This window comes from Tiliqua scincoides, chromosome 3, assembly GCF_035046505.1.
Source record: "Tiliqua scincoides isolate rTilSci1 chromosome 3, rTilSci1.hap2, whole genome shotgun sequence".
Classification (NCBI taxonomy): Eukaryota; Metazoa; Chordata; class Lepidosauria; order Squamata; family Scincidae; genus Tiliqua; species Tiliqua scincoides.
The window spans coordinates 136384527-137410915 of record NC_089823.1 but is presented as its reverse complement, the minus strand read 5'-3'; the positions used below and the strand labels follow the sequence as shown (position 1 = coordinate 137410915).

The 1026389-nt window shown below is 43.5% G+C and overlaps 2 protein-coding genes and 9 pseudogenes across 10 annotated transcripts; 7 read left to right on the top strand and 4 right to left on the bottom strand.

The window, feature by feature from the left end:
• The first annotated feature begins 7435 nt into the window (after positions 1-7435).
• DLG5 (discs large MAGUK scaffold protein 5) lies at positions 7436-145642 on the top strand. 4 transcript variants are annotated; one of them, XM_066621104.1, is made up of 33 exons: positions 7436-7940; positions 63770-63838; positions 67365-67533; positions 71630-71773; positions 73370-73541; positions 85829-86088; positions 86919-87231; positions 87852-88082; positions 89225-89409; positions 89979-90104; positions 91580-91712; positions 93187-93314; positions 98610-98785; positions 99621-99724; positions 101147-101239; positions 103490-104515; positions 105663-105801; positions 106033-106177; positions 106642-106763; positions 108856-108948; positions 111717-111885; positions 117669-117831; positions 119660-119793; positions 120680-120844; positions 121317-121500; positions 129337-129485; positions 132821-132991; positions 133952-134148; positions 136300-136443; positions 137972-138099; positions 139389-139498; positions 140321-140430; positions 143939-145642. In XM_066621104.1, the coding sequence occupies exons 1-33, from the start codon at positions 7562-7564 to the stop codon at positions 144040-144042; spliced, it is 6135 nt and encodes a 2044-aa protein (XP_066477201.1). In that variant the 5' UTR covers positions 7436-7561; the 3' UTR covers positions 144043-145642. The 4 variants fall into 4 exon arrangements, with proteins under 4 accessions (XP_066477201.1, XP_066477200.1, XP_066477199.1 ...); XM_066621103.1 differs by having other exon boundaries at positions 73358-73541; positions 108859-108948; XM_066621102.1 differs by having other exon boundaries at positions 73358-73541.
• An 82780-nt stretch (positions 145643-228422) lies between these two features.
• LOC136646456 (5S ribosomal RNA) lies at positions 228423-228539 on the top strand (annotated as a pseudogene).
• A 22958-nt stretch (positions 228540-251497) lies between these two features.
• On the top strand, positions 251498-870719 carry KCNMA1 (potassium calcium-activated channel subfamily M alpha 1). Of its 6 annotated transcripts, none has more exons than XM_066621004.1 (30): positions 251498-251743; positions 423172-423336; positions 542172-542233; positions 622642-622735; positions 623755-623866; positions 649740-649815; positions 654582-654657; positions 656783-656953; positions 658589-658680; positions 678706-678816; positions 682064-682169; positions 683276-683358; positions 686468-686537; positions 689026-689181; positions 698600-698709; positions 709801-709869; positions 722263-722349; positions 727729-727805; positions 743713-743886; positions 785070-785163; positions 798260-798383; positions 804665-804889; positions 808363-808555; positions 845301-845414; positions 851046-851176; positions 856196-856390; positions 857942-858060; positions 858781-859005; positions 862249-862277; positions 870568-870719. In XM_066621004.1, exons 1-30 carry the CDS (start codon positions 251498-251500, stop codon positions 870717-870719), a joined length of 3738 nt encoding a protein of 1245 aa, XP_066477101.1. The 6 variants fall into 6 exon arrangements, with proteins under 6 accessions (XP_066477101.1, XP_066477103.1, XP_066477102.1 ...); XM_066621006.1 differs by lacking the exon at positions 743713-743886 and adding an exon at positions 733874-733882; XM_066621005.1 differs by lacking the exon at positions 743713-743886 and adding an exon at positions 715406-715417.
• On the bottom strand, positions 288898-289017 carry LOC136646763 (5S ribosomal RNA; annotated as a pseudogene).
• LOC136646971 (5S ribosomal RNA) lies at positions 522546-522662 on the top strand (annotated as a pseudogene).
• Positions 612412-612528, bottom strand: LOC136646382 (5S ribosomal RNA; annotated as a pseudogene).
• LOC136647026 (5S ribosomal RNA) lies at positions 615386-615500 on the top strand (annotated as a pseudogene).
• LOC136646251 (5S ribosomal RNA) lies at positions 778501-778617 on the top strand (annotated as a pseudogene).
• Positions 801636-801754, top strand: LOC136646194 (5S ribosomal RNA; annotated as a pseudogene).
• A 34855-nt stretch (positions 870720-905574) lies between the features above and the next one.
• On the bottom strand, positions 905575-905691 carry LOC136646594 (5S ribosomal RNA; annotated as a pseudogene).
• Positions 905692-987558: 81867 nt separating this feature from the next.
• Positions 987559-987675, bottom strand: LOC136646525 (5S ribosomal RNA; annotated as a pseudogene).
• Between the last annotated feature and the right edge of the window lie 38714 nt (positions 987676-1026389).

The following is a 1026389-nucleotide window of genomic DNA, read 5'->3' as shown; positions in this document are numbered from 1 at the left end:
GCTCCTCAGACCTGGGGTGACATTGCCAGAAGCCCTGGATAAGGTAGCTGCCCTGATTCCACCCCCCCTCCCATGTCCCACAGTGGCACGAAAGTACTCAAATTACCTTCACTATGTCCGTTTCCATGTATCTCACGTCATGACAACATGAGAAAGAAAGATTTGCCAGGTTGCAAATCCGAGAGTCCACCTATTGCGTCTTAAATGTACTGGTGAATGAAACAGCTACACCTCCCTTCCCCATGCCAAATCTTGGATTGGGTCCAAAGGTTCTCTTCCCCTTGAGGAAGAATGGCTTTTGGATCCAACTTCCTGTCATCTGCCTCCCTTCCCTGCCTGCTGTGTGGTCCACCTGGAATCCTCATTTCAGCAGGAGGGGAGATGGATAACAGGCCAGAGGACAAGTGTGTGTGGATTATGAAGCTCAGGCTACCTTCTCTCCAGATGTAGATGTAGTGGTGGTGGGGAGGAATCTATGAGTTGCAACTTTGCAACTTAGAAAAGAGGAAACTTGAACGAAGACCCAAATGCTCCACAACTATTACTAGCTAGAAAGAATAGAGATAGTCCTGGAGGTTGCCTAGCAACAGTGGACACTCTCCTTTGGGAGCTCCAAGTTATCAACATGCTGAGGCCAGATTTAAACACGATGCCAGGTGCATAAGCAAGCCTTCCCTGTGTGTCTGGTGTCTTGTTTAAACTGGGTCACATGCCCTAGGTATGGAACATTTGTAGACCAGGGATCTGCAGTGCTGCACTGGCATGCTAAGGTTGCACACATGGTGACACGTGAAGTAGTTTCAACATGAAGCTGGCTATGTGGAACACTGTCCTGATCTGCTCACCTGCCGAATGTTACATTTAAACACGGCTTTAACCGAGAACTTGTATGTTCATCCATATGGACTCAAGAGCCCTGCTGGATGAGATCATAAATCCATCCAGCTCAGCATTCTGTTTTCCATAGGGGCCAACCAGATGCCTCTGGGAAACCACATGCAGGAAATGAAGTCATGCCTCTCTCTTGCCATTGCTCTCCTGGAATTCAGAGGCATACTTCTATGACACCTGGAGGCAGGGCCTAGGAGAGGGGGATAAAGAGGGTGCTTTGTACCCAGGGCAGAAAGGTGGCCTAGGAGCCAAAGGAGGGGACCCAGAAATTCCCTGGGATCTTACATTTTCCAGCCTCACTCAGACTCACTGCACACACGGGATGCTGAGGGCATTACCGTGGGCACATGGCAGCGACTACTGCCACAAGCCATGCACACCAGGCCCAGGAATGCATACATTCCTTAACAGAGTGGATCTGTTTCCCATGAAGGAACTTATAGGAGCTCAGCAACACAGCTGCAGGATTGCAGCTGCTGCAGAAGTCAGTTTTGGTGTACACAAGACGCTTTCCATTCTAGTGTCTAAATATAATGATACTAATCTCCTGCAATGGTTTTCTATATTCATAAGATTTTAGAGAGACTTAGGAGTGTGTTTCATTTTCCATATTAGTGTAACTAGCTGCCAGCGCTGGGCAGGCAGGTAGACTTGAGCTCTGCATTGGGAAGACTGTTAGACCTGGGCTCCAAAGACTATTCTGGCTGTTGCCACTTTCTCCTTGTCTGTTTTGCCCCCATTTTGCCCACCCCCATTGCTGCCAACCATACTCTGTTTCACCCCTTCCCTCTTTGTGAAGGATCCCAAAAGAAACTTTGTACCCCCTGATAAAATTCCTCTCCGAGACCCTGCCTGGGGGGTAGCATATAGCCATCATGATAGAGCTGTCCTCCAGCCCTCTTTTAAAGCTATGCGAATCTAGTGACCATCAGCACATCTTGTGGCAGGGAATGCCATTCATTATGTGCTGTGTGAAGAAGCAGTTCCTCCTTCTGTATACATAGTTGCGTTGAGATGAGGAAGCAGCTACCCTATTCTTCCATGCTGGGGATTTTAAAGGTATCCAAGGCAGAGAGGAGAATGAGTTCATCCCCCATGATTAGGAAACTCTGAGACCGTTTATGCAGCAGCAAGATCCTCACGGTTGCTGCAGTTTACCCAGCCCAATTCTTCATTCAGCACTGCAAGGCTATGAGGGGTCTCAGCTATGGTTTCGAACTCTTGCGGCTATTAGTATTCATTTGCTATCACTGGTACATGATGTTACTCTGGACATAATTATGGTTATTTGTATTGCAAACGTAATATGAACAAGAACCCTAGGAGTGAGATGAGTAGGTGGGATGATGATATGAAATTACTTGGGAGCAAGTCGGGCACAGAGTTTCCAGCAGATGGCAATCATTTGACCAAAAGAGGAACATGAACTTTTTTGTCTAACGTTTCAAATGGAGAAACTGAGAACAGAGCGATGTGTTATATAAAACACAGGGCTGTCATTAAAACTGTCATTTTCTCGCTAATGCCTTTAGTACAGCTGACCCAGCACAGTCATATCAAGGCCATAGGATGTCTCCTCTCTGCCAGCAGGAGATAATGAAATGGAGCAGGGGTCTGGAAATGCCCATTGTCATGATATCACAATGCAAGGGAAGTTGTCCACTGTTATGCTAATGCAAGTCATGTATGGCTCCCTGACTTGTGGTTAGGTTGGTTTACTGGTCTGAGCAACCAGGGAGATAAAGACCTGTTTAATCTTTGCTCCCAGTTTGGTGGGAACTGGGTCCAATGTGACGAAAGTCCCCTTCTCCCAAGGAGGCAGTGGCAGCTGCCTGGGGCACACTGGATGCAGCAGCAGCCATTTTCAGCACCGCTGCAGCCCTGCACACCAGGCAACTCAGGATTGGGCTGCTTGTCAAGTATCATTATCGGCTAGGATTCAGTCCCTGGAAAACCCAGAGGATACCAAGTCAGCGAATACAGAAACATGGATCCTGTGGGATGAACGGGATTAAGGAGAGGGGTAGCTAACCTGGTCAGGAATGTCCACAAGGGGATAGCTTGAGAATGGTTGGGGATGCTTGAAAATGGCTGCAGATGCTTGAAAATGGCCACGGATAGCTTCACAATGGGACGGATAGGCTTCAGAATGGCAAGGAAAGCTTCAGAGTGGCTGCCATGAATAGTGTGAGGATGGCCATGGATAGCTTCAGAACAAGAAGGACAGCTTCAAAACAGCCACTGCAGACAGCTGCAGGTATGCCCATGGATAACAGGGGACAGGCAGCACATGAAGCAACAGTAACAGTTGTGTTCCCATGGATAAGTGAATCTGCAGGAACTGAGCGTGTGGCTACCAAGGATTGACTGTAATTCACTCTTCAGTCGAACTCTGATACTGGAAGTGACCTCAGTTAGATCAGGTGAGGTAGTTGTGAATGGGGGGGGAGCTTCTCAGTGGTGGGGCCCCATTTTTATGACATGTTCTTCCCAGGAGGATTCTCCTGGCGCCCATGCTATTATCTCTCAGATGTCAGGTGAAGACTTTTATATTCACCCACACCTTTTAGAAATGCTTTTAAGTGCTGTTTTAAACTGCTGTGACTAATTATTTTTTTAATGTCAGCTGTTCTTATTGTATACGACATTGTGTTTCTAAAATATAAAAGCAATTTAAAATGTTTAAATAAATAAAAGTAAGATTACCATCTGATCCTATCTTAGGCATGTTTGCTTGGAAGTAAATCTCACTGGATTCAACTCATACCATCAATTGATATGAGTGGGCTGGTGTGGGCTTCTTCCTGCATTGTTGCTGAGTGGAGCTCTGTGTTGTTTTTTGCACTGGAAGGGCCCTCCTGCCTGACCTTCGCTCCAGTTGGCTCCAAATTGCTGCACTCCAGAAGCAATTGGCAGTGATGCGATGACACGATGATGTCATTATGTCACCCCTGAACTTCCGGAACGCTGATAATGGTAAGCACCACTGCCCCAGGTGCGCTCTGAGCCAGGAATGTCTCTGGGGTGTAGGATTGCATTCCTATTATAATGTTCTGAGGCAAAAACAGTACATTGAAACACTTCCCCCATATACCAACTAACCTTCCATGAAATATATTTCTGTACAATCATTTTTTTTTTTTTTAAAGAAGGTTTTAGGTGCATTCAAGGAGAACAGAACAGATTCATTAGTGGCTGTTTGGCTATAATTATTCAATAATATCTCAATACTGAGAGGAGGGCAGTGCATTGTGGTACCCAGGTACAAAATGTCTGCACCCATGTACATACTTAATGTGATAGTCTGTACCTGAGTTCATATTTACAGAGGAACAATCAGTGTACACTGTACACAAACCTTATCCATATGTTTACTCTATGGAGTAAATATGGAGTTACTCTATGGAGAAGGTATAGGTGGTGGTGGGCATCATTAGCGTTGCTGGTGAGCCTCACCTCTGACTCTCTACATGGACAACATTTGTCTGCATAGGCAAACACTATACAAGAGAATTTTCTCCTTTGATTATTCAGCATTTACAATCACAGGAAGGCTCTATCTCCTTGTGGACAGCATGCTCACACTGCCAACATGTTCCCTGTCCATGGAGATATGAATAGGACTATAGTCTAGCTGTTCACGCATTATTCTGTACATGGGTACACATTTCTATGCAACTGACTGGGCTCATTTACAATAGCTGTGTACATGATATGCATATGGCATTGAGAGGAATGTGTGAATGGACAATTGGGATAATACTTCCGTTGCCTGGTTGGGCCCATGTGTTGACATGCATTCATGACATGCACATATCCTGGCCTCTTCAGCTGAGTCTTCTCCCTGAGTACAGAGGGATGGTTGGACAAACTGCTGCCCATGAGGTTAAGGAAATCCCAACCAGGAGGGGAGGGACCAGGAGATTTGCATGCCCTAAGAGTGCACCTCTTTTAACAGGTGAGGCCAGTTGGGTGATATTTTTACCATCCAAACTGGTTCATTATTTATACCCCGGTACAGTTCAACATATGAACAGCTCTTAAGAGACTGAGGGCCCAATCCTATCCAATTTTCCAGCATAGATGCAGCTTCAGTGCAGCCTTGTGATAAGGGAACAAATATTCCCTTTCTTTGAGGAGGCCTCCATGATTTCCCCACCACCACAGGATGCAGTGCATGCTCCATTGGCACAGCTGCACCAGTACTGGAAAGTTGGATAGGATTGGGCCCTGTGCTACGAAGCAAGGAGTTGCTATTTTGAGAACACAGTTGGGGGGGGGGGGTCAGCTCCATTGAAGAAACTGGTACTTGCTTCCAAGTAAACCAAGATTGTTCTGTGAATCTCATTTATGCCATGAACTGATTAGCTGACCTCAGCCAAGTCCTGTAGCCTCCACTCACTCTTCATTTGTAGCATGAACACAGATCTACCTTACAGGGTGGTGGTAAGGATTGACAATTGATGTAAAGAGTTTTGAACATAAGAAGAGCCCCACTGGGTCAGGTCAAAGGCCCATGTAGTTCAGCTTCCTGGATCTCAACAGTGGCCCACCAAATGCTTCAGGGAGCACACAAGACAACAAGACACAGCTGGTGTCGTCTCCTGCATCTGGCATTCTGAGGTAGCCTGCTTCCAAAATCAGGAGCTTGTTACATACTTATCATGACTTGTAACCCATGATGGACTTTTCCTCCAGAAATTTGTCCAAACCCCTCTTAAAGGCATTGAGGCAAGATGCCATCACTATGTCCTGTGGCAACAAGTTCCACAAACTAATTATGTGCTGGGCAAAGAAATATTTTCTTTTGTCTGCCCTAACTCTCCCAACACTCAATTTTAGTAGATGTCCCCTGGTTCTGGTGCTATGTGAGAGGGAAAAGAGTGTCTCTCTATCCATTCCCTGCATAATTTTTATGTCTCAATCATGTCCCCCCTTGGTGCCATCACTACGTCCTGTGGCAAGGAGTTCCATGGACTAATGACAGGCTGGGTAAAGAAATATTTTCTTTTGGTGGACACATTTTCTTTGGGAAATCTGGTGAAGCACCTTTTAAAAGGCTCAATATGGGCGATTCTACTGAATCAGGCTTTGGCTGGCATGGATCCCGGCCAAGGCTCATGCCAAGGTAGCACTGAAACCTGATGCACCGGTGGGGTCCCTGGGGTGCAAGCTGGCTGGGAGATTTCGAGCCAGATCAGGCTTTGTGACCCGATGCCCAGCCTTGCCAGGGAGAGATACCCTTCTGAGCAGCTGGGCTGGTAGGTCTCCAAAAAGTGCCACGGCAGCCAAGGAGGGTCATGAAGAGCGGGACGGGGTTTGGCCCCCCCCTTTCAACTGCAACTCTCGCACAGAGCCAGGGAGCGGCCGGGAGAGCTCCACCTCCCGCTTGCCTCGCCCGAGACAAGCGAAAGGCTCCTTTGATTGACGGCCAGGACGAAGCGATGGTGGAGGAAGCCGCGGCTGGCAGCCGAGGAGACGCGACTTAGCCAGGCGAAGGAGCAGCAGCAGCAGCCCACAGCCCCAGCATGGAGCCCGCGGCAGCGCCAGTGGCCGTCCTCCCCATCTCCTCCTAGGGGCTCCTCGCCCGCTGCTTCCCCCCTCTTTGCACTGCTGGGGGGAGGCAGGCAAGCGCGGCGGGAGGCGAGGCTGCGGGCATTGTCTGCGATCCCCCCCCCCGGCTCCGCGGAGAGGCAAGCAGGGCGATGCATTCCCTGCACCCGGGAGCAACTGCAGCGGCAGCGGGAGACGCGAAAGCCCAGTGCAGCAAACATGGCTGCGTGTGGCTGCTGCCGCCGGGGCTCCTGAAAGGAGGCGCTTGGAGGAGGAGGAGGTGAAAGTCTCCCCCCCTTTTGTTCCACCACCACCACCACACTCCTGCGCTGGTATAAACGCCCCCCCCCCCCAAAAAAAAGTCAGGGTGGAAGTTGGGCTGAGCTGGGAAGGGGGAAGCCCTGGACCAAGAGGAGTCCCAGCCTGCCACTGAAAGCAAGCAACTTTGGCTGGGAGGAGGGGGAGGGGAAAGTATTGGGGGGGAGGAAGAGAAGGAGGGGGCACTGTTGGGGGCAAGGGGGGAGGCTCAGGCTGGGGGGGGAAGAAGCCTCAGCAGCTCCTGGCGCTGGGAGGTTTGGTGTAGCAGGGAGAGTGCTTTGCAGAGCTACCTGTTTGACTGGGAGTTGGGGGGGGTCTGGGAGAAGCAGAGCAAGAGCTACAGTTCCCTTGATTTCTCCTTCACTTGGTCCCAAGTGTCTGCTTTGTGTCCCCCCCCTCTGGGTTTCGTCCCCCCCCCCGAGTGTTGGTAGGAAGGAAAGAAGGAGACATGTAGCTGCTCTTCTTTCCTTGGTGTCCCCCTCCCCATTTTTTTGGGTGGCAAGAAGAGAGTCAGTGAGGTGTGCGGTTCCCCCCCCCATCCCATTGTCTGGGAGTGGAGGAGGAGGAGGAGGAAAGCAGGGAAGAAAAGTTGTTGAGCTTCCTTTGATTGCAGGCTGGGGCGGGGCTTGTTGTGCGGGAAGGAAGGAAGGAAGGAGGAAGAGGGAGAGGAGAGAAGAGGGGGAAGGATACACAAAGCATCTTCCCTTGGCCACCCTGCCACTGGTGCGCGCCTGGGTCCTTTCCCTGGCGGAAGCCCGGAGTTGAGTTACTTTGGGAGGCTCAAGTGTTGCCTGCTGCCATGGAGCCCAAGCACAAAGAACTGCTGGCCCAGTGTCACCAGAGCCTGGCCCAGGCGATGACGGAGGTGGACAAGGTGATCGACCTGCTGGAGGCTGCCGGCACCCTCAGCCCCCGTGACTTGCACGATCTGCAGGAAGCCGGAATGATAACAGGAGGGGAAGAAGGAGATGGTGGTGGTGGAAGTGATGGTGGAGGAGGACGGGAGAGAGCCCCTGCTAGCGTCTGCAAGGCTGATCTGCTCATCAAGCTGCTTCTGGCCAAGGATCGGGATCATTTCCAGGACCTCCGAGTGGCGCTGGAGAAGACGCAGCCTCACCTGCTCTCCATTCTCTACCTGAACAACGGGGTGGCTGGCACGCAGCCTGGCGAGACAGCGGGTGAGTGGAAGATGCCAGGCTGTTTTTCTTGGGGGTGGTGGTGGTGGCTGGGCATGGGTTTGGTAAGCTGGGAGAGAATCACCTGCCCTGTTGGGCTTGTAAGATTAAGGAAAGGCATTAGGGGAGCAGTGTTCAGGTGGGAAGATGATTCCTAAATGGATTGCGCTTCTCAAGGCGATACCTAACACCATTAAACCCATTTAATAGTAATACAGTGTATCACTATGTATATGTGCCAGTGTATACTGAAACATATAAAAGCAATTTGGATCAGAAAGCTTGTCCTACAAGAACAGAGAAATAATAGCCCGTCTGACCTGTAAACCCACCTGCGCCCCATTACATGTTATTTTAATTTCCATGCCATGGAAAAGATGTTGCATGTCAACTAGAGAAGGTGTTTCTTTCTCTGTGGGGAAGCACCTAGAAGGGGGTGACAAGTGTACAAAGTTTTGTAGAAGGCCAAGCCTTCAGCAGGCAAAGCCATATTAACTGCCAAGAGGGCTTAGATTCCACAGGTCTCTTGCAGGAGCAGGTATAAGTTTCTAGTAATGAAAGTTGCTGGAGTGGCCTTTTTCTCTCTCTTTCTTAATATTGCCCACTTCCGTTGGAAATGTCTCCCTGTTCTTTGGTCTTTTTTGGTGTAAAAGCCCATCCACCGGAATGTTCATACCCAGAGCAGTGTGACTTCTGTAATTTCATAAGTGGTCATTTGCATTATGGATGCTACTGGCAGCATTTGTGGCCCTTTCACAGGAGCAAGGCTCTGGTTTAGTACAGTCACATTTCATACATGCTACTTAAATACTGTAGTTTGTTAATCTCTCTCTTGTATTGGTGTGCATGTGTGAGTTGGAGCAGGAGAGTTAATTTACAAACCAAAACATAGATAGGTTTTTGCAGGAGAAAGAAGCCACGCCACTTTTCTTTTGTGGAAAACTTGGGAGAAGAAATGAGGGGTGAGTTCTTTCTCATCTGGTTCGACTTTTGCATATGGTGCTGTCAACAGCAAGGCACTGCTTGCTTAGAAGCCCAGCCACAAGGGCAAATGCCACTTCTTTTTCTATGTGCACATGCCATGGAACTTGAGAAAGTGCTGGTCTGTGCTACTGTCTAAGCCAAAAGTTATAGATCCTTGCTCCTATGGGGAGACAATGGGTGGGTTCAAATGTAATGAGTAACTGTGGGTTTTCTGCTGTGAGGATGATCTTGGGCGAGTCACAGATTTATACATTTCCCCTGTTCTTTGTGTGTGAGAAAAGTGAAAGCTACAGCATTGGTTTACTTCAGACCATCTTCATTACAACAAACTTGGAACTGTGGTTTATTCAGACTACAGTTGGGTAATAAACCAGGATCTGAAACCACAGTTTGATCCTGGTTTGTTTTTTCTAACCGTGGTTTCAATGAACTACCTGTTTTGATATATAACACAGAAGGCCACCTGTAATGTAGACTGTACATGCCTACTTGAGAGTAAATAATGTTCAGTGGGCCCTTCTCCCATGTAAATAGGTGTAGGATTGCAGCCCTAGAGAATTCATGGTAGAAGTTAGATAACTAAACTTCCTGGTTCACAGCCTAGTCTCTTTGCCTCCATGCTACATGGTGTAGCAGGTTGAAAGGAGAGATAATTTTAGTACTTTTTTTTTTTTTTAAATATCTGACCAAATTGAAAGCATGGTTGAGCTGTATATAATCCTGGATTGTCTTTTTTTTTAAAATAAAGATGACTGATGTTCTGGGAGCCAACTGGGATCAAGCTAGAGTTTCCTCAGTTTCTGATTGCCAAGCACAATTTTTTTCCTGAATTAAAATTGGGGATGTATTTAACTCTTCCACTCAAAAACGTTTGAGTGGCAATTGTTAGCTGCCTCTGTGGGCAGATAATTCTGCAGTATTTCTCTGTGTTGGAATCATTGGATTCTCCTGATGCAGACATTTCTATCCCTCAAAGAAGGCTCATCAAAAGTGATCAGGCCAGAGCAATGAATCAAGGAGAGACACAGAAGAGGCATCTTTCTTTGTGGACAGGCAGTTTGGGGCTCAGATGACTGCCTAGTCTTTCATTATTTAATTTGGTTTTCATCCTATTTTAGCAATGCTCTGTCAGAAGTTTTGGAGTAAGCTCTATTTGTATCATTCCTCTTATTTTATACCTTTGTGATTTTTGCTCTATGTTTCTTTTGGTTCCTAAATGTTGTGTTTGTGTGGTTTTTGTTTTTTTTCTCCTCTAGCACAAAGCAGTGCCTCTGCTTGCTGAGTAATTTTGAATACTAAAGCTGATGCCACAACTTAATGCATTTAATTCATTTGATTTACCCTTACCAAATAGGAACAGTGTGAAAGAATTGGTAGCTGCAAAACTGAATAGCAAACTATTTTGTGCTCCATCAACAGTTCCATTGTAGTAGATGATGTTAAGCAATTAAAATCTTTGGAGCTAACTGTAGCTCTGAAGTTGTTTCTGTTATGGGCTGACTGGACTGGAATGGTCTGACAGAACGTGACAGGAGTTTACATTGTGTATGGTTAGAATGGCAACCATTATACCACAATTGTTCCTGTTTGGGAAGTGAGAGGAATAGGAGATACAGTATTTGGCTTTAGTCATGAGTTGATTAGAGTGAAAAGATGGTACCAGCAAACACGCTGTGACCAGGAGTCAGTTTCCCCTTGTGGAAAATCTCTCTGCCTTTGCCACAATGTTTCACAGGTTGCTTCAGAAAAGCGCAGACATGATGCTACCCGTGGGCTGGTGCAGATAACAAATGCAGTGTGGGTTTGCTAGCTCCTCCTCAGTCATACATGTACAAATGACTCTCCTGTCTCCTCCTACCTCACATATGAATTCTATCCCCAATTCCTTCCCTTTTCAGAGTGAACCATTTGTTCTCTGCAAACCCAATTTTAACCACTGTTTCAAACTCTGGTTAGGGTTAAAATCCACATGCGTGTGTGCTAAGGAGAATTTGTGCTCCAGAGCACAGGTGAGGAGAGGAAGTAGTACCAGATCCAGCTTAAGGTTCCTGACCTTCCTGGCCGTTGTGACAGAGTTGGACAGAATTATGTGACTGTTCTAGCCCAGTATTGTTATGGTCTTGTTGCTTCCAGTGCATTACTATCTAGAAATTGTCTTGTGGTGCTCTTCGACTGCAAGTGAATCCTCTGTTTTTGCATGTGTTGAATGGTTGGGGGCAGGTGTCTACAAGGAGATGTGGTCATGTAATCCATTTCCATCCTTGGAGTATATTCCCTCTTCTTGTTCTGGCATGCTGTCAGCTTGCAGTTTTGCATCCTTTCATAGTTTGAGGGAATGGTGGAGTAGTGAGTAAAGGCTCTCCAAGTGCAGTTGAGTGGTGGATTGATCACGTCACAGATCAAATGTCATTTTCAATACTCAATACAGTAAAAAAAAATTTGCAAGATATTTTTAAATTTTTATTTCACGTGTACTGCATTCTTCTTCCTTCAGAGCTCGACTTGATATGAAAAGTATTCTTCCACAGTGCAGCAACTCTTTGGGGTAGGCTAGGTTGAGGCCTACCCAACAGTCAGTTCTGCTTGAACATTCAGTATTCCTGCAGTGACTGGAGGAGGCATTGGTTTTGACCACCCCTTGGAACAAGTTGGAAAGTTTCTGGGGGAGGCTAAGGCCTGCTCACACACCAGCCAGCCAAGGTACAAATACCTTAGGGTTGCATGTTGTTCGCTTTTCAGTGAAACTGCCCCTGAGTGGAGAACAGTGTGAATCTGGTGGTCTCCAGCTATCCCAAAGTGGCTCTGGAGCAGTGGTTTTGGTGGGCCACTGTGAGATATAGGCAGCTGGACTAGATGGGCCTATGGCCTGATCCAGCAGGGCTGTTCTTATGGTTCCCAACCTCCTTTATTGGCAGTTAACTGAGAACCTGTAGGCAGCAGTGTCTGTTAATTCCAGGTTCACCCCATCACCACCACATACCTCAGAAAAAAAGCCTGGGTAAGAAACCCCTTCCTTACTCCTTGTAGTCATCATTGGTGGCAGTGGGGAGAACCCAGAAGTGACTGGCTCTGTAGCCTATGGATCTATGGATCTGTAGCCTATGGATCTAAAATCCTAAGGGATTTTCCAAATGTCCTACCTGGGGGACCATGACTCCCAGGTTGGGAACCACTGTTTTAGGGGTAGGTAAGTCATGTGCGGACTGACCATCTCCACCATTGTGATCAATGAAGTAGTATAGTAAGAGTATTAACCTCTAGGTTAATTTCTGGTACTAACAGTTGGTGAGAGAGTCCTTTCTGAATTCTGGGCGTCCTTTTCCAATCATTTTAAATAGTACACTTGAGACTGCTGCACCATAGATCCTTCTTATTTTGATCTGATTGTCCCTGAGATGGTTGTGAACATCATAATCCAAACTAACAGATTTATTGTGGCATAAGCTTTTGTTGATCCCACTTTATCAGATGCACAGTGTTACTCTCATTTGGCAGAGTAACATGGGAATAGAGGACAATTTGTAGACTCAAAAAGCCATGAAATGCAAGAAATAAATCTGTGGCATTTCTGTGCAACGCCAAGGAGAAGATGAGCACAGTGACCATTCGCAACAGCTGTCTTTGATGATAAGCTAAGCTTCCTAGTTTTGCTCTGCTCACAACACGGGACTGGGAGAAAGAACTATGCCACCTTCTTTTAATTGGAAATATTTAATACCCCACCCTTCGTTTTGACAGCTTCCTTGGTGACTTACAGTCTTTATTCATGAACTAAATAAAACGCAATTGAAACAGAGCGCCTGAGCAAATCAACATGATCTAATTCAACAATAAATTGAAGAGAGCTGGGTAAATAAGGACTTCACGTGTGGTCTGAAAGACATGGGATTCAATCACCCCAGCTAAGACTGTTTCTCTGGTCGCCACCTGCCTAACCTCTGAAGGCAGGGACACCCAGAGAACAGCTGCAAAACTTAGTATTTGGGCAGGCTCCTGTGGGAGCAGGTGATCTTATGACTTAGAACCCAGGTATTTATTTATTTATATATATAGGTATTTATATACCGCCTTTCTTTGGTCATCAGATTTCTCCTCGGACTTTAATCCAAGGCGGTTTACATAGGCAGGCTGTTCTAAACTCCCGTAGGGGTTTTTACAATTGAATAGTTCTAGTCTTTCATAGAACTCCTCCTTCCAGCTGGATTCCTTCCCAGTCTGGCCTCTCTCTAGCCCTTCACCTCCCATGCTCCACTTGACAGCAACTCCTCTCTGCCACCAAGGGTCAGTTCATCAGTATATCAGCGTGTCGTTAGTTCTTGGGTACTTCCAGTTGTTTTGAACTGGCAGCCTCAGATCTTCAGGCATATAAAGCGGCAGCTCTACCAACTGAGCCAGACCTCCTGCCCTCCACAAAGGATACCTTTTAAAGAAAGCACCAGCAGTTTAATTACAGATTACCCCTTATTCAGACAAATCTGAAATCCAGACATTTTCGTGTCCCAACCAGTGTGGATAAGCAATACTCAACTTGTAGTGCTTGGAGGTGGTTTGAGAGCCACTGAACCTTGGGTCCTGTTTCATTCCTGAATAAATAGAATGAAACCCTAATAAATTCAGATTCAGTAGTTTCATGCTAGCAAGTTTTTTTTATGAAGAAGGTGACTTTCAGTTCCCCTGCTGAGTGTCCTGGGAGAATGGATGTTTCTGCATGTTGCCCATTTTTATGTCAGATTTGTGACCTTTCGTTTAGGTTTTGTCTCATGTTGGCAGTGGGGGCCATTATTGGCCAGGGATGGCATAGGTACATTGGGGATAAGCAGCTATGACTGATGTTACTAGACACTATGAGTTGCTGCAGAATCTGTGTATCTCCTAGGGCCCAAGAGAGGCCCGTACTGCCCTGGTGCCATGCTGCACTGCAGCATCAAAGCGGTTGCTGCTGTATCGTGGGGCCAGAGCAGCAGCTTGAGATCTCCTCGGGGTAAGGGAACATGGATTCTCTTACTCCATGTAGAGGTGGGGTAGGACCCAATGGGTCTTCTTGGAGCTGCGCCCACTTTTGATCAGGTGCAGAACTGAGGAGACCTATGCTGGGCTCCAAGGCTTGGGAGGGAGGATAAGGTCCAGCGTCAGCCTCTGCCACAGTCCCTGCTCCCCTCCTGGGCCCGATCCACCCTCTGGCCCTCCACCCAAACTTTCTCCCACCCAGGAAACACCTCCCTGCTGCTCAGTGGGGAACTTACCGTGCATTGCTCTTGCAGCTCCTGCCACGGGCGGGGACACCCGGCACCAAACGGTGCACGCCTCCCTGCCAGCGCCATTTGGCTAGCGCAACATGCCCTTAGGCATGTTTGCGATGGCAGTTGCCTCGGCAGAGCATGAGCAAGCAGTGCTGCTTGGGCTCAGGATTGTTGTTGCGCATGGGTGCCATTGTTGCCAGTTCCTGCTGTTATGAACTATCTTGTACTCATTTGAGCTTTACACAGACTTGTCAGAGGTTTAACATTTACATTTTTGTCTTTACTGTTTATAATATTTTATTATATTTTTATAATAAATTTTGGTTGGATCGAGCCAAATGGAGACAGACATGCTGAAAAGCAGACCCCACCATAGCGTGGGAACAATGCTAGGAAGAAGACTGTTTATAATATTTTTCTCTCTCTCCCCTTATGTGTAAATTTAATATATCTTTGGCCATCTGAAGAGAACCCTTCATGCATCTGATGAAATGGGCTCTAGTCCGTCCACAAAAGTATCTGGTAGTCTGAAGTGCTAAAAGACTCTGCTGCAGCAAACTAATGTGGCTGCCCCTCTGGAAGTTATAATTCAAACTGTTTGCCATAAGTGGTGAAATCATTGCTCTGATTTTGGGAGAACCCTCTGAGTTTCTTTTTGAGATGTGCTCTTTTATTTACTGAAGTTTTCATCTGCCTTGCACATTTCTTAGCTGCTTTTATGAATGCAACTGCCTCCCAAAGAAATCTAGGGATTATAATTTTAGAAAGATACTATGATTTATATGTGGTAGAGTAGTAGCCACTTCAGAGAAATCCAGTTCCTTGAAAGTGATGAAACCATGACATTTAAACTAGTTAAAGTCTGCAGTTTAGGCCCATCTAAATCTGACGGACAAGCTAGTTGGTTTCACTTTGTTGTTTTGGGCAAGCTAGCTCTGCATTCTTTCATTACAGTTTCTGAAGAGGAAGCTTGCCTGTGTGTGTGTTAAGTTTGAAATTTGGGGAACACACTTCCATGTTTGTTAGTGGAAAGGAAAAACATATATCTGGAGTGTGTCACATTTATTTCCATTTGATTTACCCTAGGGCGCTTTTCCTCAACAAGCTTTTCCTTATTTAGAGTATAGTTAATGAAGGAATTTAGGGCAAACACAATTAAATTACAGGCTTGTTCAGCGATGGCCAATCATCTGTTTGTGCTTGCTGGAGTATTTAAAGTGATAAACAGTGTACTGTTCCTTGACTATGTGGATGGGAACCAAAATGCTTCAGCTTGTGCTCTTCTTTGTGAGTAATCTGCTTTAATATATTAGGTTTTATTGATTTTTAGGTTATGATCTGAAATACTGGTATTCAAAGGATCACTGTACTTAAATTGTGCTATATTGTTTACAAAGAATTGCCTGAGTTCTTTGCAATTTTTTTTATTCACGAGACCGACTGGTTTCATAACTACATGGGAAGAAGTTGCGTTCAAACCAGTTCGATTTCTGAATAAGGATGGAGAGGGTTGGGCTGCACAAGCGCTCCTACTGCCTTAATGAGTTTGTGTTGTCTTTCTGATGGCTGTTTGCATGTATGCAGTTATCATGATTGTTTGGATAGATTTTTGATGAAACAGGAAAAAATACATATATACACATGATGTTCAGTGTCTGTGCCAGGTTTTTGGGAATTCTTGGGCAAGGCACCCTCAGCTGGCTTCCTGAACTTGAAAGTGATGGTATATGCAGACTTGAGAATTCATAGTGCCTTTAAACTCCTTGGGTATTCTGTTAAAAATGAAGATGGTAGCACAATTGTGGGGGCCACAAATCCTTACTATTTTTTGGAGCTGGCCTGGTCTAGTGAGGGTAATTACCTGGTCTAGTTAATTGCTAAATATATAGGGTTTTCCCCCCAATGCAAGTAATATAAACAAGAATATAAAGCTCCTTCTAATGTAGTGTAAATATATCACACTGGCAAGGCATGTTGTATGTATGGCGCAATCTACTGGTGAAAGGGGCTTATGGTTTGGGGTGTCCCAAGATCAAGCTTTCCTCTTACTTGATCACCAGAGGCAATTACTCCTGGATCTCAAGTGAGCAAGTTGCCCAACAGCACATGGATTTATTACCCCAAATTCTTAGCAAATTGAAGAGAAGGTAGGAAATAGCAAGAGTCTCTTGAGCTGCTTATTTCTGTTCTTCCAAACCCCAGACCAAATGAGAGAACTTCCCCCAAGCAGTCAGTGCCTGCCCAAGGACTGGGGTTGAAGATTGATCCTGGCCAGAAAGCCATTCCAACATTTGTGGGCACCCTGCCCAAGGCTGGACTTTGGGTGCTAAAGTCTTCAAATACCAGTAACTTATTCATGCTGCATGCCTACCTTTGAATCAAATGGGGAACTAGGAACTGCAAATAATTTGGAACCATTTTCATCTTCTTTCGAAATGGGGAAAAAAAGGTTAGGTCTGATAGTTGGGAGAGCAAGGAAAAAGCAAGAGTAATAAAGGATGTATGTGAGCAAATGAAGTTAAAACTGTTACCTTACGATTGCTTTGACACAAGTACGTGCTACCTCATAATAAATCTTGCGTAACAAATAACACATTTTCATTGCCATTAAAAAAAAAAAAAGAAACATCTAACTAGAATACTTACAGCCTGGTTGTATGCACAGTTACCAAGAAATGAGTCCCAGGTTTCCATTTGTGTGAACATAAGACTGCAACCTTCATTAAGTGCTTTGGCAGAATAAAAGAAAAAACACGGCTTTAGGGCATTTGTGTCTGGCAGCCTAGTAGGTTTGGCTGCAGAAATAATCAAGAAATGATATTGGGTGACAAAGCAAGAAACTTTCCAAAATGCAGACACTGTCTCAGCTGTTTGTTCTGCTGAGTCATAGCACTGATGCCTTGCATTGCAGTTGCTACAGTTCTGTCACATTAACAATTAACAACCCTGAAGGACAAAACCCAAATCTCTGTGTTGTGGATCTTGGCCAACCTTTCCAAGAGTGAAGTGCAAATTTGGAAATAGGAGATGAGATATATATTAGTCAGAGAAGCAAACTGAGATGCACCAATGCAGTCCTGCCACTTTCAATAAACGAAACATGAGCAGGATGGAAAATGCCACTTTCTGCTGGTTGCCTTGTGTGAATGGATACTTTTCCCTTCCTGCATTCAGCAGCTGAGTGCACAGGGAGAAAGAAAGGGACAAGGGGCAAGGGTCAACAAGTGAAGATAAAATGTGACAATGCAGCATTTGTTACTCCCTTGGTGTCGATGGTGAGGGGTTGTGTGTTTCCATCCGTGCCCAGATTCTTCATCCTTCCTCACATTCAAGATGCAATAAAGGTCCTCTGCTGGGTCACTTGTACTCCCTTAACCTGTGTCAGAGTGCTGGACTGTATACAGCTGCAGGATTAGGGTACCAGGTCTTGTAGCCTAGCAGGCAGGGATTGTTTTTGCCCAGGCCTAATTTGAAAACCTTTATAGTCCAGAGGGAGTCAGTGGTCTGTCTAGGTAGATACACTCTCCTTGGATCCTGTTATCACTAGGGAAACATCCTACCTGCAGCCCTGTTGCTATTGCAGGTTTTGATTCTGACAAACACTGACTTCATAGAGAGGAGTCTGTTTCCAAGTCCAGCTAATTAAGAAAGACCTCATTTTGTTTATTATAGTGTTAATTTGCAACTCTTGTTCTCCCCCTCCCCCATGCTTGTGTATCCTAGGGTGCTACAGATTGCTACTCTATACAGGTTGAGCCTCATTATTGCCATGGGTTCTTTTCCAAGCACTCACCTGGATGGCAGAAAACTAACTATAGCAAATCAATTTAAAAAACAAAGTTTCTTTGCTCTGGTGATTTAAAAACAGCCTTGCTGACCTTTGTGATGTAAGATAAGAATCATTAAGAAGACAATCCATCAATCAGTCCTCCTCCAAGAGCTTAGAAAGGTGCTTCACTCAGCCCCTCCCGTCACCAACCGCAAAGTGATCACCTTTCTTTCACATGCTCAGGGGGAAGGGAGGGGTCCACTTGAGAGAGAAGGATTGATGGATTATCAGCCAGCTGCCCTCTCTCTCTCTCTCTCTCTCATTAAGGGGGCTGTTAAAGGACTGTTCAGTTTTTTAAACTGATTTTAAAGGGGTGCATCTTCCCCTTCTCCAGGATCAGCACTTTCCTTCTCATTTGCAGGGGCCATTCGTGTTGAGTCAAATCCGTATATAAAAAATCCGTGTATAGATGGGCTGGACCTGTATGTATTTATTTTTCACATTTTTATACTGCCCTTCCTCTAAGGGTGGTGTACTATACGTTCCCGAGTTGGGCCACTGCACCCCAAAGGTAATGGGTCTCAGGGAGGGGAGGGGGTTATGGCAACCTGGTTCTTTCTCCCTTTCCCTTGTTCACTTAGTTGGGTCACTGCAACCTAGCCAAGCTGCCTCCCAGAGGGTCACTACCCATCTTCTGAGATCCTCATCATTGACCTCTTGGGTTGATATCTCCCCAGGCTCCTTAAGGAGCCACCCCTCACTTCCTTCTGCCTTCCCTGGTGGGGCCAGCCCTGTGGCACTAGGGGCGGCATCTTGGCCACATTGCACCAATTTCAGCCCTCTAGCCGCATTACCCATTCCGAGAAGCCTGTGGTGCTGGAAACTTGTTGGCCCACTGGCATCCAAAACTGAGGTTTGCCACAGAGGGCCCTATGGTGGGGACGCCAGGGCTAGCGCGGCCGGGGCCAGCAGCCCTGGCCCAGAGTCAGGGGTGGCAGCTGCCATGTCCTGGGGATTGCTGTCCGTCCAGCACACACTGCAGGGAGCCCCAGAGGAACCCACAGCCCACCTGCTGCTTCCGGTAAGGCTGGACCTGGGCATGTACATAGTTCCTTCCCTTCATTTGTCCTCACAACAGGTGAGACAGGTAGGTGAGACTGAGAGATGGTGACTAGCCCATGGTCACCCAGGAAGCCTCATGGCTGAGTGGGGATTTGACCGTGGCTCTCTGAGGTCTAAGTCTGTCACCAGAACCAGTACATTTGTAATGTTTGTTTGAATAAAACTAAGATTTATATTTTCATAAATGTACCAAGTATCATTTTTTGTGTTATTCATAAAACATAAGAACATAAGAACATCCCCATTGGATCAGGCCATAGGCCCATCTAGTCCAGCTTCCTGTATCTCACAGCGGCCCACCAAATGCCCCAGGGATTCCACTCATGTGCATTATATAGTATCACTCAGTGCATTTTCAATAGCTTTATGCACATTATGCAGTGCTACCAATGTGCATGCGAGTGGATGCTCCCTGTGCTTTCAGTGTGGGAAAGGGCCCAGCAAACCCATTGGCAGAATTCTTGTGATGAGGTTAAAAAAATGGTTACATAAGAACATAAGAACAGCCCCACTGGATCAGGCCATAGGCCCATCTAGTCCAGCTTCCTGTATCTCACAGCGGCCCACCAAATGCCCCAGGGAGCACAACAAGAGACCTCATCCTGGTGCCCTCCCTTGCATCTGGCATTCTGACATAACCCATTTCTAAAATCAGGAGGTTGCGCATACACATCATGGCTTGTACCCCATAATGGATTTTTCCTCCAGAAACTTGTCCAATCCCCTTTTAAAGGCATCTAGGCTAGACGCCAGCAACACATCCTGTGGCAAGGAGTTCCACAGACCGACCACACGCTGAGTAAAGAAATATTTTCTTTTGTCTGTCCTAACCCGCCCAACGCTCAACTTTAGTGGATGTCCCCTGGTTCTGGTATTATGTGAGAGTGTAAAGAGCATCTCCCTATCCACTCTGTCCAACCCCTGCATAATTTTGTATGTCTCAATCATGTCCCCCCTCAGGCGTCTCTTTTCTAGGCTGAAGAGGCCCAAACGCCGTAGCCTTTCCTCATAAGGAAGGTGCCCCAGCCCCGTAATCACCTTAGTCGCTCTCTTTTGCACCTTTTCCATTTCCACTATGTCTTTTTTGAGATGCGGCGACCAGAACTGGACACAATACTCCAGGTGTGGCCTTACCATAGATTTGTACAACGTCATTATAATACTAGCTGTTTTGTTCTCAATACCCTTCCTAATGATCCCAAGCATAGAATTCGCCTTCTTCACTGCCACCGCACATTGGGTCGACACTTTCATCGACCTGTCCACCACCACCCCAAGATCTCTCTCCTGATCTGTCACAGACAGCTCAGAACCCATCAGCCTATATCTAAAGTTTTGATTTTTTGCCCCAATGTGCATGACTTTACACTTACTGACATTGAAGCGTATCTGCCATTTTGCTGCCCATTCTGCCAGTCTGGAGAGATCCTTCTGGAGCTCCTCACAATCACTTCTGGTCTTCATGACTCGGAAAAGTTTGGTGTCGTCTGCAAACTTAGCCACTTCACTGCTCAACCCTGTCTCCAGGTCATTTATGAAGAGGTTGAAAAGCACCGGTCCCAGGACAGATCCTTGGGGCACACCGCTTTTCACCTCTCTCCATTGTGAAAATTGCCCATTGACACCCACTCTCTGCTTCCTGGCCTCCAACCAGTTCTCAATCCATGAGAGGACCTGTCCTCTAGTTCCTTGACTGTGGAGTTTTTTCAGTAGCCTTTGGTGAGGGGCCGTGTCAAACGCCTTCTGAAAGTCCAGATATATAATGTCCACGGGTTCTCCCTCATCCACATGCCTGTTGACCTTTTCAAAGAATTCTATAAGGTTTGTGAGGCAAGACTTACCTTATAGAAGCCATGCTGACTCTCCCTCAGCAAGGCCTGTTCGTCTATGTTTAGAAACAGTTTGTTTCTAAAGTAGCATATTAAATTTAGAGCAATTAAAAATATTGTGCATATTTAATTTTTTCTTGCAAAATAAAAAGGATATTCCCCCACCACCCTCCCACCCCCTTTATTTCCACATTTCCATAAACTTGACATTTGGCTTGAGTGTTCAGTAAGCAGTATTCACATGTTTTCGAACATCTTCCACAACCCTGAGGGATAGAAACTTAATTTAAAGCAAAAATTAACTGTGATACCAAACTATACACTGCATAATATACGTAGGGACTCTTGAAATGTGCTATTACATTGTGGGAAGCCGCCTCAGACATCGTGGGTGAGCCATTTAAATCTCTTAAATCCTTGGCTATGAATGTTCCAGCATTGAATTGTCTGATTTATTCAAAGTTTTCAAGTAGAACTCCTCTAGGAGAAGGGTGTTAAAATGCTTGCAAATGGGCTTGTGGAGGATACATTGTTGCTATGAATTTCCTTAATTTGGAACCAAATAACTTCTTCAAAGCTAAATTTGCTCTTACTACTTCCACCATGTTCCTTTGTTTGGGTTCTTAAAATGGCCTATAGTGACATGACTGGAAGATATCTGTAGATGTGCAAATATTAGGGATGGGCTTTCATTTTCGGAATATATGGAAGCTGAACTGAATGGGCTCTATTCAACTCAGTTTCTATGCATTCTGAAATGAATGTCATGTGCTACAAATGGGGTTTGTTTCTAGAACCCCATGTGGCATGTGTGTTGAACTAAGAAAAATCTTATTTGTGTGTTGCTGCAGCCTGTGTTGGTAACGGCAAGAGCTGCAGTGCACAACTGTGTCCTTGCAGGTGCCACTTACCTTTACAGCGATACTGCATAGTGGGGCAATAAGGGTGTTTAAGATGGGACCCACCAAGAAGTGCCTTCACATCAACTTCTGATGCTGCTGATAAAGGCAGCCATGCAAAAATAAGTAGTTTTACAAAACCAAAAACATTCCAAATCAAATGGGGTTCCAGAATTTTTTTTTTTAACATTCATGTCCCTAGTGCAGTGATTTTCAACCTTTTTCATCTCACGGCACACTGACCAGGTTTTTGACATTGACAAAACACCACCAGGTTTTTGACATTGACAAGGCACACCATGCTGCCAGTGGGGGCTCACATCTCCCATTGGCCCTATTAATAAATGACCTTCCACTAAATTCCTGTAGCACACCTGTGGACCACTTGCGGCACACCAGTGTGCCACGGCACAGTGGTTGAAAATGGCTGCCCTAGCGGGTGTATTTAGAAGATTTTTTATCCTGCTCTTTCCCTTCCTCTATGGCAGGGGTACCCAAACTCCAGCCTGGGGACCATTTGTGGTCCTCAGGGACTCCCAAACTGGCTCACAGGATGCCCTCAGTCTCCAATGAGCCTCTGGCTTGCCAGAGACTTGCTGGAGCCCATGCTGACCCGATATGACTTCTGTCGGCATGAGGGCTGACTGTTCGATCTCTTGCATGAGCTGGAGGCCAAGGGCTCCCTCCGCTGCTTGCTGTTTCACGTATGTAAAAGCAGTGGCAGCGAAGAAAGGCTGGCCTTGCTTTGCGCAAGACCTTTTATAGGCCTTGAGCTATCACAAGACCATTACTCATTCATATAAGTTCCAGCTCTAATATATTTATGTAAATTTCTTCAACTTTAAAATGTAAATTATTTTTTTTCCGGCCCCCAACACAGTGTCAGAGAGATGATGTGGCCCTCCTGTCAAAATATTTGGACGGCCCTGCTCTAGGGTGGTGTTCAGAGTAGCCAACAACATAATTTAAAAACAAATACAAAGATTACAAAATACACAATTAAGCCATTTCTGCCCGATGTTGCATATAACAGGGATCAAATGTGTACACCTTTGGGCCAGGTAAAAATGTGTTAAAACTGATGGTACAAAAGCAATATACAGAGACAGATAAAATGGCAGCAGCAATCAGTAATACCAAGCAGCACAAGAAACAAGGAGGAAAGTCTGATGGAATTAAAAAAATGGGTTTTAGCTGATGCAGAAATCGTACTGGTGATGTCCTGATCTGTCTTCTTGAGGGAGGGAGTTAGCCCTTAAGCATGTCATTGCCAGATGCACTTCTGCTGGTGGAGGAACATGCAAAAAGACCGTTTGATCTCAGGGGGCATACCGTCACAAGGGGGGGGGATCAGTCCTTTTGATAGTCAGGCTCCAAGGGCAGCCTTCAGAGTGCATTGTTGTAGCCAATTGAAATGTACCTAGTACATGGATAACCAAAATTGGGTCTAGGTAGACACAGGCTGGTTGTATAGAGTCTAGACCAGGGATGTCAACCTCATTTTGTTCAGAGGGCCAAGGTTAGCATTTGTTGTGCCTGCTGAGGGACGGAAGTGACATCATTAAGCAGAAAGTGACATCATTAAGCAGATGATGACCAGAGATAAGCACATTGCAGTGGCACATTGCAGTGGCATAGCTAGCGGGGGGCGGGGGCGGTTCGCCCGAGGTACCAGCCATGGGAGGGGTGACACCACAAATTACCCAACGTCATTAACATCGCAGAGGTTATGAGTAACCCCATCATACTTTATACCGTTGGATGCAGAACTTCCAGCTGAATGCAATGCAAAAAATTGGAGGAAATTATCTCCTTTCCATCAAATGTTATAGCCAAAAATCCGGAAACAAAAAAAATACATGGAGCCCTATGGAAAGTGAAACCGAGCCATATTGCGTGTTTACTCGCGAGTAGGCAAACATGCCTTAGACTGTCGGAAAGGGCAGGCTAATTTCATGTCATGACTATTACCATTTCTCAGTCTCACCTACCTCATAGGGTTGTTGTGAGGACAAAATAAGGGGAGGAAATATGTACACCACCCTGAGCTGCTTAGAGGAAGGGTGGTATAAAAATGTTAGTTAATTAATTATGCTGTATGGGGTGACAAAAATTTATGGGCCCCGGGTGTCAAATGACCTAGCTATGCCTCTGGCACATTATTCTCATTTTATAAACTCATTAGCAGCAAATGACAGAAGAGAAAATGTTCATATTTTCAAAATTTGAGAGAGGCAAATTGTGAAGCTGAGAGAGCCCAATTACAACAGGGGCTGAATAAATTGCTTCTAGGGGCCACATTTGGCCCATGAGCCTTATGTTTGACACTCCTGGTCTAGACTTTTTTTTTTTGCTAAAAAGAAATAGAGAACTGTCAACCACTTGCTAATTCATAGGCAGAACAGAATACTTTTTTCAAGTGTCATTAACGTTTCATAATGAAAGAAATATAAATTGTGCTTAAATTTAAAATCAGGATATGCTTTCCTTTAAAATATGACCAGTCTTGGTACCAGGAGGAGTCAATAGGACAAAAATTATATATAATATTCTTGTATAAATCATGGTATAATTTCTAGGTCCTTTAAGGTATTGTCAGTACCACTGTGGTGGAGTGCCAGTTTGGTGTCAAATTTGCCTGTTCTGTCTTCTGGGCCTAGGTGGATCCCTATAGATAGGTGGTTCTTAATCTTTAGGACCACTGAAGCAAAAATTGGAATTTTTGTGGACCACATACAACTCCCCCCCCCCCACAAAAAAATACAGTTAAATTTGTAATAATTAGAAATAATTTATTATTTCTAGAGAAGACTTGTGGGGTGCTGCTTTAGTTGTCGGCTGTGGTCAATCCATACTCTGCCCTCTCTGGTGAAGTGTCTCCTGAGTGAGCGCTCCCCCACAGACTTCCAGAGAGGGTGGAGAATGGACCACTGCAGCCAATGTAGGAGGCGATCAAAGGTGATCTTTTTTTCATGAGACTTCGCGGAATACTTCTCAGGGTCTCGCAGACCACCAGTGGTCCATGAACCACAGGTTGGGAACCAGTGCTATAGATCATCATTTTAAAAACTGGATCCTGGTGCTAAAAGGTTTGGGAACTGCTGTTTAGTGCAATGCCTGAATCAGCAAACTATAGTTAGCCTTTCTTAACCATGGTTTTTGGTGTGATGGTTCAGTTGAGCCTTAAAGTATTCCTCAGGCGGTCTGATACCTTGTTTGCCTTCTCTGCATACACCTCCAAAGGACAGTGTCAGCATTTCTGGTTGAGATGGTCTGCTACAGTCTGGAGCAGTTTTGGAAAATGTTACATATGTAAATGTCTGCACTGCATCAAGAAGCCAAAATACATTATTTCTTAAATCCTACAAGGATTTATACAGCGCGAGGGGCAGGGTTGATGCAGAGAGTACAAAACAGTTGCAAAACAGGGGAGGGGGGAAGATGTTTACTGGGTTTAACATCTATGTTACACATGAGGTGATAAGTTGGCAAAAGAAAAGAGATGGTGAGTCCTGCACTTAATACTCACCTTGCCTGGAATTGTTCTTTGTAACAGGTTGGGTCTGTTTTTTAAATTGATTCATTACATTTTTAGAATTTCAAGCAGAGCAGAACAAGTCTGATGTTCTGATAAGCTTGCATAGTGACCTCGGTGGTTTTACCTTTGGTAAAGCATGCGTGATTGTACTCTGCAGTGCAAGGGAAGATTTGCAAGAGGGTTGGTTGTCAGAATTAAAGATTCAGAAATTTAACAACCATGGGGTACAAATTGGTTAAATCTGCACAAACATTTGTTCTGAAGTTTAAAAGGAGCTATGTAAGAGCTTGGCTGTCAACACCCAGAGTTTAGACCAGGGGTTTTCAGACTGGGGCATCGCGACGCTCCAGCCTGTCGGCCCCGGCCTGTTTCCTGTTAAGGGGTGGGGGCAGCCAGGAGGCAGGGAGAAGGCGGCGGCACGATCCCTTCGCGCTAAATCAGAAATGGAGCTCTATTGCACCACTTTCACGTTTGAAGCTTCGGGGAGCCCTGTGGACAGCCGCACAGAGCTCCCTATACCCCTGGGAGACCGCAGGAGGCTCTGGTAAGTGTACCCAAGCCCCTGCAGCTCCCCTGAGCGGCACGATCCTGGAGATTGTGCCGCTGTCTTCCCCCCACCCCCACTGCCTCCCCCCCGCCCCCGGAAGAACTTACTGTGGCTTTCAAACTCTCTGGGAGTTTGAAAACCGAAGGTTTAGACTTTTGAAATGTGTATCTTGAAGTATAGCCTAATACTGATCCTAGTTTCAGTACCTCCCCCAAGACTGAAGCTGAAAGACTTGAAGTTGTAAGTGAGCACGATATGTGAGCACAATATGTGGCACTGAAATTAAGACAGGCACCTGCACTCACAGTTTTCTGTGCTTTTGGGTTTACACAGCATTTTGTGAGCTCCTTATCACAAACTGAAGATGCTTTGATTGTAGAATTGGGATATCTGCAGTGGTGGTCAGCTGCAGCTGGAGTTCAGCAGTTCATACATGCAAATCAACCCTAAACAGGACTTAGTAACAACTGGTATTAGGCCACTGGTTCTAGATTTGCTCTACAGCTTTCATGAGTGATTTAATACGTGTGGGGGCAGAAAATAACTACTCTGCAAATGGTTACAGAACAAACAAGTGGGGGGGGAGTATGAAAACTGTTTTCTTACAATTGACGGAGCCTAGAACAAAACCAAAACGGATTTGGTACACACATTGGGAAATTATTGCTTTTTACTTTGCTTTTTACTTTAAAAGTAAAAAGGAGAGACTGACTTGTCCAGTGATCTTGTAAGTGTTAAATTTATGATTGGACCATAGTCTCACGATGCTGCTTTTACTTTGAAGAGCAGACTGCAAAAGTGCAATCGAGGAAGCCAGTTATCCTGTAGGGCAGTGGTTCTTAAACTGGTGGGTCGTGACTCACCAGTTCATGTAAAGTTCCCCCATCCCTTTAAGGGGAAGGGGAGAGTCAGGGAAGCAATCCCCAGGATTGTGTCCCTATTGGGGGGGGCGAAGGGGGGTGCTTTCACTTAATGTAGGTAGGGCTGCAGCAGGCTGCAGGAGACGGGGGAGCCATGCACAGCCCTCCGCAACGCTCCCCGAGGCTTGGAATCGTCAGTAACAATGGGCGCAAAGCACTTCTGTTTTGCAGGGGGTGCTTTGCACCCATTTTTAGTGAACGTTCCAAGCCTGGGGGAGCACTGTGGAGGGCTGTGCAGGGCTCCCCACACGTGCTGCAGCCCTACCTACATAAAGTAAGTGAAAGCGCCCCCCCTTTAGCGATGCGATCCTGGGGATCGCATCACTGCCCTAGCCCCCTCCCCACAAAGACTTACTGAGGGAGTAAAGCTCCCTCAAAGTTTGAGAAACACGGCAATAGGAGTTTTGCTCTCAAAATATTGTAAGTTCCACAATCAACCATCACTGCCATAATCGGAATCAATTTTTTTTTAATGTTATCTTAGTAATCTGTACAACAGCACTGTAAGGTAAGACAGTTTTTTCCTCAGGTTGAGTGGTTTGCCTTGACAGTTTTTCTGTAATCCACATTAAATATAGTGTGCACATGGAAAATTTAAAGTATGAACAAACATGTTTTCCAACACCCGTACCTTCCACATATGAGTGCAAATGTTCTTATGTGCAAGTGGAGGGCCTTGCTCTGTCAGCAGGCCTAATGTCAAATGATGAAACCCCTATTGTGCATAGATTCAAATCATGTAGTCTTTGCCACCCTAGTTGTGTAGGTTACAGATGCTGTGAGACTAGTAAATAGGAGAGTTGTTTCTCTCCCTTCCGCACATACAGAAGAAGCATTCACAGGGTTGTTGGGAAGCCAGGATTAACTGTGGCTCTGTGTCAGGTATACTGAGTTTGCCAGTATGTAATGTGTGAAATGGGCCTGTCTGTTGAGCTCACAGTTGGGGTGAGATGTGAACCAGGCACTTCCAGTTCATAGCTCAGGCTTGACTCTGGGATACGCTAATCCTCAATGCTTGTTTCAAGATCCACACATTCAGTTTATTCATTTTGCAACTCCTTATTTTGCTTGTTTCCACAGTGGTTTGAAGTACTTAGTTGTGCTTGAGTGATGAAATAGTACACTGGCCACAGTGTTCAAATGTGTAAGTGCTTATGTGGTAACTAGAGTACAGGGTTGCATTTTCAATTGTTTTTGTTTTCCTGGAACAGCTGTGCTGTGTTAAATCTCTTTAGTTACTGTGCTTGATCTCTCACATTTCACTGAGTCTTAAGCCTTGTCATAAAAATGACTAGAAGTTAGGGGCCCAACTGTGGGATTGTGTGCTTTTCTCGCATTCCTCTCCCCCCCACACACATACGTTTCTTTTTCTCTTTCCCACCTAGGTTTATCACGTGATTCTCTTGCTGCTCTGAACCCAGGAATGCTCCTAAACTTGCTTTGATAACTTTGATTAAAAGGTGAAATGGGAAGACTGAGAGTAAATTTATAGTCTGATCTTCCTCTAACCCAGTGTTCCTCAAACTGTGGGTCGGAACCCACTAGGTGGGTCCCCATTCATTTCAATATTTTATTTTTAATATATTATTGATGTGACCATGGCATCTGACAGCATTGGGGAAAGTTACAGATCTATACTTTTAACAGGCTACTATGTATATGCTTTTAACAATGATAGTAAATGGGGCTTACTCCCTGGTAAGTGCAGATAGGATTGCAGCCTAGGATTGTTAAAAATTTTCCTGCTTGATGATGTCACTTTTGGTGGGTCCTGGCAAATTCTCATTTTTAGTGGGTGCCGGCACTAAAAGTGTGTGAACCACTGTTCTAAGTAATCGGAAGCATATTTCATCTTCCCCCCCCCCCCAGACAGCCCTGTGAGGTGAACACAGAACTCTAGGACCAGAAGGGCCAGTGTTGGTAGGAAACGAGAAGTGGGATCCGGGAAGCTTGTGCTAATAATCTAAATTCTCACATTGTAGCTCTCTTGTGGCGGTATAATTCTGAACCCAGCAGAAAAGAGGGCAGCACTTGAACAGCGGCAAGAGGGGGAAAGGAGAGGCCTCCAAACATGTTCTGGGGAAAAAAACAGTTTGCTAGAAAGCACTGTTGAGAGCCCAGTGCGTTTTGGTGTCTTACCTTCTTCAGGGACACTTTCTGCAACAGTGAATCCCCTCTGTTAATCCAGTCACCATCTTTGTGGGCTCAGTGTTGTAGAAAGTATTCCCCAAGAAGGCAATATACTGAAATGTATTGGGCCTCCAGCACTTTCTAGTGAACTCTTTTTGTTTTGCATCTGTTTGGAGACACCTTTTTTTCTCTTGCCGATGAAATTCCTCAGTCTTTCTGTTTTTGTTTTGCTAAGTTGTTGAAACAAGCCAGCACTGCTGCGAAACGGTGTAGTACAGACTCTCCCCCGCTTTGTGGCTTATCAGGTGGCTTATTGGTTGAAGTGGTAACACAACAGTGTGGTGCTGGTGGCAGCTGTGTGTTCCAGCACTTGCATCGTGATGGAGAAGTAAATTTGAATGCAGCTGGAGGTTTGAGAAAGGCTTCTCTTGTTTTGAAGATTGATAGATGCCTAAAGAAATAGGGCATGTGTGAAGAAACACTAATGCCAAGGTTGTTTATGGGTCATGGGATCAGGCTGTTAAGCTGAAGGCTGCGCAGTTGAACAGCTTTGCATTAGCGGTGGAAGTGATTTCATTGATGTCTTGTCGCTCCTTTTTGTGAAAATATGGCAAGGGTACTGTTGGGTAATGTGTTTTCCTCCACTAATGCTCTCAGATTGTTGAATCAAATAGTGGGTTGAATATGAATTCACGTAGCAATGTGCAACTTCTGCTGTTGTACAAAATCACTTGTATTCCCCCAAACAATTGAGTGGATTTAGGGAATCCTGCCTAACTTTTTATGGAGGAAGTCAAAGCCCTTAAGTTCTTATTTGCACGAACTGAAAATAACTGAAGAAAATAGCTGTTTTTCCCCCCACTATGCATCTCCCCGGCTCGAACATTTTTGTTTTAAGTCTAGCATTCCAGAACTCTTGGCCCTTACGTCTTGCCTGCTTACATTTTGTTTATGACGATGTGGTTGCATTTATTATTTACATATTGCTGTCAATGCTCATGGTGCTTAACAGGCACACTTTCACAATCATCTTCCCCCATGAATTGTGGGTGTGTGAAACTTCGTTTCTTCATTTGGGTTTCATGAGGGTGTATCCACTGTGGCGATCTGAACAGCAAAATCAACAATCCTGCAATCAGCTGCTCATTCTGGCCTTTATGCATAAACTGCTGAAACCTTATGCTTACATATGGATGTCCTGTGGCCTTGAAGGAACAATGGGCAGGTGCACCAGGAGGAGAGGCACAGTCTGATTTTTCTCCAGTGTCATTTGAACTGACCTGCATGGTAACAGAAACAACAAAGCCAGGTACCTGCTCCAAGTTGCTTGCAGTTTGTCTGCATAGTTCAGTTTGTTGCGGCCACTGGCCATAACAAAATAGGAAGCAGAATACCTAAAGTAATAAAATCTAAGATCTTGCGGTCTAAGTGTCAACAATGCAGGAGGGAAGGGCAATATATGCATATATGATTAACCTTTCTATCTTGATTGAAAATCCATAAACATTTGTGTGTTTTAAATATGTTCTACCTGGTAGGCATTGTAAATGTTTATCAAAACCAGAATTTGTTCATACCAAAGGATCTGTGGCAACTGAATGAATTTCTGCAAAACTTGCCTATTAATGAGCCACCTATTAACACAGCTGAAATGGTCTTCCCTCAATCTCTGGTTTTTCTCACTGGGGGAACCAGAAGGCTTTTTGTTCTTTCCTGTAATTCTGTAGAGGCTTTATGAGGGTAATCCCTTCTGGAGACACCATTGTATTGTGAAAATATTGTAATATGAACCCAGTAACACGTTTTGTTTTGGTAATTCATTCTGAGACCTTAGAAGTTGAAGTTTCTGCCACAGAGTCCAGCTATTTCCCTCTCTAAAAAAATGCCTGCTGCACTCTTAGGGCCATATTTATCAGTTTACACAATGTTGTAATTTATAAAACACAAGTTACAAAGCTGTATACTTCTCTCCATACACACAACCAAGGTGTTAATGATGCTGCTGTTGGCTGAGACACTACAGAACGCTTTCATCCACTTTGCTGGTTGGCTTATTTATCACCCATGAAGTCTTGTTGGTGGCAACTGTGAAACTATTGGAAGGTGAAAAACTTATTGTATAGTGAATCTTTGTAAAGTGATTTGATTGTAAGTGAGCCCATTGTAAAATGGGGATCCACTGTTTATATGTCATGGCAGTGTTCTCTTGTTTTAAAGGGAAAATTCACATAACTGGTGTGTTCAACTTTCTACAGAAACATGTACACACTGCACACAAGTTGCATTGATTTTCAGGTGGAGAGTTCAGCCTTTGCTTCTACGTCCCCTTTGAAATCAGTAGAACTTAAGCATGTGTCACTGTGGCTGGATTGTGTCCCTTATTTCTGACATCACTGATACACAAATGCATTCCAAGAGGACTGTGAAATGGGAAGGAACCTGATGGCAAGACCAGACCATGGAAATACTGCCTGATCCTGGCTTTGGGTGTTGCTGACAAGGCATGTGAATGACAGGAATTACCCTCAAAGGTGCAGTGTGTCAAAGGGGAGTGCTGTGTCAACGTTGCACTTTCAGATAGCTGGATATTCTAGGGCTGCCCATATTGGGTCACTTGCTGTGCGGATGTGTGACGGACCAACAGAGATTAAACTTCAGGCTTTTAGCAGTTTGTGGTGACTGGATGTATTTAATGAAAATCAGTCCCTGAAAAAGCTTTGTGCAATAACTGCCCTTGATTATTATCTCCCCTTATTTTACATTGCTTGTTTATCCTACTGTAACCTCCAATTTCTTTCCTGCTTTTTAAAAAAGTTCTGCTCCCAGCTGCTGCCCTAGACAGCAGAGGGTTCATTTTCTCATTATGCGTCTTGCTTATTCCTCCCACCACCTCCATTTGCACATAAAATTGGCTCAGCGAAGGAATCTTAACCCATCGTTCTAAGTCAATATATCTGGGGTAGGTGGGATGTTTTGTACTGTGCCCTCCTTCAGCACCAACCATGCATGTAAATAAATCTGACTGGGTGTCTGCCCTGCAGACGGTTATGTCTGTCCTTGCTTTTTGGTCTCTGTGTACTAAAGTTTAGATTTCAGAGGAAAATTCAGTAGGACCTTGTGTGTGATGTTGTATATACAGGGGGGGCCCTCATATCCGCGGATCCCGTATCTGTGGATCAGGTCTAGGCCCCCCCATGCACACCCCCTCAGGAGGTGAAGGGAGCTCCACAACCCTTGCCTCTGGAGGGGCTTCTGAGCTCAGCAGAGGCCATGGATGACTGTCCACAGCCTCTGATGGGCTTAGACTGAGCTTGGCAACTCAAATCACGTGACTTCCAGTTTCATGTGATTTGAGCTGCTGAGCTCAGTCTGAGCCTGAGCGATGTCCATGGCTTCTGAACTCAGCAGAAGCCCCTCCAGAGGTGAGAGGAGCTGGCCCCCAAACAGTGGGGACAGGCGTTTGCCCGTATCTGCGGTTTCAGCTATCTGTTCAGTGTTCCAGAACTCTTGCAGATAAGGGGGCACACCTGTACACAGTTGTAGATGATTCTAAATGTAAATGTTTTATAATCTGGAAAATCTTTTTTTAAATTTTGAAATGGGTTCAAATTTCTTATATATTCAGATATCGTTTGCACTCTTTTTCTCTCTGTTTCTGTAGAATAAACAGACCTCGTTTCTCTGCTGGAGCTCCCTTCCATTACTCCTTGCTCATTTTCGTACTAGCTGGCACCCAGTGTTCATTGAGAACAGTTCTGTAAAGAAAGACTTATCTAATTCCTGTACCTTGGAGGTTGCTGTGGCATGGGAAGTAGCAATAAGAGTGCAGACATCCTTAAACTATTTTGTGGGTTCTGTGTGGCCCCCCTACTGTCCAGTCAGTTGTTTAAAAATGATTGTAAATGCCAAGGAGTGTCGCTATAATGGTGATTGAGCAGCAGTTCTCCTCCCTCCAAGTAGCAGGTTGTTTAATCTTTGATGCACTTAGTCTAATCTGCCCTGACAGTTTCACAAATCACCAAAAATTGGGTCATGACCCACTGGTGGGTCCCAGACCCACGTTTTGAGAACCAGTGGTTTATCAAATCTCTTCTAGGCACTTTGTAGCATATTCATGCTTGTCCAGATGTTTTTGATGTCCTGAAACAGTAGTTTTCAAAGGGCCCATCTCTAGGGGCCCCTGGGATTGTTAAATGAGAAAATCAAAAATGGTAGACAGCGTTCCTAGAAAGTAGCTTGTCCACCTCTCTCAATCTTTCTCTGCCATGCACAACCATGGGAGTGTGTTGGGCTTGCTCACGCTTCGAGCAGCGTAACGATAAGTGCCTTGTCCTGAAGCAGACCATTGGTCCATCTAGGTCAGGGGTGTCAAACATAAGGCCCAGGGGCTGGATGCAGCCCCCAAAAGCTTTTTATCTGGCCCTCAGGCTCTCAGTTGCTGAGCAGTGCAGAGGTGTTACCACTGAAACAGCGGCCTGCATGAAAATTGGTCTTTCTCATATCTGGAAATACGATCAAGATTTGCATATTTTCTCTTCTGTCATTTGCAGTTAGTGAACTTCTATATGAGAGCAAGGTGCTGATTTCTGGCCATCAGCTGCTTAATGATGTCACTTTCAGCTTAATGACATCACTTCCAGCCCTCAGCAGGCGCCCTGAATGCTAACTTTGGCCCTCTGTACGAAATGAGTTTGACACCCTGATCTAGGTCATCATTGCCAGCACATCCTGGTAGTTGCTCTCCAGGATTTCACACAGGGTTTTTTCTCTGCCCTGCCTGGCAATACTGGGAGTTGAACCTGGGACCTGAATGTGTACTCTGTCACTGAGTCCTTTCTCAATCAGGAGGCTCAGGAGTTATGAAATGAATGCACCCCAGAACTTATTACACCAAGTTGGGGCTCTTTGCCAGACTAGTCAATGTGAAAGGGGTTTTCTGAAGAAAGAAAGTTTGAAAATCAATGCTGTGGAAGATTTTCCCACCCCGAAAAGAATACATGTTCTGCCCTAGTACAGTTTCTGAGTGACCTATTAGGACACTGTAACTCTACACTAACTCACTCATTTTCTGCTAAGGTCACAGCAAGTCCTTTTTTGTCATAATACAGCAGTAGGCCAACTGGTTCAACCACTGTGTCCCTGCTAATGCGGAACAAAAGGCCTTTGTTGTGTGCTTGGCTGTCCAAAGTGCATTGTCAGCAGGTTGCTATGTATCAAAGATTTTTTTTTTTAGAAGCTGTTAGCTGGTATCCCAGTGACTTGGGCATCAGTACATCGGGACTGTTTATGATGGGCTCATAATTAGAAATCGGGCAGACTGATACATGGCTTTAACTTGTGCTACTTGAATGCAAGCCTGGCATTGCTGTACTATGCATTTTATAATGCTCTTTTCGTCATTGCTGATGCACATAGTCCAAGTTGCATGTTGTGGTGTTTCATGCTGCCATTATGAGAAGGAAAAATTGGTCAAGTTTGAGTTTAAGCAGGGCCTGTATTCCACTTTCTGTTTTGTAAAATAAAAAAGCCAAACTCAAAGCAGTAACGAACATTTTAAGGAATAGCTAGGGTAGATCGGGGGTGTCAGACATAAGGCCTGCAGGCCAAATGTGGCCCCCAGAAGCAATTTATCTGGCCCCCACTATAATTAGGCTCTTCCAGCTTGATAATTGGACTCTCCATATCTTGAAAATATGAACAAGAGTTGCGCATTTTATCTTCTGCATTTGCAGAATAAATTTCTATGCGAGAACAAAGTTATTATTTCTGGCCAACACCTGCTTAATGATGTTACTTTTGGCCTGCTGCAGGTGCCATGAATGCTAACTTCGGCCTTCTGTATGGAATGAGTTTGATGGTAGCATTGTAGCATGAAATGGGTAGATGGTAGCACTCATGTTTCCAATACTTGTATGCTTCAGTGGCTCATCAGTTTGCTTCCCTTATCCATGTCAATATTTATTTATTTAAAAGATTTATACGCTGCCTTTCCTACGCCAAGGCAAATACCCAGGGTGGCTTACACATTTCATACAAAAATTTACAATATGTGAGATAATAAATAAAATGATTTAACAACAATTAAACCATTGGGGGGGCAACTATTTACACAAAAGCATTATTACAGCATTATTGTGGAGGAAATATATGGATAAATTCCCAAAGGCTTTTGATTTTAGGGTGGGGTTTTGAAATGTATATAATCAGATAATAGTGAACTATGCTGATGCTATAGAAAAGAGTCCTGGATTCAAACTCTGGATGAGCTATGAGGTTACTAGGTGGCCTTGGGTAAGTTACTATCTCTCAGCCTAGCCTAGCCTAGCCTACCTCATAGGATTGCTGTGAAATAAAAATTAGATTGTCACATATATCTTTTGAATTTGGAGTTCTTTCAAGGAAGTGTGGCATACAAAGGTGAAGGTAAACTTATAAATAAAAGGAACAGATGAGTTTTTGATTTTCCTTTCCTTATTTTTTAGCTTTTTCATGGGGATGGTGGAATTGCCAGCCTAGTTTTTTTAAAACTCCTGAAGTACTGTCTGAGAGCTTGGCAGATTTGCTTTGAATTTAGGAGCCAGATGAATTTTTCAGTGTTCAGGGTTTTAACACCAGCCAAAAATAACCCCTCGCATGCCACCAGTAAATGATATAAATTAGATTTTTGCATATAAACAAGCATTAAAACACACATTTTTAACCCTTGTGGTGGTAAACTTGGCAAATGTCAACACGACAGCAAAAAGATCTGAAGGCTTTGATCCAAAAATAAATAAGTCGCATCAAGAAACTTTTTTAACAGTTAAATTCATGACACTAAAGCGGCAATCCCATACACACGTACCTGGGAGTAAGCCAGTTGAGCTTGGTGGGCTTCCTTTTGAGTAGACATGCATTCTCCTCTCTCACAATTTTTCTATTCCTTTCCCTAGGAGCCATTAGGAAATTTTGAGTAGTCATGGTGACCTGGCACCCAGAATTTGTCCAGCCATGTACTTTTTAGGTATTAAAATTACTCCTAAGGTCTCTTGAATATGTGTTCACCCACCATTCAACTTCCCCTGATATTTATCTTCATTCTCTCTGACTGTTCTACAATTGCTCTGCTCTGCACTGGAACGCTGGAGTTTGAATAAGAAATCTCAAACATTGAGCTTGGGCTCTATTGTTATCTGGGTCTGGGCCTCATAGCATGTTACAGTAGAAATGAGAGTTTAGAGAGGGGAAGAGTATTTTGAAGGAGAAAACTGTTTCTCACCTGCAAATGGATGAGTCTCGTCCTTTTCCGTCCAGCCCAGGGGAGATATTTGTAGGAGAAACTCGGTGGGTGTGGGACTGATTAACCACCCTATTTTGTTTAACCTGCCAAACATGCAGCTATCTCATTTCTACAAGCATGAGTTTGGGAGCACACATTTTGCTGACAAGTTGTCTCACTCCTTGAGTGCCAAGGTCTTAGAGCCCTCTTTGGCATGGTAGAGAATTGGGGCATGTCACATGTTTTTAGCTTTTTAATCATTGTAAATTGTTTTTAACTGTTTCATGTTGTATTTTTAAATTGTTTGTTAGCCGCCTTGTGTGCCGTTGGGCAAAAAGGCGGGGTACAAATTAATAGAATAATAATAATAATAATAATAATAATAATAATAAAACATCACCCTAATAAAACACAAGTCCTGGTATCGGAAAATAGTTGCCGGTCATAACCTACAGCGTATCGCCAGTTCAGAACTTGGAAGACTGTTCTGTAAAAAGTCAGCAATAAAATAGGTCTGATCTTGTTTGTGCTTAAAGAGTGGCAGAAGGCAATGTACTGAGAGATTCTTGGGGGTGTGTGTGTGTGTGTGTGCTCTTCACTGAAGTTGTTTAGAAGTGCTATAAAATTGCCCATTAGGGCAGTGACGAGGTGCCTTCTATCCCATGCTAGACCAAGTGGTTGGATGGCTGCTGTTGTGTGTAGCACATGCTGCTGGAGGAATATCCTGTCTCTTTTATTTTCCATTTTATCTGAAGATAATTTAAATACTTATGCAGTACTAATTGCTATGGGGTATTTAATAGCAAGGCTGTCAAAGTGCATAATAATAGTAAGTTATATAGGTGTGTAACTCAAACATAATATTCCTTGATTGTCTTGCAATTAAATTATACCAGGAGATAAACCTGAAATGCAAAGGCAGTTGAGGGATTTCAATTCAGTGTTATTGTTTGGTGAAAATGAATGTTTGAAGGTAGTTGTTGGCAACCTTCAGTCTTGAAAGACTATGGTATCACACTCTGGATGGTGGTTCTGGCACAGCGTCTAATGTGGCTGAAAAGGCCAATTCGGGAATGACAATCCCTTCCACACTGGGAGCAAGTGCAGTCTGTCCCTGGTCTGTCTCCCTGGCTATGGGCCTTCCTTCTTTGCCTTTTTGCCTCAGACTGTTGGCCAAGTGTCTCTTCAAACTGGGAAAGGCCATGCTGCACAGCCTGCCTCCAAGCGGGCCGCTCAGAGGCCAGGGTTTCCCACCTGTTGAGGTCCACTCCTAAGGCCTTCAGATCCCTCTTGCAGATGTCCTTGTATCGCAGCTGTGGTCTACCTGTAGGGCGCTTTCCTTGCACGAGTTCTCCATAGAGGAGATCCTTTGGGATCCGGCCATCATCATGTTTGAAGGTACATTTCTGATAAGCAGCATTGCTTGGAAACTATAAGCCTTGATTTTTTTAAACCTGATGGTCAGTCTTCATTGTCCCTCCCTCTCAGTTCTCAAACTTGACAGTTAAAGAGCACAAACACCATGTGTATTTAATCATTTTCCTTCATTAGGGCTGATGTTGCAAAAAGCACCTAATATCTTATTCATTCCATTATACAAATACATCAGGCCCAAATGGTGCACAATTTTTTTTTTCATTTCAGATCCTGAAACGTGGAAGTACCTCTTATATCTGACTTTAGAAAGCTCAAATGGATTTTAGCTTTAAGATCGTAGGTTGCTGAGTGAATATAGACTGCTGTTTACTAAGACATAATGCATATCTAGTAGCCAGGCAGTGTTTGCCCATATGGGGAGGATAATTGCATCGCACTTCCACCCCAATTGCATACTGTATATGGGGAAGCAGGGAGTGGTGCAATTCATGTCGATGAATATTGCAGGGCTTCTCGCGTACTGAAGTTGCATGCTCTACATGATATGCTGCTGTTTGCTTACTTGTATTTGCCCACTCTGAACACCTCCCTTGATTAAAAAATTAAGTGTGTTGCATTCAATAAATTGCTGAAAGGGAATGGTAGAATGACCTAACTATTTGTGGGTTTCTTCACCAAAGGTTTCATTGAATCTTGCAATACATTTCCTAACCCACCCAACTCCAGTGAGTTTGTATGATGGATAGAGGTGTTTGAAAATTTTGTTATTTTACTCAGAAGTAAGCCCACTGTGTTCAGTAAGACTTGGTCTGTAATCCTATCTTACTAACTGGAAACAAACACCTGTAATGATGGGTAGTGAGCTGGAAGCTAGCTGATAAACCAAATTCAGTGCATGGTGATGGCTTGAGGTCCACGTTTTGTCAGAGCCAAATTGTCTGAATCCTTTCAGTCAGGGTTTTGACCTGGATTTCAGATGGAAACTGTCTTGGTTGCCCTAGTAGGTGACTGTCATTGAAAAATGGTTGGGGCAGAGTGCAGCCCCCAAACCTCTTAGCAGTTTTCAGTGCCAACACCTGTGGTTTCCTTCTAGGCTAGAGTCAGTGATTTTTAACCACTGTGCCACAAATGGTCTGCAGGTGTGCTGTGGGAGTTTGGGGTACAACTTAGCTGAAATCCACCTGTCATTGCCAATCACTAGGCTCTCTATTTACATAGATTACTAGCGTAAACTTGCTCTGGTAAATTTGTAACCCAAATGTAAACCTATTTACATAGATTAATATATCAACCTATTTACATAGATTACAATCTTAAATGTTGTATCTCTGTGTGGGACATTCTGTCGCTTTTCCTAGAAAAAAAATGCACCCAAGTTTTTATCCACATGACACCTTTACCTCACCATGTTATTTCCAAACCCGAGTGAAACTCAGTGTGGCTCAGCATTAGGATGGGGTGATAGAGTTTTTATTGGGGGTTGTCAGAAAATGAAAGGGGTATCCTTTTGCTTACCACTTGGCTAGGCTCTTCTGTCTCAGATCATGGCCAAAAGTTTTTGTTTTTAAACTTGTTGGCTTTGGGAATATAGAGAGGTTATCCATGGAAAAACTAACATTGTGGGGAGTCAGAATAAAAAAAAAAAAGAACAAAATTGAAGTATTTGAATGGACAAAAAGTTGCAGACTGGTCAACAATCTTATTGATTTAACTCTACAGTTTGTCACTGCCGAGAAAAACATTGAAAAAGTATTTCCTGTCACTTGATGTATCCTCCTTGGATTGGGTGAGAGGGTGCGTGTTAAGTGTGTGCAAGTCAACATAATTAACTACTGCAGAAGGTGAGCTGACAGAAATCAGAAATACAGTCATGCGTTACTTAGCAGTGTTCCAACCAACTATGGACCGCGTATACGACAGTCCTTCATTGGTGAACTTTTTAAAGCCATTTCTGCCCAATGTTGCGTATACACAACAGGGTTCATATGTGTACACCTGTGGGCTGGGCAGAAATGGGTTAAAACTGCTTACCTTGGTTGATGGAGATTCCAGAAGCCTCTTCCAGGGTCACACTGCCTGTAATCCAGGCTCTAGTCTGTTTAGTGGAGCAGGCGAATCTCCCTCATTCCCCAAACACTTGACTGGGACTTTTCAGGACTATGTTACAAGGGCTGTGCATGTGCAACTTTGGAACTGCACATTTCAGTCCAGGAAGCTTGTACAACACCAATCCAGGCTCTAGTGGCCTCTGAAGGCCTTGGAACGGCCCAGAGAAACACCCGAAAGCTGCTTTCGGTTTTTAGAAGTCACTTCTGGTTTGCCTCTGAAAACCAGAAGTAGCTTTCAGAGGCTTCTCTGGGCCATTCTGAGGCCACTAGAGTCTGGATTAGTTGGTGTGACCTTCCAAGGGGTCACCACCACCAACACTAAGTATTCGGATAGCGATGGCTTTGTTTAACAACGGGCTTCGGAGAACCTATCCCAGTTGTTGAGCAACACATATCTGTAACAGAGGACTGAAACGCTCATCAACATATTGCTTAAATTTTAATTATTGAACTTCAACCTATTTTTGCCTGGCCTACAGGTGTACACATTTGATTCCTGTTGCATATATGCAATGTTGGGCAGAAATGGCTTAAGGACAATCTTAATACTCGTTTTTTAAAAAAATGATACAATATATCCTTGAAATATTTATTATATAAACTGTGTGCCTTGACAATTTTCGCGCCTTGTCAGTGCACTGTGAGATGAGAGGATAAAAACGGCTGTTCTTGACTGTCTGAGAGGGGCGTAGGTGGCTACTCTGAGGACAAGTCGCCTGGAAAACAGGGCCTGAGGAGTCATCAGTATGTTGATGACATCCGGTGCCATCTCCTGTTTTTAGCTGATCCTAAAGAGTCTGTGGAAGTCTGTCAGCTCAGAGGGATCTGATGGTGAAGAACAAGTTCTAACTGAAGCCAGGCAAGACAGAAGCCCTAAGGACAGCCCATGTACAGCAGTGTGTGAAGGGAGTGGCAAGAACATGCTGGCAAATCCTGCCCCATGCTGACATGCTACCCTCCAACATGGTCCTGAAGAGGGAAGTAATTGCTCATTGGAGGGAGCATGCCCACAAGTCCCATCCTTGCACTTACACACTCTTGAAGCCCTACACCCATGAGTTCAGCATTTGCTGGCGCCTAGCATTCGTAACCCATTTCTGCCCAGCCCACAGGTGTGCGCATTTGATCCCTGTTGCATATATGCAACATTGGGGAGAACATGTGGAATGATTTTCTCCTAGATACAGTGTTTGTCGCTTATTGCTGTGTCTTTATTTATCCCCCTCCCCGCTGTTGTATATGCTAAAATAACATTCGTGTAAGGCTAGAGATGCTGTTGATTGGAACTTATGCCAGTCTAGTGCTAGGCATTCAACCAATCTGATAATGTTCCACTTCCCTATAAGATAAATTTCATAGCCTGGGAATGCTCCAGGACCCAGGGCTCCTTTTATAAGTCTAAATTGCACTGGTGACCAGAAGTGCTTTGGTTGGTTCAGCAGCTGTGGATATTCCTAGAGGGAGGTTCTACTGTAAGCCCTGTTTGGCTGCAAGCTGTAGAAAAAGTAGAGTAAAATCTCTATATAAAGGAACCTCCCAAGAGAAATCCAGATGGAACACATCTAGCCCTTCTCATGGGGAATTCATATCTTCACACTGTCATTTGCCAGCTGATTATCCCATAGCTTGCCTCCCATATGAGGTGATATTTGCAGAGCCATTTTGACTCCACTCTTCCAGAACAGTATCAATGCACGTAAGGGGGCATTAAGATCATGAGGCCTCCTCCATTGGCCTGGTTGGTACTAACTGTCATTGGGCTCCTTCCCTCCCAATTCTGCAGGGACTATTTAACCTGGTCCTTTTGTAATTTCATTAGGTATGAAAAAGTTAGTGCCTGAATATGCTTATTTTTCTTGTCCCAAACTATTCCTTTGTATATTTTGACTTTTAGACTGCCACCTATTACTCTGAAATATATACTGTATTGAGTACTTTGGCAAAATTGTGGTATATAAATATTGTAAGCAAGCATTCTGTATTATGAGCATCTGGGTTATCAAATAATAACTGCAGCTGCCCCATGAATAATATTGAATAAACTCTTGTCTTATATTCTCCCCCACATGTAGACTGAATGCAAGGGAGGGAATACTTGCTGGTTATTTCCCCCCCCCCCAGTCTGACTGGCTGTGTTTAGCCTTTTCACGGAATTATTCACACTGATTGTCCAGGGCTTCCAATTATGTGGAAGAGTCCTACATATGTACACTTTCATGCCCATGTCAAGTTTATGGACCATAAAATTCTCTTGATTTTGTGTGAAATTTGTCTCTGTGGTATATGAATGTATTTGGGTATGTGTGTGTTGTGGCTGGAATGCCGACTGCTTCAACTTCCTGTAGCAACTGTCTGGAAACCATAAAAGTTAATTATAAAAATTAATTTATGACCCAGTCACCGAAAGGCAAAAAATCTGGGTTGCCTTGCCTTTGAAATGTAAGAAATGATTGGTTTTTAATCCTGGCATTGTAAGCAGATAGACTGGCAATAATTATTTTCAGATTTGGGTATGAAGCTATATTTGCAAACAGAGAGGTTTCAAATCTTAACTGACTTCCTTTGGAGTCATCCCATATTTTGTCATTGGGGCTGCTCCAGAAGTTGTCTGAAAAATGCAGTTTGCCTGCTTATAGAAACTGCATTGTTAAACGTTAAACGTTAATTTCTCCCACCCCATTAGTCTAACTCTGAAGCAGACGCATGGCTTCTGACCAAAAATGTTTTGGGCTGGCAATTTGTTACTTACGTTGAAAAAACAAGATGCAGCTCTGTGAATCTTTTACCCAACTGGAAAATACATTCATCTGCCCAGCCTCTCTTAAAAATAAGTCCAGAGTTTGTTGTTGTGCTAAAAAGTGTTCAAGGCATCATGGGAATGTCTCCATTTCCAATGTGATCATGCCATTGTAAGACTTCAAAATAGAGACTTAAAAAAATAAAATATTTGCATATTGGTGCCTTTTACTTTGTGTTTGCTTCTGTCTTTCCAAAATTTTCTCCCTTCAAACTAAGATCTGAATATCCCAGGGATTAGCGGTGTGCACGTACATTTTGTTGTAACCTGAAAAGTATACCTGCTACTTGTGAGTGGAAATCGCTCACTGTTTCTCTTGTTTCCTTATCTCTCACCCAGTTATGTGACCCCTCATCAGAAAATGATGAAAAACATCTCTATTTACTTCTTTAGCTGTCACAATAGTCTTCCAATCATTATGGTTTCTCTCCTCTGGTACACTTATCTTCTAAAAAACTCAAAATCACCCCTTGTTCCCTGGCAGTGTCTCTTCATTCATTTATCTTTCCTGTGTTCCCTACCACTACAGTTCTCTATTTTCTAGCATCCATTCCTTTTTATGATGTGTCTCAGTGCTTGTTAAAACTTACCTATCGTTCTGATTTCCCAGTGCTTTTTCTTTTCAGTCCTTTTCTCTCTTGGGTCTAGTTTCTTAAGAACAAACTTAGCTCAGTTAGTAGAGACAAAAAAAAATCCAAGAGACACTTTGTAAGTGGTGATTCTAAGACTCCCTCATATGACGGTGCGAGAATAAGTAAAAACTAAATACAGAGGACTTGTGATTATAGGTGCATAGATTATGTAATGAAATATTTAAATAGCATAAGAAATCATTTTTGTTTGGTAGTCTGCATTATCATCTCTGATGCTTCCTGTGTTGTTGGGTCACAAATGTGTGGGTAGGGACAATTTGTTCTGAACCTTTGTTTATTGCTAAGTGCCTGGTATTTGTTAAATACTATAGATAGAAATAATAAATGATGATGATAGATTCTTCAGTTGTTTGTTCACTGTGTTGCAGAGAGCACATTGTATAGACTGGGTGAGATGCATGGGAAGGATAAAGTGGATAGAGAGATGCTCTTTACACTCTCACATAACACCAGAACCAGGGGACATCCACTAAAATGGAGTGTTGGGAGGGTTAGGACAGACAAAAGAAAATATTTCTTTACTCAGAGTGTGGTCAGTCTGTGGAACTCCTTGCCGCAGGATGTGGTGACAGCATCTGGCCTGGATGCCTTTAAAAGGGGTTTGGACAAGTTTCTGGAGGAAAAATCCATTATGCATTACAAGCCATGATGTGTATGTGCAACCTCCTGATTTTAGAAATGGGCTGTGCCAGAATGCCAGATGGAAGGGAGGGCACCAGGATGCACGTCTCTTGTTATCAGGCGTGCTCCCTGGGGCATTTGGTGGGGCCGCTGTGAGATACAGGAAGCTGGACTAGGTGGGCCTATGGCCTGATCCAGTGGGGCTGTTCTTATGTTCTTATGTAACCTTTGTCTTGTAATCGCTGAGTTCCAGGAAGGGTAAACTGGTTGTGAATTTAGCAGGGGGAACCAAACTATCTTGATTCACCTCTGTATAGCATTCCTCCAGTGGTTGCCTAAGGGCCCAATCCTATCCAATTTTCCAGTGCCAATGCAGCCATGCCAATGTGATGTGCGCTACATCCTGTGTTAGGAAGGCAGTCACAGAGGCCTCCTCAAGGGCCTCCTCAAAACTCTTGAGACTTTTCGGCGAGGCCTGAAGACCCTGCTGTTTAAACAAGCCTTCTGACTTCATGGCCTTTTTAACATCTTTTATACATCTTTTAGTTGTTTTTTTACAGGCCTGATTCCTCGATGAACTGCTGTTTTATGCTCTTTTTTATTCTGTCTTTTATCTGACTACTGTTTTTATGGTTTCTGTTAATGTGTTTTTAATATGTTTTTATCTGTTTGTTAAATTATGTTTTAATCTGTTTTAATATGTTGTAAGCCACCCTGGGTCCCTTTAGGGAGAAGGGCGGGATAGAAATAAAGTGTATTATTATTATTATTATTATTATTATTATTATTATTATTATTATTATTATTATTATTATTATTATAGGGACATTTGTTCCCTTATCTCGGGACTGCATTGCTGCTGCATTGGTGCTGGAAAGTTGGAAAGGATTGGGCCCTAAGTCAGCATGTAAGCTGCAGGCTTCCCCTGTGCCAATAGCACAGGGAAAAAGCCTACCAAACATAAGCCTGCATGTAGGCCTCCCGCATGGGGGGAAAGGCTCTTACAGGCTGCAGTTGTGGCTATAGAAAGCCCGCTTGAAACACCCTCCTTTGCCTGTGCAAGGGCCAAGCCCTGACTAGGAAGGCAGGAGAAGAAAAAGATGAAGATGAGGAGAAAAAAAATGCAAATTGCTGAGTTACAGGGCTCAGGGGATTAGCTTCCTGCCCTACCAGAGGCAGGGCCGATCTGGAGGCAGGATGCCTTCTACAGCAGCAGGAGGAAATGCTTTGGATTGCCCCAAAGCGTGGGGAATGCACCCTATGTTTGCTCCAGGAGATATCAGGTAAGAAATTCCCATCATCTCTAGCATCAGAATAACTGAGAGTTGGTTTCCTTTGTGAGAACAGCAATTCCTAACTACTTTGTGAGTTTTGTCCTAAATTTACCCTGAAAAACAGAATTACACGGAGTAGCAGATGTCAAACTTTGGGCATAATTCTAACCAGGTCTACCCAGAAGTAAGTCCCATTTTGTTCAATGGGGCTTACTCTCAGGGAAGTGTGGTTAGGATTACAGCCTTTGTTGAATTCATTACACCAGCTGAATCCAGCAAGGAGTCCACTTGCCTCATTAATCTTATGTTGCCATTTTAAGTGCTGTTTGTGTTTTAAGGATTCATTTTACTTTCATAAATATTACACTCTTTGGAGGCGCTAATCCAAACAGCTTGGTATGGTGATGGCACAGTGTGTGCATGCATATTAGGGTGGGAAGTAATGGCTAAATCAACTGAATATCTATAGAAGGTTGGCACAACAAGGAAATTCCTAGCCAATATTTTCTTTAGCTCAAGGGCAAACTAGTTATGTGCACAAATACATGGGCTTTCAACTGGAAGAGCTTCTTTTCTCTCAAAAATAACCATTTGTGGGGGTGATCCTGGTGTGAACCGGGCATGAGGGGAAGGTTCATTTTTTGCCCTGTGCACCATTTTCATTTAGAAAATCTCTCTGAAGCTACAATTTGCTTTGGAAGTGGTAATTTTCTTTAATTTGCTGCTTTGAGAGCCAATTGCAGCTTCAGAGGGGTGATTTTCTGAATGAAAATGGGGCACAGGGAAGGAATGAATTGCCTTCGCTCTGACCAGGATCACTCCTATGTGGTTATTTTTAAGAGCAAAGAGGCTCTGGCAGCGCAGCTCTAGTGCATGTCGTGGTGCACACATCTGCTTTGATCTTCAGTGGCTTTCAAATTGTTCAAGGAACTGTGGGATTGTTAAGCTTATAGGCTGCTTATCAATGAGAGAAGATCAGTAATGGTAGATACATTTTCTCAGAAGATCTTTCTGTGTAATATGTTGTTGCAACAGAGTGTTGGCTGTGTTCTAGGTCATGCTGTAAGTTAGGAACCGGTGCTTCACATTCACCTGCTATGCGCTCTGAGATACGCCCTGAAATTTGCTGCAGCCTGCCAGGGTTCCTTGGCACACAGATAAGTGTGGAAAAGTCAGTAAAACAGGGCATGAACACCATCATGTTAATTGAATGCTGGTTATGGTTGTACCTATTTTTGGAAAAAAAACTGTTACGCTTCAATCTTATGCATCTACGCTCCCTCCCAGTTAGAAATGGCTGGTGTGTTTCTGCTAGCATTTTGCAGCTGGAGCTACTAATAGAGGTGCTCCTACTGCTGTATTGTCAGTATTTCTGCTGTGGCTGAATGTTGTTTTTTTTTTAAAGACGTTTAAGCAACATTCCTGTACACACTTATTGGTCCCATTAAACTCAAATGGGATTTCTAAGTAGGGTTTCATAGGATTGTGCTGAGAGTTAGCCCTGAAAGATGTAACACGTACTTTTTTTTTTTAAAGCATCAATGGATTTTGGTTTTAAAAGGAACAGCACAGATGTTTAGGAATTTAGATTACAGAACCATCCCAACTGGAAATCATTAGATAAGGTCCTTTCTTCTGATGTTGCTTCGTCCGTGGTTCTTAATTTCAAGGAAACATAGGCAAAAATGTAATATTTTCCAGTACTGAAGGCAAGCTTGAAGGAGGACCAAGCCAAGGAAAACAGCAGGAGTGAAATCTCATTGAAATTAGTATGGTGATGTAATGAAAATGTACATAGCTACTTTTATGTATTATAGTTGCTAGAAACTGCCCTTGACTTTGCAAATGTTGGCTGAGGTATACGTGTGCACACATACATAAATAAAATAAATGGTTCCCAGTTCAGATCTTTGTTTGGTGCTGTTGATGGAAGAGAGAATGCACCCTCACTCCTTCTACTGCACGTTGAATGGTCTGTCTGACATGGAAGCCTGTATGTTCAGTGTCTAGTTTGAGCGATGGAAGGTCAGGTGGCATGTTGGTTCATCAGACAAAGAGTAATGTGCCAACCAAATAAGCCTTGAAAGTGGGCAGTGGTTAATCCCGAAGTAAATTACTGTAGTAGAACCAGGAGGAAAGCTACAATATATCTAGAGGATTTGTGGTTTGAGTGTGAGAAATTATTTACAATATTAGACCTGTAGTCGTCTGCAAGGCTGTATTATGACAGGTTAATTGTTCCTGTGATCTTTGCACTTGCAACAGTCTGCTGCCAAAATCATTCAGTTTTGCCAGTACTGTGATTGTATAGTGCTCCTCTTTGAGTACCTGTACAAGCTTCCTGTTTGTGAGTCTGCACAAGCTTCTTGTCCTTGCCTTCAGATTCTTCCATGGCCTTATGTCCTAATACAGTAGTCTTCAACCTTTTTGTGCCATGGCCCCAATATACAGTATAAAGTATGAGACTGGGGACCCCATAGTCGATCCTGCCTCACTCCCAGGAACTTATCTGGCCACACTACCCCCCACTGCTGTTCACTTCATGCCCCCTTAATGCCCTCCCAGCACTGCTCATTGTCACCAAATATTCTTATTAGAGAGAGCAGAAAAAGTTACTAGTGAAAGTCGTTTTAGAACCTAATCAGGACTGGGGCATAATCTCCTGATACCTGAAGGGGTACACCAGATGCCTCCCCCTTTACCTGGTGGTGCACGAGTCCAGTGGTCTTCAACCTTTTTCATTCTAGTAAGTTGCCATGACCCCACAGCTGAGGCTTTGCAACTCCATTGGGGTTCTGAACCCAAGGTTGAACACTGTCCTAATACATTCCTGTCTATTACCTTCGCTGGTCCACCTCAAGTACCTTACATAGAAACAAAAGAAAAGCCCAGCTGGATAAGGCCAAAAGCCTATCTAGTGGTCCACCAGTTGCCTCAGGGAGCTCACAAGACAACAGGAGGCCTGCATCCTGGTGCCCAGATTATCCTGGTGCCTTTAGTTACCCAAGAATCTCATTCTCCATCAAATTACTCCTTGTTTGCCTTTATACCTGGAACTTCCTCACCAATCAACTCTTGTGATGCATTGTCTCCTGCTTACTCCAAATTCTTTTTCAAAACCCACCTTTTCCGTGAGATGTTTGCACAACCCCCAGTCACTATCCCCATCTGCAGCTAAGCTGAAGTATGTATAATGAAATTACTGCATATTCTTCCTGTGTTTACGATGTCTCCTGTGCCTTCTTACCTGGGCTGGTTGCTCCTTTTCTCACATATTTCAATTTGATAGTAGTGGTGGTGAGAGTTCTTCCCATGAGACTTGTGACAAGTAACTACTAATTTACTCAGTAAGGCAATTGGGTGCCATGGAGATGAGGGGAACTTGCTTTTAAGAAAGTAGACAGTGTGTAGAATTATGTACTTGGGAGTTTGCTCTCTGCTTTATTTTGACGTATAAAGCCCAAAGAGGTTTGTCTGCTTTCCAAGTAGGTTTCCAAGGATAATTTGTAAATTTTGTCTGCAGCTTTGTGCAGAGGGTTTGAATAGGCAACTTTCTTGTTTATGGGGCATTTTAATACATTTTTAAAAAAATAGCGTTACATCAGATTAATCGGTAGTCATTTGCTTAAATTTGTATGTACTTTATATGAGAGTGATTCCATTTTCTCATCCAACTGTCACCCATGCCTGGTTCACATTCCAGTTATTGTAACATGGATTGCATGAAGCTGGCCTTGAAAAGCATTTAGAACCTGCAACTGATACAAAATGCTGCTGTCAGATTCCTGTTTGGGTTCTTTCAAGAGGAGCATGTCATCCCTGTTTAATTCAGTCATTGTTGGTTCTCTGTCTTTTTTTTATTTCCTGGATTCAGTGCAAGCCTCAGGTTGTTAGCTTTAAATCCCTCAACCATTTGAACCTGCCTGCTTTGTAATGATCCTCTGTGCCTTTTGAGATCTTCAGGGAGGTTCTGCTCTGTGTGTTGATGTTGGCTGAAGTTCACTTGACAAGCGAGTAGGACAGGGCCTTCTTGGTTGTGATGTTGCCCAGATTTTGGAGTTTCCCCTTGTAGGTTTGTGCAGCACCATCTCTCCCAGCTCTTTAAGGGCCCAATCCTACCTAACTTCCTAGCACTGGTGCAACCGCAATGCAGCCCCAAGATAAGGCAACAAATGTTCCCATACCTTGAGGAGACCTCAGTGACTGCCTTCCCACCACGATGCAACGTGTGCCCCATTGGCATGGCTGCACCGGCACTGAAAAATTGGGCCCTAAGATGGCTCTTTAAGATGTCTCCTATTTATTTTGCCAGACCATAGAGATCAGCTTCAATGAAAGGTATCTCTTGGCTGTAGCTTTTTTGCTCTTATTATTGTGTATGGTGTTAAGCTATGACCTGTTTGGAGACCTATAAAACAAAAATAAACTGAGCTCTAGAACTCAAACAAACCTTTCTTGGTAGCAAACTTGTTTTTTAAAACACCACCAAAAATCTTAATGGGTCACTGTTCTCTTTGACATATTCCATACACTCCATTGTAATAAAGAAACAGAATTAGGGTAGGCTATGCTTATGGAGTTGAACAATGCAGGTAAGAACAGGCTTCATTTTCATGGCTCCTGTTAAATCCTGTTGGACAAAGTAAATGGGCTGTAGTTTGGGTCACACTTGAGAAAGAGATGCAACCTTCCCTTTTGTGCAGACATGCAAGCAACCAAAAAACAGGGTTAACCTTTGTCATCGTCATGGCCCCAAGTGCATCCCTCTAGCTCCTTCCATCGAAATTAGTTGTCATTTAAACCTATGAGGAAGTGCTGCACTCTAGTTGCAGCCATGGCAAAATTTACCTCCTATCCATGACACTGGGCTGCCTGACCTACACTGACAAGGGGCTTACAGTGAGATGTCGTATGTCTTTGGCTAACTGCACACATAAGTGCGGCATCTGGAACCTATAGAGAGCCTTTGTCCATACACACCTCATTGATCAAAGTGACTGACCTGTAATAACATATTAATGTTTGTGCATAGACAAAATTAGGATTGGGCTATCTTTGGTTTAATAACAAGCTTTCAAAAGTTGTAGCATTTGTATTTCTTTGTTGCTGTTCAAGTTTGATTTACTACAGAACAGCTTGAGCCACACATGTGATGAGTGTCCTACTGCCAACAGTTAGACTTACCCTCTGGCATGTTTTGCAGTGGGAAATACCCAGTTCCCAGAATTTAATGAAAAGGCTGGGTGCCTCAGCTCACTGACAGCCCAATCTTGGAGAATTAATGTTTGCTTTTACCTAGCAGGGTTCTGTGCCTTCTGAATAGCTGCGCCTTCCTTTTTAATGGCAGAATTGAATCTTCCATTTGGCCCTCTGTCTGTAAGTTATACGGAGTTATACAGTATCAAATGAGCTTAGAGCAGCACCAGGGCCCACTTTTTAGAATGAGAATCTGTCAGGGCCCACCAGAAGTGATGTCATGACCAGAAGTGACATCATCCAGCAGGAAAATTTTTAACAATCATGGGCTACAATCCTACCCACAATTACCCAGGAGTAAGTCCCCATTGTTGAAAGCATATACATAGTACCTGTTAAAAGTAAAGATCTGTAGCATGTCCCCAAATGCAGTCACATACCATGGTAGCATCAAGTCTAATATATTAAAAAATAAAATGTTGAAATGCATGGGGACCCACCTGAAATGGGCTCGCAACCCACCTAGTGGGTCCCGACCCACATTTTGAGAAACACTAGCTTAGAGAAATGAAAGGATGAATCTACCCTTTGCTTAAAAGCAAGTAAAATATGAATAAACAAATACCCCCTTTCTTTAAAAAGAGTCTATTTCTTGACTCTAGATATTTGTTTGCTGCATCAGAAGCCCCGTGCAGATGTTAGTGTCTGGTCTGAGGTTCATTGAGCATGTCCTAGCAAGACCTGCCCCCCCACCCAGTACAGAGTTTATTTGCAGTGACAAATGCTATACTTGGGGAGAACTCTGTGATGGAAAATACTAGGTGCCCTGCATTCTCCATCATGGGTAGGCACTCTGCTCAGCCATAGCATTTGTTACTGCAGGCAAATCCTGTCCTTTTGGTGGGATAGGAGCTCGAGAATGGACTTTTTCCCCCCAACCATGCATTCTTGTAACACGTTACAATAATGTCCGCACTTGTTTTAAATTGTCTTGAAATCAGAAATTGCTTTGTGAGATAAACACATTACCTTTGGAACTGGGTTCTCTTATGGCCACTTTTTAAAAAAAGTATAGAAAATGTGTGAGAGACATGTTCATTTGGAAACGCGCACAATCTTGTGCATGTGCATCAGAGGAGCCAGGATTCGCTGTTGTTCTCTGCTTGAACGTTCACTCAGTGGCAGACCCAGGTTAGCTGCATGTAATGTCCCTCACAAATAAAATAAACATTCTTGACACGCAGCGTAGCTCACAACGTCTGTTCAGCTGGAAAGGTCTACACCAGCCACAGCCAAAGGCTCAGGCTGATGGCTTGGATTCCAGAGGAACTCCCAGGGCGGCTTAAGAACATCAGTTAAAACACAGCAACCAATTGACAAAACACAGTAAACTACAACAGTAATAAACTAGGAAATGTGTGTTTCTAGATACATAGTTTTTCTTAATTATACAGACCAGAGACGACAAACCTGTTTCATGCAGTGGGCTGAATAGCTTTCATGGTGCCTGCTAAGGGCTGGAGGTGGCATCATTAAGCAAGTGATGGCCAGAAATAAGCACTTGATTCACATGTAGGAACTTGTTAGCTGCAAATGTCAGAAGAGCAAATGTGCAAATCTTGATCTTATTTTCAAGATACAGGAGAGCCCAATTATTACATAGGCCATCCTTTCAACCATGCCACTTCTGTTGAGGCATCCCTTCGCAGCAGAGCAGCTGATAGGTGCTCTGCAAAGTGCTGCCTCAGCACAAGCAGTGCTGCTGAAAGGGTATCCCACTTGATAATTGGGCTCTCCCAGCAAGTTGCCCCCCTTGGTCTTCTCCTTACCCTGTAGGTTCCTTGACTTCTGAGGCCATGTTCTTTCTCTCCCACCTGGAGCTTCGGCAGAAGTGGCACTGCTGAACGGGCAACACTGGGAGAGCCCAATTATTACATGGGTCAGAAAAAGAGCTTCCATGGGCTTCCATTTGTGCTTGTTACCCTGGTGTAGACTCTTTATACAAGGCTATACTTGAGACAAGAATGTTTGAAATCTATATTTTTATTCTAGTCGTTTTCCTGGTTGCATGCCATTAACCCAGAAACTTAGTTCTTACCATTATTGGACAAAAACATTGTTTTTTATACCATATTGCTTGATTCTGAATTTGCCATTTGGCTTGCTATGTGCTTTATTCTCAGAGATGGTCTCTGGTGAAAATTTTTGAAATAATACATTTTATGACCATTCTCTGCAACTCTCCATGTTATATTCCTGTTCCTTCAGTGTAGGTAACACCAACTAAATAAGTATAATGGGCATACTAAATAGCACTTTGGTATTTGACATCTGAAGTTCACCCATATAAATACATCATATGATTCAATGACAAATAGGTAGCATTTATGTAAGACTTCTAGAGGGTTCAAAATGCTCCATGTTATCTGTATGCCGCTTGTAGCAGTTAGTTGGGAGGCTGAATATACCTGTATAAATAATATTTATCTCTGTAGTTACCACATAAGATTTGTAGAGATACTATTAAGCTACCCTTACATTTGAGGTGGAGTGGAACTGAAGCTGAGATTGAGAACAGTAATTTGTCCAAAGCAACCTAATGTGGGTTTGTGACTGAGATGAGATTTGAATTGGGAACTTCCAGGCTTGTAGTTTACTCGACAATCTGCTGCACCAGTTCTCTTGTGGCATTTGCTATAAGTATATAGCAGCAGCAATAATAATAATTTATTAGCAGCTTCGCATTCTTAGCCACTGAACTACACTAGCTCTCAGAAGTATGATTACATTGGCTGGGAAGTGAACCAAGGCCTCATGTGGTGGTCAAGCATACTTTCACTAAACCACCAGTGCCAGAGTCCTAACTGCCTGATCAATCCACCCGTAGCAGCTTGCAGCTGAAGTGTGAACTGCCTCCTACTGGAAGAGATGTGTTTGAAACGGGTCCTGGTAAAATGAAAGCATTGTGGTTTGGGAGTCTCATCCTAGAGGACTATGGTGCACGAAAATATCACTGGATGTTGTCATGAAGTGAATGTGCACGTCTTAATTTTAGAATTGCAAGAGAGAAACACAAGGATCTGGAAAGAGAACTCCTGCAAAATGATTGCAGTGAGTTCGTTTTTATGGAACAGGCTTTATAATTTAGATTAGCAGCAGCATAATTTGCTTAAAAGGATAGAAACCCTAAAGCTCATTTTAAAAGCAGTATATCTTCCTGTTTCCCCCTCTTTCTTTTTGCCTTTGGCTAATCGTGCATTATCCACCAAACAAATGTAATAGTTTTTGAAAGCTTGTGTAACATGTGGCCTCTCTTTTTAAGCTTCGAAGAAAATGACTTTTGCAAGTGGCTGGTTGGCAAGCAACATCTCTTGTTTGGATAAATTGAGCACAAAATTCTTTTTGAGGCATTAGAAGCAAATTTTGCATCAGTCATGTGAGGAGGATTAACCCTCCAGATCTTTACCAAAATTAAAAAGTTATCAGAGTAGATTCCTTTTTTTTTAACTCAGTGGAAACTCCTTTCATATACCCTCAACTTAAACATCAAGCCAAAGCATGGTAAAGGAAACTTCTCTGTAGCCTTGTGTAATTAGCCTGAATTGACACACCACATTGCTTCCGACACTGTTGAGATGGAAGTGAATGGTGAAACTTGCATAGCTGGATGCTAAGAGATGGGATGGTGAAAGGAGCTCTGAACATGGGCTGCATGTTCTGCATCCCGTGGTTTGGGTTCTAAGCTATAATTAATGCAAACCATGGTTTGATGTGGTATCTGAACACACTGCAGATGTTCAGGGTAGATGTTCACTGCAGGGTAGAGGAGTGGGATCCTACCTACCATACAATAGGTCTTGCAAGGACCTTTTACTAATATGGAGCTGAAGCTCAATTGCTGGATGTTCTCAGCTTCCCTCTGGATTTTACCACACATTTCTTGTAACTGACCTTGCAGCGCTAGTGTCTACAGTTTGTTGATTTTGGAAAAAGAGAGCACCCGGAGATTCTCAAGGTGTTGAATTCTGCAGATGTTTTGCACTTGCGTGGAATCATGACATGCACAGTCCTGTCTGTTAGCACCCAAGCACCTGGTCATGCTTAAGTTAAAATTCTGCAAGTCTGTACTAATGCTATTATAGTTTAAGCTCATCCCTATTGCAATTTTGACCTATGTCCCTGTAATGAAGACAGTTGGAATGAGTTGCTTTTGGTAGCAATCGTTTATGGTTGTCATGCGTTTTTAAAAGTTAATGGTGGCCATAAGTTTAACAAGTTTCAGTCTTCAGAGTTTGTCATAATGAGCAGTAAAGTCTGAGAACCACAATTGTTGCACTAAACAGGTTGGCATCCAAACAAAATCTCCCTTTAAAACTTAAAGGGGGGGGGGAATCCACTCTTCTTGCGGGTGGCTTTGGGTGGTGGTGTTGAGAGGTGCAAGCCCTGCCCTTTTTTTTGCCAGCCCTGTTGGAGTCCAGCTGATGCAGCGGAAGTTCTCATGGCACTCTTCTCCCTCTTTCATTCTTCTGGGGTAGCTGCCTTTCCATGACCATGGCCTTATTGGGGAACCAATCTTTCAGGGGGTCCTTGATGGGGTCTTAGAATGTTAGATGGGGGAGGGGTACCATCATCCTAGGGCCTCCTCCACTGGTCAGTCAGTTCCAGGGTGACCAGATGTCATAACCACAAAAGAGGACAAGACATCCCAATATGTAGGACATGACAAAATAAAAGCCAAAAACATTCATATATTGATTTCATATGGTTAATTTAAACACTATATTATTAAATTTAAAACTAAATTACATACAATATATTACCAGAAGGCTAAGTGCTGCCTGCAGGGGCCCACTCACAGGGAAAAGAAAGTCATTTAAGTTCTTTTCCAGGACCTGAGGCTGAAAAAAGGACGTGTCCTGGAGAAAGAGGACATCTGGTCACCTTGGTTAGTTCCCTCTTTGGGTACTGTGAGGCAGGTTCCCTTGCATGGGAGTTCCCAGCCACTGACACTTGGGCATTTTCACCATCAACCTCCCCATCACAGGCTCTGGCTCCCTTATATGTTTCCTGTTCCTCCTCATGGACCCCTGCCCCTTCCTGGTTCCTCTTTCCCAGTCTAACTCCCTTTATTTTGAAAGAGGGCTTCTTTTCTGTCCAGGATGGCTGGTGTGTCCATATCAGGATGGCCTGGGCTTCTTTGTCCCCCGAGCAGCAGCGCCTGGCCAGTGCCTGTTGGCCTCCAAGGCCGCCACTGCCAACACAGATTTCCAGGAGAGTCCAAGGAGAGGAATTTACCCATTCTCCCATTTCCTCTCTCTTGCCGACCAGCTTACTGGGGAATTTCTGACATCTCTGCTTCCTCATTGCTATTGCCTTGGACTGAAATAAGCAGTGGCGTAGCTAACGATCCTGCTGCCCGGTGCAGAGCTCAAGATGTTGCCCTGGAAGTGATGTCACATCCAGAAGTGACATCACTCCTGGGTTTTGATTTCACACCCACCTTTTTTAAAAAGTGAAAAATGAAAAATCTGCCACATCCCCCAAGCTGCCTCCCCCCAGCACCAGCTCACTCCTACTCACCTCCATTCCCTCTCTTACACTGGGCTGCTCCTGCAGCCCCGTCAGGCTCACGCCTCATCCTCCCTCCCTCCCTCCCGCTGCTGGCTCTGGTGGGATACAGGCAAACGAAGCCTTCAGTGCCTGCAGCTGTTGGCTCTCAGCAGAGGGAGGGAGGAGAAGGAGACCCCGTCGCTGCCTCCTCCTGCACCTCTGCTCCCCACATTGAAGCGTCCCACAAAAGCCTTCCAAAGCCCCGCCAAGGTTTCAGGCACACTGGAGCAGAGCTGCAAACTTTCTCCGCTCAGTGCCTGCTGCCGCTGCCTCAACCCCTGTCCAGGCTCCACCAGCAACAGACATGCAGCACATCTCCTCACCTCCTTCTTGCCCAAACGTAGAGCGAGGGCACCTGGCGGGGCTGCAGCAGCCCAAGGCAACTCGCATGCAGGCAGAGTTGCCCCGATGTTGCCCTTCTCAGCAGCTGTAGCCCAGTGCATTTGCTACCCCTTGCACTTATATAGCGACGCTACTGGAAATAAGAATAGTTAACATGGATTTTGTTGGTTCAGTAAACCTATCTGTGTTGGCGCTATAATCAGGTGTAGAAACTTCAACAACCTAAGTGGTGTTCAGTCAAATAATATGTGCTTAACATGTGCAAGTTATTCAACTTGTATTGCGTTGAACTTCTAGCATTTGACTTATAGGGTTGCTGAATTTTGATTACTGTACTGGCTATTCAGTAAGCCAGTATTTCAATTTTGATTACTGGTGTCTTTGGGCGATGAATTTTTCTTTAATCCAGGCCAAAACAATTTGAAAAGGAACTTGGGGTCGAACTAGATGTGACATTAATGGCATCACTGCCAGCTTGCCTGGGCTTTCACATTTGTAAACAGCACATGTATAGGCCTGCCCACTTTGAATTGGGACCCTTATGGAAGGGTAGAGCTTGCCCTTTGGGACCCCAATATGGTGCTATCTTTCCAAGAAAGGTGACAATGAAGCTTTTCAATCTTTATACTAAAGCACTCATGGTGGTATGGTTGAGATCAGAGTCACAGCGCTTTACAGCCTCTTATGCTCGTAGTCCACATCCAGGTTTATTCTTTACCTACAAAATAATAATAATAACCCTGGCATGCCTGTAATGATGTTAATGTTGCATGTGGTTTTGGCCCTCTGTTACAGGCCCTGTATGTAGGCTGTTCGTTGAACGGAATAATCATGTATTTGTGTGGCTTTGGACTTGTTCCCATGTTATCCTGATGGATTTGGGACTAACCAGAGAAACAAGTTGGTGTGTTTTGTGTAATGGAAAAGTTGTGATCAGATGTTATACTTGTATGGGCCTAGTATGGTTTGTCTAGATCAGGGGTGTCCAAAGTTTTTGGCTGGAGGGCCACATCAGTTCTCTGACACTGTGTCGGGGGCTGGGGAAAAAAGAATTAATTTACATCTAAAATTTGAATAAATTTACATAAGTTTACATGAATGAATATATTAAAGATGAACTTATATGAATGAATGAAGGTCTTGCAGTAGTTCAAGGCCTAAAAAGACCTTGCACAAAGCAAGGCTGGCCTTTCCTTTGCTGCCGCTACTGCATCACAGACGTGAAACAACAAACAGTGGAGGGAGCCCTCATCTCCCAGCTCATGCGAGAGGTCGATCAGTCGCCCTCATGCTGGGAGCAGCTGTGTTGGGCCTGTGCGGGCTCCAACAAATCTCCAGAGGACCAGAGGCTCATTGGAGACTGGGGGCTCCCTGAGGGCCACATTGAGAGGCCTCAAGGGCCACATGTGGCCCCAGGGCTGGGGTTTGGGCACCCCTGGTCTAGATCAGCGATTTTCAACCTTTTTCATCTTTTTCACGACACACTGACAAGGCACTAAAATTGTCAAGGCACACCATCAGGTTTTTGCCAATTGACAAGGCACACTGTGCTTCCAGTGGGGGGCTCACAACTCCATTGGCCCTACTAATAGATGATCTTCCCCCAAATTCCTGTGGCACACCCGTGGACCACTCACGGCACACCAGTGTGCCACAGCACAGTGGTTGAAAATGGCTGGTCTAGATACTTGCTTGCTTCCCCCTGCCCATCTTTTTTTTTTTTATCTGTTTATAAATTAAAAAAGTGTAATACAGGAAGTCTCCTGTATACTCTCTCCTTAAAAGGTAACTGACACCATAAAAGACTGCTCTGAAATTTCCCATTGCTTGGGAAAGTTTGAACATGATATAGCATATTGGTGTTAGAATTATCCCTAAAGGAAAGCAATAGTGAAGCACAAATGTGAGCATGACACATTTCATCCCATATTTTGTGATTATGAATAAACATTAGTAACACATATGCTTTGCCTTAGTAATTGCAGCACCCCTCCCCTCCCAAAAGTAACTTAACACTTGGAATTGCTGTGAATTTGACTGCTTCTGACAAATCTGGCAACATGGGCTTTTAAAGAAAGAAGACGCAGCGTGACATGCATGTGTGAATTTTCAACTCCTTGGGCAGTTTCTCTGGTAATGTGAAAAGGAATGGGAATCTTATAAACTGGATCATTTCCCATTTTAATCAAATTTTCTTTGCTTCCCCACAGCAAATGGGCGTCCTGCCAATGTCAGTTTAGTTCAGTTCAGATGTGGTTAAAAAAAAATTGTCTACCCCCTCACCTCTTGTGAGACTTTGTGAAGGGTGGGGGCAAGGTGTTTACTGGTGAGATATTGAATGGGCATGGAAGAGCAGGCAGAAGAAAAACTGGAGCTTAATTAACAATGGAAATTCCCAGTGGGTGATAAGAAAGAGTTGCTTAGCAGTGCTGTTCCTTGGAAGATATAATGAAAAGAGTGTATAAAAAAAAAAAAAAGTTACAAACTTAATCTCAAAAATGCCAGGTGCATGGGTTCAGCTATGTTACACCATCCAGTTCCTTAAATCTGAAGTTGGCATACCAAATCACAAAGTAGTAGAATATAGGTAGTGTTGGTCCATCACAAGAAAAATTCATAATCCAGAGTTATCATACACATGCTCCCTAACTTACAGTTTTGTAGGTGCTAAACTGGCAAGAACAGGCTGTTCTGAACTATGTGGGTTTCAAGGTACTCATGGATCTCCAGAACCTCCCCATAGTGAGGCGCTTAGGACCTAATCCTGTCTAACATTCCAATGCTGATGCAGCTGTGCCAGTGGGGCTTGCACTGAATGCTGCAGGGGAATGGACAGACAGTCACATAGGCCACCTCAAGGTAGGGGAACTTTTGTTCCCTTACTCAGGGCTGCATCACCCCTGGAAAGTTGGATAGGATTGGGCCTTTAGTGTAGTGCTTCTATTAGGACCAACCAAAAGTGGTAATCGATCCCTACATAACTCTTCATCAGGAGAAATGGTAAGCTATAGAGGAATGGTGGGAGGAGAAAAGGTGGGTATGTTCTAGGTATCCCAATAGTCTGCCGTCAGTGAAATCTAAACATGAAGTTTAGGGTTTTGCATGGAGGCCTGGATCATTCTCTGAAGAGCGTGACATGATTTCAACACATACTCGCACCCTTTCCCTCCCCTCTTATTGGTCAAAGGAAGCAAAACATGGCAGTATTCTCATCATTTTGAAAAATAAAATTCAGATGTTTACTCAGTCCAGGATCTAATACCCCCTTGAAACTCAACAAATGATAATTTGTTTTGAGTATCTGAATGGCCCATAGTTTCATGTTGGTGTATGGAAATCTAAATTTAGTTGTCATTGTTTGCTGAAGAGATATTATATCAAAGCCAGCAATTGGCTAGAAATGCGATTCAGTATCATTAGAGCAGGCAGGGATGGGGGGGCAGTGATGAGGGAAGCAAATAACTAAGTCAACCTGAGCAATCTGTTGTTAGTTGGCCAAGGAGAGAAGCTCTCCAGGATGAAGCAGCCCTTGCTCACAGTGCTCACAGAGGCCATTTCTCATTGTCTTCCTAGAACAACTTAGCCAGGATGGGACTTGGTGATGGTCAAAGACAACTATGCGGTCCTGTGCTTTCTTGTAACACTGCGTAATTCTTACCGACTACGCTTTTGTTTGGCCTCTTGGTTACAGCCATTGCCTCAGTTGGTCTTTTTCGTAAAGAATTGGTCTTTTCCTTTGAGCAGTCTTTGCACTGGATAAAACAATTTGTCCTGTTTTTATTCCAAATAATTACACTGACCAATGCTTTCGACATTTTTTACTGTATGACGGTTTGAGGTTAACAAGACAGAAGGAAAGAAGCACTTTCATTTAATTACTTTGGATTCTAGTGTTAATCTCTTCCCAGAGTTTTCAAACCCTCCTCTCCTTGCAGCCATTTGATCTCCCATATGGGTAGTTTTTCCTCCTGTGGCACCAACTGCTTGTACTGACATCTCTGCCAGCACTGAGATGCCTGGTGGCTGCGTCTGTGATTTGGCAGTGTTGACGAGAGAGGATACACATTTTGTTGGTTGGCATTCAGTTCATAGCCTGTGGTTCATTTCGGGCATTGGGCCAAACCAGAAGCTTCTTACAGAAGCTCCCCCCTTTCTGTCCTTGGACTGTCAAAAGACCTGCAGTTCTAAGGGGGAAAGGAGTAGGCAGCATACAGCCAGTCAGTGAACAAACCAGCCATCAAGGGAGCGAGACTGGATGAGAGAGAACAGCCACAATGAGTTAATGAGAATTGTAGGGACTGGGGGGAACAGAACCCCTGAACAGTGTCAGAAAAGATGGGTGGAAAGTGCCTCAACTTAATTGTGGGTGCAGTCCAAACTGCACCCACGGTCAGCACAAGCTCCATGTGCCAACCTGGGAGGGTCGCAAACATGCCATAAAGCACGTTTGTGCCTCTGTGGGAGTCAGTTGGGCTGGTGCAGGGATGCGCCACTTCCAGCCTCTGTGTTGACAGGGATGGGTAAGTATGCACCGACCAAGAGCGGGCTGGGATTAGGAGGCGGGACCAGGATCTGGCACTTATACCAGATGCTAGCCCTGATCCCAGTTACCCGGGGTAAAGGAAATTATTTCCCTTTGCCCTGGACTGGCCTGCAGTCATCCCCAAACTTGCACTGGATACTGTGCAGGCCCGCCGACCTGCCTGTTGCAGCGCAAGTTAGGATTGCGTTGTGTATTTCATTGTTTTTACCCTAGCCATCTTGAGGATCCTTCTGAATCCAAAAGTGGGTGGAAATCTAAATGAGTAACAATTGGGTGTGATGTCCAAATTGATAAAGCGTTGTTTGCAGCAGCTATATCTTGGGATGATGCCTGAATGTGTATAAATACATAAACATGCTCTCATATGCAATTTCCATTGGCCAGCACAACCTTGTTAATGGCAGTTTATAAGTTAAAAACCAGTCTTGGAAATGCTTTTCACATATCTTCCCTCTTGAAACTAAATTGTTCCTCCCATCATAATCATGGTAATGGGAGATGTCCCTAACATTAGCTGAAGTCATTGCTTATCAGGGTTCCCCTTTAATCAAGATCTGAAATTGTGATTTAAAATGGATTTTAGTTCTGGATAGTATTAACCAATATTAAAGTCAATATTAATGTTTCTCTTGACTATGGTTATGATGGGGCAAGGAGATTTGCATGTGAGGGGAGAGCACACATTTACAAGCTCCCAATTTCTAAACTATTACTTTGGACCACTTCCCCTATCACAAAAGGGAAAAATTGGGGGGGCTTCGTTTCAGAAAAGGCAACCACCCCAAAAAGTTAATTTGTAATGCATGCTGGTTCCTTGTGATAAAAGATAAAAGAGGATAGTGATAAAAAGGAACAGTGATAAAAGAGGATTATAACATTTTCCTGTCATCTTAAGTCATTTCAAACCAGAAAAAAGGGTTTTATCCTTTTTCAGTTCTCACAAACACTTGAGTATGCAAGTGGGCTTAAACACAGGTATTTAAGAAGAGGCCCACTGGATCAGGCCAAAGGCCCATCTAGTTCAGCTTCCTGTATCTTACAGTAGCCCACCAGATTCCTCAGGGAGCACACAGACAACAGGAGTCCTGCATCCTGGTGTCCTCCCTTGCCTCTGGCATTCTGAAGTAGCTTACTTCTAAAATCAGGAAGTTGTACCTACACATCATGGTTTGTCACCCGTGATGGACTTTTCTTCCAGAAATCTGTCCAGTCGTCTTTTTAAGGCATCTAGGCCAGATGCCATCATCTCATCCTGTGGTAAGGAGTTCCACAGATTAATTACATGCTGGGTAAAGAATATTTTCTTCTGTCTGTTCTCACTCTCCCAACCCTTAATTTTAGTGGATGTCGCCTGGTTCTGGTGTTGCATGAGGAAAAAGGGCATCTCTCTATCCATCCATACCCTGCATAATTTTGTATGTCTCAATCATGTCCCCCCTCAGGGGTCTCTTTTCTTGACTGAAGAGCCCCAAAGCTGTAGCCTTTCCTTGTAAGAAGGCGTTTCAGACTCCTTTTTTTTTTCCTTTGGCAAGGTTTCAGTCTGGCAATGGGCATGGACAAAGTTCTCTTTTCATGTCATCTACAGAGGGGGGGAAAAGCATGGTTTTTATATGCAGTCCAAGGAGAAACTGGTTTTCAGAAACTGGAGAAATTATCTTCTTACTGTTTCATGTGGTGATTTCTCAATGGAGATGTCTGAACTGAACCAATGCGTAGTGTTCCTCAGCAGTTTATTATTATATGGCAAAGAGGCAAAGAAGGAAGGCCCATAGCCAGGGAGACAGACCAGGGACAGACTGCACTTGCTCCCGTTGTGGAAGGGATTGTCACTCCCGAATTGGCCTTTTCAGCCACACTAGACGATGTTCCAAAACCACCTTTCAGAGCACGATACCATAGTCTCTCAAGACTGAAGGTTGCCAACAACAACATAATAATATATAATATTAATATTTGCAAATATAAAAATTATTCCAAATAAAAATGTTGCTTGCCACTTAATCAGTGCTGCATTTGCTCCATATGCACGTGTACTTTGCGTACATGGTGCATCTGTTCTCCAAAAGATGTTAGTGTCTTATATGGGTGGGCATATGTATAGTTGGATGTGCATGCTTACAAGGTCATCGTGAAAGACATTCTGTATATAGTAGGGGAGTTTGTACGAGTGCAAGGTTTGCACATGTCCCTTGCTGTGTTTTGGTGTGCATGCTGTCGAAAGAGAGCAGGGGGTGGCGGAAAGTTTAGGTGAATTGACTACCAAGCCGCTTCTAATCCTAGCTCCATTGAGCCAAAACTCAGAACAACTTTGAAGAGGGCAGCCTTGCAAATAAGTCTACAGAAATGTCCAGTCCCTCCAAAAACAGATATGGGTTGAGTCTCATTATTCACGAGGGTTCCGTTCCCAGAACTCACGTGGATGGCAAAAATCACATTAAAGCAAATCCATTTAAAAAACAATATCCCTTTGCAATTTAAGAACAGCCTTGCTGACCTTTGTGGTGTAAGACAGAGTCATTAGGCAGACAATCCATCAATCAATCTGTCTCCAGACGCTGAGAAAGGCTTCATTCCAAGGCAGCGACTTCTCCCTTCACCCAGAGCTCAGCAGTGGGAAAGAATGCAAAGTGATTATCTTTCTTTCACATGCTCAGGGGGAAGAGAGGAGTCGCTTGCCTTGGAGTGAAGCAGTTCTAAGTGCCTGGAGAGAGAATGATTGATGGATTGTCATCCAGTTGTCCTCTTTTGCATTAATGAGGCTATTGTTAAATGTATTTTTCTTTTAATTTAAAGGCCTTTTGCATCGCATTCAGATAAACCATGGGTGAAAAATCCGTGGTTTATTAGATTATACCTGTACTAGCTTGCCTTGTATAACAATTCAAGTAATTTGTGGGGGAAATCCTACCATTTTGTTAAGCTCCCTTGGCTGTTGCCTACAGGAGAGTGTAACTTGCCCTGGCCACATATGGATATATAGGTATTTGACAAACCTGGAAAAAGCTCACAGGATTGCAGCTCCCTCACACATGGAGATGGCAATTAAGCGGCTAATTTTTCTCTCCCTCATTCCAGGGTCAACTTACAGCGTTCTGTCCATAATGCCATCAGACTCTGAAAGCAGCAGTTCTCTTAGCAGTACTGGTAAGTAGAGTGCTGGTCTTGTGGAGTTTCTCTGGTGGTTTACTTTGAGTTGCATGTTACTAATGGATAGATGTATTTTTTGTTTGTAATATAGACCAAGAAAATCACTTAATTTTTGTGTACTGGGGGTGTGTATGTATGTGAAGATGTTGCAGAAATCTCTGTGTTTTTTAACGTTCCAAAATTGTGGTAGGATATCTGATACACCAGACAAGTTCTCTGTCTAAAGATTTCTCTGGACATCTGTTTTAGTCAAGGTTGAATTTCCAAGATGCAGGGGCAGAGCTAGAATAGTCTCCACCAGTGGGGAGGGGAGGGGAGGGGAGGGGAGGAGAGGGGAGGGCATGAGAGGGCGAAGGACACTTTGTAGTCCTTTCTCTTCTCTTCCCTCACAGTGAATTGATCATTGAAGGGGTGGTAGTGTACTGGGCTCAAAGAAAACTTTCTCATGATTCAATCGCCCTGCTGGTGATTTGGGGGGGGGGGGATTAGAGAATGGATTTGATGTGCACTTCCCTTCACATCTGAAGATTTAAAAGGGATTTTTTTAAATATTTTTTTTAAGGGATTTTTAAAAAGATTTTTCTCTCTCATGAGCTAGAGGGCTATTTGAAGCATATGCTAACTCACACTTGATAATGCTGTGGGACCATACTAGTTTTGCTTTTTCCTGTGGTTGGACCCTAAAAAATTAGAGCAGAGGCAGGAGATCACTCCCAACACTTGTTCCAACAGACATGTGCTCAGTCATGGATACCTTATCTCTCTGTAATGTATTGGGTCCTCCAGCATAATCACTTATTTATTATAGTGTCTATATACCACCTTTCTCATAGACTCGAGCCTCGTAGACTCAAGGCAATTTACATAGGGAGGCTGACCATAACCCCATTTTTTTTTCAAGTGGAGTTTTTACAAGTGCTATTCTATGAGAGTCGCTCATAAAACCCTCCATTTTTCCAGATGTTTCTCTTCATAGTATAGTTGTCCTAGCTTTATAGCTCTTGAGAGTGTTACTTCTGTCTTGGCAGGATACAGCCTCAACTTTGTTCTTATCCACCCTGTCGTTGCATCTGTGCATCTTCATACCCCAGGTTTACACCGTTCATTTATCTTTCTTCTTGCAGTACATTGTATGCAAAATAGTTATCTCAAGACCTCTTAGAACCATAAGCACTTTTCAGTGGATAGAATTGAATCTAGCTACCTGGAGGCAAGCCAGAAAGGTGACCCACATACTGATTGGTTCTGAGGGCTGAGTGTGGAAAAAATGAGTTGTGAAGCACTTATTTAAGCTGACAAACAAGCTGCATTTGGTAGCAGTGGTAATAAATATGTTATGACAAATCCACTTTGTCTGAAAAGAGGCACGTTACTAAAAGGTGGAGGATTATTTAGAAAACGGAGCCTTGGTCTCCAGGCCCGAGCGTGTTGGTAGGAATTTGATTGGTTGGAGTGAAGAATGGAAATGTTGTGGCATGAAGCATTCAGTCAGGTGGAAAAAAGAAGACTGAGCTTGAAGCCCAGGTCACTTCCTTTACATTGAAACAAGCTGTCAGATGAAATAAAAAGCCTTTTAGCATTCAGCTAGAAATGTCTTCTCTGAGGGGAGGGATGAGTGTTGCCATTTTTTTTTTCCTCTCATGAGCTAGAGGGCTATTTGAAGCATATGCTAAGTCACACTTGATAATGCTGTGGGACCCTTTGTGCTGTTGAATGGCAGCAACTCCATATTAAATAGAGCAGCAAGAAGCTAGTGGGCTGCCTTGTAAGGGTGGGATTAATGGAAGAGGAGAGTTTTACAACTTGCTTCAGAATTTTCACTCTTGGCAAAAAGGCAGAAATGCATCCTTTTGCCTCTGGGTTTTTTTTAGTATTTTACTTTTGCTTGTGGCACCATCTAAATTAGTTAGTTTGTTCCAAGACTTTAACTCGCTGCAGAATGAATGTGACAAACTGTTTGCAAAGGTGCACTTTTCAGAAGTCTCAAACTGGCGAAAGTTCTCTGTTGAAGGGACACTCGGTGGCAAGCCGGGCTGGCTACTGTGCGCTGTGTGAAATGGCTGTAGGAAGAGGCCTCACATTTGGGATAATAGTAACCCTGAAGGGATACTGTCCAGAAAGTGTGCCTTTCTGGACAGTATGTATGATACTGCATGATATCATAAGGATCTCTATTCTCTTGGCTATTTTGGTCAATGTTGGATGCCACTTGTGTGGTTATCAGGCTATTCTCTACAACAGTGGTTATCACACATTAAGCACTGGGAGTCCAGGACCCACTTTTTAGAATGAGAATCTGTCAGGACCCTCTGGAAGTGATGTCATGACCGGAGAAGTGACATCATCAAGCAGGAAATTTTTTAACAATTTTTAACAGTTTAACAAGGTTGCAATCCTACCTACACTTACCCAGGAGTAAGTCCCATTTACTATCATTGTTAAAACAATATACATAGTAGCTTGTTAAAAGTACAGGTCTGTAACATTTCCCCAAATGCAGTCACATACCATGGTAACATCATGTCTAATATATTAAAAATAAAATGTTGCGATGATTAGGAACCCACCTGAAATTGGCTCGTGACCCACAGTTTGAGAAATGTCTCAAACTGTGGGTCCTGACCCACAGTTTGAGAAACACTGCTCTACAACCCTATGAAACAGAAACTTCTTCTGTTTTTCACAAACTATAGTTCTCAGGATCTTACATTTTCTTACAGCAGACTTTGGGCTTGTACAGTGGGACATGTTTGGGGCAGCATGCCAAGCATGTACACTGACCGGGCGGCCCAATCCTGTGCCTTCCAGTTCCCAAGGCTGCAGCAGCACCGAAATGGCAACTGCTGTATCCTGTGGGGTTGGGAAGCAGCACCAGATCTACTCGGGGTAAGGGAGCTCTGGGCGAGTGCCAGGCAGCAGAGTGATAAGTCAGGGTGGGGTGATGCGTTCCTGGGGGGGGGAAGGGAGTGGGCCAGGAGGGGGGCAGAGATGGCAGCAGGTCCTGCTGCCATATCCTAACCCCCCTCCCGGCCCAGGTGGCCCCCATGGGTCTTCTCATATCTGGTCCACTATTGGCAGTTGCAGATTCGAGGAGGCCCATGTTGGTGACACCTGCTGCCATCTCTGTCCCCCTCCTGGCCCGCTCCCTCCCCCCCCCCAGGAATGCATCACCCTGCCCTGACTTATCACTCTGCTGCCTGGCACTCGCCCAGAGCACCAGGTGGCATTCGTCCATCCAGTGCAGGCTGATGCTGAGCTAGCACCGGCCCAGTGGTAAGTGTCACAGGGGTGCATTATGGCACATCTGCGATACTGTGTGCTAGCATGGGCTCATTAGGATTGGGCCCTCAGTCTGCCTATGTTATGACTATGTAACTTGAAACCTGAGGAGTTTCTATTCCCTTTCCTTGGTTACATGCTTAACTGATAGTTCTTTCATGTTGCCACCTTTGCTGGCAAATATTTTACTTGAGTTTTGAAGTTTTCAAATCCCCCCTCAGTTTTTGTTTGTGTTTGGCCACAGGTACAACAAGCAAAGCATCGTCGCCACCTCCTGCTGTCAGAGATGTGAGGCAGATGAATGAGAAACTGGAGACCATTTTGTTTCAGCTTCGCCAGGTTACCCGTGAGCGGGATGAGTTACGGAAGCGCCTCGCCCTATCCTCTCCTGGGTCGACCTTTGATGACTGCAGGTAAAAGAGAGCAAACTCAAGGGAAGGATTTTTCTGGGTCTAATGCAGGTTTGCTTGGATCCCTTCATCCCCTTTTCATGGCTAAAATGTATTTTAAAAAAAAGATAGGGACACACACTTCCTAAATAGTAATCCTCTGTTGAAATTCCTGCAGTTCTTTTGTCCATACATTGCTGGGATGGCCTGGAAAGTACTACACTGGCAAAACACCTCCCTGAAATATCTGTGCTATCTAAACTTAATCAGTGTGATAGCATGGATAGGGTGTTGGACCAGATCCAGAAAGACCAGTGTTCAAATCCCTGCTCAACCATGAAGCTCAGTGATGACTGACTTTGGGCCAGCAACTTCTTTTATGTAACTTAAATCATATGGTACTCACCTGCAGGGGGCAGGGGTATTAATTAATAGATTTCTACCCCACCTTTCCTCCAGTTACATGGACACCCAAATAGAATAACTATATTTTGGACCAACTATTATTTAATCTAAAAGTTAGCTTTAGAGAGAATTAGAGCTATAGAAGATGCTTTTCTTATTTCACCAGTGAGCTATTTTTCTTTGAGTCTATCTTATCTGAGCTTTTGAAATACATCATGGGAAAAAATCTGCCTAGTAAATAAGAAATGTACTGTTTTTGTACAATTCTTGGGGATGATTGGAACTATCTCCTTCCTTTCTCTAGACCAGCCATTTTCAACCACTGTGCCATGGTACATTGGTGTGCCATGAATGGTCACCAGGTGTGCCACAAGAATTTTGGAGAGAGCCATTTTTTAGTAGGGCCAATGGGGGATATGAGCCCCTTTTGACAGCATGGTGTGCCTTGTCAGTTGTTAAAAAACTGATGGTGTACCTTGACCATTTTAGTGCCTTGTCAGCATGCTGTAAGATGAAAAAAGTTGAAAATCACTGCTCTAGACAGTGATTCTCAAACCTTTAGAGAGTTTTAATGCCTAAGTAAGTCTTTGTGGGGGAGGCGTGATCCCCAGGATCGCGTCGCTAAGGGCGGTGAATGGGGCATTGCTTTTACTCACAGATGGCCAGCACGAGGTACAGGGTGCCTCACACAGCCCTCTGCAGGGTTCCCTGAAGACATTCAAACAGAGCGATCAAAAAGCACCTTCTGGAAACTGGAAGTACTTTTCGATTGCTCCTTTTGAACATTATAAGAATCGGGGAGCCCTGCAGAGCACTACGCAGGGCTCCCAGCACCTCTTGGACCTTATGCTGGACCTTATGAGTAAATGCACCCTCCCTTTGCCACCCTTAGCTTCACCATCCTGGGGATCACGTCACTGCCTCCCCCTTCCCCTCTTCCTTAAAGGGAAAGCAGAAGCCTTACACAAACTGGTGGGTCATGACCCCCCCAGTTTGAGAACCACTACTCTAGACTTTTGGTGTATACAGAACCTCAGACTGCATTATCTCTCTAGTGAGGGGGTAGTGTTTTGACTAAACCCTCATTGTATCACAGAAATTCAGTCCAGGTATGAAAGCACATCTGCATCCCAGGAAGGAAAATCTTTACTCCAACAAGGTTTATGTTTAAAAAAACAAAATCAAATCCAACAACAAATGCTTTCCTTTCCCTGAATCTGGCCCCCTTTGGGTACAGTGGAGGTTTGGGGAGTCTAGTGGGCCTGCTCTACACCCTCCTTTTGCATACCTCAAAGCTTCTGATACTGGGAGGAGGAGGAAGCAGCAAAAACACCTTCAGTCTCTGTGTTTCTGTGATAGGTTCAGAACCATGAGAAAGCTGTGAGTCCTGGACCAAATCAGGAAATACTGAAACCCACACTGGAAGCTGTGGTTCTGACCCAGATTCCAGTGTGGGCAGAACTCTACACCATTTTTCATACGTATTATAAAAGAGTACATAATATGAAAGTATCATGCTACAAGTGCTCAGACAAATGCATGTAGTTTTACTGTGCTCTCAGATGCACTCAATATTGTGTGGATGCAAACCAGCATGGCTTAATTTCTGCATTTATTGTATCAAAGTGCACCTTTAAAATGTAATAAGATACAATAATAATGTGCATCTAATTGGCCTTGCCTCTTGATTCTAGCCGTTGATGTGTGATCCTTTTCCGTTTACTGATGCTGAGAGCAGCAGCTACATGTCTGGTACTTTGCCTTTCTGGAACACCCTGTCCAGCTAAAACTTACATTGTGGAGCAGGGATAGGGAAATGTGGTACATTGTGATGTCACAAAGTTGTACTAGTTATGGAAGGGTAAGGAGAGAACTAGATAGTAATGTGGTTACTGTTTTTGGTTGCAACCATATATTTAGCAGAATATCTAGTTCTGCCTTTAGTGAGTTTCTGATTGAGATATTTGAACCAGAGGCTGCTTTATTCACAGTAAAATTTCTTATTCACTAGTATGCTACAGTAGCTCTTTATCCAACCATCCTATATGTTTCTCAAATTATCTCTGACGCTGACAATATCTTGCCATTGGAATTTGCTTGAATCAACATGTGTCATGTATCACCATTCCTAATATGAACACGATGTTTTAAATATTTGTTTCAGGATGCATAACTCATCCTGACTGACAGAAGAAAGACAGAGCCTCACGGCTTATGTCTGCTAACTTGAATGAAGATGAAAGTGTTTAATTTCAAAGGCTGGCCCTTGGGAGCTTTCTCTAAAAATGCAGTTTTAAATAGGGGAATTGGCAGGACTCCAGTCCAGTAGAATTTCACTTCCAGGTGCAAATTTGCTCCTCAGTAGCCACCTAGAACTCCTCTCCCTTGTAACTGTTTGGTTATACTATTTAGTCTGTCAGGGCCCTCTTTGTTTTTTCAAATTTTCATGTGGAAGTCTAGTCCATTTGAAGAGTTAAGCCCAGTGGTTCCCAAACTTTTTTGACTGGCAGCTCCCTTGACCTACTGGGCCATTGGCCACAGTTCCCCTATCCTATACATTGCATAGGGCAGTGGGTTTTTCACAAGGTTTCAACGGCTCCCCTGGCTGATTTTCTTGGTTCTCTGGGGAGCCATGGCTCACAGTTTGGGAACCACTGAGTCAGGTCCTTCCTTAAATCTCTTTGCTTGATTTATGTTTATAATAAGGGGGAAAAATGGAGACAGGATCAGGGTTCTGCTAAGCTGAGCTCCACGCCTTAGTAGCTGGTTGATGACATATGAACTCGGCCTCTGGGGATAGCATTGTGATGATGCACAACAAGAGAAGGGGTCTGCGCAACAATGAGGACCTCTTACAGGGAATATAGGGCAGGATCGGACTTTCAAGTCCTTCTTCAGTGAAAATTAATAAGAGTTAATCTTGCTTTCTGTATTGTGGCTACTTCAGCAACATCTGAAGTTTCTGCTGTGAATTTCCTTTGAGACCGGTTTGCATGCCTTCCAGGTGCATTTATAGAAGCTTGTTTTTCACATGATAGTTTGTTTGTTTGAAGCACTGGCTATTCTGTGTGAATCTTTCCAACACATGGAAGAAAGATGTATCAATAGGAGGAGAGCAGTACTGTGATGTGGCAGATCGGTTCCCTGAAGTTGCCTTTAAGCTAAACAAGTTATGCCCATTTATCAGTATGATACCAGTGCCCTGAACCTACCTTTCAATGACATTTTGACCTGGCTTGTACACGGCCCAGGAACATGGATAATCTATGTAGTGAAGCATAGGAGAGAACCTTGAGCTATTATTACTGCAATGGTTAGTGTTGGTACAGATTTAGTGCTTAATCATGCTGGGTAAGGGCCGAATACATACCAGGGAGAAAGACTGTGGCTTTCTTCTTATTTCTTTACCATGTTAAGAGATCAACAGTCCTTTGTTGGCCATGATATTCAAACCTATTTGCAAAGTACTCTTGCTCCATATTGTCCTGCTTTTCATGTGAGCAGTGTCCCAACCCTACCCCTGTTGCTTCAGGAGCACCTTTAACCTCAAGGTAGGGGTGACTCTCTTTCATTTCTGCTTCACCTTCCTTGGAAGATGGTTAAAAGAACTTACAGACAAGATTTTCAGGCCGTTCTTTCAAATTAATACATAAATGTGTAATGATGTTTACTTTAAAGTCACATGCTCCTGACGCCCAATATCTCTTTGTGGCAGGCCTAGCCCCAAACCAAACCACGATTATGAAAGATTGAAGATACAGTGTATGAAGGCAATGTCAGACCTACAGTCTCTACAGAACCAGCACACTAAGACATTAAAAAGATGTGAAGAAGCTGCTAAGGAGGCTGATTTCTATCAGTAAGTAAATGCACACTGCAGACTTGTTGAGATGTATTTGGGTCCTCTTTCTGTCTGAGTTGGAGAGGTTACCCAAGATCTTAATATCCTTTTGCACCCTTCTCATTGGCATGCTTTAAAAATGTCGTGAATAAAACCTGTTAAGGATAGCATTCAAAGCTTTTGGTCACTGATTAAGGATTATTATTTTTTTAATCTTTGAGGATAGAGGATCTGCTTCTAAAAATTGTGATGGAGTGTAAGCTTAGCTTGATGAGGAATGAAGTAAGGATAGGAACAATTGTGACCTTTTGAATTATAAAGCAGATGATCTTGCTTATTTGCTAGGCAAAAGCAGCTTACTTGTGAAGGAGTAACTTGCTTGCTAAACAGAACAAATAAGTTCTGTTTTACTTGTCTAGCTTTGAAGCCAGGGAAGTTGATGGTAGTATTAATGAATTTTGTAGGCAACCTTCAGTCTCAAAAGACTATGGTATTGCGCTCTGAGTGGTGGTTCTGGAACAGCGTCTAGTGTGGCTGAAAAGGCCAATTCAGGAGTGACAATCCCTTCCACACTAGGAGCAAGTGTAGTGTGTCCCTGGTCTGTCTCCCTGGCTATGGGCCTTCCTTCTTTGCCTCTTAGCCTCAGACTGTTGGCCAAGTGTCTCTTCAAACTGGGAAAGGCCATGCTGCACAGCTTGCCTCCAAGCAGGCCGCTCAGAGGCCAGGGTTTCCCACTTGTTGAGGTCCACTCCTAAGGCCTTCAGATCCCTCTTGCAGATCCCTCTTGCAGATCCCTCTTGCAGTATTAGTGAGGATTCTCATAAAAGCAATTAAGTACCAAGGAAACCATCCTATGCCAGCCCCCCTTTTTTTGGCTAACAACTTATTGGGGCAAAGTTCATGGACCACTGTTGGCAGAATTCATTTTAAGTTGTTGTGTTGGTTAAGCACAAAGTGGGAAAATTCAATCAAACACTATGGAAGAGATTTTAGTCATTTAGTGCAACAAAATAGTTGAGTTGATGCATTAATCTGCAGCACAATTGCACATGTGTATTGCACATGTATTTCAGTAGGCAGTACAGCCTACTGGAAGAGAGGGTAGCTCCTCTCTTCCAAAAATATCGTCATGGAGTCAGGACGTGCCTGCATCCTGACTATAATCCTTCCAGGTTAGGAGGAGCCAGTGGGTTGCCTGAGCGAATGGAGTCTTCCTGGATTACAAAGACATCACAGTTCAGAGAACTTTGACTTGAAAAGGTCTGAGCGTTCCAAGTTCTATTTCCAGGAGCTGCTACCAGAACCATTTCCAGACTCTTTGAAAATGTCTTAAGTCTGCCCCATATAATACAGCTTGAGAGCCTTTGTTCTGCACATTTGGGACTGTCTCTTGTTTCATAATGTATACACTGTGTAGGGTTAACAAAGTCTTTTCAAGTCTGGGGGGTGTCCTTGTATTTATTTGTGCTTTTCCTTTATGGTTTAATAGACATGTTTATCAGGGTACAACAAAACAATTGATTTTACCTTTTAAAAAGCCCTTTAATTTTTAAATATTGTTGGAATGTTTTAGCACTGTGCAAACATTTCTAATGTTAACAGTACATTACATAGTCGTCTGCTGAGTGACCAGTCACAGCTGAAGGAGGACATGGACACGTTGAAGCGGAAGAATAGCCAGTTGGTACGAGAGCATAATCACCTCCAGCAGTCGTGCGAGGAAATGAAGAGACTTCACGATGAGGATCAGAAAGAGATAACAGACCTGCGCAGTCAGCAGCAGCAGGTAATCTGTGCCTTGCTCTCCCTGCTAATTTCATTACTGGTCCACTTTTGCTTGTTTCTCTGGCAAGAACAGGGGGCTCTGCAGGAGTCTCTTTCTTCCATGCTGTTCCTTTTCATACATTGTAGTTATTTTTTTCCTAATTTCCACACAAAATGTGATTATGAAGAGCAGTTTGCTTTCACTTAAAGTGCAACTCTTGTGCAAATTAAAACGACTTTTTCCACCACATTGCTTCTGGTATAGAAAGGCTGTTAAATGAGTGCATCAGTCTTTCTGATCTGGTTATAAAAAGTAAAATGATCTTGTTTACTTTCAGCCCTGTGCCTTTGCAGACTTCTTAGAAATCTTCAAGAAAATTGTAGTACTAGGAGGGGAAACCATTTGTTGTGCAAGCTTGCAGGCAAAGGCGAAAAAGAAACCTATATTAGGGCTCTTCTAAGACTTGTCTGGAGACTCTGGACCACTTGTTTCTCTGCACTCTTTAGCTTTCAAAGCTCTGAAAAAAAGTACAAGTGGAGCCTCTTTATCTGCAGGAATTCCTTTCCCAGACCCCCTACAGATACAGAAAACCGTAAACACAAAATCCGTGGTTTTTTGAGTCCACCTTTGCTCTGAACACATTCTGAGCCTTGAAGAAGCTACACATGGTCTTTCTGAGGCTTAGAATGGCATCCAGAGCGGTTTTTTTGGACGACTTCTGATAAAATCAGAAGTCATCCAGAAACTGCTCTGGGAGCCATTCTGAGCTTCTGAGCCCTCCAGAGCTTCCCCAGGCCTCCCAGTGCCTTATAAGGCATTATAAACGTCACTTCCGGCTTCATGCAGAAACTGAAAGTAGCATTTTTTTTATGGTTAGGCTCAGTGTGAGCCTGGCAAAGGCTGTGGATGGATGTGTGCAGCATCCACCTGAGCTGTGGATACAGGATCTACGAGTCTGGAGGCCCCCCATACTGATAGTTAGTTTCATCTTGGTTTCCTCTGTGTGTGTGTGTGTGTGTGTGAGAGAGAGAGAGAGAGAGAGAGAGAGAGAGAGAGATCAGGTTAGTAGCCTGACCCTGACCCTGGCTGTACGTCTGACCCTGGCTCTGCTGTTAAATGATCAGGTAGCAGTTAACAGTCAGCAGTGCATTTTAGCAGCTGTCTGATTTACTGTAAATCAGCCCCCCTCTCCCTCTGATGGCAAATCCTACTGCTGTCATCCATGCTTAGGAAATCTCTTGTTTGAATTATTGCAGCATGCTCCATGTGCTGCCTTTGAATGTGGCTTGAAAGATACAGGGGCTACAAAATTCATTGGTTCATCTTTTATCAGCAATGGCTGTGGAAAGCATCCCCATTCTGTTTTTGCTTGTATGTTGTGGTTGGCAATTAACAAGGTGCTAGCTTAGCTTCAGTCTGCAGTTAGGGCTTGCATGATTGGATGCTTGTCTATATAAACAATGTATAGTACTGTACATAAAAACAGGGAGACAAGTGACAGCCTCTTAAAAGTATATTTTAATAAGAAACTTGGTGAATTAAAGGGATTTTTTTTCTCATGCTATACACAGAAGGCGAAAGGGAGGCTGTGATTTCTCTCGTCAGTATGTCAAAGTGAATCATAATGTCTTGGAACACGGGGAAACGTTTTTCTGTCAATGTCATAGTTACTTCTCATCTGGATTATTCTCTTTCTAAAGAAGAGGGAAGCAGAAGGCAACAACAGCTTGTGTTAGTCTTTGGAAGTGAACTGATACTTGGTGTCTTTTTAAGCCTGTTGAAATAGCACAGCAGCCCGATTGCTTTGGAAGGACAGAAAGTTTGGATCAAATGTCTTCCACCAACAGAGAGCCATTGATTTTTCTGTGTAGCAGCTGACTGACTTATAAGTCTTCCCATCTCCGGTATAGTGGCCTGCTGTTGCCATGGTGGTGCCCTTTGGTCAAACTTGGATTATTTACCCTTCTTCACATTGGGGCTTTGAATGGGAGAACGCCTTTCTTGTTACGCTTTCTCTTCTGTTCTACCGTTATTCTTGTGGCTTTTAATTTATTAGTAGTTGTTTTTAATTATTTATTCAGTTTAAAACCTAAATATTCTTGAGATGGTTGTTTAGCCTTCATTTTCAGTTTGTCCTTTGAAGATGCACCAAAAATATTTTAAGCGCTCACACAAACTTTGCTATCCCACCTTTCAGAGAAAACAATTATTTCTGCTTAGCTTCTTGTTTCATCTTCCTTTCTTGTTGCCTCTATTTTTGAGTGAAATGCTATTTTTAAGGCTGGGTCTCTGGAGCTGTGAACATGATTTAATGCTTTGGGTAAGGAAGGCTTTTCAGCAAGGTTTCATGACCTGTTCTGGCCACTGGCATAGCTAGAGGGGGGTCGGGGCACTAGGTTTTTCAGGGAGCCTCCCCGCAACGTGCAAGCGTCCCCTCTCCATGGGAGCCATTCACCTCATTTTGCCCCCCCCATGGCTCCAAAGGGGAGGGAGAAGCCACTTGCACGCTGCGGTGAGGCTAAATGGAGGTGAATGGCTCCCAAGGGGAGGGGCCGCTTGCACGCTGCTGCGGAGAGGCTTCCTGCAAAACATAGCGCCCCGCCTACTCTCTAGCTACGCCTGTATTCCTGTTTTCATTACAAAAAGCAATGTCTTAAGAGTATTTGTTGTGGGTACCTTTTTTTTTGAAAAACCTCGTAATAGCTATAGCAGTGTTGTTGCTACATACTGTAGTTAACTCTCTCTCTCTTTTAATGCCCTTTGCATACATACCTAGTACATAGATCCATTTCTTGTTCATAATAATAGCCAGGATGTAGAGTCACAAGCATCCCAGGAATATAATTATTCCTTAGGGACATCCCATAATGAACCTTTGTGAACCACCCAAACCCGCCCACCACCCAGTCTCATGGACTACATACAGGGAAGCAATCAGGGCTGTACTGTCCACTCTAGATCAGTATAAGAGCCTGTTCTAAGATCAAGCTTTGGGTGAGTGAGATTCTTCTGTAAAACTAGATAGGCATAAACACAATTAAGGACCCAGTTCTATCCGGCTTTCCAGGGTTGATGCAGCTGCAATGCAGTCTTGAGGTACAGGAACATTTGTTCCCATACCTTGAGAAGGCCTCCGTTACTGTACCCCCACCGAAGAATGCATTGTGTGCCCTGTTGGCTTGGCTACATCAGTCCTGGAACGTTGGATAGCATTGGGCCCTAAGAGTGAGCATATGAGGTATCTGCCATTTCCAGTCAATTTTTAACAAAGGTTTGCACAGTTGGTCATGACTGAGCACCCTTGAAATCAATGACAACTAGTGTAAGCCTCACTGACTTCAGTTGGGCTAAGTCTCAACTAACTTTCCAGGAGTACAACCCAAAGAAACGTTACAGTGGGTTGTAGATGCAAAGGTTGCTTGAAAGGGAAATCTTCACAGCAGGGCTTTTTTTACACTTGTAATCAGAAAAGTCTGTGAACAGAACTCTCCCTCTGTTGCGAAAAAGAGCTGTTTGTGAGCCTCCCCAGAAGTAACAAAGATGAGTATCATATGGGCAGTACTCATCTTTGAATCAGAGGGCTAGTTTGTATATGAGAAAATGTGTACCCCATCTTCCTCTACAAAGTGATCATGAAGCAGCTTGCAACAATCTAGATGAAATGTAATAAAATTAAACTGTACACCTGCTTATTTGTCACTCATTTAGAGATGACTTGCAGCTGCTGGATAATGGAGTGGTTCAGTGTCACTTTCCAGGAGTGCCTCATTTATACTGTAAGGAGTGCTGTAGAAAAGTTTGAAGGCACATGAACAGCTGTTGAGTACTTTGATTGCCATATTTCTGGCCTATTACCCTTGTACCCACGAGTGCACCATTTTCTTACCTGTTCAACCACATAAGGAGTGATCCTTTATACTGATCTGTGGCCCTTCCCTGTGCCATGCATATTCTCCACTCTTCTGTTTTAAAAAGTGTATGCATGCAGTATATAAACAGAAGATCACTTATGTCTGTTAGCGCCATCTGATCAAGTTCCAGATAAGACTGTGGGGACCACATTGCCTTGGATAGAACCAAGAGTTAGGGGGAAAAATTAGAAAGGATGCTACTCATGAACAATAAAACTGATAAAAATTATAACCTTTTGGTTTCTGTTAGATTTTTGTGTTGGGGAAAAATCTTTTTAATTGTACTCCAGATCTCAGAAAATTGGGAATCATTAACTATTAACTATTAACGTGGTGATCTGCAGATGGGAATCAGTCATATTGATGAATCTTCACAGAAAGAACTAGAATATTCCTGTCGACGCAAGCAGAACTTTTCAGTGGAGACTCATTACACATCAAGTGAATATGAATCAGATCAAAAAAATATAAAGATCAATTTCTCTTTGAAAAAAGCTTCTTGGTTGCTAAAGGGATATGTAATCTCTGGAACCTGAACATTTTGTTGGGGTGATGCATGCAATGCTTTACCCATTGTGATTAGTGACCACGTTAGAGCATAGTCTTTACTTGCACAAAGTTTCAGATTCAATTCCCATTTTGCCTGGTCCACAGGCATACACATTTGGTCCCCGTTTTATATATGTAATGTTGGGCAGAAATGGCTTAAAGTGGTAGAATCACATGTAGCAGAGAGAGACGTCTCTGCCCAAGACATAACAGCATAAGCAGGACCTTGCTGGATCAGACTAAAGGCCTATCTGGTTCAGCTTCTTGCTTTCCACTCCCTCTCCCGATTTTCTTCCCAAATGCTGGCATTTGGGGCATATGCCTGTGAACGTGATTGTTCCATAGAGCCATCATGGCTAATAGCAATTGATAGACTTCTATGGATTTTAGAACTCTTTTTAAAGCCACCTTGGCAAGTGGCTGCCACTGCGTAGTGTAGCAATGAATTCCATAAGTGATGTGTTGTGAAAGACCTTGAAAAGCTGCTATCAGTTAGAGTAGGCAATACTTAGGTAGATATTTGGTTTCAAATATAGCTTGATTTGATCTGGAGTCAGATATCAGAGCGATTCAGCACATAGGTAGGCAATGTTCCCTCTAATTTTTTCCCCCTGACTTTATGGAACAGATAATGACCTAAGCAGTATATAACTGCTGTAATCTTAAGATTTTAAAATATTAAAATGGACAATAACCGGTCTGACCACTAGGCAGTAAGTAAGGTACTATTCATGCATCACAACTAAGGTGTGCAGGTGGCATGTTAAAAGAACTGTGTTGTCAGTATGTAGTTAATGTTTCTTAATATAACATTAACAGAACTCTGTGAATAGTCCCTACTCCCATTGCACTGCAGTATGTACCAAGTTCAGCCATACTTGGAAGAATGCATTCACTAGAAGCGGTAAATATTTCTAGTAATGCCTACAGTTGGCAGATGCTGATGAAACAACAGGACAGCACTACAGTCGTGTACTCTAATGAACTAATGTTTGGAGGAATTCACCTAGAAATCTAGGCTTGATTTTTACAAGTCCTTTTTGTGGCATACCCCTAACCCAGCAGTTTTCAAACCCTCAAGGAGAGTTTGAACTGCAGTAAGTTATTGCAGGGGGGGGGGGAGGCAGTGAGGATCGCCTCACTAAGGGGGCTGCAGGGACTGGGGTGCACTTACCAGTCCCTGCAGCAGCCTGTCAGGGGTGTGGGGAGCTCTGTGAGAGTGTCTGCAAGGCTCCCTGCAGCTTAAAAAGTGAAAGTAGAGCGATCGCCCTCCTCTTCCGGAACAGGAAGTTGAGTGTGATCATTGCACTTTCACTTTTTAAGCTGCAGGGAGCCCTTAGTGACGTGATCCTGGGTTTTGCGTTGCTGCCTGCCCCTTAAGGGGAAAGTGGCAGGGGCATCGGAACGCCCCAGTTTGAAAAGCCCTGCCCTAAACCCATCACATTACAAGTTAATACAATTCAGCAACTCTAGAAGGATTCTGTTACCAGTGCTACCCACTGCTTCACCCCTTTTTTCCAAATTAAAAAGCTCCTGATCACTTTGGTAGTCTTTCCACCTTTCTCCCACGATATCCTTCTTGAGATGGCACAAACAGAACCATGCTGTGTGCACAGAATGCAGCTCAGAAAGGTGGAGATAGAAGTCAATAGAGGCATCATTTATTCAGTGATCTTCACCCAGAACTGGTGGTTCCAAGCATTCTTTCAGTGATCTGCATACAAGAGAATGAAGACAAGGGGTAGAAGCCAGAGGGAAGGAGATAAGAGAACAAAGGAAACTGGTAAATGCACTGCAACTTCTTTTTGAATGTGTGAGGCTTCTATTAGAAGTACTCTCCCCCTTGGAGAGAACAGTGCAGGTGGGCTGTATAGATGAATGATGACAGAGGTGTGTGTGTGTGTGTGTGTGTGTGTGTGTGTGTGTTGGAGGGGGTCAGATTCCAGTTTTGTGTTAACCAGTGGGCGAAGTCCAGGCTACATGTATGCACCTTCTCACAAATATATGCATTGAAGGTCCCATGCATGCAGCTGCATTGCATACACACAGAACCATGCACCTGGTATCCCATTCATATGAGTGCATGGTTAACCCCTTGTGCATAATACAGTGGATAAGGGATATGTGTATTTGGAGAAGAGATACCTCAAGCCTTGCCATAGGGGATATCTTCTTGCAGTATTCTTTACCAAAGTTTTTAACCTTTATATATGAGCCTTTGTCCTTTTCAGCATTTATAAGGAGTCTCTGTGAGCAGTTGCTTGCCTACTGATTGACCCGCATAAGTTTATATGAATGTCTGTACATCCATTCAAACCAGAATTTTGCATGTAAACAAGGCTCCTCCCTCTCCCTTTGACTGTGTGTGTTTATTTTTGTAACTTAATTTAGAACTTTATGTATATGTAATAAGATTGCAATGGACATTGCAGCTGGTGTGCCATCTTGTGGTAAGATTAATCTAAATTGCAGCTGCATGTTTTTTAAGTGGTGCTTTAGGGTGTTTGTGTGTGTGTGTTTTCCCCAGAAATAGCTTACACCGATCCCAAGATCTAAGGGTAATTAGCAGTGCACACATAAATTTCTAGAAGACCAGAAGACCACGTAAAGACCAGAAGTGATTGTGAGGAGCTCCAGAAGGATCTCTCCAGACTGGCAGAATGGGCAGCAAAATGGCAGATGCGCTTCAATGTCAGTAAGTGTAAAGTCATGCACATTGGGGCAAAAAATCAAAACTTTAGATATAGGCTGATGGGTTCTGAGCTGTCTGTGACAGATCAGGAGAGAGATCTTGGGGTGGTGGTGGACAGGTCGATGAAAGTGTCGACCCAATGTGCGGTGGCAGTGAAGAAGGCCAATTCTATGCTTGGGATCATTAGGAAGGGTATTGAGAACAAAACGGTTAGTATTATAATGCCGTTGTACAAATCTATGGTAAGGCCACACCTGGAGTATTGTGTCCAGTTCTGGTCGCCGCATCTCAAAAAAGACATAGTGGAAATGGAAAAGGTGCAAAAGAGAGCGACTAAGATGATTACAGGGCTGGGGCACCTTCCTTATGAGGAAAGGCTACGGCGTTTGGGCCTCTTCAGCCTAGAAAAGAGACGCTTGAGGGGGGACATGATTGAGACATACAAAATTATGCAGGGGATGGACAGAGTGGATAGGGAGATGCTCTTTACACTCTCACATAATACCAGAACCAGGGGACATCCACTAAAATTGAGTGTTGGGCGGGTTAGGACAGACAAAAGAAAATATTTCTTTACTCAGCGCGTGGTCGGTCTGTGGAACTCCTTGCCACAGGATGTGGTGCTGGCGTCTAGCCTAGACGCCTTTAAAAGGGGATTGGACGAGTTTCTGGAGGAAAAATCCATTATGGGGTACAAGCCATGGTGTGTATGCGCAACCTCCTGATTTTAGGAATGGGTTAAGTCAGAATGCCAGATGTAGGGGAGAGCACCAGGATGAGGTCTCTTGTTATCTGGTGTGCTCCCTGGGGCATTTGGTGGGCCGCTGTGAGATACAGGAAGCTGGACTAGATGGGCCTATGGCCTGATCCAGTGGGGCTGTTCTTATGTTCTTATGTTCTTATGTTCTAACCAGAAATGAACAAAAACATTGTTCTTAGGTACAGCAGATGAAGAGTCAGACATGTGTCTGGGCTATACTACTAGAGATGGAACCTTACCTAATGACACATGCCATGCATTTTTTGAAAACTACTACTATGTACAGGAAAGTAGCATGTTAGAAAACTGGCATGTCAGAAAGATTCTAGATTAGCCTTTTTCCATGTGCAGATAGTGTTTTAACAGAAGATTATTCAGTCACGCAACCGTTACTTACATGATATTGGGCTGTGTGAGTGGAGTGCCCACCTCCTTCCACCTCCCCCCAAGGGAGGAAGGTACATAAGAACAGCCCCACTGGATCAGGCCATAGGCCCATCTAGTCCAGCTTCCTGTATCTCACAGTGACCCCACCAAATGCCCCAGGGAGCACACCTGATAACAAGAGACCTGCATCCTGGTGCCGTCCCTTGCATCAGACATAGCCCACTTCTAAACTCAGGAGGTTGCACATACACATCATGGCTTGTAACCCATAGTGGATTTTTTCTCCAGAAACTTATCCATTCCCCTTTTAAAGGCGTCCAGGCCGGATGTCATCACCACATCCTGTGGCAAGGTGTTCCACAGACCGACCACACGCGGAGTAAAGAAATATTTTCTTTTTTCTCTCCTAACCCTCCCAACACTCAATTTTAGTGGATGTCTCCTGGTTCTGGTGTTATGTGAGAGTGTAAAGAGCATCTCTCTATCCACTTTATCCTTCCCATGCATAATTTTGTATGTCTCAATCAAGTCCCCCCTCAGGCATCTATTTTCTAGGCTGAAAAGGCCCAAACGCAGTAGCCTTTCCTCATAAGGAAGGTGCCCTAGCCTAGCAATCATCTTAGTTGCCCTCTTTTGCACCTTTTCCATTTCCATTATGTCCTTTTTGAGATGCGGCGACCAGAACTGGACACAATACTCCAGGTGTGGCCTTACCATAGATTTGTACAACAGCATTATAATATTAGCTGTTTTGTTCTCAATACCTTTTCTAATTATCCCAAGCATAGAATTGGCCTTCTTTACTGCCGCTGTACATTGGATCGACGCTTTCATCGACTTGTCCTCCACCCCCCCAAGATCTCTCTCCTGATCTGTCACAGACAGCTCAGAACCCATTAGCCTATATGTGAAGTTTTGATTTTTTGCCCCAATGTGCATGACTTTACACTTACTTACATTGAAACGCATCTGCCATTTTGTTGCCCATTCTGCCAGTTTGGAGAGATCCTTTTGGAGCTCCTCACAATCACTTCTGGTCTTCACCACTCACCACTTCACCAATGACTGTGGAGTTTTTTCAGTAGCCTTTGGTGAGGGACCGTGTCGAACGCCTTTTGAAAGTCCAGATATATAATGCCCACGGGTTCTCCCGCATCCACATGCCTATTGACGTTTTCAAAGAATTCTAAAAGCTTTGTGAGGCAAGACTTACCCTTACAGAAGCCATGCTGATTCTCCCTCAGCAAGGCTTCTTCGTCTGTGTGTTTTGAGATTCTATCTTTGATGAGGCATTCCACCATCTTACCCGGTATAGATGTTAGGCTGACCGGCCTATAGTTTCCTGGGTCCCCCCTCTTTTCCTTTTTAAAGATTGGCATAACGTTTGCTATCCTCCAATCCTCTGGCACCATGGCCATTTTGAGGGACAAGTTACATATTTTAGTCAAGAGATCAGCAACTTCATTCTTCAATTCCTTAATAACTCTTGGGTGGATGCCATCAGGGCCCGGTGACTTACTGATCTTTAATTTATCAATGAGGTCTGAAACATCTTCTCTTTTAACCTCTATCTGACTTAATTCCTTGGTCAGGAGGGGCCGTTCAGGCAGCGGTATCTGCCCGAGGTCTTCTGCCATGAAGACACATGCAAAGATCTTATTCAATTTCTCTGCCATCTCTAAGTCTCCTTTTATTTCCCCTTTCCCTCCCTCGCCATCCAGGGGGCCAACCGCTTCTCTTGCGGGTTTCCTGTTTCTAACATATTTGAAGAAGCTTTTATTATTCCCCTTATTGCTGCTGGCCATGTGTTCCTCATAGTCTCTCTTGGCCTCCCATATCACCTTCTTACATTTCTTTTGCCACAATTTATGTTCCTTTTTATTCTCCTCATTAGGGCAAGACTTCCATTTACGGAAGGAAGCTTCCTTGCCCTTTACGGCCTCTCTAACTTGGCTGGTTAGCCATGAAGGCACCCTCCTGGACTTAGTCGAGCCCTTCTTCCTTTGTGGTATACACTTCCGCTGGGCCTCTATTACTGTTGATTTGAGCAACCTCCATGCTCACTGTAGAGACTGGACTCTTTTTACCTACCCTTTCAACCTCCTTCTAACCAGTCTCCTCATTTGAGGGAAGTCCGCTCATCGGAAGTCAAGGGTTTTTGTGAGAGATTTGCCTAGTATTCTTCCCCCGACGTGCATGTCAAAACGGATCTCAGCATGATCACTGTTCCCCAATGGCTCAGTAACATTGACATTTCTAACCAGGTCCTGAGTACCGCACAATATTAAATCCAGAGTCACCTGTCCTCTGGTGGGCTCCATGACTAGCTGCTCTAAGGCACAGTCATTTAGCATGTCAAGGAATCCGGTCTCCTTTTTGTGACCAGAACACAAATTGACCCAGTCAATATGAGGATAATTGAAGTCCCCCATGATTACAACCCTGTCCCTCCTTGTCACCTCCCTGGTCTGTTTCCTCATTTCAGGGTCCCCTTCCGGTTTCTGGTCTGGAGGACGATAGTACGCCCTCAGTATTACATCACTTCTCAGGCCTGGTAATTTAATCCATAGAGATTCTATGGAGTCAGACCCACCTTCAATCTCTACTTTGCTGGATTCTATCCCTTCCTTAACATAAATGGCCACCTCACCTCCAACATGCCCCTCCCTGTCCCTTCTGTAGAGTTTATAGCCTGGGATTGTGGTATCCCACTGATTCTCCGCATTCCACCAGGTTTCCGTTATGCCTACTATGTCAATGTTTTCCCTTGTCACCAGACATTCCGGTTTTCCCATCTTTGCTCTGAGACTTCGGGCATTTGCATAAAAGCATTTGTACATGAAATGCCCCAGGATGCGCTGCTTATTCGCTCCTTTGTCTCCGCATCCTCTCATTGTGCCAAACCATCTATCGCATCCCATCACGGTACCATTCCCAATTTCTTCTCCTACTCTACCTTTGTCTTGTTGTTCTCTAACCTCCCCATCCTCGTCCCATAGGGCTGAGGAGTCCCAAACCGGATGCCCCTCGACTCCTTTCGGCTTTCCCCCAGGGACCAGTTTAAAAGCTGCTCTGCCGCCTTTTTAATGTTATGCGCCAGTAGTCTGGTTCCATTCTGGTTCAAGTGAAGCCTGTCCCTCTTGTGCAGGCCCCACTTGTCCCAAAACATTCCCCAGTGCCTAACGAATCTAAACCCCTCCTCCCTACGCCACCGTCTCATCCACGCATTGAGACCCCTGATCTCCGCCTGCCTAGCTGGCCCTGTGTGTGGAACAAGTAGCACTTTAGAGAACCCTACCTTTGAGGTTCTGGCTTTCAACTTCCTACCTAATAGCCTAAATTTGGCCTCCAGGACCTCCCGGCTATACTTGCCCACGTTGTTGGTGCCAATATGCACCACAACCGCTACCTCCTCCCCAGCACTGTCTACCAGCCTGTCTAGACGAGAAGTGATGTCCGCAACCTTCACACCAGGCAGGCAAGTTACCATGCGGTCCTCACATCAGTCACAGACCCCCCTCTCTATGTTTCTAATAATTGAATCCCCAACTACAAGGAAGCCCCTGATCCCCCTCCCGCCGAGGAGTATCCTGAGTGCGTTCGGATAAGTCCGCATCTTAGGGGCTTGGTGAAGGCATTCGAGGTTTTGGCAACTCATGCACTCAGCTCTGGCTTGTTGCTGCGCAAGCTGTTTGTTTTTGCACCTGCATAAGAGCTTGTGCAGCCTCTCATACAAGCAGAATAAACGGATTTGCTACATAACATATCTACTGTGTGAATTCTTGTGCAACCTCTTTGTAGAACTGCGCTAGTAGCTATTTTCCTTTCACTCTCAGTTCTTTAAATCAACCCATGTTTAAAATAATTGTATGTTCTAAACTGCCTTGAGGGTTGATGGATAGAAAGGCAAGCTAAAATAATAAAAACAAATTTTTTGTTGGACTCACCTTTTTTTAAAAACAAGAGTGAAGTGTATCTTCCATGAATATTTATTCAACATATCTTCCAGGTTATGAAGCAGAATGGGTCATCTGAGATACTAAATAAGCTCTACGATACAGCAATGGACAAGCTAGAAGGTGTGAAGAAGGATTACGATGCACTAAGGAAGCGGTACAATGAGAAGATAGCGAGCCATAATACTGATCTGAGCCGGTTAGAACAGACAGAAGAGGAAAACAGGCGACTCCAGAAACAGACTGACATGTTGATGAAGCAGCGGGACACAGCAATACATTTCCAACAGCAATATTCTTCGTCTCTGAGAAGGTAGGGCCTTAGGGCTGCTTGTCTCACCGCAAGACTTTCTGTTTGTACTGTAACAGACCAGGAGCAACTGTCTCTTAGAACTAATGTGATATATCTGAGTGCTCTTTAATTTATTTATTTTTTTTAATGAAAGGGGTATGTATGGGAGCTGAAATCCTTGCACTCCTCATGGCCCTGTTGCTCAGGCATTGGCCCCCCCCCCCCCGGATTCTGACACTGCAGAACTGCAGAATCTATAAGCTGGGCTAGGAGAAAAGTGCCTGAAACAAGGGAATTTAGGAAGATAAGATGTGGCAGGATTCAGCTTCTCTCACTTTTGCAGCCCCTTTTGATGGTGAAATGAGTTCATCTCCCCCACTCATTCCTTTTCCTAGTTTTTTTTTTAAAAAAGTTACTGCCATCTGATCTGCTTTAGCCTCTCAACATTTGTCCCCTGCCGTACCACTTAACATCGTTCACCTATTGAAAGTATGATCAGAAGTAACTGGCCACAATGTCATTGCTAGTTACTTCTGGATTGGGAGGCCAGATGCAACACAACAAGCACTAGTAAGAGCAGGCAGGAGGACTTTTTCAAGCTCTGTCTGCCAAGCTGAGCCTCCTAGTGCTGCTTTTTGTGTTGCACTGCTGGTCTTGCTGCCACGTAGCAGGAGTCTGGGGGTATCACCGGACACCACCTCAAGTACCACTGGTGGTATAAGTACCACTGGTTGAGAAACACTGATTTTAACAGTTTAATGCTGGTTCCCTGACTTAGAGAGCTTTTGCAAAGGCAAAAAAAATAACATTTTGTGTTGATGAAATTGATGGATCTTTCTCCCTGCTCTTAGATTTGAGACAGTGCAGCAAGAACTGAGCAAAGCCACTTCCCAAAATAAGGAGCTTCAGAGAGAAATGGAGCGGTTGCAGTCAGAGGTGACGCGGTTTAAAACGATGCAGCTGAAAGCCGTGAAGGATGCGGAGAAGTACAAGGAAGAGAGGGACTCTGTGTTCAGTGAGTACCGCCTCATCATGAGTGAGAGGGACCAAGTCATTAAGGAAGTGGATAAGCTGCAAACGGAGCTGGAGCTTGCCGAGTCCAAACTGAAAAACACATCTTCGGAGAAGAGGGTGGCTAGTGAGGAGATGGAAGCTTTAAGACAGGTAAAGTATTGTAAAGGCACTTTCAGTTGTGGGTCAGATCTGGTGCCCTCACTAACCTCTCCCACGCTTGAACGGAGCTTACCATTTTGTGGGAGAGGCTGCTATTGTCACTGTCCATCTGCCTCCATGTTTACTCCACCCAGCTGCTTTTGCAATCTGCTGCCCCAGCAGACTCTGCACCAGAATTTCCTGGCAGATGTGGCTGGACGGAGCAAACATGGAGGGAGATTGGCGGTGATAATGGCAGCCTCCCTGGCAGTACAATAAGCTTCGGTCGTACCGGGGAGGCTGTTCCCAGTGCATAGCGGTCTCCAGTTTGGAGACTGCTGGCATAGGAAAATGTCTAGGATCTTTGACCTTAGAGCCTACAAATAATTAAACTGCTAAACAGGGGTGAAGGTTTGGTAGATATGGAGCCATGGTTGCCTCTAACCCACTTACGATATTGAGTGGATGTGAATTTGCATTGAGTACAGTGAACCCTTGGTATCTGTGGGGGGTCCATTTCAGGACCCACTTGGATACCGAAATCTGGGGAGGGGTTTCTGATGTCATTTTGTGTTCATAAAGAAATATTTTTGTTTTGCGTGTAACATGTCTACCACTGACTTTGATTTTAGGAGCTGAATTCAGCCTTAGTGGAACGAGATCGAGCAATCTGCGAAAGGAACGAGCTCTTGGAGAAGTACTGCCATGAAGTAAAAGACAAGACTGAGGCCCAAAAGGAGCTGGATCAAGCATGCAAGGATATTGAGACAGTGAAGGAAGAGAGAGATGTGGCCAGGAAGGAGAGAACAGAAGCCATTATCCAGAGAGACCATTTACTACGAGAATACTATCAGGCTCGCCAGGTACAACCACTGTCCACAAGTTTGTGCTCCCTTGCAGTTGGGGCAAGAAACCCCATCAGTAAAATTTCTCATTTGGTTCCACAGAGGTCAAAGAAAACTAAAAGCAAGGACAAAGAGTCATGTTGAAATCAAAAGCCATTGCATTAGTAGGTTTGAGCTGTTTGCTGTTTGAGCTGTTGTCTGCTTCGCTTTAATTTTATATTTCAGTGACAGTCTGGTAACTGGTAAGAATAGGATGCGAGTTCAATAACTTTAACAGACTTGGGGTTGGTTTCAATATGTGCAATGCAGGTTGGTGTCATCTTTATTTGTTGACCTCAGTAGACTTTCAGTAAGGCCCAATAATTGTTGTTAATTGCAGTGGAGTGTTCCTGATGACTTGAAATACATTTTCTGAAAAAGCAAGAACAAGGAATTGTAGCCAGTTCTGACTCTCTCATGAGTCTGCCATTGTGACAAAGATGTTTGCCTTACGTGAATACCTCAAAGCTTTGGATTGGGATCCTAATCTTCAGTACAAGGTCCAATCCAGTGTGTTAAATCATTGTCATATAGGGATGTTTGAGATATACTCCAAATTTCTCCATGAATTTTGGGATACTGAATTACCCAAACTTGTTTTTGGAACATCACTAATGCTTTAATGTTTTGCTGTCTTCTGTTTTAAGTTTTATGAACTTTGTTTGGCTCACTCTGTGTAGAGGTTTGTGCAATTCATTGCAGTTTTGAGTTTTTCTTCCAGGTTATTAAAGTACACCAGCAAATATGCACAGCACAAAAAGGAATCGTGATATTGTTCTGTGCCCAGATAAAGAGGCGCATTTATATTGTTTAAAGCAATGTGCATTAGTGCTAATGTGCATCAGCGGTCTGCAGGAGGGGGAGTCAAAAACTGAAAAAATGAAACAAACTATGCTTATGTCAATTCTAAAATTCTAGAATTTCACAAAAATTACCAGAAGGCAAGCAGGCAAACCCATGGAAAAATGAATCTCTCGCATCAGTGTTCCTGTTGAGTATACACCTGAACTGCAACCTTCTTTTTTAACTAGTCTGTTAAGAGTTAAAAACAAGAGCAAAAGATGTGACCACCTCCTCCAAATTGTGATTTAAAAAAACTGCGTGTAATTCCACCTTCTCAGATACAAGATTCTGCTACATTGGATATAGAAAGAGCAAACAAAGAGATTGAAATGCTTCGGAAGCAATACGAGGCAATGTCGCAGGAGTTGAAAGAAGCTGTCCAGGAAGCAGAAGTAGCAAAATGCAGGCGAGATTGGGCCTTCCAGGAACGTGACAAGATTGTTGCAGAAAGAGAAAGTATACGGTAAAAAGACGTCCTAGTTAACACCAAGGACTTGATTTGCACTGTGAAAATTAGTTACAGCGAGGCCAATTTGCTGTCAGAATTTTTTAAACTTGATTTTTAATTTTTAAACAGAAAATTTTAAACTTGATTTTTTTAATTACAGAAGAATAATACTGTTTAAATGGTAACTGCAATAATTATTGCTTTTCAGCTAATATACTGTTTCATGCAACAGGATTCATATCACTGTGTGTTAATGAAATATACAGTGTGTACAATCCAGCCAAAGTAAAACACGTTGAAATCTTGTTGATGTCAGTGGGGGAGATATTTTAAGAATGGGATTAATTATCTTTAAATCAGTGGGACTTCAGGGTGCTTATCTTTAGCTGATACACGCCCAAGATGTAGGCCTCCATGAACTGGCCCTCCATGAAAACTAGTTGCTGACTAAAAGGGTGTTCCAGTTTTGCCTCTTTTTCTTGCAGTATTTTGTCGCTCTGTTTCTTGTCTATCAGTGAGAATGCCTACATTAGTGTCATTGCAAAATTCTGCAGGGTTTCACTTCAACTCCTTTGCTTTTGAAGGACTCTGTGTGACAACCTGAGGAGGGAAAGAGACCGAGCCGTGAGTGATCTGGCCGAGGCCCTTCGCAATCTGGATGATATGAGGAAGCAAAAGAACGATGCTGTGCGTGAACTGAAAGAGCTGAAGTGCGTTCTAGAAATCCCTTCCATGTGTAACTTTGTGTCTTGATATTTGTCAGTGCTTCTTTCCTGAGATCTTAAGGATAAGCTAGGCTTTGCATTTTAGATACATTTATATGCAGGGTTTTAGAAAATTTGTAACTAATAATAGAAGTGGCGGGGGGGGATACATACGAGTGTGTTTACAAAGTCATCCTGGGAGTTGGGAGGAAGCACTTAATTATATAAGAAGGGGAGAGAGAGAGATCAGTTGTTCCTGCCTTCAGAGCATGTAATACTGCTTGCCTGGTGCAACTGGCAAATGCCCCTGGGTGACCATTCAAGTCACAAGGGGCATCTGTAATGGGGATAAAGGAGCACACACAACTGCCAATTATTAAATTGGCAGGAGGTCTGGTCTAGAGGGTAGAGCCTCCGTCTGCCTGAAGATAACATCCACAAGGTTGCCAGTTCGAGGCCACCGGCACCGTGCGACCTTGGAGCAGCTGACAAGCTGAAGCCGAGCAATTCCATCTGCTCTGAGCGTGGGAGGATGGAGGCCAGAATGTGAAGCCAGATCGGAATGAAACACCTGAATGTTGTGGTTCTTGAAAGAAAGAACCTTCTTTGAAATTGTAAAAATCCCTATTTAATAAGGGATTTAATAAAGCCTGCCTATGTAAACCGCCTTGAATAAAGTCTTGAATAAAGACCAAGAAAGGCGGTATATAAATACCTGTTATTATTATTATTATATTATTAAATAATATTTAGGTCACCTTTGACTAAATTAGACCACATGGTGGCTTAAAAAGAATATATGGGGCATGTGCTCATCTGTTGCCTTCTAGTGGTGAAGGGACAGTTCTTTAAGACTAGAAGAGTAAGGAACTTCTGATGCTGCCAGTACTAGGGAGATGGGGAGAAGCAACTATGTGGGTAAGCAAAGTAGGGGTGGGTGAGTGCCCCCTTAAATTGTGATGATTCATGGCAGTTTTGGAGGAATTTACGTTCACTTAGAGCAGCCATTTTCAATCACTGTGCCATGGCACACTAGTGTGCCATGAATGGTTTACAAGTGTGCCGTGGGAGTTTGGGGGAGGGTCATTTATAAGTAGGGCCATTGGGGATGTGAGCCGCCCACCAACAGCATGGTGTGCATTGTAAATTGCAAAAAAAAAAAAAACTGGTGGTGTGCCTTGACAATTTTAGTACCTTGTCACTGTGCCATGAGATGAAAAAGGTTGAAAATCACTTAGAGGGGGACTGCACCCCTATGCATGCCCAAGCTGCACGCATTAGTCCCATTAATTTACATTTCTGGATTGCAGTTAAAGTTTGCAGTCCTTCTCAGAATGTTTTCAATACTTGTTCTTATTTTTAAAAGTGTTAAGTTAGTTACGTAATTGATATAACGAATGTGCAAAAGTTCAGCGGGGTTCAGAATTTAAAAAAAAAATTTAAATGTTGGTTCCAATACTCAGTTGTGTGCCTTCCCACAGAGAGAAGATGGAGAATCAGCTGGAAAAGGAAGCAAGATTTCGGCAGTTGATGGCCCACAGCTCTCACGATTCAGCCATTGATACAGATTCTTTAGAGTGGGAAACAGAAGTGGTAGAGTTTGAGAAAGACCGGGTAAGTGGTAGAGTTTGAGAAAGAGTCAGGGCACATTCTGTGCTTGCCACTTGAGAGAACTCTCATACCAACAGACAAAGAAAATGGGTGGGGAGAAAAATGAAACACATGTGAACCTGCCCAGGGAAGCAGAAGCCCCTGGATGCCTTTCTTCAGTAGTTGTTTATCTTTCAATAACTCTCTTTCTCTGGCAGCTAATTTTCCCTATGAATTTGGAAGGAAAGGAGTAGGGGAAATTCATAAGATAAACTTGGGAGCTCAGAGTGTTGCAGACACACACCCTTCTGAAACTGCTGTGCGACAAGAAGAGTCACTAGGGCTTTATAACATGTTTGTTTGTGCAGGTCCAGCCTATTTATACACGGATTTTTTATATACGGATTTGACTCAGAATGGCCCCCTGCAAATGAGAAGGAATGTGCTGATCCCCGGAGAAGGGGAAAATGCACCCCTTTAAAATCAGTTTAAAAAACTGAACAGTGCTTTAACAATAACCTGCTTAATGGGGGGGGGGGGGGCAGCTGTCTGACAATCCATCAATCCTTCTCTCTCCAGCGGACCCCTCCCTTCCCCCCCCCCCGAGCAAGTGAAAGAAAGGTGATCATTTTGCGTTGGTGAAGGGAGGGACTGAGCGAAGCGCCTTTCTAAGCACCTTCCTAAGCTCTTTAAGGATGACTGATTGATGGATTGTCTTCTTAATGACTCTTACCTTACATCACAAAGGTCAGCAGGGCTGTTGTTAAATCACTGGAGCAAAGAAACTTTGTTTTTAAAAATTGATTTGCTATAGTGCGTTTTTTGCCATCCACATGAGTGCTTGGAACGGAACCCATGCGAATAATTAGTCTCAACCTGTAATTATGCCATTAGATTTGCTTAAACCCTTTTGATTTTTAATGCACTTGAGCAGTGCAGTAATGGTAAATCCTAAAATGCAGGGGCTTGTCATGGTGCACCCCCCATAGCCAAACCCCATCAAGTCTGTAACAACAAAAAGTCAACTTGAGAGTTCTTCATTAGGGTGTTTTCTAGCCCTACCATGCATTTTTATCTTTAAGTTTATAATCATTTAAAGATCTAGTTCATTTCATCACAGACTCTTGGAGTGAGCTGAAATCATTTTAAAACAAATGTGTAACAGAAATGGGATTTTTAAAATCCCAGAAATGGGATTTTTACCATTCTGATTGTGATATGTGTGAATTGCTGAAGCTTGAAATGTATACATTTTTATAACATGTAAAATACGAGGAAGAAAGAAAACACTGTAAAGTATCTGAACGCCAGGGCAAAAGACTCAACAGTTTGGAAGAAAATAGATGAATAAAGTGTTTTAAAAAGTTAACTGAATGTAGCACAACTCCATTTCTGTAGATTTTTCTCCATTTTTTAAAGGCACAATAAAATACAGTTGTGTACTTTGCATCTATGAGCAGAAGATCGCATAGTAACCCAATGCATTTCATACTATTAGGAAGATATGGATTTAAAAGCCCTTGGTTTCGATGTGGCTGAAGGTGTGAATGAACCATATCTTCCGGGAGACTGTGGAATATTTGTTACCAAAGTGGACAAAGGAAGTATCGCAGATGGTCGCCTTCGGTAAGGAATTGGTGGTTTATTAATTGGTTGTCCATTTTAATCTATAAATCTCTTTCTCTGTGAAGGTAGTGAAACTGTAGAAGTAGAGGTGAAATGCAATAGAGGTTAGAGTGGTAAATGTGTAGGTTCCTTGGCAAACACTACAGTCAATGAATAGAGATTGAGGGTGGGCAAGTAGGCATGGCCCCAGTCGCTCCCCCTCCATGTGCACATTTCAACACAGTTTAACTGTCTGGTCCTTTTCTTTTATTTCCCCTTATAGCAGGGCTGTCCAAAGTTTTTGGCAGGAGGGCCGCACAGTCTCTCTGACACTGTGTGGGGGGCCGGGGAGAAAAAAGAATTAATTTACATTTAAAATTTGAATAAATTAACATAAGTACATAAATGAATATATTAAAGATGAATTTATATGACTGAATGAAGGTCTTGCAATAGCTCAAGGCCTATAAAAAAGCTTTGCACAAAGTAAGGCTGGCCTTTCCTTTGCTGCTGCTGCTGCATCACAGACATGAAACAACAAGCAGTGGAGGGAGCCCTCATCCCAGAGCTCACGCAAGAGGTCAAACAGTCGCCCTCACGCTAAGAGCAGTTGCATCATGACAGTGTAGGCTCCAACAGATCTCCGGAGGGCCAGAGGCTCATTGGAGACTGGGGGCTCCCTGAGGGCCGCATTGAGAGGCCTCAAGGGCCACAAGTGGCCCCAGGGCCGGGGTTTGGGCACACTTGCCTTATAGTGATATTGGAAATAAATTAGTGAGGAGAAGAGGTTGTTAACTTTGTGAAGATTACTTCCCAGCATAGTTATTTTGTGAAGATCTAGGTTCATATACGCATTGAAATATAATCTGAGAATAGTAATGTACCTAATTCTGGTTTGGAGAATAACGTTTTGGAAAACATAGCTCATTGTGCCCAGAGAGTTTACAGAAGGGCACAATGAGCTATGTTTTCCAAAACGTTATTCTTTAACGTTAAACATATTAACTCTTTTGTTTTTAGGTTTTCGTGCCCAAGTGTATGCACCTTTGCCTTCTAGTTGTGTCTTGGAAAGAGACAGAGTCTTTTCCTTTCAGCCTCTAATTTTGCTTTGGAAGTAATTGCTGTAAAAAGGGTTTGTTTTAAAGTAGTTGCTAGGAGACAGATCTATAAACCAAGAACTTTCCTGTTTGCAGCTCACTTCTGCCATTAACTCAATAGGTTAGGCAAGCCGCTTTCTCCCACCCTAAGCCAGTTATTTGCAAAATGGAGATGGTAATCCCAACCTGTTTTAGAACTGTTTTAGAACCTGTAAGTGCCAGGAGATAATCATTAAGAAGCACTTCGAATGTTTGAAATGGACGATATAAATGTTTCTGCTTCCTTTGTTTCTAAAAATAATGTTTATTCTGAGTTTGACTTTTTAAAAATTAGCCCTAGGTGTTTGTCTCTGTTGACCTTTAAAATGATGTGCTTTTCAGTAAAAATGCTATATACTCATGAGAAAATAAGTTTTAAGGTTACTTTGTGGCTTCAGCTTGCTTGTATACTAGCAGTGATCTTGTACAGTAGTGAAGTCTGCCTCCACTCCCTCTCCCCCAATTTTCTGTTGATCTATTCTTTCATCTGAACTCATTCTATTCAGTCTCAATAGCATCTGCTCTGCTTTGGGCATGCAAATGGGATATAATTGTGAAAACAACTTGTTCCAAATGTATTTAAGAAATTTTTAGTCTGGATTTTCGCTGAGTCCTGACTCACCAGGTCCTGAGCATTTATAGTTGGTCCCGACCCATATGGAGGGTCTCCGGTGTGTCCTAAGGATTTCCGGTGAGTCTGGATCAACCAGGTGAATCCCAGATGGGTTGTGAGGATTTCTGGCGGATCCCAACCCACCTGGTGAGTCTTGGGCAGGACCAGAGAATTTTGGGCGGGTCCTGACCCACCATGTGGATTTCCAGTGGGTCCTGAGAATTTTGAGTGGGTCCCGACCCGCCTGGAGGGTCTTCGGTGGGTCCAGAAGGTTTTGGTCAGGACCCGACCCAGCCGGTGGGTCTCGGGTGGGTCCTTAGAATTTTGGTTGGATTCTGACCCACCTGGTGGTTCTTGGGCAAGTCCTGAGGATTTCTGGTGGGTCCCGAGCAACCTGGTAGGTCTTGGGTGGGTCACGAGGATTTCTGGTGGGTCCCAATCTGCCTGGTGTGTCTTGGACAGGTCCCAAGCATTTCTGGCAGTTTTTGGAGCACCTGGTGGGTAGTGGTTGGGTCCTGAGCATTTCTGCCAGGTCCCGACCCACTTGGTGGTTCCTGGGTGGGTCCTGAGGATTTCGGTCCCAATTGAGGATTGGGTCCCAATCTGCCTGGTGGGTTTTGGGCAGGTCCTGAGCCTTTCCAGTGAGTCCTGACCTACCTGTGGGCCTTGGGCAGGTGATGGGGATTTCTGGTGGGCCCCGACCCACCTGGTGGGTCTTGGGTGGGTCCTGAGCTGTTCCTGTGGGTCTCAACCCACCTGGTGGGTCTCTGGTGGTTCCCAATCTGCCTGGTTGGTTTTGGCCAGATCCCGAACATTTCTGGTGGGTCCCAACCCACCTGATGGATCTTGGGCGGTTCCTGAGCATTTATGGTGGGTTCAAACACACCTGGTGGGTCTTGGACGTGTCTTGGATGGGTCCTGAGCATTTCACGCAGGTCTTGTCCCTCCTGATGGATCTCGGGGAAGTCCTGAGCATTTCCGGTGGGTCTGAACCCTCCTGGTGGGTCTTGGACAGGTCCTGAGCCTTTCCGGCAGATCTTATCCTGCCTGGCGGGTCTTGGGTGGGTCCAGAGCCTTTCTGGTGGGTCCCAACCCACCTGGTGGTTCTCAGGTGGGTCCTGAGCATTTCCGTTGGGTCCCAACCCACCTGGTGATTCTTGGGAGGGTCCTGAGCATTTCCAGTGGGTCTCGACACATCTGGTAGGTCTCAGATTGGTCCTGAGCATTTCCAGTTGGTCCTGAGCAACCTGGTGGGTCTCAGGCGGACCTTGAACTTTTCTGGTGGGTCCCTGCCATACCTGGCTGGTCTCAGGTGTGTCCTAAGCATTTCTGGTGGGTCCCGACCCACCTGGTGGTTCTTGGGCTCTTCCTGAGCATTTCTGGTTGCTGCTAAACATTTCTGGTGGGTCCCGACCCACCTGGTGGGACTTGGGCGAGTCTTGAGCATTTCCGGTGGGTCTTGGGTAGTTCCTGAGCATTTTCGGTGGAATCTGAGCATTTCTGGTGGGTCCTGATCTACCTGGTGGTTCTTAAGCTGGTCCTGAGCATTCCCAGTGGGTCCTCTGCATTTTTGGTGAGTCCCAACCCACCTGGTGGGTCTCAGGCAGGTCTTGACCTTTTTGGGTAGGTCCCAGCACACGTGGTGGAACTTGATTGGGTCCTGACCATTTTGGGAGGGTTTTTGGTGGGTGCTAAGGAGCTCTGGTATATCTCGAGTGCATGTCCCGTGTGTCCCCTTCTGTTCCATGTGTGTGCTCTGAGTGCAAGAGGCTTGGTGCTGTGGGTCTTGCGTTGGGAGATGCTGCTGAGGTGTGCTTCTCACAGGCTCTCCTGTGGGGCGCAAGACAGGCCACACCCTGGATGGTGCCCTGCTGCACCTTGCCTGGCCGCCTCCCTCTCTCACAGGCCCAGGCAGGGGGTGGGCGTGGGGTGTGCTTCAACTAGTCCCTGCCTTCTCCAGCCCTGCAGTGGGACCAGGACCCATGGGGAGGGTAGAAGACATTGGGTGTGTGTGTGTGTGAGATAGAGCAGAGAGGAAAATAACCTGAACTTGTGTATTACCTTGAAAATGTGTTTGTCACTTGGAAAAGAGAGCAGGGAGCGCCTGTGTGTGTGTGTGTGTGTGTGTGTCTGAAAGAAACAGAGAGAACCTCTGAGCGTGTGCATACCCATATTACCCACATCAAACCCCTGAGCACCCATTGAATTCAGATAGGTGTTAACTAGCATGATGTAACCCTGAGAGATCCCACAGGTCAAAGACGAGGGGGTCAAGCAGCAGTATTCCAGCACTGTCTTTTAAAATCTGCCTGACAAGCAGGAGGAGCATAAAACAGTGAATCCCCTTCCTAGTCATGCAGTCCAGAAGGATGCTATGGTCAGTGATATCAAAGGCCACTGAGAGTGCCAGCAAAACCAACAGGGCACACTCTTCGTTTCCAGTTTGTGGTGTAGAGTTCATTAACCAGACTGATTAAGTCAATTTTGGTCTCATACTCAAAATTGAAGCCTGACCAAAAAGGATCAATGTAATTCGTATCATACAAAAAATCTGAATGTGATTAAAGAGGGGCAGAAAGTTTTTTTTTTAATGCAGAAGGTATTGCTTTAGGGATATGGGGCTACATGATGCTGGTTCATGCAATTCGACTAGCACTGGTTTTGATTTCTGTATGTAAAACAAAACAAACTATGTGCATGTGCAGGAACGGGATCACCAAGGTAGAATTATTGCAGGTATTTTTGGAATGATTTGTAACAGCCAGTGCTGACCAAAGCTGCTTTTTATCGAGCCTGAGGCAATAACATGAGCACCATGCCCTCTACTGGCTCTGGAGAAACACAGTAGTTAACACAGTAAACATCTCTTTTGAACTATACACTTAAAAATTATATAGTAGTCATTTAAAGACTGCAATTTGCAAATATTATAAGCGGCAATCTATATGTAATCTCTGTACTAGCCCGGCCCAGTTGCAAGCCTGCCAGCATAAGAACATAGGGGGAGCTTTGCTGGACCAGACTCAGGTGTCCATCTAGTCCAGCATCCTGTTTCCCACAGTGGCCAGACAGAAGCAGGGCATGAAGACCTCCCCGCACTTCTGAGGTATGCATATTTGGAGTCATCACATTTCTGAACTGGCCACCACAATCTTGTCCTTTCTCAGTTACTTTGGCAGGATTAAGTTTCATAGACACCAAGGATGTCTTCTGGAAGGCAACATTGTTTAATGAACGTGTTAACTGCTTTGGGAGATCTTGATGTGTGCTGTAACCAAACCAGGATTCAGAAAAATTGCAGAAAGGAACGTGAGCTAATATATGCAAGGAACATTTTTTCCACTTGTGATGGACAGGAAAGATGCTGCAGTCCTGGAGGCATTTCTTAAAATGATACCTCAGTAGAAAGATCACTGAGATGTTTTCTTCAAATTGAGAAGTGTAATGAGATTTGTCATGTCATGGTGTTATTAGAGGTGACATTATTTCACTTGAGTTAATTGTTGCTCATGTGCATGGGTAGGACAAAGAAAAAATTACTTTCTTGTTTTTTCTCTAATTAATCAGAGTGAATGATTGGCTGCTGAAGATAAATGATGTGGACCTTACCAACAAGGACAGAAAGCAAGTAATAAAGGCAGTACTTAACGGAGGAGGAGTTATTAATATGGTCATTCGCAGAAGGAAGTCCTTAGGAGGAAAGGTGATTACACCTCTGCACATCAATCTTTCTGGCCACAAAGGTAATTGCATTTCTGCCTTTTACACCCAGGGATAGCATATTGGTACACTCTAGTGATGATAAGGTCCCAGATAAAACCACATTACACTGCTTTACTTGTCCTCCTTGGAGAGGGGGAAATGAAATCTGCAAAAAAAAAAAAACTGTTTAAGGACACCTCTAGTTCTAAGGAGTGGATTAGTCTTAGTCTACAGTTTCATTGCTGCATTAGTGGTGATGGGCTCCAGGAAGGAAGTGGGAGATGCCTCTTAGTGCAATCCTGGGAAAATTTCTGTACAAAAGAGCCTGCCTCCTAGCAGATGGAGAGGAGAGCAACTCAGTGCCTGGACCACTAGAGGGCGAGCAAGTCAGAGGAAAAGCAAGAAAATTTTCTGACATACAACTTCTGGATGTTTAGCTATCATGGCTAATAGCCCTTGAAAGAGCCACCCTCCATGAATAAGTCTATTCCATTTTTTAAAAGCCATCTAAGCTTTTCTTCTTTCAGAGAAGTCTCTTTGAGAGCATTTGGGAAACCAAAGTGCCCAGTCCTCTCAGGAAACAAAGTGTACTTTAAGCCATTTCTGCCCAACGCTGCACATACGCAACAGGAATCAAATGTGCACTGTGGGCTGGGGAGAAATTGATTAAACACTGGGCTTTGATGTATACAGAATGTAGGCCCTGGAGGGGAAAGAGACATGTGTTGGGGGGCAGGAAACAGCAGTATGCCTCACTAATACAGTAGCTGGGCTGCAGTTTACACAACCCAGAGTACACTAGTAAGCTTGATCTGTGAGGAGTCCACTGCATGCATAAAACTGATATTGAGCATGTTTCTGTTTTCTCAATTTCAGATAGTGGAATTAGTCTAGAAAATGGAGTATTTGTTGCTACTGTAGTGCCTGGTAGCCCAGCTGCCAAAGAAGGGTCCCTTGCAGTCGGAGACAGGATAATTGCCGTAAGTCACATTTTTTGTCACTCACAGATAAGATTTGATCTCTAGTATCAATTCAGATGTTATACTTAGTTTTAGAACCTGGACTCTGGTTTGAGTTTCCAGAAATACACACAAGCCATACCTTACTGCTGCTTGTCTACCGCTTTTTTTCTGTCTGCTGAGCCCTGTGGTCTCTTGGCCCATTATCCTTTGGAGGTGTAGCAGCAGTCATCATTATGGATTTAAACCACACTTGGCCCAAACCAGTGCTAAACGCATTTCAGACCCTTGTTTCTGATTCTAGTTTGCTGGCCAATTGCAAGCAATGTCTTGTCAATTCAGGCAACCAACTCATAATTAAGCATCCTTAATCTTGACTTGGTGTGCCACTGTGAGATATGCTATGTATTTTTATTTATTTATTCTCTCTCTCTCTCTCTCACTCACACACACACACACACACACACACACACACACACACACACACACACACACACACACACAGAGTTACCTAGAGTACCAGAGTACTACTGACACATTTAGCTCCGGGACCCACTTTTTAGAATGAAAATCTGTCAGGACCCACCGGAAGTGATGTCATGACCAGAAGTGACATCAAGCAGGAAAATTTTTAACAATCCTAGGCTTCAATCCTTCTCACACTTACCCAGGAGTAATTGACTGTCATTGTTAAAAGAATATACATAGTAACTTGTTAAAAGTACAGGTCTGTAACATTTTCCCAAATGCAATCACATACCATGGTAGCATCAAATCTAATATATTAAAAATAAAATATTGAAATGAATGGGGACCCACCTGAAATTGGCTCGCGACCCACCTAGTGGGTCTAGTGTTTCTAGTTTGAGAAACACTGACCTAGGGGGGAAAAATCTGTGACTGGGTTGATTTGCAGCCCAGTCTCCTAGTTGCGGAACTCCATTTGTCAAGATTTATTTATAGAATTTATATCCCGCCTTTCTATCCAATGAAGGACACTCAGGGCAGCAATTCTGCTCAAAGATTTTTCACACGTCCTTACTTTTTTTCTGAAACAGTAATTTAGAAAATCACAGATGTAATTTTGGCTCCCTACAAACCATGTTTTGTAGGTTGGGTACCCACTTCAAATCAGTGGCAACCAAGTTATCCATGTTTGCAAATAGAATTCAGACAGAATGATTTTCCATGGTTCCAGGCAAGCCATGGCTAGTGCAGATGATGCATGTCTCTAAATCCAGCAAAGATGGGGATAGTGAACACAGATTCCCTGAGGCTGGCTCCTAATTTGCAAGCCTTCATTTATAGGGATTGAATGTAACATCTCTACCAGATCAGTTGTGTTTTTCTGGGATAGACCAGTATTTCCTCTATTGAACAATCAGTTCGAGGTAGTTAATTGACAATACAAAAGCTAGTTGCAGCCGTGTCCTTTTGTTGCAGATAAACGGCATTGCACTAGATAATAAATCACTGACTGAATGTGAAGCTTTGCTGCGAAACTGCAGGGAATCGCTTACGCTTTCTTTAATGAAGGTGAGTATTAAAAGGGAGAAGTAAATGAATGGTATATCATCCACTTAAGCCAACTGTTTATGTGCTGCTTAGCTATTAAATTTACTAACTGTCTGAAAAATTAAAAAGAGTGCAGTGATGTGATGGGGCAAGGCTAAAAATTCTTCCCCTTCCAGATCTATATTGACCCTGCTCTTATACCCTTTCCTCCCAAATTCATCCATGACTTGCATCTCCAACCCTTCTCCCAGTTCTTCTCCTTCCTAGTCCTTCATCCTCATGACTTCTTCTCTGTTGTCACCCGCTGACAATCAAAGTTTGGGGCTGCTATCAGGGACCTTAAAGGTTGCAGCACTGTCTAGAAGGGAGCTGGCGAAAGTATTATGGTTCTAGACTCACAAAGTGTTGTAGTGTCTTCTCTAGACAATCCCTTTTCCCCCCTGTTTTCTGACCCTGGAGTGCTCAGAGCACAAGTAGGTTTACTGCTGGCATTGGTGCCAGCCAACTGGTGCTTCAAGCCTAGCTTGAGAAGGGCAGTGGGAGGATGGAGTTTGGGGAAAGAAAGCAATCTAAATGTGTTGCGGGGAGGTTTGGTTGTGTGTAGGAGTCTCCAGCAGAGCAAAATCAAACGGCAGCACAACAGAAACTCGAGGCTGATGTCCAAGGCAATCTCTCAGAAGGCAAAGAGGCACTTGACACGAGAGTTAGGTTCCATCACCAAGATATTATATACAAGGATATTTACAGCAACACTGGTCAGTCATACAGCAACACACATATACGGCATCCTGATTCCTATTCCTTAACACTCACCACCCTACACGCTCAGCCTCACTCACCCCCTCACTCACCGAGGAGTGTTTGTCTTCGGCCTTGGTATATGCACAAGGCACACCCACAATCAGCTGCACAGAGTCAGCAATCAGGAACAGCTGTTACTAGTTACAAACTGACTATTCACCACAGCGTTTGTTGCATTCCCTCCTGTGTACAGGACCTGAGTGATTTCCTGGGTTCAGACCTCAACAAAATGTATGCATTCTGCTCAAAGTTTAGTACCTTGTTACCCACTCACCCACCCTTGTTCTCCTTTTCCAACCATCTGTACCCCAAAGAATAAAACTTGTCTATCACAGTTAAACAACTCTGGAGTCTGTGGGCTTGTGATGTCCATGTCCCCTCGGGGTATTGGCTCACGTGCCTCATCTAGCCCAGCCCAGTCTCTCCAGGGTCGACGCGAGGAACGGGGAGCAAACAAAGAGGGCTTGCTTACTTTCTTTAATTTGGTTGTGGCCTTTACATCATGGAGTGGTCTCGTTCCTTCACAAGAACCCCGTTCCCCCAAGTACAGTCTCAATAACACTCTCCACAATCCAGGACCCAAGTGGCCCGTCGCCCCAAGAGCCTTTATCTCCCCCCTTCAGTTCTCACCACGAAAGGTGTCTGGTGCAGGTTGTTCTCCGTAGGTCAGGTCTGGAGCTCTGGGATTTTTTTGGCAAGGGGCTGGGTCCAGTGGTGGCCCTCCTTTCCCCTTGGTTCTCAACAGTTGTTGGTCTCAGCCAGGAGTTGTTCCTGACATCTTCTGGACTGGGATCCCTTCCCCAGCCTATGGGTAGCCCCTTCCTCCAGGGGCTGGAGTATTGGGCTCTTCTCCACTCCTGGATGTCTCTCAGTTGGGAAGGCCTCTCCTCTCTTAGAGATACCTCCTTTCTCCCTTCTCTGCCCCTTCCTAACCCCCATTCCAGGGAGCTCCGGAAGGTGCATCCTCCTCCTTCCACTGTCTCTTCCCTTCTTCTTATCCCTCTAGCCAGACCTCTTAGCCCTGCCCCTTCCCTCCCACACCTGGGACCCAGATCTTGTGGGATCTCCTCCTTCCTTATCCCTGCCGGCTCCACCCTTTCTTTCCTCAAAGGTAGATGCACCTGGGCTCTGAGAAGGCCTCTGCCTTGTCCCAGAGGAGAAGGGCCTGCTTGCAGCAACGACTTAGGAGTCTCACCCTCTTTGTCTGGTTCCTCGCTCTTCTCTGGTCTTCCAGGGGTCTGTATACCCCTTTTCTCTACTTTCCACCCCTTTTCCTCCTGTTCCCCTGATGGGTTTTGCTTCTCCTGGTACCCCCCGGGATGATAGGGCTATATGGAACTGCCGTGGTGCACAAAAGCCAAAATATCCACCTAGGGATTAAGGAAAAAGGTTGTGTGTTTGTGTGTCTGTAGTCTTAATATTTCACTGAATATTACAACTGAATGTTGTTGCTCCTGTTTCTCTGCCTAGGTTTTTCCTCAGAGCTCAAGCTCATCCTGGAGTGGTCAGAACATATTTGAAAACCTCAAGGATTCAGAGAAAATATCAAACTGTAGGGTTCATGCATCAGAGGTACAGGTTCAGAATAAAAGAAATTTAAAACACAACAGCTCAACCCAAACAGACATTTTCAATCCTGACATAATGGATGTCAAGAAGGACCGGAGTGATCAAGAAAACAGATTGTACTGTGATCTCAAACCATTCTCCAGCAGTGTTTTACACGACGACTCTCACCGGAGCACAGTCCATGGATGCCACAGTAATTCTGAGCAGAGCCTTGGCTCCTTTAGTCCGGATGCATATGGGGAGCCAAGCTATGGGATAGTTAACCTGGACAATAGGAGGCTACCATTTGAGCCCACAGTTGCAGATTGTATGATGGTTGAGAGCACATTAGACAAAGGGCTTGGAGGGAAGCACAGTGGTGGCACTTGGCCTAAAGTCATGGTCAACATTGGAACAGCAGAAACAGAGAAGTTCTCTGTGTACAAAAAGCCAAAACAAAGGAAATCCATCTTTGACCCAGACACTTTCAAAAGACCTCTGACTCCTCCCAAAATGGACTATCTGTCACCCAGTCAGGCGATGGGCCATTCGCCCCAGCCCTCCAAAACTGAAGCCATTTCTACTCCTCCCACACCTCCTAAGAGAAGTGATTCAATTAAGTTTAAACACAAACAGCAGGCAAGTTCCACGTCAGACTCTACTGTCACAACTGGCTCACCACCAACCAGTCCAGCTATGATCCAGCCTCCCGTGTCCATTGAACTGAAACCAGAGTGTGGTATTCATAAAGGGCGAGGCAGGCCTTCTGGACATTATTACAGGGATGAGGGGGCTGACTCATCACATTTGCCTTCAAGGAAATCCTGTGACGATGACGTTGCCTTTCAAAGAGTAGAAGAGCCTGAGATTAAAAGACCGAGGCCTAAATCTGCTCCTGCCCTGAGACATAAACTAACCCCTGTGCCCATCCCTAATTCATCTTGTCAGGTAGATATGAGAATGTGATGAAGGGATCCAAGCCCATGCTTTTCAAAAGTGATTTACAGTACAGTTGTTCTCCCCCATATCCATGATTCCAGTATCCGAAGTTTCAATTATCTACAGTTCGAATTCCCCCCCCCATCACACCCCACCGTCATGCAAATTACTTTTCATATTTGCAGCCTTCCTGGGTCTTACTGGCAGTTTGCTGGCTACAAAAGGGAGGCTCTCAGAAAACAAGGCAGAGGAATGAAAAGAATCCGACGCTTATCATAGAGTTCAAAGAGCTTAGTATCACATTCTTTTCAGTTCTCTGCCTTGCTTCCTGTGAGTGCCTGTGAGTGTTTCCTATTACCATAGAAGGGTTAACCGGACTGTCAGTGGTGTGTATATCAGGTTAATATGATGTGGGACAGTTCTGCAGAAGATGAAGTTACCAAGTATGTAGTACACAGGGCATTGGTTCCGAACCAATTTATTATACCTGAGAACTGTGAACCATATTTCTCTACTGCTGTAGTTAGATAGGACACAGAGTGCTGGAGGATGAAATTGATTTTCTTGGAGAGTCTCACAGAGATTAAGGCCAGAAAAAATGTGAGGAGGTGGACAGAATAGCGGAGACAGAAATGGTACAAAGCATTGCCCCATAATGGTAATGCTTGCATGGTAGCAGGCATATTGCATAATTCAAGAAAGGCCAGTTGATAGCCTGCAGGCTCTGTCTGACCCCAAGGCAGTTTTTCTCTGATCCTGGTGAATTTTGATGGTCAAAAATTAGTCCACAACTTTGTAAGGAAAAGAAAGATTTCAAACTATAAGTAAAATATATTCTACCTATCAGTCCTCATCTTTTAAACTTCTGTGTAAATATGCAAATGTATGTATTGGTGTATAATGATATGCCTGAGCATGTGTGCTCTATAGCTAGGAAGCCTTTGCTGCTAGTTAATACTATATTATGAAACCAGATTGATCAGGAGGGGTCATTTTTGTGCAGCAAAATATACTTCTGGCTCAGTGTGTAGAGAACAGGATATATAAATGTTGACTATCCCTGCCATTGTGGAAAACCTGTATAGTGCCTTTGATATTTACAGCAAGTCATAGACCAAAAAATACTGGAAAAAGACCCTTTGCGCTTTACCCACAGATACAAAAGTACTCTCCGGCAAGTGAAGAGCACCTCTCTCCTGAGCTTCAAGAGTGGCCAACCTATTCACCAAAACGATCCAGTAGACACAGTGATGGGTTTGTGCCTGCCTCTTTATATGCTGGAAGTATGTCAGCAGGTTAGTAGCAATGACCTGCTGTGGCTTTTTTTTTTTTTTTGCATGTGAGCTGAAGTAAGTAAACTATGAATGTGTGGATGGAAGAACATTGTGTTGTCTTGGAATCCAGCATTTTGTAATTGTAAAAGCACTAGTATGTAAGTAACTGTGGTGTTGATATTATTACTGAGTTGCTGAACTAAATTTCACCGACAGAGTTACTCATTCTATGTGGTATTTTCTGCCTCATAGGTACTGTACCAAGAAACATTGCACCATGTCCTGCAGTAACAGCTGTGATGAGAAACCCCATTTACACTGCTTGGAGCCATAGAGTTAGCACCACCAATTGTCCATCTGTCGCCAGCCAGTTCTGTCATCAACATCTGCATTCTGGGTATGCACATAACAGCCTCGCTAGATCAAGCCAAAAACCCACTAGTTAAGATCCACGTTTTCAACAATGTCCAGTCAGACACTTCCAGAAACTGCCAAGCACAGCATGTGCTTTCCCCATTATTTTCCCTATCAAGTGGTCTTCTGACGTACAGTGTGTGAACTTCTCCATATTGCATTGCGCTCTTTGTTTTTATTTTCATTAGTCATTATGCTTATATGTCACTTAGGGTCTGATCCTATCCAACTTTCGAAGCACCAATGCAGCCTCATGGTAAATGGAATAAATGTTCCCTTGAAGAGGTCTCCAAGACTGCCTCTCCCCCATTGCAGGATGCGGTTCACTCCCTGTTGGTACAGCTACATTGGTGCTGAAAAATTGGACAGGATCGGGCCCTTAGTGTACAAGTGGTGTATTAACGCATTTGAACTAGTGACAAAGACTAGCTTTTCTGTGTATTGTAGTGCTCAGCACCAAGGCCGCCTAAGTTTGGACCTGAGTCACAAACACTCCAGCGATTGCTCTGAAAATTCACGTACAAGATCATCCCATGGTTCAAATTCACTGCCCTCTAGTGCTAGACTTGGTAAGTAGGATGACTTCAGCTTGGATGATGCAGGTCTTTCCTTCGTGACCAAGTTTTGTGCAATATAGGAGGAAAAATCCTCTTTCTCCCTACTTGTTACCAATTATTGGTGTAGACTTTGTCTCTGGCAACCAGGAGGCAGAATTTAGAAGGCAAGGCAGATCGAGTAATAACCCAGTTAAAAGTTGACAAGAAAAGTGGACCATTGCATTGATTCATAATATTAAGGATCAAATCACATGCTAGTCTGGTATGGGACGCAGGAGTGCATCTGGGTTCATGTGACCTTTCTTCTGTGCAGAACATGCCATATGATCAGGTGATACTTATACCTTTTATTCCCCAGTATCCTTGGGGAATATGTTCCTAACCCCCCCCACACACACACTGGAAACCACAGATAAGTGCAACTCTATCTCTGTGCCCCAGTGCCCATTACCTTCATTTTTCTTGTTTACTCTCACACAAAGCAGTCAGTATCTTGCTTTTACATGAGGCTATAAGCGGAATGCTTATAGCCAGGCAAATGGGCAGAAAACCTGCACACTAGATGGGACGACTCAGAGAACATTTTAACAGGAAGCATGCAGGCTTCCTTATAGCCTCCTGTAAAAGCAAAATACCTATTGCCTTGCTCGAGCATAAACAAGAACAATGAAGGCTATGGGTAAATGGGGGGCTGCAGATAACTGGATCAGTGTATACCAAATCCAGAGATAACAGGGAATGCCTGTATAGAAATCTTGTCAATAAATATGCACACCTCCCATGCAATCAGTCTACTTCTTTTTGTCCTGGACATAGTGCTCGGGCAGGGAGGGTGTCAGAAATGACATTATCTTCTGCACATTTTGGGGGCAGTGCTTCTGTAACCTACTACATATGTTTTGTGTATTGTCTATTTGATGATCCAGTGTGTCACTCATCTTTAAGTTATGTTTTGACACTATTAAAGGCCCTTGCAAGTTTTGCAGTGGGGAGAAGGCGAACAGAGCAAAGCAGAAGATGACAATATTGAAGGCCTACTACACGATTCCTTTCTTAAGATCAAGTTTACATGTATTCTTAAAAAGGCTGGATCAAGTGATATCTGTGCTGCTTCTATGATTTAACTAAGATTTAACTATAACTTTATCTGGTTTATCTCAACAGTGTGTTTCATGTTGAGAAAAATGTTTTGTATGTCCATACCATAGTTTTTTATACTGTAGTGAGATTGAATTCTGCATTTGAGAAAGATACTCTGCACTATTCAGAAAGACAGAAGTAATTAACTTCAGATCCTAGAACTGTCTGATTTATTATTATTATTATTATTATTATTATTATTATTATTATTATTATTATTATTAATTACAGTATTTGTATACAGCTTTTCAGCAAGAAGTATTTTAATACCGATTCCCTATAAAAGCACAGAGTAGTTTAAGGGTTCTCTGCTTCTTGTTTGTTAAATGCTGAGCTACAGCTGATAAACTAGCAAACTTAACCGGAAACAGAACCCAAATGATCTTTTGCCACACGGGAACACATGAATACCCCTTGGTACCTGTGTAACTGACATAGAACTGTCTCAATAATGTAGAAAAGTGAGTGTTTGGAATGAGGGGGGAAATGGAATCATTCTTCAAAAGCAAAAAGATTGTGTGGGTGAGGAGTACAGAACCTCACCTGGCAACTTGCCTCCTGCAACCCTTCTTCCCAAACACTTTTCTGTCAGCTGAGCATACTTTTGGTATTAGCGATTATTTGGGAAGAGGACTGCAGGGAAATGGGGGGAGAGGGTTCTTCACTCCTCACCCATGTGCCCTTTTAGTTCTAAAACAGGATCCCCACCACTTTTATATGTCATTGGAGCAGGTCTGTGTTCAGCACATGGAACTGTTTTCATCAAGTCTACTCTGATAAGTAAGAATTCTTGTAGAAGGATGAGGTTAGAATTTTCAAAGCAGTAAAACACGTTCAGGTGGGTCATGTTGTATTTGTCTTATAGTAGCCCATGAGATTCTTTGTTTTTAGGGTTTAGGATCTAAATGAACTTACTTACTTCCTTTTCTTCTCAAATCTGAATGCTTTCCATTTGTGTTTAAAGTAGGTTCTTCCAGCAATTTGCAATACAGAACAGAACGAATAAAAATACCTTTGACGCCAAGATACCCAAGGTCAATCATTGGCTCCGACAGAGGTAAAAAATACATTTTTCCTTCTTATTTTTGTATTGTATAAATGGAGAAAGCTGTATGCTTGCTAGTGGAACTCGGACATTGTCAACGTTGGTTTTGGTTGGAACAAGGAAATGACTCTATCCTGTGTTTCTGGTGGTATGCCTTGGACTAGGAATAGCAGACTCATAGAGGTGTATGGGTGAGAGTTGAAGACCCCTATTCTCTCTCCCTTTCTCCTCTCCTACTCTCTCCCTCTCTCTCATAAGCCTTTGTGCTCATGAGGACTTCTTTATACCATAGTTCAATGCAGAATTAGAAACTATCCATTCTGTCTGAGCAGGACCAGTACCTAAAGCTGTACTTAGCTGCAGAATATTCACACAGGCCATGCTTTTGACCCTGTTTTTTTTTTCTTCTTCTGAACTCCACAGTTCATCATGTCTACTCTGACAAGTAAGAATTCTTGTAGAAGGATGAGGTTAGATTTTTTTGCAACATGAGCCAGGAGACATAAGAAAGTGCCTACATTTTATAGCTGGGGGGTTAGGGAGAGTTTGTTCACAAGAGACGAGTAAAACACTCTAAGTTTAATTGGTGTTATCAAAACTTGTTTACCTTCTGTTAACATTTCTCAGATGTGTTTTCCCTTAGAGGGAATCTCCAAATTAGCATCAAATTCACTTCATGTGACATGGAGGCAGCTCCACCTGCTCATCGTATCCTTATAGTGGAAGTCTTTTTTTATTTTTTAGGTAATAGGCACAATTGAGTGCTGCTCCTTTTTAAAATCTTACATGTTGCCCCTTTATTCTTGTTGGGAGTCATGATGGGCAATCTGACTCAAGCTTGTCCTGTATCAACCTGAAAATTATTTGAGGTTCATCCCCCACCCCCACATCCCAAATTGGAAAGAAATAGAATATGGAACAGGACATGTGAATATGTCCTGGAATATGGTTCAGGACATTTCAGATACATTCTTCCTATCACCAAGGGAGCTGTGTGGTGAATTATTACATAAATATTTCCCTCAAGAAGTTGATCAGTCCTGCCTCTTCCAAGGAAAGCATAGTTAAGGCAAAGTAAGACAGCTCCCTGATGAGGAATATTTAAACTGAATATGAATTAGAATTCATGCAGAAGTAAGGAACAGACTGGGAGGAACATGCTCGAAAGAATACAGCATACAAATACAGCGTCCACAAAGCATACAAAATGTTAATGCCCTTTCATCAGTGAACAATAAAAGTCTCACTCAGTCCTAACAAATGTGAAAATGTGTCTGTTTTGTGGTAAATGAATGTTGCAATGAGTATTGTAAGAAAATGGGCAAAATTCAAGGAAACCTTATTCTTTTATCCCAGCCTTTAAACTAAAGGGGGAGTGGGGTGGAAAGTTGGAAAGGAAAGCAAAAAGAGTACAAGGCATGACAATAGTTACTAATTCTGAAGATAGCTTGCCAAGCCCAATGTGCTGGAGATTCTCTGCAGTGATTTGAAGATCAAAAAGTGCTGTAAGGTACTTGAATCACAAAACTCACTTGGGCAGGCTGCCAGTATTTATGAGAGTTTGGGGGAATGCCTATGTGCAACTCCAGAAGTAGGCATTTCATGATGTTTTTAATCCTCTTTCTAGGGTTTAATTAGGTTTCACGGGTCCTCTCTTGGATGCAACTTTGGTGTGTGAATAGAATTTAAAGCACTGATAGGGTTTTTCCTGACATACTGTGAATACAGTCAAAATTCAGATACAGGCAGAAGTCAAACAGATACCAATGGATGAGGACATTATTACAATATAGTAAGACAGAAATTTGCAACATTACTTTTACCACTTTTTATGTGACCCGCATGAGATGGCACCTTGTGTCAAATAAAGGTCAAAGGAGAGTTTTGAGAGCTTGAGTTCTGAAAAGCAGTGTCCGTAGTTCATATTATGGTCTATTGCTATACATAGAAACTTCAGGAAAATAGTCCAGAATGCAGTTCTAATGTTGGGAGGCAGAGTTGACTGGTGCTGCACTGCCTGGCATGATTTATAGGCATTTGAGATACTGCCATTGCTCATAGGTTAAAGGAATACAGAGAAATGGATCATAAAAAATAATTAAAGAAAAGCATCAGTTGTAACATGCACTCAACCCCCCCCCCACACCAACCTTCCTCCTTTTCCTTACCTTTTCTAGCTGCAGCCGGCAAATAGAACTTGTGGAGAAGAGTGAGGGGTCCCGTCCCCCCATTTTTGGCACAGCAGCAGGACTAGCTGCTGTGTTGATCAGCTCTAATCACACTGAGAATTTTACCTCCTTCCCTTCCTCATCTGTTGTTGCTCTGACAGTGTGCCATTGGAGAAGGGAGAAAATGAGGAAAAAATTCTCCATTTTTTTAGATGCAGTTATTATGGCAGCCACTCTGTTCCTACTGCTATGCAGAAATGGGGGAGAAGGAAAAAAGCCAGCCCTAGGCATGCACTTCTGCTACAGCCACTGCTGGGAAAGGTGGGGAAGAGGGAAGAATCTTTCCAAGCTCTTGGAACTCAAGAATTCTCAGAGTTTGCTTCTCCTTTGTGTGTATGTGTGTGTGTGGGTGGGGAGGGGGAGTTCTGAGCTCCAGGAATTCTTTCTGATGCTGAGCTTGATGAAATTCTCTAATGTCTAGTTGGAAGCCCACTATTGAAATGCTTAGAAACCAATACATGGAAAGTGTGACTACATACTGTTTCCTTAAGAGAAGTTTTGTTCCTGCCCCACTTGCAAATACCATGGGTGCTTCTTTATTCTTCTACGTAGGTTCATTGTCACATTCCGAATGTAGCAGTCCAAGCCTGATAACTCCTCCGCAGTCACCACTGAACCTGGAGACTTCATCCTTTGCTAGTAGCCAGTCTCAAAATTCTCTTTCTACGCTGCCCAGAATCTCGGTTAGTCCAGTCTCAATAGGACAACGTCGAAAAGACAAGTAAGTTGTGGTCATTTATGCTAATCGTTTTTGTGTAAAGTTAGTTTAGGAAAAAACCTTGCTTAATTGGCCATTTAAATATTAGTAAAATATTTGATGGAACAGTTTCAAAGAACAGAGATAATTATGCTAACTACAAAATGACTGCCTTCTAGAAAATGTCTGAGTTTTTTTCAGACTAGGACCCACTTTTGACCCCAACCTGCTTTACATTGCAACCACTTTTCACTTTGTATTATATATGTACATCTTTCTGCACTTCTTTCTTACCTCAAACTTCTGCCTGATCTCTCCCATGTTTCTCTCTCCCCCCCATCATCTTTCTGCTTTACCTTCAGTTTTCTTTTCTCTTTAAAAACAAAATAGAAAAAAGAAAATTGTGCTTCTGCTCTTGGTGTGACCCATTTTTAGGTTAGTCAGTTTTGGGTCTCACCAAACAGTTTAAGATCAATGTTCTAAAACATCCAGACTGCTTCCTTCCAGAAGCTGTACAGAAAACAATGTCCATGCCCTGGCACGTGGAAGCCCCTCCTTACCAGAGCAAATGCAATGGTCTCTGTGGTGATCCGTCCTCCTAAGCACATATTACCAGAGCTGACAGCTTGTGTGTGTTTGCTTTGTTTCCTCCTGAATCACTGTTCTGTTTCAGAGATGCCTGAAGTTATGCCACATGGCTAATAAATGAGAGTAGACCATGTGGTATAATTGGAATTGTAGAAGGCAGAAGCTCTCTGGAGAGAATTGCTTGGCAGAAGGTGTTTGATCCTGAATGACTCTGACTTCTCTCTTCTGTCATTGCTATCAAATGAATCCGTGGGAAACTGTCACAAGGGCAATGTGGCTATGTGGTCCAAGAGCAGTCAGTCAGTTAATCAATCTTCCAACCCTAATATTGTGCAAAAGGAACTATTTTCTAGGAAAAGGGAGGCACACTCTGAATAACTATGTAAAATAGGGTATAACTTCATTATCGGTCCTTCATTATAAATCCAATACCCAGGGTTATTGGTTCACCAGTGGGTTGACCGATATCTTTCCTAAACCCCTGCTTCCCAGAATCTGTCCATCATTGTTTGCAGGTTATCATTCATTAGCCAGCTTTACAGATAAAAGAGAGGCATCAAATTTGATGTGTTTGATTTCCAACCTAACTGGAGCCCTGCATCTCTTTATTTTAGAAACTGGGTGTTGAGATTAAATGAAATTCCCAGAATGCAAGTGGACAGATGGGGAGTGATAACAGAGAATCGTATGGCTGGGAGAGTGTTGAAAAAGTGGGAGGGCAAGAGAAAGCCAAGGGGCTGTTATTACCTCTACTGGGAGAGCATTCCAGAGACCCAGGAGGTTCTGTTATGAGTATCTCCCGAGGCAGGCAAGCAGCAAGGGTGGGGGGGAGGCGAGTGAGCCAGCCAATCACTATTGTGGGAGGGAGGGAGCAAGTGATCTTCTGCTGAGAGGAGGCTGTGCAGGCTGGAGCTGCTGCTGAGTGTTTGCAGCTGCCTGCGGGTGTGCTCCATGTGCTCCTTCAGGCTGTTGCCCAGCTGCAGAAGCTCCAAGCGAAGGACAGGGCAATTGCCACCGCAGCCATCAGCAGCCGCCGTCGCTCAGCACCAGCGCCCATGGAGGCATCTCTGGAGCGGCACCCAAGACAGAGCAGGAGACAATGAGCTGTGTGTGGGAGAGAGCATCTGAGCTAGGGAGAAGCAATCATTTGAAACAGCTGAGTCCATCTCCTCTTTCCTTCTTGTTCCCCCTTCCTACTGTATTTAAACTTCAAGCACTCCATTGGAAAGCCCAACTTGCTAACCCCTTTCCCATCTCCCCACAGATGAAGTTGGACAGGGTGGGGAAGGGGGGAGAGTGATCTTTTTAAAGAGAGGGGGGGGCAGCCTGCAGAAGGCTGTACCTTTGTTTCTCAAGCCATTGAAAGGGTTAAGTCCATCTCCTCTTTCCTTCTTGTTTTTGCCCCCTCCCCCTTATTGAATCCAAACTTTAAACTCTCTGTTGCAAAGCTGAGGCTTGCTAGCTCCCCTCCCCATAATCATTCACCACTGATGAAGTTGTACTGGGGGGGGGGGGAGAGGAAGAGCTAACTTTTATAAAAGGAAAAGTTTGTGTGTGTATGTGTGTGTGAGAGAGAGAGCACTTAAAACAGTTAAGGCTACAATCCTAGCCTCACTTTCATGGGAGTAAACCCCACTAACTATTAAGGGACTTGCTTCTGAGTAGGCATGCCTAGGATTGGGCTCCCAGTCTATTCCCTCCTCTTGCTTTCCTCTCCACCTCTCCCCTTACTGTATACAGTCACACTTCAATCTCTCCTTTGCAAAACTTTTTGCAAACCTCCTTGCTAACCTCATTTCCCCTTATCCTCACCAATGAAGTTGGACTGGAGGGGAAAAGTCCCTGCATTTGTGTATGTGGGGGAGGGGGAGCATCTGTGAGAAAGAGAGAAGCCATCTCCCTGTGTGTGTGTGTGTCCTTTTCACTGGAAGACTCCTGGAGGCCTTGCAAAGATGCAAAACACAGGAAAAGCAGAGAGTAGAATTTAAAGTAGAATTATTCTGCAGCAACAGGTATTTTAGCCAGAGATCTTAACTGCATGCTGGCAGGAGCTAGGAAGCACTTGCAACAGCTGCTTATGTAGTAAGCTTTTAGGAGAGCATGCTTGCTTCTGCAGTTTCCCCCTGCCAGGACCTCCACACTAGGCCTGGAGGCGCTGCTGCCCTTCCTCCACAGAGGGTCTACTTCCAAGTAAATCAGGTGCAACTATGTGCAGCTGCACTTGCTCAGTCACTCCTTGTTGCTTGTCTCTCTACTGTGAACTGAATTGCACACTCCCAGTTGTGTGTTCTGCAGAGAGCCTTTGGCTTAAGGCACCAGGCACTTTAAAGGAGGATTTCATTAATGGTTCTACTGGTATGCTGTTTCCAGTGTCCTTAGAGCCCAATCCTAGGCTTGTCTACTCAGAAATAAGTGCCATTAAAGTCAATGAGGCTTACTCCCAGGAAAGTGTGGATGGGATTGTGGCCTTACTCTGATAGTGTTTACAAATGGTTGTTGAGAGAACAATTTAAAAAATTAGTGAATAAAAATGTATCTTATGATCTAGGAGATATATCATAGTTATTAATAAATTAGAGACTATTTTTAATACTGTTTTTATTATACTATGTATGCATACTATGTATACATAGTATAGCAAAAACAGTATTAAAAATAGTGTATGTATGTATACATGTATGTATAGATGTATACATACTATGTATATACACTGTGTTTTTAATAAATTAGTGACTGTACAGTTCTTAGGTAACAATTACTGGGAGGTTATTTTTCAGGATCTGGCCTCGGGTGAAATCAGACAAAATTATAGTCTGCCACCTCCCTAAGTGAAACCCCCGACTTATCCGAGGGTCATAGCAAAATTCCATGATTTTGGGCTCAAAACCTGCCCTCGTCTTATCTGTGAGATCAACTTATAGGCGAGTGTCTATGGTATGTCTGATGATTGGGGGAGGGGGGCAGGTTAGGCTGTTTCTGTTGACATTTGTTTGGCTTTGATCCCCGATCTCCAGAATTTCATGTAAAATCCTTTTTCAGCTGTATTACATGAGATATCGTATTGAAGATATCTAAAACAGGACTATAGTTGCCAAAGCATATGCAATGACCTATATATGACCTACAAGTTGCAGGTCTTCTTTAATGTACACTGCTTAACCATTGTACAGATGTTGGTGTCCTCCTTTTGTGTGGCAGAGAGTTAGTATCAGGAACTCATGACTCTTATCTTTCATTTATGCTTCGTCTTGGGGAGGAAATAGAGATGAAAACAAATAGCTTATAATTTGAGATTGCCTCCCTGCCCTTAAGCAAAAATGACCTTATATTCTGCTGCTTAGCAAGAACATCTCGTGCTAACAGCAAAGCCTGTAAACTGAGCAGTAGCTGTCCTGGTGCTTTTCATGCCAGGGGCCACCCCTCCTCTGCTACCCCCAACCCAGAAGTAATTGCAATGACGTCACCACAATTATTTCTGCGCCACTGCATCCTTTTCCCCTTTAAAGAAAAAGGGGGAGGAAGGAGGCAGCCCAGGCTGCAAGGGAGACTTTTTCACCACTGCTAGTGGTGTGAAAGGTTCCACTGGAGCTAGAAGCGGTGCCCTCCTTCTCCTAAATCATAGGAGGTGGGCATTGCTACCCAGCCATTCTGAGGGCTGCCCTCTTCTCCTCCTCTTTGTTTACAGGGGAAAAGAAAAGGATGGCCTTCAGACATGGTCTGGAATCGTGGAATTGAAAGAAAGGGGATGAGAAGAGGGCAGATCAGCACGGAACTGTGCTGACGGTGGCTGTGGGGGTATAGCCACTTTTGGCATGGTTCCAGACTGTGCCAAAAAAATGGTGGCAAGGGAGTAGGTCACAGAGCCGCGTCCTGTTGGGTGGTGCCCAGGCATTTGTCCCCATTGCCCCCCAGGTACACCACTGAAACTGAGATGGTAGATGAGAGTAGTGTCTTGTTGTTCTGCCTTGAATGGAAGTTGGTAGCTAATCGGAAGTAGAGAAACCATGGCTCCAGCATCATATATAGGGGAACAGAGCAGGGGTTGCACCAATTAGGAATAACTAAGGTTGAGATGAGTAAATTGGGAAGCCTACTCCAAAGCTCAGTTTTCACTTTAAGGGGTATGGTTTCCAGCCTTGATTATTAACATTATTATTATTAACAGTATTTATATACCGCTTTTCAGCTAAAAGTTCACAAAGCGGTTTACAGAGAAAAATCAAATAACTAAATGGCTCCCTGTCCCAAAAGGGCTCACAATCTAAAAAGATGCCAAGGAATACCAGCAGGCAGCCACTAGAACAGACATTGATGTCTCTATGTAGCCTCTGTTGTTACTATCTCTCTTTCTAAGTGGTTTTTCTTTTTCTTTTCTTCATCCCTCTGCATCTTTCAGATATTTGTTCCGTAATAGGTCTTTTCTGAGAATCCCTGTGGCTCCTAGGCCAAGGTTCTGTTCACTAAGGAGTTTGAGGTTGGCTTGATATAAAGGTTGTCCTTCTCAAGCAGTATTTGCGCACCTTCCTTGTGCTATTTACATGTTTGGATAATCCCCACCCTCCACCCCAAGGAAGAATTGCATGGTAATTGTAATGCTACCATGCAAGCCATCATCTCTAATGGCTTCAGTTTTTTTTTTTTTTTACAGCTGCTTAATTTTTATTGACTAATGTTGTGTTTTCCTGCATAAAAATATGCAGGAAATACCAATACTTAATATTGGTATTGTGTATTCCCTTTTCCACCCTAAGAATCAGCCTTATCACATTGCCATATTTACACTCCTTGGCTATTAAAACTCCTAAAGATTTGTAAATTGATGTAAGGCTTCCTTCTAGAACATGTTCTACCATTCATATTATGTATGTTCATTTCCTATATATAATATGGATGAAGATGTGTTTTATTTCATACCTTTTCCATCATTGTATTTGTGGTTCACCTAGTATGTTTTCCATTCCTTTTTTGTCCTCCTTTCCAAATGCAAAATATTGTACACCTGGTTTATTCTTGATTCAGCTGCTGTACATTGCATGGTGATGTGAAAGGAATGCTTCTGCTCCCAGCATTTTTATAATCATTTTAAGATTTGTATTTTATTCCACTTTTGAGGGTGAGGGTGGGAACAAGCAATGCATGGCCTTAATGTAATTCAGGTTCCACGTTTTTGGCAGTACATGTTTTGATCAGTGTGGCCTTGTGCTCATTTACTTCCAAAGGCCATATATGGAAGAACCACGTCACGTAAAAGTGCAGAAGGGTTCTGAGCCACTTGGAATCTCCATCGTGTGTGGTGAAAACGGTGGGATATTTGTGTCGAAAGTGACTGGTGGCAGCATCGCCCATCAGGCTGGCCTGGAATATGGTGACCAGTTGTTAGAGGTACAAGCCTTTGTGTAAATGTTTGCTTCTTATTATAGTGCAGTGATTTTCAATCTTTTTCATCTCATGGCACACTCTCAAGGCACTAAAATGGTCAAAGCACGCCACTAGATTTTTGACAATTGACAAGGCACACCATGCTGCCAGTGGGGGCTCACATCTCCCCATTGGCCCTATTAATAAATGACCTCCACCCAAATTCCTGTGGCACACCTGTGGACTACTCATGGCACACCAGTGTGCCACGGCAATGGCACAGTGGTTGAAAATGGCTGTTACAGAGGTTCACAAATTTTGGTCGGCTTTAATAGTAAAGTCAAATCTTGCAAAACACCAGAGTCTTTCCCTTCACTTTGGCTTCACCCCACATAGCATTTCTATGCAAGTTTGGAGCTGGAATGGGAGCACAGATTGTACCTGCAGAAATGCGTCAAGTCCATTGACAGCCTGGCACCCAACTGGCTTGCCGTAATCTCTGTCTCCAGCCTGGAACTGGGGAGGTGTCAATGGAGACCCCATCTTATCATGGCCCACAGTAACTGTGGTAATGATCCCTGCCTTTCCCGATCTGTACTGGAAAAAGAAATAGGTTTCTTCTCATCTTCACCAGAAGGTGATGGGGAAGAAGATGCAAGGGACCCACGCTGAGCCAGATTCACAGATGAAAAATCCACAGATAAACCTGTATATATGACTATTTCTATAATATTGTATAATATTGTGAAATCACTATTTGCAAATGTGGGAAACAAGTCAATCCCGGAGACATGGAGAATTGGGGTCATATCACCTATTTACACAGAGGCAGTTTGGAGTTTGCCACCAATTGTCCACCTAATAGGGAGCTATAGCCAATTGTGGCTCCCCGGTGAGTATACCATTATGAAGCACATCTGCGCAAATACACTTGTCCACTTTCACACGTTTAGGTGTGGATATCCTGGAAGCTAGAAAGCCTAATACATCTGAGGTTCTTTTAATTTGCCTCCTTGCTAAGTCTTCTGGAATCTTGACCATTGCATTTGCAACCATCATTGCAGCTGTGATAGCTAAAAAGGAGAACCTGCAGACTACAAAAGTGTGGCCTCTCGTTGCATGCTGACTTGTTCCAACAGAAGGAAATGAGTACACAAATTCTCATCAGATTATCATTTTATAGCACAAAAAATCTTTTGAGGGTGGACTGAATCAAACGCTCCAGACACCCGCCTTTACCATCGAGCTAATGATCAGTGCTTTTGAATGCATGAATCCCTGTTTCAGGCTTTTCAACCAGGGGAAGGGTTTCTGGAACATCTGTGTTGTCCATTGGAATGGTTATCTATTTATTCTTTAAACTTCATAAAATATTTACTTTTAATTTAGAGTTGACTAAGCTTCATATCCTATCAAATATGTGCGCAACCTTTGAAGTGCCATGCCTTGTGTGTTAATTTGTTTCTTAGCACTTAAAACACTAAACCTATATATAAACTTTCTTGAAAAGCTCTTTAGGAAACTTAGCTGCGCTTCAGTAGAATAGTAAGTTATCCACTTATACAGTAGTCAAGTCAAACTGTCAGATTTTATGATTGCATCGATTTTTCTTCAAAGGCATAATTAAATAATACAAAATCAGTTGCAGTGCTCTTATCCACCCTGCCTTGAGCTCAACACATTTCTTACACCACAGATCCAATAAATCAGGGGAAATCAAGTCTCAAGAAGCAATATGAAGTTAAATGAGAAAATCTATACTGATCTCATCAGTGAAAAAGTGCAGTTGCATATGTCTCTTCTCCCTCTCTCTCACTCACTCTCTCTCTTTCTGCTTCACCTCCCCCTCCAGTTTAATGGGATAAACCTACGAAATGCGACAGAACAGCAAGCTCGGCTGATCATTGGACAACAGTGTGACACCATAACTATTCTGGCACAGTACAACCCACACATGTTCCAACTTGGCAACCATTCACGATCAAGGTAAAATTGCTTAGCCTTATTAGGCGTGTGTGTGTGTGTGTGTGTGTGTGTGTGTGTGAGAGAGAGAGAGAGAGAGAATTAGGCACACACGCCTATGTGTGTGTGAGGAAATCAAGCATTGCAACAAATCATGCTTTGCAGTAACAATAGTTTTAGACTCATGGTTCTGGTTCTTATCTACATCCGACAAACCATAAGTGCCTAATTTATTTTCTGTGTTCCCAGCATTCAGCTTCATGAGTTCTCTCCCAACTCCATGCCGCAATAGCCTCTCAAGGCAAAGCAGTATTCATTAGTAGTATTTGTCAATGCGGACATCATGCCAAGCCATAGTTTACATAGCCCATGTTTACAAATTCACTTCAAACCATGGTTTCTGATTTTGTTTGGCTGATCAGTTGCAAACCATGAATTGTCAATGTGGACATCACATCAGACTGAGGTAATCTTCCTTTATCACGTTTTGGCAAGATGTCTGAAATGAGCCACTGGGAAATAGGTATTGTCTTTGAGGAGATACAAGTAGTATCTTGTACTACTCTCCTATGCCTGCCAAGTTGGGAATGGTGCAAAGCACTTCACATGTATTGCCTTGAGGTAGTCCATAAGCAACCCAGTAAGAAAAATAAATGTCCCTGTATTGTGGCTGGCGAGTTGAGGGCTGAGGGGGTGAGACTTGTCCATGGCAGAAGCAAGACTTGAACCAGGAAAACCATGAAACAGCAGCAGCTTGTTTTTAAATTGGAATCAGGTTATCCCTGAAATATCAGTCATTTAGGTGACTAAAGATTTGGAATTACTTGAAGAAGTTACATTTTATTACGTTTCAGTTTCAAATTGTTTTGTTACTATTTCATTTTATTGTCTTTATTTCTTTTAATTTGAGCTCCCGGCTAGAACCAGTGAGTAGTCATTCCACTCCACAAGGTAGTGGAGCCGCCACACCTGACAGCCATTCCATCATTGATACTGTGAGCGAACAAGATGAAGGGACCATGACACCTCCATCCAAGCAGACGACCCCAACTACCAGTCCCCGCAATTCGATGAGGTAAGTGTCTTCCCCATTTTGCTTAACACTGAAATGTGCAATCTTTTAAAAACAAGCTCTCTTTTTTGGACTGGTACTTGATAGACATTCTAAAGCGTTGAGTGACTGGGGACTGGTGGAAGCAGAGCACTGCTAAGCCTGTTTACTATAGGTCCTTGGGAATTTTGAAGTCAGAAGTTCCACTCTTAGAGTAGCATATGCCTGGGCTTGCCCCCTTGTAGTGCCAAACAACTCAGCAAGGATAGTGGAGATAAAAGGTGGTTCTTTGCTGCCAAATCATCATGCCATAAAGGACCTACACTGAGCATCAGGAACATCCTTTGGACTTTATCCCCCTTATGAAGGTGAGAGCTAGCAAGGGAACAGAGTCCAAGAACTGGCTAACAGCTGATGAATTAAGAGTCAGGACCGCATATGAAAATTAAGTTGCTCAACTGGCCTGTGTATTGGATTACTGTCTTTCTCTTGAAAGGAACTCTATGGACACAAGTAAGAAGACACCTGAACCTAGAATCGTTATCATTAAGAAGTCCCAAGTGGAACTTGGAGTCCAAATCTGTGGTGGAAACCTGTATGGAATATTTGTGTCTGATATAGAAGATGACAGCCCTGCCAAAGGACCTGATGGGCTAGCACTAGGAGACATGATACTTGAGGTAAACTGTAACCATCAAATGAAGATGTGGGGTAGTATACTTCCCTTCAAAATTAAAACCTTCTCTGGGAATTAGCAAACAAATATATTCAATTTGTTTAATGTCTAATTTTTCTGGAAGAGGAAGGAGTTAATTCTGTACTGTGCGGGATGCCCCTCCCTCTGCACAAGACAGGGCTGGACTGCTGACATTGTCTCCTCCACCAGGGGGCATCCCGGTCCCAGTCCGGTCCTGGCTGTCCAAGGGACAGGTTGGGCTTTTGCTAGCTCCAGAGAGCTTAGAGTGTTCTACCTTTCTCCTCCTTCCTGTTCAAGAAGATCTCTCCCTGGCCTCCATCCCCGCTCTTTTTCTCCTCCGTTGCCCTTCCCTACCCAGTCCCTAGTCTGAGGCAGGGACTGGGCCCACTTTGGGGGCAGCGTCGGGGGTTTGTGAGCTGACTGACACGGGCCCTGCCTCGTGGGCGGCAGCTGCAGCAGGCCAGCCAGGAGAGCACCAGCCCTTTGTGGTGCAACAATTACAGCGGGGGAGGGGAGTTAAGTATCCCCTTGGGTGAGCTCAGCCTCTGGAGCTCTGGAGGTGCCTTCTGCACGCATACTATCACGAGGAGAGGGAGAGGCCACGCATCGAGCACTCCTCGCCTCTCCTCTCCCTCCTTTTCTCCGGTGCGGCAGAGGCCCGGAGCGTTCCCGCGCAGGCCGTGAGGGGGAGGCTGAGCGCGGGAAGAAGGGGAAACTGCGCACAGAGTGCCCCTGCCTTCCTCCGGCGCGGCTTTGAGGCCCTGGAGTTCCTTCCACGTGCCAGCCCCTGGTGTGCACGGGGGGGGGGGGGGAGAGGCAAGCAGCACAGCTCCTCCATCCCTCCCTGCGTGGCTGTGAGCCCGGGGGGTGGGGGGGCAGAGAGAGAAAGTGCCACAGCTTGGGCTGCAGGATGTTGCCTGCTCGGTCCTAGACCCCAAAGGCCCCTCCCACTCTGGCCTCTGGTTGTGAGGGGAAGGCAATTGGGGAGTAGAGCAGCCAGGCAGGCAACCAACCAAGGAGCAGCATCCCAGCCACGAAGGAGCAGCTCCAGCCTAGCAAACTGCATAAGAGGATGGAGGGGCATCCTTGGGCAGGCATCCCATCCATGGGACTTCTGGGACATGGTGAGGGGTCAGATGGTAGACCCCAAAGGGACAGCCCCAATCCAGGTCCTTCTACCAAAGGGGGCCAGACAACTTCCCCCTCTCCCATGGATTTTTCTGCCATGGTCAGGGAAGCCATGGGGGGGGGGGATGTTTAAAAAGGAGCTGCCTTCTCTCATTAAGAGGACAATTAAGAAGTCTAAGACCAGGAAGAGGGATAGATCACTTAGTTCCCTATCCTCTTCTCTCCCCACCTCCAGTGAGAGCTTGGTGGTCTCCCCCCCCCCCCCGCATCCAAGTGCAGAAAGAGGGGCAATAAGCCCAGGCAAACCAAGAGAGCAGTACAGGAGCACTCTAAGAGGCACCCGGGAAAAGCCAAGGGGAGGTCCAGATCTCCCTCCTCCTCTCCCTCTCCTCCTCCTCCCACACATCTGGTTCTGGGAGGGAGGAAGGGGAACTCTCTGGCGATGATGCTGCCCCAGAAGGTGGATAAGCTCTTCCCTATAGACCTGTTCCCCAGAGTGATGGGCAAGGCTTCCCAGTCACTAAACCTTGCTCCTGAGGGCGACACCACACAGAATCAGGAAGGGGCACCTCAGCAAACCTACATGGTTTGTTTCCCAAGGGCCCAGTCAAGCCCACGGTCGTGCCCTTCCCAGAAGCCTTCCAGCATGTGCTGAACGTTGAATGGGCCAATCCTAACCAACATAGACACAGCTCCCAGGTTATAGACAAGCTGTACACCCTGCCAGACAAGGTACTCCAGTCCTTGACAGTTCCAGTGGTGGATGCTCCTGTCGCAGCGCTATCCTCCAGTGCAGTTCTTCCCTCCGAGGGGGAAGGGGGTCCCAAAGATGGTTGTGACAAAAGAATTGAGGGCTCTCTCAAGCGCAACTTTGAGGTCACCTCCCACGCTCTGCATGCAGTAGCCGCCAATTCCATTATGGCTAGGGCTAACTTCCTGTGGGCAGAGGAATTAGCAGCCTCAGAGCATGGAATGTCCAAGAGGGCAAGGAGTTCCTTAAAGAAAATAGCCCTGGCAGCCGCCTTTACAGCAGACTCCCCACTCTAGATGCACTGCAGTTGAATGCAAGGGCACTGGTTTCTAACGTGGTTGCTAGGCGTCACATTTGGCTACGTGCCTGGGATGGCGATGCAGCCTCTCAGTCTAGATTGGTAGGCATGCTTTTCCAAGGGGGCAAGCTCTTTGGACAGGCCCTGTATCCTCTTCTGGTGGGGTCCAAGGACAAACGCAAGGTGCTTCTTTCGGGCAAGAAGGAGCCTAGCAAGGGAAAGTCTAGTACTTTTCACTCCTTCAGGTCCAATTTCAGATCACAAGACATGCCCAAGTCCAGGGCCATGTGGGCCAAATCCCGCCTCTTCCCCAGAGGTAGGCCCCAGAGCGGCACTGGCTCAGGACAAACCACCAAGGCCACCACAGACCACAAGGGGACATGACGCCAAGCTTGGAGACGCCCCCTGCCCAAAAGGGGGGGGGCGCCTCCTTGGCTTTGTGGACTCCTGGCAGGTTACCGCCTCCGACACCTGGGTTCCCCAAGTGGTTTCCCTAGACTGCGCACCAGCGTGCCTCAGTCCTCCCCAAGAGTGTTTCTGGTGGGTCCCAGTGTCCAGGGACCCCCTGAAATGCCAGCAGAAGCTGGACACCATCCGACACCTACGGGACATCAGGGCAGTAGAGAGAGTGACTGCAGCCCAGAGGGGTCCGGGGGTGTATTCGGTATTCTTCCTGGTGCCAAAGAGGAACAGAAAAATGAGGGACCTGCAGGTCACCATACAGGGACTCAGGGTGTCTTGTCAGGATGTGGTGGCTTGGTCCTGCTTTCACACCCGTCCCCTCCAGTCGACTCTCTCTCCCTTCCTACATCGGGTGGAGAGGAGACAGCATCGCCCCATCCCTATAGCACGGCAGTTAAGGGATTGCCTGAAGTGGTGGTTGGCTGCAGGGAGGCTATCACTGGGGGTCAACCTGGAGATCCCGTCCAGGACTGTGGTGACCATGGACACCAGTCTCCCGGAGTGGGGAGCCCACCTGGAGGACGAACTTGCACAGGGACTCTGGTAACCAAGGGAGTCCCAGCACAGCCTCAACTGGTTGGAACTGCGGACCATCCGACTGGGATTCCACAGCAAGATTCAAGGGGCCCATGTGCTGGTAAGAACAGACAACACGACCGCCAAGGCCTACATATGCAGGCAGGGAGGCACCAGGTATGCACAGCTGATGCAGGAGGCCTTTCCACCTTGGTCTGTCCTCCCGCTGGTCCTCCGCAGGGTGAGGAAACTGGGAGTGGAAGTTCTAGTGGCACCACACTAGCCATGCGGGCCTTGGTGCTCGGGGATAGTCCAGTTGGCGGACGAGCCAGGGTGGCCACTAGCAGCACACACACACACAGATCTGCTACAGCAAGGGCCACTCCTTCATCCCAAGCCACAGATGTTCTGGCTGACTGCCTGGCTGTTGAACGGGCATCGCTGTCCCAGTGCGGTTACCCAGACAGGGTTCTGAACACCCTCCTGGCCTCCAGAAGAAAATTGACCTACAAGGTGTATGGGTCTACCTGGAGGCGGTTTGTGCATTGGACCAACGCTAAGGGTGTCAGTGCCACCAGGCCCAAGACTAAGCTTATCTTAGAGTTCCTGCAGGAGGGACTTGAAAAGGGCCTCAGCACCTGTACCCTCAGATGGCAGGTAGCAGCTCTGAACAGCATTTTGGGGGCAGGAATTAAGCGTAGCATCTCTGCGCACCCACATGTCAGGCGTTTCCTTAAGGGGGTAGCTCTTCTCAACCCCCCAACTGTACATAGGTTTCTTACCTGGGACCTGGGGATGGTCTTTTCTGCCATGAAGGCTCCCTTCGAGCCCATGGCCATGGCCCCCTTGAAGGAAGTCATCTTTAAGACGCTCTTCCTGGTCGCGATTACCTCGGTCAGGAGGGTGTCAGAGATAGGGGCCTTATCGATTAACGACAATCTTTGTGTTTTCCACCGGGACAAGGCGGTTCTATACCCGAACCTTCGTTCCTCCCTAAAGTGAATTCCCTCTTCCATCGGTCGCAGGACATCGTGTTGCCCTCATTCTGCCCGCAGCTGGTCCATAGGAGGGAAAAAGAGTGGCATACCCCCCCCCCGACGTCCGCAGGGCTCTGCATTATTATACAGAGCATTCCAAGAGCATCAGGAAAACTGACGCCCTGTTTATCACCTCTGCTGGCTCGTCCCCAGGCAAGAAGGCTTCGGTGGCCTCCTTGTAGCTGTAGTTGTACCTCTCTGTGTGGAGTGTCCATGTCACATTATGCATGGTGGAGGGGAGGGGCACATGCCAGTGCTACTCAGGGTTGAGAACTTGAGTCAGTGACTCAGACTCTAGTCGTGAAAATGCGTGGTTTTTGGGTGACTCATGAGTTGCACACATGGAAGAATCTGTAAAAGACTCTAGTCAGGCCCCCCTGACTCGGTGCTCATCCCCATGCTTGCTGACTTAAGTCTGCCTGTGTCTGGGAGCGCTTGCTTACTATTTTTGCCACGTGAAAAAACTTGTGGGGCAAGCATTCTAATGGGCGAGCAGCAGGAAAGTTCCAGCTGGGAGGCAGGAAAGAGTTAATGTGAGCAGGAGGGGGAGGCGGGACTGGTCTCTCTTTTCCCATCTCTGATAGGAAAGAACAGGTTATCACTGGACAAAGGATGAGCATTCTAATATTTTCATTGGCTGAGGGAGGGCAGGAGCCCAAGGGGCCTTACCTTATGATTGGCTGAGAAGGGAATGGAGGAAGGGAAGGCAGTTCATAGCAATCATGCTTTACACCATGGCTCATGGGGAACAGGAATCCTTATTGAATGACTGGCTCCAGTGAGACTACTTCTGAGTAGGGGTGCCAAGGATCGAGTTGTCCTGTTAAGCCTCCCAGCTGCTGCGCATGACCCTCTTCTCTCTTGCCACGTCTGTCCCAGCTCTCTCGCAGTCCCTCCCACCCCTCCTGATATCAGGGAAGTGTTCACAAAAAACTCCAGCTTGCTCACAGAGCTTGGCAGCAGCCCCATTTTTCCTCAGCGGGTTTTTTAAAGGGGGAGGGTTCGACTTGAGTCCACTCAAGTCACTAAAGAGTGACTTGGAGACTCGGAAAGTGCCCGTTAGGATTCTTTTTCAAGTCGACTCACAGGGGGCGGTAACTTGGCAACTCGAATCAAGTCAAGCTGCGCTGGATTTTCCCACCCCTGGTGCCACATATACAGTACACAGAGAAGGGCTCTAGTTCAGACCACATACTTTGTATACAGAATGCTCCAGTTTCAGTTCCTGGCTTCTTCAGTTAAAGAATATCTGCTAGCTGGCCTGGGAAAGATTTTTGCCTGAGACACTGAAGAGTACTTCCAGGCAGAACAGACACCACTGGACCAAAGATCATTATAAAAATGTGTGATGTGTTTAAGACTTTTGCTGTCTGGCTAAGTTTCTGAACTGGCCCAGAGTCATTTGTTCTATTTTCCTCTTAGAGAGGATAGTGAACTCTTAACTTCATTCAGATGTTCGCTTTCATAGACTTCTTCTTGGGTCTGTATAATTGACAATATTTCAAGCATAACTTCTAAGAAAAAGAATCTTCCTTTTTCTAGTGCATCTGGCATTATGTGCTGTGCCATGTCCTCTCCTCCCCATATCGCCCCCTGCTTTTGGAAAGATGTTTGCAGGTTTTCAGTGCAGAAACATTTAATGTTCTTTAGAGTTTTCCCCTATGTTGTGATATGTGATCTGGTTTTGTTACATCCACCCCCTTTTGTGTTATATACCATGACTTTAAAAATAAGGTTTGCTCTTTTCAAATAATAATAGCTAGAAAGCTGGGGAATAAACTTCCCAGAGGTAGTCAAAAACGTCAGTGTTTCTTCATGAATTCTCTTGAAGAAAAGCGCAAGTTTTGTTTTTTTTAAGTAGCTGCTGTGCTTCAAAGCTATCCTTTTAGAAGACTAGCTAGTGCCTTTTGAAGTATCTTATCACTGCTGAAATTCTGTCTTCAGGAAAATAAAGATGTCCTCTAGCAATTGTTGTTGGCATCCTTCAGTCTCGGAAGACTATGGTGTCACGCTCTGACTGGTGGTTCTGGAACAGAGTGTCCTCTCCAGTGTGCGAAGCCTGGGTAAAGTAGGTATGGAGGATAGGCTGTTACCCATGCAGCAAATCCCCCCTCTCCACGTCGCTGAAATGGTCCAATGGAAAGGCAGAGGCCAATACGGTTGGTTCCAGCGGCGTCGCAGGAGTTGCCAGAACGTGACTCTAGCAATAATGCCCAACTATGTGCCATGGGACAGAACTCTTAGTTCATGTCTTGCTGCACACTAATTAATGAATTAAAGGATCCTGTCAACTCCAAAACTCAGCCTACCACATCTCTCCATGAGTCGTTGCTTCAATGTGGTCTCCAACCAAGGTTAATTGGAAAGAGGTGGGTACACCTGTTGCATCTCTGCAGCAGGTTTGATTGGCTTGTTTAGTCACATCAAATGTAGAGATGTAGCAGAAGTGCCTGCTCTCAGGGGAGGCTGCCTGCTGTGTATTTGCATGAGTCACTGCACTAGGCTTGCTTGCTTCCTGTCAAGAACAATGACTTGTGTAGATACAATGCAATTCCCTGTGGACAACTTATTCATTCCTCTTTTTGGATGGAAGCCATTGGGGGCACTTCAAATTTTAGTTCCTTGGATACCTGCCTGTTAGCTGAAGTTTGGGAAACAGTTTTATGTAGTATTTCCTTTAATGGTTTTCTTTAGTGATTCATATCTCCTAATTTATTTCCTTTTTCTCTTTTTGGTATGGCCATCTGCCAGTCCTGTCACAGGGGTGAACTATATTTTAGAAGGTTATAGAATTCTTAAGAGGATATGTAGAAGCTGACAATGTAACTGAGGGATGAGTACTTTGCACGTCATAAGCTTGATGTGAAAGGATGTTGAGTGCCCTGTGATGTACCTTCACTGCTATGCAGAATGCTGGTGCATTAGAAGTGCTAACAGGAAGGGAAGTAGGAGGTTAACTTTGAAATGGAGCTTGAGAAGAGCAAATGGCCCTGAGAACAACGGAATTAGGAGAAGTACCAGGAGTTAAAGCACAGGTGCAGAAGGAGATCGTGCCATGTACGAAGTATACATGCAAGGATTCTGATTGGTCAAAAGTATGAGCTGACCAGGCATGATTGGGAAAATATATTTGGTGTGGGACCCTCATGGGGAAAGAATGAAGTTTTCTATAAAAATGCGTTGAGCCTTTTGGAAGTATCCCTTGGGCCACCATCATCTATCGAAGGCCCTGTCACTCTGAACATCGAGATAGAGCCAACTTAAGAGTGTAGTACTTGTAAGTAGCATAGACCCAGCTAGCTTTCCTATTTTCTGTATAGCTTTCGTGTGTACTGACTTTTCCTAAGTTGCCCTTGAGAAGCCCACTATGGCTGGAGTGGCAGCTTCCTATATACTAACCTCAGTTTATTAATAAAGTCTTTTACTCTGATATTGGAATTGTGTGTATTCAGAGTGGGAGTGGAATGGCTCACTATAACCTAAGACACTTGTGGTAGCAAGTGGGCACAGAGGGTACCTTAAACCTCCATTATAAGTCGCACTTGCCAGACTTCCTGTTGTTAATTTGCAGAAGGCAAATTATCCAACTTGAGATTTCAGCTGTTCTTTTTCTTTTCCCTTTTACAGTATGGATCGGTTGACATGAGGAACAAAACTGCTGAGGAGGCTTACCTTGAAATGCTGAAGCCAGGTGAAAACATCAGGATAAAAGTTCAGTACAGAACAGAAGAATTCAACAAGCTCAAAGAGTTACCTGGAGATGGGTTTTATGTCAGGTATTTAAATGCTCATTTACTAAGCCAGCAGATGATTTATCGACTACTAAAGGCTGGTTCACAAATACATGAACATTGCTGCTGAAAGTGCAAATGGGCTCCACTGAATCGTATTTTGAATTGACTGTGGGTGATTTTAAATTTAGTGATTTAATATATGATGGGACATGTGCACATGCAATTTGTCAGGCAGAGCTATAGCAAATAATAAAGAAACCCTAAATCAGAACCAAAGATAAAATGTGGGAATAATGTATTTTAGTTGAAACTGGCCAAACCACTCCCTGGAGCCATCTGGTCCCATCAGGTTATGCTTAAAATTTTGTGGCTTATGAAATCCTAGGAAGCAATATGAACAAAAAATACATTGCCTTTGAACGTCCCTAGTGAAATGAATGCAGTCCTAATACCCAAGAAGAAAGTTATCTACCTAGTGTGAAACTCCAACCCATAGCTTATAGGAATTCAGCTAGCCTGTATAATTTGCATCAAGAGTTCAAACCCAATAAGCCAAATTACATTTGGGGTGATTACATTTATACTTCTCCTTAGGCTAATTCATTTCCCTTCGGTTACTTGAAGGTTTTAGCACAGGATTGTCAAAAATAGAAGGCCTATGGGCAGAAGCTAATGTGCTCCTAAGTGAGAAAAAAGTGCCTATTTCTAGTCATCACCTGCTTAATGACATACTTCCTGCTTTGTGACATTGCTTCCAGCCCTCAGCGGGCTCCATGAATGCTGTTCATCCCATTGTATGAAACAAGTTTGCCATTCCTGGCTTAGTATATGAACAGAGATTTGGATCTGAAATACTTGAGTTTAAATCCCTGCCCAGCCACAGTCTTATTGAGTTATCACGGATGGTTTTGCAGCCGATAAAGCAGGTATAATGGTGATCTAAGTCCCAGAGTTAAGAACCTACTAGACCAGGCTATAGGCCTATCTAGATCAGCACCCTAGAATGGCCAGCTAGCTGCCTCTTTCAAGTCCACAATCAGGAGATGAAGAAATGCTCTCTCCTACCATTGCTGCTCTGCAGCTGGTATTTAGGATTTGTGAAGATGAGTTGAGTTAAAGAATTAGTGGAAAGTGCAGCCTAATAAAAGAATTTTTAAAAATTTTGTTTTAAAAAATGTGAGGCAATTAAATCTTCAGACCTTATCTCAGTCCTATACTCTTTAGATAGTTTCATGCAACCCATAATTTTATGCATGTGTTCCATGTAGGAGATAAGAAATGTAAATTTTTAAATAAATGAAGCAAAATAAATCGGCCTCATTCCCCTCCCCCACCTGTAATAGGAGTAAGTACTGACCTACCTTACAGAGAGGCTATAGTAGTTACTTATATGTCATGCATATGAGGAAAGCATTATATTGAGGTCTTGGTCTTTAATGTCCTCAGGCTTATTTATTGGGTAGTGGACTGTAGATTTAAATTGCTGATATTATTATTATTTGTTTTTAGATGTGATATTAGAAATTAAGAATCAGATAAGAGATTGTATTTTAGAGGTTAGTTTAGTGGTAAGAAGAGTCTATAAGTAAAAATTTGAAGCCTTTTTTGATTGGATAGTTATGGAAAATGATGTATAACATGTTATAAGAGATATTGAAGGAGGTAATACCATGGTAATCGGAGACTTCTTTTTTAGATGTCATATTAGAAATTAAGAATCAGATAAGAAAGATTTTATTTTAGAGACTAGTTTAGTGGTAAGAAGAGTGTATAAGTAAAAGTTTGAAGTGTTTTTTTTTATGATGGGATAGATAAGGTTGGAGGAAAAATATGGAATGTTAAAGTATTAACCAGTTGGGTTAAAGAATATGATAATTTTTGTATTGATTATTAATTTCGTTTGGATTAATGTTTGTTGTAATCGATGGCCACCACCCTCGTGTGTAACCTATGTAGTCCTAGCCCTAAGTCTATCCAATTTTCCTTACCTGTATCTGTAATAAATAAATAAAGTATTATATAAAGAAAAAAAAATTGCTGATATTAAATATGCTGGGTCAGTTCAGACATTGCACACAGTCATGGTTTATTTTGCATAACTGTGATTTGTTTAATAGTTTGAATTGGCAGCTCTAACTGTGGTTTGTTTCTAACAAATCAAGAGTAAAGCAAGATCTGAACCCATAGTTTAAATTTTACTTGTTAACCACAGTTAAGTCTTAACAATGACTTTGCATGACATCTGAACTGAGAATCCCGGCTTGCTACTTTGGCTTCACCCTCACAGCCCTGGGGTCTAGAGAGACGCATAACTAGATCAGCAGCAAACCAGCACCAAGCATTTCCACCTCTTCTTTTTCTACATAGCATCTCACATATATGTCCCTCAGTTTAAAATGCACAGGCAGTTACACCATTCAGGCACTTCTCCAATGAAAAGAAATGTGTGTAGTTCAGCTCTTGTCCGCAGCTTGCAAATACAGTTCTTTTAATCCCTTTTGGGTGCAAGACCTAAGATGAGAAGTTGATAAGAAATGGTTAACTTGTATCTGTGAATGTTGGCCTGCACTCCCCCTTTCATCTTGGGACCAATGGGAACAGTGATAACATGAAGATTGGGGGAGAACTGAGAAGGTTGTAACTTCTCCAGATAATTCATGGGACACCAGATAATTCATGGGAGGTCTAATGAATGAGGGTGAGGTGAAAGAAGCCGTGATTTGATTATCATCTGTGGAGCAAATTGTAGTTTATTTAATAAGCTGTTGTAAAAAATAAACCGTGGCACTTTGTGACATCTGAACCAACCTGCTGTCAGAGTAATCCAGCTTCATGGGTGGCCCTGAATCAGGACATGAAAGATTTGTTGGTTTATTTTTAAAAATGTTATATCCTGCCCAGCAACCCAACCTGTGGGATAGCAAGGGGCAGCATTATATCAAACACATAAAAAGGCAGCATCAAAGCAGGTCAGCAAAGACCATCCAGACCAAAGAGGTCTTAATCAACTGCCCAGAGTTGATCCATTAAATGGGGGCCTGTTGCATCTCACAGGACAGGGAATTCCATAGGGAGAGGTAGTGGTCTTTCGCTCAGGATCCCTGAGGTAAGTGGCTGGAGTTGCAAGACAGAGGAGAAAAGTATTTGTGTTGCGTCTGGCCAAGCCACAGGCTCCATGCTGTTTACTAATTGCTGGGGCTGACATTGTATGTCATTCTGCACTGGATGAGAACACTGAGGCTCAAATATACATGGCCCAAGTATCTCACTCGGCTTAGACCCCTAACATACAAATCAGGAGACTTCTAGTTCAAGTCATGGAGTCCTTGACACATGCCACAGTTAAAATAGCCAGGTTTGTTCATCTTTCTTTGCAGGGCACTTTATGACCGGCTGCCAGAAGTGGAACAGGACCTAAGTTTCAAGAAAGATGACATTTTGTATGTCGATGATACTCTGCCACAGGGGAACTTTGGTTGCTGGATGGCTTGGCAGTTGGATGAGAACGCCCAAAAGCTGGAAAGAGGACAGATTCCCAGCAAATACATGTAACTACATCTCTGAGATATAAATGGCATTTGTATGCCATCATTGCTGAAAGTGGAGAGTTATGATGAAGTATGAAAGGAGAATAAAAGCCAAGCATTTCACTCTTCAAAGCGTCGCAGTTAACACTGTGGGATATTAAGTTTCCTAGAAGAATTACTTGAGAGAGATGGCATATTTTTAATAACACCCAATTAAGCAAACTATTCCATCAAGCCACTGTTAGTGCTGCTGATAATTACCCACCTCCTAAAAATGGAAAGGACTTTGTATTTTTATTATTCAGAGAGAAGCCTAGTGGTTTTCCATGGTCATGCTGTAGCATTTTTAGACAGGGGTGGCATCCATATCTAATATTGGCCCTTGGTTGGGACACAAGAAAGCACAACCATTTTTAATCCACTAAATTCTTGCTTTTTTCATGAAGATCAAGGAGATAAAGATCAAGCGGTAAAAGTGGGCTTCCATCCCATGCTGCGATCCTGATGGTGTATGCACTATTTTATTATCTTTTGGCTTTCACTCCATCAGGCTTTCTGCATGATTTGTTTTTATTTCTCTCTCCTTCTCTCTCTCTCTTTATTTCTCTTCTTTTCACCAACTGTCCCAGAGTCATTTTCCCATCTTACTTTAAACGTGTATAACCCCTGAATTCTACTATTGCATACCTGTTACATTTTGGCCTTGCCAAAAGAAAATTATCCGTGTGTTTCCATAACACACACACTTGCAACGATGTCACCTATTGACCTGGTAGTTGGCAGAAGTGGCAAGAAGCACATCAGTCTGGAAGCTGGTGAAAGTTCACTCTGTTTTCTGCTGCTGTCTTCTGCAGCAGTGTGCCCCAGTCAGAATGTGCCTCAGTGTGTAGCAAGCACGGCCTGTCTCAAACATTGAGGACCATTGTTTTTAAAAGTATCGCACGCATCTCAGCTCAAGTTATCCAATCAATTTCTTTGTAGGATGGAGCAGGAATTCTATAGGAGACACAGCATGTCGGAGACGAAAGATGAGAACAGCTCCACAAAGACGTCATCGGCAGCAGCTCGAAGATCATTCTTTAGGAGGAAACATAAACACAAGCGCAGCGGATCCAAAGATGGAAAGGATTTGCTGGCCCTTGATACCATCAGCACAGATTCCATTCCTTTCTTGGATGGCAAGTGACTGTACTGAGTTTAGTTATCTATATAGTTTATATTTTGGTTTGGGTAGCCCTATGACTTTGGGATCAAGAAAATGGGGGAGTGGCACAAGAATCCCCCAACGCATCTAGTGTGTTCTCACTGTTGTACTGTGCTACCCAAATGCTACAATTTCTGCTCATGCAAGATGGATCAGTAGCCATAAAACCTTATTGATTTACATACAACTTAATCAGCAGCTGGCAAGTTACTTTTTCAGAGAGCCTTCCCTTTCCCACAAAGACCCTGTTCACTCCCCTCCCTATCAGTTTACATTCTTCTCTGCAGGAAGCTTTATACCCCATATGTCTGCTTTCTGAGAGGGAAGTGTGACCCCTACCTCTTTATTCATTAACATACAAAACAGATCTGCAGTTTGCAGGTTCCTTAGAGGTCTTAGTTCCCCTAGACCAGTGGTTCTCAAACTTGTGGGTTGCAACCCACCAGTTTATGTAAAGGTTCCCCCGTCACTTTAAGTGGCAGGGGAAGGGGGGAGGCAGGGAAGCGATCCCCAGGATCAAGTCCCTATGGGGGGCAAAGGGGGGTGCTTTCACTTTGTCAGTAGGGCTGCAGGAGGTGCAGGGAGCCCTGTGTAGCGCTCCCCGAGGCTTGGAATCGTCAGTAACAGTGGGCACAAAGCACTTCTGTTTTGCAGGAGGTGCTTTGCACCCACTTTTAGTGAACATTCCGAGTCTCGGGGAAGGCTGCACAGGGCTCCCCGCATCTCCTGCAGCCTTGCCTACATAAAGTAAGTGATAGCACCCCCCTTAGTGACATGATCCCCAGGATCTGCCCTAGCCCCTCCCCCACAAAGACTTACTGAGGGAGTAAAGCTCCCTCAGAGTTTGAGAAACACTGCCCTAGATAAATCTTGCAACCAGCTCTGCTGATGTCACAGCCCTTCAACGTGCATAGGGATACCTAGTTTTTTCAGCAAGAGGAAAAAGATTAATCATCTGACATCCAATGCACCATACAGGTTGCCCTTTAAGGTTTTTTAGCTGAGACCAGATTGCTAGAATTGCAGCACAGTCTTTTGTATTTTTAATGGAAGTAAATTCCACTTTAAGTTCCAGATAACTGTGCATAGAACTGTTGCAAACAGAGGACTGCTGTATATGTTTGGAAAATGTATGTGGAGCAGAGGCTGTGTGTTTCAGGATGCAGTTTAGGAAGGGGGAATGGGGGGGCAGAACTGCACTCTTTTTAATATTACACTCCCATCAAAAACTTCTTGGCCAGGTAAAGTTACATGGCAACAAGAATAACCAGACTCCTTCCTGAGGTGCTAGTCATTTTCTTGCATTCTAAAGGTGTACAGTCTTGTACCACTGGTCTTGTACACCTGCTCTGTGAAATTAGGAAACACGTATTGGATCATGCTGTATTTTTTTCCTGGGTCACGATAAAATAATTGATATATGTTTAAAATTATCTGAAAATTCTGTGGCTTGCCTTCATTTATGTTCTTAGGAAAAGGTTCAGAGACTTTGGAGGAATTTCTCTTGTACAAGGCCACTTTATACAAACAGGTGTTCTCTCACACATTTTGCGAATGTGGGTCATGTGGAAAAAGTTTGTAGAAAATTGTGCCCAAAGAGACTTTTGTGTTTCATCATACTCAATGTTAGGAAAATACATAGTAGAAGGAAGCATTACATGCTCTTTGAGTGGAAGGCAGTGCTACTGGAATATTTGGACTTTTTTTTTAAAAAAAGTTTAAAATTATATAACAGTGGGGGGGAGGGTTAGACAGTGCCTTCCCTTATTTGTTGTTCCCATACATAACAAATACAATCCATATTTTAATATAACTGTTTCCTTGCTTGCTGTCAAAAGCTCATATATAATACTGTTAATTTTGTCATCAGTACAGTTGCCCTGACTTTTTGGCACTTTTGGACATTTGCTATAGTCAATAAACTTGTCAATTTTAGATTTTTTTTTTAAATGCCAAGAAGCACAATTTATAGGTTGTTGGATATTGAGTGGTCTGTCATTTTCTTGACTTATTCCTCGTATCCACCTCCAGGTTTTTTAAACTTCAGATTTTATACAGTTGCAGTGTTCAAATTAGTAATTTTCAGCCATGCAAAATATAAAAAAAACTTTCCCTTTCTTTCCAGATACTGTAAGCCTGGCTTATCAGCGAGTCCAGAAAGTGGACTGCACATCTCCTAGGCCTGTGCTTATTCTAGGGCCACTACTTGATGCTGTGAAGGACATGTTGGTCAAGGAATCTCCTGGAAAATTTTGCAGGTGTCCTTTGGGTAAGCATGCCAGCATACTTAGAAAGTTCTCTGGTAACAAAGGTCATGAAACTTTGGGCTCATCTGGAAAGAACAATAGAAACACAATGGTTGCTAACATTTAGTGGGTGGTCCAGAAATCTCTGCCCAATATACCACTTCTGGTGCCCCATTTTTCTAGCCCTCAGACTATGATATGTGGCAAGATACATATGACCCAGCAGCAAGTCCCAGCTTTCTAAAATGTCAGTTTCTTTGATTGTCCTTTCATGCTCCTCTGGATTCTTTTTGCTTTTCATGTATTTTTTTTACTTTTCAGTTTAAAATCCCTTCTCCAATCTCTCATCTGCATCTCCCCAGTCTGGCTGCACCTTTGGAATATCTTAGCATCTAACAGCCCACCAACTTTCCCCTCAGTTACTCTCTTTGAGGCCTGGTCTATATACACGGTGGAATGCAGTTGTAGAATTCTGAGGTGCTAGCATGGACTGTACTGCTTTGGACTGTGTCATGGAGATGCTACTTGTGAAAGATTGCTAGTATAAAAGGGAATCTCACTGCCACATTAGAACCATTGGCACATTAGGGAGAGAGTGTCTAGCCCCTTCATGGTTCCTTCTTTGCTAGTTTTCTCCATGCAGGGAGTGCTATAAGGTAGGGGTGCATTCAAAATATGATTTCTCCCCTTGTGTGCATATGCACTAACTGAATTGGGTTAGGCTTCTGCTGCCTTGGGATATATTCATTCTGTTGCATGTGTAGACCACACCTAACTGATGGCTGAGGACCTCTCTCTTCTCTTAGGCTCCAGCCATTTGATCCTTTCTTTCTGCATCTGGTCTTTTCAGAATGTAAGCCAACAAGCAGTACTTAGATGCTTTGGGCACCTAGTAAATATTTTCAGTTTTGATGGTGGTGTCCTAAGCACAGTGGAATCTGGTAAATAGCAATACCGTTTCCCCTCCTTCCTGTGCATTTTTGTTTGTGTGTTTTAACTTTCTGCATTGCTTAACTGGGTGAGACACTTTCCAGTAGCCATATGGGATTCTTAAATGACTGTTCTGCACCACAATGTGACTCTAAGGCTATGCAGCCCTATGTTTTAAAAGATGGGGTGACACTGAGTGACTACTTTGTTCATAGGCATAGTGTTCATTTTCTTTCTGTCTCACTTGCTCACTATGACTCTCTCTGTCCATTCTGAATGACCAGTTGACTATATATCATGCTGTTGACAACTTGCTTGAGTATTGCACTCTGGGAGAACATGCATGTTGGGGGCGTATATTGCCTGATGATCCAGAAGCCCCCTAAAGTCCATAGGACCAAATTATTACATTTTTAAAAATTCTATATAAGCACCATGTACATGGATAGTGTTTTATAATAATAAATAATAATAATGAAATAACAGACCCAGTTTAAACAATGTGATATCGGTACACAAAGAAAAATTTGGGCCAGAAGCACCTGACTCCATCTTTTCTCTAAATGAATGTTCTCTGGCTAAAAATGAGTAAATTATTGTTTGTTTTTCTTTCTCCAACAGAGGTGATGAAAGCTTCTCAGCAAGCCATTGAGCGGGGTGTGAAAGACTGTCTATTCATAGATTATAAACGTAGGAGTGGACATTTTGATGTGACAACTGTTGCCTCAATAAAGGAGATAACAGAGAAGGTACTTTTTTTAATGGAAGCCTCATCTTCAGTGAGGCTGAAAAAGACACATGATGCAGCTCCACAGCTGGAGCTAAACAGGTCTGGCCTGCAAGCTTCCTTGGTAGGAGACCATCGGGGAACCACATGAAAGCAGTTATGAATTTTGGGAGGAATGCAGAGCCAAGACATATAAATAATACACTGTTCTTGCCATTGAAATGAATACCATTCAGGCTGATAGGCCATAATTGAATAAAGTTGTTCTCACCTAACATTTTGCCTGCTGTGGTAGCCTTTTTCAAAGGACAAAGCTACAGCAAGTAGCTCTTGAAACCTCCCAGTATAACTGATGTTCTGATCTTAAAGTCCCAAGTAGCTATTGTTCTGCTTCAGTTCTCAAAGTCCCAGATACTTGTATATTTGAGCACTGGTAACCGAAAGCCTTAGTATTTGTATTAATCACTGTTTAAAACAATGTGTACATTTCCTTTACGTTAAGTGGTTTCGAAACGGAATTGATGTATTATCTGGTATGTAGTGGCTAAGGGAGTGAACTGAGAAGTCTTATGTCCAAATCTCACCTCACTTGGTTTCCCAGAACTTTGGGAAGGCATTCTTTCTTCTATTTCAGAGAAGTTCAAACATCCCTTTGGACAGCAGGCAGGGTCTCTGTTTCGCAGCTACTCCCCCAAGGGGAGGAGTGACCCTGCCCTGGCCTACTAACAGTCTTGTTGGAAGTCCTCAAGCCCAGCATTAGTTTTCAGCATAGGGGGGAGGGGGGAGGAACCCTTTTTCTTTTTTCACCTTCTGATTGTCTAGTTAGAATGTTGGGCAAGAGGGAAAATGTCAGGGCTGTAAGTTGCCAGCGTAGGAGCCAGCCTCATCTCAAACCTCAAGGAGGGGAGGAACAGAGGTGCACCACCCCAGTGTCCCTCTGGAGTGGAATGGAAGGGAGGATGGGTACAGTGGCTTGCTGTACACAGGATGGTGAGTCCCTAAATTTACAAGGAAGGGGGATGCATCTTTAGAGAGTTAATCTCCTCCCACCAGTGACCCAGGCAATAGGCAGTTGACCACAAGTACTTTGTCACTACAAGACAAGACAAATGGGAAAGTTAGAGGAGGGAAATGAGTTTGGAATACCAACCCACAATGGCAAGTCTTGAATAGGCCTGTAAACAAACCCAGAGAAGGAGCCAGGAGATTAGAGTTCCAGTAGTACAACAAGAGAGAAAAAGCACTGTTGGAGGGTGGGAGGGTAAAATATGTGATTTGGCCTGCTGTGCAAACATTTATTTATCTAATTAGGACTGTCACTGTCTCCTGGACATCGCTCCTCACGCCATTGAACGGCTGCACAGCATTCACATCTACCCAATTGTCATCTTCATTCGTTACAAAAATGCCAAGCAGATCAAGTAAGTGTGGTTTTAGGCACTTTGCCCCATTTCTGTTCTTCAGAAAGAGATACAGGTTGGTCCTCTTTATCCATGGATTTGACTGGTTTGGTTAACAGTTTAAATGAGTAGGAGTGAAATACTAGATTCTTAACAGTAGTCTTACTTCCAATATGATGTGTATATGCTTTCATTAGTTGCAGTTGTCTAGGTAAATGTGTAGGCTTGCACTTTTGTGTGCATAACAAATCTATTTATTAGATTTCATACAATTTTTCATTTTTTCTTTTTAAAGGAGGCTTGGGTGTGCTTAAAAAATACACACTGTTACTATTTTGGTTCTTGGAGGCACATATGCTCATATTTTGTGTGTGCAGTGGACAACTCACTTTCACTTTATATGCCATTTTAGATATTGTAAACTTTGGTTGGGTGTGTGTTTGTTGTTTGTGTGTATTTTGAGTGTTTTAGTACTGAAAAGATAGGGTATACATGTTTGCCAATATTTATTATAGTTGGATTTCTAAGAAAATGGTACTGTTGAGGCTTTTAATATATAGGGGCTTGGGTAGCCACAAGAATTGCAAAATAGAGTGAATACCCTACAGTTTCCCAATGAAGATGGAAATGGCTGTGCCTGTTGGAGCAGTTCAGGGAATTGATTGCTCTACCTGGTGCATTGTGTCTCAGGGTGACATTCCCATGCTGCACACCAGGTGGCGGTCTCCACACACAATTGTGTTTGTACGCCAATTATGCTTGGGTGCAAATGTATTTAGCTCCCTTTGGTTCAGCTAATGTCCACTGAAAAATTAAGTGTGTTTTTATCTTTGTGTATTGCAGAGAGCAAAAAGACCCCATCTTCCTGAGGGACAAAGTTACCCAGAAACATTCCAAAGAACAATTTGAGACTGCTCAAAAAATCGAACAGGAATACAGCAAGTACTTCACAGGTTTGTATTTAACTGCAGTTGCAGAATGCTGGAAGGCAGGCTGCTGGCTCTTCTTATTTTCTGACATTTAAAAATCATTTATTTATTTTTAAAGTATTTTTTCTTAAGTCAAAAGCATAACATCATTTTGTTCAGCATAGAAGGCAGAAGATCTCTTAAATCATCACCTTTACCAATAGTTAAAATTTTATTTCAAATAGGCTAAGTTTTAATCTTGTGCCAAGATTACCAGTATGGTAACCTCAGAGTCAAGACAACTGAGCAGATTTGGACATTCCCAACTAGTGCCAAGTAGTGCCACCAGGCACATGTGCAATAACTTCCATGCTCATCTGGTGGTACTTGTTTGTAGGTTCTGAAAAGACCCCCGGGCAACTTGTCATGCAAAATCTTTTTCTGGTATGTGCAAGCAAGAACTACTAGCAGATTGCAGAAAATTGAGGAAGTGGCTTTCGGGCATCAGCCATGGGCCCATAACCACCAGTGGGTCCACCCTGGCCAGACTGACCCTCGAGTCCTCAGTACCAGTAGTAACAGTAGTGCCCAGTGCACTATCAAGATGAGGGTGGGAGGATGCCATGGGGGCCCCAGTGAAGGGCCTTTGCTCCAGCGGCCTCCCCAGCAACCTGGCACCGGCACTAATAATAGTACTCATGTGTAACAGTTGGGGGACACTCTGTGTGACATTGTGCAACATTGTTTCTGTGAATACTTGGGAATGTGTAGTTGCTTACAAAGTTATATCCCTCACACTCACTAGCCTAGAACAATGCAAATATCTGTAGAGCTTTACAAATTGTTTGGGATCTTTCAATTAGAAAAGTCTTAATAAGATGGTCACACCCAAGCATACCAAAGGTCTAGTTCGTGGTGGGTATTATTAGAGCAGTTAGTTCTTGCTGGGTTCTGAGCAGTCCTACATTTTGGACCTTCTAGAAAGTTCTGGATTGTCTGGGCAACTGTTTCCTCTCCTTGCTCTGGCATGGTGGTGGTTCCAGCATGGAGTGAGGACTATCAGTAGCCTACATTTGCTCCTAAGAGCATTCTGCATTTCCAAATGGTGTTCAGGCCTCCCTGGGGGAGAATGGAGAATTCAGATCTTTGTGGAACCGCGTGCAGCTGCTGTGGATGTGGTTCAGAGTAGAGCTGCTGTGGGAGTAGACCAGGAAATAGAAATGCAGTGCTACTGCTCAAAAGCAAGGGTACTTGGCATACCTGAAGCATGTTAGATGTGATAGAACATGGTGAGCTGAATGACAGCACTGCAAGATCTTCCTTGAGACGGAGGCCTTGTTCTTTTTTGGACACCATTGTGATGCTTGTATTTTTCTACACTGACATTACTGGTGGATGTGAAGAACAAAGTGGCGACTACCATGAGCATCTGTCCAGCACACAGAATCTGCAGGGAGGTGGCCTCTTTTCAGAATAGCAAATATTTCTTTTGAATTTCAGCCTTCACAGTAGCAGAGGCAAAGACTCTGTCAGCATCTTTTGGGACGAGGGGAGGACTTGTCTATCAGTTATAGGTTTCTGACCCAGAATACCCAAGAAAATGGGTTATAGGAATTTCCAGGCAGTTTTTCCTAGTCTTTGGAATCATTTGCCTTCCATCCAAACCTGTCCTAAAAATGTCTCGCTCAGATTTGGTTTTTCACTTTGATCCCTCAAACCCCTCTGCCAAAATTATTACTAATATCAACAATGCATTTTGTTTTATTAAATAAGTCCATAAACGGTCAGCTTCTACGACTTGTTCTAATACTTGTGACTCGTGGCTTGTTGCTACGGCCTCGTCTCTATGTATGTTGCTGTCTGAATACTAAACTTAGACCTCTTGCTCAACCATGAAGGTTTATTATGCTATAACAGGGTCCCTCTGACCATATTTAGATTTAATGCGTAAACTTTGTCACCTGATGCCGCTGAAAATAGCTTTTGGGAGGGCTCAGTAACCAAACAGTTGTCTTAGAGAATCAGAGTTGTGGGGCCTGGCTGCTCTCTGCTCTTGCCTTTTTTTTTCTTGGTTGTTGAAGCATCATGTATTAAATAGCTTTCTTTGTGTCTCCAACATTTGCTCATCTGTCTTTCTAGTAAAGAGCTACTATTAAGAGACCTCCCACTCTGCCTGCTCTGATCTCTAACAGTGTGTCTGCAAGTGAACTTAAGGTTCCCCTTGCTGTGCATGGGCAAGAAATTGGTGTGGTCTACATGCAGGACACAGGTGGCTTCTGAGGATCAGAAGTATTGACTGTGTGTATCTCAGTAACCCATTTTAAAAAATGCTTTTAGGTATGCCCTAAGCTAAGCCCAGAGCTGTGCAATGGAACATGAAGGGGAGGTGGTGTTTAATCTGTCCAGGTCCCTATTTTGTGATGCTGATAGATTTTTCCTTGTGTCTGGAGGCCCACATGACTTCCTGGACACACAACTCTATACTCCAGCTATGGAGAATATGTTTCCTCTCCTGGGCAGAGAGCTCTAGTAACTTCCAGATTAGACAGCTGCATTACCTGTATATAGGCAGCTGCAGTAGCCCCAATGCAGGTGGACCACATGTACTTTTCCAAGTCCAAAGTACAGCTGCTAGATTGCTAAGTGCAGGCTGCAGGTAAGAACATACCTCACCTGTTTTGAAGCAACAACAGTGGCTTCTGGTTCATTTCTGAGCACAGCTGAAAATGGGATGCTGCCTTCCATATGAACCTGCCTGCATGCTGAGATCATTATCAGCGCCTTTCTCCAGCTGCTCCTGCCCTCAGAGGTGAGGGGGCTGATGACCAGTGTAAACAGGGCTAAGAACAGCTCCCTGGCACCTGCTGTGACCTGTTTAGCTCTAGGAAAGAACTTTGCCCTTTCCTAGGCCTCTTTTATTTGGGGGGGGGGGGCAAAACTTTTAGATCTTTATTTCTGTGGCTGTGAGTTTGTGCTTGTGAGAACACTGTACTGTTCTGTGCTTTATTAGGGGTTTTGAATTTATTGTTATGTTCGTCTGCTAGCTGTCCTGGGAGCAGCAGTAGAACAGAGCAGCACATAGATTTTTGAATGGAATAAAATAAACTCCATATGGTGGGGGCACATAAAGAATCACAGCAAGTGTTTCACAGCCCTGCCTTATTCTTATTAGCCGGAACCATGTTTGAAGCCTTGTTCAAGACACTCACCATTCCACTCTGCCAAGAGGCAAAGAGATATTGTGCACCTGTGAGGGAAACAGTCTGTATAGGTGGTGGTACTTTGTCTCTTTATTCTCACAGCAATTCCCACAGCCAAAGAGAGAAGACACTTTTAAATTGATGAGTTGCTTTAGTCTTTGGCAGCAGGAATTGCTGCAGTGAGGAGTTTGAAACATCCATATCACTTTGAACTTGGAGGAAGGATGGGCATACAAGTGTAGTTGAAGAAATGAGGGATGACTTTGCAGTGCCACCAAAAGTTTCATTATCTTCTGAAAATAAATATATAGATTCACTGTTTTCTGTATGTGTGTGATTCTCCCATTTAATAGGCATTGTCCAAGGAGGTCCTCTTTCAACCATTTGCACTCAGATCATGACGACTGTTGATCAAGAACAAAACAAAGTCCTGTGGATTCCAGCTGGCCCTCTATAGACCCATGCTGTGGAAAGACTGAAACTCTGCAACAGATTGTAAATAAACAGTTGATGGGATTTTTTGGTCCGTTTTATAGCTGCCTGTACAGTGGGCACAAATGACAGTTCATCATGAGCAACATTATCTGCAAGGTGTGTTTGGAAGGCAATTATCCTTTGCTGGCAGGATTGTTATACCTTTGTTTCAGTACAAGTGGACTAACACAGAATTTTTTTTTTCATAAGAAGACTTTGTGATGCTGCAAAGAAAGAAACCCTTTAGGATACGTTTACAAAACCTATTTTCCCCCCAAGTATTTGGTGGTTTGTTTACTTGAATTTTTTTTTTACAAGCAATCTGTTTTTTTTGTTTTTTTTACCCCCTTCCTCGGATAAAAATCATGCAACGAAGTAGAATTTCTACATGCTGAGCTGAGAAACGTGCATGAAGTGTGGTTCTGTTCTTCAGTAACAATCGTTTTTATTTTGGAATAATTGCGTTAATTTGAATGGGTTTTCTCCTAGGTACATGTTTTGGGAGTGAATTCGGGGAAGAAGCACTCCTCTAATATATGGGTCAGGCCACTGTTTGTATTTCATAAAACTCTTTGTCAAAAGTTATTGTTTCTTTTGTGCATGGATCTAATATTTAAATGTCATAATGTATCTGATCAAATTGTGCTCATTGTGTATTCAGAAATAATAATGTTGGGTTGCTGGGCCTGTATTAAGCAGTAAATCAGCAGGGTGAAGAGTTGGGCCTAGACTTATTTTATTACTTGTGTAGATAGTCTATGTAATTGGAAGCTTACGTTGCTTCACATATGTTTTTTGGTGTGTAGTAGCCATATAAGAATTTTTATTTAATTAGAAGCACAGTCTCAGTTCTAGGGATTTGACAACCTCTAGAGTGGTCCTATGACTGTTAGTTTTTGCTTCTGCCACTGTCAACAAGAACGGTGTGCATTTAAAAATTTTTTTGTTACAATTCTTATTTTCTGACTGTACCAAATTCCATTGTGTTTCTTTTTGCACTTCTGACTTTGTTTTCCAATGGTGTGTGTGTTGTTTTTTTCCTTTCCTTTGTTAAAAAATGCACGTCATGTTTTGTAGGTACCGTAACTTTATTGTTCAAGTATCATTTGAATAGGGCTGCATTGTGGTGATTATTCCTAACATTTCATTATGTTGATAGAATTTTTTTCTTTTGTTTTTACCCTTTAGTTTTTAGTTTTGCTTTTTACTTGCATTAATTAAAAAGGGATTCTTCTTGCACAGTTGTTCAAAGACAAAAAATTGGTTGGAAATTTTAATCTCTGTTTAGCAGATGCTATTTTATAGTTCAAAATACAGGAGAGAGAAAGAGGAAAAATTAAAGCCTATTGATAAATTCATAGTTGAAATACTGTTTATAAGTTGAGGGACAGCAGTTATATATTTTTGTTAAAGGAGACCAGAGTTGGACTTCAGCGGTACGATTGAAACAGACCAGTACTGTTGCAACATGGATTTTCTGTACTAAAAATGTCACTTTGTATCAAAAAAACAAAAAGTTAAAGAAACTGAGTATTGTGTTAAATAAAGGTCAATTTATATAACTTGACTTGTATTGAAAGTGTTGCAGATTGCCTGTACTGACCAATTTACTACTATCAGTCATAGGCCATTATAGAAATAAAATGATCAACAGAGTCTAAACACACGTAAAGACATTTGTAGTAGTCATCTGACAATGATACACCTGCAGAAAAATTAGTCTTCTCCTCTCCTAGAGAACAAAGAGAAGATTCTGAATCAGATTTTAGAAACATACTTACCATTTAAAAAGATGTTACCTGGTAAACTGCTTGTATTTTCAATTAAACAAATTACAGTAAAACTCCAATATTCCAGGATCCATTTGTCCAGCATCAAAATTTAGTCCAGCATCAAAATTCCATGATCACTCCCTGCTTGGGAGCAGACTCTGACTTCTCACTGGCCCTAGCACAGGCTCACCTGTCTCAGTGATAGTATTACTGAGCAGGTAACATAAGCTGCTCAGGGAAAAAGTAACATTTGTAGCAATGGCATCACCGAGACAGTAATGTCTACTCCATCAGTAGCTCTAGGCAGGATACCACCTCCTGAGAGGGCATATTTGATAATCTGATGCCACCTGGGTCATGAAGGTGCCAGGCTGTGGAGTTTTACCATGTTACATTTTTGATCAGGAAGATGTGTCCTTTTTGTAACTGAAGTTGGTAGGTTGTATCCAACCTGCACTTGTACCATGGTGCAAGTAAAAGGAATCTTCTCCATTCCCTCCTCACCAACACAATCCTCTAAAAAGCTTGTCCTGAGGGCTGGACTCTTGAAAAAGGAGTAGGATGTGACAGAGGAGGCTGCAGGGTGACGGAGTAATCACTGAAAGTTGCAGCCCAGTAGGTCTTCCTTTGCCTCCTATTGTGAGGCACAGCACAAAATATAGTCCTTGGACTACTGGAGCCCTGCAAATGCTGAGCCTTTTAAAGAACAATCCAAACCATGGTTTTCTAAGGCATGAGAAGGCACAAGTTGGGAAAAAGCACATTTTCGCTTGTTAATGTGGACCAGCAAAGAGCAATCATTCTCCAAACTGTAGGAAGCCTAAATATAGCAAAGCCATGGTGAGAGAAGACAAATTTTGGATCATAGAATGATCTCTACTTGCTTTTATCACTCAAGATTTGAAGAATCAGTGACTATGATAATCCAGGACCCAATCTGCAATATGAGCCCACATCTAATACTTCCTTATTATTGTTACCATTACTACAGTAGTCTACCTAGAGATGGCATTCCTCCTCCTCTTCCGCTGCCATTCTTTCGCCATTCTCTTTCCTCATGTCTAAAAGATGGCTGTGACACTGTTTGTACAGCCTCTCTTAGAAGAGCAAATCCACTAATAGTCAGTGCCAGAATCTCGTACTGGAATCTCCCCTCTGAGGAATCATTCTCAAGGCATTGTGAGAAATGTTAAGTCACAAAGGGCAGCCTAGGAACAATAATGCCAGGCTAACTGACTTGCTACTTTTTCTTGGCCAAACTATGTCATTTTCAAACCTGTAGAGTGCTTTTGTTGTTGTTTTTTGAGCATTGACAGACCCACTTCTGGGTCATGCAAAGGTTCCTTTCTTCTCCCAGGTTTACCCCCAAATGCATCACACTTTTTGTTTTTAAAGGCTTATAATCTCTCATGGATTGGGAACTGGTTGAAGACCAGGAAACAGAGAGTGGGTGTCAATGGACAGTTTTCACAATGGAGAGAGGTGGAAAGTGGAACGCCCCAAGGATATGTCCTGGGACCTGTACTTTTCAACCTGTTCACAAATGACCTGGAGGCAGGGTTAAGCAGCGAGGTGGCTGAGTTTACAGATGACACCAAACTTTTCCTAGTGGTGAAGGCCAGAAGAGACTGTGAAGAGCTCCAGAAGGATCTCTCCAAACTGGGAGACTGGGCAGCAAAATGGCAGATGCATTTCAATTTAAGTGTAAAGTCATGCACACTGGGGCAAAGAATCAAAACTTTACATAAAGGCTAATGGGTTCTGAGCTGTCTGTGATGGATCAGGAGAGAGATCTTGCGGTGCTGGTGGACAGCTCAATGAAAGCAACACAATGTGCGGTGGCAGTGAAGAAGGCGAATTCCATGCTTGTGATTATTAGAAAAGGAATTGAGAATAAGACAGCTACTATTATGATGCTGTTATACAAATCAATCGTAAGGCCACTTCTGGAGTATTGCGTCCAGTTCTGGTCACCACATCTCAAAAAGGATATAGTGGAAATGGAAAAGGTATAGAAGAGAGCAACCAAAATGTTTACTGGGTTGGGGCACCTCCCTTACAAGGAAAGGCTGAAGCGTTTGGGGCTCTTCAGTCTAGAAAAGTGGCGTCTGAGGGGGGATATGATTGAGACATACAAAATTATGCAGGGGATGGATAGAGTGGATGGAGAGATGCTCTTTTCCCTCTCACATAACAGAACCAGGGGACATCCACTAAAATTGAGTGTTGGGAGAGTTAGTACAGACAAAAGAAAATATTTCCTTACCCAGCGTGTAATTAGTATGTGGAACTCCTTGCCAGAGGAAGTGGTGAGGGCATCTCGCCTAGATGCCTTTAAGAGGGGATTGGACTAATTTGTGGAGTAAATCCATCATGAGTTACAAGTCATGAAATGTATGTGCAAGCTCCTGATTTTAGAAGTAGACTACCTTGGAATGCCAGGTGCAAGGGAGGGTACCAGGATGCAGGTTGTGTTTTGCTATCTGGTGTGCTCCCTGAAGCATTTGGTGGGCCACTGTGAGATACAGGAAGCTGGACTAGATGGGCCTTTGGCCTGATCCAGATCTTGGGGCTCTTCTAATGTTCATACGTTCCGTACTAGGAGCCCCCTCTGGGCAACTAGGTAGCAATCCTCCAGCTGCATTGCAAGTAGAGAACATTTATGTTCATCCTGTCCCCTACTGCCCTTCCCCTCTTTCCCATGAATAGTCTCCTATGACGTGATGGTGGTTTGGTGTTGTCAGTGAAAGAGTGCTATAGCTTTTACATCATGACTTTTTACCTAGCTGACTCAGAGTTGAAATGCTTTCTGTCTGTATAGGGCATGCAGTTGCCTGAAGGAGTGGATTTCGGGGGGGGGGGAACTGGAAAGGATTTACTTTGCCTTGACCAATGACACAGCACAGTAGTGGACACTGCAGTGAGCTGCATAATTGTCTTGCTAAAGCTCCAGCAGCTGAAGGCTCTGTGATACAGCAGATGAATGAATTTTTGATCCAAATTAGAAAATATATTTAGGATGAGATGAAAGGGTTTCTACAATCATGTGTTAACTGCTCTGTGGCATGCTGTTCATACGGCTTTGTAAGAATACTCGAGACACCGAATGAACTTCAGGGATTTCCTTTCATGTGCCATACCTTTCTTCTTGGTTAGCAGTTCTATTTTTTTTTTTTTTTTAATTCTTTATGAACCATTTTTGCATCCAATTCTTTCCAAGTTCAGCGTAGCTAAAGGAATGAAATTTTTCGCTTATATATGGGAATTGATTTCTTAAACATTTTTCTACCTTTTTTTCCTTTTGGAGATGGATCTTTCTTTAAAATAGAAAAAAGGTCAATCTGTTCACTGAGAAGTGAACATGCTATCCACACAAGCACACCTTTGTTTTATATAGGTGCAGCAACAGCAACAGGGAGAGGACTCTTGGCTAGGGAAAACCAGAATAGTCTGACCAATCACCTCAAAAGACTTCTCTAATGCATGCAAAGGGAGCAATAGTTTGGTGATAAAAACAAGGGGAAGTGTCAGCATACCAGGATTTGGAAAAGTCTGCTTCCAAAAGGCCCCAAAGGCAAATAAACCCCTCAGTTGATGATTGCTAGCTAGGAAGTAAAAAGGCACACTTCTTCGTGGGTTTTGCAGAACCCCAGAAGCTGGAAATGTTCCTGTACAGGGCATGGACCTTTGAGAAAACTGGAAGTCTAATGTAACATTCTGTGCATGGGTTAATGGGGTGGAGTATGTGCTCTGTTCATTTCTGACTGCACAGGGAACAGCATAGCAGGGAGGAACCACACGCCATTAGGGAGCTCTGTGAGTTGTGTTGGTGAGAAATGATGCCTCTTTTTTTTTAGCTCTCTCATCCGAACACCAAGTAAGGCATTCTCCAGAATGTTTCACGGCTGTGCTAGCAACATTTCCCAAATTGGACCTTCCCACCCTTTGTCTTCCTAGCCTTCGTGAGGGTTGCATCACTGAAACCAGGCAGCATTGCCAAACACTCCTTTTGTAAGAGCTGAAAGTTCAGCATCTCCAGTCTGCTTTATAGAAACAAACCTCTGTTCCTATGGATACTGCCCCTTGGAGCAGGCATCCCCAACTCTGCTTTGTCATCTCTAATTTCTTGAGGTTTCACTGCTAGGCTTCTAAGACCACCTGCTGGGTCAGCTTCTAAACATTCAGCTCTAACAGCTTTTGTTCCTGCTCCTTTGTATTGATTATCTATTTTTCACATTTTTATACTGCCCTTCTCTCCAGGGTGATGCACATAGTTCCCTCCCTCCTTTTGTCCTCACAAGAACCCTGTGAGGTAGGTGAGGCTGAGAGAGAGAGTGATTAGCCCAAGATCACCCAGGAAGCTTTGTGGCTAGGTGGGGATTTGAACCTGGATCTTCCAGATCTAAGTCCAACACCAGAACCACTCCACCAACCTGGCTGGTACTTGAATTCTTCCATGTTGCATTGCCGGCCTTCTGATTCTTCCTTAACAAAGCTTTATCTGTCTTAAAAGCAGACCTCAGGTCTCATGCTTTGTAGTTCACAGTCTAGATAGCACCACATATCACCACCACATACAGGTAAAGGGGCTGATAGTTCTAGGCTTCCAGTGCTTTCTAAAAGCTTCAACCTTCTTAGACACATTCCCATAAGTGGAGTGCTATAGAATCCACAAAGAAGAATCACCATAGATACTCACCTATGAGCTCACAGATAAGTCGAGAGCAGGTTTTGAGCTCAAAATCATGGAATTTTCTGTGATCCTCGGATAAGTTGGGGGGGGGGGTTAAACTTAGGAGGGGGTGTTTGACTATAGTATTGTCTGATTTTACCTGAGGTCAGATCCTGAGAAATAACCTGCCAGTAATTGTTACCTATGAAGTGTAAAGTCTCTAATTTATTAAAAATATAGTAAAATCTTAAGATACATTTTTATTCAGATGGAAATGGGGATTACATCCTGATGTTTAAAAAAAAGACCACTGCAAAGCATTTGCAATATGGAACAAAGGTACAGAAGGGTCTGTTAAAGAGAAGGAAGCTTGCTTGATTTCAATGGAAGCTTTGAGCCCTGGCAAGGCTTTTTACCATGGTGGGGGTAAAACTTTAGGGGGTGTGTGAAATTGTTTGAAAATGACTTACCAGTAATTGTTCTGAGCATTAAAAAGATAAAAAGGAGGTATTTTATCTTCTTCTCCAAACAGGAAGGGAGTTGAAGGTGCTTGTGGGACCCCCATAGGTTTTGTGAGGAGCATAGTGCTGCACTTCATAGCAGCAGCCCTCATACAGACTACAATTCCCATAGGTCCCTTTACTTCTACTGTTTGGAAAAGAAGCTCAACTGGCTGCCTCTGATACCGTAACTGCTAAGTAAAGTTGCTTCTTTTCATCCACCCCTGTGTCCTGTTTCTCAGCCCAGTCCCATATCCCATTTCACTAGACAGCTGCTAAGCTTCCCAGAAGCTCCCATCCAGTTACTGTATCGACCTGTGTATAAGTCAACCCAGATTTTCAGGGTCAATTTTTAGGCATACATTTTTCAACTTATACATGAGTATATCCGGTACATCTGCCAAAGTGAGTCTTCTCCGACAACCTAGTCAGCAATCACCACCTGGGGGAGCGCTCCACCTTTGGGCCACCAGGAAGCAGACTTTTCAAAATCATGCACAGGAATATTTCATTTACCCAGAATGCCACTCCACAGACAGCAATTGCAGGTAAGCCACTGTTTCCTTCTTCTGGTGTGCAAGGAATAGATTCCTTTTCAGACTTTTTTTTCTTTTATATTCCTATTATTTCACCTAATTATTTATTAATAGTTTCCTTTAAGAACAGAGCATCTCCACTGTATGCCATCCCAGAGAGAGAGCGCAAGAGAGAGAGAGCACTGCCTGATGACATTTGAGCTTTTAAAGCAGGGCTATGTGTCTATGACCATTCTGCACAAACCCAGAAAGAAAAACACCCAGTGTGGTAGTGGGGGTGAGTAATGCAGCCTCCTGAGAATCTCTGTTCATTTTTTTTAATGGAAAAAGCCAAATCTTAGAGGATGGCTTATTTTAATACCAACCACACACCTCCCTGGTTTAAGGTTAATCATGATGTAGGAATGCTGCACAGACAACATGCTGTGAAATATTGCCTGTGAATACCAGCGGTAAACCCTTCTCCCTTCGCTCCTGTTCTCATCTGAAGGTTTATTCTCCAAGTGACCTGGCCAGTGCCAATACAAATTTCAGGTGACGATATCCAGCACTGCCAGAATGCCTTGCAAAGTGCGTAAAGATCGTTGACTTTGAACAACACAAATGCCCGTTTTGAAGCTGTGTTCCAAGGATGCAGAGTCATGCCCGCAAGTCAGACTGCACCAGAGTTCAACGGGTGACTTCTTGTTCTAGATCAGGGGTGCCCAAACCCTGGCCCTGGGGCCACTTGTGGCCCTTGAGGCCTCTCAATGCGGCCCTCAGGGAGCCCCCAGTCTCCAATGAGCCTCTGGCCCTCCGGAGATTTGTTGGAGACCACACTGGCCCGACACAACTGCTCTCAGTGTGAGGGCGACTGTTTGACCTCTCGCATGAGCTGTGGAATGAGGGCTCCTTCCACTGCTTGCTGTTTCACGTCTGTGATGCAGTAGCGGCAGCAAAGGAAAGGCCAGCCTTGCTTTGTGCAAGGCCTTTTATAGGCCTTGAGCTATTGCAAGACCTTCATTCATTCACATAAGTTCATCTTTAATATATTCATTTTAAATTATGTAAATGTATTCAAATTTTAAATGTAAATTAATTCTTTTTTCCCCCGGCCCCCGACACAATGTCAGAGAGATGATGTGGCCCTCCTGCCAAAAACTTTGGACACCCCTGTTCTAGATCATCATGCTTCAGGATCTCCAGTTTCCATTCTCCTCAGAGTCCTTTGAAATGAGGATGCTCCCTTTTCTCTGCAGATGGGCTATATCAGTGCTCTTCTAGTTCTCTGGGACATTTTTACAGCCCAGCTACAAGCTAAATTGGCACTGACAAACTGAGGATGGGCAAAAATTTCCACCTTCCAAATAAATAAATAAATGGTCAGGCATGGTGTAGTGGTTAAGACACTGAGCTGTGAGTCAGGACTTCCCCAGTTCAAATCTCACCTCTGTCATCAATTCGCAGCTTTGGGCAAGCCACTCCCTCTCAGCCTCCACTCCCCAGCTGCAAGAAGGAAAAACAACACTTGACTTGATCTCACAGGGCTGATGGAAGACGACATTGAGAATAATGCATGTGAAGTGTGCAGCACACTCTGAAAGTGTTATATAAAAGTTAAGTAGCTGAGTTCTGCCTTTCATAAGCTGCAGGTGTGCTCTTGAGAGTGCAAAGAGTAAAATGAAAAAGAAGTCTTCCACAAGGGCTTGTTCTCATGGAAGTGGTAAATATATGCCTGGCCTTTTCCAGTTCACACAGCGAGTGTAGGCTTATATATAACTGAATGCTTCCTTACCCACCCACCCCCCTCCAAGATTCCTACACATAAAAACTAGCATGTCCCAGAATGGGCAGGTTTAGATCTCTTCTTTGTGACATACCCATCTTCTAAGTGCAGATAGTTCTTTTGGAGGAAGGAACTCTCTAGCACTCAAGCTCTCACCTACCATATGTGGTCTCGGCCATGGCTTGACCACCTCTCAGAGACAGGTCTGACAAAGAGTTGGTTCGGATTCTGTTTTTACATCCCAGTTGAATTTATGTGATCGCAGTGACTGCACTTAGGGCACGCACACATCCTGACCCCGGCTACAGTTTTACATGTTAGCAGTCCTCTAGCTGAGGAGTAGAGAGCCAATTCCCTTGCTGTTTGGGGGGGGGGAGTGTAAGAAAAATAATTGAGCAAGGCCACGTGGCCTCTCTCAAGCAGCTAGCTGGAAAAAAGTGAGTGGTGCTTCTCATTCTGCATCAGCCCCTTTCCAAGTGGCACTAGAACCATTTTCTTACAAGTGTGCATTTGGGGTCTTGCCTCCCATTCTAGAGCTCAAAGCTAGCCTGAAACATCCACTTTGGCCGCCACCTTACAGCTCAACCTGACAGCTACCTCAGCTCCCTTTCAAGAGTCATATGAAATTGCCTTGAATGGTAGAAGTGCCGGCCCATAATGAGGACTCCGTATTGCTCCAACACTCTTGCCTCCCTTCTGGTGCTGCAGGGATGTTGGTTCTATTAAGGTTGGAGTCAGAAGAAAAGGGCAGAGAAACCTCCTATGGATGGGGCAAGGTGTTGGATCTGGCCAGTGAGGTCCCCATGTGAAGGGATATGTGGGTTCAGATGGGTTGAGGGAGTCCAGGGTCTGTACAAAATGAATTCTCACTCCCAATTTGTCTCATCTTCCAAGTCTTCTATCCTATCCCCAGCCTGAGGAGGTTTCATTTCTGAGGCCATCACACCTTTGTATCTGAAGACAATCATTGTTAGTCTGCATGTGGGTAAGGTTTTTCCCACCCTCCTTTCAGTGCAGGTATGGTCTGCATACAGTGCACTGTACTGTGCTTCTGTACTGCAGCGAGTCATGGACTCTTCGCTCACAACAGGAGAGGAAACTGAACGCTTTCCACACACGCTGCCTCCGACGCATTCTCGGCATCACCTGGCAGGACAAAGTTCCAAACAACACAGTCCTGGAATGAGCTGGAATCCCTAGCATGTATGCACTGCTGAAACAGAGACGCCTGCGTTGGCTCGGTCATGTCGTGAGAATGAATGATGGCAGGATCCCAAAGGATCTCCTCTATGGAGAACTCGGGCAAGGAAAGTGCCCTACAGGTAGACCACAGCTGCGATACAAGGACATCTGCAAGAGGGATCTGAAGGCCTTAGGAGTGGACCTCAACAAGTGGGAAACCCTGGCCTCTGAGCGGCCTGCTTGGAGGCAGGCTGTGCAGCATGGCCTTTCCCGGTTTGAAGAGACACTCGGCCAACAGTCTGAGGCAAAGAGGCAAAGAAGGAAGGCCCATAGCCAGGGAGACAGACCAGGGACAGACTGCACTTGCTCCCGGTGTGGAAGGGATTGGCACTCCCAAATCGGCCTTTTCAGCCACACTAGACGCTGTGCCAGAACCACCTTTCAGAGCGCGATACCATAGTCTTTCGAGACTGAAGGTTGCCAACAACGGTGCACAGAGATTGTTGATCGGTAAAAATGAACCCAGGTGCAGTCAGTCACATGGAAATATTACCCGGATTCAGACATTCAATATCTGACCACAACCGAATGTATGAGCAGCCGTCCTGAATAGTGTCTTCCAGGTAACCTTCAGACATTGGCTGGCAAAGCTATCTGTGTGCCACCCGAATGATGCAGCATTTGAAATGCTGTGATAACGCCTACCTTGACAAAGAATTTTCTTTAATGACTGCAATTACGGGATGAGCTAGAAAGAATTGCTCTGACTTGGTAAGCCCTTCAAATATTTATACTTTATTTATCTGAACAGCTATGGGCCTTTACTTTCTGCCTTACTGAAAGCCAATGCCCTGCTGTGAAAATCAGAGATCTGTAGAATTACTTGTTTTTTTTCATGCATTGTGATTTCCAGTATCTTTCTGTTCCAGGGTTAGGAAGTCCCTTAAGAGCCTTTGCCCAGCCCCCTCGCCCCATATCAATTTTTCCATGCTAAAACTCAAGACTGGCAGTGTACATAGGCTGTCATGTACCAATAGCCATTTTGCATAACACTATTTTGTATATGCACACTAGCCCAGAAAGACCCTGCATCCTAGGACAGAATGGGTTTTGGAAATAGGCGTCCCAGATGTTGCCACCAATCTGAACAATTTTGCAAACCACAGGTAAAAGGAAGTGGGCTTAACATTTTTTTTAAGTAAACTGAAAGTGAATGGAGGTTCTAAAAACAGACGCCCTCACCATTCATACCAACAGTATTTATTTTCTGTCCCATTCAATACCAGAAGTGATCTGGGTGGCAACCCCATTTGCTGACCCCAACCCCAGCCAAAGAGCTGTTGACTCTCTGGAGTCCCAACCTGTGCTGAGAGTCACAATAGGGTCTTGTGCTGCTGCTCTTTGGTGGCAGTCTGGGTGGGTACTGGTATAAATGGAGAGGTAGCAGGTTGAGCCATAGGTGCCTAAGAAGAATATACTGTATATTGAGGGGTGTTTGTAAGAGTTGAAATTGAGAAGGAAAGAGTGACTAGAACAAGAGCAGAGAGCAGAACAAAAATCCAGAGAGAGAGAGAGAGAGAGAGTATTAATAATGCCCTTTTATTTATCTATGAAAATGGTGCTTTACATAATTGAAAAAGAAAAAAAGATGTCCCTCAAAGATTCACAATGCAAGAGAGATGCTCTAAGACAGGGGTGCTCAAAGTTTTTGGCAGGAGGACCACAACATCTCTCTGACACTGTGTCGGGGGCCGGAAAAAAAAAAGAATTAATTTACACTTCAAATTTGAATAAATTTACATAAATGAATATATTAGAGACGGAAAATGAATGAATGAATTCAATCCAGTTTATGCTCACATTCACCCTAGGGGGGGGGTCTTCATGCCAGCTTATGCTCACATTCACCCTAAGAAGTGGGGGGTGTCTTCATGCCAGCTTATGCTCACATTCACCCTAAGAAGGGGGGGGTCTTCATGCCAGCTTATGCTCACATTCACCCTAAGAAGGGGGGGGATCTTCATGCCAGTTTATGATCCCATTCACACACACACACAAATGGAGGGGGGGATCTTTCACACTTTCACATACCTGCCTGCTCACCTGCCCCCTCGCCCTCCCTCCTTCCCTCGCTTGTCTGCCTGCTTGCCCAGCTGCATGCCTACCTGCCTGCCCATGTGCTGGTGCTGTTGCTGTTGCCCATGTGCTGGTGCTGCACGTCCGGAGGGAGACATCCGGAGGGAGATGGGCTGGGGTCCCCTCCCTCATGAGATCTCTCTCTCTCTCTCCCCCCACCCACCCACCGCTCAGGCTGCAGGAGGGGAGGGGAGGAGGGGAAGGGAGCCGAGCAGAGCCAAACGGAGCTGCTCCCAGCCCAGCCCAGCCCATGGGTAAGGAAGAAGAGACTAGCAGGCAAGCACGCAGGGTCTTTTATAGTGGGAAGTAACACGAGACCTGCAAGTCTCACGTTACCTTCCCACTATAAAAGGCCCTGCATGCCGGCTGGGCTCATCTTTCCTTCACTGCCACTGAGCTCAGTGGCAGTGAGGGAGAGCAAGGTGCAGAGCTCGCGCGGCAGGCCAGTGCAGGCTGGGGTGAGGGCCGGGTGCCCATTGGAGGTGGGGGGACCCCCTGGGGGCCGGATGGGGACCCGCAGCAGGCCGCAAGTGGCCCACGGGCCAGGGTTTGTGCACCCCTGCTCTAAGAGAAAGCAGAGTAAAGTGACAGTTTTCTACTTTCTCTCTAGCTAGTCTTTTTCTGTTTCTACCCTTGTATGTTGTCTTCAGTGTCTTTTCCTCAGCCTCCAAAGACACCAGTTACCTCCAAGGCCAAAAGTGGTTCCTCTTTATAGAAACCCGGAGGCTATACTGACAGGTTTATGCACCAATGTTTATGGGTTCATTATTCTGGTATTAAGCATAAATTCTGGATTATATAAAGCAGACTTTCTTATAAAATAGCAAGTCTTGGCTGTCCAAACCTTGCCAGCTTTCATGATTGAGTGGGCAATTCCATGCTGGTTGCCCCAGGACAAGATAGTACAGGGTGACCTGATTTGCTCCCCACATGGAAGACTGGTCTTTGTACATCTTGCAAACTAAACATAAGAACATGGAATGCAAATGGGTGTTGAGGCAGAGGATGGGCAAATACTTCATTGACAGAAGCATGACAATAAGCATTGTGTTGAAAAACAAACAATGTCTTCCAGCCCAGCAAACACTTGCTGAGAAATGGTCAGCAATGCAAAGAACCCAGAAGTTGACAAAATACCAATGAATGCCAGACACTGGAGATCTTCTGAAAGGAAACAGATTCTCCCAGTGAGAATACTAATGAAATAGAAATGAAGTAACTGCACTGAGAGAAAACCTTGTCTTCAGCACGTCTCATTTTGCCACAGATGGGACTGCTCCTCAGACTGTGATGCGCTCGGTGATTAAACCATTATTAGACACGCAAGAAGTTATGAAAAACAAAGATATTGTTTGGTGTGCGAGGGGAACCCCCAAGTTTACAAAACAACTTGCAATTGAGAGGAAGCAGCAGTGCCTGCTGGATGCCGCGGTGCAGAACTCTTTTCTAATGATAGCAATTAGGTACAAAGGCTGTGGAGCATGGCTAAATGCATTCAGGAAGTACACACATCACATTTGGGTGGAAAATTAATGAGCTGCTATTCATGTGCAAGGGGAAAGGCATTAGGGAGCTGAATTAAAAGATAAAGTGGTGAGCAGCTTCAACCGGGTTTCTGGTTGTGCTCACATCTCCTTTAATTAGAAGCAGGCAGCCGTATGAGGAATGCGCCACACCGTACATGCCTGAACTTTCATAACTGGAGTCTAGCCGGAAAGGACGTGATTGCAGCTGGGCTTACCTTGCAGAGTCACTTACCTTGCAGAGCCTGGAGGTATCACTAGGTTCTTCTGCACCAGTGTTATGGATGTCCTTATGCTGATGTGGTGTAAAAAAAAAAAATCAATGAATAAGAACTTTGAAAACTGTAACAATTTGAAATTTCTGAGAAGCGGGACTTGTCACTCAGTGGAAAATGAATCAAGACACTCCTGGCATCAAGGGGGCTTTCTAAATGTATGGGCCCTATGAGTGTTGGGAGCCCCATCTTTCTGCTTTGACTCAACCTTCATTTCTTCCAATGTAGTTCCAGTTACCCTCTGCTCAGCTCTCCCAAGATGAAATTGGTTTTAAAGATGGAATCAGTCTAGTTCACATCACCTGTGGTTGGCAAGGTCTGGTGCTGGCCAAGGGCACAGCAATGGCAGGACAGGAGCGCCACCTGTCCTTGGCAGTCTGCTCCCTCTGGGGCATCGCTTCTGTGCCCTTTTGCACCAGCCCCAACCCAGGAGCTCCTGGGTGACCTGCTGGAGGGGCCCCAGCATGACCTGATCCTGGTGCAGGCTGGGTTCTGCAGCTTCTTGGTTGCCTTTGGAGAGTCCACACCAGGATAGTGACCACTCCCCTTTCCCTCCTGTATCTGCCACATCCAAGTTTCCTCTGCCGTACCTGGTTGCCCTTTGTTTTATTGTAAATGTTTTATACTCTCGCCGTGGTGTCTTCTTTGGTTGGGGACATATGCCCACAGGGGATCCCGCTCAGTCTTTTCTAGAGGGGTGGCACATGGCTCTCCCATCAGGCAGTGCATGGCATAGAGATTGCCTACTGCAGCTGGTTGCTTGGCCCTTTGTCTCACTGTATGGGTGGTTGTTGGCCTGCACCGTTCCCCACTTGCCACATTGCACATTCTGTTGTCTCTGCTTGCAAGGGAAAACTGTTAAGAGGGTAGAATTGCTACCCCTCTAGTCTTAGATGAAATAAGTACAGACAGCAACTGTTATCCTGCACATGCCTGATCTCGTCTGATCTTGGAAGCTAAGCAGGGTCAGACCTGGTTAGTACTTGGATGGGAGACCGCCTGGGAATACCGGGTGCTGTAGGCGTATACCATAGTCTTTCGAGACTGAAGGTTGCCAACCACCAATGGTCTAGTAAATTGAGTTTTAAGTACATTAGCCAAAGAAGTTTTAAGTGTATTTCTTGTTGCATTAGTATTCTGATATTTTCTTTGCTAAGATTTTAGAGATTCTCCAATTAACAAATAAAAGTTAATGTTTTCTACCAATGTGTCCACCAAAATATCTGCCTTGTTGCATATTAATAAGTGAACATACAACATTTATAGTTTCCCAGTATGTCATCATGTCCTTGATTGGTTGGTTGGCAACCTTCAGTCTCAAAAGACTATGGTATAAGCCTACAGCACCTGGCATTCCCAGGCAGTCTCCCATCCAAGTACTAACCAGGCCTGACCCTGCTTAGCTTCCAAGATCAGACAAGATCAGGCATTCATGTGTCACTTGATACATCATCAAAGCCTTTCTTAACCAACACACCTATCAAAACAATGTTGTCCCTGCCCTTCTTCATCTCTCACTGTGCCCCATGCAACTCATCTAGTTCAAGTTGAAAAACTCTCCCCTCCCTGCTTGAGAATAGTAAAGTTTACCAGCCTGAATCTAATGTAATTCTAGGAGAAAACTCATAATCTCAATGTCCTCCTCCAGAGCCAGTTATAAGAAATAGCCAGTGATGCATACATCTTCCAAAAATATTTCAGGCCTTAAATAGATGCCTTGCCCTCCAAGATAAAGAGCAAGTATTCAGTTCAATATGAGTAAATATATTAGCCTGAAGCTTCCAAGCCTCCGGCAATTAGTTGGTCAAAATGCAGAAATAGTTGGAAAGAAATACAAGTGATCCTTTCAATGACCCTACCAGCTCAAGAGCAGGGGAAGCATTGGTTTGTCCTGTCCTGAAACAGAAGCTTCAGAGTACTAGCATTCAATTTTCCTGCTTCATCTTTGTAGTTGTTATGAGTAGTCAATCCTTAAGCAGATTGAGAATGAGTAGAACTTTGAACCTCTGACATCCCTGATCTGTATTTTTCACAGACTGAAGTCTATACAGACATTCTAAAACCACATTCAATGAACACAGATACCAGGGGAATGGGAGAGTGCTGATGAGCTATGCCCACAGCAAGATGCTCCACAGCCATGCCCTTGACTAACCTCATATTCAGTGCTTATCAGCAGAGGCAAGCACTGAATGGAGAATTTTCCCAATTTTCTGGAATGCACATGGTGAGAGCTTGGGGCACAGGCACAGAACATGTCGGTGTGGGGCTTGCACACTTGTGGTCCCTCTGTGCCTACCTTCACCGAACATGGTTTTAAGATGTCTGGATAGGGCTAGAACAGGAGCCTGGGGGTACTATTGGAATGCTGTGAAAGGGTGGTAGATACCACCACAAAATGACTATAATGGGGTGTGACCAGTCACAAAATGTATCTGATTTACTTTGTGAATGCACTACAACTTGACTAAGGTAATGACCAAACTTCTTTGGCAGAAGGTGGGATCTGGAAATTGAGCTGTCATCTTGCCTGAAAAAAAGCCAGCCCCTTTGCTGGCTGCTTCTTTTTCTTTGGCTGCCGCATGAGGGTCAAAGCAGCAGCTTCTCCCGTGTGACTCCTCTGGCCCTGTGGCATACCTGAGACAGGCTCACAGCACACCACTGTGCCACGGCACAGCCATTGAAAACTGCTGTCCTAGAGAAATGGAAATGCAGTGCAATTGTCTCATGGATCTGAAGGCCTTAGGAGTGGACCTCAACAGGTGGGAAACCCTGGCCTCTGAGCGGCCCGCTTGGAGGCAGGCTGTGCAGCATGGCCTTTCCCAGTTTGAAGAGACACTTGGCCAACAGTCTGAGGCAAAGAGGCAAAGAAGGAAGGCCCATAGCCAGGGAGACAGACCAGGGACAGACTGCACTTGCTCCCAGTGTGGAAGGGATTGTCACTCCTGAATCAGCCTTTTCAGCCACACTAGACGCTGTGCCAGACGCTGTGCCAGAACCATAGTCTTCCGAGACTGTAGGTTGCCAACACAGATGTCTCATGGAATAATACTTGTAAAAATCTCATTGAAAAACTGGTTTATGTTCAGCCTGTTCAGCCTGCCTCTGTAAACTGCCCAGTAATATGGACCAGTTCACCTTGCCAAGATATGCAGTCCTGTGGTAGCAGAAGCAGCTCTGAAGGCTATTCCCATGTGTGTGACTAAGGCAGTATTTGCTGTCAGTGACCGCTGCTGCTCTGCCTGCCCTGCTCAGTGTGCCCTTCTTTGACGTCTCTGCAGCTGACTGACAGCTTGGCTTTTCTTTGAAGCAGCAGAAGCTACTGCGACTGCTTTGCCCACTGCCATTGCCCTCCCTGGCCACTGTCTTGCCTGCCTGCCTGCCCACCTGCCTTGACATATTTCCTCTGAAGGTGCCACCTCATTTTACCTCAGCTCCTCTGGCCCAGCTGTGGGAGGAGCAGAGCAGGAAACACCATGCCCGTCCCACTGCTTTCTGTGCATCTTCTTTCAAATATAAGCCCATGGGTTAGGCCAGGTGGGACCGAGTGGGGGTGAGGCTGCAATGCAGCATGAGCAGGTGGGTGACACCAGAACTTCTGCACTCACAGGCACCATGTTGGGGACCTCTCGACAAGAATGTTTATCTTACACATCACAATCAGCCTAATGGTAAGCTCCATCTTTGTCTTTCATCAGTTGTTATTATTAAGAATATTTATATACCACTTTTCAAAAAAAGTAGTTCCCAAAGCAGTTTTCATAGTTAAATAAATGGACCTCTTGCTGGTGTCGCTGCAGAAATTCTGCTGCTGTACCTTGCAATGTTCTTGGCTTGCATGCCAAGTTATGTTATGTGAACATCCACTAAAATTGAGAGTTGGGAAAGTTAGTACAGACAAAAGAAAATATTTCTTTACCCAGCATGTAACTAGTGTGTGGAACTCCTTGCCAGAGGAAGTGGTGATGGCATCTGGCCTGGATGCCTTTAAAAGGGGATTGGACAAGTTTCTGGAGGAAAAATCCATTATGGGGTACAAGCCATGATGTGTATGCGCAACCTCCTGATTTTAGAAATGGGTTTATGTCAGAATGCCAGATGCAAGGGAGGGCACCAGGATGAGGTCTCTTGTTATCTGGTGTGCTCCCTGGGGCATTTGCTGGGCCACTGTGAGATACAGGAAGCTGGACTAGATGGGCCTATGGCCTGATCCAGCGGGGCTATTCTCATAGTGTAGGGGGGAGAATGGCAACTGCCACTGTGGGCCACCATGTTTTTGTGTTTGCTTCCATTTTTCCCCCACAATGCTTTGGAATTATGCTATGCCCAAGGCATTGTGAAGAAAAAAGTGGCAGCCTGTGGGAAAGGCATTCTGCTACCATTGCCTATGGTACAGAAAAAGTTTTAAAAAGCAAGAAAATGAGGTTACTTTGGTTGCCATGCAACAAGTCAGACCTGCTTCCTTTAATAAAAACAAATGGGAGTAGCAAAACAAATATGATACGAATGAATAATGAAAAAATATGGGCTGAATATTGAAAACAAATAGAGTCATGAAACAAACAATTGCACACTTTTATAAGAGACAAAATGGAGGGCAAGGTTAAATGCTGCAAAATATTTCCTCAAAAGCAAAAAGAACAAAAAAGGGAGAGCAACCTATGATTATGATCGTTTAACACCACCTGGGTACATGATCCTTTATACAGGATGACAGGACAAGTAGGTTCCCACCTTGAGGCACTTATAATCTGTATGAACACAAAGGAAACAACTGAGAAAAGGAAGGGCAATGGAAGCAGAGGGAAGCAGGAAATAATACGTGATCGTTTCAGTGAGATGTTTGTAATGTTGGTTGCAGTATGAAAAGAAGGGAAAGGTGTTGTGCCCCAGACTTCATGGAAAAGATGGCTTCTAAGAAGGGATGGAGGAAAGGAAGGAACCTGCTCTGGAAGGCAGTTCCAGGCATCTGGGGTGGTAAGGGAGGAAGGGTGATGTTTGAGATTACTGAAGGCCTTCGGATGGCATAGTGGAGCTGGATAAGTGAAGGTCACAGGCCGGGATGAGGTGAGATATGAGACTTGAGAGGAGCAAAGCCATGGAGGGCTTTGATGAATAAGGACAAAGGCCTTGTGCTGGATCTGGAAGTGGTTAGTAAGCCAGTGATTTAAGGAAGGGTTGACATAGCCGGAGCAACCAGAGAGGCATTTGATTTTGGCTGTAGAGTGCTAGATGGAAATAAGGGAACTGAGATGAGGCAATGGAAGACCAGTGAGGAGGAGGTTGTAGTAATCAAGGCTACAGATAACCAGGGTAGAAGAGAGGAAGGGCTGTGTTCTTTCAGGCAATAACCAGAACAGAGGGAGGGAGGGAGGGGGAGAGGGAGAGAGAGAGAGAGAGAGAGCACCAAGGCTTTGAACCTGTTCAACAGGGGTGGATGGTGGCATTGTCAATGGATAAGGAGAGGAGGACTTGGGAAGAAAGATGAGAAGTTCAGTTCTGGATATACTTGGAGATCACAATGGTGCTGTTGATGAATGATGGGCTCAAGTCTTGGGTGGAGTCAGCAGCAGTAGCAGAAATAGTGCCAAATGCAAGTGGCTTAATATATCTGTCCTTGACAGATTATATTCTGCCTGAGTGGTCCTCGCAGGTGGATGTATATCCCAACTCTTGGCCTGAAGGGGCCTTTTGTATTTTAACAGCTGTCTGGAAGGTGTTATTTCATCAAGAGCTGTGACCATCTTCTTGCCAAACAGCTCTTAAAGGCACATGCTTCATCCAAGCCAAGATCTTTGTGACACTATTCCCTCCACCCCCATTCCTAATGGAACCATTGACAAATTGATCTTGTGAATGCAGATTACCAAAACCTGACCTGAAGGTAGGTTCTGTTGATCAGTGATTCTACCAACATTAAGCTATAGTGAAAGAAACAGTCTTTGCAGGGCTTCTCCATGCCAAATGATAACACAGGCCTGCAAAGTTAAGGATCAGAAAATCTTTATTCAAAATTTAAGGTGGTTTTATAATAATTTGTAGTGCTGATTCCAAAATGGCATCAGTTTTGCCCTATCACAGCTAGGCCCAAATTGTAACCAACTTTTCAGCACTGACTCCGTTGTGCCAATGGGGCATGTGCTGCATCCTGTAGTTGGGTGGCACTCATGGAGGCCTCCTCAAGGTAAGGGAATGTTTGTTCCCTTTCCTCAGAGCTGCAGTGTCCTTACCTCAGTACTGGAAAATTGGTTAAAATTGAACCCCTAGTTTCAGAGACACAGCATAGCCTCGCTAATGAATGGTTCAAGCAGTCTCTTCATGAGGAAGACATAGTGTAAGCCTTCTCATGAAGAAGCTGCTTGACCTATTCACTAAAAAGACTATGCTATATCTCCAAAACTAGGCAAAACAGAGCAAAACAGATACCAGTTTTGGAATCAGCACCACAAATATACCCAGGAATAGATCTAACTTTTAAGAGCCCAATCCTATGCACGTCTACTCAGAAGTAAGTTCCATTATAGTCAATGGGGCTTACTCCCAGATAAGTGTGGATAGGATTGCAACCCAGGGGCCCAATCCTATCCAACTTCTCAGCATTGATAAAGCTGCAATGCAGCCCTGAAATAAGGGAACAAACATTCCCTTACCTTGAGGAGGCCTCCAGGACTGCCCCCCAACCACTTGATGCAGCTCATACCCCACTGGCATAGTTGCATCAGCACTGGAAAGTTGGATAGGATCAGCCAAATGTTTGCTGACCTGTGTAATTGAAGATTACTCCCCATTAGCAGATGGGAAACTGAGTTGGCCAATGATTCAAACTGAGGATGCCTGTATCCTTCATCACTGTGAGAAAAGATGTTATTTTTAAAATAATTTTCAGTAAGTCCTGTATTTCCCATCTATTTAATTATTAAAATTTAATCTCACCTTTCCCCTCCAATCTGGGTGTGTTCAAGATGGTGAACAAAAATGCAGAGAACAATGAAACAATATACAGTACAAGTGAATACAATTTATGAAAACAAATTATGAATGAAATGCATACAAATTATGAAAACAGCAGCCTGAAATCAATGAAGAGAGGGGAATCAGAAGGAAGTACCAGAAAACCACAAAACTTTAAAAGCTTGTTGGACTAAAAACTGCTTCAGCCAAGCAGCAGAATACACCCAACAAAAGCACTAGCAACCTCCCTTTACAGGAACTTGCATGTGTTTGCTGAGCGCTGCTGGAGAAAGGGCTTCTCCTGTGTCACCACCAACCTCACCTTAGCAAGTGGTGGAATGTGCAGTAGGGCTGCACCAGATGAGAACAGGGGATCAGCAGTTTCATAGTGGAGAGACAGGTGGTCCTTTACTTGGTGCACCAGCTAAAGTTGGGCAAATGCACTCATGGCCACTGCTGACACCTGGGCATCCAACAGTAAAGCCATGTCTAGCAGCACTTGTAATTTGAACCTGGTCAGCTGCATCCCCCTTCAGAACAGGTTGTCACTCAGCAACTCTCTTGACCAGGGGTGTCCAAATTTTATGGCAGGAGGGCCACATCGTCTCTCTGACACTGTGTCAGGGGCTGGGGGGGGGGGAAAGAATTAATTTACATTTAAAATTTGAATAAATTTACATAAGTTTACATAAATGAATATATTAAAGATGAACTTATATGAATGAATGAAGGTCTTGCAATAGCTCAAGGCCTATAAAAGGCCTTGTACAAAGCAAGGCTGGCCTTTCCTTTGCTGCCGCTACTGCATCACAGACATGAAACAAGCAGTGGCGGGAGCCCTCATCCCACAGCTCACACAAGAGGTCAAACAGTTGCACTCACACTGAGAGCAGTTGCATGGTGCCAGAGTGGGCTTCAACAAATCTCCTGTGGACAGAGGCTCATTGGACACTGGGGGCTCCCTTAGGGCCGCATTGAGAGGCCTCGAGGGCCGAGGTTTGGGCACCCCTGCTCTTGACCAATGAATCACATGCCTGGATTTAATTTCAGCTGGTTACCTACATCCACCCCTTCACCAACCCCAAATAATGCTTCAAGATCTCAATAGCCAAGGCCAGCCCATCCTTGAGACATAGTGAGGAGGTGGTGGATGGAGGGAGGCAGCACCCTATCCCCATTAGCTACAGCTACAGCCATTTGAACTACCTCTCATTTTCCCTCTTCCTCCCTGCCCTGTCGCTGAATTTAAATAGCAGAGCAGAGTGGGCAGAACAAGGAAATCCCAAGAAGCACCACGCAACTTCCACTTCTATTGACATCCTTGTTCTTCCTCTTGGCTTGGCCATGCTATTTCAAAAGTGCAGTGGAGTCAGGAGGAAGCAGGTAAGATGAAGAACTGGGGGGGGGGGAAATACAATGATGCAGGTAGCAAGCAGTGGTAGGGCCAGCAATCCCTGATTGAGGAGGAAGCTGATATCACTGCTTCATTGTTATCTTTTTCTTCTCCTCCATTCATTCATTCATTCATTCATGGAGAAGGGGGAGGTGGTGGCAGGGGCCACAAGAGCACCCACTGCCATTGACAGTGTCTTCTCCACCTCAGTTGCAAAGGAGGAGACAGATGGCCTAAGACAGCAGCCACTGTTGCCACTATCATTGATGTCTGTCTTCTGGAGAATGTGTTTGCACACACCCCCTCCCATGAGGATGGCAGCAGTTAGTGCGGGTTACTATGGTAGATAGTACTGAAAGCCATGAGAAGTCCAGCAGAACGACTGGATTACAGTACACTCCCTCCCCATTCAGTCCCTTCTCTAGTTAATCCGTCAGGGCAGCCAAAGCTGTTTCAGTCCTGAGGCCATGCCGGAAGCCAGGATAAGAAGGGTCCAGATAATTGATTTCATACAGGAATTTCTGGAGTTGGATCACTACCACACATGTGATCACTTTGCCCCCAAAGTGATGTTAGACATTAGCCAGTAGCTATCCAGTTTGGTGGGATGAACAGAAGGCTTTTTCATCAGAGGGACAAGTGTTACCATTTTGAGGCAGGCTGAAATAGGCCCCTCTGGCTGTTTTATTAGCCTTGATACACTAGGGTTGAGCACACAGGTAGAAAACCATACACTTCCAAGAACACTGCTCAAATCTTTTAGTCAAATCTGAAAATAATCTATAGCAAAAGGAGAAGCAGCGTACTGGGTAGATCCACAGGAAATGCAAAAGTGGAGTACAAGTTGTTCCAGATGCAAGTAATTTCATCTGCAAAGTGCCTCTCAAATTGATCACTAAAGTATCCTCCAATTCCTTAAAGGGTCCAGAAGTAGGAAGCCATGAACCACCTGGAGAGGTTCCACTGACCAATTCCCTGCAGATGCCATGGGGAGCTTTCTTTGCTACTACCATCACCATGGAGTAGTCCTTCAAATAAGTTCTAGCCTGTGTCCAGTCAGGTTCATCACCAATTTTTCACCACCCTTGCCCAAGTGATCTCACCAGGCATTTCATTGCCAGTGGTCCCCTGGAAAACCAGTGAGCATTTTCCTCGGAATGTAAAAGGATAGGAGAATCTGGATTTATGCGAATCACATAAATCCAGGTTCTCCTATTCTTTCGCATTCTGGGGAAAATGCTCACTGGTTTTCCAGGAACCTTTCCTGCAAGTTTTAAAAGAATATGTACCTTGTCTTTTGATATCTGTGAATCTTTTGGAGTACTGGGAGTAGAAGCAAGCTAAGCGAGACACCTTTAAATGTAAAATTATAATCTGTAATAAAAAATGGTATTAATATGACTCAGTTTTGCGACCATATGAAACTACCTTGTCAAAACATTGGCCCAGGTAGTCCACTATTACATAGGTAGCCCTTCTAACAGAAGTCCTTTTAATTATCTTTAGTAAAGGATTTGATGAGTTTACCATGGATAAGTCTATCAACAGTTATTAACCATGATAGCAAATAGAACCCTTATGGCTGTACACCTCCAAACTCCAGCCATAAGGGACACAGGAGGCTGTTGCCTTCATGTGCTGCTGGTTAACTTCTCAAAAGCATTTGGTGGTCTGCTGTTGCAAACAGAATGCTGGAGAGGACAGTGGTCCAGTTCAGTAGGGTTCTTTTTATGCTAACTGGACCAGAACCTTTTAGACCAGAACCTTATGCAAACACAGCTTGGATCACTGCCCCTTCCCATTTCCTCATATATAGAAACTTGTCTTCCCTTAGCCAGGAGGACTGTAAAATTAGAACCCAAAACTCCACATGTACAAGCCCATTAAGCGAAGCAGGTTTAAAGCACTGACTCCCAGCATTTTGCTTCTGCCTGGGTCTTTTTTTAGTGCAAACCATTCTTTCTTTGTGAATTAGCAACTCCGGAGGCAAAATGGTTGGACTCAATGTTCTGTTGTCCATAATGCAGGCAACAGCAGGCCATGCCTCATAACATTAATGGGCCTCCACGACAGATCTCTCATCTGGTGCATTTGTGATGGAAAACAAATCTGCCCAGAATCACATGAGAGTAGCCTTGGTCACAGAATACTTTCCTTTTACAGTCATACCTTTATGAAGATGAAGTTGACACCCAGCCAGTAGGTGTTGTGATCTTGTGGGCTTTCCACATACTTTAGTCATGGCATACTTGGACGTAGCTGGACCATGCTCCAGTTTTTTGCCATATAAGGATCAGCACAACTTTGCTTTCCCCCCCTCCTCTTTTTTTTTCTTTTAGGATACTCTGCTTTGAAACAGTCCACGCCTGGCCTTGTGTTGACCTGTTGCACTTGACATAATGGACATTCACATAAACAGTGTCCTGGGTTTCCGTGCAGACATTTACAGCTTGTTTGAAGTTGGATGGACTTCAACTTTTAAAACTCAGCCCCAATTAAAAACAAAACACCATTTATTACATCGGGTGTGACAAGCACGACTCTCGCCCATCTGGGCACAGAACAGCAGGAATTTGAGATGGATGACTAGGGTTCTAGCCACTTCTAGGCTTTGTTTGCCAATAATTCAAGCTCAGGGTGTCAGCTCTTGAACTGGGAGGGACTTCTGAGCATTCACAGCTGTGTGGCAAATGCCATGTCTCCTCCGAGTGAGACAGATGCCACCCCTGCTGAAGTTCCCGCTTGAGAGTGCATGATTTCAGAAGGGAGGTGAACGCTCTCCCAGATAGCAGATCTACTCATGATTAATCAGCCTGGGTGAGGGGGGTATTCATGTTTGTGGCTGCTGCTGTTTGTGGGTGCAAACCTCATACTTGCACAGAGTACCAAAATATTCCAGGAAAAACAAGAAGGGTTAACTGGTGTCGACCTGTGGATTTATATTATTTTGCTATATATTCATCACAGGTGGTATTGGGGATCACTGGCTGAGGACCCACATCCAGCAAAGGGCCGAGCCAGTCAGGCTGACCCTTGGGTCCTCAGTACCAATGGCAGTGGTAGTGTCTTCTACACCATCAGTGGGGTGTGTGTGCTGTGAAGGGACCCAGTGCCCCAGCAACTTTCCACTGGCACTGATAACACAGGCCTACAAAATTGAGGGTCAGAAAAGTTTTTCCCAAACTTTAAGGTGGTTTGATATGAATTTGGGGTGCTGATTCCAAAAATGGCATCCATTTTGCCCTATCACGTCTAGTTTGGGAGATATAGTATAACCTCATTAGTGAATGGTTCAAACAGCTTCCTCATGAGGAAGCCACGGTGTAGGAAATGTTGGGGAAATGTTACGGATCTGTACTTTTAATAAGCTTCTGTATATTCTTTTAACAATGATAGTAAATGGGACGTACTCCTGGGTAAGTGTGGGTAGGATTGCAGCCTAGGATTATTAAAAAATTTCCTGCTTGATGATGTCACTGACATCACTTCCGGTTTTCATTCCCATCACAGATTTTCATTCCCAATCCAAAAGAAGAGTTACTTCAGTGGAACAGAAGCTCTGTTATCGTAAATCACCATACTGCTGCTGGTGGCCATTTTTGAACCCCCGCCACAAATGGTGGTGGTGTTGGTAGCCTGCTACCGCTAACGGCGACCCACAGAAATGCAGGTAAGCCAGCACAGGACGTGGGTGGTAGGAGGAACAGAGGAGTGTGCCCGAGGAGGGGGCAGGTGGAATGTGGAACAGGGAGGGAGGGCAGCACTGGCATGTGCCAGGATCCTATCCTTGTTCCCTCTTCCTTTCCCTTACTGTCTTTGGTTCTGCGCTTGCAAAATGGCTGGATCTGAGGGGATCTGTTCTGAGGGCACCCACTGGGGCAGTGGAGCCTTACCATGTGGAGACCTCCATGATTGCCCCCCACCACAGGATGCAGTGTGCGTTCCATTGGTGTCACTACATGGGGGGGGTTAATTAGGATTGGGCTGGAAGTGTGCCTTGTCTTTTTCTGCAGTTTAACCCTCTGAATAAAGCTTTATTTGTACAATCTGAAATCTCCTATCTCTAGCTTGCCTGCGTATCTGTCTTCCATACAGAAAGAGCAATATGCTGGGAAAAGTAGCCTATGTCCCTAGACTTCTGGAGAATGTTTATCCCTATCCTTTTCCAACAGTTCACACCTCCTCCTCCTCCTCCTAAAAAAGACCAGTGTGGAGTGTACACACTCCTTAAAAATTTACCCTCTTCAAGGTCTGGAAATTGGCACCCAAGATTATTAGAATATTTTCTAAATCTCAAGGTACAAATCCCCTGTTTGTTTCATTCCGATTGGAACTAAAAAGAGGAGCTGACATATGAGAAATGTTAGATAAACAAGATTCACCCCAGGAAGAGACCCTGATGGCAACATCTTGCTATTTTTAAACTTGAGAAAATGCAACTTAATTTATATATGTAGTCTTTCCTCTTTTCTGGGATAAGAGAGGGGAGGAGTCTGCCTAGATCTATTACAAATGTCATAGCAGAGTCAGCCAAGGTTGTCTTTTCAAAATTCCGCCATTATGGTATTTTTAGCTATGGTTGCATTAATCAGTTCACCTTGCAGCTTCTTATGTTGCACCTAATTATCACTGCAGTTATTAAGAGTGCAAGCTGTAGAGAAGATGCTGGAAAGGTCTATTTTCAGAAGGGGCTTAAGAATACTTGGGTGGCCTCACAACTTCCTCCACAGTTATGTTTGCTGGGTCTGTGCTGGAGTTTGCCTAACACTATGCATATAAAATGGCCTTATACAGAGTCTTCTGATCTAGACCATTTTGGTCAACTTTACTTGGCTCTACCTGTCTCCCTTGAGCAGAAGAGGTCCTTTTCAGTACAACTGTTTGAGCTGTTTGATTGAAGACTGGCGGGCTTGATGCTGGGATCCTGGGTACACAAAGCACGTGTTCTACTACTGTCTATTTGGCCTCTCTAATCCAACATTAGCTATGTATTTGGTGGTTGACTATGCAGAGATTCTCATCCACAGCTACATGCAACCTGTGCATGTGAGAATTAGTGGATTAGTGAACATTCAATATTGTTTTAGCAGGAGGACCCCCTCCTTCTTCTCACCCTTACCAGTTCTCAGAAGTGGAGCGGGGGGGGCAGAGTGGTAAGTACGGCACGCTCCACAACATGCCATGCAAATACCCCTGCCCCTCGGCGTTGGAGCCATTCCGAGCAACGACAGCAAAGTACCATCTCTACCCCGAATGGCTCTGACGCCAGGGGGGAGGGGTGCTTACACTGCGTGTTGCAGAGCGTGCCATACTTACCACTCCACCACCCTCTAGATCCACTTCTGCCTGTTCCACTAACTTGCCTGGCGAAAGGGCTCGCATGAGAGCTCCAGCCATTGCCTTGCATGTTAAGAGCTCCTTCTCCCAGCTGCTGTTTGCAGAATTCCACCTCAGGCTCTTGGAGAGAAGCCAGGAAGATCCCCACTGTCACTTTTCTTTCCAGGAGCAATAGCGCATTCCCCAGGTCCCATTGCTCATATCTACCAACAGTATGTCATCCCAAACCAAGGGTCCCCTGCCAATGTTTCCATTCCTAAGTATTAATCAAGGTATTCTATGGCACAGAAGTTTCCAGACTGGTCATGACTGAAAATAGTATGGGAATTTTTGTTTTTATCATGTATACTGTCAGCTCCAACAACTTCTTCGTATCATCTTTCCAAAGAATATTTTCCAGTACAGTCCAAGTAGCCACCTGGGTTTTTGAGACCTTTGCTGTATTCAAAGGGTTCTGGAGTCCTTTGATATCTCTTCTCAGATAAAGATGACATCTGCTCTTAAATCTTTTTTTTTTTTTTAGTTAATTAATGATACTTCACAAATTGTGAGGTTTATTCTTCATGCTGACAGAGTGAGCATCTTTGTAAAGAGTGAAACCAAAGAATAAATTGCTATCTCTTTCCGGGCTTGGTTTGTGCATCAGCTATCAGCAGCACATGGTAGCAAGCGCTTCATTTCTGAATAGATTTGGAGGGCTCTGTAGTGTGAAGAAGAGAAAGACGAGCAACCATTTTACAGTAGAAAGGTCACTAGCCTCTTATGGAAAGCCCCTCCCTCCTTTATCTGTGTCTCCCTGCCACTTCTTGGCCCTTTCTGAGAACCTGCCATAATGAGAGTACTCATCATTCCACAAGCCTTAAATGTCCAAATTGGCCAATGAAAGCTGCTGAACCTTGATTTCAGTACCATTCATATAAGTGACCTCCTTTTACTGATTGAGGAGAGCAGACTTCAGAAATCTTTCTGAAAAACCGGCATCTCTGTCTTTTGCTTTCATGCCCTTGGCCTCTGAGGACCTTGAGAGCTTTAATTGTAGGATGACAGCTGGAATGTATATTTGCATTGGTCATGACGATAGTTGATGTTGTTTATTCATGCTAGCCTAATGTCACTAATGGATAATTTAGGAATTTAGAGTATGGTACTTGGAGTTGTCATTTTTTAAAAAGTTATATACCCGGATACTTTATACAAGAGGAATAAAACCCTAGACGAATTTCCCAAACAAGGGAACCTGAGTTTTAGATGACTGAATTGTTGAAAATCAACTAACGAAAGAAACCTAATGTGTTTGGTGAGAATTTTTGAGCACTCAACACAATTACTTAACCATTCCCTTTTCTCTCTGCTTGTAAAAAAGAAATTTATATTGATGGCATAAGAACCGCTGATACATTTTTTCCTTCTAATCAAATAAATAGTTTTTTTTCCTCCAGGAAAAAAATGTTAATCAAGAATAAAAGACTAATGCAGCTCACCTTGTGCTGCAATCACTTCAGTTTTAATAAATTAAACACCACTTGGGTAGATTAATACTTGCATGGAAGCCTCTTGAGGAGAGATTCTGCAGAGCTTGTTAAACAGAAGGTGGCCCCCCTTTTCTTAATGGAAAACTGATGTCTTGATTGGCAGCCCCAGATTTCGCTGGTGCAACCTCCCCCTTCTTTGGTGTTGGGGGAGCATGATAGTTTCCACATATATGCACCTACTGCAAACCTCTGCCATAGCCAGTGTGTCTCACAGAGCACATGCACTGGACTGAAGGTCAGCTAACAAATGCTGGATTTGGCTGGAAAACAGTTTGCTTTTCCTCAAAGTGCTAGGGACTTTTCACTCAGATTTTCAAATAGTGACTAATCTCAAAACCCCCTTCCAGCTGTGCAAAGTGATCAAACAGACAGGCAAAACAAAAGTTAGATAGAACATAAAAAGAGAGCATGTAGCAGGTCCCTTGGCCTTTAGGTGAGCCTTTTGTCTTGACTGAAACAACAGATGTGCACCCTAGTGACTTGACCATGAGTTCAGGTATCTCTATTGTCCCTCTCCCATGCTTCAGGTGGGCTGTCCGCTTTTTAAAATGTGTTTTATGTATTCATTCACTGATGTAATCACAAAAAAGGATATATTAATTAAAAGTACAGAACTGCTTAGGGAATGGAGGTGGAAGTTTGTTAGTGGCCTAACAGAATCTATCAGTGCCATGTACAGCTAACTTCACCAAACATGTAGAAGCATTGTTTCCAGAGTTGCTCTGGAGATGATAAATAAGTTTGGACTGAATACAGTAAAGGCATTTTCAAAGCCTTTACTCCTGGGTAGGTTTGCATAGGATTGCAATCTCAGATTGTTAAAAATTTTCCTACTTGATGATGTCACTTGCAGCCATGAAATCACTTCCAGATTAATAACATCACTGCCAGTGGGTACCAACAGATTGTCATTCTAAAAAGGGGGTCCTGGTGCTAAAACGTTTGAGAACCACTGACCTAGAGCAGGGGTGCCCAAACCCCAGCCCTGGGGCCACATGCGGCCCTCAAGGCTTCTCAAGGCGACCCTCAGGGAGCCCCCAGTCTCCAATGAGCCTCTGGCCCTCCAGAGATTTGTTGCAACCCGCACTGGCCCGACACAACTGCTCTCAGCGTGAAGGCAACTATTTGACATCTTTGCATGAGCTATGGGATGAGGGCTTCCTCCACTGCTTGTTGTTTCACGTCTGTGATGCAGTAGCGGCAGCAAAGGAAAGGCCAGCCTTGCTTTGTGCAAGGCCTTTTATAGGCCTTGAGCTATTGCAAGACCTTCATTCATTCATATAAGTTCATCTTTAATATATTCATTTATGTAAACTTATGTAAATTTATTCAAATTTTAAATGTAAATTAATTCTTTTTTCCCCCGGCCCCCGAAGCAGTGTCAGAGAGATGATGTGGCCCTCCTGCCAAAAACTTTGGACACCCCTGACCTAGAGAATTGACTTCAGGAGACAGAAAATTATTGCTAGATAAAAGGCCTCTTGGCTGGTTGAGCTGCTCTTGTTCATCTGTCACCAATGCAACATCAAAAGTATGGGGATAACATTAGAGGCATTCTGCTCAAGCACCTATGGAAACATTAGCTTTGTTATTCACATAATTTCACACCAATCAACATGAGCTTCAGTGAGAAAATAATTGGGAGTAATGAACTAAAATTAAACAACTCTTGTGCCAAACCCACAAAGTCACCTGGTCAGTCTGACCACTGGCTGCACTTATATAGAAGCCTCTGATCTGGAGAACTTTTGGGTAGAAGTGGAACAATTTGTGTTCTGAATCAGGTAGACAACAACTGTAGCCACATCTCAGTTTGAAAACAAAACGGATGTTGTATCAGAATAGCATTAAGTCCTGTAATATAATGAAGAAATGAACAGGAACTGCTGCAGAGTGTGACATGGGTTGAGCATGAGACGATGTCTGTGTGCTTCTGTAAGAGCTGAGGTGTAGCTGTTCAGCTCTCCCCCAAATTTGACTTTCATTCTGAATGTGATCCAGAAAATGCTGAGTCATTCGCTTTGTAAAACCTTAAGCTCTCCCACTTGGTCACTCTTTGTGCGCAAGAAAAATAACGATGGATTACAGTAATAGAACTTGGAATGCAAGCCTTGAACTCAAATTAAATCTATTTAATTTGGCAATGGCACGATCTGCTTAAAACAACAACCTAACAAATATATTCAGGGCTCTTCAGCCCTATGGTGTAAACAGGACACTGCTAAGGATGTGCTGTAAAGCTGAGGCTGGTTTATGCACATGCAGCTCACTTGACTTCTCATTTCTTGATCATCCGGCAGTCTGAGGACTCACTGGTGAAGGGATAAACCAATTCTATTGCAGGGCATGTTCCTGGAGGCAGTGAGAGGCACCTCCCCTTTGGAGCCATGTGGGGGGGGGGGACAGAGGTGAATGGCTCCCAAGGGGAAGGGGAGAAGCTGCTTGCATGCTGCAGGGAGGCTCCCTGCAAAACTTAATGTGCCGCCCCTCCTCTAGCTATGCCAGTGGTGAGAGGTGAACTGAATTTTCCCGTGCTGATTGATCTATTATTGTTTGCTTTAACATTGAATTTATCCAGAGATGAGTGTACACACCGTGAGCCAGCAAAGTGCTTTACCCTCAAAATGAGAAGGGAGAGAATGAAGGGAGATGTAACACAATACCCTTTTCTATTATAACTGAGGCCCCATAGTGGGGAAAGGAGAGTTAGAAACCAAGCTCCTCACACCAAGGTTCCACTCAGCGCTTTAAGTGCTTTACAATCCTGCAATGCCCTTCCCCATAGTTAAGATCCCCCTATGTTTACTCACAAGTAAGTCTTATTCAGCAAAAGTCTGCAGCAACAGCATTCTGTTAGGCTGCAGTCCTATGCATCCTTACCTGTGAGTAAATCTCTTTGAATACGGTAGGACTTCTGAATAACCATGCATAGGATTGTGCTGTAGGATAGGAACAGCTGGAGCAGTTCCTCATGCTATTTCATTCTGTAACCTCAAACCCAAATATATATTATGTTGGGCAGTGCTGTCAGCTCAGCCTGTGAAGGAAGAAATGAGAATTCCAGTAGGGCTTACATGCCTCGAGGCTGCTGCTCCACAAGGTTCACATGGCTTCATGAGCCTAACGAACATATACAGACTGTATGACATCTGGTAAATAGCATGACAGCCCAATCCTGGATAGGATTGGACTGTAAGGCTACTGCCTAACCCTTCTGGATTTTCGTTTCAAACCCTTTTCAGCCTTTTCTCTGTCTTTGAATCGGGAAGTCTCTGTGTCTTGGCAAACTAGCCACAGAATCTCTGCAACAACACAAACCTCATTTCAGCAGATTCTAATAGGTTACCTTGGCCTGTAGCACCTCAACCATTGCTCCCCCCAACTCCAACTATCTTCTGTCTTGTGTGCAATCAAACTGAAGACATGCTTACCATGGTGTTTCCATTTTTTATTCTCCTTGTATTATCCCCACATTAAAAGTTGGATATTCTTCCTCCTTATTTTATACCAGTTCAGTGGGTTGCATCATGAGCCACTGCACTTGATCCCTGCACATAATCAGTGCACATAATCTGTTTCCTCTGTGTGCACATGTTACATGTGTCTTACAACAGACCTGGTAATAGTTTATTAAGCATGCACACCATGAGAATGATGTTGCTTACTATATTAAACATTCTGGCAGTCAGCCCAGGGAGGAAACAAGTTCAGACCAATTTTCTTCAAGACAGTTGGCAGCTTGACCTGTGACCAATGGTTTTGTTTTAACTCTTTGGTTAGAAGCTTTAGAACCCCTTCAATACATGACAACATCAACTTGAAGAAACAAGGTGTACACAAGACCTAATTTTGTTTATCTTTTGAAAGATTCTGCAAGTGAAAGGAACATTTTATTTAGGCAACAACAATGCAATGCAAATGACTCCCAAAGGTGACTTTGTATTTCATTAGTGATCACTATGTATGCTTGTGAGACCTCTTGAAATAAGTATCTGCACAATTAATAAGGCAAAATGACTTCTCCAGCAATATATTAAAACTTGATACAACAACACTGCAGGAAAGTCTGCATTGCCTCTGAGGATCATACCAATATAATATGATTTAGGTGATATTTGGAGCTTTCCTGGCAATTCTGTTCTGATTTATATTCTGGTTTCCTCAGGCACATATATGTTAAATAACAAAGACAAAAACACTAGAAAGGACTATGCAAGATGACTGCCATACTTTAATGCCATACATTAAGGCATGCTATTTTATCCAGACTTTAGAAATAACCTTTTACAGAAAAATTATTAAGTGGATACCTCCCCAATATTTTGGCACAGCTGTTTTATTTTCTGAAGCCTTCTAAAAGATTTTCCTACAAAGAGTTGAAAGTGTCTTGGAAACAAACTGCTGGCTAGTCACTGCAGGGTAGATAGACCTCGGGGCCTGTCTCATGAGAAGAATTTTGGAAAGTGCAAAGTAATTATTTTTTCTCAGGGCCTGCAAACTCTTGTGCTTTATACTCTGAAATGTCCATCAAGTATTCTTCATTAGCTCACATATTATAATGCTAATCTGCATATTATTGTTAGCACCTTGTCTTTTGGCATTTCAAATTTGAACCTATGTTATGGAGATAGTTTCTTATGATAAAAAATTATGAAATTATGTTATTAATATGTAACATAGTGTTAATTAAAAGAGTTCTGCATGCAAAACCATTGCAGATACAGATGCGCACCTCCATTCACTTAATAATTCCTCACTGGAGCCCAGTGAATTAGCTAGATGTGCTTTTTGATACAGATGCCAGCAGGAGGTCCTCAGGTTAGGAGCAGAGAGTCTCAGAATGTAGCAGAGACCTTCAAAAGAATGATGGTGTCTGGTGGTGTGTGGTGGAGTCCTTTAAAATGGACATAGGAAGCTTCAAAATGCCAGTGGAGAAGCTATCTGTGCCATTTTGATGCTTCCCACAGCCATTTTAAAGGGCTCCAATCTACTCATAAGCGGCATTTTGAAGGTCTCCGCTATATACTGAGTTCTCTACTGTAATCCTAAGAGTCTTCACTACCATCCTGAGAGTCTCCTGCTGGAAGGTTAGCAGGAGGTCTCCTGCTGGCACCTTTCCCTAACCCCACTGATCTCATATGATCTGTGACTCCCTATCCACAAATTAGGTACCCACTGGGGTTTCCAGGAACCTGGAGATGACAAGAACTGACTGTATTCTCATTCCTCTGGCAGGTGCCAAGCTACAGTTGGTAGACAGTTTGCCTTCATTTTGCAATATTTTAATTTTGAGTGGATTATAATTACTTTATAATGAGCGTTCATTCATTTTGGTTCTGATGTCTAACTCTTCAGTAATGACAAAAATTGCCTTTTCGATTCACTCTCTTCAGCCATGAGAGATAGAAACTTCTTTCACAGGTGAAAACTGAGAGTTTTAGGCCTGTCACAATCTTGCACTAAAGAACCCTTGGATACTCAATGCTAAAAAGAAGATCAATGGGAAAATTGACATTTTTTCCTCTTGTGATCATTCCTGTAATATTCCCCCCGTCTCTGTCATCATTTCCATTAAAACAGAATATTTTGTTCCTCATTAATTACATAACCCCTGGGAAATAGAAAGGTAGTCTAAAGTTATGTTGATTTTCTGCATCCACCAGTAGCTAAAATACTGCAACTGATTTCTTTTAATAGTCCAAGCTTTCCTTATCACCCTATGATTTTTTCGTAGAATGCGTTGACATCATCATCCAGGGTTACCTACCTAGAAACAGCTCCCTTTTCTGCTCTTTACATGCAAAGTTTCAAAAACAAAAGCCCCCCTGCCTTACTTCTAAATTGCAGCGCCACACAGTTTTTGTTGCCAAGGCAACCGGTCTATGTTCACTCTCAGAAATACCCACTGGAAGCATAAACGGGTTTCCCAGATACATGGAATTTCTTCATACTTTCCCCATACTGTACATTGTTAGTTTGCTTGATTAGGGGAAATTTCATCCCCTACCCATATTCCTGCAGCTCTGTAATAGTCATCTTTTACTCTAATCATTATTTGCATAACACATGAAGGAAGGACAAAAATAAAAATAGCACAATGTTGTAGATTTAGCAAATTGGTTATACAGGGAATTCTCACATCACATAGCAGACTCTGAAATAATTTGACCATGCAGTAAGGCAGTGTGCGCAAAGGGGTAGTACAGTGGTAAACCATGCACCAGATTCATCCTCTGGCTTCTCCACACAGAGCTGATCAATAAGTGATATTGAGTTATGTGGACCTATGGTCTGAAGCAGTGGAAGGCAGGTTTCACTTTTAAGGCATTCCTTCCCCATCAGCTTATGTGCTAACGAAGTCCTGCACATTGCAGAAAATTCTGGAAAGTGAGTTCTAAAGCTCATTCTCGGTTCAAACAGGTCCCTGGTTAGGCCTACTGTGCCTCAGAATTGCCTGTTGGGCAATCCCTCAGTTGCCCCACATGTATCAAGAATATGCTGTAGTGCTCAGCCAGGTGAGGAAGGAGTGGGGCTCTACTCTCCCCACTGAATATCTGAGTTGGCAAAATCAGCATGCTGTGTCTACCTCAGCAATTTTCATCCTTTTTCATCTCACGGCACACTGATAAGGAGATAACATTGCCAAGGCACACCATCTGTTTTTTTGACAGTTGACAAGGAATGGGGGGCCCCTCACATGTCCCAAAAGTACTACTAATAAATGACCCTTGCCCAAACTCCTGCGGCACACCAGTGTGGCAGTGCTCAAGGATGTTGTAGAAAGGGCAGTGGTTCTCTAGTGGGCCTTTCATCAAGGACCAAAGAGACATTCAGTATGGGCATGCTTAAAATTGATAACAGGCATCTGAGACTAGATTACACTTGTTGATAAGTACAGTCTGAGATACTGGTGGCACTGTGGAACTACTGTTTGGGTGTTTCATTTCAAGCTTTTTTTTAACTATTGCACTGAGTCTACCTACATAATGTGCAAACTCCTTGACTGTCAATGTTTCAATAGTGATAATTAATTTTTGTATGAAATGTTATTTAAGAACTTTTCTGGGTTCATTATGATTTAATTTGAAGACGCCCTTCTGTCAAGAAACTCGAATATCAAAATAGTTGGAAACAGATATGTGTCTGATCATGCCTTCTAATGACTATTTGATGAATTGGGTTCTTGGACATTATGGAAAGAATTCTCTGTTTTGAAACTGATCAGATGTAGTAGTAATGAGCATGATTTGGTTTAAACAGCGGAAAGAGGGAAGATATTGTTGGTATTTAAATGAATTGTCCAAATGAATGATTCTCATTATTATTTCATAGAATATGAATTTTGTCTTTGGATTAAGACTTTCAAAGAATGCTATCCCAGCCATGAAGGGCATAAAAGCTGATCTCCCAAGACACAACATACAACATGTTCACGTATCTGAACAGAGTGAAAACAAAAAATAGAGACTGTTGGAGACTGACACTTGTTTTACCCAATGTTAGATGACATACAACATGTGTTTTCAACAGTGTTTGGGAAATTTGCCACACAATTTAAGGATGAAGTAGTCAAAAGTATAAAACAGGCAGAACAGGTAGATGGTTAGTGGCAGATGAAAATATATCATACAAACAAGCAGAAGAGACAGTATATAGTACAAACGGATTACAGAAAAACAAAAAAAAGGGTTAAAGCAAATTATTAAAGAATCCACATATTTAATTAAGGCTCAATTTTCCAGAAAGGCATAGATGTCAAAAGATGTTTTGGTGCAATTCATGAATTGAGATTCAAAGGTATGGGTTATGGAGAGATTTAAAGAATATGGGGATCGAACAACCCAGTCCTATCCCCGCCATGTTATAGCAGAAAGAGCTTCAAACGTTTCAGCCAGAGGGCTGCATCAAATATCTGGCATGGTGATGAGGGTTGGAAAAATAAATAAATTTTAAATATAAAATTTAAATAAATACATTACAGATTGAATTTATGTTAATGACAGTGCAATCCTATCCTGCGCTGGAACAGTCAAGGAGGACACAGGGATCCTTCCCTTCCTGCCCCCTGCCTGACCTGCTCCCTACCCTAAACTGCCCACAGTCTTACCCTGAATCACCTCTGCTGCTGACCTGTCTGTTTTGGTGGGGTGTCTGAGAGCTGCTATCACATGTGCTGGGCCTCCTGCCATTTGTACAGGTGGCCCCAAAGTGCATAATGGAGTCTGGCATTCGCTCCATTCGTCCAAGGCTTAAGGTGGCAGATGGTGAGATAGAGAAACCCTGAATAGGATTGGGCTGCCAGGATAATAGATTTATTTCAAAACTATGAATTTGTGGACATATCATGCAAAAAGACCCATGAGCCAGTCTCCTTTCTTTAAGAACCTTCAAATCTAAAATCTAAAAGCCAAAGGTAATTTATAAACAAATGAATGTGTTTGAAAACAAATGACTTCTGCAAACAAGTTTCAAATGTATTAATTGTTGGTGCAAGGTCCAAGAGTTATGGAATCAGGAAAAAAAAATGGAAATGAGAGTTCAGCATTACAGTTCGAGACATGCACTTGCAAAACTTGTATATTGCAAACTGGCAAATTTTACAAGATGGTTTTCTACAGAGATCTTTTATAAAATATTGTATAGATGGCCTTACACCCAAGTATGTACACCCCAGTACATAAAAGCTCATTACATTTTGGGGAGGGGGGCATGGTCTCAGACATGACTGAGTTGGACATGAATGAATGGATAAACCTACCTACCTAATCCAGAAAAAGGATGTCAAGACATAGGGCATAAAATTCCTCTGAACACAGTCATAGTATTGCTAAGTTGTTTTAAAGGACAAGTAAGGAAACAGCAAAATGTTATGACCACTTGTATGTTCGTGACGGCACATACATTAATGGCCAGTGATAGAAAATCACACCACTGTTGTTTGGAGATACAGTATAGTGGGGCTCTCCAAACCCTAGTCCATGGGCAGGATTCAGGGTTTAGAAAAGCCCGCCCCCCCCATGAGTGCCACATACTGTTCTGGATCCCTATGCCCAGATCAACTCAAAAGAAATTTATCACCGTGGCAGAATGGTAAGCCTGCTGGGGACAGGGAGGGCTTTTTTGGGACACAGCAGTTTCCAGTTTGGAGACCGCTGGTATAAAGTATGGCAATTTATAATGGTACATAAATTAGCTTGTTAATAAAATAATTTGGGAAGGTGACCTCCAGGATATACATAGTTTTCAAACAGTCTGGTCATTATTTATAGATCCCTGGAATTGAACAATGTTTCAGGAAAACGTGATGGATGCCTTACTAAGCATGGACTGAGCTGTTAGTATGGTTACATTTATTAATGTTAGGATTGCTGCACTTTCAGTATGTGAGCTAATATAGGAATATGTGCTGTATTTGATTTTGTGTGATTCTGTACAGTATCTTATGTACAGTATCTTAGGTTTTCTGGATTTGTAATTTTTTGTTTCATGTTTTGTTGTTGTTATAACCCTGGGATCAACATAAGAGTCACCTGTGGTCAGTGGTGACTTGTGCAATGGTTCATTAAGGGTCACCTAGCTTCCATTGCTGAGCAGCACTGAACAGGGAAGAGGACCCCACTACCCTTTTTGGAGGTTATGAGAGGGATACAGCAGAAGCACCAGGCCTGCTATTTCAGGACTGCTGAGTGAGTAGCACATTTCCAGCCCAATGCTTCCTCCTCGCCTCCACCAGTGGAATGTGCATTCTGCTGGAGGAAGTGCAAGGATCCGTGCGGAAGTGCTTGGATCCTGGTGCGCATCACACAACATCATCAGGTGAGTTGGCAATGGGGACCTGAGCCATAGAGGGCTTTAAAAGTAGATGTGTTAGTTTCTGGTGAGTAAGATAGGATTACAGCTGGGCAGCCCAGTCCTATCCTTGGCAGGGATGCTGGGTACAGTGGCACCAAAATGGCAACCGCTATATCCAGCGGCCCCACTGAGGCCATCAGAGATCTCCTTGGGGAACTTTCATCCCCTTACCCCGAGGAAAGCACCAGGACCCGAAATGGGGCTTCTCATGCCTGTACTGCCTATTTTACTGGTGCAGAAGAGAGAACTTCTGTGTCAGGCTTTGCAACCTGACATGGAAGATAGGATCCGGCAGAGCAGGGCTCCACTGGTCCTACCCCCCTCCTGGGCCAGTTCCTCCCCCTGCCCCAAAATGCCTCCCCCCACCCTGAGAGCCCTTACCACTATCTGGAGCTCTTACCTTGCTCCAGGTGGCATCCATTCAGCACAGGCCCAGAGCTGACTGGTGTTGGCACGGCACCGGTGCTCTCTCCTACCAGGGTGCCATAAACGTACCATTTACAACGCCCAGCACTGGCTTTGGAAGTACATTGGATTGGGCCCTGAGTCTTATTGAACACAATGAGCTTACTTCTGAATAAAATAAATAACACTATCTTCAATAACACCTCTACTTAGAACTTTGTAGTACTTTGAATTTTGAATGCAAATGAACTGGTAGTCAGTGCATCTAGTTTTTGGGCTGCTTCATCAGCACTGATGGCAGGGGATAGGACTGGGTTACAGATGATGGGGTGCATCAACATCATCAGGTGCAGTTGACAAAGTAATTGGCCTATGCCAGGTGCCACTATACAGTTAATAGCCTATGACTACATAGTGCTGTAGTAGCAGCTCCAGCACTTTTGCTGCCACTTCCTCCTGATATCCTTAGTTATAATACTTACTTATAATTATCCATGATAATCCTTACTTATGATTGCCAGGTCCTAATTTAGCACTGCTTGGTGGTGGAGGCTGGTAGTCCACCAGTAAACCACTGTAGGAGTCACCACTGCATTGAAGAAACAGTTGCAATGATGGAAAAACTGCTTTTTAAACCATTTTTTGCCCAATGTTGCATATATGCAACAGGGATCAAATGTGTACACATGTGGGCTGGGCAGAAATGGGCTATGTATGTTTGTCAGCAATTACTGATCTTCACACTAATGTGCCCAAGAACTCCATGAGAAGCTCCCAAACACAATTTGAAAACCACTGCGGTAAAGCAGCATTCATATGGAAAGGGTTCTGCAAGTTGACCTTTAGTGTCAATTCTCACAATCAAATTAGGTGTGAGAATGTGAGGTGAGTACATCTGAGCAGTGTTCGTGTCTTCTCTCCAGGGCAAAGTAGGATTCCTTTCATAGCCATTGGAAGACTATTTTAAAAAAGGTTAAATTCTCCAGATTCCAGATACTGCCACAGGCTTCTTTCATCTCATTTTCCAAGTATGATCCACTCTTTCTCAGCAGATTCTACTAACTGGTACAAGTCAAGAGAAAACTGTGATAACCATTCCGATGGAGTAAGAGTAGAATAAAATGACTCTTGATTCAACACTGAGCTGATGGTTGTGCTAATCTTGGGTTCAAGTGAAAACCAAATGCTGATCACAGATGGAACTGGCATTTTTATTCATGCACAGCAATCTGGATTAAAGGAAAATAATACAGTGATCTTGGCAACAGAGAGCTCTCCAGGGTTTCAAGAATATGCTGCTTTTTGCGGAGTCTTGTCACGCTGTTCACATTCCTTCCAAGAATAAAGTCTTCAGAATTAGCACATAGTATTTATAACTCATTCCCAGAGACAGCAGGCACTTCTCAGTAGCATACAGCTCTCCACAACATCTTACATGAAATGTTCTGACCTTCACTAAGGTTGGGGAATTTATGGTGTGATTCTCCAAAACGCTTGTTCAGTGAGACACTCATTTCATCTCAGCGCTTGGAGAGTCAATCTGTCCACCCCTTAACTGCAGATAGGAAAGTCTTTCCTTCAGTTGCCCCAAGGCTCTGGCATGACTTCTTCTTGGAGGTCAGAACTTGCTCTTCTCTGATTACCTTCTGAGAGGGCTATAAGACCCACCTATGTTGCAGAGATGCTGCCTCCCTGCCACGTCTCCGATCTTTCAGGATTATGAAATGTATCTTTGCTATAAGCTCTGTTGCCTAACTATCCCTTCATTTTGCAACAGCTAAGAGAGGGAGTACCTGCTCTCTTTCAGGAATGCCAGGGACTCTAACCATTGCTAGTGTTGGCCGAACATTTGTCTGAATCCTTTTTGTTTTTCAGGACTGTACCACTGACAAAAGGAGTGAACAGTTATTCTCCCAATGCAACCCTTCTCGGAGAAGGAAAGGTAATGTTCCATGCCTCCATGATCTCACCCCCTATAGGGCACCACTGCGTGTGCACTATGGTGGCGCCACACTCTCTCACAAACACAAAGTATGCATCTCAAGCACTGTGTGATTGATGCTGTAGTCAAGACCTTGTTACTCTCTCTGTGTTTCTCCTTGCCACCACAGGCAGCTGTCCCAGAGGCAAAGACACAGTGCAGACCCCAAGGAAATCCTACAGCCCATCTGCCTGCAGTGACCAGCGTGAGTCCAACCTTGTGTCAACCTTGCTTGACAAGGTTGCTGACTTATTCCTTCCAGTCAGGCCCTTGTGGCTTTGCAAACTCCAGGGCAGACAGTGAACCAACTGCTGCAGCTCTCAGTATCTCCTGTTAGTTCACTCTCTGTTGGATAATTTGCGATGGCACAACAGCCCTACTGGGAGGTGATGGTGGGCAGCCCCAGGTGTATTTGTCTCTCAGATGCTGCTCTATCACTGATATCATTCAATAAAAACCTTCACTAGATCACATTTGTTATTTCCTTTTTAGCAGATAGGAAGGTCTTCATCTCACCCTATATGTTTCTTACTTCAGCTGGCCTCAGGGTGGGACTGTGCAGGGGGAGAGGCCTCTCTGCTTTCAGGGCCTGTAGCATTCTCACTTGGTGACTCCCTGGGCTCTGAGAGGGGGAACACTCCTCTACAGTCATGAGCCCCCTATTCTCTGCTGCCATAGTGTATGGCAGACCATTGCACGGCAATGAGGAGGGTAGCTTACTGGCAACCATGACGACAGGTGCCAGTGATGACACAAAGGGCATGGAGTGTTCATGGGCGTGGCTAGATGGGTGGACCATTGCAGTGGGCTCCCTGTGTCACATGCCAGCCCAGTTTGGTCCATGTCTCCTCTGACAGGCTCATTTGTTGTAATACAAGGTGTTAAACGTGAGGTGCTCTTTGTCTGTCTACTGCATTGGGGGAGTGATTAGAGAGCATCACCATAGAGCAGCTGGTGTGAGTGCTCTCCAGTGGTTGGCTGGTTAAAGAACAGCTTTGTGGGGTAGCTGCTGTGAGTTCTAGACCTGACTCCTCCTTTTCTTTTGTGCCTGCCATGAGTGTTTCTGGCCAGTCATGCAAAAGTTGAGTGCCTTGCTGGTTAGGTCAAGTCCCTTGGCTAGACTCAAATGCATATTGCCTAGGTCCCAGCACTGTGAGTGCCTTCGTACTATTGACACTCCCCTTGTGACTGGTTCCAGACCCTCCCCTGGCAAAGGGTTCCTTCCAGCTGGTGAATGCCCCAGAAAGACTTGAATCCTCCTCATGCTAAATAACCCCAAAAACTAAATGAAACTTCAGACCTGTCCCCTTTATTAGGGAGACCCTTGCATAAAACTCAGTCCTGCATAAAACTGTTAGTGACAAATACATTGGTAGAAAAACCTGTTGTTTTTGGAGAAAATTTTGAAAGGAAAAGGTAATTATATTTTTGTGGTCAAAGAGTAAATAATCACTTTATGTCTCTAGGTTATTTTGAATTAGGACCCATCCTTAATGGGAGGAGATACTTTTAAACTAAAAATGGTTTTGAAAGGTTTATTTTCTGAACTACTTGTTGTGTGGTTTATTAAAAATGCTCATTGTATGTGATGGTCTTTCTGTGTAACAAGCCTCCTTGTTGCTGGAATGATTCTAAAGAAGAAAGGGCATCCTTTATTGTAGATAATTTTCTCCTCACCATTGGGTGCTTTAATCTACAGTTAATGATTTCCTGCAAGAAAGTAAAAACCAGAGGCTATAGCACTGACAGCACCATCTATATTACACCATGAAATTGATAATTAATCTGCATATTACTTTTGGACATTGTTACAATTTTGCAGTGGTGGCTAATGAAAAACGCGAACCTGAGCACCCTGTGATTATATATAATACCATCAACTATTTTACACTTTGCTGTTTTTGTGAAAATATAAAGGTAGAATTCTGGAGCAGAAACAGCCTCAATGCTTGTTTCAAATATGTGTACAGGGGCATTAAAGTCATACTGTTCTTACAGTAATGATGTACAAATTACTCTTTCATACAGTTTGGATATTATGCAGGTAGTTGCTTCTTTTGCTTGCAGAGTAGTCATAGCACATAAAAAAATTGAAACAGTAATTGCTTCTATTTGTGATGTGAGATACTACAGTTTATTGATACTACAGTTTACTACAGTCAGTAGCGTAACAAGAGTGGGGTGGGGAGTGGTCTGCCCTGTGAGTCAAGTACACCCAAGGTGACAGATGTTCCACTGAGTGGTCACTAGAACAAGCCTCCCCTGGAGATCTTGAGGTGGATGCTAGGTCTAACCATCACTTTGTGTGGTCATGGGTAGTCTTAGCCTCCGCCTTGAGATTCCCTGGTGGAGGCCAGATTTACCAGGCACTCGAACCAAAGGTTAGTCCTGGCCTCCACCAGAGGATCTTGAGGTGGAGACCATACCTACCCATGGCTTCAGATGGCCCGCCCCAGGTGTCCAATACTGTAGGTACACCACTGCACCAAGTCAGAAGTCTCTCTGCAAATGCAAGCTAAGCAAGGGCCATGCATAACTTGGGAGAGGCCTCAGGCAGTGCTAGGCATCACATCACATGTTTGTTCTGAGCTTCTGGCATCCTGAAGGACAGTGATGCCACCAACCTCTTGCAATGGAAGCATTGCTGAAGTCTTCTGGAAACGCTTTCACCTAGTCCCCGATACAGATAATCCATCAGATAATTACTCAGCAGTGTGAAAAATGCATTTCTGAGAACAGAAGTGGTGTCAAGGACCAGTCAGGTTGAAGAGTGGCAGAGGGTCCATGCCCATCAAAGAGCTCACATTGTTGGGCCAACCCCTGAACCCCAGTACTTTTGGCAGCATCCAGGAGGCTGCAAGGAAAGGCCCACTATAGGCCTTTGTCCCAGAGCCCCAGGCAACCTGGCTTTTCACTACCTGAGAAGATGCAGAGTGCATATACAGTGGTGCCTCACATAACGAAATTAATCCGTTCCGCGAGTCCTTTCGTTATGCGAGTTTTTCGTTTTGTGAAGCGCGTTTTCCCATAGGAATGCATTGAAATTTAATTAATGCGTTCCTATGGGCAAGAAAAGTCAGAACAAAGTCAAATTTGGTTTACAAAGTGTTTATTAAGTGCTCTTTAAAGGCATACATACTGTACAGAGGATTTCAAACACGGGGGGATGCTGAGTGGGGAGCTTGAAGGCTGTAATCCTGTGCACACTTTCCTGGGAGCAAGCACAATGGGACTTACTTCTGAGGAGACATGCACAGGATTGTGCTCTAAGCTGGGGAGGACAGAGCAGCTGCACTCAATTGCTTGCTTTTGCCGTGATCATGGGGGGAAACGTGAAGGAAATGGGGCAGTGAGAGGGTGAATGAGCGATGGGGGGATGCTGAGTGGGGAGTTTGAAGGCTGTAATCCTGTGCAAACTTTCCTGGGAGCAAGCACAATGGGACTTACTTATATAAAGATCCTCCCCTTACTAGGGTGGACGGGATCATAAACTGGCATGAAGATCCCCCCCTTAAGTCAAACCAAAACAAAACAAAACAAAATTCGTCTTGCGAAGCACGGGTCATAAAAATTTGTTGTGCGAGTTACCATACTTTGCAAAACGCTTTCGTTCTTCAAGTTTTTCGCTGCGCGGGGCATTCATTATGCGAGGTACCACTGTATGTGCATTCACTTCATATGTTCCAGGATTGTGCTCTGACACTGAATGAGAACGAATGTCAGAGGTGAGCAAAGTGATAATGGATGGTAGAATGACAAGGTTTAAAACATGCATGTTCTATTGAGAATATTGCATTGTTCAGCTGTTGTTGTTATTGTTAAAATGTATATGCTGCTCTTTGGCTATAGAGCAGATTCCCCCCTCCCCCATTTGTAATGCATCCACAGAATTACATGTAACATCTTGGTTTGGTCCATAACATGAACAGATTCTGTAGCTATACAGGCTTGTGCAATGTGTCGTGATGATATGGGAAACAAAAAGCCATAGCAGTTCACTGTTGAAGATAGGGGTGCCAGGTGACTTCTGGAAATTATTTTCCTGTTGTGGAAAGTGTTAAATGGTCTTATTCAGTCCACCCCCCAGTACCAGTTCTGCTATAACTCACCATGTGTGCTGGTCATCCCCCCCCCCCGCCCACCCCATGTTAAGCTTTACAAATAACGTGAGCTGAGATAGCAAGCAGAAAGCTGTATGTTAGGCTTAGTGGAAGGCAGAATTTTTGATTTACTGCTGTATGGGGAATCTATAGCTCAGGAGGCCTGAATTCCTGCCCTTGCGGCAGGGCAGAAGTCATAACTCGTTTATTGGCAAAGTTGCTGGGGATGTGAATTACAATAACATAGATTCTTAATCTTGAAACCCCAGGCAAGGGAATCATGTCTCAATGGCAAGCTTATTGCCAGGCAGGCAGGAAGAAGCATTAGGATTTCCTGGCACCCTTGCAAGTTGTGGAATGAGTTACTATACAAATGTGTAATCTTTATTGGGTACTCCAGGAGGATCTAACAACATGGAAAGAGATAAGGAAGAGAGAGAGAGAGAGAGAGAGAGAGAGAGAGAGAGAGAGAGAGAGAGAGGAATTAGCATACAACTAATCTATAATTATTTTGAACAATGCAGTCCTTAAAATAGTGGCAGTGAAGAAAATAAGCAATGACTTTATCCATGTATAAAATGTCTCTTCTGTTGGCAAGTCAGGGAAAGATTTCTTTATCATCCCCTGCAGGTTCAACCCCAGGTTAGAGTGAAAAAGAGCATTGGAATCATCAATTAGAAATGAGACTCAGCAAAAGTTCTGTTAAACATTTGCATCTTTCCAGCCATCCCATGTGGGACACTGAAGAAAATGTCAATATCCCATTGAGTCATAGGTCAGTCTTTTTCTCTGGGATAATTGAGCTAACAAATGCATCACCCTCCTTGCACTCTTCAACAACTTTGGCGGTTAAGAGTAGGGTACACAGGTCTCCTGAGGCTCAAACCTTGAAATGGGGTTTAGATGTGCTGCCTTGACTTCCTCTAGAGATTGGAGGAAGACGAAGAATGATGGGACTTCTAGCAAATAGGGCGCAATCCTAATTTCAAACCCATAAAGCACATTTGCGCCTCCTCAGGAGGAAGCTGCGCCAGCACACGGAGGTGCGCTGGAGCACGGAGGCTGCATCCAGCCTCTGCAGCAGCTTCCCCCAGGTAAGTTGCATTGGCTGAACTCGGCCAATGCAGGGGTCTGGGGGAGGGCAGGGAGGAGGCGGGAGGGAGGCATTCCAGGCTAGGGGGAGGGCAATCCCAAGGGCAGGCAGGTGGGGAGCGGGAGGTGGGGCTGGAACCCAGCTGTTATGCCAGATCCCAACCCCTGAGCAGCACAGAGTGGCTACAAGCCAGTGCTGATGCAGCTACAGTGCAGCCCTGAGGTAAGGGAACAAACATTTCCTTATTTTGAGGAGGCAGGTTAGAACTGGGGCCTAACCCTCCATGAATTTGTCTCTCTTCTAAAATAATCTGTGCTAATAGCCATCACCATCATCTTCTGGTAGAAGATGCCTTAGATTATCTATTTTTCACATTTACATACCACCTTTCATCCAAGTTCAGGGTAGAGTACATGGCTTTCCCCCCTGTTTTTATCTTCACAACAGCCTTGTGAAGTGAACTTCAGTGTGTACCTCAAGAACTTGTTTATGTATCACACCTTTCCTGGTTATGTGAAGGATTGGGGCTATAGGGAAGGTACAGAGACAACCCTTCTTGACCTATAAACACATAAATTGTTGCTACTGTAACAATTGTCTCAAAAGGTCTTTGTCTGTGTATGTCAAATAAAGGAATCCAATATGAATCCCAAAGAGGAACCCCCAATTATAGGAAACCCCACCCACAACACAGCCCTACTACCAGCTTGCCAGCACCAGCTGGGCCTCCCAGAGCCACACATCTGGGCATTCACAGCAGCGGCCCAGCAGTGCCCAATGGGGGCCTGGCTTTTGTACTGTTGCAAAGAGACTTGCACTGCTGGACAAGGCCTAGGAGAAGGAGAAGGCAGTAAAGGGGGTAATTTGTATCCGGGCCCAGGGTCCAAAGGGGGGCCCTGGAGCCAAAGGAGGGGGCCCAGAAATTTCCTGGGATCTTATGTTTTCCTCTCTACTCAAACTTGTTGCCTGCACGGGATGCTGGGGACATAACTAGGTATTTATATACCACCTTTCTGGTCATCGGATTACTCCTCTGACTTTATTCAAGGCAGTTTACTTAGGCAGGTGTTTCTAAATCCTTCAAGGGGATTTTTACAATCATAGAGGTTCTCTCTTTCAAGAACCAACCACATTTCAGAATGGATCTTCCTGGTTTGGTCTCACTTCTGGCCTCCAGTTCTCCCACGCAGGCTGACAAGCAGCTCCATCTCTCACATGGAGGGCAGCCAAGTCGCTTCTTGCTCACACCAAGAGCAGGTGGAATCACTCAGCTGGGCTTGTCAGCTGCTTCAAGGTCTTGCCATTCTCAGCCGCTCAGGGAGCTGCCAGTGTCCTCGAACTGGCGACCTTCTGATGTTATCTTCAGGCTAGGAGGTTCTACCCTCTAGACCAGACCTCCTGCCCTACTGATGCCACATGGGTTAGTAGACCTGGGCTCCAAAGACTTTTCCAGCTGTCTGTACCCTTACCCTGTTTTGCCCCTCTCTGCCTTATTCTGCTTGCCTGTCATCACCCTCCCCCTCTTTCACCCCTCCCTCTTTGCAAAGGGGCCCAAAAGAAAATGTGTACCCCCTGATAAAATTCCTCTCAGAGGCCCTGCTGCATAGGATTGCATAGGATATGCTTAAACGATGATGCTTATCCAATTTTCCAGCACCGGTGTAGCCTCAATGCAGCCCCAAGGCAAGGGAACAAATGTTCCATACCTTAAAGTGCACTCTGTGATTGCATCCCCACTGCAGGATTACAGTACATGCTCCAACAATACGGCTGGGAGTAAGTCCCACTGAACACTATAGGACTTACTTCTGAGTAGACCTGCTTAGGATTGTGTCCTAACTCTCCATATTTGCCTAACAGATGTCATAAACAGGAAGCTTGTTGTATAAGGGGGATGGATTAGTTAGGACACATAACAGGTGTGGCTGTTCCAGGTTGGTAAGCGACCAACACAGCACACCCTCATGCTCACTTTGTACCAACATCCAGCATTCTGTCTGCACACCAGGAGATATGAAAAACAACCCCTTGTGTGGGTGAGCTTTTCAAAAATCCTTAAGGCATTGCAGCCCACTGAAAGTCGCAGAGAGATTTGTTCTCCTGTTTCAGTTCTTAAACTGAAGTGCCCTGTGTGGTACTGGAGGAGGCACAACTGAGAAAGCAGCAGCAGTGCAATTTCACCTCTGTGGGTTTCGCAGCATTTGACGCAGCAGGAGAGTTCAGCAGAGCCTTGAAGGTGATTTGCAGCATGTTCCTAGATTAGCTGTTGCAAATTCAGTCATTGTATGTGGTTAGAATCTCAGCAGCAAAGTCAATTTGCTTCCTGAACGTAATGCACTTAAATAAGCCTTTGTCTCTTTTAACAGTTTTTTTTAAGTTCATTTATTAAGCAAATCAAACAATGACAAACAGCCATTATTACCTACCAGCTTTTAGCACTGCTGCAGTTGGCATCTTGGTGAATTGTTTCCTTTCCTTTAATCACTTTTTAATTCTTTCAATGGGAAATTAGGGTTTTTATAGCCTATACATTCCTTTGGAATGCTGTTCTGGTTTTGTTTTCTTAACCATTTCTGCCCAACCCACAGGTGTACACATTTGATCCCTGTTGCATATATGCAACATTGGGCAGAAATGGCTTAATCCAGTGGAGGTGTTGTTCCCCAGGACTGGATAACAATTTGTTAGGTCAGTTGTTTGTTAGGTCAAACTGTGGGTCAGGACCCACTAGATGGATCGGGAGCCAGTTTCAGGCGGGCCCCCATTCATTTCAATATTTTATTTTTAATATTTTAGACTTGATGCTGCCATGGTATGTGACTGCATTTGGGGAAATTACAGACTTGTACTTTTAACAGGCTACTATGTATATGCTTGAAACAATGATAGCCAATGGGAGTTACTCTGGGGTAAGTGTGGGTAGGATTGCAGCCTAGGATTGTTAAATACTTTGCTGCTTGATGATGTCATTTCCGGTGATGACATCACTTCTGGTGGGTCCTGGCAGATTCTCATTCTAAAAAGTGGGTCCTGGTGCTAAAAGTGTGAGAACCACTGCGTTAGGTCATACAAATTATTTAGAGGTCTTCAGGACTGAGCACTTGTGAGGCAGGCAGAACCCATCAGAGCTGGCGTGGGAAGGGGGCAGTGGTGTAGCTAAGGGGGTGCAGGGGGTAATAATAATAATAATAATACTGCAGGTATTTATGTACCACCTTTCTTGGTTGTCAGATTTCTTCTCAGACTAATCCAAGGCAGTTTACATAGGCAGGCTGTTCCAAATCCTCCCCCCCCCCCCCGGTAGGGATTTTTTACAATGGAATAGTTTTCGTCTTTCATAGAACTCCTCCTTCCAGCTGGATTCCTTCCCGGTCTGGCTTCTCTCTGGCCCTTCGCCTCCCACGCTCCACTTGATGGCAACTCCTCTTTGCCACCGAGGGTCAGCTCATCAGTATATCAGTGTGTTGTCATTCTCGGATACTTCCGGTTGTTTCCAACTGGCAGCCTCAGATTTTCAGGCATACAAGGTGGCAGCTCTACCAACTGAGCCAGACCTCCTGCCTGGATGCCTTATGCCTGGATACCTCCTGCCATAGATGCCTTAGCTATGCCACTAACTGGGGGGGGAGGCAGCAGAGCAAGTGGGTGGTGAGCTGCTGGGGGGAGGAGGCGGGTTCCTCCCAATTTTCACTTTTTAAAAAGCCCGGGCGTGATGTCACATCTGGCTGTGACATCACTTCCGGGGCAACATTTTGAACGTGGCACCAGGCTACACAATCATTAGCTACACCACTGGAAGGGGGTTGAGGCACCCTATCTCCTTCTTTGCTATGGGAATTCAAGAGACTTCCCAGGAAGGTTGTGGCTGCCACCTGGCAAGCCTTGCTTCCCTCAGTTTCTTCTCCCCAAAGGTTCCTAATCGCAGGCAGGCAGGCAGGGTCTCTTGTAGCCAGCTTCTCCCTCACCTTCCTGCCTCTTTCCTGCTTTCCCGGTGTCCCCCTGAATGCTTGTTTGTGTCAGCTGAGGCAAGCCCAGACAAGTGCCTGCTCAACTTGCCTTCAGGCCTGCAAGCCTCCCATCTGCTGACCTCGCTGTGAGACCTTTCCAGCCACTCAGGTAAGACCATGGGTGGATAAACGGCTTGTCATGTCATGCCTGATGCCTGCAAATCAGTCTCAAACCCCCCCCCCCTTTCCAAGGCAAAAACTTGTGGCAGCCATCAATACAGAGCAACACAGAGAGGGAGGGGGAGCAGCTAACAGAGACAGGAAAAGGCATGAATTTAGAGGAAGTTAGAACTTACACCTGGCAAAGCTTATCACTAACAGAACCTTTTTGCTGACAGGCTAATAAAGTGCCTTACTAACCGCAGACATATCATCAGACACTAGATGAGAATAGAACAGCAAGCATGGCAAAATGGTCTAAAACAGGGGTGCTCACACTTTTTTGGCTCGAGAGCTACTTTGAAACCCAGCAAGGCCCAGAGATCTACCAGAGTTTTTTTTACAATGTTCGCACCATCATAACATATAACATTTATGTGTACAATGTATGTTGGTGTACCTTGAGCCCCACTGAGTATAACAGGACTTACTCCTGAGTAGACATGCCTAGGATTAGGCTGTGAGGCTGCAATCCTAGCCACACTTACCTGGGAGTAAGCTCCATTGAGTACAATGGGCCTTACTCCCGGCGTTTCCTCCCAGAGGCACCTGAAGGGGGGGTCGGCACTCCGTGATCTACTCATTTTGCCTCGCGATCTACTGGTAGATCGCGATCCACCTGTTGAGCACCCCTGGTCTAAAACAAGACTTCCCTTTGAGAGGGTGGGGGCAAGTGCAAGAAAGAGTGAAGAGGGTGGGAGCATAAGAAGGACATTGAAAGTTACCAAAGGGAACTTCCCCTTTTTAGGACGCTTTGTTTGAATGACAACTGAAATGTATAAAAAGGGGTCATACCCCACTGGACCCCGGCCTTCTGAATTTGAGCAGGCAGCTCTCAGGGGCCCCAGGCATGCCTTGCTAACTAATAAACACCTTCCTAGCCTTCCACCTTCTAGTGTCTTGCTTATTCAGTCTCAGCGGCTCTGGACAGAATCCACCCCTGTCTACCAAACTGGCGCTGCACTTCTGGGCAAGGGTACCACATGCCAAAAGCCATTCTTAAAGTCCTCTTGGTTTCAGAAATCATTTTTGTTTGGCATAGGAGAAGAGCTATTCAAGAAAATAGAAGTTCAGAGTTTTCATCCACCTGCTCAACTAGTTGTCTGGGGCTTGATACATATGGTGGAAAGAGGAACCAAGAGAGGAGAGCTGTCTAGTCTAGGTATTGCCAAGTAGTATTTAGGGTACAGATGGAAGCCGTCCAATTAAAAAATAAAATTCATTTAAAAGATATTAGTCCTCACAAAAGCTCACCATCCCTTCCTGCCTAAGATGATCCATTAATGAGTTTATTTAAAGCCAATCATGCATGATCTACCAAGAAGCCTAAGTAGAGAACCAGGTGATATACTACTATTCCTTCTGAGAACACTATTTAGGGTCAATGTGAAGTTCTTAATTCTCAACAGCTCATCCTCTCAGAGAGAAATTATAGTCATTTCCTCTACCTCTAATGTTTAGTGAAGGATCCTCAAAAGTCAAAGCAATTTTAATTGACTAAGCCAGAGGTTCTCAAAGTACAGTGTTGCGATGTCCCAGCCTGAGAAGTTCTGTCTTTGGCCCTTTAAGGGGCAGGGAGGGGGGAATGCAGTGATGCAGTCCTCAGGATCATGCTGTTTCCAAAAAGGGCTGTTATGTTTTAAGGGGAATTATTATATTACCCTTTTGGAAACCTCAGGATCGCAGGCTGGATAACAAGACAGTGTAATGCAAAGAAATTCCTTGTTTAGCTTAAAGAGGAGACTGGGAGAAAGATAACTTTCAATCAACGATTATATTTTTATTACAAAACACATAGGTAAACATAATGCACATGGAGAATTGATAAGTATAAGTTTCTAGTACTTGTGTCTAGTGTACCTAGCTTTGTGGTGGTTGCATGTGCCGTGTATTTGGTGCATCCGAGAAGGAATCAGAAAAGGATAGGTTATAGGGAAGGATTTTAGGGGTCCCTGGTCTGCATAACCCAGTTGCTAACTAAGATGGGGAGAGAATGGGAGAAATAGGTGGGGGAGAAGGGAAAAAGATTCTAGACGCAAGATATAGTTACCTGTCCTGGGAAGCAGTTGGTGGGGGGAAGAGTCCTATGGAGGACCTGTGCCTTGGGGGGCAGCCAGAGAGAGAGACCATGTGGCCGGAGCTTTCTCTTAAAGGGTTGTTGCTGACCTGGAAGCTGGATGTGTATGACCCAGATGTGGCCTCCTGGATGCGCATGCTCACTACACACAGTGGGACACGTGGAGCATGCAAGAAAAGGATGACTGGGTATCAGCCACGACTGCCTCCTGGGGGAGGGAGGCAGTTTGCATAAGGTGCTTAAGAGTGATAAAGCTACAACAATAGAACAATAGACTTCTTTCTCCGGAGGAGCATGCTTGTTTTGCATAACAGTGATTGGATCAGGAGGCATCCCTGCATTGCTAGAGGTTGTGCAAACTTGTGACTTCTACCAGGGCCTTGGAAAAGTGTACTGGGGGAAGGGTGTCCTGTATTCTGAGGTTTGACCTGCATGAGTTTTAGTCCATAATACATACAAAATCACAACTTGGAAGGGAAAAGGAGATTTTCACGTAACAGTGCCATTCCCAGGGGTGACAGGCTTTGTTTTTACTCATTGTTCTTAGCAGCAGCCCAGGGGGAGGGGTGTGTGGTGAGCCCCGTGGAAGCCTCTGAAGGGCTCCACAAGCCTTGGAAAATCTAAAAATAAAGATTGTGACCCACTTCTGGTTCCGTGACAAATCCCCTGCCCCCCCCCCAGCAGCAGCATGATCCTGGGGATCATGTCACTGCATTCCCCCATCCCCTGCAAAGACTTACTGTGGCTTCCAAATTCCCAGATAGTTTGGGAATTGCTGAATTAAGCCAAAACTAAGAGACGGCCCTATCCTATCCAACTTTTCAAAGCTGATGAAGCTGCAATGCAGCCCCAAGGTAAGGGACCAAATGTTCCCTTATCTTGAGCAAGCCTCAATGGCTGCAGTTCCACTGCAGAATACAGCACACTCCCTGTTGACACAGCTGTATTGGCACTGGAAAGTTGGATAGGATTGGGCCCTAAGTTCAATTGAAAGGTAGGCAGCTTCTCCAGGGCCAGCCATGTTGGGAGAGGGCTACTTCAGGCTATAGCTTGCAAAACACCATTAATCCATTTGGGTAACATTTTGTTACCATTGTGAGATGCAACTTATAAAGAGTGAGCACAGGTCTGAGGTGGCCCATTGAGGAGTGGGAGCTTATGGGGGATAAGGCGATTTAAAACTCATTTCCTCTCCAAAGTCTCCTGATCAGCACCCGCTCCCCCTGCACAGTATGTGCTCCTTTTAGGCATAGTTGTATCGGGAGGGGGCAGGAGGATAAGAATGGGCTTTGAAATTATTACATATTTTCAAATAGTTTTTTCTTAAAATACAAACTTAATACAATACATTCAGAAACAAATCCATATTTTTGGTTAAAAGACCATAGGTATTTTTAATAGACTGAATGATAGTACTGTCATGTCTGACTGTGTAAGAGATAATAGAAACAAAGATATATTATTCTGAAATGCTGGGGGATGTAGCACGTTCAGTGCCCTCCCAGCAGACTGTGGGCTTTTCTTCACATATCTTTTGGTTCATTTTATGTAGTCAGTTTCTGGCAGGTATTCCAAGGCTGAGGCTTCACTTTTCAGACTTTATTAACAGTGCCAGGAGAATCTCAATGACTTCAGCCTCTTCATCTGAAAAGAAATCTAAAGGTGGCAATGCCTCCTTTGAAGGCTTTCAGAGAACTATGAGAGATATAAGTGCTAAAGGGCAGAAGACAGAAAGTTGGAGAAAGTTGGATCACTCTAGGTTGGTGCAAGCATCAACAAGAGTCATAGGACTTTTAATCAGGCAGGAGGGAAAGGCAATAGGTGATATATGACAGGGGTACAGGAGCTACATTATACAGTAGTGGTGTGATGTAGGAAACAATTGTTTTAAACTTGCATGACAAGGCCCTAGAAATGCTATTATTCAATTTGAATTATATATTTTATTTAACTAAACAAAGATACATATTATTATTGGTCCTTTATTGACATGTTTTTATAGTGTGGGGCACCCCTACTTTAGCAAGTCCTCCACATACAGGAAGGGAGTCCATTAGGGGGAAGACAAAGAAGGCCTGAGAGCCGGTAGCACAGGGGAAACAGCCACCCTGTCTAGAAGTAGCAAGAGGGTAGTGATAGTGGATGCCGGAGAGAGAGAACAAGCCATTCCCTGATCTGATCCATTTGTCAGGAATGATGCCTGCCTGTGAGTGGGCTGAGACAGCCAGGAAATGGGCACGGGAGAGGCTGGATAGGAAAGAACTCTGTGGTTTTCCGTTGTCAGACAGGGATCTAGGAGTCCTGAAGGAGAAGGAACTGTGTGACAACCCCCTTCCTTCTAGTTCAGGCCAGAGAGGTGCCCTAGGTTTTTCCTTACACAGTGAAACATAGTATCTTTCAAGAGAGGGGGGAACCTCTCTCATTAGAAGCATATTGTGTTGTTGTTTTTTAAATACATGTGCATATTGTAGAGCAATAAGATTTACACAAACACAAATGCACAAATAATTTCAAGTGTCTCATCAAATTGACCTTGGACTCCTAATCTGCTTGTGAAAACAGAACATAAGTACAGTGGTGCCTCGTAAGATGAAATTAATTCGTTCCGCAAGTCGTTTCGTATTGCGAAAATTTCGTCTTGCGAAGCGCGGTTTCCCATAGGAATGCATTGAAATTTAATTAATGTGTTCCTATGGGCAAAAAAAGTCAGAACAAAGTCAAATTTGGTTTACAAAGTGTTTATTAAGTGCTCTTTAAAGGCATACATACTGTACAGAGGATTTCAAAAATTTCAAGCACAAAACTTCAACTTTTTAATTTTAAAAATTTGTCTTGCGAAGCACGGCATAGAAAAATTCGTCTTGCGAGTCACCAGAAAAAATTGCAAAAACGCTTTCGTCTTGCGAGTTTTTCGGTGTGCGAGGCATTCGTCTTGCGAGGCACCACTGTATTGCTTCATTAGGTCAGATCAAGGTCGTTCATTCTGGCATTCTGTTTCCAACAGTGGCCAACCAGATTCCTCTGGGGGAGTTCACAAGGTGTTAGTTGTTCCCTGTTGACTGTCCTCAGGCTCTGAAATAGAGAGGCCTGGTGAGAGCTCTTGTGGGAGCAAATTCCATAAGCGAATTGCACAATATGTGAAGACACCTACTGCCAATCAGCTTCAGAGAGTGACCTTGAGTTCTAGTATTATTCAAGCAGGAGAAAAACATCCCTCTGTGATTATGCTGAAACATTTTCTGGTCCTTTTGAAGCTCTATCTTACCTGGAAGATAATGGCAGCAGCTTAATTCAAGAACAAACAATGCTCCATGTGAGCCAAATTGTCCTAGGTGCACACATTTTGAATCTTTTTTCAAGTGCACTCTTTGGATATGTCCTCTCAATGCTAAGATATAATCTTTACTTTTGCTAATATTGCCTTCCTTAGGATCTTGAAAGGTAATAGTTTTAATTTGATGAGAGATTCACTGTTCATTAGCATTTAGTGTTCGCTTAGGAACCGTCTTCCCTTATTCTTGTTACACTTTCAGAAAGACAGGATGAAGTGTAAGTTTCGAAAGCAGATGGCTTGTCTCCCAGCATAACCCAGACTAGGTAGCTTAGGGGATTTGATAATGGGATATGCAACCTGTCTCTTTCCTGTGTCATTAGTTCACAACCTGTCCAAGCATTTATCATCTGAATGTCATTAACATTATAGCATTCTGTAAAGTCAATGCTGTTGGAGAGATGTTTGGCATCTATAAAGGTAATATGGTTCCAATCCACTTCCAAGTGCAACAGATCTCAAACCTGTTTAATAAGGAATACACAAACTATTGTTTTGACTTTTAAAGAAGCACTTGTGTGGCATTCAAGTTTTTTAAATCTAGGAATCAAAAGTCTTTATGGACACACCAATCAATTCTGGTTCTTGGAAGCCATCATCTTCACATCACTATAGGTACCTGGGTCAATATTTTTGAACATAACAAATCTCGTTAGGTATCTTGACATATCAAGTGCTCCCCAAACTTACCTTAGAAGCCTTTTCTTCTTGGCTCAGCCAGGCACCGCCATCTTGGATCTTGCAAAATCTCACAAGATCCAAGATAGCGGTGGCGGCACCCAAATCTCATGAAATTATGTGAGATTAAAGATGGCGGTGCCCAAATCTTGTGAGATTTTGCAAGATCCTGGATGGTGGCACCTGGGGGAACAGGCAGAAGGGGCGACTGGGGACATCCTGCAGCACCCCAGCATGTGTGCCATGGTGCCCTAAGGCATTGTGACACACACTTTGAGAAGTCCTGACTTATAACATTTCCTGGAGAGTGAGGGCAATGTGACCACTTGTGTACATGTTCTGGAGAGTCCTGGGTTTCCTCAGTGAAGGACAGCTAGTAATGTTGCCCTGCAAAGTGTAGCCACAAGCTGCCTGCTCATTTCGTGCAAACCTGCAGTAAAGCTGGAGCCTTGTGTGAAGAAAGGATGCATCCTAAAACCCATCTCAGCTTTCTTTCTTTTTTACAACTTTCAAGAGTTCCATTCACCATTCAAGGACAAGTGAATGAAGGTTCATTGGTAGACAATATGGGTGTGGTCTAAAAAAATTGTTTTGAAGACCTGGTTGTTTTCAGATCTCCCATTAGGTACATTTCAGACTCAGTTAGGCCCAAAATCGTTCATACTGGGACAGTTCTTGAACTCTAGTTCTTGAACTCCATACTGGGACATCTTGAGCTCCATTCGTTTTCAATAAATTAAAAAAAAAATTTGGAGTAATGTTTTGTCACTGCCTGTGTTGACAATACCAGAAGCTGCAATGCACCATCTTGAATACCCATAATTGTCCCAGCATGTAGATTTAACCCATGGTAATATGGGTTTAAAAAATGGCCACTGCCAACGTAAAAAATGAAATAGATAGGTAATGAATGGGGTTCTGAAAATGAACCTCTTGATACCCATTTGTGAATCATTGGGTTCATTTTGGAACAAAGAGAACCCATTCAAATAATAATATTTAGTTCATGTTCAATTTGTTCTGAAATGAACGTATACTCCAACAGACAAATTAATAGCTGTACTGGTTTCTACAGCCCCTATATATAAATGGTCTGTGTAAGAGAGGATGTAATTCTATCCATTGCCTCAGAGACATTTTGGCCCAGAACCAGTCTAGTCATATGCAGTTATTTGTAGCTCCAATCAGGATGTACAGATGCATTTACATGAATGAGGCTTGGGGACACATGGCAGTTTAGGTGCACACTGTTTTCCCACTGAAAATCTCCTCCTAGAAACTGCTATGATGCCCTAAAGGCCTTTTAGGCCTGCTTCATGCATGTAGGTTTGCCTTCCTGAACTGGAGCATTTCTCTTTGATGGCCTTTCCGCAGATTCCTTTTTGGTCTCCTTTTTCTTTCTCAGCTTCCCCTTTCTCTGCTTGGCAATGCAAGTCTTGCACCATTAGCCCAGTGGCTTCAAACCAGATATTGACTTTATCATCTTCAAAATATGACAGTGTCAGAAAATTTATTTACTAGTTTTAGACTTGGTCTCCAGCTTGCACCATAAACCATAGGGACTGCAGGAGCTCAAGTGTCAGAAGACAGAACTCTAGAAATGTAAAAGAAAGCAACTTTCTGGTTCTGACCTTTAAAGTCTCTGACAAGAAACAACAGTGTTTTTTTGTACACAGCAGCATAAGGGTATTGGAAGAGAATGTAGGAATTGCTTCATTCCTCCTATAATTGATGCTAGAAAGGAGATGCGAGGCAGATAAAATTGCTTTTTATGATGAGGATGGATTGTCAGGGAAAGTTGTTTCCAGTCAGTAAAGTGACTAAAATACAGACTCAACACACAAGATGCACTATGCAGTTAGGCAGGAAAGGAAAAGGTGTCATGTTTGCAAAGTACTGTTTTGATGAATGAACTTTTCCTTTGGAGCTTATGTAAGCGTCTGGTCGCAAGTCACATAGCTGCAATCTGTGAGAGGTGACTGTATCTATCACCTGTCATTTTCAACAGGGGCAACATATGGAGATGATAAAGCAGGTTTCCTTCCTATATCTTGGTACTATCCCATTATGATGAATTTTTGGAAAAACTCAACCAGGAATATACAAGGTGTCTTGGGACAAGAGTGGCATCAGGGCTTGGGCACTGGCCAAGGATCCACTTAGCAGAATGGACTCCTGAACCTTTGGTATGGGTGGCAGTGTTGACACCCAATATACCTTTAAGTGGCAGGCATGGGTGGCATGGGGGCTGTTGCCCCAGAAACTCAAACAACATGATTTTGAGGATATTATATTCCATTGGACCCAATTGTAATAGCTTTGGGAAACATAAAGGGTTTAGCTGAAGCAACAGACCTTGAATGGGAATTATGCATGCTTGTTAACATTCTAAAATAAGTAATGCCTTTCACTGGAAGATACCAGCTGCATCTAAAATCTTTGGATTACAAGTATTTGAGATATATAGCAACAGTCATGGAAGTAACCAAATATAAAAAGCATCAGATAGGACAAAAACCTGAGATACGTGTCTTGAAAAATCTGGCTTTATTTATGGGCTATTGGGATGAATAGAACAATAATGTAAATCACTATGCTCTTCCCCCCCCCTTTAATTTGGGTGCATGCCTGTGCTTCTTTTCAAATGCTAACCATGTTGTAACACATGTTACATGTGTTGTCCCTACAAGGTGGATCAGAATTATGGTTACCAGATACAAATGGGGTCTGGGTACCTATACCTTTAACCTTTGTATAGAAGACAATATTTTGGCAGGTGCAGCTTTTTAAACTCTTTCATGTTGAGCTGCACCTGCCAAAATTCCCCCTTCATTAAAATGCTTAAAGGTATAGGTAGATGTGTTTGAAAGTGGTGTTATTTACCTTACTCAAAAGTAAGCCCATTGTGTTCAGTAAGACTTATGCTGTAACTGATCTTACTCCATGGAAACAAACACTGGGGCATTTGGTGGGCCACTGTGAGATACAGGAAGCTGGACTAGATGGGCCTATGGCCTGATCCAGTGGGGCTGTTCTTATGTTCTTATGTTCTAACACCTCTAGGTATATGCACTCTGTCCCCATTTGTGTCTGATAACCCTAATTAGAATGATTATTTCCATATTGCAGATGGGGAGGTGGGAGAAGGAAGCAAATTTTGTAGTTCCTGGCAGTTCAGTTTAAGATTAAACCATTTCTGCCCAAAGTTGCATATACACAACAGGGAGTAAATGTAGACCTGTAGACTGGGCAAAAATGGGTTAAATGTGGTGAATGGCTTGATTGAGCAGCTCACTCATGCAAAAACCTCCCTTTGCACAGGCAATTAGCTTGCTGGTGAGGAGAGTTCTTGTTTATAGATGAATACTGAAATATGTCACCTCCCCCCTCGCAGTGTGATGCAATCCAGAAACTTTTTTAATCATAGAACCTGCTATTTAGGTAGACTGAATCTTTCTTCTGAGTATCTGACTGTGCTGTGAATAGCAATTAAATTGAAAGATGGTCTGGATCCTTGTGTAAGAACATTTAGTTTATTTTCAAAAATACGGTTCTACCCATGGTTGCACAATTTAATTAGGTTAGTAATGTCATTATCAGTGCAAGGTATGTTATTTGTTCTGTATGCATCGGGTTAGTGGTGTTGCATTGTAACTGGTACATACGAAGAGGCAATCATTTCAAAAATTCAGTACCTGCAGTGGTACTGCAGTACCTGAAGGTACTATTCAGTACCTGAAGTAGAAACTTTTAAGGAAAGACATAGTGCCAAGCTCTGTGGATAGTCTAGCATCATTTGTAAAGAACACTGCTTGCCAGAAATCTGAACAGGAACTCCTAGTTAACAGAAGCCAAAATTCTGGTGGTTCCTCAGCAATGGAAACGGATGTCATGACTTGTGATTTTTTTCCGTACTTCACTGCAAGTGATAGGAAGGACACTTCATGGCATGCTTGCCTTTGCCATTTCTCTTTGGTTCCCAGTATGACCTGGAACCCTAGTCTTAAAAAGAGAGTGAGAGCGAGAGAGTAGATGCAGTGGCTGCACTCTAGAGTCTACTTACTTGGAAGGAGCATGGTTGACTTTAATGTGAACCGCCCTAGAATGATTGTCAGTGTGCAAAGCTTCTAATCAGAACTGATCCAGGATATTTTGCTGCCTAAAATGGAATACCAAATGGTACCCCTCCTTTCCCTCTTCTTTCTCTTTTTTCTGTTGAAATCATCCCCCTCGTTCCACCATACTTTCAAATATATCCCACTTTTCTGTTAGAAAGAGATGAGGAAATGCCTCATCACCTTCCTCCCTCTGCAGGCCATTCAGTGGGGACAGGGCTGGAGCAGTCTTCTAAGCTAGGTGGGGCAGCCACACATCTAGGGGGAGCTTCAAATACACAAATGGGGGAAAGCAGGGCAGCCCAAGTTCCCTAGTGTCTGCAGCTGCAAGGTGAGGTGCTGCACTGTTACGTGAAAATCTCCTTTTCCCTTCCAAGTATGTATTATGGAAAAACTCATGCAGGTAAAACCTCAGGATACACCCTCCCCCCCAGTAGAAGTCACAAGTTGACAAGTCACAAGAAGTCACAAGGTGATTACATCCCCTCCTCCAGTCAAGGAATGTCTCCTGATTATGCAAAACAAGTATGCACCTCTAGAGGAAGAGGTCTGTTGTTCTTTTGTTGTAGCTTTAACACTCTTAAGCACCTTATGCAAATTGCCTCCCTCTCCCAGAAGGTCAGCCTGGCTGGTAAGCTGACTTCCTTCTGGTTCATCACATACTCCACGTGTACCATTGTGTGTATACTGAGCATGCGCATCTAGGACAGCTGTAGTACACATCCGGGTCATTCTAGGTCAGACACAAGACTATAAGAGAAAGTTCACATGCTCGCTCTCTTTTGCTGCCCTCCCATGGGAGTGGTCCTTCCTATGACTCTTTCCCATCCAACTGCTCCCTGGACAGGTAAATATATCTTGCGTCTAAAACTCTTTCCCTTCTTCCCTATCTATTCCTCCCTTCTTCCCCCATCTTTAGTTAGCAAACTGGGTTTAGCAGATTAAGGAACCCCAAAAATACTTCCCTACAATCTATCTTTTTCTGATTCCTTTTCGGATGCACCCAAATATATAGCACATGCAGCCACCACAAGCTAGGTACACTAGACACAAGTACTAGAAAACTATACTTATCAATTCTCCATGTGTATTATGTTTACCTTTGTGTGTTTTTGCAATAAAAATATAATCCTTTGATTGAAAGTTACCTTTCTCCCAGTCTCCTCTTTAAGCTAAACAAGGGAGTTCTTTGCTTTACGCTGTCTTGCTATCCAGCCTGCAATCCTAAAAGTTTCCAAAAGGCTAATATACTAATTCCCCTAAACAAATCAGCCCTTTTGGTAACAGCACTTTCATGTCACCCCATTCTACCTTCCACCCCCTGGCATGCAGAGTGTGCCATCCTTCACCCACATCATTCCTGCGGTTGCTCAGAGTACATGGCTCACCATGGTTTTCCATCCCATGCCATTACATGTACACCCTCATTTCCCTTTTCTGCTTACTTTACTCAGCAATGTGCCAGCATTGCTGCCACTCCTCCTCCTCATTCCACTCCCTGGCTTTTCAAAAAACTGTGTGCAGGGAGTGGAGCAGAAGGAAGTGGGGAAGATAGGAGACTGGTGGGTTAGAGCACAGACTCTCTAGCCTGCCACTCACCTCTCCTCCATACGCCTTTCACTTTAGAATTTCACTTTAGAATTTTTAAAAGCAAGGGAACAGCAACAGCAGCTGGTATGCTGCTGGTAAGAGGGGGCAACGAGTGGGGATAGTTGGAGGATGGCTGCATCCTCCAATCCACCACCTAAAGTAACCACTTCATCAGACCTTGTTAATGGGCCAGTACAAGGAATCTGTTGTGTCTGTAGACACAGCATAAACATACCTAATGGGTTATGTAAAAGCTGATGGAGTAAGTGGTGCCACTCTGGGATGCTTGAAGTTCTGGTTTGAATAAACTTGGGTGCCTGGAGAATGCACAGTGTTTCTAGCCCTCTTCTGGGTTTTGGTTCCTTCTCTTTCTTTAGTAAATAGGTGATTCTGATAAAGTAAAATCTACCCTGGGCTAGGGGCTAGTGTTTGCCCAGATGTGACAGGAAGTTGCGGGAAATGAACAAGAAGGGGAAAGACTGACAGCTTGGACCAGTGCTCCATTTGCTGGTAACCCGTGTCAGTTCAGCTGTGATGATGGACTGGCAATGCATTTGAAGAATGAGCTTCTGAGCCCCCCCCCCCATTAGTATGGCATCTGCCTTCTCCTTGGCTGCCATTCTAGGGCATCAGGGCTTGCAACCGGGTAACCTTGACCTCCAATATCACCCAGAGGAGCCCTCTTTCTCTCTCTCTGAATGCAAGAACTCTCTGGCATGTCAGAGGTAACAGTTGTATGTTTCAGAGTCAATGCTTGTCCCAGAGTTCTTGCCACCCAGCTTAGTCATCTGGTAGTTAACAGCTGTTCCTTGGGTGGCATGGAAAAGGCTGGGAGGCAAAACCTTCACTATCTTAAATTCTCCTTAAAGGGAAAGTCTTCATATTGAGAGGCAATTAACAGCTCAAATGTTCTGGGTAAGGCACATGAGGAATTTCACACCACTAGAAAGCCAAAGACATCTTGATAGAGAAAACTATCTAGTGCTCACCAGAAGCAAGACACCAGTCTCTCTACTGCAGTTAGGATATAAGTGAATTGAGTAATTGACTCAAAAATTCTCTAAAAATTACTGCCTAGGTGGAAACTGTTTATATTTATTATACCACCCTGTTATACATTATTATACCACCCTTCCTCCAAGGAGCTCAGGGTGGTATACATGGTTAATCCCCTCCTTTTGTCCTTACAACAACCCTGTGAGGTAGGTGAGGCTGAGAGATCATGACTGGTTCAAGGTCACCCAGGAAGCTTCATGGCTGAGTGGGGATTTGAACCTAGAGAATCCAGGTCTAAGTTCCAACTCCTGAGCCACCATACCATCCTATTGCAGAGATTGTTGGAGTCGCACAGACAGCACCTGCATGTGAGACCCGTTCACAAAAAATGCACTTCTGCGGGAGCACAATGAGTACTTAATCTGGCCCTTGGGCCAGTACTTGAGCTGGCCCAAGACTCTTGCATGGGGCCCAGCATGTTACATGACACTGCCTTAAATCAAATAATTTTTCTCCCATGGAAAACCTGAACATCTCCCAAGTCGTTTCATATACCACATTAATAAATATGAAGTGAGTAAAAAGTGCCTGTGAAATTCCATCACTCCCCAAATTCAAACAAATCCCATTCAAATGGTTTATAATCCAAAATACTCAATTGAAATTAGGAAGAAGGATTTCAGTGGACTTCAGCAAAAGGGATGAATTTTAGTCATAATGAGAATGTTTAACAGCCCAATCCTAATGTCAGGCAGCACCTGCAGCCCACATGCTGCCTTGGCAATGGCTATCGCAAACATACCATAAGGCACATTGAGGAGGCTGGGAGGGGAAAGGAGCCAGCAGGGAGGTCAGAGTCAGTTGGTGCTGGGCCTCTGCGCCAGTCAGTGGCCTGCCAGTGTTAAGTTCCCTGCCAAGCAATGGGGAGGGTGGCAGGGAAGGTGGGGGGGGGAGGCAAAACTGGGTGGAGGGAGAGTGGGTTTACACCCAGGAGAGGGGATGTCTGTCTCAGCCACCACTGAATCCTATCCTCACTTCCAAGGACTTGGAGCCCAACATGGGTCTCCTTGGTTCTGGTCCAAGTAGACCCATGGGTAGGTAAGGGAAGTTCCATAGGTAAGGGAAGTTCTCTTACCCTTAGGCGACCTCTGGCTGCTTCCCTGGTCCCACTGTACTGTAGGGCTGCAGCCCCAATAGGATTGGGCAGGTTCTAACTTCAGGATCTGGATGTGCCAGTGCCAGCAGAGATTGGAAACATACACTGTTAGTATGAAAACTCTTTCTTTACAATTAGGAGGATCCATGTAGTAAGCTGTGCTTGATTTTACAGCTGGATATGGTGGGTCACCAGATGGAGGCAACCTCGGATGCAGATTAAGTAACATGTAGACTGGTTCTCATCCAGACCTCTGGTGTGTTTATGGCTCTGCTTGATCCAGAGCAGGCTGACACAGTAAACAAGAAGTAGTACAAATGTTAGTATAAAGCTATACATTTTTCTCAGCTAGCCTTCCAAGGTGATTGGGGATTATCTGAGGAAAAAGGTAGCTACCATTCTTTGGACCATTTCCTGTGCTCTAAATGTCATGCCACATTTCCAGGTATTCTCAAAGCTGCCCCTGGGAGTCGTTTGTATGCATTAAGAGAGATTTTGGCCAGGATGTGGAGCTTGGGAAGATTGTCTTACATGGCATCCAGCCCAGAGGTGTCACTGAGTGTGGAAAGCCATAGATAAGCCTGGCTCCCTAACTGGATAGACATGTTGGTCACATTCACATACTATGTTTTTAAAATGTGCACTTAAAACACAAGTACATCTACACAAGTTTGATGTGGCCTTAAAACTGTGTTTAGATTAAACTCAGGCTCTGCAAAATCTAAGAGAGCCAGTGGTAGCTTCCAGGCAAGACAGATTTTCATTCAATAAAATCTAGGCTTTTCCTGAGCCCTGCATTCCAAATCAGAGCCTGATAACTACCAGAATCCTATCCCTCTAACAAAGATACAGGAAATTTAACAGGATGAAACTCTGGCTTGAAGTCTCATACTGCAACATAAATTAATGTCCTCAAGTTGTGCCCTTTCCCTTCTTGGCAGGGGTCCTGGGGCAATCATGAAGAGCCTTAGCTGGTGGGCAACTTGATTCAGAAATCAGGTGCTCCATGCAACAATTCTTCTTCAGGGAATTCCACTTCAGATGCCAAGTCTAGCAGATTTACATGCTGTGAGATGACGTGTTTTGTCCTTGTTCAGGATTTAAAGAGTCTGAGGAAGCACTGACGGAGAGAGGTGGACCACAAGTTCTAGACCATTCTAAACCACCTGAGCGGGATCTTCATAACTGCATACTTTGTGACAAATCTGAAATCTTCCATTCTATTTATTTGAACCAACAATAACTGTACTTGACTTAGCCACTAGGTGGTGTGTGGTTTGTTCTATGTGAAGTCAACACCATACAGAAAGGGGGGGAGATGAAATAGGAACACCAATGAGGTATTCAGCTGCTGACTGAGGGCTGTCAGCAGAGGGCTGTCTCTTAAACTGACCCAAGGCAAGAGAAGATCTCCACCTGTATTCAATTTGTTTATTTTAGGTTGCAGAGTTGGCTACCTACCTACCTACCTACCAGGAACAAGCAGCAGTATCCAGTGGGCTCTAAGACCATGGCTTGGCCCAAGCTGAGGTGGTTCTTGAAGTGGTGCCCACATTTTTTGCCCTTTTTAATCATGTGTGCACCTTGGACCACCACCCTCTTTGTCACCACTACTGTTGTCTCCACCTTCCCCTCCACCTAGTTCTCTTGGCTCCTTCTTCAAAGCAGGCTAGGAAAGCCAATGAGGCAGTGGATGGGAGACAGGTTTTCTTCACTGCTATTATTCTAATTCAGATAACCAAATGAAATGGGACTCATATCCCTCTTGCCTCCCATTAAACAAACCAGTGTCCTAGGGCCCAGTGGGGAGGCACAGCAGGAGGTAGTGGGGAGCAGGCAGCAGCAGACCACACTTTCTCTTTCTTTGGTACTATTAAAAACATTTGGGATGCTTCAGTCCCCAACAAAGCATTGGCAGGCCAGACATTTGGGAACTGGAAAAAGGCACTGGGTGAGAAGATGACCCACTCTGGCCACTTCCCCACCACAATTGTGCACTGCTTGTCTCCATAGGCCTTGGAATATCAGGCAGTAGCGGGGAATGGTGGTGCCAGCAGGCTTACTTGACTTCAGGGGTTAAATGGGTAAAGGTGTGGGTCTTGTGCAGGTATAGGCTCTTGGCATATGGACCTACCTATGAACCCATCCTTGAATGTGACAAGAGGCCATCAAATCTACTAATGCCACATGTTCCAGTGCCACTTTGTCCCAATGTTTATATTTTTTTCTCTTTACTTGTACGTCTGTGTCTCTTTGTGTGTCTTTACATAGATATATAAAAATAATGTGCTACCTCAAGATAATAGTTCATGCATATGACAAAAGTGGGCTGTAATTTGTGACAGTTTATATGCCACAAGATGCCAAAAGTCTCTTTGTTGTCAGGGTGCAAGATTAGCTGCTGATCAACTCTGGAATTTCCCAGGACTGTCTGACTGACTTGTTTCGATGCTTGAGAGAAGTTGCCCTATTTGCTCACTCTTAACTTAATACAGGGCTTAATTGGGACCTGGGGCAACAGAGAGCAAAATAAACATGATGTGTCTGTTTTCCTAATTCACAGTACAGGGCGTTCCCTCTTGTTTTGATGACCAAGTCAATTCCTATCATCTCAGCAGATAATCTTGTTATCCATTTTATTGCCCTGCAGAATAATGTTCCCAATATGAGTATGAGTTGGCTTTTAGTAATTTGGAGGGCCAAATAATCTCTTAGCTTCTCTGCTCCCACCCTTTTTAGGAATGTGAACCACCCTTATGCATTTAAGCCTGTGTGCTAGCAGGTGCTCAGACCAGGGAGATTCAAATGAAATTGGTTCAAATATAATCTTTCCATCCTAAAGATATGATCCCATGTACAACATTCTGGTATGTAAATCCATGGAACCTCCATGAACAGAGGGGCGTGTGCCATTCAGAGAGACAGGTTTTCCAGGTGTTGGGAATAAACAACAGTTGGTCATCACCTCCATGTTCTGCTTGTGAGTTCCCAGAAGCATATGGGCTCTTGCTGGAATTTGAATACTAGATGAAGGTCTGAACCAGTGAGGCCATTCCTTTGTTCTTATCATTAGCTTGGTGCCATTAAACTAACAGCACAGTCCTACCCCCCCCCCAACTGGCACAAGTTCCTTGTCCCAGTTCCAGCTGTCACTTATGTGTCACAAAGCACTGACTTGGGAGGAGGTGAGGAGAGCGCACAGATGTATGCCAGCCTGGTTGCACAAGAGCCACACCAGGTTAGGGTAAATCTGTGCCAGCAGCATCTGGTTTGGGGAGGGCTTGGGGAGGGTGTTCCGCGGTGGGGGGAGGGTGGGCGGCAGGCAAGTTGGGGAGGTTAGTTGGTGGGCGGACCAGGCTGAGGCAGAGTGGGACCAGGATCCGGCACTTGGGCCAGATCCTAACCCCGCTCCCCAGCAGCCCAGCATTACATGGGCTGCTTGAATCTGCACCACCGATTTAGGTGGCACAGATCCAAGTAGCCCCATAGGGCTGGCTGGGGAGTTGCTTGTGGAAAGGGGAAATGATTCCCATACTCCAAACTGCACCCCAGCCTGCACAAAACATGCACTGAATACAGTGAATACAGTGCAGGTTAGGACTGCGCCCTAAGTAAAACTAACTTGCCAATGAAGATAGGACCACATCCTGAAAATTTTTATAGGTGAGAGGAGGTATTGATCGTGTGAAGCAGAAGAGAAAGCTGCTGGAGGCCATGGAAATACAGGTGAACATAAACAGAGAAGGATCTTTGAGCAGTGGAAACTCCCAAAGGTGCCATCTAGTTCAAGGGCTTTGAGAAGTCACTGTTTGCACATTGGTAGTTTTTCTGTACAGTCATGAAATTTAGGAAATGGGTTTGTACAGCAACTGCAGCAACAACAGCAAGGAAGTTGAGATTCTTGATGTTGTGTGTATGCTGGTCAGGTATGTTCTGCCTTCAAGAGCAATAGAATTTCTAGGAAGATGGATAAATGTCTTCGACTTGATATATCCAGCAGTGTTCAACACTGAAGAAAATACACCCCAAATTTATCATCATTGCACACTGAAATGCATAACTTGCATTTTCACCAAGCCATTAGCTGCATTTATCAGAATTCTGACAAGCTCCAGTTAGCAAATAAAAGAGCTGTGGTGGTTGTACGAGACCCACAAGCTAGGCACACTTATGTAATAGAACAAAAGAAAGCTAACAAGACTTACTATCTTCAGATCAATCTTTGCACTCAGTTCCTCTTCCTTGTCTCTCTTGTGGCTTCAATTCTTCTTTGTACTTCATCGCTCAGCCGATTCACTGCCATTTAGACTGTAATCCTAACCAGACTTACATGGGAGTAAACCCCATTGACTATAATGGGACCTACTTCTGAGTAGACATGCAGAGGATAGAGTATTTGGGAGGAGCTACCTTAGAATGTAGATAAAAATCTTTACTGAAAGTTCTCCCTAAGATGAATTTCCAGTTAGCAAGGAACTGATGAATGAAACCAAGCCTATCAAATGATGGATGAATGAAGTCAAAGCATATAAAAACATGATCTGACAGTCAACGTTTCTACATCACCTTTTGAGACTGGGGAAAATCAATTTTGGTTCATACAGTATTTCTTTCCCTTACTCATTTTCAGTTAATTCTAAGTCTGATGTCACAAACTTAGGGGGGTTTGGGGTGCTCAGAGTTCTTGGTTCTCGAACCCTAAAGCCCTCAAGGCCCCCCTGTCCAGTAATACTGCCACCACCCTGTATGTGCCAGTGCCTCAGTCCAGAGACCCTCTAGGCTTAATTCTGTCCCTTGCAGGCACTGAGTGCTTTCTCCAATTAAAGATTCAGTCCTCAAGTTACTAGACCTCAGTGAGCATTTGGTAGCTTGCTGAACTGCTAGGCAGGATTCTGAACCTTTGTCCCCAACAAGCAATGAAACAACTTAGTAAAAGAGATTTTAGTTTATTAAATACATAAGGTTACATAAGGCAGTAAATGCTAGAGGCATAAACATCTAGGAAAATTATCAGCAATAAAATAATAGCTAGTTGGCTATCTCTATTAATCCCTGGGGCTCTATTAATCTGGGGGCTGGGGATAAGAATAGGCCCTCAGTTTGGCTGTACTTGTCATAAGAGGCGACTAAACAGCCACTGGGTAGATGGGACTCTTCAGTCTGGGAAGGCAGCTCATCTGAGAGAAGGAAAACTCTGATCCCAAACCTCCACTGCCTTGTGGCTACATCCAGTAATGGAAAAGGCTTCAGGAGTCAACCTCGAGGCAAAATCCGGAGCCGGAGTCCCTGAGGCAGTTCATGGCTGAACACAGCCACGTTCTGGCAACTCCTGCAACGCCATATTGGCCTCTGCCTTTCCATTGGACCATTTCAGCGATGTGGAGAGGGGTTATTTGCTGCATGGGAAACAGACTATCCTCCATATCTACTTTACCCAGGCTTTGCGCACTGGAGAGGACACTCTGTTCCAGAACCACCATTCAGAGTGCGATACCATAGTCTTCGGAGACTGAAGGATGCCAACATGGAAGTCTGATGTAAAACAAGTAGTTCAAAGATGAGATGCTGCTCTTGGGTATTCTCTGTTTGAACAGATTTACTAGAATATGTTTGGGGACAGCTTCTGCTCCTTCAATTTTCTGCTAGTTTACAAACCCTATCGGTTGTGATACTGACAGACAAGAAGAGGAAAGCCATCAAAATGAATTTTACAAGAATACACCCCATACTTTGGCATGATCTACATTATGTTTGTAGCTCTTCTGCGCAACTTTGAGAGAAGCCATTTAACATTACAAATATTCTAGAGGGAAAAAAGGGAACAGTTAAAATAAACACAATTTAAAACTTGCGGTACTAAGTAGATAAGTGGTTCCCAAACTGTGGGTCAAAACCCAGCATGGGTCACAACCCAGTTTTTGGTGGGTCGCGAAACTTACAAGCTGATAGCTGACAAGGAAAATGTACTGAGCCCTATGGAAATCAAAACAAAGCAGCATTTGTATGTTTACTCATGAATAGATGAATGTGCTTCAGTCCACTTCAAAGGTGCCAGCAGAATTGTCCTGGTCCAATGAATACATGCCCAAATGCACGCTAAAGAAGGAAATTCCCCCACCCAAAGCTGGCAACCAAACTGTGTTGAGCCCTAGGGAAAGCAAAACTGAGTCACACATGCTTATTTACTCATGAGTAGGTGAATGTGCCTCAGCTCTTACGGAAGGCCAAGCAGAGGGTAATACAAGGCCAGCAGAATGGTCCTTATCCGATCAATGTGGAGCTCAGCAAATGCTCAAGAATGTGATTCCCCCACCATAGTAAAAAGGATAAAACCAGAGGTTTGAACTGCTGGTAAACTTTTGTTTTTCTGTCTCATAAAGCTAGATGGGTCCTGATAGAGTGTCGTTTTAAAAAGTGGGTCCTGGTGCTAAAATGTTTGAGAACCACTGAACTAGATCCATGGTAAAAAGAAATGGGTTGAATTAAGACTACTAGAGAGAGATATAAAAGGAAATAAACTGTTTGCCTGACAGGTTAGAAAAATGTTTCAGAACAATTTGTCCTGAGACAAATAGCAAATTTGTCTTGATACACACACACACACACACACACACACACACACACACACACACACACACACACACACACACAACTAATGTCAAGGAGACCTTGGGTACATCTGTCATTCACATTATTGGAGACCTGTTAAGCTGCATTGGAAAGTTCTCTAAACATTTGCCTTGTGACTTGGTGCTCTTTTTTTTTTTTTTTTAACCATTGCACATACAAGAATGTACACACAGCCCAAATCTTGCATAGTACAGCACTGAGAGAGAGAAAAAATCTGTGGCTTACACAGCCCAATCCTATGGGCTCTTCATGTTGACAGAACTAGTGTTCTGCCATCACTGACTAGTTTTAAAAGGCAGCCATGATCCCCCCCCACACACCCATTCCCCCCCACACACCTGTGGTGAGTAAGAGACAAAGGCACTAAACAGTGGCAGTCCTGGGCTTCTTCCGGTCTGGGACCATCCCTCTGTTTGCCACCCCCTTACCTGGAAGTAATTGCTGTGATGTCATCACATCACCTCAATTTCTTCCAGAATCATTCCTGGAATTCAAGCCTCTCCAAGTGTGATTCACTTAACATTAAACATTAAGAAGGTGTATAACATTAAAAAGGTGGCAGAGCAGCTTTTAAACTGATCCCTGGGGGAAGGCTGACAGGAGCCGAGGGGCATCTGGTTCGGGAATCCTCATCCCTATGGTTAGAGAACAACAAAACAAAGGCAGAGTAGGAGAAGAAATTGGGAAAGGTAGTGTGATGGGATGTGATAGACGGTTTGGCACAATGAGTGGATGCGGGGACAAAGGAGCGAATAAGCAGCCCATCCTGGGGCATTCTGTGTACAAATGCTTTTATGCAAATGCCTGAAGTCTCCAAGCAAAGATGGGAGAACTGGAATGTCTGGTGGCAAGGGAAAACATTGACATAGTGGGCATAACGGAAACCTGGTGGAATGCGGAGAATCAGTGGGATACCGCAATCCCGGGCTATAAACTCTACAGAGGGACAGGCAGGGGCGTGTTGGAGGTGGGGTGGCTGTTTATGTTAAGGAAGGGATAGAATCCAGCAAAGTAGAGATTGAAGGTGGGTCCGACTCCACCGTAGAATCTCTGTGGGTTAAATTACCAGGCTTGTGCAGCGATGTAATACTGGGGGCGTGCTATTGTCCTCCAGACCAGAAATCGGATGGGGACCTTGAAATGAGGAAACAGATCAGGGAGGTGACAAGGAGGGACAGGGTTGTAATCATAGGGAACTTCAATTATCCTCATATTGACTGGGTCAATTTGTGTTCTCGTCACGATAAGGAAACCGGATTTCTTGACGTGCTAAATGACTGTGGCTTAGAGCAGCTAGTCACGGAGCCCACCAGAGGACAGGTGACTCTGGATTTAATATTGTGTGGTACGCAGGACCTGGTTAGAGATTAAACGTTACTGAGCCATTGGGGAACAGTGATCATGCTGCGATCCGTTTTGACATGCACATTGGGGGAAGAATATCAGGCAAATCTCTAACAAAAACCCTTGACTTCCGACGGGCGGACTTCCCTCAAATGAGGAGGCTGGTTAGAAGGAGGTTGAAAGGGAGGGTAAAAAGAGTCCAATCTCTACAGAGTGCATGGAGGCTGCTTAAAACAACAGTAATAGAGGCCCAGCAGAAGTGTATACCGCAAAGAAAGAAGGGTTCCACTAAATCCAGGAGGGTGCCCGCATGGCAAACCAGCCAAGTTAGAGAGGCTGTGAAGGGCAAGGAAGCTTCCTTCCATAAATGGAAGTCTTGCCCTAATGAGGAGAATAAAAAGGAACATAAACTGTGGCAAAAGAAATGTAAGAAGGTGATACGGGAGGCCAAGCGAGACTATGAGGAACACATGGCCAGCAACATTAAGGGGAATAATAAAAGCTTCTTCAAATATGTTAGAAGCAGGAAACCCACCAGAGAAGCGGTTGGCCCTCTGGACGGTGAGGGAGGGAAAGGGGAGATAAAAAGAGACTTAGAGATGGCAGAGAAATTAAATGAGTTCTTTGCATCTGTCTTCATGGCAGAAGACCTCGGGCAGATACCGCTGCCTGAACGGCCCCTCCTGACCGAGGAGGTAAGTCAGATAGAGGTTAAAAGAGAAGATGTTTCAGACCTCATTGATAAATTAAAGATCAATAAGTCACCGGGCCCTGATGGCATCCACCCAAGAGTTATTAAGGAATTGAAGAATGAAGTTGCAGATCTCTTGACTAAAATATGCAACTTGTCCCTCAAAATGGCCATGGTGCCAGAGGATTGGAGGATAGCAAATGTCACGCCTATTTTTAAAAAGGGAAAGAGGGGGGACCCGGGAAACTATAGGCCGGTCAGCCTAACATCCATACCGGGTAAGATGGTGGAATGCCTCATCAAAGATAGGATCTCAAAACACATAGACGAACAGGCCTTGCTGAGGGAGAGTCAGCATGGCTTCTGTAAGGGTAAGTCTTCCTTCACGAACCTTATAGAATTCTTTGAAAAGGTCAACAGGCATGTGGATGCGGGAGAACCTGTGGACATTATATATCTGGACTTTCAGAAGGCATTTGACACGGTTCCTCACCAAAGGCTACTGAAAAAACTCCACAGTCAGGGAATTAGAGGACAGGTCCTCTCGTGGATTGAGAACTGGTTGGAGGCCAGGAAGCAGAGAGTGGGTGTCAATGGGCAATTTTCACAATGGAGAGAGGTGAAAAGCGGTGTGTCCCAAGGATCTGTCCTGGGACCGGTGCTTTTCAACCTCTTCATAAATGACCTGGAGACAGGGTTGAGCAGTGAAGTGGCTAAGTTTGCAGACGACACCAAACTTTTCCGAGTGGTGAAGATCAGAAGTGATTATGAGGAGCTCCAGAAGGATCTCTCCAGACTGGCAGAATGGGCAGCAAAATGGCAGATACGCTTCAATGTCAGTAAGTGTAAAGTCACGCACACTGGGGCAAAAAATCAAAACTTTAGATATAGGCTGATGGGTTCTGAGCTGTCTGTGACAGATCAGGAGAGAGATCTTGGGGTGGTGGTGGACAGGTCTATGAAAGTGTCGACCCAATGTGCGGCGGCAGTGAAGAAGGCCAATTCTATGCTTGGGATCATTAGGAAGGGTATTGAGAACAAAACAGCTAGTATTATAATGCCGTTGTACAAATCGATGGTAAGGCCACACCAGGAGTATTGTGTCCAGTTCTGGTCGCCGCATCTCAAAAAAGACATAGTGGAAATGGAAAAGGTGCAAAAGAGAGCGACTAAGATGATTTCGGGGCTGGGGCACCTTCCTTATGAGGAAAGGCTAAGGCGTTTGGGCCTCTTCAGCCTAGAAAAGAGACGCCTGAGGGGGGACATGATTGAGACATACAAAATTATGCAGGGGATGGACAGAGTGGATAGGGAGATGCTCTTTACACTCTCACATAATACCAGAACCAGGGGACATCCACTAAAATTGAGTGTTGGGCGGGTTAGGACAGACAAAAGAAAATATTTCTTTACTCAGCATGTGGTCGGTCTGTGGAACTCCTTGCCACAGGATGTGGTGCTGGCGTCTACCCTAGACGCCTTTAAAAGGGGATTGGACAAGTTTCTGGAGGAAAAATCCATTATGGGGTACAAGCCATGATGTGTATGTGCAACCTCCTGATTTTAGAAATGGGTTATGTCAGAATGCCAGATGCAAGGGAGGGCACCAGGATGAGGGCTCTTGTTATCTGGTGTGCTCCCTGGGGCATTTGGTGGGCCGCTGTGAGATATAGGAAGCTGGACTAGATGGGCCTATGGCCTGATCCAGTGGGGCTGTTCTTATGTTCTTATGATTCCGTGCCACTTTGGGTTCCCCTCCTTCCTCTCCTCCAAGGAGAGGAAAGATGCAGCCTAGAATCATGCCCAGAGTGGCTACAAGTTGCAGCCACTTCATGAGCGATTCAGCGCCATCCTGGGCTATCTTTGGGGGCTTGTCTATGAGTCTACCATTATTTTAAAGTGAAGAGGAAGGTTTATTTATATCAGGCATAAAATTAGTGTGTGGGGGATACTATTTGGAAATGAATAATTTGAAGAAAGAACTGGAGCAATACAATCCCATTGGAGTGACTATGTTTTTCATTGGCTTCAGGAAAAAGAAAACCTAAGTAAAGCAATTTTTCCCCCCAGAAATATATTAGGAAAATGGAATGGGAGAAGATATGGTGAGAAGATAGGATGTGGTGTTTGCAGTGGTCCTTTGCTCTGGTGAATCTGGGAAACATGGGGTTAAGACCTGGGCTTTCAGCAGAGGGTGTGATGCACAGCAGCCGCCACTAGAGGCAGTCAGGCTATTGCAGGATATAAGGAGCACCTGGGGCAGGGAGAGTTTGTGGATTGTAGCTGGAGAGAGAAGACTTGCTGGCTTGTTTACTTACAGCCTGACTCTTGGCTCTGCTTATTGGACAGATTTTCTGGTCAATGACTTACTGGACTTTTGGACTGATTAACTGGCAACTTGACTGGTGGCTGCACAATAAACTGGTGGACTGACTTGTGGATTAACTAACAGACTACCCAACTGATTAATGAACTGATTGCCTGGACTGAGACTGCCAGGTGGTGGAGAGCTGAAGCGGCACTACTGCACCTGGAAGGACAGCTGCCTCAGGAACTGAGAAGAGGGACTCTGCAGGCTGACAGGCAAGCTACCTTTTTCATTGGTGCTGAGATACAGTGGTAGTGTTTGCTAGAGCTGGCTGTGGTTAAACTGGAGAAACTAATTAGCTTTAAAGTGGGCATAGGTTCTCTAGGCCAAGTTTGTAGCAGGACTTTGGCAAGACAGAGTATTAGCTTAATCCAGAGTAGGCTGTAATGGAATGACCATGCATTGTATTGCCAGGGTTTGAAGGAAAATGTCAACAAGGCCTCTTTTATTCTGTGCATGATATATTGCAGGCTAAAGGGCCAAATTGGCAGCAAAATGCTCAGGGACCTGGCCTGGCATGTTTTATCTGAAATGTCAGTTCCAGAAAACCATCTAATTCCCCTTCAGCCAGACACTAACTTTGGGAAACTAGGGATTGTTCCCTTAACTCTGGCATATTTGACTATGGTTATAAGAAACTATTCTGTAGATCAGGGGTGTCCAAAGTTTTTGACAGGAGGGCCACATCATCTCTCTGACACTGTGTCGGGGGCTGGGGAAAAAAGAATTTACATTTAAAATTTGAATAAATTTACATAAATGAATACATTAGAGATTAAACTTATATGAATGAATGAAGGTCTTGCAATCACTCATGGCCTATAAAAGTCCTTGCACAAAGCAAGGCTGGCCTTTCCTTTGCTGCTGCTACTGCATCACAGATGTGAAACAAGCAGCAGTGGAGGGAGCCCTCATCCCACAGCTCACATGAGAGGTCAAACAGTCACACTCGCGCTGAGAGCAGTTGCGTCAGGCCAGTGCGGGCTCCAACAAATCTCCAGAGGGCCAGAAGTTCATTGGAGAGTGTGGGCTCCCTGAGGGCATTGAGAGGCCTTGAGGGCCGCAAATGGCCCCAGGGCCGGGGTTTGGGCACCCCTGCTGTAGATAAACACACACACACACACACACACACACACACAACCTTGTTGTGTTCTGGGGACCTCTATTGGCCTGCAGTACATTCAATAACTCCCTAGGTATTTGCTGTGTTCCCCCTTAGCTATGGTACTGCTGCTGAGATTAAAGAAGGGATCTCCAAACCCCGGCCCTGGGGCCAGATGTGGCCCACGAAGAGCCTCTATCTGGCCTACAGCCAGCCTCTGATCCCCTGAGAGCCTCTGGCCTAGTTGACCAATCACAATCAGAGTTGTGCTAGTGAGGTGGGGGAATGGGGGCCCATTAAATGTGTGCTTTATTTCGTGGGCTGAGTTGGTGCTTGGAGAAATCCTGGACTTTCATTCATTCAAGCTCCAACTCTAATGTATTTAAATTTTATATTTAAATTTTTTTTTCTGGCCCTTGACACTATGCCAGGTATTTGATGCGGCCCTTCAGCTGAAAAGTTTAGTGACTCCTGGATTAAAGCAATGGTTCTTAAACTGTGAGACACACCTCCATGGGGGTGGAGACAAGCTGCCTGGAGGGGGTGTTCCAAAGTGCCGGGGGGGGGGGGTAGTAACACAGCCTACTTACTAAGCATCGGTGGTTTGTGCTAAATAAGGTTACAAACTTTATAGGGTTTGTGTTTATAGGTACTTGATGACTTTGACAGCTATTTCCTTTCTGAGTCTGGCTAAACTCTTTCATATTGTCATAGCTCATGCTGTCCTGAAAAGCAGCTTAGCCACTAGCAATGTATGCTTATGAGTTCACAAGAGCAACTAGGTGTGTGACCTACACACCTATTGGTCAGGTGGAAGTTGAAACAGTGTGCTGCCTGGAAGGTGTCAAAGGGGAAAGGCACATATAGTATTTTTTAGTTTTCCAGAGAAAGGGAGTAACTTGAATTTTTGCAGCTGGCTGGTAAGAAGGCTTTTTTAGGGAGTGGGCTTTTGAGGGAGTCTTTTAGGAAGTTGGTGCTCTTTTAGACTTGGAAAGCAAATGCACATATTAGGTATACATCTACCCATTGTTTGTGCGCCACTGCAATGAACACTCGAGACAACGTAGCTGGGAGAAAGGGCCACTTTATTAATAGTTAAAGATAGTACAGAAGGAGAGGATGAGACCTGCAGTTATGTGGCAGCAAAGCACCTGTGGTGCGGAGGCTGGACCAGAATCACATCTGTCCCCTGGGCTGGGTGTGCACCCGACTCCAAGTCTGGCCCCTTTCACAGGTGGCACAGCTTATCCAGATCTACCCTGTGAAGGGGTGAGGCAACCAGACCACGGGCAATGCCACCTCGAGCCGCAGAGCCTTGGAGGTGGCTCTGCAGTTCCGGCCAGGGTCCCATCCATGCCCTCGTGCCGGTGGGCCCCTGAGGACTGAAAGTGGGTTCCGCCCTGCCTATGCTGCCTGAAGGTGCACACCAAAGTCCATCTCACGCCTTCTAACCCGCACCACCTGCCATAAAGTGATGATGTTAGAGAGCAGAGGAAAAAAAAACCCCAACCCCGGCAGTCTGGGGTAGGTGAAAAAACGGCCCACCACCAGCCAATCCTGGTAGGCAGCAAAAAATTCCTACCCAGCCCTGAATGGCGACCAGTAAAACTCAGACTGCTCTAGGGACGGACGGGTGAGTGTCAGTACTGTGTCCACATGCAAAGGAGGAAGAGGGCTGGGCGGTTGTGCCCTAAGAGCCCTCTGAGTCCGCCCAGCTCTCCTCCAATCCCCTGCACAGGGGAGGAGCTCTTGTGTTCCAGGCTGCGCCAAACAAAACCCTGATTCCGCTGCTTATATTGTGTGATTGGCAATCTGTATATTTACAAAATCCCCTGGGGGTTGGGGATTAGAATAGGCCCTCAGTTTGGCTGTACTTGTCGTAAGAGGCGACTAAACAGCCACCGGGTAGATGGGACTCGTCAGCCTGGGAAGGCAGCTCATCTGAGAGAAGGAAAACTCTGATCCCAAACCTCCACTGCCTTGTGGCTACATCCAGTTATGGAAAAGGCTTCAGGAGTCAACCTCGAGGCAAAACCTGGAGCCAGAGTCCCTGAGGCAGTTCGTGGCTGAACACAGTCACGTTCTGGCAACTCCTGCGACGCCGCTGGAACCAACTGTATTGGCCTCTGCCAATGCCATTGGACCATTTCAGCGACGTGGAGAGGGGGGATTTGCTGAATGGGTAACAGCCTATCCTCCATACCTACTTTACCCAGGCTGCACGCACTGGAGAGGACACTCTGTTCCAGAACCACCATTCAGAGCGTGACACCATAGTCTTCCGAGACTGAAGGATGCCAACAACAATATTTACAAATGACATTCACTACAAATGGAACCATAAGCAACCATATTCTCATGATACTTGCTGCAGAGATCACTTTGCTTACAAGCCTCAACTCCTGCCCAGGCAATCAGAATGGAAGACCAAGTTGCAGCAGCATCTCCTTTTGAGCCTGAGTGAGTGCTTCGCAACACAATCCTATGCAAGTGTACTCAACAGTAAGTCTCATTATAGTAAATGGTGCTTATAGCCCCAGGTAAGCTTGGGGGTTCTCCTGGATGTCCAGGTGTCAGCTGTGGCCAAGAGTGCCTTTGTCCAGCTGCGGCCGTACCTGTCTCAGGTGGATCTGGCCACAGTGGTCCATGCCATGGTGACATCAAGTTTAGATTATTGTAACACGCTGTATGTGGAGCTGCCCCTGAAGACTGTCTGGATGCTACAGTTAGTACAGAATGCAGCAGCTTGTGTAGTTGCTGGAGGTGGGCAGTTTGACTTTGTCATGCCACCGCTCCGGCAGCCACACTGGCTGCTGGTTTGTTTCCAGGCTGAATTCAAGGTCTTGGTTTTGACCTTTAAAGTCCTAAAGGACTTGGGACCAGTGTATTTGAGAGACCGCCTTCTTCTATATAGTCTGGTCTGTTCTCTGAGGTCATCAGAGGGGGCCCTGTTGGTTGTACTACCATTGAGAGAGGTGACGTAGATGGTGGTCAGAAACGGGGCCTTCTTGGTGATGGCACCTGCATTATGGAGTTCCCTCCCCTTTGAATTGAGGGGGGTTGGAACATAACCCAGGTTAAATTTGCAGGCCTGAATAAGGTAGGGCCTAATGTTTGTGAAGTGCTGAGTCACCAGGACTCAGATGTAAAGTGAGCTAGCTGATGAGTCATGCATCATGAGACAGGGTGTGGCTGAAGGAGGAGACACCACCCATCTTGATTCATGCACAGAGCTTTATAAGAGACTGTGAGACCCTCATGTGTGGGTCGTTGGTGGTCATGTGTGTTGTATATTTTGCTGCCTCTGCTTTGTTTTGCTATGCTGCTGCTATTATTGTAAATTTGTAAATACAGACTGAAATGGTGATGGATTTCCTCGTGTCTGTGTACTCCCTACGTTGTGGGCTGTGTCCTTGAAGCTGCATTCCGCTGGACAACCAGATAAGGAGCTACTTCCTCCTCGACAACAGCTTCCTCACTGTTAACTTCTTTCCGGGGGGGGGGGGGGGTCTGATGACATTTTTATTTAGGAAAGCCTTTGAGGCCTTATAAGGGCTGCTTTTACAAATTAATGTTTTTACTGCACATTTTATTGCTGACTGCTCTGTATTTTATCCTGCTCTGTATTTTATTTTTATTTTTAATGTTTATCTGTATTTATTTTGTATTTTAATATTTTTATTGTTAGCTGCCTTGGGTGCCCCTTGGGGAGAAAGACAGAATACAAATTGAATAAATAATAATAGTAATAAGTGCACATAGGATGAAATCTTAAGTCCAGCAGCCTAGGTTGAAACTCCTTGGTACAGAGGTGTAACATACTGCCTCAGTACCTGGGGCAGTGTTGTCACAATGTCATGTGACATTGTGACATCGCTTCCAGGTTCTCCTTGGAGGAGAGGGCACTTGCTATGGTGGCTTTGTGCCCCACCCCCATTCCTTTTTCTGTGGAGGCTTCCCTTTGAAGAAGAAGGAACAGGGCACAAAGCCGCTAGCACCTCCTCTATAACTAGGGCAGAGCTTGAGGGACAATCATGTCTTAAGCTGAAGCTCAAGCTTAGCACCTTGGCCAGGTGCCCCTTGGGCTCCACCCTAGTTACTCCTCTGCCTTTGTGATCCATGACAGTTTCCACAAGTTAATCCCCCTTTTTAGTCCTATCCTCTGACCATAACCAAGCCTGTCCATATAATGCAGTTGAAGATCAGCTGACTGGATCACAACAGTTGACAATAGGCCATTCTAATTCTCTCAAGGAAAACTGTGTAAAAGACCACCCCTCCTACATCCAACCTCTCAGACAAGTGGAAGGAAATAATTAGGATTCCCGTTCAACACGCATCTGGGGATCTAGTTTAAATATACAGCTCTTTGCTGCAACTAGTTTAAATGCATCTTCCTATCTCTAACATATTGCATTTGTTGACTATAATTTGCATATTTATTTACTTTATAATTACACAACATGTTAAATTTAGAATAAAATATTGGTGTACATTAATGAGGCACTGATGTCACTTACAGTAAGTGTTCATTCTCTTTCAAAGTCTCCAGGCTTTCAAAACTTGCTAGTAAGAAGACCATTCATCCTGCTCAAATAACGTTTGTTGGCAAAATTATCACAAATTCTTTCAGGCCTTGTTTCTTGGAATTTGTCTCTTCAGACTTGTATTCTTTTCTGATTGGTATTGTCTCCTATTTGTCATCCTGTTGAAAACCTTATTGTCTCTTGTGAATGCTCTTTCCTTGTTTGCTTCACCTAATGACTCATTGAAAGACTTCATCATGTTTATACCAATTGTACATAAATGCTCATTAAAGTCACAGATCCTGCACATTAAAATCTTCATGATGGACGAGCTGCGCCTTGTACAGACTTTTTTTAAAAGTGTAGTGATGTGGCTGTGACTTTTTAATAAGATTTTGAGTCAATTTTTTCCCCCATATATAATTCTTGCAAGCAAAATCAACTGGGAAGAGGGTGGTATTGATCATGCTGGACAAATTAAGGTTGAAATTCAATGGGCACTGGTTTGGGAATAGGTCATGTTGAACTTAATGGGACTTACTTCTGAGTAAACATGCATAGGATCAACCTGCAGACATATTTTGTGTTTCCACAATTGTCTGTATTGAGCATAGCAACACTATAAAATAACATTGGTTTTATACTAGTTTAATTGTCATTGTTCACCCCAAACAAGCCTGAGAATAGTATTCTCTGTTAAAGATAGCTTGTCCCCTCACAGAGCTACAGCTCCCAGATTTCCCTGTGAAAAGAGAATTACTATACATATAACAAGTTTAAGGGCCCAATCCTATCCAACTTTCCAGCACCGGTGCACCCGCAATGTAGCCCCGAGGTAAGCAAACAAATGTTCCCATACCTTGAGGAGGCCTCTGAGACTGCCTCCCCAACATAGGAAGCAGTGCATACCCCATTGACACAGCAGCACCGGCACTGGAAAATTGGATAGGATTGGGCCCTAAGTCTTTCGTGTAGGTATGTCCTATCTGAATCAAATAATACATTCTGGGGGGAAATTACCTGCAAAATCTAGCAGGCAATTCTTCTGGATGAGTCACATTGAAATAAATGGGACCTGTGGAAGATGTTTTCCTGTTCAACTTGATTCATTCTAGCGGGACCCGTGCAAGAGAACATCTTCCTGGATCGTTCACTTACTGTTTTTCCTCCATGACCGTGTATTAGTTTCATATTAAAATCACTGTAGTTTTTATAGATTGTCACCTACTCTTAAGAGGTCATTAAGTTGCATCTCAAGTCAAGGGCTTCTTCGTGATATGTGCCAAGGCCAGTTGCTTAGCTAGACCATTTGATACCCAGAGCCCATACATTTTTCCCACCCCCCCAAATGACAAAATTATTTATTTAACTAATTATTTTGTGCAACTCACACATATTAATTTTTCACATTTTTTATACCACCTTTCCTCTAAGGCAGGGGTGCTCAAACTTTCAACTTTAGGGATGCTGGACCTTTAACAAGTGTATAGAAGAGATAATTTCAGCAGGTGCAACTTGTCATCCCACAGATGACAAGCTACACCTGCTGAAATTATCTCTCCTACACAATTTTAAAGGTCCAGGGTCCCTAAAGTTGAAAGTTTGAGCACCCCTGCTCTAAGGAGCTCAGGGTGGTGTGCATGATCCCTCCCCTATTTTGTCCTTACAGCAACCCTGTGAGGTAGGTAAGGCTGAGTTAAAGAAATCCACTTTGTGTGACATGGCAGTTATGTTCTTCTGATTATGTGGCTATAGCTTTTGATAAAACACAGATATTTCAATGCTGTTTGTTTTGTTACATTCTGCATTAAATTACACATCAGATAGTATAACACAATGGCTTCATTCCTAAAAACCACAATTTTCACAGTTTTGGTCACTAGTGGTGTCATCCCTCCCCCCTCCCCGAGGGTGTTGCCTTACCTTATTGGTTCCATGCTGTGTCATGACAACATCTCATTGGTTCTTTAAACAATCAGTCTCATTGGTCCATTTTGAGATAGGGAAATGTACTTTTTATTACATAAGACAGTTGCATTTTTCTTTGCTGGCTTTTTGGCCCTACCTTTTGATCTAATTGAGATATTCACTCTGGTTTTGTTCATTGCATTCTGCTGTAAATGACACATCAAATGGTATATAACATGATGGTATTCTTACAAACCATGATTTTAGTTACTAGTGGTTTCACTCCCCCCAAGGGTGGCACTCGCGGCAGCCCACCTCCCGCTAGCTGTGCTGCTGGCCATGGCTCTTCCATGACTGCAACTCTTGCTGATTGTCTCTTTCCATTATCAAAGTGGAAAATCTTCAAGTGTTGTTTTACATAGGATCAACTCTATTGGCTGTTTGTAGCTTATTAAAATGCAACCAAATCTCTTGCTGAATGTCACTGAGCTTATGGTCTCAGTGTAACAAAATATAGCTGCTTCCACCATTTCTTAATCTTATGTTGGTATTCATGCTATACTGGAAAGGTGACCTAATATCAGCCTTGCAAATATTTAGATGGTCCAGTAGCAAACGGACAGTTATTGAAACAGCTGTTTTAGATTGGGTGATGAGAGCAGAATGTCATTTTTGCACAAGCACAGGTCCATTACCCTGCACATGCCCAATCTTGTCTGATCTTGGAAGCTAAGCAGCGTCAGGCCTGGTTAGTACTTGGATGGGAGACCTCCTGGGAATACCAGGTGCTGTAGGCTTATACCATAGTCTTTTGAGACTGAAGGTTGCCAATCAGGTCCATCAAGTCATGCGGGTCTACGTTTTGATTTTGATTTTCCATGAGTGATGGCATGTTTTAAAAACAAATATAAAATATACCAGCACTGACGGGGGGGGGGGGGTTGGAAGAACCTATTTTGCCATGGCATTCCAATTCTTGAATTACTTGAATTACTGGAAATATTGAATTACTTCTGGACTATGGTTGAGACCTGGTGAACCTCTAAGGCAGGGGTGGGCAAACCCTGGCCCGGGGGCCCTCCTGCCAAAATGTTTGCCCGCCCCTGTTCTAAGGGAAGAGTGGCCAACTTCTCCAACCTTGTGAGGGGCAGGATTCCCTGAGCCAAGTGGCTCAAGTGTCAGATTCTCAGCTACCTGTGACATCAAAGAGATAAGACAGCATGTCTGATCCAATAGTTGCCCTCTGTGAATAATGGCTGCTGGGAAGGATGTCTATGCTGCTTTTGGATTAGTTACTGCTGCTGTCCAAACTGAGAGCAGGGCTGGGCTATTTGGGAGCTTGGCTTTCTCAGTGCTGCACTCTGGTTAATCTGAAGAGCTGTGCTATTCAGGTCAGTCACTTCCAACCTGAGATGGTGTGGTGGGATTGGAGAACCATATAAAAACAGGGTGAGTTCCAGAGACACTGCTAGGCTTGCTGCTCTACATAACTTGGATGGTACTACTCAGCCTCTGAAAATAAGATGGGGCAAAGATGCATCCTGATCCAGAGAACTAATCCACATGTGGTGATAGATTTACACCTGTGGATCCATTCTGCCAGTTAAAATGAATGCAGAAACAAGGAGGGATCCCTGTGTCTCATACCTGGGACACAAATCCAGTGTTCTTGTATTGCATGTATAGCTACACCACATGCAAGAAATATGGCAGTCCTTATGCAAACAGTTGGCATGAGCTTGATTAAATCAACTTCCATTTCTACCTTGGAAATACCCCAGAAGAACTGGGTCACAACCCCTATTCTCTCTAGTAGAAGAAGAAATTACTTTTCTAAGATTACATATACAAATAGAAGCAAAGAAAGTATGCCTTTTGCATCAGAATTATTATTATATTCATGTGCAAAAATCTATGCAACGTCAACTGATTAATTGCTTAAAGATCTGGCTCAATTCCCCTCCCTCACCATCTCTAGTAAAAGGATCTCAGGAAGTCAGCCTGAGAAATTGTCTTTTAAAAAGAATGAAAACACTAACTTCATCCTTGCTCCAGGATTTAAACTACTGACAATTGGAATTGACAATACAGTACAGATCAATTCTTGTATTCTGTATAAGGTAGCTTGCTTCACGTGGAGTGAGCTCACCTGATCAAGAAGCAGCTCGGGGCTAAAATAACCCCTAGCTGTCAATAAAAACAAAATGTAATTTCAAAAAGAACAGATACACATTATGCAAAATAAAAGTGAGCAATTCAGGGACAATAGTCTACCAGCAAAAGAGCTCAAGTAGATCAGGTAAGTGCATTTCAGTTTAGTGAGAAACTGGTTTGAGTGTGTAGACCATTTGAGGTGGAACAAATCTTTGGGATAAAATTTAACCTTACTTCCATTCCAATCTTTCTGATTTCTGGTGCTAAACAGCCATGAATACTTCAGAAACACCTTCCTGGAGAAACTATCTTGCTGAGCATATTATTACATTAGGCCTGTGTCCAATATAGCTTTATATAGATAATGCAGCATGGTAAGGTTGGGACTCCTTGTAATTACATTCTATCCCTTTGTAGAAGCACTCCAGTGCAAAAGTTTATAAGAGGGTTTTTGTGTGTGTGTGAAGGGGTTTTTGATGGCTTACCAGAGCTAAGTGTTCAAGATGTAAGATTTCACCTTGCACCCTGTAACCTAAGGAAGTCAGTAAAACTCTACTGGAGAACACCATAGGGTGGCTTTCTAGAAAGTTTGAATTATGGGAAAATTAGAAAACATGACTTTTGCTTCAAGTGGTGAGATGAGATGGGATTTCCTTCATTGTTAAAGAACAGGCAAGCACTGCGTCAGAAATTGGTACCCTGAAAGCAAACCTGTCCCTTTCTCCCACCTAGCAGATGCCTCCACCTGTCTTCCTTGTCATCTGTGAGATGACAAGCTGCACCTGCTGAAATTCCCTCTTCTATACCATTGTTAAAGGTTCAGGATCCCAAAGGTGAAAGTTTGCCCACCCCTGATCCAGATCAACATTCAGGCAGTGGCTCAGTAGGGATTCAGACAGCCCAAATTGGAGATGCAAGAGACTGAACCAGGGACCTTCTACATGCAAGGCAGGTGTTCTTCCTCTGAGCTAGCCCCCCCTTTACTTATTTCTCTTTATTCCAATGCTTCCCTTTGCAAGTTTGTAATACATAAACCCATAAACCAGGACAGTTAAGCAAAAAACAAGCAGCACAGCTTGTGTTGTTCAGTTACTCTTTTCAGAATGGAAACTGTGGTAGTCTTTTCCACCTTTGTGTGGGAGCAGAGGGAATGCTATTGCATTTGAGGGCTAAAAACAATTTTCATAGCATTCTGCAAATTTATTAATTTTTGCATGTACGTGCTACCTTTCAGCCTTTGCAGATGCATTCAATGTATGTGTTCAAAGCAGTTTACTACAACAGAGGAGGGGAAACCACTTTGAATGCCCACTCGGGAGATAAAGCAGAATATAAATCTGTAAGTAAGGCCCAAATCCTACCCCACTTTCCAGCACTGGCCTAGCTGAGCCAATGGGATGTATGCTGCATCCTGCAGTTGGGGGGCACTCATGGAGACCTCCTCAAAGTAAGGGAATGATTGTTTCCTTATCTAGGAGCTGCATTGCCCTTAGGTTGGCACTGGAAAGTGGGTTAGGATTGCGCCCTAAATAAAAAAAACTTAAAACTACAGATTAGAACTGCAGAACAAAGGCTAACAATATATACACATCAGGGACAGCTTAATCCTATCCCCCTTTGCCACTGGTGGAATGTGTATTCTTCCTGAGGAAGTGAGAGGATGGTGATGGAAGTGATGTTCTAGCCAGAGAATGCAATTAGGCTGCCAACGAAATGCCTGGAGGTCACATGTATGGGCCAGCGCAGAGCCCACCATCTGCCAGCACCAGTGTGTTGGTGGTGGGCATTGGGTTGAATGGGACAGGGATGGGAGTGTGTCAAGGGCGGGAAGGGGCACCTCAAGGACTCCACCCCTGTGGAATAGGGCGCACACTACGTTGGCACAGCTGCATCAGTGGGGGAGGATTGGTTTGGCTATCAGTCAAGGACATTTCTCAAAGGAGAAATCCCAAAGGCCAAATGAGAAAGGAAGGGTTTATAAAGGGCAAACCAAAAAGGACCATTTTACAGTTCCAAAGGGAAGTCATTCCAGAGCCTCAGCTTTAAATATGCTGCTGCCTCCAATGGCTGATATTCCATCGATATTCATATATAGATATACCATAGTAGTTTGTATTCCACAGATAATAGTAACTAGAGTATGGCCTGATTTGATTAACAGTGTATTCTTATGCATGTTTACTCAGAAGTAAGCCCTATTATGTTCTGTTGGATCTTCTCCCAGGGAGGTCTGCATAGGATTGCAGCGCAAGATGCTTTGTGGATGCCAGGCCATGTACAGTTTTATTGGTCAAAGCAATGACTTTGACTTGGGCCTAGAAGCACACCACCAGCCAGTGCAGCAAAGCTCAAAGCAAAGGCTATACATGCTGCCAGTTTCTGACATTTAAGATGGGCTGCAGCAGCATTTTGCACTAACAGCAGCTTCTGAGCCATCTTCAAAGGCAGCCCCATGTAAAATGCATTGCTATAGCCAAGCCTGGGGGTGAGAGAAGCTTGGATTAGTCTGGCAGAAAGCAGAGGCTGCAGGCTACTCAGCAACTGGTATTGACAGAAAGCTGTTCTCAAGACCACAGCAACTGCTTATCAAAAAGAAAGAGTCCAGGATGACACCAAAGCCGAGAACTTGTGTCAGTGCAGTTTGATTACTGGGACCATGAAGTTCTTCAGAGGACAAGGAATGAACCCTTACACTATTACCTCAACTCAATGGCAGCACAACGAAAAGTCAATATTGATTGGTGGAGACTATCCTGTTGATTTGGGTGTAAGTCCAAATGAACTCAGGGAAACTTTCTTTGACTTAGGCTGCAATCCTATGCACACTTTACTGAGAGTAAGCCCCACTGCAGACAATGGGACTTCTGATTAGACAAGCATTGGATTGTGATCACAATTGACATGGAATTAGGCTGTAAATATTGTGGATGCCACAGCCCATGAAAGCACCAGGTCTATACCTGAAAGCATGTCTATCCCATGAAAGCAGAAGGTCTATACCAGGATTGTCAAACTCATTTCCTATAGTGGGCTGGACAGCATTTATGGCATCTGATGAGGACTGGAAGTGACATCATTAAGCAAGAAGTGACATCATTAAGCAGATGATGGCTAGAAATAAGCACCTTTTTCACACATAAACTCATTAGCTGCAAATGATAGAAGAAAAAATGTGCAACTCTGGTTCATTTCAAGATAGGAGAGAGCCCAATTATAACAGGAATTGGATAAATTGCTTTCAGGGGCCAAACCCTGCTCATGGGCCTTATGTTTGACACCCTTGGTCTATAACTTTTCTCTTCCTTATCAAGCATACAGAGATTCAGCAGTATCACTAGGGCTGCTCTTACTGACAGCACTGGCCAACTGAGGCGATGAAATTTTGAGAAGAAAGACAAAGAGAATCATCCGCAGTACAAAAATATGAGCAACGCAGCTACATCAACATGTTCATGCGCTGTATAATGTAGTGAATTATGCAACAATTAAAAATATTGTTAAAACAAAATTTGCTCACCTACTGTGTGTGTTCGGAATCTCTGCAGGCTGAAGGTAGACAAACAGTAGTTAGTGCCATCTGTACAGCAACAGAGTTTTCTGTTTACAAAGGTGGCTGTGGGAAAACATGGTGGGAGAGATAAGGAGGCACAGCAGAACACACTAGAGGCCGTGACTTAGGATGACACACCATAAAACCAATATGAGAATGCTTGGTTTGGTCAGTCTTCCTGTTGGGATGCAGCTTAATGTGATTTCTTGCAGTGATTCTACAACAGTAACAAAGGACCACAAGATGCCTCCAAGCTCCACTCTGATGGCCTCCATTAGGTTCCCTTTTCTAATGTATCATAGAGAAACATTAATGTAAGGGAATTTAAAACTACCTTCAAATAAGTGTCTACCTTTCTTACTAAGATCATTAATCCCCAAAGGCATACTTTCAAAACTGAGCTTCATTCTGCCACATAACAAGAAACGGAATTGGTTTCCTTCACTTCACCTCCTCATTCATTTTCTTGCTTGCTCATGGTGTCAAAACTGCATTTTATTTACAACACAGTGGATCTTCCCAAATTAAAACCCTAGTTATCACAACACACTTAATTTTTAACCATTTTTAAGGACGCAATCCTAGGCATGTCTACTCAGAAGTAAGTCCTATTGTGTTCAAAGGGGGTTACTCCCAGGAAAGTGCAGCCTGAGGGCCCAATCCTATGCATGTCTATTCAGAAATAAGTGCCATTACAATCAGTGGGGTTTACTCTCAGGATAGGATTGCACCCTGAATTACGTCAGAGGAGGTGGTCTCAAACTTTCTCCCAGTGGCCCTTCCTGACTTGGGGACGGGGACTTTTCAATTTCACAAAGTGAAATGCATTTATTGTGGACTGCCTTGGGTAGTCTGGTTATGGCAGCAAAGGCAGGATAGACATACTTTATTTGTTTAAATATTTTTTATTTAAAAATAGAGTAAAGGACTTTATAAAGATGGGAATCTTAGCTGTTTTTGTTCATCCCAGACTTGGTAGTATGCAGACTCAAAGGAAAAGGAAGGATCAGGACACTCAGCTAATATTTAGTATGCTCCTAGATGAGTGTAAATGAAACAATTGGTGTAGTGGTAAATTATTTTATTTATTATTTTTCATATTTTAATACTAACATTCCTCCAAGGAGCTCAGGATGATGTACATGGTTCCTCCCCTCCTTTTGTCCTCACAACAACCCTGTGAGGTAGGTGAGACTGAGGTAGCGACTGGCCCAAGGTCACGCAGGAAGCTTCATGGCTGAGCAGGGATTTGAACTTGGATCTTCCAGATCTAGGTCTAAGTTCCAAACCATGACACCATCTTGGTCTCTCCTTATGAATTATTAACAAGCTTCCCCCGCCCTTTTGACTTGAGCTAGAAATAATTCAGTACCATCAATGTGCCTTGTACTATTCAGACTTTCATAAACAACAAAGACAGGTCCCAGGCTGGACTCCCAGCCTGCCTGCAAAGCAGATGCTTGCCTTCCTTCCTGCATGCACTTTGCGCACCTGAATGTAGTAGCTTCAGTGGGTCTACCTTTTGGCTTGGTTTTTCAGTCTGAAGTCTGTGAAAGGATTTCTACCATGCTGATAATATTGTGACTAGTATCTCATTTCTCACTTTTTTGTTTTTGCAGTTCAGTACCTACATAACCTTCATGGATTATTGATAATATTTCATTTTGATGGTTCCATAGTGTCCCTATCTTATTGTGCTTAAAATTCGTCCTCCATTTTCAAGACTGCAATTCTGGAAGTATTTTAGACTTATAGCAGCTACTTTTGGCTTTCTGATCACCCTCTAATTGCTGTTTCTTTCAGGTCTCTCAGTGATTCATCTTTCTCTGTATCTGCTTTTATCTGCTACACTTTTATAACCTAATGAAAGTGCCTGGGCAATGAAATCTACATAAGCTTTTGTTTCACTTCTAAGACCTTTTCTGATTTCACATTGTGAATTCCAACTCTAGACTACGGTAGTACCACTGTAGTATATATAAATTTATCTGGTGCATGTTATGACCAAATCCTGTATTTGAATCCTTAAATTGAAATTATTCATTAGCTTCCTAAACAATGGTTTGTGGTCTGTTTCCACAATTACCACCTTGGCTTATTGATGTTAAAACAATACAGTTGCAATTGCTATTTCAGGCTACCATTCTCCATTGTGATTGCTGCAATTGTTGAAGTGTTTATGGTCCTCTCTGAGACAGACATTTTTATGCTCATTCTTCAGTAGCCCTGTTTCAGGACATTTCCAGAATCCTTGAGATCTGTGTTCAAGCTCCTTTTTTCTTCTTCTCCAAAACAGTGATGTTTGTGCTGCTATCTGTCCTGATAACTGACCATGTCCATTGAAAGTTTGTCTTTGGTTGGAATTTGGCATTGGCCTGATAGTTGTTATTCTTTCTCCCTCTTCTAGATGAGATTTTTGTTCCACAAAAGTCCATTCAGTAACTTCTCCAAACACTTAACTTTCATGTCTCATTGCATTTCAAAACATACTAGGATTGATCCTAAAATTATACTTAGCTGAATTCCAAAGAAAGATACATATTGATGAATATGACCACATTCTGCTGAGAGCTGTTGTGGTGTAGTGGTTAAGAAACTGAGGGCCCTCCTATCCAACTATCCAGCACCAATGCAGATGCCATGCAGCTCCGAGGCAAGGGAACAAACATTTTCTTACCTTGTGGAGGCCTCCATAACTACCTTCCAACCACAGGATGCAACACACACTCCATTGACACAGCTACACCAGTGCTGGAAAGTTGGATAGGATTTGGCATCAAGCTAAGAATCAGGACTTCTGTGGTCTGAATCTTAACCTCAGTCATGAACTCACTAGCTGGTCTTTGGGGATAATAATATTTACTTTGTAGGATTACATCAACATAATGCAAGTGATGTGCTTTGCACATCTAGAAAGTGCTATGCAAATCTTATGTACTGTTAGTATACTCTTGGTCCACTAGTGACTTCACTGACACTTGTAGCACCTAGCTAGCTCCACCTTAAGCTTGTCATAGAGGGTGTATGCCACCTTTCCATTTGATTGTTAAGCATACCTGTTTGTTTATGAAGATTATATGCTGATAGTGAAACAAGCCAAGGCTTCATTTTCTGGATCTTAAATTCTTGTAAGAAAGCATCAGCCACATCAAAATTAGGTTAGGTATACTTTTGGTGTAAACTTCATTTAGCATGACCAAGCAGCCCACTGAAATGTATGCCTAGGGGTGCTGTAGTGCATTCAGCATTATTTATTTATTCAAAGAATATATACATACAACATCTTTCTCCAGAAAGACGATTAATTAAATTAATTTCTCCAATTTCTCCAATTAAAAACGAAACAAGACAAACCCAAATGGAGCACATAAAACAGTTATAAATTACATTTGATTAAAACACCAGTCCATCATGTCAGCTGTTGAATGCCATTCTGAATAAGAAGACCATAAGGACCTGTTAGAAGGTCTCCAAGGAGGGAGCTGTTCTTAATTCCAAGGGGAGAGAATTCCATTATGGGGGTTTCACCACCAAGAAGGCCCAATTCCTTGCCGTCATCCCCCTCAACTCCATCAGTGGTGGCACAGTTAAGAGGGCCCCTTCATGACCTGAGAGGACAGGTTGAATTATATGGAACAAGACAGTCCTTCAAAAACTCTGGTCCTGAGATGTAAACGGCTTTAAAAGTCACAACTAGCACCTTGAATAGTACCTGAAAACAGTGGTGGACCTAGGGGGTGCAAGGGGGTAAGCACCCTGGGTGCTGCCTCTATGGGTATGGCACCGCCAGCCTTGCCCCCCCCCATGATCTTTAAAAAAACAAAAAAAGACAGAGAAGCTGGTAGCACCACATGCTTCTTTCCCTTAAAAAATAAACCCTCCCAGAATTGAGGCTGGAGAGGAGGCAACTTCAGTGGCTGCAACTTCAGCACCAGACTGGGCCACCCCCTTCCTTTATAGGAGGAGAGGAAAGGGGAGGCCTAGAGTAGCAGTGTGCTGAGAGTCGCTCGCAACTCCTAGCGCTCTGCTGCTCTAGGCCAGCCCTTTCCTCTCCTCCTATAAAGGAGGGGGGTGGCCCAGTCTGGTGCTGAATCATGGCCGGAGAGGCTGCAAATCACATCCTCTCTGGCTGCGATTCTGGGCTACGTCTTTTGTCTACTTGGAGGAGACAAAAGATGCCACCCACAGTGGAATTGTGCTCAGAGTGACAGCCATTTTGGGCGCGATTCCGCACTATTCTGGGCCACATCTTTAGCCTCCTCAAGGAGACAAAAGATGTGCCCCAACGTGGCAGCATGCTGGGAGACTCCTGGTGTGATTTCGTGCCTCTTTGGGCTGCGTCTTTTCCTGGAGGAAAGGAAGGGGGGCAGGTCAGAGCAATGCAGAATCATGCTTGAACTCCCAGTGTGATTCTGGAAGCAATTGCAGTGACGTGATGACGTCACCACAGTTACTACTGGGTCACTGGTGGGGGGGGCAGCAAACTGAGTGCTGGCCCCCAGTGTGAAAAAGCTCAGGACTGCATTAGAACGTAAGAACAGCCCCACTGGATCAGGCCATAGGCCCGTCTAGTCCAGCTTCCTGTATCTCACAGCGGCCCACCAAATGTCCCAGGGAGCACACCAGAGACCTGCATCCTGGTGCCCTCCCTGGCATCTCCCTGGCATCAGAATGCCCATCTGGCATTCTGACATAGCCCATTTCTAAAATCAGGAGGTTGCGCATACACATCATGGCTTGTAACCCATAATGGATTTTTTCTCCAGAAACTTGTCCAATCCCCTTTTAAAGGCATCCAGGCCAGACGCCGTCACCACATCCTGCGGCAAGGAGTTCCACAGACCAACCACACGCTGAGTAAAGAAATATTTTCTTTTGTCTGTCCTAACCCTCCCAAAACTCAAATTTAGTGGATGTCCCCTGGTTCTGGTGTTATGTGAGAGTGTAAAGAGCATCTCTCCATCCACTTTATCCTTCCCATGCATAATTTTGTATGTCTCAATCATGTCCCCCCTCAGGCGTCTCTTTTCTAGGCTGAAGAGGCCCAAACGCCTCTTCCTCATAAGGAAGCCTTTCCTCATAAGGAAGGTGCCCCAGCCCAGTAATAATCTTAGTCGCTCTCTTTTGCACCTTTTCCATTTCCACTATGTCCTTTTTAAGATGTGGCGACCAGAACTGGACACAATACTCCAGGTGTGGCCTTACCATCGATTTGTACATTATATGCATTATAATATTAGCCGTTTAGTTTTCAATACCTTTTCTAATGATCCCAAGCATAGAATTGGCCTTCTTTACTGCCGCCGCACATTGGGTCAACACTTTCATTGCCTGAAAATGAACTGGTAGCCAGTGGTTAAAACAGTGGTTAAAACCTTCTGAGCAAATAAATAAATAACTCCAGTTTCATTGTGAGGCCTGTCATGATTCATAATGAATTGAATTGGAAAACGTGGTTTTTAACACATTTGTTGTCCCCCCAATTGATCATAATCATTATCATAATCCAAGAAGCAGCATTCACATCTTGTGATTAACAGTATAGAACTATGTTTGGAGGAATATTTTACAAATCTGCTGTGGCAGGTTTCTGTACATAGAATATCCACAAGAGGGAACTCTAAATATGACTTGTTTTCCTACCCTTCTCTCAAACAAGCTATGCTGATTTTTGTCACATTGTCAGAATCATGATTCTAGTATCACCAACGCATTTACACATCTCACAGAAAAAAAATGCAAAACTCAACAGAATTGAATAAGTATTAAGTAGCACTGTGAAAAAAAGAAACCTCTAGATTTTCTCTGCCCTAAATATTTAAAAGAAGACTTAAAGTAAAGATCTAGAAGTACTCAAAAAACAAACTTATTTCGTCTTAGGGTGCAATCCTAACCAATTTTCCAGCCCTGGCCAAGCTGCAGTGCAGTCTCAAGGTAATGTAACAAACATGCCCTTACCTTGAGGAGGCCCCCTTGACTACCTCCCCATTGCAGGATGCAATGCATGCCACATTGGCACAGCTATGTCAGTGCTAGAAAGTTGGTTAGGATTGTGCCCTTAGTTACTATGGTTGTGGTGATGGGAAAACAGGTGCATTTCCCCCAGTTGCCCCCTCCCCTTGACTCTTGAATTGCTCAAGGGAAAACTGAGTTACACCATGGCAACTAGACACAACAATTGTTGCTATGGCCCCACCTGACCACAGGAGAGGGGATAGATTCACTGTCACCACAGATGGAACTGAGGACCCTATCTCGAGCATTCCCCTTCACTCTCAGGTTAGTCAGGTAACTAGATTTTCTTCTCATATTATTTAAATTATCCTTAGAATTTGCAGGATAGTCTGCCATTTTTCAGTGTAATTCCAATGACCAAAGGGCTTTTTTTTAAATGGAAAGTACAACTTTTGAATGCAGTCCATTTCCTTTATGAATGAAATAGTGGTTGAACAGTTTATCACATCTTCACTAAAATTTGATAGCACAGATTGGTAGTGGGGGTTTGGGAGGCTGGATCTGGCCTTCAGACTCCCAGTTGGCCATTCGTGATTTAACATGAATCCATTCAGCTGCATACATTATTAAGATAACAGTAAAACTCCACCATAGTGGATATGGCATCAAAAAAATTAAATAATGTAAAATGTGGCATTGCATTATTGTGGAGTTAATGAAAAATAATCTTTTTTTATTAGGTATATTGGTGACTGGAGAAAATGTTTTCATTTATCCTAAAATGCAAGGTAAATTACACAGGGTTTTCTTCTTTTTTCCACCCCTTTTCCACCTTTTCTAAAACCGAGTTTTCTGGCCGAGTCTGTTGTTTTCCATTCTTTAATGATCCAGAGCATTTAATTTTCCTTGGATAGTAAATGCTTTCTGTCTGCGAGTTGATTTATCCATAGTTAAGTACAGTACAGTCATTTCTCGTTGTCTCCAGTGAATCAGTGGAGGTTCCCAGAACCTCCATAGATGCCAAAAACTGCAGAAAATGAAATCCAGAGGTCAGGTATGCAAGACCCTCTGAACACAACCGGAGCTAGGCTCTGGTCACGTCTGGAGGGTGTTCTGAGGGCATTTTAATACCACTTTCAGGGTTTTTGGGGGACGGACTGGAAGTGACATTTTTATGCCATTAAAAGGCATTCTGGAGGCTGGAAAGCCCTCAGAATGCCTTTTAAAGGCACAAAAAGGTCACTTCTGGTCCGTCCCCCCCCCAAAAAAAAACTGGAAGTAGCATTGAAATTCCTTTTAAAGATATTCTGAAGGCTGGGGAAGCTACATGCACCCTCCCCGGCCCTCAGAACACCCTCCAGACACGACCAGAGTGAAGCTACGGTTGTGTTTGGAGGGTCTGGCATTCTTGATCTGCAGATTTCATTATTGGAGGTCTTTGGATGACTGGAAAATGGCACTTCCTGTTTCTCAGGGAAACCAAAAGTGGAGTTTTTATGACCTTAAAGGGCTTTTTGAGGGCCAGGGAGGCCTCCCTGACCCTCAAAAGGGCTTCTAAGGGCAAGAAAATGTCACTTCTGAATTTCAGCTGAAAACTGGAAGTGCTGTTTTTTCGGCCCTCCAAAGGCCTTACAAGGCCTTCTGGAGGTCAAGGAGGCCACATGCAGCCTCTCCAGGCCTCTGGACAGGAGGCAGTGGGTGCAACCAGTGGGGGGGGGGGGTGGCAGCAATTTGCAGTTGTGGCCCTGGGCAGTACCAGGGCCACGATTACCACTGCTTATAGACTCCACAATATAATAAATTCTGTAAATGCTTCTGATTGCAGTTAACATTGCTACATTTCAAATAATCAACCATGCAGCTTACACTGTATTTGGACACTTAGCTTAGATTAGTAGTTTGAACATAATTTCATTGGGATATAAAACGATCTTTTCACAATATTATCCCCATGGTTCACTCATGAGAATAGTAATATTCTTCAGTAGCTGGCGAAAGGGTGTTAAAACATTTCAGTAAATCTCCATGGGAATTTAAAAGAACAATTGGAAAATTGTTTTACAGTATCCGTCTGAGCTCTTGACTGAGCCTGATCTCAGTTCTTCATGGTTTATGATTTTATGGGGAAACTTCATATGGGAAAAATATTTTTACCAGTTATCAACTGTATGTGCCTCTTGTGCATTTTTATGACACATTTAATAGGATCTTTCATCTGCAGTATCTGAAGCACTCGGATGCTACTTTAACTGGTGATGAATAATTACTTAGGTAGTATGCAATCCAGCCAAACTGAAGCACTTTGAAATATCATTGATTTCTATAGGGCTGATTTAGACACATGCATACGTCTCCCAAAGAAATCAAAGAAACTTAAAAGTGCTCATCTTTGGCTGGATCATGCTGCTATTTGTTTAACACGTTGATTATTATTAAAAGCTTAAAATGTTCATTTGTATCATGCTTTTGAACTAGTATTTACTTGCAAATAAAATGTCATGCTCAGTAGAAATATACCAGTGAATTGCCTTTTCATGCTTTGTACCTCACTCTTCTTTCTAAGAAACTCAGGGCAATTTGTTTATTTACAGTCCAGTCCTATGAATGTGTATCAGAAATAAATCCCATTGTGTTCAATGGAGCTTACTCCCAGGTAAGTGTGTACTGAATTATAGTCTTGTTTGTTTGTTTGTTTGTTTGTTTGTTTGTTTGTTTGTTTGAGTCACTTATAATTGGTTCTTCAAATTAAAAATTTAAACTACCAAAATTTAAAATACATCAATCTAATAAAATCTAATAGCTGCAACAGGCTCTTTAAACAGAAATAAAAACTGCAGGAGTCAACAAGTAAAATCACATTTTATGTATCAGATGGAAAACAACCAGTAAAACAACATAAAAAATTAAACCAGTTGTTTTACCATCCAGCTGTTCATTAAAATATCCATAAAAATGCACAGGCAGATGAAAAGGTCATAATCTGGCACCTTGAATGCAACAGTAATGGTGGTAAGTGGACTTCTGGTGTGCTCCCTGGGGCATTTGGTGGGCCGCTGTGAGATACAGGAAGCTGGACTAGTTGGGCCTATGGCCTGATCCAGTGGGGCTGTTCTTATGTTCTTTAGGGAGGTTATTCGACCAATGGGGTGTACTGCCACTGCCTCTTCATTCTGGACCCACCTCACTTCAGAAGGTGGAGGTCAGAGAAGGGCCTCTGAGAAGGGCTGGCTAATGACCTCCTAATGCCTGAAGTGATATGTCAAATGTGCTTCCTGTTATCTGTTGATATGCCAGCCTCTGCTCACCAGTGTTCTACCTCAGCACTCCCCTCCACATTCCCTCTTCCTCTTGGTCCCCCTCTTTCTCTTACAAAGAAGGAGAAGGTGCAGCAGAGACAAACAGGTGGACTTCTCCACCAATATTTTGCCTGTGGCAATCGCTTCAGTTGGCCTCATGAATGGGCCTTGTCTGCCTCTGATGAAATTATATCCTGACTTGTATAGAAGCAGGTGATTGACAGGTACCTTGGTTCCAAGTTGCAAAAAAATTTAAAGGTTAAAATCAGAAATGTGATGAGCTCAAAAGATGAAATCCCCTTTGATCCTGTACCTCTCAGAAAAACTCTGCTAGGCAGCATTGCAAATGACAAGATGGTGGCCAAGACGCATTCTCAGTCATGGTCACTGTTGCAGAGTAGGCTCTAAAGAGGGCCTGAATCTATGCTTGGTCAGTTGTGGCTCTAATTTTCCACTCCTTGTGGGCTAATCATCACCTCAGTTGTTTTCTTGTGCCCAAATTGCTAACTGAACACTCTTCAGAGAGAATGGATGCTTAGGAGCAATTGTAACTACAGCCTAGTTATAATCCAGTATCTTTATGTAGTGTTAGAGTCAACTCCTGCATTAGATTTTTCTAGCCATGGAATAATTCCTGTGTTTGGGCCTCTTCCCAGGGAAAAATGCAAGGTGTCTGTGTTAAAAGCAAGTGTATCACTTCCCAACCTGCTCAGGAGTCAAATTCAGAAACTTGCCGTGCACACAAATGAAACATTCACACACTATATTTTCATGAGGCAAAAATCCTACACAATTAAATGTAATTGTCCTCAAGCTGCCAAAATAATCTAATCAAAGTAGGTCCAACTGGGATGCTTCCACATTAGCTCTTTTCCTTCATACTGACACACTCATTTTTCATGCCTGAAAATCCAGGGGATATTAATTCCAAACCATTGCATTCCCATATTTTCCATATTGGCTTCTCATTTGTTTTCAAGTACTGATTTATTGTAATTTTTCAAACTTTCAATGCAATTGCAGCACAATCATTTCAGGTGCAAATTGACTGTAGTACTATTATGCCGTGTCAGGCTGACAATATTGCAGTTGACTGCGTGTAATCCCATTCTCCAGCCATATCAGTGTGTCCCCTAAAACTGTTATGTTTTTAAAAGCAAAAAAAAACTGGCTAATTTTCACTCAGCCCACAAAGTTTCAACTGCAAAGCAAACTGAGCTTTTGTCAGTGTCACCAGGCTTCTCTGGACTCACTGCATGGGTGGAGGGATACCCTGTCAGCTTCATGATGGCCCATTGATGGGCATCTATCACAGCAACATTTATGTATTTTAAAAACATAAAGGGACCAGTGAAATTAACCAGGCATTCCTCCCATTTCTGTGCCAGTCTGAAGAAACTGGGTGAAGATGAGCTTTATTTAAGCTTTTAAAACAAAGGTTTTTGAAATGGAGCTGCAGGGGAATTTAGGCAGGTGATGATGCTGGAGATTTAGAGGCTTGTTTTTCCTTCTTTGTATGGGAACAAGATCTAATGTGTGTACACAGGGACTAGATAGACAGCAACAACTGTTAAACAGGTTTGCACTAATAAGATGCAGGGGGGGAAAGCAGTTTTGTTTGACTGTCAGCTGGGAGCACCGAGATTCATGGATTAGGCTATGCCAGTGGTTCTGAAATGTTTTCGACTGGTGGCTCCTTTGACCTACTGGGCCATTGGCCTCAGCTCCCTATTAGGGTTACAATCCTATACATTGTATAGGATGGTGGGCTTTTTTTGTGAGGATTCCCTGGCTTCCCTGGCTGGTTTCTATGGCTCCCCAGAGAACCACAGCTCACAGTTTGGGAACCACTGGGCTACACATTCATACCCTCGAATACAGAGACCAAAATCCCCCTAACAGCACAATCCTATGCATGTCAGAAGCAAGCCCAATTATTTTCAGTGGGTTTTTACTCCTAGGAAAGCATGTATAGGATTTCAGCCTTAGTTATTGCTTGAAGAATTATTAATTTTTGGAGTAGGAACCAGCCAGAACCAGGCTTCTCAGCTGTGTTATTAATTCACTATTTATCTCTAATCAATTTCTTATTGATTCTCAGTTCTAATGCAGTTGGTCATTAACCTATGAAAAGGAAGGAGAACATTCTAGACTTATTCAGTTTTTGACAGACGTAAGTGTTTCAGCATTTGGCACAATTTAATTACAATGTTATTGGGATTTGGAGGTTCTTTTTGGTTGTGATACACTTATAAGTGTATTCATTTAGCATTCGAAAATGATGTAACCAGTTCCGAAGCTTTATGATAGGTAGCCATAAAATCTAAATAATAATTTTTGGAAAATATTGACAAAATGTCTCTACTAGTCCTTGACCCTTTACATTTAAAGTGAGGTGTGTTTTTTTGTACAATTATTTTCAAAATTCCCATGGTGCTTCTTCCTGCCAGTCAATACAGCCCAGTGTGTGCAGTTCACTGTTGTAGAGATGAATTAAAATTTACAACCATTCAAAACCTGAAAAAATCAACTTTTCCATGAAAATATTACATACAAAATTTCAAAATAAAAATACTGCATGATGTTTTTAGAAGGTATCCTTAATTTCAGTGCCTGCAACTCAAGCACTTTAAACTTGTGGGTGGTAGTTTGATTTTGGAAGCTGTCAACTACTAAATGATAAGCATGTCACTTATCAATTACTATCAAGTATTGGATGCAAAGAACACTATTCACCTTACTCACACTGCTCTATATGTGAGGGATTGCTGCCACCAACCCCCTTCTCTCTCAGTAATCCTTCAGTGACTAGGGAGTTGAACTCACAGAATGATCATGCATGTTCTAGTGGTGCATGCAGTGGGAGTGATGGGCAGCCTAATCATAAGCTGCACTGGTGCAGTGGGGCCACATAGCCTCCTTGTACCCAGTGCAGCTCAGGAGAAGGCTGGAGGTCTCAAGGTTATACCCCAGCCTGTCCAATGGGGCTACTTGGATCTGCGCCAGCTATTTTATTGGTGCAAGGCCAAGCAGTGCTGTATAGGGCATTCAGACCTGGGAAGGGTGTTTGGATATGGTGGAGGCCTGCTCTGCCAATCCTGCTCCTTCCCAGGCCTGATTCACCCACTTCCGCCCTCCCTCCACCCAGAAACGCTCCACCCTACTTCCCACCGCCCTTCCACTGCATGGCATGACTGTTACCTCTGCCAGCGGCCTATCCACTGGAAGCAGCTTTATCGGGATGGCACAGTTCTCCCTGCCAGTGCTCCTTATTCTTATGTTTTATGGTATGTTTGACCCCCTCGGCTGGCTCAGAGCTGTGCTGTGACTCATTTCCCAAATACCTTTGCATCTTATCTGCCAACTGCTGTCAGACATGAATATTGCAATCAAGTCTCAAGGTCAAACATTAGGTAGATACTGAGATTATTGGGGTGATAATGGAAATATTTTCTGTTCAAAATAAAAAAAACAGTATACAAAACCATAAAGCAGTGATTTGCAACCTTTTTCATCTTGGGGCACACTGACAAGGCATTAAAATTTTCAAGGCACACCATCAGATTTTTGACAATTGACAAGGCACATCATGCTGACAGTGGGGAGCTCACATCCCCCATTGGCCCTGCTAATAAATGACCTTCCCCCAAATTCCTGTAGCTCACCTATGGACCACTCGCGGCACAGTGGTTGAAATTGACTGCTATAAAAAAATTAAAACCGACAATTCAAATACAACAATTTTTTTCCTCCACTTATTCCTACTTTCAGGGTCTGCTTTAAGTCAATTGGACCAATTAGTCCCAATTGGGCAAAGTGCCTAAGGGCCCCCTGCACTAGGGCAATTAATCTTGTATGCACTGGGTCTGGTGCCTTACTGGTATGGGCCCAGCACCAGTGCTTCCTACTCACCGGGTGCCGTAAACATGCTTTACAGCATGTTTAGGGCACCCAGCACAAGCACTAGGGCTCAGCGCTGGCACAGGGAGCATTTAGGATTGGGCCCTTACTCCCTGGAAACTTTGCATAGGAAAATGGCCTTGTGAACTACATTCTGTCTTTCATGTAGCTCTTGGGAATCAAAACCCATTTCTGCTCAGCCCATATTTGATCCCCCTTGTGTGTATGCAATGTTGGGCAGAAATGTTAATGTATGCCTCCAGGCAAGTTTGTCATTTTTTTTTCTCCTTCTGAGCTTTCTCCTGCTTCACCTCTACAAAGGTCAAAAAAAAATTTAAAGGCAGCACCTGACACTGCCACTCCTGCTGTAGAAGTCCTGGAACACCATTCATCCCCTTGCTCTCCACCCTCTGCAGATCTTAAATGCCTCTTGTATGCCTCATAGGGTGGTTGTTGTAAGGACTGCAGAGGTCAGGGATATGAAATGCTAAGTGTGATTGTTCTCTCGCCTGTGCCATTCTTTACTGCTTCTTCACCTGCCTTCTCATTCTTCAATTAACTGGATTTCTAACTCTCTCTTCAAGCTTTATCATTTATTACCATGATATTTCTCATGCCAGAATTGCTTCCTTAATTCCCTCTAAATCTGATCTCTCATCTCCAAATATCCTGTCCTCCTTTCCTCCAGCAAAACCTTTTTTGCACTTCTGCCCTTCCTGTTACTTGCTGACCTGTTGATTGTTTTTAATACCTGGTGGTGGTGGTGGTGCTGAGTGAGACTGAAAGAGTGATAAATATTTTAAATAAACAAAAAAGCAATCTGTCTCCCAAATTCTTGTCACAACGTCTTTTGTCAAACCCCATCTGCCCCATCCACCAAAAGGCTACCTTCCAGTTCTATCTATCTGAACACTTACCAAATTTATGTTTTTAAATATTTGTAGCCCGCCTTTCCACTGTGCTGTGGGGAAATCTATGTTAAGTGCTAAAGTGCCTCTGCGGTACAAGCGCTAGCTCAAATGTTCTAAGGCTTATGCTCTAAGCATCTAAGTCAAATGCTCTAAGACAGTGGTTCTCACATATTTAGCACCGGGACCCACTTTTTAGAATGAGAATCTGTCAGGACCCACCAGATGTGATGTCATGACTGGCAGTGACATCATCACTGGTTGTGTGGATCGAATCCCGCTGTCTGCTACCATGTGATGTCCTCCATGACCCTCCCCAGAGTGTCTTGCAGTCTATTGCCCCTAGAGGTAATTAAATGACCATAAAACCATCCAGCCACTTAACACCTCTCAGGCTTCTCTAGTTTCAGTTCCCAATTGCTATTTACCCATAAGAGCCTGATAGTTAGGCCAATTTGGTAAACCGCTTGAAGCCGTGCTCCAGCCTGAGCCCCTCTGCTTCGACTTGAACCTAGGAGCAGGTTCCTGTTACTGTGGTCTCCAGTGTCCAACTCAATCACTCTGGATTAGCTCCCACAACCAAGTCCCCTTGTTCCATCAGTCCCAATAATCCAGTCAGTTGTAATAGATAGGATTTATTGAATATAGATTTAAAGAATACTTATGCAGACGGCACTGACTCAGTCATAGATTTCAGAATTTAGGGTCGAGCATATTGATACGATACAAGACTCAGCACTAATAAAACAATAAAGAACTAACTCCTAACTCTAACTATCTCACACTTCCAGAGTCCAGTCTAACCCATCCCTGCTACAGTCAAGGCGGGTCCATCTTGTCAGAATGGTCAAAGCTCAGGCCCCCTTGGCCAGAGTCAAAGCTGTAACAAAGGAATGCTCTTTCCTTTCACCTTCATAGGTCTCCTGACCCATCCACCAATTAGAACTCAGATCCAGCTGAACATTTTAGGGGTGAACGTGCCACAAGCCTCCTTGCTCATGGTGGACTCCCCTCCCAACCTGAAAAGTTCACAGCTGCACCTTGTTGTTAATCAAGTTGGCCTTGGAGCCAATTTAGTAGCTTGGTACCTTATCTGAGGGTCCTGTGAATCGGCCGCCTCCACGGTGGTGGTGGTGGGAGGTTCTCTTGCATAAACTGCACTGAGTTCCTCCTCATTTCAGTGGAGCTTGCACAGAAGCTCCCACTGGATTGCACCCCCTCCCTTGACTGACACTTAAGTCACTGTGGCAGTTTTGTACATTGTACAGTATTTAGTTTTGCTGTCTTGTCCTTGCCCCAAGAAAAATGGGAAAGCAATCAGAAGGCATTGGTTTAAAGAGCCTTGAAATGCTCTGAGCTTCGATTAAAACATACACCAACCAAGGAAAGCAACCACCACAGTGACAGATGACAAGATGGGCACCAGTCGTGTCGCAGGTTAAGTGACGATTATTTCCTAATTGTGGCTTGGTGTAGCAGCAATAAACAGATCGGCGGAGTCGGAGGACGTGTCCGTTAGTGCATAGCCCCTGGCTGGCTCTCTGGGTGTTTACTGCTCGAGAAGGAGGATGGATCTGCAGAGAATTCTGCAGAGGGTTAGCCAGCGAGGCTGGTGCTGTGCCCAGGGAATGCCAGGCAAGGAGAAACTCGCCATGAGCACAATCGGTGTGGCTTTGACAAGGGGGCTTTAATTGCTTCTAGACCCCCCCCCCCAATTTCTCCTGGCTGCATTAAGGCTTTTCCACGCCGCGCGACCAGACAGGCTCCCCCGCTCATGGTTTCCTGGTTAGCGTTTCGCTCTCAAACAAAACACAGCAGTAGCAGCAGCAGCAGCGCCCTGTCACAGCCGGAGCACCTGTTTCTGCAACTCAACCCCGGGCTCGCTCGCGGAGGCTTCCCGGCTTTTCCCCAACGAGCCCCCCCCCTCTCCTTCCCAGCCGGGCCTTCCCAGCAGCACGAAAAATCCCTCCCCAGAGGAGCCCAAGCCTAGGCGTGCCTACTCAGAAGTAAGCCCCGCTACAATCCATGGAGCTTACTCCCAGGAAAGTGTAGATGGGCTTGCAAGCCTAGGCATGTCTACTCAGAAGTAAGCCCCATTATAGTCCATGGGGCTTGCTCCCAGGAAAGTGTGGCAAGGATTGCAGCCTTACAGCCCAACCCTGTGCATGTCTACTCAGAGGTAAGCCCATTATAGTCCAAGGGGCTTGCTCCCAGGAAAGTGTGGCAAGGATTGCAGCCTTACAGCCCAATCCTGTGCATGTCTACTCAGAGGTAAGCCCATTATAGTCCAAGGGGCTTGCTCCCAGGAAAGTGTGGCAAGGATTGCAGCCTTACAGCCCAATCCTGTGCATGTCTACTCAGAGGTAAGCCCATTATAGTCCAAGGGGCTTGCTCCCAGGAAAGTGTGGCAAGGATTGCAGCCTTACAGCCCAATCCTGTGCATGTCTACTCAGAGGTAAGCCCATTATAGTCCAAGGGGCTTGCTCCCAGGAAAGTGTGGCTAGCTTACACCAGGGTGAATAACATCCTCCTTCCCCCTTCTGCTCCTGGCTTCTTCTCCCTTGTAGAAAGGAGGCAGAGGCAGGGAGAAGCCGCAATAGAATGAATGGCAAACAAGCAAGGCCGGGGCTGGGGGACGGGGGGGGGAGGGAGCTCTTCCCCATCTCTGTTCCCCCCCGTGCCTTTTCTGGGGGGGATGCCTTCTCACCATTAGGTATGCAAGTCACTGAGACCTGCTGTGGCGAAGCGAGAGGCTGGCAAAACATGGGGGGGGGGGCCTCAAATCGTATTAGCTGGCTGGGAGGGAAGAGGAGAGGAGAAGGGGGAGGAGGAGGAGAGAGACTGACAGTCGGTGCGTCACGCGCTCCCAGGGATCGGGGGCTCTGAACTCTCCCTTCTTCTGGGGGTGCGCCCCCCTTCCCAGCGCGCGCGCCTCTGGGGTCTCCCATCACCATCCCTGCAAGGGCTGCGGGTCCAGCAAGCGGGGGGGGGGGAGGCGCAGGCAGGGCGCCGCTGGCTGGCTGGCTGGCGAGGAGGACTTGTTGGAGTGGCAGGTCACACGGGCTGCGCTTTGGCTCCGCCCGCCGCTGCTGCCGCTACCTGTGCAGCGTGTTTGTGCCTCTCGCTCCTCTCCATCTGTTCCAGGCAGCCTCAGGCGCGCGCGCAGGGCCCTTCGGAGAGCCACCAGCCGGCTGCACCTCCGGGTCTCCCTCCAGCGGCGCGCAAGGGAGAGCCCCTCCCCCCGCGGGAGAAGACGCTCCTTTGCCTCCCGAGAGCCCTGCAGCCTCCTGTGGGGCGGCCAGAGCGGGGTCAGCAGGGCTGCTGCTGTCCGCCAGAGCCGCCGGGCGAGCGGTGGCGCCGAGGAGCGCAGCAGCGGCGGCAGCAGCAGCGTCGGGCTAGATGCTGTGCTGGTAGCGGGAGAGGCGGCGAAGGATGGCAGGCGAGGCGGCGTCGGCAGCAGCAGGAGCAGCCACGGCAGCGGCAGCCCAGCTGGGCGAGCGGAGGAGGCGGCACTAGGCGGGGAAGCGGCTGCTGCGTAGGCGCCCTCGGGGGTCTGTGCTGGCCTCGGAGGGGAGTCCCGCGGGGGGCGCTTCAGGACTCTCCCCGGCCCTCGCCCCGTCCGGAGGCTCCCCCTGGCTGGACCTGCCGGAGCGCCGGAGCAGGGGGTGGCTCCGCTGATCCGGGGGAGGGGGGTGGGAGGGATGGGGGGTCGCTGACCGGGCACCCGGGGGCAAGGGACGGAGGGCGAGAGCGCGCCAGCCAGCCGCCTGCCTGGACGTGAGCGGAGCCTTCCCGCTGAAGAGCAGCACTATGGCCGGGGATGGGCTTGGTGGAGGGCAGCGGCAGCAGGAGCTCTCCGGAGCCCCGGCGGCGCGCCCTGCCCGCTGTTAGCCATGGCAAATGGCAGCGGCGGCGGAGGAGGCGGTGGCGGCGGCTCCAGCGGCTCTAGCAGCTACTACTCGGGAGGCGGCGGCGGCAGCGGCAACATTAGGATGAGCAGCCCCATCAGCGCCAGCAGCAGCCTGAACGCGGACTCCTCCTCGGCGCCCGTCAAGGTGTCCAACGCGCTCATCATCCCCATGACCATGGAGGTGCCCTGCGACAGCGGGCAGCGCATGTGGTGGGCCTTCTTGGCCTCGTCCATGGTCACCTTTTTCGGAGGACTCTTCATTATCCTGCTCTGGAGGACCCTCAAGTACCTGTGGACCGTCTGCTGCCACTGCGGGGGCAAGGGGAAGGTAACCCAGCCCCCCCCCATTCCCTGCACTTTCCTCTTTGGGGGTCGCTTCACTCCTATCGCTTTCTTTTTGTACGTGTGAATGCTGGCTGCAGACACGTGTATCTTCCAGGTACACGAGCCAGGATTGGCCATTGGCCCCCTTGAGTGCACCAACTGACAAAGCAAAAGTTGACCACCAAAGAATGTGTGAATCGGCCCCATTGCCACTCCAAGTGATGTCCCACTGACTCCAGTGAAACTTACTCAGAAGTAAACATGTGTGTAAGATTGTGGCTGTCCAGCTTCATCTGAGGCACAGTCCTCAAAAATAAGTCCCACTGATTTCAGAGGCAGCAATCTTATGGGCACTTACTTGTGAGCAAGTCCACTGAAATAAATATAGATGGGATTTGGGAGGTTTGGTCCCATTCTTTTTTCCCTCTCTCGTTTGGCCTCTTTCAAATCTGCTGTTTCCTTCTCCATTTCTTAAGCTTTCCTTATTCTTTTTTTCCCCTTTTCACCTCCTCTCTCCATTTTTTGCTCTCCTTTTCCCTCCCCCTTCCTCTGATGTTCCTCATATATTGAAAGAGTTTTAGCATTCATATGATCTGGAGTAATGATGAAGATTCGTTGTTTTTTACAAGTGGATTGTTGAGTTGGCCTCCTAGCTGTGCCTACTAACCATCCATTTCAACAGGGGTTGTGTCCTTGCTTCCTCACTTTGCCTGTGGCTCCTTTGATACTAGAATAGGAAAGCAACAGGGCTTGTTTGCTAATACCATGTGCAGTGTCAAGGAAATCCTGATCCTCAAAGGGCAGCAGACTCCACAAACCTCAGGTTCCTGAGGACATTGTGGCCATGCAGCAGCTCAATAATGGGCATGGATGTGTTGAGGTTCAGAGGTTGATACGCCTCTTGAGAGAACTGTCTGAAAGGCTTGTTCTGTGTTTGTGGTTGCTCTTTACCTTGCTGAAAGATTGCTTACACTCACACAAAGACCAGAGGAAATGTCTCTTGGTAATGATAAACTTTCCATTCAATTTTTTTTTTTTGCTGTTTTCACTGCCAGATCTCCCTTGTGTATTCAGCTTTTGGATAGAAAGTGTTGTTGACCAGATACATTCATATCCAATCTGATTTGCTTAAACCATTGGTCATGACAATATCACATACACACATGTGTATCTGTAAATAAATAAAACGACTTCAGCCATCACAGAGAACTAGCTATTACAGCAATCAAAAATGGGTTTCATCCAACTAGATAGCAATTCAGCCATGTTGGATTTAACAACAATGAATGTATTTTGATTTGCCCTTTGCAACAATATCCACATAGCTCATGACAGATGGAGAGAACATTTAAATAGTGCGTACTATTAAAATCAACACACATCCTTAAAACTGTCTACCGCTTCCTTCTCTGTGTAAATTTGCCTGTCTTTCAGGTGCGAAAGTGAAAAGGTCACTTTCACAGTAACCAGCTTCTTTTTGGATTGATATGTCACTCTCTTCCGCAATCTAATTCCTTTCTTTCCAAAAAGGTACTGAGGTGCAATCTTGCTTCCATGAATGTTTGGATTTCAGTTGAGCAAGTTAGGATTTCTGATTCAGTAGAATCCTTGTGGACAATGGTGTAGTGGTAAATATTAAAGTGCAGGAGTTTATCATGACACCCTCCCCACCTGTGCCCCACTAAGACTTGAACTCCCTCCCTAAAAAAACAACTTGAAGTGTCTTCATTACAGTGTTTTCTTCTCTTGCTGCTTACTTCTACTTTGATACTTCATATAGCTTGTTTTGACCCAAACCCTTGGAGTGAGCTGCAGTAGTTTTAAAGTATATAAAAACAGAATGTTTTAAAATGTATAAAAACGGAAAAATGGGGTGAAAAAATATCCCTGATAAATATAAAAAGGTATATTAGCTAGCCTGTGCATGTTTACTGAGAAATAAGTCCCACTGTGTTTGGAAGGACTTACGCCCAGGTATATTATAGAATTGTAGCCTTAAACTAGCATGAGCTCCTTTTAGATAGCCTGTGGGAAAGATTCTGAGCTAAATAGTAGTATATGCCATGAAGCAAATTTACCTTCTGCTGAGCCTGATGCCTCTTTTTCTCTATGGTTCTTTGCAAAAAAAAAAGGCAGCACCTGAGCACTTCTGATGACTTGATTACCATAGGAGAAGTCCTGGAACTCTGCTCCCACTCAACTGTACACCTGCTTGTGGAATTGATGTTTGAAGGAGCACATTGGGGGAGGGTTCCATGACCACTTCAGAAACATTCAAATTCTTGCTTTAACAGACACATGATGGTGGATGAAACACAAGATTTTGGGGGCTCTTTCAGATGACCATCTGATGATCATTGCAAATAACTGAGCAATGGGAAAAGGCAGGTCATCTGGATTCATTATGGAAATCACAGAAGCGGGGATTTTGGGCTTCTTGGCTGCATCAAATTCTGTGGGGTTTTCACCTGTTGCATTGAGTTAATGCAAGAGATAATGGGGGGGATTCTAACTCTCTGAGAAGTATGCCTTGGACATAATCTAGTGGGAAGGTCTCCTGTGTAAGCCTTATTGAAAAGGAGCTGTGCAGGACCTAATGTACTGACTCAATTCCTGTTGATTTCTGTGTAACTTGCATAGGAAATTTTTCCATTGAATTGTGTCCGTTGACTTCAGGGTTGAAGATTTTGAGGTTTTACATTTTAAAATGTCACTTAGTTTGGATGTGAATCCCCTACTAATTTCAATAGAATTGGCTTAGGTCTGGGTCTTTTGGTTCCTGGAGTTGGGTTGTAGTCCATTTGGATATTTTTTCCCTGATCCAGAAAGAATTAGAGCCCAAGCCTATCCAACTTTCTAGCACTGATGTAGCTGCAGTGCAGCCCCAAGGTAAGGGGAAAAAAATTATCTTACCTTGAAAAGGCCTTTGTGACTGCCCTCCCTGAATGCAGTGCAGGCCTGTCGGCACAGCTGCATCGGTGCTAGAAAGTTGGATAGGATTGGGCCCTAGTCACTTACACTTAAGTACCATTGAAACAAATGGGGCAAGTTAGTTGTGAGTAGTATGTCCAATTTCAGTTGGACTAAAGCATGATTTAAGTTTCTCAGAATTGGGTCTTTTGGCTGCTCTCCTGTTCAGTTAGATTGCTTAAGTCCCAATTACTTTGGTAGGATTTAAGCAACCTCACTTAGTGAGCATCACCTGAGCATTCGGTTAGACTCCACTGAAGAGCACTGCACCTCAGATGATATGAAAGTTCTGGTTGTGGTGGCTTGTTCATCTTCAAGCAATGAACATGGATATGTGTGAACCAACTCACATAGTGTGAACAAAGTCTGTCTTGCTCTGCTGCTCAGTAGCACAGAGGGAAGAAAGGCTGAAAATCTCCTACTCCCCAACTTTTTGAAAGTTTTATGGACCACAAAATCCTATGAGACCTGGAGCCTGTCAGCATTAAGAACATGCATTGAGAGGTATAGGTTGCAAACTGCTGCCCCTTTACTGAGTGCCAATTTCAGGTGAGGTGGCAACTCTGACAGGCTGTTACAGGTGTACAGGTGTGTCCCATATCCTCAGAGGGTCTGTTCCAGGAACCTCCCACGGATACAGAAACTGCAGATATGGGGAGCCCTGTCTCTGTGGTTCCTGCACACTCATTAATGTTATTTAAATGCTTACTGTACTGAAAATGTTCTAGCTTTACAGGTCGATATAAGCTTATAACGATGTGCAGGCTGCCTGCAGGCAACCTGAATGCTTGAAAAGACCAGATTGAGGTTAACAGGATAATTGCAACCGTAGATACTGGATCTGCGGATATGGAGGCCCATTTGTAGTTCACAATTTCTTCCAGCTCAAATCCCATTTAGTTCCTCAGTGGAGCTACTCCAAAGTATCTGGCCTGTATCTTACAACTTCCTGGAGGATTGTGTCCTGTCCTCTTGATTTAACACAGGGGTGCCCAAACCCCAGCCCTGGGGCCACTTGCGGCCCTTGAGGCCACTCAATGTGGCCCTCAGGAAGCCCCTAGTCTCCAATGAGCTTCTGGCCCTCCAGAGATTTGTTGGAGCCCGCACTAGCCCAATGCAACTGCTCTCAGTGTGAGGGCGACTGTTTTGACCTCTCGCGTAAGCTATGGGATGAGGGCTCCCTCCATTGCTTGTTGTTTCACGTCTGTGATGCAGTAGCGGCAGCAAAGGAAAGGCTGGCCTGGCTTTGTGCAAGACCTTTTATAGGCCTTGAGCTATCAAAGACCTTCATTCTTTCATATAAGTTCATCTTTAATATATTCATTTATGTATTTATGTAAATTTATTCAAATTTGAAATGCAAATTAATTATTCCCCCCCCCCCCACATAGTGTCAGAGAGATGATGTGGCCCTCCTGCCAAAAACTTTAGACATCCCTGATTTAACATATAGGTGGCTAAAAGGTAGAAAATACTTCAAATGCCACTGTGTCCACTAAACCAGGAAACTGATCATCACAAGTAATTTTTTTTCCTGTAAAAGAATGCTTTTTGGCTTTAAAAAAATATTAATACTCTATATTTGCTAACGTGGCATCTGACAGGCAATTTGGACCCTCCAAAATAGACCAGCAGCTGGAGTTTCTCCCTTCCCCTTTTCACATTTTTCAGATTACGAATGGAAGAATAGATCTGCTTCAGCTATTCCTGGCACACCAGATACACATAAAACACACAAACCTTTTAAATATCTATGGTTGCTAGGCTGTGTCTGATTTGACATTCAGTGATCGGCTCTTCAGGCTTCCTCCCAAGATACGGCATAACCTGGCTGTAATACATGGACTTGCTTTAATTTTGAAGGGTGAAAAAGGTGGTGGAGATAGAAATGGCACTGTAATGAAGCATTATGCTGAGAATGATGAGTGCAGCCTCAAGAAAGTTAGGCACCTCTAAGCCTTAAATCACTGGGAACACTGATTTCAGTGTGACTTAAGCATGTGTATACTCTGGATTTCACCCTGTGCAATTACTTGTTAATTTCCCTAATTGATTTTTTGGATTGGTCCTTGCAGAGTTTTCTTAAAGGGTTCCTAATCTTCCAGTTAGAGGTGTTGCCATCAGTTTTGGCTTTCTCTGGAAAGGATGACAGGCATAAGCTATAGGGATAAATGGAAGCTCTAAAATTCAGTTTGACTTGCTAAGTAAATAATAGGAACAGCCTTTTCCGCTGAAATCTTCACGTTTGTAAAAAAAAAAAAGGAAAAGTGAGCTTGTGGAAAGATTTGTTGATGCTATTAACACTCAGCTGTATTTTTATGATGACAAATATATATTTTTTGAAGGGAACCTGTTCCTGGAAGAGGAGAGCCAAATAGCTAGATAGGTCTGTTGGAGTTTCCTCTCAGGGAGAGTATGTGTATGTATATATTTAGAGCTCTCCACAACTGGTAATAGGAGATAAATCGAAGGGAGTCAGAAGCCCCAAAGACATATGCAATCTTTGGAGGTGGTTAGCAACATTGCCTGCTTCTTCCTTTGCCTGTAAGATCCCAAAGATACAGAATTAAGCATCATAATTATTTGTGATTCTTCTGTGGTCTGCTTGAGAGATGGTTGTTCATAGCAACAAATGTGCATCTCCTGGAGGATACTGAAGGGAAGTGCTGTAACTAGTCGCTGCTATGCCCAATTTCTTTTGACAACTAGCAAGAATTACTCTTCAGTTGGTCTTTTGAGGAGGTATTAATAAAATCTGTGTTCTGCTGTCGTAAAGCCCTCCATGCACTGGCCCAGTCCATGAAAGGATTGGACCATTGGGACATGTGAGGGAGGCATGTTGTCCAAACTGAATTTATACTATAAACCTTTATCAGTTTTATACTAGTTTAACTGGTGCAGTCTCCCCCCAATGAGTCTGGGAAGTGTAGATTTACTGAATGCTATGAATTCTGTGTTTAGAGAGCCTTTGTACCCTACCTACTTCACAGAGCTTGAGTTCCTGTGATATGACTGCTAAACAAGTTAAGTATGAAACATTATACCTGTAGAGGTGTTTGAAAATGGTGTTATTTATTTTACTCACAAGTAAACACATTGTGTTCAGTAAGACTTAAAGCCCAATCCTATGCTCAGATGTAAGTCCCATTATAGTCAATGGAGCTTTCTCCCAGGTAAGTGTTGATAGGATTACAGTCTAAGGCTGCAATTCGATCTTACTCACTGGAAACAAACACCTTTAAAGGGAAAAAAAGGATAATTCAATTGTAGCTTTACCTCCTGTTCCTCCCATTGACTTCAGTAGAAATGTAGGCTCCCTAATCCTAATCCTCCAACATCAATGGGTTTACATGGCCTAATTTTGTTCTGGGTTGTGGCCGCAAGATACGAAACATCTTGTAACAGTGGCCATTATTTCAGATAACTGAAAAGTATAAAAGCAGAGTACAGTGGACTTGGATATGAGAGAGATAGAACCCAACCCTAGTGCAAATTTTTGAGATGGAACATCACCAAAGGAAAGCATATGTATGTATTTATATGTCAGAGAAAGCTTCAATACAAGAAGTAAAGCAGACAAGCAGAAGCCTTGCATGATTTATCTGTTGTTGGGCTGTACCTTTTCAGACACCAAGTGTCTATGTGGGAAGGTGTCAAATGTTGAAATTCTTAAAATACTCCCTATTCGTGCAAGTTAGTGTGCTAGAGAGAGAACGTTTTAAGGCAAGCCTTTTGCCTGAGATGCTCCTTTCGTAAGTTAAAGAGGGTTGGCAGAAAAATTTGTATAGAAACATTTGAACATTCTGGTTTTGGTCACAGGGCAAACTTGCACTCGAAGGCTTATGTGTGATTCTCCCATATTTGTGAATGTTTATTCTTTACAAAATGGTGTGCGTGTGCTCGCTCTAATTTCTGCTAAAAAAAATTTAGCAGATGAATCAGGCTGGCCCATCCATGAGGCCAACTGAAGTGGTTGCCTCAGGCAGCAGATTGCTGGGAAGTGCCCATCTGTTCCTGCCTACTTGCTTCCACTGCCCCTCCTTCTGTTTCCTTGGATTGGAAAAGAAAGAGGGAGACAGAGAGAAAGAGGAAATGTGGAGGGGAGGATAGTGCTGAGCTAGAGCATTGGAGAGTGGAAGGAGCAGAGGCTAGCTCATCATTGGGTAAGGGAGAAAGTATTTGGTATGCCACCTCAGGCAGGGCCAGATTAAGCTAGCGTGGGGCCTGTAGCATAAGCTATAAAGAGACCTTAAATTAAAAAAAAATACACATAAATATTAAAACATAAATTATTTACTTGCATAGTAAACTAGTTCGGTTTTTTCATTTGCTATACAGCCAAAAAATGCTTACCTGCTCAGGCACTCATTCGTCTTCCACAGGCACCAGGAGGTCAGTGCAGGCCTTTCTGCTGGTGCCTTGAGCTTGTCTACTGTCGCAACATGCTTTCTAGCATGTTTGTGGCAGTCAGCACTGGTGGAGGGCATGCTCCACTGGCGCTGAGGCACAATAAGGCTGTACCCACAGCAAAGTTAAAATTTGAATGAAATTTTTTTGTATCATGTTATTAATGGTGTCCATGATGATTATGTATCATGCAGCATGTAGCTCCCCCAACATGTACACCACAGGGTTGCCTGATTGTGAGATGCTGATTTCACCAGAGACAACTTGCAAGCATTTAGTGCTGGGCCCTTGAAAATGCGGGTCCTGTAGCATATGCTACTTTTGCTACTAGGCTAATCCAGCATTTGCCTCAAGCACCAGGAGGGCTTGGGCTAGTCTTGGAGAGAATGCGTCTTGCCTTGCCTTGTCTCTGACATTTAGTTTTCTGGGTGCGGGTTCTCTTTCTTTCTTGCTTGCTTGCTTGTCCTGGTTATAGGAGGAAAGGCAGAGGAGAAATGTTTTAAAAATAAATAAGGTGATTCAGTCATGTGGATTCCCACATGCAGCCTGAGGTAGCATGGTCCAGCCACAGAAAATCACATGGGGCTTCTGCTCATCAGTTTAGCTTTAAGCAGTTTTGATTAATGGATTAGGCAGATGCTGGATCATATAGTCCATGGTTTTGCATAGGTCCCTCATTTCTTAGCCCTTTAAACACTATATAAGCAGCTTGTTCAGGATATAAAGATGCTTTATACTGAGGGGGTAGTCCGGTCTTAATGTCAGCAGCACCACTGGGTGTGGGGCATAGAATCCCGCTGGTCCCACCCCTTCCTACCCTGGTTCCTCCTCCTGCTGCACCCTCTCCTGCCCCAAAATGCCTCCCCTCCTGTCCAGAAACCCCACATCACTGCCAGGCAGTGTGCCTTACTGTGGGTCGTCCCCCAGCATCAGCCTCCCAGCGTTGGGGCCAGTGCTGGCGCTCCTTGTTCTCCTGGTGCTGTAAATGTGCTTTACACTGGTGCTGGGAGGGTATAGGATTGGGCCTTTAGTCCCTTGGACTGTCTAGTTTGGTACAGTCAATATCAGTACAGATCAATACCAACAGCATTTCCGGGTTTCCGGTGGGAGCCTTCTGTAACCCTACCTGGCAATGCTGGGGTTTGAACCTGAGACTTTCTGAATTCAAGGCATATGCTCTATGACCTAACTACAGACCATCCCCTATACTAGTATGACTGTTGCATGATATTTTTCTAGAGACAGATCTATTCCAAGTTGAAAGGGGATAGAAATACACCATTTGGAATATTTCATGGCTGCAAAATCAGTTTATGCTGCTTTAGACTGATAGACATAATTTCCACAATATCACTGATGAGGTTTCAGTACCTTGTCTCATACTGTTTGTATGGCAGTAGTGGTGGTGGCAGTGGGTGAATATAATATTGTTATTGTGCCAAGACATACGGATAAAATGATGTGTCTGCTGAAATCATTAGAAAAAGTTGTCTTCATTTCAGCAAAATTAAGATTTCATTCTATATGATTCTGAATTGTTCTCATGTTTCTCTATGATTTTTTCTATTGAAAAATACTTATTTTCACTAGTACATTTAGGGCGCAGTCCTAACCCCTTATGTCAGTGCTTTCCAGCACTAGCAAAGCCAATGGGACATGTGCTGCATCCTGCAGTTGGGTGTCACTCACAGAGGCCTCCTCAAAGTAAGGGAAGGTTTGTTCCCTTACCTCAGAGCTGCATTGCCCTTATGTCAGTGCTGTAAAGTACTGACATAAGGGGTTAGGATTGCACCCCTAGACTGCAATCCTGAACACAGTCACAGAGTAAGACTCATAGAACACAGTGACTTCCTTCTTAGTAAACCTATTTAATAAACCTATTGTGCTGTTGATGTGATAAAACTGGGTTTTCAAAAAAAATTTTATTTTTACAGATCATGCCTTGTTATCCACTGGGGTTCCATGCCGAACTCCTAGTGGATTAAAAAAAATCAGTGAATACCAAATAAGTGGAAAAATAACTTTAAAGACCTGCTTCCAGGTTTCTTGTTCCTATGTTGTCGCCCCAGAATGCATTGGTATGGACACTATACTGCATTCAAGCTACTAGATGGGATAGATAATTAAACCTAATGGAATAAAGTTATAATTATTTAACAGCGTGGAGGTAGGAAATTGGATTTTGATGCTTTTTTTCCTTGTTACAAGGCATTTAAAGGTGGACCTTGGTATCGGTGGTAAGTCAGTTCAGTGGATACTGAAGTCCCACCTGTATTTTTTCTTAACTAGCTTAAGAAATGATCTGGTCTTTCACTTCTCATGCACTAGGGAAACATGAATTTTGTTTGATAGTCTTCCTTTGAAGTTATTTAATTTTAGTGGGTTAAAATAGAATCCATTTTATATTAAAATATGGAAAATTGATTGGAGAATGACTTGAATTTTGATTGTATGGTTTATTGCTTATGGCATCTTGATGACAAGAGCTATCATGTCTGAATTCAAGGAATAGCTTTAGATCCAGCAGCTGGCACATATTTTGGTAGATCTTTATTATACCATTAGCACCTTGGGACTAGAAGGAAATGTCCATTATTTTTAGATGATACCTTGGTTGCTGGAATTTCTTGTGTTATTTTCAGCAGGTCTATTTTCCATTGCACCTTTAGAACCATCAGGGTTCATTTGTGCTCCGTTCAAAAAGTTCTGAGAGGTTTACGCAGATATTTAATTTTTTAACATTGGAAGAGAACAAGGGAGACCCCAACAGAGACACAAAACTTCTTTGCTAGGAGGGAGAATATGCAACCTCCCAGCAGCCCTGCTTCCTTTGATCAGTGACTGAGCCCATAGGGCCCCTTTTCCTCACATCTACCATGGCAGAAGGTTGTTCATTGCAGCAGAGTTTCTCCAGGGAGGGAAGGCAGGCTCCTCACAGTCATTGGCCAATGGCTGGGATCAGACCGTTATCCCCCTTGCTATATTTGTAGGTGTTGCAAGAGTCCTGTGAATGTGAGTTGCCACTTGGTACCAAGGCTAAATTAAATATCAAAAGGGGCAAAATGACATGTTTTGCTAGTTAGATAGCTGCTGTGAGGAATTGAGAGAGGGATGAATGAGGAAAGTTATGTAGATCCGCATATAAGAACTCAGGCATAGTGTGTTAGGCCTAAATCCTAACCCACTTTCCAGCACTGGAATAGCTATGCCAATGAGACGTCAGCCATATCCTGCAATTGGGTGCCACTCACGGAGGCCTCCTCAAAGTAAGGGGATGTTTGTTCCCTTACCTCGGAGCTGCATTGCCCTTAAGTCAGTGCTGTAAAGTGGGTTAGGACTGCACCCTTAGTTGGTTTAACTTTAACTAAACAAACTCTTTAACACTTAATAAATAATTAGAACTAGGGAAGAGAAAGCACCTGGTTTGTTTTTGGCAAAGGTTCTGTGAGCACTTAACAACCAATGCTACCGACATTACATGTATTCTGAGTATTCAAGTCCAAGTCCATGAGCATGGGGGAAATGACATTATGCAGTGCTACCAATGCGCATGCGAGTGGATGCTCTCTGTGCTTTCAGTGTGAGAAAGGGCCCAGCAAACCCATTGCCAGAATTCTTGTGATGAGGTTAAAAAAATGGTTGGCAACCTTCAGTCTCGAAAGACTATGGTATAAGCCTACAGCACCCAGTATTCCCAGGTGGTCTCCCATCCAAGTACTAACCAGGCCTGACCCTGCTTAGCTTCCAAGATCAGACAAGATTAGGCATGTGCAGGGTAACCCTCTGTGGGTACCTGGAGAGGGGGAGAAATCCATTGTAAGTCAACATGAAGCAGCCAAAACCTGAATGTGTTTAAAGTTACATACTTAATTGCTATAAACACACCATCTTTCTTCCATGCTGGTTACTCACAGTAGCATATATGGGATTCCCAAGTAGTCACCTGTCCAGGCAATAATCAGATCCGCACCTACTTCGCTTCAGCAAGGTTGCTGTCTCACACTTTTTCAGATCTTGGAGATCATTCATTCAACTTAAATTAGTAGGAGTTTATGCGGCAGGTATCTTACTGCACATGAGGTTCTAGATTCTAAGATGACTGCTGATTTGACATGACATTCAAAACAGAAAGTCTAGTAGGCCTGTTGCTTTCTCCTTATGTGTGCAAGGCTTAGCATCGAACCTCATTGTGCCAGCTGGCATCATGCACATTTGCCAAAACCCAGCTCTTGACCATATTGCAGCTGTTTCTGTGAAAACAGATGTTTTGGGGAGTCGTCTTGACCTGTTTGTAATCCAAATTACAGGCTGAATGCTGAACCCAGGCTGAACTATCCAAACCTTGAAATTTGTAACCATGGCAATTGAACAAAATGAATGGCCAACTCAGATATGTCAGTGGAAGCTTTTAATAAGGCACCAGGATATTTAAAACAAAACCTTTTCTTTTTTTAGGTGTTGTGTTTCAGTGTGTTCTGCGCATGTAGGAAGTCCAGTCCCTGACATCTCCATTTATTGGATCTCAGGTGGCGGGATTCTGAAAGATTGCTGCCTTAAACTGGTGGATAACCACCACCAGTCACAGCTGACAGTACTGGGTTAGACGAAACTGTGATGTCCCTCCACCTAGAACAGCCTGGTTTGTGTGCTTTTTCCTCTTTTGCCAAGTGCCTCAGAGCTTGGGTGGTGAGGGGTTTTACTTCACCCTCCTTCTCCCACTGATGCTTTGCTTGCAGCACAGAGAGAGAGTCTTCCTCTCCTTAGGACCTGCCCTCTTCTCTGTCACTTCTCTGGCCCCATCATCAACTTCCCTTTTATCTCCCCCCAAGGTTTGACTAGGCCTCATTCCTCATTTGCTGCCTCACCCACCCTGTCAGCTCAATGCTGTCCCAGGTGTACCTGCTCCTGCTTGCCCCCCCCTCCTGAGGGCCTTCATTGGCCTGGTTGCAGGGGAAGGACAGAGTGGATAGGGAGATGCTCTTTACACTCTCACATAATACCAGAACCAGGGGACATCCACTAAAATTGAGTGTTGGGCGGGTTAGGACAGACAAAAGAAAATATTTCTTTACTCAGCGCGTGGTCGGTCTGTGGAACTCCTTGCCACAGGATGTGGTGCTGGCGTCTAGCCTAGACGCCTTTAAAAGTGGATTGGACGAGTTTCTGGAGGAAAAATCCATTATGGGGTACAAGCCATGATGTGTATGCGCAACCTCCTGATTTTAGGAATGGGTTAAGTCAGAATGCCAGATGTAGGGGAGAGCACCAGGACGAGGTCTCTTGTTATCTAGTGTGCTCCCTGGGGCATTTGGTGGGCCGCTGTGAGATACAGGAAGCTGGACTAGATGGGCCTATGGCCTGATCCAGTGGGGCTGTTCTTATGTTCTTATGTTCTTATGGCATAGCCACTTGGCTTTCCTTGCCTACTCTGGGATGGGACTGGGATTTATGTTGGTGACCTATATTGGGTGCTACATCCCTAGGTGGGGTCAGGTTGCTCATGCTCCTCAATGGGCAGCATTCCTGCTGCTCTGGAGGCTGTGCCTGCTGTTTGACCCAGCTGGGGGAGGCCCTCTGACAAGCTGTCCCTGCTGACAGGCTTGTGGGAAGGGTCAGCTGCTCTATAGAAGGTAAGTCTGATCTTGGACAGAACTAATAACCTGTTTCAGTATAAAGTAGTGTCATATCTTTTTCATATAACCCTATGTGAATATACCTAGATGCACCAGTGCATGGGATAATTTGTGGAGGCTGAATGAGAATTCATTATGCTATGGTGATTTTTTATTGTTGTTAGCTTTTATACAACAGCTGTGCATTTCAGAATGGCTGGCTGAGCTGACTCACACATGTGTGGACATTGCTCCATCTCATCTCTTGATGAATCGAAGTGTGAACTGCTTCCATTGAGAAAAAAATGTTTTATGAGCTGATAACAAATGTCATGGTTGCGTTCAACTGAATCAGCCATCGCTTGATGTTGCTTCCACCGAGCAATGAGCAAACATGTGTGAACTCATTCTCAATTTGCATGTTTATCTCTTGGTGAGCTGGCCAACTATAAACCTCCTCTGGATGGTAAATGTATTTCCTATATTTTGGAGGCTCTCAGCCTTTGGGGCTTTAAAAAAGATACTGTACTTTTTAATAGGCTTGTATTGGGTTCAAAATACTGCTCTAAGAGAACTCCAAGCTTATACCAAGAACAACTGGGTTCTGCAACCTGTAGACATTTAACACAACTGATGCAAATTTCCATTTCTTGCATAATTCTGCCATGGGCAGAAGCAAAAAGGGCCTATGCAGAGTCCCCACTGGACATTCATACTGGACATTCTACCGAGTCCCTCTCTGGCTTCTGGGATTTTACCACTTATATGGTCTCGCCCATCTTTGCAATTATAAGAACTATAAATGTGCTTTTTAAATGAAAGCTGAGATTCTCAAGTTGCTGAGTGCCATTTTATAAATCACATGGGGCTAGGAATCATTTTGAAGGTATGAACATGACAAGAACCCTGCTGGATCAAAGCATTGGTTCAACATCCAGTTTCTCAGAGTGGCCATCCTGATGCTTCAATAAAACCCAGAAGTGGGTGGATAGGAAAGCCCCCCTCAGCTCCATTCCTTCCACTGCTCATCCCACCCCCCCCGCACAACTTACCTGTTGCCCTGTATATAACTGGCTGTGGTAGTGGGTCTCTGACACTTGCCATTTGCAGTGGCCATTCTGGAATGATCCCTGGTGGCATGCAAAGTGTTCCATTGTCACAAAACCCAGTTAACCCATTTTTGCCCGGCCCACAGGTGTACACATTTGGTCCCTTGTTGTGTAGATGCAATGGTAGGGACCGAAATGGCTTATTAAGATTGGGCTGTATGTGAAGTAAGGGGTTTTTGCCTTAATGGTTTTCCTGCTGGTTTACACATACATGCATATTAATAGATTACACTTGATAACTGGCAAATGAATGTGTATTTTTGCTCCACAAAACATTGCATTTGAAATGTTGTAGGCTGACGGGAAAGTTATCTCTGGTGTGTTCGTGGGAAAGAAGGATGTCTTCTCTCTCACTTGTGTACTTCCCAGAGGCAGTGTGTGGGCCACCATTGGCTGTCTGGGTGATGGAAGAGATGCAACCAAAATTGGAGAGGGTGTACTGTGTGTGTAGGGGCGGGGGCGGGGAGAAGGGACGACTTTCCTAGCACGTGATGGCAGCTTGGCTAGGAAAATATTTCAGCCACTTTTTGAGACTGGATTGCCCTTTTGAGCCAATGCTGAATAGTCGCTGCTACATAACCAATATCTGATACAGATACATAGATGTAACTGTAATTCTGATCCTCCAGTGAATCAAGTACCAATGCCTCAGGCAGCCAGCCTACAAGAGATGAAGCAACTGTATTTACCCTCTCACTCCTATCTGTTGCAATTTACAACCACCTGCCTCACTGCTCATTTTTCCTTCTTCCTTCTTCCTAAGGAATGTTGCTTCTCCAATTGCTTAGCCACACAGTTGAATTAAGTGCTGAGTACCTAAGTGACACCCCTGGAGCTTGTGGAACAAATTCTTTCTGTCCTCCTTGCTACCAGCAAACTCTTCAAAGCATGCTGGATTTCTCCTGCAGTGTCCCATGATATGAGCCCAATGGTCAGATGTAGGCAGTAGAGAGGCAATAAGTATCTGTGGTTTTCAATTCCTAAAGCAAAAACAGCATCTTTGCAGCTACAAATAAATTTCCCAAATAAAGCAGAAGATTTCTGGGTGGGAAAAAAAAGATTGCTGTGGATCTGTGGAGTGAGGGAAAGGCAAAAAGCAGAGCAGCATTGCTCAGGCCAGTTGTACAGAATGGGGAAGGCTGCACAGCAGTTGCAAGTCCTTTGAACAGCAACTTGGTAACCTGAACAAGAGCAAGCCAATCAGCACTCTGAAAGAGGAACAAGCTGCATTTATGGTCAGACATCTAACCATTTAGAAAGTCCTACCCCAATGAAATCCATAGGTTTGGTTTTACAGATAAATGTCCTGAACATGCATTTTTTGGGAAAAAGGACACCTGTGTGGAAACCACAGGGAAGGTCTCACACATCCCCAATAGGCATGTTGTTATCGAGACTGCAGCTTTCATCCTTGCAGGACTGTGGGTGTGAACTAGGAACTTTTATAGAAGTTTTTTTTTTAATCGCTTTTTTCCTCAGAACTTTTATTACAAAGAAAATAAGTGCAGGGGGAAAAAAATCAGACAACCAACGGGCCATGGTAATGAATTAACAGAAATCAGTTTCCTGGGCTTTCTGTCATTTATTAATAGAAAAAGTGAGTTTCTCCTGGTATTTCAAAAGGTGTGATGGCAGTGTCTGCTGAAATCTCAGATGGTAGAACAAGGTTTTCCATAGTTAGTGGATTTTTCCTTATAATTTTCCAGTTGTGGAAAAATCCTAGATACCATGGCATACCCCCAAATTAAATTTTGCCATCCTGGGTAAGAAGTGTCTCATTAAAAAGTCAGATAGTACTGGTTTGAAGCCCATTTCTGGGATTTGGTGGAAATGGGTTGAACAATTATAATTGTTTAAAATGTGCAGTCCCTCACCTCTCTGAGCAATAGGCAGTTCAAGGACAAGGATCTAAGGGAAGCAATGGAAGAGATGCGAGGACCATCCCAGCACACGCATCGGTGGATGCCTGTAGTTCCCTTGGAGCCCAATCCTAAGGGCACTGGCAGTACGAATATATCGCTGGCACACGGTGTTGCAAATGTGCGGTAAAGTACATTTGCAGCACCTGGGGAGGAGGAGGCATCAGCACTGGGCCACATCCTAACCCCCTTCCTGGGCCTGAAAGCCCTACACAGGGCTTCTCCGAATTTCACTGGCACAGGTCAGAGTAGCCCCATTGAGCAGATGGGGCTCTACACGGGGTAAGGGAAAAATGTTCCCTTACACGGGGTGAGGGAAAAATGAGACCTATAGCCTGCTCAGTTCCAGTGCTGGATGCAGTGTGGTCATTGTGGCCCCATTATGCCAGTGCTGGATACAGTTGGGCACTGATCAACTAACCGGGTCAAGGAACATCTTCTGTGTACACCATGTGTACACAATAGGCACTATATGTGTGAATTGTAGTATCATAGTATGTGTGTGAATTTGACTCTATAAAGTGTGTGCACATTTTGTTGAGATGCCCTGTATATATATTTAGCATGGAGGTGCAGGCAAGAATACAGTGGAGCATCTTTTCCTTCAGAAATATTCATGTGGAGCTTCCCCCACTCCAAGGATCCTTCTTCCACCTGCTTTTAAACTCAAATTTGTGTTTCCTGCATTGGTCATATAATACTGCAACTCCCTGCTGTTTGACCAGCTGCCACCAGTCTGTGCATGAGGAATATCTCCTAACTAAGTAGCCACCAATCATCAGTACTCATTGAAGATCACTTTCCTTTTCATTAAAAGTCATTGAGCAAGCATCTTCAGCTAGCTCTGGAAACATCAATCATTGGTGCTCGTTGGCAAAGAAACTGAGTAAAACAAAACAAATCTCATCCCTTCACTTGACAAACTGCAGTAGCATTTGTGTTGCACTGTATAGTTAGGCTTTGCAGGTCCTTGCTCAGAAATTAAGCTTATGTGCCAAGTGAGATTCTTCCATGTATCTTCTCATCTGCCCAGTTCCTGCTTTGGTCATTTTCCTTTCTGTTGGCAAGGAAGGTGTGCAAGACAAAATGCCTGCATCCTGTCATACAGCCTCAGAGAATGCAAAGTTTATACACTGTGAATGTATATACACTATACCTTTACTGAGAATGTAAAGGTCTCTAGGTCAGATGACATTTGTGTGCAGATGTATAAAATTGCAGGTGCTGGTGGCTGTTCATTGACAGCAGGTGGTTATAGTTCATCAGCCATATCTATTTAAAAATAATAATGTGAAATAAAATATGTTGATGTGAAAGTCCCTCCTTCCTCCACTTCCAGAACTGTTAAAGGCCTGTCCCTTAACAACTGTTGAGTTGGCAGAAAGTGAGCAGGTCTAGCTCCTTCTGCATGATAATGGGGAAGCATAACCTGTTGAATGTCTGCCTTCACAGCTATTAAATACACAGGGGTTTCTGGCTGAGAAGGGACAACCTAAGTTCAGTATGCAAATGGCAGAAATTCAGCAGGAAATGTTCTCTGTCATTGTAACTCCAAAAAAGGAAAAGGTGCAACTGTTGAACTTTTTTAGTGTCATGAAGCTATTAGTGGTACAGGTGCTAAAAAAGAGAGAGATGACAACCCTAGCCAAAACTGACAAAATTAGAACACATTGTAATAAAGCACAATCTGAAACTGTGCCTATAGGCTTTCAGTGTGCATGAGGGCGTGCAGCAATAAATTCCAATCAACAAAAGTAGTGAAAATGTAGCTCCCTTAGTTTAGATGTAGATGTTATGAGAAACCTGGGGCTGCTCCATATCTGTTGCCCCCTCTTTCTTGTAACTTAACTGGACACAATGAACGACATGATACAATCACACTCTTGTGCACACCTCATACTGTTGCCTGACAGTGGCATGATAATGCACAACAGAATGATATTGTTTCATGCATTGTGTTTCACTAGATCAGCAGTTCCCACATGGTGGGTCTAATTTTTGTTGGGTCGTGAAACTAACAGTGCAGATTAGACTATGTGCATCAAGCTACTACTGGGCTGGGGGGGGGGGAGTAATGCTGCCCAATCACCATTATAATCACATCCCTTGGCATTTATAAATCAGGCAGCAGCTTCTTGGGCCTCTGAAAAATTTGGAAACGCTGAGCTACATATTATAGGAAAGGAGGAAGAAAGATGTTTTGACAGATTCCCAATCCAAGCTTCAACTAGAGAACATATGCCCACTTCAGGTTAATTAGTTCCCCCTTGCCCCCTCCCAACACTGGCCCTAGTTCTGCACTGCTGGACCCCACCACCAGGGTAGCTCGTCTGTTCAAACTGAAGAGGTCCCTCCTTCCTCCCCTCTCCTACCAGCAGCTTCTCCAGCCACCATAGCAACACCTTGGTCCTTAACAGCCACACACCAGTCTCCAGTGTCTCTGGCAGTTTCTGTTCCAGCAATTCTCAGAAGACCATTCGCCCATTTATCCATCCACCAGTTAGTCAGTTGGTCAGTCAGCAGGTCCTGTAGTCCATCAGCCAGTCCATTTAGTCCCTCAGTCCTTTAATCAATCCATCAGTCAGCACGTTCATTAGTCAGTCCTCTCTCCTCTAAGTTATTTCCTTCTGCTCTCTGTCTCCTCCTTCCTTCTACACCCACACCCTTTTCCTTCCTCCATGTGCTGCTTTTAACCCTGAAGGTCTTGTTGCCTCCAAGTGGCTGCAACTGTGCAGTACACTCACTGCAATCTAAAGCCCTGGTGTTAACCCCATGCTTGTCTGCCAGAGCAAGGGGCCACTGTTGACACCACACCCTATTTTCTCAAGGGATCTTGGCATTTCCAGTACAAAAGAGGTAGGGAATGGTAGCAGCTTCATACTTCTCATAACACCTAGTTCTATCTTAAAACAGAGGATTAGACACTTGATTTATCACTTCAAGAGCAAGATAGGTGTTAATGTTTACCCCTGGCTTATTTCTGTTCTGGATAAACGGAGAGCAATAGTGTAATCCTATGAATGAAGGAAGTACTCAGTACTTACTCAGAAGTAAGCGCCATTGCATTCAATGTAATGTACTCACAGGTTGATGTGTATTGATTGCAGTCTTAAACAGTTTATGGGTTGGGTGTCCAAGTTATATAAGCATTGGTTTACATATCTTGCATAGCTAAGCTAGACCTGTGTGCTAAAACCATGACCTACAAAGCTATTTGTCTTAGGAGCCTTTTCTGGCTCAGATGTTGTCCATCTTTTATGTTTTTAATGGCCAAGTAAAATCAGCCATGCTCAATTGCTTCTGACATAATGCTGACTCATGCTGTGAGAGATGCTGTGAGAGATGAGATTCACATTCCTTAGGATGCAAATTGTTTAATGCAAAGTGGGGAGGAGACAGAGCAGTTTTCAGAGGACATCTATGAAGTTAGCACTGATTGCCTGAAACAGTTAAGTTAGATTCAGGGAAAGCTGTATTGAAGATCTAAACATGAGTTTAGTTCTTGTGTATCGCTTGGTTCTAGAGCAGGGGTGTCCAAAGTTTTTGGCAGGAGGGCCACATCATCTCTCGTCTCTCTGACACTGTGTTGGGGGGGGGGGAATTAATTTACATTTAAAATTTGAATAAATTTACATAAGTTTACATAAATGAATATATTAAAGATGAACTTTTATGAATGAAAGGCCTTGCACAAAGCAAGGCTGGCCTTTCCTTTGCTGCTGCTACTGTATCACAGACGTGAAACAAGAAGCAGTGGAGGGAGCCCTCATCCCACAGCTCACGCGAGAGGTCAAACAGTCGCCCTCACACTGAGAGCAGTTGCATTGGGCCAGTGTGGGCTCCAACAAATATCCAGAGGGCCAGAGGCTCATTGGAGACTGGGAGCTCCCTGAGGGCCGCATTGAGAGGCCTCAAGGGCCGCAAGTGGCCCCAGGGCCGGGGTTTGGGCACCCCTGTTGTAGAGTAAATGCTTTGCATGCAGAAGGAGCCACAATTAATTTCTGGCACCTCTGGTTAAAAGAATCTCAGAGAACCTTTGTCAGTCTGAATAGGCAGTATTAAGCTAAATGAACCTATAGTCTGACTCCATGTAAGGCAACTTCGTATGTTCTTAGAAATGGAGAATAGATGCCAGTGAAATGCTTGACCCTAAAGTCCAAATCCCAAGTGCAGTTGATTTGCAGGTGGCCTTGTTGTAAGAAAATGTTTGTACAGTACATGGAATGCTGGCTGGGTTGGCATCATTTCCTGGAAGGCAGCCCTTTGCAACTGGCTGGATTCATGTTCACTGCCCTCTGTGGATGGGAACCGGGAGCCAACTGATTGGCAGATAATGGCAAGCCCTGTGTTTCTGGGCAGGAGCCCAGTGCCCTACAGCACCACAGATGATGAAACCACTGGCTGCAGTGTGATCTGGCCTTGGTTGAGCTGCAAGGGCCCTCTTTCTTTGCTTTTTGAATCTCTGGTGAGTTTAACAACTGAGTAAACTGCATGGTAGAGAGACAAAAGATGCATTCAACTGGTAAAGGATAGATGTGACAACCGACTAGAGTAGACTAATGGTGGCAGGAAAAACAGCTCTGGATTTGAGAGAGTTGTTGCAGTTGGGTTTCTTCTGAGGCTAGATAGCATGGACAATGCCAGGAGAATTGCTCAGCATACCTTAAACCAGGGGTGCTCAATAGGTGGATCGCAATCTACCGGTAGATCGCGAAGCAAAATGAGTAGATCGCGGAGTGCCGACCCCCCCCCTTCAGGTGCCTCTGGGAGGAAACGCCGGGAGTAAGGCCCATTGTACTCAATGGGGCTTACTCCCAGGTAAGTGGGGCTAGGATTGCAGCCTCACAACCTAATCCTAGGCATGTCTACGCAGGACTAAGTCCTGTTATACTCAGTGGGGCTCAAGGTACACCAACATACATTATACACATAAATGTTATATGTTATGATGGCGCGAACATTGTAAAAAAAACTCTGGTAGATCTCCGGGCCTTGCTGGGTTTCAAAGTAGCTCTCGAGCCAAAAAAGTGTGAGCACCACTGCCTTAAACTATAATCTACAAGAGGTTTCTCAGCACCCTCAGCAAACTACAATTCCCAGGATTCTTTGGGGAAAGTATGATAACGAAATAGGTACAGAACTGAGATCTGCAATGTAAAATAGACTTTCTAGGCTTTTAGTTGAGAATTCATCCGACCAGGTCTGTAGTCAAAGTGAAAGCGCTAAACATTGTTTGGTGATTCAGGGTGGATTTTGATGGCAACTCCCAAAAAACAAACTGTCACCTTGCTTATATCACTCTGTGTCAGTGGTTGAAATTATCTCCCGCCACTTTACTGCAGCTGCCTGGGTGTACAAAACTTCACAACTGATCAAGTGGGAGAAACATGGATCTTATCTACACTTCTTTATTGTCCAATAATAGCAGCTCAATCTAGCTATTGGATTTGTTTTTAGAATCTTCAGCACAGTTGGAGCTTAATCAATGCCCTGGACCTCAGAGGCTTGAGAGCCCAATCCTATGGGCTCTGAGTGCTGACACTGAGCTCTGGCACTGGGTGTCATAGGCATGCCACAAAACACATTTATGGCACCCAGATTCGAAGGAGCACCAGTGCTAGACCAGCGCCACTCGTCATTGAGCCAGCTCTAGATAGATGCCACCCGGAGCAAGGTGGTGGAGCCTGGTGGAGCACAGAGGTTCTCAAGTCTGCATCGGCAAAACAGCTGGCATAGACTTGAGAAGACCCATTGCCAAAAGTCCCCTTCCCCCGAGAAGACCTCTGATGGCGGTGTCACTGGATACAGCAGTAGCCATTTTGGCACCACTGCACCCGGTGCCATGACCAGGTATAGGATTGGACTGTGAACTGTCAAGCCTACCAGACAATCTTTTCATCCTGTCAACTGCCAGTATGCCCATTAACTGACCAATGATTTGAGCATGCAGTGAGAATCTCACTTTTAAAGTATTAGGATAATGGAATAAAACACTTTCCGTATACTCTGTGCATGTGTGTCTGGCAAGCCAAAAAATACTTGGCATAATTGGAGCTGGCTCACTACCCTGAAAAGCCCACTGACACATGGCACCTTGTTTACAAGGAATGAAGACTTTAAAAGGCGCTACTTGTATTTGCATTCTCATTGACTTTGTGGCAGTAGCTAGAGATCCAGACCTAAGATCTGGGCCCATTTTGTGCCGGCCAGGGACTCTATGAAAATATAGTGATGTAGTCATGCTCTGTTTGCAATGCAAAGCAAACTGTTTGTATTTATTTCTAGACTACTCCATAGATTGACACTTGACTTTTGAATAATCTGGTACTTGCTTCTTCAGTCACATAACAGCAGTTGTTCCCAAACTTACCTTGCTCATGTTGCCTTCTTTCATGGCTCTCTGTCTCAGCAGTGTCATGCTCCATTCCTCCAAGATCTTGCGCAATCCAAGCAAGCCAAGATAGTGGTGCCCGGGATTGATGGGAGGAAGGGGCTGCCCGGGACATCCCATAATCTCTCTGTGATTGTGCCATGGCACCCAGTTTGGGAACCACTGCATTGCAGGATAAGGTGTAAGACAGGAACTCCCTGGTTCAAATACTTCTAAATTCCAAACCTACTAGATGGCCTTAGGTAAGCTACTACAGTATTATCTCAACTTGACCCTACTGTTTGTACCGTGGGGATAACAACAACAGCCTCCCTTATAGGACGCTTATAAGGCTCACTGAAATAATATGTGCAAATACTTGAAAATGCCATATAAAAGTAAATAGTATTTCTTTAAGTAATTTGTACTGTGTCCTTTCCATATTGAAATAAATGAAAGGTAATGTATAAAAATGAAAAAAATATAAAACCAGCAGTCTAAAAAACCCAATTTTTACTGATCTGATAGAATAATTGACAAGCAAGCAGCAGCTTCAAACAAAAGGATCTCTGTTAATTAACTTTTGATAGCTGCTGGCTAAGAGTTGCCTGGATGGGGCCTGAAATAAACACTTTAACTAGAGGAAAGGTTATTTTTTGAACATACGTTTAATCTTGAGAAGTATATCCTTGCAGAAAGGATACTTTTGGCATAGGCTCAGTTCTCACTGAGGGCCCAATCCTATCCAACTTTCCAGTGCTGGTGCAGCTGTGCCCATGGAGCATGCACTGCATCCTATGGTGGGGAGACAGTCACAGAGGCCACCTCAATGTATAGGAACTCTTGTTCCCTTACCTCATTGCTGTATTGCAATTGCACTGGAGCTGGAAAGTTGGACAGAATTGGGTCCTGAGACAGTAAACCAGCACCTGGACTGAAGCACTTCAGAGAGCCTGTGGAAGCTAACATGATGGCATCCTCTTCCTACACATACAAAAAAATCCCTACACATAGTAAACTGGCATGTCACAGAAAAGGATTCTTGCTAGTCTTTTTTTTAGAATGGAAAATTCTATCATATTCCCCTTACTTGGTGGTTTGAAATGAAGTATTATTGTCTTCATAGTGAGAATGAGGGGCTGAGATTACAATAGCATGTCTCAGACCACCAAATGAGTTCCTAGTAGTGGTGAGATTTGAACCAAAGTCTTCTCACTTGATCGTTGACCCTCTGAGTCTTAGCCACTACTTGGCACCAATCTCAAGGTTTTAAAAATAGATTTGCTGCAATTAATCAGGATTCGTTCTGACCCTGTGATGAATGAGATGAACTCTCAAATTCCTTGAATCTTGGCAGTTTCCCCCACTTATGTGATATTTTTTATTTCTTCCTGATTTTTTTGATGATGTATAAATACAGTATTCCCAAAGTCTTTAATGATATGCATTTTTATTTGTAACAGCTCTCAACAGTGATGCACGACTCCTTCATATTAAAGGGTTATGAATCTAGAAGTTGACGTTTTAAAATGCATGGAAGAAATCTAAATAATAAAATAAGCTTCCTTTTAGATGGTGGAAGAGTTTCCATTTCAGCACAGGTCTCGTTGGCGAGGCTATTCTTAGCTCATTTGAACAGCACATGCTCTCTCAGCTATCATTTGTGAATGCACTATTCTGTTCTTAAAAGGAAAATCTCCTGAGTATTAACTAGGCTTTCTTGCTATAACCAAGAAAGGAAAGCAGCAGGAGGGCTATCTGTGGGAGACTGGACTTGAATCAACAGCAATTAATCAAAATGAATCATTTGTGAAAATGTATCTTACATGGACTTTGGTGCCTTGTGATGCTAGAAAAGGAGATGGGTGAGAGAGAACAGGTGATGTGTTGTGAACCAAAATAAACATTAAATCCTTTAGTTTTCCTTAAATGTCCTTGTGCGACAGATGGCAGACTGATTTTATTTATCATGTCAAGGCTGCCTCTAGAAAAGCAAACGTGTTTTCTTTAGTAGCCTGTCTGAAGCCACTTGACATTGCTGTTACTGAGTTTTTTTTTTGAAATGCGGGGTTGATCAAGGAAATAGCGGTCTGGATTGGATGATCCTCCTCAGTCATCACCCTACTCATACTGGGAGAGTGAGAGCAGGCTTTCTCACCCTACCCAGTGCACTTCCATGCACGGGCATATGTTTGGACCAAGAGTCCATCACAAGACCCACATTGCACAGTTGGTTCACAGATTGCAAGAGAAAATCATCTGCAGTTTTCTGGGCCACATATATTTGATTTAATGAGTGTATACTTTATTCAGACATGACCCATGCCTTGATCTTTGTTGGGGCAGGAAGGCATGACCTTGCCAAGCTACTGTGTGTGGGGAGAAAATTTGGAAGAAAGCATAATTCCATCTGTGTCATTAACATTTGTTGAGTAGATTCATTTATCAGAATTGACAAAAGGCAATATTCCAACTTTGTGATTTTTTACATTGTTAGTGTAAGCTGTTTTGATTTACCTATCAGGGTTAGGAAAAGCAGGGTATTAATACTACAAAATAAATAATAAACATGTAATCACTCCCTAGTTCCTCAATTTAGCATTACCCCGAGAAAGAACCATGAATGAAGCTATGCAAATGTAAGGATGGGTTATGAAGATTGAGCAGACTCAGATTTTATGAAGATTGAGCAGACTCAGGCCCCATTCAACTAATAGAATAAAGTTAATCATAGGCAAAATGTGACTCTCACTCCAGACATTGTGTGCACCAGGGAGATGTGTCAACCTCTATTCTAGTGGCACTGGGTAGCTCCTTTTCCTTTTTAATACTGTATATGAATAATACTGCCATTGATATCAGCCACTCATATGAGGGCAAATAATCACTGCACATGGAGACAGCATTTTAGAGAGGACAAAATCCATCCACCATTACTGACTGCAGGTGGCTCATCATACTCTGCCAGGTACTCCATGTGATGTAGAATGTGACTGTGCATGGGTCCCATAGGTGTGCGTTTCACCCACAACCCCACACTGCCTATAATGACAATGAACATTTTTTCTTGTGCACTTCTTCATTAGATGTTAGGTATTGTTCCTGTTTCAAAGTAAGCCAGTTAAACCAGGATTATGTAAATCAAAGTTTAAAAGGCTGCTGATTAATCCGATTTGTCCTCCAAATGTATTAGATTATTATGCTAAAAAATGACCACATAGCTATAACTTCAAACTGGGAGGGCTTCACATAAAGCACCAACTGAGTCATGGACTTCCTGAGGCCAAGGCTACAATCCTATGCACCCTTTTCCTGGGAGTAGTCCTCAGTGAACACAGTGGAACCTACTTCTGAGTAGACTTGCATAGGATTGGGCTGCAAGTCACTAAATCTCAGGCTCATTACTGCTTATAACCTACTTCATAGGGTTGTTGTTGAATGAGTCAGGTGAGGAAATGACTCCTGTACGTTAGGTCTTTGATAATTCTTGGACCATAACCTTTGCTACCTGACAACTTCAGGAATTACCTGCTTGGTTAGAAGAAAAGGCTATAGTTGCTTGGTCACAAAGTTTCATAGATTCACTGGTCTTTAATTGCCCATTTTGAATCATTTGCATTCATCGCTTCATTTTGCCACAATATAAATGAAAATAAAGACTGCTACTGGCTGTGGTCTTCTGAAGCTGAAATCCTAAGCACTCATACTAAAGGGTTAATGTCACTGAATTCCATGGAGTTTACTTCTTGTTAATGTGCTCAGGATCCTGCTGTATGTCATTGTCCTTCCAGTTTGTTGCATCAGTATTCCATTTGGAATCTAATGAACCTTTTCTTAGAACTCCACCGGCGTGCTGTTCCTCCCTCTTAGAAATTTTCTGTGGTTTATGTATTGAAGTAGCTGTTACAGCCTATGCATATGCATAAATTGTAACATAATTGTTATACTTACTGAATTAGGAGCTCTTGGGACATTTGCTGCCGCTTTCCGGCATTGAAATGCAAGCAAGATAACAGCAAGATGAGAGCAATGTAGAGCAGAGAATTAGCTGGTGTACAATGCTGGAAAGTGGATGTTGAATCTAATGTAATCAGACCTGGATTAGGAATTGAATATCTCAAGTAGTGATGCTTTTCTAGGTCATTCTTTATGTACCTACTGCAGCCCTGTCTTGCACTTCCTAGTCCGCAAGTGGCAGTTGTCTTTGGATTTAGCCCTTTGATTCTTTTCTCTTCCATCTACTGTTAGCTCTCCTGCCCTGCAGCACACACAGGGAGCTCCCACTTTGAACTGAGAATCTCTGTTCTGCAAATGTACAGAATGAGCTAGAGACAAAAGGTTAGGTTTTTTCCTTCCAAAGACAGAAACGTCCACCTGAAAAGGCACAGGGATTATATTTATCTTTTATTATTATGTAATGCCATCAGACTACCTGGCACTTCACACAGTAGCATAACAGAAAGGCAGCTTCCTGCATGGAGGAGACTGCAATCTAAATGGAGATTATGGAGGGGCAGGAAGGCAACAGAGGAAGGAAGATAGAGAAGCTAAAAGATGAAACTCAAGCAAATGCAGCTACATAAACATACAACCTATTGCTTTCAGTGTTTACTTTGAAATAAATCCTAGAGAGTTCAATAGAACTTACGTACAGTGGAACCACAAGGATTGATATCACCAACAGATACCACTAGGGTTGGTGTCACCCGGTGCTGTTTCCACACAGCCTGTGGCTCTGGCCCTGCCCCTGCAGTGCACAAGCTGTTGAGGAAGGTGAGGAAGGGCTGTTCCTCTGTGACAAGCCTCGCAGGACTTGGGATGTAATAAACCCTCCACCTACCCACTGCTCTAGGCCTTCATGGACGCTTCTTTCATGATTTGGGGGGGGGGGAGTGAGAAATGGCGAATTGGCTGAAACATTGCACAAAAATTGTATAGATGATCATTTTGGTGTTACCCCCCCCCCCGATGGTGCTGCCAGGTGTGATCCACATACTCCACACCCCTTAGTGACACAAGCACTTACCAAATAAGTGTGAACATTGCCATCTTAGAATAGATGGACCAGTTGTCTAATTTGGTATAAAGCAGTTTCAGTAGCAATTGTAGCTGAAGAGGTTAAAGCAAAGAGGTTATGGAAGTGGAGGATTATGAACTGGGGTTTGAAGAGAGAGTGAGAGATAGTTATGTTGTTGACTGGAGAGGAATAAGGTGCAGCAAAAGACCATGGGCAGAATTGTTTTATGGACCAGGAGACCTTGTGAAGCTCAAGATGGCAGTGTAGGAAGGAGGAACAATACTTTCAAGCTGGGATATACTGGCCTCATGGTATTCAATCAATAATGTTTTTCAACTTCTGTTAAAAGTATTGATATTCTCATATCTTTCTCTTGTCAGTCTAATATGAGTTAATTTTTTTTTCCATCTTTCGTGTACACAAAGTTATAGACATCCATTTTTTTCAGATTCCCTTCAGGCTTGGAAGTGCTTTCCTCCTCCCATCTTGGGTGAATATTTCTTCCCCCTCCTCTTTTCTGTTTTGGAGCTAGGATTAGTGTTGCTTCTACACGGGTTTTAGCTAACCCTACTGATTGAAACCACAGTTTGTAAGCTAACCATAGTTGCTGACCATAGTTAGCCAAAACATTGGTGCAAATTTGATGCAGATATGGAAAAGTGGGGCATGACTGTCTCAAGTAATGATGATTTTCCAGGACATTCTTCATGTACCTGCCATAGCCCTGTCTTGGACGGGGCATGCAAGTGGCATGTGTGGAAGAGACAGAGAGAGAAGATCCTGTGGGGCACTTCCAATTGCCTAACATTGGCAATCTGGCAGTATTGTATTTTGACCAGGCCAGTAGTATAAGAGAGCAGAATTTCAGGGGTGCCCTGAAGGCTTAGATGTTGGAGAACTTCAAAGATAAGGAGTTTGTGGGAAGGGGATAAGAAACCAGTATAGGAATTTGAGGAGGGGTCTGAATAGTGAAAGAGGTCTGTGCAGATAGGATGCTTGAGTGCATGGTGGGGCCAGCAGGTGTGACACTATCCACACATTGAATTACTGTCTTAATGACTCCCTGAACTATCAGGCCAGGTGATGGGCGGCCCTGGGGGTTGGTGGGTGGGGAGCAGGAGGCGGGGCTGGGACCTGGCTGTTATGCTGGATCCCAACCTCCATTCCTAGTGTGCTCAGAGCAGCTTCAAGCTGCTCCACTCTTCTTGAGCTTGTGCCACCTCAGGAGGTGGCACAAGTTCGAGGAGACCCATTGGGACCAGGGTGGCTTACCCAAAGGTACGGGGAAATGTTTCTCCTTACCTCTGGCTGAGCCACTTTGGGCACCTATCCTGCGCTGGATACAGCGCAAGCCTCTTGGCTTGCCTGTTCCAGCGCAAGATAGGATTGCGCCCTGTGTTATGCACTTGGTTAGAAAGTGGGATCTGGCCCACAAAAGCCTATGCCACAATCCATGTGTTTGTCTTTCTGCCTCAAGACTCTTTGTATTCTTCAGCTCCCCCCACCCTGGAACACCTCCCTCCCACCTCTTCCAAACCCACCCTAGAGCCTTGCGTCGGCCGAGCTCAGTCAACACAAGGCTTGCCCTGCAAGCTGCACACCTCCGTGTGCTGGTGCAGCTTGCTCGCAAGGAGGCACAAACTTGCTTTATGGCACATTTGCGACCCTCCTAACGTGCAGTTAGGATTGCGCCGATAGTCATATAAGGGCGCAATCCTAACCAACTTTCCAGCACTGACATAGCTGTGTGAATGTGGCGGGCCCTGCATCCTGCAATGGGGAGGCAGTCAAGGGGGCCTCCTCAGGGTAAGGGCATGTTTGTTACCTTACCTTGGGGCTGCATTGCTAGGTCAGTGCTGGAAAGTTGGTTAGGATTGTGCCCTAAGTGGGGCAGATATGCAATTTAGTAGATATAACATGCTGTGGCCATGGAAGATAATGTTGCAATAAATTTGCTGGCTGTTCATGTGCCTCAGGAATTTTTGCTGGAGGGTTTTGTGTGTGTGTGTGTGTGTGTGTGTGTGTGTGTGTGTGTGTGTGTGTGTTTGTGTTCAGTTCTACCTTGCATGCAAGAGTGCTATGCTACCGACTTTCTGCTGCTGACAGCCTGGTGTAGGGATATGCCAGTCCTGGTACTTGTGAGCTAATCAGACAAATCTTAGGATATAGTTCCAGCGCAGACACTGCACATTAATTGTATGACACGTTGATGTCACTAGTGCCTGGGGATCACACTGCTGCCTCCTCCCTGCCTCCTGGCTGCCCCTGCCTCTTAAGGGGGCAGAGGCCAGGGCCCACATACTGGGTCGTTGTGACACCCAGTTTGAAAAGCCCTGGGGTAGGGTTTTGACTCTTGTTCTCATTGTAGATGTCATGCCCACTGCAGTGGATTGTGATGCCAATGATTCAGAGAACTGCTGTTAGGTGACCTAATGGAAGAACAGCACAGAGAATCCCATTGTAAACACCTTTAATCATTAATGATCCTGTTTGACTTGTTAAAATTGGGGTTGTCCTTTATAGTTTTGCACATTGGTAATCTAAAGCAGGCAATGAAGATATTGTTGTTGAATATGTAATTGCTGTTAGGGCATGTAAGATATCAGCAATATGAAAGGTATATTTATCTATTGATTTTTTTGTTAAAGCAATTCAGCCATTTAAGAAAACTGCTAATTGTGAGAGTCATTTTGGTAATGCTCATGGAATTGACCCCCCCCTCCGCCCCCGAGTTGTGGTGTTAAAGATGAAGGGGATCCTTCCCAAGGTCTTGAAGATCAAACACTAATGCAGACAGTAGGCTTCAGGACTGGCCCAACCATTAGGCAGAATGAGGCATCTGTCTTGAGCAGCAAATTTCGGGCATCATTAAAGAATAGCAAGTTGTCAAGTTATTTCACTCTATTATTAGATGTGTTTTGATGCTGGGAGGTTGTAGAGAGGGTTGCAGTCCTTTTTTCTGACAGGCTTCTGTGTTTTCATGAGCTCTGCCTGGCAAGCAGAAATTCAGAGGGTGATATTTTCTATCAGGGCATCCAGGTGGGGGTGAAACTTGCTTTCCTATTCATCAGGCAGCTGTTTAGCAGAGGAACCTGGTCATAAAAATGAAAAAGTATTAGTCCTATGTGGGATGCCATTTGGATTTTCTTTCTCAGGCAGTTAAGTGTCTTGGGCTGGCCTTGATGAGCAGCATCAGTGGTTGGAACTGAGGAGAATGCAGGAGTTAGATTAGATACTTAGATGCATGGTCCTATAAAAATGTGTTATACCCCACGTATGACTTAACCCCGTGGTTCTCAACATTTAGCATTGGGACCCACTTTCTAGAATGAGAATCTGTTGGTACCCACTGGAGGTGATGTCATGGTCGAAATTGACGTCATCAAGCAGGAAAATTTTTAACAATCCCAAGGCTGCAATCCTACCCACACTTACCCAGAAGTAAGTCCCATTTACTATCATTGTTAGGGCACAATCCTAACCTGCGCTGGAGCAGGCAAGCCAAAAGACTTGCGCTGCATCCAACACGGGATTGCTGCGGGCAGTGGCTCAGCCACGGGCAAGGGGAAGCTCTCCCCCTTATTCGTGGGTAAGGGCTGCACGCCCCTATGGGTCTCCTCGGACCTGCACCACCTCCGGAGGTAGCGCAAGTCCGAGCAGAGCAGAGCGGCTCGAAGCCACTCGGTTCGCCCCGGAAACAGGGGTTGCGATCCGGCATAATTGCCGGATCCCAGCCCCGCCCCCGGCTCCCCGCACGCCCACCCACAGGCCCTCCCTCCCCCACCCTCCCCCACCCAGTAATGCCCCCTCCCCATGCTCCCCATGCCTGCCTTTGCCGCTTGTGCCGGTGCACTTGCGCCGGCACAAGCGGTAGCGTGGGAGCCGTGGCAGAGGCTTCTGCCTTCATCTGCCGTTGGTGCATCTGGATGCGCTGATACTGCTCCCGCCTGAGGAGGCGCAAACAAGCTTTACACCACGTTTGCAAATCCTCAGGGGCTCCTATACCAGCGTAAGTGCCAGTTAGGATTGCTCCCTTAAAAGCATATACATAGTACCTGTTAAAAGTAAGGATCTGTAACATGTCCCCAAATGCAGTCACATACCATGATAGTCTAATATCACATGCCATCAAGTCTAATATATTAAAAATAAAATATTGAAATGAATGGGGACCCACCTGAAATTGGCTCATGACCCACCTAGTGGGCCCCAACCCACAGTTTGAGAAACACTAACTTAACCAATTGCGTTAGCATTCCCTCTTTTAAGGACATGACAATTTTTTTTAAAGATTGATGGAGTTTCCAATGAAATACTGAGGATGTCAGAGCCTTAAAAGTCATAGTTGGTGCATTGTCAAGCCAGTCTATTTGTTATAATTTGTTATAGATTGGCATTTCTTGTGTGACTCAAGAATTCATCTGAGATTATCTTTCAACTCTCTGATTCTATGAAAGAGATGGGTGAAGAGGAGAGGATCAGGGTTGTGCCCACTGGCCCCATCCATGACCTCCCTACATTGAAAGGTCTCGAGGTGCACAGAACTTGTGTGACCCATATCTTGAAAAAAATGTAGAGGTGGAAAACAGAGCCTGATTCTCCCTTCCACCTGTTTATTTCAATCCAGATGAATACACACACAGGTCTATTGAGCATTCACTTTCAATACAGAAGGCAGCTCCTCATATACTTTCTAAATTATTGTTAGTATTAAAATATATATTGTTTTTCAGCAAAAGTTCACAGAGCAAGTTACTCAGCAAAATAAATTAAGAGATCATTCCCCATCCCATAGGGCTCCCAGTCTTAAAAAGAAAAGAAAAAAAAGGCACAAGGAAAGAGCCACTGGGGAAGACTGTCTCTGGGCTGAATAGGAACAGTTGTTCCCTCCCTGCTGAATATAAGAGAGCCATCACTGTAAAAGGTGCCTCTTTGCCTGGTTAGCAGGGACAAACACAGTATTTGCAAACACTAACCTGCTTCCACCAGGCAAATGTATATAGCACCAGATAAATCTGGGTGTGCACTGGAACCCCCCATACCTACAGCAAATCACTGAAGCAAGTGAACATTGAGCATCAGTAATACTTTTATGAGAAGACAGGTACTTTTTCTTTCCTATGTACTTATAACAGAGTGCAGCTTCTGGGAAGATTCAGCCAGAAAAGGCCCAAGGTAAATTTCTTCTTCTTCCTTCTTCCACCCATAATGTTCTTGAGACAGTGCAGCCGGTACATTTGCAATGAGTCACACATTGGCCCCAGGCAACAGTAACTGCTCATAAGTGACTTGGTGCTGAACCAAGTGGCTGATGATCAATAAAAAGATCCAGTATCCTCCCAGTTCCTTTACCTGCATCACAGCACTTCTTTATTCCCCTCTCCAGACAACTGGCTGTTCAACATTCTGGAGACCCCTGCTTAGCTGCTTTACAATGGATCAGGCCATTTGTCTATCTAGCCTAGTCCTGTCTACTCTGACTGGCCATGGCTCTCCGAGGTGTCAAGCAGAAGTCTTCCAGCCCTGCTTTGTTAGAGACTGGGAAAGCCAGGGTTGCTCCTGGGACTGCCTGAATGCAAATTATATGTGCTACCACTGACCTTCCCCCCCTTTGTTCAACATACATACAACTCCCTCATACACGTGTTCTGTTCCTTCCCATTAGTTGGCAGTGGATGTGAAGGATCCCTGCTAAGATTCCGCATCGTATGGGAGAAACTTTCCTGTGTTCAGTACTGTCCTATGCAGTATGCAGGGCTGTCCATGTGTGCACTTGCGATACTGGCAGGCACGTTGGTATGAAGGGCATAGCAAGTTGATATACTCTCCTTTTCCTTTCCACATGTTCATTGAATGAGGGAAGCATAACCCTGAAAAGGCCAAATTGATTGCAGAATTGAATTGTTTTCTGTTACAGAAATTGAGTTACTCTGGCGCAGAAGTCCTGTTGTATTATATTTTAGTGCAGAGTACATAGTGTATACAGTCCTGACTTAGATAAACCAGTGCATCCAGTTCCCTTTTCCCCGTGCTTTTCTGCTTTGCATGGCAACTTCTTTAGCTGCTGTGCATCATTGTGAAAAGAGTTTCCATTTCTGTTGCTCAGGGTGCTTCTCCCTGCCCCTCTTTCTTTTCCAGGTCTGCCGTTAGGGAGCATATGGCAGTCCGTGTGTCCTGGGTCTGAGTTCTCAGGAGCAGAGGATATGCCATTTCCTCCCTTCTCAGGTTTGCATGGGATCTGAAGCTGCATGGCTCCAATTAAAAGGCAATGGAAAGCAGATGGATAAAAACCCGCTTTCAGTTGTGGAATTCAGGAGAGATATGTTGGGAGGTCGTGTTTCTACCAAAGTTGTGCTAACAAGTAAAGGGATGGTCTGTTTGCAGTCCTAAGCATTTAACTTAGAAATGCAGTAAGTTCCACAAAACTTGATGCAGTTTATTTCTGAGTTCCGATTGTGCTGTAAAATGTAGCATTGGCCTGTTCATCCAGCCGTGTAATGGTTCTTCCATTGTAGTACTTTTAAGACTTTATATTTAGGGAACTCTTCTCATGCTGGCTGTTAAGAACCCCTGAATGTTTGCTATGGAATGTCCATGTGTAGCAGACAATTCTGGGCATATTCTCAGTCACACATAAGTTCACAGGAGAATGACGAGATCTGTTGCACTTCAGTGTTGCTCTGAGTGAACTAAGAATGTTCTTTAAGAACACACCCAGTATTCTTACGGAGCTACACATTTCAAGGGAAAATCTGTAGTGGTGGACAAACTTTCGGTGACTTTTGACCATCGTTACTTATCTCTTTGAGGAACCCCTGATAAGCTTCTGCTGGACCCCCAAGCTCCCCAGAACATACTTTGAAAACCACTTTTATATCACAGTGTACTGAAGACACCAATCTCTAGACAACGAAATCTGTTCCCAAACATTTAAATAGGAAGACTCAGCAGTAGCGTTCCAGCATTATTTGGAGAAGGAATCTGATCTCTACTAGCTGAGGCACTCAAGACATTTCTGACAAAGTTGGCTGAAATCCATGGAAGTTTATGACACAATAAAGTGGCTAGTCTTTAAGGCACCACAAAAGCCTTTTTCTAACAAGACATGAATGCATCAAGAAAATGTATGTTTGCTACAGCAGCTATGCATGTGGCGGTGCCCTTTTCATCCCAACTGCCAATTTGAAATGGGCACAGCTAGTTTAAATTTTAATATGTGTACACTGAAAACAGTATGTGTACTCAAGATGATTTCTTAAGGTGATACGCGTGGGGCAGACAATTGTCTCTATGTGTGGGGTATATATGTGTGCTTTCTGGAGGAGGATAACCTCAGGGATTGATCCAGCCTAACTGGCACTCCAGCACAGCATGCACTCCACTGATGCACCAGTGTTCCCAGTGTATTGCAAAAGTGCTGTAAAGCGTTTTGCAATAGCACGGAGGCTGGGTGCACTAGCAAGAAGGCTAAGGCCTTTGCAAATGTGCTGGCACAGCAGAGGACATTTGCTAGAGCAGGTGAGTCCACCGCTGGGCCATGCTGGGGGGGAGGGTGAGGAAGGGGTAAAATGGGGGAGGGGTGGATTGGGGCTGGGATGGGGTAGGATTGATGGCAATGGCAAACATAGCATCCTGTCCCCCCCCCTCCTGGGTCTGATCCAGCAATGTAGGTGTACATGGACTTGAACCAACCATACAGCCTGGTAGACCTGTTGCACAGGCTGCGGCTTTTCCTGGGACAAGGGAACAAATGCCTCCTTACCTCAAGGAGACCTGCAGCCCACAAAATTCCCATGCAGGATGCAGCACAATCCATGCTGGCCTCACTGAACTGAAATTTGCACTGGATTAGTTAGCCTGTCCCTTTCATAATGTCTCTAACTTGGATTGATAATTAAGTCCCACTTAAGGCCCTTTTCTCCATTTGTTCTTAAAACCCTCATCTCCCAGCTTGGCAACCAAAGTGTGGGTGGCATGGCTGTGTGACCATCCATTTGTGAAGCAGAGGTCTAGTGGACTTTCAGAAATAGGTCAGAGATACTGTGCCAGGGAGAAATACAATACTCTCAGATTTGGATTCAGATCAGGAACATACTTTACATCTAAACTTCACTTCTCATTACAGGTACAGACTACAAAAAATCCTGATATATTATGGCCCACAGCCATTATTCCGGGACCAAGTTTTCTCCTTCTCTCAACTCCCCCCACTGTAGGTCCTGTGTTACAATGAGCTTCTTGCCCTGGATATCATGTTTTAGTTTATTAAGGACTTCATTCCTGGTACTGTAACAGTGAGGAGAAGGGGGTTAACAATTCAGTCTAAGGACTTTTGATTCAGCCCCCCCCTCCAGATTTCAGCCATAGATAAGAAAATGCTTAGAACTACAGAAGGAAATTGAAGAATCTCCTTCCTTTCTCCTTCCCTTTAACCTCCTTTCCAGTTAAGCGTTTAAAGAGTCCAATACTGTAATATGACGGGGAGGGGGATTTTAATGTGTTTTAAAGGGGCTAGTACTTCAAATATTGTAACTTTAATTTTTTTTTTTTTGCTATGTAAGAAGTCTGGAGGCTAGTAAGTTGATCATATAATATAAGAATCCTACTTTTTGCCCCAGCATTCTGAATGTAACCTTTTTCCCCCCTCACTGAAGCACATCCAGTACTGAAGCAAGGAAATATTTATCATACAGTCTAAAAAGAGGTAACCGGAAATTCCTCTGGCCAAAGAAGGTGTTCAGGACAGTGTTGAAAATAACCAGCAGCATAAGTTTCATTTTCAAATATGCATTTTATTTAGATGTCAGGTTGGAGGGGAGAGCTTATTTACTTTAAGAATAAGCTACCAAAGATTTGACACTAGAGGGAGGTCACTGAATTTTGATCAATATTATTCAGTGGAATAGCTTCGGTGGAAATGCTCAGCACAGTGTAGAATTGTTTGCAACAGTTAAGTCTCTTCTTAGCGAAACCTAATTTGAAGACACAAATAGGATGCCATACCTTCCGCTCTATGTAATGCAGTAGCTAAACTCAGTCTGACTAGCTAACTAGTTGGTGCTTATTTTATTTCCATTGGTTGAATGGAACTGCAGTCCAGTAAGTAATGCACCAACAGACTTGTAATGAAATGTATAAATAGAGCTGACTCCAGGAATGATCTTTGGATATCTCAGAAATTCACCTCAGCATTGACATGTGCATTTGTAGTTCCAAATTAGACCTTTTATTCTATGAAACTGGCTTTCATTGTAAAGAGCTGATTTAAGATCAAGATATTATGGTTTGCTTGCCCCCTCCCCATCTACTTTCACATGAAACCCAGGCAATGCACTTTGTGTGCTAAACGTAAAATGTTATTTTTATCTTACTACAAGAAAGCTCAAAGCAGTGTGCAACAAACATCAATGTAAAGCTATAATTAAGAATAAAACAACAATAACAACACAGGTCAACACACATTTTGTTGTCTTAAAAGTTAAACCTATTCTTGGGTATATTTGGAGTGCTGCTGATTCCAAAAATGGCACCTGTTTTGCCCTATCATGTCTAGTTTCAGAGATATGGCATAGCCTCATTGGTGAATAGTGCAAGCAGCTTCCTCATAAGAAATCTTTACATTTCTTAAAAGCAAAAAAACAAAAACAAAACCAGGCCTCTCTAAACCACTCTTACCATCCAGATAAGGTGTGCAGCAAGTCCCATACTGCTCTCACCGGGTTGGCAACCTTCAGTCTTGAAAGACTATGGTATAAGCCTACAGCACCTGGTATTCCCAAGCGGTCTCCCATCCAAGTACTAACCAGGCCTGACCCTGCTTAGCTTCCAAGATCAGACAAGATCAGGCATGTGCAGGGTAACAGTTGCTGCTCTCACCAGAAAAGAATTTTTCTACAAGCCTCAATAGTGACATTCAAACCTTCTCATTATCATCTTGAAAGCCATTTGCCTGACCTTACCAGCCATTGCCTCTCAACAAAGGACAGCCTGGCAAATGTCTCCATAAAAGCCATTAGCCCACAACATTTGACTGGAGCCTCAGCTGGTGAAACAGATGAGTGATAACTAGTAGCCACAGGGCCACATGTGCTGCATTACGAAAGAGCACTCACCTACTGTGGTGTTCTGGGAGTGAACACAGAGCTCACTGTGAGCTCACTGAAACCAAACATGTAATTTTTATTGCCTTGAAACACCCCCCCCCCCAAAAGGATGGTGGTAACTTGTCCCTCTCTGTATGCCAGTGAATAATGCCATTCATTGCAGGAAAATACTACTGCACCAGGACCTACTTATGCAGGACAGTGACAAAGGAATAATTCTTGAAAATGGCACTGAAGCTGTAACATACCACAAAGTCCTGTTCACAGGACTGTGAACAGGCACAAAACTTGTCCTGAAAAATAACTAAGAGTTTTTTTTGTTTTTTTTAGGGGGTCTTTCTTCCCATGTGAGAGCTTACTTCTTATGTCAAATATCAAGTCTGAACATTTGATGCAGCACTATAGAAGTGTGCTTGTTGAAGGAATGGGAACAGGACATGGGTACCACCAATGTGGTACCGCAGCCATTGTGATCAGTTGTTCAACACTAGCTAGAGGGGGAAATTCTACCAAATGCAGCTTCTCCCATCAATGTAGCACTTTGATGGAAAAAAAAACTGCACATGGTGAAATTCAGCCTTCAGCTGTTAAAAGGTGTAAGAGTTTGCTCAGTGTTCAGCATGCCTTATATGTAAGTGCATGTTGGAATTAGGTAATGATCATTTCTTACAACAAGGCCAGATATCTTCCTCTGCTGGATCTTGGGCATTGAGTGTTCATTGTTCCTGTTCCTGTAGATGTTAAGTTGACATGTTTTCAGCTGTGTTTTAATTAATTGCTGGAAACCTTTGTGGGGCTTTTGCTATTTGAACTTATTTGCTGCTTGATAGCCACTTGCATTTGCCTTGGATGAAGACAGAGCAGGTGATCAAATGGTATAAAACCACAGCTTATTGCCTATAATAGATTACAAAATTGAGATATGGCCTTAAGCCAAGCAGGAGCAATGCAAACTTTGGGAAACTTATAGCTATGATTTACTGTCTTTTAAAATTTATTATCATGGTTGCATTCTGTCCCATCCTTCCTAAAGCTCAGGGTAGCTAGTGTATGTAGAGGCTGTTCCATTTTATCACTACAACAATCACAGGATTCTCAGTCAATTGGGACTGAGGAGATGTGGGTTCAAATCCCTGTTCATCCAATGGATGATCAAGGACCAGTCGCACACTCTCAGCCTCTACTTCCTCACAGGCTGAGAGTGTGCGACTGGTCCTTGATCACCCACTGGCTGAACAGGGATTTGAACCCACATCTCCTTAGTCCCAATTGACTGAGAATTGCAAAACTGCTACAACGGTGTTTCCCAGATTGTGGTTTGGGACCCACCCGTGGGTCACAAGCCAATTTTTAGTGAGTTGTGAAAGGTTTCTGAAATTTTTTTTTTTTTTAAACTTATTTGCAAGCACCCTTGCCCAATTTGCTAAAGAAATTGCAGCAGTGGGAAATCCAGATGGAGATGCTCTCATGACTGGAATGCTAACCTGTGGTATGAGGTCATGTTCATACCCCCAAATTAAAATGTCACATTTTCTGATTTTCTTGCATAATTGGCATGCTGTAGTAGGTCATATATGAACCCAGTTTCAGTCTTTTTGTCTGGCCTGGAAGTTTCTAACTGCAGATCTTGCTCTCCAGTTACAGAGAAAAAACCAATAGGGGTGGGGCAATAGTACATCATGATGCCCACTGCCCAGGGCATTGCCCTGCCCACTGCATGGGAAGAGGTCCATTATAGGGGTGATGTGCTGATCCCCCCTTGCATTTGGTGATGCAAACCCTAGTGACGCCTCTGGGTGATAAAACTTTTTTAAAAAAGCAACAATGATTTTAAAAGTGAAGTTGGGAAATGTTTTAAAAAAACAAATATGCAGCTTTTCTGCTTTTAAACTTGCAGAGTGGGAGATTTAAAAGTCTGTTAGCAGACAGCAGAGATTCCCAGTTTTATACCTTCTGCTTGAATCAAGACACACTTTCAGCTTTTGCAGGCTTAGATCAGGCTTTGGCTTGTCAATCCAGATTTTGCGTTTAAAATGTGAGCCGTTTGAACTGAAAATGCAACCCTTTAGCTCAGCTTCACAATTTGTGTTGCTTGTTTGCACATGAACTGAATCTGTAGTCTTAAAAAGAAAGAATTTTCCTTTCAGTTTTGGTGTTAATGATGCCTATGACTTTGGAAGTCACTCCAGTGCTAAAATTTGGTAAAAAAAAGATTGTTTGCACACTGCATCCCTTTCGCTTGGGAAAACCTTATTTCAGATTATGAAAACAGCCTTCTTTGTCTTGAAGATTTGCTGCAAAAGCATTGGCTTTCTGATGTATTTAGCAGTCAGTATGTTACACGGAGTAGATCAGGGGTGTCAAACAAGCCTGTGGGCTGAATGCAGATGCTCAGATGCTCTTTTATCCAGGTCCTGTGATAATAGGGCTCTTCCAGAGCCGCCTTTTTAGCCGCATCAGTTCTGCCAGGGCATCATTTCACAGACCACCTCTCAGCTGCTGAGCTGTGAACTGACACCTCCACAGAAGCAGAGCTGCTGAAAGGGCCTCCTGTGTATAATTGGGCTCTCCCATATATTGAAAATATGAGTAAGATTTGCACATTTTCTCTTATTTCATTTGCAGCTAGTGACATTTTCTATTTTACAACAAACTTCTTATTTCTGGATATCATCTGCTTATTGACACCACTTCCTGTTTAATGATGTCACTTCTGGCCCTCCGCAAGCACCATGAATACAATCTGCCCACTTTATGAAATAAGTTTGGCACCCCCCTCCCCAGAGTAGATAATGGCAAAACTCTTTCCATGTTAGTGACTGAGAGGATCCTTTTTGATTAACCATATGTGGGGAGCTATCAAGGGGAGAGAACAGGGCTGACTGGGGGACCAATCCGATCCAATGTTTCAGCACTGGTGTAGCTGCAATGGAGCCCTGAGGTAAGGGAACAAATGTTCCCATACCTTGAGGAGGCCTCTGGGACTGCCTCCCCAACGAAGGAAGCAGTGCATACCCTGTTGGCACAGCAGCACTGGCACTGGAAAATTGGATAGGATTGGGCCCTGGCACAGTTTCCAGAAACAGAGTTAGGGTTAGCTTGGCCTGTGCATCTAGAAGGTCTGGTAAATGAATCATGAAAGGGCAACTCATTCAGGTCAAAATGGCAGACCTCGCAGGTCTAGGATAGGGTTACCAGAAAAAATGGTTCTTTCGTTTTTAATAGGAGGCTGATTTGCAAAAATCGGTAGTTGAAGCTTTCCATTGTGTGCAAATAAACATTCTCACCTGTGAATGACTGCAGATCAAGCTGCTATTAAAAGGCTCTGTTATGGAGGCTGGTTGGAAAGCTGGGAACCTTAGCTGGAAGGAACAGGAGAAGATAACGTAACAGGGCCTGCCTAGTGTAGGGTTACCAGATGCAAAGCAAGAAAGGAGTTTTGTACCTTTAATAATTTTGTAGATGAGGGAATTATAGCAGGTGCAGCTTTTGTTATCCATGCATGACACACAGCCAAAATTCTAACTGAGACTTGGCTGTTAAATGTACAGGAGTCCCATTGCATCTGCTAACCCTTCATCTGTCTGCTGTTCATTTGCTGAGCTTCCACTCAGGTCTTTCTTCCTCTTTCCTGAGCTGATCAGGACCAAGTTCTACCAGCAGGGAGGGAGACATAGAGCAAGAGCACCAATTCACAGGACAAAGCAATCCTCCTCTTGTTGCAGTAGAGCAGGGGTGGGCAAACTTTCAACTTTAGGGATCCTGGACCTTTAACAATTGTCTAGAAGAGGGAATTTCAGCAGGTGCAGCTTGTCATCTCACAGATGACCTGCTGAAATTCCCTCTTCCATGCAATTGTTAAAGGTCCAGGATCCCTTTAGTTGAAAGTTTGCCCACCCCTGCAGTAGAGGCTGTGCATGATTGCACATATTCTGCATATTCTGATGGTCAAAATAACAGCCAGAATGAAGCAGGGTGCTAGCAGGAAATGACTATCCCAATTCTATGCTTGGGATCATTAGGAAGGGTATTGAGAACAAAACGGCTAGTATTAGAATGCCGTTGTACAAATCTATGGTAAGGCCACACCTGGAGTATTGTGTCCAGTTCTGGTTGCCGCATCTCAAAAAAGACATAGTGGAAATGGAAAAGGTGCAAAAGAGAGCGACTAAGATGATTACGGGGCTGGGGCACCTTCCTTATGAGGAAAGGCTGCGGGGTTTGGGCCTCTTCAGCCTAGAAAAGAGACGCCTGAGGGGGGACATGATTGAGACATACAAAATTATGCAGGGGATGGACAGAGTGGATAGGGAGATGCTCTTTACACTCTCACATAATACCAGAACCAGGGAACATCCACTCAAATTGAGTGTTGGGTGGGTTAGGACAGACAAAAGAAAATATTTCTTTACTCAGCGTGTGGTCGGTCTGTGGAACTCCTTGCCACAGGATGTGGTGATGGCGTCTAGCCTAGACGCCTTTAAAAGGGGATTGGACAAGTTTCTGGAGGAAAAATCCATTATGGGGTACAAGCCATGATGTGTATGCGCAACCTCCTGATTTTAGAAATGGGTTATGTCAGAATGCCAGATGCAAGGGAGGGCACCAGGATGAGGTCTCTTGTTATCTGGTGTGCTCCCTGGGGCATTTGGTGGGCCGCTGTGAGATACAGGAAGCTGGACTAGATGGGCCTATGGCCTGATCCAGTGGGGCTGTTCTTATGTTCTTATGTACTGTATAGTTGCATCTGAACTAGTGCTCACCTACCATCAGTGCCAGAACTTCACCTGGAGACATGAATTAATTAAGAAGACAGGACCTTTTGAGTCTTGAGATGATCTTTGGTTTCACCAAAGTACAGAGTGACTAGTATCTTTTGAGCATGGGCAGACTGCTTGTTACTTTCTCTTGAATATCTACAGTAGCCCCACATATCTAAGATTGAGGAGTAGGTCTTCCCATTGGATAGATGGAACTTGTATCCTTGATGCCTGCCATAGGCACACATAGCTTGATTTGATTTATATTTTGCTTTTAAACAAGCAAACAATCATCCAAGCTGTTTATGAAGCAGCTACAGCATTTGGGGCTCTTAGAAAGAAGGCGCGGGAGGGGGGGGGAAGGATATGGTTGAGATGCATGGGATGGATACAGGGATGTTCTTTTTCCTCACTCAACACCACACCAGAACCAGGGGACATAAGCTAAAATTGAATGTCAGGAGAGTTAGAACAGACAAAAGATTTTTTTCCTTAACCCAGCATGTGATTAATCTGTGGAACTCCTTGCCACAGGATGTGGTGATAGCACCTGATGCCTTTTAAAGGGAATTGGACTGATTTCTGGAGGACAAGTCTATCACAGCTTACAAGCCATGATGCAACCTCCTAATACTCTAAGTAGCCTCTCTGAATGTCGGATACAAGGTAGTGGCAACAGGATGTAGGTATTTTGTTGTCTTGAGTGTTCTCTTCGGCATCTGGTGGGCCACTGTGAGAAACAGGAAGCTGGATTAGATGGGCCTTTATGTTCTCATGCCCATTCAGTTAATTTACTGGATCCATATCAGGTCTGAAAGAGAAGTCACAGCTCAGGGAAGGAGGAGCAGTGATGGGGCAGTGAGAGAGGAATGAGAGGGGGGAGACAACTTGCACCACAAACACATTCACGTGCTCTCAGAAGTAAGTCATATGGTGTTGTATGGTTCTTAGTCCCAGGACAATGTGCATAGGATTGCAGCCCCAGCCAGTTTGGGAGATGCTTGTAGACCTCAGGAAAAGGACAGAAGCTAATATGAAGCTTTTCCCACCCAAGGCAGCTTATGGCCAACCCGAATAAAACTTGCTGTAGAATGTGAAACATGTACTTTGATTTTGAATGCATGTGTGAATAATGATTTTCTCTCTCACTGGAACTAGAAGTTAAGAAATGAACAATTCTATCTCTTATTTATATATTCATAGAAAAATGTCACTTTGGGATAGCGCAGGGCTGAGTGGATTATTATAAGCATCATTTGTAATGTAGCTGTCTTGACTATTACAAGATGAAAATATAGATTTTATCTTCCCTTTGATTCCTTCACCAGTTCGCTTATTTTGTTCAACAATGTATTTCTCTTTTTCCCCATAATCCTTCGGAAGTGTGTATTCTTTGCTTACTGACTCTTATTTCATCAAACAAAGCTAAAACTCAGACCATTAGTGTTTTTGTTGAGAGGGTTCTTTCACAGGAATGATAGTGCCCCTCTGCAGCTTACAACAGGGGTGTGGAAACCACGAGGACATGAGGTCCATGCAGAGGATCCTTTTGGGTTGTGTGTGCATATATGTGTTAAACTATAGAGATACTGATAAAGTGAGTTCGCATGTTGGATGGAGAACCTTTGCACTCAGATCAGCCGGAAACATGCATTGCTGATGTAATCTGAACACCAGATTCTTGTAGACAAAGTACTACTGAGACTTTTATTCGGTATATTTTCATGCACCTCTTTTGAATATTACAAGTCAGTCAGATGGCAGATCTCTTCTGCAGACAGTCCTGTGGAAAACCAGCTTGACTTCATGTGTTGGTTGTCTGTCCCCAATATAACAGTGGCCCAGTGTTCCCTGCTCTCTAGATAAACAATCCTAGGAGTCAGTAGAATTCCATCATTATAATCATACATAGTTTGATGCAGAAGGTTTTTTCTACTTAACCTAATGGAAAAAGCCACTTGGCAACATGATGAAGTTTAAAATGAATGGGCATTCACTCATGAGTCACCATGAGCTCCATCAACAGACAGTGTGTCATTTTCTTTTTACCTTTCCAGAGCAAAGCGAGTTGGCTAATGAGAACCAGATCCTCAACTGGAATATATCATTTGTCTTCAGAGTGCCCACTTACACAAACCTAGAATTAGATTACTCCTTGGGCATTAGGTTGAAATGATGCATAACATAAAGTGGTATGTTTCTCCCAATTTTTATTTAAGCAAAAGCAACCAGAGGAGGCTGTGATCTTGAGTGGAGTATTGGTGTGAGATACTTTTCTCTTTCTCCTCTGGCTATTTTTCTGCTCAAACCCCCCCTCCCCCCCCCAAAAAAAAACTATTTTCCCAGCCACCAGGGAAACTAAATGAGTACTGCTGATTTTTCTGCTCACAATTGTGCCCAAGCTCCTTTAACACCCAGGAAGAGTCTTGATATCTCTTCCTCCATAGGGAGCAACAGCAATTCTGAATGGGAAAAACTATCAGAAAAAATGGCAGGAAGGGAACAGCCCATTTTTGCCTGGCCCACAGGTGTACACATTTGGTCCCTGTTGCATATATAAAACATTGGGCCGAAATGGCTTAAGTAGCCCTTTCTATGCCCTAGTCCTCCACGCAAATATTGCAACCTCCTGAGGTGACTTTTGGTGAAAACAACAAGACGCAGAGAACATACATGCAACTTATAGTGCAACCCTCTGCATGTCTACTCAGAACTAAGTCCTATTGTTTGAATGGAGCTCACTCCAACGAAAGGGTGTCTTCTGTAACATGGGAAACATCAAGGATACTTGATTTTTCCCAATGGACTCCCATGGAATGCTGTATTTGTATTATTGATACTGGTATATTGGTAGAGAACGGGCAAATCAGTGCTACACGGACCCCCTCTGCTCTCTCAGGTATAGTCAGATGCATGGTGGATGCATCCATCATTACTGGGATGCACTCACCAGTCCCTGCAGCAGCCATCCCAGTGTGCGGGGAGCCCTGTGCAAGCGCCTGCAGGGTGCTGCAGGTCAGGGAAAGGGAGAGTGGAGTGATCTGCCTCCGCAAAAGTGGAAACGGAGCACGATTGCCCCACTCTCCCTTTCCCTGGCCTGGGGAGTCCTGCAGGCACTTGCGCACTGCTCCCCGCACACAGGGATGGCTGCTGCAGGGCCTGGAGGGTGCAGATCGTGCTCCGCTTCCAGTTTTGTGGAGCGGGGCGCGATCGCTCCGCTTTCACTTTTCCTGACCTGGGGAGCCCTGCCGAAGGTTGCGCAGGGCTCCCCGCACCCCCGGGAGGCTGCAGGAGGCTTGGGCAAGTGCACCCAAGCCCCTGCAGCCCCCCGAGCGATGCAATCCTGTGGATCGTGCCGCTGCCTTCCCCCGTCTCCTGGCTGCCCCTACCCCTTAAGGGGGTAGAGGCCTGGACCCACAGGCTGGGGTGTTGCAGTGCCCCTGTTTGAATACTGCTGGGTTACAGTATTCAAATGACGGAGGCTCGGAGGCCCTGAGGCTCGGAGGCAGAGCATGGAATCTATGGAGTGGTGCTTCATAGTACAGGATGGGGAGCAGAAACTGTCGAGCCCTTCCCTTGGGGATCCTGAGACCTGACAACCCAAACCGAGGTATCTTACTTAGGCACATGCCCCAGAAGTCTCTGAAGCACTGTGTGTATGTGTGTTCCTCAACAAGTGAGTCAGTGTGGAAAGGGGTCCCTGAAGGAAGAAGCCATTGCAATTGTTTGAGAACATCATAATGTAGACTTCTAGAGGGCTTTCCTGAAAGCTCATTTATTACCTTAAAGACAAGCCTATTTATTTTGGCATATCCTTGTGGCATCTGATGGAGTGAACTGCAGTCCATAAAAGTTTATGCTGAAATAAATTGGTTTGTCTTTCAGGTGTTTCAAAGTTCTTTGTTTACACTGTAGACCAATAGTGTTGATGAGTGTTATTGGAGCAGGCATAGTCTACGTGATAGCAAAAGTATTATAGAATTCAATATGCATAGTGATGTGGTTTGTCTGCTCAGTTTAAAGTGTGTTGTTCAGCTTTTTTTTTTTTTTAATTGTGAGTCCTTTGACAATCAAGTCCATAAAATGGGCAATGTTTCCGAACTGAATGAGTTAGTTAGTATAAAGAGGCATTGCACAGCAATTAACTTAACTACCTGGTAAGGACAAACTGTACCGTAGTAGTAAGTACATAAATGTAAAAGGTGTGCTCTGGAATATGTGATATATGGTTAAGCATAGGCTTTAATTTAGAAAGGGTAGGGAATGAGTAAAGGAGGTAAGGGTATTTCTTGCAAGTTGGAATTTGTTGATTTTTTAAATGCTTGCTTGAATCAAAATGTTACAGGGTATATGCTCAGGCTTGGAGTTCACTTATTACAGAACAATCTTATGCATTTATACTCGGAAGTAAGTCCCATTCTCCAGTAGGTTCCCATTACATAGGGATTGCAGCCTTGGTGAACTTTATGAATAACTCTTTTGATATTGAATTTATTATTTAAAATGACTGTTTCTTCTCCTGTTATAGTCCATTTTGTTCTTTCCAAAGCATCCTAAAGGCTGCTCAGAGAGTCCCAGTAGTTGTTTACAAGTCTTTTAAGATTACTGTTCTGTTTATTTTATTTTGAAGAATTTCTGCCCTGTTTTCTAACTATAATAGTCAAAGCAGCTTACTAAATGACAGCAAAAGAACATACTGTTGCATGCATGTTGTGTATAATTAAAACAGACAAGAGAGCAGCACACAGAAACACAACATCAACAAATAACATTCTGTTCATGTGTTGGCATCGGAACTTGGGTAGGTTTATATGGGAGGAGGTGATTTTTAAGCTATCTTGGCTACAGGCTGTTTAGGGCTTTAAAGGTCAAGACCAGTGCATTGAATTCTGCCTGGTAATTAATGAAGATGGTACAATAAAATAGAGTGATGTGATTCAGTTTATGGACCTCAGTTAAAACTGAGGCCAACCCAAAAGGAAAGAACTTGAGCTTAGTTTGTGGGGGAGAGGGGGATACAGAGAGCAAAACTGGCTTATTTTTCTGGCTCCTCTGTTATGTTACTGTCACCAGTTTTGTACATCAGTGATGGCAGTCTTCCTGCCAGCCACTAGCTGGCAGTTGCCATTTCCCTCACACAGTGCCCCTGAAAACACCCTTATGTCATCAGCTGGGGGATTTCAATGTTTTCCAGAATAGTCTCTGGAAACAATGGTGCATTATGACGTAGTACTGTTTCCAGAAGCATTCTGGGAGGAAGAAAACAGCGGCCACCAACTGTTGTCCAGTGAGAAGTCTGTGGTTGCTGTCACTACTGGTGATGTCTTTCCTTGAATATTTTGTTCCTCATTTTGCACCGCACAGAATGGCCTCATCCCCCATTTTTGCCAGTAGTAAATGGTACAGTAAAAATTGGGGAGGGGGGTGGATTTCAGTTTAACACTAGCTAAACCCTGGCAGCTGCATTTTGCCCTGGTTAAAGTTACCAGATTGAATCTCTGCCCAATTGAATTCGAAGACTATGTAGAACACTTATACTCCTTCAGTCTGGGGGAAAGGGTGTGTGAAGTCAGTTACACTGCAGCAGTCTAATGTACATGCAGCTAAAGTATGGAAGACTGAGTCTAAGCTTTCTTTTCTATGAGTCATGTACTGTATGTAAATTTTTGACAAATATTAAAGGAACATATTTCTAAATGGTTTTCATACAATATCCTAAGTATTTGTGTTCTAGTTCCCCATGAGGAAGTGTCTTCTGGGCTCAGAATCTATTGGAGCTTAATAAATTGACAGTGCAATCCTATGCATGTTTACTGAGAAGTAAGTCTCATTGCATTCAGTGGTGCTTACTCCCTTATAATTATGTTTAAGATTGCATCCTATGCTGTAGTGTGCGTTTGGAGATTCCTCTCCTCCTCTTCTTTTACTGACTACTTCATTTCCACCACCCTTATTTTGTACCCTACAACAGGTCTCTGCAACAGGTCATCCTCTGCAAGGTGGTTCCTTAATAGACATTTGGTATGAAAGGTGATCCCTACAGACAGAAATTTTTGAAATGCTCTGGGTTGACATTTTAATGAGTAGAAATGCAAGTTGAAAGTTGCAGTGAAAAGCCTGGAAGACTCGAGAGCAGAGAAAAATTACTCCCTCAGATTTTGGAAGATGGGTATCTTTCTGTGATAGTTCTGTTCCTTTGATTTCATATTGTGTTGTGCCATACACTGTCCCAATCAATTTAAACACACAAACAACATCCCCTATCTGGATGTGATTGTGTTGAGTCGGATCTCCATGTAGTACCTAGGGTACATTTCCTAATTTTTTATAACTGTATGTTATTAAAAATATTTATATACTGCTTTAACAAAACAAGTTCACAAAGCAGTTTACAGAGAAAAGTCAAATAACTGATCCCCTGTCTAGGCTCACAACCTAGAAGGATAAAGAAGAAACAACAGCAAACAGCCTCTAGAAAAGACATTGTGCTGAGATGAAGAGGTATAGTTACTCTCCCTGTTGAATATCAGACCCCAACACATACTCCAGCTATATCCCCTGTCTATACCAGAAGAAAGTCTCTTGAGAATCTATAGACATGTTGCATTAACATCTTTGCCCACCTCACAGGTGTACACATTTGGTCCCTGTTGCAAATATGCAACATTGGGCAGAAATAGCTTCTTAAGATTGGGCTATACGTGAGTTAAAGAAAAACCAGACATGCACGCACAAATTCTGCCCCAAAGGAGAAAACCATATCTGTTGCTGCAAATTTCAACTAAATCAAGAAGCTTGGCAGTCACCAATATTACTGTAACTTTTAAATGCCTTTAGAGTTTTTTTCTCTCTCCATGCTCCTTCTCATTCTCTCTTTAAATACTCTCCATTAACCCAAAGTTTACCCCCTGCCAACAGTGCTTTTCTCCCATTTTTCCCTTTCCTACCACTTTACCTTTGCATATATTTAAACTCCTGTTACGAGCTGACCTCTTCAGTGATTCTCATACTGAGTTTCTTCCTGAACTTTCCCTTGAGCATCTAGTCTCTTAGGGTTAAACACCAGATGAGCTGAATCCTACTTGAGTTCTTTTCCAGGTGCTGGGGATGGCCTTCTTCCAAGCTGGGACCACGGCATGTGGAAGGAGGGTTAAGTATTTCAGTGATAGCACCTAGCTTTTGACCACATGACAAGTTTTCTGAAGTCTGCTTAACACTGCTGTTGTAGATTGGTTACGGTGCAATTCCTTACTTGTTTACCCAGAAGTCCAATGGGGCTTACTCCACAGAAAGTGTGTTTAGGATTGCAGCCCTGATTTCCTCCCCACTTACATTGATGCAGCTATTTGCACATTTTGATATATTGTTTCAACAGATTCGGATGCTCTTCTGAGTGGAAGAAAAGGAAAGGCTGCTAAAAAGTACTGCATAAATGTGAATCAGATCCTTCTGTGTGTCCCTCCCATGCCATTTTCCCCACTGAAAATTATTGCCCCCCCCCCAGCTATTTGCTGCAAGCAGCCATATCAGGTGAAAGTTTTAGTGGGAAAACATCTGAGGAGCAAAAGGTTAATATCCCCTGCCCTCCCCCCATGTTGATGTCCCAATCTGGATTGCATGGCCCACAACAGCTGCTGTTAGTTTAAAAAAAGGCAAAACCCAAGTGGGTGATAGTATAATGTAATATCTGTAGACAGCTTCACATGAGGGTCAATACTCCCAAACAAATCATCCTGTTACAACTTTGTTTGAGTTAATTCTGGCAGCACGTGGGGATAGCAGGTGCTAATTTCATGACCCATCCAGTTTAAAAGCTAACCGAGTAAAGTAGATGGGGAGCATGCAGCAAACAGTGAGTTTGTTTAATAATAATACTTGGCATTTATATAGCACTTTCTGAGTGTGCAGAGGACTTATGCCTCATCTTGATGTTGTCCTTGCAATGCTCTGTAAAGTAAGTAGCATATTCCATGTGTTTCAGCTGAGGCTGATTGGCAATGTCTTGCCAAATGCCATCTAGTGAGTTCATGGCAGAGATAAGATTCAAATCAGGGAAGTCCCTATTTACAGCTCTGTTACTTAGCCAGTGCACTTTATCAGTTTTCTAATCCATATTCTCAACATCTCAGTTTAGTTGGTTGCCCTGACTGGAAACCTGAAGCTACTGCTTCATCACAGTGTTTATGATGGTGAGAGCAAAGAGTCAACATCTGCCCCATTTTCTGCAGCTGATGGTGAAAATTAGAGGGAGGTTAAAAAGGATAGCTATCCAAACTACTTTTTTCTCTCTCTGGTTAACTCACAGCTTGAAGATTAACTTAGCTGTGTCACACACCACCTGAATCTGAGCCAAAGCAGGATTTGACTCTGGTGTAAAGGGAAGACAGGTGACACATCCCCCCTCTGCAATTGCCGGGACTCTTGTTTCTGTAATTCCCTCTTTAAAATTCCACAAAGCATACAGTCCCACTGGGTCTGCTTTCAGCCTATCACCACTAGCAGTAAGAATTGTTAGTTAGTAGCAGGAATGGGGAAATGATTAATCCCCTCCATGTCCTCCCATCTGTGCCTTATCTTGACATATCCAGCAGCTCCTGTATGAAATGCTGCTACTCCTGCTGTAAGGGAGAAAAATTGTGGCCTTTGTGTACTACAGGGATTGCTAACCTGTGTTAATCTGCAAAATGATGAATGTCTGCCTGTCAGTCAAAAGCACTGCATTTATTGTCCTAATTTAAGAACATTGTAATCCTATACAGCTGACTGCATGCCCTCTTGTTTTAAATAAGATCTAAGTAGCCAAGCTTTCTAGAAACTGTGTGGTTTAGGATATCTAGACCAATACAACTTAATTTGCAGCGATGCTTTCCCAAAAGTCATTGGATGCTTTAAAAAGACTGATAAAAGACTCTTTTAACTCTTGTAGTTTTAATATAGCATTATTCAGATTGGGGACCTTACTAATTATATCTCTACTATGTAGGGTTATAAATAAGTTGACTGGCACGGGAGCAGTTGCCATCCTTGTTCTTTTACACTCCACTGATTTCATTTATAGGGAGAATTCACAATGCTACAGCTTGAATTGTGGAACGAGAACACTTCTTATTATCTCTCAGCTGTTTTGGGTTGCAACTTAACAGGTTTCAGCTTTGTGGGAAGGTGTCTTTGTCAGGAGATTCAGGATGGAAATAGATTTGATACTGCACATGGGGCTTTTGTGATAAGACAGCCTGTGTCAAATTCTCCCATGCTTCCTGTACCATACAGTCATCCTCCCAGTACAGGTACATTTCCCTGAAACTTGCTGCTCCCATCGCTGACTGTTGCTGGTGAGGAAATGTAGGGAACTGACTTGGATAAATTTGACAAAATTACAATGGGTGGAAGTGTTTAAGATGACACAAGGTTGCTGTTTTCAGTGGCAGCCCAGTGTCAAAGGCTGTATATAGTTCTTTCCTAATGTATTAAAATCGTTCTGCCACCAAAACTTGATATGCTTCCTTAGGTCTGTAGAGAGGTCATGATCTCTCCTTCTGTATACTCTTGTCCTTCATGAGGAAGGACTGTTTCCTGTCACCTTGATAGCTATAGTATATGTGATATCTGACACTTTCCTGTGGCAGTTTTAATTTATTACTCTTAGATGTCCTGGTATAACTTCCAGTGACTCTGATGGTATGTATACCTTTTTGAATGAAAAAGCAAAGATCCAGGTTTCATAGCATGTTCTAAGATGCAACCCCTTAATTTTGTCAGTCTCCGATTTGTTTGAATGTCTGAAAAATAAGTGACAGGTTAAACTCGGTTGAAAGCAAGAAAACTCTTCCCTTTGATAATCAGAGACTCTTGACTCTGTCTCGAGATGAGTGACTGTTATGGATATGTATGAGCAGGATTTGCGATTGATCAAGAAATTAAACTGGAAACAGTTGAGTAGGGAGACCTTTGCACTCTTCCGTAACTCCTAGATACTTGATTGAGACTTGTATGAAAGATAATCCCAGTGGATTGTGGATAATCATTGAATTGCCCACTTTATTTCCCAGACAATTTGCATGAGATGCTGGAATCCTGCAGAGATTTCCAGAAACATACTGTACCTGGAATTGCTTTCATTTGTAGTTGGTTTCAAATGGGTTCCTGCTCTTTTGCCAAACATCAGAAGCAGGCAGGTAAAACAGTTTTTTAAGCTTCCTAAGTGCAGCTCTCCCCAAAGAGCAGGACAGGTGCAAGAGCTCATGCCTGAACCAGCTGATGCATGCATTTTACTGCTCATGCAAATGCTCCATGAATGTGAGCAGTGCAGCACCAGTGAAGGAGTATGCAGATGAACACAGTTCCCTAAGCAGCAGGTGCTACAAAACCAGAAATTCCTCCCTACTCATGGAAGTGGATTTTGAACCTCTGTGACCATGTAGTGTGACATTGCAAGTTACCAAATGCAGTTAGGTAATGGCTGAACCGATTGTACAGGTACACTTTCCTGGGACATTCCTATGCTTCTCTTTTGACTTTTACTGCTAGAATGATACAAATGTAGATGCAAACCTGAGAAGGATTTGCAAATTTAGAGACTAGAGATAATTCAGCAGTAAAACACAGGCTATGGATGCAGAATGTCCTGGATGCAATCTCTAGCTAAAAGGACGTCAGAAAACAAAGCTAGGAAAGTCATCTTTCTCTCACTAAGAGACAAGTTACTGCCTGCCAGAGCAGATTGTCCTGGGCTAGACAGTCTAATGGTCTGATTTAGTGTGTGTGTGTTTGTAGTCATAATGCAAACATTGATTTAGGGAGGGAATCACCCTGCTAGAGAAGCAGGGAGACTTTAATTTGTATGCAACTTTAAATAAGACATTGGTCACAGATTGTGCATGCATTTTCTCTTCTGTCATTTGCAGCTAATGAGCTTCTATGTGAGAACAAAGTGCTCATTTGTGGTCATCATCTGCTTAATGATGTCACACTCTACCCCTGGGGGCTAGGGGATAAGAATAGGCCCTCAGTTTGGCTGTACTTGTCTTAAGAGGTGACTAAACAACCACTGGGTAGATGGGACTCCTTAGCCTGGGAAGGCAGCTCATCTGAGAGAAGGACAACTCTGATCCCAAACCTCCACTGCCTTGTGGCTACATCCAGTTATGGAAAAGACTTCAGGAGTCAACCTCGAGGCAAAATCTGGAGCCGGAGTCCCTGAGGCAGTTCATGGCTGAACACAGTCATGTTCTGGCAACTCCTGCGACGCCGCTGGAACCAACCGTATTGGCCTCTGCCTTTCTATTGGACCATTTCAGCGACGTGGAAAAGGGGGGATTTGCTGCATGGGTAACAGTCTGTCCTCCATATCTACTTTACCCAGGCTTCGCGCACTGGAGAGGACACTGTTCCAGAACCACTATTCACAGCGCGATACCATAGTCTTCCGAGATGCCAACAACTCTGCTTAATGATGTCACTTCTGGCCCTGAGCAGGCACCATGATTGCTAACTTCGGTCCTCTGTTTGAAATGAGTTTGACATCCCTGCTCTAAAAGAGCCATCCTCATGTACATCTATGGTACTAGGTAATAACAGTGAAAATCTGAAATGACTTTGTTCCCTTTCAAACCTGCATATTAGCAGCAGTTCTAGTTATACCTGACTTTAAACTCTGGTCAGCCACCATCAAGCAAAATGCAGCTACTTTCATCTGCCCAGAGAGGGTTAAATTTGTTATTAGCTTAGAGTTCAAATACCTCAAAGAAGTGAAATGAGGCATGTCCTGTTCACCCCAGCATAGCATCATTTCTAGTGGCTGTTTCTAGCGGCTGTTTTCTAGTGGTGTTTCTTCTGCATCTTTTTTTTTTGGGGGGTGAGCACTTTTGGGGTCAGGGATCCATTTGCTATGTAATCCATTTTGAGAAGTTTTTGGTGAAAATTGATATATAAATATTCTTAATTTTATAATTAATAATACAAAAAGGGGCCTCTCATGCTGTCTCTGACCTTCTTAGAGTGCTCTGTACAAAGTGAAGATGGTGCTGGCGTTGGTTGGGGCAGTGGAACCTTTGCTTGCGTTTGGGGCCTGGCAAATTCTGGACCCTGTCACTCACTGAAGTGTGTGCATTGAAAGGATTTTTCCGGTCTGGTTGAAAAATGGGAGTAAATCTCCCACTGCTGCGATCGAATGAGCTACCTTCATTGTACCCAGTGAGATTTTGTGGCTTTCTCTCTGTTTGTGAAACGGCATGAAGGGATCAGCTGCAGAAAGGAAAACAAACAGCTTCTCTCCTCTGTTGGGCACATGAAAACTAGTTGCACAGCTCTTTGATTCTTTACCAGGTGTTTTGAATGTGACATAGTCTTGGAGAAACAGCATTGTTTAGACAGTGAGATCTGTTTGATTGGCAAGGCACTATTGCCAGATGAGGCTCTCATCTGGCAATAGAAAACAGAGATTGCCACGTTGGCATTTTTAACTTTCAGAACACTTAAACAGAGCAGCCTGGCTCTGACAGCCTGTTCAGAGATGACCGGTTTGGAACAGCCTGACTGAAAAAGCGAGGCCAAAGCAGGGCTGGTTCCAATATTATTAACTATTCTGCTTTTCAGCAGAAAAGTTCACAAAGCCATTTACGTAGCAAAAATAAATGAGAAGACAGTTCCCTGTCCAAAAGGGGCTTACAGTCTTTATAAAAGCCCCAAGTGAGACACTACCAAACAGAAAATGGAAAAGAAGCTATACTGGAGCGAACTGCAGGGACCATGTGAAAAGTTGAAAGGGCTGCCTTGTCCTGATGGTTTTGGGTGCCACTGAGGGTGATGTAGTGGGAGACAGACAGACCTGTCCCATGAGTCACAACTCACTAGGAAAACATTCCTGCATAAGTCCCATTGAAATGAATAGAAACTATACAAGAGCTCTATTTTTGGGGGCCGGCACAGAACTTTCTTAGTGGATTGGGCTCTGTGAATTTGGTGTGGGGTTTACCAGTTGTTTTTTTCCAGCCTCAAACAATAAAATGTCTGGAGCCAGAGCCAACTTCACACCCAGCTGCCACAGATTCTGCTACTGGCATGAACTTGTTACCTTCACTGTGCTTCAAAAAATTAGGACGTGAGCTCACTTAGATTTTCATCTCTTGGAATCAATCTCAAGATCATTGGTCCTCAAACTGTGACTTGGGACCCATTAAGTGAGTTGTAACATATCGGCACTTTGAACAGGCTGCTATGTATATGCTTCTAACAATGACAGTCAATGGGGCTTACAACAGATAAGTGTGGATAGGATTGCAGCCTTTGGGAATTTTTTTTTAATATATCAGCAACTGTTTGGGAGCGTTAGGAGGGTTCTTCTTTATTTTAAATAAATGTTTAAACGTATTTTTATTGTAAACTTTTAATTTACTAATTAATTGATTAATTTGATTTTGTTGTATGTGGTTGTTAAAAATTTTTCCTGCTTGATGATGTCAAGCAGATTATGACATCAGTCCAGTTTAATGACATCACTTCCAGTGGGTCCTAACAGATTGTCATTCTAAAAAGTAGGTTCTGGTGCTAAAAAGTTTGAGAACCACTGCTCTAGATATTCCCATGTGGAACTCCAAGTATTAAGGTCTTAACTGGAGGCCTTGTCTAGTTTCTGAACCCATGGGGAGTTCATTCTGTAGGTGTATATAGGCTTGGTTTTGGCACCACTTCTATGAAATTCACTTTTCAGAGGCCTGTATGGCTTCATTTGTTCGACAAATTCTTGTTCTTACAATCCATTGGGAGTTTATCTGGCTGAAACCTTTTCTTTAAATTTCTGACTGACAGCTGTTTTGGTGGACTGCTGCTAATTGTTCTTAATGCATAGGCATTTAATATTATCGTCGTCTTTCTTGAGCAGTAAGAAATAGCAGGTGCAGCCATTTAGAGTGTCTATTTCCTTGTTAGGAAAGAATGTTGAAGACTTATGATGTGTTGATGTCTATTGAACGAAGGTGCATGGGCAGACATCCTGGCCGACCATGCTGGTCTTTAAAGCAGAATCAGTTCCACAAAAGCAACAGCATGTTTTTGCAGTACCTTCAAGCTGCTACCTGCCAGTCATCTACATTAACTTCTCTTTTTATTTCTCTCCCAACATGAAGTGGAGTAAATGAAGCTCACTTTTGAGCCCAGTGCAGATGACATTCCTTGTGTGACTTAGCAATAGTAACAACATCAAGAGATTATTTTCAGTATTTATAAATATTATATGTTACTTTTTGTCTGCAATCCTAACCTGTTTTCCAGCACTGACATAAGGGCAATGCGGCTCTGAGGTAAGGGAACAAACATAAGAACAGCCCCACTGGATCAGGCCATAGGCCCATCTAGTCCAGCTTCCTGTATCTCACAGCGGCCCACCAAATGCCCCAGGGAGCACACCAGATAACAAGAGACCTCATCCTGGTGCCCTCCCTTGCATCTGGCCTTCTGACATAGCCCATTTCTAAAATCAGGAGGTTGCACATACACATCGTGGCTTGTAACCCATAATGGATTTTTTCCCCCAGAAACTTGTCCAATCCCCTTTTAAAGGCATCCAGGCCAGACGCAATCACCACATTCCCAACAAATATTCCCTTAGTTTGAGGAGGCCTCTGTGAGTGCCACCTAGCTGCAGGATGCAGCACACTTCCCACTAGCACAGCTATGCCAGTGTTGGAAAGTGGGTTAGGACTGCACCCTTTGGTATATAAGCCTTCAAAGCAGCATATACTTTTGAGTAAAAAAAAAAAAAATTAAGATGTCTTTGAATATCAGCAAAATGTGTTATCAAGTGGTGGACTGAGCTGGAAAGGAAAATATAGGCAAGTAGATGTGAAGGCACCAGGAACAGAGGTAGCTGTTACACTCTAAAAAAGGGCACTGGCCAGGATGGAAGTTGAAAACAGTTGCTTCTGGAAACAGGCAGGGAGATCCAGTGAGGGTACAGCTCCTCCTTCCTCTTCATGTGGGAGACAAAAGTCAGCAGGGCTATAAGAAGTAACCCAGAGCCATAGGGAAATTGGGCTCCCATGTTGACCAAGACAGGATGAACATGGATGACCTTTAGGAGGAGGGGCTCTCTCTCATGGGATCATAGTGAGGTCTGGACCTGAGTGTAAGATACCTTATCCAGTGGTGTCGCTAGGGGGGTGCGGGGGGTGCGGGCCGCACCGGGTGATGCGCCTGGGGGTGATGCACCCTGGGGGGGTGATGCACTAAAATTGCGCCTTTACGAGCTACTGCGCCATGCCATACACCTTGGGATGCAGAATGACCAGCAGAACACAATGCAAAAAACCCCATTGAGAATCCTTTTGTTCAAATGTTATGGCCAAAAAACCGGAAGGAAAAAATGCATGGAGCCCAATGGAAAGTGAAAGTGAGCCGTATCACGTGTTTACTTGTGCGTAGGTCACTTGCCATAGTCCGTTGGAAAGGGCTGGCTGAGAGGACTCCAACAACATCAGAATGGTCCTGATCCAATGAGTACAGCCTCCAAAAAACACCCAAGAAGGAGGTTCCCCCTCCCAGCTGCGAGTGTGTTCAGCTCTATGGGAAGGGAAAGGAAACCACGTGGCTGCATTTACTCGCAAGTAGGCAACCTTGCTTTGCTCCATGCAAAAGGGCAGACTGAGAGGACTCCAACTCAGAATGGTCCTGATCCAATGAATGCAGCCCCCAAAACACCTGAGGAGGTCCCTCCCCCCAGCTTTGAGTGTATGGAGCCCTATGGGAAGTGAAGCAACCTCACGTTGTGTTTACTCACAAGTAGGCAGACATGCCTTGGCTGGTGGTCAGGCCAGGCAAAGAGTGTGAGGACACCAGAATGGTCCCGATCCGATGGGACTGGAGTGCAACAAAAGCCCCAGAAGGCAGCCTCCCCCCCCTCACTAGAAAGGACCAATAAGGAGGCTTGAACTGGTAAGGGGAAAGTTTTCTATTTTGCACTTGCGAAGTTTCCCTCACAGCCCAATCCGACTCACACTTTCCTGGGAGTAGGCCCAACTGATTCTAATGGGACTTACTTCTGAGACTTGCTTAGAATTGGGCTCTAAGGCTGGACTCTTATCCCCACTTTCCTGGGAGTAAGCCCCATTGACTCTAATGGGACTTACTTCTGAGTAGACAGGCATAGGATTGGGCTCTCAGACTTGTAAAGCCAGGTGGGCCTTTGTATTGATGCGCTTGAAATAGAAGGACTTTAAACTGGGCACTGGGGAGGGATGAAGATCTCGCTGATTCTTTTGGGGGGTGTTATTGCAGGCAGACTACAGAGAAAACTCACTTGGTGGAACAGGGCTGGCTCCCCCTTATTTAATTATTTCTTTTATTTTAATTTAACTGTTTATAATTATTTATTTTAATTTGCTTGATGATGTCACTTCTGGCCATGACATCACTTCCAATGGGTCCTGGACAGACTGTCATTCTAAAGAGTGGGTCCTGGTGCTAAAAGTATGAGAACTGCTGCAATAAGGTGTTAGTAAGTTGACACAGATGTGTGTGTGTGTGACTCCACAAGTTTTCAAAATCACTAAAATCAGAATTTGGAGGAATATTACCATCATGTTATATATCAGGGGTGCCCAAACCCCGGCCCTGGGGCCACTTGCAGCCCTCAAGGCCTCTCAATGCGGCCCTCAGGGAGCCCTCAGTCTCCAATGAGCATCTGGCCCTCCAGAGATTTGTTGGAACCCACACTGGCCCGATGCAACTGCTCTCAGCGTGAGGGCGACTGTTTGACCTCTTGCATGAGCTGTGAGATGAGGGCTTCCTCCACTGCTTGCTGTTTCACGTCTGTGATGCAGTAGTGGCAGCAAAGAAAAGGTCAGCCTTACTTTGTGCAAGGCCTTTTATGGGCCTTGAGCTATTGCAAGACCTTCATTCATTCATAGAAGTTCATCTTTAATATATTCATTTATATAAATTTATGTAAATTTATTCAAATTTTAAATGTAAATTAATTTGTTTTTTCCCTGGCCCCCCGACAGTGTCAGAGAGAGGATGTGGCCCTCTTGCCAAAAACTTTGGACACCCCTGTTATATATCAATCAATGTGTAATTTCATGCAGAATGCAATGAAACAAACCACATTGAAATAACTGTGTTCTATCAAACGGTACTGCCAAAAAATCAGTGTGGGGTGGGTCAATGGTACCTCACCATGCCCACCACCCGGGGTGTTGCCCCGCCCACTGCATGGGGTGATGCGCAGGCCTCCCGCATCAGGTGACGCAAATCCTAGTGACGCCACTGGCCTTATCTATATAAACTGTACTTAACTGTGGGGGTGAGTCTTATTGAGGGTTCAGCATGAAATTGCATAATACGAAGCTTCCCCCAGCCACCCTGAACCTTATGTTGGCCTTTTGGTTTATGTCAGGCCCAGGAGGTGGCTCCTGAAATAAATCCTCATTAAAATACCATAACATTTCAACTAATGTAAATTTAAACAATTGCGGCACCCTTGCTGCTGTTTAAGATTGCAATAAGATCAACAATAAACCTGGAGAAACCAGCACACTTTTGTTGGCTACATTCCAAAACTGTAAAGCTGTTTCATGCTGTTGTAACTTCAAGCAGGTAGATGTCAGTTGCATTCCAAATTCTAGGAACTTCCAGTAATGATAAGTGCTCAATAAGCAAGCACCTTTTTCTGTTATCTCCTGAAACAGCTTAACTATATTCTGATAAAAATGGTTGCAATTTACAGTTGTAAGCCATTTTTATTCCGTGCTTGGTATGTGTTGCTTGAAAAAGCAGTCTAAAATACAAATATAATTTTTTTTGAAATGTGCTTTTAGTGCTGTGCTGATGTGCTTGATAATTCAGCAAGGAGTGGTCCTCCTTGGAGCATTTCATTTATGGGCAGCCAGCCAATTCTGACCAGGAAACAACTGGTATTATGAGTGAGGACAGGATATTTGTGGCAAGAATGTTCTTTTATTTCTCCCTTTTGTAATTGTTGTTCCCTGCTTTCTTCTGTTTTCCCTAAGGGTGGCTTAGGGATGAAACAGGCATGTAAATATCTACTCTCCTGGTAGCCTGTGATGAATGAGAGTATTGTCCTCCTCTCCCCCCCCCCCCATTGAGTAGGGAATCTTCTATAAGCTGTGCGGGCTATTTTGATCAGGCTTCAGTGTGTCATAAATGATGTGAATGAAAATTTTTGCTTTCATTTCAGAACAAATTGCAGTTCTGTGTTACTCCCAAATTTGGGGTGCTCTGCTTTTTGATTAATTAGAAATAATTGTGGTTATTCTTAAAGTGAAAGTAGAAACTTTCACTCCCTTTCTCTCATGTATGAAAGAAGAGGAGAGTGAGCTGTGCTCAAGTTTGTGGCTCCCATAGGCTCTTTTATATGATTCCACGTGACCTCTGAACTGGAACACTGTCTGAACTGGAACACTGCATGGTTCTCCATTGCTACAATTATTTTTTGGGAGCTGTGATTTTAAAAGACAAGTGTGTAGCATCATAAGGGAAGTTCCATGATGGCTCCAGGCTGTTTTGGAGATGATCCCTAACTATAAACACACTACTACAGGGATCGTGTTAAACCCCACATTTCAGCTGTAATGTGCTATCACTATCAACCTGAATTTCCAAACAAAACATGCTCCCAGAAATGGTGAATTATTCTGTGAAATTCTAGTGGCCAGTTTTGTCTATCTGTAGCTACACTGTAGCAGCCTTGGGATATATTATTTATGTAACTGAGCTATATCAAAGGACTTTATCACTTTGTCCTTCGGATTCAATATTATCAATATTCATCTTTCAATATGTGAGACATTGTTTATCTGCAGTGTGCTAGTCAGGGGTGTCTCTCGTTTCATACCGAGGGCCGAATAGCATTCATTATGCCTGCTGAGGGCCAGAGGTGATGTCATTAGGCAGGAAGTGATGTCATTAAAAAGGTCATAACCAAAAATAAGCACTTTTTCTCACTTAAGAACTCATTAGCTGCAAATGACAGGAGATAAAATATGCAAAACATGATTGTATTTCAAGATATGGGAGAACCCAATTTTCATGTGGGCTGCCCTTATAACAATAACACCTCAGCACTGCTCATCAGCTGAGAGCCTGAGGGCCAGACAAAAAGCCTCCGTGGGCTGTATCTGGCCTGCGGGCCTTATGTTTGACACCCCTGTGCTAGATTTTTAACTTTTCATCTAGTCTGCAAGAGGAACAATGCAAATTGGTGATGATACATTCTTGCATATCCCTATCCCTATTCCTGAGGCTGCCAGGAAGTTGCTAGATATCTAATAAAATTCTTGCTTCAAAGAGAAACCACAAATGATTGAAGCAAGAAGTTCTATTTATATGTGAAGCTGAATTGGGCTGAATTTAGACCTGACATACAGTTGGGCAAAACTAGCTATGTCACATTTAAAATTCTCATCCCCCCCCCCCACTTTTCTTCTTGGCAGGAGAAAATATATAAGTATCTGTATGTTTTCCCACAACTAGAATTGCTGCTTGAGGGGGTGGGCAATGATTTTGAGCAGAAAAGTGGCCTCAGATGAAAGGGTTAAATAGCAACTCCTTCACCATTCATTCATTCATTCATTCATTCATTCAATCAGTCTCTAGAACCTACTTTTGATTAAAAATAAATAAAAAAATCAGGGGAAAGATGTTATGTTTTCTAGGGGGCAATCATTACAAGGTGTATGTGCATGCTGACCAGGAGAATCATCACAAGGCGTATGTGCATGTAGCCCAAGGAGACTCCTTGTTCAGGTTTGGCCAATCCTGACATATTCAAAGTTTTTTAAATGAGCAGCACCAGCCTTTCAGACTGTGACTAGTCCACAAGCACCTGAAACAACTAAGGCCAAAAAGTCCATCCAAGGGCCTCCAGCCTAACACCATTCATGCTTTCTAGTGTGCACATTTATTGATAATTTTCAGTGAACATTTTATTATTAAATTGCTAAGGGATTCTGACACTGTGTCTTACACAGCGTGGACATGAGCAACACAAAGTTCTGAAGTGACCTCTAAGTGTTGCCTGTTCAGTGTCAACAGGGACCGAAAATGTTTTCTGTTTCTTCCCCATTTGGGAAATTGAGCCTCCCATTATTCATTTAATTAAATTAGTTCCTATAAATTAATCAGGGTTAATTGTATTATATATGCCAATAATTCCTTTAGGGCCCATTACACGATGAACCGTTGAATATATATTTATTTAGAAATCAATGACAGAAATTACAAGTTGCATGCAGAGATCTCTGTTGATGGCCCTGGTGCAGCAGTTTATGTCAAATTAATTGCAGAGAGTTACAATGAACCAGTGGTTATTTGCAATGAATGGTGAGGAACACCACGCTGTTGCTGGTAAAGCAGCAGTCTTAGTGATGAATATAGATGTTGCAATAGTATCCAGAGCAAGCTTGCAGTGCAACTCGAAACTATTGGGAAATATTCCTCAAATGTGCTGAAATGCTTGTAATTCTCATTTGGTAGGATGGGGCATTTTATAACTTGATATAACTTGATATAACCTTCTCCCCAAATGCTGAAAATACTTATAAGGGGCACAATCCATCTCAAAGTTCTCCTGCATATATCCAGTTTGAAATGAATGGGACATGTGCAAAGTATTTTATGAATATGCCAAATTAGCTCCCAGTGCTTGACAATCAGTCCAGTGCTCTTTTTTTATTTAAAAAAAGTAAAGGAAAGTACCTGTAGGTATAGGGCCTAAAATGATCTGAGACTTTCTGCAGCTGTATCACTGTTTCTTGTACCAATAAAAAGTGATCAAACAAAATGCATGATTTTTCTGATACTGTTTGTTTTGGGGCATCTTCCAGCATGGCACTTTAGCTCTAAACTGGAACTTTGGGACATACAGGCAACTTTTGGTTCTACTTAAAAGGGATTCATTGAGTGCTGAAATCCTCTGTCAGTGGTTCTTATACTTTTAGCACTGGGACCCACTTTTTAAAATGAGAATCTGTCAGAACCCAATAGAAGTGATGTCATGATCGGAAGTGACATCATCAGGCAGGGGAATTTTTAACAATACTAGACTGTAATCCTACCCACGCTTATCCAGGAGTAAGTCCCATTGACTATCATTGGTAAAAGCATCTACATAGTAGTCTGTTAAGCACAGATGTGTAATGTTTCCCCAAATACAGTCACATACCATGGCAGCATCAAGTCTGATATATTAAAAATGAATGGGGACCCACTTGAAATTGGCTTGCAACCCATCTAGTGGGTCCTTGCCCACAGTTTGAGAAACACTGCTCTATGTTGACATCTCTGTTTTCAAATTAGGAGTCCCTCCTCCCATACCTGTTGAGACTGTCAAAAAGAACATTGTTTTTAATTTCATTTGACAGGGAGATTAAAACTGATACTGGTGTGAGCAGAGACTTTTCAGTTGTAGCCCCAAGGCTTTGGAACAAGCTCCCTGTCAAGATCCATCATTACTTCTTCCTGCTGGTTTTCTGGAAGAAATGTGGAAGAAGCTCAGTAGTTTTCACAGGCTTTTGGCCCAAGTGAGGAGGAGCTACGTTGGTATTTTTAAGATTTAAGTGAATATATATCAATGTTTTAAATTGCTTTTATTATGTTGGTCTGTTATTGTAAACCTACTTGAATGACAGGAGAGATGGACTAATAAGTTAACAAAAATGAATATATTTGATTAAATAAGATGGCATAACTTGTATTGTTCTTGTGATCGTCTCTGCTTCAGATACAACTTAATTTCCTGGGACCAAACGCATCAAGAGTTGCTTAAAATGGTAAATTTATCTTGGCAACAGTGTTGCCAGTCAGTTTTAGTATCTATATTTGGTAACTTGCCTATATCGCCTTCATCCTGCTACATTTGATACCAGAAGCAAAATTCATTGTATATCACTGAATAATTCATACCCCTTGCAGATTTTCAGATGTTACCTCGTGAGCAGAGGTTAAACTGTGGAAAACTGTGGATTCTGAACTTACTTGTAATGGGTTTTATGGTGGTAGCTGTTGCAGCTCCAGTCCAGATAGCTCCTAATTTATTTCAATGTAACTGATACTTGAATTAGGCACTGTGTGTTGGAAAATTCTGTCCTCGCTTGCCTGCTTGTATTATTGATGCTCTTTGAGAGATACAAAAGAAAGGACCCACGTTAGCCCAGCTCCTAAAAACAGCTCCTAATCATTTGATTATTGCCGTTACATTTAAGCATTAAAATCATAAAGGCAAGGCTGCATCTCGGGGGTAAGTGCATAAGGATCACATTGAGCTTATTAGCAGCAGTCACATGGATGTATCAGAAGACTAAATTTGGCTCCCTGCCTAAGGTTTCAGTAGCTCAGCGTGTAGCCAGGGCTGCGAGCTAATAGATCCATTCTTTATTTACCGCAGGCAGACACAATGACAGTAACGTTTCATTGAAGCTTTGTTACGTAAGGCCTTCAGGACAATGGTGTACAAGGATTACTGCGGTAAAAAGAAACCATACCAGAGAGATGAAGTCAAGGCCCGTTTATAAGAGACCAGCAGCTTGGAAAGGCAGTGCCTTTTTAAAGGTGATGAATATCATGCACATTATTCAGGGGGAGTTAGATGGTTCCCTTGGCCTTGACATTGTTACCCCTGCACTCACCCTTGACCTGAGCTTGTTACTGAACTAAACTTATGTAAAACTGGCTGAGTTGCATAGATATTTTCATCCATTCTGATTATATTGCTAAATAAGGTTGCCAACTCTGACTTATGTCATTCCTGGAGATATATTTTCCAGTATGATGTAATGTTGGACATTCCTGGAGGCCCTGTTAAAATCTTCAAAATTTCTTTCAGTAGTCACCTGGAGATTGATTCAGATTCCTGGACAGTTTGTCCAGTTCCTAAGTATATTTGCGAAGTATATTTCTTGTTCCTATTTGTTAAGCTGAAGTTGGTATACATAGTTTCTTCCCTCCTTTTGTCCTCACAGCAACCCTACGCAGTAGGTTTGGCAGAGATATAGTTATTGGCCCAAGGTCACCCAGGAAACTTCATGGCTGAGTGGGGATTTGAACCTGGATCTTCCAGGTCTAAGTTCATCTTCAGAACCACTGTGCCACCGTGGCTCAGTTATGTATTTAACAAGCAAACACACATGCACACACACTCTATAGAAACAGAGTTGAATCTGGTAGAGGGTGTGTGTGCTTAATTTCAGTAGAAAACTCCCTGCTATATTTGGGGCCCATATCATCGATACTGTACTTTGCTACTTTTGAAGGTTGAATAGCTGATTTAATACATCACACTTCGTTCTTTTATGTAATCTCATACATTTTCTAGAATGTATCAATTAGAAAAAGAATTTCTAAACCAAAATGAATGAGTGTTAAAACCAAATGTTTATAGGTAATAAAAAGTAAAATATGATGCCAGATCATAAAATAGTAGTATGGGGTAAATAGGTGTAACTGCTACATAGAAATCTGTAAACAAGCTAAGAAGCGGTTGGATATGTGTTGTTTTTTTTCCAATTTGGGATTGAAATTGAAGCTCATCTCTTCTTGGATGAGAATTAGGAGTTAGCCTCGTTCTCAGAAAGAGATTGGGGTCTCAGATGGAGCAGCAGCCCATAACGTTAGGGCCACCATTCATAGGGCAGCCACTGATGACCTCAAACCTGTATAGACTCCGGTACAATGCCTGGTGAGAGGGGATCCTCCTGTACATATGCTCAAACCTATATGGTTGGGCAGGAGGTCTGGTCTAGAGGGTAGAGCCTCCATTTGCCTGAAGATAATATCCACAAGGTCGCCAGTTCGAGGCCACCGGCACCATGCGACCTTGAAGCAGCTGACAAGCTGAGCCGAGTTATTCCATCTGCTCTGAGCGTGGGAGGATGGAGGCCAGAACGTGAAACCAGATCAAGAAAGAAACATCTTGAATGTTGTGGTTCTTGAAAGATAGAACCTTCTTTCAATTGTAAAAATCCCTATGGGGATTTAAATCGCCTGCCTATGTAAACCGCCTTGAATAAAGTCTTGAACAAAGACCAAGAAAGGCGGTATATAAATACCTGTATTATTATTTATTATTATTATTATATGGGTGGACCTACTGGGCCTCCATTTAGGTATTCCTTTGGAGCAGGGGTGCTCACACTTTTTTGACTCGAGAGCTACTCTGAAACCCAGCAAGGCCTGGAGATCTACCAGAGGTTTTTTTTACAATGTTCGCGCCATCATAATATATAACATTTATGTGTACAATGTATGTTGGTGTACCTTGAGCCCCACTGAGTATAACAGGACTTACTCCTGAGTAGACATGCCTAGGATTAGGCTGTGAGGCTGCAATCCTAGCCACACTTACCTGGGAGTAAGCCCCATTGAGTACAGTGGGCCTTACTCCCGGCATTTCCTCCCAGAGGCACCTGAACGGGGGGTCGGCACTCCGCGATCTACTCATTTTGCCTCGCGATCTACCGGTAGATCGCGATCCACCTATTGAGCACCCCTGCTTTGGAGTGAAGGAGCGAGTGACGAGCATCCCCAGAGTCACCCACACTGGTAGCTGAGTTACTGATTCCGGGGTGTAGCAGCAGCCAGGGCCACGAGAGGTCCTCAGGATAGGGAAGGACAGTGTTGATCAGCATCTGAACTTTGTAAATCTGACTATATAAATGGCAGTTGCTAGAGAACCCTCGGCCTCCTGGTCGATTTCTTTTCCCCAGCCCAAGATGTAGTGACCCCCCTCGGAGTCAGAGATGGGGAGTACAAGGTTCCTAGACTGTTCTTTAATTTTAGTTCTTTTTCACATGGACTTTCCCCCTCTTCCTAGTAGCTTTGTTTCCTCATATGTATCCATGATGATGGGATGAGTAGATCTGCTTATTGTGTACAAAGCATGAATAAGTATGCTTCAAGGAGAGGTGACCAGCTAATAAAATTTAATATAAATGGCCCCCACCTCAAGTCAGGTAGTGGCTATACATCTGACACCATCCAATGCCAAAAGGGCAGTTGGGAGAAAAAAGCTTCAGCATCACTGTTGCCTTCCAGATACCTCAATTGCTTCTCATTTTGAGGGATGTCACTCATTTCATTCCCTCTAACAGTGCAAGTAAATTCAGGATCCCATCATTCTTACGGCTGACAATACTTTGCTTCAGGAATGAAGAAGCCTATCTTGGAGGTAATGTTTTACACCAAGTAGAAGAGCCCCATGAGATTTAACTGTCCCTGCAAGAAGAAATATATTTCTGATTCTACCTCTCTTCCAGAGCTTATGCATGTTATATATACATGGCAACAGTCCTCAGGTTTGCAGATTCCCTTCCCCACCCTCTTTTGCTTGAACCCTTCCCTCCAAATCTAATAACTCCAATCTCTAGTCTTGCTGACTTAGCTGCTCAACAGGATGGAAATATTTATCGGAAAAAATTGTATGTTTCATTTATTTAAAATACTTTCAATTTCTTTGTTGGTAAATCTGACCCACCAGCCTTCATCCCTTCTTCTGCTAGGCACAACACCATAGCTCTCAGGTTCTGTCCCTTATATTTCTGTGCCTGAATCTCAGGAAATGTGGCAACTTTTGATGGCCACTTGGGTTTCCTTCCAACATCACGTTAGCAGCATGGGAGCCACTGTAGTTTATGTCTTTCCTGTGCTGTCCCAGTACTGTAAGAAGATCCAAGTCATGCAGAAGAGCCATCAAAACAAGAAGTGAATTTGTGAGCTGAGGATCTTACCCATGGGATGGATTTGGTAATTTTCATGAATTAAGGGCACAATCCTATCCAACTTTCCAGAGCCAGTGCAGCCCTGAGGTAAAGGAACAAACATTCCCTTACCTCGAGAAGGCCTCCATGACTGCTCCTTCACCACAGTATGCAGCCCACACTCTGTTAGCAGCATCAGTGCTGGAAAGTTGGATAGGATTGGACCCTAAATCTTGAGCAGAAAAAGTGTTCAGTTCTGTTGCCATTCTGCCTCTTTCCCTGTGTAGCTAGTCTAACAAAATCCTCATGACATGGCAGAGTCAGGCTTCACAGTCAGGCTCTGTCTATGTGGTTGGATCATTTAATTTTCTCTCACTCATATGGAAGCAGCTCACTTATAATAGCTCCATATAGGTAGGGTACCTAAACTGTGAACCCAAATTAATTCAACCTGTGTGCAGGTGACTTGCATACTTTACAAAGTTGTTTTGAAATGTCAATTTGAAATGTCTCTTAAGGAATGTTAGCTGTATTTTAGTGTTCTTACTCAGTTCAAACATAGCGATGGTGAGGCCTTCCAGGCCTGACAAATTCCTATATCATCATATACCATAGTTGGTGTGGAAAGTTTGAAAACCATTTTTAACACAGTTGTTGCCTTTGTATAAACTATGAATTTTCACATTTCAGACTGCTTTGGGTTTGCCCAGCAGTAGCAAGGCAAGAGACAACATGTCGGTAATTCCAAATTGACAGCCGTTCAATTATCCATTCAGATTGTCCCTTCACCCCAGGCAGACGCATACTATTTTTCTTCCCTTTTGCTGATTCATTTGGCATCTCCCTCTGTATTACTTGCTCAAATAAAAGATGCTCTGCACTAATTTGAAATTTAATATAGGCAAAGGCCCGAGATGGTTCCTTGAAGAAATGCAGTGGCTACAGCTAGTTGGCAACAAGCCTGCAGCTCAGTGCCAGTTTTATGGGTTACTGATTGTCTATGTCATGCAGTGCCGTTCCTGCTCTCAAAGTAGACTGGCAGGCAGACATGCAGCCAGGCTTACTCTTCAATCCTAATTTGTGTTGACAACTTACTGTATACTCATTGGGGGGTATCTTCTCAGGCCACAGAAGTTTGGGACCTCTCTTTGCACCATCTACTGAATGAATTTAGCAGATCAATAATGTAACAGAATCTGGTTGTTTTAAAATTCTCATAGGGGACATCCTTGGAACTTGGACTCAGCTCAGCAGTAGTAGAAGACATGCTTTGCATGCAGAATCATTGACAAGGTTTAATAATTGAGAGTCCAGTCCTATTGTTTCCCCCCTGCCAATCCAACAACGCTGAAATGGCTACCGCTTCTTCCCATATCCAGGGGTAAGCCTCTGTGGTGCTGGATGAGAGATTGGGCATACTCCTGTGCTAGCTAAATAGCTGGTGCAGGTCCACGTGGATGAGCACTGTCTGGGAAAAGGGTTAGGATATGGTGGTGGCTGAACCTACCCCATTCCTGGACTTGATCCACACATCCCCCATTATTCCATTGTCGCCCTAGTCTTCCTTCCTCTATCCCAGGGGTCTCTAAACCCCAGCCTGGGGGCTACATCCAGCCCTCAAGAGGATTTTATCTTGCCAGCACAGTTCCCTAGCCTTTGGGGGCTAGAAATAGCTTAAAAGACACACTTTCAAGTTTCCCAGCTTGGCTATGTATGTAGTTATATGCTTCTATATAACTAGAGGGGTGCTGAATGTAATGGAATAATTTCATTCCATTCTATTCCAACCTGCATCTCCAGTGGCTGAATGCAGTATATACACATGGTTTTTCAATCCTTTTTCAAAATCCCTCCCTCCCACCCTTCCTGTGCAAATCAGTTTTGCCCTCTCTCCCCTCCTCCTTCCATTCCACCCCCTTATTGTATTTAGTCAAACTCTCAGCACATCACTTCTCCATGGATTTATTATTTATTTATCTTCCTGCCCTAGGCACCATGTCAGATATACAATGCGGACCTCGTGCCAAAAAGTTTGGAGACCCCTGTAACAAACATCACCCTTGGGGTAGGGAAGGACCAGGGGAGATTCCCAAGTCAACCAGGATTTAACCCTCCTCCACCTACACCATCCTCCACAAACCCCCAAGGGCAATGTTTGTTTATTTAGCTTACTCCAAGCCTCAGGTCCTATTAACATACATGTCCTTGGTTAATTATTGCACTCAATTTTCATGTAAAAGATTTTTATTATAGCTTTAAGGGAGCTTCAATTGCTCCAATAACATGTTTACATGAATTACAGTAGCTTAAAAACAAGAAAAGATCATATCTAAAAAGAGGCTAAAATTACCATCTTTCAGGTTTCTCAGCATTTCTTCCAGTATAAAAGCTGTTAACCCCCAGTTCCCTTCCTCCTGCTGTGTGTGTTTTCAGGCACCCATGCCCAGGTTTTATTCTTTAAATTACTAATGCACTACACCTGGGTAACACCCAACTTAATCCATCTTAAAGGGAAAGGGACTTGCCCCACCCCGTGACAACCCCTGCTCTACCTCTTTCACCCTTCCTGCCACCTCTTTCTGCCTTCCCCACCACCTCACCTTTGGCAGTAGATGGCTCTGGATCCAATAGTGCAGGAGGGAAGGGTTACAGCAGCACACTACTGAGCATGCTGCCAGAAAGCCTTTTACAACTGGCACTGACTGCTTTATAGCAGCACCAGTGGAAGAGACTCACTGAGACGGACATCCCAGGTAGGAGTGGGTCGCCGATCTCCTACGGATCTCAAGTACTCAAACTGGAAGAGATCTTTTTTGGAGACCTTAGAGAGCTACTGCCAGTTAGATTGGAACTGGATGAACTGAGTATAAGGCAGCTTAATATGTTGCATCAGATGGTGGTATAAGAATAGTTCAGGCTGACTTTCAGCAAGTTTACAGAGCAACTGTGTGCGTTTAGGATTCACCTGAGTCTGTATGAATTGAATTTCCTTTTTTTGTGACCTACCTAGGCCTCTTTATCTGATAAGAGTGTATGGCTGTTTAAGTCGTTCCCCTCTGTTGAAACAGAATCAATTGTTCCAAGATTCTTTTCACTTAAAACACATTGTGCCTTCATACACTGATTCCTGTGCACTTTTAAGATTTCCTCTTCTATTGTTTGGTATTGTTGCCTCTCTCCTATTTTTGCTCTGTTATCCAAAACTGCAGAAACAAGAGGACCTGGCAGACCACAGTATGTGGCTGATAGGACACAGACTGTGCAATCATGAATTAGGAAGTTTACTTTGTTGTAAGGCTAGAATGATATAAACCCAAGTATGCCACTGTGAACTCCTTGGAAGAAAGAAAGAGACTACTTTCAAAAGCAGTTGTGATGTTCTATTAGGCAGCATAACATAATATTTATTTGGGTCAACTAATGTGGTATCCAAGCTTTTGAGTTAAATTGAATATTCAAAAAGATATTGTAAAAGGGAAAAGAAATGTTTCTGAGTAAGGGCCTGGGGTTGAGCGTTGTCTGTCTCATTCTTAAGATGGTAATGAAGGAAGCTCTTACAGAATAAGTAGATTAAGGCAGAGTACATGTAGATTTACAAAACAAAATGCAGGGGAACTTGGGATGGGGATGAGAAATGATTCGAGCATGAAGGAAACAGAGGTGATATGCCAGCACAGCCTTCTTAGCCTTCGAATGAGCTGCTATGTTGTAACGGGAGCCTGGAAGGGAATGGAAAAGCAGGGGGATTGATGGAAGTGGGTATGAAAGGAGGGTAGCTTGTTTCCTATGCGTGGTCATGTCTTGAGGAATATGATCCGAGAAGATACCACACACTTTTCATCACTCTAGCAGCAACATGACGGCACATGACCTTTGGGCTCTATTTTATTGCATGGTAAATATTAACTTTTCACAGTGTCAGATTGACACAAGTGGTGTATCCATGATACTGAGGGAATACAGTGTAGTGCAGTTGCTAGAATATTGGGCTCGGATCTGGGAAAGCCAGGTGGAAATTTCCACTTGGAGAGAAGTCATTGAGCGTCCTTTAGTGAGCAGTTTAATTTTCCTCTGGATCATTCTAAGGCTAAAATAATTGATGACTTTTGACCATATAACATGAATGTGTATTATATGCCAGTAAATCTTACTTTGACTGAGTGCTATTCAGCGACAGTGCTGCTGCTTTTTCATTGCTTCAGAGAAACGTATTAATTTGCATGTTGATATGGCAAATTTCTTGACTGTTTCCATCTAGGAGTGAACAGCAGTGTGATGAGTACATCTCATAGGAATCCTATACATCTTTTTAAACATATGTCTAACTGCTTTGGTTACCTGAAACAAAGAATGGTAAAAATAGTTACATACTACTAAAAAAAAAAATCTGCCATGCATATAATACAGTGAAGGGGAGTCAATTATAAAATCAACATTTTTGTAATATTCTTTTTCACTTTTCATCCACTAGGATTGTGGCCATTTGAGGGAATGTGCAGGCTGTAGCCAACAGTTGAAGGTGGGGGTGGGGGTGGTAACACACAGTTCTACCACAAGCTTAAACATAAGTAGTCACATATGTTTAAAAGTAATTTAGTGAAATGTTATGTGTTTTAAAAATTAAAACTAAGCATCAAGTGCTTCAGTACTTTTGCTGTCACAGACAGGCCTTGGGTGCCCTCCGGGGAGAAAGGCAGGTTACAAATCAGATAAATAAATAAATAAATAAGTACTGAGAGCTGGAAATAGGGTAACTTCTTAGTAATTAGGTAGCATCCTTTTTGTTCTTTATAGTTTCTGTAAATAAAAGGGTAGAGGCTTACATTTTTACAATGAAAGCTTAACATTTAGAGAAAGATGTCTGAAATAAGAGTCTGCACTTGCGAGCCGTCCCGTGACTGGTACATTTGGAATGGACACTGAAAGACAATTAATTCCACAGTCTTTTTTTTTTCCCTTCCCAATTGCCGTTCTATGTTCCATTGAGCTGCTTAAGAACCTATTTTAAAAGCTGCGGTATGGATGGTCTTTGAAACCCTACAAACCAGAGAAATGTGTTTTTTTTTTCCCCCCCAAGCAAACAAATTACCTCTCCCATTAAGATTACTTCCTCACTTGGAACTTCTCTGTTGGGCTTCAAGTGTAACTCTATCCATGACCTCTAGTTCAGATGCTGCATTTCCTTGGCTCATCGGATACAGGTGCAACCCTCCAGGCTGCACCCAAGTGTACACTTTCCAAGTGTACCAGAGAACCATCTCTTGTGGTGCAGTTCAAAACAGATGACCTTCAGCTATTAGAAATACACAGGGATTTTCCAGTAACTGTGAATTCTCAGTTACCATAAATTCAGGAGTACATCATAATCAGTGTATACATACTGCATTAAGCTGATAAAACTGAAAGTATAACACAGAGCTACAGCTTCTTAAGAATCACATATATGTGTTTCAAATGCCCCAAGTGCTCAGTGTCCTGTTTATTTTTTAATATATTTGTAAGGGTGGAGACACACATGCACAGAGCATTTATCTAATGAAAGCAGAGGATCAAATGATGGGGTGCCTTTTATTTAATTTTTTTATTGAAATAGTTGCAGATGCCATCCTTCACATCGCATGTGGTTTGCTAGCAATGGTGGAGTGGGTTAGTCATGCAGTCATCATTTCAGTTTGTGCACACCCAGTAATTTCTTTTCCCATACACTAAAGATGTGGCTATCTGTTTTGGCTCTGCATTGCAGTTGGGGTGGGGTGGCAAGAGCCATCCATTCTGCTTAAGTCAACTGTCTGGAAACAGAACCCTTGACATTTAGTTTATGTTACATGTGGAATGAAGGTTGTTGCATTTGAACATGATATATGGGTGTGCCGAGCTTATTCACAGTATAATTACTTCTGCATGTGGCCAAGTTCTTAATTGCAATACTATTCTTACTTTCTGTGGTGCCTGCACTTTCTTGTTCATGGAATTCAAATTACTATTAACATTTTTGTATCAAAATGGTCGATTTTTATAGTTCTGAATAAAAAAATGAACATAGCTCAATATTCCAATACTTGAGAGAACATTTAACTGCCATGGAATCATAATAGATCTAGTCCACCCCCAAATTTTCATTCATTTATTCCTCCAATTTCCTTTCTGTTCAAGGTAATATTGAATCCTAGCAGGTTAGAACCTGCATCGAGTTGGGTGAGCTTCACCACACAGGTGGTTAGGAGGTGGAGGACAAGTGGTCTCCATAAGCACAGTCTACGTTCCATGAGAGGTTAGGTACCCAAGTAAGACCAGGAAGCAGGCCCAAATGGGGGCAGGGATCAAGGACCAAAAACCTGTTTCCAAGAAGCAGACATTATGCTCAAGCAAAGGCTAGAGCCAGATTGATCCTGAATATCTTTATACCAGCCCTGTTATACCAGCCCAAAGTTTGCATCCTCTCTGAGAATCTTAAAGGGGCAGTGCCTTAGTCTTTCACTTCATTGTTGCTTGATAGTGTTACTGGCCATGCTTTTTAAAACACAAGTGACATGCACACGTGGGGGGGGGGAAATGATTGTGTGTCACAATCATGCACTTCACTCATTGTAATGGCCAACGGCACAACTTTCAGTGGTGAGAGGAAACATTAGGCAAGGGTGAAGATGTGCTAAATTGACTAAAAGTGCTCAGAAACAGAGACTTGAGAGTATTGAGTTGCAGGGGTCAAGGTGGCAAAGGGCCAACATAGTGAGTTTACCTGAGCAAGGGGGTTTGTTCTTTCTGTCCTTGAAAACATAGGTTAACAATAGGAGTTAGGGGTTCCTAATGAGTAGCAAGCCCTAGAGAAGATATGAACTGCATTAATGGCTAAGTCAGGGTGGTCCAACATGTGGCCTGCAAGGCATTCTTTTGGCAGCCCTCAGAAAGCCCTGCTGTACTCACCACTTTCTCCTGCTTCAGTGGCTTTTGATCTCCATGCTGCGCTGTTCCTGCTTCTCCTTTCGAGAAGGTGGAACTGCACAGCAGGGAGATCAGAAAGCCCTTCCGCACCCACCACCTTCTCTTCTGCCCGCTTTAACAGCTCAGAACCCAGAAGTAATTGGCGGTGATATCATAACATTACAACCAATTACTTCCACATCTGCGTGCTCAGGGTGTGACGCCAGGGTCATGTTGCCCCTTTGCTATTAAAAATTGAACTGCCCTGGGCTAAGTCCTTACCTTTTGGATCAAGTAGATAAGTATATTGGGTGGTTTGTACAGTTACTGAATGCTCTACGATTTAGTGGTTTCTTGTTGGCAAATTGAAAATTGAGAGTGATAAAATGATGGTATGGATTGTCCCACTAAGAATTGTTATCACTCTGTGACATCTTCCCCTTCCTCTTAATATAATCAACTCACAGTGGTAGAAAGAACCAGGGTCTTGCTTGGAATAGAAGATGTGAGGCCCATTTTTCTTAACTTTCAGAACGAAAAGTAAGGCACATTTATAAATGTAAGGCACATCATACTAGTGATGGCATCTAGATGCCTTTAAGAGGGTGATTGGACAAATTTCTGGAGGAAAAGTCCATAATGGGTTACAATTCATGAGAGGTATGTGCAAGCTCCTGGTTTAAGAGGTAGGCTACTTCAGAGTGCCAGATACAGGGGAGGGCACCAGGATTCAGGTTGTGCCTTGTTGTCTTGTGTGCTCCCTGAAGCACTTGGTGAGCCACTGTGAGGTACAGGAAGCTGGACTTAGATAGGCCTTTGGCCTGATCCAGTGGGGTTCTTATGTTATTTAGCCAATTTTGAAGATATGAGTTGCAGCTACACATTGATTGTTACTGCAGTTCATGGTTATGGTGTTACATATTTATTGTTGCTTTCTATGGTTGTAATGCTTTTTAGTTACACTGGTCAGCTACTTTGATCATAGGGGTATAGTACAAATGGATAAAGTAATGACAGTATAACCACTGTTGTAGTAGAGACCTCTGAGGGTGAAAAGGGATGTCCGTCATGTATGTAGGACCATCAGTGAACAAGGCACTTCTAATAAGAGTAAAAAAGGGGACCAAATTCTCAGTTGCATGGAAACCAGAAACATCTGTTTCCATTTTGTGTCAAAATCTTGCTGAAGATGGCAAAAATGAAGTCGTTCAATTAGTAACTTTTTGGTGAGGCTGAATCCATGTAAACACTGAGCTGGCAGACCATAAGCAAACATCTGTGCAAGCCACCAGCTACCAAGTGATTACAGTTCCTAGTACAAGGCTAGTTTTTCTTCTTCCTAGCTCCGGCTTGTAAAAGTAAAATTGTTGCACGGTGTCTTTAGGGTTCAAAACAAACTCAGCAGACTGAAATTGTGGTGATTTCCAAGTCTTTATTCATTGCCAGCAATGGGCTTCTCTCGGTGGTTCAAAATGGGGAACACAGAGAGCTGTGGTCTCTCAGTGTCCCAGAGAAAAAGCAACATTCCCTTCTGGGTGTGACCATTTATACCTGTAGGTTCTTTGTCTCAAGAAAACTCCAATCATATTTGTTAGAGCCCATGATGCCAGAAATGGGGATTTTTCATTGGCTATTGCCATATCTGGAGCATACATTTAAATATCTCAGGTTACTGTATTCGCCATTTTGGAGAACTCCTCCCCTTTCTGTAATGTCAATACTATTTCAAAAGGGGGCAGTGTGCCTCTATCTTAATTTTCCCAATTACACTAATCTTGTAATAATCCATTTATTTAAATCCGTGTTTATACTTATTTTAATCATCAATTTATCCTAATCTAATTTTAATTATTTTGTAACTTTTTCCTACAAGAAGTTATATAGAAATCTCTGATTTCTATAAAATCTCAGTTCTTCTCTGATATAAACTGCATTTTCAAGAGAAATCTCTAGCTGGAGGCCTTCCTCCCACATTCCTGAGGCTTCCTTATCTACCAACTTTGAGTTTGAACAGACTCCCTGTTAATGAGTCTGTGCCTACCAAGATTAATTATTCTTATTACTAGAAATATTCTTAAATTCACTATCTATTCTGGCGCCTAGGAAAGTCTGGGCATTTTAGTTAGTTGTCAGGTTTGAAATATTCCTGCTTAGATAAGAATTCCACATTCCACATTAGCTGTACTGCCTTTATTTTGCAAGCTTCACTTTAAGGCAGACCCAAGTCTTTTCTTATTATTGATTAAAGAATGCATGCAAACATATTGCATTGTGCTTTTGGTGCTATTCTTATTTCTCAATTAGAAGTTTTAATTGAAATATCTAGATCTGGTAATGAAGTTACAGTGCTGCTGGCTTTTGTTAAACTAAGACATTAGGGAACATGGGCTCCTATGGTTAGAAGCTTTTGCTCTCCAATTCCTGAAGCTGTGCAGCTTCTGTGTTGTTTGGTTAAAAGAAACTTTATTTTAAGCCCTGAATGAATACAATTTAGAAATCCAAATTGCTTCTCTCTTGCCTGTGAGGGCTGTCAGCTCCCAGATAATGACTTTATGACCTGAGGCATTAAGTTTTATTGGTTCAGTAGCAGAATCTGTCTAGCTACTTTTCTGCTTGCCTCAGTCTATAGAATGTCCTGTTTAAGCACTGCTAAGCCTCTCTTTAAATCCATATATTTGTTAATCTCTCATTAATATCTAATTCTCACATTAAACTTCCCTTAAAATTCTTCTAAAATCTTATTTTCCCCTTTGTTCTGAAAGCAGCTTTGAAACTGCTTTTCCTCTGTTTAAAGGCAGCCCATAGGTTTGGGGGGGGGGGATTCCAGCAGCAAGCAGTTTGAACTCAGATGTCATAAATCTGTCAAGGGGATTCTTTGAAGCTTCAGCTTGAATCTATAAATTTTACCTAGTTAGCTTGACAACTAATTGCTGTTATCTTGATTGTGTCAAATTGGTTTATTGCTTAAGCAATTAACTACCTCTGTTTATCTATCTGGGACCTCTCTGTGTTAGGCTAGCTCTGACTCTGAAGGGTGACACAGAGTTCATTTGATTTTCCCTATATTCTCTAGCATTTCCTAACTTATTCTTTTATTTCTTATTTACCCATTTCCTTTACTTATTATTCTTCTCCTTTAATTTTTGTTCTTATAAAAGAGCAATTTGGGGAAGTATCCTTGATTCCTTCCTAACAGACTTTCCCTTGAGGACTCCCAGCTTGTAGTCCTTCCTCTAAGGCTTCTGGGTAAAATGGATCTAAACTCTTCTTGGCAACTGTGCTTGTGAACATGCTAACATACATATTTCTCTCTAACATAACATTTGATTCATATAAATTCTGATATCCCAAATGCGCTCTCTCGTGAGTCTTCTTTGTGAGATGTATTTGCATCTAAAATATTTTGGTTCAGCATAATGGCTACATACAACTTGTAACTTCCAGGGCCTTCCCTCAAAATGAACAAGAGGGCCATCTTCCTCACTAAGCACATGACTGAGGGTTGCATCTATAGAATGAATTCCCCCGCCTCATATCAGTTCCACCATAATTTGATGAACATAAGTTTATGGAAACTCCTCTTCCTAATGAGTATACCACTCATTCCATGGGTTTTAGTTCCTAAAATATTCCCTGGCTGAGGAAACTGCATAAGTAGAATGTAAGAAGGTTTTGGAAAAGGATATTCCTGATATATGCCTACTGCAGCCTGTCATGTGAGGCTCCCTGACTTGCTGCTGGTCTTTCTTGCATATAGTAGTCTTGCCTTAAATGGCAAACTAGATCATAGCAGTAAGCTAGTCAGCCTCCCTTGTGTGACTGTGGTGGGCCATATTGGAGACCTGGGAGGGCTTGATAAGGCCCCACACCTTGGAGGCCTTGTCCTAGACCTTTGTTAGTTAGTTAGTAACACCATTCTATATATGTTTATGCAGAAGTAGGTCCCATTTTATTCAGTGGAACCTACTCCCACTTAAGTGTGCCCAGGATACACACTTAGGAATATACCCCATTGAACTCAGTGAGACTTTCTTGAGTAAACAAGCATAGGCTTGCACTGACAATGTCCTAATGTGGTGACTAGCTAGTGAGAACCAGTGTAATGTAGTGTCTGTAATGTTGTTCTATGACTGAGAGACATGGATTCAAATTCCCTCCTAGTTATGGAGCTCACTGGAAAATCTTGAGTCAATCACTTTCTTTGAGCCTAACCTATGGGACAGCGTTGTTATGAGTATAAAAAGGTGGGAACTCCTTATAGAAAGAGCAAGACAAAATTGAAATAAATTACAGAGTAAGGGAAATAATTTTCTTTTGCAGCAGCATTGTGTGAGTTGAAGGGAAGGGGTGGGGCTGGTGTTATTTTTTGATATTTTGGTTCTAGCTGCAAGCATCTCCTTTCTGCATCAGAGCAGATGGTTCTGAAAGAAATAACTCATTGTGGAGAAGTTTCAGGTGCATCGCAGCAGGTGTTGGGGAAAATAATTCAATATCAATGTCTCATTCGTCCTAGGTGGTGGTGGCGGCGGCGGCAGGTGATGTTTTCAATACGGTTGCTAGCTAGGCTATATGGTGTGCGATTGTCAAGGACTTATCCCCAAACATGCTCCATGGTGTTGCTCTCTAGGGGGGAAAAAAGCAAACAAACATAAGTTTTATTTAGTTCTTGATGGGACACCATACTGGCTAAACCCCATATGTGTTTGGCAGTGGTCACAAGTTGAGCATGCCTCACATATAGTGTATGTTTCTGGTCCCAATTCAAAGCACAGGCTTTAATTTTTAAAGCCTGAATGGCTTGGGACCCATCTAACTGAGGGGGACTCCCTTCTGCCATACCAACATGTCTAGCTGTTAAGGTCAGTTGCTCGCCTCTTCACCTTGGCAACATCAGATTTACATTTGGTTGGTGTGGATGTGAGCTCTTCTGTGGCAGTGCCCAGTGTGTGGAATTATTTCCAAAAGGAAATGTGTCTCACTCCTTTTCTGATGACCTTTCAGTGCCAAAATCTTCCTGTTCCATCAGGTATTCAGCTTGTAACTAGGCTGACTGTTTTCTTGTCTGATCTTGGAAGCTAAGCAGGGTCAGGCCTGGTTAGTACTTGGATGGGAGACCGCTTGGGAATACCGGGTGCTGTAGGCTTATACCATAGTCTTTTGAGACTGAAGGTTGCCAACCAGCTGTTTTCATTCTACTCATGTTTGGTGCTAATTTTTTATCTTTTATTTGGTAGTTCTGTTTTTTCACTTTTCATGCTTTTATTTTAAATTAATGTTATCAGTTGTATGTGAAAATGTGATTACCTGTCTTGTGCCTGGAGAACTTCCCTTCTCGTTGTCAGGCTCAAGTGCAACAGGAAGATTGCCAGCAGTCTTCCATTCCTATCACTCACCCTCCTCATCACTTGTGGAGGCAAAATGAAGGTCATACATTGTCCAGCAAATGAAGGAGGATCAGTGATACAGCTCAGGAACGAGAAATGCAGCAGTTGCAGCCTATTCATAGCACAGTATGGTCAAAGCAACCTTGCAAACATAAAAATAATAATATAATAATAATACAGGTATTTCTATACTGCCTGTCTTGGTCCTCAGATTTCTCCTTAGATTTTATTCAAGGCGGTTTACATAGGCAGGCAATTTAAATCCCTGTAGGGATTTTTACAATTTGAAAGAAGGTTTCTATCTTTCAATAAACCACAACATTCAGGTGTTTCTTTCTTGATCTGGTCGCAACATTCTGGCCTCCATCCTCCCACGCACAGAGCAGATGGAATAGCTCGGCTCAGCTTGTCAGCTGCTTCAAGGTCGCATGATGCCGGTGGCCTCGAACTGGTGACCTTCGGATGTTATCTTCAGGCAAATGGAGGCTCTACCCTCTAGACCAGACCTCCTGCCCAACATATGACCAGAAAAAGATTGTAGCCTTTTTTTTACTACCTTGATTGCCTAATCTGTAGTAAATAAGTAACTTGGGGGAGAAAAGAACCAATTTGCCTTCTTAATAACCTGGAAACTATTCTTATTTGCCATAGGCCATCATGCTAGTGGCAGTGTGTGAGCCCACATGAAAGCTAAAGGAAGGGTATTAATTTGGCAACCTTAGTCCCTGTGTATTAATGTTCTTGAGAATTTTATCTTCAGCTTCCCCTGGATTTTTGCCAGTAGTTACTGATAGGAAACAATAATATAAATGAATGCTCCTCACTGGGAATCACAAGGTTAGTACTGAACAGCCACCTCTTTCTGTACTGTTTATCTTTGCTCATTACTAGAGGTGGGGTAGCAAATCTAGTGTCTGAATTGTTGTCCAGTGATTCAAAAAAGATCATGTGCATTCAATGAAAAAAAATCACTGAATTTTGGCTTATGTTCATGACATGCTGGTCCTTTCTGAAATGGAGGTCTGTTGAGTTTTTGGTACAAAAGGCAATGCGTTTGTTTAGGACTCTCTCCTGCCACCCAATGTGTAAATGTTGAGTTCTTTTCTCTGTGAAATACACCTATCCTTTTGTCCTCTGTTTTGAGACTGAGCAACTGAGGTCCTGTATCAGCAACTCTCAAACTCAGCACTGGTTAGCTGGGAAGGCAGTGACCAGAATGCTGGGGGCTTAACAGGAATGAAAATCTGTAAAGACATAATTCTGTGAAGGTTGTCTGTTGAAAGATAGCAAAAGACGACCAGGACCAGGGGAAACAGTATTCTTTAGATACTGCTGCAGTGACAAACAAATATGGTTTTTATGTTGAGCTTTAATTCTGCTCCAACGGCTTTGTGATCTTCAAGTAAAGCAATTTGGAGTTAGATATGTATAATGGAAGGAAAGGAACAAATCTCCTTTAGAAAGGATCAACTCTGTCTCCAGGGTGGAGACTTCCCTGATTGCAAGGAGAATAGGGTTCTCTTATGTTACCTTTCTTCAGGGAAGGCACACAATATGGTTCTAATTTTCATCACAGTGCAGTGCATTTGTCACAGTGCACCTCTTGGACCCCACTATATGCTATTCCTGCACATGCAGTTTCCAGTTGTGCACATCTTCCTTTTCAATAATAATAAAAGCTTTTGAAAAATTATTTAAAAAGACAGCACATTTTTTGTACATGCAAATTCTGTTTAGCTATGATAGTTAGTAGGCAATCTAGATCTATCCTCCATGTATTTCTTTAACGCTGCTCTAAACATCTAAGCTAGTTGCGGTCTCCCCATCCTGTGGCAATGAATTCTGTTGAAGAGCGTCTTCCAACCAGTTTTCTTGTTCAGTGGTATTGGGTTTTTAAGTGTGCCTCTTCCTTCTTGATGCACTGCATTAATTAAATGGCATCTGCTGAATTTGGCATCCTGCCACTGAGCCTAGAAACCACCTGGGTGTTTCCTAAGGCGTGCTCTTGAAATAAATTTTATGTGCTTCCTAATTTTTTGAAAGACACTTGCGCTGTTCTGCAGAGATCGATATGTATTATTCAGAGAGATTTGATCCTGGAATTTAACGGCATCTTAAATTTAATAGAATGCTTTAGTTGGAGGAATATGTAAAATAATTAATGACTGGAGGCAGTTCAGCAGAGCATACTGAGTGTCCCAGCACCATTCCTGATTAACAGCTCTGGGTGTTGTAGTTGGATTGTGTTGAACAGTCACAAGGGAGTGGTATTCACTAGTCAACAGAATATATGAGGCAGACCGGCAAGACTCCTTCAGTAGAGTATTCTAGAGCAGGGGTGTCCAAACATTTTGGCAGGAGAGCCACATCATCTCTCTGACACTGTGTCGGGGGCCGAGAAAAAAAGAAAAGAATGAATTTACATTTAAAATTTGAATAAATTTACATAAATGAATTTATTTGAGATGGAACTGATATGAATGAATGAAGGTCTTGCAGCAGCTCAAGGCCTATAAAAGGCCTTGCACAAAGCAAGGCTGGCCTCTCCTTTGCTGCAGCTACTGCATCACAGACATGAAACTACAAGCAGTGGAGGGAGCCCTCATCCCACAGCTCAGGTGAAAGGTCAAATAGTTGTCCTCATGCTGAAAGCAGTTGTGTTGGGCCAGCATGGGCTCCAGCAAGTCTCTGGAGGGCCAGAGGCTCATTGGAGACTGGCGGCTCCCCACGGGCCTGATTGGGAGCCCCCGAGGGCCGCAAGTGGCCCCTGGGCCGGGTTTTGGGCATACCTGTTCTAGAGTATACCTGCCACCACTGAGAAGGCCCTGTCTTGCAGCTCTAGCTGAACTCAGTTGAAGGCAAGGAAGAAGGTAGAACAAGGCCTTCCCCTAACAACAGGGTTGGGAACTTGGCACTCATCCCCATGCACGCAGACTCAAGTCTGCCTGTATCTGGGTGTGCTTGCTTACTGTTTTGGCAGCATGAAAACCCTTGTGGAGTCGTCATTCAGACCAGGCAAGCAGCAGGGAAGTTCCAGCCAGACGGCAGGAAAAGGTGAATGTTTTGCTTTTGCAACGAATAGGAGCTGGGAGCGGGCTCTCTTGCCCTTCTCTGAAAGAACCGATGATCATTGGATGAAGGATGGGAAGGCTGAAATTTTCTTGGGCTGAGGTAGGGCAGAAGGAGGAGCCCAAGGAGGTTCTTGCCTTATGATTGACTGGAGAAGCCCAGGGAGGGGGAGGAGGCGGTTTGTAGCAATCATGCTCTCCTCCTCATGGCTCCATTGATACTTGGGAGGAGGGAACCTCATTGAACAATGGACACAAATGGGATACTCAGTAGAGCTGCAAAGGATGGGGTCGTCCTGATAAATCTCACAGCTGCTGTGCGTGACCCTCCTCCCTCTTGCTGCTTCTCTCCTGGTTTTCTCACAGGCTCTCACCCCCTCCTACCTTGTTTACAGTAGGGCAGGGCCAGCCGGGAAGTGTTTAAAGAGAACTCACACACACCCACTCACCTCAGTAGCAGTCCCCATTTTTTCCACAGTGGGCTTTTTAAAGGGGGCAACTTGTGTCTCGAGTCTTTTCGAGTCATGAAAAGGTAACCCAGCAACTTGAAAAGTGCCCCCATTATGACTCGTTTTTGAGTCAAGGGGGGGCAGAGACTCGTGACTTGACTTGAGCTAAGCCGTGCCTGACTTGCCCATCCCTGCCTATGGGAATGAGGAGGCACATATTGGAGGAGCCATTTCCTGTAATACGCAGGCCCAACCATCTAGGACTTTAAAGGAAGGACTCCATCAACCCCTTAACTCGGACAATGAGACCAGTGCTGCTGAGCAGATGTAGGTTTTATCTGCTCCCTATGGTTACTCCTATTTAAGATAAAAAGTACAGAATTCTGGGCAGTCCCACATAGCATGTGTTATAGTAATTAAGTGGGAGGCTACCAGTGCACGGTTGACTAATAAGCTCTGAGTAATTTGGAACTACAATTCATTGATTTATTGTAATTCTCAGTTACCTTGAACACCTCTGTTTGGAAAACTGATTTCTGCTCTGTACTATCGGAATACAAAATACATGCATGAGTTTCTTCATGAGAGATAGATTTCTGCTTTCTGTTGGTAAATTCAGATCCTAAAGAACTGTGGTGTTGATCTCTTGCAGGAAAATAATAGGAGGCTCTTGGCACCTTAGAGATTAGCACAGTTGCTGGAAAGATTAAACATAGATATATTTTAGGAATTGTTCCCTATGGAAGGCACTGTGTTTAGTCAAGTCGACCAGTCTCCAGAAGGCGTTTGCCCAAGTTGTGCAGTATAGGCAGAACTTCTATCATGCCACAATAAAATGGTGAGTTTAGGGGACCGCTGCATTATTCGTCGTTTTTGCTCCAAGAGACTGGGGAGCTTTTGGAATATTTCTCAGACAATTCTGTGAAAAGAAACTACTCTTAGTTGTCGACAGGCACAATGATGCAATTGATAAACTGCGGGATCGAGTCATTTAAGGCAGGCAGGTATGACAAGACAGTCTTGGGAAATGGGGAGAGGCGGAGAGAATCAAAATGGCCATCCCACTCCAGATGCACAACTTGTCTTCATCACTTAACATGCCTCCTTGTTAAATTGCAGCACTGGCATAGGGATCAGTGCATGATGCCAACTTGGCTTCCCCTTCCAGAAATCCCTGAATGACAATACATTATCTTAAAATAACTTCAGAGAGACATAAAGGAGATTAAAAAATGGGGTGTGAGTGTGCATGCACAAGGAGGAGGAATGGAAGAGATGCAGTCTCTGATTTGAATTTATAGTGTGCAGTTCAAGTAGCAGGCCATAAATAATCTGGAATTTATCTTCTCCTGCAAGTCCTAAGCAGCCACCTTAACCAATACAATACATCTATTTTGTTTGGGACCCAAACAAGTTATAAATACCAACTGTCAAAGTGGTTTTAAATTCTGTCCCACCACTTTAATGCCTTGTTTTATTTTATGGCCTTGCCTTCATAATCAGACCGGTGGGCTGGATTAGCTGCATAGTTCTTGAAGTGTTGTGTCAGTGTCTTGCACTAGATCAGTGATTAAAAGGTAAATGCTTTGTCTAACAGAAACATTCACAAAGTTTTATTGGAAACGGCGTTTACTGGGTAGAACAAAGTATAAAGGACAGTGTTTTCATAGGTTTATGAACAATTAAAGTTTAATATGAAGTTGTATTTGCTTGCTGACGTTCTGTGAATCATATTAAAATAATGGAGGGTGTATTATCTGCTTTTAAACATAGCCTTAACGCTATTAATGCAATCTTATTTTAATTTTTCCAAGAAATATATTTCCTTTAGAATCATAGCATAGAAGGATTGGGCTGCAGTCCCCACTATCTTTACTAAGCAGTAAGCCCCACTGCTGGACTTCTCAGTAAATGTGCATAGGATTGTGCTGTTGGTGGGAGTCCTCTGAAACTTACAACTTACAGAAACTTTCTGATATAAGGCAGCATATATATATTGTCCTGAATCTGCAGCAGACTAGGGCAGTGAACCTGCCAGAACACTGTAGCCCATCCAGAATTTCACTATTCTTGACAGGTTGTTTTAAGTGGAGGATGTGAAGCCTCCACCCCCTACCGCAACAGCCATAAAATTATAGCTGAGTCATCATTACTGTTAACGTACATGCCTGAACTGTTATACTGTGTATAGGTATACTAATGAGAACTGCGGTTAACAGTGCAATCTAAATACAGGCACATGCTCAAAACTCCATAATGTTGAAAGCTGCCTCTTGTCCTGTATTCTCTTGAATAAATTGCCTTGAGAACTCTTTTTTGTTGAAATAATAACTTCAACAACAATTTGTTTATTATATTTATTCCTCTCTGCAGACTCGAGGAGGATTTCCCCATAGGTCGTTTTTAAAAAAAAGCAAATTAAAAAAATCAAATTTCCTCCAGTGAACAATGTGCACATGCTCTTTTTGCATGTGCTCAGAGGCACTCAATCCAAACAGGCCAGTCCTAATCAACTTTCTAGCACTGGTGCAGCCGTGCTAACAGCATGCGCTGCATCCTGTGGTGTGAAGGGCAATCACAGAGGTCTCCTCAAGTTAAGGGAATGTTTTGTACACTTAACTCAGGGCTGCATTGTGGCTGCATCAGCACTGGAAAGTTGGTTCAGATTGGGCTGAGAATGTTTTAAAACAACAGTTGGAAACCTGTTACAGATACTTTTGCGGAAAGAATTCTAAAACAAGTTCATTTTAGTTAGTTGTGGCGATTATTTGTAGTGGTTAGGCATGAAAGGAACAAGTCACAGATATGGTAAGCTACTGTCACCTAGGATGCACAGAATATTCTGTAATGTTGCGTAAAAACAAACAATTTCAATGAGGTGGAAATGTCTCCTATAAGACAGATTCCAAATATTAACCTAAGATGCAATTTCCTCAGTTGACTACCGCTTCTTCAGTGCTGTTTTTCCTTTGATTAGTCCCGTGAGTAGTTTTACTCATTCAAGGATCACATTGTGAACAGGATGACGTCGTGACACTATGTAGCCAGTCAGATTTCATGGTTGCGTGATGACACCACTGAGGGTAGGGGAAGGCAATTTAGAGGGATAGTTTCTGTAAGATAATTCCAGCACTTTCACACACCCCAGCCCTTGCTTGCAGATCATATGAAGATTCCTTGCACCTGAAAAGGCAGCGTGCTACTGTATATTAGAACAGAAAAGCATTATGTTAATCTTATTTTGTCAATGCTGCAAATTGGATATGTAGGGCCAGGGGAAGTATCCACGGCAGTAACATATTGCATATTGATTTAATTTCTAGGAGCACCACCAAGGATTTTGTGAACTGCTTTCTTTTTGTGCTGAACACACATTGGACAAAATCAGGAGGTATTACTCATGTTAAATTGATTCCCTCTTGTCCTGTTTTCCTCCTGACTAATCCTGTAATTTTCCACATCTTTTCTCTATGGATAGCGATTATGTTTTGCAAAAATGAAAAGCGTTGTTAACCTCAAAAAGCTTTTAGCTTTGTGATGAATGTACTTCAGTTTGTAGTGTTTGTTGCCATTTGGGTGGGTGATGAATGGTTTTATTTCGAAGAGATTCAATATTTATAGGTAACTGGTCCATCTGCATACGGCAGATCCCACTTGGTATTTATACAGTATGATAGCAATCTTATTCACCCTTATTTGGAGTAAGTATTATAAAAGTAGTGGGATTTACTTCTGTATTAACATGCATTGGACTGCAATGCGTATCATCTTTTCTTTATAACTGAGCAGTATTCTTTATTTTGCATTACTGTGTGTTGCTTGATTGACTCCCTCATCTTTTGGATAGTATAGAGATATTAAGAGGTTCATTATCAGCTATCTTTATTGGATGGAATGTTCTAAGATATATTATCACATGGAAAAAATAAATCTTACGTGCATTCAGTGTCCGCATATACTGTATCTGCAGTTATTGCTACCATAAGTATGGAAATCCTTTCAAAATTATGTCCGTGTATTCAGTTGACACAAGATGATTATATGAAAAAAGAAGCAGTAGAAATCCCCACCTACTAGTGTGTCGGCTAGCTATCGTTTAATTTAGAATCGATCCTTTAATTTGAACCTTTACACTGTCAAAATTTAGGGCCCAATCCAGTGGGCCTCCAGTGTTGGCACTGGGTTCCAACGCCAGCGCTGGGTGTTGTAAACGGGCCATAAAACACGTTTACAGCACCCTGTAAGAAGGGAGTGCCGGCACCAGGCCAGCGCCAATCAGCACTGGGGCTGGTACCAGTTGGACACCTCCAGAGCAAAGTAAGAGCTCCAGGCAGCAGTAAGGGGATTTTGGGCAGAGGGAAGATGTTCTGGGCCAGGGGGAGGAACTAGCGTAGGAGGGGGTGGAGACAGCTGCCGGCTCTCCTGCCGTATCCTAGCTTCCCTCCCAGCCTGGGCAGCCTGACGAGACTCCTTAGCTCTGTGACTGCTCAAATGCAGGTGCAGAGCTAAGGAGACACATTGCCACCGGCTGCCGTCTACCTGGGGTAAGGGAGCAAACAGTCCCTTCCCCTGAGGAGGCCTCCGGCATTGTCCCAGTGCCCATTGGATCCAGTGGTAGTCCTTTTGGCACTGGTGGAGCTGTGGGTGCTGGGAGCCATAGGATTGAACAAGACATAGTAAAGGAGATCTGTGGTTTGTGTGTGTTATTAATTAGCAACTTGACAGCTTTGAATGTGGCACTGGGAATTTGTATTTAATGTACCCCTTTTCCCCATGCCATTCCCTGATCACAGGTCACCTCGCTTGATAAACCTGCTATTAATAATAATAATAATAATAATAATAATAAATTTGCTCGACCTGATAAATATGGAGTATGCGGGTGGCACTGTGCTGAATAGGACGTACTAATCAGATCAGTTCCTCAGAACTTAATTGAAGTGAACGTGGATGAAATGTGTTAAATCAGTGCGCCGCATGATCTAAAACACGAACAGCCAAGGAGTCGCCCTGGGTTTTGGGAAGTAGCCCAGGATCTTGTGTGGTGTTGAGCATCCCAGTCTCCTCACAGATTGGCAGGTTGTGTAAAACACTTGACACCATTTAGCATTGAGAGCTTTGTTCAGGTTTTTGTTCAAGCATGGTCAAGGCATGCCATCCAAAAGAGAGATGCAACATTAAAATCTTGAAAATTTCTACCTTTTGCAACTTGTGAAAATCATTCTGCAGTGCAATCCGATCTTGTGCTGGAACAGGCAGGCCAGGAGGGCTGCTATGTATCCTGCACAAGATAGGGGCCCAAAGTGGCTCAGCTGGAGGTAAGGGGAAACTCTTCCTCTTACCCCGTGGTAAGCCACCAAAGCCCTAATGGGAGGTGGCATAAGTCCGAGGGGAGCGGAGCGGCTTGCAGCCGCTACGTGCTGCTCGGGATTGGGGGCTAGGATCCAGCATATCTGCCAGGTTCCAGCCTCATCTCTCTCTCCCTGCCACCAAGACCACCCTCCCCATCCCAGAATGCTTCCATCTCACCTCCTCCCCACCCACCCCACCCCAGACCCTTGCGTCAGCCGATGCAAGTGTCCCTGCCCAAGTTGGCACAGAGGCTGAATTCAGCCTCCATGGGCTAGCACGCATCTCTGTGTTGGCCCAGGCAACTCTAGAGGAGGCGCAAACATGCTTTATGGCAGTACTTGTGCTGGCCCAAGGTACACTTAGGATTGCAGCCTTATTTTCTTAGAAATAAGATTGTTGGGCAAAATATTCTTAACCTACCTTGATTAAAATTTGGTAAGGCTGGTAAAGGTAAGATAAAATTGTTTCTGTGGGCCAAATCTAGCCCAGCAGCTCTCAATTGGGCTTGACAAAGATAAATGATGTCCCACTTTACTAGCATTCAACCCTGCAATCAGGATTAATCATGGATATCTTTGTCCTAAATATCTAATCTCCTTATTCTTATTCTTTAGTTTCTCATACACTGAATTGGTAAAGAAAATCCTATATGGAATTGGGAAAAGAAATATTTACTTCATTTCCCAAGAGCTACTTGTATAAAGGAGGTTTTTCTGCATGAGTAATTCTGCAAGATCAAGATTTATCTTGATGGAGAGGATGACTCACTCCTTTTAGGTCTGGGATTCAGTACACTTTGGTTCTTCCTTTCTCTACACACTTGTCTTGCCCTCAAACAGTAAATGCTGTGTTGCACCTTACTTGCATTTGCTAGTTTGGTGACAACCACAGGCATACTCAAATAACTGAATGTGCTGTTCCATTCACACTTAAGCCAAGGGTGGGTGTCAAATCTGGTGTGAATTTCTTCAGCAGCTTTGCATGAAGGATGATGTGAATGCATTTTACATATTATTAATGCAAGTCCTGTCATTTTTGGATGTTATATGCTGAAGTCTTTTTAAAAAGTTTATAATTTTGTGAATTTTATGTCATTACCTCTAATGTATTTGTCAGGAATTTTATCAGTTTTTATTTCACCATAGGTTCCCCCCACACACACCTAGGGTGAATTAAAAGTGAAGCAGCAACATCTATCAATTTGTGCCTTAACCAATTAGTGAAGAAGACACATTGCATAAGAATGCAGTGAAGGAACAGACATGGATTTCATATTTGTTGTCAGGCTAAGCTATTGTAGATTTCAGATGAGAGATCTAGTGTTTGAAGAGAATACAATGTTTGAATATTCACAGAATATTTCCTGACAGGGAGGAGGTTTCAGACTAGCCTTTTTCCTGTTAGTGTTGTACGTATAAAAGGTATCTTTTGTAGGGCAGCATTTCAAACCATCCATCCCCGTCTGCTGTCCAAAATCTGGCAGTTTGGCAGAAGATTCAACTTTCTGCTCACATGCAAAAACATCAACTTGTGGCCCTTTAAAGACTAACAGATTTAGGCCCAAATTCTAACCCACTTTCCAGCACTGGCCTAGCTGTGCCAATGGGACGTGTGCTGCATCCTGCAGTTGGGGGGCACTCACGGAGACCTCCTCAAAGTAAGGGAATGTTTGTTTCCTTACCTAGGAGCTGTGTCACCCTTATGATGGTTCTGGAGAGTGGGTTAGGATTGCGCCCTGAGTGTGGCCTTAGCTTTTTTGGGAATTCAGCTCATTGCATCACAGGCATTCGTCTGTTAAAGTGGATTATAATCTACAAAAGATTATACCACAAGAAATCTGTTAGTTTTTAAGGGGTCATAAGGCTTCTTTTTGCATTTGTCATAACAACACACTAACATGGGGGTCTCTTTGTCATTGTTCTGCTTGTCTGTTTAGCTCAGTTTGTCCAGGTGGTCTTGGCTTGTGATTATTATCCTTCTTGCTACTTTTCTATAAAAGTGGAACTCACCCCATGTGTCTGAGAGGGCCTGAGAAGTGCTTCCGTTTTGGTTAGCCATGAAATTATTGTGTGTATTGAAGGCAGTTCTTTTGGCATGCCCTTGTTCTTTTGGCATGCCCTGGTTTTGACTGGACTACACTGTTGCCTTGGCAGGTTTGTTCTGGCCTATCCTGTCTATAGTAATCCCTAAACTGTAACAGGGATTCCATTCTTAATGTATTTTACTCCTTTACAATAGGCAGGATTCATCATTGCATTATCTACTGTATACGGACAATTGGGCAAGGTCAACAAGTCCAAAACTAGGAGAAATTGTGCTGTATTTTTTTCCCACTGATTGGGGTGGGTTGGTGTGTGTGTGTGTGTGTGTGTGTGTGTGTGTGTGAGAGAGAGAGAGAGAGAGAGAGAGAGAGAGAGAGAGAGAGAGAGAGATTTGTGCTAGTGTAATATCCCTGAAGGATGGTCCAGCAGATTAAAGGATTTCTGTGCACATAATAGGAACAATGCCAACATCAGCTTGCCTCTGAAGTCTCCTGATCAGTTATTTTCTCCTTGTTTTGTTTTTGAGAGTTCATTCTCCAGCTTATTTCATGTTGGATATTTGATCATTTAGGACAAGTTTGACACATTCCTGCTGTTGTGTGGAGATAATGGTGTTGGAGATGGGTGGATTCAATGGTTCATGGTTTTTTCCGTATAATGATCGCAGCTATCATGTGATGGCCCAGCCACCTGAACTTACTACCATCAAATCTGTGTGTTTGTGCACCCCTACCGCCAAAATCTGCAAATTCTAAATTGGGTATATCTGATTAGTTTATGAAAAGTCATGTGGCTTGTCAAAGTGCTGACTTAGGTAAATTGCAGCTCAAGCCTAGCAGGTTTATTCAGGAGTAAATTCCATAGTGTTCAGTGAGGCTTACTCCCAGGAAAGTATTCATGCAGTCTGTGAGAACTAATGCATTAAAGAAAAAAGATATATTTTAGTTCAAACACTGAACACATATAAGCTGTTTAAATGTTCTTTTGTTGATGTAGCCCATGAAGCCCTCGTCCTGTGAGGATATTGTCAAAATACTGTTTTAGTTGTAATCAAAGGAGAATTCTAGGAGAATTTCTTGCTAAAAGGCTGGGATTGGACTACATGACCTTGTGGGTGCCTTCCAATTCTATGATTCAAAACTATGTTTGAACATGTTCTTGCTTTCATCTATGAACTGTCCCACTTTTCTGGTCCCTGGTCATTCTCTGTTGCTCTTTTTGTTCTCTATTTTGCTTTTTAAGGGAGATTTTTGAGAACTTCTTTTTGTAAATATCTTTTGGTATAAGTTGTCATTCTTGAGAGTGTAGTCTTCTCTGGCTGCAAAGAACTTAAATCTCTGAGCAGGAGAGGAAGCAATTCTGTCTTGCCTCTTGTGCACTGAACTGTGGGTGACATGTTTTTTTTTGTTGTTGTTTGTTTAGCTTAACATAAAATTTATACTGAGCTTTTCATAAGGTTACCAAACAGCTTACACAAGCAAAAGTACAAGTAATAAAACAGGTGCCGATTCTAAAACCACAAGTAAAACATCATACAAGTAGCCGCTATTGCAAAATGAGGGTGACAGAGGGCTAAAACTCTTGTCAAATAGGAACCATGGTTAGTATACCTTTAACCCAAAGAATGAGCACCTGCACCAACAGCAGGCTGAGAAGAGCTTTCAGCAGAATCTAACAGAGGACGGGCCGAGATAGATTCCTGGAACCAGAAGCCTTGCTGCGAGAATAGAGACATGACAAACAGACAAGAATGGTATCCTGGTTTTCTACTGGGAGACATTAGAGGGTGCGGGATTGTTGAGGTTGCTGCTATTGGAGATGCAGGCTGTATGGCAGAATTGGCTGCTTTTGTGGAGAGTGTTATTACTACAGTACGAACACTTGGTGCAGCTCTAAATAGTACCCTGGATATTATGGTCCGGCAAGGATGATGGAACTCAAGGATAAGCTGGATGATTCTGAATGCCTTCAAAAGCAGCCACGTGCCTGGCAGCAGCAAGAGCATTAACTGTGCCGAAGGGGCTACTTAACCTAGATAGTAATCCAGACAGTTCTTTCTGTCACACCCACCCTGATGGGAATGGTTTTCAGAGAAACCACTGCAATTCAGAGAGAGCCATTCTAACTAAATCAGGGCTAAATTATCTGTTACCCCTTAAGAATCTGATGGAAGAAAGCAAGATAGCCTGCCCTATATGCCTTTAAAAGGGAATTGGACAATTTAATGGAGGAAAATTCCATCGCAAGTTACAAGCCATGATTGGTATACCTCCTGGTTCTAGAAACGGGAATTCTCTGAATGCCAGATGCAAGGGAGTGGCAACAGGGTGCAGATATTGTTTTTTTTTGTGCTCCCTGAGGCCTCTGGTGAGCCACTGTGAGAAACAGGAAGCTGGACTAGATGGGCCTTTGGCCTGATCCAGCAGGGCTTTTAAGTGGGTGCGAATGGGTGAGGAGGGTATTTTGACGGAATAAGATGAATCCTGGAAAATAGGCAACAATGCACATACTGTGTTGAAGCATTATTCCATTATAGCCTCTGTGATCCTTTCAATATTATCCTCCTTTATTCCAGAAATGTCTCGAATCCCTTGATGTAGTGAACCTTGTGTTGCACATCTGATTAGTGGAGAGAACCAAGATCTCCAGTGTAACTTGCCTGTTTTAATTTGGTTTGTTTGTAATACCTCTCTCTTGAATGTTGAGATACCAGCATGAAAAAGAGGCATACGGTATATTGTTAGGACAGAATTGTACATTTTAAGTTTGAATACTAGGCTTGATCTCTGCACTTGTTTTGTAAAGGAGGAAGGAAAGACTCGGAACACATTGTAATGAGGACCTTGAAGACGGAGTTTGAAGTGGTGCCTGATAATGCACCTATAGGACAGGATTCTGCATGTCAAGTTCTGCATGTCAAGTTTTTAAAAAAACCAGCTTGACATCTGCAGAGGGTATCAGTTTGAATTGAACCAACTCAACCAGTTCATGTGTTGCAGAGAGGAGCTTTTTAGCATTGCACATCACTCACCTTACCTGCTACAGTTGTGGTTCTGGCAATATATCTTGCTGCTGCTCAGTGTAATTCCCCCCCCATCAGCTGCATGACATACTGCCCATGTGAGGTGGCAGGATGCATTGTCCTCATTGTGATTTGGCTTTATGGTAATGCAATGCCACGTCACCAGCAAGATTTGGTTATGGGGCAGTACTGCAAATTCAAATCAGAATGAGGAAAATCATTCCCCCTTATTTTGGACCATTCTGCACTGTCTTAATTTCGAAGCAACTATTTCTTAAAAATGAGGCCTCTTGAATACAGTGGTTCCCCACCCCCGTATCCACATGAGATACATTCCAAGACTTACCATGGATAGTAGCGAACACTGTATACTGTACAGTATTTATAGATGGCTGGGTTTAAGATCCAGAAGTGTCCTGCCTGAGTGATGGGCTAGTTGGCGCTTCCATGTGTATAGCCGCTGAAGAATCTTGTTGAAAATTACAGCCCATTTCAGTAGCATACTGTTTTGAACTTGAGCACTGTCCTGAAATGCAGAGTGCTGCCTGGCACTGAGTATGTGTTTCAAAACAAAAACAGTGGGTCCTGTATTGCCCTTTTTTACATCCCAGATCAGGGTGTCAAACATGAGGTCCATGGGCCAGGGAAGCTCATAATTTGTGTGATAGTTGGTCTCTCCCAGGACCACCATCAGCTGCTGAGCTGCAAAATGATGCATTGGCTGAAAGGGCAATGCTGGGAGAGCCCATTTATCATGCGGGCTGTCCTTTCAGCAGTGCTGCTTTTGCCAAAGCATTAGTTTGCAGAGCACATCTCCGCTTCTGAACTGCCAAGTGACGCCTCAGCAGACATGCTGTTAAAAGGGTGACCCACGTGAAAATTGGGCTGTATCAGGAAAATATTATCAAGATTTTGTGTATTTTCTCTTCTGTCATCTGCAGCTAATGAGCTCTTAGGTGACAAAAAAAGTGCTAATTTCTGGTCATCACTTGATCAATGTTGTCACTTCCTGCTAAATGACATCATTTCTAGCCCTCAGCAGGTGCCGTGAATGCTATTCGGCCTGCGGTATGAGTTTGACACCCCTTCTCTAGGTTATTGCACTGTTTCATACTTGCCCCCTTTCAAAATGGCAGTCGTTTTCCATGATTCATAATTATTCCATGATTATTAATCCCCACATCCACACTCAGACATCCCTATGATTAGAATTAGCTGGAATCTTTTTTCTACTGTAAGGAAACATACCAAGTCAGAGCACATTAATCTCCCTAATGTTATTCTAATCCTTATTTATAACCTAATGCTGCTCCCTGAACACACATCACATTATACACATTAATCTATATACATACCCACAGTAAGTATTTCCTGCTTTGGTGTTATACCATGTGGAAGATTAATGTCTCCTCATGATACAGCATCTGTTGCTATCAATGAAAAGGAGAATGGCACAATGTGGGCATTATGCATCACTCAGAAGTAATCTTATATATTTTATATACTTCTCCTTAAAACAATAACAATAACAGCTAGGTATTTATATACTGCCTTTCTGGTCATCAGATTACTCTTCTGACTTTATTCAAGGCGGTTTACATAGGCAGGCATTTCTAAATCCCTCAAGGGGATTTTTACAATCATAGAGGTTCTCTCTGTCAAGAACCAACAACATTTCAGAATGGATCTTCCTGGTTTGGTCTCACTTCTGGCCTCCAGTTCTCCCACGCAGGCTGGCAAGCAGCTCCATCTCTCACATGGAGGGCAGCCAAGATGCTTCTTGCTCACAGCAAGAGCAGGTGGAATCACTCAGCTGGGCTTGTCAGCTGTTTCAAGGTCTCACCCGTTCAGGGAGCTGCTGGTGTCCTCGAACTGGCAACCTTCTGAAGTTATCTTCAGGCTAACGGAGGCTCTACCCTCTAGACCAGACCTCCTGCCTGAGGTCTGCCTGAAAATGCATGAGAGATTTGTTGAAGAATTAAAGTCAGTGTTTGAGTTAAACTTATAATGCTGTCCACAGCTTTTCTGAATCTGTAAGAAGAATTGATAGTCATCAGTTTATAACATGTAGTAAAGTATTGGAGCGAGAGTGTTTGAAGTTCCAGCTCTCTCAGAAATAGGGGCCATTTTGGTTATTTTTCAGAGGGCTTAGAAATTCTACAGAGGGTTCAGGGAAGCTAAGTGTGGCTTGCAGTAACATCTTTCCCAGTAAGAGCTGCTTTTTTTCTTTTTTTACCCAGAAGCCCCCTCAGAATGATGCTATGTTTATGATGTAGGTCATTCCTGGGACAGTGAGAGAGGAGGAACATGGTGGATAGCTGGAACTGGCTGCCAAGAAGAGTTCTCCCACTGCCTCTGCTGGTACTACAAAAGTGTTGGTGGGATTTTTTTTAAAACTGCTTCAGTAAGCCACCCTCCCCCCAACTGAGAGAGAAATATGTGGGGGGGGGGGGAAATGACAACAGTCAAATCATCTTTAGGTTTTAAGGACTAGGCTCTACAGAACTAAGGTTTAGTTTCTTTCTCGGTTCTTTGGGGGCATTTTCTCTCCAGAAATGCCGAAACATTTCATTGCAAAATGACTGTGTTGGGTGAAGTTTTTTTTCTTCTTCTTCGCCTTCTTTCACCAACATTATTACTTCACCAGTATGCTTCACCAGCATTATTAATTTATATGCATAAGTGGGATGTTTTGAAGTGGGATTGATGATCCATTTCCTGACCAGCTAATGACCGATTGTTGCTTAGAGATGTTCACACATACTTGCTGTGAGAACAGTGTGCATCTCAGCTCTTGTGCAGATTTTGACAGCACAGTTCAGAAGAAATGGCTTCTGTGAATGAATCCATGATGGGAGGGAGTGCAGGGCCAAGGAATCCTTGTAGCATTTTCTCCCCCTCCCTCTGTCTGTGAAAATGAAAGCAAATCTCATGAGTAGAATGTTTCATCCAACTTTGCAACTAAGTCCTCAAATGTTACTAGCCAACAAAACATTTTTTCTAATCCACTGACCTGTATTTGTGAATGTCGGGTTAGCAACGTTTCAACCAGTGACAGGCTTTGGAGGCAACATTGTTTAATGTGTGATGTCGACAGGGGTGCAGGATGCATCCCCATCATCAAGGGATGTACACCTGTGTACAGTAATCCAGTGGTTCTCAAACGTTTAGCACCAGGACCCACTCTTTAGAATGAGTATCTGTCAGGACCCACTGGAAGTGATAACATCAAGCAGGAAAATTTTTTAACAATCCTATTTAAAAAATCAGTTTCGTTGTCACCTATAATTCACAGCCCAATCCTAACTAAGCTTTACGACAGCAGAACAGAGGTTCCACTGTCATTAATGGCCATACTGTGGCACATACAGCGCACCGTCAGAAGCCATTTCAGAAACCATTGCTGCAAACAGTGTTGGCTCCCTGCCTCAGCTGACTAAACACAGGTCTGTTGGTAAGCCAGCAAAGGGGGCAGTTGGTGGGAAGAATTGGGTGGGGTGGGGGAGGAGCAAAGGAGGTTCTGTACAGGAAAAGGGTTAGCAGGAGGCAGAACAGGGGCGGGAATGGATATCAGTGGCAGCAACTTGCCTGGTATCCTAACCTGTTCCCTCTAAGTCTCCTTGAACTCAGGCCAGCAGAGAAAGCTGGCACAGATCTGAGGAGAGCCATTGGGGCAGTGGAGGCTTTTGCCAGGGTAAGGGAACAAATGTCTTGTTACTTTGAGGAGAACTTCACAGCTGCCCTATGCTGATCTTTGGTGTAGCTGTATGGGGGGGGGGGGCTCGTTAGGATTAGGCTGTCAGTCTTTGTTTCAACCAAGATGCTGAGCTTTGCAACAGACTTTGAATACACCAGATGTTATTTGGTTCAGCAAGGGAATTTCATGGGAAAAATGCAAACTTTTCAGATACTGGAAAGCAGAAATGGTTGCCTGTTGTGATCTCTCTGAGTCTATTAGAGGTGGTGGTGGTGGTGGTGAACAAATTTACAGCCCTTCTGATGTACATTTCAGAATCATCTCTCATACTCCAGGCATAAAAAAAATAAAAACTTCAGTGGCAAATTGTAGGCTCAAAATATCAACATGTGCCCTTTGAAAAGGTTCCATTTTGATTTTCAGATAGAAACGTGAATGCGCAGTGAATGGGTCGAAATCAATGTGGAAACTTTCAAAAGGTGGCAATGCATCTGTCAGCAATGGATAAGCAAGCCTGAATCCTGGTTTGGCTGGTGGCTGGCTGTTGTTTGTGCTGTGAAGTCTGATGACAGATCCTCTTTCCTTGCCTTATCATTTGCAAGGGATTCAGACACCAAGCCTTTTGTCCCAAAGAGGCCTCCAAGTGGACACTGTCAACACTTCCAAGTGATAATGTGATCCCTTCCCCATGCAACTCCTCTACAGCATTTCCTGTTAAGACAGCCAAACCACTCTGATTAATGAGAGTGATGTACTTGCTATTGATTGATGGTATCCATTACTTGATAAGCGGCAGACCAGTCCTGTCTACCAAACCCTTTCATGTAGTACTTATGTCTCGAAAATGAAACACCATAATGTCATCAGATGCCTATTGCACCTGTTGGGTGCATTTTTTGCTTGGAGATTCCTTGCAGTGAAACACCATCCTGGGCTTGTCATGTAGTGTCACTGCGGCCACCATAAGTTGTGCTACTCTTCCATCTTTGCATTGCTTGTGCTCCGTGTTTCAGTGATTTGCTGATGCAGTAGTTGACAGCAGCAGGCTGTCAGGCTTAGCTCTACCATGGTGTTGAATTGACATGGCACTTGAATGGAATTAAGAGACAAAAAAAACACATGATTGATGGCGTCACATGATGCATCACTTGCTGAGCTGTACCACTTTAGATGGTGGGCGGGTCTTTGGAATGGTCCCCCCCCAAAAAAAATATTCCTGGACAATAGATGGCTAGCTTTGTTCGGGCAAGTAATGAGAAATCTTGGCTGTCATGTTACTTTGGAGGGTGCAGGGAATGAAATATATAGTGTTTGAAAATGCAGTCTTCTCTGTAAGAATCTGAAGAGGTCAAGCCCATGCAGCACATGGTGCTTTGCCTTTTGTTGTCCTAAGGGCTTGTCTGCTGCATGGTAGCAATCTGACCACCAGAAGTTTTCAGGCTTTTATCAACATCTGGTGGCCTATTACCTTCACCTATTTGTAGCAGTATTGCTGCTTGCTTTCTCTGGAAGCAACATGCTTTCTCTGGAAGCAACATGGTAATAACTACCAAATTAGCAGATTTCTGTTCTCTGTTTTCTTTTCCAGACAAGCTTCTAAACCATTATTATATCTCCAAGGGTTTCAGGGCATCATATGTGGTCCCCCCCCATCCTCAGAACAAGGCTGTGAGCTTTGGTTAAATTGATTAGAGTAATTGAGCCAAAGTCACACAGTGAGCTTCATGATTAGATGGAAATTTAAACCTGGTCTCCCCTCATCTGTGTCCAGGATGATGATCGCTACGCTGCACTGCCTCTGAGCAATGAATGGTGAAGTCTCAGAAGCCGAAAGAATGATGCATGGTTACCACAGATGGTGGTGATATTTACATTTCCATGCCCTTCATAGCTCTTCACCTTTCCATATAACTAGCAGAAGCAAAATAAATGCTGCAAAATAAGCAGATGTTTGCACAGTGCATGTAGGTCACAGAATCTAGCTTTATTTGGCACAGAATTTTCTAGTTCTTTGTGCTTTTGTTTAAAAAAATGCTTCCACCCAGATATATGAATACAGATTCCTACCGATTTTTATGCACATTCAACCTGTTATATTTTTAAGAACATTTTGACCCTGTTTGTTTGGGCCAGTTCATACAAATACCTGGCTGTTGAACCCAGTTGGTGTGGTGGACAAGTTGATATACATGTTCATCCCTTCCAATGTGCACTTAAGATGGTATCTGATGCGAGGGTTCCATCTGTACCACCATGTACACATAGGGAAAATTTTTGGGATTTTAGGCAACTAATTGTATGAATTGGGCCTTTTTGTATGTGCAGGTGCATACTCCCACTTCTCCAACATGTTATTAAGACTCAACAGCAAGGAGAATGTCTAAACCAGCCTCGTAAGTGCTTATGTCTGCAGACAGCTTTGCAAAATGGGTGTAATAGTACATGCAGTGGACCCCTTTTGTCTTGTCTGGAATTGACATTCAGCTCAGCCCTGAGTAACAATAATAATAATAATAACTAGGTATTTATATACCGGCTTTCTGGTCATCGAATTACTCCTCTATTCAAGGCAGTTTACATAGGCAGGCATTTCTAAATCCCTCAAGGGGATTTTTACAATCATAGAGGTTCTCTCTGCCAAGAACCAACAACATTTCAGAATGGATCTTCCTGGTTTGGTCCCACTTCTGGCCTCCAGTTCTCCCACGCAGGCTGGCAAGCAGCTCCATCTCTCACATGGAGGGCAGCCAAGACGCTTCTTGCTCACACCAAAAGCAGGTGGAATCACTCAACTGGGCTTGTCAGCTGCTTCAAGGTCTCGCCATTCTTAGCCCTTCAGGGAGCTGCCGGTGTCCTCGAACTGGCGACCTTCTGATGTTATCTTCAGGCTAACGGAGGCTCTACCCTCTAGACCAGACCTCCTGCCCATGAGTATACCCTCCTGAGTATACCCCGTCTTCTGCATTCTTGGAGTTTGAACTGCTTGTTATGGCATTGACCTTGTCTATGTGATTCATGCCATGTTCTCGTACCTTCAATCAAACATGGACTCCTGCAAAGCCCTGACACTTGAACCACAGCAGCAGAACAAAAAGCTATCACACGACTTTGTTTAGCCACCATAGAGCATCTCTGATGCACTGTACTATTATAGCGCAATCCTATGCATTTCTACTCAGAAGTAAGTCCCAAGTAAGCTCATTGGGGCTTACTCCCAGAAATATGTGTATAAAGTTGCAACCATAAGCATTTACTGTGAAACTGACCAACTTGTTTTGCACAAGAACACCCTCTACAGCCCTGCTGGTGCAATCTCTTTGGTTTTGTTGCCTCTAGAACCTAGAATTGAAATACATCTGGTGTGTTTGGTACATACTATACATTTGTATAGGATGCAAAACCACCAGTGTATTGACGACAGGGTACTAAAAGTGGGAGATGTAGACCCTCAAAGTCTTGCTTTGCTCCAAATCTTAGTGATCAAGATATGCTTATAAGTTGACATAATTATGCACAATCATCCAGTTTTTAAACATACCCTTCAGTATGCCCTTAATATTATAATTGCTGTGGGTGGCAGCAAGGGATTCTTACCCTACTGGAAAAAATTATTAGATGAAGGAAATTGCTTTATCAGTCAAGCTCCCTCCTCACTTGGGGTCTATTCTCTGAAGTGTTTGTGTTTAAAATAAGATTCTAGTCACCACTGGAGATCATGTTCCCCAGATTCTGCTCTCTCCAATCACTGTATGGATAATTTCTCTTCTAGCATTCTAAAGTTTAAGCAAAGTCTTCCATTTGTAAGTTAAAGTAAGAGGAAGGCAATTCATCATCCTGTCTCTGTGAGCGAACATAGTATGACCCTCCTCTCACTTTAGGTATAGTACATTGATTCTCAGACTCCTAGAGCAAATGGTGGGCACAGGTACTTTTGTGTCACAGAGGTTTTTTTTGAATGGGTATCTTTCTGGATGACATGATAGTCTGCCATGCCCCATCCTGTACATGCTATTTCAATATGCAGGTAACATGGAAGAATAATTGTTGTTTTAGAAGTGCTTTGGGCATTCTGTTAAGAGATAAGAGTGCTGGGAAAGGGTAGCAGGAAGAAATTGATGTGTTTGTTCTAATATTAAAGTCCATATCCTCCTAAGAGCTCATGATGGCTAATGATATTTTAAAGCAAAATGCAAGCATTAAAAAAAATAATCAAATTGTACTAACTATTAAACTAAAAACACCCTCTTTGCCATGTGTTCCTCAGGCTTGGGCTCTAGTCAGTCTCCAGTAGGCTAGAGTTCCATTACAGTAGATCAGCTCCTATAATGCCTCCATGTAGGGTTTTCACCCTAGTGTTCTTCTAGCATGCTAATTTATTCTTTGCCAAGGGATGCTTATTTTGCGGGAGAAAAGTCAAACCTCCACCCACAGCTCAAGTGCCATAGTCTGGGATAAGCTTTCCACTTGATTCTTCTGATTAGCATTTTAATACAGTCAGCCTTCCCTAACCTCACTGAATTGACATGGTAGGGGTAGAAAGGCTGACATCTCAGCTGACATTGAGTACTTAAGGTGCTATGCAACATTCTACAGTTATGTGTAGGACCCTCACAGCACAATCCTATCTTGCACTGGAACAGGCAGGTCAGGAGGTCTGTGCTGTATCCAGCTCAAGATCGAGGCCAAAATTGACTCAGCCGGAGGCAAGGGAAAAACCCTTGCCTGTACCCCCGGGTAACCCACCATGGCCCCAGTGGGTCTCCTTGAACCTGTGCCACCTCAGGAGGTGACGCAAGTCTAAGGAGAACAGAGTGGCTTGGAGCTGCTTCACACTGCTCGGGGAATGGGGTTGGGTTTTGGCATAACTGATGGGTCCCAGCCCCACCCCCCGCTCTCCACCCATCTGCCTCCTGGAATGCCCTCCGCCTGCCCTCCTCCCACTCTGGAACACCTCCCTCCCTGTCTCTTCCCTCCCCTCCCCAGACCCTTGCGTCGGCCAAGCTTAGCCAATTCTCCTGGGACTTTCACCGGCCCAGGGCGCACTTAGGATTGCGTCCTTAGTTGCCTATAGTTCTGTAGTTCAAGATGTCCAATAAATCTAATGTATGTTTCTTTGCTTTCCGCTATTGTTTTAGAGCAGTGGTTCCCAAAGTGTGGGTCGGGATGCACTTGTGGGTCAAAACCTGAGTTTGGTGGTTCCTGTAACAGCCAAGCAGAGCCTTCAAGATCAGATAACTAATTACCTCCAGCCCTGAGGCTGTTCCAAAATCAGATAGCTGATATTTGCCTCGCAAGCAGCAGAGCTCCTGCAGTTTGCAAGCTTGAGTAAATATAGGGAAATAAATGCCTGAGTATCTTTTTCCTGGTTATTATTACTGGTAAATAGATATTATTTCTTTCTACAGAAGAGCTCTTTTTTCAGTCTCATAAAGCTAGGTGGGTCCCATTAGACTGTCATTTTACAAAGTGGGTCCCAGAACTAAAAAGTTTGGGAACCACTGCTTTAGAGCTTTCTTAATACCCACAGAAACTGTAGCTTATCTGCTTGAAGCTTGAGCATTTACATTAATGGAAATTCATCTCAGACTTGTAAACTCATGTTTATCTAGTCCAGATAAAAGAGTTATGCTGTCTGTAAACCATACTCTGTTAAGTAGTTTTCATTCCAAATAGGAGTTAACAGCAGCTTAACAAATAAAAAGCTCTGGCATTTCTATCTCAGCTGTTCAAATCAACTTTCTTATACATCCATGATGCAGCTCTTAATGCTGTCACCATGAGCCTTTTATTTTTGTCAGAATACTATGGATGGTTTCCATGGGACGTGGATAAGAGAGCAAGATTTTTAAGAAGGAAGACTACAGATGATCAATAGGCTTGGGGAACTGAGTTCAGGATTTGCTAAATTCAAATTCATCTGCACCACAGGAGACTGTTATGAGGTTAAAGTAAAGAGAAGTTTTACACTGTTGGCTTATTTGGTTTTTCTCTCTTAATGATAACCAGTATCTGCTATTAGAGGTGGCGAGTTTATAGCAAGCCTGTCTCCATCAGTAGGAGCAATGAGAAGAGAGTGGAAGAAGGAAGCCTGATGGTTGGCCAAGTCAGTTGAGGGCCCAGTCCTATTGTGGGCTGGCACTGAGCTCCAGTGCCAGCTCTGGGTGTTGCAAATGTGCCATAAGGCATGTCCACACCACCCAGAGAGGAATCGGTGCTGGTACCAGCCCAGTGCCAGTTGGTACTGAGCCCAGCTCTGGACAGGTGCAGCCTGGAGCACCATAAGAGGAGTTGTTATTATTTAACAGTATTTATATACCGCTTTTCAACAAAAAGTTCACAAAGCGGTTTATAGAAAAAAAATAACTAATGGCTCCCTGTCCCAAAAGGGCTCACAATCTAAAAAGATGCAAAAGAGCACCAGCAGACAGCTACTAGAAAACACACTGCTGGGATGAGATGGGCCACTTACTCTCCCCTTGCTAAATAAAGAGGAGCACCCACTTGAAAAAGTGCCTCTTAACTAGTCAGCAGGGGTTAGCAAGAGCTCAGGGTGGGAAGAGGTGTTCTGGGGCAGAGGGAGGCTGGGGCGGGGTTGGGGGGAGAATCTGGCTTGGGAAGGGGTGAGACTGGTGGAGCCCTGCTCCACTGTATCCTATCTCTGAATTGGGCTGTGAATTTCATGTGTTAGCATTCTTCTTAGTCATCAGATGTGCTTGCATCCTTCCTGTGCTTGCATCTCGGACCTCGCTGCTCCTTGTGATAGAGGCAGATTTACTGCAAACTCACCTCATCTAATGGCAGATATTGAGCATTTGTATATATACACCTGCCTACTGAGGATTACACCATGCATCTGATGAAAAGGCGCAGAGTACATATACAACAATATATTTGTTAGTGTTCAAGATGCCATGAAAATCTTTCTTGTTTTTTGAGATGAATCATGAACAATGATCTCTTTTAGATAAAATGTGCCAGTTAACCACAGCCAGAGAAAGGAATAAAAAGCTGAGACATACTCAAATAAAAGTTGTGTAAACAATAAACTTGATAGACAGAGGTGTGGCATACCACCTATATGTTCAATCCCTTCCCATTTTTATTATTGCAGATGGCTGAGCAAGTCTGGGAGACAATGCCTCATTGAGAGAGAAAGTGGTATGGGTCCTTTTGAGGAAGCATTCATGTGTCAATTTCAACATGCTCAAGTGCATTGTTGCTGTCCAGTCCATAGATGTCTGGATAGAACTGATCAGGGATGGGCTTGTGTGGTTTGATTTGAGTTGAATCCCGTTTCAATCCGACTTAATTCGGCCCAGTTTTGAAACTGAAACTGCCTTGTTTATATACTGTAGATCAGTGGTTCTCAAATTTTTTAACACTGGAACCTACTTTTTAGTGTGACAATCTGTTGAGATTCACCAGAAGTGATGTCATTAACCTGGAAGTAATATCATGGCCAGAAGTGACCATCAAGCTGGAAAATTTTAACACCCTCCCATACAACAAAATCAGATCAATTAAAAGTTTACGATACATACAAATTAAAAAAAATTATTTAAAATAAAGAAGAACCCTCCCAACTCTCCCAGGCAATTGCTGTTCAGTTTTTAAAAAGTCCCCAAACATCCCAAAGGCTACAATTCTAACCACACTTACCCAGGAATAAGCCTCATTGACTATCATTGTTAAAAGCCTGTTAAAAGTATGGATCTGTTACATTTCCCCAAATGCAGTTACATACCATGGTAGTATCAAGTCTAATATATTAAAAATAAGATACATATTGAAATGAATGGGGACCTACCTGAAATTGGCTCACGACTCAGCTAATGGGTTCCAACACACAGTTTGAGAATTACTGCTGTAGATTTACTTACACGCACACACACAAAAATAACAACAACAAATTCTCCAAGGGATCAGTTCTATTTGAGTTTAGGGATAGGATCATTAATATGAAATATTCTGTTTTTGTTTCAGAAATTTAACACGGGTGGGGGGGGGGCAAATTTCAGCTTGCCCTAAAGGTCTTTCAGTCTTTTGTACCCCTGCTATATTTTTTCTTGCTGCCACCATTGCTTATTCCACCTTTCTCAGAACCATACGTCAGTCTTTTTCCTTTGCTTTTACTCGTATAGACACACAGAAGCAAACACAATGGGGGGGGTGGAACCTTAGTTTCTACCCACTTTGTTCCATCCCCCAAAAGGTAATCAGAGCTGACAACACTCATGGAACCAAAAAAAGACCATGGAGATAGCAAACTTGCAGGGCCAGGGTCAGCATAAGGCAGAGAACACCAGTGGACAGAGAAGTTGGCATTTTGCTGCCTGTTAGCTTTTGTACTGAACTCATCAGAGTTTGAAGTGTAAAACTAAGTCATGGCTTAAACTCCTCATTAACTGAATGATGTATTGAGTCCAAAGGAAGACTGAATTAAGCTGTGTCATTTTCTTTGTGAGAACATCAACTACTAAAGCAGGGAACATGGTTTAAAAGGCATTTTTGATGCATCATTAACAGTGCATCCAATTAAAAAGAAATTAAAGTTTAAATCTCAGTTGACTGCCTGGTTATTATTATTTTTTTTACATTCTTTTCTTGGGCGTTTGTAAGTACTTGAGCAAATTAATTAGATATGTGCTGAGTTTAGCACCAAGTGGAGTTTACCCATCTGAGGACATCACATTCACTTACCTCTGTCAGTGCTTCCTGTTTCCAAATGATGAATCTATTTTGAAACCAATTTGCTATTTCAGGGGACCAGAGTGAGGCTGATTTGTGAATTTCAAATTTGGTAAGAAAATCCATTTTTCACCACTGATGGTTCATTTCTTTGCTGCTATGGTGGCATGGCAATATGGTGGTATATGTATATGTGTATATGAGCAGGTATGAAATGGCTGTCTTTATTGTTGTACAAAATTTCTATGTTTGTCTAAAGAAATAAAAGCCACTTGCCAGAGTTCTTACATGTCACATTCTAGCATAGCCAAGAAATCACACCTGAGGTGCTGTTTTGTGCTGTCCTGACCACAGGATTGCAAAAGTAATACAAGGCCCTTAAATAATGAACCAAGTATAGACTGTAACAGTCAGAGGAGCAAGTGGAATGGCAGGTCAAAGGAATAGTCAGATATGGGCTGCAGAACCTTGGACAGCTCCAAGTCCGAGAACTTGTTCTTCCAACAATGATCAGAAGCACTCTGACCATTTTTGTGGTGGCGCAGGTCCTGAAATCCAAGTCAGTCCTTGCCTTCCCTAGGCACTGCTTTTTTTTCTCTCCTGTGTACACTTGGAGTCTTACACTCATGTAGCACCTGGTGGGTTTTTAGTGGGTGATTCTGGCAAGTAGGGTGACCTTTGACTGACTCCAACAAATAGGGCTGGATAGCTGGCAGCCGGTAGAGCAGTTAGGCGGTACCCTTAAGAGGATGCTAGTTGCCTGTGGAAATGAGCTGGGCTGCTGTCTCTGTGACAGCTGCTATATCTTCTTCCCCTATACTGTTCTTTGTGCTGGGCTTTTGGCTGGGTCCTCTGTGACTGCCTTGGCCTGTTGGTGCTAGTGTCGAGACACCATATCTGCTTTTCCTTAGAGTTTGTGTTTGATGCTGAGTGGGGAAAAGATAGATGAGCATGCCCTGATAAAAGTGTGGGACTGTAGAAATAGGAGCAGACTTGATTCTCAGTGGCTCAGGTCACCAAAAGCAGGAAAGTGGTTTAGCTTCCATCATAATATTGTCCCTATAAGAGATTTTTAGTTTGTTTTGTTTCTGTAATCTGCCATGTAAGTGAAGAGAGGCTAAGTGGACTCCCATGTGAAAATATTTTACATTTGAGGAACCTGTTGTAGTAAAAGTCAAATCTCCCCCGTCCCAAATTATGATAACCTGCCATAAGGTGTGCTGTGTGTTCATGAGCAAAGTACATGGTGCATTCCACAGGATTCTTGTAATATACAAACCCACCTTCCACAGCCAGTCTGTCATCATGTTGGAGCTTTTTGTGCATCTTCTAAAACCAGGTTCTCCAATATAACCATACTCAAACAGTCCTGTTTCATGTTGAGTGTCATGTATGTAGAGAGCTGGTGGAAGTGCTCTATACATCTTTGTATTTAGAGAGCACAAAGCTGCATTACTTCCCCTTTCTGAATGGATAGCAGTCTGTTAAAATTGAAGTAGCACACAACAACACTAGCAAGTGTAACCAACTCTCCTATAGCACAGATGCTGCTGTTTTGTGAGTCATTTGCCTTTAATTTATGTATGTCTTCTCTCCAGCACTGGGCCTTGTGTGCACAATTTTTTACTGTATTTTTTTTAAAGCATGAACAGCAGAATACCTAACCCCTCTACCACTCAGTAAGGCTGTGTACTTTGCCTATGGAATAGATATTGCACTATTATTTTTGAACGGAGGCTGTTGCCTAATGACTGAACTGTGGTTAGAGCATGCACTTTAGTAATTGACTGGACAATACTTTGGCTTTAACTTATCCACAAGAGCAAATGAATTTTCTAGATTGTTTTCGAGTAGCTTCTTGTGCTGAATTAACTTCTGGTTTATTAATACATTAGTATGTAGTAGGGAGGATAAGTGAATTTCATCAATGAATCGCCTTAGCTAGCCAAGAAGAAATGTGAGGGGAAAGCATTAGAACCAATGCACTCCAAGGCTTAAGAGAGAAAGCCTTCACACAGGGAATGGTGGTGCCTGGGGAGTGACATGGGATTATAGAGATAAATCGGACAGTCTGGAGCACTCCCAAGGCACAAGGCCAGAGAAGATTATGGGGCAGAAAGACATGGACTAATGAGAAAAAAAAACATGGCTAGAAATGCACTGATGACAACAGCTGAGTTTTTAAAATACCAGGAAAGAGTTTTTCCTTTGGAATATATGATTTTTTTTGTTCGTCCCAGCTGACAAGAGTCACCACACAAAATTGCAGTCTACGTGCATTCCCAGGGGAGAGTGGTGCTTATTTATTTAGTCAGTTTAATTATTTATATCCTATCTTTCCCTGTTAAAAAAACAGGCACAAGGCACCCTGCAATATAAAAATAATTAGCACAGAATGTTTCATACCAGAAAAACAATATAAACCCAGCAGCTTAGAAAGCACTGGCAAGTTTCACTGCTCTAATAAGTTTATATAGGAAAAGCCAGGCAAAACACAACCACAAAAAAGGTCTTCAGTTGCTGTTTAGAAACTGTGATGGAATGAGCCTAATTCACCCCCCCCAGGGGACCCCTGAAAAAACTCTCTTTTTGGTACCTGCTGAGACATCACACCTTTGCTTTGTTAGCTGTTTCCTGGTGCAATTGAGTGTGCTGGTTTTGACATTCTTAAAGGCCTAAATGACTGGGGACAAGAAGTAGTGTCTCTTTCCATGTGAAACTGCCCACCTCCTGAGTTCAACTGAGAGAATTGGCTTGTCCCATCACTGGCAGAAGTGTATTTGGGGGTGACATGTAAGAGGGCTTCCCTGCAGTGGTACTCAAGTTATGAAACTCTTTGCCCCAGAATAAGGGTTCTGACTTCTATGGTTCTGATGGCAATTCCCTTTTGGCTTTTGGGGGGGGGGGGAGAATGTTTATGTTGATTCATTCTTCTTAAGTTATACTGCTTTAATTTTTTTTCTGGTGCTGTTAAATATTCCAGTTAGAGGCATGTTAGAAAGCAGGGCCTCTGAAGCCAACCTGAGAGCTTGAACAGGTTCATGTGGGAATAGGCAGTCCCTTAAATAACATCACAGAGCCCTTGAATGCACCTTTGCAAACAAAGTCTACAAAGGTTCCTAGCTCATAAAATATTTACTGGCATGCTTGCCAAATCGCCACATTGGTAATCATTTGTATCACATCAGTGATTGAAAATAAACCAAAAAAGTTTACATGCCTAGTTTAATATTGCAGAATATTCTTTCTAGTGATTGACTGTAGAAACTTTCTGTCAAAGACCAAGCATGCTATGACTTTCATGACTAACCCAATAAGTCAGTTTTGTGCTGTGAAACAGCTTTTATTAAAGGAAAATTTAGATTGCCTTGTCTTTTTTTAGAATGGAGGTTTAGTCAATGGATATAATCCAACAAAGGTCACCAGCACTGCAATCCTATGCATGTCTACTTAGAAGTAACACTGAGTTCAGTGGAACTTGCTTCCAGGTAAGTGTATATAGGACTGCAGCCTTGGAGCCCAATCCTATTGGCTCTGAGTGCCAGCACTGACCTCCAGCTCCAGTGCTGGGTGTTATAAACGTCCTTGACTTCCAGAGTGTAAGGAGTGCCGGCACAAGGCCAGTGCCAGTTGGCACTGGGCTTAGCATTGGATGGACACCACCTGGAACATAGTAAGAGCTCTGGGAGGTGGTGAGGGCTTTGGTGGCAATGAGAGGTCTTCCGGGATGGGAGGGATGTGGGACTGATGGAGCCCTGCTCTGCTGTATCCTATCCTCTGTGTTGGGCTGCAAAACCTGACATGGAGGCTCTCAAGTCTGCATCAGCCAAATAGCTGGTGCAGACTTGAGAAGCCCCATTGCAGGACCTGGGGCTTTCCCTGAAGAAAGGGGACAAAAGTTCCATTCCCCTGAGTAGACCTCTGCCGGTCTCGGCAGTGCCATTGGATACAGTGGTAGCCATTTTGATGCCATTGCATCTGGTGGCGCCACAGGGGATAGGATTGGTCTGTTAGTCACTTGAACTTAATGAAATATTAGTTCTAACTAATGCCCAAATCCTAAGGGTGCATTGTGGTTGTGAAACATGCTTTCTGCTGGTATAGCTGTTGCCTTACAAAGCGAACCTATTCATGATTACTCAGAAGTAAGTCCCACTGTCCTTAGTGGAGCTTACTCCCAGTTAAATGTGTGTAAGATTGCAACTTCAGGTGCCCTCAGACTGAGAAGTGACTGATAAATATACATTAATTAATTAAAATAAAACATTGATGGAGGAGGGGTTGCAGGAGAAAACCAGAGGGCAAGGGAAGGGATAAGAACCCCTTCTTCTTGCTAATTCTTCCCTACAAGTGCTCTTGCCACTGTATTCATATTTCCAGGCAAAGATGCTTTGGGGAACTCTGTATTTGTTGTGAATGCATTCTTGTGGTCTTGTGTCTGTTATGGAAGATGGAAGACTTTCTTGAAAAGAGACATGGTGTGGCTTCTGTGTGGTTGAATTTTTTTATAGTTTTCATTCAGTCATTCTGTTGAATACTAATGAGCTAGTCACCCTTTCTGTAGATCTTTCTCTCTGTCTCTTTTCTATGCCGGGTTAACATAATTATTGTAATGAAGGAATCATTTTGAAGTATCATTGCAGTCTCTTGCTTTATTAATAGCTAGCAGAGCTTTGAGACATCTTTTAGCCCAACCCAATAAGATACATAGCAGGGCTTTGTGATGTAGTGTGCCATTCCTATCAACATGTAAGATCCCAAGTGATCCCTGCTGCTGCTCCCCAAAACTGACTTGAATAAACTCCCATTTAGCTTCCATAGATTCTAGAACCAGAAGACCTTGACAATGAAGGTGAGACTTTCATCAGGCTGTGGGATAATTCAGGAGTCCATTCTACTTTGTCATTGTCATTTATGCCACTTCCTCTTGGCATAACTACCCCCCCAAAAAGAATCAGTGAGATTTCCAGCCCTCCCCAGTGCCCAGTAAAGTTCTTCTATTTTAGGCATATCAAGATAAAGACCCACCTGGCTTTGCAAGTGCAAAGTAGAAAACTTTCCCATTACCAGTTGAAGCTACTTTTTTGTCCTTTTTAGTGGTGGGGGGAGGCTGCCTTCTGGAGCATTTGTTGCGCTCTAGCTACATGAATCGGGATGATTCTGGTGTCATCACATTCCCCTTTGCCTGGCCTGACCACCAGCCAAGGCACGTCTGCCTACTCGCGAGTAAACGTGACATGAGGCTGCTTCACTTTGCATAGAGCTCCATAGATTCGTAGCTGGGAGGGGTAACCTACTTCTCCATGTTTTTGGGGGCTGCATTCATTGGATTAGGACCGTTCTGACCTCTTTGGAGTCCTCTCAGCCTGCCTTGACTAAGGCAAGTTTGCTTACTTGCGAGTAGACGTGGCCACGTGGCTTCGTTTCAGGCTCAGACTGGCAGCTGGGGGGGTGCTTCTCAGGTGTTTTTGGGGGGCTGCATTCATTGGATCAGAACCATTCAGGTGTTGTTGGATTCCTCTCAGCCTGCCCTTTCCGACGGACTATGGCAAGTACGCCGACTCGCAAGTAAACGCTCGCTACGGCTCACTTTCCATAGGGCTCAATGCATTTTTTCCTTCCTGTTTTTTGGCCATAACCTTTGAAGGAAAGGAGCGATTTCAATTCTGTTTTTTTTTCATTGCGTTCCGCCGGCCATTCCACATCCAACAGTGTATGGCATGACGTGGTAGCTCCTAACGCCGCAATGTTAGTGTGTCACCCCCAGGGCATGTCACCCAGTGCGGCCCGCACCCCCCTAGCGACGCCAGTGTCAGTGCCCATTTCCTGCCTATTGGATCAGTGATCAACGATGTCTCCAATGGTGGCATTTCATGCAGTGTTAGACTTTTGAGAACTCATCTGTACTATTCAAGGCAATGTTGAATGAGGAAGTATCATAGTTTATGCTTGTTGAAACCATCAGTAGAAACAAATCTGTCCATGTGTCAGAGCGGTTATAATCATTGGAGTTTTAAGGGTGCTTCTATGTAGGTTAGGGGGCAAGGAGGTGATGCCACATTCCTTTGCATTTGTTGTTTCACTGAAATGAATGGCATTGAGATAGTACTTGGAAGAAAACTCTGGGCAGCAGATTCCCAGGTTCCTGACTGTTAAACGTGTTAAATCTGTCATATAGTTTCACCCTGTCATAACCATGACAGGTGACTATGTGACGGATTGTCACAGTGTGATCTGCTTTGTGTTAATAATGAATCATGCAGTTAATTTATTATTTTGAGTACTAAGGTTTAGAATATTTATATACCATAACAAAAAAAAAATTTGCATAGGAAAATAAATGGTCTCTAGTTCCAAAAGCCTCACAATGGAATACAAGATGCAAATTTTTTTTTTAAAAAAATTAAAATTAATAAATAAATAAACACAAGCAAACAGCCAGTGGAAAACAGTCTGTGCTGGGATGAGGAGGGACAGTTGCTTTCCCTCTCTTGGATATGAGAGGATCACCACTCAAAAACTGTCTCTTAGCAAACAAAGATTTGCATCTAGAATAGCAATTTGTGATAGTGGAAAAGCTGTTTATATGTTGAAATGTATTTGGATCTGTGCAATTTTCAGGAATGGCATCAGTTTGGCCTAATAGTAGAGAATGCTGCGTTATTCCTGCTAACTGGGCAAAGAGGCACCCTTTAAAGAGCTGGTCTCTTTTATATTTTAGCAGGAGAACAACTGTCTCTATTTGTTCCAGCACAGCATGCTTTTAAGTGGTTGTTTGTTTGTGTTTCTCCTGCATCGTTTCAAAATTCTGAGGCTTTTTGGGACAGGGGACCATTCATGTATGTAAACCACTTTTCAACAAAATAGTTCATGTACTCCTAATAATAGCTGCACATGCCAAGCTTTGCTCAGAAAAATCAGGAAGATTGCATTTTCTTGTTTTTTTTGTGGGACTGCTCAGCTAGTTTCTTCATGTTCTAGATCTAAACTGCAGGGATGGGCAAGTCCAGTGCAGTTTGAGTTGAGTTGAGTCATGAGTCTCCGCCCCTGTGACTTGACTCGAAAATGAGTCATAGTGGGGGCACTTTCAGAGTCACCCGAAGCATTTTTGTGATTTGAAAAGACTCAGGTCATGAATCTTTTTGATACACATGTTAGGCATGGGAAAAAAATGGGGTTGCTGCTGGGTTGTGAGTGTTTGAGTTCTCTTTAAACACTCCCCTGCTGTCCCATCCCATCTGTAAACAGTGCAGGAGGGGGTGGGACAGACTGTGTGAGAGTGGGGACAGAAGCAGCCAGAGGGAGGAAGATCACGTGCAGAAGCTGGGAGGCTTTCCAGAACAACCTAATCCTTTGCAGATATACTCAGACGTAGTCCCACTGTAGCTGGTCATTCAATGGGGCTTCCTCCCCCCAAGAAGCAACAGAGCTCACAGCAGCCATGTGGTTGGAATGCGTGATTGCTAAAATCCCCTCCCCTTCCCTACCTCCTTTTTCCCAGAGCTTCTCCAGCCAATTCCAAGGCAAGAACCCCTTGGGCTCCTCCTCCTACCCTCCTAATCTGGTCCTTTCTATCAGAGATGGGCAAGAGAGCCTACTTCTGCCTCCCTACCCCCACGTGCTCGAATGCAAAATCAAGCACACCCAGACAGAGGCAGGCTCAAGTCTGTATGCTGGAGGATGGAGTGCCAAGTCAGTGGCCTCAGACTCAAGTCAATTTCCAAGTTATTGGCGTAGTTGACTCGAGTGTACACAAGTCAGTGAAAAACACCTATTTTTGTGACTTGGACTCGAGTTACCTGACTCGTGGTTCCCACCTCTGCATTTGTCCTAAATGTACAAACTGCCCACATTACCTGTAGATTTGGGACCCATGAATTTTATCATCTGTGGGTTCCAATTCGGCCTGACATGAAGCTGTGCTCCTGTTGCCTCTGGAGGGTGATCTGAGGCCTTTGGGAGACCTTAGAAGGTCATTTCTGGTAAAAACCTTTGAAGGCCTTATGAGGTTTATTTAAACCTTTATTTAAAGGACTTGTAGGGCCTTTGGAGGGCTGGGAAAGCCACGTTTGCAGTCAAACTCACTTTCTAGTTCTCTCTGTGGAGCAAAATGGTACTCTTTTGAACATCTTCATCCTTGCCCTTTTTTACTTCCAGTTACAGCTTCCCAAGTCTGTTTTCTAAAGTGGAAGTTGAAGGAATTTGCACCAGATTCTCACACTGGATTTTAATTTTTATCTAAATTCTCCTTTAGTGAAGCATGAACTGCATAGTTAATGACTTAAAGTTAATCCAAGTGTTTATTTCACATAAAGACAAAACTTGCCCTTTAAGACAGCAAGACTTGCTCCATTAGTGAAACATGTCCTGCAGGATGCATGAATAGGCCAGCACTTTAAATGCAGTAGTTGCAAGCACCACTTCTTTGTTATCTCTTCTGTCCTGAACAAAAGTGCTGAGAGAATAACAGTGACAGGTTTTCTGCAGTGGAATCCGACTACCCCACTGGGGCTGCATCTTCTGTCAAGTCAGCAGAAAGATGAAGAGTAGAATGTCCCACAAAAATAATGTTCCCTATCCTGTGCTGCCATCATTTTTGCCATGCTATGCCGTGCCAATGCCTGGGCCTGATTTTGGCTCCCACCTTCCTCACCCTCTCAGTTTAGCACCCTCCACCTCTTCCATCATTTGCCCTATACCACTCTCATATTGGGTTTTCATATGAAATATTTGTTCAAGAAAGCCTAGAGTAAGATGTTAATTTTTTGTCAGCCTTCCTGATAAGGAATTTCCCCACTTTCGTGCAGATTTAAAAAAAAAAAAAAAAAGAATTATTTGGGTTTCTACCAAATGGATCTGTCCCCTCTTCCCTATCTCTGTTACTTGACAGGCTATTAAAGATAAGATTGATGGAGAAGATAAACTTCGTACTGAAGGTTCAATCAGTGTGATTGTTGGGACTGCCAGAAACCAGATTGTAACAAGGAATGGCATGTTCTGCAGAATTTGCTCAATAATGCGAGACTAAGGGTTGAGAGGGTTTTCTGATTAGTTTGTTAATGATGCACTAGGAGAAATGCCTTGATTTGGGCTAATTTACTCCCTTTGTGAATCTGGATATGGGTTTCCGGAGTCATCACAATATATATTGGATGGAACGTCCAAAACTGACACGTTTTCAGAGGTCAAATTTTTGCTAATAGTAAATCACTACTGGACAACCTACCTTGTTTTCATACTGTCATTCAGATAAGTTGCAAACAATCAGTCAATGAAGGCAGGCAACTTTCAGCATATTTTACACCATATAAAGCAAAATCACCTTTTCATATTGCTAGTGCACAGTTTTTTCAGTCATCTTTCACCTGTGAAAAGTCCACGGTTGAGGTGAACCAAAACAAAACAAAGCCCAACAACCTCCAATCATTCCATAAAGTCCCTTTCTAGCAAACTATAGTTTGCAATTCTGGTGTATCAGTTCAGGAAAAATAGACACCAAGCTGGCATGTCATCATAGGTTGACTGGTTCAGGTGGCAGTAATGCATATTGTCAGTAGCTGGGGAAACTGCCAAGAGGAATGCTTATTCAGAGCTTTTCAGTTGAAGTTTAAAATAGCCAGCTTCCTAGGGGGCATCTCCAAAAGTCTTCCTTGATGTGTCTCTTCACGAGGGATAAGCAGATGTCCCATGTTCTGTTCTTGTATGATTATGTGGTTGTCATTACCCCATTCTCCTCTCTGCCTGCCTTTCAGTTTAACTTGGTGAATGGCTAAATCTGATTTTGGCTTATATGCAGTTTGCCACAGTTTGTGTGTGTTTTGTTTCCTACAGGTTACCAGTACACTTGAACATAGATGTGTATGGATCAAAATCCTGCACAAAGAGGAATGCTGGAATGTGATTTACCAAAGGCCCAATCCCATCCAACTTTGCAGCGCTGATGCAGCCGTGCCATTGGGGGTGTGTGCTGCATGTTGTGTTGGTGGGGCAGTCACAGAGGTCTCCTCAAGGTAAGAGAACATTTGTTCCCTTTCATGAGGGCTGCATTGCAGCTTTATCAGCACTGGAAAGTTGGATGGAGTTGGGCTGCAAGGTAAGTTTCCGTCTTGTGTGGTGTTTTGATCAGTGCACACTGGTGGTGTGTATGGGGGGAAAGAGGGGAACTGAAAACTGTAGCAAACAGTGCATGCGCAACAACCTGAATCAAGTCTGAGAATGAAAAAATAAAGAATGATTGATTTTTGGGGCTGCTAGCAGCCCTCATTGGTGCTGCTCTACAAATAACAGGTTGAGTCTCATTGTTCCGGAGGGTTCCCTTCCCAGAACTCACATGAATGGCAAAAATCACTATAGCACTATAGCAAATCAATTTAAAAAACCAAGTGCCTTTGCTCAGGTGATTTAAATACAGCCTTGCTGACCTTTGTGATGTTAAGATGGAGTCATTTAGAGGACAATCCAACAATCAGTCTCTCTCCAGGCCCTTAGAAAGGATTTTCTTTCTTTCAGGTGTTCAGGGGAGAGGGAGGGGGTCCCTTGGAGAGAGAATGATTGATGGATTGTCAGCTGGCTGCCCTCTCTCTAACTATTGTAAAGGACTGTTTTCCTTTAATTTAAAGGGCCCTTCTCATCATGTTGAGATAACAATCTCTACAACAGTAAGAAAAGCATTTTAAAGGGGTGCATTTTTCTCTTTCTCCAGGGATCAGCACATTCCTTCTCATTTGCAGGGCCATTAGTGTTGAGTCAAATCCATGTATAAAAAATCCGTGTGTAACAAGGTTGGATCTGTAGTCTCAGGCAATTTCAAATCCAATTAGAAGTTTGAATAGGGTGAATGTGCCCACATGCACACATGCATGAAGGGAGGGGGCACATGTCCCCCTTCTCTGCTGTGAAACCTGACATGCTTGTAGGACCAGAATGCAGATAGTTTCATCATCCAGATGTCCAAAGTACCCCTGAGTTCAAGTAGTCACTGGATACAAGTTCAGCAGGTCTGTATTTTGGGTGGGTGTGTATGTGCTGTGTCTTCTGCCTATTTTTGTATTTCATTAGGAGAGGATGTTTTTGAGGTACCTGCAAAACGGAAAGGGCTTTGATCATGCCTCCTTTCAAATATTTATGGGGAAGGAAAAACCTTTTTAAAAAGTTTGATGTTATGAATCATAGAGTCCAAGATCTCAGCAGTGTGCCAATTAAACCTCTCCTGTGTTGCTTTCCTGTCTGCCATTTGGCCTTGTTTATATAAACAAGAAAAGCTCACATGCTACCTGGTGAACAATCTCTCTTATTTATGATTGGGCAGCCCAGATTAAGCTGTTCTTAAAAGTTGTTGGGAGAGGGAGAATGAGCAAAACCGTTGGTTTTGATTCAGACGCACTGATTGTTTTGGAAGTGTGTTATTGCTAGTTTGGATGTTATGGAGACTGATGAGGTGATCTATATTTCTCTGATTTCTTATTAATTCAAAATGTGTACCTTGCAACGCCATGGTCCCAACAGAAAATAAGCAATAGCAATAAAAGCAATAGTCTGTAAAACAGAACACACAACCCAATCCTCTGGGCTCTGGCTGGTAGCAGAATGTGAGTTCACTACTGAAAAAGTGCCAGGAAGCACTTTCCAGCAGTGTGCTTAGCAGTGGGCTGCTTTGATGCCAGCAGGAAGGCCGGGGCCTTCCCAGCCACGTTGCCAGAGCTCCAGTTGCCCATAGGAGGAGAAAAGCCAATGCGAGGTGGAGTTCTAATTGAAAAGGAATGTAGGTCCTGTGATGTAGGGGGCTGTGTCTTGTGCATGTGCATAGTGTAATTGGGTCCCAAAGTGTAGCTAAAAGAATTCTCCTGCAAAACCTCTTGATATTAAGTTGATACTGTTTATTCATTATGATTGCTCATGGGCCATTGTTCAGCATTAAGCAGGGAGGCTGAGAGGAAAATCAAACATACAACAACACGTCTTGAGGCATTCTGGAGCCTATTGTAATTTATGTAAGAGCGGGATGTGTGTGTGTTAATATAAACAGGTTTTCCCCCTAAGTATCTGTTGTTCTGTGTTAACACAAGTAAACAGTTTGATATTGAGATCCCGATATAATAACTAGGTAGGCTGTGCCCATTCTTTAAAATAACAAGTTAATCCAGGCCAGGTTTGATCCTAGTTTGTTCTAATTCTAGTTAGCTAACAAACCAGAGTTCCCCAAGTTCATAGGTAATGATTGTGAAAGTGGAAGCAAAACAGAAGGTTTTATACCTCATTTCATGTGATGAAGAGGAGTAAAGGGAAGCATGTGTATACCTGCAGTTTCTCCTTGGACTTGTATACATAGTGCCAAACAACGGTTTAGTATTGGGTCGAACCAAGCCAATTTTATCTTACTCCCTCCCTGATGACATTTTTGCCCATCTCTTGGTACAGAGGGAGCCCATCAGTGCTTCATGGGTCCCCCAGTGGCGTAGCTAATGAACATGTAGCCTGGTGCAGAGCTCAAAAAGATGCCCCAGAAGTGATTTCACAACCGGAAGTGATGTTACACTTAGGCTTTTTAAAAAGTGCAAATTGGGGAGAAACCTGCCTCCTCCCCCCAGCAGTTCATCACACACTTGATCTGCCACCTCTCCCCAGCCAGTGGCATAGCTAAAAAATCTATATGCTACCTGGGATCAAAGAAGATTCTGTAGCCCCCCATGACAAAATCAAATTTAATTAAGTAAATAAATAAAAAGTGTGCCCCATATTGGTTAGAGACACTGTGCTGGGGTAAAGAGGAACAGTTATTCTCTTCCTGGTAAATATAAGAGGAGCACAGCTTGAAAAAGTGCCTCTTTACCAGTTAGCAGAAGTAGCTGCGTCATGATACATGGAAATGAGAACAGACTCATATTAACACCTTAGTGGTTCCCTGCTGTATCATAACAACATCTCATTGGCTCTCAGAACAATCAGTCTCATGGGTCAGTTTTGAGTTAGGAAAATCCACTTTTTGTTCCATAAGGCAGTTGCGTTTTCATTTTCTGTTTAATTGGCCATAACTTTTGATAGAATACAGATATTCAAATGGGGTTTGTTTAATTGTATTCTGCTTTAAATTACCTTTCCAGTGATATATAACATGATGGTATTATTTGTACATACCAAATTTTTTCACAATTCTGGCCACTGGTGTCAAGCTCAGCTTGTTGCCCCCCTAAAGCTTGATGCCCGGTGCTACTGCTACCCCCTGCACCCCGTTAGCTATGCCACTGGGTCCCCCAAATTACAAAGAATGAAGAGTGGCAGATCCATTCGCTTAAAAGGCATCCTAAAAACCACCAGAAAACCTATTAATAAATATTATCTTTATATCCCTTTCTACCAAATGGGCTCAGAATGGGTTACAGCAGCATCTTGGCACATAGTTTCATAACACTGATCTAAATATTTCAAATCCTGGCTATAAGCTGTACTGTTTTTCCTCTCCTTGAGCAGCTGAAGTCTCTCATTTAATTGAAATGCAGCAGTTTTATAACTTTTTTGCTGCAGTACATGTGAGGCACATTTTGATGCTTGTTCGGATTATTGATTTTGTATCCTGACTCAGTACTACTCAGGGGAATTGTAATGTGACCTCATTTCATCCTGTATACAGAGATATATCTAACTGTGCATTTTTAATCTATTATTCTGGAGCAAAAATGTCACTAAAGAATAAAAGCTAGATGAACCAGATGAAGAAAAATGGAGATGTATGAATGAAATTATATGGCATGACCTAGTATTTTGTAGAGTGGACAGAACTGGATGGCTGAAGTAAGAACAAAAGAATAGCCCTGCTGGATCAGGCCATAGCCCATCTAGTCCAGCTTCCTATATCTCACCGTGGCCTGCCAAATGTCCCAGGGAGTACACAAGAGAAGAGACCTGCATCCTGGTGCCCTCCCTTGCATCTGGCAAGGGGATATACCTGTATATACTAATATACACCTGTTTTCAAGACAATTACAAGGGAAATTTAAGATATATATGTTTGTTATCCAAAAAGGAGGGGGAGGGGAAAAAGAAATTTTTAAGATATAAAGATATTTCAGCAATCTATAGTAGTGGTGTCCAAACCTTTTGGCAGGAGGGCCACATCATCCCTCTGACGCTGTGTTGATGGTTGAGAAAAAACAATTAATTTACATTTAAAATTTGAATAAATTTACATAAATGAATATATTAGAGATGGAACGTATATGACTGAAGAAAGGTCTCCCAATAGTTCAAGGCCTATAAAGATATTGCGCAAAGCAAGACTGGCCTTTCCTTTGCTGTCACTGATGACGCACAGGCATGGAACAGCATGCAGTGGAGAGAGCCCTCGGCCCTGCGCGAGAGATCAAACAGTTGGCTGAGAGTAATCACATTGGGCCAGCACGGGCTCTAGCAAGTCTCTGGAGGGCCAGAGGCTCACTGGAGATGGGGGCTCCCCATGGGCTGGATTGGGGGTCCCCAAGGGCCACAAATGGTCCCTGGACCAGGGTTTGGGCACCCCTAATTTATAGTATTGTGTATTTCACACACTACATGTCTAGGAAAGGCTTCAACTTAAAAAAAAAAATGGAACACTTAACAGATAAAGATGCCAATGATACTAAGATACTAACCCAATCATCTGTGTTATATCCTTAGGAATTAAAATTCCCAAGTGCTTAATAACATCAGGGCACCATCAAAATTGCCAAGCATTGAATACATTCTGTAAATGGGGGTTGGGGATCAGGGGCTGGGGGCTAGGAGGGAAGAAGGGACTGGATGTGGGTGGGTAACGGTCAGCTAGGACTAGTTATCTAGCTCAAAATTCAGGGTTTGCAACAACCCTCCCTTGACTGTCTCCAGGCAGAAGGTCCCAGATTGAATCCCTGATACCTCTACTTAAAGGGTCTTCTATAGAAGGGCAATAGTAGACTTTTGCCTATGATGTTGACGGTCACTGATTGAGCACCCAAAGTGGGGGAGCTGGTAAAGACAAGCAGCATTACATTTTAAACTGGGTTTTGTTTTAAATGTAGTTAGTACCATAAATAAAGAAGTGGAAAGGTGTCATGCTATTTGTCATTACATATTTAAATTCTCTTCACAATGTAAGCTTTATGTATCTGAGATGTAAAGTGCTTCTTGCTATTAGATACGAAGTTTTTTCCCATACAGTAAGTTCCATAACTGATATCCTTTCACTCCCAAATTTCAGCCACACTAGACACTGTTCCAGAACCACCATTCAGAGCGCGATACCATAGTCTTTCAAGACTGAAGGTTGCCAACATAAAGCTTCTGTATATATTCTGTTACTTGAAAGTTCTCATTCCAGCGATGGGATTGATTGTCTGTCAACTGTTTAATTTTTTTCTTAAGTCCATAATTGATTTTGCTTAAACACATCAGATCTATAAATTATATAAACTACGTTTCTTACATAATTTAAAGGAATCCAATTTTCCATTCATGCTGAAATCCAAAGCATATACAATAACAGCCAAAGGTGATTTATTATGCAGTCTTTCTTTATGTCTATCTCAAAATATTAACAGATTGGTCTTAAGAAATGTTTGTACATAATATTTTACATGGCCTCTGTAATTACTTCTAACGTATTTAGATGCCAGACAGCCACTATTCTAAGAATGACCACACCATAGAACTACTGTTTATTTCTCATTTGACAATTTATGCAGATTGAATCAATTGACTAGGAGTTTTTTTTATAGATTTATAGCCTTATTAAATTTCCAAGCTTCCTAAAGGGATTTGACCTTCCTGACTTCCTAGTAAGCAATCCCCACAGTTTCTACAAATTCTCTCTCCCAAAATTTAAAAGTGTTTTACTTTCTAGGCCGTTTTTCACTCACATTATATTCTGTATCTAAGGCTCTTGTGGTCCCTATTCCCAACCTGTTCAGCAGCAATTCCATCTATAACCAGCTCCTGGAAATCATTCAATATTAAATCAGCTTCTGCTTCCACTCTTGTCAGCTCTCTGACTAAGTGTTCTAAGGTACAGTCATTTACTGTATCTAGAAAGGTTGTCTCTTTGTAATGACTTAAATGTACACTAACCCAGTCAATGTGAGGATAATTGAAGTCACCCATTATCACAATGTGTTCCCCTCTGGTTGTCATCCCGACTTCTGTGATCAACTTAGGATCACCATCAGAACTTTAGTCTGCAGTGGGGGTGATTTATAGGGGGTGGGCTTTTTCACATTCAGAAGTGATGTTCTCTACCTTCAATTTGAAGTGATAAAAACTGATACATTTCAGCATTTTACCACCTAATTCCCACCTTGTACTGCTGCACATGTAGACCTAGCTGTAGTTTGAAGTAATCAAGTAAGTAGCATAGCTGGGCAAGCTGGTGTCTGGGACCAGGTGATGCAGTGACACCTCCAAGCCATTGCCACACACACACACACACACACACACACACACCCCGCATCTGTGCTTCACTCCCCCTCACTTCTGAAAGGCCCTGGCCTCCAGACCATTTGGAACTGTACAGGTAGAAGGGCAGGTGGGAGGCCCAATTTTGCAGCATTTGCCACACATTTCAGGTAAGAGGTGTCACAGATACCCCAGTGGAGACTGTGGGAAACTGCCACTCTGTCACAGAGGGGCAGTGTACTCCCTCTGCCAGATTAACTACACCAGGGTGTCAAGTGATGAATATGCAAACATACGTCATCCCTTCCTATGTGTGATGACAGATGCAGTATGAGAGTGCAACTACTGGTGTAGAACCGAATTTCCTCTTCTCCAGCAGGAAGTTATGTCAAGGTATGTTTGAAGCTTCATTGCTAGGTGTGAATTGTCCTGGGCTGTCTATTAACATTCAGTTCAGGTTTCTAGGCCTCCGATCTTTCTTTCTGACACTGTCCTTGCACTACTTCCTTCACCATGGGATGGAACTGTGTGCTTTTGTCAGAAGCAAGTCTCAAAGCTACACATTGTACGAATGTTTCCTACACTTTTGTCCATGGCACTTGACCCATGAAAAGCTTTGTTAAAAGGGAAGAACATTAAAGTGTGTGCCTTCAGCAATTCCATTGCATTTTCTTTTAAGAGACTTGAAAAAGGCTGAGATAATAGAAATAGGTTCCTAATGTTTACATGTCTATGTACATAAATAACCCTGCTTAGAGTAATGTGATTGCTACATTTCTGTCCAGGTGAGGAGACATGTCTCCTTGTTCAGCTGCCTCACCTCAGAGAAATGCTACTCCTCTCTAGAAAATCAGTAAGGATATTTCTCCATCTAAATTCTTTTTGGGCAGTAGAAACGATTGTGGAAGAAAATAAGTTCTCCCAGTAATCATGAAGTCCTAGTGGATTTGGACTCTAAGCTAGTAGAAGAATCTCTGGCACCTACACAGGATGATATTTTAGCAAGAACCAGGAAAACAGTTGAATCAAAGTTCTTTGATAATGAAGATCTTGCAAAGAGTTTTTGCCAGGGAATTCCCTAATGGAGTTTTAAGCCAAAGATGTTGGAGAGCGTTGAAGCTAGGACATGTATAAAGACGCTGCTGAAGTTAATTCAAACACCAAATAGATTCTATCAGAGTTTGAAGACCAAAAGAGTGCTGTGTTTGAGGCTCTATCATTAGAACAAGTTGTTAAGTCAGCTCATGGGAGGTCAAGGAATTTTGGAGTATAGATTAGAACAGCCATTTTCAACCACTGTGCCGTGGCACGCTGGTGTGCCACAAGTGGTCCACAGGTATGCCATGGGAATTTGAGGGAAGGTCATTTATTAGTAGGGCCAATAGGGATGTGAAGCCCCCAATGGCAGCATGGTGTGCCTTGTCAATTGCCTTAAACCTGATGGTGTGCCTTGACAGTTTTATTGCCTTGTCAGTGTACCGTGAGATGAAAAAGGTTGAAAATCACTGGATTAGAAGGTGTAAGCATGAGATCCTGACTTTAAAACTTTGTTTGTCTCATTGTCATGCGATTCATCTTCAAGAGACTTGGTTAACTGGCACAGAATCCCTATTGTTACCTGACTTAAAAATTGCTCCTCTGAGAAATCACAGAAAAGGTGTATGTGTGTTCCCCGCGGAGGCAAATGGTCGGAGTTGCTAGGAGAGGAGTGAGTGTTGTCCTAACATTCGCTGGCCCAGTTCGTGTGTGTCTATCTTTAGTGCACACCATTCACCTGGCAAATGTGCCTTAGCACTGATTAACAATTTGTGGGCTAAACCAGACCACCTGGCAAGATGTGGCGTCCTTGTGTTTGTGCTTGTAGAGTTTCTCTCTCCCTCTTTTTCGGCTTATGGAAGATTATTGTGACACACTCTGAGGCAGCACTGTGACTAAGTGATGTGGTTTTCAATTTTGCATGAAGATTGCCTTTTTAGCAAAACAGAAGAAGCAAACAGCTGAATGGGAGGGGGAAACCAGTGTTTTTGAGGGAGTACTACAATCCTCAAGTTAGTCTCAAAAAACCATCCTCAGGAAAGTCTGAATTTTAAATGCATGAATTTTTAGCCTAATCCAACTCTACTGACTTCTCTCTTTTTCGAATCCTCCCCACATATCCTCTGTCGCAAGCCCCCCGTACTGTGCCCTTTTCTATTACTGATGAATCGTACTTAGAGCCAAACAACATAAGTATGTGAATACCTGTATGTACTCTGAAGGAGTGCTTTCAATTGGAAACACTCCTTTTCCCTAAAACAGCTGCATGAGGTCGCAATCCTGGTCAGAAATGCAATGAGCATGGAGAGAGAGGATCATGTTCCCCCAAATGCTGCATTGTTTTTCTTCTGAAAATTGCCCCACTGAAATGACAGTTTGCTTCCCAAAGCAAGAGCAAATCACCACTTCAGCATTGCAGTTTTCAGAAGGATGAACTTTCTCCTTCCTGTGCACTTCAGTTCAGACCAGGATTGCTGCCCCGTGCAGCTGTCATGAAGAAACAAGAAGGCACTTTCAGAGCATACATTTGTACACTCATTAGTTTAGTTGTTAACCCAGTGGTTCTCAAACTCTCTGGGAGAGTTTGAGAGCCAGTAAGTCCTTGCAGGGGTGGGGGGAGGAGGCAGCGGGGGCGATCGCTCCACATCCACTTTCCCTGCTGCGGGGAGCCCTGCCAGAAGTCGCTCCGGGCTCCCCGCACTCTGGGGAGGCTGCAGGAGGCTTGGGTAAGTGCACCCAAGCCCCTGCAGTCCCCGGAGTGGCTCGATCCTGGGGATTGCACTGCTGCCTCTAGGCTGCCCCCGCCCCTTAAGGGGGCAGAGACCAGGGCCCTCAGGCTGGGGTGTCGCGACGCCCCAGTTTGAATAGCACTGTGTTAACCTTATTCCATATGTTGGAAATGATGTAATTCCTGAATGTAGGCTAAATCTGGTGATCCTATCAGTTTCTGCTGAGCGTAGCACCATTTGCAGAATCCTTCCTAGGGGCAGCCCTACACTTCAATAGTCTTGATTTCCAAGAAGCAGCCACATTTCCTTCTTGTTAACTCAGGAGCAGAGGGACTTAGGATGCTGCCCAATGCTGTCGTATCTGCCACAGTGCACTGAAGGAAACTAAAAACCCTTTACTATGCTCTGTCATGCACTTTTTGCAAGGAGATTCTTTGTTTTCACAACCCCAGTAAATACAACTAGAAGCCCTGCTCTTCCTGGTTTGCAGAAACCATACAATGGAGCATAGGACAGGAGTGGATGATTTGTTTTGTGCTCAAGCAAGTGAGAAGATTAAAGTGGCTCACATCTGCAGTGGGCTGAAAGGAGGTGATGGCAGACTCGGGATGAAGGACACTCAGAATCCATCCCTGCCATTGGGTCTCCAAGGTGGCTCCCATAGTAGAACACATTTTGCAAAATTCACAAAATCTAATATTAAAAAAAAAACTAAACAAAAGAAGTGCCAGGAGCCAAAGGAACAAATCTCAATCAACTGATTGATCAATCAATAACTCAGTAGGGAGGAATAGTGTTTAATATTGAGATACCTGATGAAAAAGAAAAGTCTTGGCCAGATACTGAAATAACAATGAGAGGGTCAAATGAACCCTTCAAGGGCAAGGAATTCATAGTCTGGGAGCCACAACCAAAAAGGCCCAGTTCTGCATTACCTCCAATAGCACATGATGACAGGGGGATATGGCACAGAGTCTCAGAGGACAAGTGGAAGTGGTGGGCAGGTTCATAAGAAAAGAGGCATTGTCTCAGGAAACCTGGTCCTAAACTATTAGGGCTTTAATGGTGAAAACCAACACCTTGGATTGAGCCTGGAAGCATACTGGTAACCAGTGTAGATTATATAAAACGGGCATCCCATGATTCCAGATGTAGGCCCCAATCATAACCTGTGTTGCTGCATTGTGAACAAGTGAAAGTTTTCAAATTATTATCTCGCGTATCCCCACAGAGTACGTTAGCAGTAGTCCGATCTAGATGTGACTCAAGTTATGCGTTCAAGGGTATGTGGTCTGCCTTCACTAGAAAGCTGTTAGTTCAGCTAACAGCTAAACTGCATGTGTGCGTGCAGCTGGCTCACAAGCTGAAGCTATGGGAAGGCACCCCTAGCTGCAGACTGGTGGATCACAAGTTTGCAGGCCTGCTCTGGAGGCAGAAATAGTCTGTCAGTAGCACACTCACTGGGAAAAAAAATCCTTTCATATAAATATCTTTCTTACTAAATAAACCGGTTCCCCAAGGGAGCAGTAAATCGCAAGAGGGGACTGTTTCCTGTCTTCCTTTTCTGTTTGGCTACAGTGGTGTGACTGTTCACATATTATTTGTCAGTTTGCTCAGCCACTTAGGCTCAAGCTACCTGTTACGCCGCGCTCTGTGGCTCTGCTCCATGACCCCGTCTTCTTCACGTTTAGCTGAAAGCAGCCTGGGTAGGCTGCAGGCCACAGCAGAGGGAGAGCACAGAGTGAAGCTGATTAACCCTTCCTTCTGTTATTCTTTATAATGGCTCCAAATCACACCCTCTCCCTTTCTGTTCATTCACTAGGAGGGAAAAGATACACGATCCCAGTGGCTTCTCTGTATCTTTGTCACTTTAGGGGTGCTGAAGTAGTTTATGGAGTTTAAGTTTGAGCTGAAAGAGGACCTGAGGAAAAAGAGTTAAGTAGGCTTTCTCTATGCAATCCTCTTCCTCTCAGGTGCAACCTCCCCAGGACTGCTTTATGGACTCTGTATATGTTTGGTTGGCAACCTTCAGTCTCGAAAGACTATTGTATAAGTCTACAGCATCCGGTATTCCCAGGCGGTCTCCCATCCAAGTACTAACCAGGCCTGACCCTGCTTAGCTTCCAAGATCAGACGAGATCGGGCAAGTGCAGGGTAACAGTTGTTTAAAACAAAACAAAGCAAGCAGAGGAAAGAATGACGTAACATTGAGGGACATGCAGTTTGAGCCTTATGTGAGTGACATTAAACAGTTAAAGGGTCTAACCTTGTAAGGGGTGGGAGCAGGGGAAGGCAGCAACACGATCCCCAGGATCGCGTCACTAAGGGGGGGTGCAGGAACTGGCATGCACTTACCAGTCCTTACAGCAGCCTCCTGGGGGTTTGGGGAGTTCTGTGCGACCCTCCGCAGGGCTCCCTGAGCTGTAGAAAGTGAAAGCGGAGCAATCGCACTCCACTTCTGGTTTGCAATTGCAAACCCCCCCCCCCCACTCCTACTGCCTTCCCCACTTCCCAGCAAGGACTTACAGCGGTTCTTGAACTCCCTGGGAGTTTGAGAACCGCTGATGAAGGGAATGCATTCCATGAAGATTCATGACATATCTCTCCATCGAAGAGCATTTGATTAGTTTTACTGTTCGAATAATTCTGACCCACCTATTTGGGGAGCTGCCTTTAGGGGTACAAATGTTCTTCTTTCAGGCATTTGTAGTAATTAGGACATCTTGGACTACATTTGTGCTAAATTCAACTTCCTGAATTATGCAGGGGTATCCTCTTGAAACCCCCATGAATGAGTGATGGAGTGAATTAGGCCATGTGTGGAGGGGATCAGATAGGACCACATTGGGTTGGTCCCATGGTGATGTGCTCACTGGCCAAACACCCTGAGTTTCTGCACATTTGGTACCTATCTGCATAGGCAGCACTGAACATGGGGAAGATTCCATCATGTGATGTGGAACCCTGTGGGTTTCAGAGTTCCACATCTCATAGGAGAACCCTCTCCACTTTTGGCACTGCCCTCTTCAGGCACATGGAGGCCCAAAGGCATGGCTAACCAACCATTTGCCCCATCACATATTCAGGCATATTCCAGCATGAATAAGGCTTTGGTAAGGCCTAAAAATCTTTTAAGCTAGCTATATGTATCTTTTTCTTAAAGTACATCAGCAATATTTGTCGAGAGTAAATTCAAATCTGCCTATAAAATGCTGGATGATTGGAAAGCCTTTCTCTTCTATAGACATCTTGGCTTAACCTATTGCTCTCTAGAGACTTGCATATAGCACTGAGATATTTCTTTTTTATTTTGAGAATGTAATGCTCAGGCTTCTTTTGTTCTGGCAACTCAGATTTATCTAGTGACTTGTGTTAAATGAAATGGAAAATAAGATATTCAACTCCTGCTTTCCTTTATATTCTCCTACATATTAGAGCTATAGAACTTAGGTGATGTCAGAATGTAAAATGAAGTTTATTCCTAAACTTGGAGGATTGACCACTTAAAGTGAAATTCCGTTCCTATTGAGATAAATAGCAACACTCTTTGTGGATCTTAATAGAGTAGGATTGCATCCCTGTTTTGCAAACTTACAGCTTTTCCTTGCAGAAACAAAGTTCAACAGACTTTTTATATGATCCATCCCTAACCACTTGGAAGTCAGTTTTCACTGGGATGTGAAGAGACGTGCATTTTGGAAGATTTAGGGTGCAATCCTGAGGTGCCCTTGGGCTGGCGCAAGTCCCTTGTGCCAGCCCAGGAGGGCCTCCTTGTGAGTTGGCTGGGCTGGTGCAGGGATGCTCACCAGCCCATGGAGGCTGACTCTGCTGGGGAGCTTTGCGTCGTCAGAGCTCGGTATCACTGTATAGATACTTTGTTGGGTTAATGCTAGTTGGTTTTGTCCACAAAATGCACAACTTGTAACTTGCCACGCCAAGGACGACCCACAAACCATGTAATGTGCCCTGTGGGGTCTTTGAGCAGCACCACCACCATCATGGTGTTATGAAACATGGGCAGCACAATCCTAATCTGTGCTGGTACAGCATGGCCAAGTGGTCTATGCTGTATCCAGTGCAGGTAATGAGCAGGCTGGACGTCTCCTTAGGGTAAAGGAACAAATGTTCGAGCCCCAGTCTGCTCAGCTGAGCTATCTGCACTAGCTAATTCCCAAGCACAAGTCCGAGAAGCCCTGTGGAGGGCTTGCAGGCCTGAGTCAGGGGTTAGAATATGGCAGAGACCTCATCCACTGCTTCCGTTCCCTCCTGGTTCTGTTCCACCCCCAATCTGTCCTTCCCCCACCCAGAAATGCCCCCTCCTTGCTTCCATTCCACCTTCCCCCAGCACCACTCGGTACTACACTTGCCTCTGCTGGCAACTGGGGGTCTGGACGCAGCACCAGCAGGCTGGTGCAGGCTTTTCCACTGGTGCTGCTTATATGCAAATCACTGCAAACATATTTTGCTGTATCTTGAATCCATAATAAGGATGATTGCAACTGAGCCTGGCTGTGCAACTGTGTCAAGAAAGCTGCAGTGTTTTAAAAACTCTGTTCTACCCTCCTCATTCTTTGAGGGCAAAATGGTTGAAGAAATATGAATTAACTTGTACATGTACAGTTAAGAAGCTAGAACCTCAATCTCTGTCCTTGTATTTATGTCTCTGTCTCTTTTTGATAGAAATGGACTTCTATAACTTTAAGGGGAAAGGGCAGAAGAATGTCTTTTGTATTCTTACCATATCACACCAAGGTGAAATGTCTTTTTCTGGGAAAAGGTGCTTTTGTATGGCACAGGTGAGCAGTCGCCTGTTAGTTTTCTGCTTGCCTTCGGGCTAATCTGACTGGCTTTCTGATGAGACTAAGTATCTCTATACAGAGCGACAGCAAAAGGAGCAACTCTCCTGGGGGCAATGTAGGACTATATGAAAACCTGCTCCATACCTATATCTTGCTTGTCTGCCTGTATCTTATTAATATTTGGAGATGAAATTGCTGATGGCAGGAAGGAGGAATTAAGACAGAAACGGAGAAGGAAAAGCATGATCTGTTAAATAGGAAGCAACATTGCTACAGGGTTTCTGACAAAGGGTCAACTTTTCACAGAAAAGGCTTTGGCACAGCTGCCACCTTGAACCTAAACATTTTTACCAGAGTTTCACATTTCTGCATTGCTGGGGGAAGGTTACAGTTTTAAGGAACATATATCTACTTGCTTTCAGCCAGGGAGAGTCCAGAATTTTGAAGGCACAAGTCCATGGGGTCAGATGACTTGCAGCATAAAATGTGTCACTGATCCCGATATGCTTCAGTGTTCTTTGTTAAATAGCAGCTGGACTGGGTCCTTCTGGGCAATAGGTGGCAATAGGACTCTGGTGGGCAATAGGGGATGTTAACTGCATGGTTTGTCGTGGTCCCAAACCATATTGGTTTCGCCCATAGCTGCTGTTGGCCAAGGGGAAAAAGTTCCCATTGGTGCCAACAAGAGCTTTTTTTCCCCTAGGACACAAAACTTGTGTGTCTTCATAGACAAACAGCCCAATTCTGTTGTTTATGGTCTGCTGGTGGAACATGTGTTCTTCCCCCAGACCATAAACAGTAGATTGAACTGTGAGCCACACTTCTTTAAAGGTATAGTCATGTTCTGGGTCCTGAGAAGAATATAGGGTTTGAAACACTCCACTCTTTTGACTAAACTACTCTCCCACACCAGCACCCTTTCCCCCTTGGCAGGGCTTGTCTGTATTTTGCCAAAATGCTAGTTGGTATGCTCTGCTGTAAGCAAAAGTTTGTTAGTGCAGTGTCTGCAGGTCTAGGATTGCACAGAAATATATTGGCATAGTACCCATTTGTTTTAATGGGGAGGGGGCAGAAAGACACAACATGGTATGCTTTCACATTATTCTGTATGCTTCGTTGCATGCTCAAAACAAGCTGGAAAAAGAATACAGTGTGAGATGAAAAACTTTGTTTCTGTGATGTGAAATATGTTACACAGTTCAAAGGACTGGGAAGAATCAGGCTCCTAGACTTATGAGTTTGTTATAAATTGTTTTAATTTGGTTTATACAGTTCACACTACTTTCCCAAAGACTCTCAGAGGTAATAGCCATATTACATAAAAGATATGAAGTCCAACCCCAAGAGCTCACATTGTGAGAACCAGTGAACATGTGCAAGGTCATCCTTTGACAACTGTAACGTGAAGTGATGACTTGCATGAATCAAGAAGCCTTCAGGAGTTAAGCCTTCAAGGCTTTCATACTGCCTTCAGTCCCCTCATGCACCATGATCTTCAGTGAAGCTGGTTCACCTATTCAGGTGTACATCATCCACTAGCAGTCTCATGCCACGCCTTCTCCCTGTAGCCCTGTACTGATGCTATCCTCAGTGTGGAGACAACTGTGTGAGGAAAGACTGCCCCCTCACATTGGTCCCAGCATTTGTGTGCAGCAGCAAACACAGTACCCAGAAAGAGATTTTAGAAATGGGCTATGTCAGAATGCCAGATGCAAGGGAGGGCACCAGGGTGCAGGTCTCTTGTTATCTGGTGTGCTCCCTGGGGCATTTGGTGGGCTGCTGTGAGATACAGGAAGCTGGACTGGATGGGCCTATGACCTGATCCAGTGGGCAGTTCTTATGTTCCTATGAGATTCACCCCATGATGGGATTTGAGATCATAGGGAGGGTCTCTCCCTAGGTACAGTGTTCAACACTGCTGAGGAACACTGTAGATGCAGGGGCAGCATTCCAGGAACACATCAGTGCAGGACCAGGCTTCCTGGAGTGTTTTCTCTGCCCTCTGACCAAACTTTTGTCTATATATGAAGATGAATGCCTGAAAAAGGCTTGTTTACTGTGCATATTTTGGCAACTATAAGAGCATTACTTTTTCTCTGATGGCACCTTCCCCTCTGGAGTTCCCTCCCAAAGAAGGTTTGCTAGATTTGTTTGGTAGCAACTGTTACCCTGCATATGCCTGATCTCGTCTGATCTTGGAAGCTAAGCAGAGTCGGGTCTGGTTAGTACTTGGGTGGGAGACTGCCGGGGAATACCGGGTGCTGTAGGCTTATACTATAGTCTTTTGTGACTGAAGGTTGCCAACCAACCAGATTTGTTTTACTGGGACATTTGGACAGTTAGGGAAAACTTTGTTTCACCAGGCCTAAACTACATTTAAATGTGGAGTCTTGTTACTGATTTTGATATTTGTATTCCTACCCCCTCCAAGAGCTCAGAATGATTTCATGGGATTATTCCATTTTTTTCTCACAACATCCCAGGTGAAGTAGTGAAAAACTCCAGAGGAAAGTCATCTTAGGGTGCAATCCTAACCAGCTTTCCAGCACCAAAGTTAGGGCAATGCAACTTTTGACATAAGGGAACAAACATTCCTTTGCCTTGAGGAGGCCTCCATGACTGCTACCAAACTGCAGGATGCAGCACATGCCCCACTGATACAGCTAAGTCGGTGTTGGAAAGTTGGTTAGGATTTGGGCCTTAGTCTGCTAAAGTGAATTTAACAGTGTTCTAAAGACTTAATACACGTATTGTGGCATAAACCTACCTTGTCAAACTGTGACATAGTTTTAAGGATTCATGCATTTTGCATTGTCTTTTTATGTTGGAAAGGGGCTTGAAAGCTTCTGGAAGGCTAGAGACAAGAAATAAATGATAAAATGAATCAATACCCCCTGCAATACATACCCCTGCAATCAATACCCCCTGCAATTTAGCATGCAATACATGCATGCTAAAAAAAATAGGGAGTAGAGTAGGAAAAGGAAGGAACTCCAACTAGTCAAAATTGGACTCTTAATGGTCAAGGTATATGAATGACAGAGAGCATTTTGAGCTAAAATAGAATTTGTCCATATTCTAGCCAATATTTTTTAAATACACATCACCTTCATTAGCTCTATTCTTGTTCTTGACATTGCATAATCATCTTAGAGGTTAAGATTCCTTCAGTTTATAATAGTCACCACTTTTGTTATGATGTGCTTCATTGGGGTGGATTTATTCTGTCAGTGTGTTGACAGCTATTCACAAAGAAGCTCTCCCATATTCCTTCACTCAGCTAATTCCACTCTCCCCGACCTATCCTACTTACTAATTTATGAATTGATGAAGGTTGTATTCTAATTTGGTAAAGCTGATATAAAACATAAGAGTAGTAGACATGAAATACTGCAGATTCATGTTGCCATAGAAGCATCCTTCTGTTTACGCTGCTCTTGAAACTGATAGGAATGGTGCAGAGGGGTAGACTTTCTTATCCTTTTTATGATCAGTTTATATATATGATCCCAAACTCTCTCTCCTCTTTTGTGGTCCATCCATCATGAGGAACATAGTTGCATGCAGGATACACACACACACACACACACACACACACACACACACACTGGCACATTCCTGGATGTAGCCAACATTTTGATAGCAACCTCTGCAGCAGCGTGAAAAAGTGTCATTACAATTGTAGAGATCTTTACCATGAAGCTGCATCTGATGATGCACTGGGCCACACATGACATCTTCCACACTTCATTGGAGGAATCCTCATGGCTGAAGAAAGTTTGGATTGCTTTAATGACAAGACCTTGTCAACAGACCCATAAATATCTGATTCTGTGTCTTAGAATAAATTATGTACTGTATGGTTCACTGCGCCCGATCCTGGATGACCTCGCCTGTGGCAGACTTCAGAGGGGCAATTTTCTTCTGTGTTGGACCTAGGGCCTGCTTGATACCATCATACATCCCCTTGATGTTGCCCGTGTCAGCTGCTATCTGTATCTCGGAACAGAGCTGGAGCCAGTAGTCGTTAGCACATCTCCTGGCAATCTGTTGGACTTTGCTGCGAGCAGTTCGGAGGACCTGCAGGTTGCGCTCACTGGGACAGGCCTTGTATGCTGCTTGAGCTCTCCTCTTTTCCTCAATGACTGGTGTCAACTCCTCAGAGTGGGCTTCAAACCAGTCTGCCGCCTTGTTGGTCTTCTTGCCGAATATGGACAAGGCGGTGTTGTAAACGGCATTCTTGAAATGTTCCCATCTGTTGGATGCGTTTGCGTCGGCCGGGCCTGGAAGAGATTCCTCAAGCGCTTGTGCAAATTCCTCCACTTTTCTCTGATCCCGGGTCTTGCTGGTATCAATGCGAGGTCTTCCTTCCTTTTTCGTGTGATACAGTCGCTTTGTTTGCAGTTTCACTCTGCTGCACACCAGGGAGTGGTCAGTGTCGCAGGCAGCACCATGATAACTGCGTGTGATCTTGATGCTGGGAAGGCTGGAGCGTCTGGTGAGGATCAGGTCGAGCTGGTGCCAGTGCTTTGATCTTGGATGTCTCCAAGAGACTCTATGTTGGGGCTTTGTGTTGAAGAATGTGTTGCTGACACAGAGACCGTGATGACAGCAAAACTCTAGCAGGCGTTGGCCATTTTCGTTCATCCTCCCAGTGCCAAACTGACCTAAGCAAGTGGGCCATGAACTGTTATCAGCACCAACTCTAGCATTGAAATCGCCGAGGATGAACAATGGCTCTTTTACAGGGATTTTCTTGACAGTGGTGGCCAGGTCATCATAGAATTTGTCTTTGGCTTCTGCTGGAGACGACAGAGTCGGTGCATAAGCACTGACGAGAGTGATAGGTCCTGCTGATGACTGGAGCTGCAGGGACAAAATTCTTTCACTTCCCACAGTAGGTGGGATGATGGATTTCAGCAGGGTATTTCTGACCGCAAAGCCAACGCCATGTTCCCTGGTTTCGTTTGGTGGTTTTCCCTGCCAGAAAAATGAGAAATTTCTCTCCTTGACAGATCCGGAATCTGGCAGCCTAGTCTCTTGAAGGGCGACGATGTCCATCTGCAGTCTGCTCAGCTCCATGTCGATGACAGCTGTTTTGCGTGCGTCGTCTATTTCTTGCAGGTCATCAGAGAAGCCAGGTGTCATTGTCCTAACGATCCAGGTGCCCAGCTTTAGGGCAGTAGTTTTCTGTTTTCTGTTGCATGGTGCAGAGTTGTCGATCCGCTTGTCGGTTTTCACCCTAAACCCCATGCACCCCATGAGGTTAACGGACCGTGGCGAGGCAACACCTTACTGGCTGGGGACTGCCCAGCTTAAGGCAGGCGGTAGCTGCCCAATGAGATGCAATGATCTCTCCCACCGTCGGAAGCAGCCCCTGTCGTCATGCTCTACGCCAATCGAGCAAAGACTTATAACCGGTAAACTGCTGCTTCCCGTGTTGTGCCGACGCCGTATGGCGAAGTTGGAGTGTCCTCTCCAGTGCGCGAAGCCTGGGTAAAGAAGGTATGGAGGATAGGCTGTTACCCATGCAGCAAATCCCCCCTCTCCAGGCGAGGTCATCCAGGATCGGGCGCAGCAGATGGAACGCTGGGTGCAGCACTACTCTGCGCTATATTCCAGAGAAAATGTAGTCACCGAAGAAGCACTGAACAACATTGAGTGCCTGCCTGTGCTGGAAGAGCTTGACAGTGAACCAACCCTAGAAGAACTTCACGTGGCCCTGGACTCCCTTGCCTTTGGCAAGGCACCTGGAAAAGACAGCATCCCTGCTGAAGTCCTAAAATGCTGCAAAGAGATCATCGTCACTGAGCTGCATGAAATCCTCTGTCTCTGCTGGAGAGAAGGTGGAGTACCTCAAGACATGAGGGATGCAAACATCATCACGCTGTACAAGAACAAAGGTGACAGGGGTGACTGCAACAACTACCGCGGCATCTCTCTCCTTAGCGTTGTAGGAAAGCTGTTTGCCCGAGTTGTACTAAAGAGGCTCCAGGTACTTGCAGAGAGCGTCTATCCAGAATCGCAGTGTGGATTCCGAGCCAACAGGTCCACCACTGATATGGTATTCTCCCTTAGACAACTGCAGGAGAAATGCAGGGAACAACGACAGCCACTCTTTATAGCCTTCATAGATCTCACAAAGGCTTTCGACCTGGTCAGCAGAGACGGCCTCTTCAAGATTCTCCCCAAGATTGGATGTCCACCCAGGCTCCTCAGCATCATCAGATCTTTCCACAAGGACATGAAGGGCACTGTTGTCTTCGATGGCTCCACATCAGACCCTTTTGACATCCGAAGCGGAGTGAAGCAGGGCTGTGTTCTTGCACCAACCTTGTTTGGGATTTTCTTCGCTGTCCTGCTGAAGCAGGCCTTTGGAACTGCAACAGAAGGCATCTATCTCCGGACCAGATCAGACGGAAAGCTCTTCAACCTCTCCAGACTGAGAGCAAAATCCAAAGTCCAGCTGAAATGTCTGCGTGACTTCCTCTTTGCCGACGATGCAGCTGTCACTACCCACTCTGCCAAAGATCTCCAGCAGCTCATGGATCGTTTTAGCAAGGCCTGCCAAGATTTTGGACTGACAATCAGCCTGAAGAAAACACAGGTCATGGTTCAGGATGTGGACTCACCTCCCTGCATTACAATCTCTGAGCATGAACTGGAGGTTGTCCATGACTTTGTGTACCTTGGCTCAACGATCTCCGACACTCATTCTCTCGATACCGAGCTAAACAAGCGCATCGGTAAAGCAGCTACCACGTTTTCCAGACTCACAAAGAGAGTCTGGTCCAACAAGAAGCTGACGGAACATACCAAGATCCAGGTCTACAGAGCTTGCGTCCTGAGTACACTTCTGTACTGCAGCGAGTCATGGACTCTTCGCTCACAACAGGAGAGGAAACTGAGCGCTTTCCACATGCGCTGCCTCCGACGCATCCTCGGCATCACCTGGCAGGACAAAGTTCCAAACAACACAGTCCTGGAACGTGCTGGAATCCCTAGCATGTATTCACTGCTGAAACAGAGACGCCTGCGTTGGCTTGGTCATGTCGTGAGAATGGATGATGGCCGGATCCCAAAGGATCTCCTCTATGGAGAACTCGTGCAAGGAAAGCGCCCTACAGGTAGACCACAGCTGCGATACAAGGACATCTGCAAGAGGGATCTGAAGGCCTTAGGGATGGACCTCAACAAGTGGGAAACCCTGGCCTCTGAGCGGCCCGCTTGGAGGCAGGCTGTGCAGCATGGCCTTTCCCAGTTTGAAGAGACACTTGGCCAACAGTCTGAGGCTAAGAGGCAAAGAAGGAAGGCCCATAGCCAGGGAGACAGACCAGGGACAGACTGCACTTGCTCCCGGTGTGGAAGGGATTGTCACTCCCGGATTGGCCTTTTCAGCCACACTAGACGCTGTGCCAGAACCACCTTTCAGAGCGCGATACCATAGTCTTTCGAGACTGAAGGTTGACAATACAAATGGTTCACTATCGCTATGAGGAGTCAACTTTGAAAAATATCAAGTGATCACTCAATTCTGGTACCACCTTCAGTAGCAGATCCTGCAATGCATTCAAATTGTCCATGAGACCATGAAAATCGGAAAGAAAAAATGCTGATGAAACCAAAACTGCTGCTTCTCTGCTACGTACTGAAGAGGGAAGCCACTTTCCTTGGAGTGAGCAGCTTCCCTCTTCAGTAGTGCAGTCAAAAACTTCAAAATAAGGAAGCATGACACACATAATCATGGAGAGACAATCAGGTTTGAGAGTGGGAGGCAACTGGGGAAGGGGTCCTTCAAGTGGCTTCTCCTGTGAGAGCCATAAGGTAAGAAAATGTGATGATCCACCACATGAGTAAGCAAATCAGAATAATGCTTGCCAGGGATTTGCCTCAGAGCCTTCTTCAAGTACATAGAAGTAGGGGTATGCAACACCATCCCCTGTGATTGGCAGGTAGCTACACCACCCTGACATATTAGGAGCTCAGACTGGAGAACAATGCTTTATTTTTGTTGTTCTTCAAGTTCATACTTGAAACCATACTTCAGGGTTGTGTCTCCAGGAATTTGCTTCAAGGATTTGAGTATTGTCAACCTGGTGCCAGCCAGGCCCTGAAAGCAGGATCAAAAGAAGCTGCCTTATCCTGAGTCAGAACATTTTTAATCTAGCTCAATATTGGTGACCCTGACTGGCAGCATTTATCCAGTGTTTCAGGTAGGAATCTTTCTCTACCCTACAAGCAGATGCCAGGGATTGAACTTGTAACCTTCTGTGTGAAAAGCAAATACACTTTGACTGAAACTGCAATCCTATGCACAGTTTCCTGGGCCTTACTGAATACAGTGAAGCCTTGTTGAATACAATGGAACTTACTTCTGAGTAGATGGGTATAGGATTGTGCTGCAAGTTACAGCTCCTCTCTACTAGGAATATCTTCAATATAAGAGGTGTAAAAACCACTGAAGTAGGTGATAGCTTTTAGAACAGGTTGCTCAAGGACCTTCATCAACCATATATTTTTTTAGAGCAGTTTTTGGGGTTTGAGATACATCGTCTGGTTTTTCGGGGGAGGGGGGAAGGAAATTGCACATCCATAAAATTTTTTAATTCTGAGCAACCAGATGTCAAAACAGCCTCAGTGAAAAACTTTGCAGGACCTTCAGAGAAGTGTAACAGATGGCCTAATCAAAAATTTCATCATTATCGCTTATGACACCTTTTGATAGCCTATGGTCTACACCTTTTCAGTGTAGTCATCTTTTGAGATAGTGAACAATATTAATGCTTGAATCTTTCCTGAATGGTGTACATTTAATTAGCTGTTTAAGAAATATGTTATGTTCCTATCAAAGCAACATGAAGTTTTGGTGCATCTGGAGAGCGACACTGAAGCATGGCTATTGCATTGTTATTTATTATCTATGTCTACAATTTCCATCCTTCGTCAGCACGGTGACAAGGTGCTAAAATTGTCAAGGCACACCAACAGTTTTTTGACAACTAACAAAGCGCACCACACTACTGGTGGTGGTGGGGCTAACATCCCGCAGAGGCCATATTAATGAATGACCATCCCCCCAAACTCCATGGAACACCTGCAGACCATTCGCTGCACACCAAAGGACTCTAGTTGAAAACTGTTGATCTGTATCATATGCAGCACAGCTGTAGTAAGAGGAACAACAAGCAATGAAAAGTCTTCCCACCAAGTGCTGCCTACAAGATCTAACTCTTGTGTGATAAACCAGCCAAATCATTAACTGCAGGCTGGGATCAAAAGAACTACTTCAGGTTTGCCTACAAAACTGGGCATGCTCAGTGGAACCTGCAGTGTCAAAAGTGAGCTACCATGTGGCATGGGGGAGTGCTCTTTGAGAAAAGCTAAGATTCCCCCCTAGGCAGTTGGAACTTGTTGCAGGGATCTTTGGATTTCAGCTATTGATTTTGAAAGCAGTTAATTAGAGAAGTTACTAGCCTTGCCGAAGACTCTTTCTGTGCATCCAAAAGTAGACTTACTTGAGCAAAAGGAGGAACATGAAGCAAAGAAAATTCTGGGTTGAGAGCCTGGCAATTAACGCATTAAAAGCCTGGTAACCACTTGGTAATCACCTGGTAATCAGCCCTATTCCTGACAAAGGGCTGGGGAGTGTACAGCATGATGTGTTTAGAGGCCACTTGCTTATGGGCAGCCAGTCTATGAAGTCCAAGCCAGCTGTAGAACTTTTCAGTTGTAGGATCACAAGAAGTATTTGATCTGCACATCCTCCAAGGAAGTCAGGTCAGCATACATGGGGCTTCCCATTTTATCCTCACAAGAATCCTGTGAGGTTGGCTAGACTGAGACGGTGCAACCACCCAATGAGCTTTATAATGGAGCAGGGATTTGAATTCAAGACTTCTGGTCCAAGACCAGCTCTCTTTCTCAAACTCAGTGAGAAAATGGCAGGTAAATCAGCTTCTTGGAGGAATGTATATTTGTGCATTCTCAAACCTTTCAGAAGGGCCAAGCAAACTGTAAAAAATGGAAGGCAGCATCACATAGAAGCAGAATGCTTGGTTTGTGTTGGTGTTCCTTGAAGTAGTTAGTTGCACTCTAAAATTAGTGTTTGCAAACAAGGGAAGCTGTCACTGAAATAGGTGTTTCTCTTTGTATGTGTGTGAATGCATCCCATGAATGAACAAGGATTTTTTTTAAGTTTGAACTTATGAGAACCAAAGCACATTGCTATGTAATAAGGCCATTCCTCTTTTCCCTTTAGAAAAGTACTGAATGAATGTCCCTAGAGAATGAGTCTGATTTTTATAGGTTCCGCTATAGGCACAGGCAGATCTGTCCTGTATCTCCCATCTTATATAACACAATTGTTTCAAGGTTGACCTAGCAAAATAACTTCATAGGGATATGATCCTGAAATAGTTTTTATCTGTTTATTCATTGGCCTTTCTGCAGATTATCCACATCAAAGATTTCAAGTGTGTTAGAGTAATCAGGGTATATTTTTCAACCCAGTTACATAAATGTCCTCTGATATCTTGTGGCAGGGAGTTTTGAGATCCAAAGAGCAGTGTGTGAAAAAGGCAATTCCTTTCATTAGTTTTAGGTTGCAATCCTATACGCACTTACCCTGGAGTGCATCCCATTGAACTCCATGGGACATACTTCTGAGTAGACATGCATAAGTGCTGTTGCAAAACAATTTCATAAGTTGCCCTTATTTAAAATAATAAATGCTTTTCTGTGTCTTCAAATCCAGCCCAATGTACGTATTTTGATATCTGAGGCAGAGAAGAACAATAACATAGTGATTAGCACAGTACCATCCACTGGCAACTGTTCTGTGTAACCACACTGCATGAAAGAATATTGCTCTTGTGCAGTCCCCCTTTATTTCTGTGTAGCTTCTGCCTAGGGAACATGTATAGTAGATTGTGCCCTAGGAGCCCTGCCTATCTTCAGTCATCCTGACTCCCTTTCCTTATGGTAGGCTTGCCTCTGTCCATTTTTCTGAAATCTCAAAATTGGAAAATTTTACTATGTGACAATTCCCTCTCCCACCATTCTGATACTTTCTTCTTAGACACCTCCATAAACATATAGAGTCATTTCCACATTGGAGCCGTATAGTACTAAGAAAGTATTACTTTTTTGTAGTTAGCTAGAAACAGAATGAAAATGGAGATTCGATACAGCTCTTTACTATAGTGCTGTACTTATTATCCAGCAATGTTATTCGCCAGGGCCAAGGATCTTCCTATAACTTTATACTGAAGTTGGGCATCCCAATCCTTAACTTCCCAGTGCCTGCTGGAGCAGTGAAGCCAAAGCAGCTACTGATGTATCTGGATGGATGCTGGTGGATGCTGGGAAGCAGCCAGAGGTCTCCTCAGCGGAACATCTGTTCCCTTCTCCCTGGGAAAGCCCCAAGACCCGCAATCGGACTTCTCAAGTCTGCACTGGCTATTTTGCCAGCATAGACAGAATCCATGTCGGGCCTTCTAGCCTGACAGAGTTCAGGATATGGGTCTGCTGATCCCACCTTCTCCTCCTCTGGTTCCTCCCCCCCACCCCACTCTTGCTCCACCCTCCCCCACCCCCCAGAGGCTGCACCACCTCTGTTGGTTGCACTTATCCCTGGTGACAGCATGTCTTCTTCCTGCCGGCATTGCGCCTGGTGCCTGACTGACGCAGGCCCAGTGCCAGAATTCCTTACTTGCCGGGTGCTATAAACATGCTTTACAGCACTTTTACAGCACCCAGCAGCAGCACTAGGGCTCAGCGCTGGCTAAGTTCAGGATTGGGCCCCAAGTCATTTTCCACAGTGAGCTCAGGATCAGGGCCAGTATAAAAGTGACAGATCTTACTTGCAATTATGTTCTTCTCCTGGGATCCTCTGCAGTTTAGTCAGCATTTTACGTCTCGTATTGGCTAGCCTCTACTAATAGATTTTCCTCTAGAAGGGCACATAGCCAGAGAGCAAGTGGGCACATTCACGACATGGGAGAAATCATCACATTATCATCCCTTACCTATGGCCCCATTATTTAGCATCATGGTTTACCAAGCCCTGCTTGCAGTGTGCTGTTGCAGGAAAACTTGGAACCGTCTAGAATCTGTCTCCAGAAAATTGGCACTTGATTTTATTTGGGATGCTAATTGAGTTGGCTTGTGTACAGGCTGTTACAGTGGCAGAATCCCACGTTCTGATTCCAGGTTTGATATAGGACACTTTGTGCTGCCTTAATGTTTGTGTTTCAGCATTTCCATCTCAAAAAGTGAGGTTAATGATGTCGTATAGTCCGGCTGCATAGTTTAATCAGTTTCCAGTCTCCAAGTCCTTATATGGTTTTCATTCTGTACTCTCTAAATGCCTGGTTAATGTTTGCAAATGATTTAGAATTGAATCTTGGTGGTACAACACAGCAAAAGCAAATGTTTTGGTGCCTAAAATGTAATTTCGTATTAATGCCACCATGTAAGACTTATGCATTTCCATCCAATCTAAGAATTAAATATTTAAGAATTTAAGAAAAAAAATTCTGTCTAATTTCAGTCCATTGTGTGTTCATTGGAATGCCATCCTTGTAGATGATTTTTCATTTGCCTAGTAATACAGGACCAAGGTCATTTGATTCTATGATGGTTGTATCAGGCTGACCTTTGGGCTAAACTACATTAACAGCCCAACCTTAACCAGTCTGCCCGCCCACAGGACAGCGGTGCCAGAATGGCCACAACTGTATCTTTCGGAGACAGGGAGGCAGCCAGACGTCTCCTTGGGGTAAGGGAACATTAATTCCCTTACCCCCATGTCAGACCAGGGCAGCCCCTATGGGTCTACTTGGATCTGCTCAAAAGCTAGCGCAGAACTGAGGAGACCCATGTAGTGCTTCAAGGTGCAGTAGGCAAGATAGATTGTGTAGTGAAAGCCTCCTTTGCCTCCCTGCCCACCTCCCGGATCTGAACTGCCCCCTGGACCGCTCTTCCCTCGCTCAGTTACACTCCCCTCCTGCCCCTGTTCCACCCTCCCTCTGCCTCCCTGCTATCTGGTAGTTCATTTATCCTGGTCCTTGGGCCCAGTACCAGTGCTTGTGGAAGCCTGCTGGTGGCATGGGCGGATCCAGGGGAGGGGCCATAGATTCCTCCCCTCCCCCAAAGCTGTCACCCTAGTGGGGAAGGGCAGTGGCAGAAGGCAAACGGGGATCTGAGTTTCGTTTCTCATGGGCCATCCAGCACTTCTGGACAGCTTTTTCTGTGAGCCGCCTGCATTCCTCTGCTGCCCTCTGGCAGGATCTCTCCACGGGGCACCGCTGGGTGCCTGGGCGCCCTCTTGCTGCTGCTCCAGCCCTGGCAGGGCTGGGCAGACATGCCGGCCAACTGAACCTCTGCAGACCTGCAGGGCACCTGGCTGTTCCAGGCGGGTAGCAGGCGGGGATCCTCCAACTCCATGTCAACTGTCCGGGCAGAGCGCACCTCCAAAGTCGTCTCCTCTTCTCGTACTGTCTCAGGCTGAAATCCTGTGCACACTTTCCTGGGAACAAGCCCCACAGACTATAATGGGACTTGCTTCTGAGTGTACCTGCAGAGGATTGGGCTCTCTTAGGCTGCAATCCTGTCCACACTCTGTCCACACTCAAGAGGGCAGCTCTTGAACTGGGAGCAAGCCCCATGGTCACTATAATGGGACTTACTTCTGGGTAGACATGCAAAGGATTGCAAAGCTATCCACATTTACCTGGGAGCAAGCCCTGTTGACTATAATGGAACTTACTTCTGAGTAGACATGCATGGGGTTGCGTGTCTCTTAAGACAGCAGTCTGTTGTCCCATCACCCCCCCCCCATTGGCAAGAACTGCAATTAGCCAGCTGGAGCTGTTAGGGCAGGCACGCGCATGTGCGCACGCATGCACGCACACACACACACATAGTAGAACCAATTAAAAGTCAAAGCATGAGCAAACATTTCTTTTCAGTTCACTCTCATATTGGATGTTAAGCATCCTCCAAAAAGGTGGGTGAATGGGGAAAAAATAAAAGATGTTTCATGGTGAAACTGTGGGAGGGGGGTAGACATGCCAAGGTTTGGGTTCTCTTAGACTGCAACACTATCCACATTTTCCTGCGGGGGGCGGGGGAGAAAGGAGGGCAGCTCTTGAAGTGCTCCTCTATTCCTACATGATGAGAGAATCCCAACCTTTCCTACCTTGAACTGGGGGCCCAATCCTATCCAATTTTCCAGCACTGGTGCAATTGTACCAATGGGACATGCACTGCATCCTACAGTGGAGGGGCAGTCATTGAGGCCTTCTCAAGGTATGGGAACATGTGTTCCTTTACCTTGGGGCTGCATTACAGCATCACTGGTGCTGTAAAGTTGGATAGGATTCGGCCCTTAATTACGAGGGGATTAGCTGGTCCTTGGTGGAAAAAGAACAGCTGCTGTTGTAGAATGTCCCCGTTAAAGGCATAGGAGACCTGTGGCTTCCCACATTGAGTTTCCAAAGCAGACTTTCCACATTAAGTGTGGTATGGGCTTGTTGAAGAAGCAGAAATCTGGCTAAAAAATTATCTTGTTTGGAAGTGTTTGTAACAGATTAGCCGTACCTTTGTTTTGAGTCTGATTTAAATATGATATGAGGACAGGGTCATTTTCTGGGCATATTCACAGAGGAGAGATCTGTGTTGATGTCAAATGCAAAATTAGAAATATAAGGAGCTGAAGCCCAGAAAAAATGGTGGTGTTTTTTGACGGGCTTGCAGGATTGGGTGCAGTGATTATAGTCCCTAAAAAGTATCCTATGCAAATGTGCCATTCTGAGCATTACAGATTTCATATTATAATAATGATGAATGATATGTCCAATTTAAGGGCACCTGCTGGAATGGGGAGCAAAGTTGGGAGAAAAGGGAGTGCCCACTGGGTGGGGCATCCAATGTGGCAGTCAGACTGGGAGCCCAGGTCTACCCTCACAGCAAATCTCAGCCATGGATGCCACAGGTTCAACTGGGAGCCCTGGTCTCTCCACTTGGTTGACCTGGGCTTTGGAGTTAAGCTAGTGCTCATGCCCCCCCCCCCCAACACAAACTCTGGATCTGCCCCTGGCTGGTGGTGACCTCTGCAACAACGATACAGGGCTCTACATGGTTGCAACATGATTTTCGGCACTTTTGTGGCCATGTGCATGCCTGTTCTGCCAGTGGGAGACAGTTTAGGATTGGGCCGTAGTTTTGCTGCTTGCCTCTAATTTTTAGACATTGTAGTCATTGTGATTTTAACTTGGGAAAGAAATCAGGGAGGAATGTAAGGGGGAAAGTGTTGTAGTAATGGATGGCTTCAGTTAACACAGATAGACATGGTAAATTTGTGTTCAGATTATAATAGACCGAGAAAATTTCTAGATATGCCAAAGACTGTGACCTAGAACAGTAAAGGCCCAGTCCTATCCAACTTTTCAATACGGATGCAGCTGTACTGCAGCTCTAAATGTTCCCTTATCTTGGGGAGGCTTCTGTGACTCCCCTCCACACTGCAGGACGCAGCGCATACAGTTGGCTTGGCTACATCAGTGCTGGAAAGTTGGATAGGATTGGGCCCTAAGTCCTGGAACCAACCAGAGGGGATGTACCTCTGGACTTAATCCTATCCCTGAATGTCAGATGCAAGAGAGTGGCAACAGGATACAAGTATTTTGTTGTCTTGTGTGCTCCCTGCACCCAAGGCAGCTGGTGGGCCACTGTTGTGAAGAGGATGCTGGACTAAATAGGTCTTTCTCCTGATCCAGCAAGGCTTTTTCTATGTCCTTCATTTCTTAATAATATGCTTTGTAGTAATTAGGGTAATAAAACTCATTTATTAATAATGAAGAGTTTAAAGGCCAGTCCCACATTTTCTTTACCTTGCAAACATGCATGCCAACCAATCTTGAAGTTTCTATCAAGTTTCAATCTATCACAGTTTCTAAGTAATGAATCTCCTCCTTATTACTTAAGGTCTCTGGATCTTTAATCTCGTTGGTTAATTTGCAAACAAATTTGCTCTGAGCCAAGTAATTTGCAATGACAGGAAGATAATTTGCTTGTTTTTCAGTCAAATAGAAACTCTCTCACAACAAATATGCTATCTTTTTCATGCCTTCCAAATTGTTTAGTAGGGTCGATACCATTCTTTCAGACTTTATATTCACAGTTTAGAATGACAAATTACTGCATTGTCAATCAAATTGTGAGTGAATGCATAGACTGGTGTGTACCAGAAATGCACATTTGGAACTCTCTAGAATAGTGGTTCTCAAACGTTTAGCACCAGGACCCATTTTTTAGAATGACAATCTGTTTGGAACCCACCAGAAATGATGTCATGGTCAGAAGTGACATCATCAAGCAAAATAAGATTAATAATTATAAATAACTGAATTAAAGTAGAACAAATAAGGGGAGATGAGATGGGGAAGCCAGCCCTTTACCACCAAGTGAATTCTGTCTGTAGCCTGCCTGTAATAACCTCAAACACCCCCCTCCCCCCAAAAAACCAAAAATCAGTAAGTTTTTCAGTCCTACCCAATGCCCATTTCATTTTACGTTCTTATATTTAAACCAGTTCAATGTGATTTAGGATGAAATCAGTTTTAAATCCAACATGTTTTTTGTTCAGGCTGAAATTCAAAGAGTCCCTCTAAACAGCATTAAAATCCCAAGTGATGTGAGGGAATGAGACTCCGCTGGGGCGGGGCAGGGGGTGGGGAGTCTGTAAAAGACAATAACCCTTTCCAATAAAGCAACAGTTCCTAAACCTACTAGCATCAGGATGTCACACTATCAGGAACCACCTAGCTTTACAAGTCTATAAAAGAAAAAAAACAAAACACCTTACTAGCTCAAGCCTCTATTTTTGTCCTTTTGGGGCGGGGGGGAGGGCTGCCTTCTGGAGCATTTGTTGAGCTCCACTTTCATCAGAACTGGTGGCCTTGCATTCCCCTTTGCCTGAACTCAAGACAAGCCAATGCATGCATGCTTACTCATGAGTAAGCATAACAGTGTAGCTTAGTTTCGCTTTCCATAGGGCTCAATACATTTGTCAGCTTGGAGGGAGGGACTTCCTTCTTGAGTGTTTTTGGGGGGCTGTGTTCACTGAATTGGGACCATTCTGAGGGCATTGGATTCCTGCCCTTTGCAACCGACCAAGGCATGTTTGCATAGTCATGAGTAAACACACAGTGTGGCTCGGTTTCACTTTCCATAGGGCTCCATACATTTTCCTTCTCTGTCGGTTTCAGCTATGCAACCCACCAACAATCAGGTCCTACCCCACAGTTTGAGAAACCCTGCTAAAGAGAGAAACATGACAGGGTTGAGTGGAGAGGCAGTGGGCAGAACAAGAGTTAAGTACTCCTGTCCCCTGTCCATCCTCCATTCCAGATAACCTCTGCTGAAGTTGCTTTTCTGTTTTGTTATGTTGAGGAAAAAAACAACTGCAGTGCTTTCACGTGCATTTGTATGTAACACACAGTTGGTCTATTAGGAACTTTTCACACTTTGCACCTTACATTTTGGAACACTCTAGTCTGCCACCCAAAGAAGGGTGGTGTGAGTAGGGTTGGTATCATCAGTGTGAAGGGGAGGGGGCAAAACAGGGCTGGGGGAGTGTGGCAACAGCTGGAAAAATCTTCAGAGCCAATGTCTATCAGACTTTCTAATGCCAAGCCCATATTTACCTGCAGCATAGACCTGATCTCCCAAGTGGAGTCAGCTTTTGGTGTTGTCTACAGAGTCAGGTTTACCTGTCTGGGGCCAGAGTGAGGTTCCACCCCACAGGCTCAGCAGCATACCCATGGCCAGGGCCCCACCCTTCTGTCAGCTATGGCAGAGGAGGCTCAGAAGACCAGGTTTACTTGGTTACCCAGACAGTGTAGACCTGGCCTCCCAGTCTTTCCATCTTTTGCTCTTCTGCTTTTGGTGTCACCCCCCCCCCATGGTGTCCTCTGGCCTACCTGAGAGGGAGGAGCTACCCATCTGGACAACTAACCTGGACATGGAGATCCCACTGGAGAACCTTCCTATTCCCCTGACTTGGGGAGGGTTCAGGGTCTCCTCTCTTCCACTGCCCTCAGCAGCTCTGAAGCCTGATGCAGTAGCAGGGCTGAGCCTTCCGAAGCTTACGAGAAAGGTGTTCCTGCCTCCAGAGCTCAGACCAATGTCAAAGATGGGTCTCCCTCTGAACTTGCCACAAATGCCCTTGTCTGTTTAAGGCTGCAATCCTGTTCACTCTTACCTGGGAGTAAGCCCCATTGACCATAATGGGATTAATGTGTGAATAGGCATACATAGACTTGGGCTGTCAAAGATATACCTCCTGCAGGAAGGTGCATTTCTAGAGTCTTAGTTTTTTTTAATCTTTAACCATTTTACAGGGTTGATTTGGACAGTGAGTGGGGTTTGTTTTGGATTGTGGGGGACGTTACAAATATCCTATGCCCTACATGGAATTCTGCATCCTCCTGTTATTCTCTTACATTTGTTTTACCCTTCTTGCTAGTTGCCACCAGAAAGGCTAATTGGCAGTACACCTGCCTAAGCCATGTGCTGACAGCTTCGGTGGATGTGTTTTCCAAACCTGCCACTGTTCCTTTGAGTGTATTATTGCTGCAATTAGCATGATAAATAATGCAAGCATGTGACTTTTCATAATACACCTTTTGCCGAACGGTGGTTCTCAAATGGTTTCATTATCATGTTTTAAGAGCAGGCTTTGCAAGAGGAGCCATATGGTGCCCCAAATGTCTTGATTTTAGATTTCCTGTTTTCAGGCTTGGTAATGCTCAGTCTCTCGTTCCCTTATCTACTCTTGTTTGCTTATCATCACTATTAATTTCCCAAGAACCAGGCTTAAAGGTCAACATTTCAAATCAATAAATGTGTATCAAATGGTAATGCAGGCTCTACAAAGACCTCATAGGAGACTGCTGTTGCTGAAGTCCAACTAGCAGGCATCTAGATGGATACTGTCTATATTCATGTGGCAGGTTAATGTCACTGGTGCATACAGAAGAGTCCACAGATATCCTCTGCTTATTACCCAAGCATTAATCTGTACCCCACTGCACATCAAACACACACGCTTCTTCAGACTCCCAAACACATTCCCACTTGAAATTAATGCACACGTGTGCCCCAAACCATCTCCAAAGCACACTCTCCCTAACATTCATTTGCTTATAATCCATTACTCTTTGTACTGGGAATATAATAGAGATACCTCTGGGCATATGGAGAATGCCATTTCCATTCTGCAGAGCTAGTGCAGTCTACTCGGAAACAGTAGACTGAGCTAAGGAGAAGCGCTTAGAGAATGGATGGCAATGCTCCTCTGCAAGCCTTTTACAATAAAATTTAGCTCTGATTTTCCCAACTCTCCCCCAGTAGCTCTGTTAAAATGCTGCTTTCCCCCCCTTCTCCCTATTTTCCAAAAGCATGTAGGTGCATGAAAATGCTCAGTCCTGCAGGGGAAGAGCAGCCCTTCCTTGACTCCCTCTTCAGGTTGCCTGTGAAGAAAAGGCAAGGTCTATCTAGAGCAGTGGTTCCCGAACTGTGAGCTGCAGCTCCCTGGGGAACTGTGAAAACCAGCCACAGGAGCTGTGGAATCCTCATGAAAACCTGCCACCCCATATAATGTAAAGGATTGTAGTCCTAATAGGTAGCCATAGCCAATGGCCCTGTAGGTCAATGGAGCTGCCAGTCACAACTTTTGGGAACCACTGATCTAGGGATTCCTTCCTTTCTCTGAAAAAAGTAGTCCCAGAGGTCTCCCCAGCAGCAGGGAGAATTTTTCACTTGTCAGAAAGGCCATCTCTGTTGCTGCAGGTGAGGAGGCAACTAAATTGGTTGGCATATTCAAGTGACCTGTGCATACAAACTAAGCCACTTAAATATGATCCTCTTGTGTTACCATTTCTTAAGGCCCAGTTTGCAGTCACATCAAGCCACAAATTGGTGGGGGCAGCCCATCTCCGTTTGCCAGCTTGGCTGCACTGTTCCTTCTCCTTCCACTCCCTGGTTTGGAAAAGTAAGAGGGAAACAGAGGAAGAGGAAATATAGAGGTGTGGAGAGTGCAATGCTGCCAAATTGGAGAGTGGGAGAGGCTAAGGCCTCCTCTGAGGCACATCATTGGGTAAAGGGGGCCACATTTGGCATGCCTCCTAAGGTGTCAGTAGGTTTTGGGTTGGCCTTGACCCTAGCATATCCTACTGAAAGGATCTCAGGGAGCAGGACCCCTACCTGAGATTTGGAGAATGACTGCCAGTCACAATGCTTACTACTGGGCTGAGAGACCAATCATTTGCTTCCATATAAGACAGCTTCTTGTGAGTTGTTATCCTAGTGTGTGACTTATCAAATGAAAAATAGGACAGTCCTGATGTGTGCCATTTCATGGTGGGATTTTATTTACTTATCTATTATGAATCACACTTTTGCTTGGCCCTTCCTCCAGGAAGCTCAGAGCGACATGCCTGTGTTCTGCTTTTAGCTGCACAACAGCCTTCAAGGTGGGCTGGGTTGTGAAGGAGCGACTGGCCCATGCCTTGATATGCTTCCTCTCCTTCCAAAGAGAGTTGCTTGTCCCTTCCCCCCTCCCAAGAATACAGAAGTGACTAAAATATCATTATTAATTATGTATCATTACCTGTGGGAGTTTAAGAATTGTCAAGACTAGTGACAATAGACGTTTTGCAAGGAGAACTCCTGACATTTTAAGACAAGTTTAACTCTCTTTGACAGTGCAGCAATTTTGTTTTCAGTAAAGGTAGTTCCTTCTGCTGTGTTTATGTCATGCGCTGAGAATCAAGATGTTCTTTCCCTCATGTGGTCATGTAATTCCTCAGTGCTTCAGGGCCCAGTCCTATCCAACTTTCTAGTGCTGATGCAGTTGCAATTCAACTCAGAGAACAAACATTCCCTTACCTTGAGGAGGCCTTCCATGACTGTCCTTCCACCACAGGATGCAACACACATCCCATTGGCACAGCTGCATCAGTGCTGGAAAGTTGGATAGGATTGGGCTCTCAGGAAACTACGAACATTTTTTTATTTAAGGATAGCTTAAGCTACATTTTTTTTAAAAGTATGCTTTAATGATAAGAATCACCTTTTGTTTCTCATTTCCCCTCCCCACAGCTATCTAAAGATATCCCCTGCTTTTCATGCATCAAATGGTCACCCTCTCATCTTTTCATTATACTCCCTATGCATCTTCTGTGGTTCAAAAAATAGCCCTAGCATGAGGCGAAGTGGAGTTGCTACATCAGGCATCAGATCTGGGCTGCTGTTAAAGCCAGAGGAGTGGGACTTAGAAAGATCTGACTCATGGGACACAGTGTACCAGAAAGTTCTCCTTCATAAGCCTCATTGAAAGGCATGTTACACCAGATGCATACACAGAATTTTACCCTTTTGATGCTGAATTAATTATCCTGGAACTACCACTACCACCTGGTTTAATATTTACAACATCTATTAAATTTCATCAGTGGTATCCTGCCCATCTGCCAAAGGATTCTAGGCAATGTAATACAACGTAATATCATAGTAATCATTAGTACTACCAGTGGGGGGGAAAAATTAAGCTAATAATAAAACTGCATTGCATAAAAGCAACTCAGTCACAGCAGGCAACTAGCAATTAAATAGCATTTAATGGGGATATAAGTGATGTTTTACAAGTACTAAGAGCACATGTAAATAAAACGGTTTTGTCCTTGTGCTTAGACAAGATCTGCAAGAAAGGGCTGGGAAGAGGAAATCTGTGCAGAAAATTCCAGAACACCAGTGCCACCACTGAGAGAAGCCTGCCCCAGATTCCCTCTTTCTCTCTTCACTTCTTGCAGCAAAAAGGCCCTAGGTGAGGCCACCTGTCCAGTCCAGCCCATAAACAGAAAGGCAGTTTTTCTACACAGAAGAATGGATGAAATCCACACTGTTTCCTGCTTTAATTGTGTGAGCACAAAGGGTGTCAACATTTCTCAGATCAGGTTCTGTGCTAAGCACTCCTAATCTGTGTGTGCAGGGGAAAGTAGGCATACTTTTGAAAGTGTTAACACACACATCACACTCAGAATACAGAGTTAATGTTACTGGGCAGACTCTTTGTGAACAGTAAACCATTGTCTTATCTAATAAATTTCCAGTATGTCTCATTCTACTAATACAGCAGTTGCTAAGTCCCAAAAATAATGATGATGCCACCTTCAATTTCAGTGGTGTCCTGACTTTGATCTGATGAAATGCTTGTTCTGTCCTTTTTCTTTTCTTTTTTTTCTTCACCTGCCACTTTCTAATTGATTGGGGGTTTAGGGGATTATTTTAAGTAATATGTGTTCTGAGTCTCCTAATAAACTGGGTGAAGCAGTAATGTCCTGATTTGTACAGAGAAAGGGACAGGATATGCCACAGCACTCTGTTTCATAAGGATCTTACCTGCTCTGATTCAGGCCCAGTTCAGACATTGGTCCCTGCAGTAATGTCCTTTTTCATGGTAGAGGCAACCTCTGAACCTCAGTAGTTACAGACTTGGCAGTGTGGGAATGGTACCGTGTGTAGACCAGGGGCATGCACTCTCAAGGCCTGCTGGTCCCCACCATATAATAATAATAATAATAATAAAACTTTATTTATATCCTGCCCTTCTCCCTAAAGGGACCCAGGGCGGCTAACAACATGTAAAAAAACATTTTTAAAAACATAAATTAAGACAAATTGCAGATAAAAACATTAAAAACACATTAACAGAGACCTAAAAAAACAGTAGTCAGATTAAAAGACAGAATAAGAAGAATACAAAAAAGCAAGTCACAGAGGAGTCAGGCCTGTAAAAACTACAAAATGTGTAAAAAATGTTAAAAAGGCCAAAGAATCAGAAGGCTTGAGTAAACAGCAGTGTCTTCAGGCCTTGCCGGAAACTCTCAAGAGAGGGAGCCATTCTCAAGTCAAGGGGAAGGGAGTTCCACAACGTTGGTGCCACTACCGAGAAGGCCCTATTTCTTGCAGCCGCCCCCTGGACCTCCTTGGGTGGCGGCACTTGCAAAAAGGCCTTCTCTGATGACCTGAGAGGGTGAGCCAGATTGTACGGGAGTAGGCGGTCTCTAAGATATCCTGGCCCAGAGCAGTATAGGGCTTTAAAGGTCAAAACCAGCACCTTGAATTGGGCCCAGAAACAAATGGGCAGCCAATGTAGCCCCCGGAGAAGCGGACTGACAGAGTCAAACCGCCTAGCTCCAGTGACCACACGGGCTGCCGCATTCTGCACTAGTTGCAGTTTCCGAACCGTCTTCAGGGGCAGCCCCACATAGAGCGCGTTACAATAATCTAACCTCGATGTCACCGTGGCATGGATCACCGTGGCCAGGTCTGCACGATCCAAGTACGGCCACAGCTGGCGCACCAGCCGAAGCTGAGCGAAGGCCCCCCTAGCCACAGCCGCCACCTGGGAATCCGGGAGCAGCTGCGAGTCCAGGAGGACCCCCAAGCTGTGAACCTGCTCCTTCAGAGGGAGTGCAACCCCATTCAGAGCAAGCCGATAATCCAGCACCTGCATCGAGGATTTCCAAACCAGGAGAGCCTCTGACTTATCCGGATTTAATTTTAGCTTGTTAGCCCACATCCAGATCCTTACTGCTTCCAGACAGTGCTCCAGGCCCTCAACCACCACCCTGGAATCTGGAGGAAAGGAGAGATAGAGCTGGGTGTCATCAGCATATTGATGGCACCTCACTCCAAACCCCCGGATGACCTCTCCCAGCAGTTTCATGTAGATATTAAATAGCATGGGGGACAGAATTGAACCCTGCGGCACCCCGCACCTCAAAGGCCAGGGTGTCGAGCAGGCATCCCCCAGCACCACCATCTGGGACCGACCCTCCAAGTAGGAGCAGAACCACCGCAAAACAGTGCCTCCAACTCCCAACTCGGCCAGTCGGCCCAGAAGGATACCATGGTCGATGGTATCGAAAGCCGCCGAGAGGTCCAGCAGGACAAACAGGGACGCACTCCCCCTGTCCAGTCCCCGGCGTAGGTCATCCACCAAGGCGACCAAGGCAGTTTCCGTTCCGAAGCCCGGCCTGAAACCAGATTGAAAAGGATCCAGATAATCCGCTTCATCCAAGACCCTCTGGAGTTGGGTCGCCACCACCCGCTCAATTACCTTGCCCAGAAATGGGATGTTGGAGACTGGCCGGTAGTTATTCAACACAGTGGAATCCAGGGAGGGCTTTTTCAGGAGGGGCGAACCACCGCCCGCTTCAAGGCGAGCTGCAATGTCCCCTCCACCAAGGAAGAATTGACCACCCTCCCCGTCCACTCAGCCAGTCCCCCCTGGGCAGCTCTAATCAGCCAAGCTGGGCAAGGGTCAAACAGGCAGGCAGACGGCCTCACACTCCAAAGGAGTCTGTCCACATCCTCAGGCTGCACAAGCTGAAAAGAATCCCACAACAGTGGACAAGCAGTTGCCAAGGGGACATCAACAGACATTGTCAATGTGGCATCCAAGTCGCGACGAATACGATCGATTTTATCTGCAAAGTGTTGGGCAAACACGTTGCAGCGGCTGACTGTGTATTCCTCCTGGACTACCAGAGGGGCCTGATGAAGGAGGCCCCGCACCACACGGAACAGCTCTGCTGGACGGCTATCAGCAGACGCAATGGTAGCAGAGAAGAACGATCTCTTCGCTGCTACCACCGCCACGGAGTAGGCTCTATAATGAGCACTACTCCGTGTTCGATCGGATTCATCGCGAGTTTTCTGCCACCGTCGCTCTAGACGCCTGCCCTGCCGCTTCATCATTCGCAGCTCCTCAAGGACATGACCATTAAGAGGCTGGAATGCCTGACCAAGGCTTTCGAGTTAGGAAGGGTTATGAGTTGAAATACGGAAATACTGTATCTGACTACTGTTTTTCCATCTCTGCACCACATCATCAAGCTGTTTCTCCCCTCTGGCTCCTTCTCTACTAAATTCAAACATACCCCCACTTCCCCTATTCTCAAAAAACCAGTGGAGAGAACTGAGCATAAACAAAACCTGTGTTGAAATGACACCAAATTCTGGTGTATTAGAACGACTGCAAGATATGAAGATCATAGACTATAATGTCTCAACTATGGAGTATCTTCTGCACAGGCCCTTGAACATCTAGATTGCTATATCCAAAAACTTCTTGTTTTTATATTTTAAACAGGGGTGTCCAAACTTTTTGGCAGGAGGGCCATATCATCTCTCTGACTTTGTGTTGGGGGTTGGGGAAAAAATTAATTTACTTTTAAAATTTGAATAAATTTACATAAATGAATATATTAGAGATGGAACTTATGTGAATGAATAAAGGTGTCACAGTAGCTCAAGGCCTATAAAAGACCTTGTGTAAAGCAAGGCTGGCCTTTCCTTTGCTGCCACTGCTGACGCACAGACACGAAACAGCATGCAGCGGAGAGAGCCCTTGGCCTGCAGCTTGCACGAGAGGTCGAACAGTTGGCTGAGAGTAGTCATGTTGGTCCAGTGCAGGGCTTTAGCAAGTCTCCGGAGGGCCAGAGGCTCATTGGAGATGGGGGCTCCCCGTGGGCTGGATTGGGGGTCCCCAAGGGTTGCAAATGGCCTCCAGGCCAGGGTTTTGGCACCCCTCTTCTAAAATAATTTCATATAATGTCACTTTATTTTCTATCTGGGTCCAAACTTACCCGCCTCAAGGAGCAGCCTGCCCAGCGAGCCCAGGGCCAGGTGCATACCAGGAGGGGCAAGGAAAGCCTCACCAGAGTGTGAGCCATTGGCCAGTTGAGCAGAGCACACCAGGCCCAAACTGCAGGTATCTACAGGAGCTTTCCTGTTCCATGGCAAATACCTGCAGGAGCCTTCCCATCCCTGGGAAGAGGTGACATAGGACCCAGAGGCTGACCAGGCAGGGATGGTGGAATGAGAAAGTGTGTGGGACTAGTCAGGGCCAGGAGAATATGAATGGACCAGGGATGAGAAGGGGCTGGCTGAAGACTGACTGAAAGAGAGATGCCAGAGCTCTTGGAGGTGGAAACCCCCTTCCTGCCTTTGCTCTGAGGCCCAGGGGAGGAAAATGGAAACAGATCAGGTGGTCATGGCCCAGGAATCCCTATGTTGACTACTGAGCCTATACCAGTGGAGACCCCAGCTGTAGACAGGTGTGCAAAACCTCCCTTCTTGGGGCCCTTGATAAAACTAATCTCTTTGTGTTAGAAATGAGGTGGAGAATGTGGCCAAAGGTAGACATATTTAAGTCCCACTGGTTTTACTGAGAGAGGTGGAAGTGCATGCCTGACTCTTCTGATGAAAGAGTGCTTCTGCAACAAGATGGCTTCATTTTCACTGGATCATGCTCAGATTGTTCAAGCTTATTTTTTACCTGGAGAAATTACCTTCTCTATTTCAGTTGAAACTTTAACAAGTCTTCATCCTATCTAGCCAAGAAACTATTCTATTGAGTTTTAGCAGAAATCACTCTCCTCTTTGGCCATAATCCAACACAGAGTTAAGCACAATTAAGCCTGTTGGTTTTAGCTGTTGGTTTAAGTATTGGATTGTGGCCCATATTTACAACTTTTAATCTTTGGATCTTGAATACCAAGTCAGTGATATTTTAGAATCAAAATGGTTCATTTCTCTGTCCCAAGAAATGACATTGGAGACCACAAGCTACTTCTGTGTGAGTGAGACTCCATGTTTCTAAAACATCAACTGTGTGTTTTGATGTTACCTAGAAGGCTCTAATGCTAGCAGCAGAGGCCCCTTTGGTCTGGTAATATCTGTGATGAAATGAGAGCATTGGGTTTTCCTTTAACCTTTTGCCTAATTCCTTTTCTAGGACATTACAGAACTCATAAACTGATTTTAAAAACTCAGTCAGGTGTCACCATTAACTGTCTAAACTGTTAGAAAATTTAATTAAATCTTCTTATTAACAAACTGAGTAGAACCTCAGTGTGATGAGGTACCTCAAACGCTTAGCAGTGTACTAGCCTCATAATGTCAAGACATAACCGTACCTGGGCACCAACAAGAACTTCTCCAGAGAAGAGAAGAAGCAAGAATCCTGTTGAATTCCTGGAACAGCAACCCCAGAGATTCAGCAGTTTGTGAGGAACAGTTGGTACTTGCCATCCCCTGATGACATCCTGTCAAAGGAGGATAAGATATTGAGGAACCAATAAGTCCGCACCTGTCTAGACCCCTATCCCAGTTCTGGTACTTGCCTTGTGATCTCTGGGATGCTGAGAGCACCAGCAGTGATGGGCCAAAATAGAAGCACCAGTGAGGCAGCACCCATTTGGCTGATTGAGACCCTCTGAGAGTCTTGTTCTAGAAGAGGAGCAAAGTACTGGTATCTTGACTCAGGACCCAGCTGAGTTCCAGGAAGGTGCGGAGTAACCAGCTACTACACATTTTTTTTAAAGTAATGAAGACAGTAAAAGACAAGGTGGGGAGTTGGGACCATGCTGACTTCAATGTGGTTTGCTAAAACATTGGAACCCATGAAGGATCCTGTTGGTCCTTAGGTCCATCTAGCTCAGCATCCTGTTTCCATCCATGGCTTGCCAAGTGCTTCTGGGAAATGTTCCTGCAGGGCATGAAGACAACAGCCCTGCCCTTCATTATTTCCCTCAAGCAACTGGAATGTGTGGGTAGGTTGCCACTAGACTTGGGAGATACCATTATCTTGGGAACAGAACACTGACCTTAGGTGGCTCACTTGAAAAATTTAAGGCTGCAATCCTGTACCTGCTTATTTGTAGATAAGTTCCATTGAACTCAGTGAGATTACTTCCAGGTAAACATGCATTAGCTCAGACTGCATGAATGAAAATCTGCCTGAGGTTCAGGTTTTCTTAAGCTGCCAAATTTTCAACCAGCGCATTACCTAGCTGGTGAATATTTTATAGACCAAAAACGTTTGGTTGTTTCATCAGATGTGTTTTCCACTCCACTCTGTCTCTCTGTTTCCCTTTCTTCACTAAGGAGAAGAATGTTTTTTCTTCCTGAGTATCAATAATTAATCTTTTTAAACTATCCAGACCAGAGGTACAGTTTGGAATCTGACGTCAGTGCAACCTAATAGGAACATACATAACACGTTCTAAGGGAGGCTGGTGGTAACCCAGTTTGTTGGGCCGTAGATATATCTGTTGGGTGACATTCAGTCACTCTTGGCTTTACTGCCTTTTATCTCCATGCTCAAATGTGCTGTGATGCCTTCTTCTTCATTCCTCCCACCTTCTACCTTTTGTGCTACTTTCAGCCATCAACATTCCATCAACAGATACATATAGATTTTGTTTCAATCCAGGTGAGCTCAGCATGCATTTCACCTGGACTGTTTCCATATTGCTTCTGTTGTGTTTCTGGATGTTACTTTGAGGGATCTTTTGTGCTCAGTGACAGCTCAAGTTTATGTATACGTACCTGGTACATTCAGCCACTTTTAAAAAACAAATTGTTGTGGTGCTATTCAAGCCTGAGATCTTATTTCACCGCTGTAGTTTAACTGGAGATTTCAGTTTCAGGATGAAGTCATTCTCGTGCCAAAAGATGCAATCATGCTTGGAAGTTGAATTATTTAGAGTTCCGCTTAGCTATTTGCATGTGCTTGAGCAGCAGTAAACATAGCCCAGTACCCTGTAGGCAACTGCAGCTGTTAGGCAAAAAGCAAACCCCCTCCCACTCAGAGGCTGAGAACAGTCTGTAAAAGAAGGGGTGCCCTTCTGAACCAATTGTAGTGCTAGACTCAAAGCTGCCTGTTTGTTTTTTAATCAGTCCAGATCAATGCAAATATTTAATAGGCAGTGTCATGTAAAAATGTGGGCTGTGAACTGAGAGGATCCCTCTTCAGCTATGACAGTACTAGGTGGCCTTAGGTAAGACATTATAATCTCAGAAATATGGAGAAAAGAATATTGGCTTACTTTTCCTGCTGGCTATAAAGATTCCTGAGAAAAAAAGTATGTGAGTTGCTTTCAACACTCTGAACTATTTTATAAGTACTTTATAATTATTACTATTCTGCTCGCCAGAAACCCGACATTGATTAGCCAGCAGGACTGGGGCCTGGTTGAAGAGAGGGATAGAGCTGTGTGATGATAGTTAACTGAAGCAGTGGCATAGCTAATGATTGTGTAACCCGGTGCCAAGCTGAAAGTGTTGCCCTGGAAGTGATGTCACACCCAGGCTTTTTAAAAAATGAAATTGGGAGGAACCCACTTCCTCTCCCCAGCAGCTCACAACCCACTGAGACTGCTGACTCCCCTCAGTCAGTGGCATAGGTAAGGCATCTATCTGCTACCCAGGGTCAAAGAAGATTTTGTAGCCCCCCTGCATGACAAAATCAAATTTAATTAAGTAAATAAATAAAAGTTATTGGTTCCATGCTGTATCATAATAACATCTCATTAGCACTCAGAACAATCAGTCTCATAGGTCAGTTTGGAGTTAAGCAAATCCACTTTTTGTTCCACAAGGCAGTTGTGTTTTCATTTTCTGGTTAATTGGCCATAACTTTTGATAGAAAACATATTCCAGTGCAGTTTGTTTCATTGCATTCTGCATTAAATTACCTTTCCAATGATATATAACATGATTTTCACAATTTTGGGCCCTAGTGTCAAGCTCAGCTTGTTGCCCCCCTAAAGCTTGATGTCCGGTGCAACTGCTACCCCCTGCACCGCCTTAGCTATGCCACTGAACTGAAGCACATCAGATCATTGGGGGGGGGCTGTAGCTCAGTGATAGAGTGCATACTTTGCATGGAGAAGTTCCCAGGTTCAATCCCTGGCATGTCTAGGGAGGGTACAGAAAAATTCCCAACTGAAATCCTAGCGAGCCACTGCCAGCTAGTGTGACTACACTCAGCCAGACAGTCTAATGGCCTTACCATTTAGGCAGAGGCAGCTTCCTCTGTACATCCCCCAAAACCTTATAGTGCTGATTTATATGGACTACAGAACCAAGTGGTATAACTACTTCTTCTTTAGCGTTTGTCCTGTATGGTGGCAGGGTCAGCTATTTTGGATTGGAGTCTCCATTTCTCTCAGTTGTGGGCTTGTCTGGGTGTAGGTGGGTGATTTTCATGTCGCTGTGCAGCGTGTCAAGCCAGCGCTGCTTCAGCTGGCCCTTCAGTGGTTTGCCATTGACCTCCAACTGAAGACGCTTCTGCGCTAGCATATTGCTTTTGGTGCGCAGAACATGGCCATACCATTGAAGCTGGGTTTCTCTCAACTTGTTGGCATTTGGAGCGACGCTGTACCACTGCCGGATGTCGTCCTTGCGGACGTGGTCAAAACAGGTGATACTGCTAATCTACCGCAGCTTCTTTGTTTCCATGACACCAAGGCAACGTTCAACTTCCCTTGTCACTGGCCAGCATTCAGCTCCATAGAGTGCAACCGGCCAGACGACAGTTCAATAGATCTTTGACTTGAGACGGTCACTGATCTTCTTGTCACATATACCCTTCCTGAACTGTATGATTTTAGGTTGCCAGTGAGGAAAGGTTGGATATTTGAATACTCTCTCATGCTCCTCTGCGCATGTAGAAAACTGATGTATCTAGTTAATAGTGAGCCTAGTCCTCTTCCTAACAGTGTGTTGCTCAAGGCAGGGGGTTTTTCCCCCTACTTGTTTCCTTCAGAGGTCAGTGTGCTACTCTAGCTGTGGCAAGATCAACCACTGCAGTAGCAGGATGGTAAAGTGAATTCAGACAAGAATGATGACTGTCAGGCCTTATGTTAGGACTTGTCCTATATGTGAATTTGAAATTTCAGAGGTGACTAGTAGCATTTATCATTGTTGGCTGCAATACTTCTTTTCAGATTTTATTCTGGTGATTTCCATGCTTATTTACTTTTAAGGCTACTTTCTCGTAATGCATTGAACATGAGATGTCCTTGGTAGACTAGATGCTGTAGCTGGTATAGGACATTCTGGTGAGAGCAGAGGGAAATTGATTTCAGTTAGTTTTTAATCTGTAAAATTCAAGTGAAATGGCTCTTGAAGTGAAATGGCCTCTTCCCCTGCATGACCTACAAGACAGGTAGAAGTTCCCTTTTGATAATTTTATGTGCATACAGAACCCAGGCTGTCATGGCAAGTTGCTCCACATGTACAGAACCACATTGTTTTGGATATTCCCCAAAACATGTGTTCAAACCTCAGAAGCGCTCCTTCCATTTAGATTGGATTTCAATAACTGGGGTTTAGCAAAGGTCAGTGAGTGTAATTGGATTCTATGCTGAACTATGATCAAGGAGAATTAGGTTTATATTCCTCCCTAACCATGAAGCTTGCTGGTTGCTCTTGTGCAAGTCGCTGTTTATCAGCCTAACCTAACTCACAGGATTCTTGTGAGGACAAAATTGGATAAGAAATTAATACACCCAAAGTCTTTCAGCGAAAGGATGGGGTAGATATAGGATAAATAAATAAGGTGCTATTGGTCAGTGAATTAGATTTTTAACAATGCATCCTGTTTGTGTATCACTTTTTGAGTGTGCAGAGGAGTTCAAACATATTATCTTGATAATAATCCTTGCAACAACCCTGCTATGCAAATATAACTATTATCCCTGTGTTGCAGCTGAAGCAGAATGGCTCGACTAAGACCAGCCATTCAAACTGAGGAAGTTCTGATTTGCAGATCAGTCTCTTGGCCACCATTCCACCCCATCTCTCCAAGGGCAGTGCAATCTGGAATGTTACCTGATGCCATCTTGGGACCACCGCCTCTGTTCTTAAAAAAAAAAAAAATCTCATACTATACTGCTCCTGTGCTGTTATTAAACCTGCAGGTGCGGGACTTTTTTTACTGTTCCTGTAAATAAAACTGGAAGCTCCACATTTATGAGTTTGACAACAGTGCCTGAGCAGCATGGCATGGTGGGGAGAATGGCGAGTGAGCAGGAAGCAGTTAATTGTGGCTTGCATCTGTGGCTTGCATTGGCAGTGGGTTGGAGGTGGCAGCACCAGCAGATTCAGGGTGAAAAGCATCCTGAATCCTCCATCCCTTCAGACCCCTCTCAATCTGTTGCTGCTGCATCATGGAGACACCAACTATTCAGCCTGTATCACCAGCTGAAATCTTTCTCTGGATTTCATAGCCTATTAAGATCTATACTCAAATGCACATTGTTTACTCATTTTTGTTATCTTGTGAGCCGCCTTGAGCCTTGGGGATCGAATGTTATGGAAAACCACCAACAGCATAAAAATACAAGCATTTTTCTCTGATATTGGGAACTCCTGGGGTTGGCAAAGTTGCCAAACTGGTCCACTTAACTTCAAGTCTTGTCTTTTGATGAGTGCTCTTTCTTTCGTTCCACCATTTGTGTGTGAGCGAGAGAGAGAGCTAGCATTGCACTAAACTGTAGATGCACCCTCCCATTTCGCTCTATTTTTATGTTCCTGTCATCAAGCAATTAGAATAATGAATACTTTACAAAACAACAGGTAAGCAGCCTGCATAAAGATAGTATTAGCTTAAAATGTATCTGCCATGCCTCTAGATAAGGCACTAATTTAAATAAGCTTTTTTTGAAATATTTGTATTTCTGGCTCATGGACGACTGTTTTATATTTTTTAGTTAATTCTCTAGGATAAAGTCACAGCTGAGTTAGATCCACACCATTGATAAGAACGGAATACACATTCACTGACATGCTAGGAAAAAAAAAGAAAAGCTCTCAGTATAAAACACATTATTTCAATCACGTTGTGTCCTGTTTGGTTCACAATGTGTATTTTCCCCTCATATAGTCATATCTCTTTCTCTGAGATTTTTTTACACTTTCTGCATAGACTAGACACGCGCTATGGAGCCGCTGTATTTTGCAGAGGATTTTAGAATGTATTCTAGGATACAGCTGAATTTCTCATGAGCCTTGTGGGATCTCACCTTCACCCTGCGTAAATGGAAAGGGCACTCTAGAACATGCCTTTGCATTAAAGTAAGTCTGATTGTCTGCCCAGAAACCCTGGAGTTTCTCAAAACGTATTTCAAAAACCACAGCTGTGCAGCATCTGCAAATAGAGCAGCTAGAAATTATATGTTGAGTGCAGAGTAACTGTGTCTCAGTAACACTTTCTTTAGGAAGGCTGTTGCTTTCTGTTCAGTACCTAAGACCTTATGCGTGTAAAGTATGTGCTCCACCACTAAGTCAAGGCCATCCCCCTCAAGTGTATTTTAGTCCTGGTCCTGCTGTGATACAGGCTGAAGTTGGCTGCTTCAAGCAATGGATTTGATCGCATTTGTCACAGTAGCTTTCGTACTCATAAGGAAACTTGCTTGTGTCTGGAGAGAGAACAAAATGGAAATCCTGGATTTCATAATTTGTTTCCCTAGATGTTGGAAAGGATCAAGGAAGGAATGAGGTGTGATTTGAATAGAAAAAAGGGGAAATTGGGGGAAGGAAAGGTTACCAATGGATGCTCTATTTCAGGCAGCAAAGTATGTTTGGCACTGCTCAGAGTTCTTCTGGCTTGTCTCTTTTGCCTTGAAATATCGTGTATATATGGTTTTACCACTCCTGCATCCTGCCTGTGGCATCTCGTAGTCAGGGGTGGGTTATTCTTTTGTGGAACGAATACTAGTTGTTACACGAATTCTTGTGTGAAGAACTTGACTGTACAACACCTATGCATATTTACACAGAAGTGTTGTCCCAGTGAATTCCTAGGGATTGCTTCTAAGTAAACATGCATTGGGTGGGACTCTGGTCTAAATCAGTGATTCTTAAAACTTGGCTGCGTCAGGAAACCATTTGTCCATCAAGGTGCTATGATTCAGTTTTGTGTGGCAAGCTAGCTGAAAAGCTTCCTCATGGCAGTTAATTCTCAGCACAATCCTAAGCATGTCTACTCAAATTGTCTTCAATAGGGCTTGCTCCCAGGAAAGTGTGTATAGGATTGCAGTCTTGCATTAAAACTGTGATGTGTGGGAATTGATCTCCACAAGTGGTATGCTGTCAGGTGGTCCATCCATCTAGGTATTTATATTCCACCTTTCTACTTTTGAAGAGGCCCCTCAGGTTTAAAACATCTTTTAAAATATAGTACAGTAAGAAGACTCTCTGGTCAGTGCTGGTTTCCATAGGAGCTGGTGTCCTGGGCCCGTCTTTTTCTTTCTTTCCCTCAGGGCCCATGGGTATTAAGCAGTCCCTGGGAATGGAGAGCGAAGAACTTTTCAGAGCACAGAGTGTCAGTCACTGAATTTAAGTTCCTTTGCTATACTTATTGTGTGTGGTGAAGGGAAAGGGGAATCCCTCAGATCTGTATAGTTGCACATTGACCCACAGATGTTTCAGTGACATGGAGCATTTGCGTATGAAGGGTGACATATTTGTGTTTAGCAATACTTTCCCTGTGCCTTCAGGCCACACCTCAGTGCAACTTCATCAGAGATTTGGTTTGTCACCACTCGCGCACCAGTGATTTAAGGCATTTTTCTTCTTGAAGTTTCTCTGAACCTCTGTTTTGATATAGGGGTGTATGTTAGTACGGTATTATACTGCATTAGTACAGCAGTAGCCATTCTGCCTCATTCGATGGATGCCTGGATTAGCTAATGTTAGTTAGGTGCCACTGTTGAGTGTGTTTTGGTGTAATTAGTGATATATGGAAGTGTGTGTCAGAACTGGAGGCTTCAGATATGATGGCCATATTCTCATTTTACCAGTGAAACCATACTGGGCAAAATTCCATTGGGAACACTTCTTGCCAGACTGCTGGAGTCTGTGCAAGAAGTGTGTACTTAACACAGCTCCCATTCATTTCAGTGACCTTAGTATAGAATTGTGCTCTATACTTGCTCTAGCACCATTTTTTTTCCATATATGATCATTAGGCAGTACAACACTGATATTTTGATATACCTTTGAAAACACTAATGTTCCTTCAGCCACATCCTGAAACTTCATTTTTCCACATTTCTCAGGAAAATCATCATTTTCTGAAAGATCTTCCACACATTGGGCATCTACCACAATTTTGTATAGATCTATGGTGCAGCCTGATGACACTGCAGTTTCAGTTGCTTCATTTGAAAATGGCAGTGTTTAGCAAGAAAAAGTGTAGGAAGGCACCACTGTAAGGGGTCAAAGTGCTTTTATAAGCAGAGGCTACAGCATTTGTGTTTTTTAGTGTAGGAGAAAGAATACTAATGAGAAAGATGGTAGAGGGTTATAAAATTAGAGAGCAAGTTGTAGTATCGGGGTTAGAATGTTGGATCAGGGTGGGGAGACTTAGATTTAAAAGAGCTACTCACTCAGGAAGCTCTCTGGTGACCAGCCACTCTGTCTCAGCCTACCTCACAGGATTGCTGTGAGCATCAGCATGGCTGGGGCAGGCAGGAACCTGGGACCAGGTGATGCAATGATGCCCCTTGCATTATCATGTCATCCCCATGTCTGCTCAGACACCCCCACCCTCCATGTATGTGTGGCTCAGGCCCTAGAAACAGCTCCATTTGGAGCCATACGGTAGCCAGGTGTGGTGGGAGGGCCCATTTTGCGGCCCTTCCGTATGCCAAAAGGTAGGTGCTGTCACCTCATGCAGAGATGACAGAAAACTGCCACCACTGTGGAGGGCGGCAATGGACACCCCCCCTGACCCCGGCCTAACTATGCTACAGGTTGTGAGGATGAATTTGTTGGAGACCAACAGAACAGCACAGAAATGTGCCATGGATCAGAGCACTAATCCTCCAACAACCCTTCCTGGTACTCATTCATGAAGTGGGAATAGGAATGTAGGACCACTGGGATGGAGTGCTGCAAATTCCTATCCTGGGAAGCCCATCCAGAATGTTATTGTGATCAGTTGTATTGAGTGTTCACTGGTATTGAGCTATCCAGGAAAATTAGCAGAGCCACACTCACCCTGTCCTTCTCCTGGTGTAGATTGTCCAACAAGGAGACCAAGGCAGTTTCAGTACCAGACCCATCAGAAGCCAGATTGAAATGGAACTAGATTTTCAGCACAGACTATAGGAAATGCTTCTTCATACAATGCATAATTATGGAATTTGCTTTCAGAAATGTGATGGTGTTCACTCTCTAGGACAGCCATTTTCAATCAATGTGCTGTGGCACACTGGTGTGCCACAAATGGCCTGCAGGTGTACCATGGGAATTTGGGGGAATTTGTCATTTATGAGTAGGGCTATTGGGGGAGGTAAGCCCCCCCCCCACCAGCAGCATGGTGTGCCTTGTTAATTGTCAAAAGACTGATGGTGTCCCTTGACAATTTTAGTACCTTGTCAGTGTGCCATGAGACAATAAAAGGTTGAAAATCACTGCCCTAGGACAACTTTAAAAGTGGATTAGAGAAATTTTTGGAAGGTAGGTTTTTGTTAAATGAAACCTTGAGGTTAAGAGGCAGTCTAATTCTGAGTACCAGAGGGGGCCAATTGCAGAAGAGGGCTGTTTACCTCCATATCCTGCTCTAGTGCCCCCAGAAGCATCTGGTTGGCCACTGTTTGAAACAGGATGATGGGCCAGATGGATACCTATCCTGAACCAGCACAAGCATTTTTCTAGAAATAAATTAGTCCCTAAGGAATTGCTATTGATTCAAATACAGCTTTTGCTTCAAATCAATGGGTGCATTTTTGTGGGATGTGTCACTCATGAATGTTGTGTACAGAACGTCTGATTCATCATATCACTATTTGATACAAAATTGAAAAGGAAAAGGAAAAATGACTTCTGTCTTTTCCCCAGTTGTTTGCTCAGAGGGTACAGAGTTCTCATCTAAGTCACATGTCATTTATGCTGTGAGGTTCAAACATTTCTTTGCAATAGAGGAGATGGTGGTATGATAGCTGTAGTTCCATTCTCTGGTTATAGCCATTCGTGTTTTGAAATGAAGCGTGATAATGGACAGATATTCCAAAGTGTGGTGAAGGTGCTTTGGGCACACATTCCCTATATTCCATGGTATTTGACTTCAGGGCAGCAAATGTGTGTTCAAGGCTGCAATCCTATCCACACTTATCTGGGAGTAAGCCCTCTTGACTATAATGGGACTTAATTCTGAGTAGATATGCGTAGGATTGGACTCTAAGTCACTGTCTGTCTTGTGTGTTTCACATTCTGGGTACTTATTTTGGATTTTGCATGCATTTGAAGAAGATTCCAACTGAGTGAATATTTAAATTGTGAAGTCAAAACTTGTGATGACATGTATCTAGAATCTACAATACAAATGTCTTAAAAAATCTGCAATCCCAAAGTGGGAAATTAAGAATTCAGCAAATTTTGACAATGTACAACATGGTTTTAGTGTGAAGCAGGGTTCTTAACCTTTTTTTGGGGGGGGGGGTCACAGACATCTTTGAAAATTTAAAGAAATCTGTGGACTCCTTCCCCAGAAAAGTACACATAAACACATTTTTTGCACCTCGTTCCTCATACCATTGGCATCGCTAGGGGGTGCAGGCAGCACTGGGTCCCACAGTGGCCACACAGGAGGGTGATGCCGCTACTGGTCAAAATTTTTAAAATCTTGGTATTTCAAATAATACCATAACGTTATATATCAATTGATGCGTAATTTCATGCAGAATGTGTTGGATTATTTCTATTATATCAAAAATTATAGCCAGAAAGCCAGCGAGGTAGGGCAGTGGTATATCACCATATCCACCACCTGAGGCATTTCCCTGCCCACTACATGGAAGGAGGTCTGTTATAGGGGTGATGCACTGGCCTCCTGCACTGGGTGGCACAAACCCCAGTGACGCTGTTGCCTCACACACACATTTTTTGCACCTCATTCACAGACCCCTTGAAGTGCTAAAGAGGTTAAGAACCTCTCTGTGAAAGGGCATAATTCATGAAGCTTTGGCTTTGCAGTGCCAGACTCTGAAATTCATCTGGCGAAATGAAATCTGGATCCTTTGGGGAAATCAGCAAGGGCAGAGGGGCCATGAAGATTTCTATCAAGGATATCAAATAACAGTTTAAACATACAGTAACAAATGTAACACAGCCGTTTTGCCAGCAAGGTTACATTTATGAAATTCTGGTTGGCAACCTTCAGTCTCGAAAGACTATGGTATAAGCCTACAGCACCCGGTATTCCCAGTTGGTCTCCCATCCAAGTACTAACCAGGCCTGACCCTGCTTAGCTTCCGAGATAAGACAAGATCAGGCATGTGCAGGGTAACAGTTGCTACTATAGGAACTAAGAAATTCAGGGTATGAATGTGTTTTCAAATAAGTTGGTTTCATCCAGATTAATGTGGTCAGTCTATATCAGTGTTTTTCAAACTATGAGTTGGGGCCCACCAGGTGGGTCATGAGCCAATTTCAGATGGGTTCCCATTCATTTCTATATTTTATTTTTAATACTTTAGACTTGATGCGACCATGGCATGTGACTGCATTTTAGGAAATGTTACAGATCTGTAACATTTAACAGGCTACTCTGTATATGTTTTTAACAAGGTTAGTCAATGGGACTTACTCCTGGGTAAGTGTGGGTAGGATTGCAGCCTAGGATTGTTAAAAATTTTCCTGCTTGATGATTTCACCTCCGATCATGACATCACTTCCGGTGGGTCCCGACAGATTCTCATTCTTAAAAGTGGGTCTCGGTGCTAAAGATTTGAGAACCACTGGTCTATGTTGTAATGTGTCTGGTTGCGAGGCCTATGACACTGATTGTCTAAGCAGATGGGATGGCATGGAATACAGTTATTTGCAAATATTCCAGTTGCTGTTGCCCTGCACATGCCTGATCTCATCTGATCTCAGAAGCTACGCCGGGTCAGGCCTGGTTAGTACTTGGACAGGAGACCGCCTGGGAATACCAGGTGCTGTAGGCTTATACCATAGTCTTTCGAGACTGAAGGTTGCCAACCATTTCAGTGAATAAAGAGTGTTTGCTCTCCAGTTTCTTTGAGAGAAGGGAAAGTCTATTTGACTGAGATAAAAGCCTGACAAGGATCACTTTTTCAGGCAGAGTGTTAAGGGTTCCAGGTGGTAGAAAAAGTTAATGGTCAGGATGTTCAGAGACAAGATGATTGAAGAAAGGGTGCCAAGTAGGCATTAGACTGAGAAACCAGAAGAGGTGGAGAGTTAAGGAAAAGGGTAAACAAGGTAGAATACTGAAGCAAAAGGTTGATAATGAGAAATGGAGCTCACAGCATTTCAGATTAGGATGGTATGCAAACTATGCATGGAGGGCAGGGCTCCTAAAGAGACTGACCAAGAGATGGGTTAGCTAGAGGAAGGTCAACGATGTAGGCAGTGGACTGAAAAGCATGAATCTAAGAAAATGAAGATGGGGATATGCCATGGAACACAGGAAGAGTCAAGGACAAAGTAGGACTGGGGCAAAAACCTCACATAGGGCCTAGGAACAGGAGGTGTTGTGCATTAGTGCCAGGAAGGAACAGAAAAGGGAGGTTTAGAGGATTGGAATCTGTGAGCAAGGGAGCCAAGGGGACATGAATTTGTTAGGTTTATAGTCTAGGCACCCAGAAAGAATTGCGCAGGGAAGATTTTCTCAGTTGTGGCTTCTGTTGCAGAATTGTGTTCTGGCAACTCTAAGAAGGTAATGAAGGATAAAATGGAATGGGCAGAGGCTGAGTGTCATATGTCGATCTGAACTAACCAGTCAAGTCTTGGATTGCGGCATTCTGACTTGCCTGCACCAGCCATGACTGAAGCAGACTGAACTTTAGTAGGAGCACAAAATTTCTCATAGATGTACTGCTACACAGTGCTGACTGTGAATGGCAACAGCCAGCAGTGACTCACCCATCAGTTTGGGACAATTAAATGCTCCTTTTTAATGTACTTCTTCTTTTCTCCTTCTGGTGAGTCAGTAAGGGCCAGTGCCTACAGACAGAGAGGAGTTCCTCTGATTAATCACACAGTCCCCTTTTCATGAGTGGCTCCTTGACAACCCAGCAGCTTGCTGAAAGATTGTCAGCTCTGCAGTTCATGCCTGTTTGATGTTTCAGGCTCTTTTCTCCACACACTGCCCAGTTGAGCTTCCTTGGAAAACTAATTCTAGAAATCATAATTAAAATGTTACATGACTAATAGTCACATTCACCGTGTGTTAATTTTAGGTTCATTTTATCCACGTACATATTTTGCATTCAGGTTTGCATACAACGCTACACAAATATGTGGCTGCTTTCATTACAGCCATTCCAGGTGCCAGCTATGCTGTGCATGTGAATTGAGAAAGGAAGCTGGCATCTGTGGTGTCAAAAATACCTACAGAGTCTCTCCAGCAATCTTTTTTAAAAAATACCACTCACTATTGTATGCACATTGGGCACAGAACCTGCAAAAGGAAAATAACAATCTCTTCTGCCAGCCATCCAGCCAAGGGAATTTTTAAGCTGGGGGCCACCATATATTACCCCAAACTCCATTCTTATTTCTCTCAAACCACATCCATGGATGCACCATTATGCTGCGTAATATGGCTGGAGCTCATTTCTGAAAGCACACTGTTCTTAAGTTTGCATAGTGCCATGCAGTGTCACAGCATGGCTTTGAGAGGAAAGGGCTTTTGGGGAAGGAGTAAGTAGAAATTTTGGTTATGATAGAGCTATCAAAAGGGTGGGAGCCTGAGTGTCCTGGAATATCCTGGTACAGGATTTCTGAGGTTTGCTGTCCAATAGTCGCTTATGTGAAGGTTTTCCTTAGGTTGTCTACCAGAAAGTAGGCTGTACTTCCATTCGGTAGAAAGGGATTATTCTTCAACTCAGTGTGTGTGCTGTGGTAATAACTCTGTTATATTTACTGGTACTCTGTTACTGTTGACCGCAGCCATTCTAACTTTTAATCTTTCTCCATTTTTATAGGAGGCCCAGAAGATAAGTGAGCCTGCAGAGACCCAGGCAGATGGTGACCTGAAACCCCCACAAGAGAAAGAGGAAACGGTGGCAGCAGAAGTGGGCTGGATGACCTCTGTTAAAGACTGGGCAGGGGTGATGATTTCGGCCCAGACCTTAACTGGCAGAGTTCTTGTGAGTTTTCCCATTCTTGTTTCATTGCTTTTCCTAAGGGGGATTTCAAATGATACTCCTGCTAAGAGGGTGGTGGACAATCACTTGTTCCATGGACAGACATTTCTTCTGTTGATGACTGCTTGCTAACGCATGCAGAAAATGGCTTCATGGGGGGCAGTAAATATATAGAACTGTCAGTCAACCAGGTTGCCATTTGATGGCTTTATAGTCATGAGGCAAAAATATTGGCACGTGGATCCACTTAGTCTTAACTGTATTTATTTGGAATTGACTTCCGATAAAATAAATGGGATTTGACTTTGAAGCAATCATGGTTAGGTTCAGGGTGCCAGATTTTGTGCTTGTTTTCCGAGGATCTGCTTCTACTGAATCTTGCTAAACAAATGTCTGCATTCAAAACTTCGAAATAGAAGATTTATTTCTATTCCACAGAAAATTAATTTGTTTTGATCAATAACTTTAGGTGAAAATTAACTTTTTATTTCCATAGCAATTTGTTATTCAGAGTTGTAGTTGTAATTTTGCACTCATGTTCAGGCACAGCAACTCTTAGGTATAATTTTGCCTATATGCCTCTTATAGTGCAATCCTAACACTGAGTTAGGCTGGTGTAAGTCTCTTGCGCAAGCCTAGGAGGGTTGCAAATGTGCCATAAAGAATGTTTGTGCTTCCTCGGGAGCAAACCGTGCCAGCACACGAAGGTGTGCTGGCACACAGAGGCTGAATCCAGCGTCCAGGGCAGCTTGCGGGTTGAGTCTTGGGTCGAGTTCAGCCAACGCAAGGCTTTGGGGTGGGCAGGGAGGAGGCAGGAGGGAGGCATTCTGGGGTGGGTGGTCAGCGGTCCTGGGGCAGGCAGGAGGGAAGTAGGAGGCGGGGCTTGGCTCTGGCTGTTATGCTGGATCCCAACCCCTGTTCCCGAGCAGCACAGAGTGACTCTAAGCTGCTCCGCTGTCCTTGGATTTCTGGCACCTCCTGAGATGGTGCTAGTCTGAGGAGGCCCATAGTGGCTGCAGTGGTTTTTTACCCAGGGGTAAGGGGAAGAGTTTTCCCTCACCTTTGGCTGAGCCACTTTGCAAACTTATCTCTCGCACGATACAGTGCAAGCCTCCTGGCTTGCCTGTTTCAGTGCAAGAGAGGATTGCGCCCTTAGTTATATTGCAGTTGCAAAACTGTGAGCGTTTTCATAGTGAGCACAACTGGTTTTCCCAAAGAACAGGAAAGCCATATCTAATTCAGATTCCTTAAACTAGAATATTGACTATGAGAGTGGCTCTTATAAAGCTATGAATTCAGGTGGGCTGTTTATGTTCAGTAAGAAATAAAAAATATCAACAATTTTATCCGAGAAGTTTGAAATATGAAATTTTGTACAGCTTCATCCTGAGCCTTTTCCCTTTGAGGGGGGAAGAATTCCTCTTGGTTCAGATGTGTTTTGCATGTAGATCCTGTGGCAGTGATGTTAGTTGTAATGCAGTATGCATTTACTTAGGATCAGTGGAAAATGACTGTGTCCTTCAACATGTTGTAGCCAACAGGGTAATTGGGGTTAATTACCTGGATTTAACTGAGGTTTAGAGACTGTTTTGTTCGTTTTGAATCCAGAGTTTTTGTAGCATGAAAGGGGCTTATTAAAATGGGCCTCAGCAGTTTTTATCTTTTTTTTTTTTCCTCCACAAAAATTGCTGTGATTTCATATTGTTTTCTACAATCACGGACCCATTTGCCTCATCTATAAGATGCTATAATAAGATACAAGGAAGTGAGTTGTGCCAATATCGGTATAAGTTTAGTTGCTATGCAGATGGCATGGTCTTATAGAAGCCGCATTCCATCTGGCTCAGATAAGAAGAAGCCACACCCCTGAGTGACAGTGAAAACTGGCATTGCCTGGCAAGAAACTTCCTGGAGTGGGGGCCATTTTCTCTGAGTTTGTCACAGTTCCTGAAGGACATCCACAGTTGCAGCAGGAATGCCAGCGGTTGAACAGAGGCTTTAACATCAAGTCTTCCATCTGTTGCAGCTGACCCGTCACCAAAAAAAGAGTAAGGATTTGCATTTCACCTGACCAGTATGTGGAGAAACCTTGCCTCTAGAAACCACCCCAATTCTATCCAGGCTTCCTGAAAGGGATTAATATCCCTTAGGCTCACCGCACATCAATAAGAACAGCGACAGCAGCAGGAACACTAGAGACCTGGGGAGAGGTCTTTAACATCATGTCCCTTGATATCTCCCTTAGCTCAGTATCTCTCTTAGAATACAATCCTAAGTGCTCTTTGGGCCAGTGCAAGTCCCTTGCATTGTAAGCATGTTTGTGCCTCCTTGTGAGTTGGGAAGGCAGGCGCAAAGATGTGCACTGGAGCAAGTCCCAGGACTCATGAGTTCACACTGGATAACTCAGACCGGCACAGGTTTCTGGGGAGGGTGGAGGAAGGACAAAGCTTGGGCTTTCCAGGGTAGGGGGAGGGTGGGCAGCGGATGAGCCAGGCCCAGGAGGGGGGGTGAAGCCGGGATCTGGGACTTGTCGGATCCTAACCCCCGTCCCAGACAACCTGGTGCAGCACCGGGCTGCTCATATCTGCCCCACCTCTTTAAGTGGCCCAGATCCGAGTAGCCCCATTGGGGCTGCTGTTGCATTGACTGGGGTAAGGGTAATTAATTCCGCTTACCCCAGGCTAAGTCGCAGCCAGTTCCAACCCTGTGAATTGGCTTGGGGAGGGGATGTGGGTAGGACCAGCCTCTGGCATTTCACCCAGATCCAAACTCCGTCCCCGGTCAGGTTGGCCTTACACGGGGCTTCTGGATTTTTGTCAGTGATTTTGCTGGTGAAGATATGAGTAGCCCCATTGGGGTGGCTGCTGTGTGACACAGGGTAAGAAGAATTAATTCCCCTCGCTCCTTGTTGCACAGCAGCCAGCCCCAACCCCAAACTGGATATGGGGCTGTCCAGCTGGTCTGCCTGTTAAAGTGCAGGTTAGGGTTGGGCTGTTATTTAGTTTACTCTTTCAGCTTTGCTTATGGCGGTATGAAATGTTTCTACTGCTATTCATTTTACCACGGATTTAGGAGTGCAATCTGTCTTCAGTATTTTGTATCCACCTCAATCTCTCTGCAGCCATTTCTGCCAGTGATTTTTATGTGCTTTCGATCTTCCGAATAAATTCCAACTGAAACTGAGGGCATAGTTATTGAAAATCTTTTAAAGATATTTAGCCCCTTGTTCTTAGTGACTTAGCACAGCATATTCCTGAAATGTTTAACTATTTTGCCCCCAAGCCCACAGCAGAAATTTCTATATTATTGAGTAAAAGATTATGGCTTTTTGTAGGTCAGTTGCTGATCAAAATTAGATCAGCTGGACTGACAGATAAAGAAATTAAAGTATCTTTTCATACTGTAGGCCACAGTTTAAATCAAAATCATTCACTATTAAATAACCTTTAGGAAGTGGTTCACTTAACACTTGTGCTACAGGGAAAGAAAAAGTAGCAATTGATTTTTGGTTTGAAGTGTTCACAAAACACAAATAGCAAGCTATTGTGTAACTGCAGCCTGGATTTGTTTGCTAAGCAAGGAAGAAAAGTTAGCAAGGTGCAGTGTTAAACCAGGTGTAATGTTACTGTCCCCACCTCTACATTTCTCTTTTTGCACTCTTATCTGGTTAGTCATTTCTTTGCAAGATATTCCAGGGCCATAGTTCAGTAAGGGCCCAATCCTATCCAATTTTTCATTGCCAGTGCAGCTGTGCCAGTGGGGTGTGAGCTGCATCCTGTGGTGGGGAGGCAGTCACAGAGGCCTCCTCAAGGTATGGGAACATTTGTTCAATCAGCAGGACATCTGTTGGCAGTCATAACATGTTCTCTGGTCCTATCAGATGCACCAGGAATGTGTAATGGTGGCATATTACACACCTGGTAGGACTGCTTTTGTAGAATCCTTAAGTTGCAAGCATGCTTAAAATGTGCAACTGCAAATGTGTTTATTTAAGACAGTTTTGATCCAGTAGACGAGAAACTTGTAGTGTCTGTGTATAATACAAGCAGTAAAAAAAAAAAAAAAAAAATAAGCAGCTAGTAATCTAGAGATTGATCTAATAATCTAAAATTGAAAATGTACAAGACAGTGAATAATGACAAGATGGAAAGAGGAGCATAAATAAAATATAGATCAGACCTGACAGTGGACATCTCTGGACACAGTGATAGTCAAGTGAAATTAACCCTATTTTTGGTACTAGAGGATTAAATTTTCTTCCATTGTTTAATTAATGAGATTATTTTTACTCAGAGAAGCACTGTAAACTCCTCATACATTTTTCATTACTTTTCATATTGTAAGCTGTGTGGCAGAACTCTTTTAACCCTATAAAAGTGTGCAGTTGTCTTGTCCTTTTCCTCCCATGTGTGTACTGAGCAAGTATTGGGGGGGGGGTGTCTTCTCACCATACCCCAATATGCCAGCTGACCTTACTCCCAACAGCTGCACATCCAGCATTTGTATGGTAGGAACCAGTGCGCATACAGTAGCCCTCAGGGCACATGACCAGCAGGCAAAGTCCTGCTTCCTACTCCCCAGTATTAATGGAAAGGGAATGTTCTGCATGACCTTTATTTCTAGGCAGGATGTCTTCTGAGGACGGTTTTGAAATAGTCATCTGAATGTATCCTTAGATTTGGGGGTTTCAAGTGGCTTAATTCTGCTTGTACTATTGCCTTCATGATTCTTGTGCTTCGGTTTTTGATTTTTAGACATTGCTCAGACTGCTGTACACATGCAGTTTGTCATAGTCTTCAGTCTCAGTTTTCATCCAAACTACAGATGCACGTGACTGCATATGTGCTTTCATTAAAACACAAAGCAAAAGGGATCTTGGTGCAATTGTAACCCCATTTTACACAATGTTTTAATCAGTGTACCTTTGTGCTCATGTGCATTGTTAAGCTGTTAGACGAAAAAGGTCACAAGTGGAAAACTGCAGCAAACTGCATCTTCACCAGTTTCAAAATTAATTTTGAAAATGTTCTAAGTTAATCCAGAAGGTAGTTGGATCAGAATGTGGGGCAGAACCAGCCTATGGCACAAGAATGAAGCAAAATGGGGGAGATCCACTCAACCCTCATCTCTGTCATTTCCACATTTCAGAAATTAGAAAACTTGTTAGCAAGCAAATGTGTGAAAATTATTTAAGGTGTGACATCCTTTGCCTGGGCAGCTGTCAAAACCAGGAACAGTTTGTGAAAGCTAATTCAGTTCTAAATTAATCCTTCCAAAATGATACACTTGGAAGAAAACAACATTTTTAGATGTTTTTTATAATTTGATGACTAGAACAGATATATATATATTTGTTTTATGTGTGCGTGTTTTGTTTGGTTTATGTAAGACAATTCAGTCAATTATTGACATTGGGTATTTTCTGAGGCCTGTATGGTGTCAAAAAAGGTATGGCTAAAGCAAATCTTTGAACTTCATTTCAGTTCACTGAAAGTGCAGAGGAAAACCTTGAAACATATTAGGTAAGAATTATGGTGGAATCTGCTCAAAGCTGACTCTGAGGGACACCAGGGGGTCTACTACCCCAGCTAACAGCCCAATCCTATCCTCCTCCAGCCAGAACGTGCAGTACCACTGAGCATGTGCTGCATGCAGCGGTGGGAGGGGCAACCAAATGGCCCAGGAGATGTTACATAAACTTTTTTTTTTACCAACTTACCCAGAGAAACCTTTTTTACTTGTCTGACCATAAGCTGAATGACCTACCCAGTTTTTGTGGTGTTTGCAGTATCATTGCAGTGGGAACAATTTTGTGTCAGTAAACATTTTCTCGCTGAAGCAGGAACAGCAGCAGAGACAGTAACAGGAAAAAAGGGTTGAACCAATATGAACCTTCAAGCTGCTCTTCTGAAGGTTCCCTGGTATGGGCAGCACCATCTTAAACACATGCCTGACAGCTGCTTGAGTAGAACCTCCTGAGGGGGCAGGTTCCTGTGTCCCTCCATACCTGTGGGAGATTCTACACTCCTATAGAAGTGGTTCAGTTTTCAGATCCTGGTTACATGTAACACTCTTCTATGCAGTCAAACCCTAACTTGGGAATTCTTGAAGTTCCTTGGAGACGGGCAAAGAAAGCTGGAGGGGGACATCAATGCCGTAGCCACCTTTCTCTGTGTGTAGCTTGTCTATGCTGATCTGTTATTTTGTAGATAATTTTCACTAGTTGATCATCCAATTATCTGCAAAGTAGAGATACGATAAACAGAAATGAAGAAAAAAGACAGGCTGGGGCTTCTGATCATCTCCAGTTTTCTGAGCCTGTCTCTGGGATAGCCTTAAAATTCTCAGCAGCCAGAATCTGGCTGTCATTTGGCTCCTGTGCTTGCAACTAACATGTTGTGTATGTAACTAACATGTATAACATGTGGCTACGCTCTTACAGAAGCTAGCAGAGCAACTGTCAATGTATCTAATGAATCAGTAGCGCACTCCTTGTTCTTTTTCAAAGCCTTGTAGCACATTGTGCTACACACTGCAGTTTGAAGAAGTACTGTGTAGCGAACATGGAGCTGTTGTTTTGCCCTGGCTCCGTTAGAACATCCTACCTTGTGCTTGTTTTTTTTCGGACAAACTGCAGAAATGTGCACATGTTGCATATGAAACAGACATCCTTCCTGCCAAAACAAGCAGGCTTACTGGCCTGAGCCACGGTGCTGCATCTCTTACAAAACAAGTCTTAGAGAGATTGATCAGAAACAGTGTCATCTGATACTCCCAGGAGAAAATCTGGATGGATGTAGTGAAATCCTGTACAGTTGTTGCAAGGCATCTTGTTCTGACTTAGCAGAGATTTGGTTGGGGTCAGGCCTAACAGGACTGACCTGGAGCTGAGGGTAATCAATACAGGCAACCAAAGGCAGCAGCAAGGAGCAGTCTCTTTTGTATAGCAGAGAGTCAGTTTATTTTTTAGTTCACTTTTCATTCCCACTGAAGGGGTTACCAAGGCAGGAAAATATTCCCTGTAAAACACTTTCAAAACCAGTTAAACAGAACAATTGAAACAACACTAATGACCAGTGCAGAAACAGTGAACAGAGCACAGTTAACCCAACAGAAAAGGAGCAAACAGCTGAAGCAACTCATGGAATGGTCAATCAACATGAAAAGGGCTTAACTTAAAAGCAGGCAGTGAGGGGGTCGGCTTAGTTTTGTTTGCTTTTTGCAGTATTTATACCCCACCTTTCTCACAGATTCAAACAATGGTTTTACAAGGGAAGGAGTTCAATAATTGGGATACTGCCACTGAAATGGGCCTGCCTCTCTACTTGGGTTACCAACTCTGACTGAAGGTATTCCTGGATATATTTTTCCGGACACAATGTAGCTTTTGTCATTCCTGAAGGCCCTGTTAAAATCTCCATGATTGCTTTCAGTCACGACCTGGAGATCAGTGCTGATTCCTGGAGACTCCAGGCAAATCCTTTCAATGTCCCAACCAGTCGTGCCTTAGATAGTGGTGGGACTTGAACCAAAACCTCTAATAATGACCACGGGGTGCAGAGAGGTTGATGTGGGGAGAGAAGGTCCTTATAGACTGCTGGTCCGAGACGGGTATCACAGGGCTTAAGAGAATCGTACAGACAGTCATAGAGATTGGAAGACCAGAGGAACACTTCTCCCCACAACAACTTCTGGTTAAATTGAGATCTCCACAGATCTCTGACAGAGTGGCAAGAGCGCAGTGGGTCTGCAAACAAATGGCTAGACTGCTGGATACCACTAAAGTAAGAACACACGAAGAACCCCACTGGGTCAGGCCAGAGACCCATCTAGTCAGCTTTCTTATCTCACAGTGGTCCCCTCGCAGAGGTTGGTGAGAAACAACTCTCATACTCTGCTTTGCCCACACACTTGCAATATGAGGATAATACAGGTGTGCACAGCTTAACAACTGCCCACTTAATGATGAACCGCATATATGATGGTGGTCAAAGCACCACAAAGATGCTCTTAATGAAGCAATCACATCTCTCATAGCCTGCAGCAGAGTGTCTGTTTACGCAACAGAGAGGCTCTTAATGAAAAGAAGAGGCTCCAGTAGCCTGTGCAGCCAGCTAGTGTTTGGTAGGTGTTTACACAACAAAGGCAGTAGATTGGACTGAATGTTCACTTAATGACCTAATTGCATAACAACTGGAATTGGAGAACATATCCTGTTGTTAAGTGGTGCACACCTGTATTAATGGCCTATGCCTATCCCACAGTATGGGTATAATAACTCTTAGCTGCACTCTTTGGCCAAACCATGCATTACATTAATTATATCATTGGCTCTGACACACTTGATGTTTGCTTATTTTGAGCTGGGATGGGGGTGGGGAACAGCAGTCACAATGACGGCCGTCAGAATCAGTGACGTAGTACAGTGGAGGAGGGCTTTAGCCATTTTCCTCTTTCCTTCCCTGCAGTCCTGATCATCCCCCCCCCCCCCCAGCCAACACATGCTATTTATTCTGAGAGGGAATCTCCTGGTGGTGATGCTACAGAACCATTTGAGGAATTCAGAAAGATGTAGTCCTGGTCAAGCACACCAGTACTGGGTCTGCAGAACTGGTGCAACATTTGCTGTGAGTTGTCCCACTAGTTCAGAGCTCCTAAGGAACAGGTGAAAAAATGCAACCCAAGGAAAAGAAAAGGTTTGAGCTAATTATCAAATTGTATTGATGTGTATCAGTAACATTAATTTGTTGAGCAGTTATTTCAGGAGTGTTAAACCTTGTCGTGGGTTGCCATGGGGATTAGGTGCAATAATGAATTCACTTCCTAGGTGTTCACATGTGTTAATCTGCTTGCAAACACTTCCTCCTTTCTTATTTTGAATTCATGGACTGAGCACCTTTTGTTGGCTTGGTTCTGCTATTGATCTGCAGCATTTATGTGCTTTTCTCACTATGTGTTAACCTGCAGTAACTCTCCATAGAAGAGATTGCTCGCTGCCAAACTGAAGACGTGTGCTCCAGTTTGCTATAATCTCCTGTGCCTACAGTGTGGGCTATTTCCTAGGTTTCCATAGGGACAGGAACAATGCTTCCCATTGGGGTTCATCAGCCACGGAGTGATGATGCTACAAAGTACAGTGTTGAGTTGGTCTCATTGGTTTCTATGGTAACTGCAGCTTCCCTTAATCCACCCTCTCTCTCTGTTTTCCCCCTCCCCCTCTCATTTGCTTCTATACTGATATCATTGCCAAACCCATGGTTCATTTGTGGAAATCCTTTTTTGTGTATATTGGCAAGCATAACTCTTGAGACAAGGAAGTACAAAGGTATTCGTGGCACATTATTTTTGGATACCTCATTTCTGGTTTCATTTTAGAAATGAAAACCACAGTGCACTGGGCTTTAAGTGTTGCCATCTGTCCCAAATTTTAATGGTACCACCAGAAGTTTGATATGTCTGACTCACATTCAGCTAATACCAGGATCTGACAATTTCCAAACAGTGTCTTCTGTTTTAAAAAAAGTAATAAAAATGTAAATAAATAAAGTATCATGAATCATACAGTGATTCACTGCTGTCGTTTCGTGGTGGTGTGTTGTGAAGTTGTGAAATGGAGATATGATGCCAGAAGAAAGCAGTATGGTTCTATCAACCCCCTCTATTAATCATCTTCACTTATTCATTCACATGATATAATTTCTGTATGTCATAGTGTAGTGTTCCTCAACCTGTGGGTTGTGACCCCAGTGAGGTTGCAAAGCCTCATGGGAGGGGGGTTGCAGCAAATTTTCTCAGCCTTTGCAGGAGGCAGCTTGGATCCAATCCAGTAGTGGAACTGCCTTATCAAAATTAAGTTCTTGTTATAATCCTGTACAGTCTCTTCTCTCTGTCTTGTCCTAAGGCTGGCCCTGCTTGGGCTGCTACCACACAGGGTTGTTGTGAAGACTCCAGAAGTAGGGGAAATGGGTGGTGGTGGGCGTATCAGATCCTGAAAGGGGGCAGGTTTGGTGGTGGGTCCCCAGTCTCCTTTATTTATTGTGGTTGAGGCATGAAAAGGGTTGAAGAACTCTGTCATAATGGATGATTTATGGAACTCCTCAGGGCCTGCTCCAGTTTTCAGGTACCTGCCTGTCAGTGGGGGGGGGGGGGGATAGTTCCTTCACCATCATTACCAGATGAAGACTTTGGACACAGAAGTGGTCTCAGAAAAGAGCATTGGATCCTTTCGAGGGTCCCAGGTGCTGAGCAGCTGCCCAGCAATGCTGAACCTTATGTTGACTGTGCAGTTGTTCTATCAGCAGTTCACATCTGTTGACACAGTAACCAAGGGAAATGTGTTCTTGCCACTCCTTGCTGTGGGGTGTGGTTCTGTTTGTGACATCACGTTGGACTATAAGAACATAAGAAGAGCCCTGCTAGTCTGGGCAGGAGGTCTGGTCTAGAGGGTAGAGCATTGGCCTGAAGATAACATCCACAAGGTCGCCAGTTCGAGGCCACCGGCACCGTGCGACCTTGAAGCAGCTGGCAAGCTGAGCCGAGCTATTCCATCTGCTCTGAACGTGGGAGGATGGAGGCCAGAATGTGCGACCAGATCAAGCACAACAAAAGCCCCAGAAGGTAGCCTCCCTCTCCACTAGAAAGGACCAACAAAGAGGCTTGAACTGATAAGGGGAATGTTTTCTATTTTGCAGTTTCCCTCACAGCCCAATCCTACCCACACTTTCCTGGGAGTAAGCCCCACTGACTCTAACAGGACTTACTTCTGAGTAGACATGCATAGAATTGGGCTCTGAGGCTGGACTCCTATCCCCACTTTCCTGGGAGTAAGCCCTATTGACTCTAATGGGACTTACTTCTGAGTAGACAGGCATAGGATTGGGCTCTCAGACTTGTAAAGCCAGGTGGGTCTTTGTATTGATGTGCTTGAAATAGAAGGACTTTAAACTGGGCACTGGGGAGGGCTGGAAATCTCATTGATTCTTTGGGAGGGGGGTTATTTCAGGCAGACTACAGAGAAAACTCACTTGGTGGAACAGGGCTGGCTCCCCCTTATTTAATTATTTCTTTTATTTTAATTTAACTATTTATAATTATTTATTTTAATTTGCTTGATGATGTCACTTCTGGCCATGACATCACTTCCAGTTGGTACTGGACAGATTATCATTCTAAAAAGTGCGTCCCGGTGCTAAAAGTATGAGAACTGCTGCAATAAGGTGTTAGTAAGTTGACACGGGTGTGTGTGTGTGTGTGTGTGTGTGTGACCCTACAGATTTTCAAAATCACTAAAATCAGAGTCTGGAGGAATAATACCATCATGTTATATATCAATCAATGCGTAAGTTCTTGCAGAATGCAATGAAACAAACCGCATTGAAAGATCTGTCACTAGGATTCGTGTCACCCACTGTCACCGCATCAAAAGGTACAGCCAAAAAACCAGTGGGGGCGGGGCGATGGTACATCACCACGCTCACCACCTGGGGTGTTGCCCCGCCCACTGCATGGGGTGACGGATGACACGAATCCTAGTGACGCCACTGATAGGACCCAGCATTAATCGTGTGCTGTCCTCACTAGTAGGTTAATGTTGTTCTGTGGAGGAAGATTAGCCATGCACCCAATAGCTGTAAATGAGTGCATGGCTAATCTTCTTCCATAGAACAACAGTGTGGTAAGTATTCAAACAAGAAAATGATTGTTGCAAAAAGACCAAGCTCTATTTCAATCAGTTTAAAAATATGCTACCTAGAAAAGTAGCTGTGAGAATATTTGAATGAAGCTATGGCAGAAGCAGAAGAATCAGATCTGAATCTTTCTTTTTTTTAATAAAAAAATTCTTTTTATTGCAATGGTAATTCAAAAATAGAAGAATAACTTTTCTCTAGGAAATCTCCATTACCACTGCAATATCTGTAGCGAATGACTCCCTCTAGAGTCCAGATCACAAAATGATACTATTTCATTCATGATTTTATTTCTGTTTGTTGCTGAAATTGTTGAGTCCTACATTCTCAAATGATGTTTTGGAGCGCATGACTGCCACAGGTATTGCATATTCTTAATATCGTCTTTGTGGACTTCCCAAAAAGCATCTGGTTATCCACTGATGGAGAATACTGAATTAGATGAACCTTTAATCCATCAAGGCTCTTTGATGCAGCCTATTTTAAATAGATTACTTGATTACTTGAGGAACTTGGGGCAAAGCCCTGCACTCCCCCCCATGGCACATTGTACCCCCACAGACCCCAAATGTACCAGCAGCGGAAGGAATCCCCAAGAAACTCATATAGCACCTCCTTCTTCCACTGTCCCCACCAACCAATAAGAACAGCATTATATAAACTCAACCACTGCATGAAATAAAAGTCTTTGCTACTTTATCCATTCAGTCATAGATTTGATGCATTTATAATTTTTTAATCACCATTTGGTACTTTTTTAAATGTTAAAAGCTACTAAGCTCAGTGCTGTAGTTCAATAAATTATCTGAAATTCATTGCAGTATATCAACTGGGGTATTTGGAAGTTTTTTGTATGTCTATATGACTGCTGTCACCTTCCCACTTAAGCTTTAATAGACCCTGTAGTTTTAAGGGAACAAGTGGGGTTTAAGGCCACAAGTGGGGCTCACCCTGTCATACGGTAAGTTGTACTGCCATTGTTTCCTTGAAGAGCTTTTAAAACAGAAACCTCTTTATCTTTCATAGTTGTATAGAAGAAAATATTTCTGCAGGTGTGGCTTTTTATCACCCTATTTGACAAACTGGACAGTCATTAAAGGTACAGGAGAGGCCCTGTCTTCCTTTGCTGACAGTCACCCTAGAGAGAAGGGAGGCAAGCATTTACAGTAAAACAATTAAAAATAGGTCCCATGTTGTAGAATGGGAGAAAAGATGGGTTCTGGGTCTAAGAAAAACTGATGGCTTCTGACCTTGGTCACAGTATGATCACAGACTTCTGACCTTGATCACTTTACTCTTCCAAGTAGAGCATCTGGAATTCAAATGAAGGGTCTAGCAATCAGAGCTGCAAAAGAGAAAATACAGTAGATCAGAACAAATACTTCATTGCTCCGTCCATTACAGATTTAAAATGTGGGTTTAACATATGATATGAATTGAAGCAGTCACCTCTGAAAAATGTTATTCAGGAATGCAATTGTTTTTTTTAAACTGTGGGTCAGGGCCCACTAGGTGGGACCCCATTCATTTCAATATTTTATTTTTAATAGACTTGATGCTACCATGGTATGTGACTGCATTTGGGGAAATGTTACAGATCTGTATTTTTAACAGGCTGCTATGTATATGCTTTTAACAATGATAGTCAATGGGACTTATGCCTCGTAAGTGTGGGTAGAATTGCAACCTAGAATTGTTAAAAATTGTCCTGCTCAATGATGTCATTTCTGGTCATGACATCACTTTCAGTGGGTCCTGACAGATTCTCATTCTAAAAATTGGGTTCCAGTGCTAAAAGTTTGAGAACCACTGGTTTAAGAAAACAGTTTCATAATTGTGAGACTTGGACAACATGTTATGATTGACTTTCAGAGAAGAAATACTTGTCTGTATTGCAATTTAATTTAAAATGTTTGATGTATATGTCATCTTCAACAAGGACAATAGTGAAACAACAGTAATGACGGTAAAAATAACTTGTTTGCATTATTTAATAATTAGAAACTCAGTGTAGTATTAAATACATTCCAGAGTGAAAAACTACAGCAATGACAATATATCAGTAATCAATTAGTTCAATACATGTGAGATGTGTAGTCAGCAACAAGGCTTTGATTACTAAAAATCCAATCTGATGAAAATCAAGAGCAGCACACACTTAAAAAAAAACCTATTCACAGGTATAGAATATTATTTCATTGGCTGTGTGTTATTCTTTGTGAGAGAATGAAAGAGAAGAGAAAAGGGAAGAACCTGTAGCTTCTCATATAAATTACTGCAAATAGCTTTAAAATGGAAAAAAGGCTAAAGAATACAAAACCTGGAATGACTGATGATGCAGGGTCAGTGACTGCCCTAGAATGGTAAACACTGAACTATTCATTTTAAAAAGAAGTTTTTTTTGACAAATACATGTAGTCTGTATATGTACCAGTGGACCACCTGTAGAAAAACATTTTTGGAGGCAATCCTCAATAGAATATCTGGGAAAATAAGTTGAAATAGTAATATACAAGCGTCCCATAATGTGTCTTAACAACTCTGCCTCTCATGTAAAGTATTAGTGGCTTTTTGTTTCATTCTCTGCTTGAATCTTAGGGCCAGTTCTCTCTGAGGTGGTCACTCTTTCATGGTGTACTATTTCATACTTGTTACAATGTACGCTATGTTGAGGGAGTGGACAGTACATTCAGCATAACATGGCATACGTGTCACTAGTCATTATTGTTATATATGTGGGATGCATCACTAGTTATATACGTGGGATGCCATCAGGTGGCGGGCATGAGGCTGCATCCCTTCCTACCTGGTTTTCTACTCTGTTTCCAGCTCCTTGCCCCTGTCCCTACTGCAACACTTCTTTACTCTCATCACCATACATGTGTTGATCGGATGTCTACCAGGGTCACTTGGCAAGCCAACAGCAGGAGGCAAAGCAGTGCCTTTGTGACGCAAGCAGACATTAAGCCAATGCCTACCTTTATCTGATCTCTTTGCCCTCTTTCTTAGGTGGGTTGGTTGCCAGGCATGCAAATATATTTTGAGTTGAGGATGGGGAATGGGTTAAGGACTGCGCATGTCTTAAAAGTGCTGGCATTTCCCCTAAAGTAGTGCAAATCAGTCATGTTGTCCAAAGCAGTTCCTATGGGAAAAGGAGCAGCTTTGAGGCCACTCAGGTAAAAGGCTGTATGTTATCCTCCTAAACTTCATAGAAAGTACATTTTGTATTGCCAGAAGCACCCATGGAGAAAAACAGACTGGATAGTCCAATAGCTCAGAACATAAGAAGAGCCACACTGGATCAGGCCAAAGGCCCACCTAGTCCAGCTTCCTGTACCTCACAGTGGCCCACCAGATGCATCGGGGAACACACAAGACAACAAGAGACCTGCATCCTGTTGCCCCTCCCTGGCATTCTAAGGTAGCCTACTTCTAAAACCAGGAGGTTGCACATACCCATCATGGCTTGTAACCTGAGATGGACTTTTCTTCTAGAAAAATGTCCAATCCTCTTTTAAAGGCAACTAGGCTAGACACTATCAGCACATCCTGTGGCAAGGAGTTCCACAGACCAACCACATGCTGAGTAAAGAAAATATTTTCTTTTGTCTGTCCTAACCCTCCCAACACTCAATTTTAGTGGCTGTCCCCTGGTTCTGGTGTTGTGTGAGAGGGAAAAGAAAACTATCTTGATACAAGGCTCATTTTGGTTCTTTTTAAATTGGAATGATATAGTAAAATCTTTTCCTAGTTGTTCTTGTTTTCAGATTGGCAGTAAAAAAGGGTATAGAATGGCCTAAACTGTTGCTTTCTATTGTACAAATAAGGATGTTTGCAAAACCTCACAGATGGCTTCCCCTGGAGGCTCTGCAGCCTTGTCATGCAGTGTGAGAGAAGCACACTGTGCTCTGACCTTGAAGTTAGCAACACTTTGTTAATTGTTACATACTGTATTTACTCCATTGAGCCAGAGTGTTCCCGTGTCCAAATATTTGACAATGAGCTGTTCTAGGTTTGATTATCTTGGTTCCTCCCTAATGCTTCTGTACTTCAGTTTTGCAGGGGCTGTAAGTGTAAGGAGCACATAAAAGGAAATGGAGAGCTCTTGACTTTAGCAAACCACACATCCATTAAGAAGCAAATCAGATTAAACCAATGCAAATGGTACTTATCTTCCTCCCTGGCACTTGTCAGGTTGCATTCCCAGGCCATGAAGCCGGACTGATCTGAAGCAACAAGATTAAAATCTGCACACTGTCTCATTATTTGTTTTGTTTTGATTTACACGCATTCAGCCTAAGCTCCCAAACTGCTCTGAGTTCCTACAGGGGATGGTCAGCTTCTGCATCTTGGAGGATCAATCTAGGCCAGGGTTCTCAAAACTCCCTCTAAATTTGAGACCTGAGGTAAGTCTTTGCGGCGGCAGGGAGAACAGCAGTGACACGATTCTCAGGATGCCACCACTGCAGGGACAGAGGGGGCTAATTTCTAATGTGCCCTGCCTGTTGCCGAGGGCGGGGGGGGGTTTACGGGGAACCCCACAGAGCCCTCTGCAGCTTAAAAACAGTAAAAAAAAAATCAATTGCAACCTACTTACAGTTTCGTGATTGCAAAAGCTGAAGTAGGTCGCGATAATTTTTTTTACTGTACCCCCCCCCCAGAGCCCGGCAGCATGTAGGGCACGTTAGAAAAAAGCCCCCTTTGCCCGCATAGTGTCGTGATTCTGGGAATCACTCAGGGAGCCCTGCCGAAGGTTGCGCAGGGGTCCCCGCACCCCCGGGGGGCTGCAGGGGGCTTGGGCAAGTGCACCAAGCCCCTGCAACCCCCTGAGCAGTGCGATCCTGGGGATCGCGCCACTGCCTCCCCCCCGCCCCTGCAAAGACTTACAGCGGGATTCAAACTCCCTGCAAGTTTGTAAACGGCAGTCTTAAGCCCAGATGTATGTGTGGGGTGGCTGTGGTTGCTTAGTGGTGTGGAAACTACATGTTTTTAGAGGCTCTCTCATCATTACTAATTCAGATGTTTAGGAGATTAGTCTGACCAGGCAAAGAGGGCAGGTACTGAACAGTTAAGGCCTGAGCAAACAAAGCACATAACAAGGGATGTACGCCAGGAACACTCATAGCGGAATATGGGCCTCTTGACCTCTAAAACTTGTCTCTTGGAGCTGGAGCAAACCAGAGCCAAATCTAAAGTGCTCTCTGATAGCCATGGAGATCCTGAGCAGGTCCTTAATCCTCAGAATCTTTGCACATCAGAGTTCCTCCAGGTCTTTTCCCCAACCGGAGTTCCTTGTATGGCTGGCCAGAACGTTCTGCAGGTAACTTTTTCGAGAATTGAAAAAGCTGTTCTGGAGGCAGTGTTATTCTTGGAAGATCTTCCTAATTCAGGAGTAGTTTATTGAACATAATGGAATCTTAGAAGCTCTGTGTAATGGTTTGTGATTCTAGCCACGAACCCTTGCTGACTGGCCCATAATGCAACTCCATACATTTTTTCAGTAATTGCTTCTCTGCCCATCAGCAAGTTTATGCCTCCTGCAGGACTGATTCCTTTTAGCTGCGGCAGAGAGCTGCTAGTTTTCTTAACCAGCTTGTGCCTCTAATGACGTCATGACATCCAGATTTAAGCAAGTGATAGTTACCTGCAGACCAGCAAAAACTTCCCCAGCTATGACTGCCATTAAAGGCATAAAAGCAGTGAAAAACAGAAAAAAAGGTGCCAGCATTCCTAAGAAATATTTAATGTCACTTCTTACCTGGTGGAGATAAACTAGATATAAAGTCCTTAACTGGAATATCTCCTTTTTCTTAGGATTTGTATTACTGTAGAAGACTGCCTGCTTCTGTATGTCATTGACCCTCCAAAAGTTATTTTTGGAGTGTCTCTTAGAAATGCCAGTGCTTTAGAGAGCAGAATAATTCAGCCTAATGAATAAGTCTGTAGTCAGGATAGCACGCGTAATATGGTATTAAGCTAACAGAACAGCTAATTCCCCTCTCACTTCAGTTGTTTTATGAGCTGTCTTGCTGGAGATAACTGGTGAAAGTGACAAGACAGCATCAGAGATATTATAAACTGAATCTAGAGACCAAAAATCTTTCTGGATGTGTCTGAGGATTTCTCCTAACTAGGTGGGTGAAACAATTTCTCAGGAGTTAGCTCTATCCTTACTGAGAGAGAACCACGTTTACACATATGGGGGGGGAGGAGCCCAGTGTGTAGAGAGAGGAACTGGGGGAGGGCAAGGGGTGGATCCAGCAGTAGCTGTGCATGCCAGGTCTTATCCCCCTTTTCCAAAGCCTCTCTGCCCCTTTCCACTCCTCAAAAATATACCACCAAGATTTGAAACGTGCCTTCAGCTTACAAAGCTCCCAGAGTGTCTTACATAAAGTCAGCCGCAACAGAAAAGAAGTAGTGGGTTTCATTGGTTTCTTTTTTCCCCTCCCCCGCTCCCCAGACAACTGGTGAGTCTATGACTACTGAGTGTTGCAGGGAGGGAGCAGGAAAGGCACCAGCAGATACAGGAGGCAATTGTGATTTTTTTTGCCCTTCTACTCTTTCTCACAGGGTAGTTAGTGGTTCTGTGGCCATTGTGCAGAGCATGTTAAGGACAACATCAAGACCAGGGGTGTCAAACCGTGGGTCAAATGCAGCCCTCAGAAGCAATTTATCCATCCCCCGTTATAATTAGGCTCTCTCCTATCTTGAAAATATTTGCAATTTTCTCTTCTGTATTTGCAGCTAATGAGTGAGAACAAAGTTTCGTCTGCTTAATGATGTCATTCTCTGCTTAATGATGTCACTTCCGACCCTCAGCAGGTGCTGTGAATGCTAACTTCAGCCCTCTGTATGAAACGAGTTTGACATCCCTGATCATGACAATACATGTGAAGTGTTTTACACGCTTAGAGAAAGTGCCTTACAAGTATAAGTATTATTATTATTAAATTTAAAATAGCAATTTAGAGTTTAATGATACCAACAACAGGATAGATATTTCTTTGGAAAAAAAGAGTGAATCTGACACAAAACTGAAACACTCTTTTTCTTGATTGACTCTTACTGTGACTGTTCCAGCTTGTCTAGTGTGACAGAATGTTCATATTTTAGGCGTCCTAAAAATTCTGACATGTCAGAGAAAGAATTGCTCACCTTGTGACTGTGGTCTGTACTGGAAGAAGCAGAAGTGGGGGGGGGGGAGAATGTCTGGAAGAGTTCAAGGACTTGTTTTTCGAATTGTGATTCAGTGGCTGTCTGAGATTTGGTTATCTTGCAGTCAGTGGTGTGAATATTTTTGCTCCCCAGTGTCTTAAGTGTCTTAAGAAGTTGCCCTCCATCCAAAATGATTTATATAGCTTCCAAACTAGTCTTCTGGACAACAGTTCAACAGTTGAATGATTCTGCTGCCCCTTTTATCGTTCCTATGAGTCAGCTGTACAGCAAAAAGGGACAAAACTGGAGAACAGGAAGTGAACAAGAAAGCACTGCAAATATTACAGTGGTTCTGGTTTCCTAGGCTTGGTCCCAATATAATCCCTGGCACTGTCAGTAAATTTTGCCTTGGCTGTTCACACATACATCGCTGTGCACACTGTTTCTCCCATCCCATCCTCACCATAGTTGCCTATCAAGCAACTTTTTACTGTCTTGTGCAACACTGCATGTTGTGAAATACTGCACAGTTATTGCAGCTATTCTATAGTACATGTGGTTAGAGTCATTGTGAGGTTAAGCATTGAACTTAATATTTTTACTTTTTTAAAAAGGAAATGTCTGCTAATATTCACTTGCTTCAGAAGACAGGCAAGACAGGCTAGTTCAGCAGAAGTGAACAAATGCAGAGCAATGACAGGTGAAGGGCTTTCTGCAATGGTGGGGTGCTTGCATGCACTGGGGTGTGAGAATAAAGTGATTGTCAGTATAGAAGTGTGTCCCTATGATAATCTGTGGAATGTGGGAGCATATGGCATTGCTCTGTGTCAGAAAGTTCATAAAGGTGCACTTTAAAATAATCGGGACTTCTTTTTTTTTTTTTAAGACCAAGGGTCCATAATACTGCCTCCAGCAGTGGTCCCCAGGATGCTCACAAGCAGAGCAAGATGGACACTACCAAGTTGTACCTTCCCCTTCTCTCTGTGTTTAGCCCAACCTCTGATCTACATCTCTCCCCATGTTTAGAAGCTACTAAGCTGCACTTCCTGTTCTACACAGTACCATTAATGTGCATGGCATTTTTCAGAATGAGTAAAATACAGAAAAGAATCATCCCCTGCCTCTGGAAGCTTATATTGCAGATTAAAATTGGACAAAGGGGGAGCAAACAAAGGGAGAGAAGGAAAAGGTGAATGAGAGGTAGCCAAACAGAAGGAGGGAACAGGAGAGGCAAGGCTAACAAGAGGTGACTGAGCAAATGCAGCGATGCTTGCTTAGTTCTTGTTTGAGCTGAGGATTAAACTTTCTTGTTGAACTTGTAAAACAGGTGGTCAGATTGGTGTTGTTTTCAAGGAAGGTGGCAGCAACAGGGGCACTGGAGTATGTTTTTCCTATAAAACTTATAAAACACATTCTGGACATGTGGCCTGTTTTCTCATTGAACCTGTTATCGCTATGTGCACATACGCTTTCATATGAACTCCAAATTCATTCACAAATCTTGGCATGCTCTAAAAGGGCTGCGTTTCTGACAAGTCAATTCCATGGCTTGCATAATGGCATAAAATAGTTAAGATTTTTTTCCCCCTGACATTGACATGAATGAAAGAGGAAGCTGTTCTGTAAAAGTAAACCTATAAAAAGATACATTTTAAAGCTAGAGAGGGTTCTTTTTTCAGGTCACCTCTAAACGTTCAATGTATCCTTCAGCTCACAAAGATATTATACTTCCTGGCCTCCTGAATATAGGCTGACTTGCTCCTGTTTGCCTTTCAAGGTTCTGTCTTAAAAGTTCATGCTATAAATTGTGCGCCCAAGGGAAGAAGTGATTCTCTCCCCGTGAAATTTCTTGACTGAGTCACGAATCCCATCAAGAGACCTGAATGGCCCCTTTCCTGTCTTTATTCATGTTTTGGTCTTTGTTTTTGATGGAAAAATACTCATGAGAAATATATTCTTCTCTTGCCAACAAAATGATTCAGGGTAATTTTTTTTAATTGGTTGCATTCCTCTGTACACTTGCCTGTGAATAAGACCCAGTGGACATCACCTTTGACTAAACAGGATTAGGATAGTACTGTAAGGAACTCAGTAGGTGATCTAAGGATTCGTATCCCAGCTGTAGGTATATCTGCAGTATGATTTACCTAGCTTTATAGAGTTGTAAAGATTTGAGATAATTGTGAAAAACTTTGAGATTTCTCTGTATTGCACCCCAAAATTTTTGTTAAAGTGATACACACACACCCCTCACACAATGAACCAGGATGGTGTAATGATTCAGGAGTTGGACTTCAAGTTGGGAGATCCAGGTTCAAATTCCTGCTCTGCCATGAAGCTTCCTGGAAGGCCTTGGGCCAGTCACAATCTCTCTACTCACAAGTTTTGTTGTGAGGATGAAAGAGAGGAAGCATGTACCTGAGATCAGTGGAGGGAAGGGTGGTATAAAAATGTGAAAAAATAAATAAGAGTATAAATAGGAAACCAGCCCAGTGATTACACCCTTATCCTCTGCCCTGGGACTCTGCTCTGTACAAAGTGGTTATGATCTCTGTGTTGTGGGAAAGGAAGAGTTCTCTCACTATAGTGCCAATCCTTGTTTAAATGACCAAACAGTTTTAGGGTTAAAGAGATAGAAGAACTTCATCTACCTCTTACTAAATACCTTCCTAAATAAACATATGCGTAGTTTCCATGGTTTCCAAGAAACAGCTAGGTGTCAGACATAGGTGGACTTCAATTAAGGGAGATTGTTTATTTCTGTGGATCATCCACTGAGCATGTCTCTCAATATGCCACTGCCCTTTGTGTTAGATACATGAAGGACACTGCCATCCCAGTTGATTGGCAGTCAAGTGGTTTTTCATACACACACTTTCATAAATTGTCATAACTTGTAGAACAGAGAGTCACTCTTAGCATTGCATATTATGACAAATAACCAAATTCTCCCAGTCCCACCCCTAGAGGTTTTTATTTTTGCAGAATGAGAAGAGCTGTCACAAATTTTGAATCCTGTGGCCAAAGACCTGGATCTAAGATGTGTGAGGTTAGATCAATAGGCACAAAAGAGCTTTTGATATGGATGTATGGCTTTCCATTGTGATTGATTGCATTGGTTTGACTCAGAAAATAAGTCAATGGAGTATGGTGTATGCGCAACCTCCTGATTTTAGAAATGGGCTATGTCAGAAGGCCATATGCAAGGGAGGGCACCAGGATGAGGTCTCTTGTTATCTGGTGTGCTCCCTGGGGCATTTGGTGGGACACTGTGAGATACAGGAAACTGGACTAGATGGGCCTATGGCCTGATCCAGTGGGGCTGTTCTTATGTTCTTAAGTCAAACTGGTCTCCAAAATAAATTGGAAATCTTTTGGCTTATTTTCCAAGGCAATTCATATTTAGAAATTGTCTTGGCACAGCAGTAGCTCTCTACGTTCCAAGAAACGCTGGGACCTTCATAGCACACCAGTGCTAAGTAGTGGCCAGAGAGGGAAAAGAGGGAACAGCAGATCTCCTTCATTCCCTTTCACTTTGGCTTGTGTGCCACCATTTATATGTAGTTTAAAGAGAAGGGGGAGGAAGTTGGGAGATCTGGGTGGGCAAAATCTTCTCTGGCTCAGATTTTAATCCAATTTTGAGGAGAATTGGGGCTTCATAATGCTCATTTCAACTTTGAAGCAAGCATTGGAAGACTCCAAAACTGATTTCTCTGCCTGAACGTAATAGAGTCAAATATTGGGGGCTTTAGCCCTCATAAATCAACCTTTAACATTTAACACCAACAGACTTTAGATCTTTAGAATGTAAGCTGAATAGTGAATTGCATCAGAGAAAAGTGGTAGACAAGCATCTGCTTTGTGGGAAAAGTCTAGATGTAGATGAGAGTTTTAAAAGCTTCCATTGTAGCTAGGTTTATTAAATATTTACCCTACAGGAAAAACTTGTTACATTTTCTCATGATGGCCAAAGTGATCCATGGTTTATAGTTAAAAAAATATTTATTATTCTTTTACTGTTAGGAAAAGTCAGAGGAGAATAGAGGCAGGAAAGCCATGTAGGGTCCAGAAACGGGAAAGGGAACCTGTTGTTTTAAAAGATGAGTGTCTTATACAATCTAGCTACTTTATGCCTAAGCTTCTGCATGTCACTTGACAAATCTACTTGTGTGGGCCTTGGTGTGGAATCAAGGTCACAGAGGCCTTTCTGCATTTTTCCGTACCTTGGATGCTGCTGCTAGATATACTCTATTTTGTGATTTTAAAATGATGCAAACTGTTCTTTATTTAGAAACATACTAAAGCTTTTGTGGCTGGATGATTTTTAAAACATAATTTAATATATTGCTCATGGCTTTAAGCCATGGACTGAAACACATTATGGGACCTAGTCCCAACATTCCACTTTCAACTGTGGAAGGCATCTTCAGGGGTGGTAAAGAATTTGTATCCTCTCATCTGTCTGTTGGCTACTGCCGGCTCCTGCTTGAATTTTTAAAGGATACTAACCTCTTTTGCCTGTTCATCATTACAACAATTTCTTATATAGGTTTCTCCTCAAAGTTTTATATTCTATTCTATTTGAGTGCTGAAAGCCAGGCATTACTTATAGTGCAAGTCTCTTCCTTATTGTTCATATTGTTTTTGAATTTCAGTGGCCTCTCTATAGATTCTAGTATGGTATTGTTGCACTGTCGAATGAACCTGCGTCTGATTGAAATTTATTTGGTGGCCAGTTCTCACAGCATGCTCTGCCACTACTGATTTTTCATTTTGCTCTAAGTGGCAGTGATGTTCATGTTCCTCTACTCTAGTAAGCATGCTCCTATTTGTGGTCCCTAAGTAGACTTTCCCACACTCGCAAGGAATACAAGGAATGTTCTTTATTTGTTCTTGAGAAGAGCACAGAGTCAAAATCAAGAGCCTTCCCATTTCTAGTGAGCTCAGACATTTGGACAATTTTTCTCACAAAACTAACTCTCTGATGTTGCTTAAAATATTTGAAAACCACCCACCATGTCTTTTCTCTAGTGTAAACACGTTTGAGCCCTTTTTCATTTTTGTGTCTTCTATACCAGTGGTTTGCAACCTTTTTTTTACTTGCGTTCCCCTTGGCAGCCCATTTCCATAAATTGTACCCCTCATGTTAGCAAAATGTTTGTCATTAATGGTTGCTGTTATTTCAAATTTATATGTTGTAACTGTAAGTAAATGGCCCAATAATGGGATTTAAAAGGAATGGAATAATTTTTATGAAACACAATAAATATTATATATGCAACAAATGTTCAGTGTGATCCTTGGGCTTTTGTCACACAGAATTTTAGAATTGCATTCCTCACTGAGCTGCAAAGCCTGTATCTGAGCTGTGTTGATTTAGACCAGGGGTGCCCAAACCCCGGCCTGGGGGCCACTTGCGACCCTCGGGGGCTCCCAATTAGGCCCTTGGGGAGCCCCCAGTCTCTAGTGAACCTCTGGCCCTCCAGAGACTTGCTGGAGCCCGTGCTGGCCCAACGCAACTGCTCTCAGCATGAGGATGACTATTCAACCTCTCATCTGAGTTGTGGGATGAGGGCTCCCTCCACTATTTGCTGTTTCATGTCTGCGATGCAGCAATGGCAGCAAAGGAAAGGCTGGCCTTGCTTTGTGCAAGGCCTTTTATAGGCCATGAGCTACTGCAAAACCTTCATTCATTCATATATGTTCCATCTCTAATAAATTCATTTATGTAAATTTATTCAAATTTTAAATGTAAATTAATTCTTTTTTTTCCCCGGCCCCCGACACAGTGTCAGAGAAATGATGTGGCCCTCCTGCCAAAAATTTTGGACACCCCTAATTTAGTTTACAGCAGGTGAGGGCTGGCCCAACTGAATGTTTCTCCATTAAAAATTATGTGATATTTTAACCATGTGCCTGTGTATATTGATGAAACACTACAATGTACATGTATGCATCAGAAACATAAGGGGAAGATTTTGAACATATTTTTCAGGCAGGTGAAAGTGTTCTTTGCAACGCTTACCTGGCTCATCTTTCATTTACTGGCTCATCTTTCATACTTTTGGAATCATAAGCAACCACCCTTGTAACTAATCATGAATACAATAGCTTTCTTTAGCGGACATGCAATTTATTAAACCAACTTTTATGTACTTTGAGTTGTATCCTAAAGAATGCATGCAGAAGGAAGCTCATGAAAATGAACGTCACTTCTTCAGCATAGCAACCCTGTCTGCCCACCAAAAATCTGCTCTGGGCAGGTCATGGGACCTTATCCCCCCCCCCCCCAAAGGACGCACACACAAAAGGATTGTATGGGTTGCAGAGGGCTGGTGAGTTATGACCAAATTGGCTAAATGCCCCCCCCCCCGTCCCTTTTATTTGCCAGAAAGAAAATTTGGACACAAGCCTTTGAATGGTATTTTGTAATTGCAAAATCTATAAACTTCAATTCCTCAGTGAAATGTGTACACAGTTGAGATACTAAGGCAGAAGATGCTTCAGAGCTGACCTTTCTGCCATGTTTCCCTCTTCGCTTTGAAGATCTTCATCAGTTTTCATTTTCATGCTGTGCTTGCAGGCTGGACAGCTTGAAGAGGAATTAAGGCTGCATGTAAATAACGTGGCGATGTGGAGGGGTTTTTAAACATTTCTCATAACCTTCAAGAAGAGCGAGAGTGAGCGAGCAAGGTTATTTGAAAGCTTTTCAAGCAAGCATCTTGAAGTTAAATAGTTAGCACCATCTTGCTGCCCCCCCCAAAGGCAATTATGTAACATACAGGAGTGTTTTATGCTGATTCTGAGTTCACTGTATATAAACCAAAAAATGGATATTTGTTTATTAAATGTATTTATATCCCATTTTTCTCCCTTTATGGGGGACCCAAATCTTGCTTTGGTTGCACATCAGTAACTTTTCTGCGTTTTTCTCAAGCTTTCCTTACAAAGAGGAGATAGGGAGCAGAGTATTTAACACCTTTAGACTCATGCTGAGAATATCACACCTTAAGAGACTTTTTGCAATTACCTCAAGCAGTGGCCTAAACTGCTGGAGAACCATTATCTGATTTCCTCATTCTCTGCAGACTGGCATATTCTGTTACCTTATAGCCCAATCCTATGCATTATCCTAAGTAAGTCCCATTATAGTCAATGGGGCTTACTCCCAGGGAAGTGTGGATAGGGTTGCGCTGTTAGCAACCATGGGGAAGTTGCTTCAGAGGCTACTTATGCTGCTGACCAAGCAAATTATTTCTTGTAAATTTTTCTGAAAGTTTCCAAAAATTTGTTCAGAAAATTTTGAACATTTTGCTTCACCCGTGCCACATTATTAGAAGTATTCGTATTTTTTAATACTTTTTATGTATCTTTAATGTTGTTTTTATCTTTTTTACTGTGTTTTTTCTTTATTTTTCCTTTATTATTATAAATAAATGAAATTAAGTAAGTGGGGGATAAAAAGAAAAATAATGTTGCTGCATATACTGGCACATGGGAGAAACTGCAAAGCAAAACCTGTCTCCAACATTTCTTCATGGCCGTGAAAACTATCTGAAAGTTTGCAGGAATCCTTGAGTCACATCCTAAGAACCGTACTTTTCCAACAGTGTCAATTTCCTTTAGTAACATGGTATTGATTGCTGTCTAAGGTACTTTTTGAAGGATGCAGTGAGTGGTTGCTGATTCTTGAATGCCACTCTGATACTCTCAATAATATTATCCCCAAATATTATCATTATTTTGGCTGTCTACAAAAATATAGGTGTGGGTTTGGTTTGGAAATAGAAACAAACTCATGTTTCAGAGAGCTGCAAGCGTGCTATGAAAATTAGGGATGATTATGTCTTAATCATTCCTCCTAGAAGGAAACGGGATGAAGTCTGCTGACAATGAAATGATCTGCTTAGTAAATGTCTTCAATTAGCGTTGTCTTACCATAGAAAGAACCTTTGTCTTGTGTTCATTGTTATGTCCTAGCATCCTAGTTCCATCATTTTCACTGCAGCAAGACTTCTTAATGTGTATTGTTCCACTCCTTTGACCCCATTTAAAGTGCCAGTTCCTTGGTGTTTATCATAGATGTCCACTGTATATTGTGCTCATATGAAGAAAATGTAATTGTGGTCCTGGATTAGGATGTTCCTGTTGCCTCGAATAAAAAACGTATCTACTGTAGCTTTTATACTGCTAGTGAATTTTGTTTCACTAATGGACATATGAGAGCCTGTGTAGCGCTTAGAGTGTTGACTGAGGACTGTGGAGACTTGGGTTCAAGCCTTCACTTAGCCACAAACCTCACTGGGCGGCCTTGGCTGAAACACTATCCCGCAGCCTAACTTACCTTAGGGTTGCTGTGAGGCGGGGGAAGAGCTATGTATATTTCCCTGAACTCATTGGGAGGTAGAGCAGGACAGAAATATAAAAAAATATGTTTGGTTTCAAATATAGGGGAGCACTGGGTGCTATAACTGACTGTTGAAGTGTGTGCATGCATGTGTGCATTTAACACCCAATTTTGGATGTTCTACGTAGGTAGGAAGAAAGGAATTGTTAATTCTATGAATCCGAATAAGCAAATCTCAGATTTTCCAGCAGCAAAGCCATTACTTTGGATGATGGGGCTTGCTGACTGCCTGACTCCCAACTCCAGCACTGAAAACCAGACCTCCCATTCAGAAGAACTGCAAACATGCAGTGGTCAGTCACGAAGAGACAAGGAGGCAGCTGCTGCTTTTGACCTGGCAGTGAGGCTGTGCAGCTGCGGTCTTGGCAGGGGCAGAATCTGTTTATTTATCTATAGCTATGTAAACCACTTGTGAACATATTTTTGGTTTATAAATAGTTGCAGTCAAAAGTAGAGCCCCCAGCACTGTGTAATAGAATGTGTTTCTTTGGAGTCAAGACCTCACGCAAGTGGTCTTTGCTCCTGGTTGGGTGTTATGTAAACATATCCCTATCTTCATTTGTAAAATGCTGGGAGAAAGGCAAACACTGTCATAAAAGCAATGATCATGACTAATATCACCACAATTGAGTCTTAACATCTCAGAGTTTTTCAGCAATGTAATTCACTGTAAATATTATTTTGAAATACTCGCATTCTGTTACCCTGCAGATGCCCAATCTCGTCTGATCTCAGAAGCTAAGCAGGGTCAGGCCTGGTTAGTACTTGGATGGGAGACTGCCTGGGAATACCGGGTGCTGTAGGCTTATACCATAGTCTTTCGAGACTGAAGGTTGCCAACCAACAACTCGCATTCTTCAAATGCGAGTGCCTTTCTAATTCTGGGCTCTGCCCCATTTCTGCTGTGGTCTGCCCACTAACATTCCCCCCCCCCCACTATTCACAGGTTGGCAGCCTCATGCTGTCACCAGGCCCCTTTCCAGTAATCCTAAACTTTCAGATATATCTGGCCTAGCAAACTGAGCTCTTGCAAATAAAATGTGTTAATATAAATATTACATACTTATAAATACTGTGTGTGATTCATCTTCTCTGCTATCCTTTTCGAGGATTGTCATGTGTGTTGTACTTTTCTACTACTGGGTCCCTTTAGGGAGAAGGGTGGGATATAAATAAAGTTTATTATTATTATTATTATTCTACTTAATAAGCATCAGGTTGGAAATAAGCTTCTTACCTACAGAGATCTCTCAACAGGAAGCTGCAGAAATCCAGCTTCCTCAGAGAAAGAAGTTGAAAAGACCTGTATTTTAGTAGGGAAGTGCAGACCACCTTGTGGGTGCTGCACCCTCCTCCACCACATCGCATGGGGAGAGTTCTGCCTGCAGAGGATAGGGGTATGACATATGGAGAGCGGGATCGACCCACACCTATGATTTGATTGAAGGAAGTTTATTATAAAAGTGAACAGAATGCACAAACAGATGTAGTCAGCTAAACATGGTTGCTTCACCAAAGGAAATCCAGTCAAGGTCTCGCCTGGCAGTTCCGGCTTAAGTTGGTTTCCCTTCATAGAGAGGCACAGCTTCTCTGCCGTCTAGTGGAGGTATTTTGCAGGGCCCCAGTAACTTGCTGAGTGAACCTTTCAACCCAGTCCTAACTAACTTTCCAGCACCGATGCAGCTGTGCCAACAGGACTCATGCTGCATCCTGCAGTGGGAGGGCAGTCACAGAGGCTTCTTCAAGGTAAGGGGACATTTGATCCCTTACCCTGGGACTGTATTGTGGCTGCATCAGTGCTGGGGCGTTGGTTAGTATTGGGCTGCTAGATCTGGGTCAGATTTGGTGAGATCTTCGCAGCCCTAATGTGAGTTGCAGAGAAAGGTGTACCTTTGGCCCCACTTGGCTATTACATGTCTTTGGGGAGGGATAGGGCAATTCTGCCCCCTTCCTCCTTGCTCCCAAGGGTGGCTTCACTTTCTCCATTTCCTGGCCCTTGACCCTGTTCTCTATGACTTTGCTGTTCTGCACCTGTCTTTCCTTCCTTTCCCCTCTCCCCTTGTTCTCAGTCTTTCTCAGGGATCCTTCTAAACTCCCACCCCCATTCCCAGACAATTATCTTTCTTGCTCCCTTTATTCCTTTGAAGCAACTTCCTCCTTTTTCACCTTTTCTCTCTCCTGCCATCACTGTTCTTTCCAGGCTCTCGCTGTTCACAGTCATTCTGCTTGATTGACTCCCAATCTTCCTCCTCCTGTCTTCTCCCATTCCACTCTTCCCTCTCCTACAGCAGCAGCCCTTCTCAGGGGCCAGTATCAGCTGCCTGGCTCTCCTTCAAGGAGATAGCTATCATCTGCATCACTGACAGTGTCTCTGTGATCATCAATGCCTAGTGATGACATCATTGCCAGGTGTAATGGGAGCCCAGCCACTGAACTTGGCTGCTCTGAGCATCCTTTGCCAAGCCTCCAAGGATTGCCAGGCTCACATACACCAAAAGACAACCAAGTAATCCTATTAACACTCTTTTAGGGTCTGTGAGATTCCTTGGCATATCTCAGCTAAGAAGCTTCCAGATTTCTTTCATTACATATTTCATTCTAGTTTTCATTTTAGGAAAAATCTGGTGACAATAGGGGTGCCATGGGAATTTTCTAGGTTCGGTTTCTATTGCAGATATAGCTAGAAAAGTCAAATGCAAGTAGTTCAGTTGCAATAAGAGCAGGACAGCTTTGCATTCTAAAACTGCTGAGACCTAGTTCTGAGTTCTCTCACTGAGACCTTGTTCTCACTGAGAACTAGGTCTGAGATAACCAAAGTACTCTTGGGATACATTGCTTTAACCTCAACAAACCTGAAGAAGTAGGATTTTTTCCCCCTGAACTCTTATTCTGAACAGGCCCAATGGGACAGCTTTATAACTCCATTGCACCTTCCTTGATCAATGCCAGCAGCCTGTCAGACACACTTTCTGTGGCAAAGTAAGACGAGGGTGAATGGCTGCCCAGCCATTTTATGTGACACTTTGCAGTATGTCTGTGCGTACTGCATCTTGTAGTATAGTACAAATAGTTGGGCAAAATGAAAGTGGGGTTGTTTAGTCCTCTAATAAAAACACCCATTGTTTTTTTAAAGAGGTTGTAGTTCATCTATTTTAACCTTGTGCTTTTAAGAAAGCAAGCCATTGAGAAATTATTCACAGTATAAGTAAATAAAAAAAAGCAGAATGTTTAAGTTGTAGTTTTTATTCTGCATAGATTCATGGGGTGTGCTGTAGGTAACAAGTACAATGGTCCCTTGGCATCCAAAAAGAACACAAAAATCCACGGATAGTCAAATCTGCCATTAAAAACATCTTTAAAAGTGTTTTAAACAATGTTCCTTCCTTAGTACTGCAGGGCTTCAGAGCAGTCTCTGGCATTCTTGGAAGCCAGTTCAGGTCATACTGAGACCCACAACCCCCTCCCTTGGCCAAGGCGTGCCTGAGAATGGAATTGCGGAAGTGTTTCCCAAATGCTTCTGCAATGCATTCTGGGGCACGCTAGAGCCAAGGGTTTGCAGGTCTTGGTGCGACCTGGAACTGGCTGCAGCAGGTATGGTTTGCATGCTAAAGTAGGAATGCTTTTCTAACTTCTAGTGTTTGATGTGACCTAGAAAAGGCTGCCTTGCAGTCTGTTGCCCAGCACCCGCAAATCTACTTATGGTCAGATTTGTGGATGCCAAGGCGCCACTGTGCATATCATGATGAAACTGAAATCTTGTACACACTTACCTGGAAGTAAGTCCCGTTAAACTGAATTGGTCTTTTTATTTATTAGATTTTAATAGTTACACCAAATGTAGTACCAGACTGAGATGTGATTGTGGTGGGCTCTTCAAAATATTGCATGAGTTTCTGTTGGTGAAATGTTGTTGGTGAACCAACAGGCGGATCCATGGTTGGGAAAATAAAAAGATACCAGTTTTCTTTCCAGTGACATTTAGTAAGAGGAATAAGAGTAAGATGATGATCTGGCTTCTTATAGAAAATAATTGAGACTGATAGACTCTGACTTGGTTAAAGCCATAGAGTGAGTTAGGCCCAAATCCTAACCTACTTTCCAGAACTGGCATAGCGGTGCCAGTGGGCTGTGTGCTGCATCCTACAGTTGGGTGGCACTCATGGAGGCCTCCTCAAAGTAACAGAATGTTTGTTCCCTTACCTCAGAGCTGCATTGCCCTTATGTCTGTACTGGAAAGTGGGTTAGGACTGCGCCCTTAATGGCTCGTGGCAACCTTGAATCAAGGTCTTCTGGTCCAAGTCCAAAAGTGGATTATGGAAATAGTAGTCCACAATTCTTGACTGACCATTTGTGGTTGACACTGGCCCTGTTCTGGCCTGAGTCTTGTGGCACACATTTGTACTTTCTACCTCTAATCAGAGAAGAATCAGACAGAGCAAAATTTCCTGCCTTGCTTTTAACACTCTTGAATTGCTTTAGTGCGGGGTTTTTTTGTTTTTGTTTTTTGCACATTGTCAGACCTTGTTCTTTTTTAGGGAATCCTGCATAAAGGGGGGGGAGGAACATGGATATTGAACGTTGCTGCAAGCATTCCAATTTGTGTTTAGCCTCAGAAGGATAAATGCTTCCATGATAAACAGTCCTTGTATGGATAAAATTGACTTTTAGATCCCCTTGATGGCTTCGATATACCCAGCTTGTTAGGATTTAGATCCAAAGGATGCTGGTAATTGGTTTGGTAAGTCAACTTAAAGATTCTGCATGAGCTATCTCTAAATGCTGATTGCCTTTTGCACACCTGAAAGATAACAGACAAAACGAACACAGCATGGTGCCATTTTGGGAACTGTTTGAACTCATAATTATCCTTCAGGGTTTCCATTGATTAGATTGCATTACAACCCAATATCTAATAGAACAAGAAAGCACTGAGCAGATATTTTCAGTGAGTATAAGTGAGAACAAGCAGTAGGAAACTGTATTTTCAATAATCCACAGAGAATAAAGCAATTCAAAGCAGCAAACTGAAGACGTTTTGCTCATGTTGAAAGAATGTGATTGCTGCTAACCGAGTGGCAGAACAGAGATTCAAATTGTGAATTTGCATCAGAAATTCAAATGGTGGTACTGTGTAGACTCTTATCGGTCGTGAAACAATCCTTTAAGAGCTGTACTGTATCTTAAATTTCCACTCCACATAAAATGCCATTTTTAAAGTTATAAAAAAACCTCTACAGTCCTTCACTGTGCATTTATGTATGCAGTTCAGCACAGACCTCTCCCCCAATCTAATTTTTAGTGTTTGGCCTGCCATTATGACAGTGCTTCCCAAACCCCTACAGGGGAGTTGGGAGCACTGCAAGTTGTTGCAGAGGAGGGGGAAGGCAGCAACGCCATCCCCAGGATTGTGCTGCTGCTGGGGATGGGAGGGGGGGGTTTTCTCCTTACCTGCAGTCAGTGCTAAGGGTTCCAGGGAGCCCTCTGCAGGCCCCCCCCCCCATGGCTGCACATTTGTAAAAATAAAACAAAATTTAAAAATGGGCACTTCAGATTTTGTCATGAAAACTGCAAGTGCTCTTTTTCCTTTAAAAAAAACCAACACATTTGCAGGCATGGGGAGCCCTGCAGAAGGCTCCCCGCACCCCCATACTCCCCCAGGACTAGGTAAGTATAAAACCCCCCTCATATCCCTGGCAGCAGCACGATCCTGGGGATCATGTGCTGCCTTCCCATCTTCCCACCCCTTAAAGGGTCATTGGTCAGTGCTTCCCAGGCTGATGTGTTGCGACCACCAGTTTGGGAACCACTGCTTTATGGTATTTGGTGAATAGCAGGATAGACTCTGAAGACTTGTGTTCAAATATCTGTGCCTCCATGAAGTCAACTAGATAACCTCAGGCCAGTCACTCTCTCTGAGTAATCTACCCCATGGGGTTCCAGCGTGGGTGGAAAATAACAGAATTCTGTATAAGCCATATTGAATGACTTGGAGGAAGGATGGAATGTACGTGAAATAAACAACACTGTGTGGTCAAAGGGCATTTTTAAAAGAGAAAAATGAGGAGAAAAATGGCTGGCACAGATCTGAGGTGATCCATTGGGGCAGTGGAAGTCTGCCTCAGGGTACAGAAAGAAGTGTTCTTTTAGCTGGAGGAGACTTCTGTGATTGCCCCCCCCCCCCCGGCAGGATGCAGGGTGTGCTCTGTTGCCACAGCTTCATTAGATGGGGGTTTAATTAGGATTGGGTAGTTAGTGTGGTGGGGCAACTGCATGAATTTTTTCCATTGACACAAAATCCCTTGTCATAATGGTTAGGGATATCATAAAGCTACTGTAATTCAAAATAAGCTGGGAACATTGGATTGTTCATGTTACCAGGACAAAATATTGTGAAGAATTGCAAGCCAGTATAGTGTTATAGAATAAAGCATTATAGCATAAAGCACAGCATTGGGCCTGATGTGTATGGAATACCGGTGATGAAGAACAACGGAATGTGCCAACTAGTCATGCCCACAATTCTGAGTTGTAGGGAGTCACTCTCTCTGCATTCAGTGCTAGGCTCTGTATGGATGGTCACTGAGGGTATATGTGAGGGCTAGCAGTTGTACTCCTGTTTTCACATCACTTGTATACTCTACACAACAAGCATAATCCCTTCACTGGTCTCCCCAAAGTGACCTGTGTTTTGATTAAGCCCAGGAGAGCAGTAGTCAACACCCCAGGCTCTACCTGACCCACTCTTCTGTGACTGTCTGTCTGTGTTCATGTTTCACTGTGTACAACACAAATGCAAACACGTGCCCACTTATTCATTTATCTAAGTTTTGTTTTATTCTGTGAAATAAACCAGTTGTATACCAGCTTGTGTCTGAATAACTATTAATCTAACAATTTATTCAGTTGGTTTTTGCTGATAGAGTAGCGGCCAGTTCTGCTGGCTTCATTTTTCTGGCAATCCCTGGGGATGACATTGTTTGTTGATTGCAGGTGATGCTACATGTGCAGACAGAGAGAGATTCCTGGGCAGAAAGTGAGAGGGGACAAAGAAAACCTGGAAAAGAGATGCTGCAGAGCTTTGTTTATGAAAATTGAAAAGTGAAATACTAATGCTATGTCCACTTTTTATGTTTAATCAACATTTAGTTGCAAGGGACATAGACAGAATGGAACATTAACAGTATTGATCTCTATGTGGAAGTTAATTGGAAAACTTTTTTTCTTGGGACAAACATTGCTGGTTTTGCATGAATACACCTAAACCAATGAATACTCCTAAGCCAGTATAGTGTTATAGAATAAGCATTATAGCATATTCACTCAAAACAGCACAACCCCTGTTGAGCATTTAGCTAGGAAGTCATTTGTGTAAAGGAACAAGTGCCTGTGATCAAAATTTGGACTTTTTTTTGGTTCCCAGTGCTGTGATTGTTTTTATTTTTTCCATTTTGCTCGTATACAAACTATAATTATACTCAGTAAATTTTGGCATTTGGCAAATTCAGTGGCAGTAAATTTTCATTTTCATTATTGGAAAGAATCAGATAAATTTGATTAACTGCATTGGATCAATTTGGTAACTTGAAAACTTTCCATACTCATATGTAAATGAGTTGGATCAATAAATAGTATTGCCTATCTGTTGTATTGCCTATCCATTGCCTATCCATTGTGGACTGTGAATCCCCTGTCTATTTACTTGTAGCAAAATATCCATTTTTGCAACACTTCAGAATTGGTGATATAGATTATTTTTCATACACAAAGATTATGCCCCAGACCTCAGTTTCCAGAGGCAGCAGCCACTGAACAGGCCAGACCAGAGGTAATCAGTGTAGCTGCAGGTAAATAGAAGGGCAGGTTTAAAAGGAAAGTGTAGGAGAAGGAAGGTCGTGTTATGTGTGCTGAGAGCGATACGCTGGCGCAGAAGGGCCTTCAGTTGGAGGTCAGTGGCAAATGACCGAAGCAGCGCTGGCTTGACACACTGCATAGCGACATGAAAATCACCCCCCTACACCCGGACCAAGCCTGTGATCAAGAGAAATGGCAACTCCAATCCAAAATAGCTGACCCCGCCACCACACAGGACAAATGCTAAAGAAGAAGGAGAAGAGAGGAGCTTGTATTTGCCAGATCTCAGAAAGTGATGTTGCTCAGACTGAAGAGCAGACCTCTCAGGCCTGAGAGTTCTTCGGTCATGGAACTTGGTGCTTAGTCAGTGCTGTGCCTCTGGGTAGCACAGCTCAGCCTGCAACTCATTTGGTAGACTTGCTGAGTTGAAGGAGGTACGTCATTGGAATCTGGGCACTGGAGCATTACAGAAGACTTGTTCCTTTTCCCCCTGGTTTTAGCATTGATATGATCTAGGAACACAGGCTTGTCCTTGTATATTTCAATCCACTGCAGAAAATGCAGGACAGAAATGGAAGAGACCAGTAGACTGAAAATAGATGTAATGAATTACACTGAAAAGCAATCCATGAGCATTTTAGAAATTAGTATTGTACTCCTTGATATAAATCTAATAATTTTTATTCTTCATTTTTTTCTATATTATTATTTCGTCTTCATCTATTTATTTGCTTTTTTTTTTTTTGCTTTGCTGTCAATTTCTTTGCCCTGACTCAGATGCTTAAGAAAATAGCCACTGAATGAGAAGGGAAAATTGATGATAGTTTTGATTTCATTTATATTTTTAATTCTTCTGATGGGAATTTTTTTTTTTGATTATGCATACCAAGTTAAGCCCCATCTCATCACATTAACGCAAACAGCTTATGAAATGTGTGTGATGTATAGGTGCTACAATACCTAAATAATTTTTCAAAACTGTGGCAGAGAAGGATGAACTAATGAGAAGCCTCTGATGAATATTTTGGGACAAAAATATCAGCCCGAGCTGAAAGTAATAGTCCTTTTGAGTAGAGAAGGTCATTGTTCTATTAACAGGAAACTAATAGGGCGTTCCAAATGAATGGATCTTATTTTCAATTTGATGAGAGGTGAGAATGCCAGGTGAAGCAGTGGAGATTGAAAAGAGTTTAATCTACGTATCAAGAACCTTTGTCACTGCAAACACTGTGAATAGATTAATTCATCTGCAAGCTGCAATGAGAAATAATTGCTTTTAAACTTTGCTCTTCTGTCAGTAGCATCTCTTGACTTAGGAATCAGGCTCTCTTTGGCACACTTGCTGCAAAAGTTCCATTTTAAAATCTGACTATTGGCATCAAACTATTGGCTTGGTTTCATCATGAGGAGTGTGATGATTGCACCCCTGGAGAGCAATTTGGATGCTCCTGAAAACATCATTCACCTGTTCAGAGAACACAAGTACTGTTTCCTCGAGTGTTCGAGGTGTTTTCTGCCAGGCACTGCAGCTGTACAACCTTTATTCATTATAAATAAGCTTCAATGGCAGAAAAGTCACTGTGGTGTAGTGGACAGAACTCCATTCGGAGAAGCAACTCAATTGGGTTGCGTCCAAAGAAAGTGAATCCTGGTTTTGCCTCTCTGACTTAAGCTAGTCATGACTAGCTTGTCGCATTGATTTCAGTGGTGCTTTGATGGTATTGCACCTACTTTACAACACTGCTTGAATGAAACACTTGTAAGCATTTTGAAGGCAGTCAAAAGATGTGTGGTAAGACTAATTTCTCAAATGTGTGAATGCTTCCATGTTTCTTTGGAGGTGCTCTCAAATTTCACTTCCAATTTAATTCACATCAGTTTTCATTTTAAATGAAAATTGAAGTGAATGTCACTTAAAGTGATCATTGATATGAATTTGGAGTGTTCTGCTCAGACATAAAACCTGCAAGGATTTTGTAGGAATCTAAGGGCGCAGTCCTAACCAACTTTCCAGCACTGATCTAGCCTCTGTGCAGCCCCAAGGTAAGGTAACAAACATGTCCTTACCTTGAGGATACCCCCTTGACTGCCTCCCCACTGCAGGATGCAGTGCACGCCACATTGGTACAGCTATGTCAGTGCTGGAAAGTTGGTTAGGATTGCACCCTAAAAGATGATGAAATCTGTGAGATTTCTGTGTGTGGATTTGTACATCTAACAGTAGTTGATTACTCAGTATCAATGGCTATATGGCTGTATGAGGAAACTGAGGCTCAGTGATGATAACTTGAGCTAGGCCTCACAGTGAGTCTGTAGCTAAGCAGATAGTTGAATTTAGAGGACAATGTGGTGATTGTGTACTAGGTTCCCAGAACTACCTGCATGAGTGTGCATATGTAACACATTCGTGTATTGCATGTATAAATAGGTCCTCATTAAAATCTGCACATGTGATGCTGGCTTGTTTCCAAGGCGCTAGTGAAAACTTTGTTAGAGTAGCTTCCCTTGGAAATGGTAAGGGTGGAGACATATTCTGCAGAACTGTTCTACCATCCATGTTTTTGATGTGTTTCTCATCTGAATTGTTCTCTAAGAGCAGGAGTCTGCTTTTTTATCACCATCCTGCAACTCTCACGCTGATCCTTACAGCTGATGTCAGAAGATGATAATGCTTTTGTTGCTGCGTTTGGTAGAAGGTGCAGTTCACCTGTTATAAAGTACTTTTATAGTTGGATTGTATTTATGCAGTTCATATGTTGGATGAGCAACCTTCCCTGTCCTCTACTCCAAGGGGGGTGGTGGTCCTGTTTTAAGCCTTCTTTTGCCACCCTCTTTTGGAGCTGGAGCATGCTCCTTGCAATCCCCATGGATGAGTACTCTGGATGCAAATTGGAAACCTAAGCTACAACTTTTGGCAATTAGATGTGAGTGGAAGGCAGGAGGAACACATTCGCATTTCAATAGCAAAATTGCCTTGTTCCCTTCTTCCCAGGGGAATTGCAAAATGCAGCTTGTTTAAGCACTGAGGAAACTATCTCTTCCTGAATACTCATATTTTAACTATTGGTGAGGCAGCATTTTAGAGATGTCAGAATAAAACTTCAGGTTGCCTAAACTTCTGCCAACTTGTTGGAAAGGTGACTAGTAAGACTTAACATCTCATAAGATGAGGCTTGTTGGGTTACAGTTTGCAACAACATGCTCCTAAAAGAGCTTGTTTTCAGAATACAGGTGTCCCTCCTGTATCCAGAGATTTATTATCCACAGTTTTAGTCATCCACAGTTCTCTGTGGTCCCAGCCAATCCCCTGGCACCCATTGCCTTCCGTTTGCTTTATTAACAAGCAGGCAAGCTTCTTCCTTTTACAGATACTACAAGAGGAAAGCGAGAAAGAGCAAGAAAGAGCAACTCAACAACAGCCGAGAAAATTCTTGAGAAAAAATGTCAGTCTGATCAAGAGAGAAAGCTCCACAGAGAAAACTAAAATAGAATTAAATGAGAGCATCCCATAATGCTGACTTTCTGATCAAATTATCCTTGAAAATTGAGAAATTATGTCCTTGAAGCAAGGCTTGAGGCTGCTAACTTTACTTTTTGGGTGTTATCTGATGACATACTCCCCCTTGAGGGTTTTTTTCTACATACACAGCAGTCTTAAGCAAGGCAGGAATATACTGGTGTTCTCTCTTTTTAAAATGCACTCATAAATACTGTAAGTGCCATTTCCAGAGTCATCCTGGTAGGTCTTTGAGACAAACAGTAGTCACTACTTGTGTTATAAGACAGTGAAAGGAGCATGAGTTTTCTGTTTCACCTCTGGAACCAGCTCCCATTATTTTTTCAAGGCAAAAGGAGATAAGATCAACCATCTTTCCTGTCAATTTCACCTTATTTTTATCCTTGCTACAGTTTCAACTCTAGGAACTTCAAAGGAGAAGGGATGGAGCTCTAGAGTACCGGATGGGGAGAGGCAGAATTAGACACCATCACTAAGCATTTCCCAAGCCACACCTCCAAATCAGATGGGAAAATAGTGCTATATCAGTTCATCCTTCACATGACTGTGCTGCACTTACAGTGGAAGCTCCAGAAACTAGCATTTTAACAATCATGAAACCTGATAAAATCTGGGAATGCAATGCTTTTGGAGAAACATCATCTATATTCTAAAGAACAGATTTGTGAGTGAGTTGCATCAACAGTAGAGGGGGGAAAGACTGGCATGGTAGTATCCAAAACCAATCAAGTTTATTTCAATAGAGCAGTGGTTCTGAAACTTTTTGCACTGTGACCTACTTTTCAGAATGAAAAACTGTCTGGGACCCACCAGAAGTGATGTCATTTACCTGGAAGTGTTGTCATGGCCGGAAGTTACATCATCAAGCAGGAAGTGCTTTCTTGAGAATGCAGCAAGCACTGAAACTGCCCGTGGCAAGCACTGAAATTGAACCATTTTCCCTAGATAGGCCTTACCTGGACCTCGGAATGCCTTAAAAGACATTAAAATATCACTTCCAGTTTCCTGAGGGAAACTAAAAGTCACTTTTTTTTAACTCTGAGCCTCTTATTCTGAAACCCACAGAGGTAGCAGGTGGATGCACACAGCCTCTTCAGCTTCAGAAAGCCATCTGGAGGTGATGGGAATGCAGGTCCAGTTGCCTTTAGAGGGCTCAGGTTGAGCCAAGTCTGGCTCAACATGGGTTCACGTGACCCACATTGAGCCAAATCTGTGGATATAAAATCCACGGATAACCAGGCTCAACCTGTATTTATTTTCCTATCTGCTGAAAATGCAGAATTTGATTCATTTCCTACTGTGCAAAGCAAATTCAAATTAGAATTCCCTGGCCAGGTGCTTTCTACTGCTGGGTGCCTGTAGGAGTATTCTTTAAAGCCGTGATGCCCAAACTGTGGGTCTGTGGCCCACCAGTGGGTCATGACCCAATTTTTGGTAGGTCACGAAACTGACAAGGCAGATTAGGCTATGTGCATTAAGGGTTAAACACCCTGCTACTTGGGGGGGGGAGCATGCCTGCCCAAACATCATTATAGCCACAGAGGCTTGAGTGGCTGGTAAAGTGAATTTTTTTGTGAATTTTTTTGTGAATTAGGTGGGTCCTGATGCTAGAAAGTTGGGAACCACTGTCCTACACTATTCAGCTAATTCAATTTACACCTAAGCCTGCGCAGGCCAATCATTATGGATTATCATGCTGAAAGACGCAATTAGTCTGTTATATTGTTTCAGTGTTCCGAAACCTTGAAGTCCATGATATACCCAAGACTGCTGTTCCTTCTCAAGCTGCATACAGTGCCAAGGTTTATTTGAAATAAGTCTCAAATTAAATTTCTCCCACTTTATGGTATGCAATTGTCAGCTGATGAGACAGGGAGTTTGCTGTCAGCCTTTGTGTTTTGGCGACTAGTAACTTGGTCCATTGTTTGAGGCATAAGCTCTCTGACGTAGAAAACTAGATATCAGAGAAAGAGTTCTTGCCTAGCCCTCTCCCTGACATGCTAATTTACTGTGCATTTTCTATGTGCAGGGTTTTGTTTTCCTGATGGAGCATTCCATAATGTGAGCTCTCTCCAGCAGACACTTGTGTTCAACCTGAGCACAGGCTTACCACTTTGGTGGAAATTAGCTCACCTCCCACTCCAATATATCTAGGACAGGGGGAAAGGCATTGCGAATACTGAGTTTTTCCAGCTGTGGTTCCTAATTTTTTTCTAAGTAGATAAAAACCTTGCTTAACTGTGGAAGCTACTTTACCCTGTAGAGCAGTGATTTTCATCCTTTTTCATCTCATGGCACGTTGACAAGGCACTAAAATTGTCAAGACACACCATCAGGTTTTTGACAATTGACAAGGCACACCATGCTGCCAGTGGGAGGCTCACATCCCCATTGGCCCTACTAATAAATGATTTCCCCCCAAACTCCTGTGGCACACCTGTGGACCACGTGTGCCACGGCACAGTGGTTGGAAATAGCTGCTGTAGAGGCTTTAATGGAAGCCACTCCTCTTCCTTGTCTAGTGCGACTGCCGTATCCTCTACTGCCACTGCACTGTGTGGAGATGGTTCAGGCACTCCTACGTCCTAGTTTCCTGTCTTCTTGATAATGTCTGTGAAGTTGAATCAGGTTCCCAGCCAGGTAGCCATTCGTGATCTTCTCTTTGCATGTGTGTCAAATAGAAGAGCAGATCGCACTGCTCACTTCCCTTTGATGTCTTGTGGCCAACGGAATTGGATCAGTGGCAGCAGTTAAAATCAGTGTATCTCCTCACTGAGGGCTCATGTGGATGGAATGGTGACCCATGCAATCCAGGACTTAAATTGCCACTTGCATCTAGCTTTTTTTTTTTTTTTTTTAATGCTGTGGTTTGTCAAGTGTGGCAGATTGTGCGGCTTTCTCCAGACTTTTGCATATCTCCACATATTTCCCAGTTGCCGCAAGGAGCTATTTAAAGTAGTCTCATGGCTATTTAAAGTAGTCTCATGTACTACTCATGAGGACACCCTGTTTGTGGTCTGGTTCACAGATGATGTTGCCTTCTCTTTCTTAGCGACATCCAGCTGGGCCACACCCATGTGGAGATGCTGTTACTTGGTATACAGTGGCATCTCCACATGGCTGATTTTTATTTGACTGTGGAGTTTTCTCTGAGAACAGTGGCCACTGTGGCAGCCACATGTATAGTGTCCATAAGAAGATGCTGGTTTGCACAATGTTCTGCAAGCCCATCACAAACATTCCTGAGCTGATTGTTTGTGAAACTGTCATTGCGCTTGAACCAGCTCAGTGTTGAGTGCTCCGTCAAGTCATAGCCAATCATAGCTTCAGTCAAGCTGACAGAGGGGCCTATGGAGCCCCCAGTTTTCCAGTAGTTTAAATGTTTTAATTCCCTACAAGCCTACTAGAACTTGTGAATACCGTTCATGAGAAGAAATTGTATTTGTTTTTGTGTGGCTCAGTTCTTTTCCTTATGCTCCAATTAATCCCTGCCTGTGCAATATTTTTCTTCTGTCAGAACTATAAAGAAAGGAAATTATAGTAACAATTACCCTGAATGCTATATATTATCTGTCAAACTCTTTAAAACCGAGTGAGCGAAAAAATGACAGCTCTGTGAATACGTAGTAGAGTTTTGTATTATTAAAATCGCAGTCTACATTTTAATCTGGGGCACAGACTTTTTAATAGTTTCAGCTTTCACTGCAAATTGTGGATTGTGCTCACAGAAATTCAATTTAAATAGTGTCAGGCAAGACTGATTTCCAGTATTGCTTGCAAGTTGATTCCCCCCCCCCCACACACACCTCCCACCAATACTGAAATAAATTTTTGTTTCAATAACCTGAATTTTAGGGGAGGAAGACATAGACAAATGTCTTGTTTGTCAATCAAACCTTTCCCCCTCAGTCCTTGTGGAAGATTTAGAGCTCTCCAGCACTGGCAGTAGGCATGTACCACCAGCTCTGGGTGTTGTGAATGTGCTGTAAATCATGTTTGCGGCACCCAGAGAACAAGGAGTGCTGAGCATCAGCACCAAGAAGAAGTTGCCTAGGAACAGCCAGCAGTAACACCACTGCTCTGTGGTGAGGGTTCTTGGGGTGGGGTGGGGGAAGTGGGGTGGGAATGGAACAGGGAGGGGAGGGGAGGTTCATTGATGACATTGAAGACTTACTCCTGAGTAAACATGCATCAGATTATGCTGTGAATTTATTAATTTCTTTCTAGTTCGATATTCCTTTGTTAGGACGGTTTCGCATGTGAAACTTAAAGCAGTTCTTGCTTCATGTGGGCTGTAATGTGAGTGCGAATCTTACATTGATCAGGATGCCCATTTGTATTACAAATTCCTCTCTTCCTCATTAGCACTGATGAAGCATTCACATAAATATTGTGAGAGAGTCTCAAAGGCATTTTCACACAAGTGGTTTAAAGAGTCTCTTGTTTCCGTCTCTTTATAATGCAGATGTAAAAACGACATTTGCTAGAGAGCTCATTCCTTGTTCAAATGTCTCCAATTTTTCTTTCACATCAGCAAAAGTATTCATTTCTGATAAACAATGCAAGAGATGCTCAGAGGCCATTTCAGCTGCACGTGTGAAACTGTTGTACAATGCATGGCTTGCATATTGCTCAGACTTGCTTTTTCCAAAGCATGCTCAGCATAGGAAATTAAGACATCTGAGCAAATAGAAATTAGTTGTCTAATCACCATGGAACTTAATATCTAGAACAGGGGTGCTCAATAGGTGGATCGCGATCTACCGGTAGATCGCGAGGCAAAATGAGTAGATCGCGGAGTGCCGACCCCCCCCCTTCAGGTGCCTCTGGGAGGAAACGCCGGGAGTAAGGCCCATTGTACTCAATGGGGCTTACTCCCAGGTAAGTGTGGCTAGGATTGCAGCCTCACAGCCTAATCCTAGGCATGTCTACTCAGGAGTAAGTCCTGTTATACTCAGTGGGGCTCAACGTACACCAACATACATTGTACACATAAATGTTATATGTTATGATGGCACGAACATTGTAAAAAAAAAAAACTCTGGTAGATCTCCGGGCCTTGCTGGGTTTCAAAGTAGCTCTCGAGCCAAAAAAGTGTGAGCACCCCTGATCTAGAATGATATCCAGGAGCTGATTGTTATGTCCTGTAATTAAACCTGAGTGCCATATTGCCTTGTAGGAGAGGAAGGCAGGATACAATTATTTTAAAGAAATAAATAACACTGGACCGGCAGACCAGTTTTGTTTTGTTTTTGCTTTCAACATGCCTTTATTGCCAGTCAACAGTGAGTGTATGGATCCTTAGTTACAATATAAAATCAGGTAAGGAATATAAGATCTGTGGGCTACATCTGATCTCCCAAATCGTGTCTTGTCTGTGCCGGGACTGTGTGACAACTTAACTGTGGGAGGAGCTTTTCAAAGGGGAAAACCTTGGAAGGGCTGGATCTCACCCTTGAATTGTTTCCCCCCCCCCCATCTAAGCAGTATAAAAATGACAATGGGGAAGTAAGAGCAGTGGGAAACTCCTAATACAGGCAAGTGAGCAAGTTCTACAAACACTGGGTAAACATTTGAGGTGGAGGAAGCAGAAGAAGCAGAACAACTCTAGGAAAAGGCAAGTTGCTTATATTATGTTATATAACACTTTCGAGGCCAATGAGTAACCAGGATAAGCGTCGACAGTCCAGAACCTGAGATCCCTTCACTGCCTGAGAGCTGCTCCAAACAGCAGTCCCACTGCCTCCACTCACAAAGCCAAGATCTTCTACTAGTCCCTTGTGGTTTCTGGCAGAGGCACAATCCTGAAGAAATGACCTTTGACTAAGAGCTGATTTGTCTGCTATCATAGCAGCATAATTGCTACCATCCACCTTTGCTGTGGTTGAATGTCATGCGGCTACAGGAAGGTGTAAACACTTCCATGCATGTGTTTCAGCTGTCTTATATGATCATATTGTGTGTACTAATACAATATGACCAAACCACATGCCTGAACATTTTGCACAGTAATGCACCTGGCATAGGGGCCATCTGTAATGAATAGATTGAGTTATGCAGCTAAGAAACTGTATATACTATACTTAACTCTTATTGCTTTCAGTGGGGCTTAAATTAGTTGGGATTAAGTTCTGATCTGTAGTTTGCACTGGGATTTAGTTGTGTGATGAACTTTTGCTTGGATGGGGCCCAAGGGCTGCAGTGTTGCTCCATCTGCATTAATGAGCCTTTTGATTAAGGTGCCATCTGGTTGATATGCTGTTTAGTCCAGCTACTAGATACAGGAATCCAGGCCAAGAGAAGAGGACTGCAAAAGCAGCCAGCAGGGATAGGAAAATCCAGCAGGGCTTGACTCAAGTCGAATCTAGAGTCACAGACCCCTGAGACTCGACTCAAAAACAAGTCATAACAGAGGCACTTTCTGAGTCGCTGAGTCACCCTTTAGTGACTCTAAAAGACTCGAGTCGAGTTGCCCCCGCTGAAAAGCCCACTGCAGAAAAAATGGAGCTGCTGTGTGTGTGTGTCTGTGTGTTGGAGTTCTCTTTAACTACTCCCCTGCAGCTCCATCCCATATGCAAACAGGACAGGGGGGGGTGGGAGGGACTGCATGAGAGCCAGGACAGAAGCAGCAAGATGGAGGAGGTTCACGTGCAGCAGCTGCGAGGCTTACCATGACAATACTTTGCAGCCATACTCAGAAGTAGTCTCACTGCATCTGGTCATTCAGTGAGGCTTCCTCCCATCCCACCAGCCATGCACTCCCTCCCCTGCCTCCTCCCCCTCCCTGGGCTTCTCAATTCAGTTGTAAGGCAAGAAACCCCTTGGCTCATCTTCCTGCCCTCCCTCAGCCAATGAAAATATCAGAATACCCATCTTTTGTCCAGTGATCATCTACTCCTTCCTTTCTATCAGAGACCCATCCTTTGTCCAGTGATCATCTACTCCTTCCTATCTATCAGGAGGGAGGAGAGAGAGAGAGCCCAGTCCCGCCTTCCCCCATTCATTGCAAGAGGAAAGCATTAACCCTTCCCTGCCTCCCAGCTGGAACTTCCCTGCTGCTTGCTCGGTCAGAATGCTGGCGCCACAAGGTTTTTCACACCACGAAAAGCAAGCACACCCAGATACAGGCAGACTTGAGTCTGCACGCATGAAGATGAGTGCAGAGTCAGGGAGGCTCTGACTCAAGTGTTTTTCAGAGTCTTCCACACACGTGACTCACCAGTCAACGAGTCACTCCAAATCAATTCTGAGTCACTGACTCAAGTTCCCAACCCTGGCAGCCAGGTTCTGCCAAAATCCACATTGCTAATATTTGTCATCAGTGACATTTCTCCATCCCTTGTTTACCCTCTGCATAGCTCATTCTCACCACTGTTTTCTCTCCCTTACACTCCATACTTGAAGTGCATTGCCTTAAAAATGCAGCCTTCTCCATTGCAAGTTCCAAAATGTGAAGAAAGCCGGGTAGGGCTGTCAGTTAACATTTTCCAAGGCAGAGCATTTCAATGCGATGCGTCAGCTATTACATAACCAGTGAAGGGAATTCCAAGGGTCTGACCCCAAGGGGATATTTTGAAAAGACACAGAAATGGCTGCAATTTTGTCTGTTTTAAAAGTAGCCATATTTACTCCTTAGGAGCCAGTGAGGAAAGCCTTTTAACATACAGACATTGGTTTGGATTTGTGGTAATTTCAGTTTATCTCAAGTAACGTCTTCCTCTAACAGTTCAAGGTGATGCTCTCAAATTGTCTGTCTGTCTGTCTGTCTGTCTGTCTGTCTGTCTGTCTGTCTGTCCTGTTTTAATGGACTTGCATTCTCCTGGAATCTAAAAGCTTCATACATGGATGTGGATCTTCTGTTATGTTCACAGAATGCACAAAAGACTTTTGTTCAGTTTGTCTTTCCAAATGTATTTTTTCTTTATCAAAACATTATGACAGGTATGAACTAGGAAGTCCTCACTTGTCTTTTGTCAGTCACGAACTCAGTGGGTTACCCAGGGCCTAGGAGAGGGGGGTAAATGGCATCATTTGTACCCGGGCCCAGGGTCAAAAGGGGGACCCAGGAGCCAAAGGAGGGGGCCCAGAAATTTCCTGGGATCTTACGTTTTCCTATCTACTTAGACTCGTGGCCGTCACAAGATGCTGGGGATTATACTCATGGTATTATTATGTGTGGCTACAGCTACTGGCAAGCCATATATGCTAGTCTGAGGAATGCATATATGACCCTCCTTAACACAGTGTCAAAACTGGGAGGAAACTGGCCTGCTACAGTAGCTCTTTGGTTTGTGGATCTGCTTACCATGAAGGAGTGTATAGGAGCTCAGAGACACAGCTGCAAGACTACAGCTGCTGCAGAAGCAAGTTTTGGTGCACGCAGGACACTTTCCATTCTAGTATGAGCCTAAATATGATGATGCTCATTTTCTGCATGATCTTCTCTATTTGAAAGATTTTAGAGACATTTAGGCGTGTTTGGTATTACTGTATCTAGCTGCAGATGCCACATGGGTGGGTAGACCTGGGCTCCAAAGACTTTTCCAGCTGTCTCTACCCTCCCCCACCCTGTTTCACCCTTCCCTGCCCCCATTATGCTCACCGGTCACCACCCTCGCCTGCTCTGTTTCACTCCTCCCCCTTTGCAAAGGGGCCCAAAAGAAACTTCGTACCCCCTGATAAAATTCCTCTCAGAGGCCCTGGGGTTAGCTTATGCAAGGGCCTATATTTGAGGCTAATATGAGTTGCCATATGAGTTGGGGGGACGGGGACTATGCTGTCTTGGCTTTTACAAGGTTGTTGCAGAGATTCTTAATGTATGTGAAGTGCCTTGGACGTTCAAGTCATATATTAATGCCAAGAATGACAGAAGGGGAATGCCTCTTCTAAAATAGTAGCTGTTGTCCTCAATTTATAAGTGTGGTTGTTTTTTTTTAATGAGTACTTAAAAACTATCTGCTCAATTAATCAGAAGACCTTATAGTGAGTCAGAGGCATTTAACTGAGTGATCTAATTTGATTAATAAGTTAAAGCTGTAGCCTTTATTGTTTGTATTAAAAAAAGAAGCCCAAATCATGATTTATAAAATAATGGAATTTAAAAACCCAAACTGAAGCTAAATCAAAATTTCTTTGCATTTTTATGGTGAACTGAACTTTGTTTGCTTGTTATTTTTCACTTAATTTCCTTCAGTGCATTTTTTTTAGGGAGTTGATGAAAAATCAACTGAAAGCTGCAAGGTGAACTCCAGTTTGGGTGCCTTGACAGGTATAGTGCAGTACAGCTGATAGTCATAAAAAGGGTTCTCTTTGATTCAGGTTCCAAACTGTGATGATCTTCTCTTTACCTTTTGCAGTTATCATTGGTTTTTTTCAAACTACAAAATAATAAATACAGTAGCAGGGATGGGCACGTCAGGTGTGACTTGAGTCATGAGTCTCCACCCCCTCGGCTCAAAAGTGAGTCATAACGCAACACTTTCCAAGTCGCCTGGAGCATTTTCACAACTCAAAAAGACTGGAGTCTCGAGTCATTCCCTTTAAAAAGCCTGCAGTGGAAAAAAGCACTTCCTTGGTGTCCTCATCCCATCTGTAAACAAGGCGGGAGGGGATGGAACGGACTGCAAGAGAGCAGGGAGAGAAGAGGCCAGAGGGAGGACGGTCATGTGCAGCAGCTGCGAGGCTTGCCAGGATGACCCACTCCTTTGCAGCTGTACTCTGAAATAGTCCCATATGCACCGGTCATTCAATGAGACTTCCTCCTCCCAAGTAACAATGGATCCATGTGTTGGAAAGTGTGATCGCTATGAACCACCACCCCCTGCTTCCCTGCCTCCTCCCCCTCCCTGGCCAATCCTAAGGCAAGAACCCTCTTGGGCTCTTCCTTCTGCCCCATCTCATCCAAAGAAAATATCAGACCACCTATCCTTTGTTCAGTGTCCATTGATTCCTTTAGAGATGGGCAAGAGAGCCTGCTCCCACCTGTTGCAAAAGCAAAACCTGAACCCTTCTGTGCCTCGTGGCTGAAACTTCCCTGCTGCTTGCCCAGTCTGAATGATGGCTCCATGAGGTCTTTCGTGCCACAAAAAAAAGTTAGCAAGCATGCCCAGACACAGACAGACTCAAGTCTGGATGTGTGGGGACCGAGTGCCAAGTCAGTGGCCTCAGATTTGAGTTTATGCCCGAGTCATCAGTGCAAGCGACTCGAGTCTCCATGAGTCTGCGAAAAATGCTGATTTTTGCAAATCAGACTTGAGTCACCTGACTCGAGTTCCCATTCCTGTACAGTAGTATAAAAAGGAAAATAAAAGATGACACCAGTTGTAGGTGCCCAGGTCTGGAACCCCAGAATATCTACTACTCAGTCTACTGCTTGGAGGTGGATCATAAGGATTTAATTAAGCTCACAATAATTCAGGTTCTGAATTGATTAATGTGTGACATTTAGTGCTGCTGACTATTGATGTTGAAAATTGAGGGTTCCTTAGGCAGGGTCAGTGTGTTGTTCCTGGGCAGATAGAGCAAAGGCAGAATGTGACAAATTGTGAATACAGCCCAACAGAATCTGTAGGGCCTCTTCAGAGCCTACTACCAATTACCACATAAAACACTATTTTGTTTTGAGTGACTGATTGGTCACTCAGGTGATATACACTGTATTTGTAAATATGTTGACAAAAAAATCTTGCATCATGGGCAAAGTGGACTACTGACAAATGTATGTACGGAGTGAATAGTAGCTGCAAAACAAATATGTCAACCAAGGCTGCAATTGTTATTTCTTTAATTTATTTGAATGATTTATATCCTGCCTTTTCCTCTGAGGAAGTGCTCAAGGCAGTTTTCAGCATTGCTTGTTTCCATAATAGAGTCTGCTTGCATTTGCAACAGCCTTATTGGGGAGGGCAAGACATGAACCAGAAAGCTCACAATGTGATGCTGGGACAAGGCCTAGTGAGTTTCCAGAGACTGAACTCAGAGGCTGCCTTATACTAAATGAAACAACTGTTCTATCTAGATCTGCAGTGGCACTCCACTGACTGGCAGCTGCTCTCCAGGGTTTCAGGTCAGTCTTTCCTAGCTGTACCTGGAGATGCCTGGGGATTGAACCTGGGGCTATCTGTGTGCTGAACTTGTATTCTACCACTGAGCTAGAGCCCCATCCCTGTCTGGGTGCCCAGGTCTCAGAGCTCTCTTGAGGCCACATAGAAGGGAACAAGTGTGCAGCACTGTCTCCTGCAGTGAGCAGGCAGTCTGAAGACCCTAGCAGTGGTGTAGCTGGCAGGGGGACAGTGGGTGATCCACCCCAGGTGCCACTCTCAGGGGGGTGACACCTCTAGTGACCAAAATCACTAAAATCCCAGTTATTAAGAATAATACCATTATGATATACCATTTGATGTGCAATTTACAGCATAATGCAATGGAAAAAACTGGAGCGAAATATCTCACTTCTATCAAAAGTTATGGCCAAAAACTCACAAAATGCAACTATGTAACAAAAGTACAATTTCCTTAACTCAGAATGGATCAATGAAAGTGATTATTCAAAGAGCCAATGAGATGTTGTTATGGCACAGCATGAAGCCAGTAAGTTGTTAGCAAGGTGACACCCTGTGGGAGGGGGATGACACCAGGGATGGGTCCAGTGTTTATGTTTGGGGAAGGCATGAGCTCTATCTTAACTCCAGAGCCCAGGTCAGCCAGGTGGGTTGACCTGGGCTCCTGATGGAACTTTGTGGCCAAGTTTTGCTGGGTGAGTAGACCTGGGCTCCCATTCCAACTGTCCTCTGGAGCCACCCCTTCTAGGCAGGTAGACCTGGGTTCCCATCCAGACTTGGAGCCCAGGTCTACCTATTTGGGAGACCTGGGTTCCTATTCCGACCCCCCTCTGGAGCCCTCTTCTAGGCAGGCAGGCCTGGGCTCCCATCTGAACTTGGAAGCCAGATCTACCTGGTGGGTAGACCTGGGCTCCCATTTTGACTGGTGCCCGATTTCACTCCCCATTCTGGTGGGCACCCTTGCCCACTGATAAATTAATTTTGTCATAATTGGGTGACAAAAATGTATGGGCCCCAAATGTCAAATGACCTAGCTATACCACAGGCCCCTAAAACAGTGGTTCCCAAACTTTTCAGCACTGGGACCTGCTTTTTAAAACAACACTCTGTTGGGAACCACCTAGCTTTACAAGACTAAAAAAAAGTTTCAACCTTACCAATGCTTAAACCTCTGTTTTTATCCTGTTTACTGTGGATGGACTGCCTTCAGGAGCATTTATTGAGCTCCATATACATTGGATCGGGACCATTCTGGTGGCCTTGCATTCCCCTTCACTTGGCACTGAGGCATGTTTGTCTACCCACAAGTAAACATGCATGTGCCAGTCAGTTTCACTTTCCATAGGGCTCAATTCATTTTTCTTTGTCAGTTTGGAGATGGGGGACTTTCTTCTCAAATGTTTTTGGGGGCTGCATTCATCAGATCAGGACCATTCTGGTGGTGGTGTTCCACTTGGCCTGCCCTTTGAAGTGGACTGAGGCATATTAACCTATTTGTGAGTAAACATGTATGCAGCTCAGTTTCATTTTCTATAGAGCTCAATACTTTTTCCTAGTTAGCTCTCAGTTTATCAGTTTCAGGACCCACCAACAATCCGGTCATGACCCACAGGTGGGTCCCGCCCCACAGTTTGGGAACCACTGCCCTAGAAGATTGACCAGACCCTGTATAAATATTAGGAACCTGGTCTAGCTGACCTGTTCTTCTGTTCTGGTCAAAAGAGTGGCTTCTTCTGCCTGCTGTATTTCAGGCCCCAACTCCAACCTCAGTAATGGGCAATAGGGACCCTGGGTTGAAAATCCACCAGTCATGCTATGGATTTCAGTGCAACCACCCATGGTCCTCACAAGGTTTGATGGCCAGTCCGATAAGCCTGAAACAAATGAAAACTGCAGACGCCGTCTGCCTTGGGAGCCCATCTGCCTTTCTAGCCAGTGGTTCTGCTCCTTTAGTATTTCACGCAACTCTCTTCCTTGCAAATGGCTCCGTCTGTGGTCTACTATTGCCTGGTTCCCTGCAATTTTGATTCTGCATCTGCCAGGCAAACATCAGCACTTGATTGTGGGCAGAGGAAGCTGGAGGATGTGAGCAATGGAGCAGTAAATTGTCTCTGCTGCTGTGTACGGTTTAATAAGCACCTAGAACAGAGATTGCTTTGTGGAAGCAACATCTGTTGCAAGCCATGCCTGCTTTTAGAGGGTGGGGTGTGGCAACCATTGTTCACTTGCAGGCAAATGAATTCTCAGGAAAGGGCAGAAGTGCTTTATTGACTCTCCAGTGTTTGGATAACTGTGTTATGTGTGCATTTGCTACAAAATGCCATGAATGAAGATCTCTTTCCATACATAATATGCGAGGCAGCGTACTGAACAGATGCTCCTTCTCTCCTCTTTTCATCTTGACAATAATACTGAATGTGTTTAATGTACTCCAGGCTATTGGCCGCATTTCTTCTGATTTGGAATACATACTGACTTGGATCATTCGTGCTGGTGGGCCATCTAATCTAGCATCTCATCTCCAGCAGGTGCCCCATAGTTTAGATGGGGTACAATGCCATTCAGACTTACTTTCACAAGAGTTTCTGGAGAGGAGAGCACTACCTCTTTGTCCCTGACATCCTCTCACAAACTCACAATCCTTGATTTGTGTGTAACTTCTTTAGGCCCCTCCCCCAAGCATTACAGCTTCTGCTAATTGATTAGACGGTCCTATATTTTGCCCCATCCCATCCACTCCTGTCATCTTCCATCCACACAGACCCACGGACTTCCCAGTTATTGGAAGGTGAGAAAGATGTGTGCTCCAAGCAGAGGGTCTCAGTTTCTCTGCTGGCCTGATGACAGGAAATTCTGGCTATCCTGAGAAAGACAGCTGGCATCATCTATGACATGAACGATGGTCAAGAATATGATTCCCAACACTGCAAGTTTTTTTTTGGGGGGGGGGGGGGTTAAGTGTTCAAAAACACTCCCGTCCAGATTTATTTTTTGTTTAAAAGCAATGAATGCCACAAGCTTACTTGCTCTATTTAAAAGTGTTCTGTAATCATTTTGAGATATAAGCCTCTCCAATGCTGGGGTCTCCAGCAGCACTTTCCTACAGATGAACCACCTGCCCCACAGCAGTGCTATTCCTTTTCCCCAAATCTTTCTGCTCATCCCTTATGTGTGAATGGGATATTGCTTTCCTGTTCTCCTCTAGCAGGGACCCATAGTGTGTTATGCTAAAACAGGGGCGTCAAGCTCGTTTCATTCATGATGCCTGCTAAGGGCTGGAAGTAATGTCATTAAGCAGGAAGTGATTTCATTAAACAGGCCATAACAAAAAATAAGCACTTTTTCTCACTTAGGAACTCGTTAGCTGCAAATGGCAGAAGAGAAAATATGCAAATCTTGATCATATTTCAAGATATGGGAGAGCCCATATCATGTGGGCTGCCCTTTCAGCAGTAACATCTCAGCACTACTCAGCAGCTGAGAGCCTGAAGGTTGGATAAAAAGCTTCCACAGGCCACATCCAGCCTCCAGGCTGGATGTTTGACACCCCTGTGCTAAAGCAAGCATTCTGTTGTGACTTACCTTTCAATATCATGTGGGATGGTCTTTTGGAAGTTCAGACCCAGTGCTGCCCTCCCCCCCACCCCCAGTATTTAAGCCAAGCCTGGACAGCTTGCAATCCACTACTAAAGGCGGCTGCCTTTACCCAGGACACCTGCCTCTCTGTGCAAATATCCCATGAGAACTTGATAAATATATTTTGGCTGCTTGGGACTGCAGTAATACTTAGTTTGTCAAGCATTTAGCCAACCACAATTTGTGCCTGGTGGATGGTGTTTGTATTGTAAGTTGAATTGTAAGTTATTCAAGCCCAATCCAAGGTGTTGGGAAAGCCCTCCTATTGTGATTCAGACTCCATTAGCGCTAAATTAAAATTTGACATCAGCCGCTCTCCACTTCCTTATCAACTATCTCAGTGAGTAAATGGAGTCATTGCTGCTACAGAGCTCCTGAGTATATTTTCATAATGAATTAGTCTCAGATTTGAGTCTGCTGAGCCATCTAGCTTTCTTGGGCGACTCACTAACATCTTTTAGAGAATGTAATGTGCTACTTGTCAAAGAAGAACAGAGATGGATTAGTCTGAATGTTCCTAGACTACTTGACTTAATCTCGAATTGATCCTTGTATCAACTTATTAGAAAACTGTATTTCTTGGAACCCAGTTGGCTCTTTCTTTTAAAGCAGGGGTGTCCAAAGTTTTTGGCAGGAGGGCCACATCATCTCTCTGACACTGTGTCAGGGGCTGGGGGGGGAAGAATTAATTTACATTAAAAATTTGAATAAATTTACATAAATTTACATAAATGAATATATTAAAGGTGAACTTATATGAATGAATGAAGGTCTTGCAATAGCTCAAGGCCTATAAAAGGCCTTGTACAAAGCAAGGTTGGCCTTTCCTTTGCTGCTACTACTGCATCACAGACGTGAAACAAGAAGCAGTGGGGGGAGCCCTCATCCCACAGCTCACGTGAGAGGTCAAACAGTCACACTTACGCTCAGAGCAGTTGCGTCGGGCCAGTGTGGGCTCCAACAAATCTCTGGAGGGCCAGAGGCTCGTTGGAGACTGTGGGCTCCCTGAGGGCCGCATTGAGAGGCCTCGAGGACTGCAAGTGGCCCCAGGGCCGGGGTTTGGGCACCCCTGTTTTAAAGAAACCATATTATTACAGTGTTTCTAGTAAGCTGTTGTCAAGGATCTCCTTCTTTTCCCTTCCAAATCTGGTGCCAAGAAATAAAATCAGTCGAATAATTGCTAGAAATCAGAGAAATAAAACTAATTAGAAGTTTAAATTCATACTGCTTTTCAATAGAAGACCAGAAGGCTGATACTTAACTGGAATTGGATTGGATACCAGGGCCAGTTCTAGGCTTTTTGAAGAAAGACGTGTATCACTGGACCTCCTGACCTAGTAAGGAGCTTCCTTTTTCCTCCCCACCTCCCAGCAGAACTCACATGGTCCTTCCTTTCTTTGCATAGACCCACAGGAAAATCAGGCCAGCATAAGCTCCTCTTGCCCTGACTTCCACCTTCCTGGCTGCCCAACATGAGTGAGAGTTATCTTTCCCCAACTCTGCTGTGTATTGCAGAGAGCTTGGAGAGGGGAGGACTTTTACAATTTGAATAGGGGTGCCCAAGAAGGACTATGGGCAGGAGGTTGAGCTGCCACTTTATCTGAAAAAGCTAAGCAGGATCAGCTTGGGTGGGTGACCAGAAGCCACTGGCTAGATAGGAAGAAATGTGGACTGGCAAGAAATGGATAACAGCCTGAGAACCAGCCGGAGGTGTGTTTTGCAGCTGCCTGTGGAAGATTAGAAAGCACAAGAGCTGTGCAGCTAGGACAAAGATTGCACTATGTAGGGAAACATCTGGAGAAATGAAGGGTTCTATGAATTTTCTCTCATAGGATAATACCGATAAACACCCCATTTGAAAAAGGGGGTTTATGGCCTGCCTGCCTATGTAAATCACCTTGAGTCTATGGGACTCCAGTCTACGAGAAAGGTGGTATATAAATACTGTAATAAATATGACGCTACCTCATTGCTCCAAGTTTCTAGGAAGTCCTATAAAAAGCAAGAGATTTTGCTCATCTCCCCTGACCTATCTGAGATGCACACAGGCTCATTCACTTTGTCCTGTAGGATTGGATCAGCATGGGAGAAATTTGCATTGCTTCCATCTTTCCTAGGACACTTTCCCAAAATACAGATGCCCCACCGGCTAAACCTCCTTGATGCTCAGAGCAGTTGATGAAGGGCTGTAATGTTCCTTCAAGCACATCAGCTTCTACTGACTTTGACTTTTCTGGGAGTTCCTGCAAAGTGAACTGGTAGCATAGTTGGCCATTCAGGGGATTCCGAGTTCCAGCATGTGCCCAGCCTTGCTGACCTCTGGGGATGGCCATGTAGGATCACTTTGCAAATGACCCGTGGCTTGTGGCACATGGATTAGATCAGGCCCATACAACTGATAATCTACCAAGCTTGATGCAATCCATTGGCCAGGTATGGTGGTTTACAAAGAGCTTTCTAATTTTTGTGACCTGCTTGACTCTGCAGAAGCAAGAAGTTGTCAAGCAATTGGCAGGCAGTGGTGTATAACTGGTGTCTTGATGTTTGACTTAGTGGAACACAAATTGTACAGACCTCGATTAGACTGAAAGTTGAACTCTTCTGTTTTAACAGTGATTCATTTCCTCTTCACATTATATGTGTGTATTTTTAAGCCTCCTTGCTGGGAGCCACATTGGTATATGCTATCTGATCCAACATTTGTGTGTGTGTGTGTGTGTGTGTGTGTGTGTGTGAAATCACAAAGAAGAGTGCTTTCTGGAAACAGATACTGGTCAAAGGAGCTAAGTAGAAAAAATGATGAGCAGCTCTGAATAGTCCAGGGACTTCATCTTGGCTTGTCTGTCAGTATTATTTGACTTATTGCTGTGCCAAAATTTTTATACAAATTTCTGTTGTCAACACAGTCCACCCAAAGTGAAGGTTTTTATGTTTCTTTGATTTGAATAGAGGACATTTAACCATATGCTGGACTCCCCCATTGAAATCAGTATGCAAAATGTTTAACTTTGACTGGACCCTGCTTTTATGTTGTTCTGCATCTTGAGTGGAAGCGTTCCCAGCCAGCATCAGACTGAAAGTGAGAGTCTGCAGGTTTTAATTCTAACTAGTAATGGCTGGAGCAAATGGAGGTCTACTAAAAGATTCCCTGTGGGGCAGATATAGTGCGGGACAGGGAGTACCAATTCTGGTATGCAAAATTGTAGTAAGCAAGAGCCAGCGGAACCAGGACCAATCTCCAGCCTCTGACTTAGGGCTGGCTGATAATCTCTTGGGTTTGGGACTGCAAAATTGGCCTCAAAAGTTTTCCAGCTTGGGGGGGAATTGTAAGGTGCTGTCTCCCCTAAGGTAGGTGCCTACACTCTTGGGGGAGGAGTGTTTTGAGCTGCAGAGTTTATATTAAACCTGATAGGCTCTTATTCTAATAAATGTGGTCCTCTAATCTTTGACTTTTGTTATTAATGAGGTAGGGTGGCACAAGGTCGATTATACCATGAACGGGTGTTTTCATGCTGCGTTTTAGGAAGCTGGAGGGTCTGAAGAAATTCATTAGAGGTTCTTCAGTGAGAATGGTGTCTGTGAGCATGGTGAACAAACGTTGCTGAAGCATGTTTTGGGAATCCCTTGCAGTGTGCATCCACAAGAGAGTACTGGATCTGTTATTGGTTGCATTCTGAATTCAAGTGGCAAAAGGGTAGGTCCCAGAAGGTCTGATCAGTGCTCATCATGAATTGAATGGTGCCCTAGTATATGCCCCAGAATCCTCTGTGGTGTGCTTGGTTCTCTGAGTAGACATACAGGTCTTTCTCAGTAGATGAGTTATCATGGAAAGGTTTCCCTGAAGGTAGGAAATTTGAAAATGATTGCCATAAACCAAGAGGACATAGTTCATAGCTGAAGTTTACCATCTAGGGCAGGGATATCACTCGTTTCATACAGAGGGCCAAAGTTAGCATTCATGGTGATGGCCAAGAGCTGGAAGTGACATCATTAAGCAGAAAGTGACATCATTAAGACCAGAAGTAAGTACTTTGTTCTCATATTGAAATTCATTATCTGCTAATGACAGAAGAGAAAATGTGCAAATCTTGTTCATATTTTCAAGGTAGGAGGGAGCCCAATTATCAAGTTGGGAGAGCCCAATTATTACAGGGGCCCGATAAATTGCTTCCAGGGGCTACATTTGGCCCGTGGGTCTTATGTTGGACACCCCTGATCTAGGGGTTTTCCCTTCCAATTAAGGCAACAATTTGGAGATAGTGACACAATGTTGTGAAGGTGGCTATAAGGCAGAGGCAAGTTTTCATACATCTGCAGCATTTGCATGCTGATATCATTATTGCTTGGACTACAGAATGAATGCTGGCAGCTAAATGCTACATCCATATTTACTAGGAGTGAATGGGTCAACCCCATATGGAGATCTAATGTAAGTGCTTTTCATCAGCCTCTCTCATGGCCCCATCTCACTTCAGTCACTCCATATTTTAAGCAGTTGACAGCATTTTCATAAGAGTATTAAGACATTGTGAAAATACTGTGAAATGTCAAAATATTTATCAGTGTAGTAATCTTAAGAAGTCCTGGTGATTGTGTTTCTGAGACCTAGTTCAGAAGGTTTCATGCATGCAGCTTTATCCAATTCTTGTTGCATATTGTGAAAGCACTTCGGCAGCCAAAAGCATACTTAGCAGTAAAATACATTTAATACCATCAAATCAAATGTCATAGGCATATTTTTGTTACTTGTCAGAAAGGAGGAAGAAAGACCTATACGTATTTATTCAGTTTGTCTTTTTGCATTTATCGCAATCAGAAATAGCATGGTTATTTCCTCATCAGTAGCAGTAACAGAGAGGCCTGAAATTGTTAACTGATATTTTTAAAAAAGTGCATTATGTAGAAAAGAGTGGAAGAGAAAAACTGCTATTGAATTGATTTGTTTTTGTGTGCTGAGTTGTGTGGCCTGAGTTCAAACAGTTATAGTTGTTGGATATTGGCAATATGCCTTTAACTTCTAAATAGCTACCATCTGGGAAGTGGCATAGGCCTTGTTCTTGCCAACAGTTTACTTCAGGTGATCACTTGCTTAGTATACTCTAATCTCTTCTGTTTCCACTGAAAGAGCAGTAAGGAGATGATGGAAATATGTGCCTGTGGTGGTCTAGGTTGTGCACTGGTTCTTATAGCTCTAATAACTGGACCCCCACAACATTGTGGGGGCACATGCTAAGCAGGGTCAGGCCTGGTTAGTACTTGGATGGGAGACCGCCTGGGAATACTGGGTGCTGTAGGCTTATACCATAGTCTTTCGAGACTGAAGGTTGCCAACCACCTCTGTGGTGAGACAATTGAAGGGGAGGGAGGGAGATTAACTAAAGGTCAGCATCCATGATTCCAATGTCATGTTGGAAGTTGGAACCTGGCAACTGCACATAAGTATCCAGTGGCATGCTCAGCTGTAAACAAATAACACTGACTTTTTACTATTTTCACATACTGATTCCCCTTTCATATGGACCTTGTGCAACTTTTTACTTTCCTCTTGTTGGCCTTCTGCATGCTCTATTGGTGAAGCTGCACGCTATGGAGTGGCAAGAGATAAGATTGGGCTATTACTTACTTGCCTAAATCTGAACCAAGGAGTCTCTGATGTATTCCTTCCTGCTGCTCATTTTAATAAAAAGGAGTTGCTCTGAGGTTTACTCTGGCTTCACTGTGGATTCCTGCTAATAATGAAATGCTACAATAGCCCCCTTGATTGCTTATCTTGCTGGATTTGATTAAGATGCTCCAGTCGGCAGTGAAGTGTCTATGAATTTTCTTCCATTTAACAGTGTAAGAAAATCCAGACAGTTTTTGTCCTCAAGAATGCGTGTATTTTGAGCAGCAGAAATTAAGCAGTCAGAAATGAGTCATAACAATTGGGCTGTGGGAGCATTCAAGAAAAGTAGATATGAATAATTTTGAGGTTTGACATGGCTTGTCCCAGTTACAAAAGGCTGCATCTTCAGAATTAGCAGACTTGATTCATTTTCCAGATGTTTACTGTGTCATATTTTGAGAGGCAAGTGACACTGGCGCGCAGTAAAAGTGATTTGTTAAATCTGATAGGTGATTTTGATGGAGACACTCAATATATTATAGGGATCAAAAATGAAATGAGATAAAGATTAAACTGAATGTTTGTATTTCTTGATGAAGAAACATCCAAAGTTGCATTCAGCATAGAAGAATTGGTATGCTGTGCCCTTATCTGAGCCCTTGGGATGTGGTGGGCCATGTCTAAATGAAAAAAAAAAATTACTGGGAGAGGAAATGTACTGCAAACTGGTATGTGCACCAATTAGTCTCATTTTATGTGACTGTTTCTGTACAAGATAAAAGCAATACTGAGAATATTTTATGATGAATGTGTTCTCTGCATTTTTCATAATTATTTCAGCCATGTGATGGCAATCCTAAACACAGGTTTGCTGGATTTTATCTAAACTGTGTTGTTATTTGTGAAGAAATATTAGTTAGAGCAAGTTTTTTGGATGGTTTGGATGATACTTGCCGGCGTAGCCCATCTTCATGCAATTAGAAGTGGGGTCAACAATATCCTTGTCCCCCTTTCCAGTGAGCCTTCCCCTGTTTCTTAGTCAGGTGGAGAGCATTCTTTGTCTGAAACTCCCCCCACATGATTCAGATACTACTTTTAAATAATGATGGCTGTATGCTACCTCCAGGTGAATACTTTTTGTAAGTGAGAGGGGCATGCCTTCATCTGAAACTTGTGAGTTTCCCAGAGGCATCTATTTAGGCACTGTGGGAAACAGGATGCTCAACTAGATGGGTCTTTGGTTGGCTGGATAGGACTTTCTCCCCTTCCATCCTGTGTTCAGTGATTGTATGCAGGGAAGGCTGGCACACTCGGTAACCATCCCCCCAGCATTGATGTGCTGATTAGCTATGCACCACAGAAGCTACACTTTTGGACATTTTGTCTGAAAGATGCAGGGGCTGAGCATGGGAAGATTTTCAACCTGATTTGACTTTTTGTTTGCTCAGGGTTGCAGATGGCATGGAGGAGTCTGTCTTGCATTCAACTTCACCCCTTTTAGACAAATGCTAACTGCGTGGCCGCCGGGGGATATGGCTAGCAGGTGTTTTAGCACTGGGGGACATGGTTAGCAGTGAGCACTTGTTTTCCCCCTCAGGTATATGTTAAATGCTGGCCTCAGGGTGGGGGGATATTGTCTGAAAAGGCCTAGGGTTGAAAACTGCATTGAACAATGAGTGGAACAATTGAAAAGAAAAATAGTAATAATCAGAAGATGGTGCAGGTCAGATTCTCACAGAGAGTCGCGGAAGAATTAAATACACTTCCTTTTACTCTTCAAGTTATTACAGACATAAATAAAGGCCTCTAAGGCAAGGATGTCATCTTAGCAGCAGAGGACGGACAAGTCAGTCAGAGAGCACTCCGAGTCTTGGTCCACCTGTCTGAATCAATGTGGACTGTGCCGATGATATCACTGGCACAGGTCCAAGTTGACCTGTTGCAGCTGCTGGACTAACCCTGGGGAAAGGGGACAAATGACCCCTTAACCCAAGGAGACCTTCAGTACTCATAAATCCCCCATGAGATACAGGATAGCTGGCACCAGCTCCTCTGCATTTCCACATAGGGATGTAGTAAGGATTGGGCTGCCCATAATCTAGGGCGGTGTTTCTCAAACTGTGGGTCAGAACCCACTATGTGGATCGCGAGCCAATTTCAGGCGGGTCCCATTCATTTCAATATTTTATTTTTAAGATATTAGACTTGATGCTCCCATGGGATGTGACTGCATTTGGGGAAGTGTTACAGACCTGTACTACACCTGTGGGCCACTTGTGGCATGCCAGTGTGCCATGGCACAGTGGTTGAAAATGACTGGACTAGGGTTTGAGAACAGTTCTGCCTAGCACAGCTTAAGCAGTAAAGCTGGAGGGGGGAAAGCAAAATCCCTCTGTCATATTTCTCTGCAGCTATAAAGGAAGGGAGGGTAAGTCCAAAACACTCCCCCAGTGGAGACATGGACCTCAAGCAGATGTTATAGGGATACAGGTGAATTCCCAGCATGCTTCAACACGTTTCTCCATTAGATGTGACAACTGAAGATTCACTGATATCAGAAAGTGCTTTTAAAGCAACTCTCCTTTGGCATCTGCTTGGGGGAATTTCTTTAAAGGCAATAACAAGAAAGAGCGTTTGCTTTAGTAATGCAGACATACCAGACTTTATTTTTGGCCATGTGTGGTGTTTGCTTTGGTAGTTGTTCCGGTATTACCAGCCATGAAAATAGTCCACAATGTTTTCATGAGGAACGTACCATTTACCATTAAATAACAACTTTTATGGCCACATATGAGGTGGGTGCCCTTTGGTTCCAGATGTTCTGTCCTAAGATTTAAATGTGAACAGCTAACACATGATGCTGAAGAAGTCACTATCATTCAACAATTTCAGTAGTTTGCAGAATACATATCAGCCTTTCAATTTAAGTCCTTAAAATTTATTAGTTCAGTTACTAGTCATCACCCCCCCCCCCCAGCACCTTCAAAGAAAAAAAAAAAACCTCCCTCTCTTCCAGGTAATAAAAATGTCCATCTCTGACTTCTTAGATGCAATTTCTACTCACCCCAGGCAACTAGCTGAACAGCTGTTTCCAAACCTGACACAAATGGTCTTTTCAGTCTAATGTGATGACATCAAGCCAAGTTTGAACAGAAAATTTAAAATCCCACATGGCAAGCAAAGATTCTTAGAGTCATTTCATAAATAACAGTTCTAGGATTTGTTGTGGCTGCATGTTCATGCTTAGCATTGGGTATATCACCAACAGCTACTCTGATACAGATCTTGAGGACTAGAATATAAGGCACATGTCGGCAGCAAGGCGCTGTAATGTGCAAAACTCAGTCTAATTTCGGTTAACAACTCCAGTTTATGAACAACAACTGCAACTTTTCTTTAACATACAATTATTTAGATGGTCTAAAAAGGAATAGAGATCACATTTAGGGCACAATCCTAACCAGGTCTACTCAGAAGTAAGTCCTATTTTATTCAGTGGGGCTTACTCTCAAGAAAGTGTGGTTAGGATTGCAGCCTTAGTCAGCTTTTAATGCAACACTTTGTCTTGACCAGTTTCTTTTCTGTTCCTTTTCATATCCAGCTCCAGCTTTGCTTCAGCTGTATTGAATCTGTGCCATTTTGGCACACCAAAGACCAGTTCACCCAGGAAGCCTCTGATTCATTTTGGGGAGCTGCAACCCATTCTTTGCCATGCATGCTGCCAGCCACAGTTGAATAGGGAAGTATTACACATGGAGCCTCTGTAACCACAAGGGATTCATACTTGCCCCCCCCCCCCAGAGCTGTGCTTTGGTTGCCTCTGGAGGGCTTTCTGAAACCCACAGAGGCGTCACCCACTTGCCCACAGCCTATGCAGGCTTCAGAATGACCAAAAAGCCCCCCAAAAGCTACTTCTCTCTGGTTTCTCTCTCTCTCTCTTTTGTCTTTTTGGCCATTCAGAAGCAGGCAGAGGCCGTGGGCAGATGTGGTTCATGTGGGGCCAAGTCTGGCTCAATGCACATCCAGGTGGGCCTCCATTGAGCCAGATCTGCGGATATAAAATCTGTGGATAAACAGTCTCCACTTATAGTGTGAACTAGCCAGTATATGGATAAAGCTGTGATGATTTCTGCCAAAGTAAAAAGCTGATTCAGTGTGATTCTTCTTGTTGAAGAATTTTAGGGCAATAACATTGGGCACAGTCCTATCCTGCGCTGGAACAGGAAGAGGCTTGCGCTGTATCCAGTGGCTCAGCCAGAGGTATGGGGAAACTTTTCCCCTTACCTCTGGGTAAGGTACCCTAGTCCCAATGAGTCTCCTTGGACTTGAGCCGCCTCCTGAGGTTGCACAAGTCTGAGGAGAGCGGGGCAGCTTGAAGCCGCTCCAAACTCCCTGGGAACAGGGATTGGGATCTAGCATAACTGCCAGGTCCCAGTCCCACCTCCTGCTCCCCACCCACCTGCCCCCGGAGCTTCCTATCGCCTACCCTTCCCCGCCCTAGAACATCTTCCTCCTGCCTCCTCCCTGTCCACTCCAGAGCCTTGCACTGGCCCAGCTGGGCTGATGCAAGGCTCGGTGCCTCCATCGGTGTGGAGGCTTGTGCCAGCCTCTGTAGGTTGACTCATGAAGAGGCACAAATGTGCCTTACAGCACATTTGCGACCCTCCTGGATTGCACCCATAGGCTACCAGATTTGTTAATTTTGAATAATTCCTTCCCAATCCCTTAAATTTAGTAATAGCTGAATCATTAGGATCATTGGGGGGGGGGGGAGGAACCAAAATTTGGAATATTTGAAAATGTGTTGAGGCTCAAGATTCAACTTCACAGAAGTCTCTTCACATTAACCCTACAGTTATCCTTATTTCTCTTTTGCCATGACCTGAATTTATTATGCCTTTTTCCCCTCAGCTGAGTCAGGACTTTTTTCTTTGTTTTTTACTTACACTGAAGAGTTATGTAGCTGTTAGGACACACACACAGCACCATCATTTGTTGAATTTTATATAAAGAATGATTAAATATTTAGTGCATCGCATAACATTTGAAAACACCTTCTACTTGGTATAATGCAGATGTATTTTGCCAGGGTGTTTAACTTGCTGTGTATGAAAAACAGATTCTCTCTCTCTCTCTCTCTCTCTCTCTCTCTCTCTCTCTCTCTCTCTCTCTCTCAACAGTGGTGCAAATGTGGGCAATTACCTCCCACCATGCAATAATATACAAAAGATTTAGATTTTTTTTTAAAGTACTGACCCTAACTACTAATAGGTCAAGTCCTCAAAATGTATTTGTAAGGGAGGGAGAAGGAAGACCAATCCTTTCTCTTGGCTCTTTCTTTTGATCTCTTGTTACTTTTTAATTACGTTACTATTGGTAACATTGCTGGGCAGGAGGTAACCAGTGGATTGTCAGTGATCAGTTTCTGGTGGCTCGCCTATTGCTGGGGTGAAGACACACTGGGAACTCTTAGATGCTTTTAAATCACAGATCATGGCAGCATCTTAAAGAACAGTTAACACTTTTAAACATGAGAAAGTAGCTGGCGGACCTTGATTTGATCCAGGAAAACGGTTCTTGTGTTCTTAAGCAAGAGTTCACACTCGGGATCATTTAGAACAAATTTTTGTACCTTCACTATTAAAAAGTCCTGAGTGCATATACATGCTTGCTTTGAAATTTGAAACATTACCTGCAGACCACTGGAATTCTAAAATGAAAAAGTGGGCTATGAACAGTTACAGTTAGTCCATTCCTGATGTATGGAACCCGTTTGGAGTACTGATCCCATTCAGTTATGTCCATTCAAATTATCTTCCAAGATGGAAAACTTATCTTGACTTGTCAGCTTGATAGCTCTGTACAAGTTTGTAATCAACGTTCATTTCCATTCTGAGACAGCTACTGTCAAACTACAAAATAATGTCAGGTAATGAACCTTCACTTAGATTTGCTGTTGAATCATGTTGGTTGAAGAGAGATGCCCTGGAAGTCCATCCTTTCATTATTCAGGTAGTGGGTGAATAATTCAGGCACCCCAAACCATGCAGATTTTATTTTATCTGAGAAATTTATATCCAACCTTTCCCATGGCAAAGCAAATGTCCAAGGCACTTACAAAGCTCCATAATAAATGTATGAAGTATCACAGTAGGTAAGAGATAGAGATAGAGAGAGAGAGAGAGAGAGAGAGAGAGATCAAACAAAGCAATAATTCTAACAACAAAACTGAAATATTAAAACAAAACAAAGTAAAACCTAATATCTCTCATTGAGCCACATTGGGGGAACAAATTAGTCCAAGGAAGCAGTAAAACGAGAGCAGTAAGAACATAAGAACATAAGAACAGCCCCACTGGATCAGGCCATAGGCCCATCTAGTCCAGCTTCCTGTATCTCACAGCGGCCCACCAAATGCCCCAGGGAGCACACCAGATAACAAGAGACCTCATCCTGGTGCCCTCCCCTACATCTGGCATTCTGACTTAACTCATTTCTAAAATCAGGAGGTTGCGCATACACATCATGGCTTGTACCCCATAATGGATTTTTCCTCCAGAAACTCGTCCAATCCCCTTTTAAAGGCGTCTAGGCTAGACGCCAGCACCACATCCTGTGGCAAGGAGTTCCACAGACCGACCACACGCTGAGTAAAGAAATATTTTCTTTTGTCTGTCCTAACCCGCCCAACACTCAATTTTAGTGGATGTCCCCTGGTTCTGGTATTATGTGAGAGTGTAAAGAGCATCTCCCTATCCACTCTGTCCATTCCCTGCATAATTTTGTATGTCTCAATCATGTCCCCCCTCAAGCGTCTCTTTTCTAGGCTGAAGAGGCCCAAACGCCGTAGCCTTTCCTCATAAGGAAGGTGCCCCAGCCCCGTAATCATCTTAGTCGCTCTCTTTTGCACCTTCTCCATTTCCACTATGTCTTTTTTGAGAAGCGGCAACCAGAACTGGACACAGTACTCCAGGTGTGGCCTTACCATCGATTTGTACAACGGCATTATAATACTAACCGTTTTGTTCTCAATACCCTTCCTAATGATCCCAAGCATAGAATTGGCCTTCTTCACTGCTGCCGCACATTGGGTCGACACTTTCATAGACCTGTCCACCACCACCCCAAGATCTCTCTCCTGATCTGTCACAGACAGCTCAGAACCCATCAGCCTATATCTAAAGTTTTGATTTTTTGCCCCAATGTGCATGACTTTACACTTACTGACATTGAAGCGCATCTGCCATTTTGCTGCCCATTCTGCCAGTCTGGAGAGATCCTTCTGGAGCTCCTCACAATCACTTCTGGTCTTTACCACACGGAAAAGTTTGGTGTCGTCTGCAAACTTAGCCACTTCACTGCTCAACCCTGTCTCCAGGTCATTTATGAAGAGGTTGAAAAGCACCGGTCCCAGGACAGATCCTTGGGGCACACCGCTTTTCACCTCTCTCCATTGTGAAAATTGCCCATTGACACCCACTCTCTGCTTACTGGCCTCCAACCAGTTCTCAATCCACGAGAGGACCTGTCCTCTTAATTCCCTGACTGTGGAGTTTTTTTCAGTAGCCTTTGGTGAGGGACCGTGTCAAACGCCTTCTGAAAGTCCAGATATATAATGTCCACGGGTTCTCCCGCATCCACATGCCTGTTGACCTTTTCAAAGAATTCTATAAGGTTCGTGAGGCAAGACTTACCCTTACAGAAGCCATGCTGACTCTCCCTCAGCAAGGCCTGTTCGTCTATGTGTTTTGAGATCCTATCTTTGATGAGGCATTCCACCATCTTACCCGGTATGGATGTTAGGCTGACCGGCCTATAGTTTCCCGGGTCCCCCCTCTTTCCCTTTTTAAAAATAGGCGTGACATTTGCTATCCTCCAATCTTCTGGCACCGTGGCCGTTTTGAGGGACAAGTTGCATACCTTAGTCAAGAGATCTGCAACTTCATTCTTCAATTCCTTAATAACCCTTGGGTGGATGCCATCAGGGCCAGGTGACTTATTGATCTTTAATTTATCAGTGAGGTCTGAAACATCTTCTCTTTTAACCTCTATCTGACTTAACTCCTCGGTTAGGAGGGGCCATTCGGGCAGCGGTATCTGCCCGAGGTCTTCTGCCGTGAAGACAGATGCAAAGAACTCATTTAATTTCTCTGCCATCTCTAAGTCTCCTTTTATCTCCCCTTTCCCTCCCTCACCATCCAGAGGGCCAACCGCTTCTCTGGCGGGTTTCCTGCTTCTAACATATTTGAAGAAGCTTTTATTATTCCCCTTAATGTTGCTGGCCATGCGTTCCTCATAGTCTGTCTTGGCCTCCCATATCACCTTCTTACATTTCTTTTGCCACAGTTTATGTTCCTTTTTATTCTCCTCATTAGGGCAAGACTTCCATTTATGGAAGGAAGCTTCCTTGCCCTTCACAGCCTCTCTAACTTGGCTGGTTAGCCATGCGGGCACCCTCCTGGATTTAGTGGAACCCTTCTTTCTTTGCGGTATACACCTCTGCTGGGCCTCTATTACTGTTGTTTTAAGCAGCCTCCATGCACTCTGGAGAGATTGGACTCTTTTTACCCTCCCTTTCAACCTCCTTCTAACCAGCCTCCTCATTTGAGGGAAGTCTGCCCGTCGGAAGTCAAGGGTTTTTGTTAGAGATTTGCCTGGTATTCTTCCCCCAACGTGCACGTCAAAACGGATCGCAGCATGATCACTGTTCCCCAATGGCTCAGTAACGTTTACATCTCTAACCAGGTCCTGCGTACCACACAATATTAAATCCAGAGTCACCTGTCCTCTGGTGGGCTCCGTGACTAGCTGATCTAAGCTACAGTCATTTAGCACGTCAAGAAATCCGGTTTCCTTATCGTGACCAGAACACAAATTGACCCAGTCAATATGAGGATAATTGAAGCCCCCCATGATTACAACCCTGTCCCTCCTTGTCACCTCCCTGGTCTGTTTCCTCATTTCAAGGTCCCCATCCGATTTCTGGTCTGGAGGACGATAGCACGCCCCCAGTATTACATCGCTGCACAAGCCTGGTAATTTAACCCACAGAGATTCTACGGTGGAGTCGGACCCACCTTCAATCTCTACTTTGCTGGATTCTATCCCTTCCTTAACATAAAGGGCCACCCCACCTCCAACACGCCCCTGCATGTCCCTCCTGTAGAGTTTATAGCCCGGGATTGCGGTATCCCACTGATTCTCCGCATTCCACCAGGTTTCCGTTATGCCCACTATGTCAATATTTTCCCTTGTCACCAGACATTCCAGTTCTCCCACCTTTGCTCGTAGACTTCGGGCATTCGCATAAAAGCATTTATACACGGAGTGCCCCAGGATGGGCTGCTTATTCGCTCCTTTGTCCCCGCATCCTCTCATTGTGCCAAACCGTCTATCACATCCCATCACCCTACCTTTCCCAATTTCTTCTCCTACCCTGCCTTTGTCTTGTTGTTCTCTAACCTCCCCATCCTCATCCCATAGGGATGAGGAGTCCCGAACTGGATGCCCCTCGGCTCCTGTCGGCCTTCCCCCAGGGATCAGTTTAAAAGCTGCTCTGCCACCTTTTTAATGTTATGCACCAGCAGTCTGGTTCCATTCTGGTTCAAGTGGAGCCCGTCCCTCTTGTACAGGCCCCGCTTGTCCCAAAACGTTCCCCAGTGCCTAACGAATCTAAACCCCTCCTCCCTATACCACCGTCTCATCCACGCATTGAGACCCCTGATCTCCGCCTGCCTAGCTGGCCCTGCGCGTGGAACAGGTAGCACTTCAGAGAACGCTACCTTTGAGGTCCTGGCTTTCAGCTTCCTGCCTAAAAGCCTAAATTTGGCCTCCAGGACCTCCCAGCTACACTTGCCCACGTCGTTGGTGCCGACATGCACCACAGCCGCTACCTCTCCCCCAGCACTGTCTACTAGCCTGTCTAGACGAGAAGTGATGTCCGCAACCTTCGCACCAGGCAGGCAAGTCACCATGCGGTCCTCACATCCGTCGCAAACCCCCCTCTCTATGTTTCTAATAATTGAATCCCCCACTACAAGAACCCCCCGACCCCCCTCCCGCCGAGGAGTATCCCGAGTGCGCTCAGATACGGGCCCATCCCCTGGAGAAGGGGTCCCCCCTAGGGGATTGTTTTCCTCCTCTCCAGGATGACGTCCTCCAGTCCCGAGACTTCCCACCCGGGCAGCCGAGGAGCTGCACGCCTGAGGTTGGGACGAAGCCTGATCGTCCCCGGAAGTCTCCCCACAGTCCTCCTCTGGCTGCCTGCGCTTCTCCAGGTCGGCCACCAAGGCTTCAAGGGAGCGGACGCGTTCCCTGAGAGCCTGGAGCTCCTTGCACCGAGGACACACCCATGACTTATGCCCCAGAGGCATATAATCATACATGTGGCACTTGATGCAGAACACTGGATAGCCCCCACCCTGCTGCTGGCTGTCTGACTGCATAGCTTTTTTGTTGTTGTTGTTTTATTTAGGGGTCCTTTTAAAAACCGTACACTGGATAGCAGCCCTTTTCTCAAGGGAAGAGGAAGGGCAGTGTATGGGGCCCTGGCCTCCTCGCCCTGCTGCTGAACTCGCCCAGATGCTAAACTCTTGTGCCTTACCTGGCACTTAGTTCCCGAGACACTGGGTTCCCAGAGGCCACACGCGTCTGCAGAGAGCCTCACGCGATGGCCCGCCTAGCTTTATACTCCTGGCTGGCTCCTCCTCCCTCCCCCCTTCCTGATTGAAAGGGGGCTGGCATTCCCAGGTGAGTTTACAAAAGCTCAGGAAGGCAAACGGCTGCTGATGGGCGTGTCCTACTCTGCAGGCTCCTGAATGGACTGCTTGGATTAGCCTAATGGGGCTCTTAATGGGTTGGGAATTGGCCCTTCCTAGGTTCTTTCCCTCCTAGTTCTGTTCTCTTAGGCTGGACTGTTTTTGTTACCTCAAGCTAGTTTTTATTTGGGTTTGTTTAATTATTTATTGCTCTCTAGATCCTGTGTCCCAATTTACTGACTTGTTTAGGTTATGTTCTAACTTAGATTAAGTTTAACCTGGGTTAAGTATAGGTTTAGTTTAAACAAGTAGAAAAACCTGCTTTCCACTTTATCCTCCTCCCTCCCTTCGATTAGGTGCTACCTTAGGTGCAGCTAACTTTCAACTTTGATTTAAATGCCTGACCCTTGGGCTCTTACTCACGAGTAGGACTCTGCTCCTGCTCAGAGTAGACCTATGTACCTCCCTTAGGTGCTAACTTTCAATTTTGATTTAAGGTTGCTTTAAAGGTATGGTTAAGGTTAGAAGACAGGGAGTTAGAAAGACAAAGCGTTAGAATGAGTACACTTACCTCCTCTTCCTGCTCCTCCTCCTCTCCTTCTCCAAAACCCAGAGGTCTCCTTGCCTTCTCCTCGCCCAGATGCTAAACTCTTGTGCCTTACCTGGCACTTAGTTTCCGAGGCACTTGGTTCCCAGAGGCCACACGCGTCTGCAGAGAGTATTTTAGAGGCACTGTATTTAGAGGCACAGTATTTTAGAGGCACTGAGACATATCTACTCGGCAATCAAATGCTGGATGAAACCTCACTGAAAAGCCATGAGGTAGGGAGTAGTTCTCAGTTCCCCTGGAAGGGAATTCCATAACCTAACAAACTTGCAATCTAAACTTCAGCAGAGAAAGAGATGCAACAGAGATAGGAAAGGGTTACATAATTAATGTGCCCAGATGCAATAGCATGTATTTTGATTTTCAGATTGAGGGAATAAGTCAAAAGTCTTCACCCAAAAAGTGGATTTTGAGCAGGGGATTTTACAGGAGTGTTGTAGCACATGCGTCTTGTGGGAGTATGTTCCAGGTGTAGATGAAACAAGGGAGAAATGGCACAAGGCTCAGTCCTAACCCCTAATGTCAGTGCTTTCCAGCACTGACATAAGGGCAATGCAGCTCTGAGGTAAGGGAACAACCATTCCCTAACTCTGAAGAGGCCTCCATGAGTGACACCCAACTGCAGGATGTAGCACATGGCACCACTATGCCAGTGCTGGAAAGTACTGACATAAGGGGTTAGGATTGCACCCACAATCATATAAAGGAGCTGGAGACTGCTGGACAGCTGAGGTGTTAGAGCTGACAGCGTGAAAGTCATGGGCAGGATATATTTGGATAGGGTAACAGAGGGATAAGCTTTAAAGGTAAAGATATCTGTGATGCGTTCTCCACTGTGCCCATGACTTCAGTAATACTATCTGACTCATTCCCCTAGATATACCCACCCTGCAGTTGGGTCCTCATCCATTTTCAAATTCACCAGCTTTGATCCATCGGCCACCATCCCTGCAGACCATGCTGGAAGCAATGCCAGCAGCTTTTCCAAGCCCAAAAATATTTGCCCTGCACCATCCAGCCCCTGATAGTTCTCAAACCAAGAGATGAGGAATCTGTCGCCAATGAATGACATCATGCAGCCTAAGGACTTAATCCGCCTAGGACATTGCACAGGGAGGAAGAAGAGTACAAGAAGAAGAAAGTTTCCCCATCGCAGAAATGAAAGAGGTTGACAGGGTTCACTTTGCAGGACATTCCTGGCTTCTTGGTTTGACAGCTGTGTCCCCAGGCTCCCACGGAGACAGCAAAAACTCCCAATATAGTAACCCTTGTCAATTTAAATACAGCACCAGGATGTTTTGTATTCTTCTTCGGCATCCGGGCACAGCAGCTGACACCATGCATTTGACTGTATAGTTCTGATGTTCTGTGCCTTGCAAATGCAGGGTCTCTAATGAGAAGCTGAGTATTCAACACTCATGAATAAATCTGGACTTTTTTTCTTTCTTTTTTCCCTTTTTCTTGGTCTTGCACACATAATGAATGGGCATCTGATTATAATGGAATACATACAGCAGCAGATTATTTTTTTTCTCCCAGTGGCTCACTTTAAATCAACACCAGGGCTTCCATATGAATAGCTAGGTACATAGTAGCAACAAGGCACCTTCTGTCAGCGAAGTTTGGAGACAAAATAAGGACTGTTGAGGGAGTAGGTAGGAAGATATGGCTACCTTGAAAGCTGCTTGGATTGTATTCAAACAACAGATTGGTGAAACTAAGCTTTATTCCCTGTGAGGGAATAAAGACCCCTTCTCTTCCAGTGCAGCATCGCTGAACCTCTGGGTTGCTGAGCTCCATGCTGTGTTGAGCTCGACTTTGACCTGTGCAACCACACAACTTAAGGGGGCCACTGCTGAGAAACCCAGCCAGAGCTAGCAACTTTATAAGACCTCTCGGAACTCTTTTGACCACTTGTGTGGTCAAAATGCCTGACCCAGTATTTGAAGATTGGATTTTTTTTTTTTAATGGAGAGTTCAAAAGGTGACATTTTTACTTTCTGTTTATTTAAGTATTCCTTTCAACTGGAGTGGGACTTAAGTCTAGCCTGTGGTTTTTGGACTAGAGGAAAGATGTGTGTTTTTACTTTGCTTAAAAATAGCTTCTGTCATTGAGAAGCCTGAGAGAGAGGAGTTTTAATGCACTCACGTGTGGCATATCTATAGTGGTTTCCAAAGTATGAGATGTGGCTCTAAAGGAAGCTGTGGGGTACTCACAGGGAAGTCACAGGATAGCCTTGACATCCTTTTCCCAGGCGCCACCATCTTGGATTGCATAAGATCACAGAAGAATAGCTTAAAATCTCACCATAGCTGACCAGCATGCTGCCCTGGTCAGCTTGCCACCCTCACCACAGGGTAATTGTGATGACATGATGACATCGCCACAATTACTTCCAGATTGTTCTGAGCAACTACACTGAGACTGGCTGCAGATACTGCTCACAGTCTACACCAGGGGTGTCCAAGGTTTTTGGCAGGAGGGCCACATTGTCTCTCTGACACTGTGTCGGGGGGCCGGGGGAAAGAAGAATTGATTTACATTTAAATTTGAATAAATTTACATAAGTTTACATAAATGAATATATTAAAGATAAACTTATATGAATGAATGAAGGTCTTGAAATAGCTCAATGCCTATAAAAGGCCTTGCACAAAGGAAGGCTGGCCTTTCCTTTGCTGCCGCTACTGCATCACAGACGTGAAACAAGAAGCAGTGGAGGGAGCCCTCATCCCACAGCTCATGCGAGAGGTCAAACAGTCGCCCTCACACTGAGAGCAGTTGCGTCAGGCCAGTGTGGGCTCCAACAAATCTCCAGAGGGCCAGAGGCTCATTGGAGACTGTGGGCTCCCTGAGGGCCACATTGAGAGGCCTCAAGGGCCGCAAGTGGCCTCCGGGCCGGGGTTTGGGCACCCCTGCACTACGCAACTGAATCTCACATGATCCAAGATGGCTGGCACCCAAGAAGAAGATACCGTGGAAGAAGGAAGCCATGATTGAGCTTGAACCACTGTTATCAAGATATTTCTCTCTCTCTCTCAGAAAAGCATGAATCCACATGCATTTAATGTGCACAGGAAAGCAAATGGAGGCAGAGGGTGCAGGGCAGTGCTGGAGTACATACGTATTGTCAGTTTTTAATTTTGCCCATTTTCTGTGTAATTCTTAGTCAATATCTCTCACAGCATGTAGAAATAAGGTTCTTCTTTTCTGGCAATACGAAAATCTTCCCTTTGGCAAATTAGGGGAGAAAGTTAGGTCCAACTATACTGTAATTGATCCCCGTGGGGAAATGTATCATTAAGTTATATTCCTGCTAGAAACATTTCATCTGCTGCTAAATGTTTAATTCTAGGAGAAAGCAGCAATCCACATGAAGACACACTGGGAACTCTTAGATGCTTTAAAATCACAGTTAATGGCAACATCTTAAAAAACAGTTTACACTTTAAAACATGAGAAAGCAGCACAGTGGGTACTGGAGATTTGAATAAATCAGGACCAATTAAAGTGGGGTTGGAAGAAGCCTGTGGAGTGCTCTTCACTTCAGTCACAGCTTTGGTCCTTCATAGCCATCAACATGTTCTGAAAATAAAAAATAAGCCATCCCAAAACAGAGCAAGATAAGCTGGCTAGGCTAAGATTCAAGATGGTGTGGCATAAGAAGTACAGTGCCACAAAGAAACTCAGTTCAGGGAGGAATTACTCCAATTAGAAATTTTAAAAAATACCTGCACTTAAACACTGGCTCCATTTAGGTGCTGTGCTAAACAATAGTTTGAGCTCATGGCAGTTTAGAATCCATAATCTTTCACAGGCAACCATGATTGAGAGCTGCTTGCCAGCTGTCATTTTCAGGCCACCTAGCTCTCAGAGTCAAATGTTCACTCCTGTCTCTGTGATGCAGAGGCCTCTGGAGGTGAAGTGCTAGCTGGAACAATGATATATCTGTTAAGACATTACACCAAAAAGCCAGTCTGCAAAACCACTTCTGATTATGTTTTGCCAGTTGAACACAGATCATGGTTTAATCAATTCAGGCATCACACCAAACCATAGTTAAGTATCTTTAATAATAGGTTGGCATCGTGTACCTAATGAGCCACAGTTCTGCTAACATTCTCACTGCGTTTAACTATCATGCCTTTCTGTAGGTTTTGCAGCAGGGCCATCATAAAAGCAGGACCCTTTTGTAAATCGTTCAGATAGGTTTTCCAATGCTTAGACCGGAAGACCAAAGAATAACCCAGGGGTGCCCAAACTGCCCTCAGGGGCTCCCAATCTGGCCCTTGAAGACCCCCAATGTCCAATGAGCCTCTGGCCCTCCAGAGACATACTGGAGCCTGTGCTGGCCCGATGCAAGTGCTCTCAGCATGAGGACGACTGTTCGACCTCTCACCTGAGATGTGGGACATGGGCTCCCTCCACTACTTGCTGTTTCACGTCTGTGATGCAGCAGTGGCGGCGAAGGAAAGGCTGGCCTTGCTTTGTGCAAGGCCTTTTATAGGCTTTGAGCTACTGCAAGACCTTCATTCATTCATATAAGTCCCATCTCTAATAAATTCATTTATGTAAATTTATTCAAATTTTAAATGTAAATTAATTCTTTTTTCCCCAGCCCCCAACACAGTGTCAGAGAGATAATGTGACCCTCCTGCCAAAATGTTTGGACACCCCTGCTCTAACCTTTGAAAAAGTTCAGAATGCTTGCTTGTTCTTAGACTGCTAAACATACTGACATGAAACCAAGTAAAGCCATTATTGGTATGTTTAGTTGCCTCCTCATAAGGAACTATTTTCAACAGTAAATAAACATTTGGAGGGGTGAGCATTTGTGTCTTCTATACGTAGATTCATAAAACTGAGATGCTAAACTTGCATTCAGAATCAATTTATAGCATGCCATCCTTCCAAAAGTGCTGCAGAGCAATTTCTAGTCCCCTTAATGGGCTTGTGCCAGGCTCCAGTGCTTAATGGGCTATGTCCATAGATTACAGTGTGTTGTGTCAAAGTCAAAGCTAAGAAGTTCTGTCCCTACCTGTCCTGGGAAGCATAGGGAGAGTGCTACTGTCGGTAGATGATGCTGGAAGCTGTTCTGCTGCTGTTTGATAAAGATGGGAAAACTGTCTGAAAAACTACAGAAAATGGTATTTTCTTATCAGTAATGAAATTATACAGTTCAATTATTTTGAGATCTGCAATTTTATTGTGAATCTTGAATTCCTCCCCTCCCATGTATTATTTTTGTTCTAAGCAGTGATCACCTGAATATTAATTTATTAGCATATTTCCACTTTGGAATCTGGAAAAGTGCAGACAGTCCTGCCATTCATCCAACTCATGGGGCAAAATAGGAAAAATTCGTGGCTTATTTGGACCCATAGGTTCCAATTTCATTAATTAAATTAACTTTAGAGCTGGAAAACAAGCAATGATGCCCTCTAGTCATCATAGTTTTTTTACTCAGAAACGTTATTGTACCTGATAAAGCCCCTGTTAAAGTGCCCTTACCTTTGTCTTTAATTCTCACTTCCAGGCTCTCTCTCTCATCTTGCACACACCATACACAACCATTTGTACTCTGATTGCCATTCATTCCACTACAAGGTTCTCGCTACTTCTGTTGTTCCCAGTCATATCCTCCACATTCACCTTAAGCTTTGGATAGATTAATTGCCTTGGTCCAGAGAGGAACAGAAGGAAGCAATCCCTGGCACCTTCAGGTTACTCCCAGGGAAGTGTGTACCAGATCGTGGCCTTAGTTTTTTTTTTAACACTGGAAGGCTTGAGTTTGTGTGTGCTGAATATGTTCCCCAACTGCAGTGAAACTCTGTTAGCAGTGACAAGAACTGTACGTGCATTAAGAGCAAACATGCCCATGAGCATTTCCATCCATCTTCCTGTGCAGTGAACAGGAGTGATGTAAATAACAGCGTTTGCGGCAGGAGGCTTCTCTGTTTGCTGAGTTTCGTACTTTGGAGCAAATACGTTGCCACCAGCACTATTTATCTTGTTCAGATACTTGTGTAAGTGAAGGTGGCATTTGCATTAGATGAAGGTCATTGCTGGGTGTAAAACGTGATTACTTGTCTGCTCCAATCCAGAGGCAGGTAATGCTTTTTCACTCAGGCTCTTTAAGGGGCTTTCCTGCTCTCGAGATATCTAGGTCAAGATCTATTTATAAAAGCTGCCACAAAGAGGTTGGGGTTTCCAGCCGAAAAGGGTATGCTTGTGATTAAAGAGACAGGCTGACTCTGTGTTTATTTGCCATGCAGTGAATTTCCAGGGGCACCGCTGATGCTACGTCTTCTTTGCTTTCTTTAGGGATTCCTTTGCCTTATTTATGCATCACTTCTTTAAAAAAAACAAAAAAAACTGAATAGCAAAGGTGGAATACCATCCAAGCTCTGAATCAGGGCAGTTCAAGAGCTTCTGGTGCCTGAGATGGGGTGCCAAATGCTGCCCCCCCCTTACCTGGCAATGTGTCACCCTCTGCTCCTCCAGCATTCTAGCCCACCACACTTCTCCCTCCTCTCCAGACTTCTGTTTTATCCTCCTCTTCCTTCTCCAGTGCAAGGAGAGGGAGAAGTAGGATCTGTAGAGGCAAGCAGCTGAATGGAAGTGGGCCATCCTTGCTCTAAAATGTACACAGTTTGTTATCTAGACTTGATTTTTCTGTCATGCTGAGCAGGGCCAAACCACCTTTGGAGCATTTACTTAAGAGCTAGGTAAAAGTTTCAGTCGCACTGTTTCAAAGAAGACCTCTGGTGGCTACTGTGGGGCTGCAGGATGCAGTGGTAACCACTTTGGTGCCACTGCTGTGCCAGTGGTGGCACTACCTTTAGGACTGGGCTGCACAACTGCAATCTTCTGCACACTTTCCTGGGAGTCAGCCCCATTGGCTACAGTGGGACTTGCTTCTGAGTTAACAAGCATAGGATTAGGCTTCCAGTAAGCTAATGGCAGAGCCAAGATTTGAACTGGGCCTTTCTGATTCATTGTTCTAGCTCTTAGTTGCAGCAACACATCAGCTCCCATAATGTAGACACATCTAGATTCTCAGGGGCTCTTTGATTTTTTTTTTTTTTTAGTCCTTTCAGTCTCACAATTTGGTCTTCAACCCCTCCACACAAAAGTTAATTCTAATAATTCCTCCAGATGTGGATAGGATCACAGTACAGTATTGTGATCAATTTTTCATTGAAAGCTGCATTCTGGTAAAGAAGAAGGCAAACACATCCATACTCCAACATTACACACACCTTTTGCACTATAGGAACTAAAATGTTCTGTGAGTGAATGCACCAAAACAACAACAACAACAAAACGTTATGGGGAATATCAGCACAGAACTGAGACCAAGAGCAGTAACCATTCTAAACTCAGTCGAAACAAGAAGTTAAACAGTGAAAAATAAAGTCTGTTTATTCCACACTTCAGGCTCCTGTAGAATCATTTCATAAAGTCTGCTGCAGTCAATATTACACACATTTTAATTGAGAGCAAACGATGAGCTGGTAGAACTTTTGGCTAGATTTCTTCTCATACAGATAGTGTGGGCTTCTATGAAGCACTGTATGTTTCTATCTGCATATCTGATTGGAGGGAAACCAGGCTATTACTGACACATCAGAACCCCTTCCAATGTTATGCCAGTCAAGCTAGCATAATTATAGGAACAGTCTGTTGACTTGATTAAAAAAACATGGCCACATATGGCTAAAAGAGCATTCTCAGTGCTTCGGAGGGGAGGACAGGTAAGTAATTAGTTTTTTAAATGTCACTCCCACAACGCGAAACTCCAAATAGTAGCACAGGAAAAACCCGCATTTTGAACAATGAAGGATGGACCTTTCACGTTGCTACACTCCCTGTTATCTCCTTTTCTTGTTTTTTTTAAAGGTTTCTGTGTACAACCTGGCAGTTAGTATCACAATGCCTCCTTCCAACCAGCTCCACAACAGATAACATGTGAAGTATGTTTTTCAGCAGAGTGTGGGAATAGCAGGGCTCATAGTTGGTCTATAAAGTCCCTAAACTGAAACAAGGTCTCGAAAATTCCACTTTTTAAAATTTACGTCCCTAAAATATTTTTTTAATGATTTTCTGTATAATTTTTAAGCAAGTTGCAGCAATTCAGGCCCAGTGTCTTTAAAAATTGGTAAGTTTCAACCTTCCAACCCACCTTAGAGCAGTGGTTCTGCTTACTTTGGCACTGCAGCAAGTATTGGAAGGACAGGGGTGAGGCCGCGAGCAATGGGTTTTACCTTCCTTGGGGAGTTACGCTGGCCTTCAAGAGGGTCCAAGAGGCTCGTGGTTCCCTCTGCAGGTCTCCTTGCTGCTGCAGATAGCACTGATCAGTAATTGGAGCCCACTTCCACCAATCAGAGCTATTTGCACCAGTAGAGAGGCCAGCAGATGGGATTGCAGAGGGGACTGCAACCTCCAGGTAAGTGTAAATACCCCTTGCTACCGGCAGTGCTGTGTTCGCTGCAGCACCATCAGGATACCCATTTCTGGGCCACACCCCTTAAGGGGGAATAACCCTCTTCCAATTTCCCTGATGGGTTGCAATCCACCACTTGGGTACTGCTGTCTTAGAGATAAGTCAGCCTAACATAAGAATATAAGAAGAACGCTGCTGGATCAGGCCAAGGTCCCATCTAGTCCTGCTTCCTGTATCTCACAGTGGCCCACCAGATTCCTCAGGGAGCATGACAAGACAACAAGATCCCTCCATCTTGTTGCCACTCCCTGGCATTCTGAGGTAGCCTACTTCTAAAACCAGGATATTGCACATACCCATCATGGCTTGTAACCTGTGATGTATGTTTCTTCTAGATATCCATTCAATCCCCTTTTAAAGGCATCTAGGCCAGACACCATTACCACATCCCGTGACAAGGAGTTCCATGTTGTGTAAAGAAATATTTTCTTTTGTCTGTTCCAACTTTCCTGATACTTAGTTTTAGTGAAGGTCCCCTGGTTCTTTGAATGCCATTTTTATTGTACCTGTAGTTTTTATGCCTATTTTGGTCCCTTTTTTTACATCTGAAAGTAGCCTAAAGTGCCTAAAATAGACCCAAATATGGAGTATGAGTCCAAGAGTAGGTGTCAGGGGTACCAGCATGCAAGAAATATTCTGGATGGCTCAAAAAAGGTAGCCAAGATGCACTGTGTGGAAAGGTAAAAGGATTGCTGGCCAATGTGACCAAAGGGAAAATTCCTATGGAAGATAATTAGACCAAGGGCAGACTCCTCAATGTTTCCTGCATTTGTGTTCCTTCTCTTGAAAAGTACAACAGTGGGGCAGGAGATTTTGAATTTGGACCAGATTGGAGGAAGGCTTTAACCCTTTTTATCTCTTCTATTGTCCCACAGAAATCCTTCCCCCATTTTCCCCCAGTGCCATTTTTTTCTGCAATGGGAATGATTTTCAGTGGGAACACAGTATGATTAAAGGATTAATTCCTCCTTCTAATCATGTTTCCGATCCAGATCCTTCCTCTCTTGCTGCTGTCTTAAAGGAAAGAACACATGTAGGAGACATATTTAATGTATGACTTGATTAAACCTGAGTTCACTGAAAGGCATTATGTTGGAGGGGTATTAGATCTGTGGCAATGTTAGTCTTTGATGGCCTGTAAGTATAACTTATAGTCATCAGGATCTGAATAATACAGGGCTAAATCCTAACCAACTTTCCAGCACTGGCATAGCTTTGCCAGTGGGGCATGTGCTGCATCCTACAGTTGGGGGGCAGTCATAGAGGCCTCCTCAAGGTAACATTTGTTCTCTTACCTCAGAGTTGCTTTGTCCTTACTTTGGTGCTGGAAAGTTGGTTAGGATTGAGCCCACATTCTCGTATGAACCATTTCTAACGTTCCTTGGAGTAGTGTGGGATGGAGCCATGAGGGTCCACTCCTATAATGCAGGAATCTTACTTCTTAGCTTCAGCTTTACATGAATATTACCCACCAAACCTTGGTAACCTCAAGATTATGATCACGTGGAGAAGACTTTTCGGGACCCCATTGTGCTGTAGTGGAACTGGCAAGTCAAAATATTAGACAATATTAATTGATGTAACTGACAGTCAAGCCGCAATCAAGTTGTCCAGTCATGCAGCCCTCTAAAATATTTGTGTTTCCCATATTTGCAAACCAATGGAAACTCTGCACACTTAAACTATACAGATATAACAATTAGTTCTCCCTTTGCAAATGTCACTGTCATTTCTTTCTCTGAAGGTTCGTAACATTGCCTTGTAGCTGGAACCAATGGAAAGCCCAACCACCTGAAGAAGGATGTGTACCTGTTTGAACTGCTAGGAGATGCCTGATTTCACATCTCCCTTGAAGTCACTTTACCTTCTGATCAAAATCAGCTAATAAATCATTTCTTAATAAATGTTTTTGAGACCTGCTGAATTAAGTACGCTTTGGTGGAATTTTCAAAAGTGATAAATGAATCCACTACATAGACATCTTTATGAGTAACCCTGTCATATGACTTTACATCATAATCCCATAGATCTGGTTTGAAAAAGAGAACAAGTTTTTGGTAATTCCAAAGTGAATATATTGTTTATAGCAGAACACTTACTTTAAAAGGAACTGCATTGGAATTTGTTTCAGAAATTGACTGCAGTGTACTGAAATGCCAATACTGGGGAGTGTGTACAGCCTTGATTGTGTTTTCTTTTCCACTCCAACATGATAATGAACATTTATCTTGCCTGGGTTGTATCTTGGCAGTTTTCCATCATCAAATAAAACTCAGATATTTCATTTTTCCTCGCTTGTTTTCCTATCAGCTTAAATAATTTTAGTTTATTGCAAAATAAGCTCTTCTAATTCACATCTATCACGGCTTTTGTTACTTAACATTATCTAACTGTGGCAGATGCTGATCCTGTTGAAATTGTGCCTGTGAGTGCATTTCTGATGTCACAGATCACTCAATTTAAAGTCTGTGAAAGCCTATGGAAAGACTTAGCTTCAGTTTGTAGAGTTTGAATGAAAGCCTGCCGTGCAACCTTTAAGAATATAGGCAAACATGAGGCACTCCGTATCCCATCTTCATCTACAGGAGAATATCACCTTCTCTAACAGTTACTTCCAATGGAACCTCAACTAGAAGGGACCTGACAAAGCACCTTGTCAAGTGTACAAGATACCTTTGAGTGTTGCTTGCCTACCCTTACTAAAAATACCTCCTGAGGGAAAGAAAGAAAAAAAGACTTTCATAAACTCCCATGTCAACTTGTTCCATTGCTTTTAGTTTGGCAAAATGCCCATCACTGTGATGGGAGTCGAAGAATGACCACATAGTGCTTGAGGTTAGCCAGTGGGCTGGATGAGGACCAATGAACTGAATTTTGTCCTGACAAGATGAAGGTACCAACGATGGGTGGTTTGTCTGCTCAGAGAGATAGTGTTCACCTTCTGTCTAGTGTTGCACTCTTCCTGACTGCAACAACATACTGCAGTAGTCTGACTAGGAGGTTATCAGAGCATGAGTAACTGTGGGTGAGGGCCCAATTCTATCCAACTTTCCAGCACTGATGCAGCTGCAATGCAGCCCCAAAGTAAGGGAACAAATGTTCCCTTGCCTTGAGGAGGACTCCATAACTGCCCCCCCACCACAGAATGTAGCATCCACCCTGTTAGTATGACTGCATCAGTGCTGGAAAGTTGGATAAAACTGGGCCCTTAGTTATCCCTGTTCAGAAGGGGCTATAGTTGCATTCCAGCCTCAACTAGGAATCAGGCCTCCATAGTCACTTGGCTTTCTGTGACAAAGATGGAACTGTAAGCACCCCAGACCAGTAGACATGTTCACTCAGGAAGAGTTGTGCTGCCTTTGGAGGCTGCTTGGAAATTGCAGATACTCCAAAATTCAGCTACTAGTTATCTAATTGGAATTGGAACCCAAGTTCTGACAGCAAGGAGGGAATATGATTGGGTCATAAGAGATATAAAATTGAAGTATTCAATGACATCACAGGAGATGTTGGCCTCAGAATTAGGCAAGACAAATTTGGTCCACTGCAATAGTCTGGTCAACTGCCATTGTCTTGTCTGCTGCAAAATGGCTCACAATGGGAGAGATCCAGGACAAAGTTGAAATGACCAGTGTCTACAATAGCTGATTCGCAATGGCTGTTTCAACCATACAAGTCATCACTTAATGGTGCTCAATCAAGAGATACACTCTCATAGGTAACCCAACCTTGTGAGATGTTGATGGGCACATGCATACTTTGTAGAACATTCTGTTTCCATATCAACCACTCTTGCAATAAGCCCTCAAACTACTCTTCTCAAACTACTACTACCCAAGACTGGTCAGAGATGGTTTGGAGGTTCGCTCTGCCTACGGTGTCACTATGTTGGTGGCAAGGGAAGCTTATTGAATGAACCACAATACCCTGTGTGTACAAGCCTCTGGGTGGTGCCCCTTTAATACATCATTACAAATCTATCACTCTCTTGAAGCTTTACCACCAAAGGTAGTTTGGCTCTGCCTGCATCCACCTTGCGGTAACAAGCAATTGTCTTGAGGCTGTGCATTATTCATCAACTGCCTTGCTGTGCTGTGAACATTCCACAGCACTTTGGGACAATAAGTACAACCTGCTAATGTGTTCCCTGTTGTGTTACCTTCCTGATGCAACACACCATACTGCCTGTTTTTTTCTTCCTCCTCTCTGTTACACATCACACAGATGCTTTCTTTTCTGTGTTTTGGAACAATGAACCAAAGTGTTTTGGAAAGAAAATTCTAATGTGTCCCTTTGCAAAATGGAAAGTAGCACAGAAGGGAGGAGTTGTACGTGTTTATTTATTTATCTCTTGCTTGCTAATAAGCTCGCCTGCCCTTTGGGAGGAAGATACTTCTGGGTGGCTTCACATTTTCTGTTATATAAGCAGCTCTACTTTGACAGGGTCTCACATACGTAAGGGAGAATGGTGGCAAGAGATCTCTCTTTGCTTTATGATATCTGATGTCAGTAAGACTTGGAAACAAAAACAGGAGTGTCAGATTCAAAGCTGCTGAATACAAGCCTTCTTAGGGATGATGTTGAATGTGTATTTGCCACTTTTCAACAAGCATAGGTAACAAATATTCTCTTACCTTGAGGAGGATTCCATGACTCCCCCCCCCCCCCCCCGCAGGATACAGTGCCTTCTCTGTTGATAAGGCTGCATTGTAACTTAACAGAAAGTTAGTTAGAATTGGGCTGTTGATGCAGCTAATGCTGACAGGAACCTTATGCAGGATTACCCTGAAGTGAACGCCAGTGAATAAAGCTGAATTTACTGTACTTCTGAGTGAATGTCTAGGCTTCTGCTGTGTATTAAGTGCTCTGATGCAGGCAGCTTTTATGTTCATTTTTCAAAGGCTTGAAATGTGATACACAGGTGGGTCCTCTTTATCCACTGATTCAGGACCTGTGAATTTGATATGCTGTGGATCCCTAACCCATCCCTGAGGACCCAATGTGTCTCCTGGATGCAGCCAGAACGTTCTGCTTGCATCCAGGAACCTTTCTGAGGCCCACAAAGGCTGCATGTGGCCTCCCTGGGCCTCAGAACACCCTCCAGATGCACTCTGATTTCACACCCTCCTGTTGCACCATTCCAGTCACATTCGGAGGTCTGGGTGTCCTGACTGGTGGATTTCATTATCCATGGGTTTTGGTGTCTGTGGGGGTTCCGGGAGCAGAACCCCCCATGAATGCCAAGGTACCATCTCTACTAGAAACTTCATTTTTGTCTGAAAGATGTATTGCTGCTCCCTTCCAGGTCCATGGTGATCTCTGATCTAACCGTTTTTGGAGGGTTTTGTAGTATTTTCCAAAATCTGCCAAACTTGTTTGTGTAGTGAGCTATTCATATGTCATGTGGGTTTGTGTGAATATGTTTTCATGAGAATGGCTATTCATGCATACATTTTAAAAATCAACATGGGGACTAGAATCCTTGAAAAATATGGCACGCAGATTGTGTGTAGTCTGGCACACATAGTAGGCACAATGCTGTGTGTGCATTGAACATAACATGTGAATAACTCTGCATGCTTACTGATCAGCAGTCACACACGTACCATACACACTGTACGTTTGTTGAACAGGCTCTGTTTACTTACACCTACCTGTTGCTCTAACAATGGACAATTTATTAGTAAATTTTTAAGATAGGCAGATGTTATAGGACAGTGTTTCTCAATGTTTGTTCTCTGCCATACCACTTCATACGGTCCACCTATTTGAAGTTCCACCGGAAGTAACTTCTGGAATGGGAGGCCAGATGCTACACAACGAACACCAGTAAGAGACTCAGGATGGATGGAAAGGCTTTTTTGAGCACCTAAAAGCATGCTTTGGAGTCTCCTAACACTGTTTGCTATGTCTCATACCTGGTCTCACTGCTGGGCAGCATGGATCCAGGAGTCCAGAGAATACCACCAGACACCACCTCAAGTAGCACTGGTAGTACACATGCCACTGGTTGAGAAACACTGTTATAGGATACACCAGGGAAGTTCAGCCATGGAAAGACTTAAAATGTGTTTAGGTTTGAGTGGATCTTGCACAAAGTTATTTTATGTCAGGGGGAGCATTTTGATTAATTTCTGTTGATGGAAAACTGCAAACAATTGTTTTCTCTTCTTCATACAACAAAATATAGTAAAGGATACAGCGAGAATGGTTTGGTAAGGTCCTCCTCTCTTTCAGAAAAAATTCATTCCCCCCCCCCCCATCTATCATTTCTCTATAACATTGTATCTGGGTAAATAACATTTGAAAAAAATTCAAAGGTTGCAGATGGCCAGCTCATTTGATTCCCACCATCCTGTAGATATATGAAAGACGTGAGAAGCTTCTTGTGCCAAAACTTTTTGTATCGTCTTTTTTTCTGTTACATAAAAAGTGGGCTTGGGGTTAACCAGGTTGTTTTTCTGATGTAGAACGCATATTGCACTTGTCTCCCTGGCAGCTCTGCAAGCCCATTTGCCTTGATGAAATAGAATCCCGTCGAACGTGCTTGCCTCAGCAGGCTGCCAGCACTTATGTTTTATTTGGCAATAAATTAATATCATTCATTGCCAAAAAAAATAGATAAATAGACAAACTGACAGCTCTGGACAAAGAAAATTCTTCCTTGCTAGCAATTTTTATTGAAATATTTGCAGCATCCAGTCTGGATTTAACCACTGCTGTACACTGAGGTGCACAGCTTTGACCGAATGGGAGCCCTTGCTATAGTTGAATTATCAGGGAGGTTCCTTCTATGGTCAGTGAACTCCTTTGAAATTCTCTACAGTTCAGAAAGTGGTGGCTCCTCTTGTATCATGTGATAATGCAACAATGGTTATGGTCTAAACTTGGAGAGAAAAGGATGGTACTAGGGTCAGATGTACAGTATAGACTTACAGCACAATCTGATGCATGTTTATTTAGATGTAAGTCCCACTGATTTGAAGGGGATTAAGGGCCAAACTGGATATAAAACATTAATTACATGACTGGAGCCTGTGTATGTGACTTTTCTAACCTAAATAGCATGTGCCAGATCCCCGATCTGGCTTAGAACCATGGCAGGAAGAGAGGAGTTTGACTCTTCCCCCACAGCCGCAGTTCATTTCACACTTACAGAACCAGCTAACATGCTCAGAACAGTGAAGAAGAATCTTCAGTGATGTATATAGTGTGGTGGGTGGAAGGGAGAACTCCAGTAGTGTTTCTTGGCATGAATACTGGAGTGCCCCATTTTCATCAGTGAAGCATTTGGAGAGGGGATACAGATTTGCCACAGATAGACTGTTGGGCAAAGCTATGACCAAAGGCCAGAAAGCAGGTAGAGAGTCCAGGAATCAGCTGAGTCAAATGGGAAAGTGGCTTAGAAATGGCAAGGTAGTACTGGCACAAGGGTAAAGTACGCTAGAAAACTGGAAACAGGAAGAGCTACCAAGATCAGACAAGTGGTAGGTCTTTTTGTTGAATATAGTACACAGATTTGTTGCTTCCTGTCAAATTGCTTTCTCCATTTGTCCAACAGTGGCATGTGAAGTGGCATTCCTGGGGTGGGGGGCAAAATGGTAAGTTTTGCAGATGCCTCAACAGGTCATGTAAACAGCCCCTCCCCTTGCCTTCGGAGCCATTCCAGGCAGTGAGAGCAACGTGAAGGCGTCTCCTCCTTGTTCTCACTACCCAGAATGACTTCACAGGTGAGAGGAAAGGGCTGCTTTCATGGTGCATTGAGGTGCCTAATCAACTTACTGTTCCCCCACCCCGGGAATGCCACTGGGCAAATGTAAGATGCCAACCATTAAAATCCCGGGCTTGCCTAAGTGTCCAGTTGGAAAATTGACTTAGGTTAGGTTAATGACGAGGCATTTACCTACCTGAGGTTTCAACTCTGGAAGTCTACTGAGTATTTCAAAGTAAATATGTTTCTCAATACAGTATAGAAACACATGCCTTGTGCATCCCCTACAGAGGAAAAGGCATTATTTTATAGCATTTTTTAATGAGAGAATTCACCATTCATTCATAGTATGTCACTTAACTTTTCTGTACTGGATCAGAGCCTTGTCTCATGTGAACCAGCCTCTTATCCATTCATTACTTATCACTTTTGTGTACTCTGCAGATGTGTCTAGTTTGCAGATGTGTCTACAGTTATATCTAGTTCGGATTTGCATGTCCACCAGCCAACACTGCACAGAGGTATTGAAAGGCAGAGTCTCATTATTAAAATGGCATTTTTCAAAACAGGGTGTAATGACTCACAGAGGAACGCAACACAGACCTCTCTTTTGTGCTTGTGGTCAAAAGGCAAGGTAGCATCAAAGACAGAGTAAGAAGTCGTCACCTCTGAATGGAGGTCAAAGCAAGAGCATGGCCAAAATTAGCTTCAGAGCAATTCACCGTGGGCACAATCTTGCATCACTCCCATTTAAATGAAAGGGGCCTGCAAGCGTATTCTCATGCTCTTACAGTACTCCATTCATGTTAATTGGGCTTGCACACATGAACCTCCCATTGAACAATGCTTCAGGCTTGCCAAATGGAGAAAAAACAACAGCATTGTTCTTAATTTAAGAATACGTGGTAAGTAGAAAAAGCAATTCTGAATGAAATAAGAATAATGGCCCAAGGTGAGCTATGGGTCCTTGGAAAAAACAAACAAACTACTATTTATTTCAATACAAGCAATTTACTTGAAAGTACTCGTATATGTGGTTTTCTGGAACTCAACAGCATTGAAATCTATAGGACTGTTGTCTGTGATCCTATAGTTAGGACCAACCTATTTGAATGCTAAGAAATAGGACGTAACTGATATTATTAATTTAACTTTAACATTCACTGTACATTTGTTTGGTAAATACTCCAATAATTGAGCCTGCATGGTTGACAGTGTTTCTTTTGTCCATGTTGCTTCAGTGGTTATTCTGTATTCTGACCACATCATCTGAATGACAACAAGTCTCCTGCTTTGTGGTTACTGGAGCAACTAAACATTGGCAAATGTTTTCAGGGGTAATGCACAAATATTACACAACATTGCCAGGATCTGATTCTGACAAGTTTTGGCCAAAGCATGAGACCTCTAGTGAAACTGTTTCTTTGAGACCTGGTGAGAGGGATCAGACAAAGGGTTTCTCATGGGAATTTCTAACTGGCTTTAATACACATTGTAACCAGGTATAAAGAATAACAAGTAGAATTATGAGATACCTTTTAGACTTGGTTTTTTGGGGAAAAAATTACTTCCTTTTTTTGTAAACCTTGCTTCATTTATTTTTTGTTCCGATATGAATATTAATGTTACTAAGATGTTAAATTTATTTATCATATATTTATCCTACTTTGCTCCCCTTAAGAGGATCCAAGATTCTGAATGCAATACTATCTAAATAATATGCTAAATAAGTATACTAAATAAATACTATCTTCGAAACATGTATTTTGCTGGAAAGCCTATATTTTATTAAACCTGAGTTTATGAGGAAAAGCATCAATGTACTCCTTACACACAGCACTAGAACTTGGTCGCTGAATCTGAAAATGACTCAGGGCTTTTCTTTTTGAGGTTCTGCCATACAATTAAATGTAAAATCGATGGAGTGATTTAAGCTCTTTTGACACCCTGATTCTAAATGCATTGGCTGTGATTCAGAGTTCCTTGTGAGTGTGGAGTTCCCATTGATGGCTTTTTGCTGCACAAGAGCTCACCAAGCCTTTTCCTCTTGCCCTAGCCAACAAAGAGAGATCATAGCTTGTGCACGTGGAGCTGGACTGCAGTCATTTGTATGAGAATGACTACATAGGTGTCAGTGGAATTTATAAATCAAATAACAGACTTTTCGATGAATAGGCACACAACATGTTTAATTCCATCTAATTTAGGATCAGTAAAAGTGAAATTTCTTTGGAGCTAGTTCAATATAGTGCTGTTTATAAGAATGAATCAGGAACCAGGAAATACCTAGTTCAAAGCTGGCCTATGCCCTGAACTGCTAGGCAAGTTAGAGCCCAACCCTGGGCTCCTTGCCATGGCTCTGTGCCACTGCGGACTGTCGCAAACGTGCTGTAAGGCATGTTTGCAAGCCTCACCACCGGGCTCCTGCCCGTGTTAGCCCCATGCTGGCTAGTGCGGGGCAGTCGCCCAGCCTTCGTGGCTCGGCGGTCTCACGGATTGCTGAGTCTTGGCAAGGTAAGCGGGGGTGGGGACGGGGGTGGGCGTGGGGAGGAGGCATTCCGGGGAGAGGGGGAGGCCGGCAGGGGGTGGAGAAAGGGCAGGGGGGAGGCATGACGTGGGGAGGGGGGCGGGCAGGAGGCGTGCTGGGGGAGGGAGGGAGGCAGGTCTGTGGAGCTCTACTTTGCAGGATCCAAGGCGCTTGTGGAGGGCTCGGCGCCCTACACGAATGCCTTTACTTTACTCGGCGGTAAAGTGAGTAGCCCCATTGTGGGGCTGCTTACCTTAACCAGGAGAAGGGGATAAAAGTCCCCTTCTCCCCAGGTGCCTCCTGCGGTAGCCTGGGGTGTGCAGGATCCGGCAGCAGCCTTTCTCGGTTCCGCCGAGGCTGGGTGCCCTGGACAGCTCAGGATTGGGCCGTTATTCTATCTCAGCCCCATTGTGCAATAGTGGGAGAGGGGGAATAACAATAGTATACCTTACAGGGTTGTTGTAAGATTTAATGAGATAAACTTTCATGAACATTCACGGTGCTGTGTAAATGCTGCTGGTAGTGGTAATGGTAGCTACAACTGTTAGGGTTATGCATTACTTTCCATTGAATTTCATTTGGTTCTTGGCTAGGCAAATATAAAAACTCACATCTTAACCCATTCAATGTCTGGCTTTAATCCATTGTCAGCACTTGTTAATCTAGCACAGGGGTGCCCGAACCCCGGCCCTGGGGCCAATTGTGGCCCTCGTGTCCTCTCAATGCAGCCCTCAGGGAACCCCCAGTCTCCAATGAGCCTCTGGCCCGCCAGAGATTTGTTGGAGCCCACACTGGCCCGACGCAACTGCTCTCAGAGTGAGGGCAACGGTTTGACCTCTCACGTGAGCTGTGAAATGAGGGCTCCCTCGACTGCTTGTTGTTTCATGTCTGTGATGCAGTAGCGGCAGCAAAGGAAAGCCTGGCCTTGCTTTGTGCAAGGCCTTTTATAGGCCTTGAGCTATTGCAAGACCTTCATTCACTCATATACGTTCATCTTTAATATATTCATTTATGTAAACTTATGTAAATTTATTCAAATTTTAAATGTAAATTAATTCTTTTTTTTCCCCGGCCCCCAACACAGTGTCAAAGAGACGATGTGGCCCTCCTGCCAAAAACCTTGGACATCCCGGTCTAGCATGATCGGTTATCCAGGATGTGCTATGAAAATAATAGTCAACCTTGTCAGCAAGCATGTCATACAAGTCACATCACAGACTAGAAGCCCAGACTCCTGTTTTGAACCTAGATTTTCCTCAATACACTATGTCATATAATATTGCCATTCCTGTTGATTTTAGCTGACATAAATTAGAAATGTGGACATTAACCACAGATTATATATTTGCGTTTCTGAACTTGGAATTACTTTTTCTAAGCTGATAGTTTCATTATCTAGTAGCAAGAGCTAGTCTTACTGAAGCTGATAGATATCCCCAGAAACTTCACAGGAAGCCTTGTATACCCCTGCTTTTAGGAACTGCAGGCAAAAATTGGAGTGCAAATTCACATTTAGATGTGAATAGGAAGCTACCTAATCTTGGTGGTTGAATCATTAGGAAATACGACAAATGAAATTTAAAAATATAGATCAAATATGACACATATACACACCAGTTCGTAAATGTGATCTAGTGGTTAGAAAATATCAGCTTCAGTAAGACTTGCTCTTGCTATTAGGCAATGAAGCTATCAGTGAAAAAAAATAGTTCCTAAAAGCAGTGCCTGCAGTTCCTAAAAGCAGGGATATGTGAGGCACTCCATGGAGTTTCTGGGGACTGGAGACCATGGGGTAGGAATGAAGGTTTTTCTTCTCCCAAGTGACCACTCAATTTTGTGAAGTTCTGCGCATTAAATTATATTTGTGATGCATAAATTTCCCCTCCTCTCTCCAACTGCACTGTCATGTTAACATTGCAGTGAATACCATTGCCCAACCAAGACTCTAAATAAAGCAGAAAAGAACAGTATGAGAATGCCAGCTAAGGACATATGAAACTGATAAGGCAGTAGACAGTTCATTGTGACTGAATGAGTACAGACAGCTCAGGAATCTACCTGTGACCTCCCACTGCAACCTGTTTCATTGACATTTAGTGTATAATAATAATAATAATAATAATAATAATAATAATAATAATAATAATAATAACAGGTATTTATATACCACCTTTCTTGGTCTTTATTCAAGACTTTATTCAAGGCGGTTTACATAGGCAGGCTTTATTTAAATCCCTTATTAAATAGGGATTTTTACAATTTGAAAGAAGGTTCTTTCTTTCAAGAACCACTACATTCAGGTGTTTCATTCCGATCTGGCTTCACATTCTGGCCTCCATCCTCCCACGCTCAGAGCAGATGGAATAGCTCTTCTTCAGCTTGTCAGCTGCTTCAAGGTCGCACGGTGCCGGTGGCCTCGAACTGGCGACCTTGTGGATGTTATCTTCAGGCAGACAGAGGCTCTACCCTCTAGACCAGACCTCCTGCCCAGACCTGTATATCTGTATAGATAGTCACAGTAATATTTGAATCAGATTGATTGGGCAGGTTTGGGAGTTATGCAGTAATTAGGGTGGCCTCCTTGCCACCGGAAAATCTGCTCTGCCCTTAGAATTACCAGTTTTAAAACACACACATACACACAAACACACATTCCTTCCCTGCTTCTTTTGTCCATCCTTTCCCTCCTCTACAATGTGGCAGAATTAGAGTCAATGGGGCTTACTCCCAGGAAAGTGTGGATAGGATTGGGTTGGCAGTCACTTCATCAATGGCTGATAAGTATTCCCTTCAGATAGCAAGATTCATCACTTTAAAAATACAGCCTTTCCTCTTCAGTCAAACAACAAGACTAATAAATCACTTTAAAAACAGTACCTTTTTTCTGCTCCTGGCCAAGTAAAGTGTGTGCTTGTCTCTCTCTCTCCCCCCCCCCTTGCCAACTTAATGGAAACAACTTAAGACCCCTGGTGACTGGTAAAATAGGAAGTGTTTTATTTGGGGAGGGGGAGGAAAGTGGGAAGGTTTGGAGATCGAAAGGGGGGAGTGGAAGAGGGAGGGGTTTGAAAAGAGAGATTTCACTTTGATGAGAAGCGATCCCGGGCTGGGAACTAGGAACCAACCAGACAAGGATCAGCGATCCTTGCCAGATGGGGGTTGGAGTCAAAGAGCTTTGCAAACAACCTTCAGCGAACACAGAAGGCGGCAGCCTCGGAGTGGAGAGAGAAGGGGGTGGGGCAGCAGCAGCCACTCTCACAGCTGAGCAAATCCCATTTCTTCTGCTTTAAAAAAAAGTGCAGACGGGCTTGTATTCTGCCCAGGGGTGTGACTGTATCGCTGTGAGAGGACATCCCGCGACTCCCCTTTGAGTTCCTGGCACCTCCCTAAAGAGCCGCGCCGCACAGTTTGAATAACACTGATCAAAGGGGATAACTAATCAGGATCATGATTTTGCAGGGAACTAGTTCCATACGACTGGAAATCGCTGCAAGAAAAAATTAGCTCATCTGAAAATGCTGTAAATACTGGCTGCTTATGCTGGAGGATCAAGAGCTATGCTGTACTTGAATTCTGCTGATCTGGATTGAATTGTCCTGAGAAGGACTATGAATTGGCTGAACAGATAGGAAAGCAGGAGCAACTGCCAAGTGTTCTGAGCATCCCTGCCTCAAAGTTGTGTTAAAGGCAAGCTGAATCAACAACTATGACATATTTTGCAAATTTACTTAGTTTGCAGCAATGCTGCTCCTGGAATTCCTCTGCTATTGGGACTTCTGTGCCTTCTGCAGGTTTGGTAGTTTGTTCTTCAAGGTTCTTCACCAGCAGCAAATTTAGCTCTTCCCTACTATTGCTCAAGGATTTTTTTTAAAAAATAGAAATCATCTAAACTCTTTGAGATTCTCCTCTTCTCCTCTCCACGAGTTCTTCAGATGATTTGACTGAGGAATAATCATTTTAGTTTAAGTGGTAGACAAGCTAGGGGATGCTGATCCAAGGCCTCTCTTAATGCATCTCCCCTAGAATTCACACCAGCTTTTGCTCTGCTTATGGCCTATGGTTTTGTTTAACCACTGAGGGCAGGGTCTCTCAAATTCTATAGTGGTTCACATGCTGTAGTCAAGAAACAAATTGCTTGTGCTTCTCCAAATATAACTATGACTGAAAAAAAATCTGGGAGAGTGCCTGAGGCATAGCCCTGCATTGCTCCCCCCCCCCCCATGGCACACTCTCCCATGGCAGTTTCTTTACAGTGCATGTGTGAGCTGCCCCTTGCATGGCTGAAAAAGGTGTCTGTCTATCCCAGGAGTGTCAAACTCGTTTCATACCGAGGGCCGAATGGCATTCATGATGCCTGCTGAGGGCCGGAAGTGATGTCATTAGGCAGGAAGTGATGTCATTAAACAATATAACCAAAAATAAGCCCTTTTCTCACTCAGGAATTCATTAACTACAAATGACAGAAGAGAAAACATGCACATCTTTATCATATTTCAAGATATGGGAGAGCCCAATTTTCGTGGGGGCTGCCCTTTTAGCAGTAACACCTCAGCACTGCTCAGCAGCTGAGAACCTGAGGGCTGGATAAAAAGCTTCTGCGGGCCACATCCAGCCCCCGGGCCTTGTGTTTGACACCCCTGGTCTATCCTATGCTTTTCCCCAGCTGCCAAGAAAGGGACAGAATGGACAAACACTCTCTTCCCTCCATGCTGCTGTGGCAAAAGAGCTTCCATCCTGCCTTGGAAGAGCTTTCCTTCCTGTCATGACTTCCTGCCTTCTCTTCAGTAAAGCATCCCCTTGTGCCCCTTGAAAATTTTCTTTGGAGGATTGTGTAGGGACATGGAGGGCTGCAAGGTTAAGGGGATATCAGTGAAAATCGCCTATGTGGTTGTATGAATGGAAGTACCTTCTATCTATGCAAGAGGTACTTGTTGTTTGTTTTGCTGATTTACCCAGCACTGCAGATGAGGTTGTCAAGCACCTGGCAGACCTCAATCATAGCTGCCAGCTTGCATCCAGTTTGGTTCATCATCAGTTGTGCAGGACTCATTTAAAGCTATCATAACTAGCAGCCATCTCATGTATGATGCAATGAATTGCTGAAATAGCGGGTCCTTGGGGTTATGCTATACAAGTTCTGTATGTAATTAGTTGCCAATGGCTCTCTTTCTGGAGGACATAGCCAGATAGGATACATTATGGCATTCTTTCCAAGAATGCTTCATTCAGGTAGGCTTTGTCTTTTCTGGTAGTGTCTATTTAAACATTTTCAAAAAACACATTTGTTACTATTAGCCATTCACTTTTAGTTGTTAATGAAGCAATGAAAGGTCATAGAAGAGTCACAAGTGATGAGGAACCCACCTGCATGATCCTGGGACAAATCCACTCCTCTGTTGCAAAAATGTGACACTTGGTCACTTCTAACACTTACGTATTGGCAACCTTCAGTCTCGAAAGACTATGGTATCGCGCTCTGAAAGGTGGTTCTGGCACAGCGTCTAGTGTGGCTGAAAAGGCCAATCCGGGAGTGACAATCCCTTCCACACCGGGAGCAAGTGCAGTCTGTCCCTGGTCTGTCTCCCTGGCTATGGGCCTTCCTTCTTTGCCTCTTAGCCTCAGACTGTTGGCAAAGTGTCTCTTCAAACTGGGAAAGGCCATGCTGCACAGCCTGCCTCCAAGCGGGCCGCTCAGAGGCCAGGGTTTCCCACTTGTTGAGGTCCATCCCTAAGGCCTTCAGATCCCTCTTGCAGATGTCCTTGTATCGCAGCTGTGGTCTACCTGTAGGGCGCTTTCCTTGCACGAGTTCTCCATAGAGGAGATCCTTTGGGATCCGACCATCATCCATTCTCACGACATGACCAAGCCAACGCAGGCGTCTCTGTTTCAGCAGTGAATACATGCTAGGGATTCCAGCACATTCCAGGACTGTGTTGTTTGAAACTTTGTCCTGCCAGGTGATGCCGAGGATGCATCGGAGGCAGCGCATGTGGAAAGCGCTCAGTTTCCTCGGAGGCAGCGCATGTGGAAAGCGCTCAGTTTCCTCTCCTGTTGTGAGCACAGCTGCGATACAAGGACATCTGCAAGAGGGATCTGAAGGCCTTAGGGATGGACCTCAACAAGTGGGAAACCCTGGCCTCTGAGCAGCCCGCTTGGAGGCAGGCTGTGCAGCATGGCCTTTCCCAGTTTGAAGAGACACTTGGCCAACAGTCTGAGGCTAAGAGGCAAAGAAGGAAGGCCCATAGCCAGGGAGACAGACCAGGGACAGACTGCACTTGCTCCCGGTGTGGAAGGGATTGTCACTCCCGGATTGGCCTTTTCAGCCACACTAGACGCTGTGCCAGAACCACCTTTCAGAGCGCGATACCATAGTCTTTCGAGACTGAAGGTTGCCAATACAATGTGAGCAAAGAGTCCATGACTCGCTGCAGTACAGAAGTGTACTCAGGACGCAAGCTCTGTAGACCTGGATCTTGGTATGTTCCGTCAGCTTCTTGTTGGACCAGACTCTCTTTGTGAGTCTGGAAAACGTGGTAGCTGCTTTACCGATGCGCTTGTTTAGCTCGGTATCGAGAGAAAGAGTGTCGGAGATCGTTGAGCCAAGGTACACAAAGTCATGGACAACCTCCAGTTCATGCTCAGAGATTGTAATACAGGGAGGTGAGTCCACATCCTGAACCATGACCTGTGTTTTCTTCAGGCCGATTGTCAGTCCAAAATCTTGGCAGGCCTTGCTAAAATGATCCATGAGCTGCTGGAGATCTTTGGCAGAGTGGGTAGTGACAGCTGCATCGTCGGCAAAGAGGAAGTCACGCAGACATTTCAGCTGGACTTTGGATTTTGCTCTCAGTCTGGAGAGGTTGAAGAGCTTTCCATCTGATCTGGTCCGGAGATAGATGCCTTCTGTTGCAGTTCCAAAGGCCTGCTTCAGCAGGACAGCGAAGAAAATCCCAAACAAGGTTGGTGCAAGAACACAGCCCTGCTTCACTCCACTTCGGATGTCAAAAGGGTCTGATGTGGAGCCATCGAAGACAACAGTGCCCTTCATGTCCTTGTGGAAAGATCTGATGATGCTGAGGAGCCTGGGTGGACATCCAATCTTGGGGAGAATCTTGAAGAGGCCGTCTCTGCTGACCAGGTCGAAAGCCTTTGTGAGATCTATGAAGGCTATAAAGAGTGGCTGTCGTTGTTCCCTGCATTTCTCCTGCAGTTGTCTAAGGGAGAATACCATATCAGTGGTGAACCTGTTGGCTCGGAATCCACACTGCGATTCTGGATAGACGCTCTCTGCAAGTACCTGGAGCCTCTTTAGTGCAACTCGGGCAAACAGCTTTCCTACGACGCTAAGGAGAGAGATGCCGCGGTAGTTGTTGCAGTCACCCCTGTCACCTTTGTTCTTGTACAGCGTGATGATGTTTGCATCCCTCGTGTCTTGAGGTACTCCACCTTCTCTCCAGCAGAGACAGAGGATTTCATGCAGCTCAGTGACGATGATCTCTTTGCAGCATTTTAGGACTTCAGCAGGGATGCTGTCTTTTCCAGGTGCCTTGCCAAAGGCAAGGGAGTCCAGGGCCACGTGAAGTTCTTCTAGGGTTGGTTCACTGTCAAGCTCTTCCAGCACAGGCAGGCACTCAATGTTGTTCAGTGCTTCTTCGGTGACTACATTTTCTCTGGAATATAGCTCAGAGTAGTGCTGCACCCAGCGTTCCATCTGCTGCGCCCGATCCTGGATGACCTCGCCTGTGGCAGACTTCAGAGGGGCAATTTTCCTCTGTGTTGGACCTAGGGCCTGCTTGATACCATCATACATCCCCTTGATGTTGCCCGTGCCAGCTGCTATCTGTATCTCAGAACAGAGCTGGAGCCAGTAGTCGTTAGCACATCTCCTGGCAGTCTGTTGGACTTTGCTGCGAGCAGTTCGGAGGACCTGCAGGTTGCGCTCACTGGGACAGGCCTTGTATGCTGCTTGAGCTCTCCTCTTTTCCTCAATGACTGGTGTCAACTCCTCAGAGTGGGCTTCAAACCAGTCTGCCGCCTTGTTGGTCTTCTTGCCGAATATGGACAAGGCGGTGTTGTAAACGGTATTCTTGAAATGTTCCCATCTGTTGGATGCGTTTGCATCGACCAGGCCTGGAAGAGATTCCTCAAGCGCTTGTGCAAATTCCTCCACTTTTCTCTGATCCCTCTTCAGTTGCTGTTGGTATTATCACAGTAATGATAAGGGCTTGAACTTGTTTGTTTTCCATACAGGAATGCAGCAAGTGCTGGAGGTACCCTGAATGCCAGAAGCATTACTAGCAACACTTGCTAAGCAGATTGGCATAGCTACAGGGGGTGGCGGCACAGTAATGACTGCAGGCGCTTCGGTGGGCCATGTAAGCAATGTGCTGCCTGTGGGAGCCATTTCGGGCATTGATGGCAACACGCAGGCACTCACTAAACCAAGCAGCATCTTCTGTGTATTGCTGTTGCAGCCTGGAATGGCTCCGATGGCACGTAGGAGGGGCCGTTTACCCAGTGTGTTGTGGGCACCTGCAGTCCTTACTATGCCCTCGCCCCCCTCCAGTAGCCTGAGCAATTGAGATCTGCACCAGTAACGAGCTCACTGGCGCATCTTTGGAGTAAATTGGCTAAGAAATGTCTTATCATTGTTTTTTCCAATAAAGAATTCATTTGCTGAAAAAATGTGGAATTGATACTACTGGGATACGTACAGTTACCGGGTACGCTACGTACCGGGTAGATGGGACTCGTCAGCCTAGGAAGGCAGCTCATCTAAGAGAAGGAAACTCTGACCTCAAACCTCCACTGCCTTGTGGCTACATCCAGTTGTGGAAAAGGCTTCAGGAGTCAACCTCGAGGCAAAATCAGGAGCCGGAGTCCCTGAGGCAGTTCATGGCTGAACACAGTCACGTTCTGGCAACTCCTGCGACGCCGCTGGAACCAACCGTATTGGCCTCTGCCTTTCCATTGGACCATTCCAGCGACGTGGAGAGGGGGGATTTGCTGCATGGGTAACAGCCTATCCTCCATACCTTCTTTACCCAGGCTTCGCGCACTGGAGAGGACACTCCAACTTCGCCATACGGCGTCGGCACAACGCTTCTAACACTTATTGCAAAATGAAAATAAGGACTGTTTCTTGTAAGAGTGCCTTGTACTCCTCCTAGTTTGCAGTTTATGGAAGAGTATTGTGTGGGCACCCATGAAATACTGTGGAAATGTACAGATACTTCCCCTTCCACAGGTCTGAATTTGCTCATAAAATCAGAATGCCTTATACTGTGTATTTAGCTGTTTGACTGGTACTGATATTTACCAGTGGCAGGAATTGCATGTTTGCCTTTGTTTAGGAGAGAAAGGAAGCAAAGGTATTTGATGGAATTGATGAGATATTGAAAAGTGTCCTGTGCATTTGTTTCAGACTGTCACTCAGCTCTCATTTTGTGAAGAACAAACATCTCATTTCTAAATACCAGCTACCTCATTGACTTTTCCAGGCACCAGGTCACCTGTTGAGAAGATGTCTCAATAATAAATGAGTTGTGAACCGAAGGAAAGAAGTGTGTGTTGGCAGGCTGATGTCGCTGTAAGGATTTCAGTGCTAAGAGATTTGTTAGATAAAGGTTTCTAAGATAATGGGCAGCCCAATCCTGAGCTGCCCGGGGTGCAAGGCTGCAGCAGTGCGGAGAACGGCTGCCGCCGCATCCTGCACACCTCAGTCTGCCATGGGCAGCACCTCAGGAGAAGGGGACTTTTGTCCCCTTCCCCCAGGTAAGGGAAGCAGCCCTGCAATGGGGCTACTCACTTTACTGCCGACCAAAAGGTCGGCGGTAAGGTAAAGGCATTCGTGTAGGGCGCCGAGCCCCACACAAATGCCTTGAATCCGGTGGAGTGGAGCTCCACAGGACCCAGCTGCCCCCTCCCTCCCCTGACATGCCTCCTGCCTGCCCTTTCTCTGCCTCCCCATCATGCCTCCTCCCCATCCTCTGCCTGCCTCCCCCCTCTCTGGAATGCTTCTTCCCTGCCCCCTCCCCATCCTATTTACCACGCCACAGATCGGCAGTCCGTGAGACCGCCGAGCAGCCGAGGATGGATGCCTGCCTGGCACTAGCCCAGTGCTGGCCAGTGCTGGGCTAGCACGGGTGCTAGCCCAGCAGTAAGCCTCACAGATGTGCCTTACGGCACATTTGTAACTGTTACCCTGCATGTGCCCGATCTCGTCTGATCTCGGAAGCTAAGCAGGGTCAGGCCTGGTTAGTACTTGGATGGGAGACCGCCGGGGAATACCGGGTGCTGTAGGCTGATACTATAGTCTTTCGAGACTGAAGGTTGCCAGCCACCACCAGGCTGAATGTGACAGTGCGCTATGGTGGAAAGCCAGAGTGCCAAGCTCAGGACTGGGCTCTAACTAATTTCTGCTCAGCTCACGGGTGTATACATTTGATCTCTGTTGTGTATATGCAACGTTGAGCAGAAATGGCTTACAGCCCAACTTTCCAGTGCCAGTGCAGCTGCAATGCAGCCCCACAGCAAAAGAACAAACATTCCTTTACCTTGTGGAAGCCTCCGTAACTACCCTTCCACTGCAGGCTATTGGCACTGCTACACCAGGGCTGGAAAGTTGGATAGGATTTGGCCCTTAAAGTGGTATGATAGAGCTATGGTTGTCTGTCATTACACACCAGTTTCTTTCACCTGCTATTATCTCTAAGGCACTACAAAAATGTGCAAAACTATCTTGTGTTTATAGCAGAACAGGGGGGAAAGTACATCTGTGCACTATCATATTGTTTCAAGCCTGAAAACCCTTCTCCCCATCATTTTCTACAACTTGAATCTTCAGAATAAGCAAATGTTCTGTAAAGATCTAAAATGCAAGCATGTGTGAATTATTGCAACTAGGACAGCTGATTGGGGGTGATTACTGATTTCCAATAGAACAGCTGCTAACTCTAACATCGACATTTTGTTGCAACATTGTTTTGATTCTAGATCAGCCATTTTCAACCATTGTGCTGTGGCACACTGGTGTGCCACGAATGGTCTGCAGGTGTGTCGTGGGTGTTTGGGGGAGTTTTATTTATTTGTAGGGCCAGTGGGGGACGTGAGACCCCAATAACAACATGGTGTGCCTTATCAATGGTCAAAAAACCAGTGGTGTGCCTTGACAATTTTATTACCTTGTCAGTGTGAGAAAAATGTTGAAAATCACTGTTCTCTATGTTTTATTGTGGACAGCCTCTTTTCCTTCCTAAGAGTGCATTAACTGTAAAGACAAATGACCATGTGTAATGGGCATGCACAAGATCCCTTGAGGAGATAGGGCAAGGGTGGGCAACTTTCAACTATAGAGATCCTGTACCTTTAACAATTGTGTCGGGGTGAGAGAATTTCAGCACGTGCAACTTCTGTGAGGTCACAAACTGCACCTGCTGAAATTTCCTCTTCTACACAATTGTTAAAGGTTCAGGATCTCTAAAGTTGAAAGTTTGCCCATCCCTGAGATAGGGTGTGGTGTCAACAGTGGCCCTTACTCTGTCAGGTTTGGGAAACATGGGGTTAACACCAGGGCCTTAGATTGCAGTGAGTATGCTGTGCAGCTGCAGCCACTTGGAGGCAACAAGGCCCTCAGGGATAAAAGCAGCACCTGGAGGAAGGAAAAGCATGTGGGTGTAGAAGAAAGGAGCTTGGAGAAACTGAGAGAGCAGGAGGAAGGAGCTTGGAGGAAGGAGGATGGAAAAGCTAATTGACTGGCTAGCTGATTGATTGATTGATGGGCTGATTGACTGACTAACAGACCAATGGGAAACTGCTGGAACAGAGACTGGTGTGTGGCTGCTATGCCCAAGAGCTGCTGAGAACCATGATCTTGCTGTGGTGACCAGAGAAGCTGCTGGTGGGAGATGGGAGGAAGGAGGACCTCTGAAGGTTGAACAAGTACGCTACTCTGGTGGTGGGGTCCAGCAGTGCTGATGTAGGGCCGTTGCTGGGGAAAGAAGGGAACTAATTCGCTTAAAGCAGGCATAAGTTCAATAGGCAAAGTTTGGAACAGAAATTTGGCAAAACACCATAAGCCCACATTAAATGTGATTTCTGATCTCCAGAGCTACTCAGGATTAATTGAGGGCTGAAGTACTACAGTTTTAGACAATGGGCACAAGCAAATGGGAAGCTGTCTAGCACAAGCCTTGTTAACATGAGTGAGGCCTTTGCAAGAACACTCTGGGGCAGAATTTAGGGACAGATGACTGCCTGAGGGAGAACCTGTCATGTAGTAGCTACTCAACTATCCATTTCATAGCTGACACAACAAGTATAAAGTTAATACATGTTTTCTTGTAAAGATATCACCATTGATCACATGGCCAGCAATGTGTGTGTGTTTTTGGTGGTGGTGGGGAGGGTTAAATTTACCATCAATGTCTGTTCATTAAAATAATGCATGAAATTAAAAAACTGGTCTACAAATGGAATTTTTAAAAAAGATATTCACAAATTGAACAAATGGTTGGGTGAGCTAAAGTTGCTTTTTGCCTGGCCTAGGGCTGGCTCTGCTTCTTCTTTTATACTGTGGAGGAAGGGAGGAGGTAAAAACTTGTGTTGCCAAGCCTGCTGTGGCCCACTTCCTAAGGCTCGGGGAGTGGCACCTAGGAACTAAGGGTGCCCAGCTGTCCCTTCCACTTCATATTCATTATGCACTGGATAGCAACGTGCTCGGGTACAAAGCCTTGGGGACCATGGGGGACCAGTTCTCCAAGCGCTATGGCAAGCTGACAAACTACCCTCTTCTCTCCCTGCATGCCCCTGCTGCTCCCACCTTTACCACTGCTTGCTGGTTAAGAAAAGGAGGGAGGACTTTAGGGAGTGTAGAAGGGAATGTGGGGGTCATTTTTCTGAGTTCCAGTCTGTAGAGGGGGGGAGGAACTTGAAGCATCATCGAGTTATTCTGAGACTATCTTGAGAGAGTTTGGTTCTCTCTACCGGGATACTGGCTTGCCCTGCAGGTGAACTGGTTGTATGGATGTAAGCACATAATGGACGAAGGAGTCCCCAAGGACTGCTGTGACTAAAAATTTGAAAGATACCTTGACATATGTATGCATGGACATTATAGATCCCTGATACATGATGCAAGATCATCATTAATAGATTGCTAATCTAGTAAAACATGACAAACCATAGCATTTCCCAATTATTGAAAATGACTGGGGTACTGTCTTGCTGTAATGAGCATAGATATATCTCTGTATGTGTGTGCTTGATATATGCAATTTTTACTTCTTGGGGCATGGTGCGTGGGTGAGTATCCATTGCATATTGAATTAATCCCTGCCAAAGGCCTTGCAGAACATATTTTTTTATCTTTCTCAATTAAGCAAAGTTTTTTTAATATAATAGATACAACTCTGAGGAAATAGTAAGCTGCTTAGAGAAAATGCTTTCTAACTCTGACCTTCTGACATTTTTTATTTAACTGCAATTACAAGCAGATTTCATATTCTTAATTAGCCCACTCTCCCTTGATTAATTCAACAATGTTGCAATTTGGTGTTTGCTATTTCAGTTACAATGATCACTAGTTCGCTGTAATTGTTCACAACTAATTTAACCAGGGCATAGTCAGTGTATATCTTTTAGTGTTTCATTTTCGGGGGGGGGGGGGGGGGGATTGCTATAAAAATGCTGATGAGAATGGTTTTTGCCTTGCCCCCAGTAAGAGGTAATTAAATGAGTGAGGTTAGTAAAGAATCATTCCACGCATGTGCTTCTGTTATTCCCTTTGTAATACCTCATTGGCTCCCTGAATATCCTTTGCTTAGTATAGGCTTTGAACCTTTGTCAGGCCTTAGTCCTGAACCTCCTGAACCTTTGTTGGGTCTCCTGCTGGACAGGAGACCTGAGCATGTAGTTTCTGGTTTAAGTATACAATACTGTTAATAATAATAATAATTAATGCCACTTCCCAACTCTGTTTGAAATGGGGAACTACATGGAGACCAACTGTACCAGGAAGGAAACCTTTTTGCACAAAGAGTCTGGAGCAGGTCCTTAATGCTTCTGAAGGCTTCCAGGTGAGACTTGCTAAGCAATCTGAAGGGGATGCTACTGCTGCTCCTATTTTCTGCAACAGGATCCCTTTGTCTCTAACTTAGCTGGTGTCTCCCATTCCAGTTTGATAAGAGATAGGTGTGAGTGCCTCAGACAGACCTGAGTCTTCAGGGAAGTGCAGGATATAAATAAAAAAATGCATGTGAAATTAATGGGGCGCTCTGTCGGTTGCAAGGGAAATTAGATATGATGATGATGATACATAATCATTCTTCTCAAGTTCCATCCACATGTTTAATCAACATATGAAGTGGCGGTGGGACCCTGCTAACTGCCTCTCTCCCAACCTCCTCATATTTAGTAGATGGAGAAAACAAGTGCATATAATCTAAAAAGGGAGCTAATGTCACCTAAAAACTAATAACAGTTTTTAATACTGTCCAGTCCAATTTCAGGGAATTGAAATTTTTCCATGGAAAATTATAGCAGTCGGAAAGTTTCCACAGAAAATCACATCTCTGCTCAGGATACTCAGTACACTGTTTTTGTCACTGTCAGAAAGGTTTTAGAAGTTCATGTTTGCAAATCTTTTATTCTGGTCATTTTTTTTTATGCTTGCATTTTCTTTTTTAGTCATTTCACACAAATTGATTTTTTTTAATTGATGGATGCAAGGACCATCTTTCCTTTCTAGTAAGTGTACTTTTTGAAGTCTTAAAATATTTCCCTTTTGATCTTTAGAATAGAATCTAAATATGCTTAATCACTTGGCTTGACAAAGGAGACCAGTGCAACTATACTCAGCAATCAGCGTTCCTGTAGTTAAATTTCCTCAGCTTGTGTTATTGTAAGCTTTGTGCCCTTCACATATCACTTAACTAACAAACAGATCATAATTTGGGGCTGGGCGGAGGGGATGGGACACAGTAGCAGCTGTTGGGGTGGGAAAAAAATTGTATGTGAGAGCAGAAAGATGATGATCAACTTTTCTGGCTCTTTGTGAAGAGACAAAGGCATGGGATTATCTTAGAAAATATAATAGTTGTCATATTCCACATCAATTTTTAACAGGCATTCTCATCTCTAAATTGGGCTTTCAGGTTAAACTGAGTCATCACTTTTAACAAATATTTGCTTTTTGGCAACCAACATATTTGCAGCCAGATCCCCTGTGTTTCCTCATAAACAGATTCCACTCAATTCAGTGGGTCTTACATAAGAACATAAGAACAGCCCCACTGGATCAGGCCATAGGCCCATCTAGTCCAGCTTCCTGTATCTCACAGCGGCCCACCAAATGCCCCAGGGAGCACACCAGATAACAAGAGACCTCAACCTGGTGCTCTCCCCTACATCTGGCATTCTGACTTAACCCATTCCTAAAATCAGGAGGTTGCGCATACACATCATGGCTTGTACCCCATAATGGATTTTTCCTCCAGAAACTCGTCCAATCCCCTTTTAAAGGCGTCTAGGCTAGACGCCAGCACCACATCCTGTGGCAAGGAGTTCCACAGACCGACCACGCGCTGAGTAAAGAAATATTTTCTTTTGTCTGTCCTAACCCGCCCAACAATCAATTTTAGTGGATGTCCCCTGGTTCTGGTATTATGTGAGAGTGTAAAGAGCATCTCCCTATCCACTCTGTCCATCCCCTGCATAATTTTGTATGTCTCAATCATGTCCCCCCTCAAGCGTCTCTTTTCTAGGCTGAAGAGGCCCAAACGCCGTAGCCTTTCCTCATAAGGAAGGTGCCCCAGCCCCGTAATCATCTTAGTCGCTCTCTTTTGCACCTTTTCCAAGTCTTCCCCCAAGTATGAGATATAACCTAAACTTACATAGAATCAGGTTGTTAGTTTTGCAGATTTGAGCCTGAATTCTCAAGGTTTTCCTACATATATGGGGAGGGGGGGGTGTTTTACTTATTTGGGCAATTGCTGTAGCATGAAGCAAAGTAGTTTCCCTCAGCAACAGGTGATATTTGTACAAGACCTACTAGTTCAAGCCTCTCTCATTTTTCTGTCTTGAGGATTTGTCAGTTTCAAAAGTGGATCTGTCTGCTTCAGTTCTTTGTATATCACTCTCTCAAGTTCCTAGCAAATTTCTTCCCTGGGGTTGGGGCACATTTTCTGTATGTCAGAAGCAATGTATATATAGTATTCAACCAATATATTCTCACAAACTATTCAGTTTAACAAGTGTTGAATTATAGGCCTATAACAACCAGTCACCTCATTGTGAAATGTCTCCAGGCGATTAGGCAAGGAAGCTTTAAAACAAAAACAAAAAGCTTGGTTTTTAAATCCTTTTAGGCTTCTAGTGCCTAACATAGATATGTGTGGGCAGTAAAAATATTTGTGGAATAGTTCCTCTTCTTATTGACTTGCAACTAACTTATTAACCGTTATGTACTGTGCTTATTGAGAACCCAACCATTTTCTATGTGTGGAAGTCAACAGGAACAGGGCATGTTGACATGATTCTGAGGGTGCTTCACTGTGCCTGGATAAAAAAAGTTACATCACCGTGGTTTACTTCTCCAAGAATTTCCAAGTTGTGGTGAGCCATTAGGCAGATGAATGATTGAACTTGTAACAAGTAATAGTACCTCAGCCACTAAGAAAGATGTAAGGAGATTCTCTTCTTACTTTCACAGGCAACTTTGTAGCTAAAATAAAGGATGGACTAGACTGGCTGCCTTGCTTAAATTAGAGCTAAATGCTTCCTACTTTGCACTTCTGCAGAAGTACAGTTATTCTTTTGGAGGTTATGTACAGGTTCCCTGGGGAGGCAAGATCTCTCAGCTGCTGTAAGGCAGTAATAATAACTAGGTATTTATGGCCTTTCTGGTCATCGGATTACTCCTCTGACTTTATTCAAGGCGGTTTACATAGGCAGGTGAGGGGATTTTTACAATCATAGAGGTTCTGTCTTTCAAGAACCAACAACATTTCAGATGGATCTTCCTGGTTTGGTCTCACTTCTGGCCTCCAGTTCTCCAAGGCAGGCTGACAAGCAGCTCCATCTCTCACATGGAGGGCAGCCAAGATGCTTCTTGCTCACGCCAAGAGAAGGTGGAATCACTCAGCTCGGCTTGTCAGCTGCTTCAAGGTCTTGCCATTCTCAGCCCTTCAGGGAGCTGCCAGTGTCCTTGAACTGGCAACCTTCTGATGTTATCTTCGGGCTAATGGAGGCTCTACCCTCTAGACCAGACCTTCTGCCTCCAGTACCACTCCTTCTCCAAGACGGGAACCCTTTCTGAGGAGGGGGGTAGTTAAAATTTCCTCAGACTGGTTGAACACCCCACTGTAAATTCTGACAGACAATTGACTGTACCTCAGCCCAAAACTTGAGATATTTGGTATCATGGGTAATAAAACTAAAGCTGGATTTCTCTGTGCCTGCTTCCTTTCCTCTCAGGACTGGTCCACTGATAACACCATCTGAAGGCCTCTCATTGAGTGGCAAGTTTGGTGAGGTGGTGAAATGACAAAAGTGTCCAAGGGTAGATTTGCCTAGTGAAGGAAGTCCATTCACCTCGGTCGCAACCAGGTGATACAGCATCGATCTGTGCTGCCAGGCAAGTTGACAGGAGCCATGCAAAGACACATGGAGTGGCTTACAATGGCTCTGACAACCAACAGCGCTGCTAAATACATGTGCTCCAAGGTGGGAGGGTGGAATCAAGAAAGGGAGGTTCTGCACAGCAGGGTTTAAAAGTCCAGTTGCCAGCTAAGGAGGACTGAGGCAGCCAGATGGTGGAGTGAGGGTATTCAATGGGTGGCTACGCAAAGGCTCTGACAAGGTCTGAGTAGTGGACACCAAAGAGCTTTCAGCTTAATCCCCTCCTATGGGCACTCTGAAGCCATGAGTTGGGAAGGCTTCCTCTGGGGAAGGCGAACTGCACAGACCCCACTCCCACTGTCATGGCCATGCTTTAGTGCCCTGGGCCTCCCAAAGGGCTAGTACCCCACATCTTCATTTCACCTTCTCTGAATTTCTGCTGATGGAGTCACTCTGGTCTGCACTCTGATCCCCTTCCTGCTCACTCACTCAAAAGTTAAGAGGATGTGGGCAGTGGCTGGGGAAGAAATCTGCCCATGGCCACCTCCATTTCTCAATCTCCCTGCCCTCTGCCTGTTTAAGAAAGCAACCAAATGGGCTAAGGGATGAAGAGGGAGGATTCCTGCCCCTTTTGCATACCTCTAGCTTCAGTTGCCCTGGGCACCGCCTCCACTCAGGTCTTGTTATAAATGCCATGGTCTCTGCTCCTCTGAGTCATTTCAAACAGGGTTCAGGTGGAACGAGAAGGCTGTGCCCAGGCTGCTACAACTGGAGGTAAGGTCAAGGGGTAGGAGGCTCTACCACTCCCCCAGACATCCTAATTAACACACACACAATTTTAGTTTCTAATCTTTTTAAATTTTATTTATTTAAATGGGGGGCAGTATTTATGGTGGGCTTGGATGATGTGGAAGCACCAGCTGGGACTGTTTCTGCCTTTATCTACCAGGGCTGTTCCCATCATGTGGTAAGCAGGAATAGTCAGGGAGACCCTCGACTTGCCTGGATTTGTTCTGCTGTCAACTTTGGTTAATACAGAATGACTTCACATTCAGTCACCACACATTCTGCCATTAATAGACTCTCTTCTAGCAGCTTTACTTTTAGTGCCTGTGGACACTATGGATGTGGCTGATCAGTCCCTTTACCCAGGGATCCTGAAAACCTATAGTTCTGTAAAGAAGGCTATAGTTTTAAGGAAAAAAAATTAGCACCAGTACCACACTACAATTCCCATGATCCTTTAAAAGCAGCCATATCTGCTAAGCCGATATAAATGTTTTAGGGTAGATATAAACTTTATCAAACTGAAATTGGGTTCAATAAAGCATTTCAACTTCAAGGGGGTTGGTAATGTAGCATCTGCCAGAACAACATTTGTAGCAGGAGCAAACTGTTCTAGAAATATTTCTTTTGTTACTAATTCAATTAAAATCAGCGCTGTAGTTCTGTTGGTCTTTTTGCCAGGCATTCTCACAACAAACCTAATTAAATTCAAAAACACAGTCCTGCTAACAGATGGGACTTATTCTTGTAGATTTTCCACTAACTAGAGAGCTTCAAAAATTAGAAGGCAGGCAGAGGATTTGATCTTCCTTTGCCATTTCTTATATAGTTGCAGGAGTGAGAAAAGTTGAGATAATCACTCTGTTGTGTCAGTGGAGTATAGTCTTGTCCCTTTTTATGTGGAAATTCATGGGCATTCCAGTTCTAATCTGTGCTGGTACAGTCAGGCTGCATGACCTGTGCTGTATCCAGCACAGGTTAGAAGGCGGCTGGAGATCTTCTTGGGGTAAGGGAATATTTTTCCCCTTACCCCATGTCGAGCACCAGCCAGCCCTCTGGGTCTTCTTGGATCTGTGCCAGCTATATAGGGGAAACCTGGGAACATAAGAACATAAGAACAGCCCCACTGGATCAGGCCATACGCCCATCTAGTCCAGCTTCCTGTATCTCACAGCGGCCACACCAAATGCCCCAGGGAGCACACCAGATAACAAGAGACCTCATCCTGGTGCCCTCCCTTGCATCTGGCATTCTGACATAGCCCATTTCTAAAATCAGGAGGTTGCATATACACATCATGGCTTGTAACCCGTAATGGATTTTTCTTCCAGAAACGTGTCCAATCCCCTTTTAAAGGCGTCCAGGCCAGACGCCATCACCACATCCTGTGGCAAGGAGTTCCACAGACCGACCACACGCTGAGTAAAGAAATACTTTCTTTTGTCTGTTCTAATTCTCCCAACACTCAATTTTAGTGGACGTCCCCTGGTTCTAAAATAGGGGTGTCCAAAGTTTTTGGCAGGAGGGCCACATCATCTCTCTGCCACTATGTTGGGGGCCAGGGAAAAAGATAATTAATTTACATTTAAAATTTGAATAAATTTACATAGGTTTACATAAATGAATATACAGACTGAGACTTATTATTTGCGTGGGTTCCATTCCAAGCACTCACATGAATGGCAAAAAACGCACTATAGCAAATCAATTTAAAAAACAAAAATTCTTTGCTCCAGTGATTTAAAAACAGCCTTGCTGACCTTCTGACTCAGCAGATAAGAGTCATTAAAGATAAGAGTCATTAAGAAGACAATCCATCCATCAGTCCTCCTCTAACCGCTTTACTCACCCCTTCTCTTCACCAATGCAAACGTGCTCAGTGGGAAGGGAGGGGCCGCTGGAGAAAGAAGGATTGATGGTTTGTCAGCCAGCTGCCCCCCCCCCATTAAGGAGCTTATTGTTAAAGGACTGTTCAGCTTGTTAAACTGATTTTAAAGAGATGCATTTTTCCTCTTCTCCAGGGATCAGCACATTCCTTCTCATTTGCAGGGACCATTCGTGTTGAGTCAAATCCGTGTATAAAAAATGTAAAATCCACAGATAAATAGGCCCAATCTGTATTGGGATAAAGAGAGTGTACATGGGGCGATTTGGAGAGAGAGAGAGAGAGGCTGTGTCATGTAGGTGTTTGGGGTAGCAAGGGAGAAAGGACATGGCCACTTAAGGAAACAATTGCTGTGGGTGTTATACTGAGAGGAGTGAAGGTCATAACAGGTCTAGATTAGGGTATTGGGAAAGAGATGATTGGTCAAAACTATGGTAAGGGATCAAGAGTTCATGCAGAATGCAACACAAGATGGGAAGTAATTGAGGGGAACACTGACAGGTCTGGCAGGAGAAGTGAAAAGCTGGCAGCAAAGTTCTGTAGAGAGGTGAAAGTGGCCGTTACTGGTACAACAGAATAAAATGTTCACTAAGGTTTACTCCAGTTATTTGTTCTTCAATCCCATGGTTTTGGACCTTGGACTAAAACAAACTTCAGCACTGCCATTGCTTCTTGGAGTGATGAGAACAGAAAACTGTAGGTTGATTAAAGGCAGGCTTAAACATATTAATTGTTTGGCAGACCTATCCAATTCCATCTCAGAATCTGTTGGCCAGTTTTGGTGGCACAGGTTGACGGCAGTTTTAGCAGTGGCAGCATTTTCTGTCTTACCTTCATGTATTCCCTGTTGCTCTGTCATTTTTAGTGACGGAATGTGAGCTTTGCTGCCATATCATTTACTGCCCAGTCCTATCACCCAGTTTATGGCAGTGGCACACTGGATCACTGTCGTAAAGAGGCCTTGAACAACACATGCAATGCACCACTAATGGCCATTTTTGATCTGCTGCTGATTGGTAGCCCACTGCTGCAGCTGGCAACCTGCCCCAGTATAGGTAAGCAGGTGATGGTGGTTTGTGGACAGTGAGAGGAAATAATGGTGCGTGTTGGGGGAGGAAACACCAAAATGGTGTATTTTGAAGGAGATCCATATGTAGTCTGTAGGCTTATGGGGAGGTAAGGAACTTTTATTTTTAACTTACCTCCTATTTGCTTTCAGGTTGTTTCTCCACCATAGCATGCAGCGTGTGCATTTTGGTGCAGGTACATGCCATATTGGGGGTGGGGGTGGGGTAGGACTGGTTTCTTATGAATGGTCCCTAAGATCTTATTGGCTGACTTCTCAAAAATGACTTCTCTCTCTAGCCCAGTGTTTCTCTGACTGTGGGTCGGGACCCACTAGTTGGGTCACAAGCCAATTTGAGGTGGGTCCCCACTCATTTAAATATTTTATTTTTAATATAGTAGACTTGATGCTACCAAGGTATGTAACTGCATTTGGTGTAATGTTACAGGAAAATATTTCACAAGCTACTATGTATATTCTTTTAACAATGATAGTAATTGCTACTGGGTAGGATAGCAGTGTAGGATTATTAAAAATTTTCATGCTTGATGATGTCATTTCCGGTCATGACATCACTTCTGGTGGGTCCTGACAGATTCTCATTCTAAAAAGTGGGTCCCCGTGCTAAATGTGTGAGAACCACTGCTCTAGCCAGTTTACACCTGGGTAGCCCTGTTAATCACAGCAAAAAGCAATGGGCAGAACCACTCTGAAAAATTTTATTTCTTTTATAGAAACGCATTCATCTTTCCTTGAAAATTATCAGATGTTTCATTTTGGGGGGAAAAATTCTAAAATTTGCTTTGTGTGACGTTTCCGTGCCAAACCTCAGGATGTGCAGAGAAATTTCAGAGAAATTTCTCTTGTTTTACAGAAACCCTTTTAGCTTCCTTTCAAAATCTTAGATGTGCTTCCTTCTGAGGAATCTTGAAATTCACTTTGAATTTAATTTTTGTTAAATGCTGGTGCCCATGTCATCAACTTGGTACAATTGGTTGGTTGTTGATTTACTTTGTTTTACAGTTGTTTTTTTTTTAAATAAGTGTGAGGTTAAGACAATATTTTTCTTAAAAAAAAAAAAATCCCTACAGGGTTCACTAATCTGGCCATGTTCCTAAACACACAGATCATGCATTAAGGCTGAATTGTAAGTACACTGAAATAAGAGAGGCTTATGTTTGGTTCACATACATAGGAGTGGCACTGATTTAAGTATGCTCATCCGGAACAGTTCACATGAACAAGAAATGTATTGTGAAAACTTCATCTAAATATCACTGGAATGCTGCACTGACTGAGATTTTTTTTTTTTTTTTTTTTATATCCAGGATTTAAACCCAGTCTTTCTTAAGACTAGAAAGTTTTGCCAAGTTACATAAGAACAGCCCCACTGGATCAGGCCATAGACCCATCTAGTCCAGCTTCCTGTATCTCACAGCGGCCCGCCAAATGCCCCAGGGAGCACACCAGATAACAAGAGACCTCATCCCGGTGCCCTCCCTTGCATCTGGCCTTCTGACATAGCCCATTTCTAAAATCAGGAGGTTGCGCATACACTCCACATTTCAGATTTAAGGCCCAATCCTCTCTGACTTTTCAGTGCTGATGCAGTCATGTGAACGGGGCATGCGTTGCATCCTGCAGTTTGGGGAGGGGAAGAGTCATGGAGGCCTCCCACATTTGTTCCCTTATCTTGGGGTTGCATTGCAGCTGCATCAGCTCTGGAAAGTTCAATAGGATTAGGCCTATCTATGGGACCAATAGATCAGATGCAGGTATTTCGGGAAGCAGGTGTTTTGGGAGAGAAGATAGAATTGGGCCTGGGGTGTGTGTGTTGTGCATGCTTAATCCTTTCACCCTACACACCATTTTTCTAATCAAAGTGACACCGTTCTCCCAAGCTGCTGTTTGTTACCTTCCCTGGAAGAAAAAAGTTAGTACCTGACATTGTGCCTGTCTGTCCCTCACACTGTTCCTGTGCTTGCCTGCCTGTATAATAATAAATCCACTGCCAGTGTGATCTCACCAGAATGCATACTTGTGAAGCATCAATTTTGTAGGCAGATAGTTTTATACATGACCTTAATGACCTGGGAGCAGTGACATGAGCAGCATCCTCGTTCTTACTGAGGTACCACTTAAATCAGTTTGCACTGGGTTCAGTGAACTGTTTCTATACAACGGAGTATTCTTCTTCTCTTTTATTTAATCTGATCTTGTGGATTGAATGGGTGCTTCAAATTCTGCAAGAACTGTCTACCCTATCAGAATGATTAGTAAACCAATATTCAAACGGGGGCCTAAAATTAGATTCAAAGGACTCTGTTGAGTATCCAAATCTGGATATGAAGATGACTGAATCTGGTAGCAGTTTGGATTTTTATGAATTGTTGTGAATCACTCTAACTCAGCTGACATGCACAGTACTGAGAAGTTGCAAACCAAGTAATTGTTTTTTGCTCGTCGGACGAAAACAACACAACACAAGGTCTAGTTAGCTTTTCTGTGGACTGTGCAGAGCTTCAGTGTACCATATATAATAACTGTTATCCCCACTTCAGAAAGTTCTATTACACAGCTGAATGATGGTTTGAAGTACAGAGCTTCTGAGTCCTTTGTTTCCTCCTTCTCTTTGGGGAATTAACTGCTAATTATTTCCCATCTTGTCTTGCTGCAAGATTGCTCTGTGACAGTGTGTTCAGAAATTATTCAGGCCTCGGTTTCTAAGCACACACACTTAAGTAAGTTCCATCAATGTCAATGAGTAAATATATTCAGGAGTGTGATGGCAGTGTTGTAAAGTTCTGAGTTGACATCCACTCCAGAGGATTGTAAAAAACTGTACAAGAGGAAGAGTCCTATGGGCACTCTCCAAACAGGAGCAATGGGAGGAGAGAAAGTCTGTGGAAAGGGTTAGTAAGGAACAAGCTGTTCTTGGCCTACCTACATCACAAGGTTGTTGGGAAGATAAAATTAGAGAGTCCCATGTACGCCATTCTGAGCCACATATGCTACCCTTTTACAATGGTGAGAAATATATTCTGGACTGCATGCATGTAATTATTAAAAATGAATGAATGGAAGAAAACTGTTACAGGAAAGAGATTCAAGAAAGAGAAGGAAACTTAAAGGGGAGGGTTGGGCCCAGTGATGTGTGTCTGCTACCTCACTCTTTCCTCAGACTTAATAAGCAGAATCCTTTGGGAAGTTGAGCTGTTCTAGGCTGAATTTGAATGTGACAAATTGTACTGTGTGGTGCTAGTTGCTTGAAAACAAATCTATGTGAGCTCCGTGTGAGTGAGTTTAGGGTTTCTTCCATGTGGCTGCAATGATTTTAGTCAAACTAGCTTTCAACCCCCCAAAGAAAACTGCACTAGTATGACTGAAATTGCAATAGCCATATGGGGAGCTACTTTATACAAACACATGCCATGTTTGTTTCCTACTATTATGCTATTCAGCCATTGTATGCCTTGGGAATGTGCACCAGAACTACCAGTGCACCAGAGAGGGAAGGAGGGAAAGACTATTCTCCTTTCCTCTTTCCTTCTCATAGTCAGGGCACTGCTGCTACCACTCGGATAAATAAGTGTTTCAAGGATGTCAGTCGGGTTCCCAAACTGTGGGTCATGACCTACAGGTGGGTCGCAACTCAATTTTTGGTGGGTCTTGTAGCACTGAGCAGAGCCTCCAATGAAAGCATGGTTGATGGATAAAATCGGATAAATACTTGCCTCAAGCCAATCAAAAATAAGATTGCTGCTAACTATAAGATACCCTGCAAACAGCTCAGCCCCTGCAGTTTGCAAGCATGTGTAGATATAGGGAGATAAATGTTGGAGGGTCTTTTTTCTTCTGTCTTTTTTACCAAGTCCATCAATGACAGGTGGTGCCTCGTTATGAGAAATGGATTGAGATTTGTAAATACGGATATAAATAAAAATATTATTGCTCACAAACAAATAAATAAAAATATTGTTTCTTTCTAGACCTTTTCTAAAGTCTCATAAACGTAAGTGGGTCCCAATAGATGTCATTTTAAAAAGTGGGACCCAGTGCTAAACGGTTTAGGAACCACTGATATAAGTGCTTAAAGCTGAGGTTCTCCAACTCTCAGGGAGTTTGAGGACTGCACTAAGTGCCCGCGTGGGAGCAGGGAAGGCAGCAGGGGTGTGGGGAAGGCAGCAACGCGATCCCCAGGATCGCATCACTAAGGGAGCTTCAAGGACCAGCATTTACTTACCAGTCCCTGCAGCAGCCTCCCAGGAGTGCGGGGACTTATTCTTGCAGATTTTCCACTAACTAGAGAGCTTCAGAAATTAGAAGGCAAACAGAGGATTTGATCTTCCTTTGCCATTTCTTCTACAGCTCCCCATGCTGTAGAGAGTGAAAGTGGAGCAATTGCGCCCCGCCTCTGCAAAAGTGGGGCGCGATCAATCAACTTTCACTTTCAGATGCCTGGGGAGCCCTGCGGAGGATTGCGCGGGGCTCCCTGCGCTCCTGGGAGGCTGCAACAGGGACTGGTAAGTAAATGCCAGTCCCTGCAGCCCCCTTAGCGGCATGATCCTGGGGATTGCGTTGCTGCCTCCCCCTGTCCCCTCCCATTCAGGGGAAAGAGTCCAGGGCCCTTAGGCTGGGGCGTTGCGACGCCCCAGTTTGAGAAGCTCTGGCTTAAAGGAAAGGGGGAGAGAGCAGGACGGTGGTGTTGAGGTTTAAATTTAGATTGGCTCAGACAAATAGGTTGATTTTTGGGGGGGGGGATTTTTTGAGAAAAATCTTGGCTAATGTTTCTGAGCCAGTCTGACTGATGCAATCTAGGTAGATATTGTTGCCACTAAACCTCAGTGTTCTTCAGGAAGTTTTTCTCCAATTTCCCCAGAACTCTTCCTGGATTATTTATAATACTCGTATACTACTGCAAGGAAAAGAAAACCACCAATTTTTTAAACATGTTCCTTATTCAATCAGTAAATGAAACAGAAAATGTACATTTGACTGAGTGGCTTTCCTGCATGGTTGACTTAGCTAAGCAATTATCTACATCCAGATAATTTATGGAATAGAGTTGAAATCTTTAGATATGGGTGTGTGTGTGTGTGTGTGTGTGTGTGTGTGTGGGTATAAGACCCCTCATGTTAAAGGGATTTGTCAAAATGAGGCATAGATTGATAAGACGTTTGCAATTTTTAATCACCCTGAACAGTATTTCCCTTTAGGTTTTATTTCCATTACTTCTTTCTGCACATATAATATTGATTTACATTGCTCTAGGCTGTGAAGCTGCTTTTCAGCCTCAGCAAGCTAGCAGGAAACAACATGTCAGAGATGTATACAACTGTCAGATTTCGTCCTGATGTCTATGAGATACGTAAGCTACAAGGAGCTGCCTTTAACAATGGTCCACTAAGGCTTATAGTTATCTTCTTTCACTGCAATAGCACTGTAAGGACTCAAGAAAGGATTCTTTCCCAGTCCTGCTGTCTCAGATCTTTTATCCAGGGAGGCTGCAGGAATGAACCTGGGACCTGTGTTCTGAAAAGCATTTGCTTTATGCCACTCTGCTTGTTGCGAGCCTGCGGGCCACAGCAGGAAAGAAAACTGCAAGGAGCAGCTGCCGAACAGGACTTCAACATTCTTCCCCTGGTGACAATATCAACTTTGGGCTGGGCTAAAAAGCTTTGCAGGAGCTGGCAGGCAATGTAGCCAGCCATGGTTCCACTGATTGGAGGACAAGCTGAGTGTGACGGGGTTCAAAAGGATGAGGGAAAGGCTCAGAGCAGGGTAAGAGTGAGAAAGCTGGAAAGAGAAGAAACAAAGAAAGAGTCGGTGCAAGAAATGGGACTGGACAAGAAGTACAGTTGGGAGAGAGGCAGTGAGGACGTTTGGGACCTCATTGTGCAGGAGCCAAGATAAAAAAGGAGAGGATGAGGCAGAGGTATGTAAAGAAGAGAAGGGAAGGGAAGAAGGCTGGAGGGGGGCACCTGAGAAAGAGAGAAAAGGAGGAAGAAGGCTAGAGAGGGAGGTCCAGGAGCCCCAGAGTCCTTTCACTATGAGATAACTCCCTCATCCCCCAGAGCCAGCCCCATCCTGGACTTTTGCCCCAGGGGCAGACCAGCATGCCCCAGCAGAGCCATTCTGAGAACCAGATTAGGAGCCTCCTTGTGAACCCACCAGAATAACTCACTACATGAATTGAACGATACTAAAGCAGAGAAGCTTAGCCCTAGGACAAAGGCCTGTCGGTCCCCCAACAGCAACCCCTTCCTCCTTCCGCCTCTGTACATTTTCCCTCAAAATCAACACCGTTGCAGTCACAACTCATGTCTCTGTGTCTCTTTGAGTCTTGTTCTCCCTGTATATGGCATATATTCCTATGATGGGGATGGTCCCTTTTGGGTGAGCAACAGAAGGTAGAATGTCCACAGAACCCCTTGTAACAAGCAGGTTGCTTTAGGAAGAGGTATATGTGTCCTGCAAAGCTCTCACTGGCTGGTGAAATTTGTCACCGATCAACACCGATGATGATGTGTCTGTGCCATTGGCTCAGCTGGCAATTTGAAAGGTGCAGACAGGATCCTGTCTTCCTTCCTCAGCGTGACAAAAATTGGTAACCTTTTGCAAGTTTTCCATCCATGCATCAGGCTTTGTGTTCGGATCTGTGTATTACTATGTATATCTTTGAGCCAAATAATTCTTATAAATCAGATACAGGGTGGCCCTTATATCTGCAGATTCACTTATCCACAGATCAGGTCTGCGGGGCCCCCCTGCACACACCCCTTCAACTCCGGAGGGTCTTCTGAGCCTAGCAGAGGCCTCAAGTGTCCATCTGTACCTCTGCTGGGCTCAGACACAGCCCAACAGTTTTTGTTTTTTCTTTTTTTAAAAAAAAGCTGCTTCCATTTTCTCCATGAAACTGGAAGCGATGTTTTTAATGCCTTACAAAGCACCGGGAGGCCCTGGGAAGCACTGGAGCACCTCCTAATGCTTTATAGGGCATTAAAAACTTATTCTGAGTATTCAGTCCTGGAACAAGCTGGAATCCCTAGCAAGTATGCACTGCTGAAACAGAGATGCCTGCGTTGGCTCGGCCATGTCGTGAGAATGGATGATGGCCGGATCCCAAAGGATCTCCTCTATAGAGAACTCGTGCAAGGAAAGCACCCTACAGGTAGACCACAGCTGCGATACAAGGACATCTGCAAGAGGGATCTGAAGGCCTTAGGAGTGGACCTCAACAGGTGGGAAACCCTGACCTCTGAGCGGCCCGCTTGGAGGCAGGCTGTGCAGCATGGCCTTTCCCAGTTTGAGGAGACACTTGTCCAACAGACTGAAGCAAAGAGGCAAAGAAGGAAGGCCCATAGCCAGAGAGACAGGCCAGGGACAGACTGCACTTGCTCCCAGTGTGGAAGGGATTATCACTCCCAAATCGGCCTTTTCAGCCACACTAGACGCTGTTCCAGAACCACCATTCAGAGCACAATACTATAGTCTCTCGAGACTGAAGGTTGCCAACAACAACAACAAAAACGTCACTTCCAGTTTCATGGAGAAACCCAAAGTAGCATTTTCTTTTTTTAACTGTTGGGCTCAGAGGACCCTCTGGAGGCAAGAGTAGCTGACCTCCCCTGGCCTCCAAAGAGTGGGGAGCGTTTCCTGGTATCCACAACTTCAGTTAACTGTAGGGTGTTCCAGAATGAAACCCCCTTGGATATCGGGGGACACCTGTACTTCCTTAATGATATATGTGTATGTGAATATTTATAGGGATTTTTCCCCCCTCAATATAATACAATTTTACAGTCACAAAGTTAATTCTAGCTCTGATATTCCTGAGCTGCATCTTAATAATAGTTACTGGTTTACTCACTATTGTCACATTCCTTATTTTTCTGACCCATTTTTTTCTGGTCTTTTACTATATGTCCACTTTTGTGCAATAACTAATAGCACAATCCTATACATATCTACTCAGAAGTCAGCGCCATTGTGTTCAGTGGTTATTACTCCCAGGAGGTGCTGTATAGGATTCCTGTCTGAGGCAGGAGTCTCTTTATGTGAGAGATGTGTAAGTGATACATAATGGGCTAAGGAGGGTGAGGCAGATTTCTTTAGATGGCAGGTTTTGGGGGGGGTACCATTAAGCAGTAAATTGTTAGCCTTATTTTTTGATGATGATGATGATGATGTTTTTACCACTGAAGGTGGCACCATCTGGATTTTCTGGCTCAGGCACCCAAATGTGTTTGGCTATCTCTGGATGTAGATATTTTCAGGATGGTCCTCAGCTTGTTCAAGCCCTGCAAGCCCAATTCTTGTTTTGGGTAAACCAGAAGGCAATTAAAATGAAACTATGATATTTGATGTATTATTTTTCCCTCTCGTTTTTGTTTGTTTGAACAATGAGTGCTTCAGCTGTACCCTGTAAAGTGATGGCATTTTTTTTATTTTTTTTTTGCAGGTTGTCTTAGTCTTCGCTCTTAGTATTGGTGCTCTTGTAATATACTTCATAGATTCGTCGAAGTGAGTATTCTAATACATTTCCTGTCTCTCCCCCTCCCCCCCCGCAAAGCAATTATGAGACTTTAAATTACTCCATTCATCTACTTCAGCTCAAAGCTTTGTACTCATCACCTGTGTACAACAAGAGATGGGGAAAAAAAACACATTAAAATACTGCACAGTCTCCAAGATTTGGCTTCAAAGATATGGGGAAAGCTCTTTTGTAATTTTGGCATACTTTCATGTATCATATTTTATGATGAGAAAGGAGAGAGTGAGGGAGGAAAAAGTAACTGCTCTGGTTTCAGAATATGCATATCTCAGACAAATTCTGTTCTTTAAGTCAGTAGGTTAAATATTTGCTCATGTCAAAAACAGGAGTACAGTATGACAAGAAAGGAGACCAGATCCCTAGAAATATATATCACTGAGAATCACTGTATGTGTATATCTGCTGAGGACAAAGCTGGCAAATGCAGTACTACCTTTGAAAATAGCCACTGTGCTTTTGATGTCACTTCCCCTGCCTGCCATACGCCCCCCCCCCCAATATCTAGTAGAATAAAGTTGTGATGCTACTATTTTCTACATAGAGTGAGAGTAGTGAGCACTGAACATAGTGACTTCATAACACAAAGAAGTGTGGCTGGACTTTTTCATGAAAGAAGCAGATACTTTTCAGTAGCACCTGTGCATTTAGCTAATATTCTAGTTTGTCCCCAAATGCTCGCAATAGCTCATGAAATGCTGCTGATATATTCTTCCATGGTGACTTACTGAAGTAGTCACTCACAGCCCAATCCTACCCAAATCCTCACCCCCCCCCCCCACTGATGCAACTGGGCACAACACAGAGCATATGCTGTGTCTGTGGTGGTGGTGGGAGCCAGAAAGGTATCCTTGTTTGTGAACTTTTGCTTGCTTACCCGGGTGAAAGCCTCCACTGCCACCATGGGTCTTCTCAGACATATGCTTACTATTTATAAATTCAAGGGTGCAATCCTAAAAATGAGATGGGCCAAGGCAGATCCCTTGCGCTGTGCTGTAAAGCACTTTTGCGCCACTGGGAAAGGAGGGAGGCTGGCACAAGGACGCACGCCCGCCTCCCTGCACCAACACAGACCCCTGGAAAGATAGATTTGTGTCAGCTGACCTCAGCTGGTGCAGGAGTGGGGAGGAGACAGGAGGGATGTGTTTTGGGGTGAGTGGGCAGTGAGCGAGAGGCGGGGCCAGGACCCGGCAGTTATGCCAAATTCTGACCCCATTTCTAGGTGGCCCAGGGCAGACCCAGGCTGCTTGGATTTGCGCCACCTCCAGAGGTGGCATGGATCTGAGTAGCCCCATTGGAACTGCAGTGGCTCTCCTTGGGATAACATTTCCCCTTGCCTCTGGCTGCCTGAAACTTATGCTGGATACAGTGCACGTATACTGGCCCGCCTGCTCCAGTGCAAGTTAGAATTGCATGTTAGGGCTGCCCAGCATGTAATGGCATGTAATGGCAGCATGTAATGGCAGTGGTAAAGGAGATAGATGGACAAGGTTAGAATATTGGTGCATTCAAGTGCCACTGATACTGCCCCCAGCCTGCCCCCCTCTTCACCCTCTCCCCCACCCAAGGTAACCCCCATTCCTCCCCCTCACAGGTCCATTCTGCCCTGCCACCATCACACATACCTGTGCTGGTCCTGCGGCAGGCCTCCTGCAATTCCACCAGTTGCAACAGTGTGCTCAAAATGGTTGCTGGCGGTGCGCAGTATGCACCTTTGACAGCCATCTTACAACAGCGGAACAATGTCCCTTTGTCTTACACCCACAGATGTGCCGGCTCAGTCCTGAATAGGATTGGGCCATAAGTCCTTTGAGGGATGCAGCATCTGGGAAATTATCTAACACTCTTCAACTGGTAGTGATGGTTTGTGGGGTCATATTGTGATACCCGTGTCAAAGATTCCAAGGTTTCATCACAATGCCTTTTTATAGTTCACTGATAGAAATGATTATCATATCTTGATGTACACTTCTGTGATTAGAATTTCTCATTGATTCTGCTAATATTTGCAGCTCCACCCACAAAATGATCAGCTGTGGTCATGATTTTTATAGAATAAATGCCCACCACTTTAGCTATCTAGATCAGGGGTCTCCAAACCCTGGCCCGGGGGCCAGATGCAACCTGTGGCGAGCCTCTGTCTGGCCCATGACCAACCTCTAGTCCCCTGCAAGCCTGTGGCCTGCTCATCCAAATGTGACCAGAGTTGTGCTCCATTTGCATCTGGAGGGTGTTCTTAGGGCCAGGAAGGCCACACACTTCCTCTCAGAATGCCTTCTAAAGGCCTAAAAAAGCATCACTTCCTGGTTTTCCTGAAAAAGTAGAAGTGATGTTTTTGGGCTGTCCGAAGGCCTTAGGCTTTCTGAGCCTGTATTAAAATTTTATATTTAAAATGTGTTTATTTTTCCAGACCTCGGCACTATGCCAGATATTTGATGTGGCCCTCTGGCCATAAAGTTTAGAGACCCCTAATCTAGACGAATGTGCACCAGTTTGGACATTTTGACCTTATTACACATTATGGGTACAATCCACCCCATTAATCAGTTTCAAGTCCTATTGATTTCACTGGGAGAGATTTAAGCAGGTGGTTCATTTTCCTCCTGAAGTCAGTGAGACATGAAGTGCTTCAACTTGGCTGGATCATGTCCAATGTTTTTCAGTGCTTTAGATGTGAATGTAATAATTTGTATTGGAAACATGTGACTCATGCAAATACATTTGTCAGGGTATTGGGGTTGGCTGTAGAAATGATAACTTCCAAAATAATGTGTGAATGACCCTGTACTGTTGAATGTAGTTTCAGTGATATCCTTTAGGCTGCTGTGCAAGGCAAAAAGCAGGTAGCATCAAGTTCTAAGCCGTGTAGGGCTGTACAGGTAGCAACTAGCACTTCGCATCAGACCTGGATACATACAGACAACCAATTGCCAATGGTAATGTTCTAGAATAGTCTAGTCAGATTAGTGGACACTGGACAGGATACAGGTTGCTGCATTCTGGACAAGTTTGCATTTCCAGGCTATCTTCAAGGACAACTTCAAGTAAAGCATGTTACCCTAATCCATGTTTGATGTGAAGAGAGAGGATCCCCCTTACATACTTGTAACATTACAACCATACAACATGGGCATATGCCCAGAAACTAGCAATTCAGGTTCTAAGACCTGAAAATACTAAATACCCCTTAATGCATATAGGAAGATGCTGAAGTGCCATAAGCTTTGGAGACTGAACAATTTCAAAAGGGAAGGAGAGAGCAGTGGCACAGCTAATGATTGTGTAGCCCAGTGCTGAGCTCAAAATGGTGCCCCATAAGTGATGTCACGTCCAGCCTTAAAGTGAAAATTGGGGGGAAACCCCACCTCCTACCCCCATCCTCCTACCCCCATCCTCCTACCCCCATCCACTGGCATAGCTAAGGCATCTATCAGCTACCTGGGGCAAAGAAGATTTTGTAGTCCTCCCTCTCCACAACAAAATCAAATTTAATTAAATAAATAAATAAAAAGTGTGTCCCTTCCCTTATTGGTGAGAGAGACTTCTGGTGTGAAGAGGGATGGTTATTCTCCCCCTACTAAATGTAAGAGGGAGACCACTTGAAAAAGTGCCTCTTCACCCAGTTAACAGGGTAACTGTATTATGATACATGGAAATAATAGCTGGCTCATATTGCTACCATATTGGCTCCTTGCTGTATCATCATAACATCTCATTGGATCTCAGAACAATCAATTTCATAGGTCAGTTTTGAGTTAAGAAATCCACTTTTTGCTTCATAAGGCAGTTGTGTTTTCATTTTCTGGTTAATTGGTCATAATTTTAGATAGAATAAAGATATTCCAATGGGTTTGTTACATTGCATTCTGCATTAAATTACCTTTCCAATGATATACAGGTGTGCCCATTTATCCGCAGGGGTTCCATTTTGGAACTCCCCGTGGGTTGCTGAAACCATGAATACAGATTGAGACTGCCTGTCTCCTCGGTCCAAGGGGGGCACCCCCCTGGAGGCAAGGGGAGGCCTGCTCCGCTTGCCACCAGAGGGGCTTCTGAGCTCAGCAGAGGCCAAGGATGTCTGTCCCTGGCCTCTGCCAAGCTTAGTCGGAGCTCAGCTATAGAAATAACGTGACTTGTGGTTTCACAGAGAAACTGGAAGTGATGTTTTTAATCGCTTATAAGGCATTTAAAAATCACTTCTGGTTTCTCCGATTTCTTGTGTTATTTCTATAGTTGAGCTCAGAAGGCCCTCCAGATGGGGCATGTGCTGGGGAAATCCCAGACCTGAACCGCAGATAACTGAATCTATGAATAGAGGATGCATGAATGTGGGGCCATATATATAACATGATGGTATTATTTGTGCATACCAAGATTCTCACAATTTTGGCTGCTAGTGTCAGGCTAAGCTTGTTGTCCCCTAAAGCTTGTTGCCTGGTGCAATTGCTACCCCCTGCACCGCCTTAGCTATGCCACTGGGAGAGAGAGAAGGCAATGACGTGGGAGCATGCTGAATAAAGAGCCTGTATAGGAAGTCTAAATACCTATAGACTTGGGCTGCTAACTAGGAATAGAATATTGACTAATTTGCACCCATTCTAGTGCTGTACAGGATGACCTTCAGGTAGTGTTAAGAAGCTCATTGTCTTCAAGGAGAATTCCATTTATCAGGAATTCAATCAGGCATTTCAGTAACATTTCAGTGCTGCTAAATCTCAGAAAAGAGTGTATTGGAATATGAATGTATTCCCTGCTTGAACGTGTTCCAAATCAAACCCAAACCACTCTGAAGTTTGGGCTCAGTTCTGAAGGTACTGAAGGTACATAATAATGTGCCATTCTTCTCCACCAGTTTTCCTGTTCCCAAACATATGTCCTTTTGTGTAAGTCCAGTGAGTATGATTGAGAGCATCCACTGACACAGAGAAGCATTGAGAACTGTATTTCCTGTACTTGCCGGAGTGATGCTAAAGATCATTATTTCCATAGTACTGAGTCTCCCTTGAAAGGTTAAATTTAGAAAGAGGGAGACTGGCAGACAAGTAATGGGGCCTGATTCAATTGGGTCTCCAGTTTACTCAAGAACCCATACTCTTCCTAATTCTCCTTAATCATTCATTCTTGGTGTGAGAGCTACCTGAATTTAGCTACTTTCAGTTACTGTGTCATCTGAAGACTCTATGCTGTCTTTCAACAGAAAATAGCAAAACATTAATTTTAAATATGATTCCAGGGTAGCTATAAATAGAGGCCTTCTTTCTGGGGCATGCTCAGAGCAAAAATTAGAATGCAAAAAGGAAAGGGGGAAAAAGCACCTTGGCAATTGAAAAACCAGCCAAATGGCATCCCCGGTCTCAATATTCAATGACTGCTACTCCATTATTTCAAGAGCAGTGCAAAGAAATGATCACTTCTAGCAGTCTCAATTGCAAGAGTCACAGAATACTGTCTTCTAGCATAGACGCTTCTTAGTATCAGTGTGATACAGTGGAGAGGTCGTGTGTGTGTAGTTGTGATGATGAGGGGATGCCTTTCTGGGTGAACACTAAGAACATAAGAACATAAGAACATAAGAACAGCCCCACTGGATCAGGCCATAGGCCCATCTAGTCCAGCTTCCTGTATCTCACAGCGGCCCACCAAATGCCCCAGGGAGCACACCAGATAACAAGAGACCTCATCCTGGTGCTCTCCCCTACATCTGGCATTCTGACTTAACCCATTCCTAAAATCAGGAGGTTGCGCATACACATCATGGCTTGTACCCCATAATGGATTTTTCCTCCAGAAACTCGTCCAATCCCCTTTTAAAGGCGTCTAGGCTAGACGCCAGCACCACATCCTGTGGCAAGGAGTTCCACAGACCGACCACGCGCTGAGTAAAGAAATATTTTCTTTTGTCTGTCCTAACCCGCCCAACACTCAATTTTAGTGGATGTCCCCTGGTTCTGGTATTATGTGAGAGTGTAAAGAGCATCTCCCTATCCACTCTGTCCATCCCCTGCATAATTTTGTATGTCTCAATCATGTCCCCCCTCAAGCGTCTCTTTTCTAGGCTGAAGAGGCCCAAACGCCGTAGCCTTTCCTCATAAGGAAGGTGCCCCAGCCCCGTAATCATCTTAGTCGCTCTCTTTTGCACCTTTTCCATTTCCACTATGTCTTTTTTGAGATGCGGCGACCAGAACTGGACACAATACTCCAGGTGTGGCCTTACCATAGATTTGTACAACGGCATTATAATACTAACCGTTTTGTTCTCAATACCCTTCCTAATGATCCCAAGCATAGAATTGGCCTTCTTCACTGCTGCCGCACATTGGGTCGACACTTTCATCGACCTGTCCACCACCACCCCAAGATCTCTCTCCTGATCTGCCACAGACAGCTCAGAACCCATCAGCCTATATCTAAAGTTTTGATTTTTTGCCCCAATGTGCATGACTTTACACTTACTGACATTGAAGCGCATCTGCCATTTTGCTGCCCATTCTGCCAGTCTGGAGAGATCCTTCTGGAGCTCCTCACAATCACTTCTGGTCTTTACCACTCGGAAAAGTTTGGTGTCATCTGCAAACTTAGCCACTTCACTGCTCAACCCTGTCTCCAGGTCATTTATGAAGAGGTTGAAAAGCACCGGTCCCAGGACAGATCCTTGGGGCACACCGCTTTTCACCTCTCTCCATTGTGAAAATTGCCCATTGACACCCACTCTCTGCTTCCTGGCCTCCAACCAGTTCTCAATCCACGAGAGGACCTGTCCTCTAATTCCCTGACTGTGGAGTTTTTTCAGTAGCCTTTGGTGAGGGACCGTGTCAAACGCCTTCTGAAAGTCCAGATATATAATGTCCACGGGTTCTCCCGCATCCACATGCCTGTTGACCTTTTCAAAGAATTCTATAAGGTTCGTGAGGCAAGACTTACCCTTACAGAAGCCATGCTGACTCTCCCTCAGCAAGGCCTGTTCGTCTATGTGTTTTGAGATCCTATCTTTGATGAGGCATTCCACCATCTTACCCGGTATAGATGTTAGGCTGACCGGCCTATAGTTTCCCGGGTCCCCCCTCTTTCCCTTTTTAAAAATAGGCGTGACATTTGCTATCCTCCAATCTTCTGGTACCGTGGCCGTTTTGAGGGACAAGTTGCATACCTTAGTCAAGAGATCTGCAACTTCATTCTTCAATTCCTTAATAACCCTTGGGTGTATGCCATCAGGGCCCGGTGACTTATTGATCTTTAATTTATCAATGAGGTCTGAAACATCTTCTCTTTTAACCTCTATCTGACTTAACTCCTCGGTCAGGAGGGGCCGTTCGGGCAGCGGTATCTGCCCGAGGTCTTCTGCCGTGAAGACAGATGCAAAGAACTCATTTAATTTCTCTGCCATCTCTAAGTCTCCTTTTATCTCCCCTTTCCCTCCCTCACCATCCAGAGGGCCAACCGCTTCTCTGGCGGGTTTCCTGCTTCTAACATATTTGTAACACTGGTAGTAAACAAAGAATTATTTGTGGATCTTCGAAATATGGCTCAGCATAAGGACTCTGTGTCATTTAATCCAGGCCGCCTCATAATGCCCAAATACACAGGCCTTCCTTAAACGTTAAACTTTGCTTCCTTAAACGTTACACCAATTCCTGGGTATATTTGGGGTGCTGATTCCAAAAATGGCATCCGTTTTACCCTATCATGTCTAGTTTTGGAGACATGGCATAGCCTCTTTAGTGAATGGTTCAAGCAGCTTCCTCATGAGGAAGCTGCTTGAACCATTCACTAATGAGGCTATACTATATCTCCAAAACTAGACGTGATAGGGCAAAATGGATGCCATTTTTGGAATCAGCACCCCAAATTCCTATCAAACCACCATAAGGTTTGTGAAAAACTTTTCTGACCCTCAATTTTGTAGGCCTGTGTTATTTTCAAGTGGTTTGCCTTTGGGGAACCTGTTCTGCATTTACTCATCCTCCTGGAAGTCCCTGCATGTCTGCCTCAGAATATCAAGACACTGCAGAGGAGCCGGAGCATGTCTAGGGCCCACACTCAGTTTGTGTGGAGTACTGGCCAGTCATGTTGAACACTACTGCTTCCTGTTTTGAAGTGAGCCTGTGAACATAGAACCAGTGTGGACAGTGTTGTGTTTTTTTAAAGCTTGTATGGTAAAACACTATATCCACAAAACCACACACTCTACTTCTACTGGTAACAGCTGCTGGACACAAGGCCTGGGGCACAGCAGATGACCTTGAAGGTTTTACAGAAACATTTTTAAAAATTTTGTTGACATATGTGCATTTTAATAGGAATGCACAGTGATGGGGTTTGTACATGGTTGTTCCTCATAGCTCCAGTGCAAGAGAGACAGTGTGTATACTTCTGAATATCAGAAGTTAGGAAAGATATTAGCAGTTAGTTCTAAAATATAAACATGTGCAATCCTTCGTGTGTGATTTTGGCATGTTTATAGAGAAGCAAGTCCCACTAAGGTTAATGGGACTTACTGTCTAATAAATGGGCTTGAAATTACAACCCTGCTACCCAATTCTCAACAGGTTAAGTCCTGTCCAGTTCAAGGGGAATTTCCTCTCTGTGTCTGCATAGGATTGTAGTCTTGAAATCACATACTGTGCCTTTGCTCTTAGAGTTCTTTCCCCTTTAGCTTTGTACCCAATATGATCAGAACTCAAAAGCCGTGCCCCAGGAACATGGGAACAGCAGGAACAAATCTCTGCCTTCCCAACTGTGTACGCTCCCTTCAGAAACTTGTCTGCTTGTCAGTTTTCTGTTACGTTGAAGTGTGCTGCATCCCAGTCATCTGTTGCTTCAATGAGGTGCAATTCTGAAACTGGGAAGAGAGATGAAGTAACTTGATTATTGCAGGTTCCAAACTACTCCCTTGAGTCCCAGTGACTGCTTCAACATGGATGTTCTGCTCTGCTTTGCTCCTTCTGGACTGCTTCTGGTCCATTAAAGGGGAGGGATACATACTTTAGTGACATCTGAGAAATACTGCAGAGGCAGCAGCAGTGACATGAATTTTTTCCTTCGGTGGATCACCAGCAGAAGAAAGAGATGGGAATTTGTGGGTTCAGGGCTGCAGAGCTCAGGAGCTGCCTTAGGAGCAGCTATCCAGTGATTTCATCTCCAGTGGAGTAGCAGTCATACAAAACACATGGGCAGAGAATTAACTAATGACCCTAGATTCCAGCACCTCTTGGGATACTTGAAGGATTTTGCGTTGATTCTATGAGTAACTGTAGGATCCATGTCCTGCTCATCTGCAGAACTACTGCAGCTCCTGAAACTGGAAATTTCAGTGGATAGTGGTTGGCAAACTTTTATTCAGGGAAGCTAGTTCTTCACTACTGAACTCCTCATTAAAAAAAAACCCAAGATGTTTGAAAGGAACCTCAGCATTTCCCATAATGCAGTTTGATAACCACTGACATAGATCAGGCTTGAAGAACTATCCTACAGAATCCAAGCCCTTCAGGGTATGCTTGATGCTCCAGTAGGGGCTCACTAATTTTCCTTTCTGCTACCTCTTAGAAGACTGCAAAAAAAGGAGAGGAGCTGGTCAGTCACCCAGCAGGCTCCTGGGTGTCCTATATAGGGACTAGACCAGAATTTTCAAACATAAAGCCTATGGCCCAGATATGGCCTGTGGAAGGTTTCTATCCAACACACAGGATAACTAGGTCCTCTCAGTGCCACCCTTCCAGCAGCACTGCTTTTACTGGGAAGGTGAGATGGAAGGAGGCCTCAGAAGGCAAGGAATGCTACGGGCAAAGGGGCAAACCAAGTGAAAGAGGGAGATGCAGCTGAGGCACTGGGAGAGCCCAATTATCATGCTGCCTCCCTTTCAGTACTGCCACTTCTGCCGAGGCTTTGCTTCACAGAGCATGTCTCGGCTGCTGAGCTGTGAAGTGACACATCGGCAGAAAGGAAACTGCTGAAAGAGTGGCCTGCGTGATAATTGGGCTCTCCCAGCATCATCATCAGTTGCCCTCAGCTACCTAGCACCTCTCAGATGCTGAGCTGCAAAATGATGCCTTGGTGGGGTGGCTCTGCTGAAAGGGTGACTCATGTGATGATTAGTATCTGTGCTCTCCCATATCTTGAAAATATGATCAAGATTTCCATATTTCTTCCTGTTGTTTGCAGCTAATGAGTTCCCATGTGAGAACAAAGTGCTTATTTCTGTCATAATCTACTTCCTGCTAAACACATCACTTCCAGCCCTCAGCAGGCACCATGTATGCTATATGAAACAAGGTTGACACCAATGGGCTAGATAGTCATGTGCCACCTCTGGCCTGGGTGACTGTGCAATGTGCAAGGTGAGAGTATGCCCCAGAATTCTTTGCAATGGTGCAGAGAGGCCCTGAACCATGTCCATACTTTGCACAGGGACAGGAACTGGGAACTAACTGTAACCACTCTAGTGTTTTGGTCTACCTGGATTGTTAAGTGCCGGAGTTTAGGCACTGTATTTTTAATTTCTAGTCCAGTGTAGTGTTGTCTGCAACTAATTGCTGTGATGATTTTCTCTATCATCTCTTGAATTAAACAAAGTAGCCATTTGGTTTTGCCCTTTCTGTGTGACCTTTCCTTCATGATACGTAACAATAACAGCAATCCGGCATGTGTGCAAACCCACTGATCCTCCAATTGTCTCTGAGCATGTACAGAGTGCTTTCATCTCACTCTTGCTGCACGTCACAGCATGCAGGATAAAGGTAGTGACCATGAGATAAAACCACTCTGGACATATTCAGATATGGCCATTTGCCCCCCCCCCCCCGGCCTTTGAGTGGGGAGTAGATGGTACTATAAGGGTTTAATTGCCACAGGGTGGACTGGTGTTACAATTCACTTGTCTCCACCACCACAGAGCTTTTTCTTGAACTGTAATGTGGGAAGCAGTTCTGTGTGATTTGGGGAAGATGTACTAGATTCTAATCCAGTGTGAAATCAGGATAACATGACTGGAAGCAAGATACTGATCACTGAGGAGTTCAGGTCTTAAATATTGGCAGGGAATTCCTAAACACTTCAAAGCTTTGAGAATCTGAATGCCAAGTTGTTCCCTCATGTGATTGCTCTTTGAAGCCTCAGTAGAAGGAAAAAACAATGGCAAGGAGTATATGGCCAGTTCCAACATCACTGAATAGGCTTGTGTGCTCGTATGGTGGCAGGACAAATAGGCTGCATTTGGCTTAATCACTTGTTGTACAGTTGCATGTTGAATAGGCATGACATAGACAATCTTTTGCAAAGAGTGGAATGATCCTCTTGTGCAGGCAGCATGTCTAACTCTATTTGAAGCATGTTACTTGTATAAAAGAGGCAGACTTTTTTTCATTCAGGCCAAATCCAATGTTGATTGCATTAGAAGGGCTTTCACCCCCTTGATATTTCTTAACATAGAAATACAGCCAAGCTATTACTAATAATGGAACTATTTGGGGAACCAGCCTCCTTTGGGAGTCCTAGCCTGTGGGTTTCCAGGCGATTAGAACATTTAATCCAGATACTATAGTAAACTTTTCCTTATTGGGAGATGCCTTTGGGGTCACTTGAACTTTATATAGGTCACTTAATCAATGCTGTATGCCAGCCTTTAGGCTTATTTTTCACCCTCTGAAAATAGCAGAACAGTGAACAAAAGTCACATTAAGAAAATTGCCACCCTGAAGAATGTCAAAACAAGTTATTAGCACACACACACACCCCACACGTTTATTTGCGGGAAATTCTCTGGGTTTGTTCAGCGGCTGTCCAGAAACACTTCTCTCAACTCTCTTGAGTAAATAATTCTGACTCAATTTCTCACATTAAGGGCTGACCAGGACTCTATTAGGGTAGTGTACTGTCGAAGGAAGTGAAATATTAGCCTGTTTAAAAAAAATTCCAGATAGTCAAATCTTGCATTTCGTTAAAGTGATGCCAATTTTTTCTCTGCCAGCCCTTGACATCAAGTACTTTTGGTATTCATTTTTATTTCTGAAAAAGAAAAGAATGGGCAAGAATGGAGTGCGCCCTACTGGCAGGAAAAAAGAGAAATAGCACCCTCTGGTGGACAGTGAAAATAATAATTAATGAAATCTTATGTGCAGTCACATACACTCTCAAAGTAGAGCAATGTGCTCATATGTAATGCAGTGGTTCTCAAACTTTTAGCACCTGGACTCACTTTTTAGAATGACAATCTGTCTAGAACCCACCTGAATTGATGTCATGGCCGGAAGTGACATCGTCAAGTAAATTAAAATTAATAATTATAAATAATTATGTTTTGCTCAACCAAGTGAATTTTCTCTATAGCCTGCCTGCAATAACACTCCCTGCACCCCCCAAACAGTAAGATTTTCAGCTCTATCCAGTACCTAGTTTAAGTTCTTATATTTAAACCATATCACTATTAGGACCCACCTAGCTTTACAAGCCTAGCTAGAAAAGATTTAAAAATTCACTTTACCAGCTCTGTTTTATTCTTTTTATGGGGGGACTGCCTTCTGGAGCATTTGTTGAGCTCCACTTACATCAAATTGGGACCATTCTGGTGGCCTTGCATTCCTCTTTTCCTGTCCTGGCTACAAGGTATGTTTGCTTACTCATTACATGTGAAAGTGTAGCTTAGTTTCACTTTCCATAGGGCTCAATACATTCTTCAGTTTGGAGGGGAGAAACTTCCCTCTTGAGTATTTTTTGGAGGCTGCATTCATCAGATTGGGACCATTCTGGTGTCTGGATTCCTTTCATCCTGACCTTTCCAATGGACTAAAACAAGTTCGCCCACTCACAAGTAAACACATGATATGACTCAGTTTCACTTTCCATATGGCTCCATGCATTTGCTTTCTCAGCTATCAGCTTATCAGCTAAAGCTTCGAGACTCACCAATAATCAGGTTGTGATCCTCCAAGTGGGTCACGACCCACAGTTTGAAAAACCCTGATTGTAATATATATACTATATGAGATCAAGTTCAGAAAAGAATAGCAGATTTAGAAATATGCAGTCATATGGGGTACCAAGTGGACATCTACTAATAATAACATAGAGTGCTGAAATTATAACCAAATATAGCAAAGGAACTGCACAGAGTAGTCCAATTGTCCATCTACTTGAAAAGTCATTTTCAGTGGGATTTTAATCATGTAACTCATTTCTTAAGGTCAAATGTTTTCAAGAAACCATAAATTTAGCAAGTAAATCATAAGCAAGTTAGCAAGTAAATCATAAGCATGGGAAACAGGGTGTATATTTAGTGTTTGCTGTATTCATTGGTCTCTGTGATTGATACCTTGTTCTGCAATCATATAAAACGCCTGAGGCTGGAAATTTTACAGCTAATCAAGTCAAGCATTATTTGAGAAGTTTTAAAATACCAATGAAACTGGTGACCAGTTTTTAAAAGTGCTACATTAAACGCAAGTTATTCCTGGAATTTTTTTTTCCTCACAATGAAAAAGGGTTTCATCACAGCAAACAGAAGCATTTTGTCTCAAAATAATTTTCATGAGCACAAAGCAAGATTATAATGGCATCAGATGTGGGAGATGCTTGTTATTTTGCACCAGATGTATTCATCTGCACTAGCACCAAAAAAAAAAAACACCTCAAAACAAAAAGAGTAAAACACTGCTGTTCTACCTTAGTGGCTGACTGGGTGTTTAAAGGCACCTGAAACTGAATGGGAGTGAATCCTGACTGGGAACCGTGCACTTTCTCAGCAGTTTGGGAACCACTGGTCTGTTGTATCACGAGCCCAGGGGGTCTTAGAATGCCAAGAGAGGCAAGATTTCCAGTCTCTTCTTCAAATCATGGCTAAAACTCTAATTGATTTGAGTCTAGAAAATTAGCTTCATCTAAGAACTCTTTGAGTCACTTTGCCATTGCCCACATGATCACTTTACCCAAATACAGGAGATCTGAAATAGGTCTAAAATAGTCATGGTCAAGTGAATCGCTTTTTGACAATAGGGCACATCACTGCCTGGGCAGGGAGGCATGTATTACTGGCATGCCTCCCTGCCTCGGGCTGGCCATCCCTGAGGCCATCTGAAGCAGTCGCCTCAGGTAGGAGATTGGTGGCAGTGCTGGGAATGATCAACCACAGTTCAGATCCTTGAATTAGTGCTTGAATGCTGTTATGGACTGGGTGAGGACTGGGTCAGATGAAGCTGAATCCTGTCAAGGTAGAGGTCAAATAAATAATAGTAGAAAATTTTAGTTACTACCTGTTGGTTTGGAAATGTAGCTTTGAGGATGTTGCTTGTTCTGGATAGGATTTTATTCTCCAGAAAAAAAATAGATGCAGGTAGGTTATCCTGGATCCCACTTTGCTATTTGATTCACAGATAGTGGGTGTGGTGTCCAGGAATGCAATCAGCTTTAGTATAGTTTGTAAGTGGAAACACATTTTCCTGAATCTGGTTTACATTGTTCAAGTATTGGAAACAGCCAGCTTAGATTACTGCAGTAATGCTGTGAGAAGCATGTATGGCCTTTCCCCCATTTTTACCATCACAACAAAATTGTGAAGTAGATGGAAATGATAAATGGTGAGCAACCTGCCATCATTCAGTGAGCTTCATGGCTGATGAATGGTTGAACCCCTGTCTCCCTGGTACAAGTTCAGTACTATCCTCTCCACTCACAGGGTGGTAATAATAGAGTGGTGGAGCAAGACAAGGAGCTGCAAACATACTTGGGCTCCCAGAGCCCAGAGTTTCCCAAAAAGATCCAGTAGCTTGCAGAGCAAGACTCTGGCCCAGCTTTTGTATGATCTGTGGTTCAAGAGCATTCAGGCCGGAAGACCTTGACAAGGACATCGTCTCAAATGCAAAGGTAGAAGAGCTTCCCATCACTATCGAAGCCTCTGTGAGAGGATGCTGCAGAGGATGAGTCATTTGTTCTTGCTAGAAAGACTGCATGATGGCCAGCGAAGCCTTATGACTAACACCATTAAAAAGTGTTGATAGGTGGTAGGATCAGCATAGACAGGACAGACTAACCTTGCAGCCGTTTGCCATAATCTTACTTCAAGACATTGTGTCCCCCAGAATTTCCCCCCTCTGGCTATAATGCTATTGCATCATGCTACAGTGAAGTTCCATTCGAACAGAGCTGCCAGTTGCTCCAGTGTAGTATTTCTACACTCCTCCCATCTTGGCCCATGACTGCCCTGACTGTCTTATTTTGCCATCAGTCAGGAACAAACAATTACAGTATTGCAGAGCAGATATTCCTTGGATCCAAAAGAAAATCAAGCCCCTCCTTGGTAACTGCATATTTCGTATGGAACTTGTCCTATTGTTTCAGAAGCCAATTGGCAAAAAAACTCATACAGTTACTCTGAAATCCCAGTCAGTTGCATCTGAGAACTGAATCATATGACAGTAGCTCCTGATTTCACTGATATTTTTGTGTGCAATGACTGACTTGAATGTGTCTACTTCATTGCCTCTTTAATATGTGTACTCACATTTTACCTTGAAATCATAAAGACCTCTAAAAGAGAGTTAGTGGTGTCACATTCTGGTTGGGCAGGAACTCAAGATTCTGGCCCGGGCCTTACATAGTCAACAACAAAGTGACGGGATAATGAGAGCAGGTTAAAAAGTATGTAGTGGGTACCTTAGGAGCAGTGTTTAAGAATAAAGTGGCGATTCAAGTCAACCAGAAACAAGATCTGTAGAACCATGGACAGAGTTAAAACGTACATTACATTTAAAAAAACAACAGCATTATTTTGAACACAAAAATCATTTTAAAAAAGGAAAAACAGTCAGCATGCATAGGCATCTGTTCGCTTTGGGTTGAACTTTTCTATTGGGAGGCTATAAAAAAACTGAAATTAGCACAGTTATTTTTGTCAGTTTCTATCATCATCATAAATGCTACTTGTAGACTTTGACTTTAAAAATTGTGTTCCCAATTCAAAGCAGCAATGCCTATCCCCACCTTTGGCTGCTATTTACCAAAGAAAAAAATATCCAGAGATCTGCAGGCAGATCTTGCATTACATCTAGTTTGGCCCTTGGCTAGTTTTGTTGATCAGTGGAATCTGATCATCAGTTTACTATAAAACCACCTCACATGGTTGCACATGTTTTTAAAAGTAATGGTACCTCCTTTATATTACTGGTCTCTGAGTTGCCTCTCCCCAGAGCTGGGAAATGGTCCTTGCTTATTTCCATGTTTTGATTTGGCCAGTTGGTAGCCTCCTCTCCCCATCTTATAAAGGTCTTGTAAATGATTTTTAATCTCCTTTTGCAGAAGGTGTTAAAAAACATGTTTGTTAAACAGTGACAGAGTTTTGATTAGTTAACTCTCTGGATTTTAAATACTATAATCGTTTAAAATGAGATGTGCAGCCAAATTCTATCCCCCACCAATTAACAACATTGCAACCACTATCAGGAGGATGGGATGATCAGGAGGCCTACCAGAGATATGTAAGGCCTCCTGGTGACCTGTGAATCTCCTCAGACCTATGCCATCTATATAGCAGGTGTAAGTCCAAGGAGAGAAAAGGAGTGGGGCAGGTTTGAAAAGAGGGGATTGGATCCTGGTGCACACTGGTGCCTCTGGGATCCAACCCCTCTGAACTGCCTCAAAACTCCCCCTAAACGCCCCCTCCCCACCCATGATACACTCCCAGCACCAATTTACTAAGAGTGGTTGAGCCTCTAGGAGCCAGTGGCATGTCCACCATTCCTCTGTCCATTTGTGACAGTGGCCTTGAAGTGTGCAGTGTCATCCCAACTTTCATGCCGCTGCAAAGAGCCTTGCACTGCTGGAACACGAGTTCCTGTGCTGCAAGGCCCAGATGTAATAATGGCTCAGATGTAAATTGAGCTATTATTTACATTTTGTAAATGCTCAGTGAAAGTACCTGCTTTGAGCTCCTGAAAGAAGTGACAATTAAGTGTGAAAATAAATAAATGCATGCCACTTCCTTATTGTGCTGAAGAAGGAGAGAGCTCCCCAATCTTCTTAGCTAATAAACAGTTGTGCCAGCTTTCTCTCAAAGATTTTGCTGGTCTCCATTGTTTGAGTGGAGAGCGGCTGTCTGAAAGGGATGAAAGTGTAAGAGGCATCTGCAGTGAGGTGGCATATGTGCCATTTGTGATTGGCACACATAGTCTTGAATTCTAAGACATGTGGCTGCTTAGCTGACTTGTGACTTTTTTCCTGGGAAGTTCTATGCTAGTCATGTTGTCTGGGGGGTAGGGTACACATTTCTGTCTCCTATAGCTGTCTCACCTCAGTTGACCATTTCTACTACTTCACTTGCTTCTGCGGTTTTTGACAGTGGTAGAGACATAAATGTCACAAATAAATAAATGTCACAAATTTGTTCTGTCCCTGGTGGAACCCACTTGTCTGGAATTTTCTGTGACAAAATTCTGGCCAGCAATCTGTAACTGTACAGCCATGCATTTCAACTATTACCTCCATATATTGTCACACTCAGCCTAAAGAAGCTGGACATTCATAAAAGTGGCCTTAGAGCAATTTGTCTATTCCGAACACAAACGACGACATTTTGCTTTAGCTTAAGCTTTTCCTTGTTTAGAAAGTGCTCTGATTTTTTTGGGTCAATTGTTGTCCTTTTTTTGTACCTTTTCCAGGTCTATAGTATCCCTTTTGGAACTGGTCAATCAGGACTGTACATAGAATTCCAAAAGCTTCTGCTGCTCCGTATGTTTATGTAATAGCATTAGGATTACTGGTAGTTTTATTTTCATTCTGTTCTCTAATGACCACAAGTTTGCCTTTTTCTCTGACCCCGCACATACTGTTGATTTTTTCAACAAGGTTTCCACCACAAATCCAACATCTTAGTAAGTATACAAGAGTCCTCGTAACTTGCAATTCCCAGGAATCCTCCTGCCTTTTAGCCTGAAACGGCAAAATCAGTCCTTGTAAAGCATATGGTTGGCAACCTTCAGTCTCGAAAGAGTATGGTCTAAGCCTATAGCACCCGGTATTCCCAGGTGGTCTCCCATCCAAGAACTAACCAGGCCTGACCCTACTTAGCTTCTGAGATCAGATGAAATCAGGCATGTGCAGGCTTAAAAACAAAGGGAGCAGAAGGGGGGCATATTAAGGAGTAGAACTGTGGAAGATCCATATTCCCCAGTGGATGGATGCCTGGGGAGGAAACTTTAAAGTCTTGTTGTGCTCCTTTCCCAGTTCTATCATTAGGAGAGAGATGAGTTATGGGCCAATCTTAATATGAACACAGGCAGGGCCTCTGAGAGGAATATCAGGGGGTACAACATTTCTTTTGGGACCCCTTTGGGGGTACAGTGTTTTCTTTGGGGCCCCTTCCCTTCTCCATTGGATCATAATTTCTATGAATTATGATATATAAAATTATGTAGGCTTACACAAAATGCAAGTGCTGGTCTTCACACAATATTTATCCAAGATTCCAGGAAATTTCTGGCTCCCCTCCTTTGGCTCCTGGGTTCCCATGTCTAGGTATGATATGTCACTGTCACCCCTCTCTCATGGGCCCTGAACTTAGGGCTCAGTTTGAATCAAGCCCAAATTAAATTGCTTTAGATGAACTCATTGCAAACCAACCCCGAAGAAGCTTGTCCATCTCTTATGAGGAAGAGGTTTGAAAGCCTCCTTTGTCCGCTCCTTCCTTCCCGAGACAGCACTTTGTTGTGAGCATATCCTAAACATCCAGTCAGGTGCTCTTTGCAACCCTCTCCTCTCCAGATTTTTTGAACTTGCATTTTGGTTCCAAAATATCTGAAAGTGCATCTGCGAGGCTTTCTGCTTCATGTCTCCTATGGCCCATTTTAATTATTGGTTATGCGCATTAGTTATGCACATTGAATTAGCCACATCCTTCTTTACCATCAGGCATGACAATATAAAATTTGTGCAATGCAAACAGCAAAAAAGAAAGAAAAGTCTAGCCAGTTTTAGAAGGATGGGGTTGTACTTGCAAAGCCACCTTTCTGTGTTCTGGTAGTTTGTCAGAACGAAAGGATTTGCTGGGATCACCGTCTTTCAATGTGATGTCGCAAAAATAATCACATCCCCATTATCAGCTTTCATCAGATATGACCTTGCTTGTTTTTCTCTCTGACAACTTGACAAATGTAGCTTTTGGGAGACCCCAGTAGTTAATGAGTCATTCATAGTTAAAAATAGACATCCCCACAGCAAGGACACCCAGTCCATTTTTGATGCATATGCCATTGCTGACAGAGTCATAGGGCCAAGTAGGCTGCATTACTTAAGCCAGTGGGAGACAGAAGCATGTTTGTTCATGAATTCAGGCAGTTCTGAAACAAACAGCTAATGTAGAAGTGAGGCAGCAAACTCATCTATACAAGCAAGTGTGCCAGCATCTAAAGTTGGGGACTATCAGTGGCACAATCCAGCCAAAGTTAAGCATTTGGAAGGGCTTTGAGAGAGGATTTAGAAACGGGCATTGGTAATACAGTTTGCTAACTACCTTGTAGAAATAGTATGATCAGAATGAGTAACTTCCAATAAAAATTGGGAAAGTTCACTCAGTATTGGATTGTGTGCAATCAGTAACAGATTAGACCAGTGATGGCGAACCAATGACATCCATGTCAAAGATGACACACCAGTGTTCACCAACACCCAACAACAACTGTGTTTATTTAACTCATATTTCATTTTTGTAATTATCTGATACAGCATCACACATGATTGGACTGTTGTTTTTTTAAAATAAATGAAAATGTAAAGAATTGTTTCTCTTTTGTTCACTGGGGGTGGGGGGTGGAATGATAGGACTGCAGAATCAACGTAGGCATTTTCCAAATTTTTGACACACCGAGGTCCACCATCACTGGTTTAGACACAATGTGAACAAGTAGTATTTGTCATTGTATTGTCATTTATCATGCTGTATAATTTATATAATGGAATACTCTTTTACAAAAAGACACTGCTTTCTGTGGCATACACACACTGATCTTACCCAGCAGACATGGGGTCTTGGAGAGAGGCGGCAGGCCTGGGGAAGAACTAAATTTGTGATTTTGTATACTTGATTTCTGTGTTCGAGAGTATACCTGTTAATAAAAGGGGCACTGACTGCATACTCAGTTACTTGATCTCTGTGCCATATTAATCTCCTCTTGAGCAACCAGAAGCTCCTTGCCTGAATGGAAAGTTCTTCCGAAGGCAGGGGATTGGTTCTTAGCTCTAATAAAATAGTTCCACCTCTGCAAGTGTAAGGAGACCCTGGCCTTGAAAAAGGAAGGATTACTATTACTAAGGTGTCTGAAGTTTCTGAATTGAAAGAGTGAGAATTGGGAATTTGTGCCAGATAACTTGAAGGATCATAAATACATGCTATCAGTTTTTTCTCTTGCATTTTGGTATGTGTTTGGAACAAACCCTTGACACTGTACAGAGGATCTTATTTCTGACACCCACGAAGGAACTAACATTAAAGAGACAGAACTTTGTGCAAACATGTTTAAGAGATATCCCTTGATTCTCAACCTGTGACAAGCTCTACCTATCCTAAGTAAAACAAAAAAACACAAGAGTGGAGAGAGGTTTGGGCAACAGTGATTTCTCTCTTGGAGGAACAACAGAATGTGGTTGGGGCTAGTAGGCAAGAAGGCTAGTTTGCTCCTGAGAGGAAAAACAAATGTCACAGAAAGACCAAGAACCCACATGGAGATGACAGATCTTGAATAGCCTGCTGTTGTGGCAGAACAGGATCAGCGAAGTTGACATTGCAAGGACAGGAGCAGCAGAGTCAGGAGGCCTCCAGGTTGCAGGGTGTCAACTAGCAATTGCTAGTAAGGGTTGTATCACCTGAACAGCTCCAAAGGCTGCAGCAACAATGTTGCTTCCATAAAGACTAGATTCACAATTAGCCCCGAACGGGACTGGTGATGGCCAAAGGTCCACCCCATATAAACTGAAGATTCAAAAGGGTATGTTTTCATCTGCAGCTGTGTACTATGGCACCATTTCATCTCAAGTTGTTGTCTCTGTTCAGTGATCTGTCGAGGAGCTGATATTAGAGGGTTGATGGGTAGATTGTAAAAGTGTGAGCAGTCTGTTGACATCAACTAGGAGCAAACATCTGCCTAGATAGGAAAGGATCAGAAAAAGTCCTCCTGGATGCTTTGGATGCCTCTTTGGAACTGGACTGGACAGTGAGCTTCATTGGCTGATAAGCTACAGTTTACATGCTATGTACTGCTTTTATTCTGCAGGCTGTTATAGAGGTTTTTTTGTTGGTTTGTTTAAATCAGAATGCACCTTGATATCCTTTTGGGAGAAAATGCAACAGACATTACGCAGCAAGGAATCCCTGTGCTGAAGCCTGGGGCAGCATTGGACAGGAGCAGATGGAGATAATTTGCTCTTCCCTGCACCATGTGCTGCTCTGGAAAAAGAAGGGGTGAGGCCAGGACAGAGGATCCATTGCAAGCAGGAAGGCAAGGAAGGGCCTATTAACAGAGAAGTGATATCTGTGGTCGTGGAAAGGGTCATGGGAGGAGTCCTCTGGGCCAGGAGTGAGGAGCCACAGCAGCAACCACCCTTCAACATGCAAGCCTCAATGACAAATCATACAAGTGGAGAAGTAAGCATTGGATCTAGCATAGGATCCGTGACTGGAAACTATTGCTATTGGACTGTGGCAGAGATAAAGGCTGCTGTTGTAGTCTTGCACAATTTATTGCCCACCTACCAGTCATGTATTGTGGCTTGCTAATGGGTGTTTGACATCTCAATTTTGCAGTCCACTTATGCAATCCATTTTTTCCAATCCACATCAATTTTGCAGTTTTGCTATCCAAGGTAGGTAGCAAAAACAGGAAGCCTGCTGTACTCTGGCAGCTCACCAAGGTGGTGAACTAGATTATCCCCTTAATGGTGCTGTCTGCTGATGTTTCCTCTTTGGCACATTTGTTTCAGTGGGACCTCTGCTAAGAAGGACAAGACCCCATGTCCTTTGCCACAAGATAATGTATAAGAAGCATTTCCTCAAATGCTGTATTAATGCTTTTCTCTTGTTATCTCCAATTATGTTGAAGAGGGAATTATAGCAGGTTCAACTGTTCTTATCCCTGCATGACAAGCTCAACCTGCTGGAATTCCCTCTAATAGTGCACAGCTGCTGACGGTATCACAACACTGTTCTCTTTTCCTTCTGCTTCCCCCTTACAGAAACAGTGTTGGTGTAGTGCAGGAGTGGTCTGCCACCCTCTGTCTAAATCAAGACTTCCTTCCCAAATCATAGACAGAATTCAAGGTTAGAAGTTCATAGACTTAATGAGACATTCGATGACTGAAGCATTATAGGTTTCAGAAATTTATGTTTCTAATTCTCCTTAATGGTTTTGCTGCTGTGGCGTTAATTTAGATGTGCCCATTGAGACTCCCAGATGTACCATAGTGAAGGGGGGAGGTGGAAGAACAGAGCAGTAATGCAAAATAGTTCTCAGATTGCCAGTTAGAATTTAAAGGCTCCTGCCTCATTGGTATAGATTTTTCCTTTTACTGATACATTTATTGGATAAGCCTCTTTTTTTAGCAGTCAACATGTTCACTAGTCTCGTTGCGCTAAAGGAAATTAAAATGCTGTGCTCCGGCAATTGAAATTCTGCACCTAGATGCATGAGTGGCACAGAATTAAGTATCATGGACATTTGCATAACGTTATTGTCTTCTATAAGATTTACTGGTTTGCATAACTTATTCTGACATAGCTATTCATGGATCTGGCCCTGCCAGTTGGCCTTCCCAGCTTTAAGCACTCTTTGGTCTCACAGGTAGGATTCCACAAGTCTCCCTGGCGGGGGAAAGGGGCTTCCCATGAGGAAAGGGGAGCAATCACATTTGGATCAGGAAGGCGAATGGAGAGAGAGACCAAGTTCAGATTAACTTGAAAGTAGGTAGCCAGTTTAGATAGATGGGTGAAAAAGAACATGAGAATATAAGAACAGCCCCGCTGGATCAAGCCATAGACCCATCTAGTCCAGCTTCCATCTAGTCCAGTTTGTATATCACAGCGGTCCACCAAATACCCCAGGAAGCACACCAAATGGGCAGCAGACCTGGAAAGGCTGAAGAGAGGGGCTTGCAGGGCTGAAAGAGGAGTAGGAAGAATGAGTGGAGTCTATAAGCTTTGCAGCAGTAAGAAACTTGATGCACATCTAAGGACCCCATGAGAAGGGAATTTGATATAGGAACAGATTGGGGCAGAAATCAACCCCAGTGGGGATGGGCAGAGCTAAAGGAAGAGCCTGTAAAGCAACTGGGGCCCAGGTGAAGTTCACCAAGTGCAGCAAAAGGAGTTGGTTTTAGCTCAGCTTCAGAAAGGCCAAGGTTCGAATCCATCCTCCATCTCTAATTCCTGACACTCGGATGATACCTTTCATTGGACCAAATGTGCTTGTTGTTTCAAATGTGCTACCAGGAAAGAGCCTTATGCTTTTTGAAAAACTATTTTCCCGTTATCTAAAAGGTTTGCTTACAGAAGAATTCTGTGCAACTGAGAGAAAGTCCCTATGACAAGAACGCAGGGTTATTTGCCTTGTGTATCCCTTGTAGCAGTAACGTGAGGACAGAGGGGCACTGGCAGAGCAGAATTGGCAAATTAGAACAAGTGCTTCAAGCTAAGGAAAAGTGAGTTGGCAGTGTGTTCAATAAACCTTCTAGAAGTGCAAAAAAAAAAAAAAAAAGCAAAACAAAGTGCTTTTAACTCTTCTCCTGCTCATCCATTCTTCCTTGCCAACCGTTCCTCCACCATCCTCAAGCTTTGATGAGAGCTTCATCAAATCTTTGATGAAAAAAAGAAGTTTGTGTATGCTTGAGAGTTTAATCTGCAGCACCATATTGGAGGAAGTGCTGTCTTCTCACCAATGTGATGCCACTATTCCATTTGTGCAAAGGTGCTATTTTCACATTTGTACAGTACAACCGAGACAGATCCGGATGACCTCCCTGTATTTTCTTTTCAGGCATTCAGGTGCATCATTAAAATCTGAGCAAGTAGAAAGCTTGAATAGTACCTTTAGGAATGAACCTCCAATTACTTCTATTTAAAATCCATTTCTTCTTCTAACCTGATGTGTCCCTTGGCTTGAGAGTCATATGAATGACTAGTTAATTAGACGCCTATCTTAATTTCTTGATAAAATACACCCCTCGCAACAGAGGGAGAAGAGGGAATAACTCCTCACTTAAACATTAGAAATTCAGGGGCATAAAGCAATAATACATTGGGCACTTGTGTTTTACTGCGTGAGGAAGAAGAAGTAGTCTGGGTTACAATTATAGGGATACTGTGATATCCCATCAAATTATAGTTCTACTTCTGTTGGCAATTAGCCTGAATCCACCTTCTGTTTAATTCTGTCCTTTTTTTTACTTTCTATCATGGAAAAAATAATTATCAGTGACTGAATGTGCAAACGCTAGTTGTAGGTTTGAGAGTGTTCAGCCTATTGAAAGCTATCGACAGCATCCTCGTTCAGCTATACATGCAGCTGGTTTTTGCCTGCAGTTCCTAGAAGAAAGGAATCTGAGATACTCAGCAAATATTTTGTGAAGATCTGAGACCATGGTGTGAAAAAGCAAAAACGTCTGTAGAAATAAAGGGACAAGTTTCACGCTTCCTTTAGTGAGGATGAATAGTGTGTATTGTGGATCACAACATTTATTTTTGAGTGTGCCATAAGCAAATATTCTGCAGTAGTTTGAACAGACTATGCTCTGGATAAAAAGGGAAATATTATAGATAGGAGGAGAGAGTGCACTTTTACAGTGGGAACTATTAATATTCAGCACCGGGGTGAGTATACCCACTTCCTCCTCTTTTGGCAAAGGAAAACAACATTCCTTGCCAAGTCCAACATGTTCTCCGAGTAGTTGTTGATCCCATGTGCCAAAAATTACTCTCTTGAAATAGTCAATTTGGGGTATGTGAGGAGGAAAGCTGGGTGGGGGCTGCATCATAGTTCGTCTGCAGTTGTTAAAATATATTTTGTAGTGCCAATGAACTCAGTCTATAGGCTTTTTGTAGGGCATACTATCAACTTATTAGGCTAAAAGGACAATCAATCTGTTAGTGTAATCCACAAGTCCTATAACACTATTGATGTTTTTAAAAACCCTGAAAATTGAGCCTATTACTCTCTTACTGGTGGATATGAAACTGCTCCAATTAATGCTAATTGACACTTTGCACCTGCAGTAAAGGGAAAATAGACTCCTAACATACTACGAGGGCAACATTATTAGAGGAAATATTATCACTGTTCAGAATTGGAATATTTGGCTTCTGCCTCATTTTCAGTAGTTTCATTGCAAGTAGAGATGGTGGGAGTTTAGAGATGGAACCCATTTGTCAGTGAGATCTGGGTGACCCATGAGTAGAGGTGTTTGGAAATTGTGTTATTTATTTTACTCATAAGTAAGCTCATTGTGTTCAGTTAGGCTTTAATCCTATCTTACTCACTGGGAACAAATACCTCTACCCGTGAGTTTTGAGATTGTGAGGGCCAGGCCAACGTTGTGGGCATCCATACCCAAACCTGTGAGGGGAGGACATGTTCTCAAGTGCAGGGTCTCTGAGGTCAGGTGCTAGGACTGGACAGAGAGCTTGAGCAGGATCCAGGAGCTGCAGCTGGAAACTGACATGCTAAGGAAATGGGTAGATGGAACTTCTTTGTTGACCAGGAAAAAGCAGACTTTGTTTTAATGATTATATCAGTCTTGGCCAGTCAAGATGCTTCATATTGCTGGCTAATTGCAGAGCACCGTGTTGCACACCTCTGTTCCCTTCTGTGACTGACTTAAGGACCCAATCCTGTCCAACTTTCCAGGGCCGATGCAGCTGCAGTGTAGCCCTGAGGTAAGGAAACAAACATTCCCTTACTTTGAGGAGGCTTTCATGACTGCCACCCCACCACAGGATGCAGCGCATGCCTTGTTGGCACAGCTGCATCAGTGCTAGAAAGTTGGGTAGAATTGGGCTCTAAGGCTGTGTGGCCTGAGCACACAGCATCCAGAGTAGCTCTGCCTCTGACAAGGAAGTTCCCATTTCAAAGACTGCAGTAATGATTTTTTGTGGTCCTCAACATCAAAAATACTTTATTCTTGTAAAGTCATATTTTTTTCTGCCTCTTATTTCTTAGGGTATAAACAAAGGATGCAGCCTTCAGCTGAGTCAGACATTGGTCCATCTAACTCAGGCATCATGTTTGCCCCCTCACTGGCGCAAACATGATGAAGAGGAGTGCACTGTATCCAGTGGGGGGGACGGACGGACAGATTGGAAGGCTTCAGAAGGGAAAGGAGATTTAAATCTACTTAACCCTCCATAAGCCTTCCCGTTTGCAACAGGTCTCTTCAGACTTGCCCTAGCTCTGTAGACATATGAACGGCAAAGATGGTTGCTGTTTAGTTTAGTGCCAGGAAAGTGTGGTCTGGGGGCAGCATGTGAGGCAGAACTGCCCTACAATGGTCCACAGAAAATAGCCGCAATCGCCCCTGTTACAGGGCATGTTCTCCACCCACTGTCTGAGTCTGCAGGGGAGGCTGTGGCTATTTTCTGTGGACTCCGCTAGGGCGGTTCTGCCTCACCTGCCACATCACCGCACATGCCCCATTTAGTCCTGAGACATCTGGAATTCTAGAAAACCTTTTGTTCTTCTCTACCAGGATTCTCACTGATGTTTAATTTTGTTAGAAAAACAGGAGCAAGGAAAGACTTTAAACTTGATGCTTCGTATATTTATCAGTCTAAATAAGAAATTGCACTTGGTTAAAATCTTCACCTTGTTAGAAAGAAATGACTTCCATTAGCGAAAACCCATGATTTATTGGTCCTTTAGTCACACTGCTCCAAGCCCTTGTGTCAAGTTAAAGCCTTTGTGTAAGACGAATGACCCCTCAGTGGTAATCTTGTGAATTTCCTCCTATCAGGTGCCACTTCTTTTTCCCTATTAAAATGGTAGAAATGGAATTATTTGAGACAAGCTGCCTTCATAAATGATTTTTATAGTAAGAAATTGCTTTTCAGTCTCAAACATATTTGACCTCACAAGCAGGTTTCACTGGCTAAGGTGTTCTCATCACTGTTACATACTGAACAGAGCAAAAAGGCTTTGCAAAGGAGCTTATAAAGAGAGCTGCCAAAGTTTTTGTTCACTTGAATAAGACTTACCATTGACTTTGTTCTAGTGTTTTAGCAGATATACCTCTTCTCCATTCCATGAAACGTAAGGATCTGTCCAAAAAAATTTCATGAGTCTTCCTGAAATTATTTTGGCTTCCTCAAAATTTCTCAGACCTGGTTGTATGCGCAAAAATGAATGCCATGAAAATGATTATGTCTTGGTCTTGTTTAGCATCATTTTAGTTTTTTGGTTTTTTAGTGCATTTAAAAATATTTTGCTCTCTTTGTGTTCCTGTTATTTGTTAACTGCCTTGTGTAGAATTTGCAGGAAAGGCAGGCTAAAATTCCATTCAATAAATAAAATGTACAGCCACAAACTGAGAAATAGTGCTAACCTTATGAACAGAAGTGTTTGAAAGTGGTCCCAATCCTATCCAACTTTCCAGCACTTGCGCAACTGTAATGCATCCTTAAGGTAAGGGAACAAATGTTCCCATACCTTGAAGAGGCCTATGTGACTACCTCCCCACGACAGGGTGCAGTGCACACCCCATTGGCACTGCTACACTGGCACTGGAAAATTGGATAGGATTGGGCCCTAGGCTTACAGCCTGTCTTACTGGAAACAAGCACCTTTACTTATGAAGAATCCTTTTTGTTCTTTCTTTTTTAAAACTTCCCTTAGAACGTCTCAAGTGTTTCACCTGAGAGCCTCCCACCCCACTTCAACATTCCAGTAGCTTAAAATAAGGGATACTTAAAATAAGATCCTCCAAATTTCCTAACATGAACTTATGAGATGACAAGCATGTGTTTGTCTCCAAATGTTGTTCTTTTTTTCTTTGTTCATGTATCTCACCCTGAAAAATAACTTCTGTGAGCCAGCTTGCTCTTTCTCTTACTAGAGATATTTTAAGAGGTAAGCTGGCTTGTAGAGAAGACAAAAGGGAGAAACAGAGCAAAAAACTCTTTACCATTTTTCTGTTCCAAGTTGATGTTACTAACACTGTATTAGTATATATTAGCCTGTTAGTTTGATTGATAGATATTGATTCACGCATAGAAAAAACAACTTGCAGTGTCAAAAGCGCCAGAGAAATGCCATCTTTAATAAACTGCAGAGAAGTCTTTACTTTGATCTCACTGAGGTTGGAATGTGCATTGATCTTTCAGCATCTCACCATAGCAGGTCCCACAAAACTTTAACATCTGCCACCTTTTCATGCAAAGATTAAGCAGGTAGATTTGCATAATGTACCACATTATTGAATTAGCTGCTCAGGCTGCCGTGATGCCATGTAGACACCGCTACTTGAAAGTGTTTGGCTCATAGGGTTTCATCTGCAATTCTTTCTACAAAATTGGCAAGTAGAAAAATGTTTTACAGTTTGGCTACCATTTAGTCTTGCATCAACCCTGATAAGTACATGCCCTCTGAGCTTCCTGGTATGTTAGGCATTAAGTCTCCATCAAGACTCAAACCCACATTAGATCCAGAACTTTGAAATGAGAGTTGCTGCCCTAGAACTCTGGCCAGAGAAGGAAATTGCAGGCGCAGCACAACGTGGAAGGATTTAAAAAGATGCAACTGCCAAAATTCCCTCTTCTATACGATGGTTAAAGGTATAAGCACTCTGTCTCCCTTTCTGTCTGTTAATCCTAGCCATGCCTGACAATCATTCAGGCATGTCATAAATTCAGACCTACGCAGTAGTCTTCAGTTTTGGATTATATCCCAACAGCATGTCTTCACAAGGACTGCCAAATCCATTTAACAGTCATGTCTTTCCATCATGCCTGAATCCTGGGAACAGCTGAGTGAAGTGACTAGGGATATTTATGAGAGAAGTTGCAGCACCCACACAGTGCATCCTGCTAAAGGCAGGTTGTAGTTAGTCCTGCAGCAGTAATCTCATTTGATTCTCACAATTCATTAAAAGTAAGCTTTTTACTACCTACACAGAATACTGTGTTCCCACAAGTCTAAAAAATGTTATCCCTGTGCCAGTATTACAACCTTGTTATAACCAGATGTAATTGAGAGCTCATTTAGATGTAGACTGTAATCCAGGGGTGTCCAAAGTTTTCGGCAGGAGGGTCACATCATCTCTGACACTGTGTCGGGGGCCGGGGAACAAAAAGAATTAATTTACATTTAAAATTTGAATAAATTTACATAGGTTTACATAAATTAATATACTAGAGGTGGAACTTATATGAATGAATGAAGGTCTTGCAAAAGCTCAAGGCCTTGCACAAAGCAAGGCTCGCCTTTTCTTTGCTGCCACTACTGCATCACAGACGTGAAACAGCAAGAAGTGGAGGGAGCCCTCATCCCACAGCTAACGTGAGAGGTCAAACAGTCGCCCTCACACTGAGAGCAGTTGCGTCGGGCCAGAGGGCCAGAGGCTCATTGGAGACTGGGGTGTCCTCGAGGGCCACATTGGGAATCCTCAAGGGCCGCGAGTGGCCCCAGGGCCGGGGTTTGGGCACCCCTGCTGTAATCCTATACACACTTACCTAGGAGTAAGACCCACTGAATTCAGTGAGAATTACTTCTGAGTAGACATGCCTAGGACTGCACTGTTTGGATAGAATACAACTGGAGGGGCTCTCAGTGTACTTCATTATCCTATTTTATTATGGCTCTTGGTTCTAAAGTCAAAATGCAAGTTTTACATTGAACTAGTTTTAATTTTTTTTAAATCATAAGGTGCTTGTATATTTTAATGGGGATGCCCTCCTTTGTATATGAGAGTCACCTATACTGAATTTTGGTACAGTCATAAGGGGGCCAAAAATGTACAGTTAGAAAATCCAATATTAAAGGAGCTGATCAAGTTCTGCAGCTGTATCTTCCCCAGGCTTAGCTTCTGATAAAAATGGAAGTGTCATTCATTGCTGCATTTTGCACACTGTCCTTAAGGCTGGCTTACACCCACTCCCGCCAGCTGCCAGATCTTCCTTTCACTCCCCCCACTCCCGCCCATCTGATGTCAGTGTTTACATGCAAGCTGAGAGAATTCAGAATGGTCTGATGCAGATCCTTATCATGTACTGGGAATCTCTATTACTCCTTCCTTCAGTGTCTAAGGAGACCCTGCTGCTGTCATTGGCTTTGGATTTTCTCTGACCTAAATTCCGTCAGGCATAAGTGGAGCTGTGATGCCATCTCAGATTGGCATGACATTTTCTGTTGCACATTCTGTGCTTGTTGGGGAAAGAGTACTATAAAAATGCCCTTTTCAAACAATTGGAAGCCCCTCTCCAAATTATCTGTGCACCTCAACCACTTCCTTCCAAGGCAGTGATTTTCAACCTTTTTCGTCTCATGGCACACTGACAAGGTACTAAAATTGTCAGGGCACACCATCAGTTTTTGGACAATTGACAAGGCACACCTTGCTGGTGGTGGGGGGCTCATATCCCAAATGGTCCTATGAATAAATGACCCTCCACTAAACTCCCATGGCACACCTGGGGACCATTTGTGGCACACCAGTGTGCCACAGCACAGTGGTTGAAAATGGCTGTTCCAAGGCATGGGCAAAGGGCTCCAGGCTCTCTTTGAATGTGAACTCCAGTAGAGACCCTGCAGATGCATAGTCTCTTCTTAGGCATCTCACCTGCTCACCCCCACCTTTGAGCCAAAACAGGGACAATAGTATAGATCAGTCAAAGTGCCTAGAGGTGGAGATCTGCCAAAGCTTTTATTGCGACTCATGCTTAGAGAAAGGGAGTGAAAGAGCCCTTCTCCTGTGCTTCAGCTTGTGTGAACTTATGAAGTTGTCTTATCCTGAAAGAGACTGGTGATCCACCTGGCTCAGGAATGTAATCAGTAACAGCTCTGCAGGTTGTTAGGCAGGCCACCTTCTCAGCCTTACCTGGAGATGCCAGGGATTGAACCTGTGACTTTGAGCATACAATCTGTTCCCCTCTCCTCTGGAGGATCATCTGAGCCCAACAGAGGTCACAGATGTGTGTCCATTGCCTCTGCCGGACTCAGACTGAGCCCAACAGTTAAAACAAGTCACTTCTGGTTTCTCTGTGAAACCAGAAACCATGGAGAAACTAGAAGTGACTTTTTTCTTCATTGTTAGGCTCAGTATGAGCCCAGCAGAGGCCTCTGATGGATGCCTGCGGCCTCTGCTGGGCTTAAAGGACCCTCCAGAGACGAGGGGAGTGGAGCTCCCCCTGGCTCCAGAAGGTGGGGTGGGGGCGTTTACCTGTGGTGTGGAGAAACTGTGCAAAGTGCATCTGGGAGGAATTTCCTCAGGGCTGGCTCATCCATGAGGCCAACTGAAGTGGCTATCTCAGGCAGCAGGCTGTGGGGTGCACCTAACTCTGTCCACCCACTTACTTCTACTGTTCTTCCACCTCCTTCCATTCTCTGAACTAGAAAAGGAAGGGAGAGAGAGAGAGACACAGAGAGACAGACAGAGAAGAAGAGAAAAAGTGGAGGGGAGGAGAATGATGAGCTAGAACAGGGGTCTCTAAACTTTTCGGCCAAAGGGCCGCATCAAATATCTGGTACAGTGTTGAGGGCTGGAAAAAAAAATTAAATAAAATTTAAATAAATAAATTAGAGATGGAACTTAGATGAATGAATAAATGAATGGGCTCAAATGTCCACGATTTCTCCAAGCACCAACACAGCCCAAGAAATAAAGCACAGACTTAAATGGACCCCCATTCCCCCACCCCACAAGCACAACTCTGGTTGTGTTTGGTCAAATGGACCAGAGGCTCTCAGGGTATCAGAGGCTGACCCCAGGCCGCATCTGGCCCCCAGGCCGGGGTTTGGAGACCCCTGAACTAGAACATTGGAGAGTGGAAGGAACAGAGGCACATCATTAGTAAGGGTGCAGCATTTGGCATTCATAGTCGGGTATCAGAAAGTCTAGGACTGCCCCTTATTTCTTCATATTTTGAATGTTGCTGTGCATGCTCACAGCACATAAAAGACTTTAGATGCAGTGCTCTGCTGAAAGTCATCTCCACAGTCTTCCATCCTGGTAAGTTCTGGAAAAGGAGGATGGAGAAACAACTTCGAACAGTATGCTGTGGCACAAACCCCTGTGGTCATCAACATTTGTTAGGGCCTAGGCACTTAGTCCATCCCCAAACCAACCCAGTAGTTTCAGATGGGTCTGCTCATCACTAGTTGGCAGAGGTGACCTACCATAAATAATGAGTGCTACTAGCCAACTTTTGCAGCTTTATCACTTTCTAATGACTTATAGATAGCATAATAGAGGAATCTCAGTTGTCTGTGGCTATTGCAGACAAAGTGAAATTGGATGTGAAGGTGTTCAACATTATCTCCAACCCCTTTTTGTGCAGGAAAGGTTGCTTATTGTGGTGGTGGGGCGGGGGTAATTAGGCTTGAAGATACCTACACTCTGTAATCCAGGTCCAAAAATATGTCCAAGCTGCTTCCCCCACCACTTAATTCCATGCAGTTTGTTTCATTTACACTTCCAAAAGAACATAAAATGAATAGAGATGTAAAATATTTGGGCATGAAGCTTTGTTTACATTGCTCGCTGTATTTAGACTTTATGACCCATCTTATCCACTCCTTTCTTTTCTGTACCCAAAATAGATTGGTCATATCAAAATTTATAGAGGGTATTATAATTTATGGAGGACCTTAATTTCACTTTAAAGTGTCCTCTGTGGACATTTCTTCCCTTCATTTCAACACATTGTGCTATAAAACTTGTCAAGTCCAATGATCACACAAATTGCATAGTACTGTGCTTGCCTATAAGTGGAGTTGACCTTGGGGTTTTGCATTCTTTAATCTGTCCCTCCCCACTTCTCCCCTCTGGTTTGTTTGTTCCATGACTGCCCTGTTTGTTATAACGCCAATGCAGTGTGTACAAATCCTCAATCTTATCCTTCCCCCCTCTGTGCCGGTGCTGCTGTGCCCAAAAGGCAAATGCTGTATCCTGTGGGGGCAGTGGAATAGGAGGCTTTGGCTATGTAAGCCTCCTGCCCCACAATGGGTGTCCTTGGACCTGTGCCAGCTCTTTTGCTGGCGCAAGTATGAGGAGAGAAAGGAGGCAAGGAGAGGCTGCAAATAAGGAGGATAGAATCCAGCATGCACCATTGCTGCTGGATCTATCTCCTCCTGCAGCCTCCCCACCATGTTCCTCCCCCTCCCCACCCAGTTTCTCCCCCCTCATTTCTGCCCCCGCCTCTTCCTCCTGCACCATTTACCTGCTCCAGCAGATGGCCAGTGCAGTGAGGACTCACTCAAGAAAGCTCCAGCCAGACACACTTTACAGCTGCCTTGTGGAAGCCGGTGCTGGTGGCTGTAGTTCCACCAGCAGGGCAGCTCAGTCTTGGCTAACGGATTGAGAGAAATAATTTCTTCGTTGTGCTAGGCCGGACACAGAGGAGCAACACTTACCCCATAACCCAAGTCATAGTCCATACAATGTGGCCCCACGCATGTGGAAGGAATAGACTGTTTCAAGGCACAAGCAGCAACATGAACCCAAAGTGCACCAAACAGAACAACAATACTGAGCAGTTCAAATAGTTAAAGTAGAATGATTGGAGTTTCTGTTGATTGATGCCTTTCTGACTTGCTCAGGAAGCCTCCTTGTTTTGTTTCTTGATTCAGTGTTTAGCCAATGTTATGCTGGCATAAACAGGAGTCCTCTGAGCCATACATTAATGCCTGTGAATCATTGCCGCACATAGTTAGCATTCCCATCTGTCCCATTATGTGTGCGTAACATACCATGCATAGAAATAGCGCAGTAGAAATAATGCTAATAAAGTTCACAAGAATACATGGGATCAGCACTACTGGAGGGAGTGAAGTTTGCTTCTGTCAGCCTTGCCCAAAGGCTGAAGATTTGCCCTTTTCAAAATGCAAAGCGTGATTCCCTTTTTGCTGGCTTAATGAAGCAGCTTACATCATAGATGTGGATAATACAAACAAATGTCACTCTATTCTGTGGCCTGTAGACTCTTTGGTCTTCATTTTCGTGAGGTACCATTAGCATGTTAGGGTTAAGGAGGATATAGTGGTGGTGTTGGAACCTTGGTTTCTTCCCAGTGTGAGTAGGGTACACAAAACAGCATAAACAGCAGAGTACTTTAAATGCAGCAGTTGTATTTTAGAGCAAGGGATATCACTAGTAGAGTAGTCAATAAACAGTCCAAGTCAGCATGATGAGCAAGCAGTCCAGTGATAACAAATCCAAATCAGCTTCCCACAATACACAGTCAAAGTTCAGTCCATGGTCAGTAACAACACATATACATACATCTATCCAGCCTCCACAGTCTCTGGCAGCAGTTCCACAGTTGTCTCCAACTACACTCCTACTGCTGCACTGGGGGTTCGTCAGACTAACCCTTAAGTAGTCCGATTGGCCAATCTGGGTAGGCTTGGTTACACCCAGGATGTGGCTGTCTCAGGTGCTTGCTGATTCTGCTGACTCCAGCAATCTGCACCTGTCCCTGAACCAATTCGTTAGCTGTGTTTCTGGCTCTCACAGAACACAGAGCTAACATCGCTAGCCTGCACTGACATAGATTTCCTTGCTTTGATGGGGCCACTATATGTTACCATAGATGCTCACCTATAAGGCAAGAAATTTCTACCAATAAATCAAGTGTAGATCATCTCCTTGTCTGATCTGTGGGTCAGGGCTGTTCAGGCATTGTCCCTGAAGCCAGGAGAAGCCCAAAGTCCCTGTGGAGGGTCTGTGAAGTGTTGAGGAACATTTTGAGTGATTGCAGACAGTTTGGCAGCTTTGTTCACATTATATGTGCTATTGTTCTTTTCTGATAGGAACAGACAAAAGATGCCTGTTGCAGGAATCTTGCTTGAGGGAGTCTTCTCATTAAGCTTATGTATGCATTTTAGGAATTATTGTTATTGCTGCCTAAGTTCTACTGTGACCCATGTCATCACTAAGGTTAGCTAGAGCATTTAAGGTCAGTGCAACCATACATTCAGCTGCATGGGTGCCACTGTACACAAACAGTTTCTCTCTGTGAAACAGTGAACTTGTAGTTCTGGTGACTGTACTAATACAGCGAGACCATATACTGTTATAGAAAGGCAAAGAAAGACTTTGAGGAGCACATGGCCAGCAACATTAAGGGAAATAATAAAAGCATTTTCAAATAGAAGCAGAATACCTGCTTGAAAAGCAGTTGGACTTCTGGACAGTAAGGGTGCAATCCTAACCAACTTTCTAGAACCGAGGTAAGGGCAATGCAGCTCCAAGGTCAGGGAACAAACATTCCCTGACCTTGTGAAAGCATCCCAACTGCATCCCAACGTGCTGTATCCCAACTGCAGGATACAGCACGTGCCCCATTGGCACAGCTATGTCAGTGTGAGAAAGTTGGTTAGGATTTGAGCTTAAGAGGAGGAAATGGGAGAAAAAAGGGGATCGGAAGATTGTAGAAAATCTAAATGAGTTCTTTGCATCTATCTTCTCAGCAGAAGAGCTTGAGCAGATACTGCTGAACAGCCCCTCCTGACCAAGGAATTAAGTCAAATAGAGGTCAAACAGGAGGACATTTTAGAACTTATTGACAAATAAAAAATTAACAAGTCACTGGGCCCAGATGGCATCCACCCAAGAGTTCTTAAGGAACTCAAGTGTGAAATTACTTATCTTCTGACTCAATATGCAACTCGTGCCTTAAAACAGCCACTGCGCCAGAGGACTGGTGAATAGCTAATATCATACCAAACTCTAAATAAAGGAAGGAGAGGGGACTCAGGAAACTATAGGCCAGTCCGTCTAACATCCATTCCACGTAGGATGCTGGAAAGCCTAATCAAGGATAAAATCTTGAAACATATAGAACAAGCTTTGCTGAGGAGAGTCAGCATAGTTCCTGTAAGGGTAAGTCTTGCCTTATGTATCTTCAAGAGCAGTGGTTCTCAAACTAGTATCGGGACCCACTTTTTAGAATGAGAATCTCTCAGGACCCACCGGAAGTGATGTCATGACTGGAAGTGACATCATCAAGCTGGAAAATTTTAATAACCCTGGGCTGGAATTCTACCCCCACTTACCCAGGAGTGACTATCATTGTTTAAAACATACACATAGCTTGTTAGAAGTATAGATATGTAACATTTCCCCAAATGCATTCACATACCAGGCTAATATATTAAAAATAAAATATTGAAATGAATGGGGATCCACCTAGTGGGTCCTGACTCACAGTGAAAAAAAGTTCTAGAGTTCTACAGGCATGTGGATGTGGGTGAAGCTGTTGAGCCAAGAGACTTTCCTCACTCTTTCTCTAGTGGTTTTAGATGCCTGGCAAAATTGTATGAAAAGCTGATTTTTCTTCAGTTGTTCTGTATCCTGTTTGGCTTGTATTTTGCTGCTCAGTCGATTCATTTCTGGTCTTTGTTGAATATTTTTGGACCACTTAAAAATATTTTCATCGTTAATGCTTTTTTATCATTCTATTGTTGCTGTTGTTTTAATGTTGTAAATGCTGATGATTCTGTGAGTCCAAAGGCAGGGTAGAAATTTTTCACACAAGCAAATAGGGTAGCGGGGCTGAGAAAAATGGTTGCCAGGTAGGCCAACAAACCTGAGCCTGTATCAAGCTGCTTGACACATATTATGTGACTGGGTAACCCTCTGTTATTTCACATAGCCATGGAGAACTTTCCTCATTAGGGATACTTGAGCCTGGTGAGCTTTGTAAGTAGTCATCATATTACCTCTATTCTTCCAGGTGTCCTGTGATGTTCTGTCATTTGTTGGAAAGTCCTACTTGGTGTCCCACAGAACTACTGTCAATTTAGGAATTTCTGGCAGTCACAGCCACAGCTGATGACAGGGGATTGCAGTTATCACCCTGGCAGCTCAAAGATTGTTTTAAATTCCCATCTATCCCCCCTGTCTCTTGGCTGGAGGGTAAGCATTTTTTTTCCCCATGGTAGGCTCCTGATGTTTTACAACTTGCATAGAAAGAACGGTTTCACAAGATGTGACTCTTTTCATCACACTCTTGCAGTGACAGCAGAGAGTGTCCTGACTTCCTGCAGCATTTTCCTTTCAATACAATCCTTGGGGTCTGGAGCTGGCAAACAACATTATGTACAAACTAGAGAAAATGTCCACCAAATGGTGAGAATGTGAGGCTCTGAAGATGGGCTGGAGTTGAGTGCTAGCCACATAGTCAGTGCCTGCCCAGCTGATTTTGCCCTGTTTTCGCCTCTTGGCTTTGCATACTCATTAGTTTCCATCCTTTTAGAGGTCTGCTCCCTCATCTGCACCCTTCCCTAAGACATCTTCCTTCTGCTTTTTCAGCTGTAAATCATTCCTGTGGCACTGTTTGGCCCAATTCATAATGTAGCAGAGCCAAGAAGTATAGCTTTACCTGAGTTATGGTCTTTCAGGCTGCAAGTATGAAGGTGTTTTAATTCTGCTCCATGAAAAAAGCTCCATCCACACAGAAAACACCCCGGAGAGAGCATTAAGCTGGATTCTTTCACTTGATGTCTGGAGACGAAACTGACTAGTTCCTTCCTTTTCATACTGGGGAGGGGGGGTCTCTCACTGAGAAGTCACAATTGCCCATAGGATATGATGGAAAAACCCAGAATTTTGGCATACCCGTAGTCAGGCAGCATTACCACATCTTGTAGCAGTGAATACCATAAGGACATGTGTGAAGAAGCTCTTTCTTTTTTCAGTTCTGACCATCGAATTCATTGGATGACCGAAGTTAGTATTACAGAGATAGGAGAAAAAATGTTATCTATCCAGCTTCTCTACACCATGCATAATTTTTAAACGTCTGTTGTGTTTCTCCTTCAGCACTTTCCCCCCTAATCTAAGAAAAAGTCTCAGGTGCTTTACCTGTTCCTTACAAGGTACCCCAGTTGACTGCCCATTTCTGCATCTTTTGCAGATCTGTGACATCCTCAAAAAGACAGGTGACTGGGAACTGTACATGGTATCTGAAAGGTGGCCATACCATAAATGTATAAAAGAGCTTCTGATATTGTGCATGATATTTTTCTTTCCCTTTTCCTAATGATACCTAGCATGGAATTTAACATTTTCACAACTGAGTTTGATTTTCATTGAGCTATCCATTCCAGCTTCAACATCTTTTTCCTGATGAGTTACCATCCATCCGTTGAAATCCCATCACTATACAGTATATGTGGTTAGGATTCTATGCCCTGGTTGGCAACTTTCAGTCTCGAAAGACTATGGTATAAGCCTACAGCACCCAGTATTCCCAGTATTCCCAGGCAGTCTCCCATCCAAGTACTAACCAGGCCTGACCCTGCTTAGCTTCCGAGATCAGACGAGATTGGGCGTGTGCAGGGTAACAGTTGCCCTAAAGTCAGGTCATTTCAGATTGGTGAGACTGTGCAGAGTATTATTTGTTTGTTTTAAATATTTAGAGCCTGCTTTCCTCTTCCAGTGGATGCATCCAAGGCAGTTCACAATCGTATATTAAAACAATAAATGTGCAATATTATAAAAAGGAAATCACAATAAATGTAGCAAAATCACACACACACACACAAAATACATCAGCCAATAATGTAGAGTGGGGATGGGGAAATGGACACACAAAGTAATGACATCAAGATATGGCTTTGTTTTTCTCTACAAAGCGTGGAGGAGTAATAGCAACATGGAATTGGGCTGCCATTTTTGGTAGCAGCCCAATTTTGATTGAAAGACCCATTTCCTCACTCAACCAGAGTTTCTGCCAGGAAAAAAGGTCACAATTCGAATAAGGCTTTCTTTGATGCAAACAGCAAAGAGGGGGAGTAGGTATAAGACACTGATACACATACAAATGTATTGAGTCAGGGGTTGACTCTGGCTCATTAGGAAGGAGATTGTCCCTTATCCTGGTCTTCTTACTACAGATCACTTCCATCTGTTTTATTCAATTATATTCTAGAGTTGGTCCATGGGATTCAGGAAAGTCACTGAATCCTGGCTGTCACAGGGCCCAATTTTATCCAACTTTTCAGCACGGATGCAGCCATGCCAACAGGCATGTGCTGCATCCAGTGGTGGTGGAGCAGAGGCCTCCTCAAGGTAAGGGGATACTTGTTCCCTTATCTTGGGACTTCACTGAGGCTGCACTGGTGCTGGAAAGTTGGATAGGATGGGCCCACCGTTGTTTAAGACCTTGGCTGTGAAATGAGGGGTGTAGAGTGATAGGAATGGAAATGTGGATACATTACACCACAGACCGTTCAACAATTTTTTCCAGACATGTGAAAAGCCTCCCCCGCAGAACATAAAATTGGTACTGCGGGTGCAATTTTAACACACAGTGCCAGGATATTTAAAGAAAACTAAAAACTGGACTTCGCAAAATATAACTGAACTGGTAAATATTATGCCAGCCCTGTAACCGCAGTGAAACCACAAAGGACAGCAATACAACAACAATACAAGAGAAATGTTTATTTAGCCAGAGAGGGTATGTGTGTTTGTGTGTACACATGCATTATAACACTATATTTTAAAAGAAGATATATGTATAATAACAGCTGCTTCTTGTTGTCCCAATCCTATTTGGACACTTCACTGACAGCATATGGATGCCAGCACAGCATCTGTCATATCCAAAGCCTGTCCTGGTACTGCCACACTGCCAACACACAAACACTGGTGCAATAAAGGCCATATGCCAAACCTAACAGTAACATCTGCAGCTTTCATGGAAACACCAATACAGCCAAGTTATCCACGGAGTGAGGTCTTGACATCAGGTCAACACTTTTCCTTGTAATCAGGAAAAGGCAATGGAACACCCACACCCCAGTATTCCCTCCTCCCTATGCAACATGGTTCACTGTGTGCTGTAATACTGAGCTCCATTATGAGGTAAACTTCATGCTCCAGTTTTTAGAGTCAGGTGATAATAAGTACTTTTTCCAGGATACATTTTTCAGACTTTTCTAACAACACAGGCCTACAAAATTGAGGGTCAGAAAAGTTATTATTATTATTATATTTATTTATTTATTTATTTATTTATTTATTTATTACATTTTTATACTGCCCTTCCTCCAAGGAGCTCAGGGCAGTGTATACAGATGCTCCCCTCCTGTTTTCTTCACAACAACCCTGTGAGGTAGGTGAGGCTGAGAGAAAGTGACTAGCCCAAAATCACCCAGGAAGTTTCATGGCTAAGGGGGGATTTGAACCTGGATTTTCCAGGTCTGAGTGCACCTCCCAAACCACTACACCACCCTGGCTCTTTTCCCAAACTTTATGGTGGTTTGATATGAATTTGGGGTACTGATTTCAAAAATGGCATCCATTTTGCCCTATCACATCTAGTTTTGGAGATATAGTATAGCCTCATTATTGAATGGTTCAAGCTGCTTCCTCATGAGGAAGCCCTGGTATAGGCTTCCTTTTTAAAAAAAAAATTAATTTTTTTTAATTTTTCCAAAAACAAAAATAACAAATATGCATAATACAATACATACAATACATAAACACAGTATTAGAGGGTGCAAGATATCATACATCACTATAACTATTACATATTTCCTATTCCAGTTCCTCTTTTACTTTAGCCTCTTAATATTATTTATCATTTATCTATCATATCATATATAATATATCATATATATAATACATTCATCTAAATACCCTATCTTATAATTCCACAACTTTATTTTCAACCAAGCATAAAATAATTTTCATTACTCAATATTGGTTTTCTAAAATCTATTAATATCAAACTAACTAAAATTTTTATACATATTACATATCACCTATAAAACTTATATAAATTCTCATTAATATCTAATAAACTTTAATTTCTAACATACAAAATCAATACATTACTGTCTTTCTTTTTATCTATTCCCTTGTCTCCAACCTAAATATCCACAGGTCTGCCAAATCTCTTCTCTAGAGTTTAACTTTCCATCTTTTTTTTCTAATAAATTTCACATGAATTACTCTTACCAGATCACAGTTTAATGTACTCACCCTTCTTGCTAAATCAACATCTTGTTGAGTCATCTCCTTCACTTGATCATTCTGATCTATGTCAGTTGGTTGAAGTATTCCTTCTTCCTTCCCTTGATCAATCCAATCTGCATCAATTAGTTGAAGTATTTTTTCTCCTTTGTGGTCTGGTGACTTTTGTGTCTTTATATTCCAAGCTATCTCCAATAACATTGTCTCTTCCAATTGTTTTTGTCCTATCTCCAGTGTTTTGGATTTATCTTCCATTTCTTTGCTCTTTTGTTGATCCTCTCCTGTTTGTTGCATATTAGACTCATTTGTCTGTTGAATTAAGATTTCCAGGCTAATTTGGATTTGTAAATATCCATTTGCTTGTTGCTTTCCCATTTCCAATACTTTTTCCATAATCCTTTGTTTTTTCTCATGTGATTCAGATATAACATCTTTAAGTTGCACACTAAGATCATTTAGTTGTGTAGTTAACGCATCCAATCCAGCTTGAACCCACAGATATTGATTTGTTTGTTGCTGTCCCATCACCACTAATTTCTCTATATTGTCTTGTATTGTCTGCTTCCATTCTTTCCCTTTCGGTTCCTCTTGTGTTAGTTTTCCCAAGCTGGACTCCGGGGCAGAAGAGCTCCTAACTTTTGCTCTTTTCCTGTCATCCTTTTTCTTCCTTCTTATATCTTCTTTCTTCTTACTTCACTTGTCAAGTCCTGTTCTTGTCCTTGTAGTATCTTTTTTAGTCCAATAGATGTCCCTGGTGTTTTTATTTCTGCTTATATCTTATTTCTGTTATTTATATTTGTTTCTATGTCAACCGCATTCCTTTCCAGGAGATAATCAAAGGAATGTAAACAATCAACCACTTTTGTAAAACAAAACAAAAAATGCAGGTCTCCAGCTGCTCTCCACAAGCAAACGAAACTGAACACTCCACAAAAATAATTGTATTCCAAGACGGTTAATTTGTAATCCAACAAATTTTAGATTTATAAAGTTAGAGTTATGCACTCATATTTCCATAACAAGCTCGGCAGATCTCCTCCAAAGCTTCCTCTCACATCAATAAACAAATACACTGAGAAAGCCTCCCCCTCCTTCCTCCTCCCAGGAGGGGGAAAGCCTGCCCCTCCTTCTCCTTCTCTCGGGCAAAAGCTTAATCAGGCAGTCAATTAGTCAGTTAATGCCAGACACACACAACGGAACAACACTTGCTTGCTTCTTTCAGCTTCCTTCCCTGCTTGGAGCCTTCAGCTTAATTTCAACATTGAATCCTCACCATCACCGACATCGATGGCTGGGTTCCCTTGGAGAAAAAACAGTCCCTGGCTGGACCCTTCTTCTCCAAAATAGTGTACAGTTTCTGGTATAGGCTTCCTCATGAGGAAGCTGCTTGACGTGATAGGGCAAAACAGATGCCATTTTTGGAATCAGCACCCCAAATATACCCAGGAATTGGTGTAACGTTTAAGGAAGCAAAATGTGTGTTGGCCTGTGTAATCAGTGTGTCTTGGGCTGTGTGTGTACAATTATAGCTTTCTCAGAGACCTTGAAGAACTGTAACCATTTGAAGGTATGTCCAAACGCGTGCCCCTTTCTAGTAATTAATGTAACCAGGGCTTCCTCAGAGTCAGTGCCCTCTCCGCTGGATGCAGCTTCCCCCTTCCTTCCCAATGGAGCTTTAGTTGAGAAGTTGGGCAGAAGCCCAGAGCACTTTATAAGGGGATTCATGGTAGAGGGTGAAATCATATTACACAACAATAGGATGCACTCATCCCAAAAGGTGCATTGTATTGTCATGTAAAAGAGATGACACCCACCAGCTCAGTTGCTGAAAAGTGTGACAGTGGACCAAGTTGCTCAGTTGAGTGAGTTGTGCTGCAGCTGCAGGGACTGGACAGGTATGAACCTCAGGGTTCAGCTGTGAACCTTTAAATGGTTTTAGGTCCCTAACTAAGGGCCAGCATGGCCCACCTCTAATGCCAGACCTGGACTCCATATGTGCTCCGTTTCAGAATTCTAATTTCTTGGAAACTATGTTAACCTTTTTGGGATGTTGAACCTTGGATCTGCTGACTACAGTAAATAATCCTAACACTGAATACTTTGCACATATGCATGGGAGTAACCCATCTTTACTTTGCTTCCAAGTAAGCACACATTGTATCAGCTTGTAAGGCTGCTATCCTAGGCATCTTTACTAGGGGTATATGTGGAATTCGGTATACACTTACCTCAGTTTGAGTTCCACTGAACTCAGTGGGGCTTACTTTTTGGTAGGGTGCGTACGATTATACTTTAAGTATCATGGAATTGAGAGGTTTCACTTCTATGTAAGCAACTCTGGTGTCATCAGGCACAATGTAAGTGATTGCATATTTATTTGGAAATCCCATTAAAACAAATGGGTGTTACCTCCTAGCACATATGGTTAGGGTCAAGGGGTTTCCTGTGGTCACAACACCCTGATGTCAAAAGAAGCATTTTTCAGGCTTTACCTTGTCCGTTTTCGTTTGGTGGGCCACTGTGAGATACGGGAAGCTGAACTAGATGGGCCTTTGGCCTGATCCAGCAGGGCTCTTCTTATGTTCTTATGTTTGTTTTTATATTGGATCAGATTTCCTGATATGGCCTGCTTGGCACTTCTGGGGATCACCAACATATTATAGCCTAGTCATATATATCTGAGGGACAATTGTGTTTGGGGGGAAAAATGAGTTGACTATGGTTATTGGTGGCTGTAGCAAGTAGAGCTGTCGGCGATATTAAGCTTTTGCAGTGCATAACTATGTGCTAGTCTGCTCTCAAACTCTGAGACTGAGAAGAACATAGAATGCTGCCATCTTGTGGTCCTATGTGTTAGTGAATTGTTTAGATTTTTTATCCCCAATTGCCAGTCTTGATTCTATACTAGGTCTATGCCAAATGCTCCTCAATTTTGTTTTTCAGGGTGAATGGCATACCCATACAGCCTTCTCTGTCATACTTGGGATTTGCATACATTTTCATTTGACTATGTCTTAGAATTTGCCTCATTTATTCCACTAGGATTTGATTTAACCAGTGACTGTTTATAGTAAAATAAATCCATGACACCATGACAGAACTCTATGCATTTTTTTAGATGAAGAAAGTTTATCTTCTCTGGGGTTGCTGGCTGTGAAGTATTTTGCTCAAAACCGATACACAGGGCACAAAATGCTCCGTCCTTATTTTGGTATTCTGCAAACTAGTATTTGGTGGTGGTGGTAGAGGTGTTATTGATGTGGTTTGATTTAGTATTCTGAGAGGAATGAGAGACACTGAAATAGCTGATGTAAAAAAACAAAAAAAAGCACTTTAAAAGTCAATCCTAGTGCATTTGTAGTTAGAGCATAATTTATCACTTAGAAACAGAGAGAGAGAGAGAGAGAGAGAGAGAGAGAGAGAGAGAGAGAGAGAGAGAGAGAGCCTTTCAGGGCAAAACTGTCAAATGAGGAAGTATTTGTGTTTCCCAAAACAATTCAGATCATAAAGAGATTGTAGAAGAAAAAAATCTCTGCAAAGAAGGGGACTAGAATAATTCAGGCTAATGGCAACTCATGAACTGGACTAATTCATGGAACTGCCAAGGGGGACATTCTCCTGCTGAGACCTCCACACATGAGGGAAGCATGAAGCCCGCAATCCATGATTTTCTGTTATCTCTTCTGATAAAGTTCCCCTGCTGATGCTCTTGATGATTCCTCCCAAGGACCCACCCACTCCCAGTTCCAGGCATAGTGCCTTTATTATTATCATTGATATTGTTAAGACGAAGAATACAGCACAGGTGTGCGCCACTGAACAATGGGGATTCATTTGCCTATCCCCCTTGTTTTGCAATTAGGTCATTGTGAACATTCAGTCCAATCTATTGCCTTTGTTGTGTAAACAGACACTGCCTGCCAGACACTAGTTGGCTGCACAGGCTACTGGAGATAGATTGCCTCTTATTTGCATTAAGAGCCTCTCTGTTGTGTAAACAGACATTTTCATAAAGGTAAGTCTTGGAGATGGGGGTTCCCCATCTCCACAGTTTCCATATATGAGGGGGAGGTCCATGGAACAGATCCCCCATGGATACAGGGACACACCTGTATTTATTGTATTTTCCTACTCTTAAAAATGTGTTTGGAAATTGAGCTTATTCTTGAACTTCATATGTGGAATTATAAACTTGTATACAAAATTACACACACACACACACACACACACACACACACACACACACACACACACACACACACACACAAAAATTCCAATATCTTAGGCCCGGAACAAACAAACATGCAAAAATCCGCAGTTAGCATTTCCCACAAATGCAGTGTATGTTTGGTTCCCCATACCCATGTCTGTTTCCTTATCCATGGGTTATCCGTGAATTTTTTCCCCCACATAGTAAACCGAGTACCTTTTTCACTTGTTAATCCGTGAATTTGTAATCTTCCATGTGGGTTTGAATATCTGGTTGGAATATATGAAGATGATATAAAATGGTTATAACCATATAAAATGGTTGAAAATATCTGGTTGTTAGGTACCTGTGAGTTTTGAGTCCTCAGAAGAGTTAAAAAAGCATCCTAGAGTATCTGCAGGGGAGAGTTTATGGGACCAGGGCGTTTCTGCCTCAAATGAGCAAACCCTCAGGGGAAACTCCCATCCCAAGTGCTGATGGGATACATGCAAACACAGGAAAACAGCCTGAAGACTATTAACAGAGCTGGAGAAAAAACTAGCATGGCTTTTTCCACAGATTAAACTCCTGGGTTGGAGCAAATGTGTGATTGCAATCCCATGTGGCAGGAGGTCTGGCTCAGTTGGTAGAGCTGCCGCCTTGTATGCTTGAAGATCTGAGGCTGCCAGTTCGAAACAACCGGAAGTACCCAAGAACTGACGACACGCTGATATACTGATGAGCTGACCCTCGGTGGCAAGTGGAGCGTGGGAGGCGAAGGGCCAGAGAGAGGCCAGACCAGGAAGGAATCCAGGAATCCAGCTGGAACGAGGAGTTCTATGAAAGACTAGAACTATTCAATTGAAAAATCCCTGTGGGGGTTAGAACAGCCTGCCTATGTAAACTGCCTTGGATTAAAGTCTGAGGAGAAATCTGACTACCAAAGAAAGGCGGTATATAAATACCTGTATAAATAAATAAATAAATGTGGATTGAAACTCATGGGTGTTCTCAGGAATGTAATTTCCCACCAAAACTGCACATCTAGTGCACTGTAGACCTAAGTGTTCAATAGAGTTCATTATAAGTTTATGAATATAGATTTACAAATGGATACTAAACAGGCTATGCTCCTTTAGCTCAGCCATCGAAACTCCGAATTGATCAGACTGAAGTACTGTGGCTGTAGACCTAAATGCACTTAGCAGACGGTAAATCCCATTGAACTCAGTGAGACTTCTAAGTAAACATGCATTTGACTGCACTGTAAATCAGTCAGTGGGTTTCACCTGTCTGCTAATTCATGGTAGAACCAAGAAGAATAAGAATAAACAGCTCCCATTTCTTTCTACAGAGAAAATAGTTATCTGTTAACGCTAACCTCTTAAAAAAGGGGGTTTAAAATTAGCAATTTCATTTATATACCTATATGCACACAAACCTTTCTCCAGGGTACAGATGAGAATGAACGCAAAGGTTAATGATTTGATCAAGGCCAAATTTCACATTGTGATGAAAATGTTTGCCCCTAGCTATTATGCGACCAAACTGTTCCAGTAGCATTTCTGAGTTCCAGTCTTTTGAAAATTTTAATTAAAAGAAGAAGAAAAACACTATCTTTTGTCTGGACTCCAGAAGGCTGAGAAAACAAAAGCAATAATCTATTTTTGATTGAGTACATCATTACTGGATTCATAAAACATCATTCATCATTACCTGCCACTGACTTAAATGGCAATAGAACAGATGTGAAAAATGCAAGGACAATTTTTATGTTCTTCATGTGCACTGTGTACAATGATAGATTATTCACAACCCACTGAGAACTCCTTCAACAGTCTTGCAGCTTGTCAAATGTACTTCTTACGAACAAAACATGCTGTTAAAAAGTATTTTTAAAGGTGTACTCTGAGGCCTTTAGCCCTCAGGGTGAAATCTACACATTTCAAGTAAGAAGATTACAGCAAAGTTCAAAATTAAGGATGTCAGGTCCAAGATTTTAGGAGACTTCCTCCACCACCACCCTCCCAGATCAATTTCAAACCAAACCTTAAACTCTCTGGAGTCTGGTCCAATTCAACAGGGAGCCCAGTAATCTGACTGAAAATTGGGACCTCTCTAGCATCCTCTATTTGTGTCATTTACTGCATGTGATGGGGAAGGCTCTGTATGAGACTTGAGGGTGATGGTGAAATCTTAGGCCCTCTACCTTCCCACATGTTTCTGTAACATCTTGTGGGAACCAATGTCAGGCCTTGTCTTAGAAGAGTGTCCACCACCACTTTATCCCAGTCTCTTGTTATGGTAGCAGGAGCAGTTGGCCTCCCCATAAGAGTCTCACCTGAGCAGAGGGGGTGTCTTGGAGATAAATGAGGGAGGGAGTTAGGCAGCACCCATGGCATCCTTTAAACCTGGCTGGCAGAAGCCTCCTTGAGTCGGTCCAGAGGATTGCCAATATGACCTGTGTCCTCTGCATTCAGACAGCTCCCGCAGCTGCTAGCCACCCCCTCATCATGAACTCGTGTGTTTTTATGCTCTGAGGTCTCTTCTGCTGGCCCCAAAAACCAATACATAATTTCCCAACACTCTATTCTTCCCCTTCTTCAGTGGATCCAAATTAGAGTGGGAGTCGCCAGTGTTCCTGTGGGACAGGAGCTGTGGTCATTGGGAATTCTACATGGTTAGCCAGTTGAGGGCTGAGATGGGCGCCACTGTCTTCCCTGCTGGGTGTGTTGCCTTCTGTGGCCTGCCTTCAGACATGGGCAAAAATATTGCAGTGGTCTCAGTCGCTTGCCTGAGACCCTCCATGTTGGGCATAATTCACACTCCAGGAGGAGGGCCTCACCAGATGGAGAGGAGCCCAGTAAGTCTGTCTACAGACAAACCCCATAACTAATCCCTTTGACATCAGCCAATAAACTGAACTGGTATAATGGCACTGATACGTTCACAAACATTCCAGCTGAAAGGGATTAAACACTGCTATCCAATTGTTACAGTCCAACTTCTGTGGGGGAAATTAAAGCTGCCAGTTTAGCTGTAATTAAAAATTCATGTAGAGTTTAGGTTCAGGAGGAAAGAGCCTAAACAATGGTTCCCAAACTTTTTAGAGGCCCTAGAGGCTGCTGCCTGATTTATAAATGCCAAGGGATGTGGCTATAATGGTGAATGGGCAGCAGGGCTCCGCCCCTCCCATTAGCAGCTTATTCAATTCTTGATTCATATAGCCTAATCTGCCCTGTCAGTTTCATAAACCACCAAAAATTGGGTCACGACTCACTGGTGGGTCCCAGACCCACAGTTTGAGAACCATTGGCCTAGGATATCGAGAGACTGGGGCAGAAAACCCATAATCCCTTCAGGGGAAGTCCAGGTGGCTGAAGCAGGTTATAGAGATGGAGAAACAGGAACCCAAGAGATGGTTAAATGAAGAATAAGATCTTTTGAGGGAAAGGGCCAAGGAAACAGAGAAGTGAAATTTAAAAGACTGAAAGAGGAGACTCTTGAAAAAAAATATCACAAGATTAGTTGAGGCTGTAAGGTGAAAGGGGAGGAAGGTAGGAGTGCTAAGAAGGCTGGCCAACAGCCAGGAAGTTGGGCTAACTAGGTAGTTGACTGAAGAACAGGAACCTGAATAGACATGGAAAGAACTAAAAAAGGTTTGCTGTTAATCAGAAAGGACCAATGGAAGCCAAGATGAATGTCAGAGAGGGCTGAATGTCACCATCTGTACAACATGCTAAGTACTATCGTATAATAGGAAGCTGTATATCAGCTATGTTCGTGAGGTTTGAGGGAAGAACATTGTTCCTCATTCAGTGACTTGTGGTTGCAAAATCAATTGATCATCAAAATGATTTAATATTTTCATTGCTTAAAGTACTGACTTTTCCATTTTTCATCTTGACATTTTTTGTTTTTGTTTTACTTGCCCATCTCAACCCAAAGATATAAAGCCTTCTATTACAACATCAGAGTACTGTACAAAAAAGGGGAAAAGGCAAGGGTGTGGTAGGGCTGGGGGACAAGTTAAACCTATGAAATCTGCACAAACGGCAGGAGGTCTGGTCTAGAGGGTAGAGCCTCCATTTGCCTGAAGATAACATCCACAGGTCGCCAGTTTGAGGCCACCGGCACCTTGCGACCTTGAAGCAGCTGACAAGCTGAGCTGAGTTATTCCATCTGCTCTGAGCGTGGGAGGATAGAGGCCAGCATGTGAAACCAGATCAGAAAGAAACATCTGAATGTTGTGGTTCTTGAAAGATAGAACCTTCTTTCAATTATAAAAATCCCTACGGGGATTTAAATTAGCCTACCTATGTAAACCACCTTGAATAAAGTCTTGAATAAAGACCAAGAAAGGTAGTATATAAATACCTGTATTATTATTATATTATTATAACTATTTTGACACACTCCAAGCTCAGCCCAAGCCCTGAGAAATTCTGTTACAGAAAACATTATGCCAACTAAATATGCCAGGCTATTACAAGATTTGATATTAATTTCACAGACCTATATTTAGCTACTAGACATAGCATTCTATTTTATAGTACAGCATTCAGAGCTTTCAGACCGTATGTTGAAGTTCTAACTTTGGCCCTCCGAATACTTGACATTTTGCTCCAGCAAACGTTTATTTCAGCTGCCATTTCAGAATCTTTCAAACAATTCTTAATGCCTGAACAGCCTTTTGTGTTTATAAATGAATATTGTTTATATTTAGTATGAACATTTGACAGTTATCTTTGGTTGAAATAATAAGAGTGAGAAGAGATCATGCACAGCGGGCAATAAAATGGGAACCAGTAATGGACCATTTGAGACTCATTCACTCTCCTTTGAGTGGAATGTCGTTCTCTGGTGGATGGAGTAGGTGTGAACACTCACCAACTGTATCTGTATAATTTATGGACATTCTCTCATAGGCATATATAAAGACTCCTTTTCCCTCACTAAAGAGTGCTTCTGTATATTGAAATGTCTCTCCTTGCTTGCTTAAGAGATGATGCAGCTTATAGGCACTTACTTCTCTGGGGCACATTTTTGTTTGATCATCTTAAAAGCAGGATCTGGAATTTTTTTTACAGAGAGCATTCCTGCCAGCCAGCTTGATGACATAATGGGGCTATCCAGAACTTGATTCTGGGCTCACTTCCATCATTTTTGGGCAAGCCTCTCTGGGCCAAATTAGATGATATTTTTATTGCATGATTTGAGGCAGTTTTTTAAAGGGTAAATAACAGGAGTGTAGCGCCTTAATCCTGATCAGGCAACTGTGGAAGAGGACACTTTGGGTTTTGACTCTATCAAAGTTACCAATGTAGTGAACCCCTCCAAAAGTACCATTTACTTTGGAAGGAAAGTCCCTATTGGCTCTCATTCAGTTCGCTTATTCAGCTCTCTTACCCCTTTGCCCTGTTTTTCACAGGGCCAAACTACATGGTATTTACTTGAAGCACAACATTGTGGCTTATGGGTTTGGTTTTTGTTTCCTGAAGAGCAAACATCTGGGGCGTGATCAGGAATGGGGTGTGGCATGAGGGGGCATAGCCTTTTTCAGCTCTGTATTTTCAATGGCCGTTGAGCTGGGTGCTGCGCGACCCACCTGAAATTGGCTCGGGACTCACTAGTGGGTCCCAGTTCACAATTTGAGAAATGCTGATCTAGAGCCAATTTAACTGTGTCTTAACATCATTGTTTTGTTTTCTGCCTCTTCCCAGAAGCAAATGATGTGAATTTCCCTGCCATTACCCCATAACACTATGATGCCATAATACATGTAATTTGTCATGGGTGTTATGGAAAAAGAAGAGGAACTTGAGTGTGGTGGCCATTTTCAGAAGTAGCCATGCATTTAGTATAGATATGTTTGTTATATCCCGCCTTTCTCCCACATTCAAGGGCACTCAAGGTGGCTTACAAAATAAAACCAATACTAATTAAATTAAAATAATACCAAAAACTTAAACATTAAAACAAACCCCGGCATCACACAAAACTATTCCATCTCATTAAAAATGCCAGTCCACCATATCAGTCAAAGGTTTTCTGAAGAAAAAGGTTGAGACTCTGCCAAAAAGTTCTCCAGAGAGGGATCAGTTAATTAAGGGGAAGGAAATTCCACAGTTAAGGAGCCACCACTGATAAGGCCATCATCAGCCCTACCTCAGCTTGTACTGGCACAGTCAGAAGGGCCCCCTCTGATGACCTGAGAGGACGGGTAAGATTACACAGGCCAACACACATTTTGCTTCCTTAAGTGTTACACCAATTCCTGGGTATATTTGGGGTGCTGATTCCAAAAATGGCATCCCTTTTGTCCTATCACATCTAGTACTGGAGACACAGCATAGCCTCTTTAGTGAATGGTTTAAGCAGCTTCCTCATGAGGAAGCTGCTTGAACCATTCACTAATGAGGCTATACTATATCTCCAAAATTAGATGTGATAGGGCAAAACGGATGCCATTTTTGGAATCAGAGCCCCAAATTCATATCAGATCATCATAAAGTTTGTGAAAAACTTTTCTGACCCTCAATTTTGTAGGCCTGTGTTATATGGAAGGAGGCTGTCCTGATGTCAGCTTGACTTGTGGGAGAGGGATGTAGTGGGAAAACTGTTGCTGCCCAGAGCCTTGCCTTGTTTGAATGACCCTTGCAGAGAGAAGCAACATAATAACAGAAACTGAAAGAGTAAGGGAAATATGAATGGGTTAGTTAGCCCTAAAACTAAGCAAGAACAGGAAACGATAACAGCTATTTTAATAAACGTTCAAGAAACAAAGGGATTTAATTAAAAAGCAGAACTTGAAAAGCACGACAGGGTCAGCTGTTCACCACCACTCACTGCCAGACATAATCTTCTCCAACAACAGAGTGGAAAAATCCAGATGTCTGCATATCACTTGCAGAGATCAATAAATAAAAAATATCAAACAGGACTCTTCCAGTGCAAAGATGATTAGACAACCTGCCTATCTTTTATGTCAGTTAGTACATCAGGGATATTATTTGCATGTAGGCATTCAGCACATAAAGTCATTACAAAGATCAGAGTCATGGAACTGGGCGCCCAGTTTGTCTACTGATTTTGGCATTGGAGTGCTTGCCTGACTCCCACCAAGGACTTTTGTATATTTCCAGAAGAAGTGAGTGGAGGAAATGCCTGCTGCAAAGCATTGCTGAAGTATATTATCTTCAACTTGTCATCAGTGCATTTGTATTGAGAGAAAAAAATAGTTTCTCAGAAATTCATGAAGAGGGCATTGTTTGGGTCACATAATATCATTTTAGTGATATCATATCTGACATGAAAGAGGAAAGTGCCATACACGGTTTGAATTTAATTGGTGCTCTGGGGATTTGTGCAAGTCTGACAGTATGCAGCAGGCTGGAGTGTAGATGGCTTTTGCAGGATTGAAATTGTGCAGAAAGTAGCCCTATCCAATTAATGCTTGCTAAATGCCAGGCAACAGAAGCCAAACTGAATGGGATGGTAGGGAAGGAAGTCTGAGACAACTGGGTTAGGAAATAGCATAGGGTAGCAGTTCCCAAGCTATGGGTCTGGGGCCCACCAGTGGTTTGTGATCCAAATGTTGGTGGTTCACAAAAGTGACAGGGCAAATTAGGCTCTGTGCATCAATGGGTAAACAAGCTGCTACTTTGGATGTGTGTGTGTGTGGAGGCTTTATCATTATAGCCACAGCCCTTGGCATTAATAAATCAAGCAGCAGCCTCTAGGGCAGCCATTTTCAATTTTTTTCAGCTCACAGCACACTGACAAGGCACTAAAGTTGTCAAGGCACACTACTAGTTTTTAATTACACGATTATGTTACAATTTAATTAATATAACTAAGGGCACAATCCTAACCAGGTCTACTCCGAAGTAAGTCCTATTTTGTTCAATGGGGCTTACTCTCAGGATAGTGTGGCTCGGATTGCAGCCTTAGATCATTACATGACAATGAAAGAAATTCCCAAGAGGCTTGGAGAGGGAAGTATATGTGGTTTCTGGAAAGGAGGAACAATGTTTTGAAGTAGGTGATCAAATTGTTATCAGTTGATATGCTTTGATATGCCAGGAAGTGTTGGCAAAGAGAGGTGAGACTGAGCACATACTGGAGAAATGTGGGGTGAGGGGCAGTGAGGAGATGTGACTGAAACAAGTGCAGTATTCACTGGGGGGGGGAGAGAGAGAATGCAAGGCAATTGGTTCTGGACTTTGGGAGGTGGGGAAGAGGGAGGGGAGGGGCAGGAAGAGGGGTTAATTGCAGTTATGATGGGGGAATGTGTGTGCGGGTGGGGTGGGGGAGAAGAGAAAAGCATCAATTGCCTGCTCATGTATTCAAGAAAGAGTGCAACTAAGAGTCCAAGCCTCTGTATGTCTACTCAGAAGTAAGCCCCATTATAGTCAATGGGGCTTACTCCTAGGTAAGTGAGGATAGGATTGTGGCCCAGCGCCCTTACTGTCAAGGCCAAAGCCTTGCCAGGAGGCAACGCAGGGAGGGTCACTTTGGGGCATTGCAGGTAAGGAAAAGGATCCTTTTCAGCCAGCTGCTTCACTGATTCGGTACCTGCTTCCCACCTTCTGGCTCACTGTTCGCTCTCACTCCCTCCACTGGGAGCTCTTCCAGGCTTCTCTGGCTACCTGGCTAGCTGCCTGCCCAATCAGCACGCGGGCAGGCACCAGCAACAGCAGGAGCTTCGAAGCCCCTTTGCGGGCTGCTCCTTTTTCTCCTGCTGCTGCGCCAAGTAGCTGCCTCTCCTGTTCCCGCGCATGTGCGTGCAGCTGCTGCCTGGCTCCTTGCTCCTGTGGCACATCTGAGGCACCTCACAGCACACCAGTTGAAAACTGCTGCTCTAGGGCCTCTAAAAAGTTTGGGAACCACTGGACAGAGGAAGAGATGTGTTTTCTCTTTCTCTAAGTATAACCAAATTGGTCAAAGTTGTTAACATTACGCAGAATGTTAGGGTCCCTCTGGGGCTTCTCCAGGCCTCCTAATGCCTTATAATTTAAAAACATCTGGTTTTTTGGGGGGGATAGAAGTCACACTTTTTGCATTTAAGCATCATTCTGAGCTGGCAGAGGCTGTGGGCAGAAACGCACAGCCTCTGCTGGGCTCAGAAGACCCTCTGGAGGTGGCATGCATAGGGGGGTCTGTGGACCCGATCCATAGATAATCCATGGATACAGAATCAGGGATATAGGGCCCCCCTGTATATCTTCAGTAGGGAGGTACTAAAAGAGAAGGAACCTTTTCCTGCAGCCTCTGATATCTATCAGGTGATCTCCATGATTACTGGTGACTTTGGTGTCCATAAGATCTTTGCATTTATTATTTCCAGCCTGCTTGCACTTAATTTTTAAAAGAAAAATCCCACAGTCCACCTAGTGAATCAGAATTTCCTTCTGTAAATACACAGCAAATTGGGCTTGTGGTGGCTGAATCTGAGAGAGGTAATAACAAACAGTTCACCTGGCATGTATGTCTTATGGCCCAATCCTAACTGGCTGTTACACTGCTGGAATGCACATTCCAGTGGTGCAAGGAGATGGGCAGGGAGGCAGGCTGATAGAGTCCGCAAAGGGAGCAAGTACGGCAGCCGGAGCACCAGCTGAATCCTAACCCCCTTCCCTGGTCTGATCCACCTTCAGCAATATCACTGGTGCAGGTCTGTGTTGACACTAGCCCTTTAAGAGCTTACCCCAGGGAAAGGGAACAAACATTCTGGTTCCACAAGGAGGCCTCCCAAGGCAAAAACTCCAGTGGATACCACATTGACATCATTGCATTGCCATGTGAGGAGGTAGGATTGGACTGTAAGATAGTACACAATTTCATGTTTGGACTTGGAAACCTAGAATGAGATGTTTGCTTCTTAATGGAGATGTGGAATCATGTCAGTTCAGGCAAACCATCTTGATGTGGTCATAAAAGAATGAAGTTTTTCTTTTCTTTTTTTAATAGATGAGTGGAAATACTTTTAATGTCAGCATCAACAAAAAGCCCATTTCTCAATTTACTTGACTTTCCTGAGGCCATAATTTTCCATCAAACACACTACGTGTTTGCGCCTGCGTATGTGTCTGTGTGTAGAAAACCATGCCTATGGGTGAATCTGCAATAATTTATAACCTTCAATTTGTTACTGCTGCTGTGAGAGATAAATGCATCCAATCTTAAAGCCTCAGGGAAATCTTCTAGTCTGCCAGAAGACACTGAATGAATAACAAAAAAAATTGCCCATTGCATATGTGTTTCATCAAAACAAGAAGCAAGATGGAAGGATATTCCTTTTTTATTCCTCTTTGTGGGGCTATTTTCTATGGTATGTGTTGAGATGTTTAGATGCCCAGACTTGCTGCAAGCATTGCCCCTCCCCCCATGTAATTTTTTCTACACTGCCACTTCTTACCATGATAAAAAGGCAGCAAGGAGATAAATCACATGGTGGGGGCTGATTGATGGAATAGAACAACTTCCATGCAAAGGCAGTTTAAAGAACTTCCCTAGGGTAGCTTTATCTTGAGAAGCAACCATTCATTTGCTTAAATTCCATATGTGTTGGGTTAGTCAGGTTATGGGCTGGGTTGTCAATTTAAAAGGAGTACTCAAATTTTGGGGTGGTCCCATCATTAGGATGAATCCTGAGGTAACGGATTTGTGAACCATTGCCTTTTGAAAATTCCACACTGCCTTTATGATAGCAATCATATAGAAACAAAATAAACATAATACAGTGTACGCCGTTATCTGAGGAGTTCTATTCTGGAACACCCCCCCCCCCACGGATACGGGCAAACACCTGTCTCCACAGCCAGGACCCACTGGAGGTGAGGGGAGCCTGGCTCTCCTCCCCTTCAGAGGGGCTTCTGAGCTCAGCAGAGGCCATGGAAATCGGACTGAACTTGGCAGTAGAAATAACACAACTTCCACTTTCACAAACTGGAAGTGACGTTCTTAATGCTTTATAAGGCATTGGGAGGCCCTGGGAGGCCCCAGAGGCACCAGGATAACAAGGGGGAGAGTTCTCCAAGGGCTCTACCCATTCTTCCAAGATAGTTTCTAGACCAGCCACAATACAGCTGCATATTTGATTTCATGCATCATTCTGTGGATTTTTTTTTTTTCCTTTTTTAGTGTTCAACTTCACTTGTCATCATAAGGATGGGATGACTTGATGCTTCGCCTTTATTGGACATTATGGTGAAATTGGCAGGTGGAGCTTCATGTGGCATGGGGCGAACTATCATCACCTGTTGAGCTCTGCAGACCGATCTATAGGAAAAAGCTACAGGAGCCAGTTCAACAGTTGGTGGGCCTAGATTCTGAATGTGCTCCTGTGTATTCTGTTGTGCTGGAACAGGATACTGTTTTGATGGATTAGGCATACTGGGCTGCCATTAGTATGTGAAAAATACAGTGTACAGTCAACAATTATTATGACAAATGGATGTTTTGTACTTCAGAGTGAAGATTTCTCATTTACCATCATGGCAAAACTTCATTTTCCACTGTCAACATTGTACAATTTAACCAGTGAGAGCTGTTATTAATAACTTTTGTGCTGGTATCATTTATCAACATATGCAATGGAAAAGGAAATCCATGCCTCCTCACCCTATGCATTTAAATCTCTGTTAATGTCTTAACAGACTTGAATCTTTAAAGACTTTGTTAATAGAAGAGCTGAAGACTTTTTTATCCAATCATCTAAGCTTCCTTGTATAATATCCATATTTCAGTAAGCAAAGGATATTTGTCACTCAGGAACTATCAATAAGCAGAAATAATTATACAACCTGTAGGCTGTAGGCTGAATTACTGATTGAATTCATCACACCCAATTCATTTATGGAACTACATCCCTGAAAACCTTGAAGATGGTATTCACATTTGGGAGGATATGTAGTATCCTGGCAGTGTGGGAATACTTTGCCAAACAAAAAAAATGCAACTTTGTTTTGTTGTCACAAACAGTATATAGGATATCTATGGAAAATTGAAAGTGGCCATTGGCCATAATTTTCTGTGAACACAAAAGTAGCATTGCTCTGTCCCTTGGCATCTCTGTAGTGAAAATCCTATTTAATCTGCACTGAGAGTTAGTTCGGTTTTAGAAAAGAGGTGTCAAGAATTTTGATGGTGTGTGATTCTAGTCCTTTTCTGTCTCAATAGCTAAAGTGTCTGGTGCTGCATTCCTAAGCATTATTACTCAGAAGTAAGTCCCATTGAGTTCAGTGGGACTCACTCAAAGGTAAATTTATATAAGATAGCAACCATACAGATTTAAATGGGATACAGGACATGTGTCAGGTATTTAGGTATGTTCTCTGTTGCTAGAGGCTGAGAGGACACTTCATTCCTCTTTAAGATATTGATCCTTTTTCCTTCTTGTTTTAATAATCTTATCCAACTTTGTTTCATTTTAGTATATTATTTAAATGAACAGGGTACTTAATTACATTATTTAAGGTTCAGAATTGTATTTGCTTTTCTCTTACAAAAAGAAGTGCATTTCCAATGGAATAGCACTAAAGTTAGAATTCACATCCAGATGGTCCTAGTTTTCAAACAAATTAACAGGTGTAGCAAAAGTATTTCTTTGGCCTCTGTCGTCCATTATCTTTTTCAGTGTTATACAAAACTCACAGCCCAATCCTATGTGTGTCTACTCAGAAGTAAATCCCATTAGAGTCAATGGGGCTTACTCCCAGGAAAATGTGGATAGGATTGGGCTGTCAAATACCTATTCAGAGATAGTTGGCATTGATATAGCTTTTGTGATTTTACACAAATAATTTATAATGATTTATTCATCAACAAAAAAGTTCTAATTTTTTTTGTTCGACAAAAAACTTGTGGCTAGTTTTATATAAAAGTAAAATTATTAATTCTTATTTTCATTGAATGCAATTACAAAGGCTCAAATCTAAAGACTTATCTAGATACTTCTATAGATTCTCTGTAGCATAGTTCTTAGAATGAGGATAATTATAATTGAATTTTATTTTGGCATTTTTCTGGTAACACTATAGGCTGTGGGAAAATCAGTGGAGAATTCTACCATATCGTCCTATTGAAAAGAATGGAGCATGCCTACGAATTGCATGCTTGGTAGTAAAAGAGACCTTGCATCACTCAGTGATTTCAGCGGGGCTTGCATAGGAGAACTTCCAAATGGAAAGAGCCCTGTGGGAATTTTCTAGCAGGTCAATCCAGTGTTTGAATCTGGATTCAAAGCTGGAATTGAGCTTTGAATCCCTACGATTCAACTGGAATCCCTAGCATTTATGCACTGATGTATGTTACGAGCTGGAATCCCTAGCATGTATGGCCTTAGGAGTGGACCTCAACAGGTGGGAAACCCTGGCCTCTGAGCAGCCTGCTTGGAGGCAGGCTGTGCAGCATGGCCTTTCCCAGTTTGAAGAGACACTTGGCCAACAGACTGAGGCAAAGAAGGAAGGCCCATAGCCAGGGAGACAGACCAGGGACAGACTGCACCTGCTCCCAGTATGGAAGGGATTGTCACTCCCGAATCGGCCTTTTCAGCCACACTAGACGCTGTTCCAGAACCACCATTCAGAGCGCGATACCATAGTCTCTCGAGACTGAAGGTTGCCAACATGTCAATCCAGTGTGTGTATAAGGTTGCAATCCTGTGCACACTTACCTGGGAATGTTTCAGTAACTCAGTGGGACTTACTTCAGAGTAGACATGCATAGGATTGCACTCTAAGAGACAGAGCCTGCTGAACATGTGACCAAGAGGCAGAGAACACATGCTATCTGTCAGCACAGTCCACCTGATAAGAAGCAAAATCAGGAAACAGGAACACATCAGGTCAGGGTCAGAGGCAGGATCTGCAGAATTAAGAGCTTTCAAGGAAGCAGTCGACTTTCTCTGATATGTTTGAAAGCCAAACCTAACTGTTATATCTCCACACCAACCCCATTGCCTGCCTCAATGACCACGTCTTCTCTGAAGAGGAGTGGGGATCTTAAAAGAGTAGCGAAGTCTGGCACTGTGTAGGCGTTTGGTAGTTTCCTGATGGGTTAAATTGGGGTCTTCGGCAAGAAAGGCTTGGGAACTTTTGGACAGATAGGTTCCTTAAGGGATAAAAACGGGAGTGGGGGGGGGGTCAGGTGATCGGTATATAGAGTCTTAACTGCTGGATTGAGGTTTGATATTGGCCAAATTAGTCTCTTCAGTATCAGGGGTACTACCCAGCTCCTCGGCAGTTTCTGGCTGGAGGGACTCACAGCCTCATTGGTGCCACCTCCTCAGTGGTAGTTCCAGGCCATTAAGTTAATGACACACTATAAGTTCAAAAATGTTTTGCCTCCCCCTTCCCAAAGAAAAGTGACTAATGTGTATGTTCGTTATTCTTTTTTTCTTATTCCTTTTTTTTTTTTTGTAAATAAAACCTAGGTATTTCCTTAATTAGATCCATGTATGAAGAATGGAAAAACAGAGACTCTTAGATGTCTTTGATTTTTGTTTCAGACTTAGGAATAGCAACCTAAGCAGTGTGTGTGTGTCTAGTTACATATGTAATATGTATGCAGAGCTTCTATTATATATGTGCAGCTTCTGTATATATTGAATGCACTTCACCTCTTTGGCTTGCGTGCCTTAGAAGTTCGCAAGCATGACTTCTAAGTTAATTTGCCCCTTAGTAGCTCCTTGCCTTGCACAGCTTCAACAAGTTCTGCTGGCATTGTCAGCAGAGCTTATTTTTTTTTCTTGAACCAACTAGGAAACTCCAAGCTATATATGCATGCAAAGGGCTTCTGTATCCGTTCTGTAAGTGTGGAAAATGTGATAGAAAAATTTTAAAAACCAAACTGGGATCAAAGACAGATCAGATGAACTCCTGCTGAGAAGAGGGAATGAGGCAGATCTCATTGCAAAGAACCTGGAAACAGCGTACACTTACAGGGAAGAATTTCAGAATAGCAGGTTTCCTTGAACTGGCTTTGGTTGCAGTTTTAACTGCCTCTTGTATGTCTTTCCTACTGGGCAAAAACAGCCCTCAGACACCAGTTTTGGGATCTTTAGATTCTATTGGGCATAGTATTTAGCATTGCTTGGTTTATAGTCCTCACTGTTCATTTGTGTCTTGGCTGTCCTCCATGGATCTTCAGCCTCGCAATACATCTTTGAGATGGATTAGGTTGGGAGACTGTGAGTTACCCAAGTAGTAGTAGTTGGCAACCTTCAGTCTCGAAAGACTATGGTATCGCGCTCTGAATGGTGGTTCTGGCACAGCGTCTAGTAGTTGGCAACCTTCAGTCTCGAAAGACTATGGTATCGCGCTCTGAAAGGTGGTTCTGGAACAGAGTCTAGTGTGGCTGAAAAGGCCAATTCGGGAGTGACAATCCCTTCCACACTGGGAGCAAGTGCAGTCTGTCCCTGGTCTGTCTCCCTGGCTATGGGCCTTCCTTCTTTGCCTCTTTGCCTCAGACTGTTGGCCAAGTGTCTCTTCAATTTTACCCAAGACAACCACAATAAATTGTTATTTATATATTTAACTTTATGGCTGTGTGGAATTGGAACCTTGGTTTCCGCATCATGATCTAACCCTCTATCCTTTACACATCTTGTGACACATGCATACATACCAAACCAAAGGAAACTTACCAACCGGTGATTGCGGCCTGCCACGTGCTTGACAACTTCCCTGTTGCCCCAGGCAGGTAGCAAAAACAAGAAATTGGATGGATTGTGTCCTTGGTGGGTCTCCATATGTGGTTGGGTAACTGCATTTGTTTAATGAGTCATGAGCTGTGTAGGCCTGCTGTTTAGTCACTGAACCACAATGTGTCCATTGTGCGACTGTACCCAATGCTCAGGATTTAGCTCTGTCCAAGAGTTGTGCTGTCAACCATTATACAAAGTGGGCAGGAAGTTGGGATCACAGACAGATCAGATGAACTCCTGCTGAGAAGAGGGAATGAGGCAGAAAAAAAATATTCATACTAACTTTCTGAAAACACAGAAATGCCACAAGCCTATTTAAGCAAATGTAACGTGACTTTTGAAGGGCATGCATTCTTCAGTTCTTCATGTAGGGATTTCTTCTTTCAGTAAAAGAAAACAACAATAACCTGTTCACACAGCCTCAAGACAAATTTAAGAATTTCTGTAACTCAGGATGTCTTTGGCTTTTCTTCCCTAACTCTTGTAAAAAAAGAGAGAGAGAGAAACTGCTCAAGGGATTTCCACAAACATTTTCAAAGTACTAGTGAGGGCCAGGAGCTCAATAAAGTTGACTCAGCTAACTTCAGAATTCAGGTCCCTGCTGAACAAAGGAAAGTTTTAATTAAGAAGTGTAGATGTGGGGAAAAAACAAGTGTGTGGAACCAGGCTATTTGGAAGGCAATTGATCAGTGATAGAGCTTTAGCTAGTCTGTTTAGTACCTTCCGTAGCAAGTGCTGCTTTCGTGTTGGTCAGATTAGTCTCTGCTGAGGCCCTGGGTGGCCATGCCAGGAACCAGATTTGAGGTGCATTTTTTCCAACTGTTCTCTAGTTGGAGGCCCAGTGCCTGGAATATCTGGCCTAATGCCCAAAACGTGTGCTTTTGCTCTGTTTGACCAAAGAGCAGGCTCATACTGTTTATACCATGCTTCGCTAATCCAGAGTCTTCAATCTGTTTGTCAAGCATTGGGGTCAGTATTGTTGTCTGGATTACCTAAGAAGCCAAGGCAACCCACTTTGAATCATCCCATTCAAGACTGCCCAGCTGCTTGTCTTTGGCCCAAGGAAGGAAGCAGCCCGGGAGCAATCTGAGCAGCAAAGAAACTTGTGGATCTGCTCTTCCTTTGCTATGGTAACAGAGATGCTTGAGCACATAAGCAGGGATGGATGGAGTCCTTGGACAAGTAGATGATGGGTTTGGCTTTTGTTTGTGCACGAGGACCTTGCTTGGAGGCAACTCAAAAATACTGAGATGACATTGCTGTTGTTTATTCAGGGATACATCACCGTTTTGTTACCAGAAGTGACTCATTACTTGGGCTAGCCCTTGTCCATGTGCATCATTTAAATGGAAGTTGAAATCACAGCTGGGAAACAGGCCCTGAAACTATCTCCTCTCGTGAACAGGTCCTTGTATGTATGTACAGTGGCAACCACCTTTCCAGCCATATGCAACATTAAACATTTTTGCAAAAGGAAAACATAATTCAGTGGCTCATTTGTTGTACCTCAGCTCCTGTTTTGTTAACCCTGAAATACTTTGCAGGAAGTTAGATTAAAGATGGAGAGTTATGATGACTTTATTTAGCAACTGTTAAAGGGCACAATCCTAACCAGGTCTACTCAGAAGTAAGTTCTGTTTTGTTCAATGGGGCTTACTCTCAGGAAAGTGTGGTTAGGATTGCAGCCAAAGTGAAGCATATTACCTGCAGCCTCTGACATCTTTTCTGCTGGGTTGTACCATTTCAGGTGGGGGAATCGATATTTGAATTCTTCCCCCATATGGTAAAACTCCAGGCAGTACAAAACTAGCATGTCAGAGGACAGAACTGTAGTCTAGTCTTTTCTGTATGATGCTGATTTCTATGTTAAAGAGATTGTTTTAAAAATGTTGGGGAGTATTAAAACACACCACATCCCCACTCCTACACCATGTGAGTGTTTGGATAGTGTGTTTCTGCTTAAGGTTGTGGGATTCTGATGTGATACAGGCCAAACAAACATTTGTTTGTTAGTGTTGATTCTTTTCCAACAGCCAAGAGATGATTCACCTGTAAAAGGAAGCTTGGATGCTCTCTAGGTTTACCTTTCATGCATTTCAGCACATTGATGTCCATGTAAGTCATATGCTTTCAGATTTGGCAGGCACTGCATTGCTCTGGGAAAGCCATTTCAAAGTGTTCATTTGTTTTAACAGTTGAAACTGTTCCCCAATTTCTGAATAAGGCGACCACTTTGAGTATGGGTGTATGGTGTTCCTTAATCTATGCCTTTTTTTTCTGGACTGTGAAAATGCCCTAAAAATTAAGATCTGCTTTTGTGCTATGTATAGAGTATTTCTGCGGTGGTATAAAGTTTACAGCCTGTGTCTTCATTGCTGAAATAACTCACCTCTTTCATATCAACTCTTACCTAGGAGCCGCTCTGCAGACTCATTGATGTAGGTTTTTTTTCCCCCTGCATGGCAGCCAAGACCAAACTGTTGGTTTCACTGCATGATGCACCTTTACATTTTTTTCAGTTTGTTGAGACCAAAGTAAATCCGGTCCTCAAAGTGCTTGGTGCATGCCAGTTTGCTTATTCTAACAGCCAATTCACTGAATGTGGTCTAAGCATTAAGTGCATGAACTGCAATTAAGGTCATGGATCTGTGATATCTTGGGTAAATGATAGCACTGATGTTTCATATCTTGACAGGACTAAAGAAGCAATTTGTGTCAAACTTTTCAAGTTAGAATCCCTTTTGCTTCCACTCTTGCTTAATGCCTTCTTACAACTGTTGGCTATATAGAGAATGAATAAGGACCTTGCGACTACCCAAGACTGATGGGTGAAGTGATGGTGGTGACTCACACCAAATCCAGTTCTCTTACACTAGACTTTATCTAAGCGTCCCCAATTCCAAAATCCAAGTTTCTTTTGCACACTTAGGGTCCAGTCCTATCTAACTTTCCAGCACTGGTCCAGCCGTGTGACTGAGATGGGTGCTGCATCCTGTGGGGGGGGGGCTGTCATGGAGGCCCCCTCAAGGTGACGGTATTTGTTCTCTTAACTCAGGGCTGCATTGCAGCTCCATAGATGCTGGAAGGTTGGATAGGATTGGGCCCTTAGGGGCCCTTCTTGCATGTCTCTGTTTCACTGAAAGTACTATATATGGGATAGGTGAAGGGAGCATCACATGTACGTTTCTTGCAGGGAAAGTCAGCCATTTTTGCTTATTTTACTCTGTAACGCTCTGTGTATTCTGGTGGCACTATATAAATATCCATACATGACCAATTGTAAATGACATATTTCAACCGGGTGCCAGGCTGGCCATAGATTGCACATTCAGCTTACAGAGGTAGAAGTGGTGGTTGCGTGGTATTTTGAAGGAGAAATAATACAGAAGGAATGGGGGGGGGAAAGCTGCATTCGGTCTTGATGTAGGAAGAAGAGCTGTATAGGTCTTGGGATGAAGTCCATTGAAAAACCTGTTACCTACTCTAGCCACCCAACTCATTAACTTTTCCCAACTTCTTTCCCCAGTGCATAGTGGGGAGACAGCTGGTGACATTTGCTGGCATGGAATATAATATTGAGGCATCCTCACCGTCTCTTCCACCTCCTCCTCTTTATTGTACCCTTTTGAGTGAACATTAACTGCACTTAGTAGAGGAGGAAGCCTGTTCTCATTGCATAATAGCAGCAGGTTGCTGGGCCAAAAGGGTAAGGTTTAAAATGCCAATATTGTAAGAACTAAATAGTTTCATCTCAAATAACAGCCCAGTTCTAACTAACTGTCCTGTGCTGTTGCAGCCATGCCAATGGGACATATCACACAGGCTGCACCAGCACTGGAAAGTTGATTAGCTGCATCTTCCTATGTCTTAGGCACGTCTACTGAGAAGTATGTTCAGTAAGCTCAATGGGACTTACTCCCAGAAATGTGTGTGCAGGATTTGAGCCTGAGTTTGCCTGTTAATTTCTGAAACGGAAATTCAAAGCCCAGACTGAAATGTTTTCTTTAAAATTAAGACTTTCTAAATTCAGTGGGACTTTTCTGGAACAAGTACACTTAGAACTCTTGATTGACTATTTGATTGACTACTGTTCTTGATTGACTACTGTTACTGGTTACTTTCATTTTAAAACCTCTGTTTGGTACTAGAGATTGGTCACAGGGCCTTTCCCTCTGTTCTCTTCTCCAATATAATTGTCTGTCTGTTTTCATTTCAGAATTGATTGCTATTCTGTAGAAATCTGTGATGAATTGGAGGGGGAGAATGGCATGTTTTTAACTCTTAGAAAGAGCTCTGAATGATGCCAATATTTTATTGCTATCTTGAGCATGAAAATGAAAATTATGTAGATGAGTAAGATTGCAGAGGTACAAAGGAAAACATCTTAGTCATTTTTTGTCTTTTACAAAGGTTAGTGGAAATATTTGTGTATTTATTCAAAAAATGTATACATTTCATTCTTCACTGTAATTTACCATGAAACAAGCTAAAAGCTATAAAAGAAAAACAACACAATTCAACCAGATAAACATCCATTTAAAAAAGAAAAAAGCATTTGTCATCTAATAGACAAAGGGCGCAATCCTAACCAACTTTCCAGCACCAGCATAGCTGTGCCAGTGGGGCATGTGCTGCATCCTGCAGTTGGGGGGCAGTCACGGAGGCCTCCTCAAGGTATGGCAATGTTTTTTCCCTTACCCATAAGTTGCATTGCCCTTATATCGGTGCTGGAAAGTGGGTCAGGATTGCGCCCAAAGTCAGTTGGCCAGCTGAAAACACCACATTTTGATCTAATGATGAAGGAGCCAAGCATGCTTCAGTGGGCAAAGCATTCCAAAGAATAGGTGCCACCAAGCAAATGGCAGAGCCCAACCCTCTTATGGTCCTTGCAACATAGAGAGAGAGAGAGCGCGCGCATGCGCGCGATCTGGAGCAAAGCCTCCCTGCAGATCTCAGGGAAGCATATGTGAGAGAAACTTAAGGTATTCAGACCTTATTTATTTATTCATTTTAAACATTTGTATCCAACTTTTCTAAAATAAAAAAAAAATCAGCTTGGGTAAGAGTAACATACAACTGAGATGAGCAAAACCTCATGAAGCTGTCCAAGCCAAGCAGACGGCAAAAGAGGAGGCACAGCCCAATCACAGCAGCAGTCACAATAATAGCAATGAAGGACTTTAAAGGTCATCATCGATAATTCACACTGGGCCCCTAGACAATAGTAGACATTTGATGCAGCTGAACCCAAATAGGACTGATGATGCTCCCAGTGACTTAAGGCCAACCACGGCATCTTCTGAATCGTGTTCAAAGGCAGCCCCATGTAAATAGCATTGCATTTGCTCACAAAAGAAATGTGTCACCAACATTTGAGTGACAGAGGCCAAATCCTTATCTGACAGAAACAGATATAACTTGTTTGCTAGCCCAGACTAATAAAGGTAGCCCTGGCTACTGGGAAATCAAGTAGTAATATGGTATCCAGAGCATTTTTCCCAAGCTGCAAATTTGATCCTTCAGGAGGAAAATACCTCCATCTAGGTAAAACCACCACTTTTCCATTCCTGCATTGATAGACCTCCCAGATTAGACATTGACCCTCTGTCTGATCTGTGTTTGCTCAGTGACTCAGCTGCTACACCTAGGTAAGAAAGAGAAGAAAAACAGAGCTGGGGGCCATTAGCATACTGATGACATTGTGTTCCAAAACTCTGGACAATCTTTTCTGGCAGATGGAAATAGGTGTTGAGAAAATGAGAGACAAGATAGGAGCTAGTGGGACATCACAGGACAAGTTGTTTGCGAGAGGGCAGCTGCCATTCAAGTGTACATACCTGATACCAAAATGCATTATTGATGCCACAAAACTGGATTTAAACTGGAACTGAAAAGATGAAAAGTTCTATCACTAAAGGAACATAAAGCACAATCCTGTGCTTATCTACTCAGAAATAACTGCAAACGGATTGATTGTGTATATATGTGTGTGAAAGTCCCATTTTCTTCCATGGGGCTTATTCTCAGAAAAGTGTACATAGGAGTGCAGCCATAGTAATTTGTTCACCTTCCCTTATATGATGAATTGCATTTTTTTAAGGTTGAGTCTTCTTTATTTTGTTTAATTTTATTTCATTTTATTTAGCCTTTCATTGTCATCTTACTGTAGCAACATTACAATTATATTTCTGTAAAAACGGAGTAGTGGAGGTATGGTTAGCTCCTAGATTGAAAATGTATGCATTTCCTGAGTGAAAAAAAACAGGCTGCAAAGTTATTAGAGACTATATCAGTGAAGCTGGGATCTAAAGTATTTCTGTGTCTGCACTGATTACTGAAACATAAGAACATAAGAACAGCCCCACTGGATCAGGCCATAGGCCCATCTAGTCCAGCTTCCTGTATCTCACAGCGGCCCACCAAATGCCCCAGGGAGCACACCAGAGAACAAGAGACCTCATCCTGGTGCCCTCCCTTGCATCTGGCATTCTGACATAACCCATTTCTAAAATCAGGAGGTTGCACATACACATCATGGCTTGTACCCCGTAATGGATTTTTCCTCCAGAAACTTGTCCAATCCCCTTTTAAAGGCGTCTAGGCTAGACGCCAGCACCACATCCTGTGGCAAGGAGTTCCACAGACCGACCACACGCTGAGTAAAGAAATATTTTCTTTTGTCTGTCCTAACCCGCCCAACACTCAATTTTAGTGGATGTCCCCTGGTTCTGGTATTATGTGAGAGTGTAAAAAGCATCTCCCTATCCACTCTGTCCATCCCCTGCATAATTTTGTATGTCTCAATCATGTCCCCCCTCAGGCATCTCTTTTCTAGGCTGAAGAGGCCCAAACACTGTAGCCTTTCCTCATAAGGAAGGTGCCCCAGCCCCGTAATCATCTTAGTCGCTCTCTTTTGCACCTTTTCCATTTCCACTATGTGTTTTATATGAAGCCACCTGCAAATTAATGTTTGTTCCCCTACCCATGAAGGTGATGTGGCTTCTTCTATGGGAACCTGTAAAGAATATTGTCTAGGGGTCATCCATTGTCTTCTCTCCCCCCACTTATCTTCACAATACAGAAGTCCCCCCTCTTTTTTTTCTTTTTTCTTTTTTTGCTAAGGCTACCATTCCTTCACATCTCTCTTTTGCTTTTTGGTTAGCAACTAGGTGGGAAGGCACTTCTTACAGCACGGTCATATCCATATCTACTCAGAAGCTAACTCCTATTGTGTTAAATGAGGCTTACTCCCAGGAAAGTGTGCATAGGATTGTGGCCTTATCATTTCTGTTGAAATGCCTTCAGCTGTTAAACCTCCTAGTGTACATGATCATCCTATAGTCTGATAATGGGGAGAGGACAAAGAGATGGAAGAGGCAAATGACTGCAAGAGATATATCTGAGCAAATGCAGTTATATGTATTTAGTTTTCGGTATGGTTGGGAATGATCACATTTCAGGATCTGCAGTTGCAAATTCAGACCTGCACATCTAGATTAATATTGAGTAAGAGGCTTGATGAATGCATCTTAATTGCCTCTAGAATTGTATCACTCAGAGCCCTGAACTCTAACATCCAGAGTAGCAGATAACAGAGAATTACATATACATTGAAGGCTGATATATCAACCATCTTTTTTCTCAAGAATGACATGCAGTTCTGCACCCACGGGTGAGACAGAAACCCATATTCGATAACCTGTTTTGTTACCACTGAGTTTTTAATGTCGGTACTGAATTCAGTCTGGTAAGGAAAATAAATTGACTGGGAAGAAGAGAAAATAACATGTTATTAATCTAGCTCGACAGACATAGCCTGTGGCACTCAATCTATAAAAGGGGTCACCAAGACTTATTGTTCAGCCTCACAAGTCACCCATCTTCTTTATAAAACTCGATATGTGCTATGGATCTGTCTTTGTAATATACAGAGATATCAAAAGGCATCCATCTTCCTACTTACATATCCCCTGAGACATTCATTCTCCTGTTCTTAAAGATTTTCCAGGAAGTTGTATGTTGAATAGTATTTGCAATGCCAGCCATTGACCCAGGTCGGTGTCCAAAAATCCATGCGACAAGTACTATACCCAAGCCTGTAGCTGAGTTTTTCTGCAATAGCAGTCCCTTGGGCCACATCATGGTGATGCCACATGGAAATCAAAAAGGCTTTCTATGCAGGGTTACCAGATACAAAGCGGGAAAGTGCTTATACCTTTAACCATTGTATAGAAGTGGGAATTTTGGCAGGTGTATCTTTTTAAACCCTTCCGTGTTGAGTTGCAACAGTTACAGTAGTTAAAGGTATAGGCACTCTGTCCCACTTTGTCTCGGCTAACCCTGTTTCTGTGGAAATCTATGTATTTCTGCTGTTTAACGGAGGGAGTCAAACATTCCACATACAACATGCATATTATTAAAAATTTAAAAATTGTGAGTCCCTTTGAGACAGGAACCATCTTTTCCTTTTATTTTTCTATGTAAATAATAATAATAATGGCAATCAGCCATTCTATGGCAATCATTCACTCTATGAACTTTCAGTTTAAAAGTTCACAGAGTGGCTGATTGCCATTATTATTATTTACATAGAAAAATAAAAGGAAAAGATGGTTCCTGTCTCAAAGGGACTCATAGTCTAAAAAAGACACATCAACACATTAGTGGGGTGTATAGCGATGGTCAGAGGGGGGATGCCATCAGAGGCTGGGCAGACTAGGCACTGGCCAAGGGCCCATACCTATCAGAGGGTTTATCTGACCAAATGGATCCCTGAACGCTGTGGCAGTGCCCTTTATACCTTTGGGGGCTGGTGGGGTATGTGAATAGGTGAACAGTTGCAAGGCACAGCACTTAGCAAGCAGCACCTACTTCTAACCCATCAGAAACTGGGTTTAAATTGAGATGGTAGTTCTTGCTGCCACCACCCAAGGCCAAGGAGAACCAAACAGATGGAAGCTGCTTTGTGAAAAGCTTCCTCCCAGAAAACTGGAAGAGCCCCCAAATCCCTGAGGGGTCCCCCGAAAAGTCAGACAGAAGCAAGTATAATAGCTGAGGAAGACAATGGTTGGCAACCTTCAGTCTCGAAAGACTATGGTATAAGCCTACAGCACCTGGTATTCCTAGGCGGTCTCCCATCCAAGTATTAACCAGGCCTGACCCTGCTTAGCTTCTGAGATCAGACAAGATCAGGTACCTGCAGGGTAAGGGCAACCAGCTTCCTCCCATCTGAACTGCGACCATGCAGGTTTAAATAGTACTTATTTTAATTTTAAAAAAAATATTAAAGGACAAAAACACTAAAACCAAAAGGGGAAAGGTAACAAGGCAAAATAAGACACCTAAAGAAGTGTGGAATGATAGTCCAGGATGATGGGTTAGGTTAGGGAAAAGGCTGGCATGGAGGGTAGAGGGCAAGCTGAAAATAAAACAATACATAATGAGGCTGTCCCTCCCTTTATGTACTCCTGCAGTCCAGGATCTTGGTTCTTACGCTCATCCCTACCTGGGCAGGTGGATGAACCTAATCAGTGCATCCAATGCTTGAACGAGCAACCAGGCCACATGTGCAAGGGAGGATGCATGATCCCACTTTTTATAACCTGTGGGTGCTAACTAGGTTTTATCTGTGAGATTGGATACTGATTAGAGCCACCGGAGCTCTTGACTTTCCTGCTCTTGGAAATCAGACCGTCTTCATGGTCTGATGAACTGGCATAGCTCCAGAGTCTTTATTACCAATCAGTTTGGGGATGAAGAAGAAGGGCAAACAATAACAACAGCAATAAGCAATAACAGCGGCTTGCCCCTTTGCTCAGACAAGCTATGTTTTGGTTGTTTTTGTTTTGTTTTGATCCTAATACCTTGAGGTGCAGGACAAAGCAGGGGCATTTGACACACTGTATTCTTAAGAAGCTAAGAATGGTACCAATCAGTGCATTTGTTTTAGGTGGCTGGAAGACTAGTGTACTTATCACATTTGAGTGTTCCTTATGAATGTCTCTGCTCTCCCCTTTGAAACTCACTTCCTACAGACTTGTCAATGTCTGAGTTTGAGTCTAAACTACAATAATTTGGCTCTTTTGGCTAGTTTTTGAGGGTCAAACTAAGTGTTGCATGTCTGTTACTTAGTCTGTGTGTGTGTTATTAAATGGAAAGACATTATGGAAGACTGCAAGTTCAAGTGGAGGAACAGAAAACACTAGGCGAATCTCAATTAATTTGATGAGATCATGTTCTCCTTTCCTTTACTATCTGGCTCAAGCCTCATTGAGCAACTGGATAGGTGACTGTTTAGGATACACCCATAAATTCATCATTACTCCCATGTTTCAGTTCAGGCTTGGTTACATCACAACCTTCTCTTAAACTATGGTGTTAACACTGATATTACAAGGGGGTGTGTGCTTTGGAGTTTTTAGGCAGCTGTGTGAGCAAAAACCTTTAGAATTTCATTTGCAGTTAATCCTTCCTCTTGATTATATTTGAACTTTCTACCAGTGTATTAGTCTTATGGGCTTTTTTTTTTTTCCTTTTAGCTCTGCATTTACTGTTTATCAGTGCCAGCTCCAGCAGTCATTACAGCTCATGATTCATTTACGTTTTAATGACAAATGGCTTAGTTAGAATTTTGTGTAATTTTGGAAAGCTATAGAGGTTGCTAGCAGTAGAACTGGGAAAGTTCTAGTTAAACCTCCTGCAATTTGCAGGAAGAGAAGGGGGACAAAATCAGGATACTCTTCTTTGGGGCTCTCTATTTCTGCAATTGGATTATATGAAGCCACTTTCCTAGGATATGGTGGATCCTTTAATCATCCTGTATATAACTATATATTTTCAGTCTTACATGAAATGACAGTAGGATGAAGGATTTGGACATATAGGAGAGGTACCTACAGGCCCAAAGATTGTTAGTGTATGATTTTTCCTTTAATGTGTTTATTCCATTCTTTCTCCAAAGAACTCAGGATGGTGTGCATGGTTGTTTTCCCCTTGTAAAAACTTCGTGAGGTAGATTAAACTGAGAGAGAGAGAGAGAGAGAGAGAGAGAGAGAGAGAGAGAGAGAGAGAGCATTACTGGCCTAGGATCACCCAGTGAACTTGGTGGCTGAGTGAGAACTTGAATCCAAGTCTTCCTCATTTTAGTCTATCATGTACACCACCCTGGTCCATTTATTGGTGTGTAATTGACATGATGTGCTCCTAGATTTAAAGGAACATATTTTTTGCTTGTTTGTTTGTTTTCCCTTCAAAGCCAAGACAGCTAACTGGGAGAAATGGTGTGAAGAACATACAGAAAACACTGAAGTCATGCTACAGGCATGCCACTCCTCCCAACATCAGCTCCATCCTCAGCTGTTTGCAGATGGAGAATGAGGGTTTGGGGCACAAAGGAATCAAATTGGGGAAGTGGGGAACAATCCTTAGGCGGAAGGAATCTGACTCCCAGGTGATCAATGAGTCTCCTTTCACGTCCTGGGATATAGCTCTGGGTCTTTGTGGATTTATCTCTGAAAATTATACCCTGTCTTGTCAACTCAAGACAACTCAAAGCAGCTACACTGGGAATCTGATCATTGGGAAGAACAGAGAGGTGGGCTGATGGAGAGCCTCTCTGCTGCCTTGATAAAAACTTCACACAGTATGTTGAAGCTCTTACGTGGCATGGGAGAGGAGGCAATGATCATGGTAGGTGTCTCAACAGCAGCGTTGAAAAATGTAGTTGTGTTGGAAGTCAAATTTAGGTTGGTGGATACTTGTTCTAAAATTTGCTAGACAGTCAGAGCTGTGATGTCCCTGAGATCACCATCTCATAGATACATTGGAAGAAAGGTTTCAACTTTTTATACACTGAGGAACATAGTGGGGTTAGTGCCAGTACTGGGGTTCCTGAGGCAAAGCCTGGCACAGGACTCCCATTTGTTCCCTAGTCTTGCATTGGGTGCTAAAATTGAAATTGGTACTGATGATTCAAAGGTTGGCCTGGCCTGGCCGATCCCCTGATGGTCCTCGGCCAGCTCTCCACCTGAATAACTTCTGACAACATCCCTGAGATCTGCTTGAACTGAAGCAGAAATCTACAAAATACCCTGCACATGCCCGATCTCGTCTGATCTCGGAAGCTAAGCAGGGTCAGGCCTGGTCAGTACTTGGATGGGAGACCGCCTGGGAATACCGGGTGCTGTAGGCTTAGACCATAGTCTTTCGAGACTGAAGGTTGCCAACCAAGAGTTCTGCTTGAACTAAAATGGTTATAGAACTAACCATTTCGAGCAATCAAAATGGAAACTTGAGCCAGCACAGGCCCCCCTGAGCCAGCTCCTAAGTGTCATGATTGTGCTGTAAAGCACATTTGTGCCATCTTGGGAGTCAGCTGGACCAGCGTGGAGGCTGTGTCAACTTGTGAAGGCTGGATCCAGCCCTAGAAGGGGTATATTTGCATCGGCTGAGGCAGGCTGGTGCAGGGGTTGGGTGGCAGGAGGGAAATGGAGGCGGTGGGGGGGGGCAGAACGGGAGGTAGATCATGCCTGGGAGGGGTGGGATTGATTGCAACAGCCTGACTCCCACTCTTGGGCCTTGCAGCCTTACATGGGCTGTCCTGATGTGTGCCAGTAAAATCACTGGCGAAGATCCAAATAGCCCCATGGGTGGCTTGGGCTTTGCTTGGGGAAAAATATCCCCTTACCCTGAGGTGACCTCCAGCCTGCACCTAATCCATGCTGGGTACAGTGCAGGCCGCTCAGCCTGGCTGTTTCAGCACACATTAGGATTGCACTCTAAACCTCTCAGACAATTAGGCCCAAATCCTAACCAACTTTCCAGCACTGACACAGCTGAACTAATGGGGCATGTTGCGTTCGGCAATCATGGAGGCCTCCTCAAAGTAAAGGAATGTTTGTTCCCTCAGAACTGTATTGCCCTTACCTTGCTGCTGTAAAGTTGGTTATAAGGATTGCACCCTTTAAAAAAAATGATATACTTTTAAACTTGGGAAATGCAGACAGGAGTGTTGTTTCACTTGTTTAAATGAGGAGAGTGGCTAGATACAATAAAATTATAATAGTTCATGAGTAGAACAATACAGAAACCAGCAGTTGCAGCAGCAAGATACAAAAACAGCACCAATGCTCATCCAAAAAGCAAAACAGAGTTCCCTTGCAAAGCAGGTGTTAACTAAACCACCTTAGGGCGCAGTTCTAACCAACTTTCCAGCACCGGCCTAGCCGCAATGCAACCCCAAGTTAAGGTAACAAACATGCCTTTACTTTGAGGAGGCCCCCTTGATTGCCTTCCCACTGCAGGACGTAGTGCACACCACATTGGCACAGCTATGTCAGTAATGGAAAGTTGGTTAGGATTGCACCCTTAACCTGCTGTCTACATATGTCAGAAGAGTCTGATAGGCAGATTTCATGGGGTGAGGCGTTCCACAACCTGGGATTCATTGGTAAGAAGGCAGTGTTTTCACCCATCATACCCCGGAACTGGTGGAGGGGCTTGAAGCAGGGCTTTCCCTGACAACTGCAGTGGGTGGGTATGTTCCTAAGGAGGTCACCCTTCAGGCATCCAAGTCCCAATATATTTGGGGCTTGAAAGATGAAAACTTGCACCCTGAATTGGACCCAGAGTTCAGAATCATTTTGTTTTGGATTGATCCTCCCTTCCAAACCCAGAGGCAGTGCACTTTCTGAATACTGGTTGTTGGGGACAAGCAACATGGGAGGGCTAATGAAACATCTTTCTGACCACTGTTAGAAACCAGGTTGCTAAACTAGAAGGAAACTTGGCCTGATTTTTTTTTTCTTTTCCTTTTCTGATGAGTTTTTAAGTTGTGAAGATTATGTTTTAATATTATATCTTTCTGTGAGTTTTGCAAACAATAGACAACGGGATACTATGTTACAGAAATTTACAATTCATGAAGGGATGAATTTGTGGCACAGCCAAGTAGAGCTTGCAGCACTGATGACTGTTGTACCATGTGATTACAGAAAACACACACTGCGTCCATTTCTAATCTTAACAATCTCTGTTTGGTACACGGCTTGTTGTTTGTTGTGTTATCGTCTGGCTGGGTGCAACAACAATCGCATATCAGGTTGCAGCCACACAGTATTTGCCAGAGTGCATTTACCCAATTAGTCTGGGTGATAGCAAACGTGATAGGTTCACTATCCCAGCCCTTCTTGTGAAGTAATGCCTTGAGATAAGAGAGAATGATGATCCATGGCAGCAGTGTCACTTCACCTGCCACGTGATACCTGCAACTATCACTGCATAAACAGAAACACTTGGCTGTTCAGGTTGTTCATCTTGCTCATCGCACAGACCGTGTCGCACCTCCTCCAACGTCATTTCACTGATTTCCTCTCCGCATTCAGATTCAGCACACACTCTACACCAGCGGTTTTCAACCGCTGTGACGCGGCACATTGGTGTGCCGCGAGGCTGCCTCAGGTGTGCCGCAGGATCAGAGGAGGCAGGCAGCAGCTGCATGCCTGCATGCGGGAGAAGCGGCTGCTTTGAGCCTCCCACGGCAGGCAGCACAAGCAAGGGAGCAGCCAGGGAAGGGGCTGGTCGTGGCTGCTTTGCATCCCACGCAGCAGCAGTAGAGTCCTCTTGGAGCTTGCTCCTGCTACTGAGCAGGACTCAGGCTGCAACCTGATCCTCACTTTCCTGGGAGTAAGCCCTGTTGGCTACTGTGGGGCTTAATTCTGAGTAGACATGCATAGGGTTGGGCACGAAGGAGGTTGTTGCCTGCCTGCATGCTGATTGGCCAACAAGAGAAGCCTGGAGGAGCCAGGAGGTGGGAGCTGCAGAATGAGTGAGAAGAGGGAGCCAGAAGCAGGTACATAGTGAGCGAGTCTGCTGAGGCTCCCAACCTAAGGTTTCAGGGTCCCTGAAAGTCCCTTTTTCTTGCCAGTCTGCCTGCAACTCCCCAAAGTGACCCTCCCTGCACTTTGGGGCTTTTATAGGAAGGGCGCTGGGCCACAATCCTATCTACACTTTCCTGGGAGTAAGCCCCATTGACTATAATGGGGCTTACTTCTGAGCAGGCATGCATAGGATTGGGCTGTGGGAGTGTTATCCCATCCACACCTTCCTGGGAGTAAGCCCCATTGACTATAATGGGGCTTACTTCTGAGCAGGCATGCATAGGATTGGGCTTTTGGTTGCACTCTTTTTTCTCAAATACACAAGCAGGCAATTGGCACTTCTCTCTCCTCTTCTCTCCCACCCCACCCCCTTCCCCAGGAATATTTCCCCCCCCAAAAAAAATCTCACAATCACAGTTAGCAACTCTCTTACTGTCCCTCCCCTTACTTGTCAGTACCTTCCAAAGATACAGAATCACTGCCTCACATTCTCTCTCTCTCTCTCTCTCTCTCTCCCCCACCCCCAGTTTAATCCTGCACTTGTTTCAATCATGTCTTCTCACTGCCCCTCACCCACATTCTCCACTATGTGTTCAACCTGCCCTGTCTTTGTGAACACTTTCTGGCACTTTTTATAAGAATTGAACATAGAATTTTTCCTCCTTTTCAGAAACCACATATACTTCCCTCTCCATGCTTCTTGTCAATTTTTTTTTGTCATGTAATGATTTCATTGTATTAATTTTATTAATTTAACTGTAATGTAGTAATTTAATGTAAGTAAAAAACTGGGAGTGTGCCTTGACACTTTTAGTGCCTTGTCAGTGTGCCGCGAGCTGAAAAAGGTTGAAAATGGCTGCTCTACACCCTCATCCTCAAAGCACTCTGTGACTATGTCCCTCCCTCTCTCTCATCTCTCACAGCCTAGTACAGTCCTGCCCGTGACCTTCATTCTTTCATTTCCACCACCCACAACTATCCAAGTGCCTTTTCCTACCTCATCCTTGCTGCTCCTTTTGCTGGGAACAGCCTCCCTCAACACCTGCTGGGTGCTCCCTTGTGCACAACCTTCAAACCCTGTCTGAAAATTCATCTTCTCCTGAAGGCCTTTGGCATCACAGCTTCATCCTTGTTCCACTTGTTAAATGTAACTGAAACAAGCACACACACTTCCTTTGTTTGCCCCCTACCTTCATCTCTCTTCCCACCCCCTGCCATTTTCTCCCTCTAGATTGTAAACCCCCGGCGCAAAGACCTGTCTTTTTACTCTGTATAGTAAAGTGCTATGTACTCCGATGGTGCTATATAAATAATAGTCTGGGGATTTGACTGCTTTTACTTCTGCTGCGCTTGGGTTCTTCAGAAGATGGTTCCATCCAACCAACATGTGGTGGCTGATTGCAGTGATCAGATGAAACCTACAACCAGGCTGACGGGTTTGACCCTAAAGTGAAATGTAGCTCCTATTCCACTGACACTTGGACTATACCATTTTACACTGTTGATGAGAATTGCAAATCTGAATCATCTCCCATATTAACCACTTCCTTCACACTCAGAAATTAGTGTGTTAGGAAGAAGGCTGACCTGTAGCACTTCTCCCTGTTGGTTGGTTTGTGTGTAGGAATTTCTTTGTTTAATATGCAGGAGTATTCAAATATGCGTGTCTCTCACATACAGCCTGAAATGGTACAGCTTAGTAGGAGCTGCGTCACATGACCTCCTGATGATCTGTTTCAGCATGAAGGGCTGCTTTATACATAGCAGAACATTAGGAAACCGGTGCGACTCGTGCCTTTTGCTTTTTCCATTTCTGCTATAATATCAAAGTGGGAAGTTTGGACATTTCACCCCCTTGTCCAGTCTGCGAGCTCCATGCGACCCTGGAAGATCTGCTGCCCACAGGTGAAATGCACAAGTTCCACTTTGCTGGCTGCAACAGAAGCAGGGAAAACAGAAACCCAAGTTGCGCACATTTCCGATTTGCTCACTATTCTGTTTTGCATAAAAATCAGCATTTATTTTAGGTTGGTTTGCTACCAGCACAGCGTGAGATGCTAATGCCCAAACCACACTCTCCATTCTTTTCTCTACTTTTTGTAATTCTTTCCTCCCTGTATAGAAGTAGCCTGTCAATAATTTGACACGTCATTTGCAAACCGGTGGGAGGGCGTCTTCCTTGCAAAAGAACATTGAGTACTGTACAGTTTTGGGCAGGGTCGAGTCTTAGAATCTGAGTTCCTTACCCTTCAGGGAACTGTTTGCAACAATGAAGCGCCAAAGGATAAGAAAGGGCATGCTGTTATCTGCCTTGTCTGAGCTGTGATGTTTACAAGTAAATCGGAACCTGGCTGCATGTGAAATGCCCCTGGTAGTCCAGCTCATTTCCCTTTCTGCCTTCAGTTAGATTTCTGACATTCATCATACACAGAATCTTGCTTGTTTAGCAGTCTGGCCTCATATTTGCCAAAGTGCAGCTATACTAACTGGTATAATAGTGATTTATTTGTACAAATAAAGCCATGGATTTTTTCCTCCTGTTTTTTGCTATACCGTGTTTCCCCGATAATAAGACACTGTCTTATTATTTTTTTTGGACAGAAAAACACCAGAAGGCTTATTTTCAGGGGAGGGCTTATTTTAATGAACATTGACAGCAATTTTAATAAACAGGTAAATGTGAACAAATCATGCCCCCTGAGTTCTTCTTTTATCCTCCATCATGCCCCCTGAGTGCTTATTTTATCCTCCATCATGCCCCCTGAGTTCTTCTTTTATCCTCCATCATGCCCCCTGAGTTCTTCTTTTATCCTCCATCATGCCCCCTGAGTGCTTTTTTTATCCTCCATCATGCCTCCTGAGTTCTTCTTTTATCCTCCATCATGCCCCCTCACTCCCGCTTACATACCGGGTTTTTATGTTGTCCTGCCTCAGCTCTCCTCCGCGGCACTGCTCTCAATGGCGCCAGCAAGCAAATCACTGGGGAAGAACAGGATGACGCGCTCACTGCTGCAGCTCTGATTGGATGCAGCTCGGAGCGCGGCGTGCGTTTCACCCGGGGGGGGGGGACGGTGCATACAGAGGGTACCGTAATGTAGCGTGTAGCGCAGGGGATCACCTTCACTGCAGTAGCAATCTCAATAGGGCTTATTTTCGGGGGAGGGCTTATTTTAGAGGAATCTTACACAGTAAGGGGAGGGCTTATTTTCGGGATAGGTCTTATTATCGGGGAAACACGGTAGCATTTTATTTTCCTCCTGGTATTAAATAACCTCTAAGCCTGAGGAAGTATCTTTCCTGACCTCTACACGGTTATGCTGACCAAATAATAATTTGCTACACATATCATGGTGTGCTGCTTAAGTTGGGAGCTGCAGTCTGCAGTATTCCAAGCCATCTTGTAGGAATATCACAGATAAATCTCAAAATCTGTTTTCTTAAATTAGCTATGAGCTGGTATATTGAAGAATACTACAGTACCAGTTTGTATAGAGGATGCTATGGAGTTGGACATGCCCCACTCTGTAAACAAAGCTAGAATCTGCCTGAGAGATAGAGAGAAGTTTATTCGCCTGCATGTGAAAATTAACCCTTAAGGTACTGCTTCTAATCCTTTTAAAAGAATTGTCGTCTTGCATTCAGTATAAAAATGAAGCTCTTTTTTTCTACTCAGTTCATTTACTGCACATATAAAGGAGCTAGCTAAACTCCTCCAGGTTGCTAATGTGATATGTATCCACAAGCAACAATTTCCGTCTTAACCAGCAGGGGGAGTGTGAAATATGAAAACGTGTCATTAACTTGGTAACTTTTCAGAAGGACCTCCTGCAATAATTGTTGGTTGCTTGTTTTTATATGTTGTTCCATTCAAAAGACATTTGTTTATAATAAAAAAAAATTGTATGTAGTAGATTTAGGGTTGCCAGCAGACAAGAAAACTGACTGGTATGCTCTTGCGCCTTTAATGGCAACCGTTAGCAAGTGAAGCTTTTCACAGCATGGAGAAGAGCATTGTCACCTGCAGATGAACCTGCAGTAGGGAACACACAGGCAGAGGCTACTAAGTAGGTTGGCAACCCTATTTAGGCAGTTAAACTGTCATACCTCTAAGTATTTTGTAGAAAGAAGCCAGTCCTTTAAGGGTTAATGTGGGATTAAGGAATCCTGAGAAATTCTCCTGCTTGTCGTACCTTAAAAATATGTGCATGTTTCTGTTTCAGCTGTTAACTGAACAGGTGAACAGTAAGAATGACTGACAAAACCAAAAGTTTGTTTAAAAAAATAATGCCTGCTTGCTTTTGATAGAATGGGAGGGCCAAAAGCAAATCTTTGTTTCTTGAATTCAATCCATTATCTGATCAAAATGAAAACAGTGGGCAGCAGACTCTGTTCTTATGTCTTGTATACAGATTTTGTTCCCTTGAGTTTACTCGTATCTTTTCTTTTCTCAAATAGCCCAATAGAATCTTGCCAGAATTTCTACAAAGATTTCACGTTACAGATTGACATGGCTTTCAACGTGTTCTTCCTGCTCTACTTTGGCTTGCGTGTAAGTACCTACCTCTATGTTGTCTGGTTTGTGGGAAGCGTGTGGTGTTGGTGTGCCTTTCCCAAAAGAACCCTTTGGGCTTTCTAGGAACAAGAGAGAGAGCAGCATCCTGAGGTGGTAAACAAACAAACAAATTCCTGTGGTTATACAAGAGCTTACTGAAGCCATTCCACCTGCCAACATGGTTTGAAAACACATTGTTATTCTCACCTAACCAAGATTCGTACAGAAACATACTACAAATTCAGAGAGAAGAAACCAACCAAAAACTCAACAAGAGAGTGAAAGCTTAGCAAAATAAAAAGATCTTCAGCACCCAGCAGGGGGCATTCTTAGTTCTATTGGGGGAGTATTCCAGAGTTGTGGGACCACCATGGAGAAGGCCCTCCCCTTTGTTGCCACCAACCTTGCTTCTGATAGTGGTGGCACATTCAAGAGGGCCTCTCCAGATGACCTTAGGGACAGGCCATCTCATATAGGTGCCCTTCAAATGCTTTCACCCCAAGCCATAAAAGGTTTTAAAGGTCATCATCAGAACCTTGAATCTGGTTTATCTGCATTCAGTTGTCATGGCTTCCCCCACAGAGTCTTGAAAATGGTAGTTTGGGGAGGTGCTGAGAGTTCTGTAATGGAGATTCCTATTAACTTGCCTCCTTTACAAAATTTCTCACAGGTGAGGAAATGACTATTAAAGCAGTTTAAGTTGGGGGTATTGATATGCCCTCAACTTCCCCCCCCCCCTTTCCCCTGTCCTTCTGAAAACCTTGTAGTGAATTCTTCTCAGAAAAGGGGGTTGATGATCTGTTTTGTGTTATAAATACTGGTATTTAGGGTGTTCTCTGACTATGTTGATCAGAGGCCACCAAGTGATGTCTTGGTGATTATTTCCAAGGCAGGGAAAAAAATTATCTATTGTATGTTTCCTGAAGAAGAATGCTGTCTCCTCCCTTCTCCTCACCTCTGCAAATAACAAAGCAAAAACAGCCTCTACATCCCCCCCCCCTTTTGTCTCTTTCCAGTTCATAGCAGCCAATGACAAGCTGTGGTTCTGGCTGGAAGTAAACTCAGTGGTAGATTTCTTCACAGTCCCTCCAGTGTTCGTTTCAGTATATTTAAACAGAAGTTGGCTGGGTAAGTAAATAACATTTCCCTTTGTAACTGCTAGTGTCCAAAGACTGAAGCCAGGCACAGTTTGGCAGAGCAACCTCTTGGCCTGTGGTACCCGCATACTGAGATTAAAAATGCAGGTGCTTGGGACTGCGGCAAAGGAATGGGTGACTGCATCCATCCAAGGATATTCTCTTCTTGAAGCATGAGTAGTTGTCTTGCTAAGTGAGGCTTGGGGCATGGAGTTAATATTTACATGGCAATAAACTCAAACTCTGGTATTAGGCTATCATGGTATCCTTTTCAGGCAGCCTCTGGTGAATGCACCATGTCCCAACCACAGAAGTGAGCTGATGTGGCTTGTGTCAGAGGTGGATGGTGGTGGGGTGAGTGGAAAGCAGATTTGGGGTGCTCTTTACCCTAAATCTGCTGCCACCTCCTTCTAGTCTGCCATTGACATAAGTCACATTGATCTACTTCTGATTTTATGTAAGGGACCACATAACAAAAAGAGCTCCTCTGATGGATCATGGTAAGGGGCATTTTTTAAGCATGCTTGGCAGTGGCAGACTCAGCGTGGTGTGGCGCTGGACAGCATCCCCCTTGTGCCACACCTGCACAAAGCTCTTGTTTTACATTAATGGATTTCTTCCCCAAATTTGAAACCTCTGATCAAGCGTAAAAGAATTCCAGGACTACTCAGTTTATTAAGGGCAAAGTACATATTCCACACAAATACTTCTAACAAAGCCCAAACTGTTCTCTGCAAAGAGAAGCATCGGGGGTGGGGGGTGGGGGGGGGTTGTGCTATTTTGAACAAAGAATAAGAGGGATGCTTAATGCATATGTCCTGACACATCTTTGTGACGGTAAGCATGCATCTGGAACGTCACAGAAAATGCAGCTTTGGGGAGAGATTTAGGGCCCAATCCTATCCAGCTTTTCAGTGCCAGTGCAGCAGTGCCAATGGGGTATGCACTGCATCCTGTGGTGGAGGCAGTCATGGAGGCTTCCTCAGAGTAAGGGAATATTTGTTCCCTTAACTCGGGGCTGAATTGCAGCTGTATTGGCACTGGAATCTTGGATAGGATTGGGTCCTTAGAGTAGGAAAATGTCACGAGGGGATGCTTTTTCCAGTTATGGCATCTTGCCTGGTTGCCTTTAAGAGGGGTTTGGACAAATTTCTGGAGGAGAAGTTCATTATGGGTTACAAGTCATAGTAGGTATGTGCAAGCTCTTGGTTTTAGAGGTAGGGTGCCTCTGATTGCCAGATGCAGGGGAGGGCAAGAGGACACAGGTTGTGTCTGTTGTCTTGTGTGCTCTCTGGGGCATTTGGTGGGCCACTGTGAGATACAGGAAGCTGGACTAGATGGGCCTTTGGCCTGATCCAGCGGGGCTCTTCTTATGTTCTTTAAAAAACAAGACTGCTAGGACCTTGTAGCCTATAGTTCTTGATTGCCCTCATCGGGAGAAAGGTGGGATAGAAATTCTATAAACAAATAAATTACAACATCCATTTACATATTTGGCTTTTAAAGACTGTGGTAGAAAGCCATGGTTTGGAGGGCCCTGTGACATTTTCTTGAATCATATTGTGTATACACACAGTCTGTTCTGGTTATGGGTCCAAGACCTGATTCTGATTCCAATTATCTCTGAACATGCCCAGAGTATTTCCCTTGTACAGTATTAATAGGAACAGGGCAAAGGAATATTCTTACTCAGTTGAAATGAGTGAATTTGCTACCTGTTGTGAGTCCCACCTCTGCATATGAGCACCTCCTGCATTTTCTCCCCAGCATGTTCCTCCACATCCAGCGTAGTCAGCACAACCTGAACAAATGCCTCCTGAATCATTTTTGCTTCAGGATTTCTTATTCCATTGTTTCTATTCTGATCATTAAATGTATGCTGAGGCTCTTCTGCATAAAGGCTAATCCAGGCTGGTTGTATTGCTTTTTCTGAGCACCCTGGTGATCCTTCATCTCAGAAATGACTGGGCCCATTCATGTCATCACTAGAATTGTATCAAGTGCTTTTAGATAATTCTGTGGGTCAGGCCCTGGAACTCTGCAGAACAAGTTTTATATTTTTCAAAAATCTCTTAGACATGTGTGTTCACATTCTGTACAAAAATGCCACCTTACGACTAATGCTACTAGTCTTTATTTTTGTTTTTGCAAAGCTATTTTATAGGTGAAATGTTGTGTTTTGTACTTAATAGCTGGTAGAATTGCTTAACCCCACTCCCACCCCACTATTTTTCCTTAACAGCAACAGGGCAAGTGCTGAACTTTACCAGGTGAAGCTTTTCTCGATCACTGCCTCTCTGCTTCACTAAAAATTTGAGCTGTTAAAGGTGCATTAATGGGGTTTACAGAAAAGATGCAACCCTGCTTGATGGGCACATTTATAATTTTTACCAGCTGAAGTACATTTTATATATATATATAAAATTGAATAGTGACAGTGACATATGAGAATAATTATTAGCATCATAACTTTAATAATTTTGAATGTGAGAATGCATCTTATTCTGCTGAGTCTGTAGCCATGGATATTAGCAACTGTCACACAGCATTGCTGATTTGTTTTTCCTTTCCTGTTTAATTGCAGTTTTTAAAACTGCTTCTGCCATCTTGTGGTCAGTTTGAAGCATGACTTTTCTACTGCAAACAATTAGGTTTCTTTATACCCCAAGAATATCTATTAAGTGGAGAAAAGTGTAGTCTGCATGAATAATTAATTGAAAGAGGGAAATGGAATAAAACTACCTCTCTGTGCTGCCAGTCAATTATAAGGTCCTTATGAAAAAAAAAAATCTACAACACATAAGGCTCATCATAGGTTTATACCAGATCTGAAAAACTGTGATCCAATAGGCTATGCTCAGAACATCAGAAAAGTTGGGAGGGGGTGGAGAGGGGGACATGTGGGGGACTAATATTGGGTGGTGGTGGTGGTGGAAAGTTTCTTATGTTGGAATGAGAGAGATGAGTAGGGGGCGATGGGTGGAATGATTTCTATTGGAGGATTATTGAATAAATTGTGAATTCTGGTGGGAATGGAGACAGACAATAGGAGGAGGGGGTTAGAATAATTTTGTGAACATCTAATGATGCAAATTATATAATCATAGCAGAATAAAAATGTTCCCACAGGTTTTGCTTGTATACAAAATCTTTCAGGTCACACAGAGTTCCTGCATCTTTTTGAATAGGAGGAGGGGGTTGGAAGTTAATGTGGGGGGTAGGTGGGAAGGTTGGGTGTTGTTGGTCACTGGCTTAGATGACTTTAAAAGTGGATCCTAACCATTCATTGTGGACTATAGTCTGTTTGTGGTCATTAACCAAGTTGGCTACCTTGAACCTCCATATGCAGGGGCAGTATGTCACCGAGTACTAATGCAATGGAGCAACAACAGGAGAGGGCGCAGACTTTCATCCCCTGCTTGTGGAGAAATGATCACTGTGTTGGATTTCTGGCCATTATTATTATTCATTTCATGTCATGATTATTACTGATAATAATTTTGTCTTATATAGGGGGGCGGGGTGGGAATTAATGGGCTGGGGTGTCAAATGACCTAACTTTGCCTCTTGAGTCCAGTAGCCTATTTCCCACAAGAACCCACCAACTGGGTAGCTGGCTCAAGGGTAGTCAAAATGCAAGCATTGGTAGAAGCCTAATCACTATCTTGCTAAATGCCCCGCATCATTAGTAGTCTTTAAAAAAAAAAATGTCCTTCTAGTTATAATGCTTCAGGCACAGGAGCATTTATTTGAATAGTTTTATAATTAGTTTTTCAGATCTTTGGGGTTTGCCCCGGCTTATTGTTCAGTCCCCTCATCCTCTGTAGCAGTGGTTCCCAAACTGTGCGTCGGAACCCACCAGTGGGCTGTGACCCAATTTTTGGTGGGTCACAAAATTGGCAAGTGGATAACTGACAAGAAAAATGTATCAAACCCTTTGGAAACCAAAAGGGAGCAACGCATGCACATTTACTCACAAGTAGCTTGAGTCTGCCTAGTCCACTTCGAAAAGCAGGCCAAGGGGAATACAACATCACCAGAATGCTCCATCTGATGAAGGCAGGCCCCAAGAAACTCCTGAGAAGGAAGTGTGTCCCCCCAAGCTGACAAGGAAGGTGTATTGAGCCCTATGGAAAGCAAAACTGAGCCACACTTGTGTGTTTACTCATGAGTAGGCAAATCTGCCTTGGCTCTTATCGAAGACCAGGTGAAGGGGAATGCACAACCACCAGAATGGCCCCACTCCAATGAACATGGAGCTCAATGAACACTCCAGAAAGTGGTCCCTCCACCATAGTGAAAAAGATAAAAACAGAGGCTTGAGCAGCTGGTAAAGATAGGTGAGTCCCAATAGAGGGTTGTTTTGAAACATGGGTCCCAGTGCTAAAATGTTTGGGAACCACTGTTCTATAGGAAATGATGTAAAGAGCGTCCTCTCCTATAGAAACTTGACAAGCCTCTCCCATTGTTGTAGCAATTCTCTGCCATCGGATATGAATCCCCTCCCCATTTGTCCAAGATGAGAGATTTATGTCCACTGTAATTATGTTCTCCTTTGCAGCCAAGCCCTTCAGCTTCCCCATTTTGGCTTAGAGACTTGTGGCATTTGCATATAAACGCCAAACATTATGTTCTTATTCAAAAGGTGCCTTTTCCCTTGTGGCCTTGTTCTTTCTTTGACCAGTTGTCCTGTCCTACTGTATGCTGTCTCCAAATTGGCGATGATGATGATGATGATAATAATAATAATTTGTTATAATTATTTGTGTATTATAGATATTATTAAATATATAATTATAATTATATTGTTGCCCAATGGAAACAATATTAAGAACTTGGATGAGAAAGAACATTATAAAAATCTGGGCATACTTCAGACAGATGACATCAAATATACTGAAGTTAAAAGAAAAATTGTAACATCAGGAGAGTCAGAAAAATCCTAAAGTTCAAACTTAATGGTGGGAACACTATACAAGCCTTGGCAGCAACTGTTACCCTGCACATGCCTGATCTCGTCTGATCTCAGAAGCTAAGCAAGGTCAGGCCTGGTTAGTACTTGGATGGGAGACCGCCGGGAATACTGGGTGCTGTAGGCTTATACCATAGTCTTTCGAGACTGAAGGTTGCCAACCATTATACAAGCCATAAACACCTGGGCTATACTCGTCATTAGATACGCTGCAGGAATAGTAGACTGGACACAGGCAGGACTGAAGACATTAGACCGCAAGACCAGGAAGATAATGACCATCAACCATGCTCTGCACCCTTGCAGTAGTGTGGACAGACTCCCTTGCATCTCAGGTAGAAGGGGAATGCTGCAAGTATTTCAAACAGTAGAGGAGGAAAAATAGACCTTGAAGAATATATAAAGGATAGCCAAGAGGATAGCACTTAAAATGGTTAACAACAAGAAATTATTTAATACCAATGAAACAAAGCAGGCTTATAAAAAAGAACAAATAAAGAACCAAGTGGAAAAGTGGAAAACTAAGCCACTGTATGGACAATATTTGCGAGACATTACTGGAAAAACAAACATCACCAAGACCTGGCAATGACTCAAAAAAGGCAACTTGAAGAAGGAAACAGAGGGTCTAATAATGGCTGCACAAGATCAGGCATTAAGAACAAATGCAATAAAAGCAAAAGTAGAAAAAATAACAACAAACAGCAAGTGCTGTCTCTGCAAAGAAGCCAATGAAACAATCGACCACCTAATTAGTTGCTGTAAAAAGATCGCACAGACTACAAGCAAAGGCATGACAATTAGCAACAATGATACACCAGAACGTCTGTAAAAAAATACAAGCTACCTGCAGCCAGAGACTGGTGGGACCACAAAATTGAAAAAGTCATTGAAAATGAAGATGCCAAAATATTATGGGATTTCTGAATACAGACAAACAAACATCTATCACACAATACACCAGACTTAACTGTAGTTGAGAAGAAAAACAAGTCAAAATAATTGATCTAGCAATACCAGGGGACAGCAGAGTGGAAGAAAAAGAGCTGGGAAAAGTAACAAAATACAAAGATTTACAAGTCAAAATTGAAGGCTGTGGCAGAAGAGGAGCAAAGTGATCCCAGTGGTGATTGGTGGTGCTATTCCAGAACACCTTGAAGAGCACCTGAACAGTATTGGGACCACAGAAATTGCCATCCACCAAATACAAAAAGCGGCTTTACTGGGAACAGCTTACATCTTGCAACAATATTTATAACAGCAAAACAGGTTAAAAACCAGGCATTTCAGGTCCTTGGGAAGGACTCAATGTCTGGATAAAACAAACCAGTCAATAACATCTACCTGACTGTGCAAAAATCTCATAATACTTTACTCGGAATTAGGGAACCTGAACATTTTATTGCTCTTCATAGGACATGAGAGAGGGAAGTTTCTGGAAAAGGAAAAAGGTCTCTTGTTCCTTTCTGCCCTCCTGAAACTTCCTTGTTGTTCAGCACGGGGAAAGGGAGTTCTTTAACTTTTTTTCTTTCTGTTCATTTCCCTGATTCTCATTGGTATATGTTATCAAGGACTTGAGCAAGCCCATTTTTTCCCCCTCTTATTTTTTTTATCTTCAGCTGATCGTTAGCTGCCCGTAGCATTCTGTAGGTTCCAGAGACTTTTTCTTTGGGTGGCCCTCTTTTACTGCACGGCTGATAAATAGCAGCTCACCAAGTTATTTGAAGGAATAAAGATGATGCAATATAGCATCACATGTATTACAGTAGTATCAGTAATTATATCAGTAATTTGATATTACTATTACAGTCATATAAAAAACAAAGCACTAGAACACCCAGAGAGCAAAAACTGGAGAAACAGATAAACAGCAGGAGGAGGAATGGAACCCAAAGGCAAGGCATGAAAGGAATAGGTTTTAGTAGCAGAGCGTTTTGAACTGCAAGTTCCCATCTTCCACTCCCAGTGCAATATCACAGCTCTTTCAGAACACAGGGGAGATTTAATAGCTTCTTGCAGCAAGGAGGGACAGAAATAGAACTGAGTAACATCTATGGACGAGCATTTGTGTGGAAAATGGTATATCAGAGCAGGCTAGGAAGAAAAAAGGGTATTCCCTGTACATTTCCCTCTACAAATCATACCTTGGTTGACTAAGAAGAATCAAACAGATGCCTTCAATTCCCATGTCTAGATTTTAGTGGTTGTAGATTCAGAGTAATTTAATTTTCAGAACCTCGGCATATAAGTGTCTCCTGTGCTTTGTAACTTTCTTAGGGCGCAATCCTAACCAACTTTCCAACATTGGCATAGCTGTGCCAGTGGGGCATGTGCTGCATCCTGCAGTGGGGGGGGGGCACTCACAGAGTCCTCCTCAAAGTAAGGGAATGTTTGTTCCCTTCCCTCAGAGCTGTTTTGCCCTTCTGTCGGTGCTGGAAAGTGGGTTAGGATTGTGCCCTTAAACGCTTTGCTTGCTTTGATGTTTGGTGCACGCAGAAACAATCCTGCTGGAAGAAGAGCAATTGAATAGTCCCTCTGAGTGGCATTTCGTAAGTTCCCACACCCTCCCCAAGAAAGCATTAGTAGAAATAAATGCAAGGCAAGATTAGAAAACAGCAGTTAGTCAAGTCTTTTAAAAATATATTATGCAATGTCATAATCCAAGAAAATTCAGACATGAGATACACTTTGTGTCTGAACAATCCATGTGAATCTTTTTTGTGAATTTAAAAGCTCTCTCTCTCTCTCTCTCTCTCTCTCTCTCTCTCTCTCTCTGTGTGTGTGTGTGTGTGTGTGTGTGTAAAACCTCTCATAAGAGCACATAATTTTTTAAAAAATACCGTTATCCTTTTTTCCCCCTCCTAAAGCAAGGTGGCTATGGGAATCACTAGCCTAGAGGATTTTTTAAAAGTTAAGACTGCCTGTGCTGAAGAGTGATGTACGTGCAGAAAAGAGAAGCAATTCTGCCAGAATCTCTCCTGTGCAAGCTTCTACCAGATGCCATTATGAACAGTAGCTGACAGCAGCCAGACAGTTGCAATCCATCCCTCTGTTCAGGCATATCTGGTCAATACTGGAGCAGTTCGTTCCCCCCATCATATTTCCCTGGGCTGCCAGTTAACTCGATTCCTCAGTTATTATCACTGATCCAGCTCCTTACCCTTTATGGAGTTGAATTAAATCGAATGAAAAAGGAAAGCACGTGGACAAAATTTGAAATACGGTTATAAATTGAAACAGACCAAAGAGCAAAGCAACGAAAGTCGAAAGGACAAAAGTCAAGGCATGCCTGTAACTGTTTCGAAAGCATTCCACACTAACTATGCAGTATAGTCCTTGCCCCTCCTGAGCTTGCTGTGCTTTGTTCTTTGAAGCGCTCTTCTCCCAGCCCAGCTCTGGTGCTTAACATGAACTGGACTGGGGATGCTTGAAGCAACTGGATGCAACAGGGTAAGGTGGAGGAGAGGAATCCATTCCCCTCACCTGTGCTCCCCTTTTCAGGTAAACACACACATCTGATATTATATTTGAATAGGGCAGAAGTGCAGCTGACAGCTCCCACCTCCCCGTGGATTTAGGTGTCCCTTAATTGTTTTTGACGCAAAATAATTAACGTGGCAGGATTTATGCTGAAATAATTGAGAGTGACAGCTAGTGAACCTTTGAGTCATTTTACATGATGGTCTTGAGGAAATTGGAGCTGAACAACTGGCACCGTTTGCACCTCTTGCCGCTTCTTCCTCCAAACAATTAGTTTTGACTGCTGCATACTGTCATCTTCTGCTAATCTCAGGGTCAAGCCTCAGGATATGTTGCATTAGTTTCATCCAGGCTTTTCAGCAGGAACAGGAGACCTCTGATGTGTGGGCCAAGACAGACCTGCTGCTCATGTCTTCTAAGCTTTTGCTTCTTTACTGTATGGTTCTTATTTATTTGTCCTGCCTCCAGAACCAGAACCATTGTCATCTAGAACAGAACTTCCCCGCAGGCATTATTAAGATGAAGGCTGGCATGCTTTTTTTACCCCTTTCCAGAAGAGTTGAGTTGAAGTGGGAAAAGCCCAGCTTCAGGAAGTCATAAATACTTATTGTGCAAGAGAAATGTTGAACAGTCAGAACATGGGAACTGTCTATTTTCCATGCTCCTTTTTCCTCCAGAGCAGTGGTTTCCAAACTGCGGACCACTGGGTAGTGAAAAAGCTTTCCCCATCCTGCACGGTGCTTACTGTTCTGCACTACTGCCTCTTATCTTCCTAACCAGTCTTGTCAGAATGGTGCTCTGGGCAGCCACTTCCACTCCAGAATCGAGGTGCAGAGCCTGCTGGGGTGATGGGAGCAGAATGATAAGCACTGCGCAGGACAGGGAAGGCTCTTTCCAGGTGCCGGCTCCAGCCTACAGGCCAGGGTTTGGCACCTCTGCTCCAGAGAAGCAAAGGCTTCTTCTTTACTCCCTATGGTCCAGTCATCCATCAGACACAGGTCATTCTAATATTGGGGGACACATCCCTAATAGATCACAATGTCCTGCATTGCTTGCTGCTTCACATCTGGCATCTGGCAAGTTCAGTCTGAGCTGTTGTTGGCATCCTTCAGTCTCGGAAGACTATGGTGTCACACTCTGAATGGTGGTTCTGGAACAGAGTGTCCTCTCCAGTGCGCGAAGCCTGGGTAAAGTAGGTATGGAGGATAGGCTGTTATCCATGCAGCAAATCCCCCCTCTCCATGTCGCTGAAATGGTCCAATGGAAAGGCAGAAGCCAATATGGTTGGTTCCAGCGGCGTCGCAGGAATTGCCAGAACATGACTGTGTTCAGCCATGAACTGCCTCAGGGACTCCAGCTCCGGATTTTGCCTCGAGGTTGACTCCTGAAGCCTTTTCCATAACTGGATGTAGCCACAAGGCAGTGGAGATTTGGGATCAGAGTTTTCCTTCTCTCAGATGAGCTGCCTTCCCAGGCTGACGAGTCCCATCTACCCGGTAGTCTGAGCTGTAGATATTATCTTTTAAACAGTTTCCCACCACCTGCCAAACCACTGTCTTATTCTCTTCTTGCACTGTTAGAGAACGAGGAGGGGCTGTCCCTTACCTCCTCTTCTAGCTCCCCTGTGGTCACTGCTGCAATCCTCTTTCCAAGTGCTCTCCAGAACTCTTGGGGAAAGGGCCACTACCCTTCCTTTCTGTCCATGCCTACCTTTCCAACTTCTTGTTGAGTGGCCTGTAGGGAGGATGCTGGACTGGACTCCTAGTCCCAGAATCCACCTCGCATTTTACAAAAAACTGTGTACAAGGAGGAGGAAGCAATAGGGTGTGTGTTGGTTAGGGGTTCATGCACTGGGTGACTGAGGCTGCAACACTGTGGTGGTGGAGGCAATTGGACAGCTTACAGGTGATAAGTGAAAATACTCTTTATTATCTCCTGCTAGGCTGGGTGAACATCTAAGTGTCTCCTCAGACCTGTGCCAGCCATTTTGCTGGCATAAATCCAAGAAGAGCCAGAGGGTGTGTTGGGTTGCAAATTGGAGGATAAGATCTGGCAAAAGTTGCTACTACTGAATCCACCTTCTCCTGCCCTCTACACCTCCTCAGTTTCTTGCCTTCCCTCGACAGCCACCCCCTCCACTTGCCTATCCACACCAGCCTACCTGTCCTGACACTGTCAGGTGTCTGCAGCAGCAGGAGCCCTCAGGTAGCCCTGCAGTGGCATGATCTTTGTGCTTTGCAGGGGCTTTAACGCCCGTGGGACACTAGTCCCACTATGGTAAAAGTTCCATAGGGTTGGGCTGTAAAGCAATATTGACAGTGTGTGTCCTTCAGGACTCAAGGTGATACCACCATTTACAATCAAGAAAGTTTATTTGGTAGAATGTATTTGCAGAAAGGATGTATATAGTTTGGAGATCATGTACTTTGCAGGTATGTGGAAGGAGCATTTCCTCATTTGGACGTGCAGATAGATGTGGAAGAAGAAACATCAACTGTGTTAGAGGGCTAACCTTTCTCACAGTATTTGTTCAGAAATTAACAGCGCAATTTTATGCATACTTATTCAAAAATAAGTCCCATTCAATGGGGCTTACTTGCAGGGAAGTGCAGCCTGAAACATGTGCAAATTCATTCATATAACCCAGTGGTGTTTCTTTTAGACCTGGATAGAAGTATACTGTTCATAGTGAAATTTTGTTAGTACTGCTTAAAAAAGTACTACTCAAGTCAGTAACTTTCAGTTCGTATTGTCAGGATCCTGTTCCACTTGTGTGAGTTACCATCATGATTACTGTCACAAAACTGCATTTATTGCTGTACTTACCCACTGAAGTCATTTTAATTGTATGGCTTTGGTTATCATTTTATGTGCTGCATTTCTGTTGTGACCCTTGACTGATATATACAAGTGGCGCGTGTGCTAAATTCCATAGAGTTATGCAAATACGCTGCAGCCTGACACTTGGGGCTGGAAGGAAACTAAGGCAGCTGTTAACAATCCCCTCCCCTCCGCTCCTTCGCCTCCCCCTCCTCTGCCTCCGAGAGGTGGCAATTCACTGTAATCACTGTTCTTTGGAGCTCTGGTAAAGCAGGACCTCAGGAAATGTGCTGAGCACTTGTAAATATCCAAAAGAAATGTTGAGTAAAAAGGAAAGATGGATTTTATCTGAAAAGAGATCAACTGTTGTAAAACCTTTCTGAACAGTTACTGTGCCCAATGGTGCTCACAGTGGCTGAGAAAGTATATGAGGTGATGTAGGTCCTGATCAACTAGTTGAAGACCGGTGTCTTAGGCCAAACAACTTACTAAGTCCATCATAGAGGCGGGATTAGAACCTGTTTCTCTAAGGTATAAATGCAACATGTTGTCTGTTGCACCACAGTGCTGGAGTTGGCATTCTGGTTGCCATTTGGTGTGGGGGATTCCTGTTCTCTCTCGATTTCATAATATATACCCATCCTGTTTTCAGTCCCGATGAGTTGTAGGAGATGTCAGCGAAGATCTTCATCAGAGCAGTGCCTTCCAGCAAAAGCCAGACTTTGCAGTTGGCCTTTGTTCTCCTTTGCCGTTCTCCCTGTCATTCTGTCCTGTCTATTGGTTATGACCTCTCTGAAGAGCATAGTCCTGGTTTAGGGCAATAGGTTCCTGGCAATTGCCAGATAAAATTGGAAAGTCATGCTGACTTATGATTTTTCACAAAGCAGAAGTGCTTTCCAGCAAGTTATAATGAATGTACCTATTTTAAAACAGAGGCACCTCTATGGCAAGGTTAGCTTACTGTGAAGGTCTCATTTTCCAGATGCCATCTTTCTTGTTGCAGGATCAGTAAGAAGCAGTCCATCCTAACCGGTCTCTTACTCCAAAAGTATCCAGAAAACTTCCATATACTATATATTGGTAGAATAAGAGCCAACCACAGAGGAAAGAAGAACCCCTGGGGGAAAACGAGGACATGAAATAATATAAAATATGTTCCTTTATTTCTGTAAGGGATGAGCAGATGATTTGTTTTGTTTATTGGTTCACTCAGCCTAGGATACTTCTTTGCCTCCTTTCAATTTAGTAAGAAGAATTTAAAACAAACAAAAAACTAACTCCTGAACTTTGCCACACCTTTTGTTTCTTTCCACTTGTGTGTGAGTTTTCTCTTTCCCTGAATTACACTCAGAAGCAATCACTGATGAAGTGCAAACTCCTTCCTTTTTTTCTTCTGTTTACCTGTGTACTGGTGATAAAACACTACCCCCCTGTGTTGCCAGATGTTGTCTTGACCCACAGTTTGAGAAACACTAGACTAGACCATTTTTTTAAACTGAACCTAAGAAGACTAGAAAAAAAAAAATAGGGTATTTGGATTGGTTAGTGGCAGTGTGGATCAAATAACAGTGGTGAAAACCTGAATGCATTATGTGGGGGTGGATGCCTTGGGAAGCTCACAAGCAGCGAATTGATAGTAATTCCCCTGTTGTTTATTCTTAGCATCTGCTTTTCAAGAGAGATACTGCCTCTGAAAAATGGAAGTTTCACTTAGCGATTATGGCTAATAATGCGATTGATAGACATTCAGGGGAATGTTTATTCTGTACATCTGTTTCTCTGAACAAACATTCCCCTGAATAAGCCCAATTTTTTTTTTTGGGGGGGGGGGAGTGGAATGACAGTTTTTATGTGAATGTGGAGCTTAAAAACCATTGCCTTTGAATTCATAATGGATTGTTTAAGCCACTGCATCTGACAGCTGTGCGAGGGCTTAGTTCCCTTCTTTCATGAAAGAGTTGGGTTCATTGTTATTATTTTTGTATTTTTCTTAACGTGAACCCATTGGATGAGACCTCAGTTGGAAACAAGAGATTTATTGCCATCAGTGGTAATAACAACTCATTGATTACTGCTTGTTTTGAACTACTCCTATGTAGTAGCTTAAAAATATTTGGTATGCCAGTTGTCATTAACTGAGGATTACTTGAAAAAGTTCCTCCCCCCAACACACAAACAACATTTCATAAGAACCAAATCCTGCAAGAGTTGGCTGATTATGTGACCCCTGTCTGCCATACACAAGCTTTACTCTAATACAGGAGATGTAATGCTGTCAAAGCAACAAATTTTCATGGCCAGCAAATACATTTTGTGCCATTCTGGGTTTGTGGATCAAAATATCTCTCCATTATGCAGGAAGGGTAATCTGTCCTGTTTTCTTCTCTCGGCTGGGGAGGTTGGAGGGGATGTGCAAAAGAAGCTTATATGGCAATATCCGGATAGAAAATGGCTTTTAAGCTTTGGTATGGCACAAATCAGTGGAGCATCTGCGCAGCAGTCTACTCAGCAAGTTGGCTCACCAATGCTGATTTTTCTGTGTTTTAGGGAGCATTGGTGATGGGGGAATAGAAATCTGCTCTCTTGGTTCACACATCAACAGCTTTCTTTTTCTTTTTTGTGCCAGCTCAAGATTTCTTTTTTGGGGTCTGTTAAATGCAAAATCTGCCATTTTTGTAATCCCTTCAGAAGTTTTACATCTCTAGCGTTAAAGACTGGTTCTCAAGAGTCTTTCTCATTCCATATAGATCTTTCTTGATGGGGAAGGGGACTGATGCAAATTTTGTCTAAACTTTAGGAAACATTTTTTCTTCCCCCCTCCAAAAATTTTGCTCTTTTCTTAACCTTGCAACTCAGCTGTGATGATTCCCAGCAAGATTTTGGTTTATCACAACCCCACAGGGGGTACACGGACTGAAACATACAGATCTACCCGACGTCGTAAAAAGTCTCATGGAGATTTGTTCAAAAATGGATACCGAGTCAAATCTGGGCATAGTGTTTCTGAAAAGGATGAGCAGCATACCTTTCGACAGACTTTAGCATCTTGTTACAGGGTTGGTTCCTATTGGGGTAAGGAACATCAAAAGAGTTGTTTTTCCTTCTTCCTAGCCTTCATGATTTCATATGGGAAAGGGAATGTATTTGCAATACTGAGGGACTGTCATCTCTATGCTTAGAGAAGGTTCCTTAAGCGATGTTCATTTTTAAACAGCCATCTCCAGGTGGCTCTTAAAGTATCTGTTTGCAAAATGGAGTCTTAAGGTTTTATTGGGACACCATAGTTTAAGGTTTAACTTAAACTGCTTGAATGGTGAAGAGGCTTCAAATACCCAATGGGGGGTGTAGCTTGTGTGTTTTTCATCTGCATTTTTTGTTACACCCCTTTGTGTTTACTGTAAATTTAATACAGCATTCTTTTAATTTTAAATATTGCTTTCCTGCTGTTTAAAAAAGTATTTAAATTTCTTTAGATAACTTTTTAAAAAATATAAAACATTAATTGTACTTGCAAAATGTTTCCATTTTTTTTTTAAAAAACTTTTCTTTCTTGCTGTTTTTTTATTTAGATTTCATTTTTCTGCAGTCTTCACATGCTGGAATCCAAATATTTTCAGTTGATTTATTAATTACTTGGTTAAATTTTTAAACATTAATGTTACAAATAATTACCATTCACTTCCTCACCCTTTTGAAGTTATTGTTCAGTTCTTCCAGTGCCTTTTTTTCAAATTTCAAGCAAATTATCCTCACATTCTCAGTGATGAAATCTCCTATTTTGTTTCTCTACTCCAGCAGTTCTTTTTGATCTCTGGAGCCCTTTACACTCCTAAACAGAATCTCCAATTATTTATATTGTGTAAGATTTATATTGTAATCTTGATATTAGGTTAGAATTGGTACCTAAGGGCCGAATCCCATCAAACTTTCCAGCACTGTTGCAGCCATACCAATGGGCATGTGCTACAACATCCTGCAGCGGGAGGGCAGTCATGGAGGCCTCCTCAAGGTTACAGAATATTTGTTCCCTTATCTCAGGGCTGAATTGTGGCTGCATTGGCACAGGAAAGTTGGATAGGATTTGACCCTGCTTATTTTCCTCTTTCTGCTCCTTAGTGGTTCTCCTGCTCTGTTCAAATGAATTAGAGCACAATACTGTTCATTTATATAAGATGGAAGAAGGAGCTGCATTTGGGAAATCATAGTGGGTTGTGGAACACAATTGCTCTCTACACTGTTTTCATGCTTTTGACATAGGAACAGTGGTTACCCCCTATGCAAAAGTTTTCCCAACCAGAGCTCTATTTCCATGCTCAAATATTGCAGACACAAAATTGCATAACTCCTTGAGTAGTAATGAGCCCATTTTGATTGATATTCAGTAATGTTTAGCATTGACTGAACACTTTAGCATCTTTAAACTTTTTCAGGCATGTTGTGTCTGTCACCATTACTGTAGTCCTGTAAAGTAGGCCAGTATTTTTATCTTCATGTTGCAGATGGAGCAACTGAGGTTGAGAGTGATAGTAACTTGCCTATGGTCACTGATAAGTCCTAGGTAAGGTAAGATTTGAGTGAAGGACCTGATTCACAATTCAGTCCCTTAAGGCCAGAGACACATTCTGTTAATCCTGTCATCAACAGAAGGGTTTACAATAGGAAGTACTTGGTCCAAAAGTAGCTGCAGGGGAGTGATCAAGGTGTGTAGTGCATGGGGGGTTTAAAACTTGTCGCAGGCATTGCTTTTTAAAACACAACATGTGCTTACCGGCGGAGGGGGGGGATCATGTGCCAGTGGCACAACTGTATAAGTCAGCAGGGATAGTAAAATGGAGGTGAGGTTGAAAGATGCAGCAAAGGGTTTATTTTAGTGAGTTAAACCAAAAGAGAGGATTCAAAAACAGGGCCTCCCTAAACCTACACACTCACACCTTAATCTAGGTAGGGAAAATCTATATCTACCATTCATGCATTTTGGAGCCTTCCGCAGTGATTGTTAGAAAGATGAGATACAAGAAGAGGGGAGGAGCAAGAACACTTTACATAGGGGTGTCAAACAGAAGACCCTCAGGCCTGATCAGGCTCAGGAAAAGTTCCTTATCCAGCTGCCTGATAATTGGGCTTGTGATAAATGAGCTTCGAATGAGTTGAGCACACAGTTGTAATAGGAGCTGAAAGCAGAAAGGCTGCTGTCAATTTGTCTCTTTTCTTTGTTTTCTAATCTCTCTCATGCCAGTTGGAGCCAGGCAGTTGCATGCAGATTACTGATAGAAGTGATGCTTGGTAGCCAAATATGAGTGTGGATCACTGACAGAAGTGATGCTTCTAAGTAAATCAGTAACTGAGGGCCAGAGCATGATGACTGAGGGAGGCAGCAAAAGAGGGTGAGGGAAGGGTGAGAAGTGCTGGTCGAGGGAGGATCGGAGGATGTGGGTGACGTGGTCATTCTACTTAGGTCAAACTGGCCATTGCCCATTTTAAGATGACCATGGTTATACAGGTGCAGCCTATTTATCCATGGATGATTTATCTGCGGATTTGTCTCAACGCGAATGGGGTAGGGGAACCAAAAGCCACACACACCTTTGCCTCCTTTGCTCTGCGCTGGCATTTCGATCCATTTCCAGGCAGCCCAAAACATTGCAGAAAGGCTCTGCCTTGCCAAGGCAGGGAAATAACCCTGGAAGAGGTTCCCTTTGCTAAGGAACAGTAACACTCCTGGAGCCCCTGAGCCAGCAAAGAGGCTGAAGAGGGGAAGGGGGGGCTGAAAATGTATGTAGCCAGAACATGTGCAGCAAGGTGGAGCTCTCTCTCTCTCTCTCTCTCTCTCTCTCTCTCTCTCTCTCTCACACACACACACACACACACACACACACACACACAGGGGCAGGTGTGGTAGCAACAGAGGGGATTGTTTTAAAAAACCCAGGGAGTGTTTGCTAAATTCCCCCCCCCCATTGAAATGGTGCATGCAATCACTGACACAAGCAAGCCTTCCCACCAAGCAAAGCATGAGATATAGCCTACAATTCTCTCCACACTTTCCTAGGAGTAAGCCCCATTGACTACAATGGGGCTTACTTCTGAGTAGAAACGCATAGGGCTGGACTCTTAAAAGATCAGCATCCCATGTGAAAGAAGCCAGGCAGCTGGCAACGGGGAAGGCTGAGTATGGAGGGGAGGGAATTGATAACAGCTGCCTTAGTTTCCTCCCATCCGGAAGTGTCAGGCTGCAGAGTATTTACGTAACTCTATGGAACTCTATGGAATTTACGTAACTCTATGGAATTTATGTAACTCTATGGAATTTAGTTTTTTGTTAATTGCACCGAGTCACAGAATGGAACTAACGTGGATAAATAGGCTCCACCTGCATACTGCTCAGATCGTTAACTGCTCTGCTCAGTAGGAAAAAAAATTAGAGGGAACACTGCTCAGCAGAAGCGATATTGCTGAAAGGGTGGCCCATGTGATTATTGGGCTCTCCCATATCTTTAAAATATGATCTAGATTTGCATATCTCCTCTTTTGTCATTTGAAGCTAATTAGTTATTAGGTGCGAATAAAGTGCTTATTACTGGTTATCATCTGCTTAATGATGTCACTTTCGGTTCGCAGCAGGCACCATGGATGCTAACTTCAGCCTGCTGTATGAAACAAGTTTGACACCCCTGCCTTAGAACAAGGAGGGCAGGGCTTGATCAGGGAATTGAGAGGGAAGAAGCAATGTAGGTGGCCATGGATCCTTGGTTTTTTGTGTTAAATTTGTTTTTCCCTGAGTTAGGAACTCATAGGTGGTGGCTAAGAAGTTACAAAATCTGTTGTTCCAGCAGGATTTGGAGTCAGTAGGCTCTATTCAGGTTTAAGGAGTAAGCAGATTGTTGGCAACCTTCAGTCTTGAAAGACTATGGTATTGCGCTCTGAATGATGGTTCTGGAACAGCGTCTAGTGTGGCTGAAAAGGCCAATTCGGGAGTGACAATCCCTTCCACACTGGGAGCAAGTGCAGTCTGTCCCTGGTCTGTCTCCCTGGCTATGGGCCTTCCTTCTTTGCCTCTTTGCCTCTTTGCCTCAGACTGTTGGCCAAGTGTCTCTTCAAACTGGGAAAGGACATGCTGCACAGCCTGCCTCCAAGCGGGCCGCTCAGCGGCCAGGGTTTACCACCTGTTGAGGTGCACTCCTAAGGCCTTCAGATCCCTCTTGCAGATGTCCTTGTATTGCAGCTGTGGTCTACCTGTAGGGCGCTTTCCTTGCACGAGTTCTCCATAGAGGAGATCCTTTGGGATCTGGCCATCATCCATTCTCACAACATGACCGAGCCAACGCAGGTGTCTCTGTTTCAGCAGTGCATACATGCTAGGGATTCCAGTTCGTTCCAGGACTGTGTTGTTTGGAACTTTGCCCTGCCAGTAAGGAGTAAGCAAGTCTCTGTTTAAATTTGGATCACTCGTTGCTTGGATCAATTAAGGATGAGAAGGTGATTGCCCAATTCAATCAAAAGTTGTCTTTCTTGGCCAGTGAATCTGGGGCCCCTTGCCAACATGCCAGCCAACGGCCACTTGGTTTGGGCCCATGCTTTCCAGGCAGGCACCCAGAACCAAGTACATGGGTATAGAATCAGTGTCTCCTACACATTTTGAAATAAAATACTGACCATGTAATGGACTTGTCCCTATAGCATTTATCACATTGAGGGTAAATGACTGCTTCAAAGGGCACTTTCTGGTGAGAAAGCATCAAAGGGATAATATGCTTGGGGGTGGGTGCATTTGTTTGGCCTTTTAAAATGCATCCAAAAATTAGAGGGGGAAAAACTCAAACACTTTCTCCTCATGCTTTTGCACAAGTCTATTGTGTATTTATCAGGTTTTAAAGTTTCAAAACTTCAGTTCAGTGCTTGATTGGACTCTTCAGGGTGAAGCCTCTTTTGCTGAACGAAGATCACCACTTTCAGACTGTGGAGGGGGGCATCTGTGGCAAGTGATTGGGGAAGCTGCTCCTATAGAATTTCTGCCTAAGTGCATCCCCCTTTCACCACTGTTGAGTTGAAGGACTAAGGTGCAGTGTAGGTGAATGGAGACTAATTTGTAAGACAGCATAATCTGTAAGGCTGTACTTTGTGGAGCAGTTGCAAAAATTGTAAGTGCCTATTCTCCTTGAGTGAACAGGATAAATGACAGCTCTTTTTATAAACTGAGGGCCCAATCCTATCCAATTTTCCAGTGCCTATGCTGCCATAATGCAACCCTGAGGTAAGGGAACAGAGGAGGCTTCTCTGGCTGTTCCCCCACAGCAGGTTGAGTTGCACACCCCTATAGCATGGCTGCATCAGTGCTAGAAAGTTGGCTTGGACTCTGAATCTGTTTTGATAAGAGCTTTAGAATCATAAGGATTTGTGCCACTGAAGGGTAAGGAAACTAAGGCTGCAATCTTAACCACACTTTCCTGAGAGTAAGCCCCACTGAACAAAAGAGGACTGAGTAGACCTGGTTAGGATTGTGCCCTAAGATATTTAGCTCAGGGCTCAACTAGACAAGTTAAAGTTAAAAGCCTTTTTGGATCAGGGCTGTGGTGCTGCAGAAAGATTATCCCTTTTCTTGATCAAAATCTCCTTCCTGAAGTTGCAGTTTGATCCACTGGGAAAATGTACAGGTATTGTGTTAGCAGCTTCAAAAGGCAAGTTCAGTTAGGAAAACAGAGGAAAATGTTAACCCTCTGCCCTGCACCATGGCCAATTCTCTTCCACGCTTGCAATTTGTTTCCCTTAAAAATAAAAACTACCAAGGGAGTTCTGCTCATGGATCTCCTGCTGTGTCAAGTTTCAGGTTCTGCTGTTGCCCATGATGAAAAGTTTTTTAAAGTGCTGAGTTGCAGACTTAGGGCTCAATCCTCCCCTTCACTTGGGCCAATGCAAGTCCCTTGCACTGGCCCAGGAGGGTTGCAAACATGGTGTAAGGCCCATTTGCGCTTCCTCAGGAGGAAGCCGGACCGGCGCTCAAAGAAGCGCCAGCCTGCGGAGGCCAATGCAAGCCTCTGTGCTGGCTTCCTCAGTGCAGGTTGCATCAGCCCAGGGCGATAGGTAGGTAGGCTCTCAGGAACTGGCAGAGGAAGAAGGACAGGCAATTTGTTACTACAGACAGTTGCCCTAGAAACAGAGTCTTAGAACCTGGACAAGTCTCCCAGAAGCCAGAAGTGACATTGCAAGAGGCGAAGACCTTTGAGAAAAGGTCAGTGTGCCATGAGAAGAAAAATGTTGAAAATCTCTGTAGAGTTGGCCCTTGTTTCCGTGGGGGATTCATTCCCAGACACCCTCTTCTCGCAGAGGGGGCTGCAAGCCTCCAGGACTCTCCCGAACACTAATGCACTAGGTAACTTTTAAAACTCCTTGCTCCTGGCAGCACTGGCAGGGCACCCATTTCTGGGCCACTCGACTCAAGAGGGAATGACCCCCTTCTGGTTCCCCTGGTGGGTTGCAGCCCAGTTTGGTTTGGGAACTGCTGCTGTAGATAGTGAAAAAGTGACATTTTTTGTCTCAAAAATGATAGAAGTCAAGGCAGTGATGGCAAACCTTTTGGTCTCTGTGTCAAAAATTCGGAGAATGCCTAATTTGACTCTGCCGGCATGTCACATCCCTCCCCCTCCCCGAACAAAAGAGACAAATTGTTTAAATCATGTTTAAATAAGGACAGCCCCTCATTGGGTCCTATCTCCCTCTGTTGCTTACCCAAATAGTGTTCCCCCCCTCCGATCCCTTGGCCCAACCTTCCCCAGGGGGATATCCATGCTGTGGCACCACAGCTTGGTCGTGGATGTGGCAAGCAAGAAAGGGTGTCCTGTGTGCAGCTTGCCCTGCATTGGCTGCCGCTGAACATGAATGGGGCTATGGCTCGAGCATCATTTGGGGAGGCTCATTCCAGCTTGCTGCTGAGTCACAGCCCAGTTCTAACCAACTTTACAAGCACTGTGAATGCAAAGGGTGCCACCTGGTGTGTTTTGGAACCACTGATCTAATCTTAAATATATTGATGTTTTACCATTAAAAACCCAGCTGGAACATGGAAGTTCTGGTTCACTTCTGCACAGGACTGTACCATCTCAGAATTCACGTGGGGCATATGTGTTTGTGTGCATGTGTTGAAAAATCCATGTTCCCATTAAAAGCTCCTTTCATGTTGAAAAGCAAAACAGGGATGTCAAACATAAGGCCTAGTCTATAGAATTGTTTTATCTGGCCTGCATGATAGTTGGGCTCTCCTGCTGCCGCCACCAGCCACTTTCAGTTGCTGAGCTGAGAAGTGATGCAACAGCAGAAGTGGCACTGTTGAAAGGGAGGTGCTAGGAGAGCCCAATTATCAGTGGTACCGTTTCTGCCAGGGCTCTGGGAGGGAGAGAGAGAAGGAGGCCTCAGAAGGAATGGTTACATGGGAAGGGGCAGATGGAGGGGTGAGAAAGGGGTGAGATGCGGCCAAGGCACTGAGAGAGCTCCTGCTGGCCACTCTTTCAGCAATGCCACTTCTGCCGAGGCATCAGAGCACCTCTACCTGTCGGCTGCTGAGCTGCGAAGTGGTGCCTTGTCAGAAGCAGCACTGCTGAAAGGGTGGACCATGTGATAATTGGGCTCTCCCATATCTTGAAAATATGATCAAGGTTTCATTTATTTTTTATTCTGTCTTTTGAAACTAGTGAGTTCCTAGGTGAGAACAAAGTGTATATCTATGATCATCACCTGCTTAGTGTTGTCACCTCCTGCTTAATGACATCAGTTCAGACCCTTAGCAGGTGCCATGAATATTATCCATCCTGCTGTATGAAACAAGTTTGACACCCCTGCAAGATTTTCCACAGAGTTATTGCAGATGATGAGGTCATTGTGAAACATGTAATATCCCTATGCCAGCCATTTTCAACCTCTGTGCTGTGGCATACCGGTGTGCCGCAAGTGGTCCACAGGTGTGCTACTGGAATTTGGGGGAAGGTCATTTATTAGTAGGGCCAATGGGGATGCGAGCCCCCCCACTGGCAGCATGGTGTGCCTTGTCAATTGTAAAAAAAACCTGATGGTGTGCCTTGAAAATTTTAGTGACTTGTCAGTGTGACCTGAAATGAAAAAGGTTGAAAATCGTTGCCCTATGCCGTCTAAGAAGGGGGCAGTGTTATATAATGTTTTCCAGTTTAATAAAACATTATGTAATTATTGTAGCTAATAGTTGGAAATTTTCATAATTCTTAAATTTTGAGTGTATGCTAAAAATGGTAAGATTCTATCTTCCTTTTTTTTACAGTAAAAATGTACTTTCTGTACATAAAACATGTTAAGCTGCTTAAGTTGGAATCGTTATAAGCATACAAAACACCAACAAAATGTTTTTTAATTATTATTAAACAGCCAATTTGAAAGTACTGAACTCATTACCTTTTTAATCAAACCATTTTTCATGCATACAGTTAGGTAAGATAGTTTCTTATCAAAACCTCTTTCATCCATACCATTAAATAGAGGCATTATTCAGGATGAGGTTGGGGAAGCTTTTTTCAAATACATTTTAGGTAGAAAATAATTGGACTATCTTTCTACCATCTAATTGGAGGGTTTAGGTTCCTACTGAGAACATGTCAGCCTCCTGCACACAGCTCTGTACTATCTGACTTCTCATACAGCCCAAGCCTATGGTATGGCCACACCTGGAGTATTGTGTCCAGTTCTGATCGACACATCTCAAAAAGGACATAGTGGAAATGGAAAAGGTGCAAAAGAGAGCGACTAAGATGATTACGGGGCTGGGGTACCTTCCTTATGAGGAAAGGCTACGGCGTTTGGGCCTCTTCAGCCTAGAAAAGAGACGCTTGAGGGGGGACATGATTGAGACTTACAAAATTATGCAGGGAATGGACAGAGTGGATAGGGAGATGCTCTTTACACTCTCACATAACACCAGAACCAGGGGACAGCCACTAAAATTGAGTGTTGGGAGGGTTAGGACAGACGAAAGAAAATATTTCTTTACTCAGTGTGTGGTCGGTCTGTGGAACTCCTTGCCGCAGGATGTGGTGACGGCATCTGGCCTGGATGCCTTTAAAAGGGGATTGGACAAGTTTCTGGAGGAAAAATCCATTATGGGTTACAAGCCATGATGTGTATGTGCAACCTCCTGATTTTAGAAATGGGCTATGTCAGAATGCCAGATGCAAGGGAGGGCACCAGGATGCAGGTCTCTTGTTATCTGGTGTGCTCCCTAGGGCATTTGGTGGGCTGCTGTGAGATACAGGAAGCTGGACTAGACGGGCCTATGGCCTGGTCCAGTGCGGCTGTTCTTATCTATGTCTACTCAGAAGTAAGTCACATTATAGTCAATGGTTCTAGTCAGTTGGGCTTACTCCCAGGTAAGTGTGCATTGGATTGCAGCCATAGAATCAATTCCCTAATTGGATGAAATAAGGGTGTGTTCATGTCTGCCTTTTCAAACAGCAAATTACTGGTGTTCCTTTTTTCTTTCCCCCAGACCTGCAAGCATAGTGTAAGGACTATCACACTGGTAATTATTTAAGTATGTGATTAAAACAGGAGTGTCAAACAAGGCCTGTGGGCCAGAAGTGGCCCCCGGAAGCAGCTTATCTGGCCCCTGTTAAAATTGGGTCCTTCTGGAGCCTCCCTTTCAACAGCACCAGTTCTGCAGAGGCTCTGGGAGGGAGAGACAGAAGGAGCCCTCAGAAGTCAAGGACCTCTACAGTGTAAGGTGTGAAGACCAAGAGGGGTGTAAGAGAGAGACACTACTGAGATGCTGGGCGAGCCCAGTTATCATACGGACCACTCTTTCAGATGTACCACTTCTGCCGAGGCATCACTTTGAAGACCACCTCTCAGCTGCTCACCTCTCAGCTGCATCACTTTGAAGACCACCTCTCAGCTGCTTAGCTCGTCTCAGCTGCTTAGCTGATAAGCTGCTCAGCTGCTTAGCTCGTACAAAGTGATGCCTTGGCAGAAGTGGCACTGCTGAAAGGACAGCCCATGTGATAATTGGGCTCTCCTAGCAACTCAGCAGTCTCCCTCTCTCACCCCTCTTGGTCTATCTTGAAAATATGATCAGGATTTGCACATTTTCTTTTCTCTTATTTGCAGCCAATGAGTACCTTAAGAATAAGTGCTTATTTCTGACCATTATCTGCTTCGGAAGATGTCAATACTGGCCCTTTTGTCAATCCTATTGCGGATCGGACTGTCATACATCAGCAGCCGTTTTGGGAGTGCTGCTGCCTTCTCAACGGGACTGGGCTATTTGATGCTCTACTGTGCACTCATTTTGTAATTTCTGGGACCTTTGATCTTCTTTATCTTGAACAGCACATATTCCCCGTTCTCTGAGTTCCCTGAGGGAACTTCCAAGAACAGTTTCTGTTATGATATGGATGGGGAAGGTATGTTGCTGTCCAAGGAAAATTCCACTGAGCAAAAGCAACAGAGTTTGGGTATGCCTAATTTAATGCTTTCAATACCCGCTGTTATTTCCTAAGTACGATGGTGTTGTATTCATGATACATAACAAAATAATAACATGCTATGAGTTTAAGCAAAGCCTATACTGAACACCAGGGCTGCTGTCAGGCTTAGGCCAGGTGGACTCAAGGGTCCACAGCTATCTGGGAGCCTAACTAGTTGGGTCTGACACTCAGCCATCATTACCAGTGCCACTGATAGCACCCTATGCATGGTTGGAGAGTAGGCATTATGGGGGACTGAGCGCAGGACATGTCCCCAGGGCCCCTAGAAACCTGGTGCTGGCACTGCTGAGCACATGTAACTACGTAGTGTGCAGTTTTGCTCACACACAAATTTGCCCTCTAAACTCTCCTTGTTCCCTTATAAGCTCCATGTTTATAATGCCCAGTGTACCTTTACTCCCACCGGAGAGATTTGCAGCAAATTGTTTCCTATCACCATAAGTCCCTCTTAATAATTTTTAAGCCCTTAATCTTTTACAGTATTTCTCTATCCCTGTGTAGCCGTCTATAGGCTGGGTATCAGTGCAACCTGAATTCACTAATAAAAATATTATTTCTTTTAAAAGAGTGAGTTGGCAAAATGGGTAGCATAGATGCACCTTTGCCATATTAAGCCGCAGTGTGCAGCACCTGGGAAACCTTCCAGGATTTTGAGGGTTTGTTGTGGTGATTTGGGTCATTTCAACTGTGTACTTTACGTCATGTAGAATTATATCTTAATCACATATAGGTACTGTCTGGTTCTCTTTAAAACCAGGTTATCAAAGCTCTTGTGCCTAATCTCTCATTTTTCAGGAAGCTTTGGGGGAGAGTTATGAGCTTTCAGGAATATATCGCAAGGAAGTCTTTCTTCTTCATAATTTTTATAAGTTAGATAGTTGGAATGTGCATTAAGTTTTGTTAATGGGGCAAAGTTGCTTCTGTGACAAGACATTTACGTTTCTCTGAGAAGAGCTGGCTAAGGTTTGACGCAAATCAGTATGGAACAACATTTCAAAGGTATTTGATATTCACTGCATTAATCACTTTTGATTTCATAGGACCTACTAGAAGGCATAGAGGCATTAAAAAATTAATTCACTTTTTTGTAATTGCAGGTTTAAGATTTTTACGAGCTCTTAGGCTGATACAGTTCTCAGAAATTTTGCAGTTTCTGAATATCCTTAAAACAAGGTAAGTCTGTAATACGTATAAATATACATTTACCTTTTGCTAGAGATACACAGCTTCCTAAAGCACAGGGAAAAAACCAACATTTTTAGAGCAAAGGTTTCTCTGCGGTTTTCTTTGTCTTCCTTGTGCAGTGACTAGTCAGTGACCTTAAACATTGCTGAACTTCTGGGAATCAACCTCAGTTTTATAAACTGACCTCTCCCCATCTCACAGGGGTTTAATCGATGTGAGCATTAATTGCACTGGGGAGACTGCCTCTTTCCTCTGATCTGTGTATACTGTTATTTCTCAGGCAGGAAGTTTCCTGTGCGAGGCTTCTTTTGGTAAACTCAACCAGCATGTCCTCTTGATGTTCTTCATTGATAGTTTAATTGATTGATACAATTGCAGAGCACAATTTAAAGTTAAAGCAGCTATAGGATAAAAGCAGCGTGACACTGATTGCATACCCACCTTTCCATGTTTTCAGAAAACATTTATTGGTTCAGTAAACTAGAAAATCAATACACCCAAAAACATCCTGAAGAGAGAGACTTGCTCACTGTCTGTTATTTGCAATTGTTTAAAAATCTTTGCTATTGAATTATCTTAAATATGTTTTGACAAACAGATCTTCCCTTGGATTCATAAACAGGGATTTTGTCAGTGCTTTAAATGCAACATACCTTAGTTTCTCCTATGTTTGTCTTAAAAAAAAAATTATCTATAAGTAAGGCTTCCATGCTGTAACCAGGAAACTGCCACTATACATTCAGATTCCCTGATGACATGGAATACTCAAAGGCTGAAGCTTCTGTAATTCACTTTGTCCCACCATTTACGAAGGAACACAGGCAGGAGAGACACTTAGAAGGCGCCATGGCTACAAACAGCCCAGTCCTATTCAGGGCTTAGGGTGGCGGATCTCACAATCTGACACCAAAAGCCCTGGACCAGCAATGCTAAACATATGCTGATGCTGTGCACTTTGGGGCCACTGTCACAAATGGCTGGAAGCCGCATGCACACAATAGCAGCTCCCAATCACCCTCCTGAAGCAAGTAGGTCAGCAGCAGGGATAGTTTGGGGGTGGATGTTGGGTGTTTCAGGGGCTGGGAGGGGAAGGATCTTGATGGCAGCAGTGAACACCAAGATCCTATCCCCCTTTCCCTGCCCTAAACTGCTATTGCCAACAAAATAGCTGGGATAGGTCCAAGAAGACCTATTGGAGGCCAGGCAGCCTTCAAGGAGATAAATAAGAAAAGGTTTTCTTACTTCTGCCAGCCCACCTGGTCATCCATCCTCCCCATAGCATGCACTATTCTGTCATGCACTAGTCATGCACATAGCATGCACTAGTCTGTCAGCAGTGCTGTGAGCTATGGACTGGTGGGGGATAGGAATGGGCGCTGACAGCACTGACAGTCTACTCAGAAGTAAATCCCATTACAGTCAATGGGGCTTACTCCCAGGAGAGTGTGGATAGGATTGTGCTGACAGTCTCCTTCTAAAGTTACAGTAACAGTGCCCAGGCAGCAACTTGGCTAACATACCAATGTGGTTGTTTTCTTATAACAAACTTTTTGGAGTCTGCAAGATTAGGTTATTTAATTTATATGAACTATGCATGTATTTGATTAAATACATTTTCTAACTTGATTTCAGTTTGGCAACACCCAAAAATGTTGCTGTCTAAGCAAATGACATATTTAAGACATTGTCATTCACTTCCAAGTTCTATCATACTAAGTAGTAATAACTAGAATAGTGCTCTAGAAAGGGGCATTCGATAAGTGGGCATGGCTGAGGGAAGTCACTGCTAAAGCCTTTTAGTAGATAACTGCCTTCCTGTTTTAAAGACAATCTGGGCATGCATGAGTGCTATCAACAGTGAGGAAACAGCACTGCCACCAACATGGTTCTTTCAAATCTCAGTGTTACCTTGAAGTTTCCTGGCAGGAACTGCTTTAAGGGGCAAAGCTGATGTACATACAAACCATTGCTCCCTAGGGTGTGCTTCCAATCAAGAACTCCTCTTTTTCGGCTAAAAGCAGATGGGGTGAGGGGGCAACCTCAATCAAAACCAGGATATACAGGCAGAGAGAGGTTCACTCTTCTCCTGCAAGCAAAAATTGCAGTCCCAACCACAAGGCGGTGATTTGTCACTGAAGCAGTGATTCCTTTCCGTGCCTGCTTTGGCAGTAAATTGACACATCTTGGGAGGGGGGAAGGAGTGAAATTTACAGCTTGAAAATGGTGCATAGGGGATGAGTGAACCTCCCTATCCCATGTGCTGTGGCCCCACCACCACCTGCCTGTTCATTAACAGAAAAGGGCCATTTCCACTTGGAAGGCACACCTGGATAACACATCTGCATGCAATACCTAGTTTGGTCCTAAGCTGAAAACCTTAAATGTACAAAACCTGGTGACAAAAATGTCTGTTCACATGTAAGCCCTCTTCATTTGTTTTCTCTCTGTGTTCACTTAGATATGGGGAGGGGGGAGCAGAAGGAGGGCACCAACTAGCCATGTCCCCCTCCCCGTGCTGACAGTCTCTAGTCTTACCTGCCTCAAGCACTGAAAGCAGAGACAGCTCTGGCATGGAGGCATGCTTAACCAGTGTGTTCCTCCTCTCCCTCCTAATGTGTTCAGTGATCGGGGGGGGGGGATGATGAGTGAAGAGGGCCATAGTGGCAAGTGCAACAAGGAAGAGGGGGCTCCTTTGTTTCTCCTCCCTCCTCTCTTGCACTCTAGATGCTGGCCCCCAAAGTACTTATCTGTAGCATGTAAAGTTAGAGGGATGGGAAAACTGAATGAATAGAGCATATGAGGAGCTTGGGTTATAGGGACAAACAAATCTCATTCATGCGACAAGTGCAAAGGCCATTCATAATACTGTGATCTCTAGAAAATTAGGTACAACATTCTGCAAATAGAAAGGGAGTGTGCTAACAGCTGGTGGCTAGACTTTATGTAATGACTCAAACACTAGGGAAAATGCTTAATGCTTAATATTTCTTTAGCAGATCCTCTAGAGCAGGGGTGTCCAAACATTTTGGCAGGAGGGCCACATCATCTCTCCGACCGGGGGAAAAAAAAGAATTAATTTACATTTAAATTTTGAATAAATTTACATAAATGAATTTATTAGAGATGGAACTTATATGAATGAATGAAGGTCTTGTAGTAGCTCAGGGCCTATAAAAGGCCTTGCACAAAGCAAGGCCAGCCTTTCCTTCATTGCCACTGCTGCATCGCAGATGTGAAACAGCAAGTAGTGGAGGGAGCCCTTGTCCCACAGCTCAGGTGAGAGGTCGAACAGTTATCCTCATGCTGAAAACAGTTGCGTCGGGCCAGCACGGGCTCCAGCAAGTCTCTGGAGGGCCAGAGGTTCATTGGAGACTGGGGGCTCCCCACGGGCTGGATTGGGAGCCCCCGGGGGCCGCAAGTGGCTCCCGGGCCGGGGTTTGGGCAACCCTGCTCTAGAGAGAAAGGCACCTCAGTACAAGTACCTTTGCACTTAATTCTAATTGCCATAAACACTGTTTAATGGTGAGATGAAGGGAAGGGTTGTTTCCAGTCCGTTTTCCCCACTTCCAGGCAGCTGATTGGCGCTATTCAATTCAGTGGCCATTCAGTAATGTTAAGAACCCTCAGGCAATAACCCTGTACACATTCTTTTGGTAGTAAGACCCACTGAACACAATGGGACTTACTTCTGAGTAGACCTGCATAGCCCTGCGCTGTTAGTGCAGTACCTGTTTGGACATACAGTCTCTGATCTTCTTAGGAATATGCACAGGGAAGCTTGCTTCAGTGTATGTAGTTCTAGCTGAATGGAGATGCAGCAGTATTGATAGCATCCTAATAATTAGAACTTTAGTAGTAAAATCAAATCCATGACCTTTCTGAAGTTGATACGACTATCTGCAGAATTGTGTATGTAGTTTATTTTTGTACCTGTACCAGGATCAAGCCTCTTTTCCCTATCATATTAAAGTTAATCAATTTGGATTGATTTTTTTTTATCTCTTTGCTGATATAAATGAGGTTTCAGTAAAACTACGAGGGCTTAGACTGGGCTCAGTCAGAATTAGGGATGCACAGATGTCTCAAAGAGCTTAAAGTTGAGGAAAATGTTGGTGACTAATCCTTCATCTATATTTAGAACGCCAGCTGAAAAGGCACAGGCATTTCATATACAGACAGGAAACAGTTCTGCATCAACATGCTGTGGTGATTGGGGAGGCGGGCAATCCTGAGGCCAGTGCCTGCCCAGATCATCCCCTCTGCTAGGACCAAACTTGGTAGACTCCACTGCCATCACGAGGACAAAGCCGGGCAGAAAGACTGTCTTTGAAAGCCTCCTTCCCACTTATTTGGGGTATTCCCCCAAAACCTGTCCCATAGCATGTTAGCCAAGGGTCCAGGAGGACTGGAGTAAGGTTTGCACAGATTCTTTTTTACACCTTGGGTTGGAAAAGGAAGGAAAATGTGGAGGAGACAGGAGTGATGTGCCAGCTGGTTATGTGCTAGAGCGCCCAAGACCCTCTACTTCTCCTCCCCACGTTCTCATCTGCTCTGTGTCTGTTTTCCATTTCCAGTCTAGGGAGTGGGAGGAGCAGAGATTGGAACATCACCTGTGAGGGGTGGCAACATTTGGAACACTGCTTCAGACACCAAGAGGTCTTGGACCAGTCCTGGTACAATGTGCTCAGCAAACCACAGCAACCCTCTGAGAAAACCTTCTGTTAACTTTGTCCTTCCCCTCCCTTTTTTCACAGTAATTCCATCAAGTTGGTGAATCTGTGTTCTATATTTATTAGCACATGGCTGACAGCAGCTGGATTTATACATCTGGTAAGTATACTTCGATGATGATGATGATGATAGCTGCCCACCACCTATAATATATTCAAGTTTTCAGCAAAAAGCTTTGCAAAGTGGATTACGTAAAGAAATAACAAGATGATGGTTCTTTGGGAGTGTTTACTGTTCACAGATCCGTTACTGCTGTTGCCACACACCCATGGCTGCCATTCCCAGGCTAACGCATGGCTTTATCAATAGGTTTTACGTTTGAAAAAGACATCACAGAATTTCTTTTCCTTTCCCTTCACACTGCAGGTACTGTTTGTCCACAAAAATGTGAAGGGCAGCTGCATTTTCCCAGATATAGTGCAAAGTCGGTGTGTGCCAGGAAACCACAACCAATCATAGCTTCCTACTGCATGCCTAATTAATGTTCCTAAATATTTCCAGGACTTTTTCCCTCTTGGAGGGGCAATTCCAAGCCAACGAGCAGCAGGAAAAGAAAGAATTGAGCAGTGCCTCCCACCGTGTTGGTCCCCACCTTAATTTGAAATCGCCTACGGTTGCTTTGTGTTGAAAATAGAAACAGCCCATCATGATAACTCATCACAGAACTATATGACAAGCGTATAGTGGCCCTGTTTGTTAAAAGTAATTTTGGACCCAGTAATTTTCACTGGGTTTGTCAACAATAACAAATCCCCACAAGGTGGCAGTGTTTCCTTAATAACAGCAAGTAACATTTGTCACCAAAAACAAGTTTAAAAACCTGGTACTGTACTATCTTAGACCAAGCAGCTTTATGTTACTAATACATGACTAAAACTCTTCAAAGGGCACTATAATTATTATATAAAGTAATGCTTTCATTTCTTCTCCAAATGAAAGTATAGTCAGTTTTTTAGGCCAGTGCACAAACTAAGGCAAAGTGGTTTAACAAATCTTATTCCTCAGCAATCTGAAATCCAGAGTTGCTCTGCTACAACAGAAGACCGGACGTTCCATCCTGAAGCACTTGATCTAAAGGTCCTGCGTTGATTCACATGACCATTTCAGTGTGGTGCAATATGGCCCCAAGCAGTGTACCTTGGATCTGTGTTGGAGCACTGGTCCAGCTGTTTTCACATCTATTAAGATAAGCTTAACGCCATCTGCTCCTTCAGCCCAAATGAATCAACACTTGCTGCTGCTGCTGCTGTGACTCTGTCAGAACAGCTGTGACATCTCTTGGCATCTTGGAAAATGGTCAGAGAAATGAACATCTTACCATGAATCCAAGGCAAGCAGGGAAGAACCTGCCTGCTCCTGCTAAGAACGTTTAACCCTCTGGAATTAGGGAGTTCTACAGCTATGTGACACAACAGAGCAGAAGCCCATACCAGCCTTGCTGGAGACAGCTGGAGATTGGTGCTGGAGATAGCTTTATCCGATAGGTGCAGGGGGCCTGAGTAATCTCCTGATGGCATGAGGTGGTGGGTCTCTGTCACTACCTATGAAGGTCGACCTGGCTGGTGGTGAGAGAGCTTCACCTGGGGAACTGCATGCTTTGAAGGAGCAGGTCACAGTTATCTCTGCTTTGTCCTACAGAAGCCATTCTCTCTTCTTAGCTTTGGGGACAGCTCCTCAAGTTGGAGGGGGCTTGAAACTTCCAGGAGGGAGAAGATTGCATGCAAAGCTGGGACTTTGATGGTCAGTTGTGCTACAGCACTTCACTAAGATCATCTTAAAAGCCTGACCATAGGAACAGCAGCCACTGAGAAAACAAGCAGAACTCCAGCTGCATTTGTGGTTCTCTCCCACATGTGGCTGTCCTTCTTTGGATTGTGGTCTGGACATCCTGCTGATACATTATCAACCTTTTTGTATGTTTGTTGCAGGGAAGATCACCATGTGGTGGCGGAGATGTGGTGTCACAATGACAGCCTCTGCCTTGTACCTGTGTTTGTTTCACTATGTGAAATAAGCCTAGGGGCATTCAAATATATGCAGGTAAACTCCTTTTACACTGTGAAACAGATGTGTACACATTGGGGGCAGAGTCACTGTGATGCCAACCACTTTGTCCATGCTTATTTAGCCTCCATATGATGAGATATGAAAAGTACCATTATTTTTCTGCCTTATGGGATCTGGTCATCTGGGGCAATGATCTGATGTTATTCTTCTATTGTAGGTGGAGAACTCAGGGGATCCATGGGAAAACTTCAAAAATAACCAAGCGCTTACATATTGGGAATGTGTTTATTTACTAATGGTTACTATGTCCACTGTTGGTTATGGAGATGTTTATGCAAAAACAACCCTTGGTCGCCTTTTCATGGTCTTCTTCATCCTCGGGGGATTGGTAAAAGTCTTACATTATTTTCCACTGGAGTTTGTGTGTGTCATGACCTTAACTTTAGCAAACTAATGAGTAAATTAAAAAAAAAAATTGAAAATATGTGTTCAAAGTTGGCATCTTGCAGAGCTGTTTAACTAAAATAAGAGCATGCCGTTCTAGTTAAGAATATAATGCATGCAAATATAGAAACCGCCTTAGCGGTGTACAGTATGATAAAGCATTACTTTCAGTGAGCAGTTAGTGGAAGTGCGTTAATTTGATGATTATGATAGTGGTATTTTAAAGATAGTTGCGGTTTCAAGAACCCTCCCTCCCCTTTGTGTTCCTTCCCAATATTCCAACAAACACTGTGGCTTAGGACCACCTTTAAAGAGCCGCTTGCCCGTTCCAGACGATGGCACAACCGTGTTTGCTTTCATTTCAAAACCTGGCAACCATGTAAGGCGACATGGTGCTAACTCTCACGCAGGCAGGCAACATTTCCTAACAGGTCAGCGAGATATGTCTCTGCTGTTTGAAGAGCTGCGTAAGTACACTGGACAAGAAAACCTACATGACCTCTTATCAAATTACTTTCCAAAACTGTTCTGTCAGCGCTGAAGGCACTCTAGCAACTGTTGCAATTTCTTGCAACAAACCAGCAGCAGACCTAGTGCTATACATATCATAAGGTAAGTACTGGTCAAATTTGGCCCACTGTGTATGTAATATACATATTCTGGCACATAAGTATTCTCAAATATTTTGTATATCTTGTATACATCTCTCTCTAGGGATGCTTTATCTGATAGGCACACTAAATACCATATGTGTATGCACTTATTTCCCAAAAGGTGCATATTTGTGTACCAAAAATGAGGCCAAGTTCACTGGCAGCAGCTCTTAGAAGTATCCAGCCACAAGCAAAATGTTTGTTGGACAAAACATGGCAGATTACATTTTTTCTCCTCATCACTTGTTTTCTTTTATGTCCTTACATGTCCTTATCAACTTTTAAAAAGGCAAAACTTTTTAAAATACATACATAATATATACATATATGTTTTGTGTTACCTACACCTTGTTCATTCTCACGTGCATGGGGGGAGGCCCCTGCTTCCGTATTTTTATTTTTCTTTAATAATGGCGAAAAAACCCTTTTACTTTTCTTGAAATCAACGAGTACTGTAATACGCAACCTAGTCATAGTATGTTTTTTCTTCATTTTGTCATTGGTTGGGTTTTTTTTTGGCGGTGTCTAATCTCTAGATAATTCCGCTCGTTCCCTTTGAGGAGGTGTTAGCCATGGCAGCACTTGATCAGTTGGATGCCATTTTGCTTTGACCTCATTTTGTCCTTCTTGGGTTTTTTGGTTTTGTTTTGTGTGCCTTTCTCCTTCTTTTGGCCATTTTCTTTAGTTGACCAGATGTGCGTTTCTTTCAAGACCAACTTTTATGTTGAGTGTTCTTGTTTTGATTTAATAAGAACTTCTTTAAAAACAATTTTTTTTTTTGGAAAAAAAATACCTTTATAGATCTAAGTCTTTTGCATTTTCAGATCTTAAAGATGATATCTCTTCTTAAAAATATTCATCACCCCCCCCCCTTTCTTTTGCCTCTCTTTTTAGTCTTTTCTTCTGTCTTCTATCTTCTTCCTTAGGCCATGTTTGCCAGCTACGTCCCTGAAATCATAGAGTTAATAGGAAACCGCAAGAAATATGGTGGTTCCTATAGTGCGGTTAGTGGAAGAAAGTAAGTATTCCAAGAGGCTCTGCTGCCTCTGGTGCAGTAGAACTCTCTCTGCATGCCATTTTCTTTTTTGGTTTTTGTTTTTTGTTTCGTGCATGTAGGCAATGTTTGCGCGCTACGTGCCAGAAATTGCTGCTCTCATCCTTAATCGGAAGAAATACGGCGGGACTTTTAACTCAACACGAGGCAGAAAGTAAGTCTAAACAAAAAACAAGTGACCAGGTGTGGTTGTGTGACATTAAAGAGCCCGCCATGGTGGTGACATCTGATTCATAGGTATTCCGTGTGTGTCTTTGACATCATGTGTCACCCCTTCCTTAAGTTGTCACACTGTCTATTAGAGACCTGGGCCATGTTAAGGTACAAGTCACAATTATTATTTGTGTTCTCCAAGGAAATATGTGAGCAACCCCAGCTCTCAGTTGTGAAATCTGGACGATAACTCTACTATTATTAACATGCAGTCAGCTTTTTAAACCCAAGTTGCAGATTGGGTCAAAGCTCTTCATGTCAGTGTATGGGCTCCTTCTACAGTTGCTTCTTTCCAACTCTAATCTTAATATTCATGTCCTGAAATCTGCAGGCTTACTTACACTTACAGTGGTCTCCAGGTTTCCTCCAACCAACACCTCGGAGGTGTGCAGCAGACTGCTACCAAGTTATGCTCTCAGCTAGGTGTACTTCATTAGAATGGACACTTCTATAATGGGGCTGCACACATGGCTACCACAGTATGCATGAGTGTGTTGGCATGGAAAAATCTTTCCACAGTCATGCAAATAATTTTTAAGTATCTTTATATGATCCTTCTTGATAACATTTGAAGTTCCTGAAGAATTGTCAGGAGTTAGGCCAGTGGATTTAAAATCAGACAACATCCTGCCTCCCTCCCCAAATTGGGATTCATGCTAGCTACAAATAGTGAATAAATACACACATTACTTTAGTGCCAAAATCTTGAAGAAGTAATATTGTTTTGGTTGGCAGCAACAGCAACCTGAAATGATATGGCCTGTAGGAATTGTCACAAATTTAATAGCACAAAGTTTTCATTCAATAACTGTTGGGTTACCTTGATCATACTACTCACAGTATCAGGTTACCTGACCCCCAAATTGCATATTACACCTGCTTTGGAATCTGTACAGTGTCATCTTTCCAGTTTGTCTTCACTGTACCTTTACTCAGTTTTCTCCTCTCATTTTATGTTCAGTCTGTGTTCTGCCATTCCACAGAAAAAGATGGAAAGAGCTTTGCAAATACCCCCAAATCCCATTCGCCAGTCAAAATAAAAAAGTTAAAATTACCATTTGCCTTTTCACAGATCATAGAAAAGCAAATTTTTAGCTCTTTGCTTTTGAATGACGCTTGTTGCCTCTCCTCTCAACCCAAGAATCATGTTTTCAGTTTTGTGTCTTTTGAACCCCATCAGCTCGAAATCACTTTTTGATATGATGTGATGACAGTGGTATTGGATCCATCTCTCTTTGCCTGTGCAAATGATAAGTTCAATAAAGACCAATAATCCTTTTCCAGTTAATTCCAAACTAGTATTTCTATCTGTTTTGCACAGCATTCTCATCTAGCATACCCATCTAGCTCTACCCTCATCATTAGGCTTTAAAAATATACAGGTACATTTTCTGACACCTAACTTTTTTTTTAAAGTAGCACTACTGAAGTTTCAACATAGGAAAACATCTGTTGAGACCCAATATATTCAGAAATTGTCAAATCGCATGCTGTAACAGGAATTTTTGAAAGATGACTCCTTTTAACCAAAATTCAAATTTGGAATAGAAATTTTGATGCCAATCCAGACTTTTTTGAACACGGAAGCTCATTATCGTGCATCCTAGTTTTAAGAATTGAAAATACTTTTAGCATCAAAGGCAGTGGGCACAATCCAGCAATGAGTAGCTGGAGTCAGTTATGAGTAAGAGTCAGTCTGATGTTATGCAGAGTGAGATGGGTGTTTTCTTTGCCTATATTCCCTGAGATTGTTGGTTGAACACTATTTCTAAATACTCCTCCACATTAAAAAAAAAAAAATACTACAACTCCTTACATATGGGAACATAGTACATAGTTTACTATATTCTAGGATATAGGCAAGAGTATTCAAAAATAGATCACTTCTATAGTTCAACATTCTACCACCTCATTCTGTGCAATGCAAAGAATAATTTCAAGTCCCACAGAAAGTAATGGAACAAGACTTAAATTTGTTCCCCCTCCCACGGGCTAAATCATATGCTACATTAAGCATATCATCACAGCTGATGTGCCTGGTTTTTTTTTTTTTTCTCAATAGGATTTGGAAGAATCCTAACTGTCATGGAGTGGGGTAGGGAGAAGTTAACCATTTGTCTCCAGCATGACCCTGATAGTAATTACCCCCTCATACATGTAGACACATGGGTGCTATTTCCCTTGAATGAAAGTTCCCATTGCTATCAATGGAAGCTTTTCTTCTGGGGCAGACTGCAGCTGGGGTGTAGACCTGGATCAAGATTGTGCCCAATACAAAGGGTTAAAACCGTCCCCTCCACCCATTTCATGGTCACTATCCAGTTTGAACCTCTTGCGGCTCCTGCTTAGAAACAAAACTAAACAAAACCAAAACATATTAGCCCTAATGACATGCTTAATATAACATGTAGTTTGTCCCTAAGTCCCAATGATCTGAGTAAGTTTTAGGGCGCAATCCTATCCTGCACTGGAATAGGCAAGCCAGGAGGCTTGTGCTTTATCCAGCACAGGATAGTGGCCAGAAGCAGCTCAGCCAGAGGTAAGGGGAAACATTTCCCTTTACTTCTGAGTAAGGGTTGCTGGCCCCTATGGGTCTCCTTGGACTTGCGCCACCTCTTGAGGTAGCTCAAGTCTGAGGAGAGCAGAGAGGCTTGAAGCTGCTCCGTTCTCCCCAGGAACGGGGGTTGGGTTCTGGCATAATTGCCGGATCCCAGCCCCGCCTCCCAGTCCCTGCCCACCCACCTCCAGGGCAACCCACCGCCCACTCTTCCCCCGCCCAGGAACACCTCCCTCCTGCCTCCTCCCCGCCTCTTGATGCCTACCTTTTGCACTTGCGTCAGCCCAGCCACATGTATTTAGCTCAGCTTTTACAAGTTTTGCACTAATTTCTTTCATTTTTAAACTAGCTCTCCTAAAGATTAGTGACAGGTTGAGGCAGGCTTTACTTTTGAACAAGTTCATGACTTCATAGGACTCCCAGTCTTACAGACTGATCCTAACTAACTCCATGCGCAATGATACAGTGCTGCCAACACAGCTACTGCCATATCCCATGGGGGGAGATATCGCCTCTCGAGGCCTCCTCGGGGTATGGGAGCATTTGTTTCCTTGCCCCAGGATAAGCCTCAGCAGCCACTGTGGGTTAATTCAGTCCTGCGCCAGCTCTAGAGCTGGAGCAAGTCCAAACAGATCCATGCAGGCGGATCAGGCCCAGGACAGGGGCTCGGACTCAATGGGTGCTGCTGCTGAACCCACCCTCCTCCCTGTTTCTCCCACCTCTTTCCCTCCTCTGCCCCATTCTGTCCCCTAGACAGTATTACATGCTCCAGCAGGTGTCCCTGGTGCAGGATGGTCAGGCAGTGCGCACCAGTATAGTAGCGACTGCCGTAAAGCACATTATACTGGCAGAACACGCATTCCTCTGGCGTAACAGCTTGATAGGATTGGGCTATTAGTTGTCTAAGCTCTGAACAAAGTGCATTGATGATCAGAGATTTTATTTACCACAGAGATTTTATTTACCACCATAAACAAAGTTTTCAAGAAGCTAGTTCGCAAGATCTGTTGTTTTGTCACTGGTACCAAACATTGCTCTGTTGTCTCTAAACGTAGACCTGGTCTTTAAATTCTCACATCCTGGTGACCTCAGTGCCTAGCTCACTGCTTTCCTGCTAGCTTTGGGGTTTGCTTAATGTTGTCGTATCTCTGGGGTTTTTGCTTTTTTAAAAAATAAATAAATAAATATATATATATACACATACGCTCTTTGTTTGTCTCTACCCATCTCTTTTTGCCTGTATATTTTGTTGACTGAAGCTGAACTCTGTCATCAGCGCACAGACTGTTCAATTTAACTTTATGCATTGTTTCCTGGTTCAAAAAGCTAATTTCTAAGTACTTTTGAGAAGCCCTTTGCTCACGTACATCTTTCATCAGTGCACATAAGCTTGGGAACAGCACAGTAAAAAACCATTAGCATCTTATGTTTGATATTGGTTTTGCAGTCAGCAGAACAAGATTGATGAAATGTTATGTTTGGCCAAACATTTGAGTTTTCCTTTGGAATTCAGCATTTAGAGAATGGGCTGTCAGAACCAATAAGTTTTCCATTGCTTGGGATAAGAGGCATGTGGTAGTAATTAGCAATGTAAGGTTTTAGCTGAGCAGCTCAGCAAAGATTCTGGCAGCAAACATAATGAGAAACTACAGTTCTGCAATTTCTAATGTCAAAAAGTTTCCAGATAAAACTGAAAGCATTTGCAAAAACTGGAGCCACTAAACATTGTTGAAAGACATTAGTCGGAGTCTTAAAATAGTTTATGGATTTCCCTCTCCCAAGAAGAAATGTACATTAAGTTTCTTTGCTTATGCTTATTATTTATGGTCTTTTTAATAATTGTCCTGCAGGTAGAGAATTTAAAAGAAGGGATATGCCAACAGACCCTTCTGAAGAGTCTAGTTATAAATCCATAAATCCCTAAGGATGTATTGCTGTGCTTCCTCCCCTCCCCCCCATAACTGGTGAGCTGCATTTGGCTTGTTGAAACTCAGGTTTTGCAGACCCACTTGGAGACTATTTCTGATCCTCTGCCCATCTCAGGCCCAAATCCTAACCAACTTTCCATCCTAACCAACTTTCCAGCACTGGCATAGCTGTGCCAATGAGACGTGTGCTGCATCCTGCAGTTGGGTGGCACTGACGGAGGCCTCCTCAAAGTAAGGGAATGTTTGTTCCCTTACCTCAGAGCTGCGTTACCTTTATGTCGGTGCTGGAAAGTGGGTTAGGATTGCGCCCTCAGTTGTGAAATCACCTGAGGCCACTCACTCAACAGAGAAGTAATGTGCAAGTGGCTAAGGCTGCTGTCCTGCAGACACTTACTTTGGGAGTGTGCCCCATTGAACACCATGGGACTCACCTCTGAGTAAAGAGGCATTGGAGGTTGTGCTGCATGAGTGACGATGTCTCTGGTTCAAACTTTGCATCAGCCATGAACTCATTAGTTGGCCATAGTGGGGGAGCCTGTCTCTTTCAGCCTTAGCCTTCCCCCATCTGCATTATGGAGAGGTTAATACTGGTGCACCTTATAGGGTTGTTGAAAGAATTACTGAGTTTGATTATTGGTACATGAAGTGCTTTGAACACACAAAAAGTGCTTCATAAATGTTTGTTTATTATTAATGATCAAGGAGCCTAGCAAATGTTGGGAATGTTTGCAATCTACCACATGTCTCAGCTTGTGATTTGTATTTGCAACTAAGGAATAGGGAGATGACTAGCCCACTGGTTACTGATGTCACAATACTGACATCAGTAGGTCACTGATGTCACAGTACTGATGCTATTAACTATGTACAATGCAATCCTCTTCCTTTCTGTTCTCTTTGGGAGCTAGTCATCTGTCCATCTCTCACCCAGGGGAAAGCTCCCAAGTTCCCCAGCATAATCTATTTTCCAGCCATCTTTTCTTTCTGACTGTATCTTTCCTGCCCATGGTGGTGTGCAGTTTAGGAGAAGGGGATACGCAGGACAGACTCATTTGCTCAAAGGCAACTAGAATATTACACTGTGTAACACAAAAATAGTTTATGTTGAATTTTTATGTTTCTTATACTGATGCTGATTCCAATGGTAATCTTAGGGGTGTTTAAAAAAAAATTGGGGGGGGGGGGAATCATCAAAACTTTTTTAGTTATCTTAAATTTTGTATCTCTACTAATCCTATTGCCTAATGATGCATTGTAATATACAGTCTTATTATACAACCACATGGATTTCGAGGTAGTGTAACTATTGAAGCTATGCCAAAAAGAGTGGCATTTTTGAAATCCTCACACCAAAATTAAGAAACAAATTTCAAATTTTCAAATTGTTCAAATTTTGTTATACTATGTTATTAGGGAAGACATAGAGGCACATAAAGAAGATACTCCACAGTTATAGATCTCCCTCAACCTGGACACGGCTAGAGGCTGAGTATTTTCTTGAAGTAGTCTGGGCTCAGTTATGCATGATTTGGTAGGGGGTTCTTTTAGTTTACTGTATTTTATATCCTCATACTTTCATCTGTCTTTCTTATGTTACCGGCTGTGAATTTTCATGATAGGGCACAATAGGATTTTATTATATATAGAATGTGTGAATCTCTTCTGTATTTACAAAAAAACACTTGCAACAAAATACAGTGTGAATTACAGTACATAAATGGCTTTGTCTGAATACCAGGGATAAATCTGGAAAGCCATTTACTTTGTAGCTGTCTTTAATGAAATCTGGACCTTGGGGTATTTTTCCTGCAGTGCTTTCATGAACTTGAGAGAAGGGGACCCCATTAGATTCATGGTTGTTGCAAAAATTTTTAATCTTCAAACACTTTTCATGAGTTCCACAACTTCAGGGCTTACATTGCAATCCTATATATGTTTACTCTGACACAAGTCCTTCTAGGGGGCTTATTCCCAAGGGTACATAGGATTGTAGCTTTAGAGTTCAGGATGCCAACTTGGAGGCACTGAAATTGCACATTTTGGGGGTAGTAGCAAATATTTTGGCAATAGTGCCAGAATTATGCAGTAACAGAACATCTTTTGGGGAGCAGTCAAAGATAAAAGGAAACATCTTTGTTTGTTTTGAAATAGAAGGCTGTACTCTAAACTAGGTGATAGGCTATGAAGTCAACCACACAAACTGTTAATATAAATTCATCTTAAGGCTTGTTCTTACTTTAAAGAGTAAATGGCCTTTGAACATTGTTTCCCAAACTTATCTGGGTCACAGCACCTTCGTGATGGCCTCTTTTTCTTGGCACTACTATCTTGGACCGTGTGAGATCTTGTGCAATTCTTGTTGCATCTTGCACGATCCAAGATGCTGTGCCCGGGAGAGCCAGAAGAGGAGCCACTGGAGACACCCCACAGCAGCCCTGTGAGGGCACCGCAGCACACAGTTTGGGAACCACTACCTTAGAGAGTTGCTTTGAGGGTGAATGAGATAAGGGATTTAGAGCATTTTTGCACACAAAGGGCACTCCACAACAAGAACTATGACCAGAATGCCAACACATTTCTTCTTCAACATATTCTCATTTCAGTTCTTGTTGTATATGCAGTCAGTATATCTATCTTTTCTGTATCTTTTCCCTTGTCAGTATCATTCAAGTGGACTTGAAAAACTGGCCATGCGTCCTGCTCCATTTTGCTCCCTTATGGAAATTGATTCTTCCAGCCACACATGTCCCTTTGCATAATTTTCCTAAAAGGAGACTTGTGGAAAATCTAGTACCAGAGTATCTGCCTGAGATTAGACATGGATTTACAAGCCCACTCAGCATCATTTCACCACTGTGACTTGTTGCACTTATCATATTCTGGTACATGAGTAAAACAACTCAAATATAATTGAGTCAGTCATTTTAACTGGTATATCAAAAGAAGACACATGGAGGCTCTTTGCCCCTGAGGAAGATCCTTGGTTGGAATGTGCTGGTAGTCTTCCCATAATAACATGCTACTTCCAGGCCGGAGCTTGAAGCCTCCTTCTCTCTTTGCTGCCTTAGGTTTTTTTCCCCAGTTCTCTCCCCCCCCCCACCTCACTACTTTATTTTACACCAGACAGAGTAAAAGTAACACCTGGACAGGACAATAAATGACAATCCCATTGATGGTGTCACTTGTGTGTTTCTGGTACAAATCAGTGACTAACTGTGACAAAATGGATTGTCCAGAAGTCCTCTAAAAGCACTAGATACAATTAATAGTTATCCTGAGACTTCCAGGTTCACATATAAGTTTAAATGCCTTACATTTTAACAAGTGTCCTTTCTGTGCTGTGTAAACCTATAACATAACCTCTTGTTTCTTTTCTCTAACAAACTGCTCTGTTTCTTGGAGATTTCTTCAGATTTCTTTATAAGCCATAAATTGCCAAATCATCAAAATACCCCAAGGAAGAACAAACTGCTAGAGATCCCTTCCAGAAGGAAACATGGGATTTGATAGCTGTAGTTCCCAGACATAAAAAAGAACTGTGGAGAAACAGAGTAAACAGACAGACAGATAGATAATACAAGTTGACAGGACACCTTGGATTGATTAGATATCCTGATTTAATTCTGAAATATAGAATGGTTTGATTTTATTCCTTTTACCCTAATCATTGGCAAATTATCTCTAGGTTTCTCAAAGTTACAGAAACAGAGAGACAGAACACCATCAGACATGACATCAACCCCTATTAAATTGACTCATGGCACAATTCTAACTCCTGATTGAGCTGGCACAGCCAAACCTGCGCCGGCTCAGAGTGTGCCATCAAGCATTTTTATGGCTACCTGTGAGCCAGCAACACCAGCCCAGTGGTCTGCGCCAGCCTGCTAGCACTGCATCCTGAAGCAGCGCCAGCTGGCTCAGGTAATGTTACACCAGGCAGCACGGCAAGACCTTCTGCCGGTCATTTTAAAGGTGTCTGTGCTGGTTGCAGGAGCCATTCTGAAGGTCCCTGCAGCTTCTGGAAGGTCTTGGCAGGATTCAGAGATATTTTAGCACTTCCTGCTGCACTCTGCTGGTGTCCTGAGGGTCTCTGCTGGATTCTTCTGATGTACTTTTACCTATCCCCATTCATCCCATAGGTTCAATGGTTCATTATCTGCATATTTGCGATCCACTAGGTTTTCCAGGAACCTAAGTCTAGTGGATGACAAGAACTGACCATAGCTGGTGTGGATCTGAGAAGCCGTATAGGGACAGCCGAGGAGACCTCCATCCATCTTCTGAGCTGCACTGGATGCAGTTTAGGCCATGCGGCCATGCACCCATGCAGCTTAGGATTGGGCTGTTAGTAGTACAGACTAATTAATACATTTTTATCAAGATGAGAATATGACTTGGGCTACTTTCCTGTCCTGTAGACTATCCTATAAAATCTTATAGCAATCACTGTGCTGTTCCCCAGTTCCAGGTGAATTTCATCTTAGACATACTAATGTATTGTCATGATTAAGTATATGAGATATGAACTGTACGTCCTGCTTCAAATCTCAGCACAGTAATGAACCCACTGAATTTCCTGTGTATTATATTAGTAATATTTTTATATTATATAGTGTATTTCTTTATATAGTATATAAATTATACTATATATAATTTATATAAATTATATAGTAATTCCTGTGTATTATATAGTAATATTTTAATTACTACTTTTATATAGTAATCACTTTTCTGTTATAAAAAAAACTCTTGAAGCAATTCTCAAAAAGTAAAAACAATATAAAACCGTGTTGCTAAAACTGGATGCATATCAGAGATGCAGAATACAAAAAACAGAGTTACAGCCCAATCCTGTGCATGTCTACTTGGAAGTAAGCCTCAATGAGTTCAATGGGGTCACTTCCAGGCACGTTTACATAGGATTGCAGCCTTAAAATGACACAGAGAAATACCAAGGAAAGGTACCAAGAAGACCTCCTGGTGGTTCGACAGCACACTGCTCTCTCTGAAATGTTCAAAAGAAAGATGAGAAAAGTCACAAAAGCCCTGTCACTCCACAGCTTCATCCAAAATATTCTTGTGATGGACAAAAAACATTAGTGTGCTTTGAATAATTATCCCCCACCAGTGAACCAGCAAAAATGTTACCCTACATGTCTCTGGCTAAAAGAATAGTTGGCCCCTTTCCTGGAAGCCTGCAATTTGATGTGCTAGGAAGGAGTGCTTCTGGCTGAAGGAGAGGAGGGATGAAGCTTGGAGCATCCAAACGCACAGTTTTCTGTTTCTACATCTCAGTCTGATAAATAATGGTTGTCCATTGCAAATCTTGTAAGCAACTTGCAGCCTCTTGTTCTGCCAGTGTAATGTCATGTAAGGCTAATGTAATGGACCTCTTCCACTGAATTCTTCTTTTAGGGGCGCAGTCCTACTGCAACCTTGGACCGGTGCAAGTCCCTTGCGCCGGCCCAGGAAGGTTGCAAATGTGGCATAAGGCACGTTTGCACCTCCTTGAAGGTCAGCTGGGCTGGCACAGCGATGCACGCCGGCCCACGGAGGCTGAATCCTGCCTCCTTGCCAACCTGCAAAGGGAGGCTTGCGTCAGCTAAGCTCGACTAACACAAGGGTCTGGGGAGCGTGGGGAGGAGGCAGGAGGGAGGCTTTCGCTCTCCTCCGACTTATGTCACCTCCGGAGGTGGTGCAAGTTCAGGGAGACCCATTGGGGCTGCAGTGGCTTACCCAGGGGGGGAGGGGGTAAGGAGAAGAGTTTCCCCTTACCTCTGGCTGAGCCACTTTGGTCCCCTATCTTGCACCGGATACAGCGCAGGCTCCCTGGCCTGCCTGTTCCAGTGCAAAATAGGACTGTGCTGCACTTGAAAAACTGATATACATGGACATATCTAATCCATGGAAACATACTACAAAGTGCATTAACGTAAGTGATTTTCTTGCACTTGGAGGACTTTTTGTTTAATTACTTTGCATGTAATCCAGGTGAAACTGGGTTGTATGGATGTTCTCACCACTTGTTTGAATCATGCACCAATAAGAGTTCAGTTCACTCAGGGGTGGCATTATTTTAAATTTAGCTATGACTTTGTGTGAGTGAATGAATGAATGAGGACATAAGATTCTCAGAAATGTTTAAAAGCCTATAAAAATAAAACAAAAAAACAGTAGAGTATTGTTTCCTTTTTATATCTCTTTAATTGTAGCTCTTATCAGCATAGGTCAAACCATCACCTTTTTTAAATTTTAAAAGAGACTTGTGCCTTTGGCACATGTACCTACTACATTGGCCTTTTTGTTGTTTATAACAGTAGTTATCCAATATCACTGATTCAACAGAGTACACACAGGGCAGCCAGATTGGCGCTGGGGCTTAAATCCAGCTCTCCTTCCCAAATACCAGATCCATGGGATTGGGGTTTAAAGAAATTAGCTGCACACACACAGCCTTGATGAATTAGACTGTGGGACTCACGTGCACAGCATTCATTTATATGCATAATTCCCTAGTCACTGAGGAATATACATGCTGAAGCCTGCTTCAGCACATATATAGCCCCGGTCTGGATTGAGATGTGTGTGAGGAACCGGGAAGTTGGCTAGATAGAAGGATCTCCTGAGGAATAATCAAATGAGATCTGAAACACACTGCAGGTGGACATTCCCCTGTCTTTCTCCAAAAACACCTCTGAGAAGGAGTTTTTAGATGAAGAAAAAAATCAAGACTTCTTAAATGCGTGGGCCTACAATTTAAGTTTCTGAGGCAGGAGAAAGATCCTCCCTAAACACTCTGGGCACATCCACATGTTCCTGTTGATCATGATATAATGGTTACAGGTGCCATCATATAGACACGCATACCCTAGATTAAGCACGACTGAAGACAGTGAGACTTTCCTCTAGGTAGACATATATAGGATTGCCCTATGAGGCTGTCAACTGCTTAGACCAGTTTCCTACAGGGAGTTGGGAACCAGGTAAGTGTGTTTGCATAGGCATGGAGGGAGGCAGCGACATTGCTGCAGAGAGCACAGCGCTGCTATTACCAAGGGGCTTTTTTACTTACCTGGGTGGGCAGTACTGGACTCCTGCAGGGTCCTGGAGGCTTGCAGCACCCTCGGATCTCCTTCGCAGCTTGTTTATAAAGCCCCTGTCTAAATGTACCTCCTGTTTTCCCCCAAAACCGGAAGTAGCTTTAAGATACAGGGAGTTCAGAGGAGATCAGAGGGGGCTGCAAGATCAGAGGGGGCAATGGCAGCGCCGTTCTCTGCAGCACCATCGTAACCATTGGGGTAGGACCACTCCCCTTAAGGGGGAATGCCCTGTTTCTGGTTCCCTTGCTGGATCGCAACCTCCCCAGTTTGGGAACCACTGACTTTGAATGGTTTTAATTAATTGATTTAATTGATTGGTTTTTAATTGAGCAATTATTTTTAAATAAATTTGCATGTTACCAAATCCTCAGCATAGATGCTTTCTTCAGATCTTGACGATAATTTACAATTTAATAAGCAAAAGCTATTGTTTAATATTTGCAGGAAAGGCTGCCTGTACTGTTTCCTTTTTATTCCCTAAATCACAATAATCAAAACAGCCTCAAAAATAAGCATATGCCCTTAGCCTAATCAGTTAAAATAGATCCCCATTAATTAATCAATTAAAGCTTCAGTTGATAAATCTACCAGTTAAATTGGGAGAAGCTTGCAGACCTAGAAAAGAGCTCTCCTTAGTAGTGGCAAGCTTAATTATAATGTCAAGCCATTATTGTAAATTTGCCCTCCAGATAGCCAGCAAACAGTGCAAAGTTTGCTCTTAACTTATAGAATGTGTGAAATTATTTTTGAAAGCTATCCCTATTTTTGAAAGCTATTTTCATAAGAAAAGCAAGGGAAAATAAGAACAAAAAAGTGTGATTTCATGAACTGATTTGGCTTATAATAGCAGGATGTCTTCTCCGTGTTATTATTGCTTCTAGAAGCTCCAGAAATACCTGAATTTCAAAGGATTAGAGCTGTAGATTAAAATCTGGTTGATGCTGATGTGCTGGTGCTAGAAGTGAGATTTCCTCCTCTGGTGCCCTGTCAGCCTCCTGGCTATCATGCCATTCTGGCCACGTGTTCACTGCTCCTAACCCTTTTCTTTTGGACTTTTCTCTAAATTCTTAATTAGTTGACTGAAGATCTAGGTTCTGTTTGTCTGCACCATCACTGTCTCATACAAAAGCAAGAATGTCTGAAGAATAAACAGAATTAGTAAGAGAGCACATGAAAAACTAGTTCTTCTGGGCTTGAGTAACATTGTTAAGTTTTCATTGATGTGGCCTCAAACAGTACAAGACAAGAGAAACGGAGCATGTTGAGTTGCCCTCAGAATTCAGCCTGAAGTGAATTTGAGGATTCTTTCTCACATCAAGTGTCAGAAATTTCACAGACACCAAAAGCGCTTTGATAAATTGGACACAAAACCTTTTCAGATGAGACTATTTATACCTAAAGTGTTGTCTAAAGCAAAGTTTTGAAGTTAATTTTGTGATTCATTTTTTTGAGGAATTTTAAGGGAAGGAAAAATCTCTTCCTTTATAGCCAATTAAATTTGTTCACATGTTCTCTTTCTCAATATGTGTATATTTCCCAGCCATATTGTAGTTTATCGTGGAAGACACATTCCAGAAGAACAGAGTTTGGGATTTACTCATTGAACTGCTGTTAGGGTTCCTGACGTATTTCATTTTCTCTCTGTCTACATCAGATTGTTTCTGTCTTAGTAATGAGCGTTCAGATCTAACTTCACTATTTAAAAAAATAAAGCAGAGGTGCTGAGCTGCAGATGTTTTTTAAGGTCTTTCTTAAACCAGAGCCCCTATTTTAAGGAATCAAAAATGGCAAATGTGCCCAATATGTGTGATGAATCATAGTCAAGAACGATGCATGTTTGGATTGTCCTAGCTTCAAATTGTCTTCAAGCTTGCCAATTACCAGAGTGCAGACAGGGAAGCAGAGAGAACTGGAGAAATGGTGGGCGGTCAGTAAATGAAGGCATGGTTTGGAAGCTTAGAAGGAAGACAGGAAAAGAGAGACTCCAGCATATGTATTTGATATAAATATTATAGTTATACAGAGACAGTTAGATCAATATATGTCACATTTCATTTACTTGCTCGACAAAATGAACACAACATAGTCAGTGGATGTTGAACAGAATTTGCAGTTTACTCGCTATGATTTACTTTGATGGGATGGCAAGGGTGACTTTTTAAGAGGCTCTTTATATTTGTTCCAGTGTAATAGATGTCATTTTCCTTTGAAAATAAACAGCCAAGAAAGCTTTGCATTTTGTGTTGTTTGCCTGTGAATGTACTGCACAGAGCATAGAGATCCCACCTCAAGGATTATACTGTTGTTGCCATTGTTTTAATTTGCAGTTTAGTTTACATGGTCTAACTGGTCTTCATTGATCTTCCTTCAGGGTACTCTTAGTCTTGTTGAACATCTTGTGGTTGGTGAAATTGATGTGGTAATTATTGTTGACAAAGATATTTGTATGAAGAAAAATGTAGCCCACGTCTAAGTTGTAAATGATCCAACAAGTTTCAGCCATGGTGCTTTGATCATGCTCTCAATCACATGAAGTACTAAATTGATAATTCCAAAACTTTGCACTGACTTAACACTAGGGTGTTGTGAACAAAGTGCAAGTGTGCCGTGAAAAATTAATTTAAAGTAAAAAAAAAAAATTAGATGATCCCACACCCTTTCCATCTGTTCATGGTCTTGTCTCCTTCCTCTCTGCTGAGGACAGATAGTTCTACTTCAGCTCTGCTTTGGTACTGTTAGCACATTCAACTACTCCCAGAATTACTCATCATTGGGTAATGATACTTGTTGAATCTCTGCATGACCCAGAGTCCTTCTGATCAGGAAGTGACTCAGGGCCCAGTCCTATCCAACTTTCCAGCACCGGTGCAGCTGCAGTGCAGCCCCAAGATAAGGGAACAAATGTTCCCTTACCTTGTGGAGGCCTCCATAACTACCCTTCCACCACAAGTTGCAGCGCACACTCCATTGGCATGACTACACCAAGCCTGGAAAGTTGGATAGGATTTGGTCCTCATGCAGGAACACAAGGGATGGACTTCTTGAAGAGCACCTCCTGATTTTAGAAATGGGCTATGTCAGAATGCCAGATGCAAGGGAGGGCACCAGGATGCAGGTTTCTTGTTATCTGGTGCGCTCCTTGGGGCATTTGGTTGGCCATTGTGAGATACAGGAAGCTGGACTAGATAGGCCTATGGCCCGATCCAGTGGGGATATTCTTATGTTCTTATGAGAATTGGCACTTGTTCCTTATACCTAAAAATAAACTTTTGGGTCTAAAAGCAAAGTGTACCTCCAACGTTAATCTCCAAAGTAAAGTTTGCCTCACATGTTTGGAAAATACTCCACTAAATGTTAAAACCAGAGTGTGGAGAGTCTGTCTTATTAGCAGTGTATTTTGGAGACTGGTAGATTGCATTTGGTTTGGTGGGTCATGAACATAGAACTGATGTGAAAGTAGGAACCAAATAACTCCTATATTGTAAGAACTGGTCCAGAGAATAAAAGAGTTGAGAGAAGTTACTAAACAATTTCCTGTAAAATGCTACACTGTTGATCTGAACTAGGAGTAACTGTGGATATTCCAGTTTTGGCTGTAATATCTAATTGCTGCTTTCCCACAGCACTGTATTCTTGAACTGAGGAAAATCACCACATGTGAATCTAATTAATAGGCTGTGTCAGAGGTTGACAGCAACTGTTACCCTGCACATGTCTGATCTCGGAAGCTAAGCAGGGTCAGGCCTGGTTAGTACTTGGATGGGAGACCGCCGGAGAATACCGGGTGCTGTAGGCTTATACCATAGTCTTTCGAGACTGAAGGTTGCCAACCATCAGAGGTTGACCAGGTTAGGCATTGTCTGAGTGCCCATGAGATTTCCAGGGCCAACCCCCCACCACTTATGTTTCTGTGGTGGTTCAGGATGTTCTCGTGGTTTTACTCAACTGCAAACATTTGAGAATCTGGTCTTTTTAAACTGGGATAAGGGACCAGAAGGACGAAACTCCTTTAATTTAGCAGGTTGTTTTAGCACAAAAATCTGTATCTTTAGTGCAGCTGTATAGTGTGTTATTAGGGCTGCTCATAATGAGGCCCTTATTTGTTTTTTCTTTTAGTTTCTGTAGTAATGAGGTTTGGATTTTTTGTTTGTTAATTGTTTTGTTTGATTTTTCATCTGTATATTGCTGAATGTATTCTCTAAGCTTGAATATTGTGCTTTCAATTAGATATTTAATAAGATTGCTATATAATATTGTCTCTAGACTCAATTTGGAATTTCTTCAGTATTTGTAATGATGGATTTCCATTTCATATCCTATTAGATTAATTGACTTTTTATTATTCAGATAATAAACAGGTTTAAAAAACAGATATTACCTTATATGTTATGCATCTCTTATTTTTTCCTGATCTAATTATGTTCTTTTTCATGAGCAGTTGTTAAAAGGTTGCGTGGAGTTAGCAATTTTTGGACTGAATTGTAGCCAGTCCCACTCTAGCTGCTTGTAACTGTTTTCATGAAACAAAGTCCCCCTCCCTCACCTTGATGTGGATGGGGAGAACCCCAGTGCACAGTGTTTTTCCCCTCAGAAGGAAAGTATCTCAGAAATAGGGTAGGACTATGACAAGAGCCTCCGGACTCTGGCCCGCAGGCTGAAACTGGTGCACCTAAATAATCATTCCAGGTGTAGTGCAGCAGTGGTGAAGCCATACTATTCCGCCTTGCAGCCACCTTTCTTCATGTTGGATCATTGCAGAGCCTTGCGCTGGGGCCATGTCCCCAGGAAATCAGAGTGCATAGCCTTCTGGAGTGATATGCACTGGACGTGGCTCCCTGGCAGGGTAAAGAAAGGTGGCTGCAAGGTGGAACAGTTAGGCAGAATTCAGGCCGCAGTTTGGAGACCACTGGTTTATATTATCGTCTCCTGCTTCCTCCTTGTCTGGGAGGGCAAGAAGGAGGTAGAGGCAGAGTGACCTTCTGTACCCCTTGCCTCGGTCTCTGCTGGATACGAACTGGAAGGAGCCTGCCGGGTCCTCGTCTGCTCCCAGCACTCTCCACCCCAGCATGTCTGTTTCAAGAAGCAGCTGGGCAGGAAGGAGCAGGCCATGGAACCGAAGGCAAGAGGAGCATACTCTTCCCTTCCCCCTTGCCCAGCCTGGTTTAAATGACTGGGCCTGCAAGGAGGAGGTGGTGCCAGGGCATACAGAGACAAGGAGGGGGGAAAAAGAGTGGGTTGAAATTAAACCACCATTACCTTCATCACGCTGCTGAAGGGAGCAACCCCGTATGAGGACAACAGCGACGGGTGGCCTGCTATATTGACTGCTGCACAAAAGAGACATTGGTTCTGTTAATGTCTTTGTGTCTTGTTTCATTAATATCCCACCCTTCTTTCATACTGTTTAATTTCTGTCACATCTCCATTTCCCAGTTTTTTTCCCCAGGCTCTTAAGGTGCTCATTGTATCCCCCCCCCCCCATTCACATACAGTTTCTTTGTTCTTGCCCTCTGTATCAGATGGTGTGACTGTAGCACACATGTATGCCTGAAATTAACAATGAAAGTCCTGGATTAAGCATATAGATAGAATAATTATAGTGATTTTTGAAGGAAAAAAAAACCAGTCTGCAGACATAACAAGCTCTTTCTGGCCCATTGAGGAAAGCAGTGTTACATAAGATGTGCTGTATTTATATAATGCTGCACTTTCATTGTAACTAATGACAGTACTGGACGTATAAGTACCTTAGATGGTGATTTTAACGACGTCTTTGTACTTGTTATTGATTTATCCATTGTTCTGCCTCATTATCCTTCAGCAACAAGACCCTCACAATTATCTTTCACATCCTTAGTCAGATGCCAAATTATGAAACCAGGGCAGGCACTTGCAACAGCCCCTAATAGTAAATTGCAGAAATGGGGATTACTTGCTGCCTATCTCTCATTGCTTCCAGCCAATGCTTTTTACCTCCACATTCATTGGAATGTGTTCAGAACAATTATGAAGCAGGAGTGACTTGGATGGTCTAAATGTTACCTTTGAAAGTTCTTTGCTTATTATCTGCCACCTGCTAGCGGTTCAGATGCCAGCTGACAAGAATGCAGAATTGAACAACCAAGGAGTAGGCTTGGTGGCCCTCCATGAAATCAGAATGCTGAACAGTTCTCTTCCACTGTGCTAACCAAATAAACTTCAGCCATACCCTCTTCTGTTTCAATCATTTGCTTGCGGATGAATGCAAACATCCGTCACCAATTGGCAACTTACCACACTATGTGTGTAAAGACTAATAAGCCATTTCTGCCCAACGTTGCATATATTGTAGGCAACAGGGACCAAATGTGTACATCTGTGGGCCAGGCAAAAATGGGTTAAGGAAGCTTGTTGCTTGTACTGGCCTTCCAAGTCATGAATCTCCCTTCCATGTTTGTTGAGAAATCTGGGGAAACAAAGAAATGACAAAATTCCCCTCATTCACTGGAAAACTTAGATAACCAGTATACCAACTGGCTATATTTGTACTGTAGTAGAATACTGGTAAGTAATCATCTCTGTTTACCCAATTTTTCACCAGATGAAATTACAAGAGGCACAGAATTTATTTTCATGCCAAAGGCATGAAAGTACAATGCCGCACGTACAGCCAAACGTTTTGTACTTATGAATAATGAAAACAGTGGCTTAACCTGTTCTAACCCTTTGGTTGATGGTTCAATCCACTTTTTAAAGGTTGTTTTACAAACTAGCTAAGAAAAAGTTAGTACAATTGTCAACACTGTATAGCGATCGTTAGGCATTACTTAAAAATAAACCTCATTGATTACAGTTGAGTCTGCTAGCCCTCAGTGGTAAAACCACACTTACCTGAAGTACAACTAAGTACTGTAGAACTCAAGGGGACTTAGGCCCAATCCTATCCATCTTTCCAGCACCAATGTAGCTATGCTGACAGGGTGTGTGATGCATCCTGCGGGGGGGGGGTGTGAGGGGGGCAGCTAAGGCCACCTTAAGGTAAGGGAACATTTGTTCCTTACTTTAGGACTGCATGGAAGCTAAATCAGCGCTGAAAGGTTAGATAGGATTGAGCACTTAATTCCCAAAAATGGTTTTAAAAAATCATTTTAAAAAATGGTTAGGATTGATATAGAAGACATTGGAGACCATATCTTCAAACATTATAAAATTGTGGTATATTCCTTGGGAGAAACCTAACTATCTGATTGCACCTGTGCTCAATGATTTGTTAAAGCTGTAATTCTAATCATAATTACTATGAAATGAGCTCCATTGAATTAGGTGAAGTTCACTTCTATGTAAACATGTTAAGGCTTGGATTGTAAATATGCTTTCACTGCATTTTGGAGTCACTGATTCTCTCCCCTCCCCCTCTCTCTGTGTGTTCTTTTTCATTTAGTGTGTGTATAGGAACAGAGCACTAAGACTAGACATTTTGCCTTCATTGGCAAAAATATGTTCCTGTCGCATTGTTCTACATAAAAAAACTGATCATTTCAAGGAGAGCTGTAGTTTCGTTATATACTGAAGGGTTACATCTGAAATGACAGTGTAAATAGTTTGTCTGGATGGAAAGAGGGTGAAGGTGTGGCTCCCGAGGGGACCAAATAACAGGCTTGTATGTCTGTGTAGTTGGGTGGTTTAGGGTGTGCCCTATGGCCTGTTCGTATTTCATTTCTGCATGTTGCAGATGCTACGCATAGTTATATGAACACCGAGCACCCACACATATATACATACACACATGTATATACATGTACATACACACATATATATACACGCACACATACACGTGCAGATATTAGTATTATTACTATTACTATTATAGAATTATATAATGATATCATAGAGTGACATTTTGTGATGTCAGCTTTCAAAGTATGTAGTTAATTGCATAACTGTTGGCCATTTTCTTACAATAGCTTTTTGCTGCATTAGGGAAGGGACTGCAGGAGTAGGTTGGTCTCTGAACATTCTGTGGTATTCCCTCTATCTTTTTTCAGGAATTAACTGAAGGCATATTGGTAGATTAGTGCTTCTTTTTACTTCTTTCTAATTCCCCCCGCCCCCAGCAATGAAGTCATCCTTTTCTCTCTCTAGTAGGGTTCCTTGTGTTTCTTTTTGGTTTTTTCTTCAGCAAACTTAACTGTGCCTTTTTTTTCTGTCCCAGGCACATTGTTGTCTGTGGCCACATCACATTGGAAAGTGTGTCCAACTTCCTGAAGGACTTCCTGCACAAGGACAGGGATGATGTGAACGTAGAAATTGTCTTTCTGCACAAGTAAGTGACCCTTCAGATCATAATATTATGCTATAAGTTTATATTGTTCAGATCATAGTCTCAGAGAGAGAAAGAGAGAGTACACCATGTGAGCCCAGAAGGATACATCTCTGATAGCCTATAGCCTGGAGTATAAAATGAGATTTAGCACTTTGCACTGCACTGCTTTTAGCGGAAGTCTTTTTTGCCCATGTCCTGGGACCTTAGCACTACACTCACACAGCTAAGCAAGCACTCCCAAAAGATGAACTGTAACTGTACAAAAGCCCAAGTGAAGATGCTTTGAGAACAAGAAATTATGCAGTCCCTGAGTTAGTCCAACCAAGCTCTGGGAAGCTCTTCAACCCAAACAACCTGTAGCTTATGTATAGCCTTTTTACAGAACTCCCCTAGCCTCTGTTTTCTTGACATTTTTTAGTGAGGCCTAAAACTTCAGGAGAAGTTGAAGTCTTCAGTAGTGGCATAGCTAAGGGTGTAGCAATTGCACCAGGCAACAAGCTTTCAGGGGCCAACAAGCTGAGTTTGACACTAGTGGCCAAAATTGTGAAAACCTTGGCATATACAAAGAATACCACCATGTTATACATCATTGGAGAGGTAATTTAATGCAGAATGCAACGAAACAAACCACATTAGAATATATGTATTCTTTCAAAAGTTATGGCCAATTAAACAGAAAATGAAAACACAACTGCCTTATGGGAAAAAGCAAATGACCAATGAGGCTGATTGTTTTGAGAGCCAATGAGATGTAATTATGATGCAACATGGAACCAATCAGGTAAAATGAGTCAGTTCTTATTTCCATGTATTGTATTACAGTTACTCCTGCTAACTGAGTAAAGAGGCACTTTTTCCAAGTGTTACTCTTCTGTTTAGCAAGGGGAGAATAACCGTCCCTCTTCATTCTAGCACAGTGTCTCTAACCGATAAGGGGCACACGTATTATTTATTTATTTAATTGAATTTGATTCTGTTGTTGGGGACAAACCACAAAATCTTTTTTTGAACTCAGATAGAAACAGATGCTTTAGCTATGCCACTGACTGGTGGGGAGGTGGCAGAGCAAGTGGGTGGTGAGCTGCTGGGGGAGAAGGTGGGTTTCCCCCCCCCCCAATTTTCACTTTTTTTCAAAGCCCGTGGGTGACCTCACTTCCAGTTACGACATCACTTCCAGGGCATCATTTTGAGCTTGGCACTGGCGACATGATCACTAGCTACACCACTGGTGTTCGGCTCTTCCTTCCTTCCCTTCTACTCACTCTAATTCACTTGTCTGCTGGCCTCCAACCTTCCCACCTAGATTCAGACACGTTATCACAGTGCTGCCAACAATGAGTGCAGACTGTGAGCCAGCACTCGTCAAGAACCTAATCTATCCCAAAACTAAAATTTTATTATTTGTTTTATGCTGCAAACATTATAATTGGAAGCTTCCATAGTACCACAGAGTAGAACAGAAGAAGCAAAAGCAGCCATATTGATGTCTGGATGTATACAGGAGGTGCATGTGTGGCTATATAGCTGGGCTTCAGTGTCTTCAAACCAGCATTAATTGCCTAGAAATGCCCTTGCCAACACTCATGAGTGCTTAAAGTAGCCACTGTTTGTCACAAGCATGCCATTACAATAAAAGCCAACATCAAAATTGGCATGTTTAACTGAGCAGGCATTTGAGAAAAGAAAAAAGAAAAGAAGCTGTTTGTTTGCAAGGCAGAGAAACCGTCACTATCAGTGCCATTGTAGGCTGTAGGCTGTAAACTGTAGGCTGTTTTACATTGTAGGCTGTAGGCTTTAAAACTGTAGGCTGTTTTAAAATGAGTGATATTAGTGCCTTAACAGCATGCTGCTTCTCCTATCACTCAAAATGATTAAATGGGTTGTAATTCTTTGAGAGGTGCAGAATAAAGCAATGTGCAAATGATATACAGGGTTCAGAGTTTTTAAATCCCTTTTTTTTAAATCCCTTTTTTTTAAATCCCTTTTTTTTAAAGCAAGGGAAGATTATAGAAAGGATCACCTGCAAAGCTCCTAACATTTAAGGTTGTTCCAAACTAGCTAGTCATCATTGACTACAATAGATATTGGGAGAGCAAAATGGGTGTGAGAGACAGAAGGGATAAGAATTAGGGTGTAATCCTATCTTGCGCTGGAACAGGCAAGCCAGGAGGCTTGTGCTGTATCCAGCATGAGATAGGCCACCACAGTGGCTCAGCTGAAAGTAAGGGGAAACTCTTCCCCTTACCCCTGGGCAAACCACTGCAGCCCCTGTGGGTCTCCTAGGACTCCTGAGGTGGCGCAAGTCCAAGGAGAGCAGAGTGTCTTGAAGCCGCTCCGTGCTGCTCGGGGACTAGGGTTGGGATCTGGGTGCCAGCCTTGCCTCCCACTCCCCACCTCCCCTCCCCCTGCCATGGAACTTCTCCCTCCTACCTCCTCCCCACCCACTCCAGAGCCTTGCATCGGCCAAGCTTGGCTGACACAAGACTGGTGTCTCCATCAGCGCGGAGGTTTAAGTCAGTCTCCGCAGGCCAGTGCGCCTCCGCATGCCAACCTAGCCAACTCACAAGGAGGCACAAACATGCTTTAAGGCATGTTTATGGTCCTCTTGGGCTGGTTTATGGCATCTCAGGATTGTTCCCTTAATGATTTTTGTATGAATTTATTCTGGTGCTTTAAATTATGGAATGTGCCTGTGCCTGTGTAAAGTATTACCTTCCAATGAAACCAAATTGTTGTTTCCCTCATAACCTATCTGAAGAGTGTATCTGACTATGTTCAGAGTACCTTTCAATGTTATTGGAACCAAGCTTGGAATGAAATCAGGCCTCTCCACTCCCCTCTTATGCCCAGTCCAGCCTTCAGGAGAAATCTCACCTCAGCTAGGCATTGGCAGTCAGCGTGTCTTCGTCCCACGTGGCAGGCGTCAGTACCTCTGAGCACATGCGACATGTCCTCAGATGGGTACCATTTTAAAAATCTTTCTCATAAAAAGTAGTGAAGTAGCACCCAACATACCGCTACTTTTTGGTTTGTCATCTCCCTGGCATGCAGCATAAAATATTGGCTAGGATAATAAAATATGGATGGTTGGTGACCTTAAACAGAAATAGAAAAGAAAAAAAAAAGACAGAGAAAGTTAGAACAGTTTATGAGTCTTACAAAACACTTGTGTAATTTCTTAACAATATATTTTCAGAAAAACATGATGTTCACAAACTGTTTGTTTTGTTTTTCTTTTTCAATTTAGTATCTCCCCTAACCTTGAGTTGGAAGCTCTTTTTAAACGACACTTCACTCAGGTGGAATTTTTTCAGGGTTCAGTTCTCAATCCACATGACTTGGCTAGAGTAAAGGTAATGTCTCTGCAAATTTTAATACTATCTCACCAGTGAAACCTGGAAACTGTAGTTCTGTGTGGAGAATAGATATATCTTACAAAGTACTGCCAGCACACTCACAAACCTATACTTCCCCAAGAAAAACCAGAACTGTTAAACTGGTATGAAACTATAAACTATATACAGGGTGGTCAAAAAGTCCCTATATAGGGTTAAATGGTGTCAGTCCCAAATTCACACTGCTTAGGGATTTTGTGGCCATTCTGTAGGTTTGAAATGTGGGCATAAAACCTTAAACAATCTGCTGGTCATTCCAACTTCATAACGGGTCAAAATAAACTTTCTGAGGGCACAATCCTAACCAGGTTTACTCAGAAGTAAGTTCTATTTTGTTCAATGGGGCTTACTTTCAGGAAAGTGTGGTTAGGATTGCAGCCTAAGAGATTACCAGTTGAATGAAGTACTAGGCTAAATTGGTGTTGCTTGAGACTGTAAAAAAAATCTCTCTCACTGAAGAGAACTATCACACACACACATACACACAGAACGTAGTTTGAAGTTGCAAAGTCCAGAATTCTACTATCTTGGTGTGCTTCATTCTCTGTAATGTGTTATCTGTCACCTGCATCATCTAGTGTTAGCTTTTAAGTTGCTTCACTATTTGGGGTTCTACTTTTGAGGCAGGTGATTGTTCAAATGTGAACCAGACCTACAATAGCCTGAAAGCTCATTCCCCAATGTTCCTGGGACTTTTCACAACTTTATTGCCAACTTCATGAAAACTTCCCCTGCCTCTTACCACAGAGAGAATCCCTCACCTCCTGCTTCCTCCTACACGTTTTGAAAGTTGGCATAATGGAGAGTGGGAGTCTTTGTCTTTCTTAGGCTGTTACAGTGGAAAATCAAGCTCTTGGGGCCTGCTCTTGCACATGAGAGCCAGTATGAGGTGATAGAGAGCATTGTACTTGGATTGATGAGAGTGGAGTTCCTATCCTGGGTGTGCCATGAAAAATGCACCCCTACTCGCACACTTGCTCACTTAGTGCAGGGATGGCCAGGTGTCTGGGAACATTAAAACATCCAGTTGCAGTTCATGTTTGCTTTCTCCTTTGGTGTCTCAGATAGAGTCAGCAGATGCGTGCCTAATCCTTGCCAACAAATACTGCGCTGACCCAGATGCTGAAGATGCCTCCAATATTATGAGGTAATTTAGAAGAGGTGTCTTTTTAAAGTTATTATTTAATGTCGGTTCGTGAAGCACAGAAACATCCCTTCGAGAGCTTCACCCCCATTTTGGTGCATCCATGCAATCATTTTGCCATGTGCTCTGCTTAAGCAGCCTCTGTGGCTGCATACGAGGAACTAGAATAGCAGCCACGGACAGTAAACAGCCCCACTGAACCTGCACATGGAGGTCTTTGGATCCCAGCCTGTATTTCTGTTTCTGTTCTTAACCCACTTTAAACTTTTTGGATAGGATGTTTTAAAGCCATTTCTGCCCAACGTTGCATATATGCAACAGGGATTAAATGTGTACACCTGTGGGCTGAGCAGAAATGGGTTAAGGTGGTGAAGGCGATGGTGATGATGATTATGGTGTTTGTAATGGCTGCTGTAGGAAGTAAGCAGGAGGTCCACACAGCTGCACCTTCTTCTTTCCTTCTCTGCTTTTCAGGAAGAAATACTTTCTGAAAAGAAAATGAGAATCAGGCATGACAAAAACTGCTCAGATGCTGTGCCCAGTATGATAGGCAGAAATTGCTAAAGCCATCCCCTCTCCTCCTGTTCACTGGTTCAAGGGTCGACTTCCTAACATTTCTGTCATTGCGAATGGCATGCTCCCAAACATAGTGGCTGCCATAGGATCAGACTGTGAAGCATTTACACAGAGCCCCAATTAGCGTGGGAGCAACCATGAAGGCCATTGTCAATTATGCTGACTAGGGACATGAACAGGGTGTCTTCTTCAGTTTGTAGGCAGTTAGTCCCTGTCTTGACTCTGTTTGATTTAAGCCTGACTCAACACTTGGCATCTGAAAGAGACTGTTCCTAGTGTGCGTGCGTGCATGGGTGTTTATGGAGCATGTTAATGGTTCATCTCAATAGCAGAAAGGTAGCGAGGAAATTGCAAATGTAGGGTTATAATAAGACAGGTTTTCCTATTATTTGCATTTTGCTCATACAGCTCTAATTTAATGGGACCAATCTGCCCTTTTTAAAAACGAAAATGTCAGAGATCCATTAAAAATGAGCTAACACAGTGAACTGGCCCGTGTTCTGAACCGGTTTTATTGGACTGTCAAATCTGTACATCCCACAAAATGAAGAAAGAGATAGAAGAAGCATTTTAAATTAAAGGCACACTGCATGGGGGGGGGGGGGAATACGCAGTCATCTGTAATTATGTTGATAGCCATTTTGAGGGGAAGCTCTTAAGGGAGCAGTGCAATAAGTAAGCACAGCTGCTCCACCACCTCTTTTCTGGGGGGGGGGGTACTTGCAGTGGGCTTTGACATGAGCCCCAGTGGAAATCAGTGGAGTTGGATAGCAGCAACATTTGATGCACAATGTCAAGGATTCTGGGCTTCAATAAGAATTTTGTGACCTAACCAAAAAATTTAGCCTAGTGAGCTACTTGGGACTGAATTTGTTCGGGTTTTGGACTGCTCTGCAGGCACAAGAGATTAGAAGTGTGCAACATCAACCTCAGTGATTGACAGGCAGTAGGAAGCTTTTGGGTAGATTTATAGGCATGGTAGCTTTAGGGTAGACAGACAGGCTTGGTATATATACTTGGTCCTTGGCCTTCTGCCCCTGCCTGATGAATATTGCTTTACTTTCTGTCTGCTGCATTTCAGATTCCAGTCCCCAACTCACATACTCTGGGCTGGAGAACACAGCCTCCAGTATGGATTTGATCATGGCCACCCTAACCTGGGTCTGACACACTATTCTCTTAGCATGGGATGCAGATTCACTCCATCATACCCCCTCAACTTACTGTGGGCACTTAAACTCAGTTTAACACATAACTACCTTCAGTGCCTCCCTGTTCATGGTTGGAACATTTTGCAAACAGTTTAACTTATTGATAGCAGTCCTGACTAAGGAAATGAGTCACCAAAGACCAGCAGTTCCCAACCACAGTCAGCTGAAATGATCTTTCTTTGCAACATCTAGGGCTGGGGTTTGTTTTTTTTAAGGGAGGGGGGAGCTACTAGAAGCAAATGGTGCATCAACACAGCAACCTCTGTTACAAGCTACAGCAAAGTCATGAGTCAAGCGCCAAAACCTCTTCGTCTTCCAAAGCCACATTTTAATCTGGTGAGAGCTCTCTTGCTTTGATTTCACATTATATGCGTAGATTAAAGATAAATCCAGATGCAGATTACAGAGCTTTTAAATAGATTCCATGTGTTTAATTTAAAAAAAGAGTTAGATCAGAATAAAGATCTTTACAAATTACTTCTTGCTTGTCAAAACAAACCATGCAACCAGTTTTGTTAAGTTCATGCTTGACTGTGGAATATACCAGCAATGCTTTTTCCTCCACCACTGGTAGCTGCCTGGAAACCCTTTTTTGTAGTATGGCTACTGTAACTTTTCTTTCATTCATGAAAGTTTTGGCATTGTGATTTGTGGTGGAGGAAAGAGGGGCAGAGGGAATTTGCCATGCATCAGAGACATTTTCTTAGGCTGCAATCCTATGCATGCATATTTGGGAGTTAATCTCATTGATTGAACTTTGTCAGGCTTACATCCAAGTAGGCATCCATCGGGTTGCACTGTTAATCTTTGTCTCTGTTGTCACAGAGGGTTGAAGAATATGTCCTTAAATATGATACACAGCCCAGTCCTATGTTTGCTAGAATCTCTGTAACTCAACCTTCTCACTCGCTCGACCATACATTTTTACGAACTAGAGAAAAAGGAAACCAGTTCTTGAATAGAGAATTTCAGATGGAGTAAATTTATAGACCAGGTTCAGAGGATCCAACAAAACATAGATTCATTGTGGTTTATAATTCAGGATATAAAACCAGGATTTGGTTGTGGTTTATGGACTGAAATTCAGTTACACCACAGCGTCTGTGTTTGGGTATCATGCAAAGCTATGGTTTAACAAAGCAGGGTTTCTCTATCAGTTCTCTGCCTGAAGCCAAGGAGCAAAAGGAAGGAGAGAGAGTGCAGGCTTGGCTCTCCTTTGGCTCATATTCCTTATCTGGATTGTCTCAAATAGGCCATAGAATTATGATTGTAAAATTGATGTTGAATGAACATGGCAAATGTTGGTGTTTTTTTTCCGCTTTCAGAGTAATTTCCATAAAGAATTACCATCCAAAAATAAGAATAATCACACAGATGCTGGCATATCACAACAAGGTAATAAGGAGTGTGGGACAAACACCTCCAGGCTTTCCATTGCAACAGCTTTCTTATCTTTCCTTAAATTACATGGGTGCACAGAAATTTATGAATAAAACTCTTATCTGATGCAATTATCTTCTCACTGTGAATTTTTTTGGTTGAAAAGTGGTAACTTGTTCTGAATAGTAATAATTCATAATTAATTAAACTACTATATGAGCTGTTCCAAACCTTTATGGATGGTTGCAGATTGTGACCATTTTGCTGCACATTTTATTACGCTTGAAGTGTGGTAAAATTATCCTTACCATTTGACAGGAAGATACAGATGACCAACACACTGCAGAAAGAGAGAGCTTACCCCAAAGTATCACCTTTGTGGGAGCTCTGACCAGCTAGAACTTGAATCTTATAACCCATGTAGATAACCAAACTACCCCAGGGTGGGTTTTCTATCACTTTGTCATCTACATCTTGTCAAGTTGTAAGGAGAATTATACTACTCTTCTGGAGGAAACGTATGGTACATGCATGGTAAAATGGCAACCAACCTTATATGTGATGAATTCCAAAGTCTTCTTTTGCCCTTGCTGCTTACCTGGAATGCTGTTGCCTCTTCTCCTAATAGGGATGGGATCTAGTTCAGTTGCCCTTTTTAGCATGCACTCAGAAACCGACTTACTATGAGTTTTGTCTTGCCTTTATCGGTAAAGCAACAGTTATGTTTCAAACACTTTCACGAGAATAGAGTCCAAAACATGTTTCCACAAAAAGCTGACTCCCTTACATCTCCCCAAGGTGAGAAATTCCCCTCCACTGAAATGTTCCTCCTAAGTGTGGAAGTGTCTTATTTGTTTTTAAGGCTGCAGTTCTATGCCCGCTTACTGAGGAGTAAGCCCCTCAGAACACAGCGGGACTTGCTTCTGCACAAACATGCTGCAGATTATGCTATATATTTGATTTTTGATTTTTAAAAAAATATCACATATCAGTAGGAGTTTTGATTTATGCCCCCAGTGTATAGTTTATCATTCTTCCTCTTGAAACAGCATGTGAAATTTCTGGTGAGTCCAACAGGCTATTATCATGAAGCCTCCTCCTCCCATGCCATAGTTTCCTGTGGGATTGACTGCTGTGAGAAATGGTAGGTGGTTTGGATTATAGTGAAATTAGACTAGTTTCTTGCTGCAGATTTGGTTTTAACTATTTGGGCTAGGGGTCAAATAGAAAGGGCCAAGACAGAACAGGATAACACCAGCAGTAGAATAGTGGCCCATGTGCATCTCTGTGTTAGGGAGTGCGCTCATTTTTCTCCCTGAGCTGAACTTCTTTAAAATTGTTTATATAGAATATGTTTTTGAAACATTCATTTCCCAGACCAGCAAACTTCACCTAGTGAAGTTAATATGTACTGTGTGAGACTGACGCTTTCTGCAGGGTAAAAATTGCACATGTTATCCCTCTCTGCATATGGGTATCCATTTGGCATGCCCACCTCATATATTGTGTTTGAGGGAGGGAAATCCACCATGCAAAAAAGATCATGGTAAGTGTCATAAACCAAGCTATGGTAGTATCCTCCTTCTCCCAAGAGCACTGAGAAGCATAAAAAAGACAAATCAAACCAAAATAAACCTTCTCCCCCTTCCATTCCAGCATGTGGAGGAGCTAGCAGGAGATGATGGGCAGCACTGTGCAAGTAGCTGAACTGTAATATAGGTGTAACTAGAAAAAAAGTGCAGTCATGTGAAAGTAGCAGTGTTTTATTTCCTGGGTGGAACACTTTAAGGGTGACCCTTACCGTGAACTCTGGAAGACAAATGTCAGAGAACGAGGGCCAATCCTACCCAACTTTCCTGCATTGATGCAGCCCCAATATAAGGGAACGAAAGTGGCCTTATTTTGAGGAGGCCTCCACAACTGCTCCACCCTCCCCACTGTAGGATGCAGTACATGACCCATTGACACATGGGACAAAGGGTCCTCAACCATCTGGAGCCTGTGAGTACCGCAGAAATTCTGAGACAGGATGACTGACACCTGTTTGCGGGCTGGACTGTGCACAATATGGCTGCTGAGGAGTGGAGTCTGGCACCAGCTGGGTTTGGTAACCGAGCAGAATTTCATCCTTGTGACTAGTAGCCAGAAAAGAAGAAAGGAAACACCACCACCCCAGAATCGTGTGCTCCATGTTTTCATTGCATCTCTTTACTTTTAATTCTATGCATTTTTGAAGGTTACCCTTTGAAAGAGGATGAGAACTCTAAACATGCCCAGAGCCAATCTGCCTTTAGCCAAAACGTTAGAACAGTAGCCAAGCTACTTCATAAAGGAATTCTGTGCATGCCCTCTAATGCTTAGTTTGAGGCACCCACATTTTTAAAATGAAAATTGGCAACCTTGTTGAAGTTGCCTGCCCCCATTCACCCTACCATGTGTTAGCAAAAAAGCAGATGCAGATATTCTAGGGAAACTTTTTTTAACCTGTGTTTTCCCCTTGCAGGCCCATCTGCTAAATATCCCAAGCTGGAATTGGAAAGAAGGGGATGATGCAATATGCCTTGCAGAGCTCAAGCTGGGTTTCATGGCCCAGAGCTGCCTGGCACCAGGCCTATCGACAATGCTGGCCAACATCTTCTCCATGAGGTCATTTATAAAGGTAATGTCTAGTCTCATTGAAGGACATTAGCATGGGATTCAATTTGTCATGGGGCTGAGTAGAGAGCATGGCCTAAACTCAAAACAGAAAGAAATTCATCAAATCTGATGGTTAAAACATGAAACAACATATTCCAAAGGAGAAAAAAAAAAAAAAAAGACCCATAGCCTATTACAAATTGGGCAGTGGGCCAAGTTCCTTCAAAATTATGTTTTTATTTTTATTTGGCACATCCATGGCCATTAAAGATTGTTCAAAGGGCAATCGTTTTTTTATTCTTTATTTCTTTCAAATAAACCACATGTTTATCAATGTAGAAAGCCTCTGCAGTTAAAAATATGATCTCTATCCAATCCATATGGCAACAAAGTGCCGAATGAAAAAGACATGATCATTTTTCTTTCTTGGCTTTTTCTTTGCTTGCTTTCTTTCCTCTTTTTCCCCATCAAGTGGCCAATGGATCCCTCACTGAAAGAATAAATACAGAACATGTGTTTGTACCAAAGCCCAGGCCTTCAGAAACAATAACTCATTTATTTATTTCTCTTCAATCAACGAGGCCCTTGAGGTTTACAAGAAAATAATAATAAATAATGCAGCCCAGTAATTCTCAAATGTTTGAGGCAACTGTAGTAGGTTGCTAGACTAAATCCTTACTTGTTCCCTTAGTGTTAATTTGCTCTCATTTAGTTTTGGCCGCTCTTCCCAGATTGGGAATTTGGGGCTAATTCTTTTGGACACATGGAATGCAAGGAAATGGACTGTAGCCATAAAAACAAGGGGGATGGAAGAGTTTGGTAAATGTGCTGTACAGCATGCAAGGAGCAGGAATCGAGAGTCTTTAGTATATCCCCACCATGTTTAGGGATGCTACAAATATCTGCCCCAAAGACCAAAAAAAATTCAGCATACCCATTCCTGCAAATAGGAAACCACCTAAACGGTAAACATTTTTTTCTACTAGATTTGTTGTAGATTAAATTATGAGATGAAAAGGAGGGAAGCAATCCTGAAAGACCCTAAAGCTGCAGATTTGTTTCCTTTTGCAGACTCTTGGATCAGAAACAGTCTACAGTGGTGGGAATCTTCTGCTTCTCAGGGGATCTCCATATTGCAGCCCCTTTCTCCCAATACAAATAGTACCATTCATCCATTTGTTATGGGGATGTAAACTCTGAATTGATGCCGCATTGCACAGAATCCCTACACACAAATTTGTTTTCCGTCATGTGTGTAAGTTATTAGTGTTCAAACACATTGAGGAAGATCTAAGGAACCAGCGATTGACCATCTGCGAGGCTAGAAATATTGCCAACAATCACCAAAGAGTGGAAGTGTGTCATGAATGACATACAGATCCCACATTTCAGCAGGGGCAAAACATTTGAAAAAGCTCTGGAAGCTTCTGCAATTTCTGTGCACACTTTGAGGATTCCACCAGGTGCATCTGAACAAATGACCACTCAAAGAACTGTAATTACAGGGAATCAGCCTGTCCTATTTTTTCCATTGTAGAGGAGTTCCCAATTTCAACATTGTTGAAATGTAGACCATGTAGAAAATGCTGTAGGCATGTAATAGTCCTTGAAATGTTCATTCTAGAAAACAGCCAGCAAGATTTTAACAGAAGCCATGTCATTTTTTTTAAAGATGAAAATGGAGAGTTTCCACCTCCTCATTCTTCCCAGCCTGATTACAAAGCAGTATAATACATCATAAATATTTGGCCTATCAAATACAAATGGACATGATCAGTGGTGACATTGCACACATTTAACTGATTATGCTTTAACTTTGCAGTTGAATTATTTGTGTAAACTCTCTGTACAACATTAGCAGTAAAACAAATGTAGAAAACTCAAAATGTTGTTTTTCAGTCCAGTATTTCCCTTTTGCTCTCACAGCAGCATTCTTCGTATGGAAACACTTACTTTGCATCAAACCAGACAAAAGTAAAACCCACTCAAAATAACCAGGTTGCATAATACGCAATTGTTTATGATCTGAAAATACTTAAAGAAAAAAAAAAGGAATGAAGATTTTAATAGCCTAAAAAAATCCTTTTATTTAAAGTAGACTTTCAAGCGATATGTTATACTTAATTACTGCATTCAGTGTCTTTAGGTTGATAAGTAAAACTAAAGTACTGGTCAATGTTCACAAATTCTCAGAACTAGGTAGAACTGTTACCCTGTGCAGAAATATATACTGAATAGCACAAGTCATTAAATAATGTCTATGGCTACAGGCTTGCAATGAGGGGCATCTGTGCACCCCTGAATACCCAAGTAACCAAGAAACAAGAGCAACTAGACAGATGGGTTAGCTATTTGTATCAGTGGTGTTCCTGGCCACTGCCCTGCCCAGGGCACACCTCCAGGGGTGCCGCCCCATGCCCACTGCCTTCCTGCACCAGCATTCTGAGGGTTGGAGAAGCTACGTGCATCCTCCCCAGACCTCAGAAGGCCTTGTAAGGCCCTCTGGAAGCTGAAAATCGACACTTCCGGTTTTTGGCTGAAAACCAGAAGTGTCTATTTTTGGCCTCCAAAAGGCCTCACAAAGCATTCTAAGGGCCAGGGAGACCGTGCACAGCTTCTGCAGCCCTCAGAACACCTTTGGGGGTGGCCCTCAGATTTGCATGCCCACTGATTGCCACAGGAGGGGAGTTGCAGGGGGGAGTGGATGGCAGCCTGGCACTGCCCCCCAAGCCTGGCACCCAGAGCACTTGCACCCCTTGCCCCCTTCAGGTATGCCACTGGTTTAAGAACATAAGAGCCTCACTGGATCAGGCCAAAGCTGTAGTCCAGCTTCCTATGTCTCACAGAGGCCCATCAGAAACCTCAGGGAACACACAAGACAACAAGAGACCGGCATCCTGGTGCCCTCCCTTGCATCTGCTATTCTGAGGTAGCCTACTTCTAAAATCAGAAGGTTGCACATACTGATCACAGCTTGTAACCTGTGATGGACTTTTCCTCCAGAAAGTTGTCTAATCCCCTTTTAAAGGAAACTAGGCTAGATGCCATCACCACATCCTGTGGCAAGGAGTTCCACGGGCTAAATTACTGGGTAAAGAAATATTTTCTTTTGCCTGTCCTAACTCTCCCAACACTCAATTTTAGTGAATGTCCCCTAGTTCTGGTGTTGTGTGAGAGGGAAAAGAACATCACTCTATCCACACTATCCACCCCCTGCATAATTTGTATGTCTCAATCATGTGCCTTAGTTGCCTTTTTCTAGACTGAAGAGCCCCAAATGCTGTAGTCTTTCTTCATAAGGGTGGTGCCCCAGGCTAGTAGTAACTTTGGTCTCTCTCTTCTACACCTTTTCCATTTCTGCTATATCCTTTTTGAGATATGGTGACCAGAATTGAACGCAATGCTCCAGGTGTAGCCTTACCATCGATTGTACAACAGCATTATAATATTAGCTGTTTTATTTTCAATACCTTTTCTGATGATCCCAAACATGGAATTAGCCTTCTTCACCGCAGCTGCACCAGCACCCCCAGATCTCTCTCCTGATCTGTCACAGATAGCTCAGACCCCATTAGCCTATATGTGAAGTTTTGATTATTTGCCCCAGTGTGCATGACTTTACATTTACTTACATTGAAACGTATCTGCCATTTTGCTACCCATTCCCCCAGTTTGGAGAGATTCTTCTGGAATTCTTCACAATCCCTTCTGGTCTTCACCACTCTGGAAAGTTTAGTATTTGTATGGCCATCTACAGGATCCTATTTCCTTCTCTGTCTTGCCCAGCCCGATGCCTCACTACAACTTCTCAAATAGGCTCCTGAAATTAGAGGCATCTGTGCAGGCTCACAAGGAAAGAAACCAGGGCAGCCTAATTAAGTTGCTGCAGTCTAAAAGGGCTGAAACAACAAAGCCTTTTGACCACAAATTGTATGCTATTTATAGCCCAATCCAGTGGGCTGAAGCTGCCAGTGAAACATATGTTCTGTAAAATGTACTACGGCAGCACTATGGCGAAGATCATAGAGGTCAGAAGAAAAATGTGGATCGCTGGGCTACTCTGGACTAATCATCCACTGATTTGACTCAGCACTGATTCCGGGGGTGGGGGGGTGGGGTCCACCTTTAAATTGCCTCTTAACAAGGAAAAAGCACCAAAATCCAATTTCCTACTTTTGCACTGTTAAATAATTATAATTTCATTCCGTTATTCACCCTGTCTAGTGGCTGCAGTATAGCTGCAGAAAAGCATCTATACCAATGCATTCTGGGGCAATAATAGAAGAACCAGAAACCTGGAAGTGGAACTTTAAAGCTATTTTTTCACAGATTTGGTATCCACTATTTTTTAGCTATTGGAGGTTCCGAATTGGAACCCCAGTGGATAACAAAGCACAACCTGTATTCAATCATTGGAGTTCCTGTAGGCAACACAGCACTGTGACTTGATAACCTTGAGGAGTATTTGTACAAAGGTCAAGAAACAGTGAGTAGGCTGGTTAGCAAGTTTCACATGTTGATTTGAACTAACTAGCCAGCACTTTGGCTGCAGGCCTCCAGTCACAGTGTCTAGGACGAACATTAAACATGAAATGCAATATCCAGTGGTGCCTCCAAGTCTCTAAAAGTCACACGAGAAGAAGCCATGAAGTGGAACTGAACCAGACAGGTTTTTAATCAACCCATGTGTGACTTCTGAGTGTGTATGTGTGTGTGGAGTAATGCGAGAAGCAGCCCTTTGGCTGCTTTTTTATAAAGACACCATCTTCTATTTGGAAATGTTCCTCCAGCAGCCCACATTACTCCAATCCCATGACAGCCAGTTTTCAATACCTTAGATCACCTATCTCTGTACAATATGGGCTAATAAAGTTGAACCAGCAAGAATGGATTTCATTTCAGAGCAAAGGTTTCAGCTGTAAAACCTTTGTTTTGCTGAATAAACTCATTCAGGCACTGGGCATAAATCTCTCTTTATTAAGTATTGGAGAGTCGAAGAAGACAGATGGGTTAGTTTCTTTCAGATATCATGGACCGGAGACCCAGCTTTTATCACCAGTTCATTGTTGTTTCTCTAGATGTGTTAGCAGTTTTAGGACTTGGAACTTGATCTATTCCTTGAAGGCTTTTGTGTACTTTGGAAGATGGATCTTTTCAGCTTGTGAAATGACAAACCTGCAAAAACATATCAGAGTAAAATTCAGCATTCTCTTCCTTGCTGTCTTTTTAACTTTGGGGAGTATGGACCCATTGTTGTGCTTCCTTTGGTGATTTCAGTCTTGACAGTGGATTACTGTTCAGCAGGAATTCTGTGGCTGCAATTCAGTACGTACACACTTGGGATCAAAGTCCATTGCACCTGTTGGGACCTCCTTCTGATAGGACTGCACTAATAACGTTTAGAGCATTTTCACATATTACACTAAAATAATTTTTCATTTCCTCTATATTTTCTTTTGGAAGGGGCATAGGGGGTCACTCTTGGGATCATCACCCATCTTTGAAAATGCTAGAACATGCATGAAAGGCAGCACTCCCTAAAATTTCCCCCCAACTCAAGCAGCTCCTCTCCAAAATGAATAAGGCCTGATCTCAGTCATGCCCAGGTGCTGTTGGTGCCATTTATCTGTGACTACATTCCACACAGCTCTTACAGCATGTGAGATAATAATAATAATAAAAAAAAACTATGGGAATTGTCTGTGCCCTAGTCAGTGGCATAATGCACTGCCTTGGTGCCTGGGGCTGTGACTTCATGATGCCACTTCCTGGTTTTCACCAAAGGACATCACTTCTTACTGTGCTTACTGTGGTGCCTTTGCACCCCCTTTCCTTCTTCTGTGGAGCCTCCCCTTTGAAGGAGAAGGAACAGGAGCAAAAAGCCACCAGCACCTTCTCTGTAACTAGGGCAGAGCCTGAGGGGTAGTCATGCACCCCTTAGCATAGCACATGGGGCAGGTGCCCCTAGGCTCTGCCCGAGTTAGGCCTCTGGCCCCAGTTCCAGCCAGTGGTATCACATGGGGACTTTTGATTTGATCCTCCCTTGCATGTGAATTTTTGTTTTTAATCACGTCAGCGTGAGTGTACTTTCTACTTCTTTTTGGAAAGGAAAGGATTTGAATTCCTGCTATAGTTGCATAGGCTCCTGTTGCACCATAGGCTAAGTGAATTCACAAGATAAGGGTGAATCACACCATTCCTAAAGTGAAGTGGGGGAGGAAAGTTAAATATTCCACTGAATTAGCAGCACAAGCCCATTGTGTGACCCTGAGTAGTTCCTTGAAATTCTGGCCATGGTTGACATAAACATGCCTTGGTGTTTATTTTTATGTGTAACGCTTATGGTTTAGCAAAGTTGCAGCTTGGTTTGGAACATTTCATGCTTGTAGCAAAAAGCCAGCATGCCTTTCTGAAAAGAACTTATTTGATTCCTTGCAGCCCACTGCTTTGGGAAATTAGGTGTGGATCACTTCCAAACTTACTTTCCAGTCGTCCAACTGACCTTCTCAGTGATTTGGTGTTACTCTGAAGAAATAAATAGTTAGCTGGCAGCTCATCAATACAAATCTCTCTCTCTTTCTGGAATTCCTAGAAAGAGAGAGGGAGCCTTTGTCTAATCCAGGGGTGTCAAAAATAAGGCCCAGGGCCAGATTCTGCCGCAGAAGCTTTTTATCTGGCCCTCAAGCTCTCAGCTGCTGAGCAGTGCTGAGGTGTTCCTACTGAAAGGGTAGCCCACATGAAAATTGGGCTCTCCCATATCTTGAAATATGATCAAGATTTGCATGTTTTTTCTTCTGTCGTGTGCAGCTAATGACTTCCTAAGTGAGAAAAGTGCTTATTTTTTTGTTATGACCTGTTTAATGACACCACTTCTTGCCTAATGACATCACTTCCGGCCCTCAGCAGGGATGATGAATGCTGTTTGGCCCTCTGCATGAAACAAGTTTGACACCCCTGGTCTAATCCATAATCCAGTGATTTTCAACCTTTTGCATCTCATGGCACACTGAGAAGTGCTAAAATTGTCAAGGCACACCGTCCTTTTTTGACAATTGGCACGGCACGCTACACTGTCAGCCAGGGGCTCACATCACCCAACAGCCCTACTAATATATAACCCTCCCCCAAACTTCCATGGCACACCTGCAGACCATTTGCGACACACCAGTGTGCTGCAGCTCCGTGGTTGAAAATCACTGGTCCAGTCCTTCTCTAGTATTGCCTTCTGGTAGATTAAATATGATGAGACCACCGAGATGAGACCACTTCACCTACTGAGAAATTTATTTTCCAGGTTTCCAGACCACGTTCACCAACTCTAGATAGCAATCTGACATTTTGCCCTAAACCACCAGATTCAAGGGGCTGCTCATTGCTACCCCATCTATCTGTTCGTAGACCTCCTGATTCCATAAGAAGTATGTGGCGGTATGAGGAGGTGCCTTTAAGAAAAAAGGAACTGAACAACTAGGTGATGGAATAGTTGTATTGAGATAATTGAGGGTGGGATTAGGTCAGCAGCTAGTTTATTAGAAAGCCTGACTATAAATACTCTTGTTCTTGACTTGGTATTTAGATTGAAGTAGGCTCTGTTGGAGGCAGGTTGCAATTGTCTGTGCTTAAGGATCGTTTGCGATTTAGGCAGGGGTATTTGCCTTAGTTTTTTTTGTTCTATGCAATAGAGCATGATATTCTCGCTCCTAGTGGGTTTCAGAATTTCCAGCTGTTAGCTTAGTTATTTCTTTATCCCCTTGATAATGCTTTACAGAGTTTAGGGTGAAATGTTGGGTTACTATCTAAACTTGTTGAGCATGGCCTGGAAACCCAGAAAATGTATTTCTCATCAGATGATAACTCCGGCCACAGACACCTTAGTTGCTACATATGACAAGAGATCCGTCACTTCCTCTTTTAATATTACATTGCAGAGATCTAACAATGCAAAACGGAGGGGAAGCTGTCAATTTTTGAATATGTAGGCAAAATCAGAGCATCTTGAAGAATATGAGATACTGGCAAGGCGTATATAAATGCAAAAGAAACTTGTTTCACCAATTCCTAGGAACAGGTGAAGGGAAGGCATAATTAATTTAGGTATCGGAATTCCAGAAGATGGAAAGGAGTTGAGAGGCACAGAGCCTGAGAATGGTACCAATTTGAGTTCCTCTGCAGGGTGCTGACATGCCTTGAGCCTTTAACCACAGCAGAACAGCAAAAGTCTTACTGGGAAAGAAATGTTTTCAAAAGCAAATGGTGTTCAGAGGGCATGTGATAAGCAAGCTCTAAATGACCTGAAAGGGTGCCCCACCCGCTCACCTGAAATGTACTCGTATCTGATTATATTGTGTAAAGGCTTTGTTAAAGAAACCTGCTGTTTTGTGCACAAACTGACATTCTTTGATGCTCTTCGAAAACAGCTGTCCTTGAACATGACAGGCAGAGATAAGTTGTTGCCTCAGGATGCTTTCGATTGATTACTGAACGGCTGCAAAATTAATTTTGGCACCTTTCCCTGAGTCACTTCAGTTCAATGATTAAATTTCTTTGCTGGAGTATTGCTGCAGATAGGCGTTCATATATCATTCTAAGCAATACATACCTATCACATACAGATACATGACAGATAAATGTAACTTGTATTTTTTTTATAACCGAACATTGGAGAGCTTCAGCCACTGAAATGTATAATCGCACTCACCTACTGGGGTTAGTCATTGCTTTGCACAGACCCAGAATAAATTTCCCATATTTTTTAAATTTACGTTGCTTAGTTAGTCCGATTCAGGAGTTTCAGCCACACTAGACACTGTGCCAGAACCACCATTCAGAGCGCGATACCATAGTCTTTCGAGACTGAAGGTTGCCAACAACAGTTAGTCCAGAGGGGACAGGTAGTGCTTTCTTGTAGTGGTGAATTATAATAGATGGACTTTTGATTTCTTAGAACTGGTAGCCCAATCCTATGTATGTTTACTCAGAAGAGGATCCCTCTTATTTCAGGAGGATTTTCTTTTAAGTCTAACCATTGCATGGTGGGGGGACAGTTTCCCCTCCCCAACTTTATGTACCCATTTCTTCATCAGTTTCATTCGACTTCCCTCCTTGCCTTGTTCAAAATATGCTGTTTTCCAACTGTGTAGCTATTAGCAGTGCAAAAATGTTGCTGGTTGGTGATTATAGACAGAGGTGTTTGTTCCTTGTAAGATAGGATACAGCCCAAGTCTTACTGAACACAATGGGTAAAATAAATAACACCATTTTCAAACAGCTCTAATTCTAGAGAGAGGATCCGATGGAAAATGTAATAGACTTTAACTGGTAAAACAATTAACTAAGATACCAAGTTCAATTATCTAAAAATTGATTTGTGTTTAATCACTTCCATATATTTTGCAGAACATGGTTTGAAACTTTGCTACTTTTTTCCCTCCTTCTTTCAGATTGAGGAGGATACATGGCAGAAATACTACCTTGAAGGAGTTGCTTGTGAAATGTATACAGAGTATCTTTCTAGTGCCTTTGTCGGTCTGTCCTTCCCCGCTGTTTGTGAGTAAGTAGTTATATGACAATTGATGTACTATAAGTCATTTTTTTTTTCATTCTCAAATAGCAAACAGAAGCCTCTTGTTCCTAATCTGCCACCTCAGCCAAAACTCAAAACTGTCGAGTGTTGAAATAATTCACATTGGCTGTAAACTTCAAAATCTTGAATGTTTTCGTATTGATTCTTTAAAATAAAAAAGCAAAAGTAAATAAATCTCTTGCCTGGCATGTCTCAACCAATGGTACTCATATCACCAGTGGTATTTGACGTGGTGTCTGGTAGCACACACGGGACCCCCAGACCCTCACTGCCCAGCAGCAAGATCAGTAACACAATGCAACAAGCAGTGGTAGGAGGCTCAGCTTGGCAGGCAAAGCTAACAACATAAGAACAGCCCTACTGGGTCAGACCACAGGCCCATCTAGTCCAGCTTCCTGTATCTCCCAGCGGCCCACTAAACACCCCAGGGAGCACACCAGATAACAAGAGACCTGCATCCTGGTGCCCTCCCTTGCATCTAGCATTCTGACATAGCCCTAACATAACCCAAAAGCTCCTGCTTTTTTGTGCACTTGAGAAAGCTCTCTTCATCCACTCTGGGCCTCTTACTCGTTGTTTGTCACATTGCATATGGCCTCCCAATCCAGAAATAACTGGCGATGCCATCGTTACTGGCCAGTTACTTCTGGACGTACTTCCAGTAGGTGGAACATGCAATGTGGTACGGTGGGGAGAACAGGGACAAACATTGTGAAATGCTTCTCTCGCCCATATGAGTGGGAAGATAGGCTTGAAAGTGTTTGCGAGGGGAGCATAACTGAGTGCACCGGAGGCTTCAGTCATGCACTTTCTCCTGTTCCTCCCCATGATTAGAAGAAGTAAACAAGAAACTAGACCGTAGCAAATCAGATTTTTAAACAAGCAAGGAGAATCAAGAAGGTAATTTTTTTTTGTTTTATATTGAAACAGGTTGATAATAAGAAACTTTTAGAAAGAAAAAGCAGCATGAGCCCTGTCATATTGTAAAGTTTTTACTCCATGTAGCCAGAAATGGTTTACCTGAATCTATGTAAAAATCTGATACAATGTGAAAAATTTTGGATAACACTTTTCATTTTCATCTAGAGCTATTTTTTCAAAGCTATTTTCTGAAAAAGCACATTATTTTGCCATTTCTGAGTGAGCAATTGGAATCTTATTCTTACAGCATGAACTATTTCCAGCATTAGACACAAAAGTATTGTTATTTGTCCAGATAAGTTTAACGATTCTATTTTGTATAAATTTTCCATACTTCAGAACTCCAGTTGCTCAGTAAAAATAGCTCTGCCAAGACGGAGGCTAGAAATTTGCTCTTAAAAAAATGAAAACTGGAATAAATTCCTTGAGTTGCATGTTGCTTTCCCTTGCCCACTCTATTATACTCCGCCTTTCAAAGCCCTGATCTTCACATCATTATGAAGGGTTTTACAGAAAGATGTGTACACCCAGAAGCCACTTGTCTGTTCAGTAGGCCAGAATTCAACGCTGCAAATGAATAAACTGGTTTGTGAAGTGAGGTACTCACCACCAGGTGGCTTTCCCGTAGTAATAGTAGTACTTTGGGATGCAAACACTGATCAGGCAATGTTAGCTTTCCTTATGGGATCATATTAATCTTAGCAGAAAATGTCACCTGCTAAGCATAAAATCACAAACAATTCTTGCAACATTTTGCATTGTTGCTAACCATGCCCCATTGGGCCCAGTCTATGTGAAGTAAACTCCTGGGATCTAAAGTTCCAAGCATATTCCATTGTCAGGACAGCTGCATTTCCATATGGTTCTCAGAAACGTGTTTTGATATGGCCCTGTTTAATCTACAGCGATCATTTGTATCGCACACCAATGCAACTGAGGTAGGCTAATCAATAAAGACAGGGCCTTTAATGGATTTTAGGAGCTTCCCCAAAACATTGGCATCCTCCTGAAACATTTGATTATCCAGAGGCTTAATTATCTGTTTTCTGATTTAAATTAAAGAGAGGCTGTAACTCAAACTTAACCAACATTTTAATGATAACGTGATTCCGCAATTCAGGTTAATTAAAGCTCAATGACAATTAGAACGAGATGCTGTACATTACCAGGCTAGGCATATGGAGATTTTCATTACAGTAAGGAATGTATATTCCTTTTCATGATGACACAGAAAGCAGCAGAGTTGTGCTTGTGTTTTATTTTGGAACAAGAAAGCAAAATGGTCATCTTCATCCAATAACTTTAGCAACATATTAAAAATCGACCTATAATCAGCTCTCATAAAATAAGCAGAGTTTAAAGAGTGCATTTCTGTAGTGATAACTGCTGGTTGATATTGATTGATAACCTGCTTCTGGCTGTGATTACCCAGCTGTGGTCTAATAGAAATTCAAAGCAAATTTTGTGTGTGCGCATGTGTGTATGTATATGTGTGTCCATCTGAGGGAGGGGGAAGCAGTCCCCCTTAAGCAAATCATTGGAGGAATTTCAAGGGAAGAATGTTGATAAGATGAACAAAAGTTCAGAGGTGGGGGAGTTGTCACATATTTGAACTTTTTTAAAAAATCAAAAACTTAAGAACATAAGAACAGCCCTACTGGATCAGGCCATAGGCCCATCTAGTCCAGTTTCCTGTATCTCACAGCGGCCCACCAAATGCCCCAAGGAGCACACCTGATAACAAGAGACCTGCATCCTGGTGCCCTCCCTTGCATCTGGCATTCTGATATAACCCATTTCTAAAATCAGGAGGTTGCACATACACATCATGGCTTGTAACCTGTAATGAATTTTTCCTCCAGAAACTTGACCAATCCCCTTTTAAAGACATCCAGGCCAGTCACCGTCACCACATCCTGTGGCAAAGAGTTCCACAGACCAACCACAAGCTGAGTAAAGAAATATTTTCTTTTGTCTGTCCTAACTCTCCCTACGCTCAATTTTAGTAGATGTCCCCTGGTTCTGGTGTTGTGTGAGAGTGTTAAGAGCATCTCTCGATCCACTTTATCCTTCCCATGCATAATTTTGTATGTCTCAATTATGTTCCCTCCCCCAGGCATTTCTTTTCTAGGCTGAAGAGGCCAACGGCGTAGCCTTTCCTCATAAGGAACGTGCCCCAGCACAGCAATCATCTTAGTTGCCCTCTTTTGCACCTTTTCCATTTCCATTATATCCTTTTTGAGATACGGCGACCAGAACTGGACACAGTACTCCAGGTGTGGCCTTACCATAGATTTGTACAACGGCATTATAATATTAGTTGTTTTGTTCTCAATACCTTTTCTAATTATCCAAGCATAGAATTGGCCTTCTTTACTGCCGCTGCACATTGGGTTGACACTTTCATCGACTTGTCCACCACCACCCCAAGATCTCTCTCCTGATCTATCACAGACAGCTCAGAACCCATTAGCCTATATGTGAAGTTTTGATTTTTTTGCCCCAAAGTGCATGACTTTACACTTACTAACATTGAAACACATCTGCCATTTTGCTGCCCATTCTGCCAGTTTGGAGAGATCCTTCTGGAGCTCCTCACAGTCACTTCTGGTCTTCACCACTCAGAAAAGTTTGGTGTCGTCTGCAAACTTAGCCACCTCACTGCTCAACCCTGTCTCCAGTTCATTTATGAAGAGGTTAAAGAGCACTGATCCCAGGACAGATCCTTGGGGCACACCGCTTTTCACCTCTCTCCATTGTGAAAATTGCCCATTGACACCCACTCTCTGTTTCCTGGTCTTCAACCAGGTCTCAATCCAGGAGAGGACCTGCCCTCTAATTCCCTGACTGTGGAGTTTTTTTCAGTAGCCTTTGGTGAGGGACCGTGTCGAACGCCTTCTGAAAGTCCAGATATATAATGTCCACAGGTTCTCCCACATCCACATGCCTATTGACCTTTTCAAAGAATTCTATAAGGTTCATGAGGCAAGACTTACCCTTACAGAAGCCATGCTGATTCTCCCTCAGCAAGGCCTGTTCATCTATGTGTTTTGAGATTGTATCTTTGATGAGGCATTCCACCATCTTACCCGATATAGATGTTAGGCTGACCGGCCTATAGTTTCCCGGGTCCCCCCTCTTTCCCTTTTTAAAGATAGGCATGACATTTGCTATCCTCCAATCTTCTGGCACCGTGGCCGTTTTGAGGGACAAGTTGCATATTTTAGTCAAAAGATCAGCAACTTCATTCTTCAATTCCTTAATAACTCTAGAGTGGATGCCATCAGGGCCCGGTGACTTATTGATCTTTGATTTATCAATGAGATCTGAAACATCTTCTCTTTTAACCTCTATCTGACTTAATTCCTTCGTCAGGAGGGGCCGTTCAGGCAGCGGTATCTGCCCAAGGTCTTCTGCCTTGAAGACAGATGCAAAGAACTCATTCAATTTCTCTGCCGTCTCCAAGTCTCCTTTTATTTTTATTTCCCCTTTCCCTCCCTCACCATTCAGAGGGCCAACCGCTTCTCTGACGGGTTTCCTGCTTCTAACATATTTGAAGAAGCTTTTATTATTCCCCTTAATGCTGAAACAGAGACGCCTGCGTTGGCTTGGTCATGTCGTGAGAATGGATGATGGCCGGATCCCAAAGGATCTCCTCTATGGAGAACTCGTGCAAGGAAAGCGCCCTACAGGTTGACCACAGCTGCGATACAAGGACATCTGCAAGAGGGATCTGAAGGCCTTAGGGATGGACCTCAACAAGTGGGAAACCCTGGCCTCTGAGCGGCCCGCTTGGAGGCAGGCTGTGCAGCATGGCCTTTCCCAGTTTGAAGAGACACTTTGCCAACAGTCTGAGGCTAAGAGGCAAAGAAGGAAGGCCCATAGCCAGGGAGACAGACCAGGGACAGACTGCACTTGCTCCCAGTGTGGAAGGGATTGTCACTCCCGGATTGGTCTTTTCAGCCACACTAGATGCTGTGCCAGAACCACCTTTCAGAGCGCGATACCATAGTCTTTCGAGACTGAAAGTTGCCAATACAATAATGCTGCTGGCCATGTGTTCCTCATAGTCTGTCTTGGCCTCCCATATCACCTTCTTACATTTCTTTTGCCACAGTTTATGTTCCTTTTTATTCTCCTCATTAGGGCAAGACTTCCATTTACGGAAGGAAGCTTCCTTGCCCTTTACGTCCTCTCTAACTTGGCTGGTTAGCTGTGCGGGCACCCTCCTGGACTTAGTGGAGCCCTTCTTCCTTTGTGGTATACACTTCTACTGGGCCTCTATTACTGTTGATTTGAGCAACCTCCATGCACTCTGTAGAGATTGGACTCATTTTACCTTCCCTTTCAACCTCCTTCTAACCAGCCTCCTCATTTGAGGGAAGTTCGCTCATCAGAAGTCAAGGGTTTTTGTGAGAGTTTTGCCTGGTATTCTTCCCCCGACGTGCATGTCAAAACAGATTGCAGTATAATCACTGTTCCCCAATGGCTCAGTAACATTGACTTCTCTAACCAGGTCTTGAGTACCGCACAATATGAAATCCAGAGTCACCATGGTGGGCTCCATGACTAGCTGCTCAAAGGCACAATCATTTAGCATGTCAAGGAATATGATCTCCTTTTCGTGACCAGAACACAAATTGACCCAGTCAATATGAGGATAATTGAAGTCCCCCCATGATTACAACCCCGTCCCTCCTTGTCATCTCCCTGATTTGTTTCCTCATTTCAAGGTCCCCTTCCGGTTTCTGGTCTGGAGGACGATAGTACGCCCCCAGTATTACATCACTCCTCAGGCCTGGTAATTTAACCCATAGAGATATAACCCATAAACTTAGTTTATGTTATAAGCAAATAACTTTAACTGAACACAAGAGAAAAAATTCAGTGAGTTTTGCTGACCATACAGATTTGATGTCAGTGATTCAAACTTTTCCTTGTCTCGATAAAACCCTCTTCAGAGATGGGGGGCTTGCATAATGTGTGTCAGATACATGATGGGCAGCACTTTATGGTGGGACCCACCACTGGGAGGAGCCAGGACGCAGCTGGAAGTTGTGAGCAGCAGTGGCAGGCTACCAGCAAAGTCGTCATTTCCCCCAATGCCAGTGTGGGAGGGAATTGGGGAGCAGGTGAAATAGGGAGGATATGGGCCGAATGGGGGCAGAACAAAGGCTGGAAGGGGGTGGTAATGGCAGTGGCACTGCCAATATCCTATCCTTCCTGGCCTCGATCCACCTCCTTGGGTCCACATGGACTTCGCCGGCACAGGTCTGAATAGAGTCATTATGGCACTGAGCTGCATTAGTGGTGAAGGGAAGTGATAGGATTGGGGCATTAATCTGGGGGCATCTAAATTAATTTAGTAATTTGCACAGAAAAGGAAGCGCCCTTCAAATAACTTTGTGGTACTTTGTATTATCCACTGAAAATGGAACAAGAACTTGTCTCCCTCCAAAAATACTTTTTACAGCATAGAGGATAGTGGCCCACAATTCAGGAAGTAAAGAGAGAAGCCGCTCGTTTAAGATGAAGGATGCTTTGGGAGAAAGTAAATCTTTAAAATAAATTATTTTATACCTCTCAGAAGCTCAGAGACCATAATTAAAAGTGTGCCTGTCCAAAGCTGGTTTGGACAGAGGACATCACACAGCATACTTTAGTACTTTAAAGGTTCAGTAGTTTAAATTCTCCAAGTCTGGTCCCTCCCTCCCTCCATCTTCATCTCTTGCAGTAATTAATCACTTTCAGAATATAAAAGTTAATGACATTTCATTTGATTGGTCAAAAGGGACCAGAACAGATGACCTAACTGTGAAAATACTGCATTTCTCTATCTTCTCAGAGCTGAGAGAGCAGTTAAAATTCTAATTTAACACTGAATTGTCAGCACTCCTCAGCTAAGGTCTGTATGATAAGTTATTATACCAAGTCAACAAGGGGCCAGAACAATAATTCCTGTCTTACCTTCAGGTGAGGACTAACCTATTTCTCTGAATATCAGCCCTGCCTACATTGTTAGTTCAACATCCCACTGCACGTCAGTGGCAAGAAGAAGATGGTAAAACTATCTTTTTTGATCACTTGTGGAAGTGAGTGATCAAAGATTGCCCTGCCGCTTCTTATTAAAGCATCAGTGACTCTGGAGGAAGAAGTGGGCTGCTGCTACCCCAGTCATCTCCTTGTTTGCTTTTTGTTAGAAAGAAGAGCGTCAGGACACCAGTTGAAGTAGTTGGGTAGATGGTGGACCCAGAGGAAGAGGGCCCTATGTGCTTCTTGTCATAATCATCAATCTGACTTCAGACAAATTAAGGACTTGGTTCAAGATCTCTACTGAGATTCTAAACATTTGTGAAGGAGAGTTAAAGAAGAAGGCAATAACCTTGGCCCAGGCCATTGGGTGGCTTTAGTCAATAGTTAAAATGGTACAGGTGGGACCTTGGTATCCACTGATTTAACTTACCACTGATACCGAGGTCCACCTTTAAATGCCTTGTAACAAGGAAAAAAGCACCAAAATCCAATTTCCTATCATCGCTCTGTCAGATAATGTACTCAGAAACAAATTGGAAGGCAGTAGATTTTTTTTAAGCTGCAGTGCATTTTGAATTAGCAGTTTCTGTATAGTCTTCCAAGACAGCCTCGCATACAGTGCAGTGTTCCAGGCTAGTGGCTACCATGCCATGTATAAAAACTATAAAGTCACGCTCCTCTAGGAAGGACCGTAACTGGTAAAAGGCCATTTTGACCACAGATGCTGCCTGTGAATCCAGGAGGAGCAGTGCCAGGTCTAGCAGCACCCCCAGGTTCTGCACCGGATCCTTCAAGGGGGTATGAGATCTCGATGGAGTGATCTGCATCTGCTCTTTGAACTGCATCTGATCCGAAACTTTGGTTTGGAGTTACTAATTCCAGTGTTTCCCCTAACGCTCAGTGGAGTATAATGACACCAGCTTGTAGGGTCTGATATGGTAACGGGGATTAGTATCTTTGTAGAATTAAGGGTCTAACAACCATGTTTCGGGGAAAAAAAATCAATCAGTTGACTTAATTGAACTAAAAAAATCCACCTACAGTAAATTAATGTATTTGGGCAGAAAACAAAAAAAGAACTGCATTTTTAAACATAGTGGCCTTTTTTGGTCACTTGTGGGATGAGAATTTATGAAATGGGCAACCCAATCCTAATCCATGCTGGAACAGGCAGGCCAGCTTGCCTGCGCCGTATCTAGTGTTGGGCTAGCTGTGGGGAAAGTCAGAGTTTGAGGAATGAACTCCCTTTACCCCATGTCATGCTGCAGTTAGCCCTATGGGGCTACCCTGATTTGCGCCATTGAAATTGCTGCTAGAAATCCGAGTGGACTGGGTTGGGCCGACATGGCCAGGGACAGGGGTTGAGATCCAGCTTAAGTGACAGAGCCTGATCATCCCCCCCCCCCCACTGGCCTGCCTGCTGCCTGCTCCAAAATGCCTTCATTCTGGCCTCCCCTCCACACTGGCTGCCCTCGGCCAGCACAACTTCACCTGTTTTGGGTGGTGTGGAAGCTGGATGCAGCCTCTGCAGGCCGGCACACATCCATGTCTTATGACATGTTTGTGACAGTACTAGGCCACTGCAAGGGACTTAGGCCAGCCCACAGCATGCTCAGGATTGCACTCTAAGCATGGCAACTTGTATTTCCTACCTCCAAGTTGCAGTAGAAGCTTAATAAGTAGTAGAAGTAAGTAGAAGCTTACTGTCAAGGCATGCAATATTTGATTCTGCAGAATTTTCCTTTTTGGATATTTTTTATCCCTCACGCTATTTTTTTTTTATTTTTTATTGTGTACTGCAGATTGAATGTAGACTGGTGGCTCTCCTTTCTTTTATACATTAATGTTCCCAAAATACCATAATCAAGCCAAGATTGCATATGATCAGCAATGAAAACAGGTGATAGAGGGAAACAAATGATAGCTACACTCATAGTTACTTGTCGGGATGTTTTATTGAACCAACAGTCTAGGAGGTTGCACATCTAATTTATTCGAGTGAAGAGCTCAACTCCTGAAAAATACTGATTTAATTAGAAGAAGAATTTATTTCCCTCTGGATAGATAGAGACAGTTGGTCCTCGCTTCTTTAGAGCCTTTGTTCATGAACATCTGTGTTCAAACTGCTACTGTTAATAAATGATGTTGGTAGTTAAAAAAAGAGGGAATGAGATTAAGACTCCCTATAACATCATTTCCACGTTTTGTGAATCTCTACATAGTACTTATGTGAGGAAAAGTGATACAGCTGTTTATTAAAGCATTAATGGGCACCAAATCCTTTACTTAGGCCTATCTGAACTGCAGACTCACATTGACTTTATTCCACTTCAACAGCCATAGCTTTGCCCAAAGAATACTGGGAATTGGTTGGCTGCTAAGAAAAGATCACTAGCCTCTCCTTTAGAAAACTACAATTTGTAGGGTTACTTTGGAAAATGAAATGACTATTATACCAGTTAAACTACACTGTTGTTGTAGTACAGTGTCCAGTACAATCTGAGATTAGCTGGACGCTTATCATGAGGGCTGGGTAGAAACTTTTTTCTATCATCCGAATTGGCCATGCATGGCAGATTTTTTTTTGCCTACACTAGACTGGCGAGGTAGGGAATGTACGTTCAGTAGCTTTCATGCATTAAAAATTGGTCACGTGTTTAATAAAGTAGCCCAAGTTAGACTGAAGTGCAATCTGGTGTCTTTGCTGGAGGGTGCGAGGGTAAATAGAATGCCAGATGCAGGGGAATGGCAGTGAGATGCAAGTATCTTGTGGTCTTGTGTGCTCCCTGAGGTGGGCCACTGTGAGATACAAGAAGCTGAACTAGATGGGCCCTGGGCCTGATCCAGCAGAGCTCTTCTTCTGTTCTTATGTTGTTGCCTCTGGATTCAGGAATTAAGACATATAGAAGGCATGGCTTGAGTTAGATAAGACCAAAACATCATTGACTTGAGCTGCGATCTTATATGCAGTTACCTAGGAGCATGTCCCATTGAACTAAATGAGGCTTACTTCTGAGTAGACAAGCATAGGCTTGCAGTTACCTAGCCATCTCCCTCCCCAAGACAGGCAACTGCCAATCCTTATGTCAGTCAGTGGCAAACCTTTGTGGGTTCACTTCCCTGGGGGAACCACACCTTGGTTCCAGTTCTTCAGCAATAATATCTACTGCTTTTGGTCAAGTACAGTTCATACATTTTGAACAGTGAAGAAAGCCTGATCAGCACCATCCCAGCTCTCCTTCCCAAAGTCCATAAACCCTGGGTTGATGAACTTGGCAGAGCCCCCCAAAAGGCCCAATTCCCTTCTCAACAAGAAGCTGTGAGAGTGAACTTGGACATCCCCCTCTCCTTCAACCACTCATCATGACCCCTTGATTTTCTTCCCACAGTGTCACAGGACTCAACCTTTATAACTCTAAAAGTTACTTCGTTAAACAAGGTTTGGGGAAAAAAAAAAATCTGGGGTTGCCTGAGACACTCCTGTGATGGAATTGTGGCCACTGTCATGAACTGTCATGAACAGTTCAGTCATGAACTGCCCCCAATCCTATCTTGCCAATGTTAAGTATGGAAATCTGCCATCAACTCTGAGAAACCTTTAAAAACTTAGGAGTTCTTTTCAGTAGTGTACCTATGGTATTTGACATCTGCATAGGCCACTCAAAGCCATGGCACCTGCCTCAAGAGCGCCGGTGGAGGCCAGGGCTACCAGTCACTCCTAGCAAAGGGTAAACCTGGCCTCAACCTTGAGATCTTTCTCCCCCACCCCTCCACTCAGGTGGAGGCCAGATCGACGAGCTGCTCAGTGATGCATCTGATACCCTGGCTGAATTTTACCCTTGGAGCAGACCATCCCCCCTCCCCAACCCTGGTATCCTGCTGTATTTTGCAGGCAACAGGTTCAACTCCAGGCAAAGTTGTGTGTGATTGTCAGTTTGTGCCATGTGAGTTTGCAACTGTTTTTGCTTTTTGCCATAGTGTGAAAGAACAGTAGCTTTGAAATTGTTGCCACTTTTTACAACTGAGATTATGTCTTGACAACTTCCTTGTAAAGAAGTGTTTCGTTTTAACCATGATAAGACAAACCTTATTTTTATCTTGCAGACTGGTCTTTGCGAAGCTAAAGCTCTTAATGATAGCCATAGAATACAAGTCGGAAAAACGGGAAAGCAGGTATGTAACTGTCTACAAAACTTAACAGTATTCATAATGCGCCTTTGATAATTCAGCCTATTAGATTTCAGTTTGGGGGGGGTGATTTTTATTTTTTATTTTCTTTTGGAATGGGGTTATACCTATGAAAGCATTTTAAATCGCAACCATTGTGGCATCACTACACCAGCTCACATAACCCAACTGAATGGCTGCATCATCCCTCCTCTGAACTGGATCCACATGACATAATTTAACAGGAAGAGTTTTTAATTTCTATTGCTTTGAACTCATTTTTTAAATTTTGTTTTTGTTTTCCTTTATGCATCTTGATAAGGAATCTTAACCTCCAATAAAAATTGCATCTGGAATGGCAGAGTTTACAAACTGCAAATATGTACAACCTCTGTATAAATACATTTCATTTAACTATCAGTATCTCTGAATGACTTAGATTTAAGTCTGTCGGTAGGAATGCTGCACACTGAGCCATGTTCAAAGCTTTCCTGAAGCACCATGTAAACCGATGGTGCTATAGAAATGAAAGTGATAATCATTTTTTCCAACAGGCCCATAACTACAAATGGTTCTACCCTGACCAAACACAAGGGTGTTCTCAGGGCCCATCCTGTTCCATGGTCATTACTTGAGAATCCCACACAACGAAAAAGGGGAAACAATGCTGAACTCTGAAAACCAAAATACTAATCAAACATTTTAGTGTAAATTATGTACAAACTATGCTGGTATTAAAAACGCAAACCATACAAATATTCATTTATCAATTCTCATTAGCCATAACACCTCTTTTGACATGTTTCAAGCATGTCAGCTGTACCTGTGGAACCCTTTGTTTTCGTGAGGTATGAGTCTCATTAGGGGAGATCATTCTGGCAAAACACGTTTGGCAAGTTCAAACGGATGTTGTGGCTACTGAAGATTGATCTCCTATATAATTCTTGCCAATCAATTGTTATGGCTTTATACTATTTGGATGTTAATTTATCTTTATAGGAGAAGGCATGGCTTGCACAGAAACAGATTTCCATGTGTAAAAGGGGGGGGGGGTATGCAAATAGATATTTTCAGTCAATAAGTGTTGACTGCCACAGCTCCATCTGCAAGAGAAAAAATGAGCTAAGTGGCCTCTAGAATAGTGAAGGCCCCTGTTGCTTTCAAGCAAAACAGCAAGTGATCAGAATAGAAAGACAGTTGGGAGGCACCAAGGAGGAAGGCTGAATCAAGCAGCTTTCTCTGAGCTGGGGGTTGGGGCAGGGCCTCTTTGGTCTCCAGAGAAGACCAAATGGAAAAGACTCCTCCATTTCCAGAGAAGGAAATGCAAGTGGCTCAAGCTTCCCCTCTCCCCCCCCCCTTTCCAGGGCTTTTCTGAACTGGGACATACTTTTTTTCCCCCTTGAAGGGATGGACATTATTTTCCCCCATCTGGGGACAATGTGCAACTTGTTGTGACACCCCCCTCTCCTGGCTTCTTTGATAATGATCTCAAGCCAGGGTCATCTGACAGGATTCATAGGCCCTACGTCTGCCGGACGCTTGAATTTTTATCCCAGCCTTCCTCCAGGAAATTCAAAACAGTATACATGGGTTCTCTTATCCTCCAAATTTTATCCTCTGAACAGCTCTGTGAAGTAGGCTAGGGTGAGAGAAAATGAGTGGCCTGAGGTCACCCAGTGGCGGGTAAGGAGTTGAAGAAAGTATTTCCAATCTAAGGATAAAACGAGATGTGGTATGGGAAGACATGTGAAGCAACTTTTGACCATTCCTTCCACTAAAATGCAGCTGTGGTAGTTTCTAAATTGGATTGGAGTAGCTATGCAGTATGAGCTTGGTATGTGTGTATTTAATCCTTTCTCCATAGGCCCTTTTCCCAACTCAAACTCTCCTACCAAGCTAGTTTCCTACCCTGTGGGAAAGATAACTGGTGCTTATTTATACCCTTTCTGGAGTGGGTGGGAAACCAGCTTGGGGAGATTTTACTGGGAAAACATTATTTGTGGAAAGGTTGGGCTCCTCAGACCACTGCTCCAATCAAATTCAGAGGGGCCCCGCATAGCTGTGTTTCACATGTGTCTCCTGCATCACATTTAATTTGATTCTATGTTCTACTTCTGTGGCTCTCGCATAGAAAGAGACCTCTTTGAAGAAGAGGCGTTTACCTCTCAAAACACTTCATAAATTATATCACTATAATAGTATAAGAACTAATATTATGCTGAACTAATGTTTCAGGTGGTTCAGGTTGTCCTCATATGTAATGTAGCCATTATAGATTTGTAGATAGTAATCAGCAAAGATAATTACTTGTAAAAGATTCACATAGAACAGTACCTAATTTCAACCTTCACTTTGAAATAGCACCTCTGACACAACTGAACCGGATACTGAAAAAATACTTGGCAAAACATTAGCATTATTTCAGTATATAGCAGTGCCCTTTTGTTCCTGTGGCTCAGAATCATTTCCTTACTTTTTCATCTTCATGGTCCTCATTCTCATTTTCCCAGAATGCCTTTTAAACTAATCAATTGTGGCAACCCACTATGTTTTGTTTAGAAGAATTCATGACATGACAAGAATCCGTGACATGATTATGAGTCGCAACATTATGTTTGACCCAATCATATCACAGATTCTTATGATATCATTAACAATCATTATGACATCACTAACCATGTCAGGTGGATTGCTGCAGCCAGTGGCATGAGGATGAGAGCAATGTGGAAGAAGAAAACTGGCATGAGAAAAACAGCACTGAAGCTGCACTACTGTATTTTGGGCAAGTGTTGAAAGCCATTGTGAATGGGAAGCAGCTTTCAGCATTCACAAAATCTAAGAGGAGCACCAAATGAGCTATAACATTTTGGCTCAGCCCTAATTACACCCCTGAGTAGCACACCTCACCATTTGACCTGAGCTTCTCTCCCACACCTCAGAGAGCTTTGATGAGGTTGAAATGTATTGGGTTACAAAATACATTTCCACTTGCACTTCTTATTGGACTCCCTGTTACTTTGACTTATCCACAAGCTCTTCCTAGCAACTATAAGATGGTGCTATAAGACGGCAACTATAACTATGTGCAACCCTCTCTGCAACTACCATCTCAGTGAGACTTTTAACCAGTCGTTTGTTTATTGTGTCAAATTTGTCATACTTCCTTGACATTTGGCAGAGGGGTTATTTTTGCATCTTTTTTTGTAAGCAAAAAAAGCTATTGATCTACACATTATCAGTCCTCCTCCTCAGTGACAAGGTACATTCTGAAAACACAGATTCAGCACTCTTTGTTATGCAAGCATTTGGAGCAAAGCCATGCACGTTTGGTCCTGCATATCTCCTGTAACACTCTGCTGACAAGTGATATGTAAGAGGGGTATATGTGATCCCAGATGTTTGTTTTATGTTGTCAGATACTAATGTCTATATATTTCAAAGGCATCTTATTTTTTGAACTCTCAGTCTTGAAAATTCAGTTTCATTCAAAGTCTCATCCAAAATAAATGTTTCTGTTGAGCAGCCCCATGATGCATCAGGAGATGTAAAGCCAACGCTCGATTTTGATCAATGTTGCTTGTTATTCAAATGGACAATACAATAGAAACATTAAGAGCAATTGCTTACATAAAGCAATGCATGTTGCCCTTTTGTTCAAGAATTCCCACTCTGATTCTTATCAATAATTTCCTTCATTGCCATTTTCTGAGACAGCTTCCCCCACCTGAATTTGTGAACTTCAAAGGCAGCTGGACTAAATAAATAAATAAATAAATAAATAAATAAATAAATAAATAAAGTTGGATTAAATTAAATAAATAGAAAATATATCTATAGAAGTTGCATAATACAGCATCATCATAGAAATTTAGACTGAGAGTCAAAGAGCTCCTTTAGGCACCTCTAAAGTTTGGGACATGCCATGATTTTGGATTTGCAATATCACCTCCTCAGTTTCCAAAGCAGTTTGCTCTAAGGTGCAGATTAGAGGTTGAACTTTGTTCAAGCAAACATAAGTCAACAGCCTTCTTGGATGTGTCAGTTGTATGGTTCTTTGGATCCCAACCAAATTATTTAGAAACTGGAGACATGCAACTTGATAGCATGGAATTTTCAGAACTATTATGTGTAAAGGTGTAACTGCAGATATGAGGGTCCTTCTTAGATGGTTTATTAATGGAGAACAGTAGTTAGAGAACACCTTATCCTAACACACAGCCCAGATTTCCTGATTTGTCTAAATATCACTCAAAAGCTTAGAATAGTTGAATTCCCAGTGATAAGTAATAACAATTTATAACCTTTCCTGATGTTCTTTATTCATAAGGATTAAAGAAATCAGTTCCTGCAGTATATGGATTTTGGGAACATATCATTTTGTCCATTTGTATGTCCCTGGGCTATCAGGTACTCAGTGGTCTAGGTAGAAGTTACCACGAGCAACATCTACCCTGATTGTTAGGCTAGATATCCAGTGGCTACATGGATATACACTGAGTATATCCATGTATTACTTTGGCACACACTGAGTTAAGCCAACATTGTATATTTGTATTATATTATACAATATAATTATACAGTTATACAATATAATCTGTGTATTATATGGTTGGTACAGTTCGCTGCCATGAACTATCCAGCTAAGAATGAAATGACCACATGAGTCACAACTGTCCTAGCCACATTGATAGTCAATAGTTGTTGATTTTTAAAAAGAACTCAGAGTTATTAATAATGGTAGAACCATTACCCTTGGTATACTGTCTTTTTTTCTGTCCTGCTCTGGTTTTTAAAAGTGGGATGGAAAAAATACCTATACCATGGGTACTGATGACTGTCATATTGCCTTCACATTTCTCATCAACTATCAGCTGAACATGAAAATTTATTTTTCTACAGCAATCAGTGGAGACTACAAGAATATGTTTTTACAAAAAAGTGTTAGCATTTCATAGAAAAGGGACTTTTAGGCCCAAATCCTAACCAACCTTCCAGCACTGGCATAGCAGTGCCAATGGGGCTTGTGTATTGTAGTGCAACTTGGGTTGCCTGAAACCCAACCCCCCCAGCAAAGCTTTCCAAAGGGGTGCATTAAATTCATTTGTGGATGTCCTTGAACCTTAAAGTTGACATCCTTTTTTTAGCCAAACATAAACCTGAAACATCCTATCTAAGGTCACTGTAAAGGAAAAGTTTATAAAAGTTGCTATTTCATGAGCAGAATACAAAAACGCCTACAAAAGCCACATCTTTTCTCAAATATGATTTTTCCCACCTATCTCTTTTTTTCCCCTAGAGAAAGTACAAAGTGGCAAGACGATCAGCATTTTCTCTTGTGTCCCCTGTGTTTTACTCCTCTGTTAAACTTTTTCCCTGTCTCTCCATTTTATTTGTCCTCATTCTCAGCAGAAAAACCTTTTTTACAAAACCTGTTGCAGCCTATGGAAGACTTGAAATAAAAGGGTTTTTTTGCCTTTGTTTTGGTGTCAGTTGATTTCTTATCAAAGTGTTTGATTTGCAATTTTTTTCTTGTCGTTCGCAGAAGCCGAAAGCGGTATGCCCTCTTCGTTACCTTTCCTTCCAACCTCAACCCTACCTTCACTCCTTCTAACTTCAGGACTAACCCCTTGCCAAGAATTCAGGAAGATAACACCTTTGTCTATCTTTCTCTCGATATATGTACATATGTAGATATATATATGTATATACATATCCACGTGTGCATATATATATATATGTATGTATGTACCTTTATATATGAGCCCCCAGTTTCAAAGAGGAGAAAGAGCTCTTTAGCAACAGTTTGTTTCTTTGTGGTTCTTGTGACTCACGCACTAACTTCTTTGCAGGAATATATATATATATATATACACACACAAACAAAATTTATATACAAGGCTTTTGTCTTTGGACACCATGGGTGCATCCGATTATTTCAGTAGGAGAACCGTCTCTCCTGTTTGACCCTCTTTTTTCCCCCCTTCCTGTTTTATGTACTTACCTTATGTTGCAACAGTGTCTTCTCCCTGTCTTTTAACCTTTGTGCTGCCACATTGTCTTTGTATTCACACCTTTGCTAAGATATCCCTAGAGTCCTTCTTTGGTACATGTTCTATACAGTACTTCATGGCCTTGTAGTCACCTTCCATTAATAAAACTACATATGCCTTGACTTCTGTTTTGTTTTGTTTTGTTCTAATTTTTGATATAATGTTGTGTCTGTTTAATTGAATACAGTAGACATGGAAGCTACTGTATTGTCTTATCAATCAGTGCACACTGGGTAGCTCTTTGTACAACATGTTCATAGTCATTCCAACGTAGGAGGTCACTGATGGGAACCTTTGAATGAGTTGGCTTCTTTCCCCTACTTTGTGTTGGCATGTTTTGCATATTATTTTAATGTGCTGATGATATTCAGCACCCCATCTCTAGCTTACATGCCATCCTGCTGTTTTGGATTTGAAATAAGTAAGGCATGAACTACCAGATCCTTTTTGTTTCTCTATTATTTGACTAATCTGAACTTCTTGGGGTGCCAACTGGGACTTCCTCATTCTCAACAATCAGTGTTTTCATTTCCTCTCAAACTGTGTTTCCCATCCTTAGGCTGGTGTTGTTTTTTTCTGACTCTCTCCTGCTCCTGTTTCTGTCACGTCATATTCTGTGTCGTGTGTAAAACTATTTCTCTTTAGTTCTTCTATCCTGTGGATTTGAAGTAGATATGCAAAAAAGAGAGGTGGCTTCCTGTCAGTTTGGCATTATTCATATGATCCAACTGCAGAGAAGTTACTGCAACACTTGGCATCTTCAAGGATCTGCAGTTGTTGCACCTCTTATTTGGCTTCTTGTTTTCCAGTAATTTTAACCTCATGGTAAAGGCATGCTTAGCCGTGTGACAAAAGTGTGTGGTTTAAAAAGTGCACTGGCTTGCTCCCAGATTTAAATGGCACCAGGCTGCCTTCTGAGTTTCCTGCTAATCCAATTTGTCATCATGAACATCTGACCATTTGGATGCTTGAGAACATATTGTATTTGGCAACATGATACTTAAAGAAGTTTGGACACCTTTCTGGTAAATGAACAGATAATGCAATCTGTTGGCAGTTGATATTGTTACCAAGGGCTTTAACCCCTGGGAGCAACCTCTTGTGATTGTCTGCTTTGGTGATAATGGAGCTTCAGTATTCTATAGCTTTATGGAGCTGCCTTGTTGTCTGCATTTTTTTTTTCCAGTGTCTATAGTGGATTTTTTTTTTCTGTGTATCTAAAGATGTGGAATCTGTATTAACATCAGTTAGAGAAATCTGAAGAAAGAAGCAATAGCTGGGAGACACACAGCTCCTCAATGAGATGTGTGTGCATGCCTCCCATACTGTTTCTCAATATGCTCTGCAAAAATCCCAAAGGGCAAAAATATAAGTCCATGTTAAGGAGTCACTGATTGCTGCATTCCAACAGGCCTTATCATTTAGGCACAGACAGACCAAAATGTCTTTTAAAACAGCAGCGGTTGTGTTTTGATTTTGTCATAACTCCAATCAAGAATATCCCATGTCTACTAAATTAAATATAGCAATTAAGATAGTACGGTAAAGAATATATTTTGTTGTGATCTGAATTGCATGGGGAATGGTACAGCACATCTACCATATTGTGGAAGTTACTTGTCATGGTTTTTGTTGTTTTTTTTTGTCACTCATCCAGTCAAAAGTTCAATATTTGTCCTACACATGAGTTCAAAATATATGTACTGAGGTATTACATACAGTGTCCGTTTTACACCTAGACAATACATGCAATTGGACTTACCAAACAGATGGAATTTTCCTGCTGTCTTCTACTAAACCAGAAGTTGGTCTTTAACTGAGTTTGCTAACTCTTCACCCCAAAATGTTCTTTTACCCTTTTATTAACTGCATAACAGGGAAACGTTTGACTGGCTCAAGTTTCCCTGTCCAGTTCGTACCAACTGAATGTTTCCCTGCCATGTTGTACTCCAAAGCATAGTAACACATTTAAAATTTAAATATAACCCCCCCCCCTCAAAAAAACGTTTCTGGGCGGGGGGGAGGGTAGGCGATGGGCAGCCCCAGGGAGCCAGGGTGGGGCTGGGACCCGGCGGTTATGTCGGATCCCAACCCCCGTCCCCAGAGAGAATGGAGCAGCTTCCAGCTGCTCCGCTCTCCTCAGACTTGCACCACCTCCAGAGGTGGCGCAGGTCCGAGGAGGCCCATAGGGGTGTGCAGCCCTTACCCAGGGGTAAGAGCTTCCCCTTCCCTCTGGCTGAGCTGCTGCACCCAACGAACCTGCGCTGGATGCAGCGCAAGCCTCCTGGCTTGCCTGCTGCAGCACAGGTTAGGATTGCGCCCATATAGACTTTTGTTTTTCTATCACTTTATTTTGCCTCCTATTTCAAGTAGGTGGGCAGAGAGTAGGTATGCTTTTACCTTCCACTGTAAAGTGGTTCCTCACCCCCAGTTACTGTATAGTGAGAACCTTGTGGACTTGACCCTTGTGAGCAATTCAACAGAGGATCAACTTTCAGCTCATCAGGCATCCAGTTGCTGTAAACTTGGGATCCAAGAATATATTGGACCCTTTTTGGACTCCATCTTTACATGTATTTCAACATGAAATGACTGAAATATCACCTTTGGCTGGAAGAAAAAAATATCAGAACACAGTTCAATTGAATGTAATCCTGAATACCCTCTTAAGAATATTCTCCACAAATAATAAAAAAAAGATTTGTGGTTATGCTGTTGCATTTAGAAATAAAAAGCAGATCATTGAACTGAAACGTGAGTTGCGTTTTAAATTAAAGCTCAGATGAGACTTTAAAACCACAGGATTACAGGGATAGATTCTGAAACTGACTACCTTGCAAGGACTCATTTATATATTACAATTATAGCTGAACATATACCACAGGTTGTTTTAACAGCACCCCTGAACTATAATGTATGAATTTGTTTGAAAACCACAATAGCATTAGTTTCCTGTTCCATGATTCATGGAATAGTCATGATAACACAGACTTATTCACAGGCCAAATCCATCTTAGCCTTCTTGAAATGAATGATTTCAGATTGTCTTAAGTAATTTGTGGATCACAGAAAGAGCCCTGAACAGGCTTTATTATCCACTTGATATTGACTCATCTGATATATTCATTGTTAGCCTATGACCTGTTAGTGTCTGGTCAAAATGTAAGGAACTGACAGTTGTCATGGATAGGTTTATCCTCTAGAATTCCAGATTTTACTATCTAACATCTCGTTTTACTTTCAAAGTAGACATTCTAATTGCCAATTCTCTTTATAAATGATTGTGGTGGCCTTTTGAATCCAACGTTATCCTTGTCAGCTTTTCCAGTTTCTTTAATTAATAATTGTCTCCTTTCATGAACATCCATTTAGATATAACCTAAATTATTCTAAGCTATGAACCTCCAGACTGTAGTCTAACCAGGCCCTGTTTGGGCGGTGTTAGTGATGACTGCAGGAGTACTGAACATGGTCTTCTACCCATGAATATTCTGACCCCTACCCTGAATTTTTGGCTTTTAAAAAAGTTTTTCCTTATATCCTTGGAAATAAAAGGACTAGAGACTTACTATCAGAACCATTTCTGTACAAGGGATGTGCAGTCCCATTTCCTTGAAAAAAATGTCTTAGTCATGTGGAAACTCTCTTTATTTCCTTTGAAATTTCTTGTATGTTCCCCTTGAGCCAACCTGATGTTTCACTTTTGGCAAATTGGCAACTCTAGTCCCCAGTGCACTGCTCCCGGCAAAGTGAGCATTTTTACCAGCTGCAGACTCCCAACGGAATAGCTAGTGCTACTGAGAAGCACCTATAGCTTGACTGACACCTTGAATTCATGTGTTCTGTGAGTCCCAAGCAGGGAAGGTGAAAACCTGCTTGATGAATTTTCTTAGCTTTTTAAAAACTCTTTTTGCTTCCTGAAAAATTCCTTGGTTGTTTTGTCCAAGCTAGAATTTTGAAATTTGCACTGAACTCTAGCTTCAGGCAAAATTCAGTGGCAACTCTGATTCTACTCAGTTGCTCAGTAAGAAGTCAACCTGTTCTCCTGCCTTCTGGAGTTCTGTCCAATTAGTGCAAAGGCACCGATATGATTGATGGATAAGAGAAGCTATGATGTTATGCTTCATTACTCTCTATTGCACGTACTGACTTACAAAGGGGGCAGATTTCTATATTGTCCTCCCTTGTCAATTAAAGCAATCAGTTTGTTCCTTTGCACTGCAGACACAAAAAAAGGTATAGCAGATATGCTACAGAATCCCACAAATGCCTTTCTAAGTTTTCCAAATAAACAGTTTAGCAGTAAATTTGAAAACATCTCCAATACCAGGCTGTAGCTATCCTGGAAAAATAATGCCAGCAAATTGTACTACATGTAACCTGCACTGTTTGTGCCATGTGTTCATCCGTATGTGTTTTAATTGTCCTCCTATCATCCCTTAAAAAACATGGTTTTTTTTTTTGTTAAGTCCAAATCAGTCCCACTCATTGCCAGTCTATTTCCTACAAATATTGCATAGATATTAATGCTCCTCTGACTTATCAAAGATGAAGCAAAACAATAGCATTTTTCTTAATATTAACTGAGATTTGGAAAATTTTGAGGCTTTCCATAGAAGGGGATAGCACCCAAAATAGTTCATGGTTCATTTTATTGGAGTTAAGTTAATAGAACAGCATCTCTTAAATTTCAAAGAACTACCTAATAGAAAAAAAAAATTTCTGTGGGAGACCTCTACTTACTCTTGAACATAGATGTTCCACCATAATAAACAAACAAATAATCTGAACTATTTTGGCGTCTACCTTAAATTGGCACTAAAAGCTTTGGAGAGTTTAGAGTTACCTGATACTTCGTAAACTGAAATAAGTCTCATGAATTTGCCAGCATTAGTAGAAATGGTTGGAGTTAACACAGTTCCATAAAGTTAATGTTGGGGAACTGTTCTCCATCCCACCTCCTGCTCCATTCGTAGGAAGCTATGCATAGAGTCCAATGTCTCAATGGTAGGAGGTGGGGTAGAATCGGTATGAGTGTTCATGGAACACTTGAATAGCATACTTGAATAGCATGCAATACCAATATAAGTCACTCAGGCTTTTTATGACTGATATGCAAATCCCTCCACAATGAACCTGTCATTCCTTCAAAATACAGATAACCATTTATCAAGAAGTAACTTACCACTAGGTGCTTGGTAAACTGGTTTTTCTTGGAACCACTTGGAAAGCTGGTTTTTTTTTATCAGCCTGCTGTGGTGAGGAGAACCTTCTTCCTACTTACTCAGAGTTCTAATCAGGGGTTGGGTTTGAGACACAATTGTCTTGATATAATGGCAGGATGCTATACATAACTGGCCTAACAAAATTTACATACCCATGTGCTGTAATAACTTACCGCTTGGCAAATGGTAGTCACTCTGCACCCCCCCCCCCAAGCCCTGTATAGTTGCAACACTAGGCCCAAGTCCACTGAATAGGCACCCTTAAAGTTTGTCCTGATTATTGCCTGAACTCCAGAATGGTCCAAACCTATATCTTTATGGTCATACATCATATGTCATTCACAAAGGTCAACTTAGTACAAGTTATAATTTATATAGATTATAATTTATATAGATATAAAAGTTATAATTTCCCTGTTCAAAAACAGCTGATTTCATTTTTCAGGAAGGATGAGTAATTTTATTTTTATCTATTGGCTACACATTGAAAAGAAGCTTTGGGATGGAGAAATTCTTAAACATTATACAGTACTCATTTTGTGTATTTTTTTTAGCAATGGTAACTGGTTGTCTTGTACCATTCCCCTTGAGTATATATGTGTATTATATTGTATATAATGTGATATACAGAGATAAGGGGCCCATTAATAACATCCTATTTCGACGGTAATTGGCACAAAGACGTAAAATGCCATAAAATATGAGAAGAGAGCCTGATCCAAGAAACTCTTTTCTTTGGGAATCATTTCCCTTTTCACCAACCATGATGATGATTTTGGCATCCTTTAATACAGAGCAAGAAATCAAAGCTTTTCTGAGCAGCTTTGTAGATTTTTTTTCCAATTTAAGATACAAAACCCCAAAATAAGAGATATGGTTTTTTCCCCCCACAGTTCTGGTTTCAAATATAACTGATATTCTTTATATTGAATCCTGGCCATACTTGAAAACTTTGATACAAATTGTTTCTATTTTTCTTCTTAGATTTTCCTGATTAGTGGGCCTCCTATAATAAAGCAGAATTGATTGGTTTGATTTCACCACTAAAAAGCAGCATAACCTCATGGCATTGTCTTCTTGGTTGTTTTTGTTTGTTTGTTGTGTTATTTTGTTTCACCGGACAGTATATTAATCAATCCTGGAAACCATGTGAAGATTCAAGAGGGTACTTTAGGATTCTTCATTGCAAGCGATGCCAAAGAAGTAAAAAGGTAATGCGCTGGTCATACTTTAATGTGAACATAAGAACATAACATAAGAACAGCCCCACTGGATCAGGCCATAGGCCCATCTAGTCCAGCTTCCTGTATCTCACAGCAGCCCACCAAATGCCCCAGGGAGCACACCAGATAACAAGAGACCTCATCCTGGTGCCCTCCCTTGCATCTGGCATTCTGACATAACCCATTTCTAAAATCAGGAGGTTGCGCATACACGTCATGGCTTGTACCCCATAATGAATTTTTCCTCCAGAAACTTGTCCAATCCCCTTTTAAAGGCGTCCAGGCTAGATGCCATCACCACATCCTGTGGCAAGGAGTTCCACAGACCGACCACACGCTGAGTAAAGAAATATTTTCTTTTGTCTGTTCTAACTCTCTCAACACTCAATTTTAGTGGATGTCCCCTGGTTCTGGTGTTATGTGAGAGTGTAAAGAGCATCTCCCTATCCACTCTGTCCATCCCCTGCATAATTTTGTATGTCTCAATTATGTCCCCCCTCAGGCGCCTCTTTTCTAGGCTGAAGAGGCCCAAACGCCGTAGCCTTTCCTCATAAGGAAGGTGCCCCAGCCCTGTAATCATCTTAGTCGCTCTCTTTTGCACCTTTTCCATTTCCACTATGTCCATTTTGAGATGCGGTGACCAGAACTGGACACAATACTCCAGGTGTGGCCTTACCATAGATTTGTACAACGGCATTATAATATTAGCCGTTTTGTTCTCAATACCCTTCCTAATGATCCCAAGCATAGAATTGGCCTTCTTCACTGCCACCGCACATTGAGTCGACACTTTCATCGACCTGTCCACCACCACCCCCAGATCTCTCTCCCGATCTGTCACAGACAGCTCAGAACCCATCAGCCTATATCTAAAGTTTTGATTTTTTGCCCCAATGTGCATGACTTTACACTTACTGACATTGAAGCGCATCTGCCATTTTGCTGCCCATTCTGCCAGTTTGGAGAGATCCTTCTGGAGCTCCTCACAATCACTTCTGGTCTTCACCACTCGGAAAAGTTTGGTGTCATCCGCAAACTTTGCAACCTCACTGCTCAACCCTGTCTCCAGGTCATTTATGAAGAGGTTGAAAAGCACCGGTCCCAGGACAGATCCTTGGGGCACACCGCTTTTCACCTCTCTCCATTGTGAAAATTGCCCATTGACACCCACTCTCTGCTTCCTGGCCTCCAACCAGTTCTCAATCCATGAGAGGACCTGTCCTCTAATTCCCTGACTGTGGAGTTTTTTCAGTAGCCTTTGGTGAGGGACCGTGTCAAACGCCTTCTGAAAGTCCAGATATATAATATCCATGGGTTCTCCCGTATCCACATACCTGTTGACCTTTTCAAAGAATTCTATAAGGTTCGTGAGGCAAGACTTACCCTTACAGAAGCCATGCTGACTCTCCCTCAGCAAGGCCTGTTCGTCTATGTGTTTTGAGATTGTATCTTTGATGAGGCATTCCACCATCTTACCCGGTATAGATGTTAAGCTGACCGGCCTATAGTTTCCCGGGTCCCCCCTCTTTCCCTTTTTAAAGATAGGTGTGACATTTGCTATCCTCCAATCTTCTGGCACCGTGGCCTTTTTGAGGGACAAGTTGCATATCTTAGTCAAGAGATCTGCAACTTCATTCTTCAATTCCTTAATAACTCTTGGGTGGATGCCATCAGGGCCCGGTGACTTATTGATCTTTAATTTATCAATGAGGTCTGAAACATCTTCTCTTTTAACCTCTATCTGACTTAACTCCTCGGTTAGGAGGGGCCGTTCGGGCAACGGTATCTGCCCGAGGTCTTCTGCCGTGAAGACAGATGCAAAGAACTCATTCAATTTCTCTGCCATCTCTAAGTCTCCTTTTATCTCCCCTTTCCCTCCCTCACCATCCAGAGGGCCAACCGCTTCTCTGGCGGGTTTCCTGCTTCTAATATATTTGAAGAAGCTTTTATTATTCCCCTTAATGTTGCCGGCCATGCGTTCCTCATAGTCTCGCTTGGCCTCCCATATCACCTTCTTACATTTCTTTTGCCAAATTTTATGTTCCTTTTTATTCTCCTCATTAGGAGACTCATTAGGGCAAGACTTCCATTTACGGAAGTAAGCTTCCTTGCCCTTCACAGCCTCTCTAACTTGGCTGGTTAGCCATGCGGGCACCCTCCTGGATTTAGTGGAACCCTTCTTCCTTTGCGGTATACACCTCTGCTGGGCCTCTATTACTGTTGTTTTAAGCAGCCTCCATGCACTCTGGAGAGATTGGACTCTTTTTACCCTCCCTTTTAACCTCCTTCTAACCAGCCTCCTCATTTGAGAGAAGTCCGCCCGTCGGAAGTCAAGGGTTTTTGTTAGAGATTTGCCTGGTATTCTTCCCCCAACGTGCACGTCAAAATGGATCGCAGCATGATCACTGTTCCCCAATGGCTCAGTAACATTTACATCTCTAACCAGGTCCTGCGTACCACACAATATTAAATCCAGAGTCACCTGCCCTCTGGTGGGCTCCGTGACTAGCTGCTCTAAGCCACAGTCATTTAGCATGTCAAGAAATCTGGTCTCCTTATCGTGACCAGAACACAAATTGACCCAGTCTATATGAGGATAGTTGAAGTCCCCCATGATTACAACCCTGTCCCTCCTTGTCACCTCCCTGATCTGTTTCCTCATTTCAAGGTCCCCATCCGATTTCTGGTCTGGAGGACGATAGCACGCCCCTAGTATTACATCGCTGCACAAGCCTGGTAATTTAACCCACAGAGATTCTAAGGTGGAGTCGGACCCACCTTCAATCTCTAATTTGCTGGATTCTATCCCTTCCTTAACATAAACAGCCACCCCACCTCCAACATGTCCCTGCCTGTCCCTCCTGTAGAGTTTATAGCCCGGGATTGATTCTCCGCATTCCACCAGGTTTCCATTATGCCCACTATGTCACTGTTTTCCCTTGCCACCAGACACTCCAGTTCTCCCGCCTTTGCTCGGAGACTTTGGGCATTCACATAAAAGCATTTGTACACGGAATGCCCCAGGATGGGCTGCTTATTCGCTCCTTTGTCCCGACATCCTCTCATTGTGCCAAACCGTCTATCACATCCCATCACTCTACCTTTCCCAATTTCTTCTCCTACTCTGCCTTTGTCTTGTTGTTCTCTAACCTCCCCATTCTCATCCCATAGGGATGAGGAGTCCCGAACCGGATGCCCCTCGGCTCCTGTCGGCCTTCCCCCAGGGATCAGTTTAAAAGCTGCTCTGCCACCTTTTTAATGTTATGCGCCAGCAGTCTGGTTCCATTCTGGTTCAAGTGGAGCCCGTCCCTCTTGTACAGTCCCCGCTTGTCCCAAAACGTTCCCCAGTGCCTAACGAATCTAAACCTAATATGCTGTTTAGTTATGCCTCAATTCCTCACGTAAGCCTCACCTATATATCTCAAGCATGCTTCAGTAACAGACCTGCCCAGATACACGCCCTGGGGCAAAGGTCTATGATGCTCCCCCCCTGCACCATGTCACCCCCCCCCCCGCTTACCCATCACCGCAGAGCCTCACACAACGTTGAGACCAACTGGAAACCGGAAGTACTGCTTAAGATCACATCAGGAGTCTCACAAAGCTTCTTGCGCAATCTGAAGTGCTGCGCAAACACAGCACCAAGGGCATTTGCCTCCCTGCACCCCCCCAGGCCCACCTCTGGCATGCTTTAGAATTTGGCCCCATTGTCCTTTGTGTGCAGAGGAGAATGGGACAAAACTTCAGGAGAGAAAATAAAGAGAGCTTTGTTGGATTAGTCATACAGTCCAGCAGCCCACTTCAAAAAATGACCAGACAGATGCCTCTGGGAACCTGACAAACAGAGAGTTGTTTGTCCCCAATACCTGGCATTCAGTGAAATATTGTCTAAATAATGGGGATTCAATTTAGCTACCATTGCTAATATCTCTTGATCAACCTATCCACATAAATTTGCCAAAACCATTTTTAAGGCTTTTTTTTTTCAGACAGGCCTTCTTCTGTGGTGCCTTTCCACCCTCAATTCTTCTTCACAAGGGCCCTCTAGGAACAGAGACATTCCACCTCTTTCTTTCTGAGGCACTTCTGTGGCAGGAAGTGGACCTTCTTCAGTCCTCCATCCCTTGCGAAGGAAGGAATGAGGTTGAAAAGGCACCACAGAGGAAGACCTGTAAGGTAAGTGAAGGAGGAGGCTAAGAGGCAGGTGGGTGCTATGTTAACCAGAGGTTTGTTAACCAACAAACAGCCCATTCCTATGCCAAAATGGACTGTGCTGATTGCTATGGGGGAGGGACTGATTGTGAAGCTTGGGAGAAGTAACTGGCACAGGTCAGTGAAGGTATTTAGCTGGCACAGGTCCAAGGAGACCAAGGTGTGTTGGCTACTACTAGAGGCCACTCTCTGCTTCCAACACACCTCTGCTGTCCCCTGTTCTACCCCATTACACCCCCTTTCCACTCCATTCTGCACACTCCATCAACTCACCTCCACTGGGAGGCCTTCTTCACCCTGACACCATGTGCTGTACCTCCCATCTCACCTCTGGTGGCAGTCCAGAAGTGCATGGCTATGCACACTTCCAGATCACTGTTTATGATGGCCAGAAAGCACATTCCACCAGTGCCGGATAAAGCAACTTTTCTTGTATTCCACATTTGCCACTGAAAATTAGTTTTGCCACTGGACAGAATAGGGGAAATAGGTATTTCCCCCCCCCCCCACACACACACCTTCCCCCATGTAAGCCCAGACGTCATTTGCTCACACAGAGAATCTTGGACTTCAAGCCAGTGTTTGTGAAGCACCAGAGGTGTGTAGTCACTGTATCTGCAAGAATAACTGCTATTGTCCTGTATTTGTTTTATGACAGCATCTGAATTTCTCCAAAACATTAAGCTATGTGAAACTAAGTGGAACAAATGGCTGTATATATCTTCAGCTGTCTGTTTCAAAAAATTAAAAAAAAAAAAATCAAGGGGCTTTCAGCCAGCAATTCCCCTGCCAGGAACAGTGTTTTCATCTCTTATGTGTTTGGGTAATAAAGTCACTTTGGATGCTACTTTCCAAGATGAAAGCTGGGTGATCTGATCCACCATGTCATATTTATTAACCGTTCCCCCAATTATTTTCAAGTTAAATTTATTAAAAGAAGCACGAACTTGAATCACCCGGCCTTGTGTTTGAAATTAATTGTCTTATAGCAAACATTTCCTTCTTTAAATGTCTAAACCTTTCAAAAGATTAAAGGAAATTAGTTCTGGCATGTTTCATTAATTTGGCACTTGTAGCAAGGAGGAAATGTGGGACTAATTTCATTTGTATGGATTAAGAAATGTGTCAGTTTCTCCATTCTCCTTCCCTCTCTAGGGCATATTTTTACTGCAAGGCCTGTCACGATGACATCACAGATCCCAAAAGGATAAAAAAATGTGGCTGCAAACGACGTAAGTAATGTTCCTCCCCCCCCCCCCACACTTCCTGCCCTGCCACTCTACAGGAACCATTCATCCTTAAGGAATCTCTTTCAATATATTTCTGCATTTTGCACAGTGCTTAGAGAAAGGCGAGGAAATCCATACAGACCAACACACTTAATAACTGTCTCTGGTAATTCCAACGTGTGCATGTTTTCAAAATTGAATTTCACACCATTTGGTCACACCTACATCTTCATTAGAACCTCTTGTGGCCAAGCTAACAAAGTTCAGATAATTATCACATTATGAACAGGTGTCACAATTATTATGTATATATGCTTGGTTTCTCATTCCTCTCCCCATCCTAACTAAGATTTTTAATAGCTAAATAAACTGATTATCTTTGAAGCATATCTCACTATGACTCATACTCTTTAAAATTCATTGCTTTCACTGGCTCTCCTGGGTCAAAGGGAGACTTTGGGTTCTCTCAATTCAATTTAACAGGATGCTAAAATGCATTTTGGCCTCTTAATGGTGGTAAAACAAAATACCAGTGGCGTACCTGAAGAGGGGAAAGGGAGACAAATACCCCAGGTGCCAGGCTGGGGGGAGTGGCGTTGCACTGCCATCCTCACCTACCCCATGGTGCCCACCCACACCACCCAGGTCCTTTCACCCAGAGGCGTTCTGAGGGCTGGGAAAGCAGCGCACCCCAACCCTTGTAAAGGCCTTGGAAGGCCAAAAAAATCACTTCCAGTTTGACAGACGAAACCAGAAGTGATGTTTTTAAGCCTTTAGAAGGCCTTCTGAGGGCCAGGCAAGCCTCCCCAGCCCTCAGAATGCCTTCTAAGGGCGTTAAAACGTCACTTCTGCTTTCCTCCTTTTTCTGCCCTCCAAAACCTTGAAATCAGAATCAAGACAGCGGTAGGGGGGGAGTTTTTTTAACCCTTTATTTGTAGTCCCAACAAAAATCCCCCCATGACACCTTCCCTTCTGAGGCAAATAGTAGCCACAGAAGGAGAATTTTTGTCAGGATCATGGCATAAGCAGAAGGGGTTAAATACCCTGGCCCTCTGTACTGCAGTCTCAATTGTGATCAGCCCCCCACAGCTGCTACTTAAGCTTTTAAAACAGGGAATATGAAAAAACACTATTTATGTGCTCTACTCCCAGTTTGGCCTTGATTTTTATCACCCTCCTGAGAGACCTTTAGAAGCCCCATTCTGAGTGGTGTCTTAAAATTCAGTGCATGCTGAGTTGTATGTGTACCACTGGCATGCTGCACACCACTTCCACATGTGGCATGGATTTGCAACATCTGCTATGTTGGAAACAGTTGTGAGAATCAGTCCTACCTTTTAATCAAGGCTTATGAAACCAGTCTTGAACTCTTCTGGTAACTGAGGTCCATTTTGGTTTTACTGTGAGATGACTGAAGAATGTAATAATAATAACCTCAGCTATCTCAAAATGTGTCAAAGGTATGCAAGAGCATTCTTAGAATGAGTTCACGAGATTGCTTTTGTTTTTATATAGAGAGATCTCACTGTAAGGTAAGAAATGAGTGTACTTGTTCCATGGTTAATTGATCTTATAAATACAATCTCTGCATACATCTCTGCATCTTATAAATACAATCTGCACACACACACACTCTCTTTCTCTCTTACACACATGATAAGATTACTGATGACATCAATTTCCATTTAAATAGGATTTATTAGTTTATCAGTGGAATGAAGTGTGAAACATTTCCTGCGCTAGTTCATGTAGGCTTGCAGATGAGAGCTGAACACTGCATGTTTGAATTCTCCTCGTCCACAACATCGTCATCTCCATGTGTATAGAAAACTAGCATTGCAGTCCAGCCTTTTCTTTGCCATGCTGTTTTTCCACGTTTAGGGAGGATTTCTTTTTTTCCTTAGGGGAGAGAATTTATGCAGTCTTTCCCACACCTACTGGCTGAAGTGGTAAAGTCCAGGAAATGTTTGCATTTGCAGCTTGATTCTCATGTTTATTTATTATGTTCCTTCATACAAACACCATAGATGCTATATTGGTGTCACTGTTTTTTCTGGAAACGTTGTAAGTTCTCTGTATAATACAGCAATACGCAAAAGGACAATGGCAAATTCATATTTGGGGTGCCAAAGAGAGGAAATTAGTTAACTAGAAGGTAATTTCGGAAAGGCCTTTTAGCAAAATAGAAAAACCATAGAAAAGTATTTGGAGGTCTAAACCGATGGCCCACTTATGTCTAATAGTCTAGTGATTGTAATAATCATTCACTATGAATGAAAAAGTGTTGGGCAGGTGATCAAATATAGCAAAAGACGACAAAAAGGAAGATGTCAGAAGCATTGTGCTTTAGCACAGAATCAGTGAGATAGGTTCAGAGGATTGGGGAGGGAAGGCATTGATAGCAAAATTAATGTTTTCTCTTTGAATGTTTTCCTTTTCTTTTTTTCTCTTTCTGGTGTGTGTGTGTGTGTGTGTGTGTGTGTGCAAGTCCACACATGGGCTGGAGTTACGTGTTTTGCAGTCAAAATGCATTTCCATATTGCATATTACAATGGAAATCCTTCCTGGATTCCTGGTGAAGAAGAGTTGCATGAGGAATATGGAACATCCTTTCACCTGCTGTATTAAACACCTGTCCTCCCACTTACTCATTCTCCCCTGCAAGTTTTCCCTCCAGATGCCACTTCACAACAGAAAAGTGGCTGCTGATGTTTGGAAATAATAATAATAATACAGGTATTTCTGTACCGCCTTTCTTGGTCCTCAGATTTCTCCTCGGACTTTATTCAAGGCTGTTTACATACGCAGGCTAATTAAATCCCCATAGGGATTTTTACAATTTGAAAGAAGGTTCTATCTTCCAAGAACCACAACATTCAGATGTTTCTTTCTGGTCTGGTTTCACATTCTGGCCTCCATCCTCCCACGCTCAGAGCAGATGGAATAACTTGGCTCAGCTTGTCAGCTGCTTCCAGGTCGCACGGTGCCGGTGGCCTCGAACTGGCGACCTTGTGGATGTTATCTTCAGGCAAATGGAAGCTCTACCCTCTAGACCAGACCTCCTGCCATTATGTGGAAATGCCACATAATGTGCCTTTCCGGGTACAAGCGCAATAAGCAGTTGGCATCTCAAAGCATATGTGATAACAGATCCCTCATTAGTGAGCAACCTGTGCCTAATTACGCATGGTCAAATGCAATTGATGCCAATGGAGCAACTGCCAACTATAGCAAGACTGGAGCTTTAGACCATACCATGTTCATAGCTTTGTAATTTCAGTATGCTGTGAGTGAACCATAGCATCAAGATAGATATTAGGCACTAAAACAATAATGAGAATTACTAACCTGCTTTTTAGTTTACTTCTTATTCCTTCTCTTCAATCAAATCTCAAAAACACGTATAGATTATATATTAATGCAGTTGAAGGAACTGTCTAATGCTCTCATGGAGCAATAGTCCAGCTAGTTAAGTGGTTTCAAACTTGTAGCCCTGAGAAAACACTTTCCTCATTGACAGGTCTCCAAACAACCTGTTCAAGTTTGCCGTAATACCCCTGAACATGATACTTTGCTGAGAGTTCCTGGGTGCATGCTCATTTTGCACAGAATGCTGGCCTGGTGTCAACACTGCCCTGCATAAATGGAGAGTGTTTTCTGAAATCAGAACACACACTCCTCACTGGCTGTGCATTGCAGGCAAGCTATTATTTTAGTTTTAAAGAGCCTTATCTAGAATCACTGATTTTATCACTGAGGACTCGTGATAATCTTCCAAGGAACCTCAGTGTTCCATGGACCTCAGCTGGAAAGCTATTGATCTGGCTTTGTGTTGGCCTCCAATTGCTAGGCAGGCTTTTTTTTTTCTCTCTCTATTCAATCTCACCAACCAAGAGACCCTTATCAGAGGCAAAAGAATTATCCAGAGATTCTTTACTGAGCTACTAACCCTAAATTCACTGGGACACTGAAAACCCTAGCAACGTCTGTCCAGTAGTGATATAAGCACTGCAAATGAGTCGACCGGGAAAGCAAAGAACCCAGTTGATTTAAGGAATTTTAAGGAGTATAGGACTGTGGCCCATATGAAGAGGGAAGTATGTCCACAAGGAGAAGATGCAAGCTTGCTATCTTTTCTGTCTTACTTCTTTGTGCATCGTAGAATTGGATTAATCAATATGAAATTTTTTTTAAAAAGTAGATCAGTACTGAAACAAGTAAGTAGACTCTCTTAAGTGGCAAGATTTGAACTTCTGCTATATTCTCTATTCAGATTGTGAGCTTTATTTTGATGGCGCTGAAAGCATCCCTTCTCTTCACCACTACCACCGCCCCCTTTCCTTTTGCGAATTAATGAGCACCATAATAAAAATTAGAAACTGTTAAGTGGAAATGATGCATAAGATGAAATGAAAACTTGAGAATAAACCTGTGTGTACAGGTGAATGAAATGTGAAGGAATATCTCCTTTACATGGAAATCTTAATTATTGTGGCATTAATTACATACGGCTTCCTGGGATAGTTGAAAGCCATGTTCTTTAATAATGTATCTGAGGTTTCACGTCCCTTCAGATGCTGTCTGAACATTAGCTTTAGTATTGTCAGGGTCTAAAAGTGAGCCTGACCTACATAGCTATTTGTCCAAACCTGTTAAGCCTAGTATTAATAATTCAGCACTGGGCTCTTCGACTGCAGAAAGCCAAAGATAATTAGAGTAATTGCACTTTCCTTTCACAGTTTTTTTCCCCCTTTCCATCCCTCCTCCCCATATTCTTTGAATAATCTGTAGATTTTCATGTTGTCCAAAAAGAAATTTTAGTGTGAAAATTCTGTGCTCCAGATTACTGTGGTACCTTACTGGTATATAATGTTTTCACTTATGATCTTGTTTTAATTTCATTGCAGCTTTTCGGCAAAGAACCAGTATTATATTGCGGTGCTACAAATAGGTCTATCAGGGCTGTAACATTCAGTTGATTAACCATTAGGTTAATCTGTTGGAGATCTTTTGATCACTTAAAAATGTGCCCCAGATTAACTGAGCAGCAGATTTTTAAAGAATGTAATTATTTATAATACAAGCACTTACAAACGTTGTGGGTGAAAGATGACATCTTGCAAGAAGAGACATTCCCACTTCTATCATACATAGGACAAGATGCCTCTCCTGTAGGCTAAACTATATGTGACTCTCAAAGCAGCGCAGTGCTCTCGTCTTTTTAAAATAAAAATAATAGTCACCAGGAGGCCTGGTTTGGATCAAAACAATGGTGTTTTGTACAGGGTTTTAAAAAATCTTTTTCCCAATGCTGTGACACTGATGAAAACAACCCCCCTTCCAAAAAAAAAAAAAAAATCCCCTGTGGTTTGTTTCAAAACAGAAGCTGTAATTAGCACCAATAGCAATTTACTTCCAAGGTTAAATAGCAGCTTAGAGTCAACCATTTTCTTTGGGAACATGCTCAGAGGATAAACTCTGCCCCCCATGCTTTGTTCTCACCTGGGGTTAGTGCCCCCCCCCCATAGCTGCTATTTAAAAAAAAAGACAGCTGGAGTACAATGATGCTTTTATGTCACATATAGTTTAACCCTAAGATGGTGCCTGCTATGAAATATGCATGCATCATCGAAAAAGTATATTTTTCTCTTTTGAAAAGTATTGTTTCATTCAAATTCACGGGTATGTATGTTGACTGTATTGATAGATTGATAAATTAAAAACATATGCTTAATCCATTGCACTTTATGTCACTGGATAACAGTCCTAGACTTTAGTCAAGTCACCCTGGAATGAAAGTTCCGAATGAATGCACGCTGGACAATGTGCATACTCTTCCCTCACCTTGAATTAACCCATTTAGTGTAATATCTAATGCTTTTTTTTTTTCCAGACACGATGCTTGCATCCATATGGGGGTCAGGTTGAACCCCTGAGGTACAGATCAAGTGTACACTGATATATTTGAAACAAATTGCATTGACTTGTGATGATTGACAATGTTTTGATTTATTTCTCCTCTTGCTGCCTTGGAATACGGCCCCTACTATATTTTAACTGCACACTGATAGTGATCTATTGTGAGTAAAATGGGTTCCCTGTGGCCCAGAGTGCAATCCAAACTGTCTTTTTTTCCAGTAGAGAGTATTCATTTGTTCAGTATTCTGGTTCTTTTCTTTCTACTTTTTATGTTGCATGTAGCAGTGGTGTCATACCCACACCTTTCTCATTTTTTTATTACCCACATGGGTCAGGGCGACGTTGAAGAAAATACAGCAGTCTTTCAACCTGTTTTCCCTTATGCCCCCCTCTCTCTGCCCCATCCTACAATTGATTTTTGTTTTCCTAATTGGAAACTAGGCATTTATTTCATCCGTAATGCATCACATTTTTCTAATTCCTTCTGCATTATTTAGGCTGAGGGAAATTACCAACCCTATTTGCTGACCAGCTTTTTCAAAACTGAATTCACGGCTGGACCCCTTTTTAAAAAATAGCATATTTGGGGCCTATGTGCCCCACAAAGATGTTTTGTAGTCATATTTGAGAACTGTAGTCTGGGTAGGACTAGAAAGTCTCTAACACAACATCTAACCTTCTCCAACCTACAGTTTCCCATATTTCTTTATTTTATGTTTTTTTTTTGGGGGGGGGGGGGATAACGTGTGAAAACCATGACATTTAAAATGGTACAAAACCAGTATTAAGTTTGTAGTGCAGATATGCCTTTACAGTGCAATCCTACATATGTCTACTCAGAAATAGGTCCCATTAAGTTCAATGGGATTTACTTCCAGGTAAGTGTATATAGGATTTCAGCCTTAGTATCTTCTGTCATATAGCTCTAGATCCCAACCAGAATTGCACAGAGCATTAAATACAAAACACCCATGCAGTGATTTGTACTATCTTCTAATATTTAAATGATACAGTTGTATGGGCAGGGGCCAGTTGCTTGAGACTTCCTCCTGGGAATGAGCAAACCCACTCTCCGTAAGGTTACAATTCTGTGGTTAGGAATCCCCCACGCTGTTAGGATAAAGCAGAGCTATTCAAACTGGGGCATCACGATGCCCCGGCCTGACAGCCCTGCCCCCTGTCCCCTTAAGGGGCAGGGGCAGTGGGAAGGCAGTGACATGATCCCCAGGATTGTGTCGCTAAGGTGGGCTGCAGGGACTGGGATGTACTCACCAGTCCCTGCAGCAGCCTGTCGGAGGTGCAGGGAGCCCTGCGCGAGCATCTGCAGGGCTCCCCGATGTTCCAAAAGTGAAAGTGGAGCGATTGCGCTCCACCTCCACAAAACCAGAAGTGGAGCGCAGTCACTCTTCAGAAGCACTTCAGATGCTCGCACAGGGCTCCCTGCACCCTGACAGACTTAATGCGGTCCTCAAACTCCCTGAGAGTTTGAAAACTGCAGGGATAAAGTATGAAGGAAAGCACAGTATGAACTTGTTCTGGATAAGAATGCTTTCAGATCTCACAAAAATTAATCCAGATCTGTCCAGCATAAAACAAAGTGGCTGGATTCTTCTGTAGTAGGAATCCATGGTTTCTTTTAATGTCTGAGCCTAAACCTGCCCATAAACTGTGGTCTGTTTGGAGCCAACCACAAAACCAATGTTTGAAGCTATTTGTCAGACCAGAGTTTGTGCTTACTGGTTTGAAGTAATGTCTGAATTCACAGACCATTGACAAACCAGTTAAGTGCCACTGATCTGCCTTAAGACGCTTCTCTCCTAATACAGATGGATCTGAACTTGTGGGCCCTCGCAGAATGGAAAGAAAAGTGGACATGTGGCTCTTAAGCCATGGTTTGCTTGTTGTATGCCTGTAAGGTCAACTCATGCTGTGAGCTTTTTTGCAATGGTTAGCACATATGGTTTTGCATTCCCCAGCTGGTATGTTTAATGGGTTGCCCTGAGTGATGAGCAAGTGTGTAGGTTTGCTGTGAAATTTTTGCAAAGTAAACTTTTGATGCAATCCTATATACACACTTGCCTAGGAGTAAGCCCCATTGTACTCAGTGGGATTTACTTCTGGATAGACATACATAGAATTGTACTCAGTCTCCTACCTCTTGTCATTTGCCATCTTGCCAAATATTCACAGAATTTACTTCCTTCAGAAAATAAACCCCAATATTGTGCTAATCCTAAAAACAATCAGTATTTCTCAGGGCTTTTCATAGCAAATTCTGGTTTGTAGCTTACTATACATTTGATATGTACCTAACATTGGCTCTCTGATGCGTGTACCCAGATGAAAAACATTTTTCCAGACACATGTTCATCTCATTCTCAGGTTATAGTTTTTTAGGTGTGAATTGGTCATCAGCCTTGGTATTTCTTCATCTCTGAAGTATAAAATTTAGGGTATCTTTAATTTCAAAAGATATTTAGTTTAACGAATATTTTTGATTGAAAATCCTATCCAACGTTCCAACACCAATGCAGCCCTGAGGTAAAGTGAGCAAACAGTCTCTCCCTTCAGGAGGCCCACCACAGGATTCATCACACATCCCATAGGCAGGGCTGCATCAGCGCTGGAAAGTCGGATAGGATTGGGCCTTTACAGTGCAGACCTATATACGTTTACTCAGAAGTAAGTCCCAGTCTTCAGCAGGGCTTACTCCCATGTAAGTGCATTGAATTACAGTCTTACAGTGTGATTCTACGCATAATTGTGTGGGAGTAATGTTGGAGGAAATTAAAAATAGTTTCCTCTTTGGGGGAAGCAGAGTAGCTTAAGCAGCGGACCCCCCTTTGGGTATCACCCAAGGGAACCTCCCTCACCCGGCTGACTGCTATTCAATAAAAAAGACAAAGAGGCAATGGCTTGTTAAAGTTGCAAAAAAAAAAAAGAAGTTATTTACTTACAGTTCCATTGAGTGTATATTTACAGCATCTGATTAGGATTAGAGGTTCAGCTTTTACTTAGAGATAGCAAGGCCCTAGAGCTGCCTCGCCCTGCATACCTTGTGCTCAAGATGGCCTGGGCATCAGAGCCCTAGTGTGCACAACTTGACAGATCGGTGGTCAGAGGACAAGAGGAAATGCTCAGAGGAGAAGGGAAGGATAAAGGGTTAGGGCTACACCCCACAAGGATCACAGAGAGTAGAAAGGTCAGATTCACTGGGCCATAGCTTGACCCCTTCTGGACAGCATCCTGCCCCCTCTGGACAGCAGACGGAGTTGCACCAACTCCAACAAGTAAAACCTATTGAACCCAGTGGGATTTACTTCTTAGTATCCCAATGTATATGGTTGCATTATCAGAGTGTAAATAATCTGCATTTGATATTGGTCTGCACTGGATGCTTCTAGGCTAGGTCAGAAGTTCTTGCTTAACTCATGGCCCAATCCTATCAACAGCTTGTGTTAGCAGATCTTGCAGTCTGCTCCCATAAGCCCCATTGCAGTGGCGGAAATTTGTGTGCATGACAGAGCCACTGGCAGAAATGGCCAGAGGAGCTGCAGACCCCCCAAGTGCTCCACTAGCCCCGGTAAAGTGGTGGAGGGGAAGATTTGGGCTGGGGAGGGGGGAGGGCAGGAGATGGGGAAGGTGTTGGACAGGTGGATCTCAGTGGCAAAGGCACACAGTGGATCCTCTCCCCGATTTCTCAGCCCAACCCGCTCCCTTCCTCTCCATGGACTCCAGCAAAATAACTGGCATAGATCTGAGGAGATTCACAGGCAATTAGGCAGCCTATTGGGACATAAATAAAAAAGATTTTTACTTACTCTCCCTAACTGTCTGATTGCCCCCACCATCACAGCATGCATCACATGCGTCATCAGCGCAGCTGCGTGGCTGAAGACGGTGGGGAATAGGATTGCGCTGTTAGTACGTTTAAAATTGAGAGTAAGGTTAAATTGCACTGGAACATTATTTGATAAAAGCCATCCTACTCTTTTTAAAACATGTGTAACATGCACGTGTGAGGGAGGCCACATGCGCAGAGATCCTGGGTCTAAGCTAATCACACGCCTGTATCATTTGGTGGTGAAAGATGACTGAGACAAAAGTTAAGGTGCACCAAAGTTTACTAAAAATTGCTTGAAAACCAAAACAGGAGATTTTAGCTGGAACTCACAATACTAGCACACTCACTTCTTAAACTATACCGGGGAGGGAATTCTATCATTAACATGCACATATAGTGGAGCTCTACAGAAAGCAGTAAGGAAAAGGAGGGGGAGGAGAGAGGTACTCCTTAGGAAAGGAGCACAGCAAGAGGAGGAAGCGGTGGGGGGACATAAGCAGATTACTTTGACTTCCCAGAGGAACCTTGAGGAAGACAAGAAGGGTTTTGCGGTGCAAGAAAGCAAGAAAGAACAGAGAAAGCTAAAAGGATTAGTAGGCAGGAAAGGAGCAGGCTATAGGCGGTTCAGACCATGGCTAGGGACAGTAGATGGAAATGGTTCTCTGAAGCCTGAATCAAGGGCTACAGGCAAGAGATGAGTCTAAGAACAGGCCATGAAAAGCACTTCACCCACCTGAAGTGGGAGACCTAGTCCCTCCCACTAAACAAACTCTCTCAACTGCTACCATAGGCCCTCTTGTGGATCTGCTGGGTTGGTCAAGGGTGTTTGGTGCCAAATGCCTGAGGCAGATCTTGGGCTTTGAACAAAAAGGAAAGATGCAGAAAAGTCCTAACTCCCATACACACAACATTCACAAACATGGAAAGGTGATAAGCAAACATCACTAGGTGTGCAATGAGTTTGACTTTGCACAAGACAAAGACAAGGGAAGATAGCAGGAATTTGGTGACTGCTTGATGAGGCTGTGCCCCAAATCAAGGTTACCAGTCCTTTTTCTCAACGTTTGAGAGCGTTGCATTATAGGGGTTGTGGTGGCAAGAAGCCAACCATACAAATCTCCCTGGACAAAGAGGGGACTCAAAGGTAGAAAGTAGGCTATGTATCAAGACCTTCAAGTGCACGGAAAGCAATAGCCTTGAAGGAAGATGGGCGAGGGAGCCAGGAGGGAACTAGGGATGATGTTGCAGCACCAAAGAGTTAATAATCCATGCTCAGCAGGGCAGCATGCAAATGTGAACCAAAGATGAAGATGGGATGAAGAACATGAAGCCAAAGATTGTTTGTAAATTTTTGCCCCATAGAATCCTATGGGCTTCTTAGGTAGTATGACTCAATCAGAAGACACTCTGTTGTTAGCAATGGACTTCTGGTTGGTTCTCCCTTTATCCCACCACCCTATTGAGGGTGATTAGATTGCCTTTGCATTGTGGCCAAGATTGAGCTTCATCAAGAAGTGTGAAGCCTTTTTGTCTTTCAAAAGGTGCTGTTCCACACTTGAGAGTCCAGGGAAGTCGCTAGGGTCGTATACTCTTAAACAGGATTCAGAGCTTGAAAGCTGCATTTCCATTTTGGAGGTGTGAAAACTGCATTAGCATTTATGCAGTAAGGAAGCTCTGTTCAAATCTAGAGCATTGCATTCCGAATATCAAGTTCCAATGCAAGGTCAGAAATCCTTGACCTGAGGATCTGTGGCCTCTTTCCAATAGTCAGTAGTCATGGTCTGGCCCTTTGCGTTCCAAGGCAAGAACCCAGCACCGTGTGTTAATTGCACATCTCCTGTAGGCCTTGAATCAAATTAAATATTGACCATGTAGCACCACATGGGTCTCCACATTTCCTGCTTTGATTAAAGAGCCCTCAAGTAAGGAGACCAGTTCCATCAGCAGTGGCTTGGAGGGTGGCAGTGGGTGTCTATTCACCCCCCCCCCAATCTGCCACTTGACACAAACATCATTGTTTCTTCTTTTTTTTAAAGCAGTGAGCAGGCAGGCTTGATCTTGGTGGCGATCTGTTTCCATGATGGAGGAATAGCCACACACCCTTCCCCTTCATCAGACACTTAAAGTCACATATGTTGCAACCTGTTGTATAATCCTCATAGTCAAGCCTCCACGTGGGCAGCATCCACCTAACATTTCTCTTTAGGTGCATGATGAAGAGAAGGGATATCTGCATGAATGAGAACGGATCGTTACCCAGGTAAATTTCTGAACTTGGGCAAAAAGAATAATGAAATGAATTTTGATTCAGAACTGTATAAATTAGAGTGATAAGAAGGCTCACTGTTTCATAATAAAGTATCCATTTTTATATAGCAGTTTTATAATGAATGAATTTGGAGGGGATGGAGGTTTTTCAATGATGTTTAATAAATATCTTTATTGAACATAAGTTAGACATCAGGGTCATCACCTGAATCTACTTGGACCCCAGGGCACAGCCCAGATCTGAGCCCCTTTACTCCTTTTCTCCTCATCCCATTTGCCTGTTCCCCCACCAGCTTGCCTTTCACTACCCTATTTATCTCTTCTCCAACTTACCCTTCCTCTGCCCCATTTTTCTCTTCCTGCCTACCGCACCTATATTTTGGGTCAACCTTTCCTTACTTGGGGTTTAACTGGGTGGGAATTAGCCTTTGAGTTTTCCACAAGAAGACAGGCAGCAGGTAGGCCAATGTGGCAATTCCTCTATTTCTCACCCTGCAGTGCTCCCAGGCAGAGAGGCCCAGGACTCTTCCACATCCCCCTGCTTCTCACAGGCCACATTTCCCTTGAACTAGCAATAGGTAAAAGCAACTTTTTCCAAAAATTGTGAATGGAAGATGAAGGCTGTGGTTGGCACCCTTAGGATTGGCATGCAGAGATATAAAAGAGAAAAAGACTCCACCTGCTTAGAGAAAATCAATTGTCACAACCAGTTTTAAGGTACACTGCTGTATTTTTTATTTTTTTCAAAAAAGCTAAAATTGTGCTGTGGGAAACCCTGTGCTATTTTTTAGACCAACAATCTTCACCAACGTCGCCACAAGGCAAAGTAAACCTATCTAACTATTCCTGTAGTACTACAGTTCCTTTGTGACCATAATTTCTTTGTGAAGTTTCCTTTTGTTGTCATTTATCTTGTGGTGTGGATCATGAGAGAAGTTGAATTGAAATGTCATTGTATCCATTTCAATTCTTAGTGGTAGTTCAGCTCTGTTTTACTCACCCCCAGTTGACTGACGTGGTATTTCTGTAGTCCAGGTTTTCTTTAACCAACTGTTCTTTGGTGGTGATCCACTAGATGTCCTCATAGATCTACTTTTTGTTACCATTGACGATGAACCAGGGCAGCAAAGGAGTAGTAGCACTGGAGAGACAATGGTAACAAAAAAAAAAAAGGGTAATCAGCAGAGAAGGAAAAGACTTTTATTCCTGTTTGCCTTATTTCTCAAATTAGCAATATTGTAAGTTTACTTCCCAGATGACTTCTTCCACGGGTATGTCTGAGAACGGTTGGCTTTTGTAGGATTTTTCTAGGTGCTACGAGTACCACGACACTAAAATTGATGAAGTTATACAGAAGAGTCTCCTGTCTTTCTGCTGATTGCCATATTTAATTAACATTTATGGCAGTTTAATGGGAAACAGTATGTGTCTGGCTGCACAATCTTTAATCATTCCATCATGTCTTTAGTCTGCCCGACGAGCATTTTTCCTCATGCTCCATCCTGTTATATGTGCGAGTGCATTTAAAAATATTTATTTTCCTATTCTGTTTGGTGTGACTGCAAAATGATTGAGAACTAGGAATGAAGAGTGATGAGCACGTTGCTTTACAACCTCTGTTTCTCTCATATGTGATTGCTCATATAATGATTGATTAAACCCTTCATAGCGAGCCCTTTTGATAAGTTTGTTATCAGAGTCAAGCCTGTTTCCTGCATGTTAACAAAGTGAATTATAAGATGATGCATGGTCTCCAGAATCACCAGCATTAATAATTAAGAACACTCCCTGCAATGCATTGGGTCTTCAGATGTGCCTTGCACCCCGTTCCATTATTGAACAGAACTAGACATACTTGTTGATGAAAATGGTTCTTAAATGTTTCTCTCTCCTCTTTTTTCCCCCCTTCCCTCCCGTGTCTTATTCTATTATTGTCTTTTGACAAAATACAACTTAGATGGAAACGAAAACCAGGGACTGTTACTAACCAATATCAAAACATTATACGACTGGTGGTTACTTGAGTTTCGCTACAGCATTTGATTAGCAGAAGGTCTTCAAAGCGGTTGTGCATTATGAATGGAAGAACTTTCACTTTTCTCTCACCAAATCAGACCCAAAGTCTTAATTTTGCCTAAAACAAGAAGCAAAAGCCAATGAACAAACCTCTTTTAAAAAGAATATGTAGACATTTTTGGAAAAACACGATTATATTCCAATAAAATTATATTCAGAGGAAAAAAAAATGGGTTTGATCCCTCCCATTACCCTTAAATGAACTGAGGAGAGATAAAGAGAAAGTTTAACAAAACAAAAATGGAGAACTAATTGCTCTACTGAATAATTCTTAGTTTAAATGGCTCCCCATCAAAAGCTATAGCGGAACCAGGGTATAGTCTAAAAGCCGAGCTCCGGGGAATGATGTATGGTGTGCTGACCAAGCCTGGTGTTGCATGTTGACGTATCTGAACAGCTGCAAAATAACTCAAAGAGAATGCTAAGAGCACATGCCACAAGAAATGCAAGCAAAAGTTTTTGAGAAACGGAGTCACTGCTGAAGAGATCACTCATCCATCTCCCTCAGTGCCTGTTTTCCCACAACCATGATGTTACCCTTGCTTGACAAATATACTGTGTACAGCAAGTCATAGAGGCCTTAGAACAGGGCTTGACCCATTTTGGGAGATTTATATCCTGCTTTCTTGGTTCAAAAAAAAAAAAATTGCAAAGCCAAAGGGAAATGTTTTAAATTAATTTGGAACTGTGACTGTTTTCTATGGAAGGTTACAAGCCAATTTATTTTATTTTACTTTATTTTACTTTTTGGCCTCATCTGCTCTTAAGGTTGTGTTTTTTGGCTGCCAGCAATTGTTTCAATGTCACTAAAATTAAATGAGTTCATGCTAAGCCATTACCAATAAATATGGGCCAGTGCAACATGGGAAACAATTATAAGATGTCCTTTGATTTCTCCTTCATGTGTTATTTGTGAATGAATTAGAAGGACTGAGCAAATAAGCCTCTCAGAAAACAGCATAATGGAAATGCTCAAATTCGAAACTGTTTCGAGTTGGAAAATTGTCAATTTATATTGAGCTTTGTCAACCTTACTGAAAAGTGGGAAATAAATGACAAAATGACATGTGATGGCTTTTCCAATTGATACCTGATGGTGATTGCAATACTGCTAACCATTGAAACATATTGAAGAGAAAATTTGATCATGATTGGTTCATCATGTTCCAGTGGACTCATATTTGATGCGCTGTGGTGATGCCTTATATGTGAACAGCCCTTAATTTTGAGTACATTTGCTGTTAGTAAAAGAATCTCTTACATGGACAGAATTTGGTATCATATCAAATAGTTGTACTTCTGCAAAGATATTTATACAGTAAACATTAAATGGGATTATGATTGTCTCAGATATTGTTTAATACTCAGAGACGTTTGCCAAGGCCAATACTGCAAAATAAACAGTCTAGATCAAAGTTATTTCACTGATTTGGCACTATTACCCCTTCCAGGCACACATTTTTATTTAATGGTGTTGTGCTAACAAGGGGGGGGGGAAGTCTTCACAATTGTCTGCATTTGCTTGGTTTTTCTAATTTTTTCTTCTCGAAAAAAAGAATTGTGATGCTATGTGCTGTGTCACTCATAGCTAGAACATACAGAGCAATTTATTTTACCCCCTATATCTGGTGTGCAACCAAAATGTTATTAACAATCACAATGACTTTTTTTATGGGTCAAGACTGTCATCAACTAAGGCCTGTATATTAAATCCCTGAATTGACCTTCCAGCTGCATTGTTGTATCTAACCTTTCCATTAACCTGCTACTCTTCCTCTCCTCCCATCCGACCCATGGTTATAGCCAAGATGTCCATCTACAAGAGAATCAAACTGGCATGTTGTTTTGATTGCGGACGCTCTGAGCGTGACTGCTCTTGCATGTCAGGCAGTGTGCATAGTAACATGGAAACCCTTGAGAGAGCCTTCCCACTTTCTTCTGTCTCTGTTAATGATTGCTCCACCAGTTTACGTGCCTGTAAGTTTTTAACACCAGCACACGCTGTTCCATGTCTGTGGTGTCTGTGGTATCATCCCTGTCCTGTGTCGTACATTGTGGTTTTATTGTTTTGGATTTTTACAGTATATATATATATATATATATATAGAGAGAGAGAGAGAGAGAGATAATTTGGGACTTTTTTTTCTCCTTAAAATGTGTTCTAGATTAATTCCTTAAAACAGTGTTCTAGATTAATCTGTTTTGCAGTGTACTTCATTTTAAAAAAAGTACCAATTTTTTTAACTGTTGCCCTTCGCCCTCCACCTGTGAGTTGTTTTTTTTTTTTCCAGAAAAGAAAATGTTTCTTGGTTATGGTGCAGTTTGGTGACATTTTGTTTCCAATTCATATACATGGTATAAATAGTTGTTAATGACACATTGCAGCAAATGCTTTACTAATGGTTCTGGCAAGAAAACTATATTCCTATTCTTATGTACAACAGATTGGAGAAAATGCAGTTGATACTTCAGGCAGATGTACAAAAGCTTGAGCTGTACGTAGTATGGAGCGCACAACTTGTTTACTTTTGGAGGCGTGGAGTTATCTAACTTTTGTCTCAACCAAGAAGCTTGACTGAATAATATTGTTTCCCCTGAGCATTGCTAGTATTGGTCCATAGGAAACTATCTGCAACTAGGAAACTATCTGCAAAGCCAAGGAGCACAGCATGAACAGGCAGATTCCAAGGCAGGGAGTCCTGCCATGGCCTGGACATCTTGTTTCTGTGTAGGAATCATTTTATTGGGGTTGTCTAACTCTAGGAAGAGATTAGAGTTTGGCATCACAATGGTGAGGGGCCCTTGAGCATTTGTTCTGTTTTTTGAAAGATGTCCCACATTTAAATTGTTGAGAATAATACCCTTTGAAAATATAATATTTATAAATCAAATCATTGTGGGACCAATAAAAGCAGCATCAGCAGTAAAATTCAATGAAACACTTGCTAAAACTGCAAACAAAACAAACTGTACAAAAGCCCTCAGCTGATACAATCTGTCTTCACTGAGAGCTCAGGCAAATTAAAAGATCTTAACCTAGTACCAAAATTTAAGGCACAATGTTAAGATGCTAGGCAGAGCTTACTCAGGCAGTAGCATAGCTTGGGGCTGGGCAAAGCAGTAAGTATTGCAGGCGCCAAAACATGCCATGTAAGTGGTCCCTCCTGCTCACAATCGAGCCATTCTGGAACCACATGGCGACTCCTGCATGTTGCTGTTGCTGTCCAGAATGACTCTGGCAGCTAGTGAGAGGGGCCACTTACACGGTGCATTGCAGAGCCTGCTGTACTTGCCATTTTGCCCCCCCCCAGCTATGCTACCACCCTTGGGGGGGCAGGAACATTCCATCACTCATCAAAAAGCACTTCTCCTTGGTCACCTCCCATCACCAAGCTATGGTTTAGCAGAGGCCTTGCACGTCTGCTAACGTAGCACTGCTTGCTTGAATTGTAGTGAAAAGTTATTGCTTAAAGGTGACTGACACATAATTGGGATGTTCGTAACAACCAGCGAGTACAATGTACATGTTTTCCATAAATATGTACATTCTCTAGCATCTGGCAAGCAAAGAGAAACATACATGGAAAACTGGCATAGCTTTCTGTTTTTACTCCTGGCTACGGAAGAAGGAAAGGAGCATTTACTTTTGGATTCCGTTACCAATTCAGCCCTCCCCAAATCCTGCTTGTGATATTGCCACACGCACAGCCTGAATCATGGCTTTTGAAAAACACATTAGCTGCACATATCATTCAGGCACAAAAGTTATATTGACAGCTCAGAAAGGTCTTTAGAATTCTGTGCTTCCTCTCACCTTTTATCCATCACCAGGCTATCACACAAAAACAAGATTTCATTCTTCATTGTGTTAGATCAGTCTGCTTTGATGATTAATAGTAAGAAAGAAAAAATCAATACCACTCATGCCCTTTGTAAACCAATGCTAGCTGATTAACTGGTGGTGCCCCCAATTGTAAAATCTGCATCTCTCCCCCCCTCCCCCGCCCGCCACACACACACTTGAAATCCCATTGGCAGGGCTTCAGTAGAAATCAGTGTTTTCCTTCCAGTGAGGAGAGGTCAGACAATGCCCATCTTGACAAGAGCTGGTTAGCTCAAAGAACAGTGGTGAGAGTTGGCTTTTCATTAAATATGAGCAGATGTGAAATGTAGAGTGCCTGACAATTAGAAATGGCAGCAGTAAGGCCCTGGAATCAAAGTGAGGTCAGATTGGGGGATCAGATTACCTCTCTTACATTCTTCAGTTGTTCTGAAAATCATTTTGAATTAGTGTCAACAGAACCATGATCGGTTTTGCCCTTTGTCTTTTATGCTAGGACTGTATTGTTTCCCAAGACACTCATTAAAGGTCATTATACTATTACAGAGCTGGCTTTGGTCATAGTCGTCCCCCCCACCCTCCCCCATCACGTCAGTATGTGCTTCTAAGAGTGCTTAATGTTGTTTTCATTTCTCTCTCTCTCTCCCTCCCTCCCCCTTCCCCCACTCTGATTTTTGTTTTCACGGGAATAAGAAGCATAACCAATGCTGCAATAATAATAGGAAACATGACTGGAAGAACCGATCTGTATTTATCACTATAACATCTACTAAATTCTTTGGGGCACGTTCCATTGTAATGAATGGGGACTGTGCAAAAGCATTACCCTGTGTGGTTCTGTAACTCTAATTCTGCTTCACTTGGGTATGTCAGAGAACTTACTGCTAGACTGTGTGCTTTGGTTACATATTTACTACATTCATTTAAATGGACAGCATAGTTAATGGCCTGCACTCCTGTAGCCTGGAGCTTCTGTGATCTTTCCACAGGAAACCCTTCCAACAATAGCTGACTACAATATATAAAAAGTATACTTGGTGAGGCACACTACCATAAAAATGTTGTGTAGGCATATGTTATTATATGGAGGTTGTTTCTAACTATCTCATCCTGTTGTGTGTTCCTTTTCTGAATTATGAGATAGGTTAGGTCTTAAGGATCCTCTAATAGTAGTAGAGATGGTTTTGCAGTTTAATCAGGTATTGGGGAGTTAAGTGGCGCAGCTAAAGGGGGCAGGAGGGTACATTGCCCTAGTTGCCAAGCCTTGAGTGGTGCCAACCATTGTGGTTGGCAACTTGAGGGGTGCCAACTTGCACCCCCAACAGCAGACCCAAGGCAAAAAAGTAGCCTTTTGAGGCTTGGGTAGGTGTTGTGTGGCCTGCCCAGGCCTATTTAGAAAGGCACTTCTGGTTTTCATGAAAATTGTAAGTGCTTTCCTGGGCTGCAGAAAGGCTACCAGAGGCCTTCTGGGGCATGAAGAGGCTGCACGTTAAAAAATTTTATACTCCTGGGTGCCAGATGGCTTAGGTACACTACTGAGGGAAAAGGGATTAATTGGATTAATTAACAGTGCACAGTTGTTGTGAGGAAGGGGGAGTATAAATCATTTAAATAAATCATTTATATGAAGGGCAGCCCAATCCTGAGCTGCCCAGGGCGCCCAGCCTCGGCCACACCGAGAATGGCTACCACTGAATCCTGTGCACCCTGGGCTACCGCAGGTGGCACCTTGGGAGAAGGGGTAAGGGAAGCAGCCCCTGAATGGGCTCATTAGATCATTGTGTACTCTAACACAATGAAGGTAAAAGCGTTCATGTAGGGCGTCAAGTCCCACACGAATGCCTTGGATCCGGTGGAGCTCCACAGACCCGCTTCCCTCCCTCCGCCTGGCACGTCTTCCACCCACCCCCTGCCTCCTCATCCCACCTCCCCCCAGCCTCTCTCCACCCCCCGCCGGCCTCCCCCATCCCCGGAACGCCCCCCCTCCCGGCTCCTACTTACTGTGCCGTGGCTTGGCGGTCCGTGAGACCGCCAAGCAGCAGATGCTGGGCGCCCGCCTCGGCCAGTGCTGGGTTAGCATGGGTGGTAGCCTGGCAGTGAGGCTCACAAATGTGTGTTACGGCACGTTTGCAACAGTGCGTGGCAGCACGAAGCTGAGGCACCGAGCCCAGGATTGGGCTCTCGATTTCTATTGGAAATGGTTTCCTCAGAGTTGGAAAGCACATATTGTTGTCAGGACAGTGGAAGAGCTGGTGAATTTAATTGGCCTACTTTATTTATTTATTTATTTATTTATTTATTTATTTATTTATATGCCACTTTTCAATGGAAAGTTCACAAAGCGGTTTACAGAGAAAATCAAACCAACAACTACAGGGCTGTTGAAATGACTATTGAGATAATGTAAGTGATTTGAACACTGAAACTCACTATGTGACTGCTAAGAATCTGTACGGTGAACCTTTTACCTTAAAGTTGCACAGGAATCGAATTTCTCAAACCTGCATTGCACATGTTTTTTTAAATAGCCTCAAATGGTCTTAAGATAAATTGCAAATATCTTGTGTATTTAGTTTTATGTAGATAGACAGGCATGCATTGCTTAGCAACCATCCACTCAACAACGCATATAGGACGGTGGTCAAAGCAGAAGGTTCTTAATGAGGCAGTCAGGACTCCCATAGCTTGCAGCAGAGTTTCTGTTCAAAGTGGCTCTTAAAGCAAAAAAGAGGCAATCTATCTCCTGTAGCCTGTCCAGCCAGCTAGTGTCTAGCAGGGAATATCTGTTTACACAGCAAAGGCACTAGATTGGGCTGAATGTTCGCTTAACAACCTAATTACATAACAACAGGAACCAGAGAACACATCCTCATTGTTAAGTGATGCACTCCTGTACATGGCACAGACAGAATAAGCCGGGACCTTAGCACATTGCTTTGAAAGGCTGGAGTTAAAGAAACACTATACTTGTATCCTGTTGACAGCAAATAAATAAAGCAGTAGTTGAAGGTGTGGATGGGGAAGTATTATGAGGAAAGAAAATTGAAAATTTTCAAGAATATCCCTTCAAGAGTATCTTGTTAGGGACTATGCACAAAATTGCAATCAGACAGCTATGTTTTCTTAACCCAGATTTTATGAAACAGCCCAACCGGTCTCTGTTGGAGAATATTAGCATTACTCTGGCCTGACATTCTCTTAACGAGATTGATATAAAAAGACAATTAAATCAAGGGCAGACTGACACAATAAAAATCGTATTAATTCAAACCCTTAGAGATGACAAATCAGGCAGTGTATCTGTCACAAATAACCGACCTTTGTAAAGAAAGGTCAGGAAGCCAGCACGTTGTACAGCAAGGGAGGTTTGTGGCCTTGTCCTCAGACTTGCAGTACTAGCAAATAGGAGTGTACGGTGCAGCATGTCAGCCACTGCGTCACAAGATATGGTATTGCATGCACACTGCAAGGATGTCAAAAAGATGTTTTAAAAAGATATGCCATGTAAATGTCTAGGTTTGGCTTTTTCCAAAAGGAATTTCTTCCTCTGCTTCGGCACGTTTTTAGTCAATACTGAAGTGAAGGGCTTGCATCTGCCTTGTAGCACCATCCTATATATATTTGCTTGGAAAGAAGCCCCACTGAATTCAGTTGCATTTACTGTGAGATAAATATGCACTGAACACCCAGGCTTCAGAATTTTCTGTGTCTCTTTCAGAATGATGAAAATCAGGGATAATGAAGTTCCAGATGTTCAAGAACTTCTAAGTGTGTATTCACAATTGTCCGCCTCTTGTTCCGGAACTGTCTCCACCAGCATAAACAGGAAAGAAGCAGGCAGGGATGGATGGTAATAGACTGTCTTTGGGCAATCTGTGACATTTCACCTGAGATTCTTTTAGGAGCAGCAGTAACAAAAATGTTCTCACAATGGAGATACAAGGCAAGTTGTGACATCAGTAGTCAGGAGGACAACCCCTCAATCAAACCCCTGTTCTTCTTTGAAAACCCTGAGCCCTAAATCATGAATTGAACCAAATGTCAGGTATTATGTAGGCTGGGCATCTTACTAGTAGTGATACTAAACAGCCCAATCCCTGCAGCTTCAACTGCATCCTGTGGGGAGTTTTAACTCCCCCCGCTTGCCCCTGGGTAAGCCCCAGCAGCCTCAATGGATCAACTCAGACCTGCACCAGCGATACCACGTTGCAAATCCACATTGATCTGTGCATGCGGATCAGGCCCAAGAAGGGGGTTGGAATTCAGCATGCATTCCTACCGCCAAACCCACCCCCTCATGGGCCCAAGCCACCTACCTCCCTGACTTTCACCACCCTGTTCCTCCCCATTCCACCCATCCGTGCCCTGTTCAACTGCCTCCCCACCCTCCCCCTGTCCTGGCACAAGGTATCAATCCATTGGTATATGCAAGAAGGCTTTGACCTTCCCACCAGCACGCCACTTGCTTGTGCTACTGCAAAGTGCTTTATGGCACGTGCTTATTTACGGAGCATGTGTTCCACCGGTGCTTCCTTTAGTTAGGATTGGGCCATAAGCCTGTGTGTTAAAGATAATACATTATGGGCACAATCCTAACTGGCAGTTATGCCAGTGTAGGTGGCCCTGGAAGGTCGTAAGCATGCCTTAAAGCATGTTTGCGCCTCCTTAGGTGGGAGCTGCGTTGGCACATTCAGAAGTGGACGGAGGCAGAAGCCTCTGCCACGGCTCCTGCACCGCCGCTTCTGTTGGCATGAGTGCACCGACATAAGCCGCAAAGGTAGGTGTGGGGAGGGGGCGTTACTGGCAGGGGAGAGGGCGATTATTATTTATCAACTGTAAAAGTTACCTATGATGGAAAATATTAGACCAAAATACATGAAACAATATAAGAAAAAGGGAAGTCCCTGCCGTGAAGAACTTAAGTCTAAATTTAGATAAGAAGGGATGGGGCAGGGGAGACAAGTCTAGCAGGAAATAGGAAGAATACATGCAAATGCAATTTGTATATTTAAGCTTCATTTTATTTTAAGCTTCAAAATTACTGGGAGGGAAAAATAATTCTGAACAATTCTGAACAATCAGTTGTACCTGTTGTCAGAAATGTAGGTATATTTTGTTTCTATTAAAATGCATCCCTTGTTGTCCTAAAAATAATGTTATTCAAGGTGGTTAATAAAGAATGTTTCAAGCAACATAATCTGGATTTAGAATTTGTTAGAAGGCCTTAGACTGCATTGCAGGGTCATTCTGTTTGTAACTATTAGCCATACCATACTTCAGCTGTGACTCTCAGGCCAGAGTCAATTTTTATTCTTATTTTTTTCTGAATTACATCCATTATAATTAATTATTATTAGGAGTTTCAGATTTGGTGCATAGGGAAAAGTCTGTAGTACTTTTTTTTGCTTGTGTTTTGGCAGAAGATGTGAACATGTGGTGTTTAGGGGATAATATAGAATTGAAGAATAGAGATTTAGAGAAATGTAAAACAAAAATGAGGATGGGGAAGAGAACCCCTATCAAATGCAACTGCTTGTCATCCAATAAAGTAGCACACACGAGACCATCTGACTGGTTCTTACAACATACTAGAATGTACGAATGATGTGACAGATGAGTTTTGTGGGCATGTGGGATGACATGGATGCAGTTCTTTGAGGTTAACACCAAGGAATTTGACTGATGTGTGATGTCTGCAAATCCAAGAATATTATTTGTCGCCACTTCTGTACAAGATGTAGGCACTCCTAAGTTTAGTCGCAATCTTTCTGAGGAGTGAGTTGGGAGGAGAAGAGCAGGGAAGAGGCAGGGAGAAGTCTTTCTGAGAAATCCCTTCAGGCCTCTACTTTGGGTAGTGTTTCTTACCAGGGTCACAAGAAAATGACTAGTGAACGGATTGCCTTGATGGGGACAGGCGAGGAGGAAAAAACTGTCTCCAGCCTGTGGAGCTAGTCTCTGAGAGGACCTTATGCAAGGTGACATGGAAATTATGTTTGCATTTTTATTTCCTGAGTGTGGCTGGTTGTCATGAAACTCACCCTGACAGTTTCTTACCACCAGGCAGCAGATTCTCCCTGTTACCTCCTCGGTGTAGGACAGATGCTAGCCAGTTAGTTCTCCATCTCTCCTTCTCCTGAGCTATCTCAAGCGACAGATGCCAGGACTAGCTCGGTTTCCTCTTGAACGTTTCTGTCGTAGCCCTGCCTTGAGCCCAAATTCTGACCTTTACTTATATGAAATAAAGTACTTATGAACAAGCAGAGCCTTAATCCAGAGCAGGCTTAGAGCAAATGTCAAGCCAGTTTCCTGCCTCTTTCCTCCACCTGCATTAGGGAACCTAGATTAGACCTTAGAGTAGAGCACCGGTCTGCCTTAGGCTTTACCGGTCTGGAGAGACATCACTTATTAACAAAGAGTTATTAAATTTTTATCCATTTTTACAACACAACATAAATGCTTCTGATGAATCTGCATTGTGTTCATTATCGTTTAAAATGTTAATTAAGTCCAAGTTACATTTAATTTAGTTCTAAATGTGCCTTTGGGAGGAAGCTTTTAGAAACAGCTGCAGGATTGAGAAAGCACACCAAGTGTTCTGGGAAGTTCCTTGCGCCCATTTCAGGATAGATTCCCCCCCTTCCCCCCAATTCTAAATTGAATCCTGCTTGGTGTCTGAAGCTAATTTGTAGCGATGTGATTGGGCACTGTCACAAATTAGTGTCAGACCAATAACTCCAGGGTTATTATTAACTCTTAGGAGAATACTGAACTGGTAATACATGCACGAAGAGCTAAACTGCTCATTTGAATTTGGCAATTATTTGAAATTATAATGTGTCACATACTTAAAACAATTTCCATAAGCCACATACTTAATCAGAGAAGAGCTTCTTGGGGTCCATTCCCACATTCATTGTTTTCCTAGTTTGCCACCTCTGCTTTACAGCTGCAATATGCTGGGATTCTTATAGATTTCTTGATAGGGTCAAATGCATGTTGGTCCTTACAAGCACTAATGCAAGCAAGCTAAATGTTTGATTTTTAAGTGCAGGTAGACACAGCATCCATTAAGAACTAGATCCTTCCAGCACCCATTGCCATGGGTATCCCATCATATCATGACTGTAAATCATCACCACACAGTGAGAGAAAAACTGGATATATGAATCTTTTTGTGGAGATATTCCTCTGTGTTCTCTTTGCCTTGCCTGAACCTTCTTACTTATATTGTCTTCACAGGAACAATAGCAAAAGAAATGTCCAGATATTTCATTTCTGAAGAGACTGCTTTTTTCTTAGGTTTTTTTCTGAGAAACTCAGCTGCAAAAGCAGGTTACAAAACCTATGTAATTTTCAACATAACCTAAACAATGAAAGAGGGGTGCAAGGAAGTGGAATGGAAGAGTTGGCACTGCCCATAAAATTGCTACTTGTCCAGCATGTATGGGCTTTGTTATGCAATTTTCTTGTCTGATCTTATGTAAAAATACTGAGGGACCAATCCTACCTGACTTTCTAGCACTAATGCAGCTGTGCCAATGGGGCATGTGCTGTATTCTGGGGGGGGGGCAGTCATGGAAGCCCCCTCAAGGTAAGGGAATGCTTGCTCCCTTACCTCTGAGTTGCATTGCAGCAGTGCTGGAAAGTTGGTTAAGATCGGGCCCTTAGATGTTAACACTTCATGCACAGCATTATCCTTATTTTCTAAACTCACATTGTTTTATGTTTTCCATACAAAGTGGCAAAGCATTTTACCATCACTACCCTTATGGATAGCATAAGTTCTGGTTCTTCAAGGTTTTTAATACCACCCAGAACTGACCCCCAACTTTGTCTTCTATCAAAATTTCAAGAACAAGACTATGAAAAATAGCGCTCAGGTAGTACGGAGCAGCGGGTTTTCCTCCCCTTTAAAAAGCTATTTGAAAATGATCAGAGGAACCCAATTTGGTGGGCATCATTGGCAGCAGTCATACCCCCCTCCCTTCATATGTTGTATCAGTTCAGGATATTGTGGTGAAATTAAACATGTCATACCAGAGACTGCTGCCAGAAGTTGCTCTGACACTCATTTACAGTTTAATCCGATTAGAGGGAAGAAAAAGGGGGAAAGTATACCACTCAGCTGCACTACAAGGTAAATTCAATCCCAAAATAAATGCCATAAACTCTTCAGTCCCAAAATAAATGCCATTAATTGCATTTGGGAACTTTCTATGTTTGTCACAGAATGAATGACAGATCAACAGAATGAGCCATATTCAGTTCATTTTTTCGATTCATTCCAAAAGGATGCCTACATGGGCAGCCCAGTCCAGAGCAAGTTCCCCACATCAATGCAGTGGTGCCAGCATGGCTTATGCTGCATCCTGCAGGGGAATGTAGCAGGCAGAAAGCCAACTTGAGGTAAGGGGACATTTATCCCCTTGCCCCAGGGTCAGACTCAACTGCTGCTATAGGTCAACTCAGGCCTCAGTTGCAAGGGGACTGGGACTTATCCTGGCAAGGGGGATAGCAATGGAAGGGGGAATACGGCGTGCACCACCTGCACCACCTATCCCACCCCTCCCTGGCCTCATCTGCCCATCTCCCACCTTTGTCACTATCCTCCCCCTGCCCTGTTGGTTTTCCGAAGGTATCTCTCTGGCTACTATTGGACCAAATGAACTTTTGTTTTAATTCAACAGCACTCATGTTATGTTCTTATTAAATTCATGCCATGGTTAAAAAACAAAGAGGAAAAAATATAAATTCCCAGTTTGTCATATGAAACTTAAGAAATGCTTTCACATTAGCAGCACCACATTGCCTATGTTTTGCGTATTCTGGGAATCAGGTTAGTCTGCTGACCACTGTGACGCTGATCAAATTTGCTAGACCCATTCTAGCAGTCTTCCCAAGTGCTTTCCACCCAGCACTTGGGTATCAGCTTATTTTCTACGGATCTTCTGTCTGTCTGTGCATTCACTCTGAATGTTAGTTGATTATTTTAGAAATTGCCATTTTCCCCCTTCCACAGTTGCTCAGAGAACACTCCCTTGGAAATGGCTCTGTAAATGGTTATGAGCCAAAGCATCATTGAGTTTTGTAGTGCTAGCTTGCGGAAATGCCCAAGAACTCCTTCAGGCTTTTAGTCAGCCCCAAGGCTTAGGTCCTCTCCATGCCCCTCTAGAGAAAGTGTAGCCTTAACATCTTGTCCTGACAGAATTCAGAAGTCTGCTAGTATGTTATTACAAAGTATCTTCACACTATTTTATCTTTCTTCAATACGCAAGCCAGTTGCTTTGGCTGTCATTGCTCTCCTATTCCTCCAACTCAGAGATCAAATAAATTAATCAAAGATAGATTTCCAAAAGGGTTGCATTCAAAGGAAGGCACATCACGTTGTCACCAATATCATTTCCGAGCAGGATGTCATTATCTTCCCATTAAAAGTTACATCTAAGGCCAAATGACACAAGGCCCATTATTTTCTGCTAACATTTCATTTGTGTGGTGAAGTTGGGGGAAGAGGCGCTTAAGCCTTTTCCCATGGACTATTTTTGTGATCATAACCACAAAAACGATCTCAAGGAAAATGGTTAAGAATTCTCCCCCACTCCCAGTACTGCTGCCTTATATACACGCACATAGAATGAAGCTCACTTTTGAAGATACACTTGGCCAACAGACTGAGGCAGAAAGGCAAAGAAGAAAGGCCCATAGCCAGGGAGATAGACCAGGGACGGTCTGCACTTGCTCCCAGTGTGGAAGGGATTGTCACTCCCGAATCGACCTTTTCAGCCACACTAGACGCTGTGCCAGAACCACCATTCAAAGCGTGATACCATAGTCTTTCGAGACTGAATTTTGCCAACTAAGAGAATGAAGCTCAATTTCAGTCAAAACAAAACAAAAATCTGGAGACTCATCATGAATCACCCAGGTTTTCTGTTGTTTTGCTTTAAGTAGTAGCATTTTCTCTTTACATGGTTAGCATTACACAACATTGTTAATAATACATTTATAAATGCTTCATTACTATTTGCAGTACTTCACATACATTATCTCAGTAATCCTGCAAAGTTTATCAGTTGTATTTTCATGTTCATATTGCAAGACAGAGCTGAGCCTCAGAGAATAATGGTTTGCTTAAGACCACCTAGTACGTTTATGACATAGATTAAATTTGCATCAGGTACTTTCTAGTTCACATTTTATTCTCCTGGCCTCTGCATTACAGTAGCTCTGCTTGATAAAAGCCAGCAAATAGCTGGAAAGCATGCAAATCAAAATGCTGATGTAATCCTTGTGTAGAGGAGGGAACCTTGGCAGATGCTGCTTTCCTTATCCCTGCATGGCAATCCTAGGTGGCTCTGAAAAATAAAGTTCTGCCCTCCATTGCATCTGATTGTGCTATGATGCAAAGCTGAAAATATAGTTGGCCCTTGGTATCTGCAGGGTATCTGTTATCTGGTATCTGTTTCCAGAACCCTCACAGATGCTGAAACCTGCAGATAATCAAATCCACGATTCTAGACTTTCACCTGACCTCCAGGCGCATAGTGGCCTGGAGAGTTACTTCCGGATGCATCCAGAGGTCAGGTGGGGCCCTCCACCGCAGGTTCAGAACCCCATGGTGAGTCAAATCTGTGGGTTCTGAACCTACTCAAAAAAGGGTCCACCTGTACCGCACATGGCTTATTTTACACATACTGAAAAGTATGTGCAATCTCCTGTTCAGCTGTCCCCATATTTTGCTGTTGTTGCTTCAACATTCTTCTGAGCAATTGCTTTTCTGCTGCTCCTCCTTTACTCTTACAGCTCTTTTGTATCTCCCTGCTTATTAAATAGTAAAACCTGTGATATATTGCACTGGTATCACAGGTCCATATTGGAATGTACATCATTACAACTGGTTGAGTTGGGGTCCAATCCTAATCAACTTTCCAGCATTGATGCAGCCACAATGCAGCCCTGAGGTAATGGAACAAACATTCCCTTGCCTTGAGGAGGCCTCTATGACTGTCCCTCCCCTCAGGATGCAGCACACAATCTATTGGCACAGCTTCATCAGCAGTGGAAAGTTGGATAGGACTGGGCCCTTGGACTCTTACAGGGTTTTTGTGTGTGTGTGTGTGTGTGTGTGTGTGTGTGTGTGTGTGTGTGTGTTCCTTTTGGTCAAAAGAAATAATTGATTGGTCTGTTACATCAAGTGGAAACCAGCGTAAAGTAGTTTCAGTAGCTGTTCTGAAAAGCATGGAAATAGGTAATGGTAGAGTGTGATAGTAGGGTGATTGGATGGAAAGACCGTAAGCAAGTTTCATCTAACCACTGTTTTAGGTGCTCTCAAGCTATCAGTGTTGGCAATGATGTGTGGGAGTAATCTACTATCATAACATGGCAATTGATAGGCAGGCTAACTGGACCAACTTGTATTGCACTAGATGTCACTGAGGCTATTTGAATACAAAGGGCCCAGTCCTATCCAACTATCCAGGGTAAATGCAGCCGCAGTGCAGCCCTGAGGTAATGTTCCCTTACTTTGAGGTGGCCTCGGTGACTGCCAGAGCTGCATCAGCACTAAAAAGTTGAATGGGATTGGGCTCAGAGTCACTTTGCACATCACTCTAAGGTCAGTGGTTGTTAGAAGATTTACAAAATATACACATTTGAGGACATGCGAAAACTGAAACAAAGTATCTACCCACAACATGGCGACATAAAATCAAATTTAAAAAGTTTGATATGACCTGCAGAAAACACCACAAACTTCTGCATCCTTCAGGGCGAATCAAAGGTCATTAACAAGTCTTCCAAATTAATCATCAAATGCAGCACAGTCTAATAGTTGCTTCATGGCTCCTGCAGATGTTAAGTCATTTCACTTAATGCAGCCATAACAAGCAGACTGTGTTCTTGTCCTCATTGTAGGAATGCAGTTTTGGTGATTGTTCTGATGCAGGTTTTTTAAGGGGGAAAAAAATCATTTCCATAACTTTGAAAACACATCATCACATTTCACAGATATATGTGAAATGGCACTCCCTTTCCTTCATGTCACAATCATAAGTAGTCTGCTGCTACCCTCTGGAGCCATTTGAGTGTTATCGGTGTAATATTTTTGTTAGCGATCGAATCAGTGGAAACATATAGCAGCCATTTGTTATTTTGCAGAGGCGTCTTGATCCTATTTTGTTTTTATATGAAAAAATGAGCTGGGCTGCATGCATCCATCCTTTACAGTACTTTTTCTGTTAGAGATCAAATCGCCATTGTAAGTATCACTGCCATTAGTTATCACTGCTAGATTTCTTAGCTTACAGTTTATTTTCCACTCATGGAATTGCCAGTCTGGGCTCCCTCATAACAATCAATTGTGGCCGAAGTACTATATTCTTTGGCTGATATTTTAGTAAATATTCTTTGTTGAAGAGGTTGCTTTTTCCTTTTTGCAAATGTAATCAGATTTAGCTATCACACATCCATTGCTCCATTTGATTGGGTTACTTTGCTTTTTCTCTCATGTCATTGAGCAAAAAATGATAGGTGACACTTGTTCTACTACATATTGCTGAAATATGCTTCCACTGTGCCTTCCACTATTGCTACTTTTTACTATTATTTTTCAGATTTAATCTTCTGTATTTATAACTGGAGTTATTTGCTGCATTAGTGTATTTGCTAAGTGACAAATCTGTTTATGGAGGGTTTATATAGAATGTGATCGAACCAGGCAACACTGAAGCCTGTACAATAAGTGACAAGAAAGAGTCAGTGCAGATGCTGGTGCCCAGAGCTCCATCACACTCTAGTGTCACACCAAGAAATGGATAAGGATAAGCAGGTGAAGGGTGGGGCCAAGCAGATTCTGGCTAGCTGAGTTCTCAGTAGTTCCTATTCACTTTTGTCAAGAAATGCTGAAGCAAAAGCCTGCATTTGGGGACAGAGTTGAAAATGGACACACCCATCACACTGATGTTGGGGCTGTCTGGGACAACATATTGGTTTTATTGGCCAATAAAGTGGTGTTGAAATATACAGCGGCGTTGCAAGGGGCTGGGGCACAGTGACTTAGTGATGCCACACAATGTAGTAATGTCACACAAAGTCGTTTCTGGGTTTGATGAAGAAGTAACTGCAAAGCTAGAAGCAGTCGCTTCTTCAGTCCGAGAAGTTACCACTCCAAGTCACTGCACCCTTTCTTGTGTGCAGTTTTAGCACCTTGAGAGCAAGGGCCTAGCCACTTATTTCTTTCTGTGCCTGTGTAATAGCACTGAAATACAAATGGAAAAAGCTAATGCTCTGAGAGATCTAATGGGACACGTTAAATGCTTCGATCCGAATATCTACAGATTAGTGGCCAGCTCATAATCATTCTATTTTGCTGCTCAGTGGCACCCCATTCAAGTGGCACCCCGGACATGTGCCCTACCTTCCATACCTTAGTAATGGCACTATAAATATAGTGGTGTCTCTGGATGCACCTCTTTACTTTCTTCCGTATAAGTGAATGACTTTTATTCACTTACAGAAGACAAAAAATTAAACTACGTTCTTGCCAAAAACATTATTGTGCAACTTCCTTCAGCCCAACACCACTGACAGTGGCTCTATATTTGAGGCACAGGGTTCCTCTGCCAAATGTAGCTTGTTTTTTCTGCTATCCTTCTCATAAGATTGGCAGGCTGCCATTCGTTAATGCCCACTAAGGATGTTCATGTTTCATAATATGTTTCAGATGCCTCAGCGCAGCGGTTTTCAACCTTTTTCACCTCATGGCACACTGACAAGGTGCTGAAATTGTCAAGGCACACCATCCATTTTTTGACCATTGACAAGGCACACTATACTGCTGGTAGAGGGCTGAAATCCCCCAATTGCCCTGTTAATAAACGAACCTCCCCAAAGTCCCATGGCACACCTGTGGACCATTTGCAGTATACAGTGGTGCCTCGCAAGACAAAATTAATTCGTTCCGCAAGTCGTTTTGTATTGCGAAAATTTCATCTTGCAAAGCGCGGTTTCCCATAGGAATGCATTGAAATTTAATTAATGCGTTCCTATGGGCAAAAAAAGTCAGAACAAAGTCAAATTTGGTTTACAAAGTGTTTATTAAGTGCTCTTTAAAGGCATACATACTGTACAGAGGATTTCAAAAATTTCAAGCACAAAACTTCAACTTTTTAATTTTAAAAATTCGTCTTGCAAAGCACGGCCATAGAAAATTCGTCTTGCGAGTCACCAGAAAAAAATCGCAAAAACGCTTTCGTCTTGCGAGTTTTTCGGTGTGTGAGGCATTTGTCTTGCGAGGCACCACTGTACTAGTGTGCCACAGCATAGTGGTTGAAAGTCGCTGCCTCAGTGTCATGAACAGCATTCAGCTGCGGTATCCAATCCAGTTGCGTCTGTAATCACAAACTATTACTGCAACTGAATACATTTTATTTTTTATTTTTCTGGATATTTTCTTGGTGACTTACCATGTTTATATAGCCGAGTGAAGTTTCTAAGCAATTAAGATTCCCGTCTTTATGGAAGGCATAATTCAGGTAATAGAGGAATATTAAACTATAACCTGTGTGTTCAAAAGCTGCTAATAAAATTCCTATGCTTAGCAGTGACCTAGAAATATGGCTCCATACTTAAATGTACATTTCACAAAAGATGGCAAGGGGAAATTATGTATAACGTTCAAGAAATAGCTTCAAACTCATTGCTACCAGCAGATGGTGCTACCATCTTAGAAATCAAGTAATATTTGTGAGGCTCTCAGTATGTATAGTTTAGAATTATTTTTTTTCCAATGAAAATATCTTCAGAGGCATTAGGCACAAATCAAACATCAGTTTTCTAGACTTACATACACGGATACACATATCTGTAGTATGTTTTATACACACACAAATAAATCTCAAGCAGCAGGACATCAAAGAATGGGACACTTTTCACTGAAGTTCTTGTCACCCATAACACTTTCCCTCCCCCTTCCCCCTCCCTAGCATTGCTGGAGGGAGAAGGGGGCTGCTGCAGTCCTCTTCTTTCACACTCTCATTGAGTGGGAAGTAGACCAGAGCGCTGACCAGAGCCGCTCTGTCAGCATTGGATTTGAGGAGGGCAGTGAACAGATTGGGGGGGACGGTTCATCCATTTGCACCCCTCATGTTCATGTCGTGTTATATGTGGGTTCTCCCTTTTTGGCCCAGCATTACTGACAATATGTTAATATAAAAATCTGTCATGAGACAAACTAACCCATCAGGTCACTCTAGTTTAAGACAAGACTATAATTTTTTTTGGAAGCACATTCTGGTATATAAATTGAAACTGCGTAAAGAGTGGGCATTATCTGTGCATAATTGTCATTCCTTCCTAAAAGGCCTTGACAAGTTGTACTTCTGTGACGGACCACAATGGATCTGTCACACAGAATTCCCAAGCCCATGAGCCCATCTGTTGTGAGCTGCATCAGTTGGACACTGAGAGGGGTCCAAGTGGACAGAAGATTTGGGGTGACTTTCACCCTGAGTCTCCTGCCATTGCCTCCTTCCAACTGCTCTTGTCGCAAGCCACAATGCTCTGCTTCCCATTTGCTCAAGTGAGAAGTTGATCATTACTGTGGTACCAGTACTGTGGTACTGTGGTAGCTGATCATTACCGTGTGTGATGATTACTGAGGACCTTACTGTGGTCCTCACATGCTGTCATCTAACCCGGAAGTGTGGGGTCTCTGGTTTTATTTTCAGGGACAGCACAAAGGCTTGTTTACCCTGCCCCTGTACATAAAATTAGATGACCTGCACTTCTGAGTTTGATGACAGTGCATGAGGGGCATGGTAAGGGTTTTTGTTTGTTTTTTGTATGTAGAGCAGAGGTGGAATCATGCTACCTCTGCCTAAGACCAGCATCAGACTGGTTGATTCTCAGGATTCCTTTCCTCTTAGGGGAAGTCATGACAGTTGAACAAGTACAAAAGATTGGCTTACTCCAGTGGTTCCAGGGAGCAGGGCGGGAGGGGGTGGAACCAATGGAGCTCAACTCCGCCAAATCCAGAGCCCTGTGTCCAACACAAGACTCCTCAATTCTGCACCGGCTAATGAGCTACTGCATAATCGAGTAGCCCCATTGTGGGACCACTTCCCTTACTAGGGGAAGGGAACAAATGTCCCCTTCCCCCAAGGAGCTGCTGCTGGCGGCCTGGTGTGTTTAGGTTGCTGCTGCAGCCATTTTTTGCCACCGCAACAGCTCCACATGTCAGGCAGCTCAGGACTGGGCTGTTTCTGCCTGGTCCCCGGCTGACCCATAGCATGCAGTGAAGGCTGTTCCAGAACTGCTGCATTTTCTGAGCTGGCTCAGGATAGGATTGGACTGATAGATTTACCAGCCTTGGGACTTGCTTTAGTTATAACCCTGTTCTATGCTGCTGACTCAAGAAACCAATACCACAAGATCATATAAACAGGATGCAATCTTAGTATCTCCTTTTCATTTGTGTTTCCCTGCTCCATCCCACATAGTTAAAACAAGAAAGTATATCAAATAGGTAATGTAAAATGGGTTAGATCCCAGATGCCAGCATATATATACTTTGTAAAGGAGAATCGCACTGCTTCTAGAATGTGCCCCGGCAAACATCAATGCTGTTTCACAGGAAGCTGCTTCAAATAAAGTGCTTTAACAACACTTTTCAGAAGATGCTTAGACTTTGAGGAACATCTGTGGGAAAGAATCTCATAGCCACAGAGGAGACATCATGAGTACCTCTCCGTATGGCGCACAGATGACATATGATTCAGAAACTTTTATTTACCCGTTTGCAGGACATTTTGTGGTCTTTATCACAAAAGGATACTGCAAATGGGGGTCAATAAAGCTAGTGGAAATGCAGGAATGTTTTAAAAACTTAGATGTTCAGGTTGGAAGAGGTATTAGTGATGAACGACCAGTTCGCACATTACTCTGCAGCAAACAAAAGTTTGCCACTGAGTGTATTCTTGACAGAAAGCTATAGCTACCTGATGCGTGTACCTGTATGATACACACAGCTGCAAGCACAATTGACATTTTTAGATAAGCATCTAAAATATGCATTATGAGATAGGCAAAAAGTGTAAAAGTATGCAAAGGTGAAACCTTTTTCTAAATAATAATGTTTATTACAGCTACTATTTTTAAAAATTACGAAATATATTTGTTTAATTTTAACATTTTTTTATACCATCCCTTTTGTTTCTAATGGAAAACCCAAGGTGGCTTACGTGAATTAAACAGTATGTATAAAAACATAAAATGCAACAAGCAAATCTACAACTAAACTACAAAAGAAAAATATTGCCATCACAACAAGCAGGCAGGCACCATTTTAGACTAAAAGCAGGGATTGTGGCCCCAAGCCTACCCTTTCCCTCCCCTGTCTCTGGTGTTGCTCAACATCCTGGCTGCATTCTGTGCCCATTTCCAAACCAAGGGCAGCTCCTTGTAGAATGTGTTACATTATCCCAAGTGTGTAACCAATGCATGGGTGTCAGAGACAGCTCAGCTGGGCCTGATGTTGCTTGACACCACCTCAGAACTGCCATGGTACGCTGAAGGAAATTAATCCCTTTAGTGTGTCCTGACATGCAGTTTTGCATCAGTGCTAGAAAGTTGGTTAGGATTAGGTTGTCAGTTTGCCTCATTTTCCCATGGAAAAGATCCTAACATTCCACCACTTCTTTGGAAAGAGTAGCACCGTCCCTATTTTCTTATGATGTTGTTTAGGATTATTTTTTTTAGAGAGAGAGAAAGGCAGAAAGAAAAAAGACAGGTGTGAGAGGTAGAGAGGCAAACAATGGGCTTATATGTTTTTTAAAAAAAATGAGTCCTGTGATTTGGGATATGAATAAAGGTGGGCCCTTTGCCTGAAAAACCTTCTGGCTTAAAGTGCACAGCTATACTCTTGTTTACATACGGGATCATTCCTCATCCACTTTTACAGCAAGTCCACTCCATTGTCTGGGGTAGAATTTACACTTCCTTTTGCGGGAGCATCTAAAGGAGAAAAAAAAGTTTGCAATGGAGTCCAGATTTATAGCTAAGTGCTACAGAGAAGTATCCATGTGTGTATTGCAGGACCCTTTCCCTCTATACTAAATAACTTTAGTCTCCTGTCAAATGCATTGTACACAATAAGCAGAAGGCTTCTAAATCCAGACGAACAGAACAATCACCAAGAGCCCTGTTCTCATTTTTTGCTGCCTAGTGCCGGTATACATATTACTTTATGTTCTCCCACAGAATTGTAGAGAGGCTGGGTGAGCATAAATAGTTAACTGCACCGCAGGCACAAGTGTGGGTGGATTTTAGGTGACTTGTTCTTAAATATGGGCCACCTCTGCTTTTTTTGGCCATGTTGGGATCTTCACTGACCTTAGCAGTGATTGATCGCTCTGCAGTCAATTCAGCCACCAAGGGGCAACCTCCATTAGTGTCTCTTGCACCATGGCAGCAGGACAGATCACTAGTACAGTCTGACAGAACTGCAGAATCACAGTCCGTTCCCACTAATGCTTCTGACGCTGCTGCTCTTTGCCTCTGTGCCTCCTGCAGCTGGTGTCAAAACCTTCTCTCCGGCTGTAGGACAAAGGACAGAGGATATCTTAGCGACATACGAAGACAAGGACGCTCAGTTTTAAAACTCAATTTGCGGGTGCAGAGCAGATAATCCCAACACTGAAATTTAGCTATGGAACTTAGTCATGTTGCTATTCCTTTTAAAATGAGCAATATATTTGTAGATTGGCCTTTCATTTACTTTCATCCATTAAATTCATTTGTCTGAATTTAAGGAACAATGCTAGGGATGTAGAACACACCCACACTGAGAAATTTTCCTGGACTTCTCAAACTCTTTTCTTTCCTCAGAAATTCCTGAGATGTTTTGCTGGAGTCTCTGACTTTGCTTAGAATGTGGTTGAAATGTGGTTGCAATATGAGGATAGTCTCTGATCATTCATATAGGAAAAGAAAGCATCCAGGCATTTTGTTCTCACTACAAATAAAAATACACATTATAAAATGAGTGCGTATCAATACCCCACCTGCGGGCAGAACCCCAGCAAAGGGAGGTTTCCTTGTTTTCATGGTTTCTGAACTTTTCCAGCTGCAAGGTTCCTCTGTCATTTTTGCTCCTTCTTTTGTATTTCCAAATGTTAGATATATTGACAAATGACATGATCAAGTTTCAGAATGTATCATAATCCACAAAAGTATTGACCATAACACAAGATGCTGCTTGTTTTAAAAGTTAGGGATGTGAAGTCTCCGCTCTGAGGAATGTGCTTAGAATGAGTGAAACACTTCTGGTTTCCCACCGGATTCTGCCCAGAGTACCTGATCATTTTTGTCTCAGTCCAGCTCAAGGGACAGACATGCAACAAGGAAGGCATTCCCAAAGGGATAAGAAACCATATATGATGTATGCAAAAGGAAGCTGTGTTCCTCCTAAGGGTTGCAGGCACTTATGTTAGTCAGAACATTGGTAGTAACACCGATCAGCTGTTAGAGAGATTGGGGAGTATGATTTACTGTGCACACTTAACAGGAAGTAAACTCACTGAACTTAATAGGATGTACTTCCAAGACATGTATAGGACTGCGCTGTTAGCTCATCTGTTCCCAGCTAAAAAGCTGATTTGAGTGATGTTGGATTATCCGATAGGCCTGGCTACTATCTGTGCATACAGTTGGATCAAGGCCTTTGTTTTAGCTTGGATGTACGGCTTGAACATAGTTCATGCTGCAAAAGTAATGAAAGATTCCCAAATGTTAAAATCATGCTTGATAGAGGAAAGGGATTTCTGTAGTTTGTCCCTAAACAGTATTTTTTCTTTGTGACAGGCTTCTTCAAACAGAGTTGAATTTTTTTTCACTTTCCTTTTAGAGGTAGACTACAAGCTGAACATTCCCTAAAAAACGGGAGATTGTGATCTAAATCTAGCAACCTGGAATCATCTTCCAAAAGAACTTTCTTCCTGCTTTTTATTTTAATAATACTTATGGGGGAAAAAATTTAATCACACTGTTTTTGTGCCACAGCAGTATGAACATGTATGGATTGTCAAACTGACAGAGAAAAATGCCCACTGATATCTTTGAAAGCTTTCGTTGGACAGTTTGCCAATAGCACTTTAATGACTTGAATAAACAGACAGTGATTCATAAACTGGGAGGGGAGCATAGTACAGAGATCTCCACAATCAAGGTTAAGGAATTAGAGGATGAAAATCCACAGATATGCATGGTTCAATAGGGTCATAAACATACCTGAATCAAAATTTTATTTGCTTCATTCTCATTGTTCACAAATTAGCACTTAATATTTCAGGTGAGCAAACATCGAGATGCAAAGTGATAGATGCATTCTTCAGTTTTATCTCCCTGCTTATAGATACATATTAATATTAAAGCCAGTACAACTATGGAGCAAAAATGTGCCATTTGTATAGGGTACCAGCTTTTAAGTGGCACTCTACCACCATGTCTCCATGTATGCAGGCATCTGCTTCTTTGTCTTAATTCAGCCTGTTTGTAAGGAACCAGGGACAGACGATGAGCAAAAAAAGATGAGCCTTTAAAGTCATTGGTGTAGAAAGGCAGCAGCCATAAGATGATGATGGCCATGACACGGTCAAGATCCCTTGCACATCTGTGTTCATGTGTGGAAAGCACTTCTGCTTGTTGTGGAAGGGTGGGTATTGATTGGGGGGGAACCCATTGTGCATCAAGGGTTACTGTTCTGAAAGGCTCTTTGCTTTGGAAATAGTTTTAGGGGTCTGCTGGAGGTCACCCCTAGAAGATGCGCTGAAAAACCAGTGTGTGTATAAAACACAGTGTACAGTTGTATGTGTATATGTATGCCATAAGTGGATCCATGGATCCAGTACCTACTGTTTCATTTATCTGCAGATACACAGATCCAGGGGGGATCCCGGTGGCCCCCCCACACCCATTACAAGTACTGTTGTTTACTGTAGTAGCACTTGCAGCATAGGTGCTTCTTGCTTAACATTCTTCCTTAACTGAAGAACCAAATGTGCAGGCAACTAGCCTTCATGCTGGAGGGTGACTAACAGGAAGTGGACAGTTCCTGCTTGCTGTTAGTCTGTCTGTGGCATGCAGGCCAGTTGCCTGCATTTTCGGTTCTCATTTATTTGTATGTTTATAAAAGTTGTATCCCTCTTTCTTGGATTGACTTGAGGTATTTCACAGTAACTAAAAATAATGTTAAAATATGATAAAGTGAACCAGTTTACAATTACAGGGAGAGAGAAGATAAAAAATAAATTGAAGTATGGGAAGAAAACTATACCAGGGTGACAAAGGCCTGATGAAACAATAAGATATTTAGTTGGCACTGAACAATGGACAAGAAAAGCTCTAACCTCACTTAATGTGGGAAGGAGCTCTACACTGTCGTGTCTACTGCTGAGAAAGCTGTCTCATTAGTTGCTGCCAGCCAAGCCTCAGAAGCTCGTGGAACTTGCAAGATAATTTTTTTTGAAGGACTCTATAGAATAGGTAGATTCATGTGGAAGAAGGCAGTCCTTCAAATACTTTGGTCACAGCCTCTCCATCTAATTCCAGGGAGGCTGTCAAGGTCTTGAATCAGTGCTTAAGATCTGGGATTGATGTGGGAAAATAAACTGAGTCTTAGTCCAGGCAAAGCAAAGGTCTTGCTGGTCAGTAGGAAATCCAATCTAGATTTGCCTGTTCTGGATGAGGCAGTGCTCACCTTGAAAGAACAGGATAAGAGTTTGGAAGTGCTCCTAGATTTGACTTTGCTCAATTGGTACAAAATGAAACAGCAAAGGTTCTTGTGAGGGTCCCATGCTTTGGGGCATGTGATTCCTATTCTGTACCATCTGCATAGGATATAGTTTGTTTCTGAACTCAATTCAAGGTGTTGGTTATCGCTTCTAATGTCCTTTACAGTTTGGCACCTGGATATTTGTGCGACTGTTTGAAACTACCCATCTTTTTGGTCATCTTCAGAAGCTCTGTTTTATGCCCCCCCCCTTTCAGAGGCTCAATAGGGGGAGGGACATGGAAAAGGACCTTTCCAGTTTCAGCCCTCAGATTATGGAGTTTCCTGTCCCAGAGGCCTGCCTGGACCCTTCTTTACCCTTTTGTTTTCAGCTTTTGACCAATCCTTTTTTAAATTTATATTTTACCAGGTGTTTCAGTTGGCTTGCTTTTCCATACCAAGTTTGCTGCTTTTTATTCTGATTTTGCCACTCTTTTATTTTATTATGTTTTATTTTTCATTTGGATTGTTAAGTATTTTGTTGTTGTGAGCTGCCTTAGGGATTCTTTTGGGGGCTAAAAGTCAGGGCACAAATACCTAGGTAAATAATAGCATAATGTTGAACTTGGACTAATACTGCACTGGGAAAGATCAGCTTGAGGTGTACAAGATGGTGCTTGTGAATACCATTCAAGCTGCAATCCTATCCACCCTTACATGGGAGTAAGCCCCACTGACTACAATGGGACTTAGTTCTATGTAGCCATGCATAGGATTGGGCTCTCAGTTTCTTTTATGTAAAAAATGTATACAGTATATAGTTGCAATTGTGCAAGCACATTAAAATGCATATCCTGGAATTTGAAACACAAAAGGATAACAGACCACATGTTGATAATAAGTCCCAATGAAAGGCACTTCTGTGCAATGGCAAATATTCCCAGATTTTCTCACTGGGTAAAGGAAATAGAAAAGGATATTTTTTTATCACTAAACAGGTCTGCAGTCCTCCCTTTCCAGTCAGACCGATTCTTTTAGAAAACAAACATATCACATTATTACCTTGTAGCCCTAATCAATGATTTCACTACATGTTCTGCTGGAGGGGGAAGGGGAATTAAAGCAATAATGACCAATGCATATAAAAATCTTGGGAATAATTTGTTAACAGAGCTCATGTAGATTCTTTTTCTTTTCTAGACAAAAATGTAAACGTTTTGATTTAACTCCATTTGAGAAATGATAAACTCCATCTCAAACTGAGTGTGTTTTTTGGTAACTACCTTTGATAAGAAATGCATTACAAACTCATCAGTTTTGCTCCCTGTTAACAAAGAGACAGCGGCCGTCTGGATTATTCTAGATCCGCAGTGAAACTGCCATACCACGTATCCTCAAAGTAAGGCTGTGTAAATTTGACAAGGGGCAGATGAATCCAGGAGTTATTGTGCAGGGGTTTAAGTCTATGCGGCAGCTGACGGTTGAAATAATCATCCATATATTGCTCTGAGCTAGCTGGGGAAAGGTTGAAGCTGTATATTTTCAACATATCTAGTTTAATGGTTAATCTGTTGTCTTGTGTGTCTTGTACAGGGGGTGCTGGGTGGAATCACAGCAATAGCTGACAGTTTGGAGGAACCGTTGTGGGTATTTTCAGTGTCTGATTCAGAGAATCATAAAAATAAAAAGTCTAAATAGGCATTATCACTGAAAAATGGGAAGTCATGCGTTGTTTACTGACACCTGGATCACAGAGCACTTTTGTCACCAGAAATATGACCATCTCTTTGTCGCTTGCATTTGATAATGTTCAGCTTATTATGACCCTGCCAGACGCAATGTATAAACTTGTGTAAACTTGTGTCGCTTGTGTAAACTGGCAAGCATCAAAATAATTTCTAAGGAAAAGAGTTCACATAATACTGCATGCATAGTTTATCCCTGTGTGTTTGGTCCTTTTCTTTTTTAAGTTAAGTAGCAGCTGGTTTGGGCGAGAGTCAGGACTGGATGTTCAAAGCAGTTGCATAGCTGAGGGGGGTGTTACAGGGATGCTGTGACCCTGGGCAGCACTCCATGAGGGCGGGAGTGCCGCCCCCGCCACAGCAATCCAGTCACTTCAGTCCTGCACCCTTGTTCACAGCAAGGCATTCTGAGCGAGGCATTCAAGAAGTGGGTGGCCTGGCTCCAAGCAGCACACGACCACCCGAACAATGACTGTGGGATGGGCAGGTTCTCCTGCCTGCCCCATGGTCAATCTCAGTGTGGTCGCTCAGAGCCAGGCTGGATGCTTCTTCCAAAGTGGGCTACCTAGCCCCAAGCGTTCTGGAAGTAATTGTGGTGATGTCATCAATTGACATCACGGCAATTACTTCCAAGGCAGTGGGGGCAGCAGGATGACCAGCATGCCCCGGGGTGGCACGTTGGTCAGCAGTACCGCCAGCTCAAAGAGAGGATGTTTAACCCTTTCCCACTCCACTGTATTCTGGGTGCAAACAAATTGTTTTTAATAGCCAATAGACACTTCCTACCTAATACCTATGGGGGGGGGGAATATTTTCATTGGGACTATAACATGAGAGGAAATGGTTAAACCCTCCCTGAATGTCTCAATTTCATCCTTTGAACAGTATTTAACTTTTTTTTTAAACAAGCCACACAGAGCCAAACTTTGCACTCACTGTAACATGTAGTCTGATCCTAGACTTGTTCACAAATAGTAGACAACACACCCATACTGCCTTTGAGTGTCATTATGGTTTTTTGTTAAAATTAAGGCGATATACGAGAATGAAAAAATATAATTTTGAGGTTTCTGCCCAGGGTGACTAGACATTCTTTTTTCCAGGACATGTCCTCTTTTTCAGCCTTGTGTCCTGGAAAAGAACTTATATGTCCTCCTTTTCCCTGAGAGTGAGCCCCATTGCCTTCTGGTATTTAATAAATATGTAATATAGTTTTAAATTTAACAATAATAGATATAGTATTTAAATTAATCACATGAAATCAATATACAAGTGTTTTTAGCTTTTGTTTTGTCACATCCTGCTTTTTTCTTGGATGTCCTACATTTTGGAGTGCCTCGTCCTCTTCTGCGGTTATGACATCAGGTCACCCTGTTTCTGCCATTAGTGTATATTAATCGCACATTGGCATCTGGAGGCATGGCAATTATTGAATGTTGAACAGTTCCAAAATACAGCAACTTTAGCAATGGGAGAGTTTATTTTAAAAGCACAACAACAACAAAAATCCCCTCTCCTTTTATTTTAAATGCATTCTTGGCACTGCTTCCGGGCAAATCGCACAGGAGCTAGTTTCAGCCATTTCTTTCAAAATGCTGTACTGGTATTCTGCCTTGTTACATTTAAATTAAAGCTACATAAAGCCCCATTTTTTTAGTTATGGCAAATGCACATTCAAAGAGAATATAGCAGAGACTGCCACAGGCATGGAAATACCCAATTATCCACATTGGTTGCTTTTTAAAAAATGCTTCAGGACTTGATTATCATTCAAATTAAATTGAATGTAGCAAATAAATATCATGTAAGAAACACGGTTGGGGGGGAGTGGGGAAGTCAGGCGTTATCTTTACATAATTCAAACTTTAAGCATGACATTTTGTCCCAGGGTGCCACTGGGACAAGTACTCTGTGGGAGCTGTGTGGCTATGATCAAAACAGCATTCTTCTGTATATGTAGAGTCAGGCCCCTAGGCTGGAATTAGATGTTTCTCTAGATGTGGGGCTACTACCGAAAACAGCAGCCCCACATCTGATTCTCCTCTATTCCTAGTAATATCTATTGACACCAAACGTGTGACATGAGGTCACAACACAGTGAGTTTCGCTGCCAAGTGACAGCCAATGAAATGATACAACAGGTGGAGAAACTCACAGAGTGATGATGTCATTAGTGATTTTTTGTTGTTGTCAATGACATTATGGTAGGGGGATGCATGAGGCTACTTATGTCTGCTATGAAGTCCAATGAATATTTCCCCACAAGCAATGGATGAATGTCAGTGCCCTCCCATGCTATTGATCCTCTGCACATAGTACGCATACTGTCCCTGCAACTGGAGTTTCAATGTAGCCATCATGGTTAATAACCACTGATAGGCTATAGTCCACCGTGGATATTTAGAATCCACTTTAAAAGTCATCTAAGCCAGTGACCAAAAACACCCAACCTTCCCACCAGTGCCATCACTAGAGTTGGAGTCACCCAGTCTGGTAACTCATGGTGTCACTTCCATTAACTTTATTTATTTTACTATAGGACAGTATATGTCACCCAATAAATCAGTAAATAACAACAACAAAAAAAGAGTGGCCAACTGATCGCACTCACACAACTGAATAGGAGTTCAAATATTAGCTCTGATACATGGAAAAGGGAGCTGACATACTAACACCTTATTAATTCCATGCTGTGTCATAATAACATTTTGTTAGCTCACAGAACACTCAGACACATTGGTCAGTTTTCAGTTAAGGAAATCCGCTTTGTTACATAAGTCAGCTGTCCTTTTTTTCTGGTTATTTGCCTATGCAGGTTGAGACTAATTATTCTCGTGGGTTCCCTTCCTAGCACTCAAGTGGATGGCAAAAAAAACACACTATAGCAAATCTATTTAAAAAACTAAGTTTCTTTGCTCCAGTGATTTAAAAACAGCCTTGCTGACCTTTTGACTCTAAGATAAGAGTCATTAAGAAGACAATCCATCAATCAGTCCTCCTCTAGTAGCTTCACTCAGCCCCTCCCTTCACCAATGCAAACGTGCTCAGGGGGAAGGGAGGGGCTGTTGGAGAGAGAAGGATTGATGGATTGTCAGCCAGCTGTCCTCTCTCTCTCTCCTTAAGGAGGCTATTGTTAAAGGACTGTTCATTTTTTTAAACTGGTTTTAAAGGGATGCATTTTTCCCTACTCCAGGGATCAACACATTCCTTCTCATTTGTAGGGGCCATTCATGTTGAGTCAAATCCGTGTATTAAAAAACCGTGTATAAATAGGCTGGACCTGTAGCTTTTGATACATCACAGATATTTCAATGAGGTTTGTTTCATCACATTCTGCATTATATTACACATCAAATGATATACGAACGTCATAGAGTGTTGCTGCTTGTCATGCAGATTCAGACATGTTCAAGGTTACTACGCATGCAGTTATAACTGGTTCTGACTGCTTTGTTTACTAGGTGGAATCACATTCTCGTTATTTAATAGACACACCTCATATAACATGATGGTATTATTCCTGAAAACAACGATTTTGACAGTCTCTAGTGGTGTCATCTCCATGAAGGTGTCACCTTACTAACACCTTATTGGTTCCATGCTGTGTCCTTATAACATCTCATTGGCTATTTGAACAATCAGTCTTAATGGTCCATGTTGAGTTAAGAAAATCTACTTTCTGTTACGTAAGAGTTGTATTTTTGTTTTCTTGTTTTTTGGCCATAACGTTTGATAGAATTGAGATATTTCACTCCGGTTTGTTTCATTGCATTCTTCTGTAAATTATGCATAGCATGGTATATAATATGAAGGTATTTTTCCTAACCTGCTATTTTTGAAATTTTGGTCACTAGTGGAGTGACCCCCCCCCAAGGGTGGCAACTGAGGCAGCCTGCCTCCCATCAGTTACACCACTGCTTACAATCTAAGGGCTTACAATCTAAAAAGATACAGAAGAAACACAATAAAGCAACTAAAAAACTGTGCTGGGGTGAAGAGGGACAGTTAGAACCCAATCCTGAGCTCGGTGCACTGGCTTCCCGCCAGCGCGCACTGTCACAAACATACTGCCAGGCCAGCACCCATGCTAGCCCAGTGCTGGCCGGACTGCTGAGCTGCCACACGGTAAGCGGTAAGCAGGGGCGGGGAGGAGGCGTTCTGGGGATGGGGAGGCAGGGGGAGGGCGGGGAGGAGGCGTGACGGAGAGGGCGGGTGGGAGGCGTGCCGGGGGAGGGAGGGAGGTGGGTCCCGTGGAGCTCCGCTCCACCGGATCCAAGGCATTCTTGTGGAGTTTGGTGCCCTACACAAACGCCTTTACCTTACTGTTGACCTTTTGGTCGGCGGTAACGTGAGTAGCCCCATTGCAGGGCTGCTTCTCTTACCCAGGAGAAGGGAATGAAAGTCCCCTTCTCCCAAGGTGCTGCCCACGGTAGCCCGGGGTGCACATGATGCGGCGGCAGCCATTTTAGTGCTGCCGAAGCTGGGCGCCCTGGGCAGCTCAGGATTGGGCTGTTGGTCTCCCTCTGCTACATATAAGAGGAGCACTACTTGAAAAAGTGCCTCTTTGCCCAGTTAGCAAGTGTAGAGGTTTTAACCGGAGACATTCTGTATGCAAAGCATGTGCTCTGCCACAGAGCTACAGCATGTATGCACCTGTAGAAATTACGCCTGGAGTCACGCTCTAGATGCAAAATGTGATGTTGGAACTAGCGCTCCTTTTATCTCATATGGAGATAAATCTTTCATATGGAGTTTGTTAAAAAGCAAACCGGAATCACTCCTGCAAGCTTTAATGTATCTGGTGTAGATGGCATGTGATAAGGTTTCTGTGACAGAGACATATTTCCTGTTTTAGAAAGCAACTGATTGACTCTGGGTTCTGTGTGTGCTTCGCAGTTAAGTAACTTACATTTGAGCAGACACGTAAACAAAAAAGTTTGTTCTATGGCTATATTTATTTGTTTTCAGAACTCAGTAAAACTTCTGGAACATACAAAACCAGTTCGCTTATCAGCACATATATTCCCTCTATTCCATTCGCCACCATAAACAACCATCTAAAATTCTGCTTTAATTTGCAGTAGAACACATTCATATATTTTTCCCAGTGTTCAAAATGAAAGCAACAAAAAGATATCACCAATGTACTGTAGATTTTTTTTTGAGGGGGGGAGGATGGCTGTATTCTTCATTTTATATTAATGTGATTTTTCCCCTATAAAATTCTATTCAAATGAGCTGCAAAATCAAGATGACCCATAAATAGTAAATTCAAATTTCCAAATAAGAACAGATATGTAAAATATAATATGAGGCCCAAGCACATTTGTTATTACCATTATTGTTATGCACGCCTTGTGAATGTAAACAAGAAAAAATGGTGCACAATATTCAGATGTTGGCTATTGCCTTGAATCGCCTTGAATCACATAGCGCTCAAACCTCAGCTGCTCAGGGCGCGTGGCCTCCTTCCCGCCCTCTCCCTGCCCGCCTCCCACCTCCTGCTTCCCCGGAACACCTCCTCCCTGCCTCTCCCCATGTCCCCGCTTTCCTCTCTGCTGTTTGGCGGTCCATGCAACTGCTGAGCAGTGGAGGCTGGGCACCCGCCCAGCGCTAGCCCAGCACCGTCCAGCACTGGGCTAGCAGGGGTGCTCGCCCGGCATTAGGGCTCGCAAACGTGCCTTATGGCACGTTCGTGACAGTATGCGCCGGCAGTAAGCCTGCACGCAGAGCTCAGGTTTGGGCTCATGCTCTGTTACAGTCAAGAGACAATAGGCTTTATCAAGAATATGCGACCAAAGGATCACAGTCACAGCTGTACAGTCCAGTTGTATTTAAATTCTACTTAAGCCAGAGTATTTGGATCCAACATAATTTGTTCCCATTGAATACTGGAATAAATTGACTTTCAATAGTTTTCATGGATTGTTGTGCTCAAAAATACCGCAAATGAAACTACTAAAGATTTTTCTTAAAACAAACAATCCCCCTCCATAAAAAACAACAACTACTACTACTACTACTCTGATGCTTTCCCTGTTACTTTTGGAGTGAGAGAATCCTTTTCTTCTGCCATGAATATATCTCAAGATTTTATCGAAATGTGGTGGAAAATAAGGATAGCTTCGAAGACACTTCATCTTGGTTGGGATTATTGTTTACAGATGATATGATTGTGAAACGTTTCTTCTGTATTTAATTTTACAAAAGCATATTTTTAGAAGAACTTAAGATGAGTCCACATGTAGGTCATAGATCCAAAAGTCCACACTCTTCATTTGTACACATACAATGAAGCCCCACTCACTTCTGAAAAGTCACTTCTGTATCCAGGGAGACCCTCTGGCATCTTACATATCGTGAGGATCTGCAGTTCAGATGAAAAAAGGCTCAGCCCCCTATGCACATGAAAATGCTTTAGATATGCACATGGATCCCAGCTATGAAGATGTGCTTCATTTATGGAAACATATTTATGTAATAGATTGAAAAATTCTTCTTACAGCCTTCTGTACGCACTCCACTAAGTACAGACAATAAAGACTAATTTAGTGAAGTATGTACATCTTTGCTCCTAGAGGCTTCAGGCTTTTAGGTGTTGTGTTTCAGTCCTTGGCAATGTCCTTCATGGTAGAGGTCAAAACATTAGGAAGAGCTAAACTTGATGACTGTGGTCTAGAAGTCCGTAGGAAGAATTTTTCAATCTATGACTATTCCAACCACAAATGCCTCCGTTCCTATATTTATGAAAGCTTGAAAAATGTGGACGCAGGTTTTTTGGGGGGGAAGTTTGATGACTTGAGGAAGATTGCTAGAACCACATAGTGAACCCCTTTACACAATGACTTCCCACATAATTACAACTCAGTGGGCTCAAGGTTTCCCCCTTAAATGCATTCATGGGTGCAGTTTGGGTACTCTTCTAATGCACCAGGCATTAATCTGCACTTTTTCCTTATTATTTAGAAGCAAAGCATGAAGCTAAACCAAGTTACCAAAATCACTCTATTCAGTCCAAGAGTGACGGATTCCTGGAACCAGTCCTGCTTGTTAATAACCGTCAAGGAAGCCTCCTTCTACCCAACAACTCCTCGCTGCTTCACCCTAAGTTGTTGGGCTCTGTTGAGCAAGGAAAAATTCCCTACTGTAGGTTTCAAAGAGCACTGAGCCTACCTGCCAAATGTCACCATTACCAGAAGAAAAGGCCTGGGTTGAACCAAGAGCTCCGTAGGTAGCCCCACAGCCGGAAACATCAGACAACAGAGATTATTTTGTGCGTGGGTTGTGCAGGCTGAGCGTTTTCCATGTGAAAATGACATTACTAATGCTCCACTAAGTTCTTGCAGATGTGGGTTTCTCCACATGTAGCGTTTAATACTGTAATCGAGATAGCTAGTGAACTAATGGTTTCTGGTTGGTGTTGTGTTTCATGTTTGGCTGGCTTTGAAATCTTTACCTTTTTCACCACTAGGCTTGGCAAGCATACAAGTCTGCATTAATGTTTGATTAATCTCGTTAGCTATTACAACTTGTTTAGGGTCAGTAAAAAGGTGGGTTTTTGTTAAAAGCCCCTGTTAAGTGTGTCGCTGGTGACATGGATGAAGCCATGAAAGTGACAGATTTATTTTTATAAGTGTATTAAAAGAATTTAAATGGCTAAAGACCTTGACCGCTGCTTCTTTGAAGATATTTTCTTGATTGTGCTTAAAGGAAGAATTGAGGATAAAAGCCAAGTAAGATGTTGTTTCAGATGTTTGCCTTTGTGTAAAGGCCATTAAAATTACCCGGCACATCTTAAATCAATTCATGGAGCATTGTCTGGAGGTTATGTCATTGAATGATGAACCTTTTGGAATAATTAGAGAATAAGCAAAGATTCTGAAACATCTCTGTGAATTTTTAAGCTAAACAGCACTCAAAACCAGTGTATCTGAAACCTCATTAGCCATTGTCTGATGCTTTTCCGACACCAGGTCTTCCTCTGAGATAAATCTGTTAGTTGCCATGCCTGTTATGCAAAAGTGGGATGTAGGTTGTTGCAAGGATTGCGTATTACATGTTACAGTTATGGATATCCAGAAAACCTGTGCATTTTCTGAGAGTACCGGGTGGGGTTTAGATTACATGGCATTCTGTGTCTGATTGCCCAACCTACCTGTATTTTCAGCATTGATAAAGAAGGTCTATGTAATTCTATAGGTTTATTCATGTCCCTTCAACTCTTTTCCAGCATAGTAAATAAATGGCATGAATAATAGTTAACAAGCATTAACTATTTGCATTAAACTATTTGCATTGCATTAACTATTTGCATTGCATTAACTATTTGCATTAAACTATTAAACAAGCATTAAACTATTTGCAAATAGTTAACATTTGCATTAAAGAGCATTAACACTGCAAATATGTTAATTTTTGCAATTAACACTGCAAATATGCAGTGTTGACAGTTAAATGTTTCAGCCCAAAGTCCAGTTTATGTCACAAGAACAAGTACTATTGTACAGAATGTTTGTTTTTTGCTATTAAAAAAAAGATCTAAAGAAAAGTGATGGAATACCATCCCGTCAAGACTGGTAGCAGCAACTCTGTCTTTGACATGTCTTGGGATTGCATCATCCCAGTCACACAAGCTGGGTTGGGCTGCTATAATGATGATGACAGTTAGATTACTAAACACTGCAAAAAGATTAAAATCAATCTTTTCAGAATGATTTACAATTAGACAGATATGATGCGGACAAAAAAAGGGGAGAGAAAAGGAAGCAATCTGGGCTGTTTTGAAATGGCATATGATCAGGTGCAACAACTATTGGTTGAGTTAGTTTTGGGGAAGGAGCTGAATGCTAGACGTCTCCAGTCAGGGGGGCCAGCTGAATGGTAGATGTTCCCACCAGGCTAGGGCAGATGAGAGCTGGCATTGGGGCGGAAGCAAGATTGGGGCCCCCCTTCCTAAATTATTCTACAAACCAGATGTTGCTACATTTTTTAAAATAAGTTTTTAATTTACCGTTTTAACTTAGCATGAGCAAGATTGAAATTAAATGAAAACATTTATCAGAATGGGATAATTACCTTGTTTATTTTTTCATGGCCCCAGGTCCTGGGGATTTTGCCGTTCCCTACCCCCCTCTCCTCAGACCTGGACCAGGCCAGCTGAGAGAGCTTCACTGCCTCTCTGACTACCAAATAAAATGTCCACTGAGGGAGCTATGATTTTGTAATAGTTTGTTCAGCACTCCTTGTTAAGCAACTGTTACCCTGCACATGCCCGATCTCGTCTGATCTTGGAAGCTAAGCAGGGTCAGGCCTGGTTAGTACTTGGATGGGAGACCGCCTGGGAATACCGGGTGCTGTAGGCTTATACCATAGTCTTTCGAGACTGAAGGTTGCCAACCATGTGGAGTATTTGCATGTGCATAATGAGATACCTTGGTGATGGTACTTGGATGGTACTTGGATAGTACTTGGATAGTACTTGGATGGGAGACTGCCTGGGAATACCGGGTGCTGTAGGCTTATACCATAGTCTTTCAAGACTGAAGGTTGCCAACCATTGTTCAGCACTATCAGTGCATGGAGAGTTTCACAAAAAAAGGATGGATCCAGTCTACTCAAAATGAACATTGGGGAAGAAAGCAAAGAAAGGGGGCAGGAAGAGATAAGGATAAAAAAGGATGAACGAGGGAAAGGATGAGGAGGGATTTGAAGAAGATGGAGAGGTGGCTCCATGCACATTTCCAGGGAAGGAATTCTGTGCATGGGGGGAAGCAAGAGAACCAAAGGTATTAGGCAGGGGTATAATGGGAAACAAAGACTTAAAAGATTGGATGGAGCAAGGCTTTAAAGGAAATGTTTAATGGTATGGATAAGGAGACTGTGCTGTATATGGAAGGACACGGGAAACCAGGGAAGGACTTTGAGAGGGGTGCAACGTAGGCTGGTGAGGGAGGTCTATGATGTTGTCAGCAAAGTTTGGATAGAGGTGTGTGCACTAAGATGCAATGGGGAAAGCCAGAGAGAAGATTGCGGAAGTTCCCCAGCAAGCTTCAGAGCCTGCAGACATATTGCATGACATAATTACGTGAGAGAACCAGGATGGTGTCGTGGTTTCAAAGTTGGATTTAGACCTGGAAGATCCAGGTTCAAATCCCTGCTCAGCCATGAAGCTTCCTGGGTGACCTTGAGCCTGTCACTACCTCTCAACCTCAGCCTACCTCACAGGATTGTTGTGAGGACAAAATGAGAGATGTACTCCACCATGATCTCCTTGGAGGAAGGATAGTATAAAAATGTGAAAAAATTAAAAAGTAAAAATAAATGTGGGTGCCAAAGCCTTCTATTAGGCAGCTGTAAGAGCACATTTTTAAAAAGAGGAGTTTCCACTTGAGTGAATGGCAGTGACACATGGTAATCAACCAGATCAATTTGGTGAAAACTTCTGTGAGCTGGAATATATGAAGAATAATAGTTTACAATTTATACCTTGCTTCTTTACTACTAAGATGCTTCTTGTAAGTGCTTCTTTTGTTATGGCAAAATTTTTAAGAACAAACAAAAGATAATGCTTCCCATTATTGCATACACATGAGTCATATACATTGAACTGTGGACAGTGATTTTTTCAAATTTGTTAGGGAAGGAACCTGTTTTTCAAGTGACCCATGCAATCTAAACTTGAGAAGAACAAATGGCTTCCTGGCATAAGCAAAATACATTTGTTCAAGCATGGAGCCTCAGCAGGTTTCAGTTTGTTTTGAAACTATACAAACTTGGAAGGAAGATGTTGCAGGTGAAGGCAGGCAGTGACAGGCAAGGCACTTCATAAAATGAAATTAATTTTTACATTGTGCCTGGAAAGACCCCGCCCCCAATCCTAGTGTAGACAAAGAGCACAGCCCACTGGGATCTTTTTAAAGTCTTGAAGTCTTTTTCCACAAGGTAATGGCAGAGTAATTTCTAATCAAGCCAGGGCTGGTACCAGACCACTTTAGTTTAACTTTGGTGTTGTATGTCCTCACTCCATTCTCAGGGGCCCATGTTCTCGCCAAGCCCCGTTCCCTGCACCTAAACATTTCCAAAGTGTGGGTGATGGTGGCAGGATCTCATTAGATTCCACTTAGCTCTGAATCCCATTTGCAAGAGAGGTATGGTTGGTGAGAGCCTGGGGCAGTACCTTTTCTGTGGTGGTACCACTGTTACCGAATGTTCCCCCTAGAAAAGGCCACCATGCATCACTCGTGCTTACTGATCATCAGAAGGTGTGTTAAAACTTGACCTTTTACACCAGGTATTTAAGAATGTCTGACAATATGTATGTTTATAATGCTGCTGCTGTTGGTTTTTCATGATGGGAATTGATTGTAGATTTTTAGAAAGTGCTGTTCATTGTTTCATTGAGTGAAACTGCAGACTAAGCGACTATATCACATGAAAAAGGAAGGAAGACCTGGCATTGACACCAGCAAGACCTAGGACCAGGGAAAAGTGGAGGAATTTGCATGAGCGCTTGAGGAATCTCTTCCAGGCCTGGCCGTTGCAGATGCATCCAACAGATGGGAACATTTCAAAGATGCCGTTTACAACACCGCCTTGTCCATATTCGGCAAGAAGATCAACAAGGCGGCAGACTGGTTTGAAGCCCACTCTGAGGAGTTGACACCAGTCATTGAGGAAAAGAAGAGAGCTCTAGCAGCATACAGAGCCTGTCCCAGTGAGCGCAACCTGCAGGTCCTCCTAGTTGCTTGCAGCAAAGTCCAGCAGACTGCCAGGAGATGTGCTAATGACTACTGGCTCCAATTCTGTTCGCAGATACAGATAGCAGCTGAGACAGGCAACATCAAGGGGATGTAGGACGGTATCAAGCTGGCCCTGGGTCCAACACAGAAGAAAACTGCCCCTCTGAAGTCTGCCACAGGCGAGGTCATCCAGGACTGGGAGCAGCAAATGGGACGCTGGGTGCAGCACTACTCTGAGCTGTATTCCCAAGAAAATGCAGGAACCGAGGAAGCACTGAACAACATCGAGTGCCTGCCTGTGTTGGAGGAGCTTGACAGTGAACCAACCCTAGCAGAACTTCACGTGGCCCTGGACTCCCTCGCCTCTGGCAAGGCACCAGGAAAAGACAGCATCCCTGCTGAAGTCCTAAAGTGCTGCAAAGAGATCATCATCACTGACCTGCATGAAATCCTCTGTCTCTGCTGGAGAGAAGGTGGAGTACCACAGGACATGAGGGATGCAAACATCGTCATGCTGTACAAGAACAAAGGTGACAGGGGTGACTGCAATAACTACCGTGGCATCTCTCTTCTTAGCGTTGTAGGAAAGCTGTTTGCCCGAGTTGCACTGAAGAGGCTCCAGGTACTTGCAGAGAGCGTCTATCCAGAATTGCATTGCGAATTTTGTGCCAACAAGTCCACCACCGATATGGTATTCTCCCTTAGACAGCTGCAGGAGAAATGCAGAGAACAATGACAGCCACTCTTTATAGCCTTTATAGATCTCACGAAGGCTTTCAACCTGGTCAGCAGGGACGGCTTCTTCAGGATTCTACCCAAGATCAGATGTCCACCCAGGCTCCTCAGCATCATCAGGTCTTTCCACAAGGACATGAAGGGCACTGTAGTCTTTGACAGCTCCATATCAGACCCCTTTGACATCCGAAGCGGAGTGAAGCAGGGCTGTGTTCTCGCACCGACCTTGTTTGGGATTTTCTTCACTGTCCTGCTGAAGCAGGCCTTTGGAACTGCAACAGAAGGCATCTATCTCCGGACCAGATCAGATGGAAAGCTCTTCAACCTCTCCAGACTGAGAGCAAAGTCCAAAGTCCAGCTGAAATGTCTGCGTGACTTCCTCCTTGCCGACGATGCAGCTGTCACCGCTCACTCTGCCGAAGATCTCCAGTAGCTCATGAACTGTTTTAGCTAGGCCTGCCAAGACTTTGGATTGACAATCAGCCTGAAGAAAACACAGGCCATGGTTCAGGATGTGAACTCACCTCCCTGCATTGCAATCTCTGCGCATGAGCTGGAGGCTGTCCATGACTTTGTGTACCTTGGCTCAATGATCTCTGACACTCTTTCTCTGGATACCAAGCTAAACAAACGCATCGGTAAAGCAGCTACCACATTTTCCAGACTACAAAGAGAGTCTGGTCCAACAAGAAGCTGACAGAACATACCAAGATCCAGGTCTACAGAGCTTGCATCCTGAGTACACTTCTGTACTGCAGTGAGTCATGGACTCTTCACTCACAACAGTAGAAGAAGCTAACGTTTTCCACATGCGCTGCCTCCGACACATCCTCTGCATCACCTGGGAGGACAAAGTTCCAAACAACACAGTCCTGGAATGAGCTGGAATCCCCAACGTGTATACACTGCTGAAACAGAGACACCTGCATTGGCTTGGTCATGTCGTGAGAATGGGTGATGGTCGGATCCCAAAGGATCTCCTCTATGGAGAACTTGTGCAGGGAATGCGCCCTACGGGTAGACCACAGCTGCGCTACAAGGATATCTGCAAGAGGGATCTGAAAGCCTTAGGAATGAACCTCAATAGATGGGAAACCTTGGCCTCTGAGCGTTCTGCTTGGAGGCAGGCTGTGCAGCATGGCCTTTCCCAGTCTGAAGAGACACTTTGCCAACAGACTGAGGCAAAGAGGCAAAGAAGGAAGACCCATAGCCAGGGAGACAGACCAGGGACAGACTGCACTTGCTCCCAGTGTGGAAAGTATTGTCACTCCCGAATCGGCCTTTTCAGCCACACTAGATGCTGTTCCAGAACCACCATTCAGAGCGCGATACCATAGTCTTTCGAGACTGAAGGTTGCCAACAAAATGTTCATTGTTTTGACTGTGATTTTAAACATGTTGTACATTACTTTAGTCACTGGTGGATAATCACTTTAATAAGTGCAGTACTGTATATATATATATATCTACATTTTTCAACTGTATATATTTCGAGATATATCTCAAAATATTTATATATATTTTTATATCTACAGTTTTCGACTGAAACCTGGAAGTGTTGATTTTCAACCTCCAGAAGGCCTTCTGAGGGTCGGGGGAGGGGTACACACAGGACCTCTCTGGCCCTCAGAATGCCTGGGGGAGGCAGTGGGCGTGGGGGCAGTACCTCCAGGCGGGGTGGCACCCCTGGAGGTGTGCCCCTGGTTGCCACAGTGGTGAGAAATGCCGCTGATGCTTACAAAGTTTCTCATCAATCTCTGGAAAATGTATAGCTAGTTAAAACCAAGGTCTTTCCCTAGACACACCTAATATCAATTTGATTTATGTCAGTCATGACCACCGTTTTGGATTGGGGCCATAGAGTATTGCATAGCTCATAGGGCACAATCCTAACCAACTTTCCAGCACTGGCATAGCTGTGCCAGTGGGGCAGGTGCTGCATCCTGCAGTTGGGGGGCAGTCATGGAGGCCTCATCCAGATAGGGCAATGTTTGTTTCCTAACTCAAAGTTGCATTCTCCTGATGTCAGTGCTGGAAATTTGGTTAGGACTATAGCCACAGTCAACTAAATCTATAACAACTGTTGAATCCATAAGCTTCTTTTTACCTTTGTATATGATTTATTTCATTGTTTCCTTATACTTTATCCTACTTTTGATCAGTCCCAAAGTGATTTGCCGTGTTCATTCTTAAAAATTTTACAGTTTAACTATTAGTATAATTTAAAATGGTTCAATTAAGAATTTTTTTTTTAAATTACAGATAGAATTTTCTAGGGTGAGTGGGTTCTGCATTAATGTGTGTGTTTGTCCTTGCAACTCTCATTTTCCTTGAGCCTGAAGTTAACTACTACCTAATGTTCACCTTCTTTGACTTTATGTAATCTGATTTTCTCTTAATTATAGGATGGAAATCACTCTGTTTTATTTTTTTTGTAGGGTACGTTTGCCTAACCAGATGCTGACAGAGAGCAGCTTTTCCTAACAGGCAGAGCACTGATCTGCTCATAATCAAGAGTCAATTAAACATTAATAATTGTAGTTAAATAGTAATTCATAGCTTGTTAGGAAAAAATGCTATAATTGTAGTTAAGGTAAACACCTTTGTCTGAAAGGGATACTATTTGTGGCAACCTTAAGTGTTTTGTGAGTGTGTGTGTTTTTACCATTAAGAAGAGGATTCTTCCACTCCATGTATTTCATCCTCATTAAAAGTCCCTCCTATGATGACCATCTTTTGTTATACAGGAAGTTCTCTTGTCATTTGGTCACATTCTGCTTGCTTCTGTGATAACATCACCCTTTGTGGTAAAGGGTAAATCAATGAGTTTTGAGTTGTGTTGGAGATCTATGCACCATTGTATAGTTTTGTTTTATTGCAGTGTTAAAATACTGAGTACTTTACACCTCTTTGGGAAGATTCTATGCATTTAAGGAACAAGAACAAGGCAGTAGACAGTTCATTGGCAAAGTGCAGGCTGGCAGCTTTCAGTATTTCTATTCTAAAGAGTATTTAAACTTCTGGTGTGTGTAGCAGAGCACTAATTTCTGTTCTTCAAAAGCACAGCTTAACTGAAAGTAACCTTCTATTGAAGTATGAAATTGTGTCCGAACTTCTACAGTCAATACCCTGTGCTTCTTTCCTCCTCCTTTTTCCTCCTTCTCATCTTTCAAATTGATCTCTTTGACTAACACCAATTTGGTCTTTATTGAACCTAAACAAGATAGGAATGAAGTATTCAGTGCGTGAATGGAATTGAGTGTGTGTTCTTGGCTATTGCACCTGTATTTCATGTGATGATCGGAGCCATTCATAACCTCATGAGTTGCCTGTATTTCTAGTCGAAGATGAGGAGCCAACGGCGTTGTCGCCCAAAAAGAAGCAACGCAACGGAGGCATGAGAAATTCACCCAACTCCTCACCCAAGATGATAAGGTAAGACTCGAAGCAACTCATATCTCTATCTCCTCTCCCAAAATACCCTCCTCCCTCCATAAAAATAAAAAATAAAATGGTGGCGGGAGATCATTGCAGGGCGGTGGGGAAAGAAGAAGGATTCTTAGATGGTTGCTGAAAGACTAAAGAATTTATTCTGTCAGCTTGTCAGCAGTTAATGATAGAGCTGAAAAAAAATCTGTCATAAAAACAGTTTGAAAAGCTGTTTGAAAAATACATAGGCTTTAAAGTCTTAGCTGTCACCCTGTCCTGTCCATGTGTAGTTCTTAAACAGCAGTGGCACTAATGATAGCGCTAACCAATCAGAAGAACTCATGTGGTTAGTTTGCCTGGGGCAAGTCTCTTTTTGTCGGAATCCCTCTGAGTACTGTTTTCTGTACTTAAGGCCATATGTGAAATGTATCATCACAATCAAAAATGAACCTGAATATTACCTCCCTTTTATCCTGTCGATTGAAATCAAATTTCCCCTAATTGATTTTGACTGATTTTTTTTAAAAAGGCCTAATAATCTATGTACTTCACAAAGCAAAGTTCAAAACTAATGCAGTTTTACTGAGCCTAAAAGCAATATTAATTATGAAACGGGAGGAATGTTTTTAAAGGACCGTAGATACTGGGAAGGCAAGTGATGAAAACATATTCTGGTTGTTAGCGATTCCCCCCCCCCGGTATTGTCAGATATGCTGCATTTGATTCCAACTGAGCTCCCCATAATGGAATTTCAGAAGGTCATTCCTAAGCAGAGGTTTTCTAAAGTTGATTCTGCAAGGGAGCCTTTCTTGCACTCTTGATAGCAATTATATAAGTCTGGGAATTAGCTGTGAAATTTTGGGAAGTCTAAGAGTGCAATCCTAACCCCTTATGTCAGTGCTTTCCAGCACTGGCATAGCGGTGCCAATGGGACATGTGCTGCATCCTGCAGCTGGGTGTTACTCACGGAGGGTGACACTGGGTGTCATTCCTCAAAGTAAGGAAATGTTTGTTCCCTTCCTTCAGAGCTGCATTGCCCTTGTGTCAGTGCTGGAAACATAAGGGGTCAGGATTGTGCCTTAAATTTTGTTAGACTTCATTCCTCAGATCCTGAAGAAGAACCTTAAATTTTACTTTGATGTTACTTTAGGTAAAGCCCAGTGATCATGTAATGGTGTGTAGAAAACCCATCTCCAAGAAATTTCACTAGTCTTGTTGAAATTCTGTTGGCTTTCCTCAGAATTTATCAAACGTTTCACCTAAGGAATCTCACTTGTTTGGTCAAATTCTGATGGCAACTCTGAAGCTTAAAAATATCCTACAGAAGTTTAAAAATATGCTGCTTCAGATGTGATGGTGTTTCACTTGTTGAGAATCTCTTGCCAATAGCTGATGTCACCCCCACCCCCCAGCTTAGTAATTGCTGTTCCACTACATATATGCCTAGGATGTTTAGTCCTAACAGGCACACCACAAAATAGTGTGATGCTGACATGAGTACTGCTGCAGAAAGTTTGGGTCAGTTGTCAGTCCATTTCCCTCAATGTACAATTAGCAAAATGATCACAACCTATTTAGATCCACATCTTCACATAATTCGGCACAAGGGTATTTTTCTAAATACACAAATATGACATTTCGCTTAACTACCAGCTCATCTCGCTGGCAGTGATCAATATTCTCCTAATGGGCATGAATAAATCTATATAGTATCTCCCCCCCCCCCACACACACACACACGCACTTTCCAGCTGCTTGAACCAGACTTTCAAGTGATGCTTAGAGAAACATCCATTCCTCTTTATTGCTCCTGCAATCTAGGGCACATTTGAGGGCATCATCATTTCTCCACATCGTCAGGATGGCAGAACTCAAAAATGAGATTGATTCACAGAGGGGAAATGCAACCAATGGTGACCTTTTTGCTCCCTCCTGACCATCTGTTGTCATTAAATGTATTGTTGAAGATGCTTTCTGGCTTTCTTGCCTATGCAGCACTAATCTGCATGCTTGCTTATGGGAGTGGGGGGGGGGATGAGGAGAATAAAAAGAACACCATCTCCCTCATTTTTATGATGCTTGTTGTCATTCTGCCATCATTTTCAATTTGCTTCTCGTAATGTCTTCTCATGTGCCCCCTCCCCCAAATTAGTTTTATCTACCTGAAATCCGACAGGGAAAAATGAGGAGTTGTCCCCCCCCTTCTCTTTCTCCCGCCATCTAATAAATTTAGGGGTGTAAAAGTGAAATAAAAGAAGGCGGGAGAGAGAGTCAGAGGGAAGGGAACACTGCAACATTGGGAGCGAAGTGCACTGTCCCTGTTTGCTATGTAAAGTATGCCTCATTTCTTTGATCTTGAGTCATAATAATTCTGGGGAGTTATACTGTTTTCATATGCTTCAAAGCTGTGTCAAAGTTTTGCTGCTTTAGGGTACTTCTTTATTCTACTGGCTCTTGGGTACTGAGATGACAGGTCCTCGGCACTAGGTGCAGGCTTTTTCAAGTCATAGCCTTCAGCAAAACATCAAATTACCAAATACAGGCTAACACACTTCTACACAAATGCCTTTCCTGTAGATATATTATACCATATATATTAAATACTTTAGTGTTACACGGTACATTTTATGCGCAATAGAAAGTGATGGTTTGAGGTAGCCTTAGGGGGACTTTTTTCCCCCCTTCCACAAGCAGAAAAAGCTACTGTATACCATATCAAGTATGGTTTTTACAGGACTTTCTGCCCGAAGGCCTTTGTAAATAAGTAATGATCAACAGATTGGCTGTGGGTTTTTGAAAAGCATGCCTGTGTCAGCTTGCATGATGGGAGAAGAATTTTCAAAGTGGAGCCTGCTTTCATTGCCTGCTGAAGAGGGACTAAGGGAGATTACTCATTCCAAACTTGAGCTGTCTGCTCAGTAACACATCAGAATTGCTAAACATAGATGGGGCAATGAGTGGGGAACTTGCCAAAACCAGGCTTGTTTTGTTTCCTCTTTCTCCTGTCTGCTGGACTCGGGTCACCTGTCCTTGGTGCCTGAATAAGAACATTTCTCTACTCCTTGTATCGGGTGCCCTGGCCACAATAGGTATCATTTGGGGCCCCTATATTTGAAGCTTAGGAACAGATAGAATCATTCGCAATAAAATGTATTTGAGCTGTCCTAATGCAATGTATCAGAACCAGAAGTATCCTTTTTTAATCTAAGGATGTGGCTTAGAAATTTTTTATTAACTTTGGCTGTGTTCTTTTGTGCAGCTATATGTGCTTAGGATGATGCTTGGCCTCTTGGGGAAAGCCGAGGCTTCGCAAAAGCCTCTTGACTAAATTTCACTAGTCTTTCTTGACTTTTTTCCAACAACCTTCAAAATTCTTCGTATATCTGACTTGACTGGGAACTTCCAACTTTGTCTAATCCTATCCTTTCCCCTGCCATAGCATGCAGCTGTATCAAAATAGGCTGTGCTGCATTCTATGGTGGTGGTTGTGGGGTGATCAGGAGGCTTGGGAGAGGAACTGGGAAAGACTTGGGAAAAATATTTTCCCTTACATCTCTGTAAGCTCCTTGATACCAATGGATCTCCTTGCACCTGTGCCAGTTGTAAGCTGGTTCAAATCCAAGGAGACAAAGGGGGCATGTCACCTGAGCCAGGATACAGTCCCTCCCACCTCCAACATGCCCCGTTTCCTCCCCCAATCTGCCCCTTTCTGCTCCCCCTGCCCCGTTCCCCCCACTTCGACAATTTACTGGCATAGGTGGGGCCTCTCTTGGCCACTTCCGTGTGCGGGGTGCTTCTTTGCATCAGCAGTGACAGCCCAGAAGCACGCAGCCAGTCACACTTCCATAACACCATTCACAACACTGTAAAGTGCACTTCACCACCAGAACACTAGTTCGAAAAGTAGGGTTGAAGCATAGGATTGGACTGTGACTCTATGTAAATTGAATTTCAGGCAGTTACAGTCTTCTGTTCCTCCTGGTTGAACTGGAGAATCTGAATCACATGAGATGTTATATTAAGTATGTTACTGGCTCTTGTGTGTGTAGGTGAACCCCTCTTGCAAACTGCAGCCAATGGAGAGAAGGAAAAGTGGGGAACATAGGAGTGCAACAATGTCACATTATGTTTTATTTTATTACACATTACTACATTTTATCAGAAAGAAAGGAATAGGAAACACAGCTGCTTCATCTCCAGTAACATCTTGTTCTGGCCTAAGACAACAAGTAAATAATTATTAATATGCAGTCTGGTCAGTATGTAAAAGTTTTTAAAATGATTAATGAGTATAAAACAATGGAGGAGCATAGGCTAAATTACAACAGATCTGCAACATTGATCTGTAGTTATTCAGCACCACTGTTAGGAGACATCATCTGTCTAGTTTGAAGTAACTAATGATAGCATAAAAATAGCTGGGGATAAACATAAGATAATGAATGTGGAAATCTTTGATTTCCTTCCTAGGAGTATATTAAGTGCTCATGTACTACCCCTTCTCCATTTCACAAATCTCTTACAGAATTTAAGTATTTTAAATCTGAAATCATATTTGAAAATTGAAAATAATGTAGTTTGTACACTGAGAATTCCCTCTGTTATCAGACTCTGTTATCAGAGTGCTAAAAATGGATGTTACATGCCATGACTAATGGTATTTAAAAAAAAAAGTGCATTAAGAAGTACCTTTTCTTGATTGATTCATGAGTTAATGTTTGTATCAACTTTATAGTTAGGTTTAAAATGACTAGGCCTAGGAATCTCTATTGCATAAGAGCACAAAGAAATCATTCTAACTCCATGGGGAGTAGTAAACAAAAAGTTGGGGGACCCCCCCCCCCGATGCAAACAGCATGTGTAAACAAGTGTCAACAAGGCTGAAGAGCACACTCATCAGGAACATGCCATGCATAAGGACCATTAAAATGAATAAGAGTTTTATCAAGAGCATATGTATGCTATTTAAATGGGAGATGTGTTATCTCCCATGCATTTCGATGGGGTTTGCACAGGAAAAAGTTTCTGGCGGTTTGCGCCTCTAGTCCTCAGTGCTATAGTCACTGCAGTTGCATGAGTCCAGCACACAAGAGTAGAAGAAAATGTCAGACCTGCTGAGACAATGCCTCTTAATGCAGAAACAAATAGCATGTGACAGGGCCCAGGGGCCTGAAGAACAAACAAATAGTTTGTCCCTGTCCACTCAGAACTGAGTGGTATACTTGACATTGGCCTCTAGACAAGCAGCATTCTCAGCAAAGGGTCATTATCATTAGTGTCCCTGATCACTCACAAAAATCAGCGAGGCACTGGCTCTGTTGGATTTCCAGTTTTGTTTTGCCAAGGAGAATTTCATGACCCTGAGGAGTTTCCTTGATTTCAACCCCGACTTCATTCCTTGCCAACCTAAACAGGATATGCTAAACTTACCAGAGATTGCCAAAGTCCGACAATGTTTCTGTAAGGTTTGTGAAAGCACAGTGAGGCATGTTTATGAATAAATACAGAAATGCAGCCACTGAATATATATTCAGATGATCTTCTCCCTGTTAGGCCAGCAGTAGAATTGGAGGAGGAGGCTATAAGGCTTTCTTCCTACTTCACACACGGAGATTTCATTTAATGAAGTGCTGAACTCTACTGCGTCACTCATGTGACTCCTTTCGCTTTTGTGTTCTAAGCTGCACCTATTGGATGGGGAAGGATATATGTTCAAATAAATAGATTTCTTAATTATATTTTATTGAATGTATAACCCCCCTCATCCCAGGACCTGAGGACAGGTCTGATAATAGTGACAGAGCAGGGGAGACATCAGACCCCAATCCTAACTAAGGCTTTCACTGGTGGAACCTATGTTCCCCTTGGCAGAATTGCTGGGCTGGTGATGTGCAAAGAGGGCCACCAGTGCACATGGCTGGTTGCTGAATGTGTGGGCTGGTGGAGAGGCCCCACCACCAGCAGCGCCAGTAAGTTCATGGTGGGGGCAAGACAGTGGGAGGAACAGGGTGGGGAGGTGGAGGAACTGGTTGAGGGAGGTGGTACAGGGAAGAAGTGGTGGATCCTGGCAGCACCCCATTCTCTCTCCTCTTCCCTCTCCCTTACTACCCCCAGTTCTGTGCCAGCAAAATGGCTGGCACAGATCTGAGGAGAGCCATTTGGGCAGCAGAAGCTTGCCCCAGGGCAAGGGAAACAAAAGTTCCATTACCATGAAGAGACCTCTGTGACTGCTGCCTCACCACAGGTTACAGCACATGCTTCACTGGCGTGGCTGCATTGATGGAAGATTTTAGTTAGTATGGGGCTGTCATTATTGTAAAACTAGACAACCATCCTTTAGTTTTAGAGAAGACATCTTATGCACCTCAAATTTTACAAATAAACCACTGGTTCTAAAGCAGTAGTTTAGAATTAAAACTATGATTTATGTTCCAGGCATATAGGCAAGCTGTAGTTTATGCGGTTTCCCTCTTCCCTGAAAATTCACAGTGACATCAGTGTTACACTACCAAATTACCTAAATTTTAAAAACAGCAGTTGCTAGAAGATAAAAGAGAAAGGATAAAAACAACACACATCCATTTTATTACCTTAGCAGTGTCTTTAAAAATGTACCAGTTTTATTTATTTATTTATTTATTTATTTATTTATTTATTTATTTATTTATTTATTTATACAGGTGTTTATATACCGCCTTCTTTGGTTGTCAGATTTCTCCTCAGACTTTAATCCAAGGTGGTTTACATAGGCAGGCTGTTCCAAACCCCCTCCCCCCCGTAGGGATTTTTACAATGGAATAGTTCTCATCTTTCATAGAACTCCTCCTTCCAGCTGGATTCCTTCCCAGTCTGGCCTCTCTGTGGCCCTTCGCCTCCCACGCTCCACTTGATGGCAACTCCTCTCTGCCACCGAGGGTCAGCTCATCAGTATATCAGCGTGTTGTCAGTTCTCGGGTACTTCCGGTTGTTTCAAACTGGCAGCCTCAGATCTTCAGGCATACAAGGTGGCAGCTCTACCAACTGAGCCAGACTTCCTGCCTCCTCCTACCAACAGACCTCTTGTTGGGAGCAATGAGAACAACGATCCTGTTCGGGAAACCCCAGCAACATAACCTAAACAGGCACGATAATGGTTAAGGTGGCTGTTACTCTGTTACCTGTTATGCAGGTCTGAAACACTAAAAGAAAATATTAAGTGCCTGTGTGGTACAGTGGATAAAGTGTTGTGTGAAGATCTGAGCGATGTGAACTATTTTCCTCTACATACTATACTTGGCTAGGAAACAAACGGCCGGTCACTGATTTGGTGGTCAGCTCATAGTCTAAGGGCGCAATCCGAACCCCTTATGTCAGTGCTTTCTAGCACTGACTTAGGGCAATGCAGCTCTGAGGTAAGGGAACAAACCTTCCCTTACTTTGAGGAGGCCTCCGTGAGTGACACCCAACTGCAGGATGCAGCACACGTCCCACCGGCACTGCTATGCCAGTGCTGGGAAGTACTGACATAAGGGGTTAGGATTGTGCCCTTAGTTATCCATAGGTAAACTAGGAATTAGGGATGTGAGAGCAGAGGGAGCATGCTAGTTTCATTAATTGGAAAGGATCAACAGTCATTCTTAAATGTAACAAGAAAGGAAGTCCAGGCAGAATTCTGATGGAAAGTGTGCTCTCCTTTATTGGAGCACATTCTACCTGACAAAGCTCCTTTTTCGGCGTGCGCTCTGCATCCTTGGAAATTTCACTGCTGATTAAGCTTGTGAAAGTAAAGGTCAGCCGGAGAGTGTCATTAGTGCAACACACGCACGCACGCCACGTGCACACGCCAGCTACAAATTCTCATTACAACTTAATGCCGTCAGTGCAGACTGAAGAGGGTCGCAGGGAATGGCTAATGTTAGCTGACAAATGTTGGGTGTATTAGTCACAAAACATTTGCTGAGTTCCATCAGAGCAGCATGACAACCTTTGCAGCCAGTCCCAGCGAGCTGCCGCAGTAGTCAGCAGAGTGCGCCTGTGACAAGCCGTCACTCTTGTCTTGGTGGAGCTTTGGAGCGCCAGTCAAAGCAGTCAGGGAAGATTGAAGTGACAGAGACGCACTGAGCAAATAGCGAAACATGCAGCACATTATGAAATATTCAGCTGGGGTGTAAAAGCTCTAAATGCTTTTTCAATTATTAGCACCTGCATTTGCTGCCGACATCTAACACTAACAGCATGTTAATTGCCACAATTTGTTAGGGCAGTTGTAAGAGAAAATGGGAAAGGCATGAGACGTTACCCACTGCGTCTAGATGTGAGGCATTTGCAAGATGCCTGCCCCATTTCCACCCATCCTAAAAGCCCAGACCAACCAAATGACTGCGTTCCGTACATTCAGGTGCATCCCACCACCCCCTCAAAGGACACAAACAATTGTCTTGGAGAGCAAAGGCCAGTGAATATTTTTCAGGCAAAGGTAAGCCATAGGCTCAAGTCATACACTGACTTGGGCTGTGGAACCTCTTTGCATGGTGGGATGGGTCATGGCCCCACCGCATGCATGAAGGTTACATCTTAGTGACATATCCATGCGTGTACCTTTTCATCTGATCCCCCCTCTCTTTTTGAGGAATGGTCATGCTGTGTGGATCTGCACACATCCAATCCTCTGATGCATTCTGTACTTCAGTTGTCACCGGGGGTGTGCGGGAGGGGGGAGGCTTTCCCTTCTTCTCTCCTGCGCTAATGTCAGTACATGGAAATGAAATTAACCACAACTCAGTGGCTGGTTTTCCTAAAGCAAAGCAACTTGAGAAAGAGGAATTTGGAGCAGAGCAGGGTGGGTAGGGAGAGGAGTGCTTTACCCTCTGCCTGCCTCTGCTCCCTCTTTGCTCCAGATTGCTCCTGGGTCCTACGTATCGCCTGGTATGACTAATATGCAGGCATCCAATATACACAATCATTTTTCCGCAAAAGAGAGAGGGAGAAACCGTTTGAATTGTTTGTGCAACAAAACACAAATGGGGGAGTTTTGCTTACTTCCTTGTAGCACATAAAGAACCTCTGACTGGTTCCACATGTGCACCCCCACAGTGACAGCTATGCCTGCTTAGCAAATTCCAGTTTGACCATTAACTGAAACTAGCATGGTCTAGTAGTGGAGTGTTGGGTGCAGTTCGATCTGTGCTCAATCATTCTCTCCTGGCCTGAGCTGTTCATTTGTGAAACGAAGATGAATGGGTGAATAAGGATTATGTCTGTACTCTAATACATTCCAGTGGTGATATTGGTGTAGCAATGATTGTTACCAATAATCATAATTTTAAAACAGCTTATGTGTGTTTTTATAAGAACACCAAAAAAAAAAAAAATACGTTTTACTTGCTGACTTGAATGTCTGCAAGGTGTTTTATGATATCCCTCTGTTCTTCCCTGATGAAACGCAAGGGGCATGCATACGGTTTCCTAGTAGTCTTGTCTCCAGGCACTGGACTTTCTTAGCTTCAGCAAGGGAGCTGCATTATGCACCTTCAGACTTTGCCCTTGGACCAGATTTGTGAAGATTAACCTGTTTGTACAAAGCCATAGGCTCTCTTGGATCTTGTGGGGCTACAGTGTAGAAGAAAAGAGTAATAGAAGAAAATACAGTCTGAAAGTGAGGGCAGATTTTGTGTGTTTGGGGGGGGGGGTTCTCTGTTGACTAGGAACCTATTGGAACAACCCCTAGGCTGAGACTGTCTCAAGCGCTGGAACGACCTCCATCCCAATCGACAGGCTAATGCAGTGTCACCTAGCAAGAAGTGCCTCACAGATCTAGATACACAACTGAATTAGAGCTTGAAATATCTCATTAAAGACACTGGCCCTTAATGTTTATGAGACAGAGGCATCATAATGCCAATACGGTATGCAATGGCTTGGATCATGTAGGGCTCAATGGGATTGTCCAGCAATAGTGGATGAAGGCTAAGTAGGATCAAGATGTTATATTGAGCATCTGCTAATTTGAGAAGAGGACCCATTGGTTACAAGAGATGAGCAAAACTAGCCCTTCTCTCTTAACATTGATGAAATGATTCATCCCACCAAATGTTGTACTTAGGACAACATTTGTCTTAGCACTCAGCCAGATGGCCCTCCATCTTGTCATTTTATTTGCAGGCAGTAAATGGGGGATGTCTGTGGAATTTTAGGGGTAGGGGAGAAATTGTAGATGGAGGAACAGAATTCTCTACAGAATTCTCTACCCCCCCCCCCCCCAAAAAAAACAACACTATAGAAAGATGCTGTGTGCTGGTAAAGGCACTCTGGCAAAGGCATCTTGGACAAATGCCCCCCCCCCCCAGCCAGTTATTCCAGATGGCATAATCTTTCCCAGAAGCCCTTATCAAAATGATGCCACATTGTCTGGGCAGCTTCTAGGAGGAGCACCACCACTGTGAAACAGATGCTAAAAAGAACAGGAAGCTGAAATGACAGGTTTCCTTTTTGCTCCCGTATCTGCCCCAAAACTCAAGACCAGGTTTCTTACAAGAGAGCTTTTAGCTCATCCTTAGGCCAGTCTCAGAAGAGCAAGAGACATTCTTTGACTCTGAAGCAGACATTGCTAACCCAACACTTTGCTCCTTTATTCAGAAGAGAGATCGCCTTTCTATGGGGCCTACTTTCATTTAAGTGTGCACAGGACTCCAGCAGCACCAGGATTAGTCACTATGCTTAATAGTGGGATGGGAATTTAGAGAGGATGCCCTCGAAAGTTTAAAACATGTACTGTTCCAATTTCTTACCGTTTAAGTAGCATTTTAAAAAGCACTTAGTACAATTGTGATCTCAATGTTTTACATTCTAGTTTGGTAGGGACATGGGGGCGGGGGGTGGAAGCTGTCCTTAAGTAACTGGACGCCCAGAATACAGAGAGGCTACTATTAGGGAGAGGATGAATGGAATGAAAAGATAGTACAAAAAAAAAAAAAAAAAGGAGCAAGCCATTTAACCTCCTCTTGACTTTTTCCTGCATTTCCAGGTCAGTCAGAAGAAGTTCTAAAGTTTAAAACGCCAATGGAATGTGTTTAGAGTACTTGTAAATGGCTGCAAGGGGAGCAGTGCTCTTTAAAATATAATGCTGGCTATCTCGCAGCAGGTTTGCTGGGAAAGGGATTTGTGGTTTTGCTTTAGGCTGTTGTCTTCCAGGCAGGCTTTTTGAGTTTGCAGCTGTAGCATGGCATTTAGTGTCGCTCTTGAGTTTAATTGATGGTAAGTGGCATTATATGCTCTGCAAAACCCTGAAAAGATTGTACTTTCCTCTTCACTTTAACTCAGGCGCACATAATTTTCGCCATAAGAACAGTGAAGCTATTTATATGGTTAGAGATATAGATGTGAAAAAAGTAGCTTGGTAGGATTTCTGAAGCATGTGCATTGATTTCTGTTTATGTCGCTGCACAAAATTGTGGCTATTGCTGTGCATGGAAAACTACAGCCTCTGGCCATCAAGGTTAAAATAATGCTCTTAATTTTGACCATGTGGAATTTCCCACTGCTTCCGTTTTTCTCAAATTATCAGTTTGCATCTCTGCCATAGTGCAGGCTTCTCCAAGCTACACTTGTTACTTGTTGGACTGAGGATGACCACATTAATTTTATTTGACCAGAATCCTTCTGAGGCATGCTGTTGGCAGAGGACAGGAGGAAGTGGGCATAAAGGTTACTTCAAGGCAGCTTCCTAAATATGAGAATTATGTGATTACACTAACCCAATGGGTTTCAAACGCATCAGCTTCAGAGAACACTTTCCACATCAACATGTCTACTAAAGAACACTAAAATATCTTCCATAAAACCCATGTGCAAAACCCATGTGCATTCCATAAAACCCCAGTGTATTCTGGGGCAATATCTGAGATTGGATAGGTTGGGGCAGCGTTTCCCAAATGGCACCTTTCTTCTATGGCATTATCATACATCATTTTGCACAAACTCAGCCCAGCAAGTTGGGACGAAGGGCCACCAGCGACATTATCTGAAGCCCCCAGTGCTCACCTTTATGTGGGGCAATAGCAGAATGACTCATTTCACTGAACAGGCCATCACGTTCTCCTTTCCCATCCCCATTTGCAAACTGGCCACCTTAGAGAATGACACACAAGCCGCGAGAAAACCCATTTGCCAATGTGCTGGGCAGAACAAGAAATGACAACAGGGTGAGTTGTTCTGTTGTCAGATCTTGGGGATGGATTCATTCTTTCTCAGGAAAGCTTCCACCTCACCCCTTCTTTAGGGTGCATTTGATAGGACACTGGGGGAAGAAGGCATCCATCCATACCGTGCCATTTCTCAAGGATGAAGAAAGAGAGAAAAGGGACTGAAAGACGCTGTCTTTGCAGGGCTGAGGGAAGAAGGTCTTCTGGTCTGCCTTCTGTGGAATGGTGGAAATCTTTTCCTTCTCTTCCTCTTCCTCATTATTATTCTGCAGTAAAATGTATTGAAAGTTGCCACAGATATTATAGCTGTCATGGAAAATGGGCATTGTTGTTTAGTATTAAACTCATGTATTCCAGATGTGGGCATTTGTTAGTCAGTTTGCTGTAAAATGACACATTGCTGAATCTTTAAAGGGCCTCAGTTTGGGAAAGCAAAATATGATTGGGCAAATTGCTAAAATATTTAAAGTGCAGCCTGTTAAAGCTTTTACTTCGAAGAGCGACACGTCAGAAGTTGTATGCAGTAAAAGCAAGCAATTGGCTTTCCATCCTCATGCTAGTCAGTCAGCATGGGGGCTTTGTACCTATCCCTTCTACTTCACTGCAGATACTAATAGAGACTCTTGTGATGTTCATTTTGGGAAAGGAAGAAAAGAGAGGAGAGAAAAAAGCATGCATAGGTTTTCCAGAGAGTGGAAAGATGAATATAACCAGAATGGTTATGGGTGCAAAGTTATTGTGAGACTATTCTCCCCTTCCCCATTCCTCGGTTTCCCCAATGTAAAACTAATCTCATCTTTTCTTTAGTCTCTTAAAAGCAGGTGTATCAAAGCATATTATATGCATTGCTCCTGGGGACATTCCCCACATATAATTTATTATGGCTTTCACTCATATTAACCTTGGCACATTTTCTTCCCCAGACATGACCCCTTATTAATACCTGGCAACGAACAAGTTGACAACATGGATTGCAATGTAAAAAGATATGACTCCACAGGAATGTTTCATTGGTGTCCACCCAAGGAAATTGACAAGGTTATCTTGGTGGGTATCTGGAAGGAAGTTCTATCACACAGTTATCTCCTGAGACTTCGCTACATTGAATTTGTTAGAGCTGTTTTGTTGCTGTTTATCTTTCCTATGCCAATTAAGTGATTATGAATGAGCGACATATGAACCAGAGGCAGCTTTTGGTATGTGGGTTACACAGTCTTTCTGTTCCATTTCTATATTCCACAGCTTAAGTTCCCATTTTGCTGTTATGTGGTGGTTGTTTTGTTTCTCATAGTGCCTAATGTCATCACAGTTGGCAGTGATTACTTTCAGGTCCTGTGGCTTCATGGTTCAGGAGCAAAGAACTGATAATTGTTAGTGGTTCTATGAAATCTGCAGCAATACCGAGTGTCCCATGAACCAGATGTTGCCCACATGATAATTCAAGAAGATTCATTTGTTGCATGGAGAATCAATGGCACACTATTTGGATAGGAAATTCTTGACATATGTCCTTTACAACAAATCATTTACAGCAATTACATCAACATAACTGAATAGTTTTCGGAGTTAATATTTAAGTCCAATTAAAAACCAGAATTTTGAATGTGATTTATAAATTAACTGATTGATCTACAGTTAATCTGATTAACAGTGCAGGCCTATCCCGACACAGCCATCCCTGCACCGGCTCAGATTGTCACAAATGTGCTGTAAAGCCATGTGGCCTGGCTGTGCCAGTGCAGGTTTGGATTGGGCTGTAATGCATGTAGCCATAATTACAATAACAAAAGCAATAATATTGCATGCATGGGTGGCCTTTGGGCTATTCTGCTGCTATATGTTGGTTGATTGTTTAAGGATGATGTCATAAATACAACTGTTTTCAGTCCAGTTAAATACCAAGGTTCTTGAATTTTGCTAGATTAAAAATATAAGCTGTAAAGTTTAGATATACCAGCTACATTTTTAGAACAAGGTGAAAATGCAGAACAAAAAGATTTCTTTTACACTTCACAACAGCCATCATGAATTTTCCTTTTTGGTAAACACCACTCTCAGTTTCATACATTTTCAGCACTGATCTAGACATTTTAAGAAATGCAGGACTGTCACCAAAAAGCGCATTGCCATGTTTCTTCTGCTTCTACACCATTATGTGTCGTGACATCTGTTATCATGGCATTGCATGTTTTCCTACTCACATTCCACAGCATTGGTTGAAGATTTGGGGTTACACTGAGAAGAGAAAGAGAGAACTTAACACTGGGATACTGCTTTTTGGCAGTAACCTTGTATTTTCCCATAAAGTCTAGTTCCATCCTCAGACATGCAAGCTGAAATATGAAGCTACTGCTCTTTGTGTCAAGGTATTCTGATTTCTCTCCATCTTCGCGTTAGTAATTTAGAAGGTGTACCTATTAGCTAATTAAATACAGTTAGAAGGGCTCTCCTACTTTGTCAGGGTCAGGGAAGGTTTGTGACATTAATGTTTATGTACTTGTATCAAAGAGTAGTGAGTAGCCAGCTCCATAGACAAAACTGATGATATACGGAATGATCTCCCTGGTGGGTTGTAGTTGATGCAGCTTTTCTCCGTGTCTGCTCGCTCAAGATTTCCCTGAACTGCAGAATGGTTCAACCAATAATGGTGACAGCTTTGGTTCCCTCTAACGATTGGGAGACAAAACCTTGTTCCTCACGTTCCTCTGAGAGTTGGTATAATAACCATGACATTGTCTGGAATTGCAATATTGGCATTTAAGCAATCGATAAACCAGTCAATTCCACTGAGTAAATTGTTACAAATTTGATTCAAAACTGTTTAAATCTATATGCGTTCCACAGTGTTCACTAGACCGCCAGAGACAACTTTCTTCTATGTTGCTTAATAACTGAGGGCGACAGATGTCAACTGGAATATTTTAAATATATTTCAAAGTCAAACCAAAATAATGTCAATGACCTTAATGTTCCCCTTCAAACAGTGTGCATGTCTTTTTAAAAAATGACATTGGGAGTGCCCTCCTTGTCTGTTTATGGCATATGATTTCTTCCATTCACAAGAAAAAGATACAGTATTATGTGGGAGTTTCCTTCCATGACAGCCATATAAACTCAGCTTGGGATCTTCTATTTAACATCCCTTGACTGTAATCAGCATCCCCTTTGTTAAGATATTGTGGGGGCAAAATGCACCTTAGGCTGAAGATAGACAAACTTGAAACACAGAGTGAGCACAGCACAGGTAACAATGGCTCTATCATATCCTTTTGAGCACTGAAACAATTACCTTCTATCTGCAGCCTTAGTTACATCAATGTAATTCCACTGTCTGTGTATATCTGTCGCCTTCAGTGGGAACTAATTGGCTGTCATATATGGATTAGAAGACAGTGATCTCACATAAGTCCTCTTTAGTCATTCCTGTCCTGGGTACCACTGTGCCCAGAGGAGAGGGAATGGGAGCATGTTGGTGAGCCACATTCCCTTGTGCTAATCTGCCCTGTGGCATTCTGCCCCCACAAACTGACTTTCCAAATCATGGAAACAAAGTATCCCTGTGTTCGGTGTTGCTCTCCTGAAATAAACGCCATACTCAGAGACAGCAGGGATGTGGCTACAAGGTTGTGACTCCTCCTTGGTGCAAGGAAGGTGTGGTTAACAAGAGTGCTTCCATTCTCCAGCTAGGATCTGGCATACTCAGGACTGTAACAGCTGTAGGGCTGTAGGGTTGCCTTTTACTGAGTGAAGCCAATGCTTCATTTGGCAGCAGATCCTGCAAAGCTGTTAGGGGAACTATGGTCTGAATAGGTGACACAGCATGTTTAGGGGAACAGATGCATGTGCAATGAAAGGTTCACTGGTGGTTCTTGCTGCCTATTTCCTCTTGCAGCAGTTTCCTCTAAAAGGTAGGCCACCAAGGAAACCCTGGCTATGCACACACAGTTATTTCCTATGCATGCATATCACATGCTGGAATCCAGGCCAGGGTGTTTTCTAGCAACAGAAAAAAAAAAACAGTAGCCAAGCAGCAGCAACTACAAAAGACAGTACCGAACAGGTGGGAGGGGGTGGAAATGACAGTTCCTTATATAATATTGTTGACAATCCAGTATGCTTTGACATACTACCTTCTTTGGGAGCAGTAAAGAAACAATTATAAGTAACTGCTCTGCATGCTTTCAAATTACACAACTCAAAATGAACAGTAGATACAGACTTGACACTAATATTACTAAGAGACTACCGGTTTGGGTATGCTTTCAAAATAAGTTTGTTGTGCTACAAGTGCTTTCACAGATTTTTATTTCTGTTACCCTGCACATGCCCGATCTCATCTGATCTCAGAAGCTAAGCAGGGTCAGGCCTGGTTAGTACTTGGATGGGAGACCGCCTGGGAATACTGGGTGCTGTAGGCTTATATCATAGTCTTTCAAGACTGAAGGTTGCCAGCCATTTTATATTATGGTAGTATTTTGGATAAATACAGGCGTACCCCGTTATCCATTCCAGAACCCCTCGTGGATACCTGAATCTACAGATAAAGGGGATGGCCCACCTCCGGAGGCTTCACTGGCCCTCCTAATGCCTTTAACATCACTTCTGGTGTTACAAAATAATAGGAAGTTGCTCTTTTTTTTTTTTTTTTTTTTTTTTTCCTAAATGGCCTGCAGAGGCCATGGGCAAATGCACACAACCTCTGTAAGGCTCAGATGGTGCAGGGGACCCTGCTTTCCTGATTGAAACCGTGGATATGGGATCTGCGGACATGCCCCCCCCCCATTCTCTTACTAATGTAACTAACAGCCCAATCCCATCCACTTACAACCTGTACTGCATGCTATGGTAAAGGGGTAAGTAAAAACATATTTAAATGAATTTTATTTGTCTCCTTGTAAAGTTGCCTGGCTGCCAATGCTTCTCCTTGAACCTACACCAGCTGGCGGGAGTCCAGGGAGCCTCACAGGGCATGTCAGGCCAGAAAAAGGGAGATAGGTTCTTGATGTGTGCCGCTGCCAATTAGTTCCTCCCCCCTTCCCCCAAAATTCCCCAGTTTGGCACACCTGCTTGTAGCTTACCTGATCTGGCATGGGCTGGTTTTGCTGTGCTATGGCACACGCATGGCGCCTTCAGTCATTTGCATTTGGGACTGACGTTTTTGGGGTTGAGGTAAAAATGCTATGGAAAAGGTTTTGAGGATGGACCTGAAGGAAGGGAGTGAGGTAGCAGCACAAACATATTCAAGTTCCATGCAAAATGGTTAAGGAAGAAAGGCAAGAGAATTTCAGGCGATTGGACTGGAGTGGTTGGTGATACTGAAGATCTGTTACACTGATATATTTAGGGTGCAATCCTAACTGCACGTAATGGTGTCCCAAGTCCCTTGGGCCAGCATAGGAGGGTCGCAAACGTGCCGTAAAGCACATTTTTGCCTCCATGGGAGGGAGCCACGTTGGCACATGTAGATGCGCCGACGCGTGGAGGCTGGCAGAAGCCTCCGCGGCGGCTTCCTCACCGTCACTTGTGTCAGCGCGCCCACACCGACACAAGCGGCAAAGGTAGGCATGGGGGGGAGGCAGGAGGAGGGCATTTCTGGGCAGGGGGAGGGCAGGCGATGGGCAGCTCTGGGGGCAGGGCTGGGACCCAGCAGTTATGCCAGATCCTAACCCCTGTCCCCGCGGCTCCACTCTCCTCGGACTTGCGCTACCTCCAGAGGTGGCACAGGTCCAAGAAGACCCATTGGGGCCAGCAGCCCTTACCCAGGGGTAAGGGGAAGAGCTTCCCCTTGCCCCTGGCTGAGCCGCTGCAGCCAACGAACCTGCGTTGGATGCAGCGCAAGCCTCCTGGTTTGTAATTGACATTATTGATGCAGTTTGGCTGATGACTGACTGAAGATAATTTTATTTAGTGTAGCTCTGCATGGCTGCCATCAATGCAGATATGTAGAATGCAGTAAATTATGCATACATACGCATTTGTGCCCACAAATTCACACATACACCCTCCATCTGGATACTCATGGCTAGGTCTGGCTGGGAGAATTGTTGAATGCTTTCCCAACTGCTGCCTCTTGTCCTTCTGCCCCACTTCCTGTGCCACTCGTGCACAAAACGGTATTACAAGAGATCAATGTGGTGTGTTAGTACAGCAGCAATGGTCCATCGATCTCCACAGAATATTAGACTGCTAGCAATAAATCATGCATTAGACCCAAAGTAATTCCACTGAATTCATAAGATTTATATGAGATGATCTAAGGTGTCTAAATGATTCAGACATTTCCCTCTGTCAGTGAATGACTTCAGTGACTGATTCCAGTGTCTGGATATCCTTGAAAACAAACCGTGTGCCTGTGTGATACGTGCAAATTGCTCCTCTATAACTTCCAAATACGTTGGTATGTAGAGAATCAAGTTATGTATATCGTCCCTTTCCCCCTTGGCTATTCTGGTTCTTACTTTAATTTGCTTATAAGTACAGATGCCCCCCTGTATCAGTGGGGGAAAGGGTTCAGCTCCCACTGTGGATGCCGGAAACTGCGGATAGCTGTGAACCCTAAAAGAAGCGGTACACAAATCCCCCCTCCCCCGTGCAAATGATTTAGCTGGTCTCTGTTTGCAGCCCACCAGTCTGGCTGTTTCTGGCTGTGTCTGCAAATGCTAACAGGAAACAGGAAGTGCTAAAGTGTTGTTTTCAGCCCTCCAACCTGCTTCCTGTTAGCATTTGCAGTTAGCACAGAAACAGCCAGACACAGGAGACAGTGACAGGAGGGCTGCAATCATAGACTAGCCCAATCCTATCCAACTTTCCAGCACCGGTGCAACCTCAGTGAATAAACCTAAGGGACCTCAGTGCAACCTAAGGGAATAAATGTTCCTTGAGGAGGCCTCTGTGACTGCCCCTCCATCACAGGAAGCAGTTCACACCCCATTGGCACAGCAGCACCGGAACTGGAAAATGGGATAAGTTTGGGCCCTAAGTCATTTGCGCAGTGTAAGGGGGTTGTGAACTGAGAATCAGTGAAACCACGGATGAAGGAGGATACCTGTATGTAACATCTGTACATCCACCCTCACATATCCAGGCTGATAGCCAAGGTTCTAGCAGTGTAGGAAGCTATTTGGCCAGGAACTATGTTGTTTTGTCTCCTTGGTTTTCCTAAGGTGCTGAGCACACTGCCAGTACTCACCAATGCTAGAACAAAGGCAGTAGGAATACAGTTCTCATACTTCTCTATACACAGTGATATAAAGGTCATCCGTTTTTAAATGCTTGTCACTTTTTCTTCCCTGTGTTGCCCCCTCCCTTCATTTGTTTTGCTTTTCCAGACTCGGAGCGAAGCAGCCATGACAGTATTAAGCGGCCATGTGGTTGTTTGCATATTTGGGGATGTGACCTCGGCACTGATTGGATTAAGAAATTTTGTGATGCCATTAAGAGCCAGCAATTTCCACTACCACGAGCTCAAGCACATTGTATTTGTGGGTTCCCTTGAATACCTTAGGAGGGAATGGGAGACCATGCATAACTTCCCCAAGGTCTCAATTTTGCCTGTAAGTCCAAAGCCACGTTTTCTTTCTCTCTTTCAAAGACACCAGCTGAACAGAATCTCGCCGCCTTTGATCTTAGGGTTTTTTTTTGTTTTTGCTTTTGACTTTGGTCTGGTTGTGGGCCTCAGGACTTGGCCTTTTCCCTGTTTGTTGTATCTATGAAAACTGAGCCCTGGGAGACCTTATTAGAAGAAATTTGCCGACGTGCTCAGTCCCTCGTCAAGGATGAATTTCAGCTGCCATCAGATATATTAGCTGTGTTATCTATTGAACACTTGCTCGAGTGCCCTGCATGCAGCCAATTTTGATGTTATGATTTTTTCTGACAGGATGACAGTCGTTACTTATAGCATTATTTATGCCTGTGGAACCTTTGAAAACATTTTGTATTATTTGTCTATCTACCTACTCTGTCTGTATCCATAAAGGCCTCTGGAATGCCGGCCTGCTGCCTTTGCTTTATTCAACAGCCCGACAGTGGCATTTCATCTTTTAAAGGGGGTTTATACAGTTGGATGATACTGATTTCTTACAATGCAATGCGTCCAGGATGGAAGGGGCCCAAATTCTTCCGTCCTTGGTGTCGCTATTTATGCCTGGCTGATAACTATAGTGCAAATTTCTATTAGTTTGCTGTTTACACCCAGCGAGCAAAGTGCAAGGCAGCAAGAGAATCGCAATAATTTCCACATCAAATGCTTTGCATTACTATTGTCTCGTTTCCTCCCCTCCCCCATTCTTCCTAAAAGCAACATTGCTTTAAAACCAATGTGAAAGACAAATCTGTCCAGGTTGTTTCGTGTTACTTCTTAAAGCTGCAGCTGTCTCACCAGTCACCATCTTGTCACAAAATGCAAGATTTCTATGATGCTTGATTTCAGCAAGGTGCTTGGCATGTGTGTATGTTGCATTTCATGTGGCTCAGCATCCCATTTAAGGTATTCTTTCTTACTCTGGGCAGTGATCCTTACATCTGCAGTATTGGCACACTGGTGATCATATAGCCTAGAGCAGTGGTACTCAAACTTTTCTGGCCAGTGGCTCCCTTGACCCCTGTGGCTGTTGGCCATGACTCCCCATCATGTTCCTGAGGGCTGGAAGTGACATCATTAAACAGGAAGTGGCCAGAAATATTAACTATACTAAATATAATATTTAATTATATTTATATTTATTATATTTATAATATAATATTAAATATTAAATATATCATTAATATTAAATTATTAAATATTAAATTATTAAAATATTAATCATATCATTAATTAAATGCAGATCTTAAAAATAGATTATTAATACACAGCAATATATATGCTTTATAAATGACCAGCTGCTGATCACTGTTGGAGACAGGATGCTGGAATAGGTAGATTTTGTCTAGTCCAGGAAGACTCATTTTTTTAACTTTGTAAGCAAACCAATAGAATTGTTTTATCAAATGAACTTTGTGAACAACCAGTCTGACCAACATTACACACACACACCCCTGTGGACCCCAATCCAACTAGTCATTTCTCCCATTCTCCTTGGATAGGATTGAACCCTTTATTAATTTAATGAAATTAAATTTTTCCAGCAGCTGGTGGGGAAAACAAAAATAGACCATGAATATATATCAGAGCTGATAAGGGTTTGGTTAGGAAGCTGATTTGTCTCCTGTACTAGAAGATGCACAGCTCAAGCCTATGCATGACTACTCAGAAGTAAGTCCCATTAGAGTCAATGGGGCTTACTCCCAGGAAAGTGTGGATAGGATTGGGCTGGCAATCACCTCATCAATGGCTGATAAGTATTCCCTTCAAATAGCAAGATTCATCACTTTAAAAATACAGCCTCTCCTCTTCAGTCAAACAACAAGATTAATAAATCACTTTAAAAACAGTAGCCTTATTTTGCTCCTGGCCAAGTAAAGTGTGTGCTTATCTCTCCCCTCCCCCTTTGCCAACTGCATGGAAACAACTTTAAGAGGAGGGGCAGGAAAGTGGGAAGGTATGGAGATTGAAAGGGGGGAGTGGGAGGGGGTTGAAAAGAGAGATTTCACTTGGATGAGAAGCGATCCCAGGCTGGGAACTAGGAACCAACCAGACAAGGATCAAGGAGAGTTTCTTTCTGACAGTCAGCAAGGACAAGGACTGCAAAATGAGCATGCTTGGTACTTGCCAGATGGGGATTGAAGAGCTTTGCAAACAACATGCAGCAAACACAGAAGGCGGCAGCCTTGGAGTGGAGGGAGAAGAGGGCAGGGTGGCAGCAGCCACTCTCGCAGCTGACGGAGAGGGAGAGACGGGCAGAAGACAGGCTCATATTCTGCCCAGGGGTGTGACTGTATCGCTGCAAGAGGACATCCCGCGCCTCCCCTTTGAGTTCCTGGCACCGCCCTAAAAAGCCGCTCCTCACAGTTTGAATAACACTGGCCTAGAGGACAGAAATGCATGTAGGAGTGAGCACACATTCTCCTATTTAAATGTTGTGCCCTTATGAATGGAAGTCCGGAAAGACAGTTCTCTGTGTCGTTGCACCAAATGGTTGACAGGTTAAAAGCCCCAGACCTCCTACACCAATATTGTATCAGTCCATTGGTATGCTGCACTTACACATCAGAAATCTATAGCATTAGAATGCAGATGCTCCATTGTATGACGTAAAAGTCCTTTCAAAAATGATGCGTAGCCACATAGAGCAGAGATATGGGCAAGCGCATTCACATATGGGCCACAATAGTTAATTCATCCCTAATCTCCAAGTCAATGTAGTATCAGTTGCAAAAAATAAATACATTATTTTATTTTTTTGAAAATGCTGCAGTGTCCAATAGATTACTTATTAGTGCAGTGTCTCTTTTCTCTTTCAATCAGCTCAATCATTTAGCTTTAAATATCAGTTTATTGAAGCACATTGGGAACAAAATGACTAGAGAAGGATTAACCTTTTCTGTGTATTGCTTCAGGTAGTGCTTGGTGTTTTGAAGTATAGGGCTTTTTTAATGAATTATTTGTCATGATTGCATTTAGGCTCCTAAAGCCATCCTTGCTTGAATTGTTTCATTTTTGCCCAGGATCTACATGACCCCAGTATTTTGATCAGCAAACATTTGAGCACGCTGCTTGCTTTACTCGGGAAGCCAGAACTTGCCACATGAGGGTGACTGAAATCAAGACCATTCTGAGTTACAGACAAGATGCAGAGCGCTGGCATAATTCCTGTGCCTTGTTTGTTAGTAATAGCTTGACTGAGTATTGAGACTTAACACTAAAATGCTGCCATCAGCACCAACTACCCTTTAGATTAGTGCATTTCTTCTATTCCCTGGTACACAGTTAGACCAGCTTAATGTCAGAGCATAAAAAGGATACTTGTTAAATAATTTCCCAAAGCTCCTTCTCAGTATTTAATTTGTTTTTGCCTTCTTTTTTTCACTCTCTCTTTCTTTCTCTCTCTCTCTTTCTCCCTCCCCTCTCCCTTTCTCTCTGCCAAAGGGTACACCATTAAGTCGAGCTGATTTAAGGGCTGTCAACATCAACCTCTGCGACATGTGTGTAATCCTGTCAGCCAATCAGAATAATATTGATGATACTTCGCTGCAGGACAAGGAATGCATCTTGGCGTCACTCAACATCAAGTCTATGCAGTTTGATGACAGCATTGGGGTCTTGCAGGCTAATTCCCAAGGTAAGAACTGCCCTATAATACTTCTCTGTGGTGCCTACAGGGGACAGGACCTGGCAGGAAGAATATCCCTCACTCAGTAATTCAAAGGGACCTTACATCAGCTTGCTTGACAGTTAAACCTGCTGATTGGTATGATGGGTTTTAAAAGGACGGTCGCAACACTGCTCCATGTGTGCAAAGACCCCCCCTTCCACCACACACAAAAGCAAATTTTGGTGATCATAGCAGGGGATGGAGAATTGACTGAGTGGAGAATTTTATTTCATTTCACTCTCGGATGGGTGATTGCTAAATCAGTGGAATTCTGCAGCCTGCTAGTTTGTAGCAATGAAGTCACATTGTTACATATCACACAGCCAGAGGTGGCTTGTCCTCTCGCTGGATGCAGAATGGGGTAATTGCAAATGCTGCCTGACAAGGGTGTTTGCTTTGTCCGCAAGATAGCAGCCAAATGCCACGCAGCATAAGATAATAATGATAATAATGATAATAATAATAAAATGATGATTAGCAACCTTCAGTCTCGAAAGACTATGGTATAAGCCTATAGCACCCGGTATTCCCAGGCGGTCTCCCATCCAAGTACTAACCAGGCCTGACCTTGCTTAGCTTCCAAGATCAGACAAGATCGGGCAGGTGCAGAGTAAGCAAATGTGGGGCTAATACCTTTTAAAATAGGGAGACAATGGAAAGGGTTTGTAAAGGAAGTTTGTATAAAATCTGCACCAAAATTCCCACACGATTTTGTTTACAGTCCCCTGTGATTTCAACCGCAAGCAAGCATGAAGGATTAGTTCAGTCTTCCCTTCTGACCTCATATTATTTTTCTGTTCATCATTGCTGTCCCAAGGTCATAGGGTAGATTGAAACAAAAACAAAAAGAACCTCAAACCCTCATAAAAATATAATCTGCAAATGTGTGTGTTTTCTGAGCACCTCCCACCAAATCCAGGCATTTCAACATGGAAAACCAAACTGCAATCAGAAATATGCAAAATAAGGCAGGAATTCTGAATTTTATGGCACAGAATATATTTGTGTGGCAAAAGATATTTTTGAGGGTTTTTTTTTTCTTTGTTTTAATAATTTTTCACTGCACCTAGAAGGATCAAACCGAGAAAAGCAAAGTCCCAACTTCAGTAAAACAGAATAAAATTCCATCACATGAACTTCCATCATTAAAAATGTCATATCTCTGCCAACATCCCCACAGCCTATTCAAGTATGTAGATTTTGAGATTTAGGCCAACATGGAATAGAATGAGAAGGGAAAGGAGTGGATTTGAGAACTGAAACTTAGATTGCACAGCAGCCATAGAAAGGGATATGCAGAGACTACCAAAAGCCAATAATTGATCCAGCCTTCCCTACTCTGATTTCCCATCCATAAAAGTTGCAATTCACAGTAGGTGGCCAGTGGCCACTCAAATGTAATTGTATGGTAAACTCTTTGTGTGAGCAGCTTCCTAATACAATGTGGGCAGTTATTATTACAAGGAATTCGCTTTCCAGGAATTCATATTTGAGCTAAACATCTGCCAGAATTGCACAGGGACCTGCTGCTCACATACTTGTATTTTGTGACCTTCTTGCCCATTCATTTGCATTATTAGCAGCTACTCATTTGAGATACTGTAATGATGAAAGGAGTTTTGAAGGCAATGGAAATGTGGGAATGATTGCAAGGCACTGTCCTTGCATGTATATGAGTAACATACTGAATCCGTGTGGGAGAACATTACTTTGAATATATCCACGTGTACAATTGCTGTTTACATGCGGATGCAAACACTTCCTGCTGCATGTGCTGTCTCTATATGGAGGGTCTTCCACCCATGGAAGATTTTGATAGGTGGGAACCCACCCTGGGCAGTGACCCACATTTTCATCCTAAAGTGCTACATACCATGCATTCACCCAAATGTTTACACTTGACTCTGAATGTTCACTGTGTAATTTCAAGCTTCATGAAAGCTCAAAGCTTGTTTTTATTTTGTAAGATATGAAAGTTGAGACTGTCAGTCCACCAAGTTCTGTGTAGAATATATTACTGGGAGTAATTCACTTGTTCAGATTTGCACACAATTTGCTCAAGTAATTGCTTAGGCAAGTGGTTAACTCTCATGACCACTGCCAAGGGGAAATGGTACTCACAGAAGATGCAGTGGTGACTGATATGAGCAGGGATTTCCTCACCCAGCATGCCCTTCTAACAGAAGTTGCTGCTGCAACTTCCATAATTACCGTATCTTCTTACATGTGACTGATAGTTGGCATCGCATCTGCGTGTGTTGGAGTAGGTTGGCATCATCTACTCTTAATATACCACAAAGCACAAGTCTTTACTTGTTTACATTACACAACTGCTGAGTAATGACCAAACCTAAAGTGGGGCACAAGGACAGTTTGCATTTTTGTTGTAGATGTGTTTTTAAGAGAGAATGAAAGGAGAGGAGAATGAGAGGAAAGGATAATGAGAAGTAGATGGTCACAAGGAAAGGAGAGAAAATCAAGCCTAGACTGCAAAAAATTATGTGGACTGCAACTTGAGACTAAAGGAGGGTCCTGGGGTAGAATGAAGATTACTAGTACAGAATGCTTTAGAGCAGTGGTTCTCAAACTGATTGGTCACGACCTACTAGCCTGAGAACCCCTGCCCTTGACCCTTTAAGGGGCAGGGGGGAAAGCAGTGACACAATACCCAGGATCACGCCAATGCACGGGCAGGGTTTTTAAATTTTTTTTTAAACTTACTTGCTGCTGGGGTCGGGGGGGGGGGTGCGGGGAGCCCCACAGAGCCCTCTACAGGCTCCCTTCGGTTTGTAGAATGTTAAAAAAAAAAAATCACAACCCACTTCCAGTTTAGCGATTGCAACCAGGAAGTGAGTTGCAATTTTTTAATAATCTACAACAGGGGTGTCCAAAGTTTTTGGCAAGAGGGCCACACCATCTCTCTGACACTGCGTCAGGGGCCAGGGAAAGAAAGAATTAATTTACATTTAAAATTTGTATAAATTTACATAGGTTTACATAAATGAATATATTAAAGATGAACTTATATGAATGAATGCAGGTCTTGCAATAGCTCAAGGCCTATAAAAGGCCTTGCACAAAGCAAGGCTGGCCTTTCCTTTGCTGCATCACAGACATGAAACAGCAAGCAGTAGAGGAAGCCCTCATCCCATAGCTCACGCAAAGAGGTCAAACAGTTGCCTTCATGCTGAGAGCAGTTGTGTTTGGCCAGTGTGGGCTGCAACAAAGCTCTGGAGGGCCAGAGGCTCATTGGAGACAGGGGGCTCTCTGAGGGCCACATTGAGAGGCCTCGAGGGCCGCATGCGGCCCCAGGGCTGGGGTTTGGGCACCCCGATCTACAAGCTGCAAGGAACCCTGCAGAGGGCTCCATGGAGCTCCCTGTATCCCCATACCCCGGCAGCATTAACCCCGGCATTTAATTAACTTTTAATTAAAGTTAAAAAAAAACAGCCCCCCTTTCCCGCATTGGTGCAACCCTGGGGATCGCACCACTGCTTCTACTCCACCCCACAAAGACTTACCCTGGTTCTCAAACTCCAAGAGAGTTTGAGAACCAGTGCTTTGGAGCAGGAGTGTTGAACATAAGGCCCGGGGGCTGGATGTGGCCCGCAGAAGCTTTTTATCCGGCCCTCAGGCTCTCAGCTGCTGATCAGTGCTGTGGTGTTACTGCTGAAAGGGCAGCGCATTTGAAAATTGGGCTTTCCAATATCTTGAAATATGATCAAGATTTTTGTATTTTCTTTTCTGTCATTTGCAGCTAATGAGTTCCTAAGTGAGAAAAAGTGCTTATTTTTGGTTTTGAACAGTTTAATGATATCACTTCCTGCCTAATGTCATCACTTCCGGCCCCTAGCAGGCATCATGAATGCTATTCAGCCCTCCTTATGAAACGAGTTTGACACCCCTGCTTTAGAGTGTTTTATCTTACTATTGCAAATTACTAGAGAAAAATATTTAACGATTTCATGTGGTAATTAGATGTTTGTAATCTGTCCTAGCAGTCAATGCCATTGCACGTATGATAATGATCTTTAAACAGCTGGTCACAAATATACCTGGGATCAACAAGGACCATGCATTAACTTTCCTGAGCGCTGGTTGATGGTACTAAAGTCACTTCAAAAACCACACCCTAGTATCTAAAACAGGGGCTTGTTTTAATTAAAATAAGAAATATAAAATATTTATTTATACCTTTTCAGAAAAAAATAAATAAAAATCACAAAGCAGGTTACATAGCAAAATAAATGAAAAGCTCATCTCTGTCCAGTGAGGTCACAATCTAAAACACACCAAACAGAAACACCACCCAGTGGCCACTGGGGTTAATAGGAGCAGTTGCTCTCTCCCTCTTGGATTTATGAGAGTCAGCACTTAAAAGGTGACTCTTGGCCTAGTTAGACAGCCAGGTTGAAGTAAAGGGGGCCTGATCAACAACATGGGTGGGAGATAGGCAAGCAGTAAGTCCCATGGCTGTTAGTGGGAGTAATGTAGAGAGAGTATTCTTTAAAAACCAAACTACTCAGTAAGAACGCACTTAGTTTCATGGAGGTTTGTGCCACTTACGTGTGCACCACTTCCGATCTCGTTATTGTGCTTTCACAACAGAACAGCAGATTTTCTTGAAGGATCTTAAATACCATAGTTCACATTGTCAGAAGCAATTAGATCAAAGGGGTTGCATAAACTTTGCTGGAAATTGTATTTGGAATGATAGTTTTCACTGTGAGATGCAGTTTTGGAGAGCAATCTAGAGGGGAGCTCTCCTACCCAAATCCCTATTATAAATACATGCCAATGGGGGGCTTGCACAGAAGCCCTTGCCCATCCTAGACTGTGCCCTTCATGGATAAGAAGCACAACTACAGTGACAGTTATTTAAAGAAATGATCCTCCTTCTGCTGGTCAGCAAAGATTGCCTCTACACTGCAACTCCTTACTGGCAACTGAGTGCTTTTATTGACAGAGTCGGCTGTCACTTTCTCTTTGCTTAGAGGTTTGTGCATTATTTATCCTGGGAAAACATTTCAATTCACATCATTTGGTACAAACCCTGACCCATTGCCAGGCATAGCTTTCTGCTTTGAAATGCATGGCAATTGGATTTGCATCAAAAGCACTGACAGTGAGGTTTTTCGTGCTTGCCCTTTCTTTCCTGGCCTGTGGTTTTGCTGCCTTTGCCCTGGTCCTGATTCTGTGCCTTTCAACACCAGCCTGACATACATCATGCACCAGTTCGTATCTCCTTTTCCTCAAGCTGCCTTGCTCTTTTTCTCTCTTTGGACATATGTCATCAAAATGGCTAGTGTAGGTCTGAGCAGACCCATAGGTGACCCAACTGTTACCCTGCATGTGCCTGATCTTGTCTGATCTTGGAAGCGAAGCAGGGTCAGGCCTGGTTAATACTTGGATGGGAGACCGCTTGGGAATACCGGGTGCTGTAGGCTTATACCATAGTCTTTCAAGACTGAAGGTTGCCAACCATCACCAGGGGGTAAGTAAAAAATAGTTTTACTATTTAAAAAAATATTTTTTACTATTTAAAAAATAGTTTTACTTACCTTCAGTGGGCTGTACAACCACCTCCCCCATCATAGCAGCTGCATGCTACAAAGTGGTGGGGAATAGGATTGGACAGTTTGGCTCAGCCCTGTGAGCCCTGGAAAGAGGAGGCACCTATCACCCCCCCCCCCCACATATAGAGGCATCCTGAGAAGAACATTGTTTAATATGGACCACTCAACATGTTGCATTCTTTTCTAATACGGAATCCATCCCTAGCACGTTTGTCAGTTTCACCTCTCTGCTAAACCAGCACAAAGCCAAGTTAAGTTTCCTTCAACAGTTTCAACAGCCGTTCATAATCCTCACAGTTTATTCCTCCTACATGTGACATCAGAAATTAAAGACCAATATAGAAAATACCTTATTGTACATATTGTTACAGCGGCAAGAATACTGTTTGCGCAAAATTGGAAATCTATAGATGTGCCAACGAGAGAAAATTTAATAGACAAAATTTATGAAATAGCAGAAGTGGAAGTTTTAACAGAAAGAATGAAGAGAGAGATTTAGGTAGAGTAAGAAAATATTGGAAGCCTTTTTATGATTGGATAGATAATTTTAGTTAAACAATATTGAGTATTTAGATAAATTTAAATTTTTATAATGGCAAATACGATAGCTTTTGCATTGAAGATTATTGTGTTTTTTTCAGTCGTTTGATTACTTTTTTTTTTTTTTTTTGAATAATGCATGTTGTAATCTAGGACCATATCCTTATGTGTAACCTGTGTAGTACCTGCCCAAAGTCTAACCCATTTGTCTCACCTGTATCTGTAATAAATAAATAAATAATATATTTAGCATAATCCTAAGAGTTTATTATGTGATCATAAATCTTTGCTAGAGCCAAATAACCATTTCAAAAACAATTTTTAAACAATTCCAACAGGGATTTCAAATCAACATTAAGGGACACCTTTGAAATTGACAGGATCAAACAAGCAAGCTTAAAATGCTTAACTTAAAATGTTCAATCTACTATTCAAAATCACTTCATAAGGGGAAGAAAGGCCTTAGTATGTGTTTGTGTTTGTATAATTTTGCCTCCCAAAAGAGAGGCTCTATTCTGTCTTCTAGGAAAAGGCTTATAAAATTCTTTTTAAAACTGGCTGGTTATTTAACCCTAATTTAAGAATTTAATGTCACTCTGTTCAGCACTTTGTGGAGAACTGGAGTTATCTGTCAGTTTGGACAGGGTGCAAAGAACCTCCTTGTTTGTCGTAAGTTACAGCATAATATTGGGGATTGGTTGTAGCTTTGACTACACATATTATGAGCACACTGCTAATGTGCCTCAAAATTGCCCTTTTCAACAAACTCCATGGAAATGTAGAGACCTGAGGACACTTCCCCTTGCAATAAACTTCATAAATAGTTCATAAATTTCAGCACTCTCTTCTGGATAAATTTCACTAAGCTCATTTCAATGATGGGAACTCATTCACTTCCCTCAAAATGTGTACCTAAGCAAGAACCTCTGATTTTGCCTCAAACTGTCACTTTAGGTGAAATTCAGTGCAGCTCTAATTTAGATGCTTAGGCTGCAATCCTACTCACATTCACCTGGGGACTAACAGCCCAATCCTAACTAATCCCCCCCCCATGAAGCACACAGGTATCTTGCCAAGGGGGTAGTCTAGGAGGCCTCTTCAAGGTACGCCTCCATTTCCCTGATAGGTCTACTTGAACCTGCACCAGCTCGTTACCTGGCACAACTCCCAGTGGACACAGGGAGGTGGATCAAAACTGGAAACTTATGAGGAAAGGCTACGGCGTTTGGGCCTCTTCAGCCTAGAAAAGAGACGCCTGAGGGGGGACATGATTGAGACATACAAAATTATGCAGGGGATGGAGTGGATAGAGAGATGCTCTTTACACTCTCACATAACACCAGAACCAGGGGACATCCACTGAAATTGAGTGTTTGGAGAGTTAGAACACACAAAAGAAAGTATTTCTTTACTCAGCATGTGGTTGGTCTGTGGAACTCCTTGCCACAGGATGTGGTGATGGCGACTGGCCTGGATGCCTTTAAAAGGGAATTGGACAAGTTTCTGGAGGAAAAATCCATTACAGGGTACAAGCCATGATGTGTATGCGCAACCTCCTGATTTTAGAAATGGGTTATGTCAGAATGCCAGATGCAAGGGAGGGCACCAGGATGCAGGTCTCTTGTTATCTGGTGTGCTCCCTGGGGCATTTGGTGGGCCGCCATGAGATACAGGAAGCTGGACTAGATGGGCCTATGGCCTGATCCAGTGGGGCTGTTCTTATGTTCTTATGGAAAGGGGAATAAGATATATGTGGAGCCACTGTAGCTGATAACCGCCCCCCTTCTGCCCTTGACAAACGCCCTCTCTGCCCCAGTTCTACTCCATTCTTCCCCCTCCCTGCCCTGTTCTGCTCATGTTCTACCCACCACCCACCCCCTGTGCCAACTAACCAGTGCCAAGGCATCCTGGAAGGCTGCTGCTGCATGGCCATTCACCGTTTCTGGCACCTGCTAGGTTGTGTGCGACATCACATTTTGCAATGCTAGAACATGAGTTCCAATAGCATAGCAGCTTGTTAGGATTGGGCCCCAAGTCCCATTGAACTCAGTGGGCCTTACTTCTGAGTAGACACGCATGGGATTACCTTGTAATTCTAGCATTCTTCGCCAGTCTTCCTTTCTTTCTGCTTTTTTATCATGCCATGCTTCTCAGCCCTTTTGATCGTCTTTGCTTTTATTTGAGCGCTCTCCAATTTGTTTCTCTCAAAGCATGCTCACAATGGACAGCGTACTCCATCTGATAGGCCCTGCCAGTGAGGAGTTGCACTGTGGCTTGCTGTAACTTGCATAACCGTGTACCTCTTAACACAACTCAAAATATTGCCAACTGTTTGCCTTTGCTCTTGACCTCTGCGTGTCTTGCAGTATTTGGACCAACTTTTCCTGCTTGTTTTTTCTCAAGCCAGAATTGTGCAGTTGTAGAACCCAACCAATTCTCACCATTCCCTTATTTTTTCACAATTGATTTTTCTTTCCAGTGTATAATACTATTCGTTGCTCTTTGTTGGCTTCCATTTTATTGTTTTTGCAATTGAGTATTCCCATTCATCAAGGGCATTTTGAATTATAAAATGATTGTGATCTACAATGTCTGCATTTCTCCCTAGTTTTGAATCATTTTGCAAAACTAACGATCATTTTTCACACTTTATTCTTTCATACAAATTATGAATGAGGATTTAGGCACAGGCAAGATACACGTAGAGCAGCTATTTTCAACCACTGTGCCACGGCCATGGATGGTCTGCAGGTGTGCCGCGGGAGTTGGAGGGAGGATCATTTGTTAGTAGGCCACTGTGAGATGCAAGCCCCTGCTGTCAGTGTTGGTGTGCCTTGTCAGTTGTCAGAAAGCGGATGGTGTGCCTTAAAAATATTAGTGCCTTGTCCGTGTGCCATGAGATGAAAGAGGCTGAAAATCGCTGATGTAGAGCATCACTTTGTATTTCTCAGCTTGATTCTGACCCATTAGTCACTGTTCATGGAGTACAGCTTTTCAACAGGTTTTGTAACCACTGCTCTCTTTTGCTTATTTTCCAAGATTTCTTAAAGATCATTACACTCAACTGAAAACCACACCTGACATGCAGTTATGTCCCTTGACATTATTTTAAAACCATTTTTTAAAACCAGAAACAGCTGCAAAAAGCTGCATTCTTGAGTGGAGGACCAGTGGTGGTGGGGAAATGGATCTTTTTAACTATTTTCTCACTGGCAGTTTTTTTGCTGTTATTCTGCCACCCATGGAAAAGCAGATGTGTGAGAGCCACATTTCCATGATATGATCCTTCCCAGGCAGCTGGGAGCTGTTTGTGCATGATGCAAGTGCATGTATCTTTTCTACAGAGTCAGCACCCTTGAGATGCCACTTGCTAACAGTCCAATCCTAACATTTGCAAATGTTGGCACAGCAACATCTGAGCAGGCTTACAAGAGGGCAGCAGTGGCAGGATGGCCTGCACCATCCTGCCACCACTGTATCTGGCCTGTCGGCTGCCAGGGCAGGGAAGGACAGGGAGAGAACAGTTCAAGTCTGGGAGGGGAGCAGGGATGGCAAAGGAGTCCTCCACCTCGTCCTGGGCCTAAAAACCCTATATGGGGCTACTTGCAACAGTGATTTAGCTGGTGCAAATCCGAGTAGCCCCATTGGGCAGGTTGGGCTCAAACAAAGGGTAAGGGAACAAATGTTCCCTTACTCAGAGGAGACTTCTGGCCTGCCCAATTTCAGCGCTGGATACAGTGTAGGTCCTGTGGCCCTGCTGTGCCAGCACTGAATAGGTTTGGGTTGCCTGTCTCCAGGTACATGACTCTGAAAGCTCTGCCCTAGGGCTTCAGGCCACCAGGGCAGCTTTGGCTTGGTTCACACATGTATGCAAATCACTTGATTATTGTATAGATGTTGATTGGTTGCTGGATATGTGAACTGACTCCTATGGAAAAGCACAGAATCCGAATGCAGGTGCATTCTATCTGCGTTGTCCATTATCCATGATGGCCCATTCCCACGTCATCACTACAGTCATCCACTCCATACTACACTATAGTCACTACAGTCACTACAGTCATCACTCCGTACTACAGTCATCAAAAACTGACCACACATATGTAAACCATCCCTCTGGCATGATTAAAACTTCCTAGCAGGAGGGGCTACTCATGGATGATAATTTGCCTGCTAAATTGGAAGGTTGTAAGTAGAGCTGTACAAGCTGTATGATAACACATGGATGTTACTGCCACAAATATAGCATTTCCCCCCCTTTTTGTAGTATCCCCTCTAATTTTTTTCTCACATATTTTTGCTTTTACCTCATAATGCTGATACTTGCTAAAAAGGACCGAATACAAAAGATGTCTCTTCTTCTCTTTTTCGGCACTGTAACAGAAATTGCCTGGTAACTTCCTTCTCAAATACAAAAAGACAATTACACAAGAGTTTAGAGATTTATACATATTATAGTGAAATTGCCTCTGGGTAGTAACTTTGGATACTCAGCCCAATAATTTTATTTTATTGTCTAATGATTTAGCTGTTATTCTGAATCCTATATAATAAGAAACAATGCATTTTATTAAAAACCACTTACTAAACAATAAAAAGCCACCTTTGAGCAGTTCAAAAGTGGGCTGGAGGAAGAAAGAGGGATAGCAGAGTAACATTATTTCAAAGGCATTCGAAGATGGATAGCAGTGTTAACAGTTCAGATGTAGTTCAGCACTGCATTGTTCAGAGTACTGTATAGCTTTCTGAAGAACTTATGAAAGTTTTCTATGAACAATCACATCAGTAATCCTGTCGTGAACTCCATTTATAATTTTTGTTATGGGTCCTAAAACAAGGAAGTAGAAAATATAGTAAGAATAGAAAAGGTAGTGTAAAATAGAGGAAAATAGCAGAGAAAACATCAGACAAACCAGCCACAAGACTGAAATCAGAACTACTGTTTATTATAAAGTTCAGAGCCCAATCCTGTCCAACTTTCCAGCACTGATACAGCCGTGCCAATGGGGCATGCGTTGCATCCTGAGGTAGTCATCGAGGTTTCCTCAAGGCTAGAGAACATTTATTCTCTAATCTTAGGGCTGCATTGTGGCTTGCATCGGTGCTTGAACAGTGGATAGGATTGTGCCCTCAGTCAATTTAAAAGGCAGCTCTCTCTAGGAAGGGCATTCTGTAATGGGAGAGCCAAAAAGTCTCAGTCACTACCACCCCCTTACCTTAGGAGGCAGGGACAACTGGTGAAGATGCAGGTCTTAATAGGTTTGTGTCCTTAGGAAGCTGTCTTATACTGAATCAGAATGTTGGTCCATCTGGGTCAGAATCATCAACACAGACTAGCAATGGCTTTTTAAAGTTTCATATGGGGAATTTTTCTCCCCCCCCCCCCCAGAGATGGCAGGAATTGAACCTGGGAACTTCTACATGCAAAGCAAATGTTCTTTCTCAAGCCACAGTCCTTTCTCTTCAAGTTAACTGGGTTCTAAGCTTTATCTGAGAGACCGAGAAGATGCACCTTCTGCTGCTAAAGACAATTTTTACTTAATTGTAGGCTTTCTTTCTTAAAAGGGAAAGAAATGAATTCTTTCTTTAATTCCTACACCTAGAATTGGCTTTAATTCTGGGTCTTTTGTTTTGTCTTCCTGTCAGGTGCAAAGGTACATCTGTGCACCTATAAGAATAATAATTTTCGAAAACAATTAAAATCAATCCTGACTGCTTACAATTAAGGAAAAATGTGGTGAAACCTAGGCTGACAATTGTAGTTGTACTCCAGCATTTGCAAGAAAGGGCAAATGAGCTTGAGTGCTCAGTAGTGACAATAGCTGCTTCCAGGAACTTTTTAAAATCCGAAGAACTGTACAGATTTAAAACTTTTTAATAATCTCTCCTAAAGTACCTTTTTAAATCAGTGACGACGTCTTATAATTGTGGTTAAATAGCTAGTCAGCTTTGATATTACCCAGAGTTTCCCTTAAACCATGATCAGAAATGGCAGTATGAAGTGAGTTTCATATTCCAGGTTAAGGTCCTATGGGAGACTATGGCTAGTTTCAGCTGTGGTTATCATTAGAGCCAACCACAGTCGCTGTTAACTGGCTAAGGGAGGGTTTGGTCCCAGGGGAGAAAATGTCCGAGCAGAAAGAGCAGGCACTCTTGAGGCTAGTTCCCAATTTGTTTGCCATAATTAAGGAGGGAGCATTATGTCTGCACTGGCCCACAGGTATGTGTGTGGGTGAAGGGGACTGTGGGACTCAAAAGCAGATGGGCTGGTATGAAAATAGCTGCTTTAGGCAGAGACACCTTTCACATCTATGATCACAACCTCTCTGCTCCTAATTAGAGGCAAGGCAGCTCTGGCCAAATGAGCAAGCCCAAAAGCTAAAAATGGACAGAGAAGGGAAATAATGTGCTACTAAGCATATGGCGTTGCACGTTTAACTACAAACATATGTAATAGTCCCATATAAATTGTGTCTCCTTTGTATTGTCATTTGTTGTTTTGCACCTTAAAAGCAAAGCTTTTTAGTTTGCAGGTGTGTGTGTGTATCCTTAATTTCTGATACTGAGATATAAAATTTAAACACACACACACACACACACACACACACACACACACACCCTCTCTTTTATGAGCATTAATTATACACCAGGCAAGGAAGCAATTGCCTCTGCGTTATGAAATATTAAATCAAAATGCTTCCTGTTTCCCAGATGTCCCAGAGATAAATACAGCAGTATTTTGAAGCCCCTCTCGGAGCTGTTTTGCCTGCAGATTTATAGTTTTGTCTCCGTTTTCCGAAAACCCTGTTTTATGTGAAGTATAGCACTCTTGGTAGTTTTTAAGGAGCAAACTCCTCCGGAGTGCCCTGTGCAGGCAACAACTCTCGTGCAGATGGCACACAAGGGAGCCAAAGTCGAAAGGCTCCTTTAAGATGACAAATGGGTTGAAAGTGTTATTGTCTTTGATTGCACGCCTTACATCATCTGTATGTCGGAATAAGAGGGCCATGCTTTATCTTTAGCCATTTTATAAATATTTAAGCCCTCATAGTTGCCCAAAGATATTAAAGCATATTTTTACAGGATTTGGAATATAAATATTATATGCAGCACCAAAGATACCAAAGTAGTTTAATGAATTCATAATTTTCTGTTCGCTTTTTTATTGGAATGTGGTTTATGTTCCAAGAGATCCATTTAAAGAACAGGACATCGCTCGGTTCCCAGACAACATATTAACTGATGGTAAATGTTATTGGAGCTGCTTTAAAATTATGGTAGGGAACTTATATTAAAAGGAGGAACGGGAATTTCAAGAAGTATGCTCTCAATCTCCCGGTTTTAACAAAATGCAAACAAATTGTGCGGAGACTCTGAAACTCTAAATCTAATCCTACTAAATACCTTGACTTGGAAGTAAGTCTACTGAATTGCATGAAATTTAATTTCAAGTGTACTTGGGGTTGCAGCTTTGTACTCATGCTGAATTCTTGTTTGTTCCTTGATATAAGGCATTCCTGGTAATCTGATCTCTAATCCATTTATATATAGGGAGTCCTGTATTCAGACGATACATCAAAATTATTTTTTTTAAATTAAAATTGTCATGCATTTCCGATGCGCTGTCATTCATTATCGCTGGGTTTCTTTCTCATATTATCAACCTCCCTTTTCAGGCATCTATTTTCAAAGCTAACAGCAAATCTTTTTTTCAATTTCAATAAAATGTAAAGAGTTTCCTCGTTAATATTTCACAAAGTTTCAAGGGTTCCCAGTGGGAGCCTTTTCTGGGTAATGCTTGCTAATTATCAACAACAAAACTAGACATACAAAGCTGGTAAATTACCTGACCCTTTCCATTTTAATGAGACAACAAGGGTTTCACGAAGTGATGTTGTTTCAGTGGTTAATGGTGTCAGCAATGTTGTAATTGTAGGTTGAAGCACATTAGCTGAACAACCCCTGAGTAGGAAGGGGTTCTCTCGACAGGCCCTTTAGAGACTAGAGCTGGGTATTATCATTAAGCCAGTGTCGTTTGCATGCTGCTAATCACTTACTTTATTATCTTGTGTATCCATTGTCTTTCTTTAATTGCTCTTTAAATTAAAATTAAAAATAGTTCCAATGCCCACAGTGGCTGTGATAGTATCTTGATTATGAAGATACTTTCAACAAAATGGAACATATCAGTGATATATTACAAGATTATGAGAGAGGTTCAGAGTTATGGCTGAAGGCAGGCATTCTCTTGAGCACAATTCCTGTACCTTTTCTTGCTTTGGCACATATTGTTTGTTTAATAAATGGTTATTTATGCGCAGTTGAGCAAAGTCCATGAATTGGATGATAATGTTACAGTGTTCTCTCTTCAGCTCCGAAGGACAGAGATCCAAAGTCATTTTAGTGCAATATTAACAGCAAGCTGCATCACAAATAACAGTTACAGGAACAAAGGGCTTTGTTGTAATGGTATGTCAATTATGTTACCATTTTAGGGTGTAACTGACCAAGCAGCACCTGCTCGTGTTGCTTTCCTTCAGCACACAACCCAGGTGTCGGATTGTCTGGTCACTTTTGAATTCTTACAAGTAGGCATGCATCTGCTGAGCACCTGTGGTTTCAGAGTGGGACTATTAGACATGCATGCTTATTAAATGATTTGATGGCCAGAAGATGCTTCTTTAATGAGCATAGATGGCTTGTGGCTACGCAACTAGGATTCATCCTTCATGTCCAGGTGGAGTCTGGAGTTTGCAGGTGGCTAATAAAGAGGTGAGGGTACGATCAAAATGGATGTTTTTAGGAGAACTCCCCTGATAATTAGGCAGAGAACCTTTTAAGTGGTGGCTTTAGTGAGGGTGGGGGTGGGGTAGCAAATGGTCCTGTTTCCCCAGCATAAACTCTTTTACAGTTACTCTTTGCTACCCGTATCTGCTGATGTTTTATGGGTGTGTGAATGTATCTGTGTGTGAGACCTTTAAGGAAAGGAAGCCATTTGCTTTGTAAATGGCTTTGAGAACTTATTTGCTGCAAAGTATAACAACAGCACCATTCAGACTAGCACTGTCAATTTTGCTACTCTCCTGCTCCATCATTGTCAAATTTTATATTTATTAAAAAAAAAAAAAATCAGATATCACACTGCAAGTCTCCATATGAAATAGCCAGTATCCTTCAAAGTTTCTAACACACAGGGAATTGGGTGCTGTACATACAAAATAACATAGTCTCATAGGATTATCCAGGAAGCTTGGTTTGGCTCCATCCCAGCCTCATGGAATCATCTCTGAGCCTGTTGCATGAATGGTGCATTCTACCATCAGGTTTTCAGTTCAATAGCAAATCATGCTCAGGATTTCAGAACTTGGTGTTGTTGTTTTTTCTTTTTTGCTACCACCATGCTTATACTTTCCTACATAGAAGCATCATAGCTCAGTGGCAGAAAATATGCTTTTCTGGGTAGAAGGGGTAGAAGGGTAGAAGGTCTCAGGTTCAATCTTTGGCATCTCCAAGAAGGGCAAAGAAAGATTTGTGTCTGACACTGTAGAACCGCTACCAGTCAATCTCAACAGTACTGAGCTAGATGAAAAATGGCACAGCTCAAAGGCATGATATGTTTCCACTCCCCCCCTCCCCCCGTGGGTACCAGAAACCACAGATATGAGGGAACCCTGTATGTATAGGCAAGCAGTCCACAGGCCCCTGCTCTCATCATCATGTAGGTGGTCTGCCTGCTTGTTGCATTCCTGTTCTAGCATATGTACTGTAAAAGCAAGAAACATGCCTGCTTGGTAATGAAGAAAATGGAAGGTAATAGGCGTAGAGGGAGACAGGGAGTCCAGAGAACCATGGATAATTGAATCCTCAGATGGGGGGGGGGTGCTGTATATGACAGTTTCCTATGATTATTTCACCAAATGGTCATGCATTGCTGTTACACTGACTGTGGAATGTGCAGAATCCCCCTGAAAAATGTGTTCACTCTTAGTGAAACTAACTTTTTTCATTTCCCTTGAATGTTTCTTGCAAGGAGGATCCTCCAAATGCATTTCTAATGTTGCTTTAAGCAAAATCTAAAAATGGTCTAAGGCTGTCCGGAGCCCTACTGGGAAATGTCACCAGTCTAACAGCGCAATCCTATACAGTACATGTTTACTCAGAAATGCATGCAGAGATAAGTACAGCTCCATTTTGTTTAAATGGAGCTTACTCTCAGGCAAGTGTGCTTAGGATTGCAGCTTAAGAGAAACACATTTGAAGTCCTTAATATAGAATGAACTCAATCAGCTTCAAGGTTTGCTTTGGTAGAATGTCAGTGACAGCTTTAATTGGCTGACTCCAGTTTTTTATCAGTTCACTCCAATTGATTCACTGGAAGACAACACTAGGTTAAGTACCTTTTTAATGTGGCTCACATTAATGTATTTTTTGAGTTTTCCCAGTGGGTCTTAGCTTATTCCCAACATGAGTGAGGGTGGTAGTTCCCAAGAAAATTCTTTATTTCAAAACAAGGGTTGATCTTAATGAGAAGCTATGCTTATTTATAATGGCTATAATACAGAATTCAAAGAGTTCACCATGTGATTTAGTTGTGATGGATGGTTAGTCAAGTTGGATGTTCTTTTATGGTTCCTTATGCCATATTAAATTGCAGTATTTTTTACGGTTAGCAAGGGAGCACAAGTGGCAGTTTCTAGAGAAACAGAAGACAGAGTGAAATGGATACAGAAAATTCACAGCACATGTTTTTCATATATGTTGTTTCTGAAGAATCTTTGGACATGTCAGCGAAAAACTGGTACTTTTAATGTTCATTGGGGGAAAAGCTACACCAGTAAAATAGTCCACAAACCCAAAATTGTAGCTGGAATAAATCAATGGTTTATTGATTAAGCAAGGATAAAAAAACATAGAAAGTCATGAAGTAAATAAAGGCACAGAATTAATGAAGAATTCACAAATAATACAATACATGGTACTAATAATTTTGAATACAGTAATAATTACAGCAACAGAGCAAACTAGTGCCAACTGAACTAAATATATAGTAAAAGCCCACCCTAACCTTTAGTTAAATCCAAACAACATGCTACTTTAACTTAAAACTGCAGTCCCAAGCACATTCCCCAGAAGACTAGACTCCCTGAACAGAGTGAGACCTACTTCCAAATAATAATGCACAGGATGGCACCATATGTTTCCTGATTAAACCCAACAAAGCTACCCCATTAAGCTAAAATAAAATAATCAAACTTATAGCTTCCAGAATGGTTTACAGCCCAATCCTGAGCTGCCCAGGGCTTGCGGCTATGCAAATGGCTGCTGCTGCTGCATCCTGCATGCCCAAGGCAGCCGCCAGTGGCACCTCGGGAGAAGGAGACTTTCATCCCCTTCCCCCGGGTAAGCACAGTAGCCCTGCAATGGGGCTACTCAATTCACTGCCAACCCAAAGGTAGGAGAGTTAATCAAGAGGCTTTGGATCCGGTGGAGCAAAACTCCACCATTCCTGCCTCCCTCCCTCCCCCGGCATACCTCCCCCGCCCTCTCCCCACCTCCTCGACACGCCTCCTCCCCACCCTCCGCTCACCTCCTCCCCACCCTCCGCTCACCTCCTCCCCGCCTCCCCCCACGACCCCACTTACCTCTCCATTGCTCAGCGGTCTGCACGATCGCTGAGCGGTAGAAGTTGGGTGCCTGCACAGCGGTAGTCCAATGCTGGCCAGTGCTGGGCTACCACCAGTGCTCGTCCGGCAGTATGACCCGCAAATGTGCCTTATGGCACATTTGCGACAGTGCAAGCCTGCTGTGATCCAGTGCACTGAGCCCAGGATTGGGTTCTTAGACTTCTCAGCACTGATTTTTCTGTGATTCTATGGATGACCACATTTTCTGATACCTCCATCCTGCCACAGATTCCTCCCAACTGAATCCAAAAGACTGGCATCTGTGGTGACCGCTGTTCTTCTGGGGGGTTGACAGAGAGATGCCTGAGGTCAGGCTCTGTGGGAGCAGCTACAAGTTCTGGGATGTCCAAAAAGTAAATGAAGGGCCCACTCTTGGTCAAGCTATCTGCTCCTGGAATGAAGTGAGGCAACTTGGTAGCAGCCTGGCTTAGGAGTGTGAACACCTGTCTATCTCCTGGCAAGAAGCTTCCATTCCCAGTCATTGAATCAGGGTCATCAACTCTGTCCTGTTTATCATTTGGATAGTCAATACAGGCTTAGGAATTGTATCTTAATGCTCCTCCCTGAGGTACATCCTATGGTAGATGGTGTTGAGAACCCTCTAAGGTGCTCCAGTTGCTGATATCAGATGAGTGAACTCTTGTCCAGACTGACAACACACCCATGATCTCAAAGTCATGACATTGTTTCTACATCACTTACAGCCCAATCCTGAGCTGCCCAGAGCACAGGGCTGTCATAGCACTCAAAATGGCTGGTGTGGCACCCAACATGTATCCAGGCAGCTGCTAGCAGCTCCTCAGGAGAAGGAGATGTTTGTCCCTTGGGCTTTCGCAGAATTGAAGAGCTCCATGTCAGGCCACGTGATCTAACACAGAGCTCAGGATCCGGTAGAAATGAGATCCACCAGTCCTGCCTTCCACTCACTGTGCTCCCTCCCCCTGCCACGCCTTCTCCCTGCCCTCCACCCACCCACCCACTTCCTCCTGCCCCAGAATGCCTCCTCCCAACCTCCCCCCATGCCACCACTTACCCCTCCACTGCCCAGTGGTTCAAGTTACCACTGAGCAGTGGAGCACTGGCTATACCCTTACAGCACATTTGCGACAATGTGAACCAGTGGCAAGCCGGTGCGCACTGCATAGGCTTAGGCCCTTAATTCCTGTTAAGGGATTCCCTGTTAAGCTTATGAGAATGTTGTCCAGGTAGGGAGACGGGTGCATAGTGACCTGGAATCAGAATGACAGTTATTGTGCCCTTAGGAAATGAAGGTGGTCTTGTGGCTGTCTGTGAGGATTTCCTATTGATGTCTCTGAAATGAGACCACTGTTGGCAACCTTCAGTCTCGAAAGACTATGGTATTGCACTCTGAAAGGTGGTTCTGGAACAGCATCTAGTGTGGCTGAAAAGGCCGATCCAGGAGTGACAATCCCTTCCACACTGGGAGCAAGTGCAGTCTGTCCCTGGTCTGTCTCCCTGGCTATGGGCCTTCCTTCTTTGCCTCTTAGCCTCAGACTGTTGGCCAAGTGTCTCTTCAAACTGGGAAAGGCCATGCTGCACAGCCTGCCTCCAAGCAGGCCGCTCAGAGGCCAGGGTTTCCCACTTGTTGAGGTCTACTCCTAAGGCCTTCAGATCCCTCTTGCAGATGTATCGCAGCTGTGGTCTACCTGTAGGGCGCTTTCCTTGCACGAGTTCTCCATCGAGGAGATCCTTTGGGATCTGGCCATCATCCATTCTCACGACATGACCGAGCCACAGAAAGCTCTTCAACCTCTCCAGACTGAGAGCAAAGTCCAAAGTCCAGCTGAAATGTCTGCGTGACTTCCTCTTTGCCGACGATGCAGCTGTCACTACCCACTCTGCCAAAGAAATGGGACCACTTGGCTTTGTATCCAGTGAGATAACTTTTGCGAGATGGAAGGCAGGTTAGGGCCTATTCTTACATTCTGTATTTGTTGTCAGTCTTTCCTTGGCCTCACCAAATACTGCTTCTAAATATTCTCTGAAAAACTTGATCCCTATCTGCTAGCTAATTATGCCTAATGATTCCACAATTCCACAGCCAGATATTTTGTCTTCACAATGTTACTGCCATTGCTGTGGACTGGGACTGAAGTATATCCAAGGAAAAATCTGCTAGATGGGCTGCATATAGGGAAATCTTTAAGATGCTTTGACGGTGGCTTGCTAGGTATCATGTATTGGCAACCTTCAGTCTCGAAAGACTATGGTATCGCGCTCTGAAAGGTGGTTCTGGCACAGTGTCTAGTGTGGCTGAAAAGGCCAATCCGGGAGTGACAATCCCTTCCACACCGGGAGCAAGTGCAGTCTGTCCCTGGTCTGTCTCCCTGGCTATGGGCCTTCCTTCTTTGCCTCTTAGCCTCAGACTGTTGGCAAAGTGTCTCTTCAAACTGGGAAAGGCCATGCTGCACAGCCTGCCTCCAAGCGGGCCGCTCAGAGGCCAGGGTTTCCCACTTGTTGAGGTCCATCCCTAAGGCCTTCAGATCCCTCTTGCAGATGTCCTTGTATCGCAGCTGTGGTCTACCTGTAGGGCGCTTTCCTTGCACGAGTTCTCCATAGAGGAGATCCTTTGGGATCCGGCCATCATCCATTCTCACGACATGACCAAGCCAAGGCAGGCGTCTCTGTTTCAGCAGTGAATACATGCTAGGGATTCCAGCACGTTCCAGGACTGTGTTGTTTGGAACTTTGTCCTGCCAGGTGATGCCGAGGATGCGTCGGAGGCAGCACATGTGGAAAGCGCTCAGTTTCCTCTCCTGTTGTGAGCGAAGAGTCCATGACTCGCTGCAGTACAGAAGTGTACTCAGGACGCAAGCTCTGTAGACCTGGATCTTGGTATGTTCCGTCAGCTTCTTGTTGGACCAGAGCTCATCTATCTATATGACTTGAGTGAATATTGAACTAGTAACATGGAAAGCTACGACAGAAGCCTTGCACTGCCAAAGTACAGCGGTGCCTCGCAAGACGAAATTAATTCGTGCCGTGAGTTGTTTCGTTTTGCGAAATTTTCGTCTTGCGAAGTGCGATTTAAAACAAACCAAAAAAAAAAAAAAGGAAAAAAATTCGTCTTGCAAAGCACGGCCATAGAAAAATTCATCTTGCGAGTTTTTCGTTGCGCGAGGCATTCGTCTTGTGAGGCACCACTGTACTTACAAAAAGCTGCATCTACCTGTTTGTCACAAGAATTCCATCTCCAATGTCCAGTGGAATGATTGCATTGGATATGGAGGCAGCAGCTTGAGCATAGACCACCAAGTTGCTCTATGACATCATGATGTTGCTCTATGACAGTTGTTTAAGTTGCTCTGTGACATCATGATGATAGTTAGCTAGCTGATTTCCTGCTTCTGGAGGGATTATCCCAATCTGCCTTCCAGGATTCAACAAAGGACTCTGGAAAAAATACCATCAATAATTTGAATGTGACCTTTGAGGGCAAGTAAGATGGCAAGATTGTCCTCTGGTTTGTCCTCTGTAAACTGTAATGTGTGACAGGCCTTGAGTAGCAAAAGTGGGAAAACAGCCTATCTGGATATGAGCTGGATGGTCCTCCTCTGAGAGCTCCCCCTTTTCCTTGTGATCTGACAGAAGGGAAGTTTTCATCCTGTCTGAAGAATGCTGGTTGAACAGATTATAGCATAATGGAGTGGCATTTTTTCCTTATCCAACGCCAGTAGAAAGAATGGGTATGTGTGGCACCACTGGGTGCATTAGTAGGCCCCTTTGTTGGAAACTGAATCCTGTTTGTGACTTAATAAGTGAGTGAGGCGTGGCTCTGGAGCTTGCTGCCTGATCTTGAGGAAACAGCCCCCTTGTCCTCCTTTCTAACCAGGGCCTGGCCGCAATGCAGAAGCAAGGAATAAATTTTATTCCTGCTAAGATCTGACAACAGGCCTGCTAAGATTCCTGCTTAGCTAAGATTCCTGCTAAGATCTGACAAGGCAGAAACGGTGAGACTGTGTTACTCTCCCCTTCCTGATTTGGTACCAGAGGAGTGGGCTGGAATGTTTCAAAAAATGGCAGCCACATACCCAGCAGATTCCTCTGGGCCCAGAGGCAACTCCATCCCACCTTTGATAGGAAGGAGAGTCCTGATGGAACACTTCCTGTGTTCTCACCTGTCCTGTGAGGAAGGGAGGCAGTAGGAAAGAGCACCACAGGCAATGTTGGGCCACAAACGAAACCAGTTGGTGCTATATGGGCGCAATTGCCAAGTATGCCTGTTTGCTGCTCCAGGAGGAAGGAAAAACAGGGTTATTCTGAGCTCGGTCAGCCTCTTGCAGCAGCTTGCTTTCTCCCTGTGCCTTTTTCTCTCCCTCCCCTTTGCCAGCGCAGATTAGTCACAACCTTAAGCCCTTCAGATTTTAGAAAGAGGGGAATAACTGCTAGTCCCACTATTCTCCTTCCAGTCTTGGTCGGGCAATGAGGTGTTTTTTTTTTGCTTCTGGATAGATAAGCAAACAGGAGATTGATAACTGCCTCTTTTCTGGCAGCTCAACAGAACAGCTTGGGGCATTAGGCCCAAATGGAGTTGGGACATAACTGGCTTTAGAGGATGTCCAGTGCAGGGACCAGAGGGAGACAGGAGTTTGGTTCATGCTAGTTCTCTTCTATTAGGCAGAAAAGGGCTAGGAGGACATGGCACCTGTCCTCTGGGAGGAGACACTGCAAATTTTTGGCCCTGTTTGGTGACTTAGAAGGCATGCTATCATAGAATAGTAAAGGATTACAAATGTCCTCTGGGTATCCTGGAGTGTGGGCAGAAATTCTCTATAAGACTAGTGACTTTTCTTAAGGGGTGTTTCGTATATCCTCAAAGGTTCTGAATACATTATCTCCTCATATGTTTTACTGAGCGCTAACTGGGGTAGGGGGAAGAGAATAAATAAGGTTACATTAAACACTATTCTGATGTTGTTCCACATATGCAAATGCAGAAGAGGAGAGCATTAGGTCTGAACCACTGGTTTTTGGAAAGGCGTTGTGTGTGGGGGATTTGATCTTGACTAGGTCCAGCATTAGATTTGAATCTTCCTTTGTACCTTTTCACCCCCCAACTGCACTTCACTGCCCAATCTCTGTACCTCCCCCACTCACATGGAGCCTTAGCCCAGGGGATTGTGCCATGATTTGCTCATTACACTGACCATGCAAAAATGAAACCTTCCCAGCAGGCGTACTGGTAGGCTTTGTCATCTTAAAAGCACCACTGACAGAGGCCTGTTGACAACAGGTCTGTGGAGATAATGTGTGTATGGGAAAGAGATGCCTCAGCTGTCTGATGCCAGTGGAACAATGTCATTCCTGCACCTAGTAATTGATGATTAGCCATCATATATAAAGTATAATATTCTTGTTCAATAATAACAGTCATTATTATCCATCAAGTTGTACCTATCATCAGGTTACATAAATCCATACTCCCTGTAATACGTTCTTGTAAAAGGCATTTATTTTAATGGAAGACAGTGGCAACGCTGTTATTTCAGTCAGGGGCAGTGCAGCACAGCATTTCAGGAAAGTGTTTTGCATCTTACGACAAAGAAGACCCAAACCTGGCATCACTTCCTTGTCATTGAACAGATTTTGTTTGTTCTTTCAGGTTGCTTTTAAAAAGCAGCCAGTGAATATTTTGTATTCTTATTTTGTGGGGCTTGCACTGAAGGACAGGAAAAGAACAGACTGACCCCTACTAAAACTGGTGTACTTCCCTGTCATGATTATCTAGTTTTAACTGCAACACTGAAAAACTGTGGGAGCGCAGGGAAGGGCACCAGGACGCAGATTGTGTCTGTTGTCTTGTCTGCTCCCTGGGGCATTTGGTGGGCCACTGTGAGGTACAGGAAGCTGGACTAGATGGGCCTTTGGCCTGATCCAGCAGGACTCTTCTTATGTTCTTATGAGCCTTCTCTCTTTCTCCCATTCCAGCCATGGCCCACGAATCTTTCTGTCAGGGCCAGAGCAAGGTCTGACTAGTTTTAAAGTGTATCTCTCCAGTATAGTTATCCCAATCAACGAAAAAGCAGCTCAATATTATCTGTGTTTTTGATCGCTTTCTCCCTCTCCCTCTAAGAGGGTTCTCTCAAGATTTCCTTCTTCATGTTTGTCTTCTGTGTTAATTGCGAAAACCTCTTACTCTTCATTCTAATATTTTGCACAAGGGTATGACATTTACAGCCCAATTCTATCAAGCTCATTATGACAGCATAACACTGTTCCGCTGTTGTAACAGAGCATACAGTAATACATGCTGCACTGGTCAGCTGCTCTAAAGCAGGTAAGCTGGCATGGGTAGGGATCATGGGTGGGGGGTGGAGCTGGACATTCCAGGGGAGGAGCCAGGAGACAAGGAGGGAGCAGAAGTTGATGGATCCTGCGGCAATGGCACAAACCAAATTTTATTCCCTTCATTCATAAACCTCCCTGCCTCTTTTCCCTCTTTGGATATATGCCACCAAAATGGGTGGCGTATATCCAAGATGAACTGTCAGCAGCCCCAGGACATTCACTAATAGTAAAAAATATTTTTATTTCCCTCCCGTTTGTCTTTGGGGAGCCTCCCCACTGTTGGGTGCAGCTTGCACCTTTTTGGCCCTCCATCCACAGTCATCATGGGAGCACTTTGCCACTTTTAAAGGTGGCTCAATACCAAATCTGTTCATTCTTGTCTCTGCTAACCTGGCACTACTGAACCCCCACGCAAAGCTGATAGAAACTGGAGTGATGAATGTCGCGGTCCATAAAAATGCTATTTAGGCACATTTTAAGGCTCCATTTGCCTTACCCTGTACACCTGACATTTTCATACTAGTTAAGAAATAATTGTATTCAGAGACCAGGAATTTTCGTTAACTTCATCTGCTAAAGAAATTGTTGGAATACATATTGCAAAAGAAAAAAAAAGACTGCTGTGGTTATTACGGCTGCTGCTCAGGGGAGCTATTCAGATGCCTCATTTATTGGAGCTTAATAGATTAAAAGTCCAAATTGAGTCTCATGAAATAAGCCTAATCAAATTCTAATCTGCATAATTTTCCCATAAGCGGCAATGGAAAATTTTTATAATTTATGTTTCAGTAGTTGCCAATCATGTGTTGAACAGCATTGTTACATTTACTTAACAAAATATTTTTGTTCTTTGTTTGCGCTGATTTTTTTTTTTTGGCTTTGCTTTTCTCTTCCTTGCCCATTAGAATTTGGGCATTAGAAAGAAAGGTATATGTAGAAAGCTTCCCTAAGTTGCATGTAAGGACCTTTGGACAATGAGCTTCCCACTCTGCAGCTTATTGAGTACCTGCCTTATCAAACATCGGGATAGTTTATCTAACTAAGGGCGCAATCCTATCCTGTTCCTATCCTGCGCTGGAACAGGCAAGCCAGTAGGCTTGCGCAGTATCTAGCGCAGGGTAGCGGCCATTTAGTTTAGCCAGAGGCAAGGGAAAACTTTTCCCCTTACCTCTGGGTAAAGGCTGCTGACCCCAATGGGTCTCCTCGGACTTGTGCCACCTCTGGAGGTGCTTGAAGCCGCTCCATTCTCCCTGGGAATGGGGGTTGGGAATCCGGCATATCTGCCGGATCTCAGCCCCACCTCCCACTCCCTGCCCGCCTGCCCCCGGGGCCACCCACCGCCCACCCTCCCCCACCCAGGAACACCTCTCTCCCTCCCTCCCTCCTCCTCACCGCCGCATACCTTTTGTCCTTCTGTCAGTTCATCTGAGCCAGTGCAAGGCGCTGGGAGGAAGTCAGCATGGAGGCTTCTGTCAGCTGCCACAGGCCAGCACTTCTGGGAGTGCCGGCCTGGCTTCCTACCGAGGAGGCGCAGACGTGCCTTATGGCACATTTGCAACCCTCCCAGGCCTGCCCAAGGGACTTGGGTCAGCCTAAGTACACGTTAAGACTGTGCCCTAGGTTAGCACAGGCTACTCTGCTCTGACACCAAGACTAAATTTAACAATGACTTACACCAATGATTCCCAAACTTTTTTGACTTGTGGCTTCTTAGACCTACTGAGCCATTGGTCACAGATCCCCATTAGGGATACAATCCTATACGTTGTATAGGGCAGCAGGTGTTTCATGTAGATTCCGTGGCTCCCCTGGCTGGTTTCTGTGGCTCTCTGGGGAGCCATGGCTCACAGTTTGGGAACCATTGACTTATGCCAATAAAGTAGTTTGAATAATAGCTTCTGGCAACAGGTGTGGTCTGCAAATCCTTGTAGTTAGTAAAATGTTTTGCACCTATTTGTTGAAAATTAAATCAGCACATTCTCATCACTTCAGTAAGTTACACAAAAGTTCTACAAATTTTTAGGCAGAATCATAGCATTCACTGCCACAAGGCACTCAGTAGTTTAGATGGCACTCCCTTAGTTTAAAGGGATTAGACATATTTGTGGAGGATAGAATTATCAGCAGTCCTGATGGCTACATGGAACCTCCATATTCAAAGGCCGTGTGCCTCTGAATACCAGATACTGGAGACAAAGCAGAGCTTCCTAGAAGCATCTGGTTGGTCACTATTGAATTGAATTGAATAGTGCTGGATTTAGATGGGACTTTGATCTGATCAAGCCAGATTCTTCTTATGAACTGGGCTTTAATGGCCCATTAATGCTGAGGTCCTGCTGTTCCAAACATTTCCACAATCACAATTTGTATAAATGAAGGGTTTCAGATTTTCTTCTTATGTTTCAGCCTTCTTTAATGTGGCACTGTTTAGTTTTTACATGCACAACACCAGGGCTTTTTTTCTAATGGAACGCGGGGGGACGGAGTTCCGGCACCTTTTTGCAGGGGCCCCTCCCCTTCAGAGGCATTCCAGGAGGGGGGGAGCAAAACAGAGGCATTCGCTGGGGGGTGCAGGGTGGGCAGGCGCCTGGTCCCTGCCTGACAGCACAACGACCCCCTCCTGCCCCATCCCCAAGCTCTCGCCTGAGCCCAGCCCGCCTTCCCTCCCCCTGTGCTCCGCTTCCCTGCGCAGCTTCCAAGCCGGTGGAGGGCGTGGGGGACACGCGCCGACGCTGAGGAGGAGGACAGACAGCCAGCCAGCCAGCCACAGGGAGACGGGCCACGGCACCCATGGAACGCCCAGGTACTGGCTTGGCGGAGGAGGAGGGGAAGGAAGCTGGCTGGCGCAGCCCCCGTGCCAATCTGCAGCACGAGCCTAGGCGTGTCTACTCAGAAGTAAGTCTCATTGTGCTCAATGGGGCTTGCTCCTGGGAAAGGGTGCATAGCCTTGCAGCCTGAGAGCCCAAGCCTATGCATGTCTACTCAGAAGTAAGTTCATTGTGTTCAATGGGGCTTACTCCCGGGAAGGTGTCATAGCCTTGCAGCCTGAGTAGACAGGCAGAGGACGGGCTCTGAGGCTGCAGTCCTCTCCACACTTTCCTGGGAGGAAGCCCCACTGCCTCTAGTAGGACTGACTTCTGAGGAGACAGCCATAGGCTTTGGCTCTGATGCTGCAGTCCTCTCCAAACTTTCCTGGGAGGAAGCCCCATTGACTCTAATGGGACTGACTTCTGAGGAGACAGGCACAGGATTGGGCCCTGAGGCTGCCATCCTATCAAACAGTAAGCCCCATTCACTAAAGTGGACTTCTGAGTAGACATGCATAGGATTGGGCTCTTAATCCTGGAAGAGATATATATCTGCACCCGTTTTCACCTGCTAAGGGCAGGTGAAAAGGGATTCTACGTGTGTACAACATGCTGTCCAGCCTTGCCAGAGATCCTCCTCATCCTTCCCCTCCGCCAGCCAGCGTTTTCAGCTCCTCTCCAGCAATGCACAGCAGCTGCTCAGGGCAGCAGAGAACATACAATTGCATGCCAAGTGCCTTCCCAAAGACAGAGTATTCTGATACCTGAATTAAACCATATTTAATCGCTTGTTTGCAAACGTAGCTGTTTCTGTGTGCACCTAAGGACTCCTCTCGTGTAAGAATTCCTTTTTTGTTCTTACTCCCACAGTTGCTTAGAGTAATTTTACTACATGGAACTCATGTAAGCCATTTTTCAGAATCCATTCACTGCTTCCTCTCCTCTAAGTAGTGCCACACTACATACTATACGCTACAAGTGCACCTGTACAGTATTTTTCCCCATGTGTAGAAAAAGTAGCTAGGGGGAAGGGGATGTGGAGATTGACAGCCCAATCCTATGCATGTCTACTCAGAAGTAAGTTCATCTTTGGGGGGAAGCGCATAAAAAAGATTTTATTTCTCCAATAAAAAATGGTTTATAAATAAATAAATAAATAAATAAATAAATAAATAAATAAAAGATTAACAAGTTGTGAGTTCCTGCACCTTTTCTTTTACAAAAAAAGCACTGCACAACACTATTGTGTGAATGTGTGTGAGAAGGTCGCAAACAGCAGCAAAATATAGCTATTAACCCTAGCTGTCCGGTTAAATTTAGTTTAGGAAGCAGTAATTTCCAAACTCACTAAATGCAGGGCTCACTTTTGTCTCTCCCCAGTCATACTGTTGTACTACTGCGCACAGTTAAAGAGTGCTAGAGCCCTCTGCCCTGGAGTCTGTTGCGCATTGGTGGAGGGTTAAGTGATTCTCTGTGTGTAGTCAATGGAATCAGCTGGTAAAACTTTGTACTTCTGCTCACTTGATGATAGGTTTATGAAACAGGACCAAGCTCTTCCAACAAGTGTTTACAGGGATGTCTGTAAATGAGGTATCTGAACAGTAGATGACCCATGGTTAAGTGGGTCTCTAGGCAAAAATCTTAGCAATCCTCCTTTCAAGCAGCTATCCCTCTTCAGTGTTGCATAAAAAATATGCCCACAGAACTGCAGGACAGAATTCATTTATCAACATGTTGTTGTTGTTATTTTGCAATGAGCCCTTTGGTTGAGGGGAAGGCACTTTTGCTTGTGCAAAGGAAGAGCCCCAATTCCACTCTGCTCTCAGCTATAGTCTCCTGCCCCACTTTGTAGTCTCTCAGTCCTCAGGCATGGCATTTCAGGGGGTAGAAGGGCCTCCAGCAGGAAGGGGCTCAGCATCTCTGCCTACCATTCTATGGGGTCCAAGCCAATACCTTCAGTAAAAATGAGAGATGTTAAAGATGCCCATTTCTTTTAACAATGAATGATAGCTTTGTTTATTAAATTGTAAGCTAGCCCACATTTCCTACGGTTGCTCAAGAACGGGTCCATATGCAGATTCTGACAATGTGCAAAATAATAAATCTAAGGCAAATGTGTGTAGTATATACTGACAGGCCTCAGTAGTTCTGTTATTCTCCAGAATAACAGTGAGTGTTATTCACACTCATTGAAGAATCCTGATAAGGAGAAAAGATTAAGATAACCAGCTCTAGCATGGAGCTGTAAGCGGAGTCACCACTTCCTTTAGTACATCTCTCACAGACTTGTGTTTTAATTAAAATTTTTGTCTTCTGTTGGTCTAAGATTCTATCGACATCTCTCGTTTGATTTAAATCCTAAGAAGTCTGGCCCATGCATGAGGCAAGGTGAAATAGCTGCTTTTCATAATGGATGGCTGCAGGCAGGGCCTCTGAGAGGAATTTTATCAGAGGGTACAAAGTTTCTTTTGGACCCCTTTGCAAAGAGGGAGGGGTGAAACAGAGCTGGGGAGCGTGGTGACGGGCAAGCAGAATAGGGGCAGGGAGGGGCGAAATGGGAGGGGGAGGGTAAAGACAGCTGGAAAAGTCTTTGGAGCCCAGGTCTACCTACCCATGTGGCATCAGTAGTGTCCCCAGCAGGCAACAAGTCTGAGGAGATAGGAAAACATCCCAGGAAATTTCTGGGCCCCCTCCTTTGGTGGCTCCTGGGCCCTCCTTTGGACCCTGTTCCCCAGATACAAATTACCCCCTTTACCCCCCTCTCCTAGGCCCTGGCTGCAGGTGGCACCTTGTTCCTACTGGGCACCTTTACTGCTACTTCACCCTGCCTTCATTTGTCCCACATACCTCCTTTCCTCTGCTCTGCTGCTCTGTGTTTTTAAACAGAGCAGCAGAGTGGGAGAAGCATTTCCACATTAGCTAAAGCAGTCACCAACCTGCTTTCCCCCCACTTCCAAAAATTGCTTTTGAGAAGTGGGGTAGTGCTCCTCTTTGCTTTCTTGTTCTGACCTGGCTTTGCTGCTTTATTTCAAAACACAGAGCAGCAGAGAGAGGAGGAAGAAAATGGTACGGAAGGGACAGTGAGTGGCCCAACTGGGGGACCTTTCTCCAGAGCTGATGCCAACAATCATGGCAGCAGGCCTGGAGGAGGAGATAGTGGCTGTAGATAGTCCTGTTCATGATTATTGGGCTGCCGCCTTGTCTCCTCCACCACCACATCATCAAAACCGGCCAGGCAGGGAGCATCCTGGGAGTGTGCACTTGCCCTTGCAAAAGGGGGAGCACCATTTCTGGTGTCACTCTGGCATGGGCCAGATAATAACATGAAGCAACTGAAAATCATAATTGCCGTAATGTGTGATTATTTTTTTTCAGTCAAAGGAAAATGACACATAGGTCTCACCCGTTTCTTTTTTACCCGTTTTATGGGTACTAATTTTTAAGTTAGGATGACAGGAAATACAAGTTGGCAAACGAAGAAAGGTTTTTGAGGAAAGGGTGTCATTTCTGAATGAAGGAAGGCTCTGTTCAGAAGAGCCTCGTTTCCCAGCCCCAAACAGCTCTTACATCTCATGACGTAGCCTGTTCCTGGTGCTGTAATGAAATACTGTTTTCTTAATACCCTGTGACCTGAATTTCTTCTTGCTTTATGGGCGCTATTCCTTGACGTACAAATCTGTATTTTCTCAAGTCAGCATTTGATGATGGATGTCAAAATACAGGCCATGTATTATGCATATAGCATTACCGATTTAAGGTGTTTACTTGTCAAGTTGAAGAAATTCAAAAACTTCACATTCACTGAATTCGCACAGCTGTCACTTGCAGTTTTTCATACTTTCAAATGAAAGTTGTGATAAAACAGTTTAGGTTTCCTTCATTTTTTTTTTTTTTTAAAGGAAGAAAATAGACAGCTTCTAAAATATATGCTCTGGGCTGGAAAGCAGACTGCAAGGGCGATGCTCCCAGCCTGGAGGTTGGCATAAGGACCTGCTCTTCTCCTCCCCACCTTGCTTGAGAGTGGACAATAATCACTCTCAGATTTACATGGGACTTTCAGTGTCCAAAGTTCATTATGGGCTTTGTGGTGTTGTAATCCTTACGAACAACCCTGTGAGGCACAGCAGGATTATTATCCCCATAGAGCAGCTGAGAGGGAGTGTCTTGCTGAAGGACACACTAATGAGTTAAAATCAGAAGCGACACTCTAACCAGGGAATTCCTACCATAATCGGTGCCTCTGTCTGTTTGCCATTATGCTACACCAGTCCACAAGACCAATGCTTTTCACATGTCATATTTCTAAATGCCACATTTTAGGAAGGACATTACAGGGAATCACAACTGGCAAAAAAAAAATAGTTAAACTATATTAATACTAAATGTGTGTGTGCTGTCCAGGATGTACCTCGCTATCCAGGAGAGCACTAATATAATGTTGTTTCCATTGTGGAACAGTAGGCTTTACCTGATTGAGACCATGAGCTCCAACAATGAAAGTCTGTGGAAGGAAAGTGCTAGCTGCTGTGCTTAAGTCCCTAAATGGCCTGTCCAGAGGATACGCTGCTTAACTCCATGGAAAGTGAAGTGTGGTATGGAAGCATAGAGAGGTAGCTATGATAATCTTGCATGCTTGGCCTAGCTAGTGACATTTTACAAGGCATCACACTGTTATTTCAGAGTTTGCAAAGCAGTCAGTACTATTGGGATGATGTTTCTTCACTTGTCACCACCACAATGAAAGTCAACTTCTTCTCTTTCTATTGCCCAACTACAATAGAGTACTCTAAAGGGATTTCCCAATTGCTGTTGATTAGATTAGATTAGATTAGATTAGAATAGGGGTGTCCAAACTTTTTGGCACAAGGGCTGCATCACATATCTGACACAGTGTTGAGGGCCAGAAAATAAATAAGTAATAAATACATGGAGAACCGATGTGTTGAGAGTTTGATTGAATACAATAAGTGGGTGGGGGTGGAAGGAGGAGGGGAGCAGAGGGCAAAATTGACTTGCATGGAAAGGGGGGGGGAATGGATTTTGAAAAAGCACTGAGCAACCTACAACTCAAATCACAAACATTTATTGTTTCTGTTTCTGCTCTGTTTTAAGTTTAACTAACAATATATTTATATTCCAGGTCTATATTCCAGCCACTAGAGGTACTGAATGTAATGCAGTGTAATGGAATAATTCCTTTCCATTACAATGCACTACATTCGGCACTTCTAGTGGCTGAATACGGTATATACCCAGAAGTGCCTCTTTTGAGATACTTATAGCTCGGAGAGACTGGGGATAAAATCCTCCCGGGGGCCAGGTTAGGCTCCCAGGCCATGGTTTGGACACCCCTGGATTAGAAAGTAGAACTAAATCCCTTGGGTACAAACCGCAAGAGAAGAGATTACGATTGGATATCAGGAAAAAATTCCTGATGGTAAGGGTGATTTAGCACTGGAACAGATTGCCGAGGAAGGTGGTGGATTCTCCCTCACTGGACATCTTCAAGCAGAGGCTCAACAAGCACCTGCTGGAGATGCTCGAGGACAGGGGTGCCCAAACCCTGGCCCTGGGGCCACTTGCAGCCAGAGATTTGTTGGAGCCCACACTGGCCCGACGCAGCTGCTCTCAGCGTGAGGGCGACTGTTTGACGTCTCACATGAGCTGTGGGATGAGGGCTCCCTCCACTGCTTGTTGTTTCACGTCTGTGATGCAGTAGCATGAGCAAAGGAAAGGTCAGCCTTGCTTTGTGCAAGGCCTTTTATAGGCCTTGAGCTATTGCAAGACCATTCATTCATTCATATAAGTTCATCTTTAATATATTCATTTATGTAAACTTATATAAATTTATTCAATTTTAAATGTAAATTAATTCTCCCCCCCCCGCCGCTCCACACAGTGTCATAGAGACGATGTGGCCCTCCTGCCAAAAACTTTGGACACCCCTGCTCTAGGAGGATTTCCTGCTACAGGCAGGGGGTTGAACTAGGTGACCTTCCATGATTCTACGATGCTATAGTTTGAAGAGGTGATAATCAGACTTTCCTGCACCCATGAATTTGAACTAACGTGGACAATGAGAAATTTCTCCAATACTGGACTTCCCAAATCATTTTTCAAATGCCGCACTTCTGTCTCTTTGACCTGTAAGAGATAATAAGTTGATGCTGCAAAGGTTGGGAGTTCATTCTTTCCCAACAGGTTTTCCGTATCAAAGGGTGGCATTCAGATTTGTTTGTTTATTTAAAGCTTCATATGCCACATTTCCTCTTAAAAGGCAATTAAAGCCCTAGATACAAAAACATAATAACACCACAGTGCATATAAAGCAGAGCAGAATAAAATAAAAATAGGCAAGTAGTCTGAACAAAGAGGTCTTCAGTGCCTGTCACTTGGTGATTTTCTGGCCCCAGGAAGGAAGCAGTTGTTAACATGGTTGGGAAGGTGTTCTAAAGTGGGGTGCCACCACAGAAAAAGCCCTCCCCCTCTCTGACTTTCTCAAATGGAGAAAGCATTGCAAGCATCAGCTCCCTCTGCATAATCTTTCTAACCTAAGAACAGGGAAGGCCAAGCTTAAGGCAAAGATTAACAGTTTTGCTTGAAGCAGCCATACATCACCTCTGCAAAGAACAGTGCACTAGCAGCTTTTTCTTGCTTTTAAAAAATATTTTTCTCCCTTTTCAGCACAAATTGGCTCCCAAAGCAGTTTGCAAATAAAATGCACAACAATACACTTACTAATCCCTAATATGGATATGTGGAGGTTTGTAGGCAGAGTCTCCTGGTTACTGGTGTTTGATATTTTAGTCCATGCAGTACTGTACATCTCAATAGGAAGCTGAAAATTACTGATTGGAATTACTATCACCAGGACTCAGTTGTATTCTTTCAGCATACGGGCCAAATAATCTCACCTACATCCATACATTCCAAAGAAACTGGACAGGTTCTAGGGATCCCTTCTTCATTGATCTGATTTTCCTCTAAGTGACACTTTTTCTAAATGGCTTTGGGGGGGGGGGAGGTTTGGACAACTTCAGCACCCATATTTACCCCAGCTTATACTCTCTGTTTCTGTGTAGAAAGGCGACTCATAAAAATTTTAAATGTATCAATACATATGTGCATAATGGTCTAGGACCAGTCTTCATTCAAGAAGAAACCCCAAGCCATTAAACATTGCTGCTGTATTTTCGCTCCATGCACTTGCTGTGCATGCAATTTGGAATTATAAAACTGCTGACAGTCTATCTTGCAGAAATGCCATACTTATTCCAAACACATACTAGCAAGGAAGGAGTGGGGTGGGAGTGCTGTGAGGCTAAAAGCTGGCTTGCTATAGTGCGAAAGAGAAGCCCACATATTTATATTGCAATCATATCCTACTAAGAATGGAAATTACAGGACTAGCTAGTTCTGTTTTAGGGATGTTTTGAATCATTGCGTAATGTGCACATTTAATGTGCAAATTAGTTAACCACATGGAGTCAGATTCTCTCCTGTTTGTACTTAATGCCTGTTAATGCTTCTAGGCCTTGCAGGCTGGACAGCAATTTATGAACAACGCATCACCAACAGTCAAGAGCTTAACTTCTGGGTCAGGGACTAGACAAGCACAAAAACAAACAGTTAAGATGGTCTTTTAATCCAAATCACTGGTGAGAGCCAGGGTGGTGTAATGGTTTGGGAGGTGGACTGAGACCTGGAAGATCCAGGTTCAAATCCTCTCTTAGCCATGTAGCTTCCTGGGTGACCTTGAGCCAGTCACTTTCTCTCAGCCTCACTGGGGTTCTCCCAGTCCTCACAGGGTTGTTGTGAGGACAAAAGGAGGAGAGCAGCTGTGTACACCACTCTGAGCTCTTTGGAGGAAAGGCGGTATAAAAATGTGGAAAAAAAATAATAAATTACTCACTTTTTTTGTAAACCCTTTCACCATTCTGTGATCCTCACAGTTAGGGATGTGATTGTATGGATAATAGAGAGATTTTAGTCCACTAGGAATTCTAAATACTGGTTTCACTGGAAAATAGTGGAAAGCATGAATTGGAACTTTTTTATTTCTATCATTTTAAGGTGTTTATTTTAATATAAAAAAGGGAAAAAATGAGTACAAAAGTATGGGAATGCAGTAGTTCCAATGCCAAAGAACATCTGAGGATCAAATCCTAACCAACTTTCCAGCACTGGGATAGCTGTGCCAGTGTGACGTGTGTTGCATCCTGCAGTTGGGTAGTAGTCAAGGAGGCCTCCTCAAAATAAGGGTATTTTGTTCCCATACCTTGCAGCTGCATTGCCCTTACCTTGGTGCTGTAAAATTGGTTAGGATTGCGCCCTGAGTTCTGCCTGAAGTTAAATTGAGTCTGGTTGTTGCCCCTAAACCCACAAAGGCAGCGTGAGGTTTGTTACCCGGCCTGCAAGATCCAATTACATACCAAGGGAAGGTGTAGCAGATAACAGCTTGTTTATTGCTGGTATCAGAGCAAGGCAACAAGGAGGCCTATAGCCTCAGATCATGCACAAGTGCCAGCTGGATGCAGCCAGCCTTTTATACTTAGTTCAAAGCAATATGTTCAACAGGCAAGAAGTTCAGTAAATTTCCATCCCTGCCTCACTCAAACATCTCCTTTACCTCTCCTATTGGTTGCTGTGTCTACAAAATAACACAAACCGGCTCTGTTGGGTCTTTAAGGACCAAGGTATTGGGGAACTGGGACTAAAAGCACTGAGTGATGGCATGAAGGCTAAAGGTTTGGAAGCTAGCTCCTGAGACTGTGTTATCGCTGTAACAAAAGCGTTGGGTGAGGGGTGACACACCGCTTTTTGATAACAAGCATTTTAGGACCACTGGCAGAGTCAGAGCTGATGTTAAAAAGGCGTTACTTTGGCTAGAGTGTAGTGAGAGCTCTTGGCTCATGGCATCTCTGGTCAATAGCTTAATTCACCAGGGAATTCCTCCTATAATTTTCTGAGCACATAGGAACACTTAGGGCCAGCGAGGGTTGCATCAAAGGTCGGCCATGGAAGCAAACGTCCTTGAACACAGCAGGACTTTACTTCCAAGTAAACATGCATATTTTTATTTTTATTATTTACATCTTATTTGTTATATAAATAAGATATTTATCTTATTTATCTTATTTACAATACCTTATTTTTTATTTTATTAAGGTATCCAATTATGTCTTTTGACCCCCTACAGAGTTTATAGGAGGGCATTCTGAGTACTGTACTTGGGGCTATTAGGACTATAAGAGCAGGCTGCCCATCGATCATAGCATTTTACGGAGGTTTTGAATTTTTCCTCAGTAATAATTAAGTGGTGGAATTTCACATAAAAATTATCTTGAATTATGAGTAAATATCCATAGTACAGTCTTGTGGAAACTGAAGTTTCTGAGACAATAATGACATCCTTGAGATAAATTCTATGAATCAAAGAAAACATGTTTCATGCTTTCTTTTTTTAATTGATTTTTTTGTTCCCAGAGGTCAACTGTTGTCTAAACTTCATTATAATGTCTCAGACTGGTTCTTAAATATGTACGTGTTGCCGCTTAAATAATTGCTAAACCCCATGATTTGCATTTCAATCTAGCTGGTTCACTTTCTAAATCATGATATTGATAGTCAGGAAGAATGCTTACTCTCTTTGTGATCCAAAGAATTCTCAAATTATAAAAGAAATGCTTGAAATGTGTGCTGTATTGACTAAGTCCAACAAATTCTGGTTATCACCAGAGATCTAAATAAGAATTTTGTTGTAAAAGATCTAAATTTGGGGGTGATGTCTTTCCAGGGTTTTCACCACCAGGAATGGACAGGTCGTCACCAGACAACAGCCCAGTGCATTGCCTCCTACGTCAACCCTCCATCACAACAGGGATTGATATTCCTATTATAACAGAGTTAGGTAAGAAAAGTGAAAGAATTGTCCTCTTACGCTCATTTCCATACTATTTTCTTTTCTTTTTTTTTAAGCCTGAGAAGATGTACTTATTTCATAACACTCTTCACATAACCTGCTGTTGTGGAATTATTTTTGTGAAGGAAAAAAAATTACGCTTAATCAGGATCTTTGCTTGTAGCACTAGTGTAAATTTTCTCCTCTTGTTTCGTGACAAAGTACAACACATCAGATTGTGGTCCATCAAAATTGCTGATCAGAAAAAAATGGTGGTTAGGATGGGGCCACATTTGACCACTACATCATTGTGCACCACAATGTTATGCTGGCATCCTAGGGAATGGGTGGCTTACCTGCAACACAGATGTCCTAAGTGGCACGGGTAGTGGAGATCTGAGGCATGCTGGAGGAGAGCAAGAAGGTCCACAGGCTCCTGCATAACTTTGCAAAAATCACTTGCAAGGAAAAAAATGTTTCATTCCTCAATATGTTATTGTTTTTGAAAACCTTGTTCACTGCAGCATTAATATGTTAAAATCTGTGTCATTGCAAAATTTGTCCATTTTATTTATTTGTTCCCGTTTCTTTGAATGGTCCTCCTCCTGCCTGTTTACTTTGCTATTTCCTAACCAATCAGAATGAAATTAACTGGCATCCTGGGACCCTGCACAGGATTAAGCCTGCTGAATTTCAGAAAGCTACAACCAAGAGACTCATTTTAGAGGGCACTGAATGGTTATACCAACATTGCCTTTCTAATTAGAAATGAAAACTGTAGGCAGAGTGGAGGAGCATCCAGTCAGGCAGACCTGGAGAGAATCACATACAGACACTGTTCTTACATGTTTTAGAGTGTGTGTCCACGTATGTATGTATGGTCACATGTGCAATATCGACAAATATAAGTAACACACAAAGAAACATAATTTGTTTGGAAATAATCTCAAAGGCAATCTCTCAATAAATGTCATGAGAGAAAGAATAAGTTAGTGATGATGTGCAGGGTCAGGACTGGAAAACAGATTTCAAGCAAACTAACAACCCCTGCCAAACAGAAACCCGCTCCCCAAGAGAGGCATCACTAGGGTTTTTGTCATCCAGTGCGAGTCCTCAATGCATCACCCTCATGATGGACCTCCTCCCATACCAGGCTTACAGAATAAATTACAATATCATATGCACAAACTAAACGCTGTGTCATCATAAGCGTTGGTGTAACCCCCACTAATTTTATTTTAATATATGACCGTACAGGTCACCCAACAAATCAGTAACCAGTGAAAAACCAGTGGACAGCTTGATGACATACAACTGAATCAGAGTTCTAATATTAGCTCTGATACATGGAAATAAGAGCTGACTCATACTAACACCTTATTGGTTCTCTGCTGTGTCATAACAACACCTCATTGACTCCCAGAACAATCAGTGTCATTGGTCAGTTTTGAGTTAAAGAAATTCACTTTTTGTTACCCAAGGTAGTTGTGTTTTCCTTTTCTGGTTATTTGGCCATAACTTTTGGTAGAATACGTATATCTCAATGTGGTTTATTTCCTTGAATTCTGCATTAAATTCTGCATTGGAAGATATATAACATGATGGTATTATTCAAAAATTCCAAGATATCACCGTTTGGTGTGCAATGGTGGATCAGTACTGGAAGCTGGATTTCAAATGAACTGCTCCAGCTGAAGCAACAAGCCCTGCAAAACACAAGAACCCTAAAAAAGTAGAAACTCACAAGCTCATAATATATGAGAGTATAGGAAAGATGAGATAATGTCAGATAGGGAGAACATGAAGTTAAAGTAAAATGTACTGTAAAAGGCAAAACCCAAACAAATTCAGAGAAAATGAGAGCTGGAACTACAATTCCAAACAGAAAAATAGTGGGGTTTTCCCCTATAAAGTACGAATTTGGCACCATTTCCCTCTGCTCACCTCCCTTGGAACATGATGGAGCAATGAAAACAGAATGGAGCCATTTGTTTTTTTGTGTTTTCATCTTCGGCACATTCCTCCCCTTGCCACTGTGCAATGGACAGTTCTGTGCATCAAGAAATACTGTCACCTATTGCATTCATCTTTTCACGAATGCAAATTTGAACAAAAGGGACCAATTTGTCCTATTTTCCCATTTGACTCCAAATGGATACACAGCCTTGCTTTCCAGCCTGCCCTGCTCCCTGCCTGCCCCCGGCTGAGTGGACCAGAAGCAAAGCCATCCTATGATGTTTAGGGAATAGCCAGGTGGCATTTTTGGACACAACACTTGACGAAAAGGACGTTCACAACTACATCACAGTCAGAGTACAGGGTCACTGCAGACTGATGTGGGGTTGTACATATTTACGGCTGGTGTAACAAAGCAGATGTCCCTCTTTCATTCCGAAGGAAATGCAAGTGACAGCTCTGCTGTCCACATTTTAACAGAAAGCTGTTAATCCCTTCACTATTATGCTACCAAATTAATTACGAACTTGAGCCATAATAGTGTAAGAAGTGTTATCACTGGAAACGGGGTGACTGTTTGCTGTGGCATTCAAGAGTGGATGTTGTCAAGCTCCATGGAGTGTGAAAGCCATTCTGTTTCTCATGGTAAAGACAAGCTTGATTTGTAGTCCTTTTGTCCTCTTACTTTTTTCCATTTAGTTTTAGACCTTACCTGTCTTACTCCCTCACTTTATTCTTTTTCTGTGCCTTCTTTCCTCCCACCCCTTCCTACACACTTTGCTTATTAGCTAAGCCTGGCAAACTTCTGCCTTTGGTTTCAATCAGTCAGGAAAAAAACAGTGGAACTCACATTCTAATGATAACTGAACTGGGTAAGAAGTGCTTTTTTCCTTCACATCAACTGACTTCTGTTTTATTGTTGTTCCTACCATCATCGGCTGCCTTTTATTTATCTGGCTGTATCAGAGGGGGCTACCCTCATAGCACCGCTTTGAATGTGTTTTATTTGTGATTCCAGTTGAAATCGACTGTCTTGTTCTGGCCTTTCTTAATGATTTTTTTTTTCTCCCGCACACAGCATCAGTAATTCTTTGATCACACTCGTCTGACCTGCCGGCTGTTTCCATAGCATCTTCACACCAATTCATTTTTCTTTGGTCTAGACCTCTTTTTTTCCTTTGCTTTCTTTTTCGCCTTAAAAAAAAAAAATCCAGCCACTTGTCAATTTGACTGACATGTCTTAACAGCTCTCACAGGAGTCAAAGAAGAAATAAAAGATATTGAAGAAAATAAGAAAGAAAGAAACCCCAGCATCACACCTTCCCTTAAGCTGTTTGTTTATTTTGGGGCCAGGTTTTCACTCAGACACTCAGGGCTCTGAAGTCCTGAAACCAGCTAAGCTTCTAAGCGGGCTTCTTCAGCAAAGTGAGATTTTGATTAGCACTTCCTGAGGTGAAGCTCTGCACTCTTCAACCAATCCTCCCCCCCCCCCCAGTCTTGCTCAGAGACATTTCATACACATTGTAGTAGGAGAAGGTAGGCCATGAAGATAAACTGACTGAGGTTTGAGGCTTGCACCGTTCCGATGAGATTTTGCTGTGACTCAGAAATTGTCACTGCGTAACAGGTGGGAAAGCTTTTGTGGCAGGTATTAGCCTTGTGTGAGTTATGAGGCTTACAAGTCTGCCAGTAGTAAGTGGAATACACAATGCTGCTGAAGATTGTGCCTTGGTTTAATTTACCATTTGAGAAAAGGGTCTCTCTTTCCCTGGGGGAAATGTTTGAAGTGGAAGGTACCCTTTCAAGCAGTAGCTTGCTCTTTCTTGAAAGAGTCAAATAAGCAAAGACCTCAACATTTTCTTTTAGGAGAAGCAGTTTAAATGAATCTGCTTTTCTATATCCATTGACTCTAAGACCCATTATTTTAAATGAGATACGCAAAAAAGAAAGATACAGAGTTGGAGAGTCTAAATCTCACTTCTTCTGCTATGGCTTTAGCTGTGTGAGGATTCAGAAACTCAAGTGGGCTGTCTTTTACTTTCCACAATCCAGGGATGTAGCAAGTCCTGAGACTTGCTCCCAAGTTGGACTTAAGTCCTGTCAATCACTGACTCGGACTTGACTTGGGACTGAGAAGCAGTGACTCGTAACTCGACTTGTGACTCAAGCCATTATCATGTCTGAGTCCCTGTGTATGTGTGTGTGTGTGTTCTTGCTTACCACTGTGGAGCAGGCACCTGGAAGTGCCTACTCCCTGCCACCCAGCTGATTGGCGGCAATAAAACTGCCATAGGCACCCCAGAGCTAAAAACCCCTTATCCGAAATGCTTGGGACCAGTCCTGTTTTGAATTTCAGACTGCACATGCCCGATCTCATCTGATCTTGGAAGCTAAGCAGGGTCAGGCCTGGTTAGTACTTGGATGGGAGACCGCCTGGGAATACTGGGTGCTGTAGGCTTATACCATAGTCTTTCGAGACTGAATGTTGCCAACCATGTGGAGTATTTGCATGTGCATAATGAGATACCTTGGAGATGGGACCCAAGTCTAAACACAAAATTCCTTTTCCACATACCCCTTATGCATATAGACTGAAGGTAATTTTTCCCCTTAAGGATGCTGAATAACTGTCTGTTGTTTGCGTGCATTTTGACTGCAACCCATCACATGAGGACAGGTGTGGAACTTTCCACTTCATGTCAGCTCTCAAAAACTTTCAGATTTTGGAGCATTTTGGATTTTGGGGAGACTCAACCTGTATTATACAATCTAGTTGTCACTGCGACAATATACCTGTGTTTGGGCATTTCAAGTCACGTGGTGGAAGGCTCCCCTATGAAGAAAAAATTCTCACAGAAAATTAGCATGCTGAGGAACAGCCAGACAAGTACCTTCTCCAGAAGATCTAGTTTTCTTTGTGAAATTTGGTATTGAGAAACAATCATATTATTCTCTCAGAGGAAATATTCATGGATAAATCAACAACAAAGTGGTACAGCCCAGACACAGCCCAGAAGTTTACGAAATTGGTGTGGACTCTGTGACCAAGGTTGCCATAATTTGCCCAGTATGCGACCATAAAGCATTTATGCTGTGTACTCTTTACTAATACATGAATATCAACTATTCTAAATGCAACATAGTGGAAAGCCAGCCAAACAGGAAACTCTCTGCTGTTAGGTCCAGAGACAGTTCAGCATAATTCTTGCCCCTTTAGACACATTCACTGTGCTGCTCTTATTTTCCAGAGGTGCAGTTTAGTTCCAGTATTTCCCTGCAAATTCATCCCATCAGAACAATTAAAAGAGGCCAAACTTTTGCTTGTCTTTAATCTGAGGGTACATTTTGTGAAATCTTGATTGTACAAAGTAAAACTTGAGCTGTCCCCTCATCTTGATAAGGCAACCGCTGTTGTTGTAGTTAGTGCACCCGTACTCCAGATGTTACCAAGAAATTCCCCACCTGAGGTCACACCTGTTTTCACCAGGATCGACTGATTTTTCTTCAAATGCACATTTCACATTCATTTTAATTTTTCACTTTCAGTAACATTTAACATATACCCATGTTTCTGGAGTCAAACTTTTAAAAAATTTGCGCGTAGTGTAGTGTAGTGTAGTGTGTCATGATCATCTGCTGGTACTTAAAAACAACTATATTTTTATAATCTTTTTTATTTATTAGTGAATGATTCAAATGTTCAGTTTTTGGACCAAGATGATGACGACGACCCCGATACGGAACTATATCTCACCCAGCCTTTTGCGTGTGGAACTGCATTTGCAGTTAGTGTGCTGGATTCTCTCATGAGTGCGGTAAGCACCCAGTGTTGTCTATTTCCTATGTACGGAAAGACTGTGGCACCTGAATTTCAGCTGAAGCTCTGCAGCCAGTTTGGGAGACCTTCATCTGATCCTTATGAGTATAACGTCCCGCATTTTCTGCCTCGCTCTGCATGTCTGCCTTTTCCTCCCAAACCTCTTCACCAGCCCAGGTGTCAGAGGTTACTATCAAAAAACTGTGGGGAGGGGGAAAGGGGTACTAGGCAGAGTTAAGGAAGCTGCAACCATTCACCTTGGAGAATATCCCTTTGCCCTAGGTACCACAAGGTTGTCTCTAAGAACACAGGCATACCTTTGTAATATTTAACTGGAGGTCTGGTCTAGAGGGTAGAGCCTCCATTTGCCTGAAGATTAACATCCACAAGGTCGCCAGTTCGAGGCCACCGGCACCGTGTGACCTTGAAGCAGCTGGCAAGCTGCAGCTGAGCTGTTCCATCTGCTCGGAGCGTGGGAGGATGGAGGCCAGCATGTTAAACCAGATCGGAGTGTAACATCTTGAATGTGGTGGTTCTTGAAAGAGAGAACCTTCTTTCAATTTGTAAAAATCCCTGCGTGGATTTAATAAGCCTGCCTGTGTAAACCGCCTTGAATAAAGTCTTGAATAAAGACCAAGAAAGGCGGTATATAAATACTGTATATTATTAACTAAGCTCATCCCCTAAACCTATTTTGCACTATTAGAAACACCTAGGTCTAACTAGTAAGTGGCTGCCACTTATTCCATACTAGTAATTTGAAAGGTTGCCTAACAATCCACATGCTCTCAGCTCACACATGCTACAACCTGGGCAACTGACAATGTGGGCCTAGAATAACTCTTGCTATTGGGTCAACAAATCTGTGTAAAACTTTTGGAAGTAGGCAGACACCTTCTAGGGCAGTGGTTCCCTAACTTACAATGGTCACAGCATCCTGTCACGGCAACGCCATCACCTGGTTCTCCCAGGTGCCACCATCTTGAATCATGTGAGATGGCACACAATTCTGTCAAGGTCTTGCACAATTCAAGATGGCTGTACCCAGGAGAGCCGGTAAGAAGAGGCCACCAGGGACATCCTGCAGAACTCCTATGAGTTTGCCACAGCCCACAGTTTGGGAACCACTGTTCTAAGGTATGGGGAAAAGATTTGCTCTGCATTTTCCCTCACTGAAGAATCTTGTTCATTATACTGTACCATCCTGGCTTCTATCCTGGCTGTATATTTACAGTATATTGCAAGAGAAAGTGTCATTCTTTTTGCTCCGTTAATAGTTGAGCCTCTGAGATGTAACTGACTTGAAAGCTGCAATCCTGTGTGCACTTACTTGTAAGTAAGTTCCATTAAACTAAGTGGGGCTCTTTTTGAAGTAGATGCACACAGGATTGTACTAAGATAGTGACTTTAAGACTGCCAACATAGGGAGGTTCATTGTTTTCAAACAAACACAATACATAGAAAAGTGCAGGCATATATCATGATGTGCCTGAAACACTAATTTTAAAAAACCCCAACTCCTAAAAGGCACTGGTTTTTCATTTTAAAATAGTCTGTCCAAGCTAGCAAATATTTTAAAAGTGGCAGCTACAACAGAAAATGACAGTTTTAGAGTAATTATAAATGAAAGGCAAAATGCCATTAGAATGTATTAGAGAGATCTGTTCATTTTCAGTTAAATTTTCTGTTAAAGACCAATTAGTTTAAGAGGCATGACAGCATTAATGGCAAACCATAAGATCTTGTGATTATACTTTAAAAAATAGTGGGGGGGGGGACCCAGATAGCAGCCCCCAAGGATTTGCACTCCAAATGAGCTGCAAGGGAATGCTGGATAATGGGCTAGGTGGCACTGCAAGCTCAAGTATAGAGCTCAGAAAGAATTGCCTTTCACCCAGGTTATGGTAAGCTGGGATGGTGCATTTCCTTTGTCCCTCTAACAGTGCATCTTTTCATACTGGAATGGCTGCAGCAGTTTCGCATGACTACCTAGTCAGCATTTGCAGTTGCAAATTAAAGAGTCTTTACTAGTTATTGTTACACAGTCAACATCAGGCATTTGGTGCCTTCCCTGAAGGAGGATTGTTTAAGCCCAAATACAGGAAGCACCATTCCAAAATCCTTCCGATTGTTGTCTTACACTGGCTGGCAGATCCAGGCCATCCAGCTCCTCCTACAGAGTAATCAGACAACAGCTTTCAGATTCATGTTAGCCTGGCCTTACTATTATCATTACAGGGGAAAAGACTTTAGCCAACAGCAAACACTTCAGAAAAAAAGATCCTGCAATTTATTCCTCTGCCTCTTCTTTCCATAAAAACAACCAAGCAAAACCTCAAACCAATGGTGAAACATGAATTTATGAGCTAAATAATAAGTTCTGTCTTTTCAAAGTAAATAGATCTGGGATAGGAAATGAGAGATGCAAAGGGGAGCCAGGTCGCTGTATCTTTAACAGTGGCATAGATTTCTTTGGGTACAGCTCTTCTCACCCATTTGACAATGACATCTACCTAGGACAGGTATACATTTTGCATTTGGTCTCCCTGAGGTATATAACCCTGGAAGTTAGGCATACTGCACCTAGCTCTAGAAACAGCAGGTTTTCAGAAGTGAATGAGAGGTCTGGGATACTAATTCTAGTCTCATCCTGTTGAAACTCAAACCAGCAATAGACTTAACCAAAACCAGTGTCATATTTTATGCTTAGAATATGTCTAGATGCCAAGAGGGAGAGGGGTCCTGTACCTTTAAGAGCGTTATAGAAAAGAGAATCTTTTGGGCAAGAGAATGAAAAACAGCACTTGCCAGAATTCCCTCTTCTTCACAGATATTAAAGGTACAGGAGCCTAACCCTCCCTCACAGTGGTTACCCTAGCAATCAACGTCAGTGTAAAACCACACCTTTCAGTATTTTCAGATGCAATACCTGCCTTTAATCCCATTCTGCAACCTGTGACACAATTTTTAAATTTTTAGATAGACTGTATGCCCATCTTTCTCCTCCTCACTCTAGCATGACCATGTGCAGCAGAAGACATAACTTTTATTTCATTGACATGCCATTGGTGCATCCCACTTTCAATCAGGGGATGGCCAACGTCCTCATGACTACAAATGCATATGCTGCAGTGTCAGTTGCATGCAACAGTTTGCATTGAGTCAAAGTCCCAATCCTAGCCTTCTCTGTGCCAAAATGGCTGCTGCTGCATCTATGGTTGGTGGGGCAGTTGAGGAAGATTCCTCTGGGTCAGGGAACAATTGTGCGGGGTGCCTATGTCAGCCTAAACAGCTGGCACATGTCTGCATGGACCCACACTATGGGATTGAGTCTGGGAAGGAGGCTAAGATTCAGCTACTGCCACTGCTGCTGAACCCACCTCCTTTCCACATCCAATTCGCCCACCTGCACTCCTGTCCTGACCAGTTTTGCCCCTATTCTGCCCTCCCCCCACCCTCTTCTGCATCCTTTGCTGACTTCTGCTCTAGTGAGCAGCAGGAGACGTGACAGGGAGGAAGGTGCAGGTCTTCCCTCCGGCACACCTCGCAGCGTGCTGAGTAGCACACAATGGTGGAACACATTTTTACGACTGCCACTGCCTAATTTATGGCAGTCAGTACCAGCAGAACAAGAGAACGGATGTCAGAAGATGAGGATAGGATTGGGCTCCTAGTCAGCAACAGCACTTCTCTGCTGCTGCTTCATCTAGAAGTTGTCCAAAAACTGGATTTGCCAAAGACATTTATGCCTAAATTTCACCTTCTGGTTGAATTTGGGGGTTTCTTCCCAAGCAAATTTTCCGAATGATTTGAAGGAAGTTCAAAGTGTTTCCATAAGGCAGTGGTTCCCAAACTTACTGTGGTCATGGCGCCCTGTTGCAATGGCACCTTTGCCCGACTCTCCCAGGCAGTGCCATCTTGAATCGTGTGAGATCTGGCATGATTCAAAATGACAGCACTTGTGACAGCCTGTGAGAAGAGGCTGCTGGGAACATCCCACAGTGCCCTTGGAATGTCACTGTGCACAGTTTGGGAAGCACCATAAATTGAGCAACATTTGGGTTCTTCACATCTCTGGACTGCCATTCCCTCACCACATTTGAAGCAAATTTCTAGCATGCACTTTCATATTGTGGACATACTTGGATTAGGAATAATAGTCTTTTTTTAATTATTGTGTATGCCACCCAAAATAGGCTGTACCTATTTCACAGATCTTTCAACCAAATCACTGTACTTTTAAATGAACCTTTCTGCCATCGGCATTCAATTAATATTTAAAATGTCCATTGTTTGCCTGACATTGCAGGCGGTGCAGCCACCACTGCTGCCGAAATGTCACTGCAGAGTACATCTTCCCTAATAAACTATACTTACCCTATACCCTAGAGTTTTTTAAAAGGACAGCAGGATCCCAAACTCATCATACATTTATCTGGAATGAACTAAAAATGTTTAATTGATACACGCTTGTGTCTGAACACTGTCAAGTCTCGTAATAAGATGTTTAGTACAATACATCGGAAAGACTGCTAGAGTCCAGCCACCGTAATAAGTAATGACATCCACAGCGCAGAGGCGGCTCCCCAACGGATTGGTGACAAGTATAAAAAGGCAATCTAGCCTATGTAAGCTTTAAATGTGGTCTGGATTTTACAATTACACGTCCTAAAGGCTGTTATTAGACATGAAGGCAATGAGAAGGAAGGCAGTCGTTGCTTCACCACTAACACCAATTATAGGAAACATAAAAGATTCACATTTTTGTGCTTTAATAAAAATCAGCCCTCAGTTGGTGTTTTTTATTTTTAAGGAGGAAGGCTCGAGTGTAGGAGCCTAATGGGACAGAAGAAAATAGAGTAATTGGGGACTGCTGTCTTTTCACTTCCAATGGGAAATTATTTGAAGAGACAGCCAAGAACTTTAAGCAGCAGAAACCCAGAAAAGTTGTAATTTGGATGTCTTCAGTTGTGACTTTAATGGTGTTTGCTTAAAGAGCTTTCTTTTATCTCTGCAGACATACTTCAATGACAATATTCTCACCCTGATACGTACATTGGTAACAGGAGGAGCCACACCAGAGCTGGAGTCGTTGATTGCTGAAGAAAATGCGCTGAGGGGGGGCTACAGCACACCCCAGACCCTTGCAAATAGGGACAGGTGTCGGGTGGCTCAGCTGGCATTGCTAGACGGGCCCTTTGCAGACCTCGGGGTAAGTCCGTGATGGGAGAAAGGAACCAAGGAAGTCTTTGTCTCTTCCTTGATAGATGATAATTACAACCTACAGCTCTGAAGGCAACACCAATCCTTGTCTTGTGATCCGCTTGCCCAGGTTATAGAATTAATATAGCCATTTGGGGGTCACTTGCCCTACCCTAGGCTAAGCAGTTGGTGTACCTCAGCAATGTTCTCCTGCTTAAGCAAAGAAACAGGTAAAGGTGTCAGAGGGGCTCTTCTGTGGAAGCAGTACATTGGAGAAACATGTTTACTAAGGCAGTGAGATCTAGATCTTGCACTCAGGCACATCTGCCTGAAACCTTCTTGCTGTGTGAGTTATAAATCTGAGTAAGGAGTGCCCCACATCCTCTCAAATGCAATACTTTTCAGTGAAGCCAGTTGAGCTGCCAGTCATCAGGTGTAGAGATGAAATCAGGTGATGCATATGTGCGAGCTGGTCACATAATTTCACATGCAGACATGCATATGTCCAATCCATGTGATCCACTGATCCCCGTTTTCAAGGGAGAGATTGCACAAATGGAGATACACATGTATGCATACATGGACTGTATGCATCACGTGCCCCCTCCTCTATGAGATGAGAGGCATATGCACAGTCCTGAGGCTTCTTCATGCATACCAGATCCCAAGAAAGCATGAACCAATCCTTCAAGATAAGAATCCACTATTGCTCATCATTGTCATAACCCCAGGCAAATATCAAACAATGGAAGGGAAGGTGGGAAGGGATACGTGTATTCCAAGTCTGCTCTTACTTTTACTGATGATGGTAAAGCTGAGAATTTGATTCACTGCGTACAAGGACCCATTTGTGTGTGTCTGCCTTACTGAATACCAATTGCATTCCCTAATCAAAACAAATGCTTGGCTTGGGGACAGAAGAGAATCTTGATGGGTGGTGGCTTTAGTTAGAGACAAACATGGTTTTTCTTCCTTGCCTCTAATTTCCATTTTTTTCAGGGTTGAAAATGGGGTGGGGAGAGAGAATCTCACCTACTAAGTGTCACTGTTGTTTTCCCCAGTGAAATTCAAACTATCTTGGTGAAAATTGACAACATAGTTAAATAAACTGAGCCATATGACACAGTAATTTCCAAGACTGGAGGAAGAAAGGAAAAGTCACACCTTCTTAATCATCCACTAGTTCAGACTACATTGCTCTTAATTTGTGAAATAGCTGTTCTCTGGCCCCAAAGCTTACATGTTCAATTAAAATAATAGTCAGTCAGTGTTCCCCGTTCAAGTTGTTGTGGGTTTTTGTTTTTTTTTTTGCAATACAATCACTGGGATTGCACGCATTCCCATGCACACATTTATTAGCTGGTTTCAAGATTAAACATTTAAATTAGACAGCTCCTTGACTAATTGTTTCTCACTTGCAACAAGTAAACAACAGATTGCCTCACACCTTGTCCCCGTGGCATAGTACTACTGATTTAAAATCTCTCCCTCCCCTTCAACGTCATTGTTGTAATTGAGTTGGGGGGAAAAAAAACCTCTTAATTTTTTTTTTGTCTCCTAGGATGGTGGTTGTTATGGAGATCTGTTTTGTAAAGCTTTGAAAACATACAATATGCTTTGCTTTGGAATATACCGATTGAGAGATTTCAATCAAAGCACGCCTAGTGGATGCACCAAACGGTACGTGCAAAACTTTACTCTCCTGACCCAGTCCCTATTACTTTAAGTGGTTTTAAACCACCAACACCATTACCTAGACTATACCAGGGACTACTGTGCAACAAACATCTGTTAAGTAACTTTACTAACCCATCCAGGACCAGCTCATCCATAAGACGAATTGAAGTGTGAGGGGTTAGTAGAACATGGCGGCAGTGGGAGCAGGGCAGGTCTGGGTAAGAGGCGGGTTCAGCAGCAGTGGCATAACCTAATCCAAATCCTCTTCCCAGACCAAATCCCCCAACCTGAGTCCACCCAGACTTGTGCCAGACATTTTGCTACTGCAGATCAAGTAGATCCATCCAGGCCTTGGAGGCTTCCCCACCCCCCAGGGAAGGGAACAAATGTTCCCTTTGTCTCTGGGACTTCCCCACCACCATTACCACAGAATGCAGCATGCACTGCAGCGGCTCAGCTGCATCAGTGGGGTGGGAGAGACAGAATTAGCCCGTTAATAAACAGATGACTCTCAGAGTCCAAGGGCTCACAATCGTGATGTGTGGTGAATCTATGTCAACTTAGTTCCGTTGGCACTACTGAAACTATTGAAAGGTATCTGCACCTCTGCTTGTAAAAGACTTCATTCCAGTTCTTGTAAATTAAATGATCACACTAATAATGTTGGAAGATGTCATCTGATGGAAGGAAAATAAAAGCGCTGTTCTCTTTTTCTTTTTTCAGTTTTGTTATAGCCAACCCAAATTACGAGTTTGAGCTTGTGCCGACAGACTGGATCTTCTGTTTGATGCAGTTTGACCACAATGCAGGCCAGTCCCGGGCTAGTCTCTCCCATTCTTCCCATTCCTCCTATGGATCTAGCAAGAAAAGTTCATCGGTTCATTCTATCCCATCAACTGCAAACCGACAGAATCGTTCGAAGACCAGGGACTCCCGGGAAAAGCAGAAGTATGTGCAGGAAGATAGACTTTGATACATGTACCCACTCCCACCGTGTGTGACGCTGTATCCACCACCCATACCTTCCCCATTGGTGTGTCCAACAGTAGCTTCCCCTGTTCTCCCCCTGCTTCCTCCATGGAATTTCCATTTTTATACACATATTTTGCATATGTATAACAGCGTGCATGTGACTGTCATTTTTATTTCAATACCATAAAACCCTGAAGCACAACAGCAACAAAGCAGACCAACCAAAAGTTATTTATGATGCAGAGCAGGTGGGAAAGAGCTCAGAGCAGATGTGAATAACTCTGACCATTACTATTCTGCATAACTGAGGTTAGAACATGTAGAGTGTAAGCATTCACTTGTGATACCAGTTACAGAAAGGAACTTACTAAGACTAAGGACGGTATTGTAAAAAGGATACTTATATAACAATTCACACACAGGAAACTAGAGGTTTCCCTATATGGTGTTTGTTTTCTAACAACTGTTAGAAACAATATGTTTTTTAAGCATTGGTTAAGTGTATTAACAGAGGATATTTTTCAGTCTCTTGCGCTGCAAACAGCATGACTCTCACACCCTTTTGTACAGTTTTCCTGCACCTGCTTTTATACCAAAGCAATATCAGGGCTACTTCTCTACACAGAAGGATTTTTAAATATATGTTACTACTTCGTAGAGTGCCTTTTCCACATTAAAATGCTGAAAATGGTCAGGCATAGCATTCCAGAACTCTAAACATGTAGTCATTTTTACAGATTCTGTAACTGCAATTAAATTATATGTGTTCATACGGCCACATGAATAACTATATTTTCTTACACTTTTGACATTTGGGATGTCAGTTTGGGACATTTGGGATGTGTATCATAAATAGTGAATTCAACCTATTAGAATCTTCCTTCCTAAAACTTTTGCATCCATTGAAAGGTAAATTAGTTACCGTACACATAGAATAAATGGGGTGCAGGCTTTCCTTGCCTTTTAAACAATCATATAATTTTCAGAAACATAAAGTATTTTTCTATGTTTAAATATATGTCTTCTGGGGACTCATTCTTCCCACTTGGATAGTTTAATTCTGTATTATTATAACCTCCAGAAAGAACTTGTCGGGTCACAATTTAGCTGGTGGGTTTAGCAAAGGTAGGTGGCAGTGCAGCTCAGTTCCTTATGTAACTCCTGATGAAATTAATAGACTTATACCAGCTGAAGTGAGAGGGTTCAAAAGAAACCAAGCAATAAATAGCCTGGCATGTGACATGTAACACTCACTTCTGAAATGGGGTCTCCATAACCCAGTGCCTTGAAACTATTAAATCTGTGTTTCCCAAACTTTTGATATCTGGGCCACAGTTTATTTCTGGATCAAATTGAAGGTATGCTCAAATGGAATTTTTTTCCCCTGGTCAGGTCACAGGAAAATGGCCATGCTTATAACTGTATGAGAGCCTAGTTAACATGGTCTCTTACCATCATGCCTTCCCTTTTTATCATTTGGTCAAGACTTGGAGAGGGACTTCTTTTTTTTCTGCTCAGCAGTGATGGTTCATGGATTCCCTGTACCTGTTAGCTGTAGTGAGGGCTATATCATGGAACTCACAATGAAACCATACTCTAGCCCAGCTATTTCAACTACTGTGCCATGACACACTGGTGTGCCATGGATGGTCTGCAGGTGTACCGAGGGAGTCTGGGGAAGGTCATTTATTAGTAGAGCACTTGGGGTATTTGAGCCCCCTACCAGCAACATGGTGTGCCTTGTCAATGGTCAAAAAACTGACAATTTTAGCACCTTGTCAGTGTGCCATGCATTGACAAAGGTTGAAAATCTCAGCTCTATCCATTTGGATGATGTCTGTACTCATATGCACTGAGGAGGGAGCACAATATAAAACTATATGAAGTTGCTTTCTACTGAGAGCAATGGTCTGTCTAGGCCAGTATCATCTACATTGGCAGTCAAATGCCAGAACGTTCAGCTCAAAGGGTTAGATATTGAATGACTGGAATGACTTATACTGAAGATTGAGAAGACCCTGGCAGTCAGTCTTCAGTACAGGTTGTTCCCATTATTCAGTGCCTAATCCTTTCAGCTGGAGATGCTGGGTCCTAAACCTGGGAACTTCTGCATGCAAAATGTGTGCTCTACCACTGAAGTATGGCCATTGATTGTAGAATGCATGGAGCTTCCTCAGTCCATCAAGCATCATCGTGAGATGGATGCAGCCGATATGGTGGCTAATTTTTTTTAAGGTCCCTCACATAGTATTTTAGAGGACCCCAGAACACAGTTTGGGAACCACTTTATTAAGACATGGACAGGATCCCCATTGACATCTGGCAACTCTCTGCACAGATCAGTGATTCATATCTGGTTCTTTAACTCATTTACTTTTAAGTACATACTTTAATTAGTTTTAGATATATATGCTTAGTAATGTAGTTCAGCAAGATGCTGGCCAAGCTAATGATGGTACAGAGAGTTCAACAAGGGACAAAGGTATGGAATGAGGACTCAGTGCCCACAGAAAATGTTAAGTATCAGGATCTCCCAACTTTGTTTATCCAATTCAGATTGTTAGAGCGCCACTCCTTGCTTCCTCCGTCCCCTGTCCTATCCCATACCTTTACGAATTGCTAGCTGGTTGCCTGGCATGTATAAGCTCTGTGTTTGAAAGTACATTGGGCATGGATAGGTATTGCTAGATAGGGAATTTTAAATGGCAAGAGGTGGGTTTTTATGGTCAGTGCTGCATTTCCTTCCCCCCTTTCCTTCCCTTCCCCCTGAAAGCATGATGACTATAGAAGCTTGCTGTGTGGATTGACAATGAAGCCAAGCACTTTTACTGACAACCTCCGGTTCGGTACAATGTGGGCTACACACCTACAAAGGAGGGAGGGGCTAATCATGATGACTGAAATGTTCCCAATCATGTATACTTACTGAAGGGTGGCTGTAAGTTGATGATCTCTGAAAGCATTTCAAATTAAGTTTGCCCTCCCTACTTCAAGCATCTCCCACCCTCAACCCCCACTCCCAAGCAATGCTATCATCCTCCTCTTTGTAGCTCCCAATCATGAAGATAAATTTACATACTTTTGCAAAAGAAGGTCCTGATGTTTGCCATCAGGCATTTTCTAACTCACGCCAAGGAGGTGCCAGTTAAAGTGCTCAACAGGACGTGTGACAGTTTAATAGCCTTGTAAAACTTACATAGCTTACTTCTCTTTCTAAAGTGCAACAAGGATGAATAGAATGGGCCAAGGTATGACAATTGATGGTTCTGCATGAGCTAGAAAACTGCTGTGGGGTTTCCTTCTATAACTTTGTCCTTGTGAAAACTTGTGACACATTAAAAAAAACACAAAACAGTTACCAAACTTGATTCAGTTATTCCGTTTGTTTTTGTTTTAATTTTGGATTTGTCGTAATTTTCTTATTTTGCTTTATTTCTAAGCCTAGAACTGGCTGCTGCTGCTGCTGTTGCTCAACCCCCATTTGTGTTTTCTTTTTTGTTTTTCATTCATTTGCTTGCGTTTCCAACTGCACGTAACCTCCAGCTGAACATTTGGGTGTTCACTTAGTGAGATTGTTTAACTCTGGGGGCTACCTTGTCTTGTCCACTTTATCCCACTATTCTTGCCCAGTACGTGTTCACCACCATTCATCTTTCTCCTTATAATGGTGATATTGACTTGATGCTACCAATTTATTTAGAGATGCACTTATGGGAAGGAAAACACAGACATACACACACAGCTTTGCCACCTGACCTGCTTTTCTGTTAATGCCGCATCCTGCTTTCCTTCTACATAGGAAGGGATGTTCATATGAAAGCAGTTGTCACATGAATGTGATGCCAAAATCATGTCTGCTCAAATGACAACAACCTTAGATCATTTATTGGCATTTGGAAAAAAGGCCAGAAATTGTCCAAGTAAAATTCTCATGAAAGCCATAGCTAAACTGGGTCTCTATAAGCCCAGTCCAGCAAACGCTGTTGCTGTAGGATTATCTATCTTGTTCATTGGGAATTAAGGAGTTGAAACATGAAACTCCACACAGTGCACATGCCAGGTGCACTGGAGAAATGACATACAGCCACACTGCTTGTTGGATAGTGCCCTTGATAGCAACACCTACCTTTACACTGCTTTCAATGTACAAGTAGATTCATTTAGTAGAAACTGTATGCATGGGGTTGTTCAACATGAAAAGCTTCACAACCATAAGTGAAAACTGAGTACTGTGCTTAGCCTTTTCTCCTATCCCTTCCATCTCCCATTTAAAATGCTGTTATATCCCTTAAAAGTGTCAATGAATTTGGCCTATAATGCCATGTCCTCTGGCTAAACAGGTTTGAGGGTCACAACTCTGCGAATGCCAAAGGATATTAAGAGTCTTCAATAATGCTTAACATTCATATAGCACTTCAGAGTGCTTCACATATATTATCTCAGTGATTTTAAGGGAGGTCAGTATTGCTATCCTCTTCTAGCAGAAAAAGGGCTGGAAGCCAAGAGAACGTGGTTTGCTTTAATGTGTTCATGACTGTGATGAGAGGTGAACAAAGGATTTCTGGATCCCAGGTCATACTCTATCATGATAATACAGCAGAGGGTTGAATCCTATCCAACTTTTCAGCACTGATGCAGCAGGCCATGCCAGTGGGGGGCAGTCATAGAGACCTCCTCAATGTAAGAAAACAAATGCTCCCTTATCTTGAGGCTGCACTGTGGCTGCAATGGTGCTGGAAAGTTGGGTACGATTAAGACCTGAGTCACCAAAAGAGCTGCATTGGTGCATCAGGATGGTGCTCATGAGTTGTGTCGCCTCCATTTGATTTAGCATAATTCCTGGTATTCTCCACCAGCAAGCATATGAAAACCTGGACAGGTTATAGATCCCCCACATTGTCTGCATAACATTTGATGCTGGGGAGAAGTGAGAACTTACAGGGACCTACTAGGGTTTCTGGACTATAATAAGCCCTTTTCCAACACCCACTCATACACATGGCCTCTACTTATTTAACTAGGCAACATTACCAGAATGTACTAGCCATCACCGCCACCCTATATGCAAGGCTAGCTTGGCTTGAAACTACATATGTCTTAAGTGCCATTGACTCCAGTAGATCTTACATCCAAGTATAAGGTTTCCAACTCAAATAGGTTTAAATTCACACAGCCAGAGCAAGCAACTCAGAGAGCATGACCCGCAGTCTAGTTTTGTTTGCCCTCAGTGACAACAATGTCATTTTGCCAAATTTGGTTGGTTAAGCAATGGCTCATTTGCCTTTGGTTTGTTGGTTGGTTGGCAACCTTCAGTCTCGAAAGACTATGGTATAAGCCTACAGCACCCGGTATTCCCAGGCGGTCTCCCATCCAAGTACTAACCAGGCCTGACCCTGCTTAGCTTCCCAGATCAGACGAGATCGGGCATGTGTAGGAAAAAGCAGGGCTTATCAGGAAAGCAAATGGCACTGCAGCTGCCGCCGCTCAATGCTCTGAGATGGTGCAAAGGAAGTGAGCATTTGGGGGCTTTGGAGAACATTTGGGGCCCTGCTCAAGCTTGCTTTTGTGGAGCAAGATTTTTGTGGAGCACTGTGACTGTTAGGGTAGTCATAAAAGTAACTTCCAATGCTCAACATTTTCCCAAAACACACTAAGCACATGTAACTAGGCACACAAGTAGGGTCTGAACTGAGGTTTGCCTTTCCTATCTGCACTGAAAAATGCATAGCCAGAGCTACTACCTGCTTATACACATGCTGGATTAAGGCATCTATCTTAGATAAGAAGTGAGCAGTTTTTCCCCACTGAGGAGACTTCTTCATGAATTACAGGGACACCTCCGGTTTGCATGTTTTGTGGTATGGACTTAATGTCTTTGCACATCAGCTTTATTAAATTGAATGATGAGTACACAACTGTTGGCAGATGTGGTGCCAGTTGTATTCTATTTTGGAATAGCAATGGCACAAAATGCTGAGGATCTGGAAACAAACATCACTCTGCTAGAACTATAAGGGCTAGAGATGCTTTAAAATAAAAGTTCTAAGAGTCCTTAGAGGCCTTAATCCCTGAACTGGCTATAGGCCACAGTAAATATGTCAGGATTTCTGTCACATTTACATTGTTAGTTGACATTTGAACTAATGTTATATGATGTCATAACGAAGTGTCCACTTATACTAAATGCTTAGAAAATAAAAGGGCTGGGGATTTTGAGTGAGCTAGATGTTTCCCTAACTAGAAGGACTTTCTCCAGCATAGACCAAGCTAGAAGTGATGGTAACTACACATTGATTTATGGCCCAATTTTATTGGGGCCTTGCACTGTCAGAATTCACCCTCTGGCAGTGCAAGGCCCTTTACAGTGGCGTAAAAGCCAGCATGTTGTTGCATGCTTCTGGGCTGCTGTTGCAAATGGCCTGGGGCGTGGCATGCTTACCAGCAGTTCCCAGAGGCTGTGCTGGTAGTGATGGGGAGGGGGAGGTTTGGGGTTGTTCCCAGGACAGGGAGGGAGTGGGCTGGAGGGAGAAGATCCTGGCAGCAAAGGCACATGCCAGATCTTTTCCCCAGTTTTCTAGCCTGTCCACCCACCCACTTCCTCTCCTGAGACTCCAGCAAAATAGCTTACCTGGCCTCCTAATCACCCCCACACTGAAGCATGTACTCCTTTGATGCGGCTGCATGCTATAGTGTAGCGGGATAGGATTGGGCTGTTAATCATGTGTCTATTCTGTTCACATATAAAGAGTAGGAAAGTATAATTTTAACACCAGAACGGGAAGCCCTCTCCAGCTCTGCCTTACCTCTTTATGGTCTGTCACCCCCATCCACCCCCCAAGTACTTTTCTCTCAGCCTGGTTTACTATGGCAGTCAGATATTGCATAAGTTTCAACTCCCCTCACTTCTTTAAAATCAGTCCCATTCCACATGCTGCCCCCCCCTTTTATATGCGAATGGGGCAGCCATGAAATTAAACAAAGATGACTGCCATTGCAACAAGCTAGTTTGGCCTTCACAAAACTGAAGGTGACTAGGACCTAAAATCAAGGTGGGAGGGAGGAAGGAGAGAAAAACGGTATATTTCCTCACAATTCTGAAACGGAGCAGAAATATCTTCTGGGAGACTGAAGCCTTATTTGATATCATTTATTTCAGCCTCTCACATTTCATGACACGAAACACACTGGCAGGGAAAACCATGTTAGGAACAGTCAAAGGAGTTCAGAGATAATGAGAGCAGTTTCACTTCCCTGCAAATTGATTACAAGTTACTGCATATAAACTACTCCCTGCCAAATAAACAAGCATGGGGGATGATAGAACTTTTAATACTTGCCATTTAGGGGGAGAAAAATGTTCCAAGCAAGATCGTGTTGGGAGGGAACTGTTAACATTTTAATTTGACTATGAAGCTATTGTTACTTTTGCTATACTGCAGATTTTTTTTTTAAACAAAAGATTTTCTCCCTCTTGTGGCAAACACATCCTTTGTTGAACCACAATACAGAAAAGGTTGTGCGTCCAGTAGCTTCCCTATCTGCAAGCGGTATTTTCCTCTGCCCATGGGGAAAAGCAAAACTAAAGGCCAAACTACATGCTACATTAACCGCATTTTTAACTGTCTGCTTAAAACTAACCACATTTCTTTACAAAAGAAAGTGGTCCCAATCAAGACAATGGAATGGGGGGGGGGGAGGACGGTTATACTCTTTCTTCCTGCTCTGCCTTCATGTAAAATATCTCCCCAAAGCTACTAAATGCTGCAACATACTGTTATGGCACAATCCTAGTCCCTGATTTTGGTGGAATGGATCATGGCGGAGACAGAAGCTGCCAGATCCCAAAGCCCTATCTCAGGCCAGATGACCCAGTGGGCTCTTCAGAACTATGCCAGCAACAGAGCTGGTGTAGCTTTGAGGAGTCCCATAGGGGACAATGCGGAAGCCAACAAAAAGGTTGGTGTTCACTTTCCCACTCCTCCTACTGGCCTTTTTGCCAGTGACAGCATGTAGGATGCCACAGACCCTACGCTAGCAGCCCTGCATCTTACTCACTGTCACCAGATAGGATTTGGCCATTAATATAACATGTAGTTTAATGTCATTATAGCATGATGTACAGGTGCAGGACAGTAACAGTGTCACAGAAGTATACCCTTTACTTCCGTGACACTGTTGATGTCCTGCAGCTGGCATTCAGAGCCATTCTGCTGGTGAAGCTGGAGGTAGCGTAGAGCTATTGACTACTAAAAGTACACAGGTTTGAATTAAACATATTGCAAAAGCATTTTACATAAAAAAATATATTTTTTTTTTTTTAAAAACCTAGGGCACAATCCTAACCAAGTTTACTCAGAAGTAAGTCTTATTTTGTTCAATGGGGCTTACTCTCAGGAAAGTGTGGTTAGGATTGCTGCCCTAGTTTGACATTGTTTGTGTGATCTCAAAAGGCTTTTAAAACATGAGAACCATCACCTTTGAACACCTCTCTGAACGGTTAGTTTAATCACAGATCATATAAAATTGGTTTCCGCAAAGGCATAATGGTTCATGTGTCACACTTTAACTAAATGGTTTTTTAATGGCGTTGAAATTATTTTGATGTGTACACATTTCTCAGAAGTTTTTTTTCTTGAAACCTTTCTGATACCAGTCCCTAAGAAGCGTGTTCCCTTAGATCCTATATAAAATCTCCCCCCCTCCCTTCTTGACAAAAAAAGAAAAAAGATAAATGAATATAATGAATATAGAAAGAAGCTGTAGGAGTCTGGCAAGCTGTAGATCATCTCAGAACAGATTGTAACTTTATCATTTTGTCAGGAAGAATAATTTAAGGCACTTAATCAGTTAGCTTTGTTGGGCAGGCTTTAACGTTATGAATTCCTATCAGCCAATCCGTTCAAATCAAAGCAAGCTTAATTAGAGTGAAGAACCTGGTTCAGTAGCATGCATGTTTCTTTGGGAAACATACCCTTCTCAAATATACATATAAGATACAGATATGAGAAATGAAATAATATACTAGCATTGTCTTCCTTTGAATTGCTGAGTATTTTCAACTTACAAATTGTGAAGCAAAGGTCTTCCAAATGAAAAATAAAATGTTAGATTGCAAGTTCTTAGGGGAATAAAACCTCCATGTACCAACTAATTCTTAGCACATATGTTTAGGGTGAATGCCTAAGAAAAAAATTCGTTTCCCTCGAGAAGCCAGGGTCAGTTGCAACATCAACATGTGCAATCCGATTCAGGCATGAACCGTGTGCACAATGGAAACAAAACATAACATTATATTAGGCGAGTCACCAGAACAATGCACAGCCCAATCCAGCGCAAATTCCCGTGCAGTGGTTCCAGCATGGCCAGCACGGCATCTTGTGTGGGAATTTTGGCTTCTGGAGGTCTCCTTGGGATAAGGGGACGTTTGTCTTCCGGCACCAGGGTAAGCCCCAGCAGTAGCAATGGGGCAATTGGGATCTTCATGAGTTCAATCATTGGTGCAAGTCTGTGTTGCCCCATCTCAGCGGGTTCGGTTTGGGAAAAGGGGTAGGTTGCAGTGCCACACCTGCACTGCCAATCCCATCCACCTTGGGCCCAATCCGCTCACCCCCTGCCCCCGTCCGTGCTTCCCCCACTTTGTTCTGCCCTTGCCCCATTCTGCCTCCGCACTGCTTAGCTCGGAATTCACCTTCTCTGGCATGCACGGCTCTATCTGCTGGTGCACAGGAGGGCCAGCACAGGCCTTCAAGCCAGCTCTAGCAACTGCTATGCAGTCAGAAAGTGCTTTAGGGCACTTCTGCAATGGCAAGCACTGGTACAGTACGTGCTGTGCTGGCACACCTGCTGCTTTGGATTGTGCCGTTAATCACAGACAATTAACCTTCTCTACAAGCCAGTAGTATGAATTCCCCCAGCATGGCATAATAATCATCTGTGTGGTGGGGATGGGTACATTGACAGAGGTCCACATAAGACTCAGGCTGGAGGAAACAGGAAAGAGGATTTGCAACACTTACAGCCCAGTACTATCTACATTCCCTAGCTGATGCAGCCACACCACTGGAGCACACACTGCATGCTGCATACTGCAGTGGGGGGGGGGGGTCACAGAAGTCTACTTCAGGTGTGTCTGGATCTGTGGCCTACCCAGGCCTGGGTGGAACAATGGGGCTGGATTTCTACCTGGCCCTGCTCTCCCAGCCCTACTGGGTCACCTACCTCTTTTTCCCTTACCCAGTGGTAAGGCTCCATTAGCCCAATGGTTCACCTCAAATCTGCGCCAACTGCAGGTCTGAAATGAGTAAGGGAGAGGGAATGGAGGAAAATCTGGACAAAGATATTGGTGCAAGAAATTAATTAATGCTGATATCCGTCCTGTTCTGACTCCATTCCATCCCTCCCTCTCCAAAACGCTCTCCTGTTATCCCCCAATTCCACCCCCTCTCCTATCTTACTGGTTCCAGTTGTGATACGCGGCAACACCACCATCTCTTGCAGCCTCACTTGCAAAATGGCCACCAGCAGCAGATTATGCGTGCCAGCAACAACCATTTTACAGACCACTGTGGTAACAGTCTCCATGTGCCACTCCATTCCTAGTTAGGATTGGGCTGTTATTTATTTAGCACATTTTTATACCGCCCTTCCTCCAAAGAGCTCACTGTGTGCACTGCTGCTGCTCCCCTCCTTTTGTCCTCACAACAACCCTGTGAGGTACATGAGGCTGAGAGAAAGTGACAGGCCCAGAGTCACCCAAGAAGCTTCATGGCTGAAGGGGGATTTGAACCTGGATCTTCCAGGTCTAAGTCCACCTCCCAAACCACTACACCACCCTGACTCTCTTCTTCTTCTTTGGTGGGGCACTCTCTTTTTTCACACTACCTCCAACCAGCAGAGATTCTCCATCAGCCATGCCAATCACATCTGCCTGTTTCCCAGTTCCCAAGCCTCACAAACCTGGTCAAGCCCATAAGAATGAGGCCACTCTCTCTAGGAACCCAATAACATTTCCTAGCCATTACACTACACCAGTTCGTCTTCGTTTTCATCTGTGAAATAACAAAAACAAAAAAAAGTATCACAACATGCAAAACTGAAATAATTAGGGATATTTCAAAATTCTCAGTGATTTTTTTTTGAGAAGAATGTATCAAGGCATATTCCAGCGCTTGTGTTGTGCTTTCCTAAAACTCTACAACTAATCCATTTGCTAATCACATTGAACCAGAAAGCAGCACTTCTGCTAACTCACTGTTAAAGGGTCTGGTCACCTTCCATGAATAAGTCCATTACCTGCCAGTTCTTCTTAACCCTTTGCCTTCAAAACTGCACACTTTTCATCTTCTCTTCTAATCAGTGTTTTCAGGTTGATTAAATTGACAGCACTTTGCTGCAAGCCATTATTCAAAGTCACTATCGATTGCTTTAAAAAAAAATCCAAATGCACTTTTCTCAACTGCTTTTGGCATGGCACTAATTAAACTTTTCGTTTTTCCTCCTTTCTTGTTCTGTCTCTCTACCCGTTTTGCTCTTTAGCAGAAAAGAAATGGTTTACAGATGAGCCGGACAATGCCTACCCCAGAAACATTCAAATCAAGCCCATGAGTACACACATGGCCAATCAGATCAATCAGTATAAGTCTACAAGCAGCTTGATACCACCAATCAGAGAAGTTGAAGATGAATGTTGACTCACAGGAGGCCAGAACTATTTTTTTTAAAAAGGCCTGACAGACTTCATGAATGGTGATGTGACATTTATTCCTCTTTCATGCTGAACCACTGGTGGAAAAAGTTAAAGAAAGGCAAGTGTTTGCCAGAAAGCAAAGTAGACTGATCTTTGTTTGTCTGCCTTTAATATTTGCTTCCATGTATTTTGGAAACTATTTCATTTATAAAAAGAACATAATTAAAGCAGTCATGTATAGCCTCTAGCGTTTTAAATTATTTTTATTTATTAGAAAGAAACTATATTTTTTCCTTATTTCATTGTCAAGTATTTTTCCCTTAAAACATCAGCAAACGTGGCCAGACTCCAGCAAATTTTATACATAGATATAAAAAAGAAGGAATGAATATATATTATATATAGTCAATATGAATATGAATATATAAATATATTCATTCTCCTTTCCATGTCATTGAGGAGAATGATGGTCACAAACCAAATGAAAGGAAAAATGTAATTAAGAGAGACAAATAATGTATTTTAAAAGGTCCATATTGTATTTTAGTAAATTGAAGAAGAAGAAGAAACAAAGAAAAGCTTACTAGAATGTTCCTTTCCTGGAAGATGTGTATTTTGTTTAGCATTGACACCAGCTCTTAATAAACCGAAGCATATTTATTTTGAAAAAAAAGCGGAAAAGTCATATTTTTGTAGAACCAACCTTCTTTTCAAATTAGTCTACCACCATCGTTACTACAGATGTTCACGCAGAGTATCTTCCTCCCAGGTAAATCGAGGGTCCAAAATTACATGAATGGATAAAAGTAAGTGGCAATAAGGTAGAGAATGTTAGCATATAGCAAAAATGCAGCACATAGGTGAAATACCTGTCATGGCACCTTCCAAAAGGTGGCAGACATGAAGCTGCTTTTCTTCTATGCTTCATATTGACTATTATCAGCACACCTTGACAGAAGGGGTCAACCATAAAAATTTCAAGTTTCTGAGGCCTTTGATCCAAAGCTGTAAACATGCACCAAGCTATGTCGTTAGATCATGATATTTTATACCATGGTCTGCATTTAGCTGAAGAAAGGCTACCATTGGGCCGCCTGAATCAGTCTCCCACAATGCAGCTCAAAAGGTGATAAAACTAATTTGCATCCTGCGACTTGCCAGGGGCCCCTTGTGCTGGTAAAAGTGAAATCCAGCCCCTCAAGTATCACATGGGTAAGATATTAGGTGAGCTTCAACTGTGACGCAAACACTGTGGTTCTAACACTGCTTATGCCATGCAACAGCCACCTAATTTCTGTCTGCCTTTTTCACATGTTCAAGACCCATTTTTAATTTCCACGCTTTGGAGACTCTGCCCATAAAGGTCACACTAAAACAAGCATAAACATAGTAACAAAGAATAATGAATGTATTTAATATAACGTACAAAAGGCCTTTGGAAAAGCCGCCTACAACTCAGTCCACGGTTTTTCACAAAATGGCCTGCAAAGCTTCCTAGCCATCAGACAAAATTGTGATGTTTCATATCTGCACTGCAGTATATCCTCACCCCAGCATTTGAGGCTCTAGATAACTTTAGCAACTCTCTCTGGTTTAAATTCTCAACTGCTGATATAGGTCAAGCTGGGGCAGATGATCTCCTGAAACAGAGGGAGACAATAATGCTGATGCCAAAGATGACAGCAGGTCCCACTGAAGCTAACTTTAGGATTTGTAATTGTGCAAAGTTGTGACAATGCTGAGATTAAACATTCTGTGATACTGTTATCATTAGAGTCATATCAGTGAATCAAACAAGTACTGAGCAGATAAAGGTGTCCACTATATAACCCAATATTTTAAGCTAAAACTATCTCAGCTTTAATGTTTGTCTACTGGCTGCAGTACAAATATATTCATACTCACACCTAATAGGCTTAATTCCGGAGTGACTTCTTGGATTGTGACTACTCTGTCATTATGTTTTGTAGAATTAGCTATTCAAAGGGGGGAAGAAAGAATTGTGACTATAATGTATGGAAAATTGGATTATCTATCAAAAGTACTTATTTACTACTTTCCTAAAAATGTGCAAACAATCTGAAGTTTTATTTACCCGTATCACCATACCCAAACATTTGTGGGTTCTAGCTTTGAGAGAGATTACCACTGTAAACCTACGGGCAGGCTGCAATTTGTATTCTGAATTTTGCATTAGAACTTTGAAAACTATTTCTTCCAAGGGCACAATCCACCAGGAATACCCATGATGGTTCAATTTACAGAGGTTTTACCATTTACACGCAATGTGGATTGTGCCCGAGTCGGTTCTCCTTTTTCTTTCATGAACTGCAAGATGCAAAAATACAGTTCGCCTCAATGCTAAGATAATTCATTCCATTTCAGTCAAAATATGTTGGATTTTTAGGCTGTTTGCTTTCAGAGCAAAACAAAGGGATATATTAAATTAAATTAGATTTTTTTTAAAATTGTTCATGCTATTTCTTAGAAAGGCCACATTATATAAAGCAGAAACTTTCATAATAGTAAAGTTGGACTCGTGCACTTAAAATAGTTGGCACCCACAACTTGGCAGTGCATGTGTGTACATCTGTTGCTCTACAGAGTACAGGGCAAAATATCATTTCAGATATATTAACCCAACTCACTGAAGCATCCATTTCCATCCAAAAAGGACAGCATATTGCAATTATAATGGAAGCTCTCTTACCACTCTCTTCCTTTGACTGCTAATAGCAGTAAAGAAATTGACAGGGTCAGGATAGAGCTGTGTATATGCCTTATATCTGTTGGCTGAGGAAAAAAAGTATAATATGGGTGTAGTGTGCTGCTGTTTGTTTGCTTTTTAAAGCAAGATTCTAGCTCTTATTGCTGTGAAGGTGTGCTTGAAAGTGTGGGCAAGGCCTTCTGAAATCTCACCCACCAAGGAGGGAAGCTGAAATAAATTTTCAGAAGTTGTGGGTGAGACACCTAAACAGCTTCAGCACCCCTTCTGTATCCAACAGAAGGTAATTTATCTGCAGTTATCTCATGGTGGGAACTTCTATGACACCAGAACTTTTGAATGGATGCCTCATGTTTTGGGTTGTCCTTCCTAGGGTTACCAACCCTCGAGGATTGGCCTAAAGTCTCCAGGAATCAACATCAATCTCCAGGAAACTTTTGAAGCCATCCTGGAGACTTTAACAGGACCTTTGGAATGTCCTGGATCTGGATGGATCTGGGAATAGATTCAGAATGGCAACCCTCATCCATATATATATATGGATATATATATGGATATATATATATGTACACACACACACACACACACACACACACACACACACACACTCCATCAGTATTTTTTTTTAATGCAGTAGAATATAGTCTGCATTCATTCATGAACATGATTCTCTAGGAATTAACATATATAATCCTATAATAAACTGGACTTTCCACAGCTGTATCTAGTCAAAACACCACCACATTTAAATGAATTGAATTGCCAGAAATCCTGATCCCATAAAACATTAACCACTACCCCAAACTACTTATTTAAAATGCATTCTGATAATTTCAATAGGAGAGCAAAAGGCACAGATAAGGCATACTGAAATGCAGATCAATTGACCAGTCAAATAACATCAATTGATCATCTGTACTTTGGCCTGTCAAATACTGACAGAGGTGAAGTTTCTCTTTATACAAGGATTTATTGCATCATGGCATTATCTGATACCAAAAGAACATAAGAGCAGCCCTGCTGGATCAGACCAACAATCCATCTAGTCCAGCATCCCATTTCCAACTGTGGCCATCTACATGCTTCCGGGAAGCTCACAAGCAGAACACAAAGACAACAGCTTCCCCAAGCTGTTTCCCCCCCAGCAACTGGTATTCAGCGGTATACTGCCTCGGAACATGGAGGTTCCATGCGTGGTGAGATACATGCATGTTGACACCTATAAGGGGCTTCCATCTTATCTGCCGCGACATTCCATCAGTTTTTTGGGTGGTGTTTCCTAAACCCTTCTGGAAGAAATTGGTTTTTATGATTAGCATAATTCTGTTCTTTGTTCCTGGAATAATCAAAAACATACCTCAGAAATACTTCATTATCTGACAATATTTGACTGGTCAAGTAACACCTTTATACGCATTAAAATATGCCATTGTGTTCTCTCCCCTTAAAACAGTTTCGAGCAATTATACAGTTGGTTGACCCGCTGCAGTGCCAACAGTAAGAGTTTATCAATAAAAGCCCTGTGCTGAAGTATGCCCAGTGAACCCAGTGGTATAGGTGAAGGGTAAGATGATGCCTGAGAGGCCTATCCCCCAACCTCCACACTATCATGTTTCCATATATACAGGGAACATGCATAGGCTTGAACTGCATGATGAAGCTCCCGAAAACATGAAGGATACACAGCATGCATATAGAGTTTACACGTGTCAGCTGCTGTGCAGACTGGACCTCAAGCATGATTCCAGTTCAATCCCAAGCCCCACGGGTTAACCTGTATACATTGTGGACATCTGCACAGGGCTAAAGACTGGTGGCCAGGTTGGCAGTAATACTCAAGAAAGGATAAAACCAAGTTTAAATAAGTTTCTCTGTGTTTTGAGGTACAGTGAAACTTTTTTTAAAAAACCATACAAATGTGGAAATGTCACACATTCAAAAATATCAAACCTGAATTTAAGCAGAGGTGAATGTTAAGTAAAAGCTCCAGCTTTGGTGGCAAACAGTGAAGCTTTTGCAAATGAAAGCTCTGTCACCAAGCTTTTTCCTTGCATTCCTCATCTGTTTAATTCAGAATTTTATCTAGAACTTTGATTGCTTGGCAAAATTCCAGATTCAAGCACTTAACAGTCTTCAATCATATGATGTGATGATGGTAACTAGCTCATGTGGCTTTGATTCATAAAAGACAAGCTAACCAACAAGTGCTACAATTGAACTTCCATTTTCAGAAGCAGTATACCTTTAATTACTAGATGCTGGGGGGAAAAGTCTGACATGGCTATCTTCTTTATGTCCTGCTTGTGAGCTTCCCAGATTTGGCCACTTTTGGAGATACAGTGCTGAACGCAATAGATTTTTGGTCTGATCCAGCAAAGCAATTCTTACATTCTTTACATGCAGTTCTTAACTGTGTCGCTAACTTGCTTTACATTTTTGCATTGTGACATTCATAATTGTGATTTTGAATTAAAATTGGTTTTTTCCTTTATTCGTTTTAGCTTGAAGCACTATTTTAATAAGAATCACTGGGGAAGAAATTGGCACAAGATCCTTCTCCATCCAGAGTATGTCAAACCATTATTCTATAGTTGTCTAGGGGAGCAATTTTCAACCTTTATCATTTCACAGCACACTGAGCAGATGCTAAAATTTCGGTTTTCAGACAATTGACAAGGCACAATGCACTGCCAGCAGGGACTTGCATCCCCCAGTGGCCCTAACTAACAAATGACCTTCCCCCAAACTCCTGCAGCACACCTACAGACCATCCACGGCACACCAGTGTGCCATGGCACAGTGGTTGCAAATGGCTGGTCTAGGGTCACTAGTTGGCCCATGTAGGGAAAATGGCCGGAGGAATGAAGAACCAAGTACCCACAACAATTTGCCTTGAGGAACTAACAGGAGTAGCACAAATAAGGGAGGGATTTCTGTCAAGTTCTTGCCTACTTTGCCTAATCTAAACTAGTTACTTATGAAATGTTTTCCACCCTTAAGACTCAGTTGAGTGTAGAGAACAAAGCAAGCAGCAGAACGCAAGGGTGAAAGGTATTTCCTTATGCAAACACTCTTTGGCAGTGATGTAGAAGGCAATTTGAGAAAGCTTTCACTATATCTTTCAGGAAATTCTGAAAACAGTTCTTAATCTGGTTTGAATAGAGAGGCAAACAAGAGAGAGATAAACTTGAGGGCTTTATTTCCCATCACAGTGCTTAAATACTTTGCAATAATACGCTGCAGAAATTGCCACATGACAAGAGCAATAACTTCTAAGGGGGTTCATGATCCATGCTTTTAGAACTTGGCATCTATGACCCTGTCCACTATTCATATTGTCCACAGATAGGTTGGCCACTCCTTCGCACCACCTTATGTGGTGGTGTCCAGAGATAAAAGTACACAATCGTAGCATTTATTTAAGGGCTCCATTTTGTGGCATGCAGCTGCTAGGGTCACTAGTTGCCCCCAATTTTGATGGATTATCCCCTATCCCAGAATATCATAGCCCCCTAGAACATGATATAGATGTACATCCACAAGAAACACGCAAGAGCCCTGACTTCTAGAGCACACTTCCAGATCCCATGAACCACTGTACCATTTTGATTTCAGAAACTGTGGGTCCAAAGCATCCCTTGGTTCTTGGAATTCTAACCCACAAATGCTACCTGTAGAGACGATGCTAGCACTATCAAAATGGTGGCCTGTTTATTTGCAGGAACTTGTCTGATTTCCTCACTCATTTACCGATAAGCCCACACTGAAGTGCCTCCCTGGAGCAGGCCTAAGCATTAAACCTCGACAGCAATGCATCCTCTATGCGCTGATCACCTAAAACATGCTTCCAGTGGGTTTGTGAGGCAAGCACATTTCAGTATTTTATTTTATTTTTATTTTGGGACAGCTATCATTGCATATGTCATTTCCGCTGGGCTCACATCCATTCTCAATTCATTTCTGAACTAGTGGCTTTCAAACAAGTAGAAGAAAAGACAAATGCACACATGCATCTAATTAAAGAAACTATTTAAAAGGAAATTCTAAAAATAAAAACCTAGGTTGGGGGGAAAAGTATTCAAGAAAAGCTCTCAGATGTTTAAATGGCAAAGTCAGTAGGCTTGTCAATGGTTTTCATGCACTTAAAAAAAACAAAAACAGAAAGTATCTTCTCCATCATGATCATGCCCAGGCCACACAAATCTAGAACCTGCCAATTGTAAAATGCCTGCCATGACAACCCTGGAATTAAGATTCAGAAGTCTTCTGAACTGTCAAAGGTGGCCTTCCTAATCTTCCCCCCCCCTCCAGCAGTGAAGCAAATAAAGGACTATAATTTACAGAGGCATCTGTCTTAGCCAGCTGTTTCTCCCAAAGGTACAATAGAAAGCGCCTGGGGCATTAACTCAAAGTTCATCAAGAAAAAGGAGTGTGGCTTCATCATTTTTGTTTTCTTTTGTTTGACTAAGGATTTGAGGGAGAGCAGGAGAGAGAGAGAGAGAGAGTGTGAGAGCGCGCAAATGCTGGTGCTCAGAAATGATCTACCTGACTTTGTCATATGTAATATCCAGTGATAAATATCTTGTCCTGTAAAAAGGGTTTGTACATAACTTGTACATGGTTTCATTTTGTATTTTTCTCAGATTAAAAATTTATGTATTTGTGTTCTAAAAATCAAGAAGCGATTTCTTGTGTCGATTTTTTCTCTTGCTCTGTTATGTGGTCCTGTGTGAATAAGCACCAGACATATTGAGGTACCAACACCCCAAGTTAGATAGGAGCCCAGTATGTATACAGAAGCAGGCTTCCACATACATATGCTTTGCTGAGTGGGGAATTGTGGGGGCAAACAGGTACTGAGCAGGCAATTTCCCAGCACAAACTATGAGCTGCAGCTGCAGTCACTTAAGCTTGTAAAATGAGATATAATTATGCCAACTAGCTGTTGGGGAGAGGGAGGGGGTCAAACAGAGCAAGAGCATCATTGGGGGGACAGGGGTGGATCATACTTGGTGACACCCCAGGAAGGGGTGACACCGAAAATGACTACACTTGTTACCAGTGGTGCAAAAACACACCAGTGGTAAAATTGTTAAAACTCTGAAGGCTGAATCCTATCCAACTTTCCAGTACTGATGCAGCCATGCCAACAGGGCACCCACTGCGTCCTTTGGTGCTGGGGCACTCAAGGAGGCCTCCACAAGGTAAGGGAACATATGTTTCCTCATCTTGGAGCTGCATTATGGCTGCATTGGCACTGAAAAGTTGAGTAGGATTGGGCCCTGAGTTAGCAAAGCAATGTTTAAAATCAATGATTAACAGCACAGAATAGTTCATAACAATTTTTTTTTAATTTAGCAAATAATTTCCATCACTGAATATACAAGAGCTCTTGTTTTCTCAAAGCAATTCATTAGGTAATAGATATGTGAAGTAAATGTAGGGAGGAAACCAATTATTTCACAAATCAGAATAATGTGAAAGATGGCATACATTCTCTTTCTAGATATATGTGCAGCTTGATCCTAAATGTGTCTATGTCTCAAACCTTTTAAACTTCAGAACTCACTTTTAAAAATGACACTCTGTTGGGACCCACCTTGCTTTATGAGACAGGCAGCCCAATCCTGAGCTGCCCGGAGCGCCCGGGCTCAGCGGCACCAAGGAGGGCTGCCGCCGAATCCAGTGCCTCCCGTGCTACCACCTCAGAGAGAAGGGGACATTTGGGAGAAGGGGACGCCTCGGGAGAAGGGGACGTTCGTCCCCTTCCCCCGAGTAAAGTAAGCAGCCCTGCAATGGGGCTACTCACTTTACCGCTGACCAAAAGGTCGGTGGTAAGGTAAAGGCGCTCGTGTAAGGTAAAGGCGGTAACGTAAAGGCGCGCAGCCCTACACGAGCACTTTGGATCCTGCGGAGCTGAGCGCTGCGGATCCTCCTCCCACCCGCCTGCCCTCTCTCCTCTCGCCCTCAAATGGGAGCCCCCTCCCCGGAATGCCTCCTCCCCAACCCTGTTCACGCCCTCGCCTCCCGTTCCGCAGCTTGCTGGCCTGGGAGACCGCTGAGCCGCAGGAATTGGGCAACCACCAGATGCTAGCCTAGCACTGACAGGAGCCAACGGTGAGCCCCTCAAACGTGCCTTATGGCACGTTTGCAACTATAGTTGGTGGCATTGATCCATGCCGCCGACCACAGGACTGGGCTCTGAAAGATAAAACAAAATCAGTTTTTACCTTTAAACCTCCGAAATAAGCACACCAGACAAAGGCTTGGGATAAAGGGTCACTTTTATTCATCAAAACCATAAAATCTGCAGCAGGGGGAACTAACTAAACCACCCCCCCCCCCACGTGCAGGCAACTAAGTTGGGGGAAGCAGTGCTAACCATCTGCCTCCCCCGGGCTACATGGGCATCACATCGTGGCTCCAAGTCATCCTCAGTCCTGGCCCGAGAGACCACCAACCCCAAGGGGTTGAGGCAGCGGAAGAGCAGAAACCCCACAGGCCACGCCCACTGGTGATCTCTGCTTGCCCCAGCCCGGGGGCTTGCCAGCCTGCCTCAGCAACCCGAACAAGTATCGTCAGAGCGGTCCTGGCCCCTGACCTTGCTGACCTCCCGATATATACCGATTCCCTACATCCCTATCTACCCTGCCCACACGAAACTGCCAAAGTGACCAAAGGCAAGTAGTACAGACAATAAACCCAACACCCACACCATGGCAGTCTGGGGTAGGTGAAAAAATCACCAGCCACGGCCAATTAGGCTAGAGACAAAAAATTTCTACCCAGCCCCCCAAAGAGCGACCAGCTACTCTCAGACTGTCCTTGGGCAGGCAGGCAGGCGGGACTCAGGAAAACCAGCAGACTGGAGCCAGAAGGTGAGGAGCTTTCTGGGTGCACAGCCTGCCCTGACCCCACAGATAATGCAGCCAATAGGCTGCCCCCATTTTCCCGCCTCTGCCTGGAGTGCAGGGCAAAGGGGGGGCGACACGTTATGGTGCCTCACCCTCATTCTCTCAAGCCTCTGTTTTTATACTTACTATGATGGGGGGGGCTGCCTTCTGGAGAGATTGTTGAGCTCCATGTTCATCAGATTGGGATAATTCTGAGGGCCGCTCCTTTCAGTTTCCATAGGGCTCAATACATTTTCCTTGCCAGTTTCACAACCCACCAAAAACTGGGTCGCAGCCCACTGGTGGGTCCCAACACAGAGTTTGGGAACCAGTGGTCTGTGATATTGAAATTTAAAGCATAATCTTAATTTTGCTAGTTGTTTGTGACTACTATTGCCACTGCATTCAGTGACATATGGGAATTACAATTTATGAGTTACATTAGTATAAAAAGCATCACTAAGGATTCAGTATGGTCTGGTATGGGAGGAGGTTCATGTGGGTGACACCATGATTTCTCACACTGGGTGACACAAACCTTAGTGACACCTCTGCAGCACAGTTTATTTTACAGGGCTGCAGGCATGTGCACTCTTGGACTGAGATCCAGATCTATCCCTGTTTAACTGGATGATTGCCATCTCAGTCAACTCTAGTTCTAATATTGTTTGTTCAAAGTACTTCAAAGACATGCATTCAGCAAGCCTTACAGAAACCTTTTAAAATAGGTCAGTAATACCCCTTGTCACTGAGTCAAGTCACTTTTTGCTTTCGCCCCACCCCACCCTCAAAGGAAATAAGGCAAAGGGAGGCGGAGTTCTAATTCTCTGTGGTGTCTCCAAGTAAACTGTGAGAATCGTCATTTGATACAATGGTCCCAGCACTCCTGTTGACCAACACACTTCCTCCCTACAAGTCTGTCAAGACTTGTCTCAAGTCTCAAGTCTCAAGACTGTCAAGTGAAATAAACCAAGGAAAAGGGTTAATGAGATTACATACAGTATGTTGTATTTCAGCCCACTGACATTTCCAAGTTGGTCTTCTAGAAATCAGAGAGTGTAAGACAGGCTCACCATCCTCCCCATCTAGAAACACTGAAAAGTCCATATTCAGGGAGGCTGTTTTTCACATGTCGCTGGGCTGACGTGGCAAAGAAGCAGCTCAGCTTCCTTCTACTTTCCAAGCCAAAAGTCCCAGCTTACCAGTGCTGTGTTTTTAAAGATTATTTACAAACATTTATGATCCAAAAAAGATTTAAAGAGTGTGAAATGATACAAGAGACTATAGACATGTTCCTTGAGAAAAATCAGCACAAAAACCATATAAACTTATTAGAGCACCTGCCACTGAAAACCACTAATTTCTTACAAGTGTGACAAATTTTCTGAACATTCAGATTTGTGAAGCCTACGTAGTATTCCAGAATATGACCAACATTTGCCAGCACTGCTTAATCAAAAGCAAGGTGTTGTTCTGGCTTACAGCTTCTGTTCTGAAGCTTGCAAAACACTCCTTCTTCCAAGTTGCTCTGGTGGCATGCACATGGTTATCCCATTTTATCCTTCATGATCCTTCAAATGGGTTAGGATAAGAGATGCTGACATGCCCAAGGATACCCATGCAGCTTCACATCTGAGCTCTCAGATTTCCTTGGTCCAAGTCCAAAACTCTGTCCACCACATTCGTTCTCATGTCCCAGTGTGTCCAAGGATGCCGTGAATAGCCATAATTTTTGTTTCCAACAATGAAAACTGCATTTTCTTAGCTAAGTGGCCCTACTATAGGAATAGGATTTCGCTATGAAGAACCCTTTTAAACTCACTGAGGGAATTTATATTCATCCTCCGTCATTTGCAGAGATACATCACTTACTGAAAAAATACATTCGCACTTTAAGTGGGGATTGGCAGCAGGAGGCCCCAAGGCCAAATCTGCCAACCCATTGGTGACCAAGAAGTAAGAACTATGTGTAGGAAGGGATGGCACTGGCAACATGATTCGGTGGCAGTCTTGGGGGAGGGGAGAATGAGCCCTGCCAAGTAGCGCTCTGATAAAACTAGTTGCTGAGCAAGGTCCTAGTGTCTTCTGGTTCTGCCTTGTTGCCCTAACAGAAAGACCCCTTTACCGAAAACTTTATACCCCTTGATTGAAAGCTATCTTCCTCCCAACTCTTCTCTCATTCACTTTCACATGTAGTCATCTGGACTTCCTAGAATCAATATAGCAATGTCCACTTGAAGGTTTTGGGGTATTTTTCACAGTAATCAGCAGGATTAATTGCATACATGCTCCTTTATATTGTCAGTTCTTATAGTGCTATGTCTGTATTGTGTTATCATTCCCTTGGTTTGGTCAGTTCCCATGATAACGCAGCTCAGAAAGCTCATGTTAAAGATTTACTAGATCTTGTGTCCGCCATGTTCGAAAGCTAAACATGATTGCTCAGCTTGAAAACATGTCAGCTGGAATCTGTGTCAGGTTTCCTCTTGGTCTTCAAATATAACCCCCTTCAATGAAACTGATGAATGACACTCTGTTTTCATGGTATGGATTGTTATGATAAATCAAAATTTAGTTTATTCAGTCTTCAAAACATGAGACTGCTGCTGGAGCACCGAAAGGAAATTTAAAGTGGATATAGAGGTTATTTATTTATTTATTTATTTTCGAAAAACAGAATTCTGCAAATTTGAAAAAGGGCTTTCATAGCACCCCTTTCTGAAATCAGACATTCAGGTAGGAATGGAACCACTGAAGCATGGCGTCCCCAACCCTGAAGAGTCTTTCCAGAAGGATACCATGCCCAATATTATCAAAGGCTTCTGAGAGGTCCATAGGGTCACAATCTCCCTGTCCTTCTCCTGACCATCCATCAGAGCAATCAAGGTTATTGCAGTGTGAAATTACACAGAACTTCCAATAATACTCAACATATACTTTGTACTTTCAGTGCTGAAAGTGCTTCACATACATTATCACAATAATCCTGGCAACAAACTGTGCAAAAATAAGCAACACACCTTATGTTGAAGGTACCTGAGGAAATAATAATGTACCTAAGGTTATTGAGAGAGGTTGTGGGTGAGATTTATACATGGAATTCCTGGCTTCCACTTTCGGCTCTTAGCCATTGTCCTAATGCAGATAAGAAATGCTGCATTCGCTCCCCCCCTTTGCCTACACAGGTTTTTGTTGTTTGTTTGTTTTTTCTTCTCATAAGAATAGCCCTGCTGGATCAGGCCATGGGCCCATCTAGTCCAGCTTCCTGTATCTCACAGTGGCCCACCAAATGCCTCAGGGAGCACACAAGACAACAAGAGACCTGCATCCTGGTGCCCTCCCTTGCATCTGGTGCCCTCCCTTGCATCTGGCATTAGCCCATTTCTAAAATCAGGGTCCATTTCTAAAATCAATAAAATTACATTTCTAAAATGCAATCAATTTATACAACAGCAGTAAAGAAGGCTAATTCCATGCTTGGGATCATTAGGAAAGGCATTGAGAATAAGACAGCTAATACTGTAATGCCATTGTACAAATCCATGGTTAGGCCACACCTGGAGTATTTCGCCCAGTTCTGGTTGCCACATCTCAAAAAGGATATAGTGGAGATGGAAAAGGTGCAAAAGAGAGCGACTAAAATTATTACTGGGTTGGGGCACCTTCCCTATGAGGAAAGACTACAGCGTTTGGGCCTCTTCAGTCTAGAAAAGAGGCGCCTGAGGGGGGACATGATTGAGACATACAAAATCATGCAGGGGATGGACAGAGTGGATAGAGAGACGGTCTTTTCCCTCTTGCATAACACCAGAACCAGGGGACATCCATGAAAGCTGAGTGTTGGGAGAGTTAGGACAGAAGAAAATATTTCTTTACCCAGCGTGTGGTTGGTTTGTGGAACTCTTTGCCACAAGAAGTAGTTATGGCATCTTGTCTAGATGCCTTTAAGAGGTGATTGGACAAATTTCTGGAGGAGAAGTTCATTACGGGTTACAAGTCATAGTAGGTATATGCAAGCTCTTGGTTTTAGAGGTAGGCTGCCTCTGATTGTCAGATGCAGGGGAGGGCACCAGGACGCAGGTTGTGCCTGTTGTCTTGTGTGCTCCTTGGGGGGTGGGCCACTGTGAGATATAGGAAGCTGGACTAGATGGGCCTTTGGCCTGATCCAGCTGGGTTCTTCTTATGTTCTTATTATAATATTAGCTGTTTTGTTCTCAATACCTTTTCTAATGATCCCAAGCATAGAATTGGCCTTCCTTACCGCTGTTGCACATTAGGTCGACACTTTCATTGACCTGTCCACCACCACCCCAAGATCTCTCTCCTGATCTGTCACAGACAGCTCAGAACCCATTAGTCTATATGTGAAGTTTTGATTTTTTGCCCCAATGTGCATGACCTTACACTTACATACATTGAAATGCATCTGCCATTTTGCTGCCCATTCTGCCAGTCTGGAGAGATCCTTCTGGAGCTCCTCACAATCGCTTCTGGTCTTCACCACCCAGAAAAACTTGGTGTCATCTGCAAACGTAGCCACCTCTCTGCTCAACCCTGTCTCCAGGTCATTTATGAACAGGTTGAAAAGCACCAGTCCCAGGACAGATCCATGGGGCACACTGCTTTTCACCTCTCTCCATTGTGAAAATTGTCCATTGACACCCACTCTCTGTTTCCTGGTCTGCAACCAGTTCCCAATCCATGAGAGGACTTGCACTCTAATTCCCTGACTGTGGAGTTTTCTCAGTAGCCTTTGGTGAGGGACCGTGTCGAACGCCTTCTGAAAGTCCAGATATATAATGTCCAAGGTTCTCCCGCATCCACATGCCTGTTGACCTTTTCAAAGAATTCTAAAAGGTTTGTGAGGCAAGACTTACCCTTACAGAAGCTATGCTGATTCTCCAACAGCAAGGCTTATTTGTCTATGTGTTTTGAGAGTCTATCTTTGATGAGACATTCCACCATCTGACCTGGTATAGATGTTAGGCTGACCAGCCTATAGTTTCCCGGGTCCCCCCTCTTTCCCTTTTTAAAGATCAGTGTGACATTTGCTATCCTCCAATCCTCTGGCACAGTGGCCATTTTTAGGGACAAGTTGCATATTTCACAACAACCTTATGGAGCAGACTGGGCTGACAGCTATGACTTGCTCAAAAGAGGTGTCCTTGGAGAGGGTGCCACCTGGCGCAGTGCTTACCAGCAGAAGCTTGCTGTTCCAAATGTTCAGGGGTGACATAATCGCATTGCCCCTGACCGTCTGGGCTATTGCATTGCTTTGAATGTGAAAAGCTAGCCTCTAGACCGCAACCATTTGGTGATCTTTGACCCACTCCAAGCCTAGTCACTTCTTGTTCTCCCTGGTGAGCAGCAAAAACACAATTGTCAGTGAGAGTGTGAGGTAGCTGGGCCTGTAACACACTGGAGATTGCCAAAAGGAGGCTAGGTTTGTGCGGTGTCACCTCTCCGGAGAGTGACATCTCATGTAGCCCACATACACTACTGTTGCTCAATGTCAACCAGAAAGCTTCATGGGGCTTTAATTCCCAAATCTTTTCTCTGATAGCACAAAACACAGAAGTTTGATATTGCTTTTAATATTCCAAAAAGCAAATGGCAAAACCACCCGTTTCTGCTAATATCACAATGAGGTGAACATGCAGATCACCAATACACTTTCACCTGCATACAGGTAATTGTGTTTGAAATACTGGATTCTTCACAGTAATCCTGTAACATCAGCCAGGACTCAACTGTGGATCATATTTTTAGTAACAAGGCTCAGACTGTAGTAACCAATCAAAGACTGCCTCTGTAAATTTGAATAGTGCATTCAGTCAGCACAGACAGGATGCTGAAGTCTGAACCAAGAACCACTTCACCTAAAGTAAAGAAATTATCCTAGCAAGCTACTGGGAATGTCACATGTTCAGAGATCATTATGTGAACTAGCTGGGGGTTGCAGTTTTGCCCACTTCTGAGAGTGTGCCCCACTCAAAGTGTAGCTATGATATAATAACTATCATAGGGAAATATGGATTGGGTTACAAGGATGGTCTATATTGGCCGAAGAACATGTTTTGTTAAATTCCTTTTCCAAACTTGGTCTAGAGAACTTATACCCACTTTAAGCTCATTAGTTCCCCTCTTCACTCAAAATAACCCTAATCCTGCAGAAAGCACTGCTGGACCCCACCACCAGGGTAGCTCGCCTGTTCAACCTGCAAAGTTCCTCTTTCCTCCATTTTCCCACCAGCAGCCAGCCACTTTGCCAGCCACTGCAGCAACACCTTGATTCCTAGCAACTCCTGGGCACACACCAGTCTCCAGCAGTCCCTGTTCCAGCAATCCTCAGTAGCCTGCTCACCTTCCATCCTTCCACCAGTCAGTTAGTCCTTTGGTCAGTCTGCAGGTTCTGCGGTCTGTCAGCCAGCCCGTTTAGTCCCTCAGTCCATTAAACTGTTCACTAGTCATCTAGTCCAGGGGAGCCCAAACCCTGGCCCGGGGGCCATTTGCAGCCCTCAAGGACCCCGAATCTGGCCCGCCAGGAACGCCCAGTCTCCAATGAGCCTCTGGCCCTCCAGAGACATGCTGGAGCCAGCGCTGTCCTGATGCAACTGCTCTCAGAATGAGGGCGACTGTTTGGCCTCTTGCATGAGTTGCAGGCTAAGGGCTCCCTCCACTTCCTGCTGTTTCACGTCTGTGAAGCAACAGCGGCAGCGAAGGAAAGGCTGGCCTTACTTTGTGCAAGGCCTTTTATAGGCCTTGAGCTATTGCGAGACCAACATTCATTCAGAGAAGTTCCATCTCTAATATATTCATTTATGTACATTTATTCAAATTTTAAATGTAAATTAATTCTTTTTCCTGGGCCCCCAACATAGTGTCAGAGAGATCATGCGGCCCTCCTGCCAAAAAGTGTGGACACCCCTGATCTAGTCCATCAGTCAGTCCTCTCTCCTCCAAGCTCCTTCCTTCTGCTCTCTGTCTCTCCTGCTACACCCACCCACTCTCACTGCTCCAGATGCTGCTTTTATCCTTGAAGACCTTGTTGCCTCTAGTCAACAGTGCAGCTGTGCAGCACACCCACTGCTAAAAGCCTAGGTTTTAACCCCATGCTTCCCAGATCTATCAGAGCAAGGAGCCATTGTTGACTCCACATAACGTTCTCAAGGGATCTTCCCATGGTTTGGTTTGGTTTTTTTCCTCTTTATTTCAGCTTCCACTATCCAGAAAAAAAATGAACTACTCTGTCTGAACTAAAGTACAAACACGCTGTACATTTAAAACTCACATAAAATAATACACAAAAAAGGTTAAGTCAAGTGATAAAACGATGACAATCAACACTGACTGGCCCAAGGTCATTAGGGGAGACAGAGAGCCCTGCTTTAAATGCATATTATAAAGACCAATGCACAACACCGCACAAGAATGAATAGAGGCAGAACCAATTCTCTGGCCAAAACTAATGAGCTTTTGCAAGCCTGCTAAAAATGAAAATCAACAGATCTACACTACAATTCTGCAACACATTGAGGGGGTTTTGTATGGGCTCTTTTTGTTGTTTTGTTTCTTGCAGCAAGCTGGATGACTTCTTATCAGATGTGTCACTTGGCGAAATAATTGCCAGCAATAATGGTTGCAATAGCAGCATATTTGGAGCACAATTTATCCCTGTCTGTTCTATCTTTCAACTTCAAAGCTTTGGCTGCCTCACAGATCACATCAAAATGACACTCCTATCCTTAATGACAGTGGTCTAATGCAATACAGAGAAGTCAAATCACTCCTCTGGATAGGCAAGAAATACTCATAGGAAAAACTAAGCCTCTGCAGGATCCTGACATTCATATTCAGAGTGGTATTTGAAGAAGTAGTGAAGGCTTGGTTTGACATTCAGATTTATTCCTATTTGGAAGCAGCCTGCTCTTAGAGAAACACAGAGCTAGAGCAGCTCGAAGCTTTAATTAATGTAAGGCTAACTCATGGACATAAAGAAAGGCCACAGCTAACTAGAAACATCAAAGCTTAGCTTCTGTTACAGACAGTGCTTTTTTTTGTGGAAAAAAAGGTGCAGGAACTCACAACTTGTTAAACTTTTATTTATTTATTTATTGGAGAAATAAAATATTTTTTATGTGCTTCCCCCCTAAAGATGAACTTACTTCTGAGTAGACATGCATAGGATTGGGCTGTCAATCTCCACATCCCCTTCCCCCTAGCTATTTTTTCTACACTGAAAAATACTGTACAGGTGCACTTGTAGCATGTAGTATGTAGTGTGGCACTAGGAGGAGAGGAAGCAGTGAATGGATTCCGAAAAATGGCTTACATGAGTTCCATGTAGTAAAATTACTCTAAGCAACTGTGGGAGTAAGAACAAAAAAGGAATTCTTACACGAGAGGGGTCCTTAGGTGCACATAGAAACAGCTATGTTTGCAAACAAGCGATTAAATATGGCTTAATTCAGGTATCAGAATACTCGGTGTCTTTGGGAAGGCACTTGGCATGCAATTGTATGTTTTCTGCTGCCCTGAGCAGCTGCTGTGCATTGCTGGAGAGTAGCTGCAAACGCTGGCTGGCGGAGGGCATGCTTGTGGGGGAAGGATGAGGAGGATCTCTGGCAAGGCTGGACAGCATGTTGTACACATGTAGAAACCCTTTTCACCTGCCCTTAGCATGTGAAAATGGGTGCAGATATATATCTCTGCCAGCATTAAGAGCCCAATCCTAGGTATGTCTAGTCTGAAGTAAGTCTTGTTCTAGTCAATGGAGCTTACTCCCAGGAAAGTGCCTAGGATTGCAGCCTAAGAGCCCAATCCTATGCATGTCTACTCAGAAATCCACTTTAGTGAATGGGGCTTACTGTGGATAGGATGGCAGCCTTAGAGTCCAATCCTGTGCCTGTCTACTCTGCCACTGTTTTGCTCCCCCCTCCTGGAATGACTCTGAAGGGGAGGGGCCCCTGCAAAAAGGTGCCGGAACTCCGTCCCCCCGCGTTCCATTAGAAAAAAAGCCCTGGTTACAGAGCTGAGAAGACTTACTCAGACCAACAGGATTATAGGAAGCAAATGAGCACCATGCAAATATCAGAGTCTCCCAAAGCTCATACATGCGGCAGGATCATCCAAGCTCTTTCAGAAAACGTCACTGCATGAGAATACAGATTACAAAAGACTCACAGCCTCCAGCTATATCAATCTAACTGGCTTGATGCTCCCTGGGATCATCACTATTTGTCCAGAGTCAATACAATGACTCTGTACAAACAAAATCCTAGCCTGGGTGCTGTATCCATTCGGTTGATACAATGAGACCTGTCAGGTGGGAAGTGGCTCTCACAACTTTGCTAGCACATACGGGAAACCGAAATGTCTTGTTTGCAGCAGGACATTTTGAAGCAGAATTGAAATGGCCACAACTTGATTGAGGAGCACTGCATAGTTAGCAAGGATGAAAGAGGCCAATATGTAGGGTAGCTCTCTGAACTATCACCTCATGCTGTTGCTGTCTGACAATTATCCGGCACGGATAATCCAACCAATACACCCTCCTTCTTCTGGTATTCCATCAGCTAAGTAGACAGGCCCTGCTGAGTAGAAATTACATCTGAAGCCACCACTGCTGCATGGCCCCCTCCCCACACGGCCACTCACAGGATCCTCCCCATCTGACCCATTTAGAAATGGGAGGTGGCAGAGCAGGAGTGGCAGTGGTCCTCTTCCTGATCACTGACCTAGGACAGCAACTGAAAACAGGATCCCCTCCAGCTCTGCTGGCATCATCAGCAGCACTGGAGGAAATAAGCTGCCCAACCACTTGCTCTCCAAGGAAAGCAAGACAGTTGAGCATCATCAGGGACCATGATAGAGGATCAGCAGCTGACCTGGAGATGTGGTGGACAGGCAGGCAGGGGCGGCGGGGGGGCAGGTATCCCTCCTGCCAGTTCACCACTTCCCCCAGCCTACTAGCTGAAGCAATCACTTCACCCAGTTTCAGGCTGGCCTTGAACGCTTCACCTTACAAAAATCCTTCACATAGAAAACACACTGCCAGGGGACTAGACAGAGGGGACTCGCGTTGCAAACTTCCCACACTTCCCAACCTGCAATCTAAAGTGATTTGACCCACGTTCATCAGAAGATGTCTAAATTAATTTTCCTTCAAGAACCAACTCCCACAATGCCCTTTTCAATATTTCACAGCAGAAAATAACATTCGAGTGTATGAATGGGTGGAGCTAGAAGTGAACTCTGACAGTCCTACCCAATAGTGGGGCCAACACAATCCAAGCTCAGATGTGTCACAAGTAGAAAGCAGGGACTAAAAGTGCGTGCAAGTCACAAAATCCACTCACTGTGCCCAAGTAACTTAATCTGGATCTTAATGTTCAATCCAGTAACGACTGCCACAATTTTCTAATCGCTATCATGGGAATAGCCTCCACTAGCCAAATGTCCAAATCCAAAGAGCCAAATCCAGAGAGCTAAATCCCTCTCTTCTCCTTTTATGTCTTATTGATTTTAATAGGAGGGTTATGCACCGGTTTACATGATTCCTACTGAAATCAGTGGGACACAGAAAAGTGCTTAACTTTCAGCCCAATGGTTAATAGTTAACAGCAGTTCTGCCGTCAAAAATGGCTATACAGTGGCATGCACAGCAGCCATTCTGCCAGCACCCACCACAAATGGTGTCAGAAGCCTCCTCCCAAAGCAGGTTACATTTAAAACCACAGGTAAGCCAGAGAGAAGGGCCGACAGGAGAAGGAATGGGACAGTGAAGGAGAGAAAGGGGGAGTCTGGGTAGGGAGTCGGGCAGGCAGGAGGAAGAAGGAAGGAAGGATGGGGTGAATCCTGGCAGCACTGGTTCTTTCCCCAGTTCCCTCTCTCCTAGCTTCTGGAGCAGCAAAATAGCTGGCATAGATCCAAGAAGACCCATTGGGGAAGTTTAGCCTTACCTCTGGGTGGGGAGAGAGGCAAGCGGGAGGCAGAATGGGGGAAGGAGGGGTTGAGTCCTGGATTGCTTCTCCCCCCACCCCTGCTGGATGCAGTGTGCACTCCACTGGCTCAGCTGCATTGGCAGGGCAGGATTTAGCTAGGATTGGTCTGTTTGGCTGGACTGTGTGAGACAAGTGTTTTTTTTAAAAGAGCTTCTGTCTGGGACTCACAGCTTGATGCACAAACAATAACAGCTTGATACTCAAGTTGCTCCCTGTTTTGCTTCACAAATGCTATACGTCCTGTTAGGTTCAGAGTTGATGATGGGCATCTCCATGTAATGGGCAAACTTGATAAAGTATGAGACTAAATGTTGCTGCCTGCTTTCACCGGAAGTGAAATCTCAAGACAAATTCCATACTTGTTCCTACTCCAGCAAAACAGTTTCACTAAAACTAAAACAATTCCTCAAAAAGGTTTTGCACATTCCTAGACTTGTGACACAAAGCATTATGTGGGGATATTTTTTGTTCCACTTCGTTGCCCTTGTAAAGAGAATATTTTTCAATCAAATTCTAGAACTGCTTTTCTAAACCTCTGTCCAAATGCTCCTAACAGACTGAACTATTAAGTAATCTAGATATTCCAAAGATAACCGTCCCTAGATGAGTGTCTCCCTGTAATTCCATATGAGCCATATGGGAACCTATCATTGAAGCCACATTAGTCTTGATTTAAGGTCTTCTGACACATTATTACAGCACTCCACCATCACTTCACACCTGCCATCCCGTCAATCAGACAGAGAGAGAGAGAGGAAAAAAACCAATTTTGATGTCAATCAAGAAATCCAGAGGGAAGTGTAACCTGTTAAGAAGTATTACCCTTTGCCCGCTGCAATTCTCCAGCTTTGAATGTAAAGGACATGTGCCAGAAATAATTAAAGACTAATCTTTCGTATTCTCATCTATAAACAAAGGCATTTAGCACCAGCACATTTATATTGTCTGGGCTGAAGATGACAGTGGAACAGCCAATTCGCGGAGACCTGCTATTTCTGTTTGCATAAGTGGAGCAGACTTGTCTGGAGGCTATGTTCTGCCAGCTTGCCCTTGTGGTCACTCTCAGGACTATGCTAGCAGTTTACTGATGGCCAAGGAATATTGGTTTTGAAATATAAAGGAGAATAGGCTTTGTCATCCTGTGAAACTTGACAATGCATGCACAGACCTAGCTCATGCCCTTTGTGGCTACAATAACTCTCCCCCTCAAGAATTACACATTAACGTACCCTGTGCTGCACGTCCTCCAGTGTGGTAGTAAACTCGGTTGCTTTGCTTTCCTTAAGACATAATGGCTGTGAGACATGTAACTAGAGGCCGAGTGGAGGACAGCAAGGCCTTTGTGACATCAGCAGCCCCTACACCAGTCTGCTCTCTTATCTCAAACCTCACTGCCCTTTTCCTTAGGAGCGTTGGTTGCTAGGAAAACACAGAGATTTGTGTTGAGTTGTGGGCATTGGTGTAATGGCCTCTGATGTAACAAAGGCAGAAAGAATTACTCTAAGCAGATCTGAGACAGAAGGAACATTCATGGGCAATGCTGGACAGATTCATATTAGCATTTACTTTTTAACCATTAAAGTGAAAAGACAGTGCAAAGCATCTTCACTTATGCAACCAACATTTCTTTCTTTCTTTCTTTACAGAAGACAATTTGATACTAACAGAATGAATTCTACCTAAAGTAAGAAAGTTAAAATGTTTTATTGCATTATTTTTGGCTTGGATTCTAGCTGACTGATGCTATAGGCATGCTGGTTGGTATTTAACATAGATATAAGAGGGAAATATGGTTAGATGAAGTCAGTGTGTCTCTCTTGTGTTTTCATCCAGCATCACTCAACATAAGAGATGGCTTGTGTATCGCTGAGTTCACTATCACCTCTATCACAGTTTAAAAACCTAGCACCACCATCCTAATTCCCTACCTCCATTTCCCATGCTTTTTGCCACTGGTCAGCCATGCATTTTGCTGGAGTGCTGCTTCTGAGAAGGGACACTGGGATGGTGGCAGAAAGCTCTTTTCCGAATTGTCACTCCCGAATTGGCCTTTTCAGCCACACTAGACGCTGTTCCAGAACCACCATTCAGAGCGCGATACCATAGTCTTTCGAGACTGAAGATTGCCAACACACTGCCCACAAGGTCCATGTTCACACCTGATACACCACTGTAAGGTTACAAACTCCCAAACCAGCAACTCCAGCTGTGCCTCTAATAGCAACCTGTCATGTAGCAATTTACAGGTGATAACCAGGGTTGCCGCCAGATTCTGCTAAAGGCCAATTCCAGTAACAGATCGGAGTATCTGCTGGAATGAACTGCGGTGCAGAAAATCATGAGAGGGGAGCTGATGGTATCCCAACCCCAAGCATCTTTACTGGATGTCATTTTTAATAGATGTCCTCCAAGGTCCCTTTAAAGTAGGTGTCTAATACAGATGCGCATCTTGAATGAATGCATGATTCTTCCTTATTTTTGGATGCTTCTAATCCCTCAGAAGTTCTGTGCTGGCTCAGCAGCCTAAAAAGTTGCTGGGACATGTTCCTGCAGCAACCTTTGTCCTTTGCCTGAAATGAAATTCTCAGCCAGCCATACGCTTTGTGGATTCTGGGTCCTTCTCCCTGTCTGGAGTAGCCAACTCCTCCTACTGACTCACATGTACAACCAAATCTAGGTAAAGGTACAACCAAATCAACCAAGTGTAGGTAGAACATAAGAACATAAGAACAGCCCCACTGGATCAGGCCATAGGCCCATCTAGTCCAGCTTCCTGTATCTCACAGCGGCCCACCAAATGCCCCAGGGAGCACACCAGATAACAAGAGACCTCATCCTGGTGCTCTCCCCTACATCTGGCATTCTGACTTAACCCATTCCTAAAATCAGGAGGTTGCGCATACACATCATGGCTTGTACCCCATAATGGATTTTTCCTCCAGAAACTCGTCCAATCCCCTTTTAAAGGCGTCTAGGCTAGACGCCAGCACCACATCCTGTGGCAAGGAGTTCCACAGACCGACCACGCGCTGAGTAAAAAAATATTTTCTTTTGTCTGTCCTAACCCGCCCAACACTCAATTTTAGTGGATGTCCCCTGGTTCTGGTATTATGTGAGAGTGTAAAGAGCATCTCCCTATCCACTCTGTCCATCCCCTGCATAATTTTGTATGTCTCAATCATGTCCCCCCTCAAGCGTCTCTTTTCTAGGCTGAAGAGGCCCAAACGCCGTAGCCTTTCCTCATAAGGAAGGTGCCCCAGCCCCGTAATCATCTTAGTCGCTCTCTTTTGCACCTTTTCCATTTCCACTATGTCTTTTTTGAGATGCGGCGACCAGAACTGGACACAATACTCCAGGTGTGGCCTTACCATCGATTTGTACAACGGCATTATAATATTAGCCGTTTTGTTCTCAATACCCTTCCTAATGATCCCAAGCATAGAATTGGCCTTCTTCACTGCCGCCGCACATTGGGTCGACACTTTCATCGACCTGTCCACCACCACCCCAAGATCTCTCTCCTGATCTGTCACAGACAGCTCAGAACCCATCAGCCTATATCTAAAGTTTTGATTTTTTGCCCCAATGTGCATGACTTTACACTTACTGACACTGAAGCGCATCTGCCATTTTGCTGCCCATTCTGCCAGTCTGGAGAGATCCTTCTGGAGCTCCTCACAATCACTTCTGGTCTTTACCACTCGGAAAAGTTTGGTGTCGTCTGCAAACTTAGCCACTTCACTGCTCAACCCTGTCTCCAGGTCATTTATGAAGAGGTTGAAAAGCACCGGTCCCAGGACAGATCCTTGGGGCACACCGCTTTTCACCTCTCTCCATTGTGAAAATTGCCCATTGACACCCACTCTCTGCTTCCTGGCCTCCAACCAGTTCTCAATCCACGAGAGGACCTGTCCTCTAATTCCCTGACTGTGGAGTTTTTTCAGTAGCCTTTGGTGAGGGACCGTGTCAAACGCCTTCTGAAAGTCCAGATATATAATGTCCACGGGTTCTCCAGCATCCACATGCCTGTTGACCTTTTCAAAGAATTCTATAAGGTTTGTGAGGCAAGACTTACCCTTACAGAAGCCATGCTGACTCTCCCTCAGCAAGACCTGTTCGTAAAGGTAAAGGAGAGGCCAGGGTCCACTCCTCCAGTTAGGCAATTTATCTAACCAAGGTTACTTTAATTGAAGCAAATGCGTGTTCCTGTGTGTTTCTACCAGGTCTGGCATGAGATCCAGTGTTTGTATGCAGAAGGCACACCCAGTGCAGTAAGTGCAGAGACCAGGATTCCTGGGACAATGTTAAGTAGCTAGTGATAGGAACTGTAATCCTAGTCAGACATGTTCAAGAATTGTTTTTGGTTTGTTTGTTCTTTTCCTTCCAAGCCACCTGCAAATGTACGTAACATTGGGGGTTTTGTGTGCTTTGCTCTTGGGTAGCCTCCCAGCATGATTAGCTGGGCATTACTAATTACTGTGTCCCTTTCATTGAGTTTTCTCTTCTGACCATCCAGCCAAGTTTGGGCATTTTCCATCAGGCTGCTTAGACTTTTCCTAACCATCCCTTTCCCCTATTGTGTTTAATTCTTTTTCTTTTGGATTTTAATAAACTAGTTAACTTTTGATTCCTGCCTGCCAGGTCCATATTCACAAGTAATGCAGTGGGTTGTCACATCTGATTGCTCTCTGATGCTATTGTGGTCTTGATATTAAACAAGAAACCCTGGGGTTCTGTGCTCTCCTAGGAGTGTTTTTCCCCCAAAGAGTCTCCCCTGCCTGGTCTCTTTAGCCTGGGATGGTGGCAAAGCATAGAACTGCCAGTTTCTTCAACATTCAGCTGCTTGGCCTCTCAGAAGAGAAAGCCGAGAGCAGGAAAGGGTGCATGCACACAAACCACTAGGCACAGTTCTGTCAGCCTGATTTTTTGATACCTTCCCTGACAACATAAAAGATGGCACCCATACAGAGGACCTTCTAGGGAGCATCTTGAATGTACCCACATAATATATGATACCCAATAAAGGTAAGTGGATGCTGCAACTCTCATAGCCAAGAGGTGTTTTTTTTTTGGGGGGGGGGTGGACTTTCTAAAGAATTCCTGTGGGAAATTCCACATATATTGAGCAATAACAGGTATCTCCAAGAATGCAGTCCCACGAACACCTACTTGAAAGAAATTCCCATTGAAACAAGTCTTAACTTCCGAGTAGACATGCATAAGATTGTGCTAAAATGTAAACAGCAGCTTGTTTCCGTGTCATGATCAACTAGGAACATGCAGAAATTTTGCCATCCTTACCAAAACTCTTTTCAGTTCACTCAGAGTTCCTCAGATGAGTCTCTTGAGGACAAATCCCAACATTCCCTTCAGATTCCACTTCAGTCAACATTTCAATGGCAGCTCTACTATTACAGAAGTGCAGAATCAAGTTCTTGTTGTGCAGACAGAATGAAATAAATCCTGTCACAGACCAGAAGATGGCCCAATGCACTGTGACATTTAATCAACAGTTTGACTGTGGCCTCACCTCCTGCCTCTTTTGCTGAAGAGGACATGATTTTCTGCGCATCACTGTTCAGTGCAGTGTCTTTCATAGCTAGGTTATAGGCCTTTAAAAAGAAAGAGAGAAGAGCCTAGTAACAGAGGTCAGCCACAGTCATGAATTTTATGAAAGGTTTTCTGGGAAAACCACATTAAATGGCAACACTGGTCCACATCAGTTCTGCTGTGCTTCTGCAGCCAGAATGATTTGTGATATGCTTTCACTTCAGAGCCATCATTGCAAAGCACTGTCACTTGCCTCAATATGAGGACACTCCAAATGCTTCACAGCACACTTGGCTGTTCCTATGATAAAGTACCAGTCAGAGACATGTTTTGGCCTGATACTGGCCAGAAAAATTTAATTCTTCAATAAAACTCTGCAGTTTGCATCCCTGGATCTGATTCTTACAGCTTTTTTTCTCAAGCGTCAGTGGCTGTGCACCTCTGGGGAATGGCTCACTCGGAGGCAGAAACATAGGCCTTTCTGATCTGCATGTGGCTTCCCATATGTAGCTAGTGAACAACTGTAGGTAATGGGATGCTGAACTAGATGGGCCTTTGGACTGATCCTGTGGGGCTTTTCTCATGTAATAAAACAAGAACAAAAATTGCAAAGTGCACAAGGATGAATGTAAACATGTACACAAACGGACTCTGGATGACATATCAAAAATGTCTTTTTTGCAGTGTTTTTTTTAATGCACATAATTGCATTTGTAATGCAGAGCAAGGGGAAAGACAAAGAAATGGAAAGCTGTGGCAAACTGCATCTTCTAAGCCTGAAATTTAACCTCTGAAATTCTCCTAATTAAACTAGAACTCAGAAAGGAATGTTGGGCAGAGCAAAGCAACAGTATAGGAATGGAATAGGGACTCAAATGGAATTTGAGACTTCCGGGAGAAGGTGATATGTAACAATATGGGTAGTCTTACCTGTGGTGCTATATCACTGGTAGCAATTCCAACATCATGTACATCACCACTTAATCAAGTGTTGAACATCAGGTGTTAAGTGAATAATTCCTAAAAAACTTCTCACCTTTCCTGTTACATAACTATTTGTAACTATGACCAGGGGCAGCTCATTCATTAGGTGAGATGGTGTGTTGCGTCAGTGGTAGATTGAAAGGGGAAGAGATTTGGGGTTGACTTCACCCCAAGTCTATTTCTGCCACTGCCTTGCTCCAGCCTGCTGCAGATGCAACCCACACTAAACTACTTTCTGCTCACTAAAAGAAAGTAGAAAGTGTATCTCCTGCCACCTTTCCTTGCTCCACACACAGTTTCTTCAAACACAGAAGTGCAGGTCTTCCAATTTGGTTTACAGAGACAACACAAATACAGAGGCTCCTTCATTCATCCCATCATTCAAATTAAACCAGAAGTCTTGTAGTTCTGCAGTTGAATAAATCATACAAGTAGTGCATTAAGGATCTGCATTTTTTGTTTTTGTTTTTTGCAATTGTACAGTTGTGGCGCAACCAAAGCAGCTTTGGATAGCATTCCATGTCATGTCACCACTGACAAGGAGCTCAAGAAGGGTTTCCCACATCTTATGATACAACCTAGTATGACCAGATGCGCCTTTTATGCCATGTAATCAAATTTTGCTGCCTGAACATCATTGCAATATGCCTGCGATCCTGGCAGAACACAATAATACAGAATGTGTGTCACGCACAGTACAAAATTTTGGATACTAGTATACTCCATGCACATGAAAAATATAACGCATGCTGCAACTGAGATAACACCTCCCAAACATTTGCATTTATGCAATTTAATCAAACATCAGAAGTGTAAGAAAGAGGAGCCACTCCACTGATAATGGGAGTGCTTTTAAAGAACAAAACATGGCTGCCAATACCATGGGGTGTTCTGTGCTCAGATCACATAAAACACAACACTGAGGGGGTTCCCCCCCCCCATTTTGGTGGTTTGATGTATGGCTCAGCCCTGCCTCATCATTCCAGCATGATTCCAAAAAAACAGAGAATTCTTCTACTTAAATTCTTCACTGCAACAGAAGTAAATATCTTACTTTTACAAAACACCATTTCTTAAAGATAAAATAGAATTCTACACCATTCTTTGAGATAGATTTGTCATAAGTCAGATACCCCTGTTCAAATAATGAACTATGAACATCATCCATCTTGCGCCTTCAAGTGGTAGCGAACTGGCTCTTATTAAGGTGCTCCTTTAGGAGGCTGCATGACTGATAACAATGAACGGTTTGGGGCTTTTTCTGTTGTTTTTTTGTGTGCAATGCCAGGGTTGCTACTATATGTCTTTGGCTTGAATGGAAAGGCAGTTAAGATGGGAACTATTGAACAACAAGGGACCAAAGACAGGATACTGTTTTTAAGATTAAGCGTGATTATAAAGCTACAATAAAAGTGACCCGCTTAAGTGACTGATTCCAGCTTTTTGCAGCCAGAACACTCCCATTATTTCTACCCCTTTCTCTTCAATTTAAAGGCATCTTGAATTTCAAGGCATCAATTTTCTACGAGCCAAACTAGAATGAGAAGAAATGTGGATCAGTAGCAATGGTATGAGCTGGTCCTTGGAAACTTGATATTAGTTCCATCTTCTGCTATAGGCACTTGTAGCATTTTGGACAAATCACTGGCAATCTGACTCTGACTCCCCTCTGATTTCAATGCAAATCTTTAGTGTGTTGTGTTGTGTGTTGTAACCCCTGCTAACTGGGTAAGAGGTACTTTTTCAAGTGGGTGCTCCTCTTTTTAGCAGGGGGAGAGTAACTTGACCACCTCACCCCAGCAGTGTCTTTTCTGGTGGCTGTCTGCTGGTGTTCTTTTGCATCTTTTTAGATTGTGAGCCCTTTTGGGACAGGGAGCCATTATTTGATTTTTCTCTGTAAACTGCTTTGTGAACTTTTTGGTTGAAAAGCGGTATATAAATAGTGTTGTTGTTGCTGTTGTGCCGAGGAGTGAAGTCATGGAGGCCTATCCCAGACATATGTACTTGGGAAGTAAATCACACTGTGTTAACTAGAGCTTACTCCCAGGCAAGCGCGCATAGGATTACAGATTTAATTTCCTATACCTCCAATAATACAAAGTAGAAAAGGAGCTTATAGGGCTGCTTACATGCACTAGAAGCATTAAGATGTTAAACACTTTAATGCGGGTGGTACTATGCGACATAAGGACTATAAATTAGGCAGGCTCTTTCTTATCCAGAAAGATATCTTATTACATTCTGATGAAAATTATCTCTGCAGATCTTAGCAAATTGTGCCCTTATAGTTTAGGACTGGATTTAAACTGCAATCATATTATAGACACTTTCCTGGGAGTGAGCCCCACGGAACACAATGGGGCTTACTTCTGAGTAGACAAGTATAGAATTGTGATGCCAGTGCAAGTAACAGCTTGGTAAAAGGGCTTGGATTTTAAATATGCCAATAAAGGTTTCTTGCATCTTATCTAGGGAAAAGGGAATATTTCATCATGCACAACATCTCCATTCATAATGTTGCAGCGGTGAAAAGTCTGGATCTGCCAAAATTCACCCAACTGGGGGTTAATGTGGTGCCGTGAACAATTTGCAGGGCTTCAATGAGCAAATCTTGGGCTCAAATCCCTATTCAGTCATGAAGCTCCACTGAAGGATTTAGTGGATTAATTCAAGCTAAGGGAGACTAGAACAAGGAGGAGAATCAGGATGACTGCATGATTCCCTCCCATCAACCATCTGAGGAATAAGACCAAAGGAGGCATTATGTGGCAAAATTGAGAGTGGGACTGAATCCTCGCAGGTATACCTATCTTTTTCTTTTTCTTTTAAACACACAATTAGAGTTTTCTGTTTGTTCCCCCACAACCTATATACATTGCTTCAGGTTTTATATTGCCTTCCTATGATACTATGAAAATGAGAGATAGAGCTAAATATCACCAACATCCAAGCCTTCAGCCCAAACCTCCAAACAAGATCACCCAGTAGTTTCACATAAGTTTTAAAAAGCATACGCACCTAAACAAACTCACTTGGAGGTTAAAAGCATGTCTCAATGGAAAAGTCTTAACAGTCAAAGAAACTGGGCCAGGCTCTTGGAACTGGCAATAATTCATTCCATAAATGTGGGAAAGTAACAAAGAATGCCCCATTAATTTTCAAATGCCATCGAGGTTGTACACCCACAATGTACAGTCCAATTCCATACAATATGTCAATAATGGACTAGTGTCAAGTCTTCCATCACAACTTCCACATGTCTGATGATATTCACATTTTATATGCTTTTTCCACCCATTTTAATGAAATGTTCAAATCTCCTCTGAGCAAGATGCAAGCAAAACAAAAATATTTCTGCCAGGCTTGAAATTTTCACAATAAAACATGCTGAAACATAGAATTCTCCATATAAATGATCATATTTGCACAGATTTTTTTTTAGTCTTACCTGCAGGTATGTGACAGGGCCAAAGCATATTCAATTTTTCTAATAACCTAAAAACAACCCAACAACACTCAAATCACCGTAAGTCATCTCTGTAAAGCTGACAGATTAAAATAAAAACGTATAAAGTTGCGATGTCTAAATGTAGTTTCTGATTTATACAGCATATTCTATTTTGAACTTACATGTTTCAAAAATCTTGCAAGTCTGCCTCATTCCACTTACTTGCTGCCATTCTACGATCCCAGCCTACCTTAATGCAATGTAAAACAAATGCATCATCTATTTTTCTTTGTCAAAGGGAATGAGACATTATGGTCATTCTGGTTTCCATGCAAGAAGGTTTTGATGAATATTTGAAAGTGGTAGAGTAGCAAAACAGCATCCATGTGCTGATCGCCACATGCGCTGGAGCTGTCCTGAATAGTCTGGGGCAGCCATTTTCAAATAGTCTGCAGGTGTGCTGCAGGAGTTTGGGGGAGGGTCATTTATTAGTAGGGCCATTTGGGGATATGAGCTCCCTACCAACAGCATAGTGTGCCTTTTCAATTGTCAAAAAAACTGATAGTGTGCCTTGACAATTTGAGTACTTTGTCAGTGTGCCATAAGATGAAAAAAATTGAAAATCACTGGTCTGGGGCATCTGTGCTCATGGCACACCGACAAGGCACTAAAATTTTCAAGGCACACCATCAGTTTCTTGACAATCAATAAGGCATACCACACTACCAATAGGGGGCTCACATCCCCCAATTGTCATACTAACAAATGACTCCTCCCCAAGCTCTTGTGGCACACCTGTAGACCATTCGCGGCACACTAATGTGCCATGGTGCAGTGGCTGAAAATCGTTGCTCTATAGGAATGACAAAAACACTTTCAGGGGCAAGAAATCTGCCACTCTGCAAAAAAAATGGTGTGTGTTGGGGTAGACCCTGTTTCTTGCAAGGCACATGTGATCTCCCAGCCACTGCATCAAATGCTCGTACCCATCTGGTTGAGGTGGGTTTTGGCTATGTTAGCTTAACCAACCAAACCCAAGTCAACTAGCAGTTTGAATTTGGTTGCACACAGAATGGCAACTATGGTCCATAAATATTCCAAGCTGTCTTGTGAAGGCTTTGTCTCTGTATTCACTTTAGAAGAATGACCGTTGTTATATATAAACCCATTTGGCCTGAGAAGTTTGCAATGGTGGAAACAGTTTCCACTGAGGTTGCTCACAGAAGATCTTGTCTTTGCAGGGGCAGGGCTGAGACCCAGCGCAGGGGATAGTCTGATGAATGGAAAGACTCCTCATTCTTCCCCACCATTACAGCCATTGCTCCACTGTCATGCAATAGGGAACAGCCACCATGTGCTAGGAAGAACTCTAAAGTAGCCCAACAATGGAAGCAGAACAGAGACAATTCTCTGCAAAAACACTTTCTAATAAGAGTAGTAATATCAGCAAGAATTTAACCCCATGACAATTAATCCAAATCTGAGTATTAATCAGTCAAGTCCCCATGAAGCCAGAGAAATCTTGCCTGTTTGCATAAGGCTGTGCATCTAGATTTTATGAACGATCAATTACTGTATTTCCTAAATCTGAGCATCATTTACAAGGCTATGTGACAGCTCTTCTTCCAACACATATCTCTCTGCAGCATTTTTTTGTTTGTTGTAAATGGGTTACATAAGTATAAAATATTTTTTTATATGCCCTTATTAACAAAAGGATAAATGTGAAATGAAAATTGAGATAATTATTTAGGGGTATAATACGTCCACGTAGTGATTTTTCTAAATCTCAGACTGTTAAACTGCAAAAGCCAAAATACAACTCAGACTTTTCAAAGCAATCCAAGTACTTGCAGAATTCATAAACCAAGTAAACCTTGCGACATAACTATAAAATGTGGCATAAATGCCAGGAAAAAATAGCCATCTTGAAAAGGGTAACAGCACTTTTATGGGAATTTCAGCCGCACCATGGCAACATCAACCCGTCAAAGCAAATGAAGGGCAGTAAAACTAAAATTAAAAATGATGAAGGGGACACCAGCTTGCTAACAGCTTTCCAAGCTGTAAAGCTTTCAAATGTTATCTCTTCATTGGTTTGTTCAATCACACATGTCTGTGCGACACGCTTTATCATATTATGTATCTTTCCCATCACTGCAGGCTGCTGAATTTGATCGACTTATGCATGAAAAATAACTTTTTTGCCCAACTTCCTCATCATGCTGAATTCCTTCTCTTGTCCTTCTTGGTGCCTAGATTGACACCTGCAGGCTAAGAAAATAGCTGTGCCAGAGACTGGCAGTCAGGCCTGGTTCTAAGATTTAGGAGGCCTCAGGAAACGTGCAATTAAGCCCATTCCACCCCCACTGATTTCACCATGGCTCTGTCTGGCTTCAGTGACATCACTTGGGAGCAAGCCTAGCCAATGTGAGTCTTAGCAAACCCAGCACAGGTTGCCAGCCTTGTATGGCAGCGCTTGTTTCGCTGCATGTTTGGGACTGAACATCAGACAGGCAAACAAGGCTCTGGCAATGCGCAGCTGGGTCTGCCCACCATGTAGTAGGGCAAAATGGGTTGCTTCAGGCAGCAGGTTGTGGGCTGGTTCTCAGAGGCAGCAGCCCACCAGCATCCTCCCCAGAGGTGGCCTGCAGCCTTTGTTTCTCCACTAAACAGCCCCTGATCATTTTGGTACCCCTTCTTTGTACCTTTGTACACGCTAGAGGGTCCTTGGCACCTTTCCCCCCACAATATCTTTTTGGAGATTGTGCAAAGAGAACCACAGCCTGTAGTATCCTTCTATCAGTGAGCTGCACAGCTTGCACACCTGGCTTCCCTTCCTTATCAATCACTTCTATCAGCAATCTGCACACGTTGCCAGGCTTCCCTCCAGCAAGGGGGGGGAGATTAGAGAATAAGGGGAACTGTGTGTGCGACAACTTCTTTCAGCTGCACAGGGCTTCCCATGCAGCTTACAGGGTGGCTGAAACAGGGGGAAGTTTTTCTCCTTCTCCCTCTCCCCCCCCCTTTCATTTCAATGTGCACTGCAGAGTAGCACATGAAAGGAAAACAGTGGAGATGATGGGGGCCCAGAAGCCACCTCCCTCTCTCATGATCTCAGCATCTGCTCTTAGCGCAAGGAACGCTAGCATTTACAATATCATTTTGGACTTGCAGTCTTTCCTAGGGATGCTGGAATTAGGTTACTTTGGGTTAATAAAGCAAGGAAAAAGAATCACAGAACTCCATAATAAAGGTGTAGTAATATCCCCTTTAAAAAATGTCTTGCATCAGCAATGCTGTGCACAAATCCAGCCTTTGATACTGACATGGCACATTTTGCTATACATTTAAGGAGGTGAAGTTAACTGGCAAGCTGCTAACCGTATATCTCACATCCCAGTGTGCTACTTTAAGGAACCACACACCTAATGCAAGCACCACACACGATGCAATCCTTAGGGCTTCATTTTAACACCAGTTTCTTTCAACATCTCTATTTTACTGTTTTCAGACATTCTTGGAACATGTCATGTGGGCTCTCGCTATGTCACAAATAATAACTAGATCTCTTTGTCCTTTATGCCAATATATGGCAGGGCAGTCTCCATGCTGTCTAGTTGCATGAGTAGAAACCAGAATCTAGTGCCCAGAAAGTGGCTTTAATTTACCCAGGACTGAAGAGTGGCTGCTAGATGTTAGACACTACTGCCAACGCCTAGACTAGAGAAGATAGATGATATTTGAAGGACATACAATACTCACTCCTTCTTGTGGTGGCTCTTTTAAGATTATATTGGACAGACAGGATCTAAAATGTTTCCCCTACTGAGCAAGGTAATAGCTGAAAAGCCAGAACAGGTGGCTAGAGAGGAATCTGGTTTGTGATAATTTTGAAAGTAGACTTCGAGGTAAATGTATAGAAGAAAAAGGGTTTAAAGCAACATAATCAAGCTAGCTTTTTGTTCCATCACAACAAGCACACAAACTGTAGAAAATGCAAAGGAGGGGGGAGCAATAATAGCCAAAACTCATTTGTACATGGACATTGTGATTATCACATGATGGCTTACTCTCTGATTTACACAGATGATTTACTCTCACCTGTCAAACACTCTAGACAGGAATCTTACATCAGACTCATGGTTTTCATTGGAGGCTGCTATTGCCAGGTGGTCCCACTTTGGCCCTGTAACCAGCCTGATGTCACAAGGAGAGGTGGTTGGCAACCTTCAGTCTCAAAAGACTATGGTATAAGCCTACAGCACCTGGTATTCCCAAGCAGTCTCCCATCCAAGTACTAACCAGGCCTGACCCTGCTTAGCTTCTGAGATCAGACAAGATCAGGCATGTGCAGGGTAACAGTTGAAGTGGCTGCTTTTGTGCAGCAGAGGTGTACCCATCAGCTACCCTTGCAGCTTCCTCACCCTGCACCCCACCCCTTTGCCCCTATACTTCTTTCTCCCTGCTTTCCAAGTTTGTGTTTGGAAGGTGTACAGCAGCAGAGAAGGAAGCCAGGGGAAGTCCTGCATCCCCTCCAAAAAAGAATGTTTTTATTCTCCAGGTTTTGCACTTGGGTAAGCCCGACTCATCCTTCCTGCCTCAAACACATTGCAGACCATCCACCCCCTTTCCTCAGTTAAGTCACCTGTTTCACAAGTGTCTTCAGTGCCTGCTCGGACTAAGGCCTGTGCACCGCTCAGGGAATTCTGCATTGCTTTATATAACCTTCTTGTACAGGCTGAGACAGCCTTCTTGAAAACAATCTTATAAATTACCCTGATCTATGGTTCATGAGGTTTTTACCCCCCTCCCTTCTGCAACACATATTTGAGAGCCATTATAATGGAGTATAGTGTGTGGGACTTGGTCCAGGGTGACTTGAATTCAAATCTCTGTTCAGCCTCACCAGGGTAACCTTGGGGCCAATCACTGCTGTATTTCCTGCTGTGAACTTTGAACCACAATGTCACAGTATAGTGAAGGGAGAACAAAGTAACTTCACTTTATCCAGTCTTAAAAGGGTTGTAAACTAGGGCATTTTAAAAACATATAGGAAGGAGGTTGCAAATTTCACCCAGCAAACCATGTTTTGCTCCTCGTGAAGGCTTTTTTTTGCTCCCACAGCTTTCCTCAGACTGAAAACAAAGGTCCCTTTACTCCTTTATACATCTTCCCATTCCTGTGTCCCTTTTCAATAAGCTCAAACCCCACCTCCTACCCACCTCTTTTCACTATCTGGTTCCCCAAAAAGGCATCATTTGCAAACAAGGCTGCAGTGCCTGGGAAGGAAAGTAGGTGAGAAATAAAGTTTCTATTCCTGTCTCTTTCCTCTCCCCAAGGACTCTGGCTTGCTCTGGCTTTGCTCTTCTGGCCGTCTTGACTATGAGATACGACAAATGCTTCCTGAAGGGCATACTTTGTACCTGAAGAGCCTTGTCTCATAGAACAGAAAGCAAACACTACAAGCACAGACTCCGAAGGAAGCAGCAGTTCCAGGGTGCCCTAATTGCCCATTCCACTTTTGCTCCTTCTCCTGGTCCTGGAAGAAAACTGGGTGAGTGGGCTGCAAAATAGTTAATAAGCAAATACCTTAGGAAAGGTCAGAGTTTGGAGGAAGAGAGCTTGCACTCACCATTTCACATACACTGTTTATGCCCTGGAGCAAGCCTATTGCCAGGTGTCTTCTACTGGGCTTTTAGTTCTTAAAGAAGCAGTCCATACAGCATTTGTTGGAGTTAAGAGAAGATTGTCCTATACTGTAAGCATGATCTTGGCTTTTTGAGCCAACATCAGCAAGTAACCCTCACATAAGCCGCAAACCAACTGTAATTCACATATGACTTTTACACCACACTTGGGGAAGCTCCTAAGCTTGCCTGGCCCCAGGCAGCTTGAAGGGTCAGTAGGGGAGGACTGACTAAAACTACAGGACTGATTGAAGCTCAGACCTCTCTGCACACTATCTGTGAGTAGAAGGCCTAGATTCCGATGCAGGTGCAACAATGTCGAATTTAAGTCATGCAAGTATTGTCTAACACAGGCCTTTGCATGGCTACTCAGACGCAAGTTCCATTTGGTGTTCAGTGAGACTTACTTCCAGGAAAATGTGTATAGGACTGCAGCCTGAGAGCCCAAGGCTATGCCTGTCCACTCAGAAGTAAGTTCTATTGCAGTCAATGGGGCTAGCTTCCAGGTAAGTGTGGGTAGGATTGCAGCCAGGCAACCCAATCCTGAGCTGCCTGGGGTGCCCAGGCTCGGCAGCACCGAGAAGGGCTACCGCCGAATCCTGCACTACTGTGGGAGGTGCTTCAGGAAAAGGGGACGTTTGTCCCCTTCCCCCGAGTATGGTAAGCAACCCCGCATGCAGCTGTACACGAGTGCCCTGGATCCTGCAGAGCAGAGCTCCGAGGATCTTCCTCCCTCCCTGACACGCCTCCCTCTGCCTTCTCTGCACCTCCGCCAGCCTCCCCCCTCCCTGAAACACTTCCTCCCCGCCATTCTGCTGCTCTGCGGTCCAGGAGACTGCCGAGCTGCGGAAGCTGGGTGACCACCACTAGCACCGGTGGGAGCCCAGCGGTGAGCCCCGTAAATGTGCCTTACAGCATGTTTGCAACTGTGATTGGCGGCACAGCTCTGTGCCACTACAGGATTGGGCTCTGAGTTTCTTTAAATAGTTAGAACATATTTGTCATAATATTCTCAATTATTTAACTTGTATTATAGCTGGAAAGTGTCTTTCTGATTTCATTCTCCACCCTTTTACATCTCCTCGGTGATTTCATAAGTTGCCCTCTGAACAACATGAAAGAAAACAGAAATGCTTGTTGTAACAGCAAAAAGAAAAAAAAAAGAACCTTGAAATAATATCAGGTGTTTCTGTTTCTTTTTCTTTGCATATACAAGAAGGTAGAGGAGAAACTGCTCTGATATGGCAATGTAAGTTGACATCTGAAGTTTCTATCAAGGACCATCTGGCTGGAAAGGCAACCCTGGAGTAGTTATTCAAACGCTAGCGGCTGGTAGGAGATTTGTTGATATTTTTAGCTGGGAAAGTATCAGTATGAAGTGGGACCCAGTTGAAGTGTTGAGGGAGAGACTCAGGGAATTCTGTGAGACAGAGAGAAAGAGAGAGAGAAGGAGGACTCTAGCTCCATCACAGCCCAAGGGACTTGCAGAAGATTACCTTCCAGGAAGAACATACACCTAGGAGCAGTAGCACTCCTAGTATGCCAAACTTCTAATAACTCGTTACAGGTCCAGCCTATTTATACACTGATTTGACACAACATGAATGGCCACTGCAAATGAGAAGGAATGTGCTGATCCCTGAAGAAGGGGAAAATGCACCCCTTTAAAATCAGTTTAAAAAACTGAACAGTCCTTTGACAATAATGAGAGAGGGAGAGGGCAGCTGGCAGACAATTCATCAATCCTTCTCTCTCCAGCAGACCCCTCCCTCCCTTCCCCCTCAGCACGTTTGCATTGGTGAAGGGAGGGACAGAGTGAAGCGCTTGGAGAGGGACTGATTGATGGATTGTCTTCTTAATGACTCTTATCTTGCATCTCAAAGGTCAGCAAGGCTGTTTTTAAATCATCAGAGCAAAGAAACTTTGTTTTTTAAATTGATTTGCTATAGTGCATTTTTTGCCATCCACCTGAGTGCTTGGAAGGGAACCTATGCAAATAATGAGGCTCAACTTGTATTTACTGCTTTGTGTTCCTGGGAAAAGCCCAATTCATTATGGAACTCCCTTCCCCTTGATTTGAGAATGGCTCCCTCTCTTGAGAGTTTTCGGAGAGGCCTGAAAACACTGTTGTTTAAACAAGCCTTCTGATTTCTGGCCTTCTTAACATTTTTATACATCTTTTAGTTTTTTACAGGCTTGATTCCTCGGTGACTTGCTCTTTTAATCTGACTACTGTTTTTATGGCCTCTGTAATGTGTTTTTAAATGTTTTTATCTGCTATGTATTAATGTTTTTAAAATCTGTTTTTTTAATATGTTGTTAGCCGCCCTGGGTCCCGTTAGGGAGAAGGGCGGGATAAAAATAAAGTTTATTATTATTATTATTATTATTATTATTATTATTAATTCAAAAAAGATTGTTGGGAAAACAAGCACAATTTATCAGAGGGTTCTTTCTAGTTGGATGTCTCATCTGGGCCAGAAAGTGTTCATGCTTCTGCTGTAAAACTGAAATTCACTCTCCAACATGGTCTTTGTTGTAAAACAAACAAACAACTTTCTAGAGCTGACTCTTAAACAGGCAGCATGCAACAGAAAGCATGGGTACTTTATACGGTTATGTTCTAGGAAGTATAGCTTTGTATATTGGTCATGTTTGTTGTTTGACCAGGGCTTTTCAACTGGTACTATCCTCATACTGTAGGGTGGGGTGAAGAGAAGAAGCAGAAAGGAGCTTTCCTAATGCCACCTAACAAGCTAATGGCTGAAATTTGAACTGAGGACTTTGTACCCCATGATCTTAGCTGCTCTATGCACCAGCATTCGTAGGTATTGTTATGGTTGCCTCTTGCTTAGAATTTCTTTTCAGGGTTCTTTTCTGGCAGGGCTCCTGCTCCTTTAAAAGCTGCAGGATTGACAAAGCATGTCAGGCCTTTGGCATCCCAGACCCTGAATTGTTGTAAGCCAGGATGTGGCAGGAGGGGCCTTGATGTCCAGGCCTGGTATGAAATGACTTAAAGAAACAGCAGCACTGTATATGTATGCTGATGCAATCAGTGGCACCTGTTGCAGGTGGGAGTCATGTGACTTGGGGAGAGATGTGTGCAGAGTCACATAGGCTATGGTGGAGTGGTGCAATGCACCACTGGACAGCCAATCAGAATGGGTCACAAGACTGTCTTGTGACTATGAGGTCACCTCACTCTGATTGGCTGGCCCCGGTATATATGGGGGCAAGAACAGACACCAAGTGTGGGTTGCTGTGGTTGAGTTTCTGTGTGTTGTGCTGCTGGTTTGTTCTGTGACTTGAGCTGTGCCTCTCTGTATCCCTGACTTCTGGACTGTATGACGGACTATTCTTTTGCCTGCTCCTTTTACCAATACATGCTTCTGCAACAATCTGCCTCTTTGCTCTGTTTGGGATCACCTGCTTCTTGTGCTGTCTCCCTACGCTCCTGTGCCACTCTGCTATCGGGAAAGCAAGGGCTAGCCTCCCCTGCTGCCCTGACAAAGCACATACAGCACCGGTGTAAAAACCACCCCTGGTAACTTCTAGAAAAATTGTGGAAATCCTCTTTTGCCTTTCTGCCAGCTGAAAGAGACTTCTTTTATATTCAGTAGTAGAGGCCAGACATTAGCTTGTTGAGAATTATGAGTCCATAGCACAATCAACTTTGAAGAGTTTATGGCCATTCTAGATGATTGTCTGTGAGCCTGCAGAAGATGGATGTGGTTTATGTCAGGTTCCGTCCTGCCGCAAGTCAAATCCAAAATCCAGCAGGCCTGTGGTGAAGGTATCCAGGAAGAAACAGGAGGGATGGCAGGGATACAAAAGCAGGAGGTGGATGTACACGAGGAACTTGGATTCAAGGAGACATGGGGGTGATTCCTGTCTATAGCAGCCACCTCCCAAAAACACCTGAGGAGAGTAGAGCCAGTGACTTGGCCTCCTACCCTGGCTCCTCTCTTTCAGGCCTGTTTGTGGGAGGTGGTCTATATGGTTGTTGCTCAAATGGTGACAGTTGAGCATAAAGCTCTATCACGTATTTATTTTTCTGCTGCCCCTCTTCCAAGGACCTTAGGGTGGTATAGAGTTCCTTCCCTCCCAACAAACCTTGACAGGTAGGTGAGGCTGAGAGACAGTGACTGTCCCAAAGTCACTCAAGAAGCGTCATGGCTGAGCAGGGAACCTGGATCCTCCAGGTCTAAATCCAACTCCCAAACCACTACACAATCCTGGCTCTGGAGGCCCCTTGGAGGTCCCAGTTCTCAAAAACTGTTCTTCTGTGAGCTCAGCTGCAACCTGAGATGCTTGCATGGGGCCACCATAAGCCTAAACTGAATTACAAGGCAAGCATCAAAGCAAGAAGAATTGGGGGGGGGGCATTATGTCCCCAACTTAGCACCCTTTCTGCTGCATGTTTAATCCTGGCTTTTAACTAGCTGGGTGAAAGGAAAAGTTCCTTGTGAGGAAACCATGTGCAGATGTGCGTTTATACTGGCCAAGGGGGCAAATAGTGCAAAATAAGCATGAATTAGTAACTTCCTTTCAGCCAAGGCCACAGCTCTGCCTCATTTCATCTGTTTATGGAGCTGTGAGATGCCTGCCTAGATAAAGGAGTATCCTTATGAATACTGTCTTGCTGTACTTAGGCCCAAAACCATCTGCTGCTCTTGTTTTAGTGGTTGCTGGCTGGCTGCTTGCCATGAAAGTAGATTAATCCAATCTCTTACTCTTCCCAGTGAGAACAATATATTTCATAATTGAGAGAGAGAGAGAGAGAGAGAGGCCTTTGCAAGGGATAACCTGTGACCCTGTAGCGGAGGAATTTTGCTGTCACATCTGACACCAAAAAATGTCGTTCTGCTACCACATCTGCGATGTGAAAGAACTTTCCACTCAAGGTAGGTTTTGCATTCAGTTGTTCCCTTCCGTGTTTTATCTCACACTCATCCTGTTTGCGTATGCATAGCCACCCCAATGCTGTTTAATATATAAGTAGCATATATGTGCAGGAGGGGTTAAACAATTGTGTGCAGGAATTCTATGTACAAGCTAAAACATGAATGGTGACATTCGAAATGTTGGCAAATCTTCACACATTTCATTTCCGGTCTAAAATATTTGAGTGCAATCTTAGGGATTTCAACTCAGGTGTAAATCCCACTGAATTAAATGGGCCTTACTTCAAGGCAAGTGTGTGTAGGATTGCTGTCATAGTCTGCATTGTGTCTGTTTTTTTTAATGTAAATCTGTTTTGTTTGTTTTGATGTCAGTGATGTTATTAGAACTTGCCAAGGCTGGCCCAAGACCTCCTGGTGCTTGATGCACCATGCCAAATGCTGCCCCTTCTTTACCAGGGGATGTACCAGTCCCTGCTCCTTGCACACCCTGGAGAAGCTCTAGCCCAGTGTTTCTCAGCCAGTGGTATGGGTACAGGGTGACCAGATACAATGGTGAATATAGAGCCTATACCTTTATCCATTGTTGGGAAGAGGAAATTTTGGCAGGTGCAGCTTTTTAAACCCTTCCATACTGAGCTGCACCTGCCAAATTCCCTCTTCCTAACAGTGGTTAAAGGTATAAAGGTATAGGCTCTGTGTCCTCCATTGTGTCTGGTCACCCTGCACAGGTGCCACCAGTGGTGCTTGAGGTGGTGTCTGGTGTTACTCCTGGGTTCCCTAGCCACCTGCTGCCTGGCAGCGAGACCAGGAACACGACATAACAAACAATGGTAGGAAGCTTGGTTCAGCGGGTAGGGCTCCAAAGCGTGCACTTCCACTCTTGAACAAGCCCTCCCATCCACCCTGAGTATCTTGCTAGTGTTTGTCACATTGCATCTGGCCTCCCAACCCAGAGGTAACTGGCAATGACTTCATCATCAGTTAGTTCCGGTGGCACTTTGAATAAGTGGACCGTGTAAAGTGATATAGCGGAGGACAAACATTGAGAAGCACTGCTCTAGCCCACCATGGAGAAGCTCTCATCTTCACCATACTTCCTCTTCTACTACAGCCCCCATCTCCCCATTCAATTTCAGAGAACAGGAAGAAGAGCAGTGGAGGCAAATGGTGGATTGAGATAGGTGTCCCCTGCCAATCTGCTGCCTGAGGCGACTGCTTCAGTTGACTTCATTGACAGGTTAGCCCTGAAACCTGCCCTATACAACTTAGGGCACAATCCAACCAACTTTCCAGTGATGTTGCAGCTATGCCAAAGGGGCGTATGCTGCATCCTGCAGTGGAGAGGCAATCGCAAAGCCCTCCTCAAGGTAAGGGAACATTTGTTCCCTTGCCTTGTGTCTACGTTGTGGCTTCAACAACATGGAAAGTTGGATAGGATTGGGCCCTCAGACAGCGGGTCCATCTGCCCAGTATAGCCAGCAGTTTTTTGGGGTGTTTTTTTTAGAATCTCTTGCGCAATTCTTAGCTGCTCCTGTGACTTCTTACTTAGGTAGTATTTCTACCTAAACATGTCATAACATGCATGCTTACCATGCAGCTACCCTGGATCAAGTTAGCAAAATCCATTTAAAGCACTATAACAGGGGATTATTATAATCCTCCTTCTACTTTTTTTAGTCCAGTTACACCTGCTGCTTGTACTGATGAAAGACATGACTATTTACAATATTGTACTCTATGCATGCCAGTATAGTTCCTCTGAAATGTTTTGGCAAAGAATGTAACATCACCATTCTGCTTCACCCAAACTCCAGTGTGCATTGCAGCATCCTGTATGGATTCCATAATCTATTAGAAATGCTTGGAGAAGTCTACTATAGCAAGGTCTTTCTGCACATGCCCTGAGGTTCCCAAAATGCCTAAAATCATCAAGGCTTAGGGTTTGTGGTTCACTTTCTAGGTTTGTGGAGGGGGGAGGGAAAGAGGCACAGAGTTAAATCTCTAGCATGGAGTGGCCAGTCTCTCACAGACGACAAGCTGCACCTGCTGAAATTTTCTCCTCTACACAATTGTTAAAAGTCTAGGAGTCCTAAAGTTGAAAGGTTGGCCACCCCTGCTCTAGCAGGAAAAGGAGGAGAGAAAGCAGTTGTTTCTGCCAAGTCTTATTTTTTTCCGCCTCCTGAGAGTGTTGTTGTTGTTACTATTATTTTATTATTAAGATTATTTATATACCACTTTTCAACAAAAAAGTTCACAAAGTGGTCTACAAAGATAATCAAATAACTAAATGGCTCCGTCCCAAAAAATTTCGCAGTCTAAAAAGATCCAGAAGAAACACCAGCAAACAGCCACAAGAAAAGGTACTGTACTGGAATTAAGAGGGACCGTTACTCTTCCCCTGGGTCATGTCAAGTGGTCTACGGCTCCCCACGTGACCATGATGGATTTTAATGAAATTTTGTGTGTAGAGTCCCACATGTCTCAAACGAACTTTGGTAAAGTTTTAGGTTTGCCTAGGGTTGAAATTATATATTTGAAAACAAAGTTATATTGGGATATTATGAACTAAATTTCACAATTATTACTTAATTATTGCTGGAGCTATTCAACATTAAACTTTGGATTTTTTTGGAGCACTGATTTTTTCGGCCAACTTTGCTGCAATTTTAACCACTTTGGACACGCTCAACAAAAATTGTTGTTAGTTTCATTAAACGAAGTGCAAAAAGTTGTATAAGGTAGCTAAGTTTCATCTGTTTTGAAAAAATAGCAAAGGAGATATGTCTCAAAGTTGTCAAAATCTCACAATCGTACTGAACATGATCGCAGTATGGGGTCAAACAAATGGCTATATCTCCACAAGTATTCCACTGGCAAACCTAAAACTTTACCAAAGTTCGTTTGAGACATGTGGGACTCTACACACAAAATTTCATTAAAATCCGTGATGGTTGTGCAGGACACTTTTCAACAACTAGACCACTTGATATGGAAAGACCCCTCTACTAAATATAAGATGAAAACTACTTGAGAAAGTGCCTCTTAGCAGGGGTTTATGAGCATCTTACCTATCTTTACCCTTTGTTGGGTATCTGAAGGTGTTTGCTCTTCTGCTTTATTTCCAGGGGATTGATTTTTTTATGTGGCAGTTTCAGCGTTATCTTCTCTTTGGAGCTACTAAGCTGTCTCCCCTCCTCTGTCTCTGCACTTCTGTCTCCCCTCCTTGTGCACACATCAGACCTGGAAGACCAGCATCTCCTAGAAGTTGCCAGGAATGAAATTTGCAGTCCAGTTCTATTCATGCTTACTCAGAAGTCAGTTGCACTTGCCCTGTTCAGGCATCCTGAAGAACTGTACTCCCAGTCTTTGAACTGCATTTCCAGATGGTATGGAGGCAATGATAGAGAGGTATGGAGGTATGATAGAGAGATTTCTGGGACTTGGTCTCTGGGTCAAATTGCTAAGCAGACATAGACTTCTTTATAAGCATATAGAAAATTTATTTACATGCTATTTACAGATTAAGAATCGATTTGGATGGATACAGGTTTTAAGTTACCCCATGGTGGATCTTTGATTTCTTCCTCAAACCACATCCAAAACTCCTATACTTGTACTCTATGAAAAACAAGTGACCCATGTGATATTCATGTCACTTCCCTCTCCTTATTTGGCATACTGGTGCATGGCTCTAGCCCTCACTGGGAAATCCGTTATCTATGTATGGAGAAGTTCTGGCTTGCACTTTGATTTCACAACACCTTGGAATGTTCTTTTTGGGAATGCTATGACACACATGTTTTTCTCTGCAGGTCATCTTGACATTTTCTACCTTGTTTTTAACAGAAAAACACTATTCATTTTTCCTAATGTTCCTTCTCTGAGAGAAGCTAGGTTAACCCCTAAAATCTCCAACAATGCTAAATTGCAATGGTCTTATATTGAAGCCATTTCTGCCCAACACTGCATATATGCAACAGGGATCAAGTGTGTATACCCATGGGCTGGACAGAAATGGGTTAAATCACACATGACTTGAAGTGCATAGCTTGGCATCACATGTATGTTTAACAAGTAGTCTTATGGGGGAGGGGGAGATAGGGATTGTAGCATGTGCAATATTTAACTCTCTTCATACCATGGTCCCAAGTGTCCTGAACTGTTCTGAGCTGTGGGATGGAAGCTTTCATGAGCACAAATGGCTACTTCCCACATGGAACTATTACCAGCTTCAGGGGCATGGATTTCATCAGGCTCGCAGCAAAAAGGGAAGGGCTAAATATCCTATGATATGCTCTGATCCCCAAACTGATGCCCTTAGCAGCTGCTATTGAATGCATAGCTTGGCATTTTTATTTGAATTTCAACATAACATGTAGTCTGTTCCATAGTTTGGGTGTCCCTGAAGTTTTCATGTACCAGGGAAGACATTAAAAGCATAAGGAGAACGCTTTTAGAACAGGAGAAAAAGTCCAATAGCCAAGTAGTTCAATAGCCACTTTTCCACGGTGGCCAACAAGATGCTTCTAGGAAGCTCACAATCAGAGCACAAACAACAACTGACTGATTATTAGTAAGAAAGGAAATTAAATCCATATTCTAATCCTGCCCCTCCAAACCAGCCCACAAAGATATGAGAAGGGAGGACACCAAGCATGAAAGGGGCACTTTGAAAAGACTGCATAGTAATTCAAGCTGCTGTCAGTAGAATTGTACGTGCTTGCTCCCTGTGGAAAGGGAGGACTTTAATTATTGGTTTCCTCTCTTCCCCCCCCCCAAAGGACAATTAATCAGTAATACCTTGGACATGCTGAACTATAAGCAATTACTTACAGAAGCCACAAAGAAACAGTTTCTAACTGAAGGTATGCTGGCCCCAAAAAGCTTCAGTAGCACTCTTACAGTTTAGAGGGGGGATGCTAGTGCTGCAGCTGCATTTTAAAGGGAAAAATTGCTGCAAAGAAGAGCAAAAAAAGACAGGACACCCAAGAAAAACTGCAACTGAACGAACTGGCAACAGCATTGTCTGGATGTTCAAGTGGCAGAAGGATGGCAGTTCCAGGCATAAAGAGTTTGTTCTCCTCAGTGCTTGCCTACAGAAGTTCCTGCTACACTGAATTTGTTACCACAATCCTGTATATGGCTACTCAGAAGCAAGTCCCATTGAATTCAATGGACCCTCTCCCAAATAAGTGTGTGTGTGTGTGTGTGTGTGTGTGTGTGTGTGTGCTTGCAGCTGTAGGACCCAATCCTATCCAACTTGGGGTCACATGACAGGGCTCCCTAGTAAAGCTGGTCTTGTGTGAATTCCGTCCTGCTCTGGCCAAGCCTCTGCCCACCTTGCTGAATATGGTGGTGAAAGTCATTGAGAGTGTGTCACTTTCCAGCTTTGAGCCCCAATATTTCAACCTTGAATACATGTAGCTGAAGACATTCTCAGGATGAATTCCCAGGATAGGTCCAGACTAAAGAAACCATTTTTCCCCCCAGTGCTAGCATTTCTGAATAGGCTGACTGCAGCAGTTATAAAATAGTGCCAGGAGAACTGCTTCAGGGCCCAATCCTATCCCAATTTTCCAGTACTGGTGCAGTTGTGCCAGTGGGGTGTGCACTGCATCCTGTGCTGGAGGGGCAGTTACTGGGGCCTTCTCAAGGTAAGAGAATGTGTTCCCTTACCATGGGGCTGTATTGTGGCTACACTGGAGCTGGAAAGTTGGATAGGATTGGGCCCTCAGTCCCTTGGTCCTGCTCTCCTCCTCCAGCTCTGAATGCTGAAGAAGAGGAAGAAGAACTAGATGGTCTCCTTTCTTAGCCTTTGGACAGTAACAATTTTAAATTACTTTAGCCCAGTGGTCTCAAACCAGGACATCACGATGCCCAAGCCTGCAGGTCCTGGACTCTGCCCCTTTAAGGGGCGGAGGGAGGCAGCAGGGACTAGAATATACTTATCAGTTCCTGCAGCAACCTCCCGGGGCTGCAGGGGTCCCTGCTTGGCTCAAACTGTTTGAGAATAGCTGCTTTAGCCTGATACGTGATGCACATATTTTTGTTATTTTTATTGTTACGTATACAGGCGGTCTGTAGTATCCACAGATCTTCAACCCATGGATCCGGTTCTCCGTGCTCCCCCCACACACATTACCTTGTGTTTGTTCTTGCTTTAACAGATTGCTAACAAACCTTCTTGCTTTTATAGGTACTAAAATGCAAACATAATGAATAGTAAATCAGAAGGCGCCATAGAGGAAGAGACTGCCAGAACAGTAACAGGAAACTGAGAACCACTGCTATGGAAGATGCCTTACAATTATCTACAATGTTCTGAAGTTCTGTGGGTTCCTCTGCAGATGATGATGATGATGATTAACTGTATTTATATACCGCTTTTCAACTAAAAGTTCACAAAGCGGTTTACAGAGAAAAATCAAATAACTAAATGGCTCCCTGTCCCAAAAGGGCTCACAATCTAAAAAGATGCAAAGGAATACCAGCAGACAGCCACTAGAACAGACAGTGCTGGGGTGAGGTGGGCCAGTTACTCTCCCCCTGCTAAAAAAAGGAGCACCCACTTGGAAAAGTGCCTCTTACCCAATTTGCAGATGATAGCATTTCTTGAAGGTAGAGTATTTAAAAACCACTGAGAAGACTTTAAGAGAGGATTTGTTTGTGCCCTTAATTTTTAATGTGTTTTAATATGCTGTAATTTTTAAATGTGCTGTAGTGTTAGGTGCAACTTACATCATCAGATTTTTATCATGGAATGATAGCCAGTCAACCTGCCACAAGTTTGATGATGCAGTTAGGACAGTGTTTCAATTTCTTTACCTCTACTGGCACATCTAGAGTGGCACTCAAACTCAAAGTTGAAAGCCTTCCAATCCCTACCTCCCATCCATCTCCTGTCTTCTGTCACCTCATTAGAAGAGAATAATAATAATAATAATTATTATTATTATTATAACAGGTATTTATATACCGCCTTTCTTGGTCTTTATTCAAGACTTTATTCAAGGCGGTTTACATACACAGGCTTGTTTAAATCCCTTATTAAATAGGGATTTTTACAATTGAAAGAAGGTTCTTTCTTTCAAGAACCACAACATTCAGGTGTTTCATTCCGATCTGGCTTCACATTCTGGCCTCCATCCTCCCACGCTCAGAGCAGATGGAATTGCTCGGCTTCAGCTTGCCAGCTGCTTCAAGGTCGCACGGTGCCGGTGGCCTCGAACTGGCGACCTTGTGGATGTTATCTTCAGGCAGACAGAGGCTCTACCCTCTAGACCAGACCTCCTGCCCAATAACAGCTCAATCCTAAATGTGGCAGTGGTGTCAAAAGAGCTACCGTTGCATTCTGCAGCCTTGTGGCAGCTGCTGGAGGTCTCCTCAGGAGATAGGGACTTTTGTCTCCTTCCCTTAGGGAAAGTCCCAAACACTGTAACACAAGTCTGCACCCAGCTGTTTTGCCAGTGCAGAGGAGAGCGATTCCATGTTGAGCCTTCTGGCCCAACATGGAGTTCAAGATCTGGCAGAGCAGAGCTCCTGCAGTCCCACCCCCCCTTCATTCCCAGTTCCTCCCCCTGCCCTGCCCTCCCCCACCCTGTTCACGTACTCCCCACCTCCCCCCCATCCCAGTACTACTAACTTCCAGCCCATGTTGCTGGAGCACTGGCTGGCCCTCCAAGCAGCACTGAGGCTCAGCACTGACTGGTGCTGGTTCAGTGCTGGCAGCCCCTCCTCTCTGGGTGCCTCAGATTTGCCTGGGTGTCACATATTTGCGACACCTAGCCCCAGCAGTATGCTAGTACTGCTGGCACTAAAGAGCTCAGAATTGGGCTTGAAGACACTGGAGATGCTAAACACAGCAGGTAGCTTCCAAATGTTGTTCTTGCAGCTTTTGTGATGACATAAATGAAATGCCCAGACAGGCCAATTAAAAACTAGAAGAAGAAATGTGTGGGGAACCTAGAATATATCTATTTCATTCCCTTTTATTTAGGGTAGTTTGAAATGTCTTAAAGGAGACGTTGGAAGGCGCAACCATATATCTGCGCAATTCTCCTGAGGCAGCTTCTCCAGCCACTGCCACTTGGAAGAGCTGCTGTCTGCATGGCCAAAATGTAGCAATTCGTCATGTCAAAGGATGAGGAGAACTTCTCTGACTTCCAGGATGGATCTTAACGCCCTGGGGGCACAAGGACAGGACATAAAGCTTCTGAGTTCCTGTGAACATTGGCTTTTGGTAATAAAGGCTATCTGCCTCATCTGTTTGTTAAAATTCTGAACATGTTTCTACTCATGCACATCCCGAACATCTTTTTCTATTGTGATATGTGGAAACTGCCACTGCCTTCACAATGGTCTTTAAAAAAAATTATAATATGCTGAAATCTACTGTTACAGGTGACTCTGAAAAAGAGGAAAAATAAACTGTGTAAACTTGCCCATAATTTTAGAATAAATGTTTGTTGCACTCCTAATTGGCAGAGTGCTCTAGACAGACAGGTTAAATTGATGGCTTGTTAGTGAGGACTGGCCCCTTTGTGAGTTGTTTTCAGAATGATTGATTTACAATAAAGTGGCTCCTGGTGGGAGCATGCAGGTGGAACTGATTCAGATCGATTCCACAGAAGCTGACTAATCAGCTGTTTAAACTGGGAGAGTGCTCAATGATGGAAACAGTCGAGCCATCATTTTCTATCTGGGATTACAAATTAGCTTGTTCTACTTATCCTGTTCTCCATCAATATGGATACTAGCAGCTGAAGGCAAGAAATAGGATCCTGGAATGATGGGATAAAAAAAGTTACATTCCTGTTTTGTGATGGTGGCAATTGATGTACGAAGAAAGGGAGGGGCAGTTGCTCGATACATTTGTGGAACTCCACTCAAACAGATAAAAACTTCTGAACTAATTTTAAGGGATGGAAGCACTTTGACTGGTTTAGACAGGCTAAATCAATGACTACAGAAACCAGAAACAGCCATATCCTTGTCCTTCCTTGTATGTCACCCTCACTTTTTGTATATAAACACTCACACATCTGTAGATTACCATATTTTGAAAAGCCGTACTTCTTGTAATGATTCATGTTGGATAACCAGGATTTGTGTTTTGCCGTTATAGCTTTTAAAATACCACCCAGCAACACTTGGGGGGGGGGGGATTATCACAAAGGTTTCCCCAAGAAGAGCTGGTTTTGAGTGCTTTCTGCCATTTGCTTTTTGGGGGTGTGTGTGGAACCATTTGAAAACATTATTGCACTAAAAATATAAGCATGGGGCACCTTGTGATGAAACAATATCTTTGTATCCACCTCAGAAATTCCCAAACCCAGCAACTGAGGTACAACTGCTGCAGTGACTCACATTCAGTTGAGTGTCACTTGGATTCAGTCTCGGACCTCTTAGTGCTGTGTCTAGACTCAGACTTGTCCATTGTTAGTTTGCATTTTCTTAAACCTTGCCTCCAACCTGGCTTGTGTCCAACTTTTGCTTTCTCCTGACCTTTGACAGGACTGTACCTGGAACCTGGAAAATCCTTGAATTTAGTCAGAGGCAGCCCACAGAGGAATCTGTGGCAGCCCACTCCTTTATGAGCCTCACATCTGGAATATTCTGAGTCTTCCACTGGTGTAAGGCACTTTACAGTTGTCCCAAATGCAACCTGCCATTGAGAGCAACTGCCATTGGGAGCAACATTTCCACTGCAAATGGTGAACAGCAGTAGCAACCTTCTAGAAGATCTGCCATGTACACAGCACTGTTCCTTTACCCACAGAAGACATCAGCAACTGCTCCCTCCTCAAAGAATGCAGCTGTAGCCATTTTTGTGTCGCTGCAATGGTGGAGGGAAGAATAGGATTGGACTGTAAGTAGAGGAATTGCAGACTGAAGATCAGCTCAAACTTTGAATCACAGGGCGTAATCCTAACCAACTTTCCTGCACTAGCACAGCTGTGCCAGTGGGGCATGTGTTGCACCCAGCAGTTGAAGGGCAGTCATGGAGGCCTCCTCAGAGTAAGGTAATGTTTGTTCCCTTACCTTCGAGCTGCATTGCCCTTGCCTTGGTGATGGAAAGTTGCTTAGGATTGCACCCTCAGTGTCCAAAATGGGGATGGGTAACAGCAGTTCAAAAATACTTAAGGAGTGTGATGTGAAAGTATTGACGCTCCACTGGAAATGTGAGTTTATTCATTCAGTTATAATATATTTGTAGTGTATTAATTTAACTCTCTGAGTTTTGCCCACAGATGGTCAAGTATCTCTTCACAGTCATAAGGACTAGAAACTTGCTTTTTAAAAAAATGAAAACTGATTTTCTTGGGAAGTTTATTGTTGCAACATTCCGTTCTTTTTTTCTACACTCTCATGCAGTCTTGGCATAAAACAGCCCTGGTCATCATATACAGGTCATGCCTCATTATCCACTGATTTGACTCACCACTGATACCGGGCTCCACCTTTAAATGCCTTGCAACAAGGAAAAAAGTGCCAAAAATCCAATTTCCTACCTTTATGCTGTTAAACCATACTGGTTGCAAGTTTCTCTGGGTTAAAGATTGCTTTAAAGACCACTTGCACCTCCATTGTCACCCCAGAATGCAAACGTATTGATGCTATACCACATTTAGCCATAATTTTGTTCCATTAGATTCCATTATTCACCCTATCTGGTGGCTGAATGTGGTAGAGTGTCTATACCAATGCATTCTGGGGCGGAGGTGGAAGGAACATGGAAGTGGGTCTTTAAAGCTATTTTTCCACTGATTTGGTATCCACCAAGGGTTCTGGAATAGAACCCTGCTGGATAACGAGGTACAGCAATTGGGCTATAAGAGAACTCTACATTGTCAGTCTACTTGAGTTAATTGCAGCTATGAAGGATTTTGAACAGTTTCTTACCATAGCTTAGGGAAAAATATATCATTTGTTTCTCGTGAAAAAGAGCAAAATGCATTAATAATAATAATAATAATAATATACAGTATTTCTATACCGCCTTTCTTGGTCTTTATTCAAGACTTTATTCAAGGCGGTTTACACAGGCAGGCTTATTAAATCCACGCAGGGATTTTTACAAATTGAAAGAAGGTTCTCTCTTTCAAGAACCACCACATTCAAGCTGTTACACTCCGATCTGGTTTAACATTCTGGCCTCCATCCTCCCACGCTCCGAGCAGATGGAACAGCTCAGCTGCAGCTTGCCAGCTGCTTCAAGGTCGCACGGTGCCTGTGGCCTCGAACTGGCGACCTTGTGGATGTTAATCTTCAGGCAAATGGAGGCTCTACCCTCTAGACCAGACCTCCTGCCCTCCATACATTAGGAATCCATACAACAGTTTCTTCCTGTGTTGAACAATATATGTACCCCATAACTTTAATATTGCACTTCATTTTTTCATGAAAACCTTGGAGGGGATGTTAACCTCAACTGCCATCACAGTTTCAGCTATGTGGAGTGTCCACATTTCAAAACAGTAGTTCTTACAAATGCAAGCTTAAGCTTCCCTTAGTGTCCTCAAATCCTGACCTGCAGGGCTCAGATTCTGTCTCGGGTTGATATAATTAAGTGTCCCTGGCAGTGTGATTCTAGCCTTCCTTTTAACAGGCTGCCAAAGCCAACTGAATTATGTGTTGGTATCGAGATGTGGGCTGCTCACTGCAAATTGAGCAGATAGCTGGCCAAGTCATTTCGCTTCACACCCTCACGTTGATGGGCAGTGTCTGGAGGTGAGATAAGCAACCTGGTTCGGATACAGGACAAGATGTGTTTCTTCCAGATAAGATGGGTGATTTGAAAGAAGAAGCAGCTCAGGCAAGTAGGGTGTGAGGGTTACGAGTCATTCATCATGCAGAATGCAGGCTTGCCCACACACTCATGCACAGCTTTGTGTGAATGCTTGAGATGAACTGGAAAATGTCATAATAAATGCAGAGTTTGCATCTTTGACAGGTACCACTCCTCTATAGTTGGCATCAGGGAGACAATTCTGAGGTATGTTGAATTTGGACAGAGGGTTGAACTTGGGCATCTGAGACCTGAGATGGTCTCAGGCCTCATTGGGTAGTCTTGCTCAGCTTCAGTTTCTCCTCAGTAAACTGGAATTAATATATATGTCAGCTCACATCCAAACTTGACACCTATTGAAAATAAACAAAGTTGTAAATCTTAAGTTTTAAAACAATTTGTTTTTAAAAAAAATACCATGAAAGACATGCAAATAAAAATTCTTTTAAGAATCTGGAGAGAATTATTCTTGTAGGTCAAATGCTTTATATAAGGACATTTTAATTTGATGGGCAAGCGAGGTCAAGCAAGGTGGGATGAGGCAAAATCTTTGTGTGACAAATTATAGTCCTTTGAATGGGAAAACACAATAGGACTTTGAACCAAAACTCTTGTCTTTACATTTGAGTTTCATAAGCCCTATTACTGTAGGTAGAGATGTGAAGGCAGAGGGGGAATGAGAAAATTTGGGAGGACAAGTTTTCCTATCTCCCCCTCTCCATTGAAAGCTTGGTGTGTGCACTTTTTCTAGTGTTTCAGTGTAAAAAAAAAAAAGAAAGAAACTTTGGAGACATTTGTAAAAACATTCAACATTTTCTCTTTCTGGAGGATGAATGAAAAACTTTGCAAGTAACATTTTAAAAAGAATACTGTTTCAGCCAATTATACTACTGAAAATCTCTCAGAGCCAAGGGTCATAATGTTAGTAATGAAAGTGTTGCTATGGGAACTAAAGAACTTTTAGTACCAACACTTTTAGGACCAAACTGCCAAAAAGTTGTGCCTGCAGTATAACAGCAAGGCCTTTACTCTCAATGCAGCTCATGGCTCCTCTTGTTAAAGTAGTAGTTACTAGTTAAAGTAGTACTAGTAGTAAATAGATGTACCTATGCCTCCTTGGGGGCTGGCTGTTACAGAAGGTGCAGAATGAGACTAGGGATAGGGTGCATGGGTCTGTGCAGGCTACCACAAGTATGCTTTATCCTTGTCAATCTTGGCGGACTGGATTAGCACTGTCCCTTATGTGAAACTCCCTGCACATAGAAAGCTAGACTGTCAGCAAGGCAAGAGTTTCTCCCTGACATATAGTTTTCCATGGGTGTGATTTTGTTTTTGTGCCATGGAGAAGCAGTCACAAAATCCCCGGTCTGTAATGGCACAGTTCAGAAACTGTTGTACAATATGCTGAGCTGTTTGCCTCAAGACTCCCTTAGTGGGAGTCCTCCAGGGACAAAAAGTGATAACATAAAAGCAGTTTCACACTGACTATATGCCAAGTGCTCATCACATTGCTTTTCTTTTAACGTGTCTGGCCTGTGAAGCTATGTTTGCCCATAAGAAGCACAGTTAATGTGGCATATAGATGTCAGGGATTATCTGTCATCAATATTATGAAAGGCTTGTTGAGGGATCAATCACATAACAACTGAGGCAAATTGATCTCTGCCCATCTAAAATGGAAAGCATGTGAGTGAATATGAGGAAAATATTGTAACAGGATAAAAAGGACATGGAAAGTCATAATGGCTACAATCCATTCTTTGTGTGTGGAAGGTGATAAGCCAGAAGATCAAAGAGTGGTAGTGTGTTTGAGTTTGAGTAGTGTGAAAAGCTGGGAAAGAAGTCGACTGGCCAATCCAGTTTATTGTTCCTCCTTCTCACAACCCTCTCCTCTCTCCCTCCCTCCTGTAGTACTAGGTGGAATCTCCCCTTCCAAGGCATTATGACTGAGGAAAGGGAAGACAGAAGAATAAACTGGACTGCCCAGTCCTCTTCCTCCCCACACCTTACCTCAACTCTTGCTCTCTCACAAAGAGATGAATCAAAGCTTATAGAACAAAAGATAAGTCACTTCATCAGAGGCATGTGAATGTCTTGGCAAACGCTTTTCTTGTTTTCTGTTTCATTAATATGCTAGTCATGTACTTAAGTTTGCAATGGTTTAGACAGTCACCATGCAATCCATCTTCAAAAGATGAAAATACCGCTAGACAGAATTAGCAAGTCACTGCACTCTAAATTCTTCCACCTAGTGTTGCAAAAAGGGGAAGGGGAAAAAAAACCCTAAAGCAGTGTTTCCCAAACTATGGGTTGTGACCCACCAGTACATCACAACCCAATGTGCAGTGGGTCACAATGCAGTGCTCAAATCTGCCCCCAAAAGCCTTACCTGGAGCCTCCAAAGGCTGCATCTGGGTCATGCTGGCCTGCTACTCACACCCTTGGGCTCGGCCTGCCTCAGAATGCCTCTAAGGCATGACCAGAAGCTACTTCTTTTTTATGGAAGCTACTTCCAGTTTACTTCTGGATTGCTTCCCTGACTTCCTGTTGCATCCAGGAAGCATTCTGAAGTCTGCAGAGGACAAGGGTGTGGGTCTTAAACCAGCGTGCTACAGGTGCAGCCTCTGGGGACTCCAGGTAAGGCTTTTGGGGGCTGATTTGAACCTTGCATGATGGCCTTCCACCACAACGCATGAGGTGAGTCATGGCACTAGTTTGGGAACCATTGCCCTAAAGATTCATCCAGTTGGCCTCTCCCACTCGTGGGGAGGGTGTGCATGCATCTGGAAATTCTTGCAGACAGTGTTCACAAGAGGGGGTGGCATGGGGGAATGCAGCGAATGACTGGATCACATCCTGTCAGTTATGATAAGCATACTAAGATTCAGAATGAGATCCCCATTTGCAAGTGCTATTTTTTTCTTCAAGCAATCTAAGTTAACTCATAATGTTGGCTGCAACTTATTGTACTGCCTGGTTTAGTTCAACTACCCTGAAAACAATTACAGGTAATTATTAACTACCTCCATGCCACAATCCTCTTCCAGAATCCAAATGCACAGCTCCTATTTTTTTAAACAAATCACAAACTAAATGCATTTGATATTTCGTCTAGTTTAGCCTTCTGTCTCAATTCAAACTAGTTGTTCCAAACAGGTTCACTGCCCCACCCTCTGCCTCCTGAAGTGTGTGTAATGGAAGTGTGCAAGATCCCTCAAGGCAATGGAGTGTGGTGTCAACAGTGGCCCTTGCTCTGGCAAGTTTGGGAAGCAAGGGATTAACACCAGGGCCTTAGATTGCAGTGAGTGTGCTGCGCGGCTGCAGCCACTTGGTACTGCTGTACTTAGAAGCTGCTGCCTGGAGAACTGGAAAGATGGGCGCTACAGCCCCACAGACAAGCTGCCTAACTGGTTACCTTCCTGTTGGTGCTGGAGTTCAGCAGTAGTTTTGTATGCTGCTAGAGCCAGCCCCTCATCTTTGAGTGAGGGGAACTAATTAGCTTAAATAATAATAATAAAATATTATTTATTATTAACAACTAGGAATTTATATACCACCTTTCTAGTCATCGGATTACTCCTCTGACTTTATTCAAGGCGGTTTACATAGGCAGATGTTTCTAAAGCCCTCAAGGGGATTTTTACAATCATAGAGGTTCTCCCTTTCAAGAACCAACAACATTTCAGAATGGATCTTCCTGGTTTGGTCTCCCTTCTGGCCTCCAGTTCTCCCATGCAGGCTGACAAGCAGCTCCATCTCTCACATGGAGGGCAGCCAAGACGCTCTTGCTCACACCAAGAGCAGGTGGAATCACTCAACTGGGCTTGTCAGCTGTTTCAAGGTCTTGCCATTCTTAGCCATTCAGGGAGCTGCCAGTGTCCTTGAACTGGCGACCTTCTGATGTTATCTTTGGGCTAAAGGAGGCTCTACCCTCTAGACCAGACCTCCTACCCAGACCAGACCTCCCATTAAAGTGGGGATAAGTTCTCCAGACCAAGTTTGGAGAGGCAGTTTTGCAGAACAGTGTGTCACTTGCTGAAGGCTGGACCACAATGAACAGCATCCCAAGCATCAGAGTTCTTTGATTTAGGTTCCTGGCCACTCCTTCACAACAATCAGTAGTCCTTTAGAAGAATTTCCATCATTGGAATCCTCTCCATCCCCTCTCTGTTTTTTGACATTCTGAAAACCTTCCATTTTGCAATCTCCACTTGTATGTAAAGAGATAGATGCAGGTGGCTCATTGAAAAATGAAGCATTACTTAACGTATTTGGGGATGGGGGGGGCGGGAATCATACTTAAAGGGAAGATTATTTTAAAAAATAGAAGCAGTTTTAATTTATAGCATTCTAGCTATGTTAAGTGTTTACAGGTTGTGGGTTTGTCTGTCAAAAGACAGTGCCACTGACTACTGGGTAGCTGTTGGCATCAAATACCTCATGCAAGAAATAAAGCAGCAGTCACATTTAATTGGGCCACAATGCATTATTCATGAAGCGTGCTTTTGTGATGATTTTGGCATTCATTAAGGGGGAAGAAGGGCAGTCAACTTTCCTTGGTCGCAGGCAACAGAGTTTGAAACTTCAGGTTCAACCCCCTTCTGGAACTGAGCAATTAGGAGTTCTGCTGGTTACAGCTGAGGAGTTTAGTGAGAAATCATGGAGAGGGAAATAAATTATTCTTGGCTAGTTAGAGAAATGAGCACATTAGAGGAGGGCAGCAGCATCTCTTGCTGCAACAACCCCATGATGGGAAAAATAAATCCAAACAAAAATACATTTCTAAGGGCGACTTCCCATATTAAATAGCAGTAAATCTCAATAGGAAGCAATGCCAGCCCTCAGTTACTGTGGGCCCTGGGATAGAGCCCTGCTCTGGGCCCCTCATGGTATCTCTTATCCGTTTCCTAGTCATGAACTGGGTGCTACTTCTGCCACTGATAGGATTCAGAAAGGTGCCTGACTAGTTGGGCCCTTTAATTGGTGTGAGTCTGTGGACAGAGCTCCACTTGTTGACCTTTGAATCATTTCATAGATGATACATGAGCAAACCCAGGCCTGCCATTGTTTCCTGCTTGTACTCTTTTCTCCTGACTTACTCTCGGTGGTATTCAACTATTACACTAGAGCAGGGGTCTCCAAACTTTTTGGCCAGAGGGCTGCATCAAATATCTGGCATGGGGTAGAAGACCAGAAAAAAAATTTAAATATAAAATTTATATAAATAAATTAGAGATGGAACTTAGATGAGTGAATAAATGAATGAATGGGCTCATTCATTCAACCTTTCTGGCCCTTCGAATGCCCTCCAGATGCAACCAGAGCACAGCTCCAATCATGTTTGGCTGAGTGGGCCAGAGGCTTTCAGGGGACAAGAGGCTGGCCGCGGGCCGAATAGAGGCTTGACATGGGCCACATCTGGCTCCCGGGCCGGGGTTTGGAAACCCCTGCACTAGAGAGAAGGGGAATGTCACCCTATGCTCTTTCTAGTCTTGTATGTAATTTTACATTAAAATGTGCTTAGATCCATTTGGTTCATTAACTCACATGCACTTTTTAAGAAAACAGTTTGACTGCTATCCATTCTACCATAAAGATAAAGTCTATAATAATTTTTATTTCTGTGATGTACAGACCTTGGCTGTAAGCTTAAGGCCCTGCAAAAAATGTTTCCAGTTGGGCCTCACAGTTCCTAAGGCCAGCCCTATTGGTTACCTCTGCAAGCTTGGTAAAGTGACACATTTTAAGGGGTGGTTTTTGCAGGTGAAGAGTAAGTATCCATAATCATCCCACCATAACTTTTTTCCAGTGACTGTTTCTTGATGTTTGTTTTTGTTTTAAGATGATGTATCGTTGTTTTAAGAACTACAAGTATAAAGGGAAGGATTTTTTATGCTTAGAAAAGTGGTATAAATGTTACTTAAGTATGCTAACCAGTGGCATCAATAGTGGGTGCAAGCCGCATCATGTGAGACACCGCGGGTGACACCGCTAGTGACCAAAATCACAATTCGTAGGAATATCAACATGTTATACTTGTATACCATTTGATGCGTAATTTACAGCAGAATGCAATGGAAAAAAACCAGAGTGAGATATCTCCATTCTATCAAAAGTTTTGACCAAAAAACCAGAAAACAAAAATGCTATGTCTTATGTAACAAGAAAGTACATTTCCTTAATTCAAAATGGAGTGATGAGACTGATTGTTTGAAGAGCCAATGAGATATTATTATGACACAGCATGGAACCAATAAGGTGTTAGTAAGGTGACACCCTTGGGGGGGGGGGCGACACCACCAGACACAAAAATCACTAAAATTGCGGTTTGTAGGAATGATACCATTATGTTATATACCATTCAATGTGTAATTTCATGAAGAATTCAATGAAACAAACCGTGATCTATCAAAAGGTATAGGCAATAAACAGTGGGGGCAGGGTGATGGTACATCACTGTGCTCACCACCTGGGGTATTGCCCATGGAAGTCCATCATGGGGGGCGATGTGCTGGCCTCCCACAAACCCTGATGATGTCAACCATAGCTGGACTGATACTGCATCCATTATTTCTACTATATTCAACTCTTTCTCCTCCCATGCACACTTAAAAAAAACGTGCACTTTTGATGTCTACTTCTACTCCAGTCTTCCACCATAGCGGCTTATATATAATTCCCAGGCAGTTTCCCATCCTTGCAACAAACCTGGTTGCAGCTGCATAGCTGTTCAGTTGTTGGCAACCCTTCAGTCTCGAAAGACTATGGTATCGCGCTCTGAATGGTGGTTCTGGAACAGCGTCTAGTGTGGCTGAACAGGCCGATTCGGGAGTGACAATCCCTTCCACACTGGGAGCAAGTGCAGTCTGTCCCTGGTCTGTCTCCCTGGCTATGGGCCTTCCTTCTTTGCCTCTTTGCCTCAGACTGCTGGCCAAGTATCTCTTCAAACTGGGAAAGGCCATGCTGCACAGCCTGCCTCCAAGCGGGCCACTCAGAGGCCAGGGTTTCCCACTTGTTGAGGTCCACTCCTAAGGCCTTCAGATCCCTCTTGCAGATGTCCTTGTACTGCAGCTGTGGTCTACCTGTAGGGCGCTTTCCTTGCACAAGTTCTCCATAGAGGAGATCCTTTGGGATCCGGCCATCATCCATTCTCGCGACTTGACCGAGCCAACGCAGGTGTCTCTGTTTCAGTTGTGCGTACATGCTAGGGATTCCAGCACGTTCCAGGACTGTGTTGTTTGGAACTTTGTCCTGCCAGGTGATGCCGAGAATGCGTCGGAGGCAGCACATGTGGAAAGCGTTCAGTTTCCTCTCCTGTTGTGAGCGAAGAGTCCATGACTCGCTGCAGTACAGAAGTGTACTCAGGACGCAAGCTCTGTAGACCTGGATCTTGGTATGTTCCATCAGCTTCTTGTTGGACCAGACTCTCTTTGTGAGTCTGGAAAACATGGTAGCTGCTTTACCGATGCGTTTGTTTAGCTCGGTATCGAGAGAAAGAGTGTCGGAGATCGTTGAGACAAGGTACACAAAGTCATGGACAACCTCCAGTTCATGCGCAGAGATTGTAATGCAGGGAGGTGAGTCCACATCCTGAACCATGACCTGTGTTTTCTTCAGGCTGATTGTCAGTCCAAAATCTTGGCAGGCCTTGCTAAAACGATCCATGAGCTGCTGGAGATCTTTGGCAGAGTGGGTAGTGATCACTGCATCGTTGGCAAAGAGGAAGTCACGCAGACATTTCAGCTGGACTTTGGACTTTGCTCTCAGTCTGGAGAGGTTGAAGAGCTTTCCGTCTGATCTGGTCCGGAGATAGATGCCTTCTGTTGCAGCTCCAAAGGCATGCTTCAGCAGAACAGCAAAGAAAATCCCAAACAAGGTTGGTGCAAGAACACAGCCCTGCTTCACGCTGCTTCGGATGTCAAAGGGGTCTGATGTGGAGCCATCGAAGACAACAGTGCCCTTCATGTCCTTGTGGAAGGATCTGATGATGCTGAGGAGCCTGGGTGGACATCCAATCTTGGGGAGAATCTTGAAGACCATCCCTGCTGACCAGGTCGAAGGCCTTCGTGAGATCTATGAAGGCTATAAAGAGTGGCTGTCATTGTTCCCTGCATTTCTCCTGCAGTTGTCTAAGGGAGAATACCATATCATTGGTGGACCTGTTGGCTCGGAATCCGCACTGTGTTTCTGGATAAACGTTCTCTGCAAGTACCTGGAGCCTCTTTAGTGCAACTCGGGCAAACAACTTTCCTACAACGCTAAGGAGAGAGATGCCACAGTAGTTATTGCAGTCACCCCTGTCGCCTTTGTTCTTGTACAGCGTGATGATGTTTGCATCCCTCATGTCTTGAGGTACTCCACCTTCTCTCCAGCAGAGACAGAGGATTTCGTGCAGCTCAGTGATGATGATCTCTTTGCAGCACTTTAGGACTTCAGCAGGGATGCTGTCTTTTCCAGGTGCCTTGCCAAAGGCAAGGGAGTCCAGGGCCACATGAAGTTCTTCTAGGGTTGGTTCACTGTCAAGCTCCTCCAGCACAGGCAGGCACTCAATGTTTTCAGTGCTTCTTCGGTGACTACATTTTCTCTGGAGTATAGCTCAGAATAGTGCTGCACCCAGCATTCCATCTGCTGCGTCTGATCCTGGATGACCTCGCCTGTGGCAGACTTCAGAGGGGCAATTTTCTTCTGCGTTGGACCTAGGGCCTGCTTGATACCGTCATACATCCCCTTGATGTTGCCTGTGTCAGCTGCTATCTGTATCTGCGAGCAGAACTGGAGCCAGTAGTCGTTAGCACATCTCCTGGCAATCTGCTGGACTTTGCTGCGAGCAGCTCGGAGGACCTGCAGGTTGCGCTCACTGGGACAGGCCTTGTATGCTGCTTGAGCTCTCCTCTTTTCCTCAATGACTGGTGTCAACTCCTCAGAGTGGGCTTCAAACCAGTCTGCCGTCTTGTTGGTCTTCTTGCCAAATATGGACAAGGCGGTGTTGTAAACGGCATTCTTGAAATGTTCCCATCTGTTGGATGCGTTTGCATCGACCAGGCCTGGAAGAGATTCCTCAAGCGCTCGTGCAAATTCCTCCACTTTTCTCTGATCCCGGGTCTTGCTCGTATCAATGCGAGGTCTTCCTTCCTTTTTCGTGTGGTGCAGTCGCTTTGTTTGCAGTTTCACTCTGCTGCACACCAGGGAGTGGTCAGTGTCGCAGGCAGCACCCTGGTAGCTGCGTGTGATCTTGATGCTGGGAAGGCTGGAGCGTCTGGTGAGAATCAGGTCGAGCTGGTGCCAGTGCTTTGATCTTGGGTGTCTCCAAGAGACTTTATGTTGGGGCTTCGTGTTGAAGAACGTGTTGCTGACACAGAGACTGTGATGACAGCAAAACTCTAGCAGGCGTTGGCCATTTTCGTTCATCTTCCCAGTGCCGAACTGACCTAAGCAAGTGGGCCACGAACTGTTATCAGCACCAACTCTAGCATTGAAGTCGCCGAGGATGAACAATGGCTCTTTTATGGGGATCTTCTTGATAGTGGTGGCCAGGTCATCATAAAATTTGTCGTTGGCTTCTGCTGGAGACGACAGAGTCGGTGCATAAGCACTGATGAGAGTGACAGGTCCTGCTGATGACTGGAGCTGCAGGGACAAAATTCTTTCACTTCCCACAGTAGGTGGGATGATGGATTTCAGCAGGGTATTTCTGACCGCAAAGCCAACACCATGTTCCCTGGTTTCGTTTGGTGGTTTTCCCTGCCAGAAAAATGAGAAATTTCTCTCCTTGACAGATCCGGAATCTGGCAGCCTCGTCTCTTGAAGGGCGACAATGTCCATCTGCAGTCTGCTCAGCTCCATGTCGATGACAGCTGTTTTGCGTGCGTCGTCTATTGCTTGCAGGTCATCAGAGAAGCCAGGTGTCATTGTCCTTACGTTCCAGGTGCCCAGCTTTAGGGCAGGAGTTTTCTGTTTTCTATTGCATGGTGCAGAGTTGTCGATCCGCTTGTCGGTTTTCACCCTAAACCCCACGCACCCCGTGAGGTTAACGGACCATGGCGAGGCAACACCTTACTGGCTGGGGACTGCCCAGCTTAAGGCGGGCGGTAGCTGCCCAATGAGATGCAATGATCTCTCCCACCGTCGGAAGCAGCCCCTGGCGTCACGCCCTACGCCAATCGAGCGAAGACTTATAACCGGTAACTGCTGCTTCCCGTGCTGTGCCGACGCCGTATGGCGAAGTTGGAGTTGTTCAGTAGAGGAACTGCTTCATGTGCCTTTAGCCCATTATCTGGAACAAACATTTAGTTATCTGCATGCTGAAGTACTGATGACTAAATGATCTGCAGTTCACTTCAAAACATATATGCAGAATTAAAGACTGATGACATTTCCACAACAGTGCAATTTAGTCTAAACAGCAATTGTTCGTTGCAAAAGGTTGCCTTGCTATTAGCAGTTGTCTTTTTTCCTCTGCTAAACAACCAAGGATGGCATTTGTGTCCAAAAGCAATTAAATAAAAAAATTACTTTTCATATTTCCTCAGGCTGCCATTATTCATTCTTGCTCTTATAAAAGAAACTACTCAAAGTTGTGTGTGTGTGTGTTTTAAGAGAGAAATTAGAGGTGAGACAAATACAGCCCAGGGCGCTCTCTGCTGTTGCTGATTTTGGCAGTGCTGCTAAACAGTGTTTTCAGTAGAGCTGAAATTCATCTGGAAGAGAAAATCCAAGCTTCAGTTCTCACAGGTTTGAGTAGAAAACTCAGCCTTCTTTAGTGCTAATTTTGAGATTGAATTTTTAAAATCTGGCAATTCTCAGTGTAAATTTGAGTTCTTGGCAAGATGGGAAAATCCCACAGCAAGATGTGTTAGCACCGACAGCAGTAAGATACACAGAGCAAGAGGAAATCATAAGGAAGCACCATCAACCTTGATACAAGTATTCTGAAATATCTTTTAAAGTTATTTAACTGGCAGTGCAATCCTATACTGTCTATTCAGAAGTAAGTAAGAAGTAATCCTATACTGTCTATTCAGAAGTACTGTCTATTCAGAAGTAAGAAGTATTCAGAAGTAAGCACCATTGACCTGAATTGGACTTACTCCCAAGTAAATGTGTATATAGGATTGTAGCCTTAGAAGCATGAGCCAACATCATTTGGGCAAGCCATTATGCAGGAATTCGGATTAGAGCTTATTCTGTTGTGGCACCATAGACATAATATGTCCTTCCAAAGTGTTTCACCTGCAACTATTTTGCTTTTATGTTGATTATTTTTTGGAAGAGAATACGTGTTGTGTGATGTTCTATCTTTGGTATCTCTCCCTCTTTTACTCCCCTGCAAAGAAGCTCTTTATAAATATTAAATACATCAATTGATTCATAATGAATTAGAAGCACAAGTAGCAACAGTCTTCTCCGTTGAACTGTAGTCTGCATCTACAGATGAACTCTACTGCTGAACAGCAAAGAGTACCACAGTCTGCCCTTGACAATTCAGAGACCAAACAGATAGCAGATGCAGGCCCAGTTTTTACTAAGCTGTTAAAACTCTTTCACGGAAGCTGGTTATTTAATTCCCTTATTTTTATGTAAAATTAAATCCCTGCATATAAAAAGCTAGACATTGGAGATGAGTTCTAGTCAAACATTCTGCACAGCATGCTGGTTTTCTGTGTTCAAGTATTGTGTCATTTGTATGGAAGAATCCTCATGCAAACCACCACCTACAGTTTCCTCATCTACTCTACCTTTTGCCTGTCACTGAGAAGCAACATAATCAGACTGGCTTTACTATTGGCATTGACAGAAATTTCCTCCAAAGTCTTACAATGTGTGAACTGATGCTACCCTCTAAATTAGGTTCTACTTCCCTTAAAATGATCTTCCGCAGGCACTGATGGACATCACCTGCTAAGTGTCAAAAATAACATCAGTCTTATTCCTCTGGCTGATTTCCTTGATTACCATGCATGAAATTGAGGGGGCAGCCTGTCCAGGAAGCTGGACTAGATGGGCCTTTGACCTGATCCAGTGGGGCTGGTTCAAGACATTTGTTCACTCCCTCTATCAGGTCTGGGTCAAAGTCAGAGTTTAACCTAAGGATGCAAGTCTAGAGTAATCACTAGTCTGCATGTCCATAAGGAGCTCTGAAGGTATAGTCACTTCAGGCCACCCTGTTTAGGAAGACTAGGAATTGTTCCCAAAGCAGATGGGGTACCTTTGAGAGCTCTACCCACTTCCAAATCCTCAAATATCATGCCAACAGGACAAGTTTGAGATAGAGGTAGAGAAGGTCCAATATAAGAACATAAGAAGAGCCCTGCTGGATCAGGCCAAAGGTCCATATAGTCTAGTTTCCTATATCTCACAGTGGTCCACCAGATACCTCTGGGAGCACACAAGACAAAAAGATAACTGCATCCCGCTCCATTCTGAGTAACCTACTTCTAAATTCAGGAATTTGCACATACCCTCCATGGCTTGTTACCTATGCTTCAGGGAGCACACAAGACACAACCTGCATCCTGGTGCCCTCCCCTGCACCTGGCATTCTGAGGTAGCCTAGTTCTAAAATCAGGAGCTTGCACATACTTACCATGACTTGTAACCCATGATGGACTTTTCCTCCAGAAATTTGTCCAATCGCCTCTTAAAGGCATCTAGGTGAGATGCTATCACCACTTCCGGTGGCAAGGAGTTCCACAAGCTAATTACACACTGCGTAAAGAAATGTTTTATTTTGTCTGTCCTAACTCTCCCAATTTTAGTGGCTGTCCCCTGGTTCTGTTGTTATATGAGAGGGAAAAGAGCATCTCTATATCCATTCTATCCATCCCCTGCATCATTTTGTATGTCTCAATCATGTGTGTCCCCCCCTTAGGTGCCTCTTTCCGAGAACCCCAGATGCTGTAGTCTTTCTTCATAAGGGAGGTGCATCAGCCCAGTAATAATTTTGGTTGCTCTCTTCTGCACCTTTTCCATTTCCACTAAACCCTTCCTCCTTTGCGGTACACACTTCCACTGGGCCTCTGTTGTTTTAAACAGCTTCCATGCACTCTGGAGACATTGGACCCTCTTTACCTTCCCTTTCAATTTATTTCTAGTTAGTCTCCTCATTTGAAGGAAGTCCACCCTTTGGAAGTCAAGGGTTTTTGTGTCAGATTTGTTTGGCACTCTTACCCCAACATGCATGGCAAAACTATTGCCACCTCCCCCCAGCAGTGTCTTTTCTAGTGGCTGTCTGCTGGTGTTGCATATTTTTAGATTGTGAGCCCTTTTGGAACAGGGAGCCATTAGTTATTTGATTTTTTTCCTGTAAACCACTTTGGGAACTTTTTGTTGAAAAGCGGTATATAAATACCGTTATTATTATTATTATTATTTGCAGCATGGTCGCTGTTCCAACAGCTCAGGAACATTTACATCTCTAAGTTACATCTCTTTGGTACTCAGGTCCTGAGTACCACATGACATTAAGTCCAGAATCACCTGTCCTCTGGTGGGCTCTATGACTAGTTGCTCTAAAGCACAGTCATTTAGCATGTCAAGAAGTCCGGTCTCTCTTTCATGACCAGAGCATGAATTGACCCAGTTGATGTGAGGATACCTGAAGTCCCCCATGATTACAATCCTGTCTTCCCTTGACATCTCCCTGATCCGTTTCCTCATTTCAAGGTGCCCTTCAGGTTTTCGGACAATAGCACACCCCCAGTAGTACATCAATCCTCAAGCCTGATGCTTTGCTGAATTCCTGTTCTAACCTTGGCCTTGAGAACTTATGTCCCCTTCAAGCTAATTAGCCCCTCCCCCAGCTCAAGCAAGGCGAGCTCTGGCAGCATATACACCTACTGCTGAACCCCAGCACCAGCAGGAAGGTGACTAGTAGGTGGCTTGCCTGTAAGTCTGCAGGGTCCCTCCTCCCAGTTCTCCAAGCGACAGTCAGGTACAGCAGCACCACCTCAGCTCTCCACCACTCAGCAGTCTCTGTCTGGTTAGTTCATCAGTCAGTGCATAGGTTTGTTGTCCATCCTCCAGTCCATCAGTGGGTGTGCCAGTTCATTGCTTGTCCAACACTCAGTGTGCCAGGAAGTTGTTTGCCTACCAGTCTATGAGTTAGTGTACCAGAAAGTCAGTCCAATAAGCTAGCAGGCCTCCACACTCTCTCTCTCCAACCCACAAACTATCACTGCTCCAGGTGCTGCCTTATCCCTGTAATGACCTGGCTACCTCTAGTGGCTGCAGCTGTGCCCTCTGCCGAAAGCCCAGGCCTTAACCCTGTGTTCCCAGATTCACCAGAGCAAAGCACCACTGCTGACACCACATCCTAGCTCCTTGCAATATCTTCTGCAATTTCAGTATACCTGATAATTTAACCCACAGAGATTCTGTGGTGGAGTTGGACCCACCTTCAATCTCTACTTTGCTGGATTCCACCTGTTATAGGGTGTTATTTCCACCCCTTAATAACACAGATGACCACCCCACCACCAACACACCCCTCTCTGTCCCCCTATAGAGTTTATAACCTGGGATTGCAGCATCCCACTGGTTCTCCGCATTCCACCAGGTTTCCGTTATGCCCACTATATCAATGTTTTCCTAGCCAGCAAACATTCCAGATCTCCCATCTTTGCTTGGAGACTTCAGACATTATCATAAAAGCACTTGTATATGAAATCCTCCAAGATGGGCCGCTTGTTTGTTCCTTTCTCCCTTCAGTCTCTTGTTTTGCTGAACAGGCTATCACATCCCATCATGCTTCCACTCCCAATTCCTACTCCTATTCTGTTCCTCAAGAAATCTAATTATCTTGACAAATGGTTAAATTGTGCTAGAATAGACGTCGGTGGATTTTTTTTTTTTGCCAAAATTGGGCCGTGATGGATAAGGGTGGTGGCCTGATGGTGTTTATACCACACAAGACTCCAACTTTATGGCATTTTGCTTGAATCTCTAACAGCGCAATCCTATCTTGTGCTGCAACAGGCAGGCCAGGAGGCCTGTGCTGTATCCAGCACAAGATAGGGCTCCAAAATGGCTCAGCCGGAGGCAAGGGGAAACTCCTCCCCTTACCCCTGGGTAAGTCACCACAGCCCCAATGGGTCTCCTGACTTGTGCCACCTCCAGAGGTAGCATAAGTCTGAGGAGAGGAGAGCAGAGCAGCTTGCAACCGCTCCACACTGCCTGGAAACAGGGTTGGGATCCAGTGTAACAGCCGCATCCCAGCCCCACCTCCCACTTCCTGCCCGCCCGTTCCTGGGACCGCCCACCCTCCCCCCACCCTGGAACACCTCCCTCCCACCTCCTTCCCGCCCTCCCCAGACCTACCTACTTTCCGCAAGTTGCCACGGAGGCTGGATGCAGTGCGCTGGCTCAGTTTGCTCCTGAGGAGGCGCAAATGTGCTTTACGGCACATTTGCGACCCTTCTAGACTGGCGTAAGGGACTTCCGCAATTCTAACGCAATGTTAGAATTGTGCCCTTACTTTCAGAAAACCTGCTCCTCAATTCTTGACACTGACCAACATTTCCTACCCAATACTCAGACTACAAGATTCTCATAAAAGCTGAACGGCAAACTAGATCTCCTGCAACCACCCACTAACATAGTTTCTGACCCCATAAACTAGAATCCCAGCACTAACAATTCTGAAGTTCTGCAATAACCTGTGGGCCTACTGTTGCATAACCTTGCAAGCCTTGAGTAGATGCTACTGTAACCAGATGCTGCATTACGAAGTTCCGTTTAAATAGAAGGCAAGTACCAAACAGAAAGGGACAGAACAAGGCAAAGAAAGATTGCAGCCTGCATATTCCATGCTAGCCCTGAGGGCCTTAATTTAAGGAGCTAGTCAGGCTCACTCCCCCTAATTTGGATGTCATTTATTACTATTTTTCTCTGTGTGCAGCATTTCTCTTGGCTAAATATATTACCAGAATAACATGGCTGATGCCAGATAGGTATTCTTCAATTATGCCCATGTATATTGCTGAAATATATTTTGATTTAAAGTGACACACCGTAATCCTGCATTTGCTCCCTCCATAATCTGAATCGCTGGTAATGCACTATGGAGACAACATACTGTCTATTAGCAGTTTGAGAGTGTATCGCGGTTGGAGTCTTGTCATCTTAATATATATTTAGTCAAGTCCCTATATGATCTATTTGAACATAGCACATATTCCTGTCATTTCTGTTCCAACGTCATGGGTATAAACACACATCTTGTGCTGTGTATGAAATATGCACACAAACATATTTTTAAATGCATGAGGTTAACCCCGGTAGAATTGAATGAATGCAGCATGCTACTAATTATATTTATTTATGCGTATTAACTTTTTTCTAGGCAACCCAAAGGCTGTATTTTTAATAAGGCTTTGTGCATAATGACACAGGAGAAGCAAGTGATGGTGGTGTAGGTAGGTGCACTAGAACTTACGGCTACGATCCCGAATTTTTCCACTTATTCAGAACTTCATTTTCTGTGTTCTCATATCCCGTCATCTGTTGTGGACAGAAGAGTGGACTTACGGTTTTTGCAAGCCAAGAGAGAAAGCAGTTCAGCGCAAAGCCATCAGTTAATGCTTTGCACTGGTGGAATTGGTCCGAACACACACATGCTGCATTTATTTTACATTCAGCGTCACCTAAGCAACTTCAGTTGTGACAGGTGAAGGATACATTATGAGGCCACATCTCTAAGACAGAATAGTGGTGGGCATGCACTCACTGTCTCTGAACTAATGTGGGCGGGGGCATGAGTGCATACAAAGCCACACCCAAAAGGTGATTTCCAACATGGTAGAGGACAGCATCCCACTGAAAGAACAGCCTTTTTCTAGCTGATTGTCAGAAATATTCTGAATTTGTGCATTTCAAACCTAACACTGTCATTTCAGACGTAAAGATTAGATAGAGGTATTTGAAAACAGTGTTATTTTACTCAGAAGTAAGCCCATTATGTTCAGTAAGATTTAGGCCCAAATCCTAACCAACTTTCCAGCACTGGCATAGTTGTGCCAATGGAATGTGTGCTGCATCCTGCCATGGGATGGCACTAATGGAAGCTTCCTCAAAGCAAGAGAATGTTTGTTCCCTTACCTCGGAGCTGCATTTCCCTTATGTCGGTGCTGGAAAGTGGGTTAGGATCGTGCCCTTAGACGGTAAACCTATCTTACTCACAGGAAGCAAACACCTCTAGCTATAATACTTGGTTCTGCACCTGCACACTGGTTGCTTAAAGCTTCCAAGGGCAGACCTAGTGCCAGTCTTTTTGTAAGCCCTCAAAAACCAGAGTCCCAAAGGCTCTCCTTTTCACCCCCCCCCCCACCTTGTATCTGGGATTGTGGCAGATGCAACTGATGCTCTTTCTTGCCATTACCGAGAGCCCACAGATTGTACCCCTGGTGCTGTTGGCAGAACTGTCACCCACCCAAGAGCAACAATGAGCTTTTTAAACAGTTGAAAGTCAACAAGCAACAAGGGCTCACACTTGCCCATGCCTTGTGCTGTCCATTTGAATGAAGGAACCAGACCCACCCCCTTCAAAACCACAAGTACTTATGGTTGGGGATAGTACCTGCTTATTCACATCAAGGTTTATGTTTGTTTTCAGCTTCTCTCTTAACCTTCATGCCAATTTTTGCCACCTGCCTGCCCTTTTCTTCTCCTCTGCTTCGTCAATCAGGATCTTTTTTTATCCTATGCCTTCCTCCTTGTTTTGGTTTACCAGCTTTTTAAAGTTGATTTTGCCTGCCTGGTCACAGTTCATTTGGAGGATGCAGATTGCTGAGCCTACCAAACCACAGCCATTCTGCTCCTCTGTGGCTTTAAATTGGACCCCTCAGATTTAGGGGGTTCTTCTTAATCTGGGAGAGAGGTTTTCTAAAGGTGACATCTTTCTATCTGGGGTCCTATACCTGGGTGATGGCAGTGGAAACTTCCATTTTTTCCAACAAAGCCCAGCATATCCAGTAAAGAGAGTGAAGCAGAGAGCCAAGAGGTGGAAGTCATCACTAACTACTGCTCTCTCTCTGTCCTCCGGTTTCCCTTACACAGCCACAGTATGCCATGCCATGAGGTGGAAGGTGGATGGCCTTCTGTTTCCAACTCAGAAATGCCCCAACCCCTCCTAGAATCACAAAGACATCACAAAGGGACATTAGACATCACAAGAGGAACACTAGAAGAACAGAGCAGATGCCAGCCGCTCTGTCAGAACATGCACAAAGATTGATCTGGCTACCAGCACAGTGGTCCGATATGGCAAAATGCCATATTGGGCCCACTATCTCTCAGCCTCACCTGCCTCACAGAGTTGTTGTAAGAACAAAAGGAAGAGAGTAACTACGTACACCATCTTGAGTTCCTTGCAGGAAGGGTGGTAGGCAATGAAGTGGGACACACACACACACACACACACACACACACACACACAGAGAGAGAGAGAGAGAGAGAGAGAGAGAAACATAATAGAAGTATCTGAGGCAACATTTTAGGAAATTAAAAGAATTTTGATAAATGTAGCAATGTTTCCAGGGTGTGTGTGTTAGATTCAAACAGATTACAGTATATTCATAAGAATATAAGAACATAAGAGCAGCCCCACTGGATCAGGCCATATGCCCATCTAGTCCAGCTTCCTGTATCTCACAGCAGCCCACCAAATGCCCCAGGGAGCACACCAGATAAAAGAGACCTCATCCTAGTGCCCTCCCTTGCATCTGGCATTCTGACATAACCCATTCAGCTGGGCTATTCAGTCAGGATGTTTTACAGAAAAACCTTCATGCACAACTATATGAGAATTCTGAGGAGTTTTTAAATGCAGAATAGGGATAGCCCTGCTTTTGCAGGCACTTTCAAAACATTGCAAAGAACGTTTCTTACCAAACCCCATATGGCAATGCAGTGGTGCCAGCTGTATCTTCAATTGCCAAAAACCTCCTTGGAGTTAAGGAGCATTTGTCCCCTGGCCCCCAGGAAAGCCCCAGCAGTAGCTATGGGTCAACTCAGACCTGCGCAAGCTTGATAGCTGGTGCAAGTCTGCATCAACCGGGAAGGTGGATCAGGTCCAGGAAGGAATCAGGATTCAAAGTGCACTGCTGCTGCCGAACCCACCCCCCTCCCAGGCCTGAATCACCCTCCTCCCTGCCTGTAAATACCCCATTCTTTCCACTCTCTCTCCTGTTCTACCCACTCTCTGCCCCATTCAACCTTCTCCTTGCCTTCCTGCACTGGTTCAGTGTGTCATAGTGGATCTGCCAGCGCACTGGAGTCTATTCCAGCCTCCCCGCTGGTGGGCTTGCAGCACACACTGGCAGAGGCTGCTTTTCGACTGATGTAAAACAGCCTCTACCGGTACAACACAGTTACATCAGTGGGGGAGAAGGATAGGATTGGGCCATTAGTCGTCTGGAATGTATCACATATTTATTTTAACCCATAATGTCCACCATACAAATAATGAAAAAGCCATTAAAACAGTCCCTGTGTATGCAGCATTATTTGTGAATGTTGTTATTGTGCCATAGAAAGAAGAGACCCATTTTAAAACTGAATGAACATTCAAAGTAAGTGCACTCTTTCATTCAATGTACAGATGCAGGAAGAAAAAGCAAAAAAAAATGAATTTAAGCATCACTCGTGAAAACAGCACTTGCATACCTCCCTCTTGACTCAGCCACGGGGAGAACTCCTGGTGGATTGTGTAAAGCCTGATTAATGGGGAGAGATTAGTGTTATTGAAGTGGCCTGCACTCCATTGAAATATTCAGTGTCTCATATCAATGTCACACACCACGGCGTTAATGGGATTGAGATGCAACAATAATAGTTTCCATGACAATGTGGTGCATTTAGTCCCAGGCACCTCCCTGGGTAAACAGTAATCCTTCAAAAACACGCGCGCACACACACACACACATGCAGGGCCGCACGCAGGGACACACACACACACATAGACAAGAAGGTCATTACAGCAACTTGTCAAATCAATGCAGAGAGTGTCTGAGGCGATTAAGGCATCTACTCTCAGCCCTGACATGGTGTCAATAGTACTGGACCGCTAGAGCTCAGTCAGATGATTGAAATGAAATGCCCATCAGTCAGGGAGCCGAGGTGGACTAATGATTCCCTGTGCTGCCTATTAGGACTACATGACAACTCAATCCTGTTTGCTAAAAAGGAAAAAAAAAATAAGTGACCTTGTTGCTTTGTTTGAAGCTGAATTAAATTGACAACAGCAGCTAATCTTTACCTAGGGCGATTAACAGAATTAAAGCGCAACAACAAAGGCACACAAAGCTTTCTGTTTTGTCTTCTGGGTTTGATAAACGGTTCCCAATTTTGGTAGGGTGTATTTCGAACCAGCGGGGTGTGTGTGTGTGTGTGTGTGTGTGTGTGTGTGTGTGTGTATTCATCCAACTGATCTTTCAAAGGGAACTATACTAATATGAACAAATGTGGGGGGCCAAACAAGTCAGAATTAATGGTGAGTTGAAGGACAAAAGTCATACTAGGAGAAAAAGTCCTTCCAGGAATACTCCAAACATATATACATCAGTGAGGAAGGATGAATTAGTGAAATTTGTAGCTGGTTCTTTAGTAATTACTCCTAGATTTATTGCACAGCTTCTTATCTAGAGTCTTTCTAGATGTTGAGGCTGAAAGGGCCTGTCTTGTCTAAGCCCCAACTCTGACAGTTTAAGTCAGAGATGAGTGTCCTGATCAGGACAATGCTGATTTGTGGCTCAGAGCCCTATCCTGAACAATGTGTGCCAGCCCACTGCTAGTGCACACTGTTGCAAACATGCCATAAAGCACATTTCTGGCAGTTAGTGCCAGCCCAGTGCTGGAGCAGGCTCGGCGCAAGCCCACCTTGGGCCAGCGCTGGTTGGAGGTCAGTGGAACACTGCCCAGTGCAGAGCTCAGCTTCGTGGCCCGACATGGAACTACTTTACTCTGTGCCAGCTAAATAGCTGGTGCAGAGTTGAGTAGCCCCATTGCAGGGCTTCTTATCTTACCCTCGGGAAGGGAACAAATGTCCCGTTCCCTGAGGAGGTGTCAGTAGCCACCCATAGGATACAGTGGCAGCCATTTTGGCCCACTGCAGCCTTGGGCGCTGGGCAGGTCAGAATTGGGCTGTTAGTCGCTTACACACTTTGCTATATGCACTCTCAATCAGTATTTTTCCATTTATGCATATGGGGCCTCCCTTGAATATGATTTTTTGTGGTTATGATTTTTGTTTTCTTTTAATTGATTGTAAGCCACCTTGGGGGCCAATCAAGTTAGTGTTCGAAAGGTGCAGTATACATTTCTGAATAACAAAAATAGAACAAATAAGTGGGTGTCCCTCTAGGCACTTGCCTCCAATAGTGCTGTTTGGGGATTTAGGAAGGGAGGGCAGAGATGTTTCAGAATCTTCTGCAAGGACAGTTGAAGCAGACAATTCAGTGTAGAAAGGGCTTTCTCTGCAGATAGAAAGCCTGAAAACCATTGGTATTGGTGCAAAGCAAGTTTTCTGGGTGCATTGTTGTGAAATTTGACAACCAAATTTCACTTAAGGGCAAATCTGAGATGAACGTGAATGGTCCTGTTGTACCAAAACATGTGTAAGATGCTGCAACAACAATTTTGCACTTCTGCTGTGCAAAATACAGGTTTGTCCCAATGTCTAGACAAAACCAGGCAAGCTTGTTCAGATATGAATGAAGACTGTTCTAAAATGATGAGCTTGATTAAAGTCTTCCTGTCCACATCATGTTTCCTAATTGTTTATTAGTTTACACTACTGACCTACTCAATCAAAAAAGAGAGATGTTGAAGGAAAAATTAAACAGAATCATAAGCCGAATGTTTCCATCTTTATGGTGGTTAATGAGTAATTTCTAAGATGTTAGAAAAAAAGCTAAATATCCCCCCCCCAATCCAGTTGGGATTTATTACCTTAGGATATGCTTTCATCTGAAGAATTGTCAGGCGATCATGCTTGCATCCCTCCATATAAAGCACCAAAGTAATATATCACTCTCTAAATAGTTCAGTTATGAAGACAAGCAAAGCTACAAAACTACAGTCAATCCTCATTAATCACACACTCCACTCCCCTGGATTCTCTGATCTATAGGGAACACAAGTGCAACTTATCTCACACCATTCATGGTCTGTTTTTGGCTCTCCTTGGCCATCCTGAAGCTATTTGCGGGTGCCATTTTGAAACTATCTTCTGCCATTCAGAAGTTACTCTTCCTACCCACCCTGTCTGAAATCCCCTTCATCTCTCTCTCTCTCTCACACACTCTGCATACTTTCAATGGCCATGTTATAAAACAAGTCCCTGTTAAAACAACGTAGCAGCATCCTTGATTATATTAAGCCATCCAGTGTGATATTGACAAAGCTGTGTGGCAGTCGGTAAACCACTTTTTGCATATTTCAGGTCCCATAGGATATTATTAAGCCATTTTTGTCTGGTCCACAGGTGTACACAGGAGGGCAGGAGGTCTGGTCTAGAGGGCTGAGCCTCCATCTGCCTGAAGATAACATCCAAAGGTCGCCAGTTCAAGGCCACCAGCACCATGAATGGCGAGACCTTGAAGCAGCTGATAAGCTGAGCCGAGTTATTCCACCTGCTCTTTGGAAGGAGCTGCTTGTCAGCCTGTGTGGGAGGAGGCCAGAAAGTGATAACAGACTGCAAAAGTTCCATCTGAAATGTTGTGTGGTTCTTGGAAGACAGAACTTTCTTTAATTGTAAAAATCCTTAAGGGGATTTAAACAGCCTGCCTATGTAAACCGCCTTGAATTAAAGTCTGAGGAGGAATCTGATGACCAAGAAAGATGGTATATAAATACCTGTATTATTATTATTATTATTATTATTATTATTACACATTTGGTCCCTGTTGTGTATATGCAACATGGGGCAGAAATGGTTTAAGCCATCTTTTCTTAGGTCTTTCTCTTGGTCTTTTCCCAGTACTTTTGGCATCATATACTTGCTTGACTAGAAGGGAGTTGTTCATATGCAGTATATGGCCAAACCAGCGTAACCTAGATTTTTAAAACCTGGACTGAAGCTGGTTTCTCATCTGCTTGGGTCCATACATCTTTATTTCTCCATTGCTGCCACCACCTAACTTTCATTATTTTATGTAGAAATCGGGTGACACAACTGTCTATTTTCTATTGCTCATGTTTCTTTAGAGTCCAGATCTCACAGCCATATAGTAAAGTTGGAATACATATTGACCCCCCCTCCCCAACTCTTCCCCTTCAGTCCATACATCTGGCAGGACTAGTGGGAGGCAGCAGAGGCAGCGTTCCAAACACTTTAAAAGGGAAGGAAGGACTTTGGCCAGCAACCTCTTGTCTGTTTAGTTTTCTTATGCATTTCTTCAGTACTTTCAAAAGAGACAGGTGCTCTCTCCGGGCCTGCCCTAATAGTCAATCAAAGACATCTTGGGTAAGAAAGTGAGAACTTTACTGAAACCATAGTAGGGTCATTCATGGCCCTTGCCTGGGCAAACTAAAACTGACAATAAAAAGAAGGAAAGAGAAACTGAACAACTTCTTGCTCTGTCTCAGAATTCACAAACATTTCAAGGGTTTAGAACATTATGAAATTCCCAGTTACCTACAACAGAGTATCCATGACATAATGTCCATTTTCTTGTTCATTTTAGACACTGACTTTTCAAAAGTTATTTCCCGATTTCTCCAGTTATTATTTTCCTCAGATTATTTTTCCCCACCTTTACTTCTGGATTTTATTTCATTTTAACAATAAATTTGGGCAGTTAAATGTAAACTGTATGTCAGTAGCTTGGGCTGCAATCCTTTGCATGCTTATTTGGAAAAAAGCTCCATGGAACACCTTAGAGCAGGGGAGTCAAACTTGTTTCATACCGAATTGCATTCATGATGCCTGCTGAGGGCCAGAAATGATGCCATTACACGGGACAATGTCATTAAGAAAGTCATGACCCAAAATAAGCACATTTTTTTCTCACTTAAGAAGTCATCAGCTGAAAATGACAGAAGAGAAAATGTGCAAATCTTGATCATATTTTCAAGATATTGGAGAACTCAGTTATCATGCAGGCTGTCTTTTCAGAGCTTGAGGGCTGGATAAAAAGCTTCCATGGGCTGCATCTGACCCACGGGCCTTATATTTGACACCTCTGCCTTAGAATTTACTTCTGAGAAACACATGCATCAAACTAGGCTTTGTTAAGCCATTTCTGCCCAACGTTGCATATACGCAACAGGGACCAAATGTGTACACTTGTGGGCAGGGCAAAAATGGGTCAAGATAGTAATAATCCAGTCGAAATTGCCCCCACCGATGCAGCCGTACCACCACACTACATCTTTCAGGGGGGCTGTCCTGGAGGTCTCCAGAGATTTTTGTGGCACAAGTTTGAGTGGACCTGGATAGTTGGATCAAGGCTAGGGATAGAATATTGACAGTGCTGCTGTCTCCAATTTTCATCCCTTTCCTGTTCATGACACACCTTCACCCCCATCCTAGTTACCACCCTGTTCTTCTCACTGCCTGTCCCTGTGCCAGTTTAACAGCAGTGGGGCTCCTGCAGAGGCTGCTGTTGCCTGGCCACCCCTGCTCTCTCTTAGAAGCAGTGGCCAGGCTGCATTATATGACATGTCATGCTTTGTGACTGCCGTAAAGCACACCATGGGGCTGGAACGCAAGTTCCAGCGGTGCAGTAGGTCCATATGGACTGCGCCATAAGTTGGGTACTGGTGATTGAGAGTGGTCAGATTTGTGTGTGAAACTATGGGGAGAGAACAGAGTGGAACCTCTGCCCATAACCAGCAAAACTTAAGGGGGAATCAGATTATCAGGGAACAGTAGGCTGTCCATGTTGTTTGAGATGTAACGGAAGAGGTGGATTTGAGGAGGCATGTGTGGAAACATAAAAAGGTAGCACTATGTAGGTTTCTATTATGTTCACCTTATTGCATATGGAAGGCTGGGACTGAGAAAAAGGTGCCACGCCTGGGACCACCTAATAAGATCATAACTGTGTGACACTTGATCGGGAAATTTCCCAGCTCACACACTTTAAAAAATTACTCTACAGCAGTTCTGATGAATGTTCCAGAACAGCAACTGTAAATCATTTTTAATTTAATTTAATTTTGTGTAAAAACAAAAAACATGAGTGGTGGGAGGAGAGGGCGCAGTACCGCCACCCCTGCTGGGTGGTGCCCTAGGACATTTGCCTCCTGACCCCCCTTCCAGGTATGCCAGTGTGTCCAAGTAATATCTTCAAGAACGAACTCTACCCATAGCTTGTTCAAGTAATAACTGCAGTCATTACGTGACAGACGCAGTCTTGAAATTCATTCTAAAAATCTCATCAAGCATTCTTACAAATGGTGTTTATTTAATATGCCCAGATCAGATAAGAACATTCCAAGCAGTTACAGTATGCTCCATACTATTTAGTATCAACACACCTCAGTGGTAGCCTGGTAGTATACCGAACAAGGTGGTTGCTCTTGCATAATTCTTTTATCATTAGAGAGGTTTTGCAACATCTATTTTTCAACTGCATGTGACAACTGTGCTGTTACCTTGGCTAGTTTACACCGTACAGGAAGTTCACTTCCTCGTGTCCGTGATTTTTACATAATTGTGCAGAACAGACACTCATGGGTGAATGTGCATGCTTTGCTTACAAGCCAACCTCAAAATTTACATTTCCTCTGTGAGATTACTGGTGTAGCATGAAATTCCCATTAATATAAGTAATCACATGTTATTATTTTTGATGTATGCAGCTTAAGCGCTTTCTCATAAATTACTGAAAAGGTTGTGTAGACAGATCCACACTTTTTTTCCCCCTACAGATATATTGTTAGCTGTATCCCACAGTGCCTGCCGGGGAGTTGACAAAGTACAAGCAACACCATTCTGGTCCCCATTGGCAGGTTGTGTAATAGGTACTGAGATCTGCGCTGTCCAATAGAAAGAATTTAAAAGTGTTAAGTTCTTTCATTGGGGGAATGACTTAATTGGGGGCTGTTAATCAACCTGACCAGCTTCCACCAAACTTGATTTACTTTTCATTCGGATAAAGAGAACACAGTAGGAGCACACACACACACAAATTGTCAAACCTATATAAGGGTTTGCATACTTAAAAATAACAGTATAAAACCCTATTTGATGTTAGCCAAAGGTGCCAAACCACAAACAAATTGAGTTCCTACGATATATTACTACTATGTGGTTGCATAATTCTGGAGGTGGCAGATTATAGAAAAATAAAGAGATATTTATTCACTAAACGTTGCCATTTATTCAAGTTTCCCCCCTTGAATGGATGGACAGGCAGTATATTGGGTATACTTGGATTCAGAAATATGAAGTGAGCATTACTGTGTCCCCTGTGTCGTCGTCCCCTTCTTATCTGGGTCAAATTTTTATCTAAACCAGGAAATAATTCTATTCCTTCCCTGTCTCACACAACCAGTTGCCAACTCTCTCACTTCCCCACCCACTAATCCTCAAATCCCTTCCCTGGTTCTCTCTTGTCCACTTACTTGGCAATTGCTGCTTCAGTGGCAAGCAGGAGAGGAGACTCTCTACTGTCTTGCTGTGGTGCCTGCCATGGTGCTATGCAGGTGTCCCTGGGAAATCTCTTGGGAGGGCACCAGGATGAGGTCTCTTGTTATCTGGTGTGCTCCCTGGGGCATTTGGTGGGCCGCTGTGAGATACAGGAAGCTGGACTAGATGGGCCTATGGCCTGATCCAGTGGGGCTGTTCTTATGTTCTTATGTTCTAAGGGCTACAAACTGTAGTAGTCTTTGGGAAAACAGCATTTCCTAGTTTCCCAGGTACACTGCAGCCAAGTCCTAATCCAACCCTAGTCTCACATAGCTCTGGATGCAGACACACACACACACACACAACATCTCTCAACCTTGGAGCAATTGGTGCCTCACATGTACATAGGAATGCAGTTCCCTTGCCCTAGGCACCCAATAATATTGGCCTCTCTCTGAGATGGTGGATATGGTAAGCAGCACCTTTGGCCCCACCACCCTTGCACATACATCCCTCTACTCTTTGGTCTCTCTGCACATGTTAAAGGATGACTGGATCATATTAATTGTGATTGTATTCCTTCCTTTTCCATGTTCCCAACCAAACTTGCATCAAGCAACCTATCAAGGTAAATTTGTATGTTTGTATTTAAGCAAAATAACTGAAGAATGTTGAGGGAGTGAAAGGAGTTTTGATAAAACTTGAAAAATGATTCAGGAGGTTTACCAAAAGTCAGCGCTACTTGTGCACCTTTGGGATGTAGTGCAGAGTGAGCTGGGGGAAGATCCAGAGATGCCCCCCTCCCAGGCCACCCAGAGGTCATCACACACCTGGCAATGGTATAGCTCCATGCTGTGGGCCTTGTGATCTGAGCTGTAGTCTCCTTGATAGGAGATTAGACGCTAGGGTGAGAGCACTGTGAGTGACTGCCCAGTGTATTCTGTATTCTATGTTCCATCATGGGGGAATGGGTGGGGAAGGGGGGTGATAGGAGTTGCACTGCTTTTCACTTGCTCATTGTTCCCTATGGAGATCCTCTCATCAACACTAGGTATGTCATTGGCATAGCATATTCCTGGTGTCATATAATCTGCAGGGGGGGGGGGTTAGGATCTGGCATCCATTGACTTCTCCTCATCCCACCCACATTCTTCTCACATCCTGTCCACTTCATGCCCTGCTCTACTCCCCATTTTGGTCTCCCTGCTGGTGGGGTTGCACTGGCATCCAGGCTGTGTCTGAGTTACTACAGCACAGCCTTTGCTTGCTGTTGCACTGGTGTCCGAGGTGTCGCCGTCATTAGGAGGACTTCCATGCCAAAGGGGCTGCCATTGCACCAGCGTTATGCCAGCATATCTCATAGATAGGACTGGGCTTTAAGGCTAAAATCCTATACACACTCACCTAGGAGTAAATTCCATTAAACTCAACAGAACTTTCTTCAGACATGCAAAGTACTCTACTGTAAGACAGTGAGAATTAAAAATTACAATTGTTTGGGACTCTTCCCCATAATGTTTACACCAACACTACTCCAAATGAAGACAGAATAATAGGAAGTAATTTAGAATATAATCAAACAGTAATATTTTAATGACTAAAACTAGCACTTCCTGCTGAAAAGGGAATATCTTGCCTGAAGGAATGTATGGTCTACAGTAGTAGAGCTTGAAGCCACTGAATCCTCTGGAGAAATTTGGGTAATGGCAGTATACAAATATAATTTATTTACAATTTGAGAAATCTTGTCATCCACTCCCTTGTGACAAGCAACTGCTTACATTAAAAGGAGAGCTGTTTCTCATAAAGACATGAAGTCAATAGCAACAAACTAACCCCAAAAAGGCATGCATATAAATTGAAAATGGCTACTGTTTGCGCCACCCTGCAGGAAAGCTAAGCAGCTGGGTGGAACTCTTCTTCCTACTTTTTAATTTAAACAATATGAGCATTCCAAATGGACAAGTCACTACTGCAGCACAAGTGACAAGAATGTGAATCTAAGGCCCAACTCCTATCCAACTTTCCAGCACTGACGTAGCTGAGCCAATGGGGCGTGTGCTGCATCCTGCAGTTGGGTTGTATCGCAGAGGCCTCCTTAAGGTAAGAGAAAGTTTGTTCCCTTACCTCAGAGCTGCACTGCCCTTTCCTCCGTGCTGGAAAGTGGGTTAGGATTGTGTCCGAAATCACACAGACAACAGGCCTCCATCAACTACACCCTTATTTCTGATCCCATCCAGTCCATTAGCACTACTAATGCAAGGTTCCCTTCATTCGGAGGAATGGGCCAACTCGTACCATGCTCTTCATGTATTTGCTGAGTGACTATGCGCTCTGCCCACTTCCTGGCATACTGGGCTTTTCCACTTAAGTGAGTAAAGTCTTCAGAATCACCCCTCTACGATTAGTGATACTAAATATGATTTTAAATGACATATTAGTAGCATATGCCGGAATGACTCTCCCCCTGCACACACACATGCAATTAAGTTAAGAAAAACCCAGCCTACCAGGAAATGCAGAAAGTGTGCCCAACACTAATGCAAGGAGGGACCAGCTTGGTAAGCTTGGTCCAACCAACCCAAGGTAGAAAAACAGAAGAAAAGGATATGACAAAGGAGGACTGGTACTTGCCCTCTTGCCTCCCCTAGAAATTGACTGTAGCCCAATAAGGTTCCATGTTCTCATTCTTTCTCTAGTATCCTACAGTCCATTATAGGAGTAGGGAGCCTGTGGAACTGATCCAAAGTTCAGACTGCTGTTCTTGCTTTGAAAGGAAACTCATACCATCATTGGTAGTTGCAGTATTTCTGTACCCACCTTCCAGCCTCCAGAGAGCCTTGGTTTTGCACTCTCCACTTCTACAAGTAGTAGAACCGTGAGAAAATAAGCGTTCTTGTGAGGAGAAAGTACTGGCTAAGTAACAGTGCCTTTAGCAATCAACTGTTTCTTTCCAAATGTACCAGTTGAGCAGATGGGAAGCAAGCGTGCAGAGTACTAGCCCCAAAACAGCATCTGTGCTCTAAAGGCAAGAATGGTTCCTACCAGTGGTGGTTCTTGCCAGCCAGCTGCAAAAACTTAAATTCTCTTTCTTTTTCCAGCCATGTTAAAAAATGTCCTCCCTTTCCCTCTTGGCACATACTTACCCAGGCAGTGCAGTGCACAGATCTCACCATAACTCACAGGAAGACATTCTTAAGTGATTTGATGCCCCTGGATCAACATTAATTGTTAGTAGCCAAACCAGTAAGTAGGGAAGCGTAGGGTTCATGACCGCATCTGCACACTCGCTACCTTGTAGTATGATTAGTGGTAAATAAAAATGTTTATTTTTTAAAATAAATTTATAAAATTTATAAATTTAAAGTAAATAAAGTAAAATTTATTACTTTGTTCTAATTCTTCTCACTTGTACCCCTTCCTCAAGAAAATCAATATATAGTAATTCAGACAAAATTGATTATAATGTATCAGATAAACAGTCACGGTCTGGCCATCTCAGTGAACACTACATGATTTTTGTAGCATTCATTGGGTGCTTTTTTTGATTTAACGTAGACGTCCTTTTTTATTTCGGAGAAAATAATGAATTTTCCCCTTCGGGTTTCTTATTTTTTCCTCTTGTTTGCCATCAAAGGTGATGGCTCTTCAGTCTTTTATGCTTCCATCTATTATATGCATTATCTGTTCATAAAAGCAACAACAGATGTACATCCTGCACTACAGTCCTGTGAGAATCCCATACAAAGGGTTATGCCAGGAAGCAAGAGGTGTGAAGAAAAATAATTCTCACTGTTGAAAGAAACAGAGAAAAATAATAACAGCCAAGAGACGGATGGTAGGTTTCTTTCGGCTTTGCAAAATATATTTTAGTTATGTTTTGAGTAGCGCATAGAGATATACCTTAAAAAGATAATGCTTCAGATCCCACTTTTTTTCTCTCCTTCTTTGGTGGGAGAAATAGTTTCACTTAGGCACAATCCTAGCCAACTTTCCAGCACCAAGGGAAGGGCAATGCAGCTCCAAGGTAAGGGAACAAACATACCCTCACCTTGAGGAGGCCTCCGTGACTGCCCCCCACCTGCAGGATCCAGCACATGCCCCATTGGTGCAACTACGTCAGAGTTAGAAAGGTGGTTAGGATGTGGGCCGTTTTCCTTCCTTCCTTCCTTCCTTCCTTCCTTCCTTCCTTCCTTCCATCTAGTTTCCCATGTGGGGGAAATGACCAAGACGCCTTACAAAGCTCCATAATAAAATGTACAATGTATCACAACAATAAGTCAAACCATTAAAACAAAGCAAAACAAACTCAACACACGTCATCAACCCATTAGGGGGGAAACAAAATTAGTCCACAAGGAAGCAGTCAAGTCACATCAGTATTACAGAGTGCAGAGGACAATCACCTAAGAGCCCAATCCTGTGTGCGACCTCAGTCGCAAACGTACCACAAGGCCGTGCTGTTTGCAGGGCTTACCGCCCAGCTCCTGTCAGAGCTAGCCCAGCGCCAGTCGGAGCTGGGCTAGTGCATGGCAACTGCCCAGGTTCCGCGGCTTGGCAGTCTCCCGGACCGCCGGGCTGTGGAACAGGAGGCGGGGGCATGGCCGGGGGCATGGGGGAGGCGTTCCTGGGAGAGGGGAAGAGTGCCAGGGGGTGGGCAAGAGGTGTGTCAGGGGGAGGGAGAGAGGCAGATCTGCAGAGCTCTGCTCCGCAGGATCCAGGGCGCTTGTGCAAGGTTGCGCGCCCTAAATGAGTGCCTTTACTTTGGTCGGCGCTAAAGAGAGTAGTCCCATTGCAGGGCTGCTTCCCTTACACAGGGGAAGGGGATGAATGTCCCCTTCTCCCGAGGAGCCTGCTGCGGTAGCACAGGAGGCGCAGGATTCGGCAGGAGCCCTCCACGGAACCGCCGAGCCTGGGCGCTGCGGGCAGGTCAGGGCTGGGCTGTAAATCAGTGTTTCTCAAACTGTGGGTTCGGGTCACGAACAAATTTCAGGTGGGTCTCCAATCATTTCAATATTTTATTTTTAATATATTAGACTTGATGCTACCATGATACATGACTGAATTTGGGGAAATGTTACAGACCCGTACTTTTAACAAGCTACTATGTATGAACTTTTAACAATGATAGTGAATGGGACTTACTCCCTGGTAAGTATGGGTAGGACTGCAGCCTAGAATTGTTAAAAATTTTCCTGCTTGATAATGTCACTTCCGGTCATGACATCACTTCCTGTGGGTCCCGACAGATTATCATTCTAAAAAGTGGGTCCTGGTGCTAAATTTTGAGAACCACTGACCTAAATGCTGAATGCCAGTATGTTTTCAGCCTTTGCCAAAAACCCATGAGGAAGAGGGCAGTTCTCAACTCCCCTGGTAGGGAATTCCATCGTTTTGGCACCACTACAGAGAAAGCTTACCCCGGGGTGCCATTCCTCTGACTTGGAACAGAGGCTGTGCTTGAAGGAGAGTCCCCTCAGATGACTAAAGAGGGCAAGCTGGAATGTATAGTCAAAGGTAGTCCCTCAGATAGCCTGGACCCAAACTGTGAAGGGCCTTGAAGGTCAATGGAAAACTCACAGCCAAAAGTTTCATAGAAGACTTTCATTAGCTCTATTCAAAAACACTATAACCACCTAGCATGTATGCACTGCTGAAACAGAGATGCCTGCGTTGACTCGGTCATGTCGTGAGAATGGATGATGGCCGGATCCCAAAGGATCTCCTCTATGGAGAACTCGTGCAAGGAAAGCGCCCTACAGGTAGACCACAGCTGCTATACAAGGACATCTGCAAAAGGGTCTGAAGGCCTTAGGAGTGGACCTCAACAGGTGGGAAACCCTGGCCTCTGAGCGGCCCGCTTGGAGGCAGGCTGTGCAGCATGGTCTTTCCCAATTTGAAGAGACACTTGGCCAACAGTCTGAGGCAAAGAGGCAAAGAAGGAAGGCCCATAGCCAGGGAGACAGACCAGGGACAGACTGCACTTGCTCCCAGTGTGGAAGGGATTGTCACTCCCGAATTGGCCTTTTCAGCCACACTAGACCCTGTTCCAGAACCACCATTCAGAGCGCAATACCATAGTCTTTCGAGACTGAAGGTTGCCAACAATGGATAACCACGGAGACCTTCATGGTTTTAGCACCTTCATGAATTCACCAGCAAGCCCTGCTCCTGGGGCTACTGTGCTCTAGAACCATCACCCCTCCCCCCCCACACACACACTCCCCATGATTATTGCATTTGTCTGCAGTATCAGACACTGTCTCTGGGAAGTGATCCTCCATGATCAGAGATGCTGGGTGGCACACTGACAGTGTAGCAGGGATAGGGCTTGCTGGGAGGCTCATGAAGCTGCTCTTACCATGGACAGTCTCCATAGGTACAACATTGTGGAAAAGGGTTACTGTTAATTCCACTTCATATGGAGGTGGTGTTCAGCCAGTCTTCAATGCGTCTGAGCTCCCCCTTAAGAAATGAGTTCACAGACTGTGGATTACATTGGTTGCAGCCCTCGCATTAGATGCCCAGATGATATTTGTGGCACAAAGGACGTTTCACCAGCTGAGACTGGTGCACCATCTGTGGCCCTGGACACTGATACCTGTGAGAGGATAACATCCAAAGTAGCCTATGCAATGCACTGGGTGCCAGGTTGTCCCTGAAGACTAACCAGAAACTTCAACTGGTCCAAAGCGGAGTGGGTTACATTGTTGGTTGAAAGTAGCCAGAGAGAACCATAAGCAGAGCCAGAGGTGGCAAGGGGGCCAATAACCCCTGAAAAATAGCTCTCCCCCATGCCTTCTCCATTCCTGTGCTAACTTGAAGGAAAGGCACTTCTCATGTACTCAAGAGTAGTTTTCTTTAATATTGTCAAACTACAGGCAAAACCCCATGTCAGTGGATCTGCTTATCCACGGTTCACAAATCCCCCCTGTCGCATAAATGACTAATCAGCCTCTGACTGTACCCTTCTTGTTGCTGTCTCCTGGGTCTCTGTGCTGTCTGTGCTCTATACCAGGGGTGCCCAAACCCCGGCCCTGGGGCCACTTGCGGCCCTCGAGGCCTCTCAATGTGGCCTCAGGGAAACCCCAGTCTCCAATGAGCCTCTGGCCCTCTGGTGATTTGTTGGAGCCCACACTGGCCTGACGCAACTGCTCTCAGCGTGAGGGCAACTGTTTGACCTCTCATGTGAGCTGTGAGATGAGTGTTCCCTCCACTGCTTGTTGTTTCATGTTTGTGATGCAGTAGTGGCAGCAAAGGAAAGGCTGACCTTGCTTTGTGCAAGGCCTTTTATAGGACGAGCTATTGCAAGACCTTCATTCATTCATATAAGTTCATCTTTAATATATTCATTTATGTAAACTTATGTAAATTTATTCAAATTTTAAATGTAAATTAATTTGTTTTTCCCCTGGCCCTAGACACAGTGTCAGAAAGACGATGTGGCCCTCCTGCCAAAAACTTTGGACAGCCCTGCTCTATACAAATGCTAATAGGAATCAGAAAGTACTAACAGGAAAGGGTTGGAGGGGTGAAAACCATGCAGTGCTTATCATGGAGTTCATAGAGCTCAGCATTGCATTCTTTTCTGTCCTCCAACCCTTTCCTGTTAGCACTTCCTGATTCCTGCAAGTCATTTGCACAAAGGGGGGAATTTTTTTTTTAATCCCTTTCGGTAGGGTTCGCTTTCATCCACAGTTTCTGCAGGGGGGGAGGAATGTTTCTCCTGCAGATATCAGAGGACAACTGTACATAAAGACTCTCTCTCTCTCTCTCTCACACACACACACACACACACACACGCACACACACACACACACACACACACACACATCTAATCCAATTACAAATAGTGGTTCCCATGGGCTCACCTGTATTATTTTTTAAATGGGAACATTAATGCAAAATACATTATCTCCCCCCCCCCCATCAAATATATGGACAAAATTTCCCTCCCACACACACTGTCCCTTCTTTGCTCTCTCAATATTATTTTCTGGTGCTGCTGCTGCGAGTTACCAAATTTCACTAGGGTTTAAACAACTTTACTGACTTCCAATATGTTTCTGGGCACAATTCAAAGTGCCGGTTTTAACCTTTAAAGTTTTTTACAGCTTGGGGCCTGGGAACTCAGACATGAGGCTGGTGGTGAACCGAGAGTGGGCTTTCTCAGATCTGCCTGGTGCCTTTGCTGATGAGTTGTAGGTCTCAGGTTAAGATGTTATTTGCCTGAGGTTTTTTGTTTGTTTTTTTAATGAACAGTTGGATTTTGAAGTCCTTTAAATTTAGAAAAAAATGAGAAGTAGCAGAAAGTTCTTTTCAGTGATTTTTTTTTTTTAAATTTTCCTTCAAAGGGAGTGAAAAGGTTTACCTATTCAGAAATGAGGGCAATACCAATCCAGGAAGGATTGCCATCACTCTTAATTGGCTTTGTTTGTCCTCCGTGATGTCATCTACACATCTGATTGGTTACACAGTAAAAATAAATATGTCACGGCACTATGTGATTGGCTGGGATCACAGTAGGCAGCTGAAAGAAGCCCTTAAACAGAAAACAGTGATGCTGAAACAGGAGGAAAGAGATGAAATAAACAGCAGTGAACAACAGAGAAAAAAGGTGACAATTATAGAAATATGCTGTTCAGAAAATATTCCTGTCCCCAAATAATTTTTTAAAATTATGAAATGAAACTGACAAACAGCAGCTCAGCTTCGAGTGGATCTCTCTGTTCAGAGCACAACAAAACTGGCTAGCCAAGTAAAACTTCAAGAAGGTCTGTGAAAATTAATAAAAAGGTTTCCTGGCCAAAGTGAATATGCTGTATCTAGAAAGCAGCAACTGTTACCCTGCACATACCTGATCTGATCTCAGAAGCTAAGCAGGGTCAGGCCTGGTTAATACTTGGATGGGAGACCGCCAGGGAATACCAGGTGCTGTAGGCTTATACCATAGTCTTTCGAGACTGAAAGTTGCCAAACATAGAAGCAGCAAGTCAACAAGAAACTAAGGGGGAAATTTTATTTGAAGCTATAAAAAGTGAAAATAAGAAATACTGTACTCGTGCCCATCTATCAGAAGATAATCGTTTGTTTTTTTTTCCCATTTAGTGGCACACTATGACTTCCTAAGTGTCACAGGAAGAGCTATAGTTTCCCAAGGACAGAACTGATTATGAAAAATAGTCCCAATGTCCTAATGCTTTAATATCTTGCTTTCCCCTTCAGTCTTTCCTTTCTTTTCCCATGCCATGCTGGCATTTATGTGAAAGCTTGCACTGATCCCCGGAGCCCCTAAAGGAAGTGAATTAGACAGAGAGTGCAAGGAGACAGTGACATTAGCAGTTGAGGTGAATGGAAGAAATGGCAAAAGCATGAACCTTCTGAGGGTCAATAGCAAAAGTTTCCAGTTTCTCTCATCCTTGCATAATCTACAGAACTGATTTTAAAAAGTGCAAATGGATGAAGAGAGCTGCATGTTCTTCCATCCTGTGTAGGCAACGAGCCTGGGGTGACACCAGGCAGAATGTGACATGCAGGGTCCTTCTTGTCAGTTTGCTACCTTCTCCAGCCTACTGCTTGAAACAGCCTGCTTCACTCTTCAGGGGTGGGCTGATTTTTCCTATATTTCAAATGGGGAGCTGTGGCTCTGATTTGCCTGAAAATGAGGCTCTGATGAGAGACTTCCCAGCTCACATGCTTAGATCTAAGATTATGCCACTTCTATTTACATATGGAAAAAGAAATGGCCAATGAAGAAATGTCTCTTTATGGGGATAAAAACCCTACTCATGCTTCCATTCCAAGTAGGCCATTTTCCCATTGATTTTCTTTTTCCCATGTTGCCAAAGAGCGCTCATCAAGCAGGCACCGTCGAAACAGGATGGAATACTGAAAGTCTCTGTAATCCATCAGCAGACACTTTAAAGAGGGTTTTGAAATGCAGGAGGCCAGAAATCAAAGTGCTATACAGCCATAGTGTTCACTGGCTGTATTAGAATGGTTACCATATGCAATATTACAAAGTCAACATCAATCCACAAGCAGAACAAAAGTGCAATCTATTCTTGGGAAGTGAAGTGATATATTACTTGTGAAATAACTTTTATCTCCAATGCCGTTCTGTTCTGTGTAAAATTATCAGCCCTTCTCCCAGTGACAATTATGATCCTGGCAGCGTAACCAAACTGGCCATATATCCACAAACGACCAAATTTGGTACATCATTAATCCTGTCAGTATTGTACTGTGATTTAGTGGGGATGTTATTGTATCAGAACATGGCCTGACTTTTTCAAAAAGAGATATTAATCCTGATTGAAAAGTCCTAAATATTTTATGGATTAGTCAATGTAAATTCATTAACTTCATGTCACGGCGACAACACAGTCTGTCCTAACCTTGCCAATCGGATGGTAAAGCATTAATTAAATTTATGCAAGACCAAATGCACATAAAACAAACCTACTCTTGTCTTCAAGTTGACCAATAGAAGTTTTGTAACCCCACAGTGGAGGCTGAAATCTGTTATCTAAGAATTGGTGTAAATGTCACCGCAGGCGGCTAAGCCCAGTAACTACCTGCTTGCTCAGGTGGTTTACTCATGTGAGCAGTGTAATGTCTGCAGAAAGGGCATGCAAATGGTTGCAGCAGCTGCTTCCAGAGGCATTTCTGGAGGGAAGCAAAACAGTAAGTTTCTTCAGTCACTCAGACACCCGTATAAAGCGGCTCCTCTCCTTCTGCTTCCAAGACATTTGTGGCTATGAAAGCAAAGTGAAGACATCTCCTCTGCTTTGATTTTGCCTTCCCAAATGGCTCAGAAGTGGAAGGGGTCACTTTACATGGGCGTCCTGAAGAACATAGACACCTGAAGAAACTTCCTGTTTTGCCCCCTCCAGGAATGCCTCTGCCTTCTTCCATGACTAAGAAAATTGTAAGCTGTACGTCTAGTCATCAAAGTCATTACAGTAGCCTGTGTGTCCCTGCTTCAGATGTTAAACTGGAGTACGAATAAAGTAAATTTCAGGAGAGTTTGAAAAATTTCTTCTCCGACTAAATATTAACAATCACAAATTGTTTAGCTCGGCCTAGCAAAATATATCAGAAGAATCCTGCATCTCTTTGAGGCTGCAAGCTTTAATCTGTTTAACCAGCAATTCATTACCTAAAACTTTGACTGAATTAGAATGGATACCACCTGCAAATATTACAGGCAACGTTAGTCCAAAGAGAGAACAAAAGTGCTGTTTTTGGAACTGATTGAAAGTGAAGTAGCTTTTATCTGTACCGCTGTCCTGGAGTTGTGTTTTATCAACCCGTTGTCTATTATTTCTTTAATTCATGTATACCCCCCTTTCTCCCAGACCTTGGGCACCAAGGCGGCTAACAAAATATAAAATCATAATGAACTAGGAAAAAAAAAACAGCAACAGTGGCAAAGCTGATCCCTCAGATGCCGGTAAGTCAGTGAGGTAGGCGTAATGGTGAGGGAGAGTGGGAAGATCTGGGTGAAGCAGGGGGAGGGACAGGGACATGTTGGAGGCAGGAAGGGTGATACTTGGCATGAGTGACTTGTGCCAGACACTATCCGGAGGGAGCTGAAACACCCACTTTGTTTCCTCATAAAGAGCTGGTGCAGTCCAAAGAGACCCACTAGAGGTCACGGGGCTTGGGGAAGGGAAATTATTTTCCTTTTCTCCTTCCAAGCCTTCAGATCAGTCCCTCACCCAATAGCAAGCAGCATAGCCTGTTTGGGTGTGGTGGTGTGCTATGGTGGGGAAAAGCATAGAATTGGGCTGTGAGTCTCAGACCTTGGGCATCCTAACTTCTGCTAACTACTCCCCTAAGGGAGTACAATGTGTCTCCAGATGTCCCTGCAAGATTAAAGGAGGAGGGACAGGGGATGGAAATCATCCCAGGAGTTTTCCAGAACTGCTAAAAGGGCAAAATGAAATGTGATTTGCTGAAATTATGAGTTATGGGTAGGAGGTGATAGCCAAGAACTTAATGAAATAGTATTGCCAGATAATGACAGACATTTTGCAAATAATCAAAATAATTACTAATGGAACTTTTGCTGGCAACAAGGACTGCCAGTATTGTTTCATTAAGTTTTCTTGGCTATCACATTATACATTTTATCACATTCATAATTTCAGCAAATCGTATTTCATTTTGCCCTTTTAGCAATTTTGGAAAACTCCTGGGATGAATCCCTTCCCCTGTTCCTTTCAACAAGCTCAGTGAACATTCTTTGTTTTTATCGTTCTCTGCAAAGTTTTAAAGCAGCTTCCTGGTATATATGGATGTGTATGGATTATCTTTCCAGCTGATGGCTGTGCCTTGAATGTGATCTCTTTGACTTTGCATCTGTTTAGAAGTTGCTCTTTCAAATGAACACTTTATCCTCCAATTGAAGGCATTTTTACTTGGAAGTAAATTCCATTGTGTTCAATTGAGTTTAAAACTATGTAAGTGTGTTTAGGATTGCAGTCCAATCTCCTAAATGCATTGTTTTCCACAAATATTTTGTGGTTTATGTTGGCACTCTACACATAGTGTGATTCATGCAGAGTTTTGCCAGCCTTCAAACTTTTATCTTATTTCATGGTTTGCTTGGCCTTCAAGAAAGTGGGACACTGAAATCCAAGAACATTTCAATTCTTCAACATTCACTAGCTTGGTTATTTTGTTCCACACGTGTCCTTACAGTTATCATTAGTCCAATTATCTCTTGCATCTGTTTCGATTTCAAAAGTTAGCTGCAAAGCAAATTTCTTAATAAACATTTAAGACATCCAACAGCAATAGAATTGGCACTATTGGAAGTGTCGTTTGCATGTTGGATACGTTCACACAAAGTATGGCCAGCAGCATGCAAGTATGCAGAGATGACTATTCTGTATAAGCACAAACAAGTCCTAAAAAATGATAACAAATAGCTGGCACTTTTATTCATCAAGGGCTCAATCCTATCCAAATTTCCAGCACTGATGCAGCGATGCCAATGGGGCTTGTGCTGCATCCTGTGGGGTGGGGGTGGGGGAGTCATGGAGGTCTCCTCGAGGTAAGGGAACTGCATCAGTGCTGGAAAGTTGATTAGGATTGGGCCCTTATTTAATACATTTATACCCCACCATTCCCCACACTGTGGTCGCAAAGTAATATGAGATTTATCAAAAGCTGCTGCTGCAGTGGGGAAAAGGGACAAAAGCCAAACTACAGCATTGGAGAAGAGGTTGACTCTTTCCCCTGTTCCTGTGCCCTTACTGTAGCTCAGTGCAAACCTTTTAGCACTGGACTCATTCTATCAGTGCCCAATTAGCTTCTCGAGACTAGCAGCACAATCCTATGCATATCTACTCAGAAGTAAGCCCTGTTGTGTTAAGTTGGGCTTACTCCCAGGAAAGTGTGCATAGGATTGCCACTGCAAAAAAAAAAAAAAAAAAAAAAAGTTTCACTTTACCAGCTGCTCAAGCCTCTGTTTTTTATCCTTTTTGCTATGGGGGAGGATTTTCAATTGTGTCAATCACTTACTTAGGAAGACGAGTGGATGAACATGAATTTAGTTCTGCTTTCACTCCTTCCACTCCTGTTCCTTTCACAAGCATCTCATTTGTGCTATTGCTGATTAACTGATGTGGGTTGCACACATGTGCAGCTGGATCAAGGGAGTAAAATGAAAGGAGTGATTAATTATGAGCTTGGGGTACTAATTCATGTAGATTTTTATTGCAGATGTTCTGGTGAACATTTCATCAAGGGAAACAACTTACATTTTGGATGCTTTGCTAGAATGAAGATGAAATATATTACATTTATGAAAATTATATGTAATTTTCTAATGTTTTGGAATATTTACATATATGAACAATTGATTTCTGAAGCAATTAAGCTTCTTTGCTCACCATGTGCCATACCAATTTAATAAAAAAAGTAAGCTCATCTGAGATTTTGTGGTGGTATTCCAGTTCTAGCAATTTAGAGAGTTTCCATCCTTCTGTTTCAAACACACAAGGGAATGTTGAAATATCACAATTATTTTGGTTTATGTGAAATATTGCAGGAAGCTTATTAATGTTTACACATTCATCTGACATCTGTCAGCATTGAACATTATTTTGTTTTTAATGAGATAATTGATAGATGTATCATTGTGGTCTCCGAACAGTTGGGACAAATTCCTGGAAGGGATTAAATTTTAAAAAAATCATTGAAAAATTGAGGCAGATGTGAAAAATATTAGGATTAACGTGATCTCTGAAACTACTGTATCATAGTATACAGCAGTAGTTCGCAAAATTTTAGCACCAGGACCCACTTTTTAGAATGAGCATCTGTCAGGACCCACCGGAAATGATGTCATGGCCGGAAGTGACATCTTCAAGCAGGAAAATTTTTAGCAATCCTAGGCTGCAATCCTACCCACACTTACCCATGAGCAAGTCCCATTTACTATCATTATTAAAAGAATATACATTAGTAGCCTGTTAAAAGTACAGATGTGGCACATTTCCCCAAATGCAGTAACATACCATAGTAGCATCAAGTCTAATATATTAAAAATAAAATATTGAAATGAATGGGGACCCACCTGAAATTGGCTCACAACCCACCTAGTGGGTGGGTCCCACACTTTGAGAAACACTGGTCTGCAGCACTGTAAGAATACTGCACTCTCACCACTGTGTTTATGAGTGTAGATACATGCAGTGGTGGATCTGGGGTGAGGCAGGAGGGCAAATGCCACGCTTGCTGCACTCCTGCCATTGCCGTCTCCACATGCTGCTGCCATTCTGCAAGCAGGCAAAGCCCCATGTGACTCTCCAGAGTGTGCGAAAAGCCTCCTGAGGTATGGAAACCTTGTTTAAAACAGCACGAGAAGCCTCAGAATTCTTTTCAAGTCAGGTTGTGCGTTGCGAGAGGCTCTATAAGTATTCCAGGGAAGGGGGGTGGTAGTGTGATGGAGAGGGTCACATGTCGGAGGGGGACGGCATGTCGTGAACCTGCCCCAGGGAACAATGAAGGCAGGTCCATTACTGGATACATGAGCCAATCAATTCAAGTTTATGAGATTCAGGGCACAATCCTAACCAACTTTCTAGCACTGGCATAGCTGTGCCAGTGGGGCATGTGCTGCATCCTGCAGTTGGGGGGCAGTCATGGAGGCCTCCTCAAGGTAAGGCAATATTTGTTCCCTTACCTCGGAGTTGCATTGCCCTTATGTCAGTGCTGGAAAGTTGGTTAGGACTGCGGCCTTTATCCCTCATAGTGAACAAACATATAGATGGGTCCAGGCACTCCCAATCCTAGTGGGGATGGGTGCTCAATTTGCACATGTTATACTGCTATAGTTTGTAGTGCCTTAACCTAGTATGTTCAAGTCAAAATAAACTGTGTCAGATCTGTCAGAGACTGGACTAGCCTAGTCTAAAGTGGCTACTAAAAAGACCCAAATCTTCACCCCTAGTTTGTAGTTTTATGCCTTTTTCCGCCCATTGATGTCGCACTTTCTGGATGCGACACCAACATGCACCAACATCCTTGCTCCACTGCTACATTGCTATCCATGACAGCAACAGCTGCATGCCCATCATCTTTCTAGTCGATACTTGTTCACAGATGGTACATGGAAAAAAAAATGTCATCTGTACAATAGATGAGCCTGGCTTGCATGTGAAAATAAAATGAATCAAGTTTTCTTTAGTGCTTTTAATATGCTCTTTTGATCTTATTGGGTTTGACCTTTTGAGTAACATGAGAGTGATAATGAAATCTTGACTCGATCTAAAACAGGACATTTCTGCGTGTGTAAGTTGAAGGTAACGCAAAAGATCCAACATGCCTTATAATAGTTCTATGACAATCTCAGTTATGTTAACCAAACAAAACTCAAGTGATTATCAGTGCAATGTCTGAGGTTGCAATTTGGGATATGAAAACCAAGTCAGGGTTCAAGGCTAAGCTCCAATTTTCATGGTTTTAACCATTTGCACTTCCAAATGCAAAACAATTTGTAACATCCACATCATTTCTCAGTCACAGTTTGGACCCAGAGCCTACAGCAAATTTTACTGCACTCTGTCAAAAGCAGTGTTTAACAAAAGGAGTTTAGAAACACTAAAGCATTTCTGTAATTCACACTTTCTTCTTGGCAAGGGAAAAAATGCTTTCTATTGAATATATAAATCAGGATAATGTGTTTTGCCTGCTTGCAATAAGTCACATAACAAACACATTTATTATCAAGCTAAACCTATTGAGGATGGGGCCGTCGTGCAAAGCCCATTACGACAGCAGCAATGACTTCCACTATCATAAAATGGCTGCTGATACACTCACCGGTGCTCTGCCAGTGGCCATTCTGTGTGCTGTGAGCTGGAGCACCGCAACTCCACTGCCAGACCCACTGCACCTGCCGTATAATCTTTAATCTTGTAAATAAGGTTGCACAATAGATTTATATATAATGCTATTGTCTTATCTGCTGTTATTTTCAGTCATTACTAATGATCCCTAACATTGAATTTGCTTTCTTCACTAGTTCTCTGGCACGACCTCTTTCTTTCGTTCTTCCCATGCTCCCATCAGTATTCCACAATCGTATGCCAAAGAGCTGCTGTCGCTCAATGACAGTGTACAAACTTTTCATGCAGATGGAACCCAGTTCAATTCTAGGAATTTTTGCTCAAAGGATTGTAGGCAACACGGCTAGGAAATACGTCTTTCTCCTGACACTTGGGGAGCCACAGCTCATCACAGTTGCACAGTTGACATCACTGGGCCCCACAGATTAGGGCTGGTTGAACCCCGGCCCAAGGGCCGGATCCAGGGTGTGGCCAAATCCTTCTCTCCCATGACCGGCACTCACAGTTCTGGAGCACAGCAGTTCTTCTTGTCCCCAGATCAGGACTATGCAACGTTCTGGCCAGTCACATCTATGGTGCAATGCCCCAGCATGCATTGCACCAGGATTTCTGCAAAGACGTGACTGGCCAGAGCTGTGGTGCTCCGGAACTGTGAGTGCCGGTTGCACCAGAGAATGCATCCCCTGTGTGCAGCAGTTGCAACTTTGAGCCCCGCTGCTAAAGACCAATAGTTTGACTCAAAATAGAGCAATTTCATAGTCTCATCTAAGATGGTTCCTATTTTTTTTTAAAGAGGACATGCAGATATTCAACAGATGTGGTTATTTTTTGTAAGAGTGAGAGATTCTGTATCACATGACAACCCTTCAAAGACATCTTTCATTAAGACAACAGCCTCTCATTTTTCCTTGATTCAGTTTGGTTGAAACATAAAGGTTAAATCAGTACTAATGGGCCAATATAGATCTATCTGGAAAAGAAATGTTAATTAGATCCATATTGACTATGACTACTTTGCAGAGTGAAAGCCATTAAGTGCACTGCTGAAGGGCAAGACTTGCATGCACTAAACTAAGAACATTTAACTGCTAAGTACAAAATACATCCAGAGTGCATGTGTGATCTGAGGCCAATTCTGTTGGACACTAACCACTAACCATGGACATTAAGCATTTCCTAACAGCAACAATTTCAGGTGGGTCCCCATTCGTTTCATATTTTATTTTGAGTATATTAGACTTGAGGCCAACATGGTATGTGACTGCATTTGGAGAGATCTGTACTTTTAACAGGCTACAATGCACCACAGCCGTGCACCTATAAGTCAATCTCACAGATAAGTTGAGGGCAGGGTTTGAGTCAAAAATTATGGAATTTTCTATGACCCTCAGATAAGTTGGGGGTTAGACTTAGGGGGGTGCTCGACTATAATTTTCTCTGATTTTACCTGCCAATTCCTGAAAAATAAACTACCAGTAATTGTTACCTAAGAACTGTACAGTCCCTAATACATTAAAAATTTAGTAAAAGATTCTAAGATCCATTTTATTCCTTAACTTTTTCAATTCTGGTCTTCACAACCTTTTTTAAAATACTGTCAGTGTAAGTGCCTGAAAACATCATACCAGTAGCACCATTAATCAAATCCTTCTTTAAGGTGCCTGGTGTGTTAAGCCAGAGGCTTTACATATAACATACAACATATAACACATAATAATAATAATAATAATAATAATAATAATAATAATAATAATAATAATAATAATAATAATAATAACAACTTTATTTCTACCCCGCCTTTCTCCCCGAAGGGACTCAAGGCGGCTTACAACATATTAAAAACAATTTAAAAAACAAATAAAAACATATTAACACATACTAAAAACAGCAGTCAGAGTAAAAATAGGTAAAAAGAGCATAGAGCAGCAGCAAGTCATAAAAGAATCAGGCCTGTAAAAAATATTAAAAGATGTTAAAAAGATGTTAAAAGGCCAAGAACTCAGAAGGCCTGTTTAAACAGAAGGGTCTTCAGGCCTTGCCGAAAGGTCTCAAGAGAGGGAGCCATTCTTAAGTCAAGGGGAAGGGAGTTCCATAGTGTTGGTGCCACTACTGAGAAGGCCCTATTTCTTGCAGCCGCCCCACGTACCTCCCTAGGCGGCGGCACTTGTAAAAAGGCCTTCTCTGATGACCTGAGAGGGCGAGCCGGATTGTACGGGAGCAGGCGATCTCTAAGATACCCTGGTCCAGAGCAGTATAGGGCTTTAAAGGTCAATACCAGCACCTTGAATTGGGCCCGGAAACGAATGGGCAGCCAGTGCAGCCGCTGGAGAAGCGGACTGACAGGGTCGAACCACCTACTTCCAGTAACCACACGGGCTGCCGCATTCTGCACTAGTTGCAGTTTCCGAACCGTCTTCAAGGGCAGCCCCACATAGAGTGCGTTACAGTAATCTAATCTCGATGTCACCGAGGCATGGATCACCGTGGCCAGGTCTGCACGATCCAAGTACGGCCGCAGCTGGCGCACTAGCCGAAGCTGAGCGAAGGCCCCCTTGCCACAGCCGCCACCTGGGAATCCAGGAGCAGCTGCGAGTCCAGGTGGACCCCCAAGCTGCGGACCTGCTCCTTCAGAGGGAGTGCAACCCCATTCAGCGCAAGCCGATAGTCCAGCACCTGCATCGAGGATTTCCTAACCAGGAGAGCCTCTGTCTTATCCGGATTTAATTTCAGCTTGTTAGCCCCCATCCAGATCCTCACTGCCTCCAGACAGCGCTCCAGGTCCTCAACCGCCACCCTGGAGTCTGGAGGAAAGGAGAGATAGAGCTGGGTGTCATCAGTATATTGATGGCACCCCACTCCAAACCCCCGGATGACCTCTCCCAGCGGTTTCATGTAGATGTTAAATAGCATGGGGGACAGAATTGAGCCCTGTGGCACCCCGCATCTCAAGGGCCAGGGTGTCGAACAGGCATCCCCCAGCATCACCATCTGGGACCGACCCTCCAAGTAGGAGCGGAACCACCGCAAAACAGTGCCTCCAGCTCCCAACTCGGCCAATCGGCCCAGAAGGATACCATGGTCGATGGTATCGAAAGCCGCTGAGAGGTCCAGCAGGACCAACAGGGACGCACTCCCCCTGTCCAGTCCCCGGCGTAGGTCATCCACCAAGGCGACCAAGGCGGTTTCCGTCCCAAAGCCCGGCCTGAAGCCAGATTGAAAAGGATCCAGATAATCCGCTTCATCCAAGACCCTCTGGAGTTGGGACGCCACCACCCACTCAATTACCTTGCCCAGAAACGGGATGTTGGAGACTGGCCGGTAGTTATCCAACACAGTGGAATCCAGGGAGGGCTTCTTCAGGAGGGGGCGAACCACCGCCTGTTTCAAAGCGAGTGGTAACGTCCCCTCCATCAAGGAAGAGTTGACCACCCTCCCTGTCCACTCAGCCAGCCCACCCCGGGCAGCTCTTATCAACCAAGCTGGGCAAGGGTCAAGCAGGCAGGCAGATGGCCTCACACTCCAAAGGAGTCTGTCCACATCCTCAGGCTGTACAAGCTGAAAAGAATCCCACAACACAGGACAAGCAGTTGCCAAGGGGACATCGTCAGACACTGTCAATGTGGCATCCAAGTTGCCACATAACTGGGATTGTATAATTCAACTCACAGACAAGCAACAAGTACTGAGCATGAGCAGGTGCAGCTGCACATTGTTTATAAACAGTAAAGTAAACCTATTTACTCACAAGTAGACCCATTGCTTCCCATGGGTGTTGTTCTTAAGTAATGGTGCACGGAATTGTAGTCACGGACTTTGTTTCAAATGGAAATGAGGATTGCATTCTGGTGTTTTAAAAACCAAATCCCTAAGCTGAGGGAGGTGTGAAATTCTTTTAAAATGACATGCCAGGAATTGTTCTGAGGCAGCAGAACAAAGAGAAAAAAAGGAGGCATTTCCCCAAACTGGAAGGGAGAGGAAGTTGGAGTTGTGAGGAGGCTTTGTGAGGAGTGAGTGTTGCACTTCCATAGCAGCAGCCCTCATACAGACTAGTTTCCATAAGCTCCTTCACTTCTCTTCCAGTTTGGAGAAGAAGCTAAAATGGCTGCCTCTGAATACTGTAATTACTAGTAAAAATTATCCATTTTTCTCCACTCCTGTGTTCTGCTTCTCAGCCCAGTCCCACCCCCTCTCCTCACCAGACAGCTGCTAAGCTTCCCAGATGCTCCCAGAGGCTTCCACTTTATTCACTGTATTGACCAGAATATAAGTCAACTCAAGGTTTCAGGCTCAATTTTTAGGCATAAATTTTTTGACTTACAGGGGAGTATATATGGGATATGCTTTTAACAATAATAGTCAATGGGATTTACTCCTGGGTAAGTGAGGATAGGATTACAGCTTAGGATCGTTAAATACTTTTCCTGCTTGATGATGTCACGTCTGGTCATGACATCACTTCCAACACATCACCTCCGACGGGTCAGAACAGATTGTCATTCTAAAAAGTGGGTCCTGGGCAAAAAAGTTTGAGAACTGCTGCTCTACAATATTACGATTCCTTTCTATACGATTCTTTTGTCAGGGTTGATGTGATGATGTCAACCAGTTCAGTTTCTGACCAGTTTTCAAAACCATTTTGAAGATACCCCCTGAGAGATTTCAATGTATTGTGTATGCAATACACAATATACAAGGGCTGCAAGTAACAACACATCACAGCCTCTAACTGGATACAAAATAACTGATATGTTTGCTTTTATTAATTTGTTTGTGCCCTATTTTTCCATATAGGTTTTCTTGAATATTTTATCCTCCATTTCCCCCCTTCAGTCTACCACTGACTTTTTCTTACTTTTTTATTATTCGCTCCCTCCTTTTCCAGGTTTTTAAAATCCTCTTGTGAGTTTTCTGTCTCTCATTTTTTGCAATGTTTTCCCTATTGTCCATGCATCTGTTTGCAGTCCACCCTTCCTCTCCTCTCTCTATGTCTCTCCAAACTTTCCATTATTGTTTGTTTCAATCTTCAGAGCAAACATGCCCTGGATCAAAGAAACAGACCACTGGGAGTCAGTGGGAAAATTTTTGTTCTGGTCTTCACTTTTTTCCAGCTTCTTTTTTAGTGTTATGATATTAAGCCCCACTGCAATCTATGGGGCTCACTTCAGAATAAGTATGTCCTGGATCAAGTTATTGGCTGCAGGGGCTTGGTTTGAACTTTTTGTGTCCTTCTCACTCTCCCATCCCCTTTTTCCAGCTTCCTGGGTGTAAGTCCCACAGGATTCTATTGCATTTCCTTCAGAATAATCATGCCCCAATCACAGTGTAAGGTTACAGCACTCATAGTGTTTCCAATCAGCTGGGCTTGCTTTCTTTAACCTCTAATCTCCTCCTTCCTCTTCATTTGGACTTCAAATAAATCATGCTACCCACTATGAAAATTTCCCTGCCTAGCCACACCCAACTCTTGCCAGCAAATGACTGGGCTAAGCTGTTTGGCATATGCTCCTTAAGATATGCTCCCTAAGAATCTGCTCTCTATCTTGAGAACCCTGATGTTTTCCAGAGAGAATGAGTATGGTATGGAGGTGGGATTTTTACCCCATTAGAAATTTTTTTAAAAAATTTTTTTTTAATTTTTTTTGTTTTTTGAAAATATTTTGAAACTGTATACCTCTAAAAAGAAAAGATAATGCATGTTTCATTGTTGATGTTCACACCATGTTTTACCCCTCAGTTGCTGTACCAAGAAAGCTAAATGTCATGCTTAATTTTATTTAAGAAACTGCCACCCCATTTTTTATAACTGGGCTAGATCTAAATCACTAGAAGAAAGCCAGATTTTGCCAAGGGCAAGTGCAGCTTGCCTCTAATGCAGCATGGGTGTCAGAACTTTCAGGTTGAGAGCACAATCAAGGTATTTGGAAGACAGGCAATGGGTTATTGTTGGCTGAGATAAAAACACCAAAAACTACACAGCAGAGGGAAGTCGACCCAATGTGCGGCGGCAGTGAAGAAGGCCAATTCTAAGCTTTGGATCATTAGAAAAGGTACTGAGAACAAAACGGCTAATATTATAATGCGGTTGTACAAATCGATGGTAAGGCCACACCTGGAGTATTGTGTCAAGTTCTGGTCACCGCATCTCAAAAAAGACATAGCGGAAATGGAAAAGGTGCAAAAGAGAGCGACTAAGATGATTACGGGGCTGGGGCACTTTCCTTATGAGGAAAGGCTATGGCATTTGGGCCTCTTCAGCCTAGAAAAGAGGCTCCTGAGGGGGGACATGATTGAGACATACAAAATTATGCAGGGGATGGACAGAGTGGATAGAGAGATGCTCTTTACACTCTCACATAACACCAGAACCAGGGGACATCCACTAAAATTGAGTGTTGGGAGACTTAGGACAGAGAAAAGAAAATATTTCTTTACCCATAAGAACATAAGAACAGCCCCACTGGATCAGGCCATAGGCCCATCTAGTCCAGCTTCCTGTATCTCACAGCGGCCCACCAAATGCCCCAAGGAGCACACCAGATAACAAGAGACATGCATCCTGGTGCCCTCCCTTGCATCTGGCATTCTGACATAACCCATTTCTAAAATCAGGAGGTTGTACATACACACCATGGCTTGTACCCCATAATGGATTTTTCCTCCAGAAACTTGTCCAATCCCCTTTTAAAGGCATCCAGGCCAGTCGCCATCACCATATCCTGTGGCAAAGAGTTCCACAGACCAACCACACGCTGAGTAAAGAAATATTTTCTTTTGTCTGTTCTAACTCTCCCAACACTCAATTTTAGTGGATGTCCCCTGGTCCTGGTGTTATGTGAGAGTGTAAAGAGCATCTCCCTATCCACTCTGTCCATCCCCTGCATAATTTTGTATGTCTCAATCATTTCCCCCCTCAGGCGTCTCTTTTCTAGGCTGAAGAGGTCCAAATGCCGTAGCCTTTCCTCATAAGGAAGGTGCCGCAGCCCTGTAATCATCTTAGTCGCTCTCTTTTGCACCTTTTCCATTTCCGCTATGTTTTTTTGAGATGCAGCGACCAGAACTGGACACAATACTCCAGGTATTGTGGAGGTAATACTCAGCGTGTGGTTGATCTGTGGAACTCTTTGCCACAGGATGTGGTGATGGCATCTGGCCTGGATGCCTTTAAAAGGGGATTGGACAAGTTTCTGGAGGAAAAATCCATTATGGGGTACAAGCCATGATGTGTATGGGCAACCTCCTGATTTTAGAAATGGGCTATGTCAGAATGCCAGATGCAAGGGAGGGCACCAGGATGAGGTCTCTTGTTATCTGGTGTGCTCCCTGGAGCATTTGGTGGGCTGCTGTGAGATACAGGAAGCTGGACTAGATGGGCCTATGGCCTGATACAGTGGGGCTGTTCTTATGTTCTTAAGTCCAGATAGCAAATTATGCATGAAGCTTGTATTTTTTATCCACTGGGGATTCCAAAATGGAACCCCAGTGGATAAAGAGGCATGACCTGTAGCCGTAACCAAGCAGGCAGCATTTAGGATGGGGCAAGAATGTATTCATGAAAAGTGGACATATGCAGAAGAGACAAAATGAACACACTGAAGAACTAGGCTGAACTCTATGAACATATAATCTAGTCAATATGAAAGCCTGTTGGTCCCTTTTGTCATGTGACAATTTGCTGTATTGGGAGGGCTGCAGAAGCTCCCTGCCATCTGCACTGACCTCACCCAAGGCAGAGTATCAGATACCAGTGCTCAGGTGGCTTCCCCTTCTGGAAAACTTGCATGGATATGTAGGGAAACAGCTGCTGGGGTTCACAGACTCCTTAGTTTGACATCCATGGAGCCTAACATTAGGGGCAGGCAGCAAATTCATGGCAAATAATGTTGCCATTGTGGTAAGCACTGGAGGCATATAACATGTCCAGGTCCTGGGTTTGTGGACCATGGAATGTAGTGTTCATTTAAGACAAACATGGCTATCAAGAATATTCAGTGATGACTGGTTTTTGCTTGTCTGCAAAAGCAATGCCTGATCTCTCAACCTTTGCTCATATAACACCATTACCATTTAAGAGTACATCTTCAATGTAGTTCACTTCAGTGATATATTACAGTGCATGTCATTAGTGCCACAGCAGAACAAGGTGCTCTGATGATGTATTAATAGAATACATCATCAGAATGAGTCACTCTGCTGATGTATAACTAAAAAGATGGTACTACTAGAGTAATGTGCACATTCACTATATCAGGGACAACATTACTAAAGAATATAAGTCCCAAACACCCTTTAATTAAAACAATAGTTGGGGAAAAATCAGAATCATTATGGAATACAACTGTTTATCCAAGTTATGAAGCATGCAGTAAATTCCTAATTTAAAAAAAAAATGTAAGAGGATCACAACACCTACTCGTTCTTGGCCTTTAGTATCCAGCTTAGAGCACAACTCATGATCCCCACTGCCAATATAGTGCTATTTATATTTTTATATTGAGTTCCTTCATTGAAATGAAAAAAACCTTAAAGAAGAGATCGAGGTGTTCATCTGCACATGTGTTTCTATCAAAAGCTGACTGTTCCTTCATAATAAGGGATATTTTTGATATATGACAAATACTTTTGTGGCATGCTATACAGACCAATAATAAACAAATTTCCTCGGAAGGAAGCTCTACAGATTTAAGCAGGATTTGCACATAGGATTGCACTAAATCTGTAGTTTACTTAATTGGTGGACTCCCACTCAGGTTTTAGTTTAGTATTCAGTGGGGGGGGGGGATTTTAACAACTGGGGTTGAGAGTTAAGGGCACATACTATTTACTGGAAAGTGCACTTATGTTGGTGGTCATTTGCTGCTGTAATAGGAAATGAAAATAAAATATTCAAGCTAGTATTTTTTTTCCCTTACAATTTTTTATTTATTAAATTGAAACTCACTTCCTTTGATACCTAAACACAGATATATATTGCGCTTTTGATAAGATGCAGATTTATTCACAGACGATTGATTAATCAGTTAAAAGGCCAATAATAAATCAACTAAAAAATTAGTTGGCTGCTGCAGGGAGAGACATAACTTATATTCTATGTGAGTTACTGCAAGACATAATCAAATGCTGATTGGATGTACACAGACATCAGGATGCATGATTGAATGTGAATGGTTGGCACACATATCTCATTGTACCAGCATCTAGTACGAACCACGTTACAGTCTAGGGTAGTACGTGCCATGAGCAAGAGGAGGTATACTTGACATTCTTGTGCTGCCCCTCCCCATGCCACAACTCCTGCCACCAAGTGGAATGTTTTTTTTCTTGGCTGTGTCCAACAAGAAAAACACAATAATACGTGTGTTTATATACTAAAAAAAAAAACACAGCATATGCGACGGCTGCTCCCGGTCCCTTTTTACCCACCCCCAAGCCTCCAAAGGCGAGGGGAGCATAGCATAGCTCCCCTCATCTCCAGAGGCTTCTATGAGCCTTGCAGTGTGCATCTGCGTGTTGCCTCTGCAAGGCTCAGACTGGCCATTTTGGCCAAGAACACGTGACTTCCGGTTTCCCGAGGAAACCAGGAGTTGCATCTTTTTGCCTGAAGTGAGCGTTGTGAGCCTCGCAGAGGCAGCGTGCGGATGCACACTGCCTCTGCAAGGCTCAGAAAAGCCTCCAGAGGTGAGGGGAACACAACTCCCCTCGCCTTTGGAGACTTTGCTTACCCTCGCTTGACTACAGGGGTGCCGGTCCGCATCCCTGTCGTTAAGCGACGCACAACTGTATTTTAACTTTGAGATGCGTGTTGTAACCCAGCCAGCTTACCTTCACTGGGTGGAGTAGGATAGTATTTAATAGTGTTGGGAACTTGAGTCAGGTGACTCGGACTCGAGTCGCTAAAAATGCATGATTTTTTACTGACTCAACAACTCGTGAGTCGTGCGCATGGAAGACTCTGAAAAAGACTCGAGTCAGAGCCCCCCTGACTCGGCACTCATCCCCACGCATGCTGACTCAAGTCTGCCTATGCCTGGGGGTGACTGTTATCAGGGCATGGAAAACCTCATGGAGCCATAATTCTGACCAGCAAACAGCAGGGAGTTCCAGCTGGGAGGCAGGGAAGGGTTAATGTGAGCAGGGGCACAGAGGTAGAGTTGGTCTCTCTTTTCCTGATCATTGGACAAAGGATGGGCATTCTCATATTTCCATTGGCTGAGGGAGGGCAAGAGGGGAAGCCAGCATGGGGGGCAAACCTTATTAAATTACAGGCCACAGTGGGACTACTTCTGGGTAGGGCTGCAAAGGATCAGGTCATTCTGGTAAGCCTCCCAGCTGCTGCTCGTGACCCTCCTCCCTCTTGCGGCTTCTGTCCTGGCTCTCACTCAGTTCATCCCACCTCCTCCCACCCTGTTTAGAGATGGAAGGGGTCAGCAGGGGAGTAGTTAAAGAGAATTCACACACACACAGCCTGGCAGCACCTCTGTTTTTCCCACTGCTGGCTTTTTAAAGGTGGCGACTCAGCCCAGGAAGAGAGAGGAGGCAGGGAAGATGTTCACAACAATCATGCTTTGTACAGCATAGCTCTGTTGGTACTTGGGAGGGGGACCCTCATTGAATGACTAGCTACAGTGGGGCTACTTCTGAGTAGAGCTGCAAGGACTGGGTCATCCTGGTAAGCTTTGCAGCTGCTGCTCGTGACTTCCCTCTTGTTGCTTCTCTCCCAACTCTCTCACACTCCCTCCCTGTTTACAGATGGGCGGGGACAGCAGGGGAATGTTCAAAGAGAGCTCCAACACACATACACCCCCAGAGCCCCATTTTTTCCACAGCAGGCTCGAGGGCGACTCGAGTCCATTAGAGTCACTAAAGGGTGACTTGGAGACTCAGAAAGTGCCCGTTATGACTCTTTTTTGAGTCAAGACATGGGGGCAGTGACTTGGTGACTCAACTCAGTTTTCCCATCCCTGGTATTTAAGTGTGGGGTAGCAAGAAGTTTTCAGAGAACTACGATATGCCCCAATCCAATCCTTCACCAGGTTAAGTGATGCAGTGGTGCCAACAGAATGCACACTACATTCTATGGTGGGGGGACAATGAGGCAGACTGAGCAGGTAAATAAAAAATACTCTGTACTTCCTAGTAGGCCACCTACTCAAGGTTCTCAAGCATCATTTGCATCAAACCACAAAATGCTGGGAAATAAAAAGAGAAAAACCCATCCACCCAAGCTTATCTAGACCGATTCCCTATTTCAGCCAGATTCTCAATCAAAATAATTTATTTCAGCTAATGTGTGTTCTATTTATTAGTCTAGCTCCTTGCCTCATCCATCCTTGGTCCTGGTTCCTCCTCTTCTTTCTGGTCTGTTCTTATCCCTGTGGCTGAACCTGGCTTACATGGTTTTGAACAACTGAAAGATAGTAGAAGTTCAATGGAATCCTATTCCTATCCTCTCAGTGGTAAACTTCAATCAGTGGGCCTTACTCCCAAATAAAATGGTATAGGATTGCACCCTAAGTTTCTGTCACTCCAAAGTCATAAGTCACAGGACTCATTTCCCCAGATACTTAACTCTGAATTCTAGGCTGAAATGAACAAACTCTAATAATAAAAAATCCCAGCAATTTTACAACAGCAACACACACAAAATGGCAGAAGAAACTTCATTCCTTTGCAGTCCATTTCAGGAATGAGGGAGTTTTACTTTAACAGTTTCACTACCCTAGTTCCTACAAGGACCTCAGTATTTATTGAATTGGCAGAAGATCAGAGCTCTGATCAAAGTAATAAACTTCAGTCTGTCTCTCTATATATCTTAAAACGTGTTTCAAATTGATGCTTGTTACGGACACCTGAGTCAAACTCCTAAGCCCAGTTCCAACTGGACATCATATCTTGCATTTCCATGACAGAATATTCTGAATTCTTTGCAACAAAATAATTAGTGATGCTGCAGTGATCTTGCATGTCCAATTTTTGAGGCACATACTGTAGTTCTTTAGGTGCAGGTAAGTATATCAAACTCACCTTCTGTCCAGTTCTACTCACTGTTCCGGGGGGGGGGGGAATAACCGAGACACGGGTTTAAGAATGGGAATGTGTGTCCCATTGAAAGCAAAAGATTGTGTCTGGATGTGCTTCTGATTTATATCTGCAATTTCTAATGCTCTGCATTTCTGTGGATATTTTAAACTATGGGGCAGAAAAGGAAAAAAAAGCCTCTGAAATAAAACAAAGTTTTGCACATTATGAAATTATTGGATAAATCAGTTCCTTTGCCAATAGTCTTTAAGAGACAGGAGAAATGCCTTGCCTGAAAAGACCATGTGCCTGGTGGTTGTGTGTTTAAAGTAATGTTTCAATTCTCTGTCACTTTTGTTTGCCTGCTTTTGGTTGCAGAATATGCATAAGCCTGTAACCATTCCAGATAAAGATGTCGGATGATGTTGGACATCACTTTGAAACAGATGGTCTTTTTGTTGACATTGGCCTATATTTGTAAAACTTGAAGAGCTGTGAATTTTCTGTAACATGAACTGTGGTATCCTGAATCACTTGGAATTACAGCATGTAAGCTATTACACAGCATGAAGTATTTCAAAGTCTTTTCAGTCTGTCCTCTTAAGTCATTTACAAGTGGCAATTGTGACATTGTTCTCTGTTTGTCAGCTGAATTCCTTGACAGTGTCAGGTGAGAAGTGATTATCAGTGTGGAGAATAGCCTCCATATTCAGACTATCCATTTTAAAAGGTTTCTTCAGTCTCTGAGACAAAGGGAAAAATTGGTACATTAAAAAAAAAATCAAAAACCTTTGAAATCTGGTGTACTATTATAAAGGGCACTTAAATTGGGCTTATACTGTCCTGTAATGTTTTAGTAAAGGACCCCAGCTATAGGGCACTGTAGATGTATTGTGACTTAACACTAAAAAAACAACAACAACTGTATTTGAAAACAATGAGTATCCTAGTTTTCAGCACCAAGGGCACTCCAGAAGTAGGTTTTCAAATGCCCAATGGGTAGCCTTTTAAACTTCAACCCTCAGACAAGCAGATATTTCCCACAGATAAATCATTCCACCTTTCCAGTGTTAGGTAAGGCATCTCAGTGGATGAGATTCCATGTGAAGCACAAAGACAACAATATGAGGACAGCATTTGTTATTCTTAATGCATATAAGGCAGCGGTTTTCAAACTCCAAGGGAGTTCAAGCCCCGCAGTAAGTCCTTGAGGGGGGGGGGGCAGCGACATGATCCTCCTGTGGGGAGGGGAGGTGATCAGAGCCTCCTGCAGCCTCCTGGGGATGCAGGGAGCCCTGTACGAGCATCTGTAGGGCTCCCCAGGTCTTCGAAAGTGAAAGTGGAGCAATCATGCTCCACCTCCACAAATTTTTTAAAAATTAAAAAAAAATTTTTTTAATTAAAAAAAGGTTTATAAGTTGCAAGAATCAGAGGTATTGCAATCCTGAATCTCTTTTTTGGTTTTGAATGGAACACATATGTAATATGTAATGTGTGTGTTTTTATGTGGCGCTTTCTGCTTAGTGCTCACTGACTGTGCAGTTCTTGCTGCTAGACAACAATTAATGAAAGGGTCATTCTGTATGAAAATATACACTGACAGGATAATAGAGCAGCCCTCGAGATTACAAATGTGGCGATCCCCAGTCCAGCCCTTACTATGGGGAACCTTACCACTATTCCCACATCAGCCACTGACTTCAAATTACTATACTGGGAGGAGCAGAGTAACATCCGAGTAATCCCAGCCACTCTGTGTAAATGTATCACTCTGCTGGATGCCTTTTAATTAATTTCAACTGGTAGTGAGAAAGTGCTTTTAAAGTACATTTAAAGGGTTGGAGAGTTGTTAAAAAAAAGAAGAAGGGGGGGAGGCTGTCAGGAACAGGATAGCAGAAGAGATGGACCACACAGCGTGTTTTTCTTTTAAATGGAATATTGCCACTTGCTGCTTAATTCAGCACAAAACTGTCAATTCAAGATCGTACACCCAAATGCTCCTTCTCCCCCCCCCCCACCCAATCAAAGCTGTAGGTGCTCCTGGGCTGGCAAATATCATAGAACAACTCCAGTCAGATGGGATCCATTAGAAAAGCAACATCTACCTCCAGGGGGTCTCTCTTCCCCCCTTCTTCTACTGTAAAAAGAGAAAGCAGTTTCTCCTTTGGTGACCCCTCTCTGCCTGGTGATAATAATATGAATAAATGTCATTTTTTTTTTTTTCCAGTGAGCTTTAGTTTTGCTGTTTGTGTTTAAAGTCAAGCATATAGATTCAGAGCTCTGGGCCACTTTTGCATTAGCTACAGAACAGTCAGCAGAAGGGTTAGAGAAGAATGCACTCCATCAATAAAATACACTCACCAGGGAGTGGGGGGAACTGTAGAGGGTTGGTAACCATCTCAAGTAGAGTTGGGAGAATCAACAATGGATTTGTGTATTTTTGTTTAAGAGCAATGAACCCCCCTGCCTTCCTATGCCTTTCCTGAGTCTTAAAAATGAAATTACAGTACTGCGCCATTCACCATTTTAAAGGAGAATTGAGAAAGAGAATTGAGTTTACATTAGTAGCTATTTTGGGAGTGAACCAGCATTTATGGTTTAAGCATTTATGGTTTAATATACTTTCCTTGAAGATGCTTTACCAACTGCCAATTTCCTTATGCAACTGTCTTTCCTCTTAAGACTGGACACCACTTTAAAAAATGGGTTTTTCTGTTTAACACCAAGCAACTACGGGCAGCCCAATCCTATCCCAGAGTTCTATTATGTTGCAAAATGGCTGCTGATGGGGCGTGGAGTGCTTCCTGTCCACCATCAGACCTTGTCATGCCTGCTGGAGCAGGTAAGGCAGCAGCAGGGGTGGGGAGGGGTGAAATGGAGCAGGGAGGGGGAGGAATGGAACACAGAGGCTGTGAGAGGAAGTGGACCTGGTGCACGTTACATCCTGTCCTCCCTTTTGGCAGCTCACCCACTTTTTCTCCTCAGACTTGTACCAGTTAAAGAACTGGTGCAAGTCTGAGGAACACAATGGTGGAGTGGGAGGCTTATGGAGGTGTAAGAGGATTTAAATCCCCTTTCCCCTCCAAAGCATTCTGATCCTTGCCCGCCCCGCCCCCCACTGGATACAAGGAGTGCTTTTTTGGATCCAAGCCTATACTTACATTTACTTATTCTATTCTTGATTAACAGCCCAGTACTATCTAGGGTTCATGGTGGTAGATCTCGCAATCTGCCACCTTGAGACCCAGATCAGCTGTGCAAAATCTGTGCTGCATCATGCACTTCAGGGACACCAGCGCAAATGGCTAAAGGCCCCCCACACACAACAGTGGCTCCCAGATGCCCTGCTCAGAACAGTACGTTGGCAGTAGTGGTGGTTCGGTGGAAGATCTTGGGAAGTTGAGAGCGGGTAGTAGGAGGTGGAAGGGAATCTCAGTAGTAGTTGCACATGCTAAGATGCTATTCTCCTTTTTCTCCCCCTAATTGCCTCTTCAGGGCACAATCCTATTCAATTTTCCAGTGCTGGTGCAGCCATGCCAATGAGGCATGCACTGCATCCTGTGGTGGGGAGGCAGTCACAGAGGCCTCCTCAAGGTATGGGAACATTTGTTGCCTTACCTTGGGGCTACACTGCGGTTGCACCGGTGCTGGAAAGTTGGATAGGATTGGGTCCTGAGTCCACAGACCACCACTAGCAAAAAAAAAAAAAAAAAGCTGGTGTAGGTCCAAGGAGACCCATTGGCGACCAGGCAGCCTACAGGAAGGTAAGTTATAAAACGTTTTACTTACTTCTCCTGGGCTGTCTGGTCACTCCCCCCCCCCCCCAAATAGCATGCAGCACATGCTTCATCACTGGTGTCGCATGCTATGGGCTGGTGGAGACAGCACTGGGCCCTAAGTATTGTAAAATATACTCATTATGAAGAATTATTGTTATACAGTAAGACAGACTGCAAATCCAAAAATCATGTTTAAGTCTGAGGATTTACTCATGCTGTGTTGAAGGGCCACATTTCAACCATAGTTTTTGTCACAAGTGAAAATTGTGACATTTATTCTCACGCTAAGTAGCTGTCAACCAAAATGGTTTCTAAATTCAGTTCAGACACTTCCCAATAGTCATGGTACCCTCCCCTACTGAGTTTCTCCATCATGATTTGTGACTGTGGGTGATTGGTGACTGCCCAATCCTATCCAATTTTCCAGTGCCAGTGCTGCTGTGCCAATGGGGTATGCACTGCTTCCTATGTTGGGGAGGCAGTCTCAGAGGCCTCCTCACGGTATGGGAACATTTGTTCCCTTACCTTGGGGCTGAATTGCGGCTGCACCGGTGCTGGAAAGTTAGATCGGATTGGGCCCTGTGCCATTAACCATTTGCTCTTTGAGGCCATCTGTTGGCTAAGAGTAGAACTGGAAATTCAGTTTCAACTGGCTCAGAACTGGAAATTCACAAGAAAACCACCAGGCTGCAGCCCATTACATACTCCATGTGGTTTCTCTAGCACGGACTCCCAACTCTAACATAAATAAAGATCTCCCTAATTTTTTCTCTAGAAGAGCTGTGTATACTTTTACAAGATGGAAGTGCAAGAACTAATAAAATATATGGTTTAATTAACTAAACTTATGCTGCAGTATACACTAGAAGTAGGTGATTTACTGAGTGTTATCCTCTTCAGGACAGAATAATGTAAACAGCATAATTAAAAGTTGATGAGAAGTATATTTATTGAGTGCAAAGGATGAACAGACACTTAGATTTATGGTACGTAAAGTGTACCTTTAGTTTACAATATTATTAACGTTTTAAAGTCCAAAGCTTGTGCATAATGAATTCAAAGTGCTCTGTTCCATGTAGAGATTATTTCAGTGCTGCTAATACCTCACACTTTGGATAGTAAATTACAGCTCTGGACGTATCCTAATGCAACATGATCTATTATGATCAAGTAAGTACGTTCATTGAGACATCTATGGCTATAATATATCAAGCTGTCTCTATAGTTACAAGGAATAAATGAAGGGCCATTTATTTATCTGTGACGTGGGTTTCAGAGCTGTTCATCATAGACTCTGCAGCACAAAATGAATTTCCACTGTTTCATTTTAATTAATCTGCAGATTCATTCTAGTTAATGCTAAAGTCTTTAAAAAGCCAGGCTAGTGTTAATTGCATCTCTGTACAGTGCCTGAACCACCCATCCTTGTACCACATGGTGGGTTTTGTGGGTGTATGCTACCCATCCACTTAGGCAGAGATGATGCTTAGGGGATAAATGTGCATGAACAACTCCTTGTTAGCACGAAGACTTAAATTTTGCTCAGTTTTCTTATTGCTTGAATGGATAAATAATAATAATAACGATAAATACAATCAATAATAATACAATTATTATTTACTTCTCCCAGATGGCCTTAATTGTTACTGTTATATAGTGCTAAGCCATAATGGGAGAGGCAGGGCAGTTACACAAGGATGCTAATTGGAAATGAAAAGGGCTCCTTGCTTTCAGTGGGGGGGGGGGGGAGAGAGAGAGAGAGAGAGAGAGAGAGCGAGAGCGAGAGCGAGCATGTTGTTGCAAAAATTTCTGGCGTCATCTCTGTTTGGCTACGATTACCTATGATTACCTATGTGACCAGTACAGGAAGCACTGCTCTCACTACTATGGTTCATTTACCCACAAGTCAAATCAACACATCACTGATGGACAAATTCTACCCTGAGCCTATGGCAGAAAATCTTGCAATCCACTGCCATAAGTCCAGTTATGATAGAACAAAAAATGCAAATGTCTGGAGGCTTCATGCACCTGCCAATGGCCCCACCAAGCAACATCAAATCAGGTGGGATGGCAGGTATGGTGGGTTGTGGGAGGTTCGGGAGGGGATCAGATGGTTTGGGGAACTGAGAAAGGCTCAGGGGTGGGGGTGGATCTTGGTGGCAGCACCATAAATCAGATACTATCCCTTTTTCCTGGCCTAGACCCTCCCTGATTCTCCTTGGACTTATGGCAGCAGAAGAGCTGGCAAGGGTCTGGGAAGACCAACTGATGGACAAGCAACCTACAGAGAGGTAAGTATAAAAATTTTATTTACCTTTTCTAGGCCATCTGATCAGCCCCCTACAATAGCATGTAGCACAGCAGTGGCACTGTGTGGTATGGACTGGCAGGGCACAGGATTGGGCTGTCATGACTACATTCAGTATGTTGCATTGTGATGTCATCATATTCAGTATATTATCCTGATGGGCTGGGATCATTTGAGAAGGAATGAAACAGAGAACAAATGGCCACCAAACCAAAAACATAGAGGGGAAACAGAGGAAAAGAATAACTGTGATTAGTCACAAAAAAGGTAGGACCAATGAAGATGTGCAGATTCCCCCATCAGAAATAACTTTTTTCTGAGTGTAAATAGAACTGGAGAACATTTGGCTCAGCTTTACTTGTTAGTATTGTTATCATTAGACTTGCACTACCCAAAATTTCTCTCAGTTCAAATTGTAATGCAATATCTACCTTGAAGTATAAGATATTGGATTGAAAGCTATGTGTGCACATTTATATGAGAATTCTGTCTTTCATGCTTGAACACAAGCTCCACCCCATCCCCTTTGTCAAGGAGCCAGGAAAGATAAAACACACACTACAGTGTGTTGTCTCCCTTGAAGGCAGAGATCATAGTGAAACTTGACATGCATGTTCTTGATGTTTTCAAGTTCAAGTTATAGTTCTTCTCCCACACTCACTTTCAAGGGGGTCGGGAAAGATGCATGATATAGCACAATATGACTGAAATAACTTATGAAAGTAGGACATACATGTTTAGGGTACAATTCTTGGTTTCAGGTTCAAATTACACACACACACACACACACACACACCCCTTCTTCTTCACAGGTGCCAGGAAAATGTAAGACATGCTACAATGCAATGCCTCCCTGTAGATTGAGATAATGGAATGAATACCACCTTAGCTCCCATATTCATTATTAAGGAGTGGAGAAAATATGCAAAATGGTTTGTAATTGTCATGTGACACCTGAATTGCAGTTTCTTGAAAAGTGTCCTTTAGTCATCTATTTGGTGTTCTCACCGTTCTTCCCTGAGGCAAAATATCAGCTCAAATTATTGTTCATCAACTGTCATGATGATCATTTGCTGGCTCAGAAGAATTAGAACTATGCAAAATAATGAACTTAAGGGCACATCCCGGAGGGAGGTTCTCTTGCAACAAGCCACGCTGACATTAATCAGGGCAGCAGAAGAGCCTGCCGATTTGTTCCCAAAGTGGGGAAAAGAAAATAGGAGCCCCTATTCATTACCCGGCTCATTACACTTTTTCAAGCTTATTAAATCATTGTTAAATGGTTTAATTTGTATTTGAAAAAGCGGAGGGCAGAGACTAACGGGATAATATGCTGAGCTTTATGTTTAGGAACTGACTACAGACTGAATGTTTTAAGTCTTGAGAATTAATTTGTCTTAGGTAAGGACTAGTCTCCACCACACTACACAATCTGGCTTATTTTTGCTTAATTAAAAAGGATCAGTGACGACTAAGTAATAGAGAAAACAAATCAGCTATTGCAGTGGTTCTCAAACTCTCTGGGAGAGAGTTTGAGAGCCAGTAAGTCCTTGCAGGGGTGGGGGGAGGAGGCAGCGGGGGTGATCGCTCCACATCCACTTTCCCTGCTGCGGGGAGCCCTGCCAGAAGTCGTGCCGGGCTCCCTGCAGCCCCCTGAGCGGCGGGATCCTGGGGATCGCGCCGCTGCCTTCCCCCGCCTATAGGCTGCCCCCCTCCCTTAAGGGGGCAGAGACAAGGGCCCTCAGGCTGGGGCATCATGATGCCCCAGTTTGAATAGCACTGAGCTATTGTAATGGTCCCTTCAGGTCAATGTTCTTTTTTTCCCAGTGATAACAATACATAGGTATTAATACAACAATCAACTGCATTTTTCTGATACACTGAAGTGAGTAATACATGTGGTTACCAAACTGTGTGCTGGAAAACTAGGGTGCTTTGAAAGCTGATCAAGTCCGTCCCAAATGAGAAAGTCGGGAATGGTGACTAGGTACACCTAAAAATTAGTTTATCTGTCATTATCCGCTTTCCCCTGCAAGATGGAGATAGAGGAGAGTACTGGGTGGGTTTAAGATTATGCTCTCAGCTCACATGAGGTGACAACAATAACACCCAACCAGTGGCATAGCTAACCGGTGGCAGGGCAGGCTGCCCAGGGTTCCACCCTGGTGTGTCGCATGAGGGGATGCAACCGTGAGGCCAGCCAAGATGACGGCTGCAGCCTCTTAGAAGGGGGGCGGTCAGCAGTGAGATCACACCTACCACGATCTTGCAGCCTGTCCCCCCACCGTTCGTTCACTTCTAAATGAAAAAATGAAATGCCAGGCTTGGGGACACTTTTGCAGTAGAATTAAATCTACCATGCTACTGTCACACCATTTCCCTGCCTTTTCCTCCATTTGCTACTTATTTACTTATGTACCAGTTCTGCAGACAGAAAGGAGGGAGAACTACTGTGGCCTTTGCCAGTTGTGATGTTCCTGAATTCTTCTCTTGTTGAAATTTGCAACATAATGTATGGTTCTGGACCACTCCCATCTCCCCAATGATGGAGGGCCCAGTCCTAACCAACTTTCCAGCACTGATGCATTTGTGCCAACAGGGTGTATGTTGCATCCTGCCATGGGGGAGGGGCAATTGTGGAGGCCACCTCAAGGGAAGGGAACATTTGTTTCCTTACTTCGGGGCTGCATTGTGGCAGCATTGGCACTGCAAAGTTGGATAGGATTGGGCCCTGAATTTTGAAATATATAGTCATGTCTTTGCATTCTTTGTATTTCTCACATTGGTTGGCAACCTTCAGTCTCGAAAGACTATGGTATAAGCCTACAGCACCCGGTATTCCCAGGCAGTCTCCCATCCAAGTACTAACCAGGCCTGACCTTGCTTAGCTTCCGAGATCAGACGAGATCGGGCATGTGCAGGGTATTTGCAGCAACAAATATGTATTTCAGTGAATAATAGAATGGGACCATCAGTAGGGACCCTGAAAGGATCGAGTTCAAACCCCCCGCATCTAACATGGGAAGGGAGAATATTTCTATTTTCTCAGCATAATGCTTCATGGTAACTTATGAGCAACTTCTTGGTTTTAATTTTTCTCACTACAAAATCCAGAGGAAACAACTTCAACCCCAAAGGCTAAGTTCATAAGCAGACTTACTTAGTCCAAGCAAAACCAATATGCCTTACTTCCAAGTAAACTTTTTGGATTTGGCTACAAGACGTGATTTTTTTACACTTGCTTCTTGGGGGTGGGACTGTACTATGGTGATAGGATAGATACTTTCTGTGCTGAAGGTCCCAGTATTCTGACCCAGTATGTGGCAGCTTCATATGGTCTTTTCTAAGAAACATAATGATATTTATTGGCTGGATACAGACAGATACTGGGCAAAGGGAGGCAATATGGGAAAAACCATGTATGCCATTCTGCACTCCTTAAAGAAAGAGTAGGATAAAAATGAGACAGAGGAGCCAACAAAATTGCTCCCCATATGATTAGCGGAATGTGGCAATCTTTCATTCAATATAAAATTCTAAAGTTGATAACAATTACAGAAGGAGAAATATAGTAAGGCTGGGCTTTCGGGGCAGTGTGATAGGACCAGGTATTTACTGTCAATTCAGATCATGAGCATCCATTCAGAAATGAACACAAGCGGACTAGACAGTAAACAATCCACATTATTCTCAAACCGTAGGATGCAACGGTTCACCGATTACCCATATTAGATTCAGGTAGTTTGGCATTTCCACTGATAGGGATATGAGGTTTAGTAGCTCACGCATTTTCATCTGGCCCGCTATGACTGCAGTTTGCCACTTGGCAGAAATATCCTCTCGCAGCGTTAATACTGAGAGGGCAACCTATGAATTGAACCATACCTAACAATTCCAGTAAAGAGCAGTTCTCCACTGGCTCGCTTAATATAGACTTATGCTGGTAATCATCTAACGTGAAGCAAATGCCATTTGCATTCTTTTGCAGCTGATAGAGCTCTTTTTCTTTTCTTGATAACGCCAGGTGATTTCCAATGGTTTTTCAAAGCTTTTGCTAGATTCTGGCTACTGTTTCATAAAATAAATAAATACATAAATACATACATATATTCAAACGTACATACATATGTGTATACATGTTTATTTTATCATAGAAAACAGAATCTATAATGAAAGCTTAAAAATACAGTAATGTTAGAGACTACCTAGTGTTATCGTGGGTTATTTTCTACATATCTGTTGGTTTGCAACAAGCACAGTCTTCTACCAAATGAATCCTCCATGGTGTCCAGAGCCCCTGGGGCTGGAACTGGGAGCCCTTGGTTCTGTGCAGAACTGCACCATGTGGATGAAGGTGATCAGACTGAACCCAGGCCATTAAAGATGATGCTCTTGGAAGTCCTTGAATCCTTGAGAGTGCTTTTGGTCAGCTCCATTTATAGCATAGCATCTGTTGACTTTTGAATAGGACTCTTACATCACTGAACCATGCTTCCATCACCTCTATGCTTGTCTACTGTAGTGTGCTCTACATGTGGCTGTTCCTGAAGACAATTTAGCCGTTTCAATTCATGGAAAATGCTGCTGAGTCTCCTAACGTTTGTTGGGCTTATACAGTCAATATTATACCAATTTCATGGACTACCTCTATTGCTCAATTTAAGGTGCAAGTGTTTCCTTGCAGTTTAAGTGCTTTAAAGTCTCTCATAGCTAGGACTCCACATAACTCAGAGACTTCCCCTCCACACCAACATCACTTGTCTAACCAGGCCCAGTTCTGAGCGCCTACCTCATGTTCAGAAAGAACTATCATGGCTACAAGCAAGGACTTTCAGCTGCTTCAAGGCTGTGCAGTGATATTCGCTCAGAAGTGTGGAACACTCCCTCCCAGCTGGCTTTCGGAGGAGCTGGTCCTCTAGCTCTTTCTTAGACAGAAAAATGGTCCTAGTTAAAAATAAGTAACCTGACACAGACATATAGTATTTATAACAATCTCACCTCAAGGTTTCCTACCTCAGTCTGGCTGAGTAAACATGCATGTTGAAATCAACATTTCCTTTCACTCTGCTTTTAAGGACACCTTGGAAAACCTTTGGAAGAGAGGGCAAGTGTGTTCCCCTTTGTTTTTTCCATGCAAGCTCTTGCCGCTTTGCTCTTAACAGATGGTAGTCTCCCAGACTTTTTTTCCTCTCTTCTGCCTGTGATGTTAAGTATGATTTACAGGCCTGAGTTATTATTTATCATTATTCATTTCCTGTCACCAGTGCATTGAAGGTTAATAGAAATGCCAGCATGCTCACTGATTTACTTAGTAAAATATTTGTTCCAAGGTTTTAGGTCAGATGATTGGTGCCTGAGAGAGCTTCAGGTTTATGCATTATGAAAAGCAAGCTGACTTGACCTTGAGCCACCAGTACTGGCACTATATATTACTTTAGCAGAGTGACCTTCAGAGACCCAAGATACTCGAGATGTATTCAACACATGCTTTTTCCATCCATATTGCTGCCAACATTGTATACATAAGCGGCTGAACCTATGCCACGGAAGCCAATACTGACTTCCCACCTAATGAATTTGAGCAAAGCCATTGTTTTAAAAAGCAACAGCCTTACTTCTGAGGTAAAAAAAAAACCACCTCAGAAATTTGGAATTCCCACATGAAAATGCTTTAGACTAAGTGAGAACTGTGTATCAAATAAGGATGATTTGTGCAGCAGATCAAAAGGAGATCTTACTTGAAAACTACCCAGCTGTATATCACATCTCAGGTCAATGGATGGAGTCTATGGGACAGGTGAGTTGGTGACCATGGATGTAACTTGATTTTTGGAGGCAGTTTCTCACCTTGCTTGGCAGTTCAGAGCTAAACTTTCCACTACAGTAGTGATTTTCAACCTTTCTCATCTCACAGCACTCTAAGAAGTCATTAAAATTGTCAAGGCACATTGTCAGTTTTTTGACAATTGACAAGGCACACCAGACTTTTGGCTGGGGGATCATATCCCCCAATGGCCCTACTAATATATGACCCTTCCTCAAACTCCCGCGGCACACCTGCAGACCATTCGGGGCACACCAATTGCAGCAGCACACCTGCTGAAAATCACCTAACCAAAAAATTAGAAAAATTATACATAAATACATTAAAAACAACAACAACATATGAATGTCCTCTGTTTTCTTCTTGTATATATTAATGGGACAAAGTCTATATCTTGACCCTAGCAGCAGCTCAGATTCAAAGCCTATGAGGGAAAAGCAGATGGTATTGGTGATGGACCCAGACCCTGACATTGGGCTGGAGATGAAGCCCATTTGTCAAGGACAAGCGCCCAGGTGCCTTTACCAACTCCATGGCCAAATTCAATTAAGGAGCCATGCTAATGAAGCAACCATCCTCATGAACTCACAACCGCACCCTAAGCAAGTTGCAAGAACAATGGATGGATCCATTTAGGACCAGAGATAAGTCATCAATGGCCATCAAGTCAAAGAGGAAGGAACTCTCCCCACAAAAGTTCTCCCATATGGGCAGAGGAGACACAACCTGAAATGCCACCTGATACCAGCTTAGGTCTGCCAGCCCACCCCTCAGATTTAAACTCTTACTGCATTCCCCACACACTGCCTTGAATCCCAGAAACATATGTGGAGTGCAGAAAATATAGGAATGATTATTTTTTTTAATGTTCAAGTGAGCACAAATCTGCTTCATGCCCTCTTCACCACGAAGCAAATCATTCTTGGATTGAGGGGGGAAGGAGGTGGAGGCAGACTTGGGGTGAAGGGCACCCCAAGTCTACTACTCCCTCGGAATCTGCAAATCGATACAGCACCTTCCAGTCGTTGCATGGACAGACTGGTCCTGCGTTTAAGAGAAAATGCCCATCTGCCTACCTTGCTGATGCTGAATTGGTTTCTTTGATCCGCTAGTGCTGTGTTAAGCCACCTCCCATTTCATTCACTATCCAAGGACCTCCGTGTTAAGCTGGCACCCAAGATTAGTAACCCCTTCTCCTTGATTCCAACATATTCCCCTGCTTCTCTCCCCACGTGCAACTCAACACGCTAGCCAGTGTGCCAGCATGGGCTGGACAGTCATCTTTTGTGACCTTCCTTAAAACATTCCCTTTCTCCCAAGGAAGCAGTTCTGGTGCCCTGCTTCCCTACCTCAAGCCAGCTGAGGCTACTACCTCCCTTTTGGGGCTTCCTGCAGAGCCCTTTTCTTGGAAACAGGAGAATTACTCAATCCTGGCACTCTCACCCACTGACTTCAGCAATGCATAACATGCCATCCAGCAGAAATGAACTGGTAATCTTGGTCCTTGGCTTAGCCTCGCCATTGACCCACAAATTGACTTCTATCTTGTATCGATTGTCCTGTGTGTAGTCAAGTTGATGACACATGGGCAGCCCAATCTTACATAACTTCCTGCACAGTGATGCGACCTTGCACTGTATTCTACAGGGGAGTTTCAGGTCCTGGAAGCCTCCTTGTGGTAACAGAACATTTGTTCCCTAGCCCCTGGGTTAGCCCACACAGCCTGCTGGTTCTACTCAGAGCTGTGCCTGATTTAGCTGGAACCAGATCAGGGAATTGAAGCTTGGGAAGGGGGGCAGGATATCGGCAGTGTTGCTGACTTAATGCCTCTCTCCAAGCAAGACATATGGGAGAGTTGAATGACTGGAGAATGCCCCTTTCTCAGAAGTGCCGGGGGGTGGGTGGGTGGGTACCGAAGCATCCTACTCTCCCATCCTTTCTATCAAATTAATGGACTTTGCAGAGGATGGGGCAAGGCAGCAAGTTGCTTAGTAGAGCAACTCATGCCCCTGCTGCCTGGGGGGGGGGGGGAGGCTTCGAAAATTGGCCAGTTGTGCTCATGGCAGTCCATGGGCTCTCAGTCAATGCCTGAACTTGCTGACCTGCTTTCAGGCACTGTTGGTCTGCTCTTATTACACCAGTGCTTGCTGAACTATATTGGCTTCTGAGGTATTGCCAGGCGCAATTCCATGTGCTGGTTTATTGCCAACCTGGTTTGTGACTTGGATACCTGAAGGATTATCTCCGTCCACATCAGTCTGCACACACACACTGCAGTTATCATTGGAGCCCTGCTTCACATTCCTTCCTTATTTGAGGTTCGGTGGCTGTGGTGATGGACTAGGGCCTCCTCAGTGGCAGCCCCCTGAATTTGGAATGTCCACAAGGCTAGATCCATCACTACCTGTTTTTTAAACAGATTGTAAACACTTTTTTGTGCTGTCAGGGCTTTTACTGAATTGTTTTTCTCACTAGTTCTTTTTTGCTCTGTTCATCTCAATTTTAACTGCAGTTTGCTTTCTTCACTGATTAAACATAAGAACATAAGAACAGCCCCACTGGATCAGGCCATAGGCCCATTTAGTCCAGCTTCCTGTATCTCACAGCGGCCCACCAAATGCCCCAGAGAGCACAAAAGACAAGAGACCTGCAGCCTGGTGCATCTGGCATTCTGACGTAGGCCATTTCACACACATACACCCGCCTGCTCGCCTGCCCCCTCGCCCTCCCTCCTTCCCTCCCTCATTTGCTTGGGCGGTATGTGCTCCTAGCTGGCCGCCCGCTCGCTCGCTTGGCTGCCTGCCTGCTCACCCAGCTGCATGCTTACCTGTCTGCCTGCCCACCTAACCGCCTTTCCTTGCTAGCTAGGGTGGCATGAGCTGCTGCTGCTGCCTGCCTGCCTGCCTTCCTGGCCAGCCGAGACATGTGCTGTGGGCTGGGCTCTGCTCTCTTCCCCTCCGTTGCACGGGATCTCTCTCTCTCTCTCTCTCTCTCTCTCTCCTGCACTCCCCTGGCTCAGGTTGCGGCAGCCCAGCCCAGCCCAGCCCATGGGCAAGGCAGGGAGAGACCTCCCCTCCTGCAGGCGGGATCTCTCTCATTCTCCTGGCTCAGGTTGCAGGAGGGGAGGGGAGCCAAGCCCAGCCTAGTGGAGTGTAGCCCAGCCCAGCCCATGGGCAAGGCAGGGAGAGACCAGCCAATGAGCGCGCAGGGTCTTTTATAGTGGGAATTAATGAGAGACCTGAGTGTCTCACGTTACCTTCCCACTATAAAAGGCCCTGCGCACGCGCTGGGCTTGTCTTTCCTTCACTACCACTGAGCTCAGCGAGGGAAAGCAAGGCGTGGAGTTCGCGCGGCGGGCCAGCGCAGGCTGGGGTGAGGGCCAAGTGCCCATAGGAGATGGGGGGACCCCCTGGGGGCCAGATGGGGACCCACAGTGGGCCACAAGTGGCCCGCGGGCTGGTGTCTGGGCCACAAGTGGCTGGTGTTTGGGCACCCCTGGCCTAAATCACAATATAAGATGAATTTGGAAGTTCCTGCTCAAGCAGGTATTTGTCACGCATCCCTAGTGGCAACAACTAGCATAAGCGACCTATGCCTGTCCCAACAGTATGGGAACTTCATTCCAGCTTATCCCAGCTCCTTACAGTTTACATTAACAACTCAATCCTAAAGAAGACTTCAGCTGACACAAACCCCTCTGCCGGCTCCTGAGTGTTGCAAACATGTCGTAAAGCACAATTGCAATGGCTCAGGAGCAGGCCGCATTGGCACAAGGATGTGCAGCAGCCTGACACCACCAGATTCTATCCCTGCGCTGGCTGAGAAGGTAGGTTTGCATTGGGAGGTGCAGGGAGAGGGTGTGGGAGGGCATTCTGGGGGTGGGGAGTGGGCGTTTCTGGGTGGGGAAGGGTGGAATGTGGGGAGGATTGGGCCCAGGAAGGGAAGAATTGGCAGTGGCACTGCAGACTGTATCTCAACCCCATCCCCGGCCTGGTCAGCCTTACACGGGCTGCTAGGATTTGCACCAGCTAAATAGCTGACGCAGATCAGAGTCGCCCCATAGGGCAGGCTGTGGGTTGACATGGGGTAAGGGGAAAAATACCCACTTACCCTGAGGTGACCTCCGGCAGCCTCCCAACCTGCATTGGTTAGTGCAGGCCATGTGGCCTAGTGGTACAAGCAGTGCATGTTAGGTTTGTGCTGTCAGACAAACAAGGCCAGAATCTACATGGGTAAAAACAGATTTTTCAGAGCCCTTTAATGCTTCAGAAATACTCATGCAGGTTTATGGTTTACAAAAGGGTTAAACATTTTCTATATCTCCAATTAGAGTAAAAGCACCTGCTCACTTATTCTCCTCCCCTTCATCCCAATACACAAGCCTTACCAGAGAGAGGAGATTTATGCACCCAGATTTGACAGCTTTTCTTATTTATTTATACTGAGAGATAAATCAAACCTAGGCCACTCTGTCCAAGAATAAGTTATTCATTATCTGCCTAGTAAGTATGTTTGCGGATCAGATGCGGAAAAGGTATTTCAGTTAGAAAGTGCATTGTTCAGGCATGATTTACAACCACTAAAGTTATAACTTTTCATTGGTGATTACTCAGAACGTTCTTATTGTTTTTTATGTATTTGATCACAACTGACTTTGGGATTTTGCTAAATGGAGAGAGACAGAGAGGGAGAGAAGGAAAGAAAGAATACAAGATGGTAATTGTTGGATGATGAACTGAAGGAGCAAAACCATGTTTTCTATGCAGGAGGAACAAGAACAGTAATTTGGAGTCTGCCAAGGAAGAGACATATCTTCAGACATCCAGGAGAAATTGCTGATAGGTGGGAGAGGAAGTGTATAGAATTCTAATTTTTTCCTCGGAAAGAATTGGGACTAAACTGTCAAAATGTTACAAATGTTTAAAAAAGACCTACAGTTTACATTCCTGATGAGGACCTGAAGATATAGCCTAAATGAACACAGGGGAATCATTTCTTATAAATATAAGGCCACACTAAAAGGGTTATTCACAACATTGTCAATAAGTACCATGAATTCTTGAGACAGGGTGAAAGCCTCGGAGCCCAATCCCATGCATACCTACTCAGAAGTAAGTCCTATTACAGTCAGTGGGGCTTACTCTCAGGTAAGTGTGGACAGGAATGCATTCTCTGTTTCTCAGATCCTAAGAAATGGAGCCATGTTGCCAATGCATAATCTCTCCTAACTCTACCTTGGTTCCTTGGCAGCTATTCTAGAAGGTCAGCCAGGGCACCTCCATGGAGGGGGTGAGGCATGCCTTTCCCTAATCAAGATCACGTCAACTAAGGGCCCTTGATCACGTTAGAAAGCTGAATCATTGCAGAGCATCTGTGTGTCACCTTTCTGTAAGGTCTTGCAAATGGGCTCCCCAACTTGGCACAATCTTTTTTGCAAGCACACATCTTCGTGGATAATAAATCAACCCATTTTTGCCTGGTCCACAGGTGTACACCTTTAGTTCCTGTTGTGTATATGCAACATTGGGAAGGTACGGCTTAAGCTTCACTGCCCAATGGCCAGACCAGCTGAACAGTCTTTTCAAACTCCCTTCCCTGGAATGTATCTCCTACCCAAGCATGGGTGCTGCACACGCCTTATCATAATTTTTGTTGAACCAGCTGTATGTGTCCATGTGTGTGAACAAGCAGTATAGGCAACAGCAAATGAAGGTCTATATCTTGAGACATGCAAGTAGTATTTTCAGACTTTGGACCAGTGCCTCCAAACACATACCTAGTGAGTAAGAATATTTATGGGGCAAGGGAGAGTTTGTTTCTCATTTCCTTACCTCATTAGGATAATGACATATATGTGATGAAGTGCCCCACCTGAACAGCCGATTGCACAAACCTCACCTTTTTTTTGGGGGGGGGGGAATAATGTGAATTGGGTACATGGATAGAATGGCAATGTCACATGTGAAGCTATTGCCATGGAGGACAGGAAGGGGGCACTCTTCTTCCTCTACCATGTAAAGATAGTAACTGTCCATCTATGTCAGGGGAGGGCAAACTTTTAACTTTAGGAATCTTGGAACTTTAACAATTGTGTAGGAGAGAGAATTTCAGCAGGTGCAGCTTGTCATCTCACAAATGACAAACTGCACCTGCTGAAATTCCCTCTTCTATACAATTGTTAAAGGTCCAGGATCCCTAAAGTTGAAAGTTTGCCCACCCCGATCTATGTCACTGAAATGGGATGCTGAAATCCAGGTACTTGTAATGCTGGAACCTTTAAACAGTGTGTCCTCCTCATTCTAGTTTTTCTTGTCAGGATGTGCATCTCTTCTTCAGTAGCGGCATAAATACAGTACCTACCTGGCTTCTATTAAAAGGGCAAACAGGCTTCTTCTCTGCTGCAGGGCTATCCCTCCCACCCACAGCAACATTTCTCATCCTTCCCCCATTATAAAAAACTCTTCTTCCAGGACCTCCTGTTGGTTCCTCACCCAACCTACCTGACCTTCATTTCCTTTTTCTCTAGTTACTAGAACTTTACCAGTTTATTTTGCTCAATATCTTAAGGTCAAATGGGACATAACTTGGAATCCTGAACATCTTTTCTTTAAAAAAACAAAACAATACTAAAAAAAAAACACAACAGGCATGTAAAGCTATTTGGACTGGGCTATGCTCTAGGGAGGGGGTTTAATCATTTTCTCCTGTACCATTTCCCCAACTTAAATCTCTTCTCGGTATTGCATTAGCTGCAGAACAGAAAACAAATTAATATTACCACTACTATTATTAAATCACTACTACTACTTTTGCTTCATGGAGACCAATACCAACTAACATTACTAAATGATGTTGAATTTGTATGCGGCTTGGCTGGCTTCTCAGCTACTCACTGCAATTTCAATAAGTGAGGCGATAGGATGTGCCAAGTTTGCAAGGAAAAAAACAAGCCAAGCTGGGCCAGGGGGAGGGGGGGAAATATACAGTGAAGGAAAAGGAACTTTTAAGCAGTTCTATTTACTGAATCCATAATAGGTGACAGCTGCTGTGAAACTAGATGCATGTCAAGCTGATTGTAGGAGACACTCTGTGGCAGATAAAACAATATTCTCAGCTTTTAAAAAAGCCAAGGAGAAAAGCAGCCCTGATTGGAGTAGGCCCAATGCAGCTGTGATGCGTTTTCCCCTTTTGTTAAGTTAGTCTACCCACAGAAAGGGAACTTTGAAGAACATCCATCAAGGTCAGTACAAAAACACTCAAAAGAGCAGGCCTCCAGTCTTACAAACATTGACCCTCCATACAGAAAGTTTTTTCAAACTGAGACTCCCAGACCCAGGATATTTGCTGCTACAGAGGGGCTAATGGCATCTATAGTACAGCTTTACTAACACCTTGCATTCATGTTTTCTGTGGGTCCCTGAGTGGGGTGCGTGCGTGCAAGGAACTCCCCTCCCCTTTGAGAAATTTCAGAACTCTCTTTTTGCTTCCACTGAAATTTCTAAGACATTCATACTAAGCCAGAACCACAAGATTTACCTTGTAACTTTGCTTTCCATGAAAATTCCATGGCAATTCCATTACACAACATGATGATATATTTATGTGTCATCCCTTATATGCAGAACTAAAGAAATTCTTACATTTGAAAGATACATTTAAATTTGAGATACAAAAATATGATGGGAAAGAAAATGTGTAATACATACAAATTTAGCAACTTCATCAAATTCATCTGAATGTTATGCGGCATATTGTTTCAGATTCATCTTGGTGCTTCCCAAAATGAAAAAGCATCACAAACTGAATTTATATCGATTCTCTCTTTGCACAGCTATCATGAGGTATAAATTAAAGCCTGGAGAAAGGCAACTTAGGCTGCCATTCTGTACACACTAACCTAGCTGTAAGTTCCATTGAACTCAGTAGAGTTTACTTCTGAGTAAGCAGGCCTTGGAAGTCAGTTGAAGAATGGGGAGAGTGTCACGTCCCAAGATCAAACATAGGAAGTTCCTTTCCAGAGGTGAAAGAACTGAAGGATCAGTAGCACATGAGAGCCCATCTTCTGGCAATTCTGGGAAGCAATCACTGGAGAATATTCACTGGAATAGGAAGAATCACCCAGAGTGTCCCATGCATCATCTGTCTCCACCACCTGCCTTCTGAAGTCCAAAGATGGCAGTGACCTTTCTCCAGAAATTTCCATGACTTCATCAGCACATCCTTATCCTGGTTGTGACTCTCCAGGAAACAGAGTACTTACACGCAATGGTGTTCTGCCACATCTGTGGAAGGTAAGCATGCTTTATATTTCGAAATAAAGGTGTATACTGTTTTCACATAACTGTAGGCCCCAAAGTTTTCTGTCTTCTGACTCCATGTTCCATTTGCTAAAGAATGCACCTTTAATCCCTTCACAGAATCATGATCTGTGTTTCAAAAAATCATGATCTTTCAAAAAACCAGGTAAGCTTTGTTTCCCTGCAAGTGTGATTGAAGCAGGTGTGCCTCTGTTGTTGCAGCCAAAGAAAATGTGAAGATGTGGCAGATGTATTTCTGCTTTTAAACTATGGTATGGTAAATGTCAGTATTTATGCATTTGCTGGCAAAGCCAAATTATCCTGCAGCCCCTGCTACTACTGCTATCAACCATACTGATCACTCATGGCAGTCACACCCACTGCTAAGGAAAGGGGCGATCAAATTGCCAGATTCTTTTTTGCTCAGGAAAAACAGCAGGCAAAACAGCAAGCAATGCCAGCAGATGTTTCTAGTTTGAAAAACAGTGGGAACTTCGTGAACTGTTTCCCCCAACCTCCCAGGAGTAAATGCCACCATGGTTGAGAAACTGGGAACATTTTTCAAGCTCGAAGAAGCAAAAAGCTGTGAAAGAATGCTACAGTAATTTGCTGCTTCCACAATGCATGTGTGTTAAAAAAAATCATCACTGCAGAACAGCTTGAGGAGTAGGCCTCGCAAAAGGGCCTTCAGTGGAGTCAGATCCACCAGGGCCTAGGAGAGGGGGGTAAAGGGGGTAATTTGCACCTGGGCCCAGGGTCTAAAGGGGGACCCAGAAGCCAAAGGAGGGGGCCCAGAAATTTCCTGGGATCTGACATTTTCCTATCTACTCAGACTTGTTGCTCATACAGGATGCTGGGGACACTACCAATGCCACATGGGTGGGTAGACCTGGGCTCATAAGACTTTTCCAGCTGTTTCTACCCTCCCCTCACCCTGCTTCATCCCTCCTGGCTCCTATTCGGCTCACCTGTCACCACCCTCCCCTGCACTGTTTCACCCTTCCCTCTTTGCAAAGGGGCCCAAAAGAAACTTTGTACCCCCGGATAAAATTCTTCTCAGAGGTCCTGAGATCCACCAGTTAGATTCACTATTACAAGATTTGTATTCATTTATCTAGCAACATATGGTTGCACGTAGGGGTGTAAAAGTGGAGAACAGCTTTGCGAGAATGAGCAGGGCTTACCACCGAATTTTCCAGCTGTCCAGTGGCAATCAGGGACTTTAAGGCTTGAACTGTAAATCTCATAGACCAGGATGTAGCCTGGTGAATATTCTGGGGCAATATGTTCTTGGGCCCTCTTCAGGCACAGAAAGCAACTGGAACACTGGCTTTGCAATTGGAGCTTGTCCTCACCTGGTCAGCAGAGAAGAACTTTCTGCCTACTGCACTTCAGACTCAAGGTCTTGCTTTGGCTCCAGCCTTCATGCTGTGAGCTCCAGTAGTTGGGCTCAGGAGATTCCCACCGCTCACCCCCCTTCCCGGGGCTGGAGTTGAGTTCGTGACTCTCACTTGGTTTGAATGATATCTCTTATAATATCTGAATGGGCTCCCAATCTGGTGCCAAATTTGGGATAATGGCTCCCACCCTTCAAAGCTGAGAACATAATTTTACTAGAAACAAAGGTGTGTATTATTCAATTCAGCTTCAATTTCTGCCATGAATCCAGAGTCTTTCTGCTTACAAACACTGGTAGATTTTAAATAAGAAATTAAATTGGGCTAGGACATGCATTTTAACTACACACAGCTTCCAAACCACGAAAGATTACATTTAGATCCTCAATTTGAATCTTATCTTTAAATTTAATTTTATGAATTAACAATGAAGTGTGTTGGTCAAACAGATCATTTAGTTTTAAAGTAAATTCCAAGATATCTGCATGAGGATCTACTGAGGCTATAAGGACAACAGTGGCTTAATACGAGGGTCACCCAGAAAGTAATGCACCACATTTTTTTTCTCAGCCTACAGTAATGGTACGAATGCGAAACTTTAGATATACATTATTTGAATTTTCAGGAGTGCGCACACAAATTTTTGGTTTCTTCAGACAGATAGCGTAGCTGCAGCAGTGTTTTGAAATGGCGTCTGTAAGTGATGTACGTTACAAGCAGCGTGTCGTCATTGAATTTCTCACTGCGGAGAAAGAAACTGTTGGGAACATTCACAAACGTTTGTGTACAGTTTATGGAGAATCTGCAGTCGACAGAAGTACGGTTAGTCGCTGGGCACAGAGGGCGAGGCCATTAGAAGGCGGATCGGCAGAGCTCCAAGATTTGCAGGGTTCGGGGCGGCCATCCACGGTTGTCACACCTGACAAGACGCAGCTTGCTGATGTGCTCATTCGCGAGGATCCACGCATAACGACTAGGCAATTGGCGCTGAAGCTGTCAATCTGCAAAGGAAGTGTGGATGCAATCATCCGTGCTCTTAATTACTCAAAAGTGTGTGCACGATGGGTTCCACGCTGTCTTACGGTGGACCACAAATCTCTCAGAAAAAACATTTCTTCTGAGTTGCTGAAACGTTTTGAAGATGAGGGGGAAGCGTTCTTGTCCAGGATTGTGACAGGTGATGAAACCTGGGTTCACCATTTTGAGCCCAAAACAAAACGACAGTCGATGGAATGGCGTCATCCTCAATCTCCACAGAAGAAAAAATTCAAAGCAACTGCTTCCGCCGGTAAGGTCATGATCACTGTGTTTTGGGACTGTGAGGGCGTCATACTCATTGATGTGATGCCAAGAGGCAGCACCATTAATTCTGAAGCTTATGTGAAGACATTAACCAAACTCAAGAAGCGCTTCCAGCGACTTTGGCGCCATAACAACCCAGGTGAATGTTTGATTCAACATGATAACGCTTGGCCTCACACAAGTTTGAGGACTTCGGAACACATCACCAAACAGGGTTGGACTGTGTTACCTCATCCACCCTACAGCCCTGACCTAGCTCCCTCAGACTTCCACTTGTTTGGGCCATTAAAGGATGCCATTCACGGAAGACATTTTGAGGATGACGAAGAGGTGATTCGCACAGTGCAGAAATGGCTTCGTGACCAGAACAAGGAGTGGTACCGACAGGGCATACATGCCCTTGTGTCTCGCTGGAGGAAGGCCATAGAACTGGACGGAGATTACGTGGAAAAATAGGGAGTGTAGAAGAAACATCATTCTTTCTTGTGTGTAAGTTTCATTGTGTTCAATAAATAATTGTTGAAGAAAAAAAATGTGGTGCATTACTTTCTGGGTGACCCTCGTACTTAATCAGCTGCAAGTCCGTTCCCCGCCCCCCCCCCACTACCTTTGCTATGAATTCAGTAGATGGCCTTAGGCCAGCTACTCTCTCTTCCATAAGTGGGTAACACAGGGCCATCGAAGGCTTACTGTACATGAAACCCTTTAAACACTGACTCTGAAGTACGTATCTAAATGCCACAAGCTGTCGTCATATCAATGCATGCAGAATGCAGCTGATCCCAGCTTCAGTGTCCCCAAATGAGCCTTAGGACACACGTACAAATGAATATAGCTGTTTTTATAAACATCATTTTAAAGGCATTTACTTTCAAAGTAAAATCAGTCTAAGAAAAGACACCTCAGTTTCTCTTGTTTTCTCTCACAGACACCAGAAAGGGTTACAGGACAGTTGTTAAACTTGTAGTAAATTGTGTTTGTGGCATCAAGGGAATTGCTCACGCTCTCCGGTTGTGACTGTAGAGGAAAAGGAGGAGGCCAGCAAAAATCGATAGGTTCAGTGTAAGCAAAGTCAGAACAACCTTTAAAATAATAAGACAAATCAATTTATTTCACAAATGTCTTCATTTCCAAATGCCATTGTTTTGGTGTGCTCTGCTGTCATTGCTCATGACATTTGAGAAAACTGGGCTCTTAATCATGGCTGTGCAGCGGGAGTTATCATTGTAAACAGCCTGGCTAAAAGATTACGCGCTCACCCAAAGATATCCCGTAACAACCAAGGCCAGGGGAGGGAGGTTGAAGAGGGGCACTAGGGGGAGAGGGGATTGGGATGGGGGGGGTTTAAAAATATGGACAGAGGAAAAAGGCCCTACTTTATGGCTTTATACAATGAAAAGTAATTACAGAGAAAAATGAAAGCAGGGGCTTGCTGTTAGCAAGGAAAGAAGAAGAAGGGAATTCTGATCTTTTTTAAAGCTCAGAGTCCATTTTGATATAATTGGTTCCAGAATTATTTATGACATTAATTGCTGCATTATCGACTACCTGTCAGCGACTCTGGCAGTTAGTCCATCTTTCTTAGCACAGAAAGCCAGCTCAGCCCAAACGAGACTGACAAGCTAATTATACCCATCTCCCCTTCAATGACAAATGCTGCTCATCGGAAGCCTTTTCTAGAAATAAGCTTTCATTCTTTCCCCCCTTTTTCCCTGAGCCAGACACAGCTGATATCTCAAGGTACAGATCACAGCTAAAACTCCGCTCACCAGGGCTATTAGCTCTGAACATCTCACTTGAGCCAAAAAAAAAAAAAACCCTAAGCATCTTATGTTATCAAACTGTATGTCATTCCCTGATACTAGTTCTCAGTGAATGTGCACTGGGCCATGCACGTCACTCAGAGTGGTGGCAGAAAGAGCAGACCTGACTGAATTAGCTGGCCCCATCTTTAACAGCACAACCAAGATGCTGTCAGCAATTCTGGGACTCGGCACCAAGACTTTTGCATGCGATGCACTTAAACTTCCCAAATCGATATCGTGGCTTTGTGTTTACTCCTGCAGAACAAATATATATGATGGTGGCACCTACACAGAAAGTTGTTTGGATAGATGACTACTGGATGGCATAATGCAGACAGGGGAACCAGCTGCAACACTGGGCAGGCAAAGGACTGTAGTAAAGTTGGGCTTCTCAAGGTAGAATACCAGGAACCTAACCCCCTCAGAGGCATTGACAATGTTCCAACATCCCAAATGCTTCTGTAGTAGCCATCAGGCTCCTTCAATTAAATGCCATTACTGAACAGCCGCATCCTATTCTCTAATGAAGACAGATCAGAATGTGCGCGCTCCATCTTCATGTCCTTGTCCTACTTCAACAATGGATTCTAGCCAGTTTCCTGCTGTGATTGGCATGCGACAGCTGTTTGGTCACCTCAGCCCACCTGAACAGGCAGAGGTGCCCATGTGGTCATAAATCAGCAAATTGGGTCACCCCGTGACACAATCAACTGTACGTTTTATGAGCATGCTGAAGGGTCCTTTCTTGGTGGTGTCTTCAGCAGTTGATGAAAGCAGCACTTTTTTTTTTTAATTGAAAGTTTTGAGTGTAAGAACCAACCTTCCGGAACCACATGCATAAGTAAGAATGAAATAAAAGTACCCAGAAATTCACGTCAAGGGTTAACATCTATTTTGCTTGCCTTTGTGGGCCGCTGTGAGATACAGGAAGCTGGACTAGATGGGCCTATGGCCTGATCCAGTGGGGCTGTTCTTATGTTCTTATATTCATGTTTCTGCCCATTTTTTGGACCAGCAAAACCCCACTTTCCTCTTTTGTATCTCCTTGTCGCTGTTTGGTTTGTGCCTGCCTTGTTTTTCCCCACAGCTTTCCCCCATCCATTATTTTTTTCCAACCTTTTTAATAAACTTTGGCCCCAGTCCTATTGGCGCAAAAGCCAGGCTACTGTTGTGTGCTGCTGGGCAGCTGCCACAAACAGCAAGAGGCATGGCATGCATGGCAGTGGCTTCTGGAGGTTCCACAAGTGCTGGTAGGTTGGCCGCAGGGGCAGGCCATGGATGGGGAGCAACAGATGCTTATTATGGAAGCATTGCTTTCACTCTTAAATGCTGTCATCTTCCCTCAGTGAAAAAAGCATATTATCAAATTGTATTTGCTACATATAATGACATCATCAAGTTCACTACATGATCCCTGATTGCCTGGGTCATCCAAGTACCCTATTCCGAAAGGAAAAATGAGCAGCAACCGCATGGAAAAGCAGGAGCAGTGGTAAAAAACCAAAGTGCCGAACAGGATTGTTAAAGGTGAATATTCACACAAGGGTTTTCAAAGACAGATCACTATCCTCACCAAAACTGCAAGCCAATAATCTTCGAAGCCCTCTGTTGGATCAGAACGAAGGTACATATAGACTAGTATCCTGCTTCCAACAATGGCAGACCAAATGCTTTCTGAAAGCTTCTTTCTATCCCAAAATCAAAACTTAAAAATATTTGGCAGAGCTGTAAATAAATGTATAGTTTCAGTTTATGGTTCATGCATTTTAAGAATAATTTTACACTTTGCTGGTATTGACTATTTGCATTTTTGGTGACAAAATGCTGAGTTGGGCTCCCTTTTCTTGGTGATGAGGTAGAAGGAAACAGAATTGAAGTCTGGCACATTTTACACTTTTATCAAAGTAAACGCCATGGGGGAAACAATCCAGCACATAAATTGAGTCTGAAGCGTTTACAAATTGGCTATTTAAATCACTCCATACCTATAAATTGTGCAGTGCTGGAGGCCATCTTTCTATGAGCATTGTTCTTTTATGAAGCAGGACAACAAAATCTGGCAGGAGAGAACTAAACCTCTATTATATGGGAAAATGTATTAACTGCATATTAAAATACTGCAAGGAGACAGGGGAATAGGCCGACAAACAGCCCAATCCTGAGCTGCTCGGAGCTGCAGGACCCAGCGGCTCCACAAAGGGCTCCCGCCGGATCCCAAGCCTCCTGCACTTACCCCGAGTAAGGGAAGCAGACCTGCAATGGGACTACTCACTTTAGTGGCGACTGTTTGGTTGCCGCTAAAGTGAAGGCGCTTGTGTAGGGCGAGCACTCCACAAGTGCGTGGGATCCTGCGGAGCTTGGCTCTGAGGACCCGCCTCTCCCCCGCCCCCAGGAATGCCTCCCCCCTCTCCGGAACGCCTCCCCCACACCCCCAGGAATGGCCGCATTCCCCGTTCCGCAGCCTGGCAGTCATGGAGACAGCCGAGTTGCGGAACGTGGGCGCCCGCCAAGCGGTAGCTTAGCGCTGGCCGGAGCTGAGCCACCTCCGGCAGGAGCCCAGCGGTAAGCCCCATAAACGTGCCTTACAGCACGTTTGCGACTGTGGCTGTGCTGCGGAGGCACGGTGCAGACAAAGTCAGTAAACAGAAGAGATGACAAGGCACAAAGAACATCTGCTTTGCAAGCCATCCATTTTGCATTCCCATCTGATGTGATGTATTTTCAGAAGTCTTCTGTCTCACGGGGGGGGGGGGGAAGCATACCCAATATATCTAAGATGATGTTGTTATTTATTAGAATGCGGCAAAGGGGAGCAAGATTGAGAAGCAGGAAAGTGGTACAAAAAGAAAGCTGAATTTGGAACACATCTAAAATGTAGGTCTGGACAAGGAGAGAAACAAGGGAGCAGACCCTAATTCATCCATGCAGCTAACTGGTCAGACAAGTTGTAGTTCTTGGGACTGTGATGACACAACTGGGTACAAGCCTCAAAGCTTCTCAGTCAGAACCCATGAATACATATGTAATGGGCTGGATGGGGAGCCATTTAAAGCAGCCACTATTTCATGTGTCTTGCCAATCTGATAATCCAGGATTTCTTGAGTTGAAAGTCTAACCTGAACATTGTCCGTAAGGCCCAAAGGAAGCCTTGTGCAGCACCATACCACAATAACAGCTTCAGACTCTGTAAAACACCAGCAGCCTCTGAGAGGAGGGGTGGGGGGTGGGAAAACTACATACTTTTCCAAAATGCAATACAGTTTGTTAACAATATAGACAAATTATATATACCTCAATATTTTATTGGTCCTAAGCCTCAGAGATTTGTTAAAATGAGTCTGTTCCATCATCTGTTGGTGCTGTGCCCTGAGAATAATACATATTTGGCTGTTAGTTACCGATACAGCTTGAACATAATTTAGCATTTGTCTAACCTGTTCAGAAGGAAAATATTGTTCTCATTAATTTACATTACCAAGTGAAGTGGGGGAAAGGGGTTTGTATGCCTTGTGCTAGAGCATGTTCCAGTGAAAAAGGGATTTACATGTTAAGAACTGAGTTGAAGCTACTGAGGTTTTTGTGAACATATTTAACAGTCCATCACATAAACATATGATTGCGGCAATTTGGGCCCTTATTGAGAAAACGTTCAACCATTCATTTACATTGCTCTCACTTTAAACTGGCCCCATTTTCCCTTGGTGACAATGACATCCAGCTAAACATAATTAGCTAAGTAGTGGTGTGTGGACACATTCCATTTACTGGGTGATCCCTGATTGGTTAGGATGATCAGCCATGAGCCTAATCTAAGAAAGACAGAGCAGCAACAGCAACCAAGGAAAATGACATCAAACATGTCTTAAAACCAAATGAATTATAAGCACTTTTCAGGAATTCTAATTTAAATATAAAGCTTAGCTCATTCTAAGTGACTTTGGGAGAACGTTTCTATCCCATCAAAATGGTAAGTTTTCCCCGAACCATCAAAACTGTAGAGTATTTGATGCAGTTCTATTGTTTGTGTTGACATTACTCTGCACAGATCTATTTCACCACTCCCTCACTCCCTGAATAACAATAGGACTTACTCCCCGGTAAGTGTGTGTGGGATTGCAGCTTTCGGGCCCAATCCGATCCAATTTTCCAGCACCAGTGCAGCTGCAATGCAGCCCTGAGGTAAGGGAACAAATGTTCCCATACCTTGAGGAGTCCTCTGTGACTGCCTCCCCAACACAGGAAGCAGTGCATTCCCCATTGGCATAGGGATAGGCCAATTGGATAGGATCTGGCCCTTAGTCTTCTTTTGCTCCCTACCATAAAGTCAGCATGTCTGTAAAAGACTTTTGTTGTTGATGATGATATTTATGCTCTCCTTTTTATCAAACAAGACCACAATGAATGGGATTGGCTAGTGTAACACAAATACAATTGTTCACAGTAAAGGGCAACTATACTAGCAACAGAGCTATCAATTTCTGCACAAGCTAAACGAGAGAAGCACTGCCAACAATGGACACAAGCTGCAAAAGGGCAAGGGTGGGAAAGCACAACAACTTGAACTAAGCCAGTTTGTGTGTGCTTCTAATGTACATCAACATCATGACTGTAGCATTGATGAGGGAAGCAGTATCTTTGCTCCCACTTTGATATTTTTCTACTTGTGCAGAACATAAGTGAGACAGCATTCGGAAGGGATGAAGCAAGATATTTTTTATTATAACTTTAGTCATTAAAATATAACATTAACAAAAAGAGCAAAAAAAACCAGGAAAATATGTGGAAGGGTGTTGAACAAGTTCAAGCTGGGAGTGGTTTCAATTCAGCTCTATTAAACATCAACTACCTTAGAGATCCCTGCTCCATTTCCAAATGTACCTGTAATGTCATCTTAGGCATAATTCAGTGACAACTGCTGGACAGTGACTGTTGTCTGCCGCGTGGGTTTTGTTCACATTCATAGGGCAGACCGTCATGGAGAAATACGGAGAGGGGTTCGTTCACAGCAAGGCGGAGATCATCACAGCACTTGGTACATCTCCTTCTTGTCGAGACAGATCCTTATTTGAAATATAATAAAGGATGAAATGGTTAAATACATCACTATTTTGCCAATAATAGGTGTTCGTATATAAGTCTAAATGGCAGCCAGACTGCCCAGCCTATTGATTTTACTGTCTAATGGCTGAAAGAGATGTTATCTTGATTAATTAGAAGCCAAAAACAAATGCATCTTACTTCTGTTAAATCTTCTGGTGTTCTCTTTCTCAATCTGTTTTCCCCTGCAGTAGTGGTGCTGTATGTAGACCTGGAAAATGCCTATAACTGGAATAAGAATTAAGTTGAATGTAGTCTGAGCCCAGTCTGTGACTAGATTCTCCAATTATTGTGGTGTATAATACTAATAAATTTTCACACACACACACACACACACACACAGAGAGAGAGAGAGAGAGAGAGAGAGAGAGAGAAATTCAAGCACCTGCTTTGCTGCTAGCCTGAAGTACATTAACCTGCTGGTGCTGACTTGTCCTCCCATTTCAGCCACAAGCAATCAGGATCACTGTGCCAGTGGGTTCCCAGGATTCTGCAACCCTTTCTCTTTCTGGTTTCTCTCCTTCTGTCTCTCCAAGGATAAGTAAAGCTGCTCAGCTAGCACTGTCTGGTCAGCTTGTGGGTCTCGCTCCAAGCATCCCATCCATCCAGGAAAGGTAGGTGTGTGCCCCCCAAAATTGTTGTGCCAGCAGGGAAGGGCATCTGCCTGGATGGGAAGCAGCCCAAGCACAGCCAGGAGCCCAGGTCTACCTGCCTGGAGGAGGTGGCCCCAGAGGACGGAATGGGAGCCCTGGTCTACCCAGCAGGTAGATCTGGGCTCCAAGTCCATTTGGGAGCCCAGATCTACCCATCCAGTAAACAAAGGCCAAAGTTCAACTGGGAGCGCAGGTCTACCTGCCTAGTAGTTAAGGTAGTGCTCATGCCCCCCCCCAAACACTGGATCTACCCCTGCCCCAGGGAGGCATGCCTCCTTGGTTCTTTGCTGCTGCAACCCCTGCAACTTAACACTCTCGGCCCAAGGCCCACCAAGTCATGACTATCCTTCCTTGTCCTTGTCTCATGTTAACCACATTGACTGCAAGCTTAATGTTTGTTGCCTTTCTTCTCTGTCTTTGAGTGCTGTGTGGTTTGAGTTTCTTTTTGACCATTTTTTAGTGGAGACCTGAGGTCAGCCTTGGGCCTCCTTCCCAAACAAATCCTCCTTAACCACTCAATCTACCAGACTCAGAAAAGGAGAACCCCCTATTCCAGTTTTGGTGGCTGTGCGTTAAAACTCAGCCATGGAGCTCCCAGTCCAGAATGGGACCACAACGAGGAGAGAGGGTTTACCCCTTTCCCTCTGATCCAGTCTGAATCCAGAGCTGTTGCTGCTGCTATTTCCCCCAGTAGGAAAGCTCCCAGTAGCACTAAAAAGTATGCAAAGGCCAAAACTACACGTTCCGTGTAATTTGTAGCTTGGCCCTAAAACAGTAACAGTTGGAAACAGGATGCTGGACTTAATGGACCCTTGATCTGATTCTTCAGGCACATCTGCCAACTGCGTCTCCTTTTTCAGTTTGATTGGTTTTTTAATTTCTTTTATGACAGATACTTCACAATAAAAATTATCCCTAAGAGCCCAGTATTACATATACAGACTACTGTATATATACTATGCTCCCCCTTTTATCCTTAAACTAAATATTCTGATCAAAATGTTAATTTGTCCAACTTCTGGCAGTAAAGAGGGTGGGGGGGAACACCCCTACGATGTTGCATGTTTTACACACCAAATCATTTCACTTTAGTAGGGGAAGAAACCCAGAAATGTGAAGGAATTCATGTGCAGCCAGTCTTTTGAATGCAGCACAAAACAAAGGTCAGAGATAGCCTGGCGCCGTGTTTTGTGTGGTGCATCTGTTCTATGAGAAAATGTGCCCAAGTTGCTTCTTAGAAAAACATTGTTGTAAAAGCCTGGTTACTACTGAATGTATCTCTAAATGACAAGGTTTATTTGACTGCATTTTGATATGTTTAGGGGAAACTCGGGCTGACAGTCAGAGGAGGCAGGAAGAGGGGACCACAGCAACTTCCACCCAAACAGAAAATGTCAGCTCTTCCCTCGCTAAGATGCAGAAGCATCCTGATGAAAAAAAGAGCAGACGTTTAAAAGTTTCTGACATGTGTCACGGACGCAGCCATTGAGCCAGTGCTCCTGATGTGGCTCAAGATGACAGCATCCGAGCCACTGGAGCTGGCTGCGGGACATTCAAAGTTTGGTGTGTGTCGGATCGAATCCTTGTCATGTCATATTGAAAACAGAGGGGGAGGAAAGACAAATGGATGTAGGCAACAGCAATAGTTCAGAAACTTAAAATAATGTGTGTGTGTGTGTCCCCTCGTCTAATTGATATTATGAAGCAGCCGTAACGCTGGGCCAGCCATGAAAAATCTGGGTTCATAGAAGGTCAGGGTGGATTTTTCGTTTTCGCTTTAATTCCTCCAAGTCACAGACAGTAATTTGTCAAGTTCTTGACCCAAACGCATATCCTTGCCGTTCTAGAAATATTATTTTCATGCAGGAGACGGGTCCTTAGTGCTAATCATTGAAGCCTGGGTCTCAGCTGCTCCCAAGGTATTGCCGGTGAAACCACATTTGTTTACCGCAGATGGTCACTTGACCTATGGTGACCTAGAGTATTGTAGATGTGGCTCTTGTGCTGCAAATTTGGAAAAACAGTGGAACATCTCTCTCCTCCCCCACTCTTGAGTTGCGGCTGTCATCACAGTTTTGTGGCAATCATGTGGAGTCAGAACCAGCTTTTCTACCAGATAATCCTAGGTGATGACCTGGATCTTCGCTGGGGCATACCTTTTCCAGAGGTGCCTTTCTAGACATGAATATCCTGGTTCTATCAGAAGGGCGTACCACGGTTGTGGGAAACTAGTAGCCCAGGACCAAAAGCAAAAGTGTTACTAAATTTAATGTATATTGCGCTCTTTAATTAAGGCAAATTTCTCAACATTTGTCCATACCTTGGGTTTTTGCCAATGTCATATACTATAAATGCCTTGCAGGGACACCTAGGAGTGTAACCGTTCCCCAGGATTTTACTCAAGGTCAAATCCTTACTGTTGTGAGCAAGTTTATAGGGGAAATGGAAAATATACCACTCTGGAGTTTGACGTAGCAGCAGAGGAACAACCTAAAAAGGGAGGCTGATTCCTTAAGTCTAGAGTCAGGTTATTCATGGAAGGGGTGGGAAAAAAACATATCAGGTGACCAAAACTGAATGCTGAGAAAAAAATTTTCTTGAGCAACTTTCTCCATGTTTCAAATGATCCAAGTATTTTGTGGTATGTGTTTACTCAACGTCATCTTTGGGAATCTCCAACATGTCCCCTTTGGGGTTGTAAATCTTGTCTCCTTGGCACAGTTTTCTGCTTTATGGTAGGCCCCCTTCCAGCTTTTGAGCACTGGCATCAGAGGAGTCTTCACAATTCCAGTTCTGGCTTGTGTCAGTTTTGGTACTGGGGATCCATCCAAATCCCTCTCAGTTCTTTGGAAACCATACTGTTTTTCTTTCCGTAGTTTGATGCCTGCATCCTGTCCATGCTTTGTTGGGCTGCATGGTACAGTGGGGTGAACTGATGAACAGCAACATTGGCTACCATTGTTACAAAAGCAAAGAGCAAGATAAGGCTACATATCACTGACTATCAAGCCACAGAACTAGGAAGGAAAGGATGGAAATGTTCTTAGACTAAAAGCACCCAAATTTATTTTTTTTGGGGGGGGGGCAGATTTTGAGAGAAGGGGAAGTGACAGTCTGATGTTGGGTATAAAGACAGTATGCAGGAGGTCTGGTCTATAGGGTAGAGCCTCCGTTAGCCCGAAGATAACATCAGAAGGTCACCAGTTCGAGGACACCAGCAGCTCCCTGAACGGCTAAGAATGGCGAGACCTTGAAGCAGCTGACAAGCCCAGCTGAGTGATTCCACCTGCTCTTGGTGTGAGCAAGAAGCGTCTTGGCTGCCCTCCATGCGAGAGATGGAGCTGCTTGTCAGCCTGAGTGGAAGAACTGGAGGCCAGAAGGGAGACCAAACCAGGAAGATCCATTCTGAATGTTGCTGGTTCTTGAAAGGGAGACCCTCTATGATTGTAAAAATCCCCTTGAGGGATTTAGAAACGCCTGTCTATGTAAACCACCTTGAATAAAGTCAGAGGAGTAATCCGATGACCAGAAAGGTGGTATATAAATACCGAGATGATGATGATGATTATATGTAAGGTTGTCCCTGAGTGTAGTAATAATGCAACCTGTATATCATGCTTTGGAGCTCCAGTGGAACAGTTCTACTTTCCAAAATGTTGTGCTACATGTGCCTGGATTCAATGTGGGGGGTTTCTAGGGAAAGGGCGGATTGAGAACCTCTTTGTCCTGTTTCAATTGCAATTGGGAGCAAGACAAGAGGAGGATTTCTTTGGAGATAGGGAGGCAGTCCAACCTCAGGCAGACAGTCACAGTTGAGGATGGAGAGAAGGTAAGGGCAACTTGGGATGAGGACCTTGGACAGCTCTAAACAGACAACTTCCTCCAAGCTGCTCTGCTGAGCCCTTATGTAAGCTGCCTCATGCTGGCTCCTCTTTCTAGACTCTACTTCCTTCTGAAGGAAAACAGTGCCTTCAAGAGGCTGACCACTGGTTAGCAGCTTAGCTCACTGCCCCTTGTCCCTTAATTACTTCCTGGTTTGTTGCCTGCAATAGCTAACAGACACTAGGGTAATGCAATGGTCCTGACATGGAAGAGGCAAATCTTGAACGGAAAATCATAAGGAGTTCTATTTCAGGATCTTGGACCCAAGGGACATCTGGCTTAGTACCTCTGCATCTTGGCACTGCTGGCCTTCCTGAACAGACTAGTTCCTCCTCCTCTGTGCCTGAGTTCTGGCTGCTGCCCAAGGTCAGAGTTCATCTCACCAGCCATTTCTGTAATGCAAATTTCAGCCATTTCAATAGCCGTTTCCCTCTGCTTTCCAATTGACTGCCATTTTCTCCAAGCCATGTCTCCTCCAAATTCTGCCCAGAGTACTCTGGTATTCTGTGCCCATTGTAGTGGTTCAGATCAAGTGTGCTTCCGTGAAATTATATATTTGCTACTGTTAGTGTCACAGTGCATTCTGACTGTGGATCGCATCAAGACCAGTACAATGCTCAAACAACAGTAATTTGATCCACTTTGCTGTGCCAATATCAAAACAACAGTAATTTGAACCACTTTGCTGTGCCGGTTTGCTTTGGTAAAAATGGTCCCGTGTAGTCATAACATGGCACGGATTTTTTTTATTGTTTTCAAATTAAAGTGAGCTGCTTTCATTGCATATACTGAAGAGTCCCACTTCAAGTCAGGTGATGAGGCATTCAGAGAGTTATAGTTAATAGCTATTAGCTTGTCATTGATTTCTTTTCTTTTTTTTAATGAGGGTGTGATCTTTGCCCAACTTCCAGTTTAACATGGGCAGCACATTTTTTATCTAGTGGCCTGGGAGGTGAAATTCTGTGGATTTAATTTTAGCATTTTCCAAATACAATCAGACTGCGATAATGTGATTCCTCTGGCAAACTGCATTTTTACAAAAATCCCTCTTATTAAAAAGTCAGTGGTACCTACAGGCTATGAGAACAGTTTCCACTTAAATCATTTGGCTACCTAGACAGAGTGATAAATCAAGCACAGGGAAGGAGCTTACAGATTTGCCTTCAATATGTTAAAGTAAGCTTTTAGAGAACAACAGTCCCAGATATGGTTTGATCGTACAAGATGGAAACAGAATGTGTATGATGTTTGCTTTTGGACATTCAGGCCAGAGCAATTAGAAATATGAATATTCTTTCTCAAGCAAGCTGTCATTTAGAAGTCCCTGCAGTAAAATTATGTTCAGATACAATAGAACTGGTATTCTGTGTGAGAGAAGCTTTGGGGAGTCTTATTTATGCATGGAATAAAGCTGTTTCCAAATAAGCAGTTGTCATTCCACTAAAATCCAGTATCCTGTGATAGTAATGCTGTGTTACATGTAGGGTTACATGTACATCTCCCCTGATCCGATAATTTGGCAAATTAAGTGGAGGTAATGTGACCAGATCCATCCCCCTGATCAGAGGGTAATGGATCTGGTCACGTTTCCACCACTTAATTAGCCAAATTCATAGTTTTCAAGCATCTAGCTATTCTGTGAATGAGGGATGGTGTTCAATTCCATTCAATCTGGGCTGGTTTCCTGAGTTCAACCAAATCCAGGGCCTTCTGTCTTCGAGTGCATTGCATGACCCATCTGGAAATAATGTGTGAAGTGAGACTTGCAACAGCTTGAAGATGTCCCTGTGCCACACTTGGCCTGCTGAGGCATCCGCCCGTCATCGGTGCAGTGTAGGATATACTACTGCTGGGCATGCCTTGAGAACCTAACGTGGCTTGGGATTTTCTCCCAGTTTCTTCCAGGCCTGACCTTGCATGCTCAAAGTCTCCAGTGCAGCTCAGGGTTGATAGTATTACATTACATAACAGGGATGTCCTTCTTTTCCTCTAAGAAGTTCACAGCAGTAATTATAGCAGCTTCCCTTCTATTTTTTTAATTACAACAATGATAGACTAGACTGAGAGGGAATGTCCAATGTCACTAGTAAGCTTCACGGCTAAGTGGCTTCCCCACTTTACTACACTGACTCTTGTTGCAGTTGTTGCTTCTGTGCCAACTGAGCAGGAACAGACGAGATTATCATGGCCTAGAGATGCCCCTGGCCATCTTAGGCTTCTCTGTGCATGTTCAGAGACCTGCAGAAATTATTAAAATTCAAACTGGACCTACTATGAAGAAGCTGCAGTGGGGTTCATTGTGCATTGTGAGAAAAATTATATCTGCCACAAAGATATGACCTTCACTAGTGGCAACTATTTCTCCCCCAAACATTCCAGTCCCACAAGCATCTGGAGCATGGGAGTGCGGGGATGACAACATAGTGGCTGCCAAAGGGATGAGCCCTGACACTGCTTAAAAAAAAAAAGCAAACCAATTGCTCAATCACACTACAAAAATGCAGCCTGCTGTCTCCTGTTTCAAAATGGAAAAGGGTTAGGGAGTTAAGAACAAATGGCACAAAGAATGTTCATTTACATTTGTTACCCCTTGGCATTCAAATTCAGAATGAATTAAAATAAACCAAGTGTACCTCTTTCAATTCATTATTTGTTTGTTCTGAAAGTAAATGCACGCAGCTGTCCTGAGGAAGAGGGAAGGAAATGGTGCAAATCACATCCATGCGTGCCTGCGATTACCTGCCTGGCAACCATCGCACAGCTTTCTGAATCAGCTTCACATGCACAATGGAATGTTCCGGAAGGCGTTATGATCTTGTTGGTTGACAATGAGGCTGCCAGTTCTTTGACAACGTGACCTGGCCTTAAAATTGTCCTCAGTGCTTTTCCCTCAAGGCCGACAGCATTCTCATCCCAAAGAGAAGGGTCTGCCTCCAAGACACAGAGGTCGCAAACTCTGAAGGCATCACATATTACTTTAGAATGCAGGTCTCCCATTTTTTATACTCCCTTGCCATCATATAAATGCAAGGAAAGAACTGGCTGGCAAAAAAGAACACCACAACTGAAAGAAATACTGCTCCACACAAGGCAGACCCAGAATTCACTGCAGCAGGAGGTCAGAGGGCTAAATAAAGCAGCTAGGTTATTAAAGAAGGCTAGGATAAATTTATGATCCCTCACTAGCATGTGCAGCTCTGGGCAATAGGATAAGGACAACCAGATCACCAAAGCTTCAAGGGTTCTACCTCCCTCATCTCATGAATCAGAGTGAGCAGCCTGGAGGCAGGAGATGAGAAATGGCAGAACAATAATCTCAGGGAATGGAAGAAAATCCTGGAGTTTGTCATTCTTGATGTGCATTACATCACACCAGCAAACTGCTGATTTCTTATGGGCACGGGGTCATTTTCTGATCTTTCATATGCCTGCCTTCTGCCTCAATGACAGGAAAAAGGAGCCATTCCACAGACGGTTTTGGGGAGGAATATATGAATAAATATGCAAACACAACTGTATATTTACACAGATGTTTACACAATTGCTTTGGCGTTCATGTCATTTCCCTCCTCCCCATCTCACATACATTTTTAAAATAGTGGGTGGGAAGACAAAGGAGACACGGCGGACACAGAGCAGCACAAAAAGAACATTTGCAATGAAATGTGTACACAAGGGAAGGGCATTTGTCCTTTATTGACCATGACACTAATCAGACTGGCTGAAATCCTGAGCCCTTGACCCACTGAAAGGGAGTCAGAAATTCAAGCTCTCCGAACCATTTTGTTTAGGTTTGTGTCATCCAGTTACAGAAAGGGTACAGACTATAAACAACCACCAATAATACCTTCTTCCCACAAAAGCTGAACTACTTTAATATAATGTTATGGAGCCATTAAATAGTCTAAGAGGTACTAGTAGTGATGCAGTAGTAGTAGTAGTAATTAGCATTAGTGACACTTATAATGCTGAATATAAGAATTGTCCAACATATTTGTCATACATGATCTCAGTCTTCCATAAAACAGCTCTGGTGGGTTGGGCAGCATGGAGGTGAGGGGAAGCAGCCACTGATTACGAAGTACCCTTTGAGAGCAAACAAGTTCATAATAGCTAGCACTCTCTTCCCTTGACACCACACAATGGTGGTTTTTGTTACACTAAGGGTGCAATCCTAACCCCTTATGTCAGTGCGTTCCAGCACTGGCATAGCAGTGACAGTGGGACATGTGCTGCATCCTGCAGTTGGGTGTCACTCACGGGGGCCTCATCAAAGTAAGGGAATGTTTGTTCCCTTACCTCGAAGCTTCATTGCCCTTATGTCCGGAAAGCACGGACATAAGGGGTTAGGATTGTGCTCTAAGAGCCCAATCCTGTGGTCTGTGGCGTGCCTCCGCGGTGCGGACCACAGTCGCAAACGTGCCATAAGGCACATTTGCGGGGCTTACCGCCGGGCTCCCGCTGGAGGTGGCTCAACACCGGCCGGCGCTGAGCCACTGCCCAGCGGGCAACCGCGTTCCGCAGCTTGGTGGTGCCTGCGACTGCTGGGTTGCGGAATGGGGAATGGGGGCATTCCTGGGGGCATGGGGGAGGTGTTCTGGGGAGGGGGGAGGTATGGTTGGGGGGCGGGCGAGAGGCGGGTCCACGGAGCCGAGCTCTGCATGATCCAGGGCACTTGGGTAGGGCTGCTCGCCCTACGCGAGCGCCTTCACTTTAGCAGCGACCAAACAGTTACCACTAAAGTGAGTAGTCCCATTGCGGGACTGCTTCCCTTACTCAGGGGAAGAGGATGAACGTCCTCTTCTCCCGAGGAGCCTCCTGCAGTAGCGCGGGAGGCTCTGGATCCAGCAGGAGCCCTTTGTGGAGCTGCCGGGTCCTGCAGCTTCGGGCAGGTCAGAATTGGGCTGCCCGAGCGCAATCCTAACCTACTTTCCAGCATTGACATAAGAGCAATGCAGCTCCTAGATAAGGAAATAAATATTCCCTTACTTTGAGGAGACCTCACTGCATGTCCCCAACTCTAGATGTAGCACACGTTCCATTGGCACAGCTATGCCAGTGCTGGAAAGTGGGTTAGGATTTGGGCCTAAGCATATCCCATAAAAACTCAGTGCTCCAATTCAGCTTTGCAAGCTGATGGGTGCACATCCATAGCTACATTGTGATGCTCAGCTGGGCCCCACTGAACTGGCTTGTTTGGTCTTTCAGTAGGTCTTTCACAGGTTCACCCCTATCTGGGCCATCAATAGTTATGTGTGATTGGTTGGCCGCCCATGACAAGAGCCAGACCTAGGTTCAAGCACCTGTATCAATCTCTGATTCTGAAGGAAAAGGCTATACTTTAAATGTTAACTGTGAGTTGCTTTGTGAATATCATAGGAACAAGTGCTAATTCTATAAATTGAACCAGGTTTATTATTATTATTATTTATTATTAACAGTATTTATATACCGCTTTTCAACTAAAAGTTCACAAAGCGGTTTACAGAGAAAAATCAAATAACTAAATGGCTCCCTGTCCCAAAAGGGCTCACAATTTAAAAAGATGCAAATGAATACCAGCAGACAGCCACTAGAACAGACAGTGCTGGGGTGAGGTGGGCCAGTTACTTCCCCCTGCTAAAAAAAAGGAGCACCCACTTGAAAAAGTGCCTCTTACCCAATTAGCAGGGGTTAGAGTTTAGAGTTTTCAGTGGCTCCTAATAGTCACTACTTTGGTAAAGGGATTTATTCTGTGTGTGGATTAACAGCTTGTCTCATTTCGGTGTACCATGGAGACAAGGCCACTATATATGTCTTGATTGTAAAGGGAGGCATTGTTCCAAGTTATACCCTTACATCTCTGCTAGTTCCCTGAGTTGTTACAAACATAATTGTGTTAGAGTGAGGAAGAAGAGGAAGGAGAGGCACTCTGGAGCTAATGAAAACTTTTAAAGGGGTCTGTGGGTTTTTTCTCCCCTGTACTGATCAGCCATCATCATTTGATGTTGGGAAAGAATTGACCCTTTGCTGAAGAGTCCAAATTTAATGTTCAAGGCAGCTTTGGATTGAGAAAATGTGGCTAGACAATGTACACAGAGGGATTCTCCACAGAGAAGGAGGGGTGTGTATGTGTGTTCCTTATTCGTATAAAGTTAAAAGTGGTAAAACCTTAAAACATTAATTTTTTTAAAAAAACCCAACAATGGAAAACAAAAGCAATTAGCAGAGGTGGGTGAAAATGGTGATAATGAAAACCACATACCATCATTTTCTGCATAAAATCATTTTTGTAAAGAAACAAACCAACTGAAATCTGGGAAAAAATAGAACTGTTTTATTTAGTTTTTATTTATTATTTATTGGGGGGGGTACATGGGTAAGTCACTATAACACCTCTATCACCTACCTAGTGCACTTTTAAAGCTATTATTATTTATAATGTAAATTACCCCTGGGGGCTGGGGGATAAGAATAGGCCCTCAGTTTGGCTGTATTTGTCATAGGCGAGTAAACAGCCACCGGGTAGATGGGACTCGTGAGCCTGGGAAGGCAGCTTATCCGAGAGAAGGAAAACTCTGATCCCAAACCTCCACTGCCTTGTGGCTACATCCAGTTATGGAAAAGGCTTCAGGAGTCAACCTCGAGGCAAAATCTGGAGCTGGAGTCCCTGAAGCAGTTCATGGCTGAACACAGTCACGTTCTGGCAACTCCTGTGACGCCGCTGGAACCAACCATATTGGCCTCTGCCTTTCCATTGAACCATTTAGCGACGTGGAGAGGGGGGATTTGCTGCATGTGTAACAGTCTATCCTCCATATCTACTTTACCCAGGCTTCGCACACTGGAGAGGACACTCTGTTCCAGAACCACCATTCAGAGCGCAATACCATAGTCTTCTGAGACTGAAGGATGCCAAACAATTTTGAATAAAAACACATAACACTACCTTTCTGCAATTCTACATATTTGGAAAACACCAAAATCTGTGAAAAATTAAAACAGTTTTAACCCACCTCTAGCAATTAGTGACAGGACCACCAATGGAAACCAACCTGGGCCCACTGCTTCTGGGGATGCAGAACCATTTCTGAAATTAAAGCATGCTCTTTTCTGGCTAACTTCCAGACTGATCAAGAAATACAGGGCAGCCTCCACTGAAAAGAGGGGTAGATGTTTTATCTTATCATCTTTGTTTGATCATGTGAGGGCTTTGTGTGTGCTTTAAACCTTCTGTTTTTGGGATTGTGTCAGTGAAGACAAGAAACCATGCCAGGAGGTGAAAGTGTCTGTAGAGAAAAAAAATTCCTTAAGGGAGTGTACCTGAGCCTACAGCATACAAAGGGTACAGGGTACAAAGGTGAGGTGGCAGAGGGGCCAATTCATACCTTTTTCATACCTTTGCATCTGTGAGATGCAGTCATAGGGACATGTTTTAAAAATCGTCCTCATTGGAATAGTTACTCAGTTTTACTCATTACGACAAGTTTAAAAAAAATAAAACTACTTCTGACTACCTCCCATATTGTTGGAAGTAGGGGAAGCACACAGTAATAAACATTTTTTAAAAGGTGAAAATGACGAATCCTTAAAAAAAAAAATTAATAGAAGCTTCCCACCTCTCAGAGCCTGATACATTTTTGACATGCTACTTTGACCTGACTGGGGTGTGCTTTCTTAACCCAAGAGGTCTGTTAGAACAAAGCTTAAAAAACCACCCTTCTGCCTAATCTCACTGTGTCAGATGGGTACGGTCGGTCTGAAAAGACAATAGGGTGTGAAAAGGTGGCGCTTCTGTTTCTTTTAAAGGATGTGTGTGCAGATCAATACTGCAGCATGTAGTGAAAAAAAGAATAAGCACAAAAAAAAACCCGTATTGGGAATAGGGACACAGATTCCCCCAATGTAGTATAAGTTCAGGCTATGGATCACAGCCATGCTAATGTTGGGGTGTCAGCAACTTGGTTTAGATGCAGCTCTGGCCACTCAGATAATGAATATTTTTTTCCCCCCCATTGCCTGGTGTCACATGTAAATCAGGCTTTCTAGAGCAGCGGTTAGCCTCAGTGAACACTGCGAGACCCATGTTGATTTAGAAAAGAAAATGTGCACCCATCCCAGAAACAGGGCGTCAGTGAGGAATTCCTGATGACATCATTCCGCTCTCTAGGAATGGTATGTGGCAGAGCACCCATGAAGGCAACAGTCAAGCAAGGTTAAGCTGAAACTTCTTTAGGACTTTCATGGCCTATTTTTGCCACAAGCACATTTTCTTCTTCAAAGTGTAGCGGGTGAGCTGCTTGCCTCAGCGTCTCGGAGTTTAATTTCAGTTCTTAAAATGTGCCAAGAGTTAATAGCCCTAAAAGTCACAAAGTATAACTGGCCATCCTTTACAGAATTGCCATAAATGCTGCAGCAGTCAGAATGACTTCACAGCAGTACAATAGGTGCTTTCATGGTGATCTGAATCCCACAGCTTTATAGTTTGTAACCACTCAGGCTCTTATTCCTTGGCAATCTCCCTAAGCTAAATACGTCTGTGTCCTGCCAAGTAGCTGACACTTGGTGTAGCTGAGATGTCCAGCACTTTCGGGACAAAGGCTAGGCTACAATATCAACTTCAGAGCCAAACATCCTAAAAAGCTACACAACATGATATGTATATTAAAAAATGTGATTCCTCAAGAGTGAAAAGAGATATGATTGAGGCTACAATCCTAACCACACTTTCCTGAGAGTAAGCCCCATTGAACACAATAGGACTTACTTCTGAGTAGACCTGCTTAGGATTGTGACCTGAGCAGGGCCTAGGAGAGGGGGGTAAAGGGGGGTAATTTGTACCCAGGCCCAGGGTCAAAAGGAGCCAAAGGAGGGGGCCCAGAAATTTCCTGGGATCTGACATTTTCTTATCTACTCAGACTTGTTACCCGTACGGGATGCTGGGGACACTACCATGACTGGAGATACTACTGATGCCACATGGGTGGGTAGACCTGGCCTCCAAAGACTTTTCCAACTGTCTCTACCTTCCTCTCACCCTGCTTCACCCCTTCCTGCCCCTATTCTGCTCGCCCGTCACCACCTTCCCCCACTCTGTTTCACCCCTCCCCCTTTGGAAATAAACTTTGTACCCCGATAAAATTCTTCTCAGAGGCCCTGGCCCTGAGACATACAAAATTACGCAGGGCATGGATAGACTGGATAAAGGGATGCTCTTTTCCCTCTCATACAACACCAGAACCAGGGGGCAGCCACTAAAATTGTGTGTTGGGAGAGTTAGGACAGACAAAAGAAAATAGTTTTTTCATCCAGCTGTAATTAGTCTGTGAAAATCTTTGCTACAGGACGTGGTGATGTCATATGGCTTGGATGACTTTAAAATGGGATTGGACAAATTTTGGAGGAAAAGTTCATCACAGGTTACAAACTGTGATCGGAATGTGCAACCTCCTGATTTTAGAAGTAGGCTACCTCAGAATGCCAGATGCGAGGGAGGGCACCAGGCAGCAGGTCTCTTGTCTTGTGTGCTCCCTGAGGCATGCGGTGGGCCACTGTGAGATACAGGAAGCTAGACTAGATGGGCCTATGGCCTGATCCAGTGGGGCTCTTAGAGAAATTCCCCTCCTTTTCTCATAGTTCTAGAAATCAGGGTCACCTAATGAAACTGATTAGTGATCAACACTAAGAAGAAGCATTTAACACAATGACAATTAACTTTTAACACAGGGCGTGGTGATTGTTATTGACTTTAAAAAAGGGTTACACAACAGCATGGAGAATAGGTTTCTCAACAGCCATGGGAATAATATTGAGCCTCTGTGCTCAAGGGCAGCATGCTTCGGAGTAGTGTTCCTTGTGAGCAGTGTGTCTGTGCGGCTTTGAGCAGAGCTCCATGCAACACAGAGCTCAGCACCCTGGAAAACTGGTGACATGTGATGTCACTGTCATGCATCTGGGAACAGTGTTGCAACTATGTCATGACACCACGCACAAGACGAAGGGGTCCGCACACCAGCACAGTCCCTTAGAGAGGAAATAATGCTTCTAGAGTACCAGAAACACAAGCTCAAGCCATTGCTCTGGTTTCACCTCTGGACCCCAAAGGCCCTGGGTTGGAAAAGCACCACTCTAGATCTAGATTACCTCACAATCCTGGTCTGGTTCTGACACACAGTGTTCTTTTTATTCTCTCTTTAAAAAAACTATATGAGCTGCTCAGAGTACAGCATAACACACAAGCCTAGGATGAAATCCTGCAGAATCGTAGGCATCTCCATCTCTATAAGCCCTTAATGCTAATTATTTAACCGATTTCATATTGTTCATGACTCAGCAGTCCATATGCAAGGTTTCAAATGGGACAAATTGCCTGCTATAGTTATACTACCAACTCTTTCCTGAGAGACCAGGCATAATTGGTTATGCAGAGGTCCTGGGAACACAATCTAAGAATAATTCTCCCTGGGCCAGCCGAGTCTGGAAGAGTTGAGGAAGTGACAGTTTCACAGGGAAGCAAAGGCTATAAACACAGCCACTCTTTTGCTAACCATATAAGTGTCAGAAATATTCCCCTCACCCTTCATCACAGGAATGTGCTAAGTACACAAAAGGGAACAGAATGGAAAGGGGGAGCATTTTTCCAAGGGAAATTGTGGATCTGAAAGGAAAGGGTACCCACTGGGATGAACTACAAGTTACATCAGGCCTATAATTAAGAGAGGAACGTAAAACCAAAAGTGCCTCTCAAAAAAAAGGGGGGGGGGAGAAGAAGCAGCATCAGCTACAAATAGGGACCTAATGTGAATTCAGACTGTAGTATGCAAGAAGCAGTGGCAGACTTCCTCCTCCCCACTCCCTGGGCAAAGGTCCACAAAGGTGCCCCCTCCCCCACAAGATGCCCTCCCCACGTGTGAAGCAACCCACCACCTCCAGGCCATGATGGACCCTTACGCAACCATAGAACAGATGGGAAGCCTTGTGAGGCTTCCCTATGGTCTTAAACTGGGCAGGAGGTCTGGTCTAGAGGGTAGAGCCTCCGTTTGCCTGAAGATAACATCCGCAGGTCACCAGTTCGAGGCCACCGGCACCATGAATTGGTGAGACCTTGAAGCAGCTGACAAGCTGAGCCGAGTTATTCCACCTGCTCTTTGGTGTGAGCGAAGAAGTGTCTTGGCTGCCCTCCATGTGAGAGATGAAGGAGCTGCTTGTCAGCTTGCGTGGGAGGAAATCGGAGGCCAGAATGTGATACCAGATCAAAAAGATCCATCTGAAATGTTGTGGTTCTTGAAAGATAGAACCTTTCTTCAATTGTAAAAATCCCTACGGGGATTTAGAACAGCCTGCCCATGTAAACCGCCTTGAATAAAGTCTGAGGAGAAATCTGACGACTAAGAAAGGCGGTATATAAATACATGTATTATTATTATTATTATTATTATTATTATTATTATTATTATTATTATTATTAAACTGCACTTCCAGAAAACTGGAAGTGCAGTTTCCAACTGCGTCGGGAGCCTCAGTGAGGCTTCCCGTGCAGTCCTTGAGGCATGTGGACAGGTCTGCTGCTGGCAGAAAGTGGGTTTAGCACTTTTCCCCTAAAGTTTTTCCCATTAAACATTGTCCTCCCCCTAGGGCTTGATGCCCTCAAAGCAGTTATTAGCAGCAAATAGTCCTCTGGGGACCAAATAGCTGCTGGGGGACTGCTTTTCACCAGGAGAATGGTTCAGAGGAAAGCGTTAACCTCTTTCTGTGTGCTAAAGTCATAATCCTGATCAAGTTGTCCCAGATGCCTTTTTTTTTGAGGAGTCTGAAGTCACAAAACCCCAGTTCTGTGATCGAAAATGTATAATTCAAGCTAGGCATGGTGGCATTATGCTTCATCACTTTTGGGCAGTGAAAAATGCTAAATTGTGCAACTGGTGGAATCCTATCTAGATGTTCAATATCTTTCTTAAAACTTTAAAGAAGCATTCTGAGATTCACAGAATTGTGCCCAAGCTGCAAAATTCAGATATTTTCTCTGTCTCTCCAATTTATCATCCGCCATTCCAACACTATTGTCCATTACACCAGCTCACAACAATGAATACAGTAACATGAATACAGCATGCACTCTCTCTCGCTCTCTCTCTCTCTCTCTCTCTCTCACACACACACACAAACAGAAGCAATAGCATAGGTTCAAATGGAAATATCAGAAAGCTTGACCTGAGTATTGAGTGGACTCCACAGAGTCCAATTCATAATTGATTCATTAAAAATAAATTAATTAAGGAGATGCCTACTGTTAATCCTTTTTAAACCAATCACTAATGATTTGGAAAGGCCTGGAGACTCCAGCCTGTTTCAGAGTATTTCACTGGGAGAATCTAGTTTCCTACTTACTTCAGTGAATCCTCCCCACTCCCTCCCCTTTCAATACATATGAGAGAACATAGGAAGTTTGCTTATACCAAGTCAGATCATTGGGTCCACCCAGCCCAGTATTGTCTACTTTTACCCACAGCAGCTTTTTAGTGTGAGATCCTGTTAACAATGCCTGGAAACAATGCCCAGAAATGAAACTAAGGGCCTGGTCCTATCCAACATTCCAGTGCTGATGCAGCTATAATGCAGCTCAGAAGTAAGGGAACAAATGGTCCCTTATCTTGACGAGGCCTCTGTGAATGCCCCCCCATTTGTATGTCCCATTGGCATGGCTGCATCAGCACTGGAATGTTGGATAGAATTGGGTCCTAAGACTTTCTATATGGAAAGCATATGCCTGTCATTGAACTACAATGCCTTCCCAAAGGGGGTGCTACCCAGTGTGAGAACACAGGAAGACTACTGAGAGGGTCTCATTCAGTGAGGAATAGATGCAGAGGACAGGAAGATTTCAGATGCTTCCACATCTCAGGCACCCCAGGGTCACGGAACTGTTTGGAACATGTGTGGAAATACCAAAGGCACCCTTTCAAAACTGGTTGGAATCTTCACTGCTGCCCTTGCCCCCCCAAAACTAATGCAAAGTGGAGGATTAGAGACAGTCCTGCTCAGGTCAGGGGGAGTGAAGGCTGAAGGGAGGCCTCTAGGTTCCACTGTGCTCCTGATGATGTCACAAGGGGACCTAGAGGCCATTCAGACTTTATTAAACAGATCCCTCAAAGCCAGTGGATAGATATGGGCCTTGATCAAGATCTGCCCCATCCCTATATCACTACACTGGCACTGTTGAAGAACTATCCCAACATTGCATACGCTGAATATTTAGATCTGGGGAGGTGGGTTCTAATCCTCACACCATTGATTCTAGAAAAGTTGAAGTCAGCAGAACACCAGAATATTTAGATTGTAACACAACCTGTTCCTGTGTGTTCCTGTGATCTATCTGGGGCACCACCCCTATTTGACTACATATAAAATGTAACAGA

Bases quoted from the DNA above. Each gene is read 5' to 3' on its own strand.
- DLG5 (XM_066621102.1), top strand. From the start codon at position 7,562: ATGGAGCCCAAGCACAAAGAACTGCTGGCCCAGTGTCACCAGAGCCTG. The intron at 86,089-86,918 runs GTAGGGCCTTAG...CCCTGCTCTTAG, and splicing joins TATTCTTCGTCTCTGAGAAG to ATTTGAGACAGTGCAGCAAG. The intron at 104,516-105,662 runs GTAGATATGAGA...CTTTACCCACAG, and splicing joins TCCCTAATTCATCTTGTCAG to ATACAAAAGTACTCTCCGGC.
- KCNMA1 (XM_066621004.1), top strand. From the start codon at position 251,498: ATGAGCAGCCCCATCAGCGCCAGCAGCAGCCTGAACGCGGACTCCTCC. The intron at 709,870-722,262 runs GTATGTAACTGT...TTCACCGGACAG, and splicing joins TCGGAAAAACGGGAAAGCAG to TATATTAATCAATCCTGGAA. The intron at 804,890-808,362 runs GTAAGTCCAAAG...TCTCTGCCAAAG, and splicing joins CCAAGGTCTCAATTTTGCCT to GGTACACCATTAAGTCGAGC.